The sequence below is a fragment of the Geotrypetes seraphini genome, chromosome 2, assembly GCF_902459505.1.
Source record: "Geotrypetes seraphini chromosome 2, aGeoSer1.1, whole genome shotgun sequence".
In the NCBI taxonomy this organism is placed as follows: Eukaryota; Metazoa; Chordata; class Amphibia; order Gymnophiona; family Dermophiidae; genus Geotrypetes; species Geotrypetes seraphini.
Window position 1 is genome coordinate 97716721 of NC_047085.1, and position 967149 is coordinate 98683869.

The window sequence follows — 967149 nt, forward strand, 5'->3', positions numbered from 1 at the left end:
TGCGTTTTTCTGTGTCTGGTGCTGGTTGCTTGGATGAGGCGATTGTTCAGGTATGATGGACTGTCTCCGTGTAGTGTTTTAAATAATATGCAGTAGAATTTGAATTGGATTCTTTCTTGGATTGGGAGCCAGTGTGAGTTGATGTAGGCTTCGGTGATGTGGTCATGTTTTTTCAATGAATAGACGAGTCTTAAGGCTGTATTTTGGATTGTTTGGAGTTGTCTTATCGTAGTTGCTGGACATGGGAGGAAGAGAATGTTACAGTAGTCCAGTATTCCTAGTATTAGGGATTGTACTATAAGTAGGAATTGTGTGCTTTCAAAGAATTTTCGGACTTGTCTCAGGTTTCTCATGATTGCGAATGATTTTTGAGTTGTTTTGTTTATTTGTGGCTGCATTGTGCAGCATCTGTCTATGGTCATGCCTAGTAGTTTTATGGTTGTTTGGATGGGATATTTGGTTGCGTTTATGTCTAGGATGGTTGTGGTTTGGATCCTGTCGTTTTCTAGGAGGATGAATTTGGTTTTGTCTTGGTTGAGTTTAAGTTTGTGATTTTCCATCCAGGTTGTGACTGCTTCCAGTGTTTGGTGAAGTTCCTCTGTCATGGTAGGTTTGGAGTGATCGTATGGGATGAGGATGGTGATGTCATCCGCATAGCTGTAGGATGTTATGCCTAGATTATCCAGATGGGTTCCTAGAGAGGCAGTGTATAGATTGAAGAGGGTGGGGGATAGTGGGGATCCTTGTGGTACGCCGCATGGGTTTGACCAGGATTCTGATTTTTCTTTGTTTGATTTTACACTGTAGGTTCTGAGTTTTAGGAATCCTTTGAACCAGGAGTATACTTTGTCTGAGATGCCTATTGCATCTAGTATCTGTAGAAGGATGTTGTGGTCTACCAGGTCGAATGCTGCCGATAGGTCCAGTTGTATAAGTAGTATTTTTTTCCCTATACTAAGTTGTTGTCTGACGGTATCCATGAGGGAGCCTAGTAATGTCTCTGTGCTGAAATTTGTTCTGAATCCTGATTGCATGGGGTGTAGTAGGTTGTGGTCCTCTATGTAATTGGTGAGGAGTTTGGCTACTAGGCCTTCTGTAATTTTGACATATAGCGGAATTGAGGCTATAGGTCTATAGTTGGAAGGGAGGTTTTGTGGTGCCTTTGGGTCTTTTTGGATTGGTGTGATGACAATTTCGCTGAGGTTGTCAGGGAATGTGCCCTCTGTGAGCGTGAATTGGATCCATTGTAGAATTATGGTGCGGAACTTTATACTAGAGGTGGTAAGGAGATATGAGGGGCAGTGGTTGAGGTCACAGGAGGCATGGCTGTATTTTTTGTATAATTTGTTAAATTCTGGCCATTTTATGTTTGGGAATTGAGACCAAGTTCTGTCTGCTGCGACTGCCTCTTTTCCTGTGGAGTGGATTGTGATTGGATTTTGGTTGGATGGGTTGAGTATGAGTGTGGCTCTGGTGTTGGTGATTTTATTCTTGAAATGTTCTGCTAAGATGGTGGGTGATGGTGGAGGTGTGTTGGTGGTGGTAATATATGGTTTGGTGTCTGTTAATTCTTTTAGTATTTGGAAAATTTTTTTGGAATCTTGTGTTTCTGTGCCTATGAGCTTGGTGTAGTAACTTTTCCTCTTGTCTTTTAGTAGATTTTTGTATTGTTTGTTGATTTTTTTCCAGTCGGTTTTTGTTTGTTCTTGATTCTTTTTTCTCCATTTTCTTTCTAATCTTCTGCACTGTCTTTTGAGTTGGAGTAATTCATTATCAAACCATTGGTCTGATTTCCTTCTGATTCTGGTTTTGGTTTGTAGGGGTGCCAGATTATCAAGTGTGTTGGTGGATACATTTTCCCAGTGGGAGATGAAATTTTTTGGGTCGCAGTCTTGGATGGTTTCGTCTATCTTTGACCAGAAGATGGTTGGGTCGATATGTTTGCGTGAGGTATATGTGGTTTTTTTTGTTTGAGGTGTGTGTTTGGTTTTGGTCCAGTTGATGTTGAAGTTAAAGATGTAGTGGTCTGACCATAGGGATGGGGACCATGTTCCGTTTGGAGTTTGGATTTCTTGATTGGTTGGTTGGTGAGTCATGAATGCTGCAATGTCCAGTTGATGACCTTTTTCATGAGTGGTTTGTGGGTTTAGGATCTTGAAGGATAATGCATTGAGGAAGGATAGACAGTTGTTTGCTGGTGTGGAGGTTTGATCTTCTAGGTGTAGGTTTAGGTCTCCTAGTATGAGGTTGTAGTCAGCTGTTAGTGAGTTTTGGTAGATGAAGTTTTCAAATTCGGGCTTCACTGTGGTCCAGTTTCCTGGTGTTATGTAGCAGAGCAGGCAGTTTAGAGAGTTTTTTAGTGTTGTGTTTATGAGTTGGCACGCTAGGAAATCCAATTGTGGAGTGGATACTTTCTCGAGTATGTTTAGAGTTATGGTGTTCTTGAATATTATTGCTAGACCTCCTCCTCTTTTTTTCTCTCTGCAGGTTACTGTTATTTTGTATCCTGGCGGGCATACTTCTTTTATTCTAGGGTCTGTGTCTGAGGTTAGCCAGGTTTCAGTGAGGAATAAGCAGTCAAGTTTTTCTGTTGTTATCCAGTTTTTTATGTTTTCTGTTTTGGGTCCTAGAGATCTGATATTGACATAGGCACATGTAAGGGAGGTCGTGTCGGTCTTAGGAGTGTAAGTTGTTTCCGGGTATATGAGTGTTGTGGTAGTTGTTTGAGGTTTTGTTTTCGAGGGTGTTGATCTTCTTCTCCGGATAACAGTGATGGGTTGTTGATTGTTGGTGTGGAGGTTTGGGTAACTTGGAGTGAGTGTTCTTCTGTTGGGGATTTGGAAGTTGGTTGTGCTTGCGGTTGAGGTTGTGGTGGGTAGATTGTTAGCTGTTGTATTCCAGCTAGAAATGAGGAGGATTATTAGGATGGCTGCTATTTTGTGTGTATTTCGGGAGGGCTTCATGTTTGATGTCTGGTTTGGGGTGTTCGGGTTGTTAGGTAGAGGGGGTGGTTCCCTCTTAGAGTTCTGGCTGTAGTGGGAGGAGCGGGGGATCTTTCGCTCCTTACCTTATGGTGGAGGTAGGCAAGAGGTCTGGTGGAGTGGTCTCTGAGGTGTAGGTGTTCACGTCTCTTGGGTCCGTTGGTGCTTCTCTCCGTTGCTCCTCTCAGGTGCTCCACGAAGGCGCCCACTAAGGCGCAGGCGCCTTTGTCGTGCGCCTTCGTCGGCACGCCGAACGGCGGCGCGCCGTTGGCGCTGTGTCTTTTAAATTGTGTAGTCCTCCTGCGGGATCGGGGGGGCGGAGCAGGGCTCCCACGCCGGCCCGGTCTGGCTGGTAATGGCGGCGCTGTGTCTTTTAAATTGTGTAGTCCTCCTGCGGGATCGGGGGGGCGGAGCAGGGCTCCCACGCCGGCCCGGTCTGGCTGGTAATGGCGGCGCTGTGTCTTTTAAATTGTGTAGTCCTCCTGCGGGATCGGGGGGGCGGAGCAGGGCTCCCACGCCGGCCCGGTCTGGCTGGTAATGGCGGCGCTGTGTCTTTTAAATTGTGTAGTCCTCCTGCGGGATCGGGGGGGCGGAGCAGGGCTCCCACGCCGGCCCGGTCTGGCTGGTAATGGCGGCGCTGTGTCTTTTAAATTGTGTAGTCCTCCTGCGGGATCGGGGGGGCGGAGCAGGGCTCCCACGCCGGCCCGGTCTGGCTGGTAATGGCGGCGCTGTGTCTTTTAAATTGTGTAGTCCTCCTGCGGGATCGGGGGGGCGGAGCAGGAGTTGTGTTTGTGAGGAGCTAGCTAAAATAAAGATAGACAAAGCAATGGGACCAGATAGTGTACATTCGAGGGTGCTGAAGGAACTTAGGGAAGTTGACTGACTTTTTCAATGAGTCTCTAATCGGGAGTGGTACCGGAGGACTGGAGAAGGGCGGATGTGGTCCCTCTCCACAAAAGTGGAAGTAAGGAAGAAGTAGGGAATTACAGGCCAGTAAGTCTGATTTCTGTGGTAAGCAAATTAATGGAAATGCTTTTAAAACAGATAATGGTGAAGTTTCTGGAATTCTGTAGATTACAGGACCGGAGGCAACATGGATTCACTAGAGGTAGATCTTGTCAGCTAAATCTGATCAATTTCTTTGATTGGGTGACCAGAGAATTGGATAGAGGATGTGCGCTAGATGTGGTGTATTTAGATTTTAGCAAAGCCTTTGACAGTGTTCCACACAGACTTGTGATAAATAAACTGAGTGCTTTCAGGATGGGTCTCGAAGTGACGGGCTAGGTCATGAACTGGTTGAGTGGAAGGCGACAGAGGGTAGTGATCAATGGAGATCGCTCTGAGGAAAGGGATGTTAGCAATGGTGTGCCACAAGGTTCTGTTTTTAGGCCTGTTCTTTTTAACATTTTTATAAATGATATTGCTGAAGGGCATCTGGTAAGATTTGCCTCTTTGCGGATAATACCAAAATCTGCAATAGGGTAGATGCGCCGGATGAATAACATGAAGAAAGACCTGGCGAAGCTTGAAGAATGGTCTGAAATTTGGCAGTTAAAATTTAATGCTAAGAAATGCAAAGTCATGCATTTGGGCTTCAAAACCTCAAGGGAATGGTAAAGTTCAGAGGGTGAAGAATTTATGTGCAGAAGAGCGGGACTTAGGTGTGATTGTATGTGATGATCTTAAGGTTGAAAATGTGACGGCGAAAGCTAGAAGGATGCTAGTTTGCCCAGGGAGAGGTATGGCCAGTAGGAAAAAGGAGGCATTGATGCTCCTGTATAAGATTTTGATGAGATCTCATTTAGAATATTGTGTACAATTCTGGAGGCCACACCTTCAAAAAGATATAAAAAGGATGGAGGCTACTAAAATAGTATGTGGTTTTCATCATAAGGCGTTTGGGTACAGACTTAAAGATCTCATTCTGTATACTTTGGAGGAAAGGCGGGAGAGGGGAGATATGATAGACATTTAAATACCTACATAATGTAAATGCGCATGAGTCTAGTCTTTCATTTGAAAAGAAACTCTGAAATGAGAGGGCATAGGATGAAGTTAAGAGGAATACTTTTTTATAGAAAGGGTGGTAGATGAGTGGAACAGTCTCCTGGAAGAGGTGGTGGAGACAGGGACTGTGTCTGAATTCAAAAGGGCCTTGGATTGGCATGTGGGATCTCTCGGAGAGAGAAAGAGATAATGGTTAAAGCGGATGGGCAGACAAGATGGGCCATTTGGCCTTTATCTGCCATCATGTTTCTATGTTTTATTTTTTTCATGTACAACAATCATTTCTCTCTTCCTCTCCTCCACCCTAATTCTTCCTCTTTCATTTCTTCACCCCCCCCAAGGCAGCATTTTTCCTCCCCTCTCCGCTCACCCATCCCCTTGCACAGCATCTTTCCATCTCTCTCTCCCATCCCTCTACGCAGAAGAACCCTGACGACCCTCCCATCGCAAGACTGACATACCTCCACTTCAAACAGCAGCACTCTTAAGCTGTTTTGTGGCCTTCCCCGCCGGGGCCTTCCTGTACCACGTCACTGATGGATGGGAGGGAGGGATGGAAAGATGCTGTGCAGGGGGATGTGTGGGAGGGTCTGTGAGGTTCTACTATGTGGAGGGAGGGAGGGAAAGATGCTATGCAAGGGGATTGGTGAGAGGGTTGGCAGGGTTCTGCTTTGCAAGGGGATGGGTGAGAGGGAAGGAAAGATGCTGCACATGGGGGGGGGTGTATGAAAGTGCTGCCGCCGGCGAATCAGGTACCACTATTGTCAGGGATTGAGTCGAGGAGTGTTGTGGACATTCAGAAGGGGCTTCGGGGGTCGATCTAACTAGGGCTTATTTTGGGGGTAGGCCTTATTTTAGGAGCACCTTTAAAACCCAGCTACGGTTTATTTTCGGGGAAACATGGTAGTTATTTCTTTTAGTTGACTCACTATAGTGAATGCTGAAATGTCATAATGTGACTGCACAATTTTCAGGTTTTGAAGAAATGATAAAAACATGTGAAATTCAAGGTCTTCAGGTAGTTTTAAAAGTTTTATGATAGATTCTTCTCCACTTTATTTTCAGAATGTGTTCATACTGTCCTGCTAGGCCATTCTAATCTCAGAATTACAAGTTCCCACTGTCCTGTTATGTGGTGGTACCTACACTATGAAACAAACTGCCTCCTGAACTGCATTTGAACTGTTGATTATTTGAAATTTAGAAAAGTTAAAAGCACTTTCATTTCAAAATACTTATTGTATTTCTTAATTTTGATAGGTTTGTTTACAGTTTTTGTGTTTAGTTTGTCCTGTTTCCCTAATACATACTTTAGAGCAGGGGTGCCCAAAAGGTCGATCACGATTGACCAGTGGATCGCAAAGGCAACGCAAGTCTATCACAGAGTCCATCCCGGGCTCCGTGATAGACTTGTGTTGCCTTCTGTTCTACCTGCTTCCCGACCTTGTAAAGAGGACGCTGAAGCGTCGAGCAGACCAATCTTCCCCACCCGACGTCAATTCTTTTTTTTTGTTTTAAGTTTTTTATTGATTTTTTCACATATCAACAAGTGTTATAAATTTTCCATACATTTATCTTAACAATACACTTGATATCTCTATAATGTGTTTTATATAAACCATATTTTATATTATTTTTCTTATGAATTTATATAACATATATATTGTAATGATTTTATCAATTATTATTTAATTATGAACCCTTTTCCCTCCCTTTATCACATTAATTTCTCATAAGACTATCATTCATTCATTATGATATATTTTTTATAATGTATAATAAAGAGAATAAATTCTTTACCCCTTCCCTCCCTCCCTTCTTTAACCATTATCTTATTATGGGAAAAAATTAAAATCAGTCATTGCAAAAATCTGTTAATGGTCCCCAAATCTTCCTGAACTTATCCATATATCCTTTTTGTGTTGCAATGTACGCTCCATCTTATATATATGGCAAACTGAGTTCCACCAAAAATTATAGTTCAATCTGTCATAATTTTTCTAATTATGTGTAATTTGCTGTACTGCTACTCTAGTCAATATAAATAAAAGTTTATTGTTATTTGATGAAATTTGACTTCGAGCTCTCATTGCAGTACCAAACAAAATCGTATCATATGTCAAGGCTATCGGATTTTCTAACATCCTATTAATTTGAGGCCAAATTGATTTCCAAAATATTAATATGAATGGACAATAGAATAAAAGATGATCTAATGTCCCTGCTTCAAGATGACAATGCCAGCATCTATTAGACTTAGAGCTATCTATTCTATGTAAACGTGTAGGGGTCCATAAAGCTCTATGTAAAATAAAAAACCAAGTTTGTCTCATAGAAGCTGACAATGTGCATTTTAACCTCCAACACCAAAGTCGTGGCCATTGAGATGCATTAATCTGATGCTTAATCTCAATGCTCCAAATATCTCTAAGACCATTTTTTTTCTTTTTATGTACGAATCCAGATATTAATTTATACCACATTGTGGCCTGGTGACCCATGGAATCTATCTGAAAACATAAGAATTCCATACTATGATAGTTATTAAGATTTTTCCATTCAGGGAACCCTACCTGAATGGCCTGCTTCAATTGCATCCATCTGAAATATTGTGATTTATTCAAACCGAATTTATTTTGCAATTGTGAAAATTCAAGCAGTTTACCTTTATTTATTACATCTTCTAAAATCCGAATTCCAGCAATCATCCAATGTTTCCAGATAATTTTAAAACCGCCAACTTTGATCTTTGGATTGAGCCATATTGTTTGAGTCGTTGATTTAGTTATTGGAATAGGAGTTAGATTACTTATATATCTTATAGTTTTCCAAGTATCAACAAATATTTTGTGATCCTTATATAACCTTGGCATTTGAATACTGATAACATGACTCAGACGTAAAGGAAACATTAATCTCCATTCTAACCAGAACCAATCTGGTATATGTTCAATGGGCTCTGGGAGGAACCCAACGTCAATTCTGACATCTGAGAGGAAGTTCCAGGCCAGCCAATCGCTGCCTGACTGGCCCGGAACTTCCTCTTCGATGTTAAAATTGACGTCGGGTGAGGAAGGTTGGTCAATCCGGCGCTTCAGCGTCCTCATTACGGCGGCAGCCTGTTCCCCGAAGGCGGCGGCTTGGGGAGGGAGAAAGAAAGAAAGAAAGAAAAAGGGCGGGGCAGGGAGACAGAAAGAAAGGCAGGGAGATAGACAGATAGGGAGCATGGAGATAGCGTTGGTCTATACAGAGGTCTGTTCTGGTTTATTGACGCAGTGTGAACGAAGATGTTGGTGAGGGCCTTTGGCTTAGAATGCCTAAGACAAAAGAGAACTTGAACTCATCCAGCTCCTGCAGTGACTCAGATGATAGATGTGAAAGGAAGAAGAGAAAGAAACATAGTAACATAGTAGATGACGGCAGATAAAGACCCGAATGGTCCATCCAGTCTGCCCAACCTGATTCAATTTAAATTTTTTTTTTTTTTTTTTTTCTTCTTAGCTATTTCTGGGCAAGAATCCAAAGCTTTTCCCGGTACTGTGCTTGGGTTCCAACTGCCGAAATCTCTGTTAAGACTTACTCCAGCCCATCTACACCCTCCCAGCCATTGAAACCCTCCCCTGCCCATCCTCCTCCAAACGGCCATGCACAGACACAGACCGTACAAGTCTGCCCAGTAACTGGCCTAGTTCAATCTTTAATATTATTTTCTGATTCTAAATCTTCTGTGTTCATCCCACGCTTCTTTGAACTCAGTCACAGTTTTACTCTCCACCACCTCTCTCGGGAGTGCATTCCAGGCATCCACCACCCTCTCCGTAAAGTAGAATTTCCTAACATTGCCCCTGAATCTACCACCCCTCAACCTCAAATTATGTCCTCTGGTTTTACCATTTTCCTTTCTCTGGAAAAGATTTTGTTCTACGTTAATACCCTTTAAGTATTTGAACGTCTGAATCATATCTCCCCTGTCTCTCCTTTCCTCTAGGGTATACATATTCAGGGCTTCCAGTCTCTCCTCATACGTCTTCTGGCGCAAGCCTCCTAACATTTTCGTCGCCCTCCTCTGGACCGCCTCAAGTCTTCTTACGTCTTTCGCCAGATACGGTCTCCAAAACTGAACACAATACTCCAAGTGGGGCCTCACCAATGACCTGTACAGGGGCATCAACACCTTCTTCCTTCTACTGACTACGCCTCTCTTTATACAGCCCAGAATCCTTCTGGCAGCAGCCACTGCCTTGTCACACTGTTTTTTCGCCTTTAGATCTTCGGACACTATCACCCCAAGGTCCCTCTCCCCGTCCGTGCATATCAGCTTCTCTCCTCCCAGCATATACGGTTCCTTCCTATTATTAATCCCCAAATGCATTACTCTGCATTTCTTTGCATTGAATTTTAGTTGCCAGGCATTAGACCATTCCTCTAACTTTTGCAGATCCTTTTTCATATTTTCCACTCCCTCTACGGTGTCTACTCTGTTACAAATCTTGGTATCATCTGCAAAAAGGCACACTTTTCCTTCTAACCCTTCAGCAATGTCACTTACATACATATTGAACAGGATTGGCCCCAGCACCGAACCCTGAGGGACTCCACTAGTCACCTTTCCTTCCTTCGAGCGACTTCCATTAACCACCACCCTCTGGCGTCTGTCCGACAGCCAGTTTCTGACCCAGTTCACCACTTTGGGTCCTAACTTCAGCCCTTCAAGTTTGTTCAACAGCCTCCTATGAGGAACTGTATCAAAGGCTTTGCTGAAATCCAAGTAAATTACATCTAGCATATGTCCTCGATCCAGCTCTCTGGTCACCCAATCAAAAAATTCAATCAGGTTTGTTTGGCACGATTTACCTTTTGTAAAGCCATGTTGCCTCGGATCCTGTAACCCATTAGATTCAAGAAAATATACTATCCTTTCTTTCAGCAACACTTCCATTATTTTTCCAACAACTGAAGTGAGGCTCACCGGCCTGTAGTTTCCTGCTTCATCCTTGTGACCACTTTTATGAATAGGGACCACATCCGCTCTCCTCCAATCCCCAGGAATCACTCCCGTCTCCAGAGATTTGTTGAACAAGTCTTTAATAGGACTCGCCAGAACCTCTCTGAGTTCCCTTAGTATCCTGGGATGGATCCCGTCTGGTCCCATCGCTTTGTCCACCTTCAGTTTTTCAAGTTGCTCATAAACACCCTCCTCCGTGAACGGCGCAGAATCTACTCCATTTTCTCGTGTAACTTTGCCAGACAATCTCGGTCCTTCTCCAGGATTTTCTTCTGTGAACACAGAATAGAAGTATTTGTTTAGCACATTTGCTTTCTCCTCATCACTCTCCACATATTTGTTCCCAGCATCTTTTAGCCTAGCAATTCCATTTTTTATCTTCCTCCTTTCACTAATATATCTGAAAAAATTTTTATCTCCCTTTTTTACATTTTTAGCCATTTGTTCTTCCGCCTGTGCCTTCGCCAAACGTATCTCTCTCTTGGCTTCTTTCAATTTCACCCTGTAGTCCTTTCTGCTCTCCTCTTCTTGGGTTTTTTTATATTTCATGAACGCCAACTCTTTCGCCTTTATTTTCTCAGCCACTAGGTTGGAGAACCATATCGGCTTCCTTTTTCTCTTGTTTTTATTGATTTTCTTCACATAAAGGTCCGTAGCCATTTTTATCGCTCCTTTCAGCTTAGACCACTGTCTTTCCACTTCTCTTATGTCCTCCCATCCTAACAGCTCTTTCTTCAGGTACTTTCCCATTGCATTAAAGTCCGTACGTTTGAAATCTAGGACTTTAAGTATCGTGCGGCCGCTCTCCACTTTAGCCGTTATATCAAACCAAACCGTTTGATGATCGCTACTACCCAGGTGAGCACCCACTCGAACATTAGAGATACTCTCTCCATTTGTGAGGACCAGATCCAATATCGCTTTTTCCCATGTGGGTTCCATCACCATTTGTCTGAGCAGAGCCTCTTGAAAGGCATCCACAATCTCCCTACTTCTTTCCGATTCCGCAGACGGAACATTCCAGTCCGCATCCGGCAGGTTGAAATCTCCCAACAGCAGAACCTCCTCTTTCCTTCCAAACTTTTGGATATCCACAATCAGATCCTTATCAATTTGCTGCGATTGAGTCGGAGGTCTGTAGACTACACCCACGTAGATAGAAGTTCCATCTTCTCTTTTCAGAGCAATCCATATTGCTTCTTCCTCTCCCCAGGTCCCTTGCATTTCGGTCGCTTGGATATTGATCTTTACATAGAGAGCTACTCCTCCACCTTTATGACCATCTCTGTCCTTCCTTAAAAGATTATATCCCGGTATGTTTGCATCCCATCCATGTGATTCACTGAACCATGTCTCTGTGATAGCAACAATATCTAGATCTGCCTCTAATATCAGGGCTTGCAGATCATGAACTTTGTTGCTTAGACTGCGAGCATTTGTGGTCATCGCTTTCCAGCTATTTTTCAGCGATAATCTCCTTTTTCGTATGGATTTTTGTGTCGTTTCACTTTCCGTTGCAATACTAAGAAATGAGTTGCTGATATTGCTTATGTTGCAGCCTTTACTACTATCACATCTTTTCTTTTGCCGGGGGTGGTCTCTATAATTGTCCTTCGTACATACACCACCCCCACCTTCTAGTTTAAATGCCTAGAAAAATATTGTCTAAGAACCTCCTCCAGGTAAAACTGAGAGAAAGAGAAGGTTGTAAAGGAAATAAAAGCTTCCGCTAAGAATCCACAGGAAGACAGTACTGAAGGGAACATGTTTCAGGAATTGCTTTATTTCCTGACCAGTGGAACCAGCTGAAGGAGCAGATTCCAGATATTGATGCAGCAATCAAGAAACTGACGAGTAGGGTACCTCAAAAAGGACAGAGGAAACCATATACAAGATTGTTTTGTTGTGTACATCCGTTTAAACTATTAAAATATTGTTTACCTCTGAAAAAATAGAAAGGGAGCATAGAGAGAGAAAGACAGGGAGACAGATAGAAAGGGGGCATGGAGAGAGAAAGACAGAAAGAAAGGGAGGGGGCAGGGAGAGAGGAAGAAAAAGTTTGGGGAGGGAATGAGGTCTGGAGGAGAGGAAGCATACAGGAGGGCTGAAAGAAGGGAAAATATTGGATGCAGTCAGAAGAAAGTGCAACCAGAGACTCATGAAATCACCAGATAACAAAGGTAGGAAAAATGATTTTATTTTCAATTTCCTTAGCAAAGCAGCAGATGAATCCAGAGACAAGTGGGATAGCTCACATTGACCAGCAGGTGGAGATAGAGAAACTGATTAACAGTTGGTCTTATAGCCTGGTGTTCCTCTTGTTTATTCAGTTTTGCTCTATCTCCCAGCAGGGGTTGGAGCTATCTCTCTAGCTCCTGGATTCGGGCTGTGCCGGGTGAATTGGTGTTCACTTCTATTCCTCTGTTGAGACTAGCTCTCTTCAGTAGGACAGGGGTGCCTGGCTGAGCGGTGCTGGCTTTGGGAGCTACACCTGGGCCCTCCCAGGTCCCTTCTCCACCCTCCCCTCTGGTTGATTGAGGGATTGCCTTGGGGCTCTATTTTTTCTTCATTCCAGTTTAAAAAAAATAAAAATAAATCGGCTTACAGTACAATTGCCAGCTATATCCTTGCTTTCCTGTGGGCGGTCTGAGAGTGAGGTGGTGAGTAGATTTCTACTTTCTGTTTGTTCTTTTGTAATACTTTGTTCGTTCCCGAGTGCCGGTTTGTTTTTGAGGGCAGCGTCGGCGGTTGGCGGCTTTCTCCGTGTAAAAAAAAAAAAAAAAGGAAAAGTTTTTTGCCGAGAACGGATTATGGCGGCAGAGTCTAATCAGCGGTGTTCGCGCTGTGGGAAGCGCAGAACACTGTCGGGATTCTGCTCCGCCGGTTGTTCAGATACACCGGCAGAAGATTCCTTCTTGCAGGCGTGTGACTTGGCCATTTCCCGAGTTGGGGAGGCGCGCGTCGTCCCCTGCCCTCGCGGTCGACTCGGTCTTGCTGCAGGGCTCTTCTGCGGCTGAGGGGAGTTTGGCGGCGGCTGGAGAGTCGGGAGCACTGGGAGGAGCCGCGGTTCCGCTCTTCGGCGCAGAACAATAGGTTCGGCGGCATTTGGGCTGAGCTCGTTTACTCCGGAATTTATCATGCTGATGCACCGGGCTTTCATGTTGCAGAGCTCTCAGCCTGCTCAGCCGGTGCCTTTAAACTTTCAGTTACTTCCGGTGCCTTCTACCTCTTCTGGGTTAACTAGTGCTAATGCTGGTGCGACGGCAGGTCATGTGGTTTCTCCAGTGAAGTCGCAGGTAGCAAAAAAGCGCAGACTCGCGACCACGGATAATGGGGATCCTATTCCAGTATCCCCTTTTTCTCTTCCTGAGTCACTAGAGGAAGGTGAGGTCTTGGATTGGGAAGCGGAGGATCCCCCGGGTAGGGAAGTGGATGACCCTTCCGCTCTCCATCTTTTTCATAGAGAAGAACTTTCTTCCTTAATTTCAAAAGCATTGCAGTGTTTAAACATCTCACAGGAGGATGCTAAGGTGTCGGGAAACCCCCTTATGGCGGGAACACGTAAGCCACCTAAGTCCTTTCCGGTGCATGAAGCCATGCAGGAGCTTATCTCGGCGCAATGGGACACACCGGAGGCCAGTTTACGGGTGGCGAAGGCCATGTCTTCTGGGCTGGGGGGCTCAGTGCCTGCAAACTTCAGTGCAGGGGGTGTGGTCCTCGGAGGAGGCCCAGTGTTCAATCAATTTGCTGGAGTTGAGAGCTATCAGGCTTGCGCTTCGGGCGTTTCAGTCTCTGATTCAAGACCGTCCGACCAGGGTCTTTTCGGACAGTGTCACGGCGGTGGCATATGTCAATCATCAGGGGGGTACCCGGAGTCCTCAGTTAGCCGGAGAGGCAATGATGCCGTTTCGGTGGGCGGAAATGCATGTTCCTCTTCTTACAGCGGCACACATTGCGGGTCACGAAAACGTTTAGGCGGACTTCCTCAGCAGAAATCTTCTCGATCCAGGCGAATGGGAACTGTCTACTCGGGCGTTCAATCTGATGGTCCTTCAGTGGGGGCTTCCAGAGATGGATCTCATGGCTCATCCCGCAATGCAAAGCTGCCTCGGTTTTTCAGCAGACGCAAGGAGAAGGGACTCGGAGGGGGTGGACGCGTTAGCTCTCCCGTGGCCTCCGAATTCCCTTCTGTATGTATTTCCTCCTTGGCCAATGATAGGTCGAGTGTTACAACGCATCTCTCTCTTTCGGGGCAGAGTGATCCTGGTGGCTCCGGATTGGCCGCGTCGACCTTGGTACGCGGATCTAATTCAACTTTCAGCAGGCGATCGGATAAAGTTCCAGGTGACTCCGGACTTACTGACTCAGGGTCCAATCTCCATGAAAAATCCGGCCCAATTTGGTCTTACGGCCTGGCTATTGAATGGTCGCGGCTGAAAGATAGGGGCTATTCGGAACAAGTTATTGCCACTCTTCTTCAAGCTAAGAAGATTTCTACTTCTGCCTCCTATGCTAGAGTCTGGAGAATTTTTGAGGCATGGTGCGGAAAGCAGGGTATTGCGCCCTTCCAGGCATCTCTGTTGGCTATTCTTTCTTTTCTGCAGGAGGGCTTAACTAAAGGGTTAGCCTATAACTCTCTGAAGGTTCAGGTGGCAGCCATTGCCTGTTACAGGGGCCGGGTGTCTCGCTCGACGCTCGCATCGCAGCCGGACGTGGTCCGATTCCTCAAGGGGGTTCACCATATCCGCCCTCCGGTAAGGCGAACCTGTCCAGCGTGGAGTCTTAAACTTGTCCTTGGGAAGTTGCAAGTGGCACCTTTTGAGCCTTTGTCTGCGGCTACATTGAAGGATGTCACGTTAAAAACGGTGTTTTTAGTGGCTATGGCTTCTGCAAGGCGAGTGTCGGAACTACAGGTGCTATCTTGCAGAGAACCCTTTTTACGTATTTCGGATACCGGAGTGTCTGTGCGGACAGTGCCGTCCTTCCTCCCTAAGGTGATTTCTTCTTTCCATGTGAACCAGAGTTTATTCCTCCCGGTCTTTCGGAAGGAGGATTGGGGAAAGCGATTCTCGTCGTTGCGTCTACTGGATGTGCGCCGGATGGTTCTACATTATTTGGGGGTGACTAACTACTTTCGTAGGTCGGATCACCTATTCGTCTTATTCGCGGGCAAAAACAAGGGTATGGCTGCTTCTAAAGCTTCCATTGCTCGTTGGGTCAAAGAAACTATTGCTTCGGCTTATTTGTTGACGGGGAAGCAAGTACCGGAGCAACTTCGTGCTCATTCGACTCGAGCATTGGCTACGTCGTGGGCGGAGTCCGGTGGTCTGTCTTTGGAGGATATTTGCCGGGCGGCTACATGGTCGTCTGGGAATACCTTTTCGAAGCATTACCGTTTGGACGTGGCTGCCCGTGCAGAGGCTAGTTTTGGCGCTTTAGTGATTGCAGAGGCGGCATTGGCTTCCCACCCAGTTTGAGTTTGCTTTGCTACATCCCACTTGTCTCTGGATTCATCTGCTGCTTTGCTAAGGAAGGTAAAATTATGTTCTTACCTGTTAATTTTCTTTCCTTTAGAAGCAGCAGATGAATCCAGAGCCCCACCCCTGTGAACTATCTGTCTGTGTGTTAGGCTGAATTTTTTCAGTTGAGGTATTGTTGGTAATTGTATTCTTACATTTCTGATTTAAATATTCACTACTGGAATGAAGTTTTTTTATTTTGGAGGCTCATTATCCTATCTCGGGATGCTTGGGCAAGGCGCATAACTGAATAAACAAGAGGAACACCAGGCTATAAGACCAACTGTTAATCAGTTTCTCTATCTCCACCTGCTGGTCGATGTGAGCTATCCCACTTGTCTCTGGATTCATCTGCTGCTTCTAAAGGAAAGAAAATTAACAGGTAAGAACATAATTTTACCTTACTGATCAAAATATGTCCGTTTTGAGAATTTATATCTGCTATCTATATTTTGCACTGTGGCAATTTTTAGCGCAGGGAGCCTATGAGCATCAAGAGCAGCGCAGGGCATTCAGCGCAGCGCCCTGTGCTAAAATCCGCTATAACGGTTTAGTAAAAAGGAGGGGGGTCTATTTGTTTATTTTTGTATAGTTGTTACTGAGGTGACATTGCATAAAGTCATCTGCCTTGACCTCATTGAAAACCCGCAGAATATAAATGATAATTAACATTTTCTCTGTGTACAGTGTGCTTTGTGTTTTTATTTAATTTTATTGTTGGTAGATCATTTTGACTTGGTCATTTTAAAAGTAGCTCGCAAACCCAAAAAGTGTGGGCACCCCTGCTTTAGAGCGTTTTGAATGTTTGTCTATAAGCAGATTAAAAAGTATGTGGATTTGCAGCATATAAATAATGTTTATCTTATATTCCACTTCCTAATTCACAGATGTCGAAGTCGGTCCTCGAGGGCCGCAATCCAGTCGGGTTTTCAGAATTTCCCCAATGAATATGCATTGAAAGCAGTGCATGCACATAGATCTCATGCATATTCATTGGGGAAATCCTGAAAACCCGACTGGATTGCGGCCCTCGAGGAGGGACTTTGACACCCCTGCCCTAATTAGTCCAGCCATTGCACAAGCAATGTTTGGTCAAGATTATGGTCTCTTTAAATAAACACCATATTTTTAGCTCCATAAGAGGCACCTGACTATAAGACGCACCCTAGATTTAGAGTAAGAAAACAAGAAAAAGAACTCCTTCTAAACCAAATTGTTTACTAATATATACTAGGCTCTGTACCCACCCCCTCACTCACTCCCTGCCAGGCTCTGCACCCAGTCCCACACTCCTTGCAAGGCTCTGCACCCTGTTCCCCCTCCCCTACTAATGCAATTTCTTTCCTTTCATTATTCATATACACTCAGCAGATATAAATTCTCAAAACTGACACATTTTGATCACTAAATTGAAAATAAAATAATTTTTCCTACCTTTGTTATCTGGTGATTTAATTAATTTCTGGTTGGACTTCCTTCTGACTATGCATCCAACATTTCTTTCACAATCCAGCCCCATCCTCTTTGGGTCCAGGTCTCTATCTCTTTTCCCTCTGCTTATCCTCCCCAGATCCAGTGTCAGTTTTTCTTTCTACCTATCACCACCTTTGGTCCAGGCCCCCCCCTCTCTCGCTCTCTGTCTTCTGCTTACCAAACCCCTCCCCCCTCCAATGTCCAACATTTGTTCTCCTTTCTTCCAGGTCTTTGCTTCTCTCTACTTCCTTCCTCTCTGATCCAGAATCTTTCCACCTCTCTGTAGTCTCTCTCTCTATATATACACCCACAAGTCCAACATCTGCCCCCCTCTCTTCTGCCTCCCCTTTGTTTCAGTTTTCTCCCTCTCTCTATCTTCCTTCTGCTAACATTTTGAGTCTTCCCCTCTCTAGTGCAGCATCTGCCCTGTCTTCAAGTTGTTTCCTGTCCTTTTCTGTCTCTCTCCTTCCCCCCCCCCCCCGTGTCCAGATCCAGTATCCCGCCGGGGCCTTCATGATGGGCAGGGCCTTACCGTCCCTGCTTCCTGCGAGGTCGTTGTCTCCGGCTCCCAGACAGTGCTGGGTTGAGCTGGGATGGTTGGTAGAAGCCCTCACAGTGCAGGGCTGCAGATTCTGCCCAGGTCCGAATTCATGTTCTGGAGTTGGCAGGCTCTCATCGCCTCCCCATCAGTTGCTCTTCTTGCTCGCTACCTGGGGCAGGAGATCGGGGGAAAACACAGCTCTCCTTGTCTGTTGAGAGGTCATCTTAGACGCTGTAACTGCCGCTGAGCTAATTACGACAGAGTGAACCTAGCAGGCTGCCTTTGGCCTCCGAAGCACATTTCCTCTACTGCGGTCCTGCCCCTTCTCTGACTTCAGGGGTGGGACCACGGCAGAGGCAACATGCTTCGGAAGCCAATGGCAGCTGGGTACGGGAAGCAGCTTGGAGGTAAGGACCCCCCCGCCCGTTGCGAGCCTAATTAGCTGTAAAGGAGGGAATCTGGAGGACGCTTTGTGGGAACCAAGAAGACAGCCGAGCGCTCACAGACGCTAGGGAGAGCCGTATTTGGCGCGGGCCTATAAAAAGGTACGACGGGGTGGGGGTGGGCGTGGGGGTGTTTAAAAAAAACAAAAAGTATCTTTGCTGCATAAGACACACCATTTCCACCCACTTTTGGGTGGGAAAAAAGTGCGTCTTATGGAGCAAAAAATACTGTAAATTAAGTGGCTATTGTATAGTGATTTGACATTCTCTCCTCAGCAGCTCTACATAACATGGACAGCAGAAGCTTGGTCGGGGAATCAAACCCAGTTCCTCTCTGACATTGTAAAGCACTTGCCACTGAATACAGGACAGTCCTGTTTTTGCAGTTTTATGATGACACCAACTTATATGGCCTATTCAGTCTGCCCATCCATACCATCTACTATCCTTTCTTTTTCCTTAGTAATCCTGTGTACTTGTCCCATGCTTTATCCCAGGACAAGCAGGCAGGTATTCTCACTAGTGGGTGATGTCATCCGACAGAGCCCCGATACGGACGTCTCACAAGCATATTTTGCTTGAAGAAACTCAGAAGTTTCGAGATGCCCGCACCGCGCATGCGCCAGTGCCGTCCCGCCCGATGGTCCGGGCGTGTCTCCTCAGTTCAGGTAGCTAGCAGAGAAGCCAACCCAGGGGAGGTGGGTGGGATGTGAGAATAGCTGCCTGCTGTCCCTGGATAACAACTGTTACGGTAAGTAACATTGCTTTATCCCAGGACAAGCAGGCAGGTATTCTCACTAGTGGGTGACCTCCAAGCTAACCTCAATGGGATGGTGGGAGAGTTGGCAACTTAGGAGAATAAATTTTGTAACACTGTTTGGCCAAACTGTCCCGAGAATAGCTGTCTGCTGTCCCTGGATAACAACTGTTACGGTAAGTAACATTGCTTTCTTTAAATTCAGGTACAATCCTTGTCTCTACCTCCACTGGGAGGCTGTTCAATATATTCACCACCCTTTTCTATGAAGGGTGCTTTTCATCTTTCTACTTTTATACCCATTATAAAATTGTATGGGGCTAAACATGTGTAAAGTAAGTGTACCTTAGGAGTGCCTACTTGATTGACGTATAAGCACTCCCAGAGATATAATTTAGGCAGTGTTATGGTATACAGTATGTGCATACTTATGTATTGATTTAAAACATGCATAGATTTATTTAAGAGCCTGTTTTATAAAGCCATATTGGGTACCTGAATTTCTTTGATACACTTCACACTTCTTTTGCATAGTTTGTGTTTAATGGGGTAGGTTTGAGAGGTGGTTTTATTTTTGGCATAGTTATGAAACTGTCCCTTAAATGTGATCTGACTAGTATCTGGTAGTACAGTGGTGCCTCGCATAACGGACGCCTCGCACAGCGAACGCTGCGCACAACGAACTTTATGTCTTGATCCGTACAACGAACTTCGTTTCACACAACGAAGTCGCCCGAGCTGCATCCTTCCGCGCAGGCACTGCGCTTAACTGCCCTCTCTCCGCCTGGTTCCCTCTTGCCCCCCCCGACTCCCCGACACGATCGGGGCAAAAAGGAGCCCAAGCCCTCTTGCCCCGCCGATTCCCCAACTCCCCACACAATATCGGGCCAGGAGGGAGCCCAAGTCCTCCTGGCCACGGCGACCCCCTAACCCCACCCTGCACTACATTACGGGCAGGAGGGATCCCAGGCCCTCCTGCCCTCGACGCAAACCCCCTCTCCCCCCAACGACCGCCCCCCCCCAAGAACCTCCGACCGCCCCCCCAGCCGACCCGCGACCCCCCTGGCCGACCCCCACGACACCCCCAACCCCCTTCCCCGTACCTTTCTGTAGTTGGCCGGACAGACGGGAGCCAAACCCGCCTGTCCGGCAGGCAGCCAACGACGGAATGAGGCCGGATTGGCCCATCCGTCCCAAAGCTCCGCCTACTGGTGGGGCCTAAGGCGCCTGGGCCAATCAGAATAGGCCCGGGAGCCTTAGGTCCCTCCTGGGGGCGGGGCCTGAGGCACATGGGCCCAACCCGACCATGTGCCTCAGGCCCTGCCCCCAGGAGGGACCTAAGGCTCCCGGGCCTATTCTGATTGGCCCAGGCGCCTTAGGCCCCACCAGTAGGCGGAGCTTTGGGACGGATGGGCCAATCCGGCCTTATTCCGTCGATGGCTGCCTGCCGGACAGGCGGGTTTGGCTCCCGTCTGTCCGGCCAACTACAGAAAGGTACGGGGAAGGGGGTTGGGGGTGTCGTGGGGGTCGGCCAGGGGGGTCGCGGGTCGGCTGGGGGGGCGGTCGGAGGTTCTTGGGGGGGGGCGGTCGTTGGGGGGAGGGGGGGTTTGCGTCGAGGGCAGGAGGGCCTGGGATCCCTCCTGCCCGTAATGTAGTGCAGGGTGGGGTTAGGGGGTCGCCGTGGCCAGGAGGACTTGGGCTCCCTCCTGGCCCGATATTGTCGGGGAGTTGGGGAATCGGCGGGGCAAGAGGGCTTGGGCTCCCTTTTGCCCCGATCGTGTCGGGGAGTCGGGGGGGCAAGAGGGCTTGAGCTCCCTCTTGCCCCGATCGTGTCGGGGAGTCGGGGGGGCAAGAGGGCTTGAGCTCCCTCTTTCCCCGATCGTGTCGGGGAGTCGGGGGGGGCAAGAGGGCTTGAGCTCCCTCTTGCCCCGATCGTGTCGGGGAGTCGGGGGGGGGCAAGAGGGCTTGAGCTCCCTCTTGCCCCGATCGTGTCGGGGAGTCGGGGGGGCAAGAGGGCTTGAGCTCCCTCTTGCCCCGATCGTGTCGGGGGTGCCAGGGACCACATGGAGTCACCCACCGTACCACCCGATTCGGGTAAGCGCAGGTATCGGTGGGTGGCTTATTTGCGGGGGGGTGCCTTATTTTACATTTTTTTCTAAAAAGGGGGGGCTGTCTTATTTGATGGCCCTGCCTTATCGGGGAAACACGGTAGAAAAAAAAAAAAAAATGAACAGTTAAGTCGCAGTTTTTGCCGCTGAGACTCTGCCCTCTCACTGTAAAATTAGACTCTACTTAGTCTGTCTTTAAATTTAAAAAATGTGTGTTGTTTTAAAAAACAATTATGTTTTTAGATGTATCTAAATAAAAATAATAACCAAAAATTTATCTTTTTTTATGTCATCTTAGCATATTTTATGCTACAGAACAAATTATTTTTTTTAACATGTATTGTTATGGGAAAACGCGTTTCACACAACGAACGTTTCACATAACAAACTTGCTCCTGGAACGGATTAAGTTCGTTGTGTGAGGCACCACTGTATATATCATAATCCTGTTGCATGCTGCTGTGCTTTCAGGTTTAGTTTAGTGTAAATCGTTGATTACTTGTAATTTCAGGGAAGCGTGATATCATCTGTGTTGAAGATCTGATTCATGAGATCTACACAGTTGGCAAGAACTTCAAGGCTGCAAACAACTTTCTCTGGCCCTTCAAGCTCTCATCTCCTCGAGGTGGCATGAAGAAGAAGACTACACATTTTGTAGAGGGTGGTGATGCTGGAAACAGAGAAGATCAAATTAATAGACTCGTAAGGAGGATGAACTAATGGTAAGCATGTTTTCTGTTTTTGTTTTAAAGTGATTGGGAAGAGTTTTTGTTTAAAAGTGATTGGGAAAGGTATGATTATAACTTGTGTAACAGTGGATCCAAGGTTCAGTGTTATCATTGTTCTATTTTATGTACAATGAGGAGAACAGTAGTAAATTCTGGTCCAGAGAACCAAAGGTAATAATGCTGTCCATAACTGGAGCCATGTCATTGTCAGTGGCCATGAAAATGCAACTTAACTTTCACCTGTTGATTCTACATTTTGCCACTGCAAGTAGCACAGCAAAGTTGCATCTTTTGAGCAGTTCCTGTATGTTGTGATGATACATAAATTAACTTTGAACAAAAATATGATTATCCCAGGACCAACAGGCAGCATATTCTCAACATGTTGGTGACGTCACCGATGGAGCCACCTAGCGGATGTTCTCGCAAGCAGACTTGCTTGAAGATCTTCAAGCTTGCGAGTGGACCGCGCATGCATGAGTGCCCCACCCGCCCGACCTAGGGCATGTATCTCCTCAGCGTGGCCTCAGTTCTTATGTTTCCATGGAGCCAGATGCACTGCTCCCTTGCTTCGCGTGAAATCGTTGTGCCTCTTTGCACCGTGGCTTGCTTTTGTTTTCGGGTTAATTGCTGTGCTCGCGTCTTTTGTTTTTCACTTTGTGTCTTTTTTACCGGGTTACCAGTCTTAGTTAGGTCGCTTGGCCTTGTGGGGCTGCAGCAATTTTTTTCTTATGTCCCAGCCTCGTTCCAGGGTTTAAAAACTGCACACAGTGCAATCGGGTGATCTTGGGAGATCTTCGCACCCAGGGACTCTGGACCCTATCAGGAGCGTCAACATCACATCAATTTCCTGGAACTCAGGGCCATGTTCTATGCTCTCAAGGCCTTCCAGCACCTTCTCTACCCTCAGGTTCTTCTCCTGTGCACAGACAACCAAGTCGCCATGTACTACATAAACAAGCAAGGCGGCACCGGATCTCCCCTCCTCTGTCAGGAGGCCATCCGCATCTGGACCTGGGCCTCGGCCCACAGTCTCTTCCTCAAGGCTGTCTATATCCAGGGCGAACAGAACTCCCTGGCCGACAATCTCAGCCGCATCCTTCAACCTCACGAGTGGACTCTGGATCCTCCCACACTCCGCTCCATCTTTGCTCGGTGGGGCACTCCTCAGGTGGACCTCTTTGCAGCTCCTCACAACCATCAGCTGCCCCAGTTCTGCTCCAGACTCTTCTCTCCTCATCGTCTGGCCCCGGATGCATTCCTGCTCGACTGGACGGATCGGTTCCTCTATGCCTTCCCTCCACTGCCTCTGATGTTGCGGACGTTATTCAAACTCCGCAGGGACAGAGCCACTATGATTCTCATCGCCCCTTGGTGGCCTCGCCAACACTGGTTCTCCCTCCTGCTCCAGCTCAGCTCCAGAGAACCCATTCCTCTTCCTGTGTTTCCTACTCTACTTACACAGCAGCATCAGTCTCTACTACATCCCAATCTGTCCTCGCTCCACCTGACAGCTTGGTTTCTCTCGGGCTGACCTCTCCAGAGAATCTGTCTCAGCCTGTCCGTTGCATTTTGGATGCCTCCCGGAAACCGGCCCCACCCTCCAATGTTACCATCAGAAGTGGACCAGGTTCTCCTCTTGGTGTCTACTGCATCACCACGATCCCACCTCGCTGGCGGTGGAAACTGTACTGGACTATTTGCTCTCTCTGTCCGACGCTGGCCTCAAGTCTACCTCAATCAGAGTCCACCTCAGTGCCATCACTGCGTTTCATGAGCCTATCCTCGGAAAACCGCTCACGGCTCATCCCCTGGTTTCCCGGTTCATGAGAGGCCTCTTCAATGTCAAACCACCTCTGAAGCCTCCTCCAGTCGTCTGGGACCTGAATGTGGTTTTATCAGCCCTCATGAAACCTCCGTTTGAGCCTCTTGCCACTACTTCACTCAAATTTCTGACGTGGAAGGTGCTTTTCCTCATTGCCATCACCTCTGCCAGGAGGGTTAGTGAGCTGCATGCACTGGTTGCCGACCCACCTTTCACTGTTTTTCACCATGACAAGGTGATTCTGCGTACCCATCCTAAATTCCTTCCCAAGGTGGTCTCGGACTTCCACCTCAACCAATCCATTGTGTTGCCTGTCTTTTTCCCTAAGCCCCATTCTCATCCTGGGGAACAGGCGTTACACACGCTGGACTGTAAGCGTGCCCTTGCATACTACCTTGACCGTACCAGGGCTCACCGCTCGTCTCCTCAGCTCTTTTTGTCCTTCGACCCTAACCGTCTAGGTTGCCCTGTCTGTAAACGGACGCTTTCTAACTGGCTTGCTGCCTGCATTGCGTTCTGTTATGCTCGGGCCGGTCTCTCACTGGAAGGTGCTGTCACGGCCCACAGGGTCAGAGCTATGGCTGCTTCTGTGGCTTTCCTCCGTTCCACGCCCATCGAGGAAATTTGCAAGGCTGCCACTTGGTCCTCAGTTCACACGTTCACTACTCACTACTGTCTGGATACCTTCTCCAGATGGGATGGACACCGGCCAATCTGTATTACATAATTTATTTTCTTAATGGCCAACCATCCCTCCTCCCTCTCATTTAGCTTAGAGGTCACCCATGCGTTAAGAATATGCTGCCTGCTTGTCCTGGGATAAAGCACAGTTACTTACCGTAACAGGTGTTATCCAGGGACAGCAGGCAGATATTCTTACGTCCCACCCACCTCCCCGGGTTGGCTTCTTAGCTGGCTTATCTTAACTGGGGACCACGCACTCCTCCGTCGGGCGGGAAGGCACTCGCGCATGCGTGGTGCGGCCAACTAGAACTTTCTAGTTAAAAGTGTCCGTACCAGGGCTCCGTCGGTGACGTCACCCATGCGTTAAGAATATCTGCCTGCTGTCCCTGGATAACACCTGTTACAGTAAGTAACTGTGCTTTGCTGTCAACTATAATGTTGGTACAAAGCCACCCAAAATTTAGCAGACAGGTTAAAGTATTTGACTTTATATCAGAGGTTCTTAACCCAACCCTCAGGACACACCTTGCCAGTAAGGCTTTCAGGATATCTACAATGAATAAGTATAAAATAGATCTGTATAACATGAAGGTAGTGCATACAAATCTGTCTCATGTATTCTCATTGTGGATATCCTGAAAACCTTACTAGCTAGGTGTGCCCTGAGGACCAAGCTGAAAACCACTGCTTTATACGAACAACAGTAAAGAAGTTGGATAATATCAGGCAGTGTTTATAAAAGGGGGTGGGGTGGTATGGATGGTGAAAGCATAAAACTTCCATATTCAATGATGGGAACATAGCTAAGATGGTACTCGCACACATTCTTTGTAGAAACAAGTGTTGAAATGTTTCACCCTGAAATAGTGATCTCATTTTGTTAGGCTATGTAAATAGAATCTTATTGAAATTTATTTTATCTTTTTCAGGTTTCCCATGGAAGATTGTTTTCACACTCTGATCTGTTAATAAAATTTAGTTACAAAGTAAAGTCTCATGATCTCATTGGAAGAGTGGCTTCTGCAGGATGTTTAGAACTTTGGTATAACAGTGAATCCTTGTTGGGGGGATGAAAGTGTTTTCTTAGTGCTGTCAATGTCTTTTAAAACTTGAGTTTTAAAAAAAAAAAAATTTTAGGGGAGGAAGTGCATTTTGCTATATAATTAATGAATAGATGTCTGTAAACTGTACAGTTTTCTCCTTATCGGAAGGCAAGCACTTCAGTGAGGCAGACTGAGTTACATGATGCTGCTTGAGGCTGAATGGGTATAGATCTTCTAGAATCTAAATCAATACTTCCTAAACATTTTTTCCCAATAAGACTTCATTTAACAATTTGCATGACCCTAGTTAATGCTGAAATAAAAAATAGGCCTTCATCCCCAGCTCATCTATAGCAGGAATGAAGTGGCAACAGTCAGTGCAGAGTCCCTGTGTAAATATGCACTCAGTCTCTGGTACTCTGTTTAACAGGAGCTCCGCATAGGAGAAGGGCAAGTTCATGGACTTGCAGGTCCCTTACTGACTGCCACTATTTGGGCAAGGGTAACAGGGTGTTTCAAGAGAGTGGAAATGGTCTTATTTCTGTAAGGCACCCTCCCCCCCCCAAAAAAAAAAAAATTAAAAAAATCTCTTCATATGACCTCAATTAGGGTCCTGTCTTCAGTTTAGAAACCACTGTTATAAAGCTGTTTAGAAGGTACAAGCTTGACGGTGCATGCTTTGTTATGGTGCTGCGGTGACTTAGGGCTCTCTATACTTGTTTCCTCATTTTCTTGCTCTGGTTTGCTAAGGGATGGGGGTTGTAGAAACAACTGAACAAAGTGGGGGAAATACAGTCAAACCTTGGTTTACCAGTGCACCGGTTTGCGAGTGTTTTGCAAGACGAGCAAAACATTCGCAAAATGGTCGCCTCAGAAACTGAGTTTGACTCGGTTTACGAGCGCCACTCCCCCACGATCCAGCATCCTCCCCCCCCCCCCCGCGATCCTACATCCACCCCCCCCGAGCACCGCAACGACATTGCTTACCCCGATTGGGCACCAATACACAGGAGGTGCCGGGTGCCGGTGCCCGAAGATCCTCCCTCTTCTGGCCTGAGCTGGGCGGTGCGACAGAGATCCTCCCTCTTCCCTGGGCTGGGCTGGACTGGGCTTTGAGCATTTGCGCATTCTCAAAGCCTTCTGGTCTCGCTCTCTCCGAGATTCTCAGATTCGGAATCTGGGAGAGATTCTCAGATTCAGAATCTCGGAGAGAGCGAGACCAGAAGGCTTTGAGCATGCGCAAATGCTCAAAGCCCAGTCCAGCCCAACACAGGGAAGAGGGAGGATCTCTGTCGCACCGCCCAGCCCAGCCCAGGCCAGAAGAGGGAGGATCTTCGGGCACCGGCACCTCCTGTGCATTGGTGCTGGTGCCAGTGCCTAATCGGGTAAGCGATGTCGTTGTGGTGCTCGGTGGGGGGGATGTAGGATCGCGGGGAAGGGGGGGGGCAACGCGAGTGGGGGGGGGGGGGGTTGCCGGTTCGCAGGGGGATGTCGGATCGCGGGGAGGGGTATGGAGCAGCGTCAGTGGCCTCAAGGGGGAGGGGATGGAGCAGCGCCGGTAGCCTCGGGGAGGATGGAATGAATCAAAGCGAGTTTCCCTTACTTCCTATGGGGAAACACGCTTTGATATATGAGCAATTTGGTTTACGAGCATACTTCTGGAACGACTATGCTCGTAAAACAAGGTTCCACTGTAAAGGAAACATTTATTGATATACCACTTAAGCTAATAAAATGTCTAAGCAGTTTACAATAAAAGTTAAAATTTAAAATGTCATCAAATGGAAAGGAACTCCAAAGTAAAATAAGAAAGGCTACATATACATAAAACATTCTATAAGAACAATAATAGACTTATTTTAACCTAGTTCTTCCAAATGTTCTAGGTTTACGACACCCTTAGTGTTGAGGAATTTTCTTTAGACTGCAGTTTGGGAATTGCTATCTCAGTTCTTCTAAGGTGTGGAGTCCTTCCTTAACTGCCAGTGAAAACAGTCCACTCTGATCCCTATGCTGCCTAAGTAATCCAATAGCATGCTTCAGCCGCTGGTGCTGGCATTTCCATGTGTACTGGCTGCTGTGGCTGAAGCATGCCACTCACTACTTCAGGCACCATGAGGCAAAGACAGTGGATTGCTTGGGCTGCCCCACCAGCCATTCTATAGGGTCTTGAACTATGTTGCTGCTCCCCTGTGCACTCACTGTGATGCATAGTATGTGAACTGTCTTAACAGTATTCTTGTTACTCAGGGTTAACTTCATGTTCTATTGTATGTTTAGATAAATCACAAGACCTGTAGGCTTAGCCATCTTCATGGGAGTCCATTAAGCTCTATGAGCCACAACATACAATAATGGCTGCTGATCTAGATTCACCTTACTATTTTAGATATGTCTTATGTAGCGCTATAGAAATAATTAGTAGTAGAAGTAGTACTGGGCTTGCAGGACTCAAAGAAAAGACAATGCCAGCTGAGGCTGTATTTTTCTCCACCATCTGCTTTTGAAAACAATACCTGTATAAAATTTTGTAGTGAACCACCTTCAAAGTAGTTCTCTGCCTCCCAAAGGCTTTTTCTAGTGCAAAGTGTCTAGTGGTCCTGAACATTAGGTTCTTTTATCTCAACTATTCAGTTGTGTTTTCCTACACCACCACCTTCCCAGGGAGCTGTTCCTGTCCCCTCATTTGTTTTCTGCAAGGAAGTTGCTCAGAAGTGTGTTTGATCTGCTCTGCCATTTTATTATTTTTAGTTATTTTTTTCTCAGTGTTCTTTGGAGATTCAGTGCCCAGAGGTTCTCACTTGATTGGACCTCTGCTTTGGAGAAGATACAGGTTCACATTGTGGAAATCTGCAGGTATTTTTTAGAGCTCAAGTGCCGTTCCCTGCGTAGCTGTTTGCATTCCTGATTCAGTCATGAGTTTGTGCATTGGCTGTTTGGGCACCTTCCTGGCTTGGCTAGGACTAACAGTGGGCTGGTTGTGTGGTTCCCCCTCCCCCTTTCCAGGAGTTGAGTTTCAGTCTGACCGGCAGCCAGAAGACCAAGTTCATCCAGCAAATCTGTGAGGCAGATTTCTTCTCCCTTCATTCTAGCTGAAATCCTATCCTGAAGCAGGTAGGCAACACATGGCACAGTGAGTAAGGCTATTGAAGCCTATGGGGAAAATCAGGTGATGGAGTTCTATAAGTTGAATTTGAGGGCTTCTGACCCCAGAGCCAATGTTTCCCTCCTCTAAAATCCCTTTCCCTGTGATTTTGTTTCTGGTGGTGGCCATCTTGGATTTTAAACAATCTTTTTTTTCTTTTCTTTTGCCTCCATCTGCCTCAAAACCCTTCAATTTTGTTCTAATTCAGCTGGATTGGACTCTTCAGGCCCTTTTACACCTATATCATTCCAGGTTTGCACTGGATGGCTGGCTAAGGAGCGTCCGTATGCAGTGGAGCATGGGGGAGAGGCGGGAGCCTCAGACTCAGCCTCCTCCAAGTCCTCCAGGGCTGGGAATCCTCAGGAGGCGCATTCCCATGGGAAGAGACCCTTCCCAGGTCCCTCTGAAGCTGTATTAGCCAAGCACAGATGCATGGGAGCTATGGATCCTGGGAAGACTAGCAGGGCATCCCTGCCAGGGTCAGGCTTCACTCCAGATTTTGTGGAATGCTTATTTGAACTGTTGAGGGTCCTCAGTGTCTGTTAGCAGCACACCAATGGTGGTGCATGGGTTCTCCCTTCCACAGGTGCCCCAACCAGATGACAAGGCAGACTTGGACCAGGAAATTCGATCTGTCATGGAATGGAAGGATTGTAAGTCCGATTCCATTCCACTTTTATCCTAGGATGGAGTCTGCTTCAGTGCAGGAGGACAGCAGTCAAGAGATGGTGGTGGTGACTCTCGATTGGGGGAAATCCCCACAGTACGCTAGTTGTTCAGGGCCTCTGTGCTTTTGAGCGTTATTTCCACCTCGTTGCAAGAGTTAAAGCTGAAGTCCCACCAGCTTCCTCTTCTCAATGCTCAGTTATGAACAGTTCTGTGTCTCTGATCATGTTTCTTTCCCTCACATCAGGCATTGCTGAGCTGATCACTGAGAGTTGCCAGAGGGATCCCTTCAAGTGTCTAAAACTAAGGCCAAGCTGTATCCGATGGGCCAGATTTCCTGCAACTGTTGTGCCAAAAGTGGATTCACCTGTGGCACAGGTCCTAAACAAACCTCTCTTCCTAATGAAGGAGGGGTGATGTTAAAAGATCCTCAAGACCACAATGTGGACTTGCTCCTCAAGTGTCAATTTGGTCCTAGGATTAAGGCAACAGCTGCGTCTTGTGGCAAGTGCTTGTAACACTTGCCTGTCTCGGGCATCAGACCTGATATTGGGGAAATTTCCCAAATGCCTCTCTGGGGTGAATTATATTGCATATGCTTCGGTCTTTATGGAAGAAGATGTAAGAGATCTACCTGAACCAAAAATGGTTTTCAAGGGTGATGATGCAAAGGAACTGAAAGAAATCTCGGTGAATGAGGAAAATGTACTAAGCCAAATCGACAAGTTAAAAAGTGATAAATCACCAGGACCGGATGGTATACATCCTAGGGTATTAAAAGAATTCAAACATGAAATTGCTGACCTGCTGTAGTGATCTGTATGTAACATGTTGCTAAAATCATCTGTAGTACCTAAAGATTGGAGGGTGGCCAATCTTTGCCAATTTTTAAAAAGGGCTCCGGGGAGATCTGTGAAATTACAGACCGGTAAGCCTCACTTCAGTGCCAGGCAAAGTGGTAGAAACAATTATAAAAAATAAAATTGTGGAGCACATAGACAAACATGATTTAATGAGACAGAATCAGCTTGGGTTCAGCTGAGGAAGACCTTGCCTCACCAATTTGCTTGACTTCTTTGAAGGTGTGAATAAACATGTGGATAAAGGTGAGCCAGTTGATATAGTGTATCTAGATTTTCAGAAAGCTTTTGATAAAGTTCCTCATGAGAGACTCCTGAGAAAATTAAAGTGTCATGGGATGGGTGGCAAAGTGCAGTTGTGGATTAGGAATTGGTTATCGGATAGAAAACAGAGGGTAGGGTTAAATGGTCATTTTTCTCAATGGAGAATAAACAGTAGAGTGCCACAGGGATCTATACTAAGACCAGTGCTATTTAACTTATTTATAAATGATCTGGTAATTGGGACGATGAGTGAGGAGATTATATTTGCAGATGACGCTAAACTGTTCAAAGTTGTTAAAACGCATTCTGATTGTGAAAAATTGCAGGCAGACCTTAGGAAATTGGAAGACTGGGTGTCCAAATGGCAGATGAAATTTTATGTTGACGAATGCAAAATGATGCACATTGGGAGGAATAACCAGAATCACAGTTACCGGTTGCTAGGGTCCACCTTAGGGATTAGCGCCCAAGAATAGGATCTGGGTATCATCGTATATAATACAATGAAACCATCTACCCAATGTGTGGCGGCAGCCAAAAAAGGAAACAGGTTGCTAGGAATGATTAAAAAAGGGATGGTTAACAAGACTGAGAATGTTATAATGCCCCTGTATCGCTCCATGGTGCAACCTCATCTGGAATATTGCGTTCAATTCTGGTCTTCTTATCTCAAGAAAGATATAGTGGCACTAGAAAAGGTTCAAAGAAGAGCGACCAAGATGATAAAAGGGATGGAACTCCTCATATGAGGAAAGACTACAATGGTGAGGGCTCTTCAGCTTGGAAAAGAGACGGCTGAGGGGAGATATGATTGAAGTCTACAAAATTCTGAGTAGAGTAGAACGGGTACAAGTGGATCGATTTTTCACTCCGTCAAAAATTACAAAGACTAGAGCAGTGATTCCCAACCCTGTCCTGGAGGAACACCTGGCCAATCGGGTTTTCAGGCTAGCCCTAATGAATATGCATGAGAGAGATTTGCATATGATGGAAGTGATAGGCATGCAAATTTGCTTCATGCATATTCATTAGGGCTAGCCTGAAAACCCAATTGGCCTGGTGTTCCTCCAGGACAGGGTTGGGAACCACTGGACTAGAGGACACTCGATAAGAGGAAAACATTTTTCACTCGGAGAATAGTTAAGCTCTGGAACACATTGCCAGAGGTTGTGGTAAGAGCGGATAACATTGCTGGTTTTAAGAAAGGTTTGGACAAGTTCCTGGAGGAAAAGTGCATAGTCTGTTATTGAGAAAGACATGGGGGAAGCCATTGCTTGCCCTGTATTGGTAGCATGGAATATTGCTATTCCTTGGGTTTTGGCCGGTACTAGGTACCTGGATTGGCCACCGTGAGAACGGGCTACTGGGCTTGATGGACCATTGATCTGACCCAGTAAGGCTATTCTTATGTTCTTATGTGTTTTTATCTGAGTTATGAGCAAGGTCTCAGCTTATGCTATCTCCACCTGACGGATATTCTGGATCAGTGGGCAGGGGATGTTACCTCTGAAGCTATGCTAAGTAGGCTCCCATTTCAGGGACAGATGTTCTTTGGCAAGGGCCTAGATGACCCGATAACCAGTGTGACGGACCATCGCCCCAAGCCCTTACCAGACAGCAGACACTGGATGGCCTGGAGTTTGGGTTGGAGTAAATTTTGAGGCTTGCAAAATTTTTGTACATATTCAGGAGGCCAAACGATGCAAAGATCCTTTCTGGGATCGTGTTAGTTTCAGCGGGGGCAGGAGACATCAAGCCTCGGGCTCTTGTCCCTTGCCAGCCCCTAAGAATGCACAATGGCGCCAGGCTAGGAACTAATCTCCCCCACTCTTTTGGTGAGATCTGGTATCAGATTGGCACAGACCACTAGATTCTAGATGTAACCTGTGAGGTGTACAAAATTGAGTTCTGTGTCTCCCCACCAGCCAAACTGGTTTGTGTTGTTTCTGGCCAATCGACCAGAGAGATCCTTCAAAGTTCGGGCTATGATAAAAATGCTACTGGCTTTTTGGGCCGTAGATCCAGTCCCAGACATAGACTTTGGTTCATTCAGATACTCCATTACTTCATTATGCCAAAGAAAGGCTCAGACAATTGCAGACTGATTCTAGACCTCAAGTTTGGTCAATGCAGCTCTGAAGATACCACCATTTTGCATGGAGACAGTTTAGTTGGTCATAGCAGCAATGGCGCTGGGAGAATTTCTCACCTCCCTTGATCCTGACGAAGGCCTATCTTCACTTCCCCATTTTCACAGCCCATAGGAGGTACTTGCGATTTCATGTACTAGAGCAGCATTTTCAGTTCTCTGCACTCTCTTTTTGCCTGACCTTTACCAAGGTGATGGTGGTGGTAGCAGCACACCTCCCCAAAGCTGAGATTTTGGTGTACCTATATTTGGGCGGTTGGCTCATCAGAGTTCCATCCACAGAGGAAGACAAGCTGGTGGTTTTGCGAATGGATGCAACTTCCTCAAGGACTTTGAGCTGGATAGTCAACTGGAACTAACTAAGTGCCGGGATTACCTGGTAGTCTTGTCTAACACAGCCTTAGGCCAAGTGTTTATTTTAGAGCCATGCAGACTGAAGCTTCAGAAGCAGATTTCAGAGCTGCTCCAAAGGCAGTCTCCCATGGCTTGGCATTATCTCCAGGTCTTGGGGTTGATGACGACCATAAAGGTGGTTCCTTGGGCCTGAGTGCAAATGAGATCTCCCCAAGGCACTCTTCTTTTTACTGGTCCCTTCAGTTGGACTTTGCTACAACAGCCGCTTCCCTGGCTACCTATAGCGAAGAGAAGCCTGTGGTGGAGGCTATAGTCAGCTGCCCTTTCTGGGGCAATGCGTCTTCACGTCTCCTGGAAGATACTAACAACTGATGCCAGTCCAGTAGTCCATAAATCACCTGGAACTCAGAGCCATTCATCTAGCACTTCAGGCACTTGAAAAATCTCTGGAAGGCAAAGCAGTTGGAGTCTTCTTGGACAATGTGACAACAGTAGCATGTGTTAACAAACAAGGAAGCATCAGAAGTGCCTCAGTGCACCTAGAAATTCAACTGTTCTTCCAGTGGGCAGAAAGGCAAGTGCACGTAGCAGGACTGAAAAATGTGCAGGCAGACTTTCTCAGTCAGCAGACTCTCAACCCAGGGGAATGGTCACTGTCTCCACAGGCATTTGATGCCATAGTTCAGAAGTGGGGAGCCTCCAAGTGAACACCAAGATGCCTTGTTTTTATAGCTGAAAATTTGAGCTCAAGACGCAAGGGGTTGGACGCATGAGTCCAAACATGGACCATTAGACACATTGCACTAGAATGAAATAGTAGGTTCTTACCTCGTTAATTTTTTCATGTAGATGTGTCTAGTGGTCCTGAAGCTGTTTGCCTGCCTTGTGCCTTTGGATTTGAAGAATTTTTTTTTATTTTTCAGAGGAGCTGAGAGATTAAAAAAAAAAAAAAAAAAAAGATGCATAGATACATCCTTTATAATGATACAGTCTGGTTTTAAGTCTCTGCTTGATAGCAGGTCATGTGAGTAGCTATAAGCTCTATTTGTAATTAGTTCTGGTTGCACAAGTTTGGCTGTTATAATGTTATTTCCTATGTTTGTTACAGAGCAGAACAGAATTGTATCGGGGATTTCCCCATTTTTCCTCCTTCCTATTATGTTTTTTATTACAGTGCTGTTTGATTTATTTTGTACAAACTGAGGGGGCAGGAGCAGCTGTCTGAAAAAGATGTGGAGTTGGAAAATATAATTGACAGTTTTTTGCAAGCAACTTGCCCTGCCCAGCAGTCCGCTCACGTGGCAGCCCTCAAGTCAAAGACCAGTGCTCTAAATAAGTCCAGCCTCACCTGCGTATGTTCCAGTTTAGCAGGAACTTGTCCAACTTTGTCTTGAATCCCTGGAGAGTGTTTTCCCCTATAAAAGACTTTGGAAGAGCATTCCAATTGTCTACCACTCTCTGGGTGAAGAAGAACTTCCTTACGTTTGTACGGAATTTAACCCCTTTCAGCTTTAGAGAGTTCCCTTTCGTTCTTCCTATCTTGCAGAGGGTGAACAATCTGTTTTTATCTACTAAGTCTATTCCCTTCAGTATCTTGAATGTTTCGATCATGTCCCCTCTCAGTCTTCTCTTTTCAAGGGAGAAGAGTCCTAGTTTCTCCAATCTTTCACTGTACGGCAACTCGTCCTGAAAGGTCACTTGGACACACAAAGTCAGAGGCGTGCAGAAAGTACAAGAGGTTTATTACAGCATGCCGGACTCTAGTGCAGTGAACAGCCTGCTTACCAGAGTATTAGAAACAGGAAATTCACGGACTTTTATGCCCTTTTCACTAAACATATGTAAACTAATACATGCAAAAACTACAGCTTCTCATTTGTTACTTCTATAACTTTTCTACAATTATTATTGGTCCTAAGCCAGCACTTATGATAGGTTCAGGGATACAACTTATAGTCCTATAGGGAGCTAGCTCATTTCTCTGCTTATCTAAATCTTACAGTTCTAAATGTACATGTACAGGAGGGTAGGGTACATCATGGCTCAAACTCTTATCTATTCAGCTTACAATGTGGTAAGGCAGGGACATACATTTCAAGCAGATGATGTCAAATAGATTGTACACTGTTTCCAGCTATGTAGGCCAGAGCAGTATTTTAAACAACAGTTAACCATTTCATGACCCTACAGACCAGCCCCTTAACCATTTTAGTCGCTCTTCTCTGCACCCTTTCAAGTAGTACCATGTCCTTCAAGTACGGCGACCAGTGCTGAACGCAGTACTCCAGGTGAGGGCACACCATGGCTCGGTACAGTGGCATGATAACCTCCGATCTGTTCGTGATCCCCTTCTTTATTATTCCTAGCATTCTGTTCACCCTTTTCACCACCATCGCACATTGCGCGGATGGCTTCATCGACTTGTCAATCAGATCTCCCAAGTCTCTTTCCTGGGAGGTCTCCAAGTACCGCCCCAGACATCCTGTATTCATGCATGAGATTTTTTTGTTACTGACATGCATCATTTTACACTTACCCACGTTGAACCTCATTTGCCATGTTGATGCCCATTTCTCGAGTTTGGTTATGTCATGTTGCAGATCTTCGCAATCCCCCTGTGTCTTCACTACGCTGAATAACTTCTTATCCCAGGACAAGCAGGCATGATATTCTCACATGTGGGTGACGTCATCTACGGAGCCCCGCGCGGACAGCTTTTCAAGCAAACTTGATTGAAGTTTCAAGTTTGCACACTGCACCACGCATGTGCTAGCCTTCCTGCCCACTAGAGGGCGCATCCCCACCTCGTGGTCCTCAGTTCAATTTCATCCGCGGAGCCAGAAGCCCTGTGGAAAATTGTGCTCTGCAATTGCCTTCTGTCGCCGCGGCTGTGTCCTACTTTCGACGCGGTCGCTGCGTTTTGTTGTTTTCTTAATTCATTGTTCGTTCTTCTAAAAAAAAAAAAAAAAGGATTATTTTTTTGGTAGCTCCGGGGGCTCCCGGTAGCATCGGCCGTGGGACCTCGCCTGTTCTCGGCCGCTTTTTGGGCCCATGTCCCGGCCCGTGACGGGATTTAAGAAGTGCGGTCGGTGCGACCGACTCTTGTCGATTACTGATCCTCACCGGTGCTGTTTGAGGTGTTTGGGGCCCCAACACCCGATAGACTCTTGTGCCAGGTGTGCCACTTTTCAGAAGCGGGCTCTAAAACGTCGCAAGGCCCGCATGGCGGAACTTTTCGCCGTTGAGTCCCCGACCGGGAAGGCCTCGAGTTCGGCCCCGGCCTTGACCTCGGCCTCAACCTCGGCTTCGGGCCCCTCGGCTTCGCCTCGACCTTCGGCCCCGCCGAAACCTGTTGCCTCGTCCAAGCCGACCTCGGGTAAGTCTCCACTTCCCTCCTCAACTCCAGGTTCGACTAAGAAGCCATCCTCGGGCTCCTCGATGGCGGGAGGGTCTGTCTCCGCCCAGCCCAAGGTATCAAAATCGATTGCCCCGAGGGAATACTCGAGACCGAGGTCGCCCTCTGAGGAGCATTGACAGGTGTTACCACCTGGGATGACGATCCCGGCCTTCCAGGACTTACTCCAGGCTTTGATCGCCTCGGAGCTGTCCGGGGCCATTGAGCACCTGCAGCAGGCTTCGACCTCGACTGCTTCGGTCTCGGCTGCCCCGCAGTTGGCGACCTCGGCCTCGGGCGCTTCGGCCCCCGAGGTTCGTACTGCCTCGCCCTCGGCTTTGCCCTCGGATCCGGCATCGGTGGGACTACCTGAGCGTAGCGTGCGGCCCCGTGATAAGATGCGCCGGGTGCGGAGACTCTCGTCCTCTTCTTCTTCGAGGTCCTCGAGAGGCTCCTCGCCTTCGGGCAGGCCTCGGACGAGGCGCCGTCCGAGGAAGGCGAAGCGATCTCGCGCCTCGCCTCGGAGGCGCAGTCGTTCGTCGCCGCTCGGGGGCGAGACCTTACAGGTCTCGGAGCTCCGACTGGATAACCCCAGTCCTTTTCTGCTCCCCGGTCGGGGAAGGTTCCTGTGCCTCCTCGCCGAGGTGGAAGGGACGGGCCTCGATTCCTCGTACCCCGGGGGGTTCCCCCGAGGCTTCTCTCAGGCATGATCGATCCCCGACCCCCTCGAGGTCCCGGGAGCGGGCCTCATGGGGATCGGGGTCCGGTAGAGAGCTGAGGTATTCCCGTGAGGCCTCCCCTTTCGGCTCGGGGGGGGAAATCGCGGTCTCCTTCTCCGCCTGCCAGACCTTCGTCATTCTCCCGGTTTGTGCAGGATATGGCGGGGGCTTTGGGAGTGGACTTGTTGGCAGGTTCCCACTATACCAAGGAGTTTTTGGAAGAGCAGGATCTTCCGGCTCCCCCTCGGGAATCCCCTCGCCTTCCGCTGAATAAGGTACTTCATCAGACCTTACTGAGAAATTTGGAGACCCCTCTTACAGTCGCGGTGGTGCCGTCCAAGATGGAGTCGAAATACCGGACCCTCCCTCCTAAGGGGTTCGAGAAGGCGCAACTCTCCCACCAATCGCTCCTAGTGGAGTCGGCGCTTAAGAAGTCTCAACCTTCCAGGGTGTCTGCAGTGGTCCCACCGGGGAGGGAAGGACGGACCCTTGACAAATTTGGTCGTCGCCTCTACGCTAACTCTCAGATGGCGACCAGGGTCTTAAATTATGCATTTTCCTATTCGTCCTTTTTGCGTACCATGGTAAAGGACCTCCCGTCTTTTAGGGAAGTCATACCTGATTCCCATAGGGAGAAGTTCGCCACTTTTATGTCACATCTCTCGCAATTGCGCTTGTACCTATTCCACGCTGTGTACGACGCCTTTGAGCTCGCCTCGAGGGTATCGGCCTGTGCGGTGGCTATGCGCCGGCTGACGTGGCTCCGTACCCTCGAGATGGACCCCAACCTGCAGGAGCGTTTGGCGAACTTGCCCTGTGTGGGGTCTGAGCTGTTCGACGACTCCCTGGAGGCGGCGACCAAACGTCTGTCAGAGCAGGAGCGTTCTCTGGCCTCCCTGGTCCGCCCCAAGCCTAAGGCCCCGCCGCCAAAACCTTTTCGGCAGACCCCGAGAAGATATCCGCAAAAATCTACGCCGGCCTTCTCGAGACCTCCGCCCCGTCGTCCACCCCAACAGGGTAGGGGAGGTCAGTCTAAACCCCCAGCGCAGGGAGCGTCCAAGCCCGCGCCGTCTTTTTGACGGGATCTGCGGTTGGGGGCGGGCCCCCTCCGCGATATCGCCGGACCCCCTCCCCATCGGGGGTTGACTCAGGTCCTTTTCCGGGGCTTGGACCGAGATTACATCCGACGCATGGGTTCTCCGGACCGTCTCCGATGGCTATTCACTAAACTTCTTATCACAACCTCCGGACAGGCCGCCCAGCGCTTGCCCGTCCAATCGGAGCCAGTTGCCTCTTCTCCTGGTCGAGGCCAGGGCCTTGTTGAACATACGGGCAGTGGAGCCGGTCCCTCCAGACCAGCGAGGTCGGGGGTTTTACTCCCGTTACTTTCTGGTCCCGAAAAAGACCAGGGATTTGCGCCCCATTTTGGACCTCCGGAAGCTCAACAAGTTCCTAGTCCGGGAGAAGTTCCGTATGTTATCGCTGCCGGTTTTGTACCCCCTGTTGGAGGAAGGGGATTGGATGTGCTCCCTGGACTTGAAGGAAGCATATACCCATGTTCCGGTGCATCCCGCTTTTCGCAAGTTCTTACGGTTCCAAGTGGGAGAGTTGCACCTTCAGTATCGGGTCCTTCCCTTTGGTCTGGCGTCGTCCCCTCGGGTGTTCACCAAGTGTATGGTGGTAGTCGCGGCAGCCCTGCGCTCTCGGGGGCTGCAGGTCTTTCCCTACCTGGACGATTGGCTGATCAAGGCCCCGACCAGGGAGGGAGTTATCTTAGCGACCCAACAGACTATCATCTTACTTCAACGACTAGGGATTCGAAGTGAACTTTCCCAAGTCTCAGTTGTGCCCTGGCTCAGTCTCTACAGTTTATCGGCGCCGTGCTGGACACGGTTCGCCTCCGCTCTTTCCTCCCCCCTCCTCGGAGGGAGGCCTTGCTTCGGTTAGGTCGACAAGTGTTGAAGCTATCCGTGGTGTCGGCTCAGCGTATGATGATCCTTCTGGGCCACATGGCATCGACGGTCCACGTCACTCCCTTCGCTCGCTTGCATCTGAGGCTTCCTCAGTGGACTCTGGCCTCTCAATGGCGACAGGATCGCGACCCAGTCTCTTGTCCGATAGCAGTGACTCCTTCTTTGAGACGCTCGCTCCGTTGGTGGACCGACTCTTCCAGTCTTTCAGGGGGTTTGCTGTTTCTCGTTCCTCCATGTCGCAAGGTCCTGACCACGGACTCCTCGGAGTACGCGTGGGGGTCACATCTCGACGGTCTGCGGACGCAGGGCCTATGGTCGGCCGAGGACCGTCTTTGTCACATCAATGTGTTGGAGCTTCGTGCCATTTTTCTGGCTGCACGAGCTTTCTGCCACCTACTGCACGATCAGGTAGTGCTCGTGCGGACGGACAACCAGGTGGCAATGTATTATGTAAACAAACAAGGGGGGACGGGCTCTTGGCCTCTGTGCCAGGAGGCCCTGCGCCTTTGGGAATGGGCCGTCTCCCAGAACATATTCCTGCGTGCGGTTTACATCCAGGAAGAGAAGAACTGTCTGGCAGACAAACTCAGTCGTCTTCTCCAGCCGCACGAGTGGTCGCTGAACGCCCGGGTTCTACGCGAGGTCTTCGACCGCTGGGGGACTCCTCAGGTGGATCTGTTTGCCTCCCCAGAGACTCACAAACTACCCCTCTACTGTTCTCGGATGTACTCCCGGGACCGTCTTGAGGCCGATGCCTTCCTTCTCGATTGGGGGGGAGGTTCCTTTATGCGTTCCCTCCTTTTCCTCTGATCTTGAGAACGCTGGTACATCTCAAATCGACCAGAGCCACTATGATTCTCATTGCGCCTCGTTGGCCCAGACAGCACTGGTTCTCCCTGCTCCTTCAACTCAGTGTCAGGGAACCTCTACTTCTGCCTGTCTTTCCCTCTCTGCTGTCTCAGAGTCGGGGTTCGCTGTTGCATCCCAATCTGCAGTCTTTACATCTGACCGCTTGGTTCCTTTCCCCTTGACTTCGGTTCCTGTTTCTCAGTCGGTGAGGGAGATTTTGGAAGCCTCGCGCAAGGTCTTGACTCGGCTTTGTTATTCCCAGAAATGGACCAGATTTTCATCCTGGTGTTCCTCGAACCATCTGGACCCGAGTTCAGTTCCCGTGTCTTCGGTGCTGGAATATTTGTTGCATCTGTCTCAGTCTGGACTGAAGACAACTTCCATTCGGGTGCATCTCAGTGCCATTGCGGCGTTCCATCGCCATCTCGAGGGTCGATCTCTCTCTCTCTTCATCCTCTGGTGACTCGTTTCATGAGGGGTCTCGGGAATGTCCATCCTCCTCTGAAACCTCCTCCTGTAGTTTGGGATCTTAATGTGGTCTTAGCTCAACTGATGAAACCTCCTTTTGAGCCTCTTGTTAAATCTCATCTTAAGTTTCTCACTTGGAAAGTGGTATTTTTGATTGCGCTCACATCCGCTCGTCGGATTAGTGAGCTGCAGGCTTTGGTTGCGGATCCACCTTTTACTGTGTTCCATCATGACAAGGTGGTTCTTCGCACCCATCCTAAATTTTTGCCTAAGGTTGTGTCTGATTTCCACCTCAATCAGTCCATTGTTCTTCCGGTGTTCTTCCCGAAGCCCCACTCTCATCCTGGTGAGGCGGCGCTTCACACGCTTGACTGTAAGAGGGCGTTGGCCTTTTATCTCCAACGTACCAAGTCTCAGCGGAAGGTTCCTCAATTGTTTTTGTCCTTTGATCCTAATCGGTTGGGACACCCTGTTTCCAAGCGCACCTTGTCCAATTGGTTGGCTGCTTGTATTTCTTTTTGCTACGCTCAGGCTGGTCTCACGCTCCATGGTCGAGTCACGGGGCATAAGGTCCAGGCTATGGCAGCTTCTGTTGCGTTCCTCCGGTCTACTCCTGTGGAGGACATTTGTAAAGCTGCCACTTGGTCTTCGGTTCATACGTTCACCTCCCACTACTGTCTGGACTCTCTGTCCAGAAGCGACGGCCGGTTTGGCCAGTCGGTGTTACGTAACTTGTTTTCCTAAATTGCCATCCTCCCACTTGCCCTTTTTTTGGTTGGCTTGGAGGTCACCCACATGTGAGAATATCATGCCTGCTTGTCCTGGGATAAAGCACAGTTACTTACCGTAACAGGTGTTATCCAGGGACAGCAGGCATATATTCTCACAACCCGCCCACCTCCCTGGGGATGGCTTCTTTGCTTGATATGGAACTGAGGACCACGAGGTGGGGATGCGCCCTCTAGTGGGCAGGAAGGCTAGCACATGCGTGGTGCAGTGTGCAAACTTGAAACTTCAATCAAGTTTGCTTGAAAAGCTGTCCGCGCGGGGCTCCGTAGATGACGTCACCCACATGTGAGAATATATCCCTGCTGTCCCTGGATAACACCTGTTACGGTAAGTAACTGTGCTGTATCGTCCGCAAATTTAATCACCTCACTCACCGTACCAATGTCCAGATCGTTTATAAAGATGTTGAAGAGCATGGATCCAAGCACCGAGCCCTGCGGCACCCCACTGGTGACGCTCTTCCAGTCCGAATATTGTCCATTTACCCCTACTCTCTGTTTCCTACGCTCCATCCAGTTTTTAATCCACGTGAGTATTTCACCCTCAATTCCATGGCTTGCAATTTTCCGAAGTAGTCGTTCATGTGGAACCTTGTCAAATGCCTTCTGAAAATCCAGATATACAATGTCGACCGGGTCGCCCTTGTCTATCTGCCTGTTTACTCCCTCAAAGATACAGGACCCTAGTGTTCAGGACCACTAGACACATCTACAGAAAGAAGATTACCAAGGTAAGAACTTACTGTATTTGCTGGCATAGGAAACACTTTTTTCCCCCTCAAAATAAACGGATTCCAGCGGCAGAGGAGGTAGGACAGATGAGCAAGATGGGACATGGTGGAAAGCCTGGTAGGGAAGGGGGTTTTGAGCAGTGCGTGGCAGGGAGGAGGCTGGGTGCACTGTACATGCGCATAAGTATTTTTTTCTTAAAATATTTTTTAAAAGGGGGTGTCCTATATGCCGGTAAATACAGTAATCTTTTTCTTTTTTGGTCCTTGTAGTATGCAGTAAGGGTTCAAAGTTTCATCTCTGCAGCTAATCAGGTACAAAATCAACTTCTAGCTAGCAAAAATCTTCACAAGAGTGCAGCACAGAATTTGTGCAGAATTCTCTGCAGACCTATTTTGCCCCTGACCCTCTGTCCGAACAACCAAATCCCCCCTCCTTGTGAGAGCTGATGTACCTGCTGGCCTCCCAGCTGATGTTATTTGCCAGTCTTTATTCTTCCAAAGCTTTTGATAGTTAACTGGCCATTTATGTTTAGCTTGGAGGGCTGGTTTCTGGAAGCTATTCATGCACTTTATTCCCATCCTACGGCTTTCTTACTTATCAATGGAAGGAGATCAGATACCTTTCCTATGCTGCGATAAACACAACAGGGGTGTCCCCTCCCCTTTTATTTATTCTTATGTTGGAATTGTGTGCTTTCGGAGGGGAAGAGGGTGGTTACGGATTTCTCATTAGGAGGCTTTAATTTGAAAACTTTTGTTTTGCTGATGTTATGCTACTGTTGACAGATTCTCAATGGTAGAGAATAAAATGGGGGCAATTTTTCACCTTTCCCTCAGGAACTCAATTTCCCCGCCCCCATCCCCATGAGTTTTCTCGCTGTCTGTGCCCCTGCCCCATTCCTGTAAGCTCAGCCTTAACTGCACAATCTCGAACACTTATGATTTTAAAGTGATTGAGTCTTGTACAGATGAGGATGGAGCTTGCAGGAATGGGGCAGGGACAGGAAAAGAACTCGGGGATGGGAAAATGAGTTTCCGTGGGGATGGAGAAAATTTGACCCTGGGTCATTCTCTTCTCAACTGTTCCTTCTTGTGCCCTGGAAATTATTTTTGAGTATGGGGTACTCTCAGGTTTAGAGTTCAATTTTGATAAGTCTGTGGCTCTCCTGGTGTTTGGGAGGGCTGGGGGGAGTGCTTTCCTTTACAATGAGCATCAGAGTACATAGAGTACTTGGGCATTATCATACCTGTGGACATCTCATTTCTATGCTTTAAATGTTGACTGTATTACAACTTACAGCTGATAAGATTTGGAGTGTATATATCCTCTCCCTTATGGGGATTAGCACCCAAGAAAAGGATCTGGGTATCATCGTAGACAAGGGGTGTCCAACCTGCGGCCCCGTGAAGTATTTTGTGCGGCCCCGGTCGAGGGCGATGCAGTGTTTTCCTCTGCTGCCCCCGGGTGTTTACCGTCTTGCCGGCTCCCTCCTCTGTCTTGCTGCAGTGTTTGCGCGGCCCCAGGAAGCCAAAAGGTTGGACACCCCTGTCAACGTAGACAATACAATGAAACCTGCTCAATGTGCAACAGCAGCAGCCAAAAAAAGCAAACAGGATGCTAGGAATTATTTAAAAAAGGGATGGTTAACAAGACTAAGAATGTTATAATGCCCATGTATCGCTCCATGGTGTGACCTCAGCTGGAGTATTGCGTTCAGTTCTGGTCTCCTTATCTCAAGAAAGATAGTGGCGCTAGAAAAGGTTGAAAGAAGAGCGACCAAGATGATAAAGGGAATGGAACTCCTCTTGTATGCGGAAATATTAAAACGGTTAGGGCTCTTCAGCTTGGAAAAGAGGCGGCTAAGGGGTTCCCTGCTGGTTATATGTTTTCCAGATGCAACCATTGTATCTTAAAGTACAAGATGAACAGAAATTGTATTTCTTGGTTCAGAATTTTCTGTGGTAAGGCAAGCGGGCACATCTCTCCTGAAAGACAATTGCATCTAGGTCGAAGGAGGCTTAGCGATGGCTTCTTTATTTGTGGTATCTGACCACTGCTTGCAATGTGAGGCATATCAATCGCTGGTAGCAAGAGCCCACAGAATTTACTAATACGAATATGGAACTTGCTCTTTTCACCATTGAACATTTCAGCGTTTATCTGCATACAAGTGCTGCCCAATTTAGGGGGAAAAAAAAATTGATTCAATTTTCCTGCCCAAATGTGTGTGGGTTGGTTTTTTTCCACAGACATCCTGTTGGGTTTATTTTATAGCCTCTTTATTCCCTGTGCCCTCTCCTACCCACCACTGGTGTAAACAAAAAATACTTTTCCTCTGTCTGTTAAATCCTAGCTCACGGGTCTAACACCAGCTCTGGCAGGATACACATTTCAAATCTGACACATTGTAATCACAAAACCAGAAAATAAAATTATTTTTTTCTACCTTTTGTTGTCTAGTCATTATTTAAATCTTGTTGGTCCGAGGCTCTGATTGTCTTCTGATAACTTACTTGCAGGGTCTCCTTTTTTTCTTTATCTGTGCTAACTATCCATCTTCCATCTCTGTCCTCCCCTTCCGTTTACCTTCCCTCCCCCAGAGGTCTGGCATCTTCCCTTTTATCTCCATCCCTGCAGCTGCAGCGATGAACCCCACCATCCCCAGATCCACTATCTCAACTTTTCTCAACTACCCTTTCATCCAGCATCTCTCCACCTTCCCCAGTGTAACATTTCTCCTTCCCTTCTTTCTGTCCTCCCCATCCATCTTGCCCTCTCCATGAGTCCAACACTTTCTGCCTCCTGCACGCTTTCTCTCTCGTCCTTGTCTCTTCTCTTGAGTGGCATCCCTCCTTCCCACCCCAACCCAACATGCTTTCTCCCCATGCACCATCTCGCCCTCCCCTCCATTGTGTAGCACCTTTCCTCCCTTTCTGCCAGGTCCAACAGCACCTCTTCTCCCTTTTACTTCCCCCTGTCCAGCAGTACCACGTCTCTCCCAAAGGCATGACCCCCCGAAGGTCTGCATGTCCCCCAGCTTTCCCCTGGGCCTCCCATTCTTACTGCAGCCTGCAGAGAGGATTGCCGGTGCTCTAGCGATCCTGTCGTCCTCAAAAGCACGTTCCCTATGACACAATCCTGCCCCTGATGTCAGAGGAGGGGTGGGACTGCGTCAGAGGGAACGTGCTTTTCAGGACGACGGCAGGATTGCTAGAGCATCGGCGATCCTCTGCAGGCTATGGTAGGAGCAGGAGGCCCGTGGGGAAGCCAGAGGATGCAGCAACGAGTGCTAAAGCACGGAACATGGTAAAACCAGGCTTTCTGCATCTCTTCCCGACTGACCCTCGCCCCCCTAAAACTGGTTTGCAGCGGCAGGCCAGCAAGATGTAGCGCTGCCACTCTTCCTTCAGGAAGGCACGGGGAGGAGGGTCGGTCACCGAATCGGCCAGGCTAATTTTTTTATAAATCAAATTGATTCGAATCGGAAATCGGGCAGTACTTCTGCATACTGTGAATTTGCAAAGGCCTTTGTCGATGAACTCCAATTGTACTGATCTCAGACATGGAAGTGGATTTTTAAGTTTCACCTCTCCATCAAAATCCTGCTTTTGCACCAGGAATGGACTCTCACTTTTTTTTTTGACGCAAGCAGAATGGGATTTTGTATCTACCATATACTCCAATATGTTAATTTCCCCCCCTCAAGGAGGAAAAATGGTTGATTCGAATATAAGTCATTCAAGTTCCCTAATGGTGTCATTCCTGTCAAACCAATTGCAATCAGGGCTGGCTAGAGAAAATCCGGCCCCCGGTACAAAGAAGGTGTGTGGGACCTTATACAAAATTCTACACACATGTATGTGTGTATATTATTTATTTCTAACAATCGTGGGAAAGCAAGGAGGAGTAATCCGAGCAATAAGTTTGAAGCTAGGAATGAACACGGAGAACACTCATTGATAGTCACTTTCACAAGTTTTTGTTGACTCTTGAACGCACAGTATAATAATAATAACAGTTTATATACTGCAGGACCGTGAAGTTCTATGCGGTTTACAATGGTTAAAAGATATTATTATCCCAGGACAAGCAGGCATGATATTCTCACATGTGGGTGACGTCATCTACGGAGCCCCGATGCGGAAGCATTTTCAAGCAAACTTGATTGAAGATTTAAGTTTGCTCTGCTGCTCCACGCATGCGTGCCTTCCTGCTCCACTAGGGGGTGCATCCCCTCGTGGTCTCCAGTTCAAAATTTTCCGCTGAGCCTAGAAGTCGTTTTTCAGGCTCTGCCCCAACTGCCTTCTAGCACCGCAATTTTTTCTTGTTTTTTCACGATTAAGTCGCTGTGCGCGAATTCTTTACCTTTTAACTTGATTCCTGCTTCGTTTTTGTCGACCCGGAGGCTTCCGGGTCCCCGCGGCCGCGTGGCTAATCGAGCCGCGGCTACTTTCGATTTAATGTCCCGGCCTTTGACCGGCTTTAAAAAGTGCACCCGGTGTGAGCGGCTTCTTTCCCTCACAGATCCGCATCGCCGGTGCATTCTCTGCCTGGGGGCGGCTCATCCAACCGACTCCTGCCCCCAGTGCGCTATTTTCCAGAACCGGGCCCTCCGTCGAAGAAAAGCCCGCATGGCGGACCTCTTCACCCCGGACCAACCCTCCACCTCGGCCTTGAGGTCGGCCCCGGCCCGGCCTTGACCTCGGCCCCGGATACCTCGGCATCGCCTCGAGACTCGACCCCGAAGTCCTCGGGACAACAGAAAGCCTCGGCCCTGGGTAAGTCCCCTCTTCAGGTTCCGTAACATCGAAGAAGCCAGCCTCGGGGACAACGACGACGCATGGCGGAAGCCCCATGCTTACAGCCCCGGCTAAGCCCTCCAAGCCTTCGGGCCGTGCCTCCACCACACGGGAATACTCTGATACGAGGTCGCCCCCGGTGGAGTGCACCGAGGCAGTGGACATGCCTTCGATGCTGTCCGTGCCCGTCTTCCAGGACCTACTCCGAGCGATGATCACGTCGGAGCTGTCCGCTGCAATGGCCCAGTTTCAATCGGCCTCGACCTCGACCCCGAATGTGCCAGACCAGCCTGAGCCTCGCATCGAACAACCTCGAGGAAAGGTGCGCAATCCCCGCCGCATCCCATCCTCCTCGGACTCCTCGCCGAGGCGCCCGAGACGTTCTCCCTCCGCAGACCGCCGAGGGGCAAAACGTCGGGCTAAAACGACAGAAACCTCGAACCTCCGTACCTCCAAGAAGGCCCGAGGTTCACCAACTCTACGAGGCCGTTCTCCCACACCGCGTACGGGACCACTAAGGGTGGCTGAGTTATCACTCTCCAACCCGCGCATCCTCCGAACTCCCCCTCGGGCCGGGACCCCGACCCGAGGTCGCAGGTATTCTCCGAGGGAGTCCGGATCGAGGTCACCGATTCGACATCGATCGGTACCCCGAACCCCGGCATCGTCTCCGAGGGGCTCCTCGAGACTCCGAAGATCCACAACCCTGGAACACTCTCACAGTGCTTCCCCGGCCTCGGAGCATGGATCGGAGCAGGAACCTCGATGCTCGAGGGAAGCCTCCCCATCCTTCTCCACCCGACGAAGGTCTCGTTCACCGACCCCGCACGGGGCCCCGGGAACATCTCGCCCATCCTTAACTCGCTTTGTCCAGGACATGGGCCACGCCTTGGACTTAGACCTCCAGTCCGACTCCAGATACTCTAAGGAGTACCTGGCGGAGCTGGATATGCCATCACTGCCCAGAGAGTCCCTTCGCTTACCACCTAACCCGGTACTCCAACAGGCCTTCTTCAGGAACCTGGAGACCCCCTACATGGTCACAGCCGTACCCTCCAAAATGGAGGCCAAGTACCGCACAGTACCTTACCCGGGATTCGAACAACCACAGCTCTCCCACCAATCGCTGCTAGTAGAATCCTCCTTGAAAAAGGCTCACCCATCCCGGGTCTCAGCAGCGTTCCCCCCAGGCCGAGAAGGCCGAACCCTGGACAAATTCGGCAGGAGACTATATCAAAACGCAATGATGGCCTCTAGGGTGCAAAGCTACACTTTCACCTTCACATCCTACCTCAAACACCTCATTGGACTATTGAGAGCCTTTGAGACTGACCTACCGGCCTCCCGGCAAGGAACGTTCGGCCTGCTTTTGGAGTCCCTCTCCAACCTGCGCCTTCATCTATTCCACGCGGCCTACGATGGCTTCGAACTCTCCTCCAGAGAGGCAGCCTTTGCTATCGCCATGCGCCGACTAGCTTGGCTGCGCCTGGTCAACATGGACCCCAACTTACAGGACCGGTTGGCAAACCTCCCCTGCATGGGAAAAGAACTGTTCGATGACACTATCGAGGCGGCTACAAAACGCCTCTCCGAACATGAACGCTCGTTTGCCTCCCTTGTCCGACAAAAGCCCAAACCGCCCACGTCCAGGCCGTATAGGGCCCCTCCGCGCCGCTACCCACAAAAGTCCACCCCTGTCTTCTCGCGGCCCCCACCCAGGCGCCCGCAAGCCCACCACCGGGCCATGCCCAAGTCCCAACCGCCTGCGACCACCAAACCGTCCCCGTCCCTTTGACGGGACACGCGGAAGGGGGCAGGCCCCCTCCGCCATAGTCCCAGGCCTCCTCCCCATCGGGGGCCGGCTCAAAGCCTTTTACCCTCGCTGGGAACAAGTCACGTCGGACGCATGGGTCCTTGGCGTGATCTCATCAGGGTACTCTCTCAACTTTCGAGCCATTCCTCCGGACAACCCCCCAAGGAATTGCCCTCCCAACCGGACTCAGCTACCCCTACTCCTCTCCGAGGCTCGAGACCTGCTTCGCCTGAGAGCAGTGGAGGAGGTTCCCCTCGACCAACGGGGGAAGGGCTTCTACTCCCGTTACTTCCTGGTACCGAAAAAAAAACGGGGGACCTATGCCCAATACTAGACTTGAGACGCCTCAACAAATTTCTGGTACGGGAAAAATTCCGGATGCTCTCCCTACCGACACTCTACCCCCTGATCGACGAGGGCGATTGGCTCTGCTCCCTCGATCTCAAGGAGGCGTACACACATGTCCCAGTGCACCCCGCTCACCGCAAGTTCCTGCGTTTTCAGGTAGGGGACTGGCACCTACAATACCGAGTCCTCCCCTTCGGCCTTGCATCATCACCTCGGGTCTTCACCAAGTGCCTCGTGGTGGTCGCAGCAACCTTACGCTCCCAGGGCCTCCAGGTATTCCCCTACCTGGACGACTGGCTAATCAAAGCCCCGTCCAGGGAAGGGGTTATCTCAGCGACCCAACAGACTATTGTCAGTACGCCTTTCACTTAACCCCTACCACCTAATATTGTGGGGGCCAGACAACTATTACCTGCCTACAAAGTCTGGGATTCGAAACAAACTTCCAAAAATCCCAACTACGCCCCTCGCAGTCCCTACAGTTCATCGGGGCCACGCTGGACACGGTTCGCCTCCGTTCCTTCCTCCCCCCTCCGCGCCTAGAGGCGTTAGTAAGTCTGAGTCGAAGGATCTCCCGGCTGACCTCGGTATCAGCTCAACAGATGATGACTCTCCTGGGCCACATGGCCTCCACCGTCCATGTCACACCCTTCGCCCGCCTCCATCTGAGAATCCCTCAATGGACCCTGGCGTCTCAATGGCGTCAAGACCGGGACCCGATCGACCGTCTCGTGACAGTGACTCCTTCATTGCAACGATCGCTCCGTTGGTGGGCCGACTCTTCAAATCTTTCCAAAGGTTTGCTCTTCCTCGCCCCACCCCACAGCAAGGTACTCACCACGGACTCGTCGGAGTACGCTTGGGGAGCCCATCTGGACGGCCTACGCACCCAAGGAATGTGGTCAGCACAAGACCGTCGCTGCCACATCAATGTGCTAGAGCTTCGGGCCATCTATCTCGCAGCTGTAGCCTTCCAACATCTGCTCCACGACCGAGTGGTTCTCATCCGAACCGACAACCAGGTAGCGATGTACTACGTAAACAAACAGGGGGGGACAGGGTCTTGGTCCCTTTGTCGGGAAGCCCTGCGCCTCTGGAAATGGGCAATCTCCAACAACACCCTCCTTCGAGCGGTGTACATACAAGGAGAACAAAACTGTCTGGCGGACAGACTCAGCCGCCTACTCCAGCCACACGAGTGGTCACTACACTCTCAGACCCCACGATGGGTGTTCGAACGGTGGGGGACGCCTCAAATAGACCTGTTCGCATCCCCTCACAACCGCAAGCTGCCTCTCTTCTGCTCCCTGATACACACCCCGGACCGGCTCGAGGCCGACGCCTTCCTCCTCGACTGGGAGGGAAGGTTCCTGTACGCGTTCCCGCCGTTTCCTCTGATACTGCGGACGCTTGTCCACCTGAAAACAGTACAAGCCACCCTGATCCTGATTGCCCCTCGCTGGCCACGCCAGCCGTGGTTTTCCCTTCTACTTCAACTCAGTGTCAGAGATCCACTGCCTCTGCCTCTGTTTCCCTCTCTACTATCACAGGGTCAGGGTTCACTGTTACATCCCAATCTTCAATCTCTTCATCTGAATGCTTGGTTTCTCTCCCCCTGACTGCTCTCCCCGTGTCTCAATCAGTCAAGGAGATATTGGAGGCCTCTAGAAAAACCTCGACGAGAACCTGCTACTCCCAAAAGTGGACCAGATTCTCAACCTGGTGCGCCTCCCACAGCCAGGACCCGGTGTCGGTCCCCGTCCCTCTGATCCTTGACTATTTACTTCAATTATCTCATTCCGGCCTAAAAACCAACTCCATTCGAGTACACCTCAGTGCAATTGCGGCCTTTCATCAGCCCCTGGAAGGGAAAGCCCTCTCGCTCCACCCCTTAGTCTCTCGCTTCATGAAGGGCCTGCTGAATGTCCACCCTCCTCTCAAACCTCCCCCGGTGGTTTGGGACCTTAACGTGGTTCTGGCTCAACTAATGAAACCTCCATTCGAGCCCCTAGACAAATGCCATCCAAAATTCCTCACTTGGAAGGTAATTTTCCTACTCGCGCTCATGTCCGCCCGGCGGATTAGTGAGCTACAAGCTCTGGTAGCGGACCCACCCTTCACGGTATTCCACCACGACAAGGTGGTACTCCGCACCCATCCAAAGTTCTTACCTAAAGTAGTGTCTGATTTCCATCTCAATCAGTCCATTGTTTTACCTGTGTTTTTCCCCAAGCCCCACTCTCACCCCGGAGAAGTGGCGCTCCACACTCTTGACTGCAAGAGAGCATTGGCCTTTTACCTCCAACGCACTCAGTCACACCGGAAAGTCCCACAACTGTTTTTGTCCTTCGACCCAAACCGGTTAGGTCACCCAGTGTCCAAACGCACCTTGTCCAACTGGTTGGCCGATTGCATCTCCTTTTGCTACGCTCAGGCTGGTCTCGCGCTGCACGGTCGAGTAACGGGACACAAAGTCCGAGCGATGGCAGCCTCCGTAGCGTTCCTCAGGTCCACACCCATTGAGGAAATCTGCAAGGCTGCCACGCGGTTTTCGGTTCATACCTTCACCTCCCACTACTGTCTGGACTCACTGTCCAGAAGCGATGGCCGGTTCGGCCAATCGGTACTGCGAAATCTATTTGCTTAAATTGCCAACTTCCCTCCATCCCTTTTCAGTTAGCTTGGAGGTCACCCACATGTGAGAATATCATGCCTGCTTGTCCTGGGATAAAGCACAGTTACTTACCGTAACAGGTGTTATCCAGGGACAGCAGGCATATATTCTCACAACCCGCCCACCTCCCCGAGGTTGGCTTCTTGGCTAGTTAAGTGAACTGGAGACCACGAGGGGATGCACCCCCTAGTGGAGCAGGAAGGCACGCATGCGTGGAGCAGCAGAGCAAACTTAAATCTTCAATCAAGTTTGCTTGAAAATGCTTCCGCATCGGAGCTCCGTAGATGACGTCACCCACATGTGAGAATATATGCCTGCTGTCCCTGGATAACACCTGTTACGGTAAGTAACTGTGCTTTATGTCACTCAAAAATATTTTATCATTGTCACAGCCTTCTATTTCTTTGCGCTCACTCAACACTTCGTGATCTTGTACGTGAAAGTTCTTGTGCCGCTCTTTATCTTAGTTTGGAAGGACATTTTCTTGAGACAACAGGTTTTCGTGATGTTTCATGGGCCTCATTGGGCCCTGGAGCGATGTACCGGCTGCCCAAGGAGAATTCTAGAGCAGTGTTCTTCAACCTTTTTACACCCGTGGACCGGCAGAAATAAAAGAATTATTTTGTGGACCGGCAAACTAATAGGACTAAAATTTAAAAACCCCGTTTACGCTCCATTTCCACGAGCTCGGTCCCCGCAAACCATCTGATCCCATCTGCACAAGCCGCAATTATGATTTTATATTGAATGTATTTTATTAAAGTATAAAAAGAAACAATATTCTGAACAAATGTGATTTTATAAATACAAATATACAGAGCACGGACCAACAAAACCCCTGTCTCCCCTCCCCTTCACATATATCCCCTCTACTATCAAGAAAACTGAACAAGCCAAGTTCATAGAAATATGCTAACAGAATACTGCAGTCCCCAGTTATGTCTCTAGCAGGATATATATTTCAAATCTGATATATTCTAATCACAAAATAGAAATAAAATTATTTGTTTCTACCTTTTGTTGTCTCTGGTTTCTTCTTTCATCTTCTTTTCACTCTCTTCCTTCCAGCGTCTGCCCTCTCTGTCTCTTCAATTCAGCATCTGCCCCTTCCATCTACTGTCTGACCTCTCCCCCTTCCATATGGTTTTTGTCTTCTTTCTATGCCCCTCTCCCCTTTCCATCCAGCCTATTGCCCCTCTCTCCTTTTACACGATTCACTCCAGCTTCACTGCTCTCTTCATTTTTATCTCTCCTACACCAGATCTAGCATCTTTGTCCCTCTCAATTTCTCTGCTGACCCTCCCTTCCCATCTCATTCCTATCTCTCCCCTTCCCCTCCTCTAATCTCCCTGCAAGCTGTTTCGTTCCTTTTTTCTTCTCCCTTCCCTCCTCCCCCTGTCCAGCAGTAACTCTCTTCCTTTTCCTTTCCCTCCTCCCCTCCCAGCAGCATCTCTCCTTCTCCCTCTTCAGGTCCAGTAGCAGCTGTCCCTTTTTCCCCCTTACCCAGCAGCTTCCCAGACTCCTTTCCCTCCCCCTCCCAGCAGCATCTCTCCCTCTCCAGGTCCAGTAGCAGCTGTCCCTTTTTCCCCCTTACCCAGCAGCTTCCCAGACTCCTTTCCCTCCCCCCTCCCAGCAGCATCTCTCCTTCTCCCTCTCCAGGTCCAGTAGCAGCTGTCCCTTTTTCTCCCTTACCCAGCAGCTTCCCAGACTCCTTTCCCTCCCCCCTCCCAGCAGCATCTCTCCTTCTCCCTCTCCAGGTCCAGTAGCAGCTGTCCCTTTTTCCCCCTTACCCAGCAGCTTCCCAGACTCCTTTCCCTCCCCCCTCCCAGCAGCATCTCTCCTTTTTCCTCTCCAGGTCCAGTAGCAGCTGTCCCTTTTTCCCCCTTACCCAGCAGCTTCCCAGACTCCTTTTCCTCCCCCCTCCCAGCAGCATCTCTCCTTCTCCCTCTCCAGGTCCAGTAGCAGCTGTCCCTTTTTTTTTTCACCATGCCAGCAGCTTTCTCCCCTCCCAGCAACTCTCCTTATTTACCAGCGCTGCGATTCAGTAAGGCAGCCTCGGTTCCTTTGTTGGGTCGCACCGCCTCTGAGGAAAGCGGAAGTTGCATCATCAGAGGCGGCCCGACTCAGCAAAAGCTCCAAGGCTTCCTTCCTGACTCGCTGCACTTGTAAGGAGAGCCGCTGGGAGGGAAGAAAGGACAGTCGGAGGCTCCCCATTCTATTTCTGGCCCTGCGCTCCTCGATCTTGCTGGTCCTGCGCGGACCGGCAGGAAATTGAAGAAGTTAATCTCGCCGGTCCTGCGCGGACCGGCAGGAATTTTCTGCGGACCGGCACCAGTCTGCGGACCGGTGGTTGAAGAACTGTGTTCTAGAGTTCTGAAAGTAGGGTTTCCACATGGCTCCAGAAAAAGGAGGATGGATTGAGACATCCTAATATGGCCTCCTTTTTCTGGAGTCATACATCCGCAACTGCACTATTCATTTGTGGATATTTACACCATTGATATAGTGTAAGTGGCCATGCTTAAATGTTGTTGCATAAATACTTTTGCTGGCAAGTATGTGTGTTTAGTGCACACCATCCCAACACCTAACTGTAGGCAACCTCCTCTTACTGTATAAAGTTCAATTCTTGATGTGTGTTTATGTATGTATAGTGGACTGTCTGTTAACTGGAACTCAAACAACCAGCAACCAAAATTAAAGAAATACTGTAATACTTTAAATAAAAATGAAAATAAAATCAATTTCAGATGGAAATTTAAGTGTAAACTTGTCATGCCACACCTGAGTATGCCCATGCTTTGCTTACCTCATGTCTGGTAGTTTGTCTTGAACAGTTTATGGTATGGAGAATAGTATGAGTTAGGCCTATTTTTAATAGTAACTCGTATGCAACCAGAAACTACATTTATGCGGCATTATCACTATCCTTGGGTGCTGGTTAACTGACAATGTACTGTGTGTGTATATACACACGTGGCATACCAAGGCTTGGGGGGTGTCTGCCTTGTGTGCTCCTGGGGTCAGCGTCATGGTCTGGGAACACTTTGCTGCTCTCCTGGCGGTGGGCTTTTCTCTCTGATGGGTCCTGCCTTTGCAGAAGTAGGCGGGACCGGCAGGGAGGAAGGCCTGATGCTAGCAAAGCAGTGAGTTCAGTTTGCTATCATAGAGCAAACTCACCTCTGGGCCTGCCTTCTAAAGCAGCAACTGTGGTGCTAGTGCACAGGCTTCTTGTGATCTGGCCCGCTGCGGCCTGCCTTCTGCTGTGTCACTGATGTGGCAGAGAAGGCTGCAAACAGCCCCTTTGGTACTTCTAATGGTTGACCATCGCTGCTGTCACCATTGAAGCCTGAAGGAATGTCAAATCTCAGGGGGAGGGGGGAGAGAGAAGAAGGTCGGTTGGGCTTGGATGTGCTGCATAAGGTTAGGGGAGGGATGGATGGAAAACTGCTGCACTGGGGTATAGGAGGGAGGAATGGAAAGCTCCTGTACATGGGAGGAGAGGGGAAAAATTGTTGGACATGGGTGGGAGAAGAGGAAGGGAGATGCAATAAGGTAGAAAGGGGTGAGAGGGATGGGAGACATGCATGGAGAAGAGAAATGTTGGACATATGGTGGAGGGCAAGGAGAGGGTGCAGAGGGAGAGAGAAACAAGGCTGCCCTGTGAACTTCTAAAAGCTAAGTTACCATTTCATATTCTGCTCTTTTCACTGGTTTTCAGCATTATATCTGCTTAATTTCTCTTCTCCTCCCTGTTTCTTACTAAAAAAAAATATAAAAAAGCACAAAAAATCCTTCTCTTTCCTCTGTTAAATCTTATTTCTTCTTCCTGCAGTTTTGTTTAAAATACTGTGTTTTAGGTGGTATAGAGCCTATATTTCTGGTGTCTGTGGCTCAGGGGGACTAAAGTAGGGAAAATCCTGTTATAAATCCTGTGTTTTAGGGTAGCACTGATAGAACCTGCGTTTTTGTTTAAAATACTGTGTTTTAGGTGGTATAGAGCCTATATTTCTGTCTTACCAGTATTCAGCCATTGTTTTCTGCTGATTAGGTGGAGAAGGGAGGGGTTCTGTTTTACTTCTAAGGTTAATTGCATTATCTTTGGGACATTGCTGAAACAAGGCTGCCCTGTGAACTTCTAAAAGCTAAGTTACCATTTCATATTCTGCTCTTTTCACTGGTTTTCAGCATTATATCTGCTTAATTTCTCTTCTCCTCCCTGTTTCTTACTAAAAAAAAAATATAAAAAAGCACAAAAAAATCCTTCTCTTTCCTCTGTTAAATCTTATTTCTTCTTCCTGCAGTTTTGTTTAAAATACTATGTTTTAGGTGGTATAGAGCCTATATTTCTGCCTTACTAGTAGTCTTACTTATAGTCCCACCAACCCCAGGGACCACTATTCATATATAGAGACCCATATAATCAGGACTTCACAACCAATCAAGATGACCTTTATTCTATGCAATCACTGTGGTGCTTTAATTCCAAGACATACTATTTGGAGGCTTAAGGCTTGCCCCATCTGTCTTCAACTTGCCAGTATTAAGGAGGAGCTCTGCAAACTTAAACAGGAATTGAATACAATTAAAGCAGCTTCCATCACTCCACAAAATCATACCAACTTACCACCTCTACCTCAAAGAATAAAACAGCCCAGGAATAAATGGGTCACAGTAGGCTCAGGAAGACTGCGACATGTAACACAGAAACATCCACCTTCACTAATATTACCTCTACAGAATTCCTTCGCTCCACTAGTGCACTGCGATACTCAGGAAAACAGAAGGGAGGTGGGACTGGAACCAATGAAGGAAACTCAAGAGAACAAGAGCACCCTAAGTACAAATAAAAAAGCCAAAAACAGAAAACTATTACTGTTGGGGGATTCCATCATCAGAGGCATTAACCTTGGAACACAGGGCGAGGAGTCCAAAATAGTGAAATGTCTTCCAGGATCCTCAGCTACCAGGAGTTCCAGGCAAATACTGACTATAGTTAAGGAAGAAACTAAGGATTTTAACACTGATGTTGTTATCCATCTGGGAACAAATGACCTGGCCAACAACTCCACACTTGCAGCACAGAAAGCTTTTCGGGAGCTTGGTGAGGGCGTGAAACCTTTTGTAAAGACTTTAGCTTTTTCTGAAATACTGCCTGCATATGGAAAAGGAGAGCAAAGAGTGAAAAACACAGAGGACTTTAATAGATGGCTCAGAGCCTGGTGTCATCAAGAAGGCTTCAGGTACATAGGAGGATGGGGAAATACATGGAAGGACAAGAAGCTATATTGCACTGATGGGCTACATATTACTACAGCAGGAAAAAGAAACCTTGCAGAGAAATTTAGACAATATTTTTCCAGGCATTTAAACTAGAAGGTGGGGGTGGTGTATGTACGAAGGACAATTATAAAGACCACCCCCGGCAAAAGAAAAGATGTGATAGTAGTAAAGGCTGCAACATAAGCAATATCAGCAACTCATTTCTTAGTATTGCAACGGAAAGTGAAACGACACAAAAATCCATACGAAAAAGAAGATTATCGCTGAAAAATAGCTGGAAAGCGATGACCACAAATGCTCGCAGTCTAAGCAACAAAGTTCATGATCTGCAAGCTCTGATGTTAGAGGCAGATCTAGATATAGTTGCTATCACAGAGACATGGTTCAGTGAATCACATGGATGGGATGCAAACATACCGGGATATAATCTTTTTAGGAAGGACAGAGATGGTCATAAAGGTGGAGGAGTAGCTCTCTATGTAAAGATCAATATCCAAGCGACCGAAATGCAAGGGACCTGGGGAGAGGAAGAAGCGATATGGATTGCTCTGAAAAGAGAAGATGGAACTTCTATCTACGTGGGTGTAGTCTACAGACCTCCGACTCAATCGCAGCAAATTGATAAGGATCTGATTGTGGATATCCAAAAGTTTGGAAGGAAAGAGGAGGTTCTGCTGTTGGGAGATTTCAACCTGCCGGATGCGGACTGGAATGTTCCGTCTGCGGAATCGGAAAGAAGTAGGGAGATTGTGGATGCCTTTCAAGAGGCTCTGCTCAGACAAATGGTGACGGAACCCACAAGGGAAAAAGCGATATTGGATCTGGTCCTCACAAATGGAGAGAGTATCTCTAATGTTCGAGTGGGTGCTCACCTGGGTAGTAGCGATCATCAAACGGTTTGGTTTGATATAACGGCTAAAGTGGAGAGCGGCCGCACGATACTTAAAGTCCTAGATTTCAAACGTACGGACTTTAATGCAATGGGAAAGTACCTGAAGAAAGAGCTGTTAGGATGGGAGGACATAAGAGAAGTGGAAAGACAGTGGTCTAAGCTGAAAGGAGCGATAAAAATGGCTACGGACCTTTATGTGAAGAAAATCAATAAAAACAAAAGAAAAAGGAAGCCGATATGGTTCTCCAACCTAGTGGCTGAGAAAATAAAGGCGAAAGAGTTGGCGTTCATGAAATATAAAAAAACCCAAGAAGAGGAGAGCAGAAAGGACTACAGGGTGAAACTGAAAGAAGCCAAGAGAGAGATACGTTTGGCGAAGGCACAGGCGGAAGAACAAATGGCTAAAAATGTAAAAAAGGGAGATAAAAATTTTTTCAGATATATTAGTGAAAGGAGGAAGATAAAAAATGGAATTGCTAGGCTAAAAGATGCTGGGAACAAATATGTTGAGAGTGATGAGGAGAAAGCAAATGTGCTAAACAAATACTTCTGTTCTGTGTTCACAGAAGAAAATCCTGGAGAAGGACCGAGATTGTCCGGCAAAGTTACACGAGAAAATGGAGTAGATTCTGCGCCGTTCACGGAGGAGGGTGTTTATGAGCAACTTGAAAAACTGAAGGTGGACAAAGCGATGGGACCAGACGGGATCCATCCCAGGATACTAAGGGAACTCAGAGAGGTTCTGGCGAGTCCTATTAAAGACTTGTTCAACAAATCTCTGGAGACGGGAGTGATTCCTGGGGATTGGAGGAGAGCGGATGTGGTCCCTATTCATAAAAGTGGTCACAGGGATGAAGCAGGAAACTACAGGCCGGTGAGCCTCACTTCAGTTGTTGGAAAAATAATGGAAGTGTTGCTGAAAGAAAGGATAGTGTATTTCCTTGAATCTAATGGGTTACAGGATCCGAGGCAACATGGCTTTACAAAAGGTAAATCGTGCCAAACGAACCTGATTGAATTTTTTGATTGGGTGACCAGAGAGCTGGATCGAGGACATATGCTAGATGTAATTTATTTGGATTTCAGCAAAGCCTTTGATACAGTTCCTCATAGGAGGCTGTTGAACAAACTTGAAGGGCTAAAGTTAGGACCCAAAGTGGTGAACTGGGTCAGAAACTGGCTGTCGGACAGACGCCAGAGGGTGGTGGTTAATGGAAGTCGCTCGAAGGAAGGAAAGGTGACTAGTGGAGTCCCTCAGGGTTCGGTGCTGGGGCCAATCCTGTTCAATATGTATGTAAGTGACATTGCTGAAGGGTTAGAAGGAAAAGTGTGCCTTTTTGCAGATGATACCAAGATTTGTAACAGAGTAGACACCGAAGAGGGAGTGGAAAATATGAAAAAGGATCTGCAAAAGTTAGAGGAATGGTCTAATGCCTGGCAACTAAAATTCAATGCAAAGAAATGCAGAGTAATGCATTTGGGGATTAATAATAGGAAGGAACCGTATATGCTGGGAGGAGAGAAGCTGATATGCACGGACGGGGAGAGGGACCTCGGGGTGATAGTGGCCGAAGATCTAAAGGCGAAAAAACAGTGTGACAAGGCAGTGGCTGCTGCCAGAAGGATTCTGGGCTGTATAAAGAGAGGCGTAGTCAGTAGAAGAAAGAAGGTGTTGATGCCCCTGTACAGGTCATTGGTGAGGCCCCACTTGGAGTATTGTGTTCAGTTTTGGAGACCGTATCTGGCGAAAGACGTAAGAAGACTTGAGGCGGTCCAGAGGAGGGCGACGAAAATGATAGGAGGCTTGCACCAGAAGACATATGAGGAGAGACTGGAAGCCCTGAATATGTATACCCTAGAGGAAAGGAGAGACAGGGGAGATATGATTCAGATGTTCAAATACTTAAAGGGTATTAATGTAGAACAAAATCTTTTCCAGAGAAAGGAAAATGGTAAAACCAGAGGACATAATTTGAGGTTGAGGGGTGGTAGATTCAGGGGCAATGTTAGGAAATTCTACTTTACGGAGAGGGTGGTGGATGCCTGGAATGCGCTCCCGGGAGAGGTGGTGGAGAGTAAAACTGTGACTGAGTTCAAAGAAGCGTGGGATGAACACAGAAGATTTAGAATCAGAAAATAATATTAAAGATTGAACTAGGCCAGTTACTGGGCAGACTTGTACGGTCTGTGTCTGTGTATGGCCGTTTGGAGGAGGATGGGCAGGGGAGGGCTTCAATGGCTGGGAGGGTGTAGATGGGCTGGAGTAAGTCTTAACAGAGATTTCGGCAGTTGGAACCCAAGCACAGTACCGGGTAAAGCTTTGGATTCTCGCCCAGAAATAGCTAAGAAGAAAAAAAAAAAAAAAAAAAAAAAATTTTTAAATTGAATCAGGTTGGGCAGACTGGATGGACCATTCGGGTCTTTATCTGCCGTCATCTACTATGTTACTATGAAAGAAGTGTTGTACATGATAAGGGAGATATGTGACATGGAGGGGAATAGAGAAGTTTAACCTAGGGCACAAGAGAGAGTTGACAGTGGAAAAGAGGGTGGAGGACAGGGAGCGATGGTGCATGGGGAGAGAGAAAGAAATGTTGCACACGATAAGGGAGCTATGCTGCATGGAGGGGAATAGAGAAGTTTGACCGTCCTAACACAAGGCAGGAAAAGAGATGATTGACAGTGGCAAAGAAACAAATGGTGGATATGGAAGCTGGATGGTGAGCATAGAGAAAGAAGAAAAACAGAAACCAGAGCCTGGGCCCCATATGCTTTGAATAATAAAATGACCAGACAACAAAGTTAGAAAAAAATAATGTTATTTTCTATTTTGTGATTACAATCGGTCAGATTTGAAATGTGTATCCTCCCAGAGCTGGTGTTAGGCCAGTGTGAGCTACGACCTAACAGAGGCAATGGCTCTTTTTGTTTACACCACAGTGCCGGCATGGTATTGTAATACTGTGAATGTTAAACTGTAACCTGTTCTAAAATATTTTTTATTGGGGGGGGGGGGGTCTAAAATGATTGGTTCTGGGTGTCACGCTAGTAGAGTGTGGGGTTGTGGGGGTTTTTTTTTAAGGTAGGAAGGAGAGGGTCTTCCTTTTCGTAGAAGTTGATGTTGGGGGGGGGGGGGGGTTAATTAATTCTTACAGTATCTATGATGATCCTCTGCCCATGGCCAATTGTTCAAAACGATTGCGGTTTCTAAATCCAATGAAAATTACCCAACCCTAGACACAGTCAAGGAGTTAGAGACATCCACCCCCCAAAAAATAAACAAACAAACGTATGTACTGCTGAATTTGTGTCTTTACAATTCTATACCCTGATTATACCAGTGGCCTTTAAATGAATTGTCCAGGCTAAGGCTCTCGGCGTCTCTGCACTGCTACCAGGGACAGGATGAAAGGACATGAACTTTGGCCTGAGAGAGGGAAAGGTTTCCGTGTCTGGGACGAAGAATATCTCAAATCATCCTATACCACTCGCTCTCCTTGGTGCACTCATTGACGGAGGTCCATAACAAATCTCGCTGCAATTAATGGTGCACATCTTTTATTCTAGAAAATGGAAAAGCATAGGAGGAGGGGAGACAGGGTTCAACTTTTCAAAATGATTTTTGAGGGTGCTAAATTGAACTCAAATAAATGCTCCCTGGTCAGAGTAAAGGAGTTTGCTCAAGAGGGGGCGGGGATGCTCAAGCACCGATAAAGCTGGCATCTATGGGAGAAAATGCAATAACAAAACCTGGACCGTCAAAATACAACAGAACCACTTGATATCGGAGTGATAACTATCTGCAGGTCCTGCATGAGAGCCCCGCCCCCTGCCTCGCCACTGCTTAGCAACAGCCGCGTGGGTGGCTAGCGCGCTTGCGCGCCGCTTGGTGTGCGGCTGGCCGGCATGGGAGTCGGAAGGTGGTCGCATTGACACCTGTGGCGGGGTTAGGAGTTCTCACATGGCTGCTGCTGCTACTGACAAGCTATGACGAGCTCCGGGGCGGGCGGCGTTACGGCTCTGACGCCGCTCCCCGAACTGTGCACGGGCGGCGGTGGCGGTTCCAACGTGAGGAGGCTAAACAGTTCTTGGGGCTTTCACCGAAGTAAGTGCGAGCTGGCCGCCACTCAACCTGGAATCCTGTTTATGCTTTGTGCAAAGATGTCACTCCCGGTCCCAGTATGCTTTCAAATGGCTTACAAGGGCCATTAGTGCTAACTTTCTGGGATGCAGTGATTGCTTAAGCACCTCCCTCCTCCTCACCAACATTGATCAGATGAATTCAGTGTGTCCAGGGAGAAGTTTGTTGTGTTGACTTTACTGGCAATCCAACTACCTTCCTGGGGCCCAGACTGGAAAGTATGAAGCCAAATGAGATGTGGATATAGCACAGAACATCCGGTCAAAGGAGCTAACGTTTCTTTCTTGGTGGCAGTGAAGGAGTTTCATCAGTATTGGGAGTGTTCGAGCATTCACGTTTTCAGCTTAGTCATATCAAAAGTGTTGAATGGGTTAATCACTCAGACCAAAAAGAAACCTGTTCCTTAACTTTTGAGTCTTATATCAGTACCATGTCAAGAGAGGCACTGTCTTGCTCTTTGACCTAACGTTCCTTCCCCCCTCCCTCCTGCTTTTAGTGCCTAGAGGACCTCTCTGAGATACAAGAGTACTGATATTTTAAATCTGGCCCTGAGACTTTTATTTTAAATCTGGCACCTGTACTTGACACGATTAACTTGGCCCTTGTACCTTACATGATTGACTTACATAATGTGGTAAGAAATGTTTTACTCGGGTTCATTTTTCACAATCCAGAAATTAAGAAACATTTTAAGATATTTGGATTGGGTCTCTCCTGTGTTTAGATTATGATTTGAAGATTGACCTATCTTTAATAGAGGTTATTATTGGATTTTCCTTTGGCATGTAGGAGAGAGAGTGGATTAGTAGACAAACAGCTGTAGCTGAGGGTTGCAAGATTTAAGTGTGAGGATGATAATGTAGTATTAATTTTAGCAGATAGTAATGTGTGAGGGCTTTTTGTGGGCAGAGTAGATTGGGTTGTTTGGAAGCTGTGTATCTTGATTGCACACTATAGCATTTGGACCTTTAATTTACAATAATTTTCTTAGGCACAGCCTGGACAGTACTTTGATCTATATTTAATGTAATAATTCCAAATGAGCTTATATGAGAGAGAAAATGGATTTATATCATCATATGTTGAACTTGGCTGTAAGCAGAATTAATTCTGCTGATGTCATAAAAGTACAAAGATGCTCATCACAGAGAATAGAATTTTGGAGAGGGGTGATCCTTCTTTATTGTTTCAACTTCCAACTCCCCAGCAGTGCATCATTTACTAGTTGTACCTTGTGCTCTGAGAACTTACCCTGTGCTTTGTGTTAAGTGTATTTTCATTACCATATGTTTGTACTGCAGTGCTCAAAATTTTAAATCACAAGTAGATTTATAAATGTTTTTTTTTTGTCAAACTTTAGATTTTGGAGCATATTACCATTTAACTCAGATTTATCAGCTCATACTTTCCTTTAATATTAGGTTGATAATTCATACCAAAATTAACAATTTGAATTGGATGATTATCTGCCTAGGCTATCTGAGTCACAATTGCATGCACTGCCTCTGTTATTATCTTGTGTATATGGGTTGTGGATATCTTGAGAACCTGACTGGACAGATGACAGGTGGACAGGTTTTGAAAGCCCTGTTGTAGACCTCTTATCATCTCCAACCTCGGTCTTCTCTTTTCCAAACTAAAAAGCCCCTTTTTCAGCCTCTCTTCGTATAAGACGTTTCAATCCTCTTACCATTCTGGTTGCCCTTATTTATACTAGAGAATTGCACAGGGACAGAAATCAAAATCCATCCTCACTAGAATCCAGTCTGTCCCTGCCTGTCCCCAAAAGTAATCTCTTTAGTCCCTGCCTGTCCTCCATCTGCTTCAGAAGTACCATAGTTATTTCCATTTAATTATGCTACTGAATTAGAGGCTTTGGTAGAGACCAATTAAAAATTAAGCAAAGGCACTTTATTAATTTAGAAATATTAAATGGTAAGAACCCATATTTTGTAAATGGGTCTCTTCCAGAGCCTCTAATGTAAGTATAAAATATAAAAACTCCAGCTGATGAGGACACTCAAGCTATGTCAGCTGAAGACTTCCTCTGAAGGTGCCCAAAAATCCCTTTTACCAAGCTTGGAAGGCAGTAGCAATGTCCCTAAGCCACAGATGCTGGCACCTCCGTGGCTCAAGAATGCTGTTAGCAACTGCTTGGTAGAAGGGAATTGCGGCCACATTTGAAGAAGGTCCTCAGCTGGCGGTGCTTGGGGATCCCCACCAACTATAGCATATACTTCAACGCTAGCGAAATGAAAACAGAAATACATTTCCTGTTCACAAAGTCATCTGCTATATACACATTGCTCAAAGCTAATATATTTCATTTAATAAATTCCTTTCTTTACCTTTGTTGTCTGAAGATTTATTTTTCCATCAAGTAAGTTCCAGTTTCTCTCTCTTCTGCTTTCCTGTCTTCTGCAAATTCTTCTTGAGGCAGTTGCTGTCCATTGATTCCTCCTGTCCATTGGTTCCTGCATTTCTTTCTTTCTTTCTTTGCTCAGTTATTTAGCCCGTCCTCCCAAAGCAGCCCAGAATGGGTTACAAAGTACATCTACAATATGATCGAGACAGGACATAATTTACAATCTAAACATGACAATAAAACATTCGTATTACACTAAGCAGCATCTGGTGAGAGTAGGCGGCTTAGGTGCATTGACTCTGAATAGCGTTTATGGGTGCATGTCCTTAAGGCGCTGGGTTTGTGAAGAGGAATGTTTTAATGGCCTTCCTGAAGCTCCAAAGTCCATCTAGTGTTCTAACAGATGGGGGGATGGTGCACCATAGTCTGGGTATGAAATGTGAGTAGGAGCATTTGCGGGCTGTTTCGGTTTTGAAGGAGTGGCCAGGAGGCATGGCCAGTTGTTTTGCTCCTTGAGACCTCAGTGATCCCTTTGGGAAGTAGATTTGTAGTTTAGTTGTCTTGTAGTGCGGAATCATTTTGTGGAAGATTTTGAAAGCGAGGACCAGGGCCTTGAAGGCGCAGCGTTTTTGAATGGGCAGCTAGTGCATGGAAGCTAATGCAGGGGTAACATGATCATGGATACCTAGGTTTATCAGGAGGCGAATTGCAGCATTTTGCACCCTTTGGAAGCAAGAAAAAGTTTTGGTAGGCAGGCCCACTAGTAGTGTGTTGCAATAGTCTAAGCGGGATAGTACATAAGCGTACAGTAAGTTGGGCGAATTTGGGTTCTGAGAAGTATGCACGTATGGATTTTAGCTGGTGGAGGTTGTAGAAGGAGGATTATACTAGTTTGGATGCGTGATCTGTCATTAATAAGTTTGAGTCGAGAGTTACTCCTAGGCTGCGAATGTTATCCTTAGGTGTAAGGGTGTTTCTGCCCCAGAGAAAGGATGGACGGGGGGTATACGCAATGATCTTTGTGGATCCAGAGAAGTTCTGTCTTGGACTCATTTAACTGTTATTTGTTCCCGGTCATCCAGGTCTTTGATTCAGTTAAGCAAGACTGGAGATTCTTGATTTGTGTGTTTAGGAGGAGGTAGAGAGTTGTAAGTTGTCTGTGAAAGAGTGGATTTTGATTTGGTGTTTTTCCGCTATGTCCAGTACTGGTTTGACATAGAGGTTGAAGAGAAGTGGTGGTAGTAAGGCTCCCTGAGGCACTCTGTAGTGGAATGGTTTGGGTTTGGATAAAGATTTTCCTAGTAGAATTCTCTGCGATCTGTCATTCAGGAATGAGGAGAACCATCCCAGTGCATCGTCATGGATTCCGATGGTCTTTAGCCTAGACAGGAGAAGAGAGTTGTCGATGGTGTTGAAGGCGGCACTGAGGTCTAATAGTACCAACCATGTATCATTTCCTTCATCTAGGATTTTCCAACAGTCATCTAAGACACAGTTCTTCAACCGCCGGTCCGCGGACCGGTATCGGTCCGCAGGAAATTTTTGCCGGTCCGCGCAGGACCAGCAAGATTGACTCATTTGAACTTCCTGCCGGTCCGCGCAGGACCGGCAAGATCAGCATCGGAAGCGTGCGCTGGGCCGGAGAGATCTTGGGGAGCCTCCGACAGTGGCTTTCTCCCCTCTCTGCAGCTCTTCTTACTTCCCAGCGCAGCGATTCACTAAGGCAGCCTCGGGGCTTTTGCTGAGTCGCGGCTGCCTCTGATGATGCAACTTCCTCTTTCCTCAGAGGCGGCGCGACCCAACAAAGGACCCGAGGCTGCCTTCGTGAATCGCTGCGCTGGGAAGTAAGAAGAGCTGCTGGGAGGGGAGAAAACCACTATCAGTCTGGGAAGCTGCTGGGCAGGGGAAAAAAGGGACAGCTGCTACTGGAAAGGGAGAAGGAGAGATGCTTCTGGGAGGGGAGGAGGGAAAGGAATCTGGGAAGCTGCTGGGCCAGGAAAAAAAAGGGACAGCTGCTACTGGAGAGGGAGAAGGAGAGATACATCTGGGAGGGGAGGAGGGAAAGGAATCTGGGAAGCTGCTGGGCCAGGAAAAAAAAGGGACAGCTGCTACTGGAGAGGGAGAAGGAGAAGGAGAGATACATCTGGGAGGGGAGGAGGGAAAGGAATCTGGGAAGCTGCTGGGCCAGGAAAAAAAAAGGACAGCTGCTACTGGAGAGGGAGAAGGAGAAGGAGAGATACATCTGGGAGGGGAGGAGGGAAAGGAATCTGGGAAGCTGCTGGGCCAGGAAAAAAAAGGACAGCTGCTACTGGAGAGGGAGAAGAAGGAGAGATGCTTCTGGGAGGGGAGGAGGGAAAGGAATCTGGGAAGCTGCTGGGCAAGATAAAAAAAGGGACAGCTGCTACTGGACAGGGAGAAGAAGAAGGAGAGATGCTTCTGGGAGGGGAGGAGGGAAAGGAATCTGGGAAGCTGCTGGGCAAGGAAAAAAAGGGACAGCTGCTACTGGATAGGGAGAAGAAGGAGAGATGCTTCTGGGAGGGGAGGAGGGAAAGGAATATGGGAAGCTGCTGGGCTAGGAAAAAAAGAGACAGCTGCTACTGGAGAGGGAGAAGGAGACGGAGAGATGCTTCTGGGAGGGGAGGAGGGAAAGGAATCTGGGAAGCTGCTGGGCAAGATAAAAAAAGGGACAGCTGCTACTGGAGAGGGAGAAGGAGAGATGCTTCTGGGAGGGGAGGAGGGAAAGGAATCTGGGAAGCTGCTGGGCAAGGAAAAAAAAGGGACAGCTGCTACTGGAGAGGGAGACGGAGAGATGCTGCTGGGAGGGCAGGAAGGGAAGAGAGTTACTGCTGGACATGAGGAGGAGGGAAGGGAGAATGAAAAAAGGAAGGAAACAGCTGGCAGAGAGATTAGAGGAGGGGAAGGGGAGACACAGGCATGAGAAAGTAGAGAGATTGATGATAGGAAGGGGTCAGCAGAAAAATAAGCAGAGGGACAACGATGATAGATCTGGTGTAGGAGAGATAAAAATGAAGAGAGCAGTGAAGCTGGAATGAATCATGTAAATAGGAGAGAGGGGCACAAGCTGGATGGAAAGGGGAGAGGGACATAGAAAGAAGACAGATACCATATGGAAGGGGGAGAGGACAGATAGTGGATGGAAGGGGCAGATGCTGGATTGAAGAGACAGAGAGGGCATATGCTGGAAGGAAGAGAGTGAAAAAAAGATTGAAAGCAGAAACCAGAGACGACAAAAGGTAGAAAAAAATAATTTTATTTCTATTTTGTGATTAGAATATATCAGATTTGAAATATATATCCTGCTAGAGCTGGTGTTAGACATAACTGGGGACTGCAAAACCCAGGCAGTGCTTCTTTAGCTTTCAGCTGGCTTAGGGCGCTCTCTGACCAGGGGGCAGTTGCCCTAGTTGCACTCCCCTAAAACTATTCCTGTCATGTGTTACTTCAGTATTCTGTTAGCATGATATTTCTGTGTAGCATTCTGTAATAATTTGGCTTGTTCAGTTTTCTTGATAGTAGAGGGGATATATGTGAAGGGGAGGGGAGACAGGGGTTTTGTTGATCCTTGCTCTGAATTATTTGTATTTATAAAATGACAGTTCTACAGAATATTGTTTCTTTTTATACTTTAATAAAATACATTCAATATAAAATCATAACTGAGGCTTGTGTGGATGGGATCAGATGATTTGTGGGGACCGAGCTCGCGGAGATGGGGCGGAAACGGGATTTTTAAATTTTAGTCCTAGTAGTTTGCCGGTCCACAAAATAATTATTTTTTTTCTGCCGGTCCACGGGTGTAAAAAGGTTGAAGAACACTGATCTAAGATATCCAATAGCACTGTTTCTTTGCTGTGGTGTTTCCTGAAGCCTGATTGGAAGTTGGAGAACTCTATGAAGTCTTGTAGTTGTGTGAGTACTCCTCTCTTCCTTCCCTCCCACTGTACATCATCCTCACTCTCTTCTGCTTCAGGATCCATCTCCCACTTTTTTTCCCCATTCCTGCACAACGTATTTTCCTCTCTCCAACACCCCCATGTGCAACGTTTCCCTCTCTCTCATGGTCCCCAAGTCGTAGGGCGGGCTTGATGAGTCTGTGAGCAGTATGAGGAGCCAAAAGCTTTGCTGCTACATCCACATAGAATTTGGTGAAAGCATTCAAAGTGGTGCAAGTCGCTGCTCTATAAATCTCGGGTGGGATTGTTTGAGATTCTGCCCTGGAGGATACCATTCCCCTTGTCAAATGTGCCTTCAACAGTACGGGTAGTTGTTTTTCGCAACTAATGTATGCAGAAGGTATTGCCCTTTGTATCCATCTATAAATGGTAGCCTTGGAAGCAGTTTTGACTTTTCTCACCTGGTACCCTAGAAAAGGACTTGGGGGTAATAGTGGACAACACAATGAAGCCGTCGGCATAGTGCGCAGCGGCCTCTAAGAAGACGAATAGAATGCTAGGTATTATCAAGAAAGGTATTACAACCAGAACGAAAGAAGTTATCCTGCCGTTGTATCGGGTGATGGTGCGCCCACATCTGGAGTATTGCGTCCAGTATTGGTTGCCGTACCTTAAGAAGGATATGGCGATACTTGAGAGGGTCCAGAAAAAAGCGATTGATAAAAGATATGGAAAACCTTTCATATGCTGAAAGATTAGAGAAACTGGGGCTCTTTTCCCTGGAAAAGCGGAGACTCAGAGGGGACATGATAGAGACTTACAAGATCATGAAGGGCATAGAGAAAGTGGAGAGGGACAGATTCTTCAAACTTTTGAAAACTACAAGGACGAGAGAGCATTTGGAAAAATTAAGAGGAGACAGATTCAGAACCAATGCTAGGAAGTTCTTCTTCACCCAAAGGGTGGTGGATACCTGGAATGCGCTTCCAGAGGGTGTAATTGGACAGAGTACGGTATTGGGGTTCAAGAAGGGATTAGATGATTTCCTGAAGGAAAAGGGGATAGAAGGGTACAGATAGAGGATTACTATGCAGGTTCTGGACCTGATGGGCTGCCGCGTGAGGGGACTGCTGGGCATGATGGACCTCTGGTCTGACCCAGCAGAGGCACTGCTTATGTTCTTATGGTTTGTCAGGGAAAACAATGATCTGAGATGCGAAGCTAGTTAGTGACCTCCAGATAACGCAAGAAAACTCTTTGGATATCTGAGACCTTCAAGGCCTTGTCCTTCTTCTTAGACTCTGTGGGCATCTCGCGGCATACCTGGAATATCACTGTGGCACACAGTTTGTGATACACTGCCATATGCCTTATGATGAAGACCACTGACCAACTCCATTCTGTTTATATCTTTTTGAAGGTGCGGCCTCCAGAACTGAACACAATATTCTAAATGAGGTCTCACCAGAGTTTTATACTGAGGCATCAATATCTCCCTTTTCCTATTTGGCCATACCTCTCCCTATACACCCTAACATTTTTCTAGCTTTTGTTGTCACCTTTTTGACCTGTTTGGCCACCTTAAGATCATCACAAACTATCACTCCCAAGTCCCACTCCATTTCCGTGCACAAAAGTTCATCACCCCCTAAACTGTACCGTTCACTCAGGGTTTTGCAGGCCAAATGCGTGAGCTTGTATTTCTTAGCATTAAATCTTAGCTGCCAAATTTCAGACCATTCCTCAAGTTTCACTAGGTCCTTCCTCATGTTTTCCATACCATCAGGAGTGTCTACTCTATTGCAGAGTATCCCAGGACAAGCAGGCAGCATGTTCTCTACATGTGGGTGACATCATCAACGGAGCCCCGAGCGGACAGCCTCGCAAGCAAACTTGCTTGAAGATCTTCAAGTTTGTGAGTGTGCTGTGCATGTGCTTTCCCGCCCGAGTCAGGGTGCGCATGTCCTCAGTTCTTAGTTTTCTGTGGAGCCAGAAGCCCTGTTCTTCTGCTCTGTGCGATCGCTAAGTGCCTCTTGCATCGCGGCTTGCTCCTTTTTTTGTTTTAATCGGGTGAGTCACTGTGCAGTGCGTCTGAAAAAAAAAAAAAGATACATACTTTCTCTTTCATCGCTTGACCCGGGGGCCCAAGATCTCGACTGGGCTGCCTGGCCTCATGCGACCACTGTGTTTTTGGCCTTATGTCTCGGCCTGTTACTGGGTTTAAAAAGTGCACTTAGTGCGGTCTTGTGATTTCTATTGCTGACCCTCATCATTGGTGCATTGAGTGCCTGGGGGCTGATCCTGCTCATGCTGTGCTACTCTCCAACCACGGGCTCTTCGTAGGCGGCGTGCAAAGATCCTCGAGCTCTTTGGAGCAATGGATCCTCCGGTTGGTGCGGCCTCGACCCCGGCTTCAGCCCCGGCGGGGGCCTCGGCCTTGAAAGCCTCGACCTCATCGAAGTTGCTCTCGTCCTCCAAGGCCTTGGTGGCTGCTCCAGCGAAAACCCCCGCTTTGGGTAAGTCTGCTCTTCCTCAGGTAGGCTGCCGAAGAAGCCTTCCACGGGGTCTTGGGCAAGTATGGTGGTTCTGGCCTCTTCGAGACCTTCCTCCAAGCGTGCCTTCACACATAGGGAATACTCTTCCTTGAGGTCGCCCTCGTTGGAGCGCACTGCTGCACCAATATGACCATATCCAATGGTCTCGGTGCCAATGTTCAAGGACATGTTGAAGGCCATCATGAAGACTCAGATCTCATTGGTCTTGAATCAGCTTGCTCCTGCCTCGACCCTGCTCTCGGCAGGCCAGCCTGAGCATCTTCCCGAGGCCCCTCGAGATCGGTCTCGCCAGCTGTCTTCCAGTGATTCTCGACGGTCGCCTTGCCCTTCTGTCTCTCCAGGGCGCGGCATGTCGAGGACCCCTCCCTCGAAGCCTTTTGGGAGGTTTCCTTCTCCTGTTCCTCGAACTCCAGGGTCTTCTCCCAGCATGATGCAGCGCGGATGCTCTTCGACACCCCCCCCCCCAAGGCCGCGGAGCAGGACTTCCTCATTGTCCTTTTCTCGGGACTCTGATATGGCTGCTGTATATTCTAGGGAAGCGTCCCCTCCTTTTCGGCGGCTCAACGATCTGGATCTTCTTTGCCACATGAGGTCCTTTCTTCGTCTCGGACCTCCTCCTTCGTGAGGTTTGTCTGTGACATGAGTAAGGCTCTTCGGCTGGAACTCCAGTCTGAATCCCAGAATACCCAGGAATATCTGGATGACTTGGAGCTCCCTCATCCTTCCAGGGAGTCTTTGTGTCTTCCCCTGAATCAGGTATTGAAGCAGACATTCTTCGGAAATCTGGAGACCCCCCCTATGCCATTCCTGCCATCCCTTCCAAGATGGAATCTCGCTATCACATGGTCCCTTGTAAGGGCTTTGAGACGGCGCAGCTATCCCATCAGTCCTTGGTCGTGGAATCTTCATTGAAGAAATCTAACCCCTCCCGGGTCTACACTGCTGTCCCTCTGGGCAGGGAAGGGTGTACGACGGACAAATTTGGCCGCCACCTTTACCAGAACTTGTTGGTATCTGCAAAGAGGCAAATCTTACCTGATGGCCTTTCAGCAATATCATTTACAAAAATATTAAAAAGAACAGGCCCAAGAAAAGAACCTTGAGTCATACCACTGATAACATCCCTTTCCTCAGAAAGATCTCCATTGATCACTTCCCTTTGTCACCTTCCACTCAACCAGTTCCTGACCCAGTCTGTTACTTTAGGACCTATCCCGAGGACACCCAGTTTACCGTATATACTCTAATATAAACCGGGATTTTTGGGCCAAAAAATTGGCCCCAAAATGGGGGTCCCGGTTTATATTCGGGTCAGTGCCCCCTCCCATAATTTTTTAAGGCCGCTGCTGCAGCCAGGCTCTGTCCCTTTCCCTGCTCTGTCTTCATACCTTTGCCGATCTGGTAGAGATGCAGTGGGTCCTCTGCCCATCGCTGGTGGAGGTGCAGAGGGCAGGAGCAAGCTTTCTGAACTCCTGCCCTGCTGCTAACCAGCTGCATGAATCCACTCTGTTCATCTCAGCAGCGCGATTTGGTGCTGCTTCTCGGCGCTGAGCAGCTTCCATACTGGCTCCCGAGAATTCACAGGAGCCAGTAAGGAAGCTGTGTAGTGCCAAATTGCGCTGCTGCCTGTGCCGCTGAGATGAACAGAGTGGATATGTGCAGCCGGTTAGCAGCGGGGCAGGAATTCAGAAAGCTTGCTCCTGCCTGCTGCAGCTCCACCAGCAATCGGTAGAGGTCCCACTGCACCTCCACCAGATCGGCAGAGGTTTGAAGATAGGGCAGGGAGGGGGGGACAGAGGGCAGAGCCTGGAAGGGAGAGTGCAGAGCCTGACAGGGATAGGGAGGATGGAAGGGTGCTGAGTGCAGAGCCTGACAGGGGAGGGGAGGATGGATGGGTGCTGGGCGCAGAGCCTGACAGGGGAGGGGAGGATGGAAGGGTGCTGGGCACAGAGCCTTACAGGGGAGGGGAGGAAGGAAGAGTGCTTGGCGCAGAGCCTGACAGGGGAGGGGAGGATGGAAGGGTGCTGGGCGCAGAGCCTGACAGGGGAGGGGAGGAAGGAAGGGTGCTAGGTGCAGTGCCTGACAGGGCAGGACACTTGAATATTAAGCCGCCCGACTTATATTCGAGTCAACCATTTTTTTCATTCTTTTTGGGGGTCTCGGATCGACGTATATACGGTATTTATTAGCTGCCTATGTGAAACATTGTCAAAGACTTTGCTAAAATCCAAATATACCACATCTAGCACACTCCTTCTGTTCAGTTCTCTGGTCACCCAGTCAAAGAAATTGATCAGATTTCTCTGACAAAACCTGCCTCTAGTGAATCCATGTTGCCTTAGGTCTGTAATCCACTGAATTCCAGAAACTTCACTATTCTCTGTTTTAAAGGCATTTCCATTAATTTACTTACCACAGAAGTCAGACTTGCTGGCCTGCAGTTCCCTACTTCTTCCTTGCTTTCACTTTTGTGAAGAGGGACTACATCTGCCATTCTCCAGTCCCTCTGGTATCACTCCTGATTCTAGAGAAGCATTGAAAAGATCAGCCGGCAGAGCTGGCAGAACTTCCCTAAGTTCCTCCGATGTACACCATCCGGCCCCATTGCTTTGCCTTAAATACACCATATCTAGCTTACACCCTCTATCCAATTTTCTGGTCATCCAGTCAAAAAAATTGATCAGATTTCTCTGACAAGACCTACATCTAGTGAATCCATTTTACCTTGAGTCCTGACATCTGCTTGATTCCAAAAACTTCACTATTAACATAAGAACATAAGAATTGCCGCTGCTGGGTCAGAACAGTGGTCCATCTTGCCCAGCAGTCCGCTCACGGGGAATGCCCTTAGGTCAAAGACCTAAATGAGTCCAGCCTCACCTGCGTACGTTCCAATTTAGCAAGAACTTGTCCAACTTTGTCTTATGAGCCAGTAATTCCCTACTTCCTTACTTCCACTTTTGTGGAGAAGGGACCACGTCTGCCCTTCTCCAGTTCTTATCACAACTTCTGATCCACAGTGAGGTACTCGGAGACATTTTCACCAAGAATGGCCTCTGACTTAGGGATTGCCCTGATGATGATTGTGTTGAAGAAGGATCCAATGAAATTTATTCAGGTTTCTATATTGGGCTAGTGGTGTAGGCAGGGACCCACGTGGCGGCATACATTGTTAGTATAGCTGGCGGGGATCCCCTGGCCTCACCAGCTGAAGAATCCTCCCCTCCATCCTTAGCAGTCTTCTTGCTGTAGTCAGCACTATGCTTCCAGTTGCTGATGCTGGCACTCCCTCCAGTGCATGCTTGGTTCAGTTGGCACCATGCATGCACTGGGGGGGGGGGGGGGGGGTAAGAGGTTGCTGGTTGAGCTTGGTATGCATGGGGAAACTATGCCAGTGTCGGGTGTAGACGGCAGGAAATGCACTCCGGGGATGTGACTGCTCCTGGGGGGGGGCGCCTCCAGAGAGGACTCTCCAGCTAGCAGAGCCCAGGGATTTCTGTCAGTCGATATTGAGTTTTACTACTTTGAGGTTGGAAGGGGGGGGGGGGCAAGGCAGACTAGTGGGCAAAGAGGAAATGCGTGGGTTGTGCTTCTGGATGTGTCCTTATTGTCTCTGATAACCACCTCAACTCCCTGATTGCCAGTGGGGATGAATGTCGGCTTTTCTTCCTTCTTTGCTGCTCTCTAATTTAGATAGTCCTAGGAGAAACCTTTATTCTTTCCCATCTCCCAGGTAAGCTGCTTCTCAGGATCCCTCTTGGCCTGCCTTTTTAATGTTTGTGCTGCTTTCTAATTTCATCACTTGGGGCTCTCTTAATTTGTTTAAAGGAACCGTTCTTGGCTCCAATAGCCTCTCTTCACTACTTAGCCTTGCTGATATCCTTCCTTCCTAAAAGGCAGGATGCACTTAAATTGGGCTACCAATATATATTTTTTCTTTAAGCTTACATCATGCTGACATTGAGCTCTTCAGCTCCTTCTCTTTAAATTTCTTTCTAATCAGCTTCTTCATTCTATCACTATTGGGAGATTCACTGAAACTACATTTTTGTGTAAGACTACTCCAATTTGTATATCAAATATAGAGGCCTCTGAACTAAAGTGCAGTAAGGATTTTCAGGCATCATGCATTAATTTTGGCAAATACCATGTGGCAACTGCGAAACCTCTTATTTAACTGTTAGGCAATTTCTAGCATCTTCTCATTTAGTGAATGTAATACCTTTACCATATGTTTAACTGTATGGCATCTAATGGCATAATCGGCTATACCTGTTGAAATGGCGTTATCTGCCATAGTAGCTACCTGTGCATAAAATTGTAGGGCATAATTCTTGCCCATTCCATATCCCCTTTGTATTAGCCTTTCAGTACATAATTTACTACATTAAATATGCAGCAATAAAACAGCTTAATTTTTGTTGTGGTCACTGTTCTATCATGATTGCCCCCTGCATAAGATCCTGCATACCATCTGTCAGCAAGTGGAGATAGAAAGCAGTAATGAGCTGTGCTTTATAGAATGCTCTGCGCCCTGACTCGGCCAGTATTCTCTGTCTCCAGTAGGCAGATAGCAGCTTCCTGTGCACCTCTATGACTTTTCTCTGGTCTCCTTGGAAGGTTCAGTTGAGTTTAAAGGGTGAGAAGCTGAGAGCTTCTCTGGTGTAAACCTGGTGATGCCAGGTCCCTCCCTTACTTTCTTGCCACCACAACTCTGGGTTTATTTAACTTCCCTGACTGAATTTTCTTCAGCCTCCTTAACACCCCCCCCCTCACACACACACACAAAAAAAATGAACAAGTACAGACTACCTCTGCTTTCTAATTGGGAAGTTGTGGTTATTTTACTTAAGTGCCTCTGAACTAAACAGACCAGCAGTGTTCATTGTTCTTAGTGAGTGCCTTTTATATATTTAAATCTATGGTTGCTGAATTGGTTAAACGCTGTTCCAGTGTGGAAGCTGGTGAACAGCACCAGAACAATCCATTATGTGTGTTTGGCGCTTAGAGAGCATGATAGAGTTAAATTCAGATTCCTTACTGGGTCCTAGTATGTGGCAGGATGAGGAGAATAACGCTGTGGTTATGGTAGGTTCAGCCAAGGAATGTGACTCTAGCAGACATTTTAGACACCTCTCTCAATGCTTTGTTACTTCTACTGGCAATTCCTCATGTTTCCTCTCATTCGGGGGTAGAGACTTGGATTCCCTACTAGTTTTGTCCTCTATGCCTTTTTCCTCAGAATTTGTACTTTGCTGCATCAAGCATTTATGCTTGTTTGCCCAGACTGTTACTGATGCTGTATTTCCTCAAAATCTCTATGATGAACATGTCAAAAAATACAGATTAGATAACCAAACGAGATGTGGTTGAAATGGCTCGGAAGGGGATTTATCAATAGCTTCAGACCATTTGGTTCCTAAAGAATTGGGTGAGGAAGAAATTGCTGGCATGGCTGCCAGGTTTATTCTCAAAAAGGAACTTCCCTTATTTATTTCTAAAGCATTTGAAGTGCTCAATATTTCCTCTCCTACTGCTCAGAGCTCTTTGGTCACACTATTACGTCAGGTATGAAGAAGCCTCCAAAGACTTTTCATATTCATGAAGCAATGCAGGAGCTCATTTCAGCTCAATGGGAGATCCCTGATGCCAATCTTAAGGTGACAAAGGCCATGTCTTGGCTTTATCCTATTCTTTTCACTAAGGTTGACCAATTTGTGATATCTAAAATAGATGCCCTCTTTACAGCTGTTACCAAGAAAAAACTATTCCTGCAAAAGGAGGAATAGCTCTTAAAAATGTTCATGACCGCAAGCTGGAATCATCCTTAAAGCTCTCATTAGTGAGAGTGTAACATAGTGTTAGAGCTAAAGCCTCAGCACCCTGAGGTTGTGAGTTTAAATCCCATGCTGCTCCTTGTGACCCTGGGCAAGTCACTTAATCCTCCACTCTCTCAGATACATTCCATTGTCTACTGTGTTGGTGTTTTCTTCTGTGCTGCACTTTTTCAATAAAAAGGATTTTTTTTCCCAATAATTTTATTAGAGTTTAAGAATTACATGGTATTGAGAAACATGTAAAACAAGTGTAACATAAGAGAAAATATACATAGGTGAGTTACTAGTATCAAGTTGTGGTATAGCAGAGAATAAGCAGTAGTATCTATTCCTGAGTAGAATTTTAAATATAGAAGCATTAAGGGTGTGATTTCACAAAATTTTATAACAAAGCCCATATTTTGACATATGACCCAATAGTTTTATACTTTTCCAATAAAGTTCTTTCATTTTACTTTTAGACAAATGGTATTCCTCCATGTGTTAAACCCTATTTTTGACAAGTCCTTCCTGCATAGTCATTCCATGTCAAGTGGACCAGCATCTTTTTTTGTTACAAAAGTCACCCTCTTTCATCTTGGACCCGGCATTCAGAATTAAGGTCCTTAAGACATGCATCATTTGCATGCGCGAATGCAGTTATATAGAGCCATCTTTAGTGCCCTATTTTGTATAACACACAAATGAGCTAGAGATATGACATTTTACAATGCAGTTAAGGTTGTTGTGCTTATCATGTTTTAAGCTTATGACACATCTTGCTTTGCCATATACTTTTATAAATGACCACTCAAAATAGTCAAGTTGTGCTGTTATTTACTGCATGCAAGCCTAGACATGCAAATGCAGCACCTTTGCAAAAAACTGTGATGTAATATCACAATGCCATGTTAGCAATGTTTTGAGGCAGAGATATTAGGAACATTATCCCAGGACAAGCAGGCAGGTATTCTCACTAGTGGGTGATGTCATCCGACAGAGCCCCGATACGGACATCTTGCAAGCATGTCTTGCTTGAAGAAACTCAGAAGTTTCGAGATGCCCGCACCGCACATGCGCCAGTGCCTTCCCGCCTGATGTACCGGGCGTGTCTCCTCAGTTCTTTTCTTTCTGCGGAGCTGAGAAGTTATCTTCAATCTGCGCTGACTGAATTTCAGTTTTTCTTTGCCTTCTTTACCCGCGTTTTAGTTTATTTATTTGACTTTCTTTCATTTTTACTTTCTTTAAAAAAAAAAAAAAAAAAAAAAGTTAAAATTATTTCTTCCGGCGGTTCGGCCGGGCCGGCCTCGTGGCTGCGGCCTACCGCTTTCGACCTTGCAGCGTCGATTTTTCGGCCTATGTCACGGCCAATCACCGGTTTTAAAAAGTGCAGCAAGTGCCAGCGTGCGATTTCGTTGACGGACCCGCATCGACGCTGCCTGCAGTGTCTTGGTCCGGAACACGTTCCGAAATCGTGCCGGCCTTGTTCCACGCTCACTGCGCGCTCGTTTAAGAGGCGTTGCTTGCTTTGGGAGTCGATGTTCAAGATGGAGACTGCCAAGGATCTCTCTGCTTCTACATCTGCTGAGGTTTCGCCGGTCCGCTCGAAACCTGCATCGACGACTCCCGCATCCAGCATCGTGAAGCCAGCATCGTTTACACTGGCTACGGCTTCAAGTTCAGCTACGGCGCCTGCCTCCGTCTCCTCGGTTCAGGTACCGCCTTCCACTGTCCCTCCCGTGGTCATCAAAGTGCCCAAAGCTACCAAGCAGAAGCACTTGGCCGCGAAGGAACGCGAAGACCGTGCAGGAGGACCCCCTTTCGGTGCGGATCCCTCCATATCGGCCGCTTCGATCCCTGCTAGAAGCTCAGTTTGTCGAGCTTATGAAGACTATGGGACCCCGGCTTATCGCCAACATTCAGGGTGACGTCCGGGCACCGGTTTCAGGGGGCGGTCCGCCCCCTCCTCCTCCTCCTCGCCGTTCGATCTCGCTGCTCGACGAGGGGGATCGGCGGAGGGCGGCGGAATCCTCCAGAAGGGCTTCCCTTCCTGATATGCCACCTTTAGAGCCCATCACACCTCCACGACAACAGGGTGCTGGGACGGTCCCTGATAATCGGAGTCCTGGGCATACTGCATCGCAGGAAGAGTTCTTCCGCACTCCATACCAGACTTGGGTGGCGCTGCGTGAGTCCGCATCCTTACCACCTCTGCGATCCACCGCATCGAGCCCCATCCATTCCTTAGAGGCTTCAGGGGATCGTGCGGTGCACAGAAGATCTCGTTCCCCATCCCGTCACCGGGAGGGGCATCGATCTCGACACTCCTCTCGACACTCCTCACGTCATTCTGAGGTGTCGCCACAGAAAAAGATGCAGCGTTTGGGATACTCCTCGTCGGATGTTTCCCAGCCGGAGGGACCAGAGTATGAGGAACCATCTACCTCTTATTCTCCATGCCGGTCTCAGCTCTCCCTGGACCCGGAAGCTTCCACTTCGTCTAGTCCGTCTCGGCGGCCGGCCTTGGCAGACCAATTATCTTTCTCATCTTTTCTCCGACAGATGGCGGATGACTTAGATGTGACTTTGGACACTGGGTCTAAATATTCTAAAGAGTATTTGGATACTATGCATCTGCCTCACCCTCCGGCGGAGACTCTTCGACTTCCTTTGCATAAATTACTGGACCAGACTTTCATGCGCTGTTTTGAGACACCGTATTCTATCCCTGCGGTACCCAGTAAGCTGGATGCTCGATACCGCATCGTTCACCACAAAGGGTTTGAGGGAGCTCAACTTTCTCATCAGTCCCTTCTAGTCGAGTTCTCTCTCAAGCGTTCTCATCCCTCCCAAGTCTACGCTTCCGTGCCTCCTGGCAGGGAGGGGAGAACGATGGACAAGTTTGGTAGACGAGTATACCAAAACTCGATGATGGCGACTCGAGTGCTCAATTACAATTTTTTCTTCTCTTCATATTTGGATTTCTTCTTGCCGGTACTCCGCAAGTTCATTCCTTTCATCGATGCTCAGGCTCGTTTCCAGTTTGAGGAGGTGGTGGCGACCCTGTCCCAGTTGCGGCTGCAGCTGATGCAATCCTCCTACGATGCCTTCGAGCTCTCGGCACGTGCTGCGGCCTGTTCAGTCGCCATGCGTCGCCTGGCCTGGCTTCGCACTATTGATATGGATCCGAACCTCCAAGACCGACTGGCTAATGTGCCTTGTGCGGGAGCTGATCTGTTCGATGAGTCTATCGAGACTGTTACTAAAAAACTTTCGGACCACGAAAAGTCTTTTCAGTCTATTCTGCGTCCTAAGCCTCAGCAGTCTCGTCCCTCTAGACCGCCTCAAATCTACCAGAGGCGTTATCAACCGAGACAGGCTCCCCTGGCGAGACAGCCTGCGAAGAGGCAGCCTCCACAGAAGACTCAACAGAAGCCTCAGATGCCGGCTGCACCCAAGGCTACTCAGCCTTTTTGACTCTCTTCCAGGGAGCATAACCGACTTCGTTCTGTCTCCTCCCGTTTTTCCCATCGGGGGTCGTCTCCACCATTTTTGTCATCGATGGGAGACGATCACCACGGACCTCTGGGTCCTTACCATCGTAAGAGAGGGATACTCTCTTCATTTCCAACGGGTCCCCCCGGACCACCCGCCAAGAGAGTATCCTTCCAACTCGACGCAGACCGCTCTTCTTCTACAGGAGGCGCAGGCTCTGCTTCGGCTTCGAGCCGTCGAGCCGGTGCCAGTAGATCAGCAAAACCAGGGGTTCTACTCCCGGTACTTCTTAGTTCCGAAGAAGACGGGCGATCTGCGTCCCATTTTGGACCTTCGAGTCCTCAACAAATATTTGGTCAAAGAGCGGTTCCGCATGCTGACCCTTGCTTCTCTCTACCCCCTACTCGAGCAGAACGATTGGTTATGCTCTCTGGATCTCAAGGAGGCCTACACTCACATTCCGATACATCCGGCCTCCCGCAAGTTTCTCAGATTTCGGGTGGGACATCTTCATCTGCAGTATCGAGTGCTTCCATTCGGCCTGTCCTCGTCTCCCAGAGTCTTCACGAAGTGTCTGGTGGTAGTGGCCGCTGCACTCCGGAACATGGGTCTCCAGGTGTTTCCATACCTCGACGACTGGCTCATCAAGGCACCGTCGGCTCCAGAGGTCATTTCGGCGACCTTGACTACAATTTCTTTTCTGCAGAGTCTGGGCTTCGAGATCAACTTCCCCAAATCACATCTTCAGCCCACCCAGTCTCTCCCCTTCATCGGAGCTGTTCTGGATACCATTCAACTTCGAGCATTCCTTCCTCCTCAACGCATGGATGCTCTCCTTCTACTCTGCCAGTCGGTGTCTTCTCGCCCGTCCATCTCGGCGAGACACATGATGGTCCTCTTGGGCCATATGGCCTCTACAGTTCATGTGACGCCTTTTGCCAGGCTGCATCTCAGAATTCCTCAATGGACCCTGGCATCTCAGTGGACTCAGGTGTCCGACCCGTTGTCCCGTCACATTGTCGTCACTCCTGCTCTACGGCAGTCTCTTCTCTGGTGGATGACCTCTTCGAATCTATCCAGAGGTTTGCTGTTTCACTCTCTTCCCCACCAGAAAGTTCTCACGACCGATTCATCGAACTATGCCTGGGGGGCCCATCTGGATGGTCTACGAACTCAGGGGTTCTGGACCTCTGCAGAACGACTCCATCAAATCAATCTTCTGGAGCTCAGGGCCATCTTCAATGCTCTCCAAGCTTTTCAGCATCTGCTTCACGACATGGTGGTCCTTATTCGCACAGACAATCAGGTCGCCATGTATTATGTCAACAAACAAGGGGGCACGGGCTCGGCCCCTCTTTGTCAGGAAGCTCTTCGAGTCTGGGATTGGGCGGTTCGCCACAACACCTTCCTCAGAGCTGTCTACATTCAGGGGAAAGACAACGTCTTGGCAGACAAATTGAGTCGTCTTCAACCTCACGAATGGACGCTCCATTCCAAACCCCTTCATCAGATCTTCGCTCAGTGGGGAACGCCTCAGATAGACCTCTTTGCAGCCCCCCACAACTTCAAACTGCCTCAGTTTTGCTCCAGGATCTACTCTCCTCTCCGCCTCGAGGCAGACGCCTTTCTACTGGAGTGGGGGAATCGCTTCCTATATGCGTTTCCTCCCTTTCCTCTCATTCAGAAGACTCTGGTCAAGTTGGGATCAGACCATGCCACCATGATTCTGATTGCTCCTCGGTGGCCCAGACAACCTTGGTACTCCCTTCTACTTCAACTGTGCAGCAGGGAGCCAGTACTTCTTCCAGTGTTTCCTTCACTACTTACTCAACATCAAGGTTCACTCCTTCATCCCAACCTGCAGTCTCTCCACCTGACAGCTTGGTTCCTTTCAACATGACTCCTCACCAGTTCTCTCAAGCAGTGAGGGAGGTCTTGGAGGCTTCCAGGAAGCCTGCTACTCGACAATGCTATTCCCAAAAATGGACTAGATTCTCTTCCTGGTGTATTTCCAATGCCATGGAACCTCAGCGAGCTTCCCTATCTTCTGTATTGGACTATCTTCTACACCTGTCCCAGTCTGGTCTCAAGTCTACCTCTATACGAGTCCACCTGAGTGCTATTGCGGCTTCCCATCAGCCTCTGCAAGGGAAACCTTTATCTGCTCATCCTGTAGTTTCCAAGTTTATGAAAGGACTTTTTCATGTCAACCCTCCTATCAAACCTCCTCCTGTGGTTTGGGATCTCAATGTTGTCCTGTCTCATCTTATGAAGCCTCCGTTTGAACCTCTCAACAAGGCTCCTCTTAAGTATCTCACCTGGAAGGTGGTTTTTCTGGTGGCCCTCACGTCAGCTCGCCGGGTCAGTGAGCTTCAGGCCCTAGTGGCGGATCCACCGTTCACTGTATTTCATCATGACAAGGTGGTCCTTCGTACTCATCCAAAATTCTTGCCTAAAGTGGTCTCTGAATTTCACATCAACCAATCCATCATACTTCCGGTGTTCTTTCCAAAGCCTCATTCTCATCCTGGGGAATCTGCTTTGCACACTCTGGACTGTAAACGTGCTCTAGCTTTCTACTTGGAACGCACAAAGCCACACAGAACAGCTCCTCAACTTTTCGTCTCCTTTGATCCAAACAAGTTGGGACAACCTGTATCGAAGCGCACCATCTCTAACTGGATGGCGGCTTGTATCTCTTCCTGCTATGCCCAGGATGGATTATCCCTTCCCCGTAAGGTCACAGCCCATAAGGTCAGAGCAATGGCAGCCTCTGTAGCCTTCCTCAGATCGACACCGATTGAGGAGATTTGTAAGGCTGCCACTTGGTCCTCGGTTCATACCTTCACCTCTCATTATTGTCTGGATACTTTCTCCAGACGGGATGGACAGTTTGGCCAAACAGTGTTACAAAATTTGTTTTCTTAAATTGCCAACTCTCCCACCATCCCATTGGGGTTAGCTTGGAGGTCACCCACTAGTGAGAATACCTGCCTGCTTGTCCTGGGATAAAGCAATGTTACTTACCGTAACAGTTGTTATCCAGGGACAGCAGGCAGCTATTCTCACGTCCCACCCACCTCCCCTGGGTTGGCTTCTCAGGCTAGTTACCTGAACTGAGGAGACACGCCCGGTACATCGGGCGGGAAGGCACTGGCGCATGCGCGGTGCGGGCATCTCGAAACTTCTGAGTTTCTTCAAGCAAGACATGCTTGCAAGATGTCCGTATCGGGGCTCTGTCGGATGACATCACCCACTAGTGAGAATAGCTGCCTGCTGTCCCTGGATAACAACTGTTACGGTAAGTAACATTGCTTTCCCTGACCTGTGACACCATTGTGCTCTTTATAGTACAATGGCTGCCTTGATGGATAGGTCCTGGCCCATCCTGATGTTTTATTTATCTTGATGAAACTATGACTTAGGAACAGATGGAAGTAGGATGCCTTCCTTCAAAATAGCTGTGTTTTCTATTTAACAGACATCACTTCTGTTTTCTTGTGCTCTTATAAGTTTTCCTCAAATTGTTTATTTCTTTTATTGTTATCTTTAGGTGACCATTTATTCTGTCTTAAGGAGGTTGACAACAAATTAGGTCCTTGTAATATTGGGATTTATGATGGTTCTGAATGCCACAAACTATCAGGTTTTTATTTTGATCAAAGTAGCTTAAAGTTCATCAACGTTTTCTCTTCAGAAGTTCAAGAATTAATAAAAAGATGCTCTGGACTTTCAAGATGATCTGTGGAATCTAGTATTTGTTCTTACCATGAAGCTTCAATTCTGACCAAATCTGAATTTCTACAGAAATCCTACTTTCCTTAGCAACAGCAGCAGACTAATCCAGAGACCAATGGAATAGCACACATCTACCAGCAGGCGGAGATAGAGAAACTGATTAACAGGTGGTCCTATTGGCTGGTATCTCCAGTATGCTCTATCTCCCAGCAGGTGATGGTCGATATTCGAATAGCTCCTGGATTCTGGCTGTGACTGGAACAAGATGGTGGACAGCATCTGATAAAGGACAGCATCTGTGAGCACATCGAAAAAAATGGGCTGATGAAAGCGAGCCAACATGGCTTCTGCAAGGGAAGATCGTGCCAAACAAACTTACTGCACTTCTTTGAGGGGGTAAACAGCCAGTTGGACAAAGGGGAACCTGTAGACATCATTTACCTTGACTTCCAAAAGGCCTTTGACAAGGTACCCCATGAGCGGCTACTTAGGAAGCTGTGGAACCACGGGGTGGAAGGGGACGTACACAGATGGATCAAACACTGGTTGGCAGGCAGGAGACAGAGGGTTGGAGTGAAGGGTCACTACTCGGGCTGGAGGAAAGTCACGAGCGGAGTTCCGCAGGGGTCTGTACTTGGACCGCTGCTGTTCAATATATTTATAAATGACCTGGAAACGGGGACAAATTGTGAAGTTATAAAATTTGCGGACGACACTAAACTCTGTAGAAGGGTTAGAACTACGGAAGAGTGTGAGGACCTACAAAGGGACCTAATGTTGACCTATTGTACTGTATTGAGACCTCTTGTTATTCGCTGAATGTCCAGCCTTCTTGCAATGTAAACCGCCTAGAAGTCGCCTGACTATGGCGGTATAGAAAAATAAAGTTATTATTATTATTATTATTATATAAACAAACTGGAGGAGTGGGCGAATAAATGGCAGATGAAATTCAATGTAGGGAAATGCAAAGTCATGCATATAGGGAGAAAAAACCCGATGTTCAGCTACCAAATGGGGGGATTAGTATTAGAGGAAAGTAACCTTGAAAGAGATTTGGGTGTACTGGTGGATACAACAATGAAGTCAACGGCGCAATGCGCAGCAGCCGCGAAGAAGGCAAACAGAATGTTGGGTATTATTAAAAATGGTATTACGACCAGAACAAAAGAAGTCATCCTGCCGTTGTATCGGGCAATGGTGCGCCCGCACCTGGAGTACTGTGTTCAGTATTGGTCACCGTACCTTAAGAAGGATATGGCAATACTCGAGAGGGTCCAGAGGAGAGCGACACGAATGATTAAGGGCATGGAAAACCTTTCATACACTGAAAGATTGGAGAGGCTGGAGCTCTTCTCCCTGGAAAAGCGGAGACTCAGAGGAGACATGATAGAAACCTACAAGATCATGAAGGGCATAGAGAAAGTACAGAGAGATAGATTCTTCAAATTTTCAAAACATAAAAGAACAAGAGGGCATTCGGAAAAATTGGAAGGGGATAGATTCAAAACAAATGCTAGGAAGTTTTTCTTTACTCAGCGGGTGGTGGATACCTGGAATGCGCTTCCAGAGGACGTAATAGGGCAGAGTACGGTACTGGGGTTTAAGAAAGGATTGGACAATTTCCTGTTGGAAAAGGGGATAGAGGGGTATAGATAGAGGATTACTGCACAGGTCCTGGACCTGTTGGGCCGCCGCGTGAGCGGACTGCTGGGCACGATGGACCTCGGGTCTGACCCGGCAGAGGCATTGCTTATGTTCTTATGTTCTTCAGTGAGACTGCCATTCTATTTCTCCTGTTGAGTTTTTCTCTTCACTGAGCTGGCAATGCTATTTCTCCTGTTGAGATTTTCTCTTCAGTGAGACAGGGGTGTCCGGCTGAATGGTGCCGGATTTACGGGTTACACCTGGGCCCCCCCAGGTCCCTGCCTCACCCTCCCTCCATTGCTAGAGGATCTGACTGGGTCTCAATTTTTTCTTCTTTCCCTTAAAAAAAAAAAAAAAGGGAGACCACAGTTGCTACATTCTGCCCTGTTAGTGCTGCACAACCAGCTCTTACTGGCTTCAACCGGCCCTAACAACAAGCTTGTGAGTATGTATGTATTTTTTACTGTTGTTTGAACTTTAGGTTCTGTTTGAGAGTCTTAGTACTGTGGGTTCAGTCAACGTACGTTTAAGGAATGGATATTTTATTGAGTCTAAGTTTTATGACTAGAAATCCGTTGAAGGAGCCGGGAATTTCCCGCACTTTTCATGCACGCGCTTGGCTTCCTTGTTGGTTACAGTGCGGCAGTAGCGGTGCGATTTCATACTCGCACTTGTTCTCCTTCTTGGGTTTCAGTGCAGTAGTAGTCCTGTTTATTCTGAGGCTCTCTTTTGTCGGTGTTTGTCATGGCCATGTGCAGCTGATTGTGCAGGTGCCGGTTTATAGCAGCGTACATGAGATGGGACATGGTTTTTCCGGTGTTGTGGTTATTCCCTGAGTCTGATTTTCTTTATATGCAGGCCGCGGCAGGGTAAATTTTGCAGGGCTTGAATCCGACTATGTTTCTAGGAGTGTTGATGCAGCGGCCACGTGTCAGCGAGAATCAGGCGTGCACTTGGGTCTCCGGCGATGGCGGGAGAGCTGCAGCATTCTGATAGTTTATTTACAGCTGACTTGGTCAGGGTATGCCACGGCTTCTCTCCTTTCCGGTTCAGACAAGTTGTTCGTGTTTCACTAGTTTTGGGACAAGCTTGGGCAGATTTATATGTCTATGTCTGTGTTCCTGCTGTATTCCCTTGAAGGAAGCTGCTAGTTTAATCGGATTCTGGGGTTAGCACTCAAGGGGATTACCAGAGAGACTCAGACCTGTGCTAGGTCACCCAGTCTCGGTTTGTCTCCGGACTGGGTCGACATACAGCAACTCACGGCACAGTGAGATCAGCAGTAAGATAGTGCCCTGTATTTCACACGGGTATCTCATTGTCTCTCCTGAGGTCCCTGCAGATTGAGCCTTTGTCTGTTGGTAACTGCCTTCTTATTTGGGCCTCTGTGCTGCGCTGCATGTGTCTAGTAGTGGCATAGGATATATATGCCTAAAGGTAGTACTAACAGTTTCCAAGTTCGGACTGTCTCTATGGGCATAATGACACTTCGCATCTTCCTGTGGCCAGGACTCTCTTTCTCTATTTCTGAGAGGGCCTGGATTTCAGATTTCCATGCTTATCACGCTGGTTTCTCCTGTCGCCATCTTCTCATGGCATATGCTAGACCGACCCCCCGACCAGACAGGAAGGGCTTTGCAGCTCCTTCTAACCAGGAGCCAGTTACCTATTCTATCAAACCCGCGGAGGAGCGCGTGTTATGTGGCTGTTAGCCTCATCCCTGAAGCTCTTATTAGCGATGTGAGCTTTGTCTGATACCTGTTAAGATGCTGTTGTTTTCCACGGGGCGGAAGATGCAGCATCTTGATTGTGTCTAGTATGTATTCACTTTAAAGGACATACGTATTTCGCTCACTTTGCAAGGAGTTAGTACTGTTTTCATGGTTCCAGTATACTCCTCTTTACATTGCGAAACTTGATTTTTCCTTGGAGAATTTCTTTCTTCTTACAGATCCTACAGTTATCATCCAGCCGTTCCCTGGTTTTCCTCACTTCATTCTGAGGAGATCTTCCAATGACTCTTCAGACTTTCTCATGAGGGAGAAGATGCTATAATGTCAGGTCAGGGGGCTGTGAACATTTTTCAGGATGCTTGCAACTTTGCATCCTCCTCAGGTTTCCAGTTCTTTCTTGGAGTCTCTATGTTTTGTGTTTCCCTTTTAAGTGTTACTGGTCCTCAGGGCAGTTCTTGTAGTTCTTCAGGAACTAAGGGACATTGTTCCACTTACTGCATGGTGCGCAAGATGGGTGCATTGAGCAGGCTGGATCCCATTCTGCTTAATTAGGGTTACACATTTCTGCAGAAAAACTGGGAGAATGTTTACATTTTCACTATGGACTCTGAATCGGCACTAGGTTTGTTTGCCTTTCTTGGAGCAGTGCTTTTGGTTTTGGCACATGCCATTTCGCCTACCCAAGGCTTCACGAACATTTTAGAAAATGTGGGCAGTGGTACCGTTTTGGCGCTACCAGGCGATTCACCTAATTTCTTCTTGACTGACTGCTTGATTCAGACGTCTTCCAGTCGGGCCATTTGACTGACACGAAAAGGGTGGTTTCTTTTCCTCAGTTCTTTGGACGTGAATCTTTGAATTTGCACAGCGCTCTTTTCTCCTGTACTATTTGTAGGTATATCAGGGAGATGTTTTTATTCATATAGAAGAGAAATGTGTTTCTTCCCAGAGACTAGGGCGATGAGTCACAGTCTCAGGTTTGCATTCTTCTTCAATCACCATGACCAAGAGTATGGGATTCTGTACAGGTTGTAGGATCCATGTTGCTGACTCCACTGGGAACTTCGGCTTGCTTTCCCATTATAACGCTATAGCAGTCACTTTTGTTCCGGTGGTTCCCGGTATCTCAGGGCTCCAATTATTTGGTAGGCTCCTCAAGCATCGCTCTATATGATTTGGTGGCTCAGCGAGATTTCTCTTTTCAAAGGCATGCCTCGGTCTTTGCTGGACTAGCTCATGGCCACCAAACATCCCGGGCTGTCGGGTTGGGGGGCTCGGTGCCTTCCATCCTCTAGTCTTAAGAGGCGACTCAGTACTTGTTCATTCTTCTACTCTGGAGCATGGTCAGGCTACCGTTTCTGGAGCTTCAGATCATTCTTCCGGAATGACGCTGAAGGTCTTTTCAGTCAGTATTATGATGGGGATATTTCTCTACAGCCTGGGCAGTAGGTGATGTACTCAGTTGGCGGGTAAAGTTGTGGTTCTACTTCAATGGGTGGACCCTCATCTTCCTCTTCTGTTGGCAGATCATTTTATAGTCAGGAAAAGAGTTTGGATAGACTTTCTCTCCGCGAAATCTGAGCATGGCCCATTTATTGTATGTTACAGTGTACAGCGCTGTGTACGCTCTAAAAAGTGTAAATGTTAGTAATAGTGAAATCTACATCCTGGATATTGAGAATTTTGGCTCAGGCGTTCCAGCTCTTCTTATGGAAGTGAGATCTCCTGGAACTAGACCTCATGGCCTCGTCTCAAAATTCTAAGCTTCCTAGCTTCCTCGGCGGGCACAGGGAGTGGGAGTCAGAGGGGGTAACAACGTGGCTTCTTTCTTGCCTCTGGTTTCTCTTTTTTCAGTGTTTTCCCCTGGCTGATGATGGCTTGGATTTGCCATCTCAAGCTCGCTTTCAGGGCACAGTATTTGTAAAATCTCTGGATTGGCTGCGCCGTCCTTGCTATGCGGACTGTTGAGTTTCCTGGTATCTCTGGATTTGCTCACCTAGGGTCCGATCAACATGGATATTCGTACTACTTTGATATTGCGACCTAGCTTTTGAAAAGTCATGGCTGACGTGTAAGGGTTATGTGAAGCAGGTTGTTTCTTCTCTTATCCAGGCGATACAGACGTCTTCACCTGTGGCTTCTGCTTCCTTTTGGAGGTTTTTCCTTTCTTGGGTACTTCTCAACATTTGCACCCTTCCAGAGTTATTTTTTGGCACAAGTGTATTGCCAAGGGCTTAGCGCTCAATACACTTCAGCTTCAAGTGCCATTCTTAGCTTGTTACAAGGGCTCTTCGCTTACTTCTCAGCTTCATGTAGTTCAGTGACTAAACGGAGTACGGTATATTCGTACACCTCTTAGAAAGCCATGTCCAAAGTACAGTCTTAAGGTGGTACTTCGCAGTTTACCGAAGGCTTCATTTCATCCTTGTCTTTTGAGACTCTAAAGGGCTGTGCCGTTGAACACGGGGTTTCTTGTGGCCATGGCTTCAGCTCGGCGGTTTTCTGAGTTGCAGGCCTTGTTTGGCGGGGATTCCTATTTCTGATTTACAAAATCTGGGGTGTCAGTTCGGACGGTACCACAATTTCTTTCTAAGGAGGTGTCATCCTTTCTTTTATGACACTCACTTTTCCTTCCTTCTTCCTGGAAGGAGAAATGGGGAGATGTGCTTTTATTCAATGCATTTTTTGAAAGTGCGTAGCATTCTCCGCAAACAAGATTTCTAACGACTTTTAGTTGTTTAGATCTCCTTTTTGTATTCTTCACGGAACGCCTCAAACGTATGGCGACATCCAAAACCTCCATTGCTCGATGTGTCCAGGAGGACATTCTTTACACTTGCTTGATGGCAGGGAAGCGGTTGGCGAAAGAGCTTCATGACCATTCCGCCAGAGCGTTGGCTCTTCTTGGTCTCGGTCCAGAGGTCTTTTCTTTGGAGGAGTTTTGTCTCGCTGCTACTTGGTCTTCCGAGAGTGTTTTCTCTCAGCATTACTGGTTGGATGTGGAGGCGCATGCGGTAGATGCGTTTAGTGCTTCAGTTGTTGCGGAGGCGGCGTTTGCTTCCCACCCAGATTGAGGATTGCTTTGCTACATCCCATTGGTCTCTGGATTCATCTGCTGCTGTTGCTAAGGAAGGAAAAATTATGTTCTTACCTGTTAATTTTTTTTTCTTTAGACACAGCAGATGAATCCAGAGCCCCACCCTTTCTGGATATTGTCTGTCGGTTTTTTCTTTTCCAACTTTCGAAGTTTGTTATTATTGATGGTTGTATTCTGTATTATTGCCTTTTGATATTTGTTATGGGAAAGAAGTTTTTTACATTCTATGCCTATTGATGGTTACGGATGCTTGGGCAAGGTGCTATACTGGAGATACAGGAGGAGTGCCAGCCAATAGGACCACCTGTTAATCAGTTTCTATATCTCCGCCTGCTGGTAGATGTGTGCTATCCCATTGGTCTCTGGATTCATCTGCTGCGTCTAAAGGAAAGAAAATTAACAGATAAGAACATAATTTTTCTGTAATCCCTACAGGAAGCAAAATCACAAAAATGTCAAAGATCTGTGGTTAATTGACCTTGCTATAGCTGATCATCTGAAAGCTATCACAAAACAAGACTTTAAACCAGGCAAAATCTTTGTCCATGATGTAGGCAAGACCTTAATGCAAAGTTGGAAGACATGGAAGGTTCTCAATCTAATTCTGATAGTGATGACCCCATTAATGCAGCTGAAAACTTCAATGCCAGCTTTATACCTCTTGATATTTCCCATTTATAAATTCATCAGGTTAGCACACAAAATTATTTGACATATGTCAAGTGCACATTCAATGAAGCCTAAGAGGCCATTGCTAATCAAATTGCATCTGTAAGTGGCTTAACTTCTGTTGATGTTGAACAAGAACCAGCAAGTAATAAATGTCAAAAATTTATTGATTATGACCTTGCTGAAGGAACTGAAGCAAAAATTGGAGCATTCCAACCATAAGAAAAAAACACAAATTTTGTCCCTGGCCCCAAATAGTTAGAGCATTGAGAAAACTGTGAAAGAGTTCACTTGTTTCAACCAGAATGGTAAAAAAAAGCCAGGAAGCTGCAACAGGAGTACAGTATTCTTGCTGTTCTAATACCAAACGAGGAAAAATGCTCTTGTTGCAGGTTTTTGGGTCTCGCTGCGTCTTTGTCAAGTAGAAACTGATGTTTTATCCACCATAGAAACATAGAAATAGACGGCAGATAAGGGCCACGGCCCATCAAGTCTGCCCACTCCGGTGACCCTCCCTATCTATCTTTGCGGTTAGATCCCACATGTCTATCCCATCTGGCCTTAAAATCCGGCACACTGCTGGCCTCAATAACCTGAAGTGGAAGACTATTCCAGCAATCAACCACCCTTTCAGTGAAGAAGAACTTCCTAGTGTCACTGTGCAGTTTCCCGCCCCTGATTTTCCACGAATGCCCCCTTGTTGCCGCTGGACCCTTGAAGAAGAAGATGTCTTCTTCCACCTTGATGCGGCCCGTGAGATATTTGAATGTCTCGATCATATCTCCCCTCTCTCGACGTTCCTCGAGTGAGTAGAGCTGCAATTTCCCCAACCGCTCCTCGTACGGGAGCTCCTTGAGTCCCGAGACCATCCTGGTGGCCATTCTCTGGACCGATTCCAGTCTCAGCACATCCTTGCGGTAATGCGGCCTCCAGAATTGCACACAGTACTCCAGGTGCGGTCTCACCATGGATCTATACAGTGGCATAATGACTTCAGGTTTACGGCTGACGAAACTCCTGCGTATGCAACCTATGATTTGCCTTGCTTTGGATGAAGCTTGCTCCACTTGGTTTGCAGACTTCATATCTTCCCTGACAATCACCCCTAAGTCTCTTTCTGCTTCAGTTCTTGTCAGGATCTCGCCATTTAGGGTGTAAATCTTGCATGGATTTTGGCTTCCCAGGTGCATGACTTTGCATTTTTTGGCATTGAAACTGAGTTGCCAGGACCTAGACCAGTGCTCCAGCAGAAGTAAGTCATGCACCATATCGTCTGCCATTGCTTTTTTGTCTGTTGAGCTTTTGCTCACTACATTGCTCAGTTTGGCATCATCAGCGAATAATGTTATTCTACCTCGGAGCCCTTCTGTCAAGTCTCTTATATAGATGTTGAACAAGATCGGTCCCAGGACGGAGCCCTGTGGCACTCCACTTATCACCTCTGACATTTTGGAGGGGGTGCCATTCACCATCACCCTCTGAAGCCTACCTCCAAGCCAGTTCCCAACCCATTTGGTTAATGTGTGGATTACTGCAATTCTATCTACCTCAGCCTAACCAAGAAAAGCCTCCACAGACTTCAGCGGATTCAGAACGCCGCAGCTAAGCTTGTTTTCGCGAAAAGCAAATTTGATCACGTCTCACCACTCCTGTCTAAGCTCCATTGGCTCCCAGTAATCCCCAGGATCCACTTCAAATGTGCGTGTCTGGCCTACAAGATCCTACATGGCATCCTTCCTGCCGTTATCCCTCTATCCTGGAACTCCCCAACCCCTACTTCCTCTAGATCCTCCCAAATTTTTAAACTATCCTTCCCTTCCATAAAAGGTATTTCCCATGTAGGCAAACTTGGGTCATCCCTCCCCTTTAGAATCACTGAGATCTGGAATAACCTCACCTCCCCTCTCCGAACCTCAAGCTCCCTCCAACTCTTCCGCAAACACCTAAAAACCTGGCTATTCTCAAAACTGTTATAAACAAACACTTTCACTGAAATGAAAAAGATGTCACAAAGAAGAAGAAAGCAGCACTGCTATAGTTCCTATATGATCCTGAGATGCAGTTGCGTCCTATCTTAAGTTTTGATCGGATTTCTTTACACCCTGAGGCAGCAGACGAGTGAAACGCTGGCCATCGTCGGTGTACCGATCTACTAATCTAGATAAGTGGATTGTTATCCTCTATCTTTTGCACCGCCGCCCTGCTTTAAGTTCTTCACTACGGGGAGCCGGTCTGGAGGTTTTTTGCCAGTGAGGTGTTACGTCCAACCACCTTGGACCACCATTGTGGTGGTGGAAGGGCTCCTATCTGAGGCTTTTTCCTCCAGTTAACTGTAACTCCCCTTTTGGAACTATAGCAGTGCTGCTTTCTTCTTGTTTGTGACATCTTTTTCATTTCAGTGAAAGTGTTTGTTTATAATAGTATTGAGTTTCACAATTCCGAGTTTTTTCTTGCTATTCTCAAAACTGTAACACTTCCCCCCTCTTAGGCCTCTCACCTTCCCCCTTTACACCTAACTCTTTAATCTCTCCACTGTAGTTCCTCTCTCATCCTTCTTCCTGTAAACCGTGCCGAGCTCCGCATTCGTGGAGATGGTGCGGTATATAAACCCAAGGTTTAGTTTAGTTTAGTTTAATGTGTCGCCCAAACCTAAAGAACTCATCTTGTTCAGCAACCTGCGGTGTGGCACGCTATCAAATGCTTTGCTGAAATCCAGGTAGACGATGTCCAGGGACTCGCCAACATCCAGCTTCTTCGTCACCCAGTCAAAGAAGCTGATCAGGTTGGATTGGCAGGATCTCCCCTTAGTAAATCCATGTTGGCGGTGATCCTGTAGATTCTCCTCGTCCATGATCCTATCCAATTGGCGTTTGATTAGGGTTTCCATTAGTTTGCTCACTATTGAAGTGAGACTCACTGGTCTGTAGTTTGCCATCTCCATCCTGGAGCCTTTCTTGTGTAGTGGAATGACGTTAGCCGTCTTCCAGTCCATCGGGACGTTACCTGTACTAAGGGAGAGATTGAAGAGCGCGGATAGTGGTTCCGCCAAGATATCACCCAACTCCCTGAGTACCCTGGGGTGTAGGTTGTCAGGCCCCATTGCCTTGTTGACCTTGATTTTTGACAGCTCGCAGTAGACACTGCTGTGTGTAAATTTGAAATTACTAAACGGGTCTACTGATTTGATCCTTGTCTGTGGCTGAGGGCCGATTCCCGGCGCCTCGCGGGTGAAGACTGAACAGAAGTATTCATTTAACAGTTGGGCTTTTTCCGAGTCCGTCTCTACATGGTCTCCGTCTGGTTTTCTGAGTCGTACTATCCCGCCCGAGTTCTTTTTTTTCTGTCACTAATATACCTGAAGAAGGATTTATCTCCCTTCTGGATGTTCTTTGCTAGAGACTCCTCCATGGGAAATTTGGCCTCTCTAACTGCCGCTTTGACGGCTCTTGATTTGGTCAGATAATCTACTCTGGAGTCCTGAGTCCCTGATTGTTTGTAAGAGATGAATGCTTTTTTCTTCTTTTTGATGAGGTCCGAGATTTCCATAGAGAACCACCATGATGTAGTTTTCTTCAGGGTATGCTCTGAATTATGCAGTGTGATTTTGTAAATAGTGGGTTCACTGACCTGACTGGAATCGGGGCTGTCCACCAATTTGAATTTTGGTGGGAAAGTCAGTTGGTCAGAAATTTGAGTTTTGTTATGAAAGTCCATAGAATGGAAAAAGTCTCTGGTAGGTTTAAAGATGTTCTTCCCGTGGAACTGGGTTAGATGTTCTCGCTTTAAACCTACCAGAGACTTTTTCCATTCTATGGACTTTCACAACAAAACTCAAATTTCTGACCAACTGATTTTCCCGCCAAAATTCAAATTGGTGGACTGCCCTGTTCCCAATCAGGTCAGTGAACCCACTATCTACAAAGTCACACTGCAGAATTCATAGCATACCCTGAAGAAAGCTACAACATGGTGGATGATACGTTGGTTTCTACCTGACAAAGATGCAGCGAGACCCAGAAACCTGCAAGAAGCACAATGTCAGCTGCGGAAACCCTGAGAAATGCATGCTGAGCAAGTTAAGCAAAAAGTCCTAGATTTTTATGAAGATGAAGTTTCTAGGGTATGCCCTTGCCTCTCTATCAGGAATGGCCGCTAGATGATGGGGATGCTAATTTTGCTGAATTATATCTTTGCTTCCAGTTGGCTGCAAAGTCTTCTAGTGCAAATCTAGGCATATGTCATGGGCTATGACTACTGGTCCAGTTATGGTCTGAATCAGAGTATAGCTCAGGAGCATTGAAGAGTCAAAGTAGGCCTTAAATTTCTTATTGTAATATTTTTCATAAAGTTTCCTGGCCCATAAAAAGGAAGGCAAGTTTGTGTTAGACTACAAATTTTGCACAGGAACTTAGTACCAAGGGTTGCATGAATCCAAAAAATTTCAGTGCCCTGACAGGTTTTGTTGGACTGCAATGCCTGGAAACAGAAGCTGTTTTGTGTTATGTGGAGTATAGAAGTCGGAAGGTGACCTACTGCTTATCAGTTCTATAGCACTGCTAGATATACACAGCGCTGTACATTTAAACATTCAAGAGACAGTCCCTGCCCATTAGAGCTTGCAATCAAACAGACAAACAGGACAGGTAGGTTAGGGAGTTCTTCAGGCATGGGGGTTTGGAGGAGGTTCTCATCAGATGTGCTTGGGGATCCCCAGCAGCTACAGCAAGGGTCAGCAAGTACTTTAACACTGGAGAAATAAAACCAGAAATGTATTTCCTTGTCCCTCAAATCCAATCAAATCTGGAGCACTTTTGACCATCTTACCCCAGATATGTTCTCAACTGAAAAGATAATCCATCAAAAGCTGTATGCTGGCTAAATGTCTTAAGTCTTTTTACATACATCCCAAAGACTATAACATTGTGGTTAGTCGCACTACTCAACAACCTATTAACAACTGGCGAACAACTAGAATCTATGGGATGCATTGCAATGCACAGACTCCCCAAACCTATGGAGCAGACCTATCCTATCAAATTTCAGACCAATTGCTAGTATTCCTCTATTAACCAAACTACTAGACACCCTAGTTTATACTCAACTCACTGCCTACATGAACAAATTATCCTGTCTTCATCCCACTCAGTTTGTCTTTTGTGTATATCACTGCACAGAACTCCTACTACTGACCTTAACAACTAAAATCAAACAGATGCCGAGTATAAGACAACAATCAATCGTACTACAATTTGACATATCTGCCTTTGACTCTATAGACCAGGGGTGTCAAACTGAATCACATAAGGGGCTGAAATCTAAAACACAGGCTAAGTCGAGGGCCAAATTTTTTATTAATATACTTAGTCTTAGTAGAAGTATAGATCCTTCCTTACCCTTACACATCTGTGGCGCGGTCAGGCACTTGTGTGGAGCGCTCTGCTCCAACCTAGCTTTTACACTGTGACTGGGTCCTTCTGCCTGCAAATGGGTACTGAGGCAGCATGGTGAGGAACTTGGAGCACTGCTGGGAGTAGGGCAGTGCATTCAGGAGCTTGGAGTGCCACTGGGGCTGCACAGTCACCGCGGGCCACATAAAATGGCCAAGAGGGCCGGATTTGGCCCCCGGGCCTTGTGTTTGACATGTGCTATAGATCATGACTTATTACTTACCAGACTAAATGAACTAGACCTAACCAGGTCATTTCTCAAATGGTTCAGAGATTTTCTAACAAATAGAGAATGCTGTGTTTGGAAAGATGGCACAGTCTCACAAACCTGGAAATCCTTCTGTGTTATCTCTCAGGGTTCCCAAGGGCAAATGTTTCCTATCCTATGCAGATGACATCTTTCTACTCATTCCACTTGAAATTGACTTGAGAGAAACATCCACAAAAGTATCAGCATAGAAAAAAAATCTACTCAAGCTAAACACAACCAAAACCAAATTATTATGGTTCCACAACTCATCCCAGACAGTCCTCACATCCCTATCACTACCATCAGGATCTATTCTAAAGAATTGCCAAGAATCTAGGAATCATACTCAACTACACGCTCTCATACAAACCCCATAACTCCAACTTATGGTGGAAAGCCTTTTACAGACTGAAGCAACTAAGACTGATTTGAGCTTACTTCCATAATTACCAAGTCCAAATGCTGGTCTTGTCACATTTTTGCTACTGCAACTCGCTCTATGCTGGCCCGAGTTCCTCTCTACAATATAGTCTCTGAATGATTCAAAACAAAGCAATCAGACTGATCTTCAGGCTAAAAAACTATGTTACTATATCAGAATACTACCACAAACTTTGCTGGCTACCCATACATGTAAGAATCACATTCAAGCTGTCCTGCATTATGTTCCATACTCTACACATTAACACCTCGAAGCAAATAATTAAATTATTTTCCAAATCTCACTTCTCATCATCCAAGATCTATGGCAGTGTTTCTCAACTTCTTCAAGCCAAGTACCCCCCTAAGTCTTAAGAAATATCAACCGAGTACCCTGCCTAGGCTCCACCCCTGACCCCACCCCTATAATAATAGTACTAATTGTAATTCAATTCTTCCATCCATTTTTCATATACACAGAATATAATCTTATTAATACATAATGGTAACCACCAAAACAAAACAAAGTACACTGTATGCATAGAAAATATTAATTATCTTTTATATTTGGGTTTTTTTAAAAGACGTTAAGGCAGATGACCTTAAAATATGCAGTCATCTCAGTAACAACTATAGAAAAACAGAAAAATGTGCAAAATATAGACAGCAGATATAAACTGTAAAAACTCTTCTCTCTGTTCTCTATGAATTTCATTGTATATCTTTCTTTCCTTTATGTTTTATTCATTTTATTATATACCATGTCGAGCTCTATTCTTATAGAGATAATGTGGTCTTTAAGCTTAAGGTTTAGTTTAGTTCTCAAAACGAACACTTTTCGATCACTAAATTGAAAATAAAATAATTTTTCCTACCTTTGCTGGCTGGTGATTTCATGAGTCTCTGGTTGCACTTCCTTCTAACTGTGCATCCAATATTACTTCCTTTCTGCCTCCTGCACACTTCCTCTCCTCCAGACCTCATTCACTTCCCCAACCAGCATCTCTCTCTCTGTCCATCCATGACTCCAACATTTCTCCTTCTCTCATCTCTGGGATCATTTGCAGAATTTTTCACTATTGCCCACCAGTCCCATGTCCATTTCTCCTGTCTCCAGCACCATGCCACATCTCTCCCTCTATCACTATGTCCAATATTCCTCCCCCTTGCAGCCCCTTCCATCTGTCCCTCTGTTCCCTCTCTACCACCATATCCAACATTTCTCCCTCTCATCCTTCTATTCCCCATGCATCTCTACCTCTCTCTCTCTGGCCAATTTTCCTCTTTCTTCCTTTTCCCATGTGCCACCATCTCTTTCCCTCTTACTCATACACTCATGCCCATCAATTCTCCCTTTCTATTCCCTCCCTTCTATGTTCCAAGTTAGTTCTCCCTTCCTTCTGTGTCCCATGTTCATGCCACATCCCTCCTGAGTCTGCCTGGAAATGTCTTTAGGTTCCCACTGCTGGAGTTGCTATTGAAGTCCACTCCAGCTTATCCTAACTATCCTGTCACTGGAGCTTCTATCAAGCCCTTCCTAGCTCATGCTAAACCAAATCGCCATAGATGGGACACAAACCGCATAGGATTGCCCAGTACTGGCCTTTGTTTTATATTATTCATTTTCTAATTAGAGATCCCCTGTGTTCATCCCATGCCTTTTTGAATTCCGTCACCATTTTCATCTCCACCACCTCCATCTACCACCCTCTTCATGAAAAATAATTTCCTAACATTACTCCTAAGTCTGCCACTCTACAACCTCAATTCATGCCCTCTAGTTTTACTATTTTCCTTTCTCTGGAAAAAATTTGTTTCTATATTAATACAGCACATTCAAGTAACTTTGATAAGAAGGGGAGGAGAGAGATGGAAGGGGTAGAGTATGTGGTGGATGCTCTCTATGATCTTATCAGGGTCATGAGCAAGGTGTCAGCTTATGCAGTCTTGGCTCACAGAATGCTCTGGATCTTGCAGTGGGGGATGACTCAGCATCCAAGGCTAGCTTGAGCAGACTGCTCTTTTAAAGGGAAAATGCTTTTTGGTAAGGGCCTTGATGACCTTGTTTGCTCTAAATAACTACATGAACAGGTTTCATACCCCCTCAGCCATTTCTTCCATCTCTGGAGGAGGCCTAGGAAATAATTACCAGACACAAAAGTGTAGTTTAAACATCAAGGCCTTGGGAGTTCTTGACATTCTATTAAATGGTAGGATACCAACCAAGAATCTCCCTGAATTACAAGTGACTGGCCATTTTATTGGAATTATGACATCACTGAAGGAAATAATTAAACATATGTAATTGATACATCTGCCAATTGAATTCCAATTGCTTCGTTAAGGTTCTGTGATAAACTGCATACTCCAACAATGTTCTATTGGTTAGTTTCAAGACACATTTCTCGTTGATCATATTTCAATTAGGAATTTTCCCTAGCAACAATAATGACTAAGTTATCACATGCTAGGGGGTGTTCTATTTCAGTGCATTGCACATCTTTTAACATTTAGGGTATGCTGACCTTGTTCACATGCTCTAGGTCATAGGTACTTCTTCTATTCTAGAGCAAACATTTATTTAACATTTATCAGCAATGCTAACCAAACAATATTATTTTACTGTGAAGCATTTCTATCCTTCAGTTTCATCTTTTTATTTATATATTAGTGTCTTTTCAGATTTCCCAGGCAAGTGTTGTCTTATACATATTAGGTTATGGGCCTCCCCCTCCCCACTTATATCCTTCTTAATACAGTTATTGCTATCAACCTTATGTCCATTGTGGCAGATCGCTGCCCTAAGTCCCTGCAGGAGAATAGGTCTTGCTGTCCTCCTGGGGAGAGTAGAAGTAATTTTCATCCCTCCTACTGCTCTCAGTTACTGGCAGCATTTCAGCAGTTCTAGGCGCCAACAGGCTACTGGCTATCTGGATGACTGGCTAATCAGAGCTCCATCTAAACAGGAGTGTGAGCTGGCAATGCATCAAGTAGTGGAACTGCTCCAACGTTTAGGCTGGATGGTCAACTTCAGGAAGAGCCATCTGGACCTGACCCAGAGTCTGGAGTACCTGGGAATTCTCTTCGACATGGCTTGCAGCCAAGTTTTTCTTCCTGAGCCACATAAACAGAAGTTTCAGAGACAAATTCTGTCTCTTGGAAATGCAGACTGCTTGGCATTGCCTTCAAGTGCTGGGCTCCATGCTACACTGGAGGTTGTCCCTGGACCAGGGATCATACACGACCTCTTCAGGACTCCCTTCTGTCCTGGTGGTCTCCACAGAGACATCCTCTTTAGCTGCAGCTCCCTTGGACAGGGGCTGCAAGGGTCAGCATATGCTGGTGGCTTCAGGATGTGTCCTTGTCGAAAGGAATGCCTTTCTGGATCTCAGACCGTATGACTCTAATGATCAATGCCAGCCTCTTTAGCTTGGGAGGGGGGGCTCATTGCAGGGACCATTCCGTTCAGGGCCAGTGTACTCCCCATCAGAAGAGGTGATCCATAAATCGTTTGGAAATCCATGCTATTCGACTGGCCTTAAAGACTCTAGAGCAGAGTTTCTCAACTTCTTCAAGCCAAGTACACCCTAAGTCCAACAAATATCAACCGAGTACTCCTGCCCAAGTTCTGCCCCTGACCCCACCCCCATAATAACAGTACTACAATTTCTTCTATTCATTTGTCCCAAAATCGTGCCCTTCCCATGGCCCAACGTGCTCCCCCCCCCTCCTTTTTCCTTTTGGCCCAGATCATATCCCCTTTCCTTTACTTGCTCGCTCCAGGACCGCACTTCAGGAAGGAGCAGCCCACTTGGAAGGAGGTAACTGGGATATCCCGCTGACACTGAAGGCTTCACTCCAACGTCAGCTCTGACATCAGAGGGAAGCCTTCCGGGTCGACGTCAACAGAGAGGGGCGAGCAAGAAGGAAGGCATGAATCCCCGGCATGGCGGAGTGTTATGGCGGAGGGGGCGCATAGGTAGGAAAGAGGGCATGAGATCTCCAGCGGTGGTGGTCATTAAAGAGGAAGGGGGGCGGGAGACCCACACAGTGCCGCATGCCCCCAACAAGCAGTTTGCGTACCTCTAAGGCAGGGGTGTCAAACTGAATCACATAAGGAGCCAAAATCTAAAACTAGGGTAAGTCGCAGGCCAAATTTTTAATTGAGATACTTGGGGGTTGAGCATGGGTACACAAGCACACGCCTTAAGCAGTAGTTACCAATTAAGCTGCTAGCTTTCGCTCTAGGTGTGCAAAAAGTACATGGAAAATAACACATGACGCAAATTTTATTAAAATAGTTATTTCGTTTATTAATTGTCATAATGGACCTCAAAAGGTTATTGCGTCATCTGGGAGGTCTTTACAGACGCCAAAATGCTGGCCTTTCTGACAAAGATCTCACCCCGATAATTTGTTGCTCCTCAATATGTACCTTTTGTCCTGCATGACATCATTACTTGTCAGCCAATCCATTAACAGAGGCTGTCCTTAAATTTGACAAAGAACTTCTTTTTAACATGGATTAAAAGTTTCAGAAATCATATTTTTTTGTTTACATTCATTAGTGAATATACATAACCATTTTATAACATAGCCCAAAACTTTAAATCTAAACTGCTGAAAAGTTCTTGCCTCTATCAGCACAGGAAAAAAAGGAGGGGCTGTTTCCCCCTGCTCTGAGCTTTATAAGAACTGACAGTTTCAAATTTCACAGACATACAAACAGAAGCCTTCCTATACTGGAGACTAGTACAGCGTCTCTGATTCTAACTTAACTATTTCCAGATGTTACCTAAAGATTTCTCCTTAGTGTTTCTTGCATCTTATATATATATAAAACATTTAAATATAAGTACAAATCATTTTCATACATCATTCATTCGGGGCCCTTTTCACACATCCAACACACTTAATACATGTTATATCTCAGTTTGGAATATGGAGTCTAATATGCTCTTCCTAATCGGCCTAAGCACATCTGGTATTAATTAGACCCACGAGGCTTAAGGCTTAAGGCGGGAAGCTGAACAAAGAACAGACAGAGCGACATAGGCCGAACACAAAATGGAGTAAAGCCCAGCAGAGGATACAGAAAGACAGAGAACAAAATGGAGTCATTAATATTTCTATGTATGTTAACGCATTACCTAATTTCCTCTATGATTCTGGCTTAATAGCAAAGTACATAAAGAGAATATTATTATGCTTTTCCTTAATATTAGTCTATAGTGTGTTTTTCTGGTCTTGGCTACATCCATATTCAGATTTTTATTCACCAACTTTTCAAACGCTTCTATTGGGAGTGGCCTTAACTAACACATATGCTTGTATCTAACTAGAGTTACCCAGAACCATATGAAAAGCAGGCGTTTTTGTAGAAAAAATCCACAAAACACTCCACAAACACATCTTATTCATTATCCATTCCATACCGCCCCCTAGAGTCCACTAGTGCCATTGTTCAGGGTCCTTTTATTAAGGTATGCTAACCGATTTGGCGCGTGCTAAATGCGCATCTTAATAAAAGGATCCCTTAGTCTTAATAGAAGTATAGGGTTACAACCTCTCCAACCTTACGCCAGCTCTCTTTTCCCAATTATCCTCCTATCCTAACATTGAAGGCGTCGGTGCAGTGCGCCACAGCCTCAAGGAAAGCAAACAAAATGTTGGGTATCATTAAGAAGGGTATCACGACCAGGACGAAGGAAATCATCCTGCCACTGTATCGTGCAATGGTGCGCCCGCATCTGGAATACTGTGTCCAGTTCTGGTCACCGTACCTCAAGAAGGACATGGCAGTACTTGAGGGAGTCCAGAGAAGCTAATAAAGGGTATGGAAAAGCAACTAAGAGCAACTAAGCTAATAAAGGGTATGGAAAACCTCTCATATACTGACAGATTGGAAAAACTGGGGCTGTTCTCCCTGGAGAAGCGGAGACTTAGGGGAGACATGATAGAAACCTTCAAGATCCTGAAAGGCATAGAAAAAGTAGACAGGGACAGATTTTTCAAACTATGGGGAACCACAAATACAAGGGGGCACTCGGAGAAATTGAAAGGGGACAGGTTTAGAACAAATGCTAGGAAGTTCTTTTTCACCCAGAGGGTGGTGGATGCATGGAACGCGCTTCCGGAGGCTATGATAGGCAGGAGCACGTTACAGGGCTTCAAAGAAGGTTTGGATAGGTTCCTAGAGGACAAAGGGATTGAGAGGTACAGATAAGAGTATAGGTAGGTTATAGGGATAGGAGTAAGAGGTAAGTTATAGAAATAGGCAGGGACCACTGCTAAGGCAATAGGCCTGATGGGCCGCCGCGGGAGCGGACAGCTGGGCGAGATGGACCTCTGGTCTGCCTCAGCGGAGGCAACTTCTTATGTTCTTATGTTCTCTATCCACCCCCCCCCACACACACACACCATCCCTTGTATCCAGCTTCTCTAACTTTCTGTTCCTTCCCTCCCTAAATCCCATTGTCCACCATCTCTCTCCCTCTCTTCTGTTTTAGCCACACTAACAACTTGATTTCCAAACACAATACATATGAATAGTGAAAAACTTTTGCTATTAGGTTAAAAAAAATTTCATTTTACCAGATGAGTCTAATTTAGGAATGTTGCTCTATTTTTGCCCATGTAAGAGCCATCTAAGTCTTTGAGATATCTAATGTAGAAAAAGGCCCATCCCTCATAGGTTGTGAAAAGTCAAGGTCTTACCTTCAGCTACTTTCGACAGCATGCAGAGAGGATCGCTGGTACTGTAGCGATCCTTGCAGACTGCCATCGTTTTGAGCACCACATTCCCTCTGCCGTGATCCCGTCCCTCCTCTGATGTCAGGGGCAGGATCGTGGCAGAGGGAACATGGTGCTCAGGATGATGGCAGCCTGGAAGGATCACTACAGCTACAGCGATCCTCTCTGCAGGCTGCTGAAATTAGTGGAAGGTAAGAGCGGGAGACATTCAGCATGTCTCGAATTGCAGTCTGTCTGCCGGCGGGCCAACTTAAGTTAAATTTTTTAATTGTCTGACGGGCCAAATTTTACTACACCATGGGCCAGATTCGGCCTGCGGGCCAGAGTTTAACATGTCTGCCCTAAGGGTACATGTACCGCATGTTGGTAAACTGCTGTAGAAGACATCCTGGAAGGAAAGGCTGTGTAAGAGTGTTCTCTGACAACACCACAGTGGTGATGTATGTGAACTTATCAAAAAAAAGAGAAATAAAACTCCCTCACAAATAAGTAGTGTCACCCAAACAAAGAGAGAAAGTCAATGTGTCAATAATTTAATCACAAGGAATAAAAAAAACCCTTGGTCTTTAAAACCTAATTCATTATTTATTTTTACATTATTTAAATCTTTTTTTATAAGTTAACAATTTAATTTATTATGTGCAAAAATATCAAGTGAAAACATCATTAAAATTTTAAAACATACATCCACATATTCATAGTGTTTCAAAAGGCACTTAACTTTGTTTTGAAATAGGGCAAAAAAACCCAAAGAAGTCCTTGTAATGATCAGCTGTAATGATGTCTGTTGATCCGATCCTTATGGACCAATTCAATACTTTGATTGATTGGTCCAATCTCTTTTAGTCCAATCTTTAAAGTCTAATCCTTAGTTCAATCTTCTGACATGTCTTTTTGGTCTAATCTTTAAAGTCAAGTCCTTAATCTAATCTTTAAAGCAGTGGTTCCCAACCCTGTCCTGGAGGAACACCAGGCCAATTAGGTTTTCAGGCTAGCCCTAATGAATATGCATGAAGCAAATTTGCATGCCTATCACTTCCATCATATGCAAATCTCTCTCATGCATATTCATTAGGGCTAGCCTGAAAACCCGATTGGCCTGGTGTTCCTCCAGGACAGGGTTAGGAATCACTGCTTTAAAGTACAGTCTGATGGCAACTCATCCGTTTCACAATAACTGCTTCATCAGGGACATTTTATTAAAAATCCTTGGAAAACACTAAAAATGTGTAAATGGAAAAGGAGGAATCACAGGACCGGATAGAGCCATTTCAGGCTCCCATCCCAGTCATCCTGACTTTCCTTCAGGCTGGGCTGGTAAAAGGCCTAGCTGTGGCTTCCTCTAAAGTACAGGTTGTTGGTCTTTCTTGCTTCCTGACACAAGATCAGCTGTCTTAACTGACAGCTCATCCTGATGTGGTCAGATTCCTCCAGGGATCTCTCCGGTTGAGGCCTCCTCTGCAGTGTCCTTTTCTGACCTGGAACCTTAATATTGTGCTGAAGGGTCTCGCTAAAGCTCCATATGGACCCCTCAAGGATGCTTCCCTTTTGGATCTCACAGTTAAGATTGTGTTTCTGGTGGTGATTGTTTCAGCACATTGACTCTCGGAGCTGCAGGCGCTTTCCTGTGGGGATCCTTTCCTCAGAACCATGGATAAAGGCATCGCCCTCCGTACTCTCCTTTCTTAAAGTGGTGTTGGATTTCCACATCAACCAGGAGGTTTGTCTGCCTGCTTTTCAATCCATGGGGTCTGACAGCTTTGAAGAAGCTGGATGTCTGCAAGGTTTTGCTCTAATTTATGGAAAGGACAAATGGCTTTCACCTTACTGATCATGCTTACCAGCTACTCCCAACTTGGTGAGCCAGTGTCTAAAGCCTCTATTGCTCAATGGATTTGCATGGACATCTCTTTGGCATATATTGCCTGTGGTAAACAGCCACTGGTCTCTTTAAAGGTGCACTTGACCAGAAGTGTCACTTATTCCTGGGTAGAGTCTCTTCAGTACCTTGAATGTTTCGATCATGTCCCCTCTCAATCTCCTCTGTTCGAGGGAGAAGAGGCCCAGTTTCTCTAATCTTCCACTGTACAGCAACTCCTCCAGCCCCTTAACTATCTTAGTCGCTCTTCTCTGGACCCTTTAGAGTAGTACTGTGTCCTCTCCTCTCCTCTCCTCTCACTCGAGGAACGTAGAGAGAGAGGAGACATGATTGAAACTTTTAAATATATCACGGGCCGTATCAAGATAGCAGAGGATATCTTCTTTCTTAAAGGTCCCTCGGTCACAAGAGGGCATCCACTGAAAATCAGGGGTGGGAAATTTCATGGCGACATCAGGAAGTTGTATTTCTTCACTGAAAGGGTGGTTGATCATTAGAATGAATTTCCACTTCAGGTGATTGAGGCCAGCAGCGTGCCAGACTTTAAAAGGAAATGGGATATACATGTGGGAACTCTAGGGAGGTGATGTCATGGGGGGTGGGTCATTAGAGTGGGCAGACTTGATGGGCCATGGCACCTTTCTGCCATCAACTTCTATGTTTCTAATATTTGTTTTTTCTGCAGTCCAACCCCTTTCATCTGTGGAAACAGAACAGAAATAATTAAGCAGTTCAGCCTTATGCTTTACCATATTGGCTTTCTTTTCTTCCATTTGGATCTTTGCTTTTCTAACAGCTTTTCCTGTTTCTCGTAGTCTTTCATCATATTGTTGCCTGTCTTCCTCTTTCTGCAATGTCTTTTTATTTACGAAGGCTACCTTTTTTTTCCCTTACCTTTTCAGCTACTACATTTGAGAACCAAAGTGGACTTCTTTTCCTTTTACCTTTATTTACTTTTCTAACATAAAGGTTTGTTGCCTTTAAACGGGCTCCTTTTAGTTTTATCCACTACTGTTCTAACTTCATTCATCCGCTCCCATCCAACCGACTCCTCCTTAAGGCATTCCCCCCCCACTTCATTCCAAAGTTAGTTCTTTTAAAGTCAATCTTGAATACTCTCCTCCTGCATCTTAATATTGAACTACACCATTCGGTGAACACTAGCTACCAAATGATCGCCCATCAGAAACACTTTCCCCTTTTGTACACACCAGGTCCAAAATAGTTGTATCCCATGTGGGTTCCGTTGTTAGCTGCTGGAACAATTCTTCCTGTAGTGAATCCAAGGTCTCCTTCCTTCTAGGCTACCCCACAGTGGCGACAGCCCAATTAATGTCTGGCATATTAAAATCACCTATCAGAAATACTTCCCATTTCATAGCTATCTTGTGAATGTGTTCAGTTAAATCGTTGTCCATTTCTTCCGACTGTGATAGCAAGAACTTAACCATTTAGTGGTAATATTCAGTTGCAAAAGAGATAAATTAGTTTGGTTTAGACCTGTCAAAAGAGCGGAACCTGTCAAATATCAGGCATAAAGTAAATGGATATTTGCCAGTGTGTTCATCACTTAATATGTAATTAGTGGCACTCACTATCTGTTTATACATAGTAAGTTCTGTAGCCAGCGACTAACTTTTATATGGTAATCGCTTGAGCTGAATGTAAGACCCATTGTGTTTAATAAATTTTATATTTTACTTTTTTTGTCTTGTGTACTAGAATTATCGGGGAAAGACTCCATGAGCATTGGTAATTCATGCTTCATAAATAGGTGAGTGTTTTACTATATGCATGTTTTTCACTAATATTGTAATAGTAAGAATTCGCATAACCAGGAAAGAGAGAAGTCTCAAATTGTTACCTTTAAGTAACTGCTGTGAAGAGCATATTTTATGTTACTGTTAAAGTAGCTCTTCTGACTCGGAATTAGTCTATGCTAAATACTCTCATAGGGATATATAATAGTAAAGTGAGAAGGATCCAGTAGACTTACAGGAAGCTGCTGCAGGAATTTACAACTCATTTTTCTCCCAGTAGGCTCTGCAGAAGGGTAGAATGCTGATTTATGGAGATAATAATTACGGTAGTAATTTAATCTTTTGTTGAGAGGTTATATTCTTCTTTGAAGCATCAGGGCTAGCTGTGTTCAGCATTCTCCCTTTCCTCCCCCCACCCACAAAAAAGGTGTCTAATGTCTCCCCCCTGCTAGACCTTCTCACATCTTTATAGCACTCCTTGCTGCTGCTACTGCAGTATCCTACCATCTGGACTTGTGGTTTGAAATTAGAGTCATTGCAGCCAAAGTGGGGCCTTGACCATCTCTGTATGCTAGGCCTATTGTGTCCTGCTTCCTCCAAACTTCTATTCTAGGGGACAGGACATGACATGACAGGTCTGAGCTGTGCAAGTGGTCTAGGTTTCATACCACTTGTGCTGGTTTTTGGATTAGTGATGCTGACCACTGTACAAATTGCTGTCTTAGGCATTGGCAGATAGCAGTCAGGCTGGCCCTGTGAAGGATATGGGGTAAAGAACTTATGTGCATGACAGAAGAGCGGGACTTGGGTGTGATTGTATGTGATAATCTTAATGTGGCCAAACATGTTTAAAAGGTGACAACAAAAGCTAGTGCATAGGGAGAGGTATGGCCAGTAAAAAAAAGGAGGTATTGATGCCCCTTTATAAGACTTTGGTGAGACATTTAGAATATTGTGTACAATTCTGGAGGCCGCGCCTTCAAAAAGATATGAAAAGGATGGAGTCTTCATCATAAGGCATATGGGGACAGACTTAAAGATCTCAACATGTATACTTTGGAGAAAAGGCGGAAGAAGGGAGATATGATAGAGATGTTTATGTTCAAACAATTTTTATTGATTAAAACCGCAAAACAGCAGAAGCAAACAGTTGATATCAAAGGCAAATAAGGAACACTGGAACATCATCCACATCAAAATAACAGTCATCAACATTTTATATGTACATAATGCAAGCCATCTACCTAACTAATCCACCTACAGACCTCGTTCCAGAGACACTAACAACATAAACCAGGGTCCTGGACTCCTATAAGCCCTGGAGCAGGCCATCCATCATTCTCCCCCCACTTGAACCAAGAAAGAGTAATCAAAGTAGAAACAGATAATACCGTATACCCCCCACCCCCCAAAAATTAACTACCAAGAGAACACAACCCCCCATAACTAACCCCCCCAGGTACTCTCCACCCCTCCCCCCTGAGACTCTCTACTCCATCAACTGCAAACTGCCCAGATTAAGACAACCACCTTAAGATAGCACTATGACCCTTTGGGTGCAAGGACTGCAAATAGGGTTCCCAGATGTTCAGGAACAAAAGCTTCCTCTTCCGTGACGCCCCCCCCCCCCCCCCCCAACATCCCTTGCCTCCCAGGTAGCCAACTGATGCAACTGGTTCCGTGATAGAGATGTTTAAATACCTACATGATGTAAATGTGCATGAGTCAAGAGGGCCTAGGATGAAGTTAAGTTGTGATAGGCTCGGGAGTAATCTAAGGTCTGAGGTCACAAGTATGTAGCCAAGGGGGACAGATTGCTTTGCAGTGCAACTGCTTGGCTGGCCTGCACTAACAGTTTGGGAGCTCAGGGACCATTCTCTTGGGAGAAAGCTCGCCCCAGGTTCTTTATCCACAAGTTCTAGTGAGGGTTGAGGTCTTTGAGTTGGAGAGGCATTGAGAAGAAGCAAGCAGTCCAGTTTCCAGACTTATTTGAGGCAGAAACTCTTTCATTTCTCTGACTAGTTTCAGCCAGTCAACTCATATCACAGCGCAGTCAGTACAAGACTGATAGTATTTGGGAGAAAATCAGGGGGTGGGGTCCTTAAATTTGATTTTTTTGGATGCTGGGGCTAGATTTAGGGTCCCCTACCCCTAAAATCTCAAAATTGCTATTTTTGACCCTTAGTGTAGCTCCCATGGGCCATTTTTGGTGCTAAAATCTCTGCTGCGGTGGTCATCTTGAATTTCCTGATTTAAAAATAAAAGCCTCTATATGCCTTAAAATACCTAGATTTAGCTTAATATCAGGTGGGATGGACTTCTCAAGCTAGGATGCTTTGGATTCATGCCAAATTTGCATCTGTGTTCCCCATGAAGAGAGGCTGGAGCCATAGACTTAACTTCCACTAGTTCTTGGGAGTATGGAATCCCAGATGGCTTGAGTTCTAGGCCAAAAGTCCTGGTTAGAGCTGGGAAAGAGCAAATGTGTATCCCTGATGAAGCATAGCCGTGCACCTGCTACAAAACACTAAAAAGTGACGTGGGAGTGACCACAAGAGACCTCGGGGTGTCCTGGGCATGGTTTTGCTCCAGAATTCTTAACTATACTGTATAAAGCATATTTGTTTAACAGTGGCCACTTGCAGCCTTCGGGATTCGTAGCAATGCTGGCACCAGGGGTCTCTTCCTCTAAGGGTACAATTCTATATATACCGTATATCAACAAGGGATCCAAGAGGAAAAAAAAACAAGGAACCAGCGTGGCTCACTAGCGGCGAAGGAAGCGTTCAGAGACAAGAAAACTTTGTTTAAGGAATGGAAAAGGTTGAAAACGGACAAAAACTGGAAAAAGCACAAACAATATCAAAGTAGGTGCCATAAGGTGGTAAGAGGGGCCAAAAGAAACTACGAGGAAAAAATAGCCAAGGAGGCCAAAAACTTCAAGCTGTTCTTTCAATATATTAAGGGGAAACGACCCGCGTAGGAAGCAGTGGGGCCATTGGATGACCATGAAATAAAGGGAGTGCTAAAGGAAGACTGAATACATTTTTTGCATCTGTTTTTACCAAAGAGGATATACAGTATACAACATACTAGAAGCCGACTGGCTATACACAGGAAAGGAAGATGGGAAACTGACAGGGTTGACGATCAGTCTAGAAGAGGTATGCAGGCAGATAGATAGGCTTAAAAATGATAAAGACCCAGGACTGGATAGCATCCATCCAAGGGTGATCAAGGAACTGAAAGGGGTTATAGCTGAACTACTTCAATTAATAGCCAATCTGTCAATCAAATCAGGAAAGATTCCGGAAGACTGAAAGTGGCGAATATTACGCCGATCTTCAAGAAAGGTTTGAGGGGAGATCCGGGAAACTACAGACCGGTGAGTCTGACCTCAGTACCAGGAAAGATGGTAGAGGCGCTGATAAAGGACCACATCATTGATCACCTTGACGGACACAATCTGATGAGGACCAGCCAGCAAGGCTTCAGCAAAGGAAGATCTTGCTTGATGAACTTGCTGCACTTCTTTGAAGTAGTAAACAGGCAGATAGACAAGGGTGAGCCGGTCGACATTGTATATCTGGATTTTCAGAAGGTGTTTGACATGGTCCCGCAAGAACGACTACTTCGAAAAATTGCGAGCCATGGAATCGAGGGTGAAATACTCACATGGATTAAAAACTGGTTGGCGGATAGGAAACAGAGAGTGGGGGTAAATGGACAATACTCGGATTGGAAAAGAGTCACAAGTGGAGTGCTGCAGGGTTCGGTGCTTGGACCCGTGTTCTTCAACATATTTATAAACGACCTGGAAATTGGTACATCAAGTGAGGTGATTAAATTTGCGGACTATAAGAAGTTATTCAGAGTAGTGAAGACACAGAAGGATTGTGAAGACCTGCAACATGATTTAAACACGCTCGAGAAATGGGCTGCGACATGGCAAATGAGGTTTAACGGGGATAAGTGTAAGGCAATGCATGTCAGTAACAAAAATCTTATACACGAATAGAGGATGTCCAGTGCAGTACTCAGAGAGAGACCCCACCCCCCGGAAAGAGGTAGAGAGTACAAGAGGGCACTCTCTAAAGTTAAAAGGGGAAGTTCTTCTTCACCCAGAGAGTGGTAGAAATCTTGAATGCTCTTCCAGAGGCTGTTATAGGGGAAAACACCCTCCAGGGATTCAAGACAAAGTTAGACAAGTTCCTGCTGAACCAGAATGTACGTAGGTAAGGCCACATTCAGGGCTGCAGATCTTGTCTGTTTATAGAGGGACCAGGATTTCGGACTCCTGTTCTATCCGGGGCTGCTCACGCAGGGCCCAATTGCCCTGCAGAATCCGGAACGTTTTGGTCTTACGGCATGGCCTTAACACATAAAGGCTATCTGGACAAGTTGATTGCAATCAACTTACAATTGAAGAAGCAATCAACGTTAGTCATCTGTGTGAAAGCATGGAAGTGTTTCCTGGCCTGGTGTTCTCAAGAGTGAGGATCCAGTTTCAGCTCTTATTTCTTTGGTCCTAGCATTCTCAGGAAGGACTTGAGAAAGGTCTGGCGGTGGGCTCTCTCAAGGTTTAAATAACAGGTCTTTCGTGTTTCAGACTTCAAGTGCCAGCAAGAAGTCCTTGGCTTTGCACCCAGATGTGGCTAGGTTTTTGAAGGGGGCTTTGCACCTGCATTCTCCAGCATGACACGCCTTTCCATCGTGGAGTCTTAATCTTGTCCTGCAAGTGCTCTCTAAAGCAGTGTTTTTCAACCTTTTTATACCCATGGACCGCCAAACCATCTGATCCCATTCGCACAAGCCTCAGTTATGATTTTATATTGAAAGTATTTTATCTATAATAATAAAATGCTAAGTGCGCATGCGCACTCTCGCCACATGTTCCCTGAGATCTGATCTGTCGGGATGTGCCGGCAAGGATGCGCATGCGCGCTTACCAAGCATCAGGCTTGAACACTTGAAATTACCTGTCAAAGTTCATTTTTAAGCTCAAAGCTGCCGACGCCGCAACTCCTCTCTCGATCCACACCAGGCGGAGATCGAGAGAGGAGCTGCGGCGTCGGCTTTGATCTAAAAAATGAACTTTATCATCTGGAGCCGCCGATCTAAAAAAATGAACTTTGTCATCCGGAGCCGCCAAATATGACATCGGAAAAGAAACAACATCTTTACATATGAAAAGGAAGAGTACAAATTTCATTTCGCCCACAACTCCGTTCCTTTTGTACTCCCGTTTTCAGATGCTATTCCCTCCCTCAGATCTCCAGAGATGGTAGAAGAGGGTAAGGTAATAGTTATGCCTTCACCACCCCCAGCTGGCAGTCTGTGCCTCTCCCCCACCGCACGGTAGCACTCAAAGGCCCCGCAGTCAAACACACACAGGCTAAGACCCTCCTATGACCCCCCTCCCTACCGACTATCAGAGAAGAGAGGCGGTGTGACAGGGGAAGCCCATTCCCCCGCGCTGCATATGGTCGGCTTCTCAGTGACAGGTGATTCTCAGTCCAGTACACAAGAATGCGCAGTCCTGGTAAGTACCACTTGAAAAGTTTAACTTCGGGGGCAGCTACTGTGCCACGGCCATTATGCCCGCTCGGTATGTACAAATTGTTGGGTTTTTTCGAACAATCCAATCGGTCCCGTGCGAGTAAAGAATAGTGAAAGAAAAGAAAACCACCAGAATACATGCGAGACAAACGTAACTGCTGTACACGCCGAGCAAACTTCCAGAGAACCTTCTACTGCCCTGATTTACTCTAGCACGTCCCTGATGACAGCGTGTGTTCAGTGCTGCAGACGCTGCTGGAGTCGCAGGTTTGTTGGGACTGTGGGAAGGGAAAGGTGGGGGGGAAAGGGACTATAAGGCTTACTTCTAAGAGAAAATCATAGTTACTTGCATGTAAAAACAGCATCTCAGCAGCAGCTGCTTCAGTCATGCTATTGTGCTACTCTGCCAGATTTGATTGGCTCTCCTTTGATGGTGTCAGGCACCATTTTTCATAGACTGATTTTAAATCCTCTCAGTGTTGTGCAGTTAGTGTTGCTGCTGAGCAGACCCGATTTACACATGCAGGGTCTCAGGGTAAAAATTTAGAAGGGGAATCCCAAAGCTTACCAGGAGACTGCATCTCCTTCAGATTTAGATAAACTTGGATAACATGGAACACAAGGTCACTACTCTCTTTGTGTGTGCACATACAGACACATAAGTAATCGAGGGTTTCTCACTGATGTAAGCCTTATATCAGGACCTGTGTTGGGAACCTCATAGTCCAGTGGTCTTCACTAATTTCTAAGTCAGGGCCACTTTGGATCCAATAAGCTGAAGGAGACCCGCCAAATATTTTCCAAGCAAGGTCAATGGAGATGGAAGGCTGCTTGGGGGTGTTAGTTTTATGACTGTAATGGCAGGGAAGGGGCTGCATTTTTTTGTTTCAGTTCTGGTCAAAACTGAGCAGTTGGCCTCTAGCTTTGGTTCTGCCTGAAACCAAATCCATGGCTGAAATCCACAGCTCGGCCCTGCCCTCCACTATTTCTGCAAACCAGTTTCCCCCCACAAACAGAAAACATGTTCCACCTACTACTCCACCCCGAAGCAGCGTGTGTACAGTGCTGCAGATGCTGCTGGAGTCGCAGGTTTGTCGGGACCGCAGATAGGGAAGCGGGGTTGGCGGGAAGGGACTAAGGGAGCGACCAGACCGTAGGGGAAACGCTGCAGCAGCACAGGGAAGTAGTGGGAGGGGGGGAGGGAAATGAAGGAGGAGGGAATTCTGGTTAATAAAAGGAGACACAGAAAAAAAAAAATACAGCAGCCAAAGAGACAAACACCAAAACAAACACAGACAGACCAAAAGTAAGAAATACAGACAGCAGACAAACAGAAAAAAAAGACACACACAGAAGGACAGGGGGCTACAGAGACAGATTAAAAGAGACAGACACCAAAACAAAGACAGACAGACATACAGCGGCCAAGGAGACAGACAGCAAAAAAACCCAAAAAAGACAAGACATACAGCGGCCAAGGAGAGAGAAAGAGAGAGACAGAAAGAAAGACACACAAATCTATTCTAGCACCCGTTAATATAACGGGCTTGAGAGAGACAGATAGAAAGAAAGACAAATAGTGGGAGGGAGGGAGACAAAAAGAAAAGAAGAAAGAAACAGGAACAGACAGAGAGACAAAAAGAAAGAAAAGCAGGGGCAGAGAGAGACAGAAATAAAGAAAGACAGACAGACATATATTCTAGCATCCGTTAATATAACGGGCTTAAAGACTAGTTAAAATATAAAAAGAAACAATATTCTGTACAATTGTCATTTTATAAATATAAATATACAGAACATGGACCAACAAAACCCCTCTCTCCCCTTCCCTTCACATATATCCCCTCTACTATCAAGAAAACTGAACAAGCCAAATTATTACAGAATGCTACACAGAAATATCATGCTAACAGAATACTGCAGTCACACATGACAGGAATAGTATTAGGGGAGTGCTCCCTGGTCAGAGAGAGTCCTAAGCCAGCTGGAAGCTAAAGAAGCACTGCCTGGGCTTTGCAGTCCCCAGTTATGTCTCTAGCAGGATATATAGTTCAAATCTGATATATTCTAATGACAAAATAAAAATAAATTTATTTTTTCTACCTTTATTGTCTGCCCATTTTGTTCTGCTTTCTTCTGTCTTTTCTTCATTTTCTTTCCAAGGTCTTCAGTCTATCTGCCACTTCTGTCCCTTCCTGTCTTCTGTCTATTACTTCAATATCCAGAACCTCTTTTTTCTTTTTACTACATCCACCCTGTGTCCAGCATCTCCCACCTGTCTTCCTACTCGGTCAAGTCTGCTTTTTTCCTTCACCCTACAACCTCCATGTCCAGCATCTTCCTGTGTTCTTTTTTTCTTCCCGTTGCTGAGCCAGCCAGCCAACCCACCATCTTCCCTCATCCAATTCCAGTACCTCCCCTCTTTTCCCCATCTTAATCCAGCAGATACCTTTCATCACCCTACTCCCTCCATTCCTTATTCGGCATCTTCTCCTTGTCTCCCTATTCCCCCTTCACCGTGTTCAGCATATCCCCTCTGTCTCCCTACTCCCTCTACCCATGTCCAACATCTTACTTCTGTCTTCATACTCCAGCCTCCTGCTCAGCATTTTCCATGTCTCTCTGCCCCCTGCAAGGTCCAGCATCTGTCTTTGTGTCCCTATTCTTCCAACTCCCATCTAGTTCCAATAACTATCCTCCCCCAAGGGGATCCACCATCTCACTTCTGTCACACCAATCTCCCCCCGGGTCTACCATCTCCTTCCCACAACAAGTGGGAATCCAGCATCTCTTATTCCCTTCCTTGGCTGCTTGGCTTGTCTCGCCATAACTGACACTAAATTGGAAACAGCCTGGTTCTTAACTCGCATCAGTTTACTTACAGTTCCCTTGCCCAGAACTCTGGAAGCAACTTGAAAGGCTTGTTCTTGCTGTCTGTCTCCCTTGCTCGCTGGGACTTGCCTCAGACAAGCGCTGAACTGCAGTGGCGGGGGAGCCACCCATTCCATGGGGCTTAGGGATGTCTCTCCCAAACTCGATTGCTATCAGCCCTGCCTTCAATTGTGGTCCCGCTAAATCAGACGGCCAGAACGAAGACAGAAGCCGCAGGACCTTTCCTCTTGCCTACATTGCTATTCGCTATAAGTTCTGCCGGTCTCAGTCCTTCAAACATAGGAAGTCACTTCAGAGGGGGGAAGGATCAGGATCGGCAAAGCCTATAGCAATGCAGGGAATAGGAAAAGTCCCGCGGCTTCTGTGTTTCTTTTTGCTGTCCATTGTAGCAGTACCGCAGCCGATCCTAACGCCAGCCCTGGAAGGGAAAGGGGAAGAGATGCCTGACAGGAAATTTAACCGTGTCGATCACGCCGGCCCTCCATGGACCGGCAAGAATTTTCTGCGGACTGGCACCGGTCCGCGGACTGGCGGTTGAAGAACAGTGCTCTAAAGCACCTTATGATCCAATGGAGCAGGCATCATTGTTAGACCTCATGGTTAAGTGGGCATTTCTAGTGAATCACTTCAGAGATCCTTTCTCAGAATTTTGAAATCTGGAATTATTTTGTATACTGTACCTTCTTTCTTACCGAGAAGTGGTTTCCAGCTTTCATGTTAACCAGGAAGTACGGTTGCCTGCCTTCACTCCCTTGGGATCTAGGAAGAGGTGTGAAGTCCTGAAATTGCTGGATATTCACACTCAGAGTGCTTCTTTGTTATCTGAAAGTAATGAATGAGTTGTGACTGTTGGATCATCTCTTTATGCTGGCCGGTTCAGCCTGTAAGAGTCGACCAGATTCTAGGGCAACCATTTCAAGGTGGATTTGTATGGCCATTTCATTGGCCTGCATAGGGAGCAGGAAGCAACCACCCTTATCCTTAAAGGCGCATTCCACTAGGAGAGTAGCATCCTCCTGGGCGGAAGTTATAGCAGCCTCTCCTGAAGAGATTTGCAGAGCAGCCACATTGGCCTCTCTCAATACTTTCACAAAATTTTACAGTGGACGTGGCGGCCAAATTGGATGCTGCCTTTGATCTTCTATTCTTTCAGCAGATTCATCTGTCCCACCCTAGATTCCATGGAATGCTTTGATATGTTCCAAGATTTCAAGAATGAGGTGTCTATTGCACTAGAAGGGAAGATTTAAGTACTTACCTCGGTAATCTTTGTAGTTGAGATCATAAAAACCAACCTTGATGAGTTGGTAAAAAAAAATGTTTTCAGACTTAGGGATAATATTCTTGGCACTATGGTTTCCAGTTATTGTTTATGTGCATTTTAATTTCTGTTTTTAATATTTGAAACAGATGCTCATTGTCATCATTGACTTTGAAAGGAGAGCAGAAAGTGTTCGGACTGCCACCTTGCCATAGATATCCGATTAGTAAGATTCCTGAAGAATTGACATCTCAACAGTTTTCCTTTGATGGAAACTGGAGGAATGTTATATTACCGACACCTGGTGGAGAAAGAGGTAAATATTTCACATTAATATATGGGTTAATTGCAAATAGTGTTAATCTACAGATGTCTTATAATTGTCAGTGACTGAGAGAAATTCATTAATTCGTTAAGAGATTTTTTCCAGACACCTATATTTTGGTTGCAAAATAAAAATAATGGACATGGAAATGGAAAAATATATATGCAGTATTTAAGGTATTATTCTCTGTAATAGTTATTCACTAGTGTAGCTGAAATTTTGCATATTACATTACATTACATTAATAGCTTATATTCCGCCTGTACCTTGCAGTTCTAAGCGGATTACATCAAAAAGATAACTGGACATTTCCAGGGAGAGAAATACAATTAAAGAAGTTGGACCTAGTACAACAAAAAGATAGCTGGACTTTTCCAGTAAGAGGAATACAATTAAAGGCGTAAGGTCTAAAACAATTTTGATGTGAGGATTCTAAGAGGGGGCGAGAGGGGAAAAGGAAGGGGTTAGGACATTTGGGTGAATTTCTTGAATAGTAGGGTCTTGATTTCTTTGCGGAAAGCCTTGAGGTCAGTTGAAGCTGTCAGTAGGTTGGTGATGGTGGGATCCAATTTAGCTGCATGTGTTGCTAGTAAGTTGTCGTACATCTTTTTGCGTTTAGTTCCTTTAAAAGGGGGGTAGGAGAAAGGGGATTGGGTTCTCCTCTGTCTGGTTGAGAGGTTCCTGTTTAGACGGTTGTTTAGGTGGGTGGGTGCCGTTCCGTTTAATGTTTTGAATAACATGCAGTATAGTTTGAATTGGATGCGGGCTTGTATTGGAAGCCAGTGTGAGTCTAGGGAAGGTGTTGGTGATGTGGTCAAATTTTCCAAGGGAATAGATCATTCTGAGGGCAGTGTTCTGCACGGTCTGTAGTTGTTTTATTAGGTAGGTGGGACAAGAAAGGTAGAGGATATTGCAATAATCCATTAGACTTAGGACTAGGTATTGGACTATGAGTCTGAATTGTTCTTTTTCAAAGAATTTTCTGATTTTGCGAAGGTTGCGCATGGTGAAGAATGCTTTTTGTGTGATTTTGTTGATTTGCACCTGAAGAGTGCAACCTCTGTCTACTGTTACTCCAAGGAGTTTGAGAGTGGGTTGTATGGGATATTTGGTGGTTTTTATTTCTAGTTCAGTTATAGAAGGGGTTTTGTCCTTTTCAAGCAGTAGAAATTTAGTTTTATCTGGGTTGAGCTTCAGTTTGTATTCTGTCATCCATTTTTCCACTGCTTCTAGAGTTTTTTCCAGGATGTCTGATGTGGTGGGGTCTTGTGTGTCAAAGGGGAGGAGTATGGTGATATCGTCTGCATAGCTGAATGAAGTTACTTTGAGTTTGTCTAACAGGGTACCGAGGGAGGAAATGAAAAGATTGAAGAGCATGGGTGACAGTGGGGAACCTTGACAGATTACTGTTTTTATGATATACTAGCAGTAGGTGTCATTTAGTTTTATTTTTTTTCTTGCTTCAGTTCAGTAGTCAAAATTAACTGCTGTTTCATTTGCGGCTATAATGTTATGGTATTTATGCATTCAACTAAGCATTTAGCTAAGGTTATAATTGTATATACTCAATCTATAAGCCAAGATTTTTGGGCCAAAAAATGGTCCAAAAATGGGGGTCTCAACTTATATTTGGGTCAGCACCCATCCACCTCTCCAACCCGGACCTGTTGCAGGCCTCCTCCGGGCATGCTTTAAGACCTGGTGGTCCAGCAGTGGGCTGAGACAGTTGGGATCCCTTCCGCCTCCTGTCCTGGCCGACTGCGATGACTTTTAACTCCTTCTGGCCTCCCCCACATACCTTTGAAATCCCTGGTGGTCCAGCGGTGAGCCAGGACAGGAGGAATCCCTCCCGCCTCCTATCTAAGCGAACTGCAATGACTTTTAACTCCCTCCGGCTCCCCTGCATGCCTCTGAAATCCCTAGTGGTCCAGTGGTGAGTTGGAGTAGGAACGGTCTTCCTGTGCTCCTGCCCCGAGCTGAGATGTTAGCTGAATGGCTACCACGAGTTCTCACGGGACTCACGAGAACTCGCGGCAGCGATTTCAGATAGCGGCTCAACAAAGGGCAGGAACAAGGGAAGATTGCTCCTGCTCCGGCCCTCTGCTTGACCACTAGGGATTTCAAAGATACACAAGGGGAGGCATGAGGGAGTTAAGCCATTGCAGTCAGCGGGAACAGGAGGTGGGAGGGATCCTTCCTCTCCTGGACCATGAGGGATTTCAAAGATACCCAGGGCCTGCATGGCATCGGGAGGGAGGGGGGAGTGGACAATATACAGGGCAGGGAGGGAGGAAAGGGGACTGGGTGCAGAGCTGGGCAAGGCATGGCAGGGCACTTGAATATTAGCCGCTTAGTTTATATTCAAGTCAGCTTTTTTTTCTTCCTTTTTTAGGGGGAAAAAGGTTACCTCAGTTTATGTTCGGGTCAGCTTATATTCGAATATATAAGATATTCTCTTAGAGCAGATACATGTACATAGAGAGCAGCAAAGGAAGATGGAAATGACACATGCTTGACCCTGGGCTAGTCATGTAGTCCTCCATTGCCCTAGGTACGTTAGATTTTGACCCCACCAGGACAGATAGGGAAAATGCTTCAGTACCTGCTTGTAAACCGCTTAGATAAACTTGGTAGGCAGCATGTAAATACCTAGGAAAAAAAAAGAGGTGCTACTGTATTTCTGTTTCCTAAATAGTTTATTGGAAGACTTGTCAGTAAACAATGACAATTCTGAGGGGTTATATTTTTAGGAGGGAGGGGGAGTGCCACTTTAAGTAAACTTGTGTATATATGGAAATAGTCTAGTACACTGTTCTTCAACCGCCGGCCCGCATAGGGCCGGCAAGATCAAGTCGGTGGTTAAATTTCCTGCTGACTGCGGTAGTGTTGGAAGGCTGCTGTAACGCCCAGCCTCGGGTGATCCAGACAGGCTGCCGACGTCGGGGCCTTCTCTCTGTGAATCTCGCCTGTTCGGAAACAGGAAGTTGAAACAAAATAGGCAGGACTCAGAGAAGGAAGGTCCCAATGTCGGCAGCTTGTCTTGATTGCCGCCCCTGCCGAGTTGCTGAAGAGGGCTGAGGTGCAGGTAGAAGGGAGAGAGCTGCAGGTACAGGTGCAAGTGGAGGGAGATGGTCAGCGTGCGTGAGAGCAAGATCCTGGGGAGCCTTCAACAGTGGCTGTCTCCCCTCCCAGCAGCTCTCATACTTGCCAGGGCAGTGATTCACTGGCAACTTCCTCTTTTCTCAGAGGCGGCAACGGACCCAAGGCTGCCTAAGTAAATCACTGCTGCAGGCAAGTATTGAGAGCTGCTGGAAGGGGAGGAAGCCACTGTTGGAGGCTGGGGAGCTGCTACTGGACCTGGAGGGAGGTAGAAGGAAAGATGCTACTGGGAGGGGAGGAGGAAAAGGGATGGGAAGAGAGTTAAGAACATAAGAACATAAGCAATGCCTCCACTGAGTCAGACCCGAGGTCCATCGTGCCCAGCAGTCCGCTCACGCGGCGGCCCAACAGGTCCAGGACCTGCACAGTAGCCCCCTATCTATACCCCTCGATCCCTTTCTTCAGTTAATGTTGGATGGGGGTAGGAGGGAAGGGAGAAAGAAAAAGGAAGGAAACAGCTGGCAGGGAGATTACAGGAGGGGAAAGGGGGTCAGGGTGGAATGGAGAGATCAGATGAGGGAAAGGGGAGAGACAGAGGAATGAGAAAGTAGAGAGAGATTGATGCTGAGAGGGGGTCAGCAGAGAAATGAGAGAGGGATAAAGATGCTAGATCTGGTGTAGGAGAGATAAAAATGAAGAAAGCAGTGAAGGTGGAATGAATGATGTAAAAAGGAGAGAGGAGGCACAGGCTGGGGAGAGGGGCATAGAAAGAAGTCAGATACATATGGAAGGGGGAGAGGGCAGACAGTGGATGGAAGGGGCAGATGCTGTATTGAAGAGACAGGGCAGACGCTGAAAGGAAAAGAGTGAAAAGAAGATGAAAGCAGAAACAAAAGACAACAAAAGGTAGAAAAAAATAATTTTATTTCTATTTTGTCATTAGAATATATCAGATTTGAAATATATATCCTGCTAGAAACATAACTGGGGACTGCAAAGCCCAGACAGTGCTTTTTTAGCTTCAAGCTGACTTAGGGCTCTCTCTGACCAGGGGGCACTCCCCTAACACTATTCCTGTCCTGTGTGACTGCAGTATTCTGTTAGCATGATATTTCTGTGTAGCATTCTGTAATAATTTGGCTTGTTCAGTTTTCTTGATAGTAGATATATGTGAAGGGGAGGGGAGACAGGGGTTTTGTTGATCCTTGCTCTGTATATTTATATTTATAAAATGACAATTGTACAGAATATTGTTTCTTTTTATACTTTAATAAAGTACGTTCAATATAAAATCATAACTGAGGCTTGTGCGGATGGGATCAGATGGTTTGTGGGGACCGAGCTTGCGGAGACAGGGCGGAAATGTGGTTTTTAAATTTCAGTCTTAGTAGTTTGCCGGTCCACAAAATAATTATTTTATTTCTACCGGTCCACGGGTGTAAAAAGGTTGAAAAACACTGGTCTAGTACATTTGATTGTGTAGGGAACTATTATATTTTACTGAAGCAATCAAACTATAGTTCAAAGACGCCTTTGGACTATGATTGTCCTTTTAAGGATGTTTTTACATGCATTTTAGACCTGCATTACTGTTCCTCCCTACTTCCTCTTTTCTCTATAATTATTGTAGTCTTTCCCCATTGTCCTTAAGTTTCAGTCCTGTCTGTGGTTTACTGTTTTCATTATTATTTGTGTCCTGTCCAATTGATTATATATACTTTTTATGTTTTCCTTTTAACTTTTGTAAACCGCCTTGAAGCTTACACCCCGCCCCCCCCCTCCCGCTCCCCCTCCCCACACACATACACACACACACACCCATATGATGTGGTTGACACGAGTATAAAAGGTACTGGTTAAGTTTACCTCCTTTGTGTCATAGTAATCAGTATCATCCTTTAGTGCAGGGATTCACAAGCTTGCCCTTGGGACCCCACAACCAGCTATGTTTCCAGGGTATGCAGATTGATCTTATACATATTCATTGTGAGCATCCTGAAAACATCACTGAGTATAGGGTCCCCCAGGACAAATTTGGGAACCTCTGCTTTAGAGAATAGAATATTAAGACTAGCCATTAACTAACTGCCAGTTCCAGAGGGCACAATCGCAGTGAAACCTGTAGGGATATCACAGTGGCATTGAAGAGAAACATTTTAAATCTCCTTTATCTTTTGTTACCCATTTTCTGAAAACTTTAGCTTTCTTCAGGAAGATCTTATCGCTCATATTATTAACCCTAGATTTGTTACATGTTGTTTCATCATTGTCTCAGGATGTCTAAGTCAAATCACAGGTAAAAATGACAGTAATAATGGGTCATTCCTGTGGCTCAGGAGACGCATATTTGTATCTGTTCTCTGTGAAGGATTATTCAGGCCAAGGTCTGCATGCCTGGGTTAGGGGGAGTAGCGATACAGTGGTAATAGTTACTTGAGCTAACCAATGAGCACTAAGGGGGGGGGGGCATTTGTGAAGAGGTGCCTCACACTTGCTGGAGCTCTTAAGCAGTATTGTTTGGGGAAAGGTGAGCAAGAGACTACAAAGAATATGGAAGGATAAGGAAAAAAATAGGAATGGTATACATGAAAAAAGTTAACATTTTCTTAAACAAAGTGATTCAAAGAGATTGTTATGCTGTAGCTACAAAATCCCATGGTATATCAAATAAAAAGAACATGAAGCTGGTTTCCTGAGTCTCACTGTCACCACAGATCCAAAATTTCTTTACTTGATTACCTACCACAGATGTGAATTTTGTAATTATGCATACTACTTAACCTTGTTACCACTATGCATTGTGCATTTAGCTTTTTTTTGACACTGCTTAGTGCACTATATGGTCTTGTTGCCTCAGTGGTAGTCCCAGGCTACTACAACTCATTTTAAAAATGTATGCATGCACTTTATGTTAAATGGTTTCTTAAAGTCTTTGGGCTCCTTTTACTAAGGTGCACTAGCGTTTTTAGCGCATGCAGGAAATTACCGCATGCTACGCTTCTAGAACTAATGCCAGCTCACTGCTGGCGGTAGTCTAGCATGCGCTATTCCATGCATTAAAACCCTAACGTGGCTTAATAAAAGGAGCCCTTTGTGTACTGCAAAATTTTTTTACTGTTTTAGTCTGAAGTTTCTGAATAGGAATTTTATAGAAATAACATACTATTTTCTAATTCTGGTTATTTTTTAAACAGTGTTTGTGTCAAACCTGGGACAGAAGGACTCCAAAGAGAGTATTACAATGCCAAACTGTGTAGAAGGAACTCGGGGCACTAAACTAAATAAAATGCCTTTATTACATGTACGGAAAGGACTTGCTGCTGATGCCCCTAAAACACATGAAATCAGGTATATTTTCAGGGGGACAGAATTGTGACAAATATTAAAGCAAAGGAGGTGAGCTTCTACCTAGTGCCATGGTAGATTCAGTATATGAAGACAGTATTTGTTTATTTCAGTAGCTAAGAGAAGTGCTATGAATGGGTTACAAAGCTTTGTTTGCACTGCTGTAGTGTCATAATAGATCAAACTGTCTCATGATGCATTGGTTTTTATACTGTGAGCAAATGTTAGTACTACCCACCGATGCTTATTTTGTTTAAAACAGGCTTCTATATTTTTATTGTTTTTGAACATGTTTATGTGGTTATTCAGTCCATCTTTTTCTCCATTTGGAGGCATGATAACCTTAATTCAAAATGGACTGATCAGATTCTAGCTTCCTTATCTTGAATTTCCCTGTTGACAGTCACTAGAACCATAGAAACATGATGGCAGGGAAAGGCCAAATGGCTTATCCAGTCTGCCCATTGGCAGCATCCACTATTTCCTCCTCTCTCTAAGAGATCCCATGTGCCACACTTTCTTGAATTCAGACACAGTCTGTTTCCACCTCTATCAGGAGACTATTCCATGCATCTACCACCCTTTCTGTAAAAAAGTATTTATTTAGGTTACGCCTGAGCCTATCACCTCTTAACTTCATCCTATGCCCTGTCATTCCAGAGCTTCCTTTCAAATGAAAGAAATGTGCCTCATGTACATTTATGCCACGTAGGTATTTAAATGTTTCTATCATATCTCCCCTATCCCGCCTTTCCTCCAAGATATACTGTACATATTGAGATCTTAAGTCTGTCCCCATGCGCCTTATGACAAAGCCTTTCTATTGATCGACTCCATCTTGTTTATATCATTTTGAAGGGTGGTCTCCAGAATTGTATGCAATATTCTAAATGAGGTTTCACCAAAGTCTTATACAGGGACATAAATACCTCTTTTTATTTTCCTACTGACCATATCCTTCTAGCTTTCACCGTCACCATCTCAACCTGTTTGGCCACCTTTAGATCATCACATACTTTTCTATCTTGTTTAGCAAGCTGTCCCAGACATGTGCTAAAAATCTACCAGAAAGCTAAACCTCGTGCACATCGACACACACATAGGAAATCCTTAGATCTTTTCTGAAATATGCTTTATTGAACAAATATGATTTACTCACATTTAGTAGGATTTTCTTCTCAGAGGCTTTTTCCTCTGGGCTCAGACTTCTTAGTTTCAGAATGTTGCTCTAGTAGATGAGGATGAGAAATTGGAAAGCTAGAGAATAGTCCAACAGAATAAGAAGGTTTCAGAGCTAGAGTGCTGATGCATCCCTTGCAAGTGCTCAGATAGCCCTAGAGGTGAAAAAATAGTCCTTGTTAGGAGGTAGGTAAAGCCATGTGTATTGCTGATTGAAGAAGGATTTTGACCCTTTCCAGACAAAGAGTTCCCACAAGGCAGAGTCAAATGCCAGTAGGAACAAAACTTAGCCTCGGGTAGTCGGGAAGTTAAGGTGAGCCAGAAGTGAGATAAAGGATTCAAGTTTAAATGAGAGAAAGGGGGAGGTGGCCATAGGAGAAAATCACTGGCAGAGAAGCATAGGTAAGCAGGAGTGACTGCAGCATGTGTAAGACTACGTTACCCATAATGCCCAGCTCACATATCCTGGCAAGAAGTAGCTGCAGCAATAAAGTTCTGTGCAACTACTGAATTACATAAAGCATATCTTGGAGCTCTGTTACAATTAGGAAAAGATTGCCAGGGAAATAACATTCACTGCCTGATATCAGTAGATATTTACATTCAATAATACTATATTTAGTCCATTCAAAGTCCATAATTACTGTAGCCGGAAACTGATGGCTTCTAGGTTGTCTTGACTTCTCTGCCATTTGCAGGCAAATTCTCCCTGGTAGTTTTGCAGGAGCTGAGACGAGAGGCTGACAACACAGACAAACAAAACATGAGAGAGAGAAAGAGTCTCTGTATTTCTGGAATGGACCGTGGCCATGGCATCCTCATTTCACATCTCTTCAAGATGTAGGAACATCACTTCGGTGACTAGTTGGATGAAGTTCTTCCCTGCTCCTTGGTTTGCAGTCTTGATTTCTAGCTTGCAAACTTATCCATCCTCACTTGGGAAGGCTTGGGTAATGAGGCCCAGAGGCCAACTGTTGCATTGTTCTTGGCTGTCCGTTAGTAGCACCAGATCCCCTTCTCGCAGGTTCGGATGGTCATCTTTCCACTTCTTTCGTTGTTGGAGAGTAGAAAGGTATTCTCTCTTCCTATGTTTCCAGAAAACATCAGTAAGATGCTACTCTTGCTTCCACTGGTATTTGTAAATATTGCCACCTTCGAAATCTCCAGGTGGAGCAGAATTGGTTTGGGTTTTCTGTATGAGAAGCATAGCTGGTGTCAAGATCAGTGGTGACTCTGGATCAGAAGATACTGATACTAGGGGTCTGGTGTTCATAATTGCTGCGACCTCTACAAGCAAGATGATTAAAGCTTTGTGCATCAATCTCCTATGATCATTCCCTAACAGCATAGCGTTCAAGATCCAGCAAGCTATGCGCTCCCACGCTCCTCCCATTTGTGAAGAGTGAGGAGGGGTGAAGACCCAAGTACACTTTTGGTCGCTTAGATACTTTTCTACAGCGGATTGGTGCAACTTGACAGATGGAATGTTTAATTCTCTGCAAGCTCCTAAAAAGTTGGTTCTGCAGTCAGAATGAATCTGTTTGACTGGACCTCAGATGGAGAGGAATCTTCATAAGGCATTAATGAAACTTGAAGTGTCCATTTATTCGATGACCTAAATATGAACTGCTTGAATACTCATGCATGTAAAAGTTATGGTCCAGCGTTTGTTGCTTTGCCCTCCACCTCTCATGCTTCTTGTTACTATTGTCCATGCCATCTTTTGTTCTTGGAGCTTGCCCCTCAGTCTGCGACACTTTACACAGTAGTGAGATTATAGAAGCAATGCTATGTTTCGCTCCTACGATCCACAATCCTGCTGCTCTCACAATGCCTTCCGTGAAGTGTCTGCCTTGGTGTTTCACTTGTCGCACAAGTAATGTTACAATGTGATGTCCCGGACCAAGATACAAGGAAATATTAGGGAAGAAAAAAAATAAAATAATCTATTGGGGAGTCCCTGGACATCGTTTACCTGGACTTCAGCAAAGCATTTGATAGTGTACCACACCGCAGGTTGCTGAGCAAGATGAGTTCTTTAGGATTGGGCGACACATTGACCAAATGGATTGGGAACTGGCTTGGAGGTAGGCTTCAGAGGGTAGTGGTGAACGGCACCCCCTCCGAAATGTCGGAGGTGATAAGTGGATTGCCACAGGGCTCCGTCCTGGGCCTGATCCTGTTCAACATCTATATAAGAGACTTAGCAGAAGGGCTCCGAGGTAAAATAACATTATTCGCCGATGATGCCAAACTAAGCAATGTAGTGAGCAAAAGCACAACAGACAAAAATTCAATGGCAGACGACATGATGCATGACCTACTTCTACTGGAGCGCTGGTCTAGGTCCTGGCAACTCAGTTTCAATGCCAAAAAATGCAAAGTCATGCACCTGGGAAGCCAAAATCCATGCAAGACTTACACCCTAAATGGCGAGATCCTGACAAGAACTGAAGCAGAAAGAGACTTAGGGGTGATTGTCAGTGAAAACATGAAGACTGCAAATCAAGTGGAGCAAGCTTCATCCAAAGCAAGGCAAATCATAGGTTGCATACGCAGGAGTTTCATCAGCCGTAAACCTGAAGTCATTATGCAATTGTATAGATCCATGGTGAGACCACACCTGAAGTACTGTGTGCAATTCTGGAGGCCGCATTACCGTAAGGATGTGCTGAGACTGGAATCAGTCCAGAGAATGGCCACCCGGATGGTCTCGGGACTCAAGGATCTCCCATACGAGGAGCGGTTAGGGAAGTTACAGCTCTACTCATTCGAGGAACGTAGAGAGAGGGGAGATATGATCAAGACATTCAAGTATCTCACGGGCTGCATCGAGGTAGAAGAAGATATCTTCTTTTTCAAGGGTCCCACGGCAACAAGGGGGCATCCATGGAAAATCAGGGGTGGGAAACTGCATGGTGACACTAGGAAGTTCTTCTTCACTGAAAGGGTGGTTGATCACTGGAACAGTCTTCCACTTCAGGTCATTGAGGCCAGCAGCGTGCCAGATTTTAAGTCCAAATGGGATAGACATGTGGGATCTATTCGCAGAGATAGATAGGAAGGGTCATTGGGGTGGGCAGACTGGATGGGCCGTGGCCCTTATCTGCCGTCTGTTTCTATGTTTCTATTCCAATTACATAATGAAACAGGCAAGAGGAATAACACTCACAGCTGATCTAACAACATTCTACCATCATGTAGGTTCATTCAAAGGTACACCTTTTTCTCTCCTTCTTTCACAATAAATTCTAGCAGTTTTCTTGGGTTCAAAGAAAGCAAATTGACTGCATTTAATATAATCAAACAACCAATTTTCTTTTGAAGTTGTTTAAATCACCAGGAACATTGAGTCTACAGAGAGATTTTGTACAATACAGTTAAGCCTTTCTTTAATAAATATTTTTAAACTAAAGAAAACTACCCTTTCTTGGACAGATTTTCAGTACAGATAACCCTTGTATCCCTTTTATTATGGAGGAGTAATTAAACAGGAAGCTTTATTAGGAACTTTTTGCAATTGTTTTGCTCTGGGAATGAAGCTGATGCTAAAAGTTTGCTTGTACTTGACAGTAGCATGACTAAGGAAACAGGAGAATTGCTGCTTTAAATAATTTTTTGTAGGTGGAGCTTTTGCATTGGCCAAGCTGCACAAATCTCTGTTTTAAAAGGACTTGTAATCCAGGATTTACAGTATTGACCGTTAACATGTTTTTCTGTTATAAATTTGTGATAATAAGCAATAGCATATATACTAAGACTGAGAGATTAGAAAAGAATTATAAAATGGATTTTAATTAACTTATCAATTTATTTTAGCTTTTGCAATGGATATGGGACGAGTTCTGCCGCAGGTTTTTTACTTTCTGCTACCTCATCACTAAATCCAAAAAATGGGTTTATTGGAAACAGGTATGCATATTTTTTTCCTACTGTTTTATATAATAATTAAATTTGGGACTGTATCATTCTGATTGCTTATGTGGCCTGCACCTATACTAATGTAACCTTGACTTCAGATCACCCTGTTTTGCCTCAGAACTGACAGGGATGAAGTTCTCAGGCTCCTTTACCCTTAATTCATGCCAGGTTTGTGCTGAATGGGCACCCGAAGAGCGACCTTGGACAACATGTCGCACAATATGCCACAGAACACATGAAAGGGGACAGGAGCGGTTGGTTTAGCCTCCCCTTTGTTCTCTAGGCCTGAGGAATGGTTGGGGGGGGGGGGGGGTCTATCGATTAGTTGTAAATCCCTTTCAGAACCCCAGAATGGCGGTCATCCTAAGCGAAGGAGCGTAGAGACCACAGAATCTAAAGGAGACTTTGCACTGCCTACTATGGCATTTTCTTTGGAATTTGTCAATCTGATGTGGAGAGCTTATCTGGATAAACGAGATCCCTGGGGACATCTGGCAGTACACCAAGAGGTGCACAAGGGGGCTAGGGCTTCCAGGTCATGTGTGCCTCAGTATCAGAGGCTGGCCAGGAACCAATGGGCCTTTTCAAGGGAAGACTCAGAGGGGAGACCCCACGGTCCACCGGCTGTTCAGACCCTCGGCTCTGTTAGAGCTTATCACTGATTCTTTGTGGAAATTAAGCTTGGACTCACAACAGGATCCTCCACTCCTTGTTCTATAATGAGCGGAGTGAAAGCCCAGTCATCTTCGTTTGTCTGGCATCCTGATATCAGTGTATTAGTCACAGAGCATTGGGATGCTCCTGAAGGGCATTTAAGGTAGCCAAAACAATGACTTGTCTCTATCTGTCAAAGGTACAGAATCTTTCAGAGGAGGTTCAGCATCAGTTGAACAAGTATTGGCAGTAGCTAGGTCAGAGCTCCAGATTGCAGCATCTGTCTGACCAGCACCCAAAAGTTGCTGGAACTTCTGCTATGCATAATGTGGGCTGATATCATCTTTTGGTGATTAAATTTAAGTATGTTTCCAGTGCAAAAGAGATAAGTCATGTCAAGTGGGTTTCTTCCCTTCACCTGTAAGGATTGTAGAAGGCATCATCTACATTTTTCAACTCCTTTTCCTTGGGTCACCGGGCAGTGCTTCAGCTCCTCAGTTTTTTCTTTTAGGGCTCCAGTTTCTGTGGTTCTATTGTTTGTTCAGAATGGTCTCAAAACGGGGCCTAGTAGTTGGCTCCCTCAAAATATAGGTAATGAGCCTCTCGTGCTTAGGGCTTGACTGGAGATGGATTCTTTGGCCATCTGGATGTGTCCAGTTTCTGAAGGGAGCATTGCATTTGTATCTTCCCATGTGACAACCATTTCCATCATGGAATCTTAACATTGGACTGCGGGACTTCAGTAAAGCCCCGTACAAGATCTGATGAATCTGACCATCAGGGCAGTGTTCCTGGTAGCCATAGCCTTGGCAAGAAGGGACCCAGAGTTCAGGTAGTCATGTAGACAGCTGTCCCTCCGATTTATAGAGATGGGTGTGCCTTTTCACACAGTGCCTTATTTTCTGCCAAAGGTGGGGTTGGTGATCCATGTCAATCAGGAGGTCCAACTGCCTGCATTTCAGGCTACAGGCATAAAGAAAAAGAAGAAAGTTTTGGCATTATTGGAAGTGAGGAGAGTTCTTCTCTTATCTAGAGGTGACGAATGATTTTCGCTTTTCAGATCATTTTTTGTGTTCATCAGTCCTTGCAAACTGGGAAAGTCATCCCCCAAGGTTCCTATTTCCAGATGGATCTGCATGACTATTTTGTCAGCATACACTGGCTGTTTTTGGTGATGGCTTCAAGGTGGAACTCCTTCTGAAAGAATTAAAACTTGAAAAAGACACTGTAAATTTTAAGAAAGGGATAAAGACCATCCTCTTCACAGAATACTGTAATAATGCAACATAGGAGAAATAGCTGGCTACTCCCCAATAGGAATGCGATAGGGTGAACACAGTATAGATACCAAGAATTGCTGAGGATATGATAACAAAGTATAGATAGCTAGAATTATCAAGATGTGTGTAAATCTAGGATGAACATGATACAGGTATTATGCATGTAAATAAGTAGGTTTTAGTATGAACATAGTACACATAGTATTCACGTAGGATGATTGTTTTATGGTATAAATATGTAAGATGAGTGTATATATATATATATATATATATATATATATATATAGGCTCAATATAGCATTCTCAAATACTTATAGAGACAGTGAAGATAGTGTGCAAACACTGCATGCTCAGTCAAAAGACTAAATGTAAAAGACAATGTAAATGCACCATACCATAATGCCTAAATGCATAAAAAACCATTTAAATGAGTACCATCTGAAGCTGTATTGCAGTGTCTTGCAAACTATCCATAGCCATAACGCATTAAACTTGGGGCTGCAGCTGGATGACATCTGGAAATGCGTGGACGTCAATATGATAACATCACGTGTATGCATGATGTCATGTCGAAGTCTGCGCATGCGTGGAGGCCCTCCGGATGGGGTCCTGAGCCACCAGTTAGGGGAGGAGGTGCTACAGGAGGAGTAGGCAGTCAGCCTGTGCCTCTCCTCCTCGCTGGCATCTTGCAGCACACCGGGAATAGTCTGCGGCACACGGTTTGTGATACTTTGCTGTATTGAAAATAATCACAGAAAATGCTAACTCTGTATTACAAAAGCTCATGTATTGTAACTCTATTACAGAAACTTATGTAAACCGTCCTTAGTCATTAGTAGCGGTATAAAAGCTTTCAATAAACATATTATTTATCTATGTGCAGCCAAATCCACTATTACTACTACTTCTTATCACTTATATAGCGCTGAATGGCGTACGCAACACTGTGCATTTTGACGTTTATAGAGCTTATAATCTAACTAGGACAGACAGACATGACATAAAGGGTGGGGGATGCAGAACCCAAGGTGAGAGGAGTTAGGAGTCAAAAGCACTCTCAAAGAGGCTTTGAACACTGCCAGAGGACAGAGGCCGCCTACCGTAGGGATTCAGGTAGCTTGTTCCAAGCATATGGTGCAGCAAGGCAGAAGGGATGGAGTCTGAAGTTGGCGGTTGAAGAGAAGGGCACAGATAAGAGGGACTTACTAGCTGAGAGGCGCTCACAGGGGGATCACAGGGGTAGATCAGTGAACAGAGATAGTGAGGGGCAGCTGAGTGAGTGCTTTTGTAGGTTGGTAAGTGGAGTTTGAATTATATTTGGAAATGGATGGAAAGCCAATGAAGTGACTTTAGGAGAGGAGTATTGTGAGTAAAGCGGCTCTTCTGAAATATGAGTCGTGTAGCCGAATTCTGGACGGATTGGAGGGAAGCGAGATGGCTAAGCAGAAGGCCTAAGAGTAGTGAATTACAGTAGTCTAAGCGTGAGGTGATGAGGGCATGGATAAGTGTTTTGGTAGTGTGCTCAGAGAGGAAGGGTAAGATTTTGGTAATATTATAGAGGAAGAAGCAGCAGATTTTAGCGATATGTTGTATCTGGGCGGTGAAGGAGAGAAAAAGGAGTCAAAGATGACCCCTAGATTACGAGCAGACAAAACAGGAAGGATGAGAGTGTTGTTCACAGAGATGGAGAACGAGGGAAGCGGAGAGGTGTGTTTAGGTGGGAAGATGAGCAACTCTGTTTTAGCCATATTCATTTTTAGATTGCAGTGAGACATCCAGGTGGCAATGTCAGACAGGCAGGCTGAGACTCTGGTCTGGGTTTCGATAGAGATATTTGGTGCAGAGAGGTAGATCTGGAAATTGTCAGCATAGAGGTGATACTGGAAGCCATGAGAGGAGATCAGCGCTCCAAGTGAGCAAGTGTAGATTGAGAAAAGGAGCGGTCTCAGGACCGAGCCTTGAGGTACACCAATTGATAGCAGGAAGGCTGTGGAGGAGGAACCACTTTTGCATACACTGAAGATGTGATGGGAGAGATAGGAAGAAAACCAGAAGAGGACAGTGTATCAACAGGCGGTAGACAGATCGAGAAAGATGAGGATAGAGTAGAGGCCTTTTGGAACTGGCCAAGAAGAGGTCATTGGAAACTTTAGTAAGGGCAGTTTCCATGGAAAGTAGCAGCGAAAGCCTGACTGAAGCAGATCCAGAATAGCATGGGATGAGAGGAAGTCCAGGCAATGGCGGTGAACAGCACGCTCAAGTAACTTGGATAAGAAAGAGAGAAGGGATATGAGGCGATAGTTGGAGGTTCACATGGGGTCCAGTGAGGGTTTCTTGAGGAGGGGTGTGACAATGGCATGTTTTAAGGCATCAGGGACAGTTGCAGTGGAGAGCAATAGGTTGAGGATGTGACAGGAGGGATGACAGAGGACAAGAGAGCACTGAGTAGATGAGTGGGAATCAGATCGGAGGAGCAGATAATGGGTTTGGAGGATGAGAAAAAAATGTGTGGTCCTTCTCAGTGATCTCAGAGAAAGAGGAGAGGGGGCAGGTGTTGAGGGGAGGTTAGTAGAATGGGCAAATGGAGGGAGGGGAGGGAGAAGCAGTCTGGTTGAGAACTCAAGGTGAATCTTATCATAGAAGAACTCCGCAATTGTCTGGGGAGAAATTGAAGGGGGGATAGGTGGCAAGGGTGCTTTGGGTAGGGAGTTTACTGTGGTAAACAGACGTCGAGGATTGGAGCTAAGAGAAGTGGTTAAGTGGATATAGTATTCTTGTTTGGCCAGCGAGAGGGCAGACTGGAATGTCAGCATGAATTTGAAGTGTATTAAGTTGGCGTGCACACGGGATTTAAGCCAGAGACGTTCAGCGTAATGGGCACATGAGCGTGGATGCAGAAGATGAGACAGGGTTGGCGTTTGGCACGCCTGACAGGACATAAGATTTGAGGAGTAAGGGTATCTAGAGCAGAGGAGAGAATGGTATTATAAGAGAGGATGGCTTCAAACCCTACAAAATACAACAATCCGTCTTCTCACTGAACTCGCGTAAAACTGATCATTTTACTTCCCTTTTAAAATATATCATTGGCTTCCGGTTGCCTACCATATTCAGTGTAAAACCCTTCTATTAGTATTTAAAGCCTTTCGCCAAGCTACTTCTATCTCTCCTTAATAATTTTCCATATTCCCTTGCTTGGGTACTATGGTCCCTAAACAATCATCAGGAGGTGCTGCCCAGACCACACCATACACAGCTCGAAACGACTCTTCATAGTGTGTTTTTTCTTTGCTGCTCCTCTCCTTTGGGACCTTATGCTTTTATCTTTGTGCTCTGAGCAGTCACTGATAACATTTAAGGTTCTTCTTTGAGCTTTTTTAGCAAGCTTTTTCCTCTTGAGCTTGGCCAAATCTAGCATCAAATGACTTTCCATCCTTTTCCAGATATATATATGTATATGCTTGTTTAATGACATGCCTCTTGGTCTGTTCTCTGGTACAATTGTCCGGTAACCTTTCCTATCTGCTAATGGAGTTCTGTTCCTTACAAATTTGGTTCTACTCAGAAATTAAAATGGTATAGTAAATTCTTTGAATGAATGAATTGCTTGCAAGTAGATCTTATGCATGGTCATTGGGGAAATCCTAAAAATCTAACTGGGTTGTGGACCTCGGGGTGTGAGGTTGTCCACCTCTTCCTATTCTGAATTGGTTTATAATAGGCTGACATACATATATTTCATGTTTATCTGTTAAAGACCTACAATAGTTCTCCAAATCATCTGTACATGCCCTGTTTGAGGAATTTCATATAGAAATAATTTTTAGAGGTGTATTTTCGTTTCATAGGTCAAAAACAGGTAATCGGAGTAGCGGTTGGCTGTCGCTTCCAAGGAGGCAAAAACGTGAGTTTTCTTGAAAATGTAAAATAGATTACATTGGTTGATTTTTATTTTTCTGCCTTGTTGCAAATCTAAAGCACTGTGATGCAATGACTGTATTACCTTTTTAGTTATGGCATATGCCATGCTCCTTTTTTTTTTTTTTTTCTTCTAACATAACACCGTGTCCTATTTTCTCTTTTACTTAGACTTTGTAGTTTCAAAATACTGAATAATTTTCATATACGAGTTATGATAAAATAATAATCAATAATTCAGTCTGAATAGTAACATTTACATGAAAGAGAAGAGCAGGGAGTATGATAGAATCATATGGATGATCTTAGAGGTCTTTAAAACACTGTTTAATGCATAGTTTATATAGAAAAAGTGTCATTGGACCTTTATTAGCCAGAGAGGAAGAGAAATATTCAATCCTAGCACTTGCTCTAATGCTCAAGTGCAGGTTCAATACTATTTTGGAAGAAAGTGACTTACATAGAGAGGCATACAACCAAGTTTCAAATTTATTTGATATACTGCTTATTTAGAATCTTATCTAATTGGTTTGTATTAAAATAATGACAAAATTAATCTACTCATAACAAATATAAATTTAAAGGCAGAGAGAGAGAGTAAAAGAAATTACAATCTTCAATAGAAAAGGAAATAAGAGAAATAAAACAGCTTTGCTGTTGTTGGATTCACCGACAGCTCATGACCCTCCCTGAGCAGTCAGCCTACAAATGGGATTAAAGGCTGTGCCAAAAAGGTTTTCTTTTTTGTCTCCCCCCCCCCCCCCCCTCCAATTCAGCTTTGAAGTTAACTGGATGCTAGGGTCTACCTTGGGGGTTAGCGTCCAAGAAAAGGATCTGGGTGTCATCGTAGACAATATGATGACACCTTCTGCCCAATGTACGGTGGCAGCCAAAAAAGCAAACATGATGCTAGGAATTATTAAAAAAGGGATGGTTGACAAGACTAAGAATGTGATAATACCCCTGTATCGCTCAATGGTGCGACCTCACCTGGTTATTGCATTCAATTCTGGTATCCTTATCTCAAGAAAAATATAGTGGTGCTAGAAGAGGTTCAAAGAAGAGCAACCAAGATAATAAAGGGGATGGAACTCCTCGTATGAGGAAAGACTAAAATAGTTAAGGCTGTTCAGCTTGGAAAAGAGACGGCTGAGGGGAGATATGATTGAAGTCTACAAAATCCTGAGTGGAGTAGAACGGGTACAAGTGGATCGATTTTTCACTCTGTCAAAAATTGCAAAGACTAGGGGACACTCAATGAAGTTACAGGGAAATACTTTTAAAACCAATTGAAGGACATTTTTTTTCACTCGGAGAATAGCTAAGCTGTAGAATGCATTGCCAGAGGTTGTGGTAAGAGTGGATAGCGTAGCTGGTTTTAAGAAAGGTTTGGATAATTTCTTGGAGGAAAAGTCCATAGTCTTTATTGAGAAAGACACAGGGGAAACCACTGCTTGCCCTGGATCGGTAGCATGGGATATTGCTACTCCTTGGGTATTGGCCGGTCACTAATGATCTGGATTGGCCACCGTGAGAACGGGCTACTGGGCTTGATGGACCATTGGTCTGACCCACTAAAGCTATTCTTATGTTCTTATAAATATCCTGTGATGATATTCTAATGAGTGAGTTCAGTAACACTGAATAAAGCATGATGTATAAATACAGTTTGATGTATGGTATCCATACAAAACTCCAGCGCTTTATGGGACAGTGCCGGGAAATACCATGAGAACAGTGTAGCAAAATAACTTCACAGTGCTCAACACTAATAGCATGCAAATTATATCCATATGATTAGCATTGAGCATTGGGAAGTTAAAGAGAAGGAACGTGCCTGGCGCTTGTATACAAGAGCTGTGTGGTAAGTTTAGCTCTTATGTGAATGCGCCAGGCAAACCCAGAGGTGAAGCACACATTGGTACCTGTTTTCTGCTCCTTTAAATATAAACTTTCCTTTTATTTTTTTTTACTTGGGAAGCTCATATTTAAGTGCATAAAACAGGTGCTAATGTGTACTTTCAGTTTTGAGTTTGCTCTGACTTGCACATATTTGTCTCTCACTGCCAGCATTTAGGAGCTTGCACAGACTTCATTCTGCTTCTAAATTAAATAAAAACTGACTGATTTTAATGAAAGACTTGTGGAAAATCCTCTCTTAAACACCTTAATGCCTTCTCCAAGTTGGCATTAGGTTTTCAGCGGTAAGAGGTAAGGAAACGTTTATGAACAACTAGAAAAGCTAAAAGTGGACAAAGCCATGGGACCAGACGATATCCACTTTAGGGTACTGAGGGAACTCAGAGACGTTCTTGCAGGATCTCTTGTGGAATTTTTCAATAAATCCTTGGAGACGGGAGAGGTTCCATGGGATTGGAGAAGAGCTAATGTCTTAGCTTGTTTTTTTTTCAAGACAAAATTTCTCTCATTAGGCAATCTTTTCCTGCAGGAAATATTGGACATCTCTCCTCTCATTCAAATAATTCTACACTGGAGATACCAGTTGATCGTTACTGGTGTTCTTTTGACCCAGTTTCTGAATACCAAGTATCCAAATTATGTGAAAAGTTGAGAAAGTGTAAATGTTCATTGGACCCTTTTCCGTCATATCTTTTTTTCAATATTCCTTCTCAGGTCATAACTCGGTTGACCATTTTATTAAATTCACTGGAAAATGGATACTTTATGCAATCTATGGGGCAAATAACTCTCCTTCCCCTTCTGAAAAAATTAGATCTAGACCCCATTATCCCCTCACATTATCGACCAATTGCTAATATACCATTGTTGACAAAGTTGTTAGAATCAATTGTAGCGGGTCAACTTACTAATTATCTGGATAAATTTTCATTACTTCAACCTTTTTAATATGGGTTTCGTTCTAATTTTAGTACTGAAACTTTATTGATCTCTCTCCTTTCTAAAATCCAACAACTATGACTTCAAAATAAATATTCAATTTTGCTTCAGTTTGATTTGTCTGTGGCATTTGATATAGTACATCATGACATTTTGCTCCAATTACTTTCAGATATCGGTCTTAATCAGGTTGTTCTTGTTTGGTTTTCTAAATTTTTATTGTCCCGATATTATTCAGTTACTATTGATGGTAATATTTCTAATTCCTGGCAACCTCCTTGCGGAGTTCCCCAGGGCTCTCCGCTTTCCCCAATTTTGTTCAATCTTTATATGACAACTTTGCATATTTATAAGCTGTCAGCGTGGAAAACACTTTTTACTTATGTGGATGACATTTTTATACTGATTGAGATTGACCCAAATATCATCAATTTAACTTTTAAAATAAATCACTGTATCTCTAAACTTCAAACTTGGGGCTATGTCTGTCCTGTTGAAGCTAAATGCAGCTAAAACTAAACTTCTGTGGTTAGGCCTAAAATTGGATCATCTTCCTTCCACTATACTTTTGGATTCTGGAGCCTTCCTACAAATTGAGTTCTCCTCTAAGATTTTGGGAATACTTTTTGATTCTTCTCTTACTTTTAAGGATCAAATAAACTTTCTGGTTAAGAAATGTTTTTTCAGCTTACGAATGTTGAGGAAGGTCAGATCTCTTTTCCATCAATGTCATTTTTCTGTTTTGGTCCAATCTATTATATTATCCCGGTTAGATTATTGTAATGCCATTTATCTTGGCATCACTAAGAACTGCCTTCAAAGACTACAATTGATTCAGAATACCGCCGCGAAGTTGATCTATGGAAAGAGCAAATTCAACCATGCGACTCCTTTGCTTTTCTCTCTCCATTGGCTCCCAGTTTATTTTAGAATTCAGTTTAAGTGTTTATGTATTGTTTTAAGATTTTACATGGTATCTTTGCTCCTCTTGTTCCTCTGCTATGGAATGTTTATAGATTTTCATATGCGAGAGGCATTCTTCGATTTAAACTTTCTCTTCCTACTAGGAAAGGAATTCAAGGAGTTAAGAATTTTAGCAGCTCTCTGGTGTTTAAATTTTCCCAACTATGGAATGAACTTCCCCTAATTTTGAGGTGTCCCAGTTTCTTCCAACTCTTATATAAACTTCTAAAAACTTTTTTTATTCGCTAAACATTTTGAAAACTAACTTATATTTCAGTTTTTTTAATTTATTGTTAAACGCGTCGAGCTTCCTTTGAAGACCCAGTATATAAGATTAAGTTTTAGTTTAGTTTAGTCCCTCTACACAAAAGTGGGAACATGAAGTTGGAAACTACAGGCTGGTGAGCTTCACTTCAGTGTTTGGAAAAATAATGAAAGCTCTGCTGAAGGAAATAATAGTGAACTACCTGGAATCAAATGGGTTACAAGATCCAAGACAACATGGCTTCACCAAGGGAAAATTGTGCCAAATGAATCTGATTGACTTCTTTGACCGGGTGACCAGAGAATTGGATAGAGGAAGTGTGCTAGATGTGGTCTTCCTGGACTTCAGCAAAGCCTTTGACTCAGTCCCTCATAGGAGGCTCATCATTAAACTTAGCGGGTTAAAGTTAGGACCCAAAGTGGTGATCTGGATTAGAAATTAGTTGACTGACAGATGTTAAAGAGTGGTGATGAATGGGATTTGTTTAGAGGAAAGAAAGGTGAATAATGGAATGCCCCAGGTACTGGTGCCTATTCTGTTTAATATATTTGGGAGTGATATTTCTGAAGGTTTAAAAGAAAAAGTGTGTCTTTTTAAAGATGACACCAAGATTAGCAACAGAGTGGACATGCCAGAGGGAGTGGAAAACATGAGAAGAGATCTGCAAATGTTAGGAATGGTGGCAGATAAATTAAATGCGAAGAAGTGCAGAATGTAGCGTTTGGGGAGTAAAAATCTAAAGGAGCTATATATGCTAGGGCAATGTCTCAAACCTTTTAGCTCTGGCACACTAAATGGAGCAAATGTTTTTTGCAGCAGAAACTTGAAAGTTATTTATTTAAAGTTCTTTAAGCTATGTATGGGTAATTGTAACAGTGAAACTAAAATAGATAGAATTGCTAATCAATGCGATGGATGTGCTTGTTTTTGAGTGCAAATTAACTCAAAACATGGCTTGATAGTTGACAAGCAAACATACATTTCATCATCCACTATCTGCAATCATTCTCTTTTTTTATTTAATTTTTGACAGAGCTGAAAATCTAAGTTTGCAAAGATAAGATCCAAACAGTAACAAAGTCCTGATTGCCTTGTTGCGCAAGTTAAGATAGCCACTCCATAAAAACTAAAATTACTTGCCATCAGTTTTCAAGGACCAATCACGCCAAAGAATGATGATTGTCTAGATCAGTGGTTCCCAAACCTGTCCTGGGGGACCCCCAGCCAGTCAGGTTTTCAAGATATCCCTAATGAATATGCATGAAAGAGATTTGCATATAATGGAAGTGACAGGTATGCAAATCTCTCTCATGCATATTCATTAGGGATATCTTGAAAACCTGACTGGCTGGGGGTCCCCCAGGACAGGTTTGGGAACCACTGGTCTAGATGTTTGTATCCTTACGCACATAGTCATTCATAACATTGTCAGACTCTTGCATACGTGACATACGTGTCATCTATTCTAGTGTATACTTATGAAGGGAATTTTAAAAAATAAAGTAAAATTCTGGAATCTCTCATGGCACACCTAGAATCACTTTGGGGTACACCAGTTTGAGAGACACTGTGCTAGGGGGTGAGAAGCTGATAAGCATGGACCGGGAAAGAGACCTTGACATAATAGTGGCTGAGGATCTTAAGGCTACGAAACAATGTGACAAAGTGGTGGCCATAGCCAGAAGGATGTTGGGCTGCATAGAGAGAGGAATCACCAGCAGAAAAAGAGGTGTTAATGTCCCTGTACAAGACATTGGTGAGGCCCCACCTGGAATATTGTGTTCAGTTCTGGAGGCCATATCTTGGTAAGGATGTAAGAAGACTTGAAGCTGTCCAGAGGAAGGCAACGAAAATGATATCTGGATTGCGCCAATAGATGTGTGAGAAGATTGTTGACTACCTGAATATGTATACCCTAGAGGAAAGAAGGGGTAGAGGAGATTTGATATAGGCATTTAGATACTTAAAAGAGTATTAATCTAAAAACAAATCTATTCAAGAGATAGAGAAATGGTAACAATAGAGGACATAAAATGAGATTGTGGGGTGGTAGACTCAGAAGGAATGTCACAAAATACTTTTTCATGGAGAGGAGGTGGTGGATGCCTGGAATGGCCCTCCCTGGAGAGATAGTAGAGACAAAAACAGTGACTGAGTTAAAAAATGTAGGGGATAAACACAAAGGATACCTGAATAAAAAGAGGATAATAATAATACAAAACGCTACAGAACTGGAGCTATAGCTTCTTTATGATAAGCAGGAGTGGTGCTTAAATGACAGCCCCAGCAGTGAAGCCAATGCTGGACAGACTTCTACAGTTCGGGTCCAGTATGTGGCAAGACAGATTGGGACAGGCTGAAGTTAGCTTGGATGGCGACTCCAGTGGTAAGGCACTGTGGCTGATGCTAGATGGACTTCTACGACCTGTGTCCCGTGAGCGGCAATATGGATCAGGCGCAAGAAAGCACTTTTTTTAAACCACATTCATATAGTCTGAGTGCAGGTCGTGCTTAACTCAGGGGAGTGGAACTTAGCAAGTAAAATGAATAATTACTGGATTGTTGGTTTAACATTTCCTCAAAAATGAATGTGACTTGGGTAGACTGGATGGACCACATTGGTCTTTATCTGTCATCATCTACTATGTTACTATACTTTGTATTGTGTGCTGTTCTCTGAGCATTGGGGGAGAATAGGAAAATACATCATTAATATCCATTTGATTATGTTTGCAGCAGGTTTGGTGAGACCTCATTTAGAATATTGTGTACAATTCTGGAGACCACACCTTCATAAAGATATAAACAGGATGGAGATGGTCCAGAGGAAGGCTACTAAAATGGTTGGTGGTCTTCATCATATGATATTTGAGGCAGACTTAAAGATCTCCATATGTATATTTTGAGAAAAGAAGGAGAGGGGTGATATGATAAGAGACATTTAAATACCTACGTGGCATAAATGCGCATGAGGCAAATCTTTCATTTGAAAGTAAATTCTGGAATGAGAGGGCATAGGATGAAGTTGAGGTGATAGGCTCAGGAGTAATCTAAGAAAATACTTTTTTACAGAAAGGGTGGTAGATGCATGAAACAGTCTCCCTGTAGAGGTGGTAGAGATAGACTGAGTTTAAGAAAGCGTGGGACAGGCATGTCGGATCTTTTAAGGAGAGGAGGAGATAATGGATGTTGTGGATGGGCAGGTTGAATGGGCCATTTGCCTTTATCTGACTTCATGTTTCTATAAATATGTGTATCCGACAAAGTGGACTCCTGTTCTGAAAAGCTTATGTCTCAATAAATCAGTCAGTCTAAAAGGTGCCATCTTTTAGACTTTCAATAATATCGCACTATTCAAAAAATGTATAACTTTGTAAGCATCCATTCATTCATTAAAAGCCTCCAACAGACTCGATCCTCCTTAGAAACAAGCCACCTAAATGCTAACTTTGATCCACAGATGCACCACTCCACATTCAAACCATTTCATCACATTAGGCTTGATGTGCAAAATCTTCCCTGGATCAGTTCATGTTCAATAATTTAGTAAATTTTTTTTATTTTTAAATACTATATTAGTTGTTTCTTAATTATAAATACTTAGCTTTAGTTTTGTGGTCACTGTTAGGGACTTCTTTTGCCAACATGTTTCGCGACAAACACTTTTTCAAGGCTGGATCCCTAGTAGCGAAACGCCATCGATCTTGTATAAAGTTGTGGTCAAGATCGATGGCATTTCACTACTAGGGACCCAGCCTTGAAAAAGCGTTTGTTGCGAAACATGTTGGCAAAAGCAGTCCCTAACAGTGACTACAAAACTAAGGGCTCCTTTTACAAAGCCGCGTTAGCGGTTTACCGCGTGTAATAGCGTGCGCTAATTTGCCGGCCACACTAGCCGCTACCATCTCCTCTTCAGCAGGCGGTATTTTTTTGGCTAGCGCAGGGGTTAGCGCACGCTAAAAATGTACGTGCGATAAAGCCGCTAATGCGTCTTCGTAAAAGGGAGCCCTAAAGCTAAGTATTTATAATTAAGAATAAATTAAGAAACAACTAATATAGTATTTAAAAATAAAAGAATTTACTAAATTATTGAAAATGAACTGATCCAGGGAAGTTTTTGCACATCAAGCTTAATGTGATGAAATGGTTTGAACGTGGAATGGTGCATCTGAGGATCAAAGCTAGCATTCAGGTGGCTTGTTTCTAAGGAAGATGGAGTCTGTTGGAGACCTTTTAGACTTGTCATCCCCTTTGTCGTATACAGATTCATTAGATAGAAAGCTGTATCTGTTGAAGGTGAGTAACTTTAGAAAGTCTAATGGACTTGGTGATTAGAAATAATACCTATGGGTAATATAAAGAAAAGTGAAATAAAAGAATAAGTTTTTGTGTTTTGTAATCAAACTATTTAATGGTGATTTTCATTTTTACTCAGAGTAGAATAGATTTGCATTTAAGAATTTTTACCATTCAGAAATTTTTTTTTTCAAGATATATTAACTTGGAAAAGCACCTGATCAATTAAGAGGTCTGATAAAGCATAACATTGGTTTATGTTGAATATAAATAAAGCATACTGAATATCATGAAACTTCAAGATTCAATCATGATTTTTAAAAAGAAAATGTTTACTAAAAGTATTGCATAATTGTCATTTTTTTAAAAGACTACTTGTTTAATTCAAAATGCTTCAAATACATGGTCATATGCATGTATGACTCCACATTTAATGTTGGAGCATTGAGATTAAGCATCAGATTACTGCGTCTCAATGGCCACGAATTTGGTCTTGGAGGATGAGATATACGATGTCTGCATCTATGAGACAAACATGGTTTTTCCTGTTGCATTTTGGAAATCAATATGGGGCCAAATAAATTATTTGTTAGAAAATCATGTGGCATTATCATATCTTACAGTATTATTTGGCATATCTATGAGGGCTAAGAGCTAAATATCTTTCAAAAATAATAAACTTTTACTTATTTTAACAGGAGTCTCCACACAACAAATAACTTATAATTGGAAAAATTGGAATAGATTAAACTACAGTTTTTGGTGGAATTCAGTATGTCATATTTATAAATTGGAAAGATCATTAGCTATTCAGAAAGGGAATTTTAATAAATTTCAAGATGTGTGGGAGCCATTAACAAATTATTTTCCCCTGATTAGTACAAATGAAAGAATAGGGTGGGGGAGGGTTTTTTTAATTATATGGAATATGTTTTATAAAATATTGAAGAGAATGGAGGGAAAGGGATAAATTATATTTAATATGAAGAATTGTAGAATTTCAAGTGATGTATTTAAGTTCAAATATGGTTACTTTTTAATGCACTTGATGTAAGTTATAAAAATGAATAAAGAATTAAAAAAAAAAAAAGTTATAGACCTGAAATTTGTACTGATATTTTTTCAGATTACCAGTTTTCAGATCCTCTGTCTGGAGCTTCAGCAACCTATTTAAGGAGGCTGACCATAATCGCCACTCTGGAATATGATACTATTCGTCAAGAAAAGTGTAAAAAAATTAAAAAAAACAAGCAACCTGTTTAAGGAAGCTGACCATAATCACCACTCTGGAATGTAATACTATTTATTCATCAAGAAAAGTGTTAAAAAAAATGATGAAAAATACCAAGTGACAGGAGTCATGAGAATGCAGCAGTTTGTGCAGTGAGGTTGTGTCTCATTGTTTTAGCCACTTTTCATCTAGTAATCAACGATTTGCCAAAACGTTGAAAATATTTTCTAATGTAAATAAAAATAAAGTATTTCTTATTACATATTAAATTTTATACATTTTGTCTAAAACATGGTGTGCAGCTTTTCATTTCATTTATTTTGATTTTTTATCTTACTTTTATAAAACACTCAAGTTACAGAAATGTGGCTAAAAAAAAAACAAAAAACAACAACCCAAAACAAACAGGTGTCAGATCTGTTTTCCTCTCATAGCTTATAAATCTGCACATAGTGATGAAAAGCAAATGACAGAAAGATGAATATGACTTCCAGAGTGATCCAAGAGTTGAAATGGGTAAGGTGTGAAGGCCAGCACAATTACCAAGGAAGGCTTTCAGAGCTCAGATCTTATCTCTACTTTAGGGGTTTCTCTCTTCAGTAAATTTCCTTGCAAGGGGGAACTACTCTTGACCTCATCCTTAACGGATTAAGGGGGCCTGCAAGAGGGGTAGAAGTGGGAGGACCACTAGGCAACAGTGATCACAACGCAATCAGATTCGCATTAGAGAGAGGGACACCCATAGTGAGGAGGACCGCATCGACTGCGCTCAACTTCAGGAAAGGGAACTATGTTGCCATGAGGGAAATGGTGGGGAGGAAGCTCAAGAACAGCTTTAGGATGGAGACTGTAGGAAGCGCCTGGACCCTATTCAGGGACACCCTGCAGGAAGCACAAAACCTGTACATCCCCAGTTTCAGGAAAGGCTGTAAGAACAAGCGGTCAAAAAGCCCGGTTTGGATGACAACTGAAGTAAAGAAGGCAATAAGTGACAAGAAAGTGTCCTTCCGGAGATGGAAAAAGGACCCAACGGAGGAAAATCACCAGAAGCACAGGAATTGCCAAAAGGAATGTCACCGAGAGGTTAGAAAAGCAAAAAGAGAATACGAGGAGGGGCTGGCCAGGGAGGCGAAAAACTTCAAGGCATTCTTCAGTTACGTAAAAGGGAAGCAACCAGCGAGAGAGGAGGTGGGGCCGTTGGATGATGGGGATAGGAAAGGAGTGATTAAGGAGGACAAAGAGGTAGCTGAGAGGTTGAACACGTTCTTCTCGTCGGTCTTCACATGCGAAGACACATCCAATATACCGGACTCAGAGGAGCTCATGAGGGGGGAACAGGCCGAAAAATTGGAGCATATAGAGGTAAGTCAGGAGGATGTCCTCAAACAGATAGACAGGCTAAAAAGCGGCAAATCACCGGGACCGGACGGGATCCACCCAAGGGTTCTAAAGGAACTAAGACAGGAAATAGCGGGCACAATCCAGCATGTTTGCAACCTATCCCTGAGAACAGGAGAGGTGCCAGAGGACTGGAAACTGGTGAATGTCACACCTATCTTTAAGAAGGGATCGAGGGGTGACCCCGGGAACTACAGGCCGGTGAGCCTGACTTCAGTTATAGGGAAGATGGTGGAAGCGATGATCAAGGACAACATTTGCGAACACATCGAGAAAAATGACTTACTGCGAACAAGCCAGCACGGATTCTGTAAGGGAAGGTCATGCCTTACGAACCTACTGTACTTCTTTGAGGGAATAAGCAGTCAGGTGGACAAAGGGGAACCCATGGACATCATTTACCTCGATTTTCAAAAGGCTTTTGACAAGGTGCCACATGAAAGGCTGCTTAAGAAGCTGTGGAACCACAGGGTGGGCGGGGATGTACACAGATGGATCAAGCACTGGCTGTCAGGTAGACTGCAGAGGGTCGGAGTGAAGGGCCAATTTTCTGACTGGCGGGGAGTCACGAGCGGTGTGCCGCAGGGATCGGTGCTGGGGCCGCTACTCTTCAACATATTTATCAATGACCTGGAAACGGAGGCAAAATGCGAGGTTATAAAATTTGCGGACGATACCAAACTCTGCGGCAGAGTTAGGACCAGGGAGGAGTGTGAGGACCTGCAAAGGGACCTGGACAAGCTGGAAGACTGGGCAAACAAATGGCAAATGCGCTTTAACGTTGAGAAATGCAAGGTCATGCATATAGGAAATAAGAACCCGTTGTTCAACTACAAAATGGGGGGGGCACTGCTGGGAGACAGCGGACTTGAGAGAGACTTGGGTGTACTAGTGGATGCATCAATGAAGCCATCCGCACAGTGTGCAGCAGCGGCGAAAAAAGCCAACAGGATGCTGGGCATCATAAAGAAGGGTATCACAACCAGGACGCGGGAAGTCATCATGCCACTATATTGGGCGATGGTGCGCCCGCATCTGGAATACTGCGTTCAGTATTGGTCGCCGCACCTCAAGAAGGACATGGCGGTACTTGAGAGAGTCCAAAGGAGAGCAACGAAGCTGGTAAGAGGGCTGGAAAACTGCCCATAAGCCGAGAGGCTGGATAAGCTGGGTCTCTTCTCTCTGGAAAAGAGGAGGCTCAGGGGAGATATGATAGAGACCTTCAAAATCCTGAGAGGCATAGAGAAGGTGGATAGGGACAGGTTCTTCAGACTGAGAGGGACAACGGGTACGAGGGGGCACTCGGAGAAACTGAAGGGGGATAGGTTCAAGACAAATGCGTGGTCGTGGACACATGGAATGCGCTCCCGGAGGAAGTGATCAGGCAGAATACAGTACAGGGATTCAAACAGGGATTGGACGGATTCCTGAGAGACAAAGGGATCGTAGGGTACTGAAAGGGGTGCGGGGACAAAGGGTCAAGAATTGGATGGGAAGATAGGACTTCGATGAGAAACCAAGGGGTAATTCAGACAGGACATGACCTGTTGGGCCGCCGCGGGAGCGGACTGCTGGGCGTGATGGACCTGTGGTCTGACCCAGCAGAGGCACTACTTATGTTCTTATGTACCTTGTCATCTGAAAGGAGATTGGTTTTCTTATTTAAATCCTCTTCAATAGGAAAAATATTTTACTGAAAAATCTGCAGTATAGGATGTATATATATTAGGGTATTTTTTTTCTAGTGGGAGGAGAAAGTGTAAAATGACTCATCTAAGCTTTTGCCTGCTTTACATGTTCTATTTAACTCATAAAAACAAAACAGTGCAATATATAAATGTAGCCCTGGTCTCCCGCCATGTGGTGCAGGGCTCCGGCCAGTTCTTCAGGTCAGGAGGGGGAGGATTGCCAGCCGGACACCAGATCTCACAAAAAGAATGCATTTGCGTTTTGCAATGTAATTTATTTATTTATTTAATTTATTTTCTATTCCGATTTGCCCAAAGAGCTCAGAATGGGTTATAGATTAACATACATAATATACAATTGCCAGGTTACAATTTATACAAGTTTTTATCCTAACTCGGGCAATTGATACAAGTTTTGATCCTAACAATACCTACTAGGGATCTAATACCAATATACATAATATACAGTTTACAGGTTAAATTTACCATAGTTACAGTTCAAGATGTCTTAATACAAGTTTTATCTTAACGTGACACTGAAGATCTAGTATCAATATACGTTTCTTTTTGATCCATTGGTTGTGGCAGGAGAGTTAGGTGAAGAGGTATATTTTTATTGCTTTCCTAAAGTTGAGGAGTCCTTCAAGGGTTCTGATCTGCGGGGGCAGTCGATTCCAGTAGCTCAGTATGAAGTGGGAGTAAGAACATAATTTGGAAGTTTGTAGTTGAAGGGCACGACCAGGGGGTGTTTTGAGATGTATTTCATCCTGGGACCAGAGGGACCTGTTTGGCATGTACTGAGGAACTTTGGCTGTCATGTAGCCTGGTGTCATGTCATGCAAGGATTTGAATGCTCGCATCAGGCCCTTGAAGACACAACGTTTGGCTACAAACAGCCAGTGAGTTGACGATAAAGCTTGGGAGACAGGGTCATGGGCATGAAGATTTTTTAGTAGTCTGATTACTTCATTTTGTACATGGAGACATTGTACGTTCTTTGCCATGAGACCATTGAATAGCGTGTTGCAGTAGTCCTGTCTGGCGGGGCAAACATAGCTTCAGACTTGTATTTCTACAAAAAAATATAGTCCACTCCACACCTGTTGTCAACTTAAACAGAAATAAAACTTTACTTGTGCTTTCAACTCATGAAGCAAACTCCCTAACAGTCCATATACAGGTGTCCAACTTATTTACAACAGTCCTCAACTCCTTCTCTAGAGTACAGAAAATAAATTAAAGATGTTATATACTGTTCCTTTCTTTAATAATAATAATAATAATTTTATTCTTATATACCGCCAGAGCCGTAGTAGTTCGAGGCGGTTTACAATAAAGAAGAGCTGAACAATCAGCGAAAATAACTACAATGTAAAGTCATCAACATACAGGTGGGCAGGGTGCAGGAGGTAAAGAGAAATTGGGGAACAATTCGGTTTGTGTTGGAGAGATAAGGCTTAAGAGGTCTTAGGTTACAAATTGGTTAAACAAGTTTGTTTATACTAATTTTCTGAAATTTAGGTAGGATGAGGAGTGCATGATAATATTACTCAGCCAATCGTTCAGTTGACCTACTTGGAAAGCAAGTGTTTTGTTCAGGAATCTTTTGTAACGGCAGGCCTTTAGTGTTGGATGGTTAAACAGATGGACTCTGCATGTGGGTCTGGATGAACATTCTAAGTTAAAATGGGGAACCAAGTACACGGGGGCCGAACCAAGAATGGATTTGAAACAGAGACAGGCAAATTTGAACAGCACTCTAGCTTCAAGGGGCAGCCAGTGGAGTTTTTGGTAGTAGGGAGTTATGTGTTCCATTTTTTTAACCTAAAGATCAGTCGGATTGCCGAGTTTTGGATGATTCGGAGTCTTTGAATGGTTTTTTTGAAAGACCCCCAAATAAATGATCCATAGGTCCATAATGGAGAGGAAATATGTTCCAGCACAGCCCAGGAACACCTCCCCAAAGCAGACTTATTCAATAACCTGTCCTGTTGAGTAAGGATAAAAAGAGACACCCAGATGCAGACCAGATCCATAGAAAACAGATTTGCAAAAACAGGTACTGAAATTGAAAAGCAGCTACATGGAATGTGTACACAAATGTATGCCAAGGAAAACCATTCAGGCAGGAGATGACTCTAGTAAGCCCATTTGGCTAACCGGACCCTAGCCTTGTTCACTCTGCCCAGAAAGACAGAAGCCTATACACTAACTGTGAGGATGAACTCCACCAGGAGGGAAACAATGAAACATGTTAACCTGCTTCAAAGGGCGTGTCAAAAAAGTCCCCATAGAGATCAAAGAAGGGAAGTAAAGGACCCTTGAGATAAGTACAAGGAAGGAAAAGAAATTCCGTAGGGAAAGAAATGACTGTACAAAGTCAAATTCCAAAGGAAAATTCCCTAATGGTGGAATTATGAAGGCTTTGCAACCCCCCACTCAAGGGAAAAAAAGCACATGTGATGAAGAAGCACCACCACTTAGAGAAAGATGGGGTGTAGTTCTAAAAGACACTCCAAGCCTCTCAATCATAGAAAGCCAACACTATCAAGGAGTCGAAGTCGAAGGCCGAATACAGTTTGATGACTGCAAAGCCTTCCCATACAAGAACAATACTGACACCGGTAACTGCAACGACAACTGGTGTCATGGGATAGGAGTCGGCAAAAGCAGAGAAGACTCAAGTGGAAAAGTCCCCGGAATCAAAAAACTCAACCGGGCAGCACGAGAAGACGATGTCAACAGGGCTGACAACCCAAACAACTGGAATCGCAGTTCAACATGTCGATGTCGACAAGAAAGGCCGACATTGACCTGGATGTCGATATGGACTGCGACATCGATGAGACATGACGACAGTAATATGACGTCAAGAGAGAAGTCGACATTGAAAAGGGAGGTCAACACCAATTAGGAACGTCGACATCACCGACGGGAACAGTGAAAACATGCCGACGCCCACTGAATTCATGGCATGAAAGAAAACACTGTTAAAAATGGAGAACTGGCACCAATGGAAACAACACTGGTACCAAGGTGGTCCTTGTGAAAAAAGCTGATATCAAGGCACACAGCACCACTGGAGCAGACGGGAAAAGACACCGGTACCATTGGTCCATGACCGGTACCGATGATGTCATTCCCAAGCAGAGAGAAAAGGACACTGGCACCGTTGCTAATGGTCGTGCCCCAGCAAAGATAAAAAGACGCCAGTACCATTGGGCCATGATCGGTACCAGTGGTGTGAAGCCCCAGCAAAGAGAAATAGACACCGGTACCATGGTTCACGACGGTACCGATGATGTCATTCCAGAGGAGAGAGAAAGAAAAAAGCACCGCACCCAGGGGCCATGACCGGTACCATCAGTGCCGCTCCCGGAGGAGAAAGAAAAGAACCCTGGTACCCTTGGTCCATGATCGGTACCATCGGTGTTGCTCCACGCTTCCAAGATAAACGTGCCCATAGCCAGACAGTCATCAACATCGAAGCGGAGCCAGATAGAGGACTGGAAAAGACAGGATTAAACTCACTGTTACAATGACCAGAAGCCCAAAGGAGAAAACCAACTTACCAAAAGAAGATCACCGAAGGTGCAGACTGGAGAAGCGGTGCTGGAAGTACGCTGGGTACCGGATCCCCAGCGGCATCGACGAGAAACGGCCTCTGGAGAAAACACATGAAAATGCGCCGGAGAGGGAAAAAGCAAGGGAAGAAAAAACTGGCAAGGCCGAGGGCCCGACAGTGCTAAACTAACCGAAGGATGTCGGTGAAGACAAGTTCCACCACAAAACAACCGCATGGAGGAAGAATGGGCAGGAAAAATCAGCCCGGGACAAAAGCCATGCAGAGGGGAGAAAAGAAAATGGCGATCCATAAGGCCCCACAAGGCCAAACTGACAACGGGAAAGAAAAATCAAATTTAGAGGATTTTTTTTTTTAATCTAGAAGAACTTATAAAAGAAATAAAAGAAGAAACTGACAAAAAGTCAGGAAACCTTGAGAGCGGGAAGGCAGCGAAATGAAAAATTTTTCAACAGCCGTTGAAACGCGACTTCTTAGCTCCGGAAACTAAGAAACTGAGGGACCACGAGCCTATGCTGGGCAGGAAGGCACACGCATGAGAACTCCCCTCAAGCTCCTGAAGTGTCCACACCGGGGCCCCATCGGCGACATCATCCATCAGTGAGAACATGCTGCTTGCTTGTCCTGGGATAAATACCATATATACTTGAATATAAGTCGAGACCCCCATTCCCCCCCCCCCCCCAAAAGGAGGAAAAATGGTGGACTTGAATATGTCAGGCGGCTCAATATTCTAGTTAAATCCAATAGAGTTGAAGAAAATGAAAAATTTGTGAAAACAAAAACCTAATATGAACTGGAGAACAAATTCATAAATGTTCATGTATAATTACCTTGATGGAAAAATAGCAGCCAACTGAATGACAGTTCACAGCAGTCGGATGTTAGTGATCTGCAACATATATAAGCTTGCTGGAACAATTAACTCTGCCTGAGATGTATACAGTACATTCCCTTACCTGGTAGCTGGTTCAGGGTTGTAACCTGGATACTATACACTGCTTCATTAAAAAATCACCTCCTTTCCTTGGATTTCACTAGGGTGTAGTGGTTCCCCACAGTGGCGTACCAAAGTGGGGGAGGGGGTCTGCCCTAGGTGCAGACCATGAAGGGGTGCTCCTGGTGTTGGAGTTATGGTCAGGTAACTTCCTCTTCTGGCAGTTCCTTTCTGCCAGGTCCTGCCTTCGCAGAAGCAAGAAGAAGGCAGGACCCGGCAGAGTAGTGAGTTGACACAGCAGGCTATTTGGGGCCTTCCCTATGCCACACCACCAATTATGTCACTGAGAGAAGCCCTGGTGGAGTAGGCCACAAATAGCCATTTTATTTGATTTGATGTATTAAATTTCATATATCGCTTGCACATAAGTATTAAGTGGTTTACATTACTAATACAGTTGAAATGAGGGATACATTACAGACTGAAAGAATACCCTCTCTGTCCCAGAGAGTTCACAGTCTAAATTATATTAAATAAAGAAAAATTACTAAAGAGATATGAAGAAAAGAAGTGTAGTATGGATACAAAAAGGCTGAACAAAGAAACTACAAAATACAATATCAAGACATAAATAAAGTAGAAAGCAAAAGTAAGGACAAAATTTAGGCAACCCTATAAAGAAGCGTAAGATAGAATAAACCCTGATCAGTCTCAAATAGACTACATGAACAGCTCATCTGCCACAGATGCTCTACTGGCTCAGTTGGTGATAGATGTGTGCTGTCTCTTAAGCATTTGAATTGACTGCCCGGTGCTGGTAGACTTCCATAGGCAGTTCTTAGCTAGGGTTCCCAGCCATCTGCAGCACACCAGAGAGTCCAACTGATCTCAGAAGTCAAATAGAAAATCGAGTAATTGCAGGAAGATGGTGGCTCCACCAGCAGACTTCAAAAGAGGGAAGCAAGAGAGCCGATCCAACCTCCCACTGAGCTCCTTAGAACCCCTGGAGGCTGGATACAAGCTGGAAGCCAGAGGAGAAAGGCACTCCTTGCCGCCAGGACAGAGCCACCGCAGCACCAGCAAAATGTTGACAGCAAGATGCAGTATCCACCAACGGAGCCAGAAACACCTCCAGCTCCACCCAGATGAAAAAAGACAGTGTCTGCCACAGCCATGGAGATGGAGCCTCCGTGCCAAAAACTGCACCAGGGTGATGTGCTGATAATAGGCCATGCCAGACCTCCAAATGTCCTTCCCTAGCAATGGTCTCTCATCAGCGATAGCCGTCCAGCGGGAAGTGAGAGGAGTCAGTAGGGTACAATAAGACATTGGCATATAGGAAGGCCTTCAAACCATTAAAACAGTCAATAACAGTCAATCACAGGAAATGGAAAAATGAATAAAAGACAAAGCATAAAACAAATTAAATGAGCTAAAAAATGAACCAAGCAAAATTAAAATAAAGACAGAACGAAGAAGGCAGTGCAGCCTATGTCTTAATCAGATGCCATCTTTTATCTCTTGTTCATAGCAGCTCCTAGCACAATAAGAGGCAGATGTCAGAGGGAAGGCATCCGGGTCAGCACTTGCAAGAACCATCACCTACAGCCCTGCAAAGAAGTAACATAGGAAGGAGGTGGCCTAACTGGAGGCTCTGTTTGATAACAGACTCACAGGAGGGGGGTGTAAGTACTTGGGCCACAGAAGGGAGGGAGGGAGCAAACACGTTGGGACAAGGAAGGGAGAGAGGAGGGCATGAACTTGGGACAAAGCAGGGAGCGTATTGTGACATGAGAGGGGCACAAACTTTGGGTAAAGGCTGGAAGGAAGGAGAGAGGGAGGGGGCACGAACTTGGGACACAGAAGGAAGGGAGGGAGCACGTTTGGCCACCGCTGTTGCTGTTGCTTTAGGAGGCAGGCCTGGAGATATGTCAAATCTCAGGGAGGGGGGGGTCACTCATTGGGTGCTGCACAGGAGGATGGAAGGAAGGAATGGAAAGCTGCTATATGGGGATAGGAGGGAGGGAGGGATGGAAAACTGCTTCACATGGGGGAGAGAGGAAGAATTGTTTGACATGGGGTGGAGGAAAGGAAGTGAGATGTAACAAAAGTAGAAGGGTGAGAGGGAGAAATTCTGCATATGGTGGAGGGGAGGAAGACATGCATGGAGAAAAGAGGAGAAATGCTGGACATCAGATAGAGGGCAGGGAGAGATGGTGCATGGGGAGAGAGTAGGAAATGTTGCAGATGATAATGGAAGGGAGGAAGGGAGAGATGCTGCATGGAGAGGAATAGAGAGGTTTGACCCAGGGCACAAGGCAAGAAAAGAGAGAGAGAGATGATAGACAGTGGGAAAGAAATATAAATATTGGATATACCAATGGAAGGGAAGGCCCAGAGATGGAAGATGGATGGTGAGCATGGAGAAAGAAGAAAACGTCAAATGAGCAGGAGACCTTGGTGAACGAGTTAACAGAAGACAAACAGAAACCAGAGCTTGGGACCAACATGATATGATTAATAAAGTGACCAGACAACAAAAGGTTGAAAAAATAATTTTATTTTCTATTTTGTGATTACAATATGTCAGATTTGAAATGTATATCCTGCTGAGCTGTTGAAATGGATGTTAAGAGACAAGAGATGACCAAAGACAATATTGGCCGCAAAACAGGAGCTTAAATTACTTTAGGGGCGTTCACTTCTGCCACCAGGGCAATCCCTCAAGCATAAACCCCTCCTTCACTTCCATTGATTTCCCCAAGTCTCTGGAAGGCTCTGCTGCCAGAAGGTCTAAGTTTCCAAGCAGGTGCAGGAAACTAAAATTCACCAAAATGGAAATTTAAGAGCTCTAAAGTTGCTTGAATACAAAACAGGAAGAAATGCTACCAAAATCTGCAGACAGCCTGCTCTCATTAGCTGGATACCTAGAACAGAAAAGGACTGCCTAGGAATAGACATACAGGCAGTGAGTGGTGTAGTGAGGGTGAGCAGCACCCAGGGGGTCCTCTTCCCCGCCCCCCTGCCGTGGGTCCCGGAAGTGACGTCAGAAAGAGCACTGGAGCCGACATGAGCAGCAACTTTGTGGCTGCTCGCGCTGAAGTTAAAAAGGGACAGGGGAGGGGAAGGGACGGGCGCGCTTGCATGGCAGAGGGAGGAGTGAAAGGGGAGGTGGAGAGCAGGTGGGGTGCCAACACCCCAAGGAAGACCACGCATGGGGCGGACCGCACCCCCTTACTACGCCACTGCATATAGGCACAAAAACCCACAAATTAGGAACAGTAGGCATAAACTCACACAACTAATGCTGAATTTCTCCCAATGTTAAACTTCTTTATGGAAAAGGTGGTAAATTCATGAAACTGCTTCATGGTGGAAGTGGTGGAATTCAGGGAAGTGTGGGACAAGCACATAGGATCTCTTAGTGAGTAGAACGGGTACAAGTGGATCGATTTTTCACTCTGTCAAAAATTACAAAGACTAGGGTACACTCAATGAAGTTACAGGGAAATACTTTTAAAACCAATAGGTGGAAATATGTTTTCACTCAGAGAATAGTTAAGCTCTGGAACGTGTTGCCAGAGGTTGTGGTAAGAGCGGATAGCGTAGCTGGTTTTAAGAAGGGGTTGGACAATTTCCTGGAGGAAAAATCCATAGTCTTATTGAGAAACAACTGCTTGCCCTGAATTGGTAGCATGGAATGTTGCTACTCCTTGGGTTTTGGCCAGGTACTAGAGACCTGGATTGGCCATTGTAAGGCTGTTTTTATGTTCTTAAGAGACAGAAGATAATATGGATGGGCAGAATGGATTGGTCATATGGCCTTTATCTGCCAATAAACCAGAAATGTAAGCTGGACAGAGAGAATGCTGAATTTCTCCAGAATCCTGGAAATGTTCTCCTTTCTGTGCCTTGTAATTTTATTATCATTGCGATTACTGTTATACGAGTATATATTCTCTAATTTTTTTATCCATTTGACATTTTCTGAATCTGAAAGAACAGAGGAGAAAAGGAAGAATATTAAGAGAGAAGTGGCAGATAAATGAGAAAAAGATGGAAGCAAGGGAATGAAGGGACAGAGGAGATGGGGGAACAACGAGAGACTTGGGGCTGAAGACCAAGGGATAGGATCAGTGAGAAACAAAGAGCAGGGAAGTGAGGGGAGATTGTGGGATGGAAAAAAGGGTAGTGGCAAAGGAAAAATGAGAGGTCAAGGAGAAGATGAAAGGGAAGGATGAGAGCAAAAGAAGGGAAGCAAAGGGAAGATAAAGATAATCGAGAGATCAAGGGGAGAATGGAGGAGAAGGTGTGGAAGGGGAATGAATATTTTCAGAAAAATTGTTAATATGGTGAGTACACTCAAGTCACAGAACAAATTGTGATATTAACCCATTTAATTCATTCAAGATGATGTAATTTGACTAGGCCACTAGGTGTCACACTAGTATCAATTACAACTCAAGAGATGGATATCAACTGTTTTGTTCAGAAGAGAAGCACTGCATTATTATTATTTTCTTTTTACATCTTGCTATAACAGCATGGAATATATGACTTTCACATTAAAGTAATTTTGTGGTGCTTTTTTATTTTTTACAAAGAATATGATTCCATCTAGATCTCCTGAAATTCCTACTACTGTTTTATTCCTCGCTCCCCCCTCCCTCTCCCTTTCCCCTCATTTGCCTCCCTAAACAAACTCCAGTACTTCCCCACAATAACCAACTATTTTCTTTCTCTTTCAGGCTGGAAGGATTCTGAATGAATGTAATGTTCTTTTCTATTCCAATGTTGTAGTTCCTTTCCTAATAGTTATTATAACTAGTCTTATAGCCCGTTACATTAACGGGTGCTAGAATATATGTGTGTGTGTCTCTGTCTTTATTTCTTTTTCTCTCTCTCCTTAGCTGCTTTCTGTATTTCTGTCTTTCTTTTTCCTCGGCTGTCCACCCATTCTCCCTTCCTTTTACCTTCCCTGTTTCCATCACCACCCCTTCACTGCTCCCCTTATCCAGCAGCAGCCCTTCTCCCTTTTTTTTTATCTCTCCCCTGTTCAGCAACACCTCTTTCCTGTCCAGCAGTAGGCCTCCCTTCCTTTTTCTTCCCCCCCGTCTCTTCCCCTGTCCATCAGCACCTCTTTCCTGCTCCCCAGTCCAGCAGTAGGCCTCCCTTCCTTTTTCTTCCCCCCGTCTCTTCCCCTGTCCAGCAGCACCCCTTACCTCGTGTCTGCCCTCCGCCGACAGCCGCTTCAAGCCGCCGCAGCCTGCAGATGCCAAGAGACACCGCAGCCGACAGCCTCTGTGCCGCCTGAAGCCGACATCCGCCTTGGGAGAGAGAGAGATATGCGTGGAAGCATGCATGTGCACTCCTACCTGTGGGGACCTACAGCGCACGGAAAACGGGAACACACTGGTAAGAGTGCACATGCGCGCTTAGGCTCTTATTATATTAGATTTTAGATTGGAAACTGCCCTGATCTGCAAGTTATCAAAGGCAGTATAGCAAGTTCTAATAAATTATAACATTGCAGTGTTTATCAATATAGCTATGAGAGAAAGTATTTGGGTAGTGGTTCCTGTCAAGCTTTGAGAGTCCAGCAAAAAATGGAGAGAATCTCTTGGCATGTTGGATGAAGGAAGAATGCAGGAAGAGAGGACTTATTCAAGATTGAAGATTCTAGACTTCAAAAGAACTATCTTTATCAACATGGGGGGAATACCTCAAGGTAGAGAATTACACAGACAAATTTTCCCTGTCCCTTCAGGAACTAATTTTCCCATCCCGGCAAGTTCATAAGTGTTTGAGGCTTGAGCAGTTGAGGCAGAGCTTACAGGAATGGGGCAAGGATAGGGACAACGACAAAACTCACAGGGACGGGACAGGGAAATTGAGTTCCTACGAGAATGGGGAAAAATTTGTCCCTGTTTTATTCTCTGCCTCAAGGAACAGTTAGTTGGATGATGACATCTGAATGAAATAGAACAGCAGTGGGTAAAACTAAAAGGAGCTATTTTAAAGGCAACAAACCCTTGTTAGAAAAGTACTTAAAAATAAGAGGAAAAGAAGGCTGCTTTTGTTCTCAAATATACATTACATTGGTGTCTTCTATCCCACTAATACCTTTCAGTTCTAGGCAGTTTACAATAGGAATTGGCATGGGCATTCCCAGGGAGATTACAAGGTTGATAGATAAAGTATGCGTCGGGATCTGGGGAGGGTCGATAAGGTTTAGTTAGATCATTTGACAAATTTCTTGAATAGTATAGTTTTCAGTTATTTCCTGAATATTTTGTAGTTGGGCATCGTGGTCAGCAGATTGACGAGGTGGTGGTCTAGTCTCACTGCTCTGGTGACTAATAGTCTGTCATATATTTTTTTGCTTTGTATACCTTTGATTGGGGGGGGGGGTGTGGTAAAGTGTGCTTGAGTTCTTCTTGGTCTGGATGTGTTTTTCCTGTTTAGGCGGTTGTTCAGATAGCTTGGTCCGTTTCCATTTAGGGTTTTGAATAAGGTGCTGTAGAATTTGTATTGTATGCATGCTTGTACTGAGAGCCAGTGTGAGTCTCGGAAAGCGGTGGTAATGTGGTTGTATTTTTTCAGCAAGTATATCAATCTAAGAGCTGTATTTTGGACTGTTTGTAATTGTTTTAGCATGTTGGCAGGGCATGACAGGTATAGGATGTTACAGTAGTCCAGGAGTCTTAGGATTAGCATTTGTACCATGAGTCTGAATTGTTTGTTGTTTAAATATTTTCTGATTTGCCTCAAGTTGTGCATGGTTGCGAATGCCTTCTGGACCATTGAAGTTACATGGTGCAGCCTTTGTCTATCATTATTACCAGCAGTAATAATATATGGGATATATGATGGAGTTTATTTCTAGGTTTGTTATGGTTGGGGTTTCGGTTTTTTCTAGAAGTAAGAATTTGGTTTTGTCTTGGTTCAGCTTTAATTTGTGGTCTCTCATCCAGTGTGACACTGTTTCTAGTGCAATGTGTAGTTCATTATGTTGGGGATGGTGTGGTTGAAAAGCAGGAGGATGTTGATATCTGCGTAGCTGTATGAAGTTATGCCTAATTTGACTAAGCATGTGCCAAGTGTGGCTATGTAAAGGTTGAAGAGTTTTGGAGATAGTGGGGGAGCTTTGGGGGACTCCGCAGGGGTTTTCCAGGATTCTGATTGTTCACTGTTTGCTTTAACTTTGTATCTTCTTGAGCAGAGGAATCCTTCAAACCAATTGTAGACTCTGCCTGTGATTCCTATTGCCTCCAGTATTTGTAGTAGGATGTTGTGATTTACTAGATCAAATGCTGCTGTGAGATCGAGTTGTATGAGCAGCATTTTTTCGCCTTCACAAAGGTGTTGTTTGGTTGTGTCTAGTAGAGAGACTAGTAGTGTTTCTGTATTGATTGTGAGGGGTGGAGTATGTTGTGGTTTTCTAAGTATTCAGTGAGATGTTTTGCTATGAGGCCTTCCATTAGCTTGACGTATAGCGGTATTGAGGCTATAGGTCTGTAATTGGATGGCTGATTTGTAGCTTCCTTTGGGTCTTTCAGAATAGGGGTTATGATGATTTTGGTGAGTTCTTGTGGAAATTTGCCCTCTGTGAGCATGTAACTAATCTACTGCATGAGATGGGTGCGGAATCTAGTGCTGGCAGTTTTTAACAGGTATGGGGGACTGTGATTGAGGTCGCAGGCTGCATGATTGTATTTTTTGTAGAGTCTGTCTATGTCAAAATATAGTAGTAGCTGAAAGGGTAAAGGGAAAAAAGGTAAGCTTTCATAAATTACAAGACATCACAGAAAGACAGGCAAAGCCTGTCTATGAGAAGCTGGCAAAGCTGTCAGAAAAGCAAAGATGCATATATGGAAGAAAAGATAGCCAATACTGTAAAACTGGGGAACAAGACATTTTTTAAATATGTAAGTGATAGGAGGAAGTCTCAAAATTGCATGGTGAGAGGCTCAAGGGTGAAAAGATAAATATGTAGAATGGATATGTGGGAGACCAGGACAGATTCTCAGAAGACTGTGTTTGTGAGGAGCTAGCTAAAATAACAATTATGCCTGATGGGATACATTCGAAGGTATTCAAGGAACTCAGAGAGGTTCTGGTGGCTCCATTGGCTGATATTTTCAATGCTTTAGAGCAGGGGTGTCCAACCTGCAGCCTGAGGGCTGCATGCGGCCCTGCGAAGTATTTTGTGCGTGAGGCGATGCAGTGTTTTCCTCTGCTGGCTCCCTCCTCTGTCTTGCTGCAGCATTTGTGCTGCCCTAGAAACATTTTTTTTTGGCCAATGCGGCCCAGGGACGCCAAAAGGTTGGACACCCCTGCTTTAGAGTGTGGAGTGGTCCTGGAGGATTGGAGATGAGCAGATGTGGTTACAGGCCTGTTAGTTGGACCTCAGTGGTGAGTAAACTAATGGAAATGCTTCTTAAGCAGAAGTTTGTGAGGTTTCTAGAAATGAATGGACTGCAGAACTCTAGGCAGCATGGTTTTAGAAGAGGCAGTTCTTGTCAGACAAATCTGATTGATTTCTTTGACTGGGTAACCAAGTAGTTGAATACAGGAGGTATACTAGATTTTTATTTATTTATTTCAAATACTTATATCCCGCATATCACATTATTAAAAACAAACTTGTTTAACCAATTTGTAACCTAAGACCTCTTAAGCCTTATCTCTCCAACTCTAACCAAATTGTTTCCCAAGATCTCTTATGCCTTACCTCTGTATCCTACTCACCTGTATTTTGATGACTTTACATTGTACCTATATTCACTGATTGTCCAGCTCTTCTTTATTGTAAACCGCTACGAACTACTACGGCTTTGGCAGTATCTAAGATAATAATACCCTTAGTGCACATGCGCACTTCAATTTTTGTGGCTCCATGCGTCCGTCGCTCTGTGGTCAGCAGAGAAATGTTGCAGAGTGTGGCGCGCGTGCGCACATTGGGAGCTGACATCAGGGAGAGAAGGAGGCGGCAGCGGCGACCGAGCTACGGAGCTAGGGGAGGGAAGGCCACAACTACTGCTGCTCCGTGGTCGCACAGCCTTCTCCTCTGCCTCCACTCTCCCCTCTGGGTGAATTTCCGGGTCAAGGATGAGGATTTGTTGGAGGCTGGTGGCGCTATCGCAGAGGGGGTGGGATGGGCTGGGGGGGCGACCAAAGGAAGGGGAACGGGGCACAGGCAGGAAACGGGAGAGAGGGAAGGAAAGAGACAGACAAGACAGCGGCCAAGGAGAGAGAGAGAGAGAAAAAGATAGAAAGACAGCGGCCAAAGAGAGAGAGAGAGCAGAAAGACACACAGGCAGTGGCCAAGGAAAGTGAGAGAGAGAGAAAGAGACAGAAAGGCACATAAACAGCAGCCAAGGAAAGAGAGAAAAAGACAGAAACATACACAGACAGCAGCAAGGAGAGAAAGACAGACAGACACACAGACAGCGGCCAACGAGAGAGAGAGAGACAGAAAGACAGACAGACACCCAGCGGCCAATGAGAGAGAGAGAAAGAGACAGAAAGGCACATAAACAGTGGCTAAGGAGAAAGAGACAGAAACATACACAGACAGCGGCTAAGGAGAGAGATAGAGAAAGAGAAAGAAAGAGACAGAAAGACAGACACACAGCGGCCAATGAGAGAGAGAGAGACAGAAAGGCACATAAACAGTGGCAAAGGAGAAAGAGAGAGAAAAAGACAGAAACATACACAGACAGCAGCCAAGGAGAGAAAGAGATAGAAAGACAGACAGACACACAGACAGTGGCTAATGAGAGAGAAAGAGACAGAAAGGCACATAAACAGTGGCCAAGGAGAAAGTGAGAAAGAGGCAGAAACATACACAGACAGTGGCCAAGGAGAGAGAGAGAGAAAGAGACAGAAACACAGCAGCCAATGAGAGAGAGAAAGAGACAGAAAGGCACACAGACAGTGGCCAAGGAGAAAGAGAGAGAAAGAGACAGAAACATACACAGAGAGCGGCCAAGGAGAGAGAGAGAGAGAGAAAGAAAGAGACAGACACACAGCTGCCAATGAGAAAGAGACAGAAAGACAGACAGACACACAGACAGCGGCCAAGGAGAGAGACAGACAGCGACCAAGGAGAGAGAGAGAGACAGAAAGACAAACAGACACACAGAAAGACAGACAGCAGCCAAGGAGAGAGGAAGAGACAGAAAGACAGACACACACAGAGAGCGACAGAGGGAGACACACAGAAAGACAGCGGCCAAGGAGAGAGGGAGAGACAGAAAGACAGGCAGACAGCGGTCAAGGAAAGAGAGAGAGACAGAAAGACACACAGACAGTGGTCAAGGAGAGATACAGAAAGAAAGAAAGACAGACAGACAGCGGCCAAAGAGAGAGAGAGAGACAGAAAGAAAGACAGATGCCAATGAGAGAGACAAAGAAAGACAGACAGACACATCTATTCTAGCACCCGTTAATGTAACGGGCTTAAAGACTAGTATAAGAATAAAATTATTATTATTATCTATGCAGGTTACAATATATACATATATAAACTAAACAAATGTCAAAATAATAATTAAAAAAGGAAAATAATTTACAGAATTAAAATATACCAAAATATATAACATTTACTGTGGTGTACTTGGATTTTAGCAAAGCTTTTGACACGGTCCTGCGTAGGCAGCTGATAAATAAACTGAGTTCCCTTGGCATAGGCCCTAAAGTGACCAATTGGGTTAAAAACTGGTTAAGTGGAAGAAGACAGAGAGTTGTGGTAAGCTCTAAGGAAAAGGATGTTATCAGTGGAGTGCTGTAGGTATCTGTCCTTGGTACGGCTTTCTTTAACATCTTTGTGAATGATATTGTCATGTTACTCAGGTTCTTCTATTCCTCCTTTATCTATATACAGAAGTTCAAGGATGGAATTGATAAGGCTTGTCTTTTTGCAAATAATACCAAACTCTATAATAGGGTAGACACCCAGAGAGTATGGATAGCAGGAGGAGGAATCAAGAGAAGCTTCAAGAATGGTCCAGAAATTGGCACTAAGATTTAATGCTAAAAAATGGAGGGTCATGCCCTTTTTTTTCAATACTGCTAATTATTGATCATACAATATTGTTATTAAAAGCACAAGATTGTGGGTATAAATCGCATATAAAATAATTTTTTTAAAAACCCAAAACACTGAAGGCACAAGACCAATGATGTACAGAGCCCAATTTAAGTGTTTCTACTTTTAGCATTATTAAACACCTGGGCTTTTGAGGGCTGTCTTCAGTTAGCTTAGTGGTAGATACAAAACCATTGTCAAATGTATACTAGGTAAGCCACTGGATTTAATGACCCTATTCTAACTTTACTGTTGACATAGGTGTTTCCTCCCCCCACCATAAAGAATTAAACTAAAGTTGTATTATGGATAGTAGTAATGATGGGACGATCACGAGGGGGAGGAGAGGGGGCGCCCTTCTTAATTTCTGCCCCGGGTCCCACAATGGATAAAACCGGCCCTGAGTGAGAGGGAGTGAGCCAACATGATCATTGCCTGTCCTCATGTTGTCTTCAATTTTCTACATCTGTCTCTCATGTTGCTCATTTCCTTTCATCCATCTCCAAATGTACTAGCAAGGGCCTTGAAGCCTAGACATGAAGAAAACTGACTGAGCAAAGTGTGTGTGTCTTAGCCAAAGAAGGAAGTGTGTTGGCCAAAAAAAATATGGTGTACCTACTGATGTTCACAAGAACAAAACAAACAAAGACAAACAACTCCACTAGAATGTCATCAAAAGATTACATGCAAAAGTGGAAGGGTACACAATTTCACACTAACTGTGTATCTATTAAATATATTGTAAATACTCAACAAATATATATAAAATCAATGGTGACTTGAAATAACATAAATATACTAAAGGAAGGTGGAAAATACCTCAGACACCCATTACCCACTCACAATAGAGAAGCAAATGCTGGACCATTCATTGGGTTTGTCTGTTCAGTCACTGGTCTATCACCCCCTCCATATCATAGCTTAAACATGCCTCAATATCAAAATGTAATTTTTGAAGGAAAAAAAAGGGAACTTAGCTTATAAATATCAGATCGAAACAAAAACACTTCAAATTTCTGATCTCAACAGGCCCGTCTCACCCAGAACTTCTTCAGGAGATAAAGAAATATAATTCTCGTACAGCAGAGTTCACTTTATCGGACGAGCAATCACCTTCCTCACATTGTCTCTCACAGGTTCAATAGGGAGTAACCCTCAACAACGCGGACATAGCGTGCCACTATTTTTTTGAGACTGGGTTTTCAAGTGCAGCAAGACTTGAAGTCTAGAACCTTTAATTTTGAATGAGCCCTCTCTACAGCTGTCTTAATATTAAACCACACCATGCGGTGATCACTGGATGCCAGATGGTCAGCCACTGTAATATCAGAAACACTTTTCTGTTGCTCCACTTCTGCTGTTATGCTCCTACTGTATTATTGTTTCTATTATGATCAACCTGATAAGGGTATTTAATCCTGAGTTGGTTTTCTATTGTATCCTCTTTTCCATGTCTGACTAGTCCTACTTTCTTTTTCTCCGTTCTGGTTTTTGTAGGATGTTCCTACTGTTCTATTCTATTTTGCTGGCAGTGTTTGACGAACTGCATCATTGTTGTTCCCAATGACCTGGATTGTTGGTCATTCCTGCTCAATTGTTGTATATTTTAAACTGTCAATAAAGATGATTGAACTAAAAAAAAAAAAAAAAAAGAAACACTTTCCCCATTTGAAAGTACCGTATTTTCGCGGATATAACGCGTGCGTTATACGCGTTTTTACGTACCGCGCATACCCCTCGCGCGTTATATGCCTGAGCGCGGTATACAAATTTTTTTTTACATATTTCACACCCCGCCCGACGCCCGATTCATCATCCGGAAGGACGCTCGCACCCCCACCGCTCGCACCTCCACCCCGAAGGACCGCCGACTCCCCGACAATATCGGGCCAGGAGGGAGCCCAAACCCTCCTGGCCACGGCGACCCCCTACCCCCACCTCGCACTACATTACGGGCAGGAGGGATCCTAGGCCCTCCTGCCCTCGACGCAAACCCCCCTCCCCCCAACGACCGCCCCCCCCAAGAACCTCCGACCGCCCCCCCAGCCGACCCGCGATCCCCCTAGCGACCCCCACGACCCCCCCACCCCCCTTCCCCGTACCTTTGGTAGTTGGCTGGACAGACGGGAGCCAAACCCGCCTGTCCGGCAGGCAGCCAACGAAGGAATGAGGCCGGATTGGCCCATCCATCCTAAAGCTCCGCCTACTGGTGGGGCCTAAGGCGCGTGGGCCAATCAGAATAGGCCCTGGAGCCTTAGGTCCCACCTGGGGGCGCGGCCTGAGGCACATGGGCCCAACCCAACCATGTGCCTCAGGCCACGCCCCCAGGTGGGACCTAAGGCTCCAGGGCCTATTCTGATTGGCCCATGCGCCTTAGGCCCCACCAGTAGGCGGAGCTTTAGGATGGATGGGCAAATCCGGCCTCATTCCTTCGTTGGCTGCCTGCCGGACAGGTGGGTTTGGCTCCCGTCTGTCCGGCCAACTACCAAAGGTACGGGGAAGGGGGGTGTGGGGGTCGCCAGGGGGATCGCGGGTCGGCTGGGGGGGCGGTCGGAGGTTCTTGGGGGGGGCGGTCGTTTGGGGGGAGGGGGGTTTGCGTCGAGGGCAGGAGGGCCTGGGATCCCTCCTGCCCGTAATGTAGTGCGGGGTGGGGTTAGGGGGTCGCCGTGGCCAGGAGGATTTGGGCTCCCTCCTGGCCTGATATTGTCGGGGAGTCGGCGGTCCTTCGGGGTGGGGGTGCGAGTGGTCCTGCCAAGGGGGGAGAAGAATCGGACGTCGAGGGGGGCATCAGGCTTTCAGGATGGGGACAGACCTTCAAGGGGGGACAGGACTTCAAGGGGGGTCAGGCAGACCTTCAAGGGGGACAGGCACGGAGAGGCGGGGCAGTGCACCGAAAGTCAGGGCGGGTGAACGGTGAGTCGGGGCAACCAGAGGAGAGTCGGGGAGGGCGAAAGGAGAGTCGGGGTGGCCAGAGGAGAGTCGGGGAGAGCGAAAGGAGAGTCGGGGTGGCCAGAGGAGAGTCGGGCAGCATGCGCGGTATACCCATGAGCGCTGTATACAAAAGTTTCCGTACATACAAGTGTGGTTTCTGCGCGCTATACCCGTGTGCGCGTTTTACACGGGTGCGCGTTATATCCGCGAAAATACGGTACTAAGTCCATATGGCTCCATCCTGCATGGGCTCCATTACCAAGTGCTGGAACAGTTCTCCTTGTAGAAAATCCAGGATCTCCCTACTTCTAAAAGTCCCTGCAATAGGGATACCCCAATCAACATCTGTCATGTTAAAATCACCTATTATTAATACTTCCCCTTTTACAGCTATATTCTGAATAGAGTCATTTATGTATGTATGTGTCAAATTCTGTCTAAGCACTATACAGTACTACTACTACTAATTAATTTAGCACTGCTAGACGTGCATTAAAACATTCAAGAGCACTATCCTGTAAATATGGCAAATATTACATAGTATATGTTTTACTGGTAGGTATACATATGGGCAGAGTCTGGGCAAGACTCACACTTGTATGATTAAATTATAGTTATGCGTGTAACATATGCGCATACACTTTTTCTAGCTCCAGGGCTGCAATAGGCGCTCAAGTTTAATTTATTGGTGCATATTTTTGCTTATATTACTGTAGTTTTATAAAGAAAAGTAAGCGTCTACCAGGTGCCCAGATATACAATACGAGGACTTCTATTCCACAACTTGCCCCACCCGCATCTCTAATGTCATTAACCCAGGGGTCCTCAAATGGCAGTCCTCGAGGTTCACAATCCAGCCTGGTTTTCAGAATTTTCACATTGAATATATACGAAATCTATTTGCATGCAATGGAAGCAGTGCATGTAAATAGATCTCATACATAGCCATTCTGGAAATCCGGCAAACCAGGATAGTTTATGGACTTTGAAGACCCCTATATTACGTTATCATTTTCTCAATTTTCTGCCGCTTCCCTTCCTCTGTACCTCTGTAATGTTCCTGGCATAAGTAGCAACCCCCAATCTGCTGCTTGGGTATCCTAAAATTCTTCCGCTGATTCCATGTAATCCAAGGGAGACCCCTTTTTGGTTCTTGAGGGGATGATAGAGATGGAAAGAAAATTGGATTAAGAGTTAAAAGACTTAAGGGAAAGATGTGTGACTGATCTGTAATAGCCTGATTCAGATTTGCTGACTGCCTATACATCTGAGGAATTGTTCTGTGGTTAATTCAACAGCAAGTTAAATAAAAGATTCCAGTTTGTTCAGCTATACCTTGGTCTTGGTTGTTCCTTTAAAGCGGAAGCAGAACCTAGCTTGAGTGTGGTGACTGAGCCTCAGGATTAGATCTCTGGTTTACCGGTGTTATCTTGCCCAGGCCTACACCCAAGCTCAGAAAGAACATAAGAGTTGCCATACTGGGACAGACCGAAGGTCCATCAAGCCCAGTATCCTGTTTCCAACCATGGCCAACTGTGAGAACGTGAGTGTCTGTGAGTGAGAAATATATATATATATATATATATATATATATATATATTTTATTAGACATGTCATCTTTTAGAGGACTGTCTGGGCGCCCGGAGGGATTGCCAAAATCCAGCAGTTTGTCTGGGTTTTGGAAATCCTGAGTTCGGAAGCCTTTGCGCTTGCGCGGCTGTCACTTTGATGATATCACATGCATGTGATGTCATTGCGTCGACATACGCACATACGCACAGGCTTCCAAATGCGGCCTTTGAGCTCATGGAGGTTCATGGGGGCGGGGCTGGGGAGGAATTGGCCAGAACTGGAGGCGGAACGGGGTGGGCCAAGCGTCCTCTTTAATCGAGGAAATCTGGCAACTCTAATTTTTATGAACCCTGGTTGCGGGTTACACCCAACCATGCAAACCTGGCCATAGCCCCACGTGGTGAGCGTGCGGTGGGAAGCCAAGGTTACATAAAGTTTTTGTGAAATTTGATTTACTGCCATTTAGAATCACTGTGACAATGGTTTACAATCGTACATATTTACTGGCTGCTGGTAAACGGATAATTTCCTTTGAAAATTGGCCCCTCCTGGGATTAAATGTACTGCCTTTCACTTTTCTCAGTGAGCATTTTCTGGTACATGGGATAACACAAAAAACCACCAGCTAGCGCTGTTGTCTTTTTCATGCATCAGGGAATTTCCACCAATGTAATGGGAAGGAAGCAGGAAAAGACTCACCTCGGTGGTGGTGGTGGCATTCCCTGAAGGTGCAGCAGTACAAAAGCAAAACTTTCTGCTACTCTGAGTCAGATAACTCAATTAGCGTGACACATTTTCCATGTGGTGCTAGAATAATGCAAAGCAAAAGACTGTGGAAACCAATTTTACTGATGTAGACTTTATTAGTATAGATAAATCAATAAGAACATCCACTCTAGAATAATGCATGCAAAGATCAAATTTCAAAAACATTTCCTGGGGTGCAAATATAAACTAAACCTTAAGTTTATTGGGGGGGGGGGGGAGGCTGTGCTGTTTTGGGGGCTTGGTGGGATAGTGAGTGTTGCGGTAGGGGTGGGTTTGGTTCTTCTCCCAGTTCTGAGGGGTGGACTGAAGATTGGGAGTTGTATATGGTTGAATGAAGAATGGGAGGTTGGGGGTGGGGTGGGCAGTCATTTAGGAAGGGGGAGCAAGGTGATGTTGGGGATGGGGGAGTTGGTTCTGGGGTCTGTTCTTCTAGTGAGTGGGAATTCTCAGTGTCCAAATTCCCAGTTTTCTTGGGTTTTGAGGGTCATGTGGGTTCGGGGCTAATTCTTCCTGATTGTCTGCTGTGGGGAGTCCAGGGGGATGGGTTGGGGGATCTGGGGAGATTGTTAGTGTTGTTTTTTCTGTATATATTTTTGCCTTGTGACTTTTCAATAAAAAACGTTTCAGCATTAAACCTTAAGTTTATATACCGCATCCTCTCCATAATTATAGAGCTCGGCACGGTTTACAAGAGTTTAATAAAGGAAGGAGTAGCATAGAGGGGTTGGATGTTGAGTCCAGGGGGGAAGAGAACATTATAATAATAATAATTAATAATAATTTTATTTCTTATATACCGCTGTACCGTGAGGTTCTAAGCGGTTTACAGTAGAAACAGAAGAAATGCAATAAGTAAGATTAATTAAGATGAAGAGAAAGTACTTAGAGTTCCCTGACTGTCCCAAAGGCTCACATTCTTGCTAAAGTACTTGAGAAAAATAAATTAGTTAGGTTATAAACATAGAGTAGAAGAAGGTAGGAAAACAGTTCATAGGAAAATTAATTTTGAATACATTATACATTATATATTGTTCAAGGCGGAATACAAATTATAGGAATTACCAAAAGAATTGCGTAATAAAGATTATCTAGATAAATTACATAACAGTGATTCGTGTACATTAAATGGTGTGGTAATTTTGTGAAGAGCCTAGTTTTCAGGTGCTTATGGAAAAATTGGAAGGAGCCCAGATTCCGAAGTGGGGCAGTAAGATTATTTAGAAAAAGGCACATCTTGCCTCTGGCAACACATTCTTCAGGCACTGGGGTGCTGTGCTAGTGTGTTACATCTGGACGATCCACTGTGTGTGATGTTCATCTGGCCCCACTTAGCAGCTACCAATGAGAAAAATCATCACAAAGTCTGTCAGCCGGCATGCACCCATAGGCCCCATGGTAGGGTTACCAGATTTTAGTTGACTAAAATCTGGACCCATAGCCCCACCACACCCATGTCATACCCCTCAGCCCCGCCTCCTCAGTCTGTTCTCATCAGGAGGGCATCCACACATGCGTGGATGCGACACGATGGTGTCGCATGCATGCGTGTGCATGACGTCACCATGTTGCATCCACGCCTGCGCGGATGCCCTCCTGATGTGGTCCCAAAGAAGAAGCTTTTCAAAACCCGGAAAAAGTGCCAGGTTTTGAAAAGCTGTCCGTACACCCGGACATGCCCTCTAAAAAGAGGATATGTCGGTAACCCTACCCCATGGTGGCCTGTCCTTAATGTACATTTCCTTGGTAAAAGGAAACCCATACAGAAGGTTGGAGTGGGGCAGCTGCAGGTTCTGAAAGTGTGCAACGGCTGATGGGCTCTGCATGAACTTCTCTTTAGTAGCTAATCTAATCTAATCCTTAGGGTTGTATACCGCATCATCTCCATGTTCGTAGAGCTCGACGCAGTTTACAGTAGGAGAAATAGGAAGGAACTACAACAGAGGGTTAGAGGTAGAAGTGTGAAGAAAATTTAGAGGACTTGGGATGCCAAGATATAAGAGTTTCCTTGATTCCTAAGTTGGAGGGAGACTTACATTTTTTGAGAAAAGCCAGGTTTTCAGATGTTTGCGGAAAACTTGGAGAGAGCTCAAGTTCCGAAGAGGGGAGGTAAGGTTGTTCCAGAGCTCAGTGATTTTGAAGTGGAGGGAGGTCCCTAGCTTTCCTGTGTGGGAAATGCCTTTTAGCGAGGGGAAGGATAGTTTTAATTTGTGGGAGGATCTGGTGGTATTAGGGTTTGAGGAATTCCAAGAAAGAGGGATAAAGGGAGGGAGGATACCATATAGGATTTTGAAAGTTAAACAGCTATTGTGACGGCCAAGGACAAGGGAGAAAAAGTGGGGGGAAGGGGAGTATCCCCTTTGCTCATCAGTCTTTTGGGGCACTCGCATCACATAGCGCTTGTGGGCACTGATGTTTTAAATCCAACCCTGGTGCCATTCTAGATCAGACCAGTGGTCTCCAAGAGTAGCCAATCTGGGTCTTTTGGAAGGGTCTGGCTGCTGATGTTGTTGTTGTTTTTAATATTTATTTTATTGCAATGACCTGTAGTGGCCAAGTTACATACAGCTATCTGATACATACGCAGTGCAGAACTGTCCAGTGAATTCACGCGAAAGAAAACAGAACATCCAAAAAGGAAATGAACCCTTGTAGCTATAAACATAGTTTATCATATGGTCAGATCATAAGAATAAACAATTGAAACTAATGTTCTACATTCGTTTCCAAGTTTATTTACAGTTTGATATACCAACTATCAAAAAAATATCTGGACCGTTTACAATTGTTAAAATTAGAGTTAAAAAAATTAATAAAAATGAAAAATAGGGTAACATAAAAACCGGACAAAGTTGATACAATAGGCACTGGACTCCTAGCCCCGTCTCCAGGCCCGCCTAGTTCTGCCCTAGCCCTGCTTCCTGCTTTTGTCAGGCAGGGAGGAAGTCCACACATGTATGGCCGCCATGTGATGATATCACGTGCATGCATGCTTGTGTGTAATGTCATCGCATGGCAGCCACGCATGTGAAGACTTCATCCCTGCCTGACACAGCTTTTCAGAACCTGGACAAAGTGCTGGGTTTTGAAAAGCTGTCCGGACCCAAGGACATGTCCTCAAAGGAAGAGCATGTCCGGGGAAATCCAGACATCTGGTAACCCTACTCTACATCTGTGCCAGAGGAACATTAACCCTGCTGGGTAAAAGGGGGGAAGGGGCTTGACAGGAAAGAGGAGGGAGTTAAGCACATAGCTACACTCACCTAGTGCCCAAGCTAAATCAGAAGCCTGGGCCACTGGCGAACTGCATGGGCAGTGGTTACAGTGTATACATATGTATAGCTGAATCACCGAAAGTTGTTAATGACTAGGCCTATGTACATAATGTAAATAAAAGTGCCAATTTATTATCCAACTTCGTTGACAGACTTTTTTGGGGTTATGCTGGTGGGAGAAGAGGGTGAACCCACCCACTAACACTTCTTTTTCCCAGGTGGAAGCACTGAGCGCTGAGTGAGGGACAGATGTTGACTGCCTTTGGGGGTTTCCAGCCAGGTCAGGCCCCGGACCCAGAGCCACCCTGAAGGGGGTGCTACACTTAGTATCATGTGTCGTGTACAAGGTGAGGCCATAGGTGCCAATATGCTGGCTACAGCTTTGTGGTATAATGTTCTAGTAATTGGTTTGTTTGAAACCTGACAGCTTTTGATGGATCAACTTAAGAATTATTCAAAAGAGATAGAGCTCACCAAGATTTATTGTTCAGATGCCACATCAGAGACATCTATTCAAATCGGAAGGAGAGACCTATGTGGTCTTGAAAGCTTATATAAAGTATTTTTGATTATGCCTTATGTTAAGCCAATAAAAGGTAAAGATCCTGCCAAGAATGCCATGATTCAGATTTTAAGTATTAAGTTATTGTATTCCCAATATATAATTTATTCATTATATGTGTAGTGATGTGGTGAAGGGTTAAAAAAATTTTATGCAAAGTTTCACAAAGTAAAATCTTGTAAGAGCCTCATAAGCAACAGGTATCATATCACTGATTATATGTTGATGAGCCAACACATGGCATTTTTTCTATTCATGCCAGATCTCTTTGTACTACTAGTTACCACTTAAAACTGTCTTTTTATTTCACTTTAGGGGATGCAGAATGATCCCCGTACTGCTTTGGCCCCTTTCTTGAAGTCACTTTTACATTTTCATTCAGAAGGGGAAGATTGTGTTCAAGAGGCGTTCCTATCAGACAACCAGCACTAAATTTGGAATAGTTATTAGATCATTGGCTTGCCTTAAGGGCTATATGATATGATGACAGGAAAGTTGATACCATGCATTACAGGAGTCTGGTGAAAGTTGAGAGACTTATGTACAGCAAGATAATTCACAGCCTCAGATCTATGACTACAAAATGAAAATAAAAATAGAAGTGAATGGGGCTGCATGGCCGTGACTTTGGTTTTCTGGGCCCCAATGCCAGCTTGAAATAAAAGTAAGTCTATTTGGAGTTTGGATATCCTAGAAGTGAATAAAAAAGTGTGTGCATTTGTATGTATGATTGGAGAAGCTACTGGAGCGTCTATGGCAGTGTCTTGCAAACTTTGTCAAGCTGCAGCACACTATACGTACTGGCCACGGCTTGAGGCATCCAGGAAGTGCACAGTATGTGTGATGTCATCCCATCAACGGCCGTACATGTGTGAAGGCCCTCAAGATGAGCCCTGAGCTGCCAGTGGGGGATGCTGGAAGGGAAGACGAGCAGCGAGAAGGAGAAGCGCTGGCGCCAGCTGATTGCCTACAGGATGTGCCTCTCACCATAAGATTAATAATTACTATTGATGTTACTGTTTTCAATCCACAATCATACAATATAAATATCGCGCAAAAAAAAAAAAAAAAGTTGCAAAAAAAGAGGGTATGGAAGATTTGCTAGTGTTTCACCTCAGGGTCTTCAGAAGGCCAGCTGGGCTGTGAAACTCAAGCTGACTGGACTCCTCATTAGTCCCGTTGGTTTTTCTGTTTATCCTTAATAGTGTCTAAATATTGTTTCTTTATTTCATTTATCCTTTCTTCTTTATTCCTAAATTTTATGTTTAATTAGTACATTTAATTTCTTATTTGAATATACAGTACTTCCCCGATATTCGTGGGGGTTCCATTCCAGGAACCCCCGCGAATCTTGAAAAACCACGAATATGATTTTTAGTGGGAGAGACAGGAGAGGGCAGCCAGAGAGGCAGGAGAGAGCAGCTGGAGCGCCAGCGAGTGAAGGCAATTACTCGCGGTATGCCCTGACCACTTCTTCCTGCACTAAAGTTGGGCCTCACCAATCAGGAGCTGCTTTGACAGGCGGTCGGAGCATACTGCAAGTGATTTCCTTCACTCGCTGGCGCTCTGGCTGCTCTCTCCTGCCTCTCCAGCTGCCTTCTCCTGCCCAGTCATTCGCGGTCAGAAAATACCGCGAATCGCTGACCGTGAATGACCGGGGGAGCACTGTATACCTTATTCATCATATTAATAAACTGCTAAATACACTCCAATTTATCAAAATCGTGTACTTAGCTTGCTTAGCAGCAACATCTCTCCTCTTCATGAGAGGCACGTCTTGTAGGCAGTCAGCCAGTGCCAGCGCCTCTCCTCAGCATCTCGCAGCACACCTCAAATCTCAGGCAGCACACTATTGTGCCATACAATAATCTATGGTAACACTACCTCTCCTTGTTATATAGCCAGTGGGAAATAAACTTACCTTTTTGAATTTGCAGGAGGTGATAGCCATGATGATAAAAAGCCCAAGAAGCGCTAACAGAAGAGGTGGCAGGAGGATTCAGCTACAGTTACCCTCCGAGGCTACTGCTGCTGTGGACAACTAGAGTCATGGGGCAAAACAGCTAGAAGTGACACTTGAAGGAAGAGGAACGTTACAGTAACACTAGGAAGCAAAGACAGTAGCAGGAGCCACCTTAAGAAGCTGAGGTAGGAGAAGCAGCTACTGATGTAGGAGGCTGTGCAAGTCATGGCAGAAGCAGAGCTGTGGAAAGCCATAGCTGAAGGGAAATCTTTGGTTAGCGACTCGTAGTAAATTTTACTGCAACTTAGACCCTTCTTTCTTGCGCATCATGCTCCGTCTCTAGCAGTATTCAAATCCAAGCAAAAATCCCACTTTTTTGAAGCTGCTTTCAACTCCCACTCACTGTCAGATATCTTTACCCAATGTATCATTCCTTATACCAGAAACTCTCCAACCCTGAGATGTCCTGTCTGTCTGTCCAAATTAGATTCTAAGTTCTTCTGAGCAGGGACTGTCTATTGAATGTTAAATATACAGCGCTGCATATGCCTTTCAGCACTATTGAAGTGATAAATACTAGTGGTAATAGTAGTATCGCTCTATATGTGATAATGAGCTGTCAAGAAGAACTTAAGAGCTGTTGCCAACAGCACAATTCACAAACTGCATATGTTTTGTGGATTGAAATCTTTGTTGTATTTAGATGATTTTAGAATTGTCTTATAATCTACGGTTTTACGCTGAAATTAGGAATTGAGGTGCCCAGGATGGGATGTGTCAAGTTGCAGAAGTATTATAGAAAGGATCTGCCAATGTAGAGCCTTTTTAAAAATATAGCTAGGAATATACATACTGTCTACAAAGCAGCAAAAGCAATACTTTTACTAGTAGCGATGTCTAAAACATCAAGGGAGGCAACTCTGCAACATACAAATCTAAATGGCAGCACTTATCCGTGCAAGTTGGTATTTCAGAAACTAGACATGTAAGTGCAGCCACGGGGGGAGGGAGGAGGTGGGAGTTATCAAGCTGGGGTAAAAGGCAGGCTTATACTGTATTTTGATCTACCATGGGATCACCAACAGGTGGTATCTCATGGTAAATGAATAATACTGCTTGTTAGCCACCTTGTTAGAGCATTACTTCATTGGTATAAGAGCATCGGGCCACACAGTCATGGTCCAATATTCTCAAGCCTCACCTTAAAGGGGCCATCAGAGCTGTTTCCCCCTATCATCGCTCCATCAGTTCAGGCCTCCCACCCTTCTGATCAGCACTCTACCCCACAAAGGAAACACTCCAGCCTCCCTGGGTCTACCTACATGTGTCCCCCGTCTCAGGCCCAGATGTACTAAAGACAGCGATCGTCGCTAAAGCTGTTTTGACAGCTTTAGCGACGATTGCATTTGCTGACCTGATGCACAAAACAGCTCACCACGTGTTTTTCCCCTCGACTGCCCATTTTTCAATCTGGCTATGCAAATGAGCTAAAACCCCATGCAAACTAGCCAAGTGATTGATGCACTAACATCACTTGGCTATGTACAAACCCCCCCAAGGGTTTTAGTGATCCCCCCCAAAAAAATGACAGGTCTGCCTGTTTTCTTTTCAATTCTTTTAATGGCAAAATACCTGTCTCATAAAAAAAATGAAAAAAGCCACCCCCACCCCCCTGCTGATGACGACCCTCCCCGATGACCCCCAATGAACATGGCATCGGGAATCCCCCCTGCACTAACAAAAATTGGCAGGAAGGATGCCCATTCCCTCCTGCCATACTGTTCCCCAAGTGAGAAAAAAATGGCAGGAGGGATGCCCACTCCCTCCTGCCTGCTGACTACCTCCCCTCCCCGCGGCATTGAAATGGCAGAAGGGATGCCCACTCCCTCCTGCCACAGAAGGCCCACCCTTGTGCCAGGCACCTCCCCCAAACATCTCCTCCACTTCAAAAAAGGCAGGAGGGATGTCCACTCCTTCCTGTCACTGGAGGTCCTCTGAACCCCCCCCCCCCCCCGTACCTTTCAAGGAAGTTGGTAGCAGGAGGGATGCTCAGTCACTCCTCCTCCGAGGCCTGCCTGCCCAAAATGGCAGGCCTTCCTTTCCCCGGTGCATCTTGTAATTCATGGGGAGGGGCCTAAGGCCCTGATTGGCTCAGACATCAAAGGGCCTTCCCTGGGTTACAGAAGGAGGAGCCTAAGGCCCCTCACCATGAATTACAAGATGCACCGGGGAAAGAAAGGCCTGCCATTTTGGACAGGTGGGCCTTGGAGGAGGAATTATTGAGTATTGCTCCTGCTCTCAACTTCCTTGAAAAGTATCTCAACTTTCTTGAAAGGTATGTGAGGAGGATTCAGGGGTGGGAGTGAGGGGTTCAGGAGATCTCTGGTAGCAGAAGGGAGTGGACATCCATCCTGCCTTTTTTTGTGGAGGAAGGTGGGAGGGTAGGGATGTTTGGGAGGGAGGTTCCTGGTGTGGGGGGCATTCTTCCTGCCGTTTCACAGCATGTGTGCCCATTAAAATAAAGAAAAAAAAAGTTTTCCTATCCTGCACAGCTGAGTGGCAGGAGGCTGCTTTGGGGCTTCCCCTGCCTCAGCTGTTCAGGCTTCCCCTGCCAGCTCTGCGCATGTGTGAGAGTCACTCTCACAGTGATTACGATGAACCTTTGCGTGAATCATTTGCATGCAAACTTTTTAGCGCATCAATAGCTCTTTTTGAATCAGCCAAAAATCAGATCAAAGCAGACCCACACAGTGGCATAGTAAGGGTGAGTGGTTTGCGAGGCGGTGGCTCCCCTCCCCTGCTCCCTGTACCTTTTTAACTTTTTCGGCATGAGCAATATGCCTATGTCGGTGTCAGCTTGCCCTTTGACGTCACTTCCTAGGCACGGGCCCCGGAAGTGACATTAGAGAGAGCGTCAATGTGGGCAGCAACCTCATGCCAGAGAAGTAAAAAAGGTACAGGGGAAGGCAAGGGGCGCACAGCAAAGAGAGGGGGGAGGGGCAGAGAGGAGGAATGGTGCCATGCCCTTAGGAAGACCGCACCCAGGGTGGACCGTATCCCCCCTTACTACGCCACTGGACCCAAATGGTCTTACCGATCCTCTTTAATGCATCTAGCCTTCAGTCGCTCTTGCCCTTGCTGGAACTTATAGTGTGTGTGTGAGAGAGAGACATTTGCAGGAAAGATCTGGTAATGCTTCACAGAGCTAGCCTTTCAGAGTGATAAGTGACTACAAACACAGCTTAAACCAGGGGTGTCAAAGGGCCGCAATCCAGTCGGGTTTTCAGGATTTCCCCAATGAATATGCATGAGATCTATGTGCATGCGCTGCTTTCATTGTATGCTAATAGATCTCATGCATATTCAGGGAGGAAATCCTGAAAACCCGACTGGATTGCGGCCCTTGAGGAGGGACTTTGACACCCCTGGCTTAAACCAATCAGAGACTTGAATTGTTTTGGGAGGTAGCAGTAATCTAAATATTAGAGCGCCACACCCAGGAGTGGAAAGCCTTGCTTTGGATTCCAAGAAGTTCCAGGGTAAAAATGATCATCACTTCAGAGACCTGGGTGTGAGGCTCCCCTGATTATATATACAAAAGAAAGTTCTGCATTTATGCTACTAAACAGTGAGTAATTTTTTCTTTTTTTTCCTCATACTTCATTGTGCCTGTGTGAGTTATTTATTTGTTTCTCTCCAAGAGTGTCTTACTCAAAGACTTATCTATTTACCTAATCTATTTACTTGTGTACACACTTTAACCAATATGGCAAATGCAATAATCATGTGATACTACCACTAGGGGTCAGTATTCCATATTGCCCAAACACGGCTTTATAACTTTCTCTTTAGACATGTGTGCGCCATATTGGCAACCTATAAGTTAAATGCTCTCGATTAAATTTAGAAGCCACAATCATAAGATACTATCACCTTTGGGGAGGAAACATATATTGGGGGATTAAGAGGGTGATCTCCCCTAATCCTTCCTGTGGAGTGCTGCCTTAAATGAACATTTTTCCAAAACCAATATGTTCCCTGAAATAGTTGTTAACCACTTTGATCCTAACTGGCTGTTTCATTCTTGTAACCTCCTTATTTACTCAACATGAGCCTATATTTTGGTTCAACAGCCTGCCTCAGGAGTCCAGTTGTGATAGATCCAGCTTCTACCAAAACTGATCAGAACTGGGACCTGCTCTATCCAGTTCTAGCAACCCCCCCTCCCCCCCATAGCCAGACAAGACAGGAATCTTGGGGTGTGGTAGCAGGAAACACAATGTAGCCTCCCTCTACCTCCCTCTTGCTCCAAGGAGGTGTTCAGGTCTTACCTTCCTTCCTCCAAGACAGTGACACAGCAGTCAACAGCTATAGAAGATATATCATGGCCGGCACAGGGCCTTAAGCATCCACTCGTTTTCAAACCCTGCAGGCTCTTGCTCCCTCTGAACTTTCTATTTCAGAGGGGACAGGAGCTGGCAGGCCTTGAGCAGGTGCATATGCTCACAGCCCTACAGTGGCTACCATGCATTTTCTTTAGCTACTGACAACTACTTCACTGCTCCAGAGAGAGAAAAGTAAGGCCTGAACAACTATTGGGACAGGGTGGGGGGAGGCAGAAGGAGGGAAAGAAAAAAGGAAAAGAGAACCTAGAGACTGAGGACCTGTGTCACCCCAGCAGTGGCTGCCTTGTCCACCAAGTGGACAGGCCGACACTATTCAGGAGATGAGCACACAGATATTTTTGTTTCTGGTGGTGGTGGTGGGGGGGGTCATTTGGAAATGAATGTTGTTAAGAGTGCATGTGAACATAGTGTGCACTCCTTTCTGATATGAGTATGTGTGCACTAAAGACCTATGTGCTAGCCATCATACATGCATTCATTATTAGAAAAGAATGTGTATTATATGCAAATAATATGTGCTCTAAGAAAAGTATGCACTCTTACACAGGTGAACGACTATATAATTCTACTAAGCAGTACCAGAAACTGCTGGTAATTTAGTCTGGTTACAAAGAGATGACATTTTTTATTTTTTGCTTTATTTTGGAATTTTTCTTTTTAATGGCGTCCTAGACATTTTCCAGGTATTGCTTTTGAAAATCAGACCTATGGCGTGTTGACGGCTTACCTTTAATGAACAATGCCAATGCAAAGGAACTAAACAATTTAATCCCTAATATTGCACTGTCTAGTTTTGCTTTGTTTTATGAATTCAAATTTCTACTGGATGTATTTTCCACTGTTGTATAAAGGAAATGGAAATTTGTTCCGGGTGCTTGTAAGGAAAACCAGGCAATGCAAATTTGATCAGGATTCCAAATACAATAGCCTTATTCAGGGCGGTCTCTGAGCAGTAATAACATGCTATAAAACTCCCTTGGATAACTGCAGCCCATTGGTCAGACATCATGTGATATGGAAAGAAGTACGACACCCAAATGTAACGCCTGTCAAACTCAACTAGAAACAAAGCAGTGGCAGTTACCTTGATAACATGTCCTATAGCAATACAAGAGAACCCCATGATAATCACTCACCCCACTTTTCCAAGTGAAGCTCGGACTTCCAGGTACTTCAGCAATTAACTGCCTAATTGAAACTGGATAAAGATGGGGCTGAGTTTATCCAGTTAACTTGAGTGGTTCAGTGCAGAATTTTGATACTTAACCACAAAAGCACAATTCTGCCCCAGACCACCCACAAAATCGCTGGCTATGGCTTTAATAGTTAGTGTTGATATTTAGCTATGCTAAGCGGTCAAGTGTCACTGAATATCAGCGGATAGCCCTGGACAAATGACTTAACCAAGCAAGAGTCTCTCCTGCCCACTTTATGCATTTAACAAGGAAACTTAAGATAAACAAAATTAACTGAAGTACCGCAGGTCTGAGGGAAATTCAGTTTGATTTTTAAAAAAATTCCTCTGTAATCCTGTAGCCTTTCCTTTCCGAGTCACGCGGCACAGTGGAATATTTTCCATCTTCCCCATCTTCCACCTTCTAGTGTCAGAAATATGACAGAGTGGATTGTTCCTCCTCTTTCTATTCATTCATTTCTGGAGGAAGAAATACGGCAAATTATCTTTTCACTTTGTCCAAATTCTTTGCATATTTCTCTGTGAGTGACTCTGATATGCTGTGTCCTAAGCAGGTTGAGACAGGGTTATGGAGAGCAGGTGGCATTCCTCAGGGTTTGGAAGATTAAATTGCAGAATGACCTAATACTGACATTCTTTTCTGCCTAGCTGTCTAGGGATGTAGTTGTCAACACGGGCTAACATTAAGATGGGTTATTTTACTGTTTACCCCAGTGTGTGGCGCAGTGGTTGGAGCTACAGCCTCAGCACCCTGGGGTTGTGGGTTCAAACCCCGCGCTGCTCCTTGTGACCCTGGACAAGTCACTCAGTCCTCCATAGCCCCAGGTACGCTAGATAGATTGTGAGCCCACCGGGACAGATAGGGAAAATGCTTGAGTACCTGATTGTAAAACCGCTTAGATAACCTTGATAGGCAGTATATAAAAACCTAATAAACTTGAAACTTGAACTTGATTAGTAGCCAGGTCTCACTGCAAAAATTGGGATCTATGCTAAAATAACATGAGTTGTGGTAAAATAACCCCCCTCCCCCCACAGTGATAACTTCCTCCCTGAATGATTCTGTGGCTCCTATGTGTATCTAAAGTAAGTTCTAATTGTTAAAATATCTTGTAGAAGATGATCTCTCTTAGGTTTCTAGAGTTGTATTATTGGAGACCTAAGGCAAATGCGCATTAATGAATAACTTTTGTGACTTAAAATCAACGTAGAAACACAGAAAGATGACGGCAGAAAAGGGCTAAAGCCCATCAAGTCTACCCACTCTACTGTCCCACCCCATTAAGTCAGAGTGCTGCTCATAGAAACATAGAAAGTAATGGGTGATACTTTTTTATGATAAGCAGTGCAAATGAAAATGGTGATTCAGCTGAAAAATAACATAAGGGGCAATTCTATAAGGCACACCTACATGAACTCCTGGGTTTACGAGCAAATAACTGTTGCTGAAAGCTATTTGAAGTGATTTGATCTATTTTTGTTCCAAAGCAGCTTTTATAGCAAAATGTGCTGGCTGCCATCAGCTGGATATTTTCAGTCGAAGAGAATTTGCCAATCTACAAGTTAAGTTTAAAGCACCAGTTAAGCATTCTGTTGGTCTTGATGTTAACTTACCCCCTCTTTTACTAAGCTTTTTAGTGCGTGGTAAATATTAGCGCGCACTAAACACGTGCTAAACCCTAATGCGTGCATGTTATCCTATGGACGCATTAGCGGTTAGCGCATGCGTTGATTTAGCGTGCGAAAAACGCACACTAAAACGCTTAACGCACCTTAGTAAAAGAGGGCCTTAGAGAGTTTTTGTAGCCTATGGCGTGATTTACCCCAATACTTTGGGAAGTTACAGTTCCTTTTCCAATGGGGTATTGAGGCTTTTTCCCTCTAATTTTTCAAATAATAAAAAAAATATTCCAATGGGAACCTCAGAAATATATTGTTGATGAGATCTCTAGTATATATTGTTTGTAGGCTAGATTTCACTGTTCCTTTTCTGTTGAGTGAACCCCACTATCTACCCTTCTCCAGTGAGAATATTGGCCATTTAATCTTACTCTCTTTAAGGGAAAAGGATAAGGACTTGTATACCACAGAGAAAGTAGTTTACATACAGATACTTCAAGCATTTTCCCTATCTGTCCTGGTGGGCTCATAATCTATCTAATGTACCTGGGGCAGTGGAGGATTAAAGGGCAAATTCTATAAGAAGCGCCCAAAAGTTAGGCGCCTAATTAGGCACTGTTCAGCGCGATTCAAGTAAATTGGGTGCTGTTTAATGAATCGTGCGGAGCGGAACCTATTTTGGAGGCGCCCAAGAAATAGACCAGCTCTAGGCACAACTAAAAGTTAGGCGCCTATGTGAGCTCTTAAGCACGCTTAAGAGCAGCGATTCTACAACAAGGCGCCTAACGTGCAGAGCGCCTGTTTTTTTCAAGGCCGCCTAAATTTTTAGAGGCGCCTTATTGCAGAATCGCTCTTTCTTGATAGGTGCCTAAGTTTCAATTGCTGATTAAAAAGCTTAATTGAGCTTAATCAATTTAGATAGGCACCTATCTAGTTGGGCGCCTCCAAAATAGGTGCCTAACAATAGGCACCAGTTACAGAATTTGGGCCTAAGTGACTTGCCCTGGGTTGTAAGGAGTAGTTTAGGGTTTGAACTCACAACCTCAGGGTGCTGAGGCCGTAGCGCTAACCACTACACCACACTCTCCTCCTTTTAACTAGTTCTTAATCCATAATGGAGCATTACTTCCTATCCCAAGACTTTCTAATTTCCTCAGGAGTATTTCATTAGGTACTTTGTCCAATGTCTTTTGAAAATCCATATACACAATATTGAGTAGCTCACCTTTATCCATGTTTGTCCACTCCATCAAAGAAACGTAGTAGAGGGGTTCTCTTGTACTGCTATGGGATTGTGGTGTTGAAATATTCCATGTTGTTGAGGTAACTGCCACTGCTTTGTTTATACTTGAGTTCAATAGGCGTTGCATTTGGGTTAACTTGTACTTTTTTCCATACTACATTATGTCTGACCAATGGGCTGCAGTTATCTTTGTATCACTGTCCATGACTCCCCCAGTTTACATTCGCTTCAATTCTGTTCTCCCTTTTACATTTCATATGTCTTCCCTCAGCCTCTCTTCTCCTGACAATCACTTACCTACATTGCAGCTATTCTGGCTTCTGTGCTGTTAGTATATTCCTCAGTCACTCCTTAGGCAGCCAATAAGCTACAAAGACAGTGGCTTAGCAACCTTCTGTTCTGCTTTTCCTTGTTGCCTATTGGCTGGCTAATCTTCCTTAGAAATGCTTGTTGCAGGTTTCCGGGTCTCGCTGCGTCTTTGTCAGGTAGAAACTGACGTTTCAGCCACCATGCTGTGGCTTTCTTTAAAGTATGCTCTGAAGTCTGCAGTGTGACTTTGATTGAGAACAGGGCAGTCCACCAATTTGAATTTTGGGAGGAAAGCCAGTTGGTCAGTTGAACAGACTCAGTGCCTTAGCAACAAAGCTTACAGACTCAGGCCCCGATGCACAAAAGGTCCAATATGTGAACTGCTTCCTCACGAGGGTGAGCATGCAGCTCTGGAAAAAATACTGATTGATGGATTGGTTGAGATGAAACTCCAAAATGACATTTGGGAGGAATTTTGGATGAGTTCAAGAAACCACCTTGTCAGGATAAAATGTAGTGTAAGGTAGATCTGCTACTAGTGCCTGGAGTTCACTGACTTGGTGTGCTGATGTGAAAGCAATGAGGAAGGCCATTTTCCAAGTGAGGTTCTTGAGAGTTGAAGCAGACAATGGCTTAAATGGAGGCTTCATGAGTGCGGAAAGCACCATATTAAGGTCCCAAGCAACTGGAGGAGGTTTTAGAGGCAACTTGGTGTTGTAAAGGCCTCTCATGAATCTAGAAATCAGAGGATGTACTGCTGCTAAGGGCTTGTTGTTCAGTGGTGTGTGAAAAACACTGATAGCACTAAGATGAATTATCACTGAATTAGTTTTTAGTCCAGAATTAGAGAAGTAGTGTAGAAGATAATCCAGTATGGATAGAATAGGACAAGTTACTGGATCCAGAGAGTTATTACTACACCACAAAGAAAAGTGAGTCCACTTGAAAAAGTAGCAGCGCCGTGTGGAAGGTTTCCTAGATGCTTCAATAATAGCTGACACTTGTACCAACAGTGAAAGAGTATCTACTGGTTGGGAGTGAGATACCATGATGTGAGAGACAAAGAACGTAGATTGGGATGCAGTAGAGAGCCCTTGTTCTGTTTCAGCAGTGTTGGGAAGATTTGCAGAGTGATTGGTTCCTGTTTGCTCATTTGGAGGAGGAGAGGGAACCAAGGTTGACATGGCCACCGAGGTTCAATGAGTATCATGGTGGCTGGTTCCTGGCAAAACTTGAGCAGTGTTGTCCTAATTTGGGAGATTGGAGGAAATGCACAGAGGAACCTGTCTCGCCAGTCGAGGAGAAAGGCATCCGATTCCAGATGGTTGGGAGTGTGGAGCCTAGAGCAGAAAAGAAGGAGCTTGTGATTGTAGAGGGAAGCAAATAGGTCCACATCTGGGGTCCCCCAAGCTGCAAATATCTGTTGCAAGATGAAAGTATTGAGTGACCAGTTGTGTGGTAGCAGAATTCTGCTCAGTTTGTTTGCCAATGCATTCTGTTTTCCTGCTAGTTAGACTGCTTTCAGGAAAATGTTGCAAACAATGGCCCAGGACCAGATTTGGATGGCCTCTTTGGAGAGGGGGTGAGATCCTGCTCCACCCTGCTTATCCATGTAGTACATCGCTACTTGGTTGTCTGTTCGAACCAGTACTACTTGATTTAGGAAACAATCCTGGCATGCGAACAAGGCATTGCACATTGCTTGTAGTTCCAGGATATTGATGTGCAAACGTGTCTCTGCAGAACTCCATTTACCACTACCCTTTGTCTTCTTCCACATAACCAGCTTTTAATCCAGTTTATCACTATAGGACCTATATCGCATGCGCTCAGTTTATCAATCGCCTGTGCAGCACCATGTCAAAAGCTTTGCTAAAGTACAAGTACATTACATCTAGTGCCCCTCCCATGTCCAACTGTTTGGTCAATCAGTCAAAGAAATCAATCAGATTCATCTGACAAAACTTGCATCTCAGAAAACCATGCTGCCTTGGGTCCTGCAGTCCATTTGATTCTAGAAATTTCACTATCCTCCACTTAAGAAGTGTTTCCATTAGCTTACTCACTACCGAGGTCAGAATAACTGGCCTGTAATTCCCACCTCCTCCTTACTTCTGCTCTTGTACAGAGGGACCACATCAGCCCTTCTCCAGTCCTGTGGGACCACACCAGACTCTAAGGAAGCATTACAAAGATGAGACAGAACCTCTGAGTTCCTCGAGTACCCTCAGATGTATCCCATCAGGCCCCATCGCTTTGTCTACTTTTAATTTAGCTCGCGATTGAAATGGAATAAATAATCAACTCATATAAATAAATCAAAAGATTAAATAGTCAATTAGTTAAATAAACAAACAAAACAATCTGTCCAAAACTAAAACCAAAGTTGTTTACTCACACAAGGAGGACCATCATCTGTACCAATCTAGGTTCCTCTTTTTCTTCAAAGGCATCTAGTCTGTCCTCGTCCTCTTTCTAGATGGTATTTATTTATTCATTTACAACATTTACAGTATAGCCTGCCAATTTGCAGTGTTCTGGGAAGGTAAAAAAAAAAAATATACACAATAAGTCAAAATATAAAAGACAGACAGCAGCACCAATCAACAAACAAATACTAGACCCTAAAGGAAAGGCAAACACAAGCTAGTAAGAACCCATAAAAGCCTTCTCAAATAAAAACACCCTAAACATTACATTACATTAGTGATTTATAGTCTGTCATTACCTTGTGGTTCAAGGCAGATTACATAAGCCATTTAAGAAAACAGAAGTGGGTAGAACATGCACTATTCAGCCCTAAGCGCTTTGGCGACATTAGCAAGGATGGGCCTCTCATTAGTTTGTTGTCAGCAATGAAATAATAGCCGTAGAAGCTGCATGAAGATCTGTAAAAACTCAGTTGTAAACTTTGGAAAAATCTAGTTAAATAAAGAAAAATGAAACAAATCCTTCCATGAGATCTTTAACATCTTATGTACATCTAGACAAAGAGTGAACCTCGTTGTGTTTTTTTTTCCCATGGCTGATACATATTCATTGCCTTGTACATCAAAGTCAGATAATATGATACTAGTTTGCTTTATAAAATCCCAAGATAACACAACTCACAAAATATTAGACATAGCTGGTCACTTCTAAAAACATTGAAATAAATCCAGTCTGCTGCCTCCAGTGTATTCTCTGAGCCTGTGTATTGTTTGATTGCCAAGATGGAATGAAGCCAAACACTAGGGTCAAAAGTTGGTATGTGTCTTGGCAGGCTCTAGTGGAATATCTTTATTAACGCATACATGAAGCTGGGACTGAAACCTAATTTTAGCTTATAAATATAGAAATGCTGAACTTCATTTTGTTGCCCTCCAGGCAGTCGTACAAAGATGTTGCTCATTAGCAGGACAGCACCCTGACAAGGACTTTTGGAGAGTCAGCCCCAGTAGTCAGGATGGGGCATTCGGTATCAGACCAGCCAGGAACCTGAACAAGAGAAAGCAACTAAGGTTTCAACCTAGGCATTGGGAATTGGCTGGGGCTCAGTCAGAAGGAGATACCGAACTGCAGGAAGTTGTTGGCAGCCATCAGGCAACTAATTGCCTCGCTTGGCTATTGAGTGTCCTGTCTGTAGACTCCCCGTTCCCAGGCATCTCTGGTTCAGCCTTACCTGCTCTCTGATTCCAAGTTCCAGGCTGTTCTGGTTCACTGCTAAGTCATTGCTCCAACCTTGTGACTTACATGCTGGCTCTACTTCAAGATCTGAAGCACTGGTTCAAATTCAGTTCCACTTCAGCAGAGTAAATAGGTTGCTACCCTGCTTCTTAGAAATTCAATGCAGTCAATGGGCTCCACACTTTATTAAATGAATTACTAAATCCCCCCACTAAATATGTGATTTTATACTAATGTTTATTTATCTTTTCTTATTATTATTTATCTTTACACATCCAGGGTAGGGAGTTGGGGAGAGGGAAATAAATCTTGATGGTTACATTTGGGTAATTTAATTCTATCATTACATATTATGTCCTATGTTATGTTATTAATAAAGGAAGGAAAGATGGGAGGATTTGATTGATATATGTGTTACCTGTATAGTTAATATTGCAATGTATGTAGTACTTATTGCTCTTTTGTTTGTATTGCACTTTTAGTTTTAGTTTGAAAATCAAGAAAGATTTACAAAAAAAAAAGAAATTCAATGCAGTCCTTCCACTGCTGTTTTGTGCTGGCATGCTGCTCTTTGCAGATTACCCCAGTGCTTTGTTTTCTTCCTCTTGCTATTAACAGATCTTCGATGTTTATCCTATATTTTCCTGTCTTTGAAAAGGAAATTTACTGGTGCTGTTCCTGAGTCTACTTTCTTGTGACTTCAAAACATCCCGGCTTTCCTTTGGAAAAGATTTGTTTCTTGTACATTACTACTGTTCAAGTGTGAGGAGGGGGATTCCTGTGTTCACTGAATATTTCAAAGTACAAAAATTCAGTAAACAGGCCTCTGATGTCATAGCAACAGGGAAACTAGCTATATATAGACTCCTCCCACTTCCAAGAGCAGAGAGCTACTATTGGCTCTTTTGAAAGATTCAGGTTTTTTTTATTGCCGGATAATTGTATAGAGGGAGGGGGAACTAGAGTTACCAGATTTTGCATCTGGTAAAGGAGGACACGTGGCCTCAACCCATTCCACCCTCGGGCCCACCCCATTCTGCCCCGTTCCACCCCCTCCTAGGCCTTCCCCATTCCACCCCTGGTCATTCTCCCGCTCCATTCCGCCTCTCAACCCCAGCCCCATGGAAACATTGTCTCTTTGGGCCGGGTCTGCAATGCATCAGCGCATGCACAGATATATTGTATTGTGAGCCCTCCAAAACCCACTCAAACCCTACTGTACACAACTGTACACAACAACAATAGCCCTTATGCCTGCAGATGTCACCTATATGTAGGTACAGTAAGTTCTGAATGGGTTCTGGAGGGCTCACATGTACCCTCCCCCTCATCTCTATAGTCCAGTGCACCAACCACTAGGCTATTCCAGGAACCTGCTCGCTGCTCTAATAGGACTGGCCATAACACCTGAAGTTGTCTTATAGGCTGGTATGTACTGTGTCATTCACCTCTTTGGGGGGTGGGAGGAGGTTAGTGACCACTGGGGAAGTATGTGTGTGGGGGTGGGGGTGGGGGTCATGCCTTCATTCTTCTAGTTGTCATCAGTATGAGCTCCTTTTTGGCAGTTAGACCTTATTGAAACAGGTCTAGCCTCAAACATTCAAATTTTGTCTAGGGCGCTTTGTACAATGTTCCATTATTGAAGAAAACCATCCAAATCATAAGCCCACCTCTAATAAACCTAAATTATGCTTCCAACATACCCCCTTGATTTAGATGCACTGCAGATGAACAGCGTAAAAAACCATCTACAATATTGGTTTCAAAAATAGTGATTTGAATGCTTTTGTGAGAGAAATATTTATCTGCCACTTTATGGATGTTTTTCTTTTTTGAAAATGATCTTCCAAATCAACCAACTCACCTTTATCCACATGTTTATTCATGTCTTCAAAAAATGAAACAAATTGGCGAGGCATGACTTCATTTGGTTGACTCCATACTGATTCTGTCCGATTAAATCGTGTTTGTCAACGTGTTCAGTAATTTTATTCTTTATAATAGTTTCCACTATTTTGTCTGGCACTGAAGTCTGTAATTTCCTGGATCACCCCTGAAACCTTTTATAGAAAATTGACATTAAATTGGCCACTCTCTAATCTTCAGGTACTTCAGGTACTCCCCCGAAATTTGATAAAAAGGGGCCTTAATGAGCTGTACAATAATTACTTCTATTTTGGGAAATGACCACTTACAAGATTTGATATACCACTTAGCTTGTGCAGGTATGTAAAAACAAAGAAGGAAAATAAAAAGGAACTTCATAAAACTGATAAGAAAGCCTCAAAGATGAAACATGTAGGATATGAAATCTGGCATTTATTGCCATCTCCAAATTCATGGTAGATGAATGTAAATAAGAGAAAGCTGTATTACTACTTTCATATGCTTGAGAGGACTGTGGCCATAAATGACGTGAAGGCAGTAAGCAGGGCACATTTTTGGCAACTCTTTCAATTTTCCTTCTATCTTTGGTTTCTTGAGTCAATACTTCAGAGATTTCCTTGTAAGGAGAAAAGTATAGTTTAAATGACTGGAGTCCCATCTGTGAATCTAGTACACTGCTACCTTGAGGATTTGAAGTACACTGGTTACATATTTATTATGAGGATATACTTACCACTTCTTTGAAGGAATTCACTCGTGGTGGTGTGGCAGATGAGGTGCACTAGTTTACCTTCCCCCCTTTGTACAATAGCATAGTGCATTTTTTAGTGCTGGCCGCGGCGGTGACAGCTCAGACACTCATAGGAATTCTACGAGTGTTGTAGCTGTTACTGCCATGGCTGGCGCTAAAAACCACGCTACGCTTTTGTAAAAGGGGGAGTTAATGAGCTGAAATGGTGTCTTGTAGGCTTTGCTTAATTTTTTTTTTTTGCATATCTGGAAGCCTTCCTGCATTTTATTATGATTTGAGTACTAAAAATGTATTTGAGTACTAAAAATGCTTCTCAATTATTGCCAGTCTTAAAAAATCTCTGGACTGTGTTATATACTGTATATCTGTCTGCTCTAAGATACATTTTTTAATTATTTAAATTTAGGCAATTTTACTTGGCTGACAGCTGGATTATGGTGTGCAGTCCTGGAGCCTGTATTTGTGAAAAGCATAGTGAGATGAATCTAATACCTTAGATGGCAGAGGAGGAATAGGTTTGAGGAAATTAAGAGCTTGAAAGGAATAAATGGTGCACAAGAGGCAGTTTCAGAAGAAAAGAAAATGTAGAACAGGGGATCATAACATGAAGCTAGAACAGTGGTTTTCAACCTTTTTCTGGCCAGACACATCTGATGCATGATGCTCACATACTTAAGGGTCATATACTGCATATATGACCCTCACAGACTTTTGGTCTGATACAGTATGGAAGTTCTAATGAATGAAATGCAAACATGCTTTGCATCCATAAAAACATATTTCCTCCCAACAACAGGTACAGATCATAACTAGGATATTTTTCCAATGAAAGTTACCATACAAATAAAAATCTCATCTCATTGCAACATAAATCTCTCCACTACCAGACACAATGTGAAGTAATACAATACCTGAAAGAATCTCAACATACATGTGGCAGATCTGGCATAAAACAGTAGCATTAGTTCCTGATTCAAACAATATGAATTATACCTAAGAATAGGCAACACTACAAATATTACACAGGGCCCTAGAACACCAACACACCTACTACTAGTAAAACAGAACAAGTGGAACTGCTATAGGGTTCTTTACAGAAACTACATGCAAATAGAATATCACACCTAGGTCACATGGAAAACACATACAAACAAATATATTTCCACTTGTACTGAACAAAATATAAGACATATGTGATGCACATTTCCCAAGCTAGCATATGCCACCTAATACATTCAAAGTAAAATACTTTTTTTTCTACCTTGTTATGTGGGTATTTTATTTTTCCAAGCATGTTGATCTCAGTTTTTCTTTTCTGCTTTCCTGTATGTCTTCTGCTTTCTTTCCATTGGGGTTCTACATTTATCTTTTCTCTACTTTTCTCCTGTCTTTTTCCATTCCTTTATCTCATCCGCAGTGCCCATCCGCAGTAATCATTATCTCTTTCTCTCCGAGAGATCCCACATGCCTATCCCAGGCCCTTTTGAATTCAGACACAGTGAAGACAGAGACTGTGTCCGAATTCAAAAAGGCCTGGGATAGGCACATGGGATCTCTCAGACAGAGCAAGAGATAATGGTTACTGCGGATGGGCAGACTATATTGGCTATTTGGCCTTTATCTGTCATCATGTTTCTATGTAACACCTCTTGACATATTTCTTTGTTTCCTCTTTTTCGTATGCTCACTCAAGTTTCATCTTCTCATACTCTTTAGTTCTCTACCTATATTTCAATTACCTATCAATTTTCAATCTCCTCTTCTCACCCCCTAGCTATCCTTCCCTGATGTACTATTTTCTTCTCTTTTACATATTATACCTCTACTTTCTGTACTCACCAGCATCTTCTCACTCATCTCCGTGGGAACCCTCAAGTTCTCTCTTGGATGGTTCTACCATGTTAGGGTTACCATAAAGCTCCAGAAAAATGAGGATGGATTGGGACATCTGGGTTTTACTTCCATTGCATTCAATGGAAGTAAAACCCAGATGTCTCCATCCATCCTTCTTACTTCCTTTGCATTCAATGGAAGTAAACCTGGATTTCTCAATCTGTCTTCTTTTTTCCTGGAGCCATATGGTAACTCTACACCAAGTCAACCATCTCACCCTCCCTTCCTACACTCTTGTGGCCCAGAATCTCCTCTCGCTTTCTCTGTGTAAACTTGTAGCCCAGCATCTCCCTGCCCCTTCACTCCTCTAGCTTCTCCCCCTCTTTGATCCAGCAACTCCTCTCTTTCCTCAGCCCTCCTCCTGGCCTGTCATACCTGACATCTTTGCCAGTACTGTCATCCACACATGTTGCCTGGGTTGATTCAGATCCTTTCCTAACCTGGGTCCCATCCCTCTGATGCAACTTCCTGTTCGTATGTGGGTGGGATGCAGCGTAAAAAAGATTCCAGTTGGCTAAGGTAGCATATTATGACTGTTCCTGCTTGCACAGAAGTCAGGTTTGACATACCAGAGGCAATAGCTGAGGGAGAGGTGCAAGATTCACAGCAGGATGGGAGGGAAGAAAAGAGAGAAATATCAGTGGCATAGTGAGAGTTGCCCAGGGTGGTGGCACCTATCCCCCCCCCATCTCTGCCCCCCCGCTCTTTCCTTGATCTACCCTGCCATGCAAGCCCCCTTCCCTTCCCCCATACCTCAAGTTGTTCACTGCCGCGAGCGACAAGAACTTCAATGTGTTCCTCACGACTGCATCGGCTCTCCCAATGAAATCACTTCCTATGCGCGGCACCCAAAAGTGATGTCAGTGGGAGAGACGATGCGGTTGCGAGAAGCACGTTGAAGGTGTCGCTCGCAGCAGTGAACAACTAGAGGTACGTGGAAAGGGGGCACATGCATGGCGGGGAGGAGTGGGAAGAAAGAGGGGAGGGGGGCAGGGCGGAGAAGAAGAAGGATGCCTGAGCCCCCACCAACCTGGTACCTGTGGCTGACTGCCCTCCGTCCCCCCGTCCCCCCACTTACTACTCCACTGAGAAACATGTAAACTTTATAACAAAGAAACAAAAATCCCACTGCTTGTGTGCTGGCCCTGTTTATCGCAGAGATGCCAAATTAACTAGTTCCAGGCTAGAGATTCTTTTTCCAGTCCTGGTTTTGAACTTGCATCCCTATGCAGTGTAAGATTTATAGTGCCTGATCCTGCCCATTGGAATCAGTGTTGCAGATCCCATAATGCACAAGGATGGGGTGGTCAGAAATAAAGGACTGTCCAAAAATCTCCAGCCTGGAACTGGGAAACTTGACATCTCTTGTGTTGAAGTCGTGGCACTCTGGTTGAAAACCTCTGGGCCAGAAGGAGCGAGGTTAAAATATAGCTCAAGGAAACATGGCAGATGAGTTAAATAACTGCACTGCAGGCCATGGAAGCAAAAATAGTATTGGAAATAAAAAGTGTACAATTTAAAGAGTATAGTTATGTATTTGAAATGCAAGCATGTCCAAGAAAAACAGGGAGGTGTTATCAGCAAGCCTGTAAATTTTTCCTTAGAAAATCTGCAGCCCGGCAGGAATGGTGAAGATATATGTTCCTGCAGAATGTACAGGTGCAAATTCTGTCAGAAGGCATGAATGGGGAGATTGGAAGGAATGGAGGAGGGCTCAGGGATATAAATAATTTTTTTCAGGTCAGACAGAGCAAGTGACCCTGTCATTGCAGACAGAAATTTAAGAGTGCTGGGAGAGTGAAGGGGGAAGAGAACATAACCCTTGCCAGAAGAGAAAAAAATGACACTGGTCTGACTACAGCTGGAGCAGGTGAGTCTGGAAAGAAAATAAGAAGAGGGAAAGGTAGGGTGAGAAGTAACAGAAAGGCAATGTGAACAAGAAGAGGAGGGGAAGGAAAGGCGAGGAGAAGAGGCAGGGGGGAAACAGAGAAGAAGGAAAATGATAGAAAGCAGTAGGGAAAGCTGTTTCAGTTCCCTTAAAAAACATACTCACTCCCCTGTGCACACAACTTGCTTTTTGCACTTATTCACCATTACTTCCATGCCACCTCATCATGCAGTGTTCTGAGACGCATCTCTCAACGTGTTTATCTTGTCGAACAAACAGGCATCGGATTCTTTTATATATTGTTGCGTTTCACTTAGTTCTTCTTAAAAAGAACATCTTGGACCCCTGAGGAAGATGTTTTAATTGAAATACGGACCGTGTTGGGTCCTTGTTTCCCTAGAACAAAGGTGGACCACTTTCAAACAACGTTTTATTGACTCAATAAAGTTCCTGCATCAAGTATATCAGTTTTGCAGCTCTCCTTTTGGTTTTTGTTTGCTCGACATTCACTGCAGACTTGTTGGATTCCTTTTTGCTTTGTGACCTCATCATACAAACACTTCCAGCAAATCACTAACAGTGCTTGTAGTAATTCACACACACCATCCCCATGCGAGCAGACCTTCCACCCACTCCCATTCATGTGAAATGTGCCTTTTGTACAATACTTGGTGTATTCACTTTTCATCTATTTATCTCTTAGAACCATCATCTCCCTACACCCTAATACATTCACTAGTCATCTCCAGGCTAGATTATTGCAATACGTTATATAAGGGAATAACACAAAAAGAACTCAGATGCCTACAAATAATCCAAAATACAGCAATCAAACTTCTAACAAAAGCAAAAAAAGTATGACCATGTGACACCCCTTCTGATCAATGCACACTGGCTACTAATCTCACATATAAAATTTTATTCCTCATATTCAAAACCCGATCCTCTTATACCCCAGAATTTATTAAGACTCCTTATCCCATATGCCCCCTCAAGATTTATCTGATCAAATAATCCGCATTTACTAGTAATACTGTCAGTACATCATATAATAATATTTGACACTACATGCTCTTCAATTTTCTCAGTAACTGCCCCCCCAACTATGGAACTCCATGCCAACCCATCTCCGGGAAGAATCAGTGCTAGATCAATTCAAATCTAACCCAAAGACATTCTTATTTACAGATGCATTCAATCTATATCATTTGAAATGCTTGTCATCACACAGATGAATTCTTTCCCTTCCTAATGTACTTCCCATGTATGTCTCTCTATCCTTATCTACCATTGTACTTATACCCCCTAATCTCTTGTCTGATAATGTATGTCTGTCTTTGATATTCATATGTAAATCCCTGATTTTAAATTTTTAACTTTGTATGCCGCTTAGAAGTTCATTAAGCGGGATAACAAATGTTAAATAAACTTGAAACTTGAATCTTGATTCAATTTTCTATACTGTTCTCTCAAGGCAGTTCAGAACAGTTTAAATGAATTTATTCAAGCATTTTTCTCTTTCTGTCCTAGTGGGCTCACAATCTATCTAATATACCTGGGGCAATGGGGAGATTAAATGACTTGCCCAGAGTCAAAAGGAACAGTGTTGGTTTGAACCCACAACCAGGATGCTGAGTCTGTAGCTCTCCCTCTGTCTCCTGCTTATGCGGGAACAGGAAGTCGTGGCAGAATGAAGGCTTCTGGGCAGGCTGATAGCAGCAGACTCACCTCATTGATGCGGCCAGCCAGCCCAAAGAATTAATTTCAATGGAGGGCGTAGATGGGGGCAGGAGAAAGCCACTCGATTCTGGGGTGGGCCGGGGCTGGAGAGAGAGAGAGAGAGAGAGAGAGCCTGTACCACTGGATCCTGGTGGAGGAGGGGATTGGAGGGAGGGAGAGAAGCACCTGCTAGAGGGAGGGTTAAGGGAGAGAGAGAAAGAGAGAGAAGCACCTGCGGGGGAGGAGAGTTGGAGGAAAAGAGAGGCACTAAAAGGGTACAGAGGATGGCAAGGGGTAAAAGGTGGGAGGCAGGGTGGGGACAGGCTTGGGGCAGGACTGGGGCAAGATTGGTAAGAGGCAGGGGTGGGGCGTGGCTGGGTAAGGGTGAGGCCATGTATCCTCTTCACTTCAAATATGGTAACCCTGTCTATAAATGCATTTGTGCCTCCATGCACACGTAAATAAAAAAAGAGGACATATGACTTCGCCTCCACATAATCCTGCCTTGCCCCACTCCATCCCACCCTGGGTTCGACTCCCACCAGTCTTGAGGACATGACCGGATAAATCTGGACATCTGGTAACCCTAGTAAGCATACAATTACTCACAAAAGTGCTATCAGGGCAGTGGAGGAGCAGCCCAATAGTTAGTTCAGTGGCCTTAGAAGCAGGGGAACAGGGTTCAGTTTTCCACTGCAGCTCCTTGTGACTCTGAGCAAGTCACTTAACCCTCCACACAGATACAAAATAAGTACCTCTACAAAACATGTAAACTGCTTTGATTGTAATCACAGACAGCACTATTCTGCGATGAGGTGTGTAAATGTGTGGGGGAGGGGGGCTTATGCATGTATTTATTTTTATTTATTTATTTCTATTTTTATCCCATCCTCCCAGTAGCTCAGAACAGCTTACAAGTAAACATTCACAGTGGAGTACATTTGGACATTACAAAGACTACAGTAGTTTAAATACAAGGACTGTAAAGCAATTTAAGTACTGGTTAAGAATGGACTATACATTCATTTAAGTAGAGGTTAAGGATGGAAGAGGGAGGGGAGAAGGAAGGGGGAATTTAAGGGGTAGATCACAGTTGTAATTTTAGTTGAAGAGGAGGGTCTTTACCGCTTTCCGGAAGGTCATCAATGAGTTCTGTGATCTGATTTGCGGGGAGAGTTGGTTCCAGAGTTGGGGGATGAAGTGGCTGTAGGAGCGTTTGAAGGTAGTTTCTGATAGGAGAGACCTTCCTGGGGGATGCATAGGTGTTTCTCCATTTCAAAGTGGAGGAGGCGAGTGGGGATGTACAGGGTTAGCTTGGATCCTATGTAGGCTGGGGTGGTGGAGCAAATTCTTTTATGCGCTATTACCAGGGCCTTGAATGCACAGCTTTGGTTAATCGGAAGCCAGTGCTCTTCGAGGAGGGCTGGGAAGATGGGGTCGTGGTAGTTGAGGCTGTGCAGGATTCGGATTGCTGCATTTTGTGCATGCTGGAGGCGCCTGAGATCTTTTTTGGCTACTCCATTAAATAAGTATTTGCAGTAATCCATCCTGGCGAGGACATAGGCGTAGAGGAGTTGGGCCAGGTCAGGTGTGGAGATGTAGGGTTTGATCCTTCTCAGTTGGCGGAGGTGGAGGTAGAAGGAGGTGGAGACTACTTGAGAAATGTGGGTGGACAGGGATAGGTGGCCGTCTAATGTTACTCCTGCGTACCTGATCTGCTGCTGTTAGTAAGGTGGAGTCCCATGATAGTGTTGGGCGTGTCTATTTGTTGCTTTTTTTCCTGATCCATAAAAGTTAAGTCTTGGAGGCATTCAGCTGTAGTTTGTTGTTAGTCATCCAGGTTTTCATTTCGAAGAGGCGGTGTTGGAGGCTGGCGTTTTGGAACGATCGGTTTTCGCCTAATTGGAGGAGCAGCTGGATGTCATCAGCGTAGGAGTGGATTTTAATGTTGTATTTCTAGGCTATATCAAAGACAGGTCTGATGTAGAGGTTAAATAGGAGGGGGGATAGAAGGGCACCTTGGGGAACGCTGTATTTGATAGGCTTAGGGTTAGATTTGTGCGGCCCTAGTAGGACTGTTTGGGTTCTTTGGTGAAGGAAGGAGGTGAACCATTGGAGAGCAGAGTCCTTGATTCCAAGGCCATAGAGTCTGGATAGGAGCAGGTGGTGGTTGACAGTGTCAAAGGCAGTGCTGAGGTCAAGTAGGACTAGTAGGGCATCGTCATCTTTGTTGAGTATCGACCAGCTGTCATCAATGATAACCAGGAGTACCAATTCTGTGCTGTGGCCTGTTCGGAAGCCAGCTTGTACAGGGGACAGGGCAGCTTGTTCTTCAATGAAAGGGTGTAATTGGTGGAGCATTATTCGTTCTAGGAGTTTGGAGACAAATGGGAGGTTAAAGACTGGGTGGTAGTTGCCAGGTTCATTAGGGTTGAGGGTGGGTTTTTTGAGAGTGGGTTTGATAATAGCCGACTTCCAGCTGAGAGGTACTACCCCAGTGGAAAGGGAAGGATTAATGATGGGGGGGATAGATTTTGCCATGGCGTCTTCTGTGGATAGTAGGAGGCTGGATGGGCAGGGGTCGAGGATGATGCTGGAGTTCTCTCAGGGTTTTGAGAACTTCAGCTTGGGTGGCCAGATGAAGGTGGAAGTGAGTGGTAGAGGATGGAGTATTTGAGTTAGGTTGGGGGTGTGATGTGGAGGGTTGGTGCTGGTGGTGGTGTCAACGTGTCAAGATTGTCGTGAATGGTTTGTACCTTGGACTGGAAGAAGTCTGAGAGAGTCTCACTATCAAGTTCTATTGGGTTGTTGTGTCTTTTTCCTTGGGCGTTGATGAAGAATTGGTTTGTGAGGACAAACAGTTGTTTGGATCTAGCTGGGACTATTGGTAGGATGTGAGAGTAGTAGGCTTTCTTTGCTTCTAGGATGGCAGCTTTGTAGGTGACAGATGTGTTTTCCCAGTGAGTTTTGGCTTCTAAATTTGGGTGTTTGATCCAGTTTCTTTCTGCTTTCCTCAGTGATCTTTTCATGGATCGGAGGTCGCTGGTATACCAGGGAGCAGGTATTTTGTTAGTGGTTAGTCGTGTTGTTTTTGTCTGAGCGAGGCTGTTATAGAGGGATTGGATGTTGGAGTGCCAGGTGGAGGCTGCTAGGTTGATGGAGTGGGGATGTTGGGTGCAGGTTTTGTTTAAACAGCAAATGCCTGCGGCCATGACTGAAGGGTTGACTGAATTAGGGAGTTGACGTTGGGTGGGTGAGATAGGGTCTTTCCGCGGGGTTGGGGTAGTTTCGAATGAGAGTTGGAATTCAATGAGGTGGTGGTCTGACCATGGGACAGGTGTAGTGGTGCAGATTGTTTGTTGAGGCTCTGCAGTTGGGTCTTTTAGGGTGAAGATTAAGTCTAAGATGTTGCCTGCTGAGTGAGTAGGGGTGGATACAGCTTGGTGAAATCCCAGGTCAGAGAGGGAGGAGAGGAAGTTGTCACTCTGTCCTGAGGTGATGGAGTAGTCTGGGAAGTTGAAGTCTCCCAGGATGGTCATGCGTTTGTAGGAGATGGATAATTCGGTGATGAATTTGAGGAGGGGCTCTAGGGCTTCTGCTGGGGAGTTGGGGGCTCTGTAAAGTAGTATGAGGGTGATTTTGTGTTTATGGCCTATGGTGAAGGCTAGAGCCTCTAGGGTGGGGATGTTGATAGTGCTTATCAGTTTCGGTGTGGTGGCGGTGTTGACGATGGTGGTCACTCCACCTCCTTTCCCAGAAGTGCATGAGCAGGTTAGTGCCTGGTAGCCTAGAGGACATAATGCGCCTAGTGCAATTCCATCGTTGTCTTGGAGCCAGGTTTCAGTGATCATGAGGGTGTCCCAAGTGTTGTCACAGATGAGGTCATGGAGAAGGATGGTCTTGTTATTAACTGGCGTATGCATGTAGAACTTACAGACTACTCCAAGGCTTGTGCTTCCCTCCCACATTTATGTGGTCTATGGCTGGTGTAACTGTGGGCATGTAAATGTCAGGTGTGCCACTCCTGGGTAATGCTATATTCTATAACAGATTCACAGGGCCCAGAAGCCATTACAGAATAGGCTCCCACCATCTGTCCTCTGGGCACCTAAATGGAGCCTCCCAGTTATAGAATTATCTCCATAGAGTGCACACACACAAATTTGCGCCATCTTTGGAGTGAGTATAAATGTGATTCTAAGGGTTTTAGAAAAGCACATAGGCACCTATGTTGCCTTTATAACAGACTTAAAATAGGTACCTTTTTGGACTTTTCACTTAGGTGCTTTGCTATATAAACAGGAATAATTTTATAGGACTTGAAATTCAGCTGATGGTGATCAGCATTTTGCTGATCACCACTGGTATTGAGCCTAGAAATTTATTGCTAGGTCATATCTGGGCAGCAGAATTGAATTTCCAGGTTTTTGGAGCCAACTACCACATAGCTAGTTAAGGAGGGAATTCATCAAGGGTCGTTACATCTTTAATGTGCGTTAATGAAATTAGCACGCACTAAGGCCCATATTCTCTAAATAACACTGATATAGAGAACCTTGGCCTAAGTGGCAAAGCCCAATACTATACCTTTGAGCATGTAGCATTTAGCATATGCTAATTCCATTAATGCTTGTTAAAGCCATAACACTCTTGATGAATTTCCCCCTAAAACGATATTCAGTTCATAACTAGCTATAGGTTGCTGTAGAATTGACTATTATGAAGTCCTATTTATGCAGTAACCTTGGCTAGTTAAGTGGGAGACCTTGATAAGGGAGTTCAGTGGCATAGCGAGCGTGAGAGGTGCCCAGGGCGGTGGTGCCCCTTCCTGCCCTCATCTCCAACCCCTCGCTCCTTCCTCAATCCTGCCTGTCGTACGCGCCCCCCCTTCCCTTTCCTTGTACCTCTAGTTTAAGTTGTTGCTCATGGTGGTGAACAATGTGCGCCTGGTGACCCTGTCAACTCTCCCTCTGAATTCACTTCCTATGTGCGGCACCTGGAAGTGATGTCAGCAGGAGAGCCAACGGGGGTCACGAAGAGCACATTGTTGACCGTCATAAACAACTTCAACTAGAGATATGGGGGAAGGGAAGGTGGACGCACACATAGAGAGGAGGAATGGGAAGAGGCTTGGGGGGGGCAGAGAGGATGAGGGGTGCTGGTACCCCTACCATTATGGTGCCCGGGACAGACTGCCCTCCCCCCCTTAATATGCCACTGAGTGAGTTAAGAGAAGACGGAAAGAAACAGAAACCAGAGCCTAAGACCAATGTGATTTGAAGAATAAAATGACCAGACAACAGAAGGTAGAAAAAATAATTTTAGTTTCTATTTTGTGATTTGAATATATCAGACTTGAAATGTGTATCCTGCCAGAGCTGGTGTTAGACATAACTGGGACCATAAAGCCCACTGCCAGGCCATGCTTCTGTAGCTTCCAGCAGGCTTTGGGCTCTCTCTGGCCAGGGGGTAGTTGCCCTAGTTGCATTCCTCTAACACTATTCCTGCTATGTGTGACTGAGGTATTTTGTTAACATGATTTTTTATGTAGCATTCTATAGTAATTTGGCTTGTTCAGTGTTCTCAATAGGGGAGGGGATATTTGGGAGGGAAACAGGGGTCTGGTGATCCTTGTTCTGTATTATTTGTGATTTATAAAATTACAATTGTACAGAATATCGTTTCTTTTCATACTTTTTGTGGGGATGGGGAGTGAACTCACAGGGATGGGAACAAAGTTTGAATCTGTGTCATTCTCTAACAAGCAGTGGCTCCCCCCAGGAACTTCTTCAACCTTTTTAAACTCATCTACATTAACCACCGTTACCACATCCTCTAGCAACAAGTTCCGAAGCTTAACTATACTTTGAGTGAAAAAATATTTTCCCTTATTAGTTTTAAAAGTGTTTTCCTGTAACTTCATTGAGTGTCCCGTAGTCTGTGTAATTTTTGATAGAGTAAAAAATCAATTCACTTGTACTCATTCTACACCACTCAATCAGATCTCACCTCAGCCTTCTCTTCTCCAAGCTGAAGGGCCCTAACCTCTTTAGTCTTTCCTCATATGAGAGGAGTTCCACCCCCTTTATCTTGGCCACTCTTATTTGAACCTTTTCTAATTTCACTATATATTTTTTGAGATACAGTGACCAGAACTGAAGGCAATATAGTGGTACCTTGGTTTATGAGCATAATCCGTTCCAGGATCATGCTCGTAATCCAAAATGCTCGTTTTTCAAAGCAAAGTTCCCCATAGGCTTTAATGCAAACTTAGAAGATTCATTCCACAACCGAAGTTTGCAATGGTGGCCCAGGGGTGAGAACTTGCCTGCGGGGGCTGCACAGCAATTCCAAAGTGTTGCCTTCCTTCCTCGGGGTCCCCATGCGGCTGCCCTCCTGCTTCTGCGATGTCTCTGCCGTCCGTCAGCGCTCTCCCGGCTCCCATCTAAACTGGCCATCCTGAATGAGCATGCGTGCGACTTCTCTCTCCTCTCCTAAGGCAGCCGCTCCCCCGACAACACGCTCACCACGTACAAGGACGTCCTGCATGCTTGTACGTGGTGAGCGTGTTGTCGGGGGAGTGGCTGCCTTAGGAGAGGAGAGAGAAGTCGCGCGCATGCTCATTCAGGATGGCCAGTTTAGATGGAAGCCGGGAGAGCGCTGACGGACGGCAGAGGCATCGCAGAAGCAGGAGGGCAGCCGCATGGGGACCCCGAGGAAGGAAGGCAACACTTTGGAATTGCTGTGCAGCCCCCGCAGGCAAGTTCTTACCCCTGGGCCACCATTGCTGAGTGCTCGTTTATCGGGGCAGTGCTCGGTTTACGAGACAAAAGTTTGCTGAGTGTTTTGCTCGTCTTGCAAAACACTCGCAAACCAGTACACTCGTAAACCGAGGTACCACTGTACTCGAGGTGAGGTTGCACCATGGAGTGATAAAGAGGCATCTTAACATTCTTACAGGGACATAATCAAAACTCTTGGACATCCAAAAACCAGCATAAGTTGGCACTTGGACATTTTGACCGCCCAAAATGTCCAACTGCCGATTTTCAAAACCAACTTGCTGGACATCTAGCAGGACGTCTAAGCTGCTATACATTTTGAGTTCCAGTGGGCGTGTTGAGAGGTGTTTTATGGGTGGGCTATGGGCGGTCTTTGGGTGGATTTAGACTTGGACGCTTTGCAGTTATAATTGAACGTTTTGCAGGACATCCTAGACGAAACTTAGATGTTTTGGGCTACCAGGGGTAGGCAATTCCGGTCCTTGAGAGCCACAGGCAAGTTGGGTTTTCAGGATATCCACAATGAATATGTATGAGATGGATTTGCATGCACTGCTTTCTTGAGATGCAAATCTATCTCATGCATATGTATTGTGGATATCCTGAAAACCTGACCTGCCTGTGGCTCTCGAGGACCGGAATTGCCTACCCCTGGGCTCGACCTAGTTTGAAGCATCTAAGTACTAAAACAGGGCTGCCCAAGTCCGGTCCTCGAGATCTACTGGCAGGCCAGGTTTTCAGAATATCCACATTGAACATGCATGAGAGAGATTTGCATACCCAGAAGGCAGTGCAGGCAAATCTCTCTCATGCATATTCATTGTGGATATCCTGAAAACCTGGCCTGCCAGTAGATCTCGAGGACCGGACTTGGGCAGCCCTGTACTAAAAGGTTAACTGATCAGATTATTTTATTGTTAACTGATCAAATGATTTTATTGTAAACTGTTTTGGAATAATACGGTATAGAAAATTTTTAAATAAATAACATGATCACTGAAAGGATTAATGAGCCCCCAGTATTCCCCCAATGGTCACTGACCCCCTCCCCCAAAGATCTGAATGAAAGAGTACATAGCTGTCTCCAGAGCAGCAGCATCTTATATGGGAAAGCCTAGTAGAACTCCACACAGGTGTCTTACGTAGCCTGGAGGGTGGGCTAGAGAAGCATAGAGAGGAGTCAGGCCCATAAGTCACTCTAACCACAACATTTATGGTAGAAAGTATGAGTTCATCAAAACCCTACCATACTGCCACATAGGTTCCACCTGCAGCCATTAGGGCTATAGAAGTGGTAGACAGGTGGGTACAGTAGGTTTTGGGGGAGTTTTGGAAGGCTCACCATAAACTATAAGGGGGTTCTGGTGAGATGTACCTCTGCAAGCCCTTAGATGAAGTTCATAGCAGTGCCCTGTAAGGTGCCCCACTTAAGAAATCAGACAAGAAATTGCATTTTCATTCTCACACTAGAATATAAACATAAGAAAATCTTCGGTTCCACATAGAGACATGTTTATATAACCATCAGGATGCAAAGCCTGGCAGAGCAGAGATAACTTTTATGTTTCATAGCTCAAGGTTTTAGTGCATTTGTCTAAATGCCTTCAAAATTTGTTTTAAACACTCTAACCACCTTTATAGTTTGTATGCTACAGACATACATTTCTCTTCCTCTATTCCTGAAATGTTTATGTTCATTATAGACTATTAAATACTGGGCAGGACTCCAGCTTTCTGCACAACTGTGTTCTTGGTACAAAAGTATTTTACATGCCAGAAAATGGAGAGGGCTGGGGAGGGGGGGGGGTTAATTGTTATTTTGCTCCAGTGTAACAGTTGCTTTGAATTTTCAGCTTCAATTTTCCCATTGAAAATTCTGAAATATTTTCTTTTAGAACTATGGGAGAATTTTTGCCTTGGCGCTGAGGTAGTGATGGTGATGGTGATGGAGGTGGAAGAGTACAAAATTAACAATCCACATGGTACAGTCCTTTTTTGCTTTCACACTTGGGATTATATGATATAAATGTTCATTTTGGTTTGCTCTGTCATTTTATTCTTTTCATATGATGTCTATTTTGGTTTGTTACCTTTTAACAACAATGCACAAAGAAAAGATAAGGAAATAAAAGCATCTCCACCAACCTTCTCCCCTGTGGTGCCCGCCCCCCCCACATGCTCCATTTGTGGGATCTCTGTAGTAGCAATTTCCAATCACTCCTGCCCTACCAGGTCCTGTCTTCAAAATAGTGTGGAGGCAGCAGAGGCAGAGACACAGACAGACAAAAGCCATTGTTTAAGTTTCATCAATATCAAAATTCAAAGAAATTGCTACATATGTAAAATAGAATTCAACTGTAAAATCAATTATATATCAAACATCATAATACTAGTGAAGTGAATACTCAGTTTAAAACACCAAACCAGAAAGCGGCGTCTTGGTCTGCTATTACGGTGAGACATCATCGCATCCACCTTCCTGCCCTACTTGTTCTTAAAGAATGCAAAAAAAAGTCTTTACTCAATAAATACTTAGCGTTAAGTTTCACCATTTCTTCCTCACTGTGGCTCTCTTCCCTATACTGTAAAGTCAATAACCCACTTGGTCAACCCACTTTTAACTCTCTTGGCTCACATAAGGAGGCCAGAGCAGCTTCTGCCCCCTAGAGCGAAAAGGGGGGCGAATGGATCCCTAACATCACTCCGTTCTGCTTAATTCTCTCTGCTGTCCTCCATATGCTATCAATGTACATTACCCCAGGCTTTTACAATGCTGCAGCAGAGGTTTGTACTGCGGGCTGGTGAGGTAAATGCGCTGATGCTCATAGAATTCCTATGAGCATTGGAGCATTTACCTTGCTGGCCTGTGGTAGAAACTAGAAAATGACACGAGGACAAATTTTTCCCCATCGCCACGAGTTTTGTTGCTGTCCTTGTCCCTGTCCCATTCCTGTAAGCTCTGCCTTAACTGCCCAAGCCTCGAACACTTATGATTTTAGTGTTTGAGGCTTGTGCGGATGAGGACAGAGCCAGCAGGGATGGGGAAGGGACTTGCCAGGACGGGACAGGAAAATGAGTTCCCGCGAGGATGGGAAAAAATTGTCCCCATCTCATTCTCTAGTAGAAACCTCTACTGCAGCTTTGTAAAAGGAGCCCTTATTCAGTATATTCAAATATAATTTTAAAATTGATAAGCCCAGCTCACCTCGCTTCCACTCACTAACTGTGTGACTTCAGGCAAGTCACTCATTCATACGTCCCAATCTAAAGCTTATACTGTATATATTATTGTCACATCAATCCCAGGGGAATTAGCTCACGTGGTAGAGCACTCGCTTTGCATATGAAAGGTAGTGGGTTTGATACCCACATTCTCCATTCAGTTTCCCAGTAAGGCTGTTCTTATGAAAGGTTTGGACAAGTTCCTGGAGGAAAAGTCCATAGTCTGATATTGAGGAAGACATGTGGGAAGCCACTGCTTGCCCTGGATCAGTAGCATGGAATATTGCTACTCCTTGAGTTTTGGCCAGGTACTAATGACCTGGATTGGCCTTGGTGAGAACGGGCTACAGGTCTGACTCAGTAAGGCTATTCTTATGTTCTTATAATAACTATTGTGACGCCCAATTGTTGGATATGAATATTGCCCTGTCTTGTCTAGAAATTTTCATGCAGTTCTAGCTGCAAAAAATGTGCTGTCAAGTTATTTAGCACCTTGATGTATGTTTTAGAAGTATTTATAAACATGTTGTATCCTGTTGGCAGGAAAGCAACTGTATCAATACAAAATTATTGTTTTAGCTTAGTTTTTCTTTAGAAGAAATAATTAGCAGTTTTAATGTAGAAGAAATCTAACAAGCTTAATGGGACTGGGTTTTTTTTTCCTTTTAAGATTATATTAAGCAAATAAGAGAAGATGTATAGAAGATGTCTTTACAAAAGCACCAAGCAGCAGCAGCAGACCAGCCCCAGACTGCCAGACTGCAATGACGATGAGCTCTCCTGCAGCCCTACTAAAGGGTTAAAGCCTAGGCAGGCCTCTCCACCAGCAGCCCGGTCGAAAGGCTACTTGCGGGGACCAAAAGGCTAAATCAAGAAACTACCTCCTACAGAACAATACCATCTCTATCCTCACACATCACTACTACACATAAGATGCCTCCAACATTCCAGGCCGCCCCCCTCCTCACCCCCTTTCCACTACATTCCCAACCCTCCTCACAACACTATATTTCACCATCCCCATCATCACAGGCCAAGGCAAACACGGTGACCTAGCCTCCCAATACAAAAACAACCATACCAGAAACCCTGCCAACCTCATCCCCATCCTACCCTCCCCACCAGCCTCCACCAGCAATACACTCAAATTTGCACTCATCAATGCAAGATCAGTTAACAACAAGACCTTCCTCCTCTATGACCTCATCTGTGACAACACTTGGGACGTCCTCATGGTCACCAAAACCTGGCTTCAAGACAATGATGGGATAGCACTAGGCGAATTGTGTCCTCCAGGCTACCAGGCCCTAGCCTGCTAACGTACCACTGGGAGTGGCCACCATCGTCATGACCTCCACCACACCAAAACTGATAAGCTATATGAACGTTCCCACCCTAGAGGCCCTAGCCTTCACCATGGGCCACAAACACAAAATCACCCTCATCCTACTTTACAGAGCCCCCCCCCCCACTCCCCAGCAGAAGACCTAGAGTCCCTCCTCGAATTCATCACTGAGCTATCCATCTCCCACAAACATGTGACTATCCTGGGAGACTTCAACTTCCCAGATTACCCCAACACCTCAGGAATGAGTGACAGCTTCCTCTCCTCCCTCACCGATCTGGGATTCTACCAAGTTGTAACTACCCCCACACACTCAGCAGGCAACCCCTTAGACTTAATCTTCACCCAAAGGGACCTGACTGCAGAGCCCCAACAAACAATCTGCACCACTACACCTGTCCATTGGTCAGACCACCACCTCATTAAGTTCCAACTCCCATTCAAAACAACTCCAGCCCCGCTGAAAGGTCCTATCCCACCCACCTAAGTCGAATTCCTAAGTCAACCCTACAGTCATGGCCGCAGGAATTCACAATCTAAACAAACCCTACACCCAACATCCCCACTCCATCAACCTAGCAGCCTCCACTTGGCACTCCAACATCCAGTCCCTCAATAACAGCCTTGCTCAGACAAAAACATGAATAACCACTAACAAAACACCTGCTCCCTGGTACACTAGCGACCTCCGATCCATAAAAAGATCACTGAGGAAAGCAGAAAGAAACTGGATCAAACACCCAAATTCAGAATCCAAGCTCACTGGTAAAACACATCTGCCACCTACAAGCCATCCTAGAAGCAAAGAAAGCCTACTACTCTCACATCCTACAGAAAGTCCCAGCTAGATCCAAACAACTGTTCGCCCTTACAAACCAACTCTTCACCAATGCCCAAGGAAAAAGACACAACAATCCAACTGAACTTGATAGTGAGACTCTCTCGGGCTTCTTCCAGTCCGAGGTAGAAACCAGCCACAATAATCTTGACACCACAACCAGCACCAACCCCCCACCAGTATACCCCCAACCCAACCCCATTACTCCATCCTCTGCCATTCTGTCCTAACTTCACATGGCCACCCATGCTGAGGTTCTCGAAACCCTGAGAGAACTCAAGCTATCTGGCATCATCCTCGACCCCTGCCCATCCAGCATCCTACTATCCACAGAAGACACCATGGCGGAATCTATCCTCACCATCATTAACTCCTCCCTCTCCACAGGGACAGTACCACTCAGCTAGAAGTCGGCTATTATCAATCCCACACTCAAAAAACCCATCCTCAACCCTAATGAACCCAGCAACTACCAGCCAGTCTCCAACCTCCCATTTGTCTCCAAACTCCTAGAATGAATAGTGCTCTGCCGATTACACCCTTTCATAGAAGAACAAGCTGTCCTATCCCCTACACAATCTGGCTTCCGAAGAGGCCACAGCACAGAGTTGGTACTTCTGGATATCATAGATGATAGCTGATCGATACTCAATAAACGCAGCAATACCTTACTGGTCCTTCTAAACCTCAGCGCTGCCTTGACACTGTTGACCATCACCTCCTCTTATCCAGACTCTGTGACCTCGGAATCAAGGACTCTGCCCTCCAGTGATTCACTTCTTTCTTCACCAAAGAATCCAAACAGTCCTACTAGGGCCACATAAATCTGACCCCAAACCTATCAAATACGGTGTTCTCAAATGCGCCCTTCTATCCGCCCCCCCCACCCCTCTATAACCTCTACATCAGACCTGTCATCGATATAGCCCAGAAGTACATTAAAATTCACTCCTTTAAAAAACTATTAAAATCTTATATGTTTAAGGATGCCTATGACCTTTAATAATTCTAAATTATTTATTTTGTTTTAATTAATATTCACAAAAGTGCTCTGTAATTTTTACCCTACCTTTTGTTTTTTCCTTTTTCCCATTCCCTTATTGTAACTACACCCCCTTTCCTTCTTTTCATGTTAGTTATTTTTGGATTAATAAGTTTAAAGTTGTTTTATTATATTATGTACATCGCTTAGAATATTTGTAATAGGCGATCCATCAAGAGTTAAATAAACTTGAAACTTGAACTTGATGACATCCAGCTACTACTCCCACTAGGCGAACACTGATCATCCCAAATCGCCAACCTCCAACTCTGCCTTTCCGACATGAAAATCTGGATGATAAACAACAAACTACAGCTGAACGCCTCCAAGACCAAACTTTTATGGATCAGGAAAAAAAGTACCATATACACACGCCCAACACTATCATGTACCACATACACATAAAAAGTACCATATACACACGCCCAACACTATCACTAACAGCAGCAGATCAGGTACACAGCCTAGGAGTAACTTTAGATGGCCACCTGTCCCTATCCACCCACATATCACAAGTAGTTTCCACCTCCTTCTACTTAGGACAGGGGTGTCCAACCTTTTGGCTTCCCTGGGTCGCATTGGCCGAAAAAATTGTTTCTGGGGCCACACAAATGCGCAAACGCTGCAGCAAGACAGAGGAGGGAGCCGGCAAGACGGTAAACACCTGGGGACAGCAGAGGAAAAACTGCATTGCCCTCAACCAAGGCCGCACAAAATACTTCAGGGGCCACATGTGGCCCTTGGGCCGCAGGTTGGACACTCCTGTTCTACTACCTCTGCCAACTGAGAAGGATCAAACCCTACATCTCCAAACCAGACCTAACCCAACTCCTCTACGTGTATGTTCTTTCCAGGATGGATTACTGCAACTCCCTATTTAATGTAGTGGCCAAAATAGATCTCAAATACCTCCAGCGTGTGCAAAACGCAGCAAACTGCCTCCTACACAGCAACTGCCATGACCACATCTCCCTAGCCTTCCGTGCAGAGCACTGGCTTCTGGTCAACCAATGCTGCGCATTCAAGGCCCTGGTAATAGTGCATAAAAGAATTTACACCACCACCCCAGCCTACATAGGATCCAAGCTAACCCTATACATCCCCACCCGCCTCCTCCGCTCTGAAATGGAGAAACGCATATGCATCCCCCCCAGGAAGGTCTCTTCTGTCAGAAACTGCCCACAAACACTCCTACAGCCACTTCATCCCCCAACTCTGGAACCACCTCCCCCTGCAAATCAGATTACAGAACTCATTGATGACCTTCCAGAAAGTGATAAAGACCCTCCTCTTCAACTAAAATTCCAACTGAAATCATCCCCCATCGCTCCCTTAAATTCCACCTTCCTTTCTGCGCACTCTTCTCCATACTTAACCTGTACTTAAGTTGCTGTATGGTCTTTGTATTGTCCAAATGTATTCCACTGTGATTGTTTCTGAGCTACTGGGAGGATGGGATAGAAATCGAATTATATAAATAAATAAAAATGACTGACACTTCATGTATCATAGTTCAGACAGCAAATGAAAAAGGGTGGGACAACTGACCTTCCAAAAGATAGAATGAACCCAGAGATTAACCAAAGTTAAATTTTATTCAAAAGTCCACCATGGAATAAAAGACTCGACTTGGAGCTGTGTTTCAGCATTGACCATCTACCTCCAAAGTTGTGACGTCTTGCAAATCTCTCTGCTGATGCCATCAAAGTATATTTTGTACCAAATTATGGGGGCCTTTTATTAAGGCAAGCTAACCGATTTAGGGTGTGCTAAATCAATTAGCGTGCACTAAATTGGTTAGAATGCGCTAAATCAGCACGCCTTAGTAAAAGGACCCCTATCAACTAGATTCACTAAACCTCCAAACCGTGCACGATCCATTTCTGTTTGCATGCCGGCCGACAAATTCAGTAAAGGCCTGCATGTAAATGGGGACGATCGTTAACACGCCTCCTACCCACGGCCAGAGCGATTCCCGCTCATGCGCACACCCTGACAGTAGTGACAGGAGGAAACAGCCTCCTGTCACTGCTGTCAGGGCTCAGCCCAGATCTCTCTTTCCTGCTCCCGGACTCTCCTGCTTTTTGCCACCATTCACTGCAGTGCAAGCCCGTGGTTTTAAAGCGGGCCTGCACTGCGGAGAACGGTGGCAGAAAGCAGGAGAGTCTGGCGAGCAGGGAAGAGAGATCGGGCACTGGTCCGACACATTGGCCCTGCCCGACACCCCCACAGGCCCCGATCTCTTCTGCCTGCCATGCTCTGCCCAGATCTCTCTTGCCTGTTCCCGGACTCTCCTGCTTTCTACCGCCGTTCCCTGCATTGCAAGCCCATGGTTTTAAAGCAGGCCTGCACTGCGGAGAATGGCAGCAGAGAGCAGGAGAGTCTGGGAGCAGGCAAGAGAGATCTGCCCAACATCCCCCCCCAGGCCCTGATCTCTCCTGCCTGCCCTGCTCTGCCCCGATCTCTCTCTCGCCCCCCTCCCGGCACGGCCCACCCACCCCCAGCACCAAAAAGTTGAAAGCAGGAAGGGTGCTCAGTCTCTCCTGCTCCTAGGCCTTCTACCCCAGCCCACCCCTGGTCGGCCCAGGCAGTCGGGCCTGGCCCAACCACCCAAGTACCTTTGAAATAGTTGGGAGCAAGAGGGGTGCCCGGACCCTCCTGCGCCGATCTTCGGGAGCAGGAGTAAAGTCTTCCTGCTCCTGCTCCCTGGGCTGCCGCTGCACAATAGCGGCCTTAGGCCCCGTCCCGGCGCATCATCTGATGCATGGGGAGGGGCCTAAGGCACTGATTGGCTGGGAGGAGTAAAACCCGACTCAAAATAGCCAAGCAATTGTTAGTGAATCAATAGCTTGGCTATTTTGCATGGGAGGATTGGGATTGGATCGCTATAGGCCTTAGTGAATAGTGCGGGAGGGTAATTTGGTTGCAAACCGATCAGTACACGATCAGTTTGCTTAGTGAATCCTGGCCTATGTTGGGTGATAAACTGAGTTTAGTTAAAAAAACTACTGACTACTCCTCTCACTGCTCAAGTTTATGTGTTTGTGTGTGTATATGCACCCATTCTCATGCATCTGAAAGAAAAAGAATGTGAATGGATGGAAGGGAAAAATAAAACTGTGCTCACTCTCTACTATTCTGAATTATTGAGCCGTCCAATCTGCAAGTTAAAAAAAAAAAAAAAATCCAACTTCTCAAGCCTGTATTTTGCAAATAAAGAAGCTGTAACCTTTATGACACATTAACGGGCATTTTTGATAGGACATCTAAATCTGACTTTGGATGTTTCTGCAAGGATGTCCAAAAGTCAGTTTGAGAAAATGACCATATTCAAAACTTCAAGACGTTTATCTTTTTTGTCTTTCTTCAAAAATGGCTTGTCTAAACATTCTGGCCCTATATGTCTACCTTTATTGGCCATTTTCAAAAAATCAAAACGTCCAAATGCAAAATGTCTAAAACAAGCCCATTTGATCATGGGAGGGGTTAGCATTTTAATAGACTGGCCACACAAACATGCCAAGCGTGCAGAGAGGCACCTTAGGGGGCACAGCTGTGAACATCACATAAAGGATGCCAGGTACAAGTTTCACCATAATCCCATTATAGTGTATGGCTAGCCCTCCAAAATTCTCCCCAAACCTGCTATACCCACCTGTCTACTACCTCAATAGCCCTTATGGCTGCAGGTGTCACCTGTATGGCAGCAGAGTAGGTTTGGGTGAGTTTTGTTGGCCTCAGACTTTCCACCATAAATGTAGTGGGTAGGGTGAGTTATGAACCTGAACCCCACTCTGTGGTTCACTAAACCACCCACCAAGCTACTCCAGACATCTGCTTGCTGCTCTACTAGGATTTCCCATAATATCTGTTCCTGTCATAAAGGCTGATATACAGTCAAACCTCAGTTTGCGAGTAACGCGGTTTGCGAGTGTTTTGCAAGATGAGCAAAACACTCCCACAAATCTTAACTCACAAAACGAGCATCGTCCCGATAAATGAGCACAATGATCCCCATGCCCGGCTGGGCATCCTAAAGTTGACATCATCAGTACGCCAAACTCTGCTCAAGTTGAGAACTGATGTGTATAGGGAAAAGGGACGATTTGGGAGTTTGTATTCAGGTGAAGTCTTTTATACTATGACTTCGGTGCAAAGTGAATCATTCGGAACTTGACAGGGTCTGGAGAAACAGTGGAGAGGTTCCGATTGCTTTCGTCCTCGGTGATGGTGGAAGTCCTGTCCTTAGGCTGTATCATTACCACTCTGAAAACTCTATATAAGGCTGGTAGAGTCGCCGATATTGTGCTTGGATTTGATATGCACGTGTCACGTGTAAGTACGCACAACGTCGATGAGCGCTCTGTGCCGCGCTCATGGACGTTGTGCATTTTTATACATAATGCACGCATACGTGATTGTTTATTGGGATGGCGTTCATCTTCAAATGCCCAGACCAACCGGCTTTCTTTGGGAGCTGAGAGCCTGGCAGTGGGACCTGAGCCTGAGCTGGTGGATGGCAGAGGCATCGCCCTGAAGCAGGAGGGCATCATCAGGACGGCAGCGCCTGGCCACCTGAAAGAAGTCATCCTGCTTAAGGGGATGTGGCACCCGGGCATCATCCAGGCAAGTATCCACCTTTTGGGTTGTGGAATGAATCATCTGAGTTTCCTTTATTGTCTCTGGGGAAATTTGCTTTGATATACGAGTGCTTTGAATTACGAGCATGCTTCTGGAACAAATTATGCTCATAAACCAAGGTATATTGTTTCTTTCACATCTTTGGGGGTGGGAGGGGGTCAGTTACCACTTCGGGGGCTCATGTCCTCATGCATCCAATAGTCATCTGATCAGTTTTGGTGTATCTTTTTGGCCCTTATGTGCTTTTAAATCAGGCCTAACTCTGAACATCTAAATGATGCCCTTGATGTCTTCAAAAAGGTTTCATTATCTCTGCAAGATATCCTAAGGCTGCCCTAATTCCTCCCAAAACATGCCCCTTAAGATTTAGACATACTGGAGGGACAATGCCATGCAAGACATCTAAAAAGTCTGTTTTGAAAATTGGCATTTGGACGTTTTGGCAATTAAAACATCCAAATATCATTTTATGCCTTTTTTTGGATGTCTATCTGTTTTGAAAATGAGCCCCATTGTTTCAGCCAGATGAGCTCAATGCTCCTCGGCTTCTTTCTGAATAGCAAGGGAAGACTGGATTGTGCATTACATGAATCAGGATCTAAAGGGAAAGATAACCACTAGGCAACTTACCAGAGCTTCTCCACTGAAGAGCCACAACTGTAATCCAAAAATATATTGGAAAAACAAAAAAACTAGTGCAGTGGTCTTAGCTAATTTTTAAGTGAGGGCTGTTTTGGGTCCAAAAGGGCTGAAACAGCAGACAAATATCTTCCTACTTTGGCCCATGACACTACTACTACTATTCCTTATCATTTCTAAAGTGCTACCAGAAGCATGCAGCACTGTACGTAACATAGAAGAGACAGTCCCTGCTTGAGAGAATTTACAATCTAATTGTGACAAACAGAACAAAAAGAGTGAATCTATACACCAATAATGTTTCTTGACATTCATTCCTACCAGAACACCTGGCCTTGGTATCACATGAAAAACACAGATAAACCCCACGTAAATACAGGACCACAAACTAGAAGTCCTAATATACATAAACAAAACCCTAAGATGCCAGACTCTGCATGTAGAACAACACCAGAGAGATACGCATAGAACAAATGTATTTCTTCCTGAACAGTGCAAAATATACCCTTCTTTTAAAAAGTTGCGGTAGCGACTGCTGCATGGCAAACACTCTGACATCCATTAAATTACCGCAACAGCTTCCGCCGCTACCATGGCTTTGTAAAATGAGCCCATAGACAGCAGATGTAAATTCTCCAAACTGACATATTTCAATTACTAAATTGAAAATAAAATCACTTTTCTTACCTTTGTTGTGTGGTGATTTTATTTTTCCACTCATCTTTTCCCAGTCCCTGGTTGCACTTCCTTCTGTCTATGCTCTTAACTCTGTTTCCAGAGCCTTTTAATCCATTTGCTGTTTTTCTCTTCTTCACTTTCTGTCCTACATCCATCTTTACACGAATACAGGAGATTCTACCTCCTCAAGGTAGAACAAAGAAGACAAAAGAGGCGATCTGTGATGTTCAATCTGTTTATTCACTGTTAAGACCCGACACATTAGCTATCAACCAAAAGTTGGAAAAAGTAAGTAGGTGGCTTAATTCCAACATGCTTTCACTTAATATAAAAAAAAACTAAATCCACAGTCTTTCCACTCAAAAAGAGTCAAGCATTGCTTCCACCTATAGAATTTAGATCCACACCTATAGAATTTAGATCCACACCCATCCAGTCTGCAAGAACTATTAAACGTCTGGGAATTATACTAGACGATACACTCTCGTTTCATGATCAAATCAGTTCGGTGTCAGGTCAAAAGCGCGCCAGGACAAAGGCGCGCCCAGACAATTGAGCGCAGCGCGGAGGTGTGCGCCGCTCAAACTTACTGTTTTTAGGGCTCCGACGGGGGGCGTGGGGGAAACCCCCTGATTTTACTTAATAGACATCGCGCCGTGTTGTGGGGGGTTTGGGGGGTTGTAACCCCCCACATTTTACTGAAAACTTCACTTTTTCCCTGTTTTTAGGGAAAAAGTTAAGTTTACAGTAAAATGTGGAGGGTTACAATCCCCCAAACCCCCCATAACACCGGCGCGATGTCTATTAAGTAAAGTGGGGGGGTTCCCCAACAAAAACCCCCATCGGAGCCCCTAAAAACAGTAAGTTTGAGCGGCGTGCGCCTCCGCGTTGCGCTCAATTGTCTGGGCGCGCCTTTGTCTTTCGCGCCGTTGTCTATGAACCAATCAGTTCAGTGGTATAAAAATGCTTTTTCCATCTACAAATGATACGTTCACTCGCTAAGTTTCTAGATCAATCATCTCTCAACATCCTTATTCACTCACTAGTCATCTGTCTGGACTATGGCAACGCCCTTTACAACGGAATTACAAAATAAATAAATAAATAATGAAGTCAGACGCATACAGTTAATTCAGAACACAGCCATCAAAATAATCTATAATGCAAAAAAATTTGATCATGTAACAAACGCCTTTGCTGATTAAATCTCATTGGCTCCCAATCTCACATCGTATCACATAAAATAATATTGTTGACATTTAAAACTAGACAAACTAGGCAACTAGAATTCATTAATAGACTCCTTATACCCCACTCCACCCAACGTACACTCCATTCAACTTACCAGAATTTACTCATAATCCCATCATTAAGGGTTATTAATACAATGAGAAAGTGCATTTTCTCCGTCAACAACCCCACACTATGGAACTCCGTGCCAGCTTATATTCGAGAAATTAATTCATTAGACATATTTAAATCCAGCTTAAAAACTAGGCGTTTTGAAGATGTTTTTGCAGTGCAGCCGTCCTTTTAAGGACGTTCTCTACATAGTAACATAGTAGATGACGGCAGATAAAGACCCAAATGGTCCATCCAGTCTGCCCAACCTGATTCAATTTAAATTTTTTTTTTTTTTTTTTCTTCTTAGCTATTTCTGGGCGAGAATCCAAAGCTTTACCCGGTACTATGCTTGGGTTCCAACTGCCGAAATCTCTGTTAAGACTTACTCCAGCCCATCTACACCCTCCCAGCCATTGAAGCCCTCCCCTGCCCATCCTCCACCAAACGGCCATACACAGACACAGACCGTACAAGTCTGCCCAGTAACTGGCCTAGTTCAATATTTAATATTATTTTCTGATTCTAAATCTTCTGTGTTCATCCCACGCTTCTTTGAACTCAGTCACAGTTTTACTCTCCACCACCTGTCTCGGGAGCGCATTCCAGGCATCCACCACCCTCTCCGTAAAGTAGAATTTCCTAACATTGCCCCTGAATCTACCACCCCTCAACCTCAAATTATGTCCTCTGGTTTTACCATTTTCCTTTCTCTGGAAAAGATTTTGTTCTACGTTAATACAAAAGAGGCAGTGGGACCCCTGGACGACAAGGGAAGAAAAGGGTACATCAAGGAAGATAAACAGATCGCAGACAAACTAAATTCCTTCTTTGCGTCCGTCTTTACGAAGGAGGACACCTCAACAATACCTGAAGCGGAGAAACTGTTTACAGGAGAAATAGAGGACAGCCTCACCACAGTTGAAGTGAACTTAGATCAGATATACTACCAGATCGACAAACTTAAAAGTGACAAATCCCCTGGACCGGATGAAATTCACCCAAGAGTCTTGAAGGAATTGAAGGTTGAAATCGGAGAGTTATTGCAAAAACTTGCAAACCTGTCAATCAGAACTGGTCAGATACCAGACGACTGGAAGAAAGCGAACGTCACGCCAATTTTCAAAAAAGGATCGAGAGGAGAACCGGGCAATTATAGACCTGTGAGTCTTACGTCTGTCCCAGGCAAGATGATTGAATCACTGATCAAGGATAGCATAGTTCAGCACTTGGACACACACGACTTGATGAAACCCAGTCAACATGGATTCAGGAAAGGGAAATCGTGTTTGACGAATTTACTCCAATTCTTTGAGACCGTGAACGAGCAAATTGATAGTGGAAAGCCGGTGGACATAATATACTTGGACTTCCAGAAAGCGTTCGACAAAGTTCCACACGAAAGACTTCTCAGGAAACTACAAAGCCATGGCATAGAGGGAGATATACAAAGATGGATAGGCAAATGGCTGGATAACAGGAAGCAGAGAGTGGGCATTAATGGGAAGTTCTCCGACTGGGAGATAGTGACTAGTGGTGTACCCCAGGGCTCAGTACTTGGACCGATCCTTTTTAATATTTATATCAATGACTTGGAAAACGGAACATCCAGTGAGATCATCAAGTTTGCAGATGACACAAAACTCTGCCGGGCAATCAGATCGCAGGAGGATAGTGAGGAACTCCAGAGCGATTTGTGTCGGTTAGAAAAATGGGCGGAGAAATGGCAGATGAAGTTCAACGTGGAGAAATGCAAGGTAATGCATTTAGGCAGTAAGAATAAGGAATATGAGTACAGAATGTCAGGTGCAAGTCTGGGAAAAAGTGTACAAGAAAGGGATCTGGGTGTACTGATAGATAGGACCCTGAAGCCGTCAGCACAATGCGCGGCAGCGGCAAAGAAGGCAAATAGAATGTTGGGCATGATAAAGAAAGGAATCTCGAGTAGATCGGAGAAAGTTATAATGCCGCTTTATAGGGCAATGGTCAGACCCCACTTGGAATACTGCGTCCAACATTGGTCTCCCTACCTAAAGAAGGATATAAAACTGCTGGAGAGGGTGCAGAGACGAGCAACCAAACTAGTGAAGGGTATGGAGAAACTGGTATATGAGGATCGACTTAAAACACTGGGATTGTTCTCCCTTGAGAAAAGGAGACTGCGTGGGGATATGATCGAGACCTTCAAAATACTGAAAGGAATCGACAAAATAGAGCAGAGAAGATTATTTACATTGTCCAATTTGACACGGACAAGAGGACATGAAATGAAGCTAAGGGGGGACAAGTTCAGGACTAATGTCAGAAAGTTCTGCTTCACACAGAGAGTGGTTGGCATCTGGAATACTCTCCCAGGGGAGATTATTGCAGAATCGACAGTCCTAGGCTTCAAAAGCAAACTAGATGCATATCTCCTTGAGAGAGGCATATAAAGTATGGTTGGCTATAAAATAAACCAGGTGTATACCTGGCAGGGCCTCCGCGTGTGCGGATCGCCGGACTTGATGGACCGAAGGTCTGATCCGGAGATGGCGCTTCTTATGTTCTTATGTTTAAGTATTTGAACGTCTGAATCATATCTCCCCTGTCTCTCCTTTCCTCTAGGGTATACATATTCAGGGCTTCCAGTCTCTCCTCATACGTCTTCTGGCGCAAGCCTCCTATCATTTTCGTCGCCCTCCTCTGGACCGCCTCAAGTCTTCTTACGTCTTTCGCCAGATACGGTCTCCAAAACTGAACACAATACTCCAAGTGGGGCCTCACCAATGACCTGTACAGGGGCATCAACACCTTCTTCCTTCTACTGACTACTCCTCTCTTTATACAGCCCAGAATCCTTCGGGCAGCAGCCACTGCCTTGTCACACTGTTTTTTCGCCTTTAGATCTTCGGACACTATCACCCCAAGGTCCCTCTCCCCGTCCGTGCATATCAGCTTCTCTCCTCCCAGCATATACGGTTCCTTCCTATTATTAATCCCCAAATGCATTACTCTGCATTTCTTTGCATTGAATTTTAGTTGCCAGGCATTAGACCATTCCTCTAACTTTTGCAGATCCTTTTTCATATTTTCCACTCCCTCTTCGGTGTCTACTCTGTTACAAATCTTGGTATCATCTGCAAAAAGGCAAACTTTTCCTTCTAACCCTTCAGCAATGTCACTTACATACATATTGAACAGGATTGGCCCCAGCACCGAACCCTGAGGGACTCCACTAGTCACCTTTCCTTCCTTCGAGCGACTTCCATTAACCACCACCCTCTGGCGTCTGTCCGACAGCCAGTTTCTGACCCAGTTCACCACTTTGGGTTCTAACTTCAGCCCTTCAAGTTTGTTCAACAGCCTCCTATGAGGAACTGTATCAAAGGCTTTGCTGAAATCCAAGTAAATTACATCGAGCATATGTCCTCGATCCAGCTCTCTGGTCACCCAATCAAAAAATTCAATCAGGTTCGTTTGGCATGATTTACCTTTTGTAAAGCCATGTTGCCTCGGATCCTGTAACCCATTAGATTCAAGGAAATACACTATCCTTTCTTTCAGCAACACTTCCATTATTTTTCCAACAACTGAAGTGAGGCTCACCGGCCTGTAGTTTCCTGCTTCATCCCTGTGACCACTTTTATGAATAGGGACCACATCCGCTCTCCTCCAATCCCCAGGAATCACTCCCGTCTCCAGAGATTTGTTGAACAAGTCTTTAATAGGACTCGCCAGAACCTCTCTGAGCTCCCTTAGTATCCTGGGATGGATCCCGTCTGGTCCCATCGCTTTGTCCACCTTCAGTTTTTCAAGTTGCTCATAAACACCCTCCTCCGTGAACGGCGCAGAATCTACTCCATTTTCTCGTGTAACTTTGCCAGACAATCTTGGTCCTTCTCCAGGATTTTCTTCTGTGAACACAGAACAGAAGTATTTGTTTAGCACATTTGCTTTCTCCTCATCACTCTCCACATATTTGTTCCCAGCATCTTTTAGCCTAGCAATTCCATTTTTTATCTTCCTCCTTTCACTAATATATCTGAAAAAATTTTATCTCCCTTTTTTACATTTTTAGCCATTTGTTCTTCCGCCTGTGCCTTCGCCAAACGTATCTCTCTCTTGGCTTCTTTCAGTTTCGCCCTGTAGTCCTTTCTGCTCGCCTCTTCTTGGGTTTTTTTATATTTCATGAACGCCAGCTCTTTCGCCTTTATTTTCTCAGCCACTAGGTTGGAGAACCATATCGGCTTCCTTTTTCTCTTGTTTTTATTGATTTTCTTCACATAAAGGTCCGTAGCCATTTTTATCGCTCCTTTCAGCTTAGACCACTGTCTTTCCACTTCTCTTATGTCCTCCCATCCTAACAGCTCTTTCTTCAGGTACTTTCCCATTGCATTAAAGTCTGTACATTTGAAATCTAGGACTTTAAGTATCGTGCGGCCGCTCTCCACTTTAGCCGTTATATCAAACCAAACCGTTTGATGATCGCTACTACCCAGGTGAGCACCCACTCGAACATTAGAGATACTCTCTCCATTTGTGAGGACCAGATCCAATATCACTTTTTCCCTTGTGGGTTCCGTCACCATTTGTCTGAGCAGAGCCTCTTGAAAGGCATCCACAATCTCCCTACTTCTTTCCGATTCCACAGACGGAACATTCCAGTTCGCATTCAGCAGGTTGAAATCTCCCAACAGCAGAACCTCCTCTTTCCTTCCAAACTTTTGGATATCCACAATCAGATCCTTATCAATTTGCTGCGATTGAGTCGGAGGTCTGTAGACTACACCCACGTAGATAGAAGTTCCATCTTCTCTTTTCAGAGCAATCCATATCGCTTCTTCCTCTCCCCAGGTCCCTTGCATTTCAGTCGCTTGGATATTGATCTTTACATAGAGAGCTACTCCACCACCTTTATGACCATCTCTGTCCTTCCTAAAAAGATTATATCCCGGTATGTTTGCATCCCATCCATGTGATTCACTGAACCATGTCTCTGTGATAGCAACAATATCTAGATCTGCCTCTAATATCAGGGCTTGAAGATCATGAACTTTGTTGCTTAGACTGCGAGCATTTGTGGTCATCGCTTTCCAGCTATTTTTCAGCGATAATCTCCTTTTTCGTATGGATTTTTGTGTCGTTTCACTTTCCGTTGCAATACTAAGAAATGAGTTGCTGATATTGCTTATGTTGCAGCCTTTACTACTATCACATCTTTTCTTTTGCCGGGGGTGGTCTCTATAATTGTCCTTCGTACATACACCACCCCCACCTTCTAGTTTAAATGCCTAGAAAAATAGTCTAAATTTCTCTGCAAGGTTTCTTTTTCCTGCTGTAGTAATATGTAGCCCATCAGTGCAATATAGCTTCTTGTCCTTCCATGTATTTCCCCATCCTCCTATGTACCTGAAGCCTTCTTGATGACACCAGGCTCTGAGCCATCTATTAAAGTCCTCTGTGTTTTTCACTCTTTGCTCTCCTTTTCCATATGTAGGCAGTATTTCAGAAAAAGCTAAAGTCTTTACAAAAGGTTTCACGCCCTCACCAAGCTCCCGAAAAGCTTTCTGTGCTGCAAGTGTGGAGTTGTTGGCCAGGTCATTTGTTCCCAGATGGATAACAACATCAGTGTTAAAATCCTTAGTTTCTTCCTTAATTATAGTCAGTATTTGCCTGGAACTCCTGGTAGCTGAGGATAAGAACATAAGAACATAAGAACATAAGAAGTTGCCTCCACCGGGATCAGACCAGAGGTCCATCGCACCCAGCGGTCCGCACCCGCGGCGGCCCATCAGGTCCATGACCTGTCAAGTGTTCCCTGCCCTAAAAAAACCTATCCTTACTTCTATCTGTATCCCTCAATCCCCTTTTCCTTCAAGAATTTATCCAAACCTTCTTTGAATCCCTGTAGTGTCTTCTGCCCCACCACTACCTCCGGGAGTGCGTTCCATGTGTCCACCACTCTCTGGGTGAAGAAGAACTTCCTGGCATTGGTTCTAAACCTATCCCCTTTCAGTTTCTCCGAGTGCCCCCTTGTACTTGTTGTTCCCCACAGTCTGAAGAATCTGTCCCTGTCCACCTTATCTATGCCTTTCAGGATCTTGAAAGTTTGTATCATGTCTCCTCTAAGTCTCCTCTTTTCCAGGGAGAACAGCCCCAGCTGTTCTAGCCTGTCGGCATATGAAAGGTTTTCCATACCTCTTACCATTTTCGTCGCTCTTCTCTGGACCCCCTCAAGCAATGCCATGTCCTTCTTGAGGTACGGCGACCAATACTGGACACAGTACTCCAGATGCGGGCGCACCATTGCACGGTACAGTGGCATGATGACTTCCTTTGTCCTGGTCGTGATACCCTTCTTGATGATACCCAGCATTCTGTTTGCTTTCTTTGAGGCTGTCGCGCATTGTGCTGATGCTTTCATTGTTGTATCCACCAGCACACCCAGGTCTCTTTCAAGGGTACTCACATCTAGCAATGTTCCCCCCATTGTATAGCTGAACATCGGGTTCTTTTTCCCAACATGCATGACCTTGCATTTCTCTATATTAAAACGCATCTGCCACTTTTTGGCCCACTCTTCCAGCTTCGTTAGGTCCCTTTGCAGGTTTTCACAGTCTTCCGTGGTTCTAACCCTGCTGCAGAGTTTGGTGTCATCTGCAAATTTGATAACCTCACATTTCGTCCCTGTCTCCAGATCGTCTATAAATATATTGAACAGGAGCGGTCCCAACACCGACCCCTGCGGAACTCCGCTCGTGACCCGTTGCCAGTCTGAGTATTGGCCCTTCACTCCAACCCTCTGTTTTCTGCCCGCCAACCAGTGTTTAATCCATCGGTATACATCCCCCTCCACTCCGTGGTTCCACAGCTTCCTAAGCAGTCGTTCGTGGGGTACCTTGTCGAAAGCTTTTTGGAAGTCGAGGTAAATTATGTCTATGGGTTCCCCTTTGTCTATCTGGCTGTTTATTCCCTCAAAGAAATGTAGTAAGTTTGTGAGGCAAGACCTTCCCTTGCAGAAGCCATGTTGGCTCTCCCTCAGCTGCCCATTTTTTTCCATGTGCTCGCAGATGCTGTCCTTAATAAGTGCTTCCATCATCTTACCCGGAACCGAAGTCAAGCTCACCGGCCTGTAGTTTCCCGGGTCTCCTCTTGATCCTTTCTTAAAGATAGGCGTGACATTTGCTATTTTCCAGTCCTCCGGGATCTCCCCAGTTTTCAATGATAGATTACATATTTGCTGGAGTGTTTCCGCTATTTCCTTTCTCAGTTCTTTTAGTACCCTTGGGTGGATTCCATCCGGGCCCGGTGATTTGTCGCTTTTTAATCTATCTATCTGTCGTAGGACGTCCTCATGGCTTACTTCTATTTGCTCCAGCTTTTCATCTAGATCCCCACTTATAATCTCCTCAGGTTCTGGTACATTGGATGTGTCCTCGCTCGTGAAGACCGACGAGAAAAACTTGTTTAACCTGTCTGCTACCTCTTTTTCCTCTCTTACCACTCCCTTTCTGGTTCCATCATCCAATGGTCCCACTTCCTCCCTTGCCGGTTGCCTCCCCTTCACGTACCTAAAGAACGGTTTGAAGTTTCTCGCCTCCCCAGCCAGCTTCTCTTCGTATTCTCTTTTTGCTTCCCTAACCACTCGGTGGCACTCTTTCTGGTGTTTTTTGTGTTCCTTCCGGTTTTCCTCAGTTTGGTCCTTTTTCCATTTTCTGAATGATGATCTCTTGTCGCTTATCGCCTTCTTCACTTCCTTTGTTATCCACACCTTGTTTTTTGTTTGGTTCTGTTTGCTCCCTTTCCTAAACCTGGGGATGTACATGTTTTGTGCTTTTTGCACCGTGTTCTTGAGTAGGGACCAGGCTTTCTCTACGGTCTCCATCTTCCGTGAGCTGTTTCTGAGTTTATGTCTCACCATTTTCCTCATAGCTTCGTAGTTCCCTTTTCTGAAGTTGAGTGCCATCGCTGTGGTTCTCTTCACTTTTGATGTTCCCATTTCTAGTTTGTACTGGATCATGTTGTGATCACTGTTTCCTAGTGGCCCTACTACTACCACCTCCTTTGCGGGGCCCCCTAGACCGTTGAGGATTAGGTCAAGAGTGGTATCTCCTCGTGTCGGTTCCTGGACCAGCTGCTCCAAGAAGCAATCCCTCACAGCCTCCAGGAACTTTGTTTCCCTCGCGCTGCTGGAGTGTCCAATGCTCCAGTCTATCCCAGGGTGGTTGAAGTCTCCCATAACCGTCATCCTTCCGCTTTTGCATTCCTGCCTCAATTCTGCTTCTAGGTCATTGTCACTTGTTTCTGGCTGTCCAGGTGGGCGATAATAAAGTCCCAATTTTGTGTCGGTTCCCTTTCTTCCTGGTAACTTAACCCATAGCGATTCCAAACCTTCTGCCCTTGTTGCCGTATCCATCCTGGTCGAGTGAATGGAGTCCTTTATGTATAGCGCTATTCCTCCTCCCTTCTTACATGTCCTGTCTTTCCTATAGAGTTTATAACCTGGTAGTACTACGTCCCATTTGTTGTCCTCAGACCACCATGTTTCTGTGATTCCAATTATGTCTAGGTCCTCTTTGTTGGCCATGACTTCCAGCTCTCCCATTTTGGTCCGTAGACTCCTTGCATTGGCGTACAAGCAATTTAAGTTTTGGTTTTTTACTTTCCCTGTTGTTCTTCCTTGTGGGTTGATTCTCTTGTCGTCCCCTTCTTGGGGTGCCAGCCCCTGAGTCCCATTTTGTTCGTTCCCTTCCCATGGTGTGATTTCTTTGTCCTCAGCTGTCTTCCTCATTTCTGCATGTCCTTTTAGTTCCTGCTGTTTTTCCTTCTTTTCGCTCTCTAATTTCACTTGTTCCTTGAACTCCTGTAGGTCGTCTTTGAGTTCTTTTTCGCAATTTTCCCGCTTGCCTTGGAGGCCTACTTTGCATTTTTCCCTTTCAGTGTCTTCCCTTGATATTCCTTCCCGAAGCGTCGACACCAGATCGACTGTCAGCTTTCCCCCTCTCCTCAGTTTAAAGCCTTGTCTATTGTGCTCTTGACGTTATTTGCCAGCATTCTTGTTCCTGTCGTGCTCAGGTGCAGTCCGTCCCTCCTGTAGAGCTTGTTCTTACCCCAAAAAGTTGACCAGTTCCTTACAAAGTGGAAGCCTTCCTCTTCGCACCATCTCCTCAGCCATGCGTTTATGGCTTGCAGCTCGGTCTGCCTCCTTACATCTGCCCTCGGTACTGGCAGGATCTCTGAGAAAGCTATCTTCCGTGTCCTCAGCTTCAACTTCCTTCCCAGGGTCTGGAACTGCTCGGTTAGTGTAGTCCTGCTGTAATTTCTTCTGCTGACGTCGTTTGTTCCAACGTGGATTATCACCGCTGTCTCCTCTGTCTCCGCTCCTTCCAGGATCCTCTCGATTCTGTCGGTGATGTCCTTCGTTCTTGCCCCTGGGAGACATGTCACTAGCCAGTCCTCTCTCCCTCCTGCTACGTGACTGTCAACTTCTCTCAGGATTGAGTCACCCACTATGACTGCAGATTTCCCCTTCTTCAGTTTCCTTTTTGGTCTTAAGTCTGTATCTTTGGTGTGGTCCTCTACTTCTCCCTCAGAGTTCTGGTGGGTCTTGGCCTCCTCTCTCTGCTCGGATATTCCACAAAGTCCTTCTCCCCCAGCGTCTGGTGGATTCCGTCCTCCATCTGGTGGATTCTGTCTTTCATCAGTTGGGTCCTGTCCGACTTGCTGGTGATCCTGTACCCCCACCATCCTGCAGGCCTCCTCGATGAATTTCTCGAGATCCCCTAACTTGCTCCCCAATGTGGCTGTCTCTGGTGGGGTCCTCAGTTGCCCAGCACGGTTCTTCTAAAGTACGGAGCCCCTCCAGCTCCTGGACCTTGACCTGCAGTCTCCCGACCTCATTCTTCAGGCTTTCCAGTTCCTGACACCGACTGCATATGTACGCCTGCCTCCCGGAGGGGAGGTAGTCATACATATGACACTCTGTGCAGTAGACTGGGAAGCTCCGCTGGGTGCCTGCTGCCTCCATTTCTTCTTCTCCTTTCTTTAGTCTCTCAGTGTGTGTGAGGTGTAAAAGTGGTGCCTGGCGTGTAGCTACCTGAAAAAGAAGAGAAAGAGAATGAGTAAGAGAAGAAAATACCTACAGTTTGTGGTTTAGATGTAGCTGCTGGGCGCCTGGCTCCTTCACAAGGCTCCTTCGCAAAGGCGCTCTCGCTAAGGCGAGCGCCTTTGCTGCTCGCCTTCGCTGCGCGCCGCTGGCTCCCCCCCTTTTAAGGGGGAGTCCGGGCGCTCCGACGCTACTGGTGACTCGTGGGGGGTGGGCGGAGCTTTCTCTCGCCGCTACCCCACTCTGCCTGCCTTCGCCTTCGCCTGCTGTTCCTCCCTCGTGTCCTCCTCGCTCTCTCCTAAGCCTCCTCCAAGCTCTCTCCTGGTGCCTGCTTGTGCCTGCTACCTCCCCGACTCGGCCCGAAGCAAGTGCCCTGGCGCCGCGGTTCTCCTCCTTTTAAGGGGGAGTCCGGGCGCTCCGACGCTACTGGTGACTCGTGGGGGGTGGGCGGAGCTTTCTCTCGCCGCTACCCCACTCTGCCTGCCTTCGCCTGCTGTTCCTCCCTCGTGTCCTCCTCGCTCTCTCCTAAGCCTCCTCCAAGCTCTCTCCTGGTGCCTGCTACCTCCCCGACTCGGCCCGAAGCAAGTGCCCTGGCGCCGCGGTTCTCCTCCTTTTAAGGGGGAGTCCGGGCGCTCCGACGCTACTGGTGACTCGTGGGGGGTGGGCGGAGCTTTCTCTCGCCGCTACCCCACTCTGCCTGCCTTCGCCTGCTGTTCCTCCCTCGTGTCCTCCTCGCTCTCTCCTAAGCCTCCTCCAAGCTCTCTCCTGGTGCCTGCTTGTGCCTGCTACCTCCCCGACTCGGCCCGAAGCAAGTGCCCTGGCGCCGCGGTTCTCCTCCTTTTAAGGGGGAGTCCGGGCGCTCCGACGCTACTGGTGACTCGTGGGGGGTGGGCGGAGCTTTCTCTCGCCGCTACCCCACTCTGCCTGCCTTCGCCTGCTGTTCCTCCCTCGTGTCCTCCTCGCTCTCTCCTAAGCCTCCTCCAAGCTCTCTCCTGGTGCCTGCTTGTGCCTGCTACCTCCCCGACTCGGCCCGAAGCATCCTGGAAGGATCCTGGAAGACATTTCACTATTTTGGTCTCCTAACCCTGTGTTCCTAGATTAATGCCTCTGATGATGGAATCCCCCAACAGTAATAGTTTTCTGTTTTTGGCTTTTTTATTTGTACTTAGGGTGCGCTTGTTCTCTTGAGTTATCTTCATTGGTTCCAGTCCCACCTCCCTTCTGTTTTCCTGAGTATCGCAGTGCACTAGTGGAGCGAAGGAATTCTGTAGAGGTAATATTAGTGAAGGTGGATGTTTTTGTGTTACATGTCGCAGTCTTCCTGAGCCTACTGTGACCCATTTATTCCTGGGCTGTTTTATTCTTTGAGGTAGAGGTGGTAAGTTGGTATGATTTTGTGGAGTGATGGAAGCTGCTTTAATTGTATTCAATTCCTGTTTAAGTTTGCAGAGCTCCTCCTTAATACTGGCAAGTTGAAGACAGATGGGGCAAGCCTTAAGCCTCCAAATAGTATGTCTTGGAATTAAAGCACCACAGTGATTGCATAGAATAAAGGTCATCTTGATTGGTTGTGAAGTGACTTGATTTGAGTAGTCCTGATTATATGGGTCTCTATATATGAATAGTGGTCCCTGGGGTTGGTGGGACTATAAGTAAGACTACTAGTAAGGCAGAAATATAGGCTCTATACCACCTAAAACACAGTATTATAAACAAAAATGCAGGTTCTATCAGTGCTACCCTAAAACACAGGATTTATAACAGGATTTTCCCTACTTTAGTCACCCTGAGCCACAGGCACCAGAAATATAGGCTCTATACCACCTAAAACACAGTATTTTAAACAAAAATGCAGGTTCTATCAGTGCTACCCTAAAACACAGGATTTATAACAGGATTTTCCCTACTTTAGTCACCCTGAGCCACAGGCACCAGAAATATAGGTTCTATACCACCTAAAACACAGCATTTTAAACAAAAATGCAGGAAGAGGAAATAAGATTTAACAGAGGAAAGAGAAGGATTTATTTTTTGTGCTTTTTTATATTTTTTTTTTGTAAGAAACAGGGAGGAGAAGAGAAATTAAGCAGATATAATGCTGAAAACCAGTCAAAAGAGCAGAATATGAAATGCTGAGTAACTTAGCTTTTAGAAGTTCACAGGGCAGCCTTGTTTCAGCAATTTTAACCAAATAGTCAAATTTTCTTCTGACCAGCCTTTCTGCTCAGGAAAACCTGCAGTCTCTACCCTACCTTTTGTTTTTTCCATTTTTGATCTTTCCTTTCAAAAATATTGTAGTTCTTTCCCTTCCTTTTTGTGCCAGTATATTCGTCTGTTTTAAAGTTTAGTTGTTTTTTGTTGTTGTTGTTGCTGCTGCTGTTGTTTTTTTAAAACTTTGATGTTATTTTAATATTTGATGTCATTTTGTTATTTTGTCTTTACCCTACTCAGTATTTGATGTCATTTTGTTATTTTGTCTTTACCCTACTCAGTAACAAGAAAGCATCGTTCAAAAAATGGAAACAGGATCAAACGCAGGCCAACCAAAAGGAACACAAGGAAAGCCAGAAGGAGTGCCACCGAGTGGTTAGGAGAGCAAAGAGGGAATATGAAGAGAGACTAGCGGGAGAGGCAAAAAATTTCAAATCATTCTTCAGGTACGTAAAGGGGAAGCAACCAGCGAGGGAGGAAGTGGGGCCCTTGGATGATGGGGATAGAAAGGGAGTAGTGAGGGAGGAAAAAGAAATAGCTGACAAGTTAAATGACTTCTTTACGTCGGTCTTCACGAGGGAGGACACATCCAACATTCCGGAACCAGAGGAAATAGAAAATGGAGATCAAGATAACAAGCTGGTCAAATTAGAGGTGAGCCAGGAGGATGTCCTCAGGCAGATAGACAAGCTAAAGAGCGACAAGTCGCCAGGTCCGGATAGCATTCACCCAAGGGTGCTCAAGGAATTAAGGAATGAAATAGCAGAGACACTTCAGCAAATATGCAACCTATCCCTAAAAACTGGAGAGATCCCGGAGGACTGGAAAATAGCTAATGTCACGCCCATCTTCAAGAAGGGTTCGAGGGGCGACCCGGGAAACTATAGGCCGGTAAGCCTCACATCGGTCCCGGGAAAGATGATGGAGGCACTGATTAAGGACAGCATCTGTGACCATATCGAAAAAAATGGACAGCTAAGGTCGAGCCAGCATGGGTTCTGCAAGGGTAGGTCGTGCCTCACAAACTTGTTGTACTTCTTTGAGGGGGTAAACAACCAGGTGGACAAAGGAGAACCCATAGACATAATTTACCTAGACTTCCAGAAAGCCTTCGATAAGGTACCACATGAGCGGTTGCTCAGGAAGCTATGGAACCATGGGGTGCACGGGGAGGTCCACCGATGGATCAAAAACTGGCTGGCAGACAGGAAGCAGAGGGTTGGTGTAAAGGGCCATTACTCGGACTGGCAAGGGGTCACGAGCGGGGTTCCTCAAGGATCGGTGCTGGGACCGCTCCTGTTTAACATATTCATTGACGACCTGGAGGCGGGAACAAAATGCGAGGTCATCAAATTTGCAGATGACACCAAACTATTCAGCAAGGTTGAAACCACGGTTGACTGCGAGAATCTCCAAAGGGATCTTACGACATTGGAAGAATGGGCGAAAAAGTGGCAAATGAGCTTCAATGTAGGGAAATGCAAGGTCATGCATATAGGGAGAAGGAACCCGATGTTCACTTACAAAATGGGGGGATCAATGCTAGGGGTCAGTAATCTGGAAAGAGACTTGGGAGTGATGGTAGACACGACATTGAAGGCGTCGGCACAATGCGCCACAGCCTCGAGGAAAGCAAACCAAATGTTAGGTATCATTAAGAAGGGTATCTCGACCAGAACGAAGGAAGTCATCCTGCCACTGTACCGGGCTATGGTGCGCCCGCATCTGGAATACTGTGTACAGTACTGGTCACCGTACCTCAAAAAGGACATGGCAATGCTTGAGGGAGTCCAGAGAAGAGCAACTAAACTGATTAAGGGTATGAAAAACCTTACATACACTGACAGACTGAAGAAGCTGGGGCTGTTCTCCCTGGAAAAGCGGAGACTCAGAGGAGATATGATAGAGACCTTCAAGATCCTGAGGGGCATCGAAAAGGTTGACAAAGACAGATTTTTCAATTTGAAAGAAACCACAAGAACAAGGGGTCACTCGATGAAATTGAAGGGGGACAGGTTTAAAACAAATGCAAGGAAGTACTTTTTCACACAGAGGGTGGTGGACACATGGAACACCCTTCCGGAGGCCGTGATAAGAAATAGCACAGTACAGGGTTTCAAGGATGACCTGGATAGGTTCCTGGAAGACAAAGGGATTGAGGGGTACAGATAAGAGCAGTGGAAGGTTTAGAGATAACTGTAGAGGAAGGCAATAAAATTAGTCAGGGACCGCTGACCAGGCAATATGCCTGGTGGGCCGCCGCGTGAGCGGACCGCTGGGCTGGATGGACCTCTGGTCTGCCCCGGCGGAGGCGACTACTTATGTACTTATGTACTTATGTACTTACTCAAATGTATTAGGAATGTTAGCCACTTTGAAACTTTGAAAAGGCGGGATAACAAAATTTAAATAGTAACATAGTAACATAATAACATAGTAGATGACGGCAGATAAAGACCCGAATGGTCCATCCAGTCTGCCCAACCTGATTCAATTTAAATTTTTTAATTTTTTCTTCTTAGCTATTTCTGGGCAAGAATCCAAAGCTTTACCCGGTAGTGTGCTTGGGTTCCAACTGCCGAAATCTCTGTTAAGACTTACTCCAGCCCATCTACACCCTCCCAGCCATTGAAGCCCTCCCCAGCCCATCCTCCACCAAACGGCCATATACAAACACAGACCGTGAAACTTCTTATGTTCTACCTTGAGGAGGTGATAAATGATGTTTCATCCCTCATTCTCTATAGGGTTTGTTGAAAATATTATTTTTCCTTCTCATGATATACTGAGGACCTGTGAATTCCATGGCTGCTTTCACTGACAACTTAAGTGGGATCTACACACAATTTCTGCTCACTAAGCCACTGTTAATATTTCTAGCAGATTTGTAGGTAGGGTTGGCACATATGGTTTCTAGGCTTCTTTATGTTCTGATCTCTCAAGCGGCAGGACACCCGCTCCTTTCACTTAAGTAGTTTTTTACTATATCTTGTAAAAATAAATGCATTCTCTGATTGTATCTTATCGCAAGTCTAGAAAAGGTCACCAGTATTGTTAAGCCTGGCTTTGTACTAAAATAACACACACACAAAAGGTCTACCATATAGTATCCCAAATAAAAGCAAACAAATAAATTCAAAGAAAAAGCTGAACAAATAGAAACATTAAAGGGTCTGGATTTGCTGTTTTCTATAAACCTGTAATTTCAAAATAAACATTATAGTCAACAGCCCTGATCTACAAATGCCTCTCCCATTGCTACACCCCCTTGCCAGTTTTGTGATAAAAAATGTATGTTTGCATCTTTTTAGAATAGTGCCTAGTGAGATGCATGCGTAAATTCAAACTGTTGACAATTAGCACCAATAATTAGCTGTACTAATTGGTTCACTATTCAAATCGCACACACAAACTGGGCAAGTATCCAAATTTATGTATGTAATTTTTGAGTTAATATATAGGAAACCACTGAGTAACTATAGAACTGAGACTATCTCCTTATTTTATTAAACTACACTAGCAGTTTCTAGCATGGGGAGCCATTGCTGAATGGCCCACGCTGCTCCCGATGCTCATAGAGTTCCTATGAGCATCGGGAGCAGGGCTCTCTGCACTAGAAACTATTGCAGTTTCGTAGAAGAGGGGTATAACTAGGAGAAACTTTTTTAATCGGGTTATAAGAGAAAATAAAGAGGAGTACAGAAAGGACTACCTGGGGAAACTGAAAGAAGCCAAGAGAGAAATACGTCTGGCGAAAGCACAGGTGGAAGAACAAATGGCTAAAAATGTAAAAAAGGGAGACAACATTTTTTTCAGATACATTAGTGAAAGGAGGAAGATGAAAAATGGACTTGCTAAACTAAAAGATGCTGGGAACCGATATGTGGAGAGTGATGAGGAAAAAGCAAACGTGCTAAACAAATACTTCTGTTCTGTGTTCACGGAAGAAAATCCTGGAGAAAGACCAAGATTGTCTGGCAATGTAACACAAGAAAATGGAGTAGATTCTGTGCTGTTCACGGAGGAAAGTGTTTTTGAGCAACTTGAAAAACTGAAGGTGGACAAAGCAATGGGACCGGACAGGATCCATCTCAGGATACTGAGGGAGCTCAGAGAGGTTCTGGCGGGTCCTATTAAAGATTTGTTCAACAAATCTCTGGAGATAGGAATGGTTCTTGGGGATTGGAGGAGAATGGATGTGGTCCCTATTCACAAAAGTGGTCACAGGGATGAAGCGGGAAACTACAGGCCGGTAAGCCTCACTTCTGTTGTTGGAAAAATAATGGAAGTGTTGCTGAAAGAAAGGATAGTGAACTTCCTGGAATCTAATGGGTTACAGGATCCGAGGCAACATGGCTTTACTAAAGGTAAGTCTTGTCAAACTAACCTGTTTGAATTTTTTGATTGGGTGACTGGAGAGCTGGATCGAGGACATATGCTAGATGTAATTTACTTAGATTTCAGCAAAATCTTTGATACGGTTCCTCATAGGAGGCTATTGAACAAACTTGAAGGGCTGAAGTTAGGACCCAAAGTGGTGAACTGGGTTAGAAACTGGCTGTCGGACAGATGCCAGAGGGTGGTGGTTAATGGAAGGAAAGGTGAGTAGTGGAGTCCCTCAGGGTTTAGTGCTGGGGCCGATCCTGTTCAATATGTTTGTGAGAGACATTGCTGAAGGGTTAGAAGGAAAAGTTTGCCTTTTTCAGATGATACCAAGATTTGTATCAGTGTAGACACTGAAGAGGAAGTGGAAAATATGAAAAAGGATCTGCAAAAGTTAGAGGAATGGTCTAATGTCTGGCACCTAAAATTCAATGCGAAAAAATATAAGAACATAAGAACATAAGCAGTGCCTCCGCTGGGTCAGACCAGAGGTCCATCATGCCCAGCAAGTCCGCACACGCGGAGGCCCATCAGGTCGAGGACCTGTGTAGTAATCCTCTATCCATACTCTTCTATCCCCCTTTCCTTCAAAAAATTCCCCAATCCCTTCCTGAACCACAATACTGTACTAGAAACTCCTTCACCGGATCAGACCTTAAGTCCATCTATTCCGGCGACCCTCACATGCGGATGGATACCCTGATTACCCGTATCCCTCAATGTGATTTGCAAGGAGGTGTGCATCCAACTTACGCTTGAAACCCAGAATGGTAGTCTCCGTCACCACCTCCTCTGGGAGAGTATTCCAAGCGTCCACCACTCGCTGTGTGAAACAGAACTTCCTGACATTTGTCCTGAGCCTGCTGCCCCTCAACCTCAGTCCATGACCTCTTGTCTGTGTCACTTTTGACAATGTGACAACAATGTTTCTTGCTCAATTTTATCGAATCCATTCAGTATTTTAAAAGTCTCAATCATATCTCCTTGCAGTCTCCTCCTCTCAAGGGTGAACAGTCCCAGTCCTCCGAGGCGTTCTTTGTAGCTCAAATTTTCCATACCTTTTACTAGCTTCGTGGCTCGCCTTTGCACCTTTTCCAGCAGGGTTATATCCTTTTTTAGGTATGGAGACCAGTGTTGGACACAGTATTCCAAGTGTGGTTTGACCATTGCTCTGTAAAGCGGCATTATAACAGCCGCCGATCTACTCGTGATCCCCTTCTTTATCATGCCTAACATTCTGTTTGCTTTCTTCGCCGCCGCCGCACATTGAGCCGACGGCTTCAGGTTCCTGTCTATCAGTACCCCCAGGTCCCTTTCTTGATCGGTTTTGGCCAATGTTACACCTAACATTTTATATTCATGTTCCTTATTTTTCTTACCCAGGTGCATCACCTTGCATTTGTCTATGTTAAACCTCATCTGCCAATTTTCCGCCCATTCCTCCAGCTGGTTTAGATCCTTCTGGAGATCTTCACTTTCTTTTTGTGACCCAACTGCCCAACATAGTTTTGTGTCATCTGCAAACTTGATTATAATACTTGTTGTTTCCTCTTCAAGGTCATTTATGAAGATATTGAATAAGATGGGCCCAAGAACTGAGCCCTGGGGCACGTCGCTAGTCACCTTCTTCCAGTCCGAGAATTTCCCATTTATGCTTACCTTCTGCAATCTATCCTCTAGCCATTTGCCTATCCATCTAAGTACGTCCCCTTCAATTCTGTGACTTAGTAGTTTCCTTATAAGCCTTGTGTATGGGACCTTGTCGAATGCTTTCTGGAAGGCCAAGTAAATTATATCCACCGGGTCTCCGCTGTCGATTAGTTTGTTCACCTTCTCAAAAAATTGAAGTAAATTTGTCAAACATGACTTCCCCTTCCTGAAGCCATGCTGACTAGCTCTCATCAGGTCGCGATTCTCCAGGTGTTGCACTATGCTATCCTTGATTAGTGTCTCAACCATCTTCCCAGGAACTGACGTAAGACTGATAGGTCTATAATTGCCTGGTTCTCCTCTCGATCCTTTTTTGAAGATTGGGATGACATTCGCTATCTTCCAGACATCTGGTATTTGCCCGGTTCTAATTGACATGCTAGCTAGGGTTTGTAATAATTCTCCAGTTTCTACCTTTAGCTCCTTTAATACTCTTGGGTGAATTCCATCCGGTTCAGGGGATTTGTCACTTTTCAGTTTGTCAATCTGATAGTATATCATGTCCAATTCCACATTCACTGAGGTGAGGCTATCCTCTATGTCACCCATGAATACCCTCCCTGTTTCCGGCTTTGTTGTTGTGTCCTCATTGGTAAAGATGGAAGCAAAGAATGATTTAAGCCTATCTGCAATTTGTTTGCCATCTTTAATGCACCCTTTCCTTCCTTGGTCGTTGAGAGGGCCTACTGCCTCTCTTGCTGGTTTTTTCTCTTTTATATATCTGAAAAAGGGCTTGAAGTTTTTGGCTTCTTGCGCTATCTTTTCCTCATAGGCCGTTTTGGCATCTCTTACCACCTTGTGACATTTCTTCTGGTCGACCTTGTGACTAATCCAGGCCTCCGTTATTCGTTCGCGTTTCCATTTCTTGAACGAGTCCCTCTTATCCCTTACCGCATCCTTCACCCCTTTAGTTAGCCAAGCTGGTTCTCCTTTGTTGTTGTTTTTTCGCCTTCCTTTGGATATCTGCGGGATGTAGAGATTCTGCGCTTCGGTGATTGTATTTTTTTAGTAGGGACCATGCTTGATCGACCATTTTGATTCCGGCTGTCTTATTCATTAACCATTTTTTTACCATGACTCTCATTTTGTCATAATTCCCTTTTTTGAAGTTAAAGGTTGTGGTTTGGGTCTTGGTTCTTTTTCCCTTCCCAATGCCAATTTTAAAATTGATCATGCTGTGATCGCTCGCCCCAGGGGGACCAGGACTTCCACGTCTGATGTTCTCCCAGTTAAGCCATTGAGGACTAAGTCCAAGGTTGCGGATCCCCTTGTTGGTTCTCCCACCATTTGTTCTAAGAAGCAGTCCTCTATTGTTTCCAGGAACATCGTTTCCCTGCCGCAGTTCGAGGTTCCTAGGTTCCAGTTGATCCCTGGAAAGTTGAAGTCTCCCACTGGTAAAGAGTAATGCATTTGAGGATTAATTGGAAGGAACCGTATATACTGGGAGGTGAGAGGCTGATGTGCATGGACAGGGAGAGGGACCTTGGGGTGATAGTGTCCGAAGATCTAAAGGCAAAAAAAACAATGTGACAAGGTGGTGGCTGCTGCCGGAAGGATGCTGGGCTGTATAAAGAGAGGCGTAGCCAGTAGAAGGAAGAAAGTGTTGATGCCCCTGTACAGGTCGTTGGTGAAGCCCCACTTAGATTATTGTGTTCAGTTCTGGAGACCGTATCTGGCGAAAGACGTAAGAAGACTTGAAGCGGTCCAGAGGAGGGTGACGAGAATGATAGGAAGTTTGCACCAGAAGACATATGAGGAGAGACTGGAAGCCCTAAATATGTATACCCTAGAGGAAAGGAGGGACAGGGGACATATGATTCAGACGTTCAAATACTTGAAGGGTATTAAAGTAGAACAAAATTTTTTCCAGAGAAAGGAAAATGGTAAAACCAGAGGACATAATTTGAGGTTGAGGGGTGGTAGATTCAGGGGCAATGTTAGGAAATTCTACTTTATGGAGAGGGTAGTGGATGCCTGGAATGCGCTCCCGAGAGAGGTGGTGGAGAATAAAACTGTGACAGAGTTCAAAGAAGCATGGGATGAACACAGAGGATTTAGAATCAGAAAATAATATTAAATATTGAACTAAGGCCAGTACTGGGCAGACTTGCACGGTCTGTGTCTGTATATGGCCGTTTGGTGGATGATGGGCTGGGAAGGGCTTCAATAGCTAGGAGGGTATAGATGGGCTGGAGTAAGTCTTAACAGAGATTTCGGCAGTTGGAACCCAAGCACACTACCGGGTAAAGCTTTGGATTCTTGCCCAGAAATAGCTAAGAAGAAAAAATTAAAAAATTTAAATTGAATCAGGTTGGGTAGACTGGATGGACCATTTGGGTCTTTATCTGCCGTCATCTACTATGTTACTATGTTACCTGGCCGCCTGGCATAGGAAAGTCTAGTCGTCCAACCCAGAGGCAGCTTAAGTCGTCTTGGGGGTGAGTTAGGAGCCCATAGAGAGGAGGACCCATGCCCATAAGCCCCTGTAATCACTGCATTGATACTGAAACATGTGCACTCCCCTATACACCCCCAAAACCCTTTTTTACTGGCATATAAGTGGTTCCTGCAGCCATATGTGCTATTGAGGTGGTAGATAAGTGGGTCTAGGGGATTCTGGAGGTGTTTTGAGGAGCTCACCATCACCTATAAGGGAGCTGTAGTGAGGAGAAGCCATGGCACCCTTTTTGTGAAGTTCAAAGCGGTGCCCTGTAAGGTACCCCACTATTTAGGTGGCATGTCTGGGTGTGCAGTCCATCACTTTGCAGACTCCTTCCACGTCCACCAGGGCTTGTTCTAGGCATTTTGGACTTGGACGGAATGTTGAACGGAAATGTGGTTTAAAGATAGACGATTTAGTGGCTTGGACGATCAGATCGGCAGAACGTATAATTAGATGATTTTCGAAAGTAAAAAAAAAGTTGGACATATCTTTCAAAAATGTGTCTTAGGCTCTTTTTAACTTTGGATGACTTGTGATATGGACGTAAACGGACTTAGAAGTTCCTTTTAATTATGCCCCTCTCAAGATCAAAATATTTTCTAATAGGTTTAAGTTTTCCCATTATTACATTACATTACATTAGGGATTTCTATTCCGCCATTACCTTGCGTTTCAAGGCGGATTACAAAAGATTAATAAAAAAACGGTGTTACAATGGGAAAACTATTGATTAGCTAGAGAGGTAGGAAGTAGATCTTTTAAACATTTCACGGGTTGTTAAGGATAAGGCGGTCTGCAAAAGAATTAAGAAGGGGGTCATAATGGAAGTTCTGTTATTACTAGTGAAGTAAAGGGTAGATCAATTGTCAGTTTTGGAGTTATTAAGAGTACGTGGTGTTATGGTTGCTTCAGGAATTTCTTGAAAAGTATAGTTTTTATTTCTTTTCTGAATGTCTTGTAGTCTGGGGTGGTCGTCAGAAGGTTGGAGATCTGGTTGTTCAGCCTGCGGCTTGAGTGGCTAGGAGGCCATCGTGTAGTTTTGTTCGTTTTACTTCCTTGATTGGGGGAGGTATGAACGGGGAGTGCGTTTTTCTGTGTCTGGTAGTGGGTGCTTGGATGAGGCGATTGTTCAAGTAAGATGGGCTGTCTCCATTTAGGGTTTTAAATAACATGCAGTAGAATTTAAATTGGATTCTTTCTTGGATTGGAAGCCAGTGTGAGTTGATGTAGGATTCTGTGATATGGTCATATTTTCTCAATGAGTAGATGAGTCTCAAAGCTGTATTTTGGATTGTTTGAAGTTGTCTAATCATAGTAACAGGGCAAGGAAGGAAGAGGATGTTGCAGTAGTCCAGTAGACCTAGTATTAGGGATTGTACTATAAGTTGGAATTGTGTTCTTTCAAAGAATTTCCGGACTAGTCTCAGATTTCTCATGATTGCTAAGGATTTCTGAATTGTGTTGATTATTTGCGGTTGCATGGTGCAGCATCTGTCTATGTTCATGCCAAGTAGTTTTATGGTGGTTTGGATGGGATAGTTGATTGCGTTGAGTTCTAAGTTGGTTGTGGTTTGGACCTTGTCATTTTCGAGGAGGATGAATTTGGTTTTGTCTGGGTTGAGTTTAAGTTTGTGATCTTTCATCCAGGTTGTGACTGTTTCAAGTGTTCGGTGAAGTGTGTCTGTCATGGTAGGTTTAGAATGATCATATGGGATGAGGATGGTGATGTCATCTGCATAACTATAGGTGGTTATGCCTAGATTGTCCAGATGTGTTCCTAGAGAAGCAGTGTAAAGGTTGAAGAGGGTAGGGGATAGTGGAGATCCTTGTGGTACGCCGCAGGGGTTTGACCAAGGTTCTGATTTTTCTTTGTTTGATTTTATACTGTAGGTTCTGGATTTTTGGAAGCCTTCAAACCAAGAGTATACTTTATCTGAGATGCCTATTGCGTCTATGATCTGTAGAAGGATGTTGTGATCTACTAAGTCGAATGCAGCAGTTAGGTCCAGTTGTATGAGAAGCATTTTTTTCCCTGTGCTAAGGTGTTGTCTGACAGTGTCCATAAGGGAGCCTAGTAGTGTCTCTGTGCTGAAGTTGGTTCTGAAGCCTGATTGCATGGGGTGGAGTAGGTTATGGTCATCTAGGTAGTTGGTGAGGAGTTTGGCTACTAGACCTTCTATAATTTTGACATATAGCGGAATGGAGGCAATAGGTCTAAAGTTAGATGGGTGGTTTTGTGGTACTTTTGGGTCTTTTTGGATTGGGGTGATGACGATTTCACTGAGGTCAGCAGGGAAAATGCCTTCTGTGAGCGTGGATTGAATCCATTGTAGAAGTATGGTGCGGAATTTTACACTAGAGGTAGTAAGGAAATATGAGGGGCAGAGGTTGAGGTCACAAGAGGCATGGCTGTATTTTTTGTAGAATTTATTGAGTTCGGACCATTGTATGTTGGGGAACTGAGACCATGTTCTGTCTGCTGCAGTTGACTCTTTTTCTGAAGGGTGGATTGTGATTGCGTTTTGATGGGGTGGGTTAAGGTTGAGAGTGGCTCTGGTGTTGGTAATTTTGTTCTTGAAGTGTTCTGCTAAGAGGATGGCTGAGGGAGGAGGGGTGTTATTGGTGGTTGTGTAGGGTTTGGTGTCTGTTAGATCTTTCAGGATTTTCAGGATTATCAAGAATGATTCTTTGACAATGGATTATTCCTGATAACACATCATAAGGGAGTTACCTATTTCCATCCCTCAAATTCTAGAGCATAAATCAAGGGGGAAATTATTCCCATCTAGAAACATAGGACTAGATGCACAAAACAAGGTTGGCTGATTTTTTGGGCTGACTCTGGAACAGTTGCACCAACAAACCTTCATGCAAATTATTTGCATGGAGGTTTGTGATAATCCCCATCCAATCACATGTGCAGAGCTGGTTTGGGGAAGTCCCTCAGCAGTTGCGCCTTTTTTTCTTTTTAATGGCACAGATGTGCATTTGCTACACATGAACAAGATCTGCCTCATTAAAAAAAATGATGTGCTGCCCCCCTCCCTTACCGATGATGACCCTCCCCAAAGACATACTATCACATCCAAGTACCGCTCCTCTTTGGTGCATAAAAGTTCTTCACCCTTAAACTGTACTGTCCCCTTGGGTTTTTGCAGCCCAAGTACACAACCTTGAATTTATTAACATTAAATCTTAGCTGTCAAATTTCAGACCATTCTTCAAGCTTCGCTAGGTCTTTCCTCATGTTATTCACACCATCAAGGGTGTCTACTTTAGTGCAGATTTTGGTATCATCTGCAAAAAGGTAAATCTTACCTGACAGCCTTTCAGCAATATTGCTCACAAAAAATGTTAAAAAGAACAGGCCCAAGAACTGAACCTTGAGGCACACCACTGATAACAACCCTTTCCTTGGAGAGAACTCCATTGACCACAACCCTCTGTCACCTTCCACTCAACCAGTGCCTGACCCAGTCCGTCACTTTGGGGCCCATTCCAAGAACACTCAGTTTATTTATTAGACACATGTATGGAACATTGTCAAAGGCTTTGCTAAAATCTAAATACACCACATCCATTAATTTACTTACCACAGAAGTCAGCCTTACTGGCCTGTAGTTCCTATTTCTTCCTTATGTTTAAGTTTATTGTACACTTGATATCCTGCTTAATAGAAGAGATCAAAGCGGCTTACTTCTACTTTTGAAGAGAGGGATCACATCTTCCCTTTTCCAGTCCTCTGGTACCACTCACAGCTCTATAGAAACATTAAAAAGGTCAGCCAGTAGAGCTGCAAGAACTTCCCTAAGTTCCTTCAGCACCCTTAGATGTACGCCATCCAGCCCCATCGCTTTGTCCATCTTTAGTTTAGCTACCTACTCATGAACACAATCCTCTGAAAATCAATCAGAGTCTACCACATCTCCATCCCTATTTATGTTTTTCTTCTGTAGTCCCATATGCAGCACTTCAGCTGTGAATACAGAACAGAAATGTTTGTTAAGCAATTCAGCCTTATCTTTATCAGCTTCTATATATTTCTCCCCTTTACCTTTGAGTCTCATAATGCCACTTTTGCATTTTTTCCTAGCACTAATGTACTTAAAAAAAAGTTTTGTTCACCCATTTCAGCTATTTTTTTCTTCCATTTGCATCTTTGCTTTCCTGACTACTCAACCAACCTCTCTTAACTTTTCCAGATATTTTAGCCTGTCTTCCTCTTTCTGTGATCTTTAGTAGTTTATAAAAGCTAACCTCTTTTTCCTTACCTTTTCAGCTATATAACGCAAGGTCGTAAAGTTCTATGTGGTTTACAATAGTTAAAAAAAGCAATAAGAGAAGTTGAATAGAACTAAAAAAGTTAAAAGCCAATAATTAGAGACACTAAAATAATCAAAATAGTGCATAATAAAATTTTCACGAATTAGCTGCCTAAATACTTTGAAAACAGATATATTTTTAGATGTCTCCTAAATTCCCCATAAGTGTCAGTAAGCAAAAGCAATTGTTCTAAATCCTTATCCCATAATGCTGCTTGATATGAAAAAAAAATTTTGAGGATTTTTTAAAGTTTACATCCTCTAACAGGCGGAAAAACAAAATTCAGATGTGAGTTTGTTTTATGTCTGTTGGTTGCAAAAGAGAAAAGTATTGATAAGGGGGTCTTTTGTGGTTTGTTCTATTTTGAAAGATGGATATATGGAAGAAAGTGAAGGAGAGAAAAACAGCAAATGGATAAGGTGTCCCTGGATATACAGTTAAGAGCACAGACAGAAGTAAGTGCAGCCAGAGACTGGGAAGGATAGTATGATAACCAAAATCACTAGACAACAAAGGTAGGGGAAATTATTTTATTTTCAAATTAGTAATTGAATTGTGCCAATTTTGGGAATTTACATCTGCTGTCTATATTTTGCACTGTTGAGGAATAAATGCATTTATTTATATTTCTCTGGGGTTGTACTGCATGCAGAGTCTTGAATCTTAGGGTTTTGTTTATATATATTAGTACTTTCAGTTTGTGGTCCTGTATTTGCATAGGGGTTATCTGTGTTCTGGTAGGAATGAATGTTGAGAAACATACGTACAGTGTGCTTTGTGTAGTTTAATTTTGTGGTTAAGCATTATGTATTGTTAATAAGGTTATATTGTGTGTATATATGAAAAATGAATGGAAAAAATGGTATTATGGGGTGGGGTCTGGGGCAGAGCTTGTGGGTCCTCCCAAACAAAAAAGCATTCCACTGCCTATGGATAAGGAGACCAGAACTGAACGCAATACTCAAGGTGAAGTCACACCATTGAATGATACAGAAGCATTATGACGTTCTTAGTCTTGTTAACCATCCCTTTTTAAATAATTTGTAGCTTCTTGTTTGCTTTTTTGGCCGCCACCACACGTTGAGTGCTAAATGCTGTAAAAGTATTTTCTATAAATAAAGAAGAAGAAAAAAAAAAAGAAAGAAAATCACAGTCCTCTTTAGCTTATTGTATTCAGCAGAGATTCTATATCTGTTTTGTTTTACCCAAGTAGACTATCTTCTGGATCTGGATCACTTGTCTTGTCTGATCTTCTTCACTCTCTTTAAATCTCTGATCTCTTTAGTCTTCCCTGAAAGCAGTGGCGTAGTTAGGGTAGGGGGTGGCCGGGGCAGAGGCACACTTCTGCCTCCCTACCACCACATTTGCATACCCCTTCCCCACTACCAAAACCAGGAACCCTGACATCCTCCCCAACACCAAGTGCCCCTGCCTTCCGATCACCCCTCCCCCTCCACCCAAATCCTGGTGGTCTAGTGGGCTGGGGGATTCATATCATACCCCCCCAGCTTGAGAATGCTCCAACTCCGACACCATCCCCCCCTTTACCTTTCATTGAAAATCAGGCAGGAGGAATGCCCACTCCCTCCTGCCTTGAAAGGCCACCTCTTCATAACGGTGGCCCTTCCTCTTCCCAGTGCATCCTGGATGCAATGCTAGAGGCCTACAGTCCTTATTGGCTCAGGCGCCTAAGGTCCCTCAGGCACCTGAGACAATTGGGACCTTAGGCTCCTTCTAGTGCATCACCAGCATGTCTAAGGCCCTTATTGGATCAGACCCCAAGATGCATTGGGAGGGGAAGGCCCATCATTCGCAGCACACAGCCCTGTAGGAGGAGGGAGTGGGCTTCCCTCCTGAAGATCTGTGATCAGCAGGTATGGGGGGGGGGTCCAGGGATGTGGGTCCAACAATTTTAGGGGATGTTGGGGAGGGTTTGAAGATGTCAAGGGGGGGTCAGCAATGTTGGGGATGTAGAGGTGGGTGTAGGGCTCCACAGTTCAGCTGATCCTAGCAGGGGGAATCCCCATCAGCTGATCTGGCATGAATCCCTGAAATTGGCTCAGCTGATGGGGATTCCTCTGCTGCCATCAGACAAGGTAGTTGGGTACATCTACAAAACTTGCTTTTGTGCATTTTTCATGTGGATGTTTTTATATCACATTGGTAAAAAGAGCTTGCAGGTCTGTCCAGTGAGTACATTCCTCAATCAGAATTGCTAAGCCTTATGCCTTTACACAAAACAACAACTTTGATTCAGTTCAGTTACTTTCATCCCATTAATGGTCACATATAACCTACTTTTATAATTATGTGTTGTTTTCTTTCATCTGTTTCCAGTTCTTGCTGCTAGAAGACAGAAATTGTTAAAGTTAGAGCAGTGCATTAAAATTAAAATCCTTCTGTTAATAGACGTGGTCATTCCATGACTGGGAATATAAATGAATGCTAGCCAAGAGAAACCGCAATACTTCTCTCTCACAGAACAAACACAGCTCCACTTTTGAACACAGTTTGCCAAGCATTTCTAAAAGTCTCTCAAAGTCTTTTATAATTTGTAACCTCTAAGACCTTTTTCTGTAAAGTGCAGTGGTGGATCAGAGAAGAGACCTGATTATTCTAAAAGTGGGGCTTATTCTTTAGAAAGTAAATGTTTTTGTATGAGAAAAATGACTGAAATTGCTAGGGGAGCGGCATTCCATGAGTTAGTGGGTGGGCAGGGGGACATGAATGTTTCCTTTTAGTATCAGTTGGAATTCTCTATCTTATCGCATTCTGTGTTCTTTATTAAATGGCTGCTTAATTTCTCTAATTAAAAAAAAAAATTGACACTCTTCCCCTCTTTTACGAACGCATAGCATGGGTTTTAGCTCCGGCAGCTGCAGTAACTGCTCCAACACTCAAAGGAATTCTATGAGCGTTGGAGCATGTACCGCCACTGCTGGCACTAAAACCCGCGCTATTACATTACATTAGAGATTTCTATTCCGCCATTGCCTTGCGGTTCAAGGCAGATTACAAAAGAATGACAAAAAACGTATTACAAAAATAAGATATCTGGCCATTTCAAAAAGAGATAAAGAGTAGATCAAGTTGCTTCGGGGAATCAGGAAGGTATTGGGATGTGGGAAGGAGCTAGCGGTATTAAGTCGTTTGCAGGGATTTCTTGAAAAGTAGAATCTTTATTTCTTTTTTGAACATTTTGTAGTCTGGGGTCGTAATTAGAAGATTGGAGATTTGGTTGTCTAGTTTTGCTGCTTGTGTGGCTAGGAGGCCCTCATATAGTTTTTTCCATTTGACTTCTTTGATTGGACGGTGCGTGAATGGAGTGTGGGTTTTCCTATGTCTATGCGTTCGTAAAAGAAGGGGGTCTGTGACCCTCAGATGTAGCTATTCTAGAACAGTATTTTTCAACCCAGCTGAAGATGCACCTAACCAGCATGGTTTTTGGGGAAGCCACAAAGAATATGCCTTAGATAGATTTGTGTAGTTTGGAGACCAAGTGGGATTTCGTGAAAAACAGGTTGGTTTGGTGTGCTTCTAAGAGTTGGACAGTGCTGCTCCAGATTAGATTAGATTAGATTGCAAGCTTTACTGAGCAGGGGCTATTTCTTGAATGTTTAATGCACAGCGTCACATATGTCTAGTAGCGCTTTAGAAATGATTAGTACTAGTAGTAGCAGAAGATGGGTGAGACACAATGGTAATGCTGTGTTAGAAAGAGTACATTTCATTTTGTTTTCACTGTTACACTGTGGATCATTTTCTATGATTTAAATGCCTCAGTGAATATAATAAAATATTATTACAAAAATAAAATAAACTTGACACAACTTACGGTCACTGTAACTATCATTCTCCCTAAGTCTGGGTAGAGTTATGGAATATAACATATCAAAATACAATACAAAATCATTAAAAATATTATAAATTCACTATTCCCCAGCAAAAACTATGTGAGATACCTTTAGTGCTACTCTTAATACCAAAAACCCCATCTTTCCAGTTGATCTCTCTGGAGCTTCACCCAGGGGCTCCTAGGTGGCAACCTGCCACCACCTTAACTTTTGTCCTTAATGATCTCAGTAGTAATTTATTTACTTTATAAATGAAGCACTTCTATTTATAAAACTGTCAATCTGCAAGCTTTCAGCAATACTAAAGGCTACACTTCAGCCCATGCTGCCCCGATTCTCCTGCTACCCCGATTGCTCTCTGCCGCCCTTCCCCATGAATAGTGGCATTAAAGCATTTTACTGAAGGAAGGGCAGAAATTAAAACAAGAAAGTGAGAAAACAATCCTCAGCTCTGCATCACATGAATTGATTTATTTGGAGAATGAGCAGTTCGCTAACAGTGTAAAAGCATCTTTTGATTCCTACTCAGCATGGAGAGGAGACCAGATAAGAGTTTTTATGTGCAGGACAGTAGAAAGGACGTGACATAGTAACATAGTAACATAGTAGATGACGGCAGATAAAGACCCGAATGGTCCATCCAGTCTGCCCAACCAGATTCAATTTAAATTTATTTATTATTTTTTATTATTTTTTAATTTTTTTCTTCTTAGCTATTTCTGGGCAAGAATCCAAAGCTTTACCCGGTACTGTGCTTGGGTTCCAACTGCCGAAATCTCTGTTAAGACTTACTCCAGCCCATCTACAACCTCCCAGCCATTGAAGCCCTCCCCTGCCCATCCTCCACCAAACGGCCATACACAGACACAGACCTGCAAGTCTGCCCAGTACTGGCCTAGTTCAATATTTAATATTATTTTCTGATTCTTAATCTTCTGTGTTCATCCCACGCTTCTTTGAACTCAGTCACAGTTTTATTCTCCACCACCTGGAATGCGCTCCCGAGAGAGGTGGTGGAGAGTAAAACTGAGTTCAAAGAAGCGTGGGATGAACACAGAAGATTTAGAATCAGAAAATAATATTAAATATTGAACTAGGCCAGTACTGGGCAGACTTGCAGGTCTGTGTCTGTGTATGGCCGTTTGGTGGAGGATGGGCAGGGGAGGGCTTCAATGGCTGGGAGGTTGTAGATGGGCTGGAGTAAGTCTTAACAGAGATTTCGGCAGTTGGAACCCAAGCACAGTACTGGGTAAAGCTTTGGATTCTTGCCCAGAAATAGCTAAGAAGAAAATTTTTTTTTTTTTTTTTTAATTTAAATTTAAATTGAATCAGATTGGGCAGACTGGATGGACCATTCAGGTCTTTATCTACAGTCATCTACTATGTTACTATGTTACTATGTGAGCCGACTTGTCCTCAGCAGTCGCTTGTTTTGGGATCGGCCAGCCCAGTCAGTGTCCCTCATTTTTTTTTTTTTTGTGAATCACTGCCTGCCTGCCGTTCCCCCTCATTTGCATGTGTGGATCGGGATCGGATTGGAGGATGATCAGCACAGAGGTTAGTGAATAGGGTCAGAGGAAAATCATGTCGCAAAGTGGTTGGGACACGATCGGTGTCAGTGAATCTTGCCCTTAAATTTTGCGGATAGCCAGCTAAGTTGAATGACATAGCCAGGTATACACTATGTGCTAATATTCAGCATCAAGGCATTCCTGGCTGGTTACATAGTGTTAAATATCAGGAGGTCATAAGGAGCAGTAGTGGAAATCAAAGCCAGTTCCTCTGGTTCTCAGGCCATTTACACTAATCATTAGGCTAGTCTTTTTTTTTTTTTTTAATTCTTTATTCATTTTACATCTTACAACAAGTGTATCATAAAATTACATTTAAACTTATACAATATCACTTGATTCTCTATCAATTTAACTTAAATCATAATATTTAAACCCTCCCTCCCAACCCTACTAATTCATATGTAGTACATATATCATATAATATATTATATTATATATTCTGTCCTATTAATCTAATCATTTAATATCAAATCAGAAATCCCACCCACCCCCATACTTTGCAATTATACCTAGGATAGTCTTCCATTCCATTAGGTTAAGAGAACAATTTTTTACAAGGAGAGTGGTGGTGGGCTGAATTTCAAAGGTCTCAATGTACGAGTAAGTAAGAGAGAATCCTAACTAAAAGGTGTGAGGCTACGACTTGTACTCCTTGTAAATTTAAGTCACAGGAAGTGCTGGCTGTGCCACTTAACTTTCGGCAGCTTTTGTAGAGATGGGATAGGTGAAAGGAAGTTCTTGGTTTAAAGGTTCTGAGGATTTTCTTGTAGAGTGCACAGTAAGTTTGATCCCTTTTGACTTTTCTAAAGTATATAATATTGTGATGTGTGTGTGTATATATATACTGTATAGATATATTTTTTTTGTTTAAAGCAAAGTACAGTTTTCAGACTTGCACAGTAAAAAAAAAAAAAAAAGTAGTCAAACCAAATGCCATACTTTTTACAAGGTCTGTACTAGAAGACATTTTCTTCTCAATGGTATTAAGTACATTTCTATGCCTTTTGTCCTTTAGAAATCAAGAGGCAGTCTCTGAAAGGTAAAGAGTAAATTGAAAGTAAACAAGAATCTAGAAGACAAATGGAGAAGTCATGAAATGAAGAATCTTTAAAACCACCTTAGCTTTGTGCCATCAGGTTAACCCTTCAAGTAAATAGAAACTTTGCAATCCATGTTTGTACAGGTTAGGCCATCCTGGGAGTTTTTATGTACCGTGGAATGTTCCTCAGTGGCAAACAGTCCGGCCAAATACACTTTGAAGTTGCTCAAAATGATCCCTCAGTTGTGGTCTTAGTATTAATTTATCTACAGGGACTGCCTCCCTTGATCTGAATATTGGGCCACTAGTTACTTTGGAAAGTTATCAGCCTTGTTAATTGGTCCCTTTTGCAGGCTGTCCCAGATCATATGTTGACGCCTTGCCTATGATTGTCATTCCAATCAGAAATGTTTTTAAAGAAATTATCTGTAAATCACAATATCAAATACAAATTATTCAAATTCCAAATCATTGTTTACAAAAGTCTACATCATTGTGACATCATTAACAGTAAACTGGTACTGCCCTCTTTAAAAAAAAAATAATAATAATGGTAGTTCTACAGTGTAAACATTATTGAATGTGCGAAGATCACTGGGTGATCATGCTAAATATTCTGCAGCTTCATTGTGTTTAAATACCTACTTAATGTTCTATCCTTACGAACCATAAATACGAGATATACTACACTCTTCTCTGTCACCGCCCCCCAAACGTGGAACTTATTACCTGCTTAGATAAGAGAAGAAATGAACTTTGAGAAATTTAAATCAAAACTAAAAAGTTTCCTATAAAGAGACGCCTTTAACTGATTAGTGAGTCCCTTAAACTAAGCTGATTTTCCTAATCGAAGTAGGCAAGCACTGATCTAATCACTAATAATAAAACCCTAAGCGCGCATGCGCACTCCTACCTGCATGGTCCGTGCTCTGTAGCTCCGGGGCTTCGCATGCGCAGTAGAAGGAGTCAGCAGTGGTTTCTTCTGCTAATGCGGAGGCACCATAAACAGGGACGCACGGAGGCGACCCACCCTCACTCCGTCTAACACAGCGCGGCCCGCGGTCTGGCTGGCTCCCTTACAGTCCCTTGCTGAAGTTATTTTTAAGTTCCAAGCTGCCGTTCTTCTCACATCAGAGAGAAGGCTTCCGACACAAGCGTGGATTGTGAGAGGAGCACCGTGGCAGCTTTAAGCTCAAAAATAACTTCGGCAAGGGACTATAAGGGAGCCGGCCAGAAACAAACAGAAATGCTGCTGCACAGGGAAGTGGAGGGGGAGGGAATGCTGCTGCACAGGGAAGTGGGGTGGGGGGAGGGAAATGCTGCTGCTGCTGCACAGGGAAATGGAGGGGGAGGGAATGCTGCTGCTGCTGCTGCACAGGGAAGTGGGGGGGAGGGAAATGCTGCAGCACAAGGAAGGGTGGGAGGGAAATGCTGCTGCTGCACAGAGAAGTGGGGGGGGAGGGAAAGGGGGCCAGGGAGTGAACTTGCTTTACTTTGGGGGGAGGGAGCAATCTTGGTTTGCTTTGGGGGGGGAGAAAGAAGGGGGCCATGGAAAAAGACAAAGAAAGGCAGGCAGGCAGGGGGCCACGGAGAGAAACAGAAAGATAGGCAGGCAACGCATATGAATGAAAGACAGTGGGCAGGGAGACAGACAGACAGGCAGGAGGCCAAGGAGAGAGACAGACAGGCAGTGGGAGGGAGAGAAACAGAAAGAAAGGAAGAAATAGACAGGGGCAGGGAGAGAGACAGAAAGAAAGAAAGACAGACAGATATATATTCTAGCACCTGTTAACGTAATGGGCTTAAACACTAGTATATTATAACCTCCTATTGTTCTATCCTTATTTGTTCTCTGTACTAAATCAAATTGTAGTTCTTCCCTGATTTCCCTTTGAAGTGTATGTTTGTCTATCCCTACATTGTATGTTCCCCTCATCTGAAAATTATTTATTGTACATCGCTTTGTAATCAACTATGAAATAAATTTGAAACTTAAAGATAATCTCATTCTACTTGGCACATAAACACAGATAGTAAATAAAGCTGTAAAATTTCACATTGAAATTCCAAGCGGTTGATGAGAAAACAGCAAAAATCTCTAGTGGGTTACTTTTTTTTTTGCCTCACCCTGTTTACAATATATTAAGATAGAAGAGAGCTCATTATTTTGCTATTCATGAAGACATTCATTTAAAATTAGCAATTCTTTCAAACTACATTGAGGACTATCTATGATTTTTATACAGCTTGATAGGCTGAACCAGCATGCATGGTCCTGGAGATTTTTCTTCTCAGGTAAACCAGCATGCAGTGTGGCAAAACTGTTCTGGCAATGAAGCTTATAATACTCTAATGCAGGGGTTCTATTCTATTCAATTGTGCTGTCTTATATTCTGCCCTTAACTCAAGGCTACAAGGCGGATTACAACAAGAAGCCCTTCTCGTATAAAGGGATTTTACAATTCTTAGACTATTTCCAAAAAGTTAACAATTTTTTTAAAAAAATATGTTTATTAAAGGAACAGTGTACAGAAGGAATAAACAAGTAGTACAGAACTGGTATCAAAGGAGAATATAGTGCTTGAACAGTGAGCAATACAACATAAGAACATAAGAATTGCCGCTGCTGGGTCAGACCAGTGGTCCATCATACCCAGCAGTCCGCTCACGTGGCGGCCCTCTGGTCAAAGACTGGCGCCCTAACTGAGACTAGCCCTACCTGCGTACACTCTTGTTCACCAGGAACTTGTCTAACTTTGTCTTGAATCCCTGGAGGGTGTTTTCCCCTATGACAGACTCCAGAAGAGCGTTCCAGTTTTCTACCACTCTCTGGGTGAAGAAGAATTTCCTTACGTTCATATGGAATCTATCACCTTTCAACTTTAGAGAGTGCCTTCTCGTTCTCCCTACCTTGGAGAGGGTGAACAACCTGTCTTTATCTACTAAGTCTATTCCCTTCAGTACCTTGAATGTTTCGATCATGTCCCCTCTCAATCTCCTCTGTTCGAGGGAGAAGAATCAGGGATGCAACTGACCCCTATTCATTTTCCAGTTTCAAATCATGCTCCCTCCCACCCCGCCCCCCAAATCCCCCCCTACCTCGGTTTCTTAAAGCTTTCCTAAATTGAATATATAAAGGCATTTGATAAATGTGAATGGGTATATGAGAGGGGATGCTGAAAATTCTCAGCCCAAATAAGAAGAGAATGACGTAGATGTGGTTCAGTCAATGATCTGAAACAATGCCAAAATGCAGAATTTTGTTTCTGTAAATTGGCACTTAATAAAATAAGATAACACTATTTTCAGCTACAGTAGCAAAATAATGCTCAAAGGAGCATAATCAAAAGAAACGTCTAAGTCTAATTCAGACATATGGTGCTAGAAGCCCAAAGTCGGCAGTAGTAAAATGTCCTTTTTCAAAAACTACGTCTAGGATTTTTCTTTTTTTTTAAATCGTCTATCTGGACATCCAGGCCATTGATCAACCAAAAATTCATCTAAGTCCCAAATGCTCAGAACAAGACCATTTGGATGTGGGAGGGGCCAGCATTGTGATGGACTGGCCACACAGCCAACAGAGCAGTGGGGCACCTTACAGGGCACTACTGTGAACTTCACAAAAAAGTTGCCACATAAACATCTCACCAGAACTCACTTATAGGATATGGTGAGCCCCCTACCCCCCCAACCCACCTGTCTACAAACCCAATAGCCCTTATGGCTACAGGTAGCACCTATATGGCAGTAGAGTGGGGTTTTGGTGAGCTCACATTTTCCACCATTGATGTAGTGGTTAGAGTGGCCTAGGGATCTGGGTCCTCCTCTCTATGGTTCACTAGCCCACCCCCAGGCTACTTAAGACACCTGTATCCAGCTCTACTAGGCTTTCCTATAGCAGTTGTTGATGTTCCGGAGAAAGGCATGTACTTTTTATTCTGATATTTCTGGCAGTGTGAAGGGGGTCAGTGATTATTGGGGGAGTGTGTGTGTGTCTTTACATTGTCTCTGCAGTGGTTATCTGGCCACTTTGGATACCTTTTTGCCACTTATACTTGCTTTTACATAATCTAAGTCACAACGTATAAATTTTGTCTAGGAAGTCTCATGAAAACCTTTGATTATCCCTGCAGGACGACTAACTCTAGGTCGGCCCACATCCTGCCCTAACCACTCCTCCAGAAATGCCCTTTTCAACTCTGGGTGCACAGTGGCATTCAGAGGTCTAAAAAGTTCCTGGATACGTCCAGAAATTCGGTTTGATTATCGGCACTTGGATGACCTGTCTTTTAGGCGGGTTTTTAGATGTGTTTAAGTTTTGATTATGAGCCCCTCAGTATTTAGAAAGTTGGTTGGTTGGGCTGAGAACTTTTCAACACCCCCTCGTACTATTCCAAATTTTTGCACTTTGAAAAGTAAATGATTTCCTCCAAATCAATTTTAAGTGCATATTCTTCAATGATGGAAATTTTAAGTCTAATTTATGACAGTCTAATGGTATTATCTATGTACAGGAAACAAAGTAAGTTGCACATTTTCTGACTTTAGACAGTGGAGGAACTCATAGTAACATAGTAACTTAGTAACATAGTAGATGACGGCAGATAAAGACCCGAATGGTCCATCCATCCTGCCCAACCTGATTCAATTTAAATTTTTTAATTTTTTCTTCTTAGCTATTTCTGGGCAAGAATCCAAAGCTTTACCCGGTACTGTGCTTGGGTTCCAACTGCCGAAATCTCTGTTAAGACTTACTCCAGCCCACCTATACCCTCCTAGCCATTGAAGCATTTTGTCTAGGAACTCTTTTGTAACTGCTTCCAGTTTCTTATATAACAACCACCTTCACAGTGAGACTGCATTACAAATGTTTCTTTCGAGGTTTCCTTCCCCCTCAGGAGATGGTCTCCATCGTTTCAGTTAGAAAGTCATCACCTCATGATAAAAAATGCCTTCTTTCTTCCAGAGTAATTCTATGTTGATTAAACCCATTTGCTTGGATTATAGAGACACTCATGCTAAATCCCTCATTCCTACAAGGCTACTACATGGAATTAGATTTGTTTTCATTATTGAAAATGAACAAAGAACATGTTATGTTTATATATAGCTAAACTACGAAAACCCCCTAAAGGACTCTGTGGCTAATACAGTCCAAATTGAGTTCACAAAAGAAGAAAATTGGCTCACAATCAAAAATTTCCCAAAAGGGAAAGATTGAAAGGAAAGAAAAAGTTTCAATAATAATGAAACTCGGCTTCACTTGGGTTTGTAAGACAAACCTCAATCTAAAAACCGCTACTCTAATGGACATCAGTATGAGCCATTTATGGGGCACCCAGTATGTAATAAAGGCTCAGGCAGTAACTGTCCTTAATAAAAAAGAGAAGCCTCAATTGTGCATGAATAAATATATAGAAAAATACCTTTCAACCATTCACTCCTGGGATACACCGGATAATCTCCCAAGACGTATAAGATAAAGTGTCAATGGCATAAGAAAGTGCCTGTGCTGAAGTAAAGTGACAATGACCTATGTCATATAAACTTTAAGAAGAATCATAGGATACACGTATTTCATGAATTTCAACAGGTGTTTCCTATTATTGAACTGATTTTCTACAAGTTTTTCTCTTAACTTTTACTTCAATGAATTGCTGGCATCTTTTTTATGTATCGGTGCTACCATCTCCTAGTCCTTAAGGCATTGACTTTGAATACTTGGATATTCTTTGCACATTTATGATATATTTTTCCTTTTGGGCTTTTCAGTTTTATTGTTCAAACACCGTTTGATTTATTTGTCTTTTTAAATCGCAGCACAGGCACTTTTTAGGTCATTGTCACTTTACTTCAGCACAGGCACTTTCTTACGCCATTGACACTTTATCTTATACGTCTTGGGAGATTATCCGGTGTATCCCAGGAGTGAATGGTTGAAAGGTATTTTTCTATATATTTATTCATGCACAATTGAGGCTTCTCTTTTTTATTAAGGACAAAATGATGTATGAGGCAGCCTTTATCTAGACTTTTGTCTGGGTGATGCAAGTCATCAGAAAGTTACTGCCCGAGCCTTTATTACATACTGGGCGCCCCGTAAATGGCTCATACTGATGTCCATTAGAGTAACGGTTTTTAGATTGAGGTTTGTCTTACAAACCCAAGTGAAGCCGAGTTTCATTATTATTGAAACTTTTTCTTTCCTTTCAATCTTTCCCTTTTGGGAAATTTTTGATTGTGAGCCAATTTTCTTCTTTTATGTTTATATATAAACAGCCTAATAGACTGATATTTGATTTGTACATGATCACTGTAAATACATGGAAAATCTCAGTCAGATACGGAGTCACCAAGACAGGTTTGGGAAGCTCTATTGCAGATATAATAGAACAATATTGCCACAGCTATAAAACAAACTTCATCTTATATCCTTTTCTGTAAAAACCTAAAAACGTATCTGTTCCGGAACAACTTGTGTGATACCAGTTAACAATTTATTTCTTTTGTCAATGTTTTTATTATGGATTTATTTCTTATATCCTTTGTAAACTGCTTTGGACCCTTGCTAGGAGGAAGCGGTAAGTATTAAGCTAGATTAGATACTTTGGCCCCCTTTTACAAAGCCAAGCGAGCAGCTGCTTTGCGGCAACAGCACTGAAGCCCGTTAATTCCCACACAGTAATCGGCTTTGTAAAAGGGGAAGTTTATCTAAGCAATACCATTCTGCTATGCAAAGGTCACCTTTCCTGTACCAGGTACATGATGACGTCATGGATGTGTGAACTTTCCTTCATCAAATTTTGGGTCCTAACACTCTACATTGACATGGAAGATACTGGGAGAGTTATAGGTTTCCATGCCTTTTGCTCAGTCATGATATAAAGTGACCAGGTAACCATTCAAGCTTTAAAGAAATGAATGGTCTGGCTGTGCTCAACTCTACAAAGAAAAAAAGAAGATATTTACAACTCAGAGTAATTCAAATAAAAAGCTCAAGTTCTGATTTCTCCTGTGCCTTAATTTCTCAGATTAAGAAAGCAATGAATGGTGGGTGATTTGCTATAACTAAACAGTTTAACAATAACATCTAAAGGAAGAATACAAAACACAAAGGTCTAAATAAGTAAAATAAGAAAGACTCTGGGTAGTGATATTGTATTGAAATGCAGTGATGCAATAATCAGTGGTCTCTAACCTTTTTTTATGTAAAGGGCTGCATTGTGAATATGAGAAAGCTCTGAGGGCCACCAAAAGATTTCAAGCTTACACATACTACTAATTTTGTAAACTGTCTTGATCTACTTGTTCAGACTGGATATTAAGCATTAAAAATGAATACTCACATTGATTCTACAAGGGTATATTTTAAAAACTCACTTTATTTTGGGTTGCCAACAATAGTATATTCCATAAATGAGACACCTGAGTAACACACTTCAGAGATTGTTTACAGTTAGTATATCAAGTGGGCAAGGATTTGAAGAGCATTTTGGGGAGCTGCAATGAAGGACTTTGAGAGGCTGCATATTGGAGACCACTGCAATAGATTATCTTTGCTTTGTCAGGTATGATTGATATTAGTCAACTAATTTCACTAGGATTAATGATCTAACACGGAAGTTCTCAACCCAATCCTTGGAACACACTCAGCCAGTCAGGTTTTCAGGATATTTACAATACATATGCATGAGATAATTTGCACTCAATTGTATGCAAATCTAGTTCATTTATATTCATTATAGGGATCCTGAAAACCTGATTGGCTAGGTCACAGCTAAATTAATTTTTATGTACTCACTGGCTAAGTTTATAGAGGCCAAAGATAGACCAGTTATTTAAGTGGCCCGATTTGGCTGCTAAAATTAGCTAGCTACTGCTTTAAATTTCAGTCAGCTAAGTCATGCGACATAGCCGGCTATCAGCTGTCCGCTAAGCGCTAATATTCAGTAACCATCTCATGCTGAATATTTTCATAGCTTTAGCCAGATTAACACTATTTAACCAGCCAGCCAGGAGCTGTTCCTGTCTGGTTAAATAGTGCTGAATATTGGAGGGAAATACTCTTCCTCTTATTAAATCCAGATGTTAATGCAAGATATTCAATGAGACCTTGAAGGAACCCCATTGCTAGATGTTATGTCTGTGTGCTGGGCCCAATGGATAAGCATAAGTGATGGATCAAGATTTGCTCTTCAGCATCCAGATCTACTCTACATTTGGTAGTGATTCTTATAAGAGGATTTATGTCTCCTCTTCCCAGAATGCGCTGGATGAAATAGAGCTTAGTGGAAGATTTGCCACTCAATAAAGCTAAAATTTTGCTTAGTCCCTATTACTGAGGACTGCCAGAAATGGCACAGAATTCTGTAACTGAAAGCACAAATTTGGGTGAAAGGCCTAGAGTAGATTCTAAAACAATATTCTAGATGGGGATGTCTCTTTTAAGCAGTAGTGATTTTTCTAGCTCCTCAAGGGAGCATGAGCAGGTGGAATAGCTCTCCTTAGATCAGGTATCCTTAGTTATGTGCCCTGGATCTCTTTGGGTGGCTACCACCAAAATGGAACAAGTCTTCACTGCCAAAATTGATCACATGACTTCTGGAGTGGAGGAGGAGCCTAGTGGTTAGAGCTGCTGCCTTAGCACCCTGAGGTTGTAGGTTCAAGCCCAGTGCTGCTCCCTATGATCCTGGGCAGTCACTTAACTCTTCATTGTCCCAGGTACCATAGCTAGAATGTGAGCCACCAGGACACATAGAGAAAATACTTAAGAGTACCTGATTAGATTGTAAACTGGTTGTGAACCACTCAGATGGCTGTTGCTGATGAACAGGATAAAATGAACAGGATCGTACAACAGAGAAGCAGGCAGACTGTATTGGAGTTTTGGAGACAAATGCAACAAACCAAGGAATGCTGAGCTATTTCTATTACATAAGTCACTTTGTCTAAAAGTATCCTTTTGTTTCTGTGGTAATTTAGAAGAGAGTAACAGTGGCAGGATGTATGATTACCCCATGACAGGACAATGCAGTCATCCTCTCTCATTTGGTGATGTAGCCAGAGATCAGTGGGTGTTTTGACTCATCAGGGAGGAGTTGGGGGGGGGGGGGTGATCACTTGGATAACCAAGTCTACTTCTACCTCAAGTCTAAGTCTACACTCTACAAGAGTGTAGTGACTTTAGTCTACGGCCCAGAAATATCAGAGTTAATCTAATCATGTAAATTTATGGGCAGACTGGATGGACCATTCAGATCTTTATCTGCCATCATTTACTATGTTACTATGACTGTTCTAAAGAAGCAAATTCTTGCAATACGAGTATATACAGTATACACACGTCACATCATCACAACTGAGCCAATGTTTCGTCTCTCTCTGACGCTGCAGGAGTGTAGTGACTGTTCTAAATGAGCAAGGTCTTGCAATACAATTACATACAATATTTTGTATTACAGTTTTTGGGTTCTGGAACAAATCGTCTGAGTTTCCATTATTTCCTATGGAGAAATTTGCTTTGATATACGAGTGCTTTGTATTACAAGCATGCTTCTGGAACAAATTATGCTCGAAAACAAAGGTTTTACTGTACTTATTTTGACCCTGGGGTAATGGAAGATTAAGTCTCTTGCCCAGGGTCACTAGGAACAGCACTGGGATTGAACTCACAATCTCAGGGTGCTGAGATAGCTGCTCTACCGCTAGATCACTCCTGTCTGAAAACTTGTGGCTGAAACCAAAACTATGGCTGAAGCTCATCACCCAGTTTCAGCTGAAGCTGAAAATTAAAATTTGGTTGTGAATGTGAACCAATGAGGGCAGCTGAGGATTGTTAGAACTTGAAGTTTGAATCCCTCTGCTAAACCCGTGGAGGGGCATAATCGATAGGAACATCTAAGTCCGTTTTCGTCTAAGTCGCAAGTCATCTAAAGTAAAAAACAGTTTAGGATACATTTTTGAAAAATACGTCCAAATTTTTTTCCCTTTCGAAAATCGTCTAATTATACATCCTGCCAAGTCGCTAAATTGTCCATCTTTATACCACATTTTTGTCCAACTTTTCATCCAAGTCAAAAAAGCCTAGAACAAGCCCTGTTGGACGTGGGAGGGGTCTGCAAAGTGATGTACTTAACACCCAGACATGGCACCTAAATAGTGGGTTACCTTATAGGGCACTGCTGTGAACTTCACTACAGCTCCCATATAGGTTACAGTGAGCCCCCCAAACTATCTCCAGAATCCCCTAGACCCACTTATCTACCACCCTAATAGCCCTTATGGCTGCAGGAGCCAATTATATGCCAGTAGAAAAGGGCTTTGGGGGTGTATAGGGGAGTGCACATTTTAGTAACAATGCAGTGATTACAGGGGCAAATGGGCATGGGGCCTCCTCTCCATGGGTCCCTAACCCACCCCCAAGATGACTTAAGTTGCCTCTGTGCAGGACGACTAGGATTTCCTATGCCAGGCTGCCAGGTGATGATGGTCTGGAGGCTGAATTTTAAAGGTGTTATTATGATTTTTATGGGGTTGTGGGGCCGGTGATCACTGGGGTAGTGTGTGGGGGGTCTGTATTATGTGTTTGCAGTGCTTATCTGGTGACTTTAGGTGGGTTTTTGTGACTTAGACCATGTTTTAAATGGTCTAAATCACAACGTCCAAGTTCCGTCGATCCTGTGCTGTATAGCTTTCGGTTATACATGCAGTATGACTAAGTCTAAGCCTGCCCATATCCCGCCCAAATCTCGCCCTAGACACTCCTCCTGAAACACCCCGTTTACTATGGTCGTTTAGCAGCACTATGAAGGCCTAGGTTGTTTGTAAACATGTCCAAAACCCGTTTCGATTATTGGCACTTGGACGTTTTTTGTTTATGATCGTCCAAGTGCCGACTTAGGCCAGTTTTTAGACGTTTTTCTTTTTCGATTATGAGCCCCATAGTATCTAAGCCAGAATATAATCATTTTAATAATGAAAGACCGCATATATGGACCATAGCTAATGAAAACTACACAGTGCTGACTTTGCACCACACCTAGGCCTAGATTCTTAAAAAACGACAGGCTGCTATCGCAGCCATTCAGGTACCAAATTTAAAAAGTAAGTCATTCTCCAAAAAAAAAAATGCTCATGTAAATGAGGTTGGCAGAGATTAGTGAAAACTTGCTAAATTTGCATGGTGTTTTTTTTTTTAATTACTTCTGCGTTGTTCATGCACAGCCTTACTGCTGACTTATCAGAGTTTTCCACTGAGTGCAAAAGTTTAAAGCTTGAATTTTATGTGTTACAGCACCATCTAGTGGAATGATTCCATCACCCCTGAGGCAGGCCTACAATTGGAGGCCGAAACATGGATCATGTTGGGTCACCAAAAACATTATATTTATGCATTTATCTGTGAATTTAACTTTTAATTGAGTTTACACTAATAAAATTGTTGATTCCAAGGTTGATGTGCATAGTCCCACTCCTCACTTATTTTTCTTTTCCTGGAATTATATAATGAAAGTATCTTTAAACAGAAATGTTTTAAGATTAGATTTGAATTTTGTTATGTAGTCTTCTTTTCTGAGGTAATGAGGTAGGCCGTTCTATAAGCTTGGAGCAGTAACTGAAAAGATAGCTTTCCGGGTGGTGTCATAAAATATATGACAAATCGAGAGGACTGGAAGATTTTGTTGGGTCAAATGAAGTGATCTTGAGGGGGAATATGGTAATAGAAGTCAATTGATGAATGCTGATATGTTCAGATCTTGCTTTAAAAGTAAGAAGAAGGATTTTGTATGTTATCTGATGAGTGATGGGAAGCCAGTGGGCATCTTGAAATAGTGGTGTGATATGATTATACTTTTTATTTCTTGTAGATGATTTTAATGGCAGTATTCTGGATTATTTGGAGTCTTCTCATCTCTTTATTAATAATCCGTTGGTATAGGGAATTATAATAGTCTAGATGAGATATCACCATAGAGTGAATAAGAATATTCAGTGACTGAGGTTCAAGAAAAGTGGCGCTAGAACAGATAATTTTTAATTTGAAAAAGCATTTCTTAACGACTGAGCTTATTTGTTGGTGGTATGAAAGTTTGTTGTCTAGAATAACTCTAAGAAGTTTAATGGTAGTATTCATTTCGATTGGTGTAGATTTTATACAGACTGGGATCACTAGGGTTTCTTGGTAGGAAAGAGTTAGGATGGGGTTAAGGGGCTTGTTACTGGCTGGGAGATAGAATGCAGCTTTGAAGAGCTGGAGTGGCAGAAAGCAAATGTTAGGGGAGGGGAGCTGGGGACACGAACTGGAAGTGAAGCTAGGGGGGAGTGGAATAGGAAGGATTAAGTGAATTGGAAGTGATTATTGTCTAGAAAAGTAATTTCTGCTGTGAAAGGATAGAAGTAACAGAAATATGTAATGGGGAGAAGGGCTGGTGGGACAGGGATAGATGGAAGCTAGGAAGGAATGAAGGAAACTGAAAAGGGTTACTGTCAAGGAGAGGAATAGAAAATGGCTACTGCTTGGGAGACAGAATGCTATTGTGAAAGGCTGGAAGAAACAGAACAGAACTGGAAGGGGGAGAAGGGCTGGGTGATCAGGGCAGGCAGTGGTAGTGGAGCTGTAGAGAGAGGGATAGAGGGGACTAGGAAGAGGTAAAGGGAATTAGAAAGGGCTATTGGTTGGAAGAGAGAGAGAGAGATTTTGCTGTAAAGAGTTTGAAGTATCTGAAGAGAAGAGAGGCTAAGTGATGGGGACAACAGCTGAAAGAGTATCTATGAATGAGAAGAAACAGGCTGTAAGCATGCGAAGAACTCAAGGAGAGAGCATGGGCTATGATGGGGGAAGGGAGCTAGGAGAAGACGACATGAATTGACAGAGAGGACGCATGCAAAGGAAAGAGGAGCTGAAAGAGATAGGAGTGTATCTTTGTGAGAATGGGAAAAGAGGGATTGAGAGAAAGGTGAAAAGAGAGGTGATAATGGAGGCAGAGTCATGAAGGGGACAAGGGTGAAGTAGTGAAACTAGAAGCAAGTGAGAAGCTATGGAGAGTCAAACACATGGAGTAATGATCAATGAAAGAAATGAGAAGACTGGAAAAGAATTCATAAAAGATGAACAGCAAGGGAGAGAGAAACATAGAAACATGATGGCAGATAAAGGCCAAATGGCCCTTTCAGTATGCCCATCCACAGAGGAAGCATAAGAGAAGAGCAAGAGAAAGCAAAGACAGAGAGATAAGACAAACTCAGTGGTGTTGTATGGGGGGCCGGGGGGTGGTGGAATCTGCCCCGGGCGCCATCTTGGTAGGGACACCAGCACCCGTCCTCCTCTCCGCCCTCCCCCCCACTACTGCCTTATGCATGTCCTTTCCCTTCCCCGATACCTCTTTAACATTCCCAGCGTGAGCAGCAACCCCAAACTGCTGCTCGTGCCAGTGTCAACTAATAATATCAGTTTATATACCGCAGGACCGTGAAGTTCTATGCGGTTTACAATGATTAAAAGATGCTACAGATTGAGTAGAATTAACAAAGTTAAGGGCTAGTGATAAACAGCTCTAGAGATCAGACATTGTGGACTAAGATTGTACAGGTCAGTTACCTAAATACTTCAGGAACAGATAAGTTTTTAGGTTTTTCCTAAATTCCTCATAAGTAGTAGGCATAAGCAGTTGTTCCAGGTCTTTACCCCATAATGCTCCCTGATGTGCGAGAAGATGTTGATGATGTCTTTTAAATTTACGTCCTCTAACTGGTGGAGAAACAAAATTCAAGTGTGAGCTTCTCTTATGTCTGTTGGTTGTGAAAGAGAAGAGGTCAGTTAAATATTTAGGGGCTTATCTGAATAGTACCTTAAAGAAAAACATCCAAATTTGAACCTCACATGTGCTTCCATCGGCAGCCAATGCAGAAGTTGGTAGGAAGGCGTTACATGATCGAACTTCTTCAATCCAAAAATTAGCCTGACCGCCGCATTTTGTACCAGTTGTAATCGCCGCATGTTCTTCTGGGAAAGTGCCAAATAGGCGATATTACGGTAATCCAGTTGACTCAGTATAAGAGACTGTACCAGAATTCTAAATGATGAAACATCAAAATATGCTTTAATGGACCGAAGCTTCCAGAGAGTGAAAAAACCCTTTCTAACCAAGGAGTCCACCTGGTCTTTCATGGTTAGGTTCAGGTCCAATGTTATGCCCAATACCTTCAAAGTAGATTGAATAGGATAACTGAGTTTATTGATGGACAGTGATGATTTAGTGTCAAGCGGGTGTGATGAAGTTACAAAGAATTTTGTTTTTTTTCCGAATTAAGCTTTAATCTGAATTCACTCATCCATTGCTCCATCAAATTTAGTGCTTCTGTTGCCTTAGGAGTAACTTCCGAGAGAGAAGTGGCGAATGGGATAATGATCGTAAAGTCATCTGCATAACTAAATAATTTTATCCCCAGCTGGGAAAGCTGCGCACCTAATGAAGACATGTAAACATTGAAAAGCAATGGGGATAGTGGTGACCCCTGTGGCACGCCAGATGGATTGCTCCAGATATCAGAGAGAGCGTAATTAAAACGTACTTGATAGGTGCGGGACATAAGGAAACCTCGAAACCAGTCTAAGACCTCTCCTCTGATTTCAGTTGCGTCCAACTCTTCCTCTGATGTCACTTCCTGCACCCGCACCTAGGTAATGACATCAGAGGAAGAGCCAACAGTTGTTCAGGCAGCAGTTTGGGATTGCAGCTTGTGCTGAGAATGTTAAAGTGGTATGGGGAAGGGAAGAGGCACGTGTGTGGCAGGAGGGGGTGGGGAAGGAGCGGATGGGATGGGGGCGGAGAAGAGGGTGGGGGAGGGGCATAATCGTCCTCCGTGCCTCTCACTCTCACTACGCCACTGGACAAACTAAATATTCAAGTAAAGATTTTTGTCTAGCTGGGCTGAGGAACATCATGCTCCTTTCTCACAAAAATAAAACAATCATTCTGCCTGAATGTAAGTGGTATGGATAGGCCAGGATGGATTGGAAGAGATAGTTCTGTGGTCTACTCTAGAGAAGATAGGCTGTGCTTGGGAAGGAGGAGGAGGGGGAAGAAAAGTGAGGTGGAGTAAATTGGAAGGGATAAATTGAGGTTGGTAAGGAAGAGAGACTGGTGGGACAGTCAGTGCTTCCCTAGCTGGTAGCCACTTCCATCCAGTGTATGTACGTATTATCTGCTGTGCTCTACAGTACTTCTAAATATGGCCTGGCTAGTTTGCCCATGACTGCCATATTTTGTTTTCCTTTTTACAGATATGGCAACATGTGCCAAGTTGAGCACCCCCAATCATTTAGAAAAGTTAGCTCCTATGGAGAGAGACAAGATTGATCAGCATCTAACAAAATGCCTCTCTCTCTCTCTCTCTCCACTGGGATTTCGTGCCCTGCACTGGACCGGTTCCAACTTCTCACATTCCTTGTCCTGCCCTCAGAGGCACCGGGATGGGGACAGTTCAGTGCACTAATGCGCCCACTTCTTTAACTAGCTGAGAAATTCCAAAAGAGAAAACGCATAGACCAACCAGCAGCCCACTTTCTAGCACAGAGCCCACGGTATTAACAGGACTGTAAATCCGCTCCTTTCGGGTCCTCTATTCGCATGGGCGCCTGGTTAAATTCCTGCTTGCATGCGTGGATAGATTTTTCTGGAATTTTTATTTTGGGGGGAGGGGGCAACTGCAAAGCAACTGAACAATAATTCAAAATCTCCGTGCTACGCTTAACATCAACAGTAGATGACTCAGTCCCCTTCTGACTCAGAGAGGAAACAGAACGTTCCGGGAGGGCTGATGCCGAGGACCCCGTGAGCGCGGGCGCAGAGAGGTCACGCGGCTGCCATGAGCGGGACGGCGCTGTCCAGTTTGCTCTGGCTCGCGCTCAGCCTGTGGCGCGGGGCGGAAGGAGGATGCGCCGAGGCTGCCCGATGCTGCCGGGGCAGAGACCCAACCTGTGTCAGCAGCGGCTGGACAGCCAGCAGGGTCTACGGCACCTGTTTCTGCGATGAGGCTTGCACGCTGACTGGGGACTGCTGTCACGACTATTCACAGGCTTGCCCAGGTAAGCAGCCGAGGCCGACAGAACTCTTTTCAGTGGATTTATGTGGCACCTTCCTTCTGGGCTCAGAAGTTTAGATACAATTAGGAATGTTAGCCTAAAAAAAAGAACGATTGGGTTTTCTTTTTAGTTTTATCAGACTGACTTGCCTAAAGGTTATACTGTACTAAACTATGTTTTTACCTGTCTTCCTCCTGTATTTTTCCTCTGTATTGCTTTACTATATCGAATTGTATTTCACAATCCCTTCTTACCTTATGTTCCCAAAATGATGTTTTAGTTTTTAACCCAATGTTATTATTTAAAGTATGTATTGTATTGTTTTTTTTTCTTTTCTTTTTATATAATGAATGTATTTTAAACTGTTCATCGCTTTGAAATATGATTAAGCGATTAATCAAGAGAATTATTAAACTTGAAACTTATAGAGAAGTATGTTATTTCTACATTTTTTTCTAGATCGCGATACTGCTGACATAACATTGAGTATAATTTTATTTTCGTTATCAGGTTATAAACAAAACGTGTATTCCACGTTCTTTCTCTGTCAAGGCTTGGCTTTGCAAGTTTCTAAGCTCTTACCTGCCTTCATAGCTAATGATTCAGAGTAGGTGGTTCAAGAGTTATTTCTTAGGCAGTTGCTTAAAGAGAGGGGGGGTGTGTGTGTGATTTCTCTTCAGCAACAGAATTTGAAAATTGTTGGAGAATGGTGTGGACGGAGCTGCGGCTTTTCCTTAGACTGCCAAATGCTGCATTTTGTACAGATGTGTGAATGAATCACTTCGTCCTAAATAGTCCACCACATAGGGAAGATATTAGGCTTGATCTTCATGTCGTGACTGTATAAAACATGAAGATATTTACCGGCAGCAGGTTTTCTCCGTGAACAGCAGGATGGAAATCTGGTGAGGCCAATGCAGGACAGGTTCTTCAGCCCAGGATTGGTGATGCCCTAGGCAACCTAGCCTAAGGTCCCCCCTTCAATTAATTTTCAGGCTCCCAGGCCCTACCCCCAAGTTTTTCTAATTAAACTCAAAAATCATGATCTTCCTAGGCAATACTATAGAAAAGCACAGTTGCATAATACAATAGATATCCGTTATGTGGAGAATCTTTTGAAATATTTTATTCTGCAATTCAACAATATAACAAAAACCAAAGGAAATATTGCTTTGTTTTATTACCGGGGAGGGGCATAATCAAAAGAAATGGCTAAGTTCCATTTGGACATAGGGCACTAGTCGCCCAAGGTTGGCAGCACCGAAATGTCCATTCTCGAAAAGTACATCCAAATATTTTTTTCCCCAAAAATCGTCTAATCTAATCTAATTCTTAGTCTTATATACCGAATCATCTCCTAAAAATAGGAGCTCTATTTGGTTTACATAATTAGATCACAAAGAAAGATCCATTAACATTCCTTAGAGCTATTGTCTAAAAAGCGATTAAACATAGTGGTTTTTAAGGTTTTGTGATAGATCTGAAGAGATAAATACGATCTAATTTGAGGAGGTAGTCCATTCCATATCACAGTTAGTAAGTATGGAAAGGAGTGTGAAATTTTACTAATGGATTTGATTCCTCTCGATGATGGAAAAGAAAGCTTATTCATATGAATTGTTCTTGTGCCCGAAGACCTCATGGTGTTTAGAGATAAAGGCATCACAGGAACAAATAGTCCAGGTAAAATTTTAAAGAGTATATAGGCACATTTAACTTGAACTCTCAATTGAAACGGAAGCTAATGTAGTTTCCTCAGCAGAGGTGACACATTTTGAATCAATTGCAGCCGTTTCTCGTTTCCTTCGCTTACTCCCACATAAATGGAATTACAATAATCCAGCTGTGCCAAGATAATGATCTTGATGGAACAGATTACAAACTTTTCTCAGCGTGCGGAGACTAAAGAAACATTTTTTGGTAAGATTATTTACCTGGCATTGAAAAGAGAGAAGAATCCAAAACAGCACCCGGTACTAAGATGATTCTATATGCAAAATATCATCAGCATAAGTGAACATCGTCTCAATGGAACTTAATTTATAGTATTTTAATGTACTCGTATAGATGTTGAAAAGAATCAGAGACAACGAAGAGGCACTTAATCGTCCAGACCGCCAGTACTTCTGTCTGTATACCATATATTCATCCAAGTTTCAAACACCCAGAACAAGACCATTTGGACATGGGAGGGGCCAGCAATGTGATGGACTGGCCACCCAGAGATAGCAAGAGAGCAGTGGGGCACCTTACAGGACACTGCTGTAAAATTCACAAATAGAATGCCACAAACATTTATTTATTCAACTTTCTATACCATTCTCCCAGGAGAGCTCAGAACAGTATACATGAATTTATTCAGGCACTCAACATCTCACCAGAACTCCCTTATAGGTCATGGTGAGCCCCCCCCCCCCCCAAACCTACTATACCCACCTGTCTACAACCCCAATAGCCATTATGGCTGCAGGTGGCATCTATATGGCAGTACAGTAGGGTTGGGGGGTGGTGGACTCACTTTTTTCACCATGAATACAGTGGTTAGAGCAGTGGTGTACCTAGCATATGTGACACCCGGGGCCCATCATTTTATGATCCCCCCCCCCATCTATATGAAAAACATGATTTTTAGTAACAATCCACATGTCACACAAGAGTGTACCTAGGAAAAGGCAGCATCTTACATACTGCAGTGAGCAGTACATCAATAAACCCATTGTAAAACTAAACAAGCCAGACTAGTACAGATCAATCCTACACAGTCAATCCTAATAGAAAACTTTCTTTTCGAACACACAGAACACAGAAAACACCTTCGCCTAGTATGTAATCACAAACTAACCCCTCCCCCTTTTACAGAATTGTAGTGTGGCTTTTAGCTATGGTGGTACTGCTCAGATGCCAACGCTAAAAACGCTCTACAGTTTTGTAAATGGGGAGATATAATAAAAATACGTAGAAAAAGGTTAAAGTGAAGCACCAAGAAGCTGGACTCTGCATACAATGCAACACCACAGAAACAGCGATGCATCTCCCCTAAAGCAAAAAAAAAAAAAAAAAATAGAATTTTTTTCTATCTTGTCTTCTCTGGTTTCTGCTTTCCTCATCTTCTTGTCACTCTCTTCCTTTCATCCACTATCTACCCTCTCTCTGCTTCTTCTATATGACATCTTCTCTCCTTCTATTTCCCTACCAGAAACTTTATGCCTCCCCTTTCCATCTCTCCCTTCACCCACCATTGGTCTGGCATCCATCTTCTTTCCTTCCCTCCTCCAATGGTCTGGCATCTCTCTCCTCTCCTCTCCTTCCCTCTCCCACACCCCCATGGTCTGGCATTTCACTCTCTCCTCACCCTTCCCTCCACTTCTATCAGCATCTGCCTCCCTTCCTCTCCTTCCACCACGCTTCCATACCATCCTGACCCCATTTCTCACCCTTCACTACGCTTCCATACCACCCTGATCCCCTTTTCTCACCCTCCACACCCTTCCTTACCACCCTGACACCCTTTCTCTCCTTCTACCACCCTGCTATGCTCCTTTCTCTCTCCATCGAAATCAGCAAGGTCCCGGATGACTACTTCTGCTGCCTCTGCTCCGGAAGAGGTAAGTGACATCGGAGGGGGGGCTGGGCCGGCAGACGCAGGGAGTTGCGGCAAGGTCCCGCGATGACTGTGGCTGCCAGTCCACCCCCCCCCCCCCGACGACACTTACCTCCAAAGCAGAGGCAGCAGAAGTAGTCATCGTGAGACTTTCCTGCACTTCAGCGCGGCTGCCGACTCTGCTCTGGAATAAGTACGGCAGCTGCGCTGAGGTGCCATTTTGAGCAGCGCGGGAGATTCCGGACCCGGCCGGCTGTGCACCCCCTTTAAGCGTGCACTTGGGGCGGACCGTCCCCGCCCCCTCTTGGTACACCACTGAATTAGAGTGGCTTATGGGCCTGGGTCCTCCTTTCTATGGTTCAGTAGCCCAACCCCCAGACTTCTTAAGCCACCACAGTGCAGCTCTACTAGGCTTTTCTATGCCAGGAGCTGATTTATTTATTTATTCAATTTTATATACTGTTCTCCCATGAGAGCTCAGAATGGTTTACATCAGTGGTCTCAAACTCAAACCCTTTGCAGGACCACATTTTGGATTTGTAGGTACTTGGAGGGCCTCAGAAAAAAATAGTTAATATCTTATTAAAGAAATAACAATTTTGCATGAGGTAAAACTCTTAATAATAATATTGTAATTTATAGTTAAAGAGATATATGATCAGGAAACTGTTTTATTTTACTTTTGTGATTATGATAAACATACCGAGGGCCTCAAAATAGTACCTGGCAGGCCGCAGCTCCTGGTTGGTGAGGACCGACTTTAGTACAGGAAAAGGGGTGGTCGGAGCATACCGAGAGTGATTTCCTTTACTTGCTGGCACTGCTCTCACCTGCATCTCTGGCTGCCCTCTCCTATCTCCCCTGATATAAAACGTATTCATGGGTTTTCAACATTCGCGGGGGTTCCTGGAATGGAACCCCCGTGAATATCGGGGGAGTACTGTATAGCATCTCCTGAACAACTATTTAAGAGAAATATTATTGGTATATGTATACCTTCCCCCTGTGTACGTCTGACAAATATGGATGTATGGCAGAAAGTGAAGGAGAGTAAAACAGCAATGGATAAGGTGGCCCTGGGTGATACACAGTTAAGAGTACAGACAGAAGGAAGTGAAGCCAGAGACTGGGAAAAGATGGTTTGAAAACAAAATCACCAGACAACAAAAGTAGGGGGAAATTATTTTTTTCAAGTTAGTGATTGAATTGTGTCAATTTTGAGAATTTACATCTGCTGTCTATATTTTGCACTGTTCAGGAAGAAATGCATTTGCTTCTATTTCTCTGGGGTTGTACTGCATGCAGAGTCTTGAATCTTAGGGTTTCGTTTGTATATATTAGTACTTTTAGTTTGTGGTCCCCCATTTGCATAGTGGTATCTGTGTTCTTGTAAGAATGAATGTTGAGAAGCATACAGTGTGCTTTGTGTAGTTTAATTTTGTGGTTAACCATTATGTGTTAATAAGATTATATTGTGTGTATATATGAAAAATGAATGGAAAAAATGGTATTACAATTAGTACTATTATGGGGCGGGGTCTGGGGGTGGAGATTGGGCGGGGCGACATAGCCTGTGTTTTAGACTTCGGCCCCTTAATTTGATTGAGTTTGACACCCCTGGTCTAGGCAGTCTCGTCAAACTTTCCATCATCCTTGCAGTTCGACTAAGTCTAGGTTGGCCCACATCCTGCCCTAACCACTCCTTCAAAAACGCCCCTTTAAGCCCTATGTCCCCTTTTTTGACTTGCACATAAAATTTAATGCCTAACAAAAAAAAGTCTTCGCAGACTCCAGCTTATCCAGAATACTACAGCCAAACTGATTTTTGCCAAACGCAAATTTGATCACATCTCCCCACTACTTACCAATCTTCACTGGCTCCCAGTGCTTTCCAGAATTAATTTCAAATGCTCCTGCCTGGCTTTCAAGATCATTCACGGCATCCTTCCGCCCCTAATCCCTCTATCCTTCCTCGCCCCGACACCTGCTACCACCAGATCAGCCCACAGACATAAACTATCCTTCCCCTCTCTACACGGCATCCTCCACGCAGGTAAACTGGGAAGATCCCTCCTCCAAAATCACGGGCCTTTGGAACGATCTCACTATCCCGCTGCGGAGCCTGGGTTCCCTCCAACTATTCCGAAAACAACTGAAAACCTGGCTTTTCTCTAACATATAACATCTCTTCTCCTGTTTACATCCCCTCTTTTCATATGCTCTTGTAATTCTTTTTCCTCTCTCTTCCTATATTTTTAAGCTTTGTAAACCGTGTCGAGCTCCGCTTCTGTGGAGATGATGCGGTATATAAACTTAAGGCTTAGTTTAGTTTAGTTTAGTCATAGATCCTGTGCCTAAATTTACGCTTATAACTTGTAATTAATTCTAATTAGTGCTAATAATTGCTCGTTGAAATCATGATTTTTGGCACTAATTAGCTTGTTCAATTAAATTGTATGCACAAATTGGGTATGTGGCCAAATTTGTTTGCACAATTTTTAGTGCTTTTTACAGAATTAGGGGGTACGTGCCTAGGGTCCTATCGCATGATATCCAGGTGTCTAATTGGAAGTGTTCAGTTATTAAATTGTTCCATAGAACAGAACTTTAGAGGTCTCTACATTTGTAAGCTGTTTAATATGGATTAAGCAACTCTTAACCTCTCCTCTACCCCTCTTCTGAAATACAAATGCCTGATCCATTGTTCTAATGCATGAACTAATGAGCAAAATTCCCTGAATCCTGCAAAGAGATAGTTGAATACAGTGCAACATTGAGCTGTTACTCTACTTTGATATCTGCATTTTATTTACATTGAAACTTTAAACATTATTAGTTTTCAATGGAAGGTTTTCTGCTGATTCAAATTAGACATTTATGAAGGCCATGCCAATGTAGTTCTCACACTGATATCACACTCCTAAAAGGCAAACTAACCAATGGACAAGGCCTTTTCAAACAGTTTTTATGCCTTGGGAAATGTTTCTATTACACTATGTAGCAAAATGTTATTTTTATTTGTTACTGTGTAACAAGTGTTCTTTCTTAATTGCCTCGGCCACAGAAGTAGAGAAAATGGCTATCATTCCTCTCAAACTTAGCTTTTGTGACCAGGACATCGAACTACACTCCCCCCTCCATATTCACGGGTTTGGCACTGGCAACTTTGATTATTCATGTTTTTTACCCCCCTATTGGACTTCACTTACAACTTAAGGCCTTCACATCTTTCTTAGGGCCAACTCTGACCTACCCTTGCCTCCCTCCCACCTCCTGGACTCCTCTACAACTTACTTTTTAAAGCCTGGTGGCCTAGCGGTGAAATGGGACAGAAAGATTTTCCTACACTCTTGTCCTGTGCAGAGCCGCAAACATAAATGGCTGCCATGAGTTCCCACTTTGCCCCTAACCCCCGCGAATATGGAGGGAGGAGTGTATAGAGATAATAAATCCACCAGCTCAGCTCAGTTCCAATTAAACTAAATGGTAACATATCTGCATTGTTTTGACTTTGATAAAGCAGGATATCAAACGTGGTTTTTAGTTTCGGCTGTGGTGGTAACAGCTCTGATGCTCATAGGAATTCTATGAGCATTGGAGCCATTACCGCCACGGCCGACGCTAAAAACTGTGCTACGGTTTTGTAAAAAAAGGGGGGGGGGGGGTAAATAAAAATAAGTTAATACAAATTTATTTTGAATATAATTAAAAGTAGCCTACTATAATTTCCTTACTTTTTTTTCTAGAACAGCATGCTAACATTTTGTCTAGAAATTTTATTTGGTTTGCAGTTATAGATTGAACATTCAGATTTTTGCCTTCTAGCTCGTCCATGTATTGTGAGTGAATGGAGTCAGTGGAATGGTTGTACAGACCTGTGTAAACCATCGGTGAGGACGCGCACACGTACTATACAGCAGGAACCTCAGAATGGTGGAGAGTCTTGTCCATCTTTAGAGGAAAAAGCTGGATGCCTGCAATATGTGACTTACCAAGGGAGAGACTGTGGACAATCATATGGTATTTATTTTTTTACTGTGTTTGTAATTTATTTATAAATAGCTGTACCATCATTCATCCAAAGTGATGCACAACATCTAAAATAATTTATACGATGGGAGGGATGTTACTGAATGAGAGTACCCAAGAAAGGGACTTGAGGGTAATGGTGGATATGACAATGAAGCCGACGGCACAATGCGCAGCGGCCGCTAAGAGAGCGAATAGAATGCTAGGTATAATCAAGAAGGGTATTACTACCAGAACGAAAGAAGTTATCCTGCTGTTGTATCGGACGATGGTGTGCCCGCATCTGGAGTACTGTGTTCAATATTGGTTGCCGTACCTTAAGAAGGATATGGTGTTACTTGAGAGGGTTCAGAGGAGAGTGACACGTCTGATAAAAGGTATGGAAAACCTTTCATACGCTGAGAGATTGGAGAAACTGGGTCTCTTTTCCCTGGAGAAGAGGAGACTTAGAGGGGATATGATAGAGACTTACAAGATCATGAAGGGCATAGAGAGAGTAGAGAGGGACAGATTCTTCAAACTTTCAAAAAATAAAAGAACAAGAGGGCATTCGGAAAAGTTGAAAGGGGACAGATTCAAAACATGCTAGGAAGTTCTTCTTTACCCAATATGTGGTGCACACCTTGAATGCGCTTCCAGAGGATGTAATAGGATAGAGTACTGGGGTTTAAGAAAGGATTGGACAATTTCCTGCTGGAAAAGGGATAGAGGGGTATAGATTGAGGATTACTGCACAGGTCCTGGACCTGTTGGGCTGCCGTGTGAGCGGACTGCTGGGCACGATGGACCTCAGGTCTGACCCAGCGGAGGCATTGCTTATGTTCTTACAGGGGATGTAAATGCAATAAATTATAACAAGTCCCAATATATATAATCATCACATAATATAAAGTTACATTGAGCCAACACTATAAACACTTTACACATTCAGATTCTTACTTTCATTCATACAAACAAAATATTAGAGTTTTTATCATATCACTCTTCTTAATAGTGGCTTACAAGAGTCCCTAAAGCAGTGGTTCTCAACCCTGTCCTGGTGGACCACCAGTCAGTCGGATTTTCGGGATAACCTTAATGAATAAAATGGAGGTGACAGGCATGCAGATCTGCCCCACACATATTCAGTAAGGCTATCCTGAAAACTTGACTGGCTGGTAGTCCTCCAGGACAGGATTGGGAACTACTCCCCTAAAGCATATGTCAGAATCACATAACATAACATAACATAAAATCGATTTCTATACTGCATAACCTGGCTAGTTCTATACAGTGTACAAAAAAAATTAAAGAATTATGACACTAAGGAATAAAAAATTGAAAGCAAATTAAAGAGAGTTAGTTACCTAAGAACTATGGAAATAAATAACTTTTCGGCTGTCTTCTAAAATGTACGTAAGAGCTTGAAGTCAATAGGAGGCCCTTGAAGTCTTTATCCCAACTTGCAGCCTGGTAGGAAAGTACATGTTCATGAAATCTCTTAAATTTGCAGCCCCTAGCAAGCGGATAAACATAAAGGTCATGAGAACTTCGAGAATATTTTTGAGAGGAAGCGGTGAATGTTTCAATTAGGTAAGGAGGCGCTTGGCCCATGGGGACTTTATAGTAAAAATTACTTAGCTTAAAGGTAATTTATGCCTCCATTGGCAACCAGTACAATTCACGGTAAAAAGAAGTTATGGGGCTCATAATAAAAAATAAAAAAAAGTCTAAAAAGTGGCCTAAATAGGTACTTGGACGATCCAAAAGCCTGATCGTCCAAGTATCTATAATCAAAGCGGTTTTAGATGTATCTAAAACCAGCTTAAGCCTTTCCCCTGCCTCTAAACGCATAGAGCAAAAAGGCATTTTTAGAGGAGGGGAAAGGGCGGGCGGTATGCAGGAGGTGGGCCGACCTACACCTAGGTGTACAGCAAGTACCAAAACTTTAAGCAACCAAAACTTTAGGCAGGTTGCCTACTCGGCACTTATACGTTTTGACTTAGACCAAGTCAAAACAGGTATAATGCTGAAAAGGGGGCCGCTGAGCTGATCGCTGCAACTCAGCGGCCCCAGCAACCTGCCTATCACTGGAGGCATCTCCCCTGCCGGTGATCCTCACCCCGAAGTGCCGCGGTTCGGAGGGGGGTGGACGATCACCATCGCTGGCAGGAGAGATGAGCCATCTCTCCTGCAGCGATAGCCCTCCCCCGGCTATTACGATTGGACAGGAGAGGGCCCAAGCCCTCCTGCCAGGAACCCCCGACTACATTCGGGGCAAGAGGGAGCCCAACCGGCCCATGTGCCTAAGGAGGGGCCTAAGACAACTGGGCCGATTCCGGTTGGCCCAGGCGCCTCAAGCCCCACCTGTGTGCGGGGTTTGAGCCGCCTGGGCCAATCAGGCCATAAGGCCAGCCATTCCGGAGATGGCTGGCCTGTCGGACAGACGGGTTTAGCACCCATCCGTCCGACCAACAATTTTTAAGGTATAGGGATGGGGGTGGGGGGGTCGTGGGGTCAGCGGGGGGGGTCGTGGGTTGGCAGGGGGGCCATTTGGGGTTTGGGGGGGCGGTCGTTGGGGTTGCGTCGAGGGCAGGAGGGCCTGGGATCCCTCCTGCCCGTATTTTAGTGGGGGGTGGGGGTTAGGGGGTGTCGCCGGGCCAGAAGGGCTTGAGCTCCCTCCTGGCCGGATCGTGGGGGGGGAGGGGGGTTGGAGATCACCGGGCCAGGAGGGCTTGGGCTCCCTCCTGGCACCATCGGACTCGGTGGTGGTGGTGGGGGGGATCGCGGGGCAAGAGGGCTTGGGCTCCCTCTTACCCTGGATGTAGTTGGGGGTTCGGGGTGCCGCCAGGGCAAGAGGGCTTGGGCTCCCTCTTGCCCCGAACGTAGTCAGGGGTTCATTGTTTCACGGGCCAGGAGGGCTTGTGCTCCTTCCTGCCCAGATCGTTGTAGGGGGGGGGGATTTTGTAACCAGTGTTGTTTTTGACAGACACCAGTTACAGAATCCAGCTTTTAGGTGAAGGACTGGCTCCTCCTTCACCTAAAAGCCCTTGTTTTGGGCGTTTGGGACTTAGGCTTTTTGTAGGTTGATTATATGGTTTAAGATTAAACGTAGTGGTGGTCTAGGTGTTTAAACAGCTGAATGTAGAGGCAGGCCATTATCAAAAAAAACCTCCTTTTGGACGTTTTTTTTTTGATAATGGACATTATCCCAGGATAAGCAGGCAGCATATTCTCGACATGGGTGACGTCATCCACGGAGCCCTGTCGCGGACAGCTTTTCAAGCAAACTTGATTGAAGATCTCAAGTTTGCTAGTACTGCCCACGCATGCATGCCTTCCTGCTCCACTAGAGGGCGCATCCTCTCCTCGTTAGTTTTCCGTGGAGCCAGAAAGCCCTGTCTCTCTTCTCTGCGATCTCTAAGTGTCTTTCTAGCACCGTGGCTTTCTTGTTTTCCTACGGGAGTCGCTGTGCGCGTTGTTAATTGCTTCCTTTTCTTGGATTTCGGTTTTTGTTTTTCAGTTCGGCGACCGGGGGCTCCCGGTTCGCTGTGGCCACTTGGCCTTGAGTGGCTGCGGCCGTCTAACCTTATGTCCCGGCCTCTCACCGGGTTTAAGAAGTGCTCTCAGTGCGGGTGGGTTATCTCCATCACTGACCCACACCGCTGATGTATCCTGTGCCTGGGTGCTGATCACCCGACGGATTCCTGTCCTCCCTGCGCCACGCTTCAACCTCGGGCTTATCGGCGGTGTAGAGCCAGGATTGCGGAGCTTTTCGCCATGGAAGCCGCTCCTGCTTTGACCTCGGCCTCGACCTCGGCTTCGGCCTCTGTCTCGACGTCGGCCTCGAAGACCTCGGCCCCAGGCAAGTCTCCCTCGACCTCGAAGGTCTCGGGGACTTCGACCTCGAAGACCTCGGCTCCGGGTAAGTCCTCTCTTCCTCCTTCAGGTTCAGCTCCGCTACCTAAGAAGCCTTCCTCGGAGTCTCTGGCCATCCAGGCGGTGAGTGTAGTCCTGCCGGCCCCAACGAGACCATCCTCTAAACCCTCCAAGCGTGCTTCCACCACATGGGAATTCTCATCCTCGAGGTCGCCCTCGATGGAACGCACTGCTACACCTGCCCGGCCAAATATGGTCACAGTGCTGATGTTTGAGGAGGTGCTGAAGGCTATCATCTCCTCGGAGCTCTCCTCGGCGTTGGCGCAACTTGCTCCGTCCTCGACCTCGTGAGTGGTGGACCAGCCTGAGCGTCGCATCGAGACTTCTAGAGGCAAGACATGTCGATCTCGACGTCTGTCCTCGTCTGAATCCTCGCCTCTTCCATCGAAGCACGCTTCCCCCTCGAGCCGGCCTCGGTCGAGGCACCAGTCAAGGCGCCTTGCGAAATGTCTGTGGGACTCCCCCCCGAGGAGGGGCAAGTCCCCGGGTCCTCACACTACAGGCTCCATTAAGACCTCGGACCTCCCTCCGACCAACCCGAGTTTGTTGAAGTCACCGGTCCGGTTGGACTCCCCGATCCGGGAGGAGCTTGCCTTGGGAGACCCAGCCTCGGGTTCCCATGGCTTGTCTTCGGGCCGGGGTTCTCCGGGGCGCCGTCCTCGGACCTGGACGGTCCTTTCCTCACGATCCTCCCCTCCGGGGACTTCGAGGCACAAGTTCTCATCGACGCCTCCTCGTTCTTTCAGCGGGGCTTCCTCGGCATCCATGCTGGTGGATACGGATGTTCCCCTGCACTATTTTAGGGAGGCTTCCCCCTCTTTTCGGCTGCCCTGCGGTCTCGTTCCACCACTCCCCCTGGGGAGCACTCTGAGAGCAGGCCCTCTTCCTTCACTAGATTTGTGCAGGATATGGGGAAGGCCTTGCACCTGGACCTTCAGTCCGATTCCAGGTATACCAAGGAATTTTTGGAGGAGATGGAGCTCCCTTACCCTCCTAGGGAATCCCTGCGGCTGCCTCTGAATCCGGTCTTGCAGTAGACCTTCTTTCGCAATCTGGAGACGCCCTATGCTATTCCGGCTATTCCCTCCAAAATGGAGTCTCGGTACCGGACGGTGCCATGCAAAGGGTTTGAGAAGGCGCAGCTCTCTCACCAGTCCTTGGTAGTGGAGTCTACCCTTAAAAAGTCTCACTTTTCCAAGGTCTATGCCGCTGTCCCACCTGGCCGGGAGGGCAGAATTAAGGATAATTCGGGCGGCGCCTGTATCAGAACTCCATGATGGCGAACCGAATCCTGAATTATAACTTCACTTTTACGTCTTATCTCAAGTGGTGCATTAAGTCCCTGCCACTTGCAGTATCGGGTCCTCCCCTTTGGGCTTGCATCGTCTCCACGGGTCTTCATGAAGTGCCTCGTGGTAGTCGCAGCAGCCCTGTGGTCGATGGGCCTTCAAGTCTTCCCGTACCTTGATGATTGGCTTGTGAAAGCCCCGTCGAAGGAGGGGGTTATTTCAGCGACCCATCAGACTATTATCTTCCTTCAGTGGCTGGGGTTCGAGATCAACTTCCCCAATTCTCAGTTGTGCCCCTCTCAGTCCCTGCAGTTTATCGGGACTGTGCTCGACATGGTTCGTCTCCGGTCATTTCTGCCCCCACCTCGACAGGCTGTCCTCCTGCAGCTGAGTCAGCTGGTGTCTCAGCGAGATTCGGTCTCGGCCCGGCAGATGATGATTCTCCTGAGACACATGGCCTCCACCGTTCACGTCATGCCGTTTGCCCGGTTGCATCTTCGGGTTCCTCAGTGGACTCTGGCGTCGCAGTGGCGGCAGGATCGGGAACCCGCTTCTCAGCACATTGCGGTGACTCGCTCCTTGAGACGCTCGCTCCATTGGTGGGCCAGCTCTGCCAATCTGTCCAGAGGTTTGCTCTTTCTCGTACCGCCGCATCAGAAAGTTCTGACAACGGACTGCTCGGCATATGCTTGGGGGGCGCACCTCGACGGCCTTCGGACCCAGGGTCTTCGGTCGAGTGGGGACCGTTGCTGCCACATCAACCTCTTGGAGCTCCAGGCCATTTACAACGCCGTGGTGGTTTTTCGTCATTTGCTGCAGGATTCTGTTGTCTTGGTGCGTACAGACAACCAGGTGGCGATGTATTATGGGAACAAGCAAGGGGGTACAGGTTCTCTATCGCTTTGCAGGGAAGCCCTTCGTCTTTGGCAGTGGGCGTTACGCCACAACATCTTTCTTTGGGCGGTGTATATCCAGGGTGAGCGGAATTGTCTGGCAGACAAGTTGAGTCGCCTTCTTCAGCCGCATGAATGGTCGCTCCATGCCCACACTTTGCGGCAGGTGTTTGTTCGGTGGGGGACTCCACAGATATATCTATTCGCTTCACCCCTCAATCACAAGTTGCCTCGTTTCTGCTTGAGGATGTACTCCCCGGATCATCTCGAGGCGGATGCTTTCCTTTTTCGATTGGACGTAGGGTTCCTCTATGCGTTCCCTCCCTTTTCTCTGATTCTCAGGACGTTGGTGCATCTCAAGTCGGTCCACGCCACCATGATCTTGATAGCGCCTCTGTGGCCCCAGCAGCCATGGTTCTCCCTGTTCCTCCAGCTAAGTGTCAGGGAGCCTCTGCTTCTACCTGTGTTTCCTTCTCTGCTGGCTCAGAGTCGGGGTTCGCTGTTGCATCCCAATCTGCAGTCTCTACACTTAACAGCTTGGTTCCTCTCAACGTGCCTCCCTCCTTAAGTTTCTCTCAGTCGGTGAGGGATGTTCTCGAGGCCTCTCGGAAGAGCTCCACTCGGCAATGCTATTCCCAGAAATGGACCAGATTTGCTTTGTGGTGTGCTTCACGCCTTATGGAGCCGCTCTCTGCCTCCTTGCCTTCCGTGCTGGATTATCTGTTCCACTTGTCTAGATCTGGCCTCAAATCGACATCTATTCGAGTCCACCTCTGTACGATTGCTGCCTTTCATCAGCTGCTTGAAGGAAAACTGCTCTCTGTCCATCCCGTGGTTTCCCGCTTTATGAAAGGTCTCTTCAATGTTCATCCTCCACTCAAGCCCCCTCCGGTGGTCTGGGATCTTAATGTGGTTCTGGCTCAATTGATGAAACCTCCGTTTGAACCTATTGATAAGACTCATCTGAAGTTCCTCACTTGGAAGGTGGTATTCCTGGTAGCTCTCACGTCTGCTTGCAGAGTCGGTGAGCTGCAGACTCTGGTTATGGACCCGCCTTTTACTGTGTTTCATCATGACAAGGTGGTCCTGCGTACTCATCCCAAGTTCTTGCCCAAGGTGGTTTCAGACTTCCACCTGAATCAGTCCATTGTTCTTCCGGTCTTTTTTCCGAAGCCCCACTCTCATCCTGGGGAGGTGGCGCTTCACACTCTTGACTGTAAGAGGGCGTTGGCCTTTTACCTGCGCCGCACCGAGTCTCATCAGACGGCTCCCCAACTTTTCATCTCGTTTGATCCTAATTGGTTAGGCCGTCCTGTTTCCAAGCGCACCTTATCCAACTGGTTGGCTGCTTGTATTTCCTTCTGCTATGCTCAGGCTGGTCTCTCGCTGCAAGGTCGGGTCACGGGGCATAAAGTCCGAGCGATTGTGGCGTCTGTCGCTTTCCTCAGGTCCACGCCTATTGAGGAAATCTGCAAGGCTGCCACTTGGTCTTCGGTTCATACCTTCACTTCTCACTACTGTCTGGATGCCTTTTCCAGGCGCGATGGCCAGTTTGGCCAGTCGGTTTTGCGTAATCTGTTTTCATAATCTGCCAACTTTCCCTCCATCCCTTTTTGGTTAGCTTGGAGGTCTCCCACATGTCGAGAATATGCTGCCTGCTTGTCCTGGGATAAAGCACAGTTACTTACCATAACAGGTGTTATCCAGGGACAGCAGGTAGATATTCTCGCAACCCACCCACCTCCCTGAGGTTGGCTTCTTTGCTAGTTATCTGAACTGAAGACCATGAGGAGGGGATGCGCCCTCTAGTGGAGCAAGAAGGCACGCATGCGTGGGCTGTACTAGCAAACTTGAGATCTTCAATCAAGTTTGCTTGAAAAGCTGTCCGCGACGGGGCTCCGTGAATGACGTCACCCACATGTCGAGAATATCTGCCTGCTGTCCATGGATAACACCTATTACGGTAAGTAACTGTGCTTTTCCCTGCTTCTACTTTCAACGTTTAAGACCTTAGGCCAAAAGGGGACTTAGCTGTTTTTTTTTAATTATGCCCCTCCACGTGTTCAAACTTCTTTAAGCCAAATATAAGTCTGACTGCAGCATTTTGAACAATCCGTAGTCTTGAGATATTTTTTATAATACCAGCAAGATAGATGATGTTACAATAGTCTAGGTGACTCAGCACTAACAACTGAACCAGTAACTTAAATGTAAAGACATCAAAATAGGTTCACAGTTTCTGTAACATGTGGAAGACTTTTTGGACAACTAAGGTGACTTGGTTCTTCATGGTTAAATTTTGGTCTAGTGTGACCCCTAAGATTTTAATATACGACTGAATTGGATACTGAATGTTATTAAGAGTAACATAAGTATCTAGTTGAAGCATAAAATAATTTAGTCTTCTCAGTGTTAAGCTTCAACTTAAATTCCATTATCCATTCCTCAACAAAGTTAAATACTTCCTCAATGGAATGAGTAATCTTGGAGATTGAATATGGACAGGGAATAATGATGGTAATGTTGTCCGCATAATTGAACAGCTTCAATCCAATGTTGCTCAGTCTTAATCCCAAAGAAGAGAGATAGACATTGAAGAGGAGAGAACGGTGAGCCCTGTGGGATTACACATGGATTTTTCCAATCAGATGAACAGACATTGTCAAGTCTGACTTTATAAGTGTGAGATGTAAGGAATAGACTTTATCTTGAATCATAATTGAGTCTAAGCATTCCAGAAGTTTAACATGATCCACAAAGTCAAAAGCACTACTTAGGTCAAATCAGGGCTCGTTATGAAGTTGGAAAACACAATGAAGTTTGTAAATACCATACAATATTGTCGCAAATACTATTAGGAATGCAACAAACACAGTTATTTCACACATACATGCCTTCATTATGCACATGCAGCTGTACAGATGAACATGGGTATTAAATGCATAGATATGCCAGATATTTCTAAACATTTGAATATTAATGCGTCTGATCCAACTTTTTCTTTTCACATTGTTTTATGGGGTAGTGTGGGAGTGGAGATATGTGTATGTTAGATTAAGCTCCACATTCACCACTGCTTTTGTAAAATACTGATCCTAGCCTCCATGTACCAATAATTTTCTTTCCTTATACATTCTATCTATAATGAGGCTTCACATGAGATTTTACAGACTATAAATTTTAATAAATGAAATAAAAATCAAAGGTGTTTTTATGCATCTCCACTGTTTTGTGTCTTTCCCTTATGTAAATTTGTTGATGACACAAAGTGGTTCAAAGTTATAATATCCTGATATTTTAATATTTTTAAAATTTCAAAATTTTAAAATTTCATAAAATTTAAAATATAAAATAGTTAATTTTTACCCTAGTCTATCGTACTTTCCTTTTATGTTGCACCTTTTCTATAAAAATTGTAGTTATTCCCCACTCTCCTATTGTTTGCAGTAGGTCCGTATGTCTTGTGTTTCTAACACTTGGATTGTCTTCCAGTATCCCTTGTTTTTATTTATCTTTATAATGATATATGTTTTTATGTAACATTACATTGTAAACTGCTTAGATATTTGATTAAGCGGTCTAAAAAATCTTTTAATAAACTTGAAACTATGAACCACATAGTTTACAAAACAGTCCAATTATAGACCAAAACTCCTGGTTAAATATCCTATGCTAAAAAGTGAGCAAGCTCTGACTATGATCTTGAAAACGGCCCTAAGAATTTTGATGAAACGGGGTCAGTCTAAAGTTTTCGGTGTGAGAAAGCGATTTAGCTGGGTCTGGAGTTTGGCAAAATTCATTTATAGGGTCAAATGGGGGATTTTTCTGATATTTCCGCCTCCCCCTGCAGACCATTGGTCAGACAAGGAAGCTTAGCTAGCCAATAGGCTGCAGGGAAAAAGAAGACTGAAGACTGTTAAGCAGGTTGCTAAGGCACTGTCTCTGTAGGTACTGCTTCCACCTCCTTCTGCAGCCCATTGGTCAGACATTCCTAAGGCAGCTTAGCCAGCCAACAGGCTGCAGGGAAAACCAGAACTGAAGATTGATGCATCATAACCTATTGATCCTGTCTCCTCTGCAGCTTATTGGCTGCCTAAAGAAGAAAACCTGCAGTGTAGCTAAGGGTTTCTGAAAGAAACAAAGCCTGAGGGAAGAAATATGGAATGTAAAAGAGAGAACCCAGTTGAAGTGAAAGCAAGCTGGGAGAAGCATGGACAGTGATACAGCTAAGAACAGAAATAGCCAGCAGTATGTGATCTTATTACCTAAGGTCCATTAAACCTAGTATCCTGTTTCCAAGAGAGGCAAATCCAGGTCACAAGTATAAGTCTCCCTCCAAATTTGCGGGTTCGGCATTCATGACTTTGGTTATTCATGAGTGTTCTATCAATAATTATATGGTGGAAGACCTGCATATTTGAACCTCCCTGAAAACTGCTCCCGCACTCACTGCACTATCTATAATGGCATCTTTTATTGAGAAAACTAGTAGAGAGCGTTACTCATGTCTCCTACTGCAGGTTCTCTAAGTTCTCCCTTCAACCCAACAGAATGTGAGCCGTTTACCCCAGATGGTAGAAGGAGGAGGTGGAAGTGAAGTGTTTCAGTACTAAGAGTCTCCTCTTCAGCACTGTGTGTTAACATGCATATATCCAAATGCATGCACTGGTACGCACAGTCTTGCCAGGTGTTGGGCTGGGCTTTCTTTGTGAGGCTTTCCTTGACCTGCTGTTTCAGAAAGATCTTCAGTACTGTGCCAAGGAGGTGAGATTTGTGTGCCAAGGTTGGCAACTCATATCTTTAGAAAGTTATTTGCAAATTTATGATATTTGTGAGGGGGATATACTCCTAATCGCCACGAATATGGAAGGAGACCTGAACCTGCAAAAAGAGCAAAACAATCACTATTAGTCCACTGTCTCATAGAACAATAGAACATGAGGAGTTTCCTACCCTCTTGCTCCTCCAGCATTATGTGTGTTCAGGTCTCTGCTGATGTGGAGGGCAACTTAGCAAGAGAGGCCTTGGCATCCTCCACACAATCATAAAGCCAGGTTTGACCTTCATGACTAATCCTTAATTTAGCTGGGTAGAGAAGGGCAAATTTAATCTGCCTTGCAAACAGTGTTGAACAAATCAAAGGAAAAGTTCTCCTTTGGACCTGAACCATCCTGAATAATCCTGAAAGCATAAAACTTTTTTTTTAATATTATAGGTAGCAGTCTTTCCAGCTCATATGGATTGCAGGATAAGATGTTTGTGTGCAAAGTTCAGTACACAGAGGTTAATAAATCATGGCCTTCCATTATTTTCCTTCCTCTGTTCCAATATATAGGAGGAAGGAATGGTGTAGTGGTTAGAGCAACAGCTTCAGCACCCTGAGGCTGTGAGTTCAAATCACATGCTGCTCCTTGTGATCCTGGGCAAGTCACTCAATTCTCCATTGCCCCAGGTATGTTAGATAGATTGTGAGCCCACTGGGACAGGTAGGGAAAATGCTTGAGTACCTGACTGTAAATCACTTAGACAACTTTGATAGGCGGTATATAAATGCCTAAAGCCTAAAAAAAAGAGCTCTTTCAATGTGAAATGCCTGCAATTGATCACACAACTGCAGAGATTGAGGTATCCAGGATTCTTTGCTGATTTAGTGGTCATTGCAAAATTGCACTTTACAGATCCCAGCTTGTCAGTCAGTCTACTGGGGTGTCTGAAACTGAGGGAGTCACAATATATTTTATTTAATCAGAGGGCTTCGAGGAGCTAAGTTGAACAGCCACTGCTCCATTCCACAGTTTTGTACCTCTCCTTTGTCTCATTTTATTCAGAACTGGCAGTCATTTTCTTTCTAAAATGCCAGCTATCATAACTGAAACAAATCTGAATATTCAGTGCTAGAATCCAGATAGTGACTGAGGCAAAAATATCTGGATTTAATGGTGATTGAATAGTCCTAACAACCAGATAACTTCCAGGTCTGCCTCTGCTCTGGTCCTGCAGTGCCACAGCACTACGTAGCTAATTTTATAACAGGGAGTGACACAAAGGTGCCTACGGAAGCACCTAAGTAGGCAGTATTTTTTAAACTCAAGTAGGTACCTACTTGACTTTATAAAATAGTAGCTTATGTGGCCAACCTTTACTATTACAGGGGGCCCCATATCCACGGGTAATACATTCCAAGATTTATTGTGGTTATGTGAAACCGCAGATAATACCAAACATTATTAGTTTACAGTAATTGATAAATTATGCACAGTAAGACATTACTAACATGCTTTTCCATTAAAGCGCTGCATATGCAGTGAAAAAACATGAAAATCATACATATGTACCTGTATATAACCTGTAATATGAAGATGTTATTTGTTAAAAAATATCTTAGCCTATTGTGGATACTCACCAACTTCATACTTGTGAAGCTGTGCTTCGCTATTGACTTTCTGATGAAATGGGAGAAGGGTCATCTTCTTTGAAAGGTGAAGAAGGCTGAGTAGATGAAAACGATGATTGCTAGATGATGTCATGCAAAGATACTGTTGATGACTGAGGGTCTTTGATAGCGGAAATATTATTTTTCTCAAACTTGTAAAAGAACATGAGGATAGGGAGTTGTTGCTTTTGCCTTTTCAATACATTAAACATTCAGTGGAGAGGTTACAAAGCTTCTGTTATCATATGTGCAACTTTAATGACACTTTACATCATAGGATCATAATCCATTATTTTTTTCCTTTAAGTTTTGAGCCATCCAAAACACTTTGCTAGAATTGTCCAGTGTCCACATTGCTGGTTCTACTTCAATTTCTTTTTCTTCCTTATCTTCTATCTCTGTAGATAACTTGACTAGGTGTTCCAGCTCCTCGTTTGTCCATGCTTCCTGATGTTTTCAATGTGTTCTTCCACCTCTTCATCTATCATGTCAATGAATCCCTTGCCACCAACTTCACTCATGGTTTGGATGATCTACTTTACTTCTCTGTCAATCCTTGGGAAGCCTATGAAATCATGGACAGCTTCAGTCCACAAATTCTTCCAGCATACATTGACTATTTCTGGCTTTAATTCATCCATTGCTGCTTTGATGTAAATTCTTGCATCAGCAATGGTGAAGGATTTCAGCAGTCCATGACTTGAAGTTTAGGGTCGGCATCAATGGCTTCTTGAATCATTTTGAAGACCTAGTGAGTGTATGATGCAGTGAGATTGTTTGGTGGCAAAAATACCACCTATTTTCATCCTCAATGCTGATGGCAGTGGCATAGCAAGGGTGGGAGGCGCCCAGGGCGGTAATGCCCCCTCACCCTCACTTCCGCCGGGTGCACCCATCACTTTCTTTCCCTGTACCTCTTTAACTTCGCTGACACGTGCATCTCCAACCTACTGCCTGCACAAGCCTCGGCTCTCCCTCTGATGTCACTTCCTGGTTCCATGACCATGCTGATAAAGTTGGGGGGGGGGGGAGGAAAAGCATGTGTGCAGCATGGGAGGGGCAGGGAAGGACCAGGAATGGAGAGGAGAGGTACCAGTGCCCCTATCATGATGGCACCCAGGGTGGTCCGTACCCCTCTTACTAAGCCACTGGCTAATGGACTGAGGATGGCCAGGTACATTGTCTATTTCAGTAAAACCTTTCATGACAAACCTTCCTTCTCTAAATATTGCTCGACTTTGAGGATAAAGCATTGTTGGAACCATTCAGTGAACAGGTCTAGGAAGTTATGTCAGCAGAGAGCTGAGTCTGGCATGAGCAGCAGGCAGGAGATGCTGCTTTCTGCCAGTGAAGTTTTTTTGAGGTATGCGGGTGCAGTGGGTTAGGGTGCAGGTGTGCTGTGGGAGTTCTCAGTACTCAGGCTGCAGTAAACCATGGGTGACTGAAACTGCTGTTACAGGGGCTCCCCATTGTATTTTTAAGTCAGTACATTTTAGAAAATGAAAAACAGAATAACCAGGTACCTTTTTTGAGTATTTATCCTGATACTGTAGTTGAATTAATAAAAAAATAGAAAAATATATAAACTTGGATTGAGAATTGTGGATTGCAAATGGAAAATGATATTAAAATGATTTTTAAAAACTGTTTTGTCATAAATATATTATTATGCAATGGTAGAAATTTATCTACAACCTTATCATGCATCCACAAGTGCTGTCAGTTATTTAATTTTATATGGTTTACTTACTGAATTCTTTCTTTTTTCAGTTCCTGCTTTCATAACTACTGCTGAATATGACAGAGAGAGAAAAAAACGTGCCTTATCTCCAGATTGGGAAACACATATTGAGGACACTGGGTATTAACATCATCTGTTTCACATTTTAGACATTTTGTTTACTGGAAAACATGTAAATCTTAGATAGAAAAGCTTATAACCTTTTTTTTAACATTTGTATACTCCAGAGGAATCTATGAAAATATTTCTTTACAGTTCTTCCTAGGATAGTGTATGGTATGGAACGGCCTCCCAGTGGAAGTGGTAGAGACAAGGGGATATCTGAATAAAATAAAGCATGGGACAAGCATAGAGAATCTTTAATGAAGAGGAAGGGACTGTAGAACTGAGTAGTTGACATGGATGGTCAGACTACATAAGCTATTGTTCTTCTTACTAATATCATTTATCACTTGGACCATTATAACTCAGTCATTCTCATCTCTCTAGATTTGTCCTCAGCCTTTGATAAAATTGATCACCATTCATTGATTACAGGAAATAGGAATATCAGACCAAATACTAAACAGGTTTATCTCATATTTTAAAGATCGTTCTTCAAAAGTATCATTTAACAGTTCCTTATCTGAATCATACTCAAACAACTTCGATATTCTTCAGGGACCAATTCTCTCTCCCCTCCTCTTTAATATTTTCCTGGCTCCTCTGATTACCCTTGGACAATCAGTTGGCTTTACCATCTATGCCTATGCCGATGATATCCAACTAATTCATCCTATTAACTTGGATAACCTTGAAGACATCTCCAATATCAATCGAAAGCTGGAAAAAATTGGTGACTGGCTCAACTCTAACATGTTATCACTTAACATCAATAAAACCAAAGCAATGATTTTTCCAACTAAGAAAGGTTCTTTTCTACTCTCTCCAATCAAATTCAAGTCTATCCCGGTTTAGTCAGTCAACTCAATCAAGCTCTTAGGAATTAATTTAGATGAGAACCTCAATTTTCATGACCATATAAGCACAGTAGTTCGCAAATGTTTTCACCGCCTCCAGATGATCCATCCTCTTGCTAACTTCCTTGACTATTCTGCTTTAAATATTCTTATTCATTCCCTGGTCATTTCTTGCCTGGACTACGGTAACACTTTAAATCATGGAATTACATAAAAAGAGATCAGACGTCTACAGATAGTCCAGAATACTGCCGTTAAAAATCATATTTAAGGCCAAGAAATTCGACTACGTCACTCTCCTCCTGATTAAAGCCCATTGGCTTCATATTGATCATCGTATCACTTATAAAACATTACTGCTAACATTTAAAACAAACAAGAAAAACAGGACAGCCGGAATTTATCAACAAACTTCTGATCCCATACTTTTCACCACATACCCTCTGATCAAAATTTATTAGTAGTCCCATCACTTAGACACATCAATACCAGGAAAATTCCATTTTTTAAGTTGTTGGTCCTTCCCTTTCGAACTTGATGCCTAACTCCTTAAGAGAGACAACATCTATGAATAAATTCAAATCCTTCCTTAAAAAGTTCCTTTTTAAAGATGTTTTCCAAGTTTGACTGTCCTTTTAAGGATTTTATAAACTTAATTTCAGTCCACTTCAGTTGGACTGCTAATTGTTACCCTGCCCTTTTGTGTTTTCCTGTATTTCTCTTTTCTTTATTTATATTGTAGTTCTCCCTTTTCCCCTCGTTTCAGTATGTCCTTTGATCTTATTTGTCTGTCATCTTAATTGATGATGTTGTTTCTTTGTTACTATTTGTTTCCTCCTTGATTTTATTGTACAACCACCTTGAAATATTTGATAAGGCAGTATAACAAATTTTTAATAAACTTGGAAACTATATCATCTTTAGCTGCCATCATGTTCTACTGTATGTTTCTAAGTTTTGGGAGCAGTCAAGACTCCTCACTTAAGAACATAAGAATAGCCTTACTGGGTCAGACCAATGGTCTATCAAGCCCAGTAGCCCGTTCTCACGGTGGCCAATCCAGGTCACTAGTACCTGGCCAAAACCCAAAGAGTAGCAACATTCCATGCTACCAATCCAGGGCAAGTAGTGGCTTTCCCCATGTCTTTCTCAATAACAGACTATGGACTTTTCCTTTTGCTACAGTAAATATACTTTAGTGCCACAGTGAGGTATCCTGAGACTGGAACTTGAAATATTATGGCTCCAAACCAAGGACTATACCAGGGAATTAGTCATGGGGGAAGCCATTGGTTGCCCTTGGATTGGTAGCATGGAATGTTGCTACTGCTTAGGTTTCTGCAGGTACTTCTGACCTGGATTTTGCCACTGTTGGAAACAGGATACTGGGCTAGATGGGCCATTGGTCTGACCCAGTATGGCTATTCTTGTGTTCTTATGTAGTAGAGAATGACATGTGACAAAATTCATCACCGTTCCTGTCCCCGCGGATAACCGTGGGAAATAATCCCATGTCATTTTCTAGTGTCTATTTCAACCTCAATCCTTCTACACCAGCATTCTTCAAAGCAAAGCTTGTGGGTCAGTGGTTGTGGCCGTTCATACTCTGATTCTTCCTTCTCTCCTTAAAGAATGATATGAAGATGGTTTCCCGCGATTATCCGCGGGGACGGGAACGGTGATGAATTTTGTCTCTATTATGTAGTTAAAGTAGCAGCTCACCTAGCTGAACAAGTAATAATAGAACACCATCTGCTTTAGCCTGGGTGCTTATATCCACCTATATTACTCCACCATTTCATAAAGAGCCCTTTTACTAAACCATGTAAAGTAATAATGATAACTTTATTTTTATATACCGCCATACCACAAACAGTTCAAAGCGGTTTACAGGGGAAGAAACTGTATACAGACAGCAACATTACAGAGAAGTTTCAAAATTGCAGTGGCATGTTAAGCTTAGTCAAGTTTATCTGGAAGTGTTTTGGAAGTACATCAAGGCTGAAGTGGGGTCAGAGAAATTTGTCAAAGAGATAAGTTTTGATTGACTTCCTAAATGTTTGGTACGAAAGTGCATTTGAGATGAAGTTGGTTAACATGCTTAATGTGGGAAAAATGGCAAATCACGCTCTTTTTTGTAATTTTTTCAAGAATGAGGAATGGGCATGGAAGCATTATCCAGCTAGCATATTCACATTAGCATACATGAAGTAGATAATGCAGGATTAACATGGGAGCATTTTGCACCTCCTAAATAGGAAACAGTAACTGCTTCCATTTTCATAATTTTACAGGTCTCACATGCTAATGCATCAAAAATAGGCTTAGTGTATGCGACAGTCCCACTTTGAAATGCGCTAAGCCCATTTCCCAGTGCATCTTAGTAAAAGGGCCCCAAAGTAGCCAATGAATATATTTTAGGGAAATATAGTTCAAATTGAAATGGTTTAATAACAGTAATTTTTGTATGCTGAAATAGTTTCATATTGAAATTGCACAATACATTTATTTTACTTTCTATTATGATTTCTAACTAGGTACTGTGTGGAATTTCAGATTGAGTCCTTGTCTCACTACTGCATGGTGGAGAATCGTCCATATGCCCGTTGGATGCAGTACCTACGAGAAGGATACACTGTCTGTGTAGCTTGCCAACATGTAGCTATGAATATTGCAAACCATCGTTGTTCTGGAGATGGCCTGGATAGTGATGGGTAATAAAAGAAAATATTGTAATTTTAGTTTTTGATTTATTCGATTTCAATATATGCCACTTAGGGGGAAAATTATCAAGGTGCAATAAAACGTGGCTTCATTTATCACAGGTGTCACCAACCTGAGGTATCTCAGAACCACAGGTTGATGACTTATGTAGTAAAGGACTAACGCTGCTTACAAGTCATCTTGCAGTGTTAGTCCATCGGCCTAGGAGCATCAGGCTTCCAAGGTGTGGCCCAATGCTTTGTGACCATCTTTTAAAGAGGACAGAACCTGCAAAAATGAGTAGTCCTCTACATGCCCCCCAAGAGAAAGCCCTTTTGAGCACCACCCCAATCAAGCCTTCCCCAATAATGAACCTCAAACAGGACTCCCCAGTGTGTGCACTCCCACCCAGAAGTCTCCCCCCACCCCCGACACTTTCAAGTGTAGGCAGGTCACTGTCTCAGAAGCACCTTATTTGTTAAATATTCCCTGGTAACTAGTGGACAGGTAGGATTGATCACCAGTTCTGTCCTTGCCAGAGCCAGGATCCCAAATAGCATTGGCAACCCCTAGTGGTAGTTTACTATTGCTAAGGGTAATGTTTTCATATAAAGGTGACCCAGTGCTCTCAGTCGATAAACTAGCCCCAGCTTTTAGTGCATATTGTGCACTTGGTACACAGTGCTAACCACAGTTTAGTATCTATATAGTAATGACATGCATCTGAATGTGTTCTAGTGGTAGAGCTGCTGCCTCAGCACCCTGAGGTTGCTAGAAACCTTAATGCTTCATTGCCGCAGGTACAAAATAAGTACCTATATATGTGTAAACCACTTTGAATGTGTAACCACAAAAGAGATGGTATACAAGTCCCCTTCCCTTCCATTACTTAAATAACAATGAGATAGGGAAGACAACTTGTGATAATACCTATTAAAGGCCAAATAACTTAGGTTATGCCTTAATGCAGTTTGATAACTTCCCCCTTACTCAGGACATTTCTCTAAGAATCTACTTCAAACTTATAGCACATTTCATTGATGGTTTTTATTTATAATTGAGACACTACTCGCATTTGCATGAAGTATGCTTATACAGCATCATAGATAGTACCACAGAACACAATAGAGAGATGAATGTTTCCACTTAAAGTGTAACACTAATAAAGTTCCTCCCTATTTACAGACTGCATACATTCATTTCATAAAGAGAATTATTGCTTTAATTCATGAATATACTGTATATATATATATATATATATTTTTTTTTTAAAGTAATATTAATGTGTGGTGTGTCCTCTGTGTAGTCATAATATTAGTTAAGTTTGACAATTCAGATTTTATAATGACAACTCTGGGAACACTGATATTGTGAAAATTGACTTTTAGTTATTATTTATCTTTTTCTCCTATTGCCCTTCCTCAGGATTCCTGAGTCAATACAGGTCCCTCACTGAGGGGTGGAGGGAACCTCTTCAAACTGTAGCTGCATTTTTTACCAGAGGAAAATTGGGTCACAGGAATTAAACCATTTTCATTGAGTGGCTAATCAAAGGACAGATTGAGAATATGCACTGGATTTCTGCATAATATTTGATACTGTCCTGCACAGGCTTATAAATAAATTAAAGGACTGGTATTTAGCCACAGGCAGTAAGCATTTTTCTCACCGCCGACTGAGTTATTCTCTAATATTCAAAGCTGTCATTTTTAAACCGGTTACCACATAGCTGCTTATCGATATTCAGCACTTAAGCAGCCAAATGGCAGCATATAAAAATAGGACAAACTTTTATGCGATCCTATTTATACGTCAACCCTGGCTGCTTAAGTCCTGAAATCTCCTTTCACCTTCTAAAGCAGCACTATATGGCTGCATGCTTAAGTAAGTTTTTTTTATCTGAGGGCATCTCATTAACAAAAAAAATTTATATAAAAAATTGTTTATTGCATTTGTAGCTATTTGTTTCTAGTCATTTTGGTAATTTGTACTTTTCTCCAAAAATATATATTTTTTTTTATACTATAGGTAGAGAGTGGGTATTCCCATGTAATCCATTTAATGCATTACTGTATAATTAGTGCCTGCCAACCCTCAACTTCTGTATATGGTGTCTTACATTGTGCACATTAGTGCACACAGCTGATTTGCACGCAAAACATAATTAAGCCTAATTAGTGCTGATAATTGGCAAGTAACATCTCATAATTGATGTTAATTGGCAGTAATTAAACGTTACATGCGCAACTTGGTCAGCGTATTCTATAAAGTTCTGCACGTCAGTTCTAGTGCACGAATCAGTAAAGAGGACATGGTCAGGGGAGGAGCATGGGTGGATCATGGATGTTTGTAAAAATTATGTATATTCATAGAATTTAGCTGATAAATGCACTCTTATAGAATTCACCTGGTAAGTGCATAAGTTAGGCAGTGTTTAGGCCTGATTTTTCCTGGCCTAAATAAATGTGCCTAAAAGTTATAACACACTAGTGCTTAGTGTGATTCTATAAAGTACATGTATTTTTTATAGAATTGTGCTAAGTACTGTACTAATCAGTGATGATTTTTTGGGCATCATATATAGAAATGGCCCTAATTATATAATGGGGTTAAAATGAGAGCACTTAGGGCCATATTATATAAACGGTACCGAAAGTTGGCACCTAACTTAATTTCTTTAATCGGTGTGGTAATTAATCACACTATTTAAAAACAATTTAAAATACATTTTAAAAAGTAGACACCACTATGTGCTTACTGGGGTAGGTGCTGGAATTGCACCTACAGCATGGTGCCTAGCAGTGCCTAAGGTCAAAGTAGGCAAGTTTAGGGGCAGAGATGACCTCAGGTGTCACTAAGCACTGCTATGCATAATTCTCAAAAAAACTTAGGTGCCGGAAATATAGGCCTGTAAAACCCTGGATTATATTACAAGTGCCTACGTTTTTTTCTTAGGCACTGGTAGCCCCGATTCTGTTAACGGCGCCTAAGTGTAATAATTTAGGCGCTATTTACAGAATCTGGGCCTTAGTGCTTCCTAAATAGGAGGTGGTAGATGCTTCTGTGTTAATTTTTTCATGTTCCACGTGTTAATGATAACGCAGTACCTGCAAAAATAAATATAAGAAATGTCCTGCAAACCGTCACGTTAAATCTGGACTTAGAGGGCCATTTTCAGTAGGATGTCTAAGTGCAACTTGAGATGTCCAGAATTGGATGTCCAAAAGTAAGATTTGATAATCAAAAAGATGCCCAGGACATCCAAAACCCATTCAGCTAAATGTCCAAAAGTTCCAATTATGCAACTCCTAAAACATCCAAGATAGATGTCCAGAGTTTTGATTATACGACCTACAGGACATCTAAAGTAGAGGTGTCTTTAAAATGTCCCTTATGATGTAATAACATTACCATGGTAGTAACTGGAAGTCCCCAACTTCCTCCACGTATATATATAGCCCTGCATGTGGAATGATGAGTTTTTGTGGGTGTAGTAAGGAATTGTGGTAGGAGAAAGGTGTTTAGATAGCAAAAAAGAGAGAGAATGACAGATGAGAGTGTCTCCCAGAGTGTGTCAGTGAGAGAGTCTGTGATGAGGGAAAGAAGAGAGCACATTACGAGACGGAGGCTATAGTGGAGCTATACCTCCATTATGGGAAGCACCTCTTCCTGTTGCATGACAGGACCCCCCCCACCCCTCGAGGATATAGCGCTTCATCAGGAGCACCCTCCAGAGGTGTTAGCCAGTGCTTTCCAATAAACCCTAGACACAGACAGCCTGTGCTCCTTAGGGCTGCAGGAGCTATCAGGGGGCCCACATAACACCAATGGCCTCCTGAAGGGCCCCCATGATGTCAGTTCCCACTAGCTCCCCCCAAGCCTCCCTGCAAGCAGCCTGTTGAGATTTGTCTAAGGCCATGCATGGAGCATTGCATAGTATACCACAAGTAACAATCATGTATGTGAAGGCAAGAAGGCCCATCACCTGACCCCATTTCACTACCAACTTGTGTCTTGCAGGCACTTTGGGATCACAGGATGTTAGAGTCCTTGAGGTGCTGGTATAGGTAGATGCCGGGGAGAACCTGGGCCTCATCCAGCATCTGAGACGGCACCTCAGAGCTCAACGTAAGTACCCCCCCAAAGTATCCCTACAACCTGGAGATTGTGGCGCGGTGGTTAGAGCTACAGTGTCAGCACCCTGAGGTTATGGGTTCAAACCCTATTCTGCTCCTTGTGACCCTAGGCAAGTCACTTAATCCTCCAATGCCCCAGGTACATTAGATAGAGTGTGAGCCCACCGGGACAAATAGGGAAAATGCTTGAAGTACCTGTATGTAAACTGCTTTGAATGTAGTTGTAAAACTACAAAAGGCAATATACAAGTACCAGTCCCAATCCCTTTCCACCATCATGAATTAAATGCAATGCGTCTACCTCTTCTCTGCACCTGAACCCTAGGACCTCAAACAATGAGATGGGGAGGGGGAAACCATTTACCATCAGTTCCAAAGGATACATTATTTCACACATTCATATATAGTTCATTGCTGTAGCTGGGGAAGAAAATAAACCAGTGTCACAAACTTTTTAAGCTGCGGCACACTAATCTCGGGGCTATGGCTGAAGGGCACCTGGAAATGCGCGGATATCGATGTGATGATGTCACATGTGTGACATCATATTGACATGTGCGGATGTCCTGTAGCCACCTCTTACCACTGGGGGGGCGCTGTAGAAGGAGAGGTGCAAGATGACTACAGGACATGCCTCTCACCATGAGAGGCACGTCCTGTAAGCAGGCAGCCATCACCTCTCCTCCTCGCTGGAATCTCATGGCACACCTGGAATCTGCCGCAGCACACAGCTTGCGATACACTGAAATAAACACAAACACCAACAGTGGGTATCAAACCCCAAACATTAGCACTGCAACACCTCAGCTCAAAGCACTATGCTACATAATCAACTGACGGAAAGGAAAGGGATGAAGAACAGTACTATATCCCTGGCCTCTCAAACTGATAACCCTTCTCACTCCCAAAACCACACTCATTGTATATACCAGTCAGTTCTAGAGGTTATGATGCCTTGCAAGACATACCTGAAAGTCCAAAACCAGCAGCCCAGTATATATTCTCAGCACTGGGCCTTCCCTAAAATTACTCTCTCCCTCCCCTTCTCCTACAGAACTCTACCTATATCCATATGAAATTCTCCCCATCCCCCCAATGTACTTCCAAAGATTCTTTCTCAGTAAGGGGCTTCATTGCCAACCCAAACACCACTCAGCTGGCCAACAGTTAGCATAACTCCCACGCAGACAGGTACCCAAAGGTCACACCCCCCAACCTCAAAACACAACTGTGCCATCTTTGAAGGAGGGCCTCCACAGTTGGGGCAAAGTGCAAGCTCTCCTGATGAGCTTCAGGTAGCATCACAATATACAGTATATGATTTCCAACACACCTGCTCCCATAGCCAGTCACTGTATAGTTTCTCTTACTGTTCCTTTATCTCTTACAGGCCAACATCAGCAGGCTGAGTGCCAATAGGCTGAGGTCAGGAGGAGTTGGTGGACCAGGGGTGTCTGGGAGGTGCTATGTCAGGCCACTGAAGAAGAGGACCTATGGGCAGACATACCAGCCCTGGAGGGTGAAGAGGAGGAGCCTCAGAGGTCACCCATTCAGGGCCATGAACCTGCTGTTGTGGCAGTGCCATCTATAGGGCCCACCTCTCCTGAACCTCTTATGCAGCTCCTATAGTATGTCTCTGTAATGCAGAAAGACTTGCTGCAGGAGGTGCAGCACAGAAGCAGGTCCTGGGACGAATTGTGGGGTTCCTACAGCAGCTGCTGGTGGCATGCCGGCAGCTACATTAAAAGACTTGCCCAAAGGAGCATAACAGTGGCCAGACTGAACAGGTCAACTGTTCATCGAAGGCCAGATCCTGTTTCTGACTGGCCAGTCCAGGTTACAAGTACCTGGCAATGTGCCAATGATTGAAAAGGTCATTATGAGGCCTATCCTTCCCATATCCTGTGGACTTTACCAACTGCATTTCATGAGGACATATGGATATATGTGATGGGACATTATTAGCCTACTTTACTGTTTGCTATACTAAATGCTGTCACCAATTCTTTGCCAATAATTGCAAGAGTAGATATATAATGTGGCAGAGGTAATTACAAGGTGATGTTTAAGGCGACTGCAGATTGCAATTGTTTTTTGAAAACATGTGTGTTCCGATCCTGTGATTAGAGTATGGAGATATGGATTTGCTGGGCCTATGTTCCCTGCAAGGAAGGGTACCCTTCCCTGAATTATGAAACAGTGTTACATAATACTGTATGCTATCAGTAGGTCTGAATCTCCCAGAAATAATAAAAGCTATTCATTAGCTCTTCTTTAAACAGGTCGGACACTATTAAACATGTTTCTTTAATTGAGTAGACTTGTGTTGATTTGATATCATTTTTGCTTTACGAAGCAATTTTTTCTATGACTCTTCTTGTATTACTCTTTTGTTAACAAGTATTCTAGCAGGTCTCTATTAATTTGTATTTCCCCCAAATAATGAAAAGAGTAAAATAAAAATGACTATTATTAAAACTTGGCATTTCAAAATTTTTGACATATTCATTTTTCTCCACTCACATCGTTATAGTGACCTAGACCTGAGACTACAGCGGAGGTCACTGAACCAGCATAGTGGCTGAAGAGGAAGAGCAGTAGCCATCAGTGTAGGGTTACCATATGGCTCCAGAAAAAGCAGGATGGATTGAGATATCTGGGTTTTAACCTGGATGTCTCAATCCCTCATCCTTTTTCTAGAGCCATATGGTAACCCTACATTAGGGACCAAATTCATGCAGCCAGCAGAATCATGCATGGGGCCTTGGAAAATGCACAAACAGCAGTTTCTCAGATACATGTAACAAGGAAGAACAAGTGACTGAAGGGATATGTTAAGAAAGAGATTATGTCCTTACCTTGATAATATCTTTTCCAGTAGATAGGTGTGCCATTCTGGACAAATGGATTATCTCCCCATGGTCACAAGCCTTATGCAGAAGGAATCCACTCTGGATTTTTTCTGTGACCTTACTATTTTATTGGGAGCTCTCCTGCCACCTGCAGTTAGTACCTAAGCATGTGAGAGCTCCAGTGAAATTATATGAAGGAAAAATGGGAAACTTCCCAAACAAATAAACCATTCTGTTCTAACACTATAACGATCAATGAATAATTAACTGCCAACAGAAACATCAAAGGAGCTCAGGTAGTATCCCTGTAGACGCTAAAACTTTATACAGAATTCTTCAGGGCCCAAAAGGCTGACTGGCATCCAAGATACAGACTTGGAGAAGAATAAACAGAATGAGACAGTAGGCAGGCACAGGAAGGACAGGGTGGGGGTACAGAATGACACACCTATCTACTGGAAAAGCTATTATCAAGGTAAGGATATAATCTTTTTCCAGTGCAATAGGTGTGTCATTCTGGACAAGCGGGATATACAAAAGCAGTCCCAGAAATTTAGGATGGGCTGACTGCGCCGGCCCTTAAAATTGAGGACCCCAAAGCGGAATTCTCTCATGCCGCAACAACCACTCTATAAAATTTTGCAAACGTATGCAGAGTGGACCTTGTTGCCAACCTACAAATCTCCGAGGAGACTGCCCTAGCTTCGGCCCACGATGAAGCTACACTCCTGGTCAAATGCGCTTTAACAGAAACAGGAGATTATTTCCCTGAAATAATGTAGGCTGATGAAATGGCTTGATGGATCCATCTGGAAAAAGCATGGGCTTGGAAGCTGGAGCACTTTGCTCAATCAAATGAGTCAACACAAATAGATGATCGGAGAGCCTAAACTTGGTGACCTCCAAGTACCGAAGAAGTACACATCTGACATCCAACTTCTTCAAAATGTGGTCCTATTTCTTAGAACCAGTGGACTGGAATGCAGGTAAATGAACATCTTGATTGACATGAAATGTAGACACTACTTTTGGAAGAAAGGAAGGGACAGTATGCAAAGAAATTCTAGTGTCTGAAATCTTAAGAAAAGGCTCTCTACACGAAAGAGCCTGAAGCTCCGAGACTCATCTCGCAGATATCACAGCCACCAGAAAAAGTCTTGATCATCAGATCCAATAGCGACGCCTCTTCGAGGTGCTTGAATGGAGCTTTGGTGAGACCTTGCAGAATCACGTTCAGATACCAAGAAGGGACTGGGGGCTTGATCGGTGGTCTGATGTGTAGAGCATCCTTTAGAAATCTAGCTATGTTAGGATGAGATGTCAGAGTAGATCTGCAGTCTTGCACTTTGAAACAAGATAGTCCTGCGACTTGAATCCGAAGGGAAGCCACTGTAAGTCCCTTGTCAAGGTTAGATTGGAGGAAAGCTAACGCTACCGAGACGAGCCGAAAATGGCTCCACACTCTGCTAAGAGCACCAGTGTTGGAAAGTCTTCCATGCCTTAGCATAGGCGGAGACGGTAGTCAAATTCTTAGACATGAGAAGGGTGTTAATGACCAAGTTAGAATACCCTCTATGCTCTAATGTTGCGCGCACAAGAGTCATGTGGTAAGAGCAAAGCGTTACAGATCCTCCATGCAAACTGGACCCTTTAAGGAGGTCTGGATGCAGTGGCAACTGGAAGCCATGGCTGTGCAAAGACACATTAAATCTGTGTATCACAACCTGTGAGGCCAATCTGGAGCCACCAGAATGACCCTTACCTGATGAGTTGCAATCTGTTGAAGAATATGGCTTATCAGGGAAGAAAGAAGTAAAACAGGATGCCCTGAACCACGGCTTCCAGGCTCGAATCTTTGACTGAAAAACTTGTCTGCTTTCTTGTTCTTTGCTGTCATGAGGTCGAAGTGTGGATGACCCCAGCTCTGAACAATGGTCTGAAAACACTGAATAAAATAAGAAAAAGGGGAAGAGCAGAAAAGAAACACTCCTTCCAGCTCACATGCAGAAGGGAAAAACTGCAGGTGGCAGTAGAGCTCCCAGTGAAGTAGGAAGGTCGCAGAAAAAATCTGTAGTGGATTCCTTCTGCATATGGCTTGTGGCTATGGGGAGATAACGTATAGAATGACATACCTGTTCCACTGGAATATTTATTAATCCAAAGGTCATGTTTTCAAAAACAGTTTGTCAACCGCAGCGAAATGGTACCTCAAGATGATAATTTCAGGAGATATACAACTGTTTCCAAGAATACAGAGAGCTGTGACTATGTTCACAGCATATGATATCACATGTAAAAGGTAATACAAGTAGATACTACTTTTAATTAAGCCGTACAAACATAAACTGCTAGACATCCAATTTGTTCGATAATCCCCTACTTAGACATCTTAACTAGTTTGCCCAATCACAGGACGTCTGACTTTTTAAGGTATTTTTGACCACAAAAACTTCGAAACACAAGCCATTTAGTTGTGGGAGGGGCCAGCATTAATAGACTGACCACACAGGCATGCCAACAGAGCAGTAGGGCACTTTAGAGGACACTGTGAAATTAACATAAAATGTGCCAGATGTTCATCTCACCATAACCTCCTTATAGTATATGGTGAGCCCTCTAAAACTCCCCCAAAACCCACTATATCCACCTGTTTATCAATCTCATTAGCTATTATTCCTCCAGGAATCACTTATATGGCAATATATTAGAGTTTTGGTGGGCTCACACTTTCCACCATAAATGTAGTGGATAGAATGGGATATAGGCCTGGCTCCCCCTCTTTATGGTTCCCCACATCACCCACCAAGTAACTCCATACACCTGCTTGCTGCTCTACTAGGCTTCCCTATACCAAATGCTGCTGATCTAGAAATAGGTATGTATTGTTTTATTCAGATCTTTGCGGAGTGGGAGGGGTCATTGACCTCTGGGGGAGTGTGTGTGTGTGGGGGGGGGGGGGGGTCATACCGTCATGCATCTAATGGCCATTTGGTCAGTCTGGGTAACTTCGAGGTACTTAGGCACTTCTAAAACAGGTCTAACTCCGGTTATCTAAGTTCCATTTAGGATGTCCTATGAAAGGTTCAATTATACTGGCCAACTCATTTTGGTGCCTCAAATGTTAGACCTGTTTCTCGGTATATTTGACCTGTTGATTCAAAAAAAATGGCACCAGTTTTCTCCTATCAGCTCTTGTTTTTGACATACAGAACATGTGCCATACACCACTCTTCACTCTGCTCATCCATTTAAAAAATCAGGATATTTTAATATAGTGTTTAAATTAATATCTTTTAAGCATGAAGGAAACATATTAAAAATTAAAAGAAAAGTGTACAACATGAAAATCTACTATTTCATACCAAAAGCACAAGTTTATGATATAAACTTTTTAGTCATTCAACACACAAGAAGCTCCTTTTGTAAGACTTCTGTGAGTGGGATCTGCCAGGACAATTCTACATAAGATTCCAATAGTCTGCCTTCATGTGTGCATCCCATCTTCCTTAGTATCTGGCTTCCATTGTTTTTATGTCTTAGAAAAATCTTTCACCTTGCTCTTTGCTTAAGCCATCAAGGTTCACTGGAAAGTGATCTAAGTGACTGTGCAGATAAATGGACTTTTAATAATAATAATAATAATAATAATAACAGTTTATATACCGTAGGACTGTGAAGTTCTATGCGGTTTACAATGATTAAGGATGGTACAAATTGAGTGAACTTAACAGAGTTAAAAGCTAGTGATTAACAGCTCTAGGGATCAGTAATTTTGGGAAAAGAATTGTACGGGTCAGCTGCCTAGATACTTCATGAACAGATATGTTTTTAGGCGTTTCCTAAATTCCCCATAAGTAGTAGGCGTAAGCAATTGTTCTAGGGATAATGGGCAGACTTGATGGGCTATGGCCCTTTTCTGCCGTCATCTTTCTATGTTTCTATCTTTACCCCATATAATGCTGCCTGATGTGAGAGAAGGTGTTGATGATGTCTTTTGAGTTTGCATCCTCTAACTGGAGGGGAAACAAAGTTCAAATGTGAGCTTCTCTTATGTCTGTTGGCTGAGAAAGAGAAAAGGTCAGTTATATATTTAGAGGCTAGACCGAAAAGTACCTTAAAGCAAAAACAACCAAACTTAAACTTCACACGTGCCTCCATCGGCAGGCAATGCAGCTGTCGGTAGTAAGGTGTCACATGATCGAACTTCTTCAGCCTGAAAATTAGTTTGACCGCTGCATTTTGCACTAGTTGCAATCATCGTATATTCTTTTGGGAAATTTCCAAATAGGCGATATTACAGTAATCAAGTTGACTCAGTACGAGGGATTTTACCAGAATTCTTAATGCTGACATATCAAAATATGTTCTAATGGACCGAAGCTTCCAGACAGTGAAAAAACCCTTTCTGATTAAGTTTACCTGGTCTTTCATGGTTAGGCTCTGGTCTAGTGTTACACCCAATACCTTCATTATAGACTGAATAGGATAACTAAGTTTACTGATGCATAGTGATGTTTTGGTGTCAAGCAGGTGTGGTAAAGCTACAAAAAATTTGTTTTTTCTGAATTAAGTTTCAGTCTGAATTTAGTCATCCATTGCTCCATCAAATTTAGTACTTCTGTTGCCTTGGGAATAACTTCTGAGAGAGAGTTAGCAAATGGTATGATGATTGTAAAGTCATCTGCGTAACTAAATAATTTTATCCCTACCTGGGTCAATTGCGCACCTAATGAGGACATGTAGACATTGAAAAGCAATGGGGATAGTGGTGACCCCTGTGGTACACCAGATGGATTGCTCCAGGTATCAGAGAGATCATAGTTGAAACATACCTGGTAGGTATGGGACATAAGGAAACCTCGAAACCAGTCTAACACCTCTTCCCTGATACCAATTGCATCTAAAATTTGTAGCAGTTTCCCATGGTCCACTAAGTCAAAGGCAGAGCTCATGTCAAATTGCATGATTAGGGCATTAAGGCCCTTACTAAACAAGAGACACCGATTGTCTAAGATAGCCACAATTATTGTCTCAGTGCTGAACAAAGGTCTAAAACCAGATTGAGTTTCATGTAAGAGAGAAATGATCAAGATATTCCATCAATTGGGTGTATACCAATCCTTCCATGATTTTTACAATAAATGGGATGGATGCTACTGGTCTATAGTTGGTTGCTAGTGCTGATGATTCTTTACAGCCAAACCTGTTGAAATGAAAGAGCATATCCTCTACTAATTGTAGTTGTCTGCCTTCTTGTTGCCAAAAAAGTTTTTCACAAGAACAAATGTAGACCAGGCACCAAGAAAGTTTTTCATTCATTCATTGATGCTATGGTAAGTTCAGGTAATATATGCTCCACAAATTCAATGCAAGAACCATCTTTATTCATAGCCTTTACAAATCGGGCCTAGCTTTAGATGTAGTGGTGGCAGTATGATTCTCTTGTGCTACCAAAGGTTCATTGATTACATTTTGTCCTCCAACCACCATCTATTCCCTCAGAGGCCAATCTTTTTTTGCCCAATGTTCATGTTTGGCTCTACTATCCCAAACGTATGAAAAACAAGGATACTATAAGGCACGCTAGCCGATTTAGCGTGAGATAAATGCTAATGCACCCATTATATTCTATGGACGCTTTAGCATTTAGTATGTGCTAAATCGGTTAGCACGCCTTAGTAAAAGACTCCCTAAGAAACTGGAAACCATTTCTAAGAAACTAGAGCTGATACAGTCTATCCAATGCAATTTTCTGAATCAGCGCTCTAAATAACCCCAGGAACAGGCCAAAAAACCCAAGGCACCAATAATTTTTTTTTTGTTAGCCTGTGTTATCACTGCAAGATGTCCAAGTTTAAGCATGGCTTCAGCTTGGTAAAAAAGCCCCTATGTGAGCCATTTGAGATACACAAATGTTTATTTTTCCCGAATCTATCATAAAGCTTGGTACCCCTTCCTATTTTTTATTTTGGGGGAACATTGACCATCAGGAGATTAAGGAGGTGACTTCCCTTAATCCTTCAAGTGGAGTTCTGTTCAACAGGAACACTTTTCTGACACTTAGACATCCCAGGTAGCAGGTCTACATGTAAATGCTGATGAAGACATCCATTCCCCTTCTGAAATGGGGAATAGTCATCTATATTTTAGAACCACCTTAGTTCTACCCATAACACTTGCAGACCATAGCCCTTGTCTTATGGCTGTTTTCAGTTTTTGATGTCCATATCCCTGCTTTGTAAAATCCATACAAAAGGACATCTACAGTAAATGCTGGTTTATGGACATATAAAGCTTGAATAGTACTTCTAAAATAAGAATCTTCCAGGTTGCTATAACCAAAGATATGGGCTTGTGCTGTTGTATGTACTACTTTTTGCATTAAATAGCTGGCACAGTTTAGCAAATAGGCCCCTAATTACCATATAGGAGACTTTCCAAAGTTCTAGAAGAAATATATGTCAAGGAAATCTAGAACCTTTGTTAGGGTAGATGCTTTTCTTTCTAATTTGCAGTATAAGTGAGGATGATGGCTGAAAACTTGTTATACAGTATTTTAACAAGTTCTGGCTGTAAGAGCTTGAATATAATTCCATAAGTCTTCATGTATATCATATGCCATTTTATCATCAACTATATATTTTTTGTGAATATCCATTTGTTTTTACAAATTTACACATGACCTGCCAGATTTAGTAAAACTATATACACAAGAAGAGCTAGTTCAAGAGTTGAATTCTAAGCCTCAGATGATTGGTTATTAAGACCAGAGGGATAACTACAATGGCCTCCTCATTCTTCAGATGTCTATATGAACAACAAATCTAAGTCTCAAAGGTTACAAACCATGACAGGGGGAGATATGTTTGCCATTTACTGCCTTCATAATATACAATTCCTTGAGGACCAAATCTGAGAACCCCTGATTTAGAAGATGGAGAAAGCCACTAAAAACACCCAACTTATTACTGAATTTTAAGCAACCTGTTAAATTCTATGATGTAGATTTTGTACAAACTCTAATATGCCTTGTCTATTTTTGTACCTTACAGTGATAGAATTCTTCATTGGCAAGCAGTTGGCAATCCCCGATGTCATGGAACTTGGAAGAAGGTTAAGCAAGTGGAACAGTGTTCGTGTCCTCCTGTCCACAAATTTATTTTTACTTAAGTTGAAAAGAACATTTAAAATATAAAGCTGGGAACTGTTCAATTAACTTCAGATCAGGATAATATTTTATTTTTATGTGTTTCTGAATACACTATTTTTCTACCATGCTTACAGAATATTCATTAAAATAGTCTAGAAACAAATCTGATGGACATTCTGCACTGCTGGAAGTAGGTTCTCTCTCTTTTTATTTTTTCTTTGACCCTCTAATTTCTTGTTTATACTTCCAGCTTAGTCTGAACAAGGAATGATGCCTTGTACCAAAAACTTTCATTGAAAATTACTTGGGGATTCTTTTCTTCTTTTATATCTCTCGAACATACACAGTCTAGTCACTGCAGTGATGTTTCTGGAACAGGGGCCATGAAATACTGCTCCTTCCTGAACCCTGCAATCGTGGATCTTAAATGTAATGAACAAGCTTTACCCATAAGTAATAGACATGACCTGCAGGGGCTATGAATACTACCTCCACAGCATCCCTAACCCCAGTAAATCAAGAAGCCCACACTTAAGGATCAAACTAGAGGCCCTACTCATGGAAAGGCATAAAACATCACAAATTGCCCGACTGGCCCAGTCAATTCTCTGTTTCTAAGTGGATTACGCTGACTGTTCATACGCTGACAGGCTGGACAAGCTGGGGCTCTTCTCCCTGGAAAAGAGGAGGCTTAGGGGAGACATGATAGAAACTTTCAAGATCATGAAGGGCATGGAGAAGGTAGACAAGGATAGATTCTTCAAACTACGGGGAACCACAAGCACAAGAGGGCACTCGGAGAAACTGGAAGGGGACAAGTTTAGAACCAATGCCAGGAGGTTCTTCACAGAGGGTTGTGGACACATGGAACGTGCTCCCGGAGGAAGTGGTCGGGCAGAGTACGCTACGGGGTTTCAAAGAGGGATTGGATGGATTCCTGAAGGATAGGGGGATTGAGGGATACAGATAGGGGTAGATAAGAGTATGGAAAGAGTACAGATAAAACAAGGGGGCTATAGGGCTAAATCAAGATAACCTGACAGGTCATGGACCTGATGGGCTGCCGCGGGTATGGACTGCTGGGCGTGATGACCTAGCAGAGGCAAATTCTTATGTTCTTATGATTATAACTAGGAGGAAAGATACAGTGGTATTACTAAATATACACATCTGAGCCACTTTGAAAGCATAAAGTTGGAAGTATTAACTGTATCCTTTAGAAAGCACACTCTAGAGTGTTTCTCTACTTACATTTTTTTTAAAAAATAGATTAATTTAAATAACAAAAACCAAAACCACCTCCTCCCCACGACATTCAAGTCTACTGTATATTTACATTTGAATTTTTTAAAGTTTAAATGCATTCCAGGAGAAATATGATAGTTAATCATGTTTAAATAGTTTTGTCTTTGGTTAATAACTAAACAGATATGTAAATGAGTATTATGTACTGTCTCAAACTATTTATAGATGATACATAATTAATTTTAACCACCAGAAGGCAGAGATATACCTATCTGGTTTAATATTTAACTAGAAGATTCAAATGTCTGTTTTGTCTTTTGATCTTTCAATTCATTTACCCCCCCGCTCCCTCCCCCTTTACAAAACCACGCAAGAGGTTTTTAGCTCCAGCCAGCGTGCTGAATGCTCTGCGTTGCTCTGATGCTCATAGGAAATCTATGACCGCTAAAAACCTCTTGCGTGGTTTTGTACAAGGTGGGGTTAGTCATGTTAGTATTATCGGAGCACCCTGTTCCTATTATGGAGTCACATTCCTACTGAAAGTTACCATGGATATGACTCACACCAGAATAAGGGTAACGGTAATACATGTAATATATTCAATTATTTATCTCTATCCTTTGTGCTTATTATCTTTCCCTTTTCAATTGTTAAGAAGCTGATAATAAATATTACATGTACTCCAGAGCTACCACTTAAGAACTGTTTAATAAAAATTGGTAGTGTTTAAAAAAAAAAAAAAAATCAACTACTACTAATATTTTCAAATTTTACGCTAGTTTTCTTCTTGGATTTAACTATTAACTTAAATTAACATTTCCCTTCCAATACTCATTGATATCTTTTGTACTATTAAAGAATAATGTAACTGGAAAGAAAGATTAGGTTACACACCTCTGGTCATCTTTTTTCTTGTAGATAACCTCTGGAAGGTTCACGAGGGGGTCTTGAATCTATTCCAGCCCTGGCTGCAGAACTCAAACAATTCCCACCCCCTCCTCTAGGTCACATGACAAGACTTTCCTCTCCAAGCTTAGTATGTAGTAAAGCCAGAAAGATCTATGAGAAACAGGAAACACAAGAAAAGAGAGAGAGAGGGGGGCGCGGGGTCTCCCCGCAACAAGTTAATTCTGCTCATGAAACTAAAATACAGCACTAAGAAATGCCCCAAAAGGCCAAATTTAGCTTAACAATAAATTTGAACATGCACCACCCCGGGACCCCTTTACCTCTAAACACTGTCCAAAAGAACATTCATGGGATTCTTAGTGAGGCTAGTCAAAGACAGAAATCTAGCTTACCAGTTACTGGCAGGCAACCTGCGAATCGGACAGAAAAGATGGGCGGGTGTGAAACTTCCAGAGGTTATCTACAAGAAAAAAGATTACTAGAGGTGAGTAACCTAGGGGTCCTTTTATCAAGCTGTGGTAGGGATTTAACATACGTAATACCACGTGTTAAACCGCCTGCCACACTAGCTGTTAATGTCTGCATTGAGCAGGTGTTAGTTTTGTAGCCGGCCGCGGGGGTTAGCGTGTGATGAAATGTCCGATGCGCTAACCCCGCTAGCGCGGCTTGATAAAAGGAGCCCCTAATCTTTCTTTCTTGGACAATAACCTCTGGAAGCTTCATGAGCGGGATGTATCAAAGCAGTCCCAACACCTCAGGGGGGCCTGATGCGCCCGCTGCCAGGACTGAAGCCCCAAAAGTCGCATCCTGCTTAACCGGCACATCAAGCCGGTAAAACTTGGTAAAGGTATGCAGAGAGGCCCAGGTGGCGGCTCTACAAATCTCTTCAGGCGAGACCGCATGGGATTCTGCCCAAGAGGAAGTCACCCCTGTAGTAGAGTGAGCCCTCACTCCAAGAGGAGGCGATTTCCCTGCCGCGACATAAGCAAGAAATAGCCTTGGAAGCAGGCCGACCCCGACGAGCGCGGCCCACAAAAACAAACATGGTCTGACAGATGAAAGTCATTTGTGGCCTCCAGGTATTTCAACAGGAGACGCCGCACATCCAGGGACCGCAAAACCCGGTCCTTAGACTTAGAGCCTGACTGAACAAAAGCAGGAAGCTGAACCTCCTGGTTTACATGGAAAGTGGAAACCACTTTTGGAAGAAACGAAGGCACTGTTCGCAAAATAACCACCGACTCCGTGATGTGGAGAAAGGGATCTATGCACGAAAGAGCCTGAAGCTCTGACATTCTCCTTGCAGAAGTGACCACAACAAGGTAAGATCTTTCAGAGAAATTCCATCCAGGGGCTCATAGGGCGGACGAGCCAGCGAGTGGAGAACCAGATTCAGATTCCACATAGGACAAGGCCGTCTTAAGGGAGGCCTTAGCCGCCCCGCACCTTGCAGGAAGCGAACAATGTTTGGGTGAGACGCTAGTGAACCCCCTGAGACCCAAGGGACCCAAGCACGAGAGTCCCGCAAGCTGAACACGGAGAGAAGAAACCGCCAGAATCTTCCTGAGGCCAGCCTGCAGGAAGCCTAGAACATGTGTCACTGACGGGGCTAAAGGGTCCACACGAACCCCTGCACACCATGCCTGAAAGCACCTCCAGGTCTTCGCATAGGCCGACACTGTCAACTTCCTCTTGCTTTGAAGGAGTGTAACGATAACCGCAGAAGAGTAGCCCCTGGCCCTCAATGCCGCACGCTCAAGTGCCAGGCCGTAAGACCAAAGCGGTCTGGAGAGCAATGGGGTCCTGCATGAGCAACCTCCGATGGCAAGGAAGATGCAGCCCCCTCTCTGTGCTCAACTGCACCAGGTCTGCGTTCCAGGGTCTTCTGGGCCAGTCCGGGGCCAACAGGATGACTGGACCCCTGTGAAAGGACACCCGGCGCAGAACGCACCCTATCATAGGCCACGGGGGAAAGACATACAGAAGTTCCCCTTCGGGCCAAGGTTGAACCAGAGCATCGAGCCCTTCACTGCTGACCTCCCGTCGGTGGCTGAAGAACTGGTCCGCCTTCCGGTTCCCTGACGATGCCATCAGATCGAAGGTGGGACAACCCCCCGGTGCACAATGACCTCGAACGCCAGCCTGGACCGGGACCATTCTCCTGGATCCAGAGTCTGACGACTGAGGAAGTCTTCCTTTATGTTGTCCATGCCGGCCATGTGAGCCGTGGACAAAGCCAACAGATGCCGCTTCACCCAGGCAAAGAGCATCCGGGCCTCCAAGCCCAGCAGGGGACTCCTCGTTCCTTCCTGATGGTTGACATAGGCAACAGATGTTGCATTGTCCGAGAACACACGGGCGGCCTTCCAGTGGAGATTCCCTCGAAATCTCAGCAGATCGCTTGTAGCTTCAGTCGATTGAAATCGACCATCTGCTCTCTAGCGCAGTCCACCGGCCATGAACCAGCATAGACTGGCAAACTGCTCCCCAACCGGAGAGACTTGCGTCCTTAGTCAGGGTCATCCCATTCAGGACTCGCAGAGGGAGTCCTCTGTTCAGAATAACAGGGTTCAACCACCACAGCATACTGCTGTGCACAGCTGCCAACCAAGGCAACTTCACCCCCAGCATATCCTGCTGAGGATTCCATTGAGACAGAAGGGACAACTGAAGAGGGTGTAGGCAAGCTCTTGCTCACGGAATCACATCTATGGTTGCCACCATGAGGCCCAATACCTGCAGTTACTGCCAGGCCATCAGGGCTGAAATCGCCATGTCCCAAATGGCACACCACAGCTTGTGCTTCCATGATTCTGGCAGGAACACCTGGTTCCTGCTTGTATGGAATTGGACTCTCAGGTACTCTAAGTCCTGCGTTGGCTTGAGGCCACTCTTCTTGAGATTGATCACCAGCCGAGACTCTCTAGTAAGGTCACCACTCGGCCTTCCTCCAGCAAGGGAGCTCTGATCAACCAGTTGTCTAGGTACAGGTGTACAAGCACTCCCAGTGAGCGTAGATGGGTGGCCACTACCACCATCACTTTGGTGAAAGACCTGGGCGCTGATACCAACCCGAAGGGCAGCGCCACGAACTAGAAGTGTCTTCTGAGGACATGAAACCGCAGGAACCTCTGATGATCCAGAAAAATCAGGATGTGGTGGTACGCTTCCATGAGATCCAAGGAAGCCAAACACTCTCCGTGCGCCACTTCCGCCATGACTGAATCCACTGTTTCCATCCGGAAATGCAGGACCCACAGGAAGGCGTTCACTGCCTTCTGGTCCAGAATTGGTTTGCAATCTTTGGAGTCTTTCTTTGGCATGATGAAGTAAATAGAGTATCTCCTAGAGCCCAAGTCTGGAAGGAAGGCTGAAAGGCACCCAATGATGCGGGGGGGGGGGGGGGGGGCACCAGAGGCCTGGCGTCAGAACTTTCTCTTGTGAGGTGCTGGAGGATTGGAGTTGGAAGTCTGTTGGCTTGCCACACCTTCAAAACGAGGTCTGGAGGGAGCACCGGGACGCTGTCCTGTCGCCTGGGGCCCAGAGAATTGCGAAGGGTGCCAAAAGGGATGAAAATTCGGCCGCCCTGTACCCCTAGTCAGACGAGGTCTAGAGCCAGGGAGCACCTTAGGCTTTCGGTCCTTAACATTGGCCATAAGATTGTCCAGGATGGTTACAAGGCTTGATATGGTGCAGCCCCTACTTATCTGGTTAATTGTTTCTCCCTAGCTATGCACAAATAAAGTAGAAAAACCCATGCTCCGTCTAATTTCCCTTCTGTAAAAGCAAGAAATTTCTAAATTACTCTCTAGCATCTCAGGCATCTTCTCATGAAAAAGAATTTTGTTTATTGTTGCTCACAGCTGTTTCTTATAGACATTTTAGAAAACAGCTAAAAACCTATCTTTTCTCCAAATACCTGACTACCTGATTCATTCAACTATATGATTATATTTAATGTTTATAATCTTTTGTAAACACGTAGAACCTTTTGGTAACGCGGTCTATAAGCACAATGTTATGTTATGTTATCTGTGAAGTTTGGAGCAAAAACGAAGCTTCTAAGCCCCAAAAAATACACTTTTAAAGAAGATCCAAGATGGCCACCGCAGGTGCCAATTTTGGCTTATAACAGCCCGGGAAAAACGTGGGAAACTTCAAAAAATGGCAGTTTACTGATTTTACAGGGGGGGGGGAGTCAGGGCATACAGGGTGTCGCCTGGCTGTCTCCGCTAAGAATACTGCGGTGACCCACCACCAGGCAGCACTCAATACTAGGCCTGCCTCTCAATAGGGAGAAGGCCCTACAGGCAGTGCTGGCTAATAAGCTTTGCCAAAGTACTTTTACAGACCACCCAGAAAAGCTCACAGAAGTCACTGAGGCAAGGTTTAACTGTTGAAACAAAAGTAGACTTTTATTATGCAGTCTTTGCAAATCAAACAAGTTTTCCAGCAAGACAAAATCAGTCTCAAAAAGAGCGAAACAGAAAAAAGGTACAACAGAAAATATGCAGTGCACATGAGAAAAATAACAGCATTTGAAACAAACACTAAACAATAGGCAGATATGGCTAATGGCTGCCTGCTGGCATTCAGTGAAGCTTTGGCTTTCTTCAGCCTGGTTGGATGCCACGCCCAGGTTCTGCTTAGGTCTTGTTCTCAGAATATCAGGAGGCTCATAAGAGAAAAGAAAATAGGCTTGAGTGAGTTTCAAACAAACACTTCTTCACTGTTTCCTTTATCAGCACTGCTATATTAAGTATTGCTTAGCTAAGTTCACACAGTGTGTATGGTGCAGCATAAGTTTCTTAATTCAGAAAAGTCTTTCAATTAGACCCAGCCAAAAAGAAGAGCACAAAAACATCCATGAAACAAAACACAGTTCAAGATGATTGCTCTCAGGTGAGAGTAATAAAGGTTTCCAGCGCTATTTCTTTGCATTAAGGCAAACAAAAAAGGTAAAGGAATCCCTTCTCCAAGAAAGAGAAAAAAACAATAATAAGCAGGGTTCATTCAGCTAATGTCCATATCTTCATTCAGCTCACTTTGTGCAGGTACTGTTTCACATACTTCCATGCATTCTTCAGTAGTAGGCCAGGTTGACTGAGTGGAGAGTTCAGTTTCCTCTATTTCCATTAACTCCTCACCAGGACTGGATCTGGGCTGAGCTTTGTTCCAACTTCTGGTCTGGTCCTCTGGCACCTTCTGCTGGGCTGGTTTCCATCCACCTTCCTGAGCCTCTTCCTTCCTTGTCTGAGGCTCTGGCTTATATTGTGGCAAGCCACGCCCCAGGCTCTGAGGTATGGGAATGGGCCAGTACTGCCTTTGGCCATAATGAAAATAGCGATCAGGGAACATATGCTGTTTAAAGGCAGTTTTGAAAGGTTTTATTCTTTGCCTAAAATAGGCTCCTTTTGCAGAACCGCTTCTCTCATTCTGTACAGAGCTGGCTTCTAAGGATTCTGTACTGGGATAGGCAGTCTCATAGCTAGGAAAATTCCTCTGATGGAATTTACTATCACCTGAAACATTGTTCTTCCTGCTTTTACCATGGGGCAAGTTACAAGCAGTGCCACAAGGGAAACCACCCAAAACCCCAATTTTAATACCCCCAAAATCGCCAAACACAGAGACACACAGGCACTTCAGATACATGTGCTGCAATGTATTTCAATGGCAGCCAGCAATACACAGTGCAAACATAGGGAGATCAGTACCTCAGGAGCTGGAAAACTGGATTTTTCTGGTCTTCTGACCACCTCACCTTCACTGTCACCTCAGATTTTGACCACCAGGACCCCTCAGGGGATTTATGGAAGGTACGCGGTCCGGTTCCGATCCCAGCGTACCTCCACGGAACCGCAGCAGTCTGCACTCTACCCCTTTGCAGACGAACCAGGGGAGAGATGGCTCCCAATCCCGGAGACCCGATCCAATCTGCAGGCTGTCTAGAGGACTTACTGCAGGTTAAGCTTACAGAGGACCCTCCAGAAGAAGACAAAAGTTAAGATGTATGCGATCTCCCGCTGAAGGATCACTCCACAGAGGTAATCCGCAGCACTTGGGCAATACCCGAGGCACGAAACAAAGGAAAAGACAAGCAATGAAGAAATTCACGAGATGAATAAACTAAAAGTTTGCAGCAGGGCTACAGAAACAAACTGAGCTAAGCTTGGAGAGGAGAGTCCTGTCCTGTGACCTAGAGGAAGGGGTGGGAATTGTTTGTTAGTTCTGCAGCCAGGGCTGGAATAGATGCAAGACCCGCTCGTGAAGCTTTCAGAGGTTATTATCCAAGAATCCTTATTAGATAAGTATTGATTAATATATTTGTTATTAATACCAAAAATATATTTATTTCTTCAACAAGAGTGCCTTCTTATACAGTCTTTAAGTTCAGAAATCAGTAAATGTAGCAACGGAAGAATGCAGGTATTCCGCTCTGAGATCTAATTTCAAATATACACACTAAAACAAACAAACCACAAAGTGAGTCTTAGATAGATAATTTTATTTTCACTGGTCCATTACTTTCTTGTGTTGGGTGCCTCTGGGTCTCAGGTATGCCTTTTGGATCATCTCTAGAATCCTCTACAATATCTCACCAACTACAATAACTATAGCCAAATCAATAAGAGACACCTATCTCTCTATAGCAGTGTTCTTCAATCGCCGGTCCGCGGACCGATGCTGGTCCGCAAAGATTTCTTGCTGGTCTGTGAAGGATTTGGGTCTTCTCCACAAACTGCACACTAGGCAGGAAGAGAGGCTGCAGTGCCGGCGTCAGCTGACTTGCAACTTCCTGTTGCCGTTGTGTATGCCGGGACTCCTGCCTCCTGCCTTTATCTTGTCTCCGCACTCCCAGACCAGCAGTGGCAGCTCTGTGTGCTTTTAACTTCAGCACACAGCTGCCCCTAAGCAGTAGTTTAGCCACGGTTTCATGAGGCAGCCTTGGGGCCTTTGCTAGGCTGGCCCGCTTCGATGATGCGATTTGGGCCAGCCTACCAAACAGAGGTAACATTTGCTGGAGAGCGGGAAGGGATAAGGGGTACTCCTGGACAGGGGAGGAGGGAGGGGAAGGGGTACTGCTGGACAGGGGAGGAGGGAAGGAAAGAGTTACTGTTGGATAAGGGGATGAGGAAAGGGAGAAGGGGCATTGTTGGACAGGGGAGGAAGGAAAATAGGAAGGAAACAGCTGGCAGGGAGATTAGAGGAGGGGAAGGAGTTAGGATGGAATGGAGAGATCAGATGAGGGAAATGGGAGAGACAGAGGAATGAGAGAGAGATTGATGTTGGGAAGGGGGTCAGATGAGAAATAAGGAGAGGGACAAAGATGCAAGATCTGGTGTAGGAGAGATAAAAATGAGAGCAGAATGAATCATGTAAAAAGGAGAGAGGGGGCACAGGCTGGATGGAAAGAGAAGGGCATAGAAAGAAGGCAGACACCATATGGAAGGGGGTGAGGGCAGACAGTGGATGGAAGAGAGTGAAAAGACGAAAGCACAAACCAGAGACGACAAAAGGTAGAAAAAAATAATTTTATTTCTATTAGAATATATCAGATTTGAAATATATATCCTGCTAGAGCTAGTGTTTGACATAACTGTGGACTACAATGCCCAGGCAGTGCGTCTTTAGCTTCCAGCTGGCTTAGGACTCTCTCTGACCAGGGGGCAGTTGCCCTAGTTGCACTCCCCTAACACTATTCCTGTCATGTGTGACTGCGGTATTCTGTTAGCATGATATTTCTGTGTACCATTCTGTAATAATTTGGCTTATTAAGTTTTCTTGATAGTAGAGGGGATATATGTGAAGGGGAGGGGAGATGGGTTTTTTTGATCCTTGCTCTGTATTATTTGCATTTATAAAATGACAATTGTACAGAATATTGTTTCTTTTTATACTTTAATAAAATACATTCAATATAAAATCATAACTATTTGAGGCGTGTGCGGATGGGATCAGATGGTTTGCGGGATCAAGCTCGCGGGGACGGGGCGGAGATGGGTTTTTTAATTTCAGTCTTAGTAGTTTGCCGGTCCACAAAATAATTATTTTATTTCCACTGGTCCATAGGTGTAAAAAGGTTAAAGAACACTGCTCTATAGGACTTTTTTTGCCTCAATCACCTCAAATCCCAATTAGGTTTGAGGGCCCACTATATACAGTATAATGACAAACTGCATACCTCACAGCATGCTCTGAAGAAAGCCACGGCTGAAACGTCAGTTCTACCTACCCAGATGTGGCGAGACTTGGACGACTGCAACGATCACGACACCAGCCATGGAAGCCCAAGAGAAGTTCTTGAGCGTGTTTAGATTAGTATGGCATAGATGTTAAGAAATTAAAATGATAAAAGGCTATAATTTGTACAGTCCTACATGAAAGCAAATGTAACAGTACTTATCAAACTTTTGAGATAAAACCCTGCTTTATCAGCAACAGACACACATGTAACCACCAACCCTATACTATTGCCCATGGCACTACTTCCTGCCATCCTGGAGCTCTGGCTGCAGTGTTACATTCTCCCCAGTCTGTTCTGGAGTGTTTGAAGTGGCGATATTCCTGGCTGCTCCCTACCTCATAACATTCATGATCTCACAGTTTGGAAAGTGCTGGTTTACAAACTTTTAACCAAGACACCTTCAAGAATGAAATACTATATGTAGAATAAACCATATTGATGTTGCATGATGAAACTAAACCATTTGCAAAGTATAGGGGAAAAGTAAGTGCTGGATTAGTCCTACTCAGTTTTAAGCTAACACTACCTTGCTATCACCAAGTGTTCAGAGCATGTGCTATAAAGTTGGTGGATGCTTGGAATGCTCTCCCGGAGGAGGTTGTGACGGAGACCACCATTCTGGGATTCAAAGGTAAATTGGATGCACACCTTCTTGCAAATCACATTGAAGGATACGGGTTAACACGGTCTTCATCAGGGAACACCTAGCTTAGCCTCCGCATGTGCGGGTCTCCGGTCTAGATGGACCTAAGGTTTGATCCGGTGAAGGCATTTCTTATGTTTTTATGTTACAGTGTTATCTGAGGATAGCAGGCAGATATTCTCACATGTGGGTGATGTCATCCATGGAGCCCGGTATGAACAGTGCAAAAAGTGTACTGTCACTTTAAAAGACTTGAGGACCGCACATGGGCTGGTGCCTTCCTGCTTGACATTGGCTTGCGGGACCATCAATTCAGTAAAAAAAAGCTAAGAAACCCACTAGGGGAGATGGGAAGGTTGTGAGAATATCTAACTGCTCTCCTCTGATAATACCTGTTACAGTAAATAACTGCTTTATTCTAAGTAAAGCAGGCAGCATACTCTCATATGTGGGACTCCCTAGCTGCCAGGATCATGTGAGAGGCAATGTATTTGCATGAGTCTGGCAATTGTAGCAGGAGTGGAGGGATGATGGCGATGGAGAATCAATTCTGTAGAACTGATTGGCTGAACCGACTATCTCACCTAGAATGATTCTTCAAACAGTAGTGGGATGTGAAGGTATGACGTAAGGACTAAGTGGCTGCTTTACATATGTCCTTAATGGGAGTGGAATGTAGGTAAGCTACTAAAGTTGCCATTGCTCTAACCCAGTGTCTCTCAAACTTTTTAAGCTCTGGCACACTAAATGGAGCAAATATTTTTCGTGGCACACTAAATGCAGCAAGTTTTTCATGGCACATTATAATTGAAATTATGAAATTGCAAAACCAACAAAAAATTAAATTTGAGAGTTATTTATTTAAAGTTTCTTAAGCTATATATGGGTAACTAACAATGGTGAAACTAAAGTAGATAGAATAGAATTGTTAATCAATGCGATGGATGTGCTTGTTTTTGAGTGCAAATTAACAAACAATGCGGCTCGATAGTCAACAAGCAAACACCATCTGCAGTCGTTCTCTTTTCAATTTAATATCAGAACTGAAAATCCAAGTTCATAAAGATAAGAAGATTCAAATGGTAACAAAGCCTTGCTTGCTTTGTTGCACAATCAAATTAGGATAACTATTGCATAAAAAATAAAATTACTTGCTGTTAGTTTTCAAGGATCAATCATGTCAAAGAATGATGCTTATCTGGGTGGTTATATCCTTACATACACACACACTCATAACATTGGCAGACTCTTGCATACATGTCATTTATTCTAGTGTATACTTATGAAGGGAAATTTTAAAAATAAATTAAGATTCTGGAATTTCTCATGGCATACCTGGAATTTCTTTAAGGCACACCACTGTGCCTTGGTACACAGTTTGAGAGACAGTGCTCTAACCTTATTGCACAGTGACATGGCTTTCCAGTATCAGCCCAGCCAGAGCACAGCAAAAGGAGATACAGTCCGTCAGCCATATAGACAGGGTTCTCTTTGTGACAGGAACTCCAGGTCTGTTTGGATTAAATGATAGAACAATTTGTGGACATCCTGTGAGGTTTAGTCCAATCCAAGTAATAAGCTAATGCACGGCTTCAGCAGGGTATGAGTGTGAGCAGATGTAATAGATATGAGGAATACCATTTTCCAAATTAGATGTTTAAGAGATGAAGATGCAAATGATTCAAAGGGAGGTTTCATCAGAGTGGAAAGGATAACTAAGGTCCCAGGTCACCAGAGGAGTTTTTAGAAGTGGTTTAGTGTGGTTGAGGCCTTTCATAAATCTGGCAACCAAAGGATGAACAGAGTGGGGTTTTTTAAAAAATCAAGTAGGGTGTGAAAAACGCTTAGAGCACTAAGATGCACCCTAACTGAAGTAGTTTTGAGACCAGAGGTGAAGGAGATAATCCAAAATTGATGGAAGAGGACAAGTGTAAATCGAGTCCACTTGAAACAATAACATCACTGCATGGAAGGTTTTCTAAAAGCTTCAATAATAGCTGTAACTGGATCAGATAATGTGTAAGTGTCTACTGGCTGGGAGAGAGATACTACGCTGTGAGAGCTAAAGAATGCAGATTGGGATGGAGGAGAGAACCTTCGTTCTGTGTTAGTAAAGTTGAAAAGAGTCGTAGAGTAATGAGTTTGCATACATTGAGTTGCAATAGCAGAAGAAACCAAGGTTGATGTGGCCAACGTGGAGCTATGAGAATCATGGTGGCTTGCTCTTGGCAAAGTTTGAGAAGAGTTTTATTGATTAATAGTAGAGTGCATAAAGAAATTTGTTTGTCCAATCGAGGAAGAAGGCATCTGATTAAAGTTGATCTGGAGTGTACACTGGAGCCAAAAGTGGCACTCTCTCAAGCCGCCACTTCCACTCTGTAGAACCCTGTAAAGATATGGAGAGTAGACAAGGTAACTACTCTACAGATTTCAACAGGAAAAACAGCCTGGGACTTCGCCCAGGAAGCTGACATGCCTCTAGTCAAGTGTGTGGGACTGTCCGCAGAGAAACACTGGACTCTGTAAACCTGAGGAATGGTTCACTACAAGAGACAGCCTGTAACTCGGATCCTCCTTGCTGATACTTTGGCAACCATGAACGTGGTCCTTACAGTAAGATCCAAGAGTCACATCTGTCAGGGACTTATATGGAGCACAAGAGAAACCTTTGAGAATAACGTTAAGGTCCCAAGACGGAAACGGCCTACACAGTGTGGGATTAATTCTGAGCGCCCTTCTCAAAAACTGAGTAACGTCTGGGTGAGATGCCAGCGACTGCATATCTCTCCAAGTTCTAAAGTATAAGAGGCTGGCTACTTGTACCTTGAGAGAAGAAACTGCTAGGCCTTTGTCTAGACCGGCTTGAAAGGAATGCTAGAATCATTGGAATGAGAGCTCTTTCAGGCTTTACCTGTTCCTTGGCACACCTTAACTGGAAAGCTTTCCGGGTTTTTGCAAAAGCTGCAAATGTTGCAGACTTCTTTGCTCTCAGGAGGGTCAAGATGACTACCTTCGAAAGCACAGTTACTTACCGTAACAGGTGTTATCCAGGGACAGAAGGCAGATATTCTTGACTGATGGGTGACGGCACCGACGGAGCCCCGGTACGGACAATTTTAGAGTGATTGCACTCTAAGAACTTTAGAAAGTTCTAGCTCGGCCGCACCGCGCACGCGCGAGTGCCTTCCCGCCCGACAGAGGCGCGCGGTCCCTCAGTTAGTATAAGCCAGCTAAGAAGCCAACCCGGGGAGGTGGGTGGGACGCAAGAATATCTGCCTGCTGTCCCTGGATAACACCTGTTACGGTAAGTAACTGTGCTTTATCCCAGGACAAGCAGGCAGCATATTCTTGACTGATGGGTGACCTCCAAGCTAACAAAAAGAGGGATGGAGGGAAGGTTGGCCATTAGGAAAACAAATTTTGCAAAACAGATTGGCCGAAGTGTCCATCCCGTCTGGAGAAAGCATCCAGACAATAATGAGATGTAAAAGTGTGAACTGAGGACCAAGTAGCAGCCTTGCAGATTTCCTCAATAGGAGTGGAACGGAGGAAAGCTACAGATGCTGCCATTGCTCTGACTCTATGGGCCGTGACAGAACCTTCCAGTGTCAGTCCGGTCTGAGCATAACAGAATGAAATGCACGCTGCCAGCCAATTAGACAACGTACGTTTAGAAACGGGACGTCCCAATTTATTTGGATCAAAGGACAGAAAAAGTTGAGGAACTGATCTGTGGGGTTTCGTACGCTCTAGATAGTAAGCCAGAGCCCTTTTACAATCCAAAGTATGTAGAGCTTGTTCTCCAGAATGAGAATGAGGTTTTGGAAAGAAAACAGGTAGAACAATGGATTGGTTGAGATGGAATTCAGATACAACCTTAGGGAGAAACTTTGGATGTGTACGCAGAACCACCTTGTCATGGTGAAAAACCGTAAAGGGTGGATCTGCGACCAGTGCATGAAGCTCACTGACCCTCCTGGCAGAGGTAAGGGCAATAAGGAAAAGCACTTTCCAAGTGAGAAACTTGAAAGGAGAGGTAGCCAAAGGTTCAAATGGAGGCTTCATTAAGGCAGAAAGAACCACATTGAGATCCCAGATAACAGGAGGGGCTTTAAGAGGTGGTTTCACATTGAAAAGCCCACGCATGAACCTGGACACCAGGGGATGAGCTGAGAGAAGTTTTCCATGGACTGGCTCATGAAAAGCTGAAATGGCACTGAGGTGGACTCTGATGGAAGAGGACTTAAGGCCAGAGTCAGACAAAGAGAGCAAATAGTCCAACAACGTCTCCACTGCCAGGGAAGTGGGATCAAGATGATGAAGAAGACACCAGGAGGAAAATCTCGTCCACTTCTGATGGTAACATTGCAGAGTGGTTGGTTTCCTGGAGGCATCCAGAATGGAACGAACAGGCTGAGATAAAAGAGTATCATGAGATGTCAGCCCGAGAGATACCAAGCTGTCAGGTGCAGAGACTGGAGGTTGGGATGTAGAAGGGTTTCCTGCTGTTGCGTAAGCAGAGAAGGAAACAGAGGAAGAAGAAAAGGTTCCCTGGAACTGAGTTGAAGTAGAAGGGAGAACCAATGTTGCCTGGGCCACCTCGGAGCAATCAGAATCATGGTGGCTCGTTCCCTCTTGAGCTTGAATAAGGTTCTCAACATTAGAGGCAGAGGAGGGAAGGCGTATAGGAACAGATTCGACCATTCGAGGAGAAAAGCATCCGCTGCCAGACGGTGAGGAGAGTAAAGTCTGGAGCAGAATAGGGGCAGCTGGTGATTGTGAGGAGCTGCAAAGAGGTCTATCTGAGGAGTGCCCCATTGAGTGAAGATAGACTGCAGAGTTACAGGATCGAGTGTCCACTCGTGAGGCTGGAGAATTCTGCTGAGTTTGTCCGCTAAAGAATTCTGTGCTCCCTGAATGTAGATAGCTTTCAGGAAGAGATGGTGATCTATGGCCCAATTCCAGATCTTTTGGGCTTCTTGGCATAAAAGGCGAGAGCCTGTCCCACCCTGTTTGTTGATGTAGTACATCGCCACTTGATTGTCTATGCACAACAGGAGGACCTGAGGAAAGAGAAGATGTTGGAAGGCCTTGAGGGCATAAAACATCGCTCTGAGTTTCAGGAAATTGATTTGATGCTTCTTTTCCTGGGCTGTCCAAAGACCTTGAGTCTGGAACTCGTTCAAGTGAGCTCCCCATGCATAAAGAGAGGCGTCGGTGGTGATGACCAGTTGATGAGGGGGCTGATGGAACAGAAGACCTCTGGATAGATTTGAGGATACCAACCACCATTGAAGAGACTGACGAAGAGATGATGTCACAGATATGTGTCGTGAGCAAGGATCCGTCGCTTGGGACCACTGAGTAGCAAGGGTCCATTGAGGAGTGCGCAGGTGAAGACGTGCGAGGGGCGTGACATGAACTGTAGATGCCATGTGCCCCAAGAGTACCATCATTTGCCTGGCTGAGATGGAAGGCAGTGAAAGCACCTGCTGACATAGAGACTGAAGGGTCTGAAGACGATTGGATGGTAGGAAAGCTCTCATGAGGAGTGTGTCCAGGATCGCTCCAATGAATTGAAGTCTCTGAGTGGGGATGAGATGAGATTTGGGTAGATTGATCTCGAACCCCAGAATTTGTAGAAACAAGATGGTTTGGTTGGTGGCCAGGAGAACTGCTTGAGCGGATGTGGCCTTGATTAACCAGTCGTCCAGGTAAGGGAAGACCTGGAGGTGGTGAGAGCGTAGAAATGCCGCTACCACAATGAGACACTTGGTGAAGACCCTTGGAGAGGAGGCAAGGCCGAAGGGCAGCACCTTGTATTGGTAATGACAATGATTGATCATGAAACGGAGATACTGTCTTGAGGTTACATGGATCGGTATGTGAGTGTATGCCTCTTTGAGATCGAGGGAGCATAGCCAGTCGTTTTGATTGAGAAGAGGATAAAGGATGGCCAAAGAAAGCATCTTGAATTTTTCTTTTACCAGGTGTTTGTTGAGATCGCGGAGATCCAAAATTGGTCTGAGATCTCCTGTTTTTTTGGGGACTAGAAAATAACGGGAGTAGAATCCCTGCCCTTTTTGATCTTGAGGAACTTCTTCTATAGCGTTTAGAAGAAGGAGGGATTGAACTTCCTGAATGAGGAGGGCAGATTGAGGACTGTTCAAAGCAGACTCTTTTGGCAGGTTTTGGGATGGAAGAGTCTGAAAGTTGAGAGAGTAGCCGTGGCGGATGATGTTGAGGACCCATTGGTCCGAAGTGATAACTTCCCATCGGCTGAGGAACAGAGAAAGTCGACCTCCTATAGGTTGAGGCAGGAGAGCAGGAATAGGAATACTGGCTATACTGTGGAGAATGAAGTCAAAAGGGCTGTGACTTCTGCTGAGGAGGTGGTTTCACAGGTTGCTGCTGTGGCTGCTGTCTGGGAGGTTGACGTTGTTGCTGCCTTTGACGCCTGGGTTGCTGAGCAGTGGTAGGTAATGGCCGAGCTGTGAAGCGGCGTTGATAGGCCGACTGCTGCCTATATGGTTTTGGCGGAGGAGGCTTCTTTTTATTTTTAAGCAGGGTATCCCAGCGTGTCTCATGAGCAGAGAGCTTTTGTGTGGTTGAGTCCATGGATTCCCCAAAGAGCTCATCCCCTAGGCAAGGGGCGTTGGCTAACCGATCCTGATGATTAACATCAAGGTCGGATACCCGAAGCCAGGCCAGGCGACGCATAGCTACCGACATTGCTGTCGCTCTGGATGTAAGTTCAAAGGTGTCATATATGGATCTAACCATGAACTTACGTAATTGAAAAAGAGACGACAAGCAGGTATGAAAGGAGTGATGTTTTCGTGAAGGAAGGTACTTTTCGAAGGAAGCCATGGTGGTAAGGAGATGCTTCAAATAAAAAGAAAAATGAAAAGCATAATTGCTAGCTCTATTTGCTAACATAGCATTTTGGTAGAGCCTCTTACCAAATTTATCCATGGCTCTACCTTCTCTGCCAGGAGGTACCGATGCATATACACTGGCTCCTGAAGATTTTTTAAGGGTGGATTCGACAGTTAAGGATTCGTGTGGAAGTTGAGGTTTGTCGAACCCAGGAATGGGAATTACCTTATATAGAGAATCCAGTTTACGTGGGGCCCCTGGAACAGTTAAAGGAGTCTCTAAATTCTTATAGAAAGTCTCCCTCAAGATGTCATGAAGAGGGAGTTTCAAAAATTCCTTTGGAGGCTGGTCAAAATCAAGGGCATCCAAAAAAGCTTTGGACTTTTTGGATTCAGCCTCCAAAGGAATGGACAAGGAGTCACACATCTCTTTCAAAAAGCAGGAGAAAGAGGAAGTGACTTGTTTGGAGGATGGGTCAGGGACAGTTGAATCCTCCTCCTCTGAGGAACATTCGCCTTCAGAAAGAAAGGGTTCCTCTGAGTCTCCCCACAGATCAGGATCCCTGACATGGGGAGTATGGTCCCGAGACTCAGGTGACGATGATTGTAAGTGTCGGGTTTTGTGTAACGACTTACCCGACCTCATCGATATCGAGTCAGGAGATGTTATCGGTCGCACCGGTGCCGAAGTCTGCACCGATTGATGGTGAGCTCTCGGCTCCGGTGCAAGAACTGGCATCGATACCGATGAGGTTAGTTGAAGCGGTACCGAAACAGTGGAAGCAGGTAACACAGGCTGTTCCACAATCGGTACCGGTAGCTCGGTGCGGACCGGCACCGGAAGGTTCGGAGCCAGGATAGCAGGAAGGAGCTGTTTCAATTGGTCCTTAAGTTGCACCTGAAGGATGGCCGTGATGCGGTCATCAAGGGATGGCACCGGTACCGCCTTTTTCTTCTGCGGTACCTGCGGTGCTGTTCGACGCCCCGGAGATGAGGAGCCCGATGTCGAGGGACTCACCTCTATAGGGGCGGAACGCTTCCGCTGGCGTCTCACAGTCGGCAGGATTGGACTCACTGCACTCGAGACCGGAGGACGCTCCAGCGGGGAAGGCTTCTTAGCCGGCTTACCTGACTGGTGAGACGCCAGTGCGGAATCACGCGGCGTCGAAGAAGAGGGTGCCGACTGAATCGGTGCCGAAGCTGGAGTCGATGGAACGGGGTCGGACATCTCGGCACCGAACAATAATCGCTGCTGGATCTGGCGATTTTTTAATGTCCGTTTTTTTAGAGTGGCACAGCGGGTGCAAGTAGAGGCCTGATGCTCAGGACCCAAACACTGTAAACACCAGTTGTGTGGGTCCGTGAGAGATATAGGCCGAGCACACCGCTGGCACTTTTTAAAACCCGGTTGAGGGGGCATGAAAGGAAAAACGGCTTCAGCCAAATCGAAGGCCGAGGCTTCGATGGTGGCAGAAGGCCCCGCCGGGGAAAGCTTAAATTAAAGAAAAAATGAAGGGTTTTTTTTTTTTTTACAAAAAAGAAAAAAGAAAAGAAATAAGATTAAATAATCAAAAGTTTACGCGAGCGGGAAGGCAAAGAGAAAAAAGTTTCAACAGCCGTTGAAAACACGTCTTCTTAGCTCCGCGGAAACTAAGAAACTGAGGGACCGCGCGCCTCTGTCGGGCGGGAAGGCACTCGCGCGTGCGTGGTGCGGCCGAGCTAGAACTTTCTAAAGTTCTTAGAGTGCAATCACTCTAAAATTGTCCGTACCGGGGCTCCGTCGGTGCCGTCACCCATCAGTCAAGAATATGCTGCCTGCTTGTCCTGGGATAATAACCTTTCTGAGTTAGGGCTATGTGCTTAAGAGCCATGCCGTAAGACCAAAGCGCTCTGAATTCTCCATGGGGACCAGACCCTGGCTGAGTAGACTGGGATGAACTAGCAGTCAGAAATCTGCCTCTTCCGAGGCGTACTAGATCTGCATACTAAAATTGGTGAGGACAGTACAGAGCCACCAGGATTACTAGTCCCTGGTGGCTCACTATTCTGTGGATGATCCAGCATACTATGGCTCACGACAAAACACAAAGCAGGAGCTCGGTAGGCCAGGGCTGCGCTCCCTGGCTTGATTCTTCGACTGTAGAGGTGATCTATCTTCGCATTCTTGGTTGAAGCCATGATAATCATGTTCAGACTGCTCCAACACTGCACAATGAGGGAAAATGCTCTCTGTGAGAGAGATCACTCCCCCGGATCCAGAATCTGCTTGCTGAGAAATTCATCCTGGATATTTTTTTTACCCTGCCAGATGGGCAGCTGAGAGGGCCTGTAAGTGAGCTTCTTTCCACTAGATTCTAGAACATTTGTGCCCATTAGATTCTAGAACATTTGTGCCTCCAGGTGTAGGGGAGCGCTTTTGGTGCCTCCTTGTCTGTTCACATAAGCATTGTCAGAAAACACCTGACAGCCTTCCCTGTCAGGAAAGATTGCAACTCCTGCACCAAATGAATGGCTCACAATTACAGATGGTTTATTGACCATGTACTCTCTGACTTGGTCCATTGCCCTAAAGAGGTCGACCACAGCAGTGGGATCTGTAGCTGCTCAGGCTGGCGTTGGTTGTGAGTGTCACCCATGAGATGATTCTGAAGCATACCCTTCAACAAGGCCTCTCCTTGCAGCCACCAACATAAGCTGCATTTTGTCCCTGAAGACCAGAGGAGCTGCTTCTGTAGGGAGTGCCGCTGTGGCGATCACCTGGAGATAAGAGAGTCCTGGAGAGGCCGCATATGCACTCTTGCCCAGGGGACAACTTCTAGGGAGTCCACAATCAAACCCAGCACCTGAAAGTAATGTCAAGCCATGGCGCACAGTAAGGTCAGGATTTCTGAGATCTGCTTCCTAAGCTTCCGTTTGCATGACTTGGGAAGAAAAACACGGCCCTGCGCTGTATCAAAGTGAATCCCCAGATATTCCACACAGTGAGTTGGCTGGAGCTAATTTTTCTGGAAGTTGACTCTCCAACCAAGTCTCTGGAGGAGATCTATCACTTGCTGGACTGCATGTTGGCCTTCCTAATGAGAGGAGACTCAGATAAGCCAATCATCCAGGTAAAGATGCACCTCTATGCCCATCCTTTGAAGGTGAGCCACTATTACCTTGGTAAAGTTCTATATGGTGCCTGGCCAATCTGAAAAGAAGCACCACAAACTGGAAATGATAGTGGAGGATATGAAATCTTTGATATTTTCTGTGATCTGGAAAGATGGGAATATGAAGATAAGCCTCTGTTATCCAAGGAGGCTACGAATTTCCCCGAAGGCACCGCCATGATTACCGAGTGGGCCGTCTGCATGCGGAAGCCAGGAACTCTCAGTGTCTCATTCACAGACTTTTAGTCCAGAATAGGCCTCCAATCTAAGCCTTTCTTGGGCACAATGAATTATATGGAGTATTTGCTGGAGCTCAATTTTGCTTTGAGGATCAGTTCTATGGTGTTTATGTCCAAGAGACGATGCATGGACGCTTGGACCTTGGCCTCTTTCTGAGCGACTTGATGGGGAATCGATAAGCAGATCTGAAGGAGGGCAAGAAAACTCTATCTTGTGTCTCTCCTGAATAATTTTCAGAACCCAATGGTCTAATGAAATCTGATGCTGGTAGGGCTAGTCTCAGTTAGTGTGCTCGTTTTGGACCAGAGAGCAGCCGCTTGGTCTGACTCAGCAGTGGCAATTCTTATGTTCTCATTCCTGCAAATAAAGGTCGTTGACCTGGCGTCATTGTGGCTTTTTGTTTGTTGAAATGTCTCGTGAACTTGAGGTGTTGCAGGCACCTGTAATTGCCAAATCTCTGTCTAGAACCCTGAAAGGGTCTCTGGGAAGAGGGACTAGAAGAAAACTGGCAGGATCTCTGAGAGGAACAAAAATTGCCCAACAAAGATCACTGCTGAACGGGAGAGATTTAGGATGGCGATCTGTCACACTAGCCAAAAGGCTGTCCAAACCTTTGCCAAAAAATATCTGCCCTTTAAAGGGTAATCTGCTGAGAATGGCCTGAGAAGTTGAATTGCTAGCCCACTGCCTGATGCAGAGCATCCGGAAGGCAGAAACGGTGTAAGCCGAAGCTTTGCTCTTGATTCTTATGATGTCATAAAGAGCATTGGCCACATAATCCATTCCCTCCATAATTGTGTGGAGACAGATGTCCTCCAGCTCTGAAAGACTAGCCCTTAGTCTGGTATGACAGGCCTGTGCCACGAAGGAGACTGCTGCTGCCGCTTTGATGCCCAAAGCCAGCGCTTCAATCTGTCTTTTATGGACCATGTCCACCTTCAGCAGTGTACTCCAACACCCTAAAATCCAGGCGGCTCATCGGGGGAAGAAACTTTGCAGCTGGCTCCTTGAACACAGAGGGTTGTTACACAGGGGCCACACAGCCTGCACTCAAGTTGCTGATAAATCAGCAGTAGGCCTGGATGTTTTCTGCCCCTGCTACATGGGCAGCTTAGAGGGCCTATAAGTGAACTTTCGCCCACTAGAACATTTGTGCCTCAAGGCATAGGGGAACACTTCTGGTGCCTCCTTGTCTGTTCACATAAGCTACTGCTGTGGCATTGTCTGAAAACACCCCAACAGCCTTCCCCATCAGGAAAGATTGAAACTCCTGTGCCAAATGAATGGCTCGCAATTCCAGATGGTTTATTGACCATGTGTTCTCCAACTTGGTCCATGGAAGAATACATAGTAACACAACATAGTAAATGACAGCAGATAGACTTGAACGGTCCATCCAGTCAGCCCATTAGTTATTCTCATTAGAAATACATAGTTAAGTTAACTTGTCTCATCTTTGATTTCTGGTATAGAAAATGGAATAAATAAATTTGCCCCAGGGAACAGACTCCTGAAGGAACACAAAGCAGGCTGGCTCAACAGGTATCCGGATAGCATAGCTGGTTTTAAGAAAGGTTTGGACAAATTCCTGGAGGAAAAGTCCATAGTCTCTTATTAAGACATGGAAGAAGCCTCTGCTTGCCCTGGATCGGTAGCATGGAATGTTGCTATTCTTTGTGTTTTGGCCAGGTACTAGTGACCTGGATTGGCCACTGTGAGAACGGGCTACTGGTCTTGATGGACCATTGGTCTGACCCAGTAAAGCTATTCTTATGTTCTTATGAGATTGACCTGCGAGCAGCAGTGCACCCACATGGGACTGCATCCTTTCCCCAGCAGAGTAAATCCAGGAAGGGAACCTCGGAGCACCGAAGTCATGCAGAAAAACTGAAAACAGATGGCAAAAGTACTCAAAAAGAAAAAAAGCAGAGCAGAACACGCCTTCTGGGTTCACTTGCAGAAAGACAAACTGAAGACAAACTGTTATCTATTGCAGAAGTGGAGGAGTTGGAAGAGTTGAGTGACATCATTCTGTAAAGTTCACAACTAGGAAGAAACAAAAGCTACAGTACAAAATCCTATGTCTTTGCAACAGAAGAATGGCTATGTGAGTGTATGCTACTTTGAGATCTACAGAACAATGCCAATCGTTCTTGTCTATCAATGGTAATAATGTTCCCAGAGATAGCATTAAAATGTTTCCTTCACTAGATATTTGTTGAGAGCATGAAGGTCTAGAATTGGACAGAGACCTCCGGTCTTTTTCAGTGTGAGGAAATATTTTGAGTAGAACCCTCAACCCCTCTCCTAGAGGTACTTGTTCAATGGGATTGAGATGGAGAAAGGCTGAGAGCCCTTGGTGAATAAGAACATAAGAAGTTGCCTCCACTGAGTCAGACCAGAGGTCCATCTCGCCCACCAGGTCCGTGACCTGTGAAGTGGTTTTTGTCCACTTTTATAACCTACCTCTAGTTCTATCTGTACCCTTCAATCCCCCTATCCTCTAGGAACCTATCCAAACCTTCCTTGAACCCCTGTAAAGTGCTCTGGCCTATCACCTCCTCCGGAAGCGTGTTCCATGTGTCCACCACCCTTTGGGTAAAAAAGAACTTCCTAGCATTTGTTCTAAACCTGTCCCCTTTCAATTTCTCCGAGTGACCCCCTAGTGGTTGTGGGTCCCCACAGTTTGAAGAATCTGTCCTTATTCACTTTCTCTATGCCCTTTAGGATTTTGAAGGTGACTAGTGGAGTGCCGCAGGGCTCAGTCCTGGGACCATCCCTTTTCAACATATTCATAGGGGACTTGACCCGGGGGCTTCAGGGTAAAGTAGCACTGTTCGCCGATGATGCCAAACTGTGTAACATAGTAAGTGAAAGCAACCTACAGGATAGTATGACACAAGATCTGATCACGTTAGAAAACTGGTCCTCGACATGGCAGCTAGGCTTCAACGCTAAAAAATGTAAGGTCATGCATCTCGGCAGAGGAAATCCATGCAGAACATACTCCTTGAATGGAGAAACGCTAGCTAGGACCTCAGAGGAACGGGACTTGGGGGTAATCATCAGTGCAGACATGAAGGCTGCCAAACAAGTAGAGAAGGCCTCATCAAAGGCAAGGCAAATGATGGGATGTATCAATAGAAGCTTCGTCAGCCGTAAACCTGAAGTCATAATGCCACTCTATAGAACCATGGTGAGACCCCATCTGGAATACTGTGTGCAATTCTGGAGGCCACATTACCGGAAAGATGTGCTTCGAGCTGAGTCGGTCCAGAGGATGGCCACTAGGATGGTCTTGGGGCTCAAGGGTCTCTCATACGAAGAAAGACTGGGCAAACTGCAGCTCTATACCCTAGAGGAGCGCAGGGAAAGGGGTGACATGATTGAGACATTTAAGTACGTCACGGGTCGTGTCGAGGTGGAAAACGATATATTCTTTCCCAAGGGACCCTCGGTCACAAGGGGGCACCCGCTCAAACTCAGAGGAGGGAAATTTAGTGGTGACACCAGGAAGTATTTCTTCACAGAAAGGGTGGTAGATCACTGGAACAGACTTCCGGTGCAGGTGATCAAGGCCACCAGCGTGCTCGACTTTAAGAATAAATGGGACATCCACGTGGGATCCCTACGAGGGTCGAGTTAAGGAACTAGGTCATTAGCATTCAGACTTAATGGGGTGGGTCAATAGAGTGGGCAGACTTAATGGGCTATGGCCCTTTTCTGCCGTCATCTTTCTATGTTTCTATGTTTCTATCATGTCCCCTCTAAGTCTCCTCTTTTCCAGGGAGAACAGCCCCAGCATTTTTAACCTGTCAGCGTATGCAAAATTTTCCATACCTCTTATCAGTTTAGTCGCTCTTCTCTGGACTCCCTCGAGTACCGCCATGTCCTTCTTGAGGTACGGTGACCAGTACTGGACACAGTACTCCAGGTGCGGGCGCACCATTGTGCGATACAGCGGCATGATGACTTCCTTCGTCCTGGTTGTGATACCCTTTTTGATGATGCCCAGCATTCTGTTTGCTTTCTTTGAGGCTGTCGCACACTGCGCCGATGGTTTCAATGTTGTGTCCACCATCACCCCCAGGTCTCTTTCAAGGTTGCCCACCCCTAGCAATATTCCCCCCATTTTGTAGCTGAACATCGGGTTCTTTTTCCCTACATGCATGACCTTGCATTTCTCTACGTTAAAACTCATTTGCCACTTTTTTGCCCATTTTTCCAGTATCGTTAGGTCCCTTTGCAGGTCTTCACAGTCTTCCGTGCTTCTAACCCTACTTCAGAGTTTGGTGTCATCAGCAAATTTGATAACCTCACTTTTCATCCCCGTCTCCAGGTCGTCAATAACCAATGGAAAAGTAAAATAATTAACAACTATGAAGAAAAAAGGGGTCGTAAAGTCAACCCACCAAAAAAAAACCCCAACCCCAAAAAGGTTTTTGTGTAGAGAAACTACGAAATACAACTTCTCAGCTCCACGGAAAACTGAGAACTGATGGTTCCACGAGCTATCAGGTAAGAAGGAACTGGCGTGTGCGTAGTATAGGCAGTCCTTGAGACTTTTAAAGTGATAGTACATTTTTTCCATTGTCCATACCAGGCTGTGTGGATGATGTCATCCACATGTGAGAATACGCTGCCTGATTGTCCTAGAATAACGAATTATAAACAGTAAAAGCAGATGAGTCATAACTGACTATGTACAAGTTGATTCCTTACAGTAAATATAGATTTTCCTCTTTAATAGAAAGTGAAACAAAAAAATACCACATAAGATTATTACAATGGTTATTAATATGCTCTATACAAAACCTTATATTGTTTTACTACAGTGTCTCAATTGGAAATTATATTGGATTTATGTACATTAGCACAAGGATTTAAGAAAAAACGATTATTAAAATGAACTTACCCCCTCTTCTATTAAACTGCGCTAGCAGTTTTTAGCGCAGAGAGCCACGCTGAATGGCCCGCGCTGCTCTCGACACTCATAGGAACAAATGTGATTCAGTCAAAATACAATAAGATATTAGTAATTATAACCTAACATTTACAGTAAAATAGCTAATATGAAAAAATATGACAGGCTGATTTACAAGTATATACATTTTGAAAATTTGATACTTTTTATACATGATTTTTATTTAGATGTTTTAAAATTGCATTTTTCCAAAATGTTGATTTTAGCATTAAGAAACAGAACAATATCCAGACAGAGACAAATTTGTTTATGCATAGCATAAACATGTTTAAAAGTTCACCAGCATATCCCCCCCTTTTACAGAGCTGCAGTAGCAGCTGCTGTATGACAAAAGCTCTGATGCCCATTAAATCCGTATGGGTGTCAGAGTGATTACTGCAGCAGTAGCAGCTAACATGGATTTGTAAAAGGAGTCCTATATTAACTGCTTTTTGGAACAAAAGAGCAAAACATTGAAAACTATTTTTATTACTGAAAACATGAAGTCTTCATATCATATCAAGAACAGATCTACAATTAATTACAATTATCATTCATATTAACAAGATCAAAATTTCACCCTGGAAGTGTTTAACCTTCGCTGTCAGAAGACACCATATTTAGCTTCTTCATAGTTCGCCATCGATCTTTCAACATGACACTGGTTCGATTCTTGAAATCATAATGAGCCAGAATTCTTGACCAGTTTCCAACTCCAAATTTTTTGACGCCTTCTTTCAGTTTTCTGTCTTCTTCCCAAAGCCAGATCTTTAGATAACATAAAATTATTAGTATATACATATTTTCTTTTAAAGCAAATTTCTTTCTGCTGTGCTTTTCTCTCAATGATTTTGAATATCTTCCTGATGGAGAATGAAGATTCATATTAAAAGAAAAATATTCTGTAAAGAATGTAGATTATGTTTCTACCTATTGACATGGAAATATAAATTAAACAAAAAACTCTTGATAGTTAGTCAGTCAATGTACTGTATTGTTCAAAAAAAATATTTCAAAATAAAGTGCTAAAAATGATCCCAGAAGTGAAACCTTTTTATAGGACTAAATACAGTATATTTCTTGACTGGTTATCAAGAGTCAGGAGTCCCTTCCTCTCGTCCAAAATAAAAAGATTATATTGCTAAATATTTGAAGTTTGAGGGAAATACAAATGAATCATAAAAAGAAATTATGGCTTACCTGATAATTTTTTTTCTTTAAACATCAACACTATTTTGAACTAATGGGTGTTATCCCTTCCTGCCAGCAGGTAGAGGTAGAGAAACTGAATTCTGTCAGTGACAATACCAGCATAAGCCACAGCCCTCACTGGAATTTATTTATTTAATTTATTTTCTATCCCGTTCTCCCCAAAGAGCTCAGAACGGGTTACAGGTTAACATACATAATAAAACAGTTAACAAGTTCCTTCCTGAACTCATGGAGCATCTTCTGGACTGGCTGATATTAGAAAGTCACCTCATGTCCCCATTGCATCTGAGCCATATCTTGAGTATCAAGTTACCCAGAATATACAAGGACAATAGTATTCTTTTGTCCACCTGGAATACATTAAAATTTATTAATAATTTAACACCTACTCCAATACAACAATCCATGTGTCAGTCGCTATGGTTAAACTCCAAGATATAAATCGGCGAGTCTAAAATCCTCTGGAAACATTGGCTGCAGGTAGGTATACATAATTTGGATGATGTGATCTCCAATGGGAAAATGCTAAATTTATTACAGCTCAACAATCATTTGGCATCTCAAAGTCTCAAGCTTATAAATGGTTGCACTTGAAACAGGCCATTCAGAAAGGGTTCCCTGATTGTCAAAATTTAACAAATCAGTATAGCTTGCCAGGCCTATGTTTCCAGACAGATTTTCTAGGGCATCAGGCCGCCAAGTGGTATAAATTAATATCTGAATATAAAACCTAAAACTAGTCTAAAAGACATTTGGAGCATTGAGATTAAGCAGCAGATTTCTGCTACTCAATGGCCACAGATTTGGACTTGGAGGATGAGATGTACAGCGTCAGCATCTATGAGACATACTTGGTTTTTTCTGTTACATAGTTTTTTGGACCCCAGTTCATTTACAAAAGTTCTAATAGATGCTGGTATTGTCATCTTGAAATAGGGACACTGGATCATTGTTGTTCTATTGTTCCTTTTTGGAAATCAATATGGGGACAAATTAATTTAATACTGGAATCTTCAATTCCGTTATCCTATGCGATGGTAATCTGTGGGACATTATTAATGACTATACCTCCATTAGAAAGATATAAAAACAGTCTTTCTCATTATGACTGGAATAGTCATGCAGATGATTACTAAAAACTGGAAAAACTGGGAGACAACTTTTCCTTTTGGTTGGGATCTTTATGTTTATGTTATAAATAGAAAAATACGAACTCAGGAATATCGTGCCATAATAAGCTATTTAAATTAATATGGGTTCCATTGACAAATTTTGTTAATTCTGATTAGTTGAATTATGCCTTTATTTTTTTATTTGATTTGCACATCCAGGGAAGGGGGAGGGGGTAATATATTTTGTAGTATTCATTGATCAAATGTAAGTACTGTTTTCTGATTTTATAAGTATGTATAATTTAATTCACTTTGTTTCTGTTCTTTAATTAGGTTGGGAGGATGGGGAATATTTTGTAATATTCTTTGCTTGATTGTAAGTGCTGTTTATGAAGTTAATTGTATGTATATTTCATTGCATTGTTCTTGAATTGAAAATTAATAAAGATTTATAAAAAAAACCCAACCAAAAACAGTTAACAAGTTATATTTTACCATAATTACAGTGCAAGATTTTTCAATACAATTTTTTATCCAAACTCAACACAGTTTACAGTTGCCATAATTACAGTTCAAGGTTTTTCAATACATGTTTTTATCCTAACGTGACACATGCCAAGGATCTAGTAATAATCCAGTATGCATCTGCACAAACCGCAGCAGGTCCCTTTATAAAACACCTATGTCCCATCAACTACTGCAGCTGCAATGATAATCAAGTGATCAAAACACCAGAGTGGCACTTGCCATCCTGCATACTAGGATATAGTCATATCATGGGAATCTGTGTAGCAGCCAATCTTAAAATCAATGTCTCTTTTTTTTTTTTTGGAAGTGCTGAAAAGCACAGTGCACATCCAGAACTCTAGGACGAGGTCTTTCAAGGGTGGGATTTCAGAAAAGTGTCACTGACTAAAGAAAAGAATAAGACAATTTCTTTCTTACAATCAGCTCCACTATTCAGAACCAATGGGCTGTATCAAGGCAGATTTATTAGGCAGGAGAATCTAATCTAATCAGTAATCTTATATTCCTCTATTTTTCAATTCAGATTCAATGTGGATTATAAAACCCCACATTAAGGGGAGCACATATACTTAAAAATTTTTACACAGAGTTAAAATATCAATAACAACATTTATCCAAAAAGTAGGTCTTTAAAGCTTTACAAAATATAATATATAATAATAATAATTTTATTTTATTTTTATATACCGCCAAAGCCATAGTAGTTCGAGGCGGTTTACAATAAGAAGAGCTGGACAGTCAATGAAAATAACAATGAAGTCTTTGAATACATGAATATTTGTAGGGAGGGAGAGAGACAGAGTAAAAAAAGTTACAATGTAGGCTTAGGAGTTCTTGGTTACAAATTGGTTGAATAGGTTGGTTTTAACTAGTTTTCTGAAGTTGAGATAGGATGAGGAGTGCTTGATGATGTTGCCTAGCCAGCTGTTCTGTTGACGTGCTTAGAAAGCAAGAGTTCTGTCAAGGAATCTTTTGTATCGGCAGGTATTTTATTATAGGGTGGCTAAACATATGTATTCTGCGTGTAGGCCTGGTGGAACTATCCAATTTAAAATGTGAGACCAGGTAATAATAATAATAATAATAATTTATTTATATACCGCCCTACTACAAAGTTCTAGGCGGTTTACATATGTTAGCTGTCCAAGTGGGTAGACTGCAGATCAATCTACCCCTTGGAAGCAGACCCTCTGCTTCAGAGTCTGCGCTCTCCCACAGCTATCCCTCAAGGGGATCCTCTGCTGCACGAAAAAGAAGCTTCACCAAAGAGAAGAAAAATACTGAATTGAAAGAAAAATAAACACGAGCAGAAAAGACAAGTTCCTATTGTCTCACTTGTAGGAAGACAACTGGGGAAATGGAGGACAGCCCAGAGGTAAGAGAAGAGGAGCAAAACTATGCAAATGAAGCTTTCAACAAGATTTCTCGCAAGAAGGGATTGACTACCTGAAGGTTCAGGAATAGAACGGGGTTGTACAAGAAAAAGGGTTTAGATAAGAGAGGACGGGATGCAACACTGCTAGAGAATTGTTTATGTAGATTAGCAATCTTATTGGTAAAAAATGTAGATAAAGGTATCTGCAGAGGGCATGGAGCTATAAAGGTCTTTGCAGGAACTGGAGACCTGTTTGTAAAGCAGGAAAAGATATTTTGAGGGATTGGTAAGTTTTCAGTTTTTCAGCAAATGATGCCATAAATGATTTTGAGCTGGAAAACTGAAGAGGGAAGTAATTGTTAGATAAATACATGTAGAAAATCAGAAGATCTCATTTTTATAAATTTATTTATTTTTTCTGAAGGCTCAATTTAAATTGCTAATTTATTCTGCCATCCTCATGTGGCATTTTTTTGCTCCAAATGTTAATTGGTAGGATGGACAATGATTTTCAGTACTAACACTGAAAAGCAACATACATTTGAAACATGAGGGGTTGCTTTCATCATTGCTTCATCAGGACTTAGTTTCTGGACTGAAACACACAAGAAACTCAATTATGGGCAATGGAACACTGCAGTGAAGTAATTTACCAAAGAAAATAATGTTATTGAAAAAATGCTCTTCTAATAATCCTTAATTCCTCCTTCACTAGCATTCACTGCATTCTTGCATATTCAGTACACACCCAGGCTCTTAAGGATTTTAACCCACATACTTTGAAAGATGAAAGGATTCATTTTATTTGTATAACAAAACAGTTCTTTCTTTCTAATAATGAACAGGCGAGCGAAATTGAGAAAGTTTGAACTCATGATGCAAAATCATGATAAAATGCAGTTTCTTAAATACAAGAAAACATTTCAAAAACTACAGTAGTATCTAAAATCTGAAGTCCTACCTCTTATAAACAAGTTGTACGATAAAGGCCGAGTGCTGCACTGTGCATGGATGAACTATCCAAAAGGCAATGTGTAAGTACATATGTTGCATTTCGCTAGCTCTGTTCCAGTTATTGAGTAATTTAACAATTGCCTTTTTGATTTACCCTTGTACTTTTGGGTCTAGTAAAATCCACATGATAACAGTTGATCATATCCTTTTGAAATAGATTTAGGTTGCTACTCTAGTTCTCTAAAGGGTCCTTTTAATAAGCTATGGCAAAAAGTGGTCTTAGCATGACACAGTAACATTCTGATGCAGCTGGTGCCTTTCCATTTTCCGATTTAATGACCATGTGCTAATGTTGCCATTAGTGTTCAGCCATTAACAAAAATTAATGTGAGCCCTTAATGCTACCTATTTTGTAGACAGTAAAGGCTCATGCACTAATCAGTTAGAGTGCAATAATGTAGCCATGTTGATTAGCACAGAAATGACCACTCTACACCTCCAGACATGCTCTTAATGCTCCAGTAATGCATGCTCAAGAGGCACACCTAAGCACAAAGCATTCCAGATCCTCTATTGGCTGCCAATGCTGATGTCAATGCCGATGATTCCGTAGAGTTCGATGTTGGTGGGTTGGACATCGTCGATGTGTCCAGCCTCCCGAACAGCTTCTCTTGTTGTAAAATCCGAGCCTTCAAAGAAAGCTTTTGAAGATTAGAGGTGCACAAGAGCCTACTCAATGCCTAGGACCAAGGCACTGAAAATACCAATTATGTGGATCAGTGACTGAAATAGTCCTGATGCATCCTGTTGAAGCCACTGGAAGGCTTGGACATCGAGGGGAAAAATAACAGTGGTTAAGCCGAAGGACTCAATTGTACTGGAGGTCGAGTGATTGAGAGCCCAGAAAGGAATCAATGCCGCCTGTCTGCAAAAAGGCCTAGAAGGGCCAGAAAATTTGAAAACAAAGAAAATTGAAAAATTAGAAGAAAAACAATCAGAGAAATAAATAAATTAAGTTAGTAAAAAAACGATGGGAAGGCAGACAAAATATTAAAAAAAATGCACACTTGGAGAATTCCTTGGAGAACTCAAAGAATAGAACTTGTTAGCTCCCCGGAAAACAAAGTTTCAAGTTTCAAGTTTATTTAAAATATTTGATTTGATCGCAAAATCCAAATCCAACTAATAGTCCTGTGAGCCGACGTCAGAAGGGAAGGCATTCGCGCATGCATGGTATGGACGGTCTCGAGACTTCAAAAGAAGTTAAAGTGACAGTACACTTTTGCATCACTTTTGGTACACTGTCTGTACCAGGGCTCCATGGATGATGTCACCCATCTGTGAGAATATGCTGCCTAATTGTCCTGGGATAAATCATTTTTGCATTAAAGAAACGATGTGTATTTCTGATACTATATCATGTCATTGCTATTACCAGGATTTGATTTGCCTATCTCTAAGTTTACCTCATTGCTTGTATTTTATGCTTGCCTTTGGTCATTTTACTATTGTTATGATATTAACATATTTGGGCAATTGTTTAATGGGCACCTAGATGTAACGGCTTCTTGCACCAATGATCGGCAGACATGTATATGTACTAGGCGCTATTCTATAAGGTATGTGCTATAGCACTTAGGCACTAACTACAAGAGATTGTACACATGGGTGGAGCATGAGCAAGCCATGTGCGTGTAACCAAATAACACACACAACTTATAGAATACTATCAGTAGAATATGTTGATCAGTGTACCTAGGGATGCCCACTTACACCAGCCATTGGCCTGGCATAAATGATTGTGCCTAACATCTGGTATGCTAAAGCTGGGTTTGAGCTATAGTATTCTACAGTATAACAACTTAGGCACACCTAAATGCTGCTCTAGAATTGGCACTAAGCACATCCTATTTTTGGACCTACTTGGTGTTAAATTACTGAATTGTCCCCAATGTAAGCTGCTAATATTGAATCATCTATAGATATTTTTTTCAAATCCCTAAATGTTTAATGATGTATTTATTACACAGAAATTTACAAAACAATCACTGCCGTAACTATATGCATACTTCTATATCAAAGGAAGTGACTAGGCATCAAAGAATATTGACATATTTCATTAGACATCTAGTTTGGCCATCTCTAATGCACTGCCTATTTGTGCATATATGGACCCACCACGTCTACATAAGCATTCATTATAGCTTTGCCATGGAAAAATACATACCTGCTTTTTCCTAGAGCCATTTTGATTGCAAGGTGTTTCATTTTTTTTATTCTTAAAATGCTCCCAACATGTGTTCCCTTAAATAAAAGAAGAAATACAATGATGAAGAAAATATGAAGCTTCTGATGAAGTGATGCCATATATACTGTATATTTTCGTGAATTGACCCTAAGGGGCTCATAATAATAATAAAAAAATGTCTAAAAAGTGGCCTAATTGGGTACTTGGATGATCAAAAAGCTAGCAGCAGCTGTAAGGGAATTCCCAGCACTATCGGTGGTAAGGGAAACTTTATTTCCCTGACCATCAGCGGCTGGGGAAATCCCTGTGTTGGCGGTAAGGGAAGCCTGAGCTTCCCCACTGCCTACTGCCGATGCGAGAGGCACTTGCGAAGGGGAATCCTACTCGCCGGCACCCGAAGCTGATGAGGATTCCCCCTTCGTGGTGGCAGGCGCACCACGAACACAGGCCAGCCGCATCGACCTCACATCTGAAGCACAATGAGCACTTTTCCCTTTAAAAGTGCTCATTGTGCAATATGTGAGTAAGCTAAAGAAAAAGTGCCAGATAGCAATAAAAATCAATTACAGTCAATTGAAGGCTTAGCGTTGGATCCGCTCCGGGTGGTGATGGCTTCACAGTAGAATTTTATGAGACAAACTTGGCTCTTTTTGTTACATAGAGCATTTTGGACCTCAGTTCGATTACAAAAGTTAGATAGCTCTAAGTCTAATAGATGCTGGCATTGCAATCTGGAAGCAGGGACCCTAGATCATTTAATATTTTATTGTCCCTGTCTCATGGCCTTTTGGAAATCAATTTGGTCTCAAATAAATTGTTTATTAGAAAACCATGTAGCTTTATCATATGATACTGTTCTGTTCAGTATGTCAATGAGAACAAAAAGTCAAATTTCATCAAGCAATAACATACTTTTATTGATTATGACAGGAGTCGCCATGCAACAAATCACCAGTAATTGGAAAAATTACAATAATCTTAGTTATACATTCTGGTGGAATTCGTTGTGCCACATTTACAAAATGGAAAGAATAATTGCTTTGCAGAAAGGGAATTATAATAATTTAAAAAAGATATGGGGGCCATTGGCAAATTATTGTAATGATTAGACATCATTTTCCACTGACAGTACATTTATACATAGGGGGAAGGGGATGGTATAAAGTTCTAATTAAAGGTTAATCAATAAATAAGAATACAATATTTATATTATATTTTTGATTGAAATTTTTGTAGGAAGGGTGGGTGGGGAGGGAATAAATTTATGTATTAACGATGACAGTAGAAAGAAATTCAAGTGATGTGTAAAAGTTTTAAATGATGTAATATTGTGTACTTGTAAGATGAAAAAATGAATAAAGAATTTGGAAAAAAAAAAAAGGCTTCCCTTCAGACTTTATTTGAACAAGTGTAACATAGAAACACATTTGACCCTATACAACATCACTTGATTAACTTACATATATCACATAAATATAATGAATAAACCTCCCCCAACCCTGATAATGCATATATTATATAGAATTCATTGTATTAATAATATTCCTAATTACAACTCTTAATACCAGATCAGAGATCCCTCCCCTCTCTCCCTATTCCTTACATATGTCCAACCCTAACACTCTAAACATATTCATATATTTTATACATCAAACTATTTTCTAAAATATTACCCACCCATCCCCATCCCATCCTTACAATTATTTTATCTTTGGGAAAATGTCTATTACTCATTACAGAAATCTGTTAATGGTCCCCACACCTCCTGAAATTTACCAAAATATCCTCTCTGTGTTGCTATTGTTTTTTCCATTTTATATATATGACAAACTGAATTCCACCAGAAGCTATAATTTAATCTGCTATGATCTTTCCAATTGAATGTAATCTGTTGGATGGCAACTCCAGTCAAAATAAATAAAAGCTTATTGTTTATTTGAAGTAATCTGACTCTTTGCTCTCATTATCGTGCCAAATAAAATAGTATCATATGTCAAGGCCACTGGATTTTCGAACATCCTATTTATTTGAGGCCAAATTAATTTCCAAAATAATAATATAAATGGACAATAGAATAAAAGATGATCTAATGTCCCAGGCTCAAGATGACAGTGCCAACATCTATTAGACTTAGAGCTTTCTAATTTTTGCAAACGAACAGGGGTCCAAAAAGCTCTATGAAGAAGAAAAAAACAAGTTTGTCTCATAGATGCAGACACTGTACATCTCATCCTCCAAGACCAAATATATATGCCATATATATGCCTTGCCGGTATTGGTGGCAAGGCTTTCAGGGAGGTGGGGGAAATGGGGGGAGGGACTTGACCCGTCAAGTATAACACCCTCAAGATCCCCCCAAGCTCAGTCTGGCACCAGAGATGGGAACTAGAAGGCCACGAAACAAATTCCAACAGCCCTACACTAAAACAGGGAAAACTGCACAAGCTTACCACCTCTACCTGTTGGAGACTGAGAGCAGACTGAGTGTACTTGGGACTGAACAGCCCACTTGTACCACAGCCAAAAGTTTATGTCTCAGTCTCCACCTGCTGGTCATGGTGAGCTATTACCCATCAGTGAACTATGCCGGTCTGGAGAGACGCTTAAGAAAGACATTTTATTCACTGCTATGCACGATGCTGCCAGCACTGAATAAAACAAGGGGGTCTAGCTCAGAGACTATTGCAACTAAGGATCTGATATTTTGGGAAACTTTTTTTTTAATGCTGTGCTGGTTCTGCATACAAATTTTGAACAAATCTGAGTCATAATGATAGGGGCATTTTTTTTTTCTTTTAGACCACTTGGTATGGAATGACTCACAAGGGACATTTGAAACAGAAAAAGATCTTACGTCAATGAGAATAAAAAGTCAAATTTCATCAAATAATAACAAACTTTTATTGATAATGACAGGAGTTGCCATTCAGCATTACCATGAATTGGAAAAATTATTCTAAACTTAATTACACTTTCTGGTGGAATTCGTTGTGTCATATATACAAAATGGAAAGAACAATTGCCATGCAAAAAGGGAATTATAATAATTTTTAAAAGATTTGGGGGCCATTGATAAACTATTGTAATGATTAGACGCCTTTTTACACTGAAAGTATATTTATAATTAGGGGAAGGGAGGGCGGTTTTTAGTTGTATTAAAGATTTAATTAATAATTATGAATGTAATATTTATATGATATTTTGACTACAATATCTGTGGAAAGAGTGGGGGTGGAGGAAATAAATTTATGTATGTAAGATGATAATATTAAGAATTTCAAGTGATGTGTATAAGTTCAATTGAAATATTTGTGCACTTGATATAAGATGAAAAAATGAATAAAGAATTTGAAAAAAAGAAAAAGATCTTAATAGGTATATTTTGGAAGAAAAGCAAGAAAGGGGAGACATGATAGAGATGCTTAATTACTTCTGTGGCATAAATACACAGGAGGTGAATCTCTCAATTGAAAGGAAGCTCTGGAATGAGAGGCATAGGGTGAAAGTGGACAGACTTACAGCCTGTTTTACAAAGCCACACTAGCGGCTGGCGTGCGGCAACAGCCCCAAAGCCCTTTAAATTTCTATGGGCTTCGGGGCCATTACCGCACAGCAGCCGGTAGTGCGGCTTTGTAAAACAGGCCCTTAGGAGTAGCCTGAAGAAATACTCCTTTACAGAAAAGATGTTGAATTCATAGAATGACCTCTGGAGAAGGCGGTAGAGATGAACACTATCTGAATTCAAAAAAGCTTGGGACAAGTACATAGGATCTCTAAATGAGAGGAAGGGATAGTAGATGGCATGGATGGGCAGATTGGATAGTCCATGTAGTCTTTATCTGCCTTCATTTTTCTGTTTCTATGTAAGATCTTTACAAGGCACTGTATCATCATCAAATTTTAAATTAGATCTAGTTATTAAAATGTTTCCTAAGGAAACACATAAAATAACTTACTTCTGTCTGTTGATTTCTTGATAGTACTGCATTGCTCTGGATTCCAAGGCACATCCTTTGTTAAGGAAAAAAGTTGCTTTTGAGACCTGTGATGACTGAACAAGTAGAATGTTAAAATGTAAGTTATGATTGTCTGCTGTGTTGAACTACAAGATATTAAAGCTGACATTTCTATAATAATTGGTAAACCATTTATTTCTGCAATGTTTGTACATTAAACATGTAAGAGACAATCCCTCCTCAATAGAGTTTACAATCTAATTAAAACAGATAAACAGGACAAATAGGGGTTAGAGAATTTCTCACAGAGGGGATGATAAACAGACACGGGCAATTCACCACTATTTCCACCCACAAATAAATATTCAGCTACCTAGATACATAACTTAGTTCCTATGGGGAAACTCGCTTTGATATACAAGTATTTTGGTTTACGAGCATGCTTCTGGAACAAATTATGCTCGTAAACTAAGGTTCCACTGTATAGCCTTTTTTTTTTTAAGCTCATACAGTGGTCTTTTGATCATAGTTGTCCTTTACTACTATATTTATTTGTGTGTATTACCTATTGAATAATAGCTATTTTTTGTCTACCTGTATAGAAAGAGGCATAACCAGAAGAAGAAAGGTGTTGATGCTACTGTACAGATCACTGGTGAGGCCCCACCTGGAATACTGTGTTCAGTTTTAGAGGCCATATCTGGCTACGGATGTAAAATGATTTGAAGCAGTCCAGAATAAAGCAACAAAAATGGTATGGGGCTTGTGCCAAAAGATGTACAAAAAGAGATTGGAAGACCTGAATATATATACTCTAGAGCAGGGGTGCACAACTCCAGCCCTCGAGGGCCGTAATCCAGTCGGGTTTTCAGGAATCTGCATGAGATCTATTTGCCTGCACTGTTTCCATTGTATGCATATTGATCTTATACATATTCATTTGGTAAAACCTGGCCTAGCGAGGGCTGAAGTTATGCACCCCTGCTCTAAAGGAAAGAAGGGACAGGGGAGAAAGGTATTAATAAAGAAGCAAATATTTTCCAGAGAAAGGAAAATGGTAAAACTAGAGGGCATGAACTGAGGTTGTGGGGTGGCAGACTTAGGAGTAAAGAGAAATTAGGTCCTTAACTGCTAATTTTCTTTCTTTTAGTTCCTCCACACTGTCACAGGAACAGATGGGTTTATGCTCCTCTGCCAGTAGGTGGAGATTGAGACATTGACTTTTGGCTACATTACAAGTGGGCTGTGCAGTCTTATACTCAGTCTTAATGAATAGTCAAGCAGAAAAAGAACCAGGCTGAAAACAGTCACCTCCCAACTCTACATTTACAGGGAGAAGACCAAGGGAAACACTGTTGGATACTGATTAGAAAAGAAACTCTTCAGAAAACACCCCACAGTTCGCCAGCTTAATCAGCCGAACCAAAAGCCACTCCTCTTTAAACTCTCCAAACTACCAACAACAACAAATCCCACAGAAAAACCCAAATTCTTCGTGAAAACACTGAACAAAATGACAGGACGGGGTCTGTGCTGGTCTGGAGGGACTAAAAGAAAGAAAATTAGCAGGTAAGGACCTAATTTCTCCTTCTTTAGCATTCTTCCAGACCAGCACAGAAATGGATGGGACGTACCAAAGCATTACCCATAATGGGTGGGAATCCCGAAGGGCTGCCACAAGCGCACGTTCACCGAACACTGCGTCCCGACATACCTGAACGTCCACATGGTAGTGTCGAACAAAGGAATGGAGAGAAGATCAAACCGCAGATTTACAGATATTCATCGGAGGTACAAGAGAAGATTCAGCCCAAGAAGCTGGTAAACCCCGAGTGGAATGAGCTTTGAGAAACTCTGGAACAGGCTTCTTTTGGAGAAGGTACGCCAAAGTGATAGCCAATTTGAATCTTGGAGTTAAGGAAGTGATAGCCTCCTTGATCCAGCATGCAATGGTAGCCTTGGAAGCACCGGCCCCCTTAAGAGGGCCCATTAAGAGGACAAAAAGACGATCCGACTTATGGAATCTGTGGCAACCACTGCCAAAGAAGCGCATATTGAAGAGGATGCATGTGAGCCTGAGCCCACCAGACTACCTCCAAGGAAGTTGCCATGGACCCCAAGACTTACAGAAAGTCTTTCAGCAATGGACATCAGCAATCCATTAGACAGTGAATCTGCATCTGCAATTTGCACACTTTGGCCTCTGGAAGGAAAACTCTCCCCAAGCTGGTGTCAAAAAGCACGCCGAGATACTCCAAGCACTGAGACAGAGTCAACTGATTCTTGGCCAGGTTGACCACCCAGCCCATGGACTGGAGAAACTCCACAACTTGAACCATGACCTGGGAACTCTCCTGTAATGACTCCTCTCAAATCAACCAATTGTCCAGATAGGGGTGCACCAGAATGCCCTCCTTGCGCAAGGCAGCTGCCACCACAAACATAATCTTGGTGAAGGTGCACAGCACCATAGCTAGACCAAAGGGAAGCGCACAAAACTGATAATGCTCTCCCAAAATTACAAAGCGTGGGAATCGTTGATGAGAGGCATGAATGGGAGCATGTAGATAGGCCTCTGTCAGGTTAACAGAAGTCAGAAATTCCCCTGGCTGGACAGCCAGAATAACCAATTTCAGGGTTTCCATACAAAAAGATGGAACCTGGAGAGCTCTGTTGACACCTTTGAGATCCAAAATGGGTCAAAAAGACCTCTCTTTCTTGGGCACTATGAAGTAAATGGAATACCTGAGGAAGCACTGGGACTACCGCTTTGAGGTCCAGCAACCTCTTCACCTACCTCCAGATAATTCTCCCCTATAAAATCCTCCCCAAAACACCTACCAAGTAAACAGATCCCTGAAATGTATTGTAATCTTACCTACTCTAAATGTAATCTATTTGTTTATATCACACAGTTCTGCACTGTCAATTTGCTATCCAACTTGTAAGTCCCCTCGGAATCTATCCAGCTATATCTCCTCTGTTGTAAAAAAATAAAAATAAAAATTGTATCTTCACTGGAAAATGTCCAGTCAAATCTTTTGTAATCCGCCTTGAACTGCAAGGTATAGGCGGAATAGAAATCCGTAATGTAAAAGCCCTTCTCTTCTTTTTAATGATTTATTTGAATATAACAGTATATAATACATATGGTATTCTAAAGCAATAAGAGTTCACATCAAGGAAAAGAGGAACAATTTTCAAAAATTTTAACCACAAAAGAAAAAAGGAAAATGCCCGTGTTACTACATATTTTAAAGTTTAAGGTTAAACAACCGCCTCTTTATCTAACAGGAACCTTTCTAGCTGTTCAGGTTCGAAAAAGGCATACAATATATTTAGATAGGTAACCAAACATTTGGCTGGAAATTTTAGGAAAAAAGTTGCCCCCAATGATAATACACGTGATTTATATTGAAGAAACTGTTTCCATCTATATTGGGTAATTCTACAAACATCTGGAAACATTTGTAATTTCTGGCCATAAAACGAAATCTTTCTTCAGGAAATAATTTTTCAAAACAACACTTTTACAATTCTCCGAGGAGAAAGTAACCAGGAGAGTGGCTCGTTCAGAAATTTCATCCTGAGTAGTTTCATGAAATAAAGTTAAAATTTTCAATAAGTGCCTCCCTCCTGGTTAGCTATCCCTCTAACTGGAAGATAGAAACATCTATTCAATACAAAAGTTTCAGAATTGCTCATTTGTAGAACCTCTTTAAAATACTTTCTAAGTAGTATCTCTGCCAAAAGCAATGGACATATTGGAAAATTCAATATTCTCAGATTAGAGGCTCTCATATGATTTTCCATAATTTCACATTGCCTATGCATCCAAAGGCTATCTTTAATTGCTGAAGTACTGGTTTGTTGAAGCAATCCAATCTGAGATTCTTATTTCTTTAAAGCTTCTTCTAATACATTGATTTTCTCATCCATATTTTTCATTTTAGACACTACTTGATCTGAAAAAGCACACAGCTTTTGTATTGGTCCCTGTAACAAGGCCTCAGACCACTTTCCATACATCCATAAGAGTTACATTCTGAGGCATCTCTTTATTGGTCAAAATACCAATAGGAAACTCAACTGGCTGTAAGATTCCAATGAAGATTCCAAATGTGGTTGTTGTAACATTTGGTCTGAGGTGTCTTCTCTCCTGACAAGAAGAGGAGAGGAAACAATCTGGCAAAGGTTGTGAAAACTCCAGAGCACAACCATCCTGACTCACCTCCAGGAGCCACTGATCCGTTGTGATTTCGGCCCATCCTCAGTATAACTCCTGCAACCGGACTCCGACTGGAAATGGGGGAAGGACCCACCTTAAGTCATTGGGCCGGATGGGCAAATGGAGGAGCCATGACCCACCCCCCGTGGGTCCCCAGAAAGGACTGCATGCTTTGGAAGAAACGTCCTCTGGAAGGAAAAGAAGTCGCACCCCACCAGGTCAGTACCTACAAAACTCATTCAAATGTCCTTGGGCAGAACCACCTTGCAAAGCCTGGCAAGGTTGGTCCTCCGGCAACCGAGGACCTTAGAGTCACTCAAGGCCTGAACCAGCTTATCTAACTCCTCCCCGAAGAGAAAGGAGCTCTGAAAAGGGCCATGGACTTGGCTGAGGGATGCAAAAGATCATACATGTCATCAGAGAGAAAAGAAGCTCCCAGCACAATCTTGGCTACTTCCTGATCCACAAAGGACCAGTCAGCCGTCTCATGGTCAAGAATGTTTTCATACCATCGGAAACAAGCCCAGGCTACTAGAACACCACAATTCACCAACTGGACAGCCAGGGCAACCACATCAAAACTATGTTTAAGAAGAGACTCCATTTTACAGTCCTGAGGGTCTCTCAGGGCCAAGCTGCCTTCCGCCGGCATGGTATGTCTGCACGCAATAGCTGAGACCACTACATTCACCACAGGAGACTAAAAGTATCTCTATCCCCATTCGAAATGGGGTAGAGGCTGGTCATGGACTGTGCCAAACAAAAAGGTGCATTGGGAACATTCCACCGAGTGTGCACTACATTCCGAATATCCTGATGCATAGGGAAAGAGCGGGATGCTGACCGGATCCCTCTAAGAAGAAGGTTCACCACACAAAGAGGGTCCTTAGCTTCCTCTTTAAAGTGTAAAACAGAAGACACTTGAAGTATGAGCTCCTGCAACTCTTCCCGGTGAAAAATGCACACAACAGACGCGTCCCTGCCAACCAGTACCTCTGAAAAATCTCCATCCAGAACATCTGAACCCCCTAATGGATCTGAAAGATCCTCCCTAAGATCCAAGTCCTCATCCGGAGAAAATAAATCAGCCAAAAAAGAATCCTCGTCCCAAGACACCCACGGTTGCTTAGACGATGGCTGAGGGGGCTTGAAAGAAGCAGAAATATCAGGACACTGCACAAGGGCGGCCGTGGAAGGGAAAAAACCCACAGATGACCCCACGACCCCCAGGACTGAAGCAAGACCCCCAGCCATCTGTAAATAAGCCTTGCACATGGCCAACATAAAATCAGAGTAAACAACCTCAGTAGCAAACCAGAAATCATAGCAGAAGCAGAAGACACATTTAAGACCTATTCCTATCTCTCTAAGGAAGGAGGAAGTTTGTCTGAGGCCATGGGCAAAAAGGATGTGCTTCCCACCAAAACTGAGGGAAGCGCCATTGCTAAACTGTCACCTGAAAGCAAATGCGGTGCTGAAGCCAAACTCGACCCCGTCACTACAGAAACACCGCTAGCAGCCACAGCCACAGCCACAGCCACAGCGACAAGGGAATCCCCAACCTCACTGGCGGTCTGCAATCCCAAATCTGTCAGACCACCGGCAGTCGAGGAAACCCCGGTGTAGGTGGCAGGCGAGGCCTGAGTGTCACCAGTGCCTCCCACAAACGAGTGGTGTGCGCGCACGAAGCGGAGCCTGACATGCCAACACTCGAAGCTGGGTCCCCCTCGAGGTGGCTGGAACATTTTGTGCACTCGCCAGCTGCATCCACCACTCAGTGCCCACATAAAATTCACTTGTGTTGCTTCTTTAAAGTACTCATACTGAATGCACCAAAAACCCACGCACAATAACGCCGTACAAAAATGGTGGCCTCAGGACCACTTTATGCTCCGTTTATCTCTTGTGTCTTTTTTTTTTTAACTTCTCACAGCTAACCAGCTGTCTCAAGAGAGCAGACCTCACAAGGCATTCTAAACTGTAGTCTGTGCCAGACAGGTAGCCAGGCATACAGCTGAAGCTCTTCTAAATACAGAAAACCTGGGGAGGTGGGGGAAATGGGGGAGGGACTCGACCCTTTCGATTGTGACACCCCCAACGAGGGTCCCCAAAGCTCTATCCGGACAGCAAAAGGGATCAGAAAAATTCCCTTACCAAATCCAACAGGCCCAAAGAAAACCTCAGCACAGACTACACAACTTACCACTCCACATGCTGAGACTGAGAAAAGACAGTGTAATAGGAACTGCATAGTCCACTTGTACTGTAACAAAAGTCAATGTCTCAGTCTCCACCTACTGGCAGAGGAGTGTAAACACATCCATTTCTGTGCCGGTATGGAGGGACGCTAAAGAATGTTAGGAAATTCTTTTTCACAGAGAGGATGGTGGATACCTGGAATGCCTCCTGAGAAAGATGGAAGAGATAAAAATGGTGACGGAATTCAAAAACGCGTGGGACGAACACAGATCTCTAATTAGAAAATGGAATGGTATAAAACAAACTAAGGCTGGTAATAGGCATCCTGTATATGGTGATTTGGTTTAGGATGAGCTGGGGATGGTTTTGATAGAAGCTCCAGTGACAGGATGGTTAGGATAGACTGGAGTGGGCTTCAATAGCAAATCCAGCAGTGGGAATCTAAAGACAGTACCAGGTGAACTTCTATGGTCTACTGCCCAGAAATATTAAAGAAAAGACAATTAAAACATGAAAGTATAATGAGTGTGAATGTTGGGCAGACTGAATGTACCATTCAGGTCTTTATCGGCTGTCATTTACTACGTACAACTAAACATTTTAGAATACGTCCAGGGCACCATTTAGATGTCTGGGGCTAGATCTGTTTTAATAATGAATAAGTAAGGTTGCCCAAACTGACCAAATGTTTACTGGAGGAATGTAAGCATGACTTACTCACACTCTCCCAGTGGTCACTGACCCCCTCCCATCCTCCAAAGATTCCTGCCTGTATGACAGCTTCAGATATTATGGCCAGTCATAGTAGAGCAGCAAGTAGGTTCCTGGAGTAGCTTGGTGAGTGCTGTAGTCAACCAAAGAGATAGGGATTCAGGCCCATACTCTACTCTAATCACTACCCTTGTGTTGGAATGTGTGAGCCTTCCAAACCCCATCCTAAGCTCACTGTTCCCAAAGATAGGTGCACTTGCAGGCATAAGGGCTATTGTTGTATACAGTTGGGTACAGTGGGTTTTGGAGAGCTTTCCATATAATATAAGGTGAGATGTATAACTGGGATTTTTAATGTGAGGTTCACTGCAGTGCCCATTGGGAAGAATAACTTAATTATATTGTAGCTACATGATGTATTTGAATTTCAGGAAAAATAAACACGACTTACTGATTTATATTTCTTTTTTTCTTTGGAGAACATTTTTCATTTGCAACTGAAATTCCATTGTTTTCACTAGATGGAAAAATAAACCAAACGTTTTAGAATATATATATATATTTTTAAATTCTTTATTCAGTTTTAACTCTTGCAACAAGTGTACAATATTCAATCAGATAATTCGTACAAATCACTTGACATTCTAACAATTATTGTCAAATGCATATAAAAAAAGACCCCTCCCCCACCCATCCCACATTTTAGTATATTGATTTTGTTGGACATATTTCTTCACAATGTCAATTGTATTTATGAAAAAGTATGCGCCAGTGATACAGCTAAGATCTGTAAAATTAGAAAGACTGAATTTTGAGTTGTATTTATGTTCCAAGAGGGAGTGGTTTAAATTACTTTTTTAAAGTCATAAACTCACTTTGTGATTTTTCAGATCACATAATGACAAACCTATGTATTTGAATGAAAACCCTGGCATAGCTGCTGGTATCTCAGCTAGTTGATTACAGACCTTTCCATTGGATTGAAATTAATGTCACTGTCATTTTCCCAGGCTTCTGATATTCTTGCACTCTTCCTCTTAGTCTGCACCACCTTCATGGCAGCCTTGATAAACAAAAAACAACTACAGTTAAAATAAGAAAATAAGGACATATATTCAAAGAGTCTACCTCTGTAATAAGCTAATATAGAAGTTACAAAATTGGATATGGGTAATATTAATTAGCTATCTTTTTCAAAAGGCATAAAGACTATTAGAATTCCATATCTGATATAACATTCAACAACCTTTTCTGAATTTAATAGTCAATCAGATAGACATTTTCACATTGGTGTGGAAGGGCAAGTTCTAACGGAAATTAGTTCGACAACTGCAGTGCGCTGGTCACCAACGTGGCTATGATACGCAATTGCCTGCCATATGAGCTTGCCAGCCTTCTCTAGATGAGAAAAACTCCAGCACAAAAACAGTAATGGATACTGCAGGTCCCAACTGATCTGTAATGGTAGAGCTGGAGTAACGTTAGCATTGTACCCAGGAGTTATTTTCATTAATCACAAGAGAAAGGCAAGAAATAACTTTCAAACCTGAGACTGTCCGTTGATATTGGCTCCTTCCTTAATAAGGATTATTAATTTGCCCCTGTTTATTGGTAACAAATGGATACCTGCTTTAAAAAAGGTACTCCCATGGGTGTTTAAGGATGGGTGGGTATTGTGTTGTTATTTCAAAGGATTTATGTATGTGTACACTTCCCCCTCTGTATTCGCGATTTTATTAACCGTGGTTTCGGTTATTTGTGGTTTTTCATTCGCAGGCTCTGCCCCCAAATTTACACCACTGGAAATTGGGGGAGGAATCACCTGAAACCTGCAGCCGAGGCAGAGCCAGAGGAACTGACAGGAACCAGCGCTGTTCCCAGAGGCCCCCGCCTGGCAGGAGCCTGCCAGCGAGCGTGCACGTGCCTGCAACTCAGCAGGCACGCACCGACTCTGCACCTGGTATTTGCTGGTGTCAGGCACGCAGTCTGATCCGGATGTCCCCCGCCAAACCACAGTTAATGCTGCTGCTGCACAAACTCCCCAAAAGCGACTCCCTGTCGTTTCGGCTCCCAGCCCGCAGCCAATGAGCGCACTATTCACTAACGTCCGCTGGAGCCCTTTCACCAATGAGGGTGGTGACATTTGTTGTCAGCTCTAACTAATCCCCTTCCAACTTTCTTCACCCCTAAGTGGACGCATTGAACCCACAGGTTGGTCCCAGCATGCACGGGTAGAGGGGTGTTGGCAGGTTACTGCTCTCTCCCTTGCGCAGTGGTAGCCCTGCGCTCTGTTCTGGAAGTGGTTCTTAGGATCCAGACCCACACTTTCCTTTACAGCTGGTGGTATTTGCCCAAGGAATGCACAGAGAAAATCGCTGCACAGAAACAGGTCAGGTTATTTGCAGTTTTGTGCCTTTTCTAGGGATTTTCTGTACAGAAAAACCGTGAATAACATATGAAAAGTTATTTGCGTTTTTTCTGTATTCACTGCCATGCTGTTCCCCTATCACCGCGAATACGGAGGGGGAAGTGTATAGTTTCCCATGCCTTAGCAATCCACAGAAATAGCAGATATTTCTTTATGCAAGTTATTTCTGTACCTGCAGAAGTTTAAGCACATTTTCAAATCCAAGCTATTTATTAAGGGGCTCATAATCGAAACGGAAATACGTCTAAAAACTGGCCTAATTCGGCACTTAAACGATCAGTGAGACAAGACGTCCAAGTGCCGATAATTGAATCGGGTTTTAGACGTATCTAAAAATGACTTAGGCCTTCACAGTGCTGCAGTACGCCCAGAGCTAAAATGGGCGTTTTAGGAGGAGTGGTGAGGGCGGGACGTGGGCCATCTAGACTTAGTCACACTGCATGTATAACCAAAAGTTTTACAACACTGCCTAGACGGAACTTGGATGTTGTGACTTAGACCATCTAAAACCAGGTCTAAGTCACAAGAAGATATCCAAAATGACCAGATAACCACTGTAGGGACAAAATACAAACCCCCACACAGTGCCCCAGTGATCACTGACCACCCCCCACCCCCATAAAGCACAGTTGCTGCCTGCTTGACCTGGGATAAAGTACAGTTACTTACCATAACGGTGTTATCCAGGGACAGCAGGCAGATATTCTCACATGTGGGTGACGTCATCCACGGAGTCCCGATGTAGACAGCCTCGCTTGTAGAACTTCAGAAAGTTTGCAAATGCCGCACTGCGCATGTGCAAGTGCCTTCCCGCCCATGTAGGGCACGCCTCCGCAGCATCTCCTCAGTTCAGATAGCTAGCTAAGAACCAGGGGAGGTGGGTGGGTCGTGAGAATATATGCCTGCTGTCCCTGGATAACACCGTTATGGTAAGTAACTGTACTTTATCCCAGGTCAAGCAGGCAGCATATTCTCAACAGGTGGGTGACCTCCAAGCTAACCAGAATGGGATTGTGGGAGTGTTGGCAAATTAGGAGAATAAATTTTGTAAAATTGCCTGGCCAAAATGGCCATCCTGTCTGGAAAAAGAATCCAGGCAATAGTGAGAGGTGAAGGTATGAACCGAGGACCAAGTGGCAGCTTTGCAGATTTCCTCAATAGGAGTAGATCTAAGGAAAGCTAATGATGCCGCCATGGCTCTGACTTTGTGGGCTGTGACTCAACTCTGTAGATGCAATCCAGCCTGAGCATAGCAGAAAGAGATGCAAGCAGCTAACCAGTTTGGAAATTGGATGTCCCAACTTGTTTGGATCAAAGGAGACAAGAAGTTGAGGAGCAGATCTGTGTGGCTTAGTTCTTTGCAAGTAGAAAGCCAAAGCACGCTTACAGTCCAGAGTATGAAGAGCTGTTTCTCCAGGATGAGAATGAGGCTTTGGAAAAAACACTGGAAGTACAATGGATTGGTTGAGATGAAATTCTGAAACCACCTTGGGTAAGAATTTAGGATGCGTACTGTGACCAGGCGGACACGAAGCAGGCCAAGGTCCCAGTTAGTTCAGGAGTAAAAGTAAAAGGGAAAACCCGGAAGGCAAATTCCAAGGTCTTTCCGGACCAGGTTTCTGACAATTTTTCCTTTGACCACCAGAGGGAGCCTGATATAGCTGGGAATGAGATAGGCGAGCTGTACTCAAGCCACCACCGGGGGAGCCCAAGAACCTCCAGGTACACTACTGACTCAGCCAGAGTAGGGCGGGGCCCTAGGGTATGTAAGCCAGCAGTGGAGATCAGACAGGCAGGTCGGCTAGGGAGAAGGTTCAAGGCTTGCCTCCCTGAGAAGTTCCCTGGGCCAAGCAGGAGCAATGGATCCATGTCCATGGAGCTAACAGAGGCTGGACAAGCTGAGGATTTGCCTTTCCTGGATGTGGAGCCCATGGACTATCAAGAAAGTTGTGCAGTGTGTGAAACTGATTGTCCTGAGCCCATGCAGGTGTCTCTCATCTCAAGCTACAAAGAGTGAGTGCTTTGAATTGTTTGCCTGTTTTGGACTATTTTGATATTTTTTTCTTGAAAAGCTAGGAGTGTGGAATTGGGGAGAGGTTTTGTTAACATCCTGGGTGGGATTTTGAAGGCCATTACTGTGGCTTTATTTTTGGCAAAACCTGAATCACTCTCCTTGCCTGGCATTAGGATAAGACTGCCAGAGGCTTTACTTATTTTTTTTTCTTTCCAATTACTGTGAAGGGTGGAAGCCAGTACCCTTAAAGCTAGCTTTGAAATTGAACAAGCTGCTTGGGAGCAGGCTTGTAGTAGCTCCACTGGGAGTTGAAGACTTTTGTGGCCAAGGTGAACTTTACTTTTGGAGCTGTTTGAACTGCTGTTTCTTTTTGGTATTTTTGTTGCTTAATTACTGTTTTGAATGCTGATCATTTTGCCGCTGTACAATTCAAGGCTTTACTTACCTGAATGCAAAGCATAAGTAAAACAGAACTATTTTGACTACAAACTTTAGCGATGGTGACTTTGTTTGTTTAATTTTCAAGTTCCTATTTAATTCCAGTTCAATCCTGCAGGGTCACATGCTTATGCTGTTTTCTTAGTAACCACTGGGGGAGCTGTGGAGTCCCACTCGGTTCACAGTTCCGGTTACAGTACAGAGGACCACCTTGTTATGATGGAATACTGTGAAAGGTGGGTCCGCTACTAAAGCTTGAAGCTCACTGATTCTGCGAGCAGACATGAGAGCAATGAGAAAAACCACTTTCCAAGTGAGATATTTGAGATGAGCCAAAGCCATTAATTCAAAAGGAGGCTTCATTAACTGAGCAAGAACGACATTGAGATCCCAAACACTGGAGGTGGTTTGATGTTGAAAAGTCCTTTCATAAATATGGAAACCACAGGATGAGCAGAGAAGGGTTTCTCTTTGATAGGCTGATGAAAAGCAGTAATTGCACTGAGATGGACTCGAATGGATGTGGATTTGAGGTCTGATTGAGATAAATGTAACAGGTAATCCAAAACTGAAGACAAGGAGGTAGACTAAGGCTCTATGTGGTGAATGGTGCACAAAGCAGAAAATCTAGTCCATTTCTGGTTGTAACACTGCCTAGTTGTAGGTTTCCTGGAAGCCTCTAAAATGTCATGTACAGATTGAGAAAATTGTAAAGTGGCAGTTAGGTTGAGAGGTACCAAGCAGTCAGGTGTAAAGACTGCAGGTTGGGATGAAGTAGAGACCCTTGACTCTGTGTAAGCAGAGAGGGAAATACTGGTAGAAGTAGTGGCTCCCTGCTGCTGAGTAGAAGTAGGAATGAGTACCAGAGTTGTCTGGGCCACCGAAGAGCAATCAGAATCATGGTGGCATGATCTTGTTTGAGCTTGACAAGAGTCTTGAGAATGAGAGGGAATGCATAGAGAAACTGATTCGTTCATTCCAGAAGAAAAGCATCTGCCTCGAGGCGGTAAGGAAAGTATATCCTGGAGCAAGACTGAGGCAGTTTGTTGTTGTGGGGTGACGCAAAGAGATCTATCTGTGGGGTTCCCCATTGAGAAAAAATGTGAAAGAGAGGGGAATTCATGAAGTTGCAGAAGACGACTCAATTTGTCCGCCACACAGTTTTTCTCTCCTTGAATGTAGACTGCTTTCAGAAAGGTGTTGTGATGGATCGCCCAGTTCCACACCTTTTTAGCTTCCTGGCAAAGAGGGAGAGATCCTGTGCCTCCCTACTTGTTGACGTAGTACATGGCGACTTGATTGTCTGTACGAATGAGGACTATTTGATCGTGAAGATGTTGAAAAGCTTTGAGAGCATTGAAGATCGCTCTGAGTTCCAACAGATTGATGTGACATTGACAATCCGTGCTGGACCAATGGCCTTGAATACGGAGGTCATCGAGATGAGACCCCCAAGCGTAGGTTGAGGAATCTGCATTGAGGACCTTCTGATGAGGGGGCGTTTGAAACAGTAAACCTCTGGAGAGATTGGAAGAGAGCATCCACCAGTAGAGAGACTGTCTCAATGAAGGAGTTACTGTAATATGTTGAGAGAGTGGGTCAAAAGCTTGCGCCCACTGAGATGCCAGGGTCCACTGAGGAGATCTGAGGTGAAGTCTGGCAAAAGGAGTCACATGAACTGTAGAGGCCATGTGACCTAGGAGAACCATCATGTGTCTTGCTGAAAGTAAAGTGAGGGATGACACTTTGTGACAAAGTTGAATGAGAGCATCCTGACGTTGTTGAGGAAGGAATGCTCTGAGTTGCACAGTATCTAGTACAGCTCCAATGAACTGAAGAGTCTGAGAGGGTTGTAGTTGGGATTTTGGAAAGTTGATTTTGAACCCCAAACTTTGGAGGAACCAAGTAGTCCGTTGGGTCACTACAATAACCCCCTGAGATGTTGAATCTTTGATGAGCCAATTGTCCAGGTAAGGGAAAACCTGAAGACCATGGTTGCACAAAGCTGCTGCTACTACCACTAGGCACTTGGTGAAGACTCTGGGAGATGATGCCAGGCCAAAGGGTAGCACTCTACTGAAAATGATGATTTCCCACCCAAAATCTGAGAAACTTGCGAGAGGCAGGATGAATGGGAATGTGAGTATAAGCCTCTGTGAGATCCAGAGAGCATAACCAATCGTTCTGATCTAGAAGGGGATACAAAGATGCCAGAGACAGCATCCGAAATTTTTCTCTGACAAGAAATTTGTTGAGTGCTTTGAGGTCCAATATAGGTCACAGATCCCCCATCTTCTTCGGAACTAGGAAGTAATGGGAGTAAAAACCCTGTTCTGCTGTTCCGGGGGAACTTCCTCGATGGCACGAAGACGAAGCAGAGCTTGAGCTTCCTGAAGAAGAAGGGCGGTCTGCGAAGGATTGGAAGGATACTCTCTTGGGGGAAGATCTGGTGGAACCTGTATAAGTGAAGAGAGTAACCTTCCCTGATAAAGGACCCAGAGGTCGGATATAATGAGCTCCCATTGTTAGTAAAAAAGATGGCGACGACCTCCAATGGGAAGGGGAGAGGACGGAGGCAGAACGATTGAAGTTATGCTCTGTTTTAGATGGTCAAAAAGACTGAGAGGCTTTAGGTGCAGCAGAAGTCTGAGGTTTTTGCTACTGTTGTTTTATAGGAGGCAGCCTTGAATAAGGAGCTGCCTTCTGAGGAAAACACCTCTGGTAGGATGGAGAAGGCCTATAACCCTTGGCAGTGGAAGGCTTTGGCTTTGGCCTGATAGAAGCAAACGACTTCTCATGGTCAGATAAGCGCTTTGTAGCTGCTTCAATAGAGTCATCAAACAATTCATTGCCCTGGCATGGAATGTTAGCTAGGCAATCCTGAAGATTCGGGTCCATATCCACAGTGTGGAGCCAGGCAAGACGGCGCATCGCCACCGAGAATGCAGTGACTCTAGAGGACATTTCAAACACATCATATGCAGCTTGAACCATATGCATGCGAAGTTGACCCAGAGTGGTATGCATTTGTTAAAACTCTGGAATTCAAAGTTGAGGAAGATATTTGAAAAAGTCAGGCATGGCATTGACCAAATGCTTGAGATAAGATGTGAAGACAAAGTTGTAGTTCAAAATTCAGTTTGTCTCATTGAATTTTGATACAACTGACAACCAAACTTGTCCATGGTCCTGCCCTCTCTTCCAGGAGGGATGGTGGCATAAATCTTTGCAGGATTGGTTCTTTTTAAAGAAGACTCAACGAGAAGAGACTGATGGGATAATTGAGACTTCTCAAATCCCTTAGAGTGGACCATCCTGTATCAAGATTCCAACTTTGCTGGCACAGCAGGTACGGAATATGGTGTCTCAAGATTTCTTTTGAAGGTTTGAGAAAGAATGCCATTCAGGGTAATTTGAGAGACTCCCTAGAAAGATGCGGCATACCCAGTTCTTCCAAATACTCCTTAGAGTATTTTGAGTCAGATTCCAAAGTGATGTTAAGATCTTTACTCATTTGGCAGAGAAACTTGGTAAACGATACCTGATCTGAAGAGGTATGACCTCATGGAGGAGAAGGTGACCTCGATATAGCTCTCATCGCAGAGAATGAGGGTAAAGCCTCTCTGGAGTATTGATACCTGAGATCTGAATCCATAGGTAAAGATGACCCACTCATGGGATGTGAAGAGAACCTTGCAGGAGAAGAACTCGACCGACGAGAGTGATGAGGTTCTGGAACAGATCTCCTCGACCGAGGAGTTGGTGGTCTCAAAGAGTCTTGATGCCTCGATAAACGAGACCTGTCTCGAGAAGAAGACCTGGGCCTCGAAGACCTCAACATATGATGTGGAGAAGTAGGCCTTGAATCACAGTCCCATGATTGAGTCAGATCCAGCCTGGAAGATGAATGTCAAGGAGTCCTCGTTCTATGCCTCGAAAAGGGCAATGCCATATGTGAGGAGGGAGGACTGGAGGTCGGAGAACGACGTTGAGATACCAAAAAGAACTCAGCTCCTTGTGTCACGGTATCTCGAGGCACTCTTAAGGACTCAACTCCTTGCACAGAGTGGGTAGATTCAGCTCGAGGCACTCATAAGGACTCAACTCCTTGTATAGAGTGACTAGGTTGAGCTTGAGGCACTGCCAAGGACTCGACTCCTTGAAATACTGCTGAGTGCTCAGGCTTGACTGCAGGAGTCGGGGCAGGAGTCGAGGCAGGAGTTAATTGGGCATGTTACCAAACTCCTGATATAGAAGAGTTGCCAGCATATTCTGCAAAACTGGCACCGAGACCAATGAATCTGGTATATTTGGTGTGGCTACAGTCTCTGAGGAAGATGACCTCGAGAAAGAACGCTGCCTCGATTTTGAGACACATTTCCTGGGCAGATTCAAAACCACCGGTTCTAAGGATGGCATCCCCGGAGGAGTTGACTTGGCTATCTTATCTGAGGGAGACAGTGAGGATAACGGCTCCTCAGGCGAAGATTTAGCTGATTTCCCCGAAGACGAGGACTTGCCGAATAAGGAAGGTTTGATTAAGGTCGAGATCAAAGGTATTTGCCCCATAGAAGACTTTGCTTGAGTGGAAGTTGAGGTCGGGGTTGGAATTGGGGTCAGGGCCTTAGGCAAAGGCCAATCCATGCCACCGAATATTTTTTTTTCAAGCTGAACTCGAACATGTTTGAAAGCCCGATGTTGAAGTATAGCACAGCGGGCGCACGAGTCCGGATGATGGTCAGGTCCTAAACAATGAACACACCACTTGTGTGGGTCAGTGAGAGAGATCGCACGTTGACACCGGCTACACTTCTTGAAGCCTGTGACATAAAAAGGAAAAACTGCCGTGGCTAAATCGAAGCCCACAGGCTGAGGCTGCGGAGTAGGCCCTGCCGTGACATGAGGAAAAAAACAAACAAAGCTTATAATTTTTTTAAAAATAAAATGCAAAAAGAAACACAGCAACCCTGTAAAGAAAATACACGAGCCGCGGTTTACGGTATAGTTAACTAACTCTTCGCGCAAAGCGTCGAAATAAGGACTTCTCGGCTCTACGGAAAACTTAGAACTATGTTGGGCGGGAAGGCACTCACTCATGTGCAGTGCAGCGGTCGCAAACTTTATAAAAGTTCTTCAAGCAGTTTTCAATGGGCCATCCAGTGACATCCGCTAATGTAGTTATTTATTTAATTATCTAACTATTTAATTTTCTATACCATTCTCCCAGAATGGTTTACATGAATTTATTCAGGTACTCAAGCATTTTTCCCTGTCTGTCCCGGTGGGCTTATAATCTATCTAATGTATATGGGGCAATGAGGGGATTAAGTAACTTGCCCAGGGTCACAAAGAGCAACATGGGTTTGAACCCGTAACCTCAGGGTGCTGAGGCTGCATCTTTGACCACTGCACCATACTCTCCCTCCCCCCCTCAGTTGAAGTATGTATAATGACTAGGTGCTACATGTGTGGAGGGGCATTTTCAATATGACTTAAATCTGAGTTTAGATGTTTTGCTGAACACACATAAAAAAATCTAGTACCAAACATGTCACTTCAAATTATGTCCTCTGGTTTTAAATTTATGACCAATGGACTTTCCCACCTCAAGCCCATGCCAATCAGGTTTGAGAACCCACTATATATAAAAGACAAAAATGAAGACCTCACAACACACCCTGATGGCTGAAACATCAGTTCTATCTACCCAGATGTGGCAAGACCCTGAAGACTACAACATTCATGAAGCCTGCCATGGAAGTCTGAGAGAACGTATGTATTGTATAATTTAGTTTTAAATTTTTTAGGACATTTCTTATATTTTTTATTTTTTAAATTTTTTTTTCAACATACAGCTTTTGATCCCTGAGGCAGGCAGTTTTCTGCTGAATCATGGGCTGTTTTGGATGTATTTGCTTATTTATGAGGATCTGCAATAAATTGTAGATTATCCTATCATTCTGATTATCCAACAGATAACCATGTCATGATGTTAATGCAAAACTGCTCATAAATATGCTTAATTTTTATTTAAATACATACCGTCATAAGAAAGTCTGAAGGGCTTTCATTCAAGAACACACCAACATAAGATTTAATTTTGTTCATCATACGATTATAGCTGAAGATCTGAAGAAATGGATGATATGGGTCTTTTCCATTGATAATAACAGCCATCTTCATTCTTAATGACTACAAGGTAAAGTTTAAAAAAAAAGATTTTCATATAAAGAAATAACTTTTATTTATGACAAATATAAAACTTAGGGGTACTTTTACTAAGCTGTATTAAAGCATTAATGTGCACCTAATGCAGGAAAAAATGGTTTGCGCTCAGGTAGCCTGTGATAACTTGGAAATTTGTGCATGCTAATTCATTTTTGTAAAAAATTTTTGAGTGATGTGTCAGGGGGCAAAAGTGTATATTCCTGTGCAAACCAGAAAGTACATTTACATTACCAGACACTTAACTAGTTAGTGCATAGATACCATAGAAGCCCTTACCACCTTCAAAATAGATAGTGACAAGTGCTCGCGTAGTATAAGTCGATACGAATATGTCGAGACCCCCATTTCCCCCCCACATAAAGGAGGAAAAATGGTTGACTAGAATATGTCAGGCGGTTTAATATTCAAGTACCCTGCCAGGATCTGTACCCAGTGCCTCCTCCCTCCCCTGTCAGGCTCTGCACCCAGCCCCCTTCCCTCCTTCCTCTGTTAAGCTCTGCACCCAGCCCCCTTCCCTCCTTCCTCTGTCAGGATCTGCATCCAGCCCCCTCCCTGCCAGGCACTGCACACAGCCCCTTTCCCTCCTTCCCTCCCAGGCTCGCCACCCTCTCCCCCCTCCCTGCCCTGTCCATCATACCTCCTCTGCCATTGGAATCCCTGGTGGTCAAGAGGTGCAGAAGGTAGGAGTGAGCTTTCCGGTTGGTCGCTGGCTGCCACAAATTTCGGCTTCAACCACTGAGCAGTATCAAGCAGGAGCGTACTGCTGCTTAGTGCTAAGCGGCTTCCTGAATGGCTCCCGTGAATTCTCGTGAGATTTTGCGGAAGCCATTCAGGAAGCTGCTCAGCGCAGAGCAGCAGCACCACAGCGCCCTCCTGCTTGGTACTAGGCAGCGACTCACGCCTCGCTCCTGCCCGCTACATCTCTGGACCACTAGGGATTTCAGCGGCAGAGGAGGTATGATGGGCAGGGAGGGGTGACAGGGCAGAGCCTGGTGGCCAGCGGAGGCCTGCAATAAGTCTGGAAGGGGAAGGTGGGGGGCACTGGTCTGAATATAATCCGGGATACCCATTTTTATACTGTATATACCCGAGTATATACAGTAATTGTAAAACATGGCCACATTAGAACATGCTATACTCAAATCCCTTAGTGAGAATAATATTCACAATAATAAAGACCCCTAATTTCCCACTGGATATGAAAGAGTGCAAAAAATATATCATTAACTAACTGGAAGGGCCTCAGTAATCGAGCCTACGCAAATCATAGACTCTGACCATACAAGTCTGTGTGCTTCCCCGGCTCCTTAGCTCTAATCATCGGCAACCTTCCAGTCCCTTACCTCAACTAAAAGGGTTTTAAATTTATTGTAAGTAAATTCCTAAAAATTTTTTTATCTTTTTATTTAAATTTATTTCGAATAACTTATTCTAAAATATTGGCTTTCTAAAAACCTAAATTCTCTAAATAGATGCACTATTTCCTAGTGTATCTATTTAGAGAATTTAGGTTTTTAGAAAGCCGATATTTTAGAATAAGTTATTCGAAATAAATTTAAATAAAAAGATAAAAAAATTTTTAGGAATTTACTTACAATAAATTTAAAACCCTTTTAGTTGAGGTAAGGGACTGGAAGGTTGCCGATGATTAGAGCTAAGGAGCCGGGGAAGCACACAGACTTGTATGGTCAGAGTCTATGATTTGCGTAGGCTCGATTACTGAGGCCCTTCCAGTTAGTTAATGATATATTTTTTGCACTCTTTCATATCCAGTGGGAAATTAGGGGTCTTTATTATTGTGCACATTAGAACATGGCCATTAATGCAAAAAAATAGACTACTTTTAGTCACGATAAAAATGGTTGTAACGTGTAGGAGTATATCAATGCCACCTTTTACCTATTCTTAGTAAAAGGACCCCTTAGTTTGTAGATTAATTATAAGTCCCATTATTAGACTAAAAGTGAATAAACCTGTTCAAAATTGGAAATTCAATAATATTTTCTGATCACCCAATCTATATCCTAAAGACATTAATCTATAAATAGTGGCTTTGTGAAGTCTGCACTTACATAAGTATACCATTTATGCATGAAGGTACTAAGCCAACATTCTTAAAATGGTTATATTTAATGTTTTAATCAATCATATTTATTTTACTGCCTCTGTAAATTTTTCATTCTAGGCAGCATGCCTAGATAATAGTATCTTTACTAGTGCTAAGGACTGGAGGAAAGTATTCTCTGAGATTCACTCTCTGTTGCTTTACAGCTATTAGGGGTTGCTGTAGTAGCCTCTCTGGGCTTTAGTGTTTCAAAACCAAGTTACACCCCAAGCCATGTCAAAGAGAAGGCTTCCGGCTCAGCCGCGGGACACATGTAGGAGCCGCTGCCTGAAGCTTTGTACAGAGAAACAACTACGGCAGGAAGGAGGGAGCCAGACAGAAGGTAAACACCCGCCAGAAGAAAGCTTGTATTTGAGGCACAGAATGGAAGGAGAGAGGGGGCAAGATGGAACTCGGGAGGGAGAGGGGCTCGTGGGACATTGAAGGTAGAACAGGACCCCCGTTCGTAAGTACGAGTCCAATGTATGTTGGATGTTCATAAAACGGGGACTGCCTGTACTTTCAAAGTGAAGGTGAGGAGATGATGGTTTGGCCAGATGACTGGCTCCCAGCTGGTGTGGCCAACTAAGGGAAGGCTTAGTCCAGCTGATATGGTGGATACAATATCCAAACTGTGGCCTCTCTTGTGAGTTGGTTCTAGGGGGAAGATGTAAAGATGAGACAGTACATCCTTGAAAGCATGAAACTTGGGGTCATTGTCGTCTTCCAGGTACAAATTCATGTCTCCCAGAAGTATCAGTTCAGAGAAGACCTTAGAGCAGTGTATGATCAAGTTAAGTAATTTAACTTCCACTAGATTCCACTTTGTTAGTCATTTCCTCCTCCAGGATTGCTCAAGCAGCAGACCATGTATTCTGATCCTGGCTCATTGCTGCTATCCATTAGCTTCACGGAGAGAGAAGATCTGTATAGTTGAAGGTTTTATTAAAATTTGATTTAAACGCTTATCTAATTTCTAAGTGAGTTTACAATATATATATAAAAAAGAGCATGAACATAATAAAAATGCCATTAACAATACCATTAATATTTTTTTTTAAAAAACCACCAAATTACAAAGAAACATCAACTAATAATTGGCATATTAAAAAGAGACAAACAGAAGACAAAAGGAAATAGGGTTAGAAATACAATTCGGATAGGAACGAAAGACAAATAAGGAAAAAAACCAAAAGGAAAGGGCTTGTTGCTGCTTAATTCCTTAACCCTTTCAGGACCAAGGGACATATTTGTCCCATAACTTTAAAATCCTATAAATTTTGATTGGGATAGTCTACAGTTCTAAATTTGATATGTACGGATTCCATATGATACTGCCTTTATGTAAACAAACTGGTTCCGACATTCATTCATTAGCGTCGTTGCCAGATTGACGAGAAGATTCACTTGCCACACTGTCCATAAGCCAGAAGTGTGATTTTTTAAATAAAAATAATGATATTTCACAAAAAAAAATCAATTTTTTGGCATCTGCAAGCCCTTTTTACCATAAAAATGTCGTCAAAACCACAAAAATTGGCCTACGATCCTTAAGGTCCTGAAAGGGTTAAGGGAGTTAAAAAGGATACTGTAAAATTTAAATCAAATGTTAAAAGCTTCTTTAAATAAATGACTCTTGAGTAGGCTTTTGAAACGTTCGAGATTAGCTTCTTCTCTAACAAGAGCTAGTAAGGTATTCCAAAGTTGAGGGACTACAACTGAGAAAATGTCATGCCTTTTGGTTCCTATTATATAAAGGGAGGGGACCGTCAGCAATTTACGATTAGATGATCTAAGACTGCGGGGTGGGTCATATGGGATAAGATATTCATCAATAAATTGGGGCAGTTTAGAATGAATTAACATAGTAACATAGTAGATGACGGCAGATAAAGACCCGGATGGTCCATCCAGTCTGCCCAACCTGGTTCAATTTGAATTTTTTTTTTTTTTTTAATTTTTTTCTTCTTAGCTATTTCTGGGCAAGAATCCAAAGCTTTACCAGGTACTGTGCTTGGGTTCCAACTGCCGAAATCTCTGTTAAGACTTACTCCAGCCCACCTACACCCTCCCAGCCATTGAAGCCCTCCCCTGCCCATCCTCCACCAAACGGCCATACACAGACACAGACCGTGCAAGTCTGCCCAGTAACTGGCCTAGTTCAATATTTAATATTATTTTCTGATTCTAAATCTTCTGTGTTCATCCCATGCTTCTTTGAACTCAGTCACAGTTTTACTCTATCACCTCTCTCGGGAGCGCATTCCAGGCATTCACTACCCTCTCCGTAAAGTAGAATTTCCTAACATTGCCCCTGAATCTACCACCCCTCAACCTCAAATTATGTCCTCTGGTTTTACCATTTTCCTTTCTCTGGAAAATATTTTGTTCTACGTTAATACCCTTCAAGTATTTGAATGTCTGAATCCTATCTCCCCTGTCTCTCCTTTCCTCTAGGGTATACATATTCAGGGCTTCCAGTCTCTCCTCATACGTCTTCTGGCGCAAGCCTCCTATCATTTTCGTCGCCCTCCTCTGGACCGCCTCAAGTCTTCTTACGTCTTTCGCCAGATACGGTCTCCAAAACTGAACACAATACTCCAAGTGGGGCCTCACCAATGACCTGTACAGGGGCATCAACACCTTCTTCCTTCTACTGACTACGCCTCTCTTTATACAGCCCAGCATCCTTCTGGCAGCAGCCACTGCCTTGTCACACTGTTTTTTCGCCTTTAGATCTTTGGACACTATAACCCCCAAGGTCCCTCTCCCCGTCCGTGCATATCAGCTTCTCTCCTCCCAGCATATACGGTTCCTTCCTATTATTAATCCCCAAATGCATTACTCTGCATTTCTTTGCATTGAATTTTAGTTTCCAGGCATTAGACCATTCCTCTAACTTTTGCAGATTCTTTTTCATATTTTCCACTCCCTCTTCGGTGTCTACTCTGTTACAAATCTTGGTATCATCTGCAAAAAGGCACACTTTTCCTTCTAACCCTTCAGCAATGTCACTCACAAACATATTGAACAGGATTGGCTCCAGCACCGAACCCTGAGGGACTCCACTAGTCACCTTTCCTTCCTTCGAGCGACTTCCATTAACCACCACCCTCTGGCGTCTGTCCAACATCCAGTTTCTGACCCAATTCACCACTTTGGGTCCTAACTTCAGCCCTTCAAGTTTGTTCAACAGCCTCCTATGAGGAACTGTATCAAAGGCTTTGCTGAAATCCAAGTAAATTACATCTAGAATATGTCCTTGATCCAGCTCTCTGGTCACCCAATCAAAAAATTCAATCAGGTTCGTTTGGCACGATTTACCTTTTGTAAAGCCATGTTGCCTCATTAGATTCAAGGAAGTACACTATCCTTTCTTTCAGCAACACTTCCATTATTTTTCCAACAACTGAAGTGAGCCTGTAGTTTCCTGCTTCATCCCTGTGACCACTTTTATGAATAGGGACCACATCCGCTCTCCTCCAATCCCCAGGAATCACTCCCGTCTCCAGAGATTTGTTGAACAAGTCTTTAATAGGACTCGTTTTAATAGAATTGTTTTAAATGTTATGAGAGATTTTATAAGAAATTTGATTAATTGGCAGCCAATGGGCATTTCGAAGTAGGGGGGTAACATGATCGTATTTTTTAGATTTTGTTATTAATTTTATTGCAGCATTTTGAATTATTTGTAAATGTTTTAATTCTTTCTGGGGTACTCCTGTAAATAAGCTATTACAGTAATATAATTTTGCAATGATTAATGAATGTACCAGAATGTTAATGGATTTTGGTTCTAAGAATTTAGAGATTGAGCGAATCAGTCACAGCTTGAAAAGACATGATTTAATTACAGAACTTATATGGTTATGGAAGGTTAGTTTTTTATCAAATACAACCCCTAAGATTTTAATAGAGTCAACATGGACTCGCCTCTCTTCGGCATTCTGGGGCAGTGTATCAGTTTGTAGCCTAGTGGGCAGAGATTGATTAGGAGTAGGGATTCTTTGTCTTGAATCCAAGATTCTGCTATGCCGACTATGCCGGCCATGTGACTGGTGATCAGGTTTCTGCTTTAAGGTACTTTTCAGCCTAGCACCCAGACATATATCTGACCTTTTCTCTTTTTCAACCAATTAACATATGAGAAACTCAAACGTGAATTTCATTTCCCCACCAGTTAAAGGATGTAAATTTAAAAGACATCATCAACATCACTTCTCATATCAGGCAGCATTATGGGGTAAAGATCTGAAACAATTACTCATGCTTGCAAATACCTAAGGGGAATTCAGGAAACACCTAAAAACATATCTGTTCCTAAAGTACATAGGCAGCTGCACTGCACAATCTTTCCGCACAACTGATCGCTAAACTTCAACTCTGTTAGTACTACTCAATCTGTAACATTTTTAATCATTGTAAACCGCATAGAACTTCACAGTCCTGCGGTATATAAACTGTTATTATTATTATTAATATCAGTACTTTGTTGCAGACTGAACGGGCATTAAAGCACATACATTCAATTAGCATATATTCCTCCACTAGTGGAACTGCAGTATTGCTGGTTACTTTGGATACCTTCTGGGCACCTATACCTGTTTTTGGTTTGCCTAAGTCACAACGTATACGTTCCGTCTAAGCCAGGGGTGCCCAACACGTCGATCACGATCGACCAGTAGCTCAGGAAGGCAACGCGAGTTGATCGCGGAGCCCATCCCGGGCTCCGTGATAGACTCGTGTTGCCATCCTGATCTACTGGGCCGATCAGCCTTCCTCTCCAGTGTTCTCTCTAGGGCCTTTTAGCTGGGCGGTCCGCCCAGCTGTCATCTGCTGCTGCCGCCGCTGCTGAACATTAAAAAAAACCGGCTTGGAGATTTCAGCCCGTAGCGAACTTATGCTCCGTGGCTCTAACGTGTGCATTCCGGCTTCCCTTCTCTTCCCTCCGAAACCGGAAGTTATGTCCGGGGGAGGGGGGGATAAGGGAAGCCGGCACGCACATGTTGAGAGCCCTGAAGCAAGTGTTCGCTATGGGCTAAGGCGGGAGACAGGTTAGTGAAGCATTTGCTCTTCTTTCTGCCGGGTCCTGCCTACTTTCTGTTTCCGCGAAGGCAGGACCCGGCAGCATTTCCCCCAATAGGTCGAACGCGATCTTGGGCCAATCAGCCTTCCTCTCCCCGACGGCAGAATTGACGTCGGAGAGAGGAATGCTGGTCGGCTGAAGCAGGGAGAGCTTGGGGCGGCGTCAGCTTTCACCCTGTTATTGGTGGCAGTTTGGGTCCTGGTCCCCAATGGCAGTGGCTTGGGAGAGGGCAGGGAGAAAGAAAGAAAAAGGGCAGGCAGGGAGACAGAAGGAAAGAAGAGAAACAGAAAAAAAAAGAAAGGGAGGCAGAGAGAAAGAAAGGGCAGGGAGAGAGGAAGGAAAAGTTGGGGGAGGGAACGAGGTCTGGAGGAGAGGAAGCATACAGGCTAAAAGAAGGGAAGAAAGATTGGATGCACAGTCAGAAGAAGAAAGTGCAACCAGAGACTCATGAAATCACCAGACAAGGTAGGAAAAATGATTTTATTTTAAATTTAGTGATCAAAATGTGTCTGAATTTATATCTGCTGTCTATATTTTACACTAAGGTCCCCTTTTACTAAACCGCAATAGAATTTTTTAGTGCAGGGAGCCTATGAGCGTCGAGAGCAGCGCTGGGCATTCAGCGCAGCTCCCTGCACTCTAAAAACTGCTATCGTGGTTTAGTAAAAAGGGAGGGGGGTATATTTGTCTATTTTTGTATGGTGGTTACTGAGGTGACAGTGCATAGAATCATCTGCTTTGACCTCTTTGAAAAACCCTGGAATAGGAATGATAATTAACATTTTCTATGCGTACAGTGTGCGTTGTGTTTTTTTAAAATTTTATTGTTGGTAGATCGTTTTGACTTGGTCATTTTAAAAGTAGCTCGCAAGCCCAAAAAGTGTGGGTACCCCTGGTCTAAGCAGTCTCGTTAAACTTTCAATTATCGCTAAGTCTAGATCGGCCTACATCATGCCCTAACCACTCCTCAAAAAACACCCCTTTTCACTCTGGGCGCACATCGGCAGTGAAAAGGCTTAAGGTGCTTTTAGATAAGTCTAAAACCCGTTTCAACTATTGGCACTTGGACGACCTGTCTTTTTGATCGTCCAAGTGCCGATTTAGGCGGGTTTCTAGATGTATTTTCGTTTCAATTATGAGCCCCATAGTCTTTACCAGGTGTTGTTCCCTTTAATGTTCTCCTTATCTATACGCCTTGTAGTTCCTCCCACTTCCTTTTTGTTTTATTTTTCTCTAGCTACGTATTGTTCATAATTATGTCTTTTGTTCCCTTAATACGTTGTTTGTCTTTTCTCTTATTTTAAATTGTACATCACTTTGAATTTGTAATAATGCGATTTAATCAAATTTTAATTAAACTTGAAACATAGCTTTAGGAAGGCGGAAAGAGCTTCTGGGATATCCCATTGTTCCGTAAGAAGCTGTGGATGGGATGGGAAAAAAGGAGGACAACACTTTAGAACGGTCCATGACCAAATATTGTGACGTGGGAAGTCCTCCATAGCCCCAGGTACGTTAGATAGATTGTGAGCTCACCGGGACAGATAGGGAAAATGCTTGAGTACCTGAGTGTAAAAAACCGCTTAGATAACCTTGATAGGCGGTATATAAAAAAACCTAATAAACTTGAAACTTGAATAATAATAAACTTGAGATTCCAATATGAGCTCTTTCAGAACATCAGCAATAATATGATGGACAGAGACATTCTTAAACTGTCTACAGATGGAGGAGTCTTCACTCAAATCTGAACTCTCAGGGCGAGTGTGCTGACTTGCCCGGCAAGGGCAGCAGCAGGATCCAAAACAGAAACGGTGTCAGGAGAAAAAAGAGGCATAAAATCCATATCGCAACTAATGCAGTCGAGCTCTGTCATAGCTGGATGAGAGGGCTCCTGAACAGGGATCTCTGTCACTGGTGCAACCGGCTTAGAAAAATCCAAAGTGCCCACTGGCTGCATCAAACAAGTTGGGTTCGAAGTATACATTTTCCCGAGGAGCCAAATAAAGCCCAGGTAAAATTCACACCCCGGGACCATTGCCAGGCCCTGCTGAGGCACCCGCACCGCGCCAAAGGTGTCCCCCGATTTGGAATGTAGGTGTTTGGCGCTAGACTCCAGAACAGCCTCTGGGTGATACTTTTTTCTGAAATCACAGACACAGGATGACTCCCCAGCCCTGGAAGACCCGGAGGAGGCGAAGTCTAAAGCTCTTACCCCCTCCCCCAGTGCACTACGGCACACGGTACATAGTTGTGGATCTGGCGCAATCAATGCACACATTCAACAGATTAGGGACTGATCCCAAATGATTTTTAACAATCGAGGGGTTTTGAGGCAGAAATAAAACTTTTGAAAAAAGATCGATAAAAATCCACCAGCGAATTCGCACCAAAAATGGGGATAACATAGAAACATAGAAATAGACGGCAGATAAGGGCCATGGCCCATCTAGTCTGCCCACCCCAATGACCCTCCCCTACCTTTCTCTGTGAATAAATCTCATGTGTCTATCCCATTTGGCCTGATCCCTACCCTTAGAAACTCTGAAAAATTAGTTTTACTGCATTCCACAGACCACCTGCTATGCTCCCATAGGAAACAGTGGCGGTGTATTTAGTCTATGCAGTGCCTACATGTCAGCTCTGTTTAAACTTCGGCTGAATGGAGCAAAGGATTTTCTGCCTCTGAAACTGCTCTAAATGACCAGACTTGAAGATTTTCAGACTGCCAGCTGGATGGACTCTGACTGTAACCTCCACCCCCATGAAACCACTCCACATGACCGGTGTTGGGAAACAAATCCTGCACCCTGGAAACCAGAGGGACACATACAGCCTGTGCTTAAACCCTTGACAAGGTCAGAGGGAAGGCAAACTCCCTGGGGAATGGACCCCGAATCCAAGAAGGGTGGCACACAGCTGTCTGACTCCACAGGTTCACTGAAGTTTCTCTGTGAAGCAGCAGTCCATCTCCACGGGACTGTGTCCATTCCTCCGACAAAAGACCACTGCAAAGAGGTCTCACGGCACTGAAACCACCAAAAAAGACAAACTTAAGCAAAAAGAGAAAAAGAAAAAGGAGCAGAGCAGACTTCTGCACAGATTGCTTGCAGAAATTAAAACTGCAGGGGGCTCTAACTCTCTAAGGTAGGAGGAGCTTATGCTCAGAAAAGTGTTTGGATTTCTGCAACTCCCAGATTGTGGGAAGAGATTAAACACCTAGCATACTTTTTTTTTTTTTTTTTTATAAATCTTTATTCATTTTTACATCTTTCATCAAGTGTATAAATAATGTACATTAAAAATTGAATACATCACTTGAATTTCTTTTTTTTTTTCAAATTTTTTATTCGTTTTCAATTTTACATCAAGTGCACAAACAATAAAACAATACAATTAAACACATCACTTGACAATCTTTCTGATTTATCTTGCAATACATAAAATTACCACCCTCCCCTCCCATCATTCCTCTATTATTGCCCCAATAAGAAAAATGTAAAATATACCTCCCCCTCCCCAGTCATTAGAGGGTGTATATTACAATAGAAAATGGTGTTTACTCATTACAATAAGAAGTTAATGGCTCCCAAAGTTTATTAAATTTCTTATAGCTTTCATTTTTTTAAAAATTCTTTATTCATTTTTATATATTACAACAAGTGTATCAGATGAAATCATTCGAAATTGTATATATACACTTGATTAACTTTCATGTAACACTTTAAATATAACATTTCAGTCAATACCTATGTTCTTAAATATTATATACTACATTTAATAGCTTAAGAATTAATATTAGGATAGAAAACCCTCCCATCCCCTCCCTCCCTCTACAGAAATTCCATCTACAATATATCAAAATTATTAACACATTCATATACATTATAGTATTAATAAATATTACCCACCCACAACCCCTCATGTCAAATATCTTACTTTGGGAAAATGTTATTACTCATTGCAAAAATCTGTTAATGGTCCCCATATTTACTGAAACTTATCAAAATATCCTCTCTGTGTTGCTATTGTACGCTCCATTTTATATATATGACATACAGAATTCCACCAAAAGTTGTAATTTAATCTGTCATAATTTTTCCAATTATATGTAATCTGTTGAATGGCTACTCCAGTCAATATAAATAAGTTTGTTATTATTTGACGAAATTTGACTCTTTGCTCTCATCGCCATGCCAAATAAAATAGTATCATATGTCAAGGCCACCGGATTATCTAACATCCTATTTATTTGAGGCCAAATTGATTTCCAAAATAATAATATAAATGGACAATAGAATAAAAGGTGATCTAATGTCCCAGCCTCAAGATGACAGTGCCAACATCTATTAGACTTAGAGCTATCTAATTTTTGTAAACGAACAGGGGTCCAAAAAGCTCTATGCAAAAGAAAGAACCATGTTTGTCTCATAGACGCAGACACTGTACATCTCATCCTCCAAGACCAAAGTCGTGGCCATTGAGATGCATTAATTTGATGCTTAATCTGAAGGCCAGTTTTTGGTTTTTTATTCACAAATCCAGATATTAACTTATACCATTGTGCGGCTTGGTGACCCATGAAATCTACCTGAAAGCATAAGAATTCCATACTATATTGATTATTAAGTTTTTTCCATTCAGGGTACCCCGCCTGAATGGCCTGCTTCAATTGCAACCATCTAAAACTTTGTGATATGTTGAGACCAAATTTATGTTGCAATTGTGAAAACTCAAGCATCTTACCATTAGATATTAAATCTTCCAATGTAAGTATTCCTGCCATCATCCAATGCTTCCAGATGATTTTAAAACCGCCAATTTTGATCTTGGGGTTTAGCCAAATCGTTTGAGTTGTTGATTTGTTTATTGGAATAGAAGTTAGATTAATTACATCTGATCAAAACTTACTTACAGTACCGTCTCTGAAAGTCATAGGGACACGAAGATCCGACATGTTCACAGTAATGGGACCACAATGGTGGAACGCCCTCCCTCAGTATATTAGAATCGAACATGACATTGCAACATTTAAAAAACTTTTAAAAACTTACTTATTTAAAGACGCTTTTAATTCTTGAAATTTTTATATGCTTTAGGAATATCCTGTTAAACTGTGCTTTGGTAACTCTAAACCTTACCTCCTGTTTTTTCCCTTTTTGCTACATTGTAACATTTAAAATCTTTTAATAACTTATTCATTCAATGATGCTTTTACTCCTGAAATTTTTATCTGCTTTAGGGATATCCCTTAAATTGTGCATTGGCAATTTTAACCTTACCTTTTGTTCTTCCCTTTTTATTAAACCCAACATTGTAATCTTTTAATTTTTTCCTTACCCCTTATGTATATTTTTATGAAAGTTGTATTGTTATAAGTTAGATATTTGTTATATAATAGTTTCTCTGTTTTCTTTAATTAGACTATGTACATCGCCTAGCAATTTTAATAGGCGATTCATCAAATGCATAAATAAACTTGAAACTTGAAATAAACTTAAGATTTTCCATGTATCAACAAATATTCTATGATCTTTAAATAACCTATATTCTTTATATAACCTTGGCATTTTGATACTAAGAACATGACCAAGTCGCAAAGGAAACATGAGTCTCCATTCTAACCAGAACAAGTCTGGGATATTATCAATGAACTCTGCCCAATACATACCTTGATGCAATATATAGGCCTGATGATACCTATAGAAACTAGGAAAATTTACCCCACCCTCCATAATTGGCTTTTGTAAAGACACTAAAGCAATTCTAGGAATTTTACCCAGCCAAATAAATTTTGTTAGAATACTATACAACTTTTTATAAAAAGACCCCTGGAAGAAAACTGGTAACATTCCCATTTGGTAACAAACCACAGGTAAAATCATCATTTTAACAGTTTGTACTCTCCTCCACCAAGATAAATGCAGAGAATTCCATTGCTCACACATTTCTGTCACCTTTTGTAATAAACATTTTTCATTTATTTTCATTGTATCGTCCACTGTATTTTTGATCCAAATTCATAAATATTTTAGACCATCTTCCTTCCACACAAAAGAAAATGCATCAAATAAACCCTTTGTACAATGTACATTAAGTGGAAGAACTTCTGATTTATTCCAATTTATCTTATAACCTGAAAACTTTACAAATTTTGCAGTCAATTCAAGCAAACATGGAATGGTTGTTTCTGGATTTCTCAAATAAAGCAAGATATCATCTGCATACTCGGAAGGGACGTAACAGAACAGAGAGCATAATGTGCTCTCTTTGCATGATAGCACCAGCACAGGTTTAAGTGCAGGAACAGAAGTACTTGTTTTCACATTTAAACCTGCAGCCATACAGAGAAGAGACAATGGTGCTGAGGCAAACACATGATCTTTTGGCACTTTTGAGCTTAGTTCCTTCAGCCAGTAACTCAGCTGGATCATGCTTTAAGCCAGCCCTAGATGGAAACCTCTCTTTTTTATACATTGCAATTCTTTCCAACATTCAATACCTTGAAAAATATTTTAAAATGTTACAACTATTTATCTAATTTGTTACAGTACCTTGTTAAAATTTACTTCAGCACACTGCCTTTCAAGGACTTCTGTGGCCTGTTTAAAGTATCCTTTCTCCATGCAAACTGCTATAGCCTAAACAACAATAAAGAAATTACATTGCAGCACATATTACAGGTTTCCTTCAGAAAGTCTTTTTTGTATTTGAGAAATTATGCTCTTGCAGCCATGACTGATCAATTTACTATATAAAACTTGTATGTACATGAAATGAACTTAAAAGAATGTGCATTTATCAGTAATGATGACTGAGCCTCATAGAAAATTAAATAAATAAAAAAATAAAAACGTAAGAGTAGTTATACATATAGCCCAGTATCCTGTTTCCAACAGTGGCCAATCTAGGCCACAAGCACCTTACAGAAATACAATTCAACAGTTTCTACTCCTGGCAGAATTCTGAACAATTGTGCAGAATTTGCACAAAATTCTACGCATGCTGTGCAGAATTCTGCACAAACCGTCTGTTCTGTCCCCATCTCCATCCCCTTCTTCTTCTTCCCTGCGTGGGTCTGGCCTCTCTCTCTTTGACCGACCCCCCCCCCCCCCCACCTCATGAGATCAGACATGCCTGTGGGCCTCCCAAGGAAGCAGCAGTGCTGACAGCTGGTTGGAAGAAGCAGCACTGTGAATGGGATGCTTGCAGCCGGCACTGTTAAGGCCCTCCCTCTGCCGCATCATTTCCTGTAGTTAGATGATGTGGCAGAGGGAAGGCTCTAGCAGGGCCAGCTACAAGCAGCCTGTTCACAGTTTTGCCTCAGCCGGCTGGCTGCCACCACTGCTGCTGCTCTGGGAGGTCCATAGGTTTCTCTGATCCCATAGTATGGGAGGCCGATTGGAGGGAGAGAGACTAGCTCCGTGGAGGGGAGGAGAGGATATGGACATGGATGCTAGGCCCGTGGGGGGCGGGGAGGGGAGGAGGAAGATGAGGGGCCCTGGAAGGAGCCCTGGATCCTGGACTGCCAGTAAAGGGGATTGCAAGTAGGAGAGGAAGAGGAGGAGCCCTGGATCCTGGACTGCCAGTAGGGGGTTGGGGAGGGAGAGGAGGGGAACCTGGATCCTGTACTGCCAGTAGCAGGGGGTTGAGGACTGCAAGTAGGGTGGATGAAGAGGAGGGAACTTGGATGCTGGACTGGAAAAAGGGGAATAGAGAGGAGGGAACCTGAATTCTAGACTGCAAGGAGGGGGAATAGAGAGGAGGGGACCTGGCTCCTAGACTGCAAGGGGGGGAAGGCAGGCCTAGGGAGGTGCATAGGGCTGCCTAAGCTCGCCTAAGGCCACTCCCGGGCAAAACTACATCCACGCCTAACCTTAAGTAAGCTTAGGCGGCCCTATGCACCTCCCTAGGCTCATGGAGGCGCCTACAATGTAGGTGGCCTGCCCAAGATGATTTAAAAAAAACAAACCATGCATCTCAATTGGTGGTTAGACAGCAGTAGGCCGCCTAAAATCGGAACACTATTTATAGAATTTGCCCCTTAGTCTATATTCACTACCCTGTATGATATGTCTCATGTTCTGTTTCAAAAACAAGGATAACTCCAAAAAACCTGCCAGAGAAACTTAACAAGATACCAAAAAAAGAGGCAATAAAGATCAATCGGTCCTCAAAGAGACTGCTCACTGACCAGACAATTGTGAACACACAAAAGGTGAAACTCCGAAGAGTAATTACCATAATATAATTTAGAGAAGGAGTGCCCTCAGTGTGATAAAGCAGCGAAGGGAGCAATACTCCTATGCTCACATCATGAGACAAGGACAACCAGTCCCTGACCCCACACCATCATGGGGTACTTCCAAAGTGTGTGATATAAATCAATAGAAGTGCAAAAAGTGCAAAAATTAAAGCACAAAGCAACAAACACAAGTGAGGTCAATCAGCAGTCTCTAAGAGAACCTCCCCCAGAAAACTCCCACAAGAATCAGAACGCCGACTTAGCTGGAGATAGATGGTGAAACGGTCTCCTGAAAGCAAGAAGATCCGCAGGAAAACAAGGTCAACCAGGCATGGTTTCGGGAACAAAAACTCCCTTCTTCAGGAACCAGAATAACTAAACTCTGAAGACCATCAAGCCGGCTGGGGGAAGCTCGATGGTCTTCAGAGTTTAGTTATTCTGGTTCCTGAAGAAGGGAGTTTTTGTTCCCGAAACCATGCCTGGTTGACCTTGTTTTCCTGCGGATCTTCTTGCTTTCAGGAGACCGTTTCACCACCTATCTCCAGCTAAGTCGGCGTTCTGATTCTTGTGGGAGTTTTCTGGGGGAGGTTCTCTTAGAGACTGCTGATTGACCTCACTTGTGTTTGTTGCTTTGTGCTTTAATTTTTGCACTTTTTGCACTTCTATTGATTTATATCACACACTTTGGAAGTACCCCATGATGGTGTGGGGGCAGGGACTAGTTGTCCTTGTCTCATGATGTGAGCGTAGGAGTATTGCTCCCTTCGCTGCTTTATCACACTGAGGGCACTCCTTCTCTAAATTATATTATGGTAATTACTCTTCGGAGTTTCACCTTTTGTATGTTCACAATTGTCTGGTCAGTGAGCAGTCTCTTTGAGGACCGATTGATCTTTACTGCCTCTTTTTTTGGTATCATGTTCTGTTTCAGCATGAGATGAAACCACATGATTTCTAAACCTCTGTTGCAACCACTTGCCAGAGTACATATATATTCTTTTTTCATAGTCTGATAAATATTTAGAGGTTTGATATACCAGTCTTATAATTGCAAATTTTATTAAAATGGAGAGAAGAGAGCTCTAGGACATATTATAATCTTTACCTGAACCTGAATTAAAAGCTGAATTTCTTCATATTGTGAATCTGCTTCTCCTTGCAACTTTTTTAGCAACGTCCAAATCAAGAGTGCCGATTCTAGTGGAGTAATTTTCTCATCTTTTTCAAACTGGACATCTTCAAAGGTAGGAAAAAAAAGTAAGTTAGGATAATAAATTAGGGTCGAATATTAGAAAGATTTAGACCATCAGTGCTGATACTGAGCAAATATCTGGTGGATATTTTTTCTTTTTAAATTACTGGCCATTATTTACATATATTATGTTGCAGAATACTAGCTAAATCACCATTGACATGCTTAACTTTAGGTAATACAATCAAATATGAGAACTTCTATTCTGCCACCTTGCCCAATGGGCTTAGTATGGATTACAAAAGATAAAAAAGGGAACATAATATCCCCAATTACAATTCAATGTAATATAAATTATAGTGGATTATAAAAGAGAAATTAGATCGTTATAATCCTACCAAATATAACCTTTTCATTCTAGACTTTTAAAATATTTTCTTAAATAGTTTCCTGAATCTGATAAGAAAATTCTGTTCTCAGGCTAGGCAGTAAGGCATTCAAATATTTTACTGTCCAAATATGGAAAAGATGTCATTAAGATACACAGTAACACAATCAATGACAGCAGAAAATGACCCCCATGGTCCATCCAATCTGCCCAAAAAGGTGACCAGAGCCTCACCCGCCACTGCATGTAGGCCCAAGTCATCTATGTTTAAATGCTGGTTGTGAAGTCACTACCATGCCAATCATATAGGAAACCAAACATGACCAGGATGATACATGATGTAAAGGGGATAAGACTTAAAATGCTGCTTACATATTTATTTTTAGACAGGTACTTATTTTATACCTGGGGCAATGAAGTGTTAAGTGACTTGACCAAGGTCACAAAGAGCTGTAGTGGGAATCAAACTGACAACCTCAGGGTGCTGAGGCAGCAGCTCTAACCATTAGGCCACTCCACTTAAACAATATTGGAACAAAAACTTTTAAATTAAATAGGAGGAAATATTTTTTCACTTAAAAGAATAGCTAGAAACATAGAAACATGATGGCAGTTAAAGGCCAAATGGCCCATTCAGTCTGCCCAACCGCAGTAACCATTATCTGTTCCTCTCTCTAAGAGATCCCGTGTGCCTATCCCAGGTTTCTTGAAATCAGAAACAGTCTCTGTCTCCACCACCTCTACCAGGAGACTGTTTCACGTATCTACCACCCTTTCTTTAAAAAGGTATTTCTTTAGATTACACCTGAGCCTATCAGCTCTTAACTTCAACCTATGCCCTCTCATTCCAGAGCTTCCTTTCAAATGAAAGAGACTCAACTCATGCGCATTTATGCCATGTAGGTATTTAAATGTCTTTCAAGAAAAAATATATAACAAAATTTAACCCACAAAATATGAAAAAATGTTATTACCCAAGTGATGGTGACACCCATTGAAAAACATTTACTTAAAGTGGAAAAAAAGCCTCAACCTCATTTAATATTTAGACGGCAACCAATCCAATCCAGCATGCCAAACTTTCTGCTATAGTGCCCTCATCAGATTCACATTATGGTGAAGAAAAGCAGTTCTACTTTCCAACAAAGCATTGTTTTGCCAATGAGTGGCTGTGTCAGGGAAATTTTCAAAAAGCTCTCACTCTCTCCAACTCTGTGCATGGATTCCAGAAACTTCACCATTCTCTGTTTTAAAAGCGTTTCCATTAATTTTCTTACCACCGGCCGGTAATTCCCTACTTCTTCCTTACTTCCATTTTTGTGGAGTGACCACATCTGCCCTTCTCCAGTCCTCCGTCCTCCGGTACCACTCCCAACTCTAGAGACTCATTGAAAGGTCAGTCAGTGGAGCTACCAGAACTTCTCTAAGTTCCTTCAGCAACCTCAGATGTACATCATCTGGTCCCATCGCTTTGTCTACTTTTATTTTAGCTAGCTCCTCATGAACACAACCCTCTGAAAATCGATCAGGGTCTACAACGCCTCCATCCCTATTCATGTTGGTCTTCTGTGGTCCCACTCCCAGAGCTTCAGCCGTGAACACAGAACAGAAATATTTGTTAAGCAATTCAGCTTTTTCTTAATCAGCTTCTACATATTTCTCCCCTTCACTTTTGAGTTTCACAATGCCACTTTTACACGTCTTCCATCACTAATATATCTAAAAAATGTCTTGTCTCCCCATTTTACTGTTTCAGCTATTTTTTCTTCCATTTATATCTTTACTTTCCTGATTACACGATCGGCGTCTCTTAACTTTTCCAGATATTTTTATCTGTCTTCCTCTTTCAGTGATCTTTTGTAGTTTATGAAAGCCAACCTCTTATTCCTTACCTTCTCAGCTACTACTTTTGAGAACCAAAACGGCCTTCTTTTCCTCTTACTTTTACTTACTTGCCTCACAAAAAGGTTTGTCACGCTTACAATAACTCCTTTCAGTTTTGTCCACTGCATTTCCACTCCTTCCAGATGTTCCCATCCAGACAATTTCTTGACGCAATTCCCCATCCGAACAAAGTTAGTTCTTTTAAAGTCTAGAACCTTTGCTTTTGAATGAGCCCTCTCTATACCCATCTTAATATTAAACCATACCATGCAGTGATCACTGGATGCCAAATGATCACCCACTGTAACATCAGAAACACTTTCCCCGTTTGTAAGCACTAAGTCCAGTATGACCCCTTCCCCTGTGGGTTCCATTACCAACTGCTGAAACAGTTCTCCATTATCTCCCTACTTCTAGAAGACGCCGCAATTGGGATACACCAATTAACATCCGGCATGTTAAAATCATCTATTAGTAAAACTTCCCATTTTTTAGATATATTCTGAATGTCTACTATTAAATCTCTGTCCACTTCTTCCGTCTGTGAAGGAGATTTATATATCACACCAATGTAAATATATTCACCATTCCCTCTTCCAAATTGATCCACAGCGTTTCTTCTTTGCCCTGCAGACCCTGCAATTGTGTGGCTTTAATATGATCTAATCTTCCATTTGTGTGTTGCTCATACCTATTTAGGCTCTAGGCCAGTGTTCTTCAACCTTTTGACACCTTTGGACCGGCGGAAATAAAATAATTATTTTGTGGACCGGCACCAGTTTGCGGACTGGCAGTTAAAGAACACTGGGCTAAGTCATGGCCCAGACCCCACCCATCTCCACCCAATCTCCGCCCCAGACCCCACCCCCATAATAGTAATAATTGTAACACCATTTTTTCCATTCATTTTTCATGTATACACACAATACAATCATGTTAACAACACATAATAGTTAACCACAAAATTAAACTACACAAAGCACACTGTATGCTTCTCAATATTCATTCCTACCAGAACACAGATAACCCCATGCAAATATGGGACCAAAAACTAAAAGTACTAATATACTGTATACAAACAGACCCTAAAATGCAAGACTCTGCATGCAGTGCAATCCCAGAGGAAAAGAAACAAATGCATTTCTTCCTGAAGAGACAGCAGATGTAAATCAAACACTAAATTAAAAAATAAAATCATTCCCTCTACCGTTGTTGTCTCCCTCCCTCCAAGCTGTGCCTTGCCTTCTGGCCTGCCCCTCCGGTGTTATCTTCCGGCTGGCTCCCTCTTCCTCAGTGCTGCAATGCACAAAGCCGTGGGCAGCAGCTCCTCGCGCATCCCGCGCCTCATCTGGAAGCCTTCCCTCTGACGTTGTGATGTCAGAGAGAAGGCTTCCGGTTCAGGCGCAGGAGCTGCTACCCACGGTTTTGTGCACTGCGGCACTGAGGAAAAGGGAGCCGGCCCGAAGATGACGCCACATTGATCACACCGTGGACTGGCAGCTGAAGAACACTGTCTTGGGCCTGATGCACGTGCCAGCCCTGCGGACCGTCAGAAAATTTCTGTGGACCGGCACCAGTCCTTGGACCAGCGGATGAAGAACACTGCTTTAGGCTACTTGCAGAGAGGGCGGACATGGGCAAGAGGAGGGAACTGAAACGGGGGCCTTGAAGGGGAGGGAGGAATAAGAAGGGGGAGGGAGAAATAAGAAGGTGGGAGGGAAAGAGAAAAAGGTTTTTAAATGATCTTTAACATATAACGCTACTCCCCCCTCCTTTTCTTCCTACCCTGTCTTTCCTGAACTATATCCCAGTCATGGTTCTCCGTGAATCATGTCTCCGCGATCGCCACTATATCCAACTCATCTTCTTCCATCACAGCTTCTAGATCCAGAATCTTGTTTCCCATACTTCGAGCATTAGTACATACTGCTTTTCAGACACTGCCCCATTTTCCCATCCATGTAGAGGTATTCAGTGATTTACTTACCTGAGGGCTTATACTCACCTGGGGGGCTTTGATCACCTTGCCCCATCATTCTAGTTTAAAGCCCTCTTCAGTAGATTAGCCAGCCTGCTGCCAAAGACACTTCTCCCCTTCTTTGATAAATGCATATCATCCCTACTCAGCAGCCCATGGAAAATCATCCCATGGTCCAGGTAGCCAAAACACTCTTGACAACACCATCCGTGCAGCCGCGCATTCATCTCCAGGTAAATAGGGAAATACTGTATTTTTCACTCCATTAGATGCACCTGATCATTAAATGCACCCTAAATTTAGAGGAGAAAAACAAGAAAAAAACATTCTGAACCAAATTCTCCTTGCCAAGTTCTGTATCCTGTCCCCCCTCCCTGCCAGGCTCTGTACCCTGTCCCCCCTCTGGTGGTCTAGCGGTAGGCCAGGACAGGGCACAGGGTAGGTAGGGACAGGGCAGGTAGGCAGGTAGGTATGGGACAGGGTGGGCGGGCCGGTAGATAGGTAGGCAGGCAGGCAAGCAGGCCTCAAGCCTCTACCTCCTTCCTCCCTATTTTTAATTTGGCAGGGAGGGCAGGCAGGCAGGTTCCGGCCTCTCCATCCTCCCTCCCTACCCCTCAGGCAGGCCCCGGCCTCTTCCTCCTCACCCCACAGGCAGGTGACAGGCAGGCGACAGGCCGCCCTCTCTCGTTGGAAGCGGTGCCCTCAGCTGGCTAGCAGGCAACAGGCAGGCCTCCCCACCGCCCCCTGCGTGTACCTTTTTTTTTTTTAAACTTCTGTTCGCGGCAAGTCTGGCTGCCTGGTTTCCATTGCTTCCTGCCAGAACTGCTGGCTGACGCGGCTGCCTTCCGTTCTCTCGCGGCATAGCAGTGCACCAGGTTGCCTGCATGATCCCGCGCCACTTCCAGTGAGATCTGACAGCAACCATTCACGCAGTGGCACAGGACCAGGTAGGCACATGAGAAGCTCGTGCCTGCCTTATTTGCTGCTCTGCCTCTCACTGCCGCAGCCGTCCAGCAGAAGCACCAGGAGTCCAAAAAGGTCGCTGCTGTAGCTGTCCAGCGAGGGAAGCACCGGGAGTAGAAAAAGATACCCGGGTGGAGTACAAAAAGGTACTGGGGGTGGGGTGGGTTGTGGTATTCGCTCATTAAGATGCACCCTTATTTCCATCCCTTTTTGGCGGTGGAAAAAGTGCGTCTTATGGAGCGAAAAATACAGTATCTTTCTATCTTCTCTGCGTAACTTCATTTACCACCACCCTCTGCTATCTGATAGTCAACCAGTTCCCAATCCAGTTCACCACTTTATGTCCTAACTTTAGCCCACTGAGTTGATTTAAGAACCTCCTTTGAGGGATCCTGTCAACGATCATACTGAAATCCAAGTAGACTACATCTAGCACATGTCTACTATCCAATTTTCTGGTCACCCAGTCAAAGAAATCATCATTAACCATGCTGCCTTGGATCTTATAACCCACTGAATTCCAGAAAACTCACTATCCTTTCCTTGAATAATGCTTAAAGGACTCCTGGTGGAATTCTGTGCAAAAATTTTGAAAATTCTGTGCATAACATTTCAAAATTCTGAAAAGTTTATTTGTAATATTTTGCGTAGAATTCTTCTATCCTGAGGACTGAAATTCCTTCCTGCCTTTTCCTTTCACAGGTTTCCGGTCTCCTCAGTTCCCTCTCTCACTCCAAATGTAGTTCTGTCTCCCACCCCTCTCTCAATTGCACCCTGAATCACCTCCTTGGCCCCCATAGTCTGGCACCTCTCTCTCCCTCTATCCAATGTGTAAGAATCTCTTCTTCCCTTCTCATCCTCTTTCTGGTCTTGGTCACTCTCTCTTCCTCTCTCTACCATACCTCCACCCTCACATGTGGGTCCAGTATTCATGTCCCTTCACCCTATCCCCCACCTCTGTCAGTTGCACCCTGAATGCATTCTCTACACCCCATTGTCTGGCATCTCTATCTCCCTCTCTTTACCACTAAACCACTAAAAAATATATAAAATAAAAGGAACATGGTGAAAGGCTTTTGCCCTTTCCATAAAACAATGGAAAAGTAAAAGACATATGCTTGATTTCAGAGAAAATTTAAAAAACTATAAAGTTCTCTATATCCCCAAAAGCAAATAAAAACAGAAGACACAAAATGAAAAGGTTAACGAAATGTGAACAAGCGAAAAGTAAAATACAAAATAAAACAAAATATATAAAACATTACCAAGATTTTTGCCTTCTGCAATACGTGCTAGAAATTGGCACATATACACCTTTTTCCTCTGATGTTGATTTAATCTGGTTAACCCATGAATAAAAGCTGAAAAAAGAGAGAAACCTAATTAAAATTGTTCCAACAGTGCCACTGTGTGGGCAAAATATATATCTGTCTTTATTCCATTTCAAAAGCATCTGCTCAGCATTAACCTAATAATTAACATTTGAAAGCCAAAAGCTGAGCAGCCTGTAGTTAAAAGCCTAAAATCCCCACCCCTATCCCTTATATCTACTCAGTCTCCATCATTATCTCCAACCTTTACCTTAGTTATTCATGCGAGGGTTGATTCATAAGTCATGGCAACTATTCTTTTTTCTCTTGAAAATGCACCAACACTGGAAATCTAATACAGTGTTTCTCAACACGCAGTACGTGTACCCTTGAGGGTACGCGGTCTGCCAACACAGTGTATCGCCCCCCCCTCCCCAGCAGCAACTTCACGCAGGTATGGGCTATGGCGAGTGCAGCGATTCACACACTGCACGCAGCTGGCTCACAAGCCTTCCTGCACGTCAATTCTGACACCGGAGAGAAGGTTTCAGCCCAGCCAATTGCTGCCTGGGGAAGGCTTGTGAATTGCTGCACGTGCCGTTGTAGCCCGTTCCTGCATGGAGTTGCTGCTGGAGGGCCAATGGAGCATGTCAGTTCGGCTTGGTGGCAAGGTCAGGGGTTGGGGGATGGTGCAGAAGGCATCCCTGGTGGCAGCGGCTTCGGCTTCGGTGCGGGGCAGGCAGGGATTCCCAGCGGCGCCTGTGGCTTTTGTTGGGGGGTCGGCTTCAGGGGGAGAGGGGGCACAACACATGGGAACACTAACTTGGGACATAGGAGGGAGGGAATAGAAAGGGAGAATTGATGGGCATGAGTGTGTGAGTGAGAGATGGTACACATGGGGAAAGGAAGAAAGGAAAATTGGCCATGGAGAGAGAAAGGAGAGTGGGGTCTATGCGGGGGCAGGAAGCAGTAGCAGAGGAAAAGCTTCCGGATCACTGAAGGTAGTGTGTTTACTTCACTTACAGGAAGAGCTAGAGCAGCACTGCTGGGAGAACAATGAGCAAGCATTGGATCTCACTGGGGGGGAGGGGGGCAGCAGGGGACTCTGGATAGGATAGGTGCACAGGCTTTGCAATGAAGACCAGGGAGGGACTCCAGATAGGTGTGCGGGCCTTGAGCGACTGCTGTAGGGTTTCTAGATGTCTGGTTTCCCCGGATAAAAATAGCAAAATAGAAAAGCCATCCAGACTCCCTACGAGTCCTCAAAAAGAGGACATGTCCGGGGACACCCGGACATCTGGTAACCCTAAGTATAGTATTAGTTAGGCCTATTTTTAATAGTAACTCTCAAACAACCAGAAACTACATTTATCCAGCATCTATCAATCTCCATGGGTGCCGGTTAACAGAGAGTCTACTATTTCACCAATGCATCATCTGATGTAAACAGCACCATTCTACCTGGACTTGTTCTGTGACCTCACTGTTTGAACTAAGTGAAATATTACATTTTTCTCATTTTTGTAGCTGGCTAATCTTTATTGCTGTGTTGAGATTTCATATTATCTGTTCTGTTGCTGTGAATTTCTGTGCTTTCTCAAAAGAAAAACAAATTTCAAACTGTCTGAATCTGAACTTCTGCACACAACGCCTTAGACTAACTAGACCAGGGGTGCCCACACTTTTTGGGCTTGCGAGCTACTTTTAAAATGACCAAGTCAAAATGATCTACCAACAATGAAATTAAAAAAAAACAATCCACAAAGCACACTGAAAGGCAAAGAAAATGTTAATTATCATTCATATTCCGGGGTTTTTTCAAAGAGGTCACGGCAGATAACTCTATGCAATGTCACCTCAGTAACAACCATACAAAAATAGACAAAATATACCCCCTCCCTTTTTACTAAAGCGTGGTAGCAGTTTTTAGTGCAGGGAGTTGCGCTGAATGCTGCTCTTGATGCTCATAGGCTCCCTGTGCTAAAAACCACAATTGCGGGAGGCACTTTAGTGAAAATTCAAGAATAGAGGGTATTCAGCAACGAAATCCTGCAACAGTGAAAAATTATTCCACTGTCTTACCACACCTCATTCAAAATTTTTTTTTTTTAATCAATTTTTAGGTCCTCAGCGGGCCACCACACACTCAAAGTTTTTTCATTGTGCGAGGCTTTATGCTCCTATTCGTCATTGGACCACTTATTTACTCTTAATTTTATAGGAAATACGTTTTAAATATGTAAATGCTAAAGGTACTTAGCTTAGAGTTTTGACGCTAGCTGGGAGGGTAGAAACATCCGTCACCTAACATGTTTCGCCCATATTACTTAAGGGCTTTGTCAAGGCACCCTCTCCCTAAATAGAAATAAAACTAAGTGTCACAACTACCATAAAGCATATAAATACCCTCCCGGCTAGCGTCAAAACTCTAAGCTAAGTACCTTTAGCATTTACATATTTAAAACGTATTTCCTATAAAATTAAGAGTAAATAAGTGGTCCAATGACGAATAGGAGCATAAAGCCTCGCACAATGAAAAAACTTTGAGTGTGTGGTGGCCCGCTGAGGACCTAAAAATTGATAAAAAAAAAAAAAAAAAAAAAATTTGAATGAGGTGTGGTAAGACAGTGGAATAATTTTTCACTGTTGCAGGATTTCGTTACTGTGTATGTATGACACCCTTTCTTGTAAGAGAGTAAAATAAAACTATTTGCTGTTTCACATTGGAGTCCGTCTTAAGTTCATCCATGGAGATTGTTTTTTCTCACAGCTGGGGGCTCATCCACCAAGTAACGGGAAGACATGTCCTGTTGAGTTCAATGGTCCTGCGATCGCCAGCAGGAGTCCAACAATAGACTGACTATAGATTCTGAGACCTGTTTGAAAGGAAGACTCGGTGAAGCAAAGGGGATAGTATGTACCGCAGGGAGGAATGTTGGATATGGTGGTGGAGGCAATGGAGGGAGAGATATGGCATGGTATTAGCAAGAGGTGATACAAGTTGAAACGTTAAGTTTGGGACTGGTTGGCAGGATGAAAGATGCTGCACATGGTCCGGAGAGAGGACGAAATGTTAATTGAAGCAGTACAGGTGGTGGGAAAGATGCACCCTGGGAGGGGAAAAAGAGTATGCTTTGTGGTTTAATTTTGTGGTTACCATAATGTATTAGTAAGATTATATTGTGTGCACAGTACAATGAAGATTATATATTATGTACCTGAATCACTCCCCCTCCCTAGGGTTACCATATAACTCCAGAAAAAGGAGGACAGATTGAGACATCTGGGTTTTACTTCCACTGCTTTCAATGGAAGTACAACCCGATGTCTCAATCCGTCCTACTTTTTATGGAGCCATATGGTAACCCTCCCCCTCCCGGAAAAATTGTCTTGCATGAAACCAGTCCCTGGTGCAAAAAAATGTTGGGGGGGGGGGCACCCACACATAACTACAGTATAACACTTAAAAGAAAGGGGAACCTATACAAAGAAACGGTCCCTAGTTAGTGGATGGTAAGGTTGGCTCCGCTTAGTTTAATGTATGTTTTTTTTTGTTTGTTTTATTACCAAACGATAGGTTCGACTGAGGAAAGAGGCATCGTTCTATTGCGCATGTGCACACAAAACAATAACAAAGTGAAAAACGTGACCTCCAACAGAGCAACTTCCACTTAAAACAGCGCGCTTCACAACTGAGCTCTCTCCCCCCCTATATATACGTCACGCTATTAGACAAACTCCCTGTCATGCTTAAGAGTTCACCTTCGGTGGAGTCCCTGCTTCTGGCAAACTCTGTCATTTGGCCCTCTTTGAAGTACTGGCATAGGCAGGAAACCATGAAATCCAGGACCCATCCCGAGGCCACTTCCACCGCCTCAGATGAAAGGCTTGCCGAGAGAGAACAGGAGCTACAGCTTGCGGCCGGTATTTCCCGCCATTCCGAGTTAGACGCCTCCTCAGTAGTAGCTGAGTCTGGTGGTTCTTTATTTTTGAAGTCCCGGGGACCGTTGTCTGGGGATTCTTCTGGCCCTGAGTCGTAAAGTGTTAAGAGATGCTTTTCTTTCGCTAGCTCCGGCGATATTGGGTTGCCGGGTTTGTTGATAGGGGAAGTCTCGTTCGCTGAGTAGTGGGGTCCTTCGGGTAGTCCTTCGGCCGCCAAGTCATAGGTTCTCTCGGGTAGCCTTTCGGTTGTTGAGTCATAGGGTTCCTCAGCTGGGCCTTCAGTCGCTGAATCTTCTGGTTCCGCGAGCGTTTCTGTGTTCGCCGATTCTTGAGAATTTGACGTTTCAATAAACGTTTCCTTGTCTGGCATCTCCATTTTGAACGTGTCGCGCGCTTGCTTTTTTTGTGACGTGACCACAATCGCGGCAGTAATGTGGGCCGTTCACGCTCATTTGCGTACTCGTACGCTTACAGATCCGTTGGGTTGCTTTAGCTGATCATTTGGGATCGAAACCAGTGAAGACCAATCACAAATGTTAGTAGTGCAGGAAAAGAAATCTCCGGGTGATTTTTTTTTTCTTGTAACTTTTGTTTCGAGTCTTTGAGATAGTGCAGGGTAAAATAGTATTAAGAATGTCAGTTGCATACATTACATTACATTAGTGATTTCTATTCCGCTTGTGCCTTGCGGTTCTAAGCGGATTACAAATTAGAAGATATCTGGACATTACCGAGAGAATTATATAACAGTGATTCTTGTACATTACATAATATAGTTGAGAGATTACATATAAAGATTCAAGTAGTTATAGGATACAGTGGAGAAAAACAATATGTTCGGGTAATAGAAGAAGATTACCTAACATTGAAGGAAAAAGTTTATTGGATACTTGTGGTAGATGCTTTTTAAGGAATCTGAATTTTTTTTTTTTTTTTTTTTGTAGGTGTGGTTCGAGGGAATGACTGATGTGCTATTCGCAGGGGAGAAAGCATGTACAAGTGGGAGGAGATTAGTGAGTGAGGATGTGTTTTTTGAAAAGGACTGTTTTGATTTCTTTTCAAAACACTTTGTCTGTTGTTTTGATCATCAGTTTGGTGATGGTGGGGTCAATTTTCGCTGCCTGTGTTGCCAGAAGGCTGTCGTAAAGTTTCTTACGTCGGGTACCATTATGAGGGGGGAAGGTGAATAGGTTCTGAGTTCTCCTTGATCTGGGTGAGTGGTAGCGGTGTAGGCGGTTGCTTAAGTAGCTGGGGGCAGTGCCATGGGTTACTTTAAATAGTAGACAATAGAATTTGAATTGAGTTCTTGCTTTTATTGGAAGCCAGTGAGAGTCTACATAGGCGGGAGTGATGTGGTCAAATTTTCTAAGAGCGTAGATGAGTTTGATGGCTGTGTTTTGAACGGTCTGCAGTTGTTTTATCATGTTGTTTGGGCAAGTTAGGTAGAGGCTGTTGCAGTAATCTAAGGTACTAAGTATGAGGGATTGTACAATGAGTTTGTAGTGTTCTTTGGTAAGGAATTTTCTTATTTTTCTTAGGTTTCGCATGGTGAAGAATGCTTTTTGTATGATTTTGTGGATTTGTGTTTGCATTGTGCAACATCTGTCTAGTTGTATTCCCAGAATTTTGAGAGTGCTCTGAATTGGATATTTGGTTGCGTTTACTTCGAGTTCTGTTAGGGATGGTTTTTGTTCCTTCTCTAGTAGTAGGAATTTGGTTTTCTCTGCATTCAGTTTCAGCTTATGGTTCTTCATCCATTTTTCTACAGTTTCCAGTGTTGTTTTTAGGCGTCCGTTGGAGATGGGGTCTTGGATGTCGTAGGGGAGGAGGATGGTTATGTCATCCGCGTAGCTGAAAGATGTTATGTTTAGGGCATCTAGGGCAGTGCCTAAGGAAGCTATGAAGAGGTTGAAAAGTATGGGCGATAGAGGGGATCCTTGTGGTACTCCGCATGGGTTTGTCCAGGGATCGGAGAGATGATCTTTAGACTTAACTCTATATGATCTTGTTTTAAGGAAGCCTTGGAACCAGTTGTGAACTTTACCTGATATTCCTATTGCATCTAGTATCTGGAGTAGTATTGGGTGGTCAACTAAGTCGAATGCTGCTGAGAGATCGAGTTGGATGATTAGTAACTTGTTTCCTTTGCTGAGGTGCTGTCGGGCTATGTCTAGTAAAGATACCAGTAGTGTTTCTGTGCTGTGATTAGCTCTGAAACCAGATTGAGTTGGATGCGATTTTTGTTCCGGAAATCAATAGCAAAAATATAAATTAATGTATGCAATAAGGCAGAGCTTAGCTTTCTTTAACGAGGGGAGGGTGAGGATAATTTCCCTGTTTACGTAACCTCATATCAAATTCAGCAGACGTGGACTAATAGTGGCCTGGGCCCCCCTCCCCCCTGGTAAATAAGGGTAAGCAGGGTTTGGTAAAAAAAAAAAAAAAAAAAAAACCCCACAACTTTCCAGTCAAACTCATGGCAAAAAGTATATCCCAAGCAGTCCATAATGGTGTACAAAACCCAAATACAAAACATTTCCAAAATTAAAAGCTCTTTAAACTTCTGGACATAAGAGTTCAAAACAGCAGCAGACTTATTTACCAGTGTTAAGTTTGAACTTGAACTTGAAAGATGTAGTCCATTGCTCCATCTTCAGAAAATAGTAGTCCAAAGGCCCAGCAGATGTAGGGTGATTCTCCTCAAAAGGCAAGTGCAACAGTACATCATTGGCACAGGAGTAAAAAAAGAAAAAAGGGAAGATGATCAAAATAAGCAATGAAGATGGGCATCATCACATTAATATGAATGTATATATTGATGACCTGAAAAAGAGGGTGTGTTCCTTCAAAAACTTAATACCAGGGCATCACTTTATGTTTTGTTTCTATATCTATATATATCTCACCAAAATCAAATATTGGGTTCCGGTCCAAAGGTAATTGCACTTGACTGTGGTAGCATAAAGGTGCTCAAAACCCTTAAGGAAAGGCCAACAAAAGATTAAAAAGATCCCAACAAGCTCGTAAGTAGAGACGAAGACTCTATATCTCAAGTGCCCAAAACCAGTAACCAGAGCAGATCATAGTTACTAGGCTTATAATTGCTTAACAAAATGCTGTCCTGAAGAAGCTCTTAATATTTTGATAAGAGCGAAATGGAGATCTTTCGTTAGGAGGAAAGCCGGGCATTATACTAGATCTGAGCTAAGTATCATACAGCATAAGTTAATTATTATACAATATCACAATTCATATATTGCTCATAGAGAAAATAAGACGTTTATCAATGATAGCCCTGTTATAAGCCTAGTAACTATGATCTGCTCTGGTTACTGGTTTTGGGCACTTGAGATATAGAGTCTTCGTCTCTACTTACGAGCTTGTTGGGATCTTTTTGATCTTTTGTTGGCCTTTCCTTAAGGGTTTTGAGTAGTTGTACTGCTGATTGGTTTTGACCATAAAGGTGCTGCCACACTGAAACTGTCTTTGCAAAGGTTTCATATGCCTCATTTAGATTTCTTCCTCAGGAACCTGCAATAGCACTCGGATCCAAACTTCTTAATCACTTAAAACTTGGGTTGAGTCCTTCCCAAAAATAGAACTTACAACAAAACTGGGTTTATTTGTTTTGTAAGGCCTCACCAATGGGAGAGCTGTGACCAGCTAAGGCTAAAAATCAACATTTTCAAGCTCATTAGAGGTACTGTAGATTTTTGATGAAAAACTCTTCCAAATTCCCTCTCTCCTTTGCAGGCAAAACATCCTATCACTGACAAGTTTAACTTTTTCTCAATTTATAACTCCCCATCTCTCATAGCCTTGAATCATTTTCCTGATCTATCTTATTCTAGGCACATTCCTGTTTTCTGGCCTGTCTTCCCATCCCCTGCACTGCAGGACTTTTCCTGGTACTCAAACTTCAGGTCAATGGCAAACCCTTTGTTGAGATTCTCCGCCACATGCTTACTTTGAGCCGAGGAAGCCCAGCAATAATCGTAGCTTCAAACCTCAGAGATTACATGCTGGGCCGAAGAATGTTCCAGCAGCTCAGGGCATGGGAGCATACACTCACATTTACTGCCTGCATACTGCAATGGCCAAGCGTAAGTAGCTCAGGGATTCAATCTGAGATCTCAGAAGTGGCTGTAGAGCAAAGAGGGAAGCAAAGATTAAGCAGGAGGAAAACCAAGAAACACAAAACCTGTGGTGTAATATGTCTCTTGTTACTCCCTGAAACTGTGGCAGTCTTCTGTCACCTTTTCCATGTGAAGGATAAGAACAGTGCTACTTTCCATCCCCCTTCAAATCAATCCCTAAACATAGTTCCTTTCAATAGCAGGTACATTAGATAGATTGTGAGCCCAGTGGGACAGATGGGGAAAATGCTTCTCTTGTACTTTTCTCTCTTCACAATCCATGTCTTTCAACTCTCAATGTTTGTCTATTCTCCCTTTTCTTCAGTCTCACTATTAGCCTCTTCCCCATCCTCTTCCCCCCCCCCCCTTTCCTAGTCAGGATTCCTTATTTTGGTTATAATATTGCTGTGAGAGTCCAGGGGAATTATCTCCTAGCCCAGGAGTGCCCACACTTTATGGGCTTGCGAGCTACTTTTATAATGACTAAGTCAAAATGATCTACCAACAATAAAATTTTTAAAAAAACATAAAGCACACTGAAAGGCAGAGAAAATGTTAATTATTCATATTTCGGGATTTTTCAAAGAGGTCACGGCAGATGACTCTATGCAATGTTACCTCAGTAACAAAATACAAAAATAGACAAATATACCCCCTCCCTTTTTACTAAACCAAAATAGTAGGTTTTAGCACAGGGAGTTACGCTGAATGCCTCGCACTGCTCTCAATGCTCAAAGGCTCCCTGTGCTAAAAAACGTTATTGTGGTTTAGTAAAAGGGAGCCATAGTGCAAAATATAGACAGCAGATATAAATTCTCAAAACAGACACATTTTGATCACTAAATTGAAAATAAAATCATTTTTCCTACCTTTGTTGTTTGGTGATTTCATAAGTCTCTGGTTGCACTTTCTTCTTCTGACTGTGCATCCAATCTTTCTTCCTTTCTTTCAGCCTCCTGTATGTTTCCTCTCCTCCAGACCTCATTCTCTCCCCCAACTTTTTCTTTCTGTCTCCCTGTCTGCCCCCTTTCTTTCTTTCTCCGTGCCCTCCCTCAAGCCACTCGGTTTGTTGCCACCGCCATCAGGGAACAGCCCCCAAGCCACCGCCGTCCCATGCTTTCCCTGCAGAAGCGTCGCGCTGACCAGCATTCTGCTCCCTAACGTCAATTCTGACATAGGAGAGGAAGTTCTGGGCCAATAAGGCATTTCTCCCCATTCCATCCAGCCTGAGCCCCATCTCTCCTTGATCCAGCATTTCCCTTCTGTGTCTGTCAGAATTACCATTCCACCTATTTTCCAGCATCCCCCTTCTTTGTGTCCATCTCACTTATATCCTTATCTCACCACTTTTTCAGAATCTTCATTTGTCTCTGTCCTTGTCTTTACCCCATGTTCACCATTTGCCCTTTCAATGTCTTTATCTCCCTCCCCCCACACACACTTTTTCAGCATTACTTCTATGTCTCTATTTCACCTCCTCTTCATGTCCCCTCTATTCAGTAGGTCCTGCTTACCCTTTGTGTCACTATCTCCATTTTCAGCTTTCCCCCCTTTTCCTTTGTTAATTCACCCTGTAGCCAGAATCTTTCCACCCTCCCTCCACTCCGGCCCAGCCCAGTATGAAATATTTCCTTTTGTTTCCCTCCCCTCTCTCTTTCTCTCTCTCTCTTCTGCTCCCTCACCTACGAGTCCTGCATCTGGCCCTCTCCCTTCTACCTGCACCCGGCAACCCCCCTGCTCCGCGGCTCTCTTCAGCAACTCGTCAGCAGCGATGATCAAGACAGGCTGCTGATATCGAGGCCTTCCCTCTACGAGTCCCGCCTTTGTGGAAAAAGAAAGTTGAAACAAGCGGGACTCACAGAGGGTAGGCCCCGACGTCAGAAGCTTGTGTCGATCGCTGCTGCTGAGTTGCCGAAGAGAGCCGCGGAGCAGGGGGTGTGGCCGGAAGCAGGTAGAAGGGAGAGGGCTGCTGGAAGAGGTAGAAGTTCCGGAGTATGACACCGACCCGGGCCAGGATGATTTCTTTTTCAGGCTGCTGCTGCTGCCGCCGCCGCCACGCCCTCCCCCCCCCCCCCCCCCACAAAATGACAAAAACAACCTAAAGTTGATGCCCGGCGTCGGCGTCTTTGACGTCGGGGAGAGGAAGATTGATAGGCTCGGTAGATCGGGACGGCAACACGAGTCTATCACGGAGCCCGGGATGGGCTCTGCGATCGACTCACGTTGCCTTCCTGAGCTACCGGTCGATCGCGATCGACGTATTGGGCACCGCTGTCCTAGCCTGTCTACAGCTAGCCTCTCTTCTTCAAGTCCCTCTAACATCCCTCGCATGTTGTTTGCCCCTCCATACAACCTCCTCCTCCCATTTTGTCACCCTTCTCACTTTGCCATTCCTTTCCCTGAGATTCCCTCCAAATCTCTCCTTCCATTGCTTGGCTGTTTCCTCTCACCTCCTCCTGCCCTCTGCCGTGCTCCTGTGCATGCTGTTCTGGTGTTCTGGTCTCATTGTCATTGGCTCACTCACCACCTACTGAATTTTCATTGGTTCAGCTGGGCACAATGGACCAATCAAATGACCTCAGAGTCCCAGGGGTCATTTGAAATTGACCGGTGTGCTGCAGCAGAACCAATGAAAGAAAATCAGGAAGTTTTCCAGTACTGCAATGTGGAGAAAAGAACTGATGATACGAGTAGCCCAAAACAAGCCCAGTTCCAACAAAAACTAGCCCCAAAACCCGCCACCTGCCAAAGTCCTTTATTTCCCACCACGGAGCTTGAAAACTAGCTCAATTTGGCGGGAAACCCACCCAACTGGCAACACTGGGCATAGGATTACCATATTTGTTAAGTCAAAAGAGACACCTTGCCCTGCCCTTGTCCCACTTTCATCCCACACAGTGCTCTGCTCAGCCTCTGCATCCTGCTAATCTCACCCCTAACACCCCCCCTCCCCTAGCCTCTTACCCAGGCCATCCTGGAGTTGGGTATGGCTCCCCTGTCCCCATTACCTTCTCTGGCGCTGTGTCAAAGGATTTGCTAAAATCTAAATACACCACATCTAGTGCACTCCCTCTATACAATTCTCTGGTCACCTAGTCAAAGAAATTGATCAGATTTGTCTGACAAGATCTATCTCTAGTGAATCCATGTCTTCAGTCCTGTAATCCACCAGATTCCAGAAACTTCATCATTCTGTTTTAAAAGTATTTTCATTAATTTGCTTACCACATAAGTCAGACTTACCGGCCTGAAATTCCCTACTTCTTCCTTACTTCTGCTTTTCATGGAGAGGGACCACATCTGCCTTTCTCCAGTCTTTTGGTACCACTCCTGATTCTAGAGAAGCATTGAAAAGTGTAGAATAACTTGTAAGTTTCATGGCTCTACATCATTTTCTTTTTGGTTGGACTGAGAACTTTTCATTTTCCCCTCGTATGCTGAAGAAGGTAGGCATTTCCAAATGCATTGTCTTCATCTACTGAGAAATGCCTTCTCCTTCAAGCATGTGATTTTTTTTTTTTTTTCCTCCCATCCACTTTTCTCCTTGTGTTGTGAGCTTGGATAGAAAGGCAAAGAGTAGCAGAAAACCAGCCAGAATGATGAGGAGGGTCACCCCAGAGGACGTGGGCCTTTCATCGAAGGACATTGGCCTAGAGGCTGTTCCCCTTTTTGGCTTAAGTCCTCTCCTGCTGCCTGCTCAACCAATCAAATCCCATCAAGCAAAAATGGCCACTCTCAGGGGATTCATAAAAAGCAAAATAGATGCACATCTCCTTACGAGAGGCATAGAGGGATATGGGTGACTAAAATTACGCCAGGGGTACATCTGGCTGGGCCTTCGCGTGTGCGGATCGCCAGACTTGATGGACCAAAGGTCTGATCCGGAGATGGCAGTTCTTATGTTTGTCTTTGTTTTTTGATGTACAACATGCGCTGTTATTCAGTTACCTCAAATACTTTGCCTTTGTTTGCAAATCTGTTGAAACAAATAAGCTTGCAGCAAAGTCAAACTCTTATGATATACAGACCCTCAGGTTTTGAGATTCTCACACATAGGTTAAGACTAAGGCAAAGGTAGAGGATTTTTAATAATCCTGTGGCAGTTTGGAAGCACAGTTTCCTACATATCTTTTCATATTGCTATGTGTGGACAAAAGATAATTTAGTTGAACAGTAATGAACAGTAAGTAATGCTTCCTTAACTTCAGAAAAGGCAGTAACTTTGTTACAATTCTGGCACTGAGATGTTCTTTGACCAGATATTAAGGAATGATCTGGTGCAGAAGCGCCTGCAAAACAAATACAAAAAGTATAACTGGCTTTAAGAAGTAGCCACTATATCAAAAGGAACACATTTATTATAGATCCTATTATTTAAAGCAAAAGTACATTCTTCAGCTTAGAATACGCCTTCAAAACGTGAATAATACTTGTTTTGATATTTTCCTGGGACTCTTGGAGAAAGAGTAGTTGTGAATGAAGGCTTATGGCACAGAATCTTAGCACTGTTTCTAAGAAAGGAGCAATGAGCAGGCCAAAGCTTTGCTTTTATTGTGCTGTTTTCAGCCATAGGGTGACTGACTCTTCCTTCACTCCACACCTGGACTAACTTGCTAGGCAGTGTTTCCCTCCCGTTACAGTGAGATTTTGCAGTTCTTCACTACACAATGCCAGTCTGTGTGTAACTCTGAAGGACAGATTTTGGAAAGGTGGTAGCGATACAGAAGTCAAAAGAAGACGTAGCAAATGTTATAAGTGACTCTGAAAGAGACCAAGACATGACATCATTCAGCACAAATAGTGAACACATTAACTTCGGTTAATGGTATGCATTGCATTAATGTATAACACAGGAGAGTCCAACCTCAGTCCTTGAGTCCCTGGTCCATAATCTCTGCCTCAAACTGAAATCCTGTAACTGCACCTTGGATCCTTTCCCCTCCTACCTTTACGAGAACACTCCCCCCCAGACCATTTCATCTCTTACCATTCTCTTAAACTCCGCCCTCCATTCGGGTCTCTTCTCCCCTGAAATGGGCCATATCTCCCTAACCCAACTACTGAAAAAACCTGAGCTAGACCCCGCTCTACCATCCAACTACCGTCCAATAGCTAATATTCCTCTTCTTACCAAGGTGCTAGAGTCCATCATATCCACTCAACTCTCTTCCTACCTTGAGAAATTCACCATTCTTCAACCCTACCAACACGGCTTCCATCCCAACTTCAGCACCGAATCCCTTCTGACCTCTTTAATCTCAAAAGTTCAGTATCTCCATTCTCGTAACAAATTTGCCGTCCTTCTCCAATTCGACCTCTCTGCAGCTTTTGATATCGTACATCATGATATTCCAATTTACCAACTAACCGAAATAGGCATCAACTCCACAGTCCTTGACTGGTTCTCGAAGTTCTTATGCTCCCGCTCCTACATAGTCAACATGAAGGGCTCCTCCTCCTCCTCCCCCTGGAACCCGATCTGTGGAGTCCCGCAAGGCTCACCTCTCTCTCCTATCCTTTTCAACATTTATATGTCCTCCCTTAAACTCCTCCACCTCTTCCCCCTCGAAACACTCTACACTTACGCAGATGACATCTTTATCCTACTCGAGACCGACTGAACCCTCACAAACCTCTCAGCGAACATAACCTCATGCATATCGAACCTTCAATCCTGGGCTCACACTGTGCAGATGAAACTGAACGAATCTAAAACAAAACTTCTCTGGCTCAGCCCAAAACTGGACCAACTGCCCACCTCCATCTCACTGTCCTCGGGCCCCACTTTACATCTGGAATATTCAAGTAAAGTTCTGGGAGTCATCATTGACTCTACACTTTCCCTCAACGATCACCTCAACTCCCTAGTAAAAAAATGTTTCTTCAGCCTCCACATGCTATGGAAAGTGAGATCCTACTTCCATCAAAAACACTTTGCCGTCCTAGTACAATCCACCATCCTTGCCAGACTGGATTACTGCAACTCTATCTACCTAAGCCTAACAAAGAAAAACCTTCAAAGACTCCAGCGGATTCAGAATACCGCTGCCAAGCTTATCTTTGCAAAAAGCAAATTCGACCATGTCTCACCGCTTCTGTCCAAGCTCCATTGGCTACCGATAATCTCCAGAGTCCACTTCAAATGTGCCTGCCTCACTTTCAAGATCCTACACGGCATCCTCCCTCCCCTCATCCCTCTCGCTTGGAACTCCTCCAACCCTAATTCCACCAGATCCACCCAAAAAATGAAACTTTCCTTTCCCTCGCTAAAAGGCGTTTCCCTTGTAGGAAAACTCGGTTCCTTTCTCCACTTTAGATTCACTGAGCTCTGGAACAACCTTACCTCCCTTCTCAGGATTCAAAGCTCTCTCCAACTCTTCCGTAAACATCTGAAAACCTGGTTATTCTCAAAAACGTAACTCCTCCTCCCTCTCTAATCATTTTAGTCCTCTAATTCTCTTCTCCTCTCTAATCATTTTAGTCCTCTAATCTCCTCTTTTGCCCCCTCTGGAGTTCCTTTCTACCCTAACTCTTGTTAACCGTGTCGAGCTTTACGAATGTAGAGATGATGCGGTATACAAACCTAAAGTTTAGATTAGATTAGATTGAGAGCCTCATTCTAATTGGATTCTCAGGATTTCTTCAGTGAATATGAATGAGATTATTTTGCATACATTGCCTCTATTGTAAGCAATTATGTTTTATTAAAACATGTTATACTGCTCGTTCATATGACAGGTCCAAGCGGTTTACAATAAATATACAGTATAGAAAAGAACTCCAATTGTAATAGGACAGACCTCAAAACATATAAACAAGAAATAAATCACATTCATACATTAAAAACATACCATGTTACATACAACCTAAAATAAACCTGAATGTCCTCTAACCATTACAGTTTCAAGATTCATATTGTGAGATCCTTTCCCCTCAATAAATAGATCTCTGATATAGAGAATCTTTACCAAATGCTTCACAAAAATAAAAAGTTTTTTGTCTAGTCTTAAATGCTTGCATGTTTACCTCCAACTTCAAATCACATAAATGATGCCATGCAAGCATTTAAGAGTAGAATAAAAACTTTTTATTTTTGTGAAGCATTTGGTAAAGATTCTTCTATATCAGAGATCTCATGCATATTTATTGTGGAAATCCTAAAAGCTTGACTTGGCGTAGGCTATGGTTGTTCACTCCCACTCCTGCTTTAGCTCATGTACTGAACCCCCTGCCATAAATGTCACTGCATGCCACTGCCCAGCTGGGACTAAATAAAGCAGCAAAGGGAAAAGTCTGCAAGATTTTCTGCACGCATCAGAACTGTAGGAAACTAGGTCACCTTAATATAACTGAAAAAAAAAACCCAAATAGATGCTCAATTAATTTGTTCGAGGATATGTATATAACTTGTTTTGAGGCAGACTAACCCCCTCGTCTATAAAGCCGTGCGGCAATGGCCCCAAAGCCCATAGAGATATAAAGGGGTTTAGGACCGCTGCTCTGTTGCAGCCGCTAGCGCAGCTTTGTAGAAGAAGAGGTAAATGGACTACATGTGATTGCATCACTTTTCAAAACTGTTCATAGAAAACACATACCAAACATGGTGTATAAAAGTTTACATTTAGGGCTCCTTTTACTAAGCTGCGTTAGCGTTTTTAACGCACGCTAAGTGGCTAGAACTAACTCCAGCTCAACGCTGGCATTAAGGTCTAACGCGTGCAGCAATTTAGCGTGTGCTATTCCGCACGTTAAAGCCCTAACGCGGCTTAGTAAAAGGAGCCCTTAGTAAGATTCCCTGAAAAATTCTACAAATCAAACCTGAAATAAACATAGGGTACTATTAAATATCCACGATTTAGGGTTTGAAATAGTGCAACAATCCTTTAAAAATCATTTAAGCACAGTGTAACAGATCTGTAGAATCATAGGGCTAAAGGTACAGCAACTAATGACCGGAATGACAGCTTCATTTTGAGTTAATGACCAGATATCATTCTAATGAAGTCAATCTACAGTTCTACCATGGCTATCCTGTCAATATCTGAGGTATATGTTAATGTTTGTTTTTCCTATGTAAGGGCTGTTTTTGCTAAGATGCATTAACTGATTTAGCACACACTAATGACTACTGCATGTTAAATGCTAACACGCCCATTTAATTTCTGTAGGCTTCTTAGCATTTAGCATCCACTAATTGTTAGCATACCTTAGTAAAAGGAGCCACAAGTGTTTGAGACAGTAGATATTTTAAAATGTTCTTTTTTTTAAAATTCTTTCAGATCAAAGTGTAGTATGTCTCAGAGTGGAACCTACTCTTATTTTAGGCAATTGGCTAGCAAAATAATTATTTTATCACAAGAGAATTGATGATTTTCTGAGGGTCAGCAATGAAATCTTTCATTTATCTTTGTTTCATACGCCCCCCCCCCCTTTTTTTTTAAACCCACAGCAGTCAGTGTTTTTCTATCTTGCTGACCTCCCTGGGTTTTCCATTCCTGGACAGAGATGAGTAGCCAGAAATTTTTTGTTTCATGTCCTTTTCTGTGTAGATTTCCAGGGATGTTCATTCATTCTAATTTAGCAATCTTTTTGTCATGGGAGCAAAGTCATTGACCTCTAGATTCTTTATATGGAACCCAAAATTGGGGCTCCAATATTCGAGTGCCAATCCAAGATACACATTCAACTAAATTGGCTAATGAACCAATAATTGGGTGCTAATTGACACCAATTTGACTATGCATGTGCATCTAAAACAATGTGTATCCAAATTCCATAGCATGTAAACTAAAAGGGGGCATGTCTGCAGGAGATGCATGGGTGGGTCAGGGACATTCTTATATGTAGCATTATAAAAGACCAGGGGTGTGTGCCCAAATTGGGCACCAGGAATTATACCTGGTTTCAGCAAGTATAAATCCTGGCATCCAAATTGGGGCACTGAAATCAACACTCAGTGCTTATCTATAATGGGTCCTCATCTTTGAGTGCCCATTGTAGAATAACATTCTTTGGAACCAATTTTTGAGCGTTATTTACTGAATCTAGCCCTGGATGTGTGCTTTTTTGAAAGAGTACATGCAATGTTTTGCCTTAAGACCTCAGAACCACCACTCCTCCGTCCCACTCTAGGTGTTTTTTCACGGGGAGGTTCATGTGGTAACTTCTCACTGGACTAGGCTACTTTTTCACGATTTTATTCAGTTTGTATAACTTCTTATTTTTTTATGTTTTTACTTATCTTAGTAATGGCTTCTTTATCGTAGATAAAAAGGCAAAACATTGCATGTAAAGGCAAAACATTGCATGTAGTATTTAAGTATGAAGGTGGAAAAGATGAACAGCATAGAAGCACCTTAGAAATTTGGATTTAAGTTAAGTGTGGACATTTCTGAGGGTATATACTAGCCATTGACGTTTGGTTTGAACACTTTTTTGAAAGAGGACACACTGTGGGTCTTATTCTGTAAACAGAGCTGTAAGTTAGGCGCCGGTAGGTGCCTTGATCACGCCTACCAGTGCCTAACTTAATTGCTTTGATTGGTTGTAATCGGCATGGTAATTGACTGTGCTGTTTAAAACCAATTTAAACCCATTTAAAAAAATAGGTGACACTAGGCACTCCCTGGGGTAAGTGCCGGAATCACACATACAGCATGTTGGCTAGCAGTGACTAAGGTCAGAGTAGGTATGGTTAGGGGTGGAGATGACCTTAGGCACTGCTAGGCATGATTCTCCCAAACACTTAGGTGCTGGTAATGTAAGCCTTTAAAACCTTGGCCTACATTACTGCCGCCTAAGTTTTTTCTTAGGCGCTAGTAGCAGCGATTCTGTTAATGGTGCCTAAGCATGATTGACGCATGAGTGGCGCTGCTTTTCTAGGCGCTGTTAAAAGAATCCGGGCCTATGTGCAAAAAAGGGGTGCACTCTTTCTGAAAGAATGCATGCTATGGACAAGATTCTATATATGGTGCTGAACAAAATGAGCATGAAGCACCGTTCTATATATGGCACTCCGACGTGCCTAGCAAAATGCATGCATAAATTCTAATTGTTGCCAATTAGCACTAATAATAACACCGCATCAGTGCTAATTGGATTGTTATTAAATTGCACAAGAAATGGGCAAATTTCTGTGTGCAATTTTGAGCACCATATATAGAATCTGGGGGTCTGTGTAGTGGTTCACTCATGTATGATAGTTCTAAAATAAGGGAACACTGGTAGTTTAAATTGAGAAATTATCTCTTCAAAACCTTCAATGCCACCCCTGAGCTGGCAGTGAATTTCCAGTGTTAAGAACATTTATTTGTTTCTGTACTGTTCTCTAAGCATTGGGAGGAAATACCAAATAACCTCATTAATATGACTACATTTAAATGCAATTTGCAGCAATGTTTGGTGCACACATTGATTCCTACGCTAGAGCCCTTTGAACATTCTGTGCATATTAATATACACAATAATTCAGTGCTAACTGGCCTTATTGTTGTTGTTATGTTTGAGAAACAGCCCCTGGGCATGTTTGGAAAGCCATTTCTCTGCCAACTTTCTGGATAGTCAATCAGGTACCAGTGCTGAATATTGGTGGTACCTGGTTAAGCTCCAGCTTTGTCTTTACTCTGCCCCCCAGACTACCCCAGTACTACCCAGATAGTGCTAATAAAATCATTTCTCTGCTTCACCGAGTCTGTCCTGAGTTCTGGTAATGAGCATTTCTCACACTGGGATGGTCAGATGTGATAGTCATCAGCATTATTTGGATAATGCTGTTGCCTGGTTACAGTGAATGCTTGTTATCTGGACAGTAGATGCTGTTTTCCAAATAACTACCTTTATCAAATCCTTGTCTTCTTTTTGCCAAGTGAATAATGGTATCTAAGGGAAAGCGAAGGAATCTGTCATCGTCTTGAACTAGTTTGGGATTGAATTAAAGTACATATTCAGGCCCTGATTCTGTATAGGACGCCCAGGAGAGGTGTCCTATACAGAATCGGTCCTACACTAAACCCCGATTCTGGTACAGACGCCGGTTAGAGAATCGGGTTAAATTAGACACAGTTGCTACACTTATCGCTGCAAGGGATCTCTCCCTGCTGCAATAAGTATAGCGGCTGCGGCCGCCTGTCCCATCGCCGGCAGGAGGATGCCCAACTCCTCCTGTTGGAACCCCGGACCCCCTCTCCCCCTCCCCACCCCAGGTGCCTAGCCTGGGCCAATCAGGCCTTAGGATTAGTGGGGATGGGCGGACCCGTTATGCCTAAGGCCTGATTGGTCCAGGCTTCTAGAGCCTGGGCCAATCAGGCCTTAGATTTAGTGGGGATGGGCCGGAAAGGGGCGGGCCCGTCTCATTTCAACGAGGCGTGCCTGTCGACTGGACGGCAGCAAGACCCATCCAGCCGACCAACATTTAAAGGTTAGTTGGGGGAGGGAGATTAGTTGGGGGGGTGGTCGTCGGGCTTTCCGACAGGAGGAGTTGGGAATCCTCCTGTCGGCGATTACCAGTTTGGGAGGGGGGGTTCGGGGTTCCGACAGGAGGAGTTGGGCATCCTCCTGTCGGCGATTACCAGTTTAGGGGGGAGGGGGTGTTCGGGGTTCTGACAGGAGGAGTTGGGCATCCTCCTGCCGGTGATGGGACAGGCGGCCACGGCCGCTATACTTATTGCAGCAGGGAGATCCCTTGCCGCGATCAGTATAGCGGCTGCGTCTACTTACAATGTAGACCAGCATTTTGCTGGCCTACATTTTAAGCGTCTCTTCCTCTACTAGGGAGACGCGTAGGGCCGCCTAGGTTCGCCTAAGGCCTTTAGGCGTCTTGCGGGCCTCCCTAGGCTCCCGGAGGCGCCTTCAATATAGGCGTCCTGCCTGGGGAGCATTTTTTAAAAAAACGTGCATCACGATTGGCTGATTAGACAGCTGTAGGACGCCTACAGCTGCCTAAAATCAGGACGCACTTTGTAGAATCAGGGCCTAAGTGCACAAGTAGAATCTTGGGAAAACAATTATCTTAAAATAAAAAAGAAGGAAATAAATGATAAGTGTGGAAAATTTTTAAGTTTTATAGCTTTAAATAAGGCATATAACTTGTGCAGTGTATTTGTATGTTTGGCTACTTGGCACACAATTATTCTTCAAAATAATGTTTTTATTTATTTTAAAATTTTATAATGTACTTCTACTGAAACAATTTTGGCAACTTTTGTATAAAATATTCATCTTTATTCAGTTCTGGTCATTAAATCTTGCCTAGTCTCATAGATTATTTTTAAATTACAAGTTCATTAATAACGTTATGCAATCCCCCTAAAAAAGCACAATAAGTTAAAAACATACTTATTTAAAGCAAATATATGTATGAGCTTTATAACAGAAGACATGAAACATGAGATGCTTTAAATAGAGGTTGCAATTTTGCAACATAAGTCTTTACAAATCCTCCAGGCAGCATGCTGTGAAGGAAGTACCTGTGCCCCAGTAAACTTATTTTCCATATTTTCTTGATAATTTTAACTTTTCTTTACCCAATTTTGTACAGATATTTGCATTCATTTTTCAAGCTCAAAGCACCTTATTTCTTGTCAGCTTGAATGCATGCATTGACATGATAATCTTTTCTTGTGCAAATTCTAAAATTCTCTATAGCTAAGAAAAGTTTAAAATCTGTCTACAATTGTAAGTGAAAGGATAAAAAAGTCAAATTTTGCAGAACGCTGACCCCTAATAGATATTTATTTATTTTATTCACTGATATTGTGTCTTTTTCTGTGTAAAAAATGTAGTTCTGAGTTCTATAATTTAAACAGTACTTAAGCTAATCAACTTTTCATGCCATGCAAAAATAACATTTTTCTGCACTTTGTGGCTTTCCATTTTCAGGTTGCAGGTATTACCAACCTTGGTGCTTTTCAAGAAACCCCCCCCCCCCCCATCTTTATTGCTTTTATAACTAGTCACATGCTGGTTTCATGTGTGGGACAATGATCTGGTTCACCAGGATTTGAATGAATATCGGGAATAAATAAATGATTTTCCAATTTATATCTTTCTTGATTGTCCTTTTTTACTTCACTCACTGTAAGGTAAATTTCTTGGGTACAGTTATAACCTATACTTTTAGGTGAAGAACAGACAACTGTGGTCTCTTCTGTTAATTGGCCATCATTATGTGCATCTCCGATGCAATTTGTCTTGGTGACCAGCTGGTTTTCATGTTTTGCATCATGAATCTCCAAGAAGTTTTCATCTTCTTCTGCATCTATTTCTGTGAAACTTGATCTCTTTTTTAAAGGAAAGTCAAAAGGATTTTTTTTGGGACAAAGAGAAGGAGAGTTTGAACCCTGATAAGCATGTGATAGAGCAGTATTTAGCCTTTCTCCCTGTGCTGAATTTTCTTCTGAGAGAATTGTGCTGAGATGAGTTGTAGGCATGGCAAAGTTTATAGTTGTTACTGGTAGCGGCCTAGCAATACTTGGTGGTGTCTGTGGCATGCCCATTCGCTTTTCTGTAAAATTAGCCTTCAGAAATCTAGATTTCAATGGACTGTTTCCCCTAAAAGAACGTTGTGGGCTTTCTGATACATTGTCCGACTGTAAAGAACCATGCACTAATGTTTGTGAGTTGTTGGTATTGATGTTTTCAACAGTATTGGTTGGGATATATTCAAAAATTATATTTTTTGGTCTGAAATTTTCATGTTTTGGAACTGGTAAAAACTGAGAACTCTTGGAGTCTTGAGTATCTTCTACTTTGACAGAGGGTAGGGAAAACTGCATTTGAAGGTTGCTACCCAGGTATAGAGGAGTAGTAGATTTTTCAGTTTCTGTAAAATCAGTTGCACAACTGGTGAAACTATCAATACTGGATACACTTTTCATATCTGTTACTGCATCACTTGCAGCTACTGATAATCTATTTTTCTGAGAAGAAACTTCTTCCATTTCTATTTCCTCCTTTCGTGCAGGTGAATAGATAGGCTGATTCTGGTAGTTCACTTTATTATTAGCTTGGGACTGAGTCTGAGTAATTTCATTGTATAATTCCTCCAATTTCTGAGCACTCAGATGTTGTGGGCTGGAAGATGGATTGTTCAGCTGCTCTTGAGAGTCATGTTGACTAACTTCCTGGTACTTGTTCTCAAAAGACTTGTTAGAACTTGTCTCGGACATTGTTCTCCTGGCCCACTTCCATCGGCTTGGGGATAGATGGTTATCACTAAGTTTATCCTTCTTGTTGGTTCCCTCTGCAGGTTTATCCACCACTATATCAATCAGCTCCATGCTGCGAGCAAAGGCATCTTTCAGATTCATAGAGACGATACTTCCATTTCTTTTAGCTCGTTCAAGGGCTTCTCTTCGTTTAATTGCCTTTTCTTGTCTCTTCTGTTCTTTGTAGAACTCAGAGAAATTGTTCACAATAATTGGAATGGGCAATGCTATCACTAGCACTCCAGCAATGCAACATAATCCTCCAACTATTTTGCCCAGTAGTGTTTTAGGATAAATATCACCATAACCTACGGTAGTCATTGTTATAGTAGCCCACCAAAAGGATGCAGGGATGCTGGTAAATTTTGTAGCATCTTCATCTTTTTCAGCAAAAAATACCAGACTGGAAAATATCATTATTCCCATGGCTAAAAATAATATTAACAAGCCCAATTCATTATAACTCCTTCTCAGAGTAAATCCTAATGACTGAAGGCCTGTAGAATGCCTCGCAAGTTTAAGAATCCTCAGTATCCTCATAATACGAAATATCTGTACCACCCGTCTGACATTTTGGAACTGCAGCACATTTCTGTTGGATTCAGTGAGAAAAATGGTGACATAATATGGCAAAATGGCTAATAAATCAATGATATTTAAAGGACCTTTAAAAAACTTCCACTTATTGGGTGAGGAGAGGAAACGTAAGAGGTATTCCATGGTAAACCAAGCAATGCATACAGCTTCCACATGGGCCAGCTGTGGGTTGTCATTTGGCTGTCCAAATTCATCTATTTCTTGAAGTTCAGGTAGTGTGTTTAGGGACAATGCAACAGTTGATAATACAATGAACAGGATGGATATAATGGCCAAAATCTGAAAAACAAAACAAAACATAAAGCCATGTTAACAGGCAATCTCAAATCAGTATTTTATATTTTCCTATATTTTTAATAGTAGTATTAGGAATTTAAGTGCAAGATGAAAGAAAATTCTTAACATATACTATCCAGTAAAACTACAGTAGTTAACTCTATATTAATGTACTGGATATGGTGATATTAGTAGCTATAATATAAAGTAACAGACACTAATGCATATTATGAATAGCAGTTTACATGGAATAATATGCTTCATAAACACTACATATACAATTAAAATATACTAAAATCTAAAGAATAATTTCAATGCTTTTTTATATAGTTCTATGCTGGTCTCACTTCCTATAATACCTTCCTCTTAACTGCAACAAGGACAACTTATGAAAAGCAGGGCATGCTAAAGGATTAAGCAAACTAAGCATGCACTTAACCTCCAAATTCTGTATAAGGCGCCTTTTAAGTTGTGCCCAAATTAGTGTGCACGGCCGATTTGTACACACAATTGTTTAGCAAGTCTAATTGGTGCCAATAATTGGCAATACCTCACAATTGGCACTAATTAAAAGTTACATGCACAACTTGGTAGATGTATTCTATAAAGTTGTGCACCAGTTCTAATGTACAAGTCTGAAAAGGGGGAGTGGCCAGGAGAGGAGCATGAGTGGATCATGGGAGTTCCTAAAATTTATGTGCACTGTGATAGAATATGCCTGATCCATGCACAAGTTAGGTGTAGTTATTTAGACCTGGTTTTCCTTGGCTGAAATGGGTGTATCTAAAAGTTATGACATGCACTGGCACTTAGTGTGATTCTGTAAGGTTCATGAAACTTTTATAGAATCGCTCTAAGTGCCATTCTAGGCATTAGAATATGACCCTCAGTGTTAAAACTAATTCAGATTTTGCCCTGGTAAAATGTCAGCTGCTGACAGAAACAAGAGCATAGCCAGTCCAGAGCCAATACTCTGGTTTTCTTCACAGTTTGTTTAGATTTAAAACTGTATTTATGGTGTATTATGATAGGTATTCCAACACAGTTGTTTGCCAAGAGGACAACAAATAATTCATCTCATCCTGCTGCAATACAAATACTACCACAGGTCCTATAATACCTCCTATTGGAAAACTAGAACAAGTCAGACTGCTATAGATCCCTAAATAAAAAATATGCATTAATAAAATCTCTCGGTCACATAAAGGGGCAGTCCTATAATGAAGCCATCTGAAGCAGATGCCTCAGGTAGCACTTTTCTGGGAGTGTCATCTTGTCACCAGCCAGCCTACTTATTCTTTGGGTTATCTCTGCCGTATTCCTTCCCTGGCATCTCTTCTATTTCCTCCTCCCCAGGCCAGCATCTTCCCCCTTCCTTCCTCGACCCCCCCCTCCTCCCCCCCCCGAGTCTACCTTTAATTGTTTCAAATGTTTCCAGGTGACGGTAGCAGCAATCTACACATGCTGCCCTTCTGACCATCTTTTCTCTACTGCAGTCCACCCTCTTTGATAATACTTCCTGTTTCCACTAGGGCAACCTACAGCGGAGAGAAGACATTGGGATGGCAGCAGAGGGGCACCGTGTGAAATCGCTGCCACTGCCTGGCAACTGTTGAAACAGATTCGGGGGGGGGGGGGGAGGGAGGCAGAAGATGCCAGATCGCAGCCTGGTGGGTGGGAGACAGTTTAGGTAAAGCTGGAGAACAGGAGACTGAAAGGCCTAGAAAGAAGGGAAAGAGACATGTTAGACTGGGGGAAGGTGTGGAATGGAGCGATGTTGGATTCAAGGGAATGAAGGAGGGAGGTTAGATTTTTGAATGGGACAGGAGAAGGAGAAATGGACTTGGAGGAGAGCAGAAGAGATGGAAGGAGGACAGGGAGGGGTGGACTTGGGATGGTGGAGGAGGCAAAATGGGAAGAGAGAATGAGGGGAGAGGCTAGGGGAAGGAGAGATAGGAAAAGGCGAAGGGGAGATGGACTTGGGGCTGGAAGGGAGGGAGGGAGAGAGAGATGTCAGACGAGAGGAGCAGTGGCATAGCCATTGGTGGGCTTAGTCCCACTCAAAATTGTGGCATCCTTGTTTAGGCTGGCAGAGATCCATAAACCCCACCAGTTGAAAAATTCCTCCTCTGGAAACTCAGAAAAATCCCATACTCGCTGCAGTCAGCTGCACTATCTATGGGCCATTGCTGCACTGATTCACCATCTCCTTGCACATGCTCAGTTTTTGCACTTGTGTAGTAGGGAAGAATGCTGGTTTAGTGGAGGCCTAGTTTTTGCACATGTGCAGAAAGGAGGAACACTGGTTTGACATCAGCTCATATAGAGTGTCACTAGCTAAAGTGAGTAAGGGAGTGTTCTGGGCTACTGGAGCAGGACTTTTTCAGCTGATGAGGCATGGGGGATCCCTGCCAGCTCAGGTATAAAAACTGAATTTGAGCTGCAGTCCACCCAAATTGGCATGTCTGGAAGGGCAGGAAGGAGAGATGTTGGACTTGTGGGAGGGAGAAAGAAAAGGAGGAAATACTGGTTGCAAAGTGCAAGGAGGGGAGATGCTAGGAATGGTAGATCCATATGGGAAAATCCATAGGAGGGTTGTCAAGAAGATGAGGGAGAAGAGGATAGCGTGCTTTTGGGGTGGGTGCTTTAAGGCATGCATAGCTTTTAGGTAACTTAAAGGATCCAGAACAGACCTAAGCTGGAATCAATTCACAAATATCGACTGGCCAACTTTTAACACATATTTTAACAAATATTCCAACTCCTTCTGCAGACTGGATACCTGCCCCCCCAACATTATGAAAACTGCTCCAACCCATTTCAAAGCCAATATGTTAGCATGGGTAAACCAACTACTAACCACGGGCAGTTTCCCAGCAGAATAAGGTCACATATCAATAACTCCCATCATCAAAAACAAGAAAGAACCATCAAACACCCCATCCAACTACAGACCTATTGAAAGCATCCCGCTATTCACTAAAATAGCAGAAGGGGTGGTAAACGCCGAACTTACCTCATATCTAGAAAAATTCGACATCCTAAATGACTACCAATCAGGCTTTCGCTCCAATCACAGCACCGAAACCATCATAGCCTCCCTCCTAGACCACATACACACACTCTTCAGCCTGGGATCCAATGCCTTGATTTTACAACTCGACCTGAGCAGTGCTTTCGATCTAGTCGACCACAACATTCTCCTAGACTGCCTTGCCTTGCCAGGTCCTTAACTGGTTCAACGGTTTCCTACGGAACAGATCATACAGAGTATTTAAAAACGATTCTCTCTCCTACCCCTGGGAAAACTCCTGCGGTGTGCCACAGGGCGCCCCCCTGTCCCCCACCCTGTTCAATATCTACCTCACCTCCCTAGGAAACCTCCTGCAAAGCCTCAACCTAAAATTCTTTATCTATGTGGACGACATTACCATAGTCATCCCTCTAACCAATTTCACTCAAGAACTCCTTAACTCCCTCACAAGCATACTTAGTCAGATAGAACTCTGGATGCTATCCTACAGATTAAAACTAAACCCAGACAAAACAAAATTCTTCCTAGCAACCCCCAAAGACACCACGATTCAAGTAAATGGATCCACATTCCCCCTCGAACAAACTTTAAAAGTATTGGGTGTAACACTGGACAAACATCTATCCCTCGAGAAACACACTGATATCACAGTTAGGAAATGTATCTCGACACTATGGAAACTCCGCACCATAAAAAAATACTTCGACGACACTTCTTTCCGCCTCTTAGTACAGTCCTCCATCCTCAGCATACTAGACTACTGCAACATCATCTACTTGAGCTCCACAAAGAAAACCATCAGGAGACTAAGAATGATCCAGAACACCGCTGTCCGCCTCATATTTAACCTGAAAAAATGGGACCATATCACCCCTTTCTACCACAAACTCCACTGGCTCCCTCTAGAATCCAGAATCTTGTTCAAATTCGCCTGTTTTTGCTACAAAACAATATTTGGTCTATCCCCAAGCTATATAACCCCCCACTTCGCCCTTAACCACAACTATAGGAACTCCCATAAAATTCAACTCTTCTCCTTCCCCTCCCTAAAACTATGCCACTCAAAAAAATTCCTCGACAAAACCTACGCCTTCCAAGCTGCCAAACTAAACCCTTGGCTAGCCCAAATGGTCCTCAAGGCCTACAACTACCTCGACTTTAGAAAACTACTCAAAACTCACCTATTTCGAGAACAAGACCCTTAATCCCCTTTTCTATCCTCCTCCTCCCCCCCTTCTGACCCTCTCCCCTGTCTCCCTCCCTCCCCCCCTTCTTCTCTCCTTGCTATTCACAACTCTACGATCAATTTGATATGCAACCACTTGTAACTACTATCTCCATGTTGTTTGCAACTCTATGACCATCTGGATATGTAACCACTTGTAATCTCTGTCTAACCAATGTGAACCGCCTAGAACTCTTTGGGGTATGGCGGTATACAAAAATAAAGTTATTATTATTATTATTATTAAAAAATTTCTCCCCCAACCTATCCACACTTGGGATCAGAGTTGGGCACTAATATATTACTGGTAATGTATTACTTTTACATGTAACCAGTGACTGCTTTATGTTATTTTTGGGACGTAAGTTACTCAACAGTGGTTATTCATAGTTTTAAAAGTAATATATTACTAGTGAAATATTGCCAGTAATATATTACTGCTACCATTATTTTTCTTACACTTTCTTTCAATCTGTTTCCTTTCATTTGACAATTGGCATTCTTTCCTCTCAGATTTAGATTTATTGTCTATTGTTCACTGCTTTGTTATCTTCTCAGGACACAGAGGCCCATAATTCTATAAACTGTGCCTTAACTTAGTCGCCGGTAGGCGCCCTATCAGCACCTAAGTTGAGGGAAACACTGTTTAAAATGCTACTTAAACAAAATTTCCAGGTGCCTAAGGCATCTAAAAAACAAATGGCACCAGAATATTGCCTCTGGAGGTGGCTATGGGCTGCATGTTCAAGAACTCTAGGTAAGAAGGAAATTTATTATAAGCATCATTATAGAGTCTATATTTTACACTCCAATTATGCTGTTAAGAACAATACTCTGTTTATGTTAGAAAAAAAATGATTTGCAAATGAACAAAAAATAAGTCTGACTGATGACTATCTTGCTCATGTTAAATAAAATCTACTAAAACCAATTTCATTGTAATTTATACAGTCTGCTGCTGGTTTAATTATGCTCATCAACAATTATCATGATAAAAGACAGAACACATTACAAACATATCAATCAGTGTGAAATAGCCTAGATTAAACCAATATAATGTGTCAGAAAACTTTATAATTCATAAAACCTGGAGCATTGCAAGTGAGCGATCTCATTAGTTACATACAGCAGTTTCCAGAGCCTGTCCTAGTGACTCTATAGTCAGATGGATTTTTAGGCTACCACAATGAATAGGCACAACATAATTCTGCATTTATTGGAGAATTAGTAAACATAACTTTATGTTATACACATTTATTGTGGATAGCCTGGACAAAAATAACAGTTCTATTTTACAGAGGGCTTCTGAATGCAGGTTTTAACCAATATTTATTTATTTGGTTCGTTTTATATCCCCAACGAGCTCAGAATGGGTAAAAAGGTTACAATGATAAAACATCTGTAATGCAAAACAGCCTGCTTCTAAGGTTTCTCATCTCTCTCCTTGCCTGATTTGGATCCTCCACTCTTGTTTTGTTTTTATTCCTTGCTGATGACTTCACAACTCTAAAATTGTATTTTATTCAGTTGCAAAGGGTACCCAGAATAGTATCTATGTTGTGAAAATACCAACAAACACCTATTTTTGGGCACTCAAAGAAGCCCTAATTAGCTGGAAAATAAACACTTAAGTTTACAATTTATAAACACCTAAAAATCAAAGTCCTAATTACAGGTTCTGTACAAGAGCTCTGTAGAATAAATCAGGAGCCTTTCTGTTTCAACCAGTAGATGTCACTATTATCTAAGAAAGAAATCCGTGGCATTAGAGAGATTACCTGTGTGGCAAGCTTCTCTGATAACATAAAGTGCACATTTACAGAATGATACAAGAGCAGGCTTCCTTTTCTACCATTGCTAGACTCGGGCTTATCTATGTGATGGAGAAGTGTGGAATATGTTTCGGGTTATAGGAAGTGTGTGTGTTTGGGGGGTGGGGGGGGGGGGGGAAATGCAAGAAGTACCTTAAAACCTACTTTTAAAAAAAATAGCCTTCTTGGGATCTTGATCAGTCAGGTTGAACATCAACTTGGATAACTCCAGTACTGTGAGGACTGTCATGAATGTCTTGTATCTAGAGCAGTGGTTCCCAACCCTGTCCTGGAGGAACACCAGGCCAATTGGGTTTTCAGGCTAGCCCTAATGAATATGCATGAAGCAAATTTGCATGCCTATCACTTCCATCATATGCAAATCTCTCTCATGCATATTCATTAGGGCTAGCCTGAAAACCCGATTGGCCTGGTGTTCCTCCAGGACATGGTTGGGAATCACTGATCTAGAGTATCCTGTTAGAACGATTATATTTATATGGTAGAGTTCTAGCCTGAACCACTATTCTAAATTGCTTTGATTAGTTTATACTAGATGGGTGGTATATAAAATGTGATAGATAAATTACAAAAATAAATGAGGTGTAAATTTATGTGTGTGTGAAATTTGGTGTCTATGTTGAAGGAGTAGTTGGGTGGGAATGTGTTTGTTAGTGGGGGTATATGACGGAGTGTGGAGGTAAGCAGGTGGTTAGGGGTAGGCATCTTTATGTTTGTTGGTAAGGGTGAATGGGCATGAGTGGGGGGTTGTCTGTGTGTAGGGTGTGAGTGTACACGGAGAGGATATGCATAAGGGTAGGTCATAGATGAGAGAGGTGTTTATTTTTGTGCAGGGTGTTTATATGTGCATATGGGTTTACACAAAGGAGGATGGAAGTGTTTGGAGCATGGATGTGTTAGTGTATACAATATACAAAGATGTTGGGGGAGGCACATTTTTCTATCTCCCATCTTCTCCCTTGCTCTCCTCCTTCCTCCCCATTTGCTACATCTTCAGCCCCTTTGCACTGTCCCCTGTCTTCTCCCCCTCTTCCTCCTTGGCATCTCCTGCTTACCTCCTGCCCCTTTCCCCTTTGCTCTCTCTTTTTCCCCTCTCTCGCCAGCTTCAACAGTGCAGGATCAACTTGGTCAGAAGAGCGCCATTACCCATAAGTGCCAACAATTACAGGGTCAATATTCAACATGATTTAGCAAGGCAGGAGAGGCTCCTGCCTGGTTAAATCATTTCAAGTTTCAAGTTCATTATTTATTTGATATACTGGCTATCATTACATCTAGGCAGTTTACAATAATTAAAAAAAAAAAACAACCAAAACAACATATGTGATAAAATGGGATTAAAAGAAAACATTACTGGAATATACAAACAAAAATGAAACAATGATCGGAGACAAAAGGGGGGAGAGGGAAAAATATAATATTCAAACAAACAAACAAAAAGAAAAGGCCACACAGATAGGAGGGGGTAAAGCTAATGTTTTGTACTGATAGAGAATAAGTATAGGCATCCCTAAACATAGAGGTCTTTAGATTTGTCTTATATATCAGTAAGGATGTTTCTTATATGAGATGGCTTGGAAGAGTGTTCCATAAGGTAGGAGCAACAACAGAAAAAATGGTTTTGCACATAGTGTCAAACTATATGACAAATTGTTGGAATTGTAAGGAGATTTTGCTGCATTGAACAAAGTAGCCCTGAAATAGTATGAGGAAATGCCAGAGAGTTTTCTTGTTTTGTTTTGAAAACAAGGAGTAAGATTTTGAAAGTGATACGGTGACATATGGGCAGCCAGTGAGCCATGGCTGGCAATTTTGTGGTCAGTCCAGGGGCGGTATTGGTGTCGATATTCAATCATTCTTGCCTAAGTTAACCAAATAAAATGACCTGCATAAAACTCAGTCCTATCTTTGTGCAGTTTCACTTAAGAGGTTAAGTCCTGAATATGGTGCTTAACTCAATAAGGGATAGTTGGCCATAGATAACCGAATATTCAGTGCTGGTGCCTGGGCATGGCCCAGCATTGAATATCCAGGCATAATGCTGGGGGTGGTCAAAAAAGCGCTGAACACCGCCAAGTGAATATTTACCTATATATATGTTTAAGCGCTGTCAATTAAGGAGCAAAATCCATTTGCTTTCTCAGGGACCAATGCAGAAAGGTTGCACAGACAGAAGCACATGATTAGCGTGATGTCTTGTCTTCGTTCAAATTTCTGGGCTTTCGATGCAAAAAAAGATTTTGTGCTGAAGCACGACCCAGCATTAGTCACCGGCAAAAAACACTGCAGATCTCAAAGTAAGCACAAATGTATGAACCTGAACGTTAGGTTTGAAGAGACAAAAAAGGTTTAGTTCATTCTGCAGCAGAGTAGAATAGCTAACCACAACCCCTAAAAAATCCCTGGTAGTTTAGTGGATCTCTGATTCCCATCCCAGAAAAGATCCCCCCCATGCACCAATCTCTAACACCTTGTCTCCAGAAGGGACCCACCCTAGAGATGCCTCTCCTTTCCCTACCTAGACACTACCCAAAAAATCCCTGATGGTCTGGTCGACTTCTACCTCTTGTTCAAAGAACATAGGGAAGGGGGTACCTGGGATCCCAGGAGGATTGTGGGCAGGGGAGGTCAGGGTTCACTGAATTACCAGGAATTTATATTTGGAGTGTCCAGGGTGGAGAATCCACTGCAGTTGCAAATATTATTTTTGTTGGGAGCATCAGGGCATGGGTCTCTTCAGGGATCAGGGAGTGGGGAATTGGGGCAAGGGGTAGTCCTTTCTGGCATCGGGAGTAGGGAATTGGAGAATCAGGATTGGAAACAACTGGGAGGGAGAAAGAAGGCTTTTTAAAAAAAGTTTCTCTTCCTATTAATGCATGAGCCAGTCACCATTCACACACTGACAAGAAGAAATACTTTTTTTTTATGGTGTGTGTTGTTTTTTTTCTGACAGTGCACATTTTTTAATACATTAGTAATTGCATGCCATTAATTTAAGTTTCAAGTTTCAATTTATTTGCTATACCGCAAATACAACCACAGTTAGTCTAGGCGGTTTACAATAATTATATATTATTAAAAGAAAATTTTAAAAAACAAGGGAGGCAATAATCAAAACCATAAGTTCAACAAGTTTCAAGTTTATTAAAAGATTTTTTATACCGCTTAATCAGGTTTCTAGGCGGTGTACAACAATAATAAAAGAAATATCTTTAAAAGAGACAAAACAAATAAAAGTTAAAATATTATACAAGACAATGTTGGGTTAATCTATATTAACAAAAGACACATGTACAGACTGGAAGCCATTGGGAAAGAAGGGCTGAACTACAATTTATAGATAAAGCACACTTAGGGGTAGAACAATAGGTAGGGGAGGGACTTTAGTTAATTTAGTCCTAAGAAGGACAGTTTTATCCGAAAGCATCCTCAAATAAAAATGTTTTGAGTTTTGTTTTAAATTGCTTTGTCGAAGATTCTGCTCGCAAGTGATTGGGCAAAGAATTCCATAGGGACGGTGCAATGATGGTAACATACAAGCCAAGAATGGGTACAAGGGGGATAAAGAAAGGGGAGATTACAATAAAAACAAAAAAATTGGGGGAAGGGAAGGAGTGGAACAAAAGGGAAGGGAAGTCACAGTGAAATTCTGCCCAAGCAATTAAGGATATAAGCTGAAAAGCCGCCTGTTTATGGCCTTTCAATACCACTGGCTTCATGGAAACTCAATATGCTGTTATAATTAATATATATTTATTTTATTAACAATCAATAACAGGTTACAAGAACAAATCTTTACAGCATATGGAGCTGACAGATAGTATGCCTCAAGCGCTTGAGTATTCTGGATGTCTGTTCTGTTTCCATAATCCCAAAGGCTGTCTCTTATACAATTCTTGACAGCTTGAGGCCATGTTGGCACATATCATATTGTTAGTTTTTATTGGTCACTTACAAACATCATTACATTTATCAGTTTATTAATTGGTTCATAATATCTGTGTCATACCATACGCATGTCCTGTTTACCAGAAAATCTATCTTTTCCCGCATATGCCGTTTTAATTTATCATGTCAGCAATTTCAAGCCATGAGCCAGTAAAAGCCTGCCCATCACAGGATATTCTTGCAAAATAATGTATTTTTATATTCTTGGTTAAGACATGTTCTTTTCCTTCTTAGATCCACTTCCCTGGCATTACTGCAGATGTGACACCAGTTGCCATGTAAAAGAATAAGTTTCGTTTCACTCGCTCATTTTTCGCTTGGCTTGCTGATTTCAGCAAGCATAGATTGTGCAAAGGCTTGACAGTTTTCGTCAGAGCATTCTCAGCCATCTTAGGCCTTTAGTTGTGTTTATTGGCCTAATATGTTAGGGGATTTCAGGGGAGGCTCTTCACCTGTCACCTGTACAGGACTCTCGCTCTTTCTCTCTCTCTCTCTCCCTCCCTCCCTCCCTTCTTAAAGCTAAGAAAGGGAAGAGAGAGCTTCCAGAATGTTCAGGATTTAAATTATGGTGGGTTTTTTTTCACTAGGAAGAGTAATTTATCTTCCTAGCAATGTAAGATCCCAGCAGTGGCGTAGCAAGGGTAGGGGATGCCCAGGGTGGTGGCGACCCCAATCTTCTCCACCCTCCACGCTCCTACCCCATCCCCGCCATGCTCCTTCCCCCTACCTCTTTAACTTTGCTGACGCGGACAGAATCTACAACCTGCTGCCTGTGCCAGCCTCAGCTTTCCTCTCTGATGTCACTTCCTGGTTCTGCCTCCCCCCCCCCCTACTACACCACTGGATTCCAGAAAACTGAAGATGAAATGGATTTATATTTATCTTCCTAGAAATGTAAAATCTCAGAAAAGTGAAGGTGAAATGGATTTATTACATTCTCCTGACAGTTTAGATTTACATTACATTACATTACATTACATTAGGGATTTCTATTCCGCCATTACCTTGCAGTTCAAGGCGGATTACAAAAGAATTATCCAAGCTGTATTACAACAAGAACTTACAAAAAAAAAAAAATTGGTCATTTTCAAAAAGAGTAAGAAATGGGTAAGGTTATTTGTTTGGGGTAGTTGGCTTTAGTGAAAGGTGGAGTTTGAGACTTGCGGTATTATTTCTTTTTTCAGAGTTTTCTTGAAGAGTATGGTCTTTATTTCTTTTTTAAAAGTCTTGTAGTTGAGGGATGCCATCAGTAGATTGGCGATTTGGTTGTCTAGTTTGGCTGTTTGAGTGGCCAGGAGGCCATCGTATAGTTTTTTCCGTTTGACCTCCTTAATTGGGGAGTATGAGAATGGGGTGTGAGTTTTCCTTTGTCTGGTTGCGGTGTTGTGGATGAGGCGGTTATTCAGGTAGTTTGGACTGTCTCCGTATAAAGTCTTAGATAGTAGGCAGTAGAATTTAAATTGTATTCTTGCTGGGATCGGAAGCCAGTGCGATTGGAGATATGCTTCTGTAATGTGATCATGTTTCTTTAATGAGTAGATGAGTCTTAGTGCTGTGTGTTGGATAGTTTGTAGTTGTTTTGTTATGGTTGTAGGGCATGGGAGATAGAGGATATTACAGTAGTCAAGTGGGCCTAGGATTAAGGACTGAACTATGAGCTGGAATTGAGTTTTCCTTTTTGGAATCTTCACTGGAAAATAGAAAAAGAGCTACTTTATTGGTTTCCTTTAGCTCATATGAGCAAAGATGCTGGTCTTGAAAGCTTTTTTACCTAAAAAAGCAGTGCCACTCTGTGGTCAAACAATCTGTATGTTTTCAGATGTGCTTCTTATATGGACTTTTCAAACAAAATTGCCTCCAATATGTGTCATATAATTTGCAACTGAGCTCTCAGATTGTTTATTATTTAGTGTTTTCAGATGTGTCCAGACCTACACGATTATGATATAAGGCCTTCCTCGAGTTGGCTGCAGGAGGCACTTGCTTTCTCAAATTTCCCTGCAAATGTCTGGTCATATATGGAAACAATTCATATTTGTTTTAGATCTTAATGACCTGGAGGGTTTTCATCAAAGAAAAGCTGGATAATGTGTCTTCACTGATGTGTTTCAGATTCTATTTGTATTGGCCACTGTGATAACGGGCTACTGGGCTTGACCCAGTAAGGCTATTCTTATGTTTTTATATAAAGGAAGTATAATTGTCTGTAAGATGTGAATTCTTATATTTTTTCCTTGATGATCTTTATTTTACCAGTTGTCCTCCAAGATGTGGGCTTGTTTGTTTGGTGTGATTTAAATTGTTGTTAGCTTTATTTTCCTGTCACTTGCCAGCCAGTAGAGGGAGCTTGTGCATTGGAGCTCATTTGCATAAGACCTGACAAAGGCTGCTTGGAGCTGTCCATTCACCCTGAGTATACTGTGGTGCTGAAAATGACATTTCCCAGATTGAGAGCTAAGAAAAGCAGGAATTCCTTTGGATACTGAGCGACGCTCGTGAGAAGGAATGCTGGTCTAACTCTCAGTAAGCCCTTAAAGCCACTGCTAGTGGCCTGGTGCAACAGAGCAGAGTAGAGTAGCTAGGCTGACAACCAGTGGAGTGATAGGTAAATGGCACCGGTAGTGGTCAGTAGATCACTAGGAGGCAGCCTGGTAAACCCTGGGAGTGTTGGTCAAAGATCTGAGGAGTGTCCAGTGGAGGGACCAGCTGGGATAGTGGCAACCGATGGAGTGACCGGTAAATGACACTGGAAGCGGCAGAAGATCCAGAGGGCCAATGGAGGGTCAGAGAGTACATGGAAGGTCCTGCATTTCTATATCAGATGGGGGTTGGCAACTTTAGAACTTGTGTTATAAATATGTTTAAAAGTTATGCTGCCCATCACATGCATTAAGGCTACACATGAGCTACTAGAGCAGTATGATAGGGAGAGCTACCCCTGCAACTTTTTTTCCCTCAGAGCTGGAGTTTAGTCTTTTTTTTTTTTTTGCTAGCAACATGGGGTGCTCAGAGCTTGAACCAGGAATTCTCTATAGTGGAAAAACCTAGCAGCATCTGGCGGGAGGGGGCAGCTAAATGGTTGCTGCACTAAGAACACTTATTTAAAAAAAACAAACAAAAAAACTGCTATCCCACCACAGGTATGCAGGCAGGCACTAGAGCTAGAGCCATTTTACCTCCTGCAGGGTTTACATGTCTTCTGGTACAGTTTTTATTACTATTAGCAGCCGCAGGTGGACTGAGGCTATACCTCTGATCCACAGGGAGTGTCCCAAGCAGAGTAGAGATGTATCCCCCAAAATACCCTCATCAAAAAAGGAAGTGTTACAGGGGCTATCTTAATAGAAGGCATATTACCCTGCTGTTATAATGTGAACTATACTGGTGGACATCTTTAGTAAGGGCAAATTTGTCAGATCACTTTCTTTCCAGTCAGTGGCCATCTTGGAATAGGACATACACCCTGCTTTTACTATGTGAGTGGCCACTTCAACTACATTCCAGGATGCCCCGGGGAGGGGCCTAAGGCCTTGATTGGTTCAGATGTCTAAGGCCCCTCCCATAGGAGGGGCTTTAGGCACCTGGGACACCATTTCTGGGGGTACGCGGTGCTGGCACTGTATGTCTCCCAACTTCCTTCTGCCATCACGTAATCACTGTGCCAGTGCTGTATTCTCCTAACTTCCTTCTGCCATCATGTATCTCCCACCTTCCTTGTCTTCTCTTCCCAGCATCCCTCCCCTCCCCCCAGACCAGCAGCGGCAGCTTTTAACTTTCTCACACAGCTGAAGCTAGTATTAGTTTAGCCAGCGATTCCATCAGGCAGCCTGGGCCTTTAATAGGCCGGTCCACCTCTGACAAAAAAGGAAGTTGCATCATCGGAGGCGATCCGACCTAGCAAAGGTCCTGAGGCTGCCTGATGGAACCACAGCTAAACTAACGCTAGCGGCAGCTATATGGGGAAGTTAAAAGCACACAGTGAGTTGCCGCTAGGAGGAGGATAGGTACTGGGGTGGGTCAGTAGAGTGGGCAGACTTGATGGGCTGTAGCCCTTTTCTGCCGTCATCTTTCTATGTTTCTATGTTTCTATGATGAACATGGGTAAGGGCTGGGGGAAGGGAGAAGGGGTACTGCTGGACAAGGGGGGAGGAAAAGGGAGAAGAGGTGCTGATGGATGTGACAGAAGGGGGGGGAGGGAAAGGTGCTGCTGGACTTGAAGAGGAAGGAAAGGAAAGGTGCTGCACACGAGGGGAGGGTGAGATGGTGCATAGGGAGAAAGCATATTAGTTATGAGAAGGGTTGGGGGGAGGGAAGGAATGAAAATTGTTGCAGGATGAGTGAGGGTGATAGGAGAGAGATAAATGGACATGGGTTGGAGGAGAGGGAGAAATTGTGCATGGTGAGAGAGCATGTTGTGAGTGGGGTTGGGGAGAGATGGACTGGGGGATGAGAAGTAAGGATGTCACAGTTGAGAGAAGGGGCAAGGAGAAAGAGAAAGCATGCAGGAGGCAGAAAGTGTTGGACTCATGGAGAGGGAGAGATGGATGGGGAAGGGCAGAAAGGAGGGAAGGAGAAATGTCACATTCAGGGCAAGGGGGAGAGGGCAGAGAATAAAAAGTTAGACTCATGGAGGAAGGGAGAGAGAGGTGTTGGTTAGGGGAGGGCATGAGTGCTGGAGGAGAGGAAGCATGTAGGAGGCAGAGAGAAAGCATGCAGGAGGCAGAAAGTGTTGGACTCAAGGAGAGAGGGAGAGATGGATGGGGAAGGGCAGAAAGGAGGGAAGGAGAAATGTCACATTCAGAGCAAGGGGGAGTGGGCAGAGAATAAAAAGTTAGACTCATGTAGGGATTGGGTGAAGGGAATGAGGTCCGGAGGAGAGGAAGTGTGCAGGAGACAGAAAGAAATATTGGATGCACAGTCAGAAGGAAGTGCAACCAGAGACTCATGAAATCACCAGACAACAAAGGTAGGAAAAATTATTTTATTTTCAATTTAGTGATCAAAATGTGTCAGTTTTGAGAATTTATATCTGCTGTCTATATTTTACACTATACTTGTCTATTTTTCTATAGTTGTTACTGAGGTGACATTGCTGTCATCAGCCTTGACCTCTTTGAAAAAAAAAAGAAAAAGAATATACCATATTTTTCACTCCGTAAGACACACCTGACCATAAGACACACCCACCTGTTGAGGAGGAAAAACCAAGAACCAAATGGTGTGCCCTGTACCCTGTCCCCCCTCTGGTGGTCTAGTGGTAGGCCGGGGCAGGCAGGCAGGCAGGGTCCTCCCTCCCCCCCACAGTATTGTGAAACTGTTGGATAATGTCCCACATTCATTACATTAAAAAAATAATTAAAAAACCATTTAGCAGTGCAGGTGTTTAAAGCCTGTTCTAACTTTCTTCTAGAAAACTTTGCATAGTTTAGAGTACAGGGTGTCTTAATGCAAAAAGGAAACGACCAATAATCTTAAGTTAGATATTTCTGTGGGGGCACCGATCACAGCCCAGAAAAAGAACAAGAGCACATTTACCACTCCCAGCAACACAAACAAACTCACTCTACAAGACAAAACTAAAGCGGTCAAAAGCAAAACTTAATAAATATGCAAGCTGTCAAAGTAAAGCAAAATACAGCATGGAGCATCATTCAAGTAACTGGGGCATGGGGGGGGGGGGGGGGAGACAGACAGCAAAAGAGTTTATTCCTTCCCTTGCAACTTACTGTAGTGACAGGGAGATGATAGAAAGCTTTTGCAGCACTTACATGGATGCTGCCCAGCCAGGGAGATCGGCAGGGACACGGCTCAGTCCCAGGTGGATGCAGTTCACTAGCAGCTCGGTGGCAGAGCAGCCGGGGGGAGGTGGAGCCAAGCAGCACTTGGAGACAGGCAGCAAAAGTTTTTTTCTTTCACCTTTGCAAAGGGAGATTGGCGGGGACGCGGCTCAGTCCCAGGTGGATGCAGTTCATCAGCAGCTCGGTTCCAAAAGAACCAGGGGGAAGCAGAGCTGAGCAGCAAAAGCGGAGCCGAGCAGCACTTGGAGAACTGTGGTGGACAACGATGGTAACCCAATCCTGTCAAGTAGGGCAGGCATTTTATATCCGGGGGTGGGGGGGGGGGTGGTATTCGCTCCAAAAGACGCACCCCTATTTCCACCCACTTTTGGGGGGGAAAAAGTGCATCTTATGGAGCAAAAAATACGGTAAATGATAATTAACATTTTCTCTGCATACAGTGTGCTTTGTGGTTTTTTTTATTTTGTGGTTACCATTATGTGTGTATGTGAAAGCTGGATGGAAGAAATTGCATTACAATTAGTACTATTATGGGGGTGGGGTCTGGGACGGAGCTTAGACAGGGGTACTCATTTGATATTTGTTAGACTTAAGGGGTACTTGTCTTGAAGAATTTGAGAAACTCTGGCCTAAGACTCTGATTGGCCAGATACCTAAGGCCTGAGGAGCTTAGTTATCTTGCCAATTGGAGTCTTAGGTCACTCCCACTGCATCCCAAGGATGCGTGAAGAGAATATTTTTATGGCATAGGCAATTAAGAAAGAACACTTAATGGAGCAATTACTGCCTTATAGTGGGTGAACAAAAGCTTACAAAATCCTGTTCATATTTGCTTGACTTCAATATTTCCTACTATTCAGACTGTTCATGAGTTACACAAGAAGAAATCAGACCACCCAGCAGGACAGGGAGCAATCTCAGGATACAACAGACTAGGAAACAAAGGGCTTGAGATACCTAATTATTGGCAGAAGTAGTTTATTATATGTACAGATTTCTCTGAGTATTCCCATAAACAGCTTTCAGTTCTTGTGTTCATTGATGAATGGCACATTGAAGTTTGGTTTCTTGCATTTATACCAGGACATCAGGTATCAGTTGCATAAAATGGTATTCAGTTTTACAAAAAAAGCTTTCATTTCACAGTATTCATTGAAGAGAATGTTGAAAACTCAACTTTTTGCAAGGGCATTTATTTTGCCTCTTTAGCACATTGTAAGATTTGAGGCAAGACTTGAGGGTATTTTGTTTGATTTATATGCTCACTTTATTATGTATGGTGCTTTGTGAACCGCCTATGTATTTAGGCAGTGTATAAATTTTTTTGATAAATAAATAAATTCATTGAAGTCTTTACTGCATTTACCTCAGGATATCATGCTAAGGAATAAGGTAGCTAAGAAAACACAGACACATCAGGACAGATTTCTCTGTCAGGGTACTTCCAGAAATCAGTTTTCAGTTTTGTATATTCTGTGTAGAACTACACATTGTTGTTGTGTATTGCATTTACATTATATCAGCAGGTTTCATTTGCACAAAACTGCTTGCAGTTCAGTTTATTCATTGAAAGAATATGCCATGGGGAGGGGAAGGGGCACAGGGGCCTTGGCTTCCCCAAAAATTGGCAATCGGAAGTTTGGCTCTTCCGACTCCCCCATCTACCCCCTGTTCAGGAAGAAATGCATTTGTTTCTGTTTCTCTGACATCTTAGGGCTTCGTTTGTATATATTAGTACTTTTACTGTATTTACATGGGGTTATCTGTATTCTCCATGTGTGACCAAGGCCAGGTGTTCTGATAGGAATGAATGTTGAGAAGCATACAATGTGGCTTTGGGTAGTTTAATTTTGTGGTTAGCCATTATGTGTTGTTATTATTGTGTGTATATATGAAAAATGAATGAAAAAATGGTATTACAATTAGTACTATTATGGGGACGGGGTCTGGGGCAGAGCTTGAGTGGGGTCTGGAAGCTTTTGGCCGCCCCCAAACAAAAAAACATTCCACTGCCTATGGAATACACATCAAAGTTTTTAAAATTGCATTTACCTCAGGGCTTGAGGAACCTAATTGCAGAAATTTATACATTTACATCAGGACATGTTTATCCACCATGGTGTTTTCAGTTAGGTGCAGTAGCATACCTAGGGTATGTGACACCCCATATAAAAAAGGATCGGAGGAGCACCCCGTAGGACCCCCTAGGAGCTGCTACTGCCTGAGGAAGGGGGATTTATTAGAAAATGTATTACAATTAGTCCAATAAAAAAATTACCTTATTTCCATTTTCTGTTTATAAACATTTATAAATACAGCTATAGTACTACTTTAGTCTAAAGCAAAAAACCAAACACACCTTTTTTCTTCCTTTTGTCATCTTCTTCACTGTCTTCTTTCCATCCAGCATCTGCCCTCTTTCACTGCCTCTTCCTTCTGGTGTCCTCCTTGTCCCTCTTCCATATGGCATCTTCCCTCTATGTCCCTTCAATAAACTGTCTACCCTGTGCCCCTTCTCTCCTTTGTACATGATACATTTAAGCTTCAACCACTTTCTCTGCTCTACCTCCTCCCCTATGCTCTAGCATCTCTCTCTTCTTTCCTTCCCACCCCATCCCACTGTCTGGCATCTCTGTCTTTTTCTCTTCTCTCCCTCTATGCCCTGGAATCTCTCTCCTTCCCTTCCATCTCTCCCTCCCCCCTCCATGCTCTGATGTTTCCTCTCTTTCCTTTCCCCCTGGTCTGGCTTTTCTGTATCCTTCCCTTCCCTCCCCTCATGCCCTGGCATCTATTTCTCCCTCTCCATGGTCTGGCATCTCCTTTCCGTCCTTCCCCCATAGTCTGGCATCTCTTTTTCCTCTCCTTTCCCTTTCCTGGTCTTCCTTATGCCTCCTTCCCTATCTCCAATTGGGTACAGCATTTCTCTCCCCCTCCCCTCCCTCCTTCACTCCCTCTCTTTGTCACCCCCCAGTTGGCAGCGCAACCTTCAGAACTTGCTGCTCTTGCCAGCGTTGGGCCTTCCTCTCTCCCGGGTCCCGCCTACTTCCTGTTTCCGCAAAGGCAGGACCTGACAGAAAGGATGGCTCAATGCTGACAGAGCAGCGAACTCTGAATGCTGCCGCTGCTGGAAGAAGTTCCCGGAGTTGGACCATGACGCTGGTCCTCGCTTGAGGCACCCTCTTATGGGCTGCACCCAGGGTGGATCACCTCTCCTGCCTCCCCCTTCTTGGTACACCCCTGGTTAGCTATATTCATTGAAGAAATACACAGCAAATTTGTAAAATAAATTTACATTAGCACATCAGTTTGCATTTGTACAAAACTGCTTTCAGTTTTTGTTTCAGTATATACGAGAAGTCGCTGAAAAGTTCTCAGCCCAACCAACAAAGTAGGGGCAGTCTCCATCAAGGGCTATACTCTTAGTCCAATGATTTTCCACCTTTTTCGTTTGTTTTGTAAGAATTTTTCAAGGTGGGCTACTATTAAATCAGGTTATTTTATCATAAGTTGTGGTATTCTCGCAGAGGATCTCATTGTATAAAATGGGACCTGTGCTAAAACTGAATGACTTGTAGTAAAATAATTCATCAAAAGGTATTCACTCAATATATCCCACTATCTGAGACTGATTAAGGCAGGGTCCTAATACGGTGATCTTTCCTACATCTGAGGATATTATTGAGATAAGTGCAGGTTGCTTTTTCTTTTTTTTTATCACAAACATTGCTATATGAAGAGATGTTAATATATTTAAACATTTACTATTGTGTTATATGTAGTGCACACATGAAGTTTAATATTACCCCTTAACAATATACTGCACCTACAGGTAAACTAATTCTGTTGAGAAACTGCCATGTTTCAGGATAGGATCAAAATTACACAGTTTCACAACTGGAAACATATAGGAAAGATTAGATCACGGATGAACAAACTACTGTCTATAAAATTTTTGATATCACCACCAAATTAATTTCAAGGCTTATCCCAGTGATAAAACAAAATACATCCTATCTTTTGGTGTACACCAAGAAAGCAACTTTCAAAGGAATTTCCATTCATCAACCCGTTTTTTGCTCAATGTTTCAAAATTGTTTTAGAAATCTGGGGTGAAAATATACATTTGAGTAAAAAAAATGGTTAAACAGGAAGCTTGAAAATTGCTCAAGACATGCAGGTATAATTAGGTACGTACAGCCAATACATGCCTACTTATAATCATGTATCAGGGAAGCATTCCCAGGGATGAGGTTGATTAGACATAATTGCTCCCTTTGGAACAATTTTCTATGAGGAAAGGCTAAAGAGGTTAAGGATCTACAGCATGAATAAGAGATGATGAGATATGTGAGGTCTATAAAATCCTGAATGGAGTAAAATGAGTAAATGCAAATTAATTGTTTACTCTTTAAAAAAAATATAAGACTAGAGGCACACCATGAATAAATGAGGGATCTTTAAAAAGTTTCCACACTTATTTCTTAAATACTATTTATTAAATATCTCAAAAGCAGATTACATAACTTTTCCACTTAATCATCCTGTTTTGCGATACATTTTTCCCAGCATCCTACTAACACACCCTCTTACCACTTCTCCCGCCCCTACCATTTCCCACGAAAATATGAAAGTGCAGAAACTTTTTGAAGAACCTTTATACAAAGGTAGTACATTTAAAGTACATAGAAGAAAATATTTGTCACTTGACACATAGTTATGCTTTGGAACTCATTGCTGGATAATGCAGTAAAAGCTTAGTTTAAAAAAGGTTTGGAGAAGTTCCTGGAGGTGAAGTCCAAAAGTCCCTAAAAGGTATATCTGGGGACAGCCACTGCTTATACCCGAGGATATGAGGCATGGAATCTAGCTAGTGTTTGGGATCCTGCAAAATTTTTTGATCTGATTAGCCTCTTTTGGAAACAGGATACTAGGCTTGATAGACCTTTTTTCTGACCCAGTGTGGCAATTCTTAAGTTTTTATCTATATCCTAACACGGACATCTCAATTTTGATCTCAGCCTTCCTTGTGAAATGGACCGTTAGTTGTCTTTATACAATGCCATCATGAAAGCAGAAATCAAACTAAAATACAGCCATGTACATTTATTTTCTAGCTTGAGGGCTGGTCTAAATATTAGGGCTGCATGTTAATCATGGTTAACATCACAATAAAAGCATTATTAATTGCAAGTAAAAGATTTAATTGTAATTGTGTTTTTGGAGGAGGGGAAAGGGGGGAGGTGGGCCTACTTAGACATCATATTGCAAGTATAACCAAAAGTTTAACAAGATTGCCCAGTCAAAACTTATACGTTTTGACTTACACCAAGTCAAAACAGGTATAATAGGGACCGCGGCAGCTACGATCAGCTCAGCAGCCCCGGCAACTTGCCCACCCCCACCTCAACAATTGTGGCAGGAGAGAGGCCTAATCTCTCCTGCTGCGATCGCGATCCCCCCCTTGAACTGCCGCTAACTGGCAGGAGGGATCCCAAGCCCTCCTGCCGACCCCCCCCCCCCCCGCCGAATACCGGTAGGAGGGAGCCCAGGCCCTCCTGCCGAAGGCACACCCCCACCTCCTACAATATGGGCAGGAGGGAGCCCAAGTCCTCCTGCCAGAAGGCGAACCCCTCAATCCCCTCCAACATGCCCCCTGGACTCCGGACCCCCCTCCTCCAACAAAACTTATCAGATGGCCAACTTTATGGGTCTTTCGTCCGGCTGGCAGGCCCGCCATCTTCCAAATGGTGGGCCTGCCCCTTCCCGGTGCATTGTGGGATGCTCCGGTGAGGGACCTAGGGCCTGATTGGCCCAGGTGCCTAAGGCCCGCTCATAGGAGTAGTCTTAGGCAATTGGGCCAACTGGACTCACTTAACAAATATTCCTGTTCTGTGTTCATGGCTGAAGTGCCCAAAGCAGGACCACAGAAGACAAACATGAATATGGATAGAGGAGTAGTAAACCCTGATCAATTTTAAGAAGGTTGTGTTTGTGAGGAGCTAGCTAAAATAAAGGTAGATAAAGCAATGGGGCTGGATGATGTACATCTGAGGGTACTGAAGGAACTTAGGGAAATTCTTGTTGCTCTGCTGACTGACCTTTTCAATGAGTCTCTAGAGCTGGGAGTGGTACCGGAGGACCGGAGAAGGGTGGATGTGGTCCCTCTCTCCAAAAGTGGAAGGAAGGGAATTACAGGCCAGTAAGTCTTGACTTCTGTAGTAAGCAAATTAATGGAAACACTTTTAAAACAGGATGGTTAAGTTTCTGGAATCCTGTGGATTACAGGACTGGAGGCAACATGGATTCACTAGAGGTATGTCTTGTCAGACAAATCTGATCAATTTCTTTGACTGGGTGACCAGAGAATTGGATAGAGGGAGTGCGCTAGATGTGGTGTATTTAGATTTTAGCATAGGCTTTGACGGTGTTCCACACAGATATCTAATGAATAAACTGAGTGCTCTTGGGATGGGTCCCAAAGTGATGGGCTTGGTCAAGAACTCGATGAGTGGAAGGTGACAGAGGGAAGTGATCAATGGAGATCGCTCTGAGGAAAGTGATATTACTAGTGGTATGCCTCAAGGTTCTATTCTTGGGCCTGTTTTTTTTAACATTTTTATAAACAATATTGCTGAAGGGCTGTCAGGTAAGATTTGCCCCTTTGCGGATCATACCAAAATCTGCAATAGAGTAGACACCCAGGATGGGGTGAATAACATGAAGAAAGACCTGGCGAAGCTTGAAGAATGGTCTGAAATTTGGCAGCTAAAATGTATTGCTAAGAAATGCAAGGTCATGCATTTGGGCTGCAAAAACCCAAGTGAATGTTACAGTTTAGGGGGTGAAGAACTTATGTGCATGACAGAAGAGCGTGACTTGAGTGTGATTGTATGTGATGATTGTAAGGGGCCAAACAGGTTGAAAAGGTGACACTGAAAGCTAGAAGGATGCTAGGGTACATAGGGAGAGGTATGGCTAGTAGGAAAAAGGAGGTACTGATGCTCTGTATAAGACTCTGGTGAGACCTTATTTAGAATATTGTGTACAATTCTGGAGGATGCACCTTCAAAAAGATATAAAAAGGATGGAGTCAGTCCAGAGGAAGGCTACTAAAATGGTGTGTGGTCTTCATGATAAGGCGTATAGGGATAGACTTAAAGATTTCAATCTGTATACTTGGAGGAAAGGCGGGAGAGGGGAGAGATGATAGAGGCATTTAAATACCTATGTGATGTAAATGCATATGCATAGAGATGGGATGACCTTTTTAGTCATAGTCCACGGGGAGTTGCATCCAGATATTGCCCTCTCCCCAGAGGGCTTACAATCTATGTATTTGAGATGATGGAGTGTTTAATGAGTTGCCCAAGATAACAAGAATCAACTGTGAGATTTGAACCTGCCTTTCCTGGTATTCAGCCTCCTTCCCTCATAGGCTACTTACTCCTCTACTCAAATTAATTGTTTATAATAAAATGGAAAAAAAAATGGTGGTGAGGAAAGAAAAAGAACATACTTAAGTTTATTGTACAAAATTGGAGTCTAGAATTTACATTCTAATATGTTGAAAGCATGTTATCTTAGGAAAAATTAAGTTGCAAACAAATTTTGTGAAGTAACAATAAATTGGCTTAGTTTGCAGCAGATATAGAATAAGGATAAGAGATTCCACATGGAATACTGTTCAACAATCCAAAGGTTTATTACAGTGCCTTATGTGGAATCTCCTCTCCTTCCTATTCTACATTTGAGCCCTGATTCTGCAAAATGTGTCTAAAGTTAGGCACCATTTAGGTGCCTAAGTTAGGCGTCCTTTGTAGAATCGCGCTCAGCAGAGTTCAGCACTATCTAGGCGTCCTTTAGAGAATCAGGTTTTAGGTGAGATTTAGATGTCCAAACAATGTCCTTAATATTATATTATTTTATTATTATGTTATTAGAATGGTGATTTTATGCTGTTTTTCATTATAATTGTAATACTAGGAGTTGGATCTGTTTAATGCTTTTGTTTATTTCTCTTCCATCAGACAGAGTGACTGGAATTCAAACCAGCAACATTAGGATAGAAGCTTCCCCAAAGTTTCCCCAGCCCCCCTGCTGATTCTCAGCTTCCCCAGCCCCAAAGCAAATTATCCCCAAAGTTTTCCCAGTCTCCCTGTTGATTCTCAGTTTGACCAGCCCCCCTGACCATTCTTAGTTTCCCTAGCCCCCCTGCCCGATTCATATACTTACAATACACTATGGATGTGGAATCGCGAGGAGGAGAGAAGAAATGCGCGGAGAAAGGAGAGAGCCAACCAAAAATACAAATATCTCCTTTGCTGCTGCCGGCGCCGATCTGCACAAGGTCCTTTTGTTTCTTCTGATGTAACTTCCGGTTTCGCAAAACAGGAAGTTACATTAGATGGAAACGACTCCGGCGGACGGCGGCAGAAGGAAAGCCTGAACGGGTCTCGGGGCTGAATCAGTGAGTCTGGTTTTTCTTAACAATGAACCGGTTCAAATCGATTCACCTGATTCGAATCGGTGAATTGATTTGAATCAGAAATCGGGAAGCACTAGTTGTTACCTCTAACTTGTACAGAATACTACTATTTTTCTATTGACTGGATCAACAAAATACAAACACGTCACTCCACTACTATATGAGGAACACTGGCTTTCACTGATGCATCAGATCTCCTACAAAATTCTACTTATAACTGTATGGTCCACTCTCTATATTTGTTCAGACTCATAGTACCTACTTGTCCTCTAGGATTTTCCACTGCTCACAGTTCAATTGTCTCATCATACCATCATTTTGTCATATTGGTTTTGACTGTTAGACAAGTTAGAGGTCTCAGATTTTCAGTGGCATCAGACCTTCTATTTGGAATGCTCTTTCCTACCACTTACATTTACAAAAATCAATAGATAAATTAAAGACTGAATTTAAAAATGTTCTTTTCTATGATGCTTTTAGCTAATGATACAATAGCAGCTCCCTTCAGGCTCATGGATGGATGGACACCCCTTTGTGAGATCTACAAGAGTACCCTCCCCCTCCCCTCCCCTCCCCTCTTCCTTTCCTCCTGTATCACTTTTTCTTCTAGCCTATCCAATTGTAGTTCCTTTCTCAATTTCTTTATAATAAATTATACTAGTTTGTAAACTGCCTAGATAGAATCTTCTTGGGTGGTACCTCAAATATGAATAAACTTGAAACTATCCGAAACCTGCCTTACATAGTAGAGTTCATACTAGAAAGGATTTTCAATGAGATGGAAAATTGATGCACTATGAATTTGGGGATGCTTATGACATGAAACATGTCAAATTCTCATGCATTCATTCATTTGAAAATAATTATCTACGTACCATTTTGTGCTAATCAGTGCTTGCTGGCTTTTAGTGCTGCTGGGAAACAGAAACAAATCTGACTCTCAAGCATATGTTAACTGTGGATTTAAAAATAATTTGCATGGCTTTTGGAAGTTCTCTGTCAAATTAAAATAGGTATCAATAGCCACTGCTCATTTAACATAAGGAGTGGAAGAGTAGCCTAGAGCAGTGGTTCTTTAACCTGTGCTAGAGACCCTCAGCCAGTCGGGTTTTCAAGATATCCCTGAGTATACATAATAAATATATTTATATCATACTGATTTAAATAACATTACCAAACCACACTCTCTGTGAACAAATCACCACTGGACTCTACAATCATGTTGTTCAGTCGGCCGACTGAACAATATGATTGTAGAGTCCAGTGGTGATTTGTTCACAGAGAGTGTGGTTTGGTAATGTTATTTAAATCAGTATGATATAAATATATTTATTATGTATACTCAGGGATATCTTGAAAACCCGACTGGCTGAGGGTCTCTAGCACAGGTTAAAGAACCACTGCTCTAGGCTACTCTTCCACTCCTTATGTTAACATAAACTATAATCATTGTGGCTATAAAACATAAACTATAATCATTGTGGCTGAGCAACATAAGACTGTGGTAACAATTTGCAATACAGCAAGAGAACGTGTGATAATTAAAAAAAAAAAATGGAACAATGTGGTGTTGAAAGGAACTGAAACTTAAAAGGCTTTGCTCCAGTCCAAGTTTACTGGCCCAATTGGGTATTCCTGTTGAGCTATTTTATAAAGAAAACAGTTGTGTAGTGTGATTTGTTCACAGAGAGTGTGGTTTGGTAATATGTTATTTAAATCAGTATGATATAAATATATTTATTATGTGGTAATAAAAAATAAAACATAAGTGCAATAGAAGGCTTCCTAAAGTTAGTAGGTATTTATTGTTGAGTTAGCTGAAGCCATTTTAAGTGTTTTAAAGCCCTGTTTGTACTAATTGGTAATGAATATACATGAGGCAAATTTGCGTGCTTGTCATCTCTGTTATATGCAAATGTGCATATTCATTAGGGATATTTTGAAGACCCAACTGCCTGGGAGTCCCTAGGACAGGTTTAAGAATCACTGGCCTGGAGGTTTGTAATAATAATAATAATAATAACAGTTTATATACCGCAGGACCATGAAGTTCTATGCGGTTTACAATGATTAGAAATGTTACAGATTGAGTGAATAAACAAAGTTATAGATTGAATGAACAAACAAAGTACAGATTTAGCGACAGGTAGTTCTTGCGCTCGGTTGTTAAGGACTAAGATTGAATAGGTTGGCTTCCTAAGTATTTCAGGAATAGATGTGTTTTCAGGCGTTTCCTGAATTCTCCATAGGTAGTAGGCACAAGCAATTGTTCAAGGTCTTTACCCCATAATGCTGCTTGATGTGCGAGAAGATGTTGATGATGACTAAGCACCAAGAAGCCAGGTTTCAAACCCAACTGTTACTTCTTGTGATCTGGGCAAGTCACTTAATCTTCCATTGTTTTAGGAATAAAGTAAAACAGCAATTTTATAACTAGGAGCCACCATGAGGTGCCCTTGGCACCAATTTTATAACAGTGCTTAGGTATGTCTAAAGTATTTTGTACATATTACTTGACAATCCACCCAAGTGTACACTCCCTTCACGGTTTTATATATGGTGCCCAAATTTGTGCACTCAAATTTGTATAGGTGCAGAAGATGCACATGCAAATTAATTGAGTTACAAGCCCTTAACCACCAATAATTGGGGTCTATCAACCAATAATTGATGTTAATTGGCAGTGAGGGAGATCGGGCGTGCACACCGCTGGCACTTCTTAAAGCCCGGTTGAGGGGGCATGAAGGGAAACACGGGCTCCGCAAAATCAAAACCGGAGTCCTGTATGGTGGCAACAGGCCCCGCTGGGGCCGGTTTCAAAAAATAGAGAAAATCGAGAGATTTTTTTTTTTTTTTTGAATCGAATAAAAAAGAGAACCCGAAGTGGGAAAAAGAGAAAAAACGAGAAAAAAGCGCGAGCGGGAAGGCAAAAAGGATGTTTTCAACGGCCGTTGAAACCACATGCGTCTTCTTCGCTCCGCGGAAACGAAGAAACTGGGGACCACGCACTCCTCCGTCGGGCGGGAAGGCACTCGCGCATGCGCGGTGCGGCCAACTAGAACTTTCTAGTGAAAAATGTCCGTACCGGGGCTCCGTCGGTGACGTCACCCATGCGTTAAGAATATGCTGCCTGCTTGTCCTGGGATAATTGATGTTAATTGGCAAGCATTAAAATTTGCATGTGCATCTGACAGTAAGTTCTGTAAGGCATGGCACATAAGTCTATTGTAATAAGAATAAGTTATACAATCACACAAAACTGGGAATCCTCTGCTAAAGCAGAAACTCCCTGAATCGCAATTCTCTGGGCATATAAATGCCAATGAACAATACTAATGATAATAATTAGCAAAACGGCACACAAACACACAATGAATACAACTCAGAGTATACAAAATATATAAAGCAGTGCATAATACAAAGATACTGTATATAACTGATTAAATATTCTGTTATAGAACTAAAAAGATTACTTGCAGCCAAATCTGGCTAGTAAACCATGCCATCATGTGCTAATGCCAACTTTGGCAGAGATAACCATTTCTATATTCCCAACTATAGGAGTAAATCCCAAGTTCTCACCCTGACAATGCTCCTTAGAAGTCCTCTGGCTGAACCATGCATTCTTTCTTTAAGCTCATGCTGTGTCCACAGCAGGCCACCCAGAAAAAATCTGGCTACAAACAGAGACTGCCCTGAATCTCAGCTGACACTGTCAGCTGGTCACTCATGCAAGGTTAGAAGCCATAGATATAGTTTGCACTTCTATGTACTGTGGGATACAGAGAGTCTTGGTACTTACATGACCAGGAAAACTGTTCTCTTTTCAGAGCCCTCAGATCTGGCAGATGCTCCTTTGTTTGCCTGTGTCCTTGGGATGGCAATTAGAATATAGATGCAGGCCAAGTCAGAGTTTGGTTCATAGCCCTCAGTTGCACAAAATGTGTGGCACGGGGAAAAATTCTGTCCCCGTCACCGCCCCGTCCCTGACCACCATCCTCTGCACCGCCCCGTCCCCGCTGTCCCTTTCACCGCCCCGTCCCCTTCACCGCCCTGTCCCCGCCCCGCTGTCTCTTTCACCGCCCTGTCCCCGTCCCCGTCTTCAGCGTCTTCTCCTCTCCATCCCCCCACCCCTAGCACCCTTCACGCGGTCCAGCAGCTCCCTCCCGCCGGCCAGCCGTGCATTTCCCTCCTTTTCCCTTACCTTTTCTTCTTAAAATGGCGATTTCTATAAGGCTACGAGCTGTATTACAACCGGAGCCTTGAAGTCGCGTCGGGTTGCACTGCTAGAAGTCTCCTCTGATGCAACCGGAAACAGGAAGTTGCGCCAGAGGAGACTTTTACCAGCAGGCAACGCAACGCGACTTCAAGGCTCCGGCTGTAATACAGCTCGTAGCCTTATAGAAATCGCCATTTTAAGAAGAAAAGGTAAGGGAAAAGGAGGGAGGGAGATACATGGACGGACGGCGGGTGAGAGTGGGCTGCCGGTTGGAATGCTCGGTCACCGCGCGTTCATGATTGTTCACCGCCCCGTGCTACCATTCACCGCTCCACGGGGCGGTGAATGGCCTTGTCCCCGAACTTGCGGTGACCATTTTTTTTGGTCACCGTTTTGGCGGGTTACCTGCGGCTAAACGTGGCTAGCCGCGGGTAACCGCCACCGTGTCATTCTCTAATGCCGGGGACACTCCTACATTATTAGTGTGTAACTCCAAAAATGGTGTGACTAAGGGTGTGTCAGGTGCATTCTGTATGTGTAGTTATAGAATATGGCCTCAGCATGCCTAACTTGGGCACCAGCATTTACCTCAGGTTTCAGCTGGCATAAGTCTGGCACCTAAAGTTAAGCATGTGCCCTTTATAGAACTGCATTTAGTGCTGTTTTTTATGGCGCCAGATTTTGAGTGAGATAACTACAATATTGCAAAAGGTGAAGTGGGGAAATATAAATAAAGTAGTAAAAAACCCCCCACAAAACTCCACTTAAAAAGGTAGCTGAGAGTCATTGTAACAGATTGCTTTAAACATTCACAGTGGTTTCAGTTGCAAAATATTTCAGTCCTCAATTATTTTAAACCTGAACAGCGAGTTGGAAGTTTTTTAGCCAATGATGTGGAGGTGGTGGTTTGAGCTTGAGCTTTGCCAATAAAACCTGAGCCAGATCTTGAGTGCCATTTATAAAATTCCTTCCCAAGTGAATTTAAAGTACATATTTAGTAGACTAGCACCTAGTACATATGCATCTAAATACCAATTATTGACACCTCTGATGGGCATAAGTGCTACTGTTCTATAAATTATGCATGTACTTGGTGCTTTTAGTAGGCGCCAAGTTACAGAATTAGATTGGAAGCCATCCAGAGACCTGGAAATAACTAGTGACCTTTAACATAACTCACCTTGGGCTACTACTGAAAAACAGTGCAACTCTAATGATTCATTTCTTATAGGTAACTCTTTGTGTAGTCACTATTTCTTGTATCAGATAAAATTATATTTCTAATGGCCATTGAGGCCCTGATTCTATAAATGGCGTCTAACTCCTAGGCGCAGTTGTCAATCATCCACTAGGCGCCATTTATAGAATCCGGGCCTAAGTGTCTATTATCTTTCTGTCCTATGAACCTGCCTAAATTTTATCCCTATCTTTCCTGTACCAAGGCAAGAAAACCTCAATATTCAGTGTTCTAGATGATGTATTACTAAAACTCTAATTTTAGAAACATCTCCATGTGTAAAGACCAGCATTTATATTGTGGATTGGTTACATGTGCAAACAGTGATTTTAGAAAGCTACTATTTAAAAGGATTTGGGTGATCTGAAAATGACCACCAAATTTCAAGATCAGATTTTATACTTGATCCAAAGCATATAAGTGCATAGGTCAGGGGGATCCGCTAATTCTTCCTAAACCCCTCCAGCATGATCATCCCTTCCCACATCCTCAAACATGAGTTTCAGATCACTTTGAACTACTAGGATAGCAGTATTTCCCCCCCTCCCCACTGCATTCCCCCTAATGAACACTCTACAGGGGCTGGCTGAAAGGTATCTGATGTCCTACAAAACTCTTCAAGCATATGCCTCTCCCTCCACACCCAGGTGTGGTTCAAAGCCCTGCCACCCCCTGTCATATATCCCAGAATTTACCCTATCCCTCCAGACAGCCCATAACCCCCTTCCCCATTCAATATACCTAGGTTACGTGCCATTCTTATTGTTGTAAAACTTTTGCCTACTTTCTGTATAACTTGTTTTTTTTTGTATATTTGTAGCTTTCATGAAATTCCTACCAAGACATTTCACCAGAGTTGGCCATGTTTTGTTGCGAGAATGTCAGAAGAAGGGAATGTGGAATCTTACTTTTGCTATGATAATGCTGACATTTCCGACTCTGTGTGAAGTGAAGCTGCTTTGCTGTACAAAATGTTACATTGAACTTACACAAAAGAAGACTAAGCAGCAATAACATATCCAATTAGTTTTTACATGCAAAGCTATTTACACTGCAGCAAGAAAGTGATAACAAGGATGTTCTTATTTTATTTAAATTAGATCTAAATTACAAAAAAAAAAAACCCCACCAAAAAAAACCAAAAACCCACACCACAATATCTAGTCTGGATGGTATTTCATGTACTGAATCTGGTTCGCATGGGTATGTAAATGTGTACTATGTATATTACAGAATTGCTCCATTAGTGGCTGTCACTGAGCATGTACATCATCTATTCACAAATTTTCACTGGTGCTATTCAGATAGAGCTACTGAAAATCTCTCCAACTGCTGTGGCACGTAGTGGTCAGTTCCATAAACTGCAGATGGAACTGTAGTTGCTAATGTTTACATTGCATTACATTAAATTATGCGAGGATGAATCAAAAATTAAATGTAATTGTTAAATTATTTGATAACTGGAACAGATCTAGGGAAATGCAGCATATGTACTCATACATTGCCTGTTGGATAGTTCATCCATGTGTAGGGCAAGAAATAGAACTATAAAGGCTAAGGTCCCACTAGTAGTGCAGGAGACAGGGGACAGGGAAGAAGTAATGCCAGAATCTGCTTTGTCACCCTATTCTTCCTTTCTTAAGCACCCTGAGAAAGTCTGTTTTAAACCTCAAGCTTAGCACCCTGACCAGGGAAGGGTTAAAGAGAGGGGAGGGACTAGCAGAGCTCATGTGCCTCAGGTACACCAGCCAGTTGCTAAGGGAAACTAAGCAATGCAGAGGCCTTACCTGGATAAATTCTACTCAGTTGGGGAATCCTAATGAGCATGGAGCAGCACAGAAAGGGTGAGGAACAGCTAGCTGAGGAAGAAAGCTGTATGGAATAGGAGAAAATTTCCTAGATTTAAATAACCCAGAATATATGGACCTGTGCCCAGACTAGGAAGCAAGTAGAATTTGCTTTTTAAAGCCCCAAGCTTTGCGACCCCAGGGAAAGTTCCCACACCTTCTGGCCTTAGCTTAAGGAAAAGGTCAGTTAGGTAAAAGTGTTTCATTGCCTCAAAGAAAGTTTGGCCCAAGAACTGTTTTATAGCTCCTGCAGGATTGGTTTGCAAAAATTGTAAAGCAGGAGGCTGTTCATTCCTTTATGCAAATTCCTTTGTGACCCACCCATTCGCCTCCCATGGCTATGCCTCCTTTCTAGATCTGCACATAAGAATTTACATGCACATCTTTGAAAGATGTATTAAAATAGCCCAATGTTGTTTATGACGTTGTCTATGTAATATTCACTATCAATCCACAACGGCATATAATAAACTTCAAAGTGCCTAATTTCTAAGTGATCTTTTTTTCAGATAATACCTTTCTAAGTACCTCTATGGTCTTCAGTTCCAGCAAACCATCAGCCAAATTATTTGAAGGCTTGTTTCTCTTTCTCCCGCTTTCCCCTGCCAGGCCTCCCTGCACCGTTTACCGTTGAGGAACAGCCTGCAGATAAGATCGCGATGCTAGCGATCTTTATACTGCTTCGGAGCTGTTTCCTCTGCCGCGTCCCGCCCCTTTTCTGACATCAGAGGCAGGATCGGGGAGGAAACAGCTCCGAAGCAGTGGAAAGATCGCATCACAATCTTATCTGCAGGCTGTTCCTCAACGGTAAACAGTGCGGGGAGGTCTGGAGGGGAAGCGGGAGGCCAGGAGTGGGAAGCTGAACGCCAGGGGAGGGAAACGGATGTCGGGAAGGGGGGGGGAAGCTGGATAGCAGCACTTCCCAACTGACCCTCCCCCCTCGCCCTCTAAAGCAGGTGCAGCAGCGGCTGGCCAGCAAGAGCAGCACTGCCGCTCCTGCTTTAGGGGGAGAAGGGGGAGGGTCAGCCGAATCGGGAAGCCAATTTTTTTTATTGTGTTAAATCGATTCGAATCGATTCACCTGAAGTGAATCGGTGAACCGATTCGAATCGTGAATCGGGTAGCACTAGTAAAGAGAGAGGGAGCATTGCTGAAGAGGGTAAATATGTACACAGCGAGCGGCAGTGCTGAAAAGGGAGGAAGTGATATAGAAACACACACTCTGCCTATGCCACACCCCCGAATGAGATATTGTGAAAAGGTCAGTAATGTGCAGTTTTACCCAGGACTAAATGGCTTTCCTATGTCCTGTTCTCCATGTTCCATAGGATGCTTCTGAATCATCTTTGTGGTTTTTAAAATGCCATCTAATTTCCTTCACCAAGGTGATTCTCTTTCACAGTAGCAGCTGGAAAGCTATTGGTTGTGCAGCCTGCTATTTGGAGTCACAGATTAAAGAAGGTTTTAACAGGGGATCAAAGCAGATTAACTTCTTAAGAAGCATAATAAATTTCTACTCTTTCCTTACACAACTTTTTAAAATTTATTTATTAGGTTTTATGAGCTGCCTTTCTGAAGAAATTCACCCAAGGCGGTGGCAGGCAGATTGACATAAAACAAGAGAAATGTGATCTTGAAAATGTCTGAATAGTTTATTTCTCACTGATATTCTACTGTAGAATCAATAATGGAATAAATCTTTGTTTCCTTGTTAATTTTAGTGCTTTTGAAATGTACCAGATTGTTAAACTTGGGAAAGCGATGGCTGAGGGGAGAAAAGACAGAGGTTGATAAAATTATGAGTGGAATGGAGGTCTATAAATGCAGTTGTTTACCCTTTCACAATGTACAAAAAAAGAGGACATGTCATGAAGTTATTAGTAAGTTTAAAACAAATTGGAGAAAATGTTTTTCACTCAGTACATAGTTAAACTCTGAAGTATGTTGCCAGAGGATGTGATAAAAGTAATAAAAATAGCAGGGTTTAAAATGATTTGGACAAGTTCTTGGAGGAAAAGTTCTCCAACCATTATTAAGGTAGACCTGGGGAAAGTCACTGCTTATCTCTGAGTAAGTAGCATGAAATCTACATACACTTTGGGATCCTGCAAAGTACTTGAGACCTTGACCGGCCACTACTGGAAATAGGATACTGGGCTAGATGGACCTTTGATCTGACCTAGTGTGACAATTCCACACTTATGTTTTTATGTTAATTGATTTCCAAAAAAGATATAAAGCAGACAAAGTTGTTGTGCTAGAAAATGTTTAAACTACAAGCATTTTAATTTTAGGGATATTTTCAGAAAACTAAATTGGCACTTGAACATCCTAATCACCAGGACGTCCAAGTGCCAATTTATGAAAAAATCTTTCTGGATGTCTTGCAAGGCATTTTACCTGCTGTGCATCCAAAACTAAAGGGGGGGGGGGGCATGTTGGAGGCATGTTCTGCGAGGGCTTAGACTTGGATCTCTTATGGCGATAATTGAACGTTTCCCAAGATGTCCTGGATAGAACTTAGACGTCAGAGGCTAGACCTGTTGTAAAAATGTCTAAGTGCAAAATTGACCAGATGACCACCGGAGGAATTAAGATATGACCACGCTACACTCCCCCAGTGGTCACTTTCCCCCTCCCACTCCCCACAATTTTGAATGAAACAGTACATACCAATCTCTAGAACAGCAGCATCTGGTATGGAAAAACCTAGTAGATCATCACACAGGTGTCTTAAGTAACCTAGTGAACCATAGAGAGGAGGACCCAAGCCCACAAGCCATTTTAATCACTACATTTATGGTGGAAAGTGTGAGGCCAACCAAATCCATCAAAATCCTAATATACTGCCATATGGGTGCCACCTGCAGCCATAAGGGCTATTGGGCTGGTAAACAGGTGGGTATAGTAGGTTTTTAGGGCGTTTTGGAGGGCTCACTAAAATCCTTATGCAACCACCCCCCCTTGAGATTCAGGATGGATACTGTTTCACTACCCATATAAAAATTCCTTTATTGTTGAGGAGCCCTTTAGTTATCTGGGTTAAATCACTAAAATCAAACAGTTGCTAAGCTCAGGTAATCAGGCAATACTGCTCCAATTTGATATATCTGCAGCCTTCGACTCAGTGGACCACCAATTACTCCTAACCAAACTCTCGGAAATCGGAATAACAGGGACTATACTGAAATGGTTTGCTGACTTCCTACAAAATTGCGAATACTTGGTCAAAAGGCAAGAATCATGCTCCAACCCTTGGAAGGAATTTTGTGGCGTCCCACAAGGCTCCCCTTTATCCCCAATCCTATTCAATTTATTCATGAGCTCGCTGGGACACATCAAAATGGAAGACAAAACTGTACTATCTTATGCCGACGACATCCTCCTCATCCCCATAACCAATAACCATCCTAATATTGCTGAAAAAATCTCAAACAATATAGATAAAATTCAAACCTGGGCAACAAACAACAAGATGAAACTGAACGCCACTAAGACCAAAGCCATTGGTTTCCGCATCGCACAACAGAATGTCATATCTAACCTCACTCTTTTCTCAGGCATCACTCTCATAATGGAAAAATCCACCAAGGTACTAGGCTGCATCTTAGACGACACTTTCACAATGGAACCACAAATATCTAACCTTCAGAAAAAGACCATCTACACTATGCGTCAACTGCGACTCACAAGATCACACTTCCACCCACACCACTTTGCTCTGATCATTCAGATGATGGTCCTACCTCAACTGGACTGTTGCAACTCCACTTACCTTGGCATCAATACTACTCTTATCCACAAACTGCAACTCATCCTGAACACAGCCGTTAGCCTAATCTATAAATTAAAGAAATTTGATTCAATCACAACCTTCATCAGGCAACTATATTGGCTCCCAATATCATCCCGAATAATTTTCAAATCGTCATGTATCCTACACCAGATTCTATATGGAAACTCAGCAGCCCCTCTCATCCAACTATTCTCTACTGTTTGGTCGACATCAAAAAGACTCCTTAACAGAATCCAACTAAACCTGCCATCCACAAAATACCTCCACTACAAGCAAATTTTCCATTCTATGCTAACTTATCTGGGAGTAAAAACCTGGAATGACCTACCAGAAGCTATCAGGAAAGAGACAAACTACACCACATTCAGAAAAAACCTGAAGATTCACCTCTTTGACAATTAACTGTCTTAGTTCCTGTATAGTACCCCCTACTTCTAGGTCCCTCCTCTTGCTTCTCCATGCTCCCTTCCCCTACTACTTTCACCTTCCTCTTTGATCTGTCACCTTGAGCCTGTATAGGTATGTGTGACTCACAAATGGAAGATTAGATTAGATTAGCTCACCAAACATTATAAGAGGGTTATGATGAGATATACACCTGGCACCTTTTATATGAAGTTCACAGCAGTGCCCTTTAAGGTGTTCCACTGCTCTGTTGGAATGTCTGTGTGGCCATTCTATTACAATGCTGGCTCCTCCCACATACAAATGGTCTGGATTTAGACATTTCTGTGGTCAAAAATGGCGAACAAAGTTGGCTGTCCTAAGGTTGGCAGTCCTGTAAGCCAAAATGTCTATGTAGGCGATTTTCAAGAAAAAAGTTTTGGACATCTAGCGGTTTTGTTGGTTTTGAAAATGGCTGTCCACTTCTGACTTTGGACGTTTTGTGGGAAATGTCTAAAGTTGGAGTTAGATACCATATCAAAAATGCCCCTCCATGTGTATTTATGTAATTGTTTGAAAAGTCCATGTTATTTAAAGTTCTCCATCAGCAAAATTCAACCCAGTCCTCGGGGCATGCCCAGCTTGTCAGATGTTCAGGATGTCCACAATAAGGAGAGAAGTTATCAAGGTGAGAGAAAAGGCAAGCTTTTACTGCACCTTGATTTACTATGGAATTCAGCAACCTGTGAAATAACAGTCCCACAGTTAGTTGAATCCCATGGTAAAAGAATAATGCTGCTTTCAAGCCACCTCACAAGCAAGGTTTCTCCAGTAGCACAGGAGAATTGGGACTCAAAGCTGCAGCCTAATGCTCCTGGGCAAGAGAATGAGGGCTGTCAGAATCTCCCCTCCCCCACTGAGATCCAAGCCCACACCCTCTGAAAGGAACTATCAAATTGATTCCCTGGTGGGCCAGTGGTGGTTGAGCAGAAGTGATCCCCAGCAGCACCTTCCCTGCCTAGTGCTATATCCAAAATGGTGCTCCAAGTTGTAGTCTTGAGCTAATACCCCTAGGTATCATATTTAGTGGGGGAGTTAGGATCATACTTAATAGGGTAGTTATCAAGTTGTGTTAGGGTCAGTGACAATGAAGGGAAGACAGTACAGGATCCCTGAGCACAGGGTTATACAAGAAGCAGGCTTTGAGGCCATCATATTTCCTACTTCCTGAAAACAAAAATTGTCTTCCATTTCCCATTGCTGAAGGCAACAAATGGGGTTCTGGGTTCTGCATGCCTTCATCTTTCACCTTTTGCTTCCTAAAGGCAAGAAATGAGCATCCAAGCTTTCTCTCCCCTCTCCTGTAGGGTCAAGTTGCCTTGAACATGATGATGATGGTAAAGTGATTGAGGAAGTTGTAAACCGCATCACCAAGCTGGCTCATGTTCCTGTTTAAACCTGGCGTGGCCTCAATATGGACTGGTTCTCTGGCTCCCTGGGCTCCTGGTTACTGTCCGGTACGACCCTGAAAACAATTCTGCTGATAACTGCTTTGTCCTCCCTGGTTCTATGTTGTCTACCTTGTTTGGTCCCACTGGCCATGAAGTTTCTTCACCACACTGTGGACTCTTACTGTCAACCGTTCCACTGCTGCATTGGCTCTTGCCCTCTCCCAGTATCGTCCCGTACCCACTGGGGACCCCGACTTTCCTGACCCCTAACTTCATTTTGTCAGGCTTGGCTCCTTAGGTACACCAGCCTGAAAGGGGGGAATGTAGGGTCATGAAATGGTTAACTGTTGTTTGAAATACTGCTCTGGCCTACATAGCTGGAAATAATGTACAATCTGATGACATCATCTGCTTGAAATGTATGTCCTTGCCTTACCACATTGTAAGCTAAATAGATAAGAGTTTGAGCCATGATGTATCATGCCCTCCTAAACATGTAACAGTTAGAACTGCAAGGCTTAGATAAGCAGGTAAATGAACTAGCTTCCTATAGGATTATAAGTTGTACCCCTGAACCTATTGCAAGTGCTGGCTTAGGACCAATAATAATTGTAGAAAAGTTATAGAAGTAACAAATGAGAAGTTGTAGATTTTGCATATATTAGTTTGTGAAAAGGGCATAAAAGTCTGTGCATTTCCTGTTTCTGGCACTCTTGTAAGCAGGCTGCTCACTGCACAAGAGTCCGGCATGCTGTAAATAAAACTCTTGTACTTTCTTCACGCCTCTGACTGTGTGTCTAAGTGACCTTTCACTCCCTTGATAACAAGAAATAGGCCTTTGGAGCCTTATACCTTCATCCATCCTAGATTATGGTCATGACCCCAAAATACCGAGGCAACTTTCATTTGCAAAAGGGAGCCAGGTTCTCTTCTGCTGGATGCAATTTCAGATTCAAAACAACACTGTAACCTGCTCATCAAAGCCTGTTTGTTGGTTTGTTTGTTTTTTTACTTTGAGTGAGGGTATGGTGGAGAGCTGAGGAGTAGCTTAATAGCACAGTGGCCTGAGAATCAGCAGAACCAGATTCGATTCCCTCTGTAGCTCCTTGTTACCCTGTCACTTAACTCTCCATTGCCCCAGATACAAAATACAAACCTATATAAATGAATAAACTACTTTGATTGTAACCACAGAAAGGCAGCATATCAAATCCCATTACCTTTCATTTTCAGATTCAAAACAATACTGTGACCTGTCCATGAAAGCATGCTTCTTGTCTTTGAGTGAGAATATGGCAGTAAGTTGACGACAAGTAGACCTTTTTCTTATTTTAGGATCAGAGACTAAGAGGCCAAGGGCTCAGGAACTATATTAATACTGCAATAATAATTAACAACACTAATATACACCATATACTCCTACTTTTGCTAAGCCATGGTAGAGGTTTCTACTGTAGCCTGGAGTACTAAATGCTCTGATGCTGCTCTGACTCTCATAGAATTCCTATGAGCATCCGAGTAGCATGGATCATGTAGTGTTGTGGCAGTGGTGTAGCAAGGGGGGGAGGGGGATGGTGGGGGGTGGTCTGCCTTGGGCATCATGTTGGTGGGGGCACTGGCACCCCTCCTCCTCTCCGGCCCCCCGCCTCTTCCCACTCCTTCCCTCGCCATGCACATGCCCCCTCCCTTTCCCCTGTACCTCTAGTTTTTCACCGCCACGAGAAACTTCAGCATGCTCCTCATGACCGTGTCATCTCTCCTGCTGATGCCACTTCCAGATGCTACACATAGGAAGTGATGTCAGAGGGAGAGCCCACATGGTCACGATGTGACCAGTCAGATTCCGTGCCTGACGTGTTCCCAGTTAAAGTTTCCTAAAAATAGTAAAATCAAGGCAAGAAATTTTGCTTTGAATGCAGAAATTGTTAGGAAGCTGAGATTTGCTTTGTTAGAGGGCGAAGTTTGCCATGATCTGGGTGGGACTTTTGAAAGCTATTCTGATGAGCTTTTGAAAAAGCAAACTTGGGCAATTCTCCTTGTGCAGCTGGAGGCTTCTGTGGTTTGTGTGGATTTCTAGTTTTTTTTGTTTGAGACTGAATTATACTTACCTGTGCCATGCTTAGGGCATGATAAGAGAATTTTGAAGAACCCAGGACTAGGCAGGGCACTTGCCCAGCCAAATATAAATGAACTGCTTGTGTATAAAGAAAGCTGTTTTGGCATGTAATGTACTGTAGATGAAAATCCTGAATGCTGCACAAGAGTTTGCCTTGGAGTTTTGGTGAACTACAAACCTGTACAGTAAAGGGCATAGTCTGACAGTGTTGAAAGTCTTGCATCAAGATTTTTGTGGTTTTTGTTTCTTTAAGATACTTGTAGGGCAGAGCTCCATCCAGAGTGACACACCTTTTTGCAGTTTTGCCTGTGACCATTAGGGATGCTATTACCCTTAGTTTGTGACCCCGGTGGCTATAACAAGGAGCACATTGAAGTTCTTGTTGGTTGTGGCAGTGAACGACTAGAGGTACGGGTAAGGGAAGGGGGTGCACTCGAGGCAGGGGGGGAATCGGGGAAGGAACGGGAGGTGGAGACAAGGTGGGGAAGGGCACCACCACCCCTGGTGCCTCTCACCCTTGGTACGCCACTGGCTCCGGGCTATGGTAGAAACCTCTACTGCGGCTTAGTAAAAGAGGGCCATAAGCCTCAAAAATGTATAATATACTATAGGGGGAAGGGGATTAGTTACATGCATGCTAGCATTACTAACAAGAGTCAATGGATTGCTAATGTGTTTGCAAATAACACAGTGTTAACATACAACATGAATATTAGCTAATACTTTAACAGACATTAAGGCCAATGCATTTTAGCACCTAGATCCCATAGTATTTTAGGTTGTGTTCTTGATATTTTAAATGCAAATTTTTAAAGCATTTTAACCAATGTTGTATTACAGAAAAAACCCGACAGTTGTGCCAGCCCTAACAAAGTAGATTGATTCTAGAGATTTCATGAGTTTATATCAGCCATGGGAGTCTGACACTATTGCAATACTTCTCTTAACTTTAATTGAATTAGTTGTGCTTATTGAACTAATTATAGGCCTGAATTTTTACTGCAGTTCAGGGATATATTTTGCGGTAAGTGTCAGAAAATTCTAAAGCAATGTTTATAAAATTCTGCACCAGTTCTCTGCCGTATATGCATAAAATTTACTGAGTTTAAATAACATAAAATAGCAAACTATGGTTTTGAAACCCTTATTTTGGATATTTTTTTCACTTCCTTTCTTCATGTCAGTTTCCCTCTGCACTTTTCATCCTTTTTTCTCCCAGTTGTTTGCTTTGGTCTCCTTTCTTCTTATACCACGCTCACTCTCACCACAGCCTGCCTCTTTCTCCCAGAGGAGCTTCTTGTTTCACTTGTCTCCACACCTCTAGGCTATTCTTTTCTCTCTTCCTACCAGACTCTCCTTCCTTTCCTGTCTTTCATTCCTCACAATTAAAATGAATTAAATATTTTGCAGTATTCTCTTTACTACTATTACTCATTTCTATAGCACTGCCAGGTTTTCAGAGCATCATACATAAGAGGTAGGCCCTTCTCAATAGAAACATGATGGCAGATAAAGGCCAAATGGCCCATCTAGTCTGCCTATCCATAGTAACCATTATCTCTTTCTCACTCCAAGAGATTCCATGTGCCTATCCCAGGCCTTTTTGAATTCAGACACAATCTCTGTCTCCATCACCTCTTCTGGGAGACTGTTCCATGCATCAACCACCCTTTCTGTAAAAAAGTATTTCCTTAGATAACTTCATCCTATGCCCTCTCATTGCAGAGTTTCCTTTCAAATGAGAGACTCGACTCATGTGCATTTACATTATGTAGGTATTTAAACGTCTCTCAAGAATCCAAATCGCAATAACAAAATATAAATACAATCAGCAAAAAAATTGTGGACAGAGCAGGAGAGAATGTGATTGCCCTGACGCAGTCGTTGTTCGGCGAAACAGAGCCCAAGCACTCCTGACCCAGCGATCTCCCCCTCCCCCCGATCTGGCCAGGAGGGAGCCCAAGCCCTCCTGGCCCAGAGATCTCCCCCCCTCACCCCACCACACGATCCAGCTAGGAGGGAGCCCAAGCCCTCCTGGCCAGCGACCCCCTCTAACCCTCACCCCCCACTAAAATACAGGCAGGAAGGATCCCAGGCCCTCCTGCCCTTGACGCAACCCCCCCGAACCCCTGATCAGCCCCCCCCGCCGACCCGCGACCCCCCGACCCCCACCCACCTTCCCCGTACCTCAAAAAATGTTGGCCAGACGGACAGGTGCCAAGCCCGCCCATCCAGAAGGCTAGCCAGCGGAGAAATGGGGCTGGATTGGCCCAGGCTGCTCAAACCCTGCCCACAGGTGGGGCCTGAGGCACCTGGCCCAACTAGAATAGGCCCAGGAGCCTTGGGCTCCTTGTGTGGGCGGGGCCTTAAGCAAATGGGCTGGATCGTGTGGTGGGGGGAGAGGGGAAATCGCCGTGGCAGGAGGGCTTGGGCTCCCTCCTGCCCTGATAGTGTCAGGGAGGTCGGGGGTGCCACAGGGCAAGAGGGCTTGGGCTCCCTCTTGCTCCGATGTCATCAGGGGGGTGGATTCTGTAACCGGTGTTGTGTTTGAGAGACACCGGTTACAGAATCCAGCTTTTAGGCGAAGGACTGGCTCCTCCTTCGCCTAAAAGCCCTTGTTTTGGACGTTTGGGGCTTAGGCTTTTTTTAGGTTGATTATATGGTATAAGTTTAGACGTAGTGGTGGTCTGGGCGTTTAAACAGCTGAATGTAGAGGCAGGCCATTATCAAAAGAAACCCCTCCTTTTGGACATTTTTTTTGATAATGGACATATTCCCTGCTTCTACTTTCAACGTTTAAGGCCTTAGGCCAAAAGGGGACTTAGACGTTTTTTTTTTTATTATGCCCCTCTATGTGTATTGTATTATATTATGTATATATTATGTTAACCTGTAACCCATTCTGAGCTTGTTGGGGAGAATGGGATCGAAAACGAATTAAATAAATATACCGCTCAATACAAAAAGTCTAAAAACAGTTTACAGAGAAAATTGTTATTAATACAATAAACTAATATAAATCTCAGAAGCATAGGGGTCCTTTTACTAAGGCGCGCTAAATGCTAACATGCTCATTATATTCTATGGGCACATTAGCATATAGCACACGTTAAATCGCGCCTTAGTAAAAGGACCCCATAGAAATGAATTCATAGAACTAAATAAAATTTAAAAAATCTTCCATAATGAAAACCCAAACAAACAAAACAAAAGACAATATCCAAAACAAACTGCGGCTCAAAGTTGAAAGACTAAAACAAAGGAAAAACTGCAGGAACGATGTACAAGGTGTAAAAAAAACAGATCTTTATTGAAAAGGTTCAATGTAGCATTCAAAAACTGAATGAAAATAAATAAAAATATAAAAATGGTTCTCAGGTAGGAGTCCACGGGACCCGACATGGTCCGTGTTTCGGAAAACACTCCTTCCTCAGGGGTCCTAAGCACTGCAATGTTTCCAAATGCAAAGACTCATAGAACCAGACAAAACAAATGAAGCCTTTTTGCACTGCTGCTGGATAGGATACTTCACGCGCCTCAAGGCTTCATTTGTTTTGTCTGGTTCTATGAGTCTTTGCATTTGGAAACATTGCATTGCTTATGAGTAAAATTGGGTAATCCTATCCACTACCTGTAATTTTTTTTTTTTTTTTTAATCAGTGTTACAGAACTGGATGGAGTCTCTGGAAATGCCTCTCAATATTATGGTTGTTAAAATCTGAGGAAACAGTTGTTTATTTAGCTGTGATAACCTGCAAAAGAAAAGCCCGAATTATTGTTAAAAGCAGCTTGGCTTCCTTGCTGACTATTTATAGAAATCCGTGTATAATTACCCTAAACTGCCCTCCTCTAGCTTCCTCTGTGTCTTCCATGCCACCAGTTGTAAATGTGCAAACGCTCATCCATGTGCCTACAGTAAGCAAAGGGCGGAAAACCCATGGGAATGAACTAAAAGTACTGTGTGCTGGCAGCTCCACTAATTGTTAAGGATTGTGAAATATACCACTGCAGCTAAGCAACAGCAAAGTATTTTTACCTAATAATTCTCTCTGCATTTATATTCTAACATTCTTCACAGAAACAAAGAAGCGACACAGTTAAAAATATTCTCGCTTAGTTTTATTCCTAGCAACTGATTTTACAAATGGAAAGACTAAACGGGCCATATTGTCTGTAATGCACGAAAAGTAATCAATTGAGAATTAATGTCCTGCTAATCACATAAAATGCTTGAACTGTGTGCTCTAGCCAGCCAATCAGCACAATCGTCCTCAGAGCATTAATCATGGTTCCTTCTCTTTCTTTTGAAATAGAGCACCAGTGTTTTCAAATTTCCTGTTTTCAGGGCTGTGACAAGACTGGAAGCGGAGCTCATTTCCATGATGAATGATCATTTGGCTTAGTCAGAGTCTCTTAAGGAACATTCCCTCATTACCCACAATTCTGCCTTTTCTCTCTCAATCTAAGCAGGCAATCATGTGGAAAAGGTATAGGAATTAATTAATTTTGTGCAGAGGCTGATCTCTGAACATGTTGGGAGTGATCTTATTCATACCTATTTGCAATTTACAGTGCTAGTCACCATCTAGTTTTCTATATCTTATTTGTAGTTTTCCTGGAACAAAAGAAAATAATAATGAGTCTTCCTTTATCAACCAAAACGGCAGTAGCTTTACTTATTTAAAATATTTGTAGCCTGCACTATCATACTAGGAAGGTAATAATAATAATAATACAGACATAATGAACCATATAAGACACAATGATATTCAAATGTTTTTATAAAATATAGGGCTCCTTTTAGCAAGCCGTGCTAGTGGGGTTAGCGCGGACATTTCATCACGCGCTAACCTCCACAGCCAGCTAAAAAACTAATGCCTGCTAAATGCAGGCATTAGCGGCTAGCGCGGCAGGCGGTTTAACACGCGGTATTATGCATTAAACCCCTACCGCAGCTTGATAAAAGGACCCCATAGTCTTAAATTCATTCTACAAGTAAGTACTTAGTCATTTGGTTAATTCTTACCATTCAAAGTCAACGTATAGATGGTTAATTGACTGCCTACCATTAAAAGCTTCAGAAAATAGACTCTTGAAGTGCACTTGAAGTAAAAAAATTTTGCACTTGCCACACTTTAGCTACAAAATTTAATTGTAAATATGTTTGAGCAGTCAATACACAAAGAAAAATTTATTTAAAAAAACAACAACACAAATCCCCCCCCAAAAAAATACTCAGTCAAGATACAATTACAATACCTGCTCCATAAACTTTTAAACAATGAGCCAGAAATCCCCCCCAAACCACCCAACCAGTCCCCAAACCCAATAATAATAGCAAACTGTATACAATAATAGTCTCTCCTATTGTTCAACTCAGGTATTTAACAGGTGGCTACAAGCTAATGGCATCAAGAACATTCAAATGGGTTCCAAGATATCAATAGTCCTGACCCTTCATTGAGTCCCTTGTGACATTCCAAAGATGCTTGTTGTATCATCAAGGACCTCCACTGGGACATGGTGGTGGAGACAAAGACTGTGTCTGAATTCAAGAAAGCATGGAACAGGCACGTGGGATCCACAAGAAGGGTGGAGGAATAGCACTATATATAAAGGACACCATTCACTCGACCAGATTGGATACGGCAGCAAGGGCAGAAGAACTGGAATCTTTATGGGTTAAATTACCAGGAAGAAATGGAGCTGACATAAAATTGGGACTGTACTATCACCCAACTGGACATACGGAAGCAAACGACAAAGAACTGGAAGCAGAATTGAGGAGGGAATGCAAAAGCGGAAGTGTACTGGTGATGGGGGATTTCAACTACCCCGGGATAGACTGGAGCATTGGGAACTCAAGCTGTGCGAGGGAAACAGAATTCCTGGAGGCTGTGGGAGACTGCTTCATGGAACAGCTTGTTAAAGAATCAACACGAGGGAATGCCACTCTCGACCTAATCCTAAACGGACTAGGGGGATCTGCAAAGGAAGTGGCAGTTGTAGGACCACTAGGAAACAGCGATCACAACATGATCCGGTACAAATTAGAGGTAGGAACATCCAAAGTGAAGAGAACTGCAGCGACAATGCTCAACTTCAGAAAAGGGAAATATGACGCTATGAGAACAGTGGTGAAAAAGAAACTCAAAAATTGCTCAAAACGGATGGAAACCGTAGAGAAAGCCTGGTCCCTATTCAAGGACACGGTGCTGGAAGCACAAAACTTGTACATTCCCAGGTTTAGGAAAAGATGTAAAAAAAAAAAAAATATCTAACAAAAGACCCGGTATGGGTAACGACAGAAGTAAAGAGGGCGATAGGAGATTTAAAAAATTGTTCCAAAAATGGAAAAAGGACCAAACCGAGGAAAACCAGAAAGAACACAAAAAAACACCAGAAAAACTGTCACCGAGTGGTTAGGAATGTACGAGGAGAGGCTGGCTGAGGAATCCAGAAACTTCAAAACATTCTTCAGATACGTCAAGGGGAAGCAACCGGCGGAGGAAGGAAGTAGGACCGTTGGATGATGGAGACAGGAAGGGGGTGGTAAAGGAGGAAAAAGAGGTAGCCGACAGGTTAAACAAGTTCTTCTCGTCAGTCTTCATGAGCGAGGACACATCAAATGTACCAGAACCCGAAGAGACCATAAGTGGAGATTAAGAAGAAAAACTGGCGCATATAGAGATAAGCCATGAGGAGGTCCTCCAACAGATAGACAGACTAAAAAGCAACAAATCACCTGGCCCGGACGGAATCCACCCAAGGGTTCTAAAAGAGCTAAGGAACGAAATAGCGGAAACTCTCCGACAAATTTGTAACTTGTCCTTGAAAACTGGGGAGATACCGGAGGACTGGAAAATAGCAAATGTCACACCTATCTTTAAAAAGGGATCGAGGGGTTACTCGGGGAACTACAGGCCAGTAAGTCTGACTTCAGTCCCAGGCAAGATGATGGAGGCACTGATAAAGGACACCATCTGTGAGCACATAGAAAAAAATGGACAACTGAAGGCGAGCCAGCATGGCTTCTGCAAGGGAAGATTGTGCCAAATGAACCTACTGCACTTCTTTGAAGGGATAAACAGCCAGATGGACAAAGGAGAACCCATAGACATCATCTATCTCGACTTCCAAAAAGCCTTTGACATGGTACCCCATGAGCGGCTTCTTAGGAAGCTGTGCAACCACAGGGTGGAAGGGGACGTACACAGGTGGATTACACACTGGTTGGCAGGCAGAAAGCAACGGGTTGGAGTGAAGGGCCACTACTCGGACTGGCGGAAGATCACGAGTGGTGTTTCCCAGGGGTCGGTGCTCGGACCGCTGCTGTTCAATGTATTTATAAATGACCTAGAAGCGGGGACGAAGTGTGAAGTTATAAAATTTGCGGATGACACCAAACTCTGCAGCAGGGTTAGAACCATGGAAGAATGTAAAGACCTACAAAGGGACCTAAACAAACTAGAAGAGTGGGCAAGTAAATGGCAAATGTGCTTTAATATAGAGAAATGCAAAGTCATGCATTTGGGAAAAAACCCCCCCGATGTTCAGCTACAAAATGGGGGGGATCAGTGCTAGAGGATAGTAACCTTGAAAAAGACTTGGGTGTGCTGGTAGATACTACAATGAAATCAATGGCACAATGTGCAGCAGCCTCAAAGAAAGCAAACAGAATGTTGGGTATTATTAGGAAGGGCATTACAACCAGGATGAAGGAGGTCATCATGCCGCTGTATCATGCGATGGTGCGCCCTCATCTGGAGTACTGTGTCCAGTATTGGTCACCATACCTCAAGAAGGACATGGCGATACTTGAAAGGGTCCAGAGAAGAGCGACGAAAATGATAAAAGGTATGGAAAACCTTTCATACGCAGACAGGTTGGGAAGGCTGGGGCTCTTCTCCCTTGAGAAGCGGAGACTCGGAGGAGACATGATAGAGACTTTCAAGATCATGAAAGGCATAGAGAAGGTAGAAAGGGACAGATTCTTCAGACTATGGGGAACCACAAGCACAAGGGGGCACTCAGAGAAGCTGAAAGGGGACAATTTTAGAACCAATGCTAGGAAGTTCTTTTTTACACAGAGGGTGGTGGACACCTGGAATGCGCTTCCGGAGGTTGTGATAGGACAGAGTACACTACGGGGGTTCAAAGAAGGATTGGATAAATTCCTGAATGATAGGGGGATTGAGGGATACAGATAGAGGCAGAGATAGGTTTTAGATGGATAGAAGGATAAAAGGGATCAGGGCTTAGAGAAGGATCACATTACAGGTCATGGGCCTGATGGGCCGCCGCGGGTGCGGATGGCTGGGCACGATGGACCTCTGGTCTGACCCAGCGGAGGCAACTTCTTATGTTCTTACAGAGAAGAGGAGCTAGTGGATGCCGCGGATGGGCAGACTGGATGGGCCATTTAGCCTTTATCTACCTTCATGTTTCTAATGAGGGAGGCGCCAGCTGTAATGAGCATTGTAAAATGGCCTTTCTACCAAATAAAACTGATGCTTATCTGCAAATGCTTTAAGGTCTTTAGGTGTAGGCAAAGTGATAGTAAACCTCCCAAACAACATAAGAGGTTTGGGCTGCCAGTTAGTCTTCCACAAAGCAGACACAAACATGTGTAGTGTGATCCAAAAGGTCTGCTATCTAGTATAACTCCAGAACATGTGAACAAGTACAGCTTAATGTTGATAACACTTCAAACAATAGTCAAATTGACATATTTTGGAACAAAATGTTCTAGAGGGCAACACATACAATCAATGTAAAAATTTATACTGAATGAAGTTCAAACAGCAATGACTTTTGAGTTACTCTGGTGACTCCCAACAAGGAACATTTAATGCCTAATCCAGTTAGTGTGGTTTGTAAGTCCATATTCCGATTCGATGCCAAACCATCATAATTCAAATCAGGCAGTTATTCTTGTAAAAATGTATGATAATACATGGTACTGATAACTGGGCTTCTAGGTAAAATGCCTCACTTAATGTCTCATGTGCCTCTACAGCAGGGGTGCCCAATATGTTGATCGCGATCGACAGGTCGCTCGCTCAGGTGACCCAAGTCGATGGCAGAGCGGGTTCCCTTCCCTTTTTTTCCCCTCCTGACCAGCCCGCTCCTGAATTCTGCTGCCGCCGCCACTGCTCAACATTAAAAAAAAAAAAAACGGCTTGAAGAACTTATGCTCCGGAGGCTAATGTGTGCTTGTACCGGCTTCCCTTCTCTTCCCTCTGAAACCGGAAGTTATGTTGGGGGGGGGGGGAGAGAAGGGAAGCCGGCACGCACATGTTAGAGCCCCGTTCGCGGGCTAAAGCGGGAGACAGGTCAGTGAAGCTTGTGATTTGCTCTTCTTGCTGCCAGGTCCTGCCTACTTTCTGTTTCCTCAAAGGCAGGACCCGGCAGCATTTCTCCCAATAGGTCGATCTTGGGCCGATCAGCCTTCCTCTCCCCGACGTCAATTCTGCCGTCGGAGAGGAAGTTCTGGCCAGCGGAACTTCCTCTCCGACGGCAAAACTGAAGTCGGGGAGAGGAATGCTGGTGGGCCCGAAGCAAGGAGAGCTTGGCCAGCGGCAGGCGGCTTTGGGGGCCTGTTATCCGATGGCAGTTGCTTGGGGGAGGGCAGGGAGGGAGAAAGAGGGCAGGCAGGGAGACAAAAGGAAAGAAGAGACACAGAAAAAAAGAAAGGGGGCATGAAGAGAGAAAGAAAGAGAGGGCAGGGAGAGAAGAAGAAAACATTGGGGGGGGGGGGGAATGAGGTCAGGAGGAAGCATGCAGGCTAAAAGAAGGGAAGAAAGATTGGATGCACAGTCAGAAGAAGAAAGTGCAACCAGAGACTCATGAAATCACCAGACAAGGTAGGAAAAATGATTTTATTTTAAATTTAGTGATCAAAATGTGTCTGAATTTATATCTGCTCTCTATATTTTACAATATGGTCCCCTTTTACTAAACCGCAATAGAAGTTTTTATCGCAGGGAGCCTATGAGCGTCGAGAGCAGCGCTGGGCATACAGCGCAGCTCCCTGTGCTAAAAACTGCTATTGTGGTTTAGTAAAAAGGGAGGGGGGTATATTTGTCTATTTTTGTATGGTTGTTACTGAGGTGACAGTGCATAGAGTCATCTGCTTTGACCTCTTTGAAAAAACCCTGGAATAGGAATGATAATTAACAATTCTATGCGTACAGTGTGCGTTGTGTTTTTTTTTAATTTTATTGTTGGTAGATCATTTTGCCTTGGTCATTTTAAAAGTAGCTCGCAAGCCCAAAAAGTGTGGGCACCCCTGCTCTAGAGTTAATGCTGATGTTAACAGGGAGGAAACATGACTACTCATAATTTGGAGATAGAAAAAATATATATAATCTGTCCCCTGTAGTTTATATTCTCTCAGTAAGGTCTCATAAGAGTTCATCATCCCATCAGCAGATAACACATGAGATAACAGAACAATTCCTTTCTGTTGACAAGTTTAAAGCTATAGGAGATGACCCTGGAGAAAAGTCACACAGACATTTTGGATCAGCGTTTACCTTCAATCTATACAGGCTATTGTTCTTTTTCTGTTTGTGGCTTAATTTGATACCGTGCCAACCCCTGATGAAGGCGTGTTAACCGAAACACGGACCATGTCGTGTCCCTAGGTTTGTGTAAAGGTGGTAACATTAACCACAATCAATTGATATAATAAACATAGCCTGCATCTTGTACGTTTGTCTGCAGTTCTTCTTTGTTTTTCCTTGTGTTGCTTTTACTTCACTGCAGATTGTGTTGGATTTTTCTTTTGTTTTGGAGAAGAAAATGGTGACAGAGTTCAAACAAGTGTGGGATGAACACAGAGGATCTCTAATCAGAAAATAATGAGTATACATTGAAGGTAATGTGGCCCTTTGGCTCAAATGAACCTGGGGGTGGCAGCCTATTAAAAATGGACAGATATGTGGTGGAATAGGCAAGCATGAAATATAAAATAGCCACTACAATGTCTTTCATCACTTTGGATTTTGCTAGTGAGGGAATATATATTGATAAGACAGGGACTTAATCCAAGAGAAGGCTTTATGTGTGGCTATATAAAATTACAATTGGATAAGCCAGATAAGACAAATATGGGATAAGATGTTGATCTAAGTATGTGTTTTGTGCTGAGGTTACAGGAAAAAGGGAAAGAGCAGCATTCTCTTAGGACCCTATTAATTGATAGCTTTGTTGAAGGACAGAGAAGATAACCCAGGCTGTAGCTTAGTTCCATTGTTTCAATGTGTGCCCAGTCTGGTCTCCAGAGACCTGTGGCAGATAAGGTTTGGTTTTTGACCTGGTTGCTATAGAGATGGACTTTTCTTCTTATTACAGAGATTACATTGCAGGGGAGGGGGGTTCCCTCTCCTGTTTTTCACAAATCGGATATACAAAATATATATATGATGCATTAAATTTTAGTAAACTAGTAATGTAGGAACTTTCATATTAAAAGGGTCTTACATTGAAGTATAATTACCTAAAAAATGTACTGGAAGATTCATATAGGAAAATGTAGGGTTTGTGGGAATGGATTGGCCACTCCCCTTCTCTTTCACTGAGACATAGGATTTTCAGTGCTTACTCTTGAGTAACTCAGTAACATAGGAGCAGCAGTTTGACTTTTAAGGAGAAATGATTTAAAGCTGTGTGTATGGATAATTTTTCCTTTGTAAGAATATTATATTGTAATACTTTTTCCTGGTTTCTTCTGTATCTTTCTTTATTAGATAAGCTAGTATTAAAATGTAACTTTTAGGAATTCTTGTGTGAGGGGGGAAAGACACTCACCTAATATGCATGCAAGCACCTTATGTGGTATCAAGTATTCTTGACTAATTATGTGCAAGCAGTAAAAATGTTATCATATATTAGGTATATAAGTGGACCTAGTGGAACAGCTTCTCTGAGTCCATATGTTTCAGGAAAGGTACATTTTTTCACGCCTGACTGTGTGTGGCTCCATTGTACAAATAATGCCTTTTGAAACAAGATATCTGTTAAATTTCAATAAACAATATTTTATCAGAAATATTTGTACAATTATCATTATTTCAGTGCATCCATGAGCAGGGTAGAACCAAAACTCTGCTCAAAGGCACTAAGACCAATACTGGGAAGGCTTGCACAGCCTATGTCCCGTATCTGGACATTCAGTTGAGGATGGGCTGGGGAGGGTTTTGATAACTGGGACAGTTAAGATGGGCAGGCGTGAGCTTTGATGGAGACTCTAGTAGATGGAACCTAAGCACACTACTAGGCAGGGCTCTGGGTTTCTGGCATTGCTATAGAAATATTTAATAGTAGATGAGGAGGAGAGACCCAAGATGGCAGCAACATACCTTCGGTGTCTCTAAAGTCAATTTGTAGCGGGAGCAATTTGCTTCCTCTTGTGATATTTTTCTGCTGGAGGCGATTATGCCACATTCCAAACGTAAAGGAATAATTTGAGCCAAACCCCCTGTAGCTTGAACTTCTACTCTTTTACAGTGCTCCATGTTGGAGATCGTTGGAGTTGTTCCACTACCAGAGGAGGGTCCGGCATTTCCCCAGATGGAAGAGAGGCTGGGGCTTTGGACTGGGAGGTTTCATTCTCCCCCCTGTTGTCAGTTCTACCGCCACACCCGGTTGTCCACTGCGGTTGAGCTGGAGGAGTCTCGCGTTATTGTATCCTCGAGGGAGACCCCAGCAGAAGGGGCTGTAGCCGCGAGAGTACAACTGGAGGCAGGAGAAATCACGGAAACTTCTCCTCATTTTGAAAAATTGGCAGCGGTGTCGTTAGAGAGCTTATGGGAAGCTCTCATGAAGATCTACACTACAGTTTCCAACTTTTCATAAGAAATGGCGATGCTTGTAAGTACCATTAATACCCTGGGTGAAAAACTCCAATGTGCTACAGAACATTTCAATATGGAACTTAAATCAGGTTAAGACTAATGTGGTTGATTTACAAACTCTGTCTTTAGAGCTGATTAAAGATAAAGTTAATGGTAAGTGTAAAACCTGTGCACTAACTGTTAAGGGCATGAATAGCATATTCCCATATAGTTGCAGCACAGAAAATTCATCATCATGTGTTAAGTTATTTTTCGCAATTATCCTGGAGGTGATAAAGTTCACCCACTCTGTACAAGTGACAGTGCATGGTAAGTATTATGTGCTAACTGCAGTGTTTAGTTTAGTTTGTATCCATTCTCTGCCCATACCTTCCCAGTTCCTGCTCCCTAATGCAGCATGCAGATAATGGGCAAATTGACATCTGCTGTCATAGTGTTCAGTAAATAAAAGGACCCCTGAAAATAAACTGGTAACAAACCACAGGCAAAATCATCATTTTAATAGTTTGAACTTTCCCCTACCATGACAGATGTAATGGGTTCCATTCCTCACACATTTCTGTGACCTTTAGCAATAAAGATTTTTCATTTACTTTCATCGTTTCTTCCAGTGTTTTATGAATCCAAATACCTAGATATTTTATCCCTTCTTCCTTCCAAAGAAAGGGGAATGAATCAAATAAACCTTTTGTACAATGTACATTAAGTGGAAAAACCTTTGATTTACTCCAATTTATCTTATATCCTGAAAATTTCCCAAATTTCAGTATGGAATGGTTGTTTCAGGATTTCTCAAATGAAGCAAAACATCATCTTCATATGCAGAGATTTTGTATTCCCGACCTGCATAACACCTGAATCTCCTCTGCCTGTTGAATAGCTAATAACAAGGGTTCCAATACAATATCAAAAAGCAAAGGAGACAAAGGACATCCTTGTCTAATTCCCCACTGCAGACAAATGTTCTGAGAAATTGTTATTAATATACAATCTAGCAGCAGGGGAGCTATACAAAGTTTAAATCATTTGTATAAATCCCGAACCAATACCAAACAACTCCATTGCTTAATACATGAAAGTCCATTCCACACGATCAAAGGCTTTCTCTGCATCTGACTAAATTTATTTGGCTGGGTAAAATTGCTAGAATTGCTTTACTATCTCTACAGAATAGCGTTCAGTGCGCATTTTTTGGGTGCCCAAGTTTGGGTGCCAGTTACTGAATCTAGTCCTATGAGTGTTATGTGTAAAATGCTAGCGGTTACACATGTATCACTGCCATGTAGGCATGAACACTTATACCAGCTCTATGTCTGATGTGAATGCTTGTCCTTATCTGCTTATACAGTAGACTCTGTTAACCGGAACTCAAGCAACCAGCAAAAAAACCAAAAACCAAACAACAAACCCCCCCCCCAAAACTGTAATACTTTAAATGAAAATAAAATCAATTTCTGGCGGAAATTTAAGTGTAAACTTGGCAAGCCACACCTGAGTATGCCCACGTTTTGCCTGCCACATGTCTGGTAGTTTGTCTGGAACAGTATATGGTATGGCATAGTATGGGATATAGAGGAAGCGACATCAGAGAGAGCTCCAAAGCCGATGCAGGCAGCAATTCTTCACTGCTTGCGCCAAAGTTACAAAAAGGTATGGGGAAGAGGCGCGGGCATACATGCACAGTGGTGGTGGTGATGGGGTTGGCAGAGTGCCACCTCCCCAGGCACCGTTCACCCTCGTTACACAGCTGACCTGAATGGCTGTTGGTCCCCCAGGACAAGTTAAAAACTACTGCACTATATTAGAGCTAGCAGGCTCTGAACAGCGGATATGATAGTTAAATCATGAATAATCTCTTCATAAAATCAAAAAAACTTCATGAATAATCTCTCTTCATAAATCAAAGAACTGCAAATTGTGCTAAGCAGTGTTCAGACACATTTTGTTTTAACTGTTTAGCACAATTTGCAGTCATTTGATATATGAAGAAAGATTACTTATGATGCAACTATCATATCCGCAGTTCAGAGTCTGTTGACTGTAATATAGTGCAGTGGTTCTTAAACCTGCCTAGTTTCTGAACTTGTGCCTCTTGTATCACAACATTTGATTTCACAGTAGTTTTGATGTTCCCTCTATGTACTTGCATTTGTATTAAGGAGTTTGGTTATCACATTTTGGATTCTCCTTAGGAAGTTTTTTGCTTGAAATGATTTCACATTACATAAAGCATGGCTATTAGCACTTGAGCATCTTTCACCATCTATTTTGTAGGCAGTAGGAACTCACACGCTAAACCTGTGCTAATCAGTCAGTACTCAGATGCTGCTATAGAATACCGTCGGTGCACAGATTTATGACCTCTAACTTTTAGCACCTTTATAGAATTGTCCCCTCTGTTTCTTGGCACCCTGTTATTAAAAATTACCCTCAAAGAGGTCATGGGAATGCCTTAAGGTCAACCAAAGAACAGAAGACCAATCCACCATAAGTCCAGTAGCAACTCAAAACAACAGCAAAGGAGATGATGGAACAAAGCAGTTTATGGCGTTACATTGGATGAATTTGAGTGAAAGGAGACTAAACATAATATGTGTTTCGGGCGCTAGGCCTGCATCAGGAGTCTAGTTTGTGGTTGAAAAATATGATCATAGCATGCAAAGCAGCTCTTTATAAAAAGCCAAAATAACTCTTCGAGAAAATATGTATCAAATTGCAAAACAGAAGCATGCAAGATTCAGACATGGACCTAGATGTTTCTGTAATCTTTTAGATTATATTATGAAAGGTTCACTTTGTCCTTTGCCTTTTATTAATAAAACTCTGTGAAGTCACTGACTCCTTATAAATCTATTCTTGTCAGGATAGAAACAGCATGATGAGAAATTAATTGTGCATTTATGCAAGTGATTTTAATGTCAAAGAAGGAGACCTGAGAAACAAATCACTGCCTTGGAACTGATACTTCATTGGTCATGGTCTTATGTGGGTGGTGGTGCCATACATAACATCTTCACACTGGTTTGGTGGGTAATAAATATCCCAATGCAAATATAGTGACAGGTGGAATTTTAGAACTTTGTTTAAAAAATGTCAATACCGACATCATTGTTGTTTGGAGTTTATTTATGTACAGCTTATATGCACTGCTAAAAATCATTAACAATTTGTTCAATTCACCCCTGGGGGTTTTGGCCTTCAGGAAGCAAATAGTAGGCTTCCCCCAATACATTTAAGCTATACAGACCTGCCAAGTCTCCCACATTTTCTTTTGTGGGTCATTTCCCACACTCCCCCAGGGTGTGGATATCTCCTGTTAAGCAGCTTCCTCTTCCATCCTTTTGCTGTGGAAATAGTCTCGTGATAAAATCTGCAGAATCTCACAGCTCTTATTGGAAGACTGGTCCTGCGACAGCAAGAGGTGACATTTTATTAAGCCATTTTCTGCTGCGCAAGGGGGAAGTAGCTTCTTAATCCATCTGAGGTTTGTTGGGGGTGGAGCCATGAGGTGGAGTATTGGGGGCATGCAGGGCCGCCATCAGAAATTTCTGGGCCCCTTACTGAGCAATCCTATTGGGCCCCCCACGCACCCCTTCCCCCCCCCCCCGACGCCCCCCTCCCTTCTTCCATGGGCCGAATACACACATACTTTTCTGCTAATGCTCCACCTAAGCCAATCCCGTAAAATCTTCTCATGTCCATTGGGTGATTTGGCATAGAGGAGATATTCATAAAAAGAACGTCCGTCAAGATCTTTACTCATAGACTGTGCCATTTGCTTTAAATCATCTTCCATCATAAATCCAAATTGCACAATTCTTTCTCTGTCTTTGTCCTGAATGAAATCTGGCCACATTGCTGGATCCTTCCAGTCAACAAATTTATGAGCAGGCGCGGAGAACGCATTTTTAAACAAATGTAGTTTATCCTTGTACTCCTTATGTAATTTTAATCATCTATGGATATGTTTGTATGTTTATTGTTCAAATAGTTTTATTTATTTCCCAAAATTTATTTTTGTTATACGCATTGAAAATATTTGATATTGCGTTTAAATCAAAATCTCAATAAACTTGAAACTTGAAACGAGTGCCCGTGAAATTGTGGGAGGGTTAAATACTCAAAACTTAGAAGAATAACAATTTACTTAAAGTTTTTGCTACGCCAGCTTTCTGGTATCTTTACATACAGTGGCGTACGTAGCATATGTAACACCCGGGGCCCATCATTTTTTGGCACCCCCCCCATCTGTAAGAAAAACATGATTTTTAGTAACAAACCACACATCACACATGAGTACCTAGGAAAAGGCAGCATCTTACATATTGCAGTGAGCAGTACATCAATACACCCATTGTAAAACTAAACAAGCCATACCAATCAATCCTACACCGTCAATCCTAACAGAAAACTTTGTCTTTCGAACACACAGAACACAGAAAACACCTTCGCCTAGTATGGAATATGTCATCACAAACTAACCCCTCACTCTTTTACAAAACTGTAGTGTGGATTTTAGCCACAGTGGTAACAGCCCTGACGCTTATAGAATTCTGAGCATCAGAGCTGCTACCACCACGGCTGGCGCTAAAAAACGCTCCACAGTTTTGTAAAAGGGGGGATAAAATAGAAATACACAGTTTCAATGCTCTAGCTCAGAGGTGCCCAAACTTTTTGAGCTTGTGAGCTACTTTAAAATGACCAAGTCAAAATGATCTACCAACAATAAAATTGAAAAACACAAAGCACACTATACGCTGAGAAAATGTTAATTATCATTCCTATTCTGGGTTTTTTTCAAAGAGGTCAAGGCAGATGACTCTATGCATTGTCACCTCAGTAACAACCATACAAAAATAGACAAATATACCCTCCATCCTTTTTATTAAACCACAATAACAGTTTTTAGCGCAGGGAGCTGCGCTGAATGCCCAGCGCTGCTCTTGACGCTCATAGGCTCCCTGCGCTAAAAACCACTATTGCGGTTTAGTAAAAGGGGACCATATTGTAAAATATAGACAGCAGATATAAATTCAGAACTGTGCATAGTAAGTGAAGGGAAGTTTTCATCTCTGGGAATTTACCCAGTTAACTATTAAGTTATTTGGGCAAATTCCTTTGAAAACTGTGGTAATACTGCCTCCACTTTGCTAAATTTAAAATAAAATCATTTTTCCTACCTTGTCTGGTGATTTCATGAGTCTCTGGTTGCACTTTCTTCTGACTGTGCATCCAATCTTTCTTCCCTTCTATCAGCCTGTATGCTTTCTCTCCTCCACACCTCATTCCCTCCCCCAACTTTTTCTTCCTCTCTCCCTGACCTTTCTTTCTTTTTTTCTGTTTCTCTTCTTTCCTTCTGTTTCCCTGCCTGCCACCTTTCTTTCTTTCTCCCTGCTGTTCCCCAAGCCACTGTCACTGCTGCTGCCATCGGGGAACAGGACCCACCAATGGATAACAGGCCCCAAAGCCGAAGCCGACGCTGACGCATGCTCTCCCTGCTTCGGGCCGATCAGTCTTCCTCTCCCCGACATCAATTCTGCTGTCGGAGAGGAAGTTCCGCCCAGCCAGGCAGCGACTGGCTGGCCCGAACTTCCTCTCCGACTGCAGAATTGACGTCGGGGAGAGGAAGACTGATCGGCCCGATAGATTAGATCGCCAAGACAAAGTGAGTCCTGGGTGATCGACTCACTTTGCCTTGGCGAGCTACTGGCGCCCCTGCCTTAGAACACTGCCTAGGACCCTGGGGGAGCCTGGGCCCCCTGTCAGCTCCGGGCCCCTGAATGCAGGACTGGTAGTACTGCCCTGATTGCGGCCCTGGGGGCATGGCTAAAATCTCCCTTTCAGCAATTTGGTCCACTTGGCAGCTCTGGGAATGAACCAGGTGAAACACCGACTTAGGACATCAAAAAACTGAAGGGCATGAAGAACCTGCCACCCTGGCTCACCCTTCACAGCAGCAAGAGCATGTTTTGTTCTTGATGCTGGCTCCACTTGTAGTTTAAAGAACAGTTACTTTCTGCTCTTGTGAGAAAAAGGAAGTACTTAGACTGTATTGCTGGATTTTTTGTTCTGATATTGTTATTTCATAAAATAATAAAAAAGATTTAACCATAAATCTGTGGTTGTGGTGATGGTGGGATCCAGGATGGCTGCTGCATGGTGAATATGTTAAATCTTGGATAAATATGGTTAAATCTTGTCACTACAAAAAGTTTTTTTTTCGAGAGAAACTTTCACTTTCCAGGCCGCTAAGTTGAACACATGGCTTGGAAAAACTATGTTAAGAGGCTGCTTCTTATTCTGATTTCAGAAAATTGTTAAAAACCCAGCTGTTTGATAGTTGACACCATAATACGTTCTGTGTCTTTTATAACAACTTGTTTTAATTGATTTTTTCTTTTTCATCTTTTTATTTGATCTTTTATGCAATATCTATTCACATTATGGGGTCCTTTTATCAAGCTGCGGTAGGGGTTTAATGCATGTAATACTATGCGTTAAACCGCCTGCCGCACTAGCTGCTAACGCCTGCATTGAGCAGGCGTTATTTAGCCGGCCGCGGGGGTTAGAGCATGATTAAATGTTTGACGTGCTAACCCCGCTAGCGCAGCTTGATAAAAGCTTGATAATATTATGTATTATTTTATCCTGTTGTAAACCGCTTCAAACCTTTTGGTATAGCGGTATACAAAAAAATAAGTTATTATTATTATGTGCAAACGCTGACAGCCTTTTTTTCCTTATTGTGATTACCATGGTGAAAAGGAAAGTTATTATGGGCAGTTCCTCAGGGAGCCTAGTAGTGGTCAGTGCAGTGGACTGTTCATAAGGGGATCCAAATTCAAATCCCACTATAACTAGTTCTAATAAAAGAATATTCTAATAAAAGAATATTCTAGTAATAAAATTCAGTTTTTCAAAATTCCAACCTATTATTCCCAAAGAAGCATCTACTAGGAACAAAACCTAATTTTAAAAATGGGCATTTTATTTTTTGTTGAATTTACTAGAATTTAGTAATAACCCCTCCCCCCTCTTTTACCAAGGTGCACTAGAGGTTTTTAGCGCGGTCCAGTGAGGTAAGAGCTCTGATGTCGATAGGAATTTTATGAGCATTGGAGCATTTATTGTGACGGCCCATTCTAAAAACCTCTAGTGCACCTTGGTAAAAGAGGGGGGAAGGGGTTATTACTACAACACTTGGAGGTAAAAGAAAGCCTGGCATGGCCACATTTTGCCTATACAAGAGCTGCATTAGGGGGTTTCTAGCAAACTGATAAAGCCCCCCTTTTATCAAGCTGCGATAGGGCTTTTTTTTAAAAAATCATCAGCCGCTGCGGTAAAAGCTCCGACACTCATAGAATTCCTATGCGCGTCGGCGCTTTTACCGCAGCAGCCGGCGATAAAAAAACCTTAACACAGCTTGATAAAAGGGGGCCATAATAATCAATACAACTTAAAATATAAAAAAATGCAAGTCATGGCATGTATACTGACAACATAAAGAGAATGATATAAATTAAGACAAATTAACAAATATTATCCGATAAATGCATTTGTTGTTATCCGCCTAGAAGATTTGATAGAGCAGGATATAAATATTTTAAATAAATAAAAACAACCCCCCTTTTACGAAGCCGCGTTAGACTTTTTTTTTTTTAATCACTGGCCATGGCAATATTAACTCCGACGCTCATAGGAATTCTGTGAGCACTGGAGCTAATACTGCCGTGACAAGCAATTTAAAAAAAAAAAAAAAAAAAGCCTAATGTGGCTTTGTAAAAAGGAGGGCTAAATTTAAAATATAAAAAACTAAAATTAGGCTGAACATATGGCTAGGTCAGGGGCATTCCTGGAAATTAGGCATGATCTTATATTATACTGCGACTAATGCACCTAACTGCCATCAGTTGGGTGCTCTACCCAAAATGAAATACTCTGTAATCAGAGAGCTCCTCAAACTTCCATACATAAGCATATTACGTAGCATTTTTGTGTAGTATATCAGTTGGGCGCAAGCATTACACCAGCCTTTGCTAGGTGGAAAAGCACAGTTACTTACCGTAACAGTTGTTATTCAGGGACAGCAGGCAGATATTCTCCACATGTGGGTGACGTCATCCACGGAGCACCGTCGCAGACAGCTTTTCAAGCAAACTTGATTGAAGATCTTAAAGTTTGCTAGTGTTGCACCGCGCATGCGTGTGCCTTCCCGCTCAGCTAGGGGGCGCGTCTCCTCAACATGGTCCTCAGTTCAGATAGCTAGCAAAGAAGCCAACCCGGGGAGGTGGGAGGGTTGTGAGAATATCTGCCTGCTGTCCCTGGATAACACCTGTTATGGTAAGTAACTGTGCTTTATCCCAGGACAAGCAGGCAGCATATTCTCCATATGTGGGTGACCTCCAAGCTAACCAGGATGGGATGGAGGGATAGTTGGCAAGTTAGGAGAACAGATTACGTAAAACCGATTGGCCGAATTGGCCGTCGCGTCTGGAAAAAGTATCCAGACAGTAGTGAGAGGTGAATGTATGAACCGAGGACCAAGTGGCGGCCTTGCAGATCTCCTCTATAGGCGTGGACCTGAGGAAAGCGACAGATGCCGCCATCACTTGGACTTTATGCCCCGTGACCCGACCCTGCAGCGGGAGACCAGCCTGAGCGTAGCAGAAGGAAATACAAGCAGCTACCCAGTTGGACAAGGTGCGCTTGGAAAATGGACGCCTCAACCAATTAGGATCAAAAGATATGAAGAATTGAAGAACCGTCCGATGAGACTGGGTGCATTGTAGGTAAAAAGCCAATGCCCTCTTATAGTCAAGAGTGTGAAGCGCCACCTCACCAGGATGAGAATGGGGCTTAGGAAAAATCACCGGAAGAACAATGGACTGGTTGAGGTGGAAATCCGAAGCCACCTTAGGAAAAAACTTAGAATGAGTACGAAGAACCACCTTGTCATGGTGGAAAACAGTAAAAGGCGGGTCCGCAACCAGAGCTTGCAGCTCACTGACTCTGCGAGCAGACGTGAGGACAATCAGGAACACCACCTTCCAAGTGAGGTACTTCAGATGAGCCGTATCAATGGGTTCAAATGGAGGTTTCATCAATTGAGCTAGAACCACATTAAGATCCCAAACCACCGGGATTCATAAATCGGGAAACCACCGGATGGACCGAGAGCAATTTCCCATCAATCGGCTGATGAAAGGCAGCAATCGCACTGAGGTGGACTCGAATAGATGTTGATTTGAGACCAGACCGAGACAAGTGGAGCAGATAATCCAGCACGGAGGACAAGGAGGCAGACAGTGGCTCCATGCGATGCGTAGCACACCATGCCGCAAACCTAGACCATTTCTGGGAGTAGCATTGTCTATTGGAACTCTTCTGAGAGGCCTCGAGAACATCCCTCACCGACTGAGAAAAACTGAAGGAGGGTGTCAGATGGAAAGGAACCAAGCTGTTAAGTGTAGAGACTGCAGATTGGGATGCAGCAGCGAACCCTGACTCTGAGAAAGCAGAGAAGGAAATACAGGCAGAAGCAGAGGCTCCCTGACACTGAGTCGGAGGAGAAGGAGGCCACTGAGGAGCTATCAAGATCATGGTGGTGTGGGCCGATTTGAGCTGTACGAGAGTCTTCAAAGTCAAGGGAGACTTACTCGGGGCCGAGGTCTTCGAGGCCGACGTCGAGACCGAGGCCGACACCGGGGCCAAGATCCTATCCTCCGGTTTGTCCATGGCGAAGAGCTCAGCAATCTTGGCCCACCGTCGACGAAGAGCCCGAGGTTGAAGAGTGGCACACCGCGGGCAAGAAGCTGAAGGGTGATCAACACCGAGACAAAGTATATACCAACGGTGTGGGTCAGTGATGGAAAGCACCCAACCTCACTGAGTGCATTTTTTGCACCTGGTAACAGGCCAGGACATAAAGCAGGAAAAAAAGGCCGCGGCCACGGAAAAAAGCTTGAAAAGCTGTCCGCGATGGGGCTCCGTGGATGACGTCACCCACATGTGGAGAATATGCTGCCTGCTTGTCCTGGGATAATGATCATTCCCAAAGTTGGGTATGAAATGCACACTAACCCCCTCTTTTACGTGGGTTTTAGCGCCGGCAGTGGCGATAACTTCTCCGATGCTCATAGAATTCCTATGAGCATCGGAGCAATTACCGCCACTAAAACCCACGCTATGCATTCGTAAAAGAGGGGGTAAGATAGTATTCTAAACAGGATGCTCCCTGCAGAGCACCTTTTACAGAAAACTAACTTAGCACCCTGTGATAGAGTGGGGCAGCTTGCCCAGGAGAAGGGTTGCACAGACAGACAGACCACACTCTGGGCATTCAAGAAAACAAAACTCTTTAATTCCACAGTAGTGCAGAGCCTGTTTCTTCACAGGCTCCTTTAAGTTTGTGGTCTTCAAAAGAAAACGGTAGGCTTTTCCCAAGCATAAGTCCCGTTCTCCATAGGGCGTGACATGCCCCAAACAGTCTTTATTCTATGTGCAGGACACAGATAGGCAACAGTTGGTCCCAGGTCTTAGCAGGCACTAGAACAGGGATCTCAAAGGTCCTCCTTGAGGGCCGAAATCCAGTCGGGTTTTCCCCAATGAATATTCATTGAAAGCAGTGCATGCACATAGATCTCGTGCATATTTATTGGGGAAATCCTGAAAACCTGACTGGATTGCGGCCCTCAATGAGGGACTTTGAGACCACTGCACTAGAACAAAGGTAGGGTTTTTAAAAATTATTATTTATCATATTTTCCATAAACATATCAAGTATCCACTTGTACAGAAAGATGAAGCTAATTAAAGAACAAAACATTACCAGTTATATATATATAACCACAATCAAGAAATTTTTAAGAAAATAAAGCTTAACTTCAGCTCAAGTCCTCAATTCATAGATCCAAGAAGTGTGATCAGCGAGCATTGCTAAATATAAGTCAAAGAAATAAAAAGAAGAAAACAGGAAATTCAATCAACTGAGGAAAGTGTCCAAATTAAACATTAAGCAGTCATGTTGTCCCTGCTTTCAGGCGGGCAGCCGACAAAAAGGTTGTCAGTTGAGTAGGATCACAGAAAACATATTTTTGCCTTTGATACAATATCACACATTTACATGGGTGACAAAGAAAAAAGGTTGCTCCAAGAGCAATAACTCCCGGTTTTAAAATCAAAAATTCACGAAGACGTTTTTGAGTGTCTCGTGCCAGATCTGGAAACATTTGTATCTTATATCCCAAGAATTCTTTTAGTCTCAGCAACCAGTTTTTATCTGGTGCTAAGGCAACTGTAAGAAGTAATGTTGCTGGTGTCGCCATTTCCCTATCTGAACGTTCCAACATCATTGAAATGTTTAGTAGTTGTTGATCATCTTGTAATTTTTGTGGTTTTTGGTGTTGTCCTTCTTCTTTTCATATAGGTAGATAATAAACCTGGGTAAACGGTGGCAACAGTTCTTCTGAAATTTCCAGTATTTCCATCATATAACATTTTAACATATCTCTCGGAGGTGTTGTTGCTACTCTAGGAAAGTTAATTAATCTGAGATTGTTGTTAAGAGAAATAATTGTCTAATGCTTCTAATTTCCTTCTCAGATTTATATTATCTCTCATTAATGTTTCAGTAATCTGTTTAGAGGCAACATTTGAATTTTTATGGTCTTGCAAATCAGTTTGAAGATTTTTAATATACGTTTCATGAGTATTTCATTTTAGCTCTAATTGACACAATTGAGGCTTAATAGATTTAGCCAGATCCGCCACAAGATCCCAAATAGCATCTAGGGTTACTTCTCAGGGTTTCTCTATTATAGAAAGTTTTTCAGGTTCAGTTTTTGCATTCAAGTTAACTGACCTTTCTTCCTGTTGGCGACTCTCCTGTTCGCAGTTCTCCCTCTTATTGATGGAAACCTCAGGCTCCACGGGACTCTCCAAACGGGAATCCAGCTCCAGACTCCCCCCTCCGATATCCAAAGCCTCCCGGGAGAAGAGCCCACCGCCTTCCAATTGCTCCTCCACCCGCAGGGAGCTGGCAGTCTGAGGAAGAGGGGGAGGTGCTCTGGCATCAGGGCTCAACGAGATATCCAGTCCCGGGGAAACCACCTCTGACTCATGGCGGCAATCTATTTTCTCCATCACTGCACCCCAAATATGGAATTTACTCCCAATTCAAGTACGTGAAGAACATAATTTAGATAGATTTAAGAGAAAGTTAAAATGCTTTCTTTTTAAAGATGCATTTGACAACTAAAAAAACAAAATTAGGTGCATAAACCAGAAAATTAGATTAGGTGCTTCAACTGAGCCCTGGTTCTCAAACTCTTTGAAGCTTACTGCTTTCCCCTTTCCTATTGTTTTTTCCCTTACTCTTTTTCTTTACTATTTTTAACTTGTATTTCTTTTCCTATTCGTTTCCTTTTGTATCATATGTTTTGTCTTGTCCGTCATATTTATATAGTCTGTTTCCCTTTGATTATTGTAATACAATATTTTAACATTTTGTACATCACTTAGAATTTTGAATAAGCGATTAATCAAATACATAATAAACTTGGGATGCCGACGCTGCTACCGATACTTCCTGCATCCGGCGTAGAAGTTCATCGATATTGCCGAATCTAGCTGGGCCGGGACGCCGCAAGGCTGCAGCGGTGCTACGGCCTCTTCTTTTCGGCATTGCAAGGTAAAAAATTCTTCTTAGATTCGAAATAAGCAGGTACTCGCTCGAACGTCTATGCCAGGACGCTCAGCTAACCGTCCCTTCCGCCATCTTGGATCGTCATCCCCTAATCATGAAGTTAATTTAAAAAGAAGGGGGGAGTCAAAGGTAGGGGGTTTTAAAAGCAGTCGAGTCTTACCTCCTACAAACTCTGTGCCAGGCCCTTCAACCAGCTTCTCTAGCTCCTAGGTTCCCTCGGCCTTTTAAGTTCCCGAGTCACTTCCTGGTTTCCTACTTAGAGTTTCTCCCCTTCCTGGGAGAAACTCTTTCTCAGTGCTGCTGTGGATGTGAGCCAATTTAGCCAGAAGGGGGAGTGCCGGGTTTTCCTGAGGTTTATTCTGAGTTTGAGCAGCAGTGCTCAGACAGGGAAGTGGCAGGGCTTCATACACTTTGTCACACACCCCTTTTACAAAGCCACAGAAGCGAGCCCCCATGGCAAATGCACAGAAGCCCATTCAGTTCCTATGGGCTTTGGTGCATTTACCACTGGAGAATCACTATTATGGCTTTGTAAAGGAGACCCAGAGTGCCGATCATCAGGGCGCCTAGCTTTGGGCACCATTTATTGACTAGCCCAAAAAGCATAAGGTTGTCTGCATACATCCTGTATCTAATTTCACAAAGGGAACATAAAGGTTAAAAAGCAAAAGCAGATAGAGCCAGCCCTTGTGGAACACTTCTCGTCATCGGAATCAATGAAGAGGATAGAGTTCCCATACGTACCAGCAAAGAATGGTCAGATAAATAAGAAATGCACCATTATAAAACATTTGCTCCTGAACCAAAATGCAATAGGCATTGTACAATTAAGATCTGATTAACAGAATCAGGAGAGGATATATTTAAAAGGCTACAGGCACCACTGTTTTTTCAGTTGCTAGAACCAACTGACCTTTGCAGAAAAGACACAATTTTGTAGAATATCCAGACCTAAACCAGAACCCAAAATAATCCAACAGCTCCTACTCATTTACAGAGTTTTGTAGTTGCTTTGAGATTATTTTATTCACCTTTGTCAAACAGAACAAATTAGAAAGTGAATAAATCATTTTGGGCTTACAATTTAACTTGTATCTGAGGCAATTGAGATGAAGTAATTTGCCACCTCCCTTTTTACAAAACCACAAAAGTGTTTTTTTAGCGCAGGCCATCACACTGAATGCTCTGCGCTGCTCCCAACACTCAGGGCTCCTTTTATGAAGGCGCGTTAGGGCCTTAACGCGTGGAATAGCACGCACTAAAATGCTGGCGCGTGCTAGCCGCTACTGCCTCCTCTTGAGCAGGCGGTAGTTTTTCGGCTAGTGTGTGCTAATCCGGTGCTTGCGCTAAAAATGCTAGCGCACCTTCGTAAAAGGAGCCCTCAGAATTCCTACCAGTGTTGGAAGCAGAGCAGAGCATTCAGCCTGCTGGCCTGTGCTAAAAAACGCTTTTGCAGTTTTGTAAAAGCTGGGGTGGGGTTGATCAAGATTACAATGAGAACTAATAGGAGAAGCAGGATGTGAACCCTTGATTCCCAAGTATCCAAATGTATTTTACATTTGATATGCAGAATGTCTATTCAGTTTACATTTAGTAAAAAATTAAAATTAAATAAAAATCAGGAAATAGAACTACATAATCAACAGTAAGGTGAGTACAGAAAAAAATGTAAAACTGATTGTGTGCTCCTAAATACTGATTAGTCATTGGTCTGTCAGCCAAAAGCATCCATGAATAAAAATGTTTTTTTAAATTGTTCAAGATTAAATTCCATTCGAATGCGATTTGGAAGAGCATTCCAGAGTTGTGGACCATTGACTGAAAAGATACGATCTCTGATAGATGTGTATGCAATTTATCTATCAGATGGAATTGTAAGAAGATTCTGTTCTATAACCACAAAACTACTGCTCTACTGATATTTCTTTTTGCTGTGCTTTAAATTATGCCATGTTTTGGATGATAACTAGATGGCAGCCTCTCATTTGCCTTGCTAAAGCCATTTCCTAGAAGGCAATAATTAATGTCAAGTATACACTAGTTATTAACTGGGGTACAAATGGATGTAGCCCTGGGATGTTGCAAGCAACATCTACGACAGGACCGCAGTGTTGCTGTGTGCGTGTTCTGTCAGAGTTAGGCACTCCTTCTTTAGGAAAGATTCCCTGATTTTAATTGTTGTTCTTTGGACAAATTCAGTAAGTTATTTTCTACCAAAACTGTTTCCTAAGAGATCCTTCATTTCATATATTTCAAAGGAAGATTAAAACATTACCTTTACCCCCCCTCCCCCACGGACCTCCCCAACCTGGTTTAGTTGGCCGGCCGGGTCCTGTCTGCGTCTGGCAGGCAGTTCCGCCTTCGCTGGAATGGAGTGGAGATGGACAGGGAGCTAGTGAAGTGACCTGAAGAATAATGAATAATGTGCGTATAATGACCCTGGTGAAATATGAGGCATGCAGCAACGTTTTATATATATTGAAGGGGAGAGATGACTCGGTGGAAGACCCGCATGAAGCACATTGCGGTAATAAAGATGAGAGGAAATGAGAGTGTGGATGAGTCTTGGCAGCATGCTCAGAAAAGAAAGGATGGATTTTGGCAATATTATAGAGAATGAAATGACAAGTTTTGGCATTCTATTGGGTATGTGAGGAGAAACACAGAAACATGACTGCAGATAAAGACCAAATGGCTCATCTAGTCTGCCTATCCACAGCAACCATTATCTCTTTCTTTCTCTGAGAGATCCCACGTGCCTATCCCAGAGAAGAGCAATGAGTCAAAGATGACCCTGAGAGTTGCAAGCTGATGAGACAGGGAGGATGAGAGTGTTATCTACTGCTATAGAGAATGGGGAAAGGGGTGGTGTGGGTTTAGGAGGAAAGATAAAGTGTTCAGTCTTGGCCATGTTTAATTTTAGATGGCGGTGAGACATCCAGATAGCAATGTCAGAGAGCAGGCCGAGACGTGGGCCTGGATTCTTGTAGAAATTTCAGGGGTAGAGAGGTAGATTTGCGAGTCATCAGCATAGAGGTGATACTGGGATCCATGGAATAAAATTAGAGCACCGAGAAAAGAGGTGTAGATGGAAGAGGTCCCAGGACAGATCTCTGAGTTATGCTGACCGATAGTTGAACAGCAGTGGAGGATGATAATACCTACTTATCTTACATAGTGTGTTTTTGCAAGGGGAGCATACTCGTACAGTACACATGGGTAGAGCACGGGAGGGCCTCACACATGCATACATTATAAATACTATATGTACTTTACATTGCACTAACACTTATACCAGTTGTATTACTGATGTAACGCTTGCATTTACGTTAGTATTCTATAAAGGAACGTGGAGTTTCATTGTTTTATAGAATAGGTTCCTACCAGGTGGCCTCTGGATGCCTACTGTTAGGCATCTTGGTATAGAATTGCCCTCTAAAGGTGGTAATTACATAGGGATGATAAAAGCTGGCATTTTATTACACCTTAGCTTACCAATGGAATCACAGTATTTCAGTACTACAGGTGAATAATTCCTGTGGTACATGAATAATGCAGTTTATGATCAATCTCAGATAATGCGTTATGCATTCTGTTCTGGAACATTGGGTCACTTACACACAATCCAATGCTCCCTGGTGACATCTTCAAGGGGACAACACATGAAAAAGAAGTTTCGCCCCTCTTCTCTCCCATTCCCCCTGAAGATACCCTTGAACCTTAACAGCTCTCAAAGGAACATTATTTTATGCCGCCAACTCCCTCACTCCCTTGCAAACAAAGACCCATTATATTCCCACCCTTCCTAGCCCCCAGTAAAATTCCCTGAAGATCTAATGAGTTCTCAGCAGGAGCAATTCCCAGTTGCTCCTGCCTCTGCTGGTGCCAGGATCAAAGTGGCACCAGAAATCCCTAGCGGTATACTTGTGGTACTATGGGTGTGTGTGTGGGGGGTGTCAAGCAGCCATATAAGGTTCTTTTTCTCCTTTTTCTTATGCCGCCTTTCCTTTCTTTTTCTCACTTCCCTCTCACCTCCTGTTGCTTTTCCTTTATACCACCTTCATTTCCACTCTTCCTCATCCTCTTCCCCCCCCCCCCTTTCCCTCTTGTCTCTTTTCTCTCTCCTTCCCTTCCCTCTATTTCAGATTTCACCTTGGGTTACCAGCCCCAGCCCCACCTGCCCGCCCCATTCCACCTCCAGCCCCACCCCTAAAAGCACTTTTCTCTTGATCTCCAGGCCGCTTTTGGAGGGCTTCCAGCATGTGCAAATGCATGTGACATCATCCACACATGCTTGTTGGAAGCCCTCCAGGTGTGGCTGGAGCTATGGGCTTTCCAAAACCCGGACAAACTGCTGGGTTTTGGAAAGTCTGTCCGGGAACCCAGAAAGTCTCTAAAAATAGGAAATGTCTGGGTTTTCCTGGATGTCTGGTAACCCTACCTTCACCTCATTTTCCCTGATCCTTTTTCCTTCCTTTCCTCTTTCTGTACCTTTTGTTTTTGTTGTATACACTCCTGTGTATGTGTGTTTTCTTATATATTGTTAGGTAGCTTTTATCTCCCTTTTTATTGCTTTTGTTTTGTCTGGTGTTATATTGTACTACAAGCAGAGTCTGGCATTTTAGGGTTTCATTTGTGTATATTAGAACTTTCAGTTTGTGGTCCTGTATTTGCACAAGGTTTATCTGTGTTTTGCACATGTGACCAAGGCCAGGTGTTCTGGTTGGAATGAATGTTGTGAAGCATTATTGGTGACATGGCCCCAAGTAGGATGATATTTGTTGGCAGTTTGGGTTTTGAAAGGCTCCGAGCTCAGGGCCATCTCTCTCTCTCTCCCCATGAATCATCACTAGCAGGTCACTGTATATTCCACAGAACTTGAGCAGAGATGGGTCATAGTTCAAAGTTTTATTGTTCTTCTTCTTATTGTTGTCAGAATTTAACTCTGGATTTTTCTCAGTTCCAAACAGAAACATGCTTAATTTAAACTGCAAAAACAACAACACTCCAACGATTAGTCCTGCCTCTTTGACAGCTGAACCTACTTGACTTCTCAGAAATGAATCTTTCCACCTCTTTCTCTAGATGAAGCTCTTAGACAGCAATGATTTCTCACCACCCTCATACTCTCCCACCTTTCGAGGCCCCCTTTTATTCCCTCTTCCTGATCCTCTTTCAATCCCTCTCTGAGTGTTACCTAGAGCCTGAATAGGTATGTATAACACACAAATAGAAGATTAGATTAGTCCAAACCATAATCCCCTTCATTCACCTTTCTGGGTTTAGGCACTTGTGCAGTTTCAATGATTAGCTTAGACTACAATCCCCACAATGCCCTTCATTCACTTTTCTGGTTTTAGGCAATTGTGCAGTTCATTAGCAAATTCAATAGTTCATTCTATTATGCACCCTTTCCTCAATAGCATGCATCACAGTTCAGAGGGAAAGACCTCTCCCCAAACAGGGTGCAGCTTTCAGTAGCCCAACACTCTCTGCCCCAGCCAGCATGGCTGAGCAGAAAAAGAAAAGAAAAAAAAAAAAAAAAAAAACACCAGAAAAACACAGTTTAAGCTTCATTCTTGCCTTTAAGCTGTAACATGTATTGCTCAGATAGACCCACTCCATGAGTTCTGGCCCCATTTCAGCATTCCACTCACTGGGCTCATACTGCATTGGCTCCACTTCGAAGTTCAGGTCAGTTATTGGCAAAGTTTCCTCTGGTAGCTCTTGCATTTCTACATCAAGAGGAACATTAAAGAGAGGTGTGCTGTTGAACTCCTCCCCTCCTGAATACTCTGAGCTGAATTTAAGTTCCTTGCTTCTAAGGGTGTGCCCTAGTTCACCCAACCTCCTTTGGCCACCAGATGTCAGGTGTTTTAGAAATTCCCCTGTATGTTTCTCAATTCTTGTAAAGGGCAAGTTTCCCTTCCCCCACCTAAATTCTCCTGAGTCAGGGAAAGTTTTTTTTACTTGGGAACTCTGGCTCCCCATAGCTTCTCCCTTTCCTTCTCCTCCCCCCAACCTTGTTCCTAGAAGGGATCAGGTAACTAGCAGGATTCATAAGACAAGAAAATAGCTGTTTCATCTCCTAACATAGGATCTGGTTTGAGCACTGGGACTGTTTCAACAGCGTATGCAGTGTATCTGCTACTATATATATATATCTAATGTGTGTGTATTTTACTTTTTATCATTATTTGGAATTGATCAGGGAACTGGGGTGAGGAGGAGAGGTGGCTGGGGATTAGGAGTGTAAGGCGGGCAGGGAGGGCATGAAGGAAAGGGATGGGGGAGATGTGGTGGGGATTAAATGGGGGCATATAGTTCTGGATGGGTCAGAAGTAATATGTTATACAGAAGAACAAATGAAGGATTGATATTGTTAATTGTTGGGGAAAAATTCTTTTTTTTTAAGCTTTTACTATCACTCTCCAGATAGAAAAATATTACATTCATTTCTTGTTGTATGTCTGATCCTCCCACCCAAACAGAGGCTTCTGCGAACTTCAAGTTCTTCAGAATTAATATGGTATCCTTTTGTTTTTACTGCAGAAGAATAAAGAAATAATCACAGAGCATTTTAAGTATGTGCTTGAATTAACAGCTCCCTGCGTTGCTGTCTTCAGTAAAATGCCAAGGTAACAATAAGGGTAAAACGAAAAAGGCTTGATTTGGGAACAGATCTTTTGGAATCCAGACAAAATGATGAACTCTAGTTTGAAAGAATAATATATTGCTAAGATGTAGCTTATAATTTACTGAATAAAATGACAGAGGAAACTGTTGTGCCTTAACTGGAAGACTAGAGAAGACATATGGTCCTTGTTTGCCATCATAATTACATGAAAGTGTAAGAAGAACCATGCTAGGTCATAATGAGTCTCTGAGGCCAGTATCTTGTCACTGACAGTGGCTAAACTCAGTCTCTTGGAAATACCTGACAGATTTTTTTTTCCAGAGGTTCATTCTCAGGTGGAGAAGATGGTGGTTCCCTTGCTTGTCTGACTCGTTTGTGTTAATGGACATGGCACTAGAATCTTGGCTCAAGTTTTCTTTTCTTTTTCAACTAGCTATGCTAATAACTTTGTCTATATCCTTCAGTAACAAATTCCACAGGCCAACTGTGAGTTGTATAAAAAAATATATTCTTGCATATATTTTAAATTTACTGCCTCCTAATTACATGGTGTGTCCTTTAATTCTAATGGAATTGGACAGAATAAATAACCATGCTTTTATAACCTGTTGTACATCAATCAAGATTTTATAAACCTAAATCATTTCCTTAGTCCTAGTCTGTTTAACCTTTGTTTATAAGGAAACAGTCCATCACATTTACCACTTTTGATTTTCCAGTTCTGGATCTTTTCTAGTTCTGCTATATGTTTTTTGAGATAGGGCCATCAGAACTGCACAAAGTAGTGAAGGGCTGGTTGCATAATAGGTCTGTACATTATAATATTCTGTATTCCTTTCCAAATACTTCCTAACAAACCAATTTACTGTGGGACCATTGCCAGACACCAAACTAAGATTTCAATACATTGTCCTCAGTTTCCCTTATTCTGTAACAGGTTGCCTAAATTTAAATGCCATTTGTGTGCTTAAATGTATAGAATACTGCTATCCACATGTATACGTGTAACTAGATCAAAACTCTAATGTTGGCAAACTTCCAGATGTTCAAATGGCCAGGAAACAATCTTCCATAGCAAAGAATCTCAAATCACATACCAGTGATTTTTCATATACATAGTCAGAAAACTTATATGAGAGGCCACTGACAAATTCTCAGCCCAATCAAGAAGAGAATGATGTGGAACCATGAAACTGACAAGTTATGCCACACTTTTCTTGACACTTTTGGTTTCAATGACATGAAATGAAATGAAAAAGTATCAAGAAAAGTATGTCATAACTTGTAAATTTCATGGCTGCACATCATTCTCTTCTTGGTTGGGCTGAGAACTTTTCAGTGGCTCCTCGTATATATTGTATGCAAGACCTGAGCAGTATCACTCACTGACGCAGTAAGGGAGGGTGTGTGTGTGTGTGTTTGTGGGGGGAGGGGGGTCTGCCTTGCCCTGCCCTGCGCGTGGACTTTATAAAAGGTACAGGCACCCATCCACCTTTCAGCCCCCTCCTTCCTGAACCCCCTCCCCTGTCATGCGCCCCTTCCCTTGTACCTCTTTAATTTTCTAGGCAAGAGCAACAGCATAAACTTGCTGCCCACGTTGGTGTTGCCTCTCTCTGATGTCACTTCTGGGTCCCACACCAAGGAAGTGATAGAGGGATATACTACATCAACCGGCTCACCTTTATCCACATGTTTATTCACACCTTCAAAGAAGTCAAGCAAATTGGTGAGGCAAGATCTCCCTCAGCTGAACCCAAGCTGACTCAGGGGTAGAAAAGAATGAGGGAAAGATTCTGGATAGAGGGAAGACAGTTATTGGATCCAATGGGCAGGGAGGGAAGAAGAGTAAGGGAGAGATGCTTGATCATAGGGGAAAAGAGGAAGGAGAGTAAGACAGGAGAGGGGAGACATGCTGGACCATGGGGGAGAGGAAGAGGGGGAGAAGTGCTGGACCATGTGTTGGATGGATACGAGAAAGGGAGATGCTAGACCACCTTGGGTGGGCAGAAAGAGCAAAAGATGGGACAGGAAGATGTTGTGGGGTGCAGTGGAAGGGAAAGGGAGATGTTGGGTTTTGAGGATAGGGTGGGGTGGGAGGAACAGAGAGGAGGTGCTGGTCAACAAGAATAGAGGGAGGTAGATGCTGGGAATTGTAGAACCATGTATGGTAGCATGGAGATGAATGAGAGAATGAGTACAGATAACAGAAATACAGTAATAGGGAGTAGATGAAAAATGAAAGGGAATAGGAGGCTGAGGAAGAAGTAAGATGAGAAATGGGAGAGCTAGAGGGTAAGAGAAAGAAATGGATAGTTCATAGGTAGATAAAAATAAAAAGGAGAAGGGCTAGAAAATGGGTAAAAACTGAGTGGGCAAAGGTAGAAAATAGAGGAAAGAGCTAAAATGGAAGGATCACTGTCAGAATAAATGGGACATCCATGTGGGATCCCTACGTGGGTCGAGCAGCACTCAGACTTAATGGGGTGGGTCAGTAGAGTGGGCAGACTTGATGAGCTGTAGCCCTTTTCTGCCGTCACCTTTCTATGTTTCTATGTTCTATGTTTAGAGATTGCTTTAGTAGTGAACAAAACAAGACAGGAGAGAGGAGAAAAGATATATGGATAGTGGTAGTCGGAAAGAGAATTAACAGCAGACAGACAGGAAAGCAGAGAAGAGAAACTGGGACCAACATGACTGAAAAATAACATGTTCAGGCAATAAAGGTAGAGAAAAGTGTTTTGTTAGCTTTGGGAAATGTGCATGGCAGATATTTTTGTATTATGTTCAGTATAAAAGAAAATTAATTTCTATTTCATTTCTCCAGTATTGCACTACATATCAAGTTTAACGTCTTGGAGTTCCCAGTTCAATTTTTGTTTTGTCTATATATTTTAATTTCTAATTTGTGATACCCTGTTCTGTATTTGCTGAGGGTGTTTAAGTGCATGGAAATAATGACAGGTGGAGATATTAGGAAAAGGAGGGCCCTCCTTAATTTCTGCCCCGGGCCCCACCATGTCTCACACCAGACCTGACTCTTGCTGTAGCTGGCAGGTATCCACAAGCTGAGGCACAAATTTAGAGGTGATCAGAGGTAGTTTGTGTAACATACATGTTTGGTACATCAGGTTTAGAACCGAGAGTGACCTTAGATGCAAACCTCACATTAGGAAAATCATGCAAATCTGACTCTCTGAGTTGAGAATGTTGAGCAGGTTGAAGAGTTGTATTCTGGTTGGAAGATTTAAAATTGAGAATACAAAGCTTGGTGATTAGCGGCTTGGGCTGCTGCAATGCTATACCTGGGATTCCCTAAAACCAATATTAGGGCACTGCACATTATCCAAAATATTCATTTCATGATGTTCTCATTTTCAACATTAGTTCTTTTTTAAAGGAATTCCTCTTGTTGCCTGTGCTCCCAGTGATTTCCAGAGTCCAATTCAAATGCTCTTGCCTGGCTTTTAAGATTATTCATGGCATCCTTCCTTCCCTAATCCCACTTTCTTTTAACTCCTCGTGCCCTGACTCCACCAGGACCGCCCATAAATTAAAACTATCCTTCCCCTCCCTACATGGTATTCTCCACGCAGGTAAACTGGGAAAATCACTTCTTTTCAAAATCACAGGTCTCTGGAATGACCTTACTATCCCGCTGTGGAACCTGAACTCCCTCCATTTATTCCGCAAGCAACTAAAAACCTGGCTCTTCTCTAACGTGTAATTTCTTTTCCCTTACTTTTCCACTCGATTTATAAACTTATGTAAACCTTTTCCTACCCTTTCTCATTTTTAAGTTCTTGTAAACCGTGCCGAGCTCTACTTCCGTGGAGATGATGCGGTATATAAACTTAAGGTTTAGTTTAGTTTAGTTTTTAAAAATCTTATTGTTGATTCATAAAGCATTGAAAAAAGACTCAGATTTTTATTTAAGTACAGTTTCTTAAAATTTATTGTTAAAACAGAATACTGAAGTCAGAGGACACATGTTGCCTCTCTATTCCATCTTTGTTTCTCTCCTGACCTGCTGCTTTTTGCTGCTTGTGTAATAATCTTCATTGTCCAAAAAGATGCATATACTCTGCTATATAAAGCAAAAAATGCCACCACGCTTAAAGAAGATGAAAGAAAAAGCTTCAGTTTACAGTGAGTCTTTTATATTATGACTCTACTCAACCCACATCATCGGCATAAAAAATTTTCAACCTTTATATTGAAGGGAAAAAAAAAAGTAAAGTTCTATGTGTTATTGAGCAGAGGTTTAAACTAACAGGGCCAATGATCGTTTCGTGGTCTAACACCACTTCCTCAGGGCCTCATAAACCTTTAAACACAACTCAGAGGAAGAGGAGAGGAAAAGCAGAGGAAGAGATTGCTTCTGCGTTCATGTTTGAAGGTTTATGAGACCCTGAGGAAGTGCTGTTAAACCACGAAACGATCATTGGCCCTGTTAGTTTAAACCTCTGCTCAACAACACATTGAACTTTACATTTTTTTCTCTGCAATATAGAGGTGAAAGTTTTTATGCCAATGATGTGGGTTGAGTAGAGTCATACTATAAAAGTATCACTGTAAACTGAGGCCTTTTCTTTTGCCTTCTTTAAGCGAGGTGGCATTTTTTTTGTTTTATAATATAGTGGAATGTGCGTATCTTTTTGGGTAATTTTCCTCCACTCCTCCCAGTGTTAGTTAATAATCTTCATTGCGTCATTGGTAATTACGCTGTGTGCTAAATAGACTCAGGCCTGGATTCTATAAACAGCACTGTTGGCAGTAGCTGCTTAAAGGCCGCCAATTGTGTTTCAATTACGCAACAGTGCTATTTATTGAATTGATATTTAAAGATAGGCTCTGGAAGTGTAGGTCAGGGTTTTCAAAGCCTAGATTTCTGGCGCCTACCTTTTACATGAATTGCACCTACAGAAGCGCTTTACAACTTCTAATGCCACTTCCGGCATTAGCCATGCTAAGTGGCCTTGGGCGTTGTAAAGCGCCTCCTTAGGTCTGATTCCAATGCCAATTTTTTTAGGAACCTGCATTTTTCTTTTAAATGCTTTTTTCTTTTTTTTAAACGGCATTTTTGGCTTAATGCTGGGTTTTACTAAACGGCGCTAGAGGTTTTTAGCGCACACCAGTGAGGTAAGTGCTCTGACATTCATAGGAATTCTATGAACATTGGAGTATTTACCTTGTCAGCCTGCACTAAAAACCTCTAGCGCTGTTTAGTAAAAGGAGCCCTATGTTAGGCGCTGGCGCCATTTAAAGAATCCAAGCCTCACTATTTAGAATGCAGCTTGCCCTTCTTTCTGCAGTTAATCTGTATAAATATTATATGCATCTATACCTGTTTACAGTGAATTGTTGTTGACTATGGAGACAAGCGTTTCTGCACCAAAATGCAGATGTGCATTGGGTCTTTTTTAAATAAAACCCATGTGCTGGAATTTGTCTGGTCCACCTCTACTGTATTCCCTATCTCTCTGAATCTGTACGTTGTCAGTATCGCAGAAAATAATTTGTGTTTAAAAGTTGGATGCTGCTATAGCACTGCATATTGCGTTCTTAGTCTGTCATCTCTTTCGTTTCATTAGCATTTCCTGCTGCAACAAGACTTCTCCATTTTCTTCAACAGCCTTCAGTGAACAAGTGGCTATGATAGAATGCGCAATCAGTGCCCAATGCATGGTAAGAATTGGATGATAAATCTAGGCATTTAGGTATACAGTTGCTAATTTGTGTATGACTTAGTGAAAAGGGTATAATTGTGCCTGCTCATTATACTTTAATTTGGATCGTATTATGCTAATTAGCATATGCTTAGATCCTATGGTTTGTCGTTGGCTTCATAAAGTGTTAGTGGCTGCCTTAATGTTCACATTAAGACTTTAGTAAATAAGTTATTTACCGAATGGCTTGATATATAGTGATGTGCTGGTGAGTGGCATCATTCTGATTTTGGTGTTAGGTTCTTCAGTCTCTCCTGCTACTGAAAATAGAAAGTACCTTTGGAATGGTGGTAAGATCTGAGATTGTTCACTGAGAGGACTCTCAGACCTATAGGAGAAGAGTAAAAAAGGAGACAAACAGGGGTAAGAAGGATACCATCAAGAGTTTTTTTTTTGCCATTCCAGGGTGGAAATTAGGAGGAAGAGATGTGTGTTTAAGGGTGCTGTCTTTTAGGGGAGGATGAGGATTTTGTGGAAGGAAGGGGACTGGGTCTGCAAAGGATAGGAAGGAGAAGGTTGGGCCTTGAATGTGAAGTTTTTCATACTGATTAACCCTTTCACTGCGTGCGACGCCGTCCATGCATGCTCAGAGGATCTCCAGATGCGGCCGGGAGGTCAGGGCTTTCTAAAACCCCGATAAACTACTGGGTTTTGGAAAGTCCATCCAGGCATCCAGATAGTCCTCTAAAAAAGGGGACATGGCCGGGTTTTCCCGGACATCTGGTAACCCAACTTAAAAGGTTCAGAGCTCTCGATGTGCACAGAAAGTACAATACCACAGATCTCTCATCTGCTTCTACCCTGCAGGTTCTAGCGAGTAAAGGACCCCTTGTAAAATAGTTTTCTCCCATAAACCAGTCCAAAAAGTACACAGCCTGCACCTGCTCAAAATTTCCCACAACCAGCTTTTGAAAGCAGCCCAACTGGGCGAGAAAACTGCAGACCTGGCAACACTGCTCAGAAGAGCTCTGAAAGAAAGCTAGTTCCTGGGAATGCTGAGAGCAGTAGTTCCTGAGATCCAAAACTGACAGGAAGTGAGCTCATGCCAGAAACAAGCAATTTAATAAGAGAGAAGTAAGGGCTTAGAAGACAGGTGAAGATAATTACGCACCTGGAGCTAATTAAGCAGTATGGTCCTAAATGGAAGAGAAACCCAAATTGTTTGCAGGGAAGACAGAGAGAGAGAGAGAGGCAAGGAATGAATTAAGCCCAAAAAAAGCAGAGATTCAGGGCTATAATATGGATTCAGGAGGAAATGTAAAGCTGAAATGCTGAGAATAGTTATTAAACCATGAAATGAGATAGGAAATTGAATTATTTTACAGCCTTTGAGCATTGTCAGAGAGTTTAAAAGCTGTCAAGAGAGTAACATAGTTGTTGCAAAGGGTCTCTGACTAGAAGTCATAGGGAAGCATTCACCTGGGATTTTACAGTACGTGAGCAGACATTCTGTGCTGGGGATCAGGCAAATAGACTGAGATACATCACTGCCAGGGCACATGTTAGACATGCAGAAGCCCAGGGCAGAAAATGAGGTAGAGACTTCAAAACCCACTTTCAGGCTATGCCTTCTTAAGCTTGAATCGAATTTGGGGTCTGATATGTCATGGGGGGGGGGGGGGCTAAAGTAGTTGCCCTGTTTGCTACCTTCTAATGCTGGCCTTAGTCACGTTACTGCCATGAAAAATACACTTTGTTTGGAGTTGTTCCAGAGCATTGTTAGTAGATGGACCATGTAACTGACCAGATTCACATAAGGAGTAACCTAACTTGATTAACATTAAGGCTGTCTGTGATATACAAAAGCAGTCAAGACAGAGATACACCTAAGAGGGGAATCAGTTGGTATATTAAATCCCTCAGTTGTTGTATGTCTTCTGGGCAAACAAGCTTAAATAGGGAAACTATATGTCTTGTGTGAGAAATATACCTTGGATTATGCCTATGAAGTGTAATCCTGTTTTTCCTCCTCTTTTTCTATTTCTTCTCTCTTCTTTTTTCCTCTCCTTAGCACTATTTTCTGCCTCTAGTTTTGTTTTTATCCCTTTTCCTCCCCTTTTTTTTATAATACTGCAAAGACCTACAGATGATGTGGCGCAAACCTACCTGGAAGAATTGTGAGCCCACAGAACAGGCATGAAATACAGGTAAGGAAATAAAACTACTCGCTGCCAAGTGTAATCTAACGCCAATTATGACTTATTTAGTGGCAATTTACATTTGCTTATGGTCAATCAAATTCAGTAGAGTTCTTGAATGTTCTCATTGCTGCAGAAGAGGGAAAAGAGACTCAACAGTGAAGCATTTATCTTTCAACTTTTTACATGTCCTTCTATAGTTAACTCTATATCTTCATGAACAGCATTGTTTTTAACTTTATTTGCATTTTACCAAAATCATACAAGTATTACACTTGAATAAGTAAAACTTAAGGAAAGTTCTCAATCATTCAATAGGAAATTAAATAGTGCTTTATAGATCTAAAAAAAAAAATGGCATGTAAGTACATAAGCCTGGGACCAACATGATTTGAATAATGGCCAGACAACAAAAGCTAGAAAAAATAATTTTATTTTCTGTTTTGTGATTACAATATGTCAGATTTGAAATGTGTATCCTGCTAGAGCTGGTGCTAATGTTGTAATAAAGAAAAATCATTCTATAGATCTTATCAAAGAACTATATGAATGATATAACTGAGTTCACAAAAACTTGCTCAGAATCATGGAGGGGAAAACTGGGGCGAACCCCAGAAAAAAACACCTCACAGCCCAATCATCGCATGGAGAGTAAACAAAACGTTATATCATCTCATACACATTTTTATGTTGTGAAAAACCACTGGAGTTGAACAAATTGTTTACTGGGCATACGTCAAAACAAGCTTTGAGAAAGACTTAGCAAACTTAACTTGCAGCTTGCAACAAGCGTGAACTAGGACCTAAAAGAGAGAGGAAAGTCTTTTTTATTTATTTTGTTTACATCATAGAGCCAGCGTGGGGTTGGAGAGGTTGTAACTCTATACTTCTACTAAGACTAAGGGGTCCTTTTATTAAGGTGCACATTTAGCGCGTGCTAAATTGGTTAGCGTACCTTAACAAAAGGACCCCCTAAGTATCTTAATAAAAAATTTGGCCTGCGACTTAGCCTATGTTTTAGATTTCAGCCCCTTATGCGATTGAGGTGCTGTAGATGGATCTATCCTAATGATTCTAGTCCCAGCTTGTATGATTGACTCTTGCTGGGTCCAGCTCAGAAAGCAGACATTTCTATGCCCTGCTTCTAGGTTAGACCAGCACAGGATTATTAACTGCGGTACTTGTGATAACTGTTGCACCTATGCTTTCTCATATTCCTTGGTCCTTGTCCATCTCCTGAATTTTCCTTCTAGCTGTGATTCATGGTTGCACGTGATCGTGCTCCTCTGATCTGAATCTGTCTTCACTCTAGCTGACAGTGTATCACATATCTGTTGATTCCTTGTCAGTGTCCATGCCTGTAAATTATACTTCATGTTTTATGACTGCCCATGGATTATGAATAACAAGACAACCCCCCCCAAAAAAAAACCCCCTCAAAACCAACAGACCAAAAACTTACAAATAAAAATTGAATTAATGTGTCAGTCTAAAATTTATATGTATAATTTATAAGCTCCTAAATTAAGATGAATTTCCAGATGAAAACAGGGCACAAATTTAGGAGACTAACTTATATAAATTTAGGGGCTGTTTCTTTTATTTATTTTTTTTTAATATTGTTCCCTTTTTGAGTATAAATTTAGGTACTCAAGATCAGGGCAGGATTAACCAATAGGCCAAGTAGGCACCTTCCCAATGCCCAAAATGGTCAGGGGGGCCCGATGAAGGAGGGCATCAACATTGTTTTTTCCAAACGCAATGGGCCCCTCCAGCATCGATTGGCAACGCGGGCCCCCCCGATCGGCAATTCGCCCCCCCTCCCCCCATCGACGGAAAGTAAGACAAGCAAGCAATGTGGGTAAGAAAGGCAACAGGAACTATAATTGTGCAAGCGGTGCTGCTTGCCCAAAGCTTCCCTCTGACGCAGCTTCCTGTTTCCGCCTAGGCACATGGTGGGATGGGGTGGGGCAGGGGGCCCAGTGTATTTGTGTGCCAAGGGGCCCTTGACAAATTAATCCTGTCCTGCTCAGGATAATTCCACAAGGAAATAACTGTATTCTAAAATCAGCATTTTACACGTGTGCAATCTGCATATGAAAATGCAGCAATTTACATGGAGAATTGACATAAGGCTTCTACAGTGATTTCCCATGACCTTCCAAGTTCCTAACTTCTACATATTCTTATTTTAGAGTGCTACAAATTATGGAACAAGTGTTACAGCACTGCCTTATATAGTACATATGTATTTTTATAGTAGTTATGTGTCAGAGCAGATATTTAGTTTTATATGCACTGACGTGCAAATCAGATGTGAAAGGGAAGTTCCTTTATTGTTAGGATGGAGGAAAGCTCCACTTGGAAAGTGTTCATGTGGTTACTGTTGCTAAGGAAACCACTTTCATTGTATGGCCACGTTCATAGCAGTTGCTGTATTTAGAATCTAACATTCAGGAAATAAAGATCATGCCATCGTGCTCACAGCCTTAGAGAATCCTAATAATTAGAGAAAATACTAAGACATTTGAATTCATAATTTTAGGTCTTGGAAGATCTCTCTGAGGATGTATCTCCAGGGGCTTCTGCCCAGGAAGGAAGAGTTAGTATGACCATTATAATGGGATATTCGATCATTAGGTATATAGATAGCTGGGTGGCTGGTGGATGTGAGGATTGCTTAGTCATTTGCATGTTTGGTGCAAAGATGGCGGACCTCATCTGTCACCTAAATAAGTGCTGGGGAGGAGGTTTTAGACAGTGCTGGGGAGGAGTCTGCTGTCTTGGTACATGTGGGTATGAATGACATAGGGAAATGTGGTAGGGCGGTTCTAGAAGCCAAATTTAGGTTCCTAGGTAGGAAGTTAAATTCAAAACCTCCAGGGTTGCATTTTCAGAAAAGCTTCCTGTTCCACATGCAGGACCCATGAGATGGGCAGAGATCTGGAGTCTCAATGCGTGGATGAGGCAGTGATGCAGAGAGGAGGGTTTTAAATTTGTTATGAACTGGGTGACATACTGGAGAAAGGGGAGTCTATTCCGCAAAGATGGGCTCCATCTTAATCAGGGTAGAACCAGGTTGCTGGCATCCACATTAAAAAAGGAGATAGAACAGCTTTTAAACTAGAAACTGGGGGAAGGTCTATAGTCGCTCAAAAGTACATGATAGACCAGGTTTCCTTAAATACAGAGCAGGCTAATTTTAAAGATTGCAAATTATCCATGCCAACTGCTGAGCAAATTGTAAATAGATATGGCAAACATTATTTGAAATGTCTATGCAAATGCCAGAAGCCTAGGAAACAAGATGGGAGAGTTAGAATATATTGCACTAAATGAAAAGGTAGATATAATAGGCATCTCTGAGACCTGGTGGAAGGAAGATAACCAGTGGTATACACTGTCATACTGGGGTACAAGCTATATCACAGTGATAGGGTACATTGAATTGGTGGAGGCGTAGTGTTATATGTTAAGGAGGGTCTTGAATCGAATGGACTGAAAATTCTACAGGAGCAAAAACACATCTTCAAATTCCTATGGGTAGAAATTCCAGGTGTGGATGTTAGGGTCCATGTTACTGTATGTCCCAGATTGAAATAAATAAGACATTTCTTCATACTGCTGGCTCTTGTGGAGTGCTCATTGTCCATTTCCACTATCTTCTTTGCTGTTTGTACCTGTGGGTTTTCATCCTGTTGGACTTTTGGTTTAATTCAAAAATACCAATTTGGAAGCTCAGACTAGATATATTCCATGTATTAAAAAATGGAGGAAGAAAGACCAAACAGCAACTGGCGTCGTTAATGAGTGAGGTGAAGGAAGCTCTTATAACTAAAAGAGAATCTTTCAGACAGTCAGCAATGCATGGGTTCAGCTGAGGAAGGTCTTGCCTTACCAATTTGCTTGACTTTTTTGAAGTTGTGAATAAACATGTGGATAAAGGTTAGCTGGCTGATGTAGTGTATCTAGATTTCCCGAAAGCTTCTGATAAAGTTCCTCATGAGAGGCTCCTGAGAAAATTAGAGTCATGGGATAGGAGACAATGTTTAAATGAAGAATAAGAATTGGTTATCAGATAGAAAACAAAGGATAGGGTTAAATAGCCATTTTTCTCAATGGAGGAGGGTAAATAGTGGTGTGCCACAGGGATCTGTACTGGGACTGGTGCTATTTAACTTATTTATAAATGATCTGGAAATTGGAACTACGAGTGAGGTAATTAAATTTGCAGATGACACTAAACTGTTCAAAGTTGTTAAAATGCATGCGGACTATGAAAAACTGCAGTAAGACCTTAAGAAATTGGAAGACTGGGCATCTAAATGGCAGATTAAATTAAATGTGGACAAGTGCAAAATGATGCACATTGGGAAGAATAATCCAAATCATGGTTACTGGATGCTAGGGTCCACCTTGGGGATCAGCACTCAAGAAAAAGATCTGGGTGTCATCGTGGACAATACACTGAAACCTTCCACCCAGTGAGCAGCAGCAGCCAAAAAAGCAGCTAGAAATTATTAGAAAAGGGATGATAACAAGGCTAAGAATGTTATAATACCTCTGTATCACTCCATGGTGCGACCTCACCTTGAGTACTGCATTCAGTTCTGGTCTCATCTCAAAAAAGATATAGCGGAACTATAAAATGTTCAAAGAAGAGCGACCATGATGATAAAGGGGATGGAACTCCTCTCGTATGAGGAAAGACTAAAGAGGTTAGGGCTCTTCAGCTTGGAAAAGAGACAGCCGAGGGGAGATATGATTGAAGTCTACAATATCCTGAGTGGTGTAGAACGGGTATATGTGGATCGATTTGATTTTTTTTTTAAACTATTACTACTACTATTAATTATTTCTATAGCACTACCAGATGTACGCAGTGCTGTAGAAAGACGCAAAGAAGACGGTCCCTGTTTGAAAGAGCTTACAATCTAAACACTACATCAAGATTTACAAAGACTAGGAGGATATTTTTTTTTTTCACTCAGAGAATAGTTAAGCTCTGGAATATGTTGCCAGAGGATGTGGTAAGAGCGGTTAATATAGCTGGATGGGCAAACATTGAGTACGGAGAGTGCCGCTTAGAAGTCCACTCCTGATAGAACCCTGAAGCAGCTGGAGGCGAAACGGTAGGCCATCGTTGGCATGGGAGGACCAGTGGTGTAGGAGGACCAGCTGTTTGCTCTACCATTGTCGGGCTGGAAATAAAGATAAGTGTACTGGCTTAAAATTACCAAATTATTCAAGGCATTATGCATTAGAACAGTGCATTAGACTGTAATCTAACTGACTTGTTTTAATGGCCTGCATTTAACTATCACATTCAATTAGTGCATATGTAATCACTGCAATTAACCATTACCTGCAATTAACCAATTACCTGTGGACGTGGATGTCCTGAAAGATGATTTTTATTCGCTCTTCACAATAAAAATACAAATAAAAGTCTGAATTAGTAATACACATATGACATACGGACATACAGCCTCAATATATAAGGGATTACAAACCTTATATACTTAAACCTTTTTCAATTGCAAAATCTCTCACATGATCCTCAGCGAAGCCACCGCCCCACTCAATAAATCTTCATAGTAGGTGGCTTTACACCTCCTCTCCTCATCACATTTCTGGAGAGGAGAATGGTCTGTTCGGAATGGAGTGATATTTATTGGGAGAGATAACCTTGAAAAAATCGTATCAGGACACATGGGTGAAACATGTCGGTTATCCCCCCATTCTATGAACTGAGACCAGAAATTGAGCTGATCTAAAGCTAAGTAAATTTATTTTAGGCACTATTTATGAACTATTTAAGTATTTAAACATTAAATTATATAAAAAAAATTATAAAGAATACAAGCACAAAAAAAGTTTAAGAAATTAAGAAAATATAAGGATCCGATGACGAGAGGAGGTGTAAAGCCACCTACTATGAAGATTTATTGAGTGGGGAGGTGGCCTCGCTGAGGATCATGTGAGAGATTTTGCAATTGAAAAAGGTTTAAGTATATAAGGTTTGTAATCCCTTATATATTGAGGCTGTGAATTACTATTGCCTTTTTCTTTAAGAAGTTATATGAGTTGGGTGCCTTTGAGTCTAATACGGACATACAGGACATACGGACAATCATACGTGTATTATTTATTCAGACTTTTATTTGTATTTTTGTTGTGATGAGCGAATAAAAATCATCTTTCAGAACATCCACATCCACAGCCTATTGGTTTTTTTTTTTTTTTTTGGGGGGGGGGGTTCTTTCATTTCAATACATCCAAGTACATAGATGTAAAAGGAAATACAAAAGTATAACATCACTTAGCTATACAAACTAAGCACCAAGAAATAGAACAATGTAATAGTTATCATATACAGTCCACAATCTGATAAAAAGAAGCAAGATTAAGGAAAACCCCTCGGGAAAAGGGGATTCATATACATTGAAATAAAAAAACCGAAAAGAAAAAGGGAGCAGCACTAGTTGTTAACCTCAGCCTGTTGTTTTTATCTTTGGATTGTTTTTACTATGGATCATTGGGTCTCCCTTTTTGTGTTGCACATTAACCATTACCTGCGTCTGACTGGAGGTATGGCGATTTTTCAGCCGATGAGGTTATTTGCCCTTTCAAGTTGGGTGAGGATTTCCTGTCCAACGGGATTCTGAGGCTTTTCCTCCATTACAAACCCAATGCTCACTTTACTTGCAACACATACAGCAATTGGCTACAGGGTTTTGAATAATTGTGTTTGCTGGAGGGGAATTTGTCTAGTGATTTGAGATTTCATAAATAGTGGGGTTTGAGATCTGAGCTGAGACGAATAGTGTAGCGAAGATGAGAGGTGCCCCGGGGCTTTGGCACCCTGCCCTCTTCTCTGCCACCCCCAACCCTTCTGCTCCTTTCCCACCTCCTCCTGCCGCACGCCTCTTTCCTTCCTCCATACCTCTTTAACGTTCCTGGCACGAGCAGCAACTCCAAGCTGCTGCTCATGCCAGCGTTGGCTCTTTAGCGGTGGATTATCAAAACGGCTTACCGTGGTCTTTTATGAGTTTTCTAGCAGTCTCGATACTGCCATGCAAATGTAGTACATCGAGGTCATTGGTATTAAGATGAGCACTCCGAGCAATTCTCTATCATCACCGAGCGATTCCCTAACCTCGTTGTGCCACATCTACAGTCAAAATGTGCCGATAGGTCTGAGCTGTCATAGTCGTACTTTCCGATCAGTGTCTGAGTGCTGATTGGCTCAGGCACTGACAGGAAAGTAAGGTTTGATAGCTCAGACCCCCCCCCCCCTGCAAATTAAAATTTTAAAAAACAAACAAACCTCAAATTGAAGATTGGCAGGAGAGATGCCCACTCTCTCCTGCTGCGTTGCACAATCACCTAACACTACTACCCCCCCCCCCCCCACAGTGGGAGAGATGCCCAATATCTCCTGCCATCATCCAACCCCCCAACAACTCCCCCATGCCCTCAACTCTACTCACATTCCCCTGCAGTGGGAGAGACGCCCACTCTCTCCTGCCATCACCCAACCCCCCCCCTGTGCCCCCAATAACCCCCCTGTGCCCCTCCTTACCTTATGCAGGAAGTCCAGCCAGAGGGACACATACCTGCTCTGGCTGGCAGGCCTACCTCTTCCAAAATGAGGGGCTTTCCCCTTCCCGGTGCATCTTGGAATGTGCCAGCGAGGGGCCTAAAGCTCTGATTGGCCCAGGTTGCTTAAGGTCCCTCCTATGCTAAACCCAATGGAAAATACCTCTCTGTACATAATGAAGGAGTTTGCTCAATATTGGGAGTGCTCAAGCATCCACAGAGCTGGCTCCTATGAGTAGCACTATCCAAATAGTGCCAAGGCAGACTGTATAGGAAAGCAGTAAAAACCCACCTTTTTACCTGACTCTTGCAACACACCCCTAACCTCTATTTCTACCTCAGCACTCCACTTGATTTACAGGCAGAACTAAGTCTTGAGGTGCACACTCGGTACAAAACTAATTAAGATCTTATCTCCCTACTACATGTACCCAAACCATAAATGCCAAAATCTGTCCTTTACTTCAAATGTATTGTAATTCTAGCTGCTTTACTTATAGGGCCTATCGGGTGCCATGCTACTTGTGCTTAGCCCCCAAATCTTGTATTATCCTTCCCATACAATTAATAAGAATTATCCCTCTGCTGCTATTCTTCCCTTTAATCTGCTGTTCTGAATGTCCTATATGTAAATTTCTATCTTTGTTGCCCATCGTTTGCTATGTTACTGTGCCCAGTACCCAAAACATGTACATAGGAATTTCTACTACTGCTCTTCATCCTTTTGAGTGGTTATTCTGTCTATCTACTGTATATGAAGTTGTAATCTTGTTGCTAAAACCTTCTACTGTGTTTGTTGGCGGTATATAAGAATAAAGTTATTATTATTATTATATAAACTTGTAACCCGTTCTGGGCTGTTCTGGGAGGACGGGCTAGAAATTCGACAAAATAAATAAATATTGTGAAATTGGATTTTCAAAAGGCATTTGACAAAGTACCTTATGAAAGACTCCTGAGAAAATTTGAAAGTCATAGGATAGGAGGTAATGTCCTATTATGGGTTAAGAAAACAGACAACAAATTGTATTTTCTGTTTATGCAGCTGGAAACATTGTATGTTTCCAGCAACAGTCACACAAAGACAGAAAGACCAAACTCTTCCATCTAATAAATGGGGTGATGGTGTCACAAACAACCTGCCCCTAATCTGATCTCTACCCCTTTGTTCAGCTCACAATGCTACTACTACTAATCATTTGTATAACACTATTAGACAAATGCAGTGTTGGGGTGGTTTTTTTTTAGTTTAGATAAGTTTTTATTCTTCTTTTAATTTTTACTACATATTATTGTAATCCATTTAGATACCTGTATAAACAGTTTACATTATAGACAAACAGTATACCAAAAATAAAGAAACTTAAAATAAAGAAAATAAAAATAAAGAAAATAAAGAAACTATACAGTATGGGGCTCATAATCTAAAGAGAAAAATGTCCAAAAACTGGCCTAAGTCGGCACTTGGACGAACATTTCTCAAAAGCGTCCAAGTGCCGATAATAAAAACGGGTCTTGGACATATTTCTAAATGACCTAGGCCTTCATAGTGCCACTAAATGACCAAAACTAAACGGGGCATTTCGAGAGGAGTGTCGAGGGCGGGAGTTGGGCTGGGAAGTGGGTCGGCTTAGACTTAGTCTAAGTCATAAAAACCCACATAAACACTGAAAACACACAAAACAAACCCCCACACACTACCCCAGTGATCAACGACCCCCCCCCATAAAAATTTTATTCACAACTTTAAAATTCCGCCTCCAGACCATCGTCACCTGGCCGCCTGGCATAGGAAAGCCTAGTCATCCAGCACAGAGGCAGCTTAAGTCATCTTGGGGGTGGGTTAGGGACCCATAGAGAGGAGGACCCATGCCCATAAGCCCCTGTAATCACTGCATTGATACTTAAACACGTGCATTGCCCTATTCACCCCCAAAACCCTTGCATATAAGTGGCTCCTGCAGCCATAAGGGCTGTGGGGTGGTAGATAAGTGGGTCTAGGAGATTCTGGAGGTGGTTTGGGGGGCTCATTGTAATTTATAAGGGAGTTGTAGGGAGAAGCCATGGCACCCTTTTTGTGAAGTTCACAGCAGTGCCCTGTAAGGTACCCCACTATTTAGGTGGCATGACTGGGTGTGCAGTCCATCACTTTGCAGACACCTCCCACGTCCAACAGGGCTTGTTCTAGGCGTTTTGGACTTGGACGGAAAGTTGGATGAAAATGTGGTATAAAGATGGACGATTTAGTGGCTTGGATGATCAGATCGGCAGGACGTATAATTAGACGATTTTCGAAACTAAAAAAAAGTTGGACGTATCTTTCGAAAATGTGTCTTAAGCTTTTTTTTTATTTTGGATGACTTGCGAGATGGATGTAAACGGACTTAGACATCCCTTTTGATTATGCTACTCCACATTATATGCAAGTACGTTTTTTTTGTCTCTAGTGGGCTCACAATCTAAGTTTTTGTACCTGGGGCAATTGAGGGCTAAGTGACTTGCCAGGGTTACACGGAGCTTCAGTGGGAAGTTCCCTGAGATCTCAGTCTGCTGCTCTAACTATTAGGCCTCCAATCAAATGCCTAACTCCCCCAACAAAAACCCTCCCATCCTCAGCTTTCCTCAGCACATACTGGGGATTTTTCTGGTGGCTAGTAGGGGAGCAGAAATGTTGGGGGATGTCGGGGGCAGAGGTGTAAGTCTCCGTGGCTTAGCTGATCCTGGCAGGGGGAATCCCCATCAGCTGAGCTGGCAGGAATCCCTGAAACTGGCTCACCTGATGGGAATTCCTCTTCCACGATCAGACAGGGCAGTTGGGTATGTCTACAAAATTTACTTTTGGCGTTTTTATGGGGACGTTTTTATTTTTGAAAATGTCCAAAAAAAGATAGACGTCTTAAGGACCAAAACTTATACATAGGTCATTTTCAAAAATAAAAGATAGACGTCTAGCAGCTTTGATAATGGATATTTTTTCTCCTGGGCTTGTGGACGTCCTGCCCCAAACCTCCAACCTCAGACTTATATGTCCTATCGAAAATGCCCCTTATAGTCTTCTCTCTCTCTCTATATATATATATATATATTTTATTTTTTATTTTTTTTAAAATCTTTAATAATTTTTAAACTTTAACAGTGCCAATCAATTAATTTAAACATAAACACTACAAATAAGGCACTTTAGATACACAATTAATACATAAAACAATTATTTTTTCCCCTCCCCATAATTAATAGATGAATACATATGGAATTACAATATTATAATGAATTAATTTTATTAATCAAAATACATTCCCTCCCCCTACCCATCCACCCTAGATATGTAAGAAAATTAATTACAAGGAGAGATACATAACAGTTAGTCTTTTATATATGAAAGAATCCCTCTCCCCTCCCAACCAGTTTAACTACCCAGTAAAACCACCATTATAACTGTATTATTCAACAAATTCTTCTATGTAGGTGTGGAATTTGGATTACCTACTGAATTGATCAGATCTGAAGCTACAGTTCTGTATTACAAACTTCATATTCCCCAACAATGAAGCTTTCCCCCTTACAACTTGCCACGCAAAAAATACTCAAGTTGTTATTATCACCTCAGGAACAGCAAACACTCCTTTCTCTTCTAGACACTGTTTAAAGTAGATGGGTTTTTGTTTGTGTGGTGACTCTATCAAATGTAGAGACCATTAAGAACATAAGAATTGTTGATGCTGGGTCAGACCAGTGGTCCATCGTGCCCAGCAGTCCGCTCCCGCGGCATCCCTTAGGTCAAAGGAACTTGTTTAATTTTGTCTTGAATTCCTGGAGGCTGTTTTCCCCTATAACAGCCTCCGGAAGAGCGTTCCAGTTTTCCACCACTCTCTGGGTGAAGAAGAACTTTCTTACGTTTGTATGAAATCTATCCCCTTTTAACTTTAGAGAGTTCCCTCTCGTTCTCTCTACCTTGGAGAGGGTGTACAACCTGTCTTTATCTACTAAGTCTATTCCCTTCATTATCTTGAATGTTTTGATCATGTCCCCTCTCAGTCTCCTCTTTTCAAGGGAGAAGAGGCCCAGTTTCTCTAATCTCTCACTGTACAGCAACTCCTCCAGCCCCTTAACCATTTTGGTCGCTCTTCTCTGGATCCTTTCGAGTAGTACCGTGTCCTTCTTCATGTACAGCGACCAGTGCTGGACGAAGTACTCCAGGTGAGGGCGCACCATGGCCCGGTACAGCGGCATGATAACCTTCTCCGATCTGTTCGTGATCCCCTTCTTTATCATTCCCAGCATTCTGTTCGCCTTTTTTGCCCTATAGGAGTGGTTAGGGCTGCAGCCTCGGCACCCTGAGGTTGTAGGTTCAAAAGCCCAGAACTGTTCCCTTTGACCCTGGGCAAGTCACTTAACATTCCATAGCCCCAGGTACGTTAGTCAGTTTGCAAGCTCACAGGGACAGACAGGAAGAAATACTGTACTTGAATACCTGAATGTAAATTACGTAGACTATAAGCAGTGGATAAAATACTTAAATACATAAATAATGCTATAAATATTACACTGGGCTGTAGAGTACCAATATATCTTTAACTGGGAAACTAGAACAAGCTGACTGTTATGGATTCCTACAGACTCTAGCAGAATTCTTTACAACATTGCAGATGCAGAACATGACTCTCACCTGACACAAAACAGGGCCACAAAAACATGCAAGTAGAAAGTAAAATTGGAGACGTAAGCTGCAACCAGGGATAGCAGACTCACAGAAATAGAAAGAAATGCATGTCCTCCTGTACAGTGCAAAATAAAGCTGACAAATTCTCAACACTGACGTAATTCAGTTACTAAACTGAAAATAAAATCTTTCTTCCTACCTTTCTTGTCTGGTGATTTTATTTTTCTAACCATCTTGTTCCCAGTCTCTGGTTCTGCTTTGCGCTGTTTCCGGAGCCTCCTGCCTATGTGCTATTTCTTTTCTCACCTCTTCACTTCTTCACTTCTCACCCTATGTCTATGTTTAGCACTGATCTGTCATGTTCAGTTTTCTTCCATTTTTTTGGTCTCCTTCTCAAATATATCTAGTATTCCATCTCTTTTCTCCTCTATCCCTGTGCAGCCTTCCCCCTTTTCATCACTTTCCTTCATGTGCATTTTACCTTCTCCTTCTTTTCCCTTCAGATGCAACATTTCAAATTCCCATCCCGTCCCTTCATGTGCAGCAATCCCCCTTCCTTTCACTTGCAGCAATTTCCCCTTCCCATCCCTTCTCTTCACATGCAGCAACCCTCTCTTCCCATCCCATTCCTTTAGGTCCAACCGTCATAGAAACATAGAAACATAGAAGATGACGGCAGAAAAGGGCTATAGCCCATCAAGTCTGCCCACCCTACTGACCCATCCTCTTAAGTCTATACCTAGCGACCGATATTCCAGTTCGACCCTCGTAGGGATCCCACATAGGTATCCCATTTATTCTTAAAGTCCAGCACGCTGCTGGCCTCGATCACCTGCGCTGGAAGCTCATTCCAACGGTCAACCACTCTTTCTGTGAAGAAATACTTCCTGATGTCGCTATGAAATTTCCCGCCTCTGAGTTTGAGCGCATGCCCTCTAGTGGCAGAGGGTCCCCTGAGAAAGAAGATATCATCTTCCACCTCGATACATCCCGTGATGTATTTAAATGTCTCAATCATGTCTCCTCTCTCCCTACGTTCTTCTAGAGTGTAGAGCTGTAGTTTGTTTAGTCTCTCCTCGTACGAGAGACCCTTTAGCCCCGAGATCCTCCTGGTGGCCATCCATTGAACCGATTCGATTCTAAGCACATCTTTACGGTAATGTGGCCTCCAGAATTGTACACAGTATTCCAGATGAGGCCTCACCATGGTTCTGTACAATGGCATTATGACTTCAGGCTTCTTGCTGACAAAGCTTCTACTGATACATCCCATCATCTGCCTTGCTTTAGATGAAGCCTTCTCCACTTGATTGGCAGTTTTCATGTCTGCACTGATGATTACTCCTAGGTCTCGTTCCGCCGAAGTACAAGTTAAAGTTTCTCCATTCAAGGTGTAATTTCTGCATGGATTACCGCTACCGAGGTGCATAACCTTACATTTCCCAGCGTTAAAGCCCAACTGCCAGGTCGAGGACCATCTTTCCAATGTAAGCAGGTCCTGTGCCATACTATCCTGTAAAGTACATTCCCTTACTATATTGCATAGTTTAGCGTCGTCGGCGAATAATGTTATTTTACCATGAAGCCCCTGAGTCAGATCCCCTATAAATATGTTGAAAAGGAGTGGGCCCAGGACTGAACCCTGCGGCACTCCGCTGGTCACCTCCGATGTTTTAGAGAGGGTACCGTTTACCATTACCCTTTGTAGTCTTCCGCTTAGCCAATCATTGACCCAAGTAGTTAGTGTTTCTCCTAACCCCATCGATTTCATTTTGCTCAACAGCCTGCGGTGTGGGACGCTATCAAATGCTTTACTGAAATCCAGGTACACGATGTCCATAGACTCTCCCAAGTCTAGCTTCCTTGTCACCCAGTCAAAGAAGCTGATGAGATTAGATTGGCAGGACCTACCCCCGGTGAATCCATGTTGATTGGGATCCCGTAGATTTCCCTCAGACAGGATCGTGTCTAATTTGCGTTTAAGTAAAGTTTCCATGAGTTTACACACTATTGATGTGAGACTCACCGGCCTGTAATTCGCAGCCTCTGCCCTGCAACCCTTTTTGTGTAGAGGAATGACGTTGGCTGTTTTCCAGTCCAAGGGTACTCTCCCCGTGCTTAGGGAGAGATTGAAGAGTGCAGCTAGCGGTATCGCCAGGACATCGCACAACTCCTTGAGCACTCTTGGGTGCAGATTGTCTGGTCCCATGGCCTTATTTACCTTTAGTCTTGACAGCTCACTGTAAACTTCACCTGGTGTAAACTCAAAATTCTGAAACGGGTCGTTCGCATTTGACTTAGCCTCTAACTGAGGACCGTGTCCTGGTGCCTCGCAAGTGAAGACAGAGCAGAAGTATTCGTTCAGTAGTTCGGCTTTATCTGAATCTGCTTCCACGTAATTCCCATCCCGTTTGATAAGGCGTACTATCCCGTCTGTGTTCTTTTTCCTATCACTAATATACCTGAAGAAGGATTTGTCCCCCTTCTTAATGTTCTTTGCTAGAGTTTCCTCCACACGAAGTTTGGCCTCCCTAATTGCTGTTTTGACCGCTGTAGATCTGGTCCTATATTCCGTGATAGCTTCTCTTGTTTCCGTACGCTTGTAGGAAAGAAATGCTTTTTTTTTCTCCTTAACAAGGTGTGAGATCTCTGCGGTGAACCATTGGGGTTTATTGTTTCTTTGTCGTTTATTTACTGATTTTATGAAGCGGCTAGTTGCTTCATGTATGGTTGATTTCAGTGTTAACCACTTATCTTCGTCAATCCCTTTCCTTCAAATGCAGTATTTCACCCTCTCTTTTCTTTACTTGCAGTGTGTCTACCTCTTTCCTTTTCCAGGTACTGTTGCTCTTCTTCCCACCTCCATTCCTTTCTGAGACTCTAATTACATTCCTTACCTTCCTCTTCCTCACCCCCTTGGGTCCAGCCTCTTTTCCCTTAGCTGCGAGTTTAAAAACTTGTGGCAGCTGCTAAATCAGACTTTCCTCTAGCTGCCCCCAAACTTTCTTCTGCTGCATTCCACCCACACGATGATTTGGTAAGGGTGGGAGGTGGACAGCCCCTGGTGCTGCCATGGTGGGGACAACGGCACCTCTCTGCCCCCTCACGCTATGCTTGTGCTCTCCCTTCCCCTTTCCCCTGTACCTCTTTAAAATCTTCGCCAGTGTGAGCAACTACTTTAGCCTGTTGCTCACACTGGCCTGGCTCCCTTTGAAATTTCTTCTGGGTCACGGGGCCAGGAAGTGATGTCAGAGGGAAAACCAGCACAAGCAGCAGGCCAGAGAAGTTGCTTGCGCTGGCAAAGATTTTAAGAGGCATGGGGGTGAGAAATGAGGGAGGTGAGTGTGGCACAGAAAGAGCATGGGGAGAGAGTTTGGTACGGGGGGGGGGGGGGTGTGCCACCGCCCCAGGCGCCTCTTACCCTTGCTACGCCACTGCACCCATGCAGTAAAAAGAAATTGCGACAGAGGGGAAGGCACCGAGGCAGGCTAGAAGAAGACCTGATCTAATCACTGCTGGTAGACTTGACAAGTTTTTAAACTAATGGCTGAGGAGAGAGAGACTGGACCCAAAGAATAGGAGATGAGGAAGGTAGGGAAGTGCATTGGTTTTGGTTAGGGTAGCAAGGCAAGTAGGGGAAATTTTTTTTCACTCAGATAATAGTTAAGCTCTGGGATGCATTGCCAGAGGATGTGGTAGTGGATAGGGTAACTGGTTTTAAGAAAGGTTTGGACAAGTTCCTGGAGGAAAAGTCCATAGTCTGTTATTGAGAAAGACATGGGGGAAGCCACTGCTTGCCCTGTATTGGTAGCATGGAATATTGCTACACCTTGGGTTTTGGCCAGGTACTAGTGACCTGGGTTGGCCACCATGAAAACGAGCTACTGGACTTGATGGACCATTGGTCTGACCCAGTAAGGCTATCCTTATGTTCTTATGTCAATGCCTATGTTGTTGTGTGAGTCACTATCCCTGAGTTTGTACCAGCAGTATACATGCTTTGAGATTTACCCAAATCATGCATTTTTGTTATTTGTCTCCTGGATAATGGCGTCTACAACAGGAATGAACTTGTTACTTTGGAGGTGCTCCTGAACATTAACTGTAGATCTTGTCAGTTCTGCTAAGCAGGGTTCTATCACTTCTTTTTCTTGTATTACACAACACTAGTTTAGGATGCATAAGCTAGTCTGATGGCTTACAGGCCTTTTGCTATTGGCTAATTAGTATGTGATTCTATTGTATTGTGCTGAAAAGTGCTCAGCCCAACCAGGAAGAGAATGACGTGGATATGGTTCAATTAATGGGCTGAAACAATGTCAAAACAGAGAATTTTGTTTCTGCAAACTGGCACTTAATGAAATAAGATAATACTCTTTTCAGCTACAGGGGCAAAATAACGTTCAGAATTTAAGAAGTTGTTTGGTTGGGCTGAGCACTTTTCAGTACCCCCCTCGTATAGTCTTTAATGCCAGGGAGAAAGGTTACATCTTTCATTGTATGCATCTGTCTTTTGTTTGCATTTAACTGTCTGGTTAGCTGTTCATTTAAACTCGTGCCTTGCATTCTTAGAGGATTTACAAAGCATATTTATTTATTAGGATTTATTAACCACCTTCAGGTGCTTTTCTTTTTTTTTCCTCTTTGCATCATTCAGTCAAGATATAGGGGTCAATATTCAACACAATTTAACTGGCTAGAAATGGCTCCTGGCTGGCTAAATCACCTGTTTGGAGCTAACCAGTCATTTTCAGCAACACTTAACCAGTTAGCCCTTCTGCAAATAACCGATTAGCACCGAACTCAAAATTGCATATTTGGGGGGCGTTCTAGAGACAGTCAACACTTGGCCAGATATTCAGAATCTAACCATACAAACACAGCTGGTTAAATGCTGAATATCACACTTAACCAGCTATGTGTTTCAGCTCCATAAAACTGGAAATTCAATGCCAGTGCCTGGACATGGCCTGACATTGCATTTCTGGATTTCGCACTGGTGGCGGTCAGCAAAACACTGATTGTTGCCAGCTGAAAATCGGGCCCATAAAGGCTAAGTTCAGTTTTTGACTAAACTGGGGACCTGGAATTCCTAACCACATACAGACATCAAAATACCCCCCCCCCTTTTTTTTTTTTTTTTTTTTAACATAGCTGCGTTAGTGGCTGCTGTGTGGCAAAAGCCCCCAAAGCCTTTAAATCCTATGGGCTTTGGGGTAGTTACCACAGCAGCCCACGCTATTGGGCTTTGTAAAAGAGGGGGTAAATATGTTACTCATGATGAAAGCAAATAAAGGCATTTTAACTATGCCTGATGTCTTGAGATATTAAAATATAGTCATGTAGCATGTGCATAACATAATAGTCATAGTTATTTTGCAGAGAGAGTTTGAATGTGTAAGCCCAAACAAAAGCAATTTCATTCTAAACATGCTAGGGCATGAAAGCCAGTGCTCATCCTGCTTCACTGTCATTCTTAAAAGCCCCATTCCTCCCATATGTCCAAAATATTTCAGCTATCAGACTAAAAATAGATACAGTAAAGGAAGCCAAATTTAGACTGCAGCACAGTAAAAATATTGTATCTGAATCTGGCTGTCTTTCGAGTTGACAGCCCAAGATCTGAAAAGTCAAGAGACATGCAATATGAAAAAATCACGTTTTTTCTTTGTTCCCCCCACCCCTCCTACCCAATTTGATTTAATTGCTGACTTTGCTGCTACTGAGAATTCAAAGGTAAATTGACAGCAAAACTCTGGGAACCAGCTTAATCAAATGTTAGAGTTTTTCACATGAGGCATTCTGCGTCACTCCTTTACATTTTCATGGATCAGGCAGTGTGCGTGTGAAACCCCCCTTGAGCATTGTTGAGGTTATTTTTAGCAGACATCGAATGTCATAGGAAGATAATCTGAAAGGTACATTGGTTGTGGAAAACACCACATTTTCTGCTGTCTCCAGCAGAATAAGGATACAGGAGGAAAGAAACTTGAATGCTCAGATCGATATTGTAGACATATTTCTAGCATGGGGACATGCAAGAACAGTGATACCTTGGAATCCGAACTTAATCCATTCCAGAACGCTGTTCGAGTTCCAAATCGTTCGAGTTCCAAGACAATTTTTCCCATTTAAAATAATAGAAACAGGATGAATCTGTTCCTGGGTCCCACAAACTCAAATTTTAACAGTAAATACACTGGATTTTAAGGTAAAATATTAACAAATAATAATAATAATACAGTACAGTATTTTCTCACTAAACTACACAAAGGTGAAAATCACACAAGATGCTTTCACTACAGCTTCTGACAATAAACGGAACGATGTATGGGTAGCCCAAGCACTGGGGAAACGTACACACAAACAATGTGCAGGGCGTTCAGATTCTGGGGCAAAATTTGCTCAAATTTTTTGTTTGGATTCCAAGTTGTTCGAGTACTGGGGCATTCGGATTCCAAGGTATCACTGTATTGAGTTCTCTAAGGATATCATAACAACTGTTCTGTAAATAAACTGCAATAGAAATAAAAACTATTCTAAGCTGCTTTCTTTTTTTCTAAGCAAGAGTTTCAATCCTCCTGTGTTGACGATAGTTGATGCCTACAAAGGAGTGAAGTAGGGTTTTAATAAGCCCCTTCCCATACTGTACAGGCTCTCAACATCAATCCACAGGCCAAGAAGAAAGTAGTTATTATCAGCTCTACATAGCTCGGAAGATGACACTCAAGTGTATTTGCTCTAAAGATGCATCAGACTTTATTGCAGCTGAATGATGCTATAAAATCACTCTCTGGGCACTGATTTCTGCTTCTCCGCATCTTGTACTGTTTTCTAAAGTAATGTATATTACATACGAGAAGTAAACACTCAAACACCTTGCTTTGTTTCTTCTGTCTGATGTCTCTCACTGCTCTACTCCCTTTGAGTAACATTTCATATATTTCCTCTGAAACTTCCTCTTTGTAACATCATAACATGACTCTTTCTTAAATTTACTTTTCTATGGAAACTTTCACCTTCTTGTACATTGCATAGTGCAGAGGGAATTTGTGCACCACACATAAGATAAGTTTTTCAATTCAAGTTTTTCCACCTTTAATTAACTAAAAAAGATAAAAAAAAAGTAAAAGATATTTTTCAAGAATAATTGAGTAAATTGAAAACAGAGAGGTTTTTGATCGATGAAAGACAACGGAACCCATGTCATGCAGACTTATTTATCCTAATCAGATCATTTGTAGGGTTGCCGAGATCTTTTCCTCTCTGCTAAAAGTGTAATTTATCTCGGACTGTTGTTTGAGATCATTCATTTGTGTGGGTTATGATCTATAGTCAGATCTCTTCATCTCATTCTTTGTGAGTTTGAGGCAGTGTGTTCTCAGAAATTGGGCATGCGGTTATAGAATACCTGGATTTGTGTCCCTACCTGCCATCAGTTGGACATTTACACCAGCTTTTGGCAGGCATAAGTGCTCTTGCCCAAAGGTGTGAGTAACATACCAAGCTAGCGTTCTGTAATGGGTGCCCTGTGAAGAATACTATCTTAACTTGGATCACAATGGTACCTAATTTTGGGACCATTTACTAGATCTGACCCTATGTGTTAAGAAAGGTTTGGACAAGTTCATGGAGGAAAAGTCCATAGTCTATTATTGAGAAAGACAAGGGGGAAGCCGCTGCTTGCCCTGTATTGGTAGCATGGAATATTGCTACACCTTGGGTTTTGGCCAGGTACTAGTGACCTGGATTGGCCACCTTGAGAACGAGCTACTGGGCTTGATGGACCATTGGTCTGACCCAGTAAGGCTATTCTTATGTTATGTTCTTTGCATTATCTGTTTGCATAGGCATGCGATATCATCATGCAGTAATTCCCACCTTAACTTATTTTAGTGAGAGTCTATGTACCTTGTTCCTTAACACCCCATTGCCTCAGGTATGTTAGATAGCTCGTGAGCCGGCTGGGACAGATAAGGAGAAATGCTTGAATACCTGAATGTAAACTGCATAGGTTATAAGTGGTGCATAAATATTAAAAATCAATCAATCAATCAATTTGCATTTCTAGTCAGACTTCTAGTTATTACTGTACTTGCAGCCTACCAGATAAATCCAGATGCTAGTTTAATTCTTCTGGGGATCCTTGTGTGAGCTTATTTTATAATGGCACACAGGCATCTATGTTAGTTTTATAAGTACAGATCAAGGAGCTGATTCTGTCAGTCACGGACAGGTGCCGCTTACAGAATTGTATGTAGCAAGGACCCTAGGTGCCGGAAATATAGGCCAGGGTTTTACAGGCCTACATTTCTGGAGCCTAGGGTCCTTGCAGGATTGCGGCCAGTGATGCCTAATGATGCTGAAGTCCAGCGCTGCCCCTAAACACGCCCACTTCCAGGCTTCAACGTCATTAGGCACCATGGACCCAGATGCCTGTCCCAGAGGCTGCCTAGTAGCGCCTAATTTGTATAAAATGAGTTTTTCATTGCTTTTTAATGGCATGACTAATTATCACACCACTTGCAACCAATAAAACACTTAAGTTAGGGGGAGAGAGAAACAAGATGGCGACGGGAGCGGAAGCCTGAGAAGGAGGCTCCGTCATTTTCGGTCTGCTAGCGTTTTTACAGCATTACTCTTACCTAGTCATGGGTAAGAGGAAAGGAGCCTTTCGCGGCAACTCTCTGGTGGTGATAGCGGCACCACAATGGCTGGTGCAGACCACAATTGAAGGAGCATTTGCCCGACTGGGTGAATCTGCAGCTTCTACTTCAGGGACAAGCCCGAATTCGTCGAGCAAGCTCAGCCTACAGACTCGGGTGTTGCTAAGCCCGGAGCAAAGGCAGCCACCACCGCAACCCGGAAGCAGTTCAATGTTGAGAGTGTCTGAGGAATCGATGTTCCGGGAGGAGATTTCGAACCTCAGCAAAGGAGGGTCGGTAGCTCCAACATCATCAGGAGCTGGAGAGGCTGGAGAACAGCAACAGCTACCCCACACTGAAGCAGAGGTGAGAGGAGCTTCTGGTGGAACTAAGATCATATTTGGGGTGTTGGAGAAGCCGGAAAAAATAGACATGGAGGCTTTATGGCAGGCCATTTCAATTATGGACGCAGACCTTAAATTGTCTTTTTCTACTTTAAACACTGACTATGGAACTATCCACTCCAAAGTGGAGCAACAAAGTTTGGCCCTTAAAGATATAAGTGAAAAGATAGAAAAACAGGAGACAAAAATTTGTGAAATGAAGGCTTTGGATTTGGAATTAGCAAAGGAAAGAACATTTATTGCTGGGAAAATGGAAATCTTCGAAAACCAATTAAGGAAAAATAATTTGGCACTCCTTAATTTTCCTAAATGTCCCTTAATTTCTCCAATGGAGATGGCAAGGAAGTACTTTAAGGAAATTCTGCTTATTCCTACAGAAAGTTTGCCACCTATTGTTAGAGCTAATTATTTTCAAATAAAGAAACCTGTGGAAATGTCTACTTCAAATGAGATTCAAGGGGAAACGAAGTGGAAACTAATCTAACAACTTTTCTGGAAAACTCTTTAGAGGTCATAACGGAAAGGAAAACCTTGTTAATAACTCTTGCTTTGGAAAGTGATAGAGAATATGTACTACTTTTGTATTTTCGTCATATAAATGATCGGTTTTTAGGTTCTAATGTTCAAATATTTCCAGACATGTCTTTAAGATCTCAGAGGCGGAGAAAGGCCAAGAGTCCTAGCCCTGGGAGCAAACTTTTTGTTGAAATTTCCTGTAAAATGTTTTGTTACCCATCAGAATAAGAGTTATCTGGTTTTTTTTTACCTAAACAACTGTTAGGTTTTATAAAATCAAAAGAGCAAGTAGTGCCCATAGCTGAAAATGTATAGCAATCGGACGGCAACTTTGCAGAATCAGATTCTGAGAAGGCAGAACTACTAAACCAATACTTCTGTTCATGGGACCCTCGACCACCAGAGGGCATCCGCTGAAAGTCAGGGGAGGGAAGTTTCATGGCGACTCCAGGAAGTACTTCTTCACCGAGAGAGTGGTGGATCATTGGAACAGACTCCCACTCCAGGTGATAAAGGCCAGCAGCGTGACGGATTTTAAGAAAAAATGGGATACTCACGTGGGATCTTTAAGGGAGTAAACTCAGGGGGGGGGGATACTTGGAATGGGCAGACTTGGTGGGCTATAGCCCTTTTCTGCCGCTTTTTTCTATGTTCTATGTTATCATAAATGGCTGTAGAAACTACAGATAAGTGCCGCTTTCAAGGTTGAATAAGTTTTTTTTTTTTCTTTTTTCCACTAATATATTTCTAAAATCTCTCTCAATATATGGTGGACTAAATATGTTGATTTATAAAAAAGGAATAACCTAAATCACTGGGTAAAGTGGAATTAGGTTTATAAATTTTCTGTTAATAATCTCTATAAATCTGTATGCAAGTTTTTGATTTGCTTGTTTAATTTGAAAAATTAAAAAAATAAAAAGATTTAAAAAACCCCAAAAAACTTAAGTTAGGCATCAGTAGGGCGTGATCTAGGCACCTCCTGGCGCCTAACTTTCATCAAGTTTTTTCAGAATCTGACCCTAAATGTCCAAAAGGAAGTGATACTATAAACCAGTCCTTTGCAACCTAGTCCTCGGGGCACACCTAGTCCAAGTTTCCAAGTTTATTGATATCTTTTTATCCCACTCCAAGGGTTATAACCATCTGGGCGGTTTACAATCTAAAATGGGTTCCATTAGTTACAAGTCACATTACATCAGTGTATAAGGTAGGCTGTCGAAATACAATTATGATAGAAAAGAAGGGATGTCCACAATGAATATTCATGAGTGAGATTTGCCTGTAGTTGAAGCAATGCATGCAATTCTATCTCATGCATATTCATTATGGATATCCTGAAAACCCAAAGGGAAATAAGTCTGCTCCAAGGGCTGGATTGGAAATGGCTCCAAACCAATTTTCTTCAAAAAAACACTGTTTCGACAAATACTGATTATATTAAATAGATATAAAATAGATCTATCTATATAGCTGTCAATGCTAGTTTTGCTGTTCTCAGAACATCAAATCTACTGTTTTTCCTGTGAGTCAGCCAGATCTAACTACATTGTCATCTGCATTTCTGCTAGGACTTCTATTTATTCTTGTTCTCGCAGGCTGCCAGGCAGACCAGATACTAATTTATCTTGTGCCAGCCTGCCAGACAGGCTTGGCCATGGGTTTGCCTGCATCTTTGCTGCAACTTTTGACATTTCACATAGCTCAATTTGCCATTCATTTTGGCAGCATCCAGTATAGCATGTTAAACATTTAAATACACACTGTTATTTCTACTTTGCAAATAAGGATCCTCTATTCTTGTCCCATAATTTCACTGATGTGCAGTGTCTTGGGACCCCCTTCCCATAGTGCTATAACTCTGTCACCACACAGCATCCTTAGCTAGGTTCAAGCCTAAAAACTAAATATCCACTGTGCTAGCATGCATCACTGCCACTGTGCCCTTGAGTCAGCCCTTACCAATTGCTGGTTTTGTCTGATTGCTATTACTTTGCTTCAGTGTTCTCTTTTCCTGTGATTCCTTTTAGTCAGAGATATTGCTGCCAGCCAACTGTCAGAGAAATGTAGGTAAATTTTCATTGTTCATGAAAGGTAAAATGCACCCATTAAAATGGGACTGTCACTGTTGATTTATTAAGTGGCATAAATCCCTATCCTTTGTTTAATTCTGTGTCAGATGGCTAAGCATGAAACCTACAGATGTTTTTCAGAGACCAGGAAAATGAGAAGCTGCTGTAACTACAAAACTGGATGACACGAAATGCTATGGCCATTCAGTTCTGTTATATTCCATATGGGTGTTAAAAGTTTAACATCGTGCTTATCGTATCCATAGCCCCCAGGTTCCTGTTGGAGCTCAAGAATAGATTCTGTAGCAAGACATACGTGGTCCTTTTATGAAGCTGCGGTAAGCACTAATGTGTGCCTCCCGTGGGTTAAAATTCACTACTGTGTTGCACGCTCAGGCGTCCTAAGGTAGTTTTATGTTGGGATACAAGTAGAAAGTAGAAGATTGCTGGGAGCATATTTGGGGGCAAAGAGTAGGCATGCCCAGCACTAATCAGTTGGTGCGGCTGTATCACCACACGCATAACTGATGAGCGGGTAGTTAGCACAGAAGCCTTTACTACTTAGTAAATAGGTTTTGGTAAGGGTTCCCGTGCTAACTGGGAAATTAGTGTGTGGCCAGGAACGGGGGAAATAGGAAAGCAGCCATTTTATAGCTATGCTACAAGTTGCCTTGGCTTGCGGGACAGCCCCGCGCTACTGATACCACAGGCCATTTTTTAGTACAGCTTAGTGAAAGGGCCTCCAAATTTTCTACGGCAAAAGTTTGTTTTTGTTTAAATACTTTGCCAACTGTGTTACATCTACATGCATTTGCATACTTAATTGTAATGTGATTTAACATGTAAAAGGATGTCAAATGTGCCTTCCTTTTTCATAAAGTGAGGAACATTTGAGATTCCTGCTTCAGAAGATGATGCAATATGGAATGGTCTTGTAGGTCCCTCTATAGTAGGTGTTCTCTGTTGTTTAGAATGGAAGCTCAGAAATAAAGGAAAGGGATCATGGCTGTATCTGTGGCAATATATGATCCTTCTATATCATTGTGCATCGTCTTCTACAAATTCTGCTTTCTAGCCACATTTAAAAACATGTGCTTCTTTCATAGCCCCCATTCCTTCCTAATTGACTCTGCAGCTCATAGGTTCCAAACCTGAACTAATTTGACCTTTATGTATTTAGATATGGTGTCAAAGCAAATGAAAAATACCGGGTCCTTCATTGTTAATAAAGTTTTGTCAGTCAAGTATTGGTGCCACTGCATGCTTGTGCCAGAAATATGAGACTGCAATTCTACCAGAGTCATTTGCCAAAAATTGTCCTTTCATATTCATTTAACATTTTGTGCATGACTTACAAGGAATCTGCTCTGACAGAATAATTGGCCTTCAGTACTGGATAGGTCATAAGGATTTCACCTACAATATTAGAAGCAATGGATGACACTTAATTTATTCTTAATTAGCTCAATTATGAATTTAGTTTGGCATTTATATGGTTCTCTAAACTAGGGCATTACATAGCAAATTACAGACAGGCACAATGAGAACCTGGTCTAATGAGATTAAAACCGAAGATGATATTTGAGGTAAACATAAGGTGACCGTACGTCCCGTTTTGAACAGGACCGTCCCGTTTTTAGATCCCCTGTCCCATTGTCCTCACACACAGCTTCGAGATGCCAAAATGTCCCGTTTTCAGGGACTGCGTCCCGAAGCTGTGCATGGGGACAATGGGACAGGTGATCGCTTCCTGTTCATCCCTGCCGCGCAAAAAAAAAAAAAAAAGCCTCCCTCCAGCGCCTGATTCAAACCCTCCTGGTCCGCCGAAGAACAATCAGAAGGAAACGCAACCAGAGACTCATGAAATCACCAGACAGGAAAGATAGGGAAAATGATTTTATTTTCAATTTAGTGATCAAAATGTGTCCATTTTGAGAATTTATATCTGCTGTCTATATTTTGTACTATATTTGTCTATTTTTCTATAGTTACTGAGGTGACATTGCATATTTTAAAGTCATCTGCCTTGACATCTTTGAACCCCCCCCCAAATATAAATGATAATCGTTTTCTCTGTGTATAGTGTGCTTTGTAGTTTTTTATTTTATTTTATGGTTACCATTATGAATTAATAAGATATTATGTGTACATGAAAAATGAATGGAAGAAATTGGGGGCGGTATTGGGGGCATGGCTAGGGCGGGATTGGGGGCAGGACTGACAATAGATGTCCCGTTTTGATGAAAAAAATAAATGGTCACAGTAGGTAAACAGGAGATGTGAAGGAAAATTCTATAACTAGGGAGAAGATTACCTAATATCGCTGGTAAAATACGATGGGCTGCTGTCACGGCCGTAAATGTAACGATTTGAAAAAGATGAGTGGTTCCTGAAAAACTGTGCATGCAAATAAGGTTCACGGAGGGATGCCAAATTTACATGAGATGAATCGCTGGTGATAGTGATCGCCACATGCACAGAATAGACCACAGAAAGAGGCGTAAATGTATACATGTGCTGGGAAAAGCTGTGCTGTAGGGATACATATTGTGTGCGTACCTTATTGAAGCATATATTACAGGCGTGAGTCATATGCTTGAGAAATGTGCTTTTGTGATCTTCCCCCCCCCAAACTACTATAATTTATGTGAATAGTGTATTTAAAAAAAAATTTTATGATGAGCCACAGCCAGAAATGTATGCCTCAGATGCACTTTGCATATTACTGGCACCCCCGGACCAGATGGTAATTTTTGGTCATCAAAAGCTGACGCCGAGCTTGGACAATCACCCGGTGATGATAAAGAATTGCCTGGAGTGCTCGTTTAAATTTTATGATGAGCCACAGCCAGAAATGCACACCTCAGATGCACTTTGCACATTACCGGCACCCCCCAGACCAGCTGGTAATTTTTGGTCATCAAAAGCTGACATTGAGCTTGGACAATCACCCAGTGATGATAAAGAATTGCCTGGAGTACTCATTTAAATATTGATGAGCTCATTTTACTACCACTTTAATATTCATGACCTCATTGTAATACATTTGCATGGCAGAGTCAGAGTCTGCCAGGAAGCTTGGAAAAGACCACGGTGAGCTGTTTTGATAATCGGCTGATAAAGTACTGCCATGCTAAACTGGCTAGAGCTGGTTTAGTAACCATTGCTAAAGGCATGGTAAGTTTTGAGAATCTTCCTCTAGGTGCCTTGGATTATGTGCTCCTTGTGTGTGTTAATGCACAAAGAATTAGCAATTGAACATATAACTGGAAGGCGAGTTACATTAGGTATTTCAGTGGCCCTGGATGTAGAGAATGACATGGGGATAGGTATCCACGGTTAACCGTGGGGTGGGGACGAGGACTGAGCTCACAGGGATAGGGTGGGGATGGAGCAGGGATGGGTACAGAGCCCATGGGGACAGGGACAAACTGCATCTCTATGTGCCTAACTGCCATCAATTAGGAATGAGCACTTACACCAACCTTTGATATGGCATAAGTCCTCATCGCCTAAGGTTAGGCACAAAACTGTAAACAGTTACAGTTTATTTAATAGTTTATTTAATATACCGCATTTCTTAACAATTGTAGTTAATCAAGGTGGTTAACAAAGTTAAAAACAATGGGTACAGGTTAAAAATAAAAATCCCAGACAGGGGAAAGACCAATACTGTAAACAAACTTGGACAAAAGGATATTCAGGGAAGGGATGAGTTATAATATTTATAAGGGAAAGGGAAAATTAACAAAACAAAGGAAAAACACAAGAGGTTAAGAGGATAAAGTTGTTTTTGTTTTGTTTATTCCGGGATAGGAAGCATCTGTAGGGATTCACAGTCACAAGCCTTTCTGAAATAATAAGCCTTCAGCTGTGACTTGAAGACTTTAAGAGATTTTTCCAATCTCAGATAAAGTGGTAACGAGTTCCAAAGACTCGGGGCCATCACTGAGAAACTTGACTCGCGGTTAGCATCCAGGAACATTTGTTGAAATGATGGTACATTTAACAAATGCTGAGAAGAGGAACGAAGATTCTTTGTTGGCATGTAAGGAATCAGATGACTGTACAGAAATAAAGGAAGGCCAGATGATCAAATTTGAAATGTAAGAACATTATATTTGAAAGGAATCCTATATACCATTGGAAGCATATGTTCAATTTTAAATACCGGAGTTATATGATCAAATATGGATGGCGATAAAGCAAGCGAAGAGCCGTATTCTGGACAAGCTGAAGCCATCGGAGTTGATACTGAGGAAGTCCTATTAACAGAGAATTACGGTAATCCAATCAAGATATAATCATAGAATGTAAGAGAATTCTAACAGAATCCATATTTAGTAGCGATCTTACAGAGTGAATTTGCCTCAATTTTTAAAAAGAGGATGAAACAACACTGGAAATATGCTGATGAAAAGATAAAGTATTATCTATAATTACGCTGAGAATTTTTAATTGATGTTGAATGCAGAAGAGTAGTACCCTTAAATCTAAAACAAGGGAGATCTGAACTACTTTTTGTAGATGAAACAACATTGTAGATGTTTTTTGTGAATTAATTTTTAATCTATTCATAGTTAGCCAGTCTGCAACCTTATCAAGTTTACCAGAAATCGGAGTATAATCTTGAGAACAGCTAATGTTAAGGGGATGCAACAATTGGATATCATCAGCATAGATGAAGAATGTAAATCCAAGAGATTGGAGCATTAAAGTCAGGGGGGCCAGAAAGATGTTAAAAAGTATAGGCCCTAGTACAGACCCCTGACTGAAGTGAACATGAAGTAGAAAGAGAACCTAAAGAAGAAACAGAGTAGATCCTATCTGTCAGATTTGATTTGAATCATTGAAGAGCCTTATCAGAAATATGTAGATCTTCCAGACGACATAATAGAATATCGTGGTCAACCAAGTCAAATGCAGCAGACATGTCTAAAGAAAAGAGAACAACATCTCGGTTACTGTTAAGAGATGAACGTACATGATTAACCAAACCTAATAGAGAATGTTCTGTCGAGTGATTGAGCCGAAAGCTCGTTTGGCATGAATAAAGGGCATTAATTTGGTCTAATCAGCTATGTAGCAACAACTTTCTCTGTAATTTTTGAAAGAAAAGGTAAATTTGAGATTGGGCAATAGTTATTTACTTCTAAAGGGTCAAGTTTTGGGAATTTAAGAAATGGAACTACTATGGCGTGTTTCCAAGCTGAGGGAAAAGTTGCAGACTGGTGACTAGTTGATACAATAGTCCAGTGGTTCCTAACCCTGTCCTGGAGGAACACCAGGCCAATTGGGTTTTCAGGCTAGCCCTAATGAATATGCATGAAGCAAATTTGCATGCCTATCACTTCCATCATATGCAAATCTCTCTCATGCATATTCATTAGGGCTAGCCTGAAAACCCGATTGGCCTGGTGTTCCTCCAGGACAGGGTTGGGAATTACTGCAATAGTCATCATAGGGCCTATTAGGCAATTGAGAAATCTTTTAACGAGAAATGATGAATTGGGTCATTAGGAGAAGAGCTAGAATGAAATGAAGTAACTGCTTTCCTTAAGGATTGAACAGAAGGGAGGTTGAACTCAGAAAGTTCAGAGACTGATACAATCTGAGTAGAAGACTCAGAGGTCAAAGAAAGTTCAGAAACTAATGCAGATTGAATGGGAGACTCGGGGGTTGAAAAAATAGTAGAATCAAAGTCAATCTGATTTCTGAGTTTAATAACCTTTACTGAAAAATCATTAGCTAATTCCTCAGCATTTAGGGAGTGTGAGGAATGAAATAGAGAGCTATTGGTAGCCGAAGAACCAGAGAGAGAATAGAATTGACTACCCCTAGACTACCAGAGGGGGGACAGGGTACAGAGTCTGGCAGGGAGGGGGGACAGGGTGCTGAGCTTGGCAAGGAGTGTGGGGGTGGATGCAGAGCTTGGCAGGGATAATTTGGTTCAGAATGGTTTTTTTCTTGTTTTCCTCCTCTAAATCTAGGGTGCATCTTATGGTCAGGTGCGTCTTATGGCACAAAAAAATACGGTATTTACTAAACCTGTGCTAGCATTTTATAATGGCAATTCCGTGCAAATCTGCTATTACAGAATTCACGCTCAGCACACATCATCCTGGTGCCTAAATTTCAGTTCCATTTACTGAATCTATTTAATTAGTTTTATAGCCCGCCTTTCCCAGGAGCCAGTACACAGTACACAGTAGTTTTCAAGATCAAAAACAAGCTACAAAAAAAATTGAGATACGGTAGTTTTCGATAACATACTTAGACAGAGTGTGAGCCCACCAGGACAGATAGGGAAAAATGCTTAGTACCTGAATGTAAAGCAGCTATAAGTGGTATATAAATACATTAAGAAAAAAAATACTTACCCCATGTAGGTATAATTACATTGATAGCAGGCGTTCCCAATAGCATGCTTACTTCAGGGGATGAATATGCCATACATATTCTTGTTAGTATTATACATGCACAGATATCTTCTATATATCAGTGCTCCAACCTGGACCATATATGCTTATATATTTTCTAAAGGAAGCCTCAGCCCCACCACTCCACCGCAAAAGTACTAACTTACTGCGAGAAGCTTTATGTGGCGCCTCATCATTGGCCGTCCTTGTTTTGTATTGCTTAGTTGTACCATATAATAACTTTAAATAAATATTTGCATGTTTCAATAAATATAAGTGCTGCTATAAAGTGCTTGTGCTTTTGTTTGTATATTACTTAGCTTTATATTGTTGAACTTTATTCACAGCCAAAACACAGGAGTCTGACCCGACATGTTTCGCATATAATGCTTTATCAAGGGTCCCCCGAGTGTGCTGTCGTCATCCGACTCCAAAAGTATGAGAGAAAGATCTTCTTGTTGGCACATACATATATACTTGTATAAGCTTTAGCAGAAGAAATAGAAGAATGTGTATGACTTTACACATGGAAAAACCTTTATAAAATCTCCCCAAAACAAATTCCTTTGTCCTTTTACAGTAATCCATCTACAACCAGACTACTCAAAGTAAGAAAATAGCATTTAAATGTAAATTATTTATATATAAAAATGATTCTTCGATAACTGTTAAATCACGTTTTTATTTACTCACAGAAGCAGTGGGTTAAAAATCATCCTTGGGTAGTATTTTGAACATGGTTATTCTACTTTTAACAGAATAACTCCAGAAGGACATCCCTTCTTAAATGATCAATTCTCCATGTTCTTCCCTTACCAGTTTGCTGACTACTCAATATATCTCTGCCCTTGGCAAAACTAATTATTTGACTGTACTCATAGTTTTACAGAACCACAGACTGATGGCTTAGATTAAGCTATGTAAGATGTTTCTTATTCTATGAAAGTAATATCCTCAAAGAGTAAATCAGTTCTAAGTGCTATATATCAACACAGTGAATACTGGAATATTGTTTCTCTGTTGAGCAGTAGTTTATTTGAAAATCAATACAATAACTTTTCATAACTAATGGATTTTGCCAGTAAAGCATCTTTCAATTGCTGTAAAAACCTGACTAAGGCTGGTAAGGTAGTGGAGCTTATCAATACTATGTACTGTATATGTCAGATATAAGATATTCTGGGACCAGTGGCTTAATAAGGGGGGGGGGGGTTCCGCCCCAGCTGCTGTCTTGCTAAGGGTGTGGCATCCCCTCCTCCTCTCCACCCTCCCACTCATCTCCTTGCCATATGTACATGCACCTTGCCTTCCCCTATATGAGGTTGCTGCCCATGTTGACATTGGCACTCTTTCTGATGTCACTTCTGGGACCTGTGCCTAAGAAGTGACATCATAGAGCATGCTGCTCATGTTGGAGAAGTTAAAAAGGTATGGGGAAAGGGAAGGGGGCATGAGAGGTTGGGGAGGGGCACCAACGCCCCTGTCTAAGTCACTGTCTGAGACTGAGAGTTGAAAGCCAAAGTTTTGATTAATCCATTTTCTTTTCATTCTGAAGACCTTTCCTGATCATTAGCTCTCAGAAGCCAAAACCTCCTTCTTCAGGTCAGTGCAGTATACTGCTGTTACAATTTCCTGTTCTGGCCTGAGGAAGAGGGTTTTGGTTTTTGAAAGTTAGTAAAAAAAATTAGTCCCATAAAAAGATGACCTTATTTCCATTTTCTACTTATAAACATTTATCAATACAGCTACAATACTATTTTATTCTAAGTCAACCCCGCCCCCTTTTTATCTACTTTTGTCATTTCTGCTTTAATCATCTTCACTATCTTCTTTCAATCCAGCGTCTATCCTCTCTCTCTCTTCCATGTAGCACCTGTCCTCTCTCACTGCCCCTTCCATCTGGTTTTGGCCCTCTCCCCCTTCCGTATGGCATCGTCCTTCTATGACCCTTTCATAATCTGTCTACCCTGTGCCCCTTCTCTCCTTTGTATACAATACATTTTAGCTTTATTCCCTTTCTATTTTTCTCTCTCTGTTTCTACCTCCTCCACTATGCTCTGGCATCTCTGTCTCCTTCCTTTCCCTCCCCATACCCTGGCATCTCTCTCCTTCCCTTCCATCTCTCCCTCCCCTCCATTATCTGTTATCTCCTCTCTTTCCTTTCTCTCCCTCCTTTCTCACTGGTCTGGCATCTCTGTCTCCTTCCCTTTCCTCCCCACCATGCACTGGCATCTCCCTTCCTTCTCCATGGTCTGGCATCTCTCTTCCCTGGTCTTTCTTCTCTCTCCCTCTTCCCAATTGGATGCAGCATTTCTCTACCCCTCCCTTCCTCTCTCTCCCTCTCTCTTTGTCACCCCCCAGTCAGCAGTGCAATGTTCAGAATTCGCTGCTCTTTTCAGCATTGGGCCTTCCTCTCTGCCAGGTCCTGACTACTTCCTGTTTCTTTGAAGTCAGGACTCGGCAGAAAAGAAGGCCTAATGCTGGCAAGAGCATCGAGTTCTGAATGCTGCCACTGCCTGGAGTGGGACCATGATGCCGGCCCTTGCTCAGAGCACCCTCTTATGGACTGCACCTAGGGTAGACCAACCCCCTCTTGGTACACCACTGGTGTGAAATACTATGCACTGGAATACATTTCTACAGGACAGAGCCGAATATGGCCCTGAGTAAGCCTGCACCTCATCTTATGCCTGAGTTATCACTCTCTGGCAAAGCTGATTATAGCTTTTGTGGGTTGAAAGAAACAGTGACTGACACAGCAGACCACTCCAGTTCAAATTAAATTGAGAAAGCTGTATATAGAAAACTTTCAAATGAATGCATTATTAGAAAAACAGCTGGATCTAGCAACCCTAGTAACTCTGGAAGAGTATTTTCTGATCCATAGAATTACATGCTTTTATTTATATTTCAGTAAAGAGGAAATCAAATTAATCTAAATGGAATTAAAGATCATGATTTCCTTAGAGGCTTAGTAAAATATTTGCACACAACTGAGATATTTACTATGGTCCAGTCCAGTCTGAGAGAATGAAGTTTGGACCTCTTGAGTATACAGTACATTATAATTTAAAACTGCAAAATCACAAACAAGTTGGGGAAATGACAGTGGTAGACTAGTTGTGCTGGGGAACTGTTAAGGTTAGGTTAGGTGCCATTGACTTGTGTCTGAGTACTAGTGTCATGATGAATTACAGATCTAAAATGAAATTGGTTTTGTGCTAGTCTGGTAAGGTCCTCCAGCATCATCCCCATGGTTGTTTTCAACATGTCCAGCCATCTGATTCCTGGTTGCCCTCTTTGTCTGGTTCTTTTGATCTTCCCAAACATGATGTCTTTCTCCAATGATCTTTCTCTTCTGGTGGTGTGACCAAAATAAGACAGTCATAACTTCATCATTTGAGCTTCAAGTGACAAAGTCAGTTTGATCTCTTCCAGAATTGATTTATTAGTTGTTCTGGCAGTCCATGGCATACATCAAATCCTTTTCTAGCACCAAAGCTCAAATGAGTCAATCTTCTGTCTGTTTTGTTTCCATAGTGTCCAGCTTTCGCATCTATAATTGACCACTGAGAAAAAGAGTGTGTGGACAAGTCTTCGTTTGGAGTGTTATTTCCTTTCCTTTGAATACTTTGTCAAGAGCCTTCATTGACTAGTGACCAAGTGCTATTCTGCGGAATTTATCTTCTCTGCAGGTTGCTTATTTGTTTACAAAAGTGCCCAGGAGATAGAAATCCTTTAAAACTTCTTTTTTTAGTTCAATAAGTTTTTTATTATTTTCTCAGTAAAGTAGAGACGAACAAAGATAACAAGAACAGGTAACTTGCAGGTATACAAAACGATGGAAACTAGGACAGTGGATTCATGAGAACAAATCACAAGAATACATATTATATTGAAAACAGCAAAGTGAAATAAATTAATTATCCTCCACAACACTAGACCATATAGAGTTGAAGGAAGAAAGGGTATTCAATTTTTCAGCAGCTACTTTTTCATATCTAGCATAAAGACATACAGTATTCCACCATTCGTTAGCATGAAGGAGAGAGAAGTCCTTCCAATGTGACAATATCGTTTTCAATGCAATCAATAGGAGATTTTTTATCAGCCTGATTTCACCTTTATCGAGAGAGACAGGTAGATTGGTACCAAATAAAATAAGTGGTAGAGACAAATTAGTAGTGATGTGTAATAAAGAACATATGGTTGACCATACATCTGTCCAAAAAGGTTGCAGAAGGGAGCATTCATAAAACATATGGGCAAAAGTGCCTATTGCAATTTTACATGACCAACAAACGTTAGTACTAACAGTCGGCAGTTTTGATAGTTTGTTTGGGGTCCAAAAAGCTTTGTGGTTTAGAAAAAGAATCATTTGTTTAATTGAAGCAGCTTTCAAGGCTCTGAAAGATGTAAGCCATAGTTGTTCCCAATCAGTTGGAGAAAGAGATATATACATATCAGAAGACCAGATGTCATATAAGTGGACAGGTGGAGGGAATTTATTATTTTTAATGAGTTTATACCATGCTGAAGCTTCTCCCCTCAACATATGAAAGGCAATGGAGTATTGCAACAAAGAGGGAATGTCAACTGTCAAATGGGTATGTTTCATGTATGCGGCGAGACAATGTTGTAATTGCATCCATCTATATGCTTGAGTATTAGGTATATGATATGTCAATGATAATGTTGCAAAATCCATCAGTTGGTCGTTGAATAATAAGTGTTTAATTGACCAGATACCCTCTTTAATCCATGATTTTCATTCTATATGTAATCTTTGGATTTTGATCTGAGGATTATTCCATATTGAAATGTTAGTGGTAGTATGCCATGGGATCTTAGCATTGGAATCAATCAATAATAGTGCTTCCTTTGTTGATCGAAAGATATGATCCGTAGGATGATTGGTTTTAAGAGAAGAGAGAGCTGAGAAGTGTAGAAATTGTTCATCATATAGTTTATGTTCGAGGTTTAGCCAATTAGGTATATCATCAGCCTGAGAACAGTGTAACCATTGGGACCCTTGTCTGGCCAGAAAAGCAACATGATAATCATACATGCTAGGGAAATTTATGCCACCGTTTTCTTTGGTACATTTGAGTTTTTCAGAGATATGCGAGGTGGTTTGTTATTCCAAAGGTATTTAGAGAGCAAACTCTCTATTTTCTGGTAAGTCTTTGTAGGTAGAAGGAAAGGTATCATTGATAAGATGTAAGTTATTTTGGGAGCCAACGTCATCTTAATAGAGTCCAGTCTTCCCCACCATGACAGGCGTAGGGGAGTCCATTGAGCAGATAAGGATTTTATGATATCCATTATACGAACAATATTGTAATCTCTTATATCTCCTCTAAAGATGCGCTAAAGGTTATTCCCAGATATTTGATGGTATTAGGAGAGTATTGGAGGTGATACTTGGTAATAATATCACTGCATGGGAATCCATTGAGAGGCATCACTTCAGTCTTGTTTGAATTGAGTTTATATCCAGAGATACCAGCATATGAATTTATAGTGGATAAGATGGCAGATAAAGAATTTAGAGTGGAATACAATAAGACATCATCAGCATACGCAAGTGCTTTTATAGAGAGATCTCCCATTTAGAAACCCTGTATTTCATCATTATGACGAAATGCAATCAGTAAAGGTTCAAGGGCTATATTAAACAGTAGTGGTGATAGTGGACAACCTTGTCTGGTTCCTCTCTTCGGAGAGAAGGGCTCTGATATTACGCCATTTACTCTCATTTTGGTAGACGGGTTAGAGTATAGTGTAGATACCATAGTGATAAAACTTTCTGAGAAACCGAACCATCGCATTACATGAAAGAGGAATGACCACTCTATGCGATCAAAAGCCTTTTCCGCATCCAAGGCTGTGGCGATCATTGGAGATGATGTTTGTTGTGCTTGCAAAATAAGATGCGTGAAAAGTCTGGTATTATCTGAAGAAAGTCGTCCACACATGAATCCATTCTGATCTCTATGTATGAGTTTAGGGAGCACTTTGTTGAGCCTGGAGGCAAGGATTTTGGCGTATAGTTTGGCATCCACGTTGATTAATGAAAGAGGTCTATAATTTTGGACAAGTAAAGGATTTTTTCCTGGTTTCAAAAGCACAATGGTAAGAGCCTCTGTGATTGAACCGTGGGCAATGCCCTGTGAAGCAATATGTTGAAAATAGTTAGAGAGAAAGGGTAAGATGTCATCTTGGAACACTATAAAAAATTCCACCGTTAGACCATCTGGGCCCGGAGATTTCCGTTTAGCCATGGAGAGGAGGGCCTCAGTCAGTTGACTTTGTAATATGGGTGCCGTCAGGATATCGTCATCCTTGTCATTAATTGTAGGATGAGGGAGATCTTGAAGAAACGGTTGGAAGAGATGTTGATCAGGATTTTCGGAAGAGTATAATTCCTTGTAATAGCAAAGGAAGCGGGAGCAAATATCCACATCATTGATTATTGTAACATCATTGAAGTCATTTATAGCTGGTATAGTGGTTTTTTCCGATTTGATTTTCAGAAAGGTAGCCAGATGATGACCACTTTTATTCATTTCAGAGTAGTAGTGAGCCGCTGATAAGAAAATTTCTTTTGCAGCAGATGAGCTGAGATGAAGATTATATGCATATCTCAGTTGTCATAATGTATTCAGTTTTGTAATATCTGAAAGGTCTGTGAGATGTTCTTTTTCGGCCTCTAAGATTTTATTTTCGATGGAAAGCAGTTCCAATTTAAGTTTTTTCTTTTGTCTTGATTGAAAAGCAATTATTTCTCCTCGAATGTATGCTTTAAAAGCATCCCACGTAATATGCCATGCTGTGTCTGAGGGTAGATTCAACTTGAAAAATTCTTGAATACGTTGAGAAATCAATTCCGTGAAAGACGAGTCTGTTAGTAGTATAGAGTTGAACTTCCACGATGTACGACTAGCAGGCAATCCAATATCTTTGATAGTAAGTAAAATGGCAGCATGATCTGAAATAGAGATGGGTTGTATTTCTGTCTTATCCAGCTGAGCAGTGAGACCAAAACTAACCAAAAAATAATCAAGTCTTGAATAAGTTGAATGTGGCGGAGAGTAAAAAGTGAATTGTTCAGCATCTCCGTGCATGAGTCTCCAAGGATCTATTAGTTTTAGTTGGAACATAAGATTATGGAGACTGTTCTACGATTTGGTTTTCTTGTAGGATACTCTCGATACCTTTACAACTTCTATTCTATTGTCCTCAAGCTCAAAATCTTCACCATTTTCTATGTTTATGATCTGCATCTTGTTTATGTTCAATTCTCTAATCCCATGTTATGACTTTCAGCTTTGAATTTTCTCAGTAGGTACAGCATGTCTTCTTTGCTGCAGGTGATAAGCGTTGTATCATCTTCATAGCACAGGTTGTTTATATTTTGGCCACCAACTTTGAAACCAATGCTTTCTTCTTCCAAATTTGCTTTTCTGAAGATGGCTTCACCGTAATGGTCGAACAGGTAAGGTGACAAGATGCATCCTTGCCTGACACCACATTCTATTGGAAACCAATCAGTGTTTCTATATTCAGTTCTCATTGCAACTTGTATTCCAGTATATTCTGAGTCAGCTAGAAATTTATGATGCTTACTTATTTAGAGCACAGGATTCTTGTATTCTATTGATCCTGAAGAAAGTTGGATTCATTGTAAGTTGAGATGTCTTTGACTGAATTAAATTATGGGTAAGATGTGGTACATCAGTTTGAGATACCAGAAGATATACAATGAATCAGCACCCACTCCTACCATGTAAACAAGCCAATCACATCTTAGTGAACGTTCACATCTAATACAGATGAGAGATGAAGCCAGACCTATAACCTAAATGTAAACAAACTAAAGAGATTTCTCCCATATCGGGGCCTATTTACTAAGCTAATTAGATGTTTAACTTGACTTTTATTGCACACTAACAGCACAGCAACACTGTTTAACAATGTTTAACAGTTAATGCAGCACATTGCCTACTGCCATCTTTTAATCTTACTGTGGAAATTCTCATTAGGGAGCTTGGTGTGGGCAAGGCCTATGCTGTGCAGTTAATGCAAAGGTCATTAGCAGACATTAATATGGTGATTCTATAACTGGGCACCTGCATTTAAACATGCCAATTGACACACAGCGGTTCATAATGTTCAAAAAGCTGTTTTAAATACATTCATAGGCATTTTGCTATATATTTGAAGAAAATTTGGAGAGGATTTTAAGCCTGTTATCGAAGTGGCTTTTTAATCATTATAAAGATAAAAACAACAGGATGTGGATGTCCTGAAAGATGATTTCATTCGCTCTTCACAATAAAAATACAAATAAAAGTCTGAATTACTAATACACGTATGATTGTCCTGACGAACCCTACACGGTTCGTGTTTCGGCGAGACCGCCTTCCTCAGGGGTCCAGATGATGTAGGGTACAAAGATAAAAATATGAGCACAACAATGTACGTGTCTTTGAGCATAAAACCTGAAAATGGCTTGAAAGAAGCAGAGTGACGTGTAAAATCACAGTGATTTTACGCACCACTCTGTAGGGTCCGTCAGGACAATCATATGTGTATTACTAATTCAGACTTTTATTTGTATTTTTATTGTGAAGAGCGAATAAAATCATCTTTCAGGACATCCGCATCCACAGTCTGTTGTTTTTATCTTTGGATTGTTTTTACTTTGGATCATTGGGTCTCCCTTTTTGTTTTTTTGATCATTATGCCAGTTTATATTTTGAGAAGTGGAGGAATAGCCTAATAGTTAGTACAACAGCCTGAGAATGAGGAACGGGGTTCAGTTACCACTGTAGCTCCTTGTGACTCTAGGCAAGTCATTTAACTCTTCATTACCCCAGGTATCAAATAAGCACCTACTGTATATATGATATGGAAACCACTCTGATAGTAACCACAGAAAGGCATTATATCAAGTCCTATCCCTATTTTGGTAAAACTTCATTTAAACTTCAGACTCTTAAAGACACTGCAGTTACCATAAACTGTTTTTTCATTTGAAGAAATTTACAGAGCTACTTACACTTTGATTTGTTTTCATTGGTAACCCTTTCAAGCTTTAAGATGGCATGTATGATTTATAACATTTTTGAAGGTTCCAGGCTTCAGTACCTAATTGGCCTATTTTCATTTCCTAACAATCCCCCTCTTTTATCAAGCTGTGCTGCCGAGCAGTGTGAGCTAAATGCCGAGCTGCCCATTCTGTTTTCAGAAGGCGTTCGACAAGGTTCCACATGAACAACTACTTCGAAAAATTGCAAGCCATGGAATTGAGGGTGAAATACTCAAGTGGATTAAAAACTGACTGAAGCATAGGAAACAGAGAGTGGGGATAAATGGACAATGCTCGGATTGGAAGAGTGTCACCAGTGGGGTGCCACAGGGCTCATTGCTTGGACCCATGCTCTTCAACATCTTTATAATCGATCTGGACATTGGTACGACGAGTGAGGTGATTAAATTTACAGACGATACGAAGTTATTCAGAGTAGTGAAGACACAGGGGAATTGCAAAGAACTGCAACATGACATAATCAGGCTCGAGAAATGGGCATCAACATGGCAGATGAGGTTCAACGTGGATAAGTGTAAAGTGATGCATGTTGGTAACAAAAATCTCATGCATGAATACAGGATGTCGTGGGCGGTACTTGGAGACAGCTCGCCGTCCACGCAAAGCGTTGTGGCAGTGAAAAGGGCAAATAGAATGCTAGGAATGATAAAGAAGGGGATCACAAACAGATCGAAGAAGGTTATCATGCTGCTGTACCGGGTCATGGTGCGCCCTCACCTGGAGTGCTGCGTCTAGCACTGGTCGCCGTACATGAAGAAGGACAGGGTGCTACTTGAAAGGGTCCAGAGAAGAGCGATTAAAATGGTTAAGGGGCTGGAGGAGTTGCTGTACAGTGAGAGATTAGAGAAATTGGGCCTCTTCTCCTTCAGAAAGAGGAGATTGAGAGGGGACATGTTCGAAACATTCAAGATACTGAAGGGAATAGACTTAGCAGATAAAGACAGATTGTTCATTCTCTTCAAGGTAGGAAGAACGAGAGGGCACTCTCTAAAGTTGAAAGGGGATAGATTCCGTACGAACGTAAGGAAGTTCTTCACCCAGATAGTGGTAGAAAACTGGAACGCTCTTCCGGAGTCTGTCATAGGGGAAAACACTCTCCAGGGATTCAAGACAAATTTGGACAAGTTCCTGCACAACTGGAAAGTATGCAGGTGAGGCTGGGTTCATTTAGAGCACTGGTCTTTGACCTAGGGGCCACCGCGTGAGCGGACTGCTGGGCATGATGGACCACTGGTCTGACCCAGCAGCAGCAATTCTTATGTTCTTATAAGCCGCACAGCTTGATAAAAGGGGGGATTCAATGTTATAATCATCTAGAATTAGCAATTCTTGCTTAATTTATTTTCCTTCTATATTAGGAGGCTGCTATAAGAAGGTCTCAGAAAAGTTAATTTGTTTTCAGGCCATCTAGTTCTGGTGCTCGTCTCTACCAAAGGAGATGAGATTTGGAGTTGAGAACCTTGAATTCCTATCGCTCTTTTTGGAAATGTCTAAGGACATATTTGTTTAAAAAGTATTTATTGTAATCTCTTTTGTCACATTTTATAAAATTTTATGTTTGTAATCAGCTTCGAACCTCATCGGGAGTTGGCAGAATATAAATGATATATTATATTACTCTCTGCTGATGTGCAAATAACATGATCCACTGATATTCTTTATTTCTATTATATTTTCCCAATTGACTATTTTTCTATTATCTGGTAGGTCCCAGCAAAGGTGTTTTTAGCAAAAAGACACCATCTGAACTATTTTTTTGTGCAGACAAAAGGGGAAAGTGGTGCCTGAGGCTAGTCAGTACCTTGAGAATGTTCTTTCTCTTGGCCATCAGATCTTGGGACAGGAGATGGAGCCCGAAACCAGAAGTTAAATCAAGGGGGAACTTGGCAGAAGGAAGGCCCCGGAGTAGACCTCTGACTCTTCTTCTCCATGATGAGGATGAAGATCTTTGAGATAAAATAGGCACGAGGCAAGAGGGGAGTTGGGGAGGAAGGCACAGAGAATTCCATTGCAGAACCCAATTTTTTTTTTACTGCAGAGCAGTAAAAGGTCTTGCTCCCGCTCCCATGATAAATGGAGCAAAATATTTCCTGTTCCTGTGGATTTCCCACATTCTCTAGTCTGTAGACAACATCCATGTAGATAGAAGTTCCATCTTCTCTTTTCAAAGCAATACATATCGCTTCTTCCTTTCCCCAGGCCCTCTGCATTTCAGTCGCTTTGATTGATTTTCTTCATGAAAAGTCAGTTAATAAAAAAAGCAGCAAATTTTTCCAAGTCCAACTTAATAATGGCTTATGGACTTTTCTTTTAGGAAATTATCCAACTCTTTCTTATACTCTGGCAAGCTAATTGCTTTTACCACATTCTCTGGCAAGAAATTCCAGAGTTTAATTACACATCAAGTGAAGTTAATATATAGAAATAAAACAAAAACAAAGGAAATAAGGTGATACATTTTTATTGGACTAACAATGCATTTTATGATTAGTTTTCAAAAGAAACCCTTTTTCAGATCAGAAATAAGCAAATGTTGACAAATGTCAGTATACGTAAGTGAAACATGTGACAGTCTCACATGAAGAGGAAGGGGTGAGAAACAAAGAGAGGGATGGGTGGGTAGGATGGGTGATGGGGAGGTGACAAAACAGTTTGAATTCATTTTTAATGCAAAAGAAAGCCAAACAGAGCCTAAATTTGATTGACATGCGCTAAGCACCATTTTTCTAGGTGCCTTATGATTCGGGTGCCATAGAATCAGGAGTTTTGTGCCTGCCCTTGGATCTCCTATATCTTGTCCTTATTTTGCATGTATAATTCTGGGCACACAAATCTGTATGCAGATTTTTTAAAGAGCATTTATGTGTTTGGTGCTACTGCCAACTGCATAGATGCTTTTCAATATCAAACTGATTGTTCCTTGTAATAGTTGATTGCCAGGGCCACTATATCATATTCCTATGAAAGGATCAAAGAGAAGGATAATTATAGAGGAAAGATGGTGTGGGTGGAGGGGCAAAAGTGAGTGAGGGAATCCAGTGAGGTCAAGTGTTACTAGAGGAATTGGTGGTGCTTCAGGCTATGAGTGAGGGAATAAAGGGATATGTGGGCAGAGAGTGAGGGTATCAGAAGGATACAGCAGAATGGAGAGAAAATGAGTGAGGGAATTACAGGTACTGTGGGGTGTTTCAGGACTTGCAGGGATATGGGATTAATGGGATTCCTCCTTCTCTTGATCTTCTTTCTCTTCTCCCTATCTACTCTTACCTCATTCTTTCTCTCCAGAATTCCTCTATTTTCCCTTTCTTCTGCATCTTGTCTATGATCTTTTCTCCATTTCCCTCCTCTGAGATCCTCTGTCTCATCCCATCCCCAATATTCTTTCCCCTCTCCTATTCTCTATCATTCTCCTTCCTCCCCAGAAGAATCATCAGAATAAATGTCAGAAAACAAAATTTTTTAAATAAAAGAACATAAACATTTACATAATTTAATATGTAAATATGCACCTTCCTCCTTAGTTGCTTCACCTTGCCTGATATCAAATTGAATTTCATACCCCTGCTATTGATGATCAAGCTTGTACAGCTGAAAGATATCTTTAACAAGACCAGTGTTACCCTAGAAAAAGAGCAGAATCATAGGGTCAATTACTCCTTTTCTGCCAATATCAATCATGTCACTATGTAAATGGATGAGGCTAATGGTTGTCTTGTGGGTTGATAGTGATGGATGGTGAAGATGAATCTGGGAAACAAACTGAAACTGCGTATCAGCTGAAACTGGATCTGGATAAGTGACTTTTGTTTTATATGGTGAAGCAGCAGAGATGTCCTCAGCAGGTCATCTGTTTTCATTTCCTAAGCAACAAAGGTGCAGAAGAATTAACTCAAATAGTAGAATGCTGGCTTAGCACGCAAGGAGTGAGGTAGATGCTCCTATTCCTACTATGGAGTTCTTCTTGATAAAAACACATCTCTGTGTATAAGGTTGCAGATGCCTGTCAAAATGAACTACAGGAAAAACAGCAACTGAAGCCATGACAGAAACCAGACAGTGGCAAGAGCATGTTTAGGAGTTCGCAGTACTGCCAGCAATCTACATTGCACTCCCTGAAGGACTCAGGCAAGAAACAAGGGAGAGGAGAAAACTAGTGATGCTGTTGGCCATAGATTAGCTGAGTGAGAATCACTAGACTACTATTACTCAGAAATCAAATGGATCAATGCCAGCAGGTTGGTAGTAGCAAGGTTTCATCCAGCAAGGATATTAGGGTATCAGCCTCCCTTGTATTGCTAGGTTTATATAGCTTGATGGTAAGTCATTAGCATCAAGACAGGCTTAGTATTGGATTAAGGATGCTCTTTAACCCAGGATGGCAGAGAACCAAAGAGTAAGACAATACAAAATTAACATAAGAACATAAGAATAGTCTTACTGGTTCAGACCAATGGTCCATCAAGCCCAGTAGCCCGTTCTCATGGTGGCCAATCCAGGTCACTAGTACCTGGCCAAAACCCAAGGAGTAGCAATATTCCATGCTACCAATACAGGGCAAGAAGTGGCTTCCCCCATGTCTTTCCAATAACAGACTATGGACTTTTCCTCCAGGAACTTGTCCAAACCTTTCTTAAAACCAGCTACATTATCCGCTCTTACCACATCCTCTGGCAACGCGTTCCAGAGCTTAACTATTCTCTGAGTGAAAAAATATTTCCTCCTATTGGTTTTAAAAGTATTTCCCTGCAGGTTCACTGCCCCTAGTCTTTGTAAATTTTGACGGAACGAAAAATCAATCCACTTGAACCCGTTCTACTCCACTCAGGATTTTGTAGACTTCAATCCTATCGCCCCTCAGCCATCTCTTTTCCAAGCTGAAGAGCCCTAACCTTTTTAGTCTTTCCTCATACGAGAGGAGTTTCATCCCCTTTACCATCTTGGTCTCTCTTCTTTGAACCTTTTCTAGTGCCACTATATCTTTCTTGAGATAAGGAGACCAAAATTGAACACAATACTCCAGATGAGGTTGCACCATGGAGCGATACAGGGGCATTATAACATTCTTAGTCTTGTTAACCATCCCTTTTTTAAATAATTCCTAGCATCCTATTTGCTTTTTTGGCTGTCGCCGCACATTAGGGGCCTGCTTACTAAACTGTAGTAAGCATTTGCTGCATGACTTAGCATACAGTACAGTTACTGTGCAACCACAGCACTTACCTCCTAATTCTAGAAAGTTGCATGCTCAAATTTCTGGCTAGCACACAAATTTGTGCACCCATTGTATAGAATACAGTCAGTTCTTTTGCATAACTTAATAAATTAATTAGATGATAATTGGCTTTAACAGCCAAATAGCTAGAATTTGTGTTAATTGACACTATTTGGCAATTACACATATAACTGTCCTTAGGGTATTCTATAAATTGTGCGCTGAAATTCCAGAATGTGAAACTCCTAGGGGACATGGATCTGGGAGGGGCATGGACAAATCGGAGTCTTGTCAGGTAGTTATGTATGCGGGTTACTAGTACACTATTTATCATTTATATAGCACTGAAAGGCGTACGCAGCTACTAGCATTATGTGTAGACGAATTTATCATTTCTTATTCAGGTAAGTATCAGTACTATTGAACTGCACATATTGTGGTGCGGCATGCTAAAAGATTCCCCTGAAATTCCCCCAAGCATGATCCTTATTTGGCATCTTAAGCCACAGTGGTACCCTGAGGGGTCAGAGGTACCCTGAGGGGTCAGAGGTGCTGCTAATTTGTTCCTGGGCTGCTGACTGGGCAACAGTCTCTGTTAAGAGCCAGGGGGAGGTTGCTGGGGGATGGAAGAGTTCTGTTGAGTGTGTTGGGGAGGATTCCAGAGGTAGGGTGTTATGTTGAGCCTATCAGGAGGTGAAGGTGGAATTGGGCAGTGCAGAGATTGCATATCCAAGAGTGCATATGTATCCGTATTATGCATGCAGTAAAATTAAATGCCATATGGTAACTACATGGGCCCGCTCATTCACACTAATGAAAATATGATATGCACACTACATTCTGCATATTCATTATCACTGATCTGCATCCACAAGCTCCTGCTCAGCATTAAAATAATCCCCTAATTTGCTATATATAACAGACATTTTCTATTAAAACACTGAAAACATTTTTAAAACCATAACCACTGATTACATATGCAGCCAGGGCCAGCCCATGAGTATCTGATGATTTAGGTGTGAACCTTCCCACCCCCACTGGATGGCTCACAGCTCAAGGCTCTCTCCTTCCTGTACAGTGTCTGGCATTTATTTTTCCCTACTCCCCTCTTCCTTGGACTCCAGCATCTTTTCCACCTCTGCTCCAGTGGTTTCTAGGACCTTTGTCTTCCTCTCCCCAGTGTTCTCTTCCATCGGGTCTAGGACAGTTTATTGTGGCCATTTCATTGCGGCCATTTCAGCACAATGAACTGGCTGCAATGAATCTGATTTTCCTCCCTGCTCTCCCCATCGCAGCATCGACAGTTCACCCTTTCTGGTTGTGTGGGGGTGATGCCCCTCCCTAAGATCTCCCCCCCTATGGTGGGGAGATGCCCTCACCCCTCAAGATGTCTTCCATGTGGGGGGCGATGTACCCCTACACTCCCAAGATTTTCCTGTGTGGGGAGGCAATGCCCCCACCCCCAAGATATCCTCTCTGTCCCCATCAGCAGCTTCACCAGCGTCACTACAGTGGGATGGCCTCCTCCCTGCCCTCCCCACTGAATTCTGCTCTCCCCTAGAAAAGAAAAAGGCCCTTCTTACTCTGATGAGCAGCAGCAGTGGGATGGCCTCCTCCCTGGCCTCCCCCAAGAAGAGAAAATGGATCTCCTCCCTGCTCTCCCCTCTTCGCCAAGCAGCAGCCCATGTTCCATGATGAACTTTGCAGGACGGGGCTGAAGATGGATGATGGCTGTAGTGGGATGGGATTATTCATCACGGTTGTTTCATCACGACTGAGATGAAATGTCCCAGCGATGAACAGACTGTGATGAATTGTCCCATTCTGCTAGCATCTCCTTCGTTTCTTGTTCCTTCATTCCCTTCCTCCACCTCCATCCACCTCCATCCTGTTCTGTGAGGTATTCACAATTTTTCTTGATTTGTTAGATAAAATATACATGCGCCTACATGTGGTATTCACAGCATAAACCCTCATCCCCTATATAAAGGATACCAATTTTATTTGCTGGTGGCTACTTTGGCTTCCCTCATATGGCGATCTTGGAGGATTCTGAATGACGGCAGAAAAGAGATGAGGAGACTGAGGATAGAGGAGGTACATGAAAAGTACATCCGTAATAATCGATTACCCTTATATATAGGTAGCTAATGTACAAACCTACTTTGTCGATTTTCCTTTAACAAATATGAACAAATATCTCTTTGTATCTACCCCCCTCTTTGATAAACTACATACCGTACATCTTTCATCGTTTACCAAAATGCAGAGAAAGAGGGAAAAAAAATGAGATGGCAAATGACTGCACTTGCTGAGCTTGAAATTATAGGCTAGGATGTATCTTTGGACACATTAGCATGGCAACAATGGCTTCTTGCTTTGGCTTCTAAAAATAGCGTGTTCAGAGCTGTAGTGCACGTCTGAATGAGTTAGCCATTCAGGAGTGCTGTGATTACATGTATCAAATGAAAGTCTGTGTTCCTTCACAGCAGCAGATCTTTCTAGAGCATGTGGCAATTAAAGCAAGAGGCATCCTTTCTCTATCTGCCTAAATGAGTGGGCTAGCCTATCAAGACTGAATTTGTAAAGAAAAATGTATCAGTAAATCCAAGATTTTGCTCCATTCTTGCTTTATCCCTGACCCAGGCCCATTCCCTTCATTTTTCCTTCCCTCCCCTGCTCTTATTTTATATTAACTTTAGTTCTCTGTGGTACTCTTCCTCCCCTAATTCCACTATCCTGGAATTCTTCGAGACCTGACACTACCAGATCTGCCCACAAACTCAGACTATCTTTCCCCTCATTAAAAGGCGTCGTATATGCAGGTTAAATTAGGAAAATCCCTTTTCTTCAAATTCACTGAGATTTGGAATAAACTCCCTGCCCCGTTGCTGAACTTAGTTAGGCTCATTCCAATTATTCCAAAAGCATCTGAAAACCTGGCTTTTCTCCAAAACGTAAAGCTATCTATTTAAAATGTAAAGCTAGCTATCCTCTTCATAACCTCTAATTTCTTATTTTGTCCTTCCCTCATTTATTGAATTTACCTGTTATCCGTGCCGAGCTCTATCTTTATGGAGATGATGCGGTATACAAACTTAAGTTTTAGTTTAGTTTAGTTTAGTTTAGATTATGATTTTTAGGTTATCATTTACTCTTCTTTTTACAACCTCAGGACCATTTTTGGATTTCTTTTGCCAGTTTATTTATTTTAAAAAATTTTATACTGCCAGAAATCTCAGCAGTTTCCAAGGTAACACACATAAAAATATTATAGACAAATTGTCACACCATGACCCAATAAGATCATCAAACATATCTTTGTGTTTTCACTGTTTTTAAATCTTACCCTTTACAAACACTGGTAAACTAAACTAAACTTTAAGCTTATATACCGCATCTTCTCTATAAATATAGAGCTCGACACAGTTTACAAAAGTTAAAAGGGAAGTACAGTGGGATTTGGTGGTAGGGGGAAGCGGAAATTTACATTTTTGAAAATAGCCAAGTTTTCAGGTGTCTACAGAATAGTTGGAAAGAACCCAGGTTGCGCAGCTGGGCAGGGAAATTATTCCAGTGCTCTGTAGTTTTGAAGTGAAGAGATTTCCCTAGTTTTCCAATGTAGGTAACGCCTTTTAATGAGGAGAAAGATAATTTGAGTTTTTTGATAGATCTAGTGATGTCAGGTCTCGCAGCATTCCAAGACAGAGGAATTAAAGTGGGAAGAATGCCATGGAAGATCTTGAAAGTTAGGCAGGCACATTTAAAGTAGATTCTGGAAATTACTGGGAGCCAGTGGAGTTGTAGCAAGAGCGGCGAAACATGGTCAATTTTGCTCTTTGAAAAGATCAGCCTAGCTGCAGTATTCTGGATCTGCTGAAGTCTTTGAAGAATTTTCTTGGTCAGACTTAAGTAGACTGAGTTGCAGTAGTCCAGCCTCGAAAGAATAATTGATTGAACAAGGACAGCAAAATGTTGTTGGTGGAAACAGGATCTCACTTTCCTCAACATATGAAAGCTAAAAAAGCATATATATATATATATTTTTTTTTTTACTAGAGAGTTAAGATGATCAGTAAATGAAAGTGTTGAGTCTATAATAACGCCCAAAACTTTGCTTGAGAATTCAATCTGCAGTGAAGGTCCAGAAGACAGTGGAATGAATGGAGGTAGCTGATCTAACTTTGGGCCAAGCCAAAGTAGTTTTGTTTTGAACTCATTTAGCTTCATTTGTACAGTAAGGGCCCAAGATGGAAGTTTTGTTATGCATTTTATAATATTCTTGGTGAGGTTAGTAAGATTTGAATCTGTCTCGAGAAGGATGACGATGTCATCTGCATATGTATACAGTGTTTCAAATGGGGAGAAATGGAAAAGCTTCAAGGTGGACATATTGAAAAGAATAGGGGACAGAGGTGATCCCTGCGGGACTCCGCATAGCGGCTTCCAGGCTACCATCAATAAACAGGGGTAGCTCTCATTGCTATAAATTCTTGAGGAGTAGATTTCGTCCTGCTTGAGGTGGGAAATATTAGTTAGGATGATTGCAGGTAATTATACATATAAAGGCTAGGTCCCTAGGAATTTGATTGAACAACTTTCTTGGCTGTGGTAGTGAGTCAGTATGGCAGCAAATATATATTTTCTAATGGTTTCTCTCATTGTACAACATTCTCTGAAGTAGGTCAAGTATCTTTTTTTTACATGGTAAGAAACAATGTCATGGCCAAGAATATTTCCAAATACTATATCCTGCAATTTTGACTCGTCCATTTTGCCAGTATTAACCTCTATGTGTAATTATATAAAGGGTTTTCTGCATGTAAAGGCCTTCATATGTGCATAAAAGAGCTTTTATAGATTTACCCCATGGTATGTGTAACAATTCGTATGGTGACAAAAAGATTCACACTTTTACATGACTTGCATGTAGGCGGAGTTTCAATGTACATTTTTTATAAAATTTGTGCATATATGCATAAATGTCCGTGGCTTCATTCTAGTTATAGTTCAATGTCTGCTAGTTTATCTCTAGTACTTTATAAAAACACCTAGATGCCTATGGTGGCTAGTTTAGTAACTTTATTTGCATTTTAGATGTCCCTGTTCTGGCATTTAGATGCCCCTAAACTGGCATTAGATGTTCATAGTGCAGGGACATCAACATGCCAATTTTACAATAGTGTATTATGACTGTTCAAACCTGCAGGACATCTATATGGCTAAAACAGAGTTGCTCATCTTCCCGCCTAAACCCAACTCTCCGCTTCCCTTGTTCTCCGTCTCTGTGGACAACACTCTCCTCCTTCCTGTTTTGTCTGCTTGAAATCTCAGGGTCATCTTTGACTCCTCTCTCTCTTTCACCAACCAGATTCAACATATCGCTAAAACCTGCTGCTTCCTCTTCTATAATATCAAAATCAGACCCTTCCACTCTGAACACACTACCAAAACACTTATCCATCATCTCACTTCCCTCCAATCTGTCCAGAATTTGATTACACGACTCCTATTCCGGGAAAGCCATTTTATTCACGTTACTCCTTTCTTAAAGTCACTTCATTGGCTTCCTATCTGTTTCTGAATACAATTAAAACTCCTCTTACTGACCTTCAAATGCACTCAGCCAGCTGCCCCTCACTATCTCTCTTCACTTATGTCTCCTTATGATCCCTTCCCATGAGCTCCGCTCATCTGGTAAGTCCCTCCTACCTGTGCCCTTCTCTTCAACTGCCTCCAGACTCCGGCCCTTCTGCCTTGCTGCACCATATGCTTGGAACAAGCTGCTCGAATCCCTTTGGCAGGCTATGTCTCTGGCAGTGTTCAAAGCCTGTTTAAAAGCCCATCTATTTGAGAGTGCTTTCGACTCCTAACTCCTCTCACCTTGGGTTCTGCATCCCCTACCTTCTGTTATGTCTGTTTGTCCAAGTTAGATTGTAAGCTCTTCGGAACGGGGACCGTCTATAAATATCAAAATGTATAGCACTGCGTACACCTTACAGTGCTATATAAGTGATAAGTAGTAGTAGTTTCCCAAAATGTCCAGGTCACAGAAAAGTGCTTGGATTGAATAGCGCTTCAGTGGAAGGAATCAGGATCCCCCCTCTTAATCCTTGAATGATTGCCAACCTCCCCAAAAATGAAACCAGTGAAAAAATGGTGCAATGATGGATGCTTATGGTACTAAAATGGGTGATATGAATGCTCACATACTGGCACATGAATGTTTTGTGGCCATTTTAGAACACACTAATCTACAATAAATAACGTACTGTGCATAGAGAGACATAGTTTATCAAACCACTCAAATACGTAAACTAATTAAAAACACTTGTGGAAGAAAAGACCTCATTATATTAGCTCACAGAGCACAAAACAATCTAATGGACTACTTATCATCACAGGTCTCAAAAAAAACTCCACATCAACATTATATCTCTTCATTTGAATATTTGATTCCACTTAATACTTCTGTTTTCTTCTATTCAACTTTCAAACTGTAGAAAAATAAGCCACAGTTGTTCCTATTTAATCATTTCTTCAAACCAAGAATTGTGTGTTTAAATAGTGTGAAAAATCCCCTAAGTGAAAGGCAGCGATATGAAAACCAAGGCAAAATACTTATCTTGTAAACAGTCCCATTTCAACCCTCAGAACAGTATGAACTGTTCAATTATAATTCAATTTCTTCACTTTATGTGATCCAAACATTTGGAAACAGTCTTAGACTCTTTAATCCCAACAGTGAAACCACTGTTTCGCTTGTCTTCCAAGCTGCGTCAGGGGCGTCTGCCTTTCTTGGATTCATACTTTAGCAGACGGCTCTTGTCAGTATGGGTACAGCGTAGAAAACCATCATTTAAAAGGTGATTTAAAATTATATAATCACTGTACTTAAAAAAAAACGCCTGCCATTCAATCATCACATTTGAGCTGCATGGAGTCACTGAATTCAAACAAAAGACCCAAAACTCCTCCTAATAATTTTCTGATATCCCCTTGCCTAAGAGAATCTCTCAATCTCTCCAGTACCACACATTGTAGCATTTCAAAAGTATGTTTCTTCTCTGAACAATGTGAGGCTCATAATAATAATTTTAAAAAACATCCAAAAAGCGGCCTAAGTCAGTTCTTGGACGATCAAAAAGACAGAGCATCCAAGTACCGATAATCAAAACTGGCTTTAGACGTATCTAAAACCAGCCTTTTCACTGCCTCTTTACGCCTAGCGTGAAAAGGGGCATTTTTGGAGGAGTGGATAGGGTGGGAGGTGGGCCGACCTAGATTTAGTCATCTGGCAGCCATAACCAAAAAGGTTTCACAGGTTGCCAGTCAGAACTTATACGTTATGACTTAGACCAAGTCAAAACAGGTATAAGTTCTGAATTGGCCGCTGAGCTGATTTCAGCTGCCACGATCAGCCAAGGCAACCTGTCTCCCCACACCGGTAATATTGTGGCAGGAGAGATGCCCAATCTCTTCTGATGCAATCCCCCATGACACCCCCCATGATCCCCCAAACTTTCCCCAAATGTTTTCAGATAGGAGAGGTGCCTAGTCTCTCCTGCCATGAGCCCCCGAACCTTCAGGAGGGTGCCCAATCCCTCCTGCCAGAAACAAACCCCCCGAACACCCATGCGATCACCAGCAGAAGGGTGCCCAATCCCTCCTGCCAGACAACTCCCCCACCCCAAACCCCTAACAGACCACCCCCCACAAACACCTCCTCTACTCTCACCTAGAATCCCCCTAACCCTTCCCAATCACCCCTGACCCCCTCTAACCCCCCCTAACCGCCTGGACCCCCCTCTAACCATAGAAGTTGGCTGGCCAGGTCCTCCCTCCAGCTGGCAGCCAGGCCCACCTTCCTCAGAATCGCAGGCCTGCCCCTTCCTGGTGCATTGTGGGATGCATCGGGGAAGGGCCTAGGGCCTGATTGGCCCAGGCATCTAAGGCCCCGCCTATAGGAGCGGCCTTAGGCACCTGGGCCAACCAGAATCTTAGTTTGGCTCATGCACCTAAGGCCCCACCCATAGGAGGAGCATTAGGCAACTGGGCCAATTCCGGTTGACCCAGGTGCCTAAGGCCCTTTGTATGGGTGGGGCCTTAGGCACCTGGCCAATCAGGCCCTAGGCCCCTCCCCAGAGCATCACACAATGCACCGGGAAGGGGCCTAGGGCCCACCATTCTGAGGAAGGCGGGCCTGTCAGACAGATGGAGGGAGGACCCGTCCAGCTGGCCATCTGCTAAGTTAGAGGGGGTCCAGGTGGGCGTTTGGAGGGTTAGGGGGAGTCCAGGTGGGAGTGGAGGGGGTGTTCGTGGGGTGACTTGGTCCATTAGGAGTTCTGGGTAGGGGGTTGTCCGACAGGAGGGATTAGGCACCCTTCTGCCGGCGAGAATGTGGGTGTTCATGGAGGGGGGGGGTTGTGTTTGACAGGAGAGATTGGGTACCATTCTGCTGGTGATCGCACGGGTGTTCAGGAGGAGGGTGGTTGTGTTTGGCAGGAGGGATTGGGCAACATTCAGGGAAGGTTTGGGGGATTGCAGCAGTAGAGATTAGGCATCTCTCCTACTGGGAAACATTCATGGGGGGGGGGGGTTTCGCGGAAGGAGAGACGGGCATCTCTCCTGTCGCGATCAGTGCGGGTAGGGGTGGGGGGTTGTACAGTTCCAGGATTCTATAACCGGCGTTTATGACAGACGCCGATTAGAGAACCCTGCTTTTAGGAGGACTGTCCCCTCCTTTGCCTAAAAGGTCTTGTTTTGGGCATTTGGGACTTGGGTGATTTTTTGGTCGGGAATGTGTTATAAGGATATATGTAGTGGCAGTCTGGGTGATTAAACTACTGAATGTAGACGTAAGCCATTCTAAAAAAAATCCTCATTTTAGACTGTTTTTTGAGAATGAACATGTCCCTGCTGCCTACTTTCTACGCTTAGGGACTTAGGCCAAAAGGGGACTTAGACGTTTCTTTTGATTATGCCCTTCCACACTACTAATGGAGCTGTCATCTTTTTCATTGCTAACGAGTATGCAATCTTCTCGATGTCTGACCTACATAGCATAAGTCACATGGACAAGTTAATACATAGACCACTTTGCTAGTCTGGCATGTGGTATTTGCTCTCAAATCATATCTTTGCCCCATTTACAGGTAATGAAAAACAGTAGTGGTTTCCATGATAGTACACATAGAGGGGCATTTTCCAAAAAAAATCTTAAGTTTTACTTGGACATTTCCACCTGTATGTCCAAAGTTGGAGGAATAGAAGTTGCCATTTTCGAATGGCAAACTGCTGGACATCCAAATATATATATATATTTGAAAATCATCTATTTAGACGTTTTAGCTAAAGGAACATCTAACATCTACCACATTTTCAATTAGAAAAATATCCATGTTGAAAACATCCAAATGCAGACCATTTGGATGTGGGAGGGGCCAACATCCCAACAGAACAATGGGACACCTTAGAGTGCACTTGTGTGAACTTCACATAAAGGGTGCCAGATATATGTGTCATCATAACCCCCTTATAATTTATGGTGAGTCCCCCAACAAACCCCAAAAACCTATTATGCCTACTTGTGTACCACCCCAATAGCACTTAGGGCTGCAGGTGGCACCTATATGGCAGTATAGTAGGATCTGGGTGGGCTCACACTTTCTACCATAAATGTAGTGGTTAGAGTGGCTTATGAACCTAGGTTTTCCTTTCTATAGTTCACTAGCCCATCCACCAGGCTCTTAAGACACCTGTGTGCAGCTCTCCATACCAGATGCTGCTGTTTTAGAGACAGGTATGTACCTTTTTGTTCTCATTTTTGTGTGGTGGAAGGGGGTCAGTGAGGAGTGTGGGTGGTGTCTTACCTTGATGCATGCAGTAGTCATCTGGTCAGTTTGGACAACTTTGTGGCACTTAGATGCTTCTAAAACAGGTCTAGTTCCTAATGTCTAAGTTCCATCCATGATGTCTTGCAAAATGTTTGATTATCATTGCGAGACGTCCAAGTCTACCCATCCTTAGGGACATCCAAAGCCCACCCATAACACGCCTTCACCAAGCTCTGGACGCACAGAATCTGGAACACCTCGCTAGACGTCAAAGTTAGTTTCGATTATGGCATTTGGATGTCCTGGTGATTAGGACGTCCAAGTGCCGATTTAGGATGCTTTTTGGGCATCTATGTTTTTGGTTTTTTTTAATAATTAGGAGCCTGATAGAGTACACATGAAGAGAAGTAATGTTGATGTGTGGAGTTTTTTTTGCGATCTGTGATAAGTAGCTCCATTCGAGTGTTTTGTGCTCTAGGAACTAATATAATGAGGTCTTTTTTTCTCCACAAGTGTTTTGAATTAGTTTAGGTATTTTAGTGGTTTGATATCCTATGTCACTCTATGCACAGTATATTATTATAGATTAATGTACTGAGATGTCTGTCCCCGATTTATATTGATAGTCATTTTCGAGCACAGTCATTCATGATGCCATTCAAGTTCCAGTTTTACTATGTCCATAATTTGGACATGCTGATTTGTAAAATGACTCTTCATTCCACATAAACTCAGCTGCCATTGGAGACACATTGTTTTGAACATTTCTAATTGGACTTGGGCAACTTTTCTAAAACAGGCTAAAATAGGCACCTACATAGACTATAAGAACATAACAATATCCATACTGGATCAGACCAATGGTTCAACTAGCCTGTTTCCACAGTGGCCAATCCAGGCCACAAATACTTATCAGAAACACAAATAGTAGCAATATTCCATGCTACCGATCCAGAGCACGTAGCGGCTTCCCCCTTGTCTGTTTCAATAGCAGACTATGGACTTTTCCTCCAGAAACTTGTCCAACCTTTTTTTTTTTTTTTTAAACCCTGATGCACTAACCACTGTTACCGAATTCTCTGACAACGAGCACTAGAGCCTAACTTTGTTCAGTGAAAAACTATTTCCTCTTATTTGTAGCCAACCTATTATAAGATTACCCTCTATGAGCAAGAACAGAATTGCATGCATCCACTTTGTATCACACCACCTCCAAGTACTGATATCTGGAACTGTGTATAGCTCCCACTCTATGGTGTGTGTAAAACCCATATGGTCAGGGAAAAGACATGCTCAGATGTAGGTCCACCCAGTACCATAGTTAGAAATGACTCTTTGATTCAATGAAAAACAAAACAAAAAAATATTAATAAAAAAAGAAACTGATCTTGCTTACTTTTAGGAACATTATGTTCACTTGAGCTAATACCACAACCTGTGCCAGAAAATCCCACATTGAGCTGCCAGACTGCTTGGCTCGATTAATTAGTAAAGCAAGTGATAAAAGTCACAAGTTTAACATTTGTAGGATTTTTTTCCCCTTGCTTCCTTCTCATTCTGAGAGCATGCTATTGCTAGGTGAAAGGCTCTATATAGCCCTCACTGTGATTAACCATGTGTTTGTCAGCAAAATGCTACATTATTATGAACATGTATTTCCTTACGCTGTATCCCACTCCTGATTATACTGTAGCAGCTGTACAGAATATTATTTATGAGAAAAATAAAATCTGCAGTTACAGTATACCTTCCTCTCAATCAGGAGTAATAAAAGCACCTAAGAACAAGAATCACATAGGGCCCAATATACTAAGGCTTTCATCACATTCTTTTCTTTAAACTAACAGAAATAAATCTAATCTGATCTAATCTGCAGTTTGTGTACTGCAAGTTTGGTCCATCACAGGACCATGTAATGCACTTTGTAATAAAACAAAATCCATGAGAATAATATATAATTACAACACATCTCTCTCTTATCTCTGCTGCCCACAGGCAGTGAGTCATAAATAGCTCATGGGGCTGCTATGAGAGTTATGGTTTTGATGGTAGGCAGTGGCACCAAATGAAGTGAAATTGCCAGTGCTACTCCTGGCCAGTGTAGGGCAATTGTGGTTTGGGTAGCCTGCTAAAGGCCATGAGAAACAACTGCCCCATAATCATACAATAGTATGTAAGTATAAATAAAAAATCTCTTACAATTATATTATAATAAAAGAATCACTAACAGACCTAATTAACCCTCCCCACTTCATGTGACTGAGAAAACAGAAATCATTTTAATGTAACAAGATCACTACCATCAGGACCACCTTCAACAATACACCAAGCCACCTTGACGAGATAACAATATACCCTACAACAAGAGAAGCCATTGCAGCAGACAGGACCTGGACTGACTTCCCATCAGTACAATGGCCTGACATGAACTGACTTTATAAAAAATACTGCCAAGCATCATGCGACCTGAACAACTGCCCCACATATCTGATAACATTTGCCTCCCCCAAATTTAGAGCTCACCTCATGCAATGGGTACAAGCTATGCTTACAGAAGGTCAATTCCCACAGGACCTAGGCGAGATCATAATCACCCCAATTTTGAAAGACCATACAGGCTCAATAGATATCCCCTCCAACTACAGACCCATTGCCTCAATACCAATATACGTTAAACTAATAGAAGGACTAGTTGCACAATACTTCACAAACTACCTGGAAGACCACAACCTACTTCACCCCTCACAATCTGTGTTTAGAACCAACCATAGCACGCAGACACTACTAGTAACTCTCCTAGACACAGCCTGACAGCACCTTAGCAAAGGCAGAAGGATGTTGATAATTCAACTTGATCTCTCTGCTGCATTTGACCTGGTAGACCACACCATACTACTACAAATACTAGAAGACATAGGGATCTCAGGCAGGGTATACACCTGGTTCCAAGGATTTCTTAAATCAAGAACATAAAGAGTAAAGACAAACGACATTAAATCAGACCCCTGGTCTAACCCCTGTGGAGTACCACAAGGGTCACCACTATCGCTCTTCAACCTCTTTATATCCTCCCTTGGGTCCAGTCTAGATAAACTAGATGTAACATCATTCAGCTACTGCAGACGACATCACCATTCTCCTCCCCTTCGACTCACCAGCCCCCAATTCAACAGAAAAACTAAAAAAACGCTAGAAACAGTGGAAAAATGGATGACAGACCACAACTTGAAGCTGAACTCAGAAAAAAAAAGTTCTACTGCTTGAAAAGGACAAAACCCCATCTATAACAGAATTAGAAATAAACTCCACCAAATACCCTATACCGTCCACCCTTAAACTCCTAGGAGTGATGTTAGATAGATGCTGCACCATGCAAGTCCAAATCAACAAGACCACCTAGAAAGCCTTTTTAATTATGCGCAACCTGCGAAAAATAAGAAAATTCTTCGACAAAGAACAATTTAGGCTCATAGTCCAATCCCTAGTCCTAGGACTATTGGACTACTGCAACATCCTTTACCTACCATGCCCTGCAAACATGATAAAACAATTACAGACTGTACAAAACACAGCCCTCAGACTGATCTATTCACTGAACAAATATGACCACATCACCACCGCATACCTAGACTCACACTGGCTACCGATACAAGCGCGAATACTATTCAAATTCTACTGTCTATTATTCAAAGTAATGAATGGCACTGCCCCCACATATCTAAACAACCACCTAAACTGGAACAATACAATTAGACAAAGGAGAACTCAGTCCCCATTTACCTACTCCCCATTCAAAGGTACACAGCGCAATAAGATGTATGACAACCTACTAGCAATGCAAGCAGCTAAACTCGATCACCCCATATCCAACATGCTGACAGCAACAAATCATTTCGAAAAGAAATCAAAACCCTGCTATTCAAAAAATGTATCTAGATATCAAAACTCATCCCCAGTCTATCCCCTCTCTTGTAAACTTCCCTTCAAAATCTCATCCACTCTTGTAATTTTCCCTTCAAAGTCTCAATCATTTAAACAGCACTCTAAATTGTAATTTTCCTGGAAATGTCCAGCTATCTTCTTTTGTAATCCACCTAGAACTGCAAGGTATTGGTGGAATAGAAGTCACTAATGTAATGTAATATAAAGATTTTATGCACAGATCTTTTTTTTTAATCCACAAGTTCATTTTAGGACCAGTAGGGACCCCTGAAGAAGACAATTGTGTCAAAACACGGACCGTATAGGGTCCATATGTTTCTAGAGGTTCTGGCCCTAGGCGTATTTGTGTAGATTATCTATTTGCCTTAATGAAGCCATCAACTTGGACATTGACTTTCCACAAGCTCTTTGGTTTCTTTGTGCATGCTTTTTGTGGAGAGAACATGGTCAATTTCTTTTGTTGCTTTGACAGAAAACTAGTATATCAAACACCATCCCCTTTCTTTACAGGGTACACTACACTAATTTCAAATACACTAAAATCAAGAAAGCAAACAAAATGCAAGCAGAATAAACTAAGCTAAACCAGATCAAAAGTATAAGATGTATGTAAAACACAAGCAAGCAATGCACAACTTTGTCAAAATAGCCCTGCCATTACAATCAATCCATAACCAATCTATTTAGGTTCCAGTAGTCATCAAGAAGGCAGCTGACACTGACATTAGTAACATCTGATTGACCAGTTGTGTGGCTTTATTTTGCATTAAATAGAGGCCTCCAGCCTTGAAATTTAAGGCAAGGGAAGAAAAAAACATAGAGGGTCCAAGATGCCAGTGATTTGAAGACTAGACTCTCAGCACTCTGTGGAACTTGACTTCTTTCTTTAATGGTCAAATGTAAGGTGAAGATGAGGTTCTCTCCCTCAGAGACCCCAGCCCTATGCATACATTTTTTGAATGCCAAAAGCCCCAGGTGGTTTGTTACAGAGCAGTGTCATTTAGGACCTTGCTTGAGATAGGAGAACCAGCGAGCTCCTCCAGCCTTGAAACAATACTTAATTCATGGGGAAAGAAAACATTCTAGGTGGAAGGATGGGGAGGGAGGATACACTGAGTGAAAAGAGGTAGAGAGAGGGAAGATGCTAGGAAGAAAGATGGAAAGAGAGGGTAGTTACTAGATGGAAGGATCAGGAGAGAGAGGAGATGCTAAATAGAAAGATGGGGAGGAAAGAGAAGAGACAATGGATGGAGAGAGGGGAGATTATTTTATACCAATGATTTTCTGATTTTACTGGAGAGATCATCAGTCTCAGGACTGAAACTAAATGATTAAAAAATCGCATGCCTGCTACATAAAGGTGATCAGGTCATTTTATCCTTTTCACCAGAAAGTTTACCTAAACCTGCTAGAACCCACAAGTAAACCCAGAGAGACAAAAATCATGATTTTTCAGCAAAAGCTAAAAGCTCTGCAACATAAATGTGGTTGTCTATTTACTAAGACCCAATAAAATAATGAATTGTACTAATTTTTAAAAAATGGGCTGCATTTTCACTAACCCATATTACCTCATTACGCAGGATAGAGAATCCTGCTGTAAATTTATTTTTGAATTGTTGCATTCAGGAACATTCACATCCCTGGCTGTAGCATCATGAAAATAAAAGGCTTCAAGTTGGGCCTGCTATCTTTTAAAGGTCTTGGATAGCCATTTTTAAAAATAATACCCCCAAGCCTGATCCCTTTGGGAAGAAGAGCTCCCCCAAGAAACTCATAATCCACTTCCTTTTTCAAATAAGAGCTTGACCTGGAACCCCAACCCTGATCCCTTTTTTCATGAAGAGGTCCCCTCTGGCAACTACTAGAGTAATCTACAGGTATTCATACCTCAGCAGTAACATTAGTTAAAATAGCACTCAGAACCCTCGCAGTAGCCTTACAGAATTGGTTAAACCCCTGCTGTTCCAAAATTTCTACTGCAGACCTGCTAAATGTATTTGCTGAAAGTCACTAGGTAATCAAATCTAGCTATGGCAAAGACATTGCTATGGGGTGCATGGGGGGAGTCCCCCATCCCAAAATGGCTTGCCCTTCCCTTTGCCATTCCAGTTTCACACACCTGCAAAGTCTCCTACTGTAGTGGGTTATCTCTCATACTTCCGCCAAAATGGGAAATTCTCCTCCTGCTGAGCCACCACCAGACTGCTGCTGTTTTTCCTGAGCAGCAGAGGCGACAAAAAACAATTAAAGGCAAGAGTGGGGCCCAGACTTAAAGCATGCACCGTCAGCTTTTCCTGTCCCCTGCTTCAGAACAGGATATTAACCTTAGAGAGGGAAGGGGACTGGCAGAGTCATCAGCGCATGCTTGAAGCCTGTGGCCACCGCTAATTGTTTGGAGAAGCAGCAATAGCAGCAGCAGGAAACAGAAGACACCAAATGAAGGAGAGAGGAGGGGAGGAGAAAAGATAGACTGGAGAGGGGTAATGCTGGATAGAAGATGGGTAGAGACAGAAGATGAGGGGACATGGATGGAAAAGGGCAGGAGAGATGCGAATGGAGAGAGAAAAAGGGGAGACATTGAAATGATGGGGACAGAAAGAAGAGAAACACAATGCACGGAGGGAGAGAAAGAGGGAAAACACTAGAAGGATGGGACAGAAAGAAGGGAGACACTGGATAAAATGAGGGAGAGAAAGAAAAGATTCTGAATGGAAGGATAAGAAGAGAAAGAGAGGAGATGCTGGATAGAAGAGTGGGGGAGAAAGAGGGGAGATGCAGGAAGAAAGGATGGGAAGAGAAAGGGGAGATACTAGATGAAAGGATGGGGAAAGAAAACATTCTAGGTGGAAGGATGGGGAGAGAGGATACGCTGAGTGGAAAGAGGTAGAGAGAGGGAATATGCTAGGAAGAAAGATTGAAAGAGGGTAGATAGTAGATGGAAGGATCAGGAGAGATGGGAGATGCTAAATAGAAAGTTGGGGATGAAAGAGAAGAGACAGTAGATGGAGAGAGGGGAGAGAAAGGGGAGGCTGGATGGAAAGGGGAGAGAGGATAGAGCTGGTAAAAGACTGGAGAATAAGAGGAAGGGGCATGAAGAGAACAAGGGTAAGGGAAAAATGAAAGGCTGTAGGTAAAGTAAAAAGAGGGACATTAAAGACTGGATAGTAAGAATGAATTAAATCTGGACAGATAGGCAGAAAGATAAATAGAAGAAAACTGAAAGAAAAGGAGATGAGAAAAATGACAAAATGAAGAGGAAAGTCTGGCAAGAGAATTAAAGCGAATATGAAGGAAAATAGAAACCAGGGCAATTAGAAAAAGAATTACCAGACATCACAGATAGAAAAAATAATTTTATTTTAATTAAAAACATAATATAAGAACATAAGAATAGCCATACTGGGTCAGACTAATGTTCTATCTAGCCCAGTGTCCTATTTCCAAAAGTGGCTAATCCAGGTCACAAGTACCTAGCAGAAAGCCAAAAAATTTAAGGTAAGTAATGCAGTAGCTGTGTTTAATAAAGGTCGAGAAATACAAATAAAACACAAAATGGAAAATGACACCTTTATATTGGACCTAAGGACCCCTTTTACAAAGCCTTGGTCCCAATGCTGCTGCGGTAAATACACCGAAGCCCAAAAGAATTGAATAGGCTTTGATGCATTTACTGTGACAGCATTGCTACCACAGTTTTGTAAAGGGACCCTCATTTTTAATACATTTTTGACTAGCTTTCAGAGATCAATCCTTTCTGAGATGAGGAGAGGATAGCAGAACAGCAGTTTACTGTCATGACTTGGCTTCATGGGGTATGTATGATGTGTGGAAATGTTGCTTTGGTTTGCCACCCCAACTATTTCTGTCTAGATAAGCCACTGAACGGAGGGGGGGGGGGGGGGGGAGGGGAGGGAGAGTGCTAAGCTTGGGTGCATCAAAAGCATTCCTAAATCTAGATGGTGAAATTTATACCAGCAAAATTTAGGAGAATATTCAGCTGAAAGCCTAACCATCTGTGGTAGAGCGGAATTTCACATAAAAAAGTGACTAAAGTTTACTGGTTTCTTTAGCTGTTCTGAGTCTTTTTGATCTGATCTTTTAAAAAGGCAGCCCATGATACAGTCAGGTGAAAATTTATCTGACTGAACATTAATTTAAAAAATAAATTGCTAATAAACCAGCATGAAAATGCTGCTGCTTATTTGCTAGGTGATGCCTTATGTTTAGCAGCATGCCTAATCTGTGATGAAAGCTCACACCCTATTCTGTACTACAGGGAATGAGCAGACAAATATCATTGCTCGCTGCTGGGCAGAAGCCAAATGTGCTGCACATCTGAAGAGCAAAATTTTCTTGCTGGCTTACTAATTAACATCCAGAGAGATTGGCTCAGTTGACAGGATACAACTTACTGCCTGTTTAGAGAAAAAGATAATTATCCTTTAATAATACCCACATGCAATTGTGTCCTAACATCTTTGGCACAACCCTTCTATCGCCTTTGCAAGATATAACAGAAATCAATGCATAAACTCCCCAATTTCATTACAGAGATGACAAGTTTTCAAGTTTCAAATTTTATTTAAAATTTGATGCACATGCTTTTCAAATATTTCTAAGTGAATTACAATTCTAAAAGGGGAGGGGGACATTAACATACATGGACAAGTTTGAACAGACGTACAATACTGGACTGGTATAAGATGGGAAGGAGGAAGAACTAGGTTGGTGATCAAGGGAAGACTCCTGTCCCAGCCGACTCTGACCATTTTTTTACCTCCAACCTCCCCCTGCATACCTTTTTGAATCCCTGGTGGTTCAAGTTTCAAGTTTTATTAAACATTTGATGGATCGCCTATTAGTATTACTAAGCGATGTACATTTTCAAATAAGAAAACAAAGATATCAATGTTCTAACAATAATAAAATAAAAATAATACATACTTGAAATGGAAGGAAAAATTAAAAAAGTTACATTCTTGGGTTAAGAAAAAGGGTAAGTACAAAAGGTAAGGGGTTGCGAGGCCAAAGCACAATTAAAAAAAGTATCCTTGAAATTGTTGTTAGTTAAATGTTCAGCGGTGCACCAAGCAGAAGAAAGCGTTCTGTGCTCCTGCCCCATGCTGAGCCCCTCCCAGAATGGCTGTCTCATGTTCTCACAGCTCAGCAGTGTACCGGGCATGAGCAAGCTTTATGCGCTCCTGCCCTACCTTGAGCCTCTCTCGGAATGGCTGCCGCGAGAACTGAGCCTTAAGTACCTGTTTCCTTTACATTTAATATACAAAAAAGAATTCTCATTAACTTTTCCTTACCAGGCTGCAAAATGGTGGAATATGCTACTTAAGATCATTAGGCATGAGATAAATTATATAAGACATTTTGTAAACTGTTAAAAACATGGTTGTTTCATAAATTTATGATAAATGGAGATTGATGTTTTGTTATTGTTTGCTTTGGTGAAATTCTACAGCCTGCCCTATTTCTTATTTTGTAAGCGGAACTGAACTAAATTCAGGTATGTGCGGGATATGAGTTTAATGTAATGCAATGTAATTTTGATTGAATAGTGCTATAAAGAATATGGTATTTCAGGAGATAATTTGAGAAAAACAATTGGAGCAGGGGGGTGGGGTGAAGGTTTTTATTTCTAATATGAGACAGATGTATGAGAATACCTTCCCTTCTCCACTTCGCTATTATTTCATAGCTAGTTAAGCACTTTCCTGCCCTGGATATGTGTGGGAGAGATTAAGAGAGAACAAGCAGCAATTAGTACTTGTATAGCAAGGTGGTTTATAGGGAAGTTCATTGGAAAACCAGCACATATGTACGTAATCCTCAGGAAAGGACCTCTCTCGGATTTTCCCCCCCTTCACCTTCCCCATCCCATGAAAAGGGACACACCCTAGACCTCATCAGTTTCCTGGACCTTACCACCTACAAAACCTCAGTCAGCGACATCATCTGGGAACAGGTCCCCTGGTCTGACCACTTCCTTGGGACCTTCCGCCTCCCCATTTTCATGTCGCACCTCGGGACCTCTCCCCGCTCCACTAATTCCATCACTTTTCGCAAAAAAATTTCAAGCAACCTGTTCTGGTCAAAATTCCTCAAAAAATTCTCCTCTGCACCTAAGCATGCAGATCCTGAATCCAACTGGCATAACTGGACCGCCCTCTCCGAATCCACCTTCCTCTCCCTCGCTCCCCTTTCAACTAAATCTATCTCCTATCCTCGCAAAGCCCCCTGGTACCTCCCTTATCACAGAGAACTGAAGCAAAAATGTCACGCCCTGGAGCGCAAATGGAAAAAATCTAACTCCCCCATAGATAGACAAGCCTGGAGAGCCAACATTAAGCTCTACAATTCAGCACTAAAAAAGCAAGGATGAACTTCTACGGCGAGAAAATCTCCAGATCCAATAACCAGAGTAGCACACTTTTCAAAATCTGGCGCTTTCTAACCTCCAAAATGGACTCTACTTCTCTTCCCTCCTCTCCCTCAGCTGAAGTCCTTGCAAAATTCTTCAATGAAAAGGTCACTTCCCTGCGATGCTCCTTCCCACCCACAGTCTCCTACAACTCCTTGGTGCTCACGGACCCCAACCCCACTCCAATAGCCACTTCAATGGCCCCTATCGCTATCCCAGCCGATAGACTCTGTTCTACCTTTGAGTACGTATCCGAATCCCTCATCCTTAAAATCTGTCTCAAACTGAAATCTTGCAATTGTTCTTTAGACCCATTTCCCTCTTACCTCTACGAGGAAATACCCTCTCAGGCCATCTCTTCCATCACCAAACTCTTAAACTCCGCCCTACATTCGGGCCTATTCTCCCCAGAAATGGGCCATATCGTCTTATCCCCTCTATTGAAAAAACCCGACCTCGACCCCTCTTTACCAGCCAGCTATCGCCCAATAGCAAATATCCCTCTCCTAACTAAGATGCTTGAGTCCATCATATTGACCCAACTTTCATCCTACCTTGAGAAATTCTCCATTCTCCTACCTTACCAATATGGCTTTCGCCCCAATTTCAGTACCAAATCCCTACTGACATCCCTAATCTCCAAGATTCAACAACTTAACTCCCACAACAAGTTCGCCGTCCTCCTGCAATTCGATCTTTCTGCCGCTTTCGACGTCGTTCACCACGATATTCTAATCCACCAACTCTCTGAGATTGGCATCACCTCTACAGTCCTCGAATGGTTCTCAAAATTCCTCCGTTCCCGATCCTACATTGTCAACATGAATGGCACCTCATCCTCTCCCTGGATACCAACCTGCGGAGTCCCGCAAGGCTCTCCTCTATCTCCTATCCTCTTCAACATCTATATGTCTTCTCTAAAACTCCTTAGTTTATCCCCCCTTGAAACAATTTATACCTACGCTGATGACATCCTTGTCCTTCTTGAGACCGACTCAAACCTCACCAATCTCTCAGAGAACATTTCCGCTTGTGTCTCGAACCTCCAATCTTGGGCCCACACCGTCCAAATGAAACTGAATGAATCCAAGACAAAACTTCTTTGGCTCGGCCCAAACTTAGCTCAGCTTCCCACCTCAATCCCACTGTTCTCTGGCTCCACACTGCAGCTCGAATTCTCCAGCAAGGTCCTGGGTGTCATTATCGATTCTACACTGTCCTTCAATGACCACCTCAACTCCCTGGTAAAAAAATGTTATTTCAGCCTCCACATGCTGAGGAAAGTAAGATCTTGTTTCCACCAAAATCATTTTGCCATTCTTGTCCAATCCATCATTCTATCCAGACTGGACTATTGCAATTCTATCTTCATAAGCATAACAAAGAAAAACCTTCACAGACTCCAACGGATTCAAAATGCCGCAGCCAAGCTTATCTTTGCAAAAAGTAAATATGATCATGTCTCACCGCTCCTTCTCAAGCTTCACTGGCTTCCGATAATTCCCAGAGTCCATTCAAATGCATTTGCCTAACTTTCAAGATCATCCATGGCATCCTCCCCCCATTAATTCCGCTTTCTTAGAACTCATCAAATCCTAATACCACCAGACCCACCCAAAAACTGAAGTTATCCTTCCCCTCACTAAAAGGCATTTCCCTCCCAGGAACACTAGGAACCTCCCTCCACTTCAGACTCACTGAGCTCTGGAACAACCTTACCTCCCCCCTTCGCAACCTGAGTGCTCTCCAACCCTTCCGTAAACATCTGAAAACCTGGTTATTCTCAAAAATCTAACACTTCCCTCCTCTTTGACATCCTAGCCTGCTAACGTCCTTCCTTCCTCTGATCCTCTTCTAACCCTCTCCTTGTAGTTTCTTTCTCTTTACAATTCCTGTAAACCGTGCCGAGCTCCACAACCCTGGAGATGGTGCGGTATATAAACCTAAGGTTTAGTTTAGTTTAGTTTAGTTTAGTAAAGCTACAGTAACACCTAAGGGTATCTGCAGCTCCTATGAGTAAACACCCAGGCTAGAATTTCAAAACTTTTCTCAAGTATCCTAGCTATTGAGGAGATAATGTATGAAAAGAACTGAGGTGCAGAACTGTGGGCCAATAGTAGCATGAACATTTTTTTTTCTGATCAGAATTAAGGTGTATTTTGATCTTATGAGCAAGATAAGGAACTTTTGTAGCAATAGCTTCAAGACCCAGTTTATATACAGGTTTTTTGGTTTGTTTTTTTTAAAATTTCTAATCTGAAGCAAAAGGTTTACCTTTGAAAACATATTAGTTTTCAAGTTAATCTATTATAAAATATTTAGTAATTACTCTGCCCCTGGACCGGATGGCTTTACTGCTGAATTTTACAAGTTGCTATCCTCTCAGATTGGACCGCCTGTGCGAGATTATTATACCCAAGTTATAGATAAGGGAGAATTCCCTAGGGGGGGCCAATGAGGCTTTGATCACACTGATTCTAAAACCGGGTAAAAAGGCGACCACCCCCGAGTCCTATCGCCCTATTTCGCTCCTAAATATTGATATCAAAATTTTGGCCAAAATTCTTGCTGACCGGCTTTCCTCCATTCTTCCGAGACTTATTGAGTCGGAAGAATGGGGTTTGTGAAGGGAATACAGGATGTATATAATGTTCGTAAGGCAATTCTGGCTCTTGCTCATGCACGCTCTCAAAATTTGTCTATTGGTTAATGATGTTATTACAGATGCCTTTTCGATAGAACGGGTAGCTAGACAGGATTGTCCTTTGTCCCTACTCCTTTTTTTGCTCTATTTCAAACCTTTCTTGTGAACAGTAACCAGGGATCCTGGGGTCTCGGGGATAGCCTTTGCAGAACACACAGTAAAGGTATTAGCCTTTACGGATGATTTACTTTTTACTTTAACGCAAACACGCAATTCCATCACTCACCTTCTTCATTCTCTTGAAGAATGTCGGTTTTATTCAGGTTTTACGTTGAATTACCAAAAATCCAAAGCATTAGTGGTTTCCTCTACCTTACAGGACACTTGGGAGGGCGATTTCCCCTTTTCATGGGCCCCCACTTCGATTAAATATTTGGGGATCTGGATACCTCGGGATACTACTACTCTTTAAGCATGCAATATTGACCCATTATTGGAGGAAACCTTGCAGTACCTCAAAATTTGGTCAACTTTTCCTTTATCAGTGGCGGGACAGATTTAATATGGCCTTCGACAAGGTACCGCACGAAAGACTGCTTAAAAAGCTGTGGAAACACGGGGTGCAAGGGGAGGTCCACCGATGGATCAAAAACTGGCTGGCAGACAGGAAACAGAGGGTTGGAGTAAAGGGCCATTACTCAGACTGGCATTGGGTCACGAGCGGAGTTCCGCAGGGGTCGGTGCTGGGACCGCTCCTGTTCAATATATTTATTAATGACCTGGAGGCGGGAACAAATTGCGAAGTTATTAAATTTGCGGATGACATCAAACTCTACCGCAGGGTTGAAACCATGGAAGACTGCGAAGATCTGCAAAGGGACCTAACGACGCTAGAAGAATGGGCCAAAAAATGGCAAATGAACTTTAACGTAGGGAAATGAAGGTCATGCATGTAGGGAAAAAGAACCCGATGTTCAGCTACAAAATGGGGGATCACTGCTAGGGGTAAGTAACCTTGAAAGAGACCTGGGAGTGATGGTAGACACATCTTTGAAGGCGTCAGCACAGTGCGCCACAGCCTCAAGAAAAGCAAACAAAATGTTGGGTATCATTAAGAAGGGTATCACGACCAGGACAAAGGAGGTCATCCTGCCACTGTATCGTGCAATGGTGCGACCGCATCTGGAGTACTGTGTCCAGTACTGGTCGCCGTACCTCAAGAAGGACATGGCGGTACTTGAGGGAGTCCAGAGAAGAGCAACTAAACTGATAAGGGGTATGGAAAACCTCTCATATACTGACAGACTGAAAAAGCTGGGGCTGTTCTCCCTGGAAAAGCGGAGACTTAGAGGAGACATGATAGAAACCTTCAAGATCCTGAAGGGTATAGAAAAGGTAGACAGGTACAGATTTTTCAGATTATGGGGAACCACAAGTACAAGGGGGGCACTCGAAGAAATTAAAAGGGGACAGGTTTAGAACAAATGCCAGAAAGTTCTTTTTCACCCAGAGGGTGGTGGATACTGTCACAACCCTAGCCCTAAAGCTCGGCTTGTGTCAGGTAAGGCTTTGCCTAAACCTAGCCTAGCCTTAAAGAGAGCTAATCAGTGTGACAGGCTAGACTCCAGGAATAAGGAAAACTCTGCATTCCCCTTTAAAACCCAGCTTACAGAACCCTGGGGAGGTGAGGACTATGAGGGTAACAGCCTGGAACAGCCTCAGCACGATTACACTAGCTCGGCTAACACACAGCTGCAGGGCTTAATGAGGAGCACTGGGAAACATAGGCAGAAGCTGCAGGCTGCCCTTCCCCCTCATAGAACAGGGCGTGGCCGCCTCAATGCTCTTGAGGCTGCACTGAGGAGGAAGCAGTCAGTCTGCCCTGGGCCAGCCCAGGAAGGAGGCTTACAGGACTGCTCTCCTGAGCCTCACCACTATCAGGACGTTGAGATGGTGGATCCAGCCCCTGACCCTGAAGCCAACCAGCTAGCTGAACCAGAGCCCATGGACTGTATTGAAACTGCCATGAATACAGAAGCTTGCCCCATGGAAGAGAGCTAAGTACCATTGCTGGTTGTTTTCTTTTTGGTATGCTCAAGCTAGCAATCTTTTGGGCTTCTTTCTGGGGAACCTGTTTGCACCTGTGAGAAGTAAGGGAGCAGTGCTGAGCTCCTTGCAAGGTGCCTGGAACCGGAAACCTTTTTGTCAGGTTTAATTGTGCTGGACTGTTTGAGTTTATGTTTTGGTTTTTGAAAGCAAGAAAAGCTTCAATTGTGATTGTGTGCCTGGGAGGTAGTTTGGGGAAGAATCCACATAATATCCTAGGTTGGGATTGTGGGGCCTTTTGTGGCATTCTATTTCTTACAGAGTAAATTTAGTGGATTCGGCTACTCCCCCCCCCACCAACTACTGTTAAGTTGGTTGGGGCCAAGCCGGCTTTAATCTAGGCTTGGACACAACACTGTCTTTATTTATAACGGAAGTGTGATAGCTTGTTACTGCCTGTTTGCCAAAGGCAGAACGATTAAGACTGCACTCGGCTACTTACCTGTGACACCGGCAAGAAAGGTGTGAGTTGTTTGTTTTTCAACTCAATTTTACTTTTTCCTGTTTTCTTACGTTTATGGAAAAGAATGAACTGAACCCTGTTCAGGATTGATAGCCACAATAAAGTGGGACTTTATTTTCATTTGAAATTGACTGTTTTGAATCTTTTTGCTTCTTTATTGAATTGTGGGACCAGCAGGACTTCCAGCCTTCTCTGGAAGCACGTAGGACGCAGGCTGTTCTGAGCGCTGACCGGAGCCAAGCGTATACACGGGCACCGGCAACGTCACATTTGGTGTCAGAAGTGGGATATAGCGCCTCCTGCTGGACATTGGAAGCAATTGTTTTGAAAAAAAAAAAAAGTTTCGGCTTTTTGGATTTTTTTTTTGTTTGTTTGTTGTTTTAGTTTGTTTGTTTGTTCCTGTCCTGGAGTAGCTGGTTCCAGATTCTTCGGTCCGTGTTACCGGTGGGAGTGAAGGCTTCTGAGGAGGATATTCTGGTGGCTGAACAGAAGCAGTGTGAAGCACGAAGTTGGAGAAGCCTGGCCGTACCTGCGGTGGACCTGTGTCAGAGGGTGGCCGAGAAGGACCAGACCCAGTGTTTGAGAGGACAGAAACGCAGACAAGCAACTGGAGGCCAAGGAGGCCTAATAACCAAGGCACCGGCTCACCAATCTCTCTGGTAAGAGTACCTCAGCTAAGGGGGTTGGTGAGGGAGATAGTGGTGCTAGTTTGAAGTACCGCACTTGGTTTGTTTTTTCGCTTGTTTCTGTTCCAGGCCCGGAAGCAAGATGGATCAGCAGCAGCTGATGGCTTTCTTGGCTGGCGAACGACAGAAGCAAAGTGAAGACCTGCAAGCAGTACTAAAGACCAACCAGGACTTATGGTACCGGTCGCAGGAGCTGTCAAGGAGACAGCACGATGAGATGGTATTGGCGATGGGAGAACAGACTAAGGTACTGTCTCAACTTTTACAGAGACCCACGCCAGCCACAGGCAGTGAGCCGGGACTGAGCTTTACTCAGCAAACAGTAGGAGCAGCTAACCCGCTCTCAATGTTAAACTTATGTAAGATCACACCGGCAGATGCTCCGGATGAGTTTCTATCTGCCTTCGAGAGGGTAGCTACTGCTGCTGGTTGGCCGCAGGGACAGTGGGCTGTTAGGCTTCTGCCCTGTTTAGCTGGGGAAACATTATCAGCTTTTCAGACCCTATCCCCTGAACTGGCCAACGACTATCAGGCCGTCAAAAGCCATATTTTAGAATACCTAGGGTACACTCCCGAACATTATCGGCAGAAATTCAGATCTACCATAATGAAGGATAAAGAGAGGCCCAAGGCTTTAGTCCAAAAACTGTCCAAACTTGCAGAGAGATGGTTATATCCTTGGCTAGGAGACCCCAGAGCTTTAGTGTTAGAAATAATCAGGGAGCAGTTCCTAGAATCAGCCCCCCAAAATTTGAGGGGTTGGGTTCGGAGGCAAGGCTGTAAAACCCTGGCCCAGACTCTGGAGGTTGCAGAGGCGTATTTAGACGCCCAGGGTGCTGCCGAAGAGGAGCGGGCAACCTCTGCTCAGAGTCCGGAAAAGGCAAAGACAGCCATAGGCCAAGGACAAGCTTGTAAGACCTCGGGGTATGTCAAGCCTAAAGAGCCTGTTCAGGGAAAGGCCCTCACATGCTATCGGTGTGGGAAGGCTGGGCATACCCAGAGATCTTGTAGAGTTCGAAAGGATCTCATAGTAACTCAGGGAAGTGGAGCCAGGATCCCTGAGGAATACTAGGTGGTGGTCTCGGTGGCAGGAAGGGAGGTCTCAGCTCTTGTCGATACTGGAGCCGAGCAATCGGTTACATCAGGTCAGCTTTGGGATGACCTAGGAGAGGACCAGAGCTTAGGGACTAAGAGGGTTCCCATTACCTGCATTCATGGGGAATCCAGGGAATACCCTCTTAGAACCTTGACCATAGAGCATGGGAGGGAAAAAACCCCCATACCTGTAGCAGTCTTGGAATCAGCGCCCTATCCGTTAATCTTGGGCAGAGACTGGGGTTCCCGAAGGGAAAAGAGGCCCAGAAAAATGCGTGTTGGGAAGTCGGGTGGAAGGGAGAACAATTGCCTCACCGAAGGGGAGTCGGCGATCTAGAGCGCCGAAGCCTAAGAGCTGGAGGCCGACTATTCATTGGGCCCCGCTCTCAGATAAGGCCATAGCACCCACTCGAGCTTACCCTAAGGCAGCGGGTTATGATCTTTATGCTGCCCAAGAGCAGATTATCCCTACTAAAGGAAGGGCTCTGGTGATGACTGACATTCAAGTATCACCTCCACCAGGGGCCTATCTTAGGATAGCTCCCCGATCTGGGTTAGCTTTGAAACAAGCAGTAGATGTGGCTGCTGGGGTTATTGACCCAGATTATAGGGGAAATGTTGCCGTACTCCTTGTGAACCAAGGGGATACTGATTATCAAGTACGAGTTGGAGATCGGGTGGCTCAGTTAGTATGTGAGAGGATATGGCACCCTGACATAGTGCAGTGGTCCCGTCTCCCTGATACAAGAAGGGGGCAACAAGGGTTTGGGTCTACTGGGGTAGGAACACCAGAGGTTAGCCCACGCCCAGTATTGTTACCCAACCCGCCGGGAGATACGGGGGCTGCTACCCTAGCCGCACTTGGGGCGGAGATATTAAAGGTAAAGGGAGACTTAGCAGCAGCACGACAGGATTGGGAAACCAGCTTTAAGTCACAAGCCGAGGCTAGTTTCCAATCCTGGAAAGATCCCCTAGACCAGGAGAATAAAAGATCCCGGGAAGAGGTCTTAGCTCAGTGTCAACAGGAATCAAAGAAACTAAACCATCTGGTAGAACAGATGACCGCCCAGTTAAAATTAGTTCAAGGGCAGATGAAAGAAAATCAAGACCAACAGCAAGCTGTACAGCATAGTGTGAGGGAAATAAAGACTACTTGCGGAGAACTAACAAATAAAACAGGGAAAGCGGAGAGTTGGGCCGTACGGCAGCAGGCTCAAGGAGAACAATTGGAGCAGCACGCCCAACACTTTGAAAAGGTCCTGGACACTTTTAAAGAGATGGAGCAAGACCTGGGGGAGTTAAAAGAACAAATCATACAAATGAAAAAGGATGAGTTAGGGGGCATGACTCAGGTCATAGCTGCCTTAGCTCAACGGGTGGAAGGGTTAGAAACTCCAAATGGTCAGGACAGCGGGGCCTCAGAAAGTCATTATGAGACCCCCATTCTAAGGTGGCCCGAGGATTTTCAGGACCCAGACACACCATCCCTAACTCCAGGGAAAAAAATTAATAAACCCCGGAAACATTACTGAGCATCGCCCAGGTACACTAAGCACCAATGTGGATACCTAATCGAGGATACAGGATGAGAGTAATACATCCCTGAAGGCTGGGGACAGTCAACCTCTAAGGGTGGGGGTATGTCACAACCCTAGCCCTAAAGCTCGGCTTGTGCCAGGTAAGGCTTTGCCTAAACCTAGCCTAGCCTTAAAGAGAGCTAATCAGTGTGACAGGCTAGACTCCAGGAATAAGGAAAACTCTGCATTCTCCTTTAAAACCCAGCTTACAGAACCCTGGGGAGGTGAGGACTATGAGGGTAACAGCCTGGAACAGCCTCAGCACGATTACACTAGCTCGGCTAACACACAGCTGTAGGGCTTAATGAGGAGCACTGGGAAACATAGGCAGAAGCTGCAGGCTGCCCTTCCCCCTCATAGAACAGGGCGTGGCCGCCTCAATGCTCTTGAGGCTGCACTGAGGAGGAAGCAGTCAGTCTGCCCTGTGCCAGCCCAGGAAGGAGGCTTACAGGACTGCTCTCCTGAGCCTCACCACTATCAGGACGTTGAGATGGTGGATCCAGCCCCTGATCCTGAAGCCAACCAGCTAGCTGAACCAGAGCCCATGGACTGTATTGAAACTGCCATGAATACAGAAGCTTGCCCCATGGAAGAGAGCTAAGTACCATTGCTGGTTGTTTTCTTTTTGGTATGCTCAAGCTAGCAATCTTTTGGGCTTCTTTCTGGGGAACCTGTTTGCACCTGTGAGAAGTAAGGGAGCAGTGCTGAGCTCCTTGCAAGGTGCCTGGAACCGGAAACCTTTTTGTCAGGTTTAATTGTGCTGGACTGTTTGAGTTTATGTTTTGGTTTTTGAAAGCAAGAAAAGCTTCAATTGTGATTGTGTGCCTGGGAGGTAGTTTGGGGAAGAATCCACATAATATCCTAGGTTGGGATTGTGGGGCCTTTTGTGGCATTCTATTTCTTACAGAGTAAATTTAGTGGATTCGGCTACTCCCCCCCCCCACCAACTACTGTTAAGTTGGTTGGGGCCAAGCCGGCTTTAATCTAGGCTTGGACACAACACTGTCTTTATTTATAACGGAAGTGTGATAGATTGTTACTGCCTGTTTGCCAAAGGCAGAACGATTAAGACTTCACTCGGTTACTTACCTGTGACACCGGCAAGAAAGGTGTGAGTTGTTTGTTTTTCAACTCAATTTTACTTTTTCCTGTTTTCTTACGTTTATGGAAAAGAATGAACTGAACCCTGTTCAGGATTGATAGCCACAATAAAGTGGGACTTTATTTTCATTTGAAATTGACTGTTTTGAATCTTTTTGCTTCTTTATTGAACTGTGGGACCAGCAGGACTTCCAGCCTTCTCTGGAAGCACATAGGACGCAGGCTGTTCTGAGCGCTGACTGGAGCCAAGCGTATACACGGGCACCGGCAACGTCACTATACATGGAACGCGCTTCCGGAGGCTGTGATAGGCCGGAGCACGTTACAAGGCTTTAAAGAAGGTTTGGATAGGTTCCTAGAGGATAAAGGAATTGAGGGGTACAGATAGGAGTAGCGGTAGGTTATAGGGATAGTCTGGGACCATTGCTCAGGTAATGGGCCTGATGGGCCACCGCGGGAGCGGACCGCTGGGCGAGATAGACCTCTGGTCTGCCTCAGCGGAGGCAACTTCTTATGTTCTTATGTTCTTATTTCCCAAATGGCTATTGTGACCGGGCCCGTCCCTGAGTAAGTGGGAAACTGCGGCCCGGACCACAAGTAAGATTTTTAATACGCCTTTTATAGGGCAGTGGAAGGAAGACCCGGATACCGGATTCTTTAGAATATAGTATCAGGTTTATTACTAACCCAAAGTTCAAAGAAAATAAAACAGCAGAAGAAAAAACATAAAACATTCACCTCAGTTGGTTACAGTGCTTAGAGGGCCTCTCCCCCATTATACTCTTACAGTCCAGGTTCTATTAAGGAGCAAGATGGCACTTCCTTATCACAAGTAAAATCCTAGCAAACGTATAAGTCAGTTAATGCTTTCCTTGGCTCGTAGCCCCAGCCGGGCTTGATTGCTCTCACTCTGGACTTTACCCTTTACGAGCCTAGCTAGCTGAGCACGGCTTGCGTCCAGCCTTCTCCTTCTCAGCTCTCTGCATTTGTTTAACACTTTATTAGCACCTTGTTAACTCTGCCCGCAGTGCTCATGCTGTCGGGTATACAAACAATAGGAGACCGTTCTTCAGGAGTTTAACCTAGGACATGCAAACATCATATTCTCCCAGGTCCATGCCCTCTTCACTTATCTCATTACTTAGCACGCTGGCCATTTCCCATTCACACTCCCGGGAACTCTGGCTTGAAGTTTCTTCACTTCTTTCTGTTTGTGCTTCCCCTCCCCCTCTCTGTACGTCTGCAAAACTATCTGCAGCTTTTCTCTGGGGAGGCTTTCCCAGCCCTGCTCTTTGGGGCTTGAGTTGCCAGTCACAATACCTCTCCAGGGCAGTAACACCTTTCCCTAGGTGTGGGCTTCTTGCCCTACGTTCCTGCTGGGCTTGAGGCACCCTCTGTGACCTGGAACCCACGTGAGTAGTTTGGCTTCTCAACCACTCCTTCTGGTTCTCCTCTCTCCTCACTCTCGTTCCTTCTCTCGTTTCCTCCCTTCCTCCTCCTGTAGTAAATTGATCTTTCCTATAAGGCCAATCCCGGGGTCTGACTCCACCCCCTTCTAAATTAGCCTCAGGTTTCTCCCTTGCTTCAGGAAAGGAGTGATAGGGGAAATCAGTGGTCTGCAGAGCCTTTCTTAATTGGCTCTTCAGCTGTGCTGGAACCTGCCTGGGCTTGCCTTCTTTTGCCTGAGCCAGCTGTCCTGACTCCATGCCTGGTTTTATCCAGCCTTGTGCTGCATTCTGGGGAGTTCTAGTAGTAGTTTTCAACGTGACAGGAGCTTCCCTGTCACACTATACAGGTTTCAGGTACTTCCCTTATTATTGTCTCATACTCATAATATCCAACTTACTAGAGGCCTACAATGTTATGTTTGGAAGGGTAAGAGACCACACATGACGGCTAAACTTCAACTCTGTTAGTACTCTCAATCTGTAACATTTTTAATCATTGTAAACTGCATAGAACTTCACGGTCCTGTGGTACAGTGTTTTCCTGGTCATTCGCGGTTCACTGTTTGCGGTCCCGGTCATTCGTGGATTTTCTGACCGTGAATGACCAGGCAGGAGAGAGCAGCCAGAGCGCCAGCGAGTGAAGGAAATCACTCGTGGTATGCTCCGACCACCTCTTCTTGCACTAAAGTCGGGCCTCACCAATCAGGAGCTGCGTGTTAAAGCAGCTCCTGATTGGTATGGCCCGACTTTAGTGCAGGAAGAGGTGGTCGGAGCATACCGCGACTGATTTCCTTCACTCGCTGGTGCTCCAGCTGCCCTCTCCTGCCTCTCCTGCTGCCCTCTCCTATCTCCCCTGCTAAAAACCGTATTTGTGGTTTTTCAGCATTCGCGGGGGTTCCAGTAACGGAACCCCACGAATATCGGGGGAGTACTGTATATAAACTGTTATTATTATTATTATTTTCCAGGATGTGCCTGCCCAGGGAGGGGGGGAGGGTATGGGCTGCTAAAAATACGATGGTATGCAATGGCTTGTCAGATGCGACACATTAACGACTGGTTTAGAGGCACATCTTGTTTTACTGCTACTCAGTTGGAATTAACGTTGTTACCTCCCTATTATATTAACTATTTGCTCCATATTTCTGCTCCGGCCCTCCACTGGGTGGTGGCACAATATTCTATATTTGCCCCTGCATGGCGGATGTGGCGATGGGTCTGTAACTGTTTGAAGTTGTCATCTATATCTACTCCATACTTGCCGATCCAGGGCAATTGTAATTTCTTGCCTGGTCTACAAAATGCAACTGATCAAGGAATACAATATTTATTTCAGTTGTTTACTGACGAAGGACATTTGGCTTCTTTTTCCTCATTACAATCTACGTTTGATTTACCAGCGGCAAATATTTTTGCCTTTTATCAAATCCAACACTATGTTCAATCACTGCCAGCTAGTACTTTGACTGAGGACTGCAGAGAGGCCATATCCGAACTATTCAATTTTTCTGCTCAACAATTGGTGTCACTTCGATTTCATCATGTGGGCCTATGTGACAGCCAACCAGGTCCCAATTTGGAGGTCTTGGCAACTTCTTGGGCAGAAGACCTTCACTGCTCTTTGACTGCCTCACAACTACAAGAACCTGCGGAGGGTGTCTGCTAATGTTATTCAATGGGAACTTCAATTGAAGATTGTTTTACGACTTCATGCGTGCTTATCAGATGGGGTTTACTCCGGTTCATACTTGTCCTAAATGTGCACAAGCTCACGCTTCCTTGGGACATATGCTTTGGTCTTGCCTCCGCATCCACCAGTTTTGGCTCTGTTTGGGCTACTATACTATACTGGACTGAAGCCCCACGAGCACTATTTGGATACTATAATATTACATCCCCGAAACCAAAGGGAATGACAGCTTTTATTGTCAGAGTGATGCTTCTGGGCAAGAAAGACATTTTAACTAATTGGTTAACTAGTGATCCGCCGTCTTATGGTCAATGGCGGTCGTTGATCATTGCCCATGCTTCTTTGGAATATAGTCAATTCAGTAATCTTGATGCAGGACCTGGCCTACGCTTTCGTCTGATTTGGGAACATTTCTGGATGGATCTTACTCCTCGAGCTCGCAATCGCCTCTTGAACTTGTGATTTTCTGTTAAATGCTCCTGAACTGCTGTTTAACCATGGGAATTGGGGGAGGGGATATGCGGGAGTGGGGGAGGGGTGTGAGGGGTGGTACAGTTGGGGGGAGGGGAATGTGTTGTGCCCCTCTGTAAGAATTCAGTTATTTTCTATTGTGTGCTTTATTAGCACTTCTTTAAAAATTTTATAAAAATATTTAAACATAAAAAATATTAAGTTAGTCAAATAAAAAAAGTTAACAAGATTAAGGGTTAGATTCACTAAGGCCACGGATCCGATCCAATCCGTGGCCGGGTGGCTGATTCACAAAGCGCCCTCATGCAAATGAGGGCGATCGGAATCACGCCCCCATCTGCCCACACGGATCACTCTCCAGCGATCCCGATGCATGCGCAGCCCATCTTCTTTGCCTGTAGAGGTCTGCGCATGCGCTGGCCCTTCATGCTCGGCAGAGCTGGAAACCTTTTTTTTTAACTTTTTAATACTTCTCAAACCCGTGGTTTTAACCTGCTTTAAACCCATGGGTTAAAACTACGGGTCACACTGTGGGGAAGTCTGGGTGGTGAGAGGAGAGTTGGGGCGACAAGTCAGGGCAGCAAGAGTAGGAGATTTGGGGTAACAGCAGGGTGGCGAATCGTGGCGGCAAAAGGAGGAGATTCAGGGCGAGAGCAGGGCGGTGAGTCGGGGCCACAAGAGGAGGAGATTCAAGGCGAGATCAGGGTGGCAAGTCAGGGCAGCAAGAGAGATTCGGGGCAGAGAGCAGGGCAGCGAGTCAGGGCAGAGAACAGGGTGGTGAGAAGAGAGTCAGGACAGGAGAGCAGGAGAATCCAGGCAGAAAGCAGGAGATGTAGCCGGAAAGCACGTGTTCCAGATTTGTTTAGTGAATCGCTGCCTGCCTACATTTGCATGCCGTTCCCCCTCATTTGCATGCACAGATCGGATCAGATCAGAGGTTGCTCAGCACCAAGGTTAGTGAATCGGGTCAGGGAACAATCGAGTCGCATAGTGGTCAGGACACAATCGGTGTCCTTAGTGAATCTAGCCCTTTGAATGTTATAATGCCTCTGTATTACTACATTATGTGACTCACATTGGCCTAGATTCACTAAACTTACCAATCCTGTACCGATGGTTTTGCTATCGTTTCCTAACCCGATCGTTCCCCGACCCGATTCACTAAACTGTTGTGTGATCAATCTCTGACCTGATTCGATCCACCCATGCAAATGAGGGGAAATGGCATGCAAAAGTAGGAAGCCATCGATTCACTAAAAAACACCGATTGGGTTTGTCAATCTGAAATGAAGCGACTGTTATATGTGGTAATCGCAGAGAAACAAGATTTTATGTATGTGATATGGAAACCGCATAGTTTTATGTGGTATATAAATTTTTTTAATAAATAAATAAATACTGTCCTTGCTGACTCTCCTGCCCTGAAATCTCAGTATTGAGGTTACAACCCTATATAAAACAACCATCAATATAAAAAATAAAACCTGTAAAATATCTATACATATGCATACAAATTCCTTTTTTTATATATTCTGAAAAAAACACAGTGCGAGTCCGTGGTTTTAACCCATGGGTTTAAAGCGTGTTCTGTTCCATAATCTGGCTGCACAAAAATTGAAATCATTCCTTTTAAAATGTCCACTCGTAGGGCCAGCAAGTAAACTGCAGCCACCCCTCCCTCTTTATTTTGAGCTCGCTTGTGTGAAGAGCAAGCGCATGCGCAAATTGCATCTACAACCAACAAGGATAATCTGCGCATGTGTCTCGATCGCTGTAGGACGTGCGTCTGATCAGATCATTTACAGGCAGAATCTGTTGTGAATCGGTTTCTCGGCAAAACTCAGCCAAGAATCGCCCAACAACGATCCAGATCGGTGAGTTTAGGGAATCTAGGCCTTTGAGTATTGCTTTCAATTCTGGTCCCATAATCTCAAAAAAGATGTAGCGGAACTAGAAAAGATTTAAAGAAGAGCGAACAAGATGGTAAAGAGCATGGAACTCCTCTCGTATGAGGAAAGACTAAAGAGGTTAGGACTCTTCAGCTTGGAAAAGAGACAGCTGAGGGGAGATATGATTGACGTCTACAAAATCCTGAGTGGAGTAGAACGGGCACAAGTGGATCGATTTTCACTCCGTCAAAAATTACAAACATTAGGGCCTAGCATGATTCTAGAAAGGGTTTTACGAGTATGCCTGGTTAAAACTAGGTGTAAATGCTGGCACATAACTAGGTCATGCTCAAGCCATTGAGAGACATAATCAAAAAAAGCGTCTAAGTTCCCTTTTGGCCTAAGTCCCTAAACGTTCAACCCAGAAGCAGGTAAAGTGTCCATAACCAAAACAAACGTCCATGTTTTGATTATAGCCTTCCTCTGCCTAAACGCCCAATCTCCACTATGTCTAAATGTACACCCACACCACGTCTACACATTTTAGCCATAATGAAACAAAAAACGCCTAAGCCCCAAACGTCCAACAGAAGGGCTTTTAGGCAAAGGAGGAGCCAGTCCTTCGCCTAAAAGCTGGATTCTGTAACCGGTGTCTGTCAAAAACAACACCGGTTACAGAATCCCCCCCCCCCCCCCACAACGATCCAGGCAGGAGGGTGCCCAAGCCCTCCTGCCATGTCAAACCACCAACACCCCCCCGACACGATCGGGGCAAGAGGGAGCCCAAGCCCTCTTGCCCCTGCGGCAGCCTAGACCCCCCCCCCGACACGATCGGGGCAAGAGGGAACCCAAGCCCTCTTGCCCTGCGGCAGCCGCGACCCCGCCGACACGATCGGGGCAAGAGGGAGCCCAAGCCCTCTTGCCCCGCGGCAGCCTAGACCCCCCCCGACACGATTGGGCCAAGAGGTAGCCCAAGCCCTCTTGGCCCAGGCGACCCCCTACCCCCACCCCCCACTACATTACGGGCAGGGGGGATCCCAGGCCCTCCTGCCTTCGATGAACCCCCCTCCCCCCAACGTCCGCCCCCCAGAACACCCGATCGCCCCCCCAGCCGACCTGCGACCTCCCAGCTGACCCCATGACCCCCCCACCCCCACCCCCCTTCCCCGTACCTTTTTTACGTTGGCCGCACAGACGAGTGCCAAACCCGTCCGTCCAGCAGACAGCCCACAGAAGAATGGGGCCGGATTGGCCCAGTGGTACCAAAGCCTCACCTACTGGTGGGGCCTAAGGTGCCTGGGCCAAACAGAATAGGCCCGGGAGCCCTAGGCCCCTCCTGTGGGCGGGGTCTTAGGCACATGGGCCCAACCCGGGCCATGTGGCTAAGGCCCCGCCATGGGAGGGGCCTAAGGCTCTCAGGCCTATTCTGATTGGCCCAGGTGTCTTAGGCTCCACCAGTAGGTGGGGCTTTGGTACCGCTGGGCCAATCCGGCCCCATTCTTCTGTGGGCTGCTTGCCGGACGGACGGGTTTGGCATCTGTCTGTCCGGCCAACGTAAAAAAGGTACGGGGAAGGGGGGTGGGGGTGGGGGGTCGGCCGTGGGGTCATGGGTCAGCTGGGGGGGTTGATCGGGGGTTCTGGGGGCGGACATTGGGGGGAGGGGGGTTCGTCGAGGGCAAGAGGGCCTGGGATCCCTCTTGCCCGTAATGTAGTGGGGATGGGGGTAGGGGGTCGCCTGGGCCAGGAGGGCTTGGGCTCCCTCCTGGCCCGATCGTGTCGGGGGGTCTAGGCTGCCGCAGGGCAAGAGAGCTTGGGCTCCCTCTTGCCCCGATTGTGTCAGGGGGGTCTAGGCTGCCGCAGGGCAAGAGGGCTTGGGCTCCCTCTTGCCCCGATGTTGTGTGAGGGGGGGAGTGATCCATTGCGGCAGGAGAGATGCCTCATCTCCCCTACCGCGATGCTATCACTCCTCTACCGGAACTGCCGCGGGTCGCGGCAGGGTAGAGGAGTGATGGCATCACGGTAGGGGAGATGAGGCATCTCTCCTGCCGCGATGGTTAGGTTGCCGGGCCGCTGAACTGATGGCGCCAGTGGAATCAGCTCAACGGCCCCTTTTTCAACACTTAGACCTGGTTTTCTTTCGTCTAAGTCAAACAGGTCTAAGTGCCGACTAAACTGTTTTGGTTATAGGTGTTGTACGCCTAGGTGTAGGTCGGCACACCTCCCGCCCACACTGCCCGCCCTTTCCCCTCCTCTAAACACACCTCTTTTCTCTCTGTGCGTTTAGAGGCAGGGGAAAGGCCTAAGCTTTACGTCTAAAAACCAGCTTTGGTTATGGGTACTTGGACGATCAGGCTTTTTGATCGTCCAAGTAGCCATTTAGGACACTTTTTAGACGTTTTTTTTTGGGGGGGGATTATTAACCCCATAATCTGTAAATCCATGTATAACTTCTTGGAATGAGTCCAATACACCCGTGGCCATGCTGCCTCTACAGATACATATTATAAAAGTTAGACACCAAGACTCATAGCCAGATGCATGCGCATATCCTAACTGATGCCAATTAGCTGTGATGGTTGTTAGCATCCAATTATTGCTAGTTAAAGGCTTGTTACTTAATTAAGTTGCAGGTGCAATTTGAATGCATGCCCAAATTTGGGCACTATTATATACAGTAGAGTCCAGGGGTTTATGTATTCACCAATAGTCAATCACATCCATAGGTATTGACATTTCAAAATGATTGGGGATTCCAGACATAATACAAATTACTCTTCCTGGGGTAATATTGGGGGTGTTCAGCACCATAGGCAGTAGACCTCCCCCAGAGGTCTGGCATCTTTCCTTTTTTTCATTTCCATCCCCGCAACTGCAGCGATGGACCCCATCATCCCCAGATCCACCATTTCTCCTTTTCTCAACTACCCTTTCATCCAGCACCTCTCCCTCCTTCCCCACCTCCTCAGGGTCCACCAGCTCTCCCTTTCTCTTCCCAACTACCCTCCTATCCAGTATCTGTATCTCCCACCCCCCTCCACACCATCCCTTGTGTCCAACTTCTCTCCCTTTCTGTTCCTTCCTTCCCTAAATCCCATTGTCCACCCATCTCTCTCTCCCTCTCCTCTGTTTTTAGACCCATTATTTCTTCACCCCATCCTTCCTCCTTGTTCCACCCCCCCCCAGTCCGGTATATGCACATCTCTTTGAACCCTCCTTCCATGGACTTCTACACTAAACTATTCTCTACTCCCAGAAGAGCTCACAGTCTAAAACTATAATATGGATAACATAGGGAGGAGGAAAGAATGAAATTAAATAAACCCTAATGATAAAAAAACAACAACCTCACTAAAATAAAATTGAAATAAAATAAGATAAGAAAAAGAATTAAACCAAAACTGAATATATAGAAGGATAAAAAGCAAAAATTTAAATAGATAGAAACCTAGCAGAAAAATCAACTAAAAATCAGGTCAATCTCTGATCAGTGCAAAGCTGCGTTCAGATGGAGGAATTTTGCTGTTAAATGGCCATGGCACCCAAAGGCAGGCACCTTCCATATTTGTTAAGTTATTGAAATCTTTCTTTCTTCGGACTGCAGCTGTGGGTGTAGAAGGCTAGCACGGGCAGTGGCGGGGCTGTAGAGGCTGCTGGAGTGCTGGCAATTGCAGGGTGTGGGCGAGGTCTCTCTGCGCTCATTGAAGATGTGGTGGCTGCAACTGGGCGAGCACCGGTGGCTGCAAGACGGACTGGGGGAGTGCTGGTGGCAGAGTCTGAGGGCCCAGAGGGCTCAACACGTGGATGGACTATGGTGGTAGGTGGTGATATGTCTCAGGCGACTGCTTATAAACAGGGGTATCTGGCTCCTTCGCGTCTCCCGCTCCTTCCTGTTAGTCTCCCTCTTTTCATGCTCTTCACGGGCTGAGCTCTCTCTATCCCCGGTCACCAACCGCCCAGTTGGCCGGGCAGTGAAGCAGCAAAGAAGGCCGGCGTAGAAGAGCCGGGGACGGGCTGCCATCTCAGAACAATGGGTAGGCAGAAGCGGGAGAGTGGAAAGGTCTGGGGGAAGCCGGAGGACACTGCAGCACTTCCTGACTGACCCTCCCCCACTCGCCCCCTAAAGCAGGAGCGGCAGCAGCCAGCCAACAATAGGCAGCGCTGCCACTCCTGCTTTAGGGGGCGAGGGAGGAGGGGCAGTCATCGAGTTGGGAAGCCGATTTTTTCCAAAAAAAAAAAATCAATTCGAATCGATTCACCCAAAGTGAATTGGTGAATTGATTAGAATCAGGAATTGGGCAGCACTACTCGGCAACTACTGGCAACCACAAAGCTGGCTGCTGTAATCATATCTGAAAGGATAACTGAGTAGAATGAGACACTGTAGAAGTTTCTTTAAGCTATTCTATCCTTCTATAGCCAGGATTACCCTTTTCTCCTATTCTGATTTCTTTCTTCCCCATAAGAGGCAGACTGACAGTAATCTTGGCTCCTAATCATCTATCAGAAGTGATTAAACTAAATTAATGATAGTGGAAAGAGGGCCCCTACTGCTGTGGACCCTTGGGGTCATGTCTCTCCAACATGTTTCACCTATCGGCTTTTTCATGGAAGTTTCCCCAAATTTTCACGCACTGCCATCCCGACTAGGATTGTTCTTCATGTGACCCCACCCGACACTGTTCAAAATAACAATACATGATAAGTTACTTAAGAATAATTTTGAGCATTTTTAAGTATTGCTACTAAATAAATTTGCGAGAAGTCAAAAAATCACTAGATCAAATGAAGATTTGAGTGCACAAAATCTTATGTAGCACAATCGACAGCTCATGAGATGCACTTTTGAACATCTTGCTATTTGGAAATAGTACACACTTTTTTGAGTGACCTGTCAAAAGCGCGCAAGACTTTGGTGCACTGACAATCCCGTGGTAACATTTGCACGCAGGACAAAATGCCCACCATTCCTGTTAGAACTCTGAGGGGGGGGGGGGAACCCCCCACTACATTTAGAAGTGTTCATGCTACTGTGTGTGTGTGTGTGGAATCCCCACTACACTGAAAACTCCCGTTCTCCTTCCCGTTTTCGCTTTTCGGCAGTTTTCAATGTAGTGGGTTTTGCCCCCTCCCACCCCCCAAGGCGGCGCGAACACTTCTAAGTGTAGTGGTGGGTTCCCCCCATACCCCTCAGAACACTAACAGGAATGGCAGAAATGGCGGCATACATATGTCCTTTGTGAAAATGTTGCCACAGGATTGTCGGCACGCCAATGTCCTGTGTGCTTTAGTTACGGTACCTTTTTTTTCAGAGTGCAAATAGTGTACAATCGTTGCAAAGAGGGTGCATTCTTAATGACATTGCTCCTGTGAAAACAAAATTGCTCTGAAAATCTGGATAAAACGAATATGCCCATAAACAAACAGAAAGCAACAAGAAATGAAAATTTTCTGGCTGCCCAGCCCTAGTTATTAAACTGGATTTAAATCTGGTCAGAGAGTACATGATGCTTCAGTACAGAAAGTTTATTCCATAGATGTGACATTGCAATGCAGAAAGTGGGACACAGGAGTTGGCAGTGGAGGAGAACTTGCCCAGTGAATAGAGTTCATAAAAAAAAGTATATAGAGAGAGGAGATTCAGAATGCATTAGTAGGTAACATAGGCTTGAATGTACGTAGAAGCAGATGAAGAACCAATGTAGTGATGTTGAAGGAATATAAGTCACGACAAGAAGAGAAGTCCCAAATTTTCACAGGAGAAAAGGATAACCCAAACAAATGAAACTGTGGAAATCCAATGTTCTTGACACTTCTTTTATTATTCAGTTAATCCTTTAATATACAATATCCACATTTGTCTTGGAGGACCCAACACAGGCCGTGTTTCGGCAAAACACGCCTTCCTCGGGGATCCGAGAAAATGAATATGCAACCTTTTGCAAATGTGGGATAACATAAATGTCATGGTTTGTCAAGACATTTATGTTATCCCACATAAGTCATGCAGCAATTGCAGTGGCAAATGATAGTTGAATAGGAAACCTGTGTGGCTTGGGTTGCAGTAATAATAATAATAATAATAACTTTATTCTTATATACCGCCAACAATCTTGCGACTTCTAGGCGGTTTACAATAACGAGAAACTGTACATACAGCGAATTACAGAGTATAACAGTGTACATCGGATGATAAGAACATTAAAGATAATAACAACAGTTCGTATGCTGCAGGGCCGTGATGTGCCATGCGGCTTACGAAGGATTAGAGAAATTTCATAAATAGAATGGGGTATTCATAGTTAGTGATTAGGGGTTAACAGTTTACAAGTTACGAGGGGGCCTGTTGTTTTGGTTCGTTACCTAGGTGTTTCGAGAACAGGTAAGTTTTTAGGTGGAATGAATGAGTGTTTTTGGTAACATATACATAAAAAAGAGTACATTTTGCTTATATTAAAAAAGATGAAATGATCCATTTTAGTACTATTTTGGATTCATTAGAAAGAAAAGAATGAGGCACTGCTGACCTGTACAACTGTTTCAGTATATGTGCCAGATACATGTTGAAACTGTGCACCTATTAAAAAAGGTGAACTTGCAATACATTCAGGGGTCCTTTATCAAGCCGTGCTAGTGGGGTTAGTGCGTCGGACATTTCATCACACGCTAACCCCCGCGGCCTGCTAAAAAAACTAACGCCTGCTCAATGCATGCATTAGCAGCTAGCGCAGCAGGCGGTTTAACTTGCGGTCTTACGCGCGTTAAACCCCTACCGTAACTTGATAAAAGGACCCTTCAGTCGCTCAAACATTTGTTTTGCAGATTTATTTTGATAAGGAGGTTTGTTAATTCACAGGACTAAATAAATGCATGGAAATATATGGAAATAAATGAATTCAGCCCCACTGAGGAAGCTCATTCAGCTTAGTCAGTCCAGCTTTTAGAGACAAACCACAATAAATGAAATCTGGGTAATGAAGAGGAAAAACAACAATTAGAAATGTAAATGAAGCAAGTGTACTACAAATGAGCTGTACATTTAGTTTAGCTTGGAAAGGGAGGTTTTTAAAATGCACATCCTGTCTGGGAGCTTACAGAATAAATATCATTAGTGATCAAAGGAAACTAGAATCTGAAGAAACATCAGAAATAAAGGCGTTCTTTTACTAAGGAACGCTAGTGCATCATAGCGTGCACTAAATATTAGCACGCTCTAAATACTAACGCATGGTAACACATCCATAGGATATAATGGACATAATAAAATGCGTTATCATTTAGCGTGCACTAAGTCAGACTAGCGCGCTAAGACACACTAGCGCACCTTAGTAAAAGGACCCCAAAGTTTTCATTTAAAAGGATGTATGTACTTTCCTGCTACCAATGCCCTGTATTGGTGCAGACATATTTACACAATATATCTTTTCAAATCAGTTGAAAACTTCAGTTGTTCTCTAATTCATTATTCTGCTATTCTGGATTTTAAAGTCTGTCTTATAAAATTTTCATATTTGAATTCACTACTAGGGAGTCAATGTTCATACAGCTTGCAAACCTGAAAAATAGATGAGCACTTTTTAATCTATTAGTTCTCGAAGTAAAGAAACAAGCATTTTTCTGTTTTGAAAATTACCTGCACACATTTGCTTTGAAAATTGCCAAAGGAAAAAGTATCAGACTCCAACAAACTATATCAGGATTAAATCCCAATAGCCAATCAGAAACAATCCTGAAATATTATGGCTCAAAAGCAAGATCAAAGTATATACAAGGGACCACAAAAAAGTTCTGACACAGGGACAAATTTGTCCCTGTCGCTGCGGGATCTCAGTATCCCCGTTCTGTCCCTGCGAGTTCTGTCCCTGTCCCTGTCCCTGTCCCATGCCTGCAGGTCCTGCCTTAACTGCACAAGCCTCAAACACCTATGATTTTAAAGTGTTTGAGGCTTGTGCAGATGAGGACAGAGCTTGCAAATGAAGCAGGGACAGGGACAGAGCTCATGGGGATGGGATAAGGACAGAGAAATGCTGCGAGAATGGAGAAAATTTGTCCCTATGTCACCAGCACAACCAACAGAGTTGGGGCCATCTCCATTTAGGGCTATAAACTTAGAGGGGCATAATAAAAAAAAAATGTCTAAGTCCATTTTTGGCCTAAGGCCCTGGCGCCCAAAGTAGGCAGCAGGGAAATGTCCATTCTCGAAAAAAACCATTCAGCCCACCACTACATCCAAGTCCCAAACGCCCAAATCAAGATCTTTTGGGCACGATTCTCTAACAGGCATCTGCCATAAGCGCTAGTTAGAAAATCGTGGAACTGCCCACCCCCCTGCAATGTTCCCCGGCAGGAGGGATGCCCAATCCCTCCTGCCCGAACCTGCCGCGATCCCCCACAAGCATCATCGGCAGGAGGGATGCCCAGTCCCAACTGCTGGACACCCTGAACCTACGTGCCAAGGTAGGCCACCTGATCCCCACCCACAAGCCCAGCCAGAACCCCCCCATTGAGCCCACCCAACCCCCCTCCCAGCCCACCGACCCCCTCCCTACCTTTTGTAGTTGGTTGGCCAGAGTGACCCTTCTTGCCTCTGGCTGGCAAACCCGCATTCACCAAAATGACGGGCCTACCCTTCCTGGTGCATCATGGGATGCGCCAGGGAGGGGCCTAAGGCCCTGATTGGCCCAGGTGCCTCAGGCCCTCCCAAAGAAGGTGCCTTAGGTGCCTGGGCCAACCAGAATCTTAGGCCTGACTCCCAGTGCATTCAAATTGGCCAGAACCCTTAGGCCTTCCCAGGGTAAGATTTCTGTGCTATTGAAAAAATTTAAAAAAAAATAACCCAGGCAGACCTGTCAGTAACACAGTTACTAGACCTGTTGGATTTTTCCAATCGCTAAAACTCCTGTTTTTTGCATAGCCAAGTGATGTTAGTGCTTCAGTCGCTTGTCTACTTTACATGGAGTTTTAGCTAATTTGCATGGCCTGATCGGAAAATAGGCGATCAAGAGGAAAACACGTGGTGAGCCGTTTTGTGAATCAGGTTGGTAAAAACAATCGTTGCTATAGCTGTGAAAACAGGTTTAGCGACGATCGCTGACTTTAGTACATCTAGCAGTTTATTCTGTAAATTGGGTACCCAACTTTGCATTCTAAGCATTAATTTGGGCAACCAAATTTTATATAATTAGGAGGATAGTGCCAATAATGAAATCAATGACATCAAATGCCTCAATAGTATAAATAATCCAGATATTCAAATAAGCGCAATAAATACTTATCCCAAGAATCATATTGAATTAAGCTGCAGTCAAGGAGTCAAGAATTTTACTCAATCTCTGATTTTTAGGCTCTTTCAACTTTGAAATGATCTTCCACTCCTTTTAAGGAGTGCCTGTTCACTCCAACTTTTTTGTAAATCTTTAAAAAACATTTTATTTGCTAAACACTTTGAAAAAAAATCTTCTGAAACTTAGTCTTATTCTTTATGGTTTTTATTTGTTAAGTTAATTATTGTAAACCGAGTCAAGCTTTCTTGAACTGATGTCTTGGTATATAAAGCCAAGCATTAGATTAGATTAGATTAGATTAGATAATCATTTTAGCTTTTAATTTCAAATGTTCTCTGCAACATCGATGCAGCCCCTGCAGCCCAGTTTCAATGGATATAGCTTCAGGAATTAGGACATAATGGCCCCTATGTCTTTCAAAATATAGCTGCCAGGGCCCAATTTTTCTATATGCCAGTTTTGAGGAGACGAAATTTTATTGTGGGGAGGGGGGATTAAGGCTACCTCTCTTAATTACTCCTATAAAGGGAACTCCAAAATGAGCACATTTAATAAAGCTACTAAAAGGGATAGGATTTGATATTCCACCTTTATATGATTATAATCAAAGTAGTTCATGCATTATATACAAGTACTTATTTTGTATCTGGAACAAAGTGACTTGCTTAGAATCACAAAAAGCTGTAGTGAGAATCAAACCTTATTACAGAAAAAGTATGGCAAGACTTTGCAGTTACTGTTAATTGCCCAAATCAAGGAATAACTGCTATATCTCTGAATTAACTTTTCTATTCATTTAATGCAAAGGAAACATTACATTAGTGACTTCTATTCCGCCTATACCTTGCAGTTCAAGGCGGATTACAAAAGAGTTAACTGGACATTTCCAGTGACATTACAATTGTTTTTTGGTTATAAAAGAGGTAAGATAGCTGGATAATTTCCAGGAGAACTTGCAAATTGGATAGTAAAAATGACTGGACATATCTAGGTAATTTTACAAATTGGTTACAAATAAGATTACATTACATTTTAAGGGTCTGTATTCTTGGTTGGTATTTTGAGGAGGAAGAGATTACCAAAGTGGAGGCTTTGGGAGGGGAATTTACCTGGGAGGAGAGGGAAGGGGGGAGAGGGGTTAAGGTATCTGGATAAATTTTTTGAATAGCAGGGTTTTGATTTCTTTTCGAAATGTTTTGAGATCTCCCGTTGCCGTCAGCAGATTGGAGATGGAGTGGTCAAGTTTTGCTGCTTGCGTCGCAAGAAGGTTGTCAAACATCATGTGCTGAGTGCCTTTGAGCGGAGGGTAGGCAAATGGGGTCAGGGTTCTTCTTTGTCTTGTGGTGAGGATCTGATTTAGGCGGTTGTTTAGGTAGGAGGGGGCAGAGCCTTTTAATGCTTTGAATAATAGACAGTAGAATTTGAATAGAATTCGTGCTTGTATTGGTAGCCAATGAGAGTCTAGGAAGGCAGTGGTGATGTGATCATATTTTCTCAGAGAGTAGATCAGTCTGAGAGTGGTGTTTTGTGTTGACTGAAGTTGTTTTAGCATGTTGGCAGGGCAAGGTAGATAGAGGGAATTGCAATAGTCCAGTAGACCTAGGACTAGGGATTGGACAATTAGCCTGAATTGTTCTGTGTTGAAGAATTTTCTTTGTGATATACCACATTAACTACATTGCTGACAGCACAATGTGGGTCGTTCCTTCTGTTAAAGTGGTTTTATATGCCTGATTAATTCTAAAAGTGGTAACTACCTTCATGTTCTCTGTAAGGTGCAGTTCCTGCCTGGTCATCACCCATTCTCTGCTCCATTGTTCATTAATAGCATGGAGAAGTAGCCTAATGGTTAGTGCAGTGGGGCAAAAACCTAGGGCTCCTTTTATCAAGCTGTGCTAGTGGTAGCAGTTAGTCTTCTATGGGCAGCTATGAAGTTCTTTCTACATTCCATGGTTTCCTATCTGATTCAATTCATTCAGATCCCAGTACAGCATATGGGAGACAGATGTTTCCAAGGTTCTCCTGTAATTTATATTGACCCTGTTCACTCCACAAAAAGCCACAAACAGAAAAACAAAGAACTTGTGGAGAGCTGATGTCCAAGTTGGTAGCTGTTCGAGTGCGTTGGTTCTGCGCAGAGACCTTTGTTTTAATCCACAAGTCCATTCCTAGGACCAACAGAGACCCTTGAAGTAGACAATTGTGTTGAAACATGGACCGTGTAGGGTCCATATGTTTCTAGATGTTCCGTCCCTAGATGCATTTATGTGGATGATTTATTTATTTTAATAAAGCTATCAACTTGGACATCAGCTCTCCACAAGTTCTTTGTGTTTTTTCTCCTATAATTTGCACATGTGAAGGCAGAGCCTCCTTTATAATTATACTAGTCATTAAGCCCGTTACATTAACGGGTGCTAGAATATATGTCTGTCTGTCTTTCTGTCTCTCTCCCTCCCACTGTCTCTCTCTCTCCCTGGCCCCCTTTCTCTGTCTGCCTTTCTGTCCCTCTCCCTGCCCCTGTGTCTTTCTTCCTTTCTTTCTGTCTCCCTTCCTCCTGCTGTCTGTCTGTCATTCTTTCCCTCCTTTTCCCTGTGCAGCAGCATTTCCACCCCACTTCCCTGGGCAGCAGCAACAGCATTTCCCTCCTTCCTCCCCTCCACTTTCCTGTGCTGAAGCAGCAGTGGTATTTCCCTTCCCCTCCAGGTCCCTGTGCAGCAGTAGCAGCATTTTCCCCCACCCTCCCTTCCCTTACCGCGATCTGGCCTGCTCCGTTCAGCCCCTCCCCCTTCCCTTCCCATGGTCTAGCCTGCTCCATGCCCCTCCCTTCCCTTATTGCATTCCTGTAGCTGGAGTCCTCTTCCCTTCCCACGGGCTGGCCTGCTGCGGCCGAAGGTTTTTAAAAAAAGTTTAAATGTGCCGCCGCAGCTCCTCTCACGATCCCCGCCAGCATTGGAAGCGTTCTCCAATGCTGGTGCGGCTCGTGAGAGGAGCCGACACCGCAGCTTTTAATTTTTGCTTGAGGAGGTGGAGAACAGGGAGTCCAGCGCTGCAGGCCAGTCCTGGCATCCACGGAGAGAGGGAGCGATATATGCGCACATGCGCACACCTGCTGCCACAGACCTACTGATCACAGATTAGAGATCACGGAAGCACGCAGGTAAGAGTGCGCATGCGTGGCTAGGGTTTTATTATATAGGATGGGTGGTCAGAATGACCTGGACGTGTCCTATAGGATAGGTGTAGATGGAGTCCTCCTGTATCCCTCACAAATCTGCATTTCACACTATCCTTCACCTTCCTTTTTATTGCCATTGGAGTTGTATATCCTGTGCTTTTAAGGGCAGAAAGGCAGAAAATCAATTAAGAAGGTAGAGTGGGGAAAAGGATTTTATTTTGTTTTCTTTTTTTTTCATGTTGATTGATTAGACGTTAGCCTTCCATGACAGCAGTTCTTAAATCTTTGCACTGTAACGTTTTCTTCGTTGACATTATTAGTTTTTCTATATGTGGTTTCATAATGCTGTGCCACCTATTGTTTCCTACGGAAAAGCCATGTGAGTGAAAAGCATGTTTGCATGAAGCCAGTAGTGAGCACGATATGAGCCAGCATTTTTGGCTCATTCCCTGTACTTTATGCTGATGTTTTCCTCAGCCTTTTCTCATGTCACACTGATATTAGCAAGTGACTTTGTATCTAAAAGAAAAAAAAACCAACACCCTATAAAATAAATGAGTCTTGTGCATATTTTAATGAAACCAATAAAGTATTAGGCATCAGCAAGGGGGGGCCTGCATAAAGCACCAAGTTAATCAGATTCATTTATGATCACACTCATGTGTGAAGCCTCTCAACAATCACTTTCAAATGCAGGATATGAATAAAATGTATTCACTTGAGAGGAAAATCATTTTTGACTGTAAATTATTCTAAGTTCCAAGTGGAACTGAATTGAGGAATTATTGAACTCTCCTTTAAATCTGTGGCACAAAGCAGAAGAGGATCATGAAGCCAATGTTTGCCCAATTTCCTTCTTATTACAATACCATATACTCCAGATGGTCTTCTGCATTCTGGATTAACATAATACTTTTTTATGCGGGGCGGGGGGGGGGGGGAGGTAGTCTAGTTTTAAGAGCAGAACCTTCTCCCTCTGGTTAGGATAGTATAAGCCAAAAATGTGCTTGAAAACACTAAGGGGCTCATAATAAAAAAAAAGTCTAAAAAGTGGCCTAAATGGGTACTTGGACAATCAAAAAGTCTGATCGTCCAAATACCCATAACCAAAGCTGGTTTTAGACATATCTAAAACCAGCTTAGGCCTTTCCCCTGCCTCTAAACGCATAGAAAGAAAAGAGGTGTTTGTAGAGGAGGGGAAAGGGCGGGAGATGGACGGGAGGTGGGCCGACCTAGACCTAGGCATTCAGCAGGTATAACCAAAACTTTAGGCAGGTTGCCTAGTCGGCACTTATACGTTTTGACTTAGACCAAGTCAAAACAGGTATAAGTGCTGAGAAAGAGCCCACTGAGCTGATGGCGGATGGTGCAATCAGCTGAGCAGCCTGGCAACTTACCCACTCCCCCTCACCGCAACCATCGTGGCAGGAGAGATGGCTCATCTTCCCTGCTGCGATGCAATCACCCCTCTACCCGAACTGCCGTGACCTGCAGCAAGAGAGATGCCCAATCTCTCCTGCCACAGTTTGTGGCAGGTCAGGTAGAGGGGTGATCGCATTGCGGCAGGGAAGATATCCAGTGTCTCCTGCCACAATGCATCACCCCCCACAATGATCCAGGCAGGAGGGAGCCCAAGCCCTCCTGCCCCGTCGAGCTGCAACCCCCCCAACAACTTTGGGGCCGGAGGGAGCCCAAGCCCTCCTGCCCAGGCGACTCCCCTACCCCCACCCCCAATAAGATCCAGGCAGGATGGATCCCAGGCCCTCCTGTGGGCGGGGCCTTAGGCACATGGGCAGGATTGGCTACATCTCTTATGTTCCATGCACCATAAGTGAAATGTTTGGCATTAAAAAATTTAATTAAAAATAAATAGAATAGAGGTAACAATACTATTTCTACCTAAACCGGGTTTTTAAAATTTTTTTAAGACTAATGATAGCCCACATAAGGGTGACTGAACAAGTTCAATCTAACATTCAGCACCCGTGAGCACGTGGAGTCTTTTTCCTCCCGCAGTGGAAACCTCTAAATATAGCGAAGGAAACATTAACGAGTGATTGGAGATCATTGCTGGATAATCCAAAACAGGGTGCCTAGTTTTAGGCACCCCAATTAACTGCGGGGAGCGCCTCTTCTATACTAGTATCTAGGCATCCAGATCCCATTATAAAATACTAGAGTAAAGCCCAATTGGTGCAGCTAAACTTAGGCATGCCCAGTTATACCAGTAATTGGCTGACATAAATGGGTGGTAGACTTAAGAGTAATGGTAGTAAATTATTTTTCATGGACAGGGTGGTGGATACTTGGAATGCCCTCCCGGTGGTGGAGAGGAAAACTATGATGGAGAAACTAAAAGGGAACAGGTTTAGAACCAATGCCAGGAAGTACTTCTTCACTCAGAGGGTGGTGGATACCTGGAATGCACTTCTGGAGGGTGTAATAGGACAGAGTACTTTACAGGGTTTCAAAGAGAAATTGGATATATTCCTGAAAGAAGAAGTTATTGAGGGATATAGATAGGGAAGATATAGGATGAAGAAGGGTATGGTTAGAAGGATATAGATAAGGTAGAAAAAAAAAAAAAAGGATTGAAGGGATAGAGGGGTACATATAGAAGACCACTACGCAGGTCCTAGACCTGATGGGCCACTGCGCGAGTGGACTGCTGGGCACGATGGACCTCTGGTCTGACCCAGCAGAGGCACTTCTTATATTCTTATGTTCTTAATTCAAAAAAGCATGAAATGAACACAGAGGATCGCTAATTAGAATATAAATTAGCAAAATTTGTAATCCGAATCCAGGAAAGGAGATGGTTTGGATAGGCTGGAGTGAGTTTCAATAGCAGCTCCAGTAGTTTGAACCTAAGGATAGTCTTGGTTAGACTTCTAAGATCTATGGCCCAGAAATAAGGAAGATAAAAAGACATTTTAATCATGAAATTGTAATGCATGTGGACCATTCAGGTCTTTATCTGCCATCATTTACTATGTTATTAAATGTGCCATGCAATGTACATAACTTATAGTGTTCCACCCATAGGTACTGTTCCCTCTAAACTGAGCAAGAGTCCTCCGACTGCATTACTGGGGTAGTACTTCAATATTGCGTTTTCAGTCACTAGAGACAGAGATTCCATGGAGTTCTGCAGAGCTTGCTTGCTTCTCACTATTGAAAAAGTGATAGTGAAGCAGCACCCCCCCCCCCGCCCCCAACACACTGGCAGGACCATAGGTGGAGAACTCCCATTCAGTTTATTTATTTATTCAATTTTCTATACCGTTCTCCCAGGGGAGATCAGAACGGTATGCATGAATTTATTCAGGTATTTGAGCATTTTTCCCTGTCTGTCCCAGTGGGCTCACACTCTTTCTAATGTACCTGGGGCATGTCACAGTAAATTCAGGTACTTATTTTGTACTGGGGCAATGGAGGGTTAGGTCACTTGCCAAGAGTCACAGGAGCCACAGTAGGAATCAACCCCGTTCTCCTAGTTCTCAGGCCACTGCATTAGGCTACTTCTCCACTTATACAGGATTTGCCCAGGGCTCCATTTTAAGATTTGGAAAATTACTCTGATAAGATCTTCCTAATCTCCTGAACAAAGGATACAAATGCAGTCAATCACGCATGGAAGGTACTGGATTAAGTATAGCTAGTAGCAGCTTTAATGAGTCTTACTGGCATGGAAACCTTTTGAGCATCGGGGCCTGAATGCCTTCAGGCCCCGATGAAGACGGAGTATGCGTGATGACTGCAACTAGAGACAAAAAGCATGGTCCACACATTCTGACCCTAAATCATGTTAGCATCCTGTAGATCAGTGGTTCCCAAACCTGTCCTGGGGGACCCCCAGCCAGTCAGGTTTTCAAGATATCCCTAATGAATATGCATAAGAGAGATTTGCATATAATGGAAGTGACAGGTATGCAAATCTCTCTCATGCATATTCATTAGGGATATCTTGAAAACCTGACTGGCTGGGGGTCCCCCAGGACAGGTTTGGGAACCAGTGTAGATGAACACAGGAATAACCTTCCAGCCCCACCAAGAAAATTGTTTAACAGAAACCTTGCCAAGCAAAAAGCATACAGCTGCTACTGATTTCTTTTCTGAAGCAGAGATGCTGACACACATTTATGCACCATTCGTAACATATTACAAGTACAAAGTCGCCGAAACTTGGATCCTTGTCAGGACTTTGTATGTTTTATCATTTAATGAACTAATCATTGAACTTTGGTAGAAACTGTCAATAAAGCATTTGTCACTACAGGTTGGATTTCACATTTCCAGTGCCTCTTTTTCTGTTAATTTATGCTCGCATATTAATACATTTGCCAGCTCATTTTGGCAGCATGCGTGTCTTAGGCCACATTAAAACATCACCATCACCAGTTTTTGTTATTAAAATCTGGTGTAATTTCAGTGGGAGGGAAATTTTTCCTTAGATTTCCTTGCAAATGTATTGTTCATTATGGTTCTGATAAATATGTTTTCTTTGATCCGACACACCTAACCAAATTTGTGGCATTGAAACGTCTTGAGAAAGGTGAAAAAATAGAAGTAACAACAGAAATACATGATTAGCTCCCCGCGATTTCATCCATTTAGATTTTCTTAAGTATAAGATTAATCTTATGATCTTTTTGTTTTAATCCACCCTATTGAAGTCTAGGATCCAATTATTGTGGACTAGAGATTGTCTCTATAAGGAGAAGATGTTATGATATTTAATATCTTCTATATCGTATTGTAATTTGTTTTCTTTTTCTTTATGTATATTTAAAACAATCTTACTGTACAAGATGTTTATGCTTGGGAATAATGTATAAAATTATAAATAAATAATAATAAAAAAAAAAAAAAAACCTCACCATGCACTTTGATCACAAATGTGAAGAACCAGACAGGACACTAAAATAATAATTTAAAATGTCTTTCTCAGCTGCTTTGTTGATTTTTATAACTTTTTGTGATGTAGTCGGAGGGAAATCTGACTGCTTGCGTGGGCCACATGGTCTTAAGCATACACAGAGAGCTGAATTAACACATCTTAGACATAAAAAGCCAATGGTGTTGGTTTAGAGCAGTGTCCCGCAAACTTTTCAGCACCGGGACACACTAAACCCAGTGCCGCGGCCAGAAGGCACCCGAAAATGCGCAGACGTCGACGTGATGATGTCATGTGCATGCGTAACTTCATCATGTTGACATCTGTGCAAGCATAGAGGCCCTCCAGCTGGACCCTGAACCTGTCCCTTTCCTAGTGGGAGAGAGGAGGAGAGGCACCGGTGAGGAGACGAGTCATCAGCGCTGGATGACAACCTATAGGACGTGCCTCTCACCGCGAGAGGCGCGTCTTGTAAGCAGTCAGTTGGCGCCTCTCCTCCTTGCCGGCATCTCGTAACACACAGTTTGCGATACACTGGTTTAGAGAGAACAGTGCCCCCATGTATATGCCTCTTTGGAGTTATGCACAAAGCCCACTTGTGTGGGTAAGTACCAGTTATCGCCACACTTACATGTGTAGGGCACAAGTAACTGCATGTGCCCAGTTATAGAACTGCTCTTTTGGTGGGCGTATGAAAAGTCCTGGTAATACAGTAAATATTGAATGTACAATTATCTGCTTAGATCGCAAATTTGTATACACAAGTTATAGAATAATATCAGTTACAGCATAACTTGTTAATAGTTACCTACTAATTAGCGTTAACCAATTTATTGTCTATAATTGGTTTGGCATTAACACTAATTAGCAGTTAAGTGCATAACTGTCCTTAGGATTCTGCAAATTGCACATGCAAAATCCATAGCGTACCACTTCAAGACAGCAGCTGTCTTTCTTTTTTTCTTTGTCTCTCTCTCTTTGGCCGCTGTCTGTCTTTCTGTCTATCTCTCTGCCATTATTTCTGTCTGTGTCTCTCCCTGGACCCCTGTCTGTCTTTCTTTATTTCTCTCTCTCTCTCTCTCTCCTTAGCCACTGTCTGTCTATCTGTCTTTTTCTCTTTGTCTCTCTCTGGCCGCTGTCTGTCTCTCTGGCCCCCTGTCTGTTTGTCATTCTTTCTGTCTGTGTTTCTCCCTGGCCCCTTGTCTGTCTGTCTTTCTTTCTGTCTGTCTCTCTCCCTTGCCCCTGCTTGCCTATCTCTCTCTGTTACGCCATGCCTAACTGTTTCTCTGTCCCCCCCGAGCAAACCAAGATTGCTGCCTGCCCCCAGCACACCCCTACACCCAAAGCAGCCCCCTTTCCTTCTCCCCCTCCACTTCCCTGTCTGCCTTTCTTTTTGTCTATCTCTCTGTCTCTCTCCCTGACCCCCTGCCTGCCTATCTCTCTCTGTTACGCCATGCCTGCCTGTCTCACCGTGGCCCACTTCTGTCTCCCCTCCCCCAGCAAACCAAGATTGCTGCCTGCCCCCAGCACACTCCTCCCCCCCAAAGCAGCCCCTTTCCCTCTCCCCCTCCACTTCCCTGTCTGTCTTTCTTTCTGTCTGTCTCTCTCCCTGGCCCCCTGCCTGCCTATCTCTCTCTGTTGCGCCATGCCTGCCTGTCTCTCCATGGCCCCCTTCTGTCTCCCCCCCAGGAAACCAAAATTGCTGCCTGCCCCCCAGCACATCCCTCCCCCCCAAAGCAGCCCCCTTTCCCTCTCCCCCTCCACTTACCTGTCTGTCTTTTCTCTCTGTCTCTCTCCCTGGCCCCCTGCCTGCCTTTCTCTCTCTGTTGCGCCTTGCCGGCCTGTCTCTCCATGGCCCCCTTCTATCTCCTTCCCTCCCGAGCAAACCAAGATTGCTGCCTGCCCCCCAGCACACCCCTCCCCCCCAAAGCAGCCCCCTTTCCCTCTCTCCATCCACTTCCCTGTGCAGCAGTACCAGCCGGACGCCTCGCAGCACCCACACCTTGTCCGCTTCGTCCAGGCCGAAGAACACCCTCCTGCCGTTGCTCTCGGTGCCACTCAAACCACTGCAAGCAGCCGCATGCCGCACGCGACGCAAATCGAACACAGCCACGGAAGCACACAGCACGGCGGCAGGGTTCACGGCCTCCTAAGTGAGCATGCGCGCTTAGGGTTTTATTATAGAGGATTGCAATCATTTTTTTCATTTGGTTGAAATAGAAGAAGAAAACAGTTCTTAATTCTTTGGAATTAATTTAACATCTTCATTCAAACTTAGCAGTACAAAACTGCTGTCACAGGAGATTTTGTGCCTAATACTTGAATTACAGTATGAGGCCTATAATCTCCTTTAACAAGACAGAGACAGCTGTCCTGGGAGTTTGGGCTGGGAGGGGTAGACCTGTACAGTGAAAAACAAAAGAAAAGAGCAGTGTGCTGAATTTGCTTCACCATCCATGAATTTCAGACCATTTTTCTTGGACACTTTCCCAAAGGATTATGTGGGTTTACATGGAGGAAAATTGAAATAGGCATGAATTTCTGATAGGGGTGGCTAGTTCAGATGACTGCTGAATGAAAACTGAGTGCTCAGTGTGACTGATAACTGCTTTGAATGAGATTTCCATTATTGAAAATGGAAGACAGTGAGGAGTCAAAACCATATTTTAAGGTTTCAGTTCTAAGTTGTACAAGTATGACTCAGAGGAATTGGAGGTCACTTTAGAATGTGTGTCATGTACAAATGACAATAATGACATTTACATATGCATATGGTATATACATTCAAATGGTAATTTTACAATACTATTATTTAAGTGCAGATACTATGGAACTCATTGTGAGGTAATACGTCATTCTGCCTTTTATTTTATGGCCCTGAAAACCTAAAATGATCTCTCACAATCCATTTGGGCTGAACAGACCTTTACTAAATTTAAATCCTTGCTGAAGACTCATTTCTTCCAGCTTTTGTTTGGTGATTAATCTTAAATTACAGTGCTGATTTTCTAATTCAGTGCCTGTCTGCACATGGTTTGCAATTGCAGATTTTATTGTGCTTGTGTGATTGATCTGTCCTATCTAATTTTATGGTGTTCCTTTCTAGATGATTATTAGGGGCATAATCAAAACTTTAAAATGTACAAAAAGTAACTAAATTGGTACTTGGACATCCTAATCACTGGGACGTCCAAGTGCCGAGTTTTTCTAGACGTCTAGCGGGATGTGGGGGATCCTGGCTGGGTTTTCCAGGAACCCCCTTGTTCACCTTCACACAAACAGCACCAACACATGTGGAAAGTATAAGGAAAACTTGTATTTCTGTATTTCTTTACTCTGCTGAGCCTGTTCATTCATAGGTTTTAAGCACAATAAGTCTGGTTCCTACTTCTCTTTTTAAACAGGCCAATGCAGGTTCAATGTACAGAGGTCTTGGACTAGAAGCTCACCTCTTTAGTGTTTTCCTTGATGGGTTCTCGGCTAGATTTCTCACTCCAGTCCTCCCCAGGACTTGATAGCAGCCACGACTAGGAAATAATGCAATTCTGAGCCTTCTCTGCTCAGGGAATTCTCTCTCTCCTTTGTTGTAAATAAACACCTTTCTGCAGAGTCCCACCCCCTGGCTCGGCAGGGCTGCCTTGTTAAGGCGGCTCAGCACGGAGCTAAAGAGCCCAGTGCATTCTGGGACATGTAGTCTGCTCAGTCTTGAGCTAGCAGCCCCTATTGTATGGAGGTGGAATGGAAGCATTAGTAGAAGATAACCCCTTACTCTTCCACATGTGACTTCTTAGCCATTGTGCGTGCAGAATTTAAAGGGGCATGTCAGGAGGTGTGCTATGGGTAGATTTAAGGGTGGCTTAAACTTGGATGTTTTGTGGCGATAAAACATTTGTAGGACGTCCTAGATGGAACTTAGACATTTTCACCTAAATTTGATTTAGAAGCATCTAAGTGCCACAAAAGTCCCCAAACTGACCAGATGACCACTGAATGTAAGTAAGTATGACCCCCCAACACTCCTCCAGTATTCACTAACCCCCTCCTACCCCTCAAATTTCTGGAAAAAAATGGCACATACTAGTCTCTTGAACAGCAACAATATCTTCTATGGGAAAGCCTAGTAGAGTGTCTTAAGTAGTCCAGTGGGTAGGCTAGAGAATCATAGAGAGGAAGACCCAGGCCCATAAGCCCCTCTAACCATTACATTTATGGTAGAAAGTGTGAGGCCACCAAAACCCTACTCTACTACCATATAATAATAATAACAATAACAACAGTTTATATACGCAGGACCGTGAAGTTCTACGCGGTTTACAAAGATTAAAAGAAAGTACAAATAGAGTGAACTTAACAGGGTGGAAGCTAGTGATTAACAGCTCAAGGGATCAGTTATTGAGGAGAAAGAGTTGTACGGGTCAGCTGCCTAGATATTTCAGGAACAGATATGTTTTTAGGCGTTTCCTGAATTCCCCATAAGTAGTAGGCGTAAGCAATTGTTCTAGATCTTTACCCCATAACTGCCACCTGCAGCCATAAGGGCTACTGGTGTGGTAGACAGGTGGATATTGTAGGTATTAGGGGAGTTTTGGAGTGCTCACCCTAAATTATAAGAGGGTTATGGTGAGATGTACTTTTTGTGGAGTTCACAGCAGTGTTTTCTAAGGTGCCCCACTGCTCTGTTGGGATGCTTATGTAGCCAGTCCATTAGAATGCTGGCCCCACCCATGTCTAAGTGGAGTCCGTTTGGACATTTCTATCTTAGATGATTTTTTGGTTGAAAAATGGGTTTAAAGTTAGGCATCCTGGTGGCCTAAACATTCAAGTAGACAATTTTCGTAAAAAAATATTTTTGGACGTCTAGTGGTTCAGCTTTCGAAAATAGATATTTGTACTTCTGATTTTGGACGTTTTGTGTGAAACACCCAAATTCGACTTAGATGTCCTTTTCAAAAATTGCCCTCTGTGTGGATTTTATTTGTAAAATGTTGTGATCAGCTTGCCAGTATTAGTGGTATATCAAGTCTGAAATAGAGTAAAGTAAAATCAATTCTGAGAATGTGTGTTCTGATCAGGGTTTGGGTGCTTCAAAAAATATATCTGGTCATCGGGTTTTGTTTTGGGTTTTTAAAAAAAATAATAAATGCTGACCTCCAAGGCAGAATTAGCTTTGGATAGTTAATGCTAGTTCATGATATGAAATCTGATGGGGATTATGGCCTATATTCACCAGGGCCCACTTATGTTACACGTGTTTGCTGGCCACCTCAAATTCTCCATTGTTCCTACTACACTTCTCCCTCCGTATTCGCGGTGATTGGGGACTAGCAAGACAGTGAATACAGAAAATCCGCGAATAACTTTTCGTATGTTATTCGTGATTTTCTATTAAAAACCGTGGATGGGGCATAATCGAAAGGGACATCTAAGTCCGTTTACGTCCATCTCGCAAGTCGTCCAAAGTTAAAAAGAGCCTAGAACACATTTTTGAAAGAGACGTCCAACTTTTTTTTACTTTTGAAAATTGTCTAATTATACGTCCTGCCGATCTGATCGTCCAAGCCGCTAAATCGTCCATCTTTATACCACATTTCCGTCCAACTTTCCATCCAAATCCAAAACGCCTAGAACAAGCCCTGTTGGACGTGGGAGGGGTCTGCAAAGTGATGGACTGCACACCCAGACATGCCACCTAAATAGTGGGGTACCTTACAGGGCACTGCTGTGAACTTCACAAAAAGGATGCCATGGTTTCTCCTCACTACAGCTCCCTTATAGGTCATGGTGAGCCCCCTAAACCACCTCCAGAATCCCCTAGACCCACATCTACCACCCCAATAGCCCTTATGGCTTCAGGAGCCACTTATATGCCAGTAAAAAAGGGTTTTTGGGGTGTATAGGGGAGTACACATGTTTAAGTATCAATGCAGTCATTACAGGGGCTTATGGGCATGGGTCCTCTTCTCTATGGGTCCCTAACCCACCCCTAAGATGACTTAAGCTGCCTCTGTGCTGGACGACTAGGCTTTCCTTTGCCAGGCGGCCAGGTGATGATGGTCTGGAGGATGAAATTTAAAGTTGTGAATAAAATTTTTATGGGGGTGGGGGGGGTGTTGGTGATCACTGGGGTAGTGTGTGGGGGTCTGTGTTATGTGTTTTCTGTGCTTATCTGGTGAGTTTAGGTGGTTTTTTTTTAACTTAGACCATGTTTTACATGGTCTAAGTTACAACGTCCAAATTCCGTCTAAGCTCTGTTGTAAACTTTCGGTTTTACATGCTGTACGACTAAGTCTAAGACAGCCCACGTCCCGCCCAACTCCCGCCCTCGACACACCTTCCGAATCGCCCCGTTTAGCTTTGGACGTTGAGCAGCACTATGAAGGCCTAGGTCATTTAGAAACATGTCCAAAACCCGTTTTTATTTTCAGTTTTGGACGTTTTTGAGAAATGTTCATCCAAGTGCCGACTTAGGCTGATTTTTGGACGTTTTTCTCTTTCAATTATGAGCCCCATAGCAAATATTGAGAAACCGCAAATAATAAAAAAAGACGAGATTCGCGATTTAAGTCAAAAACATTTATTGCAGCTTTTGAATAACACAGTGGTGTACATTAAACATGGGTGAACCACTCTGTAGAGTACTCTACAGAGTACTATACAGTACTCTGTAGAGTACTGTATAGTAATTATCTCTTACTCAGTAAGTCATCCTCCAGTACATATACTGCATGCAGTACAGGAGGAGGAGAAAAAGAGGATAAGTGAGCATCAGGTCCCTCCTCAGGCAGTGGAAGTGGATCTTCAGTATGCGGTACAGGTGTAGGAGGAAGACGAAGAGACGAGGGGGATGCCTCCACATGGGTGGAAGAGGTGGATGGAGAGGCAGTAGATGGAAAGGCAGTGACTCTAGGTGTCTTTTGGAAATACATTGTGATTTCCGTCTGGATCTTCTGCTTCATCATTTCTTTATATATATTTTTGTATGTAGAAATCGCTGCTTCTGCTAACTCCTTAATCTTTAACACACGTACCATGGATGGGTCGATATCATAAAAAAAGTTGACTGCACCATTGAACCTGCGTATGCCCTCGGCAATATTATCCACTGTAAACTTGTCTTCTAGCACTTCTTCTTCTTCTACTCCTTCCTCCTCTTCATCTGGTATTGCCTCTCCTTCAGGAGTAGTCAAGTCAATTAGGTCATCTTCCTTTAGTTCTTTTGCTCTGGTGTCTATTAAGTCTTGAATATCCTCCATATCCATATCTTCAAAGCTTTTCCCATCCACCTGCCTTGCCAAGTCCATGATGTCTTCCATAATTTATTGGACAGGCTCTGTGATATTGACAGTGTTCTCCTTTTTTACACATTCAGGTCAAAGATTCTTCCAGCACAAGTTCACTGACTCTGGCTTGACAGCTTTTACCGCTCTTTCAATAATATTGATGGCATCAGCAATAGTGAAGTCCTTCCACTTTTTTCATGATGTAATCCACATTTGAGCCTTTGCCCATCGCATGCACAATCCTCTCCAATGAATACCTTGTGTAGTATGCCTTGAATGTCCTAATTATCCCCTGGTTGAGAGGCTGGATAAGAGATGTTGTGTTGGGGTAAACAATCTCAACACCCTCAATGTGGAACTCATGTGAGTCTAGGTGTCCAGGGGCATTGTCCAATATCAACAGAACCTTGAATTCCATTCCTTTATTGGCCAGATATTTTCTTACTTCAGGCACAAAACACTGATGAATCCTCTGTAAGAACAGTGCTTTGGTTGCCCAAGCCTTCTTGTTGCTCATCCAATAAACAGGCAGCTGGAACTTATCTTTTCCCTTCAAGGATTGGGAGTTCGCTGCTTTATAAATCAGTTTTGGCTTTATCATATGGCCTACTGCATTTGCACAAAGCAGCATGGTTACTCTATCCCTTGCACTGGTGCTCGCTTATCCTCTTTGCTAATGAAAGTCCTCTGTGGCATTTTCTTCCACAATAGAGCAGTTTCATCGGTACTGAATGCCTGCTCAGGTTCATATCACTTCTCTTCAATAATTTCCTTAAAGGTTGCAGGGAACTCTCTAACTGCCTCTTGGTTGGCAGATGCTGCTTTTCCTGCCACTCTCACATTACGCAGGCCATACCTGTGATGGAATTTATCAAACCACCCTTTACTGGCCAGAAAGTCGATGGATTGTGACACTCTGCCTTCCCTGTTCTTCAAGTTATCATACAAAGACTTTGCCTTTCCTCTTATCATCACAGAGTCTACTGGAATTCTCTTGTAGCAATCCTGCACCTACAGAAATATTGCAGCTTGCATAACATGTAATGTCTTCGCACCTGCAGGAGTAGCTGCTGCAATAGCTTCACGGATTGTTTTTTCATTCTTCTTTATGTACCTAATGGTAGACTCATTAATGCCATAATGTCGAGCAAAAGCGGAGGATGACTTTACTCTCTGAAGCATATCTAATAATTCAACTTTTTCTTGTAAGGTTTTCACTTTTTTTTCCCTCTTGGGAGCACTTTCGATAGCACCAAAAGTCTTGCGCTTTGTAGCCATGGTGGGAATCAGTGAGATTTCTCTCTGCAGTGCTGAGGATCAGCAATTTTCTCTGTACAAATCCTGGGAATCAGCGATTTTATCTGTGCAACTGAGAGTCAGCGATTTCTCTGTGCAGTGCTTGGAATCAGCGATTATATCTGTAAACGGTGTGAATCAGCGATTTCTGAGATGTAATGGGGGGAGGAGCCAATAACCAAAAACTAGCAAATAATCGAAACCGCGATTGCTGAAACCGCGACTACGGAGGGAGAAGTGTAATTGTGATCCATTCTTCTTCCCTCCCCCTTTTCAAAGTGAGTATGATGAGACCAGGCCCCCTGAGCCTAACCCACTCCCCCTTCTGTAGCCTCAAGGCCTACCTTTGAAAGCTGTGGTGAACTATAACAGGGTTCATTGGGCAGCAAGTACAGTTGTGCTAATCTGCATCAGTGAGCATGCGCTATAAGTTAGTATCCGTACATACACTAACTGCAAGGCACTGTTCACACCCATTCCACATCCATAATCCACCCATTTTCTACCCCAAAACAGGGTACATAGTTAAGGAGCAATTCCAAAAGTAAAGTATTAACATTTACATGCTGACATAGAGTGCTGTAAATACTGAAACCAAAACAGATTGTTACTATTATATTTGATAGAATGAACTTATGGCTTATTAAAGTTGCTGTATCCACCAAATCACAATAGATCACAGTGCTTTATAATAGTCAAAATGATATCAAAATAGTAACAAAAGCAGGAATTCCACTAAAAAATAGGATAGAATTAAACACACACACACACACAGTGTGGAATGCAATTCGCAGCCAGCTTTAGACAATAATTAAGCCCCACAGGTACATAATTCAGAAGAACATTTTTATATTTATAAAGGGATCCTTTTACTAAACTGCAGACGAGCTTCTTACCGTGAGTCAGTGAGGTAAATGCTCTGACGCTCATTCAATGCCTATGAGCATTGGACCATTTATCTCACCAGCCCACAGTAAGAAGCTCTTCTGCAGTTTAGTGAAGGCAGCCATTAAAGTATTATTTATTTTAAAACTAGCTGGATACATAAGAGAAACTTAAAAACAAACAGGCCCAATGGCACTGACATAGTAACATATATTGGATGAAGTTTAATTTAAATTATATCTTTAACTTTAATTTAAATTATATCTCCACAGTTAAGAAGGAAGATGAATGGAACAACCTTCCAGTGGAAATAGTGGAAAAAAACAAAATAAAACAGTATCAGAATTTAAAAGGACAGAGGTGAGAAGTGACTGCAAATCTGGAGTCTAAGCAGAACTCCTCTGAAGAACCCCAAAATTAAAACAGAGTGGAGGAATAGTCTAGTGGTTAGGGTAGGGTTACCAGACGTCTGGATTTCTCCAGACATTGGAGGACATGTCGGGGGAGGGGGGTCCAGACAGCTTGTCCGGGTTTTGAAAAGCTTGGAACAAATCACTGTCGGGCAGGAGGGCATCCCGCGCATGTGCAGATGCCATTCAATGACGTGACATGCACTTGCAAGTGACATCATTGAGTCACATTGTGCATGCGCGGATGCCTTCCTGCCCGACGAGAGCAGGCAGCGGGGGCAGAGCGGGATTGGGGGTGGGACTGAGGCAGAATGGGGCGGAGATGGGTGGAACTGGGCAGGCCTGGGGGCGGGTCTAGGGGGTCCGGATTTTCCTAACGGAAAATCTGGTACCCTAGGTTAGGGTTGCAGCCTCAGCCCCTGAGGCTGCAGGTTTAAGCCCAGTGCTGCTCTTTGTGACCCTGGGCAAGTTACTTAATACTTCTTTACCCCAGGCACACTAGTTAGATTGAAATCCAGCCAGGACAGATAGGGAGAAATACTCAAGTACTTGAATGTAAACCACTTAGGCCTTCTTTTACGAAGCCACGGTAGCGGCTTTAACGCGCGTGGACTTTTAATCACGCGCTAACCCCTGCGCTAGCCGAAAAACTACCACCTGCTCAAGAGGAGGTGGTAGCGGCTATCGCGGCTGGCAATTTAGCTTGCGCTCTTACGTGCGTTAAACCACTACCGCGGCTTCATAAAAGGAGCCCTTAGGCTATAAGTGGTACATAAATACTGTACAATGCAAACAGGTTTTTATATATTGGTAATCCTTACCCAATTAATCAAGTTTCTTAAAAAGGTCCGACATAAGGACAATTTTCCCCGTACCCGCAGGATCTCTCTATCCCCTTCCCATCCCCGTGAGTGCTGTCCCTGTCCCTGCCTCATTCCTTCAAGTTCTGTCCTCATCTGTGCAAGCCTCAAACACTTTAAAATCATAAATGCTCGGGGCTTGTGCCTTTAAGGCAGAGCTTGCAGGAATGGGACAGGGACAGAACTCACAGGGATGGGATGGGGATATTGAGATCCCACAGGGACGGCGCCAAATTTGTCCCCGTGTCATTAAGCTAACTGTGCAGACAACAAACCTGTGATGATGTGCATGTCTGTTTCTTTTATGTGATATTGACACTGTATTAACTGCAAGCAGTGCTTCTCAATTCAGTCCTGGAGTCCCCCCCCCCCCCCCTTGCCAGTCAGGTTTTCAGGATATCCACAATGAATATGCATGAAAGAAATTTGCATATAATGGAAGCATTACATTACATTACATTACATTACGGATTTCTATTCCGCCTATACCTTGCAGTTCAAGGTGGATTACAAAAGAATTGACTGGACATTTCCAGAGATGTAAACATTTCAGAGGAGATTACTGGACATTTTCCAGTGAGGATGCAAATTTTTTTTTTTTTGGGTAACTGGAATTTTCTGGATGAAGGTGAGAGGTTGGTGAAGTGAGTTGGTGGTAGGTAAGGGGGTTAGGGTTTTTGGATGAATTTTTTGAAGAGCAGGGTTTTGATTTCTTTGCGGAACGTTTTGAAGTCGTCCGATGTTGTCAGCAGGTTGGTGACAGATTGGTTGAGTTTTGCTGCTTGAGTTGCCAGAAGGTTATCGAACATTTTCTTGCGATGTGTGCCCTTGAAAGGGGGGAAGGTGAAAGGGTTAGGGGTTCTTCTGTGTCTTTTTGAGGAGATCTGGTTTAAGCGGTTGGTTAGATAGGATGGGGAAGAGCTGTGTAAAGCTTTGAATAATAGGCAGTAGAATTTGAATTGAATTCGTGCTTGTAAGGGTAGCCAGTGGGAGTCTAAGAAGGCAGCTGTTATGTGATCATATTTTCTAAGTGAGTAGATTAGTCTGAGGGCGGTGTTTTGTATGGTCTGGAGTTGCTTTATCATAAAGGCTGGACAAGGGAGATATAGGGAGTTGCAATAGTCCAGTAGACCTAGTACTAAGGATTGTACTATTAGTCTGAATTGTGTTTGGTTGAAGAATTTTCTGATTTTGCGTAGGTTTCTCATAGTTAGGAAGGCTTTCTGTGTCGTCTTGTTGATTTGGGAGTGCATTGTGCAACATCTGTCTATGGTAACTCCTAGTAGTTTTAGTTCGAGTTGTATTGGGTATTTGGTGTTTTTGATTATCAGTTCTGTGATGGTAGGGGTTTTGGCCTTTTCAAGCAGGAGGAATTTTGTTTTTTCTGGGTTTAGTTTTAGTTTGTGATCCATCATCCATTTTTCTACTGTATCTAGGGTTGTTTCCAGCTTTTCTGTGGTGGTGGGCTCTGACGGGTCGAAGGGGAGGAGTATGGTGATGTCGTCTGCGTAGCTGAAGGATGTGACGTTTAGTTTATCTAAGGTGGCTCCTAAGGAGGAGATAAAGAGGTTGAAGAGTGTAGGTGAGAGAGGTGATCCTTGTGGTACTCCGCAGGGGTTTGCCCATGGCTCTGATTTGGTATCATTGTATTTTACCCTATAGGTTCTTGATTTGAGGAAACCTTGTAACCAATTGTAGACCTTGCCTGAGATCCCTATGGCGTCGAGTATCTGTAGTAATAAGGTGTGGTCAACTAGGTCAAATGCTGCAGAGAGGTCAAGTTGTATTAGCATCATCTTTTTTCCTTTACTGATGTGTTGCCGGGCTATATCTAGGAGTGAGATTAGAAGTGTTTCTGTGCTATGGTTGGTTCAAAAACCTGATTGTGAGTGGTGAAGTAGGTTATGTTTTTCCAGGTAGTTTGTGAGGTGTTGTGTAACAAGGCCTTCTATTATTTTGACATACATTGGAATTGAAGCAGTGTAAGCAAATCAAGTTTGTGCATATTCATTGTGGATATCCTGAAAACCTGACCGACAAAAGGAGACTCCAGGACTGAGTTGAGAAACACTGAGCTACAATAAGCTACACTTCTGCGAGTTCAATGAAATGTGTTCACTCAGTACCTCCGAATAATTAAAAATGTTCAGTGGCGTAGTAAGGGAGGGAGGGTCCGCCCCGGGTGCCATGTTGCTGGGGGTGCTGGCAGCTCTCCTCCTCTTGGCCCCCCACCTCTTCCCACTCCTCCCTTTACCACGTGCGTGCCCCTTTCCCCCAGGCTGTACCACTTCTTGTTCACCACCGTGAGCAACAACTTCGACGTGCTCCTCGCAACCGTGTCATCTCTCCCACCAACATCACTTCCGGGTTCCACACATAGGAAGTGATGTCAGAGGAAGAGCCAACGGGGTCGCGAGGAGCACATTGAAGTTTGTGTTGCTTGTGGCGGTGAACAACTAGACGTATGGGGGAAGGGAAGAGGGGCGTGCATGCAGCAGAGGGGAGCAGGGAAAGCGGGGGGATGAGGGTGGGGAAGGGGCGCCACTGCCCTGGGACCTTTCACCCTCACTACGTCACTGAATTGTTGTTCATAATATCAAGTGTAAAATACTAAAAACAAGCATCAAAAATTCTCTTGTCATACCTCATATTTCTGGTAGTTTAGAGGAGAAATCCTGATTATGTATATTTTCCATATATACATAGGAGGATATAAAGTGGGAAAGATAGATTTTATTTCTGAGAGGTACATTTAGGGTTCCTTTTACGAAGCTGCATTTGCAGTTTAACGCGCGTAATAGCACGTGCTAAACCGCTGGACGCGCTAGCCGCTACCGCCTCCTCTTGAGCAGGCGGCAGTTTTCGGCTAGCGCGTGTGTTAGCATGTGATTAAAAGTCGCGCGCGCTAAAGCCGCTAACGCAGCTTCATAAAAGGAGCCCTTGGTCATGTTAAAAAATGCCCAATCACAATCATTTTGGTTATTTTATATTTAGTAGATACTGGGAATATTTTACCCCAGTACTGAATAGTTACTGAAAGTATTGAGTTTCTCATTAATATTCTAGTTATTATTTGACCTTTGCAAGCTATAAACTGAACCACCCACCAGCCTTCCATTTGTTGGTGCTCATCGGCACTGTTTAGCATGTCTGAAAATGCTCTTGTGATAGATCATCACCCATATCTAGTAGTGCAATGCAGTGCTAGTGTGGGATTGTGCTACAGCCATAAGTGAGACTGGAACAATCACGTGTGGTTGTAGTCAATATGCACAGAAGTCCAAGGCATTTCTTTCAAGCATTTTCATTGCTAGGCAGCAAGGTATGTGAGTTACAAATTTCTCTAAAGTTTATCTGCTAGTCTAGTGTATGAAGGAAAGGATATGAGACTGAAGTAACAAATTAAGATAGGAAGGCATGGGTGAGGAGTTCTGGGTGAGGAGATTTGACTGGTTGTGTGGGAAATATTATATATACTTATACATACATACATATTATATAGATATACAGTAGATATAATATTAGATATATACAAAAGTACAGTAGGTAAACAATATTTATTCATTATTTGTTTTTATTTTATAGGTTCATGAATAACATTTTATTTTATTTTATTTTAAAAAATTTGTATTCTGCTCATAGCCCAAGTGGAGTACAGTATTCCAATTAGCCCAAGCGGAGTACATAATTCCAATTAGCATAACATCATTATATCACAAACATATGATTCTTTACAATTATGTGATTATAAGTGACAGGGAAAATTTTGTATCAGTTACATCATTTCATTTTTTACTTATCGTTCAGTACAGTATTATACCTATTCAATACCTGTAAAATAAAAAGAAATAATGAATAAATACGGTATACCTACTTTTGGCCCACCCTGTATGTGTGTGTTACATGCAGCCCTAATATATTACATTACATTACATTACATTAGTGATTTCTATTCCGCCTTTACCTTGCGGTTCAAGGCGGATTACATAAGAATTACTATGATCTTAAGAAGTACATATTGAAGAGATATGAAGAAGTATTTAGGAATAGATAGAACATTATCTAAATTGTTAAGGAGTTGGTAGTGTAGGCTGGATTTAGAACATTATTGGTTGTATTATATTGGTTTTATGTATTTTTTGAAGAGTAGAGTTTTTGTTTCTTTTTTGAAGGTTTTGTAGTCTATGGTTGAAGTCAGCAGGTTGGTGAGTTGTCGGTCTAGTTTCGCTGCTCTGGTGGCCAGTAGGTTGTCATACATTTTTATTCATTTTACATTTTTGGTTGGTGGTGTTGGTGGGTGTTAAGGCTGCAAGTTAATTGCTGTTAACTCTGTGATTAATGCTTTTAAATATTAATCACGATTATTTATTTAAAATTATTTAGTACCCATCTAAAAACCTAGGCGGTTTACAGAAAAGGACATTCATAATCTTATAAACATATATAAAAACACTCCAAAACCCCGAATCACCTGTAAGTTCCCACATTCTGATATAAACCATATCATGTTCGTAGATCTTTTTCATGTGCTAGAGAATAGTGCTTAGACAGATGTGTGTGCAAATGCAAATTGGTGTCAATGCTAAGAAATGATTGTTATTGGCTCGTTAACCATTTACTTTTTTTGTGCATCTAACCAGTGTGCCCAAATTTGGATGACCTGTACAGAATTCAAGGGATAATGTCCAGGATTGCGGTATAATGGTGTTCCTGTTTTCTTCCTTGATAAGACTGGAGGAGTAGCTTAATGTTTAGTGCAGTGGCTTGTGAGACTAGGGAACTGGGTTCAATTCCCACTGCAGCTTCTTGTGACTCTGGGCGAGTCCCTTAATCTGTATAAAACATGTAAACAGCCTTGATTGTAACCACAGAAAGGTGGTATATCAAATCCCGTATTCTTTCCCCTTAAAATAACAGAGGGCACCACCCTAAGGACAAGAATGGGGGCTATGCAAGAATTGCCCTTGTGTGGGTGCTTCAGAGTCCTGAAATACAGACCTAGAATAAATACTGGCAAGCGACTTTACCAGCAGCTTAATGTGAATGTAAATGAATTTAGGACCAGAACTAAGTACTGTAGTGCCTGGGGCAAAAAGTGCAGAGAATGCCCTAAAAAAGGTCAAATTCAATCTTGTATTTCTTCTCTTCTCGCTGATGCTTTCCTTCTCATATGTCCTCTAAAATATAATTCCTAGGACAAAGCCCTGGTCACCTCACTCTAGTTCAGGCCTTTGCTGTTTTTGTTTTTTTTAATTGCTGTAATTGTCTGTTGCTTATGTTTGACTTATTCTTGCTGTACATTCACTGCAGTATATAAATCCTAATAAATAAATAAATTCATAGGAAGCTGTGAATTTCCTTTAACTCCTACAAACTACCTTGGTTTGTCTACGTACAATAAGCAAGGGTAGAAAATTATACTTCCCATTGAAAAGGAAATGGAACCCACAGTGGCAGGATCATTACAATGTTCTGATGAATAATAACAGCAATGTGCATGTAATTATGAAGAATAGCCTTTTGAATGCTAGCTAAATACTGTACATGTTTTTTATTCGATTGAGTTTCATATTCTTTGTACTCACAGTTTATGGATTGTTTTACTTTTAATTTATTTACAGTCATTATTACTTCAGCATTATTGAGCACTTTCATTATGGAGCCAATTGATCTGAGAAGCATATGCCACTTTCTATAATTTTAGGAAACAGGCAAATTAGCGTTACATATTTAGTAGACTAAACTCTTGACCTTTAATCTAAAATATACAATTCATACATGATATTTATTACAGTGTATTAGCACATTAAATTTAGCTAGTATGTCCTAGTGGATACCTCGATAGAACACTATCATTCTAAGCAGGCAAATGGAACAAGTGTTTAACTAACTTCATCTCAAGCACACTTTTGTACTAAACTTTTAAGACGTCAATAAAAACTTATCTCTTTGACAAACTTCTCTGACTCCACTTCAACCTGATGTACTTCCAAAACACTTCCAGATAAACCTGACTAAACTTAACATGCCAATGTAATTTCGAAAGTTCTCTGTAATGTCGCTGTCTGTATACATTCTCTTTTCTTGTAAACCGCTTAGAACTGTTTGTGGTATGGCGGTATATAAAAATAAAGTTGTTATTATTATTATTATTACATCAACATCTAGAGAAGAGGGAGAGACAAAGACAGAGGGAATGGTTGTCTTTCCACTACAGTTTGATAGTTTTGTACTTAATAAGAGCCTATATCTAGTATAACTTTCAGAGAGGAAGCTACATTGATTTGTGGTAGGAAAAACAAAAAAAGAAACATAAGAACATAAGAACTGCCATCACTGGATCAGACCCTGGGTCCATCAAGTTCGGTGATCCGCTCACGCGGAGGCCCAGCCAGGTGTGACCTGGCGAAAACTTAGTCACCGGTATCCCTCTATTTGCCTTCCGAGGAGATGTGCATCTAACTTGCCCTTAAATCCTAGAATGGTGGGTTCTGCAGCAATCTCCACCGGGAGAGCGTTCCAGGTATCCACCACCCACTGTGTGAAGCAGAACTTTCTGGCATTTGTCCTGGGCTTATCTCCCCTCAGTTTCAGTCCATGACCTCTTGTCCTAGTAACATTTGACATCGTAAATAACTTTTTGTCCTGCTCTATCTTGATGATTCCTTTTATTATTTTAAAAGTCTCAATCATATCCCCTCGCAGTCTCCTCTTCTCAAGGGAGAACAGTCCCAGTTTTCCAAGCAGTACTTCGTAGCTCAAGTTGTCCATACCTTTTACCAGCTTTGTTGCTCATCTCTGCACTCTCTCGAGCAGTTTTATATCCTTCTTTAGATAGGGAGACCAGTGTTGGACACAGTATTCCAAGTGTGGTCTGACCAATGCTCTATAAAGCAGCATTATAACACCCTCCGATCTACTCGTGATTTCTTTCTTTATCATGCCCAACATTCTATTTGCCTTCTTTGCCGCCGCTGCACACTGTGCTGATGGTTTCAGGGTCCTATCTATCAGTACCCCCAGGTCCTTTTCTCGCTCACTCTTACTCAGAGTTGCACCTGACATGGTGTACTCATGCTCCTTGTTCTTTCTGCCTAAATGCATCACTTTGCACTTTTCCACATTAAATTTCATCTGCCATTTCTCTGCCCATCTCTCCAAATGGCTCAAGTCTCTCTGTAGTTCCTCGCTGTCCTTTTTTGATCTGATTGTCCGACATAGCTTTGTATCGTCTGCAAATTTGATGATATCACTAGACGTTCCTTCTTCTAGGTCGTCGATGAAAATATTAAATAAAATGGGCCCATGAACCGAACCCTGGGGCACACTGCTTGTCACTTTCTCCCAGTCTGAGAGCTTTTGCATTCTGTCTTCCAGCCATTTGCCTATCCACCTTAGTATGTCTCCCTCTATTCCGTGGCTTTGTAATTTCCTGAGAAGTCTTTCGTGTGGAACTTTGTCAAATGCTTTCTGGAAGTCTAGGTTTATTATGTCTACTGATCCCGCGTTATCGATAGATTTGTTTACAGTTTCAAAGAATTGTAGTAAATTTGTCAAACATGATATCCCTTTCCTGAAGCCGTGTTGACTGGCTCTCATCAGGTCATGTGTATCCAAGTGCCAGACTATGCTATCTTTAATCAGTGCTTCAACCATCTTTCCAGGGACAGACGTAGTTGCTCGACTCTCCTCTTGACCCTTTTTTGAAAATCGGGGTGACGTTCACTATCTTCCAGTCGTCCGGTATCTGTCCAGTTTTGATTGACAGGTTGGCAAGGTTTTGCAGTAGTTCATCGATTTCTACCTTCAGCTCCTTTAATACTCTCGGGTGAATTCCATCCGGGGACTTGTAGCTTTTAAGTTTGTCGATCTGGTAGTATATCTGGTCCAAATCCACTTCTAATGTGGTGAGGCTGTCCTCTATTTCTCCCTTGAACACTTTCACTGTTTCAGGTATTGCTGTAATGTCCTCCTTCGTAAAGACAGACGCAAAGAAGGAGTTCAGTCTGTCTGCAGTGGCATGTCATAGATTAACCGGTTTATTGAGGCATGAGTTTCTGAGGACGAGGCAGCAAAATCCAGTTAGAATGGATATACTAGGGACCTAACACTGTCCATGTTTCAGTAACATATACCTTCCTCAGGAGTCCATATATCCTGTGCTGCACCATGTTAAATTGGCAATGTTTATGTGATCCTGTTAGAGTTTCGATCATAAAGCATTCCTCATCATTTAGACCAGTGTCACTCGAACTGTGCGTCAAGGCACAGTGGTATGCCCTGAAGAAATTCTGGGTGTGCCAAGAGAGATTCCAGAATTTTAATTTATTTTAAAAAATTCCTTTCATAAGTATACACTAGAACAGTGGTTCCCAACCCTGTCCTGGAGGACCACCAGGCCAGTCGGGATTTCAGGATAGCCCTAATGAATATGCATGAGAGAGATCTGCATATAATGGAGGTGCCAGGCATGCAAATCTGCTCCATGCATATTCATTAGGGTTATCCTGAAAACCCGACTGTCCTGGTGGTCCTCCAGGACAGGGTTGGGAACTACTGCACTAGAATAGAAGACAGGTACAATGTGTACGCAAGAGTCTGTCAATGTTATGAGCGTTTGTGTGCATAAGGATACAATTGTCCAGACAAGCATCATTCATTGACGTGATTGGTCCTTGAAAACTAATGGCAAGTAATTTTAGTTTTATTTTCTTATGCAGTAGTTATCCTAACTTGAGCATCAAAACAAGGTTCATAGTCTAAAGCGCGCGAGGACAAAGGTGCACCGACAACCGAGCGTGGACAACTGAGCGCAGGACTTCATCGTGCCGAAGAAAAACTGTATTTTAAAGGGCTTACTTAATAGAGATTACGCTGGCATTGTAGGGGGTTTGGAGGGTTGTAACTCCCCTCATAATACTGGAAACAACTTTTTCCCTGCTTTTAGGGAAAAAGTTAAGTTTTCAGTATAATGTGGGGGGTTACACCCCCCAACACCCCCCCAACATGGCAGCGTGAGGCAGCGCGATCCCTATTAAGTAGAGTGGGGGGTTCCCCCCCACCCCCCCAGTCAGAGCCCTTTAAAATATGGTTTTCCTTCGGCGCGATTAAGCCCTGCACTCAGTTGTCCGCGCTCGATTGTCAGCGCGCCTTGTCCTCACGCGCTTTTGACCCGTCACTGCAAAACAATCAAGGCTTTGTTAGTTTGGATTTTCTTATCTTTGCGAGCTTGGATTTTCAGCTCTGACAGAAATTAAATCGAAAAATAAAAGGGAATGACTGCAGATGGTAGATGATGAAATGCATTTTTGCTTGTCATCTATTGAGCTCTGTTTTGAGTTAATTTGCACTCAAAAACAAGTACATCCATCATTAGTGACGCGGCACAGGGACTCACCGGCAAGAGAAAGCCGCGAAGCAGCCTGTTTAGCGTGCTGTGGCTGCCAACGCTGGAGGGAGGCTTGTTGTTAAGGTCACTTGCTGGGAGGGTCGCATGGGAGGGAGAGATAGGAAAGTCAGCGGGTCCCAGAGCGAGGATGCTGCCGCTTAGTGAGTGAGGGGAGGAGTCAAAACGCGCATGTGCACTCTTGCCAGCCATGGACCAACTGATCACGGAACACGCTGGTAAGAGTGCGCATGCGCGCTTAGGGTTTTATTAAAAGAGATTATAATGTGCCGTGAAAAACATTAGCTCCGTTTAGTGTGCCAGAGCTAAAAAAGTTTGCGAGACACTGATTTAGACAGTATGATCAGAGCACTTTAAACCAAGGATCTTTCATATTGTCTAAATGATTGGGAATGCTTTGTGATCAGAACTCAGGAACACATAAACATAGCACATTTAACATGGGGCAGCACAGGATATATGGACTCCTGAGGAAGGTATATAATACTGAAACATGGGCCGTGTTGGGTCCCTAGTATATCTATTTTATCTGGATTTTGCTGCCTCGTCCTTTTTAATAAAGTGGCTTGATTTTGGACTCCTGTTCTCATCTTATTTGTGGCCCTTCCACTTTTTACATTTTGGGTTTATTTTTTGTGGTCCGCCTCCCCTTTGTTTTTCAACATGAGTTTTTGAGGGCAAGAGTCTACTGCATAAGATGTATGAAGTGTAATTGAGGAGATGGCATATATAATGACTGGATAGACAATGGTATGGGATTGGCGGGGCAGAAGGCACATTCTCAGACTATTTACTTTCTCTTCATGTATATAAACCTACCTCTTCCATTAGGAGGCAATTCTATAGACTGGCATCGCAGTATAGGCATCCCAATGCTAAGCAATAGAATGCTAGCATAAGGTGAACATTTATGCACCCATGTGTAAGCATGCCCTCTTATGTCACGTTAATGACAGGTGTAAGTTGGTGGACTTAAGCTCACAATGTGATGCATGTAGTTTATAGTATTCTGTAAACTATGTGCATACCTGGAAGATATAGCCATAGTATGCCCATGCTCCACCTACATTTCTGTCCCCTTGCAGTTAGGCATTACTGGGGAAATTGTATACGTTACATTACATTAGAGATTTTTATTCCGCCATTACCTTGCGGTTCAAGGCGGATTACAAAAGAGTTAAAGAAGGTGGGTTACAAAAGAAGAACATTGGTCATTTCTAGTAACGGTAAAGAGTGGATCAGGTAGTATCGGAGTCGGGAGGAAGATGGGAAGAGGAAGGTATTCGTGGCACCCAAAGTTAGGTTCACATCAAGCCTGTAATAATTATGATTTAAATAAAGGAGCCTCAACGACTTCAATGCAGCTAGTGGTTAGAGCTAAAGCCTCAGCACCCTGAGGCTGTGGGTTAAAATCCCACACTGCTCCCTGTGACCCTGGGCAAGTCATTCAATCTTCCATCGCCCTAGGTACGTTAGATAGATTGTGAGTCCACTGGGACAAAGGGAAAATGCTTGAGTACCTGATTGTAAACTGCCTAAATATCCTTAATAGGCAGTATGGGGCTCATAATCGAAAGAGAATAATGTCCAAAAACCGGTCTAAGTCGGCACTTGGACGAACATTTCCCAAATATGTCCATGTGCCGATAATAAAAACAGGTTTTGGACGTATTTCTAAACGACCTAGGCCTTCATAGTGCAGCTGAACAAGCAAAGCTAAATGGGGCGTTTCGGGAGGAGTGTTGAGGGTGGGAGTTGGGCGGGACGTGGGCCGGCCTAGACTTAGTCTTACAGCATGTATAACCGAAAGTTATACAGCTCACGATTGACGGAACTTGGACGTTGTGACTTAGCCCATGTAAAACATGGTCTAAGTCACAAAACCCACCTAAAGTCACCAGATAAGCACTGCAAACACATAAAATAGACTCCCACACACTACCCCACCCCCATAAAAATATTAATCACACCTTTAAAATTCAGCCTCCAGACCATCATCACCTGGCCGCCTGGCTTAGGAAAGCCTAGTCGTCCAGCACAGAGGCAGCTTAAGTCATCTTGGGGGTGGGTTAGGGACCCATAGAGAGGAAAACCCATGCCCATAAGCTCCGGTAATCACTGCATTGATATTGAAACATGTGCACTGCCCTATACACCCCCACAACCCTTTTTTACTGGCATATAAGTGGCTCCTGCAGCCATAAGGGCTATTGGGGTGGTAGATAAGTGGGTCTAGGGGATTCTGGAGGTGGTTTGGGGTCTCACTGTGACCTATAAGGGAGCTGTAGTGAGGAGAAGCCATGGCACCCTTTTTGTGAAGTTCACAGCAGTGCCCTGTAAGGTACCCCACTAATATTAGGTGGCATGTCTGAGTGTTCAGTCCATCACTTTGCAGACCCCTCCCACGTCCAACAGGGCTTGTTCTAGGCATTTTTAACTTGGATGAAAAGTTGAACGGAAATGTGGTATAACGATGGACGATTTAGCGGCTTGGATGATCAGATCGGCAGGACGTATAATTAGATGATTTTCGAAAAAAAAAAAAAAAAAAATTTTGGATGTATTTTTCGAAAATGTGTTTTTTTTACTTTGGACGACTTGCGAGTTGGATGCAAACAGACTTAGACGTCCCTTTCGATTATGCCCCGCCACATAAATACCTAAATAAATAAAATAAATTATCATTGGCTCTAAGCTTGGGTTAATAAATGTGGCTTCTAAAATTATTGGGTTTCAGTAGAGATATCTCCTAGGTACCTCTCAGCTCGGTTGTCAATCAACCGCTAGGCACTGTTTATAGAATCACGCCTAACTTGACTTAGGTGCTGGCCTAATTTACCAGTGCCTAAGTCCTACCATGCCTATTCTCTCAGGTAGGTATCGTTAGGCGCCAGTAGGCATCTCAACTTAGGCATCGGTAGGCACTGCGCTGAATTCCATGCGCAACTTCAATTAAAGTTAAATTAATGGATTATAAATTGACTTTTTAATGACATTTTTAATTAAAACACCAATTAAATCCAATTAAAAATTTAGAGTTGTATGCATAGTTCTTCTAGATGCTGCTGATGTAGGCACCCAGAAGTGCCTAACATAGGCGCTGTTTATAGAATCCGGCCCTTAGAGTTCATTCATCTAACAAAGCAGTGATCTGCCCTTGAAATCTTATGTCTATGTTTATTAAAAATTTGATATGTTGCTGGGGGGGTATGCTAGTCTCTTTTTGTACCACAAGTTTGACGTTGATCAATCAGTTGTATTGTTTCAGGATTACTGAATTTTCTCTGTTTATTATGCATACACATGCAACCTGATTGTATCATGTCCTATTTGACATTTGTATACTTTTGTTCTCTATAAAATCAATAGAATCTTTTGAACTGAAAAAAAAAATAAATTTGATATGCTTAGTGTACTTAGCTGCAGTAGTAAACCTAGTATTAGACGCGTACATACATAAGAAGATTGATTTGGTATAAACGTGTGCATATAAGTAGGATGATAGATGTTCCAGTAAGATAAGTAGCATGATTGCTTTTGACATATCTTTGCTGGTATTAATAACTCTGTATTGTAACACTGCTACAGAGCTCCATGTATTTCTATATAGAGCTCATGTAAACTACTCTGAATTGACTCCCCCAGTCATTAGTAGTGGTATAGAAGCTCTCAATAAACATAAACATATGCCTCAATATATTGGTACCTTGTGTGCGTGTGTATGCTATGTTCATTTTCCTCCATTTTGGTGTGGTTTAGTGTTACACACATTATGTAAAGAAAATGCACGTGCTTTGTGTCATTTTTATCCAGAATGTTCATCACTTTAATGAGTATCTTAGAGCATGGCTTTTCAAATGTGTTCTGGAGGTCCCACAGCCAGTTGGGGGTTCAGAATATCCACGATGCATATGTATGAGACCATTTTGCACAAAGATCACCAGTACATGCAAATTAACTTCATGCATATTCATTGTGAATATCTTAAAAACCTGGGGGATTCCAGGGCATGTTTGGAAAATTCTGCTTGGAATGCTTATTTTATTTAATCATCTCTGCATGTGATATTTTTCAGCAAAGAACATATTTACTTTTTGTATACCATAAATATTTCTGATAATAAAGTATTTAGCATCCCAATCAGCCAGATTGTAATAAACGTTTCCTCTACATTTTATAGTAAATGTATTCATAAATTTGAATCCATATTCTTTAGTGTTTTTTGCAAATTAACGAATATATCCAAAATCCACAGAAAATCAGACAAGTGGTTCGACAATGAACTACTCCAACTCAAAAGGCAATGCAGACAATTAGAAAGAAAATGGAGAAAAAGCAGCCAAGAATCCACAAAAACAGCATGGAGATTAACGAACCAAAAATACAAACAAAAACTGAAAGAAAAAAGAAAGACCTACTACACAAAGCAAATAGAAGGACCCTATGATACAAAAAAGCTATTCCAGCTACTAAATGTTCTCACAGACACCACACCTTACCTAAGCAACAGCAACTCCCCCCCTCCCTCAGCTACTCTCTTAGCCACATACTTCAAAAACAAGATTGCAAACATCAGAACCACGTTCAATGGAATTCCCACTCAGGTAGAAGAGACTTCACTCCCCCCCCCAAAAAAAAAGAATCAGTTGCAGCAGACACTTCTCACCCATACAATGGTCAGACTTCAACAAACTATATAATAAATACAGTCACGTAGCCTGCGACCTCAACCACTGACCCCCATACTTACTGAAAACTTTGAGCACACTATTCCGCTCCCTGCTCCTACAATGGATACAATCTCTACTCATAGATGGACAGTTCCTTCTAGACCTCAGCGAAATCATCATAACTCTGATACTAAAAGACCCCACAGGACCAACAGACCAACCATCCAACTACAGACCCGTAGCCTCAATCCCATTGTACGTCAAGCTGATGGAAGGCCTAGTAGCCAAAACCTTAACCTCATACCTAGAAAACCACAACTTACTCCACCCCACACAGTCTGGCTTCAGAACCAACTACAGCACTGAGACCCTACTAGGAACACTAATGGACACTGCTAGACAACATCTCAGTACAAGCAAGAAAATCATGCTCATACAACTAGACCTCTCTGCAGCCTTCGATCTGGGAGACTATAACATCCTCCTACAAACGCTATACTCCATAGGAATCATAGGCAAGGTTCTCTCATGGTTTAAAGGCTTCCTACAATCCAGAACCCACAGGGTTAAAACAATTAAAGAAAAATCAGAACCATGGTCCAACCCTTGCAGAGTTCCCCAGGGATCACCTCTATCTCCCACACTATTCAACCTATACATAGCCTCCCTCAGCTCCTGCCTAGACAAACATGGCATAACCTCATACAGCTACGCAGATGACATCACCATTATCCTCCCCTTCGACCACCCAGAACCCATCATAACAGGCACAATATACAAAACACTCGAAGAAGTAGCAACATGGATGACTGAACACAAACTAAAACTCAACCCTGACAAAACAAATTTCATTCTCCTAGAAAACAGCAAAACTCCAATCTTAACAAACAGCAATAAACTCGATTTCATACCCCATTCAACCCCCACTAAAACTTCTTGGAGTACTGATTGACAGAGGCTGTACCATGCAACCTCAAATCAAAAAAGTAATAAAAGCATCATTTGCGACTATGAGAAACTTAAGACAAATCCGAAAATTCTTCGACAAGAAACAATTCCAACTTTTGGTATAATCTCTCATCCTTGGACTAATTGACTACTGCAGCATACTATACCTCCCTTGCCCAGCGACCATGATAAAGCAATTACAAACAATACAAAATATAGCCTTAAGACTCATCTACTCATTGAAAAAATATGACCACATCACAGAAGCATACCACGACTCACACTGGCTCCCGATACAAGCAAGAATACACTTCAAATTCTACTGCCTACTTTTCAAAGCTATTAATGGAGAAAGCCCGTCCTACTGGAACAACTGACTAACTCAATCCATCTCAACCAGACACAGAAGAACACACTCACTATTCACACACCCACCAACTAAAAATGTCAAACGAAGAAAACTATATGACAATCTAATGGCCTCCAAAGCAGAAAAACTAGACAGACAAATCACCAATCTGCTGTCCTCGACCACAGACTACAAAACCTTCAAAAAAGAAACTAAAATCCTACTCTTCAAAAAATACATAAAACCTATCTAACACAGCCAGTTCCTTCCCAATCTCCACCACCACACCCACTACCCCTTTCAAATCTAAAATGTTTCCAATTACCCATGTATCGCTTCAAGTTCCCGACAATTCTTATATAACTGCTTTGTAATTCCTATGACAATTCTTATGTAAAGTTACAATTCTTGTAACTCCTGATAAATCTTATGTAATCCGCCTTAAACCACAAGGTATTGGCAGAATAGAAATCACTAATGTAATGTAATATAGGGAGCAGAATCATTCATGGTAACTGATTGCACACATGTTTTCAAGTAGATATTTAAAATATTGTGATGTAAAGGCTTGAGATGATTATCGAGATTCTGAAAATCATGTTCTGATAGAACACAACTGTGGTGCTTATATGAAATGTTCAGAAAACAAAGGACAACAAAAGACGTGTCCCAACGCACCCCTCGTCATCCTTCCCTCCTTCTGTTCTGTGTCCCAGATTTGTGCTTCCCTCCTGCAGGTGTTTACCTCCTCTGGCCAGCTCCCTCCTCCCAAATGCACTTCTCTTTACAAAGCCGTGAGCAGCAGAGGGAAGGCTTCTGGGTCATCTGTGGGTTGGGGCTTTGTGAAGTGAAGTGTGGCTTGGAGAAGGGAGCTGGCCAGAAACTGTGAACACTAATGGGAGGGAGGCACAAATTTGGGACACAGAACAGAGGGAGGGAAGGATGACGAGGGGTGTGCTGGGACATGGAAGGGAGGAGGAGGGTCTCAATGGGCATAGAAGGAAGGAAGAGAGCACAAACTTCGGGCAAAGGATGGAAGGAAGGAGGAAGGGAGCATGAACTTGGGACATAGGAAGAAAGAATGGAGGGAGTGAGGGAAAGAGATGCTGAGGTGGGGGAGGGAATAGAAAAGGAGACTTGTTGAGCATGGGTGTCTGAGAGGGAAAGAGAAATGGAAGGAGAGAAGAAGGGGAGCATGAACTTGGGACATAGGATGGAAGAATGGAGGGAGTGAGGGAATAGAGATGCTGAGGTGGAGGAAGGAATAGAAAGTGAAAATTGTTGGGCAGGGTATCTGAGTGAGAGGGAAAGAGAGATGATGCACATAGGGAAATGAAGAAAGAGGATAATTGTTGGACATAGGGAGGGAGAGAGAAATATTGGACATGGTGGTGGGAGAGCGTGAAGTACAGATGCATGGAGAAGATTGTTGGATGTGGTAGTGGAGAGGGAATAGTGGGATGGATGAAGAACAAAAGTAAGTGTAAACCTCCTATCTTTCCTTTCTATTTAAACTGCAGTAATTTATTTTAAGAACTGTTTCTTTAACGTTTAATGTTTTTATAGATGGTGTACTGTACAGGATCCGAGTTGCATACAAATTCAACTTAAGAATGGTTTTAAAAATGGAACTCGTTCTTAACCCGGGAACTGCCTAAGTATGGCACTAAAGTAGAATATAAGACCAGATCTGCAGCGGTTAAAACAGCAGTTAGGGAGGCCAAACTTCGAGTGGAAGAAACTCTGGCAAAAAACATTAAAAAAGGGGACAAATCCTTCTTTAGGTATATCAGCGATAGGAAAAGGAACACAGACGGTATAGTACACCTTAGACAACCGGACGGAAACTACGCGATGGTGGATTCAGAAAAAGCAGAACTACTAAATGAATATTTCTGCTCAGTCTTCACCTGTGAAGCACCGGGACACGGACCACAGTTGATGATAAAACAAGACGTGGATGACCCGTTTCAGAATTTTGTGTTCACACCTGGGGACCTCTACAACGAACTGGCAAGGCTAAAGGTAAACAAGGCCATGGGACCGGACAATTTACACCCAAGAGTGCTCAGAGAATTGAGAGATGTTCTGGCGGAACCGTTGGCAGTGCTCTTCAATCTCTCACTAAGTACAGGGAAAGTTCCGTTAGACTGGAAAATAGCCAACGTCGTTCCTCTACATAAAAGGGTTGCAAGGCTGAGGCTGCGAACTATAGACCGGTAAGCCTCACCTCAATAGTGTGTAAACTCATGGAAACACTAATTAAGTATAAATTAGATACGATCCTGAACGAGGAAGATCTCCGGGATCCCAGCCAACATGGATTCACCAAGGGTAGGTCATGCCAGTCCAATCTAATCAGCTTCTTTGACTGGGTAACAAAAAGACTGGACTCAGGAGAGTCCTTGGACGTCGTGTACCTGGACTTCAGCAAAGCGTTTGACAGCGTCCCACACCGCAGGCTGCTGAACAAGATGAAATCGATGGGATTAGGAGAGACTCTAACTGCATGGGTTAAAGATTGGCTTAGTGGCAGACTTCAGAGGGTGGTGGTTAACGGTACCCTCTCTAAAATGTCGGAGGTGACTAGCGGAGTGCCACAGGGTTCAGTCCTGGGCCCACTCCTCTTCAACATATTCATTGGGGATCTGACTCAAGGGCTTCAAGGCAAAGTAACCTTATTCGCTGATGACGCCAAACTATGCAATATAGTAAACGGCTATAATCTACAGGATGCTATGGAGCAAGACCTGCATACTTTAGAAAGTTGGTCCTTGAACTGGCAGCTGGGCTTCAACGCCAATAAATGTAAGGTCATGCATCTCGGTAACGGAAATCCTTGCAGAACTTACACCCTGAATGGAGAAACTTTAACCAGGACTACGGCAGAACGAGACTTAGGAGTAATCATCAGTGCTGACATGAAAGCAGCCACTCAAGTGGATAAGGCTTCATCTAAAGCACGGCAGATGATAGATTGTATCAAGAGAAGCTTCGTCAACAGGAAACCTGAAGTCATGATGCCATTGTACAGAGCCATGGTGAGACCTCATCTGGAATACTGTGTGCAATTCTGGAGGCCACATTACCGTAAGGATGTGCTCAGAATTGAATCGGTTCAGCGGATGGCCACCAGGATGGTCTCGGGGCTAAAGGGTCTCCCGTACGAAGAAAGACTGAGCAAATTGCAGCTCTACACTCTCGAAGAGCGTAGGGAGAGGGGAGACATGATTGAGACATTTAAGTACATCACGAGACGGATCGAGGTGGAAGATGATATCTTTCTTCTCAAGGGACCCTCGACCACAAGAGGATATCCGCTCAAACTCAAGGGAGGGAAGTTTCGTGGAGACGCCAGGAAGTACTTCTTCACGGAGAGAGTGATTGAGCATTGGAACAAGCTTCCAGTGCAGGTGGTCGAGGCACGCAGCATCCTAGACTTCAAGAACAAATGGGATACCTATGTGGGATCCCTACGAGGTCATGCTAAGGGATAGGGTCACTAGGACTTGAATGAGCGGGTCAGTAGAGTGACAGTATAATTACAATTATACTTTAGGGGGTCAGTAGACTTAAGAGGGTGGGTAAATAGTGTGGGCAGACTTGATGGGCTATAGCCCTTATCTGCCGTCATCTTTCTATGTTTCTATTATTTTATAACTTACATGCAAAATTGACACCTATCTTTAGGTGCCAAATTATGGAATGCCCTTTAAAACTTAAAATGCAACCAATGCAACTGGATAAGTACAAAGGTCACAAGATCCCTTCCCCAGCCTGCTTGTCAGCAACTCCCTGATGCCACCCACCCTGGACACCCCTCCCCATCGCCCCATACCTTTAACAGAGCAGAAGGGGTGCTTAATCCCTCCTGCTCCAATGCCTTTCGCGACAAGTCTGAGGCCTTAGGCCACGCCCCGGTGCATCGTGTGATGCACGGGGTGGGGCCTAAGGCTCTGATTGACTGAGGTGCCTCGGGCTCCTCTTTTGATAGGGGCCTGGGATGCCTCAGCCAATCAGGGACTTCCTTAAGGAGGAGTCTAAGAAAGTCCCTGATCTGCTTCAAGAATAAAAAGTCAAATATATAACTTTTATTTCAGCCAGATTCATTTCAAGCATCAAGAACAGTTCCTCAAGTACTCTTTATTTTGGCAGAACCTGCTCATGTTATAGATGGAGACCTTGGCATTAGAGCCAGGAAATAGTGCCTTTAAACAGAGGAAATGGCATTTTTGGGCAGTTCTCTATTAAGTAGCATTTAAATAATTCAGCAAGAGAAACATTAGGAACTTTAGTTTAAAAACTATGAGCCAAAGATCCTTTGCTATTAAACCATTTTCAATTACATTATAAATATTTTAAAGACCAGACAATGTTCAGCAAGCCCTAATTTTTTTGTAAAAAGGTCTTCAAAAGTTTGAACCTAGACAACAAGTTTGGCTTCTATTACCAGAAATGAACGGTAAACTGAATTATTATAGAAGCCATTTAAGGGGTCTCTAGAATACTGGATTAATCATTTGAGCCTGAACCTAATCTCAATGATGAAGTGCCAACAGCAAGTCCATCTCCATCTCCATGGACTACTAACATAGTCTTCTGGTTATCTTGGATACCATCAAAGTTCCATCACCATCAGCAGCCTGATCTGCACTGGATTTCGCAAAGACTAAGGCACTAAACTGTCATGGTGGTTCTAACCTCACCTACTTTCATTGGTTGCTCCATTCCAGTCACTGGGAAGACAGGCAGCAATCACATGACCACAAATTTAATTGGTGGACTCCCACTCTCCAGTCCACAAGGGAAAGCCTTACAAATTTGTCTAAGACTGTCTTTTCTTCCAGCACAACTCTATAGCATAGCTTCCAGCTAACCAGCCTAGCTTATTTCCATAGATCCATTTGACCCAAAATTGTGACATTTGTACTTTTTGAACATAAAACTAACTGTGACCCTCTCTAGAATACACAGTTCAAAGCCAGTCATTTGCAGTAAAAAGAAATTTTATCCTATGGGGCTCATAATCGAAAGAGAAATACGTCCAAAAACCAGCCTAAGTCGGCACTTGGATGAACATTTCTCAAATACGTCCAAGTGCCTATACCAAAAATGGGTTTTGGACGTATTTCTAAATGACCTAGGCCTTCATTTTGCTGCTAAATGACCAAAGCTAAATGGGGCGTTTTGGGAGGCGTGTTGAGGGCAGGAGTTGGGTGGGACATGGGCTGGCTTAGACTTAAGTCGTACAGCATGTATAACCGAAAGTTATACAGCCTGGGATCGATGGAACTTGGACGTTGTAACTTAGACCATGTAAAACATGGTCTAAGTCACAGTTCTTCAACCGCCGGTCCGCGGACCGGTGTCGGTCCGCAGAAAATTTCTGCCGGTCCGCGTAGGGCTGGCGAGATCAAGTCGCCAGTTAAATTTCCTGCCGACTGCGGTTCCTGCTCATTAATGTTCCTCCCAGCCTCAGGCGATTAAGATAGGCTGCCGACGTCGGGGCCTTCCCTCTCTGAGACTCGCCTGTTCGGAAACAGGAAGTTGAAACAAAATAGGCGGGACTCATAGAGTGAAGGTCCCGACGTCGGCAGCCTGTCTTGATCGCCGCCCCTGCCGAGTTGCTGAAGAGGGCCGCGGGGAAGTTACAATTAGAATGGAGAGAGCTGCAGATACAGGTGCAGGTGGAGGGAGATGGTCAGCGTGTGCGAGCAAGATCCTGGGGAGCCTTCACAGTGACTTCCTCCCCTCCCACCAGCTCTCCTACTTGCCAGGGCAGTGATTTACCGGCAACTTCCTGCAGGCAAGTACTGAGAGCTGCTGGAAGGGGAGACAGCCACTGTAGGAAGCAGGGAAGCTGCTGGATAAAGGGAGAGCTGTTACTGGACTTGGAGAGAGTTAGAAGGAGAGATGCTGCTGGGAGGGGAGGAGGGAAATAGATGGGAAGAGAAGAGAGTTAATGTTGGATAGAGGGAGGAGGGAAGGGAGAAGAAGGAGAGATGCTGCTGGAAGGGGAGGAGGGAAAGGAATGGGAAGAGAGTTAATGTTGGATAGAGGGAGGAGGGAAGGGAGAAGGAAACAAGGAAGGAGGGAAGGGAGAAAGAAAAAAGGAAGGAAACAGCTGGCAGGGAGATTACAGGAGGGGAAGGGAATCAGGGTGGAATGGAGAGATCAGATGAGGGAAAGGGGAGAGAGAGGAATGAGAAAGTAGAGAGACATTGATGCTGGAAAGGGGGTCAGCAGAGAAATGAGAGAGGGATAAAGATGCTAGATCTGGTGTAGGAGAGATAAAAATGAAGAAGGCAGTGAAGCTGGAATGAATGATGTAAAAAGGAGAGAGGAGGAACAGGCTGGATGGACAGGGAAGAGTGGCATAGAAAGAAGTCAGATACATATGGAAGGGGGAGAGGGCAGACATTGGATGGAACGGGCAGATGCTGGAAGGAAAAGAGTGAAAAGAAGATGAAAGCAGAAACCAGAGACAACAAAAGGTAGAAAAAAATAATTTTATTTCTATTTTGTCATTAGAATATATCAGATTTGAAATATATATCCTGCTATAGACATAACTGGGGACTGCAGTATTCTGTTAGCATGATATTTCTATGTAGCATTCTATAATAAATTGGCTTGTTCAGTTTTCTTGATAGTAGAGGGGATATATGTGAAGTGGAGGGGAGACAGGGGTTTTGCTAGTCCGTGCTCTGTATATTTGTATTTATAAAATCACAATTGTTCAGAATATTGTTTCTTTTTATACTTTAATAAAATACGTTCAATATAAAATCATAATTGCGGCTTGTGCAGATGGGATCAGATGGTTTGCGGGGACCGAGCTCACGGAGATGGGGGCGTAAACGGGGTTTTTAAATTTTAGTCCTAGTAGTTTGCCGGTCCACAAAATAATTCTTTTATTTCTGCCGGTCCACAGGTGTAAAAAGGTTGAAGAACACTGGTCTAAGTCACAAAAACCCACCTAAACTTACCAGGTAAGCACTGAAAACACATAATACAAACCCCCACACTCTACCCCAGTGATCACCGACCCCCCCCCACATAAAAATATTAATCACATCTAAAATTCAGCCTCCAGACCTGGCCGCCTGGCCTAGTCGTCCAGCACAGAGGCAGCTTAAGTCGTCTTGGGGGTGGGTTAGGGGCCCATAGAGAGGAGGACCCATGCCCATAAGCCCCTGTAATCACTGTATTGATACTTAAACATGTGCACTGCCCTATACACCCCCACAACCCTTTTTTACTGCCATATAAGTGGTTCCTGCAGCCATAAGGGCTATTGGGGTGGTAGATAAGTGGGTCTAGGGGAAGAGGTTTGGGGGGCTCACCGTAACCTATAAGGGAGCTGTAGTGAGGAGAAGACATGGCACCTTTATGTGAAGTTCACAGCAGTGCCTGGTAAGGTACCCCATTATTTAGGTGGCATGTCTGGGTGTGCAGTCCATCACATTTGTAACCACAAGGGGAAAAGGTATGTCTTTAGTCTTTTCCTTAAGAGACAATGTGTGGGAATCTGCCGTTGGAGGGTTGTTAGATTGTTCCAGATGTATGGTCCAAAGAATTCGAAAATTGAGTTAAATATTTTTTTCTGGCGTATTCATTGAGAAGATGGGAAAGGTATTTTAAATCATTGTTTAAGTCTTGAATTGAGAAAAGTGTGTGAGACTGGGATACAGATCACTAGTCCACTGGAGCTTTCTCCGCAGATGGCCTTGTGGATAATACAAGCTAATTTGAAGTGAATACATTTTTTGATAAGTAACCAGTGCAATTTTAGCAGTAAGGAACTAACCCTTTCAAAGCAGTTGGATCGAAAAATCAGAATCGCCACTGCGTTTTGGGGCAGTTGTAGATGCCTCTGTTCTTTCTCTGTAATGCCATAATAGAGGGAGCTAGGGTAGCAAGATAGCTTGTGCCACCATCCTAAAGTTGTCTTGGGTCAGAGCTGATCTGACTGATCTTAGTTGTCTTAGTCTGAAGAAGAATCCCTTTGCCAGGGATATGATATGACTCTTGAAGGATAAGGAGGAGTCTAGGGTAATTCCTAGCACCTTAGAGGAGTTCGATATTGTGAGTACCTCACCCATAGATAGAAACAGTTCCTTGCAAGGTAGCAGACTGTAGTCTCAAACCACAGTCTTTTGTTTGTTGATATTTGATGTCAAAAACCAAACAGAGCCCAAAATTAAATATCTGAAAATAATATTGGCAGCAGTCAGCAAAACTCTCATCGCCACCGGCTGAATATTGACCCCATTGTGTGTTTTCTCCTGTCGTAATAGTACATACTGTTTGTTAAGAGAGAAAAAGAACATAAAAAAAATAAAATTCCCATACATGACACAGGAAACTAAACTAAACAAAAATTTGGGGACTTCCTGCCCCTATTACTAACTGAAGGCTGTAGACTCTGCCTCTGGGCCTAGGTAAGCCCTCCTCTAAGGCTCTCCTGGTACATTTATGAATTTGTATTTGAGACAGCTTTCACATGAACACAGTTCCACTGTAGATGAGTTTCTAAAGGAAAGGCATGGACAGTATTATTAAACAGGAGAAGCTTTTTTCCCCTTTTTGTCATATTTGGGAAAGTGGAATAAGCAATGATAAAAAAAAGATCATCATACCCTATAAGAACTGTAAGAGAACATCAATATAAAAGAGATTTGGGACAATTTCATGAATTATTGCTAAAGGGGTCTTACCAATTTAAACCCCACCCCCCCTTTTTTTTTTTTTTTACAAAGTTGCATTGGACTTTTTATCGCCAGCCATGGCTATATTAGTTCCAAAACTCATAGGAATTCTATGAGCATTGGAGCTACCACCTCGATAAAAAAGCCTAACGCGGCTTCGTAAAAGGGGGAGGGGGTAATTTAAATATGATATTACAGACCAATCATTATATGAGAATTGTACTAGAAATCAGACATTAGACTATGACCAGCTATATAACATAGCTGAAATCTCTAACAAAATTGCAATAACCAAACTCCAAAATAAAACATTTGTCCATCTTTTACAGTCGGTTAGTTTTATGGAACGCTTAGGATTCTTAGGAAATCAACATTAACATCCTAACATGTCTTGATTTCCAACCTTGATTTCTAGATGGTAGTTACTGTATTTCAAATTACTGTTTGAGAAATCTGCTGAGGGCTGTACATTGAAAGTCATTCTTATTATATTAATTTTAATGAAGAATATATGAGATAATACTTAGGACAGTTGCAGAGTGAAAAATTATAGTTTCAATGGAAACTGTCATCTTAAAATAAATGGTTCATACTAATTATCAGTTTCTAGATCTGATCTGACTAAAGAACTGTGAAAAAGAGATACCCAAAGCAATCAGCGGGGATAGGCAAGAATAATATTGGCAGTTGCTGAAGACATTCAGAGAGGCCCCCCCCCCCGGATGCCCCCTCCCCGTACCTTTAATGGAGCAGGAGGGGTGCATTGGAAACATAGGCACTTATGTTGAAAGTACCAAATAACCAGGCTGAAAAGGAACTTACTATTGTTTAATTTAGGACCATGTGTATGTGCTGCTTGAAGGGGAAGGCATTGCAGCATTATGGGCTTCCTCTGCTCCTCTTCCAAGTCTTTAGAATCTTCAACTACCCCCTCCCCCCCCCCCCCCCCCGGAACCCACCACTGCCTGGGATCTACTGTTTGGTCTTGCCTATGGGCACTAAAATATTAAATCCCTATCTGAGACACACATTCACAGGATTCAAATATTGTTTTGCCCAACATTTATTGGATCAGACAATTTAGATTTTTCCTGGTGTTTCTGATACTTGTCAAACAAATCAAAATGGCTCTTGCCCAGGTCCAATGCAAAAGTATTAGTGCCATAGGAAAACCTCAGCCTTGAATCACCGTCTGTATACTTTCAGAACCCTGACCCTCCTCCTCTTGACAGTTTAGTAATTTAAGTCAAAAATCCTTATCACTTCAACACTATGGGCTCATAATCAAAAAATATAAATGTCCAAAAAAGCATCCTAAATCGGCACTTGGATGTCCTAATTGCCAGGACATCCAAGTGCCAATAATTGAAACTACCTTTCTGGATCTATAGCGAGGTGTCCCAGCCTCTGTGCGTCCAAAGCTTGAGATGGGCATGGTGGAGGCATGTTATAGGCGGGCTTTGGGCATGCATAGAGTAGGTTAGACTTGGATGTCTTGCAGCGATAGTCAAACGTTTTGCAAGAACTCCTGGATGGAATTTAGACATTCGGAGCTAGACCTGTTTTAGAAACATCTAAGTGCCACAAAAGTGCCAAAATTGACAAGATGAACACTTTCCCAGTGCTCACTGACCCCCTTCCACCACACAAAAATAAGAACAAAAAGGTACATACCTGGCTCTTGAACAGCAGCATCTGGTATGGGAAAGCCTAGTAGAACATCACATAGGTGTCTTACCACCTCTCCTCCCCCCGATCTCTCCTTTCCTCCCCCTCAATCCAATACTTCCATCCTTCTTACTTACCCCTCCCCTCTCGGCACCCTCCCGTAATTGATACTTGTCATTCACCACTCTTTATCCTCGCTATATAATAATAATAATAACTTTAATCTTCTATACCGCCACAATCTTGCGACTTCTAGGCGGTTTACAGTCAAGAGAGCTGGACATTCAGCGAATTATAATATGCAGATAGTCAGAGGAAATACAGAGTACAGAAACTTTAAGAAGAGCTGTGGGGTAATATTACTTTGGATTTCCTAGCTGTCAGCTGGTGCTCTGAATGATCTCTTATTTTTATTTACTATTTATTTTCTACATTTCTATTCTGCACTATCCAAAGTTCTAGGTGAATTACAACAGACATATAGATATATCACCTAAACAGAAGCTGCACCAAACTCTTTTTTCTTTCTCGTCTTCCCAATATGCCCCTCTGAAATCCTAATCAAACTATATTTTGTAATTTCTGGACCTTTCATCTAAAAAGTCCCCTCTGAAATTTCTTAACAAACTGTATATTGTAATATTCGCAGTATTTTTTGTAACATTCACTGTATTTTTTTGTAACATTCGTTGTATTCTTTGTAATTCGCGACATCTAGGTAACTATCTCTGCATAGTAAACCGCTACAACCGCATTATACAGTCTCTTGCACTGTATCTTACTCTATAAGTCTCTCGCAATGTATTTTCACTGTATAAATATCTCTGCTGTATATGTACAGTCTCCTGCATTGTAAATCTGCTTTGTTTTCCGCTGTATTAACACCTATGCTGAATATGTACAGTCCCCTGCATTGTAAATTGCTCTCAACTGCATAGTACATTCCCTTACATTGTATCTTCGCTGTATATGTACAGTCTCTTACATTGTAAACCGCTCTGAACTGTTTGTAGTATTGCGGTATACAAAAATAAAGTTATTATTATTATTATTATTATTAAGTAGCCTGTTGGGTGAGTTAGTGAACCATAGAGAGGAGGACCCAGGCCCATAAGGCACTCTAACCACATCTATGGTATTAAGTATGAGCCCATCAAAACCCACCCAAACCCTATTATACTGCCATATAGGTGCCACCTGCAGCCATAAGGGCTATTGGGGTGATACACAGGTGGGTATAGTAGGTTTGGGGGCTTGTTAAGGAGCTCACCATAAATTATAAGGGGGTTATGGTGAGATTTATATCTGACACCCTGCTCTGTTGGGATGTCTGTGTGACCAATCCATTACTATTCTGGCACCTCCCATGTCCAAATGGCCTGGATTAGGAAAATCAGGGGCGGGAAACTGCACGGGGACACCAGGAAATTCTTTTTCACTGAAAGGGTGGTTGATCGCTGGAATAGTCTTCCACTTCAGGTGATTGAGGCCAGCAGCGTGCCTGATTTTAAGGCCAAATGGGATAGACACGTGGGATCTATTCACAGAGAAAGGTAGGGGAGGGTCATTGGGGTGGGCAGACTAGATGGGCCGTGGCCCTTATCTGCCGTCTATTTCTATGTTTCTATGTTTCTATAGACGTTTCTTATTCCAAAATGGCCAAAAACAAGCTGTGGAAGAAAACTATCTGCAGCATGAAACATCTTCAGCTGATCAGACCTCTCCTTTTTGAACTCATATGCTGGATTAAATGCTAGATAACTACAATGATTACAACTGATTCAAAACACAGCAATTAGGCTCCTGGTAATTTGTAGAAGTCCATATAAAATTCAAACATCAAATGCATTCTTCTGACTTCCCATTGTTCCTGTCACAATGCCTAATCCCTTATTCTTCAGGAAGAAGCCTATGTTCTGTAAATCAGCATCTTTTAAATGTTCCATCATTTTGTTAAATATTCTGTGACCATATCTGCAACACTCTAGTCACAGTTGTGCACCTGCCACTTTGGAATAACCTTCCATTATACTTCTGCAATAATTTATGGCTTGTCTAAAATCTTACCCCCCCCTCCTTTACTAATGCGAATCGCAGGTTTTAGCACCAGTAGCGGTGGTAACTGCTCCAAAGCTCATAGTAAAGGAGGGGGTTAGTTTTAGAAAAAAACAAAACAAAACCTTACTCTTTTGGGGAGAAATGAAGGATCTGGAATCTCTGGTAGGCCACTGTGAGGTGCAACATGGTACACTGTCTGTCCTTTTATTCTGTTCTGTTGAAGAATGTAATTTCTTTTCTAGCTTCAGAAAATTTTATTTTATTGTTAACCGCTTAGCTTTTTAATGATGGGTGGTATCTCAAATAAATGAACCTTGAACCTTAAACATAATTGAGAGGGAAAGCTGGGGCCTGGATCAAGGGATTACTGACACTGACACCTTTACAGATGACAGAACCACTTTTTACTGTGCATCCACCTGATTTAGTGAGCCAGGGGACAAATACAGTCTGCCTGATATTCAAATCAATTTAAATGACCTGGAGAGGCTCCTGGCCGTTTATATCACTTGTAGGTGACTCAAGCAATTTAGCCAGAAGGCACAGGTTTGATATTGGCCTATAGTTTTGAAAGTTTTTAGGTTCCAGAACTGGTCCCTTTAAAATAGACTGCACGCTGGTGCATTTCCAGTTCAAAGTTAATTCTTCTTCAAGACTATTGTTAATCATTAATAAAAGTAACGGTGTAAGGCCATGCCAGGTAGTTTTAATCCAGGAAATTGGTACAGGATCTAACTTTTTACATGGTTTCTTAAATTTGCCTCACTAGTTTTTCTATTGTGCTTAGGGTGCCCAGATGGAAGTATTCCAGTCTAGAGACTGGAAGGAGCCTTTCCTGGTGCTACACCAAAGGCAGATGTCGAAAGATTATGAATTTTTGATGAAAATATTGCCTCAGCATTGATGCTGAAGGCATTTCTGTTTCTACACTTGTATCTAGATTAGTTCCTAAACTAAACTAAACCTTAAGTTTGTATACCGCATCATCTCCACAATCGTAGAGCTCGGCACGGTTTACAGGAAATAGTGTAGAGAAGGAACTCCAATGAGAGCTACAGGACAGTATAGAGAAAGTTTAGAGGGACTTAGTATAACAAAGAGGAGGACATATTACATTTTTGAGAATAGCCAAGTTTTCAGATGTTTTTGGAAAAGTTGGAGGGCGCCCAGATTTCGAAGTGGTGTTGTAAGGTTATTCCAGAGCTCTGTGATTCTGAAGGAGAGGGATGTCCCTAGTTTTCTTGTTGGAGAGCAAGTGACTTTGTGGATTGTCACTCTTCTTAATCATCTTAGAATAATAATGTCCCTTAGCTACTTTTATTTTTGTAATGTAATATTTGTGTAGCTGTCTATCTTGTACATGTAGGTCTGGATCTTCTTTATCCACTGTCTTTCATGACATCTTAATTGATATTTCAGGAGTCTTAACCATTCATGAAACCACTTTCCAGATCCAATAGTATTCTTACTGCCTCTCCTTCTAAGTGGAACTGTGACCTCTACCAATTCTGTTAGTTTATTTTCCCATGTCTGAGCCTGTTTTGAACTCTGATGTCCAGAAATTTGTTCTCAAACATTGTAGAAATTGAAACTAAGTTTTCCACATCAACCTGATTCCACTCCCTATTCAAACATTCCCTAGAATCCAGTCTCCTTTGTTCATAATTTATTTTTAAAGAGCAGATTATCAAAAAATGGTCAGTCTATGACAAGGGTCTGATTCTTAAGATCCTAACCTCATTCTTTGCAGCACCTGACACAATTAGATCCAATGTGTGTCCATTTATGTGGATTGTACCAGTAACTCATTGTTTTAATCACTAAAATTGTTACAAAGGCATTACAATGGCCTTGTAACTTATCTTCCATATGCACTTTAAAATTGCTTAATATAACTACATTAGGATACACTACTAACTCAGGTAACGTTTGATAAATGCCATCCTATTTTCCACCGGAGTCTGCGAGAGCAGTAAAAAAAGTTCTGAGAAATGCAAGGCCCTAAAATTTTTGTGAGAAACTTTTCTTTACAAAGAAAAGATTGCACTGAAACTTCTATTTGGAATGTTTTAGCAAATAATGAAGCTAAGCCACCCACCTTTTTTGAATCCTTGGACATCGACAGGAAAGAGTAACCCTCTGAAGCTGAACTAATTAGGTAATGCCCCTCCCCATGTTTAAGCCAAGTTTCTTTTAGGGCCATCAGGGCCGCCATCAGAAATTTCTGGGCCCCTTACTGAGCAATCCTATTGGGCCCCCCCGCCCCCCCTTCCCCCCCCCCTGATCCCCCCTTCTTCCATGGGCCGAATACACACATACTTTTCTCTGTCGTCGCACTCTTTGACCAAAAGATTTGTAAGCCTGCAACCACGTCAAGGTAGACTCTATCAGCAGCTCCCCTCCCTCCCCCTTACCTTTGTGGCCAAGTCAAAATAATCTACCAACAATAAAATTTTAAAAACACAAAGCATGCTGTACGCAGAGAAAATATTAATTATCATTTATATTCCGCGGGTTTTCAAAGAGGTCAAGGCAGATGACTTTATGCAATGTCACCTCAGTAACAACTATACAAAAATAGACAAATATTCCCCCTCCCTTTTTACTAAACCGCGATAGCGGTTTTTAGCGCAGGGACCTGCGCTGAATGCCCCATGCTGCTCTTGAAGCTCATAGGCTCCCTGCGCTAAAAAACGCTATTGCGGTTTAGTAAAAGGGGGCCATAGTGCAAAATATAGACAGCATATATAAATTCTCAAAACGGACACATTTTGATCACTAAATTGAAAATAAAATCATTTTCCTACCTTTGGTAATTTCATCAGTCTCTGGTTGCACTTTATTCTTCTGACTGTGCATCCAATATTTCTTCCCTTCTTTCAGCCTCCTGTATGCTTCCTCTACTCCAGACCTCATTCCCTCCACAAACTTTTTCTTTGTTTCACCCTGCCCCCTTCTTTCTTTTTCTCTCTCTCCATACCCCCTTTCATTCTGTATGTCTGTCTTTCTTTCTCTCTCCGTGCCCCATTTTTCTTTGTTTCACACAGCCCCCTTTCTTTTTTTTTTTTCTGGCACCCTGTCCCCCTCTTTCTTTCTTTCTCCTTGCCCTCCCCTATGCCTCCACCATTGGGAAAATGCTGCCACCGCCACTGGGGAATAGGCTGCCACTGCCGCTATCGGGAACAGGCCGGTGCCGAGTTCGCCCTGCTTCTCTTCCCCGCGGAGCCGACCAACTCTCGCCACTCGACGTCAATTCTAACGTCGGAGAGGACGTTCTGGGCCAGCCAGACAGCGATTGGCTGGCCCAGAACGTCCTCTCCGACGTCAGAATTGACGCGGGTGGCGAGAGTTGGTCGGCCCCACAGGGAAAAGCAGGGAGAACTTGGCACCGGCCTGTTCCCAATGGCGGCGGTGGCACTCAAGTGGCTAAAGAGACGCAGTTTGCCAGCCTAGGGAGAACACTGGAGGGTGGCCAGCTGTGCACCCCCTTGGGGCGTAAACCCAGGGCAGACCGCCCCCACACCCACCTTGGTATGCCACTGTCTGTACCTCACTCCCTCCCTATGACCAAAAATTCTCCTTTCTTCTATTCCCCGTGTACACAACCAAATCTTTCCCTCCCTTCCTCTCTCCCAAGTCCTTGCCTTCTGTGTCCAAAAACACATTCCCTCCCCCACCTCAGCATCTCTTTCCCTCCCTTCCTCTCTCCCAAGTCCATGCCTTCTGTGTCCAAAAATGCATTCCCTCCCCACCTTAGCATCTCTTTCCCTCCCTTCCTCTCTGTCAAGTCCATGCCTTCTGTGTCCAAAAACCCATTCCCTCCCCCACCTCATCATCTATTTCCCTCCTTTCCTCTCTCCCAAGTCCATGCCTTCTGTGTCCCAAAACCCATTCCCTCCCCCACCTCAGCATCTCTTTCCCTCCCTTCCTCTCTCCCAAGTCCATGCCTTCTGTGTCCAAATATGCATTCCCTCCCCCACCTCAGCATCTCTTTCCCTCCCTTCCTCTCTCCCAAGTCCATGCCTTCTGTGTCCAAAAACCCATTCCCTCCCCCACCTCAGCATCTCTTTCCCTCCCTACCTCTCTCCCAAGTTCATGCCTTCTGTGTCCAAAAATGCATTCCCTCCCCCACCTCAGCATCTCTTTCCCTCCCTTCCTCTCTCCCAAGTTCATGCTTTATGTCCAAAACACACTCCCTCCCCCTTTTGTGTTCCCCGTTTGCCTCCCAGCCCATCTTAGCAACTTTCTCAGCAAAATGTAGCTTGAGCCACGTAGGCTTGTCTTCTATTTCCTGCCTGTCCCGCCGCGCACACATAGCCGACCAGAAGTCTTCCCTGACTTCAGCGCTGACGTCGGAGGGCGGGCTTTGCTTAAGCCCTCCCTCCGACGTCAGCGCTGACGTCGGGGAAGACTTCCGATTGGCTGTGTGAGCGGCAGGGCAGTCGGAGTAGAAGACGAGCCTCGCGGCTCGAGTTATATTTAACCCCACGGGTCCCCCATCGTCCCCGTTCAGCTCTCTCTCTCCTGTGCACCCCCTTGGGGCGTGCACCCGGGGCGCACCGCCTCCCCTAGGTACGCTACTGGCCCGGGCCCCCTGTCAGCTCCGGACCCCTGAATTCAGGACTGGTAGTACTGCCCTGATGGCGGCCCTGAGGGCCATAATATGGATATCTAATTTCACATATTCCCTTATCAGCTTTGTTTTCTATTTTAACGCTCAACAATTTAATACTTGATTAAGTTACAAGATATTGAGTATTCATTTTGGGACCCTATACAATTACAACAATTTTAGTTGCAAGAGAATAGAAATAGAAATATAAATGAGATTTGTTTCACCTAGCTGAGATTATGAGGAGAATTAATATAAAAAAATATCCCATTTTTTAAGGAATGATTCAAGGTTCTTTAGTGTGAACCAAGAATTATTGTCCTTTATTTTCTTGAACTTTATTCAATTAGAAATAGCAAGGTATACTCCCCATTAATGTGGGCTTAAAAGGAATTATGTATGTATGATTTGATTATGTATTGTTTTATGTGATTTTCCTTTTTTCTTTTGAAGTATTGGATATTGTAATGTATTCAAAATTATAAATAAAAAAAACCCAAAAAACAATTTAATAAGGGCTATATTTATATGCTCTCCTGCATGTATTATTGCGGTAGCTGAATTAACATGGTTCAACACCCTCAGGTTTGTGCTTGGTGCAGGTTTCCGGGTCTTGCTGCACAATGACAGCAACGGAACCCCTGAGAGAACACCCTCAGGTTTGTTTCATTTCAACCCCACTAGCTCCAGATCCTCCATGCAGGACGATGGCCCCACCACACTGGGATCCTGGAACCAGTCAGAGTCATTATGGAATGCAATACAGTACCTAGTAAAAAAAACAAAAAACGAAAGAGGAGAATATTCTTACACCTGAACTGGCAATTAGTCTGGGACTTTTGAGTTGCCGTTTATTTTGTGAGCTTACCAGGAACTCACCCCAAGGAGTGCAACCTGCTCCTTGGGTGTGCTTCTTCAGTTTATGAGGACGGCGTGCACCACCACAGCACAGATGCCCCAACTAGATGTGAATTTAAGTAGAGAGTCCATTGTGCTTATGTGGGCGATGGGCCACATGATCGCTTTATCAGAAGCAAATTCAGGCTCTTATTCTAACAATAAGGCAATTTCCACAAGCATTCCTAAAAAAGGCAGAGTGAATAGGCATTCAGAGTACATCAAATGCGGTAATTGGCGGACGCTATGACTAGATATGAATTTAAGAGAGAGTCCATTGTGCTTACGTGGACAAGTGGTCATTTGACTGCTTTATCAGAAGCAGATTCAAGCTCCTATTCCGACAATAAGGTAATTTCCACAAGCAAGTGGTCATATGATTGCTTTATTTAGGGTTACCAGATGTCTGGATTTACCCGGACATGTCCTCTTTTTAGAGGACTGTCTAGGTGTCCAGACAGATTTTCAAAATGCAACAATTTGTCCGGTTTTTCAAGTTTGGGGCTGCGTCTGGAGGACCTCCAAGCATGCGTGGATCTGATGTGATGATGTCACACGCTTGCGTGAATGCATGTGACTGTATCGTGTCACACCCATGCATGCTCAGTGGCCCTCCAAACATGTCTCTGAGCTCAAGAAGAGGTTTGGGGTGGGGCTGGGGCAGAATGGGACGGGGTTGGGGTAGAACTGTGCGGGGCTGGGGGCAGGGTCTCATGTCTGGATTTTACGGTTATAAAATCTGGTAACCCTAGTTATTGGAAGCAGATTCAGGCTCCTATTCTAACAGTAGTGCAATTTCCACAAACACTCCTACAAAAGACAGAGTCAACCGGCGGACATTATGACTAGATATAAATTTAAGAAAGTCCTTCATGCATTCATGGCCAAGTGGTCGTGTGATATTTTGAATTTCCCGCTTTCAGACTTTTGATTCAATCGTTACTCCTGAGCCTTCTCGATTACTGTAATATTGTCTATCTGACAATCACTAAGAAAGAGATGGCAAGATTACTACTGATACAGAACACAGCGGTCAGACTGATCTATGGCTTGAAGAAATATGACCATATTATGCCGTTTTATTGTGAGCTGCACTGGCTGCCATTGGAGGCTCGGGTACTGTTTAAGCTAGGTTGTTTTTGTTATAAGGCTTTATATGGCACAGCTCCACTCTATTTGGTTAATAGACTTTCCATAGCATCATATAAACATAGCAGAAAATCTCATGCTCTGTCTAATTTTCCCTCTGTACAGGGTTGCAAAAGTAAGAAATTGGCGTTTCAGGTAGCTTCCCACGACAAAGAATTTTGATTGTTGTTGCTTACAGCTTATTCTTACAAACATTTCAGAACCCACAAGCAGCAAAACTCAACAACCAAATCTCCAATCTAATAATTATGACGCCAGACTACAAAACGTTCCAAAAAGAAATACTCTACTCTTCAAGAAATTCCTGCAAACGACTTAATACCGCTAGCTCCTTTCCACTTCCCAATACCTTCCCGAATCCCCGAAGCAACCTTATTTACTCTTTATCTCCTCTAGAAATGACCAGATATCTTCTTTTTTTAATACGTTTTTTTGTAATTCTTTTGTAATCTGCCTTGAACCGCAAGGCAATGGCGGAATAGAAATCTCTAATGTAATGTAATGTAATGTAACATAGTTGAAAACTTACCTTTTTTCACAGTATTTGGCTAAATAACTTATTCCTATCTTCTCTAGACTATGTTCATTGTTTATAATCTTTTGTAAACCGTGTTGAACTTATGGTTACATGGTTAATAAGCACAATATTATGTTATGTTTATCAGAAGCAGATTCAGGCTCCTAATCTCCACAATTTCCACAATCATTCCTAAAAAAGACAGAGTCAACAGGCATTCAGAGTACATGAAAAGTGGTAAGTCCAGCCCGGCATAACACAGAATTCGCCTTGTGCCATGCCCGACAGGCATAATACATCACATGATAGGTAACATTATTTAATATCTTTTAATATATACACTCAATATATATTCTAAATTACGTATGCAGTATAAATTATAAGTTTGCAGAAATAAATATAAGTTCTGAAACCTTTCTGCTGGAAATCAGCATATGCTGTGAACAGATGTCTTATCATAGAGACTGATAGTCATGTTCGCATTTATACTGCAAAATCAGTTCTCCGTGGAGATGAGGAAAGGCATAATTTTAGAAAAAGATAAAAATTTAAACAAAACCTTGAGTTTGTTTATGCTCCTGTAAGTCACATTTTCTAGTCTGATGTGAGAATGTGGGTAATGGAATAAGTAATATCTCAGAAATCTTATGCTGGAGGATTCCACAGACCTGCTTTATTCTCTGTCTCGTTCTCTCCCTTTACTGCTAGCTGTTAAATCACAAGTACTAGCTTTGGCTAAGGTTAAGCGATCTGTTTGGTACCTTATCACAGGGCTTCCCAAACCTATTTTGGGCCCTTTACAGCCAGTTGGGTTTGTAGGATATTCTCAAAGACTTTATTCACCACAGGTGCATAATCATAATTGCTAGCAATGGGAGAATTTCATAATACAGAGTAGCCCCCTGCATTCGGATGCTCTCCATTTTACAGGCATCAAAGCACAGATTTTATAGGCATAAACTGCCAAGTCATAGTGATACAGACATTGATGAGAAAAACAAGATAAGCATGATCTCAGGAAGCTGTATTTTAGGAATACAGAAGGTGTTTCTCTTAAAAGATGTCTAGACTTTCATGCTGGTACTGACTGATCTACTAGCTGGCAGAACATTCTGAAACCACCCGTCGAGCGATCACTAATATTTCTTATCTTCAACAGCAGATCTTATTACTACATGTTTCGACAGAAAGCAGTTTCTCCCATTAAACCATCGCATGATCAAGCTTGCTGTTAGCTAGACCTACATTCTGCTTGAAAGCTAGTTTCTAATTTATATATTTTTTAATGCACAAATTTTAACTCTTCCTTTCTATTTCCACATTTGTATATAGTAATTTATCTCATACAAATTCACTGTTAGCATCCTGAAATCCCAGCTGACTGGAAGGGCCCTAGGTCTGGTTTGAGAAACCCTCTATTTTTATTTGTGAACAGATCACAAATAAGCCCAGAAAGCAGTGGCATACCTAATATATTTGACACCTAGGGTCGATCAATTTTTAACACCCCTCTCCTTTATATAAAAAAAATATTTTTAGTAATAATCCACAAGTCACATAACAAGAGTGCACCTAGGGAAAGGCAGCATCTTAAATACTGCAGTGAGCACTAGAATATCAATACACCCATTCTAAAACTAAACAAACCAGATAAAATCTGTTCTACTACTTGAGATCTAGCTAGGTACTTGGGACCTGGGTTGGCCACTGTTGGAAACAGGATACATGGCTTGATGGACCTTCGCTCTGTCCCAGTATGGCAATTCTTATGTTCTTAATATAGATCGATCCTGCACAGTCAATGCTAACAAAAAAACATGGCCTTTTCGTATATACAGAACACAGATACACCCTTGCCTAGTATGGAATAAGTAATCACAAACTAAAAATAGAAATATATAGACAAAAGTTGAACTGAACTGCCAAGAAGCCAGACTCTGCAAACAATGCAACACCATAGAAACAGTGACGTATGTCCCTTAATACTGTGGAAAATAAACATATAGCAAATGTAAATTTGAAAACACTGATAAATAACAAACACCACTTTACAAATAGAAATAAAACAAAAAATGGAAAATAAGAAAATACCATTTTATTGGACTAATCCATTTTTCAATTACCTTTCAGAGGCCAAAATATTTTATGGTATCCTGTCCTGAGCTAAGGAAGGGGGTTTTGGGAAAGGGATTGGGACTTGTATACCGCCATTTTGTAGTTTTATAATCACACTCACCAGTACTCAGGTCAGTTTGAAGCTGATTTGTTCCAAGAATAACAATAGCAGGAGTAAGAGGTTCATTGACATTGAATATCTCGGAGATCGACTTCCAGATGGATTGCCAAAAGGGATTGATGAGTGAACAATGATAAAGTTGGTGCAAGAAGGTACCAGCATCCTTTTTACAAGACCAACAGCGACCATTTTCAGATGATTTAAAATGTGACAGTTTGTGCGGAGTCCATATGGCTCTGTGTAATACAAAGTATAGAGATTGTTTGAGAGATGAGGAGCAGGAATTCCGAGTTAAAGAAAACAACACCAACTTCCACGAGTCCATAAGGGAGGAATTTGCAAGTCAAACTCCCAAGTGTGCTCAGTGCCAGTTGGATGGCCATGTAATTCAACTTGAAGCCATTTGTACCACCGAGATGCAGAGCCCTTAACATTGTTTATTGTAGAGTATAAGGACAATAAACTTGGATTTTCATCAGAGAGAGGAGTCAGTCGTATAGATGAAGACAGGCAGTGAACCAGTTGAATCCAACGGAAATGTTGGTTGTTGTGGAGACCGTAGCGACGTTGTAATTGATTAAAAGACAGCCAAGAATCATCAGTTCTCAAATCATGCACAGTCCATATGTCGCAACTCTGCCATTCAGTCCAGCTAACAGGTTCATTTTGTATTTTAAAAGCAGGATTGTTCCATATAGGAGCAGACATAGTAAGTGTCCAGGAATGTGGCAAGGACTTGTCTATCAATCCAATGGCAGTCCGTGTGCTAGCGAAGATAGGATTCGCATTCCTGGAGAAGTGTTGAAATGGCTTGAGATGGAGAGGTTGAGGAGAGATACAGGACGACTCCCAGGTCAACCATAATGGTATGTAGCCAGAAGAAGGTGAGAAAAACCAGTAAGAAGATTGTTGCATGATGAAAGCTATGTGGTACTTATGAAAATCAGGGAAGTTGACTCCACCACAGTCCTTACTAGCCTTAAGCTTTTGCAATTCAATTCTAGGCGGTTTAGAGCCCCACAAAAAAGCAGTGAGAGATTTTTCAATTGTGGAGTAGAAAGAGATGGGGAATAGAATTGGAATCATGTTCAGAAAATAGTTTATCTTGGGAGCAATCATCATCTTTATTGTACTGAGTCGTCCCCACCATGTAAGGCGTAAAGGTGTCCATCTTGAGAGCAAATCTTTGATAAGAGAGGTTAATTTCGCCACATTCAATAAAATGGTTTCATCAATTGTGGGTGCAAAAAATATACCAAGGTATTTCAGTACGGAGTCCAACCAGAGAAAATCAAATCTCAGTAGATCATGTTTAACCTCAGGATGGTTGAGAGGCATGATTTCGGATTTGGATTGATTAAGTTTATAGCCTGACACAAGAGCATATTGAGAGATATCCTGTAGAATGTGAGGTATAGACGACGGAGTGGTGTAGAGTAGTATGTCGTCGGCATAAGCTGAGTATTTGACAACAGCAGGGCCCATAGAGATACCACTGATTTTAGAATTATTCTTAAAAGTGAGTAATAGCGGCTCCAGTGCAATGTTAAATAACAGAGGAGAGAGAGGGCAACCCTGTCGAGTTCCGCGGCAGGGATGAAAAGGAGATGACAATTGGTTGTTAATCATGATTTGAGTAGAGGGAGAAGTATATAAAACTTTGATCATGTCTATAGCTGACTCGGAGAAACCAAAGTGTCTCAAGGCATGAAAAAGAAAACTCCATTCGACTCTATCAAAGGCCTTTTCGGCATCTAATCCAAGAGCGATGTGAGATGAATCTATCTTCTCCACATGTTTAAGTATATTGAAAAAGAGTCTCGTATTATCGTGCGAAAGCCTACCATGCATGAATCCAGTTTGTTCATTCGAGAACAACTTAGGGAGTATTTTTTGCAGATGTCCAGCTAATATCTTAGCATATAACTTGGCGTCGACATTTATCATGGAGAGAGGTCTATAGCTTTGAACTTGTTGTTTATCTTTGCCAGCCTTAGGTAGGACCATTATCACTGCTTCAGTAAAGGAGCCACAGACCTTTTGCGATCTAATCAGATAGTCAAACAATCCCAACATTGGAGTGAGTAGGAGGGATTGAAAAGCTATATAAAACTCCACCGGAAAACCATCAGGGCCTGGCGTCTTCCCCTTTGCCATGTCCGCCAATGCTGCAGCAAGATCATTCTCAGTGAGAGGCGAGCAGAAAATATCGTTGTCAGCATCAGTGATCACAGAACACTTCAGATGATTAAAGAAACTATCAGTATCAATGTTCGAAGGCGATTGTGACGTATATAAGGACTGATAATAATCATGAAATCTAGTCAATATTGCTTCTCTATCTGTAAGAATAATATCGTCAGCAGATTTTATAGATGTGATGAAAGTCCGCTCGGTTTGTGACTTGAGATAATTAGCCAATAAGTGACCCGAGGAATCGTGTTCAGCATAGTAGGTCGCCTCCCTCATAAATAATGTCTTTCCAGCCGACTTCGCCAGCAAGGTATTATATTGCAAGCGTAGCTTCATTAACTGATCGAAAAGTGTCTTGTTATGTGGGTCTGAACAAAGGAGGGTTTCCAGTGAATTTATTTGAGACTCCAGAGAAGAATGAAGGAGTGCAGAGGATTTATTTTTTTGTGCCTTATATGAGATGATTAAGCCCCGTAAATAAGCTTTAAGTGTGTCCCAAAGAGTAGTCCAGCAAGTTTGTTCCACTGAGTTGAATAGGAAAAATTCCTTAATGCTGTTGGTAATAAGCGTCACAAAATCAGGATCTTCGAGGAGAGATGAGTCAAATCTCCAACAAGGTTTTAAAGGTGTGAGACCAATCGTACTAAACTCCAAGCTGATCAAGGCATGGTCGGACACAGTAATTGGATGTATGAGTGTGTTGGAAACAAAAGGCAATAATGAAGCAGATACTAGAAAGAAATCAATTCTTGAAAAAGATGAGTGTGGTGAAGAAAAAAAAGTAAATTGTGAAGTGTCCGGGTGTGTGAGTCTCCATGGGTCAGCAAGGTTTAGATGTTGAATAATGTCAGAAAGAGCCTGCCAGGCCTTGGAAGACTTGGGAGGCGCAGAGGATTTCCTATCCACAGTGGGATCAATAACTAGGTTGAAATCCCCACCTATAAGTGAGGGGGTTGCTCCCATTACAGCAACAGCATTAGCCAAATCATGAAAGAATGCTGGACAATCTTTATTGGGAGTGTAGATATTAAAGATCGCCAGTGACGAGTGTTGAAAGGAGAGAGTGACTCTTACCCATCTGCCTTCAGAATCACAAGCTTGGTCAGTGACAATGATATCAGGATGCTTCTTAATTAATATAATAACTCCATTTTTGTTATCTTTAGCAGGAGAAAAGATGGGAGGTAAGGCCCAGCTACACGTAAATTTTGTGGCTTCATGTGCATCGAGATGCGTCTCTTGTAAGAGGACAATGTCAGGGTGTAGTTGGGAAACATACTGAGATATTTTGATCTTCAGTGGATTATGCAGACCTTTCACATTTAGCGATACACACTTGAGAGGCATGATATAATGAAATAAGATTGACTGAAATATACTGTACCTAAAGTCAGAAAATAAACAACACTTCTGTATAATGAACACCCTCTGTGCCAAGAACAAAACATATTGCACAGAGAATAGACCAACGGGTCAGTGAGTGAGGGAAAAAGGGCAAACATGAACAAGCAACAGCAAACCAATGCACTGAGCAATGTTCGAGTGGGTGCTCACCTGGGTAGTAGCGATCATCAAACGGTTTGGTTTGATATAACGGCTAAAGTGGAGAGCGGCCGCACGATACTTAAAGTCCTAGATTTCAAACGTACGGACTTTAATGCAATGGGAAAGTACCTGAAGAAAGAGCTGTTAGGATGGGAGGACATAAGAGAAGTGGAAAGACAGTGGTCTAAGCTGAAAGGAGCGATAAAAATGGCTACGGACCTTTATGTGAAGAAAATCAATAAAAACAAGAGAAAAAGGAAGCCGATATGGTTCTCCAACCTAGTGGCTGAGAAAATAAAGGCGAAAGAGTTGGCGTTCATGAAATATAAAAAAACCCAAGAAGAGGAGAGCAGAAAGGACTACAGGGTGAAACTGAAAGAAGCCAAGAGAGAGATACGTTTGGCGAAGGCACAGACGGAAGAACAAATGGCTAAAAATGTAAAAAAGGGAGATAAAAATTTTTTCAGATATATTAGTGAAAGGAGGAAGATAAAAAATGGAATTGCTAGGCTAAAAGATGCTGGGAACAAATATGTGGTGAGTGATGAGGAGAAAGCAAATGTGCTAAACAAATACTTCTGTTCTGTGTTCACAGAAGAAAATCCTGGAGAAGGACCGAGATTGTTTGGCAAAGTTACACGAGAAAATGGAGTAGATTCTGCGCCGTTCACGGAGGAGGGTGTTTACGAGCAACTTGAAAAACTGAAGGTGGACAAAGCGATGGGACCAGACGGGATCCATCCCAGGATACTAAGGGAGCTCAGAGAGGTTCTGGCGAGTCCTATTAAAGACTTGTTCAACAAATCTCTGGAGACAGGAGTGATTCCTGGGGATTGGAGGAGAGCGGATGTGGTCCCTATTCATAAAAGTGGTCACAGGGATGAAGCAGGAAACTACAGGCCGGTGAGCCTCACTTCAGTTGTTGGAAAAATAATGGAAGTGTTGCTGAAAGAAAGGATAGTGTATTTCCTTGAATCTAATGGGTTACAGGATCCGAGGCAACATGGCTTTACAAAAGGTAAATCGTGCCAAACGAACCTGATTGAATTTTTTGATTGGGTGACCAGAGAGCTGGATCGAGGACATATGCTAGATGTAATTTACTTGGATTTCAGCAAAGCCTTTGATACAGTTCCTCATAGGAGGCTGTTGAACAAACTTGAAGGGCTGAAGTTAGGACCCAAAGTGGTGAACTGGGTCAGAAACTGGCTGTCGGACAGACGCCAGAGGGTGGTGGTTAATGGAAGTCGCTCGAAGGAAGGAAAGGTGACTAGTGGAGTCCCTCAGGGTTCGGTGCTGGGGCTAATCCTGTTCAATATGTATGTAAGTGACATTGCTGAAGGGTTAGAAGGAAAAGTGTGCCTTTTTGCAGATGATACCAAGATTTGTAACAGAGTAGACACCTAAGAGGGAGTGGAGAATATGAAAAAGGATCTGCAAAAGTTAGAGGAATGGTCTAATGCCTGGCAACTAAAATTCAATGCAAAGAAATGCAGAGTAATGCATTTGGGGATTAATAATAGGAAGGAACCGTATATGCTGGGAGGAGAGAAGCTGATATGCACGGATGGGGAGAGGGACCTTGGGGTTATAGTGTCCGAAGATCTAAAGGCGAAAAAACAGTGTGACAAGGCAGTGGTTGCTGCCAGAAGGATTCTGGGCTGTATAAAGAGAGGCGTAGTCAGTAGAAGGAAGAAGGTGTTGATGCCCCTGTACAGGTCATTGGTGAGGCCCCACTTGGAGTATTGTGTTCAGTTTTGGAGACCGTATCTGGCGAAAGAAGTAAGAAGACTTGAGGCGGTCCAGAGGAGGGTGACGAAAATGATAGGAGGCTTGCGCCAGAAGACGTATGAGGAGAGACTGGAAGCCCTGAATATGTATACCCTAGAGGAAAGGAGAGACAGGGGAGATATGATTCAGACGTTCAAATACTTAAAGAGTATTAACGTAGAACAAAATATTTTCCAGAGAAAGGAAAATGGTAAAACCAGAGGACATAATTTGAGGTTGAGGGGTGGTAGATTCAGGGGCAATGTTAGGAAATTCTACTTTACGGAGAGGGTAGTGGATGCCTGGAATGCGCTCCCGAGAGAGGTGGTGGAGAGTAAAACTGTGACTGAGTTCAAAGAAGCGTGGGATGAACACAGAAGATTTAGAATCAGAAAATAATATTAAAGATTGAACTAGGCCAGTTACTGGGCAGACTTGTACGGTCTGCGTCTGTGTATGGCCGTTTGGAGGAGGATGGGCAGGGGAGGGCTTCAATGGCTGGGAGGGTGTAGATGGGCTGGAGTAAGTCTTAACAGAGATTTCGGCAGTTGGAACCCAAGCACAGTACCGGGTAAAGCTTTGGATTCTCGCCCAGAAATAGCTAAGAAGAAGAAAAAAAAAAAAAATTTAAATTGAATCAGGTTGGGCAGACTGGATGGACCATTCGGGTCTTTATCTGCCGTCATCTACTATGTTACTATGTCACATTCATATTGAATACATATGTTGAAATATTTAGCAAGCAATAATATCAAGTGAATTAAGCAATTACATCCCCTTAGAGAAGTAGATAAAGGCAAAGTTGTACCAAGCCATTAAATGATAAAGAGATAAGCTGAAAAACTGAAGGCATAACCCCATGTATATATGGAGAGCAGGGCAGCCATCTAAATATACCCAGGTAAAAAGAGAAAACAAATGGATAAGAAAAGAAAAGTAGGAAAATCAAGTATTAGTTAACCAAAAGGAGCATATTAGAGGTTAGTTGTAAGAAGTGGAATACTGAAGGAGGTAAAGCATTAATAATAGAAAAAAAAAGGATGTAGCACCAATGCCCAAAACACTCAACCACTGAAAGGAATGCAGAGATGAAAAGCGATGTAAAAGTCAGGTGGCATCAATCGTGCTGGGTGAGATGGATTCCAAGTAGTCCCCAAGCAGATTCGGATCTGTGAAATCCTTGGTGCGGTTCTGTAGCGTGACTCTCAGACGAGCAGGGTAAAACATCCCGAAGCGAGCGTTCAGGGCTTTAAGTCGAGGTCTGTATTCCAACAACTGTTTCCTCAGACGCGCAGATGTTTTGCTCAAATCCGGCACAAACATGATGTTCCGACCCTCAAATTTCAGCGGGGCTTTCAGTTTCGCCTTTTGCATAATCTCAATAGTCTGGTTAAAGCGTAAAAGGCTCAGTATAACTGGTTTCGGATAGTTCTCGCGTGGAGCGCGCTGCGAGTTGACGCGATGAGCAGCTTCAATCTCAAGCGAAGGTGAGAAAGTAATATCGAGTAAGGTAGGTATTGTATCCTGTAGAAATTTTATCAGATTTTGGCCCTCCCGACCTTCCGAAAGGCCAAGGATACGTATGTTCCTTTTTCGGGCCCTGTCATTCGCCTCGGTCAGTTCAGACTCTAGTTGTGCCACGCGCTTAAAATGGCGCTGCAAGTCCTTCACATTTTCTTCAGTCACACGCTGTTTCGTCTCCAGGGATTCTACCCGAGTGCGGAAATGAAGGACATCAGTTTTCATACTAGACACGTCCTGTTTAATATCTTCGATGTTGGTGTTAGTCTCCGATAGCATGTCTTTCAGTGCACGAATCTCCTCAAGAAGCGTGGCCATTGGAATTTCCTCCGGTTTCGATGCCTGCGACTTTGAGGGAGAAGGTGGATCAATTTTCGTGCGTTTTCCGCTTTTGGACGCCGACATCGTTAGATAGGCACTCGAGCACCCACGAAGAGCAAGTAGGAGAAATTTAGGCAGCGTTAAGAAAGTGTATTCTTGATTTTAATGCAGTGGTTTACCAGAGCTCAAATTCAAGCTGCCATTTCTCCTGAAGCTCACTAGCACCCCCTCGAGAGTTGAAAGGGGATAGATTCCGTACAAACATAAGAAAGTTCTTCTACACCCAGAGAGTGGTAGAAAGCTGGAACGCTCTTCCGGAGGCTGTTATAGGGGAAAACACCCTCCAGGGATTCAAGACAAAGTTGGACAAGTTCCTGCTAAACTGGAATGTACGAAGCTGAGGCTGGACTCATTTAGAGTACTGATCTTTGACCTGGGGGCCGCCGCGTGAGCGGACTGCTAGGCACGATAGACCACTGGTCTGACCCAGCAGCGGCAATTCTTATGTTCTTATCCATTCATAACTTCAGCCCTAATGATTGTTAGGCCCCTTTTTATGAAGCCATGTTAAGCTTTTTTATTGCCGGTTATGGCAGTATTAGCTCTGGAGTCCTTAAGGACCACAAGCTAGTTATGTGGGACAGTTTAACAAAAATGCATGAGATAGGCACAGACAGCTGAAACAATATCTATGCAAATTTGTCGTGTATATTCACTAGAAACAGTCTGAAAATCAAACCAGTTTCAGGCTCTTGTGGACCAGGGTTGGACGTTCCTGGTTTTCCAATCCCACAGGTGTCAAAGTCGGTCCTCGAGGGCCAGAATCCAGTCGGGTTTTCAGGATTTCCCCAATGAATCTGCATGAGATCTATTTGCATGCACTGCTTTCAATGCATATTCATTGGGGAAATCCAGAAAACCCGACTGGATTCCGGCCCTCGAGGAGGGACTTTGACACCCCTGCAGAACCAGTTTGCAGTATTTCCTATCCCATAGCTTTTAAAATTCTTCAAGAGCCTTCCATAAGGGCTCTATCAAACTCTTAATTAAAATCTCGAGAGTCCAAAGTCTGTGTTGTAGAAAGCACATTCATACTTTGACTGATTGCTAACAATGTTGAGAATACCCCCTAAAGGCTAGTCTTATCTTTCATCTCGGTTGGTAAAATGCTCTTTTTGAAAAGCACTGAAGCCCACTTTGCTTATGCAACACTGCTGAAGGACAGCCACATTTTACCACTAAACTATTATAACAATGTAAAAGTGAAATGATCTTGTTTACATCTGATTCTGTGAACAGCTGTCATATAAGAAGTAAAGAGTTCTCTATATAAAGGATTATAGTCAAATAAATTCTGAAGAGTCTTCTTAAAAGTGAGTCAGTGCGTGCTTCTGTTCCTTTGTTTATATTCTATACATATCTTGTATTCAAACCTTGCAACCTTTTGTTTCCTAAAATTTGAGGCATGCTGACAGCTCACCATCTCTAATGAGGATTGATGGAAATTTCATTTCTCAACCCAGTGAGTCAAACTATTTTGCATATTGTACTAACATACAATATAAAGTGTGATGACATGTTCACAAAACTGATGATAACAGTTGGAGGAAAGCAATGTATTCTCCAAAATCTAGAAGACAGAGCTCTTTCACTGCACACTAACATTGAAGATCTGGACGGTTATATGTAAGTTATTTCAAAATAAATTATCAAATAGTCTACAATTCCCCCAAACCTAAAAACAATCAATATAATACAGGGGAATATGAGGAGGGGAGGCAGTGCTGAAAAGTTCTCAGCCCAAACAACTTCCTAAATTCTGAGGATTATTTTGCCATTGTAGTTGAAAAGAGTGTTATTTTATTTTGCAAAAACCAAGTTGCAGAATCGTAATGCTATATTTTGACATTGTTTCAGATCATTGATTGAACCATGTCAACGAAAAATGTGGAATTTTCAAGTGTGGAATGAGCCATCATGAAGTTTCTATTCCTTTCAGAAGAAAACTCCAAAGGAAATACATGAATGTATGATGCAAACATTGAGTGACAAATGCCCATCATACTCCACTCGATGAAGTTACAGGGAAATACTTTTAAAACCAATAGGAAGAAATATTTTTTCACTCAGAGAATAGTTAAGCTCTGGAATGTATTGCCAGAGGTTGTGGTAAGAGTGGATAGCGTAGCTGGTTTTAAGAAAGGTTTGGACAAGTTACTGGAGGAAAAGTCCATAATTTGTTATTGAGAAAGACATGAGGGAAGCCACTGCTTACCCAGGATCAGTATCATGAAATGTTATTACTCCTTGGGTTTAATTCAGGTACTAGGTACTTGGATTGGCCACTGTGAGAATAGGTTACTGTGCTTGATGGACCATTGGTCTGATCCAGTAAGGCTATTCTTATATTCTTACAGTGAAAAAATGGTGTGCAAATTTTCAGCATGGAGATTTTGAGAACAAAGATGCGGTAAGGTCTGGGAGGCCTCAAAATGGTGTCAACTCCTGAATTGTTTACCATGCCCATTACCTGTTCTTGGCAGATTGGTGAATATCAGCGAAAAAAATTGCTGAGACACTATACATATCCAGGGAATATGTTGAGTGTATAATTCACAAGCAGCTGGGTATGTAGAAGATGTCAGCCAAATGGGTGCTCTAAATGTTTGAATGTTGAGAAGGAATGATGTTGAGTGAACATTTCCAAGTTGATTTTGTAGCATTTTCAGCGAGCTGGTGCCAAATTTTTAGAACGACTAGTTACCACTATGATCCTGAGATAAAACATTCCGGTTGGCCCAGGTGCCTAAGGCCCCTCCTATGGGCGGGGCCTTAGGCACCTGGGCCAATCAGGCCTTTGGCCCTTCCCCGGTGAATCCCACAATGCATCGGGAAGGGGCAGGCCCACCTCATTCTGACAGAGGTGGGCCAGCCATCTTTAAAGCCATCTTTAGAGGGGGGTCCGGGATGGGTCACGCCATCTAGGGGGTGAGGGGTAAGTGGTTTTCTGGCAGGAGGGATTGGGCACCCTCCTGCCGGTTTCATTTGGGGATGGGGGTGGTTTTTTTTTCCTGCAAGAGGGATTGGGCACCCTCCTGCCAGTGATCTATGGGGGGGGGGGGTGAGGGGTGTACTGGCAGGAGGGGTTGGGCACTCTCCTGTCGGCAATCTACAGGGAGTGGGGGAGTTCTGGGAAGGAGAAATTGGGCATCACTCTTGCCACTTTGTTCAGGGGAGGGGGTTCCAGCAGGAGGGATTGGGCACCCTTCTGCCGGTGACCTATAGGGGGGTGGGGGGGTGTTCCGGCAGGAGGGATTGGGCACCCTCCTGCCAGCGATCTACATGGGGAGTGGGGGCTGTTCCAGGCAGGAGGGATTGGGCATCCCTCCTGCCACATTCATTTGGGGCGGGTGGGGTGTTCTGGGCAGGAGGAATTGGGCATCCCTCCTGCTGTGATCATTCGGGGGGGGGGGGGGACCCGCAGCCGCTAAACCTATCACGGCAGGGAGATCCTTTGCCGCAATAAGCTTAGCGGCCGCATCTAAAACAATTCGATTCTCTAACCGGCATCTGTAACATGAACATCGGTTAGAGAATCGGGTTTACTTTAGGCTGCCTTAGGCCCGATTCTATATAGTACGTCTGTCAGCTTCTGAGACTGGGTTCCTATATAGAATCCAGGCCTATGTGTATAAATGCCCTTAGTCGATGTTTGATAAGTTGCGTGCTCAAATTTCAGGGTACATAACCCAAAGGGGGGGTGTAGACCTGGGAGGGACAATAGTTGGGTCAATGACTTGTCAGGCAGTTACACACATGGGTTATAGAATGCTAATATTTATGTGCCTAACTGCCTACAGGCAGGTGGAAGTATTTACTTCAGGGTGTAAGAGCTCACGCCTAAAGTTAGGAGTATAAATGCGGGCTTATGCTAGCATTCAATAATGGCAATTACATGCACAACTGCTGTTATAGAATTCATGATTAATGCGTACCATCCCAGTGCCTTAATATAGATGACTTATTGAGAATTACCCCCTAATGACAAAATCATGTTATTTTATGACAAGTTTTGTTGTTTGTGGAAGACTAATTGTACCTCAAAGACCTGATATAGCAACTTTGCCCCTAGTGGTAGTACTTTGAGAACACCCTAGGGGTCACTAATATTTTGAACCTAGTGCAGGGAAGGGCAAGAATGATTGCTCTAGCCTTGAATTCCCTAAACTACCAAGGACTGACTGGAGAAAGAGCTATGGGGGGATGGAATCTTCAGTAGAGGTCCAAGTGGGTCTGTGGGAAGATAGGGGGAAGGGATCTTCAGGGGAATTTTTGCAAAGCAAAGAAGGGAGCACTTTTCAATTTGTTCATCTTCAGGCCCTTTAAGGTGATACCTGGGGGCACTGGACTGTGTTTTATCAGCCTGATGCTCCTGGGTAAGAAAATAATGCCAGACAAACGGAAGTGAGGTAATGTCCGTTGAACTGGCAGAGGCGGGGTAGATAGTGCCTGTGACGTGTGCTGGGATCCCCCGTACCTTGTAGAAATATTTCTGAATTAGTTTTAATTTGTTGACATGCAGCCACTCAGGGAAGGAACAAGACAACTCTGAGTCCCCCTGTTCCCTGAAAATCCTATCCTAACGTTAGGCTTTCCAGCAGTAATGGTAGAATATGACTTCTGTGCTGTTTCTGGGCATTGGGAGGAATAATAAGCATCTCATTTACATCTGTTAATTGACATTTGCATGTTAATTGTGCTGATCTTCAGCGCCTACACTTTTCCCTCTGCTGGTGCCTTTTGAACACTGTGAGCAGCCTAATGCCAGCGCTAGTCTGTTTCTATTGCCTATAGTGCCGGCATTAAGTTCTAAGCATTGGCCTAAGAACATAAGAATTGTCGCTGCTGGGTCAGACCAGTGGTCCATCATGCCCAGCAGTCCGCTTATGCGGTGGCCCTTTGGTCAAAGACTAGCACCCTAACCGAGACTAGCCCTAACAGCGCACGTTCTTGTTCAGCAGGAACTTGTCTAACTTTGACTTGAATCCCTGGAGGGTGTTTTCTCCTATAACAGTCTCCGGAAGAGCATTCCAGCTTTCTACCACTCTCTGGGTGAAGAAGAACTTCCTTACGTTTGTACGGAATCTATCCCCTTTCAATTTTAGAGAGTGCCCTCTCGCTCTCCCCACCTTGGAGAGGGTGAACGACCTGTCCTTATCTACTAAGTCTATCTCCTTCAGTATCTTGAATGTTTCGATCATGTTCCCTCTCAATCTCCTCTGTTCAAGGGAGAAGAGGCCCAGTTTCTCTAATCTTTCGCTGTACGGCAGCTCCTCCAACTCCTTAACCATCTTAGTAGATCTTCTTTGGACCCTTTCGAGTAGTACCGGGTCCTTCTTCATGTATGGTGACCAGTGCTGGACGCAGTATTCTAGGTGAGGGTGCACCAGGGCCCGGTACAGTGGCATGATAACCTTCTCTGATCTGTTTGTGACCCCCTTCTTTATCATTCCTAGCATTCTGTTTGCCCTTTTTGCTGCCGCTGCGCATTGCATGGACGGCTTCATTGATTTGTCGATCAGAACTCCCAAGTCCCTTTCCTGGGAGGTCTCTCCAAGTACCGCCCCCGACATCCTGTATTCATGCATGAGATTTTTGTTACCGACATGCATCACTTTACACTTATCCATGTTGAACCTCATCTGCCATGTCAATGCCCATTCCTTGAACCTGATTATGTCACGTTGCAGATCTTCGCAATCCCCCTGCATCTTCACTACTCTGAATAACTTCGTATTGTCCGCAAATTTAATCACCTAGCTCATCATACCTATGTCCAGATCGTTTATAAAGATGTTAAAGGGCATGGGTCTAAGCACCGAGCCCTGCAGCATCCCACTGGTGAAGCTTTTCCAATCCGAGTATTGTCCATTTACCCCCACTCTCTGTTTCCTATGCTCCAGCCAGTTTTTAATCCACGTGATTATTTCACCCTCGATTCCACGGCTCGCAATTTTCCGAAGTAGTTGTTCATGTGGAACCTTGTTGCACGCCTTCTGAAAATCCAGATATACAATGTCGACCGGATCGCCCTTGTCTATCTGTCTGTTTACTCCCTCAAAGAAGTGCAGCAAGTTTGTCAAACACAATCTGCCTTTGCTAAAACCGTGCTGGCTGGTCCTCATCAGCTCATGTCCATCAAGGTGATCAATGATGCTGTCCTTTATCAGTGACTCTACCATCTTTCCCGGTACTGAAGTCAGACTCACAGGTCTGTAGTTTCCCGGATCTCCCCTCCCCTTTCTTGAAGATCGGCGTAACATTCGACACCTTCCAGTCTTCCGGAATCTTTCCCAATTTGATCGACAGATTGGCTATTAGTTGAAGCAGTTCAGCTATGGTCCCTTTCAGTTCCTTGATGACCTTCAGAGGGATGCCATCCGGTCCCGGGGATTTATCCTCTTAAGCCTATCAATCTTCTTACACACCTCCTCTAGACTGACCGTCAATCCTGTCAGCTTTCCGTCTTCGTATCCAGCATATAGTGTGATGGGTTCCGGGATGCTATGTATATCTTCTTCGGTAAATACAGACGCAAAAATGTGTTCAGTTTGTCGGCAATTGCTTTGTCCTCTTTTAGCGCTCCCTTTATTCCATGGTCATCCAACGGTCCCACCACTTCCTTTGCGGGTCGTTTCCCCTTAATATATTGAAAGAACGGCTTGAAGTTCTTCGCCTCCTTAGCTAATTTTTCCTCGTAGTCTCTTTTGGCCCCTTTTACCGCCTTATGGCACCTGCGTTGATGTTGTTTGTGTTTGTTCCAGTTTTCGTCCATTTTTAACCTTTTCCATTCCTTAAATAACGAGAGTTTGTGGGGACTGAACCCAAGGGTGAGTTTTGGTAGTAGAAGACTATGATTATAAACTATATTTATAATGGTTGTTAGGGCGTGTGCGACCTTGTATGAGTATAGCTTTATTATTTTAAATTAGCATTGCTTTCTTTTTTCTTTTTTAATGTTTTTGTTAACCACTGTGATCTAGTATTAAGCCAGGCAGTATAGAAACTGAAATAAACTATAAATTATGTTATATATAAACAGGGGAGTTTTTGATAGGACTGATATTGAAAAGGTCTAAGAAAACTCTTTGACTATTCTAATAATATGATAAGTAAAACTTTAATGGAATTTATTATAAGCAATGGATATGGATTATTTTTAGTGAGTTAAGCAATGGTGATACTAAGGGAAAGTTATCAAGCTATGTTAGAGCCTTAAGTTGCATTATTTGCCTCTTAACATGGACTTAAATGACCCTAACATAGCTTGTCTTACCCTTTTATGGTGATATTTAAGTCACTATAAGTTTAATAGGAATGAGATGCAAAACATGCAAATACATTTAAAGCAGCTGATGACTATGTAAAAGCCAGAACACGACTTGTGAACTGGATATATACCGTGTTTCTCAGAAAATAAGCCCTAGCATGATTTACAGGGTAGGTCTTAATATAAGCCTTACCTCAAAAATAATCCCTAGTTATATCGATCCTGGAAGCCTAGCCCGAATGTCTCTAGATTCGCCGGCAGCAGCGTTCCACTCACCCCCGCTGCACAGACGAACTCCCACTGACCCTCCTATCTTTCCATCTCTCCCTCCCATCCGAACCCTGCCAACCCTCCCACCGCAGAGACTGACATACCTCCTAACAGCAGCATCGGCAGCATTTTAAATAGGCTGCTTCGCGGTCTTCTCCAGCCAGGTCCTACCCTCTGCTGCATCACTGATGGTGTCATCAGCGACACGGCACAGGGAAGGCCCTGGAGGGAGAAGGCCGCAAAACAGCCTGTTTAGAGTGTTACCGACACTGCTGTTAGGAGGTATGTCAGTCTCTGCGGTGGGAGGGTCGACGGGGTTCGGATGGGAGGGAGAGATGGAAAGATAGGAGGGTCAGCGGGGGTTCGGCTACGTGGGGGGATAGGAGGGAGGGATAGAAAGATGCTTGCTTAAGGGTCCTGCTGCACGGGAAGAAGTGAGGGATAGAAACTGTGCTGTGCAAGGGTTCTGCTGCATAGGGGGATGGGAGGAAGAGATAGAAAGATGCTGCAGAGGGAAAGCACAAGGGAATGGATGAGAGGGGGAGGAAAGATGCTGTACATGTGGGGGAGAGAAAGGAAAGAGGGTGAAGGAAAGGAAGGGAGAACTGATCACTGTACATGAAAAAAGTAAGACCTACTCCGAAAATAAGCCCTAGTGCGTTTTTTGGACTCAAAATTAATATAAGACACTATCTTATTTTCAGGGAAACACGGTACTATAATTTATATTTTGGGAATAAAAAGCTGCCTCAAAGCAGCTGCCCAATGTTCCCAGGCCTGAACCTAAAGAGGAAAGTGTCATTTCCCCACCACCCCTGATAGCATCTCCTCCCCCCCCCTCAAGCCCTCCACTCCCAGAAGACATGGCTTTGCAGGAGTAAGGGAAGAAGAGAAGCCTGAAAATGATGTGAAAGAAGAGAATCTTTGGGGGAGTCTGTAAAAAGCCTAAAATGAAATGCCTGCAACCTGGATAATGGTAGCAATAAGAATGGCTTTTTCTGTGTTCTCTTGTTAAAATCTGTTGTACACTACATGAACAAAATGCTTTTAATTAAGTACTAAGATATAAGAATCTTGTGTTTTATATGGATACTTTGTACAATGTTAAAATTAATTAAAAAGAAAAAAAAACATTGTAAAAGAAGACAAAGAGAAATAAACTGATGAAATATTTTGAAATACTAGATGGTACCAAGGGGTACTTTTTCTTATAGGTACAAAGCTGTGAGCATATTTAAACTGAAAGTAAACTGAAGTGATCAGCCTGGCTGCAATAGATATCTAAAGACACAGCAGCAGCAGCAGCAGTTTTCAAAAAGGAAAAACATCCAGATTTTGTGTTGGAAAATATGCGAGAAGGACATCATTATGCTGGACACATCTACCTTGAACAACCACTTTACAAACTGAAACATTTAAATAACAAATGGGGAAAACAAGGCACAGGGACGTCTGGTAGCATTCTTTTGAAAATGGCCACATACCGGTAGTTGTTTTTGGAGAACAGAGGAACAACCTAGTGGTTAGTGAAGTTGGAATGTAAATCAAGGGCCATAGATTCTGTCCCCACTGTATCCTTAAATTATTATTTTTTTTTAAATGTGATCCCTCCAGGAACAGAAAAAAATGCATACTGTGCCTGAGTGTACACTATTGTTACCCGATTTGCTGATTTGGATTGATTCACTTTGGTGAATTGATTTGTTTTCCCCATGAATCGGACTCACCGATTCAGTGACCAGTCCTCCCGCCAGTGAGGCCTGACAAATCTCCAGGGCCTCCTAAAGCAGCAGCAGTGGTGATGACTGGCAGGCAGATGTAGCGTTCTAAGCAGGCTACTTGTGGCCTACCCCGCTGGGGCCTTTCCTCTGCCACACCACTTTCATATCTATGCACCCAAACATTGGATCTGCAGGAAATATCATCCAGTTATCAATGCCACCATATGTGTGGCCAAGACTCCTGAAGAAGTTATAGCCCTCTATTGTATACCTAAACGCTTGCAGCATAGTGCCATTTACTGCAGAATTGTATCTCTTCTTTCCATCAATAAAGATTTTACTTGGAAACATCCTGATTGACCCCTTGTTTCTGCATTCATTTGTCTTTTTGAACCATTTTTGAATTAAAAAAAAAAACCCACATCTGAAAAACAAAACAAGCCATTGGTATATAGGAGAGGTCCAGCTGTTTCAGTAGCGTGACCACACAGACATCCCAACAGAGCAGTGGGGCACCTTAGGGGGTACTGCATTGAATATCAAATAAAGAGGCCCAGGTTACACATCTCACTATAACCCCGTTATAGTCTATGGTGAACCCTCCACAACCTACCCAAAACCTACTGGACCCAACTGTATACCACACTAATAGCCCTTATGACTGGGTCACCTATATGTGGGTGCAATGGGATTTGGGTGGGTTTTGGAGTGCTCACGTAGACCACCATATGTGTAATAGTTAGAGTGGGATGTGGGCCTGAGTCCCCGTCACCATAGATGACTGCACCACCCATTAGGCTACTTTAGGAACCTGCTTGCTTACTAGGAATGGCCATAACTTCTGAAGCAATCATATAGGCAGATATGTACTGTTTCATTTACATCTTTGGGGAATGGGAGGGATGTCAGTGATCACTGGAGGAGGGTAGGGGGGCATTTGTAAAAGGAGCCCATAGTGAATTGGAAGAGTTTGATGACAAAAATGTCCATCTACCCCTTTATGCCGCTTTTTAAATGTTTTTCTCCCCCATTGAATACTAAAGCCAGTTTATGGAGCAGAGAAACATTTCTATATCAACATTTTGACATTTGTATTCACTATAAGATGATTGCTATGGTTCAATAAGTAGTTTTGTTGAATTTAGTTCACTGGAGGATCTCACTGTCCTGCAGAATGAACAGAGACAACAGAAAATGTTGTGAAGAGCTGATGAATTATTTTAAATCATAATTACACATATTTCTCTACTTAACTAAGAAAATGGCCATCCAGAAAAGCTATCACTCTTTATGGAAGCTTGGGAACCATTAATTAAATATTGTAAGGATTTATTTATTTATATATATAACTGAGGAAATCATACACATCCGGGGAGGGGGAGGGGGGCATGGTTTGGCATTGGTTAAGAGATATAGATAGGTTGTTTACAGGTATTTTTATGAGGTGTTGGTTAATTGGAAAGTGGGTGGGGGAAAATAAGTCTTGTCTTTATTCTATTAAGTATATTGTGCTGTGATGATAATATTTTATGTAAATGCATCATCTTTTGTGCACAATTGAAAATGAATAAAGAATTAAAAAAAAAAGAAAGGCTCTTCCTGGGCCTTTCATGATGTATTTACAATAGCTTCCTCATCCATTTAGGTTGTTAATTTATTAAATCAGTTTATCAACCAGGGCATTGATTTAAGGACAACCTCATAGTTATGTGGTGTCTGTACAAAGAGGCCACTGGATAACATTCTCTATTGCAGCTTTAGGAAAACAGCAATAGCATTAAATATGAAGATCAGAGTATTATAAAGCACAGTAATGGCAGAGAATATAGTTTGGTATAAGGACAGGAAAGTGACAGTGTCAAGTACTTTTCAGTGCAGGAAGTACATAATCTCATTGAAAAAACCACATGTATTTATGCTTTACATTCACTAAGGCCTCTTTTTATTAAACTGTGCTAGCAGTTTTTAGTGCAGGGAGCCACGCTGAATGCCCCACGCTCATAGGAACTCTATGAGTGTTGGGAGCAGCGCGGGGCATTCAGCACTAAAAACTGCTATCGCAGTTTAATAAAAGGGGGTATAAATCAACTTAGAACAGATCAATTAAAGTCAAAAGGCATATATATATATATATGTGAAGCTAAGCTTCTAAATTTAAACTCCCGAATTTGTGTCCTATTTTCAGCCAAATGTATGAATCATAGGGCTCCTTTTACAAACCCGTGGTAGAGGTTTTAACTGCGGCCTGGGGTACTAAATACTCTGATGCTGCTCTGATGCTCGTAGGAATTCTATGAGCATCAGCTCTCAGTTGAAAAATTCATTTTAATTTAAGAACTTAAAAGTTATGCTAATAATTTTAGGCCAGCCAATCATTTACATAGATTTATGAGCCTAATGCTAAAAATCAGTACTAAGCTCCTAAGGGCTCGATATATCAAAGGATTTAATTTCATCAGAATGTCATCAGCATAAGTAAAATGAAATTCATCTGAGCCTAAAGGTAGAGTGCATAGAGAAGTCATATAAACATTGAACAATGTTGGCGGCAAAGGAGATCCCAGAGGAACGCCAATGCCTGGAGACCAAGATTTAGATGTTTTGCCAACAGAATGCACTACATAAGATCTTGAGGCTAAAACCCCATAAAATCATATCAGAACTTTTCTGCCAATACCTAATTGGGACAAGAGAAATAACAGAATCATGGTGTCTACAATATCAAAAGCAGCAGAACCCTTGCACAGCATCTTTCTATCCCTTCCTCCCATCCCTCATGCAGCAGAACCCTTGTACATTTTCTATTCCTCCCTTCTTCCCATGCAGCAGAACCCTTAAGCAAGCATCTTTCTATCCCTCCCTCCCATCCCCCCGCGTAGTCGAACCCCCGCTGACCCTCCTATCTTTCCATCTCTGGTCATGTTACCTCTGACTTACTTTCTCTTCAGCAGAGTTGGCAGCCGCGCTGAGGTGCAGGAAGGTCCCGTGATGACTCGTCTGCTGGCTCTGCTCTGGAAGAAGTAAGTTATGTCGGAGGGGGTGGACCTGGCAGACGCAGTCATTGCGGGACTTTGCCGCAACTCTCTGCGTCTGCCGGGTCCACCCCCTCCGACGTAACTTACTTCTTCCAGAGCAGAGCCAGCAGACGAGTCATCGCGGGACCTTCCAGCATGCGGCTACTGAGTCCACTCCAGAGCAAGTACGTCTGAGTGGGGTGGACTGGCAGCCGGCAGCTACAGTCATCGCGGGACCTTGATGCATGAAGGGAGAGAAAGAAGCAGGACTGCTGGAATGGAAGAGTGGTGGAGGGAAAGAAAGGGAGCTGGATGGTATGGAAGGGTGGTGGTGATGGAATTGATGTACAGAGAAAGGGGAGAGACATAAGGGGGAAGGAAATTGGAGGGAAAGAAAGGGGGCAGATGCTGATTGAAGAGGGGTGGATGGAGAGAGAAAGGGCAGACATTGGATGGTAGTGGTGAGCCTATGCTGGATGGAAGTGCAGATGGGAGAGATAAGGGAGCAAATGCAGGAAGGAAATGGGAGGAGAGAAAGAGGAGATCAGATGCTGGATGGAAGTGGACAGAGAGAGGAGAAGGTACTAGATGGAAGGGTTGGAGAAAGAGGGTACATGATGGAAGGAGGGGATAAATAAAAGGAGGGCACATGATGGGGAGAAAAGGATTGAGTTAGGGAAATACTGGAGGGGTGAGGGAAAGAGGTGGCAAGCTTTAGGTAGACAGTAAAAAAGGACATTGATGAGAGGGTAGTAAGAACATAATCTAGACAGATGCAGAAAATAAATTGAAAAGGAAAATGAGGAAAAAAAGGGGAAAGGGATTGCAGAGGAGAGGTATCAGAGAGGGAAGGAGAGGAGAGAAATGCCAGACCAATGGGGGGTGAAAGGAGAGATGGAAGGGGAAGGCATACAGTTTCTGGAAGGGGCATAGAAAGAGAGAAGATGCCATATAAGGGAAGAGAGACAGCAGACAGTGGATGGAAGGAAGAGAGTTACAAGAAGATGAGGAAAGCAGAAACCACAGAAGACAAAGGTAGAAAAAAATTTTCTATTTATTTATTGCTTTAGGAGACATGTGTTACTGTTTCTGTGAAGCATTGTATGCAGAGTCCAGCTTCTTGCTGGTTCAATTTAACCTTTGTCTATGTATTTCTATTTTATCCCCTCTTTTACAAAACTGTGAAGCGTTTTTTAGCACCAGCCGTGGTGGTAGCAGCTCTGATGCTCAGAATTCTATGAGCATCAGAGCTGTTATCTCCGTAGCTAAAATGCACACTACAGTTTTGTAAAAGAGGGAGGGGCTAGTTTGTGATTACATATTCCATACTAGGCGAAGGTGTTTTCTGTGTTCTGTGTGTTCGAAAGACATGGTTTGTTGTTAGGATTGACTGCAGGATTGATCTGTACTAGTCTGGCTTGTTTAGTTTTACAATGGGTGTATTGATGTTGTACTGCTCATTGCAGTATGTAAGATGCTGCCTTTTCCTAGATACTCATGTGTGACGTGTGGATTGTTACTAAAAATAATATTTTCATACAGATGGGTGTGTGTGTGTGTGTGCGTGTCAAAAAATGATGGGCTCCGGGTGTCTCATATACTAGGTACACCACTGCATTCTTATCCCTGCTTAAAATGGCATCCTGTGTTAAGTTCCAAATCTGCCTGCTCCACCCACATGCTAAAAAATATTTAAAAATTTTGTTGTAGGGGATGAGTCTGGGGTGGAGAGTAGGCATTTCTGCACTAATCATTTAGAGCTCCTTTTACAAAGCTGCAGTAGTGAATGGGCTTTGGTGCATTTGCTGCAAGAGACTTGCTACCACAGCTTTGTAAAAGGAACCCTTAGTGTATCTGCATTGCCATATGCTACATGGTTAGCACAGGTTACCGTGAGAGCCCTTACAGGCAGATTCTGTATAGGACGGCGGTCTCAGTTGCCTACTAAGAACTGGCTGAGAATCGCACACCGGCATCCTATATAGAATTGCATCTGCCTAACATGTCACAGGCGCCGGTTACAGAACTGCCTGATCGAGGGATCCCTTGCCCACTCCTTCCTGCTGCCATCTCCAGAGCCCCCGAACCCCTTGAAGTTTTGTGGCAGTAGAGATGCCTACTCTGTCCTGTTGCCACCCCCCTGGAGCCCACAACCCCCCCCCAGAAACCCCAATACCTCACAACTGGTGACACACCCAAAGTTCAACCCTCTGACACCCCTCCAAACATCCAGAACCCCCTTTAAAAACATCCAGACACTCACTGCATCCCTGACCCCCCCCCCATATCTTTGCCAAAGGAAGGCCAGCCAGAGGGATGCCTAAGGCCTTCTTCTTCTCAGTGCATCCTGGGATGTAAGGGTCATGGCCTAATACTCCTATTAGCCCAGTTGGGGGTTCCTGGGGGCCTATGGGCAGTGTCTTAGGCATATGAGCCAATCAAGGTCTTAGGCCTCTCCCTGATGCATCCCATGTATTATTTAATGTTTTCAATAAAGTAAAATTCCAATGACAATAAAGGAAAATAGAAGAAGACTAAATATCCCTTTTTCATAGCACAACAAAAGAACACAAGATGATACACCCTGGATGTTCCTTAGTAAATTGGCTTCACCAAGTAAGATAAAGTACAATTCCAGTTCTGTTTGTAAGGAAAACATATGCATGATCAGTTGCGTACCTAGCATATGTGACACCCGGGGCCCATCATTTTTTTGACACCCCCCCCAACTATATGAAAAATATATTTTTTAGTAACAATCCACATATCGCACAACAAGAGTGTACCTAGGAAAAGGCAGCATCTTAAACACTGCAGTGAACACTAGAACACCAACATATACATTATAAAACTAAACAAGCCAGATCCCGCCAGTCAATTAATCCTGCAGTCAATGCCAACTGAAAACTATGTCCTTTTCATACACACAGAACAGAGATACACCCTCGCCCAATATGGAATAATCACAAACTAAAATAGAAATATGTAGACAAAAGTTAAACTGAACCGCCAAGAAACCAGACTCTGCATACAATACAACACCACAACACCACAAAAACAGTGACACCTGTCCCCTAATACTGTGCAAAATATAAAGACAGTAGATGTAAATTTGAAAAAACTGATACATAACAATCACCACGTTACAAATTAACAAATAAAAATAAAACAAATAATGAGAAATAAGAAAATACCATTTTATTGGACTAATCCATTTTTCAATTAGCTTTCAGAGGCCAAATCTTTCTTCAGAATAGTACAGTATATTGCTGTTATGCTATTCTGTCCTGAGGAAAGGGGTGTAGTCCAATAAATTGCCTTATTTCCATTTCCTATTTATAAACTTTTATCAATATAGTTACAATACTACTTGATTCTAAGTAAAGCAACAAAAAAATCTTTCTACCTTTTGTCGTTTCTGCTTTAATCATCTTCTCTCTCTTCTTTCTATACAGCGCTTGTCCTTTCTCCCTTCCATGTAACATCTGCCCTCTCTTTGTCCCTTCCACCCAGCTTCTGCCCTCTCTACCACTTCCATCTACTGCCCACACTCCCTCTGTCCCTTCCATCTACCGTCCACACTCTCTCTCTTCCATATGGCATCTTCCCTCTTTCTATGTCCCTTCAATAAACTGTATATCCGGGGTCCCTTCTCTCCTTTGCACATGATTCATTTCAGCTTCACCCCCCTCTCCATTTTTCTGTCTCCACCCCCTCCCCTATGCTTTTGACATCTCTCTCTTTCTCTTCTCCTTTCCTTCCTTCCTTCCCACTCCACACCATGGTGTGGTATCTCTATCTCCTTCCCTTCCCTCCCCCAATGCCATGGCATCTCTTCCTCCCCCTCCATGGTCTGGTATCTCCTTTCCTTTCCATCCCTCCCATGGACTTGGCATCTCTGGCTCCTCTCCCTTGTCTTCCGTCTCCCTTCTTCCCTCTCTCTCCCCAATTGGGTGCAGCAGCAGCAGCATTTTTCTCACCCCCTTCCCTGTGCAGCAGGAGCATTTCTCCCCCCCTTCCCTGTGTTTCTTTCCCCCCCCGTGCAGCAGGAACATCTCTTCCCTGCCCAGCATGTCTGGCCAGTTCTCCTGCTCAAAGCAGCAGGCGTCTACACCTCACACAATCCGCGGCTGTGTTGGAAGCCTTCTCTCTGACATCGTGACGTCAGAGGGAACACTTCTGACGCCGCCGCGGATTGTGTGAGGAGCCGATACCCGCGACTTTGAGCAGGGGAGCCGGCCAGAAGTGAAACTACCACCGGAGGGAGCACAAGCTGGGACGGACACCACTGTTTACAGAAGGGATGCCCACACTTTTTGGGCTTGCGAGTTACTTTTAAAATGACCAAGTCAAAATGATCTACCAATAATAAAATTAAAAAAAAAACACAAAGCACACTGTACGCAGAGAAAATTTTAATTATCATTCGGGGGGGTTTTCAAAGAGGTCAAGGCAGATGACTCCATGCTATGTCACTTCAGTAACAACTATACAAAAATATACAAATACCCCCACCCTTTTTACTAAACCGTGATAGTGGTTTTTAGTGCAGGGAGCTGTGCTGAATGCCCCGTGCTGCTCTCGACGCTCATAGACTCCCTGCGCTAAAAACCACTATTGCGGTTTAGTAAAAGGGGGCCATAGTGCAAAATATAGACAGCAGATATAAATTCTCAAAATGGACACATTTTGATCACTAAATTGAAAATAAAATCATTTTTCCTACCTTTTTGTCTGGTGATTTCATAAATCTCTGGTCCTTCTTCTGGTCCTTCTTCTTTCTCCTGGCCCCCCCCCCTCTTTCTTTCTCTCTCCCCCGGCACCCTCTTTATTTCTGCCTTTCTTTCTCTCTCCCCCTGGCCCCCCTCTTTATTTCTGCCTTTCTTTCTCTCTCCCCCTGGTCCCCCTCTTTATTTTTGCCTTTCTTTCTCTCTCTCCCTGGCCCCCCTCTTTATTTCTGCCTTTCTTTCTCTCTCCCCTTGGCCCCCCTCTTTATTTCTGCCTTTCTTTCTCTCTCCCCCTGGCCCCCCTCTTTATTTTTGCCTTTCTTTCTCTCTCCCCCTGGCCCCCCTCTTTATTTCTGCCTTTCTTTCTCTCTCACCCTGGCCCCCACAATGCCATCATGCCGATTTCTCCACTTACACAATTCTTTCCTTACCCCCACCCCCAAGCCGGCAGCCGATTTCTCCCTGCTCCTTCCCCGAGCTAGGCCCGACACGTACAAGATTTCACTTCCAGCGTCAGTTCTAACGGGGAGGAAGTTGCCGGCCAGCCAGACAGCGATTGGCTGACCCAGAACTTACCCTCCGATGTTAGAATTGACGCCGGAGGTGAAGCCTTGTGGGCCCGACGCTTTTTCTCCGTCCACCAGCCCGCCTCATCTTTTGTCTGCACCTACCAGTTACCGGCCGGCGGTCGGGTTAAGGAATGACGCTGCGGGGGAGCCGGTGCCGGGATACGGTGGTGAGCGGCACAATAGGGAAGGTGGCCGACTGTGCACCCCCTTGGTGCGTGCACCTGGGGCGGACCGCCCCCCCAACCCCCCTTTAGTACGCTACTGTGCACGATCCCTTCTGCTCATTACTTACCTTTGTCTAAATATGCTCTTTCTACAAAGTAGAAAAAAATAGTTGGAGCAAGCTTTTTTGTCATTCTGGATCTCGTTTTTAAATGTGGAGTACAGGTATGTTTTTATATATCATTTCATTGCAATATTTGAATTGTGTGGGATAGGAATTTGGAACCAAGCATCCTTTCCCTATCCACTCAAGACTAATTTGGGATAAAGATTTATAAAGTCCATATAGGAGAAGAGTAATTTGAAATGCTATTGGTCACCATAAATATTGCTTGGTCATTTTAGATAGAATATAGAAATTGGAGGTGATATATCCAGATTGGGCCATACACAATTCCAGTAGTATTTTTGTAAAAGATCTGCCGATGTAGAGCCTTTTCGAAAATACATGCAGAGTGAATGTGTATTTGCTTGCATGTGCAATGGAAGAAGCCATTTTAGAAAGATACAAGTTGAAAAAACTGAATGGAGGAACTCTTCAACTTATATGTCTAAGCTACACAAACAAAAAAGTTTTTCACAACTTGCCTGTGTGACTTGCATGTGTACACATGCTAGTTGGTGGTTTACAACTTTTACATGCCTGCCATTTTGCAAACCTACATGTGTTCATGCTGCTAATTAAGTAGCATTTGGTACATAGCATTCGCTAGGATCCATCAGCTTTGTAGTGCAAGTTTTGATAAAGACAACACCCAAGAATACTCAAAAGTTTCTTGTTGTTCAGAATATATTTTTGGAATTTCACAGTTTGTGGATCTGTGACGCAGGCATCTAAACTGAAACATGGCAGCACCAAGCCACCATGAATGCCTTGAAATCATTTCTGTTATCTTAGAACTTATAATAAATCTCGTTATCCTTGTGGACTCTTGAGTTATCTATCATTCCTCCCCTTGGTCAACATAATTAGTTTTTTTAAAATTTTGTATCTGTTTTTATGTAGTTATTTCATGGCATGTTCTGTACCTATTTTGTTTCCTTCTGTCCCAAATGCTAAAAAGATTTCTATAGCACATGCTGGTCTATGTCCATATTGATGTAGATTATCTTTCTGTGCTGAAATCCAGGGACAGCAAAGTCTGTTTCCTCTTACCAGTTGTCAGCATTCCTGATGGGACAGAGGGAACCTATTTTTCTCTTCCTTTCATTCACTGCTGCCATTGCTACTTTTTGACCAGATGCATTAAGCATTTTTCCAATGAAAATAAAATGGTGAAAAACATTTAGTACATCTGCTGCATGTATCTTTTAAGAAAAGAAAATTATGCAAAAACCAAAGGTGATTTCTGTTGAAAAATTAGGTTGCCATGGCAGCTCATTTTATCTATGGCAACAGCCAATGCCTAGCAATTAGAAACCTTAACTGTGACCAATCAGAAGGGCTATAATGCTGTGTGATTTAATTCTCAGAAATAAGGTAAGGAACTGTATCTTTTGACATCATAACTGTTATGGTAACACTATACAAACAGGGGTTGCTTGCCATTTGAAAAGGTTGAAGGGCGATATATTTAGATATTCCACAAGTGAGGACAGATTTAATAACTCGTGGGTGAGTGAGTCATAAGGCTTTTTGTTCATTATTATAATAATATGGATAGTGCTTCACTCTTATTTGTAAAACATTCCACCAGGGGAGAGTGTGGCGCAGTGGTTAAAGCTATAGCCTCAGCACCCTGAGCAAGTCACTTAATCCCCCCATTGCCCCAGTACGTTGGATAGATTGTGAGCCCACCGAGAAAGAGAAGGAAAACTGCTTGAGTACCTGAATAAATGCATGTAAACCGTTCTGAGCTCCCCTGAGAGAATGGTATAGAAAATTGAATAAATAAATGTGCTTTCATTGTTTCTGTACAGTTTAACATGCTACTTTTTTAACTTACAAGTTATGATTGCAAAGGCTACTGGAAGAAAGATAACGTTAAAAATAAATTTTATCTTTGCAAATTGAATTTTGTTGCTGCTGGTTTATCATTAAGAGGAATCATTAACAAGATTCCCCTCTAAGTAGATCTAGAAGGTCAGGTAGAAGAAGATGTATTTTATTGTGGACTGGTTTGACGGGCAAACTTATTATCACCTGTTTAAAATACTGTATATTTATTTGTTTTCTTTTATAAAATATTATGAATTCCCTTCTGGTTTCTGTATCAAGATTATTGTCTTGGTATTATATTAATACAAAACACTATAAAAATAAAAATTAAAGTTAAAAAAAAGAAAAATAATTTTAACTGCCCATCCAGACACTGGATCAGCTTGGTTTATCATAAATATAAATTAAAAACTAACAGATAAATAATTGACAATTTTTTGTATAGACTGTGATCAAATGTTCAAAAATGAAAGTTGTCCACTTTTGGGACCTTTTTATTTGTCACAATTTTCTTACTTTGGCCACCATTATTGTAATGTAATTGAATTCTCAGATGGATATATAGAGGATTAATCCCCTATTACCTTTCATTCTATCCCTGTCAAAGAGGGCTAAATTCACTAAATGGTACCCATGTAAAAAATGAGCATTAAGTGCTATTCTGTAAATGGTCTATAAATGGTGCTCTGAATTGGGTACCATTTATAAAATGGTGCTGGGATCCACACTCAGTTTAGAGCATGAGGATGTACACCAATTGAAAACTGCTTTAAATCCTCACACCTAAGTTAGATATGGATCTACCATATTCCATAACACTGCGTACAAATTCTAAGAACACCCTTGACCTGCCCATGCCCCTCCCATTGTCACGCCCCCTTGTGAAGCCACGCAAACAAATTTACATATGCATCTTTATAGAATCTGAACTTGGAAGATGCACTTGTAAATTAAATTTGTTGCCAATTAGCAATTAGGAATTAGGAAACTCTTATATCTTGGTATCCCAAGTCCTCTAAATTTTCTTCACACTTCTACCTCTAACCCTCTGTTGTAGTTCCTTCCTATTTCTCCTACTGTAAACCGCGTCGAGCTCTACGAACGTGGAGATGATGCGGTATACAAACCTAAGGATTAGATTAGATTAGATTGTTGGTATTAATTGGATTGCTATTCAATTCCATTCTACATGCTGTTAAGAGTTTTAGCAAATACAGGGAGCTAGAAGAAGCAGAAACCCTGGGATGAGGAGGAGGGACAGACAGGAAACAATACCCAGGAAGCTGCTCAAACGCACAGCTTAGGGAAGACAGATGAGGATCTTGGGAACTGTAGTAGCAGGAACTTTCTCTCACAAGTGGGCCAATTAGTTCACATCTGGTTTAAAGAGAGAGAGAGAGAAGGAGAAGAGGGGCGGAGCAATGGCTGACACTGTGCATAAAGCCAGCGATATATTCAAGAGCTGGAGGCACAGCGAAGGAGTCCCAGGAGATGTAAAGCAGCCTACATGTTGAAGGGGGAGACTTGGAGGAGAAGCTGACCTCAGAAAGCAGCTGCTGTTTGCAGAAAACTAGGAAAAACCGGCAGTTATACTGTCTTTCGGAGGTGCTCTGTTTGCATAGCGGAAGGAGGACCTGAAGGAGCAACTAATCAACAGGAAGGTGTATACAGTAAAACCTTGGATTGCAAGTAACTTGGTATGCAAGTGTTTTTGCAAGACAAACAAAACATTTTATTAAATTTATACAAGTAAGGGCATCCTTTTACAAAACTGTGATTGCAGTTTCTAGCACAGGGAGCCATGCTGAATGGCCTGTGCTGCTCTCGTCGCTCATTGAGTTCCTATGAGCGTCGGGAGCAGCGTGGGCCATTCAGCGCAGTTCCCCGCACTAGAAACTGCTATCGCAGTTTCAAAAAAGACGCTAGGTCTTGCAATACAAGTACATACAGTATTTTGTATTAAAGTTTGATAGCTACTGTCTACAGGAGTTAATTTAAATGAGACCAGGATAAATGAGAATTTTTGATCTTTTGCAAATAATATTTACTTGAAGTACATTACTAGAAATTTTCTTATTATCTTTGTAAATTTTTCTGTTTAAAATACAGTGGTGCCTTACACAACGAACTTAATCCGTTCCAGGAGCAAGTTTGTTATGTGAAACGTTCGTTGTGTGAAACGCGTTTTCCCATAAGAATACATGTAAAACAAAATAATTCGTTCTGCAGCCCTGTTTTCCCATAAGAATACATGTAAAACAAAATAATTCGTTCTGCAGCCCTACATTTCCCTCCCTCCACCTCACCTTATATGCAGAGTTTGCCAGCTTTCTTTTTCACCCAGCCGCACGCTTTCAAAAAGCTGTGCACGCGCAGCTGCTGGAGTTGATCAATGTTCTCCTCTCCTGCAACTTCCGGTTTCCGGTTGCGTCAGAGGAGAAGATTGAACAACAGAGCATGCGCGCATGTGCTGCTCTTTGAAAGTGTGTGGCTGGCCGAAAAAGAAAGCCGGAAAACTCGGCATCTAAGGTAAGGTGGAGGGAGATGATGGAACACTGCATTCAGACAGGAGGGTGCTGCTGTTCCCGGCTCACATTAGGAAGCGGCGAGAGTAGTTCCGCCCCCCCCCGGGCCCCTCGGGCGACTTCGTTGTGTGAAACGAAGTTCGTTATAGGGAGCAAGACAAAAAGTTCGTTATGCGCAGCGTTCGCTGTACGAGGCGTCCGTTATGCGAGGCACCACTGTAGTAATATCCCTTAATGTGGGCTTAATGGAAATTGTTGGTTGCTTTAATATTACTACACTTTTGTTTAATGTATAATTTGAAAATTACAATAAAAAAAAAAGTTTTGGGGTTGTGGAACGAATAATCAATTTCCATTATTTCTTATGGTGAAATTCGCTTTGATATACGAGTGTTTTGGATTACAAGCAAGTTTTCGGAACAAATTATGCTCGCAAACCAAGGTTTCACTCTAGATCCAAAGACAGTGGGAAGTAAAGTCTAGCCTGAAGATAGTTGGGAACCAAGTTTCTTTAGAGAAAAGTATTTTGGTTGCACAGAAAGAGGGCTTAGATCAGTGGTCTCAAACATGCGGCCCGCCAGGTACTATTTTGAGGCCCTCGATATGTTTATCATAATCACAAAAGTAAAATAAAACAGTTTCTTGATCATATGTCTCTTTAGCTATAAATTACAATATTATTATTAAGACTTAGCCAAAAGGAAAGATTTATAAACTATAAAGAGTTTTATTTCTTACAAAATTGTCATCCTATATAATAAAACGCTAGCCGCGCATGCGCACTCCTATTTGCGTGTTCCATGATCAGTAGGTCTGTGGCCGCAGGAGTGCGCATGCGCGCTTATACATCACCAGCTGCTGATCGCCTCCACAAGCCGGAACCGCAGCCAGCCCCCGATCTCCGTTCCTCCGGGGGGGTGGGGGTGTCTCGGAGGAGAGGGATCGCGGCCACTCAGCGCTCCCACCAAGTAGCCCAGCAACTTTCCACCCCGGCTCAAACTGACCCCACTGTCCGGGACCCGAGTCCTTTTCCGCTCCCCTTCCCTTCCCGCGGGCCCGACTACAAACCTGGCGATTCAAGCAGCATGTGCAGCAGTCTTCACACGCTGCTTCGGGCCCTTCTACTGCCCTGATTTGCTCTGCCGCGTCTCTGATGATGTCATCAGGGACGTGCCAGAGTAAATCAGGGCAGTAGAAGGACCCGAAGCAGCGTGTGGGGACTGATGCACACGCTGCTGGAATCACCAGGTTTGTAGTCGGGACCGTGGGAAGGGAAAGGGGGGTAGAGAAAATGCTAATGCTGCTGCACAGGGAACTGGTGTGGGGGGAGGGAAATGGAGGGGGAGGGAATGCTGCTTTGGACAGACAGACAGAGGGAGGAAGGGAGACAGAAAGAAAAGAAGAAAGACATAGGGGCAGGGAGATACACAGAAAGACAGACAGACAAAGGGGGCCAGGGATAGAGACAGACAGAAACAAAGACAGTGGGAGTTGCTTCAGGAGGGGTGTGGGATATGGCAGAGGGAACTTTTCCAATGGGTGCAACTGGGCGGCTGTCGGGAACCTCTGATCAGGGACAAAGCAAGGTAAGTGTATCATAGGGATACTAAGTAGGAGGGGGGAGAAAAAGGAAGGGATGCCTACTGCTGGACAGGGGGAGAAGGAAAGAGGTGCTGATAGACAGGGGGGGTGAAGAGAAAGGAACGGAGGCCTAATGTTGGACAGGGGGAGAAGGAAAGAGGTGCTGCTGGACAGGGGGGAGGTAAAACAAAGGGAGAAGGGCTGCTGCTGCATAAGGAGAGCAGTGAAGGGGTGGTGGTAGACACAGGGGTGGTAAAAGGAAGGGAGAATGGACAGGGGGAGCAGGCAAGGGGTGATGATGGACAGCCAAGGAAAAAGAAAGACAGAAAGAAAGAAAGCGGCTAAGGAGAGAGAGAAAAAGAAATAAAGACAGAACACACACACATATATTCTAGCACCCGTTAATGTAACGGGCTATAAGACTAGTTTCTTTAATAAGACATTAACTATTTTTTTCTGAGGCCTTCCAAGTACCTACAAATCCAAAATGTGGCCCTGCAAAGGATTTGAGTTTGAGACCACTGGTTTAGATGAAGCTAATCCTTAGAGTGCTACAGAGAAGATATGGGGTAGGAAAAGTCTGCTTTTAGGCAAGGACAAGCCAGCAAGATCTTACATAGAGACCTTGAAGGGTGGTGTTCAGCCCTGGTAAGAAGGTCGAAAGAATCACTGAAAAATCGTGAGCTAGGAAAGTGCCTGAGAGAGAGTGTGTATGTGTGTGTGTGTGTGTGTAATCCCTGTTACAAGTTGAAACCCAGAGGGAAGGTTACTGAGGAAAAAAAGGGAGTGGGGAGCTTGTACTATGCTTAGCACATTCACATTGGAACAATTAACTAAGACATTTTTAGTGCTGTTTATTGTATACATGACTTGTTCAGACTAAAGTGAGTTGCTGTTATTTATCCTAAAGAGACTTGTTATTAGACAGTTCTAAGATTAGCCCTCCTGTATTGGAAGTTTACCTGAGGAATGTTTGGCAATGTTTCGTAAAATACCCTTAAATTGTATAGAGGGAGCCAATACAGTTTGTAACAGGAATTTGTGTCTACTCTTCTGAGTGAAAAGAGGGAGGTTTGTGTTTTGAACTGAGCTGAATAAAAAGTTACACTTTGAAGTTAAAAGCGTGGAGGGGCATAATAAAAAAAAGTCTAAGTCCCCTTTTGGCCTAGGCCCTTTACGCTGAAACTAGAAACAGGGAAAATGTCCATTTAAAAAAACCCAAAAAAAGTCCAAAATGAGGTATTTTTTGAGAATGGTCTACTTCTATGTTCAGCAGTTTAAATAGCAATACCACCACTAAGTCTGCACTTACAGCACATTATCAATCCTAAAACAGCCTAAACCCCAAATGCCCCAAACCAGACCTTTTAGGCGAAGGAGGGGCCAGTTCTTCGCCTAAAAGCTGGATTTTATAACCAGTGTTTGTAAAAAACATCAGTTACAGAATCCACCCCCCCCCCCCCGTAATGATCACGGTAAGAGAGATGGCTCATATCCCCTGCTGTGATCACCATGGCAATTGGCCCACCTCCATACTGCCGCAACCTGCGGCAGGAGAAATGCACAATCTCTCCTGCTGCGGTTCGTGGCAGTTCGGGTAGAGGGGTGATGGTGATCGCTGCAGGAGAGATGCCAATCTCTCCTGCCGCGATCCGCCCTCCCCCCACTGAACCGATACGGGCAGGAGGGAGCCCAACCCCTCCTGCCCCGGCGACCCCCCACACCCCGATCCGAAATGGTCAGGAGGGATCCCAGGCCCTCCTTCCCACAATGCACCCCCCATGGCCCCCCCCGAACCCCCAATTGCCCACCCCAACCTAGGGCCCCGTGACACCCCCCACCCTCTACACCCCCCTTACCTAAAATCAGTTGGATGGACGGATAGGTCCCAAGCCTGTCTGCCCGGCAGGCCTGCCATCTGTTGAATGGCAGACCTTAGGGCCTGATTGGGTCAGGTGCCTAAGGCCCCACCCACAGGAGGGGCCTTAGGCACCTGGGCCAACCGGAATTAGCCTAGTTGCCTTAGGCCCCTCCTGTGGGCAGTGCCTTAGGCACATGAGCTGGGTGGCGGGCCTGCCAGGCAGATGGGCTTGGGACCCGTACGTCCATCCAACTGATTTTAGGTAAGGGGAGGTGTTGGGGGTGGGGTTAGTATTGTGGGGTTGCAGGATGGGGGGGCGATCGAGGGTTCGGGGCGGTTGTGTGTGTGTGGGGGTGCATCATGGGCAGGAGGGCCTGGGCTCCCTCCTGCCCATATCGTATCGTGGGGATGGGGGGTTGCCGGGGCAGGAGGGGTTGGGCTCCCTCTTGCCCATATTGGATCAGAGGGGTGGGGGGTCGCCGGGGCAGGAGGGGTTGGGCTCCCTCCTACCCATATCGGATCGGGGGGGTGAGGGGTCGCGTCTCGGCAGGAGAGATTGGCTATCTCTCCTGCCGCGATTGCGATCCCCTACCATCCCAAACTGCAACAATTTGGGGGGAGGATCAATGCAGGGGAGATGAGGCATCTCTCCTGCCGCGATTGTTGCAATAGGGGCGGGCAGGTTGCCGGGGCCGCTGAGCTGTTCATGGCAGCCACGATGAGCTTAGCGGTCCCTTTTCGGCACTTATACCTGTTTTGACTTGGTCTAAGTCAAAACGTATAAGTGCCGATTAGGCAACCTGTTAAAACTTTTGGTTATACCTGCCCACCTCCCATCCTTTCCCCTCCTCTAAAAACGCCTCTTTTCGCTTTAGGCATTTAGAAGCAGGGGAAAGGCCTAAGCAGGTTTTAGATACTTACTCACTTCTTAATCTTAAAATTTTAAACCATATATCTTCATTTCAGTAAAATATATATTTCTGTATTTTATCAATCCTATCTAGAAATTGAAAAACGTTTAAAATTAGTTCAATAAAATATCTTATTTTCAATTTTTTTTAATATTAATATCTCTTAATTTGTAATGTAGTGATGGGAATGTATCAGTTTTTGAAGTTTACATCTGCTGTTATTTTATGTAATGTATTTTATGATATTTTAATATGTTTAGTAATAATTTTGTTAGTCATGTATGTTTCCCCTAATTTTGTAATTTTTAGCTGTACATCGCTTAGAGTCTGGAATAGGCGATTAATCAAATCTTATAATAAACTTGGAAACTATTTTCAACGGAACAGGAGGACATGCAGCTTTATTTCTCTAGTGTTCACTGTACAGTATATGGAACCCCCTCTGCTAACCTCCCTCTCTCCTCGCCCCCTCCTAAGGCTCAGCTCCTGATTGGACCCTTTCCCCATTCCCTCGCTATTCTTCTTGCCTGCTCCTCCTCTCCTTCTACACACCCCATTCCCCCTCCCTCTCTCCTTACCTAAATGATGGTCTCGGCCCATATGCCAGCGTTCCCCCATAGGCCGTGTGGGAGCTCCACCTCCTCCTCCACTCCAGTTTTTAACCTTTGTAATTATGCTAACCGCTGTTCCTACTCTTGTTGTAGTCCTTTGACTTCAATCAACTTTACCTCTTCTGTAAACCTCTTACATTGTAGCTCACTGGCTTTGGTCAGTTTTACTTCTTTTGTAAACCGGATAGAACCGAAAGGCTTATGTGATATATAAATAAAAATTTATGTTATGTTTTTAGTGTGGGCGGGTGGGGTAAGTGCTCCAATACTCATAGGAATTCTATGAGCAACGGCGCATTTATTGCGCCGGCTCGCGATAAAAACCTCTAATGCAGCTTGATAAAAGGGGCCCTAAATTATTTAATGGTTACCAGTAACCTCAAAATCTCTGTTACATTGCTTTAGAACATCACTGTTCACATGGCCAACAGGAAGATGCTTGACTGGGGAGCAAGGGCTGACTGAGAACTAAGTGTTAAAATACCTGTATATTTTTCTGGAATTCTGCTCTAATATGTTACATTATTTTGGTCTGCATTATTATTATTATTATTATTTTCTACATAATTCTCTGGCATGTATACAGTGTGCAATGTGTATAATACCATCAGTTATAGAGCTACTGGGGAGGCAGATTGAAGACAGAAGGGATCCTTCCTTATTGTGTTCAAATGTGTCCCTACTGTTCCCCCCCTTTTTTTTTTTTTTTGCTCCTGCAGGGGGGAACAGTCAACAGTGTTCCCTGTCAGCTGTGTTACATGTTCAGTAGCTGTGTAAAATTTAGAGTAGCTATAAACATATACGAGGGTCAGTAACGTAGTAAGGATGGGTGCGGGGATTGGTCCGCTCCGGACGCAGTCTTCCTAAGGGCATGGCACTCCTCCTCTCCACCCCCCCAATCCTCTCCTTGTTGTGCTTGCGTACCCCATGCTTTTTCCATACCTTTTTTACTTCCCCAGCGTGAGGTGCTGCCTGAATTGGCATCGGTGCTCTCTGATATCACTTCCGGGACCCGCTCCTAGGAAGTGACGTCAGAGGATAAGCCAACACTGACGTGAGCATGCTGCTAACGTCAGAGAACTTAAAAAGGAATGGGGAATGGGAAGGGGGCACGCTGGAAGTGGCCTAGGATTCCGATTGGCCAGATTCCCTAGAACCCTCCCATGCACTGTGAGATTATCCTAAGATTCTGATTGGTCCAGGTGCCAAAGACCCCTCCTACAGGAGGGGCCTTAAATGCCTGGACCAATCAGGGCCTTAGGCCCTTCCCCGGTACATCCCAAGATGCATCGGGAAGGGGCAGGCCCACCATTCCAGTGAAGGTGGGTCTGCTGGCCAGATGCAGGAAGGATACGTTTCTCCATCTAAAAAAGGTAAGGGGGGGTGTTTGGTGGGGAGGGGCTTGGGGGGGGATCCATGTGGACTACCTTTGGGGGTGGGAGGTGTCTGGGCATCCCTCCTGCCGGTGAACTTTTTTTGGGGGGTGTCGCATCTCTCCTGCTGGCGATCATTGCAGGGTGGTCGTGGCAGGTTCCGGCAGGATGTTTTTTTTGAGAATGGACATTTCGAGAATGGACTTTTTTCGAGCATGGACATTTCCCTGCTGGCTACTTTGGATGCCTAGTGCCTTAGGCCAAAAAGGGACTTAGACCTTTTTTTTATTATGCCCCTCCACTTATTTAAAATACTCCACTTCCACCTCCATTTGTACCTACCATTTCCATATTGACAATATTAACAATTTGTGTTTTTTTCCTAGTGCTTTGTCTTGTTTTAATTTTGTAATATGGTGTACTTTTTTATGAAGTCCTATTTTTATATATTTTTTTTCACTTTTGGAATTTGTAAGCCACCTTTCTATTCTGGCAATGAAAGGTAGTTTAGCAAAATAAACTAAATTAAAATATGATTATGGTTCACAGTGAACTGGACGGGACTCCAAATATCATAAGACTTGGGCCAAGTAAAAGGAGTATCAGATAGTCTAGGTGGTCACCTAGGGTAGCAGTTTCTAAGCAATGGCATAGAGCAAATGCAATGAAAGCAAAACAATAGATTCTGATGCCACACTAACAAAGAGCCAGCAAAGTGTACTTTTACCTGTAAGCGGTTGGGTACTTTTAAAAAGTTTCATTCACCTGGACAAATGATTTTTGGAAATTGCCGAATATATTTTTGGGGGGCTGGGGTGGAAATTGCCCTTATTAAGTGCGCTTGTGGACAGTCCCCAAGTTACAGACGCACGACTTAAGTACAACTCATACTTAAGAATGTGGTTGCGGCTTCATTTGATTTCACTGAGCAGTATCCTACAGGAGGGGCCTAGACTCCTATACTTCTCCTGTAGCAGATTCAAGAATGATGCATGGCCATGTTAAGAACAGTATGTGCTTGCACATGCTGTTCCTTAGAGGGAACACTGTTAGGGACAGTTGGCCTTTTTGTTAGCTGGGAGCAGAGGTAAGCAGCAAGAATCTTAAAATCTACAAGTTCTGAGTTACATACAAATCCAACTTAAGAAGAGTTTTAAAAACGTAACTCGTTCTTAACCCGGGGACTGTCAGTATATATATAAAACTTAGGGGTTCTTTTATTAGAGATTAGTGCATATTACTGCAGCAGGGTCCACAGGAATAAAAACGGTCCTGTGGCATGCATGTGCAAATCCTTAGTAAAAGAACCCCATAGCTTAATATTTAAAAGTTGATGTCTAATTAGGCATTTTTACAAGTTCATACTAGGAAGAATTGTGTTGAGTTGTGTGTGTATGTGGATGGGTGGGAGGGGGCAAGGGAGTGAGGAAGATGGCAAAGGTCTAAAACTTAATTGCTGTGGTTGCAAAACTGAGGGATCACCTAGAGCAGGGGTAGGGAACTCCGGTCCTCGAGAGCCGTATTCCAGTCGGGTTTTCAGGATTTCCCCAATGAATATGCATGAGATGCACTGCTTTCAATGGATATTCATTGGGGAAATCCTGAAATCCCGACTGGAATACGGCTCTTGAGGACCGGAGTTCCCTACCCCTGACCTAGAGAGTCTTGACATCAACTTGTTTTCAGAGAGTAATGACCTTCAGGAGAAATTCTTTAATAAATTATGCTACTGCATTGAAACATACTTCTATTGGCTGAAATTCTGATTTGTTAAAGGCTTTCCACTTAGATGCACAAATTCTTAAAATCAAGTCTGAAGAATTTGAAAACATAAATAGGTCACTCTGGTAACATTTTATAAAGCTGCAGTCGCGAGTATCGGCATGGCAAATGCAACACTGTCCATAGGAATTGAATGAGCTGTATTTAATTTGCTGTGCAGGAATTTTTGCAAAAGGAGTCCTCTGTCTTCACAGTATTAAAATGTTCTCTGTATACAGTATAATCTCGCTTTAGCAGAACCTCGTAAATAGCAGACAAGGTCAGCTGGTCCCGGCCATATGCCTTTATAAACATGCAGAAAATCATCGCATATAACGGGCTTTTGGATATAACGGACAACCATTTTGGTCCCCAGGGCCGCTTTTAGCTGTAGTATTGTTCGGCTATAATGGACATGCAGGCTCTGCCTACAAGGCGTGTGGCATGCTGGTGATACAGTATCAAAATGCAGCCCAGAAAAAAATGACAGAGTATTTTTCTTTCCAGTACAGTACGACATAATGCTTTAGAACATTTTTTAGTGTTCTGGTTTTGCAATCATTTAGTGCCATATCAATGTTTTGCTGAGTTTTGTTATTGATGTTGCTGATATGCTTGTGCAGTGACTGTTGTTCATTGATTGCACGTTGTTTCAAGCTGACCTAAATAAAGCTTTAAAAAAATGCAACTCTGGATATAACGAACTCTGGATATAATGGACTGTTTTCCCAGGTCCCTTGAAGTCCATTATAACGAGATTATACTGTACTATACTTTGACACACCAGACTGCTGAACCTTTAGTTTTCAATGACTTTAAATCTCATTGTATTCTTTTCTCTTGCAGGAAGGAGCTTAGAATCAGAGTAAGTTTAAAAGGCCGTAATGAGTGAAACATTTTAACCATTCATGATTATTTAATAGAGCTTCAATGGATGTAAGCCAGGGAAGCTACGCACTGAAATGTGTCCACTGGCAGAGTTTTCAAAAGAGCATAACCATTCTTTGAAGCTTCATTTCTTAGGGGGAAAAGTCTTTTTCATTCCCTGAGCATTGCTTTAATAGTTCACATGAAAAGTGCCAACAGTATAACATTTATAAATTTTAAATTTAATTTCTACAGAGACACAGGTTATGATAAATTAGGAGCCGGTATACTAAGCAGCAGAGTTTGTGGACAAAAGTAAGCAGGACCATAAGAAATTATCCTTGTAGAACCTGCCAGTGGCGTACCAAGGGGGGGGGGGGGGAGGTCCGCCCTGGGTGCACGCCCCAAGGGGGTGCACAACTGGCCACCCACCGTGGAATAGGCTGCCGCCGGGGAAAGGCTTCCACTGCCGTAATCGGGAACAAGCCGGCCGAGTTCTCCCTTCTTTTCTTCCCTTCAGGGCCGACCAACTCTTGCCGCCCGACGTCAATTATGATGTCGGAGAGGACGTTCTGGGCCAGCCAATTGCTGCCTGGCTGGCCCGGAACGTCCTCTCCGACTTTAGAATTGACATCGGGCAGCAAAGAGTTGGTCGGCCCCGTGGGGAAGAGAAGCAGGGCGAACTCAGAACCGGCCTATTCCCGATGGCGGCAGTGGCAGCCTATTCCCCAGTGGCAGCATTTTCCCAATGGCGGTGGCATAGGGGAGGGGAGGAAGAAAGAAAGAAACGGGGGGAGGGGGGGGGGACGGGACGGGACAGGGATCCAGAAAGAAAGGGGGTAGGATGAAACAAAGAAAAATGGGGCATGGCGAGAGAGAGAGAGAAAGACAGACAGAGAGAAAGAAAGAGCGCATGGAGAGAGAAAGAAAGAAGGGGGCAGGATGAAAGAAAGAAAAAGTTGGGGAAGGGAAAGAGGTCTGCTGGAGAGGAAGCATACAGGAGGCTGAAAGAAGGGAAGAAATATTGGATGCACAGTCAGAAGAATAAAGTGCAACCAGAGACTGATGAAATTACTAAACAAAGGTAGGAAAAATGATTTTATTTTCAATTTAGTGATCAAAATGTGTCCATTTCGAGAATTTATATATGCTGTCTATATTTTGCACTATGGCCCCCTTTTACTAAACCGCAATAGCGGTTTTTAGCGCAGGGAGCCTATGAGCGTTGAGAGCAGCGTGGGGCATTCAGCATAGCTCCCTGCGCTAAAAAACGCTATCGCGATTTAGTAAAAAGGGAGGGAGTATATTTGTCTATTTTTGTATAGTTGTTATTGAAGTGACATTGCATAAAGTCATCTGCCTTGACCTCTTTGAAAACCCGCGGAATATAAATGATAATTAACATTTTCTCTGCATACAGTGTGCTTTGTGTTTTTAAAATTTTATTGTTGGTAGATCATTTTGACTTGGCCATGAAGGTAAGGGGGAGGGAGGGAGGGGAGCTGCTGAAAGACATCTAGTAATCCTTGCAGGCTTGACAGTGCAGGGAATTATTTGTGTAAAATCATGTTTTGTTATGTGACTGGCATTATTTAGACTTTAATTTCTATGAATGAATATGGTATAAAATTATTTGCTTGTTTTTAAGTGCGTGCGCTGAAGGAAAGTGGAGAGAGAGTGGGCTGAGGACGCTGAAGGGAAATGGGGAAAAGAGAGTGAGGAGAAGACGCTGATTTATAAATTGACAATTGTACAGAATATTGTTTCTTTTTATACTTTAATATAATAAGTTCAATATAAAACAATTCAAGGCTTGTGTGGATGGAATCAGGTGGTTTGCGGGGATGGGGACCGAGCTTACGAGGATTAGTCCAATAAAATGGTATTTTCTTATTTCTCATTATTTGTTTTATTTTTATTTGTTAATTTGTAAAGTGGTGATTGTTATGTATCAGTTTTTTAAAATTTACATCTACTGTCTTTATATTTTGCACAGTATTAGAGGACATGCATTACTATTTTTGTGGTGTTGTAGTGTTGCATTGTATGCAGAGTCTGGTTTCTTGGTGGTTCAGTTTAACTTTTGTCTACATATTTCTATTTTTAGTTTGTGATTATTCCATATTGGGCGAGGGTGTATCTCTGTTCTGTGTGTATGAAAGGGACATGGCTTTCTGATAGCATCGATTGTACAGGATTAATTGACTGTACAGGATCTGGCTTGTTTAGTTTTACAATGTATGTGTTGGTGTTCTAGTGCTCACTGCAGTGTTTAAGATGCTGCCTTTTCGTAGGTACACTCTTGTTGTGCGATATGTGGATTGTTTCGCCTGACCTCCTCGGGAGCAGCTCCCCTGCCTTCGGGTGCTGCTCCTCACTCTCAGCCAGGCAACTTCGGGCAGCTGCCCGTACCCAACTTTCTACCTGGCAACGTGTACATTTAACCTGACCCCCCTGGTCGGCAAATCCCTCCCCAAAACAAAAAAAAAAAAAAAAAAAAAAAAAAAAATTAAATAAAATAACATTAAAAAAAAAAAAAAATATATATAAATTCTCAAGCAAGGTCCTCGGCATCATTATCGATTCCTCCCTCTCCCTAAACGATCACCTGAACTCCTTGGCAAAATCATGTTTTTTCAGCCTCCACATGCTTAGGAAAGTTAGATCCTATTTCCACCAAAAACACTTTACCGTCCTGGTACAATCCATCATCTTATCCAAACTCGATTACTGTAATGCCATTTACCTGTGCCTAACAAAAAAAAGTCTTCACAGACTCCAGCTCATCCAGAATACTGCGGCCAAATTGATTTTTGCTAAACGCAAATTTGATCATGTCTCCCCCTTACTTACCAAGCTCCACTGGCTCCCTGTACTTTCCAGAATTCACTTCAAATGCTCCTGTCTAGCTTTCAAGATAATTCATGGCATCCTTCCGCCACTAATCCCTCTATCCTTCCTCGCCCAAACGCCTGCTACCACCAGATCCGCCCACAGACATAAACTATCCTTCCCCTCTCTACGTGGCATCCCCCACGCAGGCAAACTGGGAAGATCCCTCCTCTCCAAAATCACGGGCCTTTGGAACGATCTCACTATCCCGCTGCGAAACCTGGGCTCCCTCCAGCTGTTCCGGAAACAACTGAAAACCTGGCTTTTCTCTAATATATAACATCTCCTTCCTACTTCCCCCTTTTCATATGCCCTTGTAAACTCTCTCTCCCCTCTTCTTGTATTTTTAAGCTTTGTAAACCGTGTCGAGTTCCGCTTGCGTGGAGATGATGCGGTATATAAACTTAAGGCTTAGTTTAGTTTAGTTTAGTTACTAAAAATCATATTTTTCATATAGATAGGGGGATGTCAAATAATGATGGGCCCCAGGTGTCAAATATGCTAGGTACGCCACTGGAACCAGCTGATCTAAATATTATGGAAATGGGATTTGTATTGGTATTTTATAACAAAGTTCAAGCAAAATTGCATGTCACAAACACACAAAAATCTTTAATGACACCTTCCTGAGTTCCACAGAAAAATTGCTGATTTGAGTGATTTTCAGTGCAAAAATTAGGGATAGCCACAATCTTACATATTGTAGCATCTAGAAGAAGGTAACCTTTTCTTACAAAATCCTTTACAATATCGTTCATAAAAATATTAAACAGAACTAGGCCTAGGACTGACACCCAATAATAACCCTTCCTTTCCTAGAGTGAACTCTATTTATAATGACTCACTGTTGTGTCTCATTCAAATAATTTATAACCTAGTAAAGCATTTTGGGGTGCTATCCACTGTTACTTTACTTTACTTTCCAGTTCTTATGGCCTTATGGCTCAAAGCTAGTAACATAGAAGAAACTGGGAATAGCCTAATGGTGCACTTGGTATATTGGGTTCAATTGCCACTACAGCTCCTTGAGCCCTTGGGCATCACTCTACCTCATCAGCCCCCACCCTCTAATTCATTTTTTTAAAGTTCAGTCTTTTATTCTGACTCCCTTTATGTCCTGTGTGTCTGTCTGAGAAGGGACCATCTCTTGCGTGTACAATGTTCAGCACTGCATACATCTGGTAGCGCTATAGAAATAATAAATTGTTGTTGTTGTTAAACCTCCATTGCCTCAGATACAAAACCCCCCCCACCCTTACCCCTCCCCCACCTTTTACCAAGTTTCACTACCAAGCAGCGCAAGCTAAATGCTGAGACACCCATAGGAATAGCATGGGCAGTTCAGCATTTAGCTCACATTGTTCGACAGCATGGCTTTGTAAAAATGGGGGGAGGGGGTAAGATTGTGAGGTCACTAGGGGCAGGTACCTGCATATAGGGCCTCATTCTGTATAGGATGCCCAGTCTCAGCAACCGCTTAAGCGGCTTTTGAGAATCACACTCAGGTGTCCTATATAGAATCACATCTGTCCATTATAGAATTGCATCTGTCCTAACAGATGCCTAACCCTGTATAATCCCACATAACCCCAACTAACCACCCCGATTCTATAACTGGTGTAAATGTCACAGGCACCGATTAGAGAATCGCGTTACCATTGAGCTGATTGAATCTCCCGGCTGCGATCATTTCCATGGCAATCGCAACATCAGGGAACCTCCAACTCCCCCCCCCCATGAAGTCGGGCAGCAGGAGGGATGCCTACTCCCTCCTGACACCCCCGAAGCATCTGCCATCAGGAGGAGTGCCCAATTCCTCCTGCTAGAACCCCCCAAGCAACCCCCAGCAGGAGGAGTGCCCAATTCCTCCTGCTAGAACCCCCAAAATACCCCAAACTCAACCGCGATAGATAGGAGGGATGCTCACTCACTCCTGCCAGAACACCCCCTGAAACACCCCCCTTACCCAACCACGATAGGCAGGAGGGATGCCCACTCCCTCCTGCCAGAACATTCCCCAAACTATCCCCCAGCCAACTGTGATAGGCAGGAGGGATGCCCTCTCCCTCCTGCCAGAACCCCCCTGGAACACACCTCCACCCGGTGACCAACTGACCCCCTACCCACCTGGCAACCACCTCCACCCCCGACCACCCACCCATCCAATGATCCCCCTAAAGGGGAGATCAACCCCCAACTTCTCCCCCCCATACCTTGTAATTAAAAGGTCCAGCTGGAGGAATCCATACACCCTCCTACCGGCAGGACTGCCACTGGAAAATGGTGAGCCTTCCCCTTCCTGATGTATTCTTGGATGAACCAGAGAGAAGCCTAAGGCCCTAATTGGCTCATATGCCTAAGGCCTCTCCCATAGGATGCAAACATTGAATGGCAAATCCCCATCATACAAGAAACAAACAAAAACTGCAGACAATATGTACAAGATGCAGGCTATGTTTATTATATCAAATATTAAATGTGGTCAATTATACCACCTTTCAATAAACCAAGGGACCCAACATGGTCCGTGTTTCAATAAACACACCTTCTTCAGGGGTCCATGGGAAGAAGTGGTGGAAGCTTTCAGCGTGGAGATTTCAAGATCGATGATGCAGCAAGATCTGGAAGGCCTCAAATGATGTCAGTTCCTGAAATTCTTGACCATGTCCATGACCTGATTTTTGAAGATCAGTGAATATAGGCTAAAACAATTGTTGAGACACTACAGATATCCAGGAAATGTGTTGGGTGCATAATACAAGAGAAGTTGAATATGCAGAAGCTGTCAGCCAAGTGGGTGCCCAAATATTTTAATGCTGGCGAAAAACTACATTGAATGGACACTTCCAAGTTGATTTTGCAACATTTTGGAACAACTAGTTACTGTTGATGAAATATGGTTACACCACTATGATCCTGGGACAAAACAATGGTAGCACTCAGGTTATCCAAGGCCTAGGACATTCAAGACCCAAAAGTCAGCAGGAAAGGTCATGGCCACAGGTTTGGCCAAGGGGCCAAATAGTTAATGAACTGTAACTTTCTGTGCTGATTAAAGGAAGCATTGAAAGAAAAAAGAAGGAAGCTGAAGAAAGGAGTTCCTTTTCATGCAAGACAAGGCTGGCAAAACGATGGGTGTTTTGATACATCTGGGGTCTTAGCGCATAGACCATCCACCCTACTCACCAGATCTTACTCCATCTGACTATTTTCTGTTTTTAAACCTTATAAAGAGTTTGAAAGGATGACAATTTTCAAGTGATTCAGAGGTGATTGTAGCATTGTAGCAGTATTTCAGTGACTAGACATCAGAGTATTTTTGGGGAAGGGTTACAGAAACTTCAGACATGATATGCCAAGTGTGTTGAACTTAGGGGTGAATATGTGGAATAACTTGTAAGTTTCTTGGCTCCAAATCATTCCCGTTTTGGTTGAGCTGAGAACTTTTCAGCACCCCCTCGTAAAGCCCACTGCACTAACCACTAGGCTATTCCTCTCTACTATCTAATATAATAAAATGGTAGACGCGCATGCGCACTAAAAAAATCGTGTTCCCTGAGCTGTCCCGTTTTTTTTTAGTGCGCATGCGCGGGTTGTACGTCACCAGTCAATCCCCTCCACAGGTGCAGTGCTGAGGTCCCGCCTCCGCCCTACACAGCGCCGCCAGACCCGGCCCTACACTGAGATCCGCGATCGGGTTGCCATGGAAACCCCGCCACAGCCTCGCGGCTAGGTAGGGGGACAACAATCGCGCTTATGTTCAAGCCGCCGCCACGACTCCTCTCTCGAACCGCACCAGGATCGAGAGAGGAGCTGTGTCGGGGGCTTGAGCATAAGCGCCATTGTTATCCCCCTACCTAGCAGGCGGCCTTCCTCACCCGGCCCCACCATTCCTTCCCTTCAGTTCAGCTCCGCCTATGTTAAAAGGAGCTGCTTTGAAATTGGAGCCCTGCCGCCATCGTAACACGTTCCCTTTGCCGCGGTCCCATATGTCAGAGAAGGAGCGGGACCAAGGCAGAGGGGAATGTGCTACGGCAGTGGCAGGCCTCCGATTTCGACGCGGCTCCTTTTAACATTGGTGGAGCTGCACTGCACTTGATGGAGGGAGGGAAGGAAAGGTGGTTGTGCGCTGTTGAGCCCCTCTTTGCCCTCAGACCCTCTCCTAACTGCTCCCTCCTGTCTCAGACCACTGGGGGGAGGTGCCTGTCTTCAGCTGCCGGGATGGAGGGAGGGAAGAAGAAAGAAGGGGCCCTGGCAAGCGAGTTATCAAAAGCCAACCATAGCCTGGGACCCCTACATGATATGAATAATGACCAGACAACAAAAGGTAAGAAAAATAATTTTATTTTCTGTTTTGTGATTACAATATGTCAGATTTGAAATTTGTCTTGAGGGAGGCTGCTGCCACGGCTTTGGACAGAGGGGTACCATTTTCGTGGGAGCCGGTCTTCGGAGAGGCTTGGGACATGGGGACGGATGCGGGAGGGGCTGCCGCTGCGAAGGGCTTTGGTGGGGGAGCCAGCCAGACCGCAAGTGTGGGGACGTTGTAAGCGCGGATTGGTCAAGGAGCCGCCGCTGCTGAGGCTTTGAAATTGCTCTCGCACCGTCACTCCCTCCCGCCCCGGCTCTGCCTCTGCCCCTGCCCAAGTTCAAAAGCAGGAGACATCTAGCACCCGTTAATCTAACGGGCTTAAACACTAGTTTTAATTATAATACACCATGTGCTTTATGGTGTTGCACCATGATACCTGATTAAAATTTTGAGAAGATATATCCCAATTCGAAATTTATAGTTGGATTCATCTTTGAAATTAATTCAGGAAAAGAATCAGGAAGTACATTACATAAAAAACAACAACAGTTTAGCTGCTGTATCGGTGGCAAGCCCAAGACTTTGGCTATAAGTGGTCTATAAATAAATAAATACAGAAAAATAAAATAAATCATATACTTAAAAGTTAATGGGCCTGATATTCAATGCTCTTTAACTGGCTAGTAATAACTACTGACAGGTTAAATTGTGTTTGACTGGCTAACTGCTCAATGGGAGATAGCCAACTATTTTAACTGAATATTAGCAGTTAGTGGCTTAAATTTGGCCAGCTATATCCCCAATAGCTGCCAATTTTAAGCTCTGTCCGAGCAAGTTTAATGGCCAAATCGGGCAGTGCAAAAAACAGGTCTAAATTTGGCTGCTATAACTTAGCTGGCCAGCGCTTAAAATTGACACTGCCAGCTAAGTTTGAGCTAAGTTACAAGTTTATTGACTTTCTTTACCGCTTTCTCACTTAAAAAGGAACAGAAGCGGTTTACTACTTTAAAAATCAAAAGAATGCCATAATTAGGAAAGGAAATGCAATAATAAAATAGGACTTCCGCTTCCCAAAGCCACCAAAGGTTAGACAGCATAAGTAAAACGTTATTAACTAAAAGCAATTCATAGCCAATTCTCAAAGCATCCCAAAGGAAAAACAAAACAGATGTCTGGGTTGTGGTAGTGGGGAGGATGCTGTGTATGTTGAAGATGATCGCTGTTGACTGTTTTATGTTTTTTATTATGGCTGTTCATTTGTCCTTCACTTTGTATAAGGCGAATAATAAATAAATACAATACAAACATACAAACACAAACCATAAATAAAACTGTTATCAATTAAAAACAATTTATAGCACAAAAAAACAAAAAGTAAAACCAGTCATACTCACCAAAAAGGCAACTAACTAACTTCCAGTAAACCCCAATAGGCGTGTTTAAAAAAGCATGCTTTTAATAGTTTCCAGCCAAAGATAGACCAGATATTCAATGCCAATCACCAGAAAAGGTGCAGCACTGAATATTGGTAGTCAGTGCTGACAGCAGGAGTTAGCCGGCCTTCCGCAGTCTCAATATTAGTCCCAATGTGGGTATTTTTGTTTATATATATATTTTTTTTAAAGATGAGTCCCTAATTCCCCCCCCCCTTTATAAAGCCATGTTAGGATTTTTTAAATCACAGGCCGTGATAGTAAAAGCTTCGATGCTCATAGCAATTCTATGAGCATCAGAGCTTTTACCACAGAGGTCTGCAATTTAAAAAAAAAACCCTTAAGCAGATCGATAAAATGGGGCCTAAGTTAGGTTTCTATTTTCAGCAATATTAGATCCATATATTTTCAAAACAAAACCTCTTAAAAGGGAACTAACTTTGGGCACCTAAAACTGACCTTTCTAAATTTATGGGGCCTGATATTCAGTTGGTGGTAGCCAACGTTTTGACCACCCACCGCCAGTGCTTACTCTGGACATTCAATGCCAGGCCATTTCCTGTAAATGGCACTGAATATTCAGTTTCGCTTTTGACTGCAGCAATTTAAGCAGTTAAGCTGATATTTAGCGGAAACTGGTTAAGTGCTTAATGGTTAAAGATAGGCCTAAAATTTATATGGCCTGTTTTAATTGATAAACATAGCCAGTTTGGATTTAACAGCTTTCCTGGAAGATTCACAGGATACCATTTCTACTACATTTGCTCACTTATAATAACAAGTTGGATAAAGGACTTATTATGAGAACTTACTTTAAGAATAAGGTGGCAAAGTTTTGTGGTGATACAATATTGATATTTGAGAAGAAGGGCTTTCTTACAGTTGAAACCTAGATTATTATCCTTAGGTGCTACCTTTTATCTAAAATTTCCATGTAAATCTATAATAAAGTTTCAAGATCAAGAATTTATATTCTGGGATGCTATGCAGTTGGAACAATTTTAAACTTGCATGAGCAACAACAGAATTAATTATTAATCTGGCTTTTTGAGGAGTATATGGAAATTATCACCAGTTTATGATAGAGAGTTAATTTTTTTTTAATTATTATTTCTTTTTCTGACTACTGTGGATCTATTAAGAACGTTCTGTATTACCTTAAAAAATTTAGGCCCTCTTTTACCAAGGTGCACTAATCATTTTAGTGTGTGTTTAGCGCGTGCTAAGTCAATGCGTGCGCTAACTGCTAACGCGTCCATAGGATAACATGCACGCGTTAGCGTTTAGCGCGTGATTAGCGCCTGCTAATATTTATCGCACATCTTAGTAAAAGAGGGGGTTTATTTCCTATAAAATAAGAAAAGTCTTCCTCTAATGTGGGCTAGAGGGATAATGATTGAATATTATTCTTTATTACTTGAGTTTCATTGTCTATTCCAATTCCTGTTTACTATTCTGTATGAAGTTTAAAAAAATGATTAAATAAAAAAAAAAAAAAACACCCAACATAAAACATAGCCAGTTTGGCACTGAATATCCATATCTAACTGCTAGGGTTACCAGATTTTTTGGACCAGCCCCATCCAGGCCTCATCCCATTCTGCCCCCACAACCCCAGCCCCACACATACTTCGTCTCTTTAGGGCTACGTCTGGAGGGTCTCTGCACATGCACAGATGCAACAGGATGTCACATGCATGTAGGCATGCATGTGACATCATCACGTCACATCCAGGCATGCACAGAGGCCCTCCAGACGCGGCCCCGAGCTCAATGCTTTTCAAAACCTGGTACAAACTGCCAGGTTTTGCAAACCTATCCGGACACCAGGACAGTTCTTTAAAAAAGAGAGCATGCCTGTGTAAATCTGGACATCTGGAAACCCTATGTTGTGTGATATAGCCAGTGAAAAGCTAGCAGCTAACTGCCTGTTATCTTCTGCTGAATATCTTCGGTAAGGTGCTAAAACGCTATTTAACTGACCAGGAGCCCCTCCTGGCCAGTTAAATAGTTCTGATTATTGGCCAGATGATTTCTGTTTACTTGTTTAACCCTTTAATTGGCAGATGGTGAAAACGGCTGCTTTACATAACTTGATGTTGAACGAGCATTTGGAAATGCAGATCTCCCATAAGAGCCATAGAAACACATGTTGCTTCTGAGCAACAATACCAAATAAAGGGTTAATAGACATCGACCCACTGACCCCCCCCACCCACTTTTCAGGCACCTACACTTGGGTGCTCAGAATGGGAACATTTTCATTTTCACAGATCTAGGCTTCTAACTCCTTAAACTTGTGCCTGATTTAAATATTGGCCTATCTGTGTATGTATTCCTTTGTGTGTCATGCAAAAATGGAAATGTGAGTATATTAATACACTGTGAATGAACACTGTCTTTCTGGTACATCTATTAGAAACATGCCAAGTCATATATTTGCATATTGTCATCAAGAAACCTTGAGATGAATATACCGATGATCCATTTTGCTATTTTACAGTCCTACTTTTTGATTTAAATTCAGTTACAATTTAAGGATTATTTGTGAGAATGCTGATTTTCTGTATAATTTATCAGCAATCTAAGAAAACAAAGAAATCCACATGTGTGAATCATAGCTTTATATTCTGTGATATACCCCCTATTCATTTCTAATTATATGAATTGAATCCTTCATGGTTCAATGGGAACCATGGTAACTGGAGATTATTATCATCATTCGTACAGAGTTACCAGGCAAAGCAGCCCAAAACAGAGGCACATAATAGACAGTTTATAATCTAGTCAAGACAGACAAGGCGCCCAGGCCAAAAAAATAGAGAGGCATTGAGTCCATGTTTGGGAAGGACAAAACTAGGTAGATTATAAGTGGGTAATTATTTTCTTTGTATAAGATATTTAGGGCTCCTTTAACGAAGGTACGCTAGTGTTTTTAGCGCACGTACCGGATTAGCGCGTGCTAGCCGAAAAACTACCGACTGCTCAAGAGGAGGTGGTAGCGGCTAGCACAAGCTATTCCGCATGTTAAGGCCCTAATGCACCTTCGTAAAAGGAGCCCTTAATGTTGCTACTCTTTGGGTTCTGTCCAGGTACTCGGGACCTGGATTGGCCACTGTGAAGAAGGGATCCTGGGCTAGATGGACCATTTGGTCTGACCTAGTAAGGCTATTCTCATGTTCTTATCTTGATATCCAAAGCAAGGAAGAATAAATGAAAATAACTGTAGATAGAGAAACATTGTCAAATAGGATAACAAAATGTAAAATTAAATGCTTAGGCACTTAAAAAAATGGATGCACCTTCAGAAATGGTGCTGTTTTTCTGACTATGAAGGTGCCTAAGGACACGATTAAATAAATGTTCATTCCTCTGGCACCTAATTGCACAGAAACATAGAAACATGATGGCAGATAAAGGCCAAATGGCCCATCCAGTCTGCCATCCACAGTAACCGCAGTAATTGCTGCTTTCTGTAGGGTCTGCAGGTATTTGGGGTGAGAAACTGAGGGATGCCTAAGTATACGATGTTGCCATAATCCAGCCTTAAGAACATAAGAATTGCCGCTGCTAGGTCAGACCAGTGGTCTGCTCACGCGGCAGCCCTTAAGTCAAAGACCAGTGCCCTAACTGAGACTAGCTTTACCTGTGTACGTTCTTGTTCAGCAGGAACTTGTCTAACTTTATCTTGAATCCCTGGAGGGTGTTTTCCCCTATAACAGCCTCTCACAGATCGTAACTGCCATAACACATAGAATGCTTTCCTTAAGATATATGATATACAAAAGATAATGTGGAATCAAATATTACTCCTAACTACCTAAAGCTGGTGACCAGTAATACAGAGTTACCAAACAGAATAGGGACTATGGCCAGGATTCACTAACCTGCCCAATTGGGCCTGATCTGGGCAGGTCCGACGAATTCAGCAAACTCCAACATGAAGATGAGGGCGATTGGAGGAACAGCCCCATCTGCAGGCTTGGATCACGCTATAGTGATCCCCGCGCATGCGCAGACCATCTGTAGATGGTCTGCGCATGCGCGGGACCTCCGGGCTGTCGGAGTTGTTTTTTGTTTTTTTTTCTTCTATTATTTTTCACTGAGCGCAGCCAGGGAAGCTGAAAAGTGCTGGACCTCAGGGCCAGCATAGATTTTTTTAAAATAGGCAATCGAGGAACTTTTGGGAGCCTGTGATTTTAACTCACTTAAGCCTGCGGGTTAAAACCAGAGGCTTGCAGTGCGGGGAAGGGTGGGAGAGTTGGGGCAGGCAGGCAGGGTGTACGGGTTCAGGGACGAAAGGCAGGCATGTTTGGGGCAGGCAGGCAGGCACGTTCAGGGCTGCAGGAGGCATTCGGGGCAGCAGGAGATCAGGGCTGACAGGGCAGAGAGTAGGGCTGCAGAAGCCAGGGCAGTCGCAAAGGGCTTCAGCGACTGGTCCTCAGAAGTCGCTTTTTTTTTGATCGGTGAGCCCAGTCTGTGTTGTAGGGTTTTGTTTAGTGAATCGTGTCCCTGCCTACTTTGCATGCCGTTGCCCTCATTTGCATGCGCGGATCGGAGGATGGTCAGAAGACAGGTAAGTGAATTGGGCCTGCGTCGCTAAGGGGGTGCAAACCGGTCGGTTTGCTTTGTGAATCTAGCCCTATATTGGGTCATGTTCTTTTATCTGAGATTCAACAGATCATAGTTTTTTTCAGCAAGTTTGCCAATTGGCTCTATGCCATGATTGCTAGTCTATTGGTAAGGACTGTTCTTTGTTCCTCTGAGAAACTATAGGTTTTCTGATTAATTGATAATTGTATATGTGCCATATTTTTGACTTATCAAAGGTAATTACTTGCACCTATGTCAAATAAATCTAAAACTATAATAATTCTTCAGTTGCTCATTCGTCTTACACACACTATAATGAATCGCTCTCACCGAAGTTCCCCAGATTACCACACTCACTCTTTAGATTTAGCAAATTTGTGTGGTGGTCTTCCTCACCGGAACTATTTGATTCAGTGTTTGCTCTATTACATCATTTGTGCTTTATATTTGTTTTCTATATTTCATATATAATATATATATATATAATAAAGACATCATTCATGACCATGAGAAATCTGAGAAAAATCTGATCATTCTTCGAAAAGAAGCAATTCCTACTATTGGTACAATCTCTAATCCTTGGGATGCTGGACTACTGCAACATACTATACCTACCATGTCCCGCGACCATGATGAAGCAATTGCAGATGGTGCAGAATACAGCCTTGAGACTTGTCTATTCACTAAAAAAATATGACCATATCACAGAGGCATACCATGACTCGCATTGGCTTCCAATAGAAGCGAGAGTGAACTTCAAATTCTACTGCTTACTTTACAAGGCTATCAACGGAGAAAGCCCAACTTACTGGAATAACAGACTAAATCAATGCTCCTCAATCAGACACAGAAGAACCCATTCACTATTCTATTACCCACCATCCAAAAATGTCAAACGAAAAAAACTTTATGACAACCTAATAGCCTCCAAAGCAGCTAAGTTAGACAAACAACTCACCACTCTGTTATCTTCATCCACAGATTACAAAACCATCTAGAAAGAAATTAAAACCATACTCTTCAAAAAACACGTTAAACCTATCCAGCACAACAATCCTAACCCAACATCCAACACCCTATAAACCCTTAGTACTCTCTAATTTTTTTCTAATTACCAAACATTATCTAAAACCCATAATTCTCCCTTAAAATTTTATCTCATCGTTTAATCTATTACTTCAAGTTGAAATGTAATTCTTGTTTTAGTTTGGATGTAATCTGCCTTGAACCGCAAGGTAATGGCGGAATAGAAATCACTAATGTAATGTAATATATTCTTAAAGCGCCTGTGCTTATACTTTAAAAGTTTTCTTTAAATATTTTCTTTCAATATATGAATAAAGAGACTTAGCTTTGAACAGTTTCTGTCTCATTCCCCATTGACACGTTTCATTCTTCATCGGGGTCGGGGAAGAATGAAACGCGTGAGGAAGACCACCACACACATTTGCTAAATCTAAAGAGCGAGTATGGTAATCTGAGGAACTTCGGTGAGAGCGATTCACTACAGTGTGTGTAAGACGAATGAGCAACTGAAGAATTATTATAGTTATAGATATGATTGCTAGTCAGCATTCCTTATACATCTGTCTTCAAGCATTGCTGTTACAAAGGAAACTTTAAACAAAAAGAAAAATGAAAAAATGGTTGTGCACTATAAAAAATATTTATAAACAATTAGAGCCCAAAATTTGAATTTAATTATTGTTTATACATATCAGCGTTGACAATGAGGTTTTTTGACCAGTGATAGTACTTTTTGTTTGTGACACAGGGGTATTTGAGGTATTTTTTTTCTCACTCATATTAACCAGATATTCACTTTACTGTGTTCATTTAAACTTTACTAATAAATTGTTTGCGGACTTCAGACTTTGACTTCGCATCTTGTTGTAATGGGAAAGCCATAAAATTCTAGTGAGTTAGGTGTAAAGTGCGCAGGTGGACCTGTAAGGAATCAAAATGTTAAAGAGGGAAGGTAGACAACCGGAATTAAATGATTGGTGTGCCAACATGAGAATCTTAAAAGGGATATGGTTAACAACTGGGAGCCAGTGTTCTAGAATAAAAAAGTGGGATTTTATTTATTTATTTATTTAGATTTTTATCCCGTCCTCCCAGAATGGTTTACAAGTAAACATTCACAATGGAGTGAATTGGACATACAAGATTATACAGTAGATTTAAATACTTGGAAATACAAGACTGTGTAAATATAGGGACTATACAGCAAATTAAGAACAGTAGTTTAAATATAAGTAGTTTAGTTTAGATACAAGTTATTTGAGTATAGGCTGAGAGTGGACTATACAGAAATTTAGGCAGAAGATTAGAATGGAGAAAGAAGGGTAGAGTTGGGGTTTAAGGGGGTTGGGTGTAGACTGAGGGTGACCTTTAGTTGAAGAGGAGGGTCTTTACCATTTTCCGGAATGTCATTAGTGAGTTCTGTAGTCTGAGTTGAGGGGGGAGTTGGTTCCAGAGTTGGGGAATGACCCTGTTGAATTTTGTGTCACTTTAAAGAAGTTTAATATGCCCTATTAGCCCCAGACAAGCAGTTTAAACAGCCAGGAGCCAAAGTATCTGAATGTAAAAACTGTCTTGATGGTATTGCGAAGAGTGGTATACATGTATTAGCATAGGCAGCAGAATGCTGTTTTGTTTGGGGGGGGAGGGGTTTGCCAAGGGCTCTGCCTGGGTCCCAGCAAAGTCCTGCGGCATGACCTTTCACCAGCTCCCAAGTCCCCCACCCACCTTTTCCTGGCACTGTACTTTTAAAATCATCCACCGCACAGTGTCAAAGACTGCGCATAATTCAGAATGCAGCAGTTAAGACTAATTTTTGATTTAAAGAAGTATGATCATGTCATCGATTTCTTTCGTCAATTGCATTGGCTTCCGGTTGAAGCACGGGTTAAATTTAAGAGCTCCTTTTACGAAGGTGCGCTAGTGGTTTTAGCGCACGCTACAATGCCCCGCACGCTAGACGCTAACGCCTCCATAGAGCTGGCATTAGTATTTTCCACGTAGCGCGGGGTTAACGTGCGTGGCAATGTAGCGCGTGCTAAAAATGCTAACCCATCTTCGTAAAAGGAGCCCTAAGTTCGGCTGTATTTGTTTTGAGGCATTAACAGGTCTAATCCCAGAATATTTTATGGAATCTTTCATCATTACAAATTTTAAACATTCCAGAAAATCCCATTCACTCTTTTTGTTTCCTTCTGCAAAGAGATGCAAATATAAGAAATTCCAGGAACGATTGCTGTCCTTCCAGGCAGTCTCATGGATTAGGGATCTGACTCACATATTTACTCTTTCAAATTCGTATCAACAATTTCGACATGCTTTAAAGACGCATCTTTTTATAGAATCTTTTGGAAGTTAGTCATTGGATGTTTTTTCATTTGTATTGCTAATCTCTGTGAACTACATAGAACTTAATGGTATTTGCAGCATACAAGTGAGTTTTTATGTTATGTTATGTCAATGAGCAGGCCTGCTGCCAGAAGCAGAAGCTCGTTGATGCTGCCCAAAGATTTAAAAGTATAGTGCTGGGAAGAGGTGGGTAGGGGAGTAGAGCCATAACCCATGGCGACCGCCAATCTTTGGGGAAGCCGTGGCCCCTGTGTCCTCCCCTATTCCGACACCCATGTGTATAAGTATCTTAATATAAACCAAGTCAAAGGGTGAAACAGACCTTAGTCACCCCTTAGTGCCCTGGAATACTCATGAATTTTACCCCGATCCTCAGCGGCACCACTTGGAGCTCAAAACAATCTCATTGCTCCAAGCTTTACGTGTCAAATCGTCACTGGATCGTTTATGTTGTAATATTTATATTACAACATAAACATATTACAACATAAACATATTACAACATAAACATATTGACTGTATACCCTTGGTGAAAAGTTAAGCTAGTGCTACTATTGGAATAAGTATCTTAATAAACATAAACATTTAAATCACATTCAGTCCCATTGTATGTATATGTTACGTTGCCATTCTGTGGTTGTATTACATTTGCATTTTCATGTGCTAAGAGATATTAAAAAATTGACTTTGGTTATGTCTAGGGCGGGAAGTGGTGCCTTTGAGACGTTCCAAGTTTCCAAGTTTATTCAGATCTTTCTATCCCGCTCCAAGGGTCAAAACCTTCTGGCTGGCTTACAATCTAAGATCCTAATCAACTAAAAATTAGTTACATAAAAGCATCCATTACTTAAAATTAGAAAAATACAATTGTTAAATATTTAAAAAAATAGTATACATATAAAATCAAGTTTTCTTATGTTTAACGGGAGTCTCTCAAGTGCTGAAGTGTCACTATTTATTTTCATAGACATCAGAAAAACGTTCTGTTTACTCTGAGAAAATAAGCAGCCTTTAGTAAAATCTGTAGCTTTTTATTACACATTCTCAGAAACCCTACAGAAAACTTTATCTTTGCACATTTTTCAGCAGTATTTTGCTGTTCACAGACTTTATTCCAGTTACTGTTGTCTCCAGTTTAACCTCAAATAAAGTTTCCTGCTTCCGGTTTGTGTTTATGGTAAATATTTGGAGTTTAAAAATTGGCCTGTCTTCAGATATGAAGCTGAATGGAAGTTTAGCTTCCTGTATAACCCTCCAGGGTGGTATGTAGTGAGGACAATCAAAGTAGGATTTGTGTGACTTAATACTCTAATATTTGGAGCTGATTTCCTCATCATTGGGATGGGTGGGATGGCTGCAAAGAGCTGCAGCTCAATTTCAGCTGCTTTATCTTGGCAAAATAGCTCCAAATCCCGGCAGCTTCTGAAGTATAGTTGTCCATGAGCTACAGCTATAAGAATGTAAAATGCTGATGGCTAGGATACGTTTAATGCCAAATTATAAATACTCCTCAATGGAATGCCAGCTGCTTGCATAAGCGTAACTCAATCTGCATTGTACAATAAGGTAACCATTTAGAGCCAGATGTACTAAGCTTTTATTCCCACAGAAAGAAAGGAAGAAAATGTTCTGTCTATTTGGCCTCCTGGAAGGCAATTTCAGAAATATTGCAAATGTTTGCTCTTGGAAAAAGCTTCTGAAAATTGGCCCCAGGAATACAGAAATGAGTGACACTGGAGGTGACATTAGGACGGTTCACAGACTAAACAGCGCGAGACAATCGCGCGTGGACAATGCCGGGCAATCTCGCGCAGAATGTCAGTGTGCTGGATTAAAACAGTATTTTAAAGAACTCCGAGGGTGTGTGTGTGTGTGTGGGGAACCCCCTTTTACTTAGAACGGTTTGCACTCCAGTTGGGGGGGTGTTGGGGGGAACCCCCCATTATAGAGGCAAGAGCGCTTTTTCCCTATTTTTAGGGAAAAATTACAGTTTCCTCTGTAATGGGGGGTCCCCTTCACCCCCCCCAATGGAAGCGCCAACTGTTCTAAATAAGGGGAGGTTCCCCCACATCTCCCCTCAGAGCACTTTAAAATGCTATTTTAATCCAGTGCACTGGTGTCTTGCGCGCGATTGTCTGCCCGGCATTGTCCGCGTACGATTGTCTCGCGCAGTTTTGACCCATCACCTATTAGGACAGGCACACTAAGGAACACTTAATTTTGCAGCTACACAACCTTACATCATATATTTTGCACTTGTAAACTACAAAGGTTTAAAGAAACTTTTTGTGATTTTGTCTTTTTTGTTTTTTGATTATGTATGTACTTTTGGAACCCGCTTAGCATTGTTGGATTTGCGGAATCTAAATATTTTAAATAAATAAATAAATCCATGTGGTAATAGCCACACTCGATTTTAAGGGTTTCCCCACCCTAAACTGAGAATCAACTACCTTGTCAGCAAAAGATGAAGTATGAAGTCTAGGAATTATACTAGACACAAACTTATCACTTTAACCACATCTCACAAATGGTTTCCTCCTCCTTCTACTTTCTCCGACAGCTCTGGAAAATAAGTAACTACTTCAGTGAACAGGACTTCACACAACTTCTCTACTCCTTTGTCCTTTTGTGTCTGGACTACTGCAATGCACTATTTAATGGTCTAACAGCGAAGAACATCCAGCGACAACAATGAGTTCAAAATGCTGCAATTAGACTATTAAAAAACCTACAAGCCCTCAACCCTATCTCCCAAGCACAGACTGCAGACTGCAGCCTACTGGCTACCCATAACCAAACACTGAATCTTCAAAGGCCTAGTGCTAGCTTACAAATTCCTACATGACATAACTTCTTACATAAACTTCCTCCCTATACTCCAAGACGAGCACTACGCCAAGAGTGAAGTACCTCTACCCGTAAACGAACTTACACTCATTTACTACCAAACCTATGGAACAATCTACCTCCACACATCTGATCCCTAGAGGGTCTTCTAAATTTCAGGAAAGCCATAAAAACCCACAACTTTGCCTAATCAGACAAGCTTCCCGTATTTCACACCCCATCCACATGATTCTAGAGTCATTTCCAAATTTCCTTATGTAACTTTGCAATTTTGTAATCCTGCAACTTTGTATAGACACATCATCATACAAGACAAGTTACGTCTCTATTCAAGGTTCCAAGTGTAATCCTATGCAACTTCTATGACTTTGAAAATTGTACTGCTATGACTTTGAAAATGTAACCCATTGTGAGTTCTTTCAGGAGGATGGGATATAAAACCAAATAAATAAATAGATAAATAATAAAAGGTACCCATAGGCCTGAAAGTATTTATTGACCTCTTACAAACATTAATGTATGTGATCAGTGTGAAAAGGCCATTAATCATTGTGATCTCATTATTACCGAAGGGGTCAAAGCACATATCCCCTAATACTATATACTGCGGGCTTACAATTGAATGCATAAATTTGGGCACATACCACATATGTCCAGGCAATTTAATTGCCAAACAAGCCAATTAGTGCAAGTCCATAGTCTGTTATTGAGAAAGACATGGGGGAAGCCACTGCTTGCCCTGTATCGGTAGCATGGAATATTGCTTCACCTTGGGTTTTGGCCAGGTACTAGTGACCTGGATTGGCCACCGTGAGACAGGCTACTGGGCTTGATGGACCATTAAAGCTATTATGTTCTAATTGGGAATTAATAATCAATTATTGGCTCTAATTGGCATTAATTAAAATTCTTATGTTTTAATTGGGAATTAATAATCAATTATTGGTGTTAATTGGCATGAATTAAAATTGGTGTGCACATTTTTAGGCACCGAGATCTAAGCATAAATGTTATGCGCAGATATGAAAAGGGGTTGTGGCCATGGGAGGGTCATGGTTGGATCAGGAACATTCCTGGAATTTGCATGCAGTGTTACAGAATATGGGAGATCCATCCCTAAACTAGGCATGAGAATTTACACCATGCATCAATGGGTATAAATCCTCACACCCAAAATCCATTTATAGAATAGCTTTTAGCACTAGTTTTTATCGGTGCTGATACAGCATTTAGTCCATATTGTGTTAGTATTAGCATACATTTCCCTTGAGAAGAGGAGACTGCGAGGGGATCTGATCGAGACTTTCAAAATACTGAAAGGATTCGACAAAATGTAGCAGGGAAAGCAGTTATTTACAATGTCAAATGTGACACAGACAAGAGGACATAGACTGAAGCTGAGGGGGGGACAGGTCCAAGACGAATATCAGGAAGTTCTGTTTCACGCAGCGAGTGGTGGACACCTGGAATGCTCTTCCAGAGGAAGTAATTGCAGAATACACCATTCTAGGTTTTAAGGGTAAACTAGATGCACGTCTCCTTAAGAGTGGCATAGAATGATACAGGTAAGGGTAAATTAGTTGCACATCTCCCTTGAGAAGCATACAGTGAAATGGGGACTAAAACTATCCCAGGGTTCACCTGGAGGGGCCTCCGCGTGTGTGGATCACCGGATTTGATGGACCCAGGGTCTGATCCGGAGATGGCAATTCTTATGTTCTTATTATTTCTGCAGCTTTAGTGAATCAGCTTTTTAGTGGGTGGAGTTAAAATTTCTCCTAACTGGGCATTTCTAACAGGTCTCCCACTGAACTGCATCTCCCCCCTGCAATCGGTGCAAAACTCAGCCGCATGACTTATCTACTGACAACCCCGCTACACTCACCGTACCTCCCTTCTCAAGTCACTCCACTGGCTCCCTATCTGCCTCCATATACAGTTCAAACTCCTATTTCTAACCTACAATTGTGTTCATGCCGCAGCCCCTTAGTATCTCTCCTTATATGCCTTCCTGAGAACTCCATTCCTCAGATAAGCAGGCTCTATCTTTACCCTTCTCCTCCACTGCCAATTCCAGACTTCTTTCCTTTCATCTAGCTGCCGCATAAGCCTGGAATAAACTACCTGAGTTCGTCCGTCATACCCCTTCCTTTACCTTGGTTAAAAGCAGACTGAAAACCCAGCTTTCTGATTTAGTCTTCAATACGTAACCTTACCACCCTAGCCAGCAAATTAACCATCCCCCTGTTTGTCTGTCTTGAAGCTTTTTCGAACAGGAACTGTCATTTTTTGTGACTCTGTACAGCGCTGAATACGTCTGGTAGCGCTTCAAGCAGTGTTGGATATGATTTCAAATCAAGTGAACTGAATTCATGATTTAAAATCATTTTGCATAATTTATTAACATTTTTACTTGAAATCAATCTTTTTTTTTAAATCTGTGTTTATTTATGAAAATATATCATATATACATGTAATATAAACATATGATAGATGCACAGACAAAATATAAACATAATGAAAAAAAAAATAACATGTCATTGCCCAACACTTTTGACCTTATCCAGGCAGTTCATTGCTCTGGGTCATACTGCTTCTCATTTCTATAAATTATTTAAAAGTCTTTTGCCTAGTCAAGTGTCATTGTTGAAAACAGCTTGGCATGGCATGGCCTGGCACTGAATATCAGTGCATAATTTAGCCAGCGGTGATCAGCATTTAAAATAAATGCTGACCACTGCCTGCTGAATATCAGGGACAAGTCTTTAAGAGGATCCACCAGAACCTCTCTGAGCTCCTTCAAAATCTGTAAACAGTGCAATATTTACTTCATTCCCATATGTACCTATGGGGCTCATTTTCAAAAAAGATAGTCATCCAAAACCTACATCTACATAAAGATGACATCTGTAGGCATAAGGGCTATTGCTGTGGAGGGGCATAATCGAAAGGGACATCTAAGTCCGTTTACGTCCATCTTGCAAGTCGTCCAAAGTTAAAAAGAGCCTATGACACATTTTCGAAAGAGACGTCCAACTTTTTTATACTTTCAAAAATCATCTAACTATACATCCTGCCGATCTGATCGTCCAAGCAACTAAATCATCCATCTTTATACCACATTTCCGTCCAACTTTCCGTCCAAGTCCAAAACACCTAGAACAAGCCCTGTTGGATGAGGGAGGGGTCTGCAAAGTGATGGACTGAACACTCAGACATGCCACCTAAATAGTGGGGTACCTTACAGGGCACTGCTGTGAACTTCACAAAAAGGGTGCCATGGCTTTTCCTTCCTACAGCTCCCTTATATGTCATGGTAATCCCCCCAAACCACCTCCAGAATCCCCTAGACCCACTTATCTACCACCCCAATAGCCCTAATGGCAGGAGCCATTTATATGCCAGTAAAAAAGGGTTTTGGGGGTGTATAGGACAGTGCACATGTTTAAGTATCAATGCAGTGATTACAGGGGCTTATGGGCATGGGTCCTCCTCTCTATGGGTCCCTAACCCACCCCCAAGACAACTTAAGCTGCCTCTGTGCTGGATGATTAGGCTTTCCTATGCCAGGCGGCCAGGTGATGATGGTCTGGAGGCTGAAATTTAAAGTTGTGAATAAAATTTTTATGGGGGTGGGGGGATTGGTGATCACTGGGGTAGTGTGTGGGGGTCTGTGTTATGTGTTTGCAGTGCTTATCTGGTGACTTTAGGTGGGTTTTTGTGACTTAGACCATGTTTTAAATGGTCTAAGTCACAACGTCCAAGTTCCGTCGATCCTGGGCTGTATAACTTTCGGTTATACATGCTGTACGACTAAGTCTAAGCCGGCCCACGTCCTGCCCAATTCCCGCCCTTGATACGCCTCCCAAAACGCCCCATTTAGCTTTGAACATTGAGCGGCACTATGAAGGCCTAGGTTGTTTAGAAATACGTCCAAAACCTGTTTTTATTTTCGGCGCTTGGATGTTTTTGAGAAATGTTCGCCAAGTGCTGACTTAGGCCATTTTTTGGATGTTTTTCTCTTTCGATTATGAACCCATAGTGTACAGATGGGTACAGTAAGTTTTGGGTGGGTTTTGGAGGGCTCACCATACAATATAAGCAAGTTATTGGGACATGTGTACCTGGGACTTTTTAATGTGATGTTCACTGTAATACCCCTAGAGTGCCCCTCTGCTCTGCTCAGCTGTCTGTGTGGCCAGTTTGCTAAGAATGCTGGCTGCTTGGACATCCCAATGGCTTTTTTTGTGCATTTTTCATTTGGACATTTTCATATTCAAAAATGACAAAAAAAGAAATAAGCATTAAAGGCCAAAACATCTAGATATGTCATTTAAAAAAAAAAAAGATAAGATGTCTTGTGGATTCAAAAATGGACATGTTTCTCTACTAGATTTCTGGATATCTTTCCCAAAACACCCAATCTCAGACTTAGACGTTCTATCAAAAATGCCCCTATGTCAACTGAGTTCTTTCTTCAGAATTTTCTTTGTTTAGCATGTCCACTTTTACATCATTATTGACCACATGAGGTGTCACATTATCCGCTAGTCTTACAATTCCATTTCTAGCCAAACTGCTTTCACTAATATATCTGAAAAAAGTCATGTCACCACTCTGCTTCTGTACACATTTGCTCTTCTGCTTGTGCTTTGGCCAGCCAAATTTCTCTTCTTTCAGTTTTATCCTATATTGTTTTCTGAGTTCCTTTTCTTGCGTTCTTTGGTATTTCTTTTGCCTTTATTTTTTCAGCCACTTGTTTGGAAAACCATATCAGTTTCTTTTTTCTCTTGCATTTGCTTACTTTCCTCACATGCAAATCTGTTGCCATTTTTATAGCTTCTTTCAGCTTGGACCACTGACTGTGGTATAGTATTTACATAGTAATGAGCTCGGTTACATGTTTCTCTCTGCTGAATCAATTATCAAGTTACCTAATTCACCGATTTGTTTCCCCATGGGATAGCCTTCTCATGCCAGCAGAGCTGCAGTTTATTTTTGCTTAGCTACAGTTGCGTCAAGTTCAGCATCAGAATCAACCCCTTCCATAGTAAAGACACTCTCACTGACTCCAGGGAATGTAGTTCTTGTCAGTCCTCTTTCTACAGCAGGGCTGGAAGCATATGTCGGTCAGGCCAAGGATATTTCTAAGCACAAGAAAGATACTGATCTCCCTGGCTCTGGCGTTGATACTGCCAGGAACACCTGAAATCTGGGGTGCAAAGGAGTCCAACAGATCCATGGAAGAAGGAGGCTATGATATAGAGTGGATTTTACAGTGTCTTCCTTTTCTTTACACTGCTGCAAAATCATGATAGTGCCAACATTTAGCTCTGAATTCAGCCCCCCACCTTCTTACTCCTGAATCCTTTTAAAAAATGGACCTTGGCTATTTTCCAGTCTTTAGGGAACAGTAGACTATGTTAATGATAGGTTACAGATTACCCGTAGTAGATCTGTAATTTCATTTTTGAATTCTTTCAGTACTCTGGTGGGTATACCATCTTGCCCAGGTGATGTGCTACTCTTTAGATTGTTAATTTAGCCTATTGTTTCTTCCAGGTTCATTGAGATTTGCTTCATTTCACCTTTTATTATCACTTCTGGTATGGGTAGCTCACTTACATCCTCCTCAGTAAAGACCAAGGCAAAGAATTAGGGCTCCTTTTACAAAGCTGCGCTAGCGGTTTTAGCGCTAAATTGCTGCACGCGCTAGATGCTAACGCCAGCATTGAGCTGGCGTTTGTTCTAGCCATGTAGCGTGGGTTTAGCACGCGCTAAAATTCTGCATGCGCTAAAAACGCTATCGCAGCTTTGTAAAAGGATTCCTTAATTTTGTCTATTTACTATGTCCTTGTCCTTCCGAAATACCTCCTTTCTCCTTGATAATCTAATGGTACAACTGACTTCTTTACAGGATCTGTGCTTCTAATGTGCCTATAAAAGTTTTTAATATGAGTTTTTGTCTTTACAACAGACTCTTTTTTTTCCCCCAAATTCTTTCTTATCTTTCTTTATCAGTGTTTTGCATTTAACTTACCCGTGCTTATGCTGCTTCCTGTTTTCTTCATTTGGATCTTTTTTTTCTATTTTCTGAAGGATGTTCTTTGGCTCTATTAGCCTTTTTTCACCTCATCTTTTAACCATTCTAGCTATGATCTGGCCTTCCTTTTACCTTTTTTAATACTTGGAATACATCTGGTCTGGGCTTCCAAGATGATATGTTTAAAAAATACCAATGCTTGTTTTAAATTCTTAATCTTTGCAACTGCTCCTTTTAGCTTTTATTTTTAACCATTTCCCCCATTTTAATATCGCTGTCCCTTTGAAAGAAATACTAATGCAGTAGATTTTCTTACTGCCTTCAATCCAGTTATTAGCTCAAACTTGATTATGTTATGATCAGTATTGTCAGGCATTCTTAAACACTGTTACTTTTTTCTCCAAGTCCTTCAATCTAGTGAGTGCTAAATCTAAAATGGTGCCCCTTCTTAATCAGTTCCTAAACCATGAAGCTGTCTTTTATTTCATCTAGAAACTTTATCTCCCTATCATTACCTGACATGACATTTATCCACAGAACACAAAGAAGGAGCAGCTAAAACATTTATCCAGTTTCTTCTGGGTAATTGATATAATCCATTATAATATTGTTGCCAAATTTGTTAGCTTCTCTAATTTCTTCATTCTGGCCAGGTGGCCATAGTAAAGCTATCACTATTCTCTTTCCCATACCACAGAGAATTTCTATCCATAAGGATTCTATGTATTTCCTGCAGACAGACTGAAGATCCATCAAGCTCGGTATCCTGTTTTCAACAGTGGCCAACCCCCTCCAATATGATCCACCCTATCATTGCAATATAATTCATATCCTTTTATCAGCATTCCATTGGTTTTTCTCCTTCTGCTAGATTTATGAAATACCTACTATATATTTTTCTTTTTCAGTGCCATATATTTTAATTTTCCCATTTTATATTTTTTATGCTTCTAGTAATTGTATTCAGACATTGCAAAGTATGGCTTTTGTTTGTATCTATAACCTGTTTAAGAGTTGACAGGGATAATATATAATCTTTACTCTCTGTTGCTCTTCCTTGAGTAAGCCTGACTATCTCATGTGGCAGATATAGTACATGTACAGTGTACTGAAAATAAACTGATAATATCATGCATCTGCAAGCACTTCTGTCAGAAATGTATGCAGTTTCTCCTGTATTGCAAGGTTCAGCAGATACTTATGAAGATATTTGTGCAATAGCAGAAGCTGTTTGGAAAAGTATTGATTTTTAAAATAAGTATACTGACGGATATATGGATTTACCCCCTCTTTTACAAAACTGCGATAGCAGTTTCTAATGTGGGGCGATGCGCTGAATGGCCCGCGCTGCTCCCAACGCTCATAGGAACTCAATGAGCATCGGGAGCAGTGTGAGCTATTCAACTCGGCTCCCCGCACTAGGAACTGCTATTGCAGGAAATTACCGCATGCTACACCGCACGCTACGCAGAAAAACTAACGCCAGCTCAGTGCTAGCGTTAAGGTCTAGCAGTGCGGCCGCTATTGCATGCATTAAAGCCCTAACACGGCTTAGTAAAAGGAGCCCTTAGTGTTTTAAGGTTGGATCTTAGCTTCAAATCTACTCTAGGTTTGGCCCCTATGTACCTGGTTTCTCATTTTAATTTGGATTGTTCCATCAGGCCTACATGCAGAGTTCATATGTTTAGCCACCCAACAATAAAGGCCTGCCGATACAAAAGATACCTGGACAGATCTCTTGCTTTCCAAGCAGGTCAACAGGTAACATCATTAAGCACTCCTCATCCTATCTTAGCTTTAGAAAACTAGTTAAAACAAACTTGTTTAACCGATTTGTAACCTAAGAACTCTTAAAGCCTTATCTCTGTACTCTTCTTACATGTACTCGATGACCCTACATTGTGATTTCTCTGACTTTCTCCCTTTCTCTGATTACCTCTATAACCTGCCTACATGTATTCGACGACTTTCATTGTAATTATTTCACTGATTGTCCAGCTCTACTTATTGTACACCGCCTCGAACTACTATGGCTATGGCGGTATATAAGAATAAAATTATTATTATTTATAATTTAACCTGACAAAATAAAAGTGATAGATCAATTGTACTGTATAGTAATATCTAAAAGTCATGACTGATGGGATCTGTTAAGATATAATGAACCATCCTCCAGCATATATGAAGATCTGTTTTAGAACTCTATTCTGATAGTGGGTGATAGGAAACTATTCTATAGTGACACTTGTGCACCCATGCACCGTTATAAAATACTAGTGTAATATGCCATTGGTGTGCCAAACATTTCTGCTCCTGCATTCAAACCAACCATAGATCTGGTATAGTTGTAAGTTATATCAATAAATAGGTTATAGGATTAATCTAAATTCTAAAGCTTCTGCACAATTATATCAACATAAACTCTTATCCACAGAAGCTATTACTTATCTCATGTACTTAAAAATAACATTTATTAAATATGCACATACATCACTAGCACATACTAATTAATCTTCTAACAATGAACAGAGTCCAGATCTTTTTATTATAACATCATATAACTTGTCTAATATTGTTCATAAAAAGTTTTTAAAGATAGTGAATCTCTGTTCAATTGCAGATCTTCAGCTCAAATTTAATTTTCTGTCCAGGTTCTCACCACTTGCTATTATGTTATTTAATCTCTCCATAAAGTCTTCATTAAACAGGCTAAACCCATCATATTTGTCCAAAAGTGTTGTTCTCAAACACTGAGAGGGGTAAAGGGGATGGGGCTTGATATATTGCTTTTTCTGTGTGATTACAATCAAGACAGTTTACACATTTTAGGCAGGTATTTTTTTTTTTGTACCTAGGACAATGAAGTGTTAAGTGACTTGCCCAGAGTCACAAAGAGATTGTGGGAATCGAACTCGCAATCTCAGAGTGCTGAGGCAGCTGCTCTAACCACTAGGCCACGCCTCCTCCTTTATGGTTTTAGCTGTCATAGAAACATAGAAACATAGAAATAGACGGCAGATAAGGGCCACGACACATCAAGTCTGCCCACTCCAGTGACCCTCCCTATCTATCTTTGCGGATAGATCCCACATGTCTATCCCATCTGGCCTTAAAATCTGGCACACTGCTGGCCTCAATAACCTGAAGTGTAAGACTATTCCAGCGATCAACCACCCTTTCAGTGAAGAAGAACTTCCTAGTGTCACTGTGCAGTTTCCTGCTCCTGATTTTCCACGAATGCCCCCTTGTTGCCGCGGGACCCTTGAAGAAGAAGAAGTCTTCTTCCACCTCGATGCGGCTCGTGAGATACTTGAATGTCTCGATCATATCTCCCCTCTCTCGACGTTCCTCGAGTGAGTAGAGCTGCAATTTCCCTAACTGCTCCTCGTACGGGAGCTCCTTGAGTCCCGAGACCATCCTGGTGGCCATTCTCTGGACCGATTCCAGTCTCAGCACATCCTTGCGGTAATGCGGCCTCCAGAATTGCACACAATACTCCAGGTGCGGTCTCACCATGGATCTGTACAGTAGCATAATGACTTCAGGTTTACGGCTGACGAAACTCCTGCGTATGCAACCTATGATTTGCCTTGCTTTGGATGAAGCTTGCTCCACTTGGTTTGCAGACTTCATGTCTTCCCTGACAATCACCCCTAAGTCTCTTTCTGCTTCAGTTCTTGTCAGGATCTCGCCATTTAGGGTGTAAATCTTGCATGGATTTTGGCTTCCCAGGTGCATGACTTTGCATTTTTTGGCATTGAAACTGAGTTGCCAGGACCAGACTGTGTTTTTGCTATTGCATCTTCAGGAGTCGAGACTGAACATCTTAAGCATACCATATGATCGGCTCAGGCCACCAGCAGGAACTCATCTGGGTGTAAATCCTTTCATCTAAAGTTAGGATCCCGGTGTTGAGCACTATTCTATAAATGGCGCATGAGTGCTGTTTGCAGAATAGTGCTTAGCACATTTTTTTTTGCCATTGCTAATTTTTCAACGCCATTTAAAGAATTGAGTCCAGAATAACCAAAGGGATGGAACAGATCATTTAGATGAACCAGTCTTCTACTGGAAAAATTTGAAAACTTTTTATATGACTTGTAATATTCATGTTATGATATTTTAATTATTGATTACTTTTATATTTTCCCATGGATTTTGTGGCCTCTTTGAATGTAAATCGCCTTGAACCATTTTGGTATAGTGTAATTAATAAATTGTGCATTAGATTAGATTACGGTAGATAAAATAGTCCTTTATTATAAAACTACCAGATATACACGGGCTATGTTTTGGAACTGTTGCCTTCATCAAGAGTCCATAGATACAGAGAAGCAGAATGAAACAGAAACCAACAATGTATATAGAATCCTTAGAACAGCTGCTGCAATACCGAACAAAGGTTGCATGACATAATTACTTTTAAAAGTGGTTTGCATTGAGGAGCCTCTGTATATATGGACACAAATGTTTCTACACACATTGTTGGTTCCTGATCCATTCTACTTCTTGGTATTTAAGGACCTCTGATGAAGGCATACAAATTACAAAATATTTCCTAGAGCTAGTCATTTGAGTTTAACTTTGTGGTAAATACATCATGTAGTTAGGATTTGATGACTGGCTTTAATCAATCTAGTTTCAAAGGCAAGTAACTTATTTGGTTCATTTATAAAAAGTAAGACATACAGTTGTGATGTGACATGCATGTGGTTCACAATATGATATGTTCAGAGAATTCATGGTTGAAATTCCATAGATTTATCGACAGGGATCCTGTTATGATACATCCCTATATATAATACTATTGCTGTACCACATGGAATGAAATAATGCTACAGTACCTCTTCTCAGTCATTTATACAGGCAACATGGATTTAGGCATCAAATCAATTACATTACAGCTGCCATGCTTATCTTGTTTAGTTAATGAAAAAGGTCATGTCCCAGTGATTTAATATGACCCAACATGTCTCAAAGATGCTTTATTTTATATGTGGACAAAGTAGACATTGTGGATGACAACATATGTGAACAATAAATCATACTATGATTGACCTGTACTGCTCCTTTATTTCTAAAGTCATTATTTCTGAAAATGGCAAGATATAGACAGAGTACAGTCAGTTCAGAGGAAGTGTATCAAAATAGTGCATAAAGACACAAAATATGATTAACGAATCAAAACATAATGAAATAGAGAAAGCAAAACGAAGAGACGTTCACATGTTTCCAGACTTTATATCAGATACAAGAGACAAGTCTGTTTGGTGGAAAGAATGGTAGAGCAGTATCTATAATAATAAAACGCTAAGCGCGCATGCGCACTTGCGCCGCATGTTCCCTGAGATCTGATCTGTCGGGATGTGGCTGGTGAGAATGCGCATGCACGCTTACTTCGTAGGACTCCAGGACACGCGGAGTGGCAGCTGCCCGGAGGAGGGCTGTCGGCGGAGGGCAGATGCTGGCGAAAAGGGCTAAGAAGCCGGTGGGAGCGCAGAAAACGCGCAAGGCATCGGGCCCCCCTACTCTCCACCTCGCGCCGCTCTCCCTCAGCCTTGATACGGACAAAGTTTATTTCTTAGTTCAAAGCCACCGCCATGGCTCCTCTCTCGATCCCCGCCTGCATCGGAAGCCTTCTCCGCCGCAGGTGCGGCTTGAGAGAGGAGCCGCACCGGCGGCTTCGAACTAAAAAATAAACTTTGTCCTTCAGCAAAAAACTTCCGTTGAGAGGTGCAAGTGCAGACCACGCTTCACCCCAACATACGACCTCGCCGGCTGTGGACTGTGCCTTTGCTGCTGCGCTTTTCGGTAGGCCTCCAAGCCGTGGCTCCTCCCCCCTGTCCCTGCCCCTCTCCTTCATGGCTGCGGAAGAGAATGGAGTGTGGGGCTTGGTGGAAGTTTGTGTCTGGGTTGCAGGATGGTAAAGCTGCAGAGCTGGCAACAGGTACACATGCATGCGTTTCTTCCCTCTCCTGGCCAAGATCCTGTAGATTAATGGCGGGCCTTATTATAGGGGGATAGGGATGGACAGGGGAAGAGGTGCTGATGGACGGGGTGGGGGGTCAGGAAAAGGAAGGGAGGCGTATTGCTGGACAGGGGGAGCAGGGATGGGCAGGGGAAGAGGTGCTGATGGACAGGGGGGGCAGAAAAAGGAAGGGAGGCGTACTGCTGGACAGGGGGAGCAGGGTGGGCAGGGAAAGAGGTGCTGATGGATAGGGGGGCAGAAAAAGGAAGGGAGGCATACTGAAGGACAGGGGGAACAGGGATGGTCATGGGAAGAGGTGCTGATGGACAGGGGGGGGCAGAAAAAGGAAGGGAGGCCTACTGCTGGACAGGGGGAGCAGGAAAGAGGTGATCATGGACAGGGGGGATGTAAAACAAAGGGAGAAGGGCTGCTGCTGGATAAGGGAAGCAGTGAAGGGGTGATGGTGGACACAGGGGAGGTAAAAAGAAGGGAGAATGGACAGGGGGAGCAGGCAAGGGGTGGCGGTGGACAGCCAAGGAAAAAAAAAGACAGAAAGAAAGAAAGACAGAAAGAGGCTAAGGAGAGTGAGAGAGAGAGAGAAAAAGAAATAAAGACAGACACACACACATATTTTTTAGCCCGTTTTTAGTCTTATAGCCCGTTAATGTAACGGGCTATAAGACTAGTACAGTAATATACTGTATATCATAGAAAGGGCAGTAGATACATAACATAGATTCTTATATAGCACAATGACCTTACGGTTCTATGCGGTTTACAGATCAAGAAATAGTAACAATATAATAGATTACAGTGAATCAATCATGATATTTACCAAAGAGATATGTTTACAACATTTTCCTGAAAGCTGAATAGGAGGTAAAAAATGATATATAAGTACCAATTTGTTTTTCCCACAGAGTAGTAAGACCTCTACCGCAGTTTAAGAAACAGTGAGCTAACTAGAATATTGCTAGTTATGGGAAATTCAGGGTAAAACCTAGGTTAAGGGGAATCTCCAGTATTATAATAGGAAGAGAAAATACAAGAGACTGTAATGGCTTAATAACCAGTGGTGCCTATTCAGTAAAGCTTAACCTGCAGATTAAGACAATCACTAAAAAGAGTGTTCTAAGCAATAAGGCCTCATCATGTACATTGAAATAGTTTGAAAAAGTATTAGTGACAACAAGGCTCATTTTACAAAGCTGCAATAGCAATGCCAACCCATCCTATGTGCCTAAGGCCCTGCCCACAGGAGGGGCCTAAGGCAACTGGGCCAATTTCGGTTGACTCAGGCCACCTAAGGCCCCTCCTATGGGCGGGGCCTTAGGCACATGGGCCAATCAGGCCCTAGGCCCACCATTGTGAGGATGGTGGCCGGCTGGACTTGGGACCCATCCATCCGGCCAATATTCTGGTAAGTTAGGGGGGGTGTACAGGGTTAGGGGGGGCCCAGGAAGTGGGGTGAGGCATTTGGAGGTTTGGGGGACATTTGGGGGAGTTGTGGTGGGATACGTCATGGGCAGGAGGGCCTGGGATCCCTCCTGTCCATATTTGAGTGGGGGTGTGGGGTTTGGGGTGCACCATGGGCAGGAGGGCCTGGGGTCCCTCCTGCCTGTATTTTAGGGGGGTGGGGGGATTGGGGTATGCCATGGGCAGGAGAGCCTGGGATCCCTCCTGCCCATATTTGAGGAGATGGGGGGTTTTGGGTGCACTGTGGGCAGGAGGGCCTGAGATTCCTTTCTGCCCGTATTTGAGGAGGGAGGGCTTGTGGTACATCTTTGGCAGGAGAGCCTAGGATCCCTCCTGACCATATTTGAAGGGGGTGGGGGGTTTTGGGTGCACCGTGGGCAGGAGGGCCTGGGATCCCTTCTGCCCATATTTGAGGAGAGAGGGCTTCTGGTACATCTTCAGCAGGAGGGCTTAGGATCCCTTCTGCTGGTTCGGAGTTTTGTGGGTGGGTGGTGCTGGCAGGAGGGCTTGAGATCCCTCCTGTCCACGATCCTCCTGTCGGTTCACGCCAGTTCGGGGGCGGGGGGGATTGCGATCGCAGCAGGAGAGATAAGGCATCTCTTCTGCCACGATCATTGCAGATGGGAGTGGGCAAGTTGCCGGGGCTGCTGAGCTGATTGCGGCAGCCACAATCAGCTCAGTAGCCCCTATTCAGAACTTATACCTGTTTTGACTTGGTCTAAGTCAAAACGTATAAGTTCCGACTGGGTAACCTCTTTAAACTTTTGGTTATACTTGCTGTACGACTAGGTCTAGGTCGGCCCACCTCCCGCCCTTTCCCCTCCTCCAAAAACACCTCTTTTCACTCTAGGCGTTTAGAGGCAGGGGAAAGGCCTAAGCTGGTTTTAGATACGCTTTGATTATCGGTGCGTGGACAATTTGTCTTTTTGATCATCCCAAGTACCGATTTAGTTCACTTTTTGGACTTTTTTATTATTATTATTATTGAAAATTCTTTCCAATTAGAAAGTATTATTTTAATAGTAATCATTATTAGAGTTTTTAACAATCCCATCTCACCTATAATAATTAGTTCAGATATAGAGGTTCTTTTACTAAGGCACGCTAACCAATTTAGCGCACACTAAATGCTAATGCGCCCATTATATTCTATGGATGTGTTAGCGTTTAGTGTGCGATAAATCGGCTAACGCGCCTTAGTAAAAGAGGGGGAAAGTTATCCAAATCTTCCCCTATATTATCTGAAATAAAGTCCAGGATGGAAAGGCTGCAATGGAAGAGGCTAACTGGGGTTTAGTGGTATCTTGGACACATGTAGATTACGCCTGGCAATAATCTTTTCAGGAAGGACAGAATATGAATAAAGGGAGGAGGAGTGGTATGATTTATTAAATATAATTTCATTGCAAAAGAATCAAGGTGTTTATAAAGTAAGGAGGTGATTCTACATTTTGGACCCATTTTGAGGACTTGATTTAAAGTTATGATAATTTGGGTTATTAGATTATAATCTGATTTGTAAATTTATTTCCTGTCTAACTTTATCTTTCTGTACAAGTGAATAGTTGATATATTATTGAAAAATGTAAATAAATAATTAAAAATAAATAAATAAATAAAAATGAAAAAATAAATAAATAAATAAAGTAAGGAGGAGGCACTGTTGGTTAATCTGGGAAGAGGAAAATAAGCTTCTCTATATCTGTGTGTTATTTGGATCCTCATTGCCATAAAAAAAAATTGAAATTTTAAAATGTCATTCACTACCTTCAGTTTGCCAAACGCTGACTGGGACATCCAGGCTGTGGTATCATATATTACTAGTGTTTAAGCCCGTTACATTAACGGGTGCTAGAATATATGCCTGTCTGTCTTTCTTTATTTATATCTCTCTCCCTGCTCCTGTCTCTTTCTTCCTTTCTTTCTGTCTCTCTCCCTCCTGCTATTTTTCTCTCTCTCTCCCTGGCACCCTTTGTCGGTCTGTCTGTTTCTCTGGTCCCCTGTCTGTCTTTATTTCTGTCTGTCTCTCTCCCTGGCCTCCTTTGTCTGTCTGTATTTCTTTCTGTCTCTCCTCCCCCCCCCACTTTCCTTTGCAGAAGCAGCAGCGGTATTTCCCTTCCCCTCCAGGTCCCTGTGAAGTAGTAACAGCATTTTCCCCCACCTCCCACTCCCTTCTCCCCCCCTTTCCTTTGCAGAAGCAGCAGCGGTATTTCCCTTCCCCTCCAGGTCCCTGTGAAGTAATTCCCTTCTCTTACCGTGAGCTGTCCTGCTCCGTTCGGCCCCTCCCTTCTCTTAATGTGATCTGGCCTGCTCCATTCGGCCCCTCCCCCTTCCCTTCCCGCGGGCTGGCCTGCTGCGGCCGAAGGTTTTTGTTTCAAGTTTTAAAAGTGCCGGCGGCGGCTCCTCTCATGCTGCTGATCCTCCTGTAAAGAGCAGCCTGCGATGGTGGCCGGCTTTAGCGAACCTCGCAGACCGCTCTCCAGCCTCGGTAGCATGTTCCCTCTGACGCACGGGATCGCATCAGAGTGAACGTGCTACCGAGTTGGAGAGCGGCCTGCGAGGTTCGCTAAAGCTGGCCACCATCGCAGGCTGCTCTTTACAGGAGGATCAGCGGCAGCGGCGAGTGAGGGCCCAGGTGTGTTCCCTGCCGAGGACGCGGGCAGGGAGAGAGCTTGCCTGGCTTCCAGGGTGAGTGAGGGCGGGAGGAGGGGAGTGGCCAGAATGTTCTCTGCCGCTGGGTTGGCTGCCACGGATCACACACCACAGTGGCAGGGAACACGAAATCCTAAGTGCGCATGTGCGCTTAGGGATTTATTATATAGGATAAAAGTAGGGAGAGCCTGGATTTTACCATCAACTGGTAAGTGAACCCCTATGGGGAAGGGTGGTGATAATAGACCTGGTGCTTTTGAATGAACACATAGTCAGTGATCATTCTGCATTCAGTAATCACAAGGTGGCGTGTGTGGTTAATTATTAGGGCAGAGGTTCATTCAAAAGAAATGCATCTGGTCTTCAGGAAAACTACATTTTTCAAAATAAGGAAGTACTTCCATGAATCATTAGCTGGATGGGGATATATAGGAAAAGTAGGAAAGTAGTATTAATTGCCTTCCGGTGTTAATAATAAGAATTTTATTTTTATAGACTGCCAAAGCCATAGTAGTTCGAGGCGATTTACATCAAGAAGAGCTGGACAGTCAGCGAAAAAAAAACAACAATGAAGTCTTTGGTTATATAAATAATAATAATAATAATAATAACTTTATTTTTATATACCGCAGTACCACAAATAGTTCAGAGCGATTTACAGTGTAAGAGACTGTACATTTACAGCGAAGATACAATGCGAACTGTACATTTTCAGAAAAGGTATTTATACAGCAAAAAACAGTGTAGATTTACCATGCAGGAGACTGTACATATGCAGCAGAGATATGTATATAGTGGAGAGGCAGTGCGAGAGGCATTATAAAGAACAAAGCAGTATATAAAACCAATGCAGGGTAGTGAATGTCAGGAAGATAACTAGTTTCTGTTGTAGGATGGTAGTATTTGAGTATTTGGTGATGGGGGAGGTTCCAGAAATTTGTCATAGAGGAATGATTTGAGAGATTTCCTGAAGTATGAGTAAGATGGGGCAGATGAGATGAGGGTGGTCAGGCAGTTTGTCCATCTGCCCGCTTGGTATGAGAGAGTTCTATTGAAAAATCTTTTGTAGGTGCATCCCTTTGGGGAAGGGTAGGTAAACAGGTTGGCGTTACGCATGCGAGTTGTTCCAGGGAACACGAAGTGGTGAGCCAGATAAATCGGGGATAGGTCAGTCAAGGTTTTGAAGCTGAGACAGGCAAATTTGAAGATGACTCTTGCTTCTATTGGCAACCAGTGCAGTTTTCTATAATAAGGGGTGATGTGGTCTGACTTTTTGAGGCCAAAGATTAAGCGGACCACGGTGTTTTGGATAAGTCTCAGTCGCTGGATGGTTTTCTTGTAGGAGCCTATGTAAATTATATTACAGTAATCCAGTGTGTTTAGGATTAGGGATTGGACCAGCAATCTGAAGGAGGGGAAGTCGAAGTAATGTTTGATGGTACGGAGTTTCCAGAGGGTATAAAAGCATTTTTTGACCTGGGCGTTGGTGTGGTCTTCGAAGGTCAGGCAGCGGTCTAGGATGACTCCAAGGATTTTGATGGTGGGGTTGATAGGATAAGTTAGGCCGTTGAGTTGTAAGGTGGTGTTCGTTAATTTGTGGTTGGGACTTGCTAGGAAGAGTTTGGTCTTTTCTGGATTTAGTTTCAGTTTGGACTGAGTGGTCCAGTGTTCAACCATAGTAAGTACTGATGAGATGTGTTGCTCTGTTTCTTGCAAGAATGAGTGGATGGGGATGACAATTGTGATGTCATCTGCGTAGATGTAGGATTTCAACTTTCGGTCAGATAGCATGTGTCCCAGTGAAGTCATGTAGATATTGAATAGGGAGGGTGATAGGGGGGAGCCTTGTGGCACACCACAGGGGTTGGATCAAGTGTGAGAGTAGGTTCCCTCGTTGTGTACTAGGTAGGTGCGGTTTTTTTAAGAAGCCTGTGAGCCAGGTTAGTACCTGTCCCAAAATGCCTATGGAATCGAGGTAGTTGAGTAGAATGTCATGGTCTACCAGATCAAAGGCACTACTGAGGTCAAACTGGAGTATTAGGGCACTGTTTCCCTGTGACAATAGTTGGAGGAGGTAGTCGGTTAGAGAAGCTAGGACGGTTTCCGTACTGTAGTTTGTGCGGAATCTAGACTGGAAGTCATGAAGGATGTTGTATTTATCGAGGTAGGACATGAGGTCCTGGTTTACAAGGCCTTCCATAATCTTGAGGAAGAAGGGTATGTTGGCGATGGGTCTGTAGTTGGTGGTTGTGGAGAGTGATTCTTTGGGGTTTTTGATAGTTGGTGATATGAGGATGTGGCCAAGTTCTAGTGGGAAGTAGCCAGTGGACAGGCAGAGGGTAATCCAGTTGAGAGCTCCACTTTGAAAGGAGGGGGGGCCATTTTCATGATGGAGGGAGGGCAATTGTCTAGAAGGCAGTTTGATTTGGCATATTTAGTATATAGCTGTAGGAATAGGTTCCAGTCTGGGTTCTCGAAGCGGTTCCAGGACATGTCGGCGGTAATACCTTCATTGTTTGGGGTGGGCAGAAGGGTTAATGGGCTGGTGCTTGTTGTTGCGAGAGAGGTTTTTAAGTTGTGAATTTTGTTGGCGAAGTAGTCAGCTAGGTTAGTTGGAGAGGGTGGAAGGTCTGTGGGGGAGCTTTTATGTGAGTTGATGTCGAATAATGAGTTGATAAGTCTAAAGAGTTTATTGCTGTTCAGGGTTGGGGTGTTGATTGATTGGGCATAATATTTGGAGAGTTTTTCCTTGATCATTTTTTTGTATTCAGTGACTTTAGTACACCAGGCATACCTATCTGTATCTGTGCCGGATTTGCACCAGATTCTTTCTAGTTTGCGTACTTCTCGTTTCAGAGCTAGGAGGTTGGCGTCAAACCAGTTGGCAGATGTGCGATGTTTTTTCTTATAGGGTTTTAGTGGGGCCAGGTCATTTAGAACCTGTGTGCTGAAGTTGTTCCAGCCTGGGATGAAGTTGGGGTTTGGGTCTGTGGTGGATGTTGGGTTGTAGTGGGACCAGAATTTTTCAGGGTTTAGTTGACCTCTAGTCCATATTGTTTTTTCTTTGTGAGTAGTTCTTGGAGTCCTTTGGCTTTGTTTTTTGAGCCAGTGTAAGTTGAAGTTGCATCGGAGATGATCAGACCAGGGGGTGGGGGTCCAGGTTTCGTCTTTGAAGTTTATGCTGGGAGGGGTAGGGGAGGAATTGGGGAGGAAAGAGATCAGGTCTAATTGATGTCCTTTGGTATGTGTTTTGGTTGGGGGTGGTTAGAGTATCCTAGAGATGTTAGGAAGGAGAAAAGATCTGCAACATTGGAATTCTCTGCCTGTTCCAGGTGTAGATTTACGTCGCCGGCAAGGAGGGTGTGAGAGCTGGCAGTGGAATTTGCGAGGAGGAATTCATAGAGATCTTCTTTAGCTTGGTTCCATTTGTTAGGGGGGGCGTGTAGAATACTGTTATGGTTAGGTAATCTTTGCAGTTTGCTTTGGATATTTTACAGGAGAGGATTTCCAGGTCTTTGGTCATTTTGGAGTCTAGGGTTTGGAATTGGAAGTGATCTTTGAGGATTATTGCTAGGCCACCTCCTCTCTTGGTTTGTCGTGATAGCGGAATGATTTTGTAGTTTGCAGGGAGTAGATCTCCAATGATGATGTCCTGATCGGAAATTAGCCATGTTTCAGTTAGGAGAAGAATGTCGAGTTGGGTTTCTTCTAGCCAATCTTTAATCAGTTGGGTTTTGTTTCTTGCTGAGCGGATGTTTAGATAGGCACCAGTTATTATGTAGTGTTCTGGGGAGGTTGTGAGTTGGATTATTGTCACAATGTGGGGATATCGAGTACATGTGATAAGAGTACAGGGAAAGGTTTAAGAGTTCTTGGTTACAAATCGGTTAAATAGGTTGGTTTTAACTAGTTTTCTGAAGTTGAGATAGGATGAGGAGTGCTTGATGATATTGCCTAGCCAGCTGTTCTGTTGACTTGCTTGGAATGCTAGAGTTCTGTCAAAGAATCTTTTGTATCGGCAGGTTTTTATTGTAGGGTGGCTGAACATATGTATTCTGTGTGTAGGCCTGGTGGAACAATCCAATTTAAAATGGGAGACTAGGTATAGGGGGGTCTTCCTGTGTTTAATGCCTTCCTGGAATTTTGTGATATTATGCTGGGAGGATGAATTTCAAGAAAATGTTGAAAATGTAACTTCCTATGCTAAATTTGTTGAAACCTGATCTGCAATCATCTGTTATAGAGCTTAAGTTGATTTGTGTATAATTTTGTAAACCGCATAGTTAATATGCGGTATATAAATGTTAAATTAAATAAATTATGAAGGTACAGTAACTAAGGGCCTGTTTTACAAAGCCGCACTAGTGGCTGCAGCGCAGTAACGGCCCCAAAGCCCATATGTGCCACTGAATATCAGCCATTACATTTCAGCAAGGCTTCTGACATGGTTCTACGTAGGCAACTTAAATATAAACTGAATGTTTTGGTAGGAGACTGGTTGAATGGATAAACTGAGTTTAATCTGAGGAAAGAGATGTTATAACTGAAGGATTCGAGGCAAATAACTCTGTAAGAGGGAAGTAGTATATGGCATCTGGAACAAAACAGAATGCCCATGTTTTTTTCCACATAACTCATAAACTTCATATTGTAGCAGAAATTTCTGTCTGACATTTGACCAACAATATAAATGAATGAGATCTCTGTCTACCTTAAAATGGAGGAAAAAAGCCTCAGAAGTCTGGAGGTGATACAAAGCTGCCAAGCAATGTGTATGAGCACCTCTAAAATGGACTAAATTTCTTTCATCGGCATGAAAAAAACCTCCATCATTAAATAAATAATAATATGTCCCAAAGTGTAATGCAAAATTCACCAACTAACAAGCACTTATCTCCTGACAGTAACCCATTTCACAAATGCTTTGGGGACCCAAGTACTGTGTCAGAAAAAGTTACGATGTATGCACTCCCTCTGTGCTGCTGTGTATCACCTCCAGATTTCTGAGGCTTTTTTCCTCCATTTTATGGTAGACAGAGATCTCATTCATTTATATTGCTGTACATATTTTGATCTCTTTTCTGTTGAGTTGTGGTTTCTGAAATTTGAGACATTTCTGAGTACTTTATTTTTCAACTAAATGGAACTTGTATTGAACTTGCAAAACAGTTGAGCTCTTAATTAATGAAACCCAAGAATTTATTGAGTCAACAGCTTTAAAAGGCCAATACTCAGACTGGCAATGGGTGACGAGCGGAGTTCCACAGGGGTCGGTGCTGGAACCTCTACTGTTCAATATATTTATTAACGATCTAGAGACAGGGACAGAATGTGAGGTTATCAAATTTGCTGATGACACCAAACTCTGCAGCAGGGTTAGAAACACGGAAGACTGTGAAGACCTGCAAAGGGACCTAACGAGACTGGAAGACTGGGCAAAAAAGTGGCAAATGAGTTTTAACGTACAGAAATGCAAGGTCATGCATGTAGGGAAAAAGAACCCGATGTTCAGCTACAAAATGGGGGGAACACTGCTAGGGGTGAGTAACCTTGAAAGGGACCTGGGGGTGATGGTCGACACATCACTGAAACCATCGGCGCAGTGTGCGACAGCCTCAAAGAAAGCAAACAGAATGCTGGGCATCATCAAAAAGGGTATCACAACCAGGACGAAGGAAGTCATCATGCCGCTATATCGCGCAATGGTGCGCCCGCACCTGGAGTACTGTGTTCAATACTGGGCGCCATACCTCAAGAAGGACATGGCGGTACTCGAGGGAGTGCAGAGGAGGGCGACTAAACTGATAAAAGATATGGAAAATTTTTCATACGCCGACAGGTTAAAAATGCTGGGGCTGTTCTCCCTGGAGAAGAGGAGACTTAGAGGGGACATGATAGAAACCTTCAAAATCCTTAAGGGCATAGAGAAAGTGAATAAGGACAGATTCTTCAAACTGTGGGGAGCCACAAGCACTAGGGGTCACTCGGAGAAATTGAAAGGGGACAGGTTTAGAACAAATGCTAGAAAGTTCTTTTTTACCCAGAGGGTGGTGGACACATGGAACGCGCTTCCGGAGGATGTGATAGGCCAGAACTCTGTACAAGGGTTCAAGGAGGATTTGGATAGGTTCCTGGAGGATAAGGGGATAGAGGGGTACAGATAGAACTTGAGGTAGGTTATAAAAGTGGTCAGAAACCACTTCACAGGTCACGGACCTGATGGGCCGCCGCGGGAGCAGACCGCTGGGCGAAATGCACCTCTGGTCTGACCCAGTGGAGGCAACTTCTTATGTTCTTATGTTCTTTGTGGTATCAAAGACTTTGTGAAAATGTCAAGTTTGAAGAACACTTTGAGCACAAAATATGAATTAAGAACCCCCTCTCCTATTATATTAATATATTTCCAAAGACCACACTAAAGGCCCCTTTTACAAAGCTGTGGCAGCGAGTCCCAGCATAGCAAATGCGACACAGCCCAGTGGTGATAGAATGGGCTGTATCATATTTGCCTTGTGGGAATCGCTACCAAAGCTTTGCAAAAAGGGCCCAAAATGATTAAACAATTGCAAAGTATTTTGAAAATATGTAAGGGGTCCTGTGAACAAAATTCTGGTTCAATGAATGCAGAGATTATGAAGGTACATAAGTAACAAGGAAGTAAGATACAATGAACTGTATTGGATATTTTGTGTGTACCAGCATTAAGATCTTAATCTAATCCTCATCATTACCAGGAGCTTGTGCTCACTAGGGAACAATAGTGTGACATGAACATATTTTCTGATGTTAGTAATCAGTTTCATAGTGGAAGTGTGTGGTGCAGTGGTTAGAGCTACAGCCATGGCAACCTGAGGTTGTGGGCTCAAATCCTGCACTGTTCCTTGTGACCCTGGGCAAGTCACTTAATCCCCTTTGCCATAGGTACATTAGATAGCATGGGAGCCTGCCAGAACAGATAGGGAAAAATGCTTGAGTACCTGAATAATTTGTAATCCACATAGAATTGTAGGATATGTGGAATATAAATTATAAAAAAATAGCAATATTTTGTTTTAATTGTAGCTGTCTAAATTAGGGAGTAGTCAGTCTAGTCTAGTAGTTAAGGTAGTGACCTGCAAGTCAGAGAATCTAGAGTTAAAAACTTGCACCTTCCACTGATGTTTCTTGTGACCAGTGGTGTAGTAAGGGGGGCAGGGTGGGGGTAGACCTCCCCAGGTGCAGTCTCAGTGGGGGCGCCTGCACACTCATGCCCTCCCTTCCCTGTCCACGGTACCTCTTTAAATTCTTCACCAGCGCGAGCAACTACTCTAGCCTGTTGCTTACGCAGGCCTGGCTCCCTTTCAAATCACTTCTGGGTCGCAGGGCCAGGAAGTGACTTCAGAGGGAAAGCCAGCTGCTTGTGCTGGAGAAGATTTAGAGGTACGGCGAGTGGGAACGGACAGCGCGAGTGTGGTGGGGTGTGGAAGGAGCGGGGAGCGGAGAGGATGGTGCAGGGGAGGGGGGTATGTTTGGAACGGAAGGAATGGGAGTGCCACAGGCCCGGGCACATCCCACCCTCGCTATGCTACTGTGCTTGACTTTGGGTTATTTTGTTCTCCATTATTCTGCATATTGTCTTTTAAGCCCTCTCTAAGACAGGAACCTACGTACAATTATCTGACCTGTAACTCGCCTTTCCATTAGGTTTGGAGAGGAGAGTAAGTAAATCCAAAATGCATGGAAATAGGTTCATTGAAAGAGCATATTTTACATTTGTAATTTATTATTTAATAATTTTTTTCTTTAACCATATCCAGAATACAAGAACATAAAATGTCCATAACAATTCAAATTGCCAGTCTAAAACTCTCTTCCTTCTCCTTTCTGTGCTTCCCTTCATCTCCCTTCCCCAAGTCTTCCCTTTCCTTATCTCATTATACAACTGTGCTGACACTTTTTTATTCATGCCTCACACAAGAACACTGAAAGAAGAGCCACAGCTATTGATGCTTCGGCATTATTGATGCTTCTGTGTAATCCTGTACAAATATAACCCTGACAAACATTAGCAGTCACAATTCTAAATATAGAGCTCAAATGGGTATGGTAAAATGTAAGGATTGTCACTATCCCTCCCCTTCAGTGGGATATCCTGCTAGCAACTGACGGCATCCGGAACTGTCTTACTATTACTTGGCTGCCCTTTGTGGTGAGCTGGCACATATTATCCCTAGGCTATTTTAGGCATTATGTAGCAATTGTGGCTGCATTAGGCTTCTTGAAAACCTGACTGATATCAATACAAAAGAGAGAGCAGGGACTGACCCAGTGGCCAGTGGTATAGGGCAATGTTCTGCCGTCCAGTTCCTGCTCTGTTGGCTAGCCAGCGGTTATTTGGGAAGAGTGGAAAAGCAACCCCTTTAGCCGCTAGAAGGGAAAAATATTCAGGAAACATGTTTAGAGCAGTGCTGGTTTGGCTTTATCAGTCATAGTAAACTGCCATGCTTTATTTATTCACCACTTATAGCCCACGTGCTTTACATTCTACTATTCAAGTATTTTTCCATATCTGTCTCGATGGACTCACACTCTATCTAATGTACCTGAGGCAATGGGGGATTAAGTGACTTGCCCAGGGTCACAAGGAGCAGCATGGGATTTGAACCTATAACCTCAGGGTGCTGAGGCTGTAGCTCTAATCACTATGCCACACTTTAACAACCGAATATGGGTGTGAACAAGTTGTAAAATACACACAGGTGATAGAATGGTGTGTTTCCTTATCCTCCATTCTCCAGATAAGGATATATCATCTGGGGAAGAGGTATGGTAGAGTGTGACTCAGTAGAGTGGTATGGGTTATCTGAGAGGACTGTATGTGGTGAATATACAGTATGTATATTAAGTGTATGTATGGTGGGAGTGTGGGTGATAGTATATATGTGGGTTTGTGGGATGGATATAAGTACAGTTCTGACCAGATTGAAGGGAAGATAGATAGTTTAGCGGAAGGCCAGTGAGATGCAGGTTACAGTAGTCTAGGCAAGAGGTGATTGTAGAAGCTTTGGTGCTGCATAGGCCCATATTGAATTGCTGCTTAATTCTAGTGCTCCAAAAAGGGGGGGGGGGAGGGGAGGGGAAGGTGACTCAAATTAGAAATTTGGGTTATCATGGTGAGCCAATCTATAAAGACTGCTTACCTTCCCTCCCCATCAGTAATCTCATGTCACTAAACATAATACAAATATCTATGATGCATATATCCCAAAGCTAACATATTCACAAAGCCCCTACACAACTACAAGCAACCACACAAATCAAACTTAAACCTCAAGAAGCCATATGCAGTTCAACACCAGAGAAAGAGAAACAACACTCTACACTTTGGAAAATAAAAAGAAAACAGCGTAAATTTACAGTAAAACTGCATTTCTATTCATGACATTAAAAATAAAATCATTATTATTTTTTACCTTTGTTGTTTGGCCATTTTATTCATGTTTATCTTAGTTTTCAGTTTCTGCTTTCTTCTGTCTTTTCTTAATTTTATTTCTAGGATCTGCAGTCTATCTGCCTCTTCTTCCTGTTTTCACTTCCTCTCCTACATCCATCTCTGACTTTTATCTTTTCCTTTCAGTTGTCTTCCATTTATTTTTCTGCATCTCTATCTGCCTTTACAGCTTTCCATTTCCCTCATCCTATTATTTTCCAGTTTATTCTTGCTAACTCTTCCCTCTCTCTCCCCTTCCAGAATCTTCTCTTTCCCCCTTTATTTTCACTCCATCCAGCATATCCTGTCTTCTCTTTCCTCCAACACCTCATCTCTCTCCCTCCAAACAACTCATCTCTCTCCCTCCAACTCAATCTAAGATATCTCCCCAGCACCCTTTTCCTTTGCCACTTCCAGCACTTCCTACCTGGGGCTCTGGCTGCGGGGAATGGAGTCCCGGGTCCAGGGCAGGCCCAAAATGTGAGGCAGACGGCTGATTCCTCTCATCAGTGGCTGCGGCTGTCATCCATGCTGTTTGCTGGCAACTGGGAGGAAGGGGAGTGAGGAATCAGTGGCGCATCTGGATTGTGATGAGCCCTGCCTTCGGTCCTGGTCCCATTAAACCAGCTGGAAAATGAAGACGTCAGATGCCACGGGGGCCTTCCATCTTGCCAAGTCACTTTAGCCTCTGCCAGTCTTGATCCCGCCCCCTCTGATTACTTCCTGATTCTGAGGGGTGGTATCAAGACCAGCAGAGCCTATAGTGACTTGACAAAAGGAAAGGCCTCCGCTGTGTCTGGCTTCTTCATTGTCAGTCGGTTTAGTGGGACCAAGACTGAAGGCAAGGCTCATCGCAATCCTGATGCGCCGCTGACTCCTCACTCCCCCCTCCTCCCAGCATGGACGACTGATGCAGCTATCACCGGGAGGAATCAGCTGCCTGCCTCAAGTTTGGGCCTGCTCCGGACCCGCGAATACGTTCTCCACAGCCAGACCCCTGTTAGGTTTAAATTTTGACTTTTTTTTTTTTTAGTTAGAGAAGTACTCAGGTGTAGACGTGTGGCCCATTTTTGGGCCATTTTTTGGCCCCAAAATCTCAGTTTATATTTAAGTATATACGGTATTTTAACCTGTAACCCATCTTAAGCTCTTTGGGGAGGACAGGATAGAAACATTAAATAACTAAATAGAGGTAGAAAAATAAATTGAAGAAATCCAATAGGAAAAGGAGGAGAGAAAAATCCTGGAAAGAGACTTAAGACGGAGGAATATCTAATCTAGTTGCAACGGGCGATAAGCCAATTCATATCCAGAAACACTGTTTCCCCAAATACCGAAAAATCAGATATAACAACCTAGGAACAGACGATTTTTTGGTAACATAAGATTATGCTTTGTAATATTATGTAATGTAACATAAGGTTATGCTTTGTAATATTATGTAATGTAAGTTATGCAATGTACTGGAATAATAAGGTAAAATAACACAAAGTAACCCTACGTAAAGTCTTGTAAAGTTATGTAAGATAAATTATGTAAGATAAATTATGTAAACTTAATGCAAGTAATGCAAGCACGGTAAGGATAATGTAAAGTAACGCAAAGTAACTCCACGTAAAGTTATGTAAAGTTATGTACGAAAAGTTATGTAAAGTTAGGTATGCAAAGTTTGTAAAGTTATACAAATAAGTGTATTGTCATCACCTGGAAATGACCAGCCATCTTCTAATGTAATCCGCTTAGAACCGCAAGGCACAAGCGGAATAGAAATCACTAATGTAATGTAATGGAAGGCAGAAACCAGAGAAGTGAATAGCCAGAAAATAAAGTAGGAAAAATGATTTTATTTTTAATTCAGGATAAAGTAGTGTGGTACCCATCTTTATACAGGTTAATAAATATAAATAGAATTAAGATGGCATCTTTTCATTGAACTAATTTTAATACATTTTTGATCAACTGTCAGAGACCAAAATCTCCTTTCTCAGACTACTACTATTTATCATTTCTATAGCATTGAAAGATGTATGCAGCACTGTACATTTAACATACAATAGATGGTCCCTGCTCAGAAGAGCTTACAATCTAATTTGGACAGACAGACAGATCATCTCAGGATTGGGGAGATTCTGGTTAGAGAATTACATGGTGGTTGTTACCCACGGCTAGCCCTGGGTAACCCGCCAAAACGCTGACAAAAAAATGTCACCGCGAGTACGGGAACAAGGTCATTTACCACCCCTTGGAGCGGTGAATGGTCTTGCCTCCGCAGTTAAAGGAGTGAGCACGGGTGGTGAACGAGCGCGCGGTCCGTCAGCCTCCTCTCTCCTGCCGGCCGTGCATCTCCCTCCCTCCCTTTCCCTTACCTTCGCTTTGTGGCGATTTCTATAAAGTTATGTGTTGTATTGCAGCCAGAGCCTTGAAGTCGTGTCACATGTGGCTGCTGGAAAAGTCTCCTCTGACACAACTTCCTGTTTCCGGTTGCATCAGAAGAAACTTTTCCAGCAGCCAAAGCGACGTGACTTCAAGGTTCCAACTGCAATACAATGCATAGTCTTATAGAAATCGCCACGAAGAGAAGGTAAGGGGAATGGAGGGAGGGAGATGCACGGCTGGCCAGCGGGAGGGAGCTGCTGGACCACGTGAAGGGTGCTGGGGGGGGTGGAGAGGAGAAGACATTGAAGCAGCCTGAAGTGAACTGAGGAAGAAAGAGAGGGGAAGAGAGAGTGGGGAGAAGACGCTGGGAAATAGGGAAAAGACAGTGGGGAGAAGAAGCTGGGGAAGAGAGAGTGGGAAGAAGACACTGGGAAAGAGGATAGATTAAAAATATTTGAATCGCTATTCCCTTTTGACTCTTCCATATCAATTTCTCCTGCCTTTTCTCCTTACCTCCCCACCTCCCTTCCTCAATCCCATCCACTTTGGTTAACTCCTTCTACTTAAAGAACAATCTTCTCTTTAGATTTGCGGGGACAGGGCGGTGACAGGGACCAAGCTCGCGGGGACATGACGTGATGGGGACCGAACTCGCGGGGATGGGATGGTGATGGGGACCAAACCCATGAGGACGGGATGGTGACGGAGGTGAGCTCGCGGGGATGGGGCAGATATGGGGACAAATTTTTTTCCCCCTGTCATTCTCTAATTCTGGTAAAAGAAATGATACAATGGGTATAGGTATCTGACAGCAGTTAGTGGGAGTTAAGAGTTGAAAGCAGTTTCAAAGAAGTGGGCTTTTAGCTTGGATTTGAATACTGCTAAAGATGGAGCATAACATATTGATTCAGCCAGCCTGTTCCAGGCATACCGTGCAGCAAGAAAAAAAGGATGGGGTTTGGAGCTGGCAGTGGAGGAGAAGGGTACATATAAGAGGGACTTACCAGATGAATGGAGTTCATGGGGGTGGGGGGAGGAGCATAGGGAGAGATAAGTGAGGAGAGATATAGGGGGGCTGCAGAGTGAATGCACTTGTAAGTCAGTAAAAGGAGTTTGAGCTGTATTCGGAAACAGATGGAGAGCCAATGAAGTGACTTGAGGAGAGGGGTAATGTGAGAATAGCTGCTCTTACGGAATATAAGTCGTGTAGTAGCATTTTTAATGGATTGAAGGGAAGAGAGATGAATGCACAGGATGCCTGAGAGAAGTACGTTACAGTAGTCTAAGTGTGAGGTGATGAGAGCGTGGATAAGGGTTTTTGTAGTGTGTTCAGAGAGGAGAGTTCAGATTTTGGTAATATTATAGAGGAAGTGACAGGTTTGGGAGGTTTCTTGGGAGAGTAAGGGGATCATGCCAGTGTCATCTGGTCAGTTTGGGCACCTTTTTGACCCTTATTCATTTTTAAAATAGGTCTAGCTCGAAATGTCTAAATGATGCCCTTGGACGTTTTGTTAAAAGTTTGATTATCCCTGCAAAACGTCCAAGTCCTAAGCCCGCTCAAAACACACCTCTAACACACACCCTTAAGATTTAGACTTACTGGAGACAAAACCAGAAAGACGTTTCGAAAATGCCCACTTGGACGTTTTGACTAGTAAGATGTCCAAGTGCCAGTTTATGCTGTCGTTTGGATGTCTATCCTTTTTGATAATGAGGCCCTTGGTTGCTGCATGCAGTCTTCATTCTGTTCAGAGGGTTGGTCCTGGAACTGTAACCTGAACAGTTCCTGGCTGCTACTCTCCTGCTTAGTGATTGTTCAGCCATACACACACACACACACACACAGACACAAAAGAAATATGGAAAAAGACAAACAGCCCCCAATTCACATGGGCATAGTTTCAACAACTGGCACTCTTGCTTTTTGTGCAATACGTCGTAAAAGGGCAACTCATTTAGACCAGCAGGGATTCCTTCTGACAACAGCAGCTGAAAATGGATAGCTGGGTTGCCCTTTCATTCATGCTGACATAAATAAACCAAGAGAATTGTCTGGTTGTTACAGGGTGAGCAGAGTTTAGCTAATGCTACCCGAGAACTTGCAGAGAAGTTAATTAGAAGTGTAGGAGAATGATTAAAAAAAACAAAAAGGAAGGTAGAAAGAAGAAAAAGGGAGAGGATGCAATGATCCGTGATAAGAAGAATCATGTACTAAGCTGCAAGGGAACTCATACTCTATGAGCTGGCACTATAAAAACTGTTTCTGACAGTGCTAACTCATTTAAATATTACACAGATCCAAAGTACTGCATTTCACTTATGATACAGTCCATGTAAAATTGTGGACATTATCATTTAAAAAAATCCTCAATTATATCTCCTTTAGGTGCAGTTAAGCCTTGCAGGAAATGGTAGCTGTCCATTTCTGCATGCATAAATTAGCTCCTGTGAAATTACTAATGGACTGATTTGTATGATTTTTCGGCTCATTAGTGATTTTGGGGCATTTTCTTGTTGAATAGCATGTACTAAAACTTCACTAATGCAATACTCTGCTATTCTTCTATGCACTATTACCTATGTGAAGCCTTTTGCTGCTTCATACATTGGCCTCAAAATGGCTTTTGCCTGGAAAATATTACTGCAGCAAATAAACAAAAACCCTGCAACCTGGTTTTTTTTTCATAGTCTGTTTGCTTTTTCTCTGCAATGCTTGACAATAATTTAACAGAGCAATTCAATCTAACTTTCCAACAAGTGAGTTTTAAAAGCTATTTCATTTGAGCATCAACTATGCGTAATGACTATATTACATTAGTGATTTCTATTCCGCCATTACCTTGCAGTTCAAGGTGGATTACATATGGAGTTATGGAGTGGAGCGGGTTGCTATTGGGGATTGAGATGATTCTTGCTGTGTTAGTTTGTCTTTAAGGATTTCTTGAATAGCAGGGTTTTTATTTCTTTAGTCTTTCCTTTCCTGAGAGTCATTAAATCCCTTCAGTCTATATTTGTATAACGATATCAAATAACAAGCCAGGGCAGCTTAGAGCACCCTCTCTGGCCTGAGAGAACTCTTCTAGGAGATACTATCAATATTACTAATTGGCCAACAGTAGTTACCAAAATAGCCACAGCCACCTTCCCTGTCAATGTTGTGGTTAACCCCCCGCCCCCTCCCCCCCCCAGCCCTAGTTGATTGGATCCTTGCCCTACAGTGTTGCCTGTGAGGAAAGTCCAAACTGTTGTTTGATGACATTTTTTTTTAAGCAACACATATAAGCTAGAAGTACCAAATACTTTTCCTATAGACAAACAATTGGAGAAAGCTGGCCCACAATGCAACAGTACTCTGTTTTCAAAAGAGATTTACTGTTTATGCAGCGATGTACAAGACCGCCCTTTTTTATACGCATTTTTAAGAAAAAAATAATTTGCTACATTTTTTCATGAATTACATTACATCACATTAATGATTTTTATTCCGCCATTACTTTGCGGTTCAAGGCGGATTACATAAAGGAGTTATCTGGACATTTAAGAATACATAAGGAGTTATCTGGACAGTTTTGGTGGTATTACATAGTGGAGCGGGTTGCTATTGAGATGATTCTTGCTATGTTAGTTTGTCTATAAGGATTTCTTGAATAGAAGGGTTTTTATTTCTTTTCTGAAGGTTTTGTAGTCTGAGGTTGAGGTCAGTAAATTGGAGAGTTGGTGGTCTAGTTTTACTGCTTGCTGTACTAACTTTATAGTTATTTATGTCTACAAAAAATGTAACCCAGAAACAATGTGACGCGTGTGTACAGTGCGTACTTGTGAGACCTCGAGGCATTCGAGAAAGAGCAGAAACAACATGACGTTATATTAATATAAACCAGAAGTTTCAGATTGACTGAAATGTCAACTCATAATTTTGATTACCAGTGCATAAGACACGCCCCATATTTTAAGCGTATTTTGAGGGGAAAAAGAGCATACTATACACCGGCAAATACAGTAATTGTGAAAAGAAGAAAACATAACAGCAAAAATCAGCTTAAATTAACTGCTGAAATATCCTTGCTATACTAGAAATTCAGTATATTAATAAAGCACAGCCTACTGCCATTAAAAGATGTATAGAGGGGCGGACATCAAATCCAAGTGTGGACGTTCTGTAGAACACACACAAAAATCCAGTAGCGAATGGAGGATGTTTTGAAAATGGCCTTTTCTCAGATGTGCTTTTCTAAAATTATAAATGTAATACTTAACAATATCAAATGATATCAAAAGAAAAAGGTTTCTTATACAAAGTTTTAAATACTTATATGACACAAAACAATCCTTTTCAAGCCCATAATATTGGGGAGACATGTTGCTTTTCTACCACATATATAAAGGAAATGGGTTGAATTCATGTGAATCCTAATCATTCCCTACTATATGGAACTCTGACATCCTACCATTTTCTCAGTAATGAATCATTAAAGACAAAAAAGGAAAAAGAAAACTCACTTCTGTTCTCGAGCTAGCAAAAATTGTTGCAATTGAATGGGATCCCAAAAGATATATTCAGTGTCTTGTATTTTAACAAGACATTTGCATGGAAATTTTAAATAAAAAGATGCCTCAAGAGCTAGAACTCTTATTCTTAATTTCAAAAATTCTTTCCTTCTTAATTGCATAGCTCTTGAGACATCAGGAAAAATTCTAACCAGATCTCCACAAAATTTGGTCAGCCTATTTTTAAAGTTTCATTATCAGCATTTTATCTGTCTCGCTCATGCATGTTATTACCATGGTGGACCTACTCTGGATAACATCCTGAGTATCTTCCAAAAACTCTGTCAGGTTTACTTCATCTGTTACCAGGTGGTCCACCTCCTGGTCGGATTTCATTTTCTTTTGCGGAATATAATAACAATTATGTATTGGGAAATTTTCCGCATTGGGTAATCCCAGTATTTCTTTAAAATATTTCCTTAACAATATTTCTAAAGATAACAAATGAGTCGCTGGGAAATTAACCAAGCAGAGATTCCTCGCCCTATGCATATTTTCCAATTTCTCAGTTGTGCTTGTCCTCAGTGTGTCCATCTTGTTGAACCATTTTTGAAAAAACATGTCCATAAGAAATATACTAAAAACAAGTCACTGGGATTGAGAAGGGGCTGACATTTTTAGTAGACTGGCCCCATAGACATCCCAGTAAAACAAGGGGGAACCTTAGAGGGCACTACAGTGAACTTCACATAAAAGGCCCAGGTACATGTCTCACCATAACCACCTTATTGTGTATGATGAGTTCTCTAACACCCACCCAAAACCTACTGAACCCAACTGTACACTACACCCTTATGCCTGCAGATGTCATCTATATGTAGGTACAGTGAGGTCTGGCTAGGTTTTGGAAGGCTCACATATTCTACCATAAATGTAGCAGTTAAAGTGGGATATGGAGCTGAATCCCCATCTCTATAGTTCACTGCACCGCCCACTAGGCTACTCCAGGAACCTACTTGCTGCTCTACTAGGATTGGCCATAATATGTGAAACTATTATACAGGCAGGTATGTACCATTTCATTCACATCTTTGGGGAGTGGGAGGGGGGGGGGTCAGTGACCATTGGGGGAGTGTGGGGGCTTCATGGCTTCATCCCTCCAGCGGTCATCTAGTCAGTTTGGGCACCTTTTGGCACTTATTGGTTGTTAAAACAGGTCTAGACCCAAACATCTGAATTGTGCCCTGGACATTTTCTAAAAGGTTCAATTAGTGCAGAAAAATATCCAAATCGTAAACATGCCCTAGTCCCGCCCAAACCACACCTCCAACACACACCCTTCAGATTTAGATGCACTGGACATAAGCACCATAGAAATCTGTCTACAAAAATAGCAAATTGGAAGGGTTTGACGAGAAAAACGTCCATCTGCCCCTTTATGGACGTCTTTCTTTTTTGAGCCCCATAGTTCATAAACCATGTGCTATTTTCAGTCATGCCCGTATTATGGCAGAGCACGCATACATCCTCTTGACCTACTGCCACTAACAGTCAATCTGTAAATTCTCACTGTTTCTGAAGTTACTAATCTCATTCAGGAGTACAAAAAATATCAAGTTGCATGTTGTGAATTGAGCTTTGGCATGAATGCTGGTGCCGCAACAGAACACAAATCCAGTTTATTCCTGGCATAGTTTCCTATTGGTGAGCAGAATGAGGAGTATAACAAGATTAGTACATCTAAAACTAATTGCCGGAGGATATCTAGGCATGGCATGAATCCAGTTCGTTTAAGATGTCTGTAAATGTCAGTGTACAGACATACACTTCTCCCTCCATATTCGCTGTGATAGGAGATTAACAGACCCGCGAATACAGAAAAACTGCAAATAACTTTTTCATATGTTATTCCCTGTTTTCCATTAAAAACCATCGTGAATATGGTGAAACCGCAAATAACATGGTGGGAGCCCTGGCCTGTTCCTGAAGGAGAAGCAAAGCATGGTGAAGAAAGTGCCGGCAATCAGCGATTTTCTCTGTAAAGGCTTGGGATCAGCGATTTCTCTATGCAAGCTGACATAATTTGGGAGGGGAAGAGCCAGCAAGCTAAAAACCATGAATAATCAAAACCTCGATTGCTGAAACCGCGAATACGGAAGGAGAAGTGTATTCATATTCTTTCCTCAGTTTTTACCTGAGCTTGAATGGCAATGAAACGTATTTCAGCACTAGAGAAACTCTTCACAGCTCCTGTGCTAATACTTAACAGCAGATATTGAAGCACAGTGGTTTCTAAATGACTGAACATTTCATGAAAGCATTAGCACTTGCTGAGGCAGATTCAGCCTGTCAAAGGCTGCGAGTACCTCAGATAAATATATCAGTTAATCACGCAAAGCAGCCTTGCAATGAGGGGTCTCTTCCAGAGCAAGGAAGATTGACATGTAAGCTGCTCTTTCATATTTACGGTTTCCAAAATAGCAGGATCAATAGTTACATGATACCGTGTCTCATGAGAAACCTATTTAGAATTTAAACTAAATAATCTTTTAAAGACCAGAGCAGGAGACAGGTAAACAAGCTTTTACAACAAAAATAGCTGCTGATAAGCCATTGCAATTTTTTTGTTTGATGTCTAATGGCAAATGGTAAAAGGTTATGAATGGACAGTAAATTACTTTAGCAATTAATTTTTAATAGCCAGATACAGGCGTAATTTCTTTTTCTTTTATTAATGGTGACTATAGTCAGTTTTGAAGATAATTAGGTGAAGAACATAGATTAAAATCAGACATTTATGGATGCTATTTGGAAAGTATACACAAGGGTACATTCTGCAAATCTCCAAACCAGCTCTACTGAAATATTCAGCTGGAACATACTGTAAAAGCTTAACACTGACTAAACATTTATTTGACAGCTAGTACGATTATGCAAAAAGCTCTCCAGTATATACCGTTTAGATCAGTGGTTCCCAAACCCTGTCCTGGGGGACCCCCAGCCGGTCGGGTTTTCAAGATATCCCTAATGAATATGCATGAGAGAGATTTGCATATAATGGAAGTGACAGGTATGCAAATCTCTCTCATGCATATTCATTAGGGATATCTTGAAAACCTGACTGGCTGGGGGTCCCCCAGGTCAGGGTTTGGGAACCACTGGTTTAGATGATTTAAAATATCTTGATTGTCTTAGCCATACGTTCCATTGTATTATACCGAGACACTGGTAATTTCTAGGATTGGGATCTGTATTGCATGCCCATCAATTAGTATTTAATTCAGAGAAAAAATATTTATAGTTATAGAGCTTCTAAGAGTTTGTGCACCCAGAGCAGACAACGAATGCCATGATTATCATTCGTAGGTGTGCATGAAAGGATGGGTATGAAAAATCCTTAGAATGCCAACAGATAAAATAGCAAGGTTTCACATGTTAATGTTCATCCAAGAATGCTTTATTTTGTCGGCTGAATTGGCATGAATTTTATGGTGATGTACGCTCAGGCCCAGATTCTATAAATGGCGCCTAAAAGTTAGACACAGATTAGAGTGGCGCTAAGTGTGATTCTAGAAAAGTTAGGTGCCCATTATAGAATCACGCTCAGCACCACCTAAGTGTGCGTAGGCATCCTAATTTTAGGAGATACCTGCGCCTAAGTTAGGTACCTAAGTCAAAAACACACCCATGAAGCACCGTTAACCATGCCCACTTATATTAGACATAGTAGACTTATTGTAGACATTTTGGACTAGATGCCTCCTTTCTATAGAATCATGTTTTTTGAGTTAGGCACCTAACTTCAATTAAGTCCAATCAGAGCCAATTAAAGTGCCAATATTGGTGCTGATTAAGGGGCTCATAATCAAAACACTAAAACATCCAAAATATGTCTCTCATTCTCCTCAAAACGAAGGAAGGCTCTATGTACAGACTCATTCCTCTCTTACTGTATCTGAATTTGTCCCGAGATCCAATCTGTTTATTTCTTGAGTTCTTCATTTATCGCCTCATCTGTATTGTATTTGATTCTGACCTGCCACGATCCTTTGTTATTTACACTCCTATGTTACTTGTCGTTGTGCCCTCCCCTCTTAGGTATGATCCCCTATCTTACCCCTGTTAAGTGCATTGCAGTATATAAATAAAATTTTATGTTATGTTAATGCTGATAATCAAAACCATTTTCCTGGTCGTATAGAGAGATGTTTCTCCCGCTGTGCATCCAGAGTTCCGGGGGACATGCTGGGAGGTGTGTTGTGGGCGGGCTTTGGGCATGCTTAACTTGGATGTTATGCAGTGATAATCAAACCTTTTCCCAAACCTCCTGAGCAGAACTTAGACGTTTGGAGCTAGACCTGTTTTAGAAGTGTCTAAATGCAACAAAGGTACCCAAACTGACTAGATAACATACTCCACCACTGCTCACTAACTCCCTCCTAATCCACAACGATCTGAATGAAAGAGTACATCCCTGTCTCTAGAACAACAGCACTTGGTATGAGACAGTCTAGCAGATCATAACACAGGTGTCTTAAGTAACCTGGTGAATGAGCTAGTGAATCATAGAGAGGAGGACCCAGGCCTAAAAAGCCACTCTAACCACTAAATTTATGGTGGAGCCCACTAAAACCCACCCAAAACCTACTCTACTGCCATGTAGGTGCCACCTGTAGCCATAAGGACTATTGGGGAGGTAGACAGGTGGGTCCACCAGGACTTCAATTTTTTGGGACATTTTTATGTGAACTTTGGAGTGAATTTATATGTATTATCATTGTGAATTTATTGATGCAAATAAAGATTGTCTATCCCAGTGGCGTACCTAGGGTATGTGGCACCCGGGGCCCATCATTTTTTGACACCCCCCCCCCTCATGTAAAATTTTTTTTTTTTTTTTTTTTTGCAATAACCATGAAATAGAATAAATGGTCAGAATAGAAACAGGCAGTGAAAATTTTCTTTTTTTTTTTTTTTCCAAAGTATTTTTATTGAGAATGGCAAAAGGTCCAGACAAGCAACCATGGTCTGTACAGAAACTTATACATTATCAAAAAGAACACAGAATGAGAGTAACAGCAACAACAAGCATGAACAAGCCTCTCCCAAGAGAAAATTGCCAATGAGAGGCATAGCAATACACAACAAAAGGCCAAAACTTGGGGCAAGCAAACAAATCCCACCCCAGAACCCACAAGAATAATAAGCCGGACTAGACCCTCAGCCATATTTTATAATGAAAAAAACCCCCACAAGCAACAACACCCAGACCGCTCACCAGACACACCAATCCGCACAACAAGCACCCAAGAAACACCCAGCCACCACCCAGACAAAACTACCAGACACACCTACCCCACCAAGCCCAGGCCCAACCCCCCCTCCCCAGAGAGTGCAAGCGCAAAGTGGACCGTGAAAAGGGCAGCTGCAGAAGTGGAAAGCCCCAGATAAGTAGGTTAGCTAAAGAAAGCCCACAGATAGAAGAAATCAGGATAACAGAAGTTCCAACAAATGCTCCCACAGAAAATTTTCTTTTATTGAACCTCATTTATGTAACCATTATTCCAAACATAACATAACATAAATTATGTCTGAATTGTCATGACATCAGAAGTACATATGGAGTAGTTGCAGGTGCTGCTTGGGACAGTTCTGATTATGTTAGTTTGGTTTTATGTGTTTTTTTAATAGAAGGGTTTTTATTTCTTTTTTTAAGGTTTTGTAGTTTGTGGTCGAGGTCAATAGGTTGTAGAGTTGGGGGTCAAGTGTTGCAGCTCGAATGGCTAGGAGGTTGTCGAACAGTTTTTTTCTTTTGACGTTTTTGGTTGGAGGGTGTGTGAATGGTGCGTGAGTTCTCCTATGTCTGTTTGAAGTGGATTGAATTATTTAGCTGAAGAAATTAGTTACCCCCCCCCATTCCACACACATTAATTCTCTTCCATTTTTGTTCCCATTATAAAAAAACACTGATAAGTTCCCAGGAAAAAAATACATTAAAATAAGAAGTGAAAACAAAGACCCCTACAGATGAGAACATAACATAAGAATAGCCTAACTGGGTCACACCAATGGTCCATCATGCCCAGTAGCCCATTCTCATGGTAGCCAATAGTGCTGCCCGATTCAGAGAAAAATATTTCATTCGATCCGATTCACCCTGTTGAATCGATTTTTCGATTAGATTCACTGTTAATGACACCGCTTTTTAAGTTTAAACAAAGTATAACAATAAATTTCACAACAACAATAAATTTCACAAAGTACTTAAAAAAAAAAAAAATCACATTTTTCCATTAAAGCAGTTCTGGAGACATTTGCTTGAACAGTCTTTTTTCCCAGTCCATAAGCAAGCAATATGAAAAAGATTTCCTTAATTATCTACTCAAACATTTTTGCTATTTACTTTCATTGTACCTATACTATTATTCAGTAGAAAAAATGGACTTAACTGTGCAGGAAATGAATCTCCTCATACACCCACCATATAGTGCAAAAATGTGCAAAGGTCTGTTTTTTTCTTTCGATCACTACATAGCCTAATGCCACACAAGCAGCGCTGTTACAAACATATTCTGAAGGTCAATGCTAAGGTTGACAAAGTTTCCTTCCTTGGACCAGAAGGAGATACTGACAAACCACTGGAAGAGATTCTAAAACAACTACCCAGAAATAACACCCAAAGACCCACTCAGTGTGTGAACCAGTTGAGTGGAGTGGACTAACTGGGGGTGGAAATGGGCCCAGAGTTTGCTCAGCAGAATTTCCCAGACTACCTCTTCCTCTCAACACACTGACATGCTACCACCACCACCAACACTAGGAACACCTCACCGAGTATGCCAGCAATGCTTATAAACTTTATAAAACACATTATTATATTTTCTTATAAAGCATATATTTTAACTGAACTCAGCCTTGCCATTCACAAAAATAGAAAAGTTCCCATTTCAAGCTGTCTCATGTACACTTTTCAAATCTAACATATTGTAATCACAAAACAGAAAATAAAATTATTTTTTCTACCTTTTGTTCTCTGATCAATATTCAAATCTTGTTGGTCCCAGGCTCTTGTTGTCTTGCTTGCCAGGGTCTCCTTTCTCCGTGCTAACCATCCGTCTGCCATCTCTGTTCTCCCCTTCCGTTTCCCTTCCCTCTCCCGGAGATCTGGCATCTTTCCTTTTTTTTGTCTCCATCCACAGATTCACCTTTTCTCAACTCCCCACCACCCCAGGATCCACCATCTCTCCCTTTCTGTTCCCAACTATCCTCCTATCCAGTATCTCTATCCCCCCTCCACACCATCCCCTGTTTCCAAGTTCTCTCCCTTTCTGTTCCTTCCCTCCCTAAATCCCATTATGCACCATCTCTCTCCCACTCCTCTGTTTTTAGACCCATTATTTCTAACCCCCAAAGTCTGGCATATGCATGTATCTTTGAACCCCCCCTTCCCTCTCTCCCTCTGTGTACTTTTACACCAGGACCCCCCTCCCCCGAAGGTCTGTCCCCCCTCAGAAGGGCTACACCCCACCCCTGAAGACCTGCACCCCCCGAAGGACTTTACCTCCCACCCGAAGGTCTGTCCCCCTCTGAAGGCCTAAACCCCACCCCTGAAGGACTGCACCCCCCCCCCGAAGGCCTGCACTCCCTTGAAGGTCTGCACCCCCCCGAAGGCCTGTCCCCCCCTTGAAGGCCTGTCCCACCCCCTTGTAGGCCTGTCCCCCCTTTAAGGCCTGCCTGCCTGCCTTTCCCCCCCTTGAAGGCCTGTCCCCCCCTTGAAGGCCTGCACCCCCCTTGAAGGCCTGCACCCCCCCTTGAAGGCCTGCACCCCCCCTTGAAGGCCTGCCCCCCCCCCTTGTAGGCCTGTCCCCCCCCTTGTAGGCCTGTCCCCCCCCCCTTGTAGGCCTGTCCCCCCCTTGAAGGCCTGCCTGCCTTTCCCCCCTTGAAGGCCTGCACCCCCCTTGAAGGCCTGCACCCCCCCTTGAAGGCCTGCACCCCCCCTTGAAGGCCTGCCTGCCTTCCCCCCCTTGAAGGCCTGCCCCCCCCTTGAAGGCCTGCACCCCCCCTTGAAGGCCTGCACCCCCCCTTGAAGGCCTGCCTGCCTTTCCCCCCTTGAAGGCCTGCACCCCCTTGAAGGTCTGCACCCCCCCAAAGGCCTACACCCCCCCCCGAAGGTCTGCACCCCCCTGAAGGCCTGCCCGCCCCCCTTGAAGGCCTGCACCCCTTGAATGTCTGCACCCCCCCCCCCCCGAAGGCCTGTCCCCCCTTGAAGGCCTGCCTGCCTGCCTGTCACCCCCTCCCCCTTGAAAGCCTGCTTGCCTGCCCGCCCGCCCCACCCTGAAGGCCTGATGCCCCGACCCACCCCGAAGGACCGCTCGCCCCCCTGGCCTCCCCGCACCACCTATGAACAGCCGCAGCAGGATCGCGAAGTCAGCGTCGGGTACCAGCCCTAAGGGGGTGTTCCCGGCCTTGCCGTTCAGTCCCCCGCCACCCCCGAAGGACCGCTCGCCCCCCTGGCCTCCCCGCACCACCTATGAACAGCCGCAGCAGGATCGCGAAGTCAGCGTCAGCGATCCCTGCTGCTTCCTGCGCCACGGTCCCGCCCCTCCTCTGACGTCAGAGGAGGGGCGGGATCGCGTCGTAGGAAGCAGCGCAGGGATGCTGACGCTGACTTCGCGATCCTGCTGCGGCTGTTCATAGGTGGTGCGGGGAGGCCAGGGGGGCGAGCGGTCCTTCGGGGGTGGCGGGGGACTGAACGGCAAGGCCTGGAACACCCCCTTAGGGCTGGTACCCGGGGCGGCCCGCCCCCCCCCCCCCCCCCCTAGGTACGCCACTGGTCTATCCCAAGGCTGATGTGGTCTATCTCACGCCCCACTTGTTCTTCCATTGTATAAAGTTAGGTATCTTAAGGATTGGATGTCCTGTGAGCAAGGGACATGAACGCCCACTACTCCTCACCTGTCGGCCTAGATGTCCGAGTAGATGATAAAAAAAAAAAAAAATTGGAATCTTGCGGTTTGGCTTTCGAAAATGGACATTTTTGGACTTTCGACTTTGGACATTTAGCAGGAAATTTCCAAATCTTAGACATAAGAACATAAGAATTTGCCTCCGCTGGGTCAGACCAAAGGTCCATCGCGCCCAGCAGTCCGCACCCGCTGCGGCCCGTCAGGCCATGACCTGTCAGGTTATCATGATTTAGCCCTTGTTTTTATCTATACTCTTTCCATGCTGATATCTACCCCTATCTGTATCCCTCAATCCTCCTATCCTTTATGAAAATGGCCCTCCATGCCTCTTAATCAATTAAGTTAGATACCGATAGTAGTGCCTATCTTTAGGCAGCATTTATAGAATCTGGGCCTCAGTGTCTACCTGTATTCTTCTTTACCAATGTTTCCCAGGCAGTCCTGAAGTACCCCCTTGCTAGTCAGGTTTTCAGCCTGTCCACAATGAATATGCATGAAGGAGAGATTTGCATACAATGGAGGTAATATATGCAAATCAATCCCATACATATTCATTTTGGATATCTTGAAAATCTAACTGGCAAGGGGGTACTCCTGGGGAAACACTGTTCTATACTCACTTTAAAATGGCAAGCATGCATACCCATTGGAAATAAGCAGAAGGTGGTCTGAGGACTGCACATGAACAGTATACATAATCCCTCAGTCTTCATAATCAATATGAATGATGCATTTAGAATGATTGTTGTTTTTCCGTATGATGCAATACATTGCAGAATATCCAAAAACAAAGGCCAAGACACAACTGTCAAGAGTTACTGGGAACAACTGTCAACTGCCCGAAACAAACAACAAACCACACAAAAATGAGGCAATAGTCATCTATAGGCATTGCATGAAGTTAAAATTCAAAATGTATTGTGGAATAAGATATGATGTCTTCAAAAAAAGAGGGGCAAGTGCTCCACATTCAAAATTAAGAATGGCAGTGATGCTCATTAGGTTGGCACTTCCTCAATGGGTGCAATGAATGCAAAGCAATTAAAGAGGGAGGCTATTTCATGGTCAAAAACACATTCAATTTGATTCAAATAAAAGCACGAATGCCTTTGGCCATAAGCCTTTCTTAAACATTGCATTAGGTTTATTCCTGTTTGTCTGTTGTACTGTTCACCACGCCTCTATTCTGCATAATTTGATAGTAAGCAATAAATTATATATGGGAGTACATGTCCTTGAGAAAGAGTCCAGTGTGGCCCAGAATGGACTACATAGCTTTCTGCAGCAGAGACAAAATTCTTTAGATCTTTGTCCATTAGGTACAACTTCCAGTCCATTATCCTTTATAATCTTTAATGACAATGTTTGTAGATGGTAAACATTAAAAACAGGATGATTTCATGCATAAACGCAAGATCTACAAAGTAATATAGAAATGCGATGTTTAATATTAAATGAGTTTGATAATCGTTTATTGTTCTTTTATTTTTAATACTTTTCAACATTAATGAACAGGGTAATATTTTTCAACAACATTAAAACAATTCTTCATGTAATATGAGCTTTCCTTCTTCTATCCAGCATCAGCATAATGGAATTCTTTATTGTTAGTCCTTAGGGTCAAACTTTCTAGATTTTGCAGTGTTTGTGTCAGGGGGTGATAGCCATAATTTTCTCCTTTTCTATTTCTCGCTTTAATTTATTTCCTGGACTTGGTTCTCTTTCTGTTACTATTTCTGCTCTCCCATTTGACAAATGAAGTTCCTTTCAGGCTGTACAGTAGTTTAGTCTGTAAACTTCTTTATAGCGGCAATACTAATAGGTAGTATAGTAAATGCCAGATAAAGATAAAGAAAGGCTACTGCTCTTTTGAACTAAAGAGACTGCAAAACCAGCCAGCAGAACATCCTATAGATAAGGTTCTCCTAGCGTTTATTTAGCATGTCAAATTAAGTTCACCAGGCTGCAATACAAAGGCAATCATGTTTATTTAGTTGGCATAGTGATATCCTGAAATATGGCTTTTGGATTTTGAACCAATCCAGTATCTGCCTGATAGGGTTTCTTAGGGAAGTATGAAATGAATTTCTTACCATTTGATATATGGGAAAAAGCTGTTATGACAAGTATGTGAAACACACAGCTAATACATTAGAGGTCTGTTTTAGAGAGCTGCACGGGAACGGGGACGACGGGAATCCCGCGGGACCCGCGGGCATCCCGCGGGTTCCCCCTTTGGGTCACGGGGATCCCGTGGGGATGCCCCTAGGGTCGCGGGGATCCCGTGGGGACGCCCCCTAGGGTCGCGGGGATCCCGTGGGGACGCCTCCGAGGGTCGCGGGGTTCCTGCGGGGCTGGATGTACTCAGTCGCGCGGCTCTTCTCCCTACCTTCTCTGCTTGCAGCACAGAGCCGAACGGAAGTCTTCCCGACGTCAGCGCTGACGTCGGGAAGACTTCCGTTTGGCTCTGTGCTGCAGGCAGTGCAGGTAAGGAGGAGAGTAGCCTCGCGGTTCGAGTGGCTACCAAGGGAGGGGGCGCTCCGCCCCGCCACACCCCGCCCCGGTTGCAGCACAGCCGGCCAGGTCCCCTTACTTTTGTGGCACTTCCCCGACCGACCGACCGACAACAGCCCCGGTCTGACAATCCTCCCTGCCCTGTAGCCGCGAATCTAAATTATCTTCTTACAGCAGCTGTAATAAGGTAATTTAGATTCGCAGTTAAGGGCAGGGAGGTTTGTCGGACCGGGGCTGTTGTCAGTCGGTCGGGGAAGTGCCACAAAAGTAAGGGGACCTGGCCGGCTGTACTGCACCCGGGGCGGTAGAGAAGGAGTGGGGAGAAGGACGCTGAAAGGCCATGGGGAAGACGGGAGGAGGGGGGGAAGGACTCTGAAAGAACTTGAAGACAGAGGAGGGAGAAGGACGCTGAAAGCACATGGGGAATACAAAGGGGTGGAGAAGGACGCTGAAAGGCCATGGGAAGGGCGGGGGGGGGGTGAAGGAATCTGAAAGCACTTGTGGAAGACAGAGGGGGGAGAAGGATGCTGAAAGCACATGGGGAAGACAAAGGGGTGGAGAAGGACGCTGAAAGGACATGGGGAAGACAAAGGGGTGGAGAAGGATGCTGAAAGGCCATGGGAAGGGCGGGGGGGGGGGGAAGGACTCTGAAAGCACTTGTGGAAGACAGAGGGGGGAGAAGGATGCTGAAAGCACATGGGGAAGACAAAGGGGTGGAGAAGAACGCTGAAAGGACATGGGGAAGACGGGGGGGGTGGGTGGAGAAGGACGCTGAAAGGCCATGGGGAAGACAGAGAGGGAGAAGGACGCTGAAAGGACATGGGGAAGCAGAGGGGGGAGAAGGACACTGAAAGCACATGTGGAAGACAGAGGGGGGAGAAGGACGCTGACAGGACATGGGGAAGATGGGGGGGAGCAGGACGCTGAAAGGAAATGGGGAAGAGAGAGTAGGGAGAAGACACTGGCAGGGAAGAAGACAGATGCCAGACTATGGGGGAGCGGAGAGAAGAAGATGGGTGCCAGACCAATTTGGAAGGGGGAAGAAAGGGAGAGGCACAGTAACAGAGCAAATGGAAGATGCAGAAGGAAGAGAGACAGTGGATGGAAGGAATTGAATGAGAACATGAGGAAAGCAGAAACCAGGCAACAAAGGTAGGAAAAGAATTATATTTCTTTTTTTTTATTTTGCTTCAGGATATTAGTTGTGTTGATAAAAATTTATAAACATTAGAGGCTCTGGTAGAAACCCATTTGCAAAGTATGTATTCTTCCCAATTAATATTTTCAAATTAATAAAGTCTTTTTGCTTATTTGTAAATGGGTTTCTACCAGAGCCTTTAATTCAGTAGCATAATTAAATGAAATAACTATTTCTGAAGTTTATATGGACGGGCGGGGACGGAGGGGATTCCTCGCGGGGACGGGTGGGGACGGAGGGGATTCCTCGCGGGGACGGGTGGGGACGGAGGGATTCCTCACGGGGACGGGTGGGGACGGGTGGGACTTTGGCGGGGACGGGTGGGGACGGGTGGGATTTCTGTCCCCGCGCAACTCTCTAGTCTGTTTGGGGAAAGACCTTGATGAGAAAGACCTCTAGGGCCAAATTCTGCAAAGTGCGCCTACATTTGGGCGTAGTTTGGATGTCCTCCTTAGGCGTACTTTGCAGAATCAAGTTAAGAATGCTGAGCAGTGCTCAGTGTCAGGTAGACGTCCACCTTTTTAGACGTCCTTTACAGAATTAGGTTGGTTTTTTTTTAAAGTGGGAGTTAGGCATCCAACCAGTGACCTTAATGTTATAATTCTGACATTATTAGAATGGCAAATTTATGCTTTTTTTAATTATAATTGTAAAATGTTGGCACAGACCATTAAAAAAAAATCTGTTTAATGTTTTCATTTATTTATTTTCTGTCACAGGTACTGAGTTGGATTTAAACTAGGAATACCAGTGTAGAAGGCTGTAGCTTTAACCAGTGTGCTAAAGAGGAAGCTAACAAGCTGTATAGCAATTATAAAACTAGGTCTTATAGGCATTGACAGGAAGTATACTTTTGAGCATGATAAGGGCTTGAGATAGATGTGGATGAAACTTAGCTGGGTTTTGGATGCAATCTTGTAAATAGAGTTTAGGGATTTATTTTTGCTTTATTAAGCTCAAAGTACATTTAATAAGCCATCACATAAACAGGGCACATCAATACAAACATATTTCATGTCAAACCTACTAGTCTTCTGGCCAAACAGCAATGTTATTTGCTAATTACAGCACATGAAAAACACAGCTTTAGGTTTCTTGCTAAAAAAACAACCCTTTTTTTCTCATTAAACATTGCTCCAATGAGCTCATTCTTCAAAGAGATACAACCACATGACATAAATATATATATATATATATTGAACAGATAACTTCATTTGCAAAAGTTGTTTGGAATTTGGACCCATTACCTCTGGAAGATGAGCACAGGGCGTTTACCCATTGAGCTATAGCTGCTTCTTTTTAGTCTTTGGAGTTCCTACCATGAGAACTTAGGATATCCTAGCCATGTGATGGTACCGTAGCATATCACAGGGCAGTCAGAGACACCCCACCCCTCAACTTGACTAGAAGCTGCTGTGGCTCAGTGGGTAAAAGCCCTGTGCTCATCTTCCAAAGGTCATAGGTTCAAATCCCAAACAACTCTCCCAGCACATGTTCCTATTTTAATTGTGACAAAAAATGAAAAACAATCAAATAGAATGCCCCTTAAATTTTCAATAATATATTGCATTCAGAGAAGACATTAATAGTGAGGAAGAGAGTGCCACATATTTAATTTAAAAAATGGAGAAAAGACCTCAGCAGGATTTTTGAAACGAGTAGCTCAAGCTGAAGGTAATATGAAATGTTAGAAGACTATTTCTGTATTATTTTGCAGTTTTTGATGATTAATTTTTCTAATTGGGAGTTTGCTGAAGGGGGTCCGTTGATGAACATTGTTTGCAATTGAACACATTCGGACCCTGTGTGAACACCTCTTTCTTTGCACCCTGCTTACACATTTTGTGGAAGAATACCCTGTTGCTGCAGATAAGTTTTTGTTTTTTTCTTTGCTTTGAGTTTTGTGAAGATTAATATTTTATAGCTGTCAGAGTTATTATGCTATTTATATGATTACTTTATATGATTATATTAAGATATATAAAATATATTATATGATTATATTTTCACTTAAGTAAAGATAATTTATATAGAGTGGAGTTTTTCTAGATTGAGGATGTGTCTGCATCTTCAAAATTATTTTTGAAGCTGCTTTGTCCGGAAGACTGAGTTTTTTTTCTTAATCTACCGTGACACTGAGGTCTTTTCTCCACTTTTAAAATTAAATCTGTGGCACTCTCTTCCTCACTATTAATGTGTTCCCTGAATATAATATATTATTGCCTATTTTAATTGTGGCATTCTACCTTGAAGGTGCACCTTGATAATCTCACAATGAAGTCACCAGTGTGCAGCTGCACACCTCCATTTGCAATGAACTAGAAGCCATGCTAAGGTCTTTATCTGTTTTTTTTTCAGTTTTTACCCTTTTGCAAATAAAGTTATCTGTGCAATATATATACAGTAAAACCTTGGATTGCAAATAACTTGGTTTGCAAGTGTTTTGCAAGACAAGCAAAACATTTTATTAAATTTTAACTTGATAAACAAGCAAGGTCTTGCAATACAAGTAAATACAGTATACACACATCACAACTGAGCTGATGGTTCTTCTCTCTCTGACGCTGCAGGAGTGTAGCGACTGCTCTAAATGAACGAGGTCTTGCAATACAAGTACGTATAGTATTTTGTATTAAAGTTTTTGGGTTGTGGAACAAATTTTCTGAGTTTCCATTATTTCCTATGGGGAAATTTTGTTTTGATATATGAGTGCTTTGGATTACAAGCATGCTTCTGGAACGAATTATACTCGAAAACCAAGGTTTTACTGTATTTATGTCATGTGGTTGCATCTCTTTGAAGAATAAGCTCATTGGAGCACTGTTTAGTGAGAAAAAAAGGGTTTTGTTTTTTTTTAGCAAGAAACCTAAAGCTGTGTTTTTCATGTGCTGTAATTAGCAAATAACATTGCTGTTTGGCAGAAAACTGGTAGGTTTGGCATGCAATATGTTTATATTGATGTGCCCTGTTTATGTGATAGCTTATTAAATGTATTTTGAGCTTAATAAAGCAAAAATAAATCCCTAAACTCTATTTACAAGATTGCATTGAGAACGTCCAAAGCCCGCCTAAATTCCGTCCATAGAACTCACATCTATCTAAAGCCCAAAACCACACTGAATAGTAGACCTGGTTTTCATTCGCCTACAATTTCCATGTTATATGGATGTACTGTGGCGCTCAAATATATGTTAACAAGTGAAAAGATGTCCATATCTACACGTAAATACTATAATTTGTTATCTTAATAGGTTCAATTACACATATCCTGCATCTTACCTTTGCTGCTACCGATGAGTTGGGTTTCTCCAACAAGTCCCAGAGTTTTTTCCTTTTGTCTGGACAGCAAGTGTTATCAAATTCTTCACCTTCTCTCTCTCTCATTGTCTCTGCTTCACGCCTCAGTTCTTCATTCATCTGTTCTTTTTTCTGATGGTATCGTGCCTGACAGCAGGATTCCAAATATATCTCATCAATTCCCCAATAATCAAGTTCTTGGCCAAAAGACAGAGCACACATTTCTTCCATCATGTGTAGTTTCCCTGTCCTGTAGAAATTCAGAATGGAGGTGAATGCCCCGGGATGTCTATCAAAGAAATATTCATTCTCATTCAGGATATAGTCATCGCATACTTCCAGAAGTGTTTCATGAGTATTGCAATCTCGTAATTTCCCTAATCTTGTCCTAGGTAGTCTATCCAAGGTCCTCCATAAGACTTCATGGTTGAGTCCACCTACATTGATTTTGACTCTCCTTGAACAAGCCTTGCTCCTGATGATCTCCACTGGTTCTGGTGGAAGGGAAAGAGTAGATCTGGAGATCTTCCTATTCAGCCCTGGTGGACCTTTTTCAGCCATGTTAAACCGTGTGCAACTTTATCTCCAGGGTGTTTGGGGAAATGTCAAAGTAGTACAGATGTTCAAGGTGGATCCCCTCTAGATATGCTTCCCCATGGTTGAAGCTGTAAAAGTAAAATATTTATTTGGATGAATTTCAACAAGTTTATTCATAATGACTTCTATCTGGTCAGAGAGTTTGTTTTGAGGGAGGAGGGATGCTCTTTTTTTCTAGCTATAGTATTCTGCGACTATAACAACACGCTTAAGTGAACTCTGTTGTAATTATGCAGATCAGGACTTCCCAAATCTTCTCCAGAGTCAGTCAGGGTTTCAAAATGCCCATAATAAATTTGAATGGGACAATTTTGAATATACTAGATTTCCAAAATATGCAAATGTATTTCCTGCACAGACACTGTAGATTTTCTGAAAATCTGACATATACTGGAGTCCCCAAGACAGGCATGAAAATCCCCAATATAGACCAACAGATAATGCAAAGTACTGTGTTTTATGACAATGTACCAAGAATGTGCTATTATTTATAGATCCTTGAATAAAGTTCAGGCTATAAATAATAATATTTATCCCAGGACAAGCAGGCAGCATATTCTTGACTGATGGGTGACGGCACCGACGGAGCCTCGGTTCGGACAATTTTAGAGTGATTGCACTCTAAGAACTTTAGAAAGTTCTAGCTAGGCCGCACCGCGCGTGCGCGAGTGCCTTCCCACCCGACAGAGGCGGCGGTCCCCAGTTTCTTAGTTTCCATGGAGCTAAGAAGACGCGTGTTCCAACTGCTGTTGGAAAATTTTTTTCAAATTTTTTCTCGCCTTCCCGCTCGCGCGTTATTTTCTTGTCGTGATTTATTCACCTTATTGTTTTCTTTCTTTAAAAAAAAAAAAAAAAAAAGAAGTCCATTTTTTTCGACTTTTTTCCGGTCAGCCCCGGTCGGGCCTGTTGGCACCATCGAAGCCTCGGGCTTCGATTTTGCTACGGCCGTTTTTCCCTTCATGCCTCCTTCACCGGGTTTTAAGAAGTGTCAGTGGTGTGCACGTCCTATTTCTCTTTCCGACCCGCACAAGTGGTGTCTTCAGTGTCTGGGTCCGGACCATAGGGCAGAAACGTGCACCCGCTGCAGTTCTCTCCAAAAGAGAACTCTAAAGAATCGCCAAATTCAACAGCGAATTCTTTTCGGTGCCGCCATGGAAGTTCCCCCGGCATCGACACCGACATCTTCTTCCAAATCGGCACCGGTGACTTCGACACCGCAAGATCCATCCCCGGTGTCGCACCTTATGGGTAAGCCGGCTAAGAAGCCATCCCCTACTGTCCTTGGCCCGCCAGTCGAACAAGCAGTGAGCCAAGTCCTGCAGACTGCGCGCCGGCCCCGCAAACGCTCCGCTCCTATTGAAGTCACTGCCTCTTCATCGACATCGACTTCTCCGGAGCGTCGAGCTGCACCGCAGGTACCGAGCAAGAAAAAAGCGGTACCGGTGCCATTGGGACCGTCTTTGGATGAGAGAATAGCATCCATCCTTCAGGTCCAGCTTAAGGAGCAGTTACAACACTTGCTCCCGGCTCTGCTGACTCCGAGCCTTCCAGTGTCGGTACCTACTGAGCCTTCGGTGCCGATTGTCGAACAGCCTGTTTTATCGGCATCGACGTTGTCGGCACCGCAAAAATCTGTTTCTATGCCTGTTCTCTCGGCGGAACCGAAGTCTCTTCGATGCACTGCTTACTCGACTTCGGAACCGGTACCGTTCTCTGACACCCGTACCGCTGTACAATCACCCGGTACGGTGTCCATGAGGTCTGTTAAATTGGTACGCAAAACCAAGCACACCGAACCTTCTACCCCACTTTCTCAGGGCCGTCTTTCATCGATACGGGACCCTGATTTGTGGGATGATTCTGATGATCCCCTCGGTACCGAGGCAGATTATTCCTCGGAGGAGGATGTTACATCGGTGCAAGATCCTGCTGGTAAGCCAGAGCACTCGTCCTTCACCAAGTTTCTTAAGGAGATGTCGGACACCCTTTCCATTCCTCTAGAGTCTGACTCTAAAAAATCCAAAGCATTTCTTGATGCTTTGGATTTTGACCAGCCTCCGAAAGAATTTTTGAAGTTACCCCTCCATGATATCTTGAGGGAAACTTTTTACAAAAATTTGGAAACTCCTCTCACCGTTCCAGGAGCCCCTAGGAAGCTGGAATCGCTTTACAAAGTGATTCCTATTCCATGGTTTGACAAACCCCAGCTGCCCCATGAATCTCTGCTGGTGGAGTCCACCCTCAAGAAATCGGCAGGCTCTAGTGTTTATGCCTCTGTCCCTCCTGGCAGAGAGGGGAAGGCCATGGATAAATTTGGTAAAAGACTTTACCAAAATGCAATGCTGGCCAACCGTTCAGGTAATTATGCGTTTCACTTTTCTTTTTACCTGAAACATTTGATTCAGCAAGTCTCTTCTTTTCAAAAGTATCTTCCTGACCGTAAGCTTCCTGCATTCCAACAATGCACTTCCAGTCTCCTGCAACTCAGGAAGTTTATGGTCCGGTCCATCTATGATACTTTTGAACTCACATCCCGAGCCAAGGCTATGTCTGTAGCGATGAGACGTTTGGCATGGCTCAGAGTCTCCGACCTTGATGTGAACCACCAGGACTGCCTTGCCAATGCTCCCTGCCTGGGTGATGAGCTCTTTGGAGAATCTATGGATACCACCACTCAAAAGCTCTCTGCCCATGAGACGAGGTGGGATACCTTGCTGAAAAATAAAAAGAAGCCTCCTCCTCCTCGTCCATTTAGACAGCAGCCATCATATCAGAGGCGGTTTTCTGCTCGGCCAGTTCAGCCTCAACCTCCACAACCTCGGAGGCAGCGGCAACAGCACCAACAAGCACGTCAGCAACAGCCGCCTACCATAAAGCCTGTCACTCAGACTAAGCCGACTCAGCCCTTTTGACTCCTTCTCCTGGGCATTGCCAGTCTCCCTCCCTCCTGTCCTCTTCCACAGCCCATAGGAGGTCGATTAACCATTTTTCACTCTCGATGGGAGGTCATCACCACCGACCAGTGGGTGCTCTCGATCATAGCCCATGGTTACTCCCTCAATTTTCAGACTCCTCCACCGTTAAGCCTGCCAAAAGAGTCTGCTTCCAACAAGTCTCAGTCCCTCCTTCTTGCTCAAGAGGTTCAATCCCTCCTTCTTCTTAATGCCATCGAAGAAGTTCCTCAAGATCAGCGAGGTCAGGGATTTTACTCCAGGTACTTTCTAGTTCCCAAAAAGACCGGAGACCTCAGACCCATCTTAGATCTCAGAGATCTCAACAAATGTTTGGTCAAAGAGAAGTTCAAAATGCTCTCTCTTGCCACCCTCTACCCTCTTCTCGCTCAGGGCGACTGGCTATGCTCCCTCGATCTCAAAGAGGCTTACACACATATTCCTATCCATCTGACGTCCAGGCAATATCTGCGCTTTCTCATCAATCAACATCATTATCAGTACAAGGTGCTACCCTTCGGCCTGGCCTCCTCTCCCAGGGTATTCACCAAATATCTGATTGTGGCAGCGGCCTATCTCCGCTCTCACAACTTTCAAGTCTTCCCTTATCTGGACGACTGGTTGATCAAAGCTCATTCCCCTCAGGCGGTTCTGCTTGCCACCAATCAGACTATTCACTTCCTTCGACTGTTAGGGTTCGAAATCAATCTACCCAAGTCTCACCTCATTCTGACCCAGCGACTTCAATTTATTGGAGACATTCTGGACACTGTTCTGATGAGGGCGTTTCTTCCATCCAACCGCCTTCACGCCATCCTCCATCTCTGTCAGCAGGTGTTTCAACAGATTACCATCTCTGCGAATCACATGATGGTGCTATTGGGGCACATGGCTTCGACAGTACATGTCACCCCCTTCGTATGTCTCCACCTGAGTACTCCTCAATGGACCTTAGTGAACCAATGGTCCCAGGCGACGGATCCTTGTTCACAATACATATCTGTGACCTCGTCTCTTCGACAGTCACTTCTTTGGTGGTTGACATCTTCAAATCTATCCAGAGGTCTGCTGTTCCATCTACCTCCGCACCAACTAGTCATCACCACAGATTCCTCCCCCTACGCTTGGGGAGCTCACTTGAACGAGTTCCAAACTCAGGGGTTTTGGACTGCCCAGGAAAAGAAACACCACATCAATTTCCTGGAACTCCGAGCGATGTTTTATGCCCTCAAGGCGTTTCAACATCTTCTCTTTCCTCAAGTACTACTCATTTGCACAGACAATCAAGTTGCAATGTACTACATCAACAAACAGGGAGGAACGGGCTCTCGCCTGTTGTGTCAGGAAGCCCAACGGATTTGGTCTTGGGCGACAGCTTGTCACTTATTCCTGAAGGCTGTCTACATTCAAGGGGAACAGAATTTCTTAGCGGACAATCTCAGCAGAATTCTCCAACCTCACGAATGGCCGCTGCTCCTTGTGACCCTGGGCAAGTCACTTAATCCTCCATAGCCCCAGGTACGTTAGATAGATTGTAAGCCCGCCGGGACAGAGAGGGAAAAATGCTTGAGTACCTGATTGTAAAAACCGCTTAGATAAACTTGATAGGCGGTATATAAAATCCTAATAAACTTGAAACTTGAAACTTGACTCTCGATCCCTCGACTCTTCAGTCCATTTTCGCTCAATGGGGCACTCCTCAAGTGGATCTTTTTGCAGCTCCCCACAACCATCAGCTGCCCCTGTTTTGCTCCAGACTCTACTCTCCTCACCGTCTGGCGCCCGATGCATTTCTCCTGGATTGGACCAGTCTCTTCCTATATGCATTTCCCCCTCTACTGCTCATGCTGCGGACATTGTTCAAGCTCAAAAGGGAACAAGCCACCATGATTCTCATCGCTCCACGGTGGCCCAGGCAACATTGGTTCTCCCTTCTACTTCAACTCAGTTCCAGGGAACCCATACCTCTTCCACTGTTTCCTTCTCTGCTTACTCAGCATCAACATTCCCTTCTGCATCCCAACCTGCAGTCTCTGCACCTGACAGCTTGGTTTCTCTCAGGCTGACTTCGGCTCATTCTCTCCTTTCTCAGCCTGTCCGTTCTATCATTGATGCTTCCAGGAAACCGGCCACTCTTCAGTGTTATCAACAGAAGTGGTCTAGGTTTTCTTCCTGGTGCCTCTTACATCACCATAATCCCATGTCTCTAGCAGTGGGACTGGTGTTGGACTATCTTCTTTCCTTGTCTGACTCTGGCCTTAAATCTACTTCTATCAGAGTTCATCTTAGTGCCATTGCTGCTTTTCATGAGCCGGTTCATGGAAAACCCCTCTCGGCTCATCCTTTAGTTTCTAGATTTATGAGGGGCCTTTTCAATGTGAAACCACCTCTCAAGCCCCCTCCTGTGGTTTGGGATCTCAATGTGGTTCTTTCCGCTTTAATGAAGCCTCCTTTTGAACCTTTGGCCACAGCACATTTCAAATTTCTCACTTGGAAAGTGGTCTTCCTCATAGCTCTCACTTCTGCCAGGAGGGTCAGTGAGTTGCATGCACTAGTGGCTGATCCACCTTTCACTGTTTTTCACCATGATAAGGTGGTTCTACGTACACATCCAAAGTTTCTCCCTAAGGTTGTGTCTGACTTTCATCTTAATCAGTCCATCGTCCTACCTGTTTTTTTTCCAAAGCCTCATTCTCATCCAGGTGAACAGGCTTTGCATACCTTGGACTGTAAACGTGCTCTGGCTTACTATCTTGAACGCACCAAACCTCACAGATCATCTCCTCAACTGTTTTTGTCATTTGATCCTAACAAGTTGGGTCATCCTGTATCTAAACGCACCCTATCCAATTGGCTTGCTGCTTGCGTTTCATTTTGTTATGCTCAGTTGGGCCTGACACTGGAAGGTTCTGTCACGGGCCACAAGGTTAGAGCTATGGCAGCGTCTGTAGCTTTCCTCCGTTCAACTTCCATTGAGGAAATCTGCAAGGCTGCTACTTGGTCCTCAGTTCATACTTTCACATCGCATTATTGTCTGGATGCATTCTCCAGACGGGATGGACACTTCGGCCAATCTGGTTTACAAAATTTGTTTTCTTAATGGCCAACCTTCCCTCCATCCCTCTTTTTGTTAGCTTGGAGGTCACCCATCAGTCAAGAATATGCTGCCTGCTTGTCCTGGGATAAAGCACAGTTACTTACCGTAACAGGTGTTATCCAGGGACAGCAGGCAGATATTCTTGCGTCCCACCCACCTCCCCGGGTTGGCTTCTTAGCTGGCTTATCTTAACTGGGGACCGCGCTCCTCTGTCGGGCTGGAAGGCACTCGCGCACGCGCGTTGCGGCCTAGCTATAACTTTCTAAAGTTCTTAGAGTGCAATCACTCTAAAATTGTCCGTACCGGGGCTCCGTCGGTGCCGTCACCCATCAGTCAAGAATATCTGCCTGCTGTCTCTGGATAACACCTGTTACGGTAAGTAACTGTACTTTTCCAGTCTTTAATATAAGTAACTTCAGACACTTGTATAGTTGCTGCAGCTATTTCTATGAAATGATGAAGGAACAAAGAAAATAGGGACAATCAAACATAAGGAAACAATGTCCTCCTCTAAACATATTTTTTCATTAAATGTTTCATTTCCATTACTATAATTATTGCTATCATTATGCACTGTTAATAACAATTTATAAAAATGTCTTTAACAAAGTATGCTATAAATAATGCTAGATTTATGCAAAATCACAGTGGTGTAAGTCATTGAATAATAAAAGGCTTAAACAAAAAGTACACAAAATTTCAAGAAAGAGCAAAATATAACCATAGATTAATAGCTATGGCTATGTCAAAATAGCTTGTAGAATATAGCAAGATGTTTTGGGGATGTGTAAGGTAGGGTTGACAATAATCGTTCATATTAGCTAGTTAAAGTATGCGCATTTCTCTTCTACCCTTGCCTTACCTAATAATATCTTGCACACATATACATCCCTTTCCAATATAAACCATACACACAAATCTACACACATGCAATTAGGGTGCCTAATGTAGGTGTCATTTATAGAATATGACCCTTCCCCCTCCCTTTTACAAAACTGTAAAAGCATTTTTTAGCGCTGAATGCGCCATGCTGTGACCGACGTTCATAGGAACTCTATGAGCATCAGAGCAGCACACAGCATTCAGCGAGTTGGCGCTAAAAAATGCTTTTGAGGTTTTGTAAAAGGTTGGGGGGTAGGTTAGTGCATCAGTAATGTCAGCATGCTAACTGAAGAGTGCATCCATGCCTCTTCTCCAATCCTAACATACCCCCCTCTGAAAAATAAATACTGCTCACTTAGTGCACGCAGATGATAAATTTAATGTAGAACTCTTAAGTGCATCCTCTATTAGGCCATTTTTTCTGTCCTATGCACACATTAGTGCTTATTACAGCTTGGTGTAACATCTCCATAGGCATGCTCTGTACAGCCAAGTTGCAAAACCAAACCCATGGAGGGGCATTTTCAATAGTGCATCTGTCTGTCTGTATCCCACAGACATCCAAATATCGGGGCAGGGAAACATCCATTTTTGAAACTGGAAGACATCCAATTTTTTATTTATTTTTGAAAATGACCTATTTGGATGTCTTGGCCGTTAGGATGTATAACTTTTTTGGCTATTTTCAAATACAAAAACGTTCATGTTCAAAACAGCCAAAATAAGCCTATTTTTAAATTGTAAATCACTTAGAAATTTCTTATAAGCGTTTTTATCAAAATTTTAATAAAACTCAAAACTCATTTGGATGTGGGAGGGGCCAACATCATAATGGAACGGCTATGCAGACATCCCAACAGGGCAGTGAGGCATCTTAGAGAGCACTGCTATGAACTTCACATAAAGGGTGCCAGGTACATATTTCACCAGCACCCCCCTTTTAGTGTATTGTGAGTCCTTCAACCCCCCCCCCCAAGTCTTCAGTATCCACCTGTCTACTACCCCAAGAGCCCTTATGGCTACAAGTGGCACCTATAAGGCAGTAGAGTAGAGTTTTGGGTGTGTTTTGGTGGACTCACACTTTCCATTATAAATGTAGTGGTTAGAGTGGCTTTTAGGACTTGCTACTGCTCTCTATGGTTCACTAGCCCATTCACCATGCTAATTAAGACACCTGTGTGTACGTCTACTAAGCTTTCCTATACTATTAATTTATTTATTTACTGTAGTTCGATTTATAGCCTCTCTGTGCAAATCTAGATCTCTCCAGTCTAATATGAATTTTTGATAAAATTCTGCACTGCAGCATTCCAAGATATGACTGTTGGCTTCAGACCACATCTCCCAAGTCAACATTCAAAAGGTCTTGAGCATCAGGTGCTAATCACCTACATGTTGTTAAAAAAAAGAAAACCTGGACCCAATTAGTGGCTAAACGGTGACCTAACAACACAATGTCTGGACAAATTTTAAGCTGTTTAAATTTTAGATGGTCATTATTCAACTGTCCAATACAAACAACTGGGTAATATTCACAAAAGAATGTGTTCCCAAAATTGCGTCAAATGCAAAAAAACCAAAGAAGGAACAACCAAAAAGTACATTAAATACCTTTTTAAACTTAAGTGGCGCTCAGAATCCAAGATGGAATGAAAAAACTCGATGTGGGGTACAAACCCCTAAAGAGCTTCTTACAGAATCTATCATTGCACCATTTTGGAGTAAAAGGTAATTAAATGTGCTTGTTGAAAAACGCTCATAAATAGTCTAATGTCCATATAGTGAAAATAATGTCCAGTTTATACGTGAATTCAATAAATGTGAGTTCAAAAAGACTTAACTTAAATGTTCAGTCAGCGTTGACCCTGCAAGGTTCTAACCTTGCCGGGTCAACGCTGACTGAACATTTAAGTTAAGTCTTTTTGAACTCACATTTATTGAATTCACGTATAAACTGGACATTATTTTCACTATATGGACATTAAACTATTTATAAGCGTTTTTCAACAAGCACATTTAATTACCTTTTACTCCAAAATGGTGCAATGATAGATTCTGTAAGAAGCTCTTTAGGGGTTTGTACCCCACATCGAGTTTTTTCATTCCATCTTGGATTCTGAGCGCCACTTACGTTTAAAAAGGTATTTAATGTACTTTTTGGTTGTTCCTTCTTTGGTTTTTTTGCATTATTCAACTGTGCCATGGTATACAATAAGGGGAATTTTCGATAGTGCATCTAAGTCCAACTTTGGGCACATCATGCAAGATATTCAAATATCGGGGTGCGGAAACATCCATTTTTGAAACCGCAAGATGTCCCAATTTTATTTTGAAAATTACCTATTCGGATGTCTTGGTCTTTAGGACGTCTAACTTTTTGGCCATTTTCAAATACAAAAACGTCCATATTCAAAATGTCCAAATCAAGCCCATTTGAACAGCATCTTAATGGACTGGCCACATAGACATCCCAACAGGGCAGTGAGGCAACTTTAGAAGGCACTGCTGTGAACTTCACATAAAGGCTGGCAGGTACATATTTCACTAGAACTCCCTTGCAGTGTATGGTGAGCCCTCCCAAACTCCCCCAAAACCTTGAGTATCCACCTATCACCCCAGTAGCCCTTATGGCTGCAGGTATCACCTACATGGCAGTACAGTAGGTTTTGGGTGGGTTTTGCTGGGCTCACACTTTTCACCATAAATGTAGAGAGTAGAGTGGCATATGGGACTTGCTACTGCTCTCTATGGATCACTAGCCCACTCAACATACTACTTAAGACACCTGTGTGTACATATACTAGGCTTTCCTATTCTATTAATTTATTTATTTACTGTAGTTCGGTTTATAGCCCATCCTCCCCAAGGAGCCCAGAATGGGTTATATGGTAACAAAAATTAATATCACTACAAAAAAAAAAAAAAAGCACCACACAAGCCAAGAAAGCTAGCTTATCACTTAAGCGAAAGAAAAGCCTCAGACAAACGGAGAGGTGTACCCACACTCTTCCACCAAAGCATCATAGGCAAAAAACTTTCGCACAAGTTTAAAGTTATCAGGTGGGAGCAAAAAATAGCTGAGAATGATTAATGGTAAAACCACTGAACACAAAGAGGCCAGGCCGATGATCGTTTTGTGGCCGGTAACCACTGCTTCAGGGCCTTAGTGCCAAATCCAGGCTATCAGTACGCAGATACAAAATCAGTGGGCCAATATTATGGGGCTCATAATAAAAACCAAAAACATCTAAAAAATGGCCCAAATGGGTACTTGGTAACATACATAAAAGTTAACAACAAGAAACAGAAGACTAAGGCAATAGGATCCAGTGAGATGAGTCTAGTTCAGTTTTTCTGGATTAGCAGACATGGTAGTCTCACGATAGAGGTGGTGGAGACAAAGATTGTGCCAAACACTGTGTCTGAATTCAAGAAAGCATGAGACAGGCGCGTGGATCTCTTAGGGAGAAGAAGAGATGGTTGATGCTGTAGTGATACTAGGTGCTGCTGTTCTGGACACAGGTATGTACTTTTGTATTCTGATCTTTGTGGGGTCTGAGGGGGTCAGTGAGCACTGGGGAAGTATGTGGAAGCCTTTACTTTATCTCTGCAGTGGTTATCTTATCACTTTGGGTACCTTTTTAACACTTACCCTTTTAAAACAGGTCTAACTCAAAACATATAAATCCCATCCAGGATGTCTGCCAAAATGTTTGATTATCCCTGAGAGCCGTCTAACTCTAAGCCTACCCAGAGCCTTCCTAAACATGCCCATAACACTCCTACCAACACGCTCCTTTGAGCTCTGTATGCACAGCAGGAGAAACGTCTCACTAGATATCTAGGAAAAGGTTTTTTTTATTATCGACTTGGACATCCTGTTGATTAGGATGTCCAAGTGCTGGCTTAGGCAGGTTTTGGACATCTGGGTGTTTTGATTATGATCCCATTAGTTTACTTACTATAAAGTTCAAATTTACTCTATGTGAACTATAACTTCACCTTGAGCTTGGATTTGGAAATATGAATAGATTTTTCAATGTTTTATTTATTTGCATTTCTAAGAAAATTACATAAGGATATATACTTTTTTTTCAAGGAAACCAAGGCCATTTTATCTACGAAAAAAAGAAAGAAAAAAACCCACATTTAAAATAGAGTAAACATATTACAGACAATATAACACTTCCTTAAACCAGAAGTTGGTAGGGAAGAAAGATAAGAAGCTCAAAACAAAACCAACTAGAAAACTGTTTAACAGAAGTAAAAGCCTAACCTAATTAACCCCACAAGTCTAAGGTCTCCTTTTACTACGCTGCGTTAGGGCTTTATCGTGCGGAATAGCGCACGCTAGAATGCTGTGCGCACTGGACACTAATGCCAGCATTGAGCTGGTGTTAGTTCTAGCCGCGTAGCGTGGGGTTAGCGCGTGCTAATCTGCGTGCGCTAAAAAACGCTAGCGCACCTTAGTAAAAGGAGCCCTAAATAACTCAATCTGCCTATTTAAGTTGATCCAGAAATACCAGATATTGTTTTCAAGTCCACAAAATATTTTAGTTGTTCTGTGGAAAGGAAATATATTTCACACCCAAATACCTAATTATGGGCTCCTTTTACATAGCCGCAGTAATCGCTCCGACACCCATAGAGATATGATGGACATCGGAACATTTGCCGCTCGCCAGCCTCTACTGTGGCTTTGTAAAAAAGTGAGGGGGGAGAAGGTGTATGCATTTACAACATATGGCTAAGCCAACAAATAAGAAGACCCCTCAGGAAATCTAACTTCCTCACCCAGTAATAAGAATTGTTTCCTGGTATCCTGAGTTAATTTTATAACATCAGGAAACAACCACAGCTTTTGTTCACAAAATAAATGTTATGAATTTCTGAAAAAGGGTTTCAATACTGCATTAAGATCTTGTTTGACGATAAATAAAACCAGCAAACTGGCTTTTACAGAAGCTTCTGACAGTGAATATTCTAGAATTACTGACAAATCTTGAAGAACATTCTCTCCTTCCAAATTTTGAAACTGGCCTTCTGTAGCAATCCTCAAATTTTTAGTAGGCAAATACAAAATCAGTGGGCAAATATTATGTGAATAAATAGATTGTGGAGGGTGATTCTGGTTTTAAGAGCAGCAAGCTATAAACCAGAAAAGAACAGAGTCTGAATTTCACCGACACTCCTTGTAATCTTGAACAAGTTACTTAATTCTCCATAGTCTCAGGTACAAACTTAGATTGTAAGCCCTCTAAGGACAGGAAATACATACCGTACTTGAATGTAACTTGTCTTGAATTGGCACTTGATATACAAGTGTAAAACCAGCAGTTTATATACAGTATACTGTTTATACGAGGCAAATGCCTGTTTTAGAAGAACTAGTTTATACCTGCTCATTTGCTCTGTATGGTACTCATAATTTAGCCTCAGGGCATGGTATGGGCATTCCATGGGTAGCAAGCACTAAGGCAGGAATACTATCTACTTATATATTCCCTTAAACCACTGCTTATTCCTAGGATAAGCATCATAAAATCTGTTTTACTCCTTGGGATCTTGCCAGATACTTGTGATCTGGGTTGGCTACTGTTGGAAACAGGATATTGGGCTTAGTGGACCTTCGGTCTGTGCCAGTATGGCAACTTTTATGTTCTTATGTTAACACACATACAGTATATGTCCTGATAGAAACACATCAGGATTGAAACCTGCTTCTTACCAAGAGCAAATTGCCAATAATGTGTCAACAGCTGACCTTAATGTCAAACATCTGTCATAGTGCATGTTTCAAATAACATATACTCATATCTCCCCCCAGTCAGCATTATTCCCACTCCTGAACACAAACCTGCAGATCATTAGTCCCCTCCCCTTATCACAAACATCCTGATCAACCCTGGCAACCTTCAGTCACAAGTCCCTCCCTCATGCATCTGTATATAATCTTTCCCACACCTGGACCCACACTAAGGCCTAAGATATCTACCTCCCCTGCCCTGCAATAATGATTAAACAACTACAGACAATTCAGAATACAGCTCTGAGACTCGTCTATTCATTACAAAAAACATGATCACATTACTGAGGCATTCATCAATTCTCATTGGCTTCCAATCCGGGAAAGAATACAATTTAAATTCTACTGTATACTATTTAAAACTATAAATGGAGACAGCCCAACCTACCTAAACGAACGCCTCATCCAAACCACCTCTACCAGGCATAGAAAAACACACCCCCCATTCACTTACCCCCCAATCAAAGAAGTAAAACGTAAAAAACTATACAACGGACTACTGGCCACTCAGGCAGCGAAGATAGACAACCAAGACTCCAAACTATTGACAACAACCCCAGACTACAAGATGTTCAGAAAGGAAATAAAAACTATACTCTTCAAGAAATCCCTTAATAAAGCTTAATACCATGATAAAGCTTAACCCCCCTCTTACCATCCCCTCACTAACCCCAGATCCTACTTTTCTCTCTCTTGGAAACCTTCTCTGATCTAACGTTGTAACCCTTCTTCCATAACTCTTTTTGTAATCCGCTTTGAAGCGAAAGGTAATGGCGGAATAGAAATCTGTAATGTAATGTAATGTAATGATATCCCTGGGATCTACTCTGATCTTTCCCCAGTGGTCCAGTGGGCACTGGGCATGAGTATTGTGCCATTGATCCTGCCAGGCTTTAGCTCTCAAAACTTTTTGTAAGGAAAGTGAAGGTAGGAAAAGAAGGCCACTTTGGTTCTCAAATGTAGCAGCTGAAAAGGAAAAAGAAGTTAGTCTTCATAAACTACAAGGTATCGCAGAAAGCAACTAAGACATGGGACAACATCTGGAAAAGCTAAGAGAATCTGGTAAAGTAATCAGGAAAGCAAAGTTGCAAATGGAAGAAAAAATAGCCAATATGGTAAATTGTGTGTGTGGGGGGGGGAGACAAGAGATTTTTTGATAGGAAGAAGTACAAAAGTAGCATTATGAGACTCAAAGGTGAAGGGGAGGAATATGTAGAAGCTGATAAATATAAGGTCTAACTACTTAATAAATATTTCTGTTCTGTGTTCACAGGCTGAAGGGCTGGGGGAGCAGGACCATAGAAGACAAACACAAATAGGAATGGAAGTGTGGATTTTCAGAGGACTGTGTTTGTGAGGAGCTAGCTAAACTAAAGGTAGACAAAGCAAAGGTGCTGGATGGCATGCATCTGAGGGCACTGAAGGAACTTAGGGAAGTTCTGGCGATCTCGGCTGGCTGACCCTTTCAATGCTTCTCTAGAATCAGAAGTGGTCCCAAATGACTGGAGGACAGATGTAATCCCTCATCACAAAAGTAGAAGTAAGGAAGAGGTAGGGAACTAGAGACCGATAAGTCTGACTTCTGTGGTAAGTAAATTAATGGAAATATCTTTAAAACACTCTCATGGCTTGACCATGCACTACCTATTTATATACCCCCCATGCAGTTAAGCACCACGAGTATAGGTCTAAGATGCTACCTTATAGACTAGTGCACATTTATGCATTATTACCAATCATTGGGGCCTATGATAAGAGGCAAATACATCTAGACATCAATTTCTAGAATTACCTCTTGGGCATCAAAATGGCTCTTTAATGTGAGCAAGTGCAAAGTGATGCATGTGGGAAAGAGGAACCCGAACTATAGCTACGTGATGCTGGATTCTGTTTCCAACAGTGGCCAACTCAGGTCACAAAAACCTAGCTAAATCCCAAGTAGTAAAACAGATTTTATGCTGCTTATCCTAGAAATAAGCAGTGGATTTCCCTATGCCATCTCAATAATGGCCTATGGACTTCTCTTTTAGGAAATTATCCAAACCTTTTTTAAACCCTGCTAAGCTAATTGATTTCACCACATTCTCTGATAACGAATCCCAGAGTTTAATTACATGCTGTGTGAAAAAATATTTTCTCCAGTTTGTTTTAAATCTATTACCTAGTAGCTTCATCGCTTGCTCCCTAGTCCTAGTATTTTTGGAAAGAGTAAACAAGCGAGTCATATCAGTAGGTTTTGGAAAACTCACCATACAATATAAGCAGGTTATGGTGAGATGTGTATTGTGTACCTGGGACTTTTTATATGATGTTCAGTGCAGTACTCACTAGAGTGCCTCTCTACTCTGCCAAGATGTCTGTGTGGTCATCTGAAGCTTTCATTTAGGCTGGCATGTACTATTTCATTCACATCTTTGGATGGTGGTGGGGGAGGGGTCAGTGACTACTGGGGTAGTAAGGGGTTGGCTAAGCTTTAATCCCTCCAGTGGTCATCTTGTCAGTTTGGGCACCTTTTTAGCCCTTTGTTTTTTTTAAAACAGGTCTAGCCCCAAATGTCTAAATGGAGTCCTGGATGTTTTATTAAATGTTCGATTATTACAGCAAAATATCCAAGTCCTAAGTTCACCCAAAATATGCCTCTTTGGAATTTAGACAAACAGGAGATGAACAGCCTAGAAAAACATCTAAAATATGAGTTTTGAAAATACTGATTTGGCCGTTTTTAGCATGCAAAATGTCCAAATACCACCTTATATCATTTTTTGGATGTTTTTCTCTTTTGAAAAATAAGCCCCATTGTATACTATAGCTTATCATTCAATTAATCATGATAAAAACAAACTGCAACTGGAACACAAACTTGCTTCAGTGTACTGATATTTTCTAGTGCAGTGTTTTTCAACCGCTGTTCCGCGGCACACTAGTGTGCCGCGAGATGTTGCCTGGTGTGCCGCAGGGCCGCCGGGCCCGGAGCTGACAGGGGGCCCGAGGCAGGGGCGCCAGTAGCTCGCCAAGGCAAAGTGAGTCGATCACCCAGGACTCACTTTGTCTTGGCGATCTAATCTATCGAGCCGATAAGTCTTCTTCTCCCCGACGTCAATTCTGTAGTTGGAGAGGAAGTTCGGGCCAGCCAATCGCTGCCTGGCTGGGCGGAACTTCCTCTCCGATTGCACAATTGACGTCAGGGAGAGCATGCGTCCGCGTCGGCTTTGGGGCCTGTTATCCATTGGTGGGTCCTGTTCCCCGATGGCAGCGGCAGTGGCAGTGGCTTGGGGAACGGCAGGGAGAAAGAAAGAAAGGGGGCAGGCAGGGAAACGGAAGGAAAGAAGAGAAACAGAAAGAAAGAAAGGTCAGGGAGAGAGGAAGAAAAAGTTGGGGGAGGGAATGAGGTGTGGAGGAGAGAAAGCATACAGGCTGATAGAAGGGAAGAAAGATTGGATGCACAGTCAGAAGAAGAAATCACCAGACAAGGTAGGAAAAATGATTTTATTTTAAATTTAGCAAAGTGGAGGAAGTATTACCACAGTTTTCAAAGGAATTTGCCCAAATAACTTAATAGTTAACTGGGTAAATTCCCAGAGATGAAAACTTCCCTTCACTTACTATGCACAGTTCTGAATTTATATCTGCTGTCTATATTTTACAATATGGTCACCTTTTACTAAACCGCAATAGTGGTTTTTAGCGCAGGGAGCCTATGAGCGTCAAGAGCAGCGCTGGACATTCAGCGCAGCTCCCTGCGCTAAAAACTGCTATTGTGGTTTAATAAAAAGGATGGAGGGTATATTTGTCTATTTTTGTATGCTATAAAAACCAAATACAGAGAGAGACTGAGAGCTGTTGACGAAGAGCTACGTGTGTGTCTTTCTTCGATTCCAGCCAGAATATCAGCTTTGTGTTCAGCCAAACAGGCCCAGGTTTCGCACTGAATAAAGTATTTTATAATTTTTATAATTTTTATTTCGTAATAAAGTAATTATAAAATACTTTCTTTGTGTTTATTTGATTCCTATTCAAGAGAATTACTTTATATATAGTCAATATAAGCAGAGAGTTAAATTTTTTAACATTTTCTAATGGTGGTGTGCCTCGTGATTTTTTTCATGAAACAAGTGTGCCTTTGCCCAAAAAAGGTTGAAAAACACTGCAGTGCACAGTTCTTCAACCGCCGGTCCGCGGACCGGTAGCGGTCCGCAGGAAATTTTTGCCGGTCCGCGCAGGACCGGCAAGATTGACTCATTTGAACTTCCTGCCGGTCCGCGCAGGACCGGCAAGATCAGCATCGGAAGCGTGCGCTGGGCCGGAGAGATCTTGGGGAGCCTCCGACAGTGGCTTTCTCCCCTCTCTGCAGCTCTCCTTTACTTCCCAGCGCAGCGATTCACGAAGGCAGCCTCGGGGCTTTTGCTGACTCGCGGCTGCCTCTGATGATGCAACTTCCTCTTTCCTCATAGGCGGCGCGACACAACAAAGGACCCGAGGCTGCCTTCGTGAATCGCTGCGCTGGGAAGTAAGAAGAGCTGCTGGGAGGGGAGAAAACCACTATCAGTCTGGGAAGCTGCTCGGCAGGGGAAAAAAGGGACAGCTGCTACTGGAAAGGGAGAAGGAGAGATGCTTCTGGGAGGGGAGGAGGGAAAGGAATCTGGGAAGCTGCTGGGCCAGGAAAAAAAAGGGACAGCTGCTACTGGAGAGGGAGAAGGAGAAGGAGAGATGCATCTGGGAGGGGAGGAGGGAAAGGAATCTGGGAAGCTGCTGGGCCAGGAAAAAAAAAGGGACAGCTGCTACTGGAGAGGGAGAAGGAGAAGGAGAGATGCATCTGGGAGGGGAGGAGGGAAAGGAATCTGGGAAGCTGCTGGGCCAGGAAAAAAAAAGGGACAGCTGCTACTGGAGAGGGAGAAGGAGAAGGAGAGATGCATCTGGGAGGGGAGGAGGGAAAGGAATCTGGGAAGCTGCTGGGCAAGGAAAAAAAAGGGACAGCTGCTACTGGAGAGGGAGACGGAGAGATGCTGCTGGGAGGGGAGGAAGGGAAGAGAGTTACTGCTGGACAGGAGGAGGAGGGAAGGGAGAATGAAAAAAGGAAGGAAACAGCTGGCAGAGAGATTAGAGGAGTGGAAGGGGAGACACAGGCATGAGAAAGTAGAGAGATTGATGATAGGAAGGGGTCAGCAGAAAAATAAGCAGAGGGACAATGATGATAGATCTGGTGTAGGAGAGATAAAAATGAAGAGAGCAGTGAAGCTGGAATGAATCATGTAAATAGGAGAGAGGGGCACAAGCTGGATGGAAAGGGGAGAGGGACATAGAAAGAAGACAGATACCATATGGAAGGGGGAGAGGACAGATAGTGGATGGAAGGGGCAGATGCTGGATTGAAGAGACAGAGAGGGCATACGCTGGAAGGAAGAGAGTGAAAAAAAGATTGAAAGCAGAAACCAGAGACGACAAAAGGTAGAAAAAAATAATTTTATTTCTATTTTGTGATTAGAATATATCAGATTTGAAATATATATCCTGCTAGAGCTGGTGTTAGACATAACTGGGGACTGCAAAACCCAGGCAGTGCTTCTTTAGCTTTCAGCTGGCTTAGGGCGCTCTCTGACCAGGGGGCAGTTGCCCTAGTTGCACTCCCCTAAAACTATTCCTGTCAAGTGTTACTTCAGTATTCTGTTAGCATGATATTTCTGTGTAGCATTCTGTAATAATTTGGCTTGTTCAGTTTTCTTGATAGTAGAGGGGATATATGTGAAGGGTAGGGGAGACAGGGGTTTTGTTGATCCTTGCTCTGAATTATTTGTATTTATAAAATGACAATTCTACAGAATATTGTTTCTTTTTATACTTTAATAAAATACATTCAATATAAAATCATAACTGAGGCTTGTGTGGATGGGATCAGATGATTTGTGGGGACCGAGCTCGCGGAGATGGGGCGGAAACGGGATTTTTAAATTTTAGTCCTAGTAGTTTGCCGGTCCACAAAATAATTATTTTTTTTCTGCCGGTCCACGGGTGTAAAAAGGTTGAAGAACACTGTTCTAGTGTGGCTTCAGCTCAACACCTGTTTCCAGATGAACACACTGGTCTACATTGGTGACATATGCCTGCAGTAATAATTTGGTAACTCATAGATACCTATTTAGCACATCTTGCTAGCAATTTAACATTTATTTTATCCTGCTGTTTATCTAATGGCTTAGACCAGGGGTGTCAAAGTCCCTCCTCGAGGACCACAAGCCAGTTGGGTTTTCAGGATTTTCCCAATGAATATGCATGAGATCTATTTGCATGCACTGCTTTCATTGTATGCTAAAAGATCTCATGCATATTCATTGGGGAAATCCTGAAAACCCGACTGCATTGCGGCCCTCGAGGAGGGATTTTGACACCCCTGGATTAGACAGTATTTTAAAAATACATTTTAGTAAAGTAATGTTAAATACACCATAGAAATAAAAGACAAAAGAGTGTAATGAAAGATGCTTTATGAATCACAATGAAAATGCCTTTTAAGAAATTTGTAGTGGACTTTCTGAATTCACATATGGGCAGTGATGATGTAAAGAAGCTTATAATAGAAATGGGCCTTGATCTTTATAACATTTTACTTTTCACCTTTTCACAACAGGGAAAGAAAGCAAACTCATCAGAACTGCAGAAGGTTTATGACAGTCATTATGAAAAACCTCCAATTATGTTTCCTGAGCAAGGAACATAACTTCACCTGTCCTTCATCTTTCTACATTCCCTGTGCGTAGCATAAAACTGATACCATTTTGCTGAAAAGAAGGCATTCTTTTTTTTTAAAGATCTGGGGCTGCTATTTTAAATCAAGGTTCAAATTATCCACTAGTTTCACAGTTCCAATAAATCTAACCTCACACATGTAGTAAAAGGCTGCTACAATTCCTGAGTATTTCTCAATAAATGTTTTTAACCATAGGGGGAGAGCGTTATTTAAATGAGGCCTGTTGGCAGTAGGAAATACATTCTCTAAGTGAAATAGACATGTATTTTATGTGCACAAATATTTACATGCCTTCTACAAATGGAATATACAATATGTTTCAGCAAGTGTAATGAAATACTTATGACTAATTTGCAAGAGAGTAGCAGTACATCTCAAATTAACAAAAATGCCAAAGTGTTGAATTATCATAAGCACTGCTGCTATTAAACATTTGTAGGCACTGTTATACAGTCATGGATAAGAGAGTCTCTTCTCTTTAGAGCTTGCCATCTAGTCAAGATACACAGGCAAGACAGTTAAGAGGTGTCTGGAATTTTGTTTCATATAGAAAATGATTAAAGTTAAGAGGGCCTTGATCCGGAGACCATTTTAAAAGTAGACTGAAATGGTGTAATTGGGAAAGGGGAGTGGCCAATATAAGAGCAATAGACAAGTATATAAGTCACTTAATCCTCCATTGCCCCAGGCCAGGGGTAGCAAATTCCAGTGCTTGAGAGCCGGAGCCAGGTCAGGTTTTCAGGATATCCACAATAAATATACATGAGATAGATTTGCTTCTCAAGGAGGCCGTGCATGCATATCCATCTCATAAATATTCATTGTGCATATCCTGAAAACCTGACCTGGCTCCGGCTCTCAAGGACTGGAATTGCCTACCCCTGCCACAGGCGCATTAGATAGATTGTGAGTCTACCAGGACAGATAGGGAAAATGCTTGAAGTACCTGTATGTTAACCGCTGTGAGTGTGGTTATAAAACTACAAAAAGGTGGTATACAAGTCCCAATCCCTTTTCCTTTCCCCGTTTTTTCATACTATCTCCTTTTTCATATTAAGGACTCAAAGCCGCAGTAGAGGTTTCTACTGCAGTCTGTCGAGGTAACTGCTCCGACGTGCATATAAATGTAATGAGCGTCAGAGCAGTCACCTCACTGGGCTGCGGTACAAACCTCTATTGCGGCATAGCAAAACCCAGCATAAGTGAGCATAATAATGCTTAGCATCTCAGTAAAATGGGCTTAACACTGCTTCATTGCTCCAACGTGATCGAAGGCCCAGATTCTATAAACAGCACCATGACTGGCAGCCGACCACAAAAGTTGCACTAATCATGTGTCAACCACGCGACAGCACTATTTCTAGAATCGCGGCTACATCACAGATAGGCGCCGGAAATGAAGGCAAAGGATTTCAAGGTCTACATTTCTGGCACCTATCTGTGATGAGAATTGCGACTACCAAAGCCTAAGGGTACTTCTGGCATTAACCACACTCTATTTTACCCTTAGGCACCAGTAGGCCTCTGTAGTCATGGTTCCAGAGCCGTTTATGGAGATGCTGTCTTTTTTAAATGACATTTTAATCGCTTTTAAACAACGCGATCAATCATTGCGTCGATTAGAGTCAAATAAACCATTTAAAATCACCTGATGGCACCTAACTAGCAGCATCATTTGTAGAATTTGGGACAAAGTGCTTTTTTCTACTGCCTATGCGATTGGTATTCACTGCAGTCCTGGAGGATCACCAATGGGTCAGGTTTTCAGGATATGGATTTTGAGAGTGTAACGTTGAATAGCTTCCCTGTTTCTAATCTTTTGCAAGTGGCTGCATGGCTTGTCAGATCAAACCACCTTGGCTCTGATATTGCTTCACTGGCTGGTCTTTCAATATGTTTCTCTTTGAGATGATTTGTATGTAATTCTCTTGGAATTCTGATTGGTTCAGTTGAACCTTACAGTTCATTTGTTACTTGCTGCTTTTTTCTCATTTGTTTTCCCATTTGGGCTTTTTGTGTTATGATATTGAAAACTCAATAAAAATATTTGAAATCGAAATCGAATCGAACAATGTACATATGCAATATAAAGTGCTTATGTTCTTGTTTAAATCATGACGGTATTTGTGTCTTGATTGTTTATGTTCGCTTCTCCAGCCACACGCAATGAGTCAACCGCCACAAATGTGTTCTCAATCTATGTACACTTTGGTTCCATTGGTTGATGGTAGGTAGGGTTACCAGACATCCAGATTTCCCTGGACATGTCTGGGGGTCCAGCCGGCTTTTCAAAACCCGGCACTTTGTCCGGGTTTGGAAAAGCTTCTTTGAAATCACGTCGATAAGGAGGGCATCTACGTATGTACAGATGCCAGACGATGAAGTCACGTAATGTCATTGTGTCACATCCACACATGCCCCCCCTGCCCGACAAGAGCAGGCAGCGGGAGTGGGGGGGGGAGGCTGGGATGGGGCTAGGACAGAACTGGGCGGGCCTGAGAGTGGGTCTAGGAGTCCGGATTTTACTAAAGTAGGCTTACTCTAACCTATGCATGAGCCTTTTCTTGTTAAGTGGAACATGCTACCAAATGTATTATGAACTGCAGATGATGGTGATTTCTGTAGATTTCTAAGGCCTGTTTATTTAGAAGTGCTTATTTTTTGTTAGCCATCTGTTTCTTATGAGTTTATGCATTATTATGTTTTTGTTTATTGTAAATGTTTGATTATACCCCTCCTTGACCCATGGCAATTTGGTTGGTTATGAGCTGTGTACTTAGTGGTTAGGGCTGCAGCCTCAGCACACTGAGCTTGTAGGTTCAAGCCTGGCACTGCTTATTGTGACCCTGGGCAAGTCATTTAACTCTGCATTGCTGCAGGTACATTAGTCAGATCGTGAGTCCACTGGGACAGATAGGAAGAAATACTTGAGTACATGAATATAAACTGCTTAGGCTATAAGTGGTATATAAATACTTACATAAAAAATACTAAAAAAAAAACCAAACCCAAAACCTTAAACAAATCAATAGGCATATGAGAGCTTTGCATACCTTTGTATTTAGAGGACTGGTAGTAAATACCAAGAACTTATGCAAAGCATGAAATTATTTTATCGTAATGATTTCATTTAGTAACATAAACCAGGAGCAAAACATAGCATAACGGCTTACCATGCCACATTTAGTTTTTTTGTTGTGCTGTCATTAAATGCTATTGTAAAGACTCAGCATACCAGCCTTTAACAATATGGTAGAAGGCACTGACTAGAGCTTCCCTACCCTCGAACACAATTTACTTCTAATTTCTTCGGTCCTTAGTTCAGGTCCCTCCAACCTTCCTTAGATATTCCTAGTAGACATGCACACCTACTCCCTCAAATATACTGGAGAAAGCTTCCACCACCTCAGTTCTCCTCTGAGCCAGCTGACTCCACATGTAAATAATAATTTTTGAAAACCACTAATCAGTTGTATAAAAGCTAGTGTGGAAGGGGGCATGTTTTGGGCAGACCTGAATAGTATGCCTGTATCTTACACTGACGATACACATATACTTTTAAAAATATGGATGTCTGCAGACACGGGCTAACTGCTTGTTTGATAGAAACATAGAAACATGACAGCAGATAAAGGCCCAATGGCCCATCTAGTCTGCCCATCCGCAGTAACCATTATCTTTTTCTCTCTCCGAGAGATCCCATATGCCTATCTCAGGCCCTCTTGAATTCAGACACAGTCTCTGTTTCCACTTCCTCTTCTGGGAAACTGTTCCATGCATCTACCACCCTTTCTATAAAAAAAGTATTTCTTCAGATTACTCCAGCGACTGTCACCTCTTAACTTCATCCTATGCCCTCTCATTGCAGATATTCCTTTCAAATGAAAGAGATTCGACTCATGCACATTTATATTACACAGGTATTTAAATGTCTCTATCATATCTCCTCTCTCTCGCCTTTCTTCTAAAGCATACAGATTGAGATCTTTTAAGTCTATTCCCATACGCCTTATCACGAAGACCACACACCATTTTAGTAGCCTTCCTCTGGACTGACTCCATCCTTTTTATATCTTTTTGAAGGTGCAGCCTCCAGAATTGTACACAATATTCTAAATGAGGTCTCACCAGAGTCTTATACAGAGGTATCAATACCTCCTTTTTCCTACTGGCCATACCTCTCCCTATGCAAGATCTGAGATTTGCATTAGTGACGGAGTGGGAAATTGTAATTCTCTGATATGTAAACCCCATTATAATGAGCTTTTTGCTCGATTCTTTCATTGGCTGATCCTGGACATCCAGTATTATAAAATCATGCAGTTAATCATGTAAGTGCCAACACTTACATGTATAAGTTGCAAAATTGTTACTTACAAGTGTAAATGTTGACACACAAGTGAAACTCCTGAGTGATGTCACACTTTTTGAACAGGTTTTATGTTTGAATGGCTAATCCCATGGGACATACTGGCAGATGAGAAAAGACTCTGCATTCAGCAGTCTTTTGTAAAATACTTAGGTAAGTGTGAACATCCTATGATGTTCAATTTCCCACCTCAACACTCCAAACAAAATCAGGCATATGATCTATTGCTCGATATAAGAAATTAGATTCAGAATTAGGGTTTTTAATCCAGGGAATCTAAAGCAGTGTTTCTCAACTTGGTCACCCTTGCCAGTCAGGTTTTGAAGATATCCACGATGAATATGCAAATTTCTTTCATACATATTCATTGTGGATATCCTGTAAACTTGACTGGCAAGGGTATACTCCAGGACCGAGTTGTGAAACACTGATCTAAAGCTCCCAATTAATGAGAAGGCAATTTTTTTAAGAAGGACCTTATTTTGTCAGCAGCATAAATGCACTTTTGTCGAGCTTATTCTAATATGGAAAGTAGATGTCTACTTTAATCCCTCCCCCCTTTTTTTACAAAACCATACAGCGCGTTGAATGCTCTGATGGTCATAGAGCTCCTATGAGCGTTGGAGCAGTGCAGAGCATTCAGCGTACTGGCCAGTGCTTAAAACCTCTTGCACAGTTTTGTAAAAGGATGTGTGTATGTTAATTTGTAGAACACTAGAATGACCACATAAATACAAGCAAGCATTTACACTACATATTGAAGGTACTGAAGGGAATAGACTTAGTAGATAAGGACAGGTTGTTCACCCTCTCCAAGGTAGGGAGAACGAGAGGGCACTCTCTAAAGTTGAAAGGGGATAGATTCCGTAGGAAAGTAAGGAAGTTCTTCTTCACCCAGAGAGTGGTAGAAAACTGGAACGCTCTTCCGGAGTCTGTCGTAGGGGAAAACATCCTCCAGGGATTCAAGACAAAGTTAGAGAAGTTCCTGCTGAACCAGAACGTACGCAGGTAGGTCTAGTCTCAGTTAGGGCGCTGGTCTTTGACCAAAGGGCCACCGCGTGAGCGGACTGCTGGGTACGATGGACCACTGGTCTGACCCAACAGCGGCAATTCTTATGTCTTATGTTCTAACTGGTTTAAAGGCTATTGCCTGCTTACCGTGGCTTAACCTTTTCATATTGTAATAAATTTTACGTTATGCTGGTTCCAATCGTAATTATTTTAGCAAAGTTTTGTATTATTCACCGTTATCATTTACGGCTATTGTAAACACAATGTAAATAAGTCATAAGTCTGTAAATTCAAATATTTTATGTTCCTGGCTCTTTATTAGTATGGGACATATGATGGCAATGACATTTTTGGAATGTCCCGTCATCCGGGACACTCGATAGAAAAAGGTTAAAGGAGAAATCTGTACATAGCAGGATTATTGTCATTTATGCTTGTATTTTTTGTAATATGGCAAGATTTCTGTTCTAATTTCATTTTTAAGAGTTGCTTTGAACATAGGAGGAATTTTTTTCTTTTGTTTTCTACTTGGTTTTTACAGTATTTTTATTTGTATGCTGCAAGGAGCAGTATAACCCAGTGGTAAAAAAAAACTGCAAATAAACAAACTAATGCAACTCCATATAGAATTATACCATAAAAGATTGGAGTCAGTATAGATGAATGTAAAGATGGCAAGAGGTTTCCATCAGAAGACTTAGGAGAAGAGACTGGAGGCTCTAAACATGTACTGTATATCCTAGAGGAGGGGAGGGACAAAGAGAACATGATAGAATTGAAAGTTAGTATGGAACATAAGAGCCTTTTCCAAATGAGAGAAAGCTCTAGACCTAGATGACATAATATACAGCTAGAGGGAGCTAGAGTCAAAAGCACTATTAGGAAATATTGTATTTTCCACAGAAAGTGTAATGGATGTCCTTCTGAAAAATGTGGTGGAAGCAAAAATGGTGCAGAAATTCAAAAAGGAGTGGGATATACACAGGGGATCTCTAAAAGATATAAGAAATGCCATACTGGGACAGCCAAAGGTCCATTAGACCCAGTATCCTGTTTCCAACAGTGGCCATCCCAGGTCCCAAGTACCTGACAGAAACCCAAATAGTAGCAACATTCCAGAGCTCAGATTGTGATGTCATAAAGCCTCATTCCACCAATGCCTAAGAGCCAGCCTTATCAGTGATGTCACAATGGCTTGACTGTCCTATACTTGGCTCACATAAGAACATAAGAATTGCCATACTGGGACAGACCAAAGGTCCATTAGACTCAGTATCCTGTTTCCAACAGTGGCCAACCCAAGTCCCAAGTACCTAGCTAGATCTCAAGTAGTACAACAAATTTTAAGCTGCTTATCCTAGGAATATGCAGTAGATTTCCCCAAGCCATCTCAATAATGGCCTATGGACTTCTCTTTTAGTAAATTACCCAAGCCTTTTTTAAACCCTGCTAATTCACCGCATTCCACAACCTCTGAGATTTTACCACATTCCTCAGCTATGAAATGACCACTAAGAATCATAAGTGGGCTTTTACAAAGGTATGCTGCTAAGCAGTGCATACTAAATGCTGAGCCGTCCATAGGAATAAGAATTTGTGGCTCGGCATTTGTACCCTGTTTGGAAGCACACCTTTGTAAAAGGACCCAATAGCAAACTAGCCTGCACGTTGCAGTAGATATAACCCCAATAACTATTCTGGGCAGACTCAATAGGCTATATTGGTCTTTCTCTGCTACTATTTACTATGTTATTATACTGTAATACTATGGAATGATGGGACATAGGGTGAAAGGGAATAGACTCAGGAGTAACCTAAGGAAATATTTCCTTACTAGAAGGGTGGTAGATATGTGGAATGACCTACCAGAGGCTAAAAACATGGGAAAAACCCAGAGGACGCAAAGGGAAAGGAATTGATTGTAGAGCTCAGTAATTCATATGGATTGATAGAATTAATAGGCCATATGGACTTTATCTCTATTACTATGCATCTTTCATTGTTCCACTGAAATAGTTTTCACTAATAATGTGTTAAAAGGAGTTGATATACCGTAGTAGAGTTTAAAAAAGGTTTGGACAAGTTCCTAAAAGAAAAGTTCATAAATTAAGTAGCCTAGTAGTTAGAGCTGCTGCCTTACAAACCCAAGGTTGTGAGTTCAATCCCAGCCTGCTCTCTATGACTCTGGACAAGTCACTTAACCTCCATTGTCTCAGGTACCATATTGAGCCTGCAGGGTCAGATAGAGAAAATACTTAAGAGTACCTGATTACTATTCAATGTATTGTAAACTACTTTGGGTAATTCTCTTCATGAAAAAGGCAGTAAATAAATGTTTGTATAGAATTCTGTTCAAAACCAAAATTGCTATTAGGACATTACATTACTCACCTACAGTACAGAGAAGCATGGAGCAATCTCAATAAAAGGTAATTAACCTGTATATAAGAATTATCAGATACAATCTCCATGTAGGAAAACCTTATCATATTTTTATAATAGGGGAAAGATGCTAATAACCATAGTATGTAACATGAGAGATACTCTCTTGCACTGACAGAAAGCATAGCTGTATTTTTCAAAGTATTACCTCTTTCCTCTTGGCTGTACTGTGAATGATGGAAAAAGAAGCAACCGAGAGCCTCTCAAAACTGTAAACAACTTAGGTAAATGGTGTTCAGCAGAGCAGAAATGTATTTCCACTATATGCTAGAATAAGTCTAGCCAAAATTCACATGCAGGATCCCTCTGCCCTAACACACAGCCTATTGTTTGTGTTCAATTTTTACAGCCAACATTTTTGTCTCTCTTTCCTTTCAGATGAGGACTTTATTATTCATTATTTCAAAACCATCAACTGACCTCGTAGAAATGAGTTGCAAAAGTTTTCCCGAACTTGTGAATTTTGTAGATCTGATGTTTGACATTTATGTGCCAAGTGGAACATGGCAATTATTTAGTAGCTGAGGAAGGCCAATAATTGGCCAAAGCTGTCTTGTTAGTTCAAAGTTTCAGTTACTGCTCATTTGGCTAAATATCATTCATCTATTAACACTAAAATGCTTTTTTAAAGAAGGCATTCATTTTATATATAGTACATTGGCCATTTTGGATACAGAAATGGATATAAAATATAGAATGGAGAGTGTAAATCAATAGCAATCCCCTAATAAGAAATGGACTGGTATCCATTCAATATAATACATTCATTATAGCCAAATTCAACTAGTTTACTATATATTAGTTGGATTCGGCTATAGTACTTTTAATAAATAAAATGATTGGTTACCCACCAATTTTTTTAAAAAAGAGGATTGCTATTGATTTTCATTTCACATTCTGTTTTCCATGTTGATTTCTATATCCATATTTACCAGACTGTTATATCTATGTATCTCTCATATAAAACACAAGCATTCTTTAACTATGAAAAATAATGTTCTAACTTAATCGTTAGGTTGGAACAGATTCTTAAAACATGCATGCCTTTTTAAGATCAAATCTGGCAGCTCCATCAGTACCAGTTTTCTTAAAATTCATATTTGTTTTTCACTGCACTAAAAATTAGGGTGAACTATTTTATCATAAAATCCAGTTGTAAAATGAAATGTCAATACATATGTGAAACAATTTGCTAGGATAATACAATAATTAATATAAAACAATGCAATATTTTTTTTTTATTACCATAGGGAAATTGTTTAAACACACAAATGAACAGTATATAGCTAAAGCTGTATAGAAAGATATAAAAACATATATTACTAGGGAACACATGTTCTGGCTTGGGTTAGGAAACATTTTTCCAATGACACTATATTATAATATCTTAAGTATGATCTGTGTACTGCTTAAGTCTGTTTGGTGCCATATGCCAGTTCTAACCTGCTTTGCAACTAATAACAGGGTAAGCGGCTATGATTCATTCTTGCAGGAAGTATAAGACAAATGCCCCTCTACTTACCTTGTTCAAATAGCCTACTTTCAGTAGAAACAGGAAGCGGGATAACCCGGAATGCTCAGGGATTCCCTTGCCTTCAGGGGCAGGTCTCAGCAATTTTGTTTGCAAATAATCTATTGATGAATCTGCTGCACAAGGAGACGTCTGTTGTTTTTTTTTGTTCTCACTCCCTGCCTATGGTAACTGGTACAACTCAACAGAGAGCGGTGGAGTAAAATGAAAGAAATCTAATAAATCAGATTTGTGTCTAGCTATGACTGCAGGGAAAAAAAAAAGATGATTCAAAGTGCAAGGTAATCTCCATCCACTGTTATGTGCTGCTGTATTCTGCGGAAGCAGACTAGTAACTGAGAAGCAAGCTAAAGGCATAGCATGGGGTGAACTGCAGAGAGAGAGAGAGAGAGAGAAAGAGAGAGAGAGAGAGAGTCACAAACACATGCGTTCAGTACAGACAGATGGGGCACAATCAAATCAGATTAGTGATCTGAACTGCAGACCAAATCAATTTTAGTTGCTTCTGTTTTTATTTGAAATGAGCAGCTGTATTTGATTCAAAATGAATTGGCTTACAGAAAATCAGATTTCATTTGCCACAGAGAAAATATATCATTTTTATCTAGAGTGCTAGCCCTGTAAAAGCACTGTCAATCTGCGACATCCCCTCAGCTTACTGAAAACCACGGATGTGACTCTGTTGAAGTCAACCGAGTCACAAGTGGTTGTCAAAACAATTCATAGGTGTGATACTGGATACCTAAAGGTCATCAGTGTCTGAGTCAGGGTGTTTACCTGAGTAACAAAATTGGATTTAAGATCAGGGCTAAATGACCTATGTTCATTTTTGTAATTTATTTATTCAATTTTCTATACTGTTCTCCCAAGGATGTTCAGAATGATTTACATGAATTTATTCAGGCACTCAAGCATTTTTCCCTTTCTGTCCTGGTGGGCTCACAATCTATCTATTGTACCTGGGGCAATTGGGGGGGGGGGGGATTAAGTGACTTGTCCAGGGTCACAAGGAGCAACGTGGGTTTGAGCCCACAATCTCAGGGTGTTGAAGCTGTAGCTTTAACCACTGCACCACCTGTGTACCTAGATTATAGGTTAGTGGCAATCTTCAAGTCATATGTAGGTATATTGACATCTTCTAGTTATAAACTATTCTATGGAAATATTTGATAGTGTATACATTGCAAGTGGACATTCACATGGGACTAATTTGGGCAGAATTTAGGTAGGGTGCACATTTATGCATGCACATTATAAATTTATTTATTAGGATTTATTTACTGCCCCTTTGAAGGAATTCAGTCAAGGCAGTGTACAATAAGAGCAAGTCAAACCTAAGCCCCAGACAATTACAATAGTAGTAAAATAGTCAAATAACAATTCAAAGTATGGCATAGTATGCTACATTACAATGTCCTCCCTCTGAGCCCCTCACCAAAAACATACCTGGTGGTCTTGTGGGTCATTTCCCCTCTTGCCGACCCCCTCAACCTCCCCCCCAACCTTCTGTTGGGGGGGGGGGGGCAGGAGGAGAGATGGCAGAGGGAGGCAGACATTTCAGATATTTTCTGGAAGGGGCAGACAGTGAATGGAAGGAAGAGAATGACAAGGAGATGAGGAAAGCAGAAACCACATGACAAAGGTAGAAAAAAATTCTATTTTTTATTTTTTTGCTTTAGGATAAAGTAGTATTGTAGCTGTGTTGATAAATGTTTAGAAATAGAAATAGTGATCCTTTTATTGGACTAATTTTTATACATTTTTGATTCTTTCAGAGGCCAAATTCTTCCTCAGGTCAGGACAGGTTACTGTAATAGCAGTATACTTTACTGACCTAAGGAAAGAGGTTTTGACCTCTGAAAACTAATTAAAAACTGTATTAGTCCAATAAAATGGTATTATCTTATTTTCCATTTTTTTGTTTTATTTATATTTGTTAATTTGTAAAGTGATTTGTTTTTTTTCAAATTTACGTCTGCTATCTTTATATTTTGTTCATTATTGGGGGATATGCACCACTGTTTCTTCACCCCCTAAACTGTACTGTTCCTTTGGTTTGTAGCACAAGCCAGCTTGCTGAATGCTCTGTACTGCTCCGATGGTCATAGAATTCTTATTATCATCAGAACAACGCAGAACATTCAACCCGCCAGCCAGCGCTAAAAACCTCTTCTGTGTTTTTGTAAAAAAAAAAAAAAAAAAGGGGGGGATAGTTTGTGATTACTTATTCCATACTGGGTGAGGGTGGTTCAGTGTCCTGTGTGTTTAAAAGACACTTCTCCCCTTGGGAACCCCCTCTCCCATGACCTCTCCTACATGGTCCCATCAAGGATAATGTTCAGACCAAGGAAGACAACCTGGCTACCTCCCGTGGTCAGTGGCAAACCCAGCTATTCAGTGCCGGGGTCATATCCACCTACCAGCATTGAATTTCCAGGTGAAATACAGCTACTGAAGATGTAGGTAGCCAAATTGATATTCATTGGTTGGACGCAGTGGCGTACCAAGGGGGGGGGGTCTGCCCTGGGTGCACGGCTTGGGGGGGTACACAGCCGGCCAGGTCCGGGTCCTCCTGCTCTTCCTTTCCCCCGGTCCACGCTTGGGGCTCACGCCTGCCTGGTCCTGTGCCGCTGCCCAAATGGTGCTATTAGTTCTCGTGAGACTCGCGGGAGTTGACGGCACCATTCGAGTGTCGGCGCAGAACCAGGCAGGCGCGCTCGGGGCTCGTGTCTGGCTTTCATTTCCAGCGGAGATGGGGGAGCCTGCCGATGCAGCGCTGGACCGAGCTGAGACCGGGCGGCACGAGACCAGGCAGGTGCGCTTGGGGCTCACACCTGCCTATTACTGTTGCAGCAGATGGGGACTTGGGCGGCTGTCCAGCAGGGGAGGCTGCCGATGCAGCGCTGGACCGCCAAGATTGCATCAAGGTACCGGGGAGGGGTTGTGTGTGAGTGGATGTTTTAAAATACCAGGGGTACCGAGGGGGGGGGGGGTGAGTGGATGTTTTAAAATGCCAGGATAGCCATCTAGGGAGGGAGGGAGGGATTTTAAAAAGTACAGGGGGTATGATTAAAAAAAGGTACTGGGGAGTATGTAGGGGGATTATTTAAGGTACTGGGGGGCATGGGGGATGATTTAGGGTACGTGAGGGGTATGGGCCAGCCTGCCTGTCACTAGGCCACTAGGCGTGCCTGCCCTGTGCCCTGCCCCTGCCTACCACTAGACCACCAGAGGGGGGACAGGGTACAGAGCCTGGCAGGGAGGGGCGACAGGGTGCTGACAAGGAATATGGCACAGAGCCTGGCAGGGAGAATTTGGTTCAGAATGTTTTTTTTTCTTGTTTTCCTCCTCTAAATCTAGGGTGCATCTTATGGTCAGGTGCGTCTTACGCCCCCCCCCCAGTGCCTCCTTCCTGTGTCCTTAGTGCCCCCAGTGCCTCCTTCTCATGTCCTTAGTGCCCCCAGTGCTCCCGTCCTGTGTCCTTAGTGCCCCAGTGCCTCCTTCTCATGTCCTTAGTGCCCCCAGTGCCTCCTTCCTGTGTCCTTAGTGCCCCCAGTGCCTCCTTCTCATGTCCTTAGTGCCCCCAGTGCCCCCGTCCTGTGTCCTTAGTGCCCCCAGTGCCTCCTTCCCGTATCCTTAGTGCCCCCAGTGTCTCCTTCTTATGTCCCCCCACTGCCTTCCAGATTTTGTCCACTCCCAAAACCAGCCTGCCTGCCTACCTATCTCCCTGCCTGCCGCGTTAAAGCCAGCCAGCTTGCCTGCCTACAACCTTCTCTCCCTGCCACGGAAAAAAAAAGCGCCTCTCTCCTTCCTTTCCCCCGATCCGCACCGCTGCAATCTTACCTCCCCGTTACTGCTGCTAATCACCGCCGACAATACATCTTATTTCCTACATCAATTCTGACATTGGAGAGGACATTCCGGGCCAGCCAGGCAGGCTGGCCCGGAACGTCCTCTCTGACGTCAGAATTGGCCAACAATACGTCTTCTTTCTGATGTCAATTCTGACGTCAGAAAGAAGACGTATTGTCGGCGACGATTAGCAGCAGCAACAGGGAGGTAAGATTGCAGCGGTGTGGACCGGGGGAAAGGAAGGAGAGAGGCGCTTTTTTTTTTTTCCGCGGCAGGGAGAGAAGGATGTAGGCAGGCAAGCTGGCTGGCTTTAGCGCAGCAGGGAGGGAGGCAGATAGGTAGACAGGCAGACAGACTGGCTTTGGGGGTGGTCATAATCTGGAAGGCAGTGGGGGGACATAAGAAGAAGACACTGGGGGCACTAAGGACAAGGGAAGAAGGCACTGGGGGCACTATGAACACAGGACGGAGGCACTGGGGGCACTATGGACACAGGACGGAGGCACTGGGGGCACTAAGGACATGAGAAGGAGGCAATAAGGACACAGGACGGGGGCACTGGAGGCACTGGGGGCACTAAGGATATGAGAAGGAGGCACTGCGGGCACTATGGACATGGGAAGGAAGGAGGGAGGGAATAGAAAGGGACAATTGTTGGGCCTGAGTGCAGAAAGAAAGAAATAAAAGAAAGGATACACAGTCAATTAATAGATGTTCCCTTTTGATGAAAAAAATAAATGGTCACGTTACCTCTGACTTACTTTCTTTGCAGCAGAGTCGGCAGCCATGCTGAGGTGCAGGAAGGTCCCGCGATGACTCACCTGCCGGCTCTGCTCCGGAAGAAGTAAGTTATGTCGTAGTCATTGCGGACTTTGCCACAACTCCCTGCGTCAACCCCCTCCGACGTAACTTACTTCTTCCGGAGAAGAGCCAGCAGACGAGTCATCGCGGAACCTTCCAGCATGCGGCTGCCAAGTCCACTCCAGAGCAAGTACGTCAGAGTGTGGTGGACTGGCAGCCAGCAGCTACAGTCATCATGGGATCTTGCTGCATGAAGGGAGAGAAAGGGCAGGATTGCTGGAATGGAAGAGTAGTGGAGGGAAAGAAAGAGAGCAGGGTGATATGGAAGGGTAGTGCTGATGGAATTGATGTACAGAGAAAGGGGAGAGACATAAGGGGGAAGGATATTGGAGGGAAAGAGGGGGCAGATGCTAATTGAAGAGGGGTGGATGGAGAGAGAAATGGCAGACATTGGATGGTAGTGAGGAGCCTATGCTGGATGGAAGTGCAGATAGAAGAGATAAGGGAGCAAATGCAAGAAGGAAATGGGAGGAGAGAAAGAGGGGAGTAGATGCTGGATGGAAGTGCATAATGGAAGGAGGGGATAAATAAAAGGAGGGCACATGATGGGGAGAAAAGGATTGAGTTAGGGAAACACTGGAGGGTTGAGGGAAAGAGGTGGCAAGCTTTAGGTAGATAGTAAAAAAGTACATTGATGAGAGGGTAGTAAGAACGTAATCTAGAGAGATGCAGAAAATAAATTGAAAAGGAAAATGAGGGAAAAAATGGAAAAGGATTGCAGAGGACAGGTGTGGGAGAGGGAAGGAGAGGAGAGAGATGCCAGAACAATGGGGGTGAAAGGAGAGATGGAAGGGGGAGGCATACAGTTTCTGGAAGGGGCATAGAAGGAGAGAAGATGCCATATAGGGGAAGAGAGATGGCAGACAGTGGATGGAAGGAATAGAGTTACAAGAAGATGAGGAAAGCAGAAACCACAGAAGACAAAGGTAGAAAAAAATTTTCTATTTATTTATTGCTTTAGGAGACATGTGCCACTGTTTCTGTGGTGTTGCATTGTATGCAGAGTCCAGCATCTTACTGGTTCAATTTAACCTTTGTCTATGTATTTCTATTTTATCCCCCCTTTTACAAAACTGTGGAGCGTTTTTTAGCGCCAGCCGTGGTGTTAGCAGCTCTGATGCTCAGAATTCTATTAGCGTCAGAGCTATTACCACCGTGGTTAAAATCCACACTATAGTTTTGTAAAAGAGGGAGGGGTTAGTTTGTGATTACATATTCCATACTAGGCAAAGGTGTTTTCTGTGTGTTCGAAAGACATGGTTTTCTGTTAGGATTGACGGTGTAGGATTGATCTGGCTTGTTTAGTTTTACAATGGGTGTATTGATGTTGTACTGCTCACTGCAGTATGTAAGATGCTGCCTTTTCCTAGGTACTCATGTGTGACGTGTGGCTTGTTACTAAAAATCATGTTTTTTGTACAGATTGGGGGTGTCAAAAAATGATGGGCCCTGGGTGTCACATATGCTAGGTACACCACTGGTTGGACGGCTAAGGCATAGCAACCAAAGATAAACCTGCTTTTAGGTGGGTTTTTCTGGCCACTAGACCTAGCCGGTCAGCCAATGAGTATTGGCAGTGACCAGCTATGTCATGTGACATAGCTGGTCACTGGTCAATCTGCTGACAAGGATATTCAGTGGGAGATATTCATCAAGAGATAGCTGGCTGTCAGTGGTCAGTTGACCTTTGGTATTTAGCCAGCTAGGAATCATTCCCAGCCGGCTACATACCACTGAATATTACCACTGGATCATAATTTACACCTCTCCTTTCTCTTCCCTCCCTTTGTAGCTCAGCAACTCAACTCTTTCTCCTTCTTCCACACCTACCCTTATAGCCTACCCCATTCTTTTAGCCATGCTTACCTCATTTAATCTTCAGTCCTCAACCACTCTGAAGAAGATCATCATGCTCCTAAAGCCCTCTTCATCCTCTACTGACCATATTTCTACTTTCCTTTTTTGTGCTTTCTGGATTCACTTCTTGAGCCTCTATTATCGATGGTCAACAATAGCCTTACTACAGCTGATTTTCCCTCAATGTGGAAACATGCAATTATTACTGCTCTGCTCAAGAATCCTAGTTCGGATCCTGCTACTGTAACTAACTATAGACCTATTTCCAATTTTTTTTTTGTTTCAAAAATCATCAAAAAATTGTTGCAATCCAACTCTGATTTTCTATCAAGTACAAATGCACTTCAACCCTGTCAGACCAGTTTTCGCCCCATCATTCTACTGAATATACTCTTCTTGACCTCTTTTACCTATCAGACAAATTCTCGACAGTAACTATGATGTTCTCTTTCCCCTCGATATATCAACAGTCTTTGACTTAGTGGACCACACTATCCTTCTGAACCACTTGAAAGATCTACAAGTTACTGAGACAACCCTTCAGTGGTTCTGCACTTATTTGTCAGATCATTCTTATGCTGTTTGTCATTCTGGTACTCTTTCCGGATCTAAACCATTTTCTCTGGTGTCCCCCAAGGGATCTGTTCTTGGACTATACTTTTTAATATCTTTCTGGCTTCAGTGACTCTTTTGCTTCAATTTATTTGGTTCTTTTTTTTTTTTTTTCATCTATTCAGATGATATTCAACTCCTTCTCTCACTTGATTCACATACTCCTTCCTGTTAATCTCTCATTTCTAAAAAAAATAGATATGGTTGCTGACTGGTTAACGACAAACAAATTAAAAATCAACTCACAGAAAACAGCAGTTTTGATCTTTTCCTCTGGATTACTTTTTCCAAACCTGCCAGTTTCACCATGAAAATGCTTCCCTTTCTTTTACAGCAAATACTAAGATCTTTTGAGTAGTGATAAACAATTATTTATAAAAAAAATTTATATACAGTATAAAAACTACGCAGTTTACAACATTACATGCATACATATTAAAAATGCTAAACATGTTTTGACAAGACAAACAAAATAAAACATTAACTAACAATATCATTATTAAAACCTTCTTTTAACTTCATCCTACAAGATGGAAAGACAAAATCCCATAAAAACATTTACAGGATAGGAAAGCATTAACAGCAAATGGCATTAGCACAAGAAGGCATTAACAAATACCGGTAATTGCGTTTTCAACATTTTCTTAAAGTTCAGTCTCCCATCACAGAATTGCAGAATACCAGGCAGCGCATTCCATAGCCTGGCACCTGCTACAGACAGCATTGTTGGCCCAATCTTAACATGAGAGACTAACATCTTACCCTCCAAACTCAACTTCATACTATTTTCAGATCTCAAACATTTTCTGGGTTGATAGATTTCAATAAACTCTTTAGTGCCATTGGGGAAACGTGATATAAGATTTGCTGTATGACTGAAAGAATCTTAAGCTGTTCTCTCTGCTGCATAGGTAACCTTAACTTTTCACTCCCACATTTCAAAATTATATTAGACTTTTCTAATTTTTAATATTCTAAACCGCCCAGATACATGTGATGGTCGGTATATCAAGCCATGAATAAACTTGAAACTAGAGTCTTTCTCTTTCCTTGCTCTCTAACGCAGTGGTTCCCAACCCTATCCTGGTGGACCACCAGGCCAATCGGGTTTTCAGGATAGCCCTAATGAATATGCATGGAGCAGATTTGCATGCCTGTCACTTCCATTATATGCAAATCTCTCTCATGCATATTTATTAGGGCTAGCTTGAAAATCTGATTGGCCTGGTGGTCCTCCAGAACAGGGTTGAGAACACTGCTCTAACGCATTCATTCACTTCTCTCCATGGGTTCTCTCTTCTCTTCATATACTTCTACACTCCTAAGTTCTTTCTAAACTTGACTATTGCAATTCTATTATTACTGGTCTCCCAAACTGCCAACTTCATCATTTACAGCTTGTGCAGAACACTGAAGTCAGACTCCTTTATAGCCGTTCTAAATTTGATCACATTACTCTTCTTCTGATAGCAAAACACATCCTTCCTATCACATATTGTATCCCCTTTAAATACAACATTCTTTCTTTCCAAATTCAATCCTCTAGTCTACCACCTTTCTTTTTTATTCTCGGGTCAATATTCCACACAAAGAATTCTCTATTTTTCCCAGCTGCACTTGCGGACTGTTCTCTCTTTTAGACAGCTATTCCTTTATATTCACATTTGTCTTTCTCAGTCATGGCTCCAATTTTATGGCACTTCCTTACGTTCTATCTTCACACAGAAAGTTCATTTACAAGATTCAAATCCCAATTAAAAGCTTACTACTATTCACAAGCTTTCGGTGCACAATTTTCCTTCCCTTTTCATGGTTAAACCTACATTTACCTAGTTAGAGATGTACGTACATTAGATAGATTGTGAACCAAGGCAAAATAATTTGACCATGTTACACCTCTACTGATTGATTCACATTGGCTACCAATTAGCCATCGAATCACATTCAAAATACTTCTTTTAGTTTTCAAAGCCCTAACTTATAAGGAACCGCAGTTTATCACACGAATGCTTATTCCATACACTGCAGCTAGAACTCTTCGATCATCCTCCAATAATTTATCAACAGTTCCATCTTTGAAAATAATCGGGACCAGAAGGCAGGATATGTTCTCGGTCACAGCACCTCTTCTATGGAATTCCATTCCTCAATATGTTAGAAATGATAAAGATCTTGCCTCTTTTAAAAAATCCCTAAAAACATATCTCTTCAAAGATGCTTTTAATCTATGATTTATTTAACCAAAACTTCCTTTTAATTTGCTATTTTAAAGTCCTATTTTCCTTATGTTATTTTCCTTTATATGTTCCTTAACTTTTCAAAAGATATTGTAACTTCTCCCTCCTTTCCTCCCTACTCGTGTATTGTCTTTTTTGCATTTTGTTATTTATTTATTATTGTGTTATTTGTTATTTTTTAAATTTGTATTGTACATCGCTTAGGAAATTAAATAGGCGATTCATCAATAATTAATAAAACTTGAACTTGAAACTTGAAACCCACCAGGACAGAGAGGGAAAATGCTTGAAATACCTGTTTGTAAATTGCTTTGGGTATGGTTATAAAACTATAAGCAAGCAGTATACAAGTCCCAATCTTTGCAGAATAATTAGGCATTCCTAAAATCACAAGTAGAACAACAACTTCAGGAACAACAATCCAACACAATGAAAATCAAAATACACCCTTGAAAATGATGTTAACGAGAGAAAAGACCTCAGAGACCTTTTGAAACTACTGCACCATAAACGTAGTCGGTCACATCTCAATCTTTTATTATAAACCACTTAGAATTTAAACTTTTTTTTTTTAAATATTTCAATTTTGTTTATTTGAAGAAAGACACATACAAATGAAATACAATAGTCAGAACACATACAAAATTTGTGCAAAACAGAAGATAAGAGAGTCATCCGCGGGGTTTCTGCATGGAGACTAAAGAACTCTACAAGACAATTCAAACATCAACTCCCTATCCCAATCCCTCCCTATACCCTCCCCAGCACTCCAGTGTCAAAACTCAAGAAATTCAAAAATTCAACAGGGTACTTCGGGCTCCATGGGACAAACTATCCCAAATAGGAGCCCAAATAGCCCAGAACTTTCTCCAATGACCAGGTCCACAATTCTTAACATCCAAATATTCATACTGTAAGAGTGAACAGTTCATTTTTCCACATAGTAATAGTAGGTACCTCTTCCTGGTGCCACAGCAAAAGTACACATTTCCTAGCCAATAAAGAAGCTTTTTGCATTAACAACCCCAAAGAAGAGATTTGAGAAAAAAGCAGAGCATTCGCCCGCAATGGAATTTGCCTTCGCATAATTGTCTGCAGGTGGAGACCAACAAATGACCAAAAGGTTTGCAATTGGTCACAAGACCAAAACATATGAAAAAGACCAGCGGGCTTTGAATGGCACTTGGGACAGGTAGCATGAGAGGCAAACCCTGCCACATACGCCCTATAGGGTGAGATATAAAAGGCGCAACAGGAATTTATAGTATTGTTCTTGCAGGGTCATCAAGCGAGTCAAAGGCGGGAGGCGTTTCATAAGAAGACGCAAACCATCTCCAGTTATCTGTTCAGAGGAGGCAAGATCTTGATTCCACATCACCGCCACAGCTTCAAAGTCCCAAGGAGCACTGAAACTGCCCAGACTGACCTGATAAAAGGGCAAACTGGTTCTAGGCTGTCGAGATAGAGTCAAAGTTTCCTGGACCATATCTACCATGTCCTCATTCAAAGTATTATGGTCCAAAGAGTGTAGGTAATGCGAGACTTGACCATAGGAAAACCAGTCTCGATCCTGCAAAAGTCCCCGAGCCTGGAGATCCTGAAAGGACAAAGGAAATCCGTACTCCGACACCACATCCCTCACATAGCATAAACCAAGGCCTGTCCATCTCTGCAAATACAGCTTAGAGCCGTCTGGATCCAAGTCTCGATTCCCCCATAAAGGCAACAATACTGTTGAGGTGAGAGGCAAATGCATACGTTTGCATAACCATTGCCAGCACTGTCGCATAGATTTCAACAAGGGGTGGGAATGGGTAGAAAAAATCCTATAAGGTAATAATACAACAAGTGTGTCGATGTCATAAGCTGCTGTTCAAGTAAAACAGAGGTATAATGTTGAGTGTTCTTAATCCAATCAACCAGATGTCGGAGAAGACAGGCAACATTATAACGTCTCAAATCCGGCAGTGCCAAGCCACCTCTCTCCAATGATAAAGAGAGTTGCTTTAATAGTTGCAATATATCAAATAAACTGAACTGAACTCTCTCCATTCTCACTCTGGTAACCCAACATTTTCCCTCTCTGTCCCCCACATTTATAGCTTAGCATCTCCCTATCCTCTCTTCCTTCCCTTCTCAACAGTGCAGCCTCTCTCCTTTCCCTCCACAAAACACAGCTTCTTCTTCCTCATAGTTAGCATTCCCCCTTTATCCCTTTCTTGTCCTTTCCTCCAGCATCTCCCCATCTCTCTCTATTCCTATCCTTCCACAGCACTCTTTTCCCCAATCAATATCTTCTTCCCACACTCTCTCTACTTCTTTTCCTTCTTCCACTTTCAACATCTCTCACCTCTCTTTTAGCTTTTTCTCCTTCCCCCTCATAGTCAACATCTTCTTATTCTTTCCACTTTATATCCAGAATCCTGCAGTCTGTTTTCTCCCCTTGTCTTCCTTTTCCCTTCTCCTCCCGATGCAGCATTCCTTCTTTTCTCTCTACCCCCATGGTACAGTGTCTTGCCCACTCTCTTCCAAACTGCCTCCCCTACCACAGTCCATCATATCTTCCTCCTATCCTCTCCTCAGCCTACGATTGGTATCTCCCACTGTCTTTCACTCCCCCAAACCACTACCTTCTATGTACCTTTAAAACCTTTCTTCTGTTGTATAGGTCACTGGCTGCTCTTAGCTGATCCTAGAACCTTCTGTCTGATGCTTTCTCCCTATATGGAAACAGGAAATACAACAAAAGGAAGGCTCTGGAGTCAGCCATGAGCAGTGTGTATGAATCATTGCTTACTGCTAGTGACCTTTACAACAGAAAAGTTTGAAAGGTACATGGAGGAGATGCCAATCACTAGCTGGGGAGGGATCAAGAAGGATAGAAGCTGGACTATGAGGAAAGGGCGGGGGTGGGGTGGGGGAGAAGGCTGGGGGCAAGCATGATGTAATTTCCTTAGTACAAAAAGTGTAGGAGCACTGTCCTACCCCATTCCGGCACTAAATTAAGCCTTATGCTTATTTACACAACTGGGCTTAGGTGAAATATTGACACCTATGTCATATATCCTGGTATTCAAAACATTTATGCCCCTTAAGATCTGAGGAGCAGTTTTTGCTGGATGTTCTCTCTTTTAAGCAAATTTGTTTAGAAGACAATAGGTCTAAGACAGTGGTCTCAAACTCAAATCCTTTGCAGGGCCACATTTTGGATTTGTAGGTACTTGGAAGGCCTCAGAAAAAATAGTTAATGTCTTATTAAAGAAATGACAATTTTGCATGAGGTAAAACTCTTTATAGTTTATAAATCTTTCCTTTTTGGCTACGAAGGTGCGCTAGGGTTTTTAGCGCATGCACAAAATTACTGTGCGCTAAAAAGGAGGCGGTAGTGGCTAATGCACTTGGGAATTTAATGCACGCTATTGCGCACGTTAAGGCCCTAGTGCACCTTTGTAAAAGGAGCCCTAAGTCTTAATAATACGTAATATTGTAATTTATAGTTAAAGAGACAAGATCAAGAAACTGTTTTATTTTACTTTTGTGATTATGATAAACATACCGAGGACCTCAAAATAGTACCTGGCAGGCCACATGTGGCCCCCGGGCTGCGAGTTTAAGACCACTGGTCTAGGATGTTTTATGTGCAGGGAGCTCTTTTATGGAATAGACTTCCTGAAAAGTTGCAATGCACTAAAAATGATCTCTAATAATGAAAACCTTTAACCCTTTCAGGACCATAAGGATCGTAGGCCAATTTTTGTGGTTTTGACAACATTTTTATGGTAAAAAGGGCTTGCAGATGCCAACAAATTGATTTTTTTTGTGAAATATCATTATTTTTATTTAAAAAAATCACACTTCTGGCTTATGGACAGTGTGGCAAGTGAATCTTCTCGTCAATCTAGCAACGACGCTAATGAATGAATGTCGGAACCAGTTTGTTTACATAAAGGCAGTATCATATGGAATCCGTACATATCAAATTTAGAACTGTAGACTATCCCAATCAAAATTTATAGGATTTTAAAGTTATGGGACAAATATGTCCCTTGGTCCTGAAAGGGCTACAGGATTCACTGTATCAGGAGACCTTTAATTTGGAGAAATCATTGCAATGTAACTATTACAATATTAATATACTGGGTAAAGACAGTCAGAGATGTACTGATGATATGAGTTGTGCTGGGATTTGTATTTGTTACTGTTATTTTATTGCGAATGTTTTAATTGTTCACTGCCTAGAATGCAAGAGAGTGCGGTATATAATCTGTATAAATAAATTTAAATAAATGGTAGCACCAGTTTTTTGGAACTATCCTTATATTGACTAGTGCCACCACACATTGTCAAATGCTGCCCTTGTTCCTTCTTAGAAGTATGTTTTGGCACTTGATCAAATGGCTGGAATGAATTACAGAAGGATAATTTACTATCTGAGAGGCTGGAAAAAAGATATTACCAACAGTGTTGTATTTGTGGTACACAAAAAAAGTACCAGCCTGAATCCTCTTTTTTGAGGGGTTTTTTTTTGCTTGGGAAATTCAGTTTAACAGTCATATTTAGGGGTTTCTAAATATCTAACCTCCTCCTCCCACTGGAACTCTGAAATCAACGTGACTAATGTCAAACCACCAAATCTCATTTCATTACCCATTTGGGAAGCTACATAACAAGGCAGAAAAGAAAATCCTTTTGGGTCTCTACCTGGCACCCAAATCTCTGGCTACCATCAGGCTAAGCTCTTTAGTTCTGTATCCTCAGCATTTAGCTGTCTGGGTTCTAAAGAGCTGTGTCTCATGCTTTCTTTTTTCTTGTTCCTACCAAACCTTTTCCTACAGAAAATAACCAGATGGCAGAACATATTTCTTTTTAGAAGCCTTTGGCACTTGCAGCTTATCTTTTCTAGTTTGGGTTCAGAGTGTTGGAATGGTTAAGTAACGCTGCAGTTCACTCAGTTCTCTTACTGGAGACTTAATACCCCACTTAGGGCGCTCTCCACCAAGGAAGACCAGAGAGCATTCCTCCTCCTCCTCCTCACGCCTTTGATGCATTCATCAAAATGCTCTCTAGATAAATCAGAAAATAAATGAGCTCTGTTGCAGCCCTTCCTTTAGAGGTGAGCAATTAGAGATCGAGTGCCAGTATGAGTGATGAGAGTAGCCATCTGGTGGACTTTGAAGAACCCACTATAGAAGCATAGTTTCAGCATGGGGGGGTCTACTTTTCACATGCCTATCTTTATTTTAAAAAGTGAAAAATTATACATATTAAATAGCTGTCTATAAAATAGAGGTTTTACATTTTGGCATAACTATATAAATGTATATTTCCCTACACAATGCAATAATTCAGTAGCATTACTCAGAATCTGGCAGTCGGCTGGAAAACACAATATATTGATCATGGTATATCTTAACAATGATTTGTGCATTATTTAAATCCACTTGGTGCCATATGGGTAAGCAATTATGAATCATTCTTAAAAGAAGGCTGCAAGAGTAAGACAAATGCCCCTCCACTTACCTTCTTTAAGGAGTTCACAGTCAGCATAAACACCAAACTGGATCACCACAAAAGGATCAGGGATTCCCCTCGTTGCCGGGATAAGGTCTTTGCTAATATGGGTAATCTGATGATGAATCCACTGCACAGAGTGGTTTCTGTAATTGTATTTTTTTTCCCCCACTCTGTATTTCTGCCTATGGGTCCTGATGTCCAGCGGAGTAAGGATCAAAGGAAACCAACAAATCAAAGCCGAGATTTACTAGGATTTCAGGAAGCAGAAATGATTAAGTTCAGTGTAATCTCCATCCACTGCATGCGATGCAGTTTTTGGTTTGTTCTGCAGATGGGGACTGTGTGATTGAAGAGCAGGCTGAAAGCTAAACACAGCAATGATTACCGGTAAACTGCAGAGAGAGAGAGAGAGAGAGGGAGATGAGGAAAAAGACAGTATTATAGTAAAAGATAATGAAAAACATATATGTATAATACAATCATATCCACACAAACCCTTACCCCAGACCAGAGGCATATGCTCAGCAACAATATCCATAGGCTTACAGCTGCAATGGTGACAGCTAATTGGATTGCGCTCAACATCACCAAAGACAGCAACAGATTGGTCAGGGGCAGAGCCAGACTGATGCACAGCGCAGACTTTCCTTGTGCAAGGTGGGTTGCCTTTCCAAGAACAGGCTCACCAAACGTGATCAAATCCTGCCATTTCTTTGAATATTATTGCTCTCATTTCCATCTCAAAAACTACCCCCTGTGTTCATAAACTAGCGCTACACTATTTATAAATTTATATGCCGTTTTTCTTTTTCCAAGCTCAAACGTAGATGAGCAATCTTACAATGCTGTAGGTGATGTGCATCGATTTTGCCTAGCAAAGTCCTTTGGATGGTGATGGCAGTATTTATATATGTTTAATAAATGTTGATTTTGATAGGGAAATTTCTAAAATCCATTCACCGGGTATAAGGCTTTTTACCCGGCAAATAAAGTATTTGAAAATTGTAACCCAGTGCATGAGTATAAGTATACGCAGGGATCGATAATATGTGGCTCAAGGAAGGAGTTAAGAGTTGTTTGAAGCTGAAAGAAATATGAGCAAGGCAGATGGGATCTTATTTATGTATTTGTTGGGATTTATCAACCATCTTTATGATGATTCCGGAACTTGGAGGCTTAGTGGATGGCTGGCTAGCAGTTGAGCTCCCTCCTCTGAGCATCATTATTTAAGCTTCAAAGTAACACATTTTTCTTCTATTGATTATAAAATCCTCTACAATGACATCAAACAAGCAGAAGATGAAAGAGACTCATAGAAATTCTATGAGCGTCAGAGTAACATTGGAGCATTTAGCGTCCAGGGTCAGACCACACTTGGAATACTGTGTCCAACATTGGTCTCCCAACCTAAAGAAGGATATAAAACTGCTGGAGAGGTTACAGAGCTGAGCAGTGAAGCTAATAAAAGGTATGGAGAACTTGGAATACGAGGAACGACTTAAGAGACTGGGATTGTTCTCCCTTGAGAAAAGGAGACTGCGAGGGGATATGATCGAGACTTTCAAAATACTGAAAGGAATCGACAAAATAGAGCAGGAAGAAAAATTATTTACAATGTCCAATGTGACACGGACAAGAGGACATGGACTGAAGCTAAGGAGGGACAAGTCCAGGACAAATATCAGGAAGTTCTGCTTCACGCAACGAGTGGTGGACGCCTGGAATGCTCTCCCAGAGGACGTTATTGCGGAATCCACCGTTCTAGGATTTAAAAGCAAACTAGATGCACATCTCCTTACAAGAGGCATAGAGGGATATGAGTGACTAAAATTACGCCAGGTGTACACCTGACTGGGCGATCCGTATGTGCGGATCGCCGGACTTGATGGACCGAAGGTCTGATCTGGAGATGGCAGTTCTTATGTTCTGATGAGAGCCATAATCATAAATACAACAACCCCCCCCCCCCTTTTACAAAACTGCGGAAGCGTTTTTTAGTGCAGGCTGGTGTGTTGAATGCTCTGCGCTGCTCCCGATGCTCTGAGAGCATCACAGAGCATTCAGCGTGCCAGCCGGCACTAAAAAGTGCTTTGCTGTTTTGTAAAAAAAAAGGGGTGGGTTAAATGAAGTAAACCTGAAATCAAACAAAAACTTCAAAATAGGACTAACATGAAACAGTATTAGAAATTTAACAGCACTATAGAGTGACCATGTAACAGAAATGTGATAAATGTCAGAATAATATAACCAATACAATAACAGACAGCACACCTTTTAGACTAAAGGGGGGGGGCAGGGAGAATAGTTATCATTATGGGCTACAATTAATATGGGCTATTTTACAACAATTTATGCTATTTCCCTTGTTTAAAAGCAGACTGAAAACCCATCTTTTTGATATAGCTTTCAATCCTTAACCCTACTCCTCTGCCCTCCAACCCAGTCCACTGATTAACCATTCGCCAGTTTGTCTTTCCTCTTTCGAGCAGGGATTGTTTTCTTACTCTTTGTGACTCTGTGCAGCGCTGCGTGCCTCTAGTAGCACTATAGAAATAATTAATAGTAGTAGTAGTATTTTAGTCAGGTCCCATTTCGTACAATGAAACCCAGTTACTGATAACCTGGGTTAACAATAAAGTAACCCGTCTTAACGGTAGCCCATGAAGATATCTTCCCCACTATAAGGTAATACCTGCCTCTGCCGTTTTTGTTATACCACACTAACACTGCTACATTTCAAAGTTATGGTAGGGCACGGGTATCTGTAGAAAAAAAAATGTGGGTTCAATTTTCATAGGCAGAGCCCACAGGGTCCCTCAGGATATGCAAACACCCACTTGGTTTTGAAAACTGCCCCAAGGAAAAGTAATTTTATAACGGTTTGACTGTGTATTTTAAATCATATTCACATCATATGCTATAAGTGCGTGTGTTGTGTGTGTATCATTGGGGGGAGGGAAGACATCTTAAGGTTGATATGAACGGATAAAATGCTTTTAGAAGACAATATTGGATCTTTGCTTTAATCATGTATTGCCAATGAACGCGACTATGTTGCCTCCATAATAATAACGCCCCTACGGGCCGAACAAAGAGCTCGATTGAATGATGTAACACTAGACTTTTCACCATTGCTCAGATTAACCTCATAAAAGAACACAAACTCACATGTAGTGGCAAAAAAAATGGGCCACAGTTTTATTGTTCTTATCAATACGATCATAACTAATTCAATTTATCAACATTAAATAGTTCAGTGTCGCTTAATCTCAAAATCTGGAGCTACTTGGTGCCGAACTAGCTCCTCTCACAAAATTTTCACCCTTTCCCCAATTCTCATTCCTGCAAGATTCGCGGTGTCGCAGAATCCTGCCGCTATCCATGGCGGTGTCGCACATGAGCAGCTAAACAAAAAACGAGTCACTAAATCTGTTTCATAGCCATGCTGATCCAAAAATGTCCCCCCAACATATAATTTTCTGCCATGTGTGGAGACAGCTTAGCTAGTCACCGCAAAGACCCCCCCCACCCCCCACACACACACATGGCCATGTAGCAGTATCTAGTCAGGCAAGCAACAGAGCAGTAAGATACACTTTAGAATAAAGCAGAAGGAACAGTTTTCAGTTTATTCATACTGAACAAGCACTTCCCCTGAAGAAGCCGTCCAGGAATGAAACGGGCTGGCCCTAGTTCTGTTGGGAGCAAGTTAAGTGCTTTATTTTGCTTATTGAAATCTAAAGGTTGAAGCAAATACTAATATAGAGAAATAATATAAGTATTTTGAAAACGACTATAACATCAATTTCTATGCTGCCAGTACAATGCCTGCAAAAATGAATATTTAGCACATGCATAACAATTTGATTTAAAAGGCACATAAAAAGAAAGAAAAATTATCGGGTTTTCTTGACCAGTGATGATTTTCAAGCCTCTTTAAATTGTTTTTACGATCAAGTCTTTCAAACACTTAAGTGTTTGAGGTCTTTTCCCGGTTTAAGCTTTGATATAGAATTAATATCAGAAGTAACCGAGAACAGTTCATATCATTTCCATTATCGATTTACTTTTGGGTGTATTTGGATTTTTGATTAGTTTCCATAAGTCAATTTGGGCTGACTTTCTATATCCCTTGATGGTAATATACTGAAGTCATTTTCTAGCAAACTGAGACCTGAATTAGATGAATGCTGTTTCTGTCAGCACAGGTTTGTTTATGGACCTGCAAGAAAATATTTCTTTTATCTATGCTAATGGGATTCTAATGGTATTTTTATCTTTCAGGAACTATCCTCTGATGTAGCGCTGTAACACAGTAAATGATGGCAGAAAAAGACCTTCAGGATCCATCCAGTCTGCCCAACAAGGTGACCAGAGCCTCATCCACTACTTCATGTAGGCTCAGGTCACCAATGATTAAATGCTGGTTGAGAGGTCACCACCATGCCACCCATATAGGCAGCCATACATGATGGGACGATACATGATATATTGCTGATAGTATTCAACTTACCAGTCAAGATGCCTTCCCCTACCACCTAAGCTGCACAGTTCCCCCACTCGCAGTATGTGACAAAATGATCAACACACTGGAGCTGTCCAACTTTCACCTGTCCCTCGCCAAGCGTGGGACACAGACTGTACAAGTCTGTCCATCATCGGGATCCGTTCCCCCATGCTAGATTTGGCCAGCATGGGGGTTGTTGGATGATTGCCTGATTGCTAGACCATAATTAAGATAAGTTTATAAAAAATATTTCACTATAAAAATACGTATATAAAAAGCATAAAAAAAATAATGGAAGATTAAAATGCCAATGTGCTTGATACTTTCAGTTTAGTATATCTTCTGATGATCTGACTACATTGCTGATGTATTTTTAGGGAACCGTGATTATCATTTTCAGAATTATTAGTATCCCCACTAGCAAGGATTTTCTCATTATTTTGATTATTGAGACATAATAATAAAATCACTCTTCAGACTATGGCTTAGGGCAGGGGTGTCCAACCTTTTGGCTTCCCTGGGCTGCATTGTCCGAAAAAAATGTTTCTGGGGCCGCGCAAACGCTGCAGCAAGACAGAGGAGGGAGCCAGCAAGACGGTAAACACCCGGGGACAGCAGAGGAAAACACTGTATCACCCTCAACCGGGGCCACACAATATACTTCACGGGGCCGCAAGCGGCCCTCGGGCCGAAGGTTGGACACCCCTGGCTTAGGGGGAACTTATATAAATCTTGCTCAAAAATGGGCACCAACAAAAAAAATAATCAGCGCTTTAAAGAGCATGCCATTTATAGAATAATGCTTAGTGCCACTGTTTCATCTAAGCTGGAATCTTCCTTCTTCAGTCCTGCCAATAGGGGGTGATATTTCACTACAAAATTTTCAATAGTGAGGGATAGGCAAGTTTTGCAGAACTCCAGGGAACTTGTTTGTAGTGCTGCCCGATTTGCGATTTGAATAGATTTACTGATTCACTTTGGGTGAATTGATTCGAATTGATTTGTTTTTGGAAAAAATCAAACTTACTGATTCTTTGGCCCCCTTGCTAGAGACCTGTTTGGGCTTTCTTTCTGCCACCGGAGTCCTTGCTTCTGATGTAACTTCCAGTTTTGTAAAATTGGAAGTTACATCAGAAGCAAAGACTCCGGTGGCAGAGGGAGAAAGCCCGAACGGGTCTCTGCGTGCAGATCGATGGCAGCAAGGCTCTCTCTTTCCCGGCCGGAAGTATTTCTCCTCTCTTCTCTGGTCAGGCAAAAGCGGTGGTAGCAAATGCAATTCACTACCCTGCCGCTACTCCGGGCGTCTTCACTCCATTTGTCCGCCCAAGCGGAAACAGGAAGTTTTCACTGAGTGTGGGCTGCAGTGGAGAGAAGACGCAAGGAGTGGTGGCAGGAGTGGATTGCTAAATAACTACAACCACCGGCAATATGTTGTAACGTCAAAATAAAGGTAGATGGGGGGAGAGGGGAGAAGGACTTGGGGGAGTTGATGGACTGGAGGAGAGATGGGGAGAAGATGGATGGGAGAGATGAACTTGAGGGAGATCATGGAGGGGAGATGGACTTGGGGGAGATTGTGGAGGGGAGATGGACTTGGGGGAGAGGGAGAGATGGACTTGGGGGACTGGAGAAGAAGAGATGGGGAGAAGATGGATGGGAGAGATGAACTTGGTGGAGGGGGGAAGATGAATGGTGGAGGAGGGAGATGGACTTGGAGGAGATCATGGAGAGGGGAGATGGGGGTTAGATAGAAGAAATAATGGATCTAAAAACAGGAGAGGGAGAGAGATGGTGAACAATGAGATATAGGGAGGGAACGAACAGAAAGGGAGAGAAGTTGGACACAAGGGATGGTGTGGGGGGATAGAGATAATGGATAGGAGGGTAGTTAGGTAGAGAAGGAGAGAGAGAAGCTGGATGAAAAGGTAGTTGAGAAAAGGAGAGATGGTGGATCTGGGGATGGTGGGGTCCATCGCTACAGCTAAGGGAATAGAGACGAATAAAAGGAAAAATGCCAGACCTCCAGGGGAGGTAAGGGAAATAGAAGGGGAGGACAGAAATGGAAGATGGATGGTTACCATGAAGAAAGAAGAAAACAACAAATGGGCAAGAGACCCTGGCAAGCAAGTTATCAGAAGACATTTGTTGCAGAGCCTGGGACCAACATGATTTGAAAAATAACCAGACAACAAAAGGTAGAAAAAATAATTTTATTTCTGTTTTGTGATTACAATGTGTCAGATTTGAAATTGAACGTGAGCTAGGATCTAACAGAGAAAGGAAAAGTTTTTTTAAAATTTTGTTTACACCACAGCACCAGTGTGGGTAGGAGAGGGCAAAGGGGGTGAAGAGGCTATAAAATAAACCCATCAGGATGTTTGGAAAAAAACACCCAATTGGGCAGGAAAATCTAATCGAATTGAATCAAAATATTTTTTCCTGAATCGGGCAGCACTAGTCCATAGTGACTGAAAACACAATGCTGAAGCACTGCTCCCACTAGCAGCAATACAGATGGAGGACTTCTGCTCAGGTTATAGCAGTGGTCTCAAACTCAAACCCTTTGTGGGGCCACATTTTGGATTTGTAGGTACTTGAAGGGCCGCAAAAAAAAATAGTTAATGTCTTATTATAGAAATGACAATTTTGCATGAGGTAAAACTCTTTATAGTTTATAAAACTTTCTTTTAACAGTTAAAAGGAAAGATATATAAACTATAAAGAGTTTTACCTTATGCAAAATTATCATTTCTTTAATAAGACATTAACTATTTTTTCTGCGGCCCTCCAAGTACTCTATTTTTTCTGCAGCCCTCACATTTAAAGTTTAATATCTTTTCTTTCTCAAACTGACACATTTCAATCACTATATTGAAAATAAAATCATTTTCCCTTCCTTTGTTGGCTGGTGACTTTATTTTTCTGTGCTTTTAACTATGTTTCCAGGGCCTTCTTGTCCTTTGACTGTTTTTCTCTCTGTCTTCACTTTCTGCCTTGCATCCATCTTTGGCATTAACTTAATATTCAATTTTTCTGCTTTCTTTTCAAAATCTACGTTTCCATGTCTTACCTTCCCTTCCTATCTCTCTCTTCTTCCGTCCTATTTCCATGGTCTGACATCTCTTTCCTTCCTTTCTCTCCCTCCCTCCTTCCTTCCTTTCCCCTGGTCTGGCATCTGTCTCCTTCCCTCCCCCCATGCCCTGGCATCTCCCCCTCCCCCTCCATGGTCTGCTATCTCCTTTCCTTCCCTCCCTCCCATGAACTTGGCATCTCATGTTCCTCTCCTCTCCCTTGTCTTTCTTCTCCTTCCTTCCCTCTCTTTTCCCAATTGGGTGCAGCAGCAACAGAAGCAGCATTTCCCTTCCCCCTTTCCTGTGCAGCAGAAGCATTTCTCTTCCCCCTTCCCTCCCTCTCCCTTTCCCTGTGCAGCAGCAGCAGCATTTCCCTAGGGTCCCCCTTTCCTATGCAGCAGAAGCATATCTCTTTCTTCTCCCCTTCCATTCCCTTCCTTGTGGAGCAGCAGCATGTCTGGCCAGCTCCCTTGTTCAGTAGGCGTTACGTTCAAAGCTGCAGGTGGCGGCTCCTTGCAAGATCCGCGCCTACGTCAGAAGCCTCTCTGATGTTGTGACATCAGAGAGGCTTCCGATGCAGGAGTGGATAGCGCGAGGAGCCGCCACCCGCAGCTTTGAACGAAACGATTGACTGAGCAAGGGAGCCAGCCAGACATGCTGCTGCTCCACAAGGAAGGGAAGGGGGAAGAGAAATGCTGGTGTGGATGGCGCGAGGAGCCGCTGCCGGCTGCAGCTTTGACCGGAACAATCAACTGCAGCAAGGGAGCAGTTGATCATTGTGTCCAGACCGCGGGCCACAAAATAGTACCTGGAGGGCTGCATGCGGCCCGTGGGCTGCAAGTTAGAGACCGCTGGGTTAGAGGTATTATTGCCTACTGCTGCTTCCAGTGCCTAACTGTATGCGCCAGACTTATGCCTGCTGAAACCTGGTGTAAATTTTGGTGCCTAAGTTATGCGCACCGGGGCAGGATTCTGTAGCCATATGTGCAATTTTTCAGAACATCCTGACATGTCCATGGCCTTGCCCCCTTTTGTTATGTGCTAGTAGAGTTAGGCACATAGGCGCCAGCTCTGTGGGTGCTTGCGCACCCCTTCCCCCCACACTCAAATTTTTCCTTGTAGGTCTGTAGGTCTATAGATCTGAGACAGCAAGCTCCGTGCTGCAAAGCTACAGAAAAACATAGGGAGGAAGTGCTTCTGTGTCTTAGCTACTGTTCCCACCATCCCTGCAGCCCATCCAATAGAATACAGGGAAGGAGGGAGTTGCTATTGCCTAGCAGCTGCCAATGAGGAAGGCAAGTGCAGCAGACTGACATTGACAAAAGGAATAGTTTCAGATTACTGGCATGACAATTTGACCTATGTTGCCAAAGTAATATCTATAGCAGTTAAGGTAAAACAAACAAAAAAAAAGAACAGAGAGATACCGGGAGAGGAATAAAAGGAGCAAGGAAGGAGTGAAGGGAATGGAAAGGGTTCACTGGTTAGGAGAGACAATGCTGCTCTGTGGTGGTATAGTGAGGGTAGGAGGTGCCTGGGTGATAGTACCCCCACCCTCTTATCTGCCCCCACTTGTTCCCCGCACCCCTGCCGCATGCACATGCCTTCCCTTCCCTCTGTACCTCTTTAACTTCGCTGGCATGAGCAGCATCTCCAACCTAATGCCCACACTGGTCTTGGCTCTCCTTCTGATGTCACTTCCTGGTCCTGCAACCAGGAAGTGATTTCAGAGGGAGAGCCGAGGCCGGTGTTAGCAGCAAGTTGGATATGCTGGTTGCACTGGCAAAAAGTTATAGGTACGATGTGGAAGGGAAGGCGTGTGTGTGGTAGGAGGAGTGATAGGGAAGGAGCGGGGGGTAGAGATGAGGAGAGGTGCTGGAGCCCCCACCAAGACAGCACCTGGAGTGGTCCGCCCCTCTTACTACACCATTGCTGCTCTGAAATACTGGAAGAGGCAGAAAAGAACTGTAAAAGGAAGAGAGGCTAGGTGCTGTGGACAGGGACTGATAGTAGAGCTGTAGGGAAGGAGTAGAAGGTGAGAGAAATTCAGGAAGAGTTGGGGGGAAAGTTGTTAGCAAAAGGAGACATGATTTGGAAGAGAAGAAGAGCAGGTGGGGTGACACAAGATGCAAACAGAAAGAGGCAGCTGTGTGGGACTGGAAATAAAGCATCCTGAGGAAAATGAGGGGTGGGGGGTCATGGTGGACAGAACAGATGTGAAAGCGAGAAACGAGTAACATTAGAAGAAAGTGAGATGAGAGCAGCTACAGAGAGAAACCATGGAGAGACAAATATACAGGGAGGAAAAGAAATAATGAAGGAAGCCTACAAGAATTCTTAAAAGAAGGAACTTGAGGACAGAGAGAAATCCAAGATCAAGTAGAGACAGAAGCTAAACGATGGACACAATGGTTGGACAATTGTTTAAGATTTTAGTAAAGATTTCTGTGCCAGCTGGGCTAGAAAAAGGGTAAGTACTAGCTATATTTTGTCCTTCCAGCTCTGTAGTCACCAGAATTAATATATTTTACTGGAAGGACATGGGGATGCAGGAAAGGATTGTGTCAGTATTTCATGCCATAGATTGAAAAATATCTTTAATAGTGTTTCTTTTTGGTAGCTCTGAAATACAGAGACCTATGACTGAGTTTCAAACTGAAGGGGGAATAAAGTAATATCATCTCCTTTTTTTTTCCCCTTTTTACATCTTATAGGAGACATTATGCTGTGTAGTCCCAAAGGAACAGCATGGCAGCAGCTGGAAGAGGTTCCAGGAGAGATGAGTGAATTTGGAAAAGGGCTAAGAGGTTCTTGGATTTGGTTGTCCTCTTGGCTCAGCTGCTGAGCCCTGGCTTTCCATTCTCATCAACACAGCTCTGCTCTATGACCTTTGTGGCTGTTCAGAGTACCATGAATGAGGGGGTATGCTATAGTGGTTTGCCTTCCTTTCACATAGTGAGGCCAGGAAAAGAGAGGAGCGGGGGTATAATGGTGCGGTTGGAGAATAGAGGAGAAAGAAGAGGGTGTTTGGTAAAAGGAGAGAGTAAGAAAGATGTTGTGCTGGAGTCACAACTAATAAAGAAGGGAGTATTGTGCCAAAGTTGTTACCACCAAATATGCCAATTTCCATTGTTGCAGAAGGCATTAGAGCCAGTGCTAACTCAGCTCCCTAGTGAGCAAGCACTTACTCTGTAATCGTTAGAGCTTTAGCAGGTAGACTGGCACACAGTGGATTGATGTAAATGCATACTTTTAGGTTCACTGATTTCCTTCTCAGCATGTGATCTTTGGGATTTTCAGTCTGAGAGCAAGAAGCACCAAATGCAAAAGTGGCCTTAGGGGCTGTGGAGCAATTGATTGCTGAGCTTCCATGGTTTGTGCACTCAGGTGGTAGAGCAGCTCATAGAGCCTTTCTGGAAGTGGATTAGTAGATGTCCGGGTGTCAGGATGTCTTTTTAAAATTTGAGCAATTTGTCCTGGGTTTCCTCTTCCCTCCCCCATCTTACCTTCTCCACTAAAATTTAATCTTCAGGCCAGCCGACAGCATCAACGAGGTGAATCTGCTACCTTCAGCCTGTCCTAGAAGCCTTCATTCTGCAGCTGTCCCGCCTACATAGGAACAGAAAATTTCTGCAGAATGAAGGCTTCCAGGGAAGGCCGACAGCAGCAGGTTGACGCTACTGGTCGGCCCAAAGAATTAATTTTAGCAGAGGTGATAGTTGGGAAACATGGGAGAGCCATTCGATTCCAGGATGGGCCAGGAATGGAGAGAGAGAGCATGCCACCGGATCCACAGCAGGGGGGGGGGAGGGGTTGGGGTTGGAGGGAGGGTTGATTGAAGCAGCCTACTCCTGCTGATGGTGCTGGCAATGCAGAGAATGATTAAAAAGGAGAGAAGAGAAAGGAAAGATGTACATAAATTGGAAAGAACATGATGTAAATCAAGGATAGAGAACGACAGACTCAACTGGCAACTAAAAGTTAGAGTACAAAAGAATGATTAAAGAAAAGCGTTGTAAACATTATTCCCAAATAATTAATTCTCCTTCACTGAATAGCAAAGAACTTTTCAGAATAGTCAATTCTCTGTTCGATATTGATCTACATAAATGCTCCAACTCAGACCTCCCACCCTCTGCTGCAAACCTAGCCGACTACTTTGCCAGCAAAATTCATAATCTGAAATCATCTCTCGTAGGTTCCAGCATAGAACCAATAATCAACCAACCTGCCGTAGGAAAGGAAGGTTCAATAGCAGACATGCCTGGAATCATTTTGAAAACCCAGACTGGAACCTATTTCTCAAGCTCTACTCTAAATATGCAAAATCCAATTGCTTACTAGACAACTGCCCACCGTCTATCATGAAATCTGCCCCCTCCCCATTCAAAGCTGAACTCTTCAACTGGGTTTCTCTATGTTTGTCCACTGGCCACTTTCCGGTGGAACTCAGCCATATCCTTGTATCTCCTATTATTAAAAACTCCAAGGAACCAATCTCTTCGGCTGCCAACTACAGACCCATTGCCAACATACCACTTTTCCAAAAACTTACGGAAGGTCTAGTTAATCATGATCTCATGAAATACCTAGAGAAGTTCAACATTCTACATGACTCTCAGTCTGGTTTTCATACAAATCATAGTCTTAGCTTCAATGTCTAATTACCTCTTCCATTTGTTTTCACTGGGAAAAAACGCACTGGTACTTCAGTTCGACTTGAGCAGTGCCTTTGACCTGGTTGACCATGACATTTTGCTCAGATGCCTCGACTCCATTGTGTGACATTTCCATCCCTAGAGATGAACATCTCACGGGAAAATCCTTCATGAAACCTATGCCCCGACACAAGAAACCAGTGGTGAGTAGGGACTCAGAGATAGTAGAGGACAGAGCCGCCTATCCTGAGGAGCTTGAGCCTGACCATGAGCTGGAACCCCTTCTGAAGCCAGAGCCTTGTAAAAGAATAAGCTCCCTTAGAAGCAATATTGCTAATGACCTGAGAGGGAGCCAGAGAGCACCCAAACCTGGGCCCCAGCCACGCAAGCAAGGGAGTGGCTGTAACTGGTTAAAACAGCTCTCTAAGACAGTGAAGCAGGCAGCACATGAGGACCTAGCTGATAGGACTCTCCTGGCCAAGCAAAGGCAAAGACCTGCCCAGGAACCCATGGAGTGGGAAGGTTCTGCAGTCCAGGATTCTACAGAGCAAGCAGTCCCTGAGGAAAGCATGGACATTGTTGAATGTGGAATGCCTGAAGTTGGAAGTGTGGAACCTATGGACGTGAGTCTGGCAGTTGCTTGCCAATAATTTGAATTTTCCTTTTTGGAATTTTTGTTGGGACACTCTTTGCAAAGAACTATTTTGTTTGAGGAAGTTATTTTTGTGTTAAACAGCAGTGGGGGCTGGGGATGAAGAGCAGTGCTCAGTACTGATTAAGCTGCTCCACCCCAGCTGTGATTAAGCCAGGAGCAGTGGTGTACCAAGGGGGGGGCGGGAGGGGCGGTCCGCCCCGGGTGCCAGCCCTGAGGGGGTGCTCCCGGCCTTGCCGTTCAGTCCCCCCCACCCCGAAGGACCGCTCGCCCCACTGACCTTCCTGCACCACCTGTGAAGCAGCCCGCAGCGTCAGCGATCCCTGAACTGCTTGGGCGCTGCTTCCTGCACCGCGGTTCCGCCCCTCCTCTGATGTCAGAGGAAGGGCGGTACCGCGGCGCAGGAAGCAGCACAGGGATCGCGTTGCGATCCTGCTGCGGCTGCTTCATAGGTGGTGCAGGAAGGTCAGTGGGGCGAACGGTCCTTCGGGGGTGGTGGTGGGGGACTGAACGGCAAGGCCGGGAGCATAGGTAGTGCTGCTTCATAGGTGGTGCAGGGAGGCCAGGGGGCGAGCGGTCCTTCGGGGTGGGGCGGGCGGGCAGGCAGGCAGGCTTTCAAGGGGGAGGGGGGTGACAGGCAGGCAGGCCTTCAAGGGAGGACAGGCCTTCAAAGGGGGGGGGGGACAGTCAGGCCTTCAAGGGGGGGACAGGCCTTCGGGGGGGGTGCAGACCTTCAAGGGGGAGGGACAGGCCTTCAAGGGGGGGCAGGCAGGCTTTCAAGGGGGGGAAGGCAGCCTTCAAGGGGGGGACAGGTCTACATGGGAATGGGACAGGCCTTTGGGGGGGTGCAGGCTTTCAGGGGGGGTGCAGGCCTTTGGGGGGTGCAGGACTTCGGGGGGTGCAGACCTTCAAGGGGGTGCAGGCCTTCAAGGGGGGGACAGGCCTTCAAGGGGGGCAGGCCTTCAAGGGGGGAGACAGGCCTTCAAGGGGGGGACAGGCAGGCAGGCCTTCAAGGGGGGGACAGGCCTACAAGGGGGGGACAGGCCTACAAGGGGGTGGAACAGGCTTTCAAGGGGGGTGCAGGCCTTCAGGGGGGGTGCAGACCTTCAAGGGGGTGGGACAAGCCTTCAAGGGGGGTGCAGGCCTTTAAGGGGGGACAGGCCTTTGGGGGGATCCTGGTTTAGAAGTACACGGAGGGAAGGGGGTGTTCAAAGAGACGTGCATATGCCAAACTTTGGGGGTGAGGAAGAAATAATGGGTCTGAAAATAGAGGAGAGGGAGAGAGATGATGGACCATGGGATTTAGGGAGGGAAGGAACAGAAAGGGAGAGAAATTGGACACAAGGGATGGTGTGGAGGAGGGATAGAGATACTGGATAGGAGGGTAATTAGGAAAAGAAAGGGAGAGATGGTGGACTCTGGGGTGGTGGGGAAGGAGGGAGAGATGCCGGATGAAAGGGTATTTAAGAAAAGGTGGATCTGTGGAGGGAGATGAAAAAAAGGAAAGATACCAGACTTCCTGGGAAGGGAAGGGAAATGGAAAGGGAGGACAGAGTTAGCAGATGGATGGTTAGCATGCAGAAAGAAGGAGACCCTGGCAAGCAAGTTATCAGATTTGAAATATAACCAGACAACAAAAGGTAGGAAAATTAATTTTATTTTCTGTTTTGTGATTATAATATGTCAGATTTGAAATGTGTATCCTTCCAGAGCTGGTGTTGGACTGCAAACGTGAGCTAGGATTTAACAGAGAAAGGAAAAGTCCTTTTTGTTTCTTTATTTTATTTACACCACAGCGCCAGTGTGGTTAGGAGAAGCCAAAGGGGGTGAAAAAGCTATAAAACCCACCAGGAGTTTTGAAAAAAATCACCCAATTGGGCAGGAAAATCGAATTGAAAAACCAATTCAATAGGCTTAATCGAATCGAAATTTTTTTTCCTGAATCTGGCAGCATTAGTTTGCGCTACTGTCTTAGACTTTAGGACCTGGGATTGGATAGAGATTGCATCCTCAGTACTTTATAATGCAAGTGAAACGAGGATTTGGTCAGACTTTTGAAGGGTCTGCAGAAAAAAAATATTGTATAGGCCGGGGACATGAGACAGCAGGAAATGGGAACTTTTCTTCCTTCTATTTTTGTGAATGGATAGGCTGAGGATGTCAGAGAGTTCAGTTAAAATATGTGCTTTATAAGAAAATATAATAACGTGTTTTATAAAGTTTATAGCATAGCTGGCCTACCCAGTGAGGTGTTCTTAGTGGTGGTGGTGGTGGCAGCGTGTCAATGTGTTGAGAGGAAGAGGTGGTCTGGGAAATTCTGCTGAGCAAACTCCGGGCCAATTTCCACCCCCCCAGTTAGTCCACTCCACTCAACTGGTTCACACACTGAGTGGGTCTTTGGGTGTTGTTTTGGGATCTCTTCCAGTGGTTTATCAGTATCTCCTTCTGGTCCAAGGAAGGAAACTTTGTTATCCTTAACATTGACCTACAGAATATGTTTGTAACAGCGCTGCTTGTGTGGCATTAGGCTATGTAGTGATCGAAAGAAAAAAAACAGACCTTTGCACATTTTTGCACTATATGGTGGGTGTATGAGGAGATTCACATTTCCTGCACAGCTAAGTCCATGTGAAGTTACCTTGTGCTGTATTTGACATCTAGCAAGGTCTCTGTTTGAAAGGAAAGATCTAAACTTAAAAATGAAGTGGCCAGAAGTTATGGTAAAAGCAGATAGTGTAGCTGGTTGTAAGAAAGATTTGGACAAATTCCTGGAGGAAAAGTCCATAATCTGTTATTAAGACATGGGGAAAGTGTCTGCTTGCCCTGGATCGGTAGCATGGAATGTTGCTACCATTTGGGTTTTGACCAGGTATTAGTGTCCTGGATTGGCTACCATGAGAATGGGCTACTGGGCATGATGGACCATTGCTCTGACCCAGTTAGGCTATTCTTATGTTATGTTCTCATCTGTAGGGGCCTTTGTTTTCACTTCTTATTTTAATGTATTTTTTTCTGGGAACTTATCAGTGTGTTTTATAATGGGAACAAAAATGGAAGAGAATTAATGTGTGTGGGATGAGGGGGTAACTAATTTCTTCAGCTAAATAATTCAATCCACTTCAAACAGACATAGGAGAACTCACGCACCATTCACACACCCTCCAACCAAAAACGTCGAAAGAAAAAAACTGTTCGACAACCTCCTAGCCATTCGAGCTGCAACACTCGACCCCCAACTCTACAACCAATTGACATCGACCACAGACTGCAAAACCTTCAAAAAGAAATAAAAATCCTTCTATTCAAAAAACACATAAAACCGAACTAACACAATCAGAACTGTTCCAAGCATCACCTGCAACTACTCCATATGTACTTCTGATGTCATGACAATTCAGACATAATTTATGTTATGTTGTTTGGAATATAAGAAAATTTTCACTGCCTGTTTCTATTCTGACCATTTATTCCGTTTCATGGTCATTACAAAAAAATATTTTTTTACATGGGGGGGGGGGTGTCAAAAAATGATGGGCCCCGGGTGCCACATACCCTAGGTACGTCACTGGCCAGGAGAAAGCTGGAGTAAGTAGCTGTTTGTGCCTTGTTGCTGCTACATGGAAACCGAGTGACTTTCAGAATAGGGGAAGGTTCCCCGAAGAGCTAGGGTTGGGTCTTTGTGGATGCTTGTAAAAGCCATTGTGAAAGGGGACCCAGCAATTCTGTGCCCAGTCTGCAAAGGCTGAGAGTTGCTTCTATGTAAGAAAGCAAAGCTTACAATACTTCATTTAAGGTGTTTTTTTGTGAACTGTTTCTCAAAGAGCCTGGTGAAGAACAGGACTAATTTGGTAAAAGCCCAGGTCTGCAGGAAGACGGGGAAAAGTGTTTTCTTTATTTGTGTTTTTTTTTTCTGGTTTGAAGCTGTGTGAGGCTGCCAGAATAGTGACTGAGACTGATATTACTTACCTGGGACATAACCTTAGTTCACTTACTGAGCTGCATCTAATTATTATAACTGTTTTTGGAAAAAAAAAAAGAAAGCCAAGGTGGCAGTTTTCTTTAGATTTTTGTTTGCATTTTTGATAAATTACACCATTGATAAATGTCTGAGCAGGTGTTGGCTGTTTATTGTTTGTTGTGAAGCCAAGGTATCTGATCACCGTTTGGGGTATCCCCCATTGGGAGCCGCGCCAGGGACGTGCTGCCACCTGTCGGCGGTCCTCCGCAGCGTTCTTGCGGAACTGGCAGGTGACAGTTGGCATCATTGGACAGGCTTCCTAAAAAACCGCACTTACCAGGTTCACTGTAACGGAACTTTCTCCCAATCCTGCCGTTCGCCTCATCTACGGTATCAAAAAATCGGATCATGTAAGCCCGTATTACAGAAAACTGCACTGGCTGCCGATGGAGGCAAGGATCATCTTCAAGTTTGCTTGCCTCTGCTTCAAAACCTTAACAGGCTCATCCCCAATCTACCTGTCGCACCATTTTGAATTTTCAGGTCCCACCCGCACACGTAATGCCTACCTGTTTGCCTTTTCATCCTTAAAGGGCTGTATCTACAAGAGATTCCTTGATAGATCTCTGTCATCCCAAGCAGGCAAATGGAATAAATGTCTAACCACCCTCATTTCAAATGCACCCTCCTACCAAACCTTCAGGAAATCAATTAAAACATTACATTAGTGGCTTCTATTCCGCTGGTACCTTGCAGTTCAAGGCGGATTACAAAAGAAGGTAACTGGACATTTCCAGGAAAATTACAGTTTAGGGCGCTGTTTACATAATTGAGTTTATGAAGGGAAAATTACAAGAGTGGAGGAGGCTTTGAGGAGGAATTTACAAGGGGGGGGGGAAGAATAAGGGGAAGTGTTTTGGTATCTAGATACATTTTTTGAATAGCAGGGTTTTGATTTCTTTTCAAAATGATTTGAAGTCAATCGTTGTAATCAGCAAATTGGAAATGTGGTGGTCAAGTTTTGATAAATTTCTCTGACTCCATCCCTGCCTTGTATCTCTGATATGCGTCCAGATATACCTGACTTCTCTCGACTTGCTAAGCTAATCTGAATGTCTTGTACGTAACATCGCTGTCTGTGTACAGTCTCTTCCTCTGTAAACCGCTCTGAACTGTTGTGGTACTGCGGTATACAAAAATAAAGTTATTATTATTATTATCACTGAATTACAGGAGGTATGTTAAAGGGCTAGACTGAATTTCAGAGTATGTGTGAAAAGGATGGACTGAAGCACCCGCAGGAGAGGATTTGGAGGGCGGGGGAGAGAGAGAGAGAGAAGGAGAGAGAAAGAAGCATCCATAGTAGGGGATTGGTGGGAGAGAGAGAGAGAAGCACTAAAAGGGTACAGAGGATGGGAATCTTTATTTTTTTTAAACATATAAATTTGTAATCCTTTGAAAATGACTCTCTTATACATGGAGTGCAGACCCTACACGGTCCGTGTTTCAGAGAAATACTCCTTCCTCAGGGGTCCTATTGAAGCATAAAGAAAAACTGTGTAAAATGTGATGACATGAAATATTAGTGCCACCAATAGTGTATATCAGGGCTGTCTAAGTCCGGTCCTCGAGATCTACTAGCAGGCCAGGATTTCAGGATATCCACAATGAATATGCATGAGACAGATTTGCCTGCACTGCCTTCTTGGTATGCAAATCTGTCTCATGCATATTCATTGTGGATATCCTGAGAACCTGGCCTGCTAGTAGATCTCGAGGACCGGACTAGGGCAGACCTGGTGTATATGATGTGTGAAGATGAATAAGTGAACAATGGTGTAAACATAAAAACTGTGACAGAATGTGTGAAAGGATGGACCTGAACCAACAAAGAAAATTTATAAAATGACATGAAATTAGATTAATGATAACACTGAAAAGTGGTGGGTGATGGTAAAGTAAATAGATAGTAAAGGAAAGTAGAGGGGTGAAATGAGACCAAACAAATATGGTGCCTTAGGTGCGCTATTGCAAAAACTGGAATATTTGTTAAATGTTAATGTGAGCATTAAGAGAAAGTGACATGAATAAGATTTGTTAAGGAGGACGAGTGAATAGTAGGAAAAGTAAAATACCTTCTGAGATGTCCAATCTATCACATGTAGAGAGTGATGCGGAAAGCAACGTAGTAATATGGTCATCAAAATTCTTGAAATGAAGGAGAAAAAAGATTAATGAAAAACTTATGTGGAAATGAACTAGGGATATGAGTTATGACAAATGCTGCACCTGGAATTGCATACGGGAGAGAAGTCATTTGTTATAGAATCCCAGAGGCAGCCAGTCAATGGTGAAATAAGGCTCTTGTTGAAGATGTAAGGAGAATGTTTGAAGAACATGAGCAGTGTGAGGCTCATGGACATTTTTGAGAACTATAATGCTGGAGGACAGTGCTGATCATTCTTTTTCAGTTAAGTGAAAGCTTTCTTTTGTATTTTTGTGCACAGTGGTGGGCAGTTGCCCACTATAAGATGAATATTTAATGTGGTGGAGTTTTTTGTGCTGATGACAAGCAGAGTGGCAGTTTGAAGTCCTTTTGGACTGCTGTCGTTATAGGTGGTTATTTGAGGCTTTTTCTCCACCTTTATTTGTTAATGAATATCTCTTCAGGTCAGCCTGTCTGGTAGCATTATTGGTGATTTTTTAATTTAAATGTCTCTATCATATCTCCCCTCTCCTGCCTTTCCTCTAAAGTACACATATTGAGATCTTTAAGTCTGTCCCCATATGCCTTATGATGAAGACCACTCACCATTTTAGTAGCCTTCCTCTGGACTGACTCCATCCTTTTTATATCTTTTTGAAGGTGCGGTCTCCAGAATTGTACACAATATTCTAAATGCGGTCTCACCAGAGTCTTATACACGAGCATCAATACCTCCTTTTTCCTACTGGCCATACCTCTTCCTATGCACCCTAGCATCCTTCTATCTTTCACCATCACCTTTTCAACCTGTTTGACCACCTTAAGATCATCACATACAATCACACCCAAGTCCTGCTCTTCTGTCGTGAACATAAGTTCTTCACCCCCTAAACTGTACCGCTCCTTCGGGTTATTGCAACCCAAATGCATGATCTTACAATCTTGCAGTAATTCACATGCTACACGTGGCTGACCCACATCATTAAATTTTAGCTCCCAAATTTCAGACCATTATTCAAGCTTCACTAGTTTCTTTCTCCAGTTATTCATCAGGGTGTCTACTCTATTGTAGATTTTTGTATCTTCCGCAAAGAGGCAAATCTTACCTGACAGCCCTTCAGTAATATCGCTTACAAAAATGTTAAAAAGAACAAGCCCAAGAACCAAACCTTGAGGCACACCACTGGTAAAATCCCTTTTCTCAAAGCAATTTCCATTGATCACTACCCTCTGTCACTTTCCACTCAGCCAGTTTCATCCTGACCCAGTCACTTTGGGGCTCATACCGACTACACATCTAACAAGTTCCCTCTATCCAATTCACTGATCACCCAGTCAAAGAAGTTGATCATATTTGCCTGACAAGACCTGCTCTAATGAATCCATGTTACCTCAGGTTCTGTAATCCACTGGATTCCAGAAACTTCACTACTGTTTTAAACGCGTTTCCATTACTTTACTTATGACAAAAATCTAACTTACAGACCTATAGCTCTCTACTTCTTCCTTATTTCCACTTTTGTGGAGAGGGGCCACATCCACCCTTCTCCAGTCATCTGGTACCACTCCCAACTCTAGAGAATCAGTGAAAAGTTCAGCCAGCGGAGCAGCCAGAACTTCCCTAAGTTCCTTCAGTACCCTCAGATGTACATCATCTGGCCCCATCGCTTTGTCTGCCTTTAGCTTAGCTAGCACCTCATGAACACAATCCTCTGAAAATCCATCAGGGTCTACCACACCTCCAGCTCTATTTGCTATTGTCTTCTACAGTCCCACTCCTGGCGCTTCAACTGTGAACACAGAACAGAAATATCTGTTAAGCAATTTAACCTTATCTTTATCAGCTTCTACATATTTCTCCCCTTCACCTTTGAGTCTCACAATGCTACTTTTGCACTTCTTTCTATTACTAATATACCTAAAAAATGTCTTCTCCCCCCATGTTGACAATTTTTTCTTCCATTTGCATCTTTGCTTTCCTGATTATTCGACCAGCCTCTCAATTTTTCAATATATTTTTGCCTCTCTTCCTCTTTCTGCATCTTTTGTAGTTTATGAAAGCTAATCTCATTTTCCTTATCTTTTCAGCTACTACTTTTGAGCAGAAGAAAGGCCCCACCAGATAGTGAGCAGACTTCAGTGCTGCCTGTGCCGCAACCAGTCCACAGCATTTCCTAGAGCAGTAAGGCACTGTGAGACAGATGTCGGACCCAGACAGAGGAAAGAGAAGGAAAGAAGAGAAGAGAGGAGAGGAAGGGAAGGTGGTACTTTGGGCTGCCCTTACCATTGGGTGGCCTTGGGCATTTTGGAGGCCATATCTCTACAAGGACATAAAAAGACATGAGGTGGTTCAGAGGTAGGAGATGAAAATGTACAACGTTTTTGCCATAACACGTATGAGAAGAGACTGGAGGACTTGAATATGTATATGCTGGAAAAAAGAAGAGAGAGAGGTGATATGATATAATAATAATAATAATAATAATAATAATAAAAGTTTATATACTGCAGTACCGTGAAGTTCTATGCGGTTTACAATGATTAGAAAGCTGCTGCAAATTGAGTAGAATTACATACCGTATTTTCACGCAAATAACACGCACCCGTATAAAACGCGCACACGTGTATAGCGCGCAGAAATCACGATGATAAGCACAAAAACTTTGGTATAACGCGCTCACGATTATACCGCGCATGCTGCCCGACTCTCCGTTCACCCCCCTGACTTCCGTGCACTGCCCCGCCTCTCCGTGCGCTGTCCCGACTCTCCGTTCACCCCCCCTGACTTTCGTGCACTGCCCCGACTTTCCGTGCGCTGTCCCGACTCTCCGTTCACCCCCCCTGACTTCCGTGCACTGTCCCCCCTTGAAGGTCTGTCCCCATCCTGAAAGCCTGATGCCCCCCCCCCGACGTCCGATACATCCCTCCCCCCGAAGGACCGCCGATTCCCCAACAATATCGGGCCAGGAGGGAGCCCAAATCCTCCTGGCCACGGCGACCCCCTAACCCCACCCCGCACTACATTACGGGCAGGAGGGATCCCAGGCCCTCCTGCCCTCGACGCAAACCCCCCTCCCCCCCAACGACCGCCCCCCCAAGAACCTCCGACCGCCCCCCCAGCCGACCCGCGACCCCCCTGGCGACCCCCACGACCCCCCCCACCCCCCTTCCCCGTACCTTTGGTAGTTGGCCGGACAGACGGGAGCCAAACCCGCCTGTCCGGCAGGCAGCCAACGAAGGAATGAGGCTGGATTGGCCCATCCATCCTAAAGCTCCGCCTACTGGTGGGGCCTAAGGCGCGTGGGCCAATCAGAATAGGCCCTGGAGCCTTAGGTCCCACCTGGGGGCGCGGCCTGAGGCACATGGTCGGGTTGGGCCCATGTGCCTCAGGCCGCGCCCCCAGGTGGGACCTAAGGCTCCAGGGCCTATTCTGATTGGCCCACGCGCCTTAGGCCCCACCAGTAGGCGGAGCTTTAGGATGGATGGGCCAATCCGGCCTCATTCCTTCGTTGGCTGCCTGCCGGACAGGCGGGTTTGGCTCCCGTCTGTCCGGCCAACTACCAAAGGTACGGGGAAGGGGGGTGGGGGGGTCGTGGGGGTCGCCAGGGGGATCGCGGGTCGGCTGGGGGGCGGTCGGAGGTTCTTGGGGGGGGACGGTCGTTGGGGGGGAGGGGGGTTTGCGTCGAGGGCAGGAGGGCCTGGGATCCCTCCTGCCCGTAATGTAGTGCGGGGTGGGGTTAGGGGGTCGCCGTGGCCAGGAGGGTTTGGGCTCCCTTCTGGCCCGATATTGTCGGGAAGTCGGCGGTCCTTCGGGGTGGGGGTGCGAGTGGTCCTGCCGGGGGGGGGGGATGTATCGGACGTCGGGGAGTCGGCCGGGCAAGAGGGCTTGGGCTCCCTCTTGCTCCGATCGTGGGTGCGGGTGGGAGCGCGTGCGAGCGGTCGTTCGGGGTGGGGGTGCGAGTGGTCCTGCCGGGGGGGGGGATGTATCGGACGTCGGGGAGTCGGCCGGGCAAGAGGGCTTGGGCTCCCTCTTGCTCCGATCGTGGATGCGGGTGCGGGTGGGAGCGCGTGCGAGTGGTCGTTCGGGGTGGGGGTGCGAGTGGTCCTGCTGGGAGGGTGAATCGGGCATCGGGCGGGGTGGGAACTATGTTTTAAAACTTTTGTATACCGCGCTCACGCATATAACGCGCGAGGGGTATGCGCGGTAGGTAAAAACGCGTATAATGCGCGCGTTATATGCGTGAAAATACGGTAGTTGGAGATTAGTGGCTAACAGTTTAAGAGATCAGTTGCTATGGGAGAGATTGAGTTGGGAGAGATTGATGGGAGCATTTGTGCAGATCAGCTACCTAGGTACTTCAGGAACAGGTATGTTTTTAGGTGTTTCCTAAATTCACCTTAGTTATATAGACTTTTAAGTATCTGAAATTATTAATATTCAAGAAAACCTCTTTCAGAGATATAAGGGTGGCAGAACTAGAGGACATTAATGGAGGTTGAAGGGAGGTAGATTCAGGAGTAATGTCAGGAAATACTTTTTTATAGAGAGAGTGGTTTTAGCACACAGAAAAGACCCACATAAGAGTGTGCTAAGGCCAGTTTATGCCACAGCTTAGGAAAAGGACCCCTCGGTTTGTACCTAGACCAATGAAGGATTAAGTTTCTTGCTCAACATAACAAGGAGCTTCAATGAGATCTGAACCCTGGCTCCGGCCCATACTTCTAAGCATTAAACCAATATATCAGAAGAACATTATAAAAATTCTTCAGTTATGAATTTAAATATTGGTAAAGAATATAGAAGTTTTCTGCTTGTATTGCTGATTCAGAGTACTATATTATGGGGTCTTTGCATTGAGGTTGTCCAAGAACTGAGTTCCTGGAACCAACCGAACCCCACCAACTCAAATACATACACAAGCAGCACCTCCATAAATCCCTGCAAGAAGCATTTGTCAACAAGATATCAGTTGTTAAAACATAACATTCTATTAAAGTGTATTTTATCTCTTGATTTACTGTGGCATATGGCATCTCAGCTGTCATGTAGCCTTACTTTCCATAATTAATCAATAAGACATGACAGGGTGTGCATTGTGGAATATGTTAGGTGTAATGTGATGTAATGTTTTGGGTGTGTCATGGAGGAATTTTGCAGATATCCCTCTAAAGATTTCACAGGTTATTTCTGGAAATAAACATTTTTTTTTCTATTCTTAAAATGCTTATTTAAATAGATGTCCTGTCACAATTTTTCCCACCACTGTTTGCTCTCAGTTTAATGTGGTGTAGTGTTTTGGATTTACACCATTCCAGGTTATTAATTTTAAGGCCTGCTTGAAAGCCATCCTGCAGCCTCTGGAATTTCAGTTTTGAGGCACTCTGCTGGAGTCTCTGCAATTGTAATACTTTTCAAAACCAATCGAAAAATTGTAGTATAAGTACTTTTGAGATTTAAAAGTCTTCTTCTTCAGATATGATTGTAGAGCTAGAGACAGATAAACCTGATCTCTGATTTATAGGGCCATGAACCAATTAGAAGGTCGATTTGTCAAATTGACCCATTACGTCTTCCAGTGTTATAAAGATTTGTTTGAGTTTCTCTGATTCATTGGCATTGAATACCATTTCAGTCACTGGTATCTCCCCCATATCTTCCCATATAATTTTTTGTGTCAATTCATATAATCTCTGCTATGGCTTTGTCTTCCCTGGATTGGCCACTGTTGGAAACAGGATACTGGGTTTGATGGACCTTCGGTCTGTCCTAGTATGGCAATTCTTATATTCTCTATTAGCTAGTAATTGGCTCTTAAGAAATAGTCTAAGAAGTACTTGGAGGATAACTTTCCAATCACAGCATTACAAAATACGGTAATAAAGACTAACATAGCCTAACATATAACTAGGTATCTTAGGGGACCTTAGTGAGCATATTCCAACTCCCTTAGCAACTTAACAATGAAATCACCAATATTAAGATGTAGGCAGCAGTCCAGTGAGATGAGGGCTATCCAGTCATTTGCACTGAGTGTCACGTTTGATTATCTCCCAATTAGTGAGAGATCTTAGGTGTTTGCTCGGAACCTCAAAACCGTGGAATGCAGATCCTATTGGGAAAATAGAGTTAGGTTCCTGCATGGGAAATCACTTAAAGAACCTGTAATTCACTCTCCAGATTCTTCGGGGTGACATGGATATAACCTGGACATACAGATGATTCAACTGGACATACTGGCCTCACTTGTGTATGCTGGACACTACAGACCTATATTTTCCCATAGCCAGGACCAGCCTGTACCTTGCTGTCTGTAAACATTTGCAGCCTTTGCAATGCTAACAATGTTTTTGTTTCCATTCCCTGCTGGGAGGATATCTCTCCAAGGTTCTGCTGAACTGTAATCAGTGCTGTATGACTTCATATGCCTGGAAAGCCATAAAACTTTTATAATGAGCAAGGATCCCTGCAGGACGATGTGGGTGTAGCGGGATGAGAGAACTTGGTACCAAAACATTTGCTCCCTGTCTCTGAACCAAGTTATGGGAACCAAGCAGCTGGATTGTTGAAAGGTCACCTTTGCCAACTTTCAGCATACAAGGACACCAGAAGATGCACAGAATTGTAAAACCACTAATTAGCATCTACATGTCTTAGTGCTGAAGAAAGAAAGTTCACCAAGAGTTCTCTGTTTCTGCAAGGCCCCCCCTTACTGGGGAGGGGGGATGGAGGTGAGAGAGACGTGGATTGAGAGGAGGAGTTAGATTTACATTATTTTATATACCAATAGGGAATTACATAACCAGAATTCGGGGATGTACTTTTTGGAACAAAGGAAGAATTTCTCTGTATAAAAAACACGTGCATTCTAGATAAAGCCAGAGAGATTCACTTACTTATGCTACGGGGAACTGCTAGCCCCCTGCTAAGCATATGGGTGCAAATTCTTCTCTCCATTGCATATTTTGAACTGACAATACATTTTTCTGATATGCCTTTGCTGCTGTAATACTGTAAGTTTTTATACTAACAATAAACGAATATTGTCTGTTTTGGAAGATGCAATGCCATCTTGTAGTTATTCCAATGAGGTAAACAAAGCAGCCTTTACTTCAGGGGCCATATCATCTGAAAGCAAAGCCTGACCATGAGGAGAAAGTGAAAGCAAGAAATCTATTCTTTTTAAATATCTGTCCGTGAATACGCAAATACAGCAGCACAAATGGAGAATATTGGTTATAATTGATGCAGCCATGGATAGGTGAAATTGCACATTATGAACGTGCAAACAAGGAGAATGGACTGTATGGACTTGGTAATTTGTGCTGAATTATTTTTTCTGAATTTAGTTTCAGTCTAAATTCAGTCATCCATTGTTTCATAAGTCTAAGTACCTCTGTAATTATGTGGGTGACTTGAGAAAGAGATTCGAAGATAGGAATCATAATTGTTGTCATCTACATAACTGAACAACTTTATTCCCAGATGCATTAGCCTATCTCCCAGTGAGGACATATAGAAATTAAAGTGTAGAGGGGACAATGGTGACCCGTGGGGGACGCTGCAGGGATTGCTCCAATTACTTGAAAAAGTATCATTAAACCAAACTTGATAAGTTCATGTTGTGAGCACACTCAGCTAGCATTGATAGCTACTGCATGATTTAACTTTAAGTTTTATCTTACCTGTTTTTATGGTTTTAAATTTTGTTCTATTTTAACTGTGTTAAGGCTTTTGATTTGCTTTTATTTTCCTCAGTTATTTCCTGTGTGATCTCTCTGCTGCCGCGCAGCGGCGGTGCGTTCCTGAATCCACCCCTCAACTTCTGTTATTTCCTCTGTGATCTCTCTGCCGCCGCACAGCGGCGGCGCGTTCCTGAATCCACCCCTCAACTTCCGGTACATGACATTTAAAATCTGTCACTTTGCGGTGCATGCCGCAAAGGCACGCGCCTTCGGCGTGCGCCAAAGGAGCGCGCTTAAGGAGCAGGTTCTGCTCCTTAATGCGCTCCTTTATGCGATACTGCAGTGCGGATTGTGGATCATTTCTAAATTCGATTTCAAATCCAAAAAAATTACATAAAAATTAAATAAAATTTCTCACCTTTGCTTAATAGCTCCTTTTTTTTGTGAAATACTATTGGAAACTGATGTATATGCTCCTCATACTCCTAATTCTAATTCTGCAGATATGGAGAATACACCGTCATTTATTCCGGTCTTTTGGGGTCTTAGACCCATAAAAATCGAACCCAATCAGATTAACCTGCACACTGTTTTTCAATCTAATTTAAAATTACTCTCTACTGATAGAACATCTTCTATTAACTCAAAATTACCTCAAAATCTCAAGTTCAAATCTTTAAATATAAGCTTAATTAATACTCGCTCTATTAAAACAAAATATCATCTTATTAGAGATCTTATTATTGATCAATCAATAGATATATTATTTCTAACTGAAACTTGGTTATCAGAGGGTGACGAAGCGTATCTTACATTTGCCTGTCCAGATGGTTTCTCTTTTTTTTTTAACCATCGTTCCAATAAAAAAGGTGGAGGTCTGGCTGTAATATTTAAAGAATTTTTACTGACCCAGGTGAATAGATCTATAGGCAATGTGCCTATTGAATATTTACAACTTACTATACAAACAAAACCCAGAACAGATGTATTACTAATTTACCTCCCTCTCCCGATAAACTCTGATAATATTGCCCATCTTCAATCCTTACTTTTTGAATTCGGTAGCTCTTCCTCAAATCCATTAATCTTGGGGGACTTTAATATCCACTTTGATGATCAAAGCAACAGTTTTACTAAAACAACTCTCTCCTATATTAATCAATTAGATTTATGCTCATTAATAACACAACCAACACATCAGGCTGGTCATACCATTGACACAGTATTAATTCCAACATCAGGAAAGAACAACTTCTCCTTAAATTGTTGCCGTTCAGTTCCCTGGTCTGATCACTTCCTGATTTCATTGACATATGTTAACCCATATATTAAACCTAATACTAAGCAACAAACAATTTCTTTCAGGAATTTTACGGAACTCTCATCCGATACAATACAAGCTACATTTAAACTAGATTTTTCAGAATCAGCTACTACTTCAATAGAGGATTTAACCAATTTGTGGAATAGAGCTATTCAATCTACTTTAAATAAGCTTGTTCCAATACAAAATAAAACCATCTCTGCCCGTAAAATTAGTAACCCTTGGTTTACCGCAGATCTCTTACTCCTAAAAAAACAATTAAGATCTCTTGAACGTAGATGGAGGAAGGATAAATCCCAGAATAATCTTATGACATACAAGGAACATATGAAAATCTATAAAACAAAAATAAATCAAACCAAAATGAAATACTATTCCGGAAAAATTTTAAAAGCTAAAAACTCTTCTATTCTTTATAACATCCTTAATAAAATAACATCGAATAATAAAATACAATATGATTCAAGTAGCAGAGTTCCTACAGCCCATGAAATTGCTGACTATTTCACTGAAAAAATTATCAACATTAGGAAATCATTCAAAACTTTATCACTTTCAAGTGATTTTGAACAGACTAATCCAGATTTACTATCCTCTAAATGTTCAAAATTCAAAATGCCTAGCATAAATGAGATTGAAATTACTCTAAAAACTCTGAATATCAAAAGTTCAAAAGCTGATCAAATACCACCACTAATTCTTAAACAATACTTTGACATCTTTGGGCCTTTGATTCATGTATTAGTTACAGAGAGTTTAAATCAACATACGGTGCCCTTGGATTGGAAAAAATCATATATCCGTCCAATTATTAAAGAAAAAAATGTAGATCACAATGAACTGTCTAACTATAGACCAATATCTAATATTACATTTTTGGCAAAATTAACAGAAAAAATTGTTTTCAACCAAATTTCAGAGTTTATAGGACAAACTAATGTGTTACATCCGAATCAAACCGGTTTTAGACAACACCATAGTACAGAACACTCCCTTATTGGTATGACAACTTCTATTCAATATTTTTTAGATCATCATCAATCGGTGCTGTTAATTTCTCTGGATCTTTCAGCAGCGTTTGATACAATTGATCATCAGTTACTCCTCGCTCGACTTCAATCTATTGGGGTTACAGATGAAGTTCTAGCCTGGTTCACATCTTACTTTAGTGATCTAACATCTACAGTTATTTTCAATAATTCTTCATCCTTACCTTCTCAGATTTCACATGGGGTTCCACAAGGATCTATTCTGTCACCTTTGCTTTTTAATATTTTTCTAGCACCACTGATGACATTATGCCAATCCGTAGGATTTCATGTTTTTGCCTATGCCGATGATATACAACTATTGCACCCCTTAAATAACAATAACATAAGTGAAATTTCGGCCATTAATGGAAAACTTGATCAAGTTCATCATTGGCTAGATAAAAACAGATTGGCCCTCAATATCAAAAAAACCAATGTTATGCTATTTCCTTGGAAGGATAGTTTTCCTCTTGTTTCTCCGATTTCAATTCATAACGCTCCCCTACAATTAGTTAAAAATACAAAAATTTTAGGAGTAATCTTTGATAACAAACTCAGTTATCATGATCATATTAGTAACGTTGTGAAAACTACCTTTTATAGGTTGCGTAAAATTCGTTCCATCTCTAAATTTCTCTGTCCCAAGGCACTTACTATATTGATTCACTCTTTGGTGATGTCTAAAATTGATTACTGCAATTCTTTATTCAAAGGAATTGCACTATATGAAATCAAACGACTACAAATTATACAAAATACAGCTATAAAATTAATAACTAAGTCTAAAAAATTTGATCATGTAACACCTCTCCTCAAGAAGGCTCATTGGCTTCCTGTTATTCATAGAATCACTTATAAGTTATGCATAATTATTTTTAAAACTCTAAACAATAAGACCCCTGCATTTTTATTTAGGTTACTTATTCCATATTCTGCAAAGAGAATTCTAAGATCTAGCGAACAAAATCTGCTATCTATTCCTTCATTAAAAATTAATACGAGGAGACAATTTATTTTTTCATGTACAGCACCACAGACTTGGAACGCCCTCCCTATTTTTTTACGGGAGGTGAAAGAGTTTGGAAAATTTAAAACCGAGTTAAAAACCTTCCTTTTTAAAGATGCCTTTACAACATAATTTTATTATTGGAGTATTATATTTTACCTTGTTATACCTGTATTACCTTTTCCCTTTTGTATTTTCCCTCAATGTTTCTTCTTTACTTTATGAATTGTATTTCAGCCCTCCTTACCCTATGTTTATTAATGTTAAAATTAAGAGCAATTTACCATTATTTAAGTATTTGTACGTATTGTATTGTTTTCTAATAATTGTAAATTTTATAATGTACATCGCTTAGAATGTTTGATTAGCGATTAATCAAGTCACCTAATAAACTTGAAACTTGAAATCATGGAATCATTGTAACACTGCCATGAATACCGATGGCATCTAAACATTCCAGCAATTTGTCTTGATCAACCAGATCAAAAGCGGAACTCATCAAATTGTATCACCAAGGCACCAGATCCTTTGCTAAACAGGTTGTGTAAATGGTCTAGAATGGCAGCAATCACAGTCTCAGTGCTGTACAAAGGTCTAAAGCCTGACTGGGATTCATGCAGGAGAGAATGGTGGTTCAAGTATTCTAACAATTGGATTTGAACAAGAACTTCCATTATCTAGATGAAAAATGGAATGGAAGCAATTGGCCTAAAATTTGTTGTTATTGTTATAGATTCTTTCAAATTTTTAGCGATTGGAGTAATTATAATGTGTCCCATATTTGAATGAAATTTTTCAATTTTTATGCTATATGCCAAATGATCCAATAGTCGTAATTTGAATTCTAAGGGTGCAGCTTTCATTATTGACGGAGCAGGAGTATAAAGTACAGTATGATTTCACATATCTGTTGTATAATTGTGTAAAAATTGATCCGGTCTGGTTCCTCAAAAAAACCTCCAATTTAAGTCAGCATAGTTTGCTTCCTTTCTGGAGAGTTTGAGCATAATAATCGAAATCTTCGACTTGGGGACTGTTTTCCCTTAAGTTCTTCACTTTTGAATTAAAATATTGAACAAGGTCATGTGCCGATGGGGGAGTAATATGCACTGACTGAGTGAAGCGAGATAAATCAAATATATTAAAAGCCAGTTTGAACAATTCTTTAGTATTTATATTTGAGGTACCTATTTTAGTTGAGTAGAATACTTTATGTTTATCTTGTATTAGTTTTTACGATCTGATTGTACTTTTAGTTTGTGATCCTGTATTTGTATATGGATTATCTGTGTTCTGCATGTGTGACTAAGGCCATATGTTCTGGTAGGAATAAATATTGAGAAGCATACAGTTTGCTTTGTGTAGTTTAATTTTGTGGTTAACTATTATCTGTTTTTAATAAGATTATATTGTGTGTATATATGAAAAATGAATGGAAAAAATGGTATTACAATTAGTACTATTATGGGGGCGGGGGTCTGGGGTGGAGCTTGGGTGAGATTGGGGGATGGAGTTTTTGGGCACCCTCCAAACAAAAAAGTGTTCTGCTACCTATGATTTGCAGAGCTATTTTTATTACTTTGTAATTTTTTTCTAAAATCTAGCATAGTACCGGAAGACTGGAGGGTGGCCAACGTGACGCCAAATTTTTAAAGGGTTCCAGAGGTGATCCAGTAAATTATAGACTGTTGAGTCTGATGTCAGTGCCAAGCAAAATGGTAGAGACTATTATAAAGAATAAAAAGACAGAACATATACATGAGTATGGATTAATGAGAAAACCAACATGGATTTAGTCAAGGGAAATCTTGCCTCACCAGTCTACTACATTTCTTTGAAAGGGTGAATGAACATGTGGATAACAGTGAGCCAGTTGATATTATATATTTCGATTTTCAAAAGGTATTTGACAAAGTATATCATGAAAGAGTTTTTAGAAAATTAGAAAGTCTTGAGATAGGAGATAATGTCTTATTATGGATTAAGAACTGATTGAAAGATAGAAAACGGAGAGTAGGTTTAAATGATCAATATTCTCTTGGTGATTCCATGGTATAAAGCATTACCATAGTCCAAACAGGAAATGACGAAAAAATGGATAAGAGTGTTTAAAGCAGAGTGGTCAAGGAGTTTAGCTACGGAGCAAATCATTCTTAGACGGTAGAAACATTTTCGAACAACTGTACTTATGTGTTCATGAAAAGTGAGGTTGTCATCAAAAATGATTCCTAAGAGCTTAATAGTGTGAACTGTCTGTATCGAGATAGATTTGAATTTAATGGGAGAGATTAACGAATGGCCTTTCCTAATTGGGAAAATCATTGTTTTGGTCTTATTGATACTAAGGGGTCCTTTTATCAAGCTGCGCTAGCAGGGTTAGTGCGTCGGACATTTCATCGTCGGACGGCTAAAAAACTAATGCCTGATTAATGCAGGCGTTAGCGGCTAGCGCGGCAGGTGGTTTAATGCGCGGTATTATGCGCGTTAAACCCCTACTGCAGCTTGATAAAAGAACCCCTAAGTGACAACATGTTAGAATTCAACCAGTCATGTATTTTATCAAGCTTTTGATTAATGATAGAGATGTCTGCTGGATTATCCAGGTTAATAGGGTGGGTTAGCTGGATATCATCAGCATAGGCATAAACAGTAAAGCCAATTGATTACCCAAGAGTGATCAGAGGGGCGAAAATATATATTAAAGAGAAGAGGGGAGAGTATTGAGCCCTGTGTGATATACCAAAGTCATTTGAAAATGAGTTTGAAAAGAAGCCGTTAAATAAGACCTTAGAGGATCGACACTGAAAATATGAGACAAATCAATTGAGAATCTGGCCGGAAATTCCTATCTCCTTTAACCGATGAATGAGCAAATGGTGATCAATTGTGTCAAATGCTGAAGACAGGTCAAGTGATATGAGTATGACTGAATTATGATGATCCAAGTGGTAATTAATGTTAGTAAGAAGGCCAATTCGTGAAAGTTCAGTAGAGTTTTCTGAAACCTGTTTGGTTTGGGTGTAAAGCATTAGTGCTTTCCACGAAGTCAGATATTTGATTAAAGACTACTTTCTCAGTGATTTTTGATAAGAAAGAAATATTTGAAATGGGTCGATAATTTGAACATTCTGCAGCACTTACTTTGAAATCTTTAATGGTTGGGTAGATAATTGCTTCTTTCCAAAGTTTTGGGACTAAAAATGAGATCAGGCTAGTAGAAACAAAGGGCTCCTTTTACAAAGGTGCGTTAGGGCCTTAACGTGTGGAATAGCACTTGCTAAAATGCCGTGTGTGCTAGCCGCTACCGCCTCCTCTAATCCGGTGTGTGCGTTAAAAACACTAGCACACCTTTGTAAAAGGAGCCCAAAATCTAGTATATGAGGTCTGAAAGTTGCAAAATATCTTAAGAATAAAAGGATGGATGGTGTCATTGTTAATACCTTTAATGTCCATTGAATTAATAATTCACTGAATCTCAGGGAGTGAGGGAATTCTGAAGTGAGCACATTTGGAGAGGGATACGAAAGAAGTTTGGGAATCAAGAACATAGTCAGCAGGAGAAGTTGATTGAATAGGGAAGTGAAATGACGATCTGATTTTCTGAATTTTGTTTGTAAAGTGATCTGCCAGAGTTTGAGCAGAAGGAAGTAATAAGGAGTCGGAACGATTAGAATGATCAGTAGTCAATGAACGTACAACCCTGAGGTATTTTTTTGCATTAGAAATCTATTTAGAATAATAAAGGGATTTAGTTTTGACTATTTTAGATCTGTAGTATGATGCATGTTCCTTGTAATTAAGCAAGTCTGGGATGGATTTTGTATGCCTCCACTTTCTCTCTAAGAGAACCAAGGATTTTTATGACGTCGATAAGAGATTAGTTGGGATTGAAGAGGGGCAAATTTATCTATGAAAGTAAGAATCAAATCATTCCATGCTGAAAGAAGATCATCAATGTTAGGGATAAGGGTGGTATCATAACAGAAATTGAAGTTAGAGGAAATGGTAGAGGCATCTAACTTAGAATAGTCGCGGAATCTTATTTGTTTGGGACTCTGAAAAAAAGTATTGAGAGACCAGTGATGTGAAAAAATAAGGAGAAAATTATCAAACCAAGATACAGGTGTATTAGAAGTCAATGTGAAATTAGACGCTATAGTGTTAGATACCACCATCATATCTAGAGAGTGACCTGCGCTACGTGTGGCTGATCAAGGGAGATAAGTTAAGGTCACCAAAGAATGTCATCATGTCAGAGGTACATGTATTAGTAGAGTCCATTTAATTATAATACACCACTCTACGTGCTTCTTTTTAAGGTTTCTTCTTTCAGTATCAATTTTTTATAGATATGCATATATTTTCATAAACATTATTAGTAAGTTTAGCACTTAGCTTTAAAGCGGTAGAACACTCAGTCAGGGGGTATTTAGTCTAACATGTGACATGTTTCGCTCGTCATTGTATCATGGGCTCCCCTGAAAAGAAATAGGGATAATTATTTTTAAGCTCTTCCTATCTCTGTAAATAATCAGAACTATAAACTTTACTTACTAAAAACCCTGAACGCTAAACATCTCTCTCTCCAGTCTCTCCCCGGACCAAGATGGCGTCAGTATCTCTGCAGGAAATTGAAAACCCTATTGAAACTCCTCCCTCTTTTTGTCCAAGCCAATCAGTAAACCACACAATCAGAAAAGACTAGCCCATTCAATTTCTGCATTTAACTCCAATGGAGCTACTGTGTTCAATAACAAATCCATTTTTGTTCCCTCCAATTTAAGAATTCCTCTAAATTTGGCAACCTGTGCTTGTTTTTAATTGAGCATGAAGATTGGTGGTCTGAGTACTTCACTTGAAACATTAGATTGTTTTTACAGAAATTGATTAATAAAAAAATTAAGGAAGATACCCTGTGTAATACAAGGAGCGGATTTTCGAGACTACGTTGGGAACTCCCTACAGCCATTTCCTGATGGCGATCTGCACGGGGCAGGAGCGTAGGAAGATTGCTCCTGCCCCGAAAGCCCTCTAGACCACCAGGTAAGGCCGGGAAGGCGGCAGGGAGGTGGTGGTGGGTCAGAGCCGGATAATCGCGGTTTTTCAGCATTCGCGGTCCGGCTCTGCCCTTATCCCCCACAAATGACGAGGGAGAAGTGTAGGTAATTTTGCTGTCTCCAGTGGGCTCACACTCTGTTTTATACCTAGGGCAAGTGAGGGTTAAGTGACTTACCCAGGGTCATAAGAGCTGCAGTGGGAAATTTCTCTCCTCATTTATTTCCCCCTATGCTCCTCCCTGTGAGCTACATTTGTCGGGTAAGACCCTCTTATTTGTACCCTTCTCCTCCACTGCCAACTCCAGACTCCATCCCTTCTTTCTTGCCGCGCCGTATGCCTGGAACAGACTGCTTGAATCAATACGTTATGCTCCATCTCTAGCAGAATTCAAATCTAAGCTAAAATCCCATTTTTTTTAAACCACTTTCAACTCTTAACTCCCACTCACTGCTGTCAGATACCTGTACCCATTGTATCATTTCCTCTACCAGAATTTCCCCTACCCTGATATATGCTGTCTGTCTGTCCAAATTAGATTGTAAGCTCTTCTGAGCAGGGACCGTCTATTGAATGTTAAATGTACAGCGCTGCATACGCCTTTCAGCACTATAGAAATGATAAATAGTAGTTTTCCTTAGATATTACAGGACAGTGCTGCTAATGGATTGTATGTTTTTGTTATAGGGTTTTGGCACTTGGGGAGGAGAGGGTGTTTAACAAGCTATTTGTTTTAGGCTTTTCAGTTCTCTATTGCATGTAATTGGAGTCCCAACCCCCTCTATGCTGAATGATTGGTATGAGGGTTTGGAGAATTTATGAGATGGAAAAAGTGACTTTGCTAGTTGGGAAGAGAGTGACAGTTTGCTATGACATGACCTTCCTTTCAAAGGTACTTACAATAACTGTAGCTGAACATGACTTTAATCTAGTATAGTATTGAAGGTCTAATAATATCTTACTTTTTTACTTTTGGGTACTTGGAAGTAAAATGCCTGCAGTGTTGCAATACAACCAGATTGCTGGCACCCTGCTGGTTGATAAAACAATGTGAAGTATGGTCCCTTATGTAAATTATTTTGTTTACGATAGTATGTGGCACAGCTGGGTTCTTGAAATGTGTTAAAGATGCATTAGATCGGTTGCTTTGGGGTTTTTTGTTAATATGTAATACTAAAATAAAATTTAAAAAAGAGGATACCATTTAGTAACACAAGGAATCACTGTGCCTGCAGAAGAATATTTAAAGCAAGAGAAGTTCAGAAGAGCCCAGTGAAAAGACAGCGAAAGATCCAGAAGAAGCTGGGAGGCAGCAGATCATGAAATAGAAAGGGGATGGAATGTGGCTGCAATCAAAGTGGTTTTCATATTATGTAAAGGTACTTATTTTTTATATGAGGCAATGGAGGGGAGAGAGAGAGAGAGAGAGAGAGAGCCTGAAGTGACCTGAACCCAGCAGAAGTAAAGACTGCTACTGTAAGAAGTGCTGTATACAGGGCCAGATTAATGAATAGGCCCAGTAGGCACGTGCCTAGAGCCCGAAGTTGTCAGGGGGACCCGATATAACAGAGGACTCAGGTGTTTGGGGGTTTTTCCTTGGCAACGCGGGCCCCCCGGGAAAGATCAGCAGCGCTGACACCTCCCCTCCCAGGAAAGATTGGCAGCGCTGGGCTCCCACCCCCGGGAGATCTACAACACTGCCCTCCCCCCGGCATCAACATCAATGAACCAGAATAAGTGACACCAGAGGGGGTAGACCGGCAGACGCAAGGAGTTGCTGCAAGGTCCCACGATGACTGCGTCTGCTGGCTCTGCTCAGGGAAGAAGTGACATCAGAGAGGTTGGACCGGCAGACGCAGTCATCGCGGGAACTTGAAGCAACTCCATGCGTCTGCCGGTCCACCCCCCTGCAACGTCACTTATTCTGGTTCATTGATGTCGATGCCGGGGGGAGGGCGGTGTTGTCGATCTCCCGGGGGGGGGGGGGCAGTGTTGTTGATCTCCCAGAGGGGCCGGTGTTGCCAAAGGAAAGAAAGGGGAGAGATGCTGATGAAATTGGGGTGCAGGGAAAGGGGAGAGACATAAGGGGGAAAGATACTGGATGGAATTGGGTTGGAGGCAGATGCTGATGGAAGTGGGAGGAAGGGAGAAAAGAGAGTGAAATGCCCGACCATGGGGGTGTGGGAGATGGAAGGGAAGGAGAGGAGAGAAATGCCAGACCATTGGAGGAGAGAAGGGAAGATGATGGATGCCACACCAATGGGGGGGGGGGGGAATAAGAGATGGAAGGGAGAGGCAGATAATTTCTGGAAGAGGCATAGAGAGAGAACAGATGCCATATGGAAGAGGCAGAAAGCCGGCAGACAGTGGAATGGAAGGAAGAGAATGATGAGAAGATGAGGAAAGCAGAAACCAGACAACAAAGGTAGAAAAATATTTCTATTTATTTTATTTAGTTCTTTTTGCTTTGGGATAAAGTATTATTGTAGCTGTTTTGATAATCGTTTATTAATAGAAAATGGAATTAAGGTGATCCTGTTTATTGGACTAATTTTAATACATTTTTTTACTAATACAGAGACCATAATTCCTTTTGTCAGGTCAGGACAGGGATATTGTTACAGCAGAATAGTTTACTGACCTGAAGAAAGAGGTTTAAACCTCTGAAAGCTAAGTGAGAAATGTATTAGTCCAATAAAATGAGGGCACTAACGTTTCTTCCCGCCATGCCCCATGCCTCCTACCCATATGCAAAATATAAATTTGTGGGCTTCTCAAAGCCCTGCCAGCTGAAGATCTCTTCCTCTAGGAAGGAAGGGGAGATTTGTTCAAAGATGTTTGGAGGTTGCATAGAAGAAAAACTGTACACTGGGACTGGTATGGTAATCTTTGTTGTTTGTTTTGAATTTTAAAATAAAAGAAAAAGAAAGAAACTGGAAACAAAGAAGTAAATAAATAAATAGGGGGTGGGGCAGGGGGCGGGGCATGGTAGGGCGGGGCAGGGGAGCTCAGTGTACTTGTGTGCCTAGGAGCCCTCGACGTATTAATCCTGCCCTGGCTGCATACTGTATGTACCCAAACCAGTTGGGTAAAAGCAGAAGCTGAGAAATGCCATGCTGGTTCACTCTAAAAACTGGAGGCCTATCCAGTCTGCCCATCGATGCTATCTACCATCTTTTTCACTCCCTCAGTGATCCTATGTGCTTGTCCCACATTTTCTTGAATTCAGATACAGTTACAGGGAAATACTTTTGAAACCAATAGGAGGAAATATTTTTTCACTCAGAGAGTAGTTAAGCTCTAGAACTTAAAAGCAATTATAAATAATGCATTGGTATCTAGATTTTCAGAAAGCTTTTGATAAAGTTCCTCATGAGAGGCTCTTGAGAAAATTGAAGTGTCATGGGATAGGTGGCAAAGTTCAGTTGTGGATTAGGAATTGGTTATCAGATAGAAAACAGAGGATAGGGTTAAATGGTCATTTTTCCTATTGGAGGAGAGTAAACAGTGGAGTGCCACAGGGATCTGTACTAAGACCAGTGCTATTTAACTTATTTATAAATGATCTGGAAATTGGAATGACAAGTGAGGTGATTAAATTTGCAGATGACACTAAACTTTTCCAAGTTGTTAAAATCCATGCGGATTGTGGAAAAATTGCAGGCGGAACTTAGGAAATTGGAAGACTGGGCTTCCAAATAGCAGGTGAAATTTAATGTAGACAAATGCACAGTGATGCACATTGGGAAGAATAACCTGAATCACAGTTACCTGATTCTAGGGTCCACCTTGGGGATTAGTGCCCAAGAAAAGGATCTGGGTATCATCGTAGACAATACAATGAAACCTTTCGCCCAATGTGTGGCAGCGGCCAAAAAAGTAAACGGCATGCTGGAAATTATTTAAAAAGGGATGGTTAACAAGACTAAGAATGTTATAATGCCCCTATATCACTCATCTGGAGTATTGCGTTCAATTCTGATCTCCTTATCTCAAGAAAGATATAGTGGCGCTAGAAAAGGTTCAAAGAAGAACGACCAAGATGATAAAGGGGATAGAAACTCCTCTCATATGAGGAAAGGCTAAAATGGTTAGGGCTCTTCAGCCTCGAAAAAAGATGGCTGAGGGGAGATATGATTTAAGGGTACAAGTGGATCAATTTTTCACTTTGTCAAAAATTACAAAGACTAGGGGACACTCGATGAAGTTACAGGGAAATACTTTAAAAAACAATAGGAGGAAATTTTTTTTCACTCAGAGAATAGTTAAGCTCTGGAACGCATTTCCAGAGGTTGTGTTAAGAACTGATAGAATAGCTGCTTTTTTTTTATTTATAATTTTGAATACATTACAATATCCAATACTTCAAAAGAAAAAAAGGAAAATCACATAAAATAATACATAATCAAATCATACACACATAATTCCTTTTAAGCCCACATTAATGGGGAGTATACCTTGCTATTTCTAATTATATAAAGTTCAAGAAAATAAAGGACAATAATTCTTGGTTCACACTAAAGAACCTTGAATCATTCCTTAAATGGGATATTTTTTATATTAATTCTCCTCATAATCTCAGCTAAGTGAAACAAATCTCATTTATATTTCTATTTCTATTCTCTTGCAACTAAAAATTGTTGTAATTGTTTAGGGTCCCAAAATGAATACTCAATATCTTGTAACTTAATCAAGCATTTACAGGGAAATTTCAGGTAAAAGGATGCATCCAGTGCCAACACTCTGTCCTTCAATTTCGAAAATTCTTTCCTCCTCAACTGAGTGGTTCTAGAGACATCCAGAAAAATCCTAACCAAATCCCCACAAAATTTCATTAACCTGTTTTTAAAGTAAAGTTTCATTATCAACATCTTGTCCATCTCGCTCATGCATGTTATTACCAGAGTGGACCGACTCTGAATCACATCCTGTGTATCTTCCAAAAATTCAGTCAAATTTACCTCTGGTGTGATCAGATGATCCACCTCCTGGGCAGATTCAACTTTTTTTGGAGGGATATAATAGTAGTTATTTATAGGAAAATTCTCCGCATTGGCCATTCCCAGTACTTCTTTAAAAAACTTCCTTAATAAAATCTCAGGTGACAATAAATGAGTTACTGGAAAATTGACCAGGCGGAGATTTTTCACTCTATTCATGTTCTCTATAGATTCAATTTTAGAATGTATAATTGTAGAATCTTTAACAGCTGATACCGAGACAGCTTGTAAATTATTACATTGAGTTTCAATAACATTTAATCGTTTATCCAAACAACCTAGGTTAGAGTCCACATTTTCTAATTTTAGAAGAAACTGACTGAGAAAAGTCTCCCATTTGTTTCATCGTTGACCTGAGAAACCCTTCAACTCTGGATATTCCTAACCATAAGTCCTTTAAAGTAATATCCTGTGTTTCCTCTGTTCTTGGGTTTTCATCCACTCCTCCAGAAAATATCAATGGTTTAGGTATTTCGGCATATACCAATTTACTTGTATGGGTAGATGAAACCACTTGAGCATCGGATATAATAGGGTTTATATTCCCACTATCACTGGGTACCGGATGAAGGGGAGGAGTGCGATTGAGGGGACTTATTGAGGCTCCTGACAAGGAGGAATCTACATTTGGTTGTACCCCAAGTAAATTATCAGAAAGTAATGTTAAATGTCTATCCATAAGGCCTGATACCACTGGTGTAGAACTTTTTGGTTTAATTTTTCTTTTTCCCATAATCTAACAGTCATATAAAAATTATAGGAAAATATTTATATTACCATCCGATTCCAGCTCCCGGACTCCTCGTGGCTCCAAGGGTCTCCCAAGGGGCCTGGGGGAGCCCCTTCGGCCACGCCCTGCGGCCGCAACCGCGGCAGCGGCTTGACTTTAAAGTGTTGGAGACGGACCCGATGACATCAGGGGGTCCTTCTCTGTAGATGCCTGCCGGCGTTGGAAAAACAATTAGAAACCGCTGCTACAGGGGGCCAGGAACCAGCAAAGAAAAACCCCCTCGGTGTTATCCTCTAGGTAGGACAAGGCTCCCGATACAGCCGTGGCAGCGGCTTGACTTTAAAGTGTTGGAGACGGACCCGATGACGTCAGGGGGTCCGTCTCTGTAGATGCCTGCCGGCGTTGGAAAAACAATTAGAAACCGCTGCTGCAGGGGGCCAGGAACCAGCAAAGAAAACCCCTCGGTGTTATCCTCTAGGTAGGACAAGGCTCCCTAGCATAGCTGCTTTTAAGAAATGTTTGGATAAGTTCCTGGAGGAAAAGTCCATAGTCTGTTATTGAGAAAGACATAGAGGAAGCCACTGCTTACCCTGGATCTGTAGCATGGAATATTGCTACTCCTTGGGTTTGGGCCAGATACTAGTGACCTGGATTGGCCACCGTGAGAACGGGCTACTGGGTCTGATGAAACATCAGTCTGACCCAGTAAGGCTATTCTTATGTTCTTATGCTTTTAAGTTTTATCGATATTGTTCCTATGTCAAATGTTGGTTTCTCCCAGAATGAGGTTGTGATGTACATTTTTTTTTATTTTTATAAAAAAACATTTTTTTGGTGTGTTAATTAGGGCTCCTTTTACTAAGCTGCGGCAGTGGTTTTAGCACGCGCTTAGCGTGCGCTGCATTGCCATGTGCGCTAGACGCTAATGCCACCATTGAGCTGGCATTGGTTCTTGGCAGGGTTAGCACACGCGGCAATGCTGCGTGTGCTAAAAACGCTAGCGCACCTTAGTAAAAGGAGCCAAACGTGTAGTAGATGACAGGATACTTTGGTATTATGATTGATAATGTGCAATAATTTTCATTTTGGTACATCAGTCTATTTAGAAAATATTTTTCTGTACTTTTGCAAAGGCTTTTCATATGTTACACTAGGATAGCAAAATTGTATATTGTATATTGTTAAATTTTGTATATTTTACAAAGGTTTTTTTTTATCTCTAGGTCCACGAAGTTTCGCATTCAAGCCTTTTATGTGTGCTGTTGGTTGTATTTATAACATCCTTATTCAGCTTTGAACATTTCCACTTTTTTTTGCACTAATAAGGACAGATGATTTTGTTTTTGTAGAAATATTTTTTGGTACATTGTATTGCGAATTTCCTTTGATATGTACATACATTTTTTAAATGTGTTGTCAATCTGTGTCTTATATTTTATATTTTAATTTATTATGATGTTTTAAATTATGAAGTTTGGTCCTTTTGGCTCCTTTTTTGAAAGACCATTGTCCGATCGCACTTTTTTGTTTGACCTTTGTCTTCGTTGTAGGTTATTCTCCTGTTGGACTTGTTTTGTGTTTGCAGTAATCCAATATAATGTTTTAATATGTTATAATATAACATAACATTTTATTTGCATATCGCAATACACTGTGAAGTTTGATGCGATTAACAGGAGTTATGGATCTTACTTTCTCAAGGCTTACTTCTTGCTAGATCCCTGCTAACTTGGCAACCACCTTTTTTCAAAGAACGTGGATGCATGCGCTATGTTACTTTCACTTTATAGCCTTCTTCTATGCCCGTCTCCTTGCCCCTGAAATCATTATATCTCTGTTATTTGAATGTCAGTGCTGTTATATGTGTATATTTTTGACCAAGTTTCATGTGAGTCCTATTATTAGGCTTCAATTTGTTGAATTCATGTTATCTCATTTATTGTATTTATGTTTATATTTGGTCATTTTACTATTGTTATACTGTTAACAAAATTATAAGTTATTATAAGTTTTAGTTTAAACTGTAACTGCTGTACCCTGCCTTGTATGAATCTCTTCATAAAGATGGTTAATAAAACCCAATGTATAAATGTGGTATTTTATCTTATACAATTAAAAGCACAGTCCATTCTATCTCCTGGTTCAGTCCAGATGGAATAACGGTCTGCCATGAATCCATCAATATACATACACACATCCTATATAATAAAACTATAAGCGCGCATGCGCACTTAGGGTTTCGTGATCCCTGCGGCTGTGTTTTCTGATCCGTGGCCCGATTTTATTTTAGAACGCGGCGGCAGGATCACTCTAGCCACTCCCCTCATCCCGCCCTCACCAACCGCTGGAGGAAGCGCAAGCAAGCTCTCTCCCTGCCCGTGTCCTCGGTAGGGAACACACTGGAGCTTCCCCCCTCCCGCCCTCACTCACCAACTGCCGCCGCCGCTGATCCTCCTCTTCAAAGCAGCCTGCAATCATGGCCGGCTTTAGCAAACTGCGCAGGCCGCTCTGCAACCTCAGTAGCACGTTCCCTCTGATGCACGGGATCGCGTCAGAGGGAACGTGCTACCGAGTTGGAGAGCGGCCTGCGAGGTTCGCTAAAGCCGGCCACGATCGCAGACTGCTTTGAAGAGGAGCAGGCCAGAAGATGCCAGGATGGAGGGAGGGTAAGAACAGGAACAATACAGGGGGGGCTGCTTTGGGGGGAGGGGTGTGCTGGGGACAGACAGCTTTGCTCTAGGGGGGAAGAAAGAAGGGGCCATGGACAGGGAGAGGGGAAGGGGGCTGCTTTGGGGGGAGGTGTGTGCTGGGGGGCAGACAGCTTTGCTCTGGGAGGAATACAGAAGGGGGGCCACAGAGAGACAGTCAAGGAGAAGAAAAGGGGGCTGCTTTGGGGAGAGGGGTGTGCTGGGGACAGACAGCTTTGCTCTGGGGGAAGACAGAAGGGGCCATGGAGAGACAGGGAGAAGGAAAGGGGGCTGATTTGGGGGGAGAGGTGTGCTGGGGACAGACAGGTTTGCTCGGGGGGGGAGACAGAAGGGGCCATGAAAAGACAGTTAGGGAGAGGGAAAGGGAGCTGCTTTGGGGTAGGTGTGTGCTGGGGGCAGACAGCTTTGCTCTGGGGGGAATACAGAAGGGGGGCCATGGAGAGACAGTCAGGGAGAGGGAAAGGGGGCTGCTTTGGGGGGAGGGGTGTGCTGGGGCAGACAGCTTTGCTCAGGGAGGGGGGAGGAGGAGGGAAGACAGAAGGACACAATGGCCAAGGAGAGAGAGAGAGAAAGAAACACAGACAGACAGACACATCTATTCTAGCACCCGTTAATGTAATGGGCTTAAAGACTAGTACATAGTATATTCTTCTTCATGCTGGTTAAAGGTAGGTATGATAGGGTGAAGTTCCTCTTCCAGGCCAGCAGAGGGAGCCTGAGCAGTTGAAAGAAAGAGCTCATCTGTATATCATCCTGCAAGGGCTGCTGGGAGCTGTCCACTCACACTGAGGGAACAGTGGTGCTGAAAAGAACAGGTCCCAAGCAGAGAGCAGAGAAAACCAAAAGCTCCTTTGGGAACTGGGTGATCCTCAGGGTGAGTAAGTGGGGAGTGGGAAAGAAGGATGTCACTCGAGGGGAGGCAAGGAGTGAGAGAGAAAGTATGCAGGAAGCAGAAAGGGTTGAATTCATGGAGATGGCAAGATGGATGTGGAGGACAGAAAGGAGGGAAGGAGAAATGTCACACTCAGGGGGAAGGAGGAGAAGGCAGAGAGTGAAAAGTTGGACTCAGAGAGAGAGAGAAATGTTGGTTAGGGGAGGGAAGAAGGATCAGAGGAGAAGAAGCATGCAGGAGAAAGAGAGAAACAAAGGTTGGACTGGTAGAAAGGAGGAAGAAATGTTGGGCTGGGAATGGAGCCAGAAAGGAGGAAGAGAAGGGAGATGGACTGCAAGGGGCAGAAATGAGGAAGGGAGAGAAAAATGTTACACTGGGGGGTGGGGATGGGGAAGGAGAGATGACTAAAGGAAGGGAGAGATACCAGACCAGGGAATAGAAGTGAATGAGGGGTGTTTGGTAGCGCTATAGAAATAATAATAATAGTAGGTTTAGAAGAAAGAGATGTCAGTTTATGGGAAGCAGAGGAGAGAGATGCCAGACTGGGAAGGGGGAAAGGAAGGAGAGAGATGTCGGACCACTGAGAGGAGGGAGGGAAGGAGAGAGATGTTGGACTACTGGGGGGAAAGGAGGGAAGGAGAGAGATGTCAGACCATGGAAACGGAGAGGAAAGGTAAGACATGGAAAAGTAGATTTTGAGAAGAAAGCAGAAAAATGGAAAAATTGAATGTTAAGTTAATGCCAAAGATGGATACAAGGCAGAAAGTGAAGAAGGAGAGAAAAACAGTCAATGGATAAGAAGGCCCTGGAAACATAGTTAAAAGCACAGAAAAATAAAGTCACCAGACAGCAAAGGAAAGGAAAATGATTTTATTTTCAATATATTGACAGAAATGTGTCAGTTTGGAGAATTTATATCTGCTGTGTATATTGTATGTGGCTCTGGCAGTAGCCTATATATATTTTGGTGACTAGTCTTATAGCCCGTTACATTAACGGGTGCTAGAATATGTGTGTGTGTGTCTGTATTTCTTTCTTTCTCTCTCTCTCCTTAGCCTGTTTCTGTATTTCTGTATTTATTTATTTATGTCTTTCTTTTTCCTCCCAAACCTGAAACATCTGTATATTGCTACCTGTCACCTTTGTTTTTTTTTCTCTCTCTCTATGCATGCGGTTCTTGCCCATTTTTCATTTGCGGGCTTGGCTTTTCCCTGTCCATTTTGCAGAGCCAATAGGCAGTCCTAAACTCCAGGGTCACTTCTTTTAACAATGTTCTGCCGGTTAACATTGATTGAAAGATGTTACAAATTGAATGGATTTAACAAAGTTGAAAGCTAGTCTGATGGGGGTGGGGGGGGGTGGGGGGGGGAGCAAAGTTGAGAAACCTGAGAAGAGCTGGAGCACAAACCACTTCAAAGGGAAGTCACAGAGACCTGGAAGAAAAATCCTCCTCTTCACTTCTTTTCCTTTCCTGCTCGGGGGGATAAGACATTCTCTCACTGGCTCTGTAGGAGCTTGCGTACCCTCCCCCCCTTTTCCGCGTTGCAAGGTGTTAGGTTCCTGTGGGGACAGACTTGGCAGAGGAGCTCCGCCACTTTCGCCCAGACTGGCTGCGAGCCTCAGCCGCCTGCGAGCGCTGGGGCAATTTCTTTCAATCTGTGAGTGTGGGGCCGAAGTTAAATTTTCTGAGTCGCGAGTGTGGGGCCGAAGTTTAATTTTGAATGTGCCATGGCGGCTCCCCTCACTGGCCAACCCTAGCGGAAACAGGAAGTCGTGAGGGAGGACGGGCCGCAGTGGACAGAAGAAGGCAAAGCCAGCGTTAGCGAGGTGCAGCGCTTTTCTCAATTTAAACGCGGGTGAGCCGGCGAGAAGGAGGAGGCTTTGGCGGTGGTGGTTTTGGCGGTGAGTGAGGGTGGGAAGGGGGAGTCGCCGGCTGTGCTGTGCTTTCGCGATTTGTCTGGTCGCCGCATACGCACTCTGACCACAGACCTACGGATCAGGGATCACAGATCACGCAGGTCTGAGTGCGCATGCATGGCTAGCTTTTTATTATATAGGATAAGAGTGCGATGCACAAGATTTTTTGAAGGAGTTATCAATATTATATTGTATGTGCTGCATTACAATTAGTAAAGGGGGTGGGATCTGGAGAAGAGCTTGGATGGGTCTAGGGTAGAGCCTAGGTCTGTGGTTGAGATACTCAGTTGATATTTGTTTGACTTCCCTGCTGGCACGCCATACTAGCATTTCAGGGCCTGTCTGGAGGGCCTCTGCGCATGCGTGGATTTCGATGTGATGATGTCACGCATGCGCATGATGTCATCACGGTGATATCCGCGCCCTTCCGGGTGCCTCGAGCCGTGGCCACTACCTTTAGTGTGCCCTGGCTCAAGAAAGTTTGAGAGACACTGCTTTAAATAATAAGAGAATTCTCCAGATCTTTCTTCTGAAGAGCTAGAATAATGGTATTTAAATAATAATAATTTCTGCATTATTTCAAATTCTTAGTCTTAGAGATTTCCATCTTAGAGAGCATGTTGCTACACTCCATTGTCTCATGAAACAGCTCACTACTACAAGATTTGCCACATGAATAGCATTAACAGAATTTTTAGGGTAATAAATATATCCTTTAAGAGTTAGATGTTTTACATTGGGAAGAGATTTTTTTTTTATTTTTTTTTAATGTTCATAAACCTCAAAAATTGAATTCATGCAAACACCTGATTTTCAAGAATTGGGGTTTTTTTTTTCTCTTTATATTATAGTCTTGTTCTGATTTTCAATTATCAAAAAGTCAATGTATGGTTTATGACAACATCTAACTGATCTTGTATGTGACTTGCAAATTATGCATAAAATGAAGTATGTTTTGTATTATAAGATGTTTGCATTGCCTTGAAAGGATAAGGTTAGCAGTCCTGCCTTCACCACATGACTCTCCTACCCTTCTCCCCCCAACTAATAGACAGATACTAGGGACATCATAGGATGTTTACAACTCTATGCATCTTATGATAGTGGAAAGTTCATGAGATGAAGAATCCAGGATCCTGTGGTTTCGTTCATACTTAAAACTGGATTCTTTTTAGGTTGTGATACTTTTTTATCGGGCCAACATGAGAACAACCAAAAGATACTGTATTTTATCCAACATGGTTCTTATGAAAGTCTCATAAAAGGTATTAGAATGTGCAAATCTAGATCTCTCCAGTCTAATATGAATAAAATTCTGCACTGCAGCATTCCAAGATATGACTGTTGGCTTCAGACAAGTCAACATTCAAAAGGTCTTAAGAAGTGAGCATCAGGTGCTAATCACCTACATGTTATTTAAAAAAACAAACAAACCCCTGGACCCAATTAGTGGCTAAACGGTGACCCAAGAACTCAATGGCTGGACAAATTTTAAGCTGTTTACATTTTATCTTTTTTTTTTACATTTAAACAAATTATCAAGAATAAACTTCTTTTACAGAATATGATTAAGATATCATTAATATAAACCAAAAGAAAAATAATAATTAGATGCAGAATTATTCACTTAATCATTTTAAAGTCCCAAATGTAGAGATCCAAGATGCAATCATGAGTGAGAAAACAAAATAAAGAAAAAAGAGAATATCCAATTACCAATTAGGCGGATAGCTGAGAATGATACAAGAGTAATCTGATAAATTAAGTTGTTACTATCTCCCCTTCAAGGCGTTTTCTGGAGAGAAATCCCGTCAACTGAGAAGGTTCGAAGAAAATGTAATTACTGGACTTATACTTTACAATACATTTGCATGGGTATCGTAATAAAAATAATGCCCCCATTGCAATGACCCCTGGCTTAAGAAGCAAAAATTCCTTCCTATGTTTCTGAGTTTTTTTTGTTACATCAGGAAATATCTGAACTTTGAGTTCTAGAAATTCTTTATATCTGTTCTTGAAGTACAACTTTAATATCCAGTTCTTATCCGGTGATAAAACCACCATAACTAATAAGGTAGCTGAACTAGCTACCTCCTTCATTGAGGATTCCAACATCGTTGTTAAATCCATCTGTTCACCCTGTTCTTGTTATTCTGAAGGATGTTGTTCCTCCAATCTTTTTGTTGGTAAATAATATATTTTTGAAAAAAGGGGAAAAGTATCATGAGGAACATTAAGAACTTCAAGAAAATATTTTTTTAAGACTTCTTTTGCTGATAGTGAAGGTACTTTCGGGAAATTCAAGAATCTAAAGATTATTTAGACGAAAATTATTTTCCATCATTTCCACCTTTCTCCTTAAATTAAGGTTGTTTCTAATCAAAGTGGTTTGCACATGATTTACTTCTTATATCTTACTTTCAATTTTTTCCACATTAGTTTTTACCATAAGAACATAAGCAGTGCCTCTGCCGGGTCAGACCAGAGGCCCATCATGCCCAGCAGTCTGCTCACGCGACGGCCCATCAGGTCCAGGACCTGTATAGTACTCCTCTATCTACACCCTTTTCCTTCAGGAAATTGTCTAATCCCTTCTTTAACCCCAATACCGTACTTTGTCCTATCACACCCTCTGGAAGCGCATTCCAGTATCCACCACCCTTTGGGTAAAGAAGAACTTCCTAGCATTGGTTCTGAATCTGTCCCCTCTTAACTTTTCCGAATGCCCTCTCGTTCTTGTAGTTTTCGAAAGTTTAAAGAATCTGTCCCTCTCCACTTTCTCTATGCCCTTCATGATCTTGTAAGTCTCTATCATGTCCCTTTTAAGCCTCCACTTTTCCAGGGAAAAGAGCCCCAGTTTCTCTAATCTTTTAGCATATGAAAGGTTTTCCATACCTTTTATCAATCGTGTCGCTCTTTTCTGAACCCTCTCGAATATCGCCATATCCTTCTTAAGGTACGGTGACAAATATTGGACACAGTACTCCAGATGCGGGCGCACCATCGCCCGATACAACGGCAGGATAACTTCTTTTATTCTGGTTGTAATACCTTTCTTGATAGTACCTAGCATTCTATTTGCCTTCTTAGAGGCCGCTGTGCACTGTGCTGACGGCTTCATTGTCTTGTCTACTATTACCCCCAAGTCCTTTTCTTGGGTACTTTCACCCATTACCAGTCCTCCCATCGTATAGCTGTACCTCAGGTTTCTGATTCCTACATGCAGGACTTTACATTTATCTACATTAAACTTCATCTGCCATGTCGTCGCCCACTCTCCTAGTTTGTTCAGGTCCCTTTGTAAATCTTCACAGTCCTCTTTAGTTCTAACTCCACTAAATAGTTTGGTGTCGTCTGCAAATTTTATTACTTCGGACTTTGTCCCTGTTTCTAGATCATTTATAAATACATTGAACAGGAGCGGTCCGAGTACCAACCCCTGCGGAACACCACTCGTGACCTCCTCCAGTCCGAGTAGTGGCCCTTCACTCCTACCCTTTGCTTTCTACCTGCCAACCAAAATATTATCCTATTTAAGTCCATTTAATTCATCCCTTTGTTCTAACAATTTATTTTCTAAGTCCTTAATTTGTGGTGACAATGTCCATCCCAGAGTAACTACTAAATCCCATATGGAGTCTAGGGTGACATTAGTAGGTTTAGCAATAGAAAATATATTTGCAGGTATTGAACCAACTTCCTCAGCTTTAGAGATCTCCCCCTGAAAGCTGTTTACATTTTAGATGGTCATTATTTAACTGTGCCATGGTATACAATATGGGGAATTTTCGATAGTGCATCTACGGTAAGTCCGACTTTGGGCATATCATGCAAGATATTCAAATATCGGGGTGCGGAAACATTCATTTTCGAAACTGAAAGATGTCCAAATTTTATTTTGAAAATTACCTATTTGGATGTCTTGGTCTTTAGGACATCTAATTTTTTGACCATTTTCAAATACAAAAATGTCCATATTCAAAATGTCCAAATCAAGCCCATTTGAACAGCTTCTTAATGGACTGGCCACATAGACATCCCACTTTAGAGGGCACATTTAGAGGGCACTGCTGTGAACTTCACATAAAGGCTGCCAAGTATATATTTCACTAGAACTCCCTTGCAGTGTATGGCGAGCCCTCCCAAACTCCCCCAAAACCTTGAGTATCCACCTATCACCCCAGTAGCCCTTATGGCTGCAGGTATCACCTATATGACAGTACAGTAGGTTTTGGGTGGGTTTTGCTGGGCTCACACTTTTCACCATAAATGTAGAGAGTAGAGTGGCGTATGGGACTTGCTACTGCTCTCTATGGTGTACAACTACTAGGCTTTCCTATATCAAGTGCTGCTGTTCTGGAGACAGGTATGTACTTTTGTATTCTGATCTTTGTGGGGTGTGAGGAGGGTGAGCACTGGGGAAGTATGTGGAGGTCTTCATCTCTGCAGTAGGTATCTGGTCACTTTAGGTACCATTTTAACACTTATACCCTTTTAAAACTGGTCTCTCTCAAAACATATAAGTTCCATCCAGGACATCGAATTACCCTCTCTGGGGCACTCAGAGCGGATTATCCCAACAAAAAAGAAATTGCATTTGGAAGCTGTGAGAGCTAGTATATTTTCCTGTGCAGGTCTCACTGAATGGAATAAACTCCCAGTTTATATCAGGCAGCAGAAGGTTTTATGTAATTTTTTAAAAATCTTGAAGCATTATTTATTTTGTAAGATTAAATTTGATTATTAATATTTTATTGGGAAAGAAGATTGTTGATGATATGATGCTGGGTTTTATGTTGTTTTGTAATTTTATTATGCATGTAAAGTTGTAATCTGCCTTGTTAAATGCGGACTATAAATAATAAATCATTAACCATTATCCCTGCAGGATGTCTAAGTCTAAGACTACCCAGAGCCTTCCCAAACGCCACCCATAGCACTCCTATCAACACACCCCTTTGAGCTCTGGATGCACAGTGGGAGAAACATCTTGCTAGATGTCCAGGAAAAGGGTTTTGATTATCGGCACCTGGACATCCTGTCAATTAGGACATCCAGATGTTTGGACGTCTGGATGTTTTGATTATGAGCTCCAATGTCTCTAAGTACTTTTTAGGTGGTATTTAACTTATCAATGTATATCTCAACTAAATATCCATAGTGATCTAAACATACATATTAATTTTTTAAGGTGGAACTATCAGAGGTGAGCTTCTCAATTTTTTCCAATGAGAATGTGTTTCTTCATCAGTTCCATTTTTTCAACTTAATATAATCTCCTATAGTTTATTTACTTTAACGAGAATCTAAAAAATCTTAAAAATTGTTACTTATCTCTAGTCAAAATAATTTTTTGAGATTCTCTTTAAAGATTATAAAGTACAGAAGACTATAGCCCCTTTCTATCAAGCTGTGTTAGGGGTTTTGATCGCTGGCCGCTGCAAGTTTCAAGTTTATTTAAAATTTCTTATACCGCAGTGTACAAATTTATTAATACAGAGAACAAACTTTAACTAAAATACAAGTATGAGGTGACAATACGTCACCAAACTACAACTATAAAAACTTTAAAAACTATTAAAAACAAAGACAAACAAGAACAAAAGGTAAAAGGTAAGAACTACATTAGACAAAGTAAAAGAGAACAATTAAGGAAAAAAACAAGCTCTGCCGTTCATAGAATTCTTATGAGCACTGGAGCATTTACCTCAGCAGCTGGCAATAAAAACCCCTAATACGGCCTGATAAAAGGGGGCCTAAATGAGGTTGAAATAATGGAACTGATGAAAATGATTGGGATAAATTCTCATTGGGATAAACTGAAAAACTTGCCACTGATGGTTCCACCTTAAAAAATTAATACGTATGTTTATTACTATGGCTATGTGGTTAAGATGGATGTTTTAGATGGACCAGGGCATTCCATGGATGGGGCACTGCATAAACAGCAACCTAACTATAAATGTTATTTGTTTGTTTAGGACTGCATGTTCAATGACTCTATTCATTTAAGTCAAATCACTAATTATCTTACAGTGGCAGCAGCATCAAATACTGACCCCTGAAAACATTCATTGAGATACTTCCTGATTTGCTTGAAGCCTTATGAAAGTGCAAGTGACATCGATAGCTCTAAAACTGTACTTAGAAAAGAAATACATGCATCTGACAGGTTGACTTCATTAACTACAATACAGTACATCATCAGTCTTACTCTTCCTCAACAAGCTGGGTCTTTAAATAATGATATTTACACCTGCTCCTTCTTATCATGATTGTCATCACCACAAATAGTTTACTTATTATAACTCTCAAATGCTTTAGGAAGAACTCAGGAAGCATCTTTGAAGTGAAGTCATGGACTGCACATACTAAAAATAACAATTGCAAAAAGGAAATAAAACCCTTTTGAAGACTATTGTCGTGACACCCGATTGTACTGAAAGCTAACAGGATCTGTGCACTACAACACGTGCAAAAATGATTTTGTGTACTTTAAAATCAACACACCAGGAGATCCATTATGATTTTCATGTATGAGCTAAAAGAAATCGACCACAATAGCTACTGAACAAAACTAGTGTGCATGCTAGTACATCTATGTATGTGCTAATAATATGAAGGTGTGATAACAATAGCACATACATGCTAAACTGATTACATACAGTCTTCTTGCCCTGGCTATAAGCCTTCATAAATGTGAGCCTGACACATGAAGCTGGTTGTCTTTACTGGAGGCAGCAGTAGGCAGCCTTTGGACCCCAGACAAAGAGGTGAAAGTAGAGAACAGACTTTCCAGAGAGGAAAAGCACATCAAAAGCATACATCTCCAGTGTGTGCCAAGACATCAGAAAATGCCCCGGGAAATCCACCCCATTGACGCCAGTGAGAGAAATTTGCCAGTCCTAAATCAGAAGAACATCTGTATCTGATCATCTTCCTGCTACAAGCATATGGCAAGTTGACAGATGTTCAAGGATGTTCAGGATGTTGTCTTGGGACAGACTAACTACAGCAATGATGGTAATGGCCCATGTAAATAAGTTCAGGCAAGAAACAATATCGTCATGTGTCCACCCTCTGGAAATATTTAAACTCCTTCTAAGATATCTTAAGCCACATCACATAGTAGTAGCCTTCTGAGAGACCATGGGCCAGAGGTAGAAAATCTGGAAATTATATTACATTACATATAGTATTGATGGATTGCTAATATGCCTCAGATGGAGTTTAATAAAATTTACAATTTAGAAGAGCCTGGCGATATCCAGGGATTACATTATTTCATAAGAGTTCATGACACAGATAATTTGGTTTGTGTTTATGTAGGTGCATGCTTATGGTATATGGTTTGGAGAGAAGATTGGTTATATCTGGTGTTGTAGTCTTGATATTATGGGTTCTGGTATGGGTGTTATTTTCCCAGTTTATGGGATGATGGGTAAGTAGAGAGCTGAGGTAGGAGAGGTGATTTATGTCTTGTTTGGGATGGGGGGAGTAAATTATTTTCCAAATAGGTTTTTAGGCTTTTACGAAAGTTTTGTTAGGAGGGAGGTTTGAAGAACCAAGGAGTACTCCCTCACTGATATTGTAATTACACCACTATACAGCAGAGGGTGCTAGTGGAAGAATAAGCCAGACTGTGACACTTGACTAGAGAAAGACTGTTTGCCTTTTGAATTGAGAGATTACTTTCCCTTTCCCTGTACCTGTGAAGTAACAGGACTCAGGTTTATGAACTAATAATGTTTTGTTGCACCTTTCATTTATGTCTGTGTGCATAGGCTTCACCCGAAAATCTGCTCAGGCTATTACATTAGTGTCGGGAGTGGGATGTAAGCTTCTGCTTCAAAGACGCAAATTCATGTACCTCCAGGGCTTGGGACATCACTATTGTAGGATTTTTTTTAAGGGACTAAGGAGATTAACTTTGCCCCAAGACAGGCACCTGAAGAGGTTTAGTTAGTGCTAGACAAAGAAGAGATTTTTTTCTTGTGCTGTTTTGTAATTGTAGTACCAGGGCAGTGGAGAAAAATTAATCTTGCATAAGAGAAAATAAAGGAAGGAGTATATGTTCGGGCTTCAGAGTAAGCTACAAATGGTAGAATTTTGACAAGCTGAAAGACTTCCTTAATTAAACATTTGATACACCTGTGTGTGACTTTCAGAGAAGCCGTTCTGATACAAAAGACTGTTACCATGAAAAAGTGGAAATATGGAGATTGTTCCTGGTGGGAAGAGCAGTGAGAGTATATTGTGGCTTTAGGGAGAAAGCTATAACCACAAGGGTTCTGGCAAGCTTGAGACTTGATTAAGATGGAGACTGGGAGACTGAGTGCCAAAATGGCAGATTAAGTTTAATGTGAACAAGTGCAAAGTCATGCATGTGGGAAAGAGGAACCCGAACTATAGTTATATGATGCAGAGTCACTGCCCAGGAAAAGGATCTAATTGTCATCATACATTGAAACCCTCAGCTCAATGTGCGGCAGTGGCTAAGAAAGCAAATAGATTGTTAGGAATTATCAGTAAAGGAAAACAAAGATGAAAATGTTATAATGCTCTTGTATCGTTCTATGGTATGGTCGCACCTTGAATACTATGGGGCTCATAATAAAAAAATCCATCTAAAAAAGTGGTCTAAATGGATACTTGGATGATCAAAAAGCCTGATCGTCCAAGTACCAATAATCAAAGCTGGTTTTAGATGTATCTAAAACCAGCTTAGGCCTTTCCCCTGCCTCTAAACGCTGCTTCTACTTTCAACGTTTAAGGCCTTAGGCCAAAAGGGGACTTAGACGTTTTTTTTAAATTATGCTCCTCTATGTGTAATTCTGATCACTGTATCTCAAAAAAGATATAGCAGAATTAGAAAAAGTACAAAGAAGAGCAATGAAAATGATAAAAGGGATGGGATGACCTATGAGGAAAGGCTAAAGCAGCTAAGACTTTTCAGCTTGGAGGAGAGACAGTTCAGAGGTGATATGGTAGAGCTCTATAAAATACAGAGTAGAGTGGAAAGGGTAGATGTAAATCGCTTGTTTCCTCTTTCCCAAAAAACTAGTACTAGGGGGCATACGATGAAGCTTCTAAGTAGTAGATTAAAACAAACCTGAGAAAATATTTCTTCACACCATATGTAATTAAATTCTGGAATTCATTGCTGGAGAATGTGGTGAAATCAGTTAGTTTAGCAAGTTTTTTTAAAGGTTTGGATAATTTCCTAAAAGAAAAGTCCAAAGGCCATTTTTTAAATGGCTTGGGGAAATCCACTGCTTATTCCTAGGATAAGAAGCATAAAGAACATAAGAATAGCCTTACTGGGCCAGACCAATGGTCCATCAAGACCAGTAGCCCATTCTCAATCCAGGTCCCTAGTACCTGGCCAAAACCCAAAGGGGTAGCAACATTCCATGCCATTGATCCAGGCAAGCAGTGGCTTCCCCCATGTCTTTCTCAATAACAGACTGTGTTACTACTTGGGATCTAGCTAGGTATTTGGTATCTGAGTTGGCCACTGTTGGAAACAAGATACTGGGCTTGATGAATCTTCACTCTGTCCCAGTATAGCAATTTTTATGTTCTTAAGCTGCTGTATGCATTTGGTAAGAGGGCCCAGTGTGTGAGTAAATGTATGGAGTGAGAGAAAAGGAATAGCAATTCAGAGAGCCTCTCCTAATGAAGCACAGTTTCTAAAGAAGTTGGATTTAGGAAAGAAAAGGGCTTCTTTGGGAAAATAAAAGGGGACATTTTGCTGCTGAAATATGAGCAGTCAAAGAAAGCTGGTACAGACTACAAAGCAGAGCAGGAGCTACCATATGTACTTGAATATAAACCAATCAGAGTATAAACCGATTCAAATATAAATCAAGGTAACCTTTTTTCCTCCAAAAAGGGGGAAAAGGTAGACTTGAATATAAACTGATGGTTTATATCCAAGTACGGTAATTATCTCTTTCCTCCCCCGTACATTTATTATGCAATTTCTGAAATTGCAGGTAGAAAAATAGTTCATCAATCTAATAGCAATCTTAAATATACGAAGGTCATTTCATAAATAATGCACACTATTTTAAAAAATTTACATGTTTATTTTTTTTCAAGTATTTCTTTACAATCCTTCAATATAGTCTCCCTGCTTTGCAATGACCGAGTCCCAACATCCGGGAAGCTTCATTATTCCATCCAAGAACACCGTTTTGGTTCAGTTGCCGAATGGCTTGGGTACCGGCGGAAAAAAGCTCTTCAAGAGATGCAAAACGATGCATAGGTTGTTTCAACTTTGGAAAAAGGTCGAAGTCTGGTAGCTTCATGTCTGGATTGTAGGGCACATGAGGTAACACCTCCCAGCCGTATTTGTGTAGTTTTTCATTACGAGTGAAGAGCTCCATCTTCCCCACGGCCAAAAAAATTTTGACGAGCTCAATCAAAAGTCAAACAAATGATGGTTGGCTGTAGAAGGAGAGAGAATGGGCACTGAGCCAGAATGCATGGCCAAGAGCTCAGCTGAAGCCTAAGGTCCAGGAAGTCCTAACTCTACAACTGTGACAATGAACTGGAAGTCACAGAGTTGAAGAATGATCAAAAGCAAAAGATAGAGGAAGTTACCCAGACACAGAAGCAGGTAACCTGGATGAAATCCTCCACTGAAAAACTTCAGAAGCTGGCAGGAGAGCTACTTGAGGAAGTGGAAAAGGCAAGTTAGCTTACCCAGGATAGAGAGGAGCATTGGGAGAAAGCCTTGGTTGAAGCCAGCCAGTCACATGAGCAGTGCAAGCGGTTGGAACAGCTGGTGGAAAAACTGTGCTGTAAGGGAGCCCAGTTTAAAGAAGGGTATCACTTACTAGTGGAGGAGAAAGCCAATTGGGAGAGAGTGAAAGAAGAAGTAATCTGCAGGGTGCAGGAATTGCAAGGGCAATTGGAGAAGAGTGTTCCAACTGACTACTACAAGGCAATGGAGGAAAGGCTGACTGAGGAGATAGCCAAGAAAGTAAAGCAGCTGATAGCCATGGATAAAGAGCTGATACAGTAGCAGCAAGTGGTCCAGGAGGCTGGACTCATTTAGAGCACTGGTCTTTGACCTGAGGGCCACCGCGTGAGCGGACTACTGGGCAGGATGGACCACTGGTCTGACCCAGCAGCGGCAATTCTTATGTTCTTATGACAGTCTAGAGTGAGGAATATTGGACCAAAGCAGATACTGCAGAAGCTGATGTAGAACAACTGCAACAAAAGTTGGCCAGAGCTGTGCCAGTGGAAAAGTATCTCCAGCTGCAGGAACAACTGTCTAACCTCCTGCAGAAGAGTCAGGAGAAGTGAACAATGATCAGGGTACTAGAGAGCAGAAATGCTGAATTTCAACATCAAGTACATGGGATGTGCCTCTGGGAGGAGGAGGTAGCTAAGAGAGAGGCAAAAACCTAGCAAGAGTGTATTTGGCTAAGGGAAGAGAATAATATGTTATTCCAGAAACTTATGGAGACACAGTATCAGGTCAATACTGAGTGTATTGGAGTGCAGAAGCACCAGAAGAAAGTGGCAGAACTAAACACTGAGAAACAAATATTGTGAGAGCAGCTGACACAGAAACATGCCCAGCTGACTGAAGTGGAACTGTCTAGGAGAAAGAGGGAAGAACTGGATAATCAACTTGAAGATACCTCTAAAGCATGGGATCCTATGAGAGAACAAGCCTGAGGCTTAGAGGAGCAGCTTAAGGAAGCCCTGGGGGGGCTGAAGGAAGCTAGTTGTGAGAAGAATGACCTGTCAGGTAATAAAACAAATGGGTTATCCAACACTCCAGAGTTGTGGAAGAAGTTGATATGGGAATATAATGCTGTCTCTGAGAGGTTGGTGAAGAGTACCTCAGTGGCATTCTTGAGGAGTGGCTTCCCACTGAGTTTTGTGTTTCAGTTTTACCCTGCACCTAGGAACCAGGGTGTCTGTACTGAGCAAAGAAGGGAAGGAGTCCCCGATAATAACAGTTCAAAGGAATGCACCTGAGGGTCAAACAATTGAGTTCGCTATACCAGATGTGGACAACATAAAGAAAAATTAGGAGAGCACAAAGAATCTAGAGGGAAAAAAGATGAAAAAACGAGAAATAGGAAGTAAATAAGAAAAAGAAAGGATGAAACGAAAAGGAAAGGATGGGGAAAGGGGGTGTTGGAGGAGAAGGAGGGAAAACAAAAGGAGGGAGGGGTGGGGTGGTTAATAAAAAGAATATATCTGAGCTTTAAAATGAAACCAAAAGCAGCTGTGAAACCTTAGCAGTAAAATCTTCAGCTTTAGAAACAGATTGCGAAATTATCTTTAGAATGGGAAGGGGTAAGGGAAAGGGGATTAAGAAGGAAAGAAGAGGTAAACGAAGAATAACGACTGAAAAAAAAAAAAAAGAATATGTACCTTTAACTGAGCTTTAAAATAAAACAAAAAACAAAAGCAGCTGGGAAACACTGACAGCAGTATCTTAAGTTTTTGAAACAGATTGTGAAATTTCCTTTAGTATGGATACATAATTTTGTGTAAGTTCAAAAAATGCCAACAAAAAAAAAAGAAAAAATAATATATCTGAGCTGTAAAATGAAAACAAAAGCAGCTGTGAAACCCTAACAGCAAAATCAAATCAAAAACAGATTGTGAAATCATCTTTAGTATGGGAAGGGGTAAAGGAAAGGAAAAGTGAAAGAGGGGAAGGAGAAGAGAAAAAGGGGGTAAAGGAAGAATAACGACTGCAAGAAAAAGAATATACACCTAACAACTGAGCTTTAAAATGAAACCAAAACCATAAAAGTAGCTGGGAAACACTGACTTAGCCTTTTGAAAGATTGTGAAATTACCTTTAATATGGATGCATAATTTGTCTAAGCTCAAAGAGTACCAACAAAAAATTTATGAAACTTTAAAAATGATAGATACCTGAGGATGCTGCACAGCCTTGAGGTCAGCGGCAGGCAGGCTAAAGCACCGAAGTCCAGGTCCCGAAGGAACGAGAAAGCCAGACTTGAAAGGTTTGAACCTGAGGATTCAGTGCCTGGAGTGAATCGACTAAGGCTGGTTTTCTTGTTTGTTTTATTTTGGTTGGGTGAGCTCAGAAGTTTTTTTTTTTGGTTTTTTTTAATTTATTCAATTTTTCTATACCATTCTCCCAGGGGAGTTCAGAACGGTTTACATGAATTTATTCAGGTACTCAAGCATTTTTCCCTGTCTGTCCCGGCGGGCTCACAATCTACCTAATGTACCTGGGGCAATGGGGGGATTAAGCGACTTGCCCAGGGTCACAAGGAGCAGCGTGGGATTGAACCCACAACCCCAGTGTGCTGAGGCTGTAGCTTTAACCACTGCGCCACACACTCCCCTTCTGTTAGCCTTACCAATTAAATAAAAACAAAATACCTTTGAGGTTTCACTCCAGGCTCTGAATCTCCGACACTCCTTTGCTGGAATATAGCAGGACACTACATAGGAAGAGCCCGAATGGCTTGGTCAGCCTTCAGCCCTCAGGGGATTCAATGTCTGTAGAGAATATCCTGATGGCAAGATGCCCAGGACTGCATGGGCATGCAGGAGGAGCCAGGTGCAAGTAGCCCTCAGCTCGTGCAAGTAAGAAAGAGGAGCTGGGAGTGAACAGCCCACAGCCCACACCCCACACTGAGGTAAGGAGGAGGATTCAGGAGTGAGCAGCACACAGCCAGCATCCCACGGTCAGAGCCTTCATTGAATTCCCTGAAGGCCCTGACCACACACCACTAACCCTGAATCATTTTTAATTTCAGTTTTTTAATGTTTCTGGAACTTCACATATTGGAGCATGTCATAGTAACTAGGGTACCATATTTGTGAAAACAAAAAAAAGGACACAAGGTCTACCCCCAGGCACAAACTGAGCCAGAAACACATGCCAGTAGATCAGGTGACTACAGTGGCACCCAGGATCAGTCATTTTTAACACCCCTCCTCTGTATGAAAAAAAATATTTTTAGTAATAATCCACGAGTCGCACAACAAGAGTGTACATAGGAAAAGGCAGCATCTTAAACCCTGTAGTAAGCTCTAGAACATTAATACACCCATTGCAAAACTAAACAAACCAGGTTAGTACAGATCGATCCTGCACAGTCAATGCTAAGAGAAGACCATGTCTTTTTTCATACACATAGAACACAAATACACCATGGAATAAGCACTCTCAAACTAAAATTAGAAATATGTAGACAAAAGTTAAACTAAACCACCAAGAAGCGGGACACTGCATGCAGTGCAAGACCACAGAAACAGAAACAGTGATGCATGTCCCCTAATATTGTGCAAAATAGAAATATAAAGATAACGCATGTAAATCTGAAAAAATGACAAACAACAATCACCACTTTACAAATTAACAAATAAAAATAAAACAAAAGATGGAAAATAAGATAATACAATTTTTTGGACTAATAAGTTATTCATTTAGTTTTCAGAGGCCAAAACCTCCTTCTTCAGGTCTGTACAGTATACTACAGTTAAAAATATCATGTCCTGACATGAGGAAAGGGGTTTTGGTCTCCAAAAGTTAGTCAAAAACATATAAAAATTACTCCAATAGAAAGATTGCCTTATTTCCATTTTCCATTTATAAATGTTTATCAACACAGATACAATTTTACTTTATCCTAAGCAAAGAAAAAGAAAAACTTCTTTCTATCTTTATCATCTCTGCTTTCTGCTTTCCTCATTTTCTCTACCCCTTCTACCCACTGTCTTCCCTCTCCCCCTTCCATCTAGCCTTTGTCCCCTCTCTCCTTTTTACATGATTTATTCTAACTTCACTCCATTAGTAACTTCACCCCTCTCTCCATTTTATCGCTCCTTTCTCTGTCTCCCTCCTCCTCCCATACTCTGGCATGTCTCTCCTCTCTTCTCCTTTCCTTTTCTTTCCTTTCCTTTCTTCCTTCCTTCCCATCCAATCCCACACAAGCTCATGGTCTGCCATCTCTGTCTCCTTCCCTTCCATCTCTCCCTTTCTTCTTCCTCTCCCCCCCCATCCCATGGTTTTGCATTTCTCGTTTCCTCACCCTCAGGGTTGGTATCTAAGTTTCCTTCCCTTCCATCTCGCCCTCCTACCCCACTGCACCCCACCCCATGGTCTGTTTGTTTCCTTCCCTTTCTCCCATGCTTGCATCTCTCTCTCATTCCCTTCCATCTCTTCCCTCCCGTGCTCTGGCATATTTCTTCTCTCAATCCTTCCCCCTCTCCCATGATCTAGCATCTCTCTCTCCTCACCCTTTCCTTCCCTTCCCTTTTTTTCTCAGGTCTTCCTTCTCCCTCCCTCAGTTTAGCAGATTTCTTCTTTACACTTCCTTCCCCTTTGTATGGCATTTCTCTCATTTAACCCAGGATGGATACTTCTCTCTGTTTTCTCTGCAAGTGGTAGTCTGCAGGGAAATATATGGGCTATTGGTTATGTCAGTGAGCTGAACATGTTGCCTTCAGAGGCCCTGGAAGCTTTCCCTCTGCTTCAATTTCCTGTCCTCGCACATGTTTAGCTCACTAACAACACTGCCAGCAGCCCGAAGATTGCAGGCTAGTGTGTGGGAAAGGGATTGGAGCTCCCTCTCTCACTACAGGGATTTTCTCAGGCTGTTGCCCTGACACCTGACTGGAGTTCCAGATAAAACATCAAAACTAAAAAAGCTGCCTTGAAAAAGAGGGCATGCCTGGAGAAACCTGAACATATGGTAACCCTAGTAGTAACATACATGCACTGAAAATACATGGATAGGGAGTTTATATGCTATACTTGTAAAGTTTATATGCTAAACTTGTAAATCTAATTTTACCCTAACCTATTGATTTTTTTCCTTTTATTGTGCTCTTTTTCTCATGTTTGTAGTTCTCACCCTTCTTCCCTACTGTTTGAAGTTAGTCCATATGTCTTATTATGCATCTTACTAATCTATTTTGGTATCGTTTAGTATCCCTAACTTTTAAATTTGTTTTTATGTAATTTTTATATTGTACACTGCTTAGAAACCTGATTAAGCAGTTTTAAAAATTTTATAATAAATTTGAAACTTGAAACTTGATACTGTCCTCAGCCTCGGAGCCTGGCCTGCAGTGGGAGAGAGTGAGGCCCTGCCAGCGACACCGAGGAACTGACCTGCAGAGCAGGGAAACTCACCAGCCCTGACCTGCAGAGGGAAGAAGCCCTTCAGCGACTCCAGCAGCAGGGGTCTGGCTCAGCCTTGGAGCGTCGTTCCTGCCCCGTCCTCGCTGGGCAAGAACTAAAAAACTAAGGTCTGATGATGAACAAAAGCCAGAAAAGAAAAACAAGCCTTCAAATAATTTAGCTGGTGGTTGGCTGGAACTGAAGGCCATAGAGTGAGTCAATAATTTATTCACTAGAAAAGAAAAAAAGATCACTTAAAAAATAAGGTACTTTAAAGTTCATTAAATGCCGCTGTGGATTGATGGTGTATAATATATTGACAGCGTCATAAACAGTATTGGGCTATTCTAATACTACTCAGATTTTAAGCATAAAAGCAACACGTAGAGGACTTTCTAGTTTTCTATTTTTTTTGGGGGGGAGGGGGAGGGAATGAGAACATTCTTAATGAGAACATTGCAATGTGTGGCAGAGGTAGAGAACGAAACTTTTGGAGCCTTATACAGTGAATTGTAAATCTAATTTTCTTTCGAGCAGCGTTCTATCACTCTCTGTCGACTGTCCAAAATAGAGGCCTAACCCAGTTCAGGTTAATTGGGAAGTAAAGTGATCCCCTCCCTATTCCTTGGGCTAACTTTGATGACGGAAAAAAAAAATGCAAGGTAAGTGATGTACAAGTGCCAACAACCAATAAGCAGATATATATATATAAAAAAAAAAGAGAACAAAATAAAGAGGAGTACTGTGTTTTGAAACCATTTAGAAACCAGCCTCCCCCGTCTGTTCTAAACAGCTGATATACACTTAGGTCTCTGTAATCATGTCAGTACATGCTGTGTATATTAGGAGCAGCATCTGTCTTCATGGTCTACCCCAGTTTGACAAGCTGCCTGAAAAAACAAAAGAGTCACTCAGCAGTGGTTTGTTTAATCTCTCTGATTCATTCTGATCTTATCAGCATGTGGAGGCAATTTCTCCATGGTAACATGACACAGAGCAGTAGCTCCATGCACCGTGAAAGCAATCACCTAATGCTTTTGCTAACAGGGATACCAAGAGCCAGGAGTCACTTGGAGTCACTGACTGCAGGGATTTCCTGTTTTGCAATGTGACTTCTTGTTTAGTTCTCAGTTGCACTGGGGACATCACTTGAAAGGCAATGATAATAATCATTTTTAAAAGCCCTATGACCTGAAGGTGAATGCATTACAGCTGTTTATCGCAGGAACAACAGTGGAAAAGTTCAAAGGTACAGGTGTGCAAAATGTATTTATTCAGAGACTAGGCCTAATTGGTGTGAACCACTGTTGTCCTTGCAGTGTTTGAGTTGTAGAGACGATTCTCCTGACTTGCTTGATCTTACAGATGTTTATTACATGCAGTTGACTTAATTTCAAATTCTAGACTACAATGAAAGAAAAGAGTAATTTCAAGAATTAGAAAACTTATTATGAAAGAGGTTCCTACTAGTGCTTCGGGTGAATCGATTCGAATCGATTCAAAGCAAAAAAAAAAAAAAAATCGGTTCCTGATTCGGCCCCTGCTGCACCTGCTTTACAGGGCGAGGGGGCAGCGTCAGCTGGTTAGTGCTGCTGTCCAGTTCCCCTCCACCTGGCATCCGGTTCTCCTCCCCTAGCATCCAGTTCTCCCCCCTGGTGTCCGGCATCCCCCCTCCCCTGGCATCTTGCTTCCCCCTGGCCTCCCCGCACCATTTACCATATAGAAGCAGCCTGCAGCAAGATTGTGATGCCAGCGATCTTTGCGCTGCTTCGGTGCTGTTTCCTCCGCCGCGGTCCTGCCCCTCCTCTGACATCAGAGGAGGGGTGGCCTTCAGGGGAGGGGGGCCCTGGTGTAGAAGTATACAGAGGGAAGAGGGGGTTCAAAGAGACGTGCATATGCCGGACTTTGGGGGGGGGGGAAGAAATAATATGTCTGAAAATAGAAGAGAGGGAGAGAGATGATGGATCATGGGATTTAGGGAGGGAAGGAACAGAACGGGAGAGAAGTTGGACACAAGGGATGGTGTGGAGGGGAGGGATAGAGATACTGTATAGGAGGGTAGTTGGGAAAAGAAAGGGAGAGATGATGGACCCTGGGGTGGTGGGGAAGGAGGGAGAGATGCTGGATGTAAGGGTAGTTAAGAAAAGGTGGATCTGTGGAGGGAGACTAAAAGATGCCAGACCTCCTGGGGAGGGAAGGGAAACAGAAGGGGAGGACAGAGATGGCAGATGGATGATTAGCACGGAGAAAGAAGAAAGAAAGAGACCCTGGCAAGCAAGTTATCAGAAGACAACCAGAGCCTGGGACCAACAAGATTTGAATAATGACCAGACAACAAAAGCTAGAAAAACTAATTTTATTTTCTGTTTTGTGATTACAATATGTCAGATTTGAAACGTGTATCCTGCCAAAGCTGGTGTTAGACCACGAACATGAGTTAGGATTTAACAGAAAGAGGAAAAGTCTTTTTTATTTGTTTATTTTGTTTACACCACAGCGCCGGTGTGGTTAGGAGAAGGCAAAGGGGGTGAAGAGGCTATAAAATAAACCCACCAGGATGTTTAAAAAAAAACAACACCCAATTGGGCAGGAAAATCAAATCGAATCAAATCGAAAAACCAATTTAATAGGCTGAATCGAATCAAATCGAATCAAAATTTTTTTTCCTGAATCGGGCAGCACTAGTTCCTGCACCTGTGCTTGAACAAATCTTACTTAGCATGTTAGCTTCTGGGGCTTGAATTGAGGATGCTCCTCCTCCTCCTATTTATCATTTTTATAACGCTGAAAGGCTGTGCATTTAACATTCAATAGACAGTCACTGCTTAGAAGAGCTTACAAGCTAATTTGGATAGACAGGACATCTCAGGGTTGGAGAATTTCTAGCAGAAGGGATGATATGCTGGGTATAGGTATCTGGCGGTGAGTGATGAAAAGAATGACATGGTGACAGAATTTGTCACTATCCCTGTCCCCTTGGATAACCATGGGAAACCACAAAAGTGGAAGTAAGGAAGAACTAGGGAATACAGGCTGGTAAATCTGACTTCTGTAATAATCAAATTAATGGATTACAGGACCGGAGGCAACATGGATTCATTAGAGGTAGGTCAGACAAATCTGATCAATTTCTTTGACTGGTGACAAGAGAAATGGATAGAGGGAGTGTGCTAGATGTGGTGTATTTATATTTTAGCAAGACCTTTGACAGTGTTCCACATAGGCATTTAATAAATAGAGTACCCTCGGGATTGGCCCCAAAGTGAAGGGCTGAGTCAGGAGCTGTTTGAATGGAAGGCAACAGAGGGTAGTGGTCAATGGAGATCATTCTGAGGAAAGGGATGTTACCAGTGGTGTGCCTCAAGGTCTGTTTTTGGGCCTATCCTTTTTAACATTTTTATAAATGATATTGCTGAAGGGCTGTTGGGTAAGATATGTCTCTTTGCGTATGATACCAAGATCTACAATAGAGTAGACATCCCAGATGGTGTGAATAACATGAAGAAAGACCGAGCGAAGCTTGAACAATGGTCTGAAATTTGGCTGCAAAAACCATAGGGAACGATACAGTTTAGGTGGTGAAGAACTTATGTGCACCACAGAAGAGCGGGACTTGGGTGTAATTGTATGTGATAGTCTTAAGGTGGCCAAACAAATTGAAAAGTTGATGGCGACAACTAGAAGGATGCTAGGGTGCATAGGAAGAGGTATGGCCAGTAGAAAAAAAGGAGGTATTGATACCCCTGTATAACACTCTGGTGAGACCTCATTTAGAATATTGTATGCAATTTTGGAGACTGCACCTTCAAAAAGATATAAAAAGGATGGAGTTGATCCAGAGGAAGGCTACTAAAATGGTGTGTGGTTTTTGTCATAAGCTGTATAGGGATATGATAGAGATGTTTAAATACCTACATGTCATAAATGTGCATGAGTCAAGTCTCTTTCATTTGAAAGGAAGCTCTGAAATGAGAGGATATAGGATGAAGTTAAGATATGATAGGCTCAGGAGTAATCTAAGGAAATACTTTTTTACAGAAAGGGTGGTAGATGCGTAGAACAGTCTTCCAGAGGAGGTGGTGGAGACAGAGACTGTGTCTGAATTCAAGAAAATGTGGCATAGACATGTGGGATCACTTAGAGAGAGGAAAAGATAATGGTTACTGCGGATGGGCAGGCTGGATGGGCCATTTGGCCTTTATCTGCCATTATGTTTCTATGTTTCTATTCTTTAGTGTCTATCTCAACTTCAGTTCTTCTACACCAGCATTCAATGCAACGCTTAAGAGTCAGTGATTGTGTCCATACATACTGATTCTTCCCTCTCTCCTTAAAGAATGACATGGGGGGTCACTGTATCATTCTCTGGGAGTTAAGAGTTGAAAACAGCTTCAAAAAATGTGGGCTTTTAGCTTGGATTTGAATACTACTCTCCCATGGGAGTGACTCTAGGTAGCTGGCCAATCAGAGTTTTAGGCCTTGCCAAATGCATTCCAGAATGCTCTGGGAAGGAGGCCCAAGACTCTGCTTGGCCCAGGTGCCTAATGCCCTTCCTATGGGAGAGGCCTTTGGCGCCTGGGCCAATCAGGGCCTTAGTCCCCTCCCTGGTGCATCCCAGGTGCTCCAGGAAGGGGAAGGCCCGCCATTCTGAAGACGTGGGCATCCCTCCTGCAGGGGACATTGGGTGGTGCTGGCAGGAGGGAGTGGGCATCCCTCCTGCCAGGGATGTTGGGGGGGTGCCAGAAGGAGGGAGTGGGCATCACTCCTGCCTGGGATTGTTTAGGAGTTGGCGGCAGGATGGATTGGGTATCCCTCCTGCCGTGGACAGTGTTGGAGGTTCAAGTGTGGCAGCATGAGGATGTGAGCATCTCTCCTAACGGCTGACTTGCGGTGGGATTCAGAAGTTCCTTTCTGCTGCCGCTCAACTGATTGTGGCAGGGAGCTTCCCTTGCTGCCATCAGCTCAGCTGCAATTCGATTCTCTGTGACATGGATGCTGGTTAGAGAATCGGGGTGGTTAGGCGGGGTTGTGTGTCTGTCCATTAGGACAGACGCGGTTCTGTATAGGACACCTGTGTGCGATTCTGAAAAGCCGCTGAGACTGGGCATCCTACACAGAATCAGGCCCTTAGGGCCAGATCCTGTAAATGGTGCCTACATCGTGCGGCAGCTACAAAAATGGCGCTGTCCACATGTCAATCATGTATAGGCTCCTTTAACAGAACTGTGATAATGAGGCCTAAGGTCATCTCTGCCCCAACCACACCTACTTTGACCTTAGGCAGCATTAGATACTATGCTTAGACGGGATTCCAGTATATACTTTTTTTAAACATAGAAACATGGCGGCAGATAAAAGGCCAAATGACCCATCCAGTCTGCCTATCCACAGTATTCACTATCTCCTCCTCTCCCTAAGAGATCCTACCTGCCTGTCCAACGCTTTTTTGAATTCAGACATAGTCTTTTTCTCTACCACCTCTTCCGGAAGACTATTCCCTTTCGGTGAAAAAGTATTTCCTTAGATTACTCCTCCCAACATTAGGCATCATGCCTTTGCTGGTAGAGATGATGAAGTGCCACATGTCTCCATGCCCTCCCTCCCCACAGCTTGATACCCTTCTGTACTTGATATACAGTTAATCCAGCTTTCTTCTGCCCTGCAGCCAGTGGAAGCACTACTGAAAGCCTTCCTGCATCCTGCGCCAGGCTTTTCCCTCTGACCTGACCTGTCCCTTCTGATATCAGAGGACGGGCCAGGTCAGAGGGAAAGGTCCTCTGCAGGTCGCAGACAGCCTATCATTAGGGCTGTCGCTAGCTCCAGGGTTGAAGAAGACTGGATTACCAGTAAGTGAGGTGTTGGAGGGAGCATTAAACTGTAGGAAGGTGGTGGTGGTGTTGGTGGTGGGAGGGCATGGATACGTGGTGGGGCTTCAGCATCCGTACCAGCAAAGGTATGACGCCTAATGTGGTGAGGAGGGAGAACAAATGTGTTGTCTTTTCGAGATTGGGTAAAAGCTTGTTTAGTGGCTGCATCCTAAATGGTTTCATAGAATACTGACCTCTGACACCAAAATTCTAAAGAAGTGCCATTTTGCTTGTGAATGTGAGCCAGGCTTCATGTTTTAAGAAGACTCATGAAGTCCGTAGTTATACACAGGTATGAGCTACTATGGCTGCTGATTTCCTGTAATATGTTTTGACACATTATCTCTTTTTTGAAGTTTTGTCCACTATCACTAATGAAGTAGGGCAAAATGCTGGCCACTATTGGCAGTAGGCTTTTGCTGTTCTGGACACAGATACATTTAAGAAGTATATGTACAATGCCAGTTAAGTGGTTAAAGATTTTCTTCTAATGGACAAATAATAAATAATTCAATGAATTGAGGGGGCATAAAAGATTAGAAGGAAGAATCCCTGTATTGTGGAAGATTTTTTATGCCAATGATGAAAGAGTTGGTTCAGCTCCTTAGGCTGTTAAGGCCTGGAGCTCTTTGAGGCTTTTTCCTTCCATTGTTTTAGAAAGTGTTATCTATGATAAGTTCCTCAACAGACTCCTATCTTACCAAGCCACCTCCAGAGACCTAGAATTGAACCAACTGGTCAAAGCATCATCCATCTACATGCACTTCAGAAAGCTCCTAAAAATAACAACACCTATTTTCCAAATTCTGCAGCCCCACTTAAACTTTAAAGATGCAACCCCACCTACTGACTGTAGACCTACTCTACCTCCTGCGATCAACTTTACCTCTTCTGTAAACCTCTTATGTTATAGCTTCTGACTTTGGTCAGTTTTACTTCTTTTGTAAACTGCATAAAACCAAAAGGCTTGTGCGATATATAAATAAAAACTTATATTATGTTTTGTGTAGCTACCTGTTTGTTTTATTATAGAGAATAGTTTTCAGAGTGTGTGTGTGTGAATCAATACAACTCCACCATTAGTGGAGAGACTCTAATATATGGACAAAATATATTAACTGCGCTGCCATGTTCTGAATGTCTGTAGACAAAAACAGGTAAACGACACAACACAGAGTTGAATTCTCCACCTAAAGCTCATTCGGGTAAGCCCGAGGAACTAGCATCACAAAAAAATAATGAAAGAACTTAAGGCCCTCCAAGAACTTATGACAGACACTAAAGAAGCACAGCTGAGAGAAAAGAGGAATTTGCCACTACTACTATTAATTCTAAAGCACTACTAGACGTATGCAGCACTGTACAGAGTCACAAAGAAGAAAACAGTCCCTGCTCGAAAGAGCTCACAATCTAAACAACCAAGACATCAAATCTATCCATACTTGAGAACTTACAAAAATTAAGATATAAACACAATTTATTATTAAGCAAAAAAGCAGCAAATCAGTTTTTTTTCTCTAAGCCACTACTTACTACTCAGAAAATAACAAATATGGCCACTTGCTAGTATCCTGCTTAAAAAAGAGACCAGAATGTACTTCTATCACTACCACAGTGGCGTACCTAGCATATGTGTAAACAACTCAGATATATTGAAAACCAATGTATATGCAACCAACTCTTTCAATTGGAGACAAATGTGGTCATAAGATGTTATAGTGGTAAAATATTTTGCAGAGACAATGAGAAAACAGTAAACTGCTCTGAATTTGCTCAAAAAGAAGGAAAAAACCTCAGAAAAGGCCCTCCCACCGCCACAAAGGTGGATATAAGGTGGTTAAGCGATAACCTCACAGGCAAAACCTTCATTCAAGAGTGAGCAGTAGAGCAAAAAACTGTGCTTCACATGTACTAAATCACTGATAGAGGAAAAAACCACTTATCTTGGGGCTGATCGGCACACCTAGATAAGTGTGCCGATCAGCCCCAAGATAAGTGGTTTTTTCCTCTATCAGTGATTTAGTACATGTGAAGCACAGTTTTTTGCTCTACTGCTCACTCTTGAATGAAGGTTTTGCCTGTGAGGTTATCGCTTAACCACCTTATATCCACCTTTGTGGCGGTGGGAGGGCCTTTTCTGAGGTTTTTTCCTTCTTTTTGAGCAAATTCAGAGCAGTTTACTGTTTTCTCATTGTCTCTGCAAAATATTTTACCACTATAACATCTTATGACCACATTAGTCTCCAATTGAAAGAGTTAGTACCTAGCATATGTGACACCCGGGGCCCATCATTTTTTGGCACCCCACCCCCATCTGTACAAAAAACATGATTTTTAGCAACACGTCACACATGAGTACCTAGGAAAAGGCAGCATCTTACATACTGCAGTGAGCAGTACACCCATTGTAAAATACACCCATTGTAAAACTAAACAAGCCAGACTAGTACAGATTGATCCTACACCGTCAGTCCTAACAGAAAACCATGTCTTTCGAACACACAGACCACAGAAAACACCTTCGCCTAGTATGGAATATGTCATCACAAACTAACCTCTCCCCCTTTTACAAAACTGTAGTGTGGATTTTAGCCACGGTGGTAACAGCTCTGACACTCATAGAATTCTGAGCATCAGAGCTGCTACCACCATGCTAAAAAATGCTCCACAGTTTTGTAAAATGGGGTAGAAATACATAGACAAAGGTTAAATTGAATCAGCAAGAAGCTGGACTTTGCATACAATGCAACACCTCAGAAACAGTGACACATGTCCCCTAAAGCAATAAATAAATAGAAAATTTTTGTTCTACCGTTGTCTTCTCTGGTTTCTGCTTTCCTCATCTTCTTGTTACTCTCTTCCTTCCATCCACTGTCTCTCTTCTCTCTGCATCTTCCATTTGCTCTGTTACTGTGCCTCTCACTTTCTCCCACCTTCCAAATTGGTCTGGCACCCATCTTCTTCCCTGCCAGCGTCTTCTCCCAACTCTCTCTTCCCCATTTCCCTTCAGCGTCTTCTCCCCACTCCCTCTTCCCCATTTTCCTGCAGCATCTTCTCCCCACTCTCTGTTCCTCATTTCCCTTCAGCATCTTCTCCCCACTCTCTGTTCCCCATTTCCATTCAGCATCTTCTTCCCACTCTGTCTTCCCCATGTGCTTTCAGCCTCCTTCTCCCCCCTCTGTTTTACCCTGTTTTCCTCTCCACCCCACCTTTTCTCCCTTTCTCCCTCCCTGCCCCTTTGTGGAGCTTTCTCCCCCCACCCCCGGCCCGGACAACAGGCCCAGTCCGACAAACCTCCCTGCCCTGTGGCCGGCGATATCTTAACTGCCTTCTTACAGCAGCCGGAGCATTGTAATTGCATATGGCTGCCGTAAAGGTCGTCTCTGATGCAACTTCCGGTTGCATCAGAGATGACCTTTATGGCAGAAACACGCAGCTTCAGCGCTCTAGCTCAGGGGTGCCCACACTTTTTGGGCTTGCGAGCTACTTTTAAAATGACCAAGTCAAAATAATCTATCAACAATAAAATTTTTTAAAAAACACTGTACGCTGAGAAAATGTTAATTATCATTCCTATTCTGGGGTTTTTTCAAAGAGGTCAAGGCAGATGACTATGCACTGTCACCTCAGTAACAACCATACAAAAATAGACAAATATCCCCCTCCCTTTTTACTAAAGCACAATAGCAGTTTTTAGCGCAGGGAGCTGCGCTGAATGCCCAGGGCTGATCTCGATGCTCATGGGCTCCCTGCGCTAAAAAACGCTATTGTGGTTTAGTAAAAGAGGGGGCCATAGAGCAAAATATAGACAGCAGATATAAATTCAGACACATTTTGATCACTAAATTTAAAATAAAATCATTTTTCCTACCTTTGTTGTCTGGTGATTTCATGAGTCTCTGGTTGCACTTTCTTCTTCTGACTGCGCATCCAATCTTTCTTCCGGTCTTTCAGCCTTTATGCTTTCAGCCTGTATGCTTCCTCTCCTCCAGACCTCATTCCCTCCCCCAACTTTTTCTTCCTCTCTCCCTGCCCTTTTTTTCTCCCTGCCTACCTTTCTTTTTTTCTCTCTTCATGCCCCCTTTCTTTTTCTCTGTTTCCCTTCTTTCCTTCTGTCTCCCTGCCTGCCTCCCTTTCTTTCTTTCTCCCAGCCCTCCCCCAAGCCATTGCCGATGCCGCCCCAAGCTCTCCTTCCCTGCGTCTTCCCTGCATTGGGCCGACCAGCATTCCTCTCCCCGACGTCAATTCTGCCGTCGGAGGAAGTTCCGCCAAGCTAGGCAGTGATTGACTGGCCCGAACTTCCTCTCCAATGGCAGAATTGACATCAGGGAGAGGCAGGCTGATCGGCCCGGTAGAATTTTCCAGACCTGGCCGGCTGTGCACCCCCCCTAAGGCTGCACCTGGGGCGGACCACCCCCCACCCCCCCTTGGTACGCCACTGCACTACCATTAAAATTGATAGCGGGTTATATATAACCAAATCCAAAGATACTGTATATTACAAAGTTTCCATGACTTCTTTACACTACTATACACCTCAGAACTTAATGATAATAACTATAAGTAACTATACTTTTCTAAATGAAACATAGGGCTCCTTTTACGAAGCTGCGTTATCGGTTTAACATGCGTAATAGTGCGCACTAAACTGCCGGCCGTGCTAAACGCTAACGCCAGCATTGAGCTGACATTAGTTCTAGCTGCATAGTGTGGGTTTAGCGTGTGCTAAAAAGCTGCGTGAGCTAAAAACGCTAACACAACTTCATAAAAGGAGCCCATAGTAACATATTAACATAGTAGATGACGGCAGATAAAGACCCAAATGATCCATCCAGTCTGCCCAACTTGATTCAATTTAAATTTTTTAAATTTTTCCTTCTTAGCTATTTCTGGGAAAAAATCCAAAGCTCTACCCGGTACTGTGCTTGGGTTCCAAATGCCGAAATCTCCATCAAAACCGACTCCAGCCCATCTATACCCTCCCAGCCATTGAAGCCCTCCCCAACCCATCCTCTCCTAAACGGCCATATACAGACAGACACAGACCGTGCAAGTCTGCCCAGTACTGGCCTTAGTTCAATATTTAATATTATTTTCTGATTCTAGATCCTCTGTGTTCCTCCCACGCTTTCTGTCACCTTTTTCCTCTCCACCACCTTTCTCGGGAGCACATTCCAGGCATCCACCACCCTCTCCGTAAAGTAGAATTTCCTAACATTGCTCTTGAATCTACCACCCCACAACATCAAATTATGTCTTCTGGTTTTACCATTTTCCTTTCTCTGGAAAAGATTTTGTTCTTCGTTAATACCCTTCAAGTATTTGAACGTCTGAATCATATAGGACATGGCATCAAATAAATTATCTGGAACAAACAGACTTACAGGACATTTCAAAAATCATTATCACCGTATTGAAAATGAAAACTTTCACTGAAGCCACTATAATAGTACTACTAAAATCAGGTAAAAATCCACAAAAGATACAAAACTACAGATCACTGTCATTAATTAATGTTGATGCAAAATTTATGCCAAAATTGCTTGCATCTAGAATACAAAAAGTTATCACCAAAATTATCTCTCCATATTAATGTAGATTTATTAATGATAGGTTCTCTAACAACAATAGTTTCAAGTTTATTTAAAATTTCTTTTACCGCCCAATCAACCTTCTAGGCGGTGTACAAAATCGTAAAAACATACTTTGGTTAAAATACAAATTTAAGATGACATCACCAGTAATAACAATAACATTTGAAGACATTTAAAACAAAGACAAATGAGAACAAAGGGTAGGAGGGCAGGAACTACAATAATCAAGATGAAAGAAAACATTTAGGGAAAAAACAATAGGAGGGGCTGCTAGAGATAACATCAAGCTAGGTTGCCCTTAGAAGGACAGTTAGGTCTCAAAGACATCAAGAAAGAGGACTTTTTTTTAACTTCATCTTGAAATTATTAAGAATTGATTCTTCACGTAAGTAGGTCGGAATATTATTTCAAAGAGAAAGGGCGCTAACAGATAAAATGGTTGACCTCATTGTATTTATGTACTTCAGTGACGGGATAGAAAGAACATAAGAATTGCCACTGCTGGGTCAGACTAGTGGTCTATCGTGCCCAGCAGTCCGCTCATGAGGCGGCCCTCTGGTCAAAGACCAGCGCCTTAACTGAGACTAGCCCTACCTGCATACATTCTGGTTCAGCAGAAACTTGTCTAACTTTGTCTTGAATCCCTGGAGGGTGTGTTCCCCTGTGACAGACTCCAGAAGAGCGTTCCAATTTTCTACCACTCTCTGGGTGAAGAAGAACTTTCTTACGTTTGTATGGAAACAATCCCCTAACTAGGAGAGGGTGAACAACCTGTCCTTATCTACTAACTCTGTTCCCTTCAGTACCTTGAATGTTTCGATCATGTCCCTTCTCAATCTCCTCTGTTCGAGGGAGAAGAGGCTCAGTTTCTCTAATCTTTCGCTGTATGGCAACTCCTCCAGCCCTTAACCATCTTAGTCGCTCTTCTCTGGACCCTTTTGAGTAGTACCTTGTCCTTCTTCATGTACGGCAACCAGTGCTGTACTCCAGGTGAAGGCGCACCATGGCCCGGTACAGTGGCATGATAACCTTCTCCGATCTGTTCGTGATCCCCTTATTTATCATTCCTAGCGGCTGCACATTGCATGGATGGCTTCATCGACTTGTCGATCAAAACTCCCAAGTCTCTTTCCTTGGGCAGTCGATCTTAGTCTTAGATGGATTATAAGGGATAAGAAGATTATTAATGAATTCGGGTTGGTTGTTTTGTCTGGTTTTGAATGTTAACAAAATAATTTTGTAAGTGATTCGGTGTTCCACTGGTAACCAGTGAGCTTTATGTAAAAGGGGGGTGACATGGTCAGATTTTTTTGCGTTAAATATAATTTTTACTGCAGTGTTCTGTATTATCTGGAGTCTTCTTATTTCTTTTTTTTTGTTGTTATTCCTTTGTAGAGAGCATTACAATAATCAATGCAAGAAATCACAAGAAAATGGATCAAGATGTTCAGAGAAGTGGGCTCTAACAATTTGGATAAGGATCTGATCATATGTAGCTGATAAAGGCAGCACTGGACCACTATGCTAATATGGCGATGATAATTAAATTTACTATCGAAAGTGACTCCGAGTAATTTTAAGGAAGTTACAACTAGTTTGAGTTTTGAATTTGAGAGGAGTCTTCAGGGAAAGTCCTTTTTTGTTGGGAAAAATCATTAATTTGGACTTTTCGATGTTCAAAGAAAGCATATGAAAATATAGCCAGGAATTAATTTTTTTTTCAATTTTTAATTTATGAGCTTTATTTTGTTTTGGTTGTTTAGGTCTATTGGATGAACTAGTTGAACATCATCCACATAAGCGAACATTGTGAAGCCAATAGATTGCCCTAATGTTAATAGGGGGGCCAGGAAGATATTGAAAAGTAGAGGGGATAAAATTGAACCCTGCAGGATACCATATTCAGTTATAAAAATGGATCAGACGAGGTAAAATTGAAGACTACCTTGGAGGCAATTTCACATAGACGAGACAGAAGAAGCTTGTGGTGTATCGTGTCAAATGCAGATGATAGGTCTAAGGAGATGAGCAAAATGGACTGGTGATGATCAAGATGATAAAGTATTTTTGTGGTCAACCCAATGTGGTCAACATCTCCAGCTGTATTTGTGCAGTTTTTCAATGACAAGTGGAGAGCTCTATCTTCCCCAAGGCCAAAATAATTTTGACAAGCTCAATCAAAAGTCAAACAAATGATGATTTTTGCTTAAGATCATGAAGGCATCATCATTACAAACAAAGTTCCATGTAGAAGAAGTGTCACAGCAGTGTATTATCATGATTTTTTGCAATAAATGTGCAGAAAAATGCACAAAACCCGACCTCAGTTGCTCATGGCTGGGCCACTCATTCTTCATGACAATGCTCGCCCGCACATAGGGAATGTCATCATTGAAAAACTACACAAATACGGCTGGAGGTGTTACCTCATGCTCCCTAAAGTCCAGACATGAGTTCACCAGACTTCGACCTTTTTCCAAAGTTGAAACAGCCTATGCGTGGACATCGTTTTGCATCTCTGAAAGAGCTTTTTTCCGCTGGTACCCGAGCCATTCGGCAACTGAACAAAAATGGTGTCTTGGATGGAATAATGAAGCTTCCCAGATGTTGGGACTCGGTCATTGCAAAGCAGGGAGACTACATTGAAGGACTGTAAAATACTTGAAAAAAAATAAACCATGTAAATTTTAAAAAATAGTGTGCATTATTTATGAAATGACCCTCTAATGACTAGAGAATGCCTTGCAACAATAGATAAATAACCACAATATTTTGTTTATAGAAATGAAATCCTAAGTTTAGAACAAATATAGTGATAAGTAATTCCATGTAAATTCAATTTGCATAGCGATAGGGCACTTAAAAGTTAATGGATTCAAAAAATGTTTTGCTTAGGTGATTTTAATTGCACTGGTAATAAATGCTGTCCTTCATTTGTCTTACAGGAATACAATGATAATGCTTAAAGTAAGAATGTAGAGATAAGGCAGCAATACTGTGTGCTTTAGCCATATTTTATTAGCTAATATAAAATATCTGTAACAATAGGAGCCAGCTATGTGGATGCCAGAAGAAGAGAGCAATTGATGGTTTAGAAGGTACCCTCAATCATAAATGTTGGTGCCAATGTCTGTACGAGACCTCTCAGACTGGTGGAGCTGATGGATTGCTCAAAAGACCAGTACGCAGACAATTTAGTTAGGGTCTGTGATTGAAACAACTCCAGACTCCAAAAACAGTATCTCTCAATGCACAGAGACTATGGAAAAATCCCTTAATGGCAAGCTTTAAAAAGTTAATAATTGGTAATTTATAGGCACAGTAAGACAAAGACAAAAAAGGTACATTCATTGTGCTTTTCAAAACTGCGCAAATATACAGTATGCAAAGGCAAAGATAGAAAAACAATGAGATAACTAGTCCATTAAAACAATGTAAAAGAGTTATCACAAAAATCAAAAACTTTCAAAGGTTTCACAACTGTTGGTCTCCTCTAAGCAGTCATCTCTAATCGCATCTTTTGCAAATAGTGTGTAACAATACTTACCACCCAAATGTTTGGAATTATTAAAATAAAGGAATGGGGAACAAAAGTGGGAATATTTTAATCAGATATGGCCCAAAGCATTCTGCTGTCTGAAGCAAGGGAGGAGATGGCACCCCGCTAGCACCCTGCCATTCCATCTCCCCCCTAACTCCCTCCTCAGAGCTAAATTCAGGGAGTAGGGTTGTTGGTAGTAATAGAAAACTACAAATTGACAGGAGTCAAGCGATTAAGTTTATTACAAAATCATGAAAATACATAAACCATATGTACGTGCAGGGGCATAATAAGAAAAAACATCTAAGTCCCATTTTGGCCTAGGCCCTAAACACTGAAAGTAGAAGTAGGGAAAATGTCCATTCTAAAAAAAAAAAATCCAAAAGGAGTTTTTTAAAAAATAATGACCTGCCTCTACAGTCAGCTGTTTAAATGTCCAGACTACCACTACGTCTACACTATCAAATTATATAATCAACCAAAAAAAGCCTAAGTCCCAAACATCCAACACAAGAGCTTTTAGGCGAAGGAGGGGCCAGTCCTTCGCCTAAAAGCTGGATTCTGTAACCAGTATTGTCAAAAAGAACATTGGTTACAGAATCCATCCCTCCACCCAGCAACGATCGCGGCAGGAGAGATAGGCAATCTCTCCTGATGCGATCCACCCCCCCCTACCTGTGAGTTTTCCTCATCTTTTCTCCTTGATTGATCACTCAGTTGATGTAGTTGTCTTGTGTGGCATGAACTCCAGAAGCAAAAGTCCTTCACCATCCCAGAAGACAATTGACATTACTTTGCCTGCAGATTTTTCTATCTTGAACTTTTTGCGGTGGGGAATGACTTGTGCTTCTGCTGCATTGACTCTATTTTGGACTCAGGATCTCTGTGATAGACCCAAGTCTCATCTCCAGTCATCAAACGATGAAAAAAAAATATCACTTGGTCTTCACGGAGTATCTCCAAGTTCTCCTGACAGCACTGGAGCCTTGTGGCCTTCTGACATGCTGTAAGCATTTTTGGAACTCATCTTGCACTAACCTTGGACATGCACAGTTTTTCATGAATTATTTTCCAAACTGTACCTGCCGAGATGCCCATTTCTTCAGTTATTTGGGAAACCTTAATTTGTCTGTCTTACAAAATTAAATCCTTGACTTTCTTGTACTTTTCTGTGGAAGTTGCTTCCACAGGCCATCCAGTGTGAGGGTCATCTTCCACTTAAACTGCTTGCTCTACAATTTTGTAGGATAATGGGGCAGACTCATCATAAACTGCAGTCATGTATTCATGGATCTCCTTTGGGTTTTTTCCCTTCCTTTGTGAGAAATTTTATCACTGAATGGTGCTCCAAATCTAGCAGTTTCTTACTTGATTTGCATGAGGATTCTCCTGACATCCTCTGTCTTGGAATGTTAGACTCACAATGAGCTGCAACTGTGCTTGAGTAACCTGGAGACATGTCACAACATGCACAGATTTGTTTCAACATGCTTGCTACTTTCTTTCATACTCAGGTAAAAAAAATTATTGAATGTCCCTTGTATTTGATATGCACATACTGGAGTTAATCCAAAAATCCAAAAATATCACTCCAAGACAAAAGCACCACACAAGCCAATAAAGCTAGCTTATTACTTAAGTGAAAGAAAAGCCTCAGACAAACGGAGAGGTGTGCCCACTAAATTTTCACAATCACATCAGCAATATTGTTAAAACAACATTCTATAGATTACGTAAAATTCGTTCAATCTCCAAATTCTTATGTCCAACATCATTAAATATTCTAATTCACTCCTTGGTGATCTCTAAAATAGACTATTGTAATGCACTCTTCAAGGGAATATCATTAAATGAAATTAAACGCCTTCAGATTATTCAGAATGTTTCCATTAAACTTATTACCAATTCTAGAAAGTTTGATCATGTTACACCTCTTTTAAAAAATGCACATTGGCTTCCAGTTATCCATAGGATATAAGCTTTGTTTGCTTACCTTCAAATCTCTTCTCAATAAAACACCAGCATTCATATATAAATGCCTAATTCCATATAATCCTGTCAGAGCTTTAAGATCAAATGAACAAAATTTATTAACTATCCCTTCACTTAAGATTATAAACACAAGATGACAATTTATTTTTTCAGTAACCGCACCACAGACTTAGAACGCTCTTCCAATTTATTTACAAAAGGAGCAGGATCTGTGAAGATTCAAAAGTAATTTAAAAACATTTCTTTTTAAAGATGCCTTATATTTAATCTCTTAATACCCAGGTCATTGATTTTATTCTATTAATATGCTTTTATTTTTTTCCCTCATATACCTTTCCTTTTTTGTTCTGCTTTTCTATATTAAATTGTATTTCACTACCCCTTTTTACCTTATGCTATGAATATGATGAGTTAATTTTTAACCTTATTGTATTGTTCAAAGTTTGTATTGTATTGTATTGTTTCCCTTTGAATGTATTTTAAATTGTTCATCGCTTAGAACTATGATTAAGCGATTAATCAAAAGAATTAATAAACTTGAAACTTGAAACTTCCACCCAAGCATCATAGGCAAAAAACTTTTGCACAAGTTTAAAGGTAGCAGGTGGGAGCAAAAAAAATAGCCGAGAATGATTAATGGTAAAATCCACTGAACACAAACAAGCCATGCCGACGATAATCTGAGTACTGATAGCCTGGATTTGACGCTAAGGCCCTGAAGCTGTGGTTATCGGCCATGAAATTATCGTCAGCCTGGCCTATTTGTGTTCAGTGGTTTTTACCATTAATCATTCTCAGCTATTTTTTTCTTTCACCTGCTAACTCTAAACTTGTGCGAAAGTTTTTTGCCTGTGATGCTTGGGTGGAAGAGTCTGGGTACACCTCTCTGTTTGTCTGAGGCTTTTCTTTCACTTAAGTAATAAGCTAGCTTTCTTGGCTTGTGTGGTGCTTTTGTCTTGGAGTGATATTTTTGGATTTTTGTATTAGACTTTCCTCCATTCCTTCCTGTTTTTTGTAGTTGTATACTGGAGTTAAACCATACACAAAAGAATTTCTTATTCATTACACCAGGATTGAGCCTTCTGGTGTTGATGACCACCAGTACCTAGCTTCACAACTCTGAGCTGGGGTGAGGAGCTCAAGTATTCACAGAGAAGTCAACTACCTGGCCTTAAGGTCATCAGATTTCTTCATATGCTGGCCCTATAAACCGAGAAGAGAGCTTAGAGATGTAAATGGGATGAAATTAAGTTTGGAGGGTAAAATGTTGACTATGCATGCTAGGATTGGAACATCAATGATATCTGTGGCTGTCGTACAACTATGGAATGCCTGGCCTGGTATCCTGTGGTTTTGTATGGGGAGGATGAATTTTAAGAAAATGCTGAAAACTCAATTATTTGCCAATGCCTCTTATGCTAAGATATATTTCAGTTGATAATCGCCTTTTAGAATTTTTCTGACATCAATGTATGACTTAAAGCTTGTTTGTACTTCTGAATTGATTGAATTTGTGCTCTATCCCTATTAGAACAAGGAAGATTAACGATGCTGTTTTGGCATGTCTATGTTATATGTGATAATCGGAGGGAAACAAGATTTTATGTATGTGATATGGAAACTGCATAGTTGTATGCGGTATATACATTTTTAAATAAATAAATAAACTTATAAAGACATTATTATTTCAATAGCATTAAGAACATAAGAACATAAAAAGTTGCCTCCACTGGGTCAGACCGGAGGCCAATCTCACCCAGCGGCCCGCTCCCGCGGCGGCCCACCAGGTCCTTGACCTGTGAAGTGAATTTTTGACCTTTATAATCTGCCTCTACTTCTATAACCTACCTCTGCTGCTCTCTGTATCCCTCAATTCCTTTATCCTTTAGGTACCTATCCAAACCTTCCTTAAACCCCTTTACTATGCTCTCGCCTACTACAACCTCCGGAAGAGCATTCCATGCGTCCACCGTTCTCTGGGTAAAAAAGAACTTCCTAGCATTGGTTCTAAACCTGTCCCCTTTCAATTTCTCCGTGTGACCCCTGGTGCTCGTTGTCCCTCGCATTTCGAAGAATCTGTCCTTATCCACTTTCTCTATGCCCTTCAGGATCTTGATTATGCTTAATAGTTTTTGAAAAATAAGACAGGTAAAGGTAGTCTGTGATTAAGTCAGAAAACCTATTACACTATGTAATACAGTGCAGAAGTATGTGAAATTGTGACATAGAACTTTTTCTATTATTGTATGTTTAAATATTGTAAGGGGATGGGAACTAATTTACCATCTTCCTGTAGTTACAATCCAAGCAGTTTATATATTATATTCAGGCACTTATTTTGTACCTGGGGCAATGAAGGGTTAAGTAACTTGCTAGGTACACAAGGAGCTAAGGGGGTCTTTTATTAAGGCATGCTAGCCGATTTAGCGCGCGATAATGCTAACACATACATAGACTATAACACACTTAACATTTAGACACACACAGCTACACAGCCATAGAGCTGGTATAAGTGTGCATGCCTAAGTGTAGCAGGGATGCGTGTAATTTAGGCCCATAAGTAGAAGCCTCACCTATGTCCCATCCATGCTTTGCCACTGTGCATGCCCCCTGAAAATATTTGCTAGTAGAATAGCACTTAGGCATCACGCTGGCATTAATACAGTTAAGTGCACACATATGCTTTTAAGTAGTATTTTCAGCAATTACAACAGAGCAAATATGTGAATGTGAGTACCGTATTTTCGCGGATATAACGCGCACCCGTGTAAAACGCGCACACGGGTATAGCGCGCAGAAATCACGATGATATGTACAAAAACTTTTGTATACCGCGCTCACGGGTATACCGCGCATGATGCCCGACGCTCCTTTCGCCCGCCCTGACTTTCCGTGCGCTGTCCCGACTCTCCGTTCACCCCCCCTGACTTCCGTGCACTGCCCTGACTTTCCGTGCGCTGTCCCGACTCTCCGTTCACCCCCCCTGACTTCCGTGCACTGCCCTGACTTTCCGTGCGCTGTCCCGACTCTCCGTTCACCCCCCCTGACTTTCCGTGCACTGTCCCCCCTTGAAGTCCTGTCCCCACTTGAAGGTCTGTCCCCATCCTGAAAGCCTGATGCCCCCCCCGACGTCCGATACATCCCCCCCCGGCAGGACCACTCGCACCCCCACCCCGAAGGACCGCCGACTCCCCAACAATATCGGGCCAGGAGGGAGCCCAAACCCTCCTGGCCACGGCGACCCCCTAACCCCACCCCGCACTACATTACGGGCAGGAGGGATCCCAGGCCCTCCTGCCCTCGACGCAAACCCCCTCCCCCCAACGACCGCCCCCCCCCCCACGAACCTCCGCCCGTCCCCCAGCCGACCCGCGACCCCCCTGGCCGACCCCCAGGACACCCCCACCCGCCTTCCCCGTACCTTTGTGTAGTTGGGCCAGAAGGGAGCCCAAACCCTTCTGGCCACGGCGACCCCCTAACCCCACCCAGCACTACATTAAGGGCAGGAGGGATCCCAGGCCCTCCTGCCCTCGACGCAAACCCCCCTCCCCCCCCAGCCGACCCGCGACCCCCCTGGCCGGCCCCCACGACCCCCCCACCCCCCTTCCCCGTACCTTTGGTAGTTGGCCGGACAGACGGGAGCCAAACCCGCCTGTCCGGCAGGCAGCCAACGAAGGAATGAGGCGGATTGGCCCATCCGTCCTAAAGCTCCGCCTACTGGTGGGGCCTAAGGCGCGTGGGCCAATCAGAATAGGCCCTGGAGCCTTAGGTCCCACCTGGGGGCACGGCCTGAGGCACATGGTCGGGTTGGGCCCATGTGCCTCAGGCCGCGCCCCCAGGTGGGACCTAAGGCTCCAAGGCCTATTCTGATTGGCCCACGCGCCTTAGGCCCCACCAGTAGGCGGAGCTTTAGGACGGATGGGCCAATCCGGCCTCATTCCTTCGTTGGCTGCCTGCCGGACAGGCGGGTTTGGCTCCTGTCTGTCCGGCCAACTACCAAAGGTACGGGGAAGGGGGGTGGGGGGGGTCGTGGGGGTCGGCCAGGGGGGTCGCGGGTCGGCTGGGGGGGCGGTCGGAGGTTCTTGGGGGGGCGGTTGTTGGGGGGGAGGGGGGTTTGCGTCGAGGGCAGGAGGGCCTGGGATCCCTCCTGCCCGTAATGTAGTGCGGGGTGGGGTTAGGGGGTCGCCGTGGCCAGGAGGGTTTGGGCTCCCTTCTGGCCCGATATTGTCGGGAAGTCGGCGGTCCTTCGGGGTGGGGGTGCGAGTGGTCCTGCCGGGGGGGGGGGGATGTATCGGACGTCGGGGAGTCGGCCGGGCAAGAGGGCTTGGGCTCCCTCTTGCTCCGATCGTGGATGCGGGTGCGGGTGGGAGCGCGTGCGAGCGGTCGTTCGGGGTGGGGGTGCGAGCGGTCCTGCTGGGGGGGGTGAATCGGGCGTCGGGCGGGGTGGGAACTATGTTTAAAAACTTTTGTATACCGCGCTCACGCATATAACGCGCGAGGGGTATGCGCGGTACGTAAAAACGCGTATAACGCGCGCGTTATATCCGCGAAAATACGGTACTTAGAGTAATGAATTTCCCTGAAAGAGATTAAAAATAGTCCAAAGAAAAGTAATCAAAATGGTGCAGTGTCTATACCAAAGGTCAAATGAGTTGAGGCTTCAGGGCCTAATTATATACACCCCAGAGGAGAGGCAGGAGAGATATGATACAGACATTTCTGAAGGAAAGGTATTAATGCAAGAGCCACTTCTAAAGGAAAAGAAGATGTGTAACTAGGGGACATGATAGTAAACTACAAAGCGATAGACTGAGGATCATGTGAGGAAATATTATTTTCATGCACTGGGTTGTAGATGCCTGCAATGTCTGCAGAGATAGTGTTGCAGACAAAATGGTGATGGAAATTCAAAACGACATGGGATAAGCACAAAAGATCTCTTACTGACAAGATGATAGAAAGAAAGCTTTCAGGTATCCTGCGCAGACAGGCACTTCAGTTCAAAACTGTCACCGCAATGACTTTATTAGCAGCCAGACTACAAAACCAGACAAACTATGCACTTTGCGTTCGAGCCAAGAATCCTTACTACAAATGCCCTCCTTCAAAGACATCAAATACAAAAGCACCAGGGCAAAAATGTTCTCAGTAATGGCCCCAACATGGTGGAATGCCCTACCGAAGAAATTAAAGTGGAAAATTCAAGAAAGGGGAAAAGGTTGTCTTTCTCTCAGACTACTTCAACTGAAATTATGAAGTTGACAGAGAGAGGAAACTAGAACTTTGAGGGATGCATGTAAATAGATTATAATTAGTTGAAATAGCCAACCTCCTTAGGAGGTGCATAGATATAGTGTATTTAGCTGCAATAGCAAACCTAGTTTATATGTGTATACAGACATACAGTATATGTAGGACGATTGATTTGGTAAATATGTGCATATAAGTAGGATGATCAATGTACCAGTAACATAAATAGGATGATTGATTATGGCATAATCATGCCAATATTAATAACTCTGTATTGTAACACTACCACAGAACTCTGTGTATTTCAATATAGAGCCCATGTATTGTAACACCTCCCAGAAGCTCTTTGTAACTATATGGTAACATCTCTACCCCCAATCCCAATTCTGAGAATCTCGGAGAGAGCGAGACCAGAAGGCTTTGAGCATGCGCAAATGCTAAAAGCCAGTCCAGCCCAGCCCAGCCCAGAAGAGGGAGGATCTCCAACGCACCGCCCAGCCCAGGCCCAGGCCGCGCCAGAAGAGGAAGGATCTTCGGGCACCGACACTGGTGCCCAGTCGGGGTAAGGAATGTCATTGCCGTGCTCGGAGGGGGGGGGATGTAGGATCGCGGTGGAGGGGGGGCAACGCAAGCGGTGGGGAGGGGTGGGGGGAGGATGCCGGTTCGCAGGGGGTAATGCCGGATCGCGGGGAGGGGTATGGAGCAGCTTCGGTGGCCTCGGGGGGGAGGAGGTGGAACCAATCAAAGCGAGTTTCCCTTACTTCCTATGGGGAAACTTGCTTTGATATACGAGCAATTTGGTTTACGAGCATGCTTCTGGAACGAATTATGCTCGTAAACCAAGTTTCCACTGTATCTACTTTAGTTTCACTGTTGCTACAATTACCCATACATAGAATTTTTTTTTAAACTTTAAACACTCGTAACTCTCAAATTTAATTTTTTTTTGATTTTGCAATTTTATAATTTTAATTATAATGTGCCGCAAAAATAATTTGCTCCTTTTAGTGTGCTGGAGGTCTACACATTGATTTATAGCAGTGTCTGCCAAACTTTCCCCCTCTTCTACAAAGCCACGTGGTAACGGCCCCAAGGCCCATAGAGATTTAAAGGGCTTCAGGACTGTTGCCGCGTGGCTTTGTAGAAGAGGGGGAAAGTTTGGCAGACACTGCTATAAATCAATGTGTAGACCTCATAGCACTTTAAAATAATGATATTGGGGATGCTGAAATACCAGCTACATTTTCAGAGCTGATGCCTTTGGAAAATGTCTGGTTAACCTGTTGAAGTCTTTAGTCTTAGACTGCCACGGATAGATGGGCAAAACCCTCAGATAAGTGAAAGCCTTCAGGTAAGTAGAACATTAATCACTTGTAATGAAATCAGAAAATAAAGATCAATATATGCAAAACTATGTATACTGATAACCATAGTATGAAAAAGAAAGTCCCAGATCTACAGACTATTAAGGAAGATACTGAATTAGTAGATTTTATGGCAGTAGTGGAGATCTGATACACAGAGTACAATTACTAGGATATAGTCAGGCCTTCTGATTTTAGGTTTTAACTGATAAACAGACCGATAATAATATGTAGTGTGAAAACATTGCTGAAAAGTTCTCAGCCCAACCAAGAAGAGAATGATGTGGATATGGTTCAATCAATGATATGAAACAATGTCAAAACAAAATTTTGTTTCTGCAGATTGGCACTTAACGAAATAAGTTAGCACTCTTTTCAGCTACCAGTGGCAAAATAACGCTCAGAATTTAGGAAATTTGTTGGTTGAACTTAGAACTTTTCAGCACCCCCTTAAACACACAGGTTTTTGTACATGCAAGGGCCCCTAATTATCCGGAAATAAATGCCATTTACAAACACCTAAGAAGTCCTAGATTTAGTTACCGGTATATTGAGCTGAAGTCCCTTGAGCAAGAACAGGAGAGGAAGAAAAGGGGATTAGTAATGTAATGTAATGTAATTTATTTCTTATATACCGCTACATCCGTTAGGTTCTAAGCGGTTTACAGAAAATATACATTAAGATTAGAAATAAGAAAGGTACTTGAAAAATTCCCTTACTGTCCCGAAGGCTCACAATCTAACTAAAGTACCTGGAGGGTAATAGAGAAGTGAAAAGTAGAGTTAGAGGAAAAATAAAAATAAAATAAACATTTTAACAAGACAGCATTGATCTAAATACTTTGGAAGGTAGAAGAGAGGAGAGAAAGGAATAGAAGCAGAAGGGGGAGCCGTTGAACAGTAGAATTCTGGAGAAATTTAAATGATAGAAATAGAACAAAACAAAGACAAAAGGCAAAACAATAGATAAGATTAAAGATAAATCATAAGCTGGAAAGAAAAATAAAATAAAACTTTGTCTTCAATCCACGGTTTCAGCGTCAGTGATGAAGTGGAGCAAGTAAGTTTAGGAGGAGCGATTGACGTTTCCAGAAAGGGCTTCTTCAGGGAAGAGACTTGGCAGACAGTCCCAGGATGCCTATGTCTCCTCCCCTGCGATGTTCTCCCATCCATGCATTCCCTCCCAGACACACTGCCCGTGCCCCAGCCGCTCCAAGGAGGCTGCCCCAGATGAGGCCCACGGTGAATGCAGGATTCTCTCCTCTGCGGGAAAGCCGCCCGGAGCCGACAGTCGATCTTCTTAGCGGATTGCATGGGGGGAAGAGTTCACACTCTTGGTAGGATCGGGTCTGTGTGCTCTCGGTGGTTGTGGCTGGTCTCGTTGCTGCTTAGGTGTAAAAGCAGTTGATCTCCACTGCTGCTGATATTTAAAAGCATGCAGATTGATCTCTCCAATGGACTGCAGGGGGAGGAGTTCATACTCCTGGCAGGATCGGGTCTGTGGGCTCTTGGTGGTTGCGGTAGGTCTCGCTGCTGCTTGTATGTAATATAATATAACTTAGTAGTGCTATATATGAGTAAAAAAAATAAAATAAAATGGAGCACGTATCAGAGGTGTAACTATGGGGGGTGGTTTTGGAGGCCTGAGTCACCCCATTTTGAGTTCAGGCCCCCTCCAAAATTTTGGCGCCAAATGTGTGGCTGGTGAGGATGCTGAAGCCCCGCCAATCCAAGAGATTTGCCTCTGGAGTTCCCACCTATGCTGTCTGCTAGCAGGAAGCTGGAGAAGTGCTCTGGCCGCCGATGCCAGCACTACTGTGCATGATCAGTATGTGCAATTGAACTGAGCATGCACAGAAGTGCTGATGGAGACTAGGATAAGCAGCATAAAATCTGTTGTACTACTTGGGATCTAGCTAGGCCACTGTTGGAAACAGGATACTGGGCTTGATGAACCTTCGGTCTGTCCCAGTATGGCAGTTCTTATGTTCATATGTTCTTGCTCCTCAGGCAGCATGGCTTTGAGCTCTGGAAGAAAATGTCTTCAGCTGGTGGGGCTTGAGCATCCCTGCCAACAAAGAAACGTATGATGGGGGAGGGAGGGGGGGTGTGAAAGTGGTGCTGCAGCAGCAACAATAGCAGTAGGTGGTGGGACTGAAGAAATTCTTGCCCCACCCCCCAGTATTCTCTAGGCCTTCCCAAAATTCAAGTTCTAGCTATGCTTCTAGTACATATTAAAAGAAGTTTAAGTAGGCAAGAACGCCGCGGCCATCTTATTCTAAGGATTAGGGAGGGTCGGATGACACGAAAGGCACTGGGAGTTCCTTGAAAAAGCAATAGCGAAACATGTTGGACTCCATGTCTCCCAGTTCGTAACTATTGTTAGCAATGAAACTGCAAATTAAGATAAGTTGAAAACTATATTTTTACATTTCTAAGTAACTAGGTCCTAAAAATTGTTAATAAGGACTAACTTTAAATCATAAATTTCTTGATTAAATAAGATAAGGCCGGTGACGATTTAACGCTCAAAGTTCCACGCTAAAAGAAAATGGTTATGCAGAGGAGGGGGTTTAATGAGGACTTGCATAATATATTACTATATCACATTAAGCTATATGAGCTGGAAATAAACTCGGAGCAAATTCATATGAATTGATAAAATCTATTTGCATGCACTGCTTTCATTGTATGCTAATAGATCTCAAGCATAATCATTGGGGAAATCCTGAAAACCCAACTGGATTGCAGCCCCCGAGGAGGAACTTTGACACCCCTGAAATAGAGGCATTAGCTGCAAGACATGAGCGATCCTGAAAGTAGCAGAACTGGAATAGTGGACAGAATCCAAATAAGACAAGAAACACTCTACCCATTAAATGACTCAGCAAGAATAAATGTTTGACCTAGAGACAATCTGTATACAAAAACAGAGGAATGGCTAAGAGGGCAATAGACAGTATAACAGTGGCATTTCTTTTCCTAGAAATCAATCTCACAAATTAGTACAGAAACCAGCATAATTATCAGGATTTTTAAAGCTCTGTATCTATATCGTGTCCCTGCTAATATGTATGAAACTTCTAAAGGTGTAAATTGTGAGTTTAATACCCCAAATAGGGATCCTTTTACTAAGGTGTGCTAGCCGTTTTAGCGCACGTTAAACGCTAATGCATCCATTATAGTCATTATAGTATTTCAGGTTACTTTTTTTTTTTAAATTTATTGTTAACCGCGTCGAGTTTCCTATGGTTGAAGACCCGGTATATAAGGTTAAGTTTTAGTTTAGTTTAGTTTTAGTTTAGTAAAAGGACCCCATAGTTTTGTAACAATGACTTCTGCACATTTTTCTGATCTGATTTGTGGTGACCTTGACACAAGGATAAATGCAAAGAGAAAAGAAATGAAACACAACTGAAAAGGCAAAATGGACCATAAATGCATTCTATTTTTAGATGATGCCATGAGTATTACACTGTGATGTGTTATCTAGCACAATGCAGCAGGGCCACCACCGTTCAACAAACAACTTATGATAACATCCAAAATACTGAAAGAAAAGCTCTGACTAGCTTTTGTGTTTCAAGTTGGCAACAAATCAACTCCTGCAATATTTCATTTCATGATAGGTTTTATGTCACCTGCTCATTGCTTCTTTAGTTTAATTATATCTTTACAAAGGCAGAATTCATTACTTCATAGCGGCGATGTGTCAGGAAAGATAAAGTTATGCTAAGATTCATCATAGTCGAGGAGGACAAATTACTCTGCCTCAAATGATGTATACATTATTCAGTGCAGAAAATGTGAAGAAAGATGCTGTGTTGGTTGCTGAAGAGACAGCCAGATGCTAAAGATTGAACTCACACAAGCACCACATAAAAGATACCACAGCGCTTACTCCACATACCCTTGCCTCAGGATAAACCAAGGTGATACTTCTGTGGGTAAGCATTTTTCAGGACCTGGATACTACACTGATGACCTGAGTCAGAATACTAAGAAGGAAATTTAAAACAGTCTAAGAAAGTAAAACCTTTGAAGTGAAAATGATGAAACATTTTCACACCCACTTGAAACAACTTAACAAAGTTCTGGGTTTCTCATCAGGTACATTAGATAGATTGTGAGCCCACTGGGAAAATGCTTGAAATACCTGTATATAAACTGCTTTGAGCAGTTGCATATTAAGGGTGAGTGGCACCCGGGGCAGTGATGCCCCTCCCCTCTTAACAACCCCCCCCGCCGCACACACGCCCCCCCTTCTCTTTCCCTGTACCTTTTTAACTTCTCCTGTGTGAGCAGCATGCCCATGTCGATGTAGGCTCGCCCTTTGACATCACTTCCTAGGAGCGGGGTCCTGGAAGTGACATCAGAGAGAGCGCCGATGCCAACGCGGGTAGCAGCCTCACATCGGGGAAGTGAAAAAGGTACGGGGGAAGGTGAGGGGCACGTGTGCATGACAAGGAGAGGAGTAGGGGGGGAATGGGGGGTAGAGAGGAGGATGGGTACTGCGCCCTCGGGAAGATCGTGCCTGGGGCAGACTTCCCACCCACGCCCACCCCTCTTACTATGCCATTGGCTTTGAGTGCAAAAAGGCAGCATACAAGTCCCAATTCCTTTACCCTATCCCATTATAATTGCACTGCTTTGCCAACTTCTGATTACCCATTTTTCTCTTCCTATTTCTTACCCCTCCCCTTCCTCCTACTTTTCCTTCAGAACTGTCATTGGAATGCTTTTCTGTTTTACTTAAAAGTTCTGCTAGCGTTCTTTTGCTCATATTGTCCTGTTTGAGCAAGAAAATTCTGACTAGGAGGCCACATTCTGTAAACAGTGCCTAAATCGGCCAGTGCCCAGAAAACCAGTGCCAGCCACATGTCAATTATGCTTAGGCACTGTTAACAAAATTGTGGCTTCTGGCACCTAAGTTAAAAAGCAAACAAACTAGGCACTGGTAATGTAAATCAGGGTTTGAAAGGCCTACATTGTTCCCATTACCTCACTCACTCTAGAAACAGAAAAACTCATCGCATCTATCCTCACCAAGTTAGAACTGTGGACCTCAAAACTCAAATTAAAGTTGAACTCTGAAAAAACCAAAATCTTCCTAGCAAGTCCCAACCATAAAATAACAAATACTTCCCTCAGACTGAATGGGCTAGATTACCCCATCCTACCCACCATAAAAATCCTTGGAGTCATCCTGGACCGCACTCTAACCTTCGATGACCATACCAGTGCCCAGGTGAAAAAATGTTTCTGTACCCTCTGGAAACTGCGCACCATCAAACGTTACTTCGACCACCAAGCCTTTCGTCTACTCGTTCAATCTCTGGTATTAAGCATATTAGACTACTGCAACATTATTTACCTGGGATCCTATAAAAATACCATCAAACGTCTTAGAACAGTCCAAAATGCTGCCGTCCGCCTCATCTATGATCTCAAAAAATACGACCATGTTAGCCCCTACTACACCAAACTCCATTGGCTTCCAGTAGAGGCAAGGATCATCTTTAAGTTCGTCTGCCTCTGTTTCAAAACTCTAACAGGATCTTCCCCAATCTACTTGTCTGAGCACCTTGAAATAGCAGGCCCCTCTCGCACATGAAACGCTCACCTATTCACCTTTCCCTCCCTAAAAGGCTGCCTCTACAAGAGATTCATTGATAGAACCCTAGCATTCCAAGCGGGCAAATGGAACAATTGCCTTACTGCCCTCATTTCCAACTCCCCGCCCTACCACCTGTTCAGGAAGTCACTAAAAACCTACCTCTTCGACAAACTCCGCTAACGCTGCCTTCCCCCCTTCCCTGCACCCTCCTGACCTCGATATGCCTCCATGCCCTCCGACTACGCCCCCCTCCCAAGCCACTATGGCCTCTCTTACTCAATCTCTGTTTTATCTAATTGCCCTGCCTTATCATTGCCTCTCATTTAACATCACCGTAAATGTATCACCGCTATAACATGTAACATCGCTGTATACGCACAGCCTCCTCTCTAGTATATGCCTTTTTACTACTGCTATTCATGTAACATCTCTGTAAATGTAACAACACTATAATATGTATCATCGCTGTAAATGTACAGTCTCTTCTATTGTTAACCGCATTGAACTTCCATGGTATTGCGGTATACAAGAATAAAGTTATTATTATTATTACATATCAAAACTTTTTATAATGCTGTTGTACAGATCCATGGTGAGACCTCATCTGGAATATTGTGGAGGCCACATTATCAAAAAGATGTGCTGAGAGTTGAGTCGGTTCAGCGAATGGCCACCAGGATGGTCTCAGGACTCAAGGATTTCCCGTATGAGGAACGGCTGGGTGAGTTGCAGCTATACTCACTCGAGGAACGCAGAGAGAGGGGAGACATGACTGAGACGTTCAAATATGTCACGGGCCGTATTGAGGTAGAAGAAGATATCTTTTTCCTTAAAGGACCTACAGCAACAAGAGGGCACCCGTTGAAAAATCAGGGGTGGGAGATTTCATAACGACACCAGGAAGTATTTCTTCACCAAAAGGGCGGTTGATCGTTGGAATGGTCTTCCACTGCAGGTAATTGAGGCCAGAAGCGTGCTGGATTTTAAGAAAAAATGGGATAAGCATGTCGGATCACTTCAAGGAAGACGTTGGGGGGGAGGGTCATTAGAGTGGGCAGACTTAATGGCCGTGGCCCTTTTCTGCCGTCATATTCTATGTTTCTATTTCTGGCACCTACGTTTTTGGAAGAATCGTGCTCAGCGGAGCCTAAGGTCATCTCTGCCCCCAACTAGGCTTACTTTGACTTTAGGCATCACCAGCGCGATTCTGGCACCTACTTTTTAAATGAGTTTCAAGTTAGATTTTAATTAGCGTGCCAAATCAAGCCAATTAAAGCAATTAATGCTGGCTTTCACAAAGCCACGGTAGAGGTTATTCCCGCAGACTGGCGAGGAAAATGCTCCAGTGCTCATAGAATTCCTATGAGCATCAGAACGTTTACCTCAGCAGCCCATGGTAGAACCCTCTACCGCGGCTTTGTGAAAGGAGCCCTAAGTTAGGCGCCGGTAGGCGCAATCTAGGCGCCGTTTACAGAATATGGCCCAAAATGTGTTGTTAATCCAATTAAGCAGGACCCATCTTGCTTTCGTTTGTTTATTTCTATTTATTTCCATATCTTTAAAGAGGATTAATATGGCAAATTAAACTACGTTATCCAGGTTTCACCATGAAAGAGAATTCTATTCTAGTTTTTTTGAAGTGTGTAATACTGTCGGCACATAGTAAAGTCTCAATTTTTTTTCACTCAGATATTTGACAAATGAAATCAAGATTCCTGGACAGAACTCTAGCTTTCCAGGCAGGCAAACTAAACGATTGGCTGGGAAACATTATCACACACTCCTCATCCTATTTTAGTTTTAGAAAATTAGTAAAAACAAAACTGTTCAACCGATTTGTTACCTAAGAATTTTGGCCGTTCATCATCTCTCCTATTCTGTACACTGATATTCATTGCTTCTACATTGTAACCTTGTCGCTGATTGCAGTGGTGTGCCTAGCATATGTTAGGTAGGATAAACACTTTCAAAAGGAGTACGGTAATGTCCACTTAAGTAAATTAAACAGAAACAGCATAGACCAGATCACTCCAACTCCAACTCCGTTTTGAACAGAGTCTGATTGGTCGGGACACACCCTGAGGCAGCATGAAAATGTGAAACGCTGGCCATCATTGGTGTACCGATCAGCAGGATAAGTGGAATTTATTCCTCTATCTTTTTTGTTCATTGGCATTATACAGCACAGCATAAGACATGAACATAAAATGAAGGTTTTTTGCCAGTGAGGTGACCGCTCGACTGCCTCTTTAAGCCGTTTTGGTGAGGTGGGAGGGCCCTTTCTGAGGCTTTTTCCTTCATGTTGGAGTGATCTGGTCTATGCTGTTTCTGTTTAATTTACTTTAGTGGACATTACCATACTCCTTTTGAAAGTGTTTATCCTATCATACACTGAGTTTTCATAACATCTGGGTTTTTCCGGCTATAGTGCCTAGCATATGTGACACCCGGGGCCCATCATTTTTTGACCCCCCCCCACATCTATATGAAAAATATGATTTTTAGTAACAATCTACATATCGCACAACAAGAGTGTACCTAGGAAAAGGCAGCATCTTAAACACTGCAGTGAGCACTAGAACACCAACACATACATTGTAAAACTAAATAAACCAGATCCTGCACAGTCAATTGATCCAGTACAGTCGATGCTATCAGAAAGCCATGCCCCTTTCATACACACAGACAGATACATCTTTGCCCAATATGGAATAATCACAAACTAAAAATAGAAATATGTAAACAAAAGTTAAACTGAACTGCCAAGAAACCAGCCTCTGCATATAATGCAACACCACAACACCACAAAAACAGTAATACATGTCCTCTAATACTGTGCAAAATTTAAGACAGTAGATGTAAATTTGAAAAACTGATACATAACAATCACCATTTTATAAATTAACAAATAAAAATAAAACAAATAATGAGAAATATGAAAATACCATTTTATTGGACTAATCCCCGTAAGTTCGGTCCTCATCCCACAAACCACCTGATTCCATCCACACAAGCCTTGAATTGTTTTATATTGAACTTATTATATTAAAGTATAAAAAGAAACAATATTCTGTACAATTGTCAATTTATAAATCAGTGTCTTCTCCCCACTCTCTCTTCCCCATTTCCTTTCAGCGTCCTCAGCCCACTCTCTCTCCACTTTCCTTCAGCGCACGCACATAAAAACAAGCAAGTAATTTTATATCATTTTTATTCTATTCATTCATAGAAATTAAAGTCTAAATAATGCCAGTCACATAACAAAACATGATTTTGCAAAAATAATTCCCTGCAGTCAAGCCTGCAAGGATTACTAGATGTCTTTCAGCAGCTCCCCTCCCTCCCTCCCCGTTACCTTCGTGGCCAAGTCAAAATGATCTACCAACAATAAAATTTTAAAAACACAAAGCACATTGTACGCAGAGAAAATGTTATCATTTATATTCCGCGGGTTTTCAAAGAGGTCAAGGCAGATGACTTTATGCAATGTCACCTCAGTAACAACTATACAAAAATAGACAAATATACCCCCTCCCTTTTTATTAAACCGCGATAGCATTTTTTAGCGCAGGGAGCTGCGCTGAATGCCCCACGCTGCTCTCGATGCTCCCTGCGCTAAAAACTGCTATTGCAGTTTAGTAAAAGGGGCCCATAGTGCAAAATATAGACAGCATATATAAATTCTCAAAACGGACACATTTTGATCACTAAATTGAAAATAAAATCATTTTTCCTACCTTTATGTTTGGTAATTTCATCAGTCTCTGGTTGCACTTTATTCTTCTGATTGTGCATCCAATATTTCTTCCCTTCTTTCAGCCTCCTGTATGCTTCCTCTCCTCCAGACTTCATTCCCTCCCCCAACTTTTTCTTTGTTTCATCCTGTCCCCTTCTTTCTTTCTCTCTCCATGCCCCCTTTCTTTCTGTATGTCTGTCTTTCTCTCTCTCTCCGTGCCCCATTTCTTTCTTTCACCCTGCCCCCTTCTTTCTTTCTCTCTCCATGCCCCCATTTCTATCTCTATGTCTGCCTTTCTCTCTCTTTCCCCATGCCCCATTTTTTTCTTTCTTTCATCCTTCCCTCTTTCTTTCTTTCTGGATCCCTGTCCCCCCCCTTGCTTTCTTTCTGGCTCCCTGGCTCACCCCCCCTTCTTTCTTTCTCCCTTCCCTCTCCTATGCCACCGCCGCTACCATCACCATGCTGCCACCACCGCCGGGGAAAGGCTGCCACTGGCTATCGGAAACAGGCCGGCACCGAATTCGCCCTCCTTCTTTTCCCGCGGGCCGACCAACTCTGGCTGCCCGACGTCAATTCTAACGTCGGAGAGGACATTCCGGGCCAGCCAGGCAGCGATTGGCTGGCCCAGAACGTCCTCTCCGATGTCAGAATTGACGTCGGACGGCTAGAGTTGCTCGGCTCGGGGAAGAGAAGCAGCAGGGAGGGAGAATTCGGCGCCAGCTTCTTTCTTTCCCCGGCGGCAGCCTATTCCCCGGTAAGTGGCTAGCTGAACACCCCCTCGGGCCTTGCACCTGGGGCGGACCGCCCCCCCTGCCTCCCCCTTGGTACGCCACTGGCTGATTGTCCAGCTTTTTTCCTTATTGTATTTGCATTCTTTGTACTTTTATTCACTGATTCTTCATTGTAACTATGTCGCTGATTGTCCAGCTCTTCTTACTGTAAACCACATAGAACTTCCATGGCTTTGGCGGTATATAAGAAATAAAATTATTATCATTATTATTATAGATTGCGAAGACAAGAAAAAAGAAAAATGTTACTTAGAAAATTGTCATGGGAAAAGACTACTATGAAACATTACCCCCCTCCCCCCCTTTACAAAATCGTAGTGCGGTTTTTAGTGCTGGTTACAGCAGTAACACCTCTGACACTCATGGGAATTCTATGAGCGCCAAAGTTGTTATTGCTATGGCTGGCGCTAAAAAACATACTATGGGCTCCTTTTACTAAGGTGCGCTGGCGTTTTTAGCGCATGCAGGAAATTACCGTGTGCTACGCTTCTGGAACTAACACCAGTTCAATGCTGGCGTTAAAGTCTAGCGTGCACAGCAATGTAGTACGTACTATTCCGAGCATTAAACCCCTAACGCGGCTTAGAAAAAGGAGCCTTATGGTTTTGTAAAAGAGGGGAGAGGGTTAAAATAATAACTTTATTGCTTTCTCTCAGTAACTTACAACAGCATGAACTTCTGGGGGAATTCAATGCCAAACATCAAGAGCCCTGCAAACAAAAATGGGCTGCCCAGTGGTACAAATTGATTTTTGGATTTTTAAACAAAAAACCAAAAAAACAGTCTTAGAGACAGCTGGAGCATCAAGATAAAACAGTATATTTCTGTGTCTTGGCCACGTATTTGGATTTGGAGATTGAAATGTACAGCGTCAGCATCTATGAGGCAAACATGGTTATTTTTGTTGGATAGGATTTTTTGAACCCCAGTTCGATTAAATAAAATAGATAGTTCTAAGTCTAATAGATGCTGGCATTGTCATATTGATATAGGGACTTTGGATCATTTCCTATATTTTTGTCCGTTTATATTTATATTGTGGAAGTCAATTTGGGGACAAATAAATTTAGTTTTAGATTCTAACATTCCACTATCCTATGAGGCTATAATTTGTGCAACAACATTACATGTGAAACCTATTCTAGATAAATATAAGTCATCTATTTATGATCATGACAGGCATAGCCATGCAATTGATCACGAGTAATTGGAAAAATCATGACAGAACAAGCTACACTTTTTGGTGGGTGAATGTATGCACTATATACAAATATGAAAGAATAAACGCGGGATGTAGGGGATTTAGTGGTGTATTTAATAAAGTTTAGAGCCCACTGACAAAATTTATGGAGGTATGATAATATTTCTTTTATTCATTTCCTATATACATCCATGGGGGGAGGGGAGGGGGAGGGGAGGGGGAAGGGAGGGAAATAAACAAATACTGATGGTAACTTTATGAATTATTTAAATCATATATTATGTTAAAATATTTAATATATTATTTAATATATTATTATGTTAAAATATTTAATATATGATATTTGAAAATCTTGAATGATATATAAGTTTCCTGTACAGATAATAGTGCATAAGTGCATGTTATCTGCCAGAGGATCCATTTTATTCCTATGGGCTCTGCTACAGATAATACGAGAGGGTGCTGAAAAGTTCTCAGCCCAACCAACCAACTTCCTAAATTCTGAGCGTTATTTTGCTACTGTAGCTGAAAAGAGTGTTATCTTATTTCTTCAAGTGCCAATTTGCAGAAAAGAAATTATATGTTTTGACATTGTGTCAGATCATTGATTGAACTATACACACATCATCAACAAGTACTTTACATAAATCTCTTACACGGTGCAATGATAGATACCACAGAGTCTCTATAGGGGTTAAGTCCCCATTTTGAGGTCTCTTGTTTTCCATCTTGGAATCTGAGCACCACCCGAGGTTCAAAGGTTTTTTGAAGTAGCATTGTTCCTTTATTAGTTTGTTTTTTGTCATGAACTATACATACATCAATCGTTTCTTGGTTGGGCTGAGAACTTTTCAGCACACTTGTGTATGCTCCAGGCCTTAGTAGAAGACTTCCAAAATTTGCAACATTGTGGATTTCCTGAGAACTTGACTGGAAAACAATGTTATAGAATTCTAACTGTAACAATTACATGTATAAGTGCTAGCATTCTTTAACTTGAGAATGCAATTGGCACCTAACTTTAGGTGAACAAATAATAGAAGAGGAAACAAATAATTCTCTCAAGGCACTCTCCTCCTACATGCACTATATTTCTAATACAACTTAAAAATAAAGAATAGTTTAAAATTGTGACATAAAGGTGGAGGAAAAGCCTCAGAACCACACTTTCACTTTATTTATAGCAACAAGGCTTTATAGGCAACCACCTCAGAGACATAAAAACCTTCTCACACTGTCAAATCCAATTCGGTGCAATGTAAATTTAAAGGAAAACCATGAAAGAAAAATATTTTACGTATATCAACGTACTCGTGCAGACATTGTCACATTAATCACACCATGAAAGACCTGAGTTTCACACTCAGCTGCTTCAGGATATTTAAAAAAATTCAATCTGCAATCTCAAGTTGTAGCATTTTCAGCGTCCGTGGTTCCCCAGTCTACATGAGCACTATTGAGATAAGTAAAATAATTTTGTTCACAGTTTGCCTTTAAATTTGCCTTGCATAGAATTGGATTTAGACCAGTGGTCTCAAACTCAAATCCTTTGCAGGGCCACATTTTGGATTTTTAGGTGCTTGGAGGGCCTCAGAAAAAATAGTTAATGTCTTATTAAAGAAATTACAATTTTGCATGAGGTAAAACTCTTTATAGTTTATAAATCTTTCTTTTTAGCTAAGTCTTAATAATATTATAATTTATAGCTAGAGAGACATGTGATCAAGAAATTGTTTTATTTTACTTTTGTGATTATGATAAACATACCGAGGATCTCAAAATAGTACCTGGCGGGCTGCATGTAGCCCTCGGGCCGCGAATTTGAGACTACTGATTTAGACACTGTGAGGAGGTGGCATTTTATGCCTATGAGGTGGTTTTGAAACCTTGTCGCTATATATAAAGTAAAGGTGTGGTTCTGTGGCTTTTTCCTCCTTCCTTATGTCACAATTCTGTGCTATTGTTCTATTTTTAAGTTGTATTTGAATTATATTATATGTAGGATAGTCTCCTGATAAGACCTAACTTTAGGAATGAGGCAAGATTATAGAATGGGGGAAACTGTGGAAGAAACCACAATTGTATGAGATGCTCCCTAAAAATTATTACACACAACAAATAGATACCATGCAAAGAGTTGAAGTTATATCTAAAAAAAGTGTTGAAAAGAACATTGTACTTCCTGATTAAAGACTAATACAAACTGTTGCTGTAAGATTTTGAAGACATGAGAAGAATGTAGAAATAATTGGTCCCTTGAGGATGCCTGAGGCAAAACCGAGGCTCCTGTTAGATTCAGAATCAGTCTTCTAAAATAAGTGTTTCATATCCAATGGATTGAATTGCATGATACCCTGCTGGTAACGGGGAGGAGGTCGAGCTGGCTCGACCGACCTGCATGCCGGTCCGATGGCGGCGTGGGCTGGCTCCTGCCTTCATCTGCCCTCAGCACGCCGTTGTTGCAGCTTGAATTCAACGGAGCTGGTCCTATGCTGGTTCAGGAGGGGGCGAAGCAGTGCTCCCACACTCCTCTCTGCTAGTGGCTGGACATGAACACAAGGAGCCGAAAGCCAGAACTCTCCCATCCACCACGAAAAGAAACAGGACCCAATTCTTCAATTCTTAACCGCCACCATAGAACCATTCAGGCATTAGGCAACGGCTCCCTCAGCTGCCAGATCAGAGCAACTGTCAAACTGGAAATCGGTAGGTGAGCTCAAAAGAAGCAAACATCAACGAGACTGGAAGTCCCAAATGAAAACAGCAGAGACAGAACAAAAAAACAACAAAAAAGAAATTTAAAAGAAAAATCAACAAAGGCAAAATAAAACAAAAACAAAAGCAGCACAAGGAAGACAGCACAGAAGATGACCTAACTGGCCGCCATCTTGTTGGAATATATATATCTCTACCTCTGTCTTTATATTTTTATCTTTATTTTTCATAAATTGTTTCTTCAGGTACTTTAGTTAGATTGTGAGCCTTTGGGACAGTTAGGGAATTTCCAAGTACCTATCTTATTTATTTTTATTTATTGTATCTTTTAATGCATCATTTTTGTAAACCGCTTAGAAACCTCACGGTTATTAGCGGTATATAAGAATTAAATTAAATAAAATATTTTTTTTAAAACCCTATAAATATAGTAAAAAGTAGTAAAATATGGCTAAAACTATCAAAATACAAAATTAGTAAATATCACGGTTAGATTAAGCCTATTTTGAAATGAATTAAATGGACATTATATTTTTTAATGAGTGTATGTGTGTGTGGGGGGGGAGGGGGGTTGACCTATGAAAGAAATCTGGTTTGGTAGGCATTAATGAAGTTACCAACCTTAAACATCTGAAGACTTTTTAACACCTTTATAAATATAACTTCAGCCTTTTGCACTGTATATATTTGTTGGAGATTATGGGCTCCTTTTACAAAGGCGCGCTAGGGCCTTAACGTGCAGAATAGCATATGCTAAAATGTCACGCGCGCTAGCCACTATTGCCTCCTCTTGAGCAGGTGGTAGTTTTTTGGCTACCACATGTTATAACGTGCACTAATTTGGTGCATGCGCTAAAAACGCTAGCACACCTTTGTGAAAGGAGCCCTATGAATACACATTTTTGTACACATATGCAGGGTGAAAGATTTTCCCATAGGCTTCCTATATCAGTGAATGGATTTTGAAAATGGCCTCAACATGGATACATTAGTGAGAAAGGGAGGTAGAGAGATGGAAATGGAAGGCTGTCAAGAGGGAGATTGGTTGTAGGATTGGTGGATAAAAGATGAGGGGGCAGAGGAACAAGAAATGCCAAAGAGGCAGATGAAGAAAATCTGAAAAATGAAAGATTTTAAGTTAAGAAGTAATAATTGAAGTAAAAGAGACAGTGAAGACAGGTGAATAGAAATGAGATGAAGGAACAATAACAGAAATGGTAAAGAGATGGAAAATGGAACAGGGAGGTAGTGGAAAGAAAACCTAGGAAGTCAAGAAAAGAGAGATAAGATCAAGCAAGAAACAATAAGGAGTTGAAATGAAGAACAAAAGGAAATTTAATTCTCCTTTAAAATATTAGATTTAGTGGCATTTAGAAGCATTACATTATACAAGTATATTATATGAATGTGTTTTAATGTAGTATAGAATAGTTTTTTTTCTTAGTTAATATATGAATGATTTACTGTAATCATTTTAAAAGTGCAATTGCTCCAACATATAATGGCATGGTAATAATGGTAAAGCACTAGTTACTAACTTAGTCCAGAGGTACCCCTAGACCAGGGGTGTCCAATGTCGGTCCTCGAGGGCCGCAGTCCAGTCGGGTTTTCAGGATTTCCCTAATGAATATGCATTGAAAGCAGTGCATGCACATAGATCTCATGCATATTCATTGGGGAAATCCTGAAAACCCGACTGGACTGCGGCCCTCGAGGACCGACATTGGACACCCCTGCAAGACAGTCTGGTGTTCAGGAAATAAGAACTTAAGAATCGCCTTAGTGGGTCAGACCAGTGGTCCATCAAGCCCAGTAGCCCGTTCTCATGGTGGCCAATCCATGTCACTAGTACCTGGCCAAAACCAAAGGTGTAGCAATATTCCATGCTACCGATAGATTTGCATGCACTGCCTCCATTATTGTTCCCTCTCAAAAGAATATACTCACTGTCAGAGAAAAATAGACATATTTCTATCTCATTTCAAGTATTGCTTGAAATTATCAGAGGAAAAGCACATAGGGAAATTCTAAAACTGGCACCCTACTGACGCCTAAATGAATTGAAAAACACTGTTAGAAATGGCAAAGAATAAAATAAAAAATGGCGAGGTCGAAGCGCCTACCAGCGCCTAAATAAAAGACACTAGAATTGCACCTACAAAGGCACTTTAGGCCACTGAATACCAAAATAGGAATGGCCAGTGCCGGAAATGGTGTTAGGTGGCCTATAATGCCAATGTAGGCACAATTCATGCAAAGATAGGCACCAGAAATGTAGGCCCAGAAATCTCTGACCTATGTTTCTGGAACCTATCTTTGCCGAGGGGTATCCCAAAAATAATTCACAGCTTGCCATCAGCTGATCACGGCACTGGAATCCCTGATCAGCTGCGCTGGCAGAACTCCCCAGAACGGAGGCTTCGGAAAGTCTTGCCGGATCAACTGATTGGGGATTTTCCTGCTGCAATCAGCTGAACCAGCAAGGAGATCCTCTCTCCCTCCCACCCACCCACCATTTTCCAAGTACCCCTCCAAAGGGACACCCCTCCTGCTGAGCCCATCCCCACATACCCCTCCATACCCCCCTTGTACCTCTGATGGGAAATTGGCAGGAGGGATACCCATTCCTTCCTGTTGGCAGACCTGTCTCACAAAATGGTGAAAAGGGGGAGGTGAAATAGAGAAACAGAAAAACAAAGTTGAAAAAAGGGGAGAAGATAAGGACATTGGGAGGGCAGATGGTGAACATGGTGGAGGGGGGGAGGGATAAGGACAGGGACACAATGAAGATTCTGGAAAAGAGGTGAGATAGGTATATAGGTGAAATGTGCATATGGAAGGGTGATGCTCAAAAAGAGGTGGAGTTGTGACACTGATGGACACAGAAGGGAAATGCTGGATCAATGAAAGATGGGGGGGGGAGGCTCAGGCTGGATGGAATGGGAAGAAAGAAAGTCAAGCCATATGGAAGGGGCACAGAAAGAGGACAGACATTGGAAAGAATGAGTGAGTGAAGAGATGATGAAGAAAGCAGAAACCCAGAGGCAACAAGGTAGATAAAAGTTTTGTGGGTTTTATAGAAGATAAAGTAGTATTATATATGTGTTAATACATGTTTATAATTTGAAAATGGAAATAAAGTGATCTTTTCATTAGACTAATTTTAGGACATTTTTTGACTAGCTTTAAGAGACCAAAACCCCTTTCCTCGGGTCAGGAAAGGATACTATAACAGCAGTATATGATACTGACCTAAGAAAGGAAATTTTAGCCTCTGAAAGTTAAGTTTGGTCGACATCAAAAATAATCCTTAACAGCAGGGTTGCCCAATAGGTCGATCGCGATTGACGGGTAGCTCGCCAAAGCAAAGTGAGTCGATCACCCAGGACTCACTTTGCCATGGTGATCTATCGGGCCAATCAGTCTTCCTCTCCCCGACGTCAATTCTGCCGTCGGAGAGGAAGTTCGGGCAAGCCAATCGCTGCCTGGCTGGGCGGAACTTCCTCTCCAATGGCAGAATTGACGTTGGGGAGAGGAATGCTGGTCGGCCCGAAGCAGGGAGAGCATGGGGTGTCGGCGTCGTCGGCTTTGGGGACTGTTATCCATTGGTGGCGGTTTGGGTCCTGTTCCCCGATGGCAGCGGCAGTGGCAGTGGCTTGGGGAAGGGCAAGGAGAAAGAAAGAAAGGGGGCAGGCAGGGAGACAGAAGGAAAGAAGAGAAACAGAAAAAAAGAAAGGGGGCATGAAGAGAGAAAGAAAGAAAGGTCAGGGAGAGAGGAAGAAAAAGTTGGGGGAGGGAATGAGGTGTGGAGGAGAGGAAGCATACAGGCTGAAAGAAAGATTGGATGCACAGTCAGAAGAAGAAAGTGCAACCAGAGACTGATGAAATTACCAGACAAGGTAGGAAAAATGATTTTATTTTAAATTTAGTGATCAAAATGTGTCTGAATTTATATCTGCTGTCTATATTTTACAATATGGTCCCCTTTTACTAAACCGCAATAGCGGTTTGTAGCACAGGGAGCCTAGGAGCATCGAGAGCAGCGCTGGGCATTCAGCGCAGCTCCCTGCACTAAAAACTGCTATTGTGGTTTAGTAAAAAGGGAGGGGGGTGGGTATTTGTCTATTTTTGTATGGTTGTTACTGAGGTGACAGTGCATAGAGTCATCTGCTTTGACCGCTTTGAAAAAAACTAGGAATAGGAATGATAATTAACAATTCTATGCGTACAGTGTGTGTTGTGTTTTTTTTTTTATTTTATTGTTGGTAGATCATTTTGACTTGGTCATTTTAAAAGTAGCTTGCGAGTCAAAAAAGTGTGGGCACCCCTGCTTAACAGAATCCAACTAAATCTACCATCCACAAAAAAACCTCCACTACAAGCAAATTTTCCACTCTATGCTAACTTATCTGGATGTAAAAACCTGGAATGGCCTACCAGAAGTTATCAGGACAGAGACAAACTACACTACATTCAGAAAAAACCTGGACTCACCTCTTTGACAATTAACAGTCTTAGTTTCTGTATAACTCTCCCTACTTCTGGGTCCCCTCTCTTATTTCTCCATACCCCCTTCCCTCCTGCTTTCACCCTTCCTCCTTGATCTGTCGCCTTGAGCCTGTATGGTTATGTGCGAAGCACAAATGGAAGATTAGATTAGATTAGATTAGATTTAGCCTATAGTATGGTATCCTATTTTCCATTTTTGTTTTATTTCTATATGGTGATTAGTATTTCAGTCTTTTCAAATGTACATCTGCTGTCTTTATATTTTGCACAGTACTAGGGGACATGCATTACTGTTTATCTATTTATTCCGTTTCCTATACCATTCTCCCTAGGGAGTTCAGAATGGTTTACATGAATTTATTCAGGTACACAAGCATTTTTCCCTGTCTGTCCCAGTGGGCTCACAATCTATCTAATGTACCTAGGGCAATGGGGGAGGGGGCGGAGGGAAATTAAGTGTCTTGCCCAGGGTCACAAGGAGCAGCTGTGGTGCTGCATTCTGTATAGAATCTGGTTTCATAGGGTGCAGTTTTATTGTTGTCTACATATTTTGTTTTTAGTTTGCAGTTACACTCTCACCTGCGCAGTAGCTCCCTATCTATACCCCTCTATCCCTTTTCCAGCAGGAAATCGTCCAATCCTTTCTTGAAATCCAGTACCGTACTCTGTCCTATTACGTCCTCTGGAAGTGCATTCCAGGTGTCCACCACACGCTGGGTAAAGAAAAACTTCCTAGCACTTGTTTTGAATCTGTCCCCTTCCAATTTTTCTGAATGCCCTCTTGTTCTTATATGTTTTGAAAGTTTGAAGAATCTGTCCCTCTCTACTTTCTCTATGCCCTTCATGATCTTGTAGGTCTCTATCATATCTCCTCTGAGTCTCCGCTTTTCCAGGGAGAAGAGCCCCAGTCTCTCCAATCTTTCAGTGTATGAGAGGTTTTCCATGCCCATTCGTGTCGCTCTCCTCTGGACCCTCTCAAGTGTTGCCATATCCTTCTTAAGGTACGGTGACCAATACTGAACACAGTACTCCAGGTGCGGGCGCACCATTGCCCGATATAACGGCAGGATGACTTCTTTTGTTCTGGTCGTAATACCCTTCTTAATAATACCCAACATTCTGTTTGCCTTCTTCGTGGCTGCTGCACATTGTGCTGTCGACTTCATTGTTGTATCCACCAGTACACCCAAATCTCTTTCAAGGTTACTTCTCTCTAATACTAATCCCCCCATTTGGTAGCTGAACATCGGGTTCTTTCTCCCTATATGCATGACCTTACATTTCCCTACATTGAAGTTCATCTGCCATTTATTCGCCCACTCCTCCAGTTTGTTTAGGTCCCTTTGTAGGTCCTCACACTCTTCCGTAGTTCTAACCCTTCTACAGAGTTTAGTGTCATCCGCAAATTTTATAACTTCACATTTCGTCCCAGTTTCCAGGTCACTAATAAATACATTAAACAGCAGCGGTCCCAGTACAGACCCCTGCGGAACTCCGCTCGTGACCTTCCTCCAGCCCGAGTAGTGACCCTTCACTCCAACCCTCTGTCTTCTGCCTGCCAACCAGTGTTTGACCCATCTGTGTACGTCCCCTTCCACCCCGTGGTTCCACAGCTTCCTAAGTAGCCGCTCATGGGGTACCTTGTCAAAGGCCTTTTGGAAGTCGAGGTAAATGATGTCTACGGGTTCCCCTTTGTCCAACTGGCTGTTCACCCCCTCAAAGAAGTGCAGTAAATTTGTTTGGCACGATCTTCCTTTGCAGAAGCCATGTTGGCTCGCTTTCATCAGCCCATGTTTTTCGATGTGCTCACAGATGCTGTCCTTTATCAGTGCTTCTACCATCTTGCCCGGAACCGATGTCAAACTTACCGGCCTGTAGTTTCCCGGGTCTCCTCTTGACCCCTTTTTAAATATAGGTGTAACATTTGCTATCTTCCAGTCCTCCGGGATCTCCCCAGTTTTCAAGGATAGGTTGCAAACTCGTTATCTCATTTCTTAATTCTTTTAGTACCCTAGGGTGGATTCCGTCTGGGCCTGGTGATTTGTCGCTTTTCAATCTATCTATCTGTTGGAGGACATCCTCATGGCTCACCTCTATTGTTGACAGTTTTTCTTCTTGATCACCATGGAAGATCATGTCGGGTTCTGGTACAGTGGATGTGTCCTCGCTTGTGAAGACTGATGAGAAGAATTTGTTTAACCTGTCGGCTACCTCTTCTTGCTCCTTTATCACTCCCTTTTTGTCTCCATCATCCAACGGTCCTACTTCCTCCCTCGCCGGTTGCTTCCCTTTAACATATCTGAAGAACAATTTGAAGTTTTTTGCCTCCCTGGCCAGCCTCTCTTCATATTCTCTTTTCGCCCTCCTAACCACTTGATGACATTCTTTTTGGCGTTTTCTGTGTTCCTTCCAGTTTTCCCCAGTTTGGTCCTTTTTCCATTTCCGGAATGAATTTTTCTTGTCTCCTATCGCTTTCTTCACCTCATTGTTTATCCATGCGGGGTCTTTTGTTCGGTTTTTTTTGCACCCTTTTCTAAATCTAATCATATCCGATAACATGCTTCATGAACAAAAAGACTGAAATGATGTACAACCAAAAATGTCAAAGATACTTCTATATATATCCTGAATAAGAGTGAAAACTACTGTTTTAACAATTAATTTTAAAAAGGGAAATTATGATAAAATATGGAAATCAGTTTAAAAAGAGTGCCAAGTTTCCAAGCTTATTAATGATTTGCTATCTTGCCCAACTTTCAATCTAATAGTAGGATAGGGGAGAAAGGTGGGAGAAAAATGGATGTAAGGGGGAGTGAAACTGCAATATAATATAGAATGGGGTGGGGAGGTAAAAACAAAAGGGGAAGCAAAAATGTCTTCTAGATTCAAGACTTCAAGAGTGGTTGCCAGGAACAGAAGTTTACAGCGGAATGGCCATGGTGTAAAAATATTATTTTACAGGTCGATATTCAAGACAATTTAACTGACCAGAACTAGTTGCTGACTGGTTAAATTGCTTTTTAGGGCTATCCGTTAATTTTCAGTGGCACGCAACCAGTTATCACTGCTGAAAATTAGTGGTTAGCGCTTAAGTGAAATCCAGGTATTTTAAAGGCCATAAATGGGACCACATAAAAGTCAGTCCTATCTGTGGTAACTCATAGCCACTTAACTGCTGAATATTGACTTAATCAGCTCTGCAAAAGTCAGATATTCAATGATGAAGCCTGGACATGGCCCGGCATTGAATATCCAGGACTAATGCTGGTAGAAGTCAGCAAAATGCTCACTACTATCGGCTGAATATTTACCCCTTAGAAGTAAAATAAAATATATTCCAAGCAATAAAAGGAGGTGAATAAAAGTCCAAACAACTGTCAATGTGTTTTAACAGTGAGATGAAGGATGCTGTTAAAGCTAAAAGGCACCTTGCAAAAGAAAGGAAAACAAATCCTAATGAGGAAAATAGGGCGGAACTTAAGTTCTGACAAGTTAGATGTGTGGCAGAACAAAATGGAATTTGAAAAGAAGCTTGTACAGGCATAAACTAGTTAAAAAAAAAAAAAAATCCAGTGCATTTAAAGCAAAAAGTCAGTAAGGGGGACCAGGAAATGACCAAAGATAAGAAGGAGTGGAGGTGTGGCTAGAACTGCTACCTCAGCACCGTGAGCTTGTGAGTTCAGTCTTAGCTTGCTCCTTACCAGGGCAGGATTAACCAATAGGCCAAGCAGGCACGTGCCTAGGGCCCGAAATGGTTAGGGGGGCCTGATGAAGGAAGGCATCAACATTTTTTTTTCCAAACGGTGATGGGCCCCTCCAGCATCGATTGGCAACACAGGTTCCCCCCCCCCCCCGGTATGGCAACGCGGGCCCCACCCCGATCGGCAATGCAGCCCCCCCATTGACGGAAAGTAAGACAAGCAAGCAACGCGGGTAAGAAAAGCAACGGGAACTGTAATTGTGCAAGCAGTGCTGCTTGCCCAAAGATTCCCTCTGATGCAGCTTCCTGTTTCCGCCTGGGCGCATAATTGGTAAAGCAATTTAAAGCAATTTAAAATTTGTTTGAAAACAAAAATAACAGTGCCTTCATCGCATCTACAGAAGCACCTTAGAATGCCTAAGGTTGAAGTAGGCATGTATAATGCCAGAAATGAGCTTTGGCATTCTAAGGCGCCTCCGTAGACTTGATTCTTATCAAAGGTAGGCGACAGAAATGTAGGCCTTTAAAATCCTGGACAAAGACTAGGGGACATTTGATGAAACTGCAAGGAAATACTTTTAAAACCAATAGGAGGAAATATTTTTTCACTCAGAGAATAGTTAAGATCTGGAATGCGTTGCCAGAGGTTGTGGTAAAAATGGATAGCGTAGCTAGTTTTAAGAATGGTTGGGACAAATTCCTGGAGGAAAAGTCCATAGTCTGTTATTAAGACATGGGGGAAGCCTCTGCTTGCCCTGGATCTCGTAGCATGGAATATTGCTACACCTTGGGTTTTGGCCAGGTACTAGTGACCTGTATTGGCCACCGTGAGAACGGGCTACTGGGCTTGATGGACCATTGGTTTTACCCAGTAAGGCTATTCTTATGTTCTTATGTAACAGCAGGATTTCTTAACCTTGTATTCTCACCCATCCCCTTGTGCCTTTCCTCTGCAGCATCTTTATATCCCTCCCTCCCATCCCTTGTGCATCTCTCCCTCCCACCCGAACCCCGCCGACCGTGAGACCAATATACTTTCTGCCAAACGATAGCATTGGCAGCCATCTAAACAGGCTGCATCGCGGTCTTATTCCGCTGGGGATGTTCCATGTGCCGCATTGCTGATGACATCATCAATGATGCGGCAGAGGAATGTCCTGGCGGGAGAAGGCTGCGATGCAGCCTGTTTAGATTATTGCTGACAGAGTCGTTTGGCAGAAGGTAGATTGGTCTCACGGTCAGTGGGGTTCAGATGGGAGGGAGAGATAGAAGGGTCAGTGGGAGTTTGGCTTTGCAGCATGGGGGGGGGGGGGGAGAGAAGCACTGCTGCCGGCGAATCCAGCGCTTCAGCTAGGGCTTATTTTTGGGGTAGGGCTTATTTTGGGGGAAACACGGTAGGTAAAGCAAGAAATTTTACAGTTTCCATGCATTAATTTTGTCAATTAAATGCAGGTACTAGAATAGAGAGCCTTAATACTTTTTTCCATCCTGTACAAATCCAAAAGGAAAGTCAGTCTGGTGTACTATCAACAATGAAACAGAAAAAAAAAATAAAAAAATATATATATATATATATTTTTTTTCCATTTACGAAGCTCTAGCATACAAAGAAATCTATTAAACGTGCCTGTTCAAGTATTAGAGAAAGATAAACACAAACCCCCTGTGGAAACGGAAAGCCTATCTGTGAAATAAACTTAGATGATACCCATCAAGAGTCGCACAGACATGTTTTTGCCTTGCTTGAGCAAGAACTATAGCAATGTTCTGCAGTGCTATTCACAGTAATCAAGATGTTCATTTTGCCTAACACTGACACAAAAGTGTTCATCTTCTTCCATCTACTTTCTTCCTTAGCAAATCTTAGGTGATACACTGAGAAAGAAAGTGGTAACGGAAAAAGGCAAGAATTATATTATTTCATAGTTAAAAATGTTGTGAAGTTGCCAGTGGTATTAAATCATTAGCGATGATTAAATGGATTGTAATATCCTTAATATAGCTCATTCTTCTTTCTGAATAGTTTATGTTTTTCCTTTTTCAAGCAGGAGAGAACACAATTTCTATTATTCAATGATAGATATTTGCAGTGTTTGTATTTATTGTATGCATGAATATTGTATTAACATTGCTTTAACTCTTCTCTAGAGGAGTTAATTATAGACTTATTTTAACAGCCTTCCTTGGCTCATTACAAATAAGTAAGCAAACAGTTATAATTGTTAAGTTGTAATCAAGTTTGTTGAGCCATCAATAAATCCTACCGCTGAGCAAAAATATTTGCATTTGTCTTGCAAATGAAAAGCTTTTTTTCAGAAACAACTTGTCCCCATTCTGAGCCTATGGGGGTAAACAGAATCCAGTTTCTTTAAAATGAATTTGACATTGTGTGACTAGTCAAATGCCACAGTCAGCGTGTTTTTTAAAAACACTGGTGGGTATTTTTACTACGACGTGCTAACCGCTTTAGCGTGCGCTAATATTTTAGAGCGTGCTGAAACGGCTAGCGTGCCTTAGTAAAAGGACTCCTGGGTGAAGCGTTTCACTATATGACACGCAGAGGGGCATTTTCCACATGACATCCAAATTCGAGTTTGGATGTTTTATGGAAGACACACAAAAATACAGTAGTGAACATGCCCATTTTCAAAACTGCAAAATGCCTATCTTGGTTTTTTGTTTTGTTTTTTAATGTGCTCTGTGCATCTATCCTCTATGCATCTATTTTTTAAACCATATTTGAACCCGCCCCCAAAACCCAAACAAACAAAAAACACATCCAAAGAAAAACATACAGAACAGGCCATTGGGTTGTAGGAGGGGCCAGCATTTGTAGTAGACTGGCCACACAGATTTCATCCCAGCAGAGCAGTGGGGCACCATAAGGGGCATTGTAGTAAACATCACATAAAAGGTCCCAGGTACGTATCTCACCATAACCCCTTTATGGTGTATGGTGAATCCTACAAAACCCACCCTAAACCTACTAGACCCAACTGTACATCAGTGACCACTGGGGGCTAGCACCTGGTCAGGTTGGGTACCTTTTGACACTTATTTGTTATTAAAACAGGTCTAGCCTCAAACATCTAACTTGTGCCCTGGACGTATTCTTAAATGTTCAATTATGGCAGAAAGACATCGAAGTCATAAGCCTGCCCTAGTACCGCTCACAGCACACCTCTAACATGCCCTCTTGAGATTTAGATGAACTGCAGATGAAAAGCATAGATATCCATCTAGAATACAATTTTCGAAAATTGCTGAGATAAATGCCAATTTGTCCCTTTATGCCACTTTTTGGATGTTTATCTTTATTGGAAATGAGCCCCATATTCAGGGCCATTATCCAGAAAGTGGGCAGCAGTGAATATACAAGGAAAGTATTGACTGGTGCCACCTGAGTAGATAGCAACAATATTCAGCCATTATTGGTTTAAGTAAGGACAACAATTTTAGTTGTCCTTAAATTAAACCATACAGTTATATAGTGGCTGAATATCGCTGACTATCCATAGAATGCTCACCGAAAAATCACAGATAGAGCACTTATCTGTATAGTGCTTTGGATTGTCAGGCCAAATGTGTTCCATACTCCAACAATGAGTAAGCACATTACCTAATGTTGTTTTATTTCCCAGACAAATAGCACTTACAAGTTAGGTACTATCAGATAAGATTGCAAAAAAGCATCTTACAACATTTGGAAATGGAATGTTTCTGCCAGCAAAATAATGTCATGATCATCAAACGCAGACATTATCTGATATGAGATCAGAGCTGATGAGGTGGTTTTAAATATTATAAGTCATAAACTGAAGCTGGAGCTTTTTGATTGTACAGCACATAGAGGAGTCAATTCACTGCCAGTGTTCTGGTTCTAGAGTGAATACAGTAGTGAGATTCTGAATTGGTTAATATCTGAGGGGCAGATTCTCAAAACTAAAATCAGCCTTTAACGTGCTCACTAAACCAGCCAACTTAGCGTGCATGTATTTTAGCAGAGGATTATCAAAACAGTTTACCGAGGTCTTTTCCGAGTTTTCTAGCAGTCTCCGATATTGCCATACAAATGTAATACAAGGTCATTAATATTAAAATGATCACTCCAAGCGATTCTCTATAATCATTGAGTGATTTTCTAACCTTGTTGTGCCCACATTTGCAGCCAAAATTTACTGTCAGGACTGAGCTGTCGTTGCCTTACTTTCTGATCAGTGCCTGAGTGCTGATTGGCTCAGGCACTGACAGGAAAGTAAAGTATGACAGCTAAGACCCGCCCCCCCCCCCACACACACACACACTAATGCAAATTAAAATAATAATAATAAAAAAAAAAACAAATTGAAGATCAGCACTCTCTCTTGCCGCATCACACAATCATCCAACACTAATAACCTCCCACCCCTGCAACAGATGCCCAATCCCTCCCACTGCCAAACAATGCCCTACAACCCCCCCCCCCCCCAGCAGTGGGAGAGATACTCACTCCCTCCCACCATCAAGTGATGCACCTTGCACCCCCCCGGCAGTGGGAGAGATGACCACTACTTCCACTGCCATACAGCCCCCCGACACCCCCCATGCTCCGACAACCACTGCCCCTCCTCCTTACCTTAATTACGATGGCTGGCCAGAAGAATGACTTCTCCCTTTGGCCAGCTGGCCCGCCTCTTCAGAATGGTGGGCTTTCCCCTCCCCGGTGCATACTTAGATACACCAGGGAGGTTCCTTAGGCTCTGATTGGCCCAGGTTGTTTAAGGCCCCACCTATGGGTTAGGCCCTTTCCCGTAAGCACCAGAAAGGAGCCTAAGTTTATTTTTTTTTTTAAATTTATAAATTTAATAATTACAATATCAAATGATATAAAGAAAAAAAGGTTTCTTACACAAAATTTTAACAATATTTATACAACACAAAAATTCATTTTCAAGCCCTCAACTATGGGGAGACATGCTTAGTTTCTTTTTTTTTTTTCTTTTTTTTTTTTAGATTTAAACTATTTTATTGATGATGATTGAAAGCATACAATACAGAAATTGATCAACTGAACAATAAAAGAAATCAAACAAGAGACATAGGGGTCCTTTTACTAAGGCGCTCCAGCCGATCCAGCGTACACCAAATATTAGCCTAAATATAGTCTATAATGGATATAAAATAAAAGGAACCTCACTTAACTTATAGTGAAATGATCCTGTACTCTCCTCTCCCAACAAGCATGTTTCAGAATGAAACCTTTCTTCAGGGTCGAGGAATGCGTATGCGGGGGCTATCACGAGTTGGGAGAGGAGAGTACAGGATCATTTCACTATAAGTTAAGTGAGGTTCCTTTTATTTTATATCCATAAGAAAAAGAAAAACGAATTATACAGATTTAATAAAAGATGAATAAAGATTGGACTGATGCAGAATTTAAGCAACTGGCTCTGTTTGCCTGATTGCTACCCGAAGGTCCATACAAAAATATTTTGAAAAAGAAAATTACCTGTAAAAGTAAAGCACTAATGATGAAGACATAGTAGGAAGTAGATGAGACACTGAACAACCAGCCTTTGATAGGTAGGTGTAATAATTTAAACAACTGTTATATGATTCAATTGATGGTACAGCAGTGACATTTGTTGTGGCATTTGTTGTGGCGTTTACATGGAAATTTTAGGTAAAAAGATGCCTCAAGTGCTAAGACTCTTGTTCTTAATTTCAGAAATTATTTCCTTCTTAGTTGCGTAGCTCTTGACACATCAGGAAAAATTCTAACCAAATCTCCACAAAATTTTATCAACCTATTTTTAAAGTAAAGTTTCATTATTAGCATTTTATCTATCTTACTCATGCATGTTATTACCTTGGTGGACCTACTCTGGATCACATCCTGAGTATCTTCCAAAAACTCTGTCAGATTTATTTCATTTGTTACCAGGTCGGATTGTATTTTCTTTTGCGGAATATAATAACAATTATTTATTGGGAAATTTTCCGCGTTGGGTAATCCCAGTATTTCTTTGAAAAATTTCCTTAGCAAAATTTCAGAAGATAATAAATGAGTCACTGGGAAATTAACCAAGCTGAGATTCCTCGCTCTATGCATATTTTCCAACATTTCCATTTTGAATGTAACGCCGTAGAATCCTTAACAGCAGATCTGAGACAGCTTGCAGTGTATTGCTTTGAGTTTCAACCACACTTAATCTTTTATCCAAACAACTTAAGTTAGAATCCACATTCTCAAACTTTTGAGACACAGAATGTGAATAATCCAATGTTTTTTCACTGATTCTCTGAGAAACCCTTCAACTCTAGAAATACCTAACCACAAATCTTTAGGGTAATATCTTGGTTTTCCACTGCTAGTGGTTGATCCTCTACTACACCTGAAAATTCAAGTGATTTAGGTATTTCAGTAAAGATTAATTTACTTATCTGAGTAGAAGATACCACTAATTCAGTGGAAATAGCGAGAGTAATATTCCCGCTACCACCAGATACTGGATGAAGGGGGGGGGGTGTCCTTCCAAGGGGGCTCAACAATGCTCCCAATATGGGAGAATTCATATCAAGTAAAGGTTGTGATGGAATATCTGTAGAAAATGTCAAATGTCTGTCCATAGGACCAGAAACTGCAGGTGTTGAGCTCTTAGGCTTAATTTTCCTTTTGCCAATAATAACAGATTAAAGTTATACGACCTGAACTCCTGCTCCCCGGCTCCTCGTTGCTCCAAGGGGCGAGACATGCCCCTTAGGGCATGCCCCTTCAGCCACACGCCCTGCGGCCGCAATTGTGGCAGCGGTGTCTAATTTAAGCAATTTCACAGCCAGGAGAGACAGACCCAATGATGTCAAGGGTCCGTCTTCCACAGTGCTTGCCCGATTCCACCTCCGGGCCCTGCTGCGGGAAACACGGGGCAGCGTTCCAGAGTCTCCTCCTGTGTCCCAGTCACACAAGGTAAAGCAGCTCCCAAAACTCTGCAGCAGCGGTGTCTAATTTAAGCAATTTCACAGCCAGGAGAGACAACCCAATGACGTCAAGGGTCCGTCTTCCACAGTGCCTGCCCGATTCCACCTCCGGGCCCTACGGGAAACACGGGGCAACGTTCCAGAGTCTCCTCCTGCGTCCCAGTCACACAAGGTAAAGCAGCTCCCAAAACTCCACGGCAGCAGTGTCTAATTTAAGCAATTTCACAGCCAGGAGAGACGGACTCAATGATGTCAAGGGTCCGTCTTCCACAGTACCTGCCCGATTCCACCTCCGGGCCCTGCAGCTGCTGTGGGAAACACGGGGCAGCGTTCCAGAGTCTCCTCCTACGTCCCAGTCACACAAGGTAAAGCAGCTCCCCAGGAGCCTAAGTTTCTGATTGGCCCAGACACTTAAGGCCCCTTCTCTTTTGTTTGTAGCATTGTAAACCGCTTAATACACCAGTACAAGCGGTATATCAAATGTAATAAATCCAATCCAATTCAAATCATCTCAGGCACTTTCATTATGTTTCATTATGTCTATTCATTTTATGAATTCACCAAATTAGAGGAGGATCAATCTAAACCACCTCTTTGAACTCTCACTCACATCATATTTTTTATGATCTTTTTAATGAGAAAAGACCCTCAGAGATACCACCACAATACTCAAAAACTTCATAGTATCTGGCTTTATGTATCTATTCCTCACTGGGTCTTATTATATATATCTTTCAAAGTATTTTACTTTTGCCATTAAAGTTAATAAAGATGTTCAAGTACTTAGCTTTTATGTTTAATGGCCAAAACTCTCAGGAACTATCAAGCCAACATGTTTCATCTGAAGGGTTTCCTCAAGGCTAATATCCCTTTGTATAGCTTTTCGCCCTATATACCAACCACCTAGGTACTAGCTATACAAAGGGATATTAGCCTTGAGGAAACCCTTCGGGTGAAACATGTTGGCTTGATAGTCCCTGAGCGTTTTGACCACTAAACATAAAAGCTAAGTACTTGAACATCTTTATTAACTTTAATGGCAAAAGTAAAATACTTTAAGAGATATATATAATAAGACCCGGTGAGGAATAGATACATAAAGCCAGAAACTATGAAGATTTTGAGTATCGTGGTGGTAACTCTGAGGGTCTTTTCTCATTAAAAAGATCATTAATTGAGAAGGAAGACCAGGGAAGAAAAGGAAAAAGAAGGAAGAGGAGAGAGAGTTGCCAGACTATGGAGAGGGGAGAGATAAGGGATATGAGAGAATGGGGGAGGAGAGACAGAACTACCAGATCTGTGGGGAGGAAAGGGGAAGAAGACAGAGATACCAGATCTGAGGGGAGACAAGGAGAAGAGAGAGATGCAAAAAACATGGAGGGAGGGGGGAGGGAGAGAGAGATGGAAGGGAAGGAGACAGAGATGCCATATCATGGGGGAAGTGGAGGGAAGATGATGGATTTTAGACCAATGGGGGGGGAGGGGAGAGAAGGAAGGGGAGGCAGATAGTTTCTGGAAAGGGCATATAGAGTAGATGCCATATGGAAGAGGCAGCGAGTAGACACAGTGGATGGAAGGAAGAGAATGATGAGAAGATGAAGAAAGCAGAAACAAGAGAAACAAAATTCTATTTATTTATACTTTTTTCTTTAGGATAAAGTACTATTGTAGCTGTGTTGATAAATGTTTATATACAGAAAATGGAAATAAGGCGATCCTTTTATTGGACTAATTTACATTTTGACTAACTTTCAGAGACCAAATCCCCCTTCCTCAGGTCAGGACAGGAAGCCATAACTGCAGTATATTGTACTGGCCTGAAGAAGGTAGTTTTGGCATCTGAAAGCTAATAGAAAAATGTAGTAGTCCAATAAAATAGTATTATCTTATTTTCCATCTTTTGTTTTATTTCTATTTGTTAATTAGTAAAGTGATGATCCGTTATTTCTCTTTTTCAAATTTAAATCTTTATATTTTGTACAATATTAAGGGACATGCATCGCCATTTCTATGTCTGTATGTTGTGTGCAGAATCCGGTTTCTTGGTGGTTAAGTTTAACTTTTGTCTACATATTTCTATTTTTAGTTTGTGATTATTTATTCCATACTGGATTAGGGTGTTTCTGTGTTCTGTGTGCATGAAAGACTTGTTTTTCTATTAGCACTGACTGTGCAGGATCAATTTGTACTATTCTGGCTTGTTTGTTATACATTGGATGAAATGATATTCTAGTGCTCGCTGCAGTGTATAAGATGCTGTCTTTTCTCAGGTACACTCTTGTTGTGTGACTTGTGGATTATTACTAAAAATCATGTTAAAAAATGATTGGCCCCAGGTATTACATATGCTAGTTATGCCACTGCTGGCAACATCTGGAAAAAACCCAATTATCTTCTGACCATAGAAGTTATGAGTCTATTAGCCAAATAAAGCTTCATAATAGATCTTTTCTGAACTTCAGTCTGAAATGTAACCAACAATGTAGCACGTTTCAAGATCATTTCCATAGATGATTCTAAAAATTATGAAATTTCAAAGCTTTCAGGAGGAGCCAATTGATCTTTGCTTCCCTCCTCTACCACTTTTCTAATCCCCCTTGGAAGATAATAAGTTTTAACAGGCAAAAAAAAAAAAAAAATGAACCTCAGGATATTTTAAAACATCTCTGATATACATCTTGAACATTTCAAGGGGCGATAGAAAATGGGTGAGGGGGAAGTTCAAAAAATGTAAATTCCTGACTTTCAATAATTTGAACATGAGCTCTCACACTATCTTTTAAATTAGAAGCAGCTGTGGATTGCAAAGTAGTAATATAATGCTCCATTTTTTTCTGCACACTATCCACAGTTGACAACTTACAGTGAAAATCTTTCATTTTCTGAGCTACATCATTAGATAACTTCCGCCCCCCCCCCCCCCTTTACAAAGGTAGCGGCTGCTGTGTGGCAAACACTCCAATGCTCCTTAAATCCCAATGGGCATCAGAGTGATTACCACAGCAGAAGCCACTACTGCGGCTTTGTAAGAGAAGCCCTTGGATATCTGAGGCAATGACTATTGAATAAAAATGTCAGTTCTAACATAAGCCTCAATCAACATTCAAATTGATTTAAAGGCCTCGGTAACACACCTCCTTGGTCGATCATTTAATTTTTAGCAGTAGGTATTTGTGTGAAATCGTCACTGGCCCATACAATTTTGCAATATATCATTTCTTGTTTTACACACAAAAAATTTTTCTTTTAAATATGTAATAATTTAGAGAATTAACTTATCTTAAATATTCTTCATAGAATTCGGCCCGGGAGGATGGGATCCATACCTGGGTATTTTAAAATAACATCCACACCTGTTTTACAGTCCTAATCTTTGCAACTGATCCTTTTTAGCTTCTTTTTAACCATTTTCTCATTTTCTCATAGTTGCCCTTTTGAAAATTAAATGCCTCTTCAGTAGATTTCTTTTGTGACGTCACTTCCGGTATCAGCTCAAATTTGATCACGTTATTATCACTGTTTCCCAGCGGACCCAGCACAGTTAACTTATGTACTATGCCTTGCATTCCACTAAGGACCAAATCTAAAATAGCTTCCCCTCTTGTCGGTTCCTGGGCCAGTTGCTTCAAGAAGCATTCATTTATGAGGTTTAGGAATTTTACCCCCTACCACTCTCTGATGTAACATTTAACCAGTCAATGTTTGGGTAATTGAAATCACTCTGATCTCAAATAACTCCTACAATACTGCTAGACCCCAAATAAACGCCACTCATGCAAGTTACCCTCACTAAGAGAATATAATAAGAATTGGAGAAAAACCTCAGTTTAGCTTCATTGGTAAAAAAAACAACCATTCCTTATGTCATGTTTATAAAATGGAAAGATTTATTGCAATACAGCGCGGGTTTTTCAGGAAATTTCAGGATGTGTGGGAGACATTTACAAAGTATTGTACCGATTAGATGACATTTTATTTTATTTTTTTTTCCCTTAAATTTACAAGTTTGATTGTGAGGGGGGGAGGGGAGGGTAAATTTATTGTTACATATTGTATAAGGTATTGATTATATGATAAGAAAGGGTGGGAAGGGTGGGAGATAAGAGCATATTATTTGTACCATTGATGATTATTAAGTGTTATATTTATTGTTAATTTGTTTGGATATATTGTTACTTATTGTAAATTTGAAAATGAATAAAGAATTAAAAAAAAAAACATACCTCCTCTTCTCATGAACAACATTCTAGTGAGATTTCCACAACTTGTCTTTTAAATGTCATTGTACGCAGCGATTGTGAGTTGGGGCACAACAGCAGCCCAAGGAAAAACTCCCTATTCATGAAAAAGGCACAAACATGTCAAAAACACTTATGCAAAGTCTGCATTCCAGTAGAAACTGTGTCCAGTCTAAGTGTCATGCAAATAGTAAGAAACAGTACTCTTAGATGCACTCTTCGCTCCACCAGGAATCCTGAACCTTGCCACCGCTGCAAACTGTGATCCCAGAGCAATGCAGCCACAAACACCTGATGAAGAAGTTGCCATTTTGCAAAGCTGTGTCAGCTTGGAAAAGAGATGGCTGAGGGGGATATGATTGAGGTCTACAAAATCCTGAGTGGTGTAGAATGGGTAGAAGTGCATTGACTTTTCACCCTTTCCAAAAGTACAAAAACCAGGGAACACTCAGTGAAATTACATGAGAATACTTTTAAAACAAATAGGAAGAAATATTTTTTTTACTCAAAGAATAGTTAAGCTCTGGAACTCATTGGCAGAAGAGGTGGTTACAGTGGTTAGCATAGCTAGGTTTAAGAAAGGTTTGGACAAGTTCCTCCAGGAAAAATCCATAGTGTGCCCTGGATCAGTAGCATGGAATGTTGCTACTATTTGGGTTTTGTGGATTGGCCATTGTTGAAAACAGAACTAGATGGACCATTGGTCTGACTCAATATGGTTGTTCTTATGTTCTTATAACCCCTTATGTAGATACTAACCAGGCCTAAGACTGCCTAATGTGCTGAAGTAAACATGTAAGGATTTTCTCAGAACAGCACTACAGCCTCATAGAAACAGAAACATAACAGCAGATAAAGGCCAAATGGCCCATCTAGTCTGCCCATCCACAGTAACCATTATCTCTTTCTCTCTCTGAGAGGTTCCACTTGCCTAACCCATACCTTCTTGAATTCAGACACAGTCTCTCTTCCGGGAGACTGTTCCATACATCTACCACCCTTTCTGTAAAAAAGTAGTTCCTCAGATTACTCTGTTTTTGCTAGGATCTCGCCATTAAGGGTATAAGACTTGCATGGATTCTGGCTGCCCAGGTGCATAACTTTGCATTTTTTTGGCATTGAAGTTGAGTTGCCATGTCCTAGACCATCGCTCCAGTAGGAGTAGATCGTGCATCATGTTGTCGGGCACTGAATCTTCGTGGGCAAATGCACAACAGACGAAGATTCAGTGCCCGACAACATGATGCACGATCTACTCCTACTGGAGCGATGGTCTAGGACATGGCAACTCAACTTCAATGCCAAAATATGCAAAGTTATGCACCTGGGCAGCCAGAATCCATGCAAGTCTTATACCCTTAATGGCGAGATCCTAGCAAAAACGGTAGCAGAACGAGACTTGGGGGTAATCGTCAGTGAGGACATGAAGTCTGCCAATCAAGTGGAGCAGGCTTCGTCCAAGGCAAGACAAATCATGGGCTGCATACGAAGGGGTTTCGTCAGTCGTAAGGCGGAAGTCATTATGCCATTGTATAGATCCATGGTGAGGCCCCACCTGGAATACTGTGTGCAATTCCGGAGGCCGCATTATCGCAAGGATGTGCTGAGACTGGAGTCGGTGCAAAGAATGGCCACCCGGATGGTCTCGGGACTCAAGGATCTACCATACGAAAAACGGCTTGACAAATTACAGCTATACTCGCTCGAGGAGCGCAGAGAGAGGGGGGACATGATCGAGACGTTCAAGTATCTTACGGGCCGCATCGAGGCGGAGGAAGATATCTTCTTTTTCAAGGGTCCCACGACAACAAGAGGGCATCCGTTGAAAATCAGGGGCGGGAAACTACGAGGTGACACCAGGAAATTCTTTTTCACTGAAAGAGTGGTTGATCGCTGGAATAGTCTTCCACTACAGGTGATTGAGGCCAGCAGCGTGCCTGATTTTAAGGCCAAAGGGGATCGGCACATGGGATCTATTCACAGGGCAAAGGTAGGGGAGGGACATTAAGGTGGGCAGACTAGATGGGCCATGGGCCCTTATCTGCCGTCTATTTCTATGTTTCTATGTTTCTATGTTTCTATGTTTCTATGTTTCTATGTTTCTATGTTTCTATGGAGCCTATCACCTCTTAACTTCATCCATTGCTCTCTCATTGCAGTTTCCTTTCAAATCAAAGAGACTTGACTCATGCACATTTATATTATGTAGGTATTTAAACATCTCTCCAGAATACTAATAATAATAACAAAATTCAAATTCAAAATTCAACAAACAAATGTTATTAGCCAATTGGTGGGGGTACCCTCTGAAAAATCATTTACATAAAGTGGAGAAAAAGCCTCAACCAACAGTGAGTTTTTTAGCCGTTCTTATTCTGTATCACAGGCAAGTAGATGTACTTACACGACACAGTGCTGAGAAAAATCACTCGTTTGAAGACTTCCAGTGTTTCGTGTTGGATCATATCCCTGTTACAGCACGCCAAGGTGATATGAAAATGATGCTTTATCAAAGTGAACAGAGATCTATATTTTTTCTAAATATGATCTGACCCAATGGACTTAATCAGAAAATAGAATGGGGTGCATTTTATTAAATTTTCTGACTGATGATGGTTATATTACTTAGATTCTCAACGGAAATGAAGTCATGTGACAGGAAGCTTAAAACTAAGCACCATTCTGAGCCGAGCAGTGGACGGAGCAGGAGAGAACGGGAACTTCCCTGATGCAGCCACGGGTTGGCAAAACAAGAGCCTTGTTGGGTCCCTGATGCAGCCACGGGTTGGCGAAACAAGAGCCTTGTTGGATTTGATCAGCTAGTCCTTATCTTCATTCCAGTGTGGAGTTTGCTATAGCAGGAAGATCGTTATACTGGATGAAGCACGTTTTGCTGTATGGTTAACATCAATGAAGATAAGTGGATTGTGTCTCTTGTTCTTTTTCCTTTGTTCCCTGTGCACAGTGGTGGGACTTTTCCCAGTTTGAAAAATTACATTTTGAAATTTAGTGGAGTTTTTTTGCCTGTGATACAGAATAAGAACGGCTAAAAAACTCATTGGGTTGCCGTCTATATATCACTATTGGTTGAGGCTTTTTCTCCACTATATCTAAATGATTTTTCAGAGGGTACCCCCACCACTTGGCTAATAACATTTGTTTGTTGAATTTTGAATTTAAACATCTCTAGCATATCTCCCCTCTCCCGCCTTTCCTCTCCCCATACGCCTTATGATGAAGACCACATACCATTTTAGTAGCCTTCCTCTGGACCGACTCCATCCTTTTTATCTTTTTGAAGTTGCGGCCTCCAGAATTGTACACAATATTCTAAATGAGGTCTCACAAGAGTCTTATACAGAGGCATCAATACCTCCTTTTTCCTACTGGCCATACCTCTCCCTATGCAACCTAGAATCCTTCTAGCTTTCGTCGTCACCTTTTCAACCTGTTTGGCCACCTTAAGATCATCACACACAATCACACCCAAGTCCCATTCTTCCGTTGTGCACTTAAGTTCTTCACCCCCTAAACTGTACCGTTCCCTCTAGTTTTTGCAGCCCAAATGCATGATCTTGCATTTCTTTGCATTAAATTTTAGCTGCTAAATTTCAGACCATTCTTCAAGCTTCGCCAGGTCTTTCTTCATGTTATTCACACATCCGGCATGTCTACTCTATTGCAGATTTTGGTATCATCCGCAAAGAGGCAAATCTTACCCGACAACCCTTCAACAATATCATTTATAAAAAGAACAGACCCAATAACAGAACCTTGAGGCACACCACTGGTAATATCCCTTTCCCCAGAGCGATCTCCATTGATCACTACTCTCTGTCGCCTTCCAATCATCCAGTTCCTGACCCAGCCCGTCACTTTGGGACCCATCCCTCTGTGCTCAACTTGGAAATCATCAGGGGCCCTAATCTTTATCTATTCCTGTTGATGTATAGATATATGAGGGGCCACTGGAAAGTTCTCAACCCAACCAACAAAGTTGTTTTATGTTAGAGGAAGTTTTTGAAAATGGATAAGTACTTTGGGAAGCTAAAATATAGAAAGTTAATAATGTCTCCACACCGGAGTCCCTTTTTAAATAACTCATTATTTAAGGAGTGTCAGGGCAATTAACAAAATTGAAACTGATAAGCAACAAAACCAAAGTCAAAGCCACAGAGCAGAAACAGTAAACAGATATACAGTACATGAGGGGCTGCTGAAAAGTTCTCAGCCCAACCAACAAAGTTGGTGCACTCTCCATCGAGAGCTATACACTTAGTCCAGCGATTTTCCACTTTTTTCATTCTATCAGAAAAATACAGAATGAAAAAAGTGTAAAATTGCTGGACTAAATGTATAGCCCTCAGTGGAGAGTGAACCAACTTTGTTGGTTGGGCTGAGAACTTTTCAGCAGCCCCTCATGTACTGTATATCTGTTTACTGTTTCTGCTCTGTGGCTTTGACTTTGGTTTTGTTGCTTATCAGTTTCAATTTTGTTAATTGCCCTGACACTCCTTAAATAATGAGTTATTTAAAAAGGGACTCCGGTGTGGAGACATTATTAACTTTCTATATTTTAGCTTCCCAAAGTATTTATCCATTTTCAAAAACTTCCTCTAACATAAAACAACACAGCTTCCTTGGCTATTATATGAGAAAATCCCCTCAGAGTTATAGTACAAAGAAAAATGATTATATCCCACTGTTGCTGTTCTGTTTATTAGTATGGCAGTGAACCACTTTATTAATATTATTGATTTCTTCTCGAGGCAGCACTGTAGGTAGCATTGCTGATTTAATATTCATTGAACAAAGGGGCATTCTTGTCAGGTACAATATTTCAGGAAGTTAACTACATCTCAGGACAGTTAAAATGTATTTGACCAATCCAGCGCATCACTGTATACAGTATTTTATATCATAATCTATATACCTACATGTAAAATCCATTAGCACTTAACCCGTGCACCACCTATGCACCCAATAAAACTGTAGAAAATAATTTTATTTTGCTTACATATTGAGCACTCTCAGGCTTGGGCATCTGTAAATAACTTTACAGGTTCATTGCACCAGTGAACAAGGTCTTCACAGAGCAAAGGCAAACAATATTAATCATATTGGTGACAGAATTTGTCACCAACCCCATCCCCGCGGATGACCGTGGGAAACCATCCTGTGTCATTCTTTATTATCTATCTCAACTTCAGTCCTTCTACACAAGGCTTTAGGATCAGTGGTTGTGCCCATTCATATTCTGATTCTTTTCTCTCTCCTAAAAGAATGACATGGGGATGGTTTCCCATGGTTATCCGTGGGGATGGGGATGGTGACAAATTCTGTCACCATGTCATTCTCTATGAATAGCGCTACTAGATATACTAGAAAACTGCATAGGGTAGTAGGTTCATAGATAACTCCTAAATAAAAACACCCCACTGATTGATTCAAATGGTTCACTGGAGGGTGTTTTCCCCTATGATAGATTCTGGAAGAGCGTTCCAGTTTTCTACCACTCTCTAGGTGAAGAAGAACTTCCTTACGTTTTTAGAGAATCTATGCCCTTTCAACTTTAAAGAGTGTGCTCTCATTCTCCCTACCTCGGAGAGGGTGAACAACCTGTCCTTATCTACTTATCCCTTCAGTACCTTGAATGTTTTGATCATGTCCCCTCTCAATCTCCTCTGTTCAAGGGAGAAGAGGCCCAGTTTCTCTAATCTTTCGCTGTATGGCAGCTCCTCCAACCCCTTAACCATCTTAGTCGCTCTTCTCTGGACCCTTTCGAGTAGTACCGTGTCCTTCTTCATGTACGGCGACCAGTGCAGTACGCAGTACTCCAGGTGATTCCCCTTCTTTATCATTCATAGCATTCTGTTCACCTTTTTGCCGCCGCCGCACATTGCGTGGACGCTTTCATCGACTTGTCGATCAGAACTCCCAAGTCCCTTTCCTGGAAGGTCTCTCCAAGTACCGCCCCGGACATCCTGTATTTGTGCAGGAGATTTTTGTTATCGACAAGCATCACTTTACACATATCCATGTTGAACCTCATCTGCCATGTCGATATCCATTCCTCGAGCCTGATTATGTCACGTTGCAGCAGTTCAGCCATGGTCCCTTTCAGTTCCTTGATGACCCTCGGATGGATGCCATCCAGTCCCGGGAATTTATCACTCTTAAGCTTATCAATCTGCCTGCATACCTCATCTAGACTGACCGTTAACCCTGTCAGTTTCCCGTTTTCACTCCCAGCATATAACCTAATGGGTTCTGGTATGCTGTGCATATCCTTTTCGGTAAATACAGACGCAAAAAATGTGTTCAGTCTGTCAGCGATTGCTTTTTCCTTCTTTAGCGCTCCCTTTATTCCTTGGTCATCCAACGGTCCCACTGCTTCCTTTGCGAGTCGTTTCCCTTTAATATATCAAAAGAACAGCTTGAAGTTTTTTGCCTCCTTGGCTATTTTTTCCTCATAGTCTCTTTTGGCCCCTTTTACCGCCTTATGGCACCTGCGTTGATGTTGTTTGTGCTTATTCCAGTTTTCCTCCGTTTTTGATCTTTTCCATTCCTTAAACGAGTTTTTTTTGTCTCTGATCGCTTCCTTTACCTCTACAGTAAGCCACGCTGGTTCTTTATTCTTTTTCTTCTTTGATCCCTTGTTGATACGTGGTATATATAGATTTTGCGCTTCAGTGACCGTATCCTTAAAAAGAGACCAAGCTTGCTCTTGCATCTTTACAGTGTTTATCCTCTTCTTAATCTTCTTCCCCACCATGCGTCTCATCCCTTCGTAATTCCCTTTTCGGAAGTTTAGCGCCATGGCCGTCGTTCAGATATTGTTTTGGCCAATTGTGTGAAGCTTGAGGAATGATGTCACAATGTTCTGTGCTGTCATTGATGTAACAATAATAATAATAATAGCTTTATTTATATCCCATCATACCTTTTTAGTTTAAGACGGTGTACAATAATAACAAAGTACAGTGAGCTTATTGTGCGAGTAGGTAGGTATAGATATTACAGCATTAGTTTAGAGTGGGAACATACAAGTAGAGCTTATAGCAATAAAAGAGATACAGCAATGGATTAAGAGAGGTGTCTTTGATTGCATCATTAGATTAGAGTGGGAACATACAAGCAGAGGTTATGCATTGGATTTGTGTGGGGTTGTATAAGTTGCCTCCAAGGAAACATAATGTAATCAAAGCTACATCTAGAGCTTCAAAGACAGTCCAGGATCATAAGGCCTGACTACAGGATATGAAAATATAGCTGCTACATCTTGAGCTTCAGAGATAGAGAGGGCTGAGACATAGAGAGGGCCATTCTTGCTGCTAAGATTGGGATATCCAGAATTGGGATATTCAGGCAACGCCGGGTGATCAGCTAGTACTTTATAAAATAATCGAAACAAAAATACATCTAAAAACCCGTATAAATTAGCACTTAGATGATAAAAAAGACTGGTCATCCAAGTGCTGATAATCAAAACAGGTTTTAGATGTATCTAAAAGCAGCTTAGGTCTTTTCACTGCCGCTGTGCACCCAGAGTAGAAAGAGGCAATTTTGCGAGGAGTGGTTAGGATAGGAGGTGGGCAGGATGTGGGCTGATCTAGATTTAGTTGTCCTGTAGTGACAATCAAAAGTTTAATGAGACTGCCTAGACAGAACTTATACATTGTGAGTTAGGCAATCTAAAAACAGGTATAAGTGTACAAAAGGTATCCAAAGTGACCAGATAACCATTACAGGGACAAAGTACAGACCCCTACATAATCCCCCAGTGATCACTGACACCCCCCCCCCCCGCCATAAAATATGGAATAAAAAAGTACGTACCTGCCTCCAGAACATCAGCACCTGGCATAGGAAAGCCTAGTAGAGCTGCACAGAGGTGACTTAAGTAGTCTTGGGGGTGGACTAGTGAACCATAGAGAGGAGGACTCTGGCTAATATGCTACTCTAACTACTGCAATTATGGTGGAAAATGTGAGCCTCCCCCCCCAATCCTACTGTACTGCCATATAGGTGGCACCTGCAGACATAAGGGCTATTGGAGTGGTAGACAGGTGGGTATAGTAGGTTTGGGGGGGCTCATTATGACCTATAAGGGAGTAGTGGTGAGATGTTTATGTGGCACCCTTTTTATGAAGTTCACAGCAGTGTCCTGTAAGATGCTCCACTACTCTGCTACCATGTCTAGGTAGCCAGTTCTTCACTTTGCTGACCCCTCCCATGTCCAAAAGGTCTTGTTCAAGTCATTTTGGACTTGGACGATATTTTTGGACGAGGTTGCGGTATAAAGAGAGATGACTTAGCGGTCTGGATGATCAAACGATTGGACGTAGAAGTAGACAATTCTCAATAAAAAAATTGGGGGATATATTTTTCGAGAATGGACTTTAGGCCCATAATGAACTTAGACTTTTTTTTATTATGTCCCTCTAACTATTCATATGTGCTGACTGAATCTCACTATACAGCTACAGCTCACTGCAGTCTTGACCATGGATTTTCTCAGGTTTTTGTGCTGAAAGCAAGGACTCCTCTGAGATTGCTATTGAACTCACTCTGAGTTATTGATAACTGTAAGAGGCTTCTATTCAGCTAACCCTTACTTCTGTAATTTTAGTGTTACCAGCCAGAATCTGAATTTGTTGAGCAACTTTCTTTAATAACATGAAATAAAGAATAAACACTCACAATTGATGACTTTGAGGCAGTTCAACTTTCATAGAATCTTGTCACTCTACTAGCTTTTCCTATTCAAGCTGGGAGTGTGTCCACACACACCTTGTGGAAATAACACTGTTCTCCAGACTTAGATAGAGAATCCAAACTGTATTAGATTGTTAGAAATAAAAGGTAAAAATCCTGGTGGGAGAATAATGCTAACTTAGGCTTTCATACAGCCATGTGGTCTGCAAAAATGGCAACTGTTCTCTCTCACACTGGAGAAAAAGGGTGGGGCTTCAGCTCTGTGGATGCAGCCAGCTCTCTGGCAGATACAAGGCCCTCTGGGGTATTAAGTCCACAAATTACACCTTATTCATTCATCTTAATATAAAACACTTAAACTTGTACTTATAAAGGAAACTGAGCAAATGCCCATATAAAGTGGGGGCAGAGCAATTCAACTATACAATATATATTTAATTCTCACATAGAAGGGAACCATGGCTATGAGTGGTTCACCACTAGGCTGTTTCATTAAGTTTACTGGTTCAGTCCTTATTTACATACAATACTTTTTTTAAAAAAATTTTGTAGCATTTAAAAAGTAGTAGAAATTATAGAAACAGAGAAAATTGAAGGCAGATAAAAACCATGTGGCCTATCCAGTCTGAATCAAATCAACACCCACTACTCTCTTCAAGAGATGCTAGAATGGAACAGCAGCACAACCTCAATAGTGTAGAGAAAAAGACCTTAGTGTACTCAGCTCACCCCTCAAAGAGGCAAAAAGCCAATGTAGGCGAGAGGGCACATACTAATCACAGGTCAACAAAAAAAAAAAAACTCCACACACAATCAATTTTGCTAGCAGTTCACTCCCACAAACTCTTGGAATCTAATCCTGGTGCAAATCACATCACTCCACTGTCAAGTCACATGGGAATTGTCCAATAACCTTCACAGATTGTATACCCACACAACTGGTTCCTGTACTCAGGCCTGAGAGATAGCAATTATTCAAAAGAATATTTTAAAGTATCACAGGAAGTCCCGTATTGAGCCAAGTCCCAAGCGTCCACCTCAGCCACAGTACATATAGTTCAATTTAGTTCAGTTCAATTCCAGCAATATTCAAAAATAAAAAATAAAAGCAAAAATAACAATCCAACAGTCCAAATGTGCCAAAAACAGCAGAAATTGAATAGAACCACTTAGCTGGTAAACGCTGCTCTCAGCAACAGCTCCGGTCCACTTCCAATTACTGCTCGCACTCCTCCATATCTCATACAGGATCTGCTCCCACTACTTTCACTATAATCCACACGCACCAGTCGCACTAGCACAAAAATTTCTTTTACCACACTGAAATTCCAACAGGCGTACCCTGTTTCGCACATGGTGTCTTCAGGGGAATACTTAGATCCACATACAACTTTAATTAGGCACCATTAGTACTAGTTAAGCAGCCAGTTGGTTCTATTTCCTCATTAAATTGTGCACAGATCTCAGATCCACGTGCAAATTCCAATGCCCATTTTTGGGTGACCTATATAAAATCTGGAGGACTGTTTGCAAAGATTGTGTACTCTTTTCCCAATAGTGTGCATATGCACACACATGCATAATGGTTTGCACATGTGCACACATCAGAAAACTGTGTGCAATTTTTGCAGAGTGTGACATCTTTGCACAGAGCACCCTCTTTAGGAAGCATTTGCACTATTATTGGTGAACCAATAAAAGCACAGACAGTGCAACCCTACTACATACATATAAAGATGGTTGGGTTGCAGAGATTTCAAGGGGGAATGGCTTAAGTATGGATTAGGCAGGCCAAAGCTTTATACAGTACATGCATTCCCAGTTTGCTCCAATGTATGCACTGATTTTTGAAAACTATACCGTATGTTTCAGCCATGCCTGTAAAACAGGATTCAAGAAGGTACTTACTTTTAATTTCTTGTTTTTGATTTTTTTTTCCTGCTTTTAGGGACTTCCCTAACTGCTGTCCCTTATACGTGCACAGTTTTGATATATGTAAATGCCGGCACCTAAATGTCAAATGTGTAAATATGCCGCTACCAAGTGTTGTCAGCACTTATATGTTGAAGCTGTGAAATGATGCCAGTCTTAATTTTTGTTCTATGATCCAGCAAATATATGTGTATGTGTCACTTTAAACACATGCCATTAAGGGGGCCAGATCATATGCCATCAGTAGCAGTAGCATAGCAAAAGTGTCTGGCATGGCGGTGGCGCCCCTCTCCCACCCTCTTCCCCACCCCCCCTGCCACGCACATGCCCTTTCCCCATACTTTTTTAACTTTGGTGCAAGAAGTGATGAACATGCTGCCCGTATCAGCTTCGGAGCTTTCTCTGATGTCACTTCCTCCCAGAAGTGACGTCGGAGAAATCGCTGAAACTAATGCAGGCAACAAGTGCGTCACTGTTCCCACTGAAGTTAAAAAGATATGGGGAAGTGGCGTGGGCACACTCATGTGGCAGGGGGAGGAGAGGGAAAGGGGGCAGAGAGGAGGAGGGGTGCCGGTGCCCCGAGGAAGACTGCGCCTGGGGCGGACCGCCCCCTCACATACCCCTTACTAGGCCACTGATTGCCATAGTGAGACAGACTGAGGTCCATCAAACCCGTATCCTATTTCCAACAGTGGCCAATCCAAGTCACAAGTAGACCCAAAAGAGTAAAACAGATTTTATGCTTCTTATCCCAGGAAGAAGCAATGTATTTACCCAAGTTCAAGTCCTTTAGGAAATAGTCCAAACCTTCTTTAAATCTTGCTAAGCTAACTGCTTTAACCATATTTTCTGGCAATGAATTCCAGAGTTTAATTACATGTTGAGTGAAGAAATATTTTGTTTGATTTGTTTTAAATTTACAACTTAGTAGCTTCAATGCATGCCCTCTAGCCCTTGTCTTTGTGGATAGAGTTATATCTCTATTATATCTCCCATCTGCAGGCTCATGTTTCAAGTTTATTTATCCCACTATTTGTTGAGGACTTCCACAGCAGCTTAAATTCTAAAGAACAGAGGGTATTATGTGATTTTATCATTAAACTTGAGAGTGTGGGTAGGGGTAGAACTACAATTCTTAACACGAAAGTGGGAGTTGGAAGAATATAAGGATAGCTGTGTGACTCATCCAAATCCAACCAAACAAGTATCTGAAAGAAAAATTAAATTATGAATATGCGTCTTAAAGAGGAATGTCTTTAGTTCAGTTTTGAACCTTTCCAATAATGTCTACAATCATAATGACAGGGGTAGGGAGTTCCAAAGTCTGGGGCCACCCACTGGAAAAATAGGTTCTCTGATGTGTGAGTATCTGAGTGCTCTTATAGGAGTTCACAGGATAAGATGCTGGTTCTTCTGCGATTAGTACTTTGAATGTCAACAATAGTGTTTTATAAGTGATCTGATAGGGTAGAGGAAGCCACTGTGCTTTTTTCAAAAGGGGGGTAACGTGGTTGAATTTTCATGCATTATGGATCAGACCAATAGCTGTGTGTTGGATCAATTGTAATCTGTCTTATTCCTCTGTATAGAAAGTTACAGTAATCAATTTGCTGTATAATTAATGAATGGACCAGTCAGAAAACACAATGAATGAATGGACCTAATCATGCAAAGTCTGAAAAAGGAACATTTCATGGCCTGACTGATTTGTGTATTAAAGTTTCATTGAGAACCAAGGCACACACTGAGAACATGTACTGTGTCTACAATAGGAATGGGGGTGTTTTGAAGCATAGTTAATAGTGGAACAGTGGCCTTGCCCTGCATTGAGAAGATAACAGATTTCTTGGTGTTTAGTTTATGTTGGGTAAGCGAGTCTGCGATATGAATCAGATTTCTATTTAGTGCATTTATTTCATTGGAGTTACAGGATTCCATTGTGTATAAAAGTTGGATATCATCTGCAAAGACAAATATATCAAAGCCAAGAAGAGTTTGCTAGTGTAAGTTATGGTGATAGGAAGAGGTTGAGGAGTAGAGGAGATACTATCGAGCCCTGAGGTATGCCTGAACCGGAGTCAAATAGTGTGGAGGATGAATTAGCGGTTAGAACTGTATATGATCTACCTGAAAGATAGGAAACGAGCCATTGCAAGGTTATGGCCTTAAGTCTTATTTCTTTCAAACAAATCATGAGGAGAGAATGATCTGTCCTATGGGATCAAAAGCGGCAGACAGATCTAAAGATATCATTAGACTCTTTTCCAAGCTGAAGAGCTCTAGCTTTTCCATATAGGGAAGTCGTTCCATCCCCTTTATCATTTTTGTTGCCCTGCTCTGTACCTTTTCTAATTCAGTTACCATTAAGTCATGTCATGTTTCTCAGTCTTATCCGAACCTTTAAAAAGTATTTTGATGTAGCATCATTTCATCTGCTAGTTCAGTCCTCCATCTTAAGTATGCTTGACTATTGCAATATTATTTATTTGGGTACATATAAGAGAACCCTGAAAAGACTTCGAGTTATTCAAAATTCAGCAGTTCGGCTGATTTTGGGTTTGAAAAAAATGGGAACATATTACTCCCTATTATCAAAAACTTTTTTGAAGTTTTGTTTAAATTTTCCTGTATCTGTTTTAAATCAATATTTGGCATGGCTACTGTGTACTTGGTCTCTCACTTTTTTCTAGACTGTTTTAATAGGCCTACACGCAGAATCCATATGTTTGCTTACCCAACAGTAAATGCTTGTTTCTTTAAAAGATTTCTGGATAGAACTCTTGCATTTCAGGCAGGTAAAATGAATGACTGGCTGGGTAATATTATTACGTGTGCTCCATCTTATTTTATTTTTAGAAAATTAGTAAAAACACAGTTGTTTGATCGATTTGTAACCTAATGATTTATTGTTTTCATTTTTTTATCCTTTTATCTAGTATGTATTTCTGATGATTTGGATTGTATTATTTTCACTGATTGTCCAGTACTTCTCATTGTATATCACCTCGAACTATTATGGCTTTGGCGGTATGCAAGAATAAATTATTATTATTATTAACTTGTGCTATTTTAGCATAGGTTCTATTATAAGCAATAAGACCCAGCTATTAAGTTAACAATAAAATGGCTTTTGGGGCTCATTTACAAAGCACTTAGACACACTAACCCCCTCTTCTATTAAACTGCGCTAGCAGTTTTTAGTGCAGAGAGCCGCACTGAATGGCCTGCGCTGCTCCCGACGCTCATAGGAACTCTATAAGCATCGGGAGCAGCGCGAGCCATTTAGCACAGCTCCCCATGCTAGAAACTGCTAGCGCAATTTAATAGAAGATGGGGTAAGTCTCCCTCCTTCCTCCAAGATCATCTCTGCTTATTCAGTTTCTTCTAGAGCAGTGGTTCCCAACCCTGTCCTGGAGGAACACCAGGCCAATTGGGTTTTCAGGCTAGCCCTAATGAATATGCATGAAGCAAATTTGCATGCCTATCACTTCCATCATATGCAAATCTCTCTCATGCATATTCATTAGGGCTAGCCTGAAAACCCGATTGGCCTGGTGTTCCTCCAGGACAGGGTTGGGAATCACTGTTCTAGAGAATGACACGGGGAAAAAAATCTGTCCCCGTCACCGCCCCGTCCCCGGCCCACCATCCTCTGCACCGCCCCGTCACCGCCGTTCCCTTCACCGCCCCGTCACCGTCACCGCCATCCCTTTCACCGCCCCGTCACTGTCACCGTCCCCGCTGCATCCATATAAGCCTTAGTACTGTAATATTTAGCTTATTCCTTTCTTATAAATCAAAGTTCCTGCTGCTGAACTAGAGAAAGAGATGTTCAGCATGCAGGGCTTTGTTTATAAAATTTTATCAACACAACTAATATACTACTTTATCCTAAAGCAAAAAATAAATAAATAAATAGAATTCTTTTTCTACCTTTGTTGTCTGGTTTCTGCTTTCCACACCTTCTCATTCAATTCCTTCCATCCACTGTGTGTCTTCTCTCTGCGTCTTCCATTTGCTGTTACTGTGCCTCTCCCTTCACCCCCCCCCCAATTGGTCTAGCACCCATCTTCTTCCCTCCGCTCCCCCATAGTCTGGCATCTGTCTTCTTCCCACTCTGTCTTCCACATTTCCCTTCAGGGTCTGTTCCTCTCCACCCTCCTTCAATGTCTGTCCTATTCCTTTCCACCACCACCTTTCCCTCCCTCCTTTACCATCTGTTCCTTTCTACCACCCTTCAACTCCTCTCGCGTGGCCTATCTATCTACCTTCCTCCCTCTTATTTTCATGGCATGTTACAATGTAATTTGTGCAAGCCACTGGAGCCTGCGAGCTCAGTCCCTGTCCCATCCCCACAAACCATCTCGCTTCTGTGCTCCTATTTTCCCCATTTCTAATATCTCCCCTATGTATCTGCCTTTGCCCCCCCCACCGTGTCCATATTCCATCCCCATGGCATGTCCCCTTTATGTCTCTGTCCCTATGCTCCATGCACATAATTTCCCCTCTTTCTGTTACCTTCCTGTGTCCAGATTTCCCCTATCTTCCTCTTCCATACCAGTGTGTCTCTTCTTTTCAACCCCATCTAGCTTTTTTCCCTCTTTCTTCCCCCCCCCTGATTCTAGTATCTGGCTCACCTGCCTTTCTTTCCTGCTGTGGGTTTTTCTTTCCGTCTTCATCCCCTTGGCCCAGAATCCTTTTCCCTTTCACTCCCTCCTTCCAGTTTGAGCCGGGAACACGAGCGATCGCACGGTCCCCGCAGCCACCACCCGCCTGCCCAATCGATCCTAGTGTTTAGCCAGCTCTCTCCCTTCTCCTCACCTTAGTTTGTAGGTTTTCTTTTTCGGCGACCTGCACGCTTTCCCAAAGAGCCGCACACGCGCGGCTGCTCAGTGTTCAATCTTCTGCAACTTCCTGTTTCCGGTTGCGTCAGAGCAGAAGATCGAAACTGAGCAGCAGCGGGTGCGCGGCTCTTTGATAGGGTGCGAATCGCCGAAAAAGAAAGCCTACAAACTAAGGTGAGGAGAAGGGAGAGAGCTGGCTAAACACTAGGATCGATTGGGCAGGCGGGTGGTGGCTGCGGGGATCGCGCGATCCTTCATGCCTCACTGCAGGGACAAGACCATTCACCGCTCCACGGGGCAGTGAATGGCCTTGTCCCCGTCCCCGCAGCGACTGCTATTTTTCATTCCCTGTTTCGGCGGGTTACCCGCAGCTAAACACGGTGGCCGCGGGTATACCGCCACCGTGTCATTCTCTAGTTTCTTCTTTAAGTCTGCTTCTCCCATATGTTCCAGGAGAGTGTTCCATGCATCTGCCATTTTTACTCCTAAATCTAGTAATATACTTTCTTGGGACTTTATAATTATGACCCTTTTTAAGTTATATGTTTTTAATAAACCTTTAAACCCCCCTCCCCTTTTACAAAGCCGTGCTAGTGGCTGCAGCATGGAAAAAGCCCCAAAGCCCTTTAAGGAATTTGATACTTGGAACAGCTTATCATTTGCTAGACCCAAGAATCTCTAACAGAACTTGTACCATTAGCCAGACTTCCCCTTCTTCGCATCCTTTCTACATGATCCCAAAGTCATTCCCCAACAGGAAATTTGTATCCTATCCACTACTTAAACAATTTCCTTGTACAACTTATTACTCTGTATTTCTGTTACTTTGTAGAATCATTGCACCATGCAACCTAAGCTACCTCTCCTTGCATTGTCTTATGAAGAATCTTATGTGATGGTGTAATGTTTGATGCCATGATTGCAAAATTGTAACCCGTTTGGAGCTCTTTTTGGAGGACAGGCTACAAAACCATATAAATAAATCTCTAAGGGCTTCGGGGCAGTTACCACAGTGGCAACTTTGTATAAAGGCGGTTAATTTTTTAAAATAAGCATTTCCACAAACTAGTATGTGGCAGTGCAGAATATTATAAGCAATAGAGAATAATCAAGCAAGTTGTAACTCACAAGAAATTTTAAAAAGATGAAAACATCAGCTATCTCTACAAGTCCTCTACAACTTGAGGGAGACTCTTGAGACTCAACTATAATAAATGAAATAAATGACATGAAATTTTAAAAAAATCAATTGTTCTCAATACAGAGCCAAGTTTCTTAATTTCCCTCATATTTCACCACTGTCAATATAAGCATTCTGTACAAAATTATTCTTACTCTGACTTATTAGCCATGTAACCACATTTTACATTATTTATTTTTATTTCTTATATACTGCTTATATCCTAAGTGGTTTACTTTACATCAAATAGTAATCAGGTACTCTTAAGTATTTTCCCCTATCTGTTCTAGCAGGATCACAATGTAATTATGGTACCTGGGGCAATGGAGAGCTACATGACTTATCCAGGGCCACAAGGAACAGTGGTGGGATTAAACCCACAACCTCAGGGTGCTAAGGCAGCAGCACTAACCACTGGGCCACCACAGAGATCAGAAATAAATGACCAGGTTGGGATGTGCTCAGTTTCTATGGCATTTTAAACAAGGATCTGTTGATGCATATTTACCTGCACATGAAGTGAGAACAGATTTTACAAAAATACACATAGAAAAAATCAACAGCACAGACTCAGCAACTTCCATGTGGAGTTGTAAGCACTTACACGTGGAAGTGACAATTAGTGAATGACACAGAAATGGGTTCCATGGTAATACCACGGTAATGGAGAGGTTGCCAAAAATCCCAGGAATACCACAGTAACTGTAGCCTATTTCATGGTAGTACCATGGGAATAGGGATTGTCACGGCATTTCCGCGGTAATGGGGAAACCTTTTCCAGTAGGGATTCTGGAAAACCATGCCTGGCTTCCTGGCAATGGCAAAATATGCTGAAATTCGACATCTGTAATGAGCCTGCCTTGACCTGCTTGCGGGTGGAATTTAAGCCAATAGGAAAGTAGTGGTTGGGGATGGAATAGTAAAAGGCAGCCAATGAGAAGGATGTGGGGGAAAAGCTCTGGAAGGCTGTACTAGACCCAGCCACTGGAAATAATGTGGAGGCAGAGCAGTGGGAGGTAGAGAGTAACCCAGAGACAAAGATTCATCCCCGCCGTTCACCATCCCTGTCCCCGCAATGAAGTGCATTTATCGGCCCCTCACCATCCCCACATTTTTCATCCCTGTACCCTCACCGTCTCTGCAGTCTTTTCCCCCACATCTCCCAACTCAAAGCATAAAGAAGAGTTTATGTTATTTTATGGACCTAAAGCATTGCAAATAAACATTTTAAACCTGTAGTGCTTTTTTTTTTTTTTTTTCCAGTATTAAAGCAAACTAATAGCACATGGCTTAGTGCTTTTCTCAGTGTGAAGGCAAACTAAACAACAGAAACAGACAATGTCCATTTTCAAGGAACAAAACAAAGCCAGCAAATGTAGAAAAAGAATTCAGTCAAGTACAGCCCTCAGAATATCACATGTAAATAACTTATCAAGCAGCAGTAGAGCATTTTACTGCAGGCCAGGATGGTAAATGCTCCAATGCTCATAAGAATTGAATGAGCTTTGGAACATTTACCTCGCCAGCCCACAGTAAAAAGTTCTACTGCTGCTTGATAAAAGGAATCCTTAGTGCTTTTCTCTCAATCATTTCCATACAGGCAGTCCTTAACATTAACCTATAGCACATAGCTTATTGCCTTTTCAGTGAGCAACAAAACAGGACAAGCTTCAGAAAAAGGAGGATGGATTGAGACACCCGGGTTTTACTTCCATTGAAAGCTTTCAATGGAAGTAAAACCCAGATGTCTCATTCTGTCCTTCTTTTTCTGGACGTCAAAAAAAGAAAATAGGCAAGGTCCACAAAAAAGATATTGCTATACAAAATTACAGAGTGGAACCAATTGAAGCTTAATGGATCCTATGTCTAAATAAAGGTATATATTATAGCTATATAATATAGCATCCCTTTTTCTGGAGCCATATGGTAACCCTAGGGCAGTGGTCTCTGCTAATTTTAAAGTGAGGGCCGTTCTGGGTCCAAAAAAGATGAAGGAAAGTTGATTAATATCTTCCTACTTGGGACCATGATACCAATAATGCTTCTCAACCTTCATTCCTACCAGAACACCTGGCTTTGGTCAAAAATGCAGAACACAGATAAACCCCACGCAAATGCAGGACCACATACTAAAAGTACTAATATATACAAATGAAACCCTAAGATGTCAGACTCTGCATGCAGTACAACACCAGAGAAATAGAAAGAAATAAATTTCTTGAACAGTGCAAAATTCTGTATAGACAGCAGATGTAAATTCTCAAAACATACATTTCAATCACTAAATTGAAAATAAAATCATTTTTCCTACCTTGTCTGGTAATTTTATTTTTCAAATTATCTTTGTCCAGTCTCTGATTGTACTTCATTCTGTCTGTGCTCTTAACTCTGTTTCCAAGACTTTCTTATCCATTTGCTGTTTTTCTCTTCTTCTTTACTTTCTGCCCTACATCCATCTTTGCTATTAACTTCTGACATTTAATTTTCTTCCATTTTTCTGCTTTCTTCTCAAATCTATCTACTTTTCCATGTCTTCCCTTCACATATATCATGTTTACCATTTCCTCCCTCCCTCTGCCCTTCCCTTCTATCCCCCTACCCCATTTATTTGTACCATCGCCTTCCTCTTTCTTCTCCCTATTCCCATCTATACATAAACAGAATGTCTTCCATCTCTCTTCTCTTTCATGTCGGTGCACCATCTCTTCCCTCTCTCTCCTGTGGTCTAACATCTGTCTTCTCCTTCGCCCCTCCTATGGTCTGTCATCTTTCTCTTCTACTCTCCTTCCCACAGTATGACATCTCTCTCCCCTCCTTTCCTTTTCTTCTGCCTTCCCTAGACTGGAATCTCTCTCTCTCCTCCTTTCCTGCCCTGGTCTGGCATCTCTCTCCCCCTTTCACTAGTCTGACATCTCTCTCCTTCCCTTCCTGTGGTCTGATATCTCTCTCCTCTCCTTCCCATAAAGTAGCCACCCTGGTGGTCTAGTGGCATCTTCAGAGGCAGTAAAGAACCCTACTCTTTCCTGCCCACTGCTGCCACTGGATCTGCCTTTTCAAAATGGCTGCCAAGACTTCATACAACAGTTGCATGATACTTCTATGAATCTTGCAAGGCTGCTGCATGAAGTCTCGGCAGCCATTCTGAAAAAACAGTGATGGAGGCTACACCGGGGCAGTGGGCAGTGATGGAGGCTACATCGGCAGCAGTGGGCGTCCAGTAATACCTCTTCCTTTCACTTCCCACTACCACCCAGGTCCAGCAGCACCTCTCCTTCTCCCTCCTCTGCCCCCAGTCTAGCAGCACTTCTCCTTCTTACCTTCCTCTACCACTCAGGTACAGCAGCACCTCTTCTTTTCCTTTTTCCACTCCCAGTCCATTAGCACCTCTCCAACTCCATCTCACCTCTCCCTACCATCCAGGTCTAGCAGCACCTCTCCCTTCCCTTCCTCTCCCCCCCTCGGTCCAGAAGCATCTCTAAGTGTAAAATGATACATGTCGATAACAAAAATCTCATGCACGAATACAGGATGTCCGGGGCGATACTTGGAAAGACCTCCCAGGAAAGAGACTTGGGAGTTCTGATCGATAAGTCAATGAAGCTGTCTGTGCAATGCATGGCAGCGGCGAAAAGGGCGAACAGAATGCTAGGAATGATTAAGAAGGGGATCATGAACAGATCGGAGAAGGTTATCATGCTGTTTTACTGGGCCATGGTGCACCCTCACATGGAGTACTGCATCCAGCACTGGTCACCGTACATGAAGAAGGACATGGCACTACTCAAAAGGGTCCAGAGAAGAGCGACTAAGATGGTTAAGGGGCTGTAGGAGTTGCCGTACAGCGAAAGATTAGAGAAACTGGGCCTCTTCTCCCTCGAACAGAGGAGATTGAGAGGGGACATGATCGAAACATTCAAAATACTGAAGGGAATAGACTTAGCAGATAAAGACAGATTGTTCACCCTCTCCATGGCAGGGAGAATGAGAGGGCACTCTCTAAAGTTGAAAGGGGATAGATTCTGTACAAACATAAGGAAGTTCTTCTTCACTCAGAGAGTGGTAGAAAACTGGAACGCTCTTCCAGAGTCTGTTATAGGGAAAACGCCCTCCAGGGATTCAAGACAAAGTTGGACAAGTTCCTGCTAAACTGGAACGTACACAGGTGAGGCTGGTCTCATTTAGAGCACTAGTCTTTGACCTGCGTGAGCGGACTACTGGGCACGATGGACCACTGGTCTGACCCAGCAGCGGCAATTCATTGTATTGCATCTGCACATGCTCGAAGGCCCCCAAGCTTGGGGCCTTCCAAAGCCTAGACTAACTGACGGGTTTTAGAAATCTGTCTGGACATCCGGATAGTTCTCTTAAATGAGGACATGTCTGGGTTTTCCCGGACATGTGGTAATCCTAACTAGTATGGCCCAATAACTCAGCTCCTTCAGCTACTGGAACAATATCCTGCAGGCAACCTAGAAGAGAGTAGCTTTGCAGAAGTGTATGCTCCTATGCCTGGGGCTGTTAGAATATGCTCTCCCACTCAGCATGTCACCTTTGAGGTTTCAAACTGTGATCCTTGCTGGACTTCCAGAGCTCAGGATGAGCATCTGGTAAAGAATCTGATAGAGTCTCTTCAGACAGAAGTTGGCCATTGGCCTGGAAACTGTGAATGCCAGTGGAAGGGCTGCAGTGCAGTAAAAGGGGATGAGGAACCAGAGCCAGAAAACAAAGCAGGGGGAAATAATCTAAGCCTGGTCAATAGGGAGTCACAAATTGAAGATGAGTTAAGTCTATAAACATTAGGAAGTCTTACCTATAGAGAAGAGTGAGAGGTGGGAATTAGTAAAGGGATGGGTGAGCCAAACCTTTATTGATCAGCAGCTGGCTAGGGAAAACTGCACTGGAATATTCTGGGAAATAGAAGGCTGGGTCAAGGGAAAGTGAAAAGCAGAACAGGCTAAAAAGATATAGGCAGTAGAGCAGGAAATATAAAACATCAAATTATATGTAAGCAGGAGGAATAGGGGGGGGGAAGGACTAGGAGGACTAGGGGGAAGAAGAAATTAGGAGACATGAAAAAAAAAATTAGGGTGCGGTGTAGATGGGCTGAGGGAAGAGAGGGTCTAGTTGGAGAAAAATGCAATGAATGGCTTGAATGGGGAGCGAAAGAGAAAGTATGAAGCTGATAGGCTGCAAGGGGGAGGAGAGAGTGGAAGGACCTTAGCTTTTGATGGGTCCACATTGCCTGCCCTGCTCTTGACATTTGGATACAGGCTGGTCACTCACTACCATATGTATTTTGTTTTCCTTTTTTTTTTTCTCTTTGCTGGATGAGGGGAAATTTCTGGTGAATTATGAGTTCAGTACCCCCAATCACTTTCAAAAGTTGGCTCCTATGTCCACATGCCCACGCATACTCATTAGTTATACACCTATCCCAACTTCTCATACACGTATTCACTTGCCACTTATACAAATTGAAATTTTTCATATACATTGCATATACACGTGCTCTTTACCACCATACATGTGCCTACGAGGGGCCGTTGAGAAGTTCTCAGCCCAACTAACAAAGTTGGGGCAGCCTCCATTGAGGGTAATACACTTAGTCCAGTGATTATCCACATTTTTTGATCTGTCAGAAAAATACAAAACCAAAAGAACCCCCAAAAAACTAGAAAATTGCTGGACTAAGTGTACAGCCCTCGATTGGGACTGCTCCAACTTTGTTGGTTGGGCTGAGAACTTTTCAGTGTCCTCTTTAATATACAATCATACTCCCTTCAATCCCTACACTGCTTTGACCTATTATGCTGCTAAGGAGATACTGCTACTTATTTGGAAAACTTTAAATTTTGAGTACACAGATGTTTAATAAATAGCTTATAGTTCAAGCTGTTCTGCATACATAACTAATCGATTTCTTTATATTCTTGATTCGTACCTACACAGATATTCACCTCTCTATACCAGCAGGATTGTCCAACCTCTGTCCTCACCCAGTTGAGTTTTCAAGATTTCCTCAATGAATTTACATGAGATCTACTTGCATATAAAGGAGGCAATGCATGCAAATAGATCTCATGCATATTTATTGAAGAGATAAAACTCAACTGAAAAACTCAACTGAAACTCAACTTGCTTGCAGCCCTGAGGATCAAGGTTGGACACCGCTGCTCTATGAGGGGGTGCAGGAAAATTCTCAGTCCAACCAACCAACTTCCTAAATTCTGAGCGCTATTTTGACACTGTAGCTGAAAGAATGTTATCTTATTTCATTAAGGGGCAAATTCTATAAGAAGCGGCCAAAAGTTGGGCCCCTAGATAGACACCGTTCAGTGCAATTCAAGTACAGTTGGGTGCTGTTTAGTGAATCGCGCTGAGCAGCACCTATTTTGAAGGCGCCCAATAAATAGGCCAGCTCGAGGCACAACTAAAAGTTAGGCACCCATATGAGCACTTAAGTATGCTTAAGAGCAGCGATTCTGTAACAAGGTGCCTAACACAAAGCAATGCCCATGCCTAACATGTATAGCGCGTACGATTCTAAAGGCCGCCTAAATTTTTAGAGGCGCCTTGTTACAGAATCACTCTTTCTTGATAGGTGCCTACATTTCAATTATAGTTGATGAAAAAGCTTAATTGGGCTTTTTTATTCAATTTAGATAGGCACCTATCTAGTTGGGTGCCTCCAAAATAGGTGCCTAAAATTGGGCACTAGTTACAGAATTTGGGCCTTAGTGCCAATTTGCAGAAATAAAATTCTATGGGGTTCATAATAATAATAAAAAAAGTCTAAAAAGTGTCCTAAATGGCTACTTGGACGATCAAAAAGCCTGATCGTCCAAGTACCCATAACTAAAGCTGGTTTTTAGACATATCTAAAAACAGCTTAGGCCTTTCCCCTGCCTCTAGACGCAGAGAGAGAAAAGAGGTGTGTTTAGAGGAGGGGAAAGGGCGGGCAGTGGGCGGGAGGTGGGCTGACCTACACCTAGGCGTACAACAGGTATAACCAAAACATTTACAGGTTGCCTAGTCGGCACTTAGACCTTTTTGACTTAGACGAAGTCAAACCAGGTCTAAGGGCCGAAAAAGGGCCGCTGAGCTGATGGCTGCTGGTGCTATCAGTTCAGCAGCCCGGCAACCTACCCACCACAACCATCGCGGCAGGAGAGATGCCTCATCTCCCCTACAACGATGCCATCACTCCTTTACCCAAACTGCCACGACCCGCGACAGGAGAGATGCCCTATCTCTCCTGCCACGGGTCACGGCAGCTCGGGTAGAGGAGTGATGGCATCGCGGTAGGGGAGATGAGGCATCTCTCCTGCTGCGATGCATCAACCCCCCACACACATACAACATCGGGGCAAGAGGGAGCCCAAGCCCTCTTGTCCCATCCAACCGCGACCCTCCGACGATATCGGGGCAAGAGGGAGCTCAAGTCCTCTTGCCCCGGCGATCTTACCCCCCCACCCCCCGCCGAGTACGAGCAAGCCAGGAGGGAGCACAAGCCCTCCTGGCCCCGGCGACCCCCTCTGAAAGGAACGGGCCAGGAGGGAGCCCAAGCTCTCCTGGCCCCGGCGACCCCCACCCTCCGAAAGGAACGGGCCAGGAGAAAGCCCAAGCTCTCCTGGCCCCGGCGACCTCCCCTCCAAAAGGAATGGGCCAGGAGAGAGCCCAAGCTCTCCTGGCCCCAGCGACCCCCTACCCCCCACTACAATATGGGCAGGAGGGATCCCAGGCCCTCCTGCCCTTGACACAATCCCCTCCCCCCAACGGCCGCCCCCCCCAGAATCCCTGATCAGCCCCCCCACGCCGACCCATGACCCCCCCGGCCGACCCCACGACCCGTCCACCCCCACCCCACCCCTTCCCCGTACCTGTAAGTTGGCCAGACGGACGGGTGCCAAGCCCGCCCGTCCGGCTGGCCAGCCGGGTCCAGAATGCGGCCAGATTGGCCCAGGTGACAGAAACCCCGCCCACAGGTGGAGCCTTCATTTTTCTATGAATTGATTGTTTCAGTTTATCTCAGCAACATTCAAGATATTTAAACATAAAAGAAGAAATACCAGACCTGCAATCCAACATGACTGCCTATTCCACCACCTTGAATCCTCATTCAGAGCCACCATTCTAACACATTAATCAGTAAAGGCATTTTGTAAATTCAAGCTTTCTTTATGACTAGCTATATACTGTATAGAAATAAATCATAGATTTGTATAAAGTTCTTCTGAATATCTACAATGTTATTCAAAGGCATCAAAAATCAAAATTAGATGATACTAGAAATAAAAAGCTACAAGACCAGATAAGGACAGGCCTCATAGTTTGAAAAAGTCTTTGTTATTGTTCCTGGGAAGTGGAAATGCATTACTATAACACAAAAATGACACTGAACAAAACTATGGAAATGCTGCCATCATCTGGCTGCACCAATAATCAAGGCAATAGCATTTAAAAAAATATGTGTTGCATGTGGGAAATGGCTTTAATAAAATATAATGTGCTGTATATAAATATGTATGTACAAGTATAAAAGCTAATAAGAACACAGGTACTTATAGACATTTTCAGGGGCGAGGCTTCATTGGAGCTGTGCAAACTTTCAAGATACGTGGAGGGGCATAATAAAAAAAACGTCTTTGTCCCCTTTTGGCCTAAAGCCTTAAACGTTGAAAGTAGAAGGGAAAATGTCCATTATAAAAAAAAACGTCCAAAAGGAGGGTTTTTTTTGATAATGGCCTGCCTCTACGTTCAGCTGTTTAAACGCCGAGACCACCACTATGTCTAAACTTACACCATATAATCAACCTTAAAAAAAGCCTAAGCCCCAAACATCCAAAACAAGGGCTTTTAGGCGAAGAAGGAGCCAGTTCTTCGCCTAAAAGCTGGATTCTGTAACCGGTGTCTGTCAAAAACAACACCGGTTACAGAATCCCCCACCCTACAATGATCGGGGCAAGAGGGAGCCCAAGCCCTCTTGCCCCACGGCACCCCCAAACTGCCTGACACTACCATGGCACCCCGAACCCCTGGTGAACCGCAACCCCCCCGCCCCGTTGACATCGGGGCAAGAGGGAGCCCAAGCCCTCTTTTCCCGCGATCCCCAACCCCCCCCTCCCCGCTGAGTCCGATGGGGCCAGGAGGGAGCCCAAGCCCTCCTGGCACGGCAACACCCCCTAACCCCCACCCCCCACTAAAATACAGGCAGGAGGGATCCCAGGCCCTCCTGCCCTCGATGCAAACCCCCACGACTGCCCCCCCGAACCCCCGATCGCTCTCACGCTGACCCATGACCCCCCTGGACAAAGGTGACCTTATAGACATCATATATTTGGCTTCCAAAAAGCCTTCGACAAGGTACTCCACGAGCACCTACTAAAGAAGCTGTGGAGCTACGGGGTGGAAGGGGACGTGCACAGATGGGTCAAAAACTGGCTGGTGGACAGAAAGCAGAGGGTAGGAGTAAAGGGACACGAGTGGTGTCCCACAGGGGTCATTGCTGGGACCGTTGATGTTCAATATATTCATTAATGACCTAGAAACAGGGACGAAGTGCGAAGTTATTAAATTCGTGGACGACACAAAACTCTCCAGTAGGGTCAGACTGTTGAGGAATGCAAAGATCTACAAAGTGACCTGAACAAGCTGGGTGAGTGGGAAAAAAGATGGCAGATAAAGCTTCAATGTAGAGAAATGTAAAGTCTTGCACATAGGGAAAGGGAACCCGATGTATAGCTATACAATGGGAGGGAGGGTACTGGGGGAGGGTAACCTAGAAAAAGACTTGGGGAGCGGACTGCTGGGCATGATGGACCCCTGGTCTGACCCGGCAGAGGCAATGCTTATGTTCACTTCTTCTCTTTGCTCCTTTACTTCTCTCATGAGGGATTCAAGCTGAAGCCATCTTGCACAAGAATATAGTCCCTCTCCTGCTGGTATTCTAGCTACTTATATATGTATGTGCTATGTAAATATAAGCACCCCTGTTACAGAATTATTGGAGTAATTCTATAATGAAGATACTAACATGCCGAATGAATGCATAAATAGCTAGAATGGCAGCATATATAAGTGTCTACTTTCCTTTATAGAACAGATTCCACACAGGTGCCCCTGTAAAGAAATTATCTTCATAATGGCCTGTTATATATACAGTATATACATATATAAAATTGTTACTGCTACTGAAATTCTATAACCATGCCCCTTCTGCTCTCTATATAGAAGACTATAGTAGTTGCTGTAGAAGAGTGTGTGGCGCAGTGGTTGGATGTACAGCCTCAGCACCCTGGGGTTGTGGGTTCAAACCCTGCGCTGCTACTTGTGACCCTGGGCAAGTCACTCAGTCCTCCATAGCCCCAGGTACGCTAGATAGATTGTGAGCCACCGGGACAGAGAGGGAAAATGCTTGAGTACCTGATTGTAAAAACCGCTTAGATAACCTTGATAGGCGGTATATAAAATCCTAATAAAACTTGAAAACACTTGCACATGGAAATTATGATTTTGTATAGCCAGACCCCCAGTTTTGTGTGGGTTTCAGTCCAAGATGGGTGGGCATAAGTACCCCGCTCAGCATCTCTCCCCTCCCCCTCCCAAGGTGACCACAAATTAACTGGTCTGAGGCCTTTCCCAGTCAGTTAACGCACGCTGAATATCGGCCTTAGTGTGTCTGACTTATTTTGACATCCCCTATCTGAAACACTTGGAATACTTCACCCCAGGATTGAATGAACAAAATAGCCAATGAAAAATCCTGTGAAATTCTGTGTACAAACCTAAACAAAAATATATGAATATAAACATGAACCCTCATAAATAATGAGCGAGCCATCAACAGCGGCCTATTTATCATAGCTGTTTTAGGTTAATTGCCAATTTTCAAATATAATCATTGGGTATCCTCAAGTGCTGTAGTGCAACCATTTTTATGTCTGAATATTCAATGCCGGATCATGCTTTAATAGTATCCATCCATAATAAAAGTTCATTTGCAAGCTACTCATAAAAATTTCTGTAGCCATTAGTATATCGATCACATCTCTTAAATAGCTAGCAATTGCTCTCATTGAATAATGGCTGAGACAAATATTAAAGCAGACCCCAGAAACACAAATAGCAGAGTTTTATATACATTGCTTTAGGGGATTGGAAATTGCCATCTTAATTATCTCTTCAAAAATATTGTAACAAATCTGCAGCTTTTGAACATTGCTTGGTTCAATGTCTCTAAGACCTATTTCTTCTTCAAATTATGGATTTTATTTTATATTGTGAAAATGTGTAACTTTTTTGGCAGTTCCTTTCTGCTTCTTAGTCTAGAATAGCTTTTTTTTTTTTTTTTTTTTTCCAAAGTACATGGATTTAAGGACAAAGTCCATTGTTAAAACTGATTCAAGGCTTTGCTCATTGAGGTCGTGTTTTCAGGAACATAAGAACATAAGAATAGCCTTACTGGGTCAGACAAATGGTCCATCAAGCCCAGTAGCCTGTTCTCAAGGTGGACAATCCAGGTCACTAGTACCTGGCAAAAACCCAAAGAGTAGCAACATTCCATGCTACCGATCCAGGGCAAGCAGTGGCTTCCCCCATGTCTTTCTCAATAACAGACTATAGACTTTTCCTCCAGGAACTTATCCAAACCTTTCTTAAAACCAGCTATGCTATCTGCTCTTACCACAACCTCTGGCAATGCGTTCCAAAGGTAAACTATTCTCTGAGTGAAAAAAAATTTCCTCCAATTGGTTTTAAAAGTATTTCCGTGTAACTTCTTCGAGTGTCCCCTAGTCTTTGTAATTTTTGGCGGAGTGAAAAATCGACCCACTTGTTCCCGTTCTACTCCACTCAGGATTTTGTAGACTTCAATCATATCTCCCCCTCAGCCGTCTCTTTTCCAAGCTGAAGAGCCCTAACCATTTTAGTTCCATCCCTTTAATCATCTTGGTCGCTCTTCTTTGAACCTTTTCTAGCACCACTATATCTTTCTTGAGATAAGGAGACCAAAACTGAACGCAATACTCCAGATGAAGTCGCAACATGGAGTGATCCCTTTTTTAATAATTCCTAGCATTTTGTATGGTATATTACTTTGTTCATTTTAAGTACTGTTTGAGGTCTGTGTATCAGTTTATGAAGTGTATTTCTGAGGTCACAGAGTTAATGAATTGGTGGCCTCAAATATAAAGGATTTTAGGTAATGTGGAGCTGATTTTGTAAGCTGTGACTACCGTGGCAAATGCTTAGAAAACGGATGCCTGCTGCATGTCATAGGAACTTAAGAATAGCCTTATTGGATCAGACTAGGGTTACCATATTTTCTCTGGGAAAACCCAGACACATGACCACACCCAGTTCTACCTCCATCCCTATCCTGTTCTGCCCCAGCCCTGCCCAGTTCCGCATCCAGCCCTACCCAATTCTGCATCCAGCCCCGCCCCCACAAAGCCTCCTCTCTTTTTCCAGATGAGCTCTGGAGGGCCTGGAGCATGTACAGATGTGTGATGCGCATGCTAAGAGGCCCTCCAGATGCGGCTGGAGCTCTTCAGGGCTTTCTAAAACCAGGACAAACGCTGGGTTTTGGAAAGTCTGCCCGTGAACCCGGATAGTCCTCTAAAAAGAGCACATGTCCAGGTTTTCCCAGATATCTGGTACCCTAGGTCAGACCAATGGTCTATCTAGCCCAGTAGCCTGTTCTCACTGTGGCCAATCCAAGGCACTAGTACCTAGCAAAATCCCAAATAGTAGCAACATTCCATGCTACTGATCCAGGGCAAGCAATGGCTTCCCCCCTGTCTGTCTCAATAACAGACTATGGACTTGTCCTCTAAGAAATTGTGCTAACTTTTCATAAAACCAGCTACGTAACGTTAACCACTTTTACCTCAACCTCTGGTAACTAGTTCAATCATAGACAGGAGCCACTTACAGAATTGCGGCTAGCAAGGACCCTAGGCACAGAAATATGGGACAAGATTTTACAGATCTATATTTCCGGCACCTAGGATCCTTGCAGAATCACAGCCACTTGCACCTAGTAATGCTGAAGTCCAGTGCCACCCCTAAACATGCCCATTTCCGGGTTTAAATGTCACTAGGCACCAGGAACCCAGTCACTGGTCTCAGAGGGCAACTTATGGTGCTTAATTTTTTTAATGAGTTTTTAACTGGTTTTAAATGGCATGACCAATTATCATACCACTTAAAACCAATTAAAACACTGAAGTTAGACACTGGTAGGCACGTTCTAGGTGCTTGCCAGCACCTAACTTTTGGCAACTTTTTTCAGAATCTGATCCTTTGTGTTTCTTGTGTAAGCCCTAGGGTGCTAGGGAGTCACCTAGATCCTACTCGGATGCTGGAAAGCGAGGCACACAAAGAATACTATTTGTTAGGACCAGGGCTGGGACCAACTCTAGAGCTGAGAGGCCATGTAAGCTTGCTTCAGACTGTCCACTCACTCACTTTCAATAAGGTAGACCACACCAGAATTGCAAACTTCAAACATGAACTTTACTTCTTTCAGTTAATGAAAGAGGCAGTTTCCTTAAACAGCTTCTAAAGAAAAAACAGTTCCAACCTATTCACATAGGAATTCCTTTACTTTTCTCCTCTCTTCCTCAAAAAGATGTTACAAAAATAAAAGGTTAGCAATCTCTACATATCCAGGGAGGAGCCTGAGGCTGTGCTTGGCCCAGATGCATAGGGCCTTATCCATAGGAGGGGCCTTAAACAATCTGGGCCAATCAGAGGCCGGCCTGCTGGCTGGAGGGAGTAATCATCCCTCCAGCTTGCCATCTGAAAATAAGGAAAGGGGGAGAGGGTGGGGTTCATTGGAGGCACAGGGTGGTGGTGTTTGCATGGCAACGGGAGAATGTGGGCAACTCTCCTGCTGCCAAGGGGTTGTGGTGGTGTTGGTCGGCGGCGGGAGAGTATGGGCAACTCTCCCACTGCCGAGGGGGGGTTGCGAGGGGATGTTGGTTGGAGGCGGGAGAAATTGGGCATCTTTCACGCTGTTGTGTTTTTTTATTTGTTTGTTTATTCTGCGCATGTGCCCATCACTATAACCAGTGATAGGCGCATGCAAATTTAGCGCGTCTTTGCTACTCTCCACCAACCTCATTTGCATTAGCATTTTTGGGAGAATGACTCATTTTTTAATAAATCGTTACAATAAGGGCTGCAATAGCAGCCCATCAGTTTTTTATGCGTTTTTTTGGGAAAATTTAGCCCTGAGTTAGAAAAACAAATGTCTGTTATGTGAAGAAATGTCCACACTTTTCAATGGAAGGTACTTTATGAATTGTAGATGTAGCTTTTAAATTATGCACTCATCATGAGTCACTTAGAGTGCATATACAGTACTTAGAGGTACATTTTCAAAAGAATCTACTGAATTACCTTCAAGATCCTGCTGGTAAAACTTTCATCCTGAATAGTGGCTAAAAATATGCATGTACTTTCACAATGTTTGTATTTTTAGCCATGGAGATGTGTTTAGAGAGAGAGAGTGTGCGTGTTTTATTGCACTTAGATTTTAAATATATTCAGCTGAACATTTACACATGTAACAGAATACCCAAGAGAAGAAAGATTGGATGGCAGTATGCCAGCAGGTAAAACCATTGGGGTTGATACTGAAAGTGATTTAACCAGGCAGGAGAGGCTTCTGGCCAGTTAAATCACCTGTATAGGGCTATCTGCTCCAAATGTGAACCTATCCAATTCCTCAATTCTCTTATCATCTCTCCTCCCTAGGGTTACCAAACGTCCAGGAAAATCTGGACATATCCTCTTTTTAGAGGACTGTCTGGGCTCCCAGATGGACTTTCCAAAACCTGGCATTTGTCTGGGTTTTAGAAAGCCCCAACGAGCTCCAGCTGCATCTGGAGGGCTTCTGAGCATGTGCAGATGATTCAGGCCCTCCAGATGCGGCTGGAGCTCGTCCAGAAGGAGAGGAGGCTTTGCGGGGGCGAGGCTTGAGGCAGAACAGGGCGGGGCTGGAAGCGGAACTGGACAGGGCTGGGCAGAACAAGGCGGGGCGAGAGGCAGAACAGGGCGGGGTCATGTGTCCAGGGTTTCCCAGAGAAAAATATCCTGAACAATCTCCCCCTCATTTGAGGACATGGGCAAAATCCTTGGTGTCCTCTTTGACAGAAAGCTCACCTTTAAAACAAAAACAGATGCTGTAATTTGGTCCACTTTCTGCATAATGCACTGCATTTGGGCTGTCCAGTCATTTCTCTCTCCTTCTCGTATCTACACACTTCTCATTGCCCTTGTCATATTGTATCAGACTATTGCAACAAGTGGCGTAGAAAGGGGGGGGCAGTCTGCCCTGTGCACTGTCTTGGTGGGGGCGCTGGCACCCCTCCTCCTCTCCGCTCCCCTCACTCCTCCCCTGCCATGCACGCGCCTTCCCTCCCCCCACCGTACCTCTAGCTCTTTGCCAGCGCAAGTAGCAACTCCAACCTGCTGCCCGCGCTGATGTCAGCTCTCTGTATGATGTCACGTCTGGGTCTCACGCCTAGGAAGTGACATCAGAGGGAGAGCCAACGTCACTGCAGGCAGTCGGTTGGAGTTGCTGCTCGTGCCGGCTAGAAGTACGGTGGGGGGGGGGAGTGGGAAGAACCGGGGGGGTAGAGAAGAGAGTTAGAGAGGGGGAGGGGCGCCTTTCACCCTCGCTATGCCACTGACTGCAACTCCCTCAATTCTGGTCTCCCACTATTCTCACTCAAATGACTCCAACTCATTTAATCAATCACTGTTATGTTCCTCTTCTGTGAACACCGTGTTCTCCAAGCGTTCAGCTTCCAATTTCTTCCAATATCCAGTGTAAGGTTCTTATGTTTGATTTGAAGGGCCGCCTTCCCTCGGCCCCATCTTATATTAACAACTTGCTCATTCCTTATGCCTAAGGACATTTTAAGAACATAAGAATTGCCGCAGCTGGGTCAGACCAGTGGTCCATCTAGCCCAGTATCCCGCCTTCGTGGAAGCCAATCCAAATCACAAGTACCTGGCAAAAACCTAAATTGTAGCCGCATCCATGTCTATGGACTTTTCCTCCTGAACTTGGCCAAACATTTTTTTAAACCAGCTACATTATCCGCTCTTATCACATCCTATGGCAATGAGTTCTAGAGCTTAATTATTCTCTGAGTGACAAAATATTTCCTCCCATTGCTTTTAAAGTATCTCCCTGTACCTTCATCGAGTGTTCCCAAGTCTTTGTAATTTTTGATGGAGTAAAAAATTGATCCACTTGAACCTGTTATACACCATTCAGGATTTTGTAGACTTCAATCATATCTCCCCTCAGCTGTCTTCTTTCCAAGCTGAAGAGCCCTGGCAGCATTTCCATCATTTTGTTTAATCATAGTATTTAATAGTAAGATGCACTTATAATATCACTGGTATCTGAATGTGTCCTATTGCAACATGCACATACAGCTTTCAAAATGTGTGTAACTAGTGTAAGTTTGGAAAATAGATGCATATGTGGTCTATATTGGATGTCACAAAATGACATCCAGTTATGCCACTGTGTCTGCATATCAATATCCACAACCCATAATGCAGTTGGATCTTCAGCAGTGTTTTCTGTGAGAATATGCTTTCACTTTCACCAGATTAATAGCACCTAATTCATCATTTGATCTAATACTTCGGTTTCATTATAACAAATATGTCTTATTCATTACTAGCTGATGCCCCGGCGTTGCACGGGTATTTAATTATAGCAATAACACTGTAAATGGATTCAAATAAAGATACTTTATAGTGGTGAATGAAATTATTTTTTTACAGCTTTATAAAAAGTACAATATTCAAATTATAAAGTGAAATATTTGACAAAATGAATACAATACAACTAACACAAAACTTGATTATAAACAACATTTTTAGTTTCACCTCCAGGAGCAAGAACATATACATTCTTGGGTGAACCCACCCTTGAGCAAGCAACATAGAGTTGTCCATGGGAAAAACAGGGAGATCTTAAATCCACTCCACAGTATGAAATAGTCTGTCCTTGTGATTTGTTGATTGTGATAGAGAATGCAAGTCTCACTGGAATTTGCAATCTCTTAAACTGAAAAGGAAGATCTGTTGGAATAAGTGGTATCCGCAGGATAAATACGGTTTCACCTTGTCCCTTTCCGGTTAAGATAGTCGCTTCAATTACATTGGCCAGTAACCTCTTTACACAAAGCCTTGTGCCATTGCAAAGTTTTGGTGGGTCAAGGTTGCTAAGTAAAATAACTGGAGATCCCACAGCTTTTTACATTTTTTCCATTGACTTGAATGGGTGAAATCAGATTTTCTGTTTGTAGCTCCGCCCACATGTGCAGGTGGGCCGCGAGACCCCCAGAACATATCACCCCAGGTAGTGAGGGATCTGCATACCAATTTTCGTTCAAATCGGTCAAGCCGTTTTTGCGTGATCGCGGCACATACACACACACATACCTCCGATTTTATATATATAGATTCATCCTTTGAAAGTTAATTTTAAAAACAACAACTTAACAATAGAACTTATCTGCTTCTCAAGCATCATGTAGAGACACAGACTCCGACATGTTTCACCTTCTAGCTTTTTCAAGGAAGTCCCCTGGAAGAAAGAGTATATGAACAATTCAATTTACTGTATATTGTATCAATCTGAAAAAAAGACCCCAAAGCTTAATTTCAAAAGAAAACACCTAGAAACATAAATTTGTGTGAAACTACTTGCCTTAATTCACTACATCGGTCCATCCCAATCATCTTTCTCTTATTCAAGATGGCAATATCATCATTTCTCCCTCTTTAAATCCCTCCTCCTATAGATCACGTCTCTGATTACAGCCAATCTCATTACAGCAATGATGTCCACTCAATTTCCTGATTCAACCCTGAGAGGGTTACTGTTTTCAACGTGTAAATCAATTTCTGTTCCTTTTAATCTAGTACTTGTTCATAATGACTTTTGTCCCACACTTCTTTTACATAATCAATAACTCTCCATTGAATAGCATTAACAGCATGTTGTAAATCTCTCCAATGATGCACCAAAAGTGTTTGCATAATTTGTCATAATTCAAGATTTATGCTCGTTAAATTTGATATATACTATATCCCACATACATTAATACAGGTTGTATTTGTTCTTGCTTTAAACATAGACCTATTATCAGGAATAGTCCATTAAGTTCCCTCCAATGACTTATCACACCATTGGCACCTGCCACATTGTGTGTATTTATGATCTGAGTAATTAGCCAAATATCTATACAATCCTTATTATGAGCTTGTAGATAGCGGAGTGGCTGGTGGACATGAGGATTGTATGATCATTTGTATGCCTGGTGCAAAGGTAGCAAACCTCACGCATCACTAAGAAACATAGAAACATGACAGCAGATAAAGGCCAAATGGGCCATCCAGTCTAACCCAGTGGTTCCCAACCCTGTCCTGGAGGACCACCAGGCCAATCGGGTTTTCAGGTTAGCCCTAATGAATATGCATGGAGCAGATTTGCATGCGTCTCACTTCCATTATATGCAAATCTCGCTCATGTATATTCATTAGGGCTAGCCTGAAAACCCGATTGGCCTGGTGGTCATCCAGGACAGGGTTGGGAACCACTGGTCTAACCAGCTGCAGCATCCACTATCTCCTCCTCTCCCTAAGACAGGGGTAGGGAACTCCGGTCCTCGAGAGCCGTATTCCAGTCGGGTTTTCAGGATTTCCCCAATGAATATGCATTGAAAGCAGTGCATGCAAATAGATCTCATGCACATTCATTGGGGAAATCCTGAAAACTCAACTGGAATACGGCTCTCGAGGACCGGAGTTCCCTACTCCTGCCCTAAGAGATCCCACATGCCTGTCCCCTACTTTCTTGAATTTAGACACAGTCTTTGCCTCCACCACCTCTGTCGGGAGACTGTTGCATGCATCTACCACCCTTTCTGTAAGAAAGTATTTCCTTAGATCAGTGATTCCCAACCCTGTCCTGGAGGAACACCAGGCCAATCGGGTTTTCAGGCTAGCCCTAATGAATATGCATGAGAGAGATTTGCATATGATGGAAGTGATAGGCATGCAAATTTGCTTCATGCATATTCATTAGGGCTAGCCTGAAAACCCAATTGGCCTGGTGTTCCTCCAGGACAGGGTTGGGAACCACTGCCTTAGATTACTCCTGAGCCTATCACCTCTTAACTTCATCCTACGCCCTCTCACTATGAAGTTTCCTTTCAACTGAAAGAGACTTGTCTCATGTGTATTTATGCCATGTAAGTATTTAAACGTTTCTCAAATACTAATATATGTTAACAAATTACAATTAAATAAGTATAAAATATGTTACCAGCCAGTGGTAAAAGGTGTGTCCAAAAGAGAGAACTATTAAACTAAAGATTGTGGAGAAAAAGCATCAACACTGGAAATTTTGCAGCAATCAGAACTGATTATAAGCTGGTCAACCTTTGCTTCTCATCGGCATAAAAATCTCCACAAATAAATGAAAGTTACTCTCTAATCGGGCAACAGCCCACCACTGTGCACAGGGCAAAAAAGGGGAAGTACTTCTACTTAGCTGTACGATATGGAATTATGCTCGCATCAATAACTTTTTAAAACATAGCTTTGATATTCCATCCACATTGGTCCACTGTAATCCTTCAAGAGCCTTGTATCACCGTGACTGGCTGCCTCAGGGATGTCAACAGAAGCTCTCCATATAGCCGTGCACTAACGGCGTAAGATGAAACACATGTATTGTGATGAGTCAGGCTCCAGACCTGCCAAGGTCACTATGGAAGCGGGAAGAAAGGGTGCCAAGAAGCCCAAAAAGGGGATTGCCAAGGCTAGCTCCCAGTATCAATTTGCCCCACTTGAGGATGCCACTGACCCAGAATGGGGGGAAGAGGAAACCCTGCACAATTATTACCATCCACACAGCAGGGCCAGGAACACAGATTTTAAACCTAGGCCTAGGAAAAGGGAGGAAGACTATTGCTCTACTGTCCACCAGGGGAGCCAGAGAGAAGCCCAGGTAAGAGCAAGCTTAGCTAGAGCAGGGCGGGGCTCTCTTCTTGAAAAGCCAGTAGATGTGAGCAAGCTACTAGGCAGGTTAGGGAGGAAGTTCAGGTCTCTCCCTACAGAAGAGCTCCCCAGCTCAAGCACGGGTAATACTTGTGACCCCATGGAAGTGGAAGAGGCTGGGCCCACTTCACAGGTGCTTGAAGCAGATCAGGAGCTACCAATGGAGATACAAGGAGAGCTGGTCCCTGTGGGCTTGGAAATGGCTCCTGAGCCGATGGAAGTAGGCTTGGCAACCGTTTTCAAAGCCTGAGCTGCAAACTGTGAGGGTTTTTTTTTCTGTTTGCTATTTTTGGGCTGAGTGTTTGATTTAGTCAGCCAGTTACATTGACTGTTTGAACTGTGAGGTTTTTGATACTGCACTGTTTTGATTCTCAGCACAGTTTGTTTAAGAAGCTGGGAGTGTTTTAGAGGGGAGAGGTTTGCTAAAAAACTGGGAGGGATTTTTGGAAAGCTGTTTGGTGCTTTTGCAAGGCAAACCTGAGGCACTACCCTAAACCCAGCAGTGCTATAAAATAAGCTGGAGGCTTGTGCAGAGACTGAGAGTGTTTGAGACATTATAGCAGGAGAACTGCATTTTGAGGAAACCTGCTAGCAGCAGGCTTTTGGAAGCCTTATTGTAAGGAGCTCTGCTGAGAGCAAATTCACAGAGCAGAGTACTGACTTTGATGAGGAGAAAATCCTGAACTTTGCTCAGTTTTCCTTTTGAATATTTTTCTTTGTGTTTTGCAAGTTGCTTTATTTGTTTTGAACTTTGCCATTCTGACATTAAATTTCCTTTTGGAGAACCAACCCTGGAGCTGTGTGCCTTGGTTCTGTTTTTTGTTTGTTGTACTTATTAATGCAGTGTCTCAGGGTGACTCCACATGCCGGTGCAATTTTAACTGTAACCGCTAGGGGCACTGAGGAGTCCCGCTGGAAGGCTTTAGTGCCAGTTACAGTGTATAGCAGGAAACAGGAACCAACTTCCGGTGATCAGTGAAACACATGGTACGGTAGTCTGAAGGGAACTAATCAAAATTAACATAGATATTTTCAAAAAGTTAGTCATCAAAAAATCAAAAATTCATCCAAAATACACACACCATTCAATCCGCTGATTAAGACCATAAGGCCATAAGGTGTTTAAAAAGAAAATCCAGCATTGTTCATGCTGATATAAAGACCGTTTAACATCACCTCTCCGGTTCCTAGTAGCAATGTGTTCAAGTACGCTGCATTTAAAGCTGTCAAAGACATGTTTCTTAGCAACATAGTGACACGATAAAACATCAATTTCTTTTTTCTTTTTTATATTGGATTGATATTCAGATAATCTTATTTTAAATTTCCTAATTATATATCCAATATATGCAAGTTTACAGGGGCATATCATTACATATACAACCCCCTCTGTGTCACAAGTAGTGAAGTTGTGTAAACTGATCTTTTTTCTATCGGGAATGCTAACTTCCGTTCCCTCTAACATATTTGGACAAGCTATACATTTACCACACGCAAAGTGGCAAACTCTTTCTGTCACTACACAGGACCATATATCAGCTTTACACAGCACATCAAACAAATTCTGATTCCTGGAAAAGGAAATTTTACATTCTGATTCTTGAAAGCATTGTTTAGTCTGTAGCATAGGCCAAAGGTCGTTAATTTTTCTTCCCACCCTTTGCGCTACTGTAGAAAATTTCAAAATGCAGGAATCCCCTCAGTCTTTTTAGCCTGATATTCAAGAAGCTGATCACCTGAGCTATAACGTGCACATTTCTATCATATCTCCTTTTCTCCAAAATATAAATATTGAGATTTTTTTATTTTAATAATTTTTATACCACTGATGATCTCAGTGGTTTCCACACATAAAAACGTAGAACATAAACAAACTGTTACACAAAGACCCAGTAAGGATGTCATAAATATACTCTCAGTATTTGCTTATCATTGGCAACCAGTATAGACTTTTCAATACAGGAGTAATATGAGATGTTCTCATTACCCCACTAATCAGCCTGGCTGCTGATAGCGGTTTTAGCACACACTTAGCACACGCTAAATTGCCACGTACGCGCTAAAATTCTGCACGTGCTAAAAACGCTATCGCTGCTTAGTAAAAGGAGCCCTTAATCTTTGCTACTCCCAGCAATAGCGAATTACAGTAGTCAAGCCTACTCAAAAACAACGATTGTACCACAGTTCTAAAATCATAAACTGTCACGAGGGGTTTTAATCTGTACAATATGTGAAGTTGAGCATAACCCTTTTGAACCATATTCAAAACTTGTTGCCCCATAGTCAATCACATATCTAAGCAAACTCCCAAAACAGTGATATCCTTCTTCATCTGTATCAACTCACCCATAACAGCCATATTCGCTATCACAGCTAACTCACTATCTCTCCCTACAATCATTGCATATTTGATAAATCACTCTCTGAGAAATGGTAAACGCTGGTTTATATCTATTTTTCAAAATTTTAAGTTCAAAAAATGTTTCTTTTCTTGTTTTGCACCTTTGTTTGAAACATGTGTCACTGGAGCATTGTTACAATCTCACTTATCTTATGAGGAAAAAGTCCTGTAGGGTCCCAACGCGGCCCCATTTCGTTATCTGCTTCAGGGGATCCAGCTGTAAAGTTGAAAAGTTTCTCACTCAAAAGATAGAACTGAAATGCTGTTTAAGATGTCTGTGAAACTGATTCGCTTGAAAAATCTCTCAATGGCTCTCAATGGTTGTTGGGATTGTAACAATGCTCCAGTGACACATGTTTCAAACAAAGGTGCAAAACAAGAAAATAATTGTTTTTTGAACTTAAAATTTTGAAAAATAGATATAAACCAGCGTTTACCATTTCTCAGAGAGTGATTTATCAAATATGCAATGACTGGATGGTAAACTCTTGTCCCAAGAGGGGGTTGTCTCTCTCTTCAGAGTTTCACTTCTCTGAGCGTACTTCAAAGTAATTTCACTCTCTTGGAATTGGTGTTCATTATAGTCAGTATGTTTCTATCATAATTAGACTTTACTGACGTTCTATAAAAGCATATTATCCCTGTTTTTTGTTAGACTACATCCATCTTTGGCATTAACTGTTAACATTCAACTTTCTTACATTTTTCTGCTTTCTTCTCAAAATCTACTTTTTCATGTCTTCCCTTCCCATCTATCCATGTGTACCATCTTCTCTCTTTTTCATCTCCCCTATTGCCATCTATCCCATAAGAAGTATTTATTTTATCTTTCTTCCCTGCCACACCCCTTTGTTGTGCACCATCTTCTCCCTCTCTCTGCCATGGTCTGACATCTCTGTCTTCCCACTTACCCCCTCAAATGGTCTGGCATCTCTTTCTCTCCTTCCCTCCCTCTTCCAATGGTCTAACATCTCTCTCCTCTTCTTCCCGCAGTCTGGTATCTCTTTCTCCTCTCCTTCCTTTCCCTGGTCTTGCATCTCTCTTTCGCCTTTCAGTGGTCTGACAACTTTTTCTCAACTTCTATCATCCTAACATAGTAACATAGTAGATGACGGCAGATAAAGACCCGAATGGTCCATCCAGTCTGCCCAACCTGATTCAATTAAATTTTTTTTTTTTTTTTTCTTCTTAGCTATTTCTGGGCAAGAATCCAAAGCTTTACCCGGTGCTGTGCTTGGGTTCCAATCCTTCTCCAGAATCTGACATCTCTCCCTTCTTTGAGTCATCTCTCCTCCCTCCCACTATAACATTTCTCCCTCCATCCTCCCACCACTATCATGTCCAACAATTCTCCCTCTTTCTTCCTTTCCCTACTGGTAGCATCTCTGTTTCCCTCCCTTCCCAGCACCCATCCATGCAACATCTCTCTTTCCCTCCTTTCCTAACCCTACAGCCCATGCAGCATTTGTCCTTCCCAATCCAAGCAACATCTGTTCTTCCTTGCCTTCCCACCCACCCCCAGCCCGTGCAGCATCTGTCCTCCATGACTTCCCAATCGCCTAACCCCAGTCTATGGCGTGTAGCATATGTTCTTCTTTCCTTCCTTCCTCTCCCCCCTCCACCCTGCGCTATGACCTTTCTCTTCAGCTCTGGACTCACCCACACCTACCCCCCGGGTTACTGTTATTTTAAATGTTCCAGAAGCCGCTGTGCAGCGTCTATGAGATGAGCCTTTTGCTATCGGCCTACCCCAGAACCCTTCATTCAGCAGCAGCCTACCTAGGCACAAACAGGAAGTCGCTGCTGAATGAAGACTTCCAGGGCAGGCTGACAGCAGAAGGCTCATCTCGTGCATGCTGCATTGCAGCTGCCAGAACATTTAAAAGAACAGTGACCCGGGTGGGGGCAGGTGGGGGGAGTATAGAATTGAAGAGTTCATGCCACAGGGTCCCGCTGGGGGGAGGAGGGAGGGAGGGAAGAAAGAAAGAAGAACTTAGGCTATACACCGAAGATTTAAAATTACAGCCACTAGAAAAAGAGGGAAAATGCTTGAGTACCTGATTGTAAAACTGCTTAGATAACCTTGATAGGCGGTATATAAAATCCTAATAAACTTGAAACTTGAGGTAAGGTGGGGGAGCCGAGCCATCACCAATTTTGGGGGAGGCTATGGCCCTGTGTCCCCTCCCGTTCCGACACCTGTGCATGCACTTATTTTCTCAGTGGTCAATTACGGATGCGAAAGCTGGACATTATAGAAACAAGATAGAAAGAGGATTGACTCATTTGAACTCTGGTGCTGGAGAAGGATTCCATGCATGCTGTGGACCACCAGGAGAACTAACAAACACTTTTTGGAAGAGATCAGACCGGATATGTCACCCGAAGCCCACATGATGAAGTTACGACTTATTTTGGTCATACTGTTAGAAGAGAGATCACTGGAGATGGACATCATATTTGGGAAGATCAAAAGAACTAGGCAAATAGGGTGACTTGCAAGTAGGTGGCTGGACACGTTGACAATTATTATGGGGATGACATTAGACGACCTTGTCAGACTTGCACTTGACTGACTTCTTTTTAGATATTTAACTCATCAAGTCGCTAGGACTCAGACTCAAGTCAATGACACCTAACATGGACCCTTGTCCTGCTTCATCAGTACAGCAATCATGAATTCTACCAAAGCTCGCTTCTCTTTTGTCACATCAGCCAGAACCACTGAGAATGCATGACCTGTGGGGCAGGTCATTCTTTCCCCTGGATGAAGTCATATAGTGTGTAAAAGGTTTTAGGAAAGAGATATTTTGAGAAAAGTATTACCAAAAAATATTTCAAATAAAAGAAACTCTTCCTCCTAAGGTAATAAAATGAAATTTTCCTGACATATGCAACCTTAATATGTGACCTTTCTTAGTTTTGGTTACTGGAGTCTTTTATCTCTGCACTTTTTGCTTTCAGATGATGTATAAGGAAATGATCACTCATTACTCTCCACACTGTGTCTGCTTTCTGCATGAATAATGCATTACTAGCTTGTTGACTACAAATTAAATTATATTTTTGTTCCAGCTGTGGTAATCTTGATACTAAAGTATTATATTTGCTGTGGAGACTATTTCTTTCTCAAATTGCTTCAAAGAGGACTTTTTAAAAATAAAAAAAATAATTAGAAGGAAAAGAAAATGACTGACCAGATTTTAAGATTTTTTTGCCACCCAAGTAAGACACTAGAGCTGAAAATTAGGGCTAGCTGTCTGTATTTCTCTCCCTTTTTTTTTTTTTTTATAAATTGTTCTAAATTTTCAAATGTTAACAGTGCCATACAATGAATTTAAACATAAACACTACACAGAATGCACTTTAAATATACAAATAATTAAAAAAACAATCATTTTCTCCCCCCTCCTCCCCATAATTAATAGAAGTACATATTTAATTTCAATAATATAGATAATTAAGTATAGCAAACAATAATACATTCCCCTCCCTCCACCCACCCACCCTGGATGTGTAAGGAAGTCAAATAAAAGGAAAGGTACATGACAGTTATTGTGACTCAATAAATGCAGTCAATAGGATCCACACCATTTTGAATGCGTTACTATATCCCAAACATTCTGTGTTCATTCTTTCATACTTGTAACTGGAACATAGGTTTGCCCACCAGAAAGTGTAATTCAGTCGATCATAACTCTTCCAGTTACATGTAACCATCTGGATGGCTATTCCCATCATTATCAAGAAAAGCCGGCTTTTATGTCAATCCAAAGAAGGTTTAATATGTAATAGAGTACCACAAATTATGGCTTCATAAGTCATTGGTATCGATGACCCAAGTACAACATTGATTTGTCCCCAGATTGACTTCCAAAAATTAAGTATCAATGGACAATAGAACAACAGATGATCCAATGTCCCTATATTAACATGACAATGCCAGCATCTATTAGACTTAGAACTGTCTATCTTTTGTAAACGAACTGGGGTCCAAAAAATCCTATGCAACAAGAAAAACCAAGTTTGTCTCATAGATGCTGACACTGTACATTTTAACCTCCAAGTCCAAATTCGTGGCCATCGAGATGCGGAAATATACTGTTTTATCTCGATGCTCCAAATGTCTCTAAGACTATTTTTTTGGTTTTTTATTCAAAATTTCCGAAACTAATTTATATTACCAGGCGGGCTGATGTCCTACTAAATCTGTCTGGTAACATAGGATCTGCAAGCTATAATAAGTTTTTAAGCTTTGCCATTCAGGGAGCCCACTCTGAATGGCCTGCTTCAACTGCAATTTCTTCCCACTGTGGACCCGTCATGAATTGGGCAAACTAAATTTACTCTTAACACACAGAAAAATATATCTCGAGGTAAGAGTAGGAAAATAATCAAAAGCAGAAAATACAATACTCTACTCTCATCCGAAGGAGAGTTAGGTCAGAGAAAACACTCGTAAAGTGGAGAATAAAAAAGACTTCAGCACATAATGTACCCTGCTAATATGGGAAAATTAAAAAAACAGCAAGTGTAGCTTAATCATCAGTCAAAAAAACTCCACTGTGTTAAACTGTCACACACAGTCCAAAAAATACCAATGGGCAGTTCAGACTTAAACACTCTCTTGGCAATGTGACCAGGCAGGAAAAAACACTTAACTCAATAACTTGTCAAAAGTCTTGCAGCACAGTAGTCAGTTCTTGACAGGAGTACCCTGTTTCGCAAGTTGCGTCCTCAATTACCACATTGGAAGTTTGCTACTCTCTTTTGTACTTCTCCTGAGGACAAAACTTGCGAAACAGGGTACTCCTGTCGAGAACTGACTAATCTAATCTAATCTTCTATTTGTGTGTTGTTCATACCTATACAGGCTCAAGGCAACTTTAAAGAGCGGAGAGAGGGGAGAGGATGAAGAGGGACGGGAGGAGAGGGGAGAGAGTAGGGAGGAGGATAGGTAAGAGGGGGGAGAGAGGAAGTGGGAGGGGAAGGGGGAAGGGGAGAGGTAAGAGGGGGAGGTAAGAGGTAAGAGGTGGGAGGGAAAGGGGAAGGGGGAGTAGGAGAAGAGGAGATGATACAGGAGATTAAGGGCTCCTTTTACTAAGGTGCGCTAGGGCTTTAACGTGCTGAATAGTGCGTGCTACGTTGCCACGCGCGCTAGAGTTTAACACCAGCATTGAGCTGGTATTAGTTCTAGAAGCGTAGTATGCGGTGTAGCACGCGGTAATTTCTTGCGTATGCTAAAAACGCTAGCTCACCTTAATAAAAGGAGCCCCAAGTGTTGAACAGATGAGTTTTCAGTATGCTGTGCTGCAGGACTTTTGACAAGAAGATAATGGCCTTGCCAAGCTATTGAGCCAAGTATTTTTTTTGGTTTTTCCTGCCTGGTCGTGTTTCCTGTCAAGAGAGTGTTTAAGTCTGAACTGCCCGCTGGTAGTTTTGGGACTGTGTGTGACCACATTTAAGTACATAGTGGAGTTTTTTGACTGATGATTAAGCTGCACTTGCTATTTTTTTTAGCTTTGCTATATTAGCGGGGTGCAGTATGTACTGAAGTCTTTTTTTCAAGTTTCAAGTTTTATTAAAATTTTGTTATACTGCCAAATCAAATTTCAAGGCGGTGTACACCAAAAGGTTAAAAAGTACATGTACAAAGTACAAAGTACTAAGCTTACAAAAACTTGACAAAACAAGCAGACAAACTGGAACAAGAGGGACCTGGTAGAACTACATTATTTAAAATAGAAAGCACAAATGGAAAAAACACGAGGAGAGGGGTCAGGTGTCAGGTGTTTTCTCTGTCCTAACAGTCATCACTCCTTCGGATGAAAGTAGAGTATTGTGTTTTATGCAAGCAAAATTTAGCCATTTTGTAAAACACGCTGGGTTTTTACTCAACAGCGCCAGAGGTTTTTAGCGCAGGCTGGCAAGGTAATTTTTTTTTTATATGAACATAAGAATAGCCTTACTGGGTGAGACCAATGGTCCATCTAGACCAGTATCCTGTCTTCACAGAGGCCAATCTAAGTCACAAGTACCTGGTAACCCAAATAGTAGCAGCATTCCATGCTCGTAGGAATTCCATGAGCGTCGGAGAATTTACCTCTCTGGCCCACACTAAAAATCTCTAGTACTGTTTAGTAAAAGGAGCCCTTAGGTTGCAAGATTTGGCTATTTGATCCATTTTATGAGATGCTCATATATCCAGCTAAGCCCTTTTGTAGACAGTTCAATGCTTTCAAAGACTGTATCACTATGGGGCACTTTTACTAAGCTGATATAAAATAGAACATAAGGACATGAGAGTTTCTATACTGGGACAGTGGTCAACCCAGGTCCCAAATTCCTGGCATGATCCCAAAGAGTAAAGCAGATTTTATGCTGATTATCCTAGAAATAAGCAGTGGATTTCCCCAAATCCATCTTAAAAATGGCTTATAAACTTTTATTTTAAGAAATTATCCAAACCTTTTTTAAACTCTGCTAAGCTAACTGCTTTCGCCACATTGTCTGGCAATGAATTCCAGAGTTTAATTACACATTGAGTGAAGAAATATTTTCTCAGGTATGTTTTAAATCTACTACTCAGTAGCTTCATTGCATGTCCTCTAGTCCTGGTACTTTTGGAAAGAGTATACAAGCGATTCACATCTACCCATTCCACTCTACCCAGTATACTGTAGACTGCTATCATATCTCCCTTGAGCTGTATCTTCTCCAGGCTGAAGAAACCTAGCCACTTTAGCCTTTCCTCATAAGGAAGTAATTCCATCCCCATTATCATTTTTGTTGCCCTTCTCTATACCTTTTTTAATTCTCCTATAACTTTTTTGAGATGTGGTGACCAGAATTGCATACAGTATTCAAGCTGCAGCTGCAACATGGAGCAATAAAAAGGCATTATTTAATTTAATTTAATTCTTATATACCGCTAATAACCGTGAGGTTTCTAAGCGGTTTACAAAAATGATGCATTAAAAAGATACAATAGATAAAAATAAATAAGATAGGTACTTGGAAATTTCCCTAACTGTCCCAAAGGCTCACAATCTAACTAAAGTACCTGAAGAAACAATTAATGAAAAGTAAAGATAAAAATATAAAGAGAGAGGTAGAGATAGAGATAAATATGAATATTCCAACAAGTAATATATAAATAACTATTTTACATCTTACAATTGAAATTATTCTAATATCAGCGAAATATCATGATACAATTATGAAAAAGGAATTTTTAGCAGACAGGGAATGTGGATACTTAGTGTGAGGAAGAAATTCAGGATAAGGTGTTGAAGTTATGTTCGCGGGAGAGTGTCTGGCTAGGACAAGAATTTCTTAAACAAAGTGGTCTTTAGTTCTTTCCGGAAGATGCTGTAGGTCAACCTAGCGGTATCGATGAGATAGCCTAGCCATGATTGCTGTCTACCAGCTTGAAACTTGAAAGTTCTGTCTAGGAAGGTTCAATATTTGCAGCCAAGATTTTCGGTATGCAAACAGGTTGTTGTTTCTGGTAGATGTAATGGGGGAATAGAATTAAAAATGAGGTAGGAGGTAATTAGGGGCCATTCCCCAGATTAATTTATAGCAAAAGCAGGAGAACTTGAATAGAATTCTTTCTTCGATTGGTAACCAGTGTAGCCATTTGTAAAAGGGACTAACATGATCACTTTTCTTTAGTCCGAATATTAAGCGGATGGCCGTGTTTTGAATTATTCACAGTTTTCTTACGGTTTTTTTAGGTATCCCCAAGTAGATGATGTTACAATAGTCCAGGGTGGATAGAATCAGCGACTGAACCAGTAATCTGAAGGATAGAGGATCAAAATATTTTTTTATGGTTTTCAGTTTCCAAAGAGTGGAGAAGCATTTTTTTTGTCACCGAGTTTATGTGATCGGTCATAGTTAATTTGGTATCAAGAGTGACTCCTAATATTCTTATAGTTTTTAATATTGGGTGGTCGTGACCATTTATTTGTATTGTTGTTGAGGTGATTTTTTCCTTTGGGCTAGCCAAGAAAATTTTTGTATTTTCAGAGTTTAGTTTCAATTTAAAGTTTGTGGTCCATTGTTCAATTTCCGTCATAATGGAGGAGATGTGCTTAGATGTGGCATTCGTCACATTTGTTATTGGAATTAATATAGAGATGTCATCTGCATAAATCTAATATATTAGATTTAACTTTTGCAGTAGGTGACCTAGGGAGGAGATATATATGTTGAACAAGGTGGGAGATAGCGGGGAGCCTTGAGGGACTTTTCCAGGATTCCGAGTAATTTCCATCATTGACCACTTGATATGATCGTTTAGTTAAAAAGCCTTGGAACCAGGTCCACATACTTCCCGATATTCCCATTGCATCTAGACACGTGAGCATTATTTCATGATCCACTAGATCAAAAGCACTACTAAAGTCTAATTGTAAGATCAGGGCGCTGGTGCCATGACTGAAGAGATTGTATAGGTGATTAAGGAGAGACCCAAGGACTGTCTCAGTGCTGAATACTTTTCTAAAACCTGATTGATGGTCATTTAAGAGATTGACCTCGGTACCGGGGAAAATGGCAGAAACACTGATAAAAGAAAAAATTGATGAACATTTTGAAAGAAACGAACTTCTGATAACCAGCCAACACGGTTTCTGCAAGGGAAGATCTTGCCTAACTAACTTATTGCACTTCTTCGAAGGAATTAACAAACGGATGGACAATGGAGACCCCATAGACATCATATATCTTGATTTCCAAAAAGCCTTTGACAAGGTGCCCCATGAACGCCTACTCCGGAAACTGAAGAACCATGGGGTGGAAGGAGATGTACATAGATGGATCAGAAGCTGGTTGGCGGGTAGGAGACAGAGGGTGGGAGTGAAGGGCCACTACTCGGACTGGAGGAAGGTCACGAGTGGGGTCCCGCAGGGCTCAGTACTAGGGCCGCTGCTATTTAATGTATTCATAAATGATCTGGAAACAGGGACGAAGTGTGAGATAATAAAATTTGCAGATGACACTAAACTATTTAGTAGAGCTCGGACTAAAGAAGACTGTGAAAAACTGCAAAGGGACTTGAACAAACTAGGGGAATGGGCAACAAGATGGCAGATGAAGTTCAATGTTGAGAAATGTAAAGTATTACATGTGGGAAACAGAAACCCGAGGTACAACTATACGATGGGAGGGATGTTTTTAAATGAGAGTACCCAAGAAAGGGACCTGGGGGTGATGGTGGACTTGACAATGAAGCCGTCAGCACAGTGCGCAGCGGCTGCTAAGAAGGCAAATAGAATGCTAGGCATCATCAAAAAGGGTATTACAACCAGAACGAAAGAAGTTATCTTGCCATTGTATCGAGCGATGGTGCGTCCGCATCTGGAGTACTGCGTCCAATATTGGTCGCCGTACCTTAAGAAGGATATGGCGATACTCGAGAGGGTTCAGAAGAGAGCGACACGTCTGATAAAAGGGATGGAAAACCTTTCATACGCTGAGAGATTGGAAAAACTGGGACTTTTTTCCCTGGAGAAGAGAAGACTTAGAGGGGATATGATAGAGACTTACAAGATCATGAAGGGCATAGAGAGAGTAGAGAGGGACAGATTCTTCACACTTTCAAAAAATAAAAGAACAAGAGGGCATTCAGAAAAGTTGAAAGGGGACAGATTCAGAACGAATGCTAGGAAGTTCTTCTTTACCCAGCGTGTGGTGGACACCTGGAATGCGCTTCCAGAGGGCGTGATAGGGCAGAGTACGGTACTGGGGTTCAAGAGGGAATTGGACAACTTTCTGCTGGAAAAGGGAATAGAGGGGTATAGATAGAGGATTACTGCACAGGTCCTGGACCTGTTGGGCCACCGCGTGAGCGGACTGCTGGGCACGATGGACCTCAGGTCTGACCCAGTAGAGGCATTTCTTATGTTCTTAAATGATTTACAGGTTGACCAACCCTTCTAACATTTTGGTGAAGAAGGGGGTGCTCGCAATGGGCCTGTAATTGGACGTCAAAGTCATCTTTGTTTTCCATTCCTTTCCTGATAAATTCTAATATTCTATTTCATTTCTTAGTTGCTGCTGCATACTGAGTTGAGGGTTTCAACCTATCCCCAACAATGATGCTCAGATCCTTTCCTTGGGTGGTAACTCCGAATATGGAACTCTACATCATGTAGTTATAGCTGAGGTTCCTCTTTCCCACATGCATCACTTTGCACTTGCCCACATTAAATGTCATCTGCCATTTTGATGCCCGGTCTCATAAGGTCCTCTTGTAATCTTTCACAGTCTTCTTGCGATTTAACAACTTTGTATAATCAAAAAATTTAATTATCTCATTTGTTATTCTCATCTCTGGATCACTGATAAATATGTTAAAAAGCAGCAATCCCAGCACAGACCTGTGTGTACTTTTTTCAGAGATTATATAAGATCTGATCATGTTATAATCGCTGTTATCAAATGACCAGTGGCGTACCTAGGGTATGTGGCACCCGGGGCCCATCATTTTTTGACACCCCCCCATGTAAAAAAATATTTTTTGTAATGACCATGAAACGGAATAAATGGTCAGAATAGAAACAGGCAGTGAAAATTTTCTTATATTCCAAACATAACATAACATAACATAAATTATGTCTGAATTGTCATGACATCAGAAGTACATATGGAGTAGTTGCAGGTGATGCTTGGGACAGTTCTGATTGTGTTAGTTCGGTTTTATGTGTTTTTTGAATAGAAGGGTTTTTATTTCTTTTTGAAGGTTTTGCAGTATGTGGTCGATGTCAATTGGTTGTAGGGTTGGGGGTCGAGTGTTGCAGCTCGAATGGCTAGGAGGTTGTCGAACAGTTTTTTTCCTTTTGACGTTTTTGGTTGGAGGGTGTGTGAATGGTGCGTGAGTTCTCCTATGTCTGTTTGAGGTGGATTGAATTATTTAGCTGAAGAAATTAGTTACCCCCTCATCCCACACACATTAATTCTCTTCCATTTTTGTTCGCATTATAAAAAACACTGATAAGTTCCCAGAAAAAAAAATACATTAAAATAAGAAGTGAAAACAAAGGCCCCTACAGATGAGAACATAACATAAGAATAGCCTAACTGGGTCAGACCAATGGTCCATCATGCCCAGTAGCCCAATCTCATGGTAGCCAATCCAGGATACTAATACCTGGTCAAAACCCAAAGAGTAGCAACATTCCATGCTACCGATCAAGGGCAAGCAGACACTTCCCCCATGTCTTAATAACAGATTATGGACTTTTCCTCCAGGAATTTGTCCAAATCTTTCTTAAAACCAGCTACACTATCTGCTTTTACCATAACTTCTGGCCACTTCATTTTTAAGTTTAGATCTTTCCTTTCAAAAAGAGACCTTGCTAGATGTCAAATACAGCACAAGGTAACTTCACATGGACTTAGCTGTGCAGGAAATGTGAATCTCCTCATACACCCACCATATAGTGCAAAAATGTGCAAAGGTCTGTTTTTTTCTTTCGATCACTACATAGCCTAATGCCACAAAAGCAGCGCTGTTACAAACATATTCTGTAGGTCAATGCTAAGGATAACAAAGTTTCCTTCCTTGGACCAGAAGGAGATACTGATAAACCACTGGAAGAGATCCCAACACAACACCCAATGACCCACTCAGTGTGTGAACCAGTTGAGTGGAGTGGACTAACTGGGGGGTGGAAATGGGCCCGGAGTTTGCTCAGCAGAATTTCCCAGACCACCTCTTCCTCTCAACACATTGACACGCTGCCACCACCACCACTAGAAACACCTCACTGGGTAGGCCAGCTATGCTATAAACTTTATAAAACACATTATTATATTTTCTTATAAAGCACATATTTTAACTGAACTCTCTGACATCCTCAGCCTTTCCATTCACAAAAATAGAAGGAAGAAAAGTTCCCATTTCCTGCTGTTTTATGTCCCCGGCCTATACAATATATTTTTTCTGCAGACCCTTCAAAAGTCTGACCAAATCCTCGTTTCACTTGCATTATAAAGTACTGAGGATGCCATCTCTCCCCAATCCCAGGTCCTAAAGTCTAAGACAGTAGCGCAAACTAATGCTGCCAGATTCAGGAAAAAAAATTTCGATTCGATTCAGCCTATTGAATTGGTTTTTCAATTCGATTTTCCTGCCCAGTTGGGTGATTTTTTTCAAAACTCCTGGTGGGTTTTATAGCTTTTTCACCCCCTTTGGCTTCTCCTAACCACACTGGCGCTGTGGTGTAAATAAAATAAAGAAACAAAAAGGACTTTTCCTCTCTCTGTTAAATCCTAGCTCACGTTTGCAGTCCAACACCAGCTCTGTCAGGATATACATTTCAAATCTGACATATTATAATCACAAAACAGAAAATAAAATTAATTTTTCTACCTTTTGTTGTCTGGTTATATTTCAAATCTTGTTGGTCCAAGGCTCTGGTTTTCTTCTGATAACTTGCTTGCCAGGGTCTCCTTCTTTCTTCTTTCTGCGTGCTAACCATCCATCTGCCAACTCTGTCCTCCCTTTCCATTTCCCTTCCCTCCCCAGGAAGTCTGGTATCTTTCCTTTTTTTCATCTCCCTCCACAGATCCACCTTTTCTTAACTACCCTTTCATCCGGCATCTCTCCCTCCTTCCCCACCACCCCAGAGTCCACCATCTCTCCCTTTCTTTTCCCAATTACCCTCCTATCCAGTATCTCTATCCCTCCTCCACACCGTCCCTTGTGTCCAATTTCTCTCCCTTTCAGTTCCTTCCCTCCCTAAATCCCATGGTCCATCATTTCTCTCCCTCTCCTCTATTTTCAGACCCATTATTTCTTCATCCCCCCCCCCCAAAGTTTGGCATATGCACGTCTCTTTGAACACCCCCTTCCCTCTGTGTACTTCTAAACCAGGGTCCCCCCCAAAGGCCTGTCCCCCCTTAAAGGTCTGCCTGTCCCCCCTTGAAGGCCTGCACCCCCCTTGAAGGCATGTCCCCCCCCCTTGTAGGCCTGTCCCCCCCCTTGAAGGCCTGTCCCTCCCCCTTGTAGGCCTGTCCCCCCACCTTGAAGACCTGCCTGCCTGTCCCCCCCTTGAAGGCCTGTCCCCCCCTTGAAGGTCTGCACCCCCCCGAAGGCCTGCACCCCCCTGAAGGCCTGTCCCCCCCTTGAAGGCCTGTCCCACCCTCTTGTAGGCCTGTCCCCCCCCTTGAAGGCCTGCCTGCCTGTCCCCCCCTTGAAGGCCTGTCCCCCCTTGAAGGCCTGTCTCCCCCTTGAAGGCCTGCACCCCCCCCGAAGTCCTGCATCCCCCTGAAGGCATGCACCCCCCCTGAAGGCCTGTCCCACCCCCTTGTAGGCCTGCCCACCCCCTTGTAGGCCTGTCCCCCTTTGTAGACCTGTCCCCCCTTGAAGGCCTGCCTGCCCCCCCCCTTGAAGGTCTGTCCCTCCCCCTTGAAGGTCTGCACACCCCCCCCGGAAGGTCTGTCCCCCCCCCTTGAAGGCCTGCCTGCCAGTCACCCCCCTCCCCCTTGAATGCCTGCCTGCCTGCCCACCCGCCCCACCCCGAAGGACCGCTCGCCCCCCTGGCCTCCCCGCACCACCTATGAAGCAGCACTACCTATGCTCCCGGCCTTGCCGTTCAGTCCCCACCACCACCACCACCCCCGAAGGACCGCTCGCCCCACTGACCTTCCTGCACCACCTATGAAGCAGCCGCAGCAGGATCGCGACGTCAGCTATCCCTGCGCTGCTTCCTGCGCCGCGTTCCCGCCCCTCCTCTGACGTCAGAGGAGGGGCGGGTCCGCGGCGCAGGAAGCAGCGCCCAAGCAGCTTAGGGATAGCTGACCTCGCGATCCTGCTGCTTGCTGCTTCACAGGTGGTACAGGAAGGTCAGTGGGGCGAGCGGTCCTTCGGGGGTGTGGGGGGACTGAACGGCAAGGCGGGAGCACCCCTTCAGGGCTGGCACCCGGGGCGGACCGCCCCTCCCGCCCGCCCCTTGGTACGCCACTGCAAATGACCCTTGCGCTAATACCTCCTGCACCAAACCATGAGTTCCATTAAAGGACTAGGGCCCAGATTCTCAAAACGGCGCCATTTGGAAGGCACTGATAGGTACCCGAACGGCACCTAAGTTAAGTGTGTTTTATTTTTATTTTTTAATATTTTATTGCATTTTAAACTTATTTTACAAGAATACTCTTGCATCGGTAGTACAAAAAGAAATATCATTAAAAGAAAAAAAAAAAAGAGGAAAAAAAATTATCTATACTATATATCTTCCTTAGACAACAATAATGGGGGGAAGACTTAGGTAAAGAGAAACTCAAATTACATGTAACATATAATAGGTTTTGGCGTAACAGCTAGGTCCCACTATCCTAACAGCTATTCTATAATAGCTAAACCAGGGATGTCCAACCTTTTGGCTTCCCTGGGCCGCATTGGCCAAAAAAAATGTTTCTGGGGCCGCACAAACGCTGCAACAAGACAGAGGAGGGAGCCGGCAAGACGGTAAACACCCGGGGACAGCAGAGGAAAACACTGTATCGCCCTCGACCGGGGCCGCACAAAATACTTCACGGAACCGCATGCTTGGACACCCCTGAGCTAAACAGTTCCTGACACCAACTTCTTCAGAACCAAAAATTCTCGTAACTGTTCAGGTAAAAAAAAAAAAATACATATTTCACTCCAAGATATTTAATCATGCACTTGCACGGATAGGCCAAAAGAAATGAGGCACCTAGGGCTCCTTTTACTAAGCTGTGGTAGCGTTTTTAGCATGCGCTGCAGATTAGCGTGCGTCAACCCCCGTGCTATGCGGAAAAACTAATGCCAGTTCAATGGAGGCGCTAGCATCTAGCGTGCGATATTGTAGCGCGCGCTAAAACCGCTAGCGCAGCTTAGTAAAAGGAGCCCCTAGGGCCTAGAGTCACTGTTTCAGTTCTCATTGCCAAAAATAATTTCCTTCTTTCCTGGGTTTGTCTGGTTACATCTGGGAACATCCAAATCTTTTTCCCATAGAATAATACTTGAGCATTACGAAAATATAATCTAAACACAGCATTAATATCTTGCTCAAAGACAAATGATACTAATAATGTAGCTCTTTCAGATGTTTCAGATAATGTAGTTTCAAGCAAATCTGTAACGTTTAAAGCTTCTTTTACACTTAAATTCATTTCTTCTGTCTCTGGGTTCACTCCTATTTCTTTCTTTACAGGCAAATAGTATATTCGATTCACTGGCGGAATATTTTCAGGGGAAAATCTCAAAACCTCAATTAAATATTTCTTAAATATTTCCCTAGGAGTTATTCCCAGAGATTTTGGAAAATTCAAAAGGTGCATACTCAATCTACGATTATAGTTTTCTAATTGTTCAATCTTTCTACTTAGCAAAAAATTTTTCTTTGACAGTTCCTGATGTAAAAACTTGAAAACTTTCACCTCTCTCTTTAACTTGCTTATTTTGTACCATCTAATTTTTTACCCAAAACATCCACATGTGAGTATTGAGCTGGTTTCTCGGTGTCCTATTTGGCTTCTGACACCATTTTGAATCACTGTAGCAGATTATTGTAAGAAGTGGACACACTGCCACAGAGTACGTATGACACTGTGATCGATAAGTTTGCAGCCGAGTGAATGAAATCCCGTTACTGATGACACCTTTCTTCCTTTGTTTTGAGTGGTGCTAGTCCTGAAGAAGTCTGCCGTGAAGTGGACAGTTCCATAGAGACAACTTCACTGAAGTTAAGTGCATTTAAGTGCAGTATGAATAATATATAATTGAATAAGTCAATATAATGATTTTTGAACAAGTTTAAAGTATGTGGAAGCATGAAGTTTGAAAACTGCAAAAAACCCAGAGGTTTTTTTAGACTTATGATGTGGAATTAAATGTGGTGAATTAGCACAGATAACAGAATGTGGTGAATGTCACTGAAGTCTTTTTCCCCCCCTCAAAAAATGACATTAATGGTGATCAATTTAAATGTATTAGGGATTCCATATTTTTGACTCACTTCATGGTTGGTGATATTTTAGACAGTTTTTGTGAATATTAGCCATTGTTTGGGATTATTTTGGTATTATGTTAGAACATAGGCATCGGAATGGGAGAGGCTACAAGGACCATGGCCTCCACAAAAGTTTTCGGTCTCCGACTGTTGCCTGCCCTCGTTTCTATCTCCTGGTATTATGATTTTAAATCTTTGGGCAGCTGCCATGCAGCATCAAATAGCAGACCTGCCCCAGAACCCTCCATTCTACTTCTGGGGGTAGGCCTGCTCATGGACGCTGCATGGCGACTGCCTGAAGATTTAAAACTATAGTGCTGAGAGGAGGTGGGTGGGAGACTTGGGAGCTGCCGAGAGGTCATGTGCTAGGGCGGAGCTCTTGGGCCCCCCAAACAAAGCAGCACTCCGCTGCCTATTTGTTAGAAAATAAAAAGGTATGACCTACCATGTATTGTAATCTATATTTTTATCTATCTAAGCAGGCTAATTTAACACTACTGAAGAGAAGTGTGAAAATGGTTTTAGTTTTGGATGAAAACAGCATATCAAACCTTCCTTTTCAGAAAAGTTTGAAAACTATAATTCAGCTCTTTGGTTAGAACATGAGAATATAATTGTTGCTATACTGGGATGGACCAAAGGTCTATCAAGCCCAGTATCCTGTTTCTAACAGTGGTCAACCCAGGTCACAAGTACCTGGCCAGATCCCAAGGAGTAAAACAGTTTTTATGCTGCTTATCATAGGAATAAGCAGTGGATTTCCCCAAGCCATCTCAATAAAGAAGCCCACTAACCTAAGTAGTGGGCTCATAACTATGGCTGAGCTGATGAGTAGTATATAAATATTATTTTAGGATAGGAGGTTGGGGTAGGGGTAAGATTTGGAGAAGGGAAGCTGGATTTGGAAATTTTCAATTAGGTGACTGTAAATAAAGCAGGGTTTGTAAAGTTGTATTATACTGCGCTGGGATTGGTGCATTAGGTTGTGGTTGCTGAGGAAAGGAAGGTTGAAATTGGGGGATGTATGGAGGGATTTTATTGGTAGAGAGATTAGGCAGGAAGGTGAGGTGTAAAAAAGTCAGTTTTGTTTTGGGTTGATTGGTTGGTGGAAGGGACTGGTGTGGTAGGCTTGGAAGGTTTGGGGTTGGAAAGAAAGAGTTGGGATTTAGGATGATTTGTCCACCTGGCCTGCCTTTCTTTTGTTGTTTCTGGGGTCAAAGTGTGTGTATGGGGGGGAGGGTTGTGGTATGAAAGGCACTTGTTGGGGGTTGTGATATGGGTAAAGGGGGTGGGGATGGTTGGTGGGGGGTTGCAGCTGCAGAATGTAGGGTTCTTCCAGGTGGCTATTCAGTTTGGATAAAACTGTTTAAAGGAATTATGGGTTGGGGAATACTTGTGTGCGATATCACTGCAATTAGATGTGAGACTGGGTAAAACCACAGGTTTCAAATGTGTGATATGAACATGAATACAGATGGAATTTTTGAAGGTGCAGCTAGGTCATTACTGAATAGCTGACAGTGATTATTTGATTATAAGAGGCCAGACTAGAAAAAGGGTTCACGTAATGTATGGCTGTTAGATTACTATTTCAAGAATTGTTAAATAAAACTTGTGGCCAAGAAATTTATTCCAACAAATAAGTAATTAGTTATTTGTTGTAATGCTGCTTTGGAATGATTGTTTGTGAGGGAATGAAGAAATATGAATACCGTAAATTAAGGCTTATGGACTATTGTTTTAGGAAATTATCCAAACCTCTTTTAAAACCCTGCTAAGTTAACTGCTTTCATCATATTCTCTGGCAAAACATTCCAGAGTTTAATTACACACTGAATGAAGAAATATTTTCTCCAGTTTGTTTTAAATCTATCACTTAGTACCTTCATTACATGGCCCCTAGACCTAGCATTTCTGGAAAGAGTAAACAAGCGATTCACATCTACCCTTTCCATTCCATTCAGTATTTTATAAACCTCTATCATATGTCCCCTGAGTCTTCTCTATTCCAAGCTGAGGAGCCCTAGCTGCTTTAATCTTTCTTCATACGGATGTCATCCCATCCCTTTTATCATTTTTGTTATCTTTCTCTGTACCTTTTCTAATTCTGCTATATCTTTTTTTTTTAAAGATACAGCAACCAGAATTGCACACAGCATTTGAGTGATACAAGAGGCATTATGATACGAAGTTATTCAGAATAGTAAAGACATAGGAGAATTGCGAAGACCTGCAACAGGACATAAACAAGCTCAAGAAATGGGCTGCGACATGGCAAATAAAGTTTAACGTGGACAAGTGTAAGGTGATGCATGTTGGTAACAAAAATCTTGTACACGAATACAGGATGTCTGGTGCAGTACTTGGAGAGACACCACAGGAAAGAGACTTGGGAGTACTGGTTGACAAGTCGATGAAGCCGTCCGCGCAATGCGCGGCAGCCGCGTAAAGGGCAAACAGAATGCTTGGAATGATTAAGAAGGGGATAACGAACAGATCGGAGAAGGTTATCATGCCGCTGTACCGGGCCATGGTACGCCCTCACCTGGAATACTGCATCCAGCACTGGTCACTGTACTTGAAGAAGGACACGGTACTACTCAAAAGGGTCCAGAGAAGAGCAACTAAAATGGTTAAGGGGCTGGAGGAGTTGTCATACAGTGAGAGATTAGAGAAACTGGGCCTCTTCTCCCTTGAAAAGAGGAGACTGAGAGGGGACATGATTGAAACTTTCAAGAAAATGAAGGGAATAGACTTAGTAGATAAAGACAAGTTGTTTACCCTCCCCAAGGTAGGGAGAATGAGAGTGCACTCTCTAAAGTTAAAAGGGGATAGATTCCGTACAAACGTAAGGAAGTTCTTTTTCACCCACTGAACGCTCTTCCGGAGGCTGTCGTAGGGGAAAACACCCTCCAGGGACTCAAGACAAAGTTAGACAAGTTCCTGCGGAACTAGAACGTGCGCAGTTGGGGCTGGTCTTGGTTAGGGTGCTGGTCTTTGATCTGGGGGCCATTGCAGGAGCAGACTGCTGGGCATGATGGACCACTGGTCTGACCCAGCAGTGGCAATTCTTATGTTCTTATTTTCATCTTTGTTTTCTATTCCTTTTTCTGTTAATTCCTAACATTCTGTTTGCTTTCTTAGATGCTGCCACTCATTGAGCTGAGGGTTTCAATGTATCCTCAATGATGATACTTAGATCCTGTTCTTGGGCGCTGACTCCTAACGTAGAACCCTGTATCAGGTAGCTATAGTTTGGGTTCCTCTTTTCCACATGCATCATCATGTTCTAGGATTGTATATGATGATCTTAAGGTGGGCAAACAGGTTGAAAAGATGGTGGTAAACATGAGAAGGACACTTGGGTGCAGAATAGCCAGTAGGAAAAAAAGGTATTGATGCCCCTGTTTAAGACTCTGGTGAGACTCAATTTTAAATATTGTGTACCATTCTGGAGACTACGCCCTCAAAAAGATTAAAACAGGATGGAGTGAGTCCAGAAGACAGCTACTAAAATGGTCACTTGTCTTTGTCATAAAGCATATGGGTGTAGACTTAAAGATCTCAATATGCATACTTTGAGGAAAGGCAGGAGAGGGGAGATATGATCAGAGACATTTAAATACCTATGTGGCATGAATGTGCATGACAAAGCAAACAAACACCAGAAGAAAAAGGGCCTGTGCTCCACACAAGATACGAGAAAATCCAGAACCAAAGCCAAGTGGAACTGTGGTTTCTGGATGTCACAGAAGAAACAGATGAGTGGATGCAAGGTTTATTTAGTATATTTAATAAGTATATTTAAAATGTCCAAACATTAAAATACATTAAAATGTTTGGACATTTTGAATATACTTAATAAACCTTGCATCCACTCATCTGTTTCTTCTGTGACATCCAGAAACCACAGTTCCATTTGGTTTTGGATAAATGTGCATGAGACAAATCTCTTTCAATTGAAAGGAAACTCTGGAATGAGGGGTCATAGGTTGAAGTTGAAAGGGATTAGACTCAAAAGTAACCTCAGAAAATACCTTTTCATGGAAATGGTGTTGAATGCTTGGAACAGCCTCCTAGTGGAGGTGGTAGAGGCAAAAAGTATATCTGAATTCAATAAAGCTTGGGGCAAGTACTCTGGATCTCTAAAGGAGAAGAGGGGATAGTAGATAGCATGGTTAGGCAGACTAGATAGGCCATCTGGCCTTTATCTGCCTTCAGTTTTCCTTGTTTCTATGTTTTTGTATTCATTTAAAAATACCACTTAGAAATGCTTGATATAATCAGCATTCATTCCACTCCTTACCAGTCTCCCAGATCCTCAGCAGAGCCACCACAAACTCAACTGTATCTCATAGTAAGTGGCTTTGTGCTCCAACTCGTCACTGGATCGATTTTAATTTACTTTTTTTTAGTTTCTTATCAATCATTTACTTAATAATTATGTATGGTCTCGCTTCACACAGGGATAGGTACACCGACATGTTTCACCCATTAAACTTTATATAGGTTTTTATCAAGGCTACTATTCCCTATATTACTTTAAGCCATTCAGAGCAACAAAAAAGGAAGGAGAGGTCCAACCTTATCTGCAGAAAAAAACCAACCAGGAACAAACAAAAACCAACTGCAGATGTGTACAAGATGCAGGCAGAATTTATTGTGACAAATATAAATTTATAAAAACCTTTTTCCCAAACAAGGGACCCGACACGGTCTGAGTTTCGGACAAACCTTCGTCAGGGGTCCTTTTGAGTACAAATGCAATACAAAAGTTTATTAATTAAATTATAAAAACAATATAAAATATCATATATATGGACAGAAGGATGTTGTGTCATGCTAGAGTGTGCGCAAAGCATGCAATCTCAAACTGCATGCATGAAGATAAGTGAAAAACAAACGTTTGTGATAGAAAACACAGATATCTTCACAAAAACAAACAAAACACATAGATGGCATATGTGTTTTGTTTGTTTTTCTGAAGATATCTGTGTTTTCTATCACAAACGTTTGTTTTTCACTTATCTTCATGCATGCAGTTTTGAGATTGCATGCTTTGCGCACACTCTAGCATGACACAACAACATCCTTCTGTCCTTATATATGATATTTTATATTGTTTTTATAATTTAATTAATAAACTTTTGTATTGCATTTGTACTCAATAGGACCCCTGATGAAGGTTTGTCCAAAACACGGACCGTGTTGGGTCCCTTGTTTGGGAAAAAGGTTTTTATAAATTTATATTTGTCCTTTAAGCCATTCAAACAGACCACAGCGTCTAGTGAGAATTCTGTATGAATGGCTTAAAGCAATATAGCAGGGGTGTCCAACCTGTGGCCCGAGGGCTGCATGCAGCCCCGTGAAGTATTTTGTGCGGCCCCGGTCGAGGGCAATACAGTGTTTTCCTCTGCTGCCCCCGGGTGTTTACTGTCTTGCTGGCTCCATCCTCTGTCTTGCTGCAGCGTTTGCGTGTTTGTGTGGCCCCAGAAACATTTTTTTCAGCCAATGCGGCCCAGGCAAGCCAAAAGGTTGGACACCCCTGCAATATAGTATACTTTTGGAGTCGGATGACGACAGCACACTCGGGGGACCCTTTGATAAAGCATTATATGCGAAACATGTCGGGTCAGACTCCTGTGTTTTGGCTGTGAATCAAGTTCAACAATATAAAGCTAAGTAATATACAAACAAAAGCTCAAGCACTTCATAGCAGCACTTATATTTATTGAAACATGCAAATATTTATTTAAAGTTATTATATGGTACAACTAAGCAATACAAAACAAGGACGGCCAATGATGAGGCGCCACATAAAGCTTCTCGCAGTAAGCTTTGCGGTGGAGTGGTGGGGCTGAGGCTTCCTTTAGAAAATATATAAGCATATATGGTCCAGGTTGGAGCACTGATATATAGAAGATATCTGTGCATGTATAATAAATATTCAAAAGAGTCATTAAACTTAAAGCCATTAAAAACCAGTATTTTCTGAGAAAGGTAACTGTACATAGTAAAGTTCTCTCTCTGGTTGAACCAAATGCAAAGCTTTTATTTCTAATGGAAGTACCTTTAATAACTGTAAGACAATGAGCTATTTAAATTATTTATAATATCGTTACAGATTTATCTGTAGAAATTTGAAATGAAACACAATAAGAAAGACATCATAAAGTAAGAAATAGCAGTAGGGAGCTGATATAAAAAAAAATGTACCTGGGTAACTTATGGGGTCACCTAGAGAAAACTTTGATTTTAAAATTTCCCCCAGGAAATTAATATAGGGCTCCTTTTACTAAGGTGCGCTAGCCTTTTTAGCGCACACAGGAAATTACCGCGCGCTACACCACACGCTACGCTTCTAGAACTAACGCCAGCTCAATGCTGGCGTTAAGGTCTAGCGTGCGCAGCAATGTAGCGCGTTAAAACCCTAGCGCACCTTAGTAATAGGAGCCCATAGAGTTGCTAAACATCAAATTTCCAAAATAGATTACAACTCTTTTCTGCTAGAGAGGAAGGAAAGCCCAGCCGCCACACTATTAATATTGGAGGAAAAAGATCTCAATACAAACAGGAGCATCACAGAGCAGCATTCCACTGTATAATAGCAAGCTCACTGTCATTGATAAAAAAAAACCCTCCCCATATCAGATTGGGCTTGAGTAGACATTCTTCTTCACCAGCAGGAAAACAAATTCAATACAGCGGACAGTTTGTCAATTGGGAGCAATGCATGAAAAGTGCCTCACATCAGTTTCTTCTACAATTATTTTAATCTCAAATGATTCACTTATCTCTCAATGCCATTCATTAACTGGTCCCAAGCGCTGTACTTCCCAATGGGAGACCTCGTTTCGCAAAAGCTTTGTTAGGGGAATCACATACCACAACAACACAGTCCAGAAAATATGGCTACTTAGTGAAGAGATGACAGCATGTTCCTTAAAACTGTTGATGTTCTCTTTTCTTGAACGTGCTGACGTAAACCAGATACAGTCTCTGATAGGCTGAACTTCATTCATTCACATAATGCAAGCTTCCGATAGGCTGCATTCTACACCATTCATAAACACAATCAGAACATCAGATTTCAAAGAAAAGCTTTCCACTCCATTGAGGCCTAGATTCTTTAAAAAATGACAGGCTTCTATGGCAGCCATTCTGATAGTGAATTTAAAAAAGTGAGTCATTCTCAAAAAAACGCTCATGCAAATGAGATTGGCAGAGAGTAGAGAAGACTCGCTAAATTTGCAAGTGGCCATTGCTGGTGATAGCAATGGGTACATGCGCAAAATAAATGCAAAACAAAAAAAAACCCCAATCAAAAACAACAACAGCAGGAGAGATGTTCAATCTCTTCCGCTGTCAACCAACACCCCCTACCCTGCAGCAGGAGAGATGTCCACTCTCTCCTGCAACAAAGAACACCCCTAGCCAGCAGCAGGAGAGATGCCAACTCTATCCCGCCACCATGCGATACCTCCCCCAGAAATGGGAGAGATGCCATTCTCTCACACTGCCATGCAACACCCCCCCTGCCTCTGACCCCTCTCCCTCTTACTTTGAATTAGTTGACTGACTGGAGGGATGCCTACTCCCTGCGGCCAGCTGGCCCGCCTCTTCAAAATGGGTCTTCCCTCCCCAGTGCAACCTGGAATGCACCAGGTAGGGACCTGGAACTCTGATTGACCCAGGTTGTTTAAGGCTCCTCCCATAGGAGGGACCTTATACAACCTGGGCCAATCAGAGCCTCAGGCCCCTCCCTGGTTGCACCGGGAAGGAGCTTAAGGCTCTGATTGGCCCAGACGCCCCATAGGAGGGGCCTTAGGTGTTCAGGCCAATCAGGGCCTCAGGCCCTTCCCTGGTACCTCACAGGATGCACTGAGGAATGGAAGGCCCATTTTGATGAGGAGGGCCAGCTGGCCACACGGAGTAGACATCCCTAGGGTCAGCCAACTAATTCAATGTAAAAAGGGGAAGGGTCGGAAGCGGGAGGGATGTGGATGCAGGAGAGAATGGGCATCTCTCCCACTGCTTTTGGGAGGGTTGCTGTTGTGTGTGTGTGTGAGGGGGGTGTTTGTGGTGGGAGAGAGTGGGCATCTCTCCCACTGCTGGGGGGGGGGGGGGTGTTGCTGCTTCAGGGGAGGTGCTGTTTGTGGCAGGAGATAATCAGCATCTCTTCTGCTGCAATCTCCAATATTGCCATACTGGGATTCTAGCAATCAGTGCTGTCACTGTACTGGCACCCCTGGACCAGTGGCAGATTTTTGCCACCAAAAGCCAACACTGCTCGTAGAAAATGGCTTGGCAATTGTTAAGAATCCACCAACGTGCTCATTTCAATGTTGAAGAGCCCATTTGAATGTTAGTGTCGGAGACTGCTTGAAAGTTCACTAAATCAGAAATAAGCAATTTTTATAATCCGCCGCTAAAATGCCTGCAGGATAAACCATCAGAAAACAGTTTAGTATCTTGCTGGATATTCATAGTCAATTGTTCTAGCACTAAGCACCAAAAAGATAAAATTCAATTAGCATGTGCTAAATCAGTTAGTGCGCCTTAGTCAAAGGACCCCTAAGAGAGAAAGGGTTTTATTCTTTTTATGTTATTTAAGATAGGTAGTAGGTGGTGACAATTGCTGATACTTATCTGGAGGAGAAATTGTTCCTGGTTCCTAGAGTTTGGCCCTGTGTTCCCATCCTTGAATCTCAGCAGATGCAACGCTGCAGAGTGGGCCTGAAGAAAGATGAGAGAGGTTAAAAAAAAATTATTTTTTTTACTATTATTCATTATTTTAGTGTGCACACTTACATTTTTATTTGAAATGAATTTTTGAAGAACAATAGGCTCCTTTTACTAAGGTGTGCTAGCGTTTATAGTGCACGCAGGAAATTACCGTGCACTATAACACGTGCTATGCTTCTAGAACTAACGCCAGCTCAATTCTAGTGTTAAGGTCTAGTGCGCACGACAATGTAGTGCGCGCTATTTCGCATGTTAAAGCCCTAGCGCATTTTAGTAAAAGGAACCCAATGTTTTTAAGAAAAGACTGAGCACTAAATTTTTCTAACAGAAGCTATACTTACCTGTGTTGAAGATACAGTAATTCCTTGGTCTTCACCTGATTTACCAGAAAATAAAAACAGGGGCAATTTATTCACAAAACAATTTATTCTTGTTTTAATAACAATACTCATTGGTTAATGAAGGATGGGAAATACTTACCTGATAAATTCATTTGTTTGAACTTCTTGATGATATTCTGAGTTGGTTGAGTTGTAAGGGAAATTATTTACTGTTAGGTTATACTTGTAAACTTACAATTGCTAGAAGAGGGGAGTTTTAACAGTATTAGCACCTTATTATATCTTTATGGATTTTAAAAATGTTTTAAAGAGAATTTTAGTTTGATTTTAATTGGAGAAAGGCACTTTAAATTAATACCAGTGTTTTTAAATGTTAAATACAGAGCTAGAGCTACATTTATTTCATTTTTTGAGCAATAAATGTTTGTTGCTTTATTAAAATTTTGGTATGAGTCTCTTACTACCAGGTATCTGCTGGGGCCTGACTCTTCCAGAAGATGTCTGTAGTTCTGCCTGGGGAAGAGCCTTAGGGACCTAAGCCAATCAGAGCCTTAAGCCTCTCCCAGTGCATTCCAGGATGCACTGGGAAGAAGATCCACCATTTTGAAGAGGCAAGCCTGCCAGCAGAAGGGAGTGAGCATCCATCCTGCCAATCTTCAATTTAGAAGTGTGAGGGGTGTTGGGGGTTCATGGCAGGAGAAATTGGGCAAATCTCCTGCCAATCTTCAATTTAAAGGTGTGTGTGTGTGTGTGGGGGGGGGGGGCAGTGGTTTGAAGGGATGTGCCTTGAATGGCATGGCGGGAGGGGGAAGGAGCCATAGACAGAGGGACTTTTTTTTAAATGGCTATTGGGGCCTTTACCAGTAGGGTTGGCTGTGCCTGACCCAATCAGCACTCAGGCACTGACAGGAAAGTAAGACTGTGACAGCTGAGATCCTGCTGGTAAAGTTTGCATGGGAAACGACACGTTTCCCTGCTGTGTATTACAAGGAGTGCTCATTAGAATATTACTAAGCTCCTTATAACGCATTAGCATAGGATTCTCAGTGGTTACTACTGATGAGCAGCAACAGAGAACCTTTATGAGCATTTGCAGGAGAGTTTCCTTGGAAGTAAAACTGGTTAAAATTCAGTTAGCGTGCCTTAGTCAAAGGACCCCTATGTTATTTAAGATAGGTAGTAAGTGGTGACAATTGCTGATACTTTTCTGGAGGAGAAATTGTTCCTGGTTTCTGGAGTTTGGTCCTGGCCTAGTGTTCCCATCCTTGAATCTCACCAGTCTTACTTGCAAGGAAACTTTTTGTGCATCGGGGCCTAATTTCACTTGGCTCCTAAATTTAGGTGTCTAAACAAGATGTGGAAAGAAGTATAGAAAAATAATTAGGAGCTTAGCACTGATTTTCAGCTCTAGGAACCTAAATAAGGATCCTAAATGTAAACAAATGGATAGCAGGCCTAAATGTAGGAGTCTAACTTCCAGACTCCTACACTGAGGTCAATTTTTAGGTCAGAAAAACAATAAAAACCAATAGTAATGCATGCTATAGATTCTCATAGCCCAAGCACTGCTAAATTCTGCCCATATGGCACAAGAAGTGCAAGTCAGAGGAGGCAGTGCTTGGGCTATGAGGATCTGTAGTGTGCCTTGACATCAGTTCTTCCTACTGTTACTGCCATGGCAGGAAAAAAGTTTGAAGGGATATAGTGGGTAATGAGAGCGGAGAGATGCTGGGCTGCTATTCTCACATTACTCATCTCCTGAAGTTGCTTCATTGGCTCCCTGTCCATTTCCAAATGCAGTTTAAACTTCTCTTGCTGACTTACAAGTGTGTTCACTCTGAAGCCCCCCCGATATCTCTCCTCGCTGATCTCCCCCTATGCTACCCCCGTGATCTCCGCTCGTTGGGCAAGCCCCTCTTATCTGTTCCCTTCTCTTCCACTGCCAACTCCAGACTCTATCCCTTCTTTCTTGCGGCGCCGTATGCCTGGAACAGGTTGCCTGAATCAATACGTCGTGCTCCGTCCCCTGGCAGTGTTCAAATCTAAGCTGAAGGCCCACTTTTCTGAAACTGCTTTCAACTCTTAATTCCCCCTCACTGCTGTCAGATACCTAGACCCACTATAACCTACTCAACCCTGAAATGTCCTGTCTAAATTAGATTGTAAGCTCTTCTGAGCAGGGACTGTCTATTGTATGTTACAATGTACAACGCTGTGTATGCCTTTTAGCGCTATAGAAATAATAAATAGTAGTAGTCGTACTATGTAGGGGAGAGAAGGGGAAGTGGTAGAGCATGTGGGAAAGGCTATGAGAGTGAAAGAAGGGAGATGCTGGATTTGGGCGAGTGGGAAAAACAGAGAGACTGAGGGTGAGAAATGGGGTATCTTGTTAAAAGAAGAATCTAATGCCAAATACAGCACAGGTTAGTGTATTGGTTACTGAATGATGACACACTATAACTGTTTACTGATACATACAGCAATGCCCATTACCATTCTCAGTGCAAGCTTTTTACTGTTACTTTTGTTCTGTGGCATAGAAGGTACAAGAAGTTTCTCAGTAATGAAATTGAAAGCAATATAATGATATGTTTTCATGCACTACTGTCAGGAATGAAGATGGTAACTACAGCATTATATTATCCGTTCTTCACAAATAGGTTTAGTAAAAAGTATTCCATTTTTTTAAAATCTCATGTCAACTATTTCTATAGCAGGAAGCAATTTGCTGCTTTGTACCAGTAGTAAAGTGAATCTGAATTCACTTTCTCTTGGAATATGTGTGTGTAATGCAGTGGTTAGAGCTACAGCCTCGGTATCCTGAGGTGGTGGGTTTGAATCCTGCAGTGCTCCTTGTGATCCTACACAAGTCATTTACGGTAATCCCCATTGCCCCAGGTACATTAGGCCAACAGGACAGTTAGAGAAAAATGCTTGAGTACCTGAATAATTTGTAATCCGCATAGAATTGTAGGATATGCAGAATATACATTTTTTTTAAAAATGCCCAATGACTTTTTGTTATTTTAAGTTTTTAGCATTACCATTCTTTCTCTATACTAATTCAGGAACATTTACTGTTTCTACTTATTTCCTTTGATTGAAATTTGGAT

The 967149-nt window shown here is 43.1% G+C and overlaps 5 protein-coding genes and 1 long non-coding RNA gene across 12 annotated transcripts in view; 4 read left to right on the forward strand and 2 right to left on the reverse strand.

Moving 5' to 3' along the window:
• The window catches only part of RPL7 (ribosomal protein L7), a 90282-nt gene extending 65217 nt beyond the window's left edge, over positions 1 to 25065 (forward strand). Inside the window, exons 6-7 of the mRNA XM_033935268.1 lie at positions 21349 to 21559; positions 25004 to 25065. Of these exons, the coding sequence (XP_033791159.1) occupies positions 21349 to 21557 (209 nt within the window). The 3' untranslated portion in view covers positions 21558 to 21559; positions 25004 to 25065. The remainder of the gene's footprint in view (positions 1 to 21348; positions 21560 to 25003) is intronic.
• Positions 25066 to 61075: 36010 nt separating this feature from the next.
• On the forward strand, positions 61076 to 144271 carry C2H8orf89 (chromosome 2 C8orf89 homolog). 3 transcript variants are annotated; one of them, XM_033934688.1, is made up of 7 exons: positions 61085 to 61392; positions 106929 to 106980; positions 116828 to 116994; positions 123297 to 123450; positions 128446 to 128538; positions 134330 to 134385; positions 143909 to 144271. In XM_033934688.1, the coding sequence occupies exons 1-7, from the start codon at positions 61275 to 61277 to the stop codon at positions 144043 to 144045; spliced, it is 777 nt and encodes a 258-aa protein (XP_033790579.1). In that variant the 5' UTR covers positions 61085 to 61274; the 3' UTR covers positions 144046 to 144271. The 3 variants fall into 3 exon arrangements, with proteins under 3 accessions (XP_033790580.1, XP_033790579.1, XP_033790581.1); XM_033934690.1 differs by lacking the exon at positions 61085 to 61392 and adding an exon at positions 61505 to 62062; XM_033934689.1 differs by lacking the exon at positions 128446 to 128538 and having other exon boundaries at positions 61076 to 61392.
• Positions 144272 to 261986: 117715 nt separating this feature from the next.
• On the forward strand, positions 261987 to 302420 carry SBSPON (somatomedin B and thrombospondin type 1 domain containing). 2 transcript variants are annotated; one of them, XR_004538398.1, is made up of 6 exons: positions 261987 to 262592; positions 270016 to 270210; positions 284523 to 284613; positions 287990 to 288166; positions 292176 to 292283; positions 293682 to 294839. XR_004538398.1 is itself a non-coding variant. In XM_033934241.1 (5 exons), exons 1-5 carry the CDS (start codon positions 262373 to 262375, stop codon positions 302311 to 302313), a joined length of 801 nt encoding a protein of 266 aa, XP_033790132.1. In that variant the 5' UTR covers positions 261994 to 262372; the 3' UTR covers positions 302314 to 302420. The 2 variants fall into 2 exon arrangements, 1 of the variants encoding a protein (XP_033790132.1); XM_033934241.1 differs by lacking the exons at positions 292176 to 292283; positions 293682 to 294839 and adding an exon at positions 302196 to 302420 and having other exon boundaries at positions 261994 to 262592.
• A 25906-nt stretch (positions 302421 to 328326) lies between these two features.
• On the reverse strand, positions 328327 to 385751 carry TERF1 (telomeric repeat binding factor 1). Of its 2 annotated transcripts, XM_033929731.1 has the most exons (10): positions 385115 to 385750; positions 381308 to 381403; positions 374743 to 374873; positions 371947 to 372033; positions 358017 to 358166; positions 348063 to 348157; positions 347546 to 347611; positions 339957 to 340051; positions 335980 to 336056; positions 328327 to 329339 (listed from the first exon to the last, which is right to left on the reverse strand). In XM_033929731.1, the coding sequence occupies exons 1-10, from the start codon at positions 385668 to 385670 to the stop codon at positions 329163 to 329165; spliced, it is 1530 nt and encodes a 509-aa protein (XP_033785622.1). In that variant the 5' UTR covers positions 385671 to 385750; the 3' UTR covers positions 328327 to 329162. The 2 variants fall into 2 exon arrangements, with proteins under 2 accessions (XP_033785622.1, XP_033785623.1); XM_033929732.1 differs by lacking the exon at positions 358017 to 358166 and having other exon boundaries at positions 385115 to 385751.
• A 15888-nt stretch (positions 385752 to 401639) lies between these two features.
• On the reverse strand, positions 401640 to 899883 carry KCNB2 (potassium voltage-gated channel subfamily B member 2). 3 transcript variants are annotated; one of them, XM_033935254.1, is made up of 3 exons: positions 899772 to 899883; positions 735791 to 736473; positions 401640 to 404510 (listed from the first exon to the last, which is right to left on the reverse strand). In XM_033935254.1, the coding sequence occupies exons 2-3, from the start codon at positions 736367 to 736369 to the stop codon at positions 402381 to 402383; spliced, it is 2709 nt and encodes a 902-aa protein (XP_033791145.1). In that variant the 5' UTR covers positions 736370 to 736473; positions 899772 to 899883; the 3' UTR covers positions 401640 to 402380. The 3 variants fall into 3 exon arrangements, with proteins under 3 accessions (XP_033791145.1, XP_033791144.1, XP_033791143.1); XM_033935253.1 differs by lacking the exon at positions 899772 to 899883 and adding an exon at positions 780176 to 780533; XM_033935252.1 differs by lacking the exon at positions 899772 to 899883 and adding an exon at positions 765228 to 765396.
• On the forward strand, positions 468652 to 502991 carry LOC117356017. Its single transcript, XR_004538513.1, has 4 exons — positions 468652 to 468917; positions 481671 to 481764; positions 483817 to 483952; positions 502774 to 502991. It is a non-coding gene; the product is annotated as an uncharacterized LOC117356017 (long non-coding RNA).
• Positions 899884 to 967149: the final 67266 nt, after the last annotated feature.

Coding starts and splice junctions, on each gene's coding strand:
- TERF1 (XM_033929731.1), bottom strand. CDS start 385,670: ATGGAGATGCCAGACAAGGAAACGTTTATTGAAACGTCAAATTCTCAA. Junction 358,167..371,946: donor CTGAAGTAAATTTTAACAAG/GTACTGTAACAA, acceptor TTTACCTTGTAG/TCATTAAGAATGAAGATGGC. Junction 329,340..335,979: donor ATGGCTCTAGGAAAAAGCAG/GTATGTATTTTT, acceptor TGTTATCTAAAG/ATCTGGCTTTGGGAAGAAGA.
- KCNB2 (XM_033935254.1), bottom strand. CDS start 736,369: ATGGCTGAAAAAGGTCCACCAGGGCTGAATAGGAAGATCTCCAGATCT. Junction 404,511..735,790: donor ACTCATCGGTAGCAGCAAAG/GTAAGATGCAGG, acceptor TTTGTTTTTCAG/ATTTTGGCCATTATATCCAT.
- SBSPON (XM_033934241.1), top strand. CDS start 262,373: ATGAGCGGGACGGCGCTGTCCAGTTTGCTCTGGCTCGCGCTCAGCCTG. Junction 262,593..270,015: donor CTATTCACAGGCTTGCCCAG/GTAAGCAGCCGA, acceptor TTTGCCTTCTAG/CTCGTCCATGTATTGTGAGT. Junction 284,614..287,989: donor ACACATATTGAGGACACTGG/GTATTAACATCA, acceptor ATTTCTAACTAG/GTACTGTGTGGAATTTCAGA.
- C2H8orf89 (XM_033934688.1), top strand. CDS start 61,275: ATGACGAGCTCCGGGGCGGGCGGCGTTACGGCTCTGACGCCGCTCCCC. Junction 106,981..116,827: donor AATTCATGCTTCATAAATAG/GTGAGTGTTTTA, acceptor TATTTGAAACAG/ATGCTCATTGTCATCATTGA. Junction 123,451..128,445: donor CCTAAAACACATGAAATCAG/GTATATTTTCAG, acceptor AATTTATTTTAG/CTTTTGCAATGGATATGGGA.